Here is a 1,153,433-nt window from a genome sequence, read left to right on the forward strand (position 1 = left end):
TGAAGGGGTGCCTGGGTGGCTCAGTGGGTTAAAGCCTCTGCCTTTGGCTCAGGTCATGATCTCAGGGTCCTGGGACTAAGCCCCATATCAGGCTCTCTGCTCGGTGGGGAGCCTGCTTCCCCCTCTCTCTCTCTCTCTGCCTGCTTCTCTGCCGACTTGTGATCTCTGTCTGTAAATAAATAAATACAATCTTTAAAAATAAAATAAAATAAAAGATCATTGAAAACAACATGAAGTGATCTGATTAACTAACTCTCTGAACATTGTTTTATATTTATTATTGTTTTATACACAATGTACAAACTCAACAAATACACTGATTTATTTGCCTCTACTGTGATAATTAACACCAGTATAACAGCCAGGATTTCAAAAATTAAAAATAAAGTTAAAATTTCTCATTGCTTCCAGAGCCTATGCTGTCTTTTTTTTTCTTTAAAGGACTTAAACCATATCTCATTGTTTGTTTATTTGGACTTTAGGTCCTATGGTATCAATCAATATAACATTCATGTTTGGTTTTATATATTTCTTGATGCTGTCAACATGCCCAGGTTCTGCACACATTTATTTTGGGAGCACCTACTGTCTTCACTGAGGCAGGAGACCAGGGTTTCAGTCTTAGCTCTGGCACTCATAGTCACTGTGCTATTGAACAAGTTACTCATAACTTCTAGTGCTCAATGTTCTTATCTATAAAGTGAAGACAATATAATTTCATTTCAATATTGTTAATGGGTTCAAATAAGTTAATAAGTGTGATTTTTTGATAATTTTAAAGCATTCCTAACCATTCTCCTAAAAGAATGAAAGCAATATCCATGCCCTTTTTGCAAAGTACATTTATTTACAAAAGCAATTCTATCAAGGGAAATCTTGACATGTAATGAATGAGTGTTTGGGAAATACATGAGTGATGTAAAGAATTTTAAGTCCAATAATTCTTAAATAGAATAAGAATGATTTATCAGATGAGCTACAGTGGAAGCTATGTGTAAGAATTATACATCTTTAGTTTTCTGTGAACCATTCAATTAACAAATTACAAATGGAATAATTAATTAGTGTAGCGAGCACAGCAAAAAATAAATGTAAATCAATGATGCAATACCTCTACTCCAATTAGCTTATTTTCTCTCTTCACCCTCTCAGACATATTCTGTTTTATTAAAAAATGAATTTAGAGACTCTACACAGTCAACCAACCCACAGATTAATCTAGAACTCTTGTTCTTATTTAATATTTGTTAAAATCTCAGTCTCACAAATGTTTATAGTTCAAACATACAAAGTGCCATGCTTGCCTTTATTCCACCACAGGGGAACCACATACATAGTGCTCTACCCAAGTGGAGGACATTTACTTTTTCAAACAAAATTTAACACAGCATGCGGGCTTTAGCAGTCTGAGGTATAAAAATGAAACTTGCATATTCATTTATAAATGTTTGAAATCACATCAATTTTCAAACCTTAAATTGATCTGAATAGTGACTATTTAAACCACAATTCTCATCCTTTTTATCTAATAGGTATAAGAACATCACCACAAAAAAATGTCCAGTAATTAAGGGTGTGAGGAAGGCAAAGAGTACGAGAAGTATGTGGGCATATCAGGGTTGAGATATTCCACTTGGCTGGATTTCCTTTTGTACACAACACACAGAGAGACTTGCCCATAAAAAAGCAAGAGATAAAGAGAGAGGAGGAGGGAGGGAGGGGAAAAGAGAAAAGGGCAGAGAGAGAGACGGAGCCCAGAAAGGGGGCAGACAGAAAGACATACATTTAAACACTATTAATATTTCTGGATAAACCCAACCTACTATCAATTACAGTTAGACAAACAACTGTCAATCACAACTGAACAAACAGCCCCAAGTTTTCCTGTTTCTGGATGCCCACCTGATTTACAGTTTACCCATCATGCAGATACATGGCTTGGATATGTAGTCCATCAATGGCTGCCCACCTCTAAGATTAGATAATGAAATCTTATTTGTGTGCACTTTGTGGGGGGCAGGGCATTCCTTGCTTAGAGGGCCTGGGACAGGGAAGAAAAGAGCTGTTTGGGGGTTGCAGGGAAAGGGCCCAACTTCCACCTCCATGCCTGAGTTAAGAATTTGAGTTCAGTTCTCAGAGTAGCTGTAATTGGTTCTTTACACTACTCATTTCCTCAGAATAGGAGCAGTTGGCTTCTATTAAAACTCTGGGTGACATGCAGCTTCCTTGCCCTATCTTCCGGAGCACTTTACATTAAGGGGAAATCACTGTAATCAAATCTCTGCATCTTTGCTGCTGCTAAATAAAAGGAGGTACTTTCTGCCTGGGATTTTGCAAAGAAAACTGGATGGATACACATAGAGCAGGCACACATCACATACCAACACAGTGTAACTCCCACAGAGTCTTTGCTCCCTCCTTCCATCCCTCCCTTTTCCCTCTCCTGAGGATTGCTGAACATTTTGCTCCAAACTCTCCAAGTCACCCACGTGTTTGTTCTCCCCTTTAGCTGTTCAATTTACTTTCTGACAAAGAGAAACTGAGTTGTTCTCAGGCTTTGCGCTGCAATCCTGGAACCAAGCTGTCTCACCCATTCCCAGTCACCATCAGATCTGCCCCACCAACCCCCCTCACTCTGGGGAGAGTGGAATGATTACTGGGAGTCTCCCTGGCTCAACAACCCCACCCCTTTCCTTCACTCTTCCTCCTACTGCAACAGAGCAAACTGAATTTGCCTGTTTAGTCCCACTTGCCAGGGTGGGATGGAAGTGGGTGGGAAGGGGATGGTGGGTGGTAGAGACAACTGCAAATCCCTCATTCTCTTTCACACACACACACACACACACCATTTAAACTGTACTTTCAGGGTCTCTTACACACAGGTGAATTCTAACACTCTCAAGCAAGAACAAACACGCCCCTGCTTTCCCTCCCCCAATTCCCAGAATAGAATTTAGTCCTGGGTCCTAGATTGCTAGTGATAAAGAGACCAATGAGGAGAATTTGAGAACTGGGGAGGTGACCCCTTGTCTGAATGGGGGAGGGGGCGCTCTCCACTCACCGCCTGAGTCCCTGGAAGGAGGAGGGCCAGGACATCCTGGATTTCTTTAGGCCGGGCCGGTGGCCGGTCTCCACGGCGTAGGAGGTGCGGTCCATGGCACGGCAGTACAGGTAGCGCTCAGTGTCCGAGTAGCCGCGATGTCGGACCCGGCCGGTGGCCCCGCTAGAGGCGTAGCGGCCGCGAGCAGCCCCGGGAGGCGGCGGGGGCGGTGGCAGAGGGGGTGGCGGTGGCGGCTGCAGCGGACACTGGGGCTGGGGCTGGGGCTGGGGTGAGGACGGCGGTGGCGGGGGCAGGTGGTGATGGGGGTGCAGAAGACGGAACTGGGGCTGCCGGAGCGGGTACTGGTGGTGCTGCTCGTGCCTCCAGAGGTGCTTGGGGGCTTTGAGTGTGGCCCCTCCGGCGCCGTCGCTGCCCTCGTCGCTGCCCGCACGGGCCGGCACGCTGCTGCCCTCTGCCTCCATCCTGGCTCGCACCTCCAAGCCCTGCTATCCAGCCGGTTTCACCGCGCTGGCCCGAGCGCCTCCCGGATGCTGCTGCCGCTGCCGCAGCCGCTTCTGAAGCCGAAACAGAGACTGGGCTCAGCTTCCCACTTGAAGCCACCAGAGGCTCCGGGCGACCGAGAGGGGGCTCTGCCAGCGGGAGGGGTCACAGAATGTGAAAAGGCTCCCTCCACAGTGATTGAGGCAGAGATACACTCCTGGGCTCCCCAGTTCACCAAGACTAGGACGCGCGGTACGCTGCTTCACCAACAGCCGGTCCCTGTTTCCTCCCTTTCTTCTTCCCTTGCTTCCTTTGGGTGCCTGCAGCAAAAGCAGGGACTGTTAGCAGCTCTAGACGCAGAAAAAGCAGCAGCAGTAGTGGTAGCAGCCTCCTCAGTCCAGAGAGCCTGAACCCTGAGACCAGAGCTGCTGAAAAGTTGGACAGCTCCTGACTGGTGAGCCAAGCTGCGACTTTCTCCAAAACCACTCCAGCCAGTCAGAAGTCAGACCTGTCCTCCTGATCCTTCCCCTCCCCGTGCCCCCGCCTCCCTCCCCCCACTGCCCTCCACTGCCCCAGAGCTTTCCTCTGCACCTCCACTTGCTTCAGTCTTCTTCGAGAAATGGAGTTCGGTTGTTTCTGTCGGATTCTCACAGCTTTTTGACGATGAACACCATGTTGGGGCTTCCAAAGATAAGGGATGTAACCTGGCAAAGTTGCTCAGAATGGTTTTTGTGCAGGTTGTTGAAAATTTCGATCTGGGTGAGGACCCAATATTAGGATTATTTCAGCCTCTTTTCCTGACAAAGGTTTAAATACTGTGTGGATCTTTCTCATAGCAGAGGTATTTCCTCTTGAAGATCTTCTTCCAGCTAGTACCTCATGTTGCTGCTGCATCTGTGATTAAGGTCTCCAGGAGTGGTCCTAGCTGGAAATCAAAGTGAATGGTTGTCAAGACTGAGATTTCTGGCTACAGTTAAGGTTGGGGAACCTTTTCCATTACAAACCTCTGTTTATCTTCAGGGATTTCTTCTGTCAGGGCCTGCCTGCAATTTTGTCTTTCTGCCACATCCAGCAGAAGACAGCTCAATTACCAAAGCGTTCAGAAACATGTATCACTATTATTCCACAGAAATCAGAGTCATATATGGCACTAAAATCCAAATTCCTTTATTTATCTTCCTTTATTTAGTATTTTCCTGCAATACTGGCCATTTTTGAGAAACTACAAGGTTTCAGAGTAATATATGTTCATATAATATAGAATAATCTATGTACATATGTACATAAATCTTCTTGTACCTTTATTATTATTATTATTAAAGGTTTTCTTTATTTATTTGACAGAGAGAGAGAGAGAGAGATCACAAGTAGGCAGAGAAGCAGGCAGAGAGAGAGGGGAAAGCTGAGCAGAGAGCCCGATGCGGGCTTGAGCCCAGGACCCTGAGATCATGACCTAAGCCGAAGGCAGAGGCTTAACCCACTGAGCCACCCAGGTCCTCTCTTCTTGTACCTTTTTATATTTTAAATTATATTTAATTTTAGAATTAGACTTTATGGAAACTAGCACTGTAACATCCATTATTTGAAATACAGTTTTATTGATGGCTTACAATAGTTTGTTGGCAGTCTAATTAATCTATTTATCAGACAGTCAATTTTGACACACTTGAATATATATATTTTATGCATATCATATAATGAATACTAAAGTACCAGAATCAAGAACCATTTCTCACACTCTGCAGAGTGCTGGAAATCCAAAGTCCTCTATATAGTGAATGCTCAGTGTACAAGAAATTGATGAAATACCATCAGTGAAAATAAGTGCTCACTTTGCTCACTGTTCCCTTCTCTAAGTGACAGCAATTAAATTTAATGCTTTGCAAAAATGACACTTGGCATTTCTACATGGGTATCTTTCTTTTTCCTCCTTCTCTCATTCTCTTCCTTGTCCTCCTTCTCCTTCCTCTTCTTCTAAGTGAGAAATGTCTCCTCCAGCATTTCAGTATTGGCATTTTTCCCATAGGGCCCATGTATAAAGCCTGAGAAAGGTTAGGTCTTGAGAGGAACAAGGCATTCCCCTAAGTATCACTTCCCTCTATGTAGCACTGAAAACATACTTGACTAAGGCATTCTTTCTCCCCTTTACAGACACAAGTGTGACTAATGGCAGTGGCCAAACTATTTTCTATGCCTAGGAAGGCACTGAGCTGGTATCTTTCCAAAAAAGAAAGGAGAGAAAAGGAAGTGTTTACAGTATAAATCATTTTTCAAATTCATCGCAGTATTAGTACCTGGAACTATTCCAAAGAAGTATACAAATTTCCTTTTCCCTCTGAAATTCTTGCCACCTTTCTCCTTGGTTGAGTCATGGCAGAATATCTATCTGAAACTTATAATCTTGCTTTTCAAACACTAACAGTATAAACAAGTAGTTTTTGATCTTCTTCTTTCCAAAATAAATAGAATTATCCAAACCTACCCTGCTTCTCACTGTCACTTTTCTTCTTTTTTTTAATTAATGAACAATTTCTTTTTCTTATAGTCTTCATTTACTTTTTGTAAATGATTCTTTCATTTTTACTATATAATTACAAGTCAGGTATATTTTTAAAGATAAAGGTAAGAAAGTCATTTACCAAACTAAAAAGCTTTTGCACAATAAAAGAAATCATCAACAACATGATGAGGCAATCCACTGAATGAAAGAAGATATTTATAAATCATACATCTGATAAGGGGATTAATATCCAAAATATATAAAGAACTTACATAATTTAATGTCAAAATAACATACAACCCAATTTAAAAATGGGCAGAGAACTTGAATAGACATTTTTCCAAGGAAGACATTCAGATGGCCTGTAGGCACATGAAAAAGTGTTCAACATCAATAATCATCAGCAAAATGCAAATCAAAACCACAATGAGATATCACCTCACACAAACTGGTTATTATCAAAAAGCCAAAAAATAGAAAATGCTGGTGAGGCTTTGGAGAAAAAGAACCCTTCTATACTGTTGGTGGGAATATATATTAGTGCAGCAATCATGGAAAACAGTATAGAGATTACTCAAAAAAATTTTCAGAATAGAACTGCCATGTGGTCTATCAATTCCACTTCTGAATAGTTCAGTGAAAATGAAAACACGAATCCCAATAAATACATGCACTCTTATGTTTATCACAGCATTAGTTACAAAAGTCAAGATATGGAAACAACACAATTTTCTATGGATAGATGTACATACACACAATGTATATGTGTATGTACACACACACACACACACACACACACATACACAGTAAACTATTACTCAGTCAAGAAAGAAGGAGATCCTGACATTTGCAAAAACACACGTGGACCTTGAGGGCATTATGCTAAATGAAATAAATCAGAGAAAGACAAATATCATATGATTTCTTATATGTGAATCAAAACAAAAAAACAGAAACACACTCACACATATAGGAAACAAATTGTTGGTTACAAGAGTGGGGAGGGATTGGGGGGATGGGTGAAATAGGTGGAGGGGATTAAGAGGTACAAATTACCAATTATAAAAAAATAATTCATGGGGATGTTATATACAGCATAGGGAATATAGTGAACTATACTGCAATAATTGTGTATGGTGATAGATGGTATCTAGACTCAAGGTGGGAATCATTTTACAACATACAAAAATATCAAATCACTATGAAGTATACTTGAAACTAAAAAGATATTGTATGTGAATTTATACTTCAATAAAAAAATCAAAAGAAAATCATGTAAGTACCCGTGTCCCCAGTTTGAGAGTTTGCAACTTCTCCTATAATTCCAGGAGATTACTTACAGTAGTAGTTTATTGTGTGACCTTTGAGGTAAGACAGCTTAGGTTCAAATCCTCCACTTCTTAGTCATGTGAACTAGCTCTAAATTACTTACCCACCATGTCTCTTATATGCAAAGTAGTATTATTATCCATCTCACAGGTCTTGTGATTATTTAATACTTAGCACAATGCCTTATGCACAGTAAGTACCTAATAAAAGCTACCAATTTGGATCATTCCTGATAGAGCTGGAAGAATCCTAAATTTGATTTTACTCAGTGGTTTCTAAGCACAGTTGAACCTAAGGAGTATCACCTTGGAGACCATTAAAAACTTCTGATGTTAAACCCCAGACCAGTGATTTCAAACCGTGATGTTATCAGAATCACCAAGAGACAAGTTAAGAACACAAAAGCCCAAGCTCCTTAAAGCAGTTAGAGTTTGGGACTTTGTACTTTTACCAAGTTGGCCAGGTGATTCTGAATCCAACTAAAATTTGAAAACCATTGCCACACCTAAACAAATGAAATCAATATTTCTGGGGGAAGAACCCAGATGACTGCATTTTTAAAAACTCCTTAGCTGACTTCAATATTTCAGTAACTACCGATCCAGAACTATTCCCTTACTATACAGTTGCAAAATTACTTTAGGTTCTCTTAGTTTACTTGCCCACATGACTCAAATACTTTTTGGCAAACCTAGTTCAAGAGTCTAGAGCTCATGAAAATATATACTTTCTCTATGACTCTTGTCTCTATGTTACAAGAAAATCTTACATAGTTAAAAATTGAGACTTCTAGTCTTCCTCTTCAAAACTCTTTTCATTAATCTAAGGGTTGAGCACTCATAGTTAAAATAACCAAAAATGGAAATAATCAATGGGGACATCAGTTTTCCATTCTTAAACATCAAATAAATGATCTATTTTCCCCACTGATTGACCGTAAATGCTGTTTTATAGGTACAATCTGAGAAAGTATTCAAACACTAATGGGTTCATATGGGGCCTCCTTGAAAGCTTTCACCACTCATTATCAGCACATCTGTATAAAAAGTAAAAAATTCTAGTAAATGATCAGTGCATTTTTCCTGACAAACATAAATAAGTTAGTTGGTGCCATTACCATGGTACAGAGATTGTACACCAGCACCACCACCCTTTTTTGCCAATGCATTTCAAATCTGCCCTAGCAATCTAATCAATCACTCAATGTTCTGCTGGACAATTAACAAAGAAGAGCATTCCTGTTAATAATGATAGAGAGTTCTGGCAGAAAAGATGTCAATAAAAAAGCTAAGAGTGAGCAAGGATCATTTCAATTCAGAACACAGAATTAAATATAAGTTATGATAACTAAGGGTCCTCTGTTATCTTCATGATGAGAGGAAGATTTAAATGAAACTTTCTTTTTGCATATATCCTAGATATATTGGAATGCACATGCTATGTTATTTGTTAGTATGTATCAATCTAATGACAGTCATCATAGAGTTGGAAATTTTCATCATCAGATACTGTTTTTCACAAAGCCAAACTATTGCCTAGTTAGAAATATCCAAAGGATGCATCCAGAGTCTTAGCTTTCACCCAAGTGAAATGTTTTTCAGAAACAGAGTTTAGGCCTTTCTTGTGGATATATTAAGGACTTTTAGAATAGTAACCATTTATACATATATTAAATATTGTTAATATTACCACTTTAAGTACTAGTACTAAAGTCCCTATCCCATTGTTTCCATATTTTAGATCATTTTTAGTAATTTTTTTCTCTAATATGAAACAAAGAGCAATATGTGATAAATGTTGAACTAAGAAACGCTACGTTTGAGCACATTTTTCTTTGATTAGCGCACTGATAGAAATTCAGCAGTAACTGCTTGGCTGGCCCTACAGGTTTCAGTACTACCAGAAACTAATCTTGTAACTTTCTAACAACACGACTCCACTTGTCAATTCAATAAAAATACTGGTTATGTGTCAGTTCCCATGCAGACTTCAGTATTTAATTGATGAGCATGAAAAAATACTTGTCCTCAAGGAGCTTTGTGTCTTTAAGGGAAGGAAACAAATAGACAAGTATAACTCAGGAAGAGAGACAGAGTGTGTGAGATATAGGTGTGAGACATAAATGGGGATATGTAATGTCTGGTACACAAGAGGAACATTCAATTTGTAAGGGTCAGTGGGCCTTCACAATAAGGAAGCTAATGCCAAGACCTCAAGAACAAGGTGAAATCAGTTAATTGTACCTTGTATGACCATGTATGTATGACTGTATATTTGTCTTGGGGAGCATCAAAGGTAAATGCATAATGGGAAGAAATTAGTACTGGTAAAATCTCAGAGATGAGAGGAATTCTGGGGCACTGGAAATTCAAGAAATGCCAAGCAATTTTATGAATCCCTAAGAAAGACAAGTAGTTAAGTAGGCAAATATCTCATAACAAATCACCTTTTTGAAAGGGCACCCTAAAGGCAATATATTTACGATGTGTGAATCTGGTAAGTTGACGAATAGGAAGCAAACAGAGAAGAAATCAAGGATATGAGAGGAATATGGAGAATAACAGATAATAGGCTGCCCCTGAGAAGTAGATTGAACTCTAAGATGCAAATGGAAGGACTTTCCTTAAACCAGAACAAAGCCAACATTTCCACTGTGACAGCAGAGAAATAGAAAATGATGAATTCTGATGGAAGTTAATTGCATTTCTCAAATATTTAACTTTTGGCATTCTTCCAAATAATTTTCATACCCCATTTTATTTAATCCTTACAACAATGTACTTCTTCATATTTTAACAATTTTGTTTCATACCCCATTTTATTTAATCCTTACAACAATGTACTTCTTCATATTTTAACAATTTTGAAAATCACAAGGAGTCTTTCTAAAGAGACTAACAGGACTGTGCGAGTCTCCTGCAGATGTTGAGTGTGACCCATGTGATCTTAACTCTACATAGAAAACATCTGTTGTTCATTGTCTCAACATTAATTTATTCATTCAACCAATGCTTATTGAACACATAGTATGTGCCAAACATAGGATCTGGAGGAAAAGAACGGAATAAAACAGTACAGTTTTGGCTCTCCTGTTCTAATTGGAAGAAAGAGAATAAAAACTCAAACAAATATGTAAAAATGCCAGATGAGGCTAATTGCTATAAGGCAAAGAGAAGCAAATTGAGAAGTTAGCATATGATGTTTGGGAGTGAAGTAAGTAAGGGTGTCAGCCAGCATCCAAGGCTATGAAAAATGCAAGTGCCAAGTTATTGCCATAGCAGCAGCTTGCCATATTGGGGAGTACCAAGCCAACCAGTGGCCTGGGGTAAAGTAAAGGGGAAGCTATTTGGAAATGAATTCAAATCAAGGAGGGCCATGTTGGAATAGTAAAGATTTCTGATTCATTATTTGTATTCAAAGAACATCACCTAGTTGAGTTTTAGACTTAATTACGTGAGATTTAGACACCTAATATTTATTTAAAATTTCTTCAAAAGACTATACTATATTGCCTCACTGAAGAGATAACTAACTAGATATGTAGAAATAATAAAAAATATGCCTGGGAGATAAACATCTATTGTAAGTAAAGAAAATATTTCTTCCAGGAAGAAAAACTGCACTTCCATACTTTATTATAAAGCAAAAGATATTCATAATACTTGAAGCTGTTTAATCACTGAATTAACTACATTGTTTAATCACTGAAGTAACTACAAAATAATTTCTGATCATTCACTAAGAATACACTTAAAAAGACTAGATATTCCCTAATTCTGTGGAAGAACTTTCAAAGTGACTTATTCATGAGACCTGAAGGATGATTACTCAGGTGCTAAATGTCCATCTGTCAAAAGCTTCTAGCTGAGTTTTAAAAGAGCATCCTGAGCTTCTAATATTTGACAATTAAATTTTAAAAAGGAATCAACATGCCTTGAAATGTCACTCTCAATATCAAACATGCAAAAGAGATTATGAGAAGTAGCTTGTTACTATGAAATTTGGCCTAACCTGCCAAAGGCCAAAAGCAGTTAGGACTTTTTCAATTATTTTTTTAAAAAGATTTATTTTATTTGAGAGAGAGAGAGCACATGAGGGAGAGCATGAGTGTTGTGAGTATGGGTGGGGGAGAATATCCAAGCTGAGTGCTGAGCCTCAGCGGGGCTCTAACTTGGGACACTGAGCTCATGACCTGAGCAGAAAGCAAGAGTCAGACACTTAACCAAATGTGCCACCCAGGCACCCTAAGAATCTTTAAATTCTTAATGTGAAGAAGATTTAATCTTAGACTTTAAGGTGCTGAAAAGTCGGATGCCTGGGTGGCTCAGTGGGTTAAGCCTCTGCCTTCGGCTCAGGTCATGATCTCAGGGTTTGGGGATTGAGCCCCACATCCCTCTGCTCAGCGGGGAGCATGCTTCCCCCACTCTCTATGCCTGCCTCTCTGCCTACTTGTGATCTCTCTCTGTCAAATAAATAAATAAGATCTTTAAAAAAAAAAGGATGCTGAAAAGTAACAAGGTAAGCAGGGATACAGCAAAATGTTTTCATTTCCCTTTAGAAAATGTACATTTAAAGTAGTTTTCTTATCTTATAAAACTCCTATTAAATTGACTATTGTCAATTAATGTGTTTCTTAAATAAAAGATTTCCAGCATTAACTCCAGTTTACATCTAGGAAGTGGAGGCTGATAGTAGCAATTATTGGCCTAAGGTCAGATATTTGTTTGGTTTGAAAGTCGTAACTTGAGCCCTTGCCAACCTCATTCTGAAACCTGTGATCTTGCCTAGATGACAAAGGGATAAGATAAATACAGAAGTTTTTAAATTAAAATGTCTATGGATTGGGGTACCTGGGTGGCTCAGTCAGTTAAGTGTCTGCCTCCAGCTCAGTCACTAATCCCAGGACCCTGGGATTGAGCCCTGCATCGGGCTCCTTCCTTGGTGGGAGTCTGCTTCTCCCTCTCCTTTTACCCCTGTTAATGCTCTCTCTCTCTCTTTCAAATAAATAAACAAATAAAATCTTTTAAAATGTCAATGGATAAATTGTTTAATAATATCAGTGGATGGGTGGTTTAATACAAAATTAGAGAACCTAAAAGATATAAGCTGAAATATCAGAAATAGCTTGTGTGAGGGACAAGATACAAATATCCATTATCAATACTTCTAATCAACTAAGAAAAATACACATATAAATATTGAAGATAAATGGATTAAAAAGGAAGAAACAAAACTGTCACTTGCTGATGATAACATTATCTACATACAAAACACAAAGGAATATGGAGACTTTTAGAATGTTAATTAAGTTTAGAGGGCTAACTGATTTATAAGAATCAGTGGCATAAAACCCACATCATCACCAACAGAACAGATATACCTGAGGTGGGTAAGAGTGAGCAATGTGGAGCTGAAAATTCCATCCTTGAAAGACAAATCTGCAAGAGATTCATAAACAATTTGTAATAATAAATGTGTTATTTTTCAGCAGTATCACAATTACTATCCGAAGTAAATAAGACCTCAAATTTGGAGGCTTCTTATATTGAGAGAAGACAAGTTACTACATCTGTCCTCAAGGAATACACATTCCCTCCAAAAAAGGGAATTGGGATCACTACCAGGGACATTCTCACAAACTAATTTTAATTATAGCCCAGTTACTCACTTTCTTTGTGAATGTAAAATTTTTAATAAAATAGTACTTTTTTAAAAAAAGATTTTATTTGTTTATTTGACAGACAGAGATCACAAGTAGACAGAGAGGCAGACAGAGAGAGAGGGAAGCAAGCTCCCTGCTGAGCAGAGAGCCTGATGCGGGACTCGATCCCAGGACCCTGGGATCATGACCTGAGCTGAAGGCAGCGGCTTAACCCACTGAGCCACCCAGGCACCCCAATGAAATAGTACTTTTAAAAAACATTGAGAAAACGTGTTACTTATTTTGATAGAACTTAAAAATTTCCATGTAACTTGATGAGCATAATAGAAATAAGAACCTTGGGAAAGGAAAAAAATATATAGAATTCACAATTCAAGGCAGACTCATTGACATACTAATTTTTAATGTTTCTGCTTGCTTATTCCATCTTCTTACAGACTTCACACCATGATATAAGATTTTATTTATTTTAATCAATGTAGTTTTGACATTGTATTTGGAGGAAGGAGAAGGAAGATATTAACCATTATTCTCCTCAGCATGACACTACCACTTTAAAATAAATGGAAGATCCATGGTCTAATATTACTAAGGCTGAGTAACTTTCCCCCTGGCTCAGCGCATGGAAAATAGCATATTCTCTTCATGCATAAATAATGGAAATCTCATCATTGAATTGTTTAGAATTCTTTGTGGAGTGTGCCAAATGTAGACCTAGATTTATTTGCAATGGCCTCTGTGCAGATTCAAAGATGTGGACTAAGTGGCCAGTTATAAACTACACACTGTGCTTATTAATCCAGTCCCTCTTTGATGTTGATCAAATAACCCACTATTGCTGAAGGTGTTCAGTCAAAATGGTCAAGCCAATAGTCCTACTGAATTTAAAGATTTTTCTAAAAGGTACGTCATTCATCATCCTTATTAAGGGAATGGGTACCACAGCTAGAAAAAGTCCTGATTTTCAGTTCCAGTTCCAAGATGTTCTAGATGTCTGACTACAGGCTACATTAACCACTCTAAATATCAGTTTCTCATCTATAAAATGGGTGTGATAATGGAATCAACTTTACAATGTTATTTTGCAAAGGATTAAATGAAATAACAAATGTAAAATTCTCAGCACAGTACCTGGCATATAAGTAATATATGTATATATACATGTATAAACATGTATAACATATAATTTAGGAAATGATGAAAATGGAAAACCAAACACCCCTACAGTATTACACTGGAGCTCTTGAAAATCCTGAGCAGCCTCCAAGCAGTAATAGGACCATACCTTACAGTTCAGTTAGAAAAAGAGCTACAATACCTTAAATGTGAAACTAGGTCTGCCTTCTACTCTGATTTTTTTCCCCTACTTTTATTTCTATTCCATATGTATTTTCTGGCCTACAGAAAAGAAGTAAGAAAACCAACATTTATAGATGATGCTATAATGAGCATTTCACTTATACTACAGCAATTGATAGCCATGGCCTTTTAATCAGGTAGAAATTATCTTTCCTACTTTACATAACTGGCCCAAATAACTGCCAAAATTTACACAACTAGAGGGGTGCCTGGCTGGTTAAGTCAGTACAGCATGCTGCTCTTGATCTTGGTGGTTACAGTTCAAGCCCCACAGGGGTGTAGAGTTGACCAAAAACAAACGAAACACATCCAGAAAATATTGGAACCCAATTTCTTGCCATACTTTGTGTTACCCCCAAAGCCTTTTACATTTCTTTACACAAGGAATTTACTAGATGTAGTATTAGGTCAGGTTCTAATCTATTTTTAGATTATCGGGAACTTACTGCTTTAGGGAAACTAGGCTGGGAAAGTAGTTGGCTTCCTAACCAGCTAAAGCGGTAGCTTTCTAAACAGCCTGCTATGCTATAATAGAAATACCACATACCAAATACCACAATACTCTGCATTAAAACAAGGGTCAGCAAACTTATGACTATAGGACAAGTACACCTTACCAACTGTTTTTATAAATTGTGTTTTGCTGGGACACAGCCACATCCATTCATTTACTTATTGTCTATGACTGCTTTCACTCTCTGACAGAGACTTTGTAGCCCACAACATCTAAAATATTCACTATCTGGGTCCTCATAGAAATAGTTTGCTGACCGTTAATGAACAAAAATATACTAGATGACTAATGAACCATCATCTATAATATTCTCTCCAATAGGAATTACTCTCTATTGTGTTTGAGCAAAAGTGAGTGTCAAGGTTCCAGAAGACAATTTCAGCAGCTTCCAAGTCAGCTCCAAGAAGACCAGGAGAGAGGAGGCTGTGTAATCTCAAGAGCATAGGTCTGACTTGGGTAGTTTGCCCCAAAGGAAGAGCTCCTCTGTTCATGATACCAAGCTGCCCAGCACAAATGGAGACCTGGTGCCTGCCTTTCTTCTGTGCTGATTCCGTGCTAGTTCTTTTCCCCCTCAACTGAAACTTCTCCCAAGTCCTCACTCTTTACTTGACTTCATAATCCTTTTTTTTTTTTTTTAAGATTTTATTTATTTATTTGACAGACAGAGATCACAAGCAGGCAGAGAGACAGACAGAGAGAAAGGGGGAAGCAGGCTCCCTGCTGAGCAGAGAGCCCAATGCAGGGCTCGATCCCAGCATTCTGGGATCATGACCCAAGCTGAAAGCAGAGGCTTTAACCCACAGAGCCACCCAGGTGCCCCTTCATGACCCTTTTCAAAACATCAAAGCTTTCCTTCTTTCAAACCAATGATCCTTTTGAAGCATGAGAAATATGATTTTTTTTAATTTTTTTAAAGATTTTATTTATTTATTTGACAGAGAGAGATCACAAGTAGGCAGAGAGAGAGAGAGAGAGAAAGAGAGAGAGGAGGAAGCAGGCTCCCTGCTGAGCAGAGAGCCCGATGTGGGACTCGATCCCAAGACCCTGAGATCATGACCTGAGCCAAAGGCAGCGGCTTAACCCACAGAGCCACCCAGGCGCCCAGAAATATGATTTTTAAAAAAAATATTTTATTTATTTGTTTGACAGAGAGAAACAGAGAGAAAGCACAAGCCAGGGGGAGCAACAGGCAGAGGCAGAGGGAGAAGCAGGGATCCTGATGTAGAACCCCGGGATCATGACCTGAGCTTAAGGCAGATGCTTAACCAACTGAGCCATCCAAGCGCCCCTGAGGAATATGATTATTGCGTATTCTTAACTGAAACTGATTTACAAACACCTTTTTCATTCTTTAAGTTACTTTAATTTCTTTATCTTTTTCCTTCTGTTGGTGAACTAAAGATTTTGAAATGTCAGTAATTTTAGGCAATATCCATGCAAAAGAAATATTTCTAGTTCCTAATTTCCCCTTAAAATTTAATTTTTCTTATACCTTTCGTCAGTACCATTCCCTACAACTTAATGTTATAAGCTAGACTATAACAGTAATAACCTTCTTAATATTTTCTTAAGAGTCTGTCCTAACACCTACTGAGAACAAGGTCCCAAATTGCATATTTTACCCACTATCTACTGTAATTTCAGTAACTGTATTATCCAAACCAAGTTTTGGGGTTCATAGTTTGATAGATCTCTGAAAAATATAAACTACTATTTTAGTGAGATATAGTTGATACATAAAATATTAGTTTCACGTATGCAAATAATGATTTGATATATGTATATATTACAAAATGATCGCCACAAAAAAAATATCTCTAGTATTCATCATCATACATAGCTACAATTTTTTTTTTCTTATCAGAAGATCGTTTGACACCTACTTTCTTAGCAGTTTTCAAATAAGCAATACAGTATTATTTATTATAGTCAATGCTATACATTACCTCACTAGGGCTTATTTATTTTAAAACTAAAAATATGGAGGCTCCTGGATGGCTCAGTAAGATACACTGTGGACTTTTATTTCACCTCAGGCATGATCTCAGAGTCTTTGGATCTAACCCTGTGTAAGTCTCTGCACTCAGTGGGGAGTGCTACTGCTACTCTCCCTCTCCCTCTTCCTCTGCCACTCCCTACCCCCACTCACTCTTCTCTCTCTCTCTAATAAATAAATAAATCTTTTTTTTTTTAAACCTGCAAGTTTGTACCTTTTGACCATCTTCACCCATGTTGTTCCTCCTGTCCCCACATCCAACCTCTGGCAACCACCAATCTATTCTATCTATGAGTTCAGGATTTAATTATTTTTAATAAGAATTTTTTCCCAGATGCAGGATGTAGAAAAATCATAATAACAGAGATGCTCTAATATATTCCCTAGAGTTGCACTCTTAGCTAAATGGGGAAGATGTGGATAATTGTGAATTCCACACCCATCTATATCCATCTTCAAAAACTAATGAAAGGCATTCAGAAACTCTAGCTAAGAATCACTTAAATCCACAATGGAGAAAATAATCATTAAATATTCCTGAATAAAATACAAAATGGTGGCTTAGTTTTTTCTGGATTTTTTTATTTACACATGTTACCAAATTCATTATATTGTATTTTCTCTTTAGCTCATACCTAGACATTATCTTTACATGTGCTGTCTCTTTACAGTAAATTAATTGACTAACAAATCCAGTGTAAAAACAAAAATTATCAAATACTTTGAATTAACTACGATAGTGTCATCTTAGACTATTTATTTCTTTCCTTTGATTTTTTTATCTAAACACTTCTAATCTTATCACTTCTTCCATAACCATAATCCTTAGAGTCATCACGTCATCACTTATCTTTCCTACTTCCAAATTACAGTTTCAACTTTCACCACTTCACTCATATATTATTGTGACACTTTCATTTTATTATTATTCAAAATGTGTTCTGAAGACCACTTAAATCAGAATCACATTGATCCTTGTTAAGAAGGAGATTAAGGGCCCTCTCCAGACTTACTCAATCAGAATCTCAGTTAAGCTGAGGAATCTACAACTTTAACAAGCTACCTAGATAGATTCTTAAGCACATGAAAGTTTTTTTTTTCTTTAATTTTTTTTTTCTTTTTCTTTTTCTTTTTAGGACATTAAAGTTTAAGAACCATTGTTCAAAAGGCTTTCTTCCTTTCTCATCTCTCCCTAGTTTGAAGATACTGTGGACATTTCTATAACATAAGTCATTGTGACGGGATGAATTTGCCTTCTACTTCCCTATAGAAAATCTTCCATGAGTCCCCATTATTCTCTGGATTAAGTACAAATATCTTAACCTGGCAACCAAAGATCCATACAATATGGTCAGGCACTAATTTTGCCATTTATCCCCCGCCCCATCCCCCTACTACCCCGGTCTCCCAAGATTACAACCTAATTTTTAATTTCAGGCATCCAACTCTATGTTGAATCCTCTCCTCCAGGTTAGCACACTCTCCATTTATTCAATTCCAACTCATTCATAATCCTCTCAAAAAACAAGGCAATTCCAAGTTTTTCCATAAGGCCTCCCTTGATCCTTCCTTTGTATGAGCTCATAGCATTTATTGTTCATAGTATTCAGATGGCACTTATTCACAGACTGTCTGTGTTTCCTCTTGAATTGTCCCTTAATTTTTATTGTGAGTATGCATGTCTCGTTTTCATACCTCGATAGTGAAATTTCTGAGGGTGAAAACATTGAGAATATAACTGGGCTGCAAGCATAAAGAATGAATACATATTTTTGAAATGACTAAATGAATACAAAATTGAGTAAGTCACCTCTGAATTCGCCATTTATTTATCTGATATAGTTGATTGTTTTGGTACTGCACATACTCTGCACTAAGAGACTCCCTTATTTTATGAGCTTACACTCTTCTCATCTTTATATGCTAAAGAGCTATTCATGACAACTAAATTAACCCCAAACCAGACAAAATGCCAGCAACAAAAGCATCAGCACTTTGGTTCAAATAATGTATGAAGATCTTGCTGGCTGGTCCATCTGGGAGGTAGGGCTTGAAATTCTAAACGTCATTCTGCTCATTCTATACCCAGTTACACAATCACAAAACACTTTATGTCTCAGTTAATAACCCTCTCAATACCCCTAAACGCTGCTGGTAATTTAGTTGTATGACTGACATAATATCACAAGCCTCAGATTACCTGCTGGAAGCACTTACATCCATGATACTTATAATCACAAATACCTCCTTACCTCCAAAGGATTACATGTCCAAATACAAAGTCAGAATTCATAATGCAGTAGAATCCCTGGTTCAGAACTAGGGTCCAAATCACCATCTCCCAGGGACTAGACAGCAAGCTAGGTGAAGGATTAGTATAAGAGTATTGGTTGGCTGAAGATTGGCTTATCTGTGTACCAGAATCTAATGATCACCATATTAAAAACTTCAAAGCATTTAGAGTTATTTTAATGAACACACGTTGGACAACTGATAAACTATACATCTGAATAATTTTTTGATGAGTCTAATTGATACTATGATTTACTTTTTGGACACTTAATGTCATATATTATGGTAATATATATGTACTTATTTTCCATGACCAACACATATAGCCAAATCATCTATTTGAATGGGTAATCTATTTTTTTGTAAAAATTATAATTATTTTAATAATGCCTTATAGGGATCATATTTTTGTTATTGTTAGTATTTAAATTTTCATAGAAAATTCTTTTTCCAAACAGTAAAGTACAATGGGAGTCTTTGGGATAATAAAAATCTATGTTCAAATCCCAACTCTGCAACTAACAGTGTGAATCAAGGATACATTGTCTTATTCCTCTGAGATTAATTTCCCTAAAATGTTAAAAGAAAAAGGAATAATAATTCCTACATCACAGAATTGCAATAAGGGTATAATAACATGTGAATAGATTAAGCATAGCACTTGCCACACAGATAATTGTTTATCATCTGCTTCTCCTCATTAAAAAAAAAAAAAACAAAAAACTCAATGAGAAAAGAACCTGGTACACATTAGATATTCAAAGATCATTTGTTGAACTGATATAATTAACCTGTTTTACTGACAAGAAAAACAATTTCAGGTGATTTTTCCAATTTTAATATAACCTATCTTAAGTATAGAGTAAAATATTTCCTGTAAAGGAAAACATTAAGAAACCAGTCCTATCTTTCCTCTTTCAGATGCAGGAAAACAAGGCTGCACTTGGTAAAGGGAGATGCATATCATCAATAAACTAATTACATACAGTGATTAATATGTTTATCACAGAGTAGTCTACCAATATCAAAAAACACCTGGGCATATTACCCTGATGACCTATGAAGACTGGGTCAATTAATCTGGTGTTTTGTTAATGATGCATGATGAGGCTGGAGGGAGTCCATAACTGTTGAGTTCTATATGCCGATGTCCCTGATAGCTTTTAATCATTTAAACAAATATTACAAGTAATGGAGATTACACCATTCACTTACTAATGAATAATTATGGAGCAACAACTCACTGCCAAGAAATGTACTAGTCACTGGGGATAGAGCAGTGAACACCATAATCAAGGCTGCTATTGTCTGAATTAAACGTAGTGAGAATCACAATAAATACATAATAAATGTAAAAACAAATACTCCAGAGAGAAGATAGGGAGGCATTCTATTCTGAGAGTTAAAATAAGGAATGTATTAGCAGGTTACTAAATGCTGCTTTGGATTGGGTTGCCAAGGAAGACCTCTCCAAGCAAGTGACCTTTAAGCTGAGATCCAAATGAGATGGAGGAAACAAGAATACAACCATCAGAGAAAATCATTATAGAAAGAACAACCAGTCTAGTGCAGTGACCTTGAAGAATGGTTTGGCCAGTTTGAATGAACAGACATCATACTACTGCAACTGAGAGTCAATTAAGCCAGCAATTATTCCAGGACATGAAGAATATTTTAATTTTCCTTATTGTTATATGGAAGGTATTAGATGAGATAATTGTGAAAGACTATTTTCTAAAAAAAATCCAAAATTTTATGATCAAGATGGTTCTGTTCATTCCAAATGAACTCTTCATGAAACACTGAATCTTTCAATTCCTTTAGTAGAAAATTCCTGTAGCAAATCCCCATAGCCTGGGGAGCTGTATCTCTTGACCAATGAAGCTATAGGCATGACAGTTGTTATAATGCTCTGTGTATAGAAAAGCAAAAAAGAATTTCTTTCCTTGTATGTGACAAAGCCAAACATGTCTCAGGTTTTCATTGGTAACTTCTAATGTAGGGAGAAAAAAGGAAGTTATATAAAGTTTAATACATAAACATAAAGAAGGCTATTTTCTTCCTTGTAGTCTGGAACTTTAATTGTAAATATTAGAGCTTTTTAAAAGAGATTCTATTTATTTACTGACAAAGAGAGAGAGACATCGAGAAAGGAACATAAGCAGGGGGAAAGGGAGAAGCAGGCTTCTTGCTGAGCAGGGAGTCCAATGTGGGGAGTCCGACATGGGGAGTGATCCCAGGTCCCTGGGATCATGACCTAAGCCAAAGGCAGCCGCTTCACGACTAAGCCACCCAGGCACCCCATAAGTATTATAGCTTTTGTGGAAAGAAGTCAGGTATTTAATTCCTACAGCATTAAGATACTGAATTTTCAAAGAGTATAGAAAATATAACACACTTATACTACCAGTATAATACATATATCATTGTATAAAAATTCTGAGTTAGAGATGACATATTGACTCCTACTTGTATGAATCACAGGCAAAAGTGACTTATTTAATTAAATAACTTATTTATTTAGTAAATGTGAATGTGTTCTATGTGTTCTATGTACTAGATAGAGTATGACACAAGCATAACAAAACTCTTGACACTCTTGGAATAGACAACAGAAAGTAAATAAACATATATTCTATCAGGTGATGATAAGTTCTATGGAGAAAAATAAAGGCCTGGGGAACAAGAAATATGGGAGAGGAGAGTGAGCAGCTTTATAAGATAGCTCAGGAAAGCCCTTCTATGATAAGGTGATATTTGAGCAGAGACCCAAAGGGAATTAGGAAAAAGCATTACAGGTAGAGTGGATTGTCATTGTAAAGTCACTGAAGCAGGAAAGGACAGCAAGGAGGCTTGTTTGGTTGGAGTGTGTTGACTTCACGAGGCACCAGAGAGAATAAAGTTGAGGTACGAGTAGGTCGGGATGGTGTAGGGTATATGTTTCTGGGAAGAGGTTTTGGCTTTGATTGAGAAGAGAAATGGCATAGTCTGAGTTATAGTCTAAGAGGATCACACTGCGACTGCCATATTGAAAACCTATCATGGAGTGGCAAGTGTGAAGGTAGAGAGACAAAACAGAAAGCTATTTTTCAATAATCAATCTGTGGAGCACATAGTAGTTAAGTCATTTAAGGGTTGTACTTGCTATTTCCTCTCAGGTCCTGATCCAGGGTTGTGGGATATAGCCCCTTGTAGGCTCTGCGCTCAGCGGGGTATCTGTGTGTACCTATCCCTCTGCCCCTCTCCTGACTCACTCTCTTTCTCTCTCTCTCTCTCAAATAAATACATAAATCTTAAAAAAAATCAATCTGCATATTTACCAGGGAGATTGAACATCTACACAATATATTTTACCTCACAGAGGACTACAGTGTTGTATTATGTTAGGATTGTATTGCTTTTTTTCCTCTCACGTTTGTGAGATTATTCTTTTTATTTTTAACTTTTTACCTTTGAACACTATAGACTCACAGGAAATTGCAAAAATTCTACAAGGAGGGAGGTACTATGAGTCTATGACCCATTTTTTCCTTAACAGTAAGATGTGAGACTTATTCTTAATAATAAAGATTAGTAAACCAGATATTTCTCTGAAAATAATTTTCATTTCTTTATAATTCATTTCTTTTTAGTGATAGGGATTATCTGGAATATTACCACTCTAGAATAACAAAATGGGCCATTCTCTTATAACCCTTAAAGATCACACTGATCTAAATCTGAAACATAGAGTATTTACTTTTCTGAAATACTTCCCTGTAAATTACTTCTCCCTACCTTTTCTTCCTTCTTTAATTTTCTGCTCTCCAGAACTATATTTAACCAGATTTTTCTATTCTTTACCTCTGCTCATCACCCCACATTTCTCCCCAAATATGGGGAGTCAACCACAGATTTTTTTTAAAGATTTTATTTATTTATTTGACAGAGATCTCAAGTAGGCTGAGAGGCAGGCAGAGAGAGAGGGAGAAGCAGGCTTCCTGCTGAGCAGAGAGCCAGATGTGGGGCTTGATCCCAGGACCCTGGTTTCATGACCTGAGCTGAAGGCAGAGGCTTAACCCACTGAGCCACCCAGTGCCCCTCAACCACAGATTATAATCATGGAGAGATGTTTTTGAACTTTTATATTTGCAGGAGAAAAAAATAATGGTGAACCCTTTCCTGGAAATCTTGCCTGATATGGCAAGACCAAAAATAATAAAAAATAATCTAGGCAACAAGCTCACATATCAATTGAGAAATACTATTTGGCAACTTGTACAACAAAATGAAGGGATGCCCATATACAACTGAATTAAAACAATGAGCTATTTTGCTTTTATTACACTTTTACTAACAGTTTTCTTAATATGAGAAAAATATACTTCATGTGGCCGAGTTCATGCAAAAAAAATTTAAAGACCCTGGCATAAAGTGAATAAGAAATACACTAACTCTTGTCAAAATAATATGTGTCAACTGCACTTCTCAAAAGGTAAACTGTAGGAAATAAGCATTTTCTCAGTATGAAACCAATTTATTTAATACCCAGAATGACAAGCCAATAGGATAAACATATAATTTAGTTTTAAAACTACTTAAATAGCCATTAATCAAACTGGTGCTTCATCATGAATTGTTACCATTGATACCACATTTGAAATTTTTTTTTTTTAAGGATGGCTCTGGATGTTACTAACATTTAGTTAATACTGTCAAGGATTACTAAAAACAAATTGGGAATATAGTGGGTTTTTTGTTTTTTGTTTTTTGTTTTTTTTTTTTTTTTTGCAAATCTGTGAGATAAAACAGATTGTTTCTTAAAGATGCCTTTCATTACAACTATTAAACAGAAGGGGTGCAGGTCAAAGGACAAGGGGAAAAGGGCAGCATGCAGACTGAACTTGACATTGAAATCTATGACTGGCTAGGATATTTAGGTAGAACATGGTGCTTATGTGGCCAGTCAAAAGACTTGATTTTTTCCCATTCTCTTGGCAGTCTTCTGCAGAGCAGAAGTTTTTAATTTCAATGAAGTCCAGATTTTTAAAAAAATTTTTATCTTTATTAATGTAAAGACCTATTTAGCCAGAGCAACTCCAAATTGTTAAAAAGCCATTTTGTTGTTTGTGCAGTAAAACTTAAACTGACCCTGCTCCTGCTCCACCCCCACTGAGAAACTTAGAAGTAAGTCTGGAAAACCAGTAAAATATGGTTGGCCAGTTCCTAATAACAGAGCCCAGAATACAAGACCAGGTCAGCCAGTTCCTGATAACAGGGCCCAGAATACAAGGACGAGTCAGGCCAGATGGAGACATCCAATCATTAAAAAGCACACATACTATATCCCTAACCACCAAAGAATGTAAACCCTGCCTTTTGGGTGCCAAACTTGAGCGCCAATTCTGACAAGAGTAATAGGTTAGTTCAAACAGCTACTATAAGGTAAACTGTAATTCAATTGGCCACCTGCGTGTGGCCTAACATGACTATACAATGTTACAATCTCATTGGCCACCTATGTATGGCCAGGCTCTATAAAAGTTAGTCTGTGAGGCTGGGAGGGGTTGCTCTCTTTAGAGGCAGCCCTGACTGGTCAGTCAATTTTTGAGCCTGTAAGATGTGGGGAGGGGTGTCACTCTTTTTAGAGGCGGCCCTGACCAGTCAGTCGATTCTTGAGCCTGTAAGCTGGGGGTGGTTGCTCTCTTCGGAGGTGGCCCTGGCTGGTCAGTCTGACTTCTAATGCTTGGCATAGAATAAAGCTTTGCATAACTTTGTTTCAGTCTCGTTCCCCTGGCCGATCAGTCTGACTTCTATTACGTGGCATAAAATAAAGCTTTAAATAGCTTTCACCTTGTCTCAGTCTCGTTCCTTTGATCATGGACCTAACAATTAACATATAATGTATTATTTGCCCCAGGGGTACAGATCTGTGAATCATCAGGCTTACACATTTCACAGCACACATCATAGCACATACCCTCCCCAATGTCCATCACCCAGCCACCCTATCCCTACCTCCTGACTCCCCAGAAACCCTCAATTTGTTTCCTGAGATTAAGAGTCTTTTATGGGGATGCCTGGGTGGCTCAGTTGGTTAAGCAGTTGCCTTCGGCTCAGGTCATGATCCCAGCATCCTGGGATCAAGTCCCGCATCGGGCTCCTTGCTCCACAGGGAGCCTGCTTCTCCCGCTGACTCTGCCTTCCACTCTGTCTGCCTGTGCTCGCTCTCGCTCTCTCTCTGACAAATAAATAAATAAAATATTTAAAAAAAAAAAAAAAGAGTCTCGTATGGTTTGTCTTCCTCCCGATCCCATCTTGTTTCATTTTTTTCTCCCCCACCCCGGCCCTGCCTCTCAAATTCTTCATATCAGAAAGATCATATGATAATTGTTTTTCTCTGATTGACTTATTTCACTTGGCACAATACCCTGTAGTTCCATCCACTTCATTGCAAATGGCAAGATTTCTTTTGATGGCTGCATAGTATTCTATTATTTATAAACACACACACACACACACACACACACACACCATGTCTTCTTTATTCATTCATCTGTTGTGGACATCTAGGTTCTTTCCATAGATTGGCTATTGTGGACTTTGCTGCTATAAACATTTAGGTGCACATGCCCCTTTGGATCCCTACATTTGTATCTTCAGGGTAAAAACCCAGTAAGGCGATTGTTAGGTCATAGGGTAACTCTTATTTTCAACTTTTTGAGGAACCTCCATGCTGTTTTCCAGAGTGGGCTGCACCAGCTTGCATTCCCACCAACAGTGTAGGAGGGTTCCCCTTTCTTTGTATCCTCACCAACATTTGTCAGTCCCTGACTTATTAATTTTAGCGACTCTAACTGTTGTGAGATGGTATCTTACTGTGGTTTTGATATGTATTTCCCTGATGCTGAGTGAGGTGGAGCACTTTTTCATGTGTCTGTTGGCCATCTGGATGTCTTCTTTGCAGAAATGTCTGTTCATAGCTTCTGCCCATTTCTTGATTGGATTATTTGTTCTTTGGCTGTTGAGTTTGATAAGTTCCTTATAGATTTTGGATACTAGTCCTTTATCTGATATGTCATTTGCAAATATCTTCTCCCATTCTGTCAGTTGTCTTTTGGTTTTGTTGATTGTTTGCTATGCAAAAGCTTTTGAACTTGATGAAGTACCAATAGTTCATTTCTGCTCTTGCTTCCCTTGTCTTTGGCGATGTTTCTAGGAAGAAGTGGCTGTGAGTGTTCTCCTCAAGGATTTTGAAGGATTCCTGTGTCACATGGAGGTCTTTCATCCATTTTGAGTGTATTTTTGTATGTGGCATTAGGAAATGGTCCAGTTTCATTCTTCTGCATGTGGCTGCCCAATTTTCCCAACACCATTTGTTGAAGAGACTGTCTTTTTTCCACTGGACATTCTTTCCTGCTTTTTTTGAAGATTAGTTGACCATAGAGTTGGGGGTCTATTTCTGGGCTCTCTATTCTGTTCCATTGATCTAGGCATCTGTTTTTGTGCCAGTACCACACTGTCTTAATGATGACAGCTTTGTAATAGAGCTTGAAGTCTGGAATTGTGATGCCATCAACTTTGGCTTTCTTTTTCAACATTCCTCTGGCTATTCGGGGTCTTTTCTGGTTCCATATAAATTTTATGATTATTTGTTCCATTTCTTTGAAAGAAATTGATAGTATTTTGATAGGGATTTCATTAAATGTGTAGATTGCTTTAGGTAGTATAGGTATTTTCACAATATTTGGTCTTCCAATCTATGAGCAGGGATGTCCATTATCACCACTGTTATTCAACATAGTACTAGAAGTCCTAGCCTTGGCAATCAGACAACAAAAAGAAATAAAAGGCATCTGAATCAGCAAAGAAGTAAAACTCTTAAACTTTGCAGATTATATGATACTTTATGTGGAAAGCTCAAAAGACTCTACTCCCAAACTGCTAGAACTCATACAGGAATTCAGTAAAGTATTAGGATATAAAATCAATACACAGAAATCAGTTGCATTTGTATATACCAACAGCATGACAGAAGAAAGTGAAATTAAGGAGGCAATCCCATTTACAATTGTACCCCAAATCACAAGATACCTAGGAATTAACCTAACCAAAGAGGCAAAGAATCTGTACTCAGAAAACTATAAAGTATTCATGAAAGAAATTGAGGAATACGTATAGAAATGGAAAAGGCTTGATTCTGATGTGTGTCACTTAATTTCATTCAGCTTCTTATTTCCAAACTGAACTCCAGCCACCACCAGCTGACTCACAATTAAGCTGTTCTCCTTGGGAGCCAAGCTAGAGAGTTCGTATGGACCAACACAAATTTAGAACTACTTCTGTGAAAATGATTTTGAAGGGTTCAGCTTCCTTATAACGATTCATTAATTACCTTACCTAAGAAATGAAGGACAATGCATTACTTAGGAGCCACAAAAGGCAATGAAAGGACGTTAAACTTCGATATAGTAGACCTGGGTTTCAGTCCCAATTCCAGGGTCTCTGAATTTGTGACCTGAAGTATATCAATTAACTCTCTGACTTTTAATGTCTTCATTCATTAATTATTCCACATTAATACTCTCCCAGTCTTACCCTGAACATTAAAAGCATCAAGTAAAATGTGACATGGTCATCCTTGTATTGCAAGATTCTAGACTATTGTTAATGCTTGTTTAATAACTATCTGCTAAATAAACTATTAGAATGAATTTGGAGAAATGCTGCACACAATTCGAGGGAAACTTATTTATCCCAAATGACTGTTTGTAAACATTTAATGTAACCTAATCTACTTGCCAATATGTTATAGATCTTCATATAAAAATATATTTTAACATTTATTAGCCTCGTATAGAACAAAACATTATATAAGCACATCTCCTTTTACAACCTGCTCTAAATAATTAATGTAATTAAAATACGCTTATGTAGAAAATAATAGTCTTCTAAATTTAATCACATTCTAAAATGATAATCTAATGATCTATGATTTTATTATATATATATAATCACTTCTACAAAAAGGAAAAAAATACAGGAAAAATTTGGGGAAACACAACATTATATATAATACTGATAAAAATATAATCATCATTTAAAATAAAGTGATTTTCCTACATGTATAGAAAATAAATAACATTAGGAAAACAAACACTCAAATCAATTACAGGCACACTTTACCTTTGCTTTAAAATGTATGTTTATTTGTGTGTGTGTGTGTTTATTATTTTTTAAAAAGGTGCCTGTTTATGCTGCAGTTAAACACCATTCAAACAATGATTTATTTAAAGTTGATTTTCTGCAGTGCCTGGGTGGCTCAGTCAGTTGAATGTCTGCCCTTGGTTCAGGTCATGATCAGGGGTCCTGGGATCAAGCCCTACATCGGGCTTCCTGCTTATTAGCAGGGAGGCTGCTTCTCCCTTTCCCTCTGCCTTCTGCTCCCTCTACTTGTGTTCGCATGCTCTCTCTGTCAAATAAATAAAAATCTTAAAAAAAATAAAGCTGATTTTCTGATTTTCCAGAAATCTTGCAAAAATATCTAACACTGGAATAGATTGTCTTTTTTGGAATGTGGCAGGCAGACATTAAAGTGGCCCCCATGATATTCATAGCTTTGTATAACTCCCTCATCTTCAGTGTGGGCAGGAACTGTGACTTGCTTCTAACAAATAGAACATGGCAAAGATAATGCACTCTCTTGTGCTTGCTTACATTATGTTATATGAGACTCATGATACCAAATGTGCTCTCCTCCTCCTTTGCTTTGAAGAAATGAGTTGCCAAGTTGTAAAGGGTCTATGAAGAGGGCTACCTAGCAACGAACTGAGAAAAATCTCAAGAAGCTGACAGTGACCTCTGTCCAGCAGCCACCAAGAGACCAGGACCCTCGGTCTCACAGCTGCAAGAAAATTTAATTTCGCTAATAACATGAATGAGCTCAGAAGTGGATCCAATCCCACCTGAGCCTCGAGAGGAGATGTGAGCCCAGGATGACACCTTGATGGCAACCTTGCAGAAAGATCCAGCCAGCCATGTCTGGACTTCTGATCCACAGAAACCATAAGATAATAGGTACATATGTCTAAAGCCTCTGAACTTAAGACAATTTGTTACAAAGCAGTAGATATTTAATACTTGGAATACCAGAGGAAGTGAAATTGTTTTGACATGAATATCACAGACAGACTCAAAAAACACATACATATGTGCAAGTGCATCACATAAACATAAGCACACTGTTTTTGTTTTTTGGTTTTTTGGGGGGGATAGCTGAATTAGTAACAACAACAACTTTTTTTGGAAACTAGTTAAAATCAAATGAAAAGGTATTGCTAATTGTTTACAGCTGGATAGATTTCACAAACTACTTCCCAAGCTGGTTAATAACACCAACGATCTCCTAAATTTATATTCAGGAAACTGCCAACTGTCAATCCCATTCTAAGAGCTTCAGCCAGCTTTAGTATGAGTGTTCAGAATAAAGCTGAGCCTTGAGCAGGTCTATATTACTCAATTCCTACCTTCCCTTCACTAATCCTTATCTTATCTTTTCTTTTTTTTTTAAATTAATATACAATATATTGTTTGTTTCAGGGGTACAGGTCTGTGATTCATCAGTCTTACACATTTCACAGCATTCACCATAGCACATACTCTTCCTAATGTCCATCACCCAGCCACCCTATCACTCTCACCCGTTTCCCCTCCAGGAACCCTCAGTTATCCTTATCTTTTCTAAGGACAAATTAAAATCTTCACCAGACAATCCATATGACTTTCTAAGAGATCTTCTCACTTGTTAAAGATACCAGATTCTGATTATCAAACAAACTGGATTAACTATAACTCTGCTTTACTAACAAATGCCTTTCCTCATCTAGCAAACTACTACTCATTCTTAAATTCTGGTCAGATTCACATCATTTGAAAGCCATATGTGGAACTCTTTTATATAGTATTATTTAGGTACTTTTCAGAGTGCTCCATACATATCACTGGACCTGGAATCATGCCACTTACTCCTCATATTCTTCCTTATTGAGAGGCAACCTTGCCCATTTCTCTTCTTTCCTCAGCTCAGTGCTTGGCACATTGTAGACATTTAATGAATATATAGGAGTTATAATTTTCAAAGTGGTCTTACGCGTAAATGCACATACATTTTACATACATTTTTCTGGCAAAAATCAATTTGCAAATATGTTGGTTTCTTTAATGATAAAGCAGATGATTTGTGGTAACATTGCCCCTTTATTAAATGAAGAACATATGTATTTCTTTAATGCACATAATTAACATTCTCTGATAACAAAAGATGCAGGTAATAACTGGATTGAGATTGTACAAAATGAACTTTTATTGTTTAAATGTTAAAAACATGAACTAAATTCATAAATACAATTCATATAAAACCTTAATATTGTGCTAGTGACAATAACCTGTGAAAGGGCATTGATGAGGCTCATTAAAAGACATATGTTTTTTATCTTGGCTCTCATCTAACTGTGACCCTGTCATCAGTTTCAATATCCTATCCCAGCTTAAAACCTACGTAACATTATATGGCCCTAGACAATAACTAATAACAAAATGGATAAGATAATAAAAAACAATTTGCAATTCTTATTTCTGCCATTTCCCAAGCCCATTTTAAAAGAAAAAAAATAGCTATATTTGTATCACGATCACTGATCACTGTTTTTGTTCCTACATACTACTTTACCATCCCAGGAAAATGTTGACATGCTACATGTCTAATTCTCCTTTAATGTAAATGGACCCTCTTGAGCTATTTGGTATTTTCAGCTAAAATGAGGAGTGATTTTTGTTCCCCTGGCGTTGAAGTAGTAATATGCAACATCTAGAGTAAATTTGGAAAAGGACTGCTTTAGGAAATAGTGGTTAAGGGCAAATAACTGGAGTGAGGTGACCCAAGTTTGAATCCAGGCTCAACCAATTATTAGGTGGTGAATTTGGGTGAGCTACTTAACTTCTCTGAGTTTCAGTCTCTTCATCTGTAAGGGGATAAAAAAAAAGTGCCTTCCTTGTAGGGTTGGTGAGAACATTAAATAAGATAGGGAGTAATATAACGCTAAGAAGAATGCCTATATATAAAAAGGTCTCACTAAACATTAGCTACTATTAACAGCCCATCTCATATATAGTCCCCTTTGATATCAGCTTTTCAAAACGGGCAGCACAGCAACTGTAATCAATGAAACACTGTAATTATTAGGGTTATGACAGATATAAAGGTTTAAGATAATTAATGTATCCTACTGATAACCTGAGAAGTAATTTTATTACTAAACATTAGTCTTTAGATAATGTCATTGAAACTATACTGGAAAACCAAAGACAATAAAAATAAAAATGAGCTAAATCAAGACTATAGAGAATGAAGAAATGGTAAGATACAAGGAAAAGACTGATTTCCTGAAGGAGAATGGATAAATTAAAAAATAAGAGAGCCTGCAGAAAACCCACAGAAAATCAACAAGAATATTTTAATTTTGTCTAGCTACATTTTCAAGTAATCCTCCTTAAAGCATTTAGCCAGGTGTTTGAAAGAAAGATTAAAACTGAGATTTCAATAAAAGCTTATTTTATCTTTCAAAAATAGTATATTCTATTTCATGACATGTTATTGGTATTAATAAAAATGCAAACCCTCAAGGACAGTAAGTTATACTAAGTTATACAGAATTGCATTTCCTTTTCCCCCACTATAATCGTAAAATGTATACAATGTACCATCACTCTGAGCTCACAGTAGCATTCATTTTCAGCAGTTTTGAGGTGAAATTAGTGAAGTATATACTGTTAAAAGATGATTAATAATGTTCATTTAAAAGTTTAAGTAGAGTTTACTTATACATTTTTAGTGATTTTTTATACTAAGGATTTTTTAAATTTATTTTTTTATAAGCATATAATGTATTATTAGCCCCAGGGGTACAGGTCTGTGAATTGCCAGATTTACACACTTCACAGCACTCACCATAGCACATACCCTCTCCAGTGTCCATAACCCCACCACCCTCTCCTTACCCCCCCCTTTTTAAAAAAGATTTTATTTATTTGACAGAGAGAGATCACAATAGGCAGAGAGGCAGGCAGAGAGAGAGACAGGGGGGAAAGCAGGCTCCCTGCTGAGCAAAGACCCCCGCCCCAATGTGAAGCTCAATCCCAGGACCCTGGGATCATGACCTGAGCCAAAGGCAGAGGCTTTAACCCACTGAGCCACCCAGGCGCCCCTATACTAAGGATCTTAATTTCAAACATTTATCATGTATTTTTCTCGTACAGAAAACTCTTCCAAGGCCACACACAGTTCAAAGATCTTCTTTATAAAACTATAGACACTATCTCATATATTAAAAACTTCAGAATAATGTAGGCCCTGGGCGCCTTGGTGACTAAACTGTTTTAACATCTGACTCTTGATTTTGGCTCAGGCCATGATTTCAGGGTTGTGAAATTGAGCCCCGCATGATGCCAGCTTAAGATTCTCTTTCTCCCTCTCCCTCTGCTACTCTTCTACAACTTATACTTTCTCTTTCTCTCAAAAAAAAATCATAATTTAGGCCCCCAAATTAATGCATTTTTCAAACATATCATATAAACTTATTTCTCAAAAGGGAAGAAAACAATGACTATTCCTATAATATTAATATCATTAAACATAAAGCCCAACTTTTAAAACCAAAAGTCTAGATTACTGTGAATTTCAACAATAGAAAATGGGATAGATTTGAAGTCTATAGTCTCAAAAATATTATATTAATTCCTACAAGAAGGACATAGATTGTTAACTATCACTGATAGTATTTCAAAGAGTATGCATTAAACACTGGAGATAATACTTGCAATAAACATGTTCAACTAACCTCTTTCCCTTTTTTCATAGAGATTTAATTTGGGGGAAGTTTTAAGATGTATTTACTATAGAACAATCCTAACAGCCTTCTATGACATTCTGATGGATAGAACTGTGAAATGTGACATAAATGACAGATTAATTGCTGGTCAAATACTATATTCAGATAATATTGCTAAATAGCTTCAGATTAACTTGAAAACTTGACTTAAACAAAGTTCAAGATTTTAATTCTTTATATTTATCAATGACCTGGGTGAAAATAAGGAAGGCTGGTTTATTAGTTTTGTGAATAAACAACAGGAAAACACAAGTAATATGAAGATTTTGACATTTTTAATAGAGGAAACCAAAAAATTAAAATTCAACAGGTATACTTGTAAAGGTCTACATTTAGTCAAAAGAAATATTACAAATTTTAATAAGAAAGATTTGGTCTTACACAGTTTTTTTTTTTTTTTTTTTTTTTTAGATTTTATTTATTTGACAGAGAGAGAGAGAGAGAGATCACAAGTAGGCAGAGAGAGAGGGGAAGCAGGCACCCTGCTGAGCAGAGAACCCAATGTGGGGCTCTATCCCAGGACCTGAGATCATGATCTGAGCCGAAGGCAGAGGCTTAACCCACTGAGTGACCCAGGCGCCCCAGCCTTACACAGTTTTTACAGGACAAAAATGTTGACCACTAAGTGATATAAATTTTAGTACACTACAATTGTAAATAGTTAAGCCACCCTGGATGGCATTAAAGGAAAAGAGCACTCAAATTGGGGAAATGGTACAAAGCCATGCTCTGTGTGGGTCAAGTTGTATCTGGACTATCATGGTTATTTCTAACTTATCCTTTAACATTAAAAAAGTAGAAACAGCACAGGTATCAAAGCCCCAAATTTGAAAGGATAATAAGAATTGTGCATACTTGTGTCTGGTGTTTACTAGTTCTAAATGCTTGTTGGTTCCATGGATATTTGATGGATGAATAAAAGGGGAAAAGTTCAGAGAGAAGGAATGGAAAATAGGGAAATGATAAAGAAATTAAAAATGGATACATTGAAAAAGAATAATATCCACAATAGGAATTACAGCTATTCCTTTATGTATCCATGGGACTTGATGAGTAGATGGGATAAAGAGGCCTGTTATTATTCCAGAGAGGAGCACAAGCCCTAACTGTCAAGACATTACCAAGAGGCAGATGAATGGGATATAAGGAAAGACCACATAAAAATCAGTGCCCTCTCCTCGGGGCACCTAGGTGGCTCAGATGGTTAAGTATTGGATTTTTTTTTTTTTTTATAAATATTTTATTTATTTATTTGAGAGAGAGACAGTGAGAGAGAGCATGAGCGAGGAGAAGGTCAGAGAGAGAAGCAGACTCCCCATGGAGCTGGGAGCCTGATGCGGGACTCGATCCCAGGACTCCAGGATCATGACCTGAGCCGAAGGCAGTCGTCCAACCAACTGAGCCACCCAGGCGTCCCAAGTATTGGATTCTTAATTTCAGCTCAGGTCATAATTTCAAAGTTGTGAGATCAAGCTCCATATTCAGTTCCACACTGTGTGTGGACCCTGCCTAAGATTCATTGTCTCCTTCTCCCTCTGCTCCTCTCCACCTCCTCTCTTTAAAAAATAAATAAATAAACAAACAAAACAATAAATAAATAAATAAAATTTTCCCTGTAAAATAATTAGTCATTGGAAGTATTAAAATAGATTTGGACTGGTCTTCATTATAGGAATACCAGAAGATGGGTCAGACTCCAGGGAGGAACATGAAAAACCATGGACTCTGTCTTCAACTGCTCAGCTAGAAGACAGACTGGCCACAATCACAAAATATATAAGCAATTGCCATAATTGAGATATGGCAACATGGAAGATGTAGGTTTCAGTTTACATAAAGTTAGTAACACTTGAAATCAAAGGATGAGTGAATTTTGTTAGTTTGATGACACTGCATTTGAGAGCATTTAAGCTGCCTAAATATAATCTGCTCTCCATGCTCTGCCCCTGTTCCCCAGTACTTTTTCTTCTGCAATTCCTACCTAAGCTTTTCTCTATTTTCTTTCTCTTTTGATCTCCTAAAACATTCTTCAAGATCAAGTTCAAGATCAAGTTCAAATTTTCCTTCCAATTCAGTCTTGCATTACTGCCTAACTCTATCTGCCTGACTCTACTCTAACTTCTTTCTATTCCCATGCCTAGTACATGAAAATAATTCATAAACATATACTGTGATGGTAAATACCAACCTGCTTCTGTTCACCACAATTCCTGAATTAGAATGTAAACTTGCAACCAGATAAAGTTCATTACAGCATAGTATGATACTACAAGTGTGGCTGCATTTGTATATACCACAATAAAGTATACATAAATTCTCATATTTTAAGAAGGCACGTGTATGAGAAGATCAAGAGAATATACTGCCCATATGTGTTAGTGAAAAATCTAGGAACCTGGATTTTTTTTTTTTCCTTTTACAGACAGCTCAACTTAGTTTGATTCAAGCACTGCTTCCTAATTCAAGCGCAGGTGCTAATTAGTATCGAGGCAGTAAATCTAGAAAGGTAAATGGAAAACATACGGAATAGAAATGTCACCAAAACAAAGGTTCTTTTTGATTATATGCATGCTTATAAATGGTTTCAAAATAAGAATGCAAGCCAGTGGATGGAAATGTTTTACATCTCTCATACTAAAATAATGCCACCAGGAAGCAGCATTTATTACTAAAAACTGTGATTGTCTAGTTGTTCACTGCTTGAATATTTATAAAGCTTACATTCTGTGTGTGGCATTTCTATAAACTGCCTTGATTAATGAGTTTAATTGTAAATGTTGCGAGATTATTTCTTAAAATGTATTTCATTTTGTTTATGTGCTTGGTAACAAAGTATATTTTCAGAGTGAATAATGCTAAGTGGATATAAATCAGGTGACAAAGCCGTAATGCTATGCAATGTGAGCAGCGCGTAAGTGAATATGGCTGCATAAGTATAGAGCTTAACCAAAGTAAATGTGCACAGGACCTTGTAGTAGATTCAGTAAGCTGACCTATACCCTGAGTGGACCCAGAAGGTTATCAAGGGGACTCATTAAATAAACACCAAGGCCAAAAATTAATAATGAAAAGACTGATATGAAATTCTTTGGCTATACAGGATTTGATGGAGAGGGAATTTCACAACATTTCAGTTTTTAAACAGTGTGATGGGATAAACAATGCATGATGGAAGCAGCCTATGCACCTTCCCTAGCCCCCTGGGATTTTATTTTGTCCTGCAAAAGAATAAAATAGGACAAGTATGGGATTGATACCAGACGACAAATCTCCCGTCCTATTCCTGGGACTACCTGTCTCTCTCTCCTTAAACTTTGTTATAAGATTTGACACCCCTAAAGGTCTAGACCTTAAAATGTTAAGTTTTTATATGTTAGACTAAATACCCTTGCTCCTTTTTACATTTCTTATCCTCAAATCAGAACAGAGCAGTGAGATAATTTGGTGGACATTAACCATACATTCAGCTATGGTAAAAGAGTTCAAATAAGGATTCTTCTCTGGGTCATGAAAAAAAGAAGTATTAAGATTATATACATAAAATTTGGACTTTTTACCACCTGTAAATGCTCTAGTTTTGTATGTGCTAACATAAAAATTAAACTTTAAAACTCTCACTATGGGACACCCGGGTGGCTAAGTTGGTTAAGTGTCTGCCTTTGGTTCAGGTCATGATCCCAGGATGTTGGGATCACGCCCCTAGTCAGAATTCCTGCTTAGCGGGGAGTCTGCTTCTCCCTCTGCCTCTTCCCACCCCGCTTTTGTTTGTGCTTGTGCTCGCTCTTTCAAATAAATAAATAAAATCTTTTAAAAAGCAAAAACAAAAATAAAACTCTTACTATATGTTATTCATACCAGCTTAGCTTACTACAGGCCACCAAAGTATAATTTTGAATATGTTTAGACATTTTATGGCACTCTCCCCTGTTCTCAGCTATCTTAAAACACATTATCTTCACACCCATTTCATTTTGAATCAACTTTTAAAAACAGTCTTTCCTACAAAACTTTGAATAATTTATGGATAATGTATCTATAATCTTTTCTTTTTCAAAAGTGATGTGCTCCCTACCCCAAAGAATCCTACAAGTTAGACATTCTGTCCTCTTTAATGTCATTTCCCCCAATATATTAAGTGTCTGAAAATGTGCAAGGATTTAGGCAAGCACATGGGCAGTAGGTCAATAAAATTAAAGTGCGTTTGTTTATGAAATATTTCTTATACACATTTATGTCCATCCTATTTGGAGACAATTTCTTTAACATGGCATCTTGAATTGTCAGTGGACCTCTAGGCATAGTCACTATACAAGCCAAGCCTATTTTATAGAACAAGCCACAAAGGGATTGGACACCACTACCCTGGGAAAATGCTTTTCCTCAAAGTCAATGAATAAGTACACTCTAGCTATCTCTCTTAGGAAGTCATATCTCTCTTAGGACTGGGCAATGTAGTCAAACAGTGCTGAAGAAATGTTGGTTTTAGGAAAATACAGCCTTTGCATCCATTACATCTCTGACCAGAGTATAGCCAGCCTTAGTCCCAAGGAGCCACTGGTGGGCTGAAAAGTGACCCCACTGAAGATAGTCCACTTGGAACCTATGAATATGAACTTATTTGAATAAAGGACCTTTTCAGATATAATTAAGGATCTTGGGATATCACCCTGGAAAAGGATGGACCCTAAATCCAATAAAAAGTGTCCTACAAGAGAAGAGAAGTAGAGAAATACACAGAGATAAAGGCCATGTGAGGACAGGAGCAGGGATGGAGGTTAAGCTTCCATAAGCCATAGAAATCCTGGAGCTATTGGAAGTTAGGTAAGAGACAGAAAAGACTCCCCCTAAAGCCTCCAGAAGGACAAATCCTGCTGGTACACTGACTTCAGAGTTCTGGCCTCCAGAACTGTGAGACAGTAAATCTCTGTTGATTTAAGCCATCTGAATTGTAGTAATTGGTTAACAGTTGTGTTAACTGTTACAGAATCAATCTTATCATGGGGTTTGGGCTCCTTCAAAGTTATCTGTGCCAGGACAGGTGGAGATAACCAGGTGGAGTAGAGGTGCCAATGCTCAAAGAGAAGATGCTCCCTATCACTGTATTCAGAAGGAGAAACAGAAATTTTACTGAAAGAAATGATTGTTTAGAACAATGTACAGAAATATGACTAAACACTTTTGTCTTAAAGTTAAAATATTGGCAGTTTTAGGTTTTGGGCAAGAAAAAAACAAATGAAAAGAAAACCAAACTTCATTCAAGAGCACAGTGTTTGCCATAACAAATGTGACAGACTTCTAATATTTCAGGAATTCTTTTTTTTTTTTTTTAAGATTTTATTTATTTGACAGAGAGAGAAAGATCACAAGAGAGGCCAGAGATGGGGGGGAGCAGGCTCCCTACTGAGCAGAGAGCCTGATGCAGAACTCAATCCCAGGACCCTGAGATCATGACCTGAGCCAAAGGCAGAGGTTTAACCCACTGAGCCACCCAGGCATCCCTATTTTAGGAATTCTTAATCTTGTCCTCCTTTTAAAGCTTTCAAAGAAAACAAAAAACTGCACTGAGGTGAAATGTTCCATATTTATTCTACCATTTAAAAATTAAACATTCCTACAGAAATGGATTTTAATCTATTTGACACTTCTTAAGAAAGGAGAATTATACAGAATATTTACTTAATTTTCCCATTTTGCCTATTGACATGCTTGCGTGAAGAAAACTTTATATGTAGAAATTATGAAGTTTAAATTATGCTTATGATAATTTTTATGTTTTTAAAAATGTTTATTGAGCCTTCTTTTGTTATATAAAATAGTATAATAAAAGTTACAAAGATATGTGCACATTATCTGTATCTGTACATTAAGTACATGCTTCTCTGATGCTGCCACATCTTTTAAATTGTTGAATGAAAAGCAATTTTACTTTTAGCAACTATCACATTCACATAAGCCATGCATTAGAAACATAGGCATCATGACTTCCATTACAGTGTAAATAGAAAAAAGGACTTTTTAAGCCAACACTGTCAAAAATGAAGTTCAACAGGAAGTTATTTGCCACTGACCATATCCACAAAAACAAATAAATGTGTTACTATCACCATCATCAAAGAGCTTTCTACCTAATGTGACAGGAGGAGTCTACACAGAATAATAGTGACATTTACCAATAATTTACTGTACACTGTTTAAGAACTTCATGCGCATCATCACATTTAACCCTAACTAAAAATCATGACACAGCTACATTAATATGGGCATTTTATAGATGAGGAAACTGATTGAGAACAGGGTTAAGTAACCTGCTCAGGGTCACACAGCTTGTAAGGGGAAATCTGACTTTCCTGTTTGAGCTTTAAGATACTACACTATACTGATTTTCCATCATCATGAGTAAACAAATACTCCAATAAGTGCTTTTATTTTTTTTTTATTTTTTTTAAATTTTTTTATTTTTTATAAACATATATTTTTATCCCCAGGGGTACAGGTCTGTGAATCACCAGGTTTACACACTTCACAGCACTCACCAAAGCACATACCCTCCCCAATGTCTATAACACAACCCCCTTTCTCCTAGAGCATAAAAATAAGTGCTTTTATTTTTATGCTCTAAGAATATAAAGTAGGAAATGAGGATTTATTACAACTTGGGGCAACCTGGAAAGGCTGTAGGTAACAAGTTGCTTTTGCATTGGACTTTGAAAGACAGAGATGTTTGGTTTTTTTTTTAATTTTAAATTTTTATAAACATATATTTTTATCCCCAGGGGTACAGGTCTGTGAATCGCCAGGTTTACACACTTCACAGCACTCACCAAAGCACATACCCTCCCCAATGTCTATAACACAACCCCCTTTCTCCTAACCCCCCTCCCCCCAGCAACCCTCAGTTTGTTTTGTGAGATTAAGAGTCACTTATGGTTTGGAAAGACAGAGATGTTTTACACATGGAAGAAAAAGCAGTTCAACTAGAGAGATTAGTCAACAAATTTGGAAACCTCTACTGAGCACTTGCTGCAAAAGGGTTTTGTGCAATTTCAGGGAATAATGGAAATGTCCATACCCCAATTTCTACTACCCATCTCTCACTTTCAGAGAATGGGTATCCCTTCTAGAAACTGAGTTCTCCTCTTTCTGGGGGCAACATCAGTTATGGAGAACACCTCAAACTTCATGGGACTCCGAACTTTGGAGATAGTTATCCGGTCCCCTATACCATTGCTCTTAAACAAGATTCACAGAACTTGTGTCTGGAACATCTTGTATTGCACATTTTATAATGCTCAAAATTCAAGTGATTTTCCTCACATTCAAAGTCCTAACCCTGCTCAGATTAATTCAGTGGTTTTGATTGCTAGCACAAGTGCAGAGGAAAATATGAAAATCTGAAAAGCTACTTCTATAACTACTTATATGTTTCTAAACTAATGTGTCATTTACTCTTAACACTGAAAGTTTTAAAGTCATTATTTCCTGTCTCTTCAATTAAAGATAGAATTCTATGGAACTGATCCCAGAGTAAATATGATGATATTCAGAAAGGAAAATCATAGTATCAAGTAGGCTTTGGGATCCTGCAATAAACACCGCACCCAACTAGAAATTTAATCAAGCTTACCAGAGTAACCTTTTTGCACTCAAACATTTTAAACTGGTACCAAGAACAGGACTCCTACTGTGTGCCAGGACTCTAACAAAATAATTTCACAGAAATTTTCTAAGTCCTCACATTTATATGATGTAGAATTTATTGTACTTATTTTATAGGACAGGAAGCTGAGGTTTCCCAAGGAATCTTAAGTCACAAATCTTATATATGATGGATTAAGGTTGAACTCTGTTTTTTCCCATTTTGTGATGAATAAAATGTTTGGGCTACATAGCCTTTCCTAAATATGTTTGTAACCTAGATGGAAACAAATGAGATGCATATAAAAATGGAAGAATTCACCTATTGCGTAGTGCCATTGTTACAAAAGTTAGTTTACGTTAAGCTGGTTGACCCTAAACAACTTCAGGACTGCAAAATTCTGCTGAGGGACAGAATTGCTCTCAAACTTAGGAAAACACTTAAAAAGGTATTCGATTATGGAAGGTGAGGTTGTATGTTTAATTTAAACAGGCAAGGTTTAAAAAACAACAAAAATAATGAAACACTCTGCATAAGAAGAGCATTTGAACTTTGGCATTTTGTGAGGGCTTATGGTAGAAGAGATGGGAGAGGAAAGGCCTGAAATTGGGGAACCCCAAGGTAATGGAGTTGGTTAGGGAGTGTCTGATAAATATCTACAGACTCTGATTCTAACATTTGAATTGCAGTTGACCTCTGCTTGTATAATTAGCCTGCATTACCCTAAAACTTTCAGTAAAAGTCTACTACTGCAATGGGCTGCTGTTAGTGGTGATTCTGAGTAATCGTAAAGAAGTGGATTCCTGTAGCTCCATATAGTAACCAACAGGAAGAAAGCAGAGGCCCTAGGCAGAAACAGAAGAAGCTACCAGGAGCCAGGTAAGTGAAGAGAAGTGGCTTGTGGAATGAAGTGATTTGCAAATGATGTGTGGTAACTCAACATTCCTCTAAATATACCAGAGGAAAATGAGCCTAAGAGGAAAAGAAGGAAGTCAGATTCTGTCATTCCAAGGGATAGCTTATGAACCATAGTCTTTGATGTGAAAGTAAGCAGTGATGCCAGAAAGCGGGAGGATGTAGAACATCTAGGTGGCAGACATCTGATTCGATATAACATAGACTGTAGTGTGAGGTGCCATCTAAATAGCCAGGAACACATATTAGAGCTGTCCAAAGGAAGAAGAATTCCTTTCAAGGAGGGGAGCAGAGAACATACCACAAAAGATGCAGTCTTGCATGTAGGCCTTGAGAGATATGTAGCATTTTTTTAAAAAAAGATTTTATTTATTTGACAGACAGAGATCACAAGTAGGCAGAGAGGCAAGCAGAGAGAGAGGAGGAAGCAGGCTCCCTGCTGAGCAGAGAGCCACATGCGGGGCTGGATCCCGGGACCCTGGGATCATGACCTGAGCCAAAGGCAGAGGCTTTAACCCACTGAGCCACCCAGGCACCCCAATATGTAGCATTTTGATATGCAGGGATCAGTGTAAGGATTTTTGGCTTAGAGCAAAAGTGGCATGAAGGCAAGGAATGTTCATGCTTGCTCTGGAAATAGGAGGATTCAGACTAACTTAAATCAGCACATACTTCAAAGCAATGGAAGAGACAAGTAGTGGGGGGAAGTTTGACATTAGAGAGAGTAGGGTTTCAATGTCAGAAGGAAAAGTTAGAGATTTAATCTGCAGCAAACAACAAGTCACTGGAAGTTTTTATAAAGGGAGTAAAATAACCTAGTGTGGCTGGCAGATGGCCTGCAGTCTGGAGATAAGAAGTCGAGGACTTGTGTTTTCATCCTGTTGAGCTAGAAGGGCAGGTAGGTCATAAATACTGAATCCATGGAGCATGCATGATTAAAACTTAGGTTAGCCTTCAAGATAAGAGAGCGGTGATCTACAGATAAAATAATTACTTCAGGCCTTGGCAATCACTAGTGATTCCAAATCACACCCTAGTGATTCCCAAGGCCTGAAGTAAGGAGTAAAATCTGTGGCAGTGGGTGGGACTTCCCAAGAACATGATTCAGGCATGATTTAGCAGGTGAGAACTGGAAACTCAAGAAAGAATAGGTCAGAAAACAAGGAGAGTTTTTCAGGAAGGATAAGATGATTAAAGGGTTACAGAGGATAAATACTGAGAACTAAATAAAATCAAAAGAACACCACTTTCTCATTTGATGGAAAAGGGCTAGAAAATAAAACCACTGTGAATGATTAAGGAATACACAACATATAGAGAAAAAAATTAAAGCATTTAAGTTTAAAATGTGTTAAAAATTTCCCCATTGGTATTAAAAAAAGTTTTGTATTCACAGTCCATTTGAGTGAACAAAAACAATGGACTCACAAGCAAAACTAAAACAACAAAAAATCTTCAAAGTCACTATTGCTAAAATTATCTACCTCCTTGCCACTCAAAGAATGGTCTGAAGACCAGCAGTCTCAGAATTGTCTGAGAATTGTCTGGAACTTGTCCAGGTCCCATCCTAGACTTTCTGAGTCAGAACTGCATTTTGACATCCTCCTCAGGTTCATTAAAGTTTGAGAAGCATAATACAATTTTGTGTGTAATGCAATTTTGACTATGCATCAGCTTAGAATATACATGACCACTACTTTCAACAATATATTTATGGATCCTCACTTCACATTGTCAGATAATAACAAGGCTGCAGGCCTGGTTTTTAGTTCTCAAGTCAGCTAGTAACTAGCTGTAAGAAAATCTCCCTCAGCAATCTCCATAGTCATATCCGGTCCTATGACTCTGTTGGCTTAAGTAAGTTGAGTTTAAGGGGCATGGTCCCTGCTCGCATCTGTAATGTAACAGTGCCATCATAAAGGAAAGAGGGACATTAAAGGCCTGTATTACAAAGTAGCAAAAATGTACAAAGCAAATATCTCACAGTGAGAAAATAGAGGTAAGACTGATTTGGGGAAGTAAATTTTTAGAGTTCCAATTTGAGAAGAAATTATTATTTCCTGTTCCTCCATGGAATGTGAGAATTTCTGGAGAGGGCAGTCTCTTACTTAGATAATGCAAAAGAGGAAGCTCTGCAAACCTCTAAAAAGGACAATAAATGGCAGGTATGGAATGCTCACCATGTGCTAGATAGATACGTTACACGTACATATCCTTTCATCCTCACTAAACACTAAGAGGCAGGGAACACTACTATTATCCCCACTTAAAGACATGAAAACTGAAGCTTAGAGAAGTTAGTAAGTTGAACAATGTCATATAGTTTACAAGAGGCCGAGCTGAGATGTATCTGACTTAAAAAGTAGAATTCAAGGTGGAGCTGAGATGTGTCTAACTTGAAACGTAGAATTCTTAAGTATCATACAATCAAATGAGAGGCTGGGGAGGGAGATAATATAAATAGTAACAGCTAATGTCTACTAAGTACCTACTACGTGCCAAGCATCATTTTAAGAGCTCAGCATATGTTAATACATTCAGTTATCACAAACAACTATCAGAAAGGCATGGTAATCATCTTCATTTTATAGGAGAGTACACTAGTCTGCTCAGGTTACCATAACAAACATCATAGACTGGGTGATACAAACAACACAAATTTATTACCTCACAATTTTGGAGGCTGGAAGTCTGAGAGCAGCGTGCCAGTATGGTCAGGTACCAGTGAGGACGCTCTTCTTGACTGCAGAAAGCTGCCACCTTGCTGTGTGCTCACATGATCTTTCCCAGGTAAGTTCACATTAAGGAAAAAGAGAGCTCCCTCTCTTCCTCAACTTATAAGGCCACCAATCCTATCAGATTAGGACCCTACCCTTATGTTTCATTTAACCATAATTACCTCTTCAAAATCCTATCTCCAGGGTGCCTGGGGGGCTCAGTGGGTTAGGCCGCTGCCTTCGGCTCAGGTCATGATCTCAGGGTCCTGGGAATGAGTCCCGCATTGGGCTCTCTGCTTGGCAGGGAGCCTGCTTCCCTCTCTCTCTCTCTGCCTGCCTCTACGTCTACTTGTGATCTCTCTCTGTCAAATAAATAAATAAAATCTTTAAAAAAAAAAATCCTATCTCCAAACACACTCACATTGCAGGTTAGGGCCTCAACATAAGAAATTTTCGACTATACAATTAGTCTTTAGAAGTAAAGAATTGTTATTTGAGCATGACTGAATGACTTTCTCAAGATCACCCAGCAGTGAATGGTGGGGTTTCCATTTAAATCTTGGCAGCTGGTCCTAGTGAACATAATTGGTCACTATATTATGCTCTTTCAGGGATCAGTGAACAGAGGGCATTTTAAGCATGGCATAGCTCACACCATTAATGGCTACTCTGTAGTCAATATTCTACTCTGATTTTTGCTTAACAAATACTTTTATTCAAATATAATTTCCCTCAAATATCTGTTTTTCTATTAGTGGAACTCTGATTATATGGCTTTTTTCTTTTCCAAAGCCAGTACAACTAACAAATGTAAGGTGAGAGAAAATAGATTCATTTGTATTGACTGAGTACTACTAGAGCTTCCAGGGACAGATTTATGGAATGGCATCCTTCAATTGCATTCAGGTTTCCACAAAACCCATTATTCTGCACTATCCTTCACTTTGTATCATTGTTAAGGGTATCTGCAACTCAGTTTAAATCCCTACAAGTGCCAATTAAAGGTGAGATTAAAGACATTCAACTCACAAGCTGGCAGAGTACTGCTCATGAACTGAAGTGAAGGAGGGCTGAAAAGAGGAAACAAGTTATGGTGGGTCAGTTGGTTAAGCATCTAACTCATTATCTCAGCTCAGGTTATGATCTTGTGGTTGTGAGAACGAACCCTGCATTGGGCTCTGCTCTCAGTGCGAAGTCTGCTTCAGATTCTCTCTCCCTCTTCCTCTTCTCTCTTTCTCTCACATAGATAAATAAATTAAAAATAAAAAGAGGGAATAAGTCAGGACTTGGTCTTTCTGGACTGCTGTGCCCACTGAAAAAAAGCCTTGGAGAAATGGAGTTATAAATTTGGAATTCTAGAAATGAAGAAAGTACAACCAAGTAAAGGTGACTGGTACATTTAAAGTCATACTGAATTCCCTATGCTGAGGAGATCTCTATATTAAGACTGAAAACAGTTAAGAGAGGAGTGTGGATATGCTGATGGTCAAATCTGTCACTTCACACTTATCTCCCATGATTCCCCAAACACCTGCTCTCTACTTTAGCAAGGATCACTCTTCACTGTGACCTGGGCACATAGCTTATAGATATTTTCTGGTTATATTCCTGGTATTTCCTCTATTGATGATGCCTTTTCACCTAGACTATCCAAATCTCATCCTTTAGTCCAGTTCAATTACCATATTCTTATGAATTTTTCTATCACTTTTTCAAATTCAATTTGAACTTCAACACACACAACTCCACACTAATACAACAGTTGGGAGAATTCTAATGGTCACATATAACTAATTCTTTCCTTTTCAGTGCATGAGAGAATTACAATTCCCTGCCTCCTTTACAGATGGTCAGGGTCCTAAGATTTGCTCTGGTTAATGGACTGTATATGGAGATGAAGTACCTCACTTCCTTACTTAGGTACTTAATCACCAGCATTAAACTAATCTTTTCTCTCCTTTCCTTGCCACTGAAATAGACAACATTTCAGATAGTAGCCTCTGTCATCCTGGGTCACAGAATAAAGATGAGATGGAGCAGAGTGCCCTGATAAACCACAATGGGAATTCAGCATGAGGGAGATATAAGCCTTTGTTATTATAAGCCTCTAAAATTTGTGAGCATATGTGGGAGGAAGGAATAGGGAGGTAGGGGAGACAGTGTGTTATTATAGCAGAATTCAGTTTATTCTAACTAATATAGCATCTTCTTGCTTTGAGACTATATATATCATATTACTAAGAGCCTTCATATAGTCCATACTCAATAAATATTTATAAGAATATCTTCTATGGGCCAGCCAATGGTTTTGGTGCTGAGATACAATGGTGAACAAAATATGAAGTCACTGACCTCAGGGTGATCATAATCTAATGAAAGAGATAAATGTCCACCAAATAATGACATAAATAAATGTAAAGTTTAAAAGAAAAGCTGTAACATGAAGAAAAAGTACATCTGATCTAGTGTAGTATCATGGAAGGCCTTTGTGATAAAGTGATTTTTCAAGCTAAGTTATACAAATAATTAAGGGTGAGCTAAGAAAGACTGGGAGGAGTGAGGAAGGAGAACTTTTCAGACAGAGGGTACAGCATGTATATGTGTCCTCAGGCACTGGGGAACATGACTAATAAATCAAAGAAACCAATGAGATAGAAACTAAAAGCATACAGAACCTTGTAGGCCAAGCTTATGAATTGTAGGTTTTATCCTACAAGTACATAGAATGGAGACCACGGAAGAATCTAAAGATGGCAGGGACAGGGTGTCACTGCAACCTCACTGTGACATGATGAAGTTCTTTCCTAAGGTTAATGCCCATTGTCAAAACCCATGCTATTAGTCCCTTGGTTTTATCAAAGAAAGATTTATTACTAAAACAGGTGGGGAGTCCCACCAAGCCAAGCTCTCTGGAAGGGGGTCCACAGCAGAGACAGAACAGAGAACAAAGAGGAATTTTATAAAGAAATCCCTCCAGTGGCACGCACCTGGCACAAAATTTGAAAGATGCATTAGGGAGGGTATGTGCTTGAGGGTAGAGGGGGCTGAGATTTAACATAGTGCTGCAGGAAGTGACAGATAGAGACAGAAAATGGACCTAGAGATGGTCAGTACTAAATCAAACTTCATAGGAGGTACAAGTTTCTTTCCCATGGTTTCTATAATTGGGGAGCACACGAGACTATACTGAATTTCAAAGAGTTTTTCTAGCTACAGCAAAGAGAATGGATCGCATACCAGTTAGGAGGATATCCTAATATGGATACCCATTAGAATTTTGCTATAGTGCCCGTAAAAAATGATAAAAGGTTAGACTGGAGCACAGGTGGTAGAGGTACAGAGAGGACATGGAGCCTATACTGCTCTACAAACTAGTATAATCAATTTATATCTCCTTTGAAGGAATCATTTTTGAGGTCAGTGTTGGACATCTGTTCTCTTCCCAGCCGGGGTTCTCTCCTAAAAAGTAACCTACAATTTAGCCTGTATCTTGACTCTCTTCCCTATTGCCTTTCACCACAGCCTCTACTCTTCTTGGGAACATTCTTAGGCTTGAACTTTTTCATGCTCTGTTGCAAATTAAGTCAGTTCCTTCGAGAAGAAATTAAAAACTATTTATTGTGTGTATTGCTTCTCTTCTGAGGCAAAATCTCTAAACTAGGGCTCTGGATATAGGGGTGGAGACAATGGAAAGTTTTCTCTCTGCGTAACTGACACTCCCACTCCTGGCACTGAGCCAGGTAAGTGGTAACTTGAGGTCCTCCAGATTCATCTCTGCTGGTGTGGAACCACTACCTTCGGAGCCCAGGATAGAGTGATGAGGACTTCAACATTCTAGCATGCTATGCCCAGGTAACATCTCTATCCTACAATTAGGGGTAGAATGGAAAAGGGAGCCCCCTATACCTTGATAGCACTTCCTGAGGGCTTAGACAGCAATAGGTCACTGGGGGCAGAACACTGAAACACTGAAGTCCTACCCTTCCCACAAAGAAAGCTCTCTGGCTGGGAGCTGTGGGGAGATGGAGCCCTATGTTCTTGGGTATACCAGCCTGGATAGGAGCCTCCACTAACTGAACTGAGATGGGAGTGAGAAGGAGAGGTATCAATTCAAATGCCACAGACTCCTCCTTTTCTTACTGAATTTTTTAAGTATTCTTAAATAAATGTTTCTTCATTTGCTGTTTGTCCTTAGGACTATTTCCAGTGGCTGTAAAATGTTTGAATAGTTTTCACCAGTTTCACTGTAGAGCAGATCAATGTCATGCCAGAAGTCTCTTGCCTCTCTATGTTTGTTTTGGGTAGGCCCCTCTCACACTACCCCTGGGCACTGGCCAAGATATTGCTCGAAAATGTGATATAAGCAGAAGCTTGAGAAATGTTTGCTCTGTAGGACCTGTCCTCTCTTGATGCTGGGAACCTTCTTACCCCCATTTAAACAAGCCTGAGCTAGTCTCCTGAAGCATGGTGATTCTGCATGGAGCCAGAGTGCCAAACTATCCCAGGTGTCCCAGGCATCACAGATTAGGCTGAGAGTGATGTTAGAAGAGCCCTGAGAAGAGAACATTCCAAAGATGGGATGCCAAAAGCACTGAATTCTGCTGAAAGAATAAGAGGACTGGAAAGTTCATTATATTGAGCTATCAAGGTTACCATTCAACTGAACAAGAACCATTTTATTAATAAAATGGGGACAAGAGATGGAGCAGAATAGGCTCAAGAGTAACAGGGAAGGGACACCGGGGTGGCTCAGTGGGTTAAGCCTCTGCCTTCAGCTCAGGTCATGATCCCAGAGTCCTGGGATTGAGCCCCACATTGGGCTCTCTGCTCAGCAGGGATTTCTGTCAAATAAAGTAAAAAAAAAAAAAAAAAAGGAGTAACAGGGAAGTAAGGTCTACTAGTCTCTAGACTAGTAGAGCTAGTAGGGAAGAGACAAAACTCAGAAGGTGCAGTTTTGCTGAGCATGGGAGATGGATCAGTCGTGAGGGCAGTGGCTCTCAACTGGGGGAGATTTTGCCCCCTAAGGGGTCATTTGGCCATGTCTGAAGATGTTTTTGATTGTCACAAATGCGGGGGAGAGCATTCTTGTGGGTCAAAATCTCAGATGCTGCTAAACATCCTCCAATGCACAGAACAGTCCCTCAGTAATACACTATTCAATCCAAGGCATCAAGAGAAACCCTAACAAAGAAAAAAAAAAAAGTTAGTGAAAGCAAACATTTTGTTTTGGTGTGTTTTTTGTTTGTTTGTTTTCTTTGTTTTAAACACAGATGAAAACAATACATTTTGATTGTCATGGAGAGGATCTGAGAGGAACAGGTTGAGGGTACAGAAAAGAAAGGTGTAATTTCCTTTGGCCAAGAATTATTAATAACCTAAAAAATAAAAAAAAAACAAAAATAAAAATAAAGAATTATTAATAACCTTTTTTACAGAAGAGGGCACTGAGACTCCAGAGGATACGTAGTTTGTCCCAGGTGAGGAAGTCAGTGAGTGGTGGGACCCAGATTCACATTTTGTCCTATTTTGCTCTACACCAAGTGGTTAAAGAAGCTCTTAATCCTGCTACAATGCCAACCAACAACTGCATCAGCAACACAAACCCAAAGAAGCTACTATCAAAGACTTGTCCTTCCTGCCTTCTGAAAGCTTTACTCTTACCACTCACCCATTTTCTCTATTGAAACAAGTTTTAAGCTTATTATAAAGGCTGAGCATGGCATTTAGGGAAGAGGACCTTCACTGGCAGTCCAGGCTCCAATCCTTTTAGTCACATTTGGGGTCACTTGGCCTCTGCCATATGGCAAGCATAATTTCTTCTTTGGAACCCATAAAGGAGTCCACCCCTGCCTCTCCTTTACTGTCCTTGAAATGCTCTGCAGTCCCAGCCATCGCTCAGTGAGCTCTGTTGTATCTGAGAATGACAGCTAGCTCACATGTGCAGCACACACACACACAAAATGATCCAGCCCACATGAAATCTGGACTCTGACACTTCATCAGGTGTTCTGATTGTACTTTACTATGAAGCAGTGATATTGCAGAATTCTAAGCATTATCATTTTATAATAGCCAAATGCCTTAATCATACAGTAAAAACAAATGTGCAGCTAGAGTAGCTAGAAGCACTTACACTGTACCCCAGGGACTATTAGGTAGACTAAGGGAAGTAAGAAGATGAGTGGCAAATGAGGAAATGCAGGGAGGGAAGGCAACTTGGAGCCAAATAATGCATTAATATGCTGACATATCTGCGGAAGAAACTTTTAAACCTGTACTCATGCACATACTCCAGACAGAACCTGAAAGTGTCCAGGGAACATACACCTTTCTCCCAAGAAACCCAGCTGGTCTCAGGGGAAACTAGGGAAGTGTTAAGTTAATGCAATGAGGTATGTAAGATTATGAAGAACTGTATATCCACTTTCTTGTTTTAAGAGATTCCATATCTGAACTATTTTTAAAACTCTTTGCATAGATTTCACAAGCTCCCTCTCCTACTTTTTCCAGTTTCTAATACATTTCAGTTTCAGGAAATTCTTGCATTTGGATTATATTAGGAGTATTTCCTGCTTGAATAAACTTTGAAATTCCCTGCTTACTCAATGGAGATAAAGATACCCTTCAGCACAACTTTCAAGATAACTCTTCATGGATTTGAGGTATTTCTCCCTTCTCCCTGCCATCTACCTTTCTCCTTTACATATCATTCTTCCTCTTTTGCCTCCATCCCTTTTCCTCTCCTTCCTTCCTCCCTCCACCTTACCTGTCTTTTCTCTGTGGTCTTCTTACGACTTGAACCCAGGTGTGGTTGACACAAAATCCCACAAAGTGTAGACTATGTAAAATAGAAATAACCACCCTGGACTATAATCTTATTTTTTGATTTAACATAGGCACTGTGATCTATTAAAATGTTAAAATGCAATTTCCAATGACAAGGATGGAACCAGGGATTATTATGCAAAGCTAAATAAGTCAGTCAGAGAAGGACAGATACCATATGATTTCGCTCAAATGTGAAATTTAAGAAACAAAACAAATGAGCAGAGGAAAAAGAGAAATAGAAACCAAGCAACAGACTCTTCACTATAGAGAACACACTGATGGTTACCAGGGTGGAGGCGGGTGGGAAGATGGGTGAAATAGGGAATAGGGATTATAGAGTGCTCTTGTTGTGGTGAGTACTGGGTATTGTACGCAAGTGTTGAATTTCTATATCGTACACCTGAAACTAATGTAATACTGTGTTAACTAACTGGAATTAAAAACTTAAAAGCAAACAAAAAAGGCCCCAGATTTCTTTTAGGGTAAGAACAGACATGGCAGACATCTACTGAACTAAGGCAAGGAGGGGATTTAGGGCTCTAAATACTCTTAAAATAGATATTCAATTGGTCCTTCTGTTTTTATCTCTATCTTTACACCCATTTTCAGAGATACTATCAATTCTTAAATGTTTGGCATCTTCCCCAGGATAACTAAGCTGCTTCTCATCTTTTCTTATTGTCTGTTCAGAAAGCTACTTTCTCAGATCAAGGGTTAGGGTTAAGGTTAGGTTGTATACTGGTATTTTGTTGGGACCTTTCCAGAGCAGAAAATCCCGACTTCTGCTGGGATGAGGGTTAGGATTAGCATTAGGGTTAGGGGTTACAGGTTAGGGGTCAGAGTATATGCCTGGAAATTCTGGAGTAAAAGAAAATGTCAAAAGTGCAAAATTTTAGGGGCACTTGGGTAGCTCAGTTGGTTGAGCCTTTGCCTTCAGCTCAGGTCATGATCTCAGGGTTCTGGGATCGAGTCCTGCATCAGACTCTCTGCTCAGCAGGGAGCCTGCTTGCCGCCCCCTCCTCTCTACCTGCTTCTCTGCTTACTTGTGATTTCTGTCAAATAAATAAATAAAATCTTTTTTAAAGAAGTGAAAAATTTTAAATCTAGAATATTATCAAATATATCGATCAGCTGAGAAGCAATATAATTTTACTATTACTACTATGGCATGTTTTTCTATGGCTTCCTTTGAAAGTGTACAGAAGTAGTTTAATTTCCCCCATTTTCCATATTTTCAACACAGCATCACTGGAACAGAATAAATGGCTGAAATGGCAATTTGCCACCAATCCTGTACCACTCTGAGAGGAGTATATCAGAAGAGAATATCATTTACTGTTGACTAAAACATTAAAAGATGAAATGATAACATTTGAATCAAGTGCTTTTCATGAAAAATCACTAAATATCTACTAAAAAGTATTGAAAACACTTTGGATCAGAGCCTAGCCTTTTATTACAGAGCTTGAATTACTCTTTGGCATTTCTGCTATTTTCTATAGAAGCCAAGCTTAAGAAAGGCAGGATCCAAGAAGATCTAGGAGATGCTTTAATCTTTGGAGATTCCATTCCTGGACAGTGACTGAGACAAAGATATGAACAATTTTATTCAAATAAAATTGAACAGGGAAAGATCACCTTCCTGTCACTCTTCCCACTCAAGTATCTCTTTACACAATAGTTGCTTTCATTCTCCTTTCTAACATTTGCATACCAAAGTCTGCGATAGTGACTTGGATGACACATAAAAGGGAAGCGTCTTCCATGTGGGAATCCCGTCTAAAAGCCTGATGTCAATAAAGTATGGAGGAGGTCAGGTGATCAAATACCAGTGAGCAGTGCTATAATAAATCATTTCTAGGCATTGGACAGAACTATTCTTGGGCTTCTTTATTAAAAACACATGCCCCTCTTATTCACTTAAAGGAAGGACCCAAAGCTGGTTTGTTGAGACTATCCACTCATGTGAATTCTTTGTGAGCAACTGTATAGCACCAACAGCCCCTGAGCAGTTAGCAAAGAACAGCATTTAGACTACCCACCTAACTATCACAAAATTCACAGCTAAGGTAGATGACTTCACAAAATAGCTTCCTCTCTTTCTCAAATGAAAATGGTGAGGAACAGCTCACAGGTCTTCAGAACAAATTGACAGATGTCTGAGCTGCCTCTCACACTGCAGATGGTCCCAGAATGGGCATGGGGTGGGCAGCATTCTGGTTAACAGGGCTCATTCTGGTTAATTTATCTACCTCCATTACCCCTGCCATTCAAGTGCTGAGGTTCAGACAAGCTGTCCCTTCCATTAATTTCCAGTCACAAATAATGAAACAGCACCATCTTAAGTGAGCTACCTACCACTAACTGTATCAGAATATAATGAATTAGAACTAGAACTCATACCCCACAACTTCTCATATTTACCAATTATTACAGCAATGTTGGGAATTATATTCTTATCTCCCAGAAGCTAAAAGTGTTTACACAACTGTGCCTTAGGTAAACAGGGAACTAGAGAATAGCCAACCAATTATCAAGATTAATTTTGCACAAGTCAGAATGTTGGGCTGACTTTCTGAAGTATCTTGCATTTCTTACATGCTGTGCATTGAAGATAGAAACTGGTTTTCACTAACTTTATTTAAGGAAAATTACTCAAACATGTAAGCTGTTTGCATATAGTTGTGGAATCATCAGCATTTGTCAGATTACTACAATGACAGGCTGATTTTGATCAATGTATTATCAGACGCAGGCTCTCACTTGCCCCAAGTCACCTAATGTGAAAAGGTGGCTCATGGAACCATTCTCTAACTGGTAAAATACTACACACATAGTAGGGGTTCTTATGTAAATTAACAAGTTCTCATGGTATCTGTTCTAATGGGCCCATAACTCACTGCTACGTTGGGTAAACTGGGCTCTTTTCAGTTGTGTTTTACATTCTGGTATTCTGGCTCATGGGAAGTCTCCCCTCTTCAAAGTATTATGTTCTACACATTTATAATACAAAAACTTTCCTTGTATGTTCTTTCTCTCATATCCCTGTTGATATATAAGTAAGTTTTGCCCTAGTTTTCAAACAGAAAAGTTCTGATTCTCAAAATGCCAGACTCCTGGTAAAACTTAGTAGATTCTACTTAAGGCTAATGAGATCGAGCTGGAAACCAAGAATTCCTACAGGAGTGTCACATGCCAGCAAACTTTGAAATTGGTTGTTATGTTATTACAACTGGCTATTTTCAAGTTATCTTAACGTTCTCTTTTTATAATACAATATAAATGTACTTCTCTTAGAAATTTCCTACACTTTACAGTCCTCTGAGTAATTTCCAGCTATATTCCTTAGAAAGCAGGGCTGGGCAAATTTTTTCCCCTCTTGCAACCTGCCATACCTTTCCTGATCCACACTTGAACAGGAGATGAGTTCCTACTTATACAGCTTAGAAGCAGAAAGCTGGGGACTCTTAATGGCCAGATAACAGGCTCCAAGTTTGTAGGTCTACAGAAGGACAAACTTGTCCATCTGGTTCTATAAGTGAGAGTTACTAGTAGCACCCCTGTGTGTGTATTAACTCCATCCTGAGGATAAAGTGAAAACTGAAAATTGTAGAATATGCATACTTCCTGCTGAAAGCTTATGAATTCTTGAAATGTGAGATGCAGATATTGATAAAAAGGAATGTTAACCTTTCAAAGTCGTATTTAAAAGGAAGCTCCATGAGGTGCCTGGGTGGCTTAGTGGGCTAAGCCGCTGCCTTCAGCTCAGGTCATGATCTCAAGGTCCTGGGATAAAGCCCTGCATTGAGCTCTCTGCTCAGCAGGGAGCCTGCTTCCCCCCCTCTCTCTGTCTGCCTCTCTGCCTACTTGTGATCCCTCTCTCTGTGTCAAATAAATACGTAATATCTTTAAAAAAAAAAAAAAAAAGAAGCTCCTTTTGGCAACTGATTTTCAGGGATATGGTTGACTCCTAAGGAGTAAGTTCAAAGGTGCTCAAGGTGGTGATCTGTAATGTTTAGTATGCTAGTACTCTCTAATAGAGATCTATAAAATATACCTCAAATATTAGTTTACTAGTGAGTGTAGTTAATAATGCTACAAATGCATTATGAGTGAAGCTCCTTTATATAAAATTGTTATTCAACTCAAAAAATAATGCCCACTCTTGAGATCTTCTACCAGGTTTTCTCCATGGATACTTGTTATATTCTTGGGATCATACTGTGGCCTGAGTTATACCCAAATTTACATAAAAATATGCCAGATTATAATGGAATTCTTTTGTGCTTGAGTAACACAGTATACAAATTCTATATATGGAGAAACAAAAGCATAGACAAATTATATTACTTTCCTCACGTTGGAGAAATCTAGGAGGAAAGTGCATGTTCTCTGGGGAATTATAGAGGAAGGAGTTGCTTGTGTACTATGCAATTCTAATTTTGTAATGGCTGGCTGTTCTCATATTCTCATATTCCTAAAGAAGAAATGAGAAATATGGAATGAATAAAATAATTTCACTTGGAATATTATGTTAAGAGCTTATCACTGGGGCGTCTGGGTGGCTCAGTTGGTTAAGTTGCTGCCTTCAGCTCAGGTCATGATCCCAGGGTCCTGGGATCAAGCCCCGCATCGGGCTCCTTGCTCAGCAGGGAGCCTGCTACTCTCTCTGCCTTTGCCTGCCACTCTGCCTGCTTGTGTGCTCTCTCTCTGTGTCTCTGTCAAATAAATAAATAAATAAATAAATAAATAAATAAATAAATAAATTTAAAAAGAGCTCATCGCTAACAAATGAACAGTTGGTGTTCATCAGTTAATGAAGAAGTCACAAATAACTCATGCTTCTAGCTTCTAAGACCCTTAAAATTTACTTGGGGAGGCAAGGCACAGAAATATGAAAGATATACATAAGAAAGTAGATTAGCTGCCAATTAATGTGACAGCTCAGTGTAAAGGAAAACAACACTGAGTTGGGAATCACTACACAGATTCTAATTCTGATTAGCCATGAACTACTTTAGTGACATTGAGAATGTCAAAATCTCCCTGGGCCTCAATTTTCTCACCTAGTTATATTTACTGAGTGTTTACTATGTGTGCCAGCCATCTTACAAATATTTTCTCATTTTCTCCTCAAAGCCACTTTAGAAAGTAGATAATATTATTCTATTATTGGGCCCTCCTTTACTGATAAGGAAACTGAAGCAAAACAATATTAAGTAACTTGTCCAGGATTATACTCTTAGTATGTGGCAGAGGATTCAAATTTATATTCTCAAACAGGAGAAGGTTGGTCAGCCTAAGAATGATATGTGTATGCATGTGCGTATGTATGTGTATGAAAGAAAAAGTACAAACGTCGGAGAGGTTTTTTTTAATTTGTATTATATGACATGTGATATCATACATGATAAAGAAATTACCAACTATCTGGATAAGCTATGAAACATGATAAGGTTCTGTCCATATCACATGCCAATAGGGAGCCCATTTCTTGAGGCTGTCTCTATGACTGCATGAGCCTGATTCTCTGGCTCATTTCTTTACAATATGATCATGTCGAGCACACATAAATTACTCTCAACATTGAGACACAACTTCCCCATAGAAAGTAACCTGCTATATTTTATACTTGAGATGACATTAATTACCCTCACACTACTAAATCTAACATACTTATTTCTCTCTAGACATGAGTTACAGGAATTTTCATGGTACCTGATAGTTATTCCTCATTTATTATAGGTATAGCATAAAACATTATTGCTTTTGTTTTGTTTGTTTTCTTGCTTTATATTACTTTAAGGAGAAACATGGAGATATTTAAACTTAAATCCATTTACTTAAATCCATTTTATGATGATAGTACAAAAGTTAGGTGTCTAGGGGTGCCTGGGTGGCTCATGGGTTAAGCCTCTGCCTTCGGCTCAGGTCATGATCTCAGGGTCCTGGGATCGAGGTCCATATCAGGCCCTCTGCTCAGCAGGGAGCCTTCTTCGCCCCTCTCTCTCTGCCTGCCTCTCTGCCTACTTGTGATCTCTCTCTCTCTGTGTCAAATAAATAAATAAAATCTTTTTTTTTTAATTAGGTGTTTATATGTGAATCATAAGCACTCAAACCTGTTTTCTTTCGTACTGGTCACTTCAAATATCAGAGTTATAGCTTCTGTGGGTAGGATTTTTTAAATGATAGAAGAAGAGTACTGTATTGGTTTAATGCTATCTACCTAAACATTACTTGTACTTCGAAATCTTGAAATTTTTTGTGCTTTATTCATGACTCATTTCTTTTCTTTTTTTAAGATTTTATTTATTTATTTATAATTATTTATTTATTTTCAGCAAAACAGTATTCACTAAGATTTTATTTATTTATTTGACATAGAGAGAGCAAACTCAAGCAGGGGAAGCAGCAGTCGAGGCAGAGAGAGAAGCAGGCTCCTAAGCGAGGAGCCTGAAGAGGGGCTCCATCTCAGGACCTCGGATAATCATGACATGAGCTGAAGGTAGACACTTAAATGACTGAGACACCCAGGTGCCCCATTCATGACTCATTTCAAGTTAACACTTTTCTGGGTTTTTTTGCTCTGTATATCTCACAGTGTCTTCAGATAAAAACCATACATCTTTGAGCTACAGCCACCAAGTGACTGTGCACCAAGGTGTATACTTCAGTATCTCTAGCCCTCTAGTGAGGCAGTTAGTTCCATCATTTTTGGAAGGATGGCAGATATATAAGAAATATAAGTGAAACTTCCAACAGCTATCATTATACCTGGTTATATAAACTCATTAAGAAAACTTATATTTCATAAATGACTTAATTTATTTTCAAATTCAGTCCTGAGTAAATATTAATAATGGTTATAAAACTGATGCTAGATGTTCCTAGGCTTATGTATCTTGTATCTCTGCAACACAGATCCTTAATTTCTGTTGAATGGATAAATGAATGAATGGATGAATGAATAGGCAGATGAATATCTAATCATTATAAATGGTATACTATGTGAATAAAGAAGTAAGCCTCAGGATATAATTTACTACCATCTGGGCTGCCCTCTCTCTTAATTGCTTGAGTCTAGACTATGAGGCTGATAAATCCTTCCCTCTCTATCAAGGCCTATATTTAGTTAAGGTTTATTCTGTCATTTCATTTTGGTTTTCCTACATATTGGTTTTACTCAATTACTGATATATTTTTGTTTCTTTTTTCTTTTATTTCTGAGTAATTTGAATCAAATAAGTTTTAAAAAATTGTACCAGTCATTATTCAAGAAACAACAGTTAATCCAGCATAAGTAAGTTTGAATACAGCATTATCAAGGCTGTCTCAAAATATTAAACCAATGGCATAAATTGGGTGGTACCACATAAGGCTATACTTTCAGCAGCATTTACTGAGTCAATGCAATGTTCCAGGCCTAAGTTCTTTACAAATACTCACTTACATAATTCTCATAACAAACCAATATAAGGAAGATAATGTTAGGTTCTTTATATTTTCAAGTAGCCTTAACATTAGTAATAGCTACTGTTAGTACATAGAAGAAAAGAGTAACTAGGGAATAATCTTCTAGCATTATAAGAAGTAAAGAAAATTTTCCATGTATTCAGATAAATTTACATTATCTTTTCTATCCAATATCAATAAAACAATTTCTCCCAAACACAGTGCAATTTAGAGTGGCAGCTAAGTGTTTCAGGAAATAAAGTATGGAGAGTTAAAATTCTAAAACACAAATACCATCTATTGTCTCCATCATTTCATAAGATAAAGGTCATTTCAAACTAAAAATGCTGGAAAGATATAAGCTTATAATAAAGGTCATTCCTTTAATTGAATAAGAATGTGAAAGATTCCTGGTGTTTAATTTCTGACTTCAGAACTGGCTAATGAAAATCTCCCCAATGACTGGCACAAGTCTTTATACAGGTATTTGGGAATCACAAAACATCAGGCCATGGCAGCCACACTTACGAATAAATTTTTCTGAAAGCAGATGTAACCTACATTCAGCAGGCTCTACTTTCCCCCTGTCTTTACACTGTCTTTACACTGGTACCATATTCACCTTAAAGGCTTATTGCACCTTTTCAAAAACCAAATCTAGCACTACAATTCATTGGGATATCATTTTCTCAAGAGGTTATATAACAATATGGAGAAAGTATTTTACCTCAAATACTAGCTTTATAAATATTCCCTTTAAATATCTTCTTTCTTCCCTCAAAGTACATCTCTGAATCCCAGATTCCTCACCCTTCCTCTCTCTGTGCCACTTTCTATCTACAGTTCATAAGTTCCTTACAGCTCCCACTCCCATCCCACCACTTCTGGCTTTTAACTTTTGTCTCCCACTCACTGAAACCCTAACCTGGCTTTAGCTAAACCTATCCCCACCTGCCCAAAACAAATTGTATTATCCAAAGATGAATATATAAATCTTGCATTATGCCATGACTGGCATTCCTCTCACAGGTACGGTCTATGTTCTTTCCCTTTAAATCCTGGAAGAAGCTTGTGAATGACCTGACCAATGAAGTATGGCCAAAGTGATGCTCTATAGTTTCCCAAGTTAGATCACAAAAAAGACACTGTTGCTGGCAGGCTCTCTCACTCTCACTTTCTCTCTCTCCATCTTTCTCTCTCTGTCTGTGTGTCTCACGTTCCATCTCTGCAACTGCCCCCCACCCCCCGACCCTGCTTGTTCTTGGATCCCAACCACTCCATCTTTCTCTCTCTGTGTGTCTCACGTCCCATCTCTGCAACCTGCCCCCCGCAACCCTGCTTGCTCTTGGATCCCAACCACAATGCTGTGAAAAAGCCCAAACTATCCTTAGGGAGAGAATCCTTGGACAGGATCTGTATGCATCATCACAAATATAAGCAAACGGTCTTTCAGATAATTCTAGTCACCAACCTTTAGGGTCTTCCTCTGAGGCCTCAGCCATCGTAGAGACCAGTCATCTACACTCTATCTGGTTCAACTTCTTAGCTCACAGAAACCATGAGAGATAATAAAATATTATTGTTGCCCTGAGTCACTAAGTTTTCGGGTGTTTTCTTATGGAGAAGTAGATAATTAATACATCTCCTTATGAAGGAGCTCCCTGACCATTTATTTTTACTAGTGTATTCCTCTTGGGAAGGTTAAGGAGGGGATGATTAAGGTTTCCCCAACTTCTTTGTTAAACTGCTTTTCTAAATCTTCACCAAATAAGCACTGGTCTAATTCAATCATAGGCACTATTTCTTCTAGCTACTTAAAAAGAAATGCTTTTAAGTCTTTAAAAAAATGGTCTAATAGGGGGCACCTGGGTGGCTCAGTTGTTAAGCATCTGCCTTTGGCTCAGGTCATGATCCCAGGCTCCTGTGATCGAGCCCTCAACTGGGTTCCTTGCTTGGCAGGAAGCCTGCTTCTCCCTCTCCCACACCGCTTCCTTGTGTTCCCTCTCTCACTGTGTCTCCCTCTGTCAAATAAATAAATAAAATCTTTTTTTAAAATGGTCTAATGTTTATATGAGTAAAATGTGAGATTTGGAAACATGTCCTAGTTATGCAGAAGAAAAACACTGCAAATGCAAATATATTTTGATAATTAAATATATCAAAATATTTATTTGTTAAATATTTATATTCTGTAAAACTGAAACAAAAAATTAAATAGACTATTATTTTAAGTTAATTCATATTTCTCACAAAAAAGGAATAATAACCTTTATAGACTCAATGAACTTCTTCATTAATATTCACTTGATAAAGCTGGAAAAAAGCTTAACATTGATTTGATCATAAAAGCAATGCTTAATATTGCAGAATATACTTTTCAGTAAGCTTGGAAATCTGCATTTACTAACATAACTTCATAGTTCTCAATCTATTCTTGGCAAGATATTACAATGGCTGAGCAGTGCCAGTGCTTATCAAATTATTTATATTGCTCACAGTACTATAAGCTACAAGGAATATTGTGAACATTTTTAATATTATATAATACATCTGTTTAAATGATACCTAAAAAGGCAGCAATGTTCTCCAACCTGCCTTACTTACACAATTTAAACTACATAAAGCATGGAAAGAACTAGTAACAAGGCTTTGGGAAAAGGAGAATCATTCAAAAGTCACACTGAATTTGGACCACACTAAAAGCTCAATTCCTTAGAAGGTTTTTATATTCCTTATTTATTTATTTATTTGACAGAGAGAGGTCACAAGTAGGCAGAGGAAGGCAGAGATAGAGGAGGAAGCAGTCTCCCCATGGGGCAGAAAGCCTGATGCGGGGCTCGATCCCAGGACCCTGAGACCATGACCTGAGCTGAAGGCAGAAGCTTAACCCACTGAGCCACCCAGGCGCCCCTATATTCCTTATTTAAAGAGGGAGAGGAATAGCAAGGAGTGATATGACAAGGAATATTACTGCCAGTCTAGAAGAACTGGGCGACTATAAAAGGGACACCTTTCTCAAAATTATTTTAGCATATGAGGCCGATATCCTCATTCAGGATTTACCGACCTAATATTCTGGCAATTATTTCAGTAGCATGAAGGAATGTGTTTAGGTGAGAGGGTTAGACCCAAGGGTAATAAAAGAAAAGCAGAAAAGACTAAAACATCAGAGATGGCTGTTATTATTAGAAATGGCAGATATAGGGGCGCCTGGGTGGCTCAGTTGGTTAAGCGACTGCCTTCAGCTCAGGTCATGATCCTGGAGTGCTGGGATTAAGTCCCATATCAGACTCTCTGCTTGGCAGGGAGTCTGCTTCTCCCACTGACTCTCCTCTTATGATATCTTTCTCTCTCAAATAAATAAATAAAATAATTTTAAAAAAATTTAAAAAAAAAAAGAAACGGCAGATATAAAGCTATTTTAGCCCAAACTGTGGCACAGGCATATTGAGTAAGAACTCCTTTCTGTTCCCAAAGACATGGCTGCAAAATGTTACCACCTTGAAGGTATCCTTCTTTTAAGATTTTACTAGAGTATCAGGTAAGAGATCGTTTTCAGACAGATTTAGAAGAATGACATATAATGAACCCCAAGTCCTTTTTTCTTGTTTCTCATAATGAAGTTTGGTGAATACTTGTGTTAAGTAAGTTCATGTATGTGAATGATAGGCAGAACAATACCTGAAATATAATGGGTGCACAAAAATATTTCTTTACTCTAAACCTCCTATCAAAATTACATAACACATATCTCAAATGCATAACATATAGTTGTACAAACCCTCTAAGAATATATTATTTGAGTCAGTACATCTTCTGTTAGAAATTTGCCCAAAATAATCTACAGATTCAATGCAACATTACCAAAACACCACCAGCAATTTTCATAAAACTAGAACAAATAACACTAAACTTTTGTATGGAACCAAAAAAGACCCTGAATAGCTAAAGAAATCTGGAAAAAGTAGAACAAAGCTGATGGTATCACAATTCTAGATTTCAAGATCTACTACCAGGCTACAGTAATCAAAATAGTATGACACTAGAACAAAAATAGGGACATACATCAATAGAATAGAAAAGAGACCCCAGAAATAAACTGATGATTATATACTCAATTAATCTTTGACAAAGGTGGCAAGATTACACAAAGGTGAAAAGAGAGTATTTTCAATAAATAGTGCCAGGAAAACTGGACAGCCACATGTAAAAGAATGAAACTGGACCACCATTGAACACCATACACAAAAACAAACTCAAAATGGATTAAAAACCTAAATATGAATCCCTAAACTATAAAAATCCTAGAAGAGAGCCCAGGCAGTAATTTCTCTAACACTGGCATTTTCCTAGATATGCTTCCTAAGACTAGGGAAGCAAAAGCAAAAATAAACTATTGGAACTATATAAAAATAAAAAGCTTTTGCAGAGCAAAGGAAGCCATGAACAAAACAAAAAGGAAACCTGCTGAATGTAAGAAGATATTTGCAAATGATATATCCAATAAGGGATTACCATCTAAAATATATCAACAATGTATACAACTCAACACCAAAAAACCAAGCAGTCCAATTAAAAAATAGGCAGAGGATCTGAGTGAACATTTTCTTAGATGGCCAACAGTTAAATGAAAAAATGCTCAGCATTGTTAATCATCAGGGAAATCCAAATCAAAGCACAATGACACAGCACATTTTAGAATGGTTAAAATAAAAAGGAAAAGAAATAACAAGCGTTGGTGAGAATACAGAGAAAAATGAACCCTCATACACTGTTGGTGGACATGTAAATTGGTACAGCTACTGTGAAAACCAGTAAGGAGTTTCCTCAAAAATTAAAAACAGAAATGCCTTATAATCTAATAATTCCACAATTGGTTATTTACCCAAAGAAAATGAAAACACTAATTGAAAAATATTTATGCACTATTATGTTTGTTGCAGCAGTATTTATAATAGCCAACGTAGGAAAGCAACCAAAAGTCCATCAGTAGATGAATGGATAAGGAAGATGTGATTACACATACATACACACACACACACACACACGTATTACACAGCCACAAAAAAAGGATGAGAGCATGGCATGTAAGACATCATGGATGGATGGAAAGGGCATTATGCTAAGTGAAATAAGACTGAGAAATACAAATACCATATTATTTTACTCATAAGAGGAATCTAAAAAAATAAAAATCCAAACAACCAGAAAACATCAACAACAAATTAATTCAAAAAAGCAGAATGACTAATTCATAGAATAACTGGAAGCTTGTCCTCTTTACCAGTCCAGCCAGTCCTCTTTACCTATTTTTCCCATCCTCCCACCCCCATTCCCACTGGCAACCATCAATTCCCTGTATTTATAGGTCTGATTCTGTTCTAAAGAGAACTTGTTGATCTTATTTGGTGGTTAATTAAAACACTATGTATAATAACAGTTGATGCTGGTAAGAGTCCAATCCATCTAGCTAGTAATCCTTTCAATTTTAGCAGTTATTTTCCCCAGGGAATGTCTGCTTGGCAATTCAATTGGCATGTGTAGCCCAAGTAACAAATCAGTTATTCGGTTAACTGGGTGCCTGCCAACTTGCAGGAACATGCTGCCCCATCCAAAGCCATTTCTCTGCTCAAAATAAGAAGGAAGTCCCTGGGGATATCAGAGGAATTGGCTGGAATTGGCTCAAGCGTCCAGCTTTCAGGACGCTACAAGGATTACTCTGCTCCTCTTCGTTGAAGCCTGAGGATTCCACCAGACAGTCTTCCTGTTTAATATTCTGTCCCAGTTATTTAAACCACAACAACTGCCAGCTACAAGGATTGCCTTTCGGTAGCAGGCAGGTATTAGGCTCTATCTCATACCTTCCCCTTTCTATTGTAGCCATCATTTCTGTCCTTCTGGAGGGGAATGTCATCCATTTAAGAGCCACCTCATTCCTTTACCACCATCCCTCCCACCTACCTGAAGTTTCTTTGATTCAGATCTCCCTTCTCCATGTGAGGATTTACCACCAAATAAGATCAACAAGTTCTCTTTATGGGACTGTTGGTGGTAATTAAAAGGAATAATTAAATGTCATTGCATTCTGCTCCCTAAGTCTCTCTTGTGCTACAATCAGAGGAAACTGTGTTTCACTTCCTCATAGACAAAATTATCTGATATTCTTTCTGAAAGAAAAAATAAGACCTCACATATAAGATCCCTTGACTTCTAGAACCCACAGACAAAAGTGGAAAGGGAATGAACTCAATTCTGAATCAGACAATGGTGCAAAAGCAAGAGTTCAAAATTAGGGGGATTAGTCCAGGTCTTAGATGGCAGGAAATCCTGATAATAAAGTAGGAGATCACAAGAACAATAGGATGTTGACCTATAATCAAGAATATGAGCTCTGGGTGGGTCCAAGCAATTACTGTGCCCTTTGATTACATTAACCAACAGTGTTCAGCCTGAAGGACAGTTCTGTACCCCTAGCCCCTTGGAGACATGCCCTGCCCCCTTGCTTGCCCTTCCTCACAAAGACTCCACCTCCCCGATTGCTCTTCCCAGGGTCCATGGGTCCTGTGCCCGAGACTGACTTTGGGCTGGGGTATAACCACAACTACAGCAGAGGCATCATTTTAAAGATTCATGTATTGTAAAATCTTTCAATAACTTTATAGCACCCACAAAGTCAGAGTGAAAAACCAAGAAACATTATGGGTATATGTATACGCATATGTATATGTATATGTGTATGCGTGTGTGTTTTAAAAATTTTATTTATTTATTTGAGAGAGAGAGGGAGAGAGAGTGAGAGACAGCATGAGAGCAGAGAAGGTCAGAAGGAGAAGCAAACTCCCCATGGAGTTGGGAGCCCGATGCAGGAATTGATCCCAGGACTCCAGAACCATGACCTGAGCCAAAGGCAGTGGCTTCACCAACTGAGCCACCCAGGTGCCCCTGTATATGTGTGTTTACAGAAGGTCCTGGAGAGAAAGAGGATGAGCATAGTGGATTTATAGTGAAGATAATGAAGTATAAGGGGCCAAGATTTTTGCTTACCCAAGTACCTTACAAGGCTCTGGGGTGGGGTCCTGGCAATGCGTTTAGTCCTATGCTTTTATAAAATTTCCTGGTGATTCACAGACCTGTACCCCTGGGGATAAAAATATATGTTTATAAAAAATAAAAAAAATTAAAGTCTAAAAAAAAAAAAAAATTTCCAAAAGTAAAATAAAAATTCTTCCAATATCAAGATGTAAATCAAAAAAGATGTTTGACCATCAGTGTAGGAGGGTTCCCCTTTCTCCGCATCCTCGCCAGCATCTGTCATTTCCTGACTTGTTGATTTTAGCCATTCTGACTGGTGTGAGGTGATATCGCATTGTGGTTTTGATTTGTATTTCCCTGATGCCGAGTATATGGAGCACTTTTTCATGTGTCTGTTGGCCATCTGTATGTCTTCTTTGCAGAAATGTCTGTTCATGTCCTCTACCCATTTCTTGATTGGATTATTTGTTCTTTGGGTGTTGACTTTGCTAAGTTCTTTATAGATTTTGGACACTAGTCCTTTATCTGATATGTCATTTGAAAATATCTTCTCCCATTCTGTCAGTTGTCTTTTGATTTTGTTAACTGTTTCCTTTGCTTTGCAAAAGCTTTTGATCTTGAAATACCAATAGTTCATTTTTGCCCTTTCTTCCCTTGCCTTTGGCAATGTTCCTAGGAAGATGTTGCTGTGGCTGAGGTCGAAGAGGTTGCTGCCTATGTTCTCCTCAAGGATTTTGATGGATTCCTTTCGCACATTGAGGTCCTTCATCCATTTTGAGTCTATTTTTGTGTGTGGTGTAAGGAAATGGTCCAATTTCATTTTTCTGCATGTGGCTGTCCAATTTTCCCAACACCATTTATTGAAGAGGTTGTCTTTTTTCCATTGGACATTCTTTCCTGCTTTGTCGAAAATTAGTTGACCATAGAGTTGAGGGTCTATTTCTGGGCTCTCTATTCTGTTCCATTGATCTATGTGTCTGTTTCTGTGCTAGTACCATGCTGTCTGTGCAACCACTCTGGAAAACAGCATGGAGGTTCCTCAAAATGTTGAAAATAGAACTGCCCTATGACCCAGCAATTGCACTACTGGGTATTTACCCTAAAGACACAAACGTAGTGATCCGAAGGGGCACGTGCACCCGAATGTTTATAGCAGCAATGTCCACAATAGCCAAACTATGGAAAGAACCTAGATGTCCATCAACAGATGAATGGATCAAGAAGAGTGGTATATATACACACAATGGAATACTATGCAGCCATCAAAAGAAATGAAATCTTGCCATTTGCGATAACATGGATGGAACTAGAGCGTATCATGCTTAGCGAAATAAGTCAAGCAGAGAAAGACAACTATCATATGATCTCCCTGATATGAGGAAGTGATGATGCAACATGGGGGCTTAAGTGGGTAGGAGAAGAATAAATGAGACAAGATGGGATTGGGAGGGAGACAAACCATAAGTGACTCTTAATCTCACAAAACAGAGTTGCTGGGGGGAGGGGGGTTGGGAGAAGGGTGGTGGGGTTATGGACATTGGGGAGGGTATGTGCTTTGGTGAGTGCTGTGAAATGTGTAAACCTGGTGATTCACAGACCTGTACCCCTGGGGATAAAAATATATGTTTATAAAAAATTAAAAATTAAAAAAAATCTAAAAAAAAAAGATGTTTGAATGTTTCAGTAAGACAGATGAGAAATGACTGACTCCTGATCTTTTCTATATAAAAGATATTTTTTATCCTTAAATTCTTTTTAAAAAATTTATTTATTTATTTATTTGACAACGAGAGAAATCACAAGTAGGCAGAAGTAGGCAGAGAGGCAGGCAGATAGAGAGGGAGCAGCAGGCTTCCAGCTGAGCAGAGAGCCTGATGTGGGGCTTGATTCCAGGACCCTGGGATCATGACCTGAGGCTTAACCCACTGAGCCACCCAGGTGCCCCATCCTTAAATTCTTAATTCAAGAACTAAGGAAGAAATAAATAAGAGAAAATTTCTAAACTAATTATTGGAATTTGAAAAAATGCAATAAGACTAGGTGATTAAATCAACAAATTATTCAGAAATCAAGCAGCAAATTTAATATTTTTGCAGATCATCTCAAACATGGTAATTCACTAAGAAAAAAAATAAGTGACGGGCGCCTGGGTGGCTCAGTGGGTTAAGCTGCTGCCTTGGCTCAGGTCATGATCTCAGGGTCCTGGGATCGAGTCCCGCGTCGGGCTCTCTGCTCAGCAGCGAGCCTGCTTCCTCCTCTCTCTCTCTGCCTGCCTCTCTGCCTACTTGTAAACTCTCTGTCAAATAAATAAATAAAATCTTTAAAAAAAAATAAGTGACAAATTGACAAATGACAAATTGGCTCCTGAGTTGCTTAAAAAGTGAATTAATGAAGAAGAATAAATCAAACTAACACACTGAAAAATTTTTAAATTTTTTACAGATCTGACATAAAATGCTGACATTGATGAAGATGATCTAAAACACATCTAAACCAGTTATGACACTATAGTGAGGATCTCAGTGACAAACTGTTAAGCTAGCTAAATCAGATATTTATAAGATTAGTCACCAAACACGTATAAACCCCAAAATGCCCTAAAATCTTATAGCTCACATATGCAAAAAACATATTAAAGATTTCTTCAGATTTGACCATTTTAACAATTTATATGACAATTATTACCTAACTTTTCTAAATAATTTATAAAAACAACCATCCTAGAGAAAAGTTTTAATTATCTTTCTAATCTTTCCATAGAAAATATTGTTAATTCAGTGTCATTTAAAGAGATAACTCAAATAATACACAACCAAAAGTGTAGGGAAATAGTATTACAGAATTACATTGATAAGTTGGTAATATATTGTGACTTTTAATACCTTGTGATATTTGTGATATAAGCCAACATAAATTTGTAATTTGTCATGGTTTCTTTTCTAATTTTAAATATTCACTTTGTACTTAACTGATAGTATATTGGTAGTATTTAATTTTGTTCTTAAAGTGGACACCATTACTTAACCAGCTTCAGGCCCAAGCTTTAGCCACCCTCTGCACTGCGTCCAACATGCATCTGCTCTGTAGGAGACTAAAAGTTTAGAAGAGGACAGGGGAATATCCACATAACCAGCCGCGGGGATCAAAAAAAGTCAAGGTCTTATAGTAAGAAGCTGAATTAAAGTCACTTTTTTTTCTTCCTTTCTATTTTTGTTTTTAAAGATTTGTTTATTTTAGAGATGAGAGCATGCACGCGCGTGCCCCCCCCCCCCCCCACACACACACAGGGCAAGTTGGGGGAAGGGCTGAGGGAGAGTAAGGTAGATAAATTTCAGGCAGACTCCTTGCCTAGCAGGGAGCCCTGGAGGGGTTAGGAGTGCTAGATACCTAGACCCATAAGATCATAACCTAAGCTGAAACCAAGAGTCACATGCCAACTGACCGAGCCACCCAGGTGCCCCAAGGTCACTTCTATTAATAAGAGGGGAAAAGCATCTAAGAACAGAAAAGAAAGGTGTGGCTCAAAAGGTTGCACATTTTTTCTCTATTTTCTTTTTCTATTAGCATACGATCAGTGGAAACTCTCTATTACACTCTGGATCCAAAATTTATATTCTCATCTCTATCTTGGCCCCAAATCTCAGAGGAATAGGAACTAGATCTAACATCTTTTTTTTTAAATGACATTCTAACTGATTCCCCCAAAGTTTCATCCTTATGAACTTGAAGATTTTAACTAAGACTGTTTTCAGGTGTGAAACTGTCTGAATAAGGACTCTCCCCTCACACCTGTCTACTCAGACCCCTGTGCTTTCAGCTGCATACAAGCCACTCACTCCCTGTTTTGCTCTCCTAACAGTCTATCCATGGAAATGTTTACTAGAACATAATGGCCTCAAGTCATACCAAAAAAAAAAAAAAACAAAAAACAAAACAAAACAAAAAAAAACAGGACACAGAAACAGGCCAGTTTCTGAAGTACAGATTCTCCATCTGAATTCACCTTAGAATCAGGAAGATAAATCTCCCCCTTGCAACCTCTATTGTGAAATCAGATTCTTTAAATTTTCCCATTTGACTTTTCATAATAATCTACACTAATGTACTTTTAATGTTAGATGGGCTTTTAAAGTGGGCTTTTATTAAAAATAAAATGTCTTCTTCCTACTGTTGAGATGAGAAACACAGTCCTATTCAGAGCGGGGTGACGTTCCATTCATTGGGTTTTGGCCTGAAATCACATCTAAGATACCAAATCTCCTAGCCTAATAGGACTAGACTCCCAAGACCAGATTAATTCTTTTCTTCCCATAGCCATTTCTTACCTCCACCTAATAATAACCTCACATAACTTCAAAAGAGAGAGGGTCTCTGTGATGGGCCTAGAACATGACAACTGGAAGTGGCCATTGGCATCATGTCAATCAACAATCTGCCTGTTAGGTTTTGATTCATTCTCCCCTTAAGATTTTGACTGTTGGAGCACCTGTGGTCCAGTGGATTAAGCCTCTGCCTTCACCTCAGGTCATGATCTCAGGGTCCTGGGATCGAGCCCTGCATTGTGCTCTCTGACCAGCAGGAAGCCTGCTTCCCCCTCTCTCTTTGCCTTCTTCTCTGCCCAGTTGTGATCCCTCTCTCTCTCTCTCTGTCAAATTAAAAAAAAAAAAAAAAAAAAAAAAAGATTTTGACCTTTACTTTGGCCTCATTATGAAAATGAAAAGTTCAAGATTTTTTATTTTTTATTTTTAAAGATTTTATTTATTTATTTGACAGACAGAGATCACAAGTAGGCAGAGAGGCAGGTAGAGAGAGAGGAAGAGAAGCAGGCTCCCTGGGGAGCAGAAAGCCCCATGTAGGGCTCTATCCCAGGACCCTAGGATCATGACCTGAGCCGAAGGTAGAGGCTTTAACCCACTGAGCCACCCAAGCACCCCTCAAGATTTTTTTAAAAAGTGAAATTAGTCAGTTTCAGAATTGAAAAAAAAATCAGAAATAATTAACACTTAGGCCCAACCAGACTAATCTAATGGAGAGTGTACCTGCCTTCCACACTATAATTTTGTCGACTGACCTTTTAACTACTTGCCAGTAGTGAGTTTAAATCTCCTCTTTAACAATGCTGAGCTTCCACACTTAGTGCTCTAAACCAAGATCTCCATCCTCTCTTTCAAGTACCCATCTCTACTCATAGGCATTTCTCTATAACTCTTTGTTCTGTAATATAAGACAGGTAAATCTGTCTATTCTGCCTGTAAATGTTTCTCAAAAGTTGGCCATTTTTCTTCTACCTCTTGCCTCCACTCTAAACTACGGTGTTATTTTCTCCTGGTGAATTAACACAATAGTTTTTTTTTTTTTAATTAGTTTCAGAAGTAGAATTTAGTGATTGTATATAGCACTAAGTACTCATTACATTACACGCCCTCCTTAATGCCCAGTTATCCCTTCCCCCAACCACTTCCCTTCCACAACCTTCAGTTTGTTTCCTAGAGTTCAGTGTCTCTAATGGTTTGCCTCCCTCTCAATTTTCATCTTACTTTTTATTTTTCCGTCCCTCACAAGAGTTTTTTATGGGCCTCACCATGGATACTCTGGTTGCACTCTCCCATCTAATCTCTATCATAGCCACAATGATCTTCTGAAAAAGAAAAGCTGGTTTCATCCCATTCCTCACTGGTTTCCCACTGCTATTTTCTTAGTCTGGCTTACATCTGCATCCTGCTTACCTCTTCAGCCTCATCCTACTCCATGCTACTGCTTACTTTATAGTCCAGTTATATTTCCCTCATTTTAATTCCTTGATTACACCATGCTCTATTTTGCCTCAGGGCCTTCACACATGCTAAGAAAAAATACAGCACTTACAAAAGACCTTCTACAATTTTCAGCCACCACATCTATCCACTTACCTGCATCTGTGCCATATATTCTACTTTCTTTATATCATTATGGATAAAGTATCCTGCTCTGATTGCAAAGGCACTCATCCTCTTGTATTTTTAATCTATTCCTTTTATCTACTCTAAGAGATTACCCCAGCAACTATCTGCATCAGGTTTTCCTTCTTACCATAGCATCCTTGCTATGGTCTGAATGCTTGGGTCTGCCTAAAGTTTGTATGTTGGAATCCTAACCACCTAGAAAGTGGTATTAGGAGGCAGGGGGCCTTTGGAAGGAACTTAGGTCATATGGGTATATCCCCCATGAATGGGATTAGTATTCTTATAAGAGGTCAAGAGAGCTCCCTAGCCATTTGCCTCATGTGAGAACACAGGAAGAAGGCTCTCACCAGAACACAAGCATGCTGTCTCCTTGATTTTGGACCTCCCAGCCTCCAGAATCATGTGCAGTAAATTTCCATTGTTCAGGAGCCACCCAGTCTGTAATACTTTGTTTTAGCAGTCCAAATGGACTAAGACAGCTCCCACCAGCATACAAACATGCTATTAACTCAACTTAAAAAAAGGGGAAAACAGCAACAACAACATGGTTCTATGTTGCCCTTCACTTAGGCTGCATCGCTCTTCTATCTTCTAGACAGGAACACAACAAACAGCATAGTTAGCTCCTTCAAGGCCTCAAAACCTTACTCAAAGTCTTACTCTCCCTGAGTTCTCCCCTGGTCACTCTAAGTAAATTCCAACCTCTCCGGACACACCATGCCCCTTTCCCTGCTTTCCTCTGACCCCACCAAAATAGAAGATTCTGGAGAGCTAGGATATTTGTCTGCATCATCCAGTACTTTATCCCAGTGTCCATCTCCATGTGAGCAAGAACTCTGCCCCTTCACCCTCTTGAGTGCCCAGCATCACTCCTGTGGCTCAGACATGGCATTCCATCCTTGTGGAGAACAAAGAAATGCATCCATGTGCCTGATAACAGCTCCATCTCTCTGGCTTCGTCTTTGCTACAGGAAACAGACATTTATAGTTTCTTAATACTTGAAAAGCCTTAATCTCCTGGTAATCCATAACTCAATAACTGCCTACGGTCTACATCAGTGGTCAATAAACATTTTCTCTAAAGGGTCAGACAGTAAACATTTTAGGTTCTACAGGCCAAATGGTCTTCATCTCAACTACTCTGCAGTGGTAGTGTGTGTTCCAAGAAAACTCCATTTATAAGACAGGGGTCAAGCAGGATTTGGCCTGTAGGCCCTTGTGTGCCAACCCCCGGTTTAAGCTGGTCTTCTGGATCTAAACTCATCTTTTAAAGCAGAAGTACATGAGGAAAAAAATTATTTTCAACATTTTGAGGAACCTCCATGCTGTTTTATATCACTCTTCCCTTTCTAGTCATTCAGATTTAGCCCCATCACTGCTTCACAGACTCTTTGATCTTTCATAAGTGAAAATCTCACCCATTATTCCCCAACTCCACTAAATCTCCAGGTCACCACCAGTTTACAACCCAAAATTATTTTAGAAAGACAATTAAAGTCAACAGTGAAAATGAAGAACAGTAAAAGAAATTCTACTTGAGGACATCAAATGATTTTTACCTCAATATGTCTCAAATGGCATCATTGTCCTATGACCCCTCCAGGGGAATTATATTAGAATTTTTCTTTTTCTGAAGCATTATTAGAAAGATAAACTCTAGGAGGTAAAGAATGCAGATCCTCATAATTCCTTTTCAGAGGTGTTTACTAAAACCTGTATTTTTTAATTTTGTAGATGATATATTTCTCTCTCATGTGGATAGGCCTATGTCACTCAAACAATCTTTTGTTTGCTTGTGCTTACAAAATGCTGCCATGGGGATAATTTAAATGTAAATTAGAAGCCATCCAAAGACAACTTTATTTTGTTGTTGTGATGTGAGGCTAATGGAAGCAGTCAGTCATTTTCCAGGATAAAAATGTCCTTTAAATAAGAGAAATGGTACAGACGTTTCAACTGATGGCAATTTTATTTTTTGCAAATGTCACCTGATTTTTTTATCATCAATTAATAGACTCTAATGAGGTATTGCACAAAGTCATTTTTCTTCTTCTTTTTTTTTATTTTTTAAAAGATTTTATTTATTTATTTGGCAGAGATCATAAGTAGGCAGAGAGGCAGGCAGAGGTGGTGGGGGGATGGGAAGCAGGCTCCCTGCTGAACAGAGAGCCTGATGTGGGGCTCAATCCCAGGACCCTGAGATCATGACCTGAGCTGAAGAGAGAGGCTTTAGCCCACTGAGCCACCCAGGCACCCCCAAATTCATTTTTCTAAAAAAAAAAAAAAAAGGCTTTTCAAATTGTTAAAGCAATATTCTGGCAGTTTAATAATAGATCTTAGTATTATACAACAATACTGTTATTTTGAACTAAAGTTTTTATAGTGCTATTTTATAACAGTGAAATTGAAATGGCTTTAGGTGACCATTGCTGAGGCCAATTTTTGCCACGTTTAAGATATTCCTAGGAGAGATCTGTATTTGTTAAAGGTGCATTAACTCTACCACAGCAACAAATCAGAGACCATCTAAGTACTGAAGATATAATTTCCTAATTGGTAAATTGGGTTCCAGGTTTAGGGGATCTTCATGAAGAATCAAGTTGCAGTCTTTTCAGGATGGCTCAGTTGGTTAAGCGTCCAACTCCTGGTTTCAGCTAAGGTGATCTCAGTGTCTTGCGATAGAGCCCCGTCAGGCTCTTTGTTCAGTGCAGAGCCTGTTAGATATTTTCTTCCTCTCCCCCTGCTCCTCCCTCTGTACCTCCCACCATGTGCACTCTCTCTCTCTAGTAAATAAAATCTTTTAAAAGAGAGAGAGAGAGAGAGGGAGGAGAGTAATTTTAGTAAGTTCAGTCAGATATCAGAGAAAGTTCAGATCTTCTGGAAGGAAGACTGCAAATGCCAAAACCTTTCTGAACTATTTCAATTGCATTTTTTGTTAACCTAACCAGATTTTTCTTCACTATAAGAGATAGAGTGGATATGGAATTAATATTCTGAAGAACTAGGGAAATTCAGATATCCACCGTTTTTCCTCATAATTTCACCATTAACATTGGAACAAGCCATTAAGTTAAATGAAATATTTCCATCTCATGGAGAATGGCCTTACATCATCCTTTCTATTTGACTAGAACAGACTCCCTGAAGAATAGATATTCTTCTAGAAGGGAAACATATTCTGATGCATGGAATTATAATTGAGGCTAAAAAGCTGTGGATATAATTAAGATACTCTATTAAGGTAAAAAGAGGGTATCAAGAAGGAAAGGCATTTATGCAAGAGTTTGTGAGAACACTGAGGTTACATGCCTATGTCCTCTCTTCATATTGATGATAAGGTTTGGGAAATCATCTCCCTCTGAAATACATCTTCTGATATAGACCACACTCATATGTATGTACCTGCGTACACACACACACCACACATACAACAAAGATAAATGACTTCTAAAGGACAAGAGCATGTGTAAGGAAGTTTAATTGACAGTTTCTCATCTTTTTCCTCACAATTGCCTTCAAAATTCTACACGCGGAACAAATCTGATTGGTTTAGTACTACATATAAGGAAGAGTTAGAGAGAGGTATGCTCCCATAACCAAAGGGTAGGCTTTCTCAATAAACTCACAACAGAGTTAATTTTCCTTCAGAGAAAACTTTTTTTAAAAAGAGAGAAATTAAAATAAACTAGTACTTATAGAGGAAGAATATTCTCAGAGAGAAAAGATATGCAGTTTGTAATTTCATGCACTTAATTAATGCAGTGCAAACCACTCTCATTAGGAGTCCATTTTTAAGCCTACCAGCTTGAACAGCCAAAAGGGAATAATTACAATGAAACCCTGTCCTTGTCTCCTTACTGAGAGTTTCACAAACTTCACCAGGGACATCTCAGGAGATTCTTCTTTCCAGCACTCTCCTTTTTGTTACTCTTTTATGGAAAAGCAATGTACAGATGTGAAAACTCAATTCTTCCTTTTGGTTCCTCTCTATTAATTTTTATTACTGATTTTACAGTGAAAGTTCTGAAAAACTCAGAGCACTTCCCATACATTATTTTCTAGAGTGGTAAAGCCTCATAATAAATTCATTAATGGTTGTGTACATATCGGGGTTCTGGGTTGCAAACAACAAAAATCAATACTGATGAACTTCAGCAAGGAAAAGAAATTCATCAAAAGAATATAGGATATTTTTTTATAAACATATATTTTTATTCCCAGGGGTACAGGTCTGTGAATCATCAGGTTTACACACTTCACAGCACTCACCAAAGCACATATTCTCCCCAAAGTCCATAATCCCAATTAAAAGTCAAAAAAAAAAAAAAAAGAATTTAGGATAGAAGTCAGAATCAACAGGGAGCGTGAAGAACCTATGTGAGTGGGATCCAGGGGGGCAATGAGCTGCCAGAATGCAACCTGCTGCATGCCAGCTGGACACATAAACTGCTAGTCACACTGTTAGCAGCCAAAACCAGCCAAAACCACTGTTAGGAGCCAAAACCACACTGTTAGCAGAAGTTAGTGGAGAGTACTAACTTCTCCACTTTGTAGTGCCACATGTCATGGGGGTCTTAGCCATGAAGTAACAGATTGACAACACTGAGGTCTAACTGCCAGAGAGTTAAGCACTGGGAATATCTGTCCCCTGCAGCATCCTTGTGGAAGGCTAGGCCCTCTCTCTTACTTACTCTGAGATTCTGTCCAAACAGAAGTGTCCTGGATACTGACCAGCCAAATCAGTTTTCTATTCCAGGATCTTCATTGAGTTCTTATCCCTTTGTCTACCCCCAGGGTTACATTCCCAAGCAACAGAGTGACAGTAATATAAGTTTAAAAACAAACAAACAAACAAAGAAAAAAACCCCAAAGAGGGTACAGAGGTACCCTCTTTACTCTACTCTACAGGGTACAACATCTGTCTTGTTGCAATGTCTGGCTAAATGAGTATAAACCTAATATCTTAGTCCATTCAGGCTGTTATATCAAAATACCATAAACAGGATGACTTATAAAGAACAGAAATTTATTTCCATAATCCTAAAGTCTGGGAAGTCCAAGATCAAAGCTTGGCATACTTGTTGTCTTCCAATGGCCCACTTCCTGGTACACAGATGGCTTTCTCGCTATGTCCAGTTAAAGGGGTGAGGGATCTTTCTGGGGCCTCTTTTATAAAAACATTAATTCTACTTATGAAGGCTCTATCTTCATGATCTAATCACCTCTACAAAGATCCCACATCTAATACCATCCTCTTGGGGATTAGGATTTCAAAATATTAATTTGAGGTGTAGGGTACAAACATTTAGAGCACATTACCTAGGCTCACAAAGGTGAAAGAACTAAAACCAAAATATTCTCCTGCCCCAGTGCTATACAATTTGGGGTCAAAGCTCAAGTGTCTGCTTTAGTGTTAAATTCTGGGATCAGATAAAAATAACTTAGGTCTATGCTCCAGGGAATACTTGTTCCTGGACAGTAAGACTGTAAAACAAAGAAAATAGCCTATTTATAAAAATTAACAGTTAGCTCTTCAGAGCTCACCTTAAGACCCTCACTTTACTTCAAAGACTCCATTAATCCAAAGCTATTAGGTATTTTTTTTTTTTTTAGATTTTATTTATTTGAGAGACAGCATGAATAGGGTAGGGGGTAGAAGGGGAGGGATAGAGGGAGAGAATCTTCAAATAAACTCCCTACTGAGTGCACAGCCCTGGTAAATCAGGGCTCCATCCCACATCCTTGAGATAATGACCAGAGCCAAAACCAAGAGTTGGATACTCAACCAACAGAGCCACCCAGGCACCCCAGCCTATTAGGTGTTTAAAATAGGTGCACTCCCAATCACTTTTCCACCTAGCAATAGCAGGCTCTAAGACTCTACAAACATCCTTTCTTTACTTTACCCTTCTGAAATATTTCTAAGTTTAAAGGTAGTATTCTTTATTCCAGTGAGACTAACTTCAGTTTTGCTTAATCAATAGATTCTGCTGGTGATCTTTTTGGGGACTTGTCTACAAATGGCGACATGGTTACACAAAATGATCAAGAGAACCCTGAAAGGCCCCAGCATTCCTCCTCCACATATTTGCCAAAAATACCCACTGAATTACACGTGAGAAACAAAATGCCAAGAATTTTATTTTTATCTATTCATAAATACTCTCTCAGTGCCTAAAATAGGATCTATTATATATTAAAGACTTGAAAAATATTTGGATGAATGAAATGGCAAATAATCATGAGTGCAATTTTTAATGTAATGTTACTGAATAAACACATATTTTTCAAGAGAAATCAAGATGAGAGAAAAAATAACCACAATCTTGTCGTTCCAAAAAATTTAATTACTTTATATTACTTTCCCATCCTTAGCTACATGCAGGCATCTATTTTGTAGTGGTGTAACTAACACAAGTGTACTCGTGTATTTTGCTTTTCTTTCCAAAAGGCCCAACCACTTCCATGGTACCATACAGTTATCAGAATGATCAACTTAATGACAAGATAATGGTCCAGGAATGTGAATTCTCATTACCATTCATTCACTGTTTTTCCTACTGCAAAGAATGACTTTCACTTACAAAGCAATTTTATAAAAAAACTAAATAAACCAAAAATCATAAGCCCTTATTTCAGGTTTTTCAGTGGACACTGAATAGAATATACCAGAAGTTATAAACCAAAATGACACAATGTGGGTTCCAGTCTTTATTTATTATAGTTAGCCTCTGAAAATCAATTAACTTTTATATTTTTTTCTTAAGACAAATGAAGCCCTCTCTTCTTGGGTCTCTGTGCAGTATAATAACCTTTGCAAAGGCATTTTGTAAGTGTGATACATTCCACAGTTGCTAAATTCTAGTCATAAATACTATTTCAGATGGTGAGGACAAAAACAGAGAAAATGACATTCACAAGGTCATAGGAAAGAACGAAAATAAAAATTGGGTTTGCAGAGGTATCATATCAAGATTTTTAGTCCCAGGTCTTAACCATGCAGCTTTATCAAACAGATTTAATATTAGCATGAACACGGTCCACTAGAAGATAAAGTCTGAAAATAATATGTAACATCCAAGTTGAGGGAAAAAACATACACACGTGTCTTTCTGGTGTTTCATTTTACATTAGTAGTCCAATTTACTAAAGGAAGTTTTCTACAAATAGTATTTGTCCACATCAAATTCAATTTCACTCTAGATTTCACTGCTACAATTAGCAGCATGGTGAACTGGAATAATGCTCGAATCCTAAAGATAGTATTTAAGAATATTTAAGAAAGCAGTATGTTTAAGACAACGATCTTTTCTAATAAAGGAAATTTTCAAAAGAAAAACCCAAATGCTAATTCAAAATACCTAAGTTGTTATTATAACTGGCAAAATAATTAGAGTCAAATATTAAAACACAATTGTTTAAAATAAAATAGAACTCTGATTGAAAAGATAATGCACATAAAAAAAAAATCAAATCCTTCACCTAAATCTAGGACACAGCTGAATAACTTGAAAGACGCAAAATTCCCCAAACACTGCAAGCTGCTGCTGTTTCCAAAAGATGAAAGTCCTGAGAAGCAGAGAATGCCATTGTGAATCTGCTTATTTGGAGCTGACAGCCCTCATGGCCTTTCTAAAAGACTTAGTAACTATGCTACACTCCCTTTCCCCTGAATCTGTCAAAGGACAGTTGGGCTGATTCTTGAAAATGTTCTGGAATTTAGCTATAATAATCATACCTCAGAGAAATACCTGAGATAGAAATTTTTCCTCTCCTCTGTGTTCTTCCAGTTCACTATCCTTATACTATGCTATGATTTCTCACCCCTGTTCAAATCCCCCACTCTTTTTCTTCCCCAATTTTTCTATTTTTCTAGAAATCTCTTTCCATGGTAAACAGACTTCCATTCATTGTCAGCCTCACTACTGAACAGGCAACCTACATACCGCCTTCTTTCAAACCTGGTTCTTCATTGAGAACATCACTTCCCTTGCAGGGAAACCAGAGGGGAGGCTGCTTTTGTTCTTGGTGCCTGTGCCTCTCTCAAGATGAGTTTCGCGCTCTCCTGGTTATTCATGTTAACTTACTGATTGTTATTCCCCTGCTCCACTGTGAAGTCTTCTTTTGACATCGGGTGCCAATCAACTCTGCTTCATCAATGACTTCTGCTAGTCTCCCTTTTTTGAAAAGGGTCCACCATTTTACGCCCTCACATCTTTAGTCTTGCTGTTTGACCTCAGTGTCCATGAGGAAGAGGCACCTCATGGCTAAATCTCTCAGTTCCCCAATTACTTTCCCATTGCAGCACCCTCTTCCCTAGCATCCCCCACATCTTTAAAACATCTTAAACGACCCCAACACTTAAATCTTAACTTCAAACATATCCTCCAAATATAACTTCCTATCCTTTCAGCCTGTTCAGTCATTTTAATCTCACCTGTTTCCCACCATAGAAGCCTCTAAAGACCTTGAAATCTTTCTGTATCTGTACCTTCTTATATTCACTTATTTCCATATACAGCTTAGCTACCATAATTCGTCACTTCTTTTATTGTCTTGCAAATACCTCAATTTCCCTTCCCTACGTTTCTTACACTGCATCCCCACTTTGCAATTTGAATCAAACAACTATTGGCCTTGGTGGTGCGTATGCCTTGGATGCTCAGCACTATGAGAGAATATTCCAAACACTCACATGTTGGTTATAAGAAAAATTAATGGTAACGATTACCAACTATATTTCAAAATGATCAGGTGATCTAACCATGCTAAAGTTTTAGTCATCTAAATGCAAACACTGTTCCCTTTTGTCCCTAAACTATGTCCCTACTGTTCTCCCTGTTGGGTAATATCTCCTTTTAGGTCTCAGCTAAAGTGTCAGTTCCTCACAGGCCTGCATTAGTTTGCTCCCTGTGATATCCCATATTATTCCACATGCCCTTAGTCAAATTTGTCCTTCATATCAAACAAACTGGGTTGCAGTTGCCTATTTTCTTGTTTGATGACCTACTGGTTCTAAAATCCATGAAGGAAGAGACTAGAATGGTCTTGCTGAGTCTTCCTTCTCCAGTTCATTGCTCAGTATTCAGCAAATAAGAGACACTAACTATTTATTGGATAAATGTATTAGTGAATGCATAAATACATGATTAATACATGATTGTGTGGATAAGTATATTCATCAATATAAATTGTAGTTATTCTTTTATTTTTATAAAATTTGATTCTGTAAAATGTGTGGAAAAATAAGACTTCAAGAAATAGTTAATTTGAATTAAATCACATTAGGTGTGTCTATGTATGTGTGTGTGTGTATATATACGTGTTTATTATGATATTTAGCATTAATGTTTTTTGGGTTTTTTAGTTTAGTTTTGTTTTGCTTTTTAGGAATCACATTGGAGCAAGAGTCAGAATACCCTGAGACGAAATCCATCTGGAAATGTGGACAAATGTCTTGCCTTTCCCAGACTCCAAACTATCAACTTTGATTTAAAGGATGCTAATCCATTAAACCCAACACATTATCCAGATAAAGATTACATAAATGGCATCAAACAACATAACAAAATGGCATGCTACTTTGATTGAATTCCACAGATTTGGAATAGATGTAAAAATGCTTCTCTCTATCTATTCTCTTTTAAGTGGATAGAAGATCCTAAATAAACGAGATAAATAAGTATGATAATTGATACCAATGTCCCAAATTGTTAGAAAAAATTCTAACCCAGTAGAGAGGATTTTCAGCAAAACCAAACTAAACCAAAAGAAAATAAACAACAACATCAGAAATACAGGAGATCATATATTTTTCCTATAGTTTCTTTCCTATAGTTTTATTTTCATGAATTCTCTTTGCCCTTTTTTAGTGCTCACTGAAGGGGGGATTTTTATATTTTCATCCTTTCCTAAATTTCAGCTGAAAACATTTTTCTTATTCTGCATTTCTCAAAGTAATGCTCTATAATTAATATTAAGTTTGAATCAGTATATACATTATGAAATATATACATAATAATTAAAAGAAAGCCACTCAAGGTGCTTTTGCCTACTTTCATTTTCATGAACACAATACTGAAAGTCAGAAGAACATGACTTAAAGAATTATAAACTTACTCTAAACACTTCAGTGATGAATAACTTTGGGTTATGTAAGAATGGTCAAGCAGGGGAGTGTTTATGGAAAACGAGCTATGTGAGGAGCTAAAAATTATGATTCCTGGACAAAAATAAAGTGCCTTTATTCAGCTCTGCACTTTGCAGGCTATAGTTCTGTGGTCTTCAATCAACTTTTAATAGCAAAATAAATGCTTCACTGGGCTCATTATTGGGAAATATGGGATTCCCAACCAATCTGTACTATTAAACAGTTGGCATAAGAAAGGTTCGGAAGCAGGGACCACATACTCTGAGGTGGTAAATGCAAAGTCACTAATCTCTTTAGTGTTCTCAAGAACACAAAAGCCTGATGACATAGACACTTTGACTACAAAAGTAAGCCCTCCCCTGGTACACATTACTTAACTGACATAAAGATACAGAGTAAAATACTGTGATGTAGTAACAGTTTATTTGCAGTATCCTTAATTAGAATGCCAGAAAGTTTTACAAGAATGAAAAGGCACTACAGTAGACTGAAAAAGAAATTGGAGTTTGATAATTATCTTATTCTTTTGTAAATTTAGGGCATGACAAATATCATAAAATATTCAGAGATTCTATGATGTAGGAGGAAAATCACCCAGTGTTATTTAGCTGTTTATTTTAGGTTAGATCCAAGAATAGCTACTGATTCTGGAAAAAAAAAAAGATGTTGTTTTTCAAAATACTATATATTAAAGATACAGCGTTCCATCAATCTGTGAGTCTAATTTTAATCTTGGAAATCAACAATTTCTTTTAAGATTCTATTTATTTACTTGACAGGCAGAGAACACAAGTAGGAAGAGAGGTGGGCAGAGAGAGAGAGAGAGAGGTGGAAGCAGGCTCCCTGCTGAGCAGAGAGGGACTCCATCCCAGGACCCTGGGATCTTGAGCTGAGCTGAAGGCACAGGCTTTAACCCACTGAGCTATCCAGGCACCCGAAAATCATGAATTTCAAAGCAAAAATAAAACTAGATTTAAGTAAACAGACTAAACACTTTAGAAACAAAAGGCTTGTGATGCTTAACAGTTTATTTTATGCCAATAAATCACATTTAAATAAGTCAAAGACAAAGGAATACAGTTTCTTTCTCACGGTATCTTCAAGATTGCTGGAAATGTTGCTTTCCAATTTCTTTGTAGTCATTACTTTTAACCCCAAATCCAGCTCAAGAAAACTATATTTCTAAGGAATATTTCACAATCACAATTATGTATGCCCAATTTTCAATTTGGAAAGTTTTGCCTATAGATCTTCCACATAACTGTCAACAAGAATCTACCAAATAAACCTCTCAAAACCTGAACACATATCCAATATGGAGAAGCAAGTCTTTTGGGCACACTGTGAAACACAACCCTTTGGCTTCATAAGTCCTTAGATCCAAAATATTGCAAATATGGAATGCTTTCTTAAGACCAAATATTAAAGATCAGGTGTGTCTGCTTTAACTAAGTTTCTGTTTTTATTGCTTTTACTCTGTTTGGGTTTTGACTCAGTAATGAATCATAGAAATTTACATTTTTTATGTTCTCTCTAATGTACTGTGTGTACTCAAGAGCACTAGATGATAGGCAGTTCATCAGAAAATCAATGTTTAACTGGCATCTGTGACCAGCTCCTCTGTGAATGGCACATAACTCATGGAAATATTTCTGGAAGATCCTTGTAAAATGAAAGCTTATTTGACTAATGTAATCCTTCCCCCCATGTTGGGGAGTTCATTTTATTTTCCAAGAGTAACCATTTCTTCCTTTAACTTCTGTTTATTTTTTCTTTTCTTTCTTTCTCTTTCTTCCTTCCTTCCTTCCTTCCTTCCTTCTTTCCTCCCTTCTTCCCTCCCCCCCCTCCCTTCCCCTCCTTCCTTCCTCCCTCCCTGTTCTCTCTCTCTCTCTCTCTTTCTTTCTTACTTTTGAAACACTAATATAAATGCACACTGTGTACTTCTCCAGACAGGTTATAGGACACTAGTAATGAGAAAGTGTTTCTGACACTCTCCACTCACCCATATCCTCACATATACATCCATCCAGAGGCATGTCAACATATTACAAGGGGACAACTTGCTCTTTGGCTCTCATTTTATTATAGTAGGAGTGAAACACAGTGAGAGAGATTTAGCATGACCTCGCCTCACCCGCTCTCTGCTCCCTCAACTCCCTACCTGTGTGCGGCAAGCTAAACCTCCTCAGAGCATTTGGGGGCACATGGACCAATCAGGAAAAGTAAGTCAAGATCAGAGGTGCAGCCAGAGAAAGCTCTTAATTCCTCTTGAGGATTCTGGCTGGAAAATATGTAGAAGTCAGCAAGAGTTGTTACAGAGACAAAGCAAGGAAGAAGTGGATCTCCACTCTCATCTTAAACATAATTGAACAATACCTGAAACCAGGGCATTTCTGTGGACAAATACCAAGAACAAAATATAGACTTAAAGTTTTCTTATTGCAAACTACAAATTCAACAACAGCAAACATGATTTGTTCTACTATTTTCCAAAAAAAAAAAAAAAGCATAACAATAGTAGTAGGTGATGTTATTATACATTAAGTGCTAACAGTGCTAAGTATTTTATCCTTACAACAGACCCATGAGGTAGGTACTCCAATTATTCCCATTTTGTCCTTGAAAAATTAGAAACTTGGAGTACTTAGATAACTTTTCCAAGGTCACAGCACTAGTAAGTGGTGAGGCAGGATGCAAATTCAACCTGACTGCATTTTAACTACTTACTACTCTGCTGTGGGCCACCACAAACACTGTCATATCATTCTCAACTTTACTTTGTCTGCCCCCTTAGTGCCTAGATGTTCTAGCCAGCATTCAATATTCAAGGGATAACTGTCCTTGTCTTTAAGTAAAACTTCCCTGTAGGTTAAGTGTCATTCTTGTCACCTGTGTTTCCCTTTATCAAGCTGTGTCCATTTCCTCCTTCTATTTTCTTCTCCACCTTATATACTTACCTCTTTTCCTGTTTACTGTTTTTCCCCCTTCGTTTTCTCCTCTTTCCCCCCTTATTCCACTGTCATCTCACTTGTCCTTATTTCTTTGACATCTCACTGTTACATTTTTTCCTACACACACACTGATGCGAATATGTGCACACATTTCAAAGGCCTTTAATGTTACCATAATTATAAGCAAACAGAAGGTAAAAATGGAAGCCATGGTTTGAGAGAAAATATTTATTTTGCAATGCATATACCTAACAAAGGACTTAACATATATGACTAAAATATGTAAAGAGCCCCCAGAAGTCAGTAAGTAAAAGAAAAACTGAATAAATTTTTAAATGGGCATAGCATAAAATAAGATACCCATATGTTCAATAAATATATTAGAAGGTAAATAATATCACTACTTATCAAGATAATATAAATTAAAGCTATAGTAAGGTACCATTACACATTCACCAGAATGAGAAAATGAAAAAGCCTGAGAACAACAAATGTTGGTGAGGATGCAGAGCAAATGGAGTTCTCACACACTGCTACTGGAAGGATAAAATAGTACATCATTTTGGAAAATTGTTGGGTGTTAACAAAAGATAAGCATATATTTACCTATGACTCGGAAATTCCACTCCTAAGCATATAATCAAGAGAAATAATTGCATATACCCACAAAAAGACTTATATACAAAAGTACATATTCATAATAGCTTCATGCAAGAAACATTCCAAATGGCCATCGACAAGAGAACATGGATAAATAAATTAGGGTATACTCATACAGTGGAATAGTTCACTACAACAAAAAAAGAACAAACTACCAATACATACATCAACATGAATAAACCTAAAAAAACATTTTGAATGATAAAAGCCAAACAAAGAGCACATACCATACAATCCCATTTATAAAATATCCAAGAAGGGGCCAAACTAATCTTCAGTGCCAAGAGTTAGGAAACTGCAAGGTTGCTACATGGGTGTATAGATATATATAAAAATTTATCAAGATGTATATACTTAAGATTTGCATATTTTACTGCCTGTAAATTGTCCCTTAATAAAAAGTTTTTAGAAAGTAAATGGAAAAAAAACTAAGAGAAATATGAAAAGCTATGACATTCCAAATTACTTCTTACCAAGTTCACAGCATCTCAAGCCCATTAAAAGATGTCCCTCTTAGTTTAGTAAGAGTCAATATATAGCTATGAAGTCTAAGTGACCATACCCACGTGGGAAGGTAACTGGTAGATACATTCAAGGTTTTCAACATCTCATATCTTACAATTCTGTTTTGTGTCATCTTTGAAAACTTCTAAAGTTTGCTAAATCATAATGCATACAAGCTAACACCTCAGGCATACTCAAAGAAGTTGGTAAATGGCATACATTTGAACATATTCATATAGCCTGCTCAAAACAACAAAAAATCAAAGTTAAATTGTAGAACTGTATATCTAAAAAAGCTCTCTTGAACTCAATCTCTTGACCCAGGCACTTCATGAGGAAGCTAACAGCGCCATTCATAACACTCATCTCACCAGGCCAACATTCTTTTCAAAAACTAGTTACTCTTGGGAATGTATCTTTCTAAAGGGGTGCCATAAGCCTGTAGACTCACTGTGTGATATAAGACTGAGCAAAGGTCTGATATACTGATACATCAGAAGAAAGAGCAAAAAGTATTGATGTTAAGAAAATAAGGAAAATAAATCCAAAAGACATAAAAAGACTTCTTTCCCATCAAAGGTTTATAGTTACCAATATCTCAGCATTGTCAGTTGACAGTGGGGTCTGGGGACATGCTCACCTTTAACAATGGGGTACTGAGACAGCCAAGCTAAAATAGTCTCAATTCCCCCAAAAGCCCTTTCTGTGAAGTAATCTGGGGTTTTGGTTAACTGAAGTGGCTACAGAATGTAGCCCCTAAATTTACCTTCTGCTTCCCTTCCAAAGCTTAGGTATTCCAGAAGAGTATACGTCTGATTTTTATATTTCTCAAATACTCAATTCACAAATAATTTTTGCTTCAGAAGGTAATAACTATCACTTTAATACATTCCTAGTCTTCATTTCTTGTTGGTTACTCTTGTCCATGGAATCTCCATGCTGCTTTCAGGTACAGACAAGTTACCTTGGTTTTATTTCTCTCAAAGACAAATTCTTTCCTCCAAAATCCTGAATATTTTACAAATGGTATTCACTTAAACTTGATTCTTAGATTCTTATTAAGAACAACACAAACTTTGGAACAACAGAAGTACTATCACACAAACAATTCTGAAGCGCCTTAGGCACTTAGGGACTATTTGTTTTGAGCAACACATTCAAATTTAATTAAATGAATTTGGCTTTTACCTGAGGTTTTTAATTATACACATTGCCAACTATATAGAGATATTAGATTTGCTACATCATTTTCTTTTAATAACAGATGATAAAAGGTTTGAATAAGAAGTCATAGTTAGCCACCAATTTTTTTGAGATACCGAAGTTAATTGAATGCATCACAGGCTTAAATTGGTTTGTTTCAATTTTAATTATAAATATAATTTCTTCTTACTCAAATGTAGAAAAAGGAAGATAATGATTCTAAGATAAACCTGCTGTGCAGAAAAGTGTTAACATCAGTCCTGTGACTATTATCTTTAAAAAAGCTTGTTTGAAAGGTTAGCCCTAGAAACTTGGATTTCAGGAAGGTGCCCACAATTCCCTGAATGGTATGAGTCATTCACTGTGCCTAAACTACTTCTACCAAAAAATGTGGCTTGTGCTCAATGACAGCTTTCCTTCTAGGAATCTGAACTTTAGTCACATACTAGCCAGAGGGTGCCTAAGTGATCACCTCCCAGTAAAAATTCTGGGCACTGAGTCAATTTTTTGTTCTGTGGGATTTTTTTTTTCTTTACTGTGCTAAGAATATTTAGCATAAGGTCTACCTTAGTGACAAATTTCAAAGCTCGCAGCACAGTATTGTTCTCTCTAGGCATAATGTTGTACAGTTCATCTCTACAGCTGATTCATTTTGCATAGCTGAAACTATATACCCATTGAATAGCAATTTCCCATTTCTTCTACCCCAGCTCCTAGCAAGTCCCCTTCTACTGTATCTACGAGTTGCACTATTTTAGATTCCTCATAAGTACTGAGTCTCTTCATGGGTTTCTCTGGTAGAAGGCTTCTCTGGTGACACATTTCACATGTGCTGTCACAGCTCATTTTTAGAGGAAATTAAGTGCATCTTGTCTGACTCCCCTGGGACTGGAGAGTCTGGAAGCTTGTCTCTGGTTTCCTCTAGATGTTGCCCTATGTGCCTTTTTCTTTGCTGATTTTGCTTTGTATTCTTTTCCTGCAATAAATCTCAGCCATGAGTATGACTATTTGCTAAGTCCTGGAAGCTCACCTAGCAAACCATGGAAACAGGAGTGGTCTTGGTGACCACTTGACACCCTTGACATCTGGGAATCCTGCCCTCTATACAGATGAACAGAATTGGTATTAATCTCAATGAGAGAGGAAATCAGTTTTTTGAGATAGTATTTTTCAAGGAATGTTCAGATCAAGCTGCCATATACAATTCCCAACTGCTTTAGTGTGTTTGGTGAATAGAAGTACAATCTTTTTTTATATGCATGGTTCATCAAAACCAGTATGAAAAATAACTAAACAAATATTTCCTCTTTCCATTATTTCAAAGAAAGAATTTGATGTATTTTTATTTACTTATCAGTAATTTCTTTTTACCTTTTAATAAGAGAGGCCCTTTGAACTAGTAACAATTCAAACAACTAAATTTAGTATCTTAAAGAACAGTTATTAGCAAAATTTCTCCTGATCACAACTTTTCTAATCACTTTTAAGAAAATCCTGAAGTAACTTCCCTAGAGATGCCTTAAATTTGGCAGAGAATGGGGAAGAATCACATTTGCCACATAACAAATTGCTTTGTTCTTATAATCTTAGCAAACATTCTAGAGTCTTTCCAAGTATGGGCCACTTGGTTTCCTTCTTTCTTTTCTATTGAAGCTTCTTAAAAATGCAGCTGAACAAAAGAGCAAAGAAGGGATGCACCCATTACCCATACTTTCTTTCACAATGTTTTACCTAGTGACATTGCTCTTAAATAGTAACATCTCTATTGGTAAAGAGCAGAGAAAGAAAAAAACACAAATACTTTGTTGGAGATATAAATGTTATTGCATCTTGGAGACAGTGACCATGTGTGATCCTTCTGTATGTATTAATGCTAAATAAAATCACCTCATGCTGGGAACTGAAATAGTATTCTAGTAAATAACACCTCGAAGTGTCATAGGCCAAATTACGAGGCCCGTTAACTGCATATTTCCTTTGATTCTAATTACAGGACAATCTATTCTTGATTCTAAATTTGTTTTGCATCAGTGAACATTGCCTACTATTTCCAGACATGTATGCCTATGTGGTAATTTGTCCATCAGTTCTCATTTGTTAATAAATTTTCATGAAATAACATATGACCAATATTAATTTTCTAAGTCCAAGTCTCCTTTCCAAGATGCTTATGATCATTTACCAATATATTTTCAACTCCTCTGTGTAAAACGGTTTGACTGAAACAGTTTCCCCTACAGAGAGAGGGACATTACCTGAGGAAAATTTACCCTTCTTTCTTTGGACTCTAGAAACCCCATTTTCCTCCCACTTAAATCAAGCAATGAGCCACAAAATCTCTAGATCTAGAATCTAGAAAGACCAAAGATAACAATCACCATCCGAAATACAAAAGGGAAAAACATTGCCAAGAGGCACTCACCCACTGGAGTCTGCAGAAGTGATAGCAATCAATGGTAGAATCTTCAGGGGAAGGCTGGTCGGTCTTGGAATGTTCTCTGATTCACTTTTCAAGTCTGCTTGTTCCAGCTGTCTGAAGGCAAGAGGGGGAAGCTGAACATTGCGACAAGAAAGTCTCCGTACAAGATAGGGTTCCATTCCTCGGAAAGGGTCTTCCTCTTCATTACTGGAATGCAGTGTTTCTTCAGAGGCCTAAGGCAATAGTTAAAGAAAGTACAGTTCTCAATAGAATAGCATTGATCAATACACGATAGCTCTATACTTCTGGGGAAGGAAATTAAGGGAAAAGTATACACAATAAAGCCTAACTATGAAGCAACAACACTAACAGAACAATATTTGGTGATGAGATTAGAATAACTGAAATCTAGATTTATTTTTAAAAAGGTAAATTTGTTCACCAGTATATTAAAATATGGCTCAGTTGTTACAGTTAATTGACATCTCCAATAATTTTAGAATTTATGAGCTTTGTGCATGAATTCTATAAAATCAAGGACAAGTAAGAATATTTTTCCAACTTCTATATAATGACTTACAGAAAATTCATATATATATCTTGATGTATGACATACCTATACCTTCATGCCTATGAATAACGAGGGAGAAAATGAGTCCCATTCTTTTTCTCCATACTTAGGACCACATTTGTAACACATTTTCATATACTATGTGTAACTTGGATGAATATGCTTTGCAAACTTTTACAGTAAGACTTTGTAAGGGGAATTAAAATAAAAAAAGGACATGAAAAGGAAAGCTGAGCACCCAGGAGAATTATGTTAAAATCATAATTGAATTCTTCAAATTAGATCTTTATTATTCACATGCAAGGTAAACCAAGTCTAGAATATAGTAGAAAAATTAATATTTTGATGTTAGTTGGAAAAAAAACATACTGTTACAGCAAAAATTATTATTTCCCAGTGACTGGAAAGTCTAATCTAACAATGTTTATTATCTCCACTCTTCAGAATGATAGACTCACCAAATGTTACCAGGTAATATGCTACGCTTTAGTCTTTATGTTGTCTCTTAGCTGTGTTCTTAAGAGTGCTGCTTTATTTCCCTGAGTTTTCTGTTTCTTTATTAGAAACATAAGAAACTGCATTTCTCATTACCTACAATGTAATAAACAATCATAAGTAACAATTTCATTTCCTTCTGAGTTTTAGAGATAAAGAAACTAGTCCAGAGCGGCAAAGTACTTTTCCCAAAACAAGCCTGTTCATTTTAAGTTAAAAACTGACTTTGGGGGGCGCCTGGGTGGCTCAGTGGGTGAGGCCGCTGCCTTCAGCTCAGGTCATGATCTCAGGCTCCTGGGATCGAGTCCCGCACCGGGCTCTCTGCTCAGCAGGGAGCCTGCTTCCTCCTCTCTCTCTGCCTACTTGTGATCTCTCTCTGTCAAATAAATAAATAAAATCTTTAAAAAAAAAAAAAAACTGACTTTGGGGAGCCTAGCTTAGAATTTCTGCTGAACTCATTACACTACCATCTTTGACAAGTAAGATTGGTTCTCCATTTGAACATTTAGGATAATAATTTTTACCTCTCAAGTTTATTGTCTGGAACAGAGATATGTATTATTTAAAGCACCAATATCTGGCACAGTTTGTATTCAACAAAATGGAAGCTACTACTATTATAATCCAGGTTAATTTCCTTTATATTTTCACAGCACAATGCTGCCTTTGGTACTTCATTCATCTTTATCAATTCCACAGAGAAAATTTGTCTTTTTCTGGTTTATATCTTGAAAAATGTAAAAGGATATGCAGTGGTGTACTCTACTCAGCCTTTCATTTTATTATCCAACTTAATGGACAAATAGAATAAAATAAGGGCACAAAAGGTAAATAACATGTCTAAGCTAAAGTCAAAGTTCATTTATTTCAAATCCTAGATATGAAGATCCAGATTCTAAAAATCTACACTCTGAGAAATCTTCTTGATTTGTAAACATTAGTAATAATAGCTTCAAAAGGAGCCAGTCCAACATGGATAGACCTTGACAGCATTATGCTAAGTTAGATAAGTAAGAAAAAAACAAATTCTGTATGATCTCACTTATATGTAGTATTTAAGAGAGAAAAAAAAAAAAAAACCTCACAGAAAAAAGAGATTCAATTTGTGGTTACCAGAAACAGGAGTACAGGAAGGGGAGACTGAATGAAAGTGGTGAAAAGAACAAAATTCCCATTATAAGATAAATATATACTAGGGATATAATGTACTACATGATAACTTCAGTTACCATTGTTATATGATATATACGAAAATTGTTTAGAGAAAAAATCCTGAGAGTTCTCACCATGAGGAATTTTTTTTTCTTTTTCCATTCAGTATCTATTTGAGATTATGAATATTAACTAAACTTATTGTGGTAGCTATTTCACATGTGTAAGCCAAATCACAGTGTTGTTATACTTTAAACTTACATACTGCCCTATGTCAATTACATCTCAACAAATCTGAGAAAAATTTTAATAATGACTAATATTTGTTGAGTCCTTACTAATTGGTGCTTGTTTTACATATACCAACTCTCGAATTCTACTGAAATCCTCTGAGTTAGGTGCTGTTACTTTTCCCATTTTTACACATAGAGAAAGAGAAACCTATGAAACAGCATGCCTTCATCAGCCACATGATTGGTAGGGTAACCCCTCCAGTTGCCTAGGACTTTCTGATCTTAGCACTGAAATTTCCATGTCTGCGGAAATCACTCAGGCCCAAACTAGGATGGCTGAATACCCTTCAGGTCAAGATTCAAAACCAATTTTCTTTTAGTTAAAGGTGGAGCTAATAACAACTGTGTTTTACTACCTCTAACAGGTATAGTGTGGTAGGGTGCAGATTACTAGAAGAAAACATGTACTAATTGACCAAAACTTAATAAGCTTCATATTTTCATTAAAATAACAACAGAACTGAAATCAGGACATAAACACTAATAATTAATGATAATCCTTGTTGGTTAAATCAGGAGACTGAGTTTCCAGGATAATTACTTTTATGGTATTAAGAGGTCATTGAACCTTTCTGGGCTTTAGTTTCTTTAGACATAAAATTGAGAGGTTGTACAAAATGAACCTTAAGACCATTTTCAGTTTTGAATACTCTGATTTTATGATAGCCAATGGTAAAATTAATGTATAGAGAGATGGCAAATACAGAAAATGAAAAGGTAATAAATGTAATATTCTTGGCCTTTAGATTGAAAAACTGAGCCTCAGTGTGTTTGTGAAGTTCTATGTCTTCATCTAAGGACTTAAGTCCAAACTGAACCCACATTCTGGGGTTGCTAACAGGTCATAATTTGCCTTACATATTTCTCAAGAGCAGTTAATAACTGAAGTGTATAGATACCCTTCTTCAGTATGAAAATGGAAAAGAAGAACAAAGGATGAGTGGCCAAAGCTAATGTATTTTTATAAGTGTTGAGCTGCCCACTCTGACAATAGCATTGTTACTGCAAAAATGCTTCATATAACCCAAGCAATCTGATGAAAGACTCAATGTTTGTGACATTCTCTTTTAGATAAAACCACTTTGAGAGGTAACCTCTTTTGAGAGAACCTCTATTAAAAATATAGTATTTTTATCTTGACAATAAAAATGACAGAACAGTATATATCTATATCCTAACATTTCCATTAAAAAAAACCAGTATGACAAAGGGATCTTTAAAAATTCCAGATCAGTGTATATCAATGATATTTCAAAGATATATAGAATAACTGGTAGAAGGCAGGAGGTTAAATGGCCTTATTTTGTAAAGAAATGTAAAACTGACCACTAGGACACATGTATCTTATTGCTGGAAAATAGTATTTTTGCAAAGGTTGGAGGGATAAGATATTATTTATGATATATCTAAGCCATCATTTCTCAAAATGTAATGCCCAAACTCCCTGCACAGTAATCACAGATGGTGCTTGCTAAAATTCAGATTCCCAGGCCTTATTCCAGATCTGCCTAATCAGAATCTCTAGAACTAGGATCTAGAAGTCTGAATAAGTCCTCAGGATGATTCCTATGCATACTAAAACTTGGGAACTAGCGTTTTTGACATGTTAGGCGTAGTCCAGTAAGACTGGCAAAGATCCAAGTAAAAAGATGTTTATTCCAGCTTTTTTTTTTTTTTTAAGATTCTATTTATTCTTTAGAAACAGAGAGATACAAAGAGAGAGAGAACATGATATAGAGGAAAGGAGGAGGGGGAGGGAGAAGCAGACTCCCCACTGAGCCGGGAACCCAATATGTGGCTGGATCCCAGGGCCTAGAGATCATGACCTGAGCCGAAGTCAGACACTTATCCATCTGAGCTACCCACGCACCCTGCATTCCAGCTTATTTATAGTAATGAATAACTGGAAGTTATCTAATTGTTGTATTGAGGGATTGGCTTAATAAATTTTGATTTATCATATTATGAAATATTACGAGGATGTTAATGCAGAAAGATATGTGATTATGTTTATGATAAAACATCAACTAAGAAAAACAGATTACAAAATGATCTTACTTTTGTAAAGCTATGCTAAAACAAAACAAAATGAAAAATCAACACATTATAGTTACAGAAAAATTCTGGAAGGATATAGCCCAATTCTCTAAAATGGCTTTCTTTGAGTGATGGCATTGCGATGATGTTCATATTTTTATTAATAATTTCTATATTCTCTATAAAAATATATTACTTGGGGGTTAAAAAGTACAGTGAGAGTCAATAATAAAATGAAACATTCATCTTGATATGAATGGGATTCATAAATATCACTTAATTTGCTTTAAGATATACAATATCAAAGGACAAAAAATACTAAAATGTTTGAATCAGTTAAATGCAAAACTATTAACTTGTAATAAGATGAAATTCCTTTGGGCAACTAAACAATTTGCTTGGAATAGCTGACCAAAAAACAAAACAAAACAAAAAACCCACTTTAGATAATTATTTTCACTGTTAGGACAAATATGTCTCTGAAAGGCATACTTAAGGGAAAAAATTCCATAATAATAACACTTAAAATGAATGAGCATTAAATATGTTGTCACCATTACCATTATTATTACTTTCCTTTCAATTATTTTCAGCTTCTATGCAGGATATTTAATTTCTTTGTTCTCCTTTTTTTTCCATCCCAAAGTAGATTGCAAATCAGTTTACAAGGCCCTAAGAATAGGGACATATGCATAACTGGTGTTAAATAAATTGCCATGGTTGCTGATAATCTCATTGTTTTTCATATTTGTTTCTTATGTGGCATTGTAGGAGAGAATGTTTTTGGACACAGAGCTACATCACATTTCCAGACTCTATTGCAGGTAGTTGTAGACAGTATCAATGCTGTTACATTACATGTAATGGATTACAAGGAAAGGAAACACATCCCACTTTCACACCTGGCCCATAAAAACTGTGAGGGCAAACTTTGTTCCTCTCACCCTCTGTAACCCCTTGCTTTACACTGAAGATCATGGAGACAAAAGATGGAAGGAGTCATGGTACCAAAATCACTCTTCAGAAGAAAACCCCTTGACAATCAAAAACACTTAATCTGGGCTACATGGGCCACAAATAATTTTTCATTCCGGGAAGCCACTAAAATTTGGGGTCTCCTTATTATAGCTAGAGCTATATTACATATAGTCACATCCCTATGAGTTCAAATTATCTTAATCATGACATCATTCTTTCTCAGTTAATTCCTCAATCTAAGAACTGATTAAGTATATACTAACTTCCAAGACTGTGTAGGGTCCTGGAAATACAGATGAATAAGGCATTTCCTTTCCCTCAAATATTTCTAGTCATGTGGGGACAAAGATAAATAGCTGATAGTCATAGAATGAGAGCTGTTAACAGAGGGCTTAGGGCCCTTTGGGAGGACGGATGCAGGGTGACACTTTTCTTTGAGAAAGGGGCTGCTGTCAGAAGTGACATGGCCCACGTAGAAAAGCTGGGCTTTCTGAGGCCAACTAAGATTTATGATTATGTTTACTTGTCCATTCAGTTCTGTTTAGTCTCACACCTGGATCGGCGCTGTCTCTTCCACTTAAGCAAAGCTCTCGGATACTACACTTCCGCCGTCTCTCTCCTCCTCTGACACACTTCTGGTTCAAAACCTCGGGAGCCTCCTGGGTGACTATGAAACTGGCACCTGCACATGGTGGGCAGGGGGGCATGGGCGGGGCAGGCAAGCCTCCCCAGGTGGTTACGAGCCGGTCGGATACAGTCAGGGAACTTGCACAACAGGCGGATTCAGGGCGCTGCCAGCCCTGCGGATCACCACAGATAACACCCCGGTCTGAAGTTGATGTGGATGCCTCTGCTGCACTCAGTCACAGGAACCCCAAAGTCTCCACAGCACACGGCTCTCTTGAGGCGGTGCCTGAAAACCAGCTCCTGCGGCGGAAATGGTGCGAGGAAGGGACATTCATTCCAAGGATAGGGCGTGGCGGAGGGACCTCTTAGTGCCCGGATGCAGCTGGGGGGGGGGGGGGGAGTCAGCCAGAGGCCATGACCTATCAGTGACCTCCTCAAACAGGGCATCCCTGTGGCAGCTTTTACAACCCAGTGCGTCCCCTTCTACAATGAACCTAGAGGAGTCAGCAAGGCTTTCCCCTATCAGGGAGGCTGCTCGTTTGGGGCTGTGGGGTGCGCTGGAGTCAGGTACCACAGCAGCAGTATAGGCGCGTGCCAGGGAAGACCGGCATCAAGATAATGGTTCCCAAAATAAATATTTTCTGCCCCAAGTCCCATGATCCAAACCACTAATTTACTAAGCCCACCAGACTGGGGTGTCCTCATGTGATTTAATAAAGATGATACATTTTAACAGACTCATCAGATATAAACATAATGTTGTTTGGATAATGTCAAAGGTGCCTCCTTGGGAGGCAGTAATAATGTCCATTCTATTTCAGAAGACAAGCTTTTTCATTACAAAGAGTTAAGTGTTCAGTAAAAACAGGCTTTGCCAACCATCACTTAAGGTTTGTGGGGGAATTTAATAAAAACTTCTGTGTGCCCTATAACGTCTTCTAGGCCAAAGGAGGGAACAAATATGGTGGCCAAACGATCATACTGGTGGAAAACAGAATATGCCTGGAGGAAACAGAGGTTGGTAATTTTTGTTACTATGGAGTGGATTCTCTTCTGTGGCTAAAGAAACTCCAGGATGCACAGCCCAACCACTAAGGTAGAAATTACAAAGATTGTGCTATACACCCGCTGGATCCCATTGGAGGCTATCCAAAAATACCTGGACTGTATGACCAGTCAGTGTCAAACCCATTAGTGCCAAACCAGTCACTATCCTTTAATATAACAGTTACTATGCAACTTTGGTAATATCCATCCCATGTCCCTGGTACAATTGGGTTTGTTCTGTTTATAGCGATACCTCTCTTCCCAATAAAGGGGGTGCCTGAGTGCTCAAATGAACCCATCCCAAATTTGAGCACAGCCATCCATGGCTTTTGTTTTTTGTTTTTTTTTAAGATTTATTTATTTGAGAGAGAGAGGTGGGGGATGGGCAGAGGGATAAGGAGAGAGAAACTTAAGCAGACCACTGAGTGCTGTGCCCAACATGGGGCTCAATCCCACCCTGAGATCATGACCTGAGCTAAAACCAAGAGTCGGCCACTAAACTGACTACATCACCCAAAAGCCCCTAGCCATCCATTGCTTTGATAGTGGTATTTTTAGGCCCATCTGGTCAACACTTTGATGGGCTACCTATGCAGTTTGAATGCTTAAAAAAAAAAGAACACCCAGGCCCAGTTATTAATAGTGTGTGTCACAGACCCATTTCTGGATCAGTATTAGTAATATCAGAAGAATTAAGAGCAAGAGTACTGGGTCATTATTCCTTAGTATACTGCTTTAAGGCCTTCCAGTCCCCTTTCTGGAGTGGTGATACCTACGATAGAGAGTGGCAGCTGCCCAGTTACCCCAAAGTTGGACTGATTCTATTGTGAAGCATATCAGTGGACCCACTTTCCATCAAAGTGCCCATCTGTGACCAGACACCAGAACAGTAGAAATCCAAGGTTGAAAAGACAGATATTTACTAGGTAATTATATGGGAAAATATCCACCTTGTATAAGAATTACACCTGTGCCTTGATCATTAGGTGTTAACGTGGTTGCAGCTTCAAGAGTTTGAACTGGTTGTGTTTACCATGCCAGAAGGCAGCACTGCCAGATGAGAAGAGATAGACTAGAAGCAGGTGTACCAACCCAGGATTTCTACCTTTTTCTTTCTTTCAGCAATATGTGTTTCATTCCAATATAGTGTGTTTCAAGAGCTTCAACTTGCAGCAGGACAATAGGGTTTTAGTTGAGCTTACGTAGTTCCTCCTCACCCAAAGGTGCAAAGTAACTCACTCATCCTGGGAGGACATCCCATTAAAAATTCCAATAGAATACATCTTTCCCAAGTGTGATGGGGCTTGTTGTCCTCAGCAACACAGCAAATTGATCCTTGGTGAGAGTCAGGGTAATGGCTATCTCCCAAAACATCTGTAGCATTAGGTGTCTCCATAAGAGTCCACAGTCATGCAGATACGGTAATAAACCATGTAGTTGATCATTCAAATGTTGTAAAGCCTGGGACAGTACTTTAATCCACCCAGCCAAAGTAGTTTTACCTGTTAGTAATTTAATTTCTGCTTTAGTACTCCTTTCTACCAACTCTGCTACTTGGGGGTTGAGCCTCCATTCAATATCACATTCCACATCATGACCTTGGAAATGCGACTCCTGATCACTATTTGGTGAAGGTATCCACTGAGTTTCTCTAATCCCCTAATAGTGGCAACCTGGTTTGAACAGCAATGGGGGAAAGCTTGGATTAGGCTAAACACAGTGTCCTCACAAACCAAGGCATATTTAGAACCATCACTTGGAGGAAGGGGCAAATATAATCAATTTTCCAATACCTCACTGAATGGGAATTTCTATGGAAGGCTCCAGACTCTTTTGGCAGTTGCCTTAAGCATTATTCAGAACATACAGGATGTGCTGTTACTGCATTAACCAAGTTGCTACATTTTAAGAGTAATCTGACATCCATGACAATAGGCAATCCCACTGGATGCTACAGTGGCTGCTCTTTCTCTGAGGCAATCTGCTTTATCTACTAAAGGGTCAGTTGCTAAAGTTCATACCCTAAGCTAGGGCATCAGTTTCCTGATTGCCAGGGGCTATAATTTCCTTGAGCCATAAGGTAATGACCATGAAGACTACATCAGGCTCCTGTAGAAGAGCCCAAATGACTTCTACTTAACCTGATCCTACAAGGGCTTACTCATGATCACCCACTTCTGGGCTTCCAATTGTCCATGCCATAGGATTAATCTCTTTATAATAATCCAGCTGCTTGTGCAAAAGGTTAATGGCTAGGGATCATGAGTGATAACCAGCCAAACTGCTATTCCTTTAGCCCATTGGCTGCTGGGCTTGTTCCTGTTTCCATCCAGATGTTGTCAGTGTTGGGCTGAAGAGTGACTGAAGTCCATGTGGGTGGGTTGTCCATAGGTATACCAGGCATTAGCAGGAACTTTCCCCACTCCCTCTTTATAGACCACCACAAGAATAGGGGTGGAGTAATCTGGAGGATCTATATACTCCACTGGGCCTAGCAGCAACCATATTTCTAGATAGTGGGTAGTCTTCATGGTCATTACCTTATGGCTCTAGGAAATGATAGCCCCTGGCAATCTGAAACTCACCTCTTGAGATGAAGGGGAGTTCTTACCATGATAGGCTTTTCCTTCATAAGAGGCTCAACCTGGAGGAGTACTGTGTATGCTCCTAGGAGCTGTTGCTCTATGGAGGTCTATCTGGTTTCTGTTCCCTTCAGAACTGGGACCAAAATCCTAGGGACACTCTCTCCTCCTGTTATCTCTGCCATAACACCCAACCCATACCTTCTGGAGTCACAGACATTTAATTCAAATGGTAGCCATGCTTGAGAGATGGCCCAGAGCTTCAATCTCTTTAATCATTAATACTTCTGTCTTCTCAAAGGCAGCTTGGTGCTCTGACCCCCAGTCTCATAGGTGCCCTTTCTTTCCCATGCTGTTTAAAGAACAGAAGCACTGTGCCAGGTGGGAAATAAAAGTCTTCCCAAACACCAAAATCCATACAAAATCTTACAACTTTTTCAGGTTCTTAGGAATAGAATAGACTCATATCTTATTAATCACAACCTCTGGGACAATAAGGGACTTATCCCACAATACATATAAAGTTTTCTGAAAAACTTTATAGCAATTCCTGAGCCTTAAATTTTCTGTGGGTTCATCATTCACCAGTCATCCTCTCCTTGAAGATGTTCCAGCAAAATCTGTAGAATTTCCTACATCAAAGGCAAGTTTTCACATCTTAACACGATGTCATCATCCATGGTAATGGATGAATTTTACTAATCCATGGAAGGAGAACAGGGCAGATCTCCAGCAACATCCCATGACATACTGTGGGACCATGCAGATAGATTTGGAAAAGCACTTGAAAAGTCCACTATTGCCCTTCATATGGAGGCAAAATGATTTTGTGACTCAGTGTCCAGGGTTATACTGAAAAAAAGCATTTCCTCAGTCCATTACAGCATGATACATTCCGAGGACTGTAGTACAGGTATCTAAGATAAATGCAATGTTGGGCACAGCACTACCATGTCCAGTTCTCAATGTTCACAAACATCTGCCATGACCTGTCTGGTTTTTTCTGTTTGGTTGTTTGTTTTGTCTGTTTTTTGTTTTTGTTTTTACTCTCCGTACTGGATTTCTGAAAGCACTAGGGGCAACACTTCTTCAATGTAGCCCTTGGATAGTTTGTCCTATGCCCCTACCTCTTAGTGTCCAATCAGGCTGTGCTATAAGCACTCAGACCTTAATTCTCAGCAGCTTGTGCCCCATCTCAGCTTTGTAAAATGGTCTTAAGGTCTTCATCTTATCAACATGCTTTTTCACTTTGTCTGCCAGTCCCGAAGTGGCAGAGTAGTGGACACCTGCATATACTTCTTTAACCTCAGCTCTTCTGCCAACTTTTACTTGAGGTTTGGCCCCTAATTGGGATCAGTGGGCAGCCAGCCTAATTACCCACTGTAGAGGTGAGCTTATTGTGGCAGCCAATCATTTCCCTTCTCTGCCACAGTGTGCTATGTGTGGGTCCGCAAACAAATGTGCCAAACCATACAGCTTTTTCAGGGTATTCCTATATTTATGTGGCAGTCCACAAGCATCTAAGTATGGGCCACTTCTGCCCACACAGAGATGGATAACCAATGCAAAATTTCCCCTAAAGATGCCTTTGTCCCAAGACCCATTTCTTCAGTCTCCTGGCTGCCTTTCCCATTGTTGGTTCAAAACCACAGGAGCTTCCTGATTGAAATTTGAAACTATCCCCTGTACACAGAGGTCAAGGAAAGACCAAAAGAAAGAGGCTACTCCAGATTGGTGGGTGGCAGGTTTAATAAGCAAGGGAACTTACACTCAAGGCTTGTCTTGGGCAGCTGCAAAAAGAAAAGACCTCTTCACCTAGCCACAAGAATCTTAAAAAACTGTGAAGAGGTCTTAGCTGGGTTCACTCAAATATAATGTACTGATGGTCTCAACAACACACTGCTCCCTCAGTGCTTCATCCTTGAAAAGAGCTTCCACTGTGAGGATAGTGGGCAGAACACACATTCCAAGGACAGGAGTGGAAGAGGAGCCTCCAGTTGCCTGGGTCCAGCTTGTGGGTCAGCTGGTGGTCATGTTCTTTCAATGACCTCCTCCTCAACATGTTGAAAATATTATCCAAGACAATGAAAGCAAATAACTGCTGCCTTTTAATTTATGGCCTTAAGTCAGCCTTCAGCCTGCCAACTCTAGTAAGATGATTTGTTTATGTGTCTATTCCTATCCTTAGCTTGGACACATCTGGAAGGAAAAGAATGTGCTATAACAACTTTTTTGCCTCCAGCACTCAGCCAGTGCCTGGGACAAAACATGTGAAATAAACCTTGTTGAAGGAATCAGTGAAGGGAATAGAAACACCTGACTCTATTCCTTCAACTATAAGAAAGTGGGAACTGGGAAAATAGAATTAGACATTGGTATTACTAGTTTGTGTTTGTAGCTATTGATATAAGTTAGATTAACAAATGCAAAGTCCTTTTTGCAATGTAAGAAACATATAAATATGTTGTAAGCTTTTGAACATAGACATCTTTGAGTACCATTATTCTGTCTATGACAGATATATTCTCTTGTAACTTCCTTTTTGGCCAAATTCTGAATAATGAAGTGAGAGTCAGGAATGGCTGTGCTGGTTAGGGTTTCTCCTTTCCTTCTTCTCCCTTCTAATGAAGTCATCATCATCCCCATTTCATTAACTCAAGGACTCCCAAACTTTGTGATTTTTGCTGAAACAGAAATTTGACATCAATTTTACATTCATTTTTCAGTGGCACTTTATATCACTCCTTAATCTGGCTGCTTTGTCTTCCCTATGTATCTACCTCCTTGGTCCTCCTGGGAGTACTATACTTCCCCTGCTCCAACTATGTAGTTCAGCTAGGGTTACCAATCTAAATCCCTCTACCCCATAGCTATACGCATGGACACTGCTCCAACAATGGAGAAAAAATCCTTTTGAAGATGTGTATATTGCTGACTTGGAGACAGGTAAACCCACTCCCAACCACTGACGTTGAAAGGCAAGGGGAACTGAGGAAGAACCTGTGTCATGTCCCCAAACTCAGAAGAAAGGACTGTCGTAGGAAGGAATGAAGCTGAGCCTTGGGGGAGCAAGATTAACAAGATACATACGAGATTCTTTGGGCAATTTGATTCCCTTGATTTATGTGAGCTAAGGACCCACCCCTGTCCATCCTTCTCCTTTATCAAAGTCACACAATCCTTTTTGTTTAAGCTAATTTGAATTAGATTTCAATCATTTTCAGCAGAAATATTCTTTACTGGTATAGTCCTGAGTATAATGCTTATAATATCGCTTTAAATTCTCAAAACAACAACAACTGTGTGTGTGTGTGTATAAATATAAAATATAAAGTGTAAAATTTATAAAATACACATACACACACACACAAGCTTCGTGGTTCCAGGACAAAAAGGAATTTCTTTTAAAATTCCAAGATTTTAATCACTCAAATTGCTTTCATCTACCCCCACATTTGAAACTTCTTTCACATACATATTCATTATGATAAGTATATTTACCTAAGTTTTTAAGTAAGTATTAAAGATTTCAGGCACTCAGTGCTTCCAGAGTACCTGTGTTATGCAGAGCACTATAGAAGTTAGCAGGCTAACTAGTTCCACAGGTTTCAGGGAAAAGAACAGACTAAGCGGATGATAGATTTGTATCACTTCCAATGTTACATTCCTTTCTCCTGTGTAATTAGTTTCCTCCAAAATTAAGCTCTGAAAAAGTAGTTTCCCTGTGTCTGAGTTTGCAGTATAAACAAGACAATTTTTGAAAACTGAGCCAACACTTTAAGGACTAGGATACAATTTAATAGGTTACTATGACAATAAATTGAATATCATACCATTCAAAAGCACTCTATACCAACAGTAGACATTTTCTATATGTATTATACTGCTAAGTCTCCATGAATTTGTTCATGATATATAAAGCAATAATTGAAAATCTGCATGAAGATTCCCTAAGCCTTCTGCCAAATATTTTTCCCGTTATCTCATTCCTCATTACATGTATTTTATCTTAAAATCTAATGCTAAGGTTATCCAAATAATCTTATAAGAAACTCAGAAGTCAAGGCAATAAAGATAAATACCTAAGGTCTTTCAGTATTAAAAAGGTCAGGCATTGCACTGAATTAGCACAATCTGTTTTCAAATGGTTATTTGTATGCTGATATAATGAGTTGCAAAATGAGTTGTGTGTGAAAATGAAAATCTCCACCTCAGGTTAACACAAAGATAGCACAGAGCTCTCAAGCATCTGTAGAATATAATCCAAATACAGACTATGATTTCAAATGGATTAGAGGACACAGAAATCACTGAAGCTTTTGTAAAGCCATCTTCTATAATTCATTCATCAAAACTTCTAAAAAGTTACTAGAAAGAATAGGAAACTTCCCATTCAGCAATATTCTACTATAGATCCTCATCAAAAAGAAAGTCAAATCTATGGGATTCAATCAACTTTCTGTAAATAACACTGTACCTTTCCTGGATGACCTTGGAAAATGAAGCAGATTCTATTTTGTTAGCAGAGGAAGCAAAGAAATTTTAAGGAAAAGTGTGACCTCTATTAATTATTTACTTCACAGTGATATACAGTAATAGAATCACAGCTACAAAAAAGAAACTAACAATTTTTTTTGGATCCATGAAAGTCATCTTCCTGGGTTAAAACTCACCTGGCTTATTATCTAGTGTTTTAAAAAATGTCTTACTTGAGTAATCAGGTGTGAAACCACAACATTAAGAGGCACACAAAGATCTACTGTCTTCACTTTCAAATTTTATTTAAATACCACTATCAGTCAATATCAATCAGAAATGTATCTATAAACATGAATGAGGTGTAGAGAGGAAAGAAGAGACAAAGTAATGCTAAATTCCCTCTTCAAATGTAAGGAGCCAAAAATTATATTTTCAGTATTGGCTTTCATGCTCAGGTAACTAGAAAATATTTCATTGATCTTTAGATCAAAGTAACATTTATGTTGTCTACATTCAACATTATAATTAATGGTGAAAGATAACATTTATTCTTATTAAAATAAAAAAAACGCAGGAATGCTCCCAGCCAGCACTTTTACTTAATATTATTAATAATATTCACTATATTAGATGTTCCGTATAAGTACCTACTTGATCTTTGAGCACTGTATAATGTACAGAATTTCTGAATCACTGTAATGTACACCTGAAACCAATATAACATTATATGTTAATTATACTGGAATAATGAATAAATGAACGAATAAATAAATAAATAATAAATAAAACTTCATCTTAAGAAAAAAAACCTCACATGAAGGACTATTATTATTCCTATTTTATAGATTGGGAAAATGAGGCTTAGGGAGGTTAGTTTGCCACTTAACTTCCACTTTAGGGAGGATTAAGAGAAACTATTAGTAGACAGTAAAGCCAGGGTTTCAGACTAGGTTTAACTTACACTAATGCTCATCATTTTAATACAAATATAGCATTGCCCAACTCCTCAAGTACTTCAGGCGCATCAGGGATATGTTAATAGAAATAAGTCACAAAACGATAGTAAAGATGAAGAAATTATTGTCATTATTTGACTAAAACCTGGTTTAATGTAGAAAACCAAAACATCAATTGAAAAATACTTGAAGAAAGAAGAGTTGGGTGAATTTCTCCAGTTATAAAATAGAATATGGAAAAGACTTTTCTTTATGAAATTAAAGAGCTGTTCTTAAAACTACAATAGAAAAATATGTTATTTACCTTTTTAATTAAAAAAAAAAAATAGCTTAAAGGGGTGCCTGGGTGGCTCAGTGGGTTGAGCCTCTGCCTTCAGCTTGGGTCATGATCTCAGGGTCCTGGGATTGGGCCCTGCATTGGGCTTTCTGCTTGGTGGGGAGCCTGCTTCCCTCTCTCTTTCTGCCTGCCTCTGTGCCTACTTGTGATCTCTCTCTCTCTGTCAAAAAAATAGATATAAATATTTTTCAAAAAAAAGCTTAAAAAGAAATAGTTAAAAACTATATTTAGAGTTCTACATGAATTTCTTAAGACTGATGTAATCAAGCCTGAGATTCCTTGCAATTATTTTCTAGGTTTAATGTCATTGCAAAAAAACAAAAACAAACAAAAAACTCATTTTTTTTTAATGTTAGCAAGGCCTTTTTAAAAAAATTTTTTTTTAAATTTATTTGACAGAGATCACAAATAGAGAGGCAGGCAGAAAGAGAGAGAGAGAGAGGAAGGGAAGCAGGCTCCCCGCTGAGCAGAGAACCCAATGCGGGGCTCCATCCCAGGACCCTGGGATCATGACCTGAGCTGAAGGCAGAAGCTTTTACCCACTGAGTCACCCAGGCACCCCTTTAGCAAGGTCTTTAAAAGAAAAGAAGTGAGAATAAAAATATTTTTAGAATAAAAAATAATGTGAGGATAATCTTTAAAATTATAATACTTAAAATTATACTATGATACTACAGTCACAAAAACAGTTTGGGACTTGGAAATAATTGACAGAAATATCAGTGAAACAATACAGAATTTCCTTTAATCTTTTTTATGCAAGAATTTAAGGTGTGTTGGAGAGCCTGGGTGACTAAGTGGGTTAGGCCTCTGCCCTTGGTTCAGGTCATGATCTTAGGGTCCTGGGATCAAGCCCCGCATCGGGTTCTCTACTCAGCAGGGAACCTGCTTCCCCCTCTCTCTCTGCCTGCCTCTCTGCCTACTTGTGATCTCTCTCTCTGTCAAATAAATAGATAAAATCTTAAAAAAAAAAAGAATTTAGGATGTTAATATGTATTAAAGGTAATACTACGATCTAATGGGGAAGGAGCAGTGTTGTACAGGTGTTGAGGAAAGTAGTTATATTCACCATGCAAGGTGGAACAGGAAGTTCCAGACCTCATTCTCCTACTGAGACACAAACTTAACAAAAATATAAAGTCTGAAGAATATTTATGAGAACTCCAGGAAGCAGTTAATAAGTTGCAGTACTCCAAGCATGTTCAAAGCCAAGAATAGTCACATTGAAATGGGTAAGAAAAGCCATTTTATCTTAACCATGATAACTTTTTCCCAAGACAACACATTCTGGTGCAAAAGGAAAAAAACCCAACTTGTGGGCTTTCTTTTGGAAAGGCAAAAAGAAGACTGCACTGTACATCCAGTGTTCCACACTTTGTGGAGCAGCCCAAAGGACTTGTTTCTGTCTCACCTAACTTGGAGCACTGATAGGGAATAAGAATATTGTAGATGTGTGGGAGCCACCAAACACAGAAGAGAGCTATCAGTGCTACAGAACTTTCAAGGTACTGTGGACAGACACCAGAGCGGGCAAGAAAGTATAAACTCCTGAAAAAGAAACTGACAAATTTCACTAATTGAGAAATTATGTGCACAGATTCGGAGACTGCTTTTCCAGAAAAGGCTTGGGAAGCCTCCAGAATATTTAACCATGTTGGCAGCTGTTCTCTAGAAAGCCAGTCTGTAAAGACTGGGAAGGGTTATGGTTTTTTCGAATACACAAAACACATTTTGCATGGAGCAGTGGCTGTGGTATATAAATAATGAATTTCGGAGCACTGAAAAAATAAGATAAAATTTTTAAAAATACACAAATCATATCAAAATAATAATAAAAATAATGCACATGAAAGCATAGGGAAACATGGCCCATTCAAAGAAAAAAATAAATTTCCAGAAATTGACCCTAAGGGAACAAAAATTTATGAAATTCCTAAAAAAAAATTCAAAAGAATTATCTCAAAGGAGCTCAATGTGCTATAAGAGAACACAGATAGACAAAAATGAAATAAAGAAAATTATGCATGAGCAAAATTAGAGTATCAACAAAGAGGAACTATAAAAGAATTAGACAATATTTCTGGACTTGAAGAATATAGTAACTGTATTGAAAAATTCACTAGAGGAAATCAATAGCAGACTAAAACAGAAGAAAAAAAATCAATGAACCTAAAGACAGGTCATTTGAAATTATAAACAAAACAATTAGAAGAAAAAGTAAAAAAGAATTTTAAGAGTGAGAAATTCTAAGTGGCTTATATATGCATTATGGGAGTCCCAGAAAGAAGAAAGAGAAAAAGGGGAGAAAGTATATTTGATGAAATAATGTCTGAAAATTTCCCAATACCAAGGAAGGAAATGAACATCCAAATTCAAGAACAAAAAGGACTCTGAGATAAACTTAAAAAAAGCCTCCACTAAGACACATTAAATAAACAGTCAGAAGTCAAAGACAAAGAGAAAATCTAGGAAGCAACAACAGAAAAGTGACTCATCACATAAAAAAGAGCCCCTATGAGATTGTCAGTGAATTCTCAGGAGAAATATTACACCCAGAAGAGAGTAGAATATGATATATTCAAAATGCTGAAAGAAAAACACTGCAAACCAAGAATATGATAGCTGGCAAAATTGTCCTTTGAAATGAAGGAGCTATAAAAAATTTCCCAGATAAACAAAATCTGGTGGGGTTGAGAGGTAGGACAGTTCAACAACACTGGATCTACCTTATGAGAATTGTTAAAGGGAGTCCTTCAAGTTGAAACAAGAGGACTTAGATAGCAACACAAAGTTATATGAAGATATAAAACTCTCTTGTAAAATATTTAGGTGAAGGTAAATATCTAGGCAAATACAGAATTCTGTGGTACAAAAGTCATTTTATTTTATTTTTTTTTTCAAGATTTTATTTATTTGACAGATAGAGATCAGAAGCACGCAGAGAGAGAGAGAGGAGGAAGCAGGCTCTCCGCGGAGCGGACAGCCCGATACGGGGCTCGATCCCAGGACCCTGGGATCATGACCTGAGCCGAAGGCAGAGGCTTTAACCCACTGAGCCACCCAGGTGCCCCACAAAAGTCATTTTAAATTCTAGTGTAGAATTTAAAATATAAGACCATAAAAAACTCTAGAACTATGTTAATGGAGACAAAGCATAAAAATCTATAATCTGTAAAATTGATAATGTAAAGTGAGAGGGAATGAAAGGAGTAACATTTTTGTATATGATGGAAATTATCAGTTTAAAATAGATTGCTCTAACTATAAACCATCTTAAGTAATCTTTATGGTAACCACAAAAAAAAGGACCTATAGAAGATGCAGAATGAAAATGAGAATTTCTAAATATTATATTTGATAAGGAGTAAATATCCAAATTATATAAATGTCTAAAGTTCAATAACAAAAGTCAAATAACTCACACTAAAAATGAAAAAAGAACTTGAATAAAGGTTTCTCCAAAGATGATACACAAATGAATACTAAGCATATGAAATGATGTTCAACATCACTAATCATTAGAAAAATGCAAACCAAAGCCACAGTGAGACATAACACACTTACTAGGATACTACCACCACCACCACCACCAAAACAAAATAACATATTTTAGCAAAAATGTAGAGAAAAGCACTTCTGCATTGTTGGTGGGACAGTAAAATGGTGTAACTGTTTTAGAAAATAAAATGGAAGTTCCACAAAACATTAAAAAAGAACTAGCATATTATCTAACAATCCAACTTCAGGGAATATAACCAAAAGAACTGAAACCAAGACCTAAAGAAGATATTTTATACTAATATTCACAATAGCCCTATTTGTAATAGCCAAGAGGTCAAATGTGCATCAACAGATGAATGTACATAGAAAATGTGATGCGCATGCACACACACACACACACACACACACGCACACACAATGGACTATGGCTCAGCCTTAGAAAAGAAGAAAATCCTGTCACATGCTACAGCCCAGGTGAACCTTGAGGATATTACACTAAGTGAAATAATTTAGTCATAAATATGAGTCATAATCTCAAAATAAAATATCAAAATCTCAAAAATAAATTTGAGTCATAATCTCAAATACTAAATGATTCTACTTGTATGATGTATCTTCAGTAGTCAAACTCTTAGTAAAATGGTGGCTTCCAGGAATCGGGGGGAAAAGGGAAGGGGATTTGCTCCACATGGATATAGTTTCAGTTTTGCAACATAAAAATGGTCTAAAAAGCTGTTGCACAATAGTGTGTAGATAGTTAACTTAAAAATTATCATTAAGATAATAAGTTTTGTGAAGTGTTTTTTTAAAAAAGTAAGCCACAAAAATAAAATATAAGTAAACACTTACTTATTCTTGGGATGGGAATCTGTTTACAAGCACAATAACAGTGGAAGAAATGACAAATGAAGTAAATTTTAAAATATTAAAAACTGCCTCAGGTAAATGATAAATAGCAAATACTAGCAATAGGTATGCCAAATGGTTAATATCCTTAATATGTAAAATCTTTACAAATTAGTAAAGAAAACACTCTTCTCTCAATGGAAAAATTAGCTCAGAACATTAACAACAATTCACAGGAAAAAAATGAGTCATCTTTCTAATAATATTGACTGGCTATATTGACAACTTTTTTTTTTTTCAAGATTTTACGTATTTATTTGAGAGAGAGAGACAACATGAGCACAAGTCCAGGGAGAGAGAGGGAGAAGCAGACCCTCTCTGAGCAGGGAGCCTGATGTGGGGCTTGATCCCAGGCCCCTGGGATCACGACTTGAGCCAAAGGCAGATGCTTAACCAGGAACTTCTGTTGACAACTTTTTTACTGATAATAAAACTATGATAATCAAGAGCATGTATAATTAGAGGGAAAAATATGACAGAAACTTTCTAAAAAGTCAGTTTGAAGTCTGCATTAAAAGCATTAAAAGCCATCCATGCCCTTTAACCTCATTTTACCACTTCTTTGGAAATTAATTTTAGAAGGTTGTTAACAATGCAGCTCCAATTTTGAATAAGGATATTATTTGTAACGCGATTAAGGGTAAATACTTCGAGACAACCAAAAATTCCCCAGCTATAAGGAAATTACCTTAAAAATACATCTATATAATATTAAGTAGCTACTAAAAAGAATTTATTGGAGAAATTTAGATAGCATTCTGTCAAATGAAAAAACTTGGAGCTAATACGATAGATAACGCATTGTTCTCAAAACTAGTTATTTCTCCTTTGTTCTCTCTCACACCCAAACTAACAGACTAGAAGGAAATACATCATAATGATTATCTTGGGTTGTTTCCTTAGGGTTGTTTAAAGCACCCACATTCAAAACCAATTACACATAACAGAATTTTTAAAACCAAAGAACCAACTAGCAAAAGATGTGACCATTTCCCTGACTACCAACTCCACACATTCTGTCTCCTGTCATTGTCACTCTACTCCTCTTCTCCCTCTACCTGCAATACTGGCAAGAAACATGGAGGTGAATAAGATGGAAAAGTTTCAAAGAGACAAGGAAGGAAGAAGAAGAGGCACAAAAAAGAATAAAAATTTAAGAAATATAAGGGGGCAAGGGAAGGTTGAGACTAGGGGGGAAAAAAGAATTAGATGTGATAAAACAATGCAGTGAAAGTAGTTATGGTTAGTAACTCATGTCTGTAGGAAATGAAAATATGAGGAAAAAGCTACATTTCAAAATACATTTATGCCCCTCCCAATAATGAAAAGAAAGCCATTTATGAAGCCTTTCTATCTAACTACTAATTATAGAAAGTTAAAGAGACATGTTTATATGTTGAACAACACCATAGGAAAGCAATCAACAAAAACCAATCTGTGAGAAACTCTTTAAGATATATGACCCAGCTTTTTCAATGAAGAACTGCAAAGAGAAAGAGAGAAATTTATAGTCTAAAAGAGAATTAAGATATAATAATTTTGATCTATTAACCTTGTTTAGAACTCATGTTAAACAAACAAAAACAAATTAAAAAATTATTTTTAGTCAGATAAATTTGACATTAAGAAATTACTACAGGGGCGCCTGGGTGGCTCAGTGGTTAAAACCTCTGCTTTCGGCTCAGGGCATGATCCCAGGGTCCTGGGATCGAGCCTCACATCCGGCTCTCTGCTCAGCAAGGAGCTTGCCTCCTCCTCCTCTCTCTCTCTGCCTGCCTCTCTGCTTACTTGTGATCTGTCTGTCAAATAAATAAAAATCTCAAAAAAAAAAAAAAAGAAAGAAAGAAAGAAATTACTACAAAAGTGTAAGGTGTTTTCATATTGATATAATTTTTTAAAAGTCTATGTGCCTAAAAAGGCACATAAGATATTTACAGATGAAGTAATATTATATGTTGGATTTGCTTCAAAATCATCCTAGCAGAGAGAACTGTGGCTAGGGATACAGATGAAACAAGAGTAGACTATGCAGTTAGAATTCCTAAAGCTGGGTGATGAGCACTTTGGGTATATTTTACTCTTCCTTCTACTTTTTCCTATCTTTGAAATTTTCCATTATATATTTTCTAAAATATAAAAACTCATCAGGATTTTCTTTAAATCAAGAAAGGAGAAATAAGATGCTCTACAAAGAAGAGAGGGTTCCCTCAAACAGAAGAGTCACTGAAATAATACAGTGGCTATATCACCATTTTACCTAAGGCTGGCTTTAAAACTGGTGTTAAAGCTGTATGTTCACCATGCTCTATGAGGAAGCTATGAAAACAACTGCATACACTGCTAAGCATTTCTCAGAGACAGTGGCTGTGTACATTCCATACATGATGATGATGGTGGTGGTGGTGATGGGATGATGATGGCCTGATGATGAAAAGAACAACAACATGGGAGTCTAAGGTTATGGGATACCATTCCGTGACTGGAGTTTCTCTATTATTCCTTATGTACTACAAAAACAATTCATAGATCTAGTTAATAGATCCAATCTCACCACCAGGTCTCCACTAACTTTACACAATTAGGTACTGTTTTTCTTTCTTTGTCTTAAAATCAGATACTCAGAGGATAATGTTATCCCTTATAAATAGCATTTAGCAAAAATCAATTACAATATTCCCTTCAAGTTAACTGAAAGTTACCCAGAATTTAATAAGCTATTGCTTTTCATAGTTAGCATACATCCCCCTAAAACTGTATTCCAAATACATGCATCCCTGGCATTTAAAATCAGGACTTCATACTTTTCTTTCCTTCAAGGTTATAAAGTAATTTCTCCTTTCTTGATTTTGAGAATAGTAAAATTGCTAGAGCTTCACAATAAAAGGTGCATAGAATTTTCACAACAAGACATTTAAAAAGTAGACACTTAATTTTGTTCCTTTGGTACATTTTGGCCTCGAAATATTTTCTAGGTTAGTTAAGATGATTTTTCAGAACATTGCCTTCAATAATTGCCCTGAACAATGAAAATTGAAACCAGTTCCCAATGGTTTGATTTATTATCTTGGTTTCCTTGAAGGAGAGAATAACAAATCACTCCAAACCTCAAGGCAACATGGATTTTGTAAGTTAGATTACAAATATGAGGAGATAAAAATGTATTTTCATCACATGGGAATGATTAACAGCTAAAAAGCAGAATAGACACAGACATCAATATGAACATGAAATACAGGCAAGTATCTGAAGAATCTTAAACAATAGATTATTGCAATGTAAAAAATCCAGAAAATCACTTTCTTGCCTATACCATAAATAAATAATTGGCTGTTTTATCTCTCAGGTTTGTTACTACAAATACACATTCTACTTTACTGTTACTATGTTTCATATTTGAAGTAAAATACATAATCTCATTCCACATCACTTGTCTGATAGATTCTCAGGGGTGGAAGTGACTTTAAATGCCATCTATAGCAGTATTCCCCTTAGCAGATGCCCCACGTGTACAGCTAATTGATTTTTCCTACAGTATAGCAAGTATACCATGACTCCTCCTTCAATATTCCATTCATGGAATGTACGAATATTTAGCGAACACCTACCATGCAGTCCTCCTGATTTAGGTACTTAGATATAGCTATAAACAAAATGGACAAAGATCTCTGCTCTCAGAGAGCTTACATTCTAGTAGTTCCTAGAATGGGATTCACCACTTACAACATGTTTGAACCAAAGTATAAAATATAGCAAATCTCAGGTCACTGTGAGAAAGTCATTCTATGTATCAGGTGGGAATGTTCTTCTTCTTATTACCACTAGTATTCTGCTCTCTGGGGTCACACACATAAGGTATAAGTGCTCAGCCCTGTGAAAGTTCTTCAGATATATTTGCATAATTTCCACCTCCAACCTTGTTTTATAGGTTATGCATTCCCGAGCCTTTTCTTTCAGGCACCAAGCACTCAGATTAATATATGGATCAGGAATTAAAAGCAAAAGAGTGAAGTAGGAAGAGAGGAGTATAAAGATAGGATCACACACTTTCATGGTTGGTTTCCATAGAAGAATGTAACGGCACAACCAGAATCCTATATATAATGAAACGTCTTCTCATTTTGAAGCATCTGGTACTGTTTCAAATTTCTAAAAAAACAACAAACAAACAAACAAACAAACAAAAGAACTCCATGTGGGCCATATAAAACATATCTGAAGGCCACAAGTTCAAGACCAGCTTCAGATACACTTCACGTAATACAGTTTTGACTTCTCTCTTCATATTGATGGCAAGTCTTTTAATATACTCCAGCTTTTCTATATCCTCTTTAAAGTGCATTGCCCAGAACTGGCATCCTAGTTCTGGTCTGGGAGAACCAACACAAAGAGACATATAATTACTTGTCCTGTTTTAGATCCAGTTCTATTCATGAAACTCAAGTATGAATAAATGTTTGGGGAAATGGCACTTCTGTCATATTACTGATAGGTGCTTACTTTTAAGCACCTTAATCTCCTGATGTTGTTAAACCAGCTCTCTCCTCTGTCTTTATTGCTTCTCAAACAACATTAATTAGTACTCCTCTCCTTGGTGTTTCAAAGTTTTATACACTTTTTAAAGTTTTTAAAGTTTTGTTTTAGTATATTTACTTTTCCCCTCAAGTCTAATAAATATTTTTTGTATGCTAATTTTGTAAATGCCCATTATTAGCTATGTCTTCCAGTTTTGCCTCCTCTGTGGATTCGCTCTTTTTACCATTAATGCCACTTTCGAAATTAATGATGAAAATGATTAACAGGAGAGACACCTGGCTGGCTCAGTCACTGGAGGATGTCCCTCTTGATCTCAGGGTTGTGAGTTCAAGCCCATCTTGGGCATAGAGACTACTTTAAAAATAAAGTAAAATAATTTTTTTTAAAATGGGGAAATAGGACAGATCTAAACACCAAATCCTCCACTCAGTTAATAGAGGCCTTTCTGTAAATAGACACTAATTTATAAACACAGATACTCAATTATGACTTTGTACATTGGTACCATCAATTCCCTTTCTCCATCTTAGTCCCAATTTTATATGGAAGATTTTATCATGTGCTTGCTGATATCCAAGTGGACAGTGGGCACAGCATTCCTCTGGTGTATTGGTCTTTCAGGAAAAGTAAATTAAATTTAACCTGCCATACTTTATTATTAGTGACCTAAGACAAATTCCATATGATCACCCCTTTTCTTATGATTCACAAAAAGGTTTTTTTAAGACCCATTTTAGAACTGTATTTAAGATTAATCAACTCATTCATGCATTCAATAATTATTTATTGAGTGTCTATGTTAAGCACTAGAAATAAAATACGGACAGACAAAAATTCCTATTTAGAATTTCACTAATGTGGGGGGAATGAAAATAAACAATATAGGGGCACCTGGGTGGCTGTCATTAAGCATCTGCCTTTGGCTCAGGTTATGGTCTCAGAGTCCTGGGATTGAGCCCCGCATCGGGCTCCCTGCCGAGCAGGAAGTCTGCTTCTCCCTCTCCCACTCCCCCTGCTTGTCTTCCCTCTCTTACTGTATCAAATAAATAAATAAAACCTTTAGGAAAATAAGTTAAAAAAACAATATAAGTAAGTGAATTACAGAGAATGCTGGATAGAGTCAAGTATTCAAGAAAAAATTAAAGATGGAAGGTAGGTAGAAAGTCTGAACTGTGGGATTTGGAGTAATTTTATACAGAAATCTATAGAAGCCTTCTGAGAAAGTACTAATGGAAAATTTATGAAAAGATTAACTATAGGAAATAATACTAATGTCCTACTCCCTAAGGATGTAACTGAAGGGAATTCATTTTCCTCCTTTTCCTGAAAATTGGGATTATTCAAGCATCTCTAGTATACTATTATGTATTTTCTCAAAGACTTCAGCAAGTTATTTACTTCTATATGTCTCCTCATTTGTAATGTGGGCTTGAGAATAGTGCCTACATCATGCAGTTATCATTAAGATTCAATGAGACAAAGCATGTAATGAATTTACAACAGTGGCTGAGACATGATAAGTGCAATACATTCTGCTACTTGTTCCTATCTGCAAATAAACTCATAGAGTATTGGTAAATTTGGGATTAATGCCAATATACCATGGACTTTTTTTTTAGTTCAAATAGGAGTTTTTCCCAGCACATTATTTTCTCACAAAGTTAAGAGTAGTCAAATGTTAAAAAACACACACACACACACAAAAAACAAACAAACAAAACACAAGAAAGCTGAACCTGGCACATTGGGGATGAATATGACATTATTCATAAGGTCTATCTACTATAGATCTTCTTGCCTCATTCTGATCGCATGCTTCATCATAGAAAAGCCTACCGCATGGATCACTTGGTTCTTTATGCATTTTGTTCTTGTCTTCTTAGTATTAAGAGGTTTAATAATCACATCTAAAAGTTATTACTAGGTCATTGCATTCACATTAGGTAGGGTCTTTTCGGGGGGTGAGTAGAGGCTCATCTAGTTTAATTTCCCTTCTTTATAATGTTTATTCTACTTTTTCTCATCTGAATATACTATCTTTGGGAAAAGTCCATTTTATTTCCATGTATCCAATTTTAATATGTTCTATGAATAAGAAACTTCTTAGACATTATTGAAAAAGTTGTAAATGGTCCTAATTGTGTAAGTGAGGTGACCAATTATATTTTTAGACTTAAATTGTAATAAATAAGAAGGAAACACAGACAAATTGTTACAGTCCGGGGTCCTTACTCTAAGTGTCAAAGACAGAGTCTAGAAATTGAGAGGGGTGTCAGGTTTGAAGTCTTAAATTCACATTTCTAAATGTGTTCAACATTAGATAAATCTCTCATTTTTTTTCTACATAAATATAGACAGCTTTAACAAAAAGCCTAAAATCATCATGTCTTAAGCTGACACTTTATCAGTCATGATAAATACTAATAAGTGATCTCAACTGGAAATAACAAATAGTTGGCAGGGGTCATTAATACTGCAAACCCATACTCACCTATACTATTTTTTTTAACTTTTGAAACTTTATGTCCTCAAAGATAGATTTGATATGATAAAACATTGCCATTTGATAAAATCTCTGTGATCTTCTCACTTGTGTCATCTTCTATAAAGACATGGTGAAATAGTATGATATAGACTGAGTGTTTCCTATAACACAGTGTGGCTAACTAATGTGCAATTTTGAGATTTTTAGTTTTAAATTTTTATTTTCTTTAATTTTAAGATAGTAGGATGTTCCAAACCTTCATAGTAAACACTAGTAGAACATCCAGTTACTGGTATTATCTAAAATAAATTCAAGTTAAAACTTCTTTTTAATTTTTATTTATTTATTTGACAGACAGACATCACAAGTAGGCAGAGAGGCAGGCAGGGAGAGAGGAAGGGAAGCAGGCTCCCCACTGAGCAGAGAGCCCGATGTAGGGCTTAATCCCAGGCCCTATTCGGGACTTAATCCCAGGACCTTGAGATCATGACCTGAGCTGAAGGCAGCGGCTTTAACCCACTGAGCCACCCAGGCGCCCCTCAAGTTAAAACTTCTTAATGCCATCTCATTTATACCAACAACAGCACAAAGTACACTCCATATGACACAAAGGTAAGTGTATAAAGGCAGATACTTCCAGCTGAATTGTATCATTGCACGGGAGAAATTTATCTCGATATGCACTGAGTTTTAGGCATGTACAGTGCAAGCACAGTAATAATGAGGACAAGATCATAATTCTGATTCCCTATGTTAACTTCACTGAGGACAATAGGACTACAAACATAAAAGTTCCAACAATCATTTCACAAAAGATGCAATTTTTAGAGAGAATGCCAAACAAAAGAAGATGGAAGTTCCTCCAATCTGCCAGCCCTATTGGAGGTGAGACTCCATACTGTACATGGTCTGCTGATCTGTGGGGTCAATGACCTACATGAGACTCCTCATTTCAATACCCATATGGCATAAGAAGAAAAGATAAGGCATGAGATTTGGCTGGTGTGTTGTAGCTTGTTGATACCTGTCCTAGAATGTCTCTAAAGATTTTGTTTATTTATTTGAGAGAGGGAGAGAGAGAGAGAGAGAATCAGAGAAGGGGCAGAGGGAGAGGGAGAAGCAGATTATCTACTAAACAGAGGGCCCAATGTGGATCTTGGTCCCAGGGCCCCAGGATCATGGCCTGAGCCTAAGGCAAATATTTAATCAACTGAGCCTCCCAGTACCCCTAAACTGTTTCTATATATGAACAAATCATACTGAGAGAAAAGAGAGGGCCGTGTCTACCAATGGGGTATCATTCATTAGGTCCAGGAAAGGGACCTAATTTTCCAAAAGTTTTCATAATAGTGTTTCCTTTTATAGATGTTTAAAATTTTATGCCAAGGTCCAAAAAAGAAAATGTATAGTAGAAAATAAATGCTTTACTAGACATTAAAAAATTCAACCTATATATTTAAATGCTATAGATCTGGCACTAATGAAGTCATCACTGCGATAATGGTTACATGAAGATAGGACTAACATAAATTTGACTACAGGATAGATATACTTGTGTGCTCATACACTGCTAAGAATTCTAAGAAAACCCATAAAAATAGATATGATGTAAAAATAAATAGCATTGAGTATAGTGCCTATCAAATGCCTAACATACATTCATAATCAAAAAATTTAAAAGAAAATAACAGAATTTTTGTGATGGGTCTAATGGGAAGGAAGTAAAAAAAAAAAAAAAACACCTATTTTTCCTATGACCTGAACTTCATGAACATAAGCAACTTAAAAAAAAAAAAGTATTTTTTTTAATGCCACTCTAAATTTTCCCTTTCTAATTGTGAAACTGTACATGATATTAAATTATTCTATTTCATTCTATTCAGAATATTTAAATGACAAATGAAAGTACAAAATGACTTTATAGGATACATGAGCTTTTAGACTGAAATAATAGTCACAATGAGGAAAGATAAGATGTTCACAATGAATTAGGAAAATCTTGACTTCTTTAACTAAGCCACAGATAGTAGCATTGGGAATTCCAATTTTTCTCTGGCTAAGAACACATTCAAGTAAGAAGACTTCTATAATCAAAAAATGGACTACTCTGCAGTTAGAACAAAAGATGGTAAAGACAGCATAATTCTTTTGAGCCATATGGGTACCACGAATGCCATAGAAAGTTTTACAGTCTACTGATGTCTGCATGGGAGGGCTCTCCTTAGGAAAACATCATTGAATTAGATCACTCATCACTAGATCATTGAATTAGTTGGAGGGATGAGAAGCTCATGAAAATCTAAATGAATTTCAATGTCAGGAGCTACCTAACTAATCTGCCCTATCCAAGATGTCTTTTTGCAACTGTGGGTCTGGATCTGCCCACACATTGAGACCAATCTTTCATTTTGGTTGCCTAATGTTTGGAGTCTTTGACCTCAAAAGCTTTGCAAACTGCCAAATTTCTCTTTTGACTCTCTGACCCATAACTATTTGCCTAAATATATTGTTTGTATTCTGAGTCTTAATTTCCTATATTCCTAGCCTGTGTTCCCAATTTCTACCCAACTCCCTAAGCTTCTATATCTGGTTTGATGCCATAAGAATTTCATGACCCTGCTTTTTTGCACATAGACTCCTGACTTATCAATCTTCATTATCACATATATCCCATGCCACTTTGAGCCCCAGTTTCAAACTCCCATCTCAAAAGGTCAATAGCCTTTGACCAAGAACTTACCATCCTTTATATCTACCTGTCCTTCCTAACATGTACTAACACTTTGTTGAGTACTGTTGTGTGTACTCTGTTCATTCATGTCTATGTCTATGCACAGGCCTCACAAAAATCTAGTGAGGACTATATCATGCTTTTCATTTTATAGACAGCACACATAGTCCAAACATACAGCAATTTGCCCTAATTCATACCACTAATAAAAGGTAGAAGGAGGCGACAGATCTATTTGTGTCTGGCAATAAAATAGTTCTATGTGGGAGACTGTTATATGGGTGCCCCTCAATAACTGCTACCTTCAATCATACCTGTCCTTGTGTTGTCTCTCCCATGCTGATTCTTACTTAGCTATACAAGTGGCTTCAGCTGAAGTGACATTGGCAGACATGATACAAGCAAAAGGTTCATAAGCTCTTGCACATTGGTCAGGATTTGTTCATTTAAAACATCTCCTGCAGCCAGGTACCATATAAAAACCCTGAAAAACTTGAGTCTGGCATGCTGCAAGGAAGCCCAGTCTTATTACATGTAGAAGCCATGTAGATGAGCTTAGAGGTGCCAGGTAGAGGACTGAGGCTTTCTTGGACCTCCCAGGCCAGACTAGCTAGTGACTTAACACCACATAGAGTAGAAGACTTTCTCAGACAAGTCCTGCCCATAAGAAATAATAAATTGTTGTTTTAAGACACAGAGTCCAACCCAGGTCCTTCTGGGTTAGAAAATAAAATTATTGCTCCTTTTCAGCTGTCCAGATAGCAAAAGGTTCTCAGAATAGGAAATAGCCTCTGATCGAATTCTGAGAGCTGCTCTTAAAATGTGGCCCCCAGCTTCCAAGTGTTAGAATTTCCTCCAAAGTTTTTCTTCTGATTGAGTTACAGTTTCAAAGCATTGTGATCTGGGAATATGCAAGGAATAATCTCAATCTTTTGGTACTGGCTGAGACCTGATTTGTGACCCAGTATGTGGTCTATTCTGGAGAAAGTTCCATGTGCACTTGAGAAGAATGAGTATCCTGTTGCTTTAGGGTGGAATGTTCTGTGTATATATATATATATATATATATATATATATATATATATATATTTGTGTCTGGCAATAAAATAGTATATATACACAGAACATTCCACATATATTATATATATATATATATATATATATATATATATATATATATATATATATAAAGTTCATCTGGTCCAGTGTGTCATTCAAAGTTCTTGTTTCTTTGTTTATTTTCTGCTTAGATGATCTGTCTGTTTTTGAGAGTGCAGTGTTGAGACACATAGATCAATGGAATAGAATGAAGAGCCTAGCTATAGACCCTCAAATCTAAGGTCAGCTAATCTTCAACAAAGCAGGAAAAAATATTTAATGGCAAAAATACTATCTCTTCAACAAATGGTTCTGGGGAAATTGGACAGCTGTACACTTACACCATATATAAAGATAAACTCTAAATGGATAAAAGACCTCAATGTGAGAGGAATCCATCAAAGTCCTAAAGAAGAACATAGGCAGTAACCTCTTTGACATTGGCCACAGCAACTTCTTTCAAAGGCAAGGGAAACAAAAGTGAAAATGAACTTTTGGGACTTTATCAAGATGAAAAGCTTCTGCACAGCAAAAGAAAGAGTCAACAAAACAAAGAGGCAACCTGTGGAATAGGAGAAGATATTTGCAAATGACACTATGGATAAAGGACTGATATCAAAGATCTATAAAGAACTCAAACTCAACACCCAAAAAACCAAATAATCAAGTCCAAAAATGGGCAGAAGATGTGAACAGACACTTCTCAAAAGAAGACATACAAGTGGCTAACAGACATGAAAAAATGTTCATCATCATTAGCCATCAGGGAAATTCAAATCAAAACCACATTGAGATACCATCTTATACCAGTTAGAATGGCAAAAATTGGCAAGGCAAGAAACAACAAATGTTGGAGAGGTTGTGGAGAAAGAGGAACCTTCTTACACTGCTGGTAGGAATGCAAGTTGGTAAACAGTGTGGAGGCTCCTCACACACTTCCAAACACACTTTGGAAAACAGTGTGGAGATTCCTCAAAAAGTTCAAAATAGAGCTAACCTATGACCCAGCAATTGTACTACTGGGTATTTACCCTAAAGATATAGATGTAGTGAAAAGATGGGCCATATGCACCCCAATGTACATTGCAGCAATGTCCACAATAGCCAAACTGTGGAAAGAGCCAAGATACCCTTCAGCAGATGAATGGATAAAGAAGATGTGGCCCATATACAAAATAGACTATTACTCAGCCCTCAGAAAGGATGAATACCAAACTCTTAAATCAACATGGATGGAACTGGAGGAGATTATGCTAAGTGAAATAAGTCAAGCAGAGAAAGTAAATTATCATATAGTTTCACTTATCCGCGGAACATCAGAAATAGCATAGAGGACATTATGAGAAGGAAGGGAAAAATGAAGGAAGGGATATCAGGGGGACATGAACCATGAGAGACTATGGACTCTGGGAAACAAACTGAGGGTTTTAGTGGGGAGGGGGAAGGGCTAGACCAGTGATGTGTATTAAGGAGGGCACGTATTTCATGAAGCACTGGGTGTTATACCCAAACAATGAATCATGGAACACTACTTCAAAAACAAATAAGGTACTGTATGGTGACTACACCACATAATTTTAAAAATGTGGCCTCCTGGTAATTATCAATTCAAGAATGTGGCAGAAAGAAATCTCTTAAGACCCTTGTAAGATCCAGTCAGCCAGAAGACAAGAAATTCTAAAATCCATAAGGATTTTGCTCCCTAATATCTTGACTCTCAGCCTAAAGCAGAAAATTGTCTTAAGGAGATATGTGCAAGTATATTTTACTTAATGGACAGAAATGTAATTGACTGCATGGGAAAACCACAAAGCTTTTAAAGGAAATGTATCATCTTGAACTGAAAGGGAAAATTGCTGAAGAAAATGAAGAGGCCTCCAAACTTTCACTGACATAAAAAAGCCTGAGAAAGCTACTTAGCTGCAAACATGGGTTATTTCTTATATAAAAGGAAAGATGACTGAGAGGACAAAGCAAGATCCACTGAGAGCAACTAAATAGAAAATCACATGCAAAGAATTGGGTCTTTATCAAAAAACATTTCTTGTCCCTAGATTTGAGGGAATTGGTAACATATTTCCAGTTGGATTTCACAATTGCTTTGAAACATTAAGTGCTGTGTGCTCCTCATTTCCCTTCTTTTCAGTGCCCAGGTCTATGGCCAGAGAAACTTAATACATCTCTGTATGTTTCAGGGGGAGCGGAATGTACAGAGATTATATTAATCTCTTGAAAGATCAAGTCTCTGGATCAAGAGAAGTTATATCTGAAGAGCCTCAACTTCAAATGTTCATTGCAGCAATGTCCACAATAGCCAAACTGTGGAAAGAGTCAAGATACCCTTCAACAGATGAATGGATAAAGAAGATGTGGTCCATATATACAATAGAATACTACTCTGCCCTCAGAAAGGATGAATACCAAACTTTTGCATCAACATGGATGGAACTGGAGGAGATTATGCTAAGTGTATATTTGTTTTTGATTTATATGATATGATACTGGACCTAGAATCTGGGAACTAAAAGTAATGCAATGAAACTTTCAGGGAAGGACATGAATTGCTTAGTCAGAGGGAAAACTCTATTGCTAGTCGACAATCATTCCTCTCTTCCCTTTGCACATATGCTGCTCCTTACACCATAAAATATCATATTTTTTTTTTCACAGACAATAAGCTAGGGCTGTAAATTGCTTTGACTCAGAGAATGCAATGGAATGATGTCCTAAGAGTTCCAAGCCCAGGCATGACAGATTCAACTTCCTCTACCTGGAAAGATAGCCAGCATGGTATAAATAGAAACTTGGGCTAGACTACTGAGTGATGAGGAACCACATGAAGAGTTGGATTGTGGAATTTATGTGGTAACTTGACTAGGTCACAATACCTAGCTATTTGGTCAAACACATTGGATGTTGCTTTGAAGGTATTATTTAGATGAGATTAACATTTCTTCAGTAGACTTTGAGTAAGGCTGATTATCCTCCATAACTAGATGGGACTCATCCAATCAGCTAAAGGCCTTAAGAAAAAAAAGAAAAAAAAAAAAGACTGAGGTCTCCAAAGGAAGAGAGAATTCTTCCAGCGGTCTGCCTTCATACTTGAGAGGCAATATCAAGTCTTCCTGGGTCTCCAGCCTGCCAGCCTACTCTATAACTTTTGGACTTTCTATCCTCTGTAATCATTTGAGTCGGGTCCTTAAAATCAGTGTGTGTGTGTGTGTACTCATCCCGATCCTGTTAGTTTTGTTTCTCTGGAGAACACTGACTACTATGTAGAGAGATAGAGAGACTAGACAGAAAAGCCATGAAGGAGCATGCATGTGGGTAAAGGGTTCTTGGACTTTTCCAAGAATGGATGCCAAATGGATGCAACTGAGTTGATACCACGTGAAGTAGAAGAATCACCCAACCAATCACTGCCCAAATTTCTGACCTAACAAACTGTGAGGAGAAAGATAAATTATTGTTTTAAGTCACAAGTTTGGGGTTCATCCCATAGCATTAGGTAACTAAAACATCTCCTTTTTTCCCCAGCCACTCTCTCTCCCATCCTGGACATGAGCTTAATCTTTCTCAGAGTTTTAGCTTGAGGGCAGTCCAAGGGCAACCTGTAACTTGGAATTTGCCAACCTCCAATCAGTGAAGCCACAGTTTCATTCAGATCAATTATAAGGGATCATGTTTCATTTTAAATAATGATCATTAGGGGATTTCTCATAGGTAGAACAGTTATTAGGTGATCTTACAGTGTCAGCCTTCATTTAAAGACATACTTTCAAAAATAGTGAAGAGGGCTAAACCCAGACAAAGATACCCTAAGGGAAAAAGGAAGCTCAGTCCTCTTACACAATAAACTATTTTGCCCCTAGAGTCTCCAGTCATGCTGAATTCAGGAATGGAATCATTGGAATGCAAGAAGGGCTGTAGCAAGTGTCACTGAGTCACTCAATGACATGCAACAAGAATAATTGGACACAGCTCTACAGCCCAAGAGAACAGTATTAGTGAATGGGCATAGCCACTGAAGCCTTTGAGAATCTGAGAATAATGAGGTCAATTAAATCCTGCCTATCTGTGTTCTGAGAAAATGTCACGCTGTAGCTACCTTGAGACCCAGGCTCGGGGCACAAGCAGTGTCATAACATGTGGCAAACAAAAGAGTGGATGCTGAGTGCTGTGCAAAGCTGCTCAGAATAAAATTTCACTGTAATTTTGAGCATGTGATCCATCTGTCAAGGCAGAAAAATAACACATTTGAGAGTCTGTTTATTTATGTGAAGAGTACAAATTTTATACTCTCATTAGCACACCAAATGAAAGGCTGAAGTCAACTTCCAAGTCAATTTTCTGGGACTCTGTGATAGATACAAGAGCACTAAATACACCAGGCATACTTGTTACTAACATTTCTGTAAGGTTAGACATTGTCCTTCTGCCACCAACCCCCTCACACCGCCTACCCCCAAAATTAGCTGACTCTGTCTTTAATGTATCCTGGTGGTGGACCATTTCAAGCTCTTCATCTAGAAGCACATACAAGTGGTGAATATTGAATACCTATATATAATTAATATGACCCAATATCCCCTCCCCCGCTTTATCCCTGAAGCTGCATTAACGGCTGCTGTCTGACAGCTGTGGTTTTGTCAAAGATTCCAGTTTAGATATCCAAAGTGCGGATACAACAGCTTGAAAAGTCATTATGGGACTGTATCTGGCAGCTTCATTTTCCCTAAAAAGAGCTCCTTTTCTGAGAATGATTTAACTTAGAAGATGGAATAAAACATTTCTTCAGACAGACTCTTTTGCTGCTATCTCTACCTCACTAGGTTCCCTCCAATCCTCCAAAAGCCAGTAAAGCCACTATGCTTATTGAATTCCTATAACATGAGAAATACTGCAGTAGAAGTGGGAAATTAACTGAAGGTATGGAGAGTGCCTAGGCTCAAGATTTCTACAATCTTTTAGATAAGGTCTTAAAAGTCCTTCTTTAAATGGTAATCTATTACAAAGTTTGCAAATCCACTATAGCTACAACTTTCTGCCGTACATACTCACTCTCTTCTGTTAAAGACAGAGATGCTCCTGAGAGCATTTCAGCTCTCTAAGTCACCCCACCTGTGACACCCCAACACCTTCCTTCTCCTCCACATACAGCTGCAAAGATGACAGCATCCACTACAAGCATGTTCCTCTGCCTACGCTGCCCCCTACCCCCAGTGCTATCTGGTAATTACTAATCTCCTCAAGTGACTCCCTATCACATGTCACACAGTGATTATTATAATTCATTCTATTTTCCTTAGGCTCTTTTGTTTTCTTGGTCCTCTAGCTAGCAAGGTATTTCTTTCTGTCCCAAGTGGAAACCACTAACTTATCACATCCTCCCCTGCTCTATTTCAAAAATACAATGTCCTCACACATCTTCATCTTGTTCCTTCTCTGTTGCTGATTTCTCAGCACACCTGTAATCTCATCCTGACCTGTAACCAGCTCAGATACTCCAATGAATGTCCCTTTCTCTCTAGCACAGAGGGCAATAGGGTGAAGTAGTTAAGAGCAAGTTCCCTGGAGATAATACTTCCGGTTTTAAATCCTGACACCACTGCCTGTTTGTACTACCTTGAACAAGTTATGTAACCTCCTTGTGCCTTAGTCCCTTCACTCCAAATACAGATAATAATAGAAGGACTTCTGTCACAGTTGTGTTATGAAGATTAAATTAGTTAAAGCATTTAGCACACTGTCTGGTACATAGTAAGTACTAAAATATTGTTAGCTATTACTACTTTCCAATTTAAATTCTTTCTCTGCCTCAGCCAGCCATTTTCTTAATTCTTACATGTCCTTAATCATCTGTGCTTTTTATCTTCATTACTTCAATGCCAATCTTCTTTTGAAAGAGTGATTAATATTTACAGCTGAACTTGCTTCCTGACTCATTAACTCCTGGTAAATTCAGCTGTAGCCCCCACACCAATAATAGCTCTAAAGGCCTGTATTTGTTCTTATTTTTCTCCACTGACCACTGATCTTATTTTTTTTTAAGATTTTATTTATTTATTTGACACAGAGAAGAGAGAGTGAGATCTAGAGAGAGCACAAGCAGGGCGGTGCAGCAGGGAAAGGGAGAAGCAGACTCCCTGTTAAGCACGGAGCCAGATGGGATGGGGGCTCCATCTCAGGACCTTGAGATCAGACCTTAGCTGAAGGCAGATGTTTAACCAACTGAGCCACACAGGTGCCCCACTGATCTTATTTTATTTTATTTTTGTTGTTGTTGTTTTGACACAGAGAGAGAGATTACAAGTAGGCAGAGAGGCAGGCAGAGGGTTGGGGAGAAGCAGGCTCAGCAGAGAGCCTGATGTGGGGCTCGAACCCAGGAGCCTGGTCAGGAGTCTCCTGACCCTAAGACTGACTAGTGCGTCTCTAAAAAAGTAGGTCAATTAAAAAAAAAAAAAAGTTGTTGTCATTTTTAAACAAACTAGTATGTTTTCTTAGATTAAACATCCACACACAAAAACACACACAACACCATTGGCTCCCACAAAGTGATTAAACTTCCTACCCACAAATGTGTTTTGGACAAATGTTCTATTTACAAACAGGAAACCATGCGTAGTTAAATATTTCCTTGAAGTTACTCTGAAAATAGCAACAAGTCTAGAGATTCTGACTTTAGAGAACTAATTGCCACTCTCTATTGTTTCCAAAATATATTTATTTAATTATAATTTCAGTTGGAAGTACTGAGAAGTGGTCACGAACAGTAATATTTGGAACAAAAGCTTTTAATTGATAAAAATGTAAAAGATAACAAGGGAAATGCAGAATAATCTTGAAGCAGAGGGTAAATCACAGGGAATTTGATGGCTTAAAACATCATGGCACAGTCCCACCACAACTAGGGAACTCAAAATGACCACTACAGCTGGTCACAAATTTTTAAGGTATATATTGCTATTCATGTAAAATATAGGTCTTTAATCACTGTGGGAATGCAAATGAGCCTGACCTAATGGGCAATGAATGGAAAAATCCTGAGACATAGCTCCATGAAAATATCTCATTGCATATATAATATTTAAGACAATTTTGGAAACACTTTGAAAGTTAAAAATGGAAGAAAGAAATCTTGGCTTTGAGGAATGCTTCAAAAACACAATCAAACAAACAGGAAAATAAAAATGCTTGAAGTATCATCAAAGTTTGCTTCAGAATCACCATGGGAGGCAGAGCTCCTGAGACAAGGGCTTGGTGGAACATGGCATGGCAGGGTAGGTTGAATCTGTTTTAATTCAAAAAGAGGCAATCAAGATGAAAAAGTGTATTTTTACAAGGACAGGTATTGTTGAATAATCAAGAATCTGAAAATAAATTGGATTTTTACCCAATACTATGGTGAAAACAGATATGAATGATAGAACTACTTACTAGTCATCTACACTGATAACACAGTCTCTCAATGTGTGTGGTTTGTTAAAGTACTTGAAGGTAGAACTGGTGATAAAATTTTCAACAAGATATAAGGATCCTAGCATGATATTAACTTGGGAAAAAATGTTGGACTCAAATCTATGTTAGACAAACCTTTGAATCACTAGCGTGCATCAAGCACATGATGGCCCTGACTGCTCCAGAACAGTGATTTTATTCATTCATCAAAAAATACAGGTGCCTGGGTAGTTCACCTGGTTAAGCACCTGCCTTCAGGTCCTGGGATCAAGCCCTGTGTTGGGCTCCCTGCTTCTCTGGCCAACATCGTGCTTCTCCCTCTCCCTTGGCTACTCCCCCTGTTAATGCATTCTCCCTCACTTGTTCTCGTTCAAATAAATAAAATCTTTAAAAAAATTTTTTTTGAGGCCAGTTGGTCCCTGTATTGAGGGGGCCTGAGGTGTCCTCCTGGTCCATCTCTCTCCCAGCACCTCCAAAGGGGGATCATTCATCAAGGATTTTATATCCAAGGCCCAAAATGTGTTGCCCAAGACGATGAATGCCAACATGGATACAGCTGATGCTGAAAATCAACTGGAACTGGAGGACAAAGCACGACTTTAATTAGTCAATTGCTGAAACATCAGCACACACTTAAAGATCTCTCTGAAGAGCAGGTGCAGTTAAGGAAGAAAATCGGAAGCTAAAATCAGAAAACCAAATTCTTGGATAGTATATATAGAACACCTCGTGTCAGCTTCCAGTGGTTTTCAAACAACTTACACAAAAAGCAAGAGAAAGTAAGAGACTGATACCTCTTCCGTTTTATGGAATTGCTGCTGATCTTTCTTTCTTTAAAAGTTGAAAAGATGAAAAAAGTTATAGTAGTTTTGTTTGTGGTTTAATTGAATATTTATGAAGATAATGTCAGATCTAGGCAAAATTAAGAGCATAACAGAAAACTTACATAAGTTTGTGTACTATATCTTAGTCTAGGAAAATGGGCAAATGTATCGTACAAATTTTATAATTAGAAATACATATATTTATGACACTTGAAAATGAATTTTACCAAATTTGATTTGATTTATAGGTTTAGCACTGTATTTTATTATATGCAGAGTAAGATATACAAGAAAACAGCCACTGTGTTGTGAAAAGTGACCAAAATCATGTACTGAACACACAGCTTTATGTGCACCGTCTACCATATTACATATCTTGTCCATTCCTTTCAACCTTTGTATTTCCCTTCCCCTAAGGAAGAATTGGCTTCACATTTGTAAAAAGTAACTTTAATAGTGAATCATCTGTGAGAGTAAGCTGAGCTTGACTTGTTGAAACTTAACCAAAAAAAAGATACTTTCTCAGGTCTTATCATCATTAGTGATAAAATAGGATCATTGGTTTCTCTTTAGTCAACTGAAAACAGGGGCTATAAATATGAAGATTTTTCTTTGCCACTGAATTGTCAAATTGGGAAGGTTTGTTGGTAAAACTTTCCTTTTGCACAAAACAACCTACTTGGTATCTGAAAAGATGAGCTCTAGTTACATATTTGAGGTGCCTAAGTGGCTTACTCGGTTAAGCATCTGCCTTCAGCTCGGGTCAAGATCCCAAGGTCCAGTGATGGAGCCCTGCATTGGGTTCCCTGTTCGGCGGGAAGCCTGCTTCTCCCTCTCCCATTTCTGCTCTTGTGTTCCCTATCTCACTGTGTTTCTCTCTGTTAAATAAATAAAATCTTAAAAAAAAAAAAAAAGAAAATTTTGAGAAAGATAAAAATAAGACGGGAAAAGTACTTGGCATACAGTAGTAACCAACTCTAAATGTTTTTACTCCAGATTTGTGTGATCTCTGGCACAGACTAGATCTTTTGGGGAATATATATATGAAAGTAGATTAAATACGATTAACTTATGTCAATGACATCTAGAAGAGAACAGTTACAAAGACTTTAGTGTCAAGGTTTATTTGTGGTACCAAACAGACCAACTTTTGGAAAACTGCTTTAGAGTGCATTAAGTATCAGAATCATGAATAAAATGGGGGAGCTTTATATGTATACTAACTGGTATTCTCAGTATTTTATCTCACTACTTCTAGAATCTTCTCAAAACCTAACTACTTGGTTTGCAGAGTTTTAGTCACTTTTTGACAATTTCTAAAACTATAGTTTGTTGATTCCATTTGGTAAGAAAATTATTATCACAAGTAATGCTAAAATGTTAAATAGAAAAGGAGATCCACTAATACAGTTTTGGTTATTAGATTTGGGCTAAATTTTTTTAAAGACTTTATTCATTCGTTTGACAGAGAAGACCTAGAGAGCACAAGCAGGGGAACAGCAGAGAGAGAAGAGGCAACTGGCTGAGCAGGGAGCCTGATGCAGAGCTTGATCGCAGGAGCTTGGTATCATGACCTGAGCCGAAGGCAGACACTTAACCAACTGAGGCACCCAGATGCCCAGAATTGTGGCTACTTTTTTTTTTTAAGATTTTATTTATTTATCTGACAGGCACATCACAAGTAGGCAGAGAGGCAGGCAGAGAGAGAGGAAGGGAAGCAGGCTCCCCACTGAGCAGAGAGCCCGACTCGGGGCTTGATCCCAGGACCCTGGGATCATGACCTGGGTTGAAGGCAGAGGCTTAACCCACCGAGCCACCCAGGTGCCCTGAATTGTGGCTACTTTTAATCATAGAATAATCTTATGTTTGTATTGATGTAAGATTTGACCAATGGCTTCAGCTGGATGAATGTAATAATTATGCTGCAAACATTTTTCATCCCTTTTGTGACCTGATTTATAAGCATTTCAAATTATGCTGTAGTTTCACTTTACTGTTTAAAAAAAGCTGTTTCAGAATACACACACACACACACATACATGTGCATATATATATATATATATATATATATGTATATGTATGTATGTATTTGGACTCCTACTGTGCCTACCACCATGCTAGATCCTAAGGATTTCACTTTGGATAAAGCAGACAGTCTTATCCTTTGAGTGTTTACATTTGCCAAGAGATTCCTTCAAAAAAATTTTTTTTTGTCTTATTTTCCTTGACTTTTCTCAGGGTGTTCAACGACTTAGTAAAACTAGATAATTTTGCAAAATGTGATATTTTTAATGTTCCTTATTTTAGATAAATTGTAATATAATGAGAAGAGAATGAGAAAGCTTATAGTACCACCTAGATGCATTCTTGTGCAACCAAAAAATAGTACTCATAGAGTTTTCTAATTCAGCCATAAACTAATTTATTTCCTTGGAAATAAAAAAGTCATCATGAAAAAAAAAAAACCCTAAGTATTATGAGTTAATTTAGTTTTCGTACTTCTAATAAATTGGGTCACAGGGAATTACGTATTTAGCTGATTTCCCCCCAAAGTCTGAACACCCTCATTCAACCATTGTAAGGTAAAATTAAGGTGAGGATTTTCACAGAACGTGACAAATTATAATGTGGTATAGAAGCCTGACAGTTGAATGGAGATGTCAGAATGTAAATAATCTGAGACTCATCTCATTAACATGTGACAAAAATTATAACATCAGTCACCAAATAAAGATTATTATTCCTTAATTGAAAATATCCTTTTTGGCTATTTCCATGGAAATTTAAAAAACACTAACCATTGGATCAGAGACTCTTTTTATCCCCTACTAAGCAAGTAGGCAAGTGAGCCAACTCTTCAGCAAGTAGATGAAGTCATTGAAATCTTTGGCAAGAAAGGCCTGACAACATGGCATCATCTTTCCATTGGTGATTCTGGCTTGCTTCTCCTATGAGATTCCCCGTATACAGCTCCCTATGTCTTCAAAAATTATTTTTTAAGTGTCCACAGGTACTTGTGAATTTGCTTCCTAAGGATCAGGCAACACCATGAAGAAAAAGTACAGATCAGCTGGACTCAGTGGATCTGATTTGCTATCTTTAATCCAGTTCAACATATATGTGAAAGTGATAAATTCAATGAATAACATTTCAGGCCTCATCTTTTGGTTATCACTTTCCCTCAACATTCATATGAATTCGTCAGTCATTCCCTTCAGCTATTCCTCCAGTTTTTATTTCTGGCACCATACAACCCATTTTCCACATAGCAGGCAGAGAAATAATTTAAAAATCTACATCACATCAGAAATCACTGTGTTAAAAGACCTCAATATTTTACTGAGGCATTTAAAACAAAACCCACTGCTTGGCATGGCCTTCCAGACCTCTGCTCACCCTTTCAATTCATTTTGTACCATAACTCCCTAGACCTCTTTTTCTTCTCCGTGGTAGCTTCCTCACATCCAAAGGCTGTATTGTGCTCAGGTCACTTGTTCCCCAACCTCAAGCCAAATAAACTTGTTCCCTATCCTCAAATCAACTTTTATTCAAAAGCTTCTTTGACTATATCTTCTCACTTCCCCATCACTCTAGACTTAATTATGTTTTGCTTCCATCACAGTAGTTATTTTCTGAATTATCCTGTTTATTTATTAAATTAGCTTGTTTATTAAGTTAATAATTATTATTTATTAATTTAATAAATTAAATTAATGTGTCTCCCTCTCACTATACAGTAAGTGATCTGTTTCTCTCTCACTATACCTGTGATCTGTCTCCCTCTCACTATACAGGAAGCTCCAAGACAGGCTTTATTTCAATTATGGGCATATCCCTAGTGTCTAAAACGGTGTCTAGTACATGCTGGGTACTCATCAAAGAATAGTTGATTAAATCAATGAATATAGCAGGATCATGATCATTAATGAATAATGAATCAGGGAGAAATTATATGTGATTAGATCACAGAGTAGAATAAAGAATCTACACATTAAAAAAAAATAAAACAGATAATACTAAGGGAATGTTGCACTTTGAACTATGCTTCCAAATAATCTGGATTAAAACTTTAGTTTCCACCAGCTCTACAGGAAATATTGAAAGGGGTCCTCTAAGCAAAGAGAGAGCCTACAAGTGGTAGATCAGAAAGGAACAGAGACCATATACAGTAACAGTCACCTTACAGGCAATACAATGGCACTAAATTCATATCTCTCAATAGTTACCCTGAATGTTAATGGGCTAAATGCCCCTGTCAAAAGAAACAGGGTATCAGAATGGATAAAAAAACAAAACCCATCTATATGTTGCCTCCAAGAAACTCATTTTAAGCCCGAAGACACCTCCAGATTTAAAGTGAGGGGGTGGAAAAGAATTTACCATGCTAATGGACATCAGAAGAAAGCAGGAGTGGCAATCCTTATATCAGATCAATTAGATTTTAAGCCAAAGACTATAATAAGAGATGAGGAAGGACACTATATCATACTCAAAGGGTCTGTCCAACAAGAAGATCTAACAATTTTAAATATCTATGCCCCCAACGTGGGAGCAGCCAACTATATAAACCAATTAATAACAAAATCAAAGAAACACATCAACAATAATACAATAATAGTAGGGGACTTTAACACTCCCCTCACTGAAATGGACAGATCCTCCAAGCAAAAGATCAGCAAGGAAATAAAGGCCTTAAACGACACACTGGACCAGATGGACATCACAGATATATTCAGAACATTTCATCCCAAAGCAACAGAATACACATTCTTCTCTAGTGCACATGGAACATTCTCCAGAATAGATCACATCCTCGGTCCTAAATCAGGACTCAACCGGTATCAAAAGTTTGGGATCATTCCCTGCATATTTTCAGACCACAATGCTCTAAAGCTAGAACTCAACGACAAAAGGAAGTTTGAAAAGAACCCAAAAACATGGAGACTAAACAGCATCCTTCTAAAGAATGAATGGGTCAACCAGGAAATTAAAGAAGAATTGAAAAAAATCATGGAAACAAATGATAATGAAAATACAACGATTCAAAATCTGTGGGACACAACAAAGGCAGTCCTGAGAGGAAAATATATAGCGGTACAAGCCTTTCTCAAGAAACAAGAAAGGTCTCAGGTACACAACCTAACCCTACACCTAAAGGAGCTGGAGAAAGAACAAGAAAGAAACCCTAAGCCCAGCAGGAGAAGAGAAATCATAAAGATCAGAGCAGAAATCAATGAAATAGAAACCAAAAAAACAATAGAACAAATCAACGAAACTAGGAGCTGGTTCTTTGAAAGAATTAATAAAATTGATAAACCCCTGGCCAGACTTATCAAAAAGAAAAGAGAAAGGACCCAAATACATAAAATCATGAACGAAAGAGGAGAGATCACAACTAACACCAAAGAAATACAAACTATTATAAGAACATACTATGAGCAACTCTACGCCAATAAATTTGACAATCTGGAAGAAATGGATGCATTCCTAGAAACCTATAAACTACCATAACTGAACCAGAAAGAAATAGAAAGCCTGAACAGACCCATAACCAGGAAGGAGATTGAAACAGTCATTAAAAATCTCCAAACAAACAAAAGCCCAGGGCCAGACGGCTTCCCGGGGGAATTCTACCAAACATTTAAAGAAGAACTAATTCCTATTCTCCTGAAACTGTTCCAAAAGATAGAAATGGAAGGAAAACTTCCAAACTCATCTTATGAGGCCAGCATCACCTTGATCCCAAAACCAGACAAGGATCCCATCAAAAAAGAGAGCTATAGACCAATATCCTTGATGAACACAGATGCGAAAATACTCAACAAAATACTAGCCAATAGGATTCAACAGTACATTAAAAGGATTATTCACCACGACCAAGTGGGATTTATTCCAGGGCTGCAAGGTTGGTTCAACATCCGCAAATCAGTCAATGTGATACAACACATCAATAAAAGAAAGAACAAGAACCATATGATACTCTCAATAGATGCTGAAAAAGCATTTGACAAAGTACAGCATCCCTTCCTGATCAAAACTCTTCAAAGTGTAGGGATAGAGGGCACATACCTCAATATCATCACAGCCATCTATGAAAAACCCACCGCAAATATCATTCTCAATGGAGAAAAACTGAAAGCTTTTCTGCTAAGGTCAGGAACACGGCAGGGATGTCCATTATCACCACTGCTATTCAAAATAGTACTAGAGGTCCTAGCCTCAGCAATCAGACAACAAAAAGAAATTAAAGGCATCCAAATCGGCAAAGAAGAAGTCAAATTATCACTCTTTGCAGATGATATGATACTATATATGGAAAACCCAAAAGACTCCACTCCCAAACTGCTAGAACTTATACAGGAATTCAGTAAAGTGTCAGGATATAAAATCAATGCACAGAAATCAGTTGCATTTCTCTACACCAACAGCAAGACAGACGAAAGAGAAATTAAGGAGTCAATCCCATTTACAATTGCACCCAAAACCACAAGATACCTAGGAATAAACCTAACCAAAGAGGCACAGAATCTATACTCAGAAAACTATAAAGTACTCATGAAAGAAATTGAGGAAGACACAAAGAAATGGAATAATGTTCCATGCTCCTGGATTGGAAGAATAAATATTGTGAAAATGTCTATGTTACCTAAAGCAATCTACACATTTAATGCAATTCCTATCATAGTACCATCCATCTTTTTCAAAGAAATGGAACAAATAATTCTAAAATTTACATGGAACCAGAAAAGACCTCGAATAGCCAAAGGAATATTGAAAAAGAAAGCCAATGTTGGGGGCATCACAATTCCGGACTTCAAGCTCTATTACAAAGCTGTCATCATCAAGACAGCATGGTACTGGCACAAAAACAGACACATAGATCAATGGAACAGAATATAGAGCCCAGAAATAGACCCTCAACTCTACGGTCAACTAATCTTCGACAAAGCAGGAAAGAATGTCCAATGGAAAAAAGACAGCCTCTTCAATAAATGGTGCTGGGAAAATTGGACAGCCACATGCAGAAAAATGAAATTGGACCATTTCCTTACACCACACACAAAAATAGACTCAAAATGGATGAAGGACCTCAATGTGCGAAAGGAATCCATCAAAATCCTTGAGGAGAACACAGGCAGCAACCTCTTCGACCTCAGCCGCAGCAACATCTTCCTAGGAACATCGCCAAAGGCAAGGGAAGCAAGGGCAAAAATGAACTATTGGGATTTCATCAAGATCAAAAGCTTTTGCACAGCAAAGGAAACAGTTAACAAAATCAAAAGACAACTGACAGAATGGGAGAAGATATTTGCAAACGACATATCAGATAAAGGACTAGTGTCCAGAATCTATAAAGAACTTAGCAAACTCAACACCCAAAGAACAAATAATCCAATCAAGAAATGGGCAGAAGACATGAACAGACATTTCTGCAAAGAAGACATCCAGATGGCCAACAGACACATGAAAAAGTGCTCCATATCACTTGGCATCAGGGAAATACAAATCAAAACCACAATGAGATATCACCTCACACCAGTCAGAATGGCTAAAATCAACAAGTCAGGAAATGACAGATGCTGGCGAGGATGCGGAGAAAGGGGAACCCTCCTACACTGTTGGTGGGAATGCAAGCTGGTGCAGCCACTCTGGAAAACAGCATGGAGGTTCCTCAAAATGTTGAAAATAGAACTGCCCTATGACCCAGCAATTGCACTATTGGGTATTTACCCTAAAGATACAAATGTAGTGATCCAAAGGGACACATGCACCCGAATGTTTATAGCAGCAATGTCCACAATAGCCAAACTATGGAAAGAACCTAGATGTCCATCAACAGATGAATGGATCAAGAAGATGTGGTATATATACACAATGGAATACTATGCAGCCATCAAAAGAAATGAAATCTTGCCATTTGCAACAACATGGATGGAACTAGAGCGTATCATGCTTAGCGAAATAAGTCAAGCAGAGAAAGACAACTATCATATGATCTCCCTGATATGAGGAAGTGGTGATGCAACATGGAGGCTTAAGTGGGTAGAAGAATAAATGAAACAAGATGGGATTGGGAGGGAGACAAACCATAAGTGACTCTTAATCTCACAAAACAAACTGAGGGTTGCCGGGGGGAGGGGGTTGGGGAGAAGGGGGTGGGATTATGGACATTGGGGAGGGTATGTGATTTGGTGAGTGCTGTGAAGTGTGTAAACCTGGTGATTCACAGACCTGGGGATAAAAATATATGTATATAAAAAATATATGTTTATAAAAAATAAAAAAAAAAAAAAAAAAAAAAAAAAAAAAAAGAAATGGGCAGAGGACATGAACAGACATTTCTGCAAAGAAGACATCCAGATGGCCAACAGACACATGAAAAAGTGCTCCATATCACTCGGCATCAGGGAAATACAAATTAAAACCAAAATGAGATATCACCTCACACCAGTCAGAATGGCTAAAATCAACAAGTCAGGAAATGACAGATGCTGGCGAGGATGCGGAGAAAGGGGAACCCTCCTACACTGTTGGTGGGAATGCAAGCTGGTGCAGCCACTCTGGAAAACAGCATGGAGGTTCCTCAAAATGTTGAAAATAGAACTGCCCTATGACCCAGCAATTGCACTACTGGGTATTTACCCTAAAGATACAAACGTAGTGATCCAAAGGGGCACGTGCACCCGAATGTTTATAGCAGCAATGTCCACAATAGCCAAACTATGGAAAGAACCTAGATGTCCATCAACAGATGAATGGATCAAGAAGAAGTGGTATATATACACAATGGAATACTATGCAGCCATCAAAAGAAATGAAATCTTGCCATTTGCGACAACGTGGATGGAACTAGAGTGTATCATGCTTAGCGAAATAAGTCAAGCAGAGAAAGACAACTATCATATGATCTCCCTGATATGAGGAAGTGGTGATGCAACATGGGGGCTTAAGTGGGTAGGAGAAGAATCAATGAAACAAGATGGGATTGGGAGGGAGACAAAACATAAGTGACTCTTAATCTCACAAAACAAACTGAGGGTTGCTGGGGGGAGGGGGTTTGGGTGAAGGGAGTGGAATTATGGACATTGGGGAGGGTATGTGCTTTGATGAGTGCTGTGAAGTGTGTAAACCTGGTGATTCACAGACCTGTACCCCTGGGGATAAAAATATATGTTTATAAAAAATAAAAAATTTAATTAAAAAAAAACTTTAGTTTCCTCTGTTATTCTAGGTATGTGAATATGTTGGAAAATTCCAAGGATCTGTGCTCCATATTCTATTCCTGATAATATCATTTTCACAACTATTATTCACTTCTAAGCAGAGTACTCTTAAATATTTCTCTCAGTTTTCATGTTCCATCTTCCCCAAAACATCATTATTCCTCAGAGACAGACCCTCTCTCTCTGCTCCTTATCTTAGTTAGGCTGGTAGCCTTCCAGAAATTCCCTTTGCCTCTTTCCTCTATTTACTGTGTTTCTTTCCCTCCTCTCAACACACATCTTGGCAAAATTCTTCACATCTGACCCATTGTTTCAGTATCTACTGCTCTGGGTCTAACATCCTTCATTGCTTGCCTACAACGTTATTAAAATTTTCGAAATGGTCTTCTTACTATAATTGTTTCCTACCTCCAATCCATCTATCCCTAAATCCTAGATCTATTCATTTCCCTCCTCAAATCTAAACCTTCCATGGGGACAAGTAACTACAGAAAGTAATCCCAATCTCTGAACATAAAAATAAGCACACTCCATAAAATGTCCCTGACAGATATTTCTAGTTTATAATCCTAACCTTCCCTTTTCCCTCCACAAATCTTTGCATTAAAAACTCTCATGAATCAACATTCTACAAAAAGCGTCCATGTTTTTGTCACCACTGATCTTTCTCTATATATTATCTCTACCCATTGTGCCCATTCCCTGACCCCTGTGTTCTGGACACTTCACATAGGTTGAATTTGCTGAGTAAATAAACCTCTGTCCTTCTTTCAAGGCCAAGCCTACGACAGTTTCATGAAATCTTCCCCCGTCCCTCTGGTCAGATTACCCTTTCCCTCCCTGAAGTGTATATTATACTTCGTAGCTCTATTTTAGTATTTGAGGCATACTCTGCTTTCCAGTATAACTGGTTGGGTACACATCTGTCCTTCCCAGTAAATTGAAATTTTCATGATGACTAGGACTATGGCTAATCCATAAAGAATGTTTCCATGGCATAGATTAGTTTAACTGAAGGTTAACTAATCAGTCAGGATGAGTGTAGAGTATTTGTGGAGGTGGTGGTCAGAGTCTAAGGTGGTGAGGATGTGGTAGATGAGGTGAGCTGTGTATGGGATAGTAGTGGTGTGAAGTCCCAGCATTATCTTCAGTGGTGTGGAAATTTCTCACACTGTGAATTATATTGCCACTTTCGGCCACCAGAAGCCTAAATCAATCCAAGATGCTCCTACACCACAAAGTAAGGTTATATAATCATTCCAATCATCATCCATTAATATCTAAAGTGCTTGGTGGAAGCACTGGGCAGAAATAAAGAGCAAATGATCTAATTAATTCCCCTATCCTAAAGCCCTAACTGCACAGACTTCCCTTCAATAACCATGACCCAAACTGTGCTCAAAGAGTAGGTTAATATCCAGGATCAGAAGAGCTGAAAACTAAATCTTGCAGCAAAACATTCATTCTCATATTCAGATGAAAAAATGTCTACTCACATTTTGAAGTCTGCATAAACCAAACCTTAAAAAGCTATGTAATTTTCAAGTAAATACAGTCCACAATCATATTTTATTTATAGATGATGTGGCATCTTAAAATTCAAGGCTTTTGTTTTAAATTAGGTAGAAAATAATGTAGAACTTGCAATATAGAAAATGTAATGGACAACTCAGACTCCTTTACATTTTATTTCTGAAAAAGAAAATATTTCCTTATATTCAGAGATATATATCTTCCTTGACATCTATAGAATCTTTTGAGATTTATTTGGTGGAAAGGGGTGGGAAGATTACCACCCATGATTAAAGAAACTCTGACTTATTCCATAGATTCCAGAAGAAATCTTTTAATTTAACAAACATTAATTATAAACAAAAATTTTAAAGGTGCTTCATGTGGCAAATAGATATTAAAGGAAATTCAACATTACAGGGGCTATTTGCCTCCCTCTATTTCTCCACCATATTAGTTCTCCCCATATCCTGATATTGTAAGTAAATAAAAATAAGAGTCATGAAAACAATAGGAGTAAAAAAACCCCAAAAAAACCCAAAAATGGTGCAAGTCAGCAGACCACTCTCAAAAATCAGAACAGCAACATCGAAAAAGCCAGGGATAATTGACATGTACATTCTTCCTCTAAATCTGTGTTTGACTCAAAACTAGACTATATTTCAGTCAGCTAACTCTGCCTCACAAAGAAAAAGAAAATTATATGCACTATTTAAATCTACCTTTTTACCTGCTGCTAAACCACTGAGCTTTTTAACTGAAATTCTACATTTAAAAAGTGTTAGGTATTTATAGTAAGAATAAAATACTAAAATACTCATCCAAATTATGCCAAATCTTGATCCTAATGAGGATAGATAAAAGCAAATAGTGTGTCTTAGAATAACAGGGAGAAACTGTGTATCATTCACTACAGGTTACAATAACTGGAATTATTTAGTTTATAGACAAAATGGTCAAACCTGATATAATTACATGTGAAATAAATGTTATACTGTAGACTAACAGTGATGTTAAAGCAAATTATAAGTAATAATAAAAATCACCTTTATTTTCTATTACTAGGGAAGTATTTTATTATCAGCTGGTTAGTGAAAGACATAAATGCTCTTTTAAATAGAGCTTTGGAAATAAATTTGGTAATTCAGAGAAATACAGTAAAATATTATTATAGATTAAGCTATATTTAAGAAAAAATGATGACTCTGATGAAGATGGTAGCCAACAGACTTATTGGAGAGAATATAAATCTATTCTTTAGACTGTAGTAAGTTGACATTTATCCATTTCATTTGATCAATGTGTACAGTCACACTGCATAATTTAAGCTTTTAACTTTGGTAAAACTTACCACCTGGTTTCTACTTCTCTATCATGTTCTTATCTGTAGAATTAAAGTATTATTTTTAACTTATTCTTGATGACCTCAAAACATTCTATTTTCCAAATAATTTTCCATAACTGACAAGGTTAAGATGGTGTACAGACATTCATTTGTTCTAAATGAAAAAGATGCTCATTCCCATACTATGTTACTTTGGTGTCATACAGAATATACTGTGGGCTTAAGAATAGTACAGACCTGTGTTCAAATCCTCCCCCTTCTAGGGAAGTCATTTAACCTCTCTGAACTGGGTCCTCTAACTGTACAGTGGAGATAATTTACTGGATAAGCTAACTCTGAGATTCAAATGAGATAACCTATGTGAAGCATCTGCCATATAACATTCCTCACAGCAGTTATTTAAAACATATTGTCCCCACCACTCCCAGCTACAAGTCCTTTTAGGTGAACATGTTAAGTGAAAGATGGCACATAAGCTTGTGAAACTTTGTGGTTATTCAGAATTCCTCCAACAGAAAAACTAGGTATGTCTTTGAAATTCACATTGCGTATTTTTAAAAAGTGCAGTTCTTCTTGCAATATCTCTATATCTCTGCAGGTAGGTCAGCAGAAAACTTATTATGACAACATTTTGTAGGTAAGCCATGGCTGTCACCACCACCACCAAATAAAACATTAATTCTGTATCAAGTGTCTGACTTCTATGACAATGCTATTGTGATTAGAAATTATCTCCAGATTTGGCAAAAAAACAAATGTCTATGTTGAGATCTACACAAACTCTCTCCGTCCCAGCATTCTTTTTACTGAGTTTATACCCAGTGAGATCTACATATCACTGGTAAATTATCACCCTTTTCAGCTGTGTTGTTTGGGTGAAGCACCAATTTTCCTTGAGAGACGGGCAACATTTCCTTTCACTGTCAAAATTCTATTTTGGTTATATAATGGGAACAAACCCACAAAATCCTCAGCAATTTATCACCAGTGTTTGATAACTGCCAGTGATCGCTTTGGGTTTTGAAGGGCTCTAGAGTAGGAATTTCAAAGAAAAGGCATTCTCTTCAAAAGTCACGATTGCATCCTCTGGAATTCCGCTGCTCTCCTTGGTATTGAACCTGCACTCCATAAGTGATTCTTAATCTCACAGAACAAACTGAGGGTTGCTGGGGGGAGGGGGGTTGGAAGAAGGGGGTGGGGTTATGGACACTGGGGAGGGTATGTGCTATGGTGAGTGCTATGAAGTGTGTGAACCTGGCGATTCACAGACCTGTACCCCTGGGGATAAAAATATATTATATGTTTATAAAAAATTAAAAAAAAAAAAAAGTCACGATTGATAGCTTCTACATGAAAGAAGTTTCCCTGGTTATCCTACCATTCTTACATTCCAGGAACTCAAAACAGACTCTCAAAAAGAGTGAATAAAAATGGTAAATTTTATGTTGTGCATTTTTTACCACAATCAAGAAAAAAGTAAGTGATACTAGCTAGCTCTAAAGTCTCACTGTTAAAAGTCAAGTAACTGTCCTAACCCTTAAACCTTAATCTCAGTATTCATTAATTTTATGCATCTCACGGGCTGATGTATCCTTCTTTCTTGATAACACCCTAAGAACTTAGAGATCCTGTCCCTTAGCAAGTTGAAAGTTGGGCTTTCTGGAGGGGAGAATTTTCACACCATCTGGATGAGCGAAAGGGTCATGTCACATCGTACTTATCAATGCAACTTCTAGAAGCCATGTGGTGGAAGTACAGTATAGAGAGAAATTTGGCAAAAGACATGTGGGGAAAAGAAAAAGGATTTGCTCCTAATTTTTTTCTTCCACTAAAAATATTTCTAGAGTGTAGTTTTTGAATGAAATAATAATAATATATACTGTTAGTTCAGAGTCCTTTCCATGAGTTATATGTAAAGGACTATAAGTTTTCAGAGAAGTGTTTAGACTATTCTCTTTACTAGAAGACTTTATCTTATAAATTCTGGCCTTCCATTTCAAATGATAAGTTAGAATATTCTAGGTAGAAAAGATGTCAAAAGGGCAATATTGTTGGAGGGGTAGAAGTGGATAAGCAGAGCATATATACAAAACAACCACCATGGGCACCTGAGTGGCTCAGTGGGTTAATCCTCTGCCTTCAGCTCAAGTCATGATCTCAGGGTTATGGGATCGAGTCCCACAATGGGCTCTTTGTTCAGCTGGGAGCCTCCTTCCTCCTCTCTCTCTCTCTCTCTGCTTGCCTCTCTGCCTACTCGTGATCTCTCTCTGTTAAATAAATAAAATCATAAAAAAAAAAAAACAAAAAAACAACCATCATGTAAGTGAAGGAGATTTTTCAGGGGCTGATTAAGAGTTGAAGATTTTTAGGAGTAGGGTTACAGATGGGAAATGTGTGAATGTCCCATTGCCTCTATAACCCATTACCACAACTTAGTAGCATAAAACATCACAGATTTATTCTCTTATAGTTCCGGAGGTGAGAAGTCCAAAATGAGTTTTATAGAGCTAAAAGTAAGATTTTGGCAGGCTTGGTTCTTTCTGGAGATGCTGGGGCGGTGGGGGGGGGGTGATCAATTCTGTTCATCTTCTAGCTTGTAGAGCCACCCACACTCATTGGCTTGTGACCACACCACACCAATTTCTACTTGTGTCATCACAGTGCCTTCTTACCTTTTACCTCCTTGTCTCTCTTATAAAATACCTCTTCTGATTATATTCAGGGCCTAAAATTCAATGACTGAGCATCCTCTCCCATCCCAAAATCATTAAATTAATCATATCTGTGAAGTTCTATCTGCCATGAAAGGTAATATATTTATAGGTTCCAGGGATTAGAATGTGGACATCTTCTGGGGGCCATTATTCAGCCTACCATGGGAGGAACTAAAAATTATGATAATATCCATCATCACTACACATTGTTCATGATGCTAGATACTTCATATGCATTATATCCCATAATCCCCTTTCTTTCTCTGCCTCTCTGCAACATAGTAATGATTAAAGATGATATTTAAAATATTTTAAAACTTGTACATTAGGGCACTGAGCAATAACACTAGATTCCAGACATAGTCCTGGAGCTGTCACAGCTGTGTTACCAAGAGAGTCCTACATAGTCCCAGGAAAGCATTCTGGAAAGCCATAATGTGCAAATGTGAGCCTACTGATTAAATTCTTAGCCTGAGGAGAAGCTTACTAAGCACCTAACGGAGGCAGGTCCTCTGCAAGGTACTCTCCATGGATTAACATAATTTATCCTTACTTAAACTTTCTTGGGAGAGAGGCTGTTATCACTATTTTACAGATGAAGGAAATAAGACTCAGCGAAGTTAAATGACTTGCCCATGTCCACAGTGAACATCACTGGGATCACCAGCAGCCAAACCCTGTGTGACTGTGACTTCCCTTTTCCTGCCATCAGGTTACACTGAGTCTTATGCAAAAATGTAGTATAATAATATAGTCTAGAGATACTGAAGGATTATCAAAGCAATATGATGGTCCGAATAATGAATTAGAGTTATGAAAATAATGTAGTGAACCCTTCTTCAATGACAAGAGTCCGTGTGGCCACTGATGCTCCTCATGAGAAGGTCTAATCATCATATAAAATGACCCAATCTGTTACTTCTTGGGAGAGGCCCAGAAAGGCTCCTTCCCACAAAAGCATTGCCAAAGGGATCTAAGTGCACATGAGCCTCCCAAGCATGGGGCTCTGCACAAGAAAGTCTTTGGCTGTCTAATATGCCTACCACTGGTTTTTTTACCAGTGCCATGTATCATTCCCAGCATATTCAATCTAATTCTTAAAGTTGTGCAACAGTAAAATCAATTACACTCATCTTGGTTTGCTTAGGCCTACAAAATTTAATAGCCACCAACTATATAAGACATTGACTGATGAGTTTCAAAATAATATTTGGCTGGAAATATCACAGTCATCAACCCTCATCATTATTTGGAAGTATCATATTCATTTTTTGTTTGATATGCAACAAATGTATTTATTTATATGAGCCTGACATATTTTTTGCTGTAATTAAAGGAACCATGAGAAAGCAAGTGCAAATTCATAAGATATTAAAATACTTCAAATCATGGGTTATCACTGGATCCAGGTACAAATGTCCTATTATTCATGTGCACACCCTTGTATAGACACTCAACACATAATTTATAACACATATCAGTGTCTTCAGCGTATCATAAGGAGGAAGTTTTGTTTATTTTCAGCAACATCTAGTCCCTGACATATTTTAATTCCTGTATTTGAAAAAAAGAGTATGAGCTCATGAGCAAACCATATCACAGTAATTCAAACAGTGTGGCTGATGACATAAGGAAAAGTGTTGGTAAAGTTACACAGGCCATTAACATAATCATTTTCTCTGAAAATTCCCATGAATATATCCAAAAAGTAATATATATTCAAACCTTCAAAATCTTGTTAAAAGCACATCGGGGAGTTCAAAAAATTGTTGGAATTCTGGGTGGAAAAAAGTGAACAAATCCTAAGTCTCCTATAACTGACACTGAAGTCAGAATTCTCATCCCACCAAAAAGACCAGGCAAGAACTTTTGTTGCTTAGTTACCCTCATGTCCTCACAGGCCTGAGTGCCTAGCCTATGGAAATGAATTCAATCCACCAAATGATCCCTGACTTGGACACTTCAGGGTCCATTTGTTTACTCAAACCAGACAGTGCTTTGTTTATAAATGGTCTTAGAATTTCATTCATTCCGTGAGGGTGGGGACAAGGGAAGAAGGCAGACAGAGAACATGAAACACATACAAACCCCAAATGCATACTATTTCTAAATATTTTAATTTATGATAAATATTAATGTCATTGCTAGCTGCAAGGGGAATTCACCATGAGATGTTCCAGAGACTGGAAGAATCCAATGTACTTCAATTACCTGCATGTTAGCTTAATTCAGATAGAATATTATTTATGGTTTTCCACCATTGCACAAAACCAAAACAAGAACACAGTCCTGTTAATGCCATTTTGTGGGTAAGGATGGGGAGAGAATGAGCAATTATAAAATCCTAAAGCTTAAGGAATCAAAGAATATTATAAGCCTTATAAGTTAAAATGTTTAATGCTTATAAATTCATTTTTAAAAAATATTTTATTTATTTATTTGACAGAGAGATCACAGGTAGGCAGAGAGGCAGGTAGAGAGAGAAGAGGAGGCAGGCTCCTTGCTGAGCAGAGAGCCCAATTCGGGGCTTGATCCCGGGACCCTGAGATTATGACCTGAGTCAAAGACAGAGGCTTAACCCACTGAGCCACCAGGTGCCTCTTTAAATTCATTTTTAACAGATGTATAAAATGCAGAACTAAAAAGCTTAGTTGGACATTTTTCCAAACCATTCTCATACCATTTCAATGGAGAAAAAAGGATGAGCATTGTTGTTTTCAGTTTGTAGGCATGAGATCTTTACATTAAGTTTTAAGTTTCATAAATTGTCCCTAACTTGTTTTAGCTTAAAATTAGAGATTAGTTTACTAATTTATAGTTGGCTCTCACTTATATCTTCTATTCTGAGCTCCTCTGTTTATGTATTCATTGATTTATTCATCCATTGGTCCTATTAATATTTATGAGTACTGTTGTGTGTCAGTGGCTATGGTACGTCTCAAAAATTTGCACAAACAAGAGAATGTTTTCTGCTCTTATACAGTTTCTAGTGAAGAAGAGAAGACAGATTTTGGACAAATAATTTCAAAAGCAATTAATTAAATAAAATGATTATTATAAAGGAGACATAAAACACATTCTAAAAGCATATAACTCCTTTTCAGCTGAAGAAATAAAAGCTAGTACTGAAATATGAAATATAAGTGGCAAGATTATATTCTAGTTAACATACTGAACACCACATCTTAAGATGACTACTCTTTAGTGTTATGCATATTATCAAACTGATACAAAAACATTAAACAATCAAAATGACATATAAATGGCATATTTAATGCCACCACTTTGAGGATTGGGGAAGAATCAGTGGGTTCCACACTTTTCTTGCAAGTCATACTCATTTTTTAAAAAGTCCATATGCTACAAGCATCATAGTATGTTTGTCTAAGATGTCTCTGGCCCTGAAACCATCTAATCGTGTATCTTTAGCTTCATCTACAACAAAATATTTGTGTATAATTTCTGATTTTAAGACACTTTATAGGCTTATCAAAAACATACAGATGTCCTTTCTTCAGCAATAAAGTTCTACCCTGAGGAATCATACCACTGTATTGAAGTTTCTTCATTCTCTTTTAGATGATGACAAACACAACCAGTCACAGCACGATGGCGGTTCAGGCAGCCACACTTATACTCTAGAACATACTATGTGTTGTAGGAAATAGACTCTGATTATATTGTAAGTGCTATGTTTTATCATTCACATAGAAATAGATTTTTGAATGCCACTCCACTCAATTCACCAAACTGAAACACATTCTCTTTCAAGTTACCCAATTGTCTTTACTTCTTGAGGTGAATTCTTTAAGTTTCACTAAGTACAACAATTGACTCATTTAGCTATCTATAGCTTCCATTAGCCACAAGTTTCATATTTTATTAGGATCTAAGCATAATTCTCTTTTGAGTTTTTCTATATACAATGGAATATTACTCAGCCATCAGAAAGGATGAATACCCAACTTTTGTATCAACATGGATGGGACTAGAGGAGATTATGCTGAGTGAAAGAAGTCACCCAGAGAAAGTCAATTATCATATGGTTTCACTTACTGGTGGAACATTAGGACATTAGGAGAAAGAAAGGAAAAATGAATTGGAGGAAATCAGAGGGGAGAGGAACCACAAGAGATTGTGGACTCGGAGAAACAAACTGAAGGTTTTAGAGAGGAGGGGTGTGGAGGGATGGATGAGCCTGGTGGTGGGTATTAAGGAGGGCACGTATTGCATGAAGCACTGGGTGTGGTGCATAAACAATGAATCTTGGAACACTGAAAAGAAATAAAATTAAATTTAAAAAAAGAAACATAAAAAAAGAGTTTTTCTAATATAAAGACATAGAGCTCACACACACACACACACAAGCCTCAATACCTCTTTTTTTGGTACAAAATATCATTGTATAAAAAGACAAGAGTGCTAATGTCACCAGCAGGACACAAGCCATAGCCTGCTCTCCTCATAGTAAAGTGGGACTTTATGGTCACCTGTCTTTACACTTTCACCCATCTTTCTGTTAATAAAAGGCAAATGCTGATGAGCCTGATGGTTGCAGACTCCACCTTTGGACAGAGGAGGACAATATCCTAATGAAAGTTGTGTATGGCTACAGTCCATGTCATTTATTTTACTATAACTTTGACCCAATGAGTTAATCAGCTTTCATTTTGATTATATCCAACTATTACTCAGAGCCTTATACCTGGTGGACAGTTTATTTATGTTCTTAATCCTTTAAGTTGGCATTGGGTAAGACATAATATTCAAGAAAACAAAATGACCAGTTATATAATATTGTTATAGGTGATATTAGGTCTGTGCTCATTCAAGAATAATATTACCTTATAATGACCTACTTCTCCACAATGTCAGAGGCAGTCCCAAAGTAATAAGTCAGCTAATAAGACACTGGCATTAACTCTCAGTACCCTCAATGTGCTCTCTTGTTTCATTTACTTCAGGATATATTAGGTAATATTTTAAGGCAATAGGGCATTTTTTGCTTAAGATTCCTACTTACAGTGTTTAAACCAAAAAAGTGGTTTAAACCAAAAAAAGTATAAAATCTTTTTAAAAAGTTGGCGGGGGGCACCTGGGTGGCTCAGTGGGTTAAGTTTCTGCCTTTGGCTCAGGTCATGATCTCAGGGTCCTGGGATCAAGTCCCACATCGGGCTCTCTACTCAGCAGGGAGCCTGTTTTCCCCTGTTTGTAGCCTGCCTCTCTGCCTACTTGTGTTCTCTCTCTGTCAAATAAATAAACAAAATCTTAAAAAAAAAAAAAGATTCCTACTTACAATTAGGTGAACCTAGAAGTCTTTCATAACTGTGAAATTTCATAAAGAAAAATGTCTTCTCACTATAAAGTAGAATACTTTCATTATTTTAGCTGATTTAAATAAAAGTTCATGAAAGCCTGACTCTGATTATTAATTTTAGTGTTATAATTCAACTATCATTACTAGCTCTGTTAACAACACCACTCATGGGGCGCCACCACTCAGTGGGTTAAAGCCTCTGCCTTCGGCTCAGGTCATGATCCCAGCCAGGGTCCTGGGATCTAGCCCGGCATCAGGCTCTCTGCTCAGCAGGATGCCTGCTTCCTCCTCTCTCTGCCTGCCTCTCTGCCTACTTGTGATCTCTGTCTGTCAAATAAATAAAATCTTAAAACCAAAACAAAACAAAAAAAAATACCACTCATTAAATAATAAACTGCTCAGAATTTGTATTTTGAGAAGTAATTACTGCATGAGTAAAACTCCAGGGTTATATATATAGAGATATAGATACATAATATAGACAGATACACAAACACACACAGACATACATTCCACTCATGATTTTAAAATAAAATTTTAAAAATATATATTGAAAATAACACAGGGCCAAAATATACATATACACACACACACACGTGTGTGTGTGTATGTGTGTGTGTGTGTGTGTATCTATACCTCACTAGTTGAAAAGTGAAAATGTTGGTTGATGGTCCTGTGTTTGGCTTATTTCTCTAGAGAATTTTGTACCTATAATCACAGTTCTATATAGTACTCTTGGGGTACTGTTGTCCAGAACTTCCTGTTTTCCCGGGAAAAATATGGGTTACTCATTATCACATATTAGTAACCCTCTGAAAAAAAGTTGTACATAGAGGAAAGCATAGTTAATTCTTGCAGCAACCAGAGACCCTTTTGTACCCTGCCAAGGCAATGTTACAAACCTATTACACGGAATACAATTTTAACAATAACATTTGAAAATAACTGAATTCTCAACTGAAGGATTCTCATTAAGAGCCCTAGCTTATTTTCTTCTAAATAAGTATATTTTGTTTATTAAGTATATTTTGCTCTATATCAAATGCTATTCTCTTGCCTGGGTTATTTCTACCTGCAGGAAACACACAACACAAAACAAATTAATACAAAAACTGTGAGGAAAAGGATTAAGATTGAACACTTAACACATTCTTAGGACATTCCAAAGTTTAGCTATGTCCAGAAAGCTACAATACTCACAGATAGCAAGAAGGAGCTAAATAAATACAGAGAGGTAATTATAGTTGTGAAGTCATTATCAAGGAGTAAGAAGGGAAAAAAATGTTCAGTCAGTTAGGACATCACAAAGATCAATGGCATCAACAAATATAGCCATATATTCCAAATTGCATATTATTCAACTTTCCCAAAGACTGACAGCTCCTGGAAGGAAGGGACCATGCACACACCTTCTGATAGAGCAGGATTATTTGACATTGTATTATAGACAGCAAAATGTCTGTTAATGTTTACTATCTTAAGAAAAAAAAAAAAAAAAGCCAGGGGTGCCTGGGTGACTCAGTTGGTAAGAGTCTGCCTCCAGTTCAGGTCATGATCCCAGTATCTTGGGGTCAAGCCCCTGCATGGGGCCCCTGCTCAGTGAGAAGCCTGTTTCTCCCTCTCTCTCTCTCCCCTACTTGTGTTCCTTCTCTCTGTCTCTCTCTCTGTCTCTCTCTGTCAAATCAATCAATCAATCTTTTTTATAAAAGCTGTAGTGTTGGGGCACCTGGGTGGCTCAGTGGGTTAAGCCTCTGCCTTGGGCTCAGGTCATGATCTCAGGGTCCTGGGATCGAGCCCCGCATCGAGCTCTCTGCTTGGCGAGGAGCCTGCTTCCCCCTTTCTTTCTGCCTGCCTTTCTGCCTACTTGTGATCTCTCTATATATCAAATAAATAAATAAAATCTTAAAAAAAAAAAGCTGTAGTGTAAAATTACAAAAAAATAAAAACTCATTAGTTTACAAAGGAAGTTTCTGTTGACACGGGTACTTTCCTCTACTGTTTTCATATAAGCTCCAAACTTTCAGAAACAATGACAAATTTGCACAGGAGTCTGCACAAAGGAGGAGTAAGTGGAAGTTAGTGAGACTAATGTCTCTAAGGTGTGCACACATATCTGTATTTCATTTCATCATACCTTTCCTCAAACCAAAGATAAATGAATTACAAAAACTGATTCAGAACAACCTGGCTTATTCTCTTTTCCAATAACATTAAATAGATAAATAGCATATAGTACATTACACGTGATGTATTATACATGTTAAAATATGCATGTATTTTATCTATAAAAGTAGCTAGGCACTATGTCTTGTTCTAAGCACTTTCATATATTTTTCTCCCGTCATCCACATAATAACTGTAAGAGGTTGAAATGATTATCCATGAGACATAAGAAAGCTGAAAGAGCTTGATGTTAGGTGACTTCCCCAAGGTGAGCCAGTTATTAAGTGGCAAAGCCGGAACTCTAAAGCCAGGCAATCTGACCCCAGAGTCTGGGCTGTGAACCTCCATTCTGTGCTGTCTGCATTGAATACCACAGCATGCAGGACCATGGAGAGACAGTGAGAGCAGAAATAAGCAAAATCACTTATAAGTGGAAAATGAAAAAGTAAAAGCTTAACAATGAAACAGAGGTGGAGTGGAGGTAAGAAAGGGAGGTGAAGAAGGGAAGGGAAGAAGAGGGAAGAAAGATAATACACAGATACTAACAAAAGATTTAAGTACCATGAGCTTCTGTGTCCTCGCTGTACGATTTTCCTAATGATACCAGAGGGTGACGAGAACTCCTTCAGTGACTGTTCATTGTCTTTCAACTCATTTCAGCAGAAAACGTGGGTAACTGCCACATCAAAAAACTCATAAAAGAAAATAGCAATTTACTTATGAATCATATTCCAACTTCTACTCCTGAAAATTGCCTGACTTCTTCATTGTCAGTAAAATACTGAGTGTTCCTTGAATGAAGTCATCATCACAGCATTTTCTAGCTCAATTCAAAATACAAAAGACCATTGGCCTATATTCAACGTCTTTTCCAAATGAGGCTTGTAGGCAATACTGAGAACTAGAAGCATCAACCCCCCTCCCCCAAATAGAAGTTTATACTGAAACTCTGCTGAGATGTCTGTCATATATGAATGATAGAGAAAGAAGAGAAACAGCAATAGTGGTACAATGAATAGAAAAATCATGGCCAACAGCTATGATCTGTGTGTGTACTAAATGAATTTCCCCTGCAAGAGAAACAGCAGAGTGAGGTAGGTGACAGTGCTATAAATGAACTCAGAAGAATCACATATTCTTCTCATTTTATGATTCCATGTATCTATAATTTGACAACACAAAGATATATTCCCAAAGAGAAGTTGAGATGCTCTAATTCTGGACTCTGCTCTCAATGTTGGGCAACTTACCTTATCTTTCTGAGCCTGAGTTTCCATATCTTTATTTATTTTTTATTTTTTTATTGTGTTATGTTAGTCACCATACAGTACATCATTAGTTTTTGATGTAGTCTTCCATGATTCATTGTTTACATATAATACCCAGTGCCCCATGCAATACGTGCCCTCCTTAATAACCATCATTGGGCTAACCCATCCTCCTGCCCCCCCCCCCCAGAAAAACTTCAGTTTGTTTCCCGGAGTCCAGAGTCTCTCATGGTTTGTTCTCCCCCTCTGATCTCCCCCACTTCATTTTTCCCTTCCTTCTCCTAATGTCCTCCATGCTATTCCTTATGTTCCACAAGTAAGTGAAACCACATGATAACTGACTTTCTCTGCTTGACTTATTTCACTTAGCATAATCTCCTCCAGTTCCATCCATGTTGATGCAAAAGTTGGGTATTCATCCTTTCTGATGGCTGAGTAATATCCCATTGTATATATGGGCCACATCTTTTTATCCATTCATCTGTTGAAGGGCATCTTGGCTCTTTCCACAGTTTGGCTATTGTGGACATTGCTGCTAAGAACATTGAGGTGCACATCCCTCTTCTCTTCACTGTATCTTTGGGGTAAATATCCAGTAGTGCAATTGCTGGGTTATAGTGCAGCTCTCTTTTTAACTTTTTGAGAAACCTGCACACTGTTTTCCAAAGTGGCTGTACCAACTTACATCCCACCAACAGCGTAAGAGGGTTCCCCTTACTCCACAATGTCTCCAATATTGGCTATTTCTTACCTTGTCAATTTTTGCCATTCTAACTGGTATAAGGTGGTATCTCAGTTTGGTTTTGATTTGAAATTTCCTGAAGGCTAATGATGATAAACATTCTTTCATGTGTTGTTATCCATTTGTATGTCTTCTTTTGAGAAGTGTCTGTTCATGTCTTCAGCCCATTTTTTGACTTGTTTGTTGTGTGTTGAGTTTGAGAAGTTCTTTATATATCTTGAAATTAATGTACCCTTTTCAGCTTTTAGAATCTATGACTTTTTATTTACAACTGCATTTGGTGATCACCATTCAGCACATACAAGCCAGCATTTGGGCACAGTTTTCTACATGCACGCGAATGCACTCACACACAAATTTCTAGCCTGATATTGTGATTTTCTATGGCCCAGGTAGAACTCACACCCATTTTATTAAAGATGAGTGTTTATCTAACCTAAAGATTTATTTTTTTCTTTTTTTTAAATATTTTTATTTATTTATTTGATAGACAGAGATCACAAGTAGGCAGAGAGGCAGGCAGAGAGAGAGGGGAAGCAGGCTCCCTGCCAAGCAGAGAGACCAATGCGGGGCTCGATCCCAGGACCCTGAGATCATGACCTGAGCTGAAGGCAGAGGCTTAAACCACTGAGCCACCCAGGCGCCCCGAACCTAAAGATTTCTTTGCTAGTGCATTTAACACTTCTTGGGAAAGCATATTCAAAAAAAAGGAAAGAAAAGAAAAGAAAAACGAAAACCTATTCCAATATATCCTAACACCCACTAAAAGGAATTTTCTCACAACTTAAAACAACTGTTTTACTTTTCTCACAACCTAAAATTTAATTTAATTTTCTCACAAGCTAAAACAACTGTTTTAGAATAGAAATTTTAGCCATATATTAAAGTAAATAAAAATAGTGTGTTCTTCTAAGACTGAGGTCATTGAATGCCAGCTTATGTTTGACGAAAGCAGAGTCTTTGCACAGAAGAAATTGGAAACCAAGATACATTTAGAGGATGAAAATAAAAGCTATAAAGGTGTTATGCAAAATGGAAATAAAGACCAGTAATCAGTCTGGTAAATATCCAAAAGTTTAAAACGTGAAAAGTAATAGAAGTATTAGAATGTGCTTATCTTCACATGCAGTCACGTGGGTCATCTGCAATGAGGCACCTGAAGCCTCATACACCTTAGAGGCCTAAAGCGTGCTTGCTGCATTTAGTCATGAAAAAACTTTAAAAGAGTGATATGAAGTCAATAAACATTGGCAAAATAATTTTGTTCAGAATGAATACAAAGCTATAGCTCTTCACCTACCAGGACAGTATTTTCTTGTCTCCTCCACCAGGAATGTTCTACAGGGCTCTTCTTCTGTCACCCACCTATTAAAATTTAGTGTTCTTAGGATTCCAGCCAAACTCACTTTTATGGAATAATCTCATTCTCTCTAACAGGTTTAACAGCAGCTTATATCTAATGAGTTCTAAATATGTATCTCCAGCTGCAATTTGTACACTTCAAAGTCTACCAGTCTTTGCAACCTGTGTGTCTCACAGGAACCTCAAAGGCAGCATGTTCAAATTTAACTCACTCTCTTCCCCTTCAGACTATCTCATTCTCTTCTGTTTTTGTTTTTTGTTTTTTAAGATTTTATTTTTAAGTAATCTCTATACCCAGAGTGGGGTTTGAGCTCAACCTCAAAACCAATAGTCACGTGCTTCACCGAAGGAATGAGCCAGGCACTCCTTGTCCTCCTATTTCCTTCTCCCCTTGCCCCAACAGCATGATGATCCAGCCAAGAAATGAAGCTAGACATACAGACATTATACCTGACTGTCTCTCACTCCTAGCATCCAAACAGACAGCAAGTCATGCTGATCTTTACTTTCTAATTTTTTAGATCTAATTTATCTTACCTCCCTTCTGACTACCTTTAGACAGGTTCTTATGTCTTACTTTGGCTATTAAAATAACATTTTAGTTGCTCTTTTACCTCGAAAATTTATCCTTTGTGCAGCCAAGAGAGTGATCTTCGAAAACCACAATTCCGTCCATTTCCCTCCCTTGCTTAACATACTTCAGTATCTTCTGAGGTCTTTGAGCCTCTCCCACCCTTAGTGTCACAAACAGGATTATACCCTCGGGAGCTGATCCCTCTCAATGAACCTCCAGGTTCATCTCTTATTATTCCGTGACCTATTTGTTTTGTTTTAGCAACACTAAAATACTAGGATTCCTCCATACATCTGGCCTTAGCTAATATGTCTGTGATTTCAATATGCATTCTTTGCCCCAAAACACCATGACATCCTTCTTTAATCTTTTCTATATCAACCTAGACTAATCTCTCACATCTGTTAATACTCAGCTCTGCCAACACCTCCTCTCAGAAGCCTTTCTTCATTCACTTTCTCCTCAATAACCCCTTCCCCCTTGTGCTTCCCAGCCCTGGGTTACTATCTCTACCTTCCACTTAGAACATTGTATTGCTTTATTTCTTATTTCTGTACTGATCTCTCTCACTAGTGAGCTATGAGATCACTGAGGTCAGATTATTCGTCTAACACAATATCTGGCACTCCAAAAATACTGAATTAAATAACTAATAGAAATATGATACTAGATTCCTAACTTCAGTCTTTTGCTCATGTAGAGCATTTAAATGATATCTGGATATAGGTGCTTATAACTAAATATAACTAACACTTAAAGCCATTTTTTCATTTGAAGGAAATAGGTAACATATTCAGGCGGAAGTTAAGTTACCTAATTCCTGTCTCTAGGTTTGGAACACAGTGTTACAACAGACTATTTTGCATTGATATAACATGTTTGTGTGAATATGACTGTTTTGGACAGAAACTTAAGAAAATTCTCCAAAATCTGCTGCTTTATAACTTGTTTGGTTTAGATCCTTTGTTCAAATTGTAGAAAAATTACAAGAAAATATCCTGCAATTGATCCCAGGTTAGCTAAACCCATGGGAAAGCAAGAGGCCAACATTTGATGTTTCGAGGACACTTGAGGGCACCTGGGCAGTGCAGTCAGTTAAGAGACTAACCCTTCATTTAGACTCAGGTCATGATCTCAGGGTCCTAAGATGGAGTCCCACCTCCAAATCCCCACTGAGTCTGCATGAGATTCTCTCTCCTTCTCCCTCTGCTCCTCCTGCCTGTGTGCATGCTCTCTCTAAAATAAATAAATAAATCTTTTTAAAAGATAAAATACAGGACACTTGAGAAAGTGGTGAGATTTTAAAGCCTCCTGAGTATAACTAAAGCTTTGAGCATTTTGAGTGATGGTGACTGCTCTCAGTCCTGGCTTTGAATCATTAAAACTCTACCAGAGTATGGTAAAAATGAGTAGTGTAATAAACTCTGGGCACTCTTGGTTTTATTTTTTCTGCATTTAATCTACTTATTTTACATGGTGTTAAGAGAATACTATTCGATAAGCAGTCTCCCAAACCAAAATAATGAAAAGTGAAAGAAAGCAAGCTTTAGAGTTAAATGATAAATCCCTTTAAGAATTACTTATACTTTGTAAAATATTCCTCTTTTTCCTTTGGATTTGAGCACAGTTATTGTGAAAATTGTCTATCCAGATTTATAAAGATATAAATGAAAGTAATATCCTCAAAAAATGCCATCTGTACTCTTAACTTGTCTCCTGGGGGAAAAGAAGATAAAATAAACAAGGCCTACTAAAAAGTATTTCTATAAGAAGCTCTTTTATGGAATTAAGCTCTTTTATAGAATTTCTTTAAAAGACAGAAAACTGGCAAAAGAAAGATCATAAATGTTAGAGCAGCCCATAATAACATCTGCAAGGTCACTGTTAAAATACAATAAAAGAGTCTATACTGCCAACCTCTTAATCCCCTGTAACATTTTAGAGAAGAAAAGTGCCAGGTAGTATTGCCATTCATAAGATAGATGCCAAATGTTAATACCATAATAGGAAAATCCTCTGTCCAATTTTAAGAGGAAAAATAAATTCCAAATCATAGTTATTTATTGTTATAGAATCCTGAACAGTTACCTTACTCAAAAAAAAAAAAAAAAGTACACACATACACACATATACATTTTATCAAAAGGGGCCTCCCATACTGATACAGTGTTTCTAGCTTCTTTGGGGGAACTAAAAACAACAATGAAATTAGAAATTCTACCTCTCCTGGCTTTATCTAATATTTAGACTCCTTTTTTCAGTAAGAATGTATGTCCTCTTTTCTGTATGATACTGTAATGGCAGGTACATAGCCTTATACATTTAGCAAAAACCTATAAAACACTGAGAAATTTCCCAAGAATTACCCACTTTTGTGTTATGCGCATCCGAGAACGCTGGTGCCAACTGTCTACAGTCTTTACACTTCCTGATTTCTTAAATTCTGGTCACAGGTCTCCTAATTCCCTAACTCTGAGCTCTTGGAACAATAGTGTAATTTTATAATTACTTGTATTATATATTGTCTTGTGTGAAATTCCTAGAATATGGTCATGTATATTTATTACCTCTCCCATCATAGATACCACAAAAGGGAGAAATGTACAAAATCATAATTGTAGTAAGGAACCAGAAGAGTCATCAGAAAACATAATATTTCAACAAAAGAAGGAGCCAAAGTAGATAAAGAAGTGATGTTTAATGAAACAAAGTAAAACAAACCACAGTTTGAAGTGTCCAGAAGGGGTACAAGTGAGGGAGAAAGAAATTGAGATTGCCTTGTCCAACCAAAAAGGTTTAGAAATCTGAAACATCAAGTATAGTAAAGTCAGGAAAGAGCAGAGGAGTGAAAAGAGTAACTAAGAGTAAGAGTTCTAAGGCAAAGTCTCTGAATCTAGAAGTAGCCATTATGTCTCATTGCCAGAGGGAAATGTTGGAAGACCCTTCCCTGAAAACAAAAACTTCACTGATATAAGTAAATAAAGGAAAATACTAATAGCTCTACACAAAAGACCTCTACAATCTGCTATATTCTGATCCTCCATAAAACCATCAATTCAGCCCCATCAACCTCAAGCAAAATGCAAGTCAGAGTTCATTCAGCTTTTCATCCCTTGAAATTGAATAATAAGATGATCATGGCTCATCAGGCATCTGAAGAAAACCTGCCTTGAAGGAAACAAAGGAAGATAAAATGACTCAAATGAAAAAAATAATGTGGAGAAAATCCGTTAATATTATCAACTACTATCCAAACAGAAATGTAAGAAAATATTCCTTCAAAAAAAAAAAAAAGAAAGAAAAATATTCCTTCAAGTATAACAAAATCAACATCAGAGAACAAGAAAGAGCTAATAAAAACAGCATTGCTAAAATAAAAGATTCAACAGAAGAGTTAGAATATAAATATGAGACAGGTTCCTAGAAAGTAGAAATTTCTTTTTTTTTTTTTTTTAAGAATTTATTCATTTATTTGAGGAAGAGAGAGCAAGAGCACAAGTGCGGGGAGAGGTGGGAGGCAGAGGGAAAAGCAGATTCCCTGCTGAACAGGGAGCCCAGTGCCGGGCTGGATCTCAGAACCCTGGTTCTGAGAGCTGAAGGCAGACACTTAACCAAATGAGCCACCCAGGCACCCCTAGAATTTCTTTAAAAGACAAAAAATAAGATAGGAAAGATAAGAGACTGAAATTCATCTAAGAGATTCTAGATCCAACTAATATTCCTGGAATAAGAGTATGGAGAATATTGAAGATGAAAAATTATTACAGAAGTACTGTAAGAGAATTTCACAGAGCTTCTGAATTCAAATCTGAAGATTCAAAAGACCCAGAGCAGTGGGTAGAGGTCACACCAATAAGATAAGGTTGTTTAAGGAATTTGCTAGGGGGCTGCAAGGAAAATTTTATCAACTGCAAGAAGCCATCCCAGGTATGATACTGAAGACTATGGCAGCCACTCCTTTCATTCCACTCTCCTGAAATCATTTCATTCATTCTCACAAGTTTAACTGCAATCTGCATGTGATGCCTCCAAAAATTTTAACTCTGGTTCCAACTTCCATACTTCAAGACCTGCAAGTCTGCTCTACCTGCACATCTTGCAGGAAAGTCAGCTGTACCATATTTCAGTTTGATTTACCATCCTTCCCCACATATTACCTCTTCCTTCTGTTTCTTTATTCCTCCTGTTCTTGTTTTCCCTTCATGTTGTAAGAGCCAAGGGTAGGCTACCCCAAAATGTGCCACTTTGGCAAGCAGATTATTTTAACCTGAAAACAATCAAGACTCAAAGACTCTGGAGGAAACTCTAACTTTCCCCCTAATTGCCTAAAAAGATTTTAGATAGAGGACCTGCTCCAGTATGAGAGCTGTCACCATAGACAACCACATTATCATTTGAACTAGGGGTGGTAAGATAAGGAGGAATTTAGCAGTTTGTTTGTTAAAATTCTAGCCTATATCCCCTTGTCTCTGAACAGCCCAGCAAACATTTGTTTACGAAACATTTACTCTATTGTATCTTCCTGTGAATTGCTTTTCTTCTCTGTGAAGTTCCAGACCCTCGTCTCCCCTTTAATTCAGGATGACATATATCACTCATTTTGCCTCAGGATCTTTGGACTCTTATGTTTATGCAAATTCCCCACACATATGAAATTATATTTGATTTTCTCCTGTTGGTCTGTCTCATACCAGTTTAATTCTGAGTCCAACTATAAGAATCTTACAGAACAGAGGAAAAAAAAATTTTTTTTTCTCTCCAACAAAAGGACAGTCATTCATCAAATAGAAACAACTCCACATTTGGGAGTCACCCTTCATTCTGCTCTCTCACACCATCAGCATACAAACAGCCACAGAGTTCTATCAATTTTACTTGCTTTAAAAAACAACAACAACAAAAAACCTTCCAATCCATCTTCCCTTTTCCATTCTTACTAGCTTTATGTAGAGTCATGTAAGTGTGCAGCAATCAAAAGTACTATTGTCGGGACACCTGGGTGGCTCAGTTGGTTAAGCAGCTGCCTTCGGCTCAGGTCATGATCCCAGCATCCTGGGATCAAGTCCCACATCACGCTCCTTGCTCTGCAGGGAGCCTGCTTCTCCCTCTGACTCTGCCTTCCACCCTGTCTGCTTGTGCTTGCTCTCGCTCTCTCTTTGACAAATAAATAAATAAAATCTTTAAAAAAAGAAGTACTATTGTCAAGGCACAAGACAAATTTATTATGGAACAGAATACAGGTCAAAACCAGATTTTGTATATATGAAAACCTACCACAACAATGTGGAAATCTTACCATAATCAAGGTGGCATTTCAAGTAGATGAGGAAAATAGGGCTATTTAAGTATATGGTAATGGGACCAGGAGTTATCCATTTAGGAAAAAAAAAAAACCCAAAACTTATTATCCTTTATGGCATAAACATAATCACATTTACAGATGGATTTAAAACTTAAATATAAAAAACTATGAAAGTATTAAAAGCAAAAACAGGAGATTATAAGACCTTAAAAGATTAAAGACTTCTTTAACAGAGGAGATAAGGAAAATACAGTACACAAATCATTGAACAAAAAGCAGTAGAGGCTCCTGTCTTCCCCCTGTGGTATAAACAATATTGATGGTGAAAACTATAAGCAAGCTTTTCCCAATGCATGTCTTTTCTTTGCTCCATTTCTCTTCCTATACCCATCCTATTAAACTATTTTATAACCTTGTTCTTTTTCTCTGAACTTCCTCCTCCATATCATCATCATCTTGATTTTCAAGCCTAAATTCTCCAAACTGTGTCAGCTATTGCCCATGGAGCCTCCCTACCTCTTTGTCCATCAAATGCAAAACTCACAAGTGAGTTTGAGTTATTCTATGAGCCTATTCTACAGGCTTTGATCCAATCACCTTACATACCTCATTTTTAATCTTCAAGACAGCTTTCATGGGAGGTTTTGTTACAACAATTTGGGTATAATTGCTTCAACCTCAGTCTCTTTTTCTTAGGGAAACCTTATATATATATGTATATACATATATGTATATACATATATATATATATTTAACCCTTTTGAAAAATTTAAATTCAATTTGTTTGTTTCCTATGATTAAGAGTCTTTTATGGTATATATATATTATATATATATACACATATATATATATTATATATAATATATATATTTAACCCTTTTTAAAAATTTAAATTCCATTCAGTTTGTTTCCTATGATTAAGAGTCTTTTATGGTTTGTCTCCCTCCCTCTTGAAAAACCACTTTTCTAAAAAGCTGACATACACTTACCTTAAATAATTTACATATAAAGCAAAAAACAAGGAAATGAAAACAAATGACTGTACAAATTCACCACCAGACAAGAAAGCATTAACATTAGGTAAACATGATTCCAGACATCTTTCTAAGAATGTGTTATGAGAGATGGTTTGGTGGGCAGAGAGAAAGAGAAATGAGAAAAATATTTTGCTAAAAATGTGAATTATATACTACCGTTATTTTTATTTAAAATTACTAAATTTAATTATAATTGATATCAACAGAAGGAAAATAATTTGAAGATATAATTATTAAACTTTATATAGCCCTAAGATACTATGTGAGAAAAAGCAGGCAACTCACTTTCCTCTATTTTGGAAAAAAAAAAAAAAAAGAAAAAAAAAGTACATCTTAGTGTCTTCACATTCTCTCCTTCTGTCCTCCCTTCCCTTCCTCCCATCTTCCTCTCTCTTTTCCTAATTGTTATTCTTACAATAATCAGGTTTATAATATATATAGCCTCTCTGCAACCATAATTCCTATCATTGTTTATAATTCATCCTATAGATAAGTTTATTATAGAGCAATTACTCTGGAACATTCTTTATAAGATTTACCACTGTTTGTAAGTTGTGTATATGTGAGTTCTGATTAGTACATTTGTTTCTCCCCAAAGGTTTAAGTTCCATCAAGTCAGAGACCACTGCCACACCAGTCCTCATGCCATGTCTGGCACAGAAAAAGTACTGATTATACGTATTTGTTGGATGAAGAAGCAAATGTGTTAAGGGCTCCATGGAATGAGCATATTGTACAAGAATAACGGGGATTCAAAAGAGGGTGAGTTACTCAAGAAAAACTTTAGAGAAGATGCGATATTTGGAGACCACTGGGATGTGCTAGATAACAATGTCACAGGCTAATTTGTATTTTTATTTTAGGTGTGGAATGGAGTAGGAATCAGCAGGAGATTGAGCCAGTGAGATATGTGCATGACATAATTTTATACATTATGTGTGTTTTACACACAGAAAACTATCTTGAAGGATAATACCTAAATGTTAACCGTAGTTATCTGAGGTCAAATTGATTCCAAATAACTTTTTCTCTTCTTTCTATCTCTAAAATCTGTCTTTTAAACAATAAACATGTGTCATATTTATCATCATATTAAAAAAAAAAGCAATTTTCATTGTGGAAAATGCACACCCATAACAATTAACATCTATAGAGGGCTTCCTTTTTACAAAAAAATGCTCTAAATATCTGAACAGTACCAATTCATTTCATATTTGAAATGAAACAGTGAGATGAGATGTATTGTTGCACTTATCTTATAGATGAGGACAGTTAGAACCAAGAGAGGCTAAATACTTTGCTCAAGTTCATACAGATATTAAGGAGAGGAACTACCATTTGAAACCAAGCTGCCTAACCCCGGAGTTTCCGCCACTACCCAAAACTACCCCTCAGAACAGAGCAACATTTTGATAATTTGAGCTCTCTTTGTACTGCTTTCAGTCAGAAAAAATCCAGGCAGCACTACTGACAGGCACAGACAGCTTCCACTGTGCAATCTCATTTCCTGCTCAACCACTTTAAGATAGGAAGACCTTCGAGCTTGTTCATTTGACTCTCCTTACCAACCGCAGGCCACGTGAACAGCTTAGGAACATGCCATTCAAAATCCTTTAAGATGCTGTCTCCTGAACAAGTTGCATAGGAAATCAAGCCCCTTTATTTTTTCTCCATCCTCTTTTCTTAGATTGAGTCAATGGATAATTCATCACCTTTCTTCAACGGGCCATTTCCAATGCCTTCAATTATATTGGCATTTCTTAACCTAATATAAATGTCATGCCTCATCAGGGTCACATAATGAAATGTGATGTGCTCTATTTGCCAGAGTTTTCAAGGGCATTTGGAGACTGCTTCTCTGTACACCGAATGCATCATTCTGCACTGACTTAACTAAAAAAAGAGCAGGAACTGCAGGTAATTCTTACCCTCTAGGCAAAATCCCTGCCTTAATGTAGGATGGAAAACCAAACACACTAGTGAATCAATCCTAATAAATACACATCTTGCATTGTAACTTCTGGGCTTTTTTGGTTTCCGTTTTCCTCAACTCAGAAAGATCCAGAGAAGCAGGCTTTGAGTAAAAGCTTCTTTCTCCCAAGAAGTTCTTTATTCTACTATTAATAAATTGGGTAAGTTAGATAGAATCTATGTTTAATCATGACTTCTTAATAACTAGGCTATTGCAAATATGTGTGTGTAGGACCTAGTCTTTTTTTCATGTATGTAATTTATGTTTTCCATGAACTTTTTAGATTGTATCTAACAGTGCTTACGTATGTGAGGAGATTGCACTACCCTAAAATTTTTTCAATACTTTAAAACATGTCATATGCCCCTGCCCACAGCATATTCTGGCATAATGGTTCTTCTTAGTTTGTGGAGATGTTTTTGAGCCATCTCCTGATAGCATAGTAGAATTTTTACAACCAACTCAGTTCACTGAAACAATGTAGACAGCTGACCTAGGAAAACAGAAGTGAAATATTCAATTTGAGGTCTAGAATCACTTAATTCAGCTAACCATATAATTATTAACTCTTTGTCTCATTCTGTACTGTGTGACTCCTTCTTAATGCATAAAAGCACCTCAGGAGAAGGAACAATAAAATCTAAGGTGACACAACACTTTTTCTCATTTACACTCTTACTAGGTGAGTCATCTCTTTCGTAATCATTACTCTGCCTTGGTCTACATTATTTAAGTTCCTTCTTTTAAACTAACCTCATCTGCTTCCATCTATGCTGATTTGCATTGTTTTCTTCTGAGACACAGTGAAAAGATAATTTGTTGTGCTTTTATCTACTCGTGTGTTCTTTCTCTCATCCAGCAGGGAGCTCAGTACTCAATACAGTGTTTTACTGTCACAGGATTACATTGTCATCCATCACCATCTGTAATTTTTCCAGAGAAACCACTCTGCTTTTCTGTAATTTCTGACACTTTTGCAACGATCATAGACAATAACGAAATAAAAAAGGAAAAAGCAATTTCATAAAGAAGAGCAATAAATGGTGAACATTCTCTGCTCTCTTTTGACACAAATTCAGTCCCCTGATGTCTGATGTATTGACCCATGTATGCCCACATTTCACTTATTCATGTTCCCCAAGTCTCTTGTCTCTGGAAAACCCCCAAAACTTGCTAAGGTGTCTTGCATGCTCTCCTGTGGAGCCCTGCTGCTTGCCTCTGCATTGAGGTATGATGAGTGTTCTTTGAAGTGAATCTGGTGCTCACTTCAGCAGCACATGTACTAAAATTGTAAGGATACAGAGAAGACGACAGGCAAATCCATGAAGCATTCCATATTAAAAAGGAAAAAAGAATAAAGTGAATCTATGTGGCAGACAAGGACAGCAGGAAAACAGATGGATGGGCCCAATTATAGGTCTCTTCACCTGGCTTTGCAAATATAAATTTGGACTGAAAGAGACCAGAAAGAAAGCTCTGTCTATTTTCTTGAACATCAGGAAAGAAGACACACTGGAGCTCTCCTCTATTGTTCTTATCAATTGTTCCATGTCTCAAAAAAATAAATGAACTATTATTATTTGTGTAAATACAAGAATATATCTAAAATTTAGAAAATCTAATTGAGCTTGAGAAGAAAAACTACATTAGAATACCAACGTGTCTTGATGGAAGGAACTTAAATTTACAACATTTGGAGAATTTCAGTACCTCATTGCTAATTTAATTTACCAGCATGGTTTTCTCAACCTTTTGCTTCTAAAAATGCCATCATTGGTTTTGGTAAATGCAAGATCATTTTGATGACTTCAGAGTACCCCTGAAGCAGATTCCTCTTTCTTTTTCAAAGCAATCACATAACAAGTTAGCAAGCCACATTCCAGATATAGTCCTGGGTGTATACTGCATTATTCCCTTTGATTCTCAAAAGTTCTGCAAGGTTGGGCACCTGGGTGGTTCAGTGGGTTAAAGCCTCTGCCTTCAGCTCAGGTCATGGTCTCAGGGTCCTGGGACCGGGGCCCCATTGGGTTCTCTGCTCAGCAGGGAGCCTACTTCCCTGTCTCTCTCTTCGTGCCTCTCTGCCTACTTGTGATTTCTCTGTCAAATAAATAAATAAATCTTTTAAAAAAATGTTCTGCAAGGTTAAGTAGTATTCATTTTCTGCATTTGCTGAAGAATGAAATTCAGTGTTATAGAGGTTACATAGCTCACCATGTCCTGGCAGGTAGTAAATAATACAGCTAGTATTCAGAATCAGGCTGACTGGCCTGAAATTTTATTTGGGGTCTTCATTCTACAACTCCGGGGTGTATCAGTAGGCTTTATCCTAATTGCAGAGGCTTCCCCAGGCAGTAGACAGCTATAGCAGAGAGCTGGTTATAGGCAGGATTTGATAAAGGACACTTTCTTTCTTTCTTTCTTTCTTTGTAATATTTTATTTACTTATTCGACAGAGAGAGACACAGTGAGAGAGGGAACACAGGCAGGGAGAGTGGGAGAGGGAGAAGCAGACTTCCCGCTGAGCAGGGAGCCTTTTGTGGGACTAGATCCCAGACCCCAGGATCATGATCTGAGCCAAAGGCAAACGCTTAATGACTGAGCCACCCCGGCACCCTGATAAAGGGCATTTTCAATATTCAGTGTTTGTGGGTCCTGCTCCTAGACTCACAGGGAAGCTACACTTGAATATTTACCATGATCAGAATGACTTAACCAAACTTCAAAGTATGGGCTCTGTTTCTGCCCTGTGCATACAGTGTACATCTGCTTTGTTAGCAAGTAACCTAAAAGGAACATTTCAAACTACAGAGTAAGTTCCATTCCCATAACTCCAAAGCTTCCAAACGTGCACATAGTAAAAGCGTAAGATAAAGTTTGTAATTTTCTGAGATGTCCTTTATCATGATGATTTGTAATTCCTGATGTAATGAAAACCATACGTAACCCCGTGTTAAACATTCCTTCTCTGGAGCACTTTCTTCTTCCTGAAGATGTGTATCTACTGGGCAGCTATGCTAACTGGGGCTCCAGTACAACTTTCTTCTTCTCCTTTTTTTTTTTTCAGAAATTCTAAAAGGTATGTTCACTTCACTTCAGCAGGTTTTTGAGGCAGGTTAGGGAATATTCCAGGATAAAGTTTAAGTAGTCCATGTCCCAGAAAAGTTATGACTTCTGCAATACAGTTATATACACAGTTGTCCTAAATGTGCCCCAAATGTAATTTGCAAATTTGCTCTTTGGTGTGGCAGCTCTATATGCCTGAGTTGATTAGCACAGACACTTCTACTTTGGAAGGTGAGCTAGGAAGGAGATTTACACATGGATTTGCAGTTGTTGTTTTGTGAGAGGAACAAGAAACAAGAGGATAGTAGATTCTATGGACTTACCTGTGTAACCCCAAATTTATAGGTTGAAACCCTATTCCCCAACAGTACCATAATTTGAGATAAGGCCTTTAGGAGTATATTAAGGTTACTTGTGCTCGTAAGGATCTGGTGCCCTTATTAGAAGAGGAAACAACATCAGAGCTCTGTCTTGTTGCCACATGAGGAGGACACAGCAGCAAGGCAGCTAACTGAAGAAACAGAAAAGAGATCTCACCAAAAACTCAACCATGCTGTCACCATGATCTCAGACTTCCAGACCCCAGAACACTGAGAACATAAATTTCATCATTTAAGCCACCCATTCTATGTGACCATGTTACAGTAGCCTGATCTGACTAATACAGTGGGGCTTTGGGGAATGTCATGGTGTCTGTCATCTTTCCTCCTAAAAAACATTGTATATTCCTGCACACAATATAGTCACAAATGATGAGTTGGTTTTAGCCCAGATGAAGAAAGGGGTTCTAGTCTGATGAAGTAACTATATTCATTAAAAACAAAAGACAACTCAGTACAAACAATTCTGCTTCAGGGTGCAGGTGACAAAATAGAGCACAGAAGTTGTTAAAGGATCAGCTCTGCCACCATCTCACACCTATGGGGATAAGAGACCACAGACACATCATCCGCAGAGAGAGGGACTGGACGCCACCAAAACATGGCCCTGCCTGAAAGGATGGCCATCCCCCTGTGATGAGGAATGACAAAGAGCACAACTGTTTCCAGGACGTGTAAAACACTGGAGACTCCCAGAAATAAAGGGAGGAGACTGGAACAGGAAGAGAAAGAGGGGCAACAGGAGAGACCCAGGTGCTACAGTCACACAAAGAGGGAAGTAGGGCAATGCATACTACAGTTAGGATAGACAACACTGTTAATGGGACCTCATTTGTATTTATTGGTTTTGAGGGATTATGTGACATTCATATTCAAGCAGTGACATTTTACAACATACGTTAATGTTTGCTCTTCATAACATGTTTAGCACAACAGAATTTTTAAAGTTCTGTCTGAAATATAGTAATATAGTAGAGTAGCATTCTTTTTCCTTCAATCTGTTTTTACAGAAAAAGCTGTTTTATTATCCACGTCAGACGCTTCTGCCTGATATTTTCAGGAAAAGCTCTGACATGCTACTTAAAAAGCCCACATTCTTATTTTAACTTCCATAAATGTTTAGGTTTGTCAGATATTGCTCTGCATATATATATATATATATATATATATATATATATATATATATATATATGTAAAATGATTTTCCCAGGAATAAAAAACCGCCAGGAAAACATGCTAAGTGACATGATGCTCACAAGGCTGATACCTCTGAGAAAAGGCCTAGAAAGAATCTGACAAATTACTGTCAGGTAGCCCATTTAAGAAACACTCACTAAAAACAGAATCAAATTGCTTGACACCGCTGGAGTCCATTTTTAAAGTAAGTGATTCAAGCTTTCAGGTCATTTCATATGCATATCCACGCTTTTGCTGAAATTTATTCATCACCACTGAACATTTTAGATAAGAGACCCGAGTAGGACAAGACAATAGTCTCAGTGGTCTATGATACAGCAGCACCTGCAGGGCCCAGGGGAAGAGAACTTCCATTGCCAGAGCAGATCTAGGTATGGGAGCATGAGAAAACACTGTGCTTGGAGAAATGATGTGACTCAAGCTACTGGAAGCTGAGAATGGCTCAGGACCACTAGAAGAGACATTGGCTGTAAAAAAAAAAAAAAAAAAAAAAAAAAAAAGTTGAGAATGATAAACATGCCATCAGTCTTCTTCACCTAAGTGCCCCTTTCTTCTGCACACACTTGGCAACCTACCCTAAGGGTTTCCCCTGCTTTGCTGTGCAGTACACATTCTTGGGACACTGAGCACTAGCCTGGGCTGGGATTCAGATTCTCATTTACTGCAGGGCCACACTGATGGGCACAGTGACGTGAGACCCTGTCTTCGGTAAGGACATCAGAAGCTGGAGAGCACACACCTGCTTCTTTTTGGGGGAGTGAGAAGTAAGGCTCCACTCTGTGTGCAGGCTCTTTTCTTCTCCCCAAACTTCCCTTTGTTAGCTTTCAGAGACAACCAATCCTACCACAGGTCAATGTGGCAACGTAAATGACCTGTATCCTAGAGGTGATGCAAAGCCCCACCTTCCCAGTCCTTCCCAAGCTGCCCTGTCATATCATTACCTGTGTTATCTATGCAGGTATGTCCCTGCTGAATAATCTTTCCAACACAGTGTTGGAATACAGTGTACTGGCTTGCTTGCGGCCAAGCTCAGCAACTCCTCTGCCCCAGCTATTTGCTTTTAAGGAAAGACGGTTAAACTTGTGAGGACTCCCCCATTCTCTGGGGTGCAGGCTACTAGGCCTTAGCGGAAGAAGAGACAGAGGGCCCTTCTCAGCTCACCTAGCACTAAGTCACTATGCTCTGTCTCTGCTCCCCAGCCATCTTTTTCTATCACCCTTTCACCTCCAAGTGTTCATTCCTCAATTTTAAAAGATTTTCAGTTTGATTTTCTTTTTTTACTTCTGTTAGTTCTAAATTCCTTTTTCTTAATCTTCAATTTTCTTTGCGTGTTTATTTTCATGACATAAGCCTACTCTTTTAATACTTTATCTGCTTTAAATTTATCTCTAACCTTTGGCCTCATTTCTCTCTAAATTTTTATCCATTGTTTTAAATCTAATATATTTCATCCTACCATGAATTTTATCTATTTGGTTGTCTTTGTATTAAGATTTTAGTTCTTTTTTCCCCCTTCCTTTCTGTTTGTAAATTGCTTTCAACTTAAAAAGAAAAATTCCTTCCCCTTCTAACCTACTCTTCTCTATCTCTTATTTCTAAATGGGTTATGTTCTTCTCTTGTTTTCTTCTCTTTCTCCAATATGCTTATTCACTCTGACCAGGAAAGTCAAGTCCTTTCTCCCCAATCTTTACCAGTACACAGCCCTCCAGATATCTATACTCCACTTTTGACATCCCTTCAACATTCTAATCCCCAGAAATTCAAAAGACCACAGGTTAATCATTTTCAACAGAGCTATAATTCTCTAGATTATTGTTGCCTGCTAACACTTAATGCTCTCTAATTCATGTTTCTAATTTCTATGTATTTTTAGCATACCTGACATTTGAATTTGGCTTAACTGTGACTATAGTTGGCCACAGTCTACATAAGGATATTTAGAATAGGAAGTCAAACCTGGGAAGAAACCCTCAAGGCCAGTAACTGTCAAACTTCAGCTTTATATTATCTAAAATATTTTTAATAAACTATTTATTTCCTCATATATTTTCAAGTCAAATTTATTTTTTCATCATAAGTTTAAAGATTTGCAAAATAAATAGATAAATAGTTACAAGGAATGTGTTATCCCATTGTAAAATTCACCTTTTAAAATAAAACTATTAAATAATTTTCTGAAACTGAATCCAATGAAATCAAAATGTCATGGCAATTTGGTCTCCATTATCCATTAAAATAATTTATGGAAAAAGCCTTCATTAACTACCAGAAATTTAATATTTACTTAGAAATCATTATCTAACTAATAATGCATTTTAAATTTCAATGCATTTTATCACCCTACCAAATGTCTATACAACAAAAAAGCATATAAATGGATATTTAATTTTTTAAACTGTATTTGACCATAATGCCTTGAGTATTAAAATTTCTCTCCTGAGTAGAGCTATCATTATAATCACATACTTTAGTACATAATTATTCAAAACATTTTATAAGTTTTAATAACTGCTTAATGTAAAACTAAAGTTACATTGGAAATTCATCTTTTAATGAGACAAATGGTCTTGAATTTCTCAATCTGCTCATTTATTTGAGGGTGAACATATTTCACTGTTAGAACAAATTATATTCCTATATTTAAGTTTTATAATAAGTGCTACAACTAAATAGGTATGTGGGAATGGGGAAAGTTTCATTATGGTAATATTATTAGATCCCTTACAATCCAGACACATGGCAAAAACAACAACAACAACAACAAAAAAAAAAAAAAACCCTAAAACTGAGGATGTGATATCAAACATCAGTCTCTAATGTCTATCAGCTGTAGACTTAAAATAAGCCCTCCTTCAATTTTGTTAAAAGAACAGATATGTACTTTTTTTGCACAAGAAGATGTTACTCAATCTTTAGAGTAATTTACTTTTTTAATACCAGTACCAAGATAGTATTTCAAATTGTCTTTTTGATTTCTATTGGAACTGTGTTAGATATTTTTCATAGCAATGCACCATAGTGAAATCTGCGGTGGGAAAGAGGTGAATGTCTCTTCGTCAAGTGGGAGAGGGACAATTATGAAAAGGGAAATTGGAAAAGAGAACTTGTAACTCCATCTGGATTGGTTCTCAGGCAGATCTGTTTCAGAAAAGGGAACACATATTGAGAGTTTGAAATGGTGTTCTTGAAAGTACGTGCAACTAGGTAACCTTTGCAATGCCTTCCCATACTCTAGAACTCACAGACCCAGTTTGAAGACCACAGCTCCATGTAATGTCCATGGTCTGACTTTAGTAGGGCACTATGAAGTGCTGAATCATTTCAAAGAAGTGAATGGGAGAAGGTATTATATCATGTTCCCCAGCAGACTTCAGGCATACTTCTACATCAGGTGGAGTTTAGTAGCTATTGAAATATATGGGGTCACCTGCCTTCTTGACAGGATCATAGGTTCTTGAGTTCTGAATTAGGCAGGACTGTTTAAGTCTACCTCAATGGCCTTGGGCTGCTTTGGAAATTTTCTTGGTGCACAGGGAAGTGACTAAAACTTTATTCTTTATTTCTTTATTCCTATGAAGCATGAGAGTCTGAGAAGGGTAACTTCACCAATGTCACAGGCACTACTTCACATCCTTTTCTTCCTTCTTCACGTGAAGGGAGGGTTCTTTCCACTCACCTGCCTGCCACCCTCTAGTCTAGCAGAACCTACTACAACATTACACAAAATAATTTTACCTCTCAGTTCTGCCTCTGAAAGAGACCTTTCCCTCTGCTTCCCTTTATATAGCACCCAACACACTTTTCCTCTTTGTTCTGAAGATGGCTATGAAGTCCAATGCCAATGCAGAGGTGATCTGTATTACTACTAGACTTAACTTAGGAATTGGTCAGAATATGATATGCATCACTTGTGCTCACAACGCACTGGTTAGCTCTAGCATCATGTCCCTAGACATGGATGCAATGGAGCCAACGGAGCCAGTAGCTTCTGTCTGGCCAGCAGGAGAACACAACATACTTGATGAACAGCACCAGGAGTTCCACGAAGCTCTCTCTTTCTTCATTTAATGCCATGTTCTCTCCCACTCATATAACCCATACTGGCCTTCCTTCAGCTCCTTAGTGGAACTTTGAGCACATTTTTTCTACTTAGCTCTTCCTTCTCCCACAATTCCTAACACCTTCTCATTCTTCAAGACATTGCTAACATATTTCCTTCCAAAAGAAGTTTGTTACAATATCTCCCTTCTCTCCGTTAGAGGAGATGATGAAGAGAAGGGAGATATTGTAACACTTCTACTACTTTTCCAAGCTCTCTGATCTTTTTTTTTCTTTTTCTTTCTTTTCTCTTTTTTTTTTTTTTTCAGTTCTCCTGGAATTATATGGATCTCTATGGTTATTTGTTCACCTAATTAGTTCACATCACTCTCCTCCATTTAAGGAGCTGTATGTCAGGTCCATCTTGCTCACTGCAATGAACATAGCTGATGCCTGCCATACAGATGTATAATAAATACTTGTTGAATATGTGAATTAACCCAGGACCTCTTAGGGATTCATCTCAAGAACCTTTAAAAAGAAATTTCTCCCTCACCTCACACCAAATAAATTGCATAATTCTGGACAGCAAATACAGGATTAGGGCTGCATTTGGTAAGATACATTGAGTAGCCAAAAACCAAAAAACAAAAAAATGAAAAAAAAAAAAAACAAACAAGGTGGGTAAGACGACTAGGCTAAAGTAGAAACATACAAAAGGGAAAAGTAGAAGCCAATCATGAGTTTAATAATGTGAAACTATGAAATTTCATATTCTTTTTAATTTAAATTCAATTAGCAAACATATAGTACATCATTAATTTCAGATGATTTCAGTGATTCATCAGTCTTCTATAACACCTTGTGCTCATATCACATGCCCTCTGTAATCCCCATCACCCAGTTACCCCATCTCCCCGCCCTTCCCTTCAGCAACCCTCAGTTTATTTCTTATAGTTAAGCATTTCTCACGGGTTTTCCCCCTTCTCTGATGACTTCCCATTCAGTTTTCCCTCCATCCCCTATGATCCTCTGCACTATTTCTTGTATTCCACATATGAGTAAAACTATACAATAATTGTCTTTCTCTGATTGACATATTTCACTCAGCATAATCCTCTCCAGTTCCATCCATGCCAATGTAAATGGTAAGTATCCAGCCTTTCTGATGGCAGAATAATATTCCATTGTGTGTGTGTGTATATATATGTATATATATACACCACACCTTCTTTATCCACTCATCTATTGATGGACATCTTGGCTCTTTCCAAAGTTTGGCTACTATAGACATTGCTGCTATAAACATTGGGGCACAGGTGCCCCTTAGGATCAATATGATTGTATCTTTGGGGTAAATACCCAGTGGTGCAATTCCTAGGTCATAGGATAGCTCCATTTTTAACTTCTTGAGGAACCTCCATGCTGTTTTCCAAACTGGCTGTACCAACTTGCATTCCCACCAACAGTGTAAGAGGGCTCCCCTTTCTCCACATCCTCGCCAACAATTATTGTTTCCTGACTTATTAATTTAGTCATATTCTTTTAAAACAAAATCAGTACAATACATTTATATAGGAATACCTGAGTGTGGTCATCAGATATAATAATCATTATTCATTAATAATCATAATTCATTCCTAGATATTCATAACCAGATGTAATACCTGAGAACCTTTCTTAAATTATCAAAATAGAATCATTGGCCCCATTAAGTATAGTACTTCCTTACTTACTGCCTAGTGCTCAGGAATACTTTTTACTACTGTATAGCTTTTCCTAAAAAATTTCAAGATCAATAATGCCTATGTAGAACTGTTTACGGAAGTGCCTCTAGAATTGTTTAAGTTTTGGTCTTAATAATGGGCTTGTTCCTTGACAATTGTTTATCCTTCATAACTCTAAGGGCATAGTCTAGCCTGGATAGGGTCTAAGTTTAGACTTTACCATTTGTAAAAGAGACAGGTCTGACTCCACTTGGTTTTTAACTTCTGGCTTATTAGACATTCCCTCTAAAATTTAGGCTACTTTTCCTCATTATAAATTGCAAACTGAAACTCTTCCAGTTACTGTGCTATAAAAGCAGACAAGCTTTAGGCCCAATTATCTTTGATATGGAGCACTGTTTCATACCTTACCACTTTGTGGAAAAATTCGTAAGGACTAATACAAGAATACTTATAATTTTGACCTGTGAGATCATGTGAACCATAATTGGTAATGAGCTAAGCTAAATGAAAACAAAGTAAACCCCTCATTTGATTATTAATATGACTGTAGAAGTCAGCATAAAAATGGTGTTGTAAGCGTCAGAGAGAAATCTTCAGTAAGAAACCATAGGTATGTGCTATATAAGTTCTCACTCTTTTTTGAATTGTAATTTAGTTATTTTTTTAAAGATTTTATTTATTTGTCAGGGTGAGAGAGAGCAGAGCAGGGGGAGCAGCAGGCAGAGGGAGAAGCAGGCTCCCCACTGAGCAGGGAGCCCAATGCAGAGCTCAATCCCTGAACTCTGAGATCATGACCTAAGCTGAAGGCAGACGCTTAACCAACTGAGCCATCCAGGCATCCTGTAATTTAGTTATTTAACACTTCTCTTATATAAAGTTCTTATGTAAGTATTATTCTTCCCTATTGATGGAAATTATAAACACAACTTTTTACGACAGTGATTTTTGAAACTTCATCTGTGTGTATGTATGTGTGTGTAGGTGTAGAACATGGGCCCATTTGAAAAGCTGGTAAAAGTAACTGGCCTCCCAGAAAAATAAATTATGCATATGTCATTTACCCATCAAAATTTGCATACAATTTTAAAAGGTTCAACGACCCATTTGAAATACGTGTTGGAAAACCAAAATAAAACAAAATCAATGAGAAAACAAGCTACAGAGTAAATATTTTAAAAGCACATCATCTTTGGTCCATGTCTTAAACAATTCTCTTAAAGTCTGTTACTCAGAGTAATTGTCTTATGTAACTGTTAATCCTATACGCATACAAGTAACCCAGGTTGGAAGTTCAGCAATTACATATGATTGTAAAAATATGAGGACAGTATGTGTGTTGGTTAGTAAGTAGTTACCGGTCTAGACTTCTCTGAATCCCCAATGATTAACCTGTTCCAATCCCCAAAATACCTAGGATTCTGCCACAATAAATACCTAGGATCCAGCAATCAGGAAAATAAAGCTTGAGTTAGAGCAGAGGCTTCTAGGGCACAGTCCCAACATGAATATCAACACCAATTCTGACTGTTTAGTTCCATGCCTGACATAGGTTTCATGAAATACTATTAAACAACACCTCAGTTTATTCATTTAGTTTTTCCTAAAAGCAATAATCTACCTGGAAGTACAAAAAGGACAGTATGGACTTTATTTAGCCCATGGAAATTCTAAGTATAACGAAGCTGTTACTTTGCCCTAACTTTTAAGGAGTAGGAGTCTGAAAATATTACTTAAAGATCAATTTTCCACTGGAAAAGCAAGAAATGAGAGGAGAAAAGAGTTTGGGAAGAGCAGGTTGGGGTAGGTTGGAGGAGCAAAAGTTTTAGGATGTGTAGACAGGTATTTGTGATTGGTTAGCTTCCTGTCCTTTGAGAAACCATCACACCCTCATTTTACACGAGTCTGGCAGGGTTCTTTTTCTAATTCCCAGGAATAACCAGTTGCATTATCTAATTTTTCTATTCATAGTTATCTGTCCAGAGAATAAACATATGATCAAGCCAATGAGCTAAGTAGAATCCTTCCCTATACAGATGTATAGATAATGGGAGAAAGAAGCTCTTATCAATGGAAGTTGTGCCACCGTCTTCCTTTTCAGGTGGAGACAGCCTGTGTATGAGTGAAACCAAGAAGAGGTAGGAGACTGACAGAGAAAAAAAGCTCCACAAATGATGAGGTAAGGAGGTTAAGTCTCTACAGTTATTTCTTTTCTTTTCTTTTCTTTCTTTTTTTTTTTTTTCAAGTAGGCCCCCCACACCCAGTGAGCCTCTAATGTAGGGATCAAACTCAGGACCATGAGACTGAGACTTGAGCATATATCCAGAGTCACACACTCAACTGAATGAACCACCCAGCCACCCCTCTACAGTTATTCTTTTTAGTTATAAGTCTTCAAATACCATTCCAGCTATGATAACTCATACCTTGTCATCATTATTTGTACTATTCAAATAGCTTCACCTACCTTGAGTTGTATTTCTGTCACTTACAACCAAAGAGTTCTGATTAATTTAGAGGACTATGTTAGAGGCCACATCGAGGTTAAAAAAGGGATCTGAAAATAATGAATTATTCTAACAAGAAACGAAATTCTAAATAGAAGGGAGAAATTGCCAATATTAACACAGGAGACTTGATAGATGAGATCATTTTTAAAAGCACATGTTCTGATCATTTTTTAATTGCTTAGCAATAAGAGGGCATGAGAGCCACCTATTATACTCATGGAAAATATTCTGCAGTTTAGAAATGCCACTTTTATTCTGGTAGCAAACACACACACACACACACACACACACATACACACACACACACATTTACATGCTGACTAGCTAAATGTCAACTAGAATAAGCACATACTTGTGACAATATATGTTAAGAAAACCTTAAATACTTCAGGTAAAACAATAGAGAGACTGAGGTGGAATTTTCACATACCTTTTCTGATAACAAAGCATATGTGGAAGCTTTATTTTTGAAAGAAGATGTAGGCTTTCTGGTATAAAATCAAATGATTTTTATAATCATTGCTTTGAATATTAACTGATTTGTTACTCCATCTCCAAAGAGCTTTAGAAACAAAAGAACTGTTCAATATAATGACTCTTTAGCCTATAAATTTTTTCACATTCAAGAATCAGTACTCTAGCCTTTCTAATAACTAAATGAGACCATGAGTATATTTTATGAACTAGTGCATAATTATTCCTATTCAGTAAAGAGGGTTATTAAGCTTCATAGCACTTACTGAAAGCTTTAACCATGAGAGGAATTTTCCATAAGAGTAGAAAACTTGTCACAACAATCTGAAAAAGTAGATCATAAGGTAGGATAAGGATACCTGACTATAAAGTGAATGAGTTGCAGTGATTCCATCTGCTGCATAAGGCAGACATATGACTAAGGAGCTCACAGAAGGTACTAGGAACAGTTAGGACCTTTATGCCACAAAACAGCCTTAAATAACATCAGCAGAAACACCACAAAAATCTCACTCATTCTGCAGGGAAGTCCCTTTAACTCTTCCAGTGAGTGTTAAAAGTGAATCACCAATCTCCTATCATTGCCAGCTTAACTAAGGCTGTATTTATCATGTGAATAGGCTCTAAGTCCATTACAAGCCCTGGAGCAAGATCCATGGATCTGGGCCACAAGTGACTAGGACTACCATAAACAACCAAGTCTGCACCGGGAGAATAATAACCAGTTTTGCCACTGTACCAGCGTGAGCCAGACCATCTCCCTCATGGAAGGCAACCTGCTGGTTTCAAGCATTTCATCAGGACTGATGCCACACCAAAACTTTGAGAATCAAACCTCAAACCAACAGATCACAAGTGTTTAAATATCAGGTAGATCTAATGAGTTTAGGAGAAGACAATATTGGGCTAAGCGTATAAGTCACATAATATAAAAAAGCATAATGGTGAAGAATGTGTAAGATCACCCTGGAGAAGCCTTGGAATGACACTGTGATCAAATGAAAGGAGGTACTCATCACAGATCCTGTCCCTTCCCAGATCCTGATATGATTTAGGTTCTACTGATGATCCTCTAAGAAGAATCAATGGGTTCTCTCAATTCTGTAATATCTAGATATGGTTGTCACAGTCCCCATTCTCTTTTTAAATATAAGGGTTTTCTCCTTATATTTAGGAGAGTGGCCAAAGACTTTTCCCTTATTTTTTGCCTCAGATTCTGTGGAGGGGAGGGGGCTCTCCCCTGAGAAATATCCCAGTTTTTACATCATCGGGAGGGAGCAAGAGGGATACTTATTCAAGTACCTTCATGCCTAGGTAGAAGTCTTGGTTTCAAAGATGAAAGTGAGAGTGAAAAAAAGACAAAGTGTTGGCTGTCACCCCCGAAGTCACTCTGTCTTACACCACTCATCCTTTGGGACTTTACAGCAAGGAGAACAGGAAGTTAAATTGTAGGTGCAACTCTATCAGCCTGTGCCATATCCTCTCTAAAATGATCCAACAATGAAAAGAACTCTAATTTCAAAGAATTAAAAAACAATTCTTCAGTAAGATTAGGGTGACCTCTATTTGGGCAAATGATTTAAGATTTGAAAACTTTTTGCAAGGAACTTTTAGTGATACAAATTGCATATGTAGTTCTATAGATATAAATATATAAATGGAATTATAAAAATATTTATACAAGTTTTCCAAAAGCTAATATGTAATGGTTATCTCTGGATGGTATTTACACATGATTTTAATATTCATCTCTATAATTCTGGGAGATTTTTTTCCCCTAACTTTTTCTCACTGAGTACATGCTAAAATTACAATCAGGAAAAGTAGTATTTTTTAATTAAAAAGACAAATAGTAAATGAACATCTTAAAATATGATATCATTGGGGCACCTGGGTGGCTCAGTGGGTTAAGCCTCTGCCTTTGGCTCAGGTCATGATCTCAGGGTCCTGGGTTCAAGCCCTGCATTGGGCTCTCTGCTCAGCGGGGAGCATGCTTCTCCCTCTCTCTCTGCCTGCCTCTTTGTCTACTTGTGATTTCTCTCTCTGCCAAATAAATAAATTAAAAAAAAACTTTAAAATATGATATCATTGACTATATAAATATCATTAACTTTACAGTCAATGAGATAAAGATTTGAATCCCAGCTCTGTCACATACTAACTGTATGACTTTAACAATGCTGAGTTTTCATATATCATGAGTCTCAAAGAACACATTACTGTATCTCAGGGAATGATCTGTCAGTGGTGAAGAGTGAATAATTAAAAGGAGTCCTGATGGGGCATTTTATGAAACCTGAAAAATAAAGTTTCAGATTAATTTGGATGTTAACAAATTGGAAAAATCCTATTTATAGTTTTCTAAGTAGTATAGACCAAGAACACATTGTTTAGCATTATAGAGGGACTCCCAAGTTAAAAGGCAAAGAATGCTCACATTTAAATGGTTATTTATGGGTTGAATTGTTGTCTCTCCAAAATGCATATGTTGAAATCCTCATTTCTAGTACCTTAGAATGTGACCTTATTTGGAGATAGAGTCTTTACAGAGGCAATTAAGTTCAAATGAGGTCACTAGGGTAAGCCCTAATCAAATATGACTGGCATCCTTATAATAAAAGGGGAAAATCGAACACAGATATGCATAAAGGGAAGACAGTGTAAAGAGGTATATTAGATAGCTTTTTACAAACCAAGGAGAAAGGCCCGGAACAAATCCCTCTCTCATAGCCCTTAGAAGGAATCAGCCTAGCCAATACCCTGATTTCAAATTTCTAGTGGGAGACATACATTTCTATTGTTTAAGCTACTCAGTTTGTGGTGCTTTGTTACAGAAGCCCCAGGAAACCAATACAGTTACTTTATTTTGCTAAATACTTAAATTTTTGTATGAGCAGTAGTCATTTGTCTTCACTCTCATGGAAAGCAAAATTCACGAAGGGAAATCTGACACTTATGAAAACAATTGGCATGAAGCAAGAAAAGCAAAAGCTATATAACAGAATTTTTAAAAAAATTATTATTTAATCCAATTCTTCCAGAGGGAAACTGAATAAACTACTCATTTTCTTTCAAAAGGAGAAAACAAAACTTAAAATTTTATATTGTCATATTGTTTGCTCTAGAACTCAACCTTACTGTGCTTAAGAATAAAACTATAGGGGTGCCTGGCTGGTGCATCCAACTCCTGATTTCAGCTCAGGTCGCTATCTCAGGGGTATGAGATCAAGCCCTATATGGGGTTCTGTGCTGAGTGTGGAGCTTGCTTGAGTTATTCTCTCTCCCTCTCTCTTTGCCCTGATCCCCACCTTCTTTCTTTCTCAGATAAATAATAAATAAATAAATAAATAAATAAATAAATAAATAAAATACTTTAAAAACCCCTATACAGAATGAAAAAAAAAAAAAAAAACACCTTTTAAATTATGGTCCTCATGCCATACATTCATTTGGATGTTACAATATAGGCACATAAAACAATCTAGAAGAAAGTTTACTTTCATAAGTCACTGAACACTAACACAGAGTTAGTGAGACCAGAAATATGCTGGTCAAGGCTGACATCCTGAAAGCTAATGACTAAGGCAATCATAATGGTTCAATGAGGAAATAACAGAATTCAGAGCCTTTATGGGATTTAATTACATGGCTTCCAGGCCATTAGTTTATAAGAAAAAATCGAGTTCTTTAATCTCATTCCCAAGTCTTTTTACCAAGTCTCTTCTTTCTTTTCTTTCTCAATTAATGCCTGAGAAAACACCATTAAAAGGTTGTTTCTTCATTTTAGTGAGGATTTTACTGTGCCTGTCAACTGGGTCTTGGACCAACGGTGTACTTCCAGGGCTTCAGAATTGTGAACTTTTATTGGTATTCATTTCAACCAAAGAGGAAGTGATGTGTTTAGGTTAAAAATGATTATAAACCAGTAATGGCCTTATTCTGAAAACTAAGAGAGCCAGAGAATGGAGTTCTGAAGAGTACAGAATTTAAAATGAGAACAGAACAGAACTAGAGCTTCCTAAAGGCCATGTATTAGATGTTGCTTCATTGAATGCTGTGAATTCCTGAGATCTTTATTTACAAATGAGAAAACCAGGTTTTGGAAAGATTAAGTCTTTGGCTGAAGGACAAATAGAGAGTAAGTGAGGAACAGCACCATGAAGCCTTGTCTTTCTGATTCCAAATCCCGTTCACATCCAAAAACTACACACACAGCATACACAATGTAAGTAAAAAGAGATTGTGAACTATTTTTCTGAACTTATTCTCAATAAAATGTCAGATTATACAGAGTTCAAAGTACGGTTATATTTCTAGAGTTAATTGTCTCACCATTTGGGGTTAAGATATTTTATATTTGAGCATTTGAGATGGCACCATCAATGTGTATATAATTTAAGATTGATACTTTACTTGCTTTCAGAGATATAAAAAATTCACAATTGTCAGAACAATAAAGTGATGTTAGAGATAAGTTAGAAACAACAGTCCTATTAATGTATTGTTTTTATTTATTCAATGTATTGTGTGTGTCTGTGTATGTGTGCATGTATGTGTGTGTGTCTGTGTTATATCAGATGCTGTGATGGGCAGGAGGAATCCAGTAATAGAGAAGACAGAAAGGGTCTCTGTTCTGAAGATTACAGAACCCTGATACCCTGATGGAAACCAGATATATACCTGTTTACATGTGTTAATGGAAATAAAAAGAGACTAAAAATTTCTTTCTTACTCAGCAGTATCAACCTCACTGGATGTGAAATGAAATTACTAATATGAATAACACTGCTTACTTATAGGAGTAGAGGCTGTTTCTTACTTAGCTCTCAATCTATATCTAGCACCTAGTACCCAATGTCTATTACCTTTCTCACTGAACCTTTTTATCACAGGTCACGACAAGACAATGTGATTTAAGATTGACTTCCAGGTACTGCTTGCCTAGGGCCAACTCCCGTAAAACTGCCAACACATAGCTTAAACCAAACAAATAGAAGCGAGTATAATTGCTCTTTGAATAATTAATCGAAAGCTGAGTAGACCGTTAATTGCATAAGTAGGTCATGTGAGGTCTGAATTTTTTTCACCAAGGACTTCTGGTTTTTCTCACTAGAGTGGAGCACCACCTTCTTCTCCCTTGCCAGCCAATTCTTCTTCGCCTTTGACAAAGGTAGCCTGTGTGGGAAGGCAACCGGACGATCAAAACTGATATGTTGTAGAGATGCATCATGGACTCACAAAAGCCACAGGTCCCCATCCACTGCCCACCCTCAGTGTGAGAAGATCTCCAGAACAGGGAGGCAGAGGCAGGGCTAGCTTGGCAGAAGAGATAGCAGGATGGAAATGAAAACCAAGAATCTCGCTCTTTCTCCTCTTAACCTTCAGCATTTTATGTCTTTAAGGAAAGGTTGTTAAGTTCCAGTTCTCTCTAAAATTAACAACAAAGAGAGTGAAAACCACTCTTTTACCCCCTCCACAAAATGCACACACACACACACATGCACACACACTACACACAAAACATTTTTAGCAAAATTAGAAGAGAAAAAAACCCACAAATACTAAATTGACTGTAAGCATGTGCTGGGCCCAATACCCCAAACCAGGCAGGCAGTGGGGGCGGGTGGTCCCGAGTGTTCCAGGCATGATGGGTGGAAAAGTGAGGGCTGCTCAGGTCCTGGTGCTAAGGCAGAAGACCATCTGGCTGAAGAGAGCACCACTGAGTCGTGGAAGGGGGAGCCCTTACACTTTGAAGTTGAGGAAGTTGCTCTAGCACCTTCCATCCTGCCTCATTGGATCCTTATCAAATTGGTGGTACAGGAAGATCAAACACACTCTAATTTAGGGTTTAATCTTAGAGAAAATGTAATAACATTCCTACCAAATCACCACTAAAAAGAAAAAAGGGAAAGAACAGCAACACACCCTGCAGAGGAAATGAATCAGAAAAATGACCCAATAGCACAGAGGAAAAGGATAACCTGATAGCTTTTTTTAATGATTGAAATGATTATAAATCTAAAAGAAGTAAAAATAGAGAATTCACTGGAAGTTTGCCAGACAAAAGGAGGTGAAGCAATATCCAAACAAGAGGAGGATGAGATGCTTCCCCCTGCCCCTGCCTGCTGCTCTGCCTACTTGTGATCTCTCTCTCTCTGTCAAATAAGTGAATAAAATCTTTAAAAAAAAAGATTTTATTCACTTATTTGACAGATCACAAGTAGGCAGAGCGGCAGGCAGAGAGAGAGAGAGAGAGAGAGAGGAGGAGGCAGGTTCCCTGCTGAGCAGAGAGCCCAATGCAGGGCTCAATCCCAGTACCCTGGGATCATGGCCTGAGCAGAAGGCAGAGGCTTTCACCACTGAGCCACCCAGGCGCCCCAGTAAACAAAATCTTAAAAAAAAAGAGGAAGATGAGAAAGAAACTAACAGAACTCAGGAGAGAAACTGAGGCAGAATGAAAAGTCATCTTTAAAAAAAAAAAACCAAGATTCCACTTCAGTGATAACCAGATAAATTAAACACAGTAGAATCCACATCAGACACAGAAAGAAAAAAAAAAAAAAAGTGAAAATTAAAGAAAATCAATAGGACTAAAGAAATAATTTTAAAATATTTGAAGCAATAAGTCCAGAAAACAAAGGAGGTGTAATATATCATAATGAGAATCACTTTAGAAGAAAGCAAAGATGACTTTAAAAACACTTACCTATAACTTGCCAAAACTTCCCTTCCCCAAAACATTTTCCAGAGCATGTTATACACCTAGAAAAATTGATCCAGATGGTAGATACTAAGATATTCTCCTAAAAATGTTAAGTATTAATAATAAAGGAAGAATCCTTGGGGCTGCAAACTAAACTACTAGTCATGAATAAGGAAAACAGAATGAGCTTTGCATCAGACTTCGTAATGGAAAACTTCAACAGCAAAAGACAGTGGAGAGACACCTAACAAGCAATCACGCAATAAAATTTTAAGCCAAATTGTTCTTCAGAGATGAAAATTATAGGCAGGTATTTATGAATATCCATAAACTTAAGAAATATTGTTCCAATGAGCTGTTGCTGAGAAAATAAGAAGAGGATGACTGGGAAACTTTTGGGAGAAGAAATACATGATAGGCACTAGCTGAGTTTAATCACAAAAGGAAGTGAGAATAAGATTGAGAGAATAGCATACAAATGTAATATACCCTGGCAGTATGGAAAGAATGAAAGTAAGAAAACTAGGAGGGGCACCTGGGTGGCTCAGTCTGTTAAGCATTCCACTCGATTTCAGCTCAGGTCTTGATCTCAGGATGCTGAGATTGATCCCCACTTGGGCCTCTGCACTGGGCATGGAGCCTTCTTGATATTCTCTCTCTTCCTCTCTCCCCTGTCCCTCATCTCTCCCTCTCAATCTCTCTCTCTAAAAGAAAAAGAAAACTGGAAGGAAAGGGGAATAGAAGGACAGAGTTACTGATGCTGCAATATTGTGTCTCTCAATTAGCAAAAAAAAATAAAGTGAGAGAAGACTTTAAAATAAATGATAAGGTTAATATTACAGATACCTACATGCACATTAACTTATGTCCTCCAGTAATGAAATACTCCTGCTTTTAAAGAACTTCTAATATCACAAAAATTGATAACATAGTAGGCCCAAAAGAAAACATTATAATTCCAAGTAGCAGATGTAATATAGACCGATTCTATGCCCAATCTGAAAACTGGAAACAATAAAATCAGAGGCCAACAGCAAAAATCTCTTAGACCTGGAAATTCTAAAAACATCTGTTAAATAATTTTTAGATCCAAGCAAAAAAAAAAAAAAAATTTCAATTGAGGACTTTCCAGAAAACAACTATAATGAAAATATTACATATTATAGTCTATGGAAGAGAGGTAATGCCTGCATTCACAGGAAAATACAGTCTTTAGTACTTATGTTGATATATAGAACAGAATGAAAATAAATAAAACATTATTAGTAGAAATAAAAAAGAATAATAAAATAAATAGAAATAAATAAAGGGAAAAATAGTAGGTCTATTTATTAAGCAGAAATAGGAAAGAAGGAAGGAATAAGGGAAGAAGGAAGAAAGGAATAAAGGTAGGAAGAGAGGAAACAACATGAAACAACATGTTCCTTCACAACATGAAAAAGCACCAATGAGTCAACCACACATGTGACACCATTCTGGAAACAACAGCTACAAACATCTGAGACTCCTAGTTCTGTCTTCAAGAGGTACAACCCTTCTCAGGGTTCTCCAATCTCACATTCTTTCTGACAAGAGAATACCTAAATTACAACTAAATTATAAATGCTCTCAAAAAAGGGTGAGATGAGCTTACACATGAAACAGTTTCACCATTTAGCCAGAGTGCCACTGTGAGACAACACACACATAAATAATACCTCTTATGAAACATGTTCACACACGCACACTGAAGCATGAGCTTAAGTCAAAACTGAGGCCTGTGGTGTGTGCCATCTTTGAGGAGTTCATGCCATGAGACCTAAAGTTTTTTTATAAGCTGGTCTGAAACAAACAGACCAAAAAAAAAGAAAAGAACATGTCAGCAGGGCCTATGGTGGTTCCCCATACGCTACGTACGCATGCTCAGGACATGATCAAGCATGCCTTCTTTACTGAGGAACAGAAAATCATTGTGAAATGGTTGAAGGCACCAGCAGAGTAAGAAAATGAATTTTTTTTTTAAATGAAGCTTTTTTGAGTAATAATAAAAAAAATCAAAACAATGAAAAAAGCACATTAACCTTCTAGTTCTCCAACACGGCAACCTGTGAGAAGAGCTTGAATTGTATTTTGCAAAAGGTGATTTGGAATTAACAGCTTTCTGTGATTTGGAGATTGGCAGAGAGAGCACACAGGTACAAACTGTCACAGTGATCATGTTCCTAGGAAAGTAGGATCATTCGCAAGAGCAGTGCCAGTCTAAATAGAGTCTTGCATCGTGGCATTGAGAATGATGTGGTATAAATTAGTCTGCATACTTGTGTGGTCCAGCAGGAAGGGAGAAGGCAGGGAGTCCTCACTCAATGGCATCCTAACAACCTCCAGAGTAGAAGAATCTGTTATGAATCAAAACTGAGCAGAGGGGTGCCTGGATTGTTCAGTGGGTTAAAGCCTCTGCCTTTGGCTCGGGAGGTGATTCCAGGGTCCTGGGATTGAGCCTGGGATCTGATGGGGCTCTCTGCTCAGCAGGGAGCCTGCTTCCCCCCCACCCCCTCTGCCTGCCTTTCTGCCTACTTGTGATCTCTGTCTGTTGAATAAACAAATAAAATCTTAAAAAAAAAAAAAAAACTGAGCAGAGAACGAGGAAGGCAACCTTCCCATGATAAGAGAATAAACCTAGATCTAAGATTCAAAGCCTAGAAAATCTGTCTCAGAAATCTAGTTGTATTTCTGCATTTATTTATTTTCAGATGAACTTACTCAGTAATAATAAAGTGAGAAGAAAAATAGATTTTTATAATTGCTTGCTGCTGATCCTGTTTCTCAGGTTATAAGGTCTTATATTTGTTCACTTAGCTACCAAGAGCAAGGCCTTGTATTCTAGTCTAAAATACCGTTTCTGAATTTTGATCAGCCTCCAGCCAGAAGACAGATTGGTGAGTTTTTACCCCTTTGCTGCCGTAGCCAGGTACGAGACCTTGGCCAGAGTTAGCATTTCCTCAACTACAAAATAAGAGGCTTTGAGCTAGATGCTAAGATGTCCTAAGAAGTCGATGGTATTATTTTACAATGTTCAAAATAAAACGTATCACATGCTTGAGTTGAACCTTGAAGTTAAAGCTGAATCCTGAATCATTTAGTGGAGTAATTGTCTCTGAAAATGCTAATGGAATTTCACAAATGCTTCCTGCCACACCTACTCTTTTTCAGAGAACAGAAGATGAGAGTATGAATTTATGGTAATAGAGCAAACACCCAAACACACTGCAGTTTAATTTTCTTTTATTATTATATTTTTAATTTACCGTGGATGACTAACACTTATTAGTATTCTTTTCTGCTGCTACAGACACTGGAAGCTGCTTTCTGTCTGAGTTTTGCCAAACTATGAAAGTAAATAATTCTTTAAAATATACACAAATCAGGCAAGAAAAATGGGAGAAGATTTTAACTAAGTTTGGAGCCACTGAAGTTCTGATATGTCTTCCATTTATCATATAAACCTGATTCAGATAGGTATCAGAGAACTAAGAAATAATTAATTTTTAGAATTACAATATACTATAAATCATCTAACCAGGCTTTCCAGTCCAGGTGGTTTTTAATTTACCAGCAAAGTGGATCACTGGAACTCTGATTATAAATGGAGCTTTTGAATTTAGTATGTGAAGAAATCCTTCCAACAGCTCAATGCTGGTTAAGAAAGTGGGGGTGGGAAGGGGTGGAAGATATGGGGGAGGTGGAATGGGGGCGTGGGGGAAAATGTTGCTTAATAACATGCTTTCACACACGGTGCTTTTAACTGAATCAATAGGACTGCATTTTAACATGGCTGGCACCCTCCTGAGGAATCTTGGGTTTTTTTTTTTTTTTTTTTAATTTAAAGATTTTATTCATTTATTTGACAGAGAGAGAGAGAGAGATCACAAGTAGGCAGGCAGGCAGAGAGGCGGAAGTAGGCTCCCTGCTGAGCAGAGAGCCAGATGTGGGGCTCAATTCCAGGACCCTGAGATCATGACCGGAGCTGAAGGCAGAGGCTTAACCCACTGAGCCACCCAGGTGTCCCCCTCCTGAGGAATCTTAAGACTCCAGGATGACGTGGCTATGGAACTAGCTTATCAAGAGTCACCATTTTCAGACACATGAATGGAGGCCAGATAGACACCTAAAAACAACAAGATAGAGATGATCACCCAGGAGTTCAAAACAGAACACAAACAGGTCTTCTTCAGCTCTGAGGACTACTAAGAACAGGAATGACTGCTCTGGGGTCATAGTCAATATATTTTACAACCAATATCCTTGGTCACAAACCCATGAGAATCCAGGCCATGACTAACCAGGCACATTCACAGTCCTACCAGAAAGAGACATCCATCCCCACCCTAATTCCATTTGGTCCCATTTCTACTTGTAATCTTTACATCTGTAAGGAACAAACAACAAAGAAAAGAAAACATTACCCACCAGGAGGTAAAGGGGTTTGTAGAATACAAACTTCTCAGAGTGTTTTCATGCCACCAGTCTCATTTATTTATATGCTTCTGGATGGGGAGGGAGGGCCGCACTGTAACTATTACAGCTTCTAGAAGAACACTTTCCAGAAAGAGAATTCAGTCGGTATTGCTATTTCACTGTGCGTAACAGACACACCAGCATATGTCAGAGCTTCTGGAGCTATGTTTCCTGCTGGGTGTTCAGACTTAAAACAAGTGATGATTACTGCCTCCTCTTTGCTTTTAGGTGGACATGAACTGAGAAGGAATATCAGACTTCTGAGCTCATTCAGAAGCACCACTGTATGCTAGGCTAAAGCAGAACAGATGCATACAAGAGGAAGGATATCCCGGGATGTGCCAATTCAAGGAAGAGGGGCAGTGATCCCCATGCCCTCATTCCTCTTACTAACACATGGTGGTGGGATGGGGTTTATTCAACAGGAACAAAGAAAATGAAACCAGGCCCCACGTTGAACAAAACTATCCACTGTCAGAATTCATATTGGTCTGGACACATATGGTGACCCAGTAGGCCTCCAGAAGTTCATTTTGCAGGAGGAAGGAAGAAGTTCCACAGAGAGAAACAGACTTAATTTAGCAAAACAGACAAGCTTTGCAAACCTGACTTAGGAGCAAGCTTTAACTGTTAAAGGAGAAAGGTGATTTGGAGTAGAGCATTCTACCACTGTTGCTGAATTAATAGAAAACATGGTTTATAAAACACCAAAAGGGAAAAAATCAGTTTCACTTAAATCTAGCACTAAGATGAATAATCAAAATGTGAATTTTAAAAACTAAGTAAAAAATCTATTCATTACGGTTGGTTGGTTTTCTAGAAAGGGAGAAGGGAAAGCAAATACCAAAGCTTTATCTGAAGAAAATAAAACTCTCTAACTAGGATATTTTGGGTCTTATTTCAAAAGTCAACAATAATATTAATGATACCGTAAGCAACGAACACAATGATCCCCAGGAAATTAGTTTGGGCATTCATCCAGAAAGCAAAAGTTGTGTGTATTTGTTAAATGCCTTACCTAGAAGTTCTTCCTGGGGAACTGAACAATTTTTCAAAAATATCGGTATTTATTAGTCACCATCATAGAAATGTGTTTTAATTCAATGTTCCAGTCAGAACAAATGTTCCAGACATACACCCCACCCCACCCTTCACCCTCCTCCACCTGCCTAACATTTAACTAACAAGCCAAAGAACTGCAATAGATATTTTAAAGGTTTCACACACATTTTACAATGACATTCTTTCTCTAGACTGACATATCTAAAATTAATTAAACAGTCACCCAAGAATGTTACTAGCTTTTCTATACAGATTATTTTCTATACAGATTATTATACAGATATAATAAAGAAAACTATAACTTGCAAAAAAGCAAATTATAAAAATGGAAATGTTGTTCAGTGTAACTTCAAAAAAACTAAAATTAATAAAATTCTTAGTTTTTTTTCTCCCTTGTTTTTGGAATGATAAATCATTGCTCTTTGTACATACTGTCCTTTTACAAAGATTCTTTAGTAAAAAAGTATAGTATTACGATTTAAATGCTAATTTAACTTAATTGATGATGAAATATTTTTACCCTCCTTTAGTTTTAGGACATCTACATTGATCATATGGCTGCAAAGAAAGTCTAACGTATGAGAAATCTCTGATTCCATAGTCAGTTTCTTCGTGCTTTACAAGGACTATCCAAATAAACCTGGTTGATCCTTTGATCAATCCAGCTGTCTCAAGGAGACTTGGCTAATGAAAAAGGAGAACAGACATTAAATTTCTGTATGTTTTATATCAATACTGATTAATGCTATGGGGGTAAAAAAGCCTGACAATCCAAAGACTGTGTCTCTTTCCATTCTAAAACATTAATTGTTCACTAATAAAAATGAACGTTTATGTGCTCAATTTCAAAAATTATAACCAATAATATGCATTGCTCATTTTACATTTGACATATTCTCCATGGAGTGAATAACCAGTACTGTTTTGAACTCTGTGGAATTATATTTAACAACATTTATGAAAATAATCAATAAACAGCATGACTTACTTCTGACTTGTTATCATGTCATTTATTTACCCCTTATAGGATCACCTTGATCCCATAAGGACCATGTAAACTTTCAGTCACAACTTGAGTGAGTCTTTTTAATGAGATTTCTACTCAGTAAAAATAACATATCCCTGATTCAATTGTTTTGAAAACTACACTTTAGGGCAAACTTAACACTAAACTTGAAGCTAAGAAGTAAACCAAAAAGATTACTCTGATCTTGTCATAAGATGATCTGAATATGTTCTTTTCTCAAAACCATGTTTTCAGAATGGGTGTTTACACCCAGGGAAAACTATGAGTTAACTGAGAATTCTTAATACCTGACTCTGGTCTCCACTACACACGGTAAAGGTAGAGAACACCAGAGAATAGCTCTGGGATTCTTCATGCTAGGAAGTGTAGAAGGGTGACTTGTTTTTCCTTTATTTTATAACACCACATCATATCTCCAGAGAAAGATAGATGTCCTCTTTCTATTTGCTCTGAATTAACTCTAAACATTTTTAGGGGTGTGAGGGTCAAACACCACATCCAAAGAAGTGAGATATAGGTCAACTTCATTGGAAAAGAGTTTCCTATCAATTAGCTTTGAGTTAGTGTATAAAAACTTCCAATCATATATATATATATACATATATATATATATATAAAAATTATATATATATTAAAATATATATATATGTATGTATACATATATATATATTTTAAAGATTTATTTATTTATTTGACAGACAAAGATCACAAATAGGCAGAGAGGCAGGCATAGAGAGAGAGGGGGAAGCAGGCTCCCTGCTGAGCAGAGAGACCAATGAGGGACTCAATCCCAGGACCCTGAGATCATGACCTGAGCCGAAAGCAGAGGTTTAACCCACTGAGCCGCTCAGGCGCCCCCAATCATATATTTTTAATTCCCCATAATTGTGTAAGTTATATGCTCCAACAATTAGTGCCCCTGCAGTTTCCAAATCACACATTAAATAATGGAATTCTGTATCAACCAAAGTAAAATCCTGCCCTAAGCAGGAGAGTAAAGTATGAATTATCACTCCTTTATCCCATTGTCTTCTCTGCTTAACAAACTATGTGCCCATCTTTTGAATACAACAAAATACTTTTTGAATACAACAAAAAGTAGCAACTTTTTCTTAGCACAAACAATAATCAGGAATGGGATGAATGCCACAAAGGTCACAAAGGTGAGCATAAGAAAGACTTGGCCTTGAAGAAGCTTTCAGATAGACATCTCCCATCTAGCCTCATGCCTTACATTGCCATCGTCTTACAGTCTTAGTGCTGCTGCCTGAGAAGGAATCATGGCAGCACCTTATCTAAGAGTCAGATAGAGGCCTAGGTGCTGGACATTCCCTGACACGACTCCCTTTATACCATCATCAATGCACACCATGTCCAGGATCATACATGGCAAGAGCCTCTCTGAGTTTCTACCTTTGCTCCAAGGCAACAAACAAGACATCATTCCCTTGATTCAAGGCCAGTCCCTAAATTTGTTCCCTAGGTTCCATTCACCTCTGCCTACCCAGAGACCTTGCCATAACAATCAGCTCCTCACTCTCTCTTATGTCTTCAAACTCTCCTTTTGCACACCATTTAAGCAAAGAGTACTAAACAACAATAACAACAGTAAAATGATCCCTTGACCCTATTACCTCTAGGGGCCATCTAAAATTTTCCTATGTACTGGTGAACCCTCAGAGTATCAGTAGCACCTCCAAATAGTTGAACTCCAACAATACGCATGACTATCTAAACACTGTTCCGTAATGTGGCAGCCATATTTACTGAATTATGGAAGCATGTAGACAGCCTGCTCTCGTTCCCAAGCACTTAGCTCACATGGGAAATATTTGTTAAAAGCATGCTGAAATGATTTTATACAACTGAACCTATGATGGTAGGAATGGATGATCCATGAGAACAATGGACTTGAAGTTCTATCTGACCCAGGGAATCTCACATCCTCATAGTGACAGGCAGTATGTCATAGACTCAGCAAGTAACAGAAGTTCACAATAGGTCTTAACTGATATTGTTTGTACAGTACAGCCATGTATTTAATTTTACAAGATAGCATCTCAGTTTTTTGAAAGAAAGTTATGTGGCAGGACAGTCATGTTTTAAATGTAAGAAGACTCCTGTGTAGGAGGTTAGAAAACACAAAGCAAAAATGTTGCTGCTGCAGAAAATTCTCTCATTTTTTATTGGCCATTATGTGCTATGTAATGTTTTAATGACTAAGACTATATAATTCAGATTAACCTTATAAAGAACCCTCAGAGCACCAGTCAAAACATCTTCAATTTCCTTGGCCTTGCAGAATTTCACAAAATAAAATCAGTTTCTCTCATAAGATATGTTGTTTCAAAGCTGGAGGACATTATGGACTCAAGACATCATGCTGAGTATAAGCCAGAGGACATAATTAGTGAATCTGGTTCCCAGGGGTTGATAGGGAGCATTGAAGAAAAATAAAGATTAATTCCATAAGCTTATCTCTGATGTTGTCCCAAAATACTTTGTTTTGGATTAAGATAAAATCTCACTTAGCTGCAAAAGAGCTTGTATCTGTTATCAGTTTGCTTGTTAAAATCCTACAAAATAAAACAGAATATCAGAGTGGATCACAAACAGTAAGTAGTGCAATACAGTTACCATTTTCCTAATTCATATTTAAGACTTAAAAAGGTATTGTTTGTGTTTGTGCATGTGTGTACATATATATTTGCATATATAGGGATACATAAATACTTCATATATATATATTTAGATGGATGGATTGATGGACAGAGAAAGAGATAGAGGAAGGAAGGATACTTATCATGGCCTCAGAACAGTTTCTAAGATGCCATTATATAGGAAAAAGGAGAAAGTAGTCACTAGATTGAAATGGCAGATCATATTTTCTAATAACTGAAGTCTATACAGAGATTTTTTGAAGAAACTTTCCCAGTGTACTGATACAATGGGGTCCCACTATTATTGTGTAAACTCCACCTGTTGGCACAAAAACAATTTCCTAGGCCTCTACCTGAGAGTAGCTATCTTTGTACATGCTTATCCCTTGACTGATCTAGTTGATCTAATCACAGAGGTGATTAAGAAACACTGTCATATTCAGAATCACCACCAAAATAAAAGTTGTCACCATGTTCCCTCTTCATCAGAAGGAGGTCTCTGAGTAGCTATCTTTGTACATGCTTATCCCTTGACTGATCTAGTTGATCTAATCACAGAGGTGATTAAGAAACACTGTCATGTTCAGAATCACCACCAAAATAAAAGTTGTCACCATGTTCCCTCTTCATCAGAAGGAGGTCTCTGAGTGAATCTGATGCAGAAGCATCTGATGCAGTGACACCTCAGTGGTGTCACTCATGAAGGAAAGATTAATTAAAGGTAATAATTAACTGTGCAAGAGAATGAATGGAGACACCAAAAAATGATAACATTTTTTAAGTTAATATTTTTGAGCACTTACTATGTCCTAATTACTGGACAAAGAACTTCATATTCATTATCTTATGTAATTAACAATATAACCATATGACAGAAGTAATACTTCCACTCCTCAATAAAGAGCCTGAGTTTATACAACTTCAATAAAATCTACTCCAAAAGCCAGTTAGTGATGGACTTGGGATTTAAACTCCTGGTTCTTTGTATATTTTGTTTCCATGTTTCCACATTGAAGATCTTTAATAACTTAAGATCTGGAAATATAGAGAACAGATATTCATAGTTCCATTATGTCATACTGCCAAAACTTACATGATATTCAGTACTTTTATAAAGTGATCCATTTCTTCTTAAAAAAAGGAGTAAATCACTGATAAGTTTACTGACAAAGTGATGTTAATGGCAGAAAGGGGACCAGGTCAGATCTCATTGGTTCTCTATCCTGTGCTCATGTCTTCTCTCACAGTTCAGTATGGAAGATTTAAACTGGAGGTTATGTTTGGTAGTGAATAACATATTTCTGAACAGGAGATAACATTTAACAAAAGAGCACGTACCATAAGTCTTAGTCTAAATATCTTTAAGCCATTTCCAGCATATGTTCTTCTTCATAGCATAGTCCCTAGCCTAGCTGTTAAAATCCAGGTTTGTGGGAGCACAAGCAATGGATTATAACTAGAACCTGAAGAATGGCAAATTACCCAGAGACTCTCTTATTTGCTCAGCAGCCATTAGCAACAGTGACCAACCCAGATGGGGTTATACATGTGAACTTTTGCCCACAGACAAAATGTTGAGATGCAGAGTTCTAGAAGCATAGCAATAGCATACACAAATTCTATACATTTAATTTTGAGTTTCCAGAGGATATTCATGAGGAAAATTCCCTCCTGCCTATTGGTTCTCCCAAGCCACATGGTACCATAAGCACAACATAACCCTTTAGAAGCCTCCCAATCTTTTCTAAAGCCATGTGTATAGGAATTTGACCACCATGTTGCCTTGGATAAGGAGGAGTGAGGAAAACACATATTTTTAATTCTGTCAGTTTTACAAATATCTAATAATGCAAAAACTATAAATAGTCCGTAATTGGGTTAACTACATGTGGGGAAATAATTGGGCTAATGAAATATTTCTTTATGGAAAATGTTCGCTGATGCTAAATGAATGAATATCAAGGACCTTAAAGATATCAGAAATTAAAGCAGGAAAAAATTAAATTCTTATAATTGGGAAACTGCCAAGTCAGGGCCCAGAGCAAATGACATCTGGAACGAAAAAAATAACTTCTACATTATAATGGACTGAACAGCAGTTTGCATCTATTATGTCGATGAGCAGAGCTACCTCTGCAGAATGGTAGGAAGCAAGCAAGATTTTTGTTAATCCCTTTGCGACCCACTCAAAATATGTGGAACTAATGTTCCTATACTTTTAGGAGTTTTTCCACAAGCAATATTACAGCTGTAACAAAAAAACAATTTAACATTACTCACAATTGCACAGTCTTTACACAACCATATTTCCTTCCAACCCTTACCCATATGCATAAGTGATTTAAATAGTTATAACTATAGAAATGTTATAATTTTATATTACCTTTAACACTATTTTGTTTTACTAATAAATTATTTGAGTGTAATAGACAGAACATTCGTGTCCTCCAAAATTCATGTGTTGAAGCCTTAATCCCCAGAGTGATGATATTTGAAGGTGCAGCCTTTGAGAAGTAATTAGGTTTAATGAGGTCAAAGAACGGGGGGGGGGGTCACCCAATATGGGATTAATATCCCTATAGAAAAAGAAACTCTTCTCCCTTTCTCTCTGCCATGTAAGAACACATATTAATCCCAAAGCTTCTAGATTAGTATTTTTTAAAAAATTTCTTTTCAGCGTTAACAGTATTCATTGTTTTTGTACCACACCCAGTGCTCCATGCAATCCGTGCCCTCTCTAATACCCACCACCTGGTTCCCCCAACCTCCCACCCCCCTTCAAAACCCTCAAATTGTTTTTCAGAGTCGATAGTCTCTCATGGTTCACCTCCCCTTCCAATTTCCCTCAACTCCCTTCTCCTCTCCATCTCCTCTTGTCCTCCATGCTATTTGTTATGCTCCACAAATAAGTGAAACCATATGATAATTGACTCTCTCTGCTTGACTTATTTCACTCAGCATAATCTCTTCCAGTCCCATCCATGTTGCTACAAAAGTTGGGTATTCATCCTTTCTGACGGAGGCATAATACTCCATAGTGTATATGGACCACATCTTCCTTATCCATTTGTCCATTGAAGAGCATCTTGGTTCTTTCCACAGTTTGGCGACCATGGCCATTGCTGCTATAAACACTGGGGTACAGATGGCCCTTCTTTTCACTACATCTGTATCTTTGGGGTAAATACCCAGGAGTGCAATTGCAGGGTCATAGGGAAGCTCTATTTCTAATTTCTTGAGGAATCTCCACACTGTTTTCCAAAGTGGCTGCACCAACTTGCATTCCCACCAACAGCGTAAGAGGGTTCCCCTTTCTCCACATCCTTTCCAACACATGTTTCCTGTCTTGCTAATTTTGGCCATTCTAACTGGTGTAAGGTGGTATCTCAATGTGGTTTTGATTTTAATCTCCCTGATGGCTAGTGATGATGAACTGTACTCGAGGAACTACAGAACACTCATGAAAGAAACTGAAGAAGACATAAAAAGATGGAAGACCATTCCATTCTCCTGGATTGGAAGAATAAACATTGTTAAAATGTCTATACTGCCTAGAGCAATCTATACTTTTAATGCCATTCCGATCAAAATTCCACTGGTATTTTTCAAAGAGCTGGAGCAAATAATCCAAAAATGTGTATGGAATCAGAACAGACCCCGAATTGCTAAGGAAATGTTGAAAAACAAAAATACAACTGGGAGCATCATGTTACCTGATTTCAAGCTTTACTACAAAGCTGTAATCACCAAGACAGCATGGTACTGGCATAAAAAACAGACACATAGACCAGTGGAACAGAGAGCCCAGATATGGACCCTCAACTCTACAGTCAAATAATCTTCGACAAAACAGGAAAAAATATATAGTGGAAAAAAGTCTCTTCAATAAATGGTGCTGGGAAAACTGGACAGCTATATGCAGAAGAATGAAACTCGACCATTCTCTTACACCGTACACAAAGATAAACTCAAAATGGATAAAAAAGACCTCAATGTGAGACAGGAATCCATCAGAATCCTAGAGGAGAACATAGGCAATAACCTCTTCGATATCAGCCACAGCAATTTCTTTAAAGATATGTCTCCAAAGGCAAAGGAAACAAAAGTGAAGATGAACTTTTCGGACTTCATCAAGATCAAAAGCTTCTGCACAGCAAAGGAAACAGTCAACAAAACAAAGAGGCAACCCATGGAATGGGAGAAGATATTTGCAAATGACTGTACAGACAAAAGGCTGATATCCAGGATCTATAAAGAACTCAAACTCAACACACACAAAACAGACAAACATATAAAAAAATGGGCAGAAGATACGAACAGACACTTCTCCCATGAAGACATACAAACGGCTATCAGACACATGAAAAAATGTTCATCATCACTAGATCAGCATTTTTAAAGCCACCTGCATCATAATATTCCAGTGTGTTTATTAAAAAGTAGTTTCCAACATTTAAATCCATTTTTATTGAAACAAAAATCTCAAGAGGTGGGGTTCTAGAATGAAGCTTTTGCAAGAGTTTCCATAGGAGATTTTGACATACACAGAAATTGGAGAACCATAGCACCAGGCTAGAGCGAAGAGCTCTCAAGGTCTGCACAGACCTTTAAGTTCAGAAAGTGTCTGCACATGGTCAACTTATTCTTCCTAAATCATGGTCTGAATCTCATGTCATTCTTTCAATACAATTTTTTTTCCTGCTACCAGCACCAAAATATAGCCCCCAGCCTTATCAGACTGCCATTTAAAGTATTCTGCAATCTGACTCTCATTTACCACTCCAGCTTTGTCATCAGTTACTTGGTGTCATAAACCTTATGTTCAGATGTTTTACCCATGACGTAGAGGCCTTGGTTAACATTCATATGAAAACTATGATGAATGACATTCATATAACGGTTTCCAAAAGGCCAAACACCAAGAAAGTTCTGTAAGATGCAGGAACTCACAAAGAACAATACATAATTGTAAAATAAATTCAAGACTTAGAGAATGCCTTCTCTGTAACAAAAGCCTGTGTATCTTTCCACCCAGTGAATGTACTTGCTTAAATTAAGATTCAAATCAGGAAGTGCAGCCACTGTGGAAAACAGGATGGAGGTACCTCAAAAAATTAAAAATAGAATTGCCATATAATCCAGTAATTCCACTATTGGGTATTTACCCAAAGAAAATGAAAACACTAATTTGGAAAGATGTATGCACCCCTGTGTTTATTGTAAGCATTGTTTACATTAGCCAACATAAAGAAGCAACCCAACTGTCCACAGATGGATGAATGGATAAAGATGTGAAAATATCTATAACTATATGTCTATATCTATATCTATATATATCTCCTCGTATAGATAGATATAGATAGATTGGTAAAACGTTACCAATAAAAGAATGAAATCTTGCCATTTGCAACAATAGGGATGGATCTAGAGGTTATAATGCTAAGTGAAATAAGTCAGTCCAAGAAAGACAAATACCGTATGATTTCACTCATATGTGGAATTCAAGAAACAAAACAAGAAAACAAAGGAAAAAAGAGACTTAAATATAGAAACCAAACTGATGGTTGCCAGAGGGGAGTTGGGGGAGGGGATGGCGGTGAAATGGAATCACTATACTGTACTCCTGAAACTAATATAACACTGTATGTTAACTACACTGGAATTTTTAAATAAATAATTTTTTAAATAGAATTAAAAATTAAACAAATATAAAAAATAAAAAGAACGGAAATAATCCTTATAAGCTTTTGCCTTGCTGAACTGCATGAAGTTTGGAAAAAGCATGTGCTTTAGAATGAGATTGTCTCAATTCAAATCTCACCTTATTAACTGACATTAGAGAAATTACTTAATCTCTTTGCTTCAGTTTCTTCATTGGTAATATGTGCATAGTGAGAGGACCTACCTCATTAGGTTGCTGTGGGGAATTTATGAGTTAATACAGAAAAAGAACAAAGAGCAGTGCCTAACATTCACAGTAAATACATGTCATACATTCATATACATGCATACAAACACACACATATGAGTAGCAGAAATACTTAATTTTACATGTCAGAGGTCTGAAATACTTAGGGTATATTCAGATATAAATCATAATCTGTAAATAAGAAAGGTTTGGTCTTTGGTCATACAGAGATATTTCGGTGTCATCAATATACATATGTAACTCAAAGGCACAGACTTATCTGAGCCGATCCTGAGAGAAGATGTAAAGAAAGACGCAAGAGAAACTTTGAGACAAAAGCTAAAATCAGAACCTTTACGCAGACCCAGAGTTTGATGGCTCTTTTCTTTAGTGGATCTGGCATTTAATTATGACTAAGCATTATTTCTGGGTATAAAAAATAACCTATGAGCACAAAAACCCTTCTTCTTAGACAAAATAACATCGTTATGCATGTCAGTGGGGCTGTGCAGAGACATTAACATTATTTACACTCTCATTTTATAGCTGTTCATCAAATTGTTCCCTAATATATCCATTGGATTAGAACTGATTCATTTTTCAAGACAAACTATGAAACAGAATTGACTGTACTTCAAGAAGACACTAATGCACCAACAGGAAGAGAGGGTGCATCTGACTAACTCCAGGAAGGAGCTGGTGTCTATAAACTTCCGGTATCTATGGAGGATATGGACCCAGGGCTCACAAAGCGAGGTGGCAGGAAGGTGTGACCCATAAGTCATGTCAGCTTCCCAAAAGTACTAGCAGTGCAAGGATGACTCTTCAGAACCACCGAGGTGTGTGGAGATGGGGTGACCTACAGCACCTGACTCACGTGGTACTCACAAGATGGTTCTTTTGAGTTACTCTTTCCCTGGGTGCATGGAGACTAGCCCTGCAGGAGGTTTCCCTCTCATGGGCAGGCTTGTGTCAGGTGGGCACCTAGGTCTGTGACATCTAGGTTGATCCATAAAGTTGTCCAGGTCCTCAGAGAGCACTGGGACCCTGAGCACATATCATGTGTCTGAATTCCTGCCCCCACACCTCCCAACTTAGAGCACTGGTTGTATTTTCTAGTGATTGTTTTTATCCACTTTTTGATGATAAGAAATAATATTCATGTAAAGGTCCAGGAAAGGCTGGAAAATGCTTGACAAGTGTTAATTTGAAAGCATTTCCAACTCACAGAATCACCTCAATATGAAAATGTCAGCTGATGTTCTGTAACCATGGAAAAAATAAAGCAGGCCTAAGACACATAAGGATAATGTCCAGGTTTTCTTAGATAAATACATTAAACAATGGAGAAAAATTTGATTTCCTGGCCCATGTGACCTGATTTTATTCTGAAACCACTCAATTATTTGAATTTGACTGCAAAATAAAATTTGGCTAAGGAAAAGCCCTACAACATTCCAAATAAATTAAATAATGTGGTCACAACAAAGTAATGCTACACTGATATCTTTCACTTAAATAATTAAAAGATAAAAGTAAAACATTATTATTTTACCCCAGTGTAAAAGGTCAGATTCTCAAATTCCCATGGTAATACAACACATCTATTAAAATTTAGAACATAGCACTGAACCATATAATGAGATTATTGGGTCTGATTGGCCCCAATCTCTTTTAAAAACATTCTAACACATGCAATAACTTCTTTAGTTTGTCTTCCCCCCCCCCCCCATCATTTTGTTTTGTTTAAAACTATGAGAAAGCCAATTTGGTATATATTTATTTTTCACTCTTTGGGATTTGTTTGTTTGTTTTGTGTTTGTTTTTTTAATATTTCAGTGGATTTTTAATTTTATTTTATTTTTAATTTTATTTTTTTTCAGTGTTCCAAAATTCATTGTTTATGCATCACACCCAGTGCTCCATGCAATACATGCCCTCCTTAATATCCACCACCAGGCTCACACAAACCCCATCCCCCTCCCCTCCAAAACCCTCAGTCTGTCTCTCAGAGTCCACAGTCTCTCATGGTTTATCTCCCCCTTTGATTTCTCCCAACTCACTTCTCCTCTCTGTCTCCCAATGGGGTTGTTTTAATACATGTTTACTCCCAATCTCAATTTTTTAAGCAGGTCTTCCTGAGATTATTTCAGGCTCTTGGGGCTGCCCAAAAATCTTACTACATTCTCCTAGTTCATTTACTCTTCTATCCACAGATGTTTACTTCATAACTCTCTCCAGATTTTCAACAGTCTCTGTCCTGTCCTCATACTCAGTTGATAATTTGATTCTTATTTCACTGAAAAAAAAAATTACAACAAAATAGAAAATAATTTACCTCTGCTTCCTCAATCACATTTACCAAACCTTCCATTTATGTACCTACTTTCATCCTTTTTTACCTGCTTAAAAATATTTCTCCTGTTATTAACTTCTCTGTCCCACAACACTAATTTTCCCTTCTATTCTGGATTATCCCATCAACATAAAATCCCACTATAATTAATCTCATTTAGGTCTCAAGTTCCACCTGTCTCATTTCTCTGTCTTCTTTAGAGAAAAAGTGTTCCTGAGTTCTCCAGCCTCATAATCTTTACTTCCTACCCCCTGCTAGTTCTTGAATCTATTCCAATCATGCTTTGTCCTCAGCACGCCACTGAAACAGCTCTTTTCAAGGTCATCCAGGCCTCTCCAAAGCTGAATCTGTTAGTCAATTCCCAGTTGTCACTCAAGTAATCAGCAACATTCAGCAATTAATCACTCCTTTCTTTTTGCAATAGTGTCTTCACTTGACTTCCAAGACTACTCTCACCCTAGGTTCTTTCTGCCTCACCAGCTGCTCCTCCTCAATGTCCTTTATGTATCCTTTCATAACCCCATCCCCAATATGTTAGAGTCACCTCTCTGATTTACTTCAAATAACTCCTTAACTTGAAAATCATCAGTACCCAGTTTATGTTTGTAAACCAGACCTGACCATTTACTCATTCTTTCCACTGATATGTCTGAATGCCTACATGAAATACAGCATGGAAATCTTGATCTCCCCACCTTATTATCTCAATCAATAGAAACCCTATTTGTGCAGCATCTTAGGCCAGGATCCATACAATCAGTTCTGACTTCTCTCTGGCAACTGATAGCAACCCGGCAGCAAATCTTGTCAACTCTTATCATCCACATGTATCTAGATCTTATCTGTCTTACCATAAGCACTGCTACCACCCAGTTCCAGCTGTCACCATCAACGCCCACATGGAATAATGCATTTGTTTCTGTATAAATGCAAATGATGCTCTGCCTAGATGCTCTCTATTGGCATTGATCATATTCTAGTGACTACTGACTACTAAAGAGCTAATAGGGCACCCCTCAAGAACTGTCTTTGGAAGACCTGAAGGAAGACCTCCCCAGAACAGCTGTACGATTATCACCTCTACTCACCAAGCAGACCAACAGGCAATGACCTACTAATACAAGGATACAAAAGCTGCTCTCTTCTCTTAAGGTGGCAGTTGTGTGGCATCATTCCTACTTCAGGGTTTCCCTTCTAGACTAGACCCCCATCTGCTTTGGATTAGGTTAAGGCTGGCTTGGGATGAAACTACCTTTTTGCTTAGCTTCTTCCCATGCCTTATCCTGCTGCTCTCATGTCTAGATTTCTTTTGAGAGCATCCCTTAATAAACTACTTGAATAGTAAACTACTTGCTTCTATGAACTCTGATCTAAGATACCTTCTAACTGATCTTTGCATTCGCAGTGCTATTTTCTATTTTCAACATGTTGTACAGGAGTGATCCCAATAAATCTCAGAGGTAGATCACATTCTTCCCCTGTGCAACACCTTCCAATAGTCTTCCATCCCCCTCACAGTAAAAGCCAAATCCCCTGCAGCAGTTTATTCAGACTTACATGATCTTTCTGACCAAATCTCCTATAACTCTTTCTCTCTCTACTTGAGTCTACATGCATATAGAATTTTACAGAATTTTCAGAATTTAAGCTTTGGGAAAGCAGAAGCTATCTTCACTGCACTGATATATTCCTAGTCCCTAAAGAGTTTTTGGCACACAGTGGGAATTGATATATGTTAAATTAATGAATCATAATCATAGTACATATCCTTTGATGCTCCCCTTATCCTGGTTTCTCTGTGAAAGCCCAAATCAGAAAAAGAATTTTATTTAGAACAAAGAAAAGTACTAAAAATTGAATGTCAAAGACCATCCACCTAAATAAGAAAATAAGGACTATGTTTTTTGCCATTTTGAGCTAAAAGTGCCCTTTAGTATCTCAAAGATCCCAGCCTGAAAGAAGCAATGGTTTGAGAAGGGGAAATAGTTGGAGGGATGGTTTTTTTGGAGTGAAAGAGGTCTTTGATTATTATTTCACTTCTATCAGTTTCAGAAGATTAGGTGCCCACGTTAATAAGACATCAAGCACAACCTAAATTATAATACATATTCAATATTTGACTCAGTCAATTTCATCTGTCAGATCATATAAATAGCCTAGAGTTTTCTATTAAAAGTTTATGACTTACTAACTCAAATTCAGTTATCATTGAAAAATACAAACCCAATTTAAGCCTTGGGTCAGTAATATAAGTCATAAATGCCAAAACAACACCCAAAATGCCAAATGGAAAAGATCTACTATTATTCTGTAATATTCTTCATCATATTCACAGGAAGCACTAAAAATTACATAGAATTTTTATTGCAAAAATATTTTGCCTGAGTATTTATTACTCCTTCTACAAATACCTTTTTTTCTTAGAAATAGATGGTTTAAGAAATGAAATGGGAATAAATTAACTTGATATCCTCAATTCAGTCTTAATATATCAGTGAAAGCCCTCCCCTACATGACACCTTCACGTGTCTGCCTGAAACAAAACACCACACTTGCATTTTTTTTTTTCGTTAAAAGTAAACTGGATTGGCCAACAAAGCAATTCTGGGAAGCATGCCATTACAATAAATATATTTAAATGCTACCCATCAATATCCAATTCAATTAAATAATATCTATTATATACTCACTCTGTGCCAGGTGGTAGGATAGGGTTTAGGATTCATAAAGGAGTGGTTATTGAGAAAGAGGTATTAGATACAGACATTGTTCTAGGCATTGTTAGTATAATAAGGAACAAGTTGACATCCCCATTATACTTCAGTAAATAAGAGATATTAACCAGTTAATCACATACTCATGATTAAAACACCAAACGAGTACAGTGAAGAAAATGTACGGGGTGTTATCTAGCAGTTCAAGGAAGGCTTCAAAATGAAGATGACTCTAAGATGAGAGGGACAAAGAAGGGCTCACTAAGTAAAAGGGCAAATGTTCCTAGGAGAGAGGACAGCATGAGCAAAGGCCCTGAGGCATAGGATGGAAAGTCAATATAGATGGAGCTCAGAGAATGAGGCAGAGACTGATTCAGAACAAGGCAGAGAGGAGGCTGGAGACAGGGTGTGATTCTGATTATATAGGACATGGAAGACTACACTGAGAAGATGTTAACAGTGTTAAGAACAATGGGAAACAAAAGATTTTAAGGCAAAGGTGTGTGGCCAGTGACAAGGTAAGATATGTGCTCTGAAGCAATGACTCTGACTGTAATGTGGACAATAGACTGGATGGGGGACAAGAGCAGAATGCCAAGGAACAGATAGAGGCTGATATTAACTGCAGTTCAAAAGAGAGGTAATGTTAGCATAGATAGGTTGGCACTAGTAAACAAGAATGAAGAATTCATCAAATGAGAAAGATGAACCCAACAAATAACTGGCAGGTAAAATTGACAGGTCTTCATGATAGAAAACTTTTAAGCAATTAAGGAAAGGGGATGAACTTAGAGAATTGGATGACTATTGTTATTCATAGCTATAAAATGATGAGGACACAAGAAGGCCATGGTGAAGCTGATAGTGAGATAAGATCATGATTTCAATTTTGAATTTTTTGGATATAAAGTAGGATCCAAACAGGAAATCATGAGAGAACAGTAGGAAACACAGGTATGAACCCTAAAGAGTATATATGTGTTAAATATTTAAACTAATCAGTCTTTGGCATATAAGCAATGGTTGAAATCAAAAGCATGCAAGGCATAAAGAAAAAAACAAGAGGATCTAGAACCAAGCTTAAAGAACTCTCAATACTTCATGGCCAAGTAGAATTAAAAGGAAGATAGAGAAAGAAAGATGGAGATGAAAGAAGAAAACCCAATAGACAGTTACATAATTGACACCAAGAAAGAGGATGTGTGAGAACACAAAGGGAGGAAGAGACTACATCCAAGTACTCACACTCTGAAACTCTTCACTTATTACCTGGCACTTGGAAAAGATCTGAAATAGCATACCTCAAGGTTCTGACTAACTTGCCCAAAACTATAACCCTGAGTCAAAAGACAACCCCAGGATAGATCAATCAAAAAGTCTACTGAATAATAGCGTCCAAAAGAAACAGGTACGTATTGTAAATATAATGTGGATGTAACAAATTCTTTTTTTTAAGATTTTATTTATTTATTTGACAGAGAGATGACAAGCAGGCAGAGAGAGAGGAGGAAGCAGGCTCCCTGCTGAGCAGAGAGCCCGATGTGGGGCTCGATGTGGGGCTCGATCCCAGGACCCTGAGATCATGACCTGAGCCGAAGGCAGCGGCTTAACCCACTGAGCCACCCAGGTGCCCCAGGATGTAACAAATTTTTAAAGGATTATAAAAAGGAATTAATTTGTATACAGCACAGAGAGTGGCGGGGAGTCAGCAAAATCTGTTCCTTCTACCCTGGTACCACATCTAGACCACATTTCCCAAGCACGGATATGTGGGTGTAGAGGAGTACAAGCAAATATACTCCATATCCGGGCCTGCTTATAGAAAACCTCTCTGGTTTCTCCATTCACCTAGTGATAGAAGCGTGACGCTTGAGAAGAGAATGATGCCGTATTTTCATAGGAAGGAATGCAGGTGTTTCAATGATGAGGCGGGAGGCAACCCACCAACCAGGAATACGAACTGACGTTACAGAGATGAATGACGAACTTTGCTTGTTTAAGCTATTGGAATTTAGGGAGTTGTCTCTTGCAGTACTCAGTATTAATTACTCTAATTGAGGCACTGAGGCTGGTGACTTTGAAAGCCATTCAGATAGGGAACATTTATCTCACAACCCACAATTACTTTCCACCCCCTGCTGATTCACTAGAAAATTATATTTCAGAGACTAGGAATAGAATGGTCGCAGCCAAATGACAGACCCTTTGCTACAAAGCATTTCCTTATATCTGAATGGGTCAAAATAATTTAAAGTTTTCTTTTTCTGGCAAACAGTATATGTATTTGAAGTAAATTCAAGTTAAACTACACTCTTACCAGAAGAAGAAAACAAAGTTCCATTTTATTCTCTTGGCTGACAGTTAATTAAAAAGCAAACTCTAATTTTGTCATCAATATTGTATTATAGTAGTTTAAATAGTAATTAAGCAAAATGCAGTTATCTCAAATTGAAAAAGAAAACTCCAGATTTTTAAAACATGTACTCTTTGCTTAAGAAGACACAAAAATTCATTTAAAATATGTGTGTATGTGCTCATATGCAAAATATGCAAATGCTCATATGACAGTTTGGCAAAGATGCTGGAAATCTTTAGAGAAAACCTAATGGATACTGCATATGCTTAATGAAGACTTCTTTTTTAAGCTTTTGGAGGGGAAAGAAAAGGCCAGTAATGGTGTCATGATGGGATCCTAAAAGTTCTGCAGAAAAGGAGAAATGTTGACTGTGTGAGGGAAAGAAATGTTGACTGTGTGAGGGAAAGCTAATATGATGGAAGTGGCTTTTGGGTTCTCAGTATTTTTCAGGCCAAATTTAAGTATGTGATCAGTCTTCCACTATGGTAATTTGATTTTTATCTCTCCTTTATCTAGGATCAGCTACACCATTTACAGAGCCCATGTAAGTGTGGGGCCCCATGTGAATGTGCAGGTTGCAGAACCATGAAGGTGAACCTACCCTTATATCTCACTCTAAAAAAATAAGTCAAAATAAGAAACTTAGGAGCCAAGATTTTTCTTTTTTTATGAGTCAAGATTTTTCAAGTGTAATGGATAAAAATATTTGGTTGTGGTTCTTAGAGTTTTGTATTAACTGTGGCCATTAATCAGTGTTGCCCCATAAAGACTGATACTCGTATAAAATCTTTTGTTTCCTGCCTTTCTTTTTAGTGTGTCATACAGCTAATAAAAATGTTACTAGGAAAAAAAATGTCTCTAAAATAAAACAATGCAATATCCTTCTTTGCCCTATACTCAAATGGCACATAACAGGATCGTGTGCCCTGCTGATTGCAATGGGTTCCTACTTGAGAAATCAGCAAATATTGGCAGACTTACAGCAGAAGAGTACCCTGGGGAAAATAAAGTTAATGTGATTTTGAAAGCAAGTTCTGTGGTTGCAGAGATCAACCCTGGTACAATATGAAAGAGATCCCACAAACGTATGAATATGGGGAGGTGGGATCACTGAATGCCATCCTTGAGGCTGCCTAGAACAGAATGTTTCTCTAGATGCCCACTTCCTGTGATGTTAATGGGGAAGGCTACGCATAAGTGGTAGCAAGAGTTATATAAAAAATCTCTATACCGTCTACTCAGTTATAACATGAAGGAAAAACTGCTCTAAAAAATGTCTACTTTTTCATATATCTTGTAGATTTTTGCTGCTTATTTACTTATATACCATCTTCTTCCAGAATTTACATGATGGATTTTAAACTAATTGAGACAATTCCTTCCCTCATTACAAACAAGTGCTAAATTTAACTAGCATTATTTTCAGTGAAAAAAAAATAGAATCAGTACATTATAAATACTCAATTACCTGGTGAGTTTTCGTGAGAATTTAAGGAAACCAGTAAACCAGACAGTTATTCTCATTTATTCATGCTTTAGGCTTGTACCTGGGGTTCACAATATGCCAGAGATGCCTTCTGATAAAATAAAAGTGACGAGGACATGTTTTTTTGTTGTTGTTTTTTTTAAATGGCACATTTGAGGGCACCTGGGTGGCTCAGTTGGCTAAGTGTCTGCCTTCGGCTCAGGTCATGATCCCAGGGTCCTGGGACTGATTCCCACATTGGGGTCCCTGCTTAGTGGGGAGTGTGCTACTTCTTCTCCCTCTGCCCCTCCCCCAACTCGTGTTCTCTCTCTATAAATAAAACTTATTTAAAAATAAATAAAATGGCACATTTGTATTCATAATATAAGTAATATAAATATACCAAAGGCACAATTTTAGTACTGAACTGTTCACTCTTCATTTCACTTAAAATATTATTCAAGTAATTTTATCTTCATAAGGAATAAGAGTACTGACACAGGTAAAGGCACTTTGAGATACAGCAGTGCTATCTAAATGAAACGGGAAGGGATTATATACTCTGTTTCATACCATAGTGGCTTCCACCTCTTCAAGTTTTGTTTCTCTTCTACCAGATGGTGGACCAAAAGAATAAAAACATATTATGGTTCCACATGAACAAGACATCAGAATCCAAGCTCTGGGAGCACCTAGGAGATTCAGTTGGTTAAGCATCCAATTTCAGCTCAGGTCCTGATCTCAGGGGTGAGACAGAGTCCCTTCTGGGGCTCCATGCTCAGCTGGGAGCTTGCTTAGGATTCTCTTTCCTCTCCCTCCCGCCCCCACAACCCTGCAATGTTCCCTGGCTCTCTCTCTCTTCTTTTAAAACAAAACAAAACAAAACAAAACAACAAAAATCCAAGTTCTGGCTTTCCAAATTGTGTAACCTGACACATTACATAACTTCTTCAGGTTCTTGGGTCTTTCATGTCTATCAAATGAAGGAGATGAACTAGATGACCTCCTCGTCTCTCACTTTGTCAATCAGCCCCTGACATTACCATCAAAATAAGTTTTAATCATGGTCTAGGCCTAGGTTTGCAGTCATACCTGCCACCTACTTGAACTAAATTTCTCACACATCCCTAAACCTGAACTGTCTTATCTCTAAAGAAGAGATAATCTCACAGAACTGTAATGAAGAGTAAAAGAACTGACACATGAATTGCTCCTAATCCAGTGCTTGAAACCTGGTAAGCACTAAAAAGATGTTAGCTAATATGAACTAACATTATACTACAAAATTCTCCATTCTCTTTTTTATTCAGTTGCTAGCCAAGTATTTCCACTGACAAGTAGATCACTACTTGTTGAGAAAGTTCCTTCCATTCTAAGACAACTCAGTTATAAAGTTTTTCTTAATGAACTTAAATCTGGCTGCTTGCAACTCTATATTCTACCATTTATAGCAGTGGTTTTAACCTGGGATTCACAAAGAATTCAGGAAGTCTGTAAATATGGATGAAAACCATTACATCTATATTTTTACTAACTTCTAAATGAAAAGTAACATGTACTTCAATTATGAAACACAGTCACTAAACCAAAATAGTCTGTGTAACTTTGTCATTAATGGAAATCACAGATATTTTCTCACTTCATTAGAGATGTTATAAACATCTCAAAATTAAGTACAGGAGACATACTGGATCTTGTTATTTAATGAACTAATAAATATGCACATATATCACTATACCAAAAATGTATTAGTCTCATAACTGATATTAATATATATTTTTCTTTTTAATCCTATAATTTTTTTTTTAGATTTTATTTATTTATTTGACAGACAGAGGTCACAAGTAGGCAGAGAGGCAGGCAGAAAGAGAGAGAGAGCAGGAAGCAGGCTCCCTGCAGAGCAGATAGCCGGATGTGGGGCTTGATCATGAGATCATGACCTGAGCCAAAGGCAGAGGCTTTAACCCACTGAGCCACCCAGGCACCCCCTAATCCTATAATTTTCTTTTATACTTAAAGACATTATATTGAGAAAGCATTCATAGGCTTACTTAGTCTGCCAAAGGAATCTCGGTCATACACATATACACACAAAAGGACAGTAAACTCTACAGTAGGCTAGAATAATTTTACTCCCTTTCTCATTGATGATACACTCAATCATTGGAAGATAAACACCTGATTTTCAGATGCCTCTTCTACATATTTCTAATTGAGCATACCTCAAGGCATGTCCCATAGAATATTCATTTACAAGATTACGCATGAATAACAAAATAGTCCTTTGGTCAAAAATGGGAGGAAGAAGAGGGAGAAACCTTCACATGTCAAAAGCAGGAAAAGGAAGAAGAAAGAGGGTACCTGGAGGAAGGAGCCAAATTAAAATGTTTTCTATGGAAAATAACACTTCTATATCTGAGGAAAGACACGAAGGAGCCATTAAGGAAGGGAAGAATCAAAATAGTGGTAGATGAAGTGATGATAGGATCATAGTTTCAGAAGAAGGGTCAGGAGATAAGGATAGAATGGAAGTACAGTAATTTGAGGTGAATAGGAATCATTTTGGGACACCAGGGTGTCCAGGCCTCCCTGTGTCCTCTTGCCTTGGACAGCTATAATGCATACTGGCACATTAAAGTCTCAGAAAGTAATTCCAAAAATATACCTGTTGAATTTGTTTTTAACAACTCCTTCCTTCCAAGCTTCTTTGACTCTATACCTTCCCTTCCCATAACACCTATTAACATACTTAGAACCACTGTTCGGCAGACTATGCTCTGGAAAGCTGCTCAGATTTATCAATGAACGCGACACTCTGGAGGTGGCCTATTATTAGAGCACAACGAATGACTGCTGACTTCCTTGTGTGAACAACAATTTTTCAGTTAATGTTGATTCTCTTTTGAGAACAGAAAGATTCCATTCAGAGGATGGGTGGCAAATGTATTACACTCTCAAATGATACAGATCTTCCAATTTACTAAGCTTTTTCATGAGAACGTCCTCCTGATCAGATCTTTCTCATCCTATACTTCAGCTATTTTTTTTTCTTTTATTAAGTCTAAATCAGGACTTACATGTAATTTCTATTAGCTCTGGCCTTGTTACTTCTTGCCCATAAAGTTATTTTGTTGTCAAAATCAAGAATTGTCACCTAGTCCTTTCAATTTTTAATATTATCCACAAAGTTGATTAGCATTGATCTTTGTCGTAAGACATACCCCTCTTTAAAATATTGAGCAGGGCACAGCAAAGGGAAGGATACCATTACAGATCAGGAAACAGTCAATGTGTGGAGCAATATTGGTTCAATCCATCTCATATCTATATAATTTTATTGAACTAGGCCCAAATTTTCCACCGTCTCGATTGCTGGTAGTCCTGTAATCCCATATCGATAGTTTCCATGATGTTTGTTTTTCTCTTTTTTGGAACTCAGAAATGTCTGCTGTTATTCTAAAGAATCATTTTCCTCTCAGGGAGAGTGACACATATGTTAAGTTTAAATCATCGATCATGTTGATCTTTGAACTAAATACTTTCTAACTGAATTTAGGAGAGAGAGAGAGAGAGAGAAAGTGTGTGTGTGTGTGTGTGTGTGTGTGTGTGTGTGTGTGTGTGTGTGTTTGTGTCCTCTGTGGCCAGGATTTCTAGGCATTTCTTCCTTTTTTTTTTTTTTTTTTAAGACTTCGTTTTGAAGTAATCTCTACACCCAAACTCCCCACCCCAAGATCCAGAGTTACATGCTTCACTGACCAAGCCAGCCAGGGGTCCCTAGGCATCTCTGAAATGTCTATAAATGTGAGCCAAACTTTACTAAACTATGCTATGTGCCCTCTGTAGCCAAGACTGAAACCACAATAATTAACATTAGTAAAAGTGGTAAGAAAATGTACTAGTAATAGAAATAATGTGAGTAGCTGCTTCCAATTATTAGTCACCATTATAATGTTGTCATCTACATTCAAACTGTTGTTTCTAATGAATCTAATAAAACTGTGCTCAGGATAGTGAAATTGTGCCACTAAGGACTTTTAATGCTAAATGCAGCATTGTATTCTCACTCAGTAATTCCACTTCTGGAAACTGGCAGTCTCTCTATCTTGGTACACCTCTACTCACTGAAGTACTTGCAATGCTAAGGGCACTGACAGTTCTAGGATCAATGTATTTAATCCTGAAGGTAGACGTTTAAAACTCCAAAATGATGAAGCTGCTGTTCTATGCTGTAGTGATGTCTGGCTCGCCGTGTAGGAAATACCATTCAGTGAAAGGGTTTCCTAAGTAGACCAATTCACTCAGGATAATTGAAGCTCAGGTTGATTACATGAAGGATTGGTCACAAAGAGGAAGGGCTACCACCATCAGGTTTTTCTCAAGGATATGAAAAGAAATAACAAACCAGCGATTAAGGGCAATTTAGAACTCTTTTAGTGCACACGTTCCAAGTTCTTAATAGGAGGCATTATACATTATCATGCATACTAGGTTCAGGGAAAATCCCTTAAAAAGCAAGGCTCTTAAAGGATATAATGTGCTCAGGTACGGTTAAACCTATTCAAAGGCACTGCCGTTGACATCTACAAAATGGCAGTGCCAGGCTTACTGTGCTAAAAGAGATACATAATGTCACAGAATACAAAAGCTCATAAAAGAATAAATCAATATAAGAGCTGTGCACTCAAGCACGTGGGCAATGGAAGGAGGAGAAAGGAAAAATGGGCTATTTATTAGAAACCTATACAGTGTTTTGGTTCAACTATGTCAGTTTTTCTTGAACCGCAAGGTGTTGAATGTTCTAAGAAAAAAATGTTCAATAATATTGTTTCTTCTAAAAGATATTTAACGTACTTAAACAGACTTGTGTAATTATGATTATCCTGCAAGAATCTGCATTCAGGAAATTGCACCAATCAATGATCAACAACATGAGGTAAAACCTAAATATCAGTGTTTTGGTAATATTTATCCACTAACTGCACTGATACACATTGCCCCCCCTTTTTTTAATTTTATTTATTCGACAGAGAGAGACACAGTGAGAGAGGGAACACAACCAGGGGGAGTGGGAGAAGGAGAAGCAGTCTTCCCACCAAGGAAGGAGCCCGATTCAGGGCTTGATCCCAGGATTCTGGGATCTTGACCTGAGCTGAAGGGAGATGCTTAAGGCCTGAGCCACCAGGTGGCTCAGGTGGCAGCCCCACACTGCCTCTTAGTAGTCTTTTTGCTATGAAACCATCTTATTTCAACTATTTCTGTCTTTTTAAATTTCCCCAATAAGAATAAAAATGACTTATTCTATTGAATTTGTATTATTTTGGTCATATAATTGAGTTACAAATGAATTAATTTTTATCATTTCTTGAAGCAATTAATTTGTCATAGACCATTTTTTGCCCTCTTTAGTCCAAGAGCAGATTCTATCCCATGAGCTATTGTTGGTATTCTATGGATACACAATCATGTAAAACGTATTCCGTAGTCAAATAAGTTTGGGAAATGTATATTCTGAACAAACACTACAGCAGTTTCTATCATTATCATTACGTGTTATATTCCTGAATGCAGACATGTCATTGCATCATAAAATCGTCATGCTAGAAGGAACTTGGGCATGGTCTCCTCACTTTACTTAAAGTGAGACCTTGAGAGGTTAGGTGACTGGGCTTAGTTTATTCATAAGTTGGATGAAGAATGCTTCCAATGAATAATTCTGTTCTTCTGTCTGATATCATAGTGAAGGAAGGAAGGAAGGAGAGGGAGGGCAGAGTGAGGGAGGGGGAGAGGAAAGGGAGGAAGGGAGGAGGGAGAGAAGGAAGAAGAAATATGACTGGAACCACTAGAAGAGGTGACCTAGTCCAACTATTGCAGAATTGAAATATGAAATGAAATGTGTTTGCTATGCAACCAAAGTATTTAAAACATCATAAAATTCCATAAATAATCAATTATGTACAAGAGGCATTAAGGACTATAAAATATACCCTAGAGGTCAAGTGTAGATCCTAATAAGGAATGGCATCATGGAGACTCAACACAGATTAGTGACTCATCTTGAGCAAAAGTACCTTAGGTTTGAATTTTGAGAACAGTTTAACAATTAGTTAACTCTCTCAGAGGACTGCTCAGCTGTAACAAACAGAATGCACTCACACTAGCTTAAGCTGAAAGGAGGAAGTTATTAAAAAGTTACAGGATTATTGCATAGAACTCAAAACTGGGGAGGCAGTTAAGCCTCCTGTGGGATTAGCCCCCAACTGGGAAGCTGTCAAAAATCCAGGCAGCTATAACTCTATCTCTTTTTTTGCCCTGAAGTTGATAGTCTCTCATGCATGTGTCGCCAGGCATATCAATTTTATTCTCCTCCATTTCTGAGAATTGGTCCACCCATGTCGAGCCCCAGTAAACACAGAGCAGAATCAATATGTCCCAAATTCAGATTGCTCAGGGACAGAACCTGTTCTTTCATCTTGGGTGATAGGTAGAAGCAAGCAACATGGTGGCAGGACTTCTGTGCCTTCAACACCAGCTATGTAGTTAGGCCCTCTGGAACAATACCATGGGTAGAATCTTTGAGAGTCCTGTAGGTGCAGAAAATTATCACTAGGAGAGGAAGAAGTTAGCTTCTTTATCATGGAACATCCCTGGGGAGGAGGCAACTACTGGCACAGGAAGAATAAGAATGCCCAGCTAAGAAAATGAAAAAGAGAGTAGGAAGAAGGAATCTGCACTGGACTCTTGCAAGGTCACTGACCTGTTCCAATCCTAAGGCTGGCAGCCACAGCAGGCTTTGCTGTAGGACTTTAAGGACTCTAGAATTAACATGAGAAGTGTACATGTAGGGTAATAACCAGTTTGCTAACTCCCTTCATCCTCTGGTCCTGTGTTACCCAGTCCTAGCTCTCTCTTCCAAAGTCCTTCTCACCAACTTACTGCCATGTATGTCTATGGTTTGCCTTCCTGTGGCCTTAGGACAGAGATCATAGTATAAATAAATAAATAAATAAATAAGGATTATCTGCCATGATAGCCCCCAGGCAAACATGATCTTAGAGGTACTTTAACTAATCTAGTTTGCTTAAATACCATCTCCTTTCAAATTGGAGTGGCCTGGGTTTGAACCCACGCTGATTGTTCAGAAGCGGTCTCACCTAAATTAGTTCTCTAACTTGACTCTTGATTTTTCAAGATTATAAAGATTTCCTCAGTGAGCTTTTGGGTAAATAGAATCATTTAAAATGATGATGATAATAATAAGAGTTGTTAGTACCACTATTGTTAGGCCACCAAAACAACTGGATTTCTGATCGATATCCTGACAACTTCTACAAGTCATGGACACCAGGTCCTTCTCTGTACAGCAGGTGTGCGAGTGCCTAGACATGCAACACCTACCGTAAGAACTCTGTGAAACAGGGATGCCTGGGTGGTTTAGTGGGTTAAGCCGCTGCCTTCGGCTCAGGTCATGATCAGAGAGCCCTGGGATCAAGTCCTGCATGGCCTCCTTCCTCAGCAGGGAGCCTGCTTCTCTCTCTGCCTCTGCCTGCCTCTCTGCCTGCTTGTGTGCTCTCTCTCTCCCTCCTTCTCTCTGACAAATAAATAAATGAATTATTTAAAAAAAAAGAACTCTGTGGAACATGGAACTGATGAGTCACAGGACCCTGTCCACAAGGAAATGACAAAGTTACAATGGACAACGAACCAAGGATGTAAATGAAGGATGGAAGGAAGCCAAGGGGGAAAGAAATAAGCAAGTTAAGAAGAAAAGGGAAGGAGGAAAAAGGGAAAGAGAGAGAAGAGGAAAGACTATGTAAAAACTGTCTACTATACACTGGCTCTTTACATCCATTACTGTATTTACTCTTCACAAGACACCTTGCAGGTAGACAATATTATTCTCATTTTATGAATAGTGAACAGAGGAATAAGGGGTCCAGGTAAAGTGTTGTCATGGAATCACAGTAGGAAAATAGTGCTTTTAGCTTGAGGATTAGGGTTTTGTGAAGGAGATGAAGTGTTGAGCCTTTTATACTGGATAGGACTTGGGCAATCGCAGAAACCCCAGCTTTCGAGAGAGTCCTGAGAAGAGGAGAAAACATAGTGATATCTGAGCCACCAAATCAGGTCCACAGAGTCATGCTGAAATAGGAGCAGTCTTCAGAAAAAGGTCTGGAGCCAGATATGCTGTGGTATTTCTGTGGGCAGCAGAGAGCCACAAAAGGTGAGCAAAGAGGTGATATCCTCAGATCTTCAGTCTAAGGGCTGTGTGTAAGAAAAACTAGGTGGGCAGCATATGACAATCAGCAAAGAAAAGGTAGCAAGAGTCCTTTGGTAGTAACCATAAGAATGGAGAAATAAATGAACGTGTAAAAGGAAATTGTAGTTAGATTCAAAAGACCATGCATTCGATTAGACGGTCAAGAGAAGAAACAGCAAAAGATGTGAATTTTGAAAATATGGCATTCTCACAGTAGCTGGAATGAAAAGGAATCAGACTCCTCATTTCTACTCTCTGGGCTTTCGTTTAACAGGAGGCTAATTTTGAAGCTGTTTTTATACTAACAAAAATGAAGCATATTGTTTTCATAAACCTGTAAAATCTGCTGTATTCTCTGGCATGTTTGCAAATAACGCCATGGTCTCCAGACAGTTTATATGCAACATGCTTCACGTTACTAACAGAGACATCACTGAAATAATATTCTATAACAAATTTATGAAGGCCATTTCGTAAAAGACTATTTTTAAGATGGAGATACATTTGTTGAGAACTGCTAATGATTTGATACTTATGTACACATGAGATGCACATAAATTTTCATCCCCTACCAGTTTGGGTTTATTGTTCACCCATGAGACATTTAAAATCCCGGTTGTTAACTCCAGCTGTGCACTGGAATCACGTACAGAGCTTTAAGAATGCTGATGCGGGAGTCCTACTCCCAGGTTCTGGTATAATGCACCTGGGAATTGACTTTTTTTTTTTATTTTTTTAAGCTCTTGGAGTAGGGGCACCTGGGTGGCTCAGTCTTTTAAGCATCTGACTTGATTTCAGCTCAGGTCATGATCTCAGGGTCTTCATACCAAGCCCCAAGTTGGGCTCCTCTGCACTCATCAGGGAGTCTGCTCAAGATTCTGTCTCTCTTCCCCTCCCCCCCATCCCCACCCCATGCACATGTGTGTGTATGTGTGCATGCTCTCTCTCCCTTTCTCTCTCTCAAGTAAATAAGTATATAAATTTTAAGCCGGGGTGGGGGGTGTTCTTAGAACAATTCTAATGTGAAGGCAGGGTTGTGAAGCACCAAACAATAATAAAAAAAAATATGTTAGAGATAATTAAGAAGTTCTTCTTGCCATTGAAATAGACTATCAGCTACATTTATATAATTTTCACACCATGGTCCCAAATCACTTTTTTCCTAACATTAAATTAGGTATGACATAACACTAAATAAGAAAAGTTATATCATGAAAGAAGATTTTGTATGCTGAGCAGTCAGGATAGGGAGGGAAAAAATAATCAAGAAAGAGGTATGTAACACCCAGTCTGACCCTTCCCCCACCCCCTCCCCTCCAAAACCCTCAGTTTGTTTATGATGTACTGTATGGTGACTAACATAACATAATAAAAAAAATTAAAAAGAAAATTTTGTTTAAAAAAAAATAGAGGAGAAATATTCTGATTCTTAAAGCATATTGCTTATTCTTCTGATTCAGCGTCAACCCCGGGGTATATTCCAGCAGTGCAAGCTCTCCTTGGCTCCTCCCTGGATCCTCTGCAAATGTGGGGTCACTGGCATGCTGGCCAAGAAGTAGATTCTAAGTTCCTACGCTCAGCCTCCCAATGCAGTTGCCCTCTTCATGATGCAAAGGTAAAATCAGGCTTTGGGACACACTGAATCTCAAAGGAACTGGGAAAGAGGCTGGCTGTTGACCCTGCTTCTTCATATTTGGAGGAATACTTATTTCCTAATCTATTTTCCCTCTTCTCATACGTTGACTAAAATGCCAATTAACTCCATAGCTTATGGCATTGTCAAGAGAAATCCCATATTAAATCTACCTAATGCCTGCGAGGAGTAAAGCATTTCCTTTCTTTGCCACTTCTAAAGAGAAGAATGCTTCTCTCTCTCTGGCAGGCAGAGCTGTGAGAGAACAGTACAAAATGCAGTGACAGTCGTAGGGAATTTCTAGAGAGCACCACAGCCAGCCTTTGGCTGTGCTCAGTTGCTCACCACTATGCCATTAAAAAGCTTTGTTCTAGCTTAATTCTGGCCAGCATTCACTTTATTACTTTTCCATGAAGGATCCCTACCTCACCACCCCCCCCCCACCCCACCTCCTTGCAATGATAACAACTGGAATTCTGTCCTTTCCTCAAATGCCACTTCAGATACTCACTTACCCATCTGACCATACTGACTTGAATTAACCCTCCTTTGCTCGCCCAGCTTTGGAATTGGGTATCTTTCCCTTGTCATTCTTCTTTACCAGACTTTAGCACTGCAAGTGACAGAATTTTGGCTCTGTCCAAATGTATATGCCATGTTACTTTGTGCATAATAGGGACTCAGTACCTCTGATCAATGAATTTACTGGATCAATTTAAATGTCATCACAGATTTCATGCCCAGGTAGAACTTTCCCAATCTTGAAATAACCAGAAAGTCAGAGGATGACAGTGGTGAAAAGTTCAAGAGCCTCCCCTGGAATGCACCTATAGAGGCATTTAATTATTCCACATAAATAAGGGACTCCTATCTGAAAGCAAACATGAATATTCTCAACTAGCTTTACCTTAGGAGATTACAGTTGTTTTATCACAACTCTTTAATGGTAGCTTGTGTTCTTCCCTGAGATATGATTTTAACAAGCTTGGTTTATGCCAAGTCCTAGTAACTGCTCTATACAACTGTTAATTCTTGGTTTAAAGAAGCTGATATGTTTTGTGACAGGTTGACAAGAGGGGAATCACTTACCTCTGAGCCCTGCATGGAGCTCACTCAAGAATGACTTCTCTATCTTTAGGGACCGGCAAGCTGTATGTTTATATACAAGACCTCAAACAAACCACCCTTGCTTCCTGATTGCTAGGCGACCTACAGGGAAGAGACTCTAATTACCAACATCTTTCCCAGCTGGAATTTACTTAAGGGTCATATCTACATTCCCTCCACTGCAATCTATGGAGTATTAGCATATTTATAATTGCTTTGCTTTTACTTAAGAATCTTGTTTGACCCAAGTCCACCTTGTGCCTATCTGAAAATTTCACAAAATTTGGGAAGGTATTTGGAGAGTTTTAGTGTCTAGACATCCTGCCCCCCAAAGTACATAGCATAGAGCCATTGTAGCTGATACTCAGTATAGCTGGTGAAATAGTAAATGAATGAATGAAGGTGTTTATGTTTTGCCAGGAGTATTTGAGGTCATAATGTGAGGGAGTTTGGCATTTGGCTCAGGAAAATGGCAACATCGTGTGATTTCTGGCTAAAAAAAATCTTATTTAAAACATATCTAAATATCATGTAAATAAGATACTTGCTTGCATTTTATTATTAGATATACTCTGATATTGTCTATCTTTCCACTAGTCTATAAATTATGGAGGAATTATATTTCTCAGCATAAAACTTTGCAGCTAACAGATGTTCTATAATGTGTGTGGTCAGTGAATCTACTTATATGAGACAGAATTTCTCCCTCGGGCCCATGGCCTCACTCCCCACCCTAACCCCCCAGAAATAGTCTGTAGGATTAGACTCTAGTGCCCAAGATCAGTTAGAGCCAGTCACACAAACCTAATGGAATGACCAGGCCCTTGGAAAAATGGCAAAGTGGCAAAGAATATCTTCACTAACCCTTTTCTTCACCATTTTCCCTTCTCCACCAAGTACTCATTGATCCTCTACTCATTTCAGAAAGAATCCTATTCACTCATTGATGCAAAGGTATATTACCAACTTAATATTATCCCTCACATGGGGCAAAATGTTAAAATTCAACATTTCAAAAGAGGTCCCTAGGAAAACATAATGTTCAACCAAAAGGAAAAAGGCTACTGATAACATTATAAGCCCAGAGATTTATTTAAGTTGTGATGATGACTGTGAGGTTGGGCTAACTTTAGAACATGGTCACTTCTATGTATTTCTTTCTCAGCATCAAGTGCTAAGCAAATAATCATCATAGCACTTCTACATTCACATATTTCATAGTCTTCCCCAAGACCCACCTTCTACAGGAGGGGCATCAAGTCCAGAACCTTTATGACAAAGTAGATCACCTCATGTAGCTCTAACATCTACTGCCTGGCAGCCTGCATGAGCTCATTTGCTGGAAAACAGCTTTCCCCTAAGAGGCTCCATCCTGCCTCTTATGACTCACTAGCCAGTTCCGTCTTGGCATTTTCTGGTATTCTGCCTCACGCGGACCCTGGAACATTCCTTCCAGTTCTCTGGCCTTGCTACTTCGGTAAGAATGAACCCCATTCTCTTAACACAATTGCTCGGCTCTGTTCCCAGCACTCTCTGCCCAGATTTATGGAAGGAACACTACTTTCCCCTCTGTGTAAGAGTCAGTCTCAGTTCCTCCTTTCCACTTGCTAGAGGGCTTGAGGTGTGCTTTCTTGGACCTGAAACCTCTGCAGGTACCACACCCTCACTGGCTACCAGCCACGTGAGGCTGGTAGCCAGTAACTGCTGCTTGTTCACGGTCCCTGCTATGTGCCCAGGAACCACATCAGTCCATCCTCTGTTTCAGAGACCAGTCTCAGGTCCTCCAGGCACCAGTGAAAATAAAAAGCCCCTTGCTTCACATACATCACCCTCCTTCAAAATAGGGCAGTCCTTGTAGACAGGGAACTTTCCAGAATAATTGGGAGTGAAATAGGCATTCTCTTCAGGAAGACTGACTCCATATCTGTGTAGTATTGTCACCATTGCCTACCACCTCTCCCCATTAGGAAATAGGCCATCAGTGGCATACTTCCCAAAATCCAGATTTTATTTTCCCATAATCAAGATGCTATAGAAAAGGGACTTTCAAGTATTTTGACTATAAGTCATAGTAAAAAACCAAAACAAAACAAAACAAAAAAACCATTTTAAATCTTACAGAGTACATACAGACATAAAAATAGACATATAAATTTAAAAAAACTAAACCAAAAAATTACTTAATGTATTATGTGTTATACTGTGAATTTTTTATTCTATTTAATTTCAAGGTAAGATTAAACCAAATGATTGGTTGCACATTTCACTAGTGATTCCCTATAGTTTTAAAATGTTACTCTAGAAAAATGCTCCTGTCAGCCCAAGAACTGGATCAACTAGGTTCTTAAAGAAGAAACCAGGGCTGCCTGGGTGGCTCAGTGGGTTAAAGCCTCTGGCTTCGTCTCAGGTCATGATCCCAGGTCCTGGGATCGAGTTCCGCATTGGACTCCCTGCTCAATGAGGGGCCTGCTTCCTCCCCTCTCTCTGCCTGCCTCTCTGCCTTCTTGTGATCTCTGTCAAATAAATAAATAAAATCTTAAAAAAAAAAAAGAAGGAACCACAATGGTAGTAGTAAGAAAAAGGTAACAATTGTTGCTCTTTGGAAAATCCATCCATTTTATTAAGCTACTTTCACTAAAAGCAACAAAGTGCTTATTTTACTGGATATTTAAGTATTTTTTCCTCTATCCATTAATCACAGAATCAAACTGTTTTCTTCCTCTTTCTATTTGAACTTGAAAGTTTTTTTCTTTGCAGATTGCTACCACAAGCAGCATTGCACAAGCAGCATCCAAGTGTCCCATCATTTAAGCAAGTCACTACTTCAGGAAACTAGCAGCTGTGAAACCTACTGGAAAGCTCAAAGAGGACTTACAGCTTGAAAAAAAAAAAAGGATTACATCAGTACCTCCCATGATCACTGGCAAAGCACGAATTCTCTGTTGAATTGATTATGCTCAGAGGAAATAGAAGATTTCCCCAGGACACATTTGAGAGCTGGTGCCTTGTAAAAGGAAATAAAGAAGTCACTTAAAAGAAAACTTGTTTATTTCTGTCCTAGGGTTGCTCCTTACAGCGAGGCTCACAATGGTTACTGGCTGCTGGCTGTGAATGGGCCACACTGCACTCCTCACTGACAGAAGAAAAGGAGTGGTGACTTGCACATTATTTCCAGCTCTAATTTCCCAGGACTAACAGAGAAGATCAGCATTTTACAAACACAACATTTTCTTATAACCACTTTTCTTTTTACCATGATTAGTAAGGCTAATGTGCATTAGGTATCTAAATAGCTACTGCTATGTACTAAATTATCCTAAAATGTAGCAGCTTAAAATGATAAATATCTATCATCTCACATAGTTTGTGAGGATACCAAATTCAGGAGGTGCTTAGCTAGGTCCTTGTAATGAGGGTCTCTCAGGGAGTGGCAATCAAGCTGCCAACCGAGGTAGCAGTCATCTCACGGCTCAGCCAATGCTGGAAAACCCTTCCTAAGTCAATCACATGGTTGCTGGCAGGCATTCGGTCCTTGCTGGCTGTTGGTCAGAAGCCCCCAAACCTCATCACACCAGTTTCCTCACTGGCTGTCTGAAGTCTTCATGACTTGGCAGCCGGCTTCCCCCAGCGTGAGTGATCAGAGGGTGAGTGAGCCAATACCCAAGACAGATGCCATGGTACTTTAATAACCACATCTCAAAAGGGACATACCATTGCTTTTTCTGTGTTCTGCTGGGCACAGACAGCAACGTAGTACAATATGAAAGGGGATCGGTCAGTGAAGCCGATTTGGAGGCTGGCTACAACCTCTGATGTTCAGATGGCTTCTTCATTGCCTCCCACCACCAAACAATAGTTTTGAACTTTTTTTTTTTTTTTTTTTAGTGGAGCGTATGGCGGTAAGGAGCATGGGTCCCTTTAATGAACAAATGCGGTGAATGTACTTCCCAGAATAATGTACAAATGAGTCATTACAATTTTACACACTATTTCTCAGAGTCCAAGGATTCCTTGAAAACTTTCCAAAGATCTCAGGTTCAAAAATATTATCCTCAACAGTTACCTTCTCCATTCAATATTTAAGTGCAAGGGCATGTTTGCTGTTGGGAACTTAGAGCAGGATGTACACGTAAGTATGATGGACACATAGAGCTGAACCCTACCATTTAACTGGAAAGTCAAAGAGCTTTATACAGAACATAGCCATATTCTGAGCCAGTCAGGGAGACACTCCTAGATAGGAAACCCAAATGCTTACATAAGTAGCAGTCCTTGAGAGGTAAGTAAGTGTTAGGGGTACTGATACTTCTAGGGAAGTTAAAGAGAGATGGAGAAGTTTTGTTATGGAGAGGCTTTACGAACAAAAATGTAGTGTTTCGCCACGAGAGTCTGAGGATATCTGAGCACTGTCTATGCTTAAAACCATGGTCAAGAGGTGCCTGGGTGGCTCAGTGGGTTAAAGCTCTGCCTTTGGCTCAGGTCATGATCTCAAGGTCCTGGGATGGAGCCCTGCATTGGGCTCTCTGCTCAGTAGGGAGCCTTCTCCCCTTCCTCTCTCTCTGCCTGCCTCTCTGCCTACTTGTGATCTCTGTCAAATGAATAAGTAAAATCTTTATAAATAAATAAATAAAGCAGTCATGAGGCGCCTGGGTGGCTTATTCGGTTAAGTGTCTGACTTTGGCCCAGGTTACAATCTAGAGTCCTAGGATTGAGATCCACATCACACATCCCTGCTTGGCAGTGAGCCTACTTCTCCCTCTGCCCCTACCCTCAATCGTGCTCTCTCCCTCAAATAAATAAATAAAATCTTTAAAAAACTAAATTATGCACTTGCATCATGATCTAGTTTCCCTTATTGAAAAATGATGCAGGATGGGGTGCCTGGGTGGCTCAGTGGGATAAAGCCTCTGCCTTCAGCTCAGGTCATGATCCCAGAGTCCTGGGATTGAGTCCAGCAGTGGGCTCACTGCTCATTGGGGAGCCTGCTTTCTCCTCTCTCTCTGCCTGCCTCTCTGTCTACTTGGGATCTCAGTCAAATAAATTAATGAAATCTTAAAAAAAAAAAAAAAAAAAAAAAAAAGAAAGAAAGAAAGAGGAAACGTGGTCAATAAAGCCTAATTTGATTTTTGTTGTCATCCCCTGTTCCCTTTCTTTCCTTTTCCAGGTTTACATTTTGAAATCTGGACCCTGAACCATGGCCACTCACCTTCACCCCAAAGGTACTTTAAATAAGTTACAATCCTCCTTTTCACTGAATACAATTATTGTGCATGTTCCTCAAATATTACTTTCCTCTTACAACTGGTCATTTAAGATATCTAGTAGATTCTATTTTCTAGTACCATTTAATAAAAGTCTTCACATGAGTGAAAACCTATATGAGTCCAGAGTCCCATGCCCTTCCTGGGTATTCCCACAACACACTGTGCATATCCTAGGATAGTATAGAGAGGATAAATCCAGGTGCTACTTTCCTATTTCAATAGCTCATCTATTTGTCTGCATTCCTGCCACAAGCTCTGAGCTCCAGAGGTAGTAGGACTCCTTCTGCCTGATTCACCATTGTATCACCAACACCCAATCAATATTTGGTACATCATATGTATTAAGTAAATTAAATAATAAACTAACTCCACAATTCTTATGCCATAGTCCTATATCAAAGATAAATAAAAACATGAAACTCATGAGGGTGGAATAAGATAGAAAGAGCTCTCAACTGATTTGAAAAGCCTGGCTTCAATATGTCTTAACTGTGTTAATAAGGCTCAATCTCTTGAGGCTCCGTTTTCTCATCTACAAAATGGCCTAATATATGAAAAAGACCATTTTGATAGGTTTTTTAAAGAAATCCAATGGGAAAGTTAGTGTGAAAACTATTTTGTAAACCATAAAATACTAAAATGTATCATACCTTACTATCGTTACTATTAAATGACACTGGATAGTTCAAGAAGATGCTATGCAACAGGAAGAATTAGTCAACGTTTTTAAGAAGGGTTTCTCATACAGAAATCTGTACTCTCCGGTCTGATAATGTCAGAAGGAGTGCTGGTAAATACTCAGCCATTTCCATGCTGAAGGCTGAATTCTGAGCTCTCTGTCATTATAAAACCAGTTATTGATCTTGACAAGTACAGAAGGTACTTTGCAGAAAATAGATATGACAAGGTCCCTGACTACTAGGTTTGCATCTAAACAAGGGTGGAAGACTTGGCATTCACTCAAACATAAAGCTCATACATATCTCCTTCTGAGCATGGCCAAGCATTCCTCTCTTCTTCAACTATATCCCTGAGGGCAGGGAAAGCTGTGAATACACAATAAAAAGCAGCTAGGCAACCTTATGAGTTTGTTATCTCTACATACATAGGTCAAAATGTGGGTGTATTCATGCACCATAGGCTCTTATCATAAAGGGGAACCTGGAAATAGCTCATTTAGCTAATTTGCAGGATGTAGTAGCACTGACAAATAAAGACTTTGGTTTCTAATCTTAAAAACAAAATAACCATTTAACATTTTACAATGTAGAGTCATTTGTCAACAGTTCTCAGTCTGGATTATGTGGTAACATACTCCAGTTATTTGATAATGGTGTGACTTTTATTTCCTCTAACAAAAGACAAGTTCCCATACCAGTGTGATTGAGAAGGCTCAGCAAATAATTAAACTCACAGATAGAAAAAAAAATTCAAAATCTCTGTTCAAAGCAAAACCTTTCCCTTTACTTCCAAATCAAAAACAACTTCTCTATTCTTCTGCGCTTTAAACCATCATAAACATTTCAGGCAGAGGTTTTAAAATTTGATGTCTCCCATGCCATCATGAGATCACATCAGGAGACAGTCTGGGGCTACATTCATAAGATCATGGGACAAGCTCAATGTCAGGATTTGGTGAGTTAACTGGAAAAAAAAAGTTAAAATTCTTTTACCTTTTCACTGAAGAATAACATACATACAAAACACACAAATTGTAAGCATACAGCTCAGTAAACTTTTACAGACTACACCACATAACTAGCACCCATATCAAAAAACATAATATTATCAGCACCCCAGAAGCCCCATGTGCTCCCTTACAATCATAAGTGCCCAACCCATTAAGAGTAACTGCTATTCTGGTTGCTAGCAGAACTAGTTTTGCCTATTTTTGCACTTTGTATAAATGAAATCAGACAATATGCATTCTTTGGTGTCTGGGTTCTTAACGTCTGAGAAATTCCTCAATATTTTTATTTACTTTAGTTGTGGTTCATTCATTCTTGTTGCTCATTATTATTGCATTGGGTGAATATATTACAATTTAGTCATTTTTTTTCCCTAATGGGCATTGGGAACTTTCCAACTGTATCTATTACAAATAGTGCTGCTATGAATATTTTGATAGTCTTTTGATGAACATCTGTATGCCGTTGGGTTGGATGTATACCAAGGAATAGAACTGCTGGGTCTTGGGATATATACATGTTCACCTTTCGTAGATACCAACAAATAGATTTTCTAAAGGAATTGTATACATACACACTCCCACAGACAGTGATTGAAGTGTCTGGCTGTTCCACATTCTTGTCAACACTAGGTATTGTTTGTCTTTTGTATATTACCATTTCTTGTGAATTTGTGGTAGTGCTGAATTGTGATGTTGTTTTTTCTTGATGATTATACTGAGTCTCTTTTCAATGTGTATTGAATATTTAGATATTCTCTTTGATGAGGTATCTCTTCAAGTCTTGTTTATTTTCCTAGTAGAATGTCTGTCTCATTCTCATTGATTTATAGTGATGCCTTACATATTTTGGACTTAAGTCAGGAATGAGTTTTGTATTCTTAAATAATTAGTGTAAAGTGACTGGCTCCATTTCACAAATGAATTAAAGCCAGAAAATGGAGAGTTTAAAAAATCACTTAATAAATATTATCGAGCATCTATTACATGCCAGACATCATGCTAGACTGTGTGGAAAATATTTATAACACTTAGACTGTCGCCTCAACAAATTCGAGGATAGTAGATAATAATAGCAGAGTTCAGGTAGAATGCACTGGCTCACTGCATCTTTCCTCTATGTCAACACACAAGCTCAGTTTCAAAGCCCTTCCACCTCTTAAGGTCTAAAAACCAGACCAAGAATAAGGGTATGTTCTTGAACCAAATTCAAAAGCTCATGTAGCTTTGAATTAATAAATCAAATTATGGGGGCACCTGGGTGGCTCAGTGGGTTAAAGCCTCTGCCTTCAGCTCAGGTCATGATCCCAGGGTCCTGGGATTGAGCCCCGCATTGGGCTCTCTGCTCAGCAGGGAGCCTGCTTCACCTCTCTCTCTGCCTGCCTCTCTGCCTACTTGTGATCTCTGTCTGTCAAATAAATAAAGAAAATCTTTAAAAAAAAATAAATCAAATTATGGGAAAGCCTCCTTATTAGATGTTGTGCTTTGGCCTGCTGCCCTAGGGTGCTGGCTGAGTTTCACAGTCTGGTCAACAGCATAGATCGTGAAAGAATGAGGAGCTTGTATGGTCAAGCTCATCGTTGTAGGTATCAGGGATGCTGAGGGCAGAGTCAGAAATAAAAATGTGTCTAACAATCGAAGAATCAAGGGTATAGTCTTCAAAGCTTCCAAGAAAAAAGGCCAGAGCAAACTTTCTGTCTGGAACCTAGACTAGCCACAGGACAGAATCAGTAATTGTAGTGACTACCACCTCCTGAAAGGTCCTGTTGCCTTCTAAATCCCATGCACTTTAGGCCTCTCGCCCTGGTCTATCAAACACCCTTTGCTAGTCTCTGCCCAAGCTCATTCAACATGTTGCCAACCCCAAATAAAAAGAATATATCTGGTTATTAAATCCAAGTAACTAATTTATTTGTATTGATCAGAAATAAAAACATGTCTGCCTGTTGAAAGGATGTACTAACATTCCTTTAAGTCTAGATCTTCTTACTCCTCTAGTGGGCATTTCTCTGGAAATCCCAGGGATGTGTTAAAATTTCATTTTAGTTAGAAATTCTTTTTTTTCACCTTTTAAAAAAACTTTTTTTTTTAATTAACATATAATGTATCATTAGCCCCAGGGGTACAGGTCTGTGAATCACCAGGTTTACACACTTCACAGCACTCACCATAGCATATACCCTCCCCAATGTCCATAACCCCACCACCCTCTCCCTACCCGCCTCCCCCACCCCCCCAGCAACCCTCAGTTTGTTTTGTGAGATTAATAGTCTCTTATGGTTTGTCTCCCTCCTGATCCCATCTTTTTCATTTATTCTTTTCCTACCCCCAAACCCCCCACGTTGCCTCTCAAATTCCTCAAATCAGGGCAATTATCATATGATAATTGTCTTTCTCTGATTGACTTACTTTGCTCAGCATAATATCCTCTAGTTCCATCCACGTTGTTACAAATGGCAAGATTTCATTTCTTTTGATGTCTGCATAGTATTCCATTGTATACATATACCACATCTTCTTTATCCATTCTGTTGATGGACATCTAGGTTCTTTCCATAGTTTAGCTATTGTGGACATGTGCACTCTTACACAATAAAAGTAATACTGTACTCATTTCTTCATGTGACCCACAGGTACACACTATAAAACATAATCAGGGTGTGCCAGGGTGGCTCAGTCAGTTGAATGTCAGACTCTTGATTTCAGTTAAGGTTATAATCTCAGGGTCATGAGTTTGAGCCCCAGGTTGGTCTCCACGCTGGGTGTGAAGCCTGCTTAAGATTCTCTTTTCCTCCACAACCCCCCAAAGGTACTCTCCCTCTCAATAAGAAAGAAAGAAAGAAAAGAAAAGAATGGAAAAAAATAGAAAACATAATCGTGTCTAGATTATCACCAGTTTCAAATAATCATTTTATAATTTTGAAAATTATTTTTAATTAAAAAATTTTATTCTAGAAAACCTGAAATCTAAAATTATAAATATAAAACAAAATCACCTATAATCCTACCTGTCCCAGCCTCTGTTAATATTTTGGCATAATTTCTACCCACTATTTCTGTTTGCTTTTAAAATAACATCATGTATTCAGACTCTTATATAATTTTAAAAATTAATTCAAATTCATGGCTTCAGCTTTTCCGTGTTTAACAAGCCCTTAGTAAACGTAACCTCTAATGTTTATATACCATGTGAGTAATGCATCCTAATTTATTTAATAATTCCCCTCCCTTTAGGCATTTAGGATTTTAAAAATAATTTCTCTATATAAATAAAGTTGACTTCTGCTAAAAAAAAAAAAGGTACTTTTTAATTTTAGATTTTTTTCATTAATATATTCCTAGAATTAAATGTGGTATAGAAATGTTTTAAAGACACACATATTTCCAAAATGCTTTCCAGCAAAATGTTTCTCAACTCTGTATGAATGTCTATTTTACTCCACTCTCATAACCACTAGGTATACATATTTTCAGACACATTTCATTCATTGATAGATGAAAATACTAATTGTTTTTACTTTCATTGGTTTCTAGTAAATCAGAATATTTTTCAATTTTTAGCCACATGAATTTCCTTATTTCATTTATAGAATTCAATTACCCAAATATTTACTGAGCATCCACTAAATGATAGGCAGTGTTCTAGGCTATTAAGAAACATCAGTGAACAAAGCTGTGAAATTCTCTGGCCTCACAAAGCTAGTAGGAAGAAATACTACATAGACAGACTACCACGAAGTATGTTAGGTAGTGATCAGGACTACAAGAAAAAAATCAAGAAGGTAAAGCATTAGAGAATGAAGGAGGTACTACTATTCTAGACAAGTGGTTAAGGAAGACTTCAAATGAAATAAAATACTCAAGAAAAATCATGTGTGAATTTTCTGTTCATTTCCTCTGCTGGTTCCTTTTTAGGAAAGAGTCTTTTCCTTTAACTTGTGATTCAAAAAAGCATAGTCAACATGTGCAGTCTTTGGCACTAACAAAAATAACTTTTTAAATCTATTAGATCTTATTTCCTTCCTTCTCAGAACACATGATGATACTTAACTACTGGTCATCCAAACCTGTACCAACAGCTTCTTCTTGTAAATAGTAATGTGAGATATTATTATATGTATTCCCAGATAATGTTAGCATGCTAGCTTTGTTATTTATACAAACATATCTGTGAAAAAACTAACTGGTCTTAATTATTTAATCTTGACCATGAAATTCAGTTTTTCTCTAAATATGCAAACCCCAGGTGGTTTGGGAATCAACCCTATGAAGAAAAAAAAAAAAATGATGCTAATTAATAGTACCAAAATCAGGGCTATTGTGAGAATTCCATGAGTTAATTACATGCTTAGTTGGGTACCTGGTACAGACTGTATACTTGAAAAAGATTTCGATATTTTCATTATTAACTTAATAAGTACCATATACTACTCAACCAGAAAAAAGAAGTCCCTCATTCTCATCTTTCCCTTAAACTGGCTTCTTGGAAATTGAGGAACAAGTTCTCAGGAGAAGCTAATTATAATGTTGACTTCCATCTAAAATTACCACAGTGTACAAACCCAGTCTGTTCGTTCCCAAGGTTTTCGAGGCAAATGAGCACCACTGATTTATGTCAAATTTAGCCATTTCCTCTATTTTATAGTCCTTTGAAAGGCTCATGAAATTTGTTGGGAATCTGTTTATCAAAGGTAGAGCTCTGTGAGTTGTAGGGACTTTTAAGTAGTTCACACAAAAATACTAAAAACAAATGTAACATTTTGGGAAAAGTAGGAAAGCATTTTAGCTGGACCATTCCTTTATTCAAGTGTTTACTGAGCTGATTTCCTCATTAATCCTCTTTTCTTAACTACCAAATCTCATTGTTTCATCTCATAAAAATTTTCTTTAATCTGAAATGTAAATTTCCAAATCAGTTTCCCCACCATCTTCAATATTATGACCCTACAGACTCTTATTTAGAAGAAGATCCAGCACTAGTAACTAGCAATACTTCCCTTACCTAGCCCCTTCTTCATATCTCTGACTCTTTGACCTACATGTAGATACTGACAAATCAGAATTTAAAGACACTCCTCTTTAAATGACTGATCTGAAATTTTCCCAAGTCATTTTTTTAAAATCCAATGAAAACATCTTAAATCTAAGAGTGGGTCAATAAAAACACTTCGAAGCCGAGCCCAGGTAACAGCAGCAATCAAAATTCATCATGAAGTGCTTGGCACAAAAGATTTTCTTAATGAATAATCCACTGAGATGTCAGATCAGTTAACTGGTATGGAGTTTTCTAACAGAAAGTAGAAGGAGAGGGAAAAAGTCAAGTATTGTGGATGCTAAAGGAAATCTAAAGGCACTGAGGAGGAGGTTGCTACACTAAGTGCCATGGCTCCTCCATTTTGTGGACTTCCCTAAACTTCTTATTATGTTCGCACAACCACACATACTTTCCTTGCTCTGTGGGAAAAGCATAGATATAAATTGGCTTTGGAGTCAATTTTGGCTTTCAAATCCTAAATGGAAATTTTATGTTAATACCCAAATCTGCAACACCATAGTACATGAACTTCATCATCCATGTGCCCCCTCTTCCTTACTGTACAGGATTAAAGAAGAAACTAATAGTCTGGCCACTGTAAGAGTTTGGACTCTACAAAAAGAAAGTATCTTTTATCACTTACCTACAGACTAAGAAAAAGACTGTTGAATATAAATCACTTCACTTGAAAATGCTCATTTTCGGGGCACCTGAGTGGCTCAGTTATTAAGTACCTGCCTTCAGCTCAGTTTCTGATCCCAGGGTCCTGGGATCGGACTCCCTGCTCAGCGGGAAGCCTGCTTCTCCCTCTCGCATTCCCCCTACTTGTATTTCCTCTCTTGCTGTGTCTCTCTCTGTCAAAAAAAAAAAAAAAAAAAAAAAGTAATAAAGAAAATGTTCTTTTTCTATCTTTCCCATGTGGGTCAGAGAGATGAGCTAGAACAAGAAGAGCACAGATTAAAAGCATGAGAGCGACTCAACCCACTGTTGCTGACTTTAAAGATAGAAGAGGAGGTTGATGAGCCAAGGAATGGGGCAACCTCTGGAAGCTGCAAAGAGCTAGCTCTCAACTCAGATGATCAAGGAAATGAATTTTCCCTTAAAGACTCCAGAGACACACAACCTATACCTTGATTTCAGTGCAGTAAAACTTGTGTCAGACTTCTAAGCTTCAGAACCATAAGATAATGAGTTTGTGTTATTCAAGCCACTAAATCTGCAGTTATTTATTATGGTAGCAATAGAAAACTAATGTAGAAGAGAACTTTTGGATTTTTTTTAGCTCTATTCCTAATTTTAATGAATGAGAAAACTGGGTCCTAGATATGCTGTAAAAAGTTCTTCCAACCCTGCCCATCTGGCTAATACATATTCTTCCCTCATGATCCCACTTGGACACCTTTTCTTCCAGAAATCTTTCTCTGCCCTCCCCCCACCCCAGGACTCAGGGGTCTCTGCTCTACAGTCTCATATCACCATAGACATGATTTACCATGCTGTCTACTTCCTGGAACTCCCACTTATTTTTTCAGGTCAAGGACTTTGTCTTATTCAACATGGTATCTGCTAAACATAACATACTCTCAGGAGTTACAGCTCAACAGCACTGAATAAAAAAATTACGGAAGTTATGTTTGCTTGTTACAAATTCCAGAGCCTTTCACCCAAACTGGTAGAGTATTCTGCTATGACCAACGCAGGGCAAACAAATAGATAGCCTTAGCATGGCTTGTTTGTTAAGAGCATGGGCTTAAAAATCATACAATCCAGGTTCATGTCCTAGCTCCACCCCAAATTAGATGGCTTTCAGAAAGTTTTCTTAAATGTTAACTCCCTTTAGTGTTAGTTCCTCATTTGTAAGAAGAAGATAGTAATTGAATCTGCTCTGATGACTGTATGAGAATTCACTGAAATGATACTTGTAAAAAGCCTAGCCAGGTACCTGGGACACATAGAAAGAACTAAATAAAAATTGCCCATTATCATTATAAGGAAGGAAGGAAGGAAAAAAGGAAGGAAGAAAAGAAGGGAGGGAGGAAGGAAGGGAGGGAGGAAGGAAGGAAGAGAGGAGGGAAGAAGGAAGGAAGGGAGGAAGAAAGGAAGGAGAAATGCTCTGTTCCCACTCTTCAACTGCCCCACCTAATGGCGAGAGGCATGAATAGCAGCCATTTTCTTGCTGAAGAAGACGCTCAAGGGTTTTCCTTTCCTGTGCAAACTCACAGTCTGTGACTGTAAAATGGGCTCTCCTCCTCCCCTCTGCAGTCCCCCACTCCACTCCAAGTCAAGTGCTAGCAGACAGCTCAGGACAAAGCAGAAAATCAATTAAGACAGGGAGCTCCAAACCCAACTCTTGCTAGTGAAAAGACCATGGGTTAGATTTCCGTGCAGCCACTTGCAGGCAGCATGAATTCGGGTACTATGAACCCATCTTTTTCTTCTTCGTTTTTTTTCTTTTTTGTTGAGATTTTATTTATTTATTTATTTATTTGTTTATTTATTTATTTATTTGATGGAGAGAGAGAGAGAGAGAAAGAGAGAGAGAATATGAGTGGGAAGATAGTGCAGGGAGAAGTAGACTCCCTGCTGAGGAAAGAGCCTGATGTAGGACTCCATCCCATAACTCTGGGATCATGACCCGGAGCCAAAGGCAGAGGTTTAACCAACTGAGCCACCTTCTTCTTTTTTTCTTTCTTTCTTTTTTTTTTTTTTTTTAAGATTTTTTATTTATTTATTTGACACAGAGAGAGAAAGATCACAAGTAGGCAGGCAGAGAGAGAGGAAGGGAAACAGGTTCCCTGCTGAGCAGAGAGCCCGATGTGGGACTCAATCCCAGAACCTGGGATCATGACCTGAGCCCAAGGCAGAGGATTAACCCACTGAGCCACTCAGGAGCCCCTCTACCCATCTTCTTTTTAACTGTTCTTGAATGACAATCTGCCTCATCAGAAATGAAGCTTGCAGTGAGGTTATGTGAGAGAACACACGAAAGGGCTTACCACCTTCTCCTTCTATGAGCATCATGGAGGACCACAGAATGTCCACGATCTGCTGCCCCTATCTTACAGAGTTGGAAACTGAGGCAGTGTGAGGTAAAATGACTTTCTCAAAATTGCAAACATCATTAGTGGCAGAATCTACATCCCAGAGAAAGTGGCTTATTCCCCAATTTGCTGCATCCATCAGAACTGGAGGGAAGTATCCATCACCATTTCCTAGACAAACAAATTGCCCCCCACCCCGTCTCCTACGTCTAGCAAGTAAAAAATTACCTTATGCTCTGTAGAAGCCCAGTGTGTGTGGGGGGGAAGGGGGTCACATTTTTAAGTTAGGGCCTCAAGCAAAGACAAAAGAAATGAGATTATAGACTCAACCAAATGCAGCTGAGTACGGCGAAAGGGACTTCAGCAGAACACATTTGCCCAGCAAGCCCCACAGATGGCGGATTAGCACGCTGTGTAAAATGGATAATGCTTCCCAGAGCCCAGCATTTGGTGTTAATAACTGAAATTAACTATGGTCCTTTGAAAGGTTTTCCCTTAGTCCTTCTTATCAACTCAGAGTTGTCCTTTTGTGTCTCAGCAGTTGGGGTTGATCAGATTCCATTGTATCTCTAAGAACCTATTTAAAATCCATTATTGGGTTTTGCTTTGCTTTGAGCGATTTGCTTTGTTGTTATATTAATTGGGTTGTTCTGGGGTTGTGTGCATACGAGTGTGTGTGTGTGTGTGTGTGTGTGTGTATGCATGTGTGTGTATGTTAATTCTTGGTAATAATAGCTGAGCTAGAAAATACATCCTGAGTTTACCTCCCAAATCCGTGATACAGATTTATCGTTCTATAGAAGCATTCCAAGTGGGGTCCTTGGAATACTTACCAGGTATCAATCACCTGGGGAGCCTCTTGACTTGGGAGATCCCTGGGCCCATCCCAGAGGGACCGATCAAAGTCTCCTGGGGAGAACAGGCACTTCAAGCACTTGCCTCTGATAATTCAAATGCACATTCAACTTTGAGAGTCACTGCCAGGATCAGAAAGATGCCCCCCAGCCACAAAGAGCAAAGAAAGAAATTAATTTGCTGCTTCTCTCAGAAAACCCAGCCTTTCATACCCCTTTTCACCCAGTACTACAGACTGAATTTGTAGGGCTCCTTAAATTAACAAGAGGCTTCTATAGCAGGATTTTCAATTATTTCTTCCTAGTCATTGTCCTGAGAAGAAATTACACAGAAACATAAACAGATGGTTTTCAGTTATCTGTTTTTTAAATAATCTAAGTAAATCAAAAAACACAATGTGTTATTATCAAGTAACAGCTGCACCAAAATCTACCAAACTAAAATTCAAGGTCGTTTTGAAAGAAGGGAAAATAAAGGTATATGGGCATATCTCTTTTTAACTGAAAGCCTGGCTTAAATCCTGGACTACTTATATTGTTTCATAAACTGCTTAGGTCAAGTTATTATAAAATGTAAAGTGCACTTCCTTTTCCTCCTCCTTCCTCTCATTATTATTCTCTGCATTTTCCTATTTCTATCCCTCTTGTCTTGCCTATTTCTTATTACGTATCTTTATTTCTTGAGAAATCCTTTGAACCCACTCCTACATATTTTCTCCCCGTTTCAGTTTAGCTACACACGATTCACTTCCTCTGAGCAACTTGGTTTTTCTGAGTGGCCTTTTCTGGCAGGCTTCACTCTTTCTGATGGGAAACACAGCTTTACACTTACCAGGTGCGTTAGCATGCATGCATCTGATTTTATAGACAGAAAAGGTAGATTGGGGCGGGGGGGGGAATCCTGGGTGATCCCAAATTATACTCTATCTTTTCTCTTCTGGTAATTGTAGTAACTGTCCTTTTCACTTCAGGGAAGCATAGGTCTTGGATGGAATAGCGTTCTGGGAAGGGGTAAGGGTGAAGGGCAAAGTGGTTGACCCCACTGAGGCTATTGCAAGATACCTCATTTAATGGGTGTACTATTAACACCGCCAAGATCTCAAGCTTGTTTCTTCCAACAATCAGTAAAAGGAGGTACTATTTCTCACCTCTTCCACAAGCCATGAGATAAACAGGAAAGAGGTAAGGTTGGGGAAGAGAAATTGCCAGTGAATAGGAAAGAGGAGAAGAAGACGGGTCCCAGGGCATCCTCACGGCCTTGCTGCAGATGTGGGCATACTGAAGGGTAAGAGAAACTATCAGAGAAGAAAGCATTCTAGCAGCAACCACCTGGTAGAGCCTGATCTATTGGTTAGGGAAACCTTTCCCTAGGAATGAATGTATCATCCAATTACCATACTAGCTTTAGAATGGCTCAAAGTTGTCTTTAATACCCCTCAGTTTCCAAAACCATTTCTTCTCCAACTCGTCTTGTTATTTCTTTCTCTTTGAACTCTTCATTTTTAAGGAAAATCGTCATTTAATAAAATATTTCTTTTCAAACACTTACTATAAATAGGAATCAAGCAATGGGTTAAAAGAGATCAACAGTGAATTTATTCCTAAATTATAAATAATAATAAGACTAAACACCAAATAAATATAACTAAATGTTCAAAAGAACAAAACTTTCAAAAGGTTTTCTTTACTTATATGTGAAACAACCCACAAACATGGTTTAGCACTTGAACCTTGATTAAAACAGAATTTTTCAGGAAGCTGAGTGGAAACTCTTTTACATAACAAAAGCCCCAAACTTAGTGAAATCTGAAATGTAATTATGTTCCTTCTTTCCTTCCAATCAAAAACTTCCAGTTCCATTAAAAAGATAGATTATTCAATAAATGGTGCAGAAACAAAGGGATACCAGTTTGGAAAAAATATGGTAAAATGTCTGTGTCACACCATACATGTAAATACCTTGACTACAGAGGGAACAAGATACTAAACATAAAAAACTGAAAGCAGGTTCACAAAATGATTTAGTTAAGAGGATCTTATGGTCAAGGAAGATGTAACAGAAATTTGGGCTCAATTAGACCATGCTAGGATTCCCAAGGAAATGGAGGAGGATATAAGCTGAACTTGGGGCCAGAACCCAGTCGTTAATTGAAGGTATCACTGGATCGTGCACAGGTTGGTATTCCAGAAGGTTGTTCAATCAAGCCCTGACACAGGACTTCTCTTTTTTTCAGTTTGCAATCAGAAATGGGCAGTGACTGAAGCAAGATGTGGGTGACTCACACCCAAAAAACTAACCAAACACCCCAGAGCTATCCAAGATGTACCAAAAGCTTGTAAAGAGGAGTGTTGTCCTGGTTGGGGATTGGGGGGCAGTTTCCGCTGGGCATGACATCTTCAGGCCAACTTTGATGACTATCTTGCCAACTCCACTGTCCTTGGCTTTTCTGATCTCTCACCGGAAATAATCCATAAGCCCTTTGCTAACCAATGTCCCTCCTTATGCTCCTCTCCCTTGAGACATTAGGGACCTCTTCATGCCACCACTTCTTCTGTGAACCCACTCCAGAGTAGAACAGGCCACACAGCCTTACATATGTATAGTTAATACGCAATAGTACTTAATAATATAGCTGAACCTCATGCAACATAATGATTAAAAAGAAGAAAAAAGAAAGAAAAATATTATTTTTTCTCAGCATACTCCCAACAACTTTTGTTGTGCTTCTTATTACTGGCTATGCCTTCATTCCTCTTCTGTGTGTGTGTGTGTGTGTGTATAAGAATATATATATATATATATATATATATATATATATATATATATATATGACTTCTCAACATGGAGGACTGTTAATCTTCAAAAACAGCTTAAATAGCTATCATTTCAGCATCTTATGCAACTGAAAGGAAATGAATTTGTTTGTTAAGTTTGGGAAGAAAAAAGAAAAACCTTAAGATTGCTAGAAAACATGGATGAAATTATTCATCATCTTGAAATAGAAAAGGCTTGCTAAGCAGAATACAAAAATGAGGAAGCTATGAAAGAAAAAATCAATTACCTTTTTACAACCCAAAAGGTATACTTCTACTGCTTATTAATTTTATCATAGATTTATATACTATTTAGGGGAAAAAATCTTATATGAATTAGCTCTGCCTTTTTCAGCTGAAATATTTCATTACCATCCTAATCCCTCCTCCGTTAAAAAAAAAACACAAGGAATTCTTTACTGAGGTTAGTTTCTGAGTTTGTCTATGTGATAGAAAAGGGAAAAGCTGAATTAAAGTAAGAAATAAAGAAATGGGGGCACCTGGGTGGCTCAGTTAAGCATCTGCCTTCAGCTCGTCATGATCCCAGGGTCCTAGGATTGAGCCCTGCACTGGGCTCCCTGCTCCGCGGGGAGTCTAGAGTCTGTTTCTCCCTCTACACACCCAGCTCTCTCTCTGTGTCTTTCTCTCTCTAAACTAAATAAATAAAGTCTTTGAAAAGGAAAGAAAGAAAACAGAGAAGGAAAGAAGGAAGGATGGAAGGACAGGAGAGACAAATGGGGCAGTTCTCTAATTCTACCTTTTTTGATCCATTCATTAATCCACCAGTTAAGGAAAATACATTGTTTTCATTGAGTCCCCATTAGATCAGACATACCTGTGTTGAGGGGGATAAAACATAAAAACTTTCCAAATCCAAATGAATTACTTTGTTATTATCATCCTGCTATTCCCCTCATAAATGTATAAACAGATTCTGAAAATTGAAAGAAGACAGTGTCAAGATAAAATAAGCTCTGTCGTGAACTTCCATTCCTCTGGATTGGGGCACAATTTCAAATCACTTAACTTTTTTTGTGGACAAATTACTTGTAATTTTCAATATCCTATAGAAAGAATGATAAACCCAATTTCACATTAGTTTTGCAGAAAACTGTTCAGAGTTTCCACTCTATCCTGTTTTTTTTTTTTTTCCCTTTCTCCTGTGCTTTCATCTTATAAAGTACACTGGCTGATTTTTTTCAAAGAGTCTTATATGGGTGAAAGTTCATAAAAAATTTAAAATTTCAGAAGAAAGAAAGATTAAGTAGCACTGTGGGGAAAGGAAATCTGGATTTTATTATACAGCCATTATAGGTGGGATGGTGTTGGACATGTTGATGTACCTTAACTCTTTTTGTTTTCATAACAATCATATGATGGACTTATTATAATCTCTATTATTTTGGATAAGTCAAGTAGGACTCAGCTTAGTGAAGTCATGGCCAGTAATTGAAAGTCTGGCCTTTGAACCCTGGTCTGAGGGTTCAAGTTCCCAGGATTGAGAGGGGAAGGGAGCAAATTAAAAAGGGGAACACAGAGTAAACAGATCCCAGGGTTTAGATTAAAAGTCTTCAGTTCAAATGCCTCCCCATTATCTGGTAAAAGTGCTTTCCTATCTGGAGAAGACGATAATAACACAACCTAATTTACAAGGTTATTATGAGTCTCAGATAAGGTAATGTTTGTGAAAATCACTCTGTAAACTGAAAAGCACCATACAAATTTGGTGTATAGCAATTATCACAGTGAGGTCTCTGTAAACACACACACACACACACACACACACACACACAAGAACACTTGATAAGAATTAAAATGCTCCAGAAAAACTATGCAGAGAAACACAGAGGGAGACAAAGATGTTCTGTAACAACATAATAGATAAAATAACAGAAGAGAGCATCTTACTAAATTACAATAAACTGTTTACAGAATTCTGAGAATACATTTATCTCTGACTCTTTAGTTTCTTGTATTTGGTAATGGAAATAACAAAGGAAAATATTAAGTAGTTTGATTTTAAAGGGGAGAGGAAACTAGGAAGGCTTAAGTGGAAATAGAAAGCCATGAAAGATAGAAAGCACAGTAATCTAATCATGGAAATGTTTTCAAGTTGTGGAATCAAAATATGTATCTGGCAACACATTTCGGGGTCATGATTGCTGACATAAACTATTTTCTAGTTGCTGCAAAATCATATTACCTTCAGAAGTTAAACAAGAGGGGAATTTGGAGCAAAGAATAGGCCATCCCTGGAAGACGAAATTGACATCTTCAGGGGTGGAAGTGTCTATCGCTGGATGGAAAGGCTAAGCAAAAGCAATATTATAAAAATCAAACTCCGTTGTTCCTTTCTAAAGACCAGGTATTAAATTACACAAAGTGATAGCAACTGTTGCAGAACAACAGCAGCAACAACAACAACAAAACCCTGTTTTGTTTTTTCAAGTTTTTCTTTAAATTCCAGTCAACAGTGTTTTGTTAGTTTTATGTATAGAATTTAGTGATTCAACATTTGCATATAACACCCAGTGCTCATCACAAGAAGTGCCCTCATGAATGCCAGTCACCTACTTTAACCATCTCTCCATGCTCCTCCTCTCTGGTAACCATCAGTGTGTTCTCTTCTATTAAGTGTCTGTTTCTTCACTTGCCTCTCTTCTTTTTCTCCCTGTTTTCATCTGTTTTGTTTCTTAAGTTCCACATGAGTGAGATCATAAGGTATTTGTCTTTCTCTGACTGACTTATTTCACTTAGCATAATACCCTCTAGCTCCATGCACATCATTGCTAATGGCAAGATTTCATACTTTTTTTATGGATGAATAATATTCCATTGTATATATGTGTGTGTGTGTGTGTGTGTGTGTGTGTGTGTGTGTGTGTATCTCCCACATCTTTAACCATTCACCAGTTGATGGATATTTGGGCTCTTTCCATAAATTGGCTATTATTGATAATGCTGCTATAAACATTGGGGTCCCCATTTCCCTTCAAATCACTATTTTTGTATCTTTTAGGTACACACATAGTAGTGTAATTGCTAGATCATAGAATAGTTCTAATTTTAATTTTTTGAGGAACCTCCATTTGAGAGTGGCTGCACAGTTTGCATTCCCACCAATAGTGCAAAAGGGTTCCCTTTCTCCACATCCTCACCAACACCTGCTGTTTCCTGTGTTGTTCATTTTAGCCATTCTCACTGGTGTGAGGTAATATCTCATTGTAGTCTTGATTTGTATTTCCCTGATGATGAGTGATGTTGAGCATCTTTTCATGTGTCTGTTAGCCATCTGTTAGAGATGTCTTCTGTGAAGAAATGTCTGTTCATGTCTTCTGCCCAGTTTTTAAATGGATTTTTTTTTTCAGGATGTTGAGTTTGGTAAATCCTTTATAGATTTTAGATATTAGCCCTTTATCAACTATGTCAGTTGCAGCTCTCTTCTCTCATTCTACAGGTTGCCTTTTTGTTTTACTGATTGCTTCCTTCCCTTGTGTAGAAGATTTTTATTTTGATGTAGTCCCAATGGTTTATTTTTGCTTTTGTTTTCCTTGCCTCTGAAGATGTATCTAGTAGGAAGTTTTTATGGCTGATGTCAAAGAGGTTGATTTCCTCTAAAATTTTGATGGTTTCCTGCCTCACATTTAGGTCTTTCATCCATCTTGAACTTATTTTTGTGTATGGTGTAAGAAAGTAGTCCAGTTTCATTCTTTTGCCTGTGGCTGTCCTGTTTTCCCAGCACCATTTGTTGAAGACACTATTCTTTTTCTATTGGATATTCTTTCCTAGTTGATTGAAGATTAGTTGGTTATGTAGATGTGGGTCCATTTCTGGGTTTTCTATTCTGTTCCATTGATCTATGTGTCTGTTTTTGTGCTAGTGCCATACTGTCTAGATCACTAAAGTTTTGAAATAGAGCTTGAAGTCTGGAATTGTGATGCTTCCAGCTTTGCTTTTCCTTTTCAAGATTGCTAGCAACAATGTCTACAATAGCCAAACTATGAAAAGGACCTAGGTGTCCATCAACAGAGGAATGGATAAAGAAGATGTGGTATATATATACAATGGTATACTATGTAGCCATCAAAAGATGAAATCCTGACACTTGCAATGACATGGATGAAACTAGAGGGTATTATGCTAAGTGAAATAAATCAGTCAGAGAAAGACAATTATCATATGATCTCTCTGATATAAGGAATTTGAGAGGCAGGCTGGTGGGTCATGGGGGTAGGAGGGAAAAAAAATGAAACAAGATGGGACTGGGGAGGGAGACAAACCATAAGAGACTCTTAATCTTAGGAAGCAAACTGAGGGTTTCTGGGGAGTAGTGGAAGAGTGATAGAGTGGTTGAGTGATGGACATTGGGGAGGGTATGTGCTATGGTGAGTGCTATGACTTGTATAAGACTGATGATACACAGACCTGTACCCCTGAAGCAAATAATACATTATAAGTTGATTTAAAAAAAAAAGAAAAGGAAAGAAAAGAGAAAGGAAAGGAAAAGAAAAGAAAAGATTGCTTTGGCTATTTTGAATTTTTGTGATTACATACAAATTTTAGGATTGAAAATTCCCTATATTTTAAATAGATACATTTGATTCCTGAAATTATATTGTGCAGAATATGTTAAGAGAAACCTTTTGCGATGTAGACTGTGGTTGATCTGGGTTGGAAGGAAGGGTTAAATCATCTAGTAAGTAATTTAAATAAAAGATCTTACTCTTCCAAAACTCACATGTGCTTTATATATCTCTTTCCCAAAAAAGATGAAAACCTGTTTAGCCACTTAAACAAATCCAGTGAAAGATCACACTCTAAGTAGAAATGAAGCATTTGGGAAAACATGTTCAAGAGGTCACATGGTCAGTATGGCCAATTGCCTTGGAGGAATTGCTATTTGCATAGGTGCCATCTTACAATCCACTTAAAGTTATAAGACAAGAAACCGATTAATTTAATTCTTTCCACTTCTGCATCTGGATAGCAAGCCTGAAACCTACTTGTGATCCAGATGTGTACATATAACTTCAAGTTTTTAAAATACCTTGACTATTATATTTTACTATTAAAACCTACCTAGAATTTTTGTCATTTTCCTCATATTCTATGATTTATTTTAAATATATGTGTTTTGAGTATTGTAGGTATAAATATCAGCTCCCTTTTGTACCTCAGTTAGCTCAACCATCAAATACAGATAATAACAGTACTATATTGTGGAATAATTTTGAGGATTAAATGAGTATATATAAAGTGTTGAGTATTGGCACTCAAATACTGGTAATATTGGTAATAAAATATTATACAAGTAAAATATTATATAACCAAATTATTTTACAAGATAAAATAACCAGATAACCAAAGGGTATTCAGAGCCCTCGCCAGTATTTCTGGGCACAACCAAAGGATAAGTACTTCCATGTGCCTCAGTGATGCTTGTCACAGCTCCCTCTGAACAAACTGCCCCAGGTCTTACTGCCCCCTGCTCCTTTCTTCCCACCCTTGTCTCAAGCACGAGTTCAGCCCTTCTCTTCTTCCTCATACCCTAGGACAAAACTGTTACAATATTGTTGTCATTACAGAAGGTTTAAAGAAAAGTTTGAGGGGGTGCCTGGGTGGCTCAACTGGTTATGCATCTACCTTTTGCTCAGTCAGGATCCCAGGGTCTTCAGATGGAGCCCCATGTAGGGCTCCCTGCTCAGCGGGGAGCCTGCTTCTCCTTCTCCCTCTGCTATTTCCCCACCTGTACTCTCTCTCTCTCTCTCAAATAAGTAAATAAACTCCTTAAGAAAAATAAAATAAAGAAAAGTTGGAGAATAAAGCAAGACAAACAACACAAAGCCTATCACCTCAGCACAATAATCTTCCCTCACCCACTGGGATATGTTCCAACAGCCCAGTAGAAGACTGAACCACAGATAGCACCAAACCCTATATATACTATGTTTTTTCCTATACATGCATACCCATGATAAAGTTTAATTTATAAATTTGGTATACTAAGAGATCAACAATAATAAAATACTACAATTATAATGTTATAAGGTAATAAAAATTATGTGAATGTGGTCTCTCTCAATCTCAAAATATCGCATTATACTGTACACACAGTTTTTCTTGTGAAGATGCGAGATTATAAAAGGTTTATATGATGAAATGAAGGAGATGAATGATGTGGCATTGTGACATATAGCATTAGGCTACTATTGACTTTCTGACAGTACATCAGAAGGAGGTCCATCTGCTTCTGGGCCAGAGAAAACAAAACTGTGGGTAAGGGGGGGCTACTGGACTCCTAACATGGCTGTAAAAGGCCACTGCTGATATGGGGACAACTGGTAGTCCCTTCTCCTGAAGCCCCCTACTGTCCAATGGCTCTGTCCCTGAGGAGGCTTTCAAACATCTGTTCATTTCCCAGAGTCCTCTAGGACACTACCCAGACTGTGTCTCCTCCAAGCAGAGAAAGGGCAAATTAAAAAATTCTAATACTTTCTTATACAAAATAGTTTATCTTCCTTGTGAAATAACCTCACATTCTAACTAGTCTGAGGGTACCATTCACAATTAAAATGACTTCCCAAAAATAAATTCCATTTGCTGTCACAGGAAAGAATGCAAAACATCTGGATTTACAATACATTGTTGTCCAACTGTATATTTAGCTATAATACAGAATCTAATTGATGTGCCACTATTTATTTTCAGTAGGTACATGGGGGAAAGGTGCATTAGCACATGAATGATGCCTCCAGTTACACAATTACAGATGTGAGGCTCAGAAGCATCGGGATCAGAATAAGGAATGTGGAGTCAAAGGACCTGGAAGTACATCTAGACTTCTCCATTATTAGCTGTGTAGTCTTACTACCTCAGTTAGACTCACTATTGCTGATTTTCAATCCTGTAAAATGAGGAGCTGCCTACCTAAAAACTCTAAGTTTATGTGACAGGAAAAAAAAAAAAAAAACCCAACAAGAAAATGTTGGGATGGAATACTGAAACTTAATTGCCTTTTGCAATTATAAATTATTAGTCACATTAGCATACGACTTAGCTCTTAATTTCATTTGATACCTTGTATAAAAATCTAACATTTCACTCAATCCACTCCTATACAGGATCACTGATATGTAATCAGTCTCTGCTATAATTATTCTTTTAAAAAAATCAAGAGCGATGATTGATGGCTGTAACGGAAATTATACACATACACACACAAATGCAGACACCTAAGATCAGCTTCTGCTTTTGATGTGAATTCAGTTTTTAAGAGCCAGCTTAAATTCTCATCCAAAGCAATCATGAAAAGATAAAGATGCAAAGCAAGACTTAGAAAACTAGTAGGAAAAAATAAGAGTTGCCATAGAAATAGATAATATAACAAATGTCAGTAGCTTCCATATCCCACACTTACCTGATGTTACTAGTCCTCACTACTTCACTTTATTTTGATGTGACCCAGCTTGGTAAGGAAAAATACAGTGATCCCCAAGTAGTAGAACTGGGATGAGGAGGGCTGGAAGAGATGCAGCATACTGATACATGCAATAATACTTATTGGTTCTTTAGATGATGGGAGGGATTATTAATGAGTGGAGTGGGCTGGGAAGGGTTCTCAGGGCTCCAGCTTCAGTCACTGGATTAAGAGCTGGAGCAGCAAACATAAGAGAGAACTGAGAAACAAAAGCATTTTTAGAGAAGAGAAAGGATGGTGGATGAGTCTAGTTTGGGAAATGTCATGTGTATGTAATGTATGTCCAACCTACAAGTGAATACAGTTCCGAGATTAAACTCAGAAGTCTGAACTAATATAGAGATTCTGAAACAATCAAACAGAAGACATTTAAGACAGAAATAGAGATAAGATTATCTTAGAATATCATGTGGACCAATGACAGAACCTTGGGGAACAGCACTATTTAAAGGACATACAGATCAGAAAGAAAATAGAGAAATAACCATTAGAAAAGAGGAATACCAGAATTGTTTAAAGGGGCACACATGGGGGGTGCCTGGGTGGTTCAGTGGGTTGGGCCCCTGCCTTTGGCTTGGGTCATAGTCTCAGGATCCTAAGATCGAGCCCCGCATTCAGCTCTCTCCTCAGTGTGGAGCCTGCTTCCCCCTCTCTCTCTGCCTGCCTCTCTGCCTACTTGTGATCTCTCTGTCAAAAAAACAAATTAAAAAATCTTAAAAAAATTTAAAAAAAGAGACACACATAGCCTTCAGTGTCTAAAACAACTGGAACATCTTTCACAGACAAAGTAAAAAGGAGAGATCAAAAAGAGAAGCAAATTTCCATTTGAGCATGTTGGGGAGAGAAGATAAGGACCTCAGTTCTCTATAGAAATAGAGGCGCTGGTCTTCAGTGACCATCTTCCTCCTCTCAGACATAAGAAGGTAAGCAAAAAATACAAAAGCTTATATGCATGACACTTTGGAGAAGAGAAAGAGGGCAGGAGGCTGAAATAGTTCACTCTTAGGAAGTAGTTTTACTTTATGTTTTAATTATTTTCTTCTCGGGTATAGAATTCTGGGTTAAGAGGTTTTTCATTTGTTTTTTTTTTGTTGTTGTTGTTGTTGTTGTTTTCTTTCAGTACTTTAGGGGTATCATTCCTTTGTCTTCTTTCTTGTAAATATTCTGGAGATGTCTGCTATAATTCTTATCCTTGTGCCTTTGTAGGTAAACTGTTTTATTTATTTATTTTTTTCCTCTGATTGCCTTTTTTTTTTTTTTTAAAGATTTTATTTATTTCTTTGACAGAGAGACAGATCACAAGAAGGCAGAGAGGCAGGCAGAGAGAGAGGAGGAAGCAGGCTCCCCGCGGAGCAGAGAGCCCGACGTGGGGCTCCATCCCAGGACCCTGAGATCACGACCTGAGCCGAAGGCAGAGGTTTTAACCCACTGAGCCACCCATGCGCCCCTCTCTGATTGCCTTCAAGATTTTCTGTCCTTGATTTTTAGTTACTTTGATATACCTCTGTGCGTGCGTGTGTGTGTGTGTGTGTGTGTGTGTGTTTTGCTATATACCTGGCTTTATGAATTCCAAGCTTTTGAGTCTATGATTTGGTATCTATCATTAATTTTGGAAAATCCTCAGTCATTATTTCTTCAAATGTTTCTCCTGCCCCATTTTCTTCTTCTGTGATTTCAATTATTCGCATGCTATACCATTAACTACTGTACTACAACTTTGAGATGCTCTGCTATGCACTTGCATGTCTGCCCACTCCTATCAGCCCCTTCTCTTTCTCTCATTTTCTCTCATTTTTTTTCCTCTTTGTATTCCAGTTTGAGTAATTTCTGATTTATCATCAAGCTCACTAATTCTTTCCTGAGCTGTGTCAAACCCACTAATGAGCTCAAACACACTCTTCATCTCTGTTACTGTGTTTTTGTTTTTGTTTATTTCTAGGACTTCCATTTGACTCTTTGTTATAATTTACATCCCTCTGCTGAAATTACCTGATCCCACATGCTGTCAGTCTTTTTCATTAGAGATTTTTAACACAAATTATAATTACTTTAAATTCCTTGTCTGAGAATTCCAACATTTGTTCCATATCTGAGATGATTCTGTTTATTGTTTTGTTTCTTTGGAGTGTTTTTCTTGCCTTTTCATATGAGTCAATTTTTTGCTGAAAACTGGATATCTTGTATAGGACAGCCGATACTGAGGTAAATATGTGTTTGTGCTTCAAGTGAGCATGCCTTTCCATCCGCTAGGGCTTTAGCACAGGACTCTGAATTAATCTAGCCAGAAACTGGACTATATTTGAGGGCTTTTGTTATGATTAATCACAGTGTACCGCAGTTTTTTCTAATGATATCACGTGGTTAGGTTGTGGAACGACTTCCCAGGGGTTGTTTTCTTTTTTTCTTTTTTAAGATTTTATTTATTTATCTGACAGAGAGAGATCACAAGTAGGCAGAGAGGCAGGCAGAGAGAGAGGGGGAAGCAGACTCCCCGCTGAGCAGAGAGCCCGATGCGGGGCTCGATCTCAGGACCCTGAGATCATGACCTGAGCTGAAGGCAGAGGCTTAACTCACTGAGCCACCCAGGTGCCAGCCCAGGGGTTGTTTCTTAATAGCTGCCCCACCCTCAGTTATGGGTCCTCCCTCCTCAGACTCTCTGTCTCTTGACACTCTTGCCGCCATCTTCCATTGTTAATTTTAGTGCCTGCTGGGATGCTTCTGGGGACGCAGAGAGAAATAAGTATTACTTGATGTTCTGATTTAGCCTCAGTCTGAGGTAGGCACCATATCCCTAGATGCCATAACTGCTCCTGCCCATCCTCCAACTATATGCTAGTCCTGGCACATATTCTTACCTCGCCCCGAAGGAGAGATTTGTTTTTCCCCTGTTACCTTCCTCATCAGTGGATTTACCCAGTGCCTTAATTCAGCAGTTCTTCTTGTTGCTTTTGCCTTTGCAGATTAACTCTTTTATCCCACTGTGGAGATTGGTCTACTTTCAATTTGCTTTTAAGATTTTATTTGTTTATTTGACAGAGAGAGGGAGAGCACACAAGCAGGGGGAGGCAGAAGGAGAAACAGGTTCCCTGATGAGCAAGGAGCCCAACTCGGAACTTCATCCCAGTGTCCTGGGTTCATGACCAGAGCCAAAGGCAGGCGCTAAACCAAATGAGCCACTCATACAGCCCTACTTTCAATTGTGGCTGCTGTTGTCCTCCTCAAACTTTCCAGTTAGCACCTAGTGGGGTCTGTGGAGGAAAAATCCAATAAAGGATCCCTCTGCTATTTATGCAACCTCCAGTGTGTCCACACACTCATGCTAGCTCACACTCAGCTTCTAGCAATCCATTCAAAGTTTTAGCTCAATCTCCTTCCTGGTTTATATGGCATCTGGTGATGTCTGCCTAATGCAAGCAAATGATGGCATCCTCTTTCTCCTTCTTGACAAGTGTCTCTCTTCCTATATTTGGGGCTCGCTGACTGTCTCACAACCTCGATTCTCCAATTGATTTTTTTTTTTTTTTTTTTTTTTAGAGTCATGAATGTGTCATTTCTTCAGCTGTATCTTTGGGGAAAGAAGGAGTACCACACTTTGAAGCTCTGTACATCTCTGAGCTTAAAGCAGAAGCTAGACAGTTCCCTCTAGAATTTCCCAATATTCTAAAATTAAGACATGGAGGTTATCTTATGGGGGTAACAAAAGGGAGAGGATTTAGTGAAAATGGTGACAGTTTAGATGCACTGAAGTTGCAGTGCCTCTGAATTTGTTCATTGCAACAAAGTACTCTTGGCTGAGAAGTGACACTAATATGTTTTAAGGCCTTCAAGGAAGAAGCTGAGAGAAAGTGCAACAAGTAGTCCCCTAAAGAAAAAGGTTTTGGTCCAGCTCTGAAGGAAGCTGGCTTCTTTGGTAAGACAAAGGCCAGGCTAACATCCTTGGCTAGAATGTATATTCCAGTTAAATTGTTCTGAAGGAAACTGTAGAATGAGTTTTCATGTGGAGAGAGTTGTACCTTTATAAATTTTTATGTTTACACTTACACATGGAACAAGGAGTTCCTCCTGGGTCTCAGTGGAGTCCAGAGCCTGGATACCAGGTAGGATACAAGAAAAAAAAAAAGGCATTTCATGTGGGAGATACACAAAGCAACTAAGAGATATGTCACTGACTAAGGAGTAAGGACTTGGTAAGAGGTTGTTTCTGTAAATGTTAGGAATGATCATTTCTTAATATTTGGTTATAAGTGTTTTCTTTCCTGCACTGTTGTTTCCTCCCATTATGTCCAGCCCTCAGTGAAGTCTGGTTACCTGAAACAGCATGGAACTGGTCATGCTTCACAGAAGGAAGGGAGAAACTATAGTGTCCATCCTCAGACCCAACAGTTCAGAGGCCTCTCTAATGAGAGCAGCTTTGCTAATAGAGAAAAGACCTCTTTGCTAATAGAGAAAAGACAGGCTTGATGTCACTACAGGTGACTTGCAGGGGTCAAAATGGTGGCTGTGAGCAGAGAGCTGGGCAAAGCTGCTCTCATTAGAATACAAAATTAAAAGATTGAGATTACTTTAAAGCAGAGCCACTCAGAATATTGTAACGTTCTTTTTACCTCTCCATCGGCAACACGGGTGAGAGGATTAATGTTTAAGGCAGAAACAATTTTAAAATAATTGTTTCAATTCTCAGGAAAGTGAATCTTTTTTATTCCATCCATTCTTAAAGATGACAGATGTCCAACAGAGACAGTGTTTTTGTATAGTTGGCAGATGCTTAATGAGCTTAATTCATTAATCGGGATCATGTTTATGTTTGGATGGAAAGGATAGGCAGAATCTATACTTTGACTATAAGCATCATAATGTAAAAAACATTTATTGAGCCTGGTCTGATATATATGTACATACACACACACACATATATATGAAATATAGTCCTAATCTTAGCATTGAAAGAAATCTTCCCACTTATTTAATCTACTCTCCCCATTTGACAAATCAGTAAAACATAGACCAGAAAGGTAACTCACTCAAGGTCACATAATGGTAAGAATTTATGAAATGAAAGTGCAGGATAATTTAATTAATGATATGTATTACTTCAATGAAAGTATGTAACTTTGGTTTCAAATGAGCAGATACCAATTAAAATATCTATTAATCTTCCTCATCCATGTCTGTATGTGCAGGCATTTATGCCTATAGGTCTCTATATTTATGACTATATATACATTACAAACACATTTATAAATATAATAGCAGTAAATTAAAAACCATAAATTAAGATATTCAAGTTTCTTATAAGTCACAGAATAGTATTTAGAACAATATCCATTTGAAGAACCATAAAATTTGATCAGAACTTAGAAAGATCTCATTGTAAGACCATCTCATAATTGCCTCAGAAAAGACTGCCCCAACCTATCAGAAAGTTATAACTTACATCTGTTCTTAATAGACAACAATACTACCCAGTGGAGGACACATGCCTCTGACCATTTTGCCAATCATTTCAATTGCTTTGGCCGAGGGAATACATGTTCTGAGTCCCTGCGTGAACAAATGGGAGGGGAAAAAAAATCTTTCACTTCTTAAGTTTTGATATGCATACATATTAGGGAGTTATCTTTTTCTCACTCCCTTGTATAATTTGAATACTCCTTCAGAGACTACTGCTTCTGAGCAATGCCCAGGTCTCTCTTGAAAGGATTCATATTGTTTAAATGCAACCTCACTGCTAAATTAATGCTAGGTAATGGCCCCTTCTAGAAATATACAAAATGGTGATTATTATATAAAAGTAGTATTTTAAAGCACATGCAGTAAGCAGAGATGAAGGGCCTCTAAAGCTTGTATCTTTTGTTTTCAATGGGTTTGTAGCAAACATAGTTTTCATTGTGGCACTATGGTGTTGTCATGGTTTTCAGTAGCTATGATACATTTGGTTTTTAATGTTCAGTGATCCAGATTCTCTGAAGAGCTTAAATCCTAACCTGGCTATGACTTGGTGGAGTGCTAACTCTCTGAACCTCTGGGGTACCATTGAGTGCACAGCTCTGTGGAGTAAGACTGCTGTCATGTGGTCGGTCATGTAACTGGTGAGAGCTTAATAAATATTGTTGACTGAATTAAAGTCAGGATGTTGAGAGCTATAAACATGTCCAAGTCATTGACACAGAAGCAATATTGCCAAAACAGAAGTCTAGAATGCTACAGTAGTAAAAACGGAAAGGGGAAGGACAGATACGACCCTGAGTCACAAGCAAAATGTCATAGTCCCAGACACTGTGTTGGAAATGGGGCTGTCCCTGTATTTCTACGTGTGTGGTATATGACCCAACCTAGATGACAGAAGGTACTGGAAAGCAGGAGAGAGGAAGGGGGGAGGGGGTGCTAACTATTTAACAATTAATCTTTCTTGATCTTGGCATCATGGCTTTTAACATGCATAATTGAGGAGAACATATTAATAGACAGAATGACCTTTTTCAACAATAACGGACAGAACGACCTTTTTCAACAATAAAAGTAAGGTTTTTCTACATTACTCTGTTTACTGATGGATCAATTCTGTTTAAAAATCCCTAAGACTTAAATTGCTTGGTACAGAAGCATATGATACAACTAAACACTGTACAACATTATTTTGCATTGTTTTTTGCGGGGTTGGTTTGACTTTTTGTTTATTTTTATTTTATAACATGCTTTTGATACTTTTTTCTCAATTTACCCTTGAAAAAGTCATTACAGATGTTGGGAGCCTTTGATAATAACCTAATTATTTAGAGTTTTCTTACCTTCCTTTCCTCTACCACAATGTATATACAGAGTAGCAAATCCACAACTATAAGCCAGGACCTCAAAGACCATACCCTCCTGCCCATGAGAGCACTGATCTTGGGAAACCAAATAAACACAGCAAGAATTTTCATTGAAATCATTTCTAACATTTAAAACCTTTGATTGGTGGCTCAGTCAGTTAAGCCTGTGCCTTCAGCTCAGGTTATGATCTCAGGGTCCTGGGATGGAGCCCCACATCAGGCTCTGTGCTCAGTGGGGAGCCTGCCTCCACCCCTCTCTCTCTGCCTGCCTGTCTGCCTGCTTCTGATCTCTCTTTCTGTGTCAAATAAATAAATAAACTCTTTTAAAAAATTAAATAAATAAATAAAACCTTTGCTTATAGGTAGCCATCTCAATAATAAGAAGTGATACTTAACCATAATTTTAAAAATAGAGAATTGGTTATAGTTAAGTAGCCTTTAAAAGTATTTTTTTTTCTGAAACAAAATACTAATAATAGGAAACTCCACAATGTTCTTATGCTTTTCTTCATAATTCTACTTTGTTACAGAGCGATACTGTCTACAAGAATTGAATAGTTATTATCGATTCAAAAAGACTCCTCTCTATTTTTATGTATCTTTGGTGTTTACATTTTAACTACAACATGTGCAATTATTTCTGGGACATAATCATTTGGAATTCAACTCCAACTTGAAATTGTCCAAAAATGAAATAGCAAACACATCACAATATCAAAAAAAAAAAAAAAAAAAAGTGGAGGTTTTTCTGAGACAACAGTGTAATGATGGATTTTGGTCACTAAAACCATCATGTGATTGATTACAAAGGAAATGGTTGGTGATCAGACCTTATTCTTTCAGACTTTTCCTCCATACTCACAGTCATTTTGTTCTCAGCTATTCTTGTACTATTGTTGATTATCTGAGAAAGATTCTTTTTAACTGCTGTAAAATAATCTATGTTTTCGCAACAATGAGCATAATTGACAATTTCGGCTCATTATTCACAGCTCAGAGTATCTGCCAAACAAGTTACCACAATGTGATGAAGACAAGTACACAGAGGTGGGAGAGGGACCAGACTTTAGATTCCCTGGCAAGAATTAAAGATTAAAGTGGGATAGACTTGGTTAGGATTAGGGTGGGGGAGTAGGATAAAGAGTAACAAAATTATTAAAAAATGTAATTTGGGGGTCAAAAATGTAATTTAGTTGTCAAATATATTCTCTAAAGGGAGAGGCCATAAGTATTTTACTCACTATTGGCTAGCCAGAGCCCAGCATAGCTCCTGACTCAGAGTAACCATTCAACAGACATTTGCTGAATTTTGTAAAGAGCACAAGCAGGAAAGCAAGAGTAATAATGAAAAGAAGGAAACTTCTAATACTACAGGTCGTTATTTCAGTTTGTGGCCAATAAAAACAAATGCAAGCATACTATGTGGTTTTGCTTTGTGCATTGCACTTTTCAAAGCAGCTCTACATATAGTATCTCTTCTGACTTTCTTTGAACTCTGATGAGTCACCACGAGGAAAAGTCCAGTTTCCATATACTTAACTTTATCAGGATCCTAAGTTGTAACAACTTGTGTTTTTGAAGTTCCTTTGATTTATTTGAGAGAGACAGAGACAGACAGAGAGAGTGAGCACGTTTGGGGGAAGGGGCAGAGGGAAAGAATCTCAAATAGACCTCGCACTGAGCACAAACAGCTTCCCCACCCCACCCCCAACCCATGCAGGTGGCAGGATCTCCTGACTCTGAGATCCTGACCTGAGCAAAAATGCTCAACTGACTGGGCCACCCAGGCCCCAGGTTGTGACAGCTTCTGCAATCTTGTACTTAGATGGTGACTGATACAGTAGAGAATGGAGGCCAGTCTGGGAACGAAGCCATTATTTTTATTTTAACCATAAAATTACCAAAACAATCACTCTTGTAGAGTAACTGTGAGGAGCAATAAATGTAGATACCTCAGCAATACCATACAAAATGTATCATCTTTCCCAAATTTCTTTCTGCTCTGCCCTTTCCAGGTAGGCACTAACGGAATGAAATGTTATAAATTGCTCAGCCTGGTCCATGAAAAGAGCAATTCCTTACCCAAATTGAGAAATATAAAGTATGGCTGGAAAAGGGTTTTTTTAAAGAATAAGATAAATTTGGTTTACAAACTTTGGACAACATTTTTAAAGTCTTCTGGGCAAAGAGGCTGAGAGGCCTATTTCACCAGGTGGGCTCCCGGCTCTAGACTCAAAACTGAGGGCTCTAGACTCAAAACTGAGAGTCCATTAAGCTGGGCTTTCAACCCAATATGCAAAGAATTTTCCAGATATACTGTACCCTTCAAACATTCAAGATTTGCTTCTGGTTTTGAATGAACACTAAACAACAATTCTGTCAAAAGAGAACAGGGAACTTCAATTAAAAAGACATCTGGTGTAAACCTGGTGATTCACAGACCTGGGGATAAAAATATATGTTTATAAAAAAATATATGTTTATAAAAAAAAAAAATTAAAAAAAAAAAAATTAAAAAGACATCTGGTGAGTGCCAATTTTATCCAAATGTAGAGCATCCAAAAGAATCTGAAGTCAAACAGAGGGCAATTTCATCAAGAAACTAACAAATCAAATTGAGCAAAAGAGATCTTGAATCTTTCCTACTGGTAGGAAGAAAATGATATGTGACACTAGCAGATCAAGAATTTAATGTAAGGGATGCCTGGGTGGCTCAGTGGGTTACACCTCTGCCTTCGGCTCTGGTCATGATCTCAGGGTTCTGGGATCGAGTCCCGCATGGGGTTCTCTGCTCGGTGGGGAGACTGCTTCCCCTCTCTCTGCCTGCCTCTCTGTCTACTTGTGATCTCTCTCTCTCTGTGTCAAATAAATAAATAAAATCTTAAAAAAAAAGAAGTTAATGTAAAATACTGTAAGATACGTTAGAATTCAATGTATAAGAGAACTGATTAATGAAGAATTAAAATTTATCCTGTTCATTCTATCAGATGAGAAGATTTATAAACATTTATGAGTTTAGAAAATATCAACAGAGGTATTATAAGGAAAGTTGCTTAAAATTTTTTTACTGGGGCACCTGGGTGGCTCAGTGGGTTAAAGCCTCTACCTTCCGCTCGGGTTGTGATCACAGGACCCTGGGATCGACCCCGCATGGGGCTCTCTGCTCAGCAGGAAGCCTGCTTCCCTTCTTCTCTCTTTGTTTGCCTCTCTGCCTACTATCATCTCTGTCAAATAAATAAATAAAATCTTTAAAAATTTTTTTTTAACTTACCTTATTTAAATCGAATTAGTTAACATATAGTGTATCACTAGTTTCAGATGTGGAATTCAATAATTCATCAGCTTCATATAACACCCAGTGCTTCATCACATCACATGCCTTCCTTAATGCCCATCATCCAATTTCCCCATCCCACTCCAGCAACCCTCAGTTTGTTTCCTGTGATTAAGAGACTCTTATACTTTGTCTCTCTTTCTGATTTCATCTTATTTTATTTTTCCTTCCCTTCCCCTATGATCCTCTGTTTGGTTTCCTAAATTCCACGTATGAGTCAAAATATATGATGCTTATCTTTCTCTGTCTAACTTATTTCCTTTAGCACAATACCCTCCAGTTCCATCCACAATGATGTAAATGGCAAGATTTTATCCTTTTTGATAGCTGAGTAACATTCCATTGTATTTATACACCATATCTTCTTTATCCATTCATCTGTTGATGGACATCTGGGCTCTTTTCATAGTTTGGCTATTGTGGACACTGCTGCTATAAACATTGGGGTACAGGTGTGCCTTCAGATCACAATATCTCTATCCTTTGGATAAATACCTAGTAGAGCAGTTGCTGGGTCATAGGGAAGCTCTATTTTTAACTTCTTGAGGAAACTCCATATTGTTTTCCAGTTTTTAATAACCTCTGATTTAAAAATACACTGTAAGTATAGAAATCTGTATGTGTCTCTCTTTTTTGTCTGTACATTCACTTCCCACTTTGGTCAGCATAAAAGCAAATGGTATTGGTTAAGGGACTAGAGATGGTTCAGATAATCAGGCTGAAAATCTGAAAACTTAGTTCAACTAGTAAATCCATCAACAGGACTAGGAAATTCAGAGATCTCTATCACTGGATTGGATGTCCATAACAAGCAATATGTTAAAAGCAAAATAACAATAGGAATGGAAAAGAAAACATTTTTTTTAAAGATTTTATTTATTTATTTGACAGACGGAGTTCACAAGTAGGCAGAGAAGCAGGCGGAGAAAGAGGAGGAAGCAGGCTCCCCGCTGAGCAGAGAGCCCGGTGCAGGGCTCGATCCCAGGACCCTGAGATCATGACCTGAGCAGAAGGCAGAGGCTTTAATCCACTGAGCCACCTAGGCACCCAGAAAAGAAAACATTTTTAAGTAAAATTGAAATTAACCCTGAGATCTATGAAGAGATTATCAGAACCTCAAAAATCATCACTGAGTTTCCCTGCCATAAAACCTAGAAAACAGAAAATGAAGAGGATGATGTTCACCAAGTCATTTTCAGGGTCATCCAAATGAGAGACTATGTGGCCTCTGGAATATCTGTCACCATCTTTCGAGCATAAATATCCCAGTGACTTCTTAAAATCAGCCCATGAGGATACCAAACTCTAGGAATTTATCCATTCCTTATAAGTTGTCCAGTTTGTTGGCATATAGATTTTCATATCATTCTGACACAACTGTTTGTTATTTCTGTAGTATCAATCATTACTACTCTTCCATTAGTGAATTTGTTTATTTGGACCCTTCTCTCTCTCCCTCTCTCTTATTATGAGTCTGGCTAGAGGTTTATCAATTTTGTTGATCTTTTCAAATAACCAGCTCATGGTTTCATTGATCTATTCACTGCTTTTGTTCTTCGTGGGTTAGTGTGTGCGTGGGTGTGTTTCTGTATCATTTATTTCTGCTCTAATCTTTATTATTTCCTTCCTTTTTCTGGGTTTGGGTTTTGTTTATTCTTTTTCTAATTCAATTAGGTGTAAGGTTGAACTGTTTATTTGAGATTTTTCTTGCTTCTTGAGGGCAGCCTGTATTGCTATATACTTCCCTCTTAAAACCTCTTTTGCTGTATCCCAAAGGTTTTGGACCATTGTGTTTTCATTTTCATTTGTTTCACATACTTTTTGATTTCTTCCTTGATTTCCTGGGTGACCCATTCAATGCTGAATAACATGTTATTTAACCTTCATATATGCGTGCTCTTCCCAAAATTTCTCTTGTGGTTAATTTCTAGTTTCATATTATCTACCAAAACTAAGATAGGAAAAAATAGAAAATTGGAACAGACTGATTACCAGCATTGAAACTGAATATCTAACAAAACAAAACCTCCCAAAAAACAAAAGCCCAAGACCAAATGACTCTACAGGTGAATTCTACAAAACATTTAAAGACGTTACCACAGGCGCCTGGGTGGCTCAGTGGGTTAAAGACGTTACCACCATTCTTCTCAAATTATTCTAAAACATGCAATGCAAAGAAGATGGAAAACTTCCAAATTTACTCTGTGAGGCCAGTATCACCCTAATAACAAAACCAGATAAGGATACCACGAAGAAACAGAACTATAGGCCAATATTTCTCATGAATACAGATGCAAAAATCCTCAACAAAATATTAGCAAACCAAATCCAACAATATGGTTAAAAAAAATCATACACCACATCAAGTGGGATTTATTCCTGGGATGCAGGGGTGGTTCAGTATTCACAAAACCATCAATATGACACATCACATTAATAAGAGAAAGGATAAAAACCATATGTGGTTTTTGATAGATGCAGAAAAAGCATTTGACAAAGTAAAACATCCATTCATTATAAAAAATCTCTGCAAATTAAGTGTAGAGGTGACATACCTCAACATAATCAAGGCCTTATATGAAAAGCCCAGAGCCAACATTACTCTTGGTGGCAAAGAACTGAGAGCATTTCCCCTAAGGTTAGAAACAAGACAATGTCCACTCACCACTTTTATTTAACATAGTACTAGAAGTCATAGCCAAAGCAATAAGACAACATAAAGAAATAAAAGGCATCAAAACTGGTAAGGAAGAAGTAACTCTCTTACCATTCACAGATGACATCATACAGAAAACCTAGAGACCCCACCGAAAACTACCAGAACTGATAAATGAATTTGGTAAATTCAGAAGGATACAAAATCAATGTATAGAAATCTGTTGCATTTCTATACACTACTAATGAAGCAGCAGAACATGAAATTAAGAAAGCAATTCCATCTACAATTCTATCAAAAACAATAAAATATCTAGGAATAGACTTAAGCAAAGAGATGAAAGACCTATACTATGCAAACTATAAAACACCAATTAAAAAAAATTTAGGCAATGTAAAGAAACAGAAAAACATTCTATGCACATGGGTTGGAAGAACAAATATTGTTAAAATGTCTATACGGCCCAAAATAATCTACAGATTTAATGCAATCCCTATCAAAATACTGACAGCATTTTTCACAGAACTAGAACAAATGACATAAATTTGTATGGACCACAAAAGACCTTGAATACCCAAAGCAATCTTGAAAAAGAAAAACAAAACTGGAGGTATCACAGTTCTAGATTTCAAGTTATATTACAAATTGGAAGTAATGGTACTAGCATAAAAAGAGATATGTATATCAATAGAATAGAATAGAAAACACATAAATAAACCCAAAATTATATGGCAATTAATTTTTGACAAAGGAGGAATAAATATACAATGGGAAAAAGGATAGTCTAACAATGGTGTTGAGAAAACTTGACAGCCATGTTCAAAAGAATGAAACTGGACCACTTTCTTTTCTTTTTTTTTTTTTTTAAGATTTTTTTCCCATTCATTTATTTGATAGAGACAGAAGGGGCACAGCAGGGAGTAGGGCAGAGGGAGAGAGGAAAAGCAGACTCCCCACTGAGCTGGGAGACTGACATGGGTCTCTGTCCCAAGACCTGGAGATCATGACCTGAGCCAGAGGCAGACACTTACCCATCTGAGCCACCCAGGTGCCTATGGACCACTTTCTTATACCATACACAAAAATAAACTCAAAATGGATTCAGATACCTAAATGGGAGACCTGAAACCATAGCGATTCTTGAAGAAAGCATATGCAGCAATTTCTCAGATGGAAGCCCTAAAAATATGTTTTTTAGATACACCTCCTGAAGCAAGGGAAATAAAAGCATAGATAAACTATTAGGACTACATCAAAATAAAAAAGTTTCTGCAAAATTAAGAAAACAACCAATAAAATAAAAAGGCAATCTATGGAATGAGAGAAGATATTTACAAATGACATATCTGATAAAGGGTAGTGTCCAAAATATATAAAAAACTGATACAATCAACAACCAAAAAACAAATAATCCAATTTAAAAATGGGCAGAAGACATGAACAGACATTTTTCCAAAGACATACAGATGGCCGACAGATGCATGAAAAAATGTTCAACATCACTCACAATCAGGGAAATGTAATTCAAAAGGACAGTGAGTCATTACTTCACACCCATCAGAATGGCTAAATCAAAAACACAAGAAACAACAGGTATTGGTGAGGTTGTGGAGGAAAAGGAACTCTCTTGCACTGCTGATGGGAATGCAAACTGATGTAGCTACTATAGAAAACAGTATAAAGTACCCCCAAAATGTTAAAACTAGAATTGCTCTATGATCCAGTGACTGCACCACTGGGTATTTGCTCCCCAAAATATGAAAATGATAACTGAAAGAGATTCATGCACCCCGTGTTTATTGCAACATTATTTACAATAGCCAAAGTATTGAAGCAGCCTAAGTGTCCACTGATAGATGAATGGATAAAGAAGAGGTGATATATATATATAATCTCTATCTATCTATATATAGATAGATATATCTATCTAGATATTCTACATATCTAGGTATCTAGATAGAATAGATATTCCATCATATATTTTATTTGTGTGTGTGTACACAAACACACATACACACACACGCACACACATATACATACACAGCACATCATTATCCATTCATATATTTACAAATGTGATATATATATAATAATAAAATATGATGAAATATTATTCAGCCAGAAAAAAGAATGAAAGCATGCCATTAGCAACTACATGGATTCAGCCAGAGAGTATAATGCTAAGCAAAATAAGGTACTCAGAGATAGACAAATACCATATCATCTCACTTGTATGTGGAATTGAATAAACAAATGAGTAAAGGAAAAGAGAATAAGAGAGACAGACCAACCAAGAAATAGATTCTTAACTACAGAGACAAACTGTGGGCTATCAGAGGGAAGGGGATAGGGAATGAATGAAACAGGTGATGGGGATTAAAGAGTACACCTATCATGATCAAAACATAAATTAAAATTAAATTTAAAAGGATTATCAAACTTTATTATAGAAGGAATATTTGTGTCACCCCCAAATCCCCATTTTGATGCCATATACCCCAGCGTGATAGCATTTGGAGATTAGAGCCTTTGGGAGATAATTAAGATTAAATGAATTTACAGTGAGAAGGTCAGGAAGAGAGTGCTCTATCAGCCAGCATCTTGAACTTGGACTTCCCAGCCTCTAGAGTGATAATACATTTCTGTTGTTTAAGCCCCACAGTCTGTGGTATTTTGGTTAGGGCAACTGAGCTGAGCAATATACCCTTTTGCCCCAGTGACAGGATTTTATATTTATTTGGAAAATGAACTTCATTTAAATTTATGAATGGGTACAAGATGACCTAGAATCAAAGAATTCATAACTGGCTGGAAATAAACTCTCACCTAATTTAACCACTCTGTTTTGCCTGAATCTTTTGCATAATATGGATCTTGGAAGTTATTCTTGAACCCTTTTAGTGAGAAGAATGCACTTCATTTCCTGGTGTTTCCATATGATTTGTTTCTGGACCAGATACTATCACTCAGCTCTGTAGCTACAAAAAAGCATCTGCAAACCTCAACATTGAATTTATCAAGCAACTACTATGTGCAGATATTTTCCTCTTCATTATGATATACTTTTTCTTTTCTACATACATAAGCACTAAGACTCAGGAAAGAAAAATAATTCCCTGAAAGTCAGATCTTTAAGCACTAGTGGATGTGAGGATTGAATCCAGGTATCTGCATTCAAAAACTGTTCTTCCCACTGCAAAGAATGGCCTCTAAACTATTTTTATTACATATCCCTAATGGGAAAAACACTTTCAATGTATTTTCCCAATTCACATATTTATCAATTATACACATTTACATCTGTGCATTTATTGAACATACATTTAAAAAGCTGAAAAGAAAGTAAATATAAACAGGAGTCCTAACATTTTCTTTCTGAAGCCCAAATTTGAGATTGTTGCACTGGATCTCAATGGCTCCCTTATACTGGTAATACAGTAAAAAGCCAGATCAGTGAAAGTATATTACAATATTGAAAAGCTTGAGAACCTAACATTGTGCTATCCTGATAATTACTCCTAATACAAAGAAAAGTAAATCTATTATTTTAAGAATTATTTTCAACAGAACTACAAGCTGGTGGAGTTATGTCTTTAACCTCAGAAAAGTCATACTATATCAATATTTCACTGAAGAAATGCCAAGGAAAGTCTGATTCATGGATGTGATGCTGGTATTGCTGTAAATGGTTCCTTTATCTTTGGGACCAGTGGATTGAGAAGAACCACTAGAGTTAACAGAGCATGCTAAAAGGCTGGGGTAGAGTCTTGACCACTGCAGCAAATTAAACTAATTAAAAGCAGAGTTCTTGCTAGAGCACTTTTCATAAGATTTTCTAACAGCTTCAAAAAGCATAATCATTATTAATTACTCTTCCTGTCCTAAATTGCTATACTATGTAGATAGAAGGGGAAAAAATCCTACATGTTTACAACTAAATGCTGTTCTAGAATAAAATTAGATGACTTCATGAAAACATATTTGAGTTAGGAAAAGGCAAACTTTAAATAGAGAAATTAGTTGATCCATTATAATCCAGAATAGTAAACAAAAATAAGGCTTCCCTTCTACACAGGATTTTCCTGCTTTTAAACTTATGCTATATGAGTATATGCCCCATATACTCACCAAGCCTCATTGCGCCAACCATGGTTTTGAGATAGGATGGTTTTATAGTAAAACACTAAAATCTGTAACTGTTGTACAAAATAAGACTTGTTCAGTCCCATGAAAGCAGAAGTCAGAGCAGCAAGAACTATCCCCAGCTTCCACAGATGGGGAAGACCCCCTGGAAGGTGAGTACGGAGAGAATCCTGTTTATGCTCTGCCCTTTTGGCATGTGGACCAAGAACCAGCACCCAGAAAAAACAAATGTGACCTCAAATGCCCCAAGAGGTATAAAACTCCAAGAAGTCACAAGGACTTCAGATGAGACATGTGAAAATGAAATGTCAGTCCACTAGGAATAGGCCTGAAAACTTTAAAAAGAGGTACAGCATAAATATCACAAAATGTATGGGAGAATTTTCTTGCTGGAAATAAACACTTCATGGAAAGGGTCTTCTGCCAGATCAAGGGTTTTCCTTTTCTTCTCCTTCCATTTGTAATTATTATTAAATCAGAAAATACAGGGTTTATAAAGAACCAGATGCTACCTAAGTGATCATCTGCTTTGTATTTTATGATATTTTAATTTTTTTTTTCCTTGAATGCCCTAATTTTTACAGAACTTCACCTGGACAACATGGTTTTCCCAACACTGGCATTTTACAGGCACTTAACATAGGTAAAAGCAGGTAAGAGACAGTCATTATTATTTTTAATCCCAGCTTTGAGTACATTTTCAGAACCACAGAGAGGAAAGAACACAGGCTTTCTTGCTTACAAGTTATGGTAACCCCAGGGCAAAGCCAGAGATAGAACTCATTAGGTACCTTCAATATACCAAGCAGTTATTGTCCTTTCCCCATTACCCATAACATTAGTGGAGTCAGTAATTTGTCAAATATTCCACAGTGGAGAATTGAAAGAGCTAGATTTTGAACCCCATTCTGTGTGATTTTAAAGTTCACCTATTTTTTTTTTTTTTTCAACTAAACCAAGCCACCTTTCAGGCAAGTCATTTCATTTTCCCTGACCTACATCTCAGTTTCCCTATCAGCAAAATAAAAGGGCTGAGTTGGAAGATCTTTAAGTTCTCTTCCAACTATAAGAAACCATATACCAGCAACTCCATAAAGTTAATAAGCCCTGTAAAATAGAGTGAAATCATTTTTCTGAGAGATAGATATTAATACCATGTATTCTAAAAACAAATGGTGTGGACAGTTGAAACAATTATGTAAGTGAGTAAAGGAAAGCTTAAAATACTTGCTTTTGATATTTTCACCTGATGTGCGATGTATTGTAGAACAGTTGCCCACTTCTTAAATTTGTGGACCTCTTTCATTGTCATAGATAAATTTATGAATCACAATGGCAAAATTTAAAATATTTCATATTTTAATAACATGATAAAAATGATAATATTTTTAAATTTTGTCCATTTACTATAAAAGTTTACATATAAATTAATCCTAATAATGTTTGACACTATTAACCCACTTAGACATTCAACTAATTTAGCCATTTTCAATTTAATAAGCAGTGTAAGTACTCTGATTTACTTTAAATTGATGTAGCTTATATTATTTAACTTATTTTGAATTAATTTTTAAGAAAATAATCATTAATAAATTTTAAAATTACATATTTTACTTGGTTCAGGAACAATATAAAACTATAGATCAAAACTAATCACATTGGGACACCTGGGTGGCTCAGTGGGTTAAAGCCTCTGCCTTCGGCTCAGGTCATGATCCCAGGGTCCTGGGATCGAGCCCCGCATTGGGCTCTCTGCTCAGCAGGGATCCTGCTTCCCTTTCTCTCTTTCTGCCTACCTCTCTGCCTACTTGTGATCTCTGTCAAATAAATAAATAAATCTTTAAAAGAAATCACATTATAGCATCAAAAATACTGACAAAGTAACACCTATTTTTATGAGCTGAATTTTGAAAGTTTCTCTTAAAGCAACTAATAGAAGTCCTGTTTTATTTACACATGAGGAAATAAGAGAATATATCTAAGGCTGCTATGTCTTAGCACTTTTCCACACATAATATTTTACAGGAATAAACAGTCTTTCTTTCCAATAAATTAAAAACCAAAGGAGAAATAACTGTCACTGTATTTCCCCCTGTTCACCATATTCAGTTTCCAGAGATATACTGGGGATGCCACGTAAGACTTTTAAGCAGATAAAGGCAACTTGAAGATCTGCTGAAGGCAGCTTGGGGCTAACCTTGCAGGATTTTGTTTTTTTAATTTCAATAATAGTATCCCTCTATTTTCTATATTGAATCAACAGTCGGTATATGTTTAATAATTAACTTGAGTTTCCCAGTCTATCTATTGTGTGAATTAAGGAAGATTGCTTTCCACCCTTCTCTATCTTGAAACACTGCACATCTCCACAGCTGTGGACTCAGACTAACCCTCTCCCTATCCCCTCCCTTCCACCTCGGCAGAAGGACGGCATCCATTTTGTTAACTACAAGCCCAGGAGGCATTTTCCATACTTTCCTCTCCCCTAGATCCTACATCTAATACTTTTCCAAAAGCCCTATCTTTTTTTCCTCCCCAAATATCTCTTAACTATGTTCAGTCTACCTCCCTACAGTTACCACCATGGATTCGTTATTCCAGGTTTTGTTCATGACCTTGAGGCTCCCACTTTCCCTAACACTACAGGATCAAGATGCATCAAGTTCACTCTGCCTGAAAGCCTCCTCTTTGTCTAAGTCACGGTTCAGATTACAGACTTCCCTAAGGATCCCCTTTTCTCAGGAACTCCTGGACTGACCTCCCTGACTGAGTCAAGTCATTCTGTTATAGTCATCACCGTGCTAGGACATTTCTCTCAACAGGTATCACGAGGTATTCCTTCCCTCGTTCCTTTACCACATAATTACCTATCATGTGAGAGAAACAGTGACAAATAAATAAGCAAAGCCTCTGTCTCAGGAAGTTTACATTCTAGGATGGAGAAAGAAGCCATTACATAGGAGGACGGGTGGAAGGTATTTGCCCTATGGAAGGAAATATGGTGGAGAATTACTGTTTTACAGCTATGTGTGTGATTCTTTGATGCAAGTCTCCCTCGCACAGGAGACCCTAAAGACCACGCTTCACTTTTGTGAAGCCCCTGGGGACCACGCTTCGCTTTTGTACTATTCACATGAGTTCCTCCCATTTTTATCCACCACAACCACAAATTATGCTCCCAAAGGAGCAAAATGTCACTTAAAGCAAAGGGTACTTTGTTTATATTTTGATAGCTAAAATTCTTCATGGATCCTTTCCAAATAGAGGAAGAATTCAGAGCACTAATCATTAAAAAGAAAACTATGCCAGATTTTGAATGTGAGGAGAAAAATATAACCACTCTTTAAGTGCTCAGGGATAAATAATTGTCTAAAGATTATCTTTTTTTCCTCTCTTTTGTATGCCCGAAGTTTCACAGTGACACATACAATATACGTGGAGACATGCAGGGAGGAGCAGAGGCCATTTTAACATTTAGAATATTCTCTTTGGATTTTTAAATGTCATAATGCCTAAGACGAACGTTCTCAAATCCTAAACTAAATTAATTCTTAAAATTTTCCTCATCAAAAACAGGAAACACCTACTTCTAAGTGCATAATGTTGGACTTTATTATAATAGAGACTTAAGAAGCACAGGATGACTTTTCCAGACCTGTGCAAGATGAACTTTTGGAACTCTAAGGTGACAATTTCTAACTAGGCAGAAAGTTTGGCTCTTTTCTCTGAGAAACAGCAATTTCCTGCCTAGAGTCATGTAATTAAGGGGAAGCACTTTCTTTATGCCAGTGGATTTTGGAGAAGCTAAGAAGCAGTGAAATGAGAGCTCTACTGTTTGCATTTAGATACACATAGGCAATTCAGATTCTCTTAATCTGGGAATTGTGAGCCTTTCCACCAAGATGAAAATTTCTGCATTAAGCAAATATAAATAGGAAATCTCCTAGCATCATTAAGTGCTCACAATTCCTTAAAGTCACGGCCCAGTTAATCATTTACTTTTAGAATGTTTTCCTCCAAGAACAGGGCAATGTTTAATAATATTTTTTTAAATATCCAAAATATTCTCTCCTTTGCCTTTACACATTTCTTTTCCTATCACATGGAAACATGGCAATGAAATTAAATGAAAGAAAGAAGCATTATATGAATGGTTTACTTTCATATTTAACTTAAAATTTAAAAAACTCAGTAACATAAAGATGTGTGGGCAGTTGGCTCATTTGTATGCAAGTCACCTCCTATTACAATGAGCAACTATATGATGAACAAAGGAACTCCAGGCTCCAAGCCATAGCCCTTTCTTTTATCCAGTAATCCATACAACCAAACACACCAGGAAAACAAATAACTTCCACATTTCCTCAGAGTTTGTTCGATTTCTTCCGTTGGTTATTAAACACCGTCTGGACTCCAAGAACTGGCACACTTCTGGGTACATCCTCATTTTTTAAGAAAACCTACTGAGCACACTGTCCTTCCCTCTCCACAGGCATTGCTCACCCTGAAAAGCCCAATAGTAATTCCGCAGAAAGAATCAGAGATGGCCTTGGGCCATCACAAAAGAATCACGGGTTATAACACAAAGAGTTCTCATATTAGAGAAATGTGTTTGCATTTGTGGTTTTTCTGATGTCTTCAAATGAATGTTCCTACGTCACAACTGCATCAGTTTGGATGCTTTTTTTCCCTTTGGGTAAATGAACAAAGGGACATGTTCTTAGAGCTTGCCTCATAGAAATTAACTGCCGCTTTTCATCCTTGCCTTGTGTAGCTTTCTTGGGGTTACTCTGTTTTCTTATACTTCCTTCCATAAGCTAATATGAATCTAAAAATTATTACTAATTTGGTGCCTTAAAGAGAGTAGGTAGTTGGAAAGAGGGCTTAATCTACAGTGGGGCCCTGAGGACATTCACTTAAAAAAACGTTAAAGGAGGAGAGAAATTAGAGACATATGCTAGAGTAGACCACTCATGGAAGTGATGTCCTCCTGATCAACTATTCTCATTATTCACCATGTACATGAACTTTTGGAACGTCACTGATTGAGGTACTTAGCAGCATTAATTAACTTTATCCTTTTGGACTTGCCCAGAAAATTCAATATTCAAAACACAAATTTCCTCAGTTTCGGTTTCTAATCATACAATTTTCTGCATCAATCCAAATCTCAGAGCATCCAGTCTCATACGTTTAGGCTTATACAAATGAATGGTAAGGCTTACAAACTGGCTGAAAGAGAATTCCCATCAAATGTCAACCAGGCCACAGAGACGAACAAGTCTCCATTTGTTAACAAGCTGCATACAGTCCGACAACTGAAAGTTGGAGAAGAGGCTTCCACAAGCCTGTTCATGATAGCACCGTATTAAAATATAAAGAAAACAGAAAAAAATTATGTGTACGCATTTTTAGATAAGAAATGAAAACAAAAGGTACTTACACTTTTGCTCCGAGAAAGCAAATCACAGGTATTTCTTTTCATGGTGGTGCTTCAGGTAATTCAAGCGGACAATAGTTGTTTCCAATGTCACTGCTTTCACTGCAACAATTATCCACTCAAAAGCCAAATGGCATTCTGAAGAGAAAAGCAAGGAAATGTTTAATCAAGTATATGATTAACACATGTACTTCCAAATGCTATCTTAGACTAGGACAGTAATTCTTAAATTATTCAGCACAACAAGCTAACATGGTGCAGTGTTTAGAGCCATAAAAGTCCACACAAGCGGCATTTCCAAAACAGCTTTTGTTAAATGTAAGTTAGAGATTTCAAACACCATCTGTTTTCCATTAAATATTCAAGTCTACATTACTAGTGGCTTAACAAAAATAGGTACGGTAGCCACAATTTACACTTACATGTATGAAATGAAGATGCATAGTGAGCCGTGGGCATGGTGATTCTGGCTGGTACAGCCGGGGACCCCTCAGTTTTCCACTCAGCATTCACTAAGTAAGGTAACCTTGTCCACCACCAGAGGGATCTGACTACATCTGAAAGCCCTTTGACCATAGCATGGTGGCCTCCCGTTTCATCATTAGCAGTAATAAACAGTATAGTGGTTCTTCAGCAAATTTAGTAAGTTCTCTAATCTTTGGGTTCAAAGATGTTGCAAGAAACGGTGGGGAGAAATAGTTTACCAAGTAGAGCAACAACTACGATTGCTAAGAATATCCCAGAGTAGCTGCCACTTGAATGACATGATAGCCTTATTACCTTACCTCCACTTCCCACAAGACATTAAGAGGAAGATTCTGTTTTTCGTGTTGAAGGATGAGCAAATACAATAGCTCTCAGAGTTGTGTTCATTCTGATATTCAGCTGAATCTGGGCATGATTGACATCATCACTGGGAATATTTGCATGTGGGCTGAAATGCCTTTTGGGCAAGAAGTCACTCTAAGAGAATGGGGATAAGGCGAACAGACTTGACCGAAACACAAAAACGCTGACACTGTAGACGGAGGCTAAAACAGGGGGGACAGACCAACTCTAACAACAGCATGTATTCCATCATTTAGATTTACTCTAAGTTTCTCATAAGACTTGTGCCTGAGGTTTAGGGAAAAGAGTAACAGTAAGCAAGGTCTGAAGGAGTTTGTTTAACTGAAATGATGGGAAAAATACCAAAGTGCAGGATAGTGTGAATTATATTTTCAAAAATATAGTACATTCAAACAAAGCAACTATATATACTTTACAAAACACACCAAACACATGCAAGGAGGGAACACAACATCTCTCTGGGCCCTCAGCTACCAGGGAAGCCACTGGTCCCTCACACCAGTGCACAGGGCTCTCCAGAATCCTGCCGTGGCACACTCTCAAGGCCCAAAGACTCATTTTGAATCCCTGTCAATCACCCCTCAAGACTTATGAGACTAAAAGGCAGATACTTCTAGGGAGACCAGAGATCCCACAACAGCAAGGAAGAGCTAGAACCAGAGAAATCCAGTTTATCACTGCTAAGAATATCCCAAGTCACAACTTGGGAGATCCAAAGGACACTGAAATACAAAGTCTTCTTCTAGGGTTCAAAAAATGTTTGCCCGAGGTTAAATAAAAATGCATAAATGAAAAGTGACTTTATAGGATAAATATGGTTTCTTTGAGTATGTGAAGATTATTTTTCAGGGAGTAGGGGCTGGAAGAAAGAGGGGATCCACAAATGGAAAGTTCTCGACAAGCATACCTCCAGGGCTTTAGCCACATTTCTCAGTGGGTTTTAATGCCCTTCATTTTATAAGTTCTCAGAAAACATGAAATTATATAACCAACCTTGAGTCCATTTAAGAAGTGGACAGAAATAATATAAATAGAACTAAATATTCCACATCTAGGAATAAAATACAATCTAACTAAATGCTGGGGGAAGCTTATACACTGTCAGAGAAAAATACATTCAAAATCTTTAATGACTCACTCAGTAATTAATGAGTACTCTTAGGGGCAACCAGGGAATAGTCAGTCGCCCCTAGTGGGCTAGTAACTCACTGGTTTTAAATTAACAAATCAGTCAAATCAGACGAATCATGGAATTGACCTGGTAAGGCTTGCTGAATTCATCAAGTTTTTAAACAAATTTGCCTCGATACCACTTAAAGACTTCTCTATAGGAATTTGGGACTTGTGGATTTGGAGGGAGGCAAATGACTATAACTGAAATTTGACTGTTGTTGGGCTGAGCTTTCTCAGCCTATATACTTGGAGGCAGTGTGGCCTGGCTACAACAGTATGGACCTTGAAACCAAAGAGGCATAGGATTTGAAACTAAAGAGGTTAGGATTTCAGCTCTCCAAGGGCATTCTGTGTAGTTTTCAGCAAATTACTTAACCTTACTGTTTTCGAGATCTGCAAAAAGGTGATCATACTCATGTGTGCTTTGAGTTCAAATGACCTGATGTGTATAAAATAATGTCTAGAAGAATGCTTAGCTCACATTATCACCATCACCATCATCATCAGCCTTCATTGCTACCTTTTTCTTCTCTCAGTACCAAACGACAAGCACCAACAATCCATTCTTATTTTTCCATTTAAAAGTGTTCAACTCCATCAGATAAGACAGAACTAAGCAAATATACTTTCAAATAAATGGTAATGAATAATGTATCAGTTAAGGTCCCAGGAATAAATAGCACACTCATATTAAGACATTTAAGAAGGGGTTAGAAAAGAGATTATTAAAGAAGATGACAATGGGGGAGGCACCTAGATGGCATGGTTGGCTAAGCATCCAGCTCCTGGTTTGGGCTCAGGTCATGATCTCCTGGTCCTGGGACAGAGCCCTGCATGGTATCTGGCTCCACGCTGAGTGAGGGGTTTGCTTCTCTTCCCCTCTCTATCTCCCTCTGACCTTCTCCCTGACTCGTGTGTGCATGCATACGCATGTGCTCTCTCTCTCTCTCTCTCTCTCTCTCGCTCGCTCAAATAAATAAAACCTTTTTTAAAAAGAAAGATAAGAGCAGGGTAAAGAAATCTACAAATGATAGTGATCGTGAATAAAGGACAGTAATAATGGAGTTTTTATCGCCCCCAAAAGGGACAAGGGTAGGGCACAGATACCTAGGGGGAGAGTGTCATGGGGTAAGCTGCCTTGAAAAAGGTTATTCCCTGGGACATGGCTAGTCTCAGCTGACCCAGAAAGGAAAGAGATAAGGAGATGAATGTGCTCTCATTCTCCTCTGATCTTCTGATCTCCTGCTGGGACTCCCCACTGGCCAAATGCAACAGAGCCAGAGGGCAAAGGAAGCTGCTGCTGTCCACCTCACTGAGCTGAGACAGAAAGCATCCCAGAGCGGGGTGGGGAAGAGAGCAGAGCGGGAGACGCTCCACACAAATGGGATCTGCAGCCCAGGAAGAGGATGGCACTTCTCTGCTCCTTGCATCCTAAGAAAAATATCAGATTGCACTTTTCTGCTCATTTCATCATAAGAAAAATATCATTTATCTTTCATCTTCCTGATAAAACTATGAGGTAGATACCATTAATGAATTCTTCCCATGGCACAAAAGAGGAAATCAGCTCCAAGCACTGAACTGCCGAGTAAATAGCAAAATCAGGATTCCAACCTGATTTGTCAGACTCCAAAGTCCATGTTTTTGTCTAGGCTGCCATCGTGCTTCGCAGCCAATATCCGGCATGAACCAATGCATTTTAATGATCAACAAATGGTAACCTCTGCAAATACCAAAGCTGTGCCCAAACCAAATAATGTTTGATAAAAGAAAAAAAGGAGGTTTACTCTCAGGAAGGCAGTTATTTAGCTCCTACGAATTCCTCCCTCAGCAAAGATAATGCCATGAGGCAGCACAAACGCTTGCTCCCTCCAGGGGCACTAAACAGAAAACCAGGTGAGAGAACACTCACACATGCAATTTCATTACTATAGGAGTTCCCACATGAAAGTTAATTAGGGAGAAGGAAGAGACAGCTCCTGCAGGGAGAACACGTTAAAAATAGAGAGGAGGTAGGGAAGATAGACGGTGCTGCAACATTCAGAGAAAGAATCTGAGCTCTAGCACCTGTATAAATTTTGTGGCTTCGATGAAAGGATAAGAGCATGAAGACAGGCTCTTTCCTAGAGATTAAGGTTTTAGAGAGTGAAAAATGCCCCGAACTGGGCATCAGAAGAAGTTCCACTTACAGCAATGTGACATATACACAAGCTGAGTGATATTAGGAAAATCCATTCTCTTTCTTCCTCCACCAGTGGCTTGCTTCTCTGTGAAGAGGAGATAGCATTATCTCCACAACCCACCTCATAAGGCTGTCATGGGGATCAATTAGATAGCGTGTCGAAAAGTTTTCTGGAATCTATCAAGTTCCCTGCAAATGTAAGTTGCATCTATTCATTGAAACATCAGATGTGCCAATACAGGGAGACCCTCTAAATATGACTGAAAAGGTTCTAATTACTTACAAATGTTAGAGAGATGACTGAATATAGTTTATGTATTTTAAAGAAATTTTTTGTTCTTTATTCTTTTGTAATTCATATTTTTTCTCCTACATTATAATTAATTTCATGTAGTGACTGCTGAATTATAAAATCATTCAGATGAATTAATTTTAAAAAACCTACACATTTATTGGGCATCATGAACTGGCCAAGTGTTCTGCTAAGCTCTCAGATAACCTCCAAACTTTCTAGATTCAGAGCAGAAGGATGGTGCAGATACCGTTGCCTATGAATGATCAAAGGATAATCAGTTAGTCTCCTCTTCACCACCTCAGCAAGATCTGTTTTTCTAGGACTGTATAAAATACACATCAAAATGAAATCAGGATAGGGTGCCAGGGTGGCTCATCGGTTAAGCGGCTGCCTTTGGCTCAGGTCATGATCCCAGGGTCCTGGGACTGAGTTCCACATCGGGCTTCCTGCTCAGCAGGGAGTTGACTTCTCCCTCTAGCCCTCCCCACTGTTCATAAATGCACTCTCTCTCTCTCTCTCCCTTCCTCTTAGATAAATAAAATCTTAAAAAAAAAAAAAAAAAAAAAAAAAAAAAAAAAAAAAAAAAAACCAGGATAGACAGTCTCTTTCCTGGATTAGATTCTAATCTAAAAAGAAAAATAAGTAGATATGACACATATTTAAAGAAAAGTAAGTTTGATCACTGTAAAAGATAACCCCAAGTACAATAAAAATGACTCAATTTATCAAGGATTGTCCACCAAAATATGTGCAAACAAGAAACCTGGTGGTAGCAATTTAAGAGTTAAATGTTCAAAAAGTTAAGGGAGAAGATGCATATGAGTCAAAAACAGACTTTTGATGAGGTTTGAGTTAATGCCATATGCCCTTAAATGCCCACTAATTTGCCCCATCCACACATAAGATAGGTAGCATGAACTCTTGCCCCAGTGTCCTGTGGCTAGATCTGTGCAGAGACAAAGGAAGAAAAGGCCCTGGTACTTCCTTATACCATCTGAAGTTCTGACTTAAGAGAAAAGAGTCCTTCCTGGTCTAGATCTGAGGGTGACCAGAGAGTTTCCTGCCTATTTATACCCTGCCTCTTTTCTCCAGCATGCCCAGTGAAAGATGTCCCTTATCTGAGCTCTGGCTAGAACTTACACAATTTGAGATATACAAAGAGCTCATGGCACACATGAGGAAACCAAGGCACAGGAAGATAAGCAATTTGCCTGAAATCAGGGGGCTATGTAGAACAACACAGAAATAAACTTGAGATCTCCACACTCTCCTGCCCAGACCTCTGTTCAGCTAGGGATGTCGCCTTATGCACTGATTTTCCTAAAACCCACTCTACAGGATGACGCAGAGCTATCTGTCAGCATGCCCAGCAGAGTTCAACAACTTAGTTCTTGCTGAATTTCGTAAAATCTGCTTCTGACACAGGGATGGCCCTTTTTAGTGAGGTTGTAGCTTGTGCTACCTCACAGAAGCCAGGGCGATGTACCTCAACAAGAGGGGCCAGGTGACCTGAGACTTAGAAGTTTAACGTGACTTTACCTAATGGTCTGTTCCCAACACAAACCTTTCACCCTAATCTGAATGGTCTAATACCTCCAACAACTGTGACATGTTCATTTCCATCTCCTGGCCCTCAATGGGCATTCTTAAGATGTTCTTCTATTGTTCAACTTTTTGAACTTTTCTGTTCTTCAAAGTCCATGAAGTCCTTCTTTCTAAAATGAGAGTTGCCCTGCTACCCCAAGTCACACAGCTTTCAACTTCCTCTGAGTTCCAAGAGTAAAGGCTATCTTGTGCCATGATATCAACTACTATCTTGCGGGTTTTCTCTAACTGCTTTATGGGTTTAATCTCTGCTTCTTCAGTTGAGGGTTGAATAAGTCACATTTTACAGTTTTTTTCATACTATGAGTTATACAATTATAAAATATGAATGCCTCGGGTTAAGAGAAACTCATCACCATTCTTTTGCGTTCTCCACGGGGCTCAACAGAGTGTTGAGCTCCAGCAACCTCTCAATAAAATATATTTAAAAAGAGAAGTATAAGTCCATTAAAAACCATTTTAATTAAGAAGTGGTACAAAATTTGAAATAAAATTTGTCCAAGTGTGGAAAATATTCAATTTCAATATTTGTCAAAGAAATGAAAATTAAAATCCCAACATTTTCATTTGTCTTGCCTACCAATTAGCAAAATTCAATTTTTTTTAAATAAAATACTTGATAATGCTGTATATATGATGAACTATGCAATTCACCATATATTGCTTATCAGCTTTGAAATGACATAAGTCTTGGGAAAGAAATTTGATACTAAATATCAAAACCAATAACTGTATTGTGTATTTTTTATAGTAATTTGGAAAAACAACCTGAAATATAGTAAGTGCTTTACATGCAAATGTGTTTGCAACAATGCTACTTAGAGTGATGAAAATTTAAAAACAGTTTAGGGATGCTTAGGTAGCTCAATTGGTTAAGCATGTTACTTCAGTTCAAGTCATGATCTTGGGATCCTGGGACTGAGCTCCACATTGTTTTGGGCTCCTTGCTTCTCCTCTTTTTACCCCACCCCAGCTTGTGCTCTCTCTCTTTCAAATAAATGAAATCTTTTTAAAAATAAAATAAATAAATAAAAATAATTTAGATTTCCAATAGTAATGGAAGAGCTAAATAAAATATGAGAAATCTCATGATGTACTATACAATTAAAAATATACACTGTATAAGACATTTTAATTACATGGGAAAATATTTTTGCTGGAGCATTAAATGACAAAAGCAGGATTAAAGTTGTGGTACAGCATATTCCTATAAAAAGTTATGCACAGAGAAAAGACTAGAAAGAAATATAGGAAACTATTAGCTATATGTAGGTTTTAATATTAAAGATATTTCTATTTTTCTTTCTATAATTTTCAGCTTCTTAAATTTTCAACATTTGGGAAAAATAAACAATTAAAAGTCAAATGAAAAGAAAGTAACTGAATGAATTTGGAACAACTCATTAATCCTCTTTTCCTACTTCAGAGCATCCATTAAATGGTAAACTTCTGTTGGTGTGATTGTTCTGGGAGGTTAGTGGTTTTTACATCCATTTATTTGAGTATTTGTTTTTATATGCCCAACTATGCTATTTTATACAAAGTGTTAGACTTTGCCTTTTGGGAATCTATGGACGGGGAAAAGACTTACTTGGAAAGAAATGGCCAACATTAAGTTCTCGCTCACTGACCCTACTATTTCTTTCTCCATTTGGATGTCTGTTGACCTCCCTTTTTCTTTTGATCCCAGTAATAGTGACACACACACACACACACACACACACACACACACACACACACCTTCAGTCTCTGCTTCATCCAGAAAATTAGTTACTGAGATTCCCCTATGTTAGTTTCCAGTAATGGAAAACACATCAAACTCAGACAAATGTCAATTTTGAATCCACAAGAGACATGGGTTTTGTCAGACCAAGAAGAGCTCAATCCACAAAATACTTTCATTTGCATTAAAAATTAGGAAATGAGCATGGACGAGGAACTGTTTGTCACAATTTGCAATAAATATACTCATAAAATAATAAATTAACTGTTAAACTCTTTACCTCAGTTTAGCTTTTGAGTGTACCTTTTCAGTGTATCTTTTGGGTGGTTTACAGCCTCTTCTTAGTATCTTGCTGAACATTCTATCAAACATTGCATCTCAGCTTCCTGTCTCACCCCATCTCACTTTCACTTACCTCCTTGAGAGGATGAAGCATTTCTTGTGTGTAGAGTTGTATCTTCTACCCACTCTATACCTTCCTTCCCTCTTTCTTCTCTAACTGGCCCTCTTTCCTCAAACTCTAAATAATATCTTAATCTCTCTTCTGGTTAAAACATCCTCCTTAATCCTTCATTCTCTTCCCTCCAAAGGTTATTCTTTCTCTCTATAATCAGATGATTTGAACAAAATTTCTATTAAACTCAATTTCTCAACCTCTTTATTCTGACGTCCACCCCTCATACCACCATAACCTAGTTTTACTCCTTTTACACTTCAATTTCTTTCTCTAACATTTCTAGACCACCATAGTGCCAGATATAACAAGCACTTCCCAAATTCTCTGACTAGAATTCCCTACTATAACATCATCCTCGTTCCTTCTAGAAACTCTATCCTCCTCTCTCTTTTGTGATATCACTCTCTGCCGGCTCTGATGGCTTGACCTCTCTCTACCTCACGGAGTCTTCTTTGGTCCATCTCTTAACCATGAATGATACAACTGTTCTCAGTCTTTATCAATGCTTCTCAAACATGAGTGTATATCAAAATTAGTACAAACTGTTGACCCTCCACTAAATGAATCAGAACCTCCAGGATATGAAAGAATCTGCTTTTGACAAATTGTCCATATGATACTCATGAAGCTTTCAGAGTACATGTTGGCTGACTGGCACTTGGGAATCTCTGGTCTATATTACATGCCCAAGCAATCTATTAGTTTTATTGTCTAGCCATATGTATTCTAATATATGCATGTTATTCATACACACACACACACATACACACACACACACACATACACACACACACACATATATATATATATTCACACACATTTGATACCCTCACTTCTCCTGAGCTTCAAATTTGTACATTTCTATGACATCACTTGGAAGACCCAAAAGCATCGCAAATACAACATGTCCATATATGAACTCAACCTTCTTTCTTTCTTCATTCCCAAATAGGTTCTTCCTCTTACCCTCTCTCTCTCAGTTAATGGTACCACCATCCACTCAGGCAATCAAGACATACTCTTGAACACTTCCCACTCCCTGATCACAAATATTCAATCCATGATCATGCTCTGCTAGAGTATCTGGCAAACATCCCTCAGCTCTATCCTCTCCTTGAACTCTAAGAACACTACTCCCTTTCAGATTTTTATCCACATCATTTCTGTAGGTGCCTGCTAAGAATTCTCATCATCAGCACTGCCTACTTGCCCCTCCACACAACACATTTCACACACTTGTTATACTGAACCATTTGCAGCTCCCTACATACTCTGTGTCATTTCCCACCTCCATGTCCTTGTTGTTGATTTTCCCCCCTCCCTCTTCCCCATATCTACTTTCTTCTTTACCTGGCTACTCCTGCTTTAAGGCTCACCTGAAGTGTCAAGTTCTCTTTGATGAGCTTCCTGATTCCCCAACATCCCCAGCCTCACCCCCAGTGCCAACCTGAACCAATGCAGCTGATTTCTACTTCCATTAAGGCTGCATGGATGCCCTCAACAGTGTATTTGTCAAATTAAACCAAAAAGATCCCTCTCACTGCCACTGCTACCCAGGACTCTAAGACTCTTGAAGGTAGAAAATGTTTCATGTTTGAATAGGCAATCACAACTTCACATATGCTCAATAAATTTTTAGTGAACTGTGCCAAATTGAACTGCTTCCCTTGGCTAGAATTACAAGAAAGAGTGCACATTTTGTCTTTAGACGAAGAAGAATCAAATATTTTCCTTTGTAGTTTATACTCATACAAAACCATCCTCCTATTCCCTTCCCCTATTCCACAATGATAACAGTAGTCCCTCTTACTCATTTACCAGGCCTCTACTAGGCACTCGAGGCATGAAATGAGCTGTGCCAGGGTCCAGGGATGTAAAGATAAACATGATAAAATCTCTCTCCACCAGGAACTCAGAGAACAGTCGGGGAGAGAGACAAACAGTACAATGCACTAAGAGCTCTGATGGAGGCTCAGAATAGCTGGTGAGGGACCCAGAAGAAGGAGAAAGTGATTCATACACCTAATGGCCTCAAAGCCAGTTCTGAGTTATTCCGCTCTTGTGAACACTTTGCTTTAAGTTATTCAACTGCCATTTCATATACTGATGTTTTTCCCCAAGTAGAAGGAAAGCAATATGAAAGGAGAGACTGGCAGTTCCTTTTATCTCTTGCACATCTGGTCAGATATCTGTCCCTGCAGAGAGATGGCTGGAGAATTCCACACCCAGAAAATGTTCTGTAAAGGCCTGTCAAATGAATAATGTGCAGGTGATAACCCTTACATAAGAGAACACCGGCCACTTTTGATTGCAGTACAAATTTATTATAAAATACTCGACATTTTGGAAGATAAAAGTCCATGTCGCTCCCAACATAGCCCAATTCTTCACTTCCAAAGGTACGGAAATGCCAAAACACCCACTGTTTCAACACTCACCCTTGACCAGTATTTCAAAACAGTCCAGCTGAGTCGTTCAACAGCAAATAAATTACATTTCTTTTTGGATTCCATGCTTTGTGGCTTTTCCCCCCAACCTGAAATAATCGTAGCTCTCCAAAACACAACTCTTCACCCTAAATAAAAGGCTAGAGACTTTCCAATTCATCTCTCATAAATGGAGAATCTGTTTCTTGAGCATACCTTGCTCTGGGTTTAGCTGCCTGCTGCAGTGAGGAAAGTTACAATAGAAACTTCTTTTCAACAACTTTCCTAACCATATCCCTTCCACTCCCTCATTATGGTGCCCTTCCAGGCCTGGTCAGTGGGAGGTGACTAGAGTAGTTTTGTTGTGTGAATCATAGGACAGCAGGGTCCCTGGTCTGCTGGCCTGGGGCCAAGATGGAAGGAGCCTCTGGCTTGTGTCATCCACAGCTAAGTTATAACAGATCCATTGAGAGCCTCAGGACAAAACCCCCTATGTCATCATGAGGGAAAACAAAATGATGGCAAGACAATCCAACCTCTGGCTTAAGCAGTCACTATCTATGAAGGAAGGCAGAGTTCACTGAAGCGATGAGGCTTTTTTTTTTTTTTCCAATTCTTTTGTGTCCCACATCAGACGAAAGTAAAAGCCTACCCTCTGAGGACTTCTAAATTTGAGAACATTATAAATGGAGTTGTCATGAAAGGCTGTGGGCTGTATACAGACTGGAGTCTACAAGTCATGCATTACCGAATCCCAGTCGGTACACTCCACCATGGGATGGGCTCAGTTGTAAAAGATGGACTATTCTATCCCACTAGTTAAAAACAAGAAAAATGCAATATGGATAATGGATCAGTTGATGATAGGTAGATAAATAGACAAACAGATAAAGAAAGAGAGGGGGGGGGAGCTGGGGAAAGGAAGTGAAGGAGAGAAAGGGAGAAGTCTCCAAGTCAAAGATTTTGGATTTTATTATGCACAACTTTCTCAATCTAAGCTGTAGAAGCAAAACCATCATCTCTAACGTAAACCTGATCTTTTCAGAACTTCCTTTTTTTTTTTTTTTGACTTTTAATTTTTTATTTTTTATAAACATATATTTTTATCCCCAGGGGTACAGGTCTGTGAGTCACCAGGTTTACACACTTCACAGCACTCACCAAAGCACATACCCTCCCCAATGTCCATAATCCAATTGGACAGCCACATGCAGAAAAATGAAATTGGACCATTTCCTTACACCACACACAAAAATAGACTCAAAATGGATGAAGGACCTCAATGTGCGAAAGGAATCCATCAAAATCCTTGAGGAGAACACAGGCAGCAACCTCTTCGACCTCAGCCGCAGCAACATCTTCCTAGGAACAACGCCAAAGGCAAGGGAAGTAAGGGCAAAAATGAACTATTGGGATTTCATCAAGATCAAAAGCTTTTGCACAGCAAAGGAAACAGTTAACAAAATCAAAAGACAACTGACAGAATGGGAGAAGATATTTGCAAATGACATATCAGATAAAGGACTAGTGTCCAGAATCTATAAAGAACTCAGAACTTCCTTTTAAAACAAACCCACCTCTTTGTTCTTTAGTTAGCTGCTTCCATTTATCAATTAGCAATGAATCCTGCTTCTTATTTTCCTGCAAATTCTACATTTGTGACTAGCTCCCTTGAAAAACCTTACAACTCACTTATTTTAATAAGTCCCTATTGACCTAATAATATTATTATTTTAGATTACATGGTATAAATGAGAATTTAAAGAAAATAAACCAGTTAAAGATAAAAAGAGACTGGGGCAGTTGGTAGAGCCTCGTGCAGAGCTTACTTAAGGCAGGTGATGAAAGTTTTTCTAATGAGGCTTCACCAGAACAACTTTTATCCTGAAAACAAGTAACTCAGTACCCTCAGGCTATCATTTCTCCCTGATTAACAATTGCTACCCAAGGAGTCATACCCTGCAGATTATATGACTAGAAGAAAAACAAGGCAGAAAATGAAAGTTCAATGTTAATTGAAAGAAACATAAACAAGGAAATTAACACAACAAAGAAGCCAAAGACAAGAAATAAAACTCAAACTTCTCAGTGCTCCCCCTTTTAGGAAGTGACAATCCATTAGCATCCTTCAAGGGGATGAGCCCACTGTGGAAGCATTATTAACACACACAGGGAAAACTGCATGCCCTTCAGTTTTAGCTGGAGCCAAGGAGCAAATTTTTAATCAAAGATAAAATGCTGTTGTCTTTTTATGTTAAAATTAAAACAACAGTGGAAGAGACGCTGGACAAAGAATCTGAATCTTCTTTTCTGTTCAAGAATTTTACTTCTTTACTATTTCATGATGGGTGTTAAAAGTAACAAACGACAAAGTCAAGATGTATTAAAGCAGAAATTATAATACCCTTCTGCCCTGGGGCAGTCATTTTTTTTTTAAGATTTTATTTATTTATTTGTCAGAGAGAGAGGGAGAGAGAGAGTGAGTGAGCACGGGCAGACAGAGCGGCAGGCAGAAGCGGAGGGAGAAGCAGACTCCCTGCCGAGCAAGGAGCCGGATGTGGGACTCGATCCCAGGACGCGGTGATCATGACCTGAGCTGAAGGCAGCCGCTTAACGAACTGAGCCACCCAGGTGTGGGACAGTCATTTTTTTTTTAAAAGATTTTATTTATTTATTTATTTGACAGAGAGAAATCACAAGTAGATGGAGAGGCAGGCAGAGAGAGACAGAGGGAAGCAGGCTCCCCGCCGAGCAGAGAGCCCGATGCGGGACTCAATCCCAGCACCCTGAGATCATGACCTGAGCAGAAGGCAGCGGCTTAATCCACTGAGCCACCCAGGCGCCCGGGACAGTCATTTTTGACATATTCTTTCTCTTTCTTATTCAGTGGACACATGGGAAACAGAATCAAGTCAACCCTCAGGAGAATACTCTTGTTTTTAAAACTGTTTTCCTCCTTATGAAGGGGTCTTTAGTTCACTCCATTCCAAAAGAAAGGATTTTAAGATATCACCTGAAGAAGAGGAATTTACACTATAAAAGCTTATTCAGAGAAGAATAGGAAAAGAACAAAATGAACTAGTGGAATATTAGGAATTTGGAATTTTCTGATTTTGTGACCTTTAGGGAAGTAATGCAACCCTTGTGAATGTCCATATCAATGTCAATGTCAGTATCTATTCTGTTGGGTGTAGTTGACAGCCAACTACAATAGCTAGAATGTCAATATCCAGGAAACTACTGAAACCAATACTTCAAAGCCATGGTGTAGACTAAATGATGGACTGATGGTCAGAACATACTAAGCAGCATGCCTACGTGAAAAAAGGGATTCCGTAAACGTTAACTTCATTTCACTTTGTTCACCCTTTACTGGAGTAAGCAAACACTGTTTTCTTAGGAAGCTTGGATTTTACTAATGTTGCAAAAGTGTTTCATTAAAAATGGACTTTCCCTAGGATTGTTATTCTACAGTCACAATGACAAAGAATGAGGACCCTGTCCTAATTCTCAGGAGGCTCAAATGTCGTGCAATATATAATCTTTCATTTCTGTGTCTGAGCCTAAGTCCTTCCATGGCCTTTTCTAAGGTCAAATGAATGTTTCAAATCTTATTTCAGAGGTCTGAAATCCTTTTCACTCTGATACTTCCTTCCTCAAGTACTCCGTGAATGAGCTTTAAAATGAACTCCATCACTCTTCCAGCAAGAAATTAATTGTAAAACCCACTCTCAGCTGCTAGCATTCCGCAGCTTTCAAGTTTCTTAGCGAATCTGAAAGCCCCTGAGTGTACAGAAAGGACAAGCAGAGGACCCTGATGCACAGAAGAAAACTCACCTCTGATTAGCATGATCCCCATGATTACCCAATAACTGTTCAGAGCCTGGTTGCTCTAATTGGAGCCTGTGCTGAATCACTGCCATTCATGAAGTACCCATCTGGCACCTGAAATTAGATTTTGTTCCCTCTTCATTTAATGGTGATGAGTGATGGAGGTACATAACAGCAAAATCCCTTAAAGATTACTCTGTTAATAGATGAACTTCTTAGTGAAAATGGAAAAATGGCATTTCTTTTCTAAAGATCTGGCTATCTGTTATCACCCAATGGTTTATTAGCTCCATTTTTCAAAAGGACAATCATACTGGGGATGATTGAAATGCTGGAGTTTTATCGTTAAAAATCTCTTTAATTCACTGAAGAAGTAATATAAGTTAAAGTGTATAAGTTACAAAATAAAACCAGATTTAATGTCTGAAGTGTAAGTAGTCAAAGGCAAGAAATTTGGAGTAAAAAGGGTATTTAAGTTTCCAGGCCATCTAAAACCTTGCCATCTGGAAATGATGTCGTGCCATACCATACGGTGCCATCTCAGAGACACTGCCATTGATCATTCTATTCCCAACTATTACTAGGCAAGTAGACCCTTGAGCCAACTACAATAGCTAGAATTCTTCATCTTTTTTGTGGGACACCAGCTTATCACTTATACTTAGCATAAACCACTCCATTACAATATTTCAGAACCTTAACATCTTAATACTATTAATTAAAATTATAATTTATCCTTAGCCATTCAGCTTTTAAGGACCATGACTATCCTTGCTGTGTTACTAATTATATGACTTTGAGCCATTTGCCTAACCTCTCTTTCTATCTGAGTCTCTTCACCTGTAAACTAGAACTACAATATCCTGCTTTATGCTGTTGTTGGAAAGAATCCAAATTTCCTAGAGATAAAGCACTAGAAACCGTGGTAACACAAAGGAAGCACTCATCAAATGTGAAGTGTCATCATCCTAGTTCTTTCTTACTCTTGAGAAATTATAATCCGTTTACAGTGAATGCACAGTAAGCATATAATGGAGGCCACTGTTTTGACAATAACTATCTAACGTGTTTTCTATTCACTCTACATCAGGTTGCTCTGAGACAGCCCCCTTCCCCTGCATTAGTTAAATCAATTACTTTAGCCTGGTGAGGAAGCAGAGAACTTGTTAAAACCCTGGCTATGCTGAGGGAAAAATGAATCCATTCTACACTCCAGAAGGGACACACCCCTACCGCTGAATTTCCTCCTATCCACGTAGGGCAGAAATACTGCTTTAGGTGGAGTGGGAGTCCAGGATACCACCCAGAAGGCTCCTTCAGGGGCTGAGTGACACTGAAGGTAACTTAGAATTCCCATATGCCCCCCCCGTGGAAAAGAGGGATGACTGACAGTGAGGGGATGAGTTAAGACTTGCAGCCTCTTTCCCCTGAGGAGAACCACAGTCCCAGCAAGGGTTGGGGGCCTGCCCGTGGGCAAAGACAGCTGAGTTCCCTAAAAGTCATTCTTGTTCTTTGCTACGGGAAGAGGACACTGAAAGAGTACTAAACCAGTTTTAGGCCCTTCAATAATGAAGGCCAGAGGGACCTAGAGCCCATCCATGCACAGATGAGTGATATAAAAATACTCAACTGTGAACCAAAGTCACCTTTCCCCGATGCTATGAGGACACTGATAAGTCTATTATTATAATTACAAACATGCAGCAGGCATTCACTGTGTGCCAGGCAATGTTTGAATCACTTGAAATAAATGAACTCATTCAATTCCCACAAAATTCTATAAAATAGCTACTATTTCAATGTCCAATTTGTAGACGGGAAAAAAGGAGACAAAAAAAGATTATATAAACAGTTCAAGATGAAATGGTTACCAAACTGTGAACCCAGGAAACAGAAGTTTCCTCCTGTACTCAAAAGCCATTCTGGGTTGTTAGGGAAGTGGTAAGAACTAAAGGAAAAGGAGAAAGACAATCTTGATCTAGAGGTAAACTTTGAATTCCCTGAATACTTGCACAACAGAAACCACATTTAATCCCTAAAAGAACTAAAATTAAGGGTTTTTTTCACCCTTAATTTGCTGCCTGCAGAGCTGGACAGTGATGGTTTGGAAAAGGTGCAGCGACAGTACCGCTAAGAGCTGTCAGGTAGATTTCCCTAACTGGGGATGAGTAGTCCTAGATCTAGAAGATTGATTATAGAAAATAGACCACAGTGTTTCTATAACTAAACTATATAGTGAGTAAATTCTGTCCCGATTATAAATGTTAGCCAATGTCAGTGCACCAAACTTCCAATATAAGATAGAAATTTCACCCCATGTATATCATTCTTCTTGCTCCCAAATTCACTTTGAAGCTACCAAAGAAGTGTAGCAATAGGAAAATCAAGGAAGAATGCCATCAAGTCAGGGAATTTCCTGTAAAACAGCCCACAGGAGCCAGAATGCCCATGAGTCTATAGAGTCTATATCATGAGAAGAATCTAATAAGAAGAAATCTATTGATAAAATTCATCATATCAATAGATCACAGAAGACTCCTCTCTAAAAATGTCTAAAAAAATGTGGAAAAACCCCAACATAGAGTTCTGATTCTTATGCTTTAATGAAACAAGAATATAAGACATATCATCCTTAAATAGCCAATGTCTTGTTTAGGGATGAAAGATTGGAGACATGCCCTTTAATGTCAGGAGCAGAAGAAGGACACACACAATTACCACCCATAGTTAACAATGTGTTTTAAACTATTAGGTAGTAAATACTTAAAAAGTCATATTTATTGAAAAAGAGGAGGCAAATCTGTAATTATGTTAAAGAAGTTAAAAATTAAAAATAAAAAATTTAGTAAAGTGACGGACTACAAATCAATATTTCCTAGATATAACAATTGGGGAGGTAGTAGATATGGAAAAAAAAAAACTCTAAAACAACCCACAGGAAGATTTTTGGAGTTTTATTCACTTGTTTGTTTATAAAGGTAGATGAGATATATGGAGGAAAAAAATAAAAAATCTACCATTTTACCAGACAACCAAAAAGGAGATATGAAAAGAAGTGACATGTCTCTGAGGAGGAAAGCAAGCTCAGTTCCAATTACATATAGTTCTAACCTAAATTACTTTCTTATTTATTTCCATTTAAGTTTTGTGTTAGAGAAACCTTTACAAATGCACAAAGGCAGAGAAAATAATGAATTCCATGCACACACCACACAGCAAAAAAGTATCAGTATTTTTCCCATATTGCTTTATCTACCCATAATGTATACTTCTCCTATATCTCCCTGCTTGCATAATTTAAGACATCATAGAAATAAACATGCATGTTTATCTAGAAAATTTTTGACAAACAGTAGAATTGAAAGAAGAATTTTTATGATAATTAAAGTAACTTATCCTGGCATTGGAGTAGGAGATAAACCAGTGGAATTGAATAAAAACACCAAAGAGAAACAACTATAATAAGAATTGTAAGTGTTTAGAGTATGGGTTAATAAGTCATTAGATGGAGACAACTTGATATTAGCTTGGAAACAAAACTTCATACTTTATAGTATACCTAATACATACATACGATATCTTATATCATACCACAATAAATTCCACATGAATTCAAGGTACAGTTTTGAAAAATAAAGCCATGGAAACACTAGAATAAAATATTTGCACGTGTTTTATTTCTTTAAGGGTAAGGAAGGTCTTTCTAATAAGCACTATACATGCCAGACTCTTTGCTAAATGCATAAACTAAGAACATGATGTTTGAGCTGGTTTTAAAAATGAAAAATAAGCATCAAAATATTTAAAAATATATATCACAAACTAGGAAAAGATCACACATATTTTATGGAGTTACACCATGGAGAAGTCTTACAAATCAGTAAGAAAAATAAGTATGTCCCAGTAGAAAAGCAAATGCACAAAAAGTAAACGAAAATTTGAAATTAATATATGGAAAAATCAGCCTCACTAAACAAACAACAAGGAGATGCCCTCCTTTGTCCATCAGATGGTACATTAAAATTAAAAAATCACACCAAGTGTCAGAACACTCATTTACCACCAGTGGGAATATAATCAGTACAATATTTCTAGACAGGTATTTGGCAAATATATCAAAAGCCTGATAAACATGCATACCCTTTGAATCAGCATGAAAAAGAGATCCACAAATGAACATTTGAAGATAATACTCAAAGCATTGTTCCTAATAGGAAAAAATGTGAACATTTTTTAACAATAGAGGAGTATCTATAAAATTAATAAGTTAATTAAAAATTTTTTAAAAATAAATTAAAAAAAAAAAAACAGGTCATGATCTCAGGGTCCTGGGATCGAGCCCCACATCAGGCTCTCTGCTCAGCAGGGAGCCTGCTTTCCCCACCAACCCCATCTCCCTGCCTGCCTCTCTGCCTACTTGTGATCTCTCTCTCTGTCAAATAAATAAATAAAATCTTAAAAAAAAAAATAGAGGAGTACCTAAGTAAAAATTGCTGGAAATATCTAATAGAATATTACGAGGCTATCAGAAATAATGATGTAGATGATAAAACTGTCTAATGAAAAGCACAGGTTACCAAACTGCATTTATAGTATGATCCCATTTCTATGCATATACATACATAGAAAATAATCTCAAAGAATATACATAAAAATATAATAGCGTTTAGCTCTAGAATTACGGGAGGATTTTCTCCTTTTATTCCTGTGCCAAATGTAATTCAATCTTTCTACAGTGAACATGTGCTATTCATATTATAAAATTAAGTAATAAAAAAGTATGTATAGTTACAGCTTTCAGGATAGTTTAAAGCTAAAGGCCAAAGTTGTAGCCAGAAAAAGTGATAACAGAATTCCGCAGTCATGATTGGGTTGATGCTTCTAATGAGAAAGCTGATGGAGACTGTCCATGACTTCCCTGGAGACTGTATTTCAGATTGTTAACTTGTATGCCCTAGCTGTTATGAAACATGAAGCAGGCTTTGAAATTCAAGTATCACTTTGAAAATCAAGTATCATATAAAAGTTCAAACTTGCAGTCATTACAGTTAGTTCTCCTGAAGATTAACAAAGGTAGTGAAAGCAAGGAATCTTAGAAATAGGTGACTGACATGTTTATAAAAATGAACAATTTTTTTAACTTGCTAATTATGATTCCTGAAGTGAGCATTAGTTGACATGCTCCACACATGAAGTTTCATTGACTTACCTGTATACAAGATTTTGCATGTGCCAAGACATTTTTCTGTAAATTAGAGCAACCATGTTGTTTAACCTGAATAGGCAGGAAGACCTCAGTTGCACATGCCTGCTCTCACAGCCTGCGAGATCCCTGGTGATCCCAAGCCTGACCCAGGCTTGTGCCCAGCAACAATCGAGAGGAATATATAGAGCTCTATGTTTTTAAGCATTTTATTTATTTATTTGGCAGAGAGAGACACAGCGAGAGAGGGAACACAAGCAGGGGAGCAGCAGAGGGAGAAGGAGAAGCAAGCTTCCTGCAGAGCAGGGAGCCTGATGTGGGGCTCTATCCCAGGACCACAGGATCATGACCTGAGCCAAAGGCAGATGCTTAATGACTGAGCCACCCAGGTGCCCCTAGAGCTCTATGTTAATGCACACTGAGAGAAGAGAAAGAAAATAGACATTGGCTGAGTGGCAACTTCTTGCCAAATACTATGTTATTAGCTTATACCTGTTATTCTAGTTAGTTCTTCAAAATCTGTGCAGTGGATGGCATTTCCCCATTTTCGATGGGGGCGAGGAGGGTGATAAAACCAAGACTAAGAAAAATGAATCAATTTTCCCCAAGTGTCGCCAGTAACAAGTAGTAAAAGAGAGATTCAAAACCCTGTCTCTCTGGCTCAAAGCTCTATGCCCTATCCTAAACCAATCTGATTCTGCCACTCTGAGATAAATAGAGTGCGGTGGCTTCGAGGTCAAGCCACAGACTCCTAAGCCAGAATGCCTGGGTTGGAATCCCAACTGGGCCACTTGTGAGATGTGTGGCCCTGCACATGCTTCTCCACCTGTAACTCAGCTTCCTCCCCTGTAAAATGGGAGTGATAGTAGTACCCGCCTCATAAGTTGTAAGAATGAATAAGAGTTAAGAAGTATAAAAGATTAAGGACTTTTCTTGACATATAGGAAGCATTGGTGTGGGGGTTTTGTATGGTCACTTTGCCCTCCATTTTTGACAACTGGTCTTTCTCTTATTCCTCGCCAAACTTTTCTCCCAGCTTTCTCCCTGATAGCTCCTTAAAGACAGCAACTCAGATCCCCAACACAACGTATGGGCCCCTGCTGGATGCCAGGCCCTTCTGAGGTCAGCTGCATGAAGGCTTCCAGGAGCGCTCAGTCTGCACACACTCCGGCTCCATCTCACTGTACTCTGCCAGCCTGTGGGGAGCCACCTGGGAGCCTCTACATGCCCTTGGCTGTGCCTCCTACCATCCGTCACCCCTTTGGAGTACACTGCTCTGCTTGCAAACCAGCACAATGTCCTCCTATCTCTCTACCTGTGGCACCTGCCCTTCTTGGAACAGATCCTGTTTCCAGATTCCAGCAGCACACAGTTCAAAAATGCACTGAGTGTGACCCAGGACTGTCCACTAAGCTTAAGCTCACACTCAGAGGGAGGCTTCTCAAACTAGAGAATGCGCACCCCTTCCAATCTCCAGAGTACCCTGAAAAGGTCGTGCAAGGTAAGAACTAGGAATATACTTCATTTTAAAAACTGGACAAAAAACTGGACAAATGGCACAACATTTCATTCATGCCAGTAACTGAGGTACGTCCATACACGGTACCATTCTATACTGAGAAATTATACCTAAGTGTATGCGACAATGCTTACACCTGGACACACTCAGCTTCTTCTCTTTTTGCCAAAACATGTTCCCTGGCATGGTGCACTGTTATCAGACTCATAAAGCCCAAAAGAAGGATTTGCAGTCTAAGGCCTGATCTGAAATCACCTGCAGATCTCTCATCACTTTGGACACCTCTCCTCTTATGTTAATAAGTGGTTAATGCTACCTCACAGGTTCAAATGCATCCCAACTGCCTTTAACACTATAGGCATGTACTCCAAGAAACAGCCAAGTATTTACGGTAACATAAGGGCATGTGGAAAAAGAAAATACTGATGCTTCAAAGGACACATTTCCCACCCTTCGCTAGTACCTTAGAAATGGAACAATGACTTCTTTGGCTTCACCATTTATCCAAAATTTCTTGTGCTTTTTTCTGAAATTTCTAAGTATTAGCATTTTGATTTTGCTTTCTGAAGATGAAGGTGTTATATCTACAGTATGCCTTTTACCCGAAGTTCTCAAAATTACTTTATACATACATTCACAACGTGGAAGCTGATATTTAAATTTCAGATATCATGAAAGGGAAACAAACTCTAACAGTGACTTTTCAAAAATGTATCTATATAAAAGATGCATAGAGCTGATATTGAATTGGAATTGGAAAACAGCAATGTTCGATAAACTAGATTTTACTTTCTCTCCTAAAATGCTGTTATTGTTACCAGCAGAACTCAACAAATATGAAAAGCCAAATATTTGTTGAACATCTCCCAAAGGTGTAACATCTACCCTAGGATGTATCGAAGGGAGGGGGATAAAAGTGTAAGGTATAAATCTCTTTAAATACTATCTTGTTCCAAGAACCAGGCTGACACTAGAAACAATTACAAAACACTACAGTCTATAATTAGAGCTTAATGCATTGTTTGGGACAGCTAATAAGTTCAAAAGTAATTAAGAAAAGAAAAATGAGAGAAATTGTTGTAGGCTAGGATCATGAGAAACAAAGTGCACAGTTTTCAAGTAGACCTTCAAAAGTGTTAAGTGTATGGATGAGCACTAAAGAAAAGGAATGGCATTCATGCCAAAAGGAACAGCATAGGGGTAACCGACATGAAGTCACTGAAGATGGGACAGAAACCAGTAAACAGGTATATAATGGGTAAAGGGTGGCAGGTAAGAAGAAAATTTTCTTTACCAGAACAGAGTGTATGTTACAAAGAATAGAGAGAAATAGCCTGAGGGCATTAAGTGGAAAGGAGATTATGTGGAACATTGAGTGCCATTTTGGCCTGATCCAACAGGAAACCAATGCAGACTCTTAGCAGGTGAATGATACAGCAGGGAGCTCCTTTAAGACGTATATTCAGCCAAAGAAGTTAAATTAATGGGAACTGATCTAATTCATTGGTTTGTTTTCCCACAGAAATCCTCATGTGCTAGCATAACTTGTAAAGATCAGGTCTTCTCTCTTATTATTTCTGAAACCTTGGGTGATCAGAAACGTTCAGAATCTTATTCCAAATAGGAACAGAAACATATTTCTTACATTGTTCTTATAAGAATTAAATCAGGCTATATAAGAAAAGTGATTAATATATAGAAAGCACTTACTAAACCAATTCTTTCCCAAATAAGGCATTTCAATATTTTACAAATATTTAAAGATGAATTATAAATAAGACTCTGATCTTTAGACAAAGCTGTTACATGGAATGTTCTAAACACACAACAATCACACTTGGTATTTAATCACTCAATGGTCTGATCTTCTTTTTGTATAATCAACATAAATCTAGAATGATTTCATAAATGAATATGTATACTGAATTTTGGTCCCAAATTGTTTTTTTAAGATTTTATTTATTTATTTGACAGAGAGAAAGAGATCACAAGTAGGCAGAGAGGGAGGCAGAGAGAGAGAGAGGGAAGCAGGCTCTCCGCTGAGCAGAGAGCCCAATGAGGGGCTCAATCCCAGGACCCTGAGATCATGACCTGAGCCAAAGGCAGAGGCGTAGCCCACTGAGCCACCGAGGCACCCCAGAATTTTGGTCCCAAATTTAAATGGGACAAGTTAAAATAGCTTCTCTGCTCTGTTTATGAAGACTCTAATTAAGAAATAGATATATTGGGTATGGGGCATCCATCCAATCATTTGTTCTTTTTAAAAAAGTATTTACCAAGCACCTGGTAAGTGCTAAGCACTGCTCTGGGCATTGGGAACACAGTGGTGAACAAAAAGACAAAATCCTAATGTTTGTTTACCTTATATTCTAGAGGAAGAAGACAGGTAATAGATTAATGTATAAATAACATACAAGTAACATAAATAAACAATTAATGATTAAAATACTATGTGCAATGGTGATACATGCAAGGACAAAAACAAAACATGTATGAAGGGTCGGGAACTACAATTTCAGATAGAATGTCCTGGAAGAGATTCTCTGAAGAGATAGCATGGAGTAAAAGCCTGAAGGAGGTGCAAGAGGGAGCCCTCTAGGTATATGGCAGTGCCCTGGTGTGTCTGAGGCACAGTCAGGGTAGCTGGGGCTGAGTGAGTCACAGACTGAGGCGCTGAGATGAGTTCAGACATGTAACAGTGTCATAGGAGCCATGTAAGGCATACTATGACAGATCTCTGGGTCTATGGCTCTTGTAGAGCAGGAAGATACAGCAGGACTGGGGCTGGCCCAGAGAGGACACAGAAGTCATGGAAGAGGCACACAATGGCACCAAGCTCCAACACGGCAATCACCAGATTTATCCTTCAGTGCTACCCAATTTTCAACGGCTGCTTCCAACACCCACCCTACGAGTCACCTCATCCATAATATACTAACACGGAGCAACCATGAAGGAAATAAAAAAGTCAAAATACAATGATGGTAGGAATGAACCTCATCAATGCTTCAGAGTGCATCATGAGCTCGCCACACTACCAGCCACCCTTTGAGAATCGCTCTCCTAGAATTGACAGGACACTCACTGTCTGGCTTGCAGGAGATGCCAACAGGGCAGAAGGTGCCAGCAAGGACAGATGGTGTCTGCAGGAAGCCCACCTCACTGGGGTTAGGCGGTCAGTGACGATCGTCAAATAGTGAAGGAAAAGGCAACTTGAGGTTTATAAATTAAAACCAGTTGAGCTCCTCCCCTTTCCACCACCTATGTAAAGCCTGTCTGGCTGGATTCATTTTCATGGACTCCAGGAAGAGAAATGTGTGCTGGAAACCTCCATCTAGTGTCAGATAATCCTGCCAAGAACCATTTGAAAGCCTCCTTTCCCCAAAGCATTTTTCTTAATTAGTGTTAGTGGCCTAGGTACCTGTTTTGCCCCCTCTTGTGCACTAGAATCCTCATACTTTAAGTAATTAATAAGAAAATTCCCAAGGATATGAAGCCTCCCATTTCCCCATGATGACCCAAGATAATCATAGCATTGAAACCTTAAAAACATGGCCATGTCATTGTTTTCTCTCCTAGTAATAATTGGGATTTTGGAAAGGCTTCCCGTTGACAATTTTGGCACTCACCTAAAAAACAAAAACACTAGAATTCTGTCAGCATTTCAACCTCACAAACTGCCTGTTGGTATATGGTATTATATAAAATAAACAACCCTGGAGGGTCGTGTCTCGGGGTGGTGAAATGTCACTGTTATGGCAACTCCCTCAACATCATTTCATGATGCGATTCCCCCCCCCCCCCCCACAGAGTAGTTTGGACAAAGCATTTATTTCCTGAGATGGGTTTAGAGGTTACTGCACTCAGACTGGCAGATGAGACACAGTGCTAGAAGGAGGGAGGGGAAGAGAGAGGAGAGACAGAAAGAGGGAGAGAAAAAAGAAAGAAATTCAGGGAGACAGGGAGAGAGACAAAGATTGCAGACATAAACTGGCTATGTTTTTTTAACTATCTTGAACCTAATGAAGTGTTTGCTTTAAGTTGGGAAACTCTTGCAACAATTACCTTCTTTGAGAATTTAAATTAAAGTTACCATAACATGATCAGAAACCTTCCTGAGTAAGTAAATCACGTACTTGTAATTACTTCCTGACTTCTGCAGCCATAAGGTAAAATGCACTCAAAACAAAAGAAAATGCACAGCAACTGCAAGTTTCAAAATTCATACTCAGAAGCCACAAATGTCAAAGGAGCTTCTCACTTGTGGAAAATAAGTAATACTGCCGGTTTCCTTAACGACCCCACAAATGTTCCCAATCAGATCTGAACTCATCCAAAGAATTTTTTTTTTAAGGTTTTATTTATTCATTTGACAGACAGAGATCACAAGCAGGCAGAGAGGCAGGCAGAGAGAGGAAGGGAAGCAGGCTCCCTGCTGAGCAGAGACCCGAGCGGGACTCGATTCCAGGACCCCAGAATCATGACCCGAGTGAAGGCAGAGGCTTTAACCCACTGAGCCACCCAGGTGCCCCTGAACTCATCCAAAGTTTTAATAAAATTGCTAATCAGGACAAGTTACAGCAATTTTTAGGGTTTTCTTAAATCCAATAACTCTGGCAGAGAGAAAGAGAGAACTGAAAAAAAATAAACGGAAACCTTCAAGATTTTCACTTACCTCTATAAAGAGATGTTCCTTTTGTTTAAAAAAAAAAAAGCAAAACTTTTTAAAAACCTCAATGTTAAAAAATATACAGCCTCATAAAATGAAATTAAAAATTTGAAACAGCAAAATAACAAAACCCATAAATCACGTTCTTAAAACAGGCAAAACAAAACTGGATTCCGTCAGGAAGCCAATTACTCTAGACCTACTCCTCTGACAAGTTAGCAAGACAGTAAGAAGCCTTTCCCTACAAATAAAAGGATCTTTACTTGAGAAGAGACCCCCCTCCCCAAACAAGAGGTAATTAGAAGCTATTTGGTAAGTGTCCAAGAAGCCAAATGACTGTTTCAAACACCATTTCAAACCTCCCTGCAAATACTTCACAGCATAGTACCATTTTTATAGAATTTCTTTGGGGTGATTCTCTTGTGTTTCCTTTCTTTTACAAAGAAAAAAAGAGAGAGAGAGAGAGATTAGGGCACACGATTTTCTAAGGGATTCGAAAGTCCTTAAAGATTAAAGGGCGGCTTTGGTAATGAAGACCAGTTCCACTCTAGTGCTTCTGTTTCAAACAGCTGCATGTATAATGGACGATGTTTGCCACAGCTGGGAGGCTGGGCCTTGGCAAGGGGCCCACTTGGAGCCCTGGCAGCGCCACAGCAGGCGGCTGCGCAGACCAGCCCGCAGGATGCAGGGGGAGGGGCGGCACACATTTGCCGCTCTCCTCCAGCTGGGCGGCGCAGATCCTCACCTCCCACCCTCCACCCTCCACCCCTCCCCCCGCCCCACCCTGTGGCTCCTCTAACACCACACAGGAGCTCTCCAAGCACCCCCAAATCCCGCAGACCAATAACAAAATACTGTCATTCCAGAAACGCTGCCCCTGATGTAATTCTCTGCACTCAGGGAGCACTCAGGAATAGCCCACGGATGCCTGGAAGGCAGTTCTCTACCAACGATGCTGAAGCAGTATGCGTGGACCTTGATGGCTTCCCACGAGGCAGGAAGAAGACTGGTCAAGCGGCCTCCATATTGCAGACAGAACTAATGGCAGCCAGGAGCCCTGTCACAGCAGCCTGGGGATAGATCCAGAATACATGGCACAGGTCCTCAGCTGTCCTGAAGGGAAAGCTACTTCCTTTAGTCTTTTTTATATATGTACATACACACATATACACACCCATACACACACACGTATATATAACATATATACATATATGTAATCACATATACATACGAATGTAATTTCCTCCTTCCATACTATTATGTTCAACTTTTTTTTTCCAGATTTGCTGCCATACACACACTAAAGGGCTGAAAACAGAAAGCAGAACTTTAGAAAAAGAACTAAAAATATGTATTTATTGTGTAACGTATGTGCTTCTGCACTCCCACTTATCTTTGGCATAGTCATTTTTGTCTAGTTTTGAGATGAGCTGTTTGGATCCTTGTAACATCAACCACCTTGATGTGCAGCATTTAATACTAGTACTCCAAAAACTAAATGAATATGAATCCTGTTACATCCCCTGAACATTCCTTTATTTAATAGTCCCTGAAATTATGCTTAGGCTACCCACGGTCTCCATGATTAACTTGACTTCAAGGTACGAAATTTATTTGTGTTTTGGGGACATCGGAGTGACTGAAACAGGCTCGCAAATCCATAAGCTCCCCAAGCCTTACTTCCATCACCATATACATAATTTTTTAAATGTATGTAAAAAAAAGATAAAATATATGTAAAAATATCATCATGAATTTAAAAAACAAATTCATTTTTAAGTGTCACTAAATTCATAGCAGTTTTTGTCATTATATATTTTTTAAGCCACGCATTCTAAAAATATAATTACTCTCACATGGAACTGTGGGCTGGATTTAATGACTGGCTTCTAACAGAACAGAATAGAATAGAAAAGTTTTGTGAATTCTGAGACAAAGCCATTTACATTTCACCCAGGATTCCCAAGTCAGACTCTGGTTAATGTGCAAACCTGGTATCCCTGCTTTCTTTCCTGGATACAAAAGTCTTAACTACTGACAATCCTCCGGGGGAAACTTTTCTACATTTAACATGGAACAGAACATATACCCTCCCAACAGCAGGGGTGGGCATATAACCCAGGCAAGGCCTGTCAGAATACCCAGGAACCTGCAAGTGACTGGTGTAGTAAAAGGCACATGACTCAGGACAAACTAATGAATCTGTACCCTGATATTCGATGTCAGGGATCCTGGAGGAGCAAAGGAGTCTCTACTTTGTAGGAAGACTGGTAAGCAAGAGATAAGCCTCCTTTCCAGAGTCCATTATTTTTCCTAGCTTTGAAGAAAGAGAATGCCTGACAATGTTGCCAGTAGAGAGGGTGGGCAAGCAAAGCCAAGAGAGTCAGTGAGAGACAGGCTGGGCTGAGTGACACCATTTAAATATCTTTGACTAGATCTGTTCCCGCTTGACTTAAAATGATGTGAGATAATAAATTTATATTTTGCTTAAATTACTTCAAGGTGATTTTCTCTTCCTTGCAAAGAAAGCCTTGCCTGATATTAGAGGTCAATAAAATGCCATTGGCTTGGTCAGAAGAGCATGTAACTCTTGATCTCGGGGTTGTGAATTAGAGCCCCACATTAGCTTTTTTAAAAACCGATGATTAAAAATTGAAAAAAAATGATAATCACTGCACTACAGCATTTTCACAGTCATCCACATCCTTCCTCCTCAGCTTTTCTCCTTTCTTGGTTGCCATAATGCCACACTCTCTTAGTTCTTCTCCTAACCAACACTGTGGCCATTCCTTTGCTTCAATAACTGTCCCTCAGGTGCCCATGCTCTGTGTTTCTGTTCTCAACTACTTCTCTTCCCTCCATTTTTCCTCCTTCAGTTTCATCTAGGGGCTAGTTTCCTATTACTTGCCTTATTGCTGTTGGGAAACAGGTAAGAAAATGTGGCGTTCCTGTGTGGACTCAATGACACCATGGTGTCTGAAGACATGTGGCCATGACAGTTGTGCCAACCTTCTGTATCTAGAAGTACAGCCACACTGTGTACTCTTGAACTCCAAAGGTTCACCGCAATCTCCTGCTACATCAGACTTCTTGGACTGTCTTGCTTTGGGAGTCATTTTCAGAAGCCCACCTTTCCAGGCCTTCCAATGCTTTCACAATTCTAGGAAAAGCTAGATGGGAGTATTTGTCACCCAATTTCTCTAGACTTCTTCGCACTGAAAACAGAATAAAGTTTGAAACTTTCAACAGCCAATAAGACCATGAGTTCTATAGCCACTGATGTCCAGTGTAACTTCATCTCCTGCCAGTTTCCTTCTCACACTTTGACACACTGACAGGTCCATCTGCCCTCAGCCTCTGTTATTAGCATATGTTCCTCTCCCTGCATCTCCCTCTCTCTCTTGATGGTCTGGTAAATGTCCAGGCAGCCTTCAGAGACTCCTCCAGAGAGAGTATGCACTTGTTTGTAAGCACCACAGGACCTTATGCTCAACACTTCAGAATTATCAGGTAACTATATTGTGATTTTCATTTTTCATGATTATCGTTCCATTCTAATTGAAATTCATTAAGGACACAGGTAGTGAATTTTTCTTAGTTTCCCCAAGCCTATCATAGTACAATGATACTTAAATAAACAGAATGGGAATTAAATCTTCCCTCAATTTATGAAATGTTATGGTGGCTTAAATGCATTTCCCTTCAGCTCCATCTCCTGGGAGAAATGATAAGATCTGAAATAAAATGTTCCTGCTTTGAAAAGGCAGTACACGCACATGAAGACTATTAGTGTCACTCCTTACCTGGCTTCAGGAGCACTCTCCAACACCATCCAGCGTCACTGTCAGTCACTTTAGTTTCCTTGAAGACAAGGAAACTTCAGCTATTTCCTCAAAACCCCACAACCTCCTTTCTAGTCCATGACCCAGTCCACATTTCCATTTTCTCCCTTAAATTCACAGGAAGGTGAGACTACTTGGCAATCTCTCTTTACTGTTATCCTCAATGCTTTACATGTTATAGGCTTATATAACTTAGAGAATTCCTTTTTAAATGGAGGTACCCACATGTGCTCCTTCTTCATCACCTTAATAACAATGAATTTAGTGTAACTACCGGACACTATTTTAATAAGGGTTCAAGCTTATCAGTGAAGTGCCATAGTGTAAACCGGGGGGGGGGGGGGGGGGGGGCGAAAGAGTGACATTAGCAGGAAGGCCAGCCATACTAATACCATCTTGTATGGGTGTTTCAACCATGGTGCATGATCCTTCGGTATCTAGACAGAAGACAGCTGCCTTTGCTGATCCATAATATGAATTTAGAATGGAGAAAAAAACCATAATACAAACAGCTGGACTTCACAGAAGACGTCTAAAATTCAAAGGCTAGTGGGAGAAAGAAAACCTCTGAGGCAGAGATCTCTAAGCTACAGAGGCCCTCAAGGCCAACAACACTCCAATTTCCATCCTCTGAAATGGGAATAAAGGCATCATGAGAGGTAGGCTTGTAGAATGTGTGCTTGCCCTCTCCTTCATGCTACCCTCAGCACTGTCTCCTGTTTGCCAAGGCTGACTTAACATTGCTGCCAAAACAACAGCAACAACAACAAATCCTTGCTACCAGATTTTAATTTCTAAGGTAGGTTAACCACATTCCTCAGTTGTGGCTGATAGAAGGAGAGCAGTGTGATTCAGTCCTTTGCAGTGGTTCCTATGACTCATTTGGTGACCAACTCTGGAGCTGGCAGAATTGAACATTACCCCCTTTTAATTTCAGTTAGAAATGCTGTTTGAGGACATCTGATTCCTGACACAACAAGGACACAAAAGGAGAAGAAAAACAAAAAAAGAAAATCAGAAAATCCTATTAGGCTGAAGAGATAAGGAATTTTAGAGCAAAGGTGAAGGTTTCTTGCAACTCTCCCTATGGGTTATCTTTATAGCTGTTTATCAGGATATTATTTTTGTTTCTTCTACAAAGTACATGACCTCCAGGAAGCTAATTTAATATATGGGTCTACCTTCACCGCAACCCTCAAACAAATCAGAACTGCAAAAGTTAATTGGGAAGCAATTATTTTTGTTTTCATAATAAGGGCTCTTTATTTTGCAAGGAAAATAAGTTTTCTTCAAAGTACAAGTTTCCCTACTGAGTTAAAATAGGAGGTAAGAAGAGTCTTATTATGCCTAAATTGGGGGAGGGGGGGAATGTATCTTCTATCTAGTTCTTAAAATGTGGCTTCTGGGCAAGTAATAGTACAGGACCAGGAACTTGTTAGAAACGGCAATTTGAGGTCCATTCCAGACCTATGGGATCATACACTCACGGAGGTAGGGCCTAGCAATTGGTTGCTTAATAAGCCTTTTAAGGGGACAATCCTGATGGACATGAAAGTCTGAAAACCATAGATCCCCCCAAAATATTTTATGGATAGTGGAGGGATTGATGAGAGAATGGATTCCCTATGAAGTGTTTATTGCTACAAATATTCCAGGTGGCAATGGTCAAAAGCAGCCATGTTGTTTATCTGCTGCATTTATGAGTAATCTAAATGGTATTGCTATTGCCCTAAGAATTCTATACCTGTGTTGAAAAAACTTTGGAAAGAAGAGGGGTTGAGCAGTGAATGACTAAACAATGTATTGGAGGATAAAAATTTGGGAGATTCTGGGCCCCCTGTTTTACCATTAGGAGAATCTCTCTGGACCTGTGGGAGGAATCAAAGAGCTCTGTTCTGACCTGTGTAATCTAGAGATACACAAGTGACCTTGAAAATCCTTGAAAACTACTTCCAAATAAGAGTGTAGAAAAGCATCTTAGATCCCTGATTTGCTTAGGCCTGCTGTGACCCTCTCTACAGCTCCAGTTCTGAGAGTAGAAGAAAAAAGTTCTTCAGATTCCCCTATTCATATTTCAACAAATAAGCATCACGTTTCTACTGTTGGAACACAACTGGGATCCTCACCAGTGTGACTGGGGTCCTATTGGATCCTGTGAGAAAACTCCAGGAGATGAAGGGCAAAAGTCTTCCAGGGTGGAATAGACATGGGAGGATCCCCAGAGTGCTCTCCTGTCCTCCTTTAGATGGATCTGCTAAGTGTGAACAATCATTAACTTGCTTCTTGTCATTTAAAGCTAAGAGATAATCGTTGTTGTTCACTTGTCCCATTTGAGCGCTTGATTGCTTAGGGGTAGCCCACATCACGCAGGGAGCCCACATCCTGCATGTAGCTCACATCTCACATATGCAGTTCATGTCCTGCATGTAAATCTGTATCCTGTTTGTAACCAGATCTTGTATAAAGTATAAAAGAAGTGATTGTAAGAGCTGAAGTCTTCTACTGATCATCAGTCAGTAATTCTTCCATTATTTTGGCTCCCATCACCAGGATCCCCACCTCATGAAGGTGACCCTCTACCTTGTACCAGGTACTTTCAAGTAACTTGCTGATTAAGACTTGAAACAACCAACTCTTGCAAGTCATGCATTTTTATTCCCTTTGTAGTTTATATCCACTACTGGTGTTCTCACAGTAGCTCATCTCCCTTCTCTTGGCAATTGCATAACTACTTATTTGTGTGAACCATTCCCTTCTTGGCTTCATCCTGGGGTTGATCATAATGGTTTTTCTCTTTCTTCACATAGGTAGACAGGTGACTCAGGAGGACCCAGAATCTTTCACTATGATTATTATATACCTAAGTGAATGTGACAGAAAGACACTTTTATTTCCTTTTGAGATGCACAGCTGGAGAGTTGTAAGCCTAGAGATGCCAGCTGCCATGTTTCTTGCTACATAAAACCTATCTAGTGGCAGTGAGAAAGACGCCAACACAGAAGGGAAAAAAAAAAAAAAAAGGCAGAGGTAAGAATGTCATGGTGATGATGGCCCCCTAAGGTCTCGTATATAGAGAGGTCTTATATACATATACATATACATATACATATACATATATGTCTACATATACATACAAACAACAACAGTTTAGGCAACTATTCTTATTCTAGAATCTACCCTCCATCCACATCAGCTTTTCTTGCTTGAGCCAGCTTAGTTTTCTGCCACTTGCAACTGAGAGTCTCGATTAAGATAACACATTGTAAATGATTAAAAAGACTCAAAGGATTAAGAATATTGCCTACAGTTCCTACTTAGTCATTGGAAAGACAGGACACCTAGTTCTAAAGTCCAAAATATGTTCCACTATGCCACAGTTACCTTTAAAAATAAAGCCTAGGGTTTGTCTAATTGAATACATTTTTGTGGTGACTGGGTTTTCAAATCATATATTAAAACAGAACAGACGGGCAACTGGGTTGCTCAGTTGTTAAGTGTAAGACTCCTGATTTTGACTCAGGTCATGATCTCAGGGTGGTGCAATGAAGCCCCACATTAAGCTCCACTCTCAGCAGGAGTCTGCTTGAGACTCTCTCTCTCCCTCAGTCCTTCCCTCTGCTCAGGCTCACTTTCTTTCTCTATCTGTCTCGAATAAATAGTCTTAAAGCACACACACACACAAACACACACACACACACACACAGCACGAACCATAGAAGAAAGTGATCATTTGGACTTCATTAAAATTAAGAACTTCCATTCATCAAAAGAAAGCATAAATATATTCACATATTTATCAGAATATATAAACACAACTCAAAAACAAAAAGATAATTAATAGATAAAATACTTGAACAGAATTTTATAAAGGAGGCTTCAAAAAGGGCAATATGTATATGAAAAGGTACTCAATATTATTATTCATCAGGAAAATGAAATCTAAAACTATAATGACATACACACATTCACCAGAGTGGCTAAAATTAAAAACACTCAATACAACATATTGGCACAAATGCAGAGGAATGAGGGCTCTCATACATTGCTGGTGGGAAGGAAAACTGGCACTACCTCTTTGGAAAAACATTTGGCAGCAAGGACTAAAGCTAAATTATTCCTACCTTATGAACAAGCAAGCCTAATTCCAGTTCTATCTACCAAAAAAAGAATGAGTACATATGGCCACCAAAAACCAGCAGCAGTCCATAGTATCTGAGAAAATGAAAATAAAGCAAATATCCATCAAGAGAAGAATGATATATCCATATCACCAAATACCACACAGCAAAAACAGGCAAAACCAAGCTATAGGGAGAGAAATAGGAATGGTGGTAATGACTGCATGGAGGAAAATTAACTGGGTAGAAAAGTAATTGGCAAGAGGAAAGATTTTTAAACCTTGCTTTCTATCTTAGACTAGGCAGTGGTTATACAAGTGTATACATATGTAAAAAAATAATAATCAATGAATTATACACTGAAGATGTACGTCCTTTCTTCCCATGATACCTCATTTAAGGAAAATAAATTAGGAAAATCCTACAAACATACCCAAATTGAAGCCCAAAAGAGAACAGAATTGAGATCATTTCTAATGGAGTATCCCTGTTAACAGAAGTTCACATTTCTGCGTAGGTGAGTTGTGTACCACAATAGAATCTAGAAAGTATTTACATATTTCAGGGTTGTTTGGGAACAGGGTATGATAAAGTGATGAGCAGAAATAATTTACACAGTGTTAAATCACCTTTCTTGATCCACAAACTCACCCCTAGTTGAATGTCCATGCTCCTTGAAAGCAGGAAAATACAAGTCATTTCATCCAGGCTCATCAACCCTGTGAACTATAGATGCTGGGCAAACTCTGTTTTGAGGAGTATGGTGTTATTAAATTACTATTTAATTTTATAAATATATCTACCTCTTCCAAAAGCACCCTCAAATAATTATATTTTCTCTGTATTTTCAAATTACCTTAGAATAATCCATAAATGACAGAGCACTAATAAAAGAATATACAGCAGCCTTGTTATTTCTAGCTAATCATTAAAGTACAATAAACATGACAAAAAGCATGTCTAGGCAAATATACACATGCACAAATATTATCCAATCTCATTCCAAACCTCCTGCACGCTGACCTTATCAACCCAATTAGATGGCTTCCCATTTCCAAAGCAAAGTTAAAAGCAGTAAACATATCATTAAGAAAAATGGGCAAAGGTTAGCTTCCTGCAGAATTGTTCTTACAATAACTGTATGATTTTTGTCAATTTGTTTTGAGAAGTGACAACTGCTGCTAGAATAATCTGTTTTATGCTGCTCTCACTGACATAATCTAGCAGCCACCATTGAATATAACATTACAGAACTGGAAGGGGCCATGGGAATAATTTAATTCTTCTTCCTCATTCAGAAAGTGAGAAAAATGAATGTCTGAGAGCTTTAATTATATGCTTGAGTCAGATATTTGAGGTATACCTAAGTTTCCTTACAGATAAAATTTAGAATCAGTCTGTGAGCTCTAAAAGTGAAATGCAGAAACTATATATTCCACCAAGGAAATGTTAGTTCACAAATTGTGAGGATCCTACCATTTCTAGTCCATCTCCACCGATACATTGGTCCTTGAGTTTTACATATTGAAACAGACCAGTGACTCTAAACCTCAAAAATATAGGGGGTCTGAATTAAAGCAGGAGCAGTGAAAATAGCAAGGAAAGGATTTTTTTTTTTTTAATAAACATGTATTTTTATACCCAGGGGTACAGGTCTGTGAATCAGCACTCACCAAAGCACATACCCTCCCCAATGTCCATAACCCCACCCCGCTTCTCCCAACTCCCCTCCCCCCAGCAACCCTCAGTTTGTTTTGTAAGATTAAGAGTCACTTATGGTTTGTCTCCATCCCAATCCCATCTTGTTTCATTGATTCTTCTGCTACCCACTTAAGCCCCCATGTTGCATCACCACTTCCTCATATCAGGGAGATCAATAGTTGTCTTTCTCTGCTTGACTTATTTCGCTAAGCATGATATGCTCTAGTTCCATCCATGTTGTCACAAATGGCAAGATTTCATTTCTTTGGATGGCTGCATAGTATTCCATTGTGTATATATACCACATCTTCTTGATCCATTCATCTGTTGATGGACATCTAAGTTCTTTCCATAGTTTGGCTACTGTGGACATTGCTGCTATAAACATTCGGGTGCACGTGCCCCTTTGGATCACTACGTTTGTATCTTTAGGGTAAATACCCAGTAGTGCAATATTTTTTTTTTTTTTTAATGAAAGTAATGAAGGAGGATGACTCCTGAGTTCCCTGACTGATGAGCTGTAGTGATGGTCTTCAATCTCACTTCTCGCCCACATCCACTGGTTTTTCCAAATGATTCTTCAGGCTGATCTTCCTGAAGCACAGGTTTTACCTTCCAAGACAATGCTCATGGCCTACTTTACCTGAGTTCCCTAGAAACAGATGCTGACACTAGGAGTCCTGTATAAGTCACTTACTAGCATTTCTAGGAAATGGAAGGAAAAGGGAAAGGAAGGCTGCAAGATAAAGGCATGTCCACAAAGGTAAAACTGGCTCGCTAATGCTGGTCACTCTGGAGACTATAGAAGTTAGTGCTATTCAAAACATGGTCTGAGACAAACCATAAGTGACTCTTAATCTCACAAAACAAACTGAGGGTTGCCGGGGGGAGGGGGTTTGGGAGAAGGGGTTGGGATTATGGACATTGGGGAGGGCATGTGATTTGGTGAGTGCTGTGAAGTGTGTAAACCTGGTGATTCACAGACCTGTACCCCTGGGGATAAAAATATATGTTTATAAAAAATAAAAAAATTAAAAAAAAAAAAAAAAAAAAAAAAAAAAACATGGTCTGTAAAGCTCTGCAACTTGAGAACCAAGCATGCCTGGTCCATGATGCGGTACTATACTTGCAGCAAAGACTGGAAGCCCACTGTTTATTTCAGATGACATTTCTTTTCCAGAGCTCTTTCCTTAGGAAGGAACAGTGTGTAGGTTTCTGTTCTGCCACAAACTCATGGTATCCTGGATGGTAAGACATTTGCAGACTGACTACGTTGAGTGCACTGGTAGAACTCACCCGGCAGAACTGTCCTGACCAGGGGAGAGGAAGCTGCATCATTTACATCCCATCACCATCAGTCAGTGCTTAAGGACTTGCCCTTGGGGGTGTGGCACAAAAATGCCTAAGTATTCCCAGACCTTGGCAAGGAGAGGGAAGAGCCCTCTGGCAGTCTGAGAGTAGTCCATCTACAAGGAAACACCAGTGCTGCCTGTTCGCTGGAGTCTTACAACATCACTGCAAGGAAGAGGCAAAGGATTCCAAGGGAAGAAAGGAAGAACACAAACACCTTTTGCTCAATTGCCTGGAAAGTCCACACTTTGTCCTACAGCATGATGCCTGCTACATCTGGTCTCCATCTTTTCAGTTTTATCTCTAATTATATTCTATCCCAGTCCATCTCCCTTTTCCCTAGTGGTTTTCAATTTTGCTGACACACAGGAATCTCCAGGGGAGTTTTTTTGTTTAAAACTACTGATGCCTAAATTTTATACCCTTTCAATCTTGAGTTTATCAGTTGAGTAAGTCCTAGATGGTGGCATTTTTAAATTCTCTCCCTCATGTGATTCTCTCATGCAGCCCAGATTGAGAACCAGTGCTCTCAAGCTTATATATTAACCTGCTTTCAATTCCAGAAGTTTGGCACTGATCAGCTTTGCTTGCCATGCCCTGAACCCCACAGAAATGACCGTCCTGTGCCTTTGCCTTGGGAAACCCAATATTCATTTAAAATGCTATTCCTTCTCAAAGGCTCAATTAATTACCATTTTCTCAATTCTGAAGGTTAATAAACACATGCCCAAGGCATTCAGTATACTTAGCACCTAACCAAAGGGAAGGAAATGTCCTTTAATATATTGCAGATGTAGACAATAATTTAAACCTCTAAAAAAGTTATATGGATATATGAATCAAATGCTTTGATCTAGAACATTCCTGAAATCCTAGAATAAAGAAATAATACCAAGCATTAGAGGGAGAAAAACCTTTACCTACAACTCCACTGCATTCCTTCAATGAGAAACCACCTAAATATTCATCATGAACAGAATAGTTACATAAACCCTGTGGTAGTCCTACAGTGGAATATATCAAATGAAAGCATATTTCAAAAGAGTTTTTAATAATCTAGGGAACTAAGAGGGTTTGGGTGGCTCAGTTGGATAAGCATCAGCCGGATAAGCTGACTCTTGATTTCAGCTCTGATCATGATCTCAGGGTTGTGAGATTGAGCCCCACCCCCAGCAGGCTCTGCAGTCAGTGGGGAGTATGCTTCGTTCTCTCCCTCCCTTTCTCTCAAATAAATAAATAAATAAACCTTCAAAAAAAAAAAATCTAGGTAACTATATGCTGTGACCAACCAACCACATACACACATACGCAGTTCATAAAATTGCAAATAGAAAATACTCATATTTTTAAAAAATGTATTTAAGATGGGACAAACAAAAAATAAGTCAGTTATTCTAAGTGATGGGATTATAATCCAAAAAATAAGATATCATTAAAATTATCCTATAATTACTATGTTTTGACTTATTAAGAAATTATGACTATACCCTTTAATATTTCCCCTGGGAATTTCTCTCATCAATTATAACATAGCACTAATGTATATCTTTCTGTGGCCTTGGATTACACCTTTTATTTTTTATTGGGGTATAATTTACATAAAACTGTTCAGGACATAAACATGCTATTGAATTGGTTTTGACAAATTATTCCAGAAAGCTTCCTGGTAGCCATCGGTACTCAATCTACCTCCCACCACAGTGGTTGAGAAGCAACCACTGATCTGATTTATATCAGATTTATATTTTTATATATCTATTTATGTAATATACATATAGATTTATTTATATAAATATATGTATATAGATTTAATAATAATAGATTCAATATAGATATTATATTTAATAATAATTATTTAAATATATTTCTATTATTATATTAAATATAAGTATATTAAATATGATTATATTTAAATATGATTTAATTATATTTAATAATAAATAGATTTAATATAATAAATATATATATAGATTTATATATTTATATAAAGGAGTTGTGCCTTTTCTAGGATTGCGTATAAATGGGATCATAGTCTGTGAACTTTTCCTCTCTTTACTCAGAATAACAATGTTGAGATTTATTAATATTACTGCATTTATTGGTAGGTAGTTCCTTTTTATTGGTGAGTCATACCCACTATGTGAATGCATCACAGTTTGTTTAGCCAGACTCCTGCTGATGAACATCTGGGTTGTTCCAGTTGGCTATCAAAACTGAAGATACTATGAACATTGTTGTATAACATTTTGGTGGACATTTGCTTATACTTCTCTGAGACAAATATTTATGTTTTAGGCAGCCTCCAAAATGGCACCTAATTATCCTTGAATCCATGCCTTTACTTGGTGGCACCTCTACCACACACACCCCACCCTGATTAGGGCATGTCCTTTAAAGCTACAGCATAAAAGCTGCTACCTTGCTCTCTCTAGGATCATTCACTCTGGGGACACCAGCTGCCAGGAGGATGCTCAAGAAGGGATATGGCAGAATACATGTGGCAAGGATCTGAGGTCTCTTGCCCATTACCAGCCTCAACCTGTCAGTCACAAGAGTATGATGATTTTGAAACAGAACTTCCAGCCTCAGTCCAGCCTTCATGTGACTGTAGCCCTGACCAACACATCAGCTGAAACTTCATGTGATATCCTGTGGCCAAACCACCTAGCTAAGCGAGCTCCTGAGTTCCTGACTCCCAGACACTATATAAGATAATAAATGTTTACTGTTGTTCTAAGCCATTTTGGTTTGGTAACCTATAATGCAGATAACCACTACAATCTAGGAATGTTACTGGTGGTTCATAGGGTACATATATATCCAATGTTTTAAGGGATACTAAAAGTTTCCCAAGGTAGTTGTCCCATTTTACACTTCAGTAGTTACAAATTTTTCATTTTCACCAACACTTAGTATCATCAACCTTTTTCACTTTGGCATTCTAGTAGATGTGTAGCCATATTTTATTGGGATTTTAACTTAGATTTCAGTTTTGACTAATGATATTGAGTATTTCATATGCTTATTGTATGCCTGATATTTTATGTATTATTTACACTCCTTTCGCAAGACTGTAAAAAACACCTATCATGGAGTTTGATACTAATCAGGAATTGATAAAAGCTTGATTAAAAAGTTAATCAACAGATGAACAGAGTATTCCCTTCAAAACTTATGAATAGAAGTATCCCTGAGCTCTTTCAAACATAAGAATTATAAAATGCACATTATAATCTATAGTTTAATTATGGTGGTAGCAATTTATAATGAGATGTTACAAGTTTCTTTATTTCATTTCCTAGAAAAAAATACATTATACTTCACCTTTCTTATTTATTAGGATTCTTCTTGCTCAGTGTACTTGGAACTGCACTGAAAGTCTTACAGTATAGAATGGGAAAAGAGTAAACCTCTTAGATAATAGAACATGGAGGAACAGTGAGATATGAGTTAAATTAGCAAAATCAATACAAAGTCAATTAAATCTAATGTCTGAGGAGATAGCCTTAGAAGATCTTATGTTAATAAGGCCAAAAACATGCAAGCCTTGAGCATAACCTAATTAACAGTGTAAACATATCTACAGATTCAACTTACCATTATTGGTGGAATGGTCACATTAGAAAGAGATAAAAGGTAACCATGGAGCCAGAATTTCCTGTAATTTATTTAGTATGTAGAGGAGAGAATAATATTGAATGAGGAATAGGGCACAACACAAGAATTCTAATCACTAAAGTGGTGTTCTCTATTGTGGGGCAGAGGTCAATTAGCAGGTCCATTTATCATGGCCTAGATGACAGAACTTCTCTTTTTACCTTTTTTCAGACCCCATGATAACCAAACAGCCTCATCACTAATTTAGCTTCCCACAAGGGTATGCACTGGAGCAGACCTGAGCATTCAATTCCAACACAAGAAATAGTTCCTACTAAAAAGAATAAATGGACCCAGGAAAAGATAAGCCAATCAGATAATGAGGACGTTCTAATTGGGTTACCAACAGTATATCACACATTTAATTAAGATGGAAGATAATGAGTTCACAACCGGGAAACTTAGTTGTACTAAAAAACAAAAACAACTTTTCATTGTTCTATTACTATACTTAATTTCTATCTTAAGTCCTATTTTTCTGGTAGCCAGTAAATAATTTAGTCACTTCAAGGTATTTTTCAGTAACACATGGATTCCTCTGTCATAGGAAGATTTTCCCAGTGAAATCAAGGGTCCCCACCTTCACCTCCCCTCATCTTTGCTCATAGCATCTGAGATTTAGAGAATGGATGGCTGGCTGGAAGAGCTACCATGTGGTAGAACTCCAAAAACACCAATCACAGCAATATTAAAGTGTCCTCTGGGTCAATATTTGTCCACACTAATGCCCACTACTAATAAGCAAATACGTGTTGTTTTCTTATCAGTACTTAGGAATAAATGTTCCTTCTCAATGAGGTCTTTTGAAGGGAAGGATTGTATAATCACCTTCAGACAAATTAGCCTGTGAATTCCCTTCTGACCAAAAGACTTCTTCAGATCAAAGGTAGACAACTCTACCAATTTCTGCACAATTCTGAGGGCACCTGAAGAGCTGTGTACTGGTTATCTATTGTGGTAGAGAAAATCATCCAAAATTTATAATAATAATTGCATTATGTTCATAACTGGTAGGTCAGATCTTCAAGGACAGGGCTAGGTGTTTCCCTGTCTCCGCTGGGAACAAATGGTGGTATCTGGCTGATGGCTAGACTGCTTTGGAAGTCCAACATAGTTTCACTCACAGGCCTGCTGTTCTGGTGGGGAATGGACGGTTGGCTGAGCTTAGCAGGCCTCTGCTCCCCATCCAGGCAGTCCTAGGTGGGCTCTCCAGCAGGGTAGACAGACATCTTCCATGACAGCTAGTTTCCCCCCAAAGGGGCATTCTAAGAGAGCCAAGTAAAAGCTGCTTAGCTTGTTACCTAGCTTGGAAGTCATAGAAGCTCACGTCTTTTGCCTTCTAGGGGGCGGCTAAGCCACTAGACCAACCTTCATTCAAAAGGAAGAGAATTAACATCTACCTCTCCATGGGAAGAAGCAAAGACTTTGTGGCCATTTTTAAACTGGCTTGGAAAGGGAAACAGTAGCTCTTCCACACTTCATTGTGGGTGTCATAAGAAACTCAGTAAGGTTGGGGCGCCTGGGTGGCTCAGTGGGATCTGAGATCTGAGATCTGAGATCTGGGATCTGCCTTCAGATCAGGTCATGGTCTCAGGGTTCTGGGATCGAGCACCACATCAGGCTCTCTGCTCAGCGGGGAACCTGCTTCCTCCTCTCTCTCTGCCTGCCTCTCTGCCTACTTGTGATCTCTGTCTGTCAAATGAATAAATAAAATCTTAAAAAAAAAAAAAAAAAAGGAAAGAAACTCAGTAAGGTTAACTCAAATTCTCTTGGCCCTCATTATCCCGTTATGCCATGCTATACAACATCATCCCTATTCAAATAGTGTCAAACCATCCCAGGATGAGATGTAATTCCCACCTGGGAAGTAAGTCATAGGTGTTGACTGTTCTTGGGGCCCAAATCACTGGTAGCTTTTATCATCGCTTCCTGGGGGTTCAGCTTTGGAGTCTCTTCAGGACAGGAAGCTTTCTTTCAGAGACCATCACCCACATTTACTCCAATTCCATCTTCCTTAGCTCTTTTATTCTACCTAAATCAGGAGGATCCTATCTTTACCCAGCAACCAGGACAAATAGGCTTTGAACTGAATAAACTTTCTTGCCCACCTAGAATTTAGGCCAGGGCTTTAGAATTCAAAACTCAAAGGCTTTACATATTTATTTTTTTTTCCTTCCTTGGTCTACTGAAGCTTTTCTTTTAAGTCAGGGAGACTAAAATCTAGATCAGAGGCAAATAGGACTACAGGTAAAAGGGACTGAAGTAGCAAAAAAAAAAAAAAAAAAAAATCTCACAACTTGCCTCAAAATAATTATTCTGTCACTTTTATAAATGAGGCTTTTCCATTAGTCACTTACGAGTTTGTTCAATTCCTTCTCTCAGAGACCGTGAGCGGATTAATTCTAAGTGCAATGATACAAGTCAATCACTGGACCTGCAAACCTGAGAACCCAGCTCACTTCATTGAATTCCAACAAGGGCACTCTCTGGGGCTCTACTTCATAATACAAGTAATTAAAAGCTACCTTTCATTTTGTTGGCACCTAACATCCATATTATTTTATTAAATTTATTATTTTATTAAATACAATAAAAAACCTATGAGGTAGGTCAATTATTACATCTATTTTATAGATAAAGAAACTGAGACAGAGAGAGCAAGCAACTTGGAGAAGGTCCCACAGAGACAGGTACTCTAACCTATGTCATCAGACTTACAGTTCAGACTCTCAACTACTACGCTTCTGGTGCTTTCATGCTTGTTTTATAGCTACAAAAGAAAAAAAAATGTAATTTGGCTATTGCAACTACTTTCTGACAAAATTTCCTTCTGGTTACACTGAACTCTGGCTGAAGTCATGTATACTGACTGAGGTTTAATTTAAACATCTATTTGCCAGAAGTCTCTTGTAGCACACCAGCCAGGAATTTTAAAGAATCAATATTTGGATACAAAGGTTTAATATAGCTAGAAAAAAAAAAAAAACAGATAATGATAGTAAATCCAGAAAATATAATAGAACATATAAAGGCAAAACAGCCTAAATGTCAGTTTTACCTATCATTTGAATATAAACCTCAAAAAAAATTTTTGAAGATTTTATTTATTTATTTGACACAGAAATAGAAAACACAAGTAGGCAGAGCAGCAGGCAGAGGGAGAGGGAGAAGCAGGCTCTCAACTGAGCAGGGAGCCCAATGTGGGGCTTGATCCCAGGACCCCAGGATCATGACCTGAGCCGAAGCAGACACTTAACCAACTGAGCCACCCAGGTGACCCTCAAAAATACTTTTTAAAAAATCAGATAAAATAAATATTTTTGGACAATAAGAAATAACAAACCTGTAGGAATTCCCAGGTAGCTCGGTCAGTTAAATGTCAAACTCTTGATTTCGGCTCAGGTCATGGTCTCAGGGTTATGAGATGGAGCCCGACACTGGGCTTCATGCTAGGTGTTGAGCCTTCTTAAGATTCTCTCTCTCCCCCTCCATTTCCCCCACCAACTCACACATGCATGCATGCTTTCTCTCTCTCTCTCAAAAATAATAAAATAACAACCTATAGATTGACTGTTATGACTTCACTTTTTCTTGACATGAAAAGTCGTTTAAAGTAACTGTGCTAAGAAATCTTTCTTTGTATCCCTGTCATATCTGGTGACAACAAGTTAATTTGTTAATCCCCAGTTGCAGACTAAAAAAGTAGCAGACTTTAAGAGAGTAGAACTATAATAGTAAAGTAACAGTGAATCATGCATTTCAAATCACAGCTGCTCAAATAAATAAAATATGGTGCCCCAGAAAACCCAGAGGAAAAAAAAAACAGTTGGGATCAACCTTTACAAAAATGTGAGCCTTGATGCACTATGTCTTGACTCCAAACAGTTTTATAAATGTAGAAAAGATACTTAAAATACAGTTACTTGATTTTTCAATTAAGAATAGCTCTTCTTTTAAATGCACTTTAAACAATCCTTTTTATACTGCAAGGAAAATCATATATAGACAAATCCTACACAGATGACAACAGCTAGAAAAAAATAAGCTGGAACCAGAGGAAATCAGCCTGAAAGACCTCCCCCAAACTCAGACATAACTTCAATATTATACTGGTTTGGGGTTCAATTTTAATATTCCCCCCAAACTCCCTTCATCACCAATGCCATCTGACACCCGTCAATCCTTAGCTGTCCTTCTGGGACCTGTATAAACTGTGTTAAACTGAATGATTCCAACATCAACACCCAAGACTGTAAGCCTGAAAATGGCTGTCTGTGTTGTAATAACTTCCAATTGGTCTTTGCACTGACCACCTATTCTCTGACACAAAAAGGGAAAAACATACAAATATATAGATATACATAGATCCACATGTGTACATACTTCACAAACACATCATCACACCTAAACACTTGAACTTGCAATCAAAGTTTCAATAGTAAAATATATATGTATGAACCATCAGTTATTAAATGAGATAATAATGTATAAGTGGATATGGTTAATATATAGTTGATACTTGGTAAATGTTAGTTCCATTTCCATTTCTGTTTTGCAGAAAATATAAATATCAAAACTAGGAACAGGTGAAGAAGAATAGTAAAAGCCTTTCACATAATACCAAGGATATACCTTTCAAGAGGTGAGGGGATTGATTTTGTTGATTGATGGATCCTTGGCACCTAGCCATAGTAGCATTCAATAAATACATGCTGATGATTGTGTGATAAGGAGGGAGGGGAGTGAAAAAGGAGTGGGGTAGGGAACAAGTCTGGCTAATGAACTATGCGGCTCATACTGTAATATTCTTTCATAAGATGAGTGGTTCTGATTCAAAAGCTAAGAAAGCACTCCTTCCCCCTAAAATATAATGTATTCACTCTAGCTTTGTAGGAGAGTGGTTAGGCTCATGGGCTGGAGTCAGACTGGAGTTCCATCTCTTTAACTTGTGTGATCTTGTTCAAGTGCCTTACCTTCCCTAAGCCTCAGTTTTCTCACCTGAAAAATAATTACAGTAAGTAATGCACAGCATTCAGTATCTGTTGTGGACTAAATTATGTCCCCCTACAATTCTTAGGTTGAAGCCTCAATCCTCAGTGTGAATGTATTTGGATAGAGGATCTTTAAAGGGTAATTAAGGTTACATGAGTTAATAATGGTAGGTCTCTAATCCAGTACAACTGGTGCCGTCATAAGAAGAAGAGACATCAGGAGGGCAAGGGGACGGAGGAGAGGCCATGCAAAGGACACAGGAAGGAGGAAGCCATCTGAAAATCAGGAAGAGGGGCTTCAGTGGCAAGTAACCATGCCAACAGCTTGAAAATAGATTTACAGTCTCTAGAACTAGGAGAAAATAGCAGTTGTTCAAGACACCCAGTCTGTGGTGTTTCCTATGGCAGACTGACAAATACAGTATTTCATAAAGCTGTATGAGCACTGAACTAGAAAATAAATGTAAGAAGTGCCATGCCCGGGATGCTGGGTGGCTCAGTTGGTTAAGTGTCTGCCTTTAGCTCAGGTCATGATCCCAGGACCCTGGGATTGAGCCCCATATCAGGCTCCCTGCTCATTGGGGACCTGGCTTTTTCTTCTCCCTCAGGCACTCCCCCTGCTTGTGCTCGCTCTCTCTCTCTGTCAAATGAATAAATAAAATCTTTAATAACAACAAAAAAGAAGTGTCATGCCTAGCATACAGGTGCTGCCTATAAAACCCAAGTAATATTGTTGGCAGACAATTTTCCATAAGTCTTCCACATTTCTACACATCTTCTTAGCAGAAACCCTGAAAGCTTTGGGTCAGATGTATATTTTCAAGGATGTTTGTAGAGCAAAGAGCCTTAGAAAAGAGAGAGAAAAACAATGTTTTCATCTGGAGCAGAGAGAAGGTTTGCCTACTGCCCAATAATTATGATCATACTTCACTCCAGGACAAATGTTGGTCAGATTTTCTGAGCCCATTAAAAAAGATTCAGGTTCCCTAAGCTCAGAGTTCCTTGACTGAGATGAAAATCTACTATGTTTGTGTAGCATCCAATGTGGCTATTCCATTTTGCCTCCAAAGAACTTGGGGGGAAAAGGAAAGGGTAATGACACCAACTTAAGTCTCACACTGTTTATACAACGTCATGAATCATTATGGCCTTTATCTCTGACCCAGGAGTCTTATGTCTTCTGGTAGCATTTCTGAAACTATGTCAAGCTAACATTTTAGCTTATAAGTAAGGAAAAACTCAAATTCTTCACAGTTCTTGACAATTATTATTACCCTTATTGTTATTATTATTATTACCCTTGTTCCTTTTATTTAGGAAATAAAAACATAAAACAAAAAATTTAAATACAACCTTAGAAAGGGTAGCCATTTCTGAATTAGGGGCATCCTAGTTAAGGAAATTAACAAAGAAAAAATGTATATCTTCCTAAAACCAATCCTTTCAGTTGTGCTCCTATACTCTTCTCCCCATTATCTCTTCTCTCTGATCCCTCTATAAGCACCTTCTATCTCTCTCTCACTTATAACCAGACCTCTTTTAAGAGTTGCACCTTGGGGTGTCTGGGCGGCATAGTTGGTTAAACATCTAATTCTTGGTTTTGGTTCAAGTCATGATTTCGGGGTTGTGAGATCAAGCACCACATCAGGATCTGTATTTGGCATGGAGTCTGTTTAAGACTCTATCTTTCTCCTCCTCTGCCCCTTTCCCTCCCCTGGCAACCTCTCTCTCTAAAGTAAAGAAATAAATCTTTTTAAAAATTTTTTTAAAAAGAGTCACATTCCTTACCTGTTTTTTCCCCTCACAGCTTCCTCGCTCTTCAGTTACCTCAATATGACATACCTCACCATCTCTACTCACACAGTTTTGGAAAGGTTACCAAGAAAGGTAACTTCTCTTTGTCAGTAAATACAATGGTCATTTGTCATTACTCCTCTTACTTGACCCTTCTACAGCATTTAACATTGCCACTCAATCCCTCCTTCTTTAAAACTGTTTGGTATCTGTAACATTTTACTCTTCTGAATTCTACATTCTCAGTCTCGAGCTCCTATAGTCAAGCTAGAAAAAGTTTATCTTCTAAAGGCCCAGTCCCAAGTCCCCATCTCTTTGAGTATATTGTTGTCTCTCCCTGCTTGATCTCATTTGTGTCCACAGGCTCAGTCATCAATAATCAGTCACAAATTTAATCTCTGAACTAAACCTCTCCTCTGAGATCCAAACTCCTAGATCTAATTCAACATGCCTTCTTGAATTTTTTAAAATCATCTCAAGTTAAACATATGAGTCAAAGTCTTTGCTTGCCTCTGTCTCTTCCCATGTTAACACAGAGCAATAATGCTCATCACTTGAATGAATTAATATATGCTAATGCAGGAGACTGTCACTTCGGTGGCCCCCAATAAACCAAGTTTCCCAGCACCATACTCTTGTCATCCTCTTCCTTTGAACCTGGGGTGGCCTTATATACTCACTTGAACCAATAAATGTTACAGAAGTAACCCAGTTCCAGTTTCAGACCCAAGCATTACAAAAGCCTGGAAACTTCTACTCCTTAACTCTTGGGTACCCTAAGTTACCACGTAAGAGCTTCCACCACTGGAGAGATTGACTCAAATACCATGTGAAAAGAGAGAAGCCTAGTAATTCAATCATCCCAGCTGACCCTAGCACCAGACCACAGCTGGCCTACCAGCTGAATATAGGCACATGAGTGACCATCACCACTACCAGGAAAATGATGGCATGTTGAGCCCAGTCCAGGTTTAAAAATCATGAGAGTAGTAAAAATGGTTATTTTTTAAGCCATTAAGTCACAGGATAGTTTGAAGGTAGTTATAAAGGAGTACCTAAGAACTAGGAATAATTAGGCATTAATTTTTTTAAAATTCTATATAAATTCACTGATGCATTGGTATTTTTTAATATCAATATTTTTTTCTGCTTAAAATAAAAAGCCAAAGAATCCTAAGTTGAGACTTCTGAGACTCTAGAAAATGATAATTTACTAGTAGAACTATATGCAGCTCACCACTCATAAATAATACACATTCTGCAGGGCACCTGGGTGACTCAATGGGTTAAAGGCTCTGCCTTCGGCTCAGGTCATGATCCCAGGGTCCTGGGATCGAGCTCCGCATCAGGCTCTTTGCTCAGCAGGGAGCCTGCTTCCCTTCCCCTCTCTCTGCCTGCCTCTCTGCCTACCTATGATCTCTGTCTGTCAAATAAATAAATAAATAAATCTTGGAAAAAAAAAAAGAATACACATTCTTTCATCTTGGATATATCACTTCAGAACTTCAGTACTTTTTTTTTTTTTTTTAAGATTTACTTATTTGAGAATGAAATCATGTGAGAGTCAGGGGAGGGGCACAGGGATAGAATCTTCAAGCAGACACCCCACTAAACACTGAACTTGACAGAGTGCTCCATCCCACAACCCAAGAGATCATGACCTGAGTGGAAACCAAGAGCCAGTCAACTGACTAAGCCACCCAGGTGTCCCTCAGTACTCTTTTAATACAACATTTCTCTAGTATTACTTTTTAAAGTAATGGTCCATTGTTTTCACTCAGAAATGAAAACCGTGAGATTAAATCATTCTCTCACAAGTTTAACAAATATACTTTTCTTGTAAAGCCTTACACTTATCAATGACATGTTCTTTTGAGATTAGGCCATTAGAGTTCCTTGACAGCAAAGTTCTTGGAGATAAGTAAAATAAAAGTATTTTACAGTGCAAGATGACATGAAAAACATTTAGACCTGAACCTGAAGTTTTCAGATTATTTCAGAGAAGTTAAGAAGACACAGGTACTCTTTATTCCCAATTCATAAAAGATCTTCTAAATTCTGAAAGATACCATTAGATCTATCTAATGATATCTAAAGATACCATTAGAAAGATACCATTAGTAAAGATCTTCTAATTCTTAAAGATACCACTTACCAAACCTAATGGAAAAATCCATACTCTCAGACAGATCTCCTTCAACAAAGGCCTTAATAACTAAAATGCTCACATCCCAAATGATGGCCCACTTACTACCCTCAAGAGTAAATTTCTACACAAATAACTTCTCTGAACAAACAGTTGGGTCTAGCTTTCAGAAACCTAGCTCTAAAGTAGTTGAACAAGTAGCAAGAATCAACATGTGATTGTGAATACTCCCCCCAGCTGCAAGCGTAGCAGTTACTCAGCAAAGTTTCATTAGAGAAATCTGGAATTTAGCCCAATCATTTTGGACAGAAATGGTCTTACATAACTCTTCTTCAATCTAAAGGCAGTTTAGACTCCTCTCAGAAGGAGTTATTTCTGCTGAAGGGACATTTTCACTCTATTACATTAATTGTTTAGATAGTGCTGACCACATAACACCCAAACTCCCCAAAGGAAAAAACATAACAGAATGGTTAGGACAATATGCTGACTACAATGTAGATTTGAAGTTATGGTTCATTTTGTTTTTAATTAACAATAAATTATGAAAGGTAAAAATCTAACAAAAATTAACCTACAGCTTTAAAATAAAACTCTGATATGTGAATCTAAAAATATTTTAAAAACTTCTTGAGGGATTTACTCATTTTCAAATGAGTTTTTAATTACATTGACATAATGAAGTTTTTTTTAGACATCATTTAATAAAGTTACCAAAAGAGAGGTTCTGAATTAAAACAAGACCATATTCCTGAATTTTGCAGTCTGGCTAAAAATGGACAACATAATATATCTTTTGCAATGGGGAAATTCATTCTAGTATTGTGTTTCTTATTCCTTGAGAGCAAACCATATCCTACATGGGTGAATCATTCTAGATCTTTCTTTGCCATTAGAAAAGGCACTCTGATCACTGGTATAACTCACCATGGTTTTGGCAAAAACAACAGTGTGGGGCATTGATTTCAATTTCACTTGATATAAGAACAAAATACTTGGGAACTTCTCTCCATATGAAAAAAGTATTCCGTGATATTTGACCGTCATGGTGTTTTACTAAAGAGAAAGACTTCAGGTCAATGGTAGAGAAGAAAATGTTAGAATAAATGAGTTGGGTAGCACAAGAAAAGGTCTCAGCCTCTATTATGTTTACAAAACTTCGTTGAGGAGTCTTCCAAAATCACTTGGCAGCCTAAAGTGAACTGAAGCTTGGAAAGCAATGGTATAGTAAACATCATCCATCAGAATTAGGTAGGCTTTGGCAAAGGCTCTGGAAGATGCCATATGAAACCCTGGGTTCTGGCATGAATAGGGTTTAAAGTTTGTTCTTTGCACTGGTCTCTCACTGCTCCCACCTGCTTGCATGGAGAATGTAGTGATGATCTGAGGGATGCTAAAAGGTACAAGCTTGCAACAGAGGAAAGAGAATGCATGTTTATATAGAAAAAGAAAGCAGATAAAATTGGCAATACTTCATAAGAGTAGGAACAAATTTACACCATGTATGGGGGGGAGGGGGTACAAATTCATTCTCTCGTTTTCCAACCTTGACATCATGATCTAACTCGGGAAAAACACATTTTCCCATCTCCCATACACCAATTTTGGTGTATGACCTTTTCCTGATTACAGTGATGTGTTCAGTGATGGTCATATGATCTACATAAAATTCCTATATGACTCAATCCTGAGACTTTCATTAAAACTATTAGGACAGGAGCACCTGGGTGACTCTGTCCATTGAGTGTTGAAACTCTTGGTTTCAGCTCAGTCATAATCTCAGAGGTAAGGGGGCTCCTACACTCACTGGGGAGTCTGCTGGAAGAGTCTCTCCCTCTGCCCCTCCCCTGACTTATACACACTCTCCCTCTCTAAAAAAATAAATATTAAAAAGAAAAACTATTAGAGAAGCTGTCATTTTATTGAGGATTTTGAAGCAATAGGATGTGAACCCCATAAAGCAAAGTAAGTTGGTAACAAGCTCACATGCCTGAAGTCAGCTTTCTTGTTGCCAGTACAAAGGAAAAATGAGCTGTGTGACAGACACAGTCCCATTGATCTCTCTTAAATTCTGACCTACCCCCTGGGTTTTTCGAGGATCAAATCCATTTATAGATTATCATCACTTAAAACCACAAAACCCAACCTGAAGCAATACACCATAACCTGTCAAAGAGACAAAGTAACCAAACATTGTATGGAAAAACACATACCCCAAAAGGTCACAGTAGACTATGCAAATGAGACCATAATAACCCTATCAAACTATTCTCTACTAGGAGTCCAGCAGTAACCTCTCAGAACAATGACCCCAAATCCTTCTGTCTTCAGCCTTTATAATATTGTCAGCTCTGACCTTGGCATTGCGGCAGCCAGCATAAAACAAGGTCACAGTTCAGCTACAGAAAGGCAGTATTAATAATTGAAGGAATTGCATAATAGTTTAAGTGATTATGTGTCAAAAATGACCAATGCAGACAGCAAAGGTTGGAGCCCGCTGTTAGCTGACTTAGTGTGGGGGAATAGGAATTCCCTTAGTCAATTAATTTTTTAATAAATTTCCTCTAATCTTTCTCTTGTGAACCCTGTTCAAAGCAGGTTTCTCACAAATAAGATCTATAACCAACTGTTTCTAACTATGTAATCTGCAAAAAAGAACCACTTTGACATTTTAGGGCTTCATGCACTGAGTGGCTCAGTAGGATATGTAAATTTAAAGTGCTTTAAAAATTAAAGCAGTTTTAAGCAATTGTGATAAAGAGTTTAGTAACACTAAGACAAGGAAATACAGTAGGAAATACTTTAAAACAGCAGCAGATACTAAGCAATCTGGTCATCATTATGGTTCTGTTCTCAGAAGAGAGTAATTTAGTCGCTGACAGGGGTTCAAGCAGGTTATGGAAAGGCTTTTGAGTCAACAAATAATCCTACTTTCTTGCAACTTTAAATCCTTTAAATCTGCAGTCAATTCTCCTCGGATTACTAAGAGGATCAGCAATAATTTTTCTAGCATTGAAGTTTTGCCATAGTTGAGCATGGTGGGCCAAAATACTAGTTTTATTCCTTCACCTCAAGTGGGTAAATTCAAACTTGTGAAGCCACATCAAAGGTGTGCTTTTGAAACACCAAAGGAGACAGAATGGTGTCTCAGAGCCTGTGCTGGGCACCACCATTGGGCACTGTATCCTTCCAAAAACACATTTCCAACAAAAAAGACTATAGAAGTTTCTCAACCAACATGCACTGAATTGGGTAAAGCAAGTTATTTCACAAAGGTCCAGGAAGCATAATTATTACCAAGCACTGTCCTGACAGTCAGGGAGGAGCTAACTGTTCACAAGACACAAAGAAGGCTTAGACTTACCTATGCAATAGAAATGGTAAAGTGAAACTTGCTCTATGGAACTAGTGTATATTCAAGTTTCTGTCCAAGAAATAAAAATGCCAGTGCAGAGGGTAAAAAAGAACAATGGAACTATTTAAAAGGTCTTCAGACTCTGAGAAGAAGAAACATGAAAATGTACTGAAAACTTGGAAATCAAAATAGTGTACACAAGCAAATACAAAAACAGACATACCACCAATGAAAACATGACTGAAAATTGAAGGAGGGGGATATTGAATAATTTCAGTTATCCTTTAATACTGGGAGGAGAGGATTTCTGAAACTCAACTACAAGACCAGAACCCATATGTCAAAGCAAAAATCTCATGGGTAGAAGATTAGCAAGGAACAAGTGAAATCAGACATATTAGAGGTAGCTATATAGTCTTAAAGGAGAACAGAAGGAGGTGGCCATGGCCAGCCACACACACACAAACACACACACACACACACACACATACACACACATACACCACACACACATGTGCACACACACACATGCACACATACATTACAAAAGCAAGTCACACCCTTGTGATCCCCTTGTAATATATATTCTTTAAATCTACCATGTAATAACTATTTTGGAAGGCACTTGAAGATCTGTAATACTCTCCTGATGTTAAAACTTTAATGGTATAACAAATTGGCATGGTGGACATGGGGAGTTAGAGAGGAGAGGGAGTTGGGGGAAGTTGGAGGGGGAGGTGAACCATGAGAGACTATGGACTCTGAAAAACAATCTGAGGGGTTTGAATTGACAGGTGGGTGGGAGGTTGGGGTACCAGGTGGTGGGTATTAGAGAGGGCACGGATTGCATGGAGCACTGGGTGTGGTAAAAAAATAATGAGTACCGTTATGCCGAAAATAAATAAAAAATTTTTAAAAACCAACTTTAATGGTTATTATTTTTCTTAAAGCTGTCAGGTTCCAAGCACCACTGAAAAGAGATTTAATTTTTAAACCCAAATTTAGTATTTTATGAAACAACAAAATTTTTACACTAAACAACACTTTCAGATCAATATAAGAGTACTAACATTTTATTTTGCAAATAAAAGGCCATAGAAAGAATTGCCACTAACTATAATTATTTTTTTTAACAAAGGGAAATTTTAACAATGTAAAAATAGGAAGGTGAGACTCTCAGAAGAAAAGACAACTTCCCAAGGAAGAAATACTGTGGTCTTAGTAGTTTTTTTTTGTCCACTCACTCTTCCTTCTGGTGCTGATTATGTATATGTTGCTATATTAATATTATCTCGGATTTCGTTGAGATTTTTTTTCTCTTTATTACTGCTTCTCTCTGTTCTTTAGACTGCATAATCTCTATTAATATATCTTTACTGATTCTTTCACAAAGAAAGAATTGCCACATCAAATCTGTTGAATCACTCTAGTAAATTTTCCATTTAGCTTATTTTAAATTTCAACTCCAGTATTTCTATTTGGGTCTTTTTTTTTTTTTTTTTTTTTTACAATTTCTATCCCTTTACTGATACTCTCTATTTGATGAAACAATGTGAAATGAAACAATACTTTCCTTTTCCTTTTTAAAGCATGATTTTCTTCAGTTTCTTAAATATATTTATAATAGTTGTTTTGACATCTCTGCTAAGTCTGATGTCTTGGTCCACTCAAGTACAATTTCTCTTGCTTCCTTTTTCTAGTGGATGCGTCACACTTTCTTGTTTCTTTGCACACTTCATAATTTTGTTGTTGAAAACTGGACATTATAGACACTATATTCTAGCAAATCTGGAGACTGATCCATATGCATGGACTTGTCATGGTTATTTCCTTGTTTTAACTCTTTAGTAATTGGGTGGGACTATTTCAGAGAAGTCTATCTCCCCTGCAGTTTGCAATCTCTCCCCGCACTCTTCAGAGGGCATAGTTTTGGGTATACTTACAATCACCTTGAGATGACACTTTCAGCATGACTCCCCTTGAATATCTCTTTCCGTGTTCTATTAGTAAAATACTTGGCTCTGGGCTTCAGCTAATTGCTGGCTGTCCACTCTATTGTTTTCAACAATGCCTTGCGCGATAAATTGTTCCGTATTCCAATTAAACTTGAGCCCCTTCTAGCAATAGTATTGAGGCTACTACATTTCAAGGCTTGTTACAAGGCCAGAAGGACTCTTCTTCTTTTTTTTTATAATTTAAAAATTTTTTAATAAACATATAATGTAGCCCCTGGGGTACAGGTCTGTGAATTGCCAGGTTTACACACTTCACAGCACTCACCATAGCACATACCATCTCCAATGTCCATAACCCCACCACCCTCTCCCTACCTCCCTCCTCACAGCCCCTCTCAGATTGTTTTGTGACATTAAGAGTCTCTTATGGTTTGTCTCTCTCCTGATCGCATCCTGTTTCATTTATTCTTTTCCTACCCCCTAAACCCCCCACATTGCATCTCCACTTCCTCATATCAGGGAGATCATATGATAGTCGTCTTTCTCCAAAAGGCTTATTTTGCTAAGCATAATACCCTCTAGTTCCATTCACATTGTTGCAAATGGCAAGATTTCATTTCTTTTGATGGCTGCATAGTATTCCATTGTAAATATATACCATCTCTTCTTTATCCATTCATCTGTTGATGAACATCTAGGTTCTTTCCATAGTTTGGCTATTGTGGACACAGCTGCTATAAACATTCGGGTGCACGTGCCCCTTTGGATCACTAGGTTTGTATCTTTAGGATAAATACCCAATAATGCAATTGCTGGGTCATAAGGTAGCTTTATTTTCAACTTTTTTGAGGGACCCCCATGCTATTTTCCAGAGTGGCTACACTAGCTTGCATTCCCACTAACAGTGTAGGAGGGTTCCCCTTTCTCTGCATCCTTGCCAGCATCTGTCATTTCCTGACTTATTAATTTTAGCCATTCTGACTGGTGTGAGGTGGTATCTCATTGTGGTTTTGATTTGTATTTCCCTGACGCTAGGTGATGTGGAGCACTTTTTCATGTGTCTGTTGGCCATCTGGATGTCTTCTTTGAGGAAATGTCTGTTCATGAGAAGGACTCTTCTTAACTATCTCTTTCTCTGGTGTTCTCTGTTAAGTCAAACTGGTCTACAAATGGCCTTTTTATTGTCAAAAGTTCTATATAGTTCTCGTAGAGCCTGCCTTAACCCCTAGGAAAAAAAATCTCTGCAACACACACTAGATCATGGGGAAGGGATAGTGGCCCATTTCTCTCAGAGTAGCCCTGATTTCATAAGCAGCGTGCTCACCAGGAACAAAAGCCTCTGGTCTTCCAGGCTTGCCTCTGCTGGTGTGGAACCTCTTTATGCTATGAACTGGAGTGGTGATTGGAGTCCATTATCCTTAGTCTGCCACGCTTTTACCCTACGAGATGGGGAGGGGAGCTCCAGACTTCTAAGTCCTCTTGCCTCAAATGGAATTCTACAACATAGAGCTGGGGAGAAGGATTAGAAATGCTGGCAGACTGTCCCTCCTGGGGAGATACTGTAGCCTACACTGGAAGCTTGGGAGAGAGGGAACCCCATGTTTTGAATGCAACTATCTGGAATGCAAGATCTGTTATGATGAACAGTTGGGGCAGAATAAAGGGAGTGCATCATGGCATAATTGCCACAAACCCTGACTCTGGTAACCCCAGTTTAGTCAACTTTCTTAAATATGTGTTTTTCCATTTGCTATATACCCTTAGGACAATTTCCAGACTTAAAGGGTTAGGTTTTTGTTTTGTTTTGTTTTTTAAAGATTTTATTTATTTATTTGACAGAGAGAGATCACAAGTAGACAGAGAAGCAGGCAGAGAGAGAGGAAGGGAAGCAGGTTCCCTGCCGAGCAGAGAGCCTGATGCAGGACTCGATCCCAGGACCCTGAGATCACGACCTGAGCTGAAGGCAGTGGCTTAACCCACTGAGCCATCCAGGCACCCAAGGGTTAGGTTTTTAGGATAAGTTTCATCAGTTACTATCATTTCACTGAGGAGCCAGTCCACAGAGCAACTCATGCTGCCATTTCAGACACTGATTATTAGTTTTTTAGTTGTTTTTTTTTCTTCTCATTGAGCTACAGACTGGTAAAAATTTGATAATACCCCTGTATGAGTCTACAGACTAAAGGACCAAAGCCTAAACAAGTTATAGTGAGTTGTTCAAAATAAGATGACTCCCTAAAGAAAGCTGTAAATTAAGATTCTCATATTTGAGTGTGCAAGACAATCACCAGGAGAGATTTTTTTAAAGTTCAGAATCCAATCTCCAACTCGGAAATTTTGATTTATGAAATCTGGGGTAAGGCCAGAGAAATTATACTTTCAAAGAGTACCCTAGGAGTACTGTGCAGAATCTAAAGTACAAATAAATTATCTGACCATCTGGGATATTTTTTAATAAGATTTTATTTTGGAATAATTAAAATTTAAAGCACAATTGCAATGACATTATGGAGGATTCTCATACCCTCTTCACCCATCTTCCTCTTATATTAATGTCTTACAAACCATGGTATGTTGTCAAATTTGAGAGATTCACATCAACTAATGTTATTAACTAAACTACAGATTTTCCTAGGATTTCATCAATTTCTCCCCTATTGTCCTTTTTCTGTTTCAGGATACTGCATTGCATTTAGCCTGGGATTTTCTTAAAATGCAAGTTCTGCATTTTATATCATGACACCTTTTATACTACTATGGTTAGTTATAAGTATACAGAACCTCCCCCAAAGTTCTTTGAAATAAAGGGCTTTTTGTTCCCCATGAACCTCTAGGTAATTATACTTGGGGATATAAACAGCCTCTCTTCTTTAGAATATAAGCTAGAATGACAGCCTGGGTGGCTTTGCTCATCTCTTATTCTAAAATCAATAATAAGTAGTTGTCACATACTTTTTGAGCATCAAGATTATAAAGAGCTCTGGGAGGTCATCTAGAACAGCACTCTTGGTTCACAGAAAGCAAAATTGAAGCCCAGAGAAGGATGTGGCTTTGATCAAAGTCATATAACTATTAATCTCCAATCCAGTGTGATTCTTTTATCACTGTATCATCTCCAACACTCCCAATATTTTCAGACCTGGAGGATGCAAATGCCCCCTTTATATGCTATTATTATCAACTATTTCAATGCAACAGAAAAATAAAAAAATATTACTGTGCCCTTAGTCTTACTAAAACTTAACAGTTCATTATACTCTCCCCTTTTAAGGAATTAATCAATACATCTCCACACAAATATGATCAATATATTTTTTTACCAATGATTGAAAAGCAACTCAGTGGAAGAAATACTGTCTTTTCAACACGTGGTGCTAGAACATTCCTACAGATATCCATTAGTGAAAAAGAAAAAAGAAAAAACAAAAAACAACAACAACAAAAAAGAAAGAATCTTGATCCTAACCTTACCACTTACTAAAAAATAACTCAAATTCAATTTTAGGCTTACACTAAAAGTGTACAGCCATAAAACTTTTAAAAGACAAGAGAACATCTTCAGGACTTAAGTCTTACTAAAATAGAGAACGACCCCAAAAGCATTATCCATAAAAAGAAAAATATTAATAAATTACAATTCATCAAAACTAAAAACTTTTGTTTAGTGAATGAACCTGTTAAGGGTATGAAAATATAAGCTACAGATGGAGAGGAATATTTGTAAATTAAATATTTATAAGACTCACAACTACAGTTCCAAAAATACAAAAACAAAACAAAAACCCTCTCAAAACTCATAGAACTAAAACAGACCATCCAATTAGGGAATGGTCAAAAGACATAGATAATTCACTGAAGAGGATATATGGATGGCAAATAAGCACATGAAAGGATGTTCAAGATCACTAACTGTGGGAGGCAGACTAATGCCTGCTCCTCCAAAGATGTCCGGAAACTGAATATGTTACATTACATGGGAAAGGAGAATTAGGGTCACAGATGGAATTAAGCTTTCTCTTTAGCTAATCTTAAAATAGAGCAATTATCCTGAATCATCTGGGTGGGTTCAATCTCAAGAGTTCTTAAAGTAGAAACCCAAGACGGAAGTAGTCTGAATGATGTGATATGAGGAGGACTCACTCCACTGTTGCTGGATCTGAACATATAGGACTGGAGCCAGGAGCCAAGAAATATGGAAGGTAGAAAAGACAAGGAGGCAGATTCTCCTCTAGCACCTGTTCCAGAAGGAACAGGCACTGTCAACACCTGTATCCAGCCCTGTGAGACCTGTATCAGACTTGGATCTATGGAACTCTAAGATAATATATTTGTATCCTTTTAGCCACCAACTTTGTGGTCATTTGTTACAGCAGCAACAGAAAACTAATACAGTATCATTTAGAGAAATGCAAAGTAAAAATATGATGAGCTATCACTACTCACTCATTTAAATAGCTAAATTTAAAAATAGTGACAATACCAAATACTTGGAAAAATGCAGAAAAACTGTATCTTTCATACATTGTTGGGGAAATATAAAACAGTAGAGCCACATACTCGAAACAACAAAATCTTATAGAAATGGAAAACAAATTAGGTGGTTGCCAAATTAGAAGTGAGGGACCATAGGGGAAAGGGAGTGGATGTTACTACAAAAACATAGTACTGGGGATATTTCATAGTGACAGGGCTTCTGGATCTTGACTGATGTGGTGGTTACACAAATCCACATTTGTGATAAAATAAAGATGGATGTCATCAAGCTCAAACTCCTGGTTTTGCTATTGTACTAAGTATGTAAGGTATAGTCATCAGGAGAAATTGAGTGAAGGGTAAACAGGACATGTCTATATTATCATTGTGCCTTCTTGTGAATCTGTATTATCAGCTAAAGAGCTGATAATTTCATGCAGATTTGAAGCTGCCATGTATCCCTCCCTCCCTGATCACATGTCCTTTCTTCCCTACCCCCTTCACAGAAGTATCCTACAATTATTTTTCAGAATTTCCATTGTCTTTTAATTATTTTAATACCAATTAATACATTCTTTGAAAATAAAAAATATTGTTATGCATGTTCTAAAATTTTATGTAAACAATATACCATTAATCTTTGTGGACCTAGTTTCTGCTTTTGTTTTTGCTTGACTTTACATTGTTGAGAACTATTCACGTTAATACATCTCATAGAGTTATGAGTTATGTCTTCTGGACAGTGTAAGTGCTGGACACCAGTGATGGACACTGGTCCACTATATAAATATACCACCTTTTATTTGTACTTTCTTCTATTGATGGACATACAGAATTTTTTCCAGTACTAGACCATTATGAAACTAGGCCAAAATAAACATTTAAGTGCATATCATCTGGTGAACCCATATGTTTCCATGATATATGCCTAGATATATGCCTCCCTTAGCATATGTACATTTTTGACTTCACTAAAATATGTCGAATTCCTTCCCCAGTTGGTTGTAACAATTTATTCTTCCACATCATAGAAAATACTTGGTATTTTCAGACTTTAGTTTTAACCAAACTGATGAGTATGAAATGGAATTGTTTTTATAGAATTTTTGTTTTAGCACAATCATGATTTTTCTTTATAGTTTGTGTTTTAATGTCTTGTTTAAAAAATCTTTTCCTGTCCAGTGGTCAGAAAGATATTCTTATACTTTTTCTTTTAAAAATATAAATTCTTTATTCTCCCTTCACTTTTAAAGCTATACTTCATCTGGGATTTAATCTGTATTTGGTGTGAGGAAGGGATTTTCTTATATTCATGCCCATCACACAAATAATTACTTCTCCATTTATTGGATCCTTTCTACACTAATTTGTAATATATGCTCAGTCATACTTGGGCTTATTTCTGAACTTGGCATATTTATTTATTGCTACTCCAGCATCCTAAAGTCTTATTTACCATACCTTTATGGTAATTCTTGGTTATGTGGTATGGCTAACGTCCCTAACTTGTTTAACATTGTTTTGATTATTACTGACCTTTGGGGCTTCATATACACTTTAGAATCAACTTGTCAAATTTCCCCAAACAAACAAAACCACTTCTGTGAGAGTTTTTATTAGAATTTATAAACTAATATGGGAAGAAATAAATCTTTATTATATTAAGTAATTCTACTGTAAGCATGGTCTATCTCTCAATTTACTTAGTTCTTCTTTGAATCTTAAATAAAAACTTTGTAATTTTATCTGTAAATGACTTCTTTTCTTAGATTTAGTCCTACATGTTTCTACTTTTTGTTGATAGTTTTCATAGTATCAGCTTCTAAACAGAACTGATTGTTTATTGATTGTATAGACAAACTTTATTTTATACCCAGCAATCTCTCTGAACTTTTGTATTATATCCACCAGGTTTTTGGTAAAGACTCTTTCCTATTTTGACAGTCATATCTCCAGTTAATGACAATTTCACTTCTTACCATTTATTTCTTTACTCACCATGCTGGCTAGGACAAGTTAAATATAAAGAGAGGTAGAGGCCATTCTCCTTCTGTTTCAGATGTAAATAAGTCATTTCTAATATATGACTACTAGCTATAAATTTCCATAATTTAAAAATACTGAGTTTTTTCTTCCTCAAGCCTGCTTTACCCTATTTATTAGTCTTTTGGAGCACCAGCTTTTGATTTTGTTCTATATTTTAATTAATATCTACTTCTTATTATTTCTTTTATTATACTTTGTTTGCTTTTTAAATCTTGGCTTGGATGCTAAAATTATTAATTTTTTTAAAGATTTTATTTATTCATTTGATAGACGGAGATCGCAAGCAGGCAGAGAAGCAGGCAGAGAGAGAGGAGGAAGCAGGCTCCCCGCTTAGCAGAGAGCCCGATGCGGGGCTCGATCCCAGGACCCCGGGATCATGATCCGAGCTGAAGGCAGAGGCTTTAACCCACTGAGCCACCCAGGCGCCCCTAAAATTATTAATTTTTAACCTTGTTTCATCCCCTAATACAGGTATTTACAGGTGAAGCCTTTTGTTTCAGCCTTAACTACCATTTTTTTGCTTCCCATAGGTTTTGTTATGATTATTTTAGATAATATTACCATTCAGTTTTTGGTTTTTTTTGAAGATTTTATTTATTTCTTTGACAGAGACAGATCAGAAGTAGCAGAGAGGATGGCAGAGAGGAGGAAGCAGGCTCCCTCCTGAGCAAAGAGCCCAATGTGGGACTCGATCCCAGGACCCTGAGATCATGACCTGAGCTGAAGGTAGAGGCTTTAACCCACTGAGCCACCCAGGCACCCCTACCATTCAGATTTAAATATTTTTTAATTTCTTTTATGTTTTTTGCTTTGACTAATGATTTGTTTAGAATTGTGTTTATTAATTTGAAAGTCTACATGGGATCTTTCTGGGGTTTTGCTTAAATTCTTAATTTCAGATATTATCTCTTTTCAGTTGTCCCTGTTCTCACCTTCTAGAATGCTTACTAAATACTCACTGAATCATCTTATTCTCTCTAACATATCTCTTAACTTCTCTTTCACATTTTGTTTCTCTTCAGCAAATTCTGACTGATATCTTCAAATTACATTGCAGTTGACTAATTCTCCCTTCCACTCTTTCTAACTTGTTGTTTAACCCATTTGATAAAATTTTTATTTCAATTACTATATTTTTCACTTCCAGAATTTCTATTTGGGTCTTTTTGCAAACCAACATTTTCTTATATTTATAATTTGGCTTTCATGTCTTAATCATTTTCAATATTCTTATTTTATACTCTATGTGACAATTCCATCATGTGAAAATATTAAATTCTAATCCTGCTCTTTGTTGTATTTTTTTAATAAAGATTTTTACTTATTTATTTGACAGACAGATATCACAAGTAGGCAGAGAGAGGGGAGGAAGCAGGCTCCCCGCTTGAGCAGCGAGCCCAATGCGGGGCTCGATCCCAGGACCCTGAGATCATGACCTTAGCCGAAGGCAGAGGCTTTAACCCACTGAGCCACCCAGGTGCCCCTCTTTGTTGTATTTTATAACTCTTATTCATGCGGAATTTTTTCTTATACTTTATAAATTATGAATTCATCTTTAGAAAGTAGTTATGCATAGGAAACCTGTAAAGCTTGATTTAATGACAATCTCCTTTCCAAGAAGTTTGTAACTGACTCTACCAGATGTTTCAGATCTATCAGTGGCTTGGATTATTTTCTTTTGGTTTATTTCTCAAGTTGTGATTCTTTTCCACACTATACAAATAATACAGATTTAAATTCCTAATCCAAATGAGGTACAAATCCACAGTGGTAAGCCTTTGAAGGAAACATTTTTTTCTAAGAAACGGCTTTCTTACCCCTCCTGTGTGGGTGGTGGATCTTTTTCCTAGAGCTTTCTATTAAAAAGTCCTAACTTTGTGCCGAAGATTTCTATTATAAACCATGGAGTCTCGGTTTTCATTTCATATCTCCAAATGGCTGTTAAAACTCAAGCCCTTGATTTAGATAGACTAGTTATATACTCCCAAAGGCAACCATGGCATCAGCTCACCTGTTTAACCTTTAGGTTTTTAATTTCATCTTTATTTCTGACCCATGGTGATGCCCTTATTTCCTTTCAAGATCAAACATATGTGAAAGAGATTGTTTATTTTACCTAGTATTTCTAAGCATTTGTTACAAGGCATGATATTAAGATTATCAGCCATGCTTCTAGAACTAAAGTAAAAAATAAGATCTTTTCTCTAGTGAAAATCAACTTAGAGCACAACTGACAGGACAAATCCTTCTTAGTTCCCATATCAGAAAACAATATATAATTAAGGTCCATACATAGCCCAAAGCTCCAATTACATAGAAACTTTACACTGTACTTCACATAGATCCAACAAAGTCTTTCCATTTTCTGGACTCTCACAAGCTCTTCCAATCACATTTTGCTAGAATCTCTAAGCACATATCACTTTCCATATAAATTTTCTCTGCTAACTATCAACAAATTTCACTGGCTTTTCTTCCTATTTTCTATTCATTCAAAACAGATTTTCTAAGCACATGCTATATTCTAGACACTGGGGATGTTGCCCAAAACAAAACTAAACCCTGGACCCACAGAGTTTAACTCTTAGAGCAGGGAAAATAATAAAAATAACAAATTAATACATATATTTTAGGTTAGAATAAAAATAAATCCATTTTGACCCACAAAAAGGCAATTTCACATAATTCCATCTAATAGGACATGACAGCTGGTGATAAGTGTTACAAAGAAGGCAGGTTAAATGGATAAAGGGTGATAGGGGTGGTGTGGGTGTGCTATTTTAGGGTGCATAGCCACAAAAGACTTTCTTAGAAAGTGCTATTTCAACAGAAATGGGAATGCAGTGAAGACGTAAGTAGTAAGGTTATCTGGAGGAAGAATGTTCTAATAACAGGGATATGTATTGTGGAAAAGTTCTGAGGAGGGAGTAGGTATGTTCAAGGGACAGCAAGGAGATCAGAGGTCCTGAGTGGAGTGAGTAAATGTGGTGCAAGATGAGGACAGACAGGGGCGAGGGGCAGGCCCAAGAATGCCATGGCAGCCACAGTAAAAACTGCCTCAATCTTTGTGAGATGGGAAGCCCCCTTGGAAACCTTGGACAGAGGAATGGCAAAACCTGACCTGTATTTTCAATGGTATGGAGGCCAGTCTCCAAGGAGCAGGATGGACATAGGAAACCAGTTAGGAGGCTACTGCATTCTCCCAGTTGGGAGACCATGGTATCTTAGACTCTAGCGGTAGCAACGGAAATATGAGGAGACGCTGGATACTCACAATTCTTTCATGATTCTTCTTTCTTTTTTATTTGTCTTTAATGTCTCATCCCTAACCCTCTGTCAAAAACATTGTGCCTGCCTGCTATCTGATTCCAACAGGAAACTTACAGATCATTTTAAATTAAGCACCTCCAAAATCGACATTTGCTTGTTCCACAGCCTGATACATCTGCATCACCACTTATGTCTCTAATCATCCTCAAAACAATGGCACCATACCTGATCAAAGAAGAGCTGGCATTCACTATGCAAGAAGCCTCACCCAAGAATGAGCATGCGGCTCCAAAGGCCACCAGTGAGCTTCTGCCTCTTTCTGAAGTCTTTGATGGGTGGGCTGAGCCTGAGCCACATACAGGAAAGGGCCACTCATGGCCAGCTGTGTTGCAAGGAGGCACCTCTGAGCAAAAAAACTCCTAAATCCAACCCTCCAGCCGGAACCCTTCCTTAGAAGTTTCTCTACTTTGCAACTTCCCAAAGAGGAAGTTGTCTAAGGGGGTTACAACCCTTTAGGGAGAAGCTGACCACAGCTTAATGGCATGTGAATAAAACTTCTGCAACTTCTGGCCACATTTCCCCCTCATACCCACACAGGGCTACATGTGTTCTAGTAAACATATACGACAAAGTACAAAGTAACTAGCTGGGCACGGTCTTAACACCAGGTCACCATGGCACAACAGAAATTAATTTTTTTGTCTTTCAATGCAATGTGTCCATCAAAAGTAAAGCTTAAACATCTATAAAATATAGTCAGTCCAAGAGGGCAAGTAGTGTCAAAATGATTTTTCAACATATCTTATATTAAAAAGGATCCTAAAATATAGCTTGCACACAATATGCTAAGGCAAGGATATGACATTAAAATGTTGCTAAAATTACTGCCCAGTTTCAAGAGTATAAACTACACCCATACACTTATGATTTAACAACACAGAGCCCACATAGGGTCACACGTTAACAGTATTAAAATAAATATTCAAAACTTATTTTCTGAAAAGGCAGTTTGCAAAGATACAGTAGGTATGCTTTTTTCTGGAGGGAAAAAAAAACACCTTCATTTGGACTACAAAGCGGATTAAGAAAGCAGAAATCAAAATGCATTCATCACCCTGGTTCTTCCCCTACTTATAAATAAAGCAGAAATTACATGTTTTGGTATTTGAGAAAATTGAACTAGATCTGAAATGATGATATTTAAGACTACCAAGACAGAAAATTATAGCTTGAATTCAATCTGCTATCAAAAGCATTTATGATGCCAGATAATATAAAAGAAATTTAAAATAACTATCAAAAAGTCCAGTGATAGAACCTTTCCTAGAATTTCATTGCTGAAAATCCTCTTCTGATAAAATTTTAAGGCTTCTTCCAGTATTTCTACACTCTGACCCAACTATCTGAAAACTGAATTTTTCTGTAGATACTAACTCTACCACAAGACATAGTGATTCTTTGGAAAATTGGGCTCAACTTTCAGAGTTGTTCACAGGGTGTCTGTGTTTAACTTACAAATTATTTTTCATTTTTAATAATCCTATGCAAATGATAAAACCACCACAGTACTGAAGAAAAAAACTTTGCTTTTTAAGTTTCAAAGTTCACTGCAGATAAAAGCACACTCTTCTGATGTGCTTAAGTCAGGTCCCCTTCCCTGGTCAGTAAGGTCTAGCATCTCTAGAAGCAGGGGAGGAAGTATCATCAGGAAGACAATGGTCTGGATCTGGCTTGGCTCAAATAAGCAAAGATTGTGCAGAAGTGACCTGGGTCCCTGGGGCCTTCTCAATCTAGCATCTTGGCAGTGTTTTCAAATATTTAGATAAATGAGATTTCAAAGCTAAAAGTGTATGTATAGAGAATATGACAGTAACATACATTTTAAACAACAAAAAAGTATGCTTTTCTTACTTATAAACGAAACAGCCTCTTTTTAAAAATACCACTCCAGTTGAAAATCAACAATGACAATTTCAGAGCACAATTTATCTTTTTGTTTGTTTTGTTTTGTTTTGTTTTTTGTCAAACATCAGCTACAGGCTCACACCAGCTCATTTAGTTAGATTATTTCTAATGATGTTTCAAAATAGCTGAAGTTGTACTAAAAGAGAAGAGCTTTTGAAATGTTTGATAAAGGAAAGACATAGGCTTTGGGGAGAGTTGAAAGAGCTTTGAATATATGGTGATAGCAATGGCACGGGGCTGGACTGGTAATAGGACATCTAGAAATGAAGGACACTGCGGCATTCCATGTTTAAGTTTTAAGATTGTACTTCCATGAAGGAGTGGAGAATTGAAGCAATATCTAAGAGCATAGGACCCAACTGGAAAGACAGGGGGTATATCCAATGCCCCTGAATTGCCCCTTTTCATCCTCATGGACTCTCTCCATCAGTAAATTTTAAATCATGTGTACACCACTCCTGAACTCTTCATATCCCGTGCCACATTTCAGGGGGCAAAGATACATGAATGACAGTGGCATCTGCCTCCTACTCCTGGGAACTTAACTAGAGGGCTGAGCAGCCTAGCTCACCCATTGGTGGATTAAGTCAATGCTTTGAAAGTTCAATAATCACTGGACTGTAAAGAAACAACTCACCAGCAAATGGGTCACTATGAGTTATGGACAGAAACTGAAAGATCAAAGGATATTAGTTTCCACTGGCAATTTATCGAAACTAATAAGATGGCACACAGTTAACCAGAAAGTGCCCACGGTTCTGCTGAGAGCATCTGCTCTGCAGGTCTCGACCACTTAATTTTTAATCAGGACTCCCACAGCAAGGCTCTTTGCACCTTACCCCAGAGATTCTGAGTAAATGCACTCTATTTTTAGATATTTTCACTCTTGACACAGGGATCCACAAATATGAAAGAATAAGTCATCCCTCAGGCATGCTAGAGGTTGGTACTGTCTCTTCACTCTCACTCTGTGGTCTCTTTGCAAGCATTTAAAAGAACAATAGGCTGGAAATGTTTTCCTGCATTGGCCCTAAAGCGGGAATGTGTTAAAAGGATTTAGTCTGCTTTGCAACATTAGATTAGCCATTTTTGGTAAATTGGAGGTACTTCAGAGTTCAGAGGCCACCTCAATTTTACCGTCAAGAGCTATCCTATGAGAAAGAAAGGCAAATCTCAGGTAGTGTTTTTTATTAAAAGCACTATTATTACCATTCTAGCAAAAGAATTGATGAAGAGAAAAGGCACTAGTATGTTAATTAATATTATTAACTTATCTTTACAGATGTTCAGAGAATACCACCCACCTGACATGCCTGGAATTAATATTGAAGTCAAGACTATTAAATCAAAAGGAGCCACATATATTGATGGTTTCCAAAATAATAATTCAGAATGGCCTTGTCAATATTTCAGAAACTATAAAGCCCACAGTAACCTGTAATAATGAACAAAAGGAACCTGACTCAATGATAATTATTCACAGACCTATGGGTGTATGAAAGGGCTAATTTCGCAAAGCCATCGACAGTATACCTTGAGAATTTTCCATGCTTCTGAAAAGAATCTTCAATCAATCTTGATTCTTGGAAGAGTATTTCTTAGATAAAACTTCTTTTCCTATACCTTTCTAAAATTATTTTTTAGGTAGGCATGATAAGCAAACTGAGATGCCACCAAGATGCCCTAGTCGTGCCCATTCACACATATGTCAGCATCCCCAGTTCCACAGAGAATACAACTGGAAATCCACTGGTCTCCAGATAATCAGTCAAAGATGCCATCTTGTTCAGCCTAGCCCTGGAGTGCAGGTGAATCATTATTTATTCCAGTTTACACCTGAAGGAAGTGATTCCCAGAAAATCTCTGCTGTCAGAACTCATCTATCCTTCCAACTAAACCAAAAATAATTGTATTTAGTGACAACACATATGTTTTCTATTGTACCCTTCCATATACTCTTGCAATGATAACGTGATTGGGACTTCAAAGCCACCTAGTAATCCATGTACAGTATCATGTGTAAAATGATGGAGAATGCTTAAAGCAGGAGGTAGTTGTTAAAAATATAGAATATGTCATTGTGATATTTAGACATAATCTGATTCAGCCAGCAATGAGATGTGCAGTCTCAGAAAAGTCATTTAATCTTGTTGCCTCAGGCTCCTAATCTGTGAAATGGGAACATTAATGGTATCTACATTGGTGGGTCCCTGCAAAGATTAAATGAGAGGAAAAACAGATTACACAAGAAAACATATTTGAAGCCGTAACGCAATACCTGACATTTAGTAAATGCTCAATATTAAAGCTATTCATACACAGGAAAACATTCATTAGCAGCCATTGTCTTTCTCATAGAAAATCTACTAAAGGGCGCCTGGGTGGCTTGGTCAGTTAAGTGTCTACCTTCAGCTCAGGTTATGATCCCAGGGTCCTGGGATTGAGCCACACATTGGGCTCCCTGTTCAGCAGGGAGCCTGCTTCTCCCTCTTCTGCTTACCCTGCTTGTGCTCTCTTTCTCTCTGTCAAATAAATAAAAGAAAAGAAAAGAAAAAGAAAATCTACTAAAAATAGCATGGTTCGAACACTTCCTCCAAGAAGAGGAATGCTACCTCAACTTAAACTTTGTTCCTGAACTGTCTCATCTTTGCCCTTTCTTCTTTTTGCAAGTTTAGTAATCACCCTGCACGTCAGACCATGTCAACCAAGTTAGCTGAGATTAGAAAGAGCACATGTATTTCAACCTTACCAGCAGTAACTCATGAGAACAACTTAGAAATGGCAAGGAATCCCTCCTGTATATGTGATGATAACTGTTCATGACTAATTTTCTATTTCCTGGAAAAATTCTCCAGTATCTCAAGATATTGGCCTTTGGAGTCAATGAGAAGTAGGTTCAAATCCTAACTCTGATGCTTACGAGTTGTGTGACATGAGCAACTCACTTTTCTATATGAGCCTCCATTTCCTCATTTATAAATACTCATAATTACACTATAGGAAGACATCATAAGAGTTAAGAATTAAGTTCATAATTAATAGCTCTAGATCAACATTATTATTATGGAGTTCCCAAGAATAAGTTTACTTTTGGCTATGACATATTCCTGAGTCAAGATAATACAAATACAATGTATTTTCTGATTTCACCTCAGCAAAGTAATCTATACAACATACTTTCCAACCTGGCCTCTGGAAGTAATTCCTCAAACACTGCTTCTGTACAACTTTTTACATCTGTCCAAACTGATGCTATCACTTTGAATTATAATCCTGATTTTTAACAAGCTCATTATCTGTCTAGACACATTCACCGTTAAAGAGAGAGCTCACGATTTTAGTATTAGATTTGGAATCTTATAATTTAATTTTAGTCGATAAAAATCAGAGCAATTTCTCCCTCACATTTTTACTGAGCCTAAGTTACATGAAATCCCCAGAAAGTTAACGCCACTAGATTCTACCATTACTCTGGTTGGCCAAAGCATTATTCTCCATTCTAAACCATTGCTAGAACTGACTATACATGCAGAGTTCCAAAATCACATGGTCATCACACCCCAAGAATATTATTTCCAACACCACCATCACCTGTCCCATTACTTCCACGGCTGAGGTATTTTTAAGATCATCTCGTCAGAGATGTGTAAAATCTTTAAAAGCAACGTTTTCATTCCACTACTGGGTATTTATCAAAAGAATATAAAAACGCTAATTTGAAAAGATGTATGTACCCCTATGTTTACTGCAGGATTATTTATAATAGTCAAATTATAGAAACAGCCCAAGTGTCCATCAATAGACGAATGGATGAAGAAGAGGTCGTAAACCTACACAATGGAGTATTTCTCAGCCATTAAAAAGAATGAAGTGCTGTTACTTGTAACAACATGGATGGAACTAGAGAGCATGATGCTAAACGCAATAAGCTAGTTAGAGAAAGACAAATACTGTATGATTTCACACGTGCAAAGTAAGAAACAAGACAAATGAACAAAGAAAAAAAGAGACAAACCAACAATAAACACAAACAAAAAAGAGGCTCCTAAGTGTAGAGAACAAACTGATGGTTACCAGCGGGGAGGTGGGTAGGGGGTTGGGTGAAACAAGTGAAAGGGATTCAGAGAATACTTATCATGATGAGCACTATGTATAGAATTGTTGAATTGCTCTACTGTACACCTAAGACTAATATAACACAATATATTATGTATAACAGAATTAAAGAAGAAGTGTGCAATAAAAAATTGTTAATGGGCATCCAAACACACACAAAAGAAACGTTTTTTAAAAAAACACGTATTTGAAGATTTAAGGGACAGATTGAAAAAATCAGAATTTACTTTATTTCATAAATACTCACACTGTGACTTTATTTAAATTATAAAATCAGTAATCCTAAATACAAATGTCCCCAACCACCTGGAAATGTACTCTCAATTGGAATCTCGTGAATGTTTTAGAATAAATAACAGTCCAATCAACTACATTCATTCAGACACAGATTACATGAAAAACTTTCTAGTAAACACATTAGAAAGTATAAACAAAACAAAACAAAACTGGCTCTTCCCTTAAGGAAATAATAATACATACCCATGATCAAGAGGATTAAAAGGCAACATATTTTGAATATGTGAACTGATATAGTGTGGACAAGACAGAGTATGAGAGATAACTAAGGGGGCAGATTGCTAAATAAGGAAAGTCCACACTGACAGAAATGGGCTTTCTTCTTGGGGAATAAAACATACTGGGGTAGAAACAAAAAAGTTGATTTTTAAGTTGCTTAATAGCAGTATAGAGTCTGTAATTCAGACAGAAAAGATGGCCAAGGAAAACTGAGTTTAATCCTACATGTTACATGAAGGTGCTGTAGAATTTTAAGGGGGACAAATGATAACCATAGTATTCAGGAAAGATTCTTCCATCTTCAAATCATTTCTACCTATTCTTAACTGTTCCACACAAAATCTCTGCTGTTAAGGTGAAAGAGCTTTTGTTTTCTTTGTTATGAGATAATTTCTGTGGTGTTTGCAATTCTCAAACTATTTTTGAGTGCTTCATGCAAGACAAAAAAATTAGTATTAATTAAATTAAATAATTAATTAAAGGAGTATTTTTAAAAAGTACAATCTGCATTCTTTGATGTATCTTTTAGTTTCTGTTGTTTCAAAACGAGTTCTTAGCATGCTCTGTGTCTGAAGGCATTTAGCACTTAGCTCCCTCATAAAATGACAAGGGACAGAAATAGACTGCGGCGATTCTGCATGACTTCTGTCACGTCCAGTGGCCTGGAGAGTGAGGCCACGCTAGAGAAAGCGTTACTGCCAGCAAAGGCTGAGAACGCTCAGCAGCTCCCGAGACAAAATGGACATTTCTCCGTCGATACGGCCCCTCCCCTCCACGGAGGGTCTTCAGCAATCGCAGCTGCACGGGAATGCGGGTTGCCAAATACAGCCACAATCTGGCTCCTCTCCTAAAATGAGGGGGATTCTCATTATTCTTAAGGAGTCACAGGCAAGCTGTTGGCAATTTGCTCAAGTGAAGAGCGCGCCATATTGAGTGGTTGCGACACTTCAGAACTCCGAGCGCAGCGTCAACCGACCTGTGCCCACAGCCCCAGCTCCCCGGCCGTTTCTGAACCTCTCTAATAATAGCTGGGACGAAGGGAAGAATGCCGTGGGTCACACACACCTCCCTGGCCAGGCCTGGCTTTTGCAATGCTGAACTAACGGAAAAAGGGGGCTCTTTAGTAACTCATTCCGTCCCGGGCGCTGTGTTACAAAACAGGCAGCAGCACAACAGCCAGTTCCGGCTGCCCCCAGAGATGGCGGCCTCACTCGGCTTCCTCCACCGGCCCAGGGCGGCGCCTAAAGCAATGCTGTGTGTATCCACACCCGCAGGTAATAGCACGCTCTGTGGAATGAAGCATTCACACAATAAGAAAAATAACCAAAAAGACATGAATGGACGATTCATAAAAGAACAAAAATGGAGGCACCTGCGTGGCTCAGCCCAGAAAATGGTTGGACTCTTGATTTCGATTCAGGCGGTGATTTCAGGGAGAGATGGAGCCCCGCCTCACTCCACTCTGGGCATGGAACCTAGTTAAGATTTCCTTCACTTGCCCCCCCCCCCACTCTCTCTCAGGCTCACCCCCTCTAAAAAAAAAACAAAAACAAAAACAAAAGTGATTTCTCAAAAATATATGAGAAAAAGGTTGGCCTCACTAATATAATAAGACCACAAAATGAAACAAAATAAAGAACCACTTTCCCATTAAAGTTGGTCAATATTTTTAAAAAGTTAAAGAAATACATACTTGTTGCTGGTGAGTTTGCAATGATTTTGGAATGTTCATATACTGGTGGAGAGAGGAAATAATGTCACAAACTTGAGAAACAGTTCACCAACAGTTACATTTACATTCTGAAAGTATTCAAAAGGAAAATACTCATGTCCAGAAAGCTTACTAGCCTTTTCATATAGCAAAATAATTAAATGAAAATAAAATGAGGAAAAGCTTAATAAGAAGTATGATCGTAAAAGGAACAATGCTTCAGAAAACCACACAGGAAGACTGTGAAAATTCTATTTGTGAAAACCATGTCACCCTGGACTTCTATGGTTTCCAAATTTTTATTGTGAAATATTTCTTACATATAAAATAGTACATATAATGATTATCAATGCTGCATATAATTACAAGTGAAAAAATCAGACACAAATTATATGTACAATGTGATCACAACATATCTAAAAATTCCCTCCATATAAAATATGTCTAAAAGGAAATAATCTGAAGTCTTAATGGTAATCTCTGGTAGTGAAGTAATAGGTAACTTTTTCTTGTTTTTCCTACCCTCAAAACTTGAATTTCTACTAAGTATAATATAAATTCATCAAATTTACTATCTAACTTCAGATGCTAAATTGGAAAAATGTCAAAACCACCATCTTCATCTGTTTATTTTTTTCAACAAATATTTATTGAGTTCTTCCTATGATCACAAAACACTATGTATCAAAAGAGAGATAAATGCATATGAGGCATATTTTACACTCTCCAAAAGCTTGTAAGAAATATAGCCAGGTACTAGAAAGGCAAAATAGAAAAACACACTCATCATAAATTCAGTGGAGTGAATTCCTCAGGACACGGTGGCATTGCACAAGATGAAGAAGGAAGTAAATTTCATGGGATCTTGTCCCTCCTTATGTATCACTAATCCGGATGAAATTCTCCAATTAATAATGCCATGCTCCCAGGAGGAATCTGGACTCAAGGCAATCAGAAAATTTATCCAGACCAAGGAAAGGAGCTTACCAGTAAGAATGCCTACAAAGCTGAACTGTGTCCTTTTCTAATCTACTAGAGGTTATCTGTGAGTGATATTTTTATGATATTATATTTATAACCATATGAAACTCTCATAAACTCCTGATCTTAGATATCGTCTTGACTACAAATTCCACCCATTTCAAAACTCCAGTCTATAAAAACATTTTCTGTGACAAGCAGCTCAAAATTTTTCAAGGCAGTGGCTTTCATTTGCAGACAGTTTAACTCAATTTAACACACTTATTAAGTGTCTTCTAGGGATCAAGCACTAAACCACACCCTCTTTGCACAAGATAAGTAAGGAAAGACCCCTCCCTTCAAACAGCTCATAAAGCAAAAGGAAAACCACAAAATACATAAACGATCACCTATAGTTTACCCATAGAGCTCTGAACTCTTTCTTAGCAGTTGGATCCACTTTCCAGGATAAGCACAAGGAAAGAGTGGCTACTTTTACTTTGCAGATGAGCCTGGTCAAAAGTGAGTATGAAAGGGTAAGAAAGGTATCATATTAAAAGGAAAGTATAGTATTAAAAGTATGGTATTAAAAGGAAAGAAAAGTATCATAATCAGATAAATTTAGGAAACCTCTTCTGAAGGTTCAATGATTAACAATGCACTTTTTTTTTTTAAGCATCAAATCTTTCATGAAAACAAACAAACAAACAAAACCCAAAAACTGTTTGGGTACATTTAATCTTGTGCTCACTGCAGCGCCACCACCGTGACCACCTATCGAAAAACTAAACCATTTCTTATGTTGTATGTGTTAACGTTTCTTGGAAATGTGCTAACATTTTTTGGGAAAACTCACTAGAAAAATCTGATCTAAACCAACCACACATTTAACAGTGACAAATTGAGGCTCAAAAACACTTAGGAAGGTATTCAAAGTTATAGCTGTAGCTGTGGCAGAAACGGGACCAAAACTCAAAGAATCCAAAACTCAAAGTTATCACCATGCTAATCCTATGGCCTAGAAACACAAACACCCATAGGATTGACGTATTTGGGCTACTGACTGACAAAACCAGCATAATTTTAGCCCAGAGTAGGGAAATACTATCAATGCAGAGTTGGCAAGAAAATGGGAAGTTCTCGGGGCGCCTGGGTGGCTCAGTGGGTTAAAGCCTCTGCCTTTGGCTCAGGTCCTGATGAGCCCCGCATGGGGCTCTCTGCTCAGGAGGGAGCCTGCTTCCTCCTCTCTCTCTCTGCCTACCTCTCTGCCTACCTGTGATCTCTGTCTGTCAAATATATAAATAAAATCTTTAAAAAAAAAAAAGAAAAGAAAAGAAAAAAAAAATGAGAAGTTCTCAAGGGCCCGGAAGTCAACAATACAACTATTTCTATTTAAAATAGAAAATTCTGGACACCTGCGTGGCTCAGTCAATTAAGCATTTGCCTTTGGCTTGGGTCATGATCCCAGGGTCCTGGGATCAGTCCTGGGTCTGCTCAGGAGGGAATCTGTTTCTCCCTCTCCCACTGCCCCTCACCCTGCTCATGCTTGTTTTCTCATGCTCTCTCTCAAATAAAGAAAGAATAAAATCTTTAAAATAGAAAAGGCTGCATTCTCAATATGGAGGAGACACTCATGACAACGGAGGGATGAGACTAGTTGCTCTCTCTGGTGGTCAGTGTCTCTGTCAGTCTGTTCAGGTGTCAAAGATAAGGACTTTATACGGAGGCAACTCTGTTCATACAAAGTTGATCATCCCAGAGGAAGGAATGAACAACAACAATCAACAATAACAGAACCCTTCTCTGAAAACTATCTAACTTCACAATGAGTTCCTGAGGGGGCTGGTGTCCTCTACAGTGGAACTTTCATTACAAAAAAGGACAGATTATCATCCACTGGGAGAGCTATAAGCACAGTCTTGCCTAAAGAAAAAGAGATGGACTTGATAAAATTTCAAAGTCATTGCCAACCTCTCAAGACAGGCTGAGTCAGAGACCGGCCATCCTTTCTGACTGCTATCCAGAGGCTCTGCTGCACTGTCTACTTCTTTGCCTCACCTTTTGATCGTTTTCTTGTTTACTGGCATCTCTGCCTATCCTATGGGGAGAAAATGGAATAAGGCTGGAAACAAGTTATTAGACTGAATTCTTTCCAAGAGAGATTTATTGTTTGTACATAGAACACAACAGAAGAAGATAAAATTGTAGCTAAAAAATAATTTGAATTGCATGTGCACTTTTATATTCCATTTCTCGATAAAATACAAACAACCCTGAATGTTGGGATGGTACTGATGAAGCTACATGACAGAGGAGGTGCTCTAGTTAATGTTCCAAACTTAGTTTTCAGAACCAATTTTTCTACTCCAAATCAGAATCTGTGAACATTTGGCCTAATCCTTTCTCTCCCATGTACCCTCCCCTAAGCCTCCCTTTAACACTGACTGCTAAAAGGAAATGATTCTGAGAAGGCTTTTGAGGTGTTTCAATGTGTAACTAAATTGACTACCTTTCTATTCAATTTAACTTTATTTTAAAACAATATAAAGATAACTACAACACTAAAATCCCTTTCATTAAAATAAGTATATGTCTGATTTTGGCTTATCCAAATTAGCTCTGAAGGTTGTTAGGTTAATTTTACTCATCATGAAACAAGGGGGTAGACTTGAGTTTAGCACTTATAATCTAAAGATAATGCCACAGGTTTAAAGATTGTAATGATCTTTTAAAAATCAATTTGCATCCATCAAGCTTAAATCCTTTTGTAGGCACAAGCAAAGAAGAAAAACTTCTTAAATTAAGTACATGATAAGAAACTGATAACTTCTTGAGCCCCATGTGTTCATGAAACAGATAAAAATGTTTCTGGAATTTGTTATTCTTTTTTTAAAGATTTTATTTTATATTTTATATTTATATTTTATTTTTATTTATTCACTTGCCAGAGAGAGGGAGAGAGAGAACATACACAAGGGGAGCAGTAGGCAGAGGGAGAAGCTGACTCCCCACTGAGCAGGGAGCCCCATATGGGTCTCAATCCCAGGACCCCAGGATCATGACCTGAGCTGAAGGCAGATGCTTAATTGACCGAGCCACCCAGGCATCCCAATTTGTTATTCTTTTGAATTTCGCCCTACATCACATATTCACTAGAAAAAGATAAAGTTCTCTCTGCTAATTATGTCCTATCAGTAGGTGGGGTAAAGAACTTCAGTTCAATCTGTGTAATCGTGGCATAGACACTCCACCTGGCTCTCTAGACTCCTCACTCATCTCCCATCTTAGTGCGAGAAAGAAAGGGGGGACCTAGGTGTGCTAAGGCCCATGAGATCTACCATCATTACCCACAAAGTTTATCACCACCTGTGTATAGCAACAACACCAGATGCATTATGGACCTGAAACAAAAAACGCACAATAGCACAACTATAGAAAGGGTTAGCTAACTACATCCGAGTTATCCTGCCTTTCAGACATTGGAAAGAACACCTGGTTTAATCATGAATTTAAATTATGCACAGTGTAGAATGCAAGGACTTCTGGAAATCATGGATTCCCCAAGGTCAAATCCTGACTCTCGCTGTAGGATCTCAAATCCTGACACTTACTTGCTATGGAACCTTGACCCATTACCTTCAGTTAGGTAAAGTCAGGATCAAGGTAGGTCCTCACATGTGAAGTCTTTATTAAATGGTAGCTGCTATTATCGTTATTTTCTCAACAGAAGGGTCCCTGCACCCCCGGAAGCCACTCTTTATTTCCAATCCAGTATCCTGCAGAAAGACAAGGGTTTCCTTGCCCTATGATTTAATCTTGAAATATAATGATTTAACAAAAATAATCGATGAGCCTAGGATCATCTCCAGCTTTAGCAGAGTAGAATACATTTAACATTAGAGAAATACGGAATCACCTTTTAAAATTCACTAATATTGTACACTTATTTTTTAACACTACTTCCTAGCTTTGTGGGATACACCTGAGAGAGTGTCCCTCCCACATGAAAGGGTATTTTCTATACTAAGAGTGATAATGGGAGAGAAGGGTGGCACAGAGGAAAATCTCACCTCTCATCCTGAAAGATAACCCTGGGGAGAATGGAAAGTGGAGGGGAAAATTGAAGTTGAAGTCAACGTCAGACGTGCCTCTACTCTCTAATTTTCTGTACTCTATTACTTGTTATTTGTGCAAGGAAGAGAGACAGGCTGGATGGGGGTGGAAAAAGAGCAGTAGAGGAGAAATCACTACAAATTATAAACAAAAACTTGGTCGTTGTGATTGACAGCTTCTCTTGGGACTTCCCAGGGGAGCCAATTAGCGCTGGTTGCTGAGGTGGGTTTGCTCACACAAACCTTTGTGCTAACATCCATCTGCACTATGCCTACTTCAGTGAAGCCACACACCTTCTGTTAAGAAAGTTTAGGACCAATCACCCCACAGAGAGAGTCCTGTTAAGTCTCTAAAGCAAATATCTTAGGGTAAGCGGCAGGGAAACACCTTTAACTTCTATTGCCTTACTGGAAATCAAGACACTAAAAAATGATCTCGCTCATTCTTTCTGCTCCTCTTTCCTTCGCTTCTATCACCTGAGGCAATAGCAACCACAGGATCCATGGAAATGTTAATCCACGGCTACGCCAGCTGCTGAGCCTGACTGTTTTCAGAAGTGAGAGAAGTCATGTCGCAAGCGCAGATTATAAATCCAGGCAGAAAACAAATGACAAGAATTAGTAATACCTCCAAATTACTGTCTCCAGGAGCACTGGGAGACACAGTTCATGTGAGCCGTACAAAACAGTTAAAGCAGAGTTTAGCACCATCTGGGAAGCGGCCTGGCTAAACAGCTCCTGGAATAAAATTCTTTAGGGTGTTTCCACTGCTTCGATAAACAGGGCTCAGGATGCCTTGTGAATCCGTTTACTATAACTTCACACAAACTCACACCCGTTCTGTGGTCTTGTCTCCCCATGAGTGATACTTGTCTCCTACTATCTAACCATCAGGCAGCAAATTTTCTTTTTTTTTTTTTTTTAAAGATTTTATTTATTTATTTGACAGAGAGAAATCACAAGTAGATGGAGAGGCAGGCAGAGAGAGAGAGAGAGGGAAGCAGGCTCTCCGCCAAGCAGAGAGCCCGATGCGGGACTCGATCCCAGGACTCTTGAGAACATGACCTGAGCCGAAGGCAGCGGCTTAACCCACTGAGCCACCCAGGCGCCCAGGCAGCAAATTTTGACAAAACCTCTTTGTTATGAGCAGAGCTCTGTATAAGGGACTCTAAAAAAGAGAAGAAAATGCCTCCAAGTCCTCAGCTTTGAAAAGCAAAAATGAACAAAATTAACAAACTGGGTGTTGCTCCATGTGAAAGATAATACTATAAAAACAAACAAACCAACCAACCCTTGGGGAGTTCTGAAAAGGAAACAAAGACATAAATGCAGGAAAGACTCCCCAGAGAAGATCAGATATGAATTTAATTTTTTCTTTAGATTTTATTTATTTTATTTGACAGACAGAGATTACAAGCAGGCAGAGAGGCAGGCATTGAGAGAGAGAGGAGGAAGCAGGTTCCCTGCTGAGCAGAGAGCCCGATGCGGGGCTCGACCCCAGGACCCTGGGATCATGACCTGAGTGGAAGGCAGAGGCTTTAACCCACTGAGCCACCCAGACGCCCCTAAATTTAATTTTTTAAAGGTGAAACGTACATTGGCAGGGATGGGTTAAAAATGGAAGCAAAGTTCTAAAAGTGAAAATGCACAAAATGTCAAGCCTTAAAAGATAAGACTGAAGATCTAAAAGATATTCAGACTCCCCTCAAGCTCAAATCCTCCTGAAAACAACCAAAGGGAAATCAAAGATAGATTTCTCTAAATTCTATATAGGCCAAATTCTTCCAGAGATGATTCTGTCTTCCTCTCCCTGGTACAATTCTGTCTGCTGACTAATTTGACCTCAGCACAAAAGAAAATGATGGTACCTCAACTAAAGAAATTACAAAATGCTGGAATAAATTCTTTTCATCCCACCCCCATCCTCTCTTATGGACGCCAGCTTTCCCCATGAACAAATTAAAGTTGGAGAAGATAACCCAGAAAAAAATGATATCGAGAGAGACAGGCACTAAGTTCCTTTCAGGTTCATTAGGCAAATGGAACGGGATATCTCAGAAGGTGGAAGGTAAAGCTGGTTACCAAATTCAGCAAAATCAGGCAAAGTCTGTATCAACAAAAGCACATCAGTCTTAGCTGAGCTTAAACTGAGGATGTGGGTTATGTCTTCAGGATCTATTCTTCTCTGTACTGGGATACCCCTGAGGTTGGAAGGACTTGGCAAAGTTAGTGAGGAGCTGGACGCTCTGCTCACGCCCTTCACTATAACTGTTTAAACTCCGTAGCTAACACTGTGGTCCTTACTCAGAAAGGGGCCTTAAGAAGTCCTCATTCATTTATTCAAAAATTACTTTTATCAAGTACGTGTTCAGTGCCAGGCCTCACTGTACTAGACACCAAGGATAGAATGTTGAAAATTTAAAGATGTGTTTTCCACTCTGTGCAGTTTATATTAAAGAGGGGAAACAGTAGAAAGGCAGAAATACACTTGATCCATTCAAAGAATAATGGGTGCATTATATTCTGATCCTCTCCCCACCCCACCCCCACTGGTGAGAGTGGTTGATGTTCCCACCCTAGGGGATGTGGGAATCAAATGAATGCATGATACCCAATACTGGACAGCTGAGATCCACAAGAGTTCACAAGGCACACTGACTCACAGCTCCCGGGTGGCCACTGCTTGCCATACAGGGCCACATGGAGCCTCATTCAGGAGTAGCGTGAACAAGCAGAGGCTGTGGAGACAGGTTTCATAGTAACAATGGGATGATGTGACCCCTCCTTGCCATAGGAAGATGTGATTGGCATGTTTGAATAGTTCCACAGGGTGACAGGGCACTCAAGCCCACCACTCAAGGTGAAGCTGACACTGTGCTTGGTTCGTGTGATAAGAACTGTTTAGCTAGACTCTTTTATCCACAGCAGCACAATCGGGAAGAGAACTGGTGGGTAGGCGCAGCTTTACCACAGGTCAAGGCAGTACATATTGAACCTATCACATAGGTACACACAAGACAGTTCAAGGTCCAGCCCTGGGAGTACTAACGCTCCCTGAGAAAACCTCCCTGTTTTCTTCCACTCCTCCTTCCCTCAGGTGGCAAAACAGCTCAGGCACACAATGAGTCCTGGGGACCACCCATATGTGTCTCGGGTCCAACTCTGCTCCTCAAAGAATGCTACCCTCATTCTGGAAAGCCACGCCGCTGGGGCAGCCAGGAAGGGCACAGGGCTTTTGGAAGCACTTTCTCTGATAGCAGTATTCAATGCAAGTTAGGAAAGTTAGTGAACATAACCAAAGTTAACAGAAGTTCAGAGAACATTGGTCCCTCCTGAGAGAGCCAAGAGCATGACAGAGGCAGCCGCACACAGACCAGGGAGGAAGGGCGCTTTGTCTAACGGGCTTGCTGAGAAGCAGCAGAAGGCAGGAAGTGCGAAACTGAACGCAAGAGAAAGAACAGGCAGAGGTTTTAAGCATTGAGCAGCCTGTTGACACCCCTGCCTCAAACACAATGCTGACATCAGTCAATGTAATGGAGAAAGAGGGGAAAAAAAAAAGCTATTTAGAGACATTGCATCTCTTGCAAAGGATGTGGTTTGCTTCCCCCACAGCAGGCTAACCGAAAACCCCAGGAAAGCAGCTTCAAGAGACACAGAGAGTGGAATCAGAGTATTTTTTCAAAAGAATTTATAAGTAAGGCAATCCTGAAGTTCAACAGTCTACAAATCTACAAGTTTTGAAGAAGGAAAAGTCACTCCCAAAGAGCTGGTGTGCTCCTTGTTTGCTCCCCTTTGTCCCTCTGTGCCCTCCAGCGTGGGCAGCCCTGCCACGGAAAGAGGACTGCTGTGCGAGGGGACCTGACTGGCTCCAGACTTCAGAGTCCTGAACGGTCACTGCATCCACACTTGGCCGTCCAGGCTACATACATCAGTCCACCCAGTCCCATGTAGATGCACGACCTAGCTCAATAAATGTAAAAGATTCACTTCTAAGAGAGTAGAAGGAAGGACTCTGAAGGTCATACCCATCTGTCTTCACACGATTCTCCGTGAATCAGAAATAGAAGGTCAGTGGACACATTCCCTCTTCCATTCCATGCTCAGCCAAAAATCGTCACTGTGTCCTCCCAGGCTGCAGACCAAATGATAATGTCCCAACCACTTCCCTTTAAAACAGACTGAGAGGACTGAAGAAAAGCATAGGGTATAATTCATGAACCCTATGGCTTCCACCCAGACCACCTAGGGACTGCTTTACTCTTCCTGTGTCTCCTACCACCAGAAAGTTCTCAGCAGAAATGGCAGCTGAAGAACAGGACTCGACTGGGTGACAGAATGAAGCGCTCAGCAGAAAAGAATTAAGTAGTTAAGAAGTTGAAACTATGGGCACCTGGGTGGCTCAGTGGGTTAAAGCCTCATGGTCTCAGGGTCCTGGGATGGAGCCCCACATCGGGCTCTCTGCTCAGCAGGGAGCCTGCTCCCCCCTCCCCCCGCCTCTCTGCCTACTTGTGATCTCTCGCTCTCTGTTAAATAAATAAATAAAATATTTTTTAAAAAGTTGAAACTGTATATACATTTTTATTGTAATTTCATCAGAAATTGCCCTGGGGGTGGGGGGAAGGTCTGGGGAAAAAATATTTAAGAATATATCAACAAAGAAAAGAAAGGAGACCTTTCTCAGGGCCCATTACTGTACCTATGAGGTTCTCCAAAGCGGTTGAAGTCAGGACAGAACCATTTGGTGTGCGTCCATACCTATGTGTATACTCTTTTGTATTTTCAAAATTGTATTAGTGAGATTGAAGTAGATAAATAAAAACATTTCAGGGCACCTGGGTAGCTCAGTTGGTTAAGCATCTGCCATCATTTCAGGTCATGATCTCGGGGTCCTGGGATGGAGTGTCATCAGGCTCCCTGCTCAGTGGTGTGTCTGCTTCTCCCTCTTCCCTTTCCCCTGGTTCATGATCTCTCTCTCACTCTTTCTCTCAAATAAATAAATTCTTAAAAAAAAAAATTCAAATATACATACACATAAAAGATCACGAGAACACTCCAAAACAATACGACACCAGGGGAGCTATTTATTCTATGGGAAAAAGAACTTGAGCTGGAAGCAGACACACTCAGCTTAGTCTCGTATTAACTGTGTGCCCTGGGGCAAAATATTGACCCTTTGAGCTTCAGTATCCCCACCTATAAAAAAAAAAAAATGATGGCACCACCTACACTGGAGCATTACTTCTCATCAGGAGTAAGTATTAGCTGTGAAAGTAACTTGCCTCCTACTGGCCCTTCCAAGTAGTAAGAAAGGTTCCTGTCCTTACCTTTTACACCACTTCTTTGTTCAAGCCAGAGATTCCATCCTCTCTTTTGATTCAAGGCTCTCTGCAGAGATTAAATTGTGGAAAGCTTAACAACTTGGAAAACATGATCAGACAGCTGTTTCTAGATCTATGTTTGCGACTTTATTGCACCAAAGAAAACACTCTTCCTTTATCTGCAAAATCTGCTGTCTGTGGCAAGATTTATCAGAGCCCTTCAGGGCTTTCTGACAAAGTAAGGGCATCTCTCCTTCCTTCCCAGTTAAAAGGCAGGCTCTAGCAGATGTGTTGCTCTTGTCAGTGGTGTTTTTTTTTCCCTAGCTTAAGGTTTTGCAAAGACAGAATCGTGCAAAGACAGAATCGTGCAAAACCAGAGGAAGAGAGGTTTGTCCAGCCTTGCACTTTGCAGGCTATCCAGGCAGCAGGCAGAGAGCTGCTATGGCATCTGCCAGAATGAACAATCCAAGTGTACAGAGGCCATGTCCTGCCCTGCCATCATCATCACGATCAAGGACATATAAAGGAAACTGCCAGATAACAGAAGGAAACAAACATTCTCAAAGCAAAAGTCTATCACCATGCACACAATAAAAGCATAAAGTATGGCCAGGGGTATGGGTAAGAACAGGTACCTAACACCGTGTTCTCAGACACACATTATATTTGCTTACTTTTAGGAGTCATCAATGACTCAGAAGCTAGTCCTCTTGATCTAGTAAAAGCTCTCACAGGGAGGAGGAGTAGAGGAGCCACTCCCACAAACAGCAGCAACAGCCATACCACCCTGAGGTCTCTCCACAGACATAAATGGGAACCTCTTCACATGTGGTCTGGGGCCTCACAGCCTTAGTGACTTACAGAGCACTGTAGAAAGCATATGACTGGGAGCACGCTTGTAACGTGATCCCAAGTCTCCCAGACAACTCTGTTTCAGGGCAAACACTAGAAACCCCAGATCTAGTCCCAGCTCTTCCTCCAACTCCCCTACGGGAGAGAAGGCAAATCATCTTTAACCTGCCTTTTCTCCAAAATGAGAGATCTGTACTATAAATGTTTCTTAATCTGAGGTCTCAAATCCTGCTGAAATTTTGACAAATTTTTTGTCTAAGGTCTGATGTTCATTTTTTTTTAAAGATTTTATTTATTTATTTGACAGAGATCACAAGTAGGCAGAGAGGCAGGCAGAGAGAGAGAGGAGGAAGCAGGCTCCCCGCCAAGCAGAGAGTCCGATGCGGGGCTCAATCCCAGGACCCCAGGATCACGACCTGAGCCAAAGGCAGAGGCTTTAACCCACTGAGCCACCCAGGTGCCCCCATTTTTTTTTTAATGAGAAAAGTTCCTTATCATTCATCAGATCCTCAGTGAGGTCCAAAAATATACTAAGAACAACAAAACTAAATAATTCATAAGGTCCCTTCCAGATCCTGATTTTCAGGGCAAGTTTTTCTGATTATAAAAGCAATGTACACTCATTGCAGAAAATTAGAAAATGTAGCCAGAAAGAAAACCTTCCTTTAACTGGGTGAGCCAGCGATAACTAGTAACATCTAAATAAATGTAAATATTTTGTGTATTTCGTATTTTTGATGGTATAGTCAATATTATGCTCTACATATTTGTCACACATTAAAAATTCTTTGAAACCAACACCTCTAATAGTCAAATAATATATCATCATAAGGCGGAAATTATGTTTTATTTAATGATCCCCCTGTTACTGAACATTTATATTGATTCTACTGTTTTGCCATTATCAATAAGGCAACATTTTTCAATGAACATTCTTCAAATTTTGATCACATTTTTTGAAGGCAATGGGGAACTATTAAAAGATTTTGAACACAGAAACAGCAGAACTGCTCTTTTTCTTATGACCGTGTAGGAAATTAACTGAAGTGGAGAGACTAAAAGGCTTGGTGATAAGGGAGGAAGTTATTGTCTGAGAGCCTGAACAAAGGAAGGGATAGTGAGGCTAGACACAAGGCCCAGAAGTAGAACACAGCCAGAAGGAAATTACCATGAGTCAGTGGTTCTGAGGAAGAGAGGAGAGTCTAAGATTAAGCTGAGATTTCTAGCCTTCATTTTTGGAAGATCAAGTATACCATATCCAAGAGAGAGAAGGAAGGCTGAGAAGCTGGTTTGGAGACAAAAATAAGCAGTCTTATCCCTAGAGGGTCACTGCAAGAATGATAACCACACATGCAATTATTGAGCTACGTGGTTTTTAAATTGCAACAAAACAGTTTTTAAAAAGTGACTAATTATTTATAACATAAACTAGAAAGTAGAAGCCAAGAGAACTCATTAGTATATAATTTCTTAGCTCTTGAACATCAGAATTCAAGTAATTAGGTATTAGTCAATAAACATAAAGTGTAGAAGCTGAACAGTGTGCTTCACTCAAACCAGAACAATTTTTCATCATCCGAACTATATAACCCAGATTATTTTTAAAGATTATACCATATTTTTTACCTGTATTGCTTTTATTTTCCTTTTCCTTTTTATGGGTTATTTTATTCAGTACTATTTGAGGTAAATGAGGTAAGTGCTAAGGTGAAACAAAAACAGAAATCAAGGTCACTAACATGCAAAATGCCACCACATGTCACGGGCCCAGAGCTCTATTTCCAGAAGAAGGTTACCTAGGATTCTAATTCAGGGAAGACTTTTTGAGCTTTCTCACAACATAGTAAAGCAATTAGAAATAACAAAGTAGAAATTTTCTCAATGGGGCTCCCACTTATCATTCATGCCCCCTCTCCCCACAATTCTGAAACGGTAACCCTGGACTTAAATTTAAAGTGTCATCTTCTATTTAAAGATTTACCATGTAAATATTGCTACATCATTCTTTATTAATGAAACATATCCATTCCAAAAACTTCAGCTTACCTAGCAAGAACATCCATGTATTTCTCATAAGGTTCTTTGACAACCCCATTTTACTGATTTCAAGATACCAAACGGAATAGAGGATATGGATAGTGACCAAAGGGCAGGAGGCTGCTGATGTAACTTCCATTTCAATATGAGGTTACTTTTTTTTTTTTTTTCTTCAATAGCTACCCTCTCTAATGTGATCAGTCTATTTACTGAATTTTTAATGTAGCAGAGACTGGTACTATGTGCTGCTGCTCTTAAGTTGAAGAGAAATGTAATTGATCACATTATTTCCTTGTAACTGGGAAATAAAGGAACAAAGAAACTAACCAGTTTCTTCTAACCTCTAATCCTCCAATTTCACTTTCTGATTCTTTTTTCACCAGGCCCACACCAGGTGAGAGGAAGACTGACTACTTACATGAGAGTCAGAGAGGCATAATCCCCACAAAATAACAAGCCCTGTGGAGTAATTTTGAAAGCCATTTAAAAGGCCAGGAGAAATGTTCTCATAACCCCCAGTCGTACCTGTGCTAACCTGGTTTTCAGAGAAGACAATGGGAAATATGATACAAAGAGCCTGATATGTCATTTCAAATGAAGCATAGCACTTAAATGGATTAATATGGAGTTACACACTGCACTGGACTATCCTCTTACAAATAAAGAAAAAAAGAACATGAAATAATTTGAGAGAATGGCACGCAGTATTAAGAACAGCAAAGTTGGGGCGCCTGGGTGGCTCAGTGGTTTGGGCTGCTGCCTTCGGCTCGGGTCATGATCTCAGGGTCCTGGGATCGAGCCCCGCATCGGGCTCACTGCTCCGCAGGAAGCCTGCTTCCCTCTCTCTCTCTCTCTCTCTCTCTCTCTCTGCCTGCCTCTCTGCCTACTTGTGATCTCTGTCAAATAAATAAATAAAATCTTAAAAAAAAAAAAAAAAAGAACAGCAAAGTATCTCAAGACCATGATCTGTGCCCTAATTGCAGGAGCAAATGAAGCTTGAGGTAAACCCTGAGAAATACCATTTAGATAAGCCCAGGAGATGGAGAATGAGGAAACAGATCTGAGGGCAATGCCTGAGTATCAGGCATGAGGAAAAGCACAGAAGAATAAGCCTAAATGGTTCCCAACTCAGGGAGTCAAGGCCCAGGGAGAAAGACCCCACAGGCCCTCAGGGTGCCAGGCGCCCTCTATAGGAGAAACTCTGACATTAATTTGCACTGAGATGTGGTCTAGAAAGGGACCATTGTCCCTCTGCAGGGAAGTCACCAGCAGAATAGTGCTCTGCAAATTTGCAAAAGAAGAACTGACAAAACAGAAATGCGAAGCAGAAGCTGTCAAAGCCAGATGGCTGCTGGGGCGCAGAATTCTGGTGGCATACTGACAGAAGGCCCGGGAGATGCTAGGCTGAAGTGTTTCACCAATCCATACACTTACTTGTTCACTGTTTATTCACTGAAGTTTGGGTTATGTTACAAAATTTCCTTAGGCAAATTCCTGTGTAGGAAATGAACTACAATTTTTTAAACCTGGCATTTCCTTCAAAGTCGGGAATTCTAGCTCCCTGGAAGAGGAGATTCCACAGATCTTTTAGAATGGTGCGACTTCCTCACTCACCAAAGGAAAGTGCCAGCTGTGCAAGCTGAAGGAGCTTGATTCTTCTCCGCCCGGCTGCTAATTAAGTGTGTATCAGGCAATTTACCACATACAATCAGAGATCCAAAGTAAAAAAAAAAAAAGAGGTGAGAATTAAGAATATGGATTTGTGTCAGTGAAACGAGAACCTCCATCTGGTTGTCGAAGAAAATGGAACCTAAAAATAAATAAATAAATAAATAACTGCTGTAAGCATATAAATAATATAATTGCTAACTAAGGTCTTTTTAAAAACCATGATGTTTTTTGGAAGAAGAAAATATGTCATTCAACCTACTTAGAATACTCCTCCGCTAATTTTAGGTGTACCTTCTCAGAGATCCTTCTGTGAGAACTGTGATGAACAGAGAAGCCATTCCCTATACCGTGGTTTGTATTTTTCTAACAGTTTCGACTACAACACTGCCCTCTCACTGGTCTGCCATGACAAGCTCCTTTCTTTGTGCTCCTGGGAATTTTGTTTATTAATATTTATTGAAGCTAGACTATACTACAGACACTGGGCTTGATGCTAAGGACACAGTGGTAAAGAAGATAACCTCTACCCTTGGGAAAATGTTGAGGAAGATAGACAAGAAGAAAATGAAGTTCAGGGTGATTACTGCAACATTAAGCATAACAAGGGTATGTAGGCCTTCAGGGGGGTGGGATCAAGAAAGCAATCTATTCCCAAGCAGTATCTTGCCAAAAGGAAGAGTAAGGATCAGGCATATGGGAAAATGGAAAGACACTCAGTAGAGGCTCACCTACTCAAAGGCTTACAGAGAAAATGGTGCCCATAGAAAATGCATCATTTAAGATGGAAAGAATTCCAGGAAAGGTGCGCAAAGCACTGAATCCTTAGTGACTTCTCTTACTTAGTTTTAAACTGAAGTATAGTTGACATACCATATTAGTTTCAGGTGTGCAACATAATGATTTGATGACTATATACATTACGAAATGCTCATTACCATAAGTGTTGTCATCATCTGTCACCATAGAAAGTTAGTACAATATTATTGACTATATTCCTTATGCTGTACTTTATATTCCTATAGCTTATTTATTTTAAAACTGGAATATGTTAATCCTATGAATTATTTTTAAGTCATATTAAGAAATTTAGAATGAACTCTGAGAGCAACAGAGAATCACTGAAGCATTTTAAAGATGAGAAATGACAAGAATAAACAGTTTAGGTGCTATATGGAAAATGGATAAGAAAAGGCCAGTCTGAAGACAAAGAGGTAAGTTAGAGCACTGCAATTTAAGAGACCATGGTCACCTGAACCAGAGTAGTGGCTGTCATCCTAGGGGAAAGCAGGTGTTTTCAAGACTAGTAGAATCCATGCATCCTAATAATAAGTTCCATTTGGAGTAGAAGAAAAGAGCAAGAGTAAAAGATGACTCCCAAATTACCACTGAGATAAAGAATGCAGAGAGAGAAACATATGTGGGGGAAATGAGCTCTATTTGGGGCACACTGAATTTGAGACAACTTTGAAAAGTTTAAGAACGGTGTCCATCAAATGACTGGGGAGAGAGAGAGAGAGAGACCTGACCTAGCCATGTAGAGATTGAACTATCAGAACATGGATGTTTCTTGATAACATTAGAAGAGATAAACATGTCCAGTCAGAGCATATGAAAGGAGAAGAGATTTCTCTGATGATACTGGTTTCAGGGCTTTGTCTCTAGATCCAAGTTACCTTAAAGGGGAGAGGTCTCATTCTCTTGCAATGTACCAGAATGATTATTTCATCCCGTTACCCAATTTTTAACTAGTAATGACTAGGAAAACCATGAAAGATGGTGGTCAGGTGAATGATGGTGGGGGTGTAGAGGAATGAGAGGAAAGGAGTAAGCAGGATGTTCAATATTTGTTCTGAAAAATAAGGATGACACTATCACTGGTGGGATTCCTAGGCAAACAAGGAGCAAGTTAAGTCTGTGATCATCACTTTCACGAGACGAAGAAGTACCTGCTCTTCAATGACTCCACAGCCTCAGGAACAAGCGACCTGGGAAAGACCATGTAAGTTTCGTGGGCTATTGCAGTTCTCACCTTTGCAGCATTCTCATTTGGGAAGTATTTAAGAGTGCAAGCATCTAGATATACCTTAGACTCCTGTTACTCAAATGATGACCAAATTCCATCATGATTAGGGTCCCATGGGAGTTTGTTAGTAATCGTCTCAGATACCATACCAGACCAGGAACCCCAGTCTGTATTTATAGAAGATTCTCCAAGAGGTTTATCTGCACATTAAAGTTGGAAACACACTGAAAGTCTTCTTAAAACACAGATAGCTAAATCAGGGCTGGGGCTTATAAATCTGCATTTCTAACAAGTTCCCAAGTACTCTCCTGCAGATCTAAGACCATATTTTGTGAACTTCTGCCCCACACCATTAGATTAGACTCTCCCTAGGTGGAATCCAGACATCAGTATACTTTAAAGCTCTCTAAATTATTCTAATTTGCAGCCAAGGTTGAGAACTGCTGGTAAAGATATTTTTTTCTGCTCCTGATTATATAAACAAGGAAATGAACATGAGAAACAACTATCTTCTCAACAGTGGCTTAAACTCACTACTAAAGTGTTCTTGAATGTAAGAAGAATTTTGATTAATCAAAGCAGAAAGAAAAACGCTGCTTCATCCTTAGTGACTCATTTCCAGAGACATGTTTAGTTGGGAAAAAAGGTCACCATAAGTAATCACTATTTTAATCATCACAGATGCCATCAACTCAATCTATCATCTTCCTTTTCTCATGATTCTTACTCAATTGGGTATTGACACTTTGAAGGCCACAATATGTTTTTTAACAATTACATTTTTTAACAGAAGCAATACTGAGTAAGTCCCTATTCTCCAATTAGCCTGCAAAACCAATTCTTGCCCTCCTGTTTGCTTTTGGTTTATTTTTACCTTCTTTCTCTAGGTATTAAAAGTGAGACTTTAGATTATTGATTTGAGTAATTTCCTCTTTTCTATTAGAAGCATCTAGTACTATAAATTACCCTCTCAGGACCGCTTTAGCTGTGCCCCACAAATTATATGTTGCATTTTACTTTTATTCAGTGTAATGTGTTGTTGTTGTTGTTTTATTTACCCTGAGACTTCCTCTGAAACCCATGAATTATTTTAAAGCATGCTGTTTAATTTACAAGTGTTTAGAAATTTTCCTGTTTTCCTTCTGTGACTGAGTTCTAACTTAATTCCATTATGGTGAGAGAACCACATTTGTCTGATTTCAATTATTTTATTTAAAGATTTTTTTATTGGGGCACCTGGGTGGCCCAGTGGGTTAAAGCCTCTGCCTTCAGCTCAGGTCATGATCTCAGGGTCCTGGGATCAAGCCCGACATCCAGCTCTCTGCTCAGCAGGGAGCCTGCTTCCCCTCTCTCTATGCCTGCCTCTCTGCCTACTTGTGATCTTTCTCTCTCTCTCTGTGTCAAATAAATAAAATATTTTTTTAAAAAAGATTTTATTTATTTATTTGAGAGAGAGAGCGAGCGAGCATGTGTGCATGCATAAGCTTGGGGAGAGGGGAGGCAGAGGGAGAGGGTGAAGCAGACGCCCCTTTGGCCCCATGCGGGCTAGATCCCAGGACTCTGAGATCATGACCTGAGCTGAAATCAGATGCTTCACCACCTGAGCCACCCAGGCACCCCTGATTACAATTATTTCAAACTGAAGTTTTTTTTAATGTCTTCAAATATGATCTATATTGGTATAATTTCTGAACAAGCTTGAAAAAATGTATATTTTGTTGTTGTTGAGTGGACTACGTTCTCAATGTTGATAGATCCTGTTGGGTGAGGACAATGTTGACTTCTTCCATAGACTTGATTTTCTAGCTAAGCTATTCTATTCATTATTGAGAGAAAGGTGTTGACGCCTACAACTATAATAGTGAATTTACCAATTTTTTTCAGTTCTATCGATTTTTGCTTCTGTATTTTCAACTGTTATTTGTTTCATCCATATTTAAGAAGGCTATCTCTTCTTGCTGAACTAACCCTTTTACCATTACATAATGATCCCATATATCTCTGGTTATTGTAGTTTGCCAGCAAGGGAAAGGAGCACAGGGAGAATCAGACTCCCAGCTGAGTGAAAAGCCCAACATGGGGCCAATCCCAGGACCCTGAGATCATGATCTGAGCTGAATGCCGATAGTTAGCTGACTGAGCCTCCCAGGTTCCCTGGCTCCAGTCTACAGTATGAGGAATGAACTCATGAATATGAGAAGAAGGTGTATAACTTTGAGAAAAAAATCATCTGAAAACATTACCAACTCACTAAGAATGTCTAAAGTACAGTAAGAGGGTGAAAAAGGTTTCAAGAAACAAATCAGGACCAAGTGCAAAAAAAAAAATTCTAGATATAATCTGAGGCGAGAAGAACTATACTTCATGACCTCAGGCTCACATGACCAAATGTCAGAGCCTGCTGGAACTCTCAGCTCCCAAGGCCAGAGAGTAGGATGCAACATGGGCCTAGGAAGTTATTTAACCCCTCTTTACTAAATAACAGTTTGTAAGAACTGAATAAGCCAATAAATGTAAATTATAACAGTGCCTGGCTCACAAGAAGGACTCTAGAATTGTTAATTATTAATATTACTTACTAAAAATATGTATATTACCTAAAATGAGGATATCCTGGAATAAAATAAATCTATCCAGCACTTCTTTATATTTTATATATTTTATATTTTATGTATATTTTAGATTTTATTAATACAAATACATATTGTTTAATTTTTATTTTTTAAGATTTTATTTATCTGAGAGAGAGAGCATGAGCAGGGGGGAAGGGCAGAGGGAGAGGAAGAAGCAGACTCCCCACTGAACATCCTAGGACCCTGAGATCATAATCTGAGCCAAATAGAGACACAACAGACTGAACCACCCAGGTGCCCCCATCCAGTATGTTCTTAAGCCACAATTCTCCAAGGCTTGGAGGTCAGTGTTGAAGAGGAGGACATGGGGTCATCAACACATGGGGAATACACTTTGTTATGAGGATTTTTAACCATTTCAGGCAGCTGTTTAAATTCAAAAGCAGTAATGTTGATGTAGTTTAGAAAGAAATCCTGGAAGAGAAATACATACCAGGGATGGAGGAACTAATTCTCTCCCCACTCACTCTACTCTTGTTTTAGGAGATTTCCACCTGCCTACTAGGTACTAATCTTCCCCAAACATACTACATGGTAGGTCAAAATCAAGTCCACTATCAAACTTCCTGTCTTTCTAGTTGAACCCTGCTCTTCATACACATTTCCTTATTGCAGTGTTTCCTTAGTGAACCATTAACTTCCAAGGAAGCTAAGACAGAAATTGCAGTCTTCCTTTACTCACCATTCCTAAAAAGTCACTACACTTACTGATTCTCTATCCCAAAATACTTCAACTTTATTCCTTCTGCCTCTCTCCACTGTCATTCTTATAGTACAGCTATCATCTCCCTTTTGCACATGTGGTTTCTACTGCCTGGAATGTCTACTCCCTCTTTCTTTTCTATTTCGTCTGGCAAACTCCTACTCCTTCTTGAAAACCAAATTGAATAATGGCTTTTTTCCCCATTTTTCCTAATAAGTCTAAATTCTATGATCCATTATAGTTCTTTTTCTCTTATCTCTATCTTCCCCCAGTAGGCCATAAGTTCCTCAAGAGTAGGGTCATGCATTATTCATCCTTAGAGCTATAGGGCTATTAAAGAAGGTGGACAAAGAATTCAAAGAGACCTGAATTCAAACTTTAAGCTTTGTCATTTCCCACCTGTGTGATCTTGAATTGTTCACTTATGTCTGGTCAACTGATTGAACTGAGAAAAAATTAAGTTTGCAGAGATACTGACCCTGCCAACCTTCGGGATATAATGGATCATGAAATCATGAAAAGCTTTAAAGTACTGGTCTATGATTAAGCTCAAGTGCCTTTCAAATATGAATATCATTTCTATGTGTGTTAAAACTAGAAAAGTTGTGGAAGTACTAATTACTTAACTGACCAGTTTGTACATATGTAAATTATTAACAATAATACCTAATTCAGAGGATTGGTGGAAGGATTTATATACTTTAAAGGACTCCCAACTAGCACAAATTCCGGGACATGGTACTCAACAGATGTTGGTCTTACTCTTTTTCTTTCTTTCTTTTTTTTTTTTTTTAATTTAAAGGCTTTTTTCCACCTTTTGTTTTCTTCTTGCTCTTCCTTTTCTTCTAAATATTCTTCAGTTATGTTTGTATTTCTGTTTCTTATCTTTTCTACTTCTTTTCTTTACCCGAGCTTATTCTTCCCCTATATCCTTATTTTATCCTCAGACTCCAGAACACACACTTCAGATCAGTGGCTTCCTCCATTGACTATGCATGCACACCAACATCACACCATCACTCCCAAGTATCCAACTTTGAATGCTGGGGAAATGTTACCCAGATTTAGCCTAAATGACACAAACAAACAAACCAACAAACAAATAAACAACAAAACTATGAGAGTTGGAAGAATTTATCTTCAAGGAGAATAAATTTCATTCATGATGGTTCTCACACAACCAAACCATAAGCAAAAAAAGAAATCATACAAAAATTAAAAGATTATATTGCAAAAGAAATAACTTCATTTCAAATAATATTTTTCTCATATGAAATAAAGAAATCATTGTCATTCTTAATCTAAATAGCTTGAAATTTATGTGACAGAGCAATGAACCTTTTAAAAGAAGAAGAGGAAGATGTAAATATGTATTTCCCAAAATGAGTCCTGAAACATTAACCCCCCAAGATGATTCAGGGAAAAAAAAAAAAATGACTGCAAAGTATAAAACACCTGTGATATGCTGCTTTTGATCTGTTTCACCAAAGGAGACCGAAGACTGCATTTCCATGTTACAGGTGGAAAATCCTAAGGTTACTTGTTTAATTTGATCTATTGGAGCCTCTAGGGTTTTCAGGGGCCGTGGGACCCTTCTATTTCTTTAAGTTAGTCTCCTGGAAATCATGATGATCTCTGGTTTAGAAACCAGATGGAGTCAATCATTACAAAAAAATGTGTCTTTTCAATTCATTCATCACTGAATCACTATAGAAAAACCTATTATGTGCCATGCCCTGAGATAATGTGACGTCAGTGAACAAATAAAAATCCCTGCCCTCAAGGAGGTCACATGCTAGTGGTCTAGAGGAAGATGACACACAGTAATAATAAATATTATGTTAGGCTTGAAGGTGGAAAGAATTGTGAAGAATAAATAATGCAGTGAAATCAGGATCGCAATTTTAAGTAAAAGAGTTAGGTTAGGCCTCTAAGAGAGATGAAAATTTGTTCAGACTTGAAGGAGATGGCAGACTGAGCCACTGGATATCCTAAGGAGAAAACTACCCAAACAGACTTACAACTGTAAAAATGCCCTTGAATGAGAAAATACCTGGCATGTTCTAGTATCAAGAGTGAGGCTGGTATGGCTGGGTAGATTAAGAGACTTGAGTGGTAGGAAGAAATTGAGGTGGAGATCATGTACAATATTCTGGCTGAATTGTGTCCCTCCAAAATTCCTATGCTGAAGTCCTCTCTAATTTCCAGGACCTTTAAATGTGACTGTATTTGGAGATGGGTTCTTGAAAAGGTTATTTTTTTCTTTTTTTCAATTATGTTTAGTTAGCCACTGTATAATACATCATTAGTTCTTGATGTAGAGTTCAATGATTCATTAGTTGTGTTTAATACCCAGTGCTCATCACAACACACGCCCTCCTTAATACCCAGCATCCTGTTACCACATCTCCTAACCCCTCCCCTCTAAAACCTTCAGTCTGTTTCCCAATGTCCACAGTCTCTCATGGTTCGTCTCCCTCTCTGATTTCTCCCCCTTCAGATTTCCCTCCCTTCCCCTATGGTCCTCTGTGCTATTGCTTACATTCCACATATGAATGAAACCATATAATGATTGTCTTTCTCTACTTGACTTACTTCACTCAGCATAATCCCCTCCAGTTCCATCCATATTGATACATCGGTGGGTATTCATCCTTTCTGATGACTTTCTGATAATATTCCATTGTATATAATGGGGCTGTAGTATGGGACCTAATCTTACTGGTATCCTTGTTAAGAGGAGGAAGTTACAATGGAAAGACAGAGCATTAACCATGTGAAGAACAGTGAGAAGGTAGGTATCTGCACACCAAGAAGAGAGGCCATCAGAAGAAACCAAACCTGCCCACACCTTGATCCTGGACTTCCAGCCTCTAGAGTGTCTGTGGTTTAAGCCACATAGTCTGTGGTATTCTGTTATGGCAGGCCATCCTTCCTAACCTCCCAAGACCAAGCCAAGTAAATCCAAGACTATGATCGCTTACTTGTTTAAGTCTCCAAAGAACTGGGAGCAGAAAGAAAGAAAATCAACTAAATTCCAGAAAGGAAGGAATACTTCCTAGCAAAAAAGAAACCCACCATGGCTTCCATCCTTGGTTTAATGGAAAGAAAAACAAATCTGCTGTGACTGGGCTAAGGAGAAAGCAGCTGAACTCATCAAAATGTTCAACATTACATGTGGGCTGGTGGGAAGGACAAGAGCTTACAGAAGCTCATTCACAGAGGAAGCTACAGCCCTGACCCTGGAACACATAGGCCTTCTCTCAAAGAAAGGCACCAGTCTCTGAAGGCTGAGGATGAGGGAAGACAAGGGAGAACTGACTCCTTCATTAACCTTTGTTATCTCCTCATTCTCCTTTTTATAACTGCTAAGTCTGTAGTGATGTCACCTCTGTCATTCCTGATATGGGTAATTTGAGGTGCCTATTTTTTTTCCCTGATCTATCCTGGCTAGAAGTATATCAATATAATTGATCTTCTTAACCAACTTTTGTTTTCATTAATTTCCCCCCATGTTTCTCTGCTTTCTATGCTAGTGATTTTTTGCTCATTTGGGTTTCATTTGTTCTTTTAGTGGTTTCTTAAAGTAGAAGCTGGGGTCATAGATTTGAAACTTTTCTTCTTTTCTAATATAGGGATCTAGCCCCTTTAATTTTTCCCCAAGTACAGATTCACAAGCATCCAACAACCTTTTATATGTTGTATGTAACAATTCCAATTCATTCAAAAGACTTTTTACTTCCCCATCACGTTTTTACTTTGGCCCATGGTGTGTTCTTATTGTACAGTTATCTCAACAAAGTTCCACAAACTGGATAGCATAAAACAACAAAAAATTTATTTTCTCACAGTTCTGGAGGCCAAGAGTCCAAAACTAAGGAGCTGGCAGGGCCACACTTCCTCTGAAGGCTCCAGAGAGATTCCATGTCTTGCCTCTTCTACCTTTTGGTGGTTTCTGCGTATTTAACTCCTATTTAACTATTTAACTCCTCTATGTCTCTATCTTCACAGGACCTCTGTTCTGTGTGTTCCCTTCCTTTCTTTATAAGTTCACCTTTCATTGGGTTTAGACCCACATGGATAATCCAAGAGTATCTCATTTCTCAATATCTTGAACACTTAATTACATCTCCAAAGATCCTTTTACAGATTCCAAGAGTTAAGACATGGACATACCATTCTTGTAGGCACAGGTCAACACACTACTCATGGGTTATTTGGAAGTAGGTTCTTTAGTGTCAAGACATTTGGGATCCTTCCAAACATCCTTCTGTTATTGATTTTTCATTTCATTCCATCATGGTTAGGGAACATATACTGCAATACTCTTAAATGTACTGAGACTTAATTTTGTAACCTCAACATATAATTTATCCTGGTAAATGTCTTGGGTGAATTTGAAAAGAATGTATATTGTTATCACAGTGCTCTAAAAATGACAATAAGTCAAGTGAATTGATTGTGTTTTTCAGTTCTTCTACATCCTTACTGATCTTCTATCTATTTATTTTGTCAATTAATGAGAGAGGGGTAGTGACATATCTGATGATGAGTGGTATGTACTATATTATCATGTTTTCTAATATTATCTACATCTTGCACCCACAGGTTCAATGATATCTACACAGACGGATACTCACATAGCCACCCTCTCTTCTATCAGGAGTCCTGCCCATATTTTGTTCTTTTTTAGTTATATCTTTCTATAAATTTTGGTTGATATGGGAGAGATATTTGATTATGCAAAAATTCCAACTTCAGTTTTTACTCATACTTTAAAATTCAAGATACACTTTTTTCTTATAAGTGTTATAAATTATGTTTATGCTCTTAGTTTCATGAGCTGTCTGCTCCTGATCATTTGATGTAATTCTGTATAAAATCGAAGCCACTTACAAAGTTTTATGAAAGGTACTAAGAGCTCAACTAGAAAGTTTTCAGTCTTAAATATTTAAATAGAAATGAGAAAACTGGTAACATGTTTTTCAAAGATCAGTTAGCAAATTCAAAAAGCAGATTATACTAATTACCATTACTGAGAAGTTACACATCATGAACTCAAATTTCTCTTTATGAGGTTTAATGTAGCTTAATGCTTTACCTCATGGGAGTTACAATATGGAAAGGAGACATAAAAGATTTGGGTTGATTGGCTTATAACACATCAGTGCCTGCAAAATGCACCACATCTCCCAGGATATCCACACTGTCTGAATAATTCACCTTTGGGCTATTGTTATATTTGAGGGAAGCAAATGAAGGCCCATGAGTGACTATCTATCAGTAGGAAAGAAGCAGGCTGAGACTGCATGAATTTCCCATGTACTGAGTGAAGCTTGCTACCAGAAAAAAAAAAGAAAAAGAAAAAGAAAAATCTTTCTCATATTCAGCCAGTTCTAAGAAACAAGCTGAATGAACACCCTGGAGTCTGAACATTGAAATACAAAGTATCATCTAGAACAGCTAGAACAATGAATGGAAAGGTAAGACACATGCCAACAAATCAATATGGTAAAACTGCAATTTGACATAGGAGACAAACTTCTGTTAAAACTGTCATACAAAAGTCCAGCATATCCCAGTTTGGGAACCTGACCAGTCTTTTTTTTTTTTTTTTTTTTTTAAGATTTTATTTATTTATTTGACAGAGAGAGATCACGAGTAGGCAGAGAGGCAGGCAGAGAAAGAGGGGGAAGTAGGCTCCCCGCAGAGCAGATTGCCCAATCCGGGGCTCGATCCCAGGATCCTGGTATCATAACCTGAGCGCCCCAGGACCTGATCATTCTCTGTCTATTTACTACTTACTCTGGTTCAAGTGCTACGCTAGGTAGTATAGGGAAGCATTACTATGACGATCATTTCATCTCTGAGAAATTAAACATCAGTTGGTGATAAAAATGAATAATGAATGACAAGCTTACCTGTCATGATGCTATTATAATGTCTCTCAGGAATAGGGTTATTACCTGGGCAAGAGGTCACTGAGATAATTTCCTACCTAGAGAAGGAACTTTCAAGAACTGGCCCTTTTTAGGGACATTTTCTTTGGCTACCAGACTGTTCCCTATAGTAGCTGATGTATGCAGGTCTTGCCTATAATATTAGCGTCTGAATTAAGATACAAATACATTATATGAGAAATAACTGTATCATTTTCTTTTGGCTGAATGTTTACAATGACAGGTGGTTTACTCTAGGATGGGCTCTGTCACAAAAAGGAGGCCTTAGTGGCATTTCTCCAGGATAATCCAAGGCAACAGAACATCCTTTCCATCTGCACCATGGCTCCGGCACTGGCAGAGACTAACAGAAAAAATTTTCTTTTGGCTCCATACCAGACAGTTTCACCTGAAGACACTTCTCCACCCTTAGGACATCCAGAGTTGTGAGAATCACTAACACTTCACTCACCTTTCTTCCCACATAGAAAGGGGGGAGCAGTTAATGGCTTTTAATTTATCTTTGTGTTAGAAGCTTTCTTATCAGACACATACAGAATAGACACATACAGAATATGTAGTTGGCCAGTTTATCAAATAAATATACTGCAGTCAGGAACCTTTAAACGTAATACCTTAAACATTCTTCATAGATTAAGTGCACACAGTTAGCTATTTCACTGATGTAGGGTCCAGACCTTTGCTTTATGTACAGATCTTCTAGTTAGAGTTCTACATCTTATTAAGCATATCTATTATGCATCATCTACCACTTCCAATTTTGTCCTTGATAATAAAGCAAGAAAGTTAAAGACACTTGAGAAGCAACCTGACTTCAGAATCATTCTATGATTCTCTATCATTCGTATTTTTTACAACCTTGGTGATTGGTTTACCCGCAGTTAATTCAATAGCAATTTTTGCCTAGCAAAGGGACTAGCATTACATCTTAGTTTTCATATAAACATTTCTCTCTACTTGTATCTGCTATATTAGTTTACAGAATAACTTGTTAGATCATAGCAAGTACCACTGCCACCAACAGATTAGAAACTGCTGATAAACATACACACCACAAGGGGGATGGGAAATACACGGGTGTACAAAAGGCTAGCCTTCTAGAATGTCCTTGACAGTAGCATGTAGACTTTATGGAGGAAAGAGAGAGCACAAGCTGACCCACAGAGCTGATGAACAGGTGATGGAATACGAGAGATTCTGCTGTTACTTTTTAAGTGTGTGGCTTTTTGCCAAGGCCTTGTTATTTAGAAAAGAGAAAGTAAAAAAAGGGAACCTGCCTCAAGTTCCCCTCTACCACCTGAAAATTACCTTAATTAAAATACACAAATATAAACCAAAATTACAGGGAAGGAAACCGTCAGTGCTGTATAGAGTTTATGAGAAAGAAAATTAATTTTCAAAAAATCAAAGGTGCAAAGGAGCAGCAAGAGACAGACTTCTATCCCATGGATTCTCTTGAAGAAAAAAAAGCTGATGCAAATCCAACACAGAGAAACCATGTGCCAGCTTCAGGGCACTTCCACCCATGTTCCTAGACTAACACAGTGCCATAACTTTTCAATGTCATCAACAGTGAGTTGCAATAAAAATGACCTTGAGATTTCTTTTCAGGTCTACTTGTACAGACCTGGACAAGTGAATGGCACTTATAAATACAGGCCAGCAGACCACATGACTGACTCTGCATGTTTATAAAACTTATAAAATGCAGTCACCAGATTCCAAGATTTGAAAAGCATTTTGAAATGTCTCATAGTGCACCTGTACAGGGACAGACTGATTTCACTCTTTCTGGCCAAATAAAGAGCTTTGAAGAAATAGCTAGTGTCAATGAAGATATTTTGGTGGTACAACTTCAGGTAAACAGAAGAGCCCATTTAATATTTCACTTGCTCATTCATTTCACTGTGAGTTTGGGCATGGCTACAATCAAACTGTGTTTCAACAACCCAGAAAATATGATAGTTCTTAAAAACGCAGTAAGGAACTATTTGAAAACTACTAATGGGGTGCCTGGGTGGCTCAGTTGGTTAAGCCGCTGCCTTTGGCTCAGGTCATGATCCCAGGGTCCTGGGATGGAGCCCTGCATCAGGCTCTGTGCTCAGCAGGGGGTCTGCTTCTCCCTCTGCCTCTGCTTGCTGCTGCCCCTACTGTGTGCTCACTCGCTCTCTTTCAAATACTTTTTTTTGAAAAAGCAATTCATTAAAAAGATAAGAACTAGTAGAATTAGTCTGTTTGCACCACAACACAGGTTATATATACACACCCTAGAAGGAGCTGTGCAGTGGTAGATAGTTGAGTATATTTTCCAAAGATATCAACATTCTCAAATACTATTTATGATGATGAAACCAAGTCATAGCTCACTTTTCTTATATTTGATCTCCAAAGATGTTCTTACTCTAGAAATATATAGATATTTGCTTACATAAAACAAAATATCATAAATAAAAACTTAGGCACATGTGTGTCAGAACACCTGCCAATGATGTCTTTGTAGAAACCAGAGCACGATATCTGTGGCCACTAAGTAATTTGTCCCTGATTTTTTTTTTTTTTTTGAGACTTCAGTCTATTACACTGACTACCAATGTAACTATTTAACCAGGAAATGTTTGCCCTTATTTTTATTCATATACTTCATGGGCCATTTACTGCCAGCTATAAAATCATTTGAAAGGTAATTGACTTTATAGCTGAGAAAAATATGAAGCCTCCTAAACAATCTCAGGATATTGACTTAGTGTCTTACAGGTAAGGATGAACTTAAATTGAATGTGAAACTGGGGAAAGGTGACTCTTTAACAAGTACTTAAAAAAAAAAAAAAAAACGAGAGGCACCGGGGTGGCTCAGTGGGTTAAGCCTCTGCCTTTGGCTCAGGTCATGATTCCAGGATCCTAGAAAGGAGCCCTGCATTGGGCTCTCTGCTCAGCAAGGAGCCTGCTTCCCCGCACCCCCCCCCCCCACCTCTCTCTGCCTGCCTCTCTGCCTACTTGTGATTTATTGTCTGTCAAATAAATAAATAAAATCTTTTTAAAAATAAAAATAAATAAATAAATGAAAAGAGTAGCTTGCAGATGATCCTCTTCCCCCGCCCTTAATAATCAGCCTAGCTTCAGAGGGATGAAAACGTTAAAATGCCTGCCAAGTGTCCATAGTTCAAAAAATTATTACAAGTGTCAAAGTGGCTTCAACCCAAACACTGGCCTCCACTATGAGACAGCTTTAGAAACTCCACAGGGCAGGATTAAGGAGGCTGAAGTACATGGGGATAAGCCACATTATCTTAGAGTCAAGCCTTCAACAAAGTAGGCTTTATTTTCCAAGAAATACAAAACATAATTACCTTCCTATAGTCTTAACGTCCACTCTGTGTGCAAGGCACTGTTCTGGATACCATGAAGTAATGCAAGGATGATAAAATCTAATTTAGTAGTCTCCAAGAACTTAAGGTCTAGAGGGAAGATAAATACATGAATAATTTTAGTACAAAGCTTTTATTAAAAGGGCTACAAACAACAACAACAAAAATGCACCCTCAGCTCAATTATGCCCCTCATGTAGCTGCTGGCTGGGCTCAGGAGAGTTGAGAATGAGCCTAGCCCATCCTGACGCTCTGTGTAGGAGAGGCGCCCCCTTCAGGCCTGAGAGCACGAAGGGCAGCCTTTAGCGCACATTTTGTGCAAGGCTTATACGTAGGCTTTCCCACTGTGGGAGCTCTTCAAAGACAGGAAGTGAAGTTCTTTCTTACCTCCTATTCCAAGCACTTAGTTCAGTGCCTAGTACATAGGAGGCAATCAATAAATGTAGAATATAGTAATTAGTCAATTTAATTCCCTCAGTCTAGAATGGGCCACCCTTCCTCTTCTCCTTTTTCACTACACACTTTGACGTTTCTAAATATAAAAATCCTACCCAGCTCAAATGTCACTTCTTCTTACAGATGTATCTCATCTTGCTTCATTTTCCCACCCTACAGAAAATGTTTATCCTTTCCCTGGATGTTTCTATAATTCATATCCCTCAAACTTTTAAAAAAAAATTATTATTTATTTGACAGAGTCCCTCAAACTTTTAAAATGGTTTCAAATGGTCCAATTCCTAAGCAAATTGTTGTCCATAGTCCTCATCTGCCAACCCCTCAGTATTCTGTGATTATTGATGTTTGTGTACCTTTGCTTTCCATTTAAGCTGCTAGCAGAAGATGTCTGACTCTATCATCCCATGTGGGATGCCTTCAGCATACATTTGTTGGTTTAATAAGAACTTATTCAGTATCAATAATGTGCCTGACCCTAAATAAAATTTTGATAAAATGAAGTTCTAGTTCTAGAAGTAACTGAAAGATTCCAATGGAACAGGGGTTTACTTCTGCAGTCTTATGTCCCTCTAACACTGGCCTGTGTTTCCTCAAAGACTATTGACACTTACGACATCCTGACACTAACTACTCCATGTATATGATTTCTCTCAAACTGCCAACCTCCATTTTCCTCTGATTAATCTTCTTGGATAATATCATAAATGATATATACTGATGACCCTTCATTTATATCTTACATGAAGTATACTTAGAGTAAGAGGTTAAATGATCGTTTACTCCATAATGGTTGACAACTTCTACCTCTGAACTCCAAAATTCTGCTACACATTTATGAGTTTTCGTCAATCCCTGGGGAGGAGATTCCTTGATTAAAATGCAAATACGCTTTCTCCACTCCAAAAGTTTCAAGTTTCTTTATTTGGCCTCTCATATTGCAACAAAACCAAAACAAAATGAAAACTGCATTAAATAAATGCACAGCTTTTAGCAACTTGCTGTACACATGGAGGATTGGGCTAAAAACAGTTAACTGGTAAAACAGATATAAGCAAAGAAGTGTTTCCACTATAAGCAGTCTTGTATGTAACTGGGTATGCCGTTTCATAGACCAATCTCACGTACTCAGACGTTTCAAAACCCAACAATCAGAAAAGTTTATTTTAAAAAATTTGAGTCATGCTGAGCAGTCTATAGCTAGTATTTTATGTTTTCATTTTGAAGTTTCTCATTTACAAGGAATCATTCCTATTTTCTCCAGAGAGCATGAAGCATTTTTGTTACTTTCAATCCCACGTCCAATTGATTTTATTCTTGACAGGATCACAATGGAATATGAGTATTTCACTGGAGCATTTCCTATTCATTACATTATGTACCTTGTATTTCTGGGAATTCATTCTATAGAATTATCTCATAGATTGCTAATTTTCATAATAAACTAAAACTGCTGATTCACCTAAGAGAAAACACAGATGCAACATGTATAATTATACTTGAATCAACAGCTGCTATATCCACTAAAATCTTCCCCCGGTCTCACATTGAAGATACACACCATCACTCTGTTTCTGCAACTAAAAGAAGGTTGTTCTAAATGAAGACAATCTAAGAATCAGTCATCTTACTTTCATGTCTTTCAGTAGAGAGGTTTAACAAAAATGTTTTAAAAATGTTTATAATGTTAAAATTTGTCAGTTACTGAAAATGCTGACAAAATTCAGTGTGTGTCAGAAACTTCTTGAAGACCCAAAGAAACATAAAAGAATGCAAAGCCCAATAGAACTGCATGAACTGTGTCCATGGTAGCTCAAAACAAGCATGACATGCTGCCCTAACTGGAAAAAAAAAAAATCTGGCATCAATTTCAGACGATTTGGGTGATCCTAGAAATCATTATAACCTCTCACCATCTGTCTCTGCTAATGTCTCCATTGCTAACTTCTGTTCTCTTTTTCTCTTGACAGCCCCAAAGTACAAAGCCTGCTTTGAAGGTTATCAGTTCTTACCCCAACCCTGTCGGGCAGACTTCCCTACGGCTAAAATAACAATAAAAAAAAAAAAAAACTCTTGCCTACCAATTACTGAGATGCTTATAGAATCTCCTATTGGACCATCCTCTAGTTAAATGTTTAAAACTCAATTAAAATGCAAATTAACAGTAGACAATGTAGCCATTATGACTACAGCATGACAAGAGAAGAAAGCTTCATGCGAGAATGTAAATTTTTGGAACTGTAATTAAATGTGTAGTTATTTTCATTTTACAGGAAATCTTATGGCCTGAAAAGGAACAAGAAAACCCCATCTAAAATAGTGTTAGATTAGTGTTTCCACTCCTTTCAAAAAAACATGTCACCTTAGAGACACCCAATTTTGCGAGCACATCTTTTAATTTTATGTCACTGAATTGATTTTTCCTGAATTGTTAGATGAGTGGATTAATGTACCAAAACTCACCAAGTTATTTTGGGCAAAATGAATGGCACTTGGTATAGTAATTTACTAATGAAGAAGAAACATGTCCCCTGATATGCTTACAAATGACTGTTGAATCACAAAGAGATCTGTATCTGCCCATTTCATACGTGTGAGTCAAATAGCATCTATTTGTGGCTTTAGTAAAACACACTGCATACACACAGAATATATGTTTATTTCATAAGACGGTGGCCCAGGGTCAAACCGAGTGGAAAGAAGAGAAATTAAAACCAGGGGCACCTGGTGGCTCCGTCAGTTGAGCATCTGACTCCTGATTTTGGCTTAGGTCTTGACCTCAGGGTTGAGTTCAGGCTCTACACTGGACTCCATACTGAGTATAAAGCCTACTTTAAAAAACAAAAACAAAAAAGCAAGAGAAGGCCAAAAGCAATAAGAGTATAAAGGAAGGCACAAACCACCAGAGGGAATCATATGAGGAGCAGATAATTTTAAATCAGAACAGAATGGAGACAGAACCACATTCTGAAGATCTCAAGGAGATACAAAGTATGAGCAAGGAAGAGAGGAATTAATGATTGGTGAATATTAAATGACACACTTAATAAGAAATGACTGTGGAAGAGCAGAAAAGGATTAATGGTTTATCAAAATGGAATAATCCATATTTGAAAAAAGCTATACATTCACTTGCAAAAACATATACATAGAACGACTAATGGGAGAGTATGTAGAAACGAATAAAGCAAAGGCGAAATAGTTTATTAAAAATGTTATTTCCATCAATGTATGCATGGTTATAAAAAAAAAGCACAGACTAATAACACGAATAAAAAAATAGTGCTGTAACTTAAGGAAAGAGGCCTGCATGTTTTCTAAAGAACAAAATGTTCTGCACTATCTTCAAGGAATATGAGGGAGAATCAGAAATTGTTAGGATCCTGTTGCTGGGTCTCCTGTTGGTCCAAAGAGCATCATCGTTAATGAGCAATGACCTGGGTACTGACTCAACATCTTGACATGGCCACAAATCATCTTGACATTGCCAACCTCCATTAGAGACTGATAATATTGGTTCATCTTGGATATTTTCAGGGAAGGAGAAAACATGTTAACCATCTGCCTTCTTTAGCTGTAGTTTTAAAGCAAGGATATTCCAAAAATAAAATATGCGACAGACTAATTATCAAACTACTAATGAGATTTCCTATTCAGGTAATATCAGTGTAAGATTTCATTTGCCCATGGAGTTCTTCGCACAAAATAATCAATGTCAAAGGATATCGCTTGACTCCATAAAAAAAATTACTTCTCTGAATTAAAAATCAAAAGCACAATTAAAGATAAATACTTATACATTAAAAAAAAAACTATATGAGAGACAAGAATAAAATCCTTAGACAAAAAGGAGATCACGCTAATCATTAAGAAAATCCTAAAACCCTGAAAGACAAAGGCATAAACAACAGGTTTTTAAATTTCACCCTTATGAGTCTTTGAAGATATGCAAACTAAAACAATAAAATTCCAAAACTAGCAAAAACAGAGATTATAATAAGTTAAGTTTGGCAAGTGGGCAATGAGACGAGCATACCTATATATCTCTACTGATAGAAAACTGCCTTTTTGGAAAGCAATTTGGAAGAGCATCTGACCTGGCAGCTTCACAGCTGGGAATCTATTCTAAGGAAATAATCCAAAATGTGGACAAAAATGAATGTACACAGATGTCCCCTAAAGAAATTAATGTAATACAAGGAAGTGTCCAATAGTGAAGGTACGATTAAGCAAATTATGATATGTTCCTATAATACAAATAGCATCTTTACTTACACAGGAAAACATTTACAATAAATGCTAACTAGAAAGAAAGGATTCAATATTTTACTTTAGGGATGGAGTCACACATGTGGATGCATGTCAGGTGTATACCCACACATACACAGAGAAAACCACATGCTGAAGTAACTAGCTCTATAAGGACACATCACCTTTTAATAAGAAAAACACATAATCTCTAATAATGCCATGCAACCAGATCTAAATACCATTATGGGTTTAATAAATAAGTTTTACAAAAACAGAGTTATGAGAATCCAGCCATGGACTGGTATGGTTAAGTAAATCCTGTCTTCACTACACGCTAACTAGTTTTTTTTTTGTTTTTTTTTTTTAAGATTTCATTTATTTGACAGACAGAGATCACAAGTAGGCAGAGAAGCAGGCAGAGAGAGGAAGGGAAGCAGGCTCCCTGCAGAGCAGAGAGCCTGATGCCTGGCTTAATCCCAGGACCCTGGGATTATGACCTGAGCTGAAGGTAGAGGCTTTATCCCACTGAGCCACCCAGGTGCCCCTGCTAATGAGTCTTTTAAACAAAGTTGAAAGTCTCAAATTTTTAGGATATCAAATAACACTTATGAGAGCAAACCACACTTTCAAAGAGCACTGTCAATGAATTGATCGATACTACTCATCACTGCAAGTAAAATTGAAGGCTTTCTCTCACTTCTAGAACTAGCTCCCATAATTATATTGTTGGAGTGCCTGCATGGCTTAGTTGGTTCAGTGTCTGCTTTTGGCTCAGGTCACGAGTGGGCTCCCTGCTTAGCAGGGAGCCTGCTTCTCTCTCTCTCCCGCTGCTGCTCCCCTCCCCCTGCTTGTGCTCCCTTTCTCTCTCTGTCAAATAAATAAATAATTTTTTTTTTTTAAATCATGTTGTCATGAGAACATATGAATAACCGTGAAATGCATCCTCTTACAACATGGCTCAAAATGCCAATAGGTCCTGATAGATTTTATAAATTGAAGAACATTAAAGTTTCCTGATGATTTGGAGAGGACTCTTGTCTTTAGTTATTGTGTCTCTCTCCTTAGTCATGTTCACTTATAAATGTACAACTTTTTAAAATTTTTCTTAACAGGAAAATTGATGAACTGTTTCTTCAACTATCCCTGTTGAAGGGTGATTAAAAAGATTCTTGAACGTTGACTACCACTTCAACTTTTTCTTAAAATATTAAACAAATGGAATTACTGCACTCATTTTTAGTGTGCAATTATATGACAATATGTTTATGTGATGCTTTGCAAAAAGGAGTAACAATCAAATCTAAATACAAAATAACAAGAGAAGAATTTTCCAAGATTAAAAGATTAAAACTAACAATATCAACAGTTTGAAGAATCATTAAAATTAAGGAAGAGGATTTTAAATAAATGATATCTCATTCTCCCTCCTAAGTCAATTTCTAACTTTGAAATTATAACTCGGAGTAGTTCTATTAAAATGGATCTAAAAATGGACTTTTTAAGGCCACAGAAATAATATTTTTTTAAAAAACTTCAGTTGTTTAGAAATATTTTAGTCTGTAAATTGTAATTTATCACATCTACAAGTTTTTATTCTTTGATGTTACCTGTGTTTCCTTATTTTTATATTTATCTTCAACAATTGTTTAAACATGTGAAAGGTAAATTCAAAGTCAGGTGACTATTTCCATTTGACTAAGAAATCTTGATTAAGAAAGTCCCCAATCTCCGGGGCACCTGCAGGGTAGGCGGCTCACCCACCAGTTAGGCATCTGACTCTTGATTTTGGCTCAGGTCATGATTTCAGGGTTGTGAGCTAAAACCACGCATTGGGCTCTGCGCTGAGTGTGAAGCCTGCTAGGGAGTCTCTCTCTCCCTCTCTCTCCGCCCCTCCCTGTTTGTGCTTTCCTTCTCTCTCTGGCAGGAAGGAGGGAGGGAAGGAAGGGACCCTGATCTTTATATCTACATGTTGAGTAATATGCACATTCACTATAGATTATAGATCTATATATTTATATTTATATCTATATCTATCTATATATACGTGAGTAGCATGCATATGGACTGAATTTTCAAAAATATTACATAATTTTTGGTTCTTAAGCAATGAGGAACTCTTAAATGTTCTCACAATATTTTCAGCATTATTTAAGAGTTAAAAACAAATTCTCAAGAGCTGAAGTGTGTTCAAATATTTTTGCAAGGAAAAGCTGAAACAAAGCAAAGAAGAATATACTGTGCTGGAGGATTCAGTGTGGTGTCTGCTTCTTTTTCCCAGGCGGCTGTCTCTTGGCTATGTTCTCACACAAAAAAAGGAGAGAATTCTGGTCTCCTCAGCCCCTTAGAAGGCCACTAATCCCTTCCATGATGGCTCCACCTTCCCAACCCAATCATCTCCCAAAGGCTCCACCTCTTAAAACAATCACATTAGGGGTTAGATTTTATGAATATTGGGAGGACACTAACATACCATACACTACAACCACCAACTTGAAAAATATTAACCTACATTTTCTTCTAGTAGTATTTTATTTTTACATCTGTGATCCACTGTGAATTAATTTTTGTTTATGGCTTGAAGTAGGAGTGGAGATTCATTTTTTTCCATATGGACATCAAATTGTTCCAGTACCATTTGTAAATAAGACTTTGCATTCCCTCTTTTAATTGCTTTGGTGTCTTGAAAAAAATAAAGTTACTATATAAATACATGTCTATTTCTGGACTGTATTCTGTTCTCTTTATTTCAGAATTTCACCATCTTGATCACTGTATTTTTATAAAAAGTCTAGAGTCAGGTAGAACTCTTCTCTTTCAAGATTATTTTAACTAGATTCTTTCCTTTTCAAATAAATTTCAAAATAAACTTATCAATTCCTATGACATAAAACCCTCCTGAGATAAACATTAAGATTTCAATCCATAGATTAATTCAGGGAGAATTGACATTTAACATTATTGAGTCTTCCAGTCTACAAATATGGCATTTCTCTCCATTCATTTAGGTCTACTTAAATTTCTCTCAGTACTCTCTTACAGTTTTCAGTGTGGATGTTCTGCCCATATTTTATTAAATTTATGTCTAAAGATTTTATTTATTGACAAAATTATAAATGGAATTTTCAATTTTCACTATTGCAAATATTTATAAATAAAATGAATTTGTACTGCCTTGGATACTGAAACCCTCCTCACCTCACTTATATTTCAAGTCACTTTCTTTGAAATTATTTCTTGTGGTTACCTATGTACATGTTCACGCCACCCATGAATAAAGACCACTTCATTTTTTCCTTTGTAAACTATAACTTTTAATTTTTTTCTTGCAAAATTACACTGGCTAGGATCTCTAATGAAATAGTGAATAAAGGTAGGATAAAATATATTATTGTGTTTTTCTTATTAGGGAAAGCACTCTTTCACCTTTAAGTACAATGTTATTGGGGCACCTGGGTAGCTCAGCCCTTAAGCATCTGCCTTCAGCTCAGGTCATGATCCCAGAGTCCTGGGATCAAGCCCCACATTGGGCTCCCTGCTCAGCTGGAGGCCTGCTTCTCCCTCTCCTACTCCTTCTGCTGTGGGAGTGTCTCTCTCATGCTGTGTCTCCCTCTGTCAAATAAATAAACAAAATCTTAAAAAAATAAATAAATAGATAAGTACAATGTTATCTATAGGGTTGAACAGGATTTTGTTATTTGTTTGTTTGTTTGTTTGTTTTCTGAGGTGTTTTAATCAAATACTCCTACAGATAATTCTTTATTTAAGTGGGGGTGTCCTGCACCTTGAACGATGTTCAGGGACATTCCTAACTTCTACCAATTAGAGAGTAGTAACACTCTTCTCCTCATTGTCATAACCAAAAAATATCTCCAAACATTTGCCCTGGAGTCAGAATTGTTCCCACTTGAGAACCACTGAGTTAAACTACGGCAGTAGGTGAGACACCAGAGAATGTAGTTAACATCATCAGAAAGATCTTTAGTTAGCTAACAAGTGGAGGCCTGTGTTTCTGAATTGCAGGTTGAGTTGCTTGAGACCACTCTCTACTCATACCCCGTCAGCTCAGTAAGAGGATCCGACCCATTATTCTAGATGCAACACTTACACAAAACCCCAACACTGAGCTTCAGGTCTCCCAAGATATGGTAGTATCTCCCTGGGGAGGAAGTACTCTCAGGACTCCAGGCTTTCCAGGTCCCTCAGAGTTGACAAAGAATGATAGCAATCTCTCTATTGTCTGTTTTTCCTGAAGAGTCAGAGCCAAGACCTTGAGGGACTTTCTCACCTTCAAGGTGATCATTTTTTAAAATGACTCAGTTAATTTGCTTTTTAAAGAACCATATTCTCTCTCTCATTCTCTCTCTCCCCTTCCTCCCCCCTTTTCTAGTATCACCAATGTTTTTCAAACTATGACAAACTATATGAACAGCCCAATGACCAGCGTTTCCCAATCTCTTTGACACATGCTACTGAGGTCTGAGAGTCTCTATCTTGAATGAACTTTGTAAACTAAAAAACAAAACAAAACAAAACAACGACAAAAAACAACACTTTTCTGTTTTTTAAAAATTTTTGGTTTTAATAAAATGCAAAGTAACTAAAAAGTGCAATTTTCCCAAGAAGGTTACAATCCACAAGTAGTAAAGGTGAAATTAAAAATCTTTGTGAGGTTCACCAAGTTCTGTGCCTGAGAACAGGTTGAGAATATGAAGTCTCAACTGAACCAGAAATACAGAGTAATGAAAGCTACAAGCATGGAGAAATAGAAATCTTTAGAGTTTTCTAAAATTCCCTAGGAATCAAACTGATGAACTTAGATGAGGCATACACTATGAAATTTTAAATGCCTTGAAAGAAAAATAAGCAGTTAGGTGGAAACCAACATGTCTAGAAGTATAGCACAAGATCCAAATATGTTAGAAATATGAACACCATTTCAAGTGCATCACCAAGATGATGTTTTTAACTACTCAGTCTTCTGGGGAAATTATTTTCCAGGATATTGTACCTCCAATTGTGTAATAAAAACAAGGTTCCAATTATTGAAATATACCTTATAAGAAAATTGCTGCTATTATTCTATAACCAAAGTCAGTAGTTTCCCTTCCATATAAGTAGCCAAAGCAGGTTTATTTGTAAAAGCATTTATTTGCCAAACCACTTATGTAGGAAATGCCAATAATAAGATTTTATTGTGAAAATTTGAACACAATCTAACTTCAATGCATGTTTAATTTGGCATATCCAGTTAAGATACATCTTCAAGATGTTCCAAGTGTGAAGCCCACTCAATTGCAAATGTCTCATTTTTATGGATGTGATTAACAAACCACCAAGGGATTTAGCTATGAAGTAAGGTTTTCAGCCAGTTTAAATGTATATTCAAAGTAACATACTCCTAGAGTACCAAGTTCTTTTTGTATCTGAATTCCAGATAATCCCTCTACTGTAAAAACTATGAAATCTTTATTTGGCCATGGTTTATGTATCATTGGACAATCCTTTGCTATCTTTATTCAACAAACATCTACCAGTAAAATACAAGTAAATTATAGGCAAAATCTCGAGGAAGCAATTAGTTACCAAAAACTGATATGCGTTAAAAGCATTATTTTTCCTAAAAAAACAAAAAGTATTATTTTTCCTTAATGTCTCCTGTTTATTACTAACTGCCTCCCACTCAACTAACATGAATGTGTTTATCTAGAAGGTCAGAGAACTTATTCACCTGTATAGCCATTAAGAAGAAAAAAAAATCTTTCTACTTGTTCCAAAATGACATATAAATACATTCCTAAAGCAATTTCTAACAAATGCATTCCTCTCAAATTTGATTTTGAAAAAAAAAAAATGCAACTGAAAACTACACACAGAGAATACTTAAAATAAATCATAACTACAGAACAACAATTACTGTATCTGGATATATAATTAGGTGACTAATTATTTTGAAAATGCAATTGCACACTCTAATAGATATTCAATAACCTCCACCATTTTCCCTCCCACTCCAACCCCCCAACTTCTTCCTGTGTTTTTCACGTCAATTTTAGCTCACATATCATCTTTCTCCTCTATTAAGAACAATTTGTTGAATGGTATCATCTCTTTAATAATTACATTTTCTTGTTAATGTATCTAACAGTGAGGATGATTTGTGCAAATAGTATGATCCTTTCATTTTCTACCTGTGTGACCTTTGTAGTCAATGGCGTAAAGGAAATTCTTGTTCTCTAATTGTGTCATCTATCACAATAAGAAAAATATACCACATAGATGGAAGACATTTGGAATATATTACGGTGGATTCAAAAACAATGCAATTCTGTTATATTAATCTGGGATTCAGGATGCCATGAAACATTTCTTTTTGGAGCACCAAAGAATCAGACCATGTGAGTTGAAAGAAACTCGAACTACAACTGAGAGGAGGTATCTTAAATAAAGACTGCCAGGAAATGGTAATTAAAATGGAAATAATGTCTACTAAATTATAGATTGAACATGGAAGTTTTCACCGCCATTATGGTAGAAAAGAATCTGGAAAAAGAAAAATCCATTCACCCTGTGTAAGTATCCTCATGACATCACTCAAAACTACATAGAAAAAGATATTTTTAAGCATTTTTTAAGGATTTTATTTATTTATTTGACAGACAGAGATCACAAGTAGGCAGAGGCAGGCAGAGAGAGGAGGAAGCAGGCCCCCTGCTGAGCAGAGAGCCACATGCGGGGGTCTATCCCAGGCCCTGGGATCATTACCTGAGCTGAAGGCAGAGTCTTTAACCCACTGAGCCACCCAGGTGCCCCATTTTTAAGCATTTTTAAGGGGAAGAGAATACAGTTTTAAAAATTCAAAGCAAACCTCTGAAAAATCTAACTACAGAATTCAAAAGAAAATTTCAGAAAACAATTAGACATTCTTATATTCTTATTTTGGACAAAGCAACATGGCCTCGGTGAAAGGAAACAGGATGAAATGTACAGAATTCCAGGCAATATAAAAAGGCAATAGTGTGAAATAAGAAGAAAGTGTATTATTTTTTTAAAAAATCACAAAGAAACTAAAAAAACAGAGTATAAGAATTGATACCGAAGGTGGTAAATTTAATCACTATTTAATGGTTATAGAAGATCTCAGAGGGAGAAAGAAAATGGAAATCACAGCAGAAAAGAAGCAGAAAAACAGAGATCAGGGAGTTAACCAACATTAATCAGTGTTTCTAGAAGACATCCCAGAGAAATAGAAACCACCATGAAAAATACAGTCTTAGAAAACCTTTTAAATTTCAGAAAGAACAGTTACATTGCTTCAGGAAAAATATAAATCAGTAAAGACCTATACTGTAAAATATCTGACATTTTTTAGACTAGTAAATATAGGGGGGAAATTCTGCAAGATGTTAGGCAAAATTCAACACGCCTACAAAAAAGAATCAAATATGCTAGTTGTGGTGACATCATCAACATGGCCAAATAAGACCTTTCTATAGTCTTCCCCCAAAGGAACACCAATTTTGATAATCACCCAAGAACGAAAGAACCTTTGTGAAAATCTGGGAGTCCAGTGGAGAAGTTCAAGCACACAGTTGGAGAAAAAAAAAAAATTAGAGACTGGATGCGCTGAAGGGGTTAGAGGAATAGTTTGACCTCCCCCACATCACTACTCCCCCCAGTGCTCCCTGAGCATGGCCCCAGGTCATGAGAGATTTTCTCAGCCCATGAGCTCTCCCATAGACCAATGTGACAACATATAAGTGAGCACCTGCTTTGCCAGCTGTGCAAGATGCTGTCAAAGTGACCCACGTCTTTCTAACCCCATCCAAAATACTGAGATGTGAATTGCACCACTGGGGGTCAGCAGTGGTTGGGAGGCCAGAGTGATAAGGGAGAGCTCTGATCAAATGTATCAAAGGTCCTAACACCACTTACAGACTCTTATCCAGAAGCCCATCCATGAGCAGCTGGGAATGCCTCACCCATAAAGCCTCCAACTGAACCACCAGCACCCCCAAAGCTCCTCAGATCTAACCCACATACACTCCCATCCCACAGCAAGCTCCTATGTGTGCTCCCAAAAGGAAGGGTGCTGAGGATGAGGCTTTGCAGCCAGCCAGCAAGCACAACAGAGAGATGATCTGATTCTGCAGGATGAGGAGACAATTGCCAAAGCAATTCTGAGAAAAAAGAACAGACATGAAAGCATCACACCTCCTGATTTCAAACTATATTACAAAGCTATCGTAATCAAAACAGTATGGTACTGACATTTAAAAAAAAAAAAAAAAAAGACACAAAACCAATGGAATAGAATAAAAAACCCAGAAATAAACCCATGCATATATGTCAACTAACATAATATGTCAACTAACATCTTAGCAAAAGAGCCAAGAATATTCAATGAGAAAGTTAAGTCAACAAATGAGGCTGGGAAAAGTTGATATTCACATGCAAAATGATGAAACTATGCAAATATCTTACCCCCATGCACAAAAATAAATTCAGAATACATTAAAAATTTAATGTAAGACCTGAAACTTTGAAACTCCTGAAAGAAACATAGGAAAAATTCTCCTTGACATTGGTCTTGGCAAGGATTTTTTAGATATAAGAGCAAAAGCACGAGCAAAGAAAAGCAAAAATCAAGAAGTGGGAGCTACATCAAACTAAAAAGCTTCTACAAAGAAAAAAAAAAACCCCACCAAATGAAAGGGTAAATTATAAAATGGGAGAAAATATTTGTAAACCATATATGTGATAAGGGGTAATATCTAAAATATATAGAGAACTCATATAACTCAACAGCAAAACAAAATCTAATAATAAATATCCCAGTTTAAAAATGGACAAAACACAGGGCACCTAGGTGATGCAAGTGGCTAAGCCCCCGACTCTTGGTTTTGGCCCAGGCCATTATCTCAGGGTCACAGGATCAAGCCCCAGTTTAGGCTCTATGCTCAGCAGAGAGTTTGCTTAAGATTCTCTCTCCCTCTCCTTCTGCCCCACACCCCACAAACTCTCTCTCTCAAATAAATAATTTTTTTTAACAGGAAAAAGACTTGAATAAGAAGTCTTTTTCCAAAGAAGACCTGCAATGGCCAACAGGAACGTGAAAATGTTCTTGAAATCACTAATCATCAGGGAAATGTCAATCACAGCACAATAACATATCACATCAACCTGATAGAGTATATATTCTCAAAAAAAAAAGAAAGAAAATACAGAGAAATAACAAATGCTGGCAAAAATGTAGAAAAGAGAGAACCCTATTCATTGTTGGTGGGGATATAATTTTGTGCAGACACTATGGAAAACGCTATGGAAGTTCCTCAAAATATTTACACTAGAACTACTGTATGATCCAGCAACTCCACTTCTCAGTACATATCCAAAGGAAATGAGGTTGTTACCTCAAAAAGATGTATGTACATCTATTTTCATTGTGGTATTATTCAGGCTAACCAAGGTTTAGAAACATTCAAAGTGCCTGTCAACAGATGGATGGATAGCACATTCTCTCTCTCTCTCTCTCTCTCTCTAACACACACACACACAGAGAGAGAGAGAGAAAGAGAGAGAGAGAGAAATATTATTCACCTCTAAAAAGAAAGCCTCCTATTTGCAACAACATGAAGGCAATTATGCTAGGTAAAATAGCTGGAGAGGGGAAGGCAGATACTACACATTATCATGTATATGTGGCATCTTAAAAAAAAAAAAAAATCAAACTTACAGAAACTGGAAGGAGAATGGTAGTTGCCAGAGGCTGAGAAGTGTAAAATATGGGGAGAGGATGATAAAAAGGTACAAACTTTCAGTTCTAAAATGAATGAGGTCCAAAGACCTAATTATAGGATGGTAAATACAGCTGATAACAATGTATCATATAATCATATTTTGCTAAGAGTAAACAAGTGTTCTCGAACATGAAAAAGTAAATATGTGAGATGTGTTAATTAACTTAAGAGAGTCCTCGTACAATGTATACAAATCATCACAACACTGTACACTTTGAATATATTACAATGTTGTCAATTATACCTCAGTAAGGCTGAAAGAAAAGAAAAAAAAGATCCTATATTAGGGGCAGTTAAAAATAACAAAGTTATAAAATGTAGGAATTAAGTGTACCATCTGCCAAAGTATGTGAAACACATACACAGTTACAAAATGTAGGAATTAAGTATACCAAAACGCTGAAGTATGTGAAACACATACACACAAACACAATGGAAATTAGCATTAGAACAGAACCCTAAAATAAAAACACAATGTCAAAAATACTTTAAAATAAAACATACCTAAACGGCATAGACTAAAGAAATCAAAATTATAATTATGAGCTTTTTTAATATTAAAAATAACTAGGAAATATATATAAAAGCTGACAATGTGTGGTAAAAGATGAACTCAGATGGGCAAAAACTCTTGGTATTTAGGGTTCTCATTTAAAAAAAAGAATGAAAATAAAAAGAACAAGATATTCAACTCAATAAGCTAAAGGATTTTGGTAAAGGTCAATAAAATAACTATAAGAAAAGTAGCAGGAATGAATCAATAAAAAGAGTAGACTAGGTATTCATTTAGTGAACTCCAAAAAGATCATAAAATAACCCTAAAAATAGGAAAAGTTAATTAATCAAATAAAAGCAGAAAAAAGTTCAACAACTTAACTAAAATTCACAAAGGCTAAGTAAGAAACAGAAAATTCAAATTTCATTAAAAATTACTAGGTAGATAAGGCCAAGTAAGATGAATATCATAAAAGAATAGTATATACAATTCTGTTCTGATTAACATAGTCCTGATGCAGTGACAATAATGAAAGAAAATATAAATTAATAAAAGTGATCTGAGAAAGAAATAGTAACCAGAATATAATCAAACACATATATAGCAGGAAAAGCTCTTAGAATACCTACGTTTAGAAAAGGAACTAGGTTCAAACTGTTTACAAAACAAATTATTTCAAAATTACACTTCTCACAACATAGATCAACATGAAAAGCTACCATACCCCATTTACATAGCTATTATAAACCTGATACCAAACCTGACCATGATTATTATTTATTTATTTATTTAGCTATTTTTTTAAGATTTTATTTATTTATTTGAGAGAGAGGCAGTGAGAGAGAGCATGAGCGAGGAGAAGGTCAGAAGGAGAAGTAGACTCCCTGTGGAGCTGGGAGCCCAATGTGGGACTCGATCCCAGGACTCCAGGATCATGACCTGAGCCGAAAGCAGTCATCCAATGGAGCCTCCCAGGCGTCCCAATGATTATTTTTAAAGATACACTTACCTCACTTTTATCAAAATGAAAATGGAAGTAAAAAATGAAATCTAAGACTACATTCTTTCAAAAGTCACAACTAAATAAGAGTTACTTACTACTCACTTGATATAGTGAGACAAGACAGAATTATTATTTTCCATTGTAATTCTTTTTCTTTTCTTTTTTATGATTTATTTATTTATTTGAGGGAGAGAGAGAATGCCTATGTGTGCACATAGGGGAGAGGAGGTGCGCAGGGGGAGAGAATCCCAAAGCAGACTCCTTGCTGAGCACAGAGGCCCATGGGGTGGGTGGGGGGAAGGGGCTCGATCCCAATACCCTGAGGTCCTGACCTGAGCCACCCAGGCACCCCTATTTTTCTTAAAATATCAAAGGGGAAAGAACAACAGGAGTTAATCCATTCTAAATAATCAAATACGTTAGAAACTTACAGCAATGAAGACAGGATATTAGCTCTGGACAAGATAGAGAAATGACTGAGAGAGAAAAATCATTTGCCCAAAAATGCCTATGCTAAACATGCGTAGTATAAAATTTTAGCATGAGAAAATGTGAGGCATTTCAAACCACTGAGGAACCTATATATTAATCACAAGTTACAAAGTAGACCATCACGTACATGTCTAGCAAGTACTCAGGTCACAAGGGAAGAGGCAGAGGGCTGAGATGTTAGCCTCCAAATTCAACCAGACCAAACATTTGAAACTAAATAGCTCACTGAGAGTGACAATCAGTCTATGCACATGCATGAACTCCATCTGCACTTGCTAGTCTACCCCATTCTTTCATTTCCCACTATTCCTGCGTCACACTAAATTAAAAAAAAGGAATCATCACATCGTCCCAAAACTAACCAACACTATAGCAAGAAGAGTAAAAAATCTACAAAAGTTTCTTATTCACGGGTGATTGGTTATTTTTGTGGCATTTAAAGTAGACATATTTCTACTCTCCATTTATGTAGAAAAATAGGAATAGAGTGCCATTGGGAAAAAGAGAATACAATTTCCACCTTGACATACAAGAAATGCTTCTACAACCAAAAGCCTGATTGTAACCAATTTCTATCATGTTTGATTTTCCAACTAACTTCTCTTTTTCAATATGTTCTATAATAGAACTTTTTCGGAGACTGAATTTAAATGACTTTTATTTTGAGAAATTTCCAACATTCCTCACTGAATTCTGCAGTACTGAAGACCCAGGACTGGAAGTTTCCAAGTATTCTATCCCATGCCCTTCCAGAACTGTTTTTAAGCTTGCTGTGGACATTGAAGGGTAGACCAATTCACTAAATAAATAAATAAATAAATAATAGCAACAAATCTCTGGTAACTGGTCACAAAACTAATGCCATTATAAGATTATCAGCCCATCAAATAAAAAGAAAAGCCAGAAATGCCACAAAGACTTTTGTTTCTAAATAATGCCTCACAGGCAAAAAATGCATTCAAAGTGCATTTTAGGATACTCTCCAATGAATGTTGTACCCTACCTCAGCATGGTTCATAATTATGTTATTACTTGGAAAAGCCAAGGAAGAAAACTGCATCTGCACTTTACAGAAATCTTTTCCTCCCAGGTGCCAAAGATAATTCAGATAGCAGAATAAATGCCCTGTGGCAAAGCTGAGGGATTTTTTAAATCCCCTTGGCTTTTAGTCTTCTTTTCTGGATAACAAACTTACCCTAGCACTGCCACCATTTACCCCCAATATTCATCTGTCCTTCCTCTCAGTGATGCAGCTACGTTCAAACTCTTCCCTGTAAGAAAATAATACAGTAAACGTCAACCAAGTGGAATAGTTATATATCCTATCTCTGTGTTTATGCCACCATATATATTATAAACATATTGATCTTGAAAAGTACCTGGCTTTCTGCCTGGATACTCACTATTTTATTTATTCTAAAGTTCTTGATGAGAATCTGTTAATAACACTTAAACCTTGTAATGGGGGGATCCATCAAAAAAAGTCACAAATGCCCAAAACAGTAAATGTGTATGCCTCCGATATCTTCTCTGAGAGACAATCCAAGCACAAGAAAAAAAGGAATTCCAAAAGGAAAACAGATGTGAATTATAATTACAATGAATTCTGTTTCTCACAATTTCAACACCCAAGAGTAGCCACGTTTATAGAAAAATAGAAGTGTGATAGTCACTGTTTGCAATGAACATAGACATCAACAACTGAACAAAAACTATGGAAGACAGTGGATCCTGAGACTTTGATATTAAAAACTCGATTTAGAAAAAAAATATTTGAAATAGGTAGGCATATTGATATTTTAGATAGAGATAGATCTGTCAGCTTTTTCTCTTTTTTGAGGAATTTAGAAATAAATTATTTTCAATCATTTGGTTGATAAGATGCTTACCTGCTTGGGGTTCTATCTCTTAACAGAGAATATCCAAAGCACAAATATTGCACCAGAAAAACAAAAAAGAGGGGCACCTGGGTGGCTCAGTGGGTTAAAGCCTCTGCCTTCAGCTTAGGTCATGATCCCAGGGTCCTGGCATCGAGCCCTGCATCAGGCTGTCTGCTCAGCAGGGAGCCTGCTTCCCTCTCTCTCTGCCTGCCTCTCTGCCTACTTGTGATCTCTGTCAAATAAATAAATAAAATCTTTAAAAAAAAAAAAAGAAAAAGAAAAAAGAAAAGATTGTACAGATCACATAGTCCATTAGAAGAAAACATCAGGGCCTCTGAGGTCACTGGGATATGCTAAGATGACAAGGTATCAGTACCATGTCTAATGCAGCTGAAAGCGGGAGGTGACAAATTGTAGTTCCACACAGCAGTGCTTACTCGTTTATTCATATAATCATGTTCATTACTGTCTACATTATTGAACAAAAACACTTCAGACAACATGTAAGACAGGTAGACTGGTGAGCATTACAATAAACAGGTTTTCCTGTGGAAATCCTTGAGGCTTTTTTTTCCCATTTAAATGCATAATCTGATACAAAAGTAATACCATTTAAGAGCACTTCCCCTTGGAATTCATTTTGGAATTTTACGGAAATGAACTGGTTGATTTGTGAGTTGTATGTGCCTTGCTTCCTCTAGGAGAAGTAGGTAAAAATAGTACATAAACACTATTGCTTGATCCAGCTGCCATATTGAAATGGCATCACAAAGGCCTCTTTCCTTCTTCAAATGCTCTTCTCTGGGGACTTCTATTATCTGCCTTTCAATGTGAGGTCTTCCCAACACTCTCCCTCCCTTTGACCTTACACTTATGTAATGAAGCAAAACAACAATCCCACTTTACCAATATTTGGGGGATATCTAGAGATATCTAGATATCTTGGACATCTAGGGAACTGTATTTTACTGTGAAAACTTCCTTTGGAGAAGAACAATAGGAAATACGAATGTTTGCTTAAAATGACAGCCATGTTGGTAGCTGGTTTGGGAATGATGACATATGAGTGAAACTGGTGGTAATGAAAGTGGTCCAGCTTGGGAGAAGGAGGGCTTAAAGCAGACTGAAGAGTCATGAATGAGACGCAGAGACTGAAACTTCTGTGACGCTCCAATGGGCATGCAGCCAAGATTGGCTAGCTGCCCAACACATTCACGTTTCCTTCCCAAAACAGATTTACACTGTATTTCCCAGTCATTCTTGCAGCTAGATGGGACTGTGTGACTGACTTCCAGTCAACAGCATAGGACAGAAATATTATGTGGCACTTTCAGGCACGGTCCTTAAAATCTCCTGTGTGCTTCTCTATACTCTCCTGTGAAGTACGTTAGAAGCCGTCAGTAGTTCTGAACCTTGCTCTTGCTGACCTCTGATGTTCTTCTTCTTCTGACATCTTTCTTAATGAAGTCTTTCTGTCATCCCTCCCTTCTCTCACTCTGAGCCTTTGCTCACCTCTTTAAACACCTGCCTTTGTCAGCATACTTATGGTTTTTTAAATAGTTTTCATATGGATACATTCTCTCCCCAGGTAAACAAAAAATTCTTCAAAAGGGGAAATAATCCCTCTGTGTGTCTCCCTAGGCTCCCATCAGCATAGCTGGTAACATTTCCCATACACAGGAAATTCAGAATTTCACATTTAGGCAACTTCTATAGCTTACTGAGGCCAATTCATTAAAAAAAAAAAAAAAAAAAAAAAAATTTCTAATCTCCAGATGCCTGTCCCTTGTCTTCTTCAGCCAAATTACCTTTTAGAAAATGAGCCTCCATTTGCTGAGTTAGCCTCAGATTTAAAGAAACATTCATTCACCTTGAGTAGATGGAAACATCACAAAGACCACCAGTGGATCAACAATAGAAAATGAAAATCCAGCAATCTAAACACACCTTTCCATGTAAATTCTGCTATCCTTTCAAAAATAACCTCGAATGCTTGATTCACCCCAAGCCCCAATATTTAAACAAGATGAATTTGTTCAATTGTCCTCATAGTTTGGAAAAGGACCTTTGTTTCCCTCCTCAGTCATCTCACTTAATAAGTAGAGATCTTTACAAATTTACATATTCTCAAACGATTATTTTCCTTTCAGCTTTCCCAGTCTGTAAAGAATCACTTTTTAAAAGAGTTCCCACCTTTTTCACATACTTTGCTCTTACTTAATGGATGTTACTAGCTTGGATTTTTCGGAAAACATGGATACACCATGGATTATTTGCCTAAGCAGGAAACAACAAACGTTCCCAAACTTCCCGAGAACAGGCATCTGCAGTGCTAGGAATTCCACCTTTTTCCTTAAGACAACTCACACCCACTCTTCACAATAACTACCATGTTTCAAACTTTCTTAGCTCTCCTCACATCTCTACCTCTCCCTCCTGCTCCTTTACATACAAAGATAGCATGGCTTTGCAGAGAAATCAGATCCCTAGAAGAGGAACTCCCTCCTCCTCTTCATACAAAGCATGCAAACGTGGATATCGCTACAAATCCTTCCCTGCCTACTCCCCTTCTCAAGAGCCAACGCTACTTCATTATCCTTTTTCCCTTGAGAATATCTGCCAGCTCCCTCCTATCAATTAAATCTTTACTGTTGACTTTCAAACATACTGAAGTCTCTTCCATCTTATATAAAAACCTTCCCCAAATCCTATGTGCCCTATTTGCTATTCTCAGAAGACTTGTCTATTCTGGCTGTATCCAATTTCACAGCCCTGACTCACTCCTCACCCTGCTCTAAGCCATCTTTCCCCTCATTTTCCCACACAACAGCTCTTGCTAAGAACACCAAAGACTTCTGTGGCCGGAACTCCAAGGACTGTTTTAAACCCACATCATTGAAGATGCCTTTCAGATTGCTGGTCACCCCACCTTTATCAGAGCATAGCTTCCCTTTGTTTTCTTTCTTTCTTTTTTTTTTTTTTTTTGATTTTTTTTTTATATAATTTTTTATTTTCTTCCCTTTGTTTTCTTAACTCCAGCTGTTTCCCTCCTCTTTTGTGATGTTCTCCTTTGCGGGTTGATCTTTCTTCACACAGCCATGAAATGAAGTCCCTCAAGGCTTGGTTCTAAGGCTCTCTTTTCTTATCACTTCTTAGTGTCTCTTGAGGCAGTGGTACCCACAGGCATGATATCATGTATCACCTGCACACTTAGGACACAGACAGGTCTATCTCCAGTACAGATCTCTCCTCCACGGGCCACAAATACAGATTTAAATGCCAACCTGAGGTTTCTGCTTGTCTCTCTCAAAGTCACCCCAAACCCAATGAGTTCAAAGTTGAACTTGAAATCTCTCTCTCAAATCTGATCTGCTTCCAGTGTCCTTATCCTAGTAAACGGTGCCAGTAGCCATCAGATTGAAGAAACTCACTTCTCTTCTCCTGATGCTACTTTCAATCTATCACAGATTTCTGGCCATTTAACAATGTAACTCAACCACTTCTCTCCATCTTTCCACTACCACATTAGTCCAGGCTCTATGATATCAGACCTTGTGGCCTCTGTAATTCTCTACTGATCCTCCCCAGGTAGAGATCTTGCCTGCATGCCAGTCCTGTGTCCTGAGCTAATAAGAACTGTGTTTTTAAATCACAAATCTTTGTCACTCACGTCTTTTCAATGACTATCCTTTACCATAGGATCAAAGGCCTTTAAAATGACCCAAGGCCTTACTTCATCTCCTCTGACTATCTCTCTGGTCTCATCTAGCATCTGAGTCTTCAGGCTCTCTACCCATCCACTCTCCTTCACCCCAGGTCACCCTGCATTCATTCGGTACCTAGAATTTTCAGTGTCCAGAGCTGCCCCAGAGGCTTTGCCTTCTCCAAACCCTTCCCAGTTAATGCTTATTTACCTTCAGACCTCCGCTCTGAGGGAAGATGTCCCTGACAAGAACAAACATTATTACTCCCTCTTACAGCATCATTTCCCTATCATGGTGCATGTCAGTTCCAACTGTCTATTAATTTCTGGGAACATGTGACAAAGTGTCTACCTCCTCCCCACCTGCCAGATGGCAAGTAAGGTCTATGAGAGCAGTCACCTCCTCTGTTCCCTTCACCACCCTTTTCTGAGCGTTTAGCATGGCACCCAGCCCACTGTAAACACTCAATATTATATTTGTTGAATGAATGGACAAATGAATAAATGAACTATTTACAATATTGTCCACAGAGCTAGGCTATCTTTAAAATACTTTAAGTGTCCTCACAATTGTAATACATTTTTAGCTACACATTTTGTCATTTTTTTTTTTTCACAATGTACTGAATATCTGTCCTTAAGCTAGGAGCACCTCTACTTCAGGAATCCTATTCACTGGCTTTTGTATCTACAAGACCCAGAACAGAGCCTAAAAGATGACGGGTACTCAAAAAGTACCTGTTGAAAGAAGGATTAACCTCGACTCAGTTTCTTACATAAAAATAGATCCAGTGTTCAGGCTGTGGAATTAGCTCTCCAGACTCAAATCCTCATTCTTTCATTTACTAATTGTATGAACTTAGACCAACTGCTTAGTTTTGCTAAGTCAGTATAAAATGGGGTTAATAATACCTAACCTCAGAATTAAGTTAGATAATTCTTATAAAACCTAGTTTCACAGCCAAACCTCGGGATGCCCCTAAGGTATACTAATGGAGGTTATTATTTTCAAGTAAGTAAACAATGTACCTTGAGCCACCTCTAAGACTCTAAGACCACCTCTATATGTGGTCTCACTCACATAGCCTTACCTGCCAGCATACCTGTTAAGGGACAATGTGGTCTACAGAATGGCATTGGGATTGATCCCCCACAACAAGACCACCACCAGGGACCCCTGAGACAACCTGGAATACCATCCTAACTAACACCTCATCTCGCACATGGCACTGTATGCCACCACATGCCTTGTGTAATACTATGTAACATTATGTATTACTATGATGTAATACTAAATGTAATACTATGATGTAAATGTAGTACTATGTATTGTAATAATATAATGTAATATTATGTATTACTAAATAATACATGTAATGTATTAAATGTAATACTATGTAATATATTACTAAATGTAATACTATATATTATAAATGTAATACTATGCAATACTAAATGTAATACTATGATGTAACAACTCAGCTGAGATGTGGAAGGGAAAAACAATGATTCAGACAGGACCAATAAGCATTCATACCAACCCTCCTTACAATCAAATCTAAAGGTTTCCTTTAGATACTTCCTTGAGTATTCCCAACACTCAAACTCCATAATTACCTACCTTTCCTACTCAACCTCAAAATAAAGTTTAGGGATTAGCAATTATTTAAAACCAACTTCAAGAACAAAAAAGTTGCCATGAAGGAAAATTTGCAGAAGCAGTCACAAGACAGCTAACAAATATTTCAGATTTGTGTGCAGAAGTATAAGTTATCTACACTACTATTCTAGTAGTAATAATAACATATTAATGTATGTTAGAGCCATCTGAATGTACACCACATTAGAACACGAAATTCAATTTGTATTTGTTTCACCTGCACAATAGTATGCTTTCTCACTGCTTCAAAATACTCTTGGCATGGTTATTTCCCAATAAAAATTATATCACCCCCACTATACAGATGGAAGAAATGGAAAAAATAAAAGGCAAAATGATGCTCTCAAGGCCAAAGAGAAACTGAGAGCCCATGGTGAGAGTATTGTGATCTGGAGAAAATAAATTCTGTTCTGAAAATGGAAAAAAATTTAAATGTTCTCTCAAGTGTATACACTTTTTATGATTTTACAGTGACTTCACACTCCCTCTGTGTTACTTGCCCGATCACATTTCCTCAGGATGCTCTCCTAATGGGACAGGGTTTAGGATCATCATGTTCCTATTTCGCACCTCCCCACGTGTAACTGAGGGAACTCAACATCCAGAAGTCCAGCTTATAAGGAACTAATAACTCATCTGATGAACTGTAGATTCACATACAGTTATACAAGAAATACTATAGAAAGATGCACTGTACCCTTGACCCAGTTTCCCCCAATGGCAACATCTTAATGAAACTATAGTACAATATTACAACTAGAATATCAACACTGATACAGTCAAGACACATGCCAATAGCAAAAGGATACTTGTGGGTGACTTCATCTGGTGTGAAAAATAGTCTAAGGAAACAAAGGAGCCAAGAGGCCTTGAGAAGCCACAAGTCTCAGTTTTTTATGAACCACTAACAACTCGAATGCTGCGAATTTTATGACACATGGGAGCAAGAGGCAGTTGGATAATGAATCACAATGACAAGGATGAGAAGAGATATTTGTGAAGAGGTTGAAGCCCTGACATTTCTTTTTCTTTTTTTTTAATTTCTTTTCAGCATAACAGTATTCATTGTTTTTGCACCACACTCAGTGCTCCGTGCAATCCGTGCCCTCTCCAAAACCCACCACCTGGTTCCCCTAACCTCCCACCCCCCGGCCCTCAAAACCCTCAAATTGTTTTTCAGAGTCCATAGTCTCTCATGGTTTACCTCCCCTTCCAATTTCCTTCAAGTCCCTTCTCCTCTCCATCTCCTCTTGTCCTCCATGCTATTTGTTATGCTCCACAAATAAGTGAAACCATATGATAACTGACTCTCTCTGCTTGACTTATTTCACTCAGCATAATCTCTTCCAGTCCCGTCCATGTTGCTACAAAAGTTGGGTATTCATCCTTTCTGATGGAGGCATAATACTTCATAGTGTATATGGACCACATCTTCCTTCTCCATTTTCCACGAAGGGCATCTTGGCTCTTTCCACAGTTTGGTGACTGTGGCCATTGCTGCTATAAACATTGGGGTACAGATGGCCCTTCTTTTCACGACATCTGTATCTTTGGGGTAAATACCCAGTAGTGCAATGGCAGGGTCATAGGGAAGCTCTATTTTTAATTTCTTGAGGAATCTCCACACTGTTTTCCAAAGTGGCTGCACCAACTTGCATTCCCACTAACAGCGTAAGAGGGTTCCCCTTTCTCCACATCCTTTCCAACACATGTTGTTTCCTGTCTTGCTAATTTTGGCCATTCTAACTGGTGTAAGGTGGTATCTCAATGTGGTTTTAATTTGAATCTCCCTGAGGGCTAGTGATGATGAACATTTTTTCATGTGTCTGATAGTTATTTGTGTGTCTTCATTGGAGAAATGTCTGTTCATATCTTCTGCCTGTTTTTTTATATGATTGTCTGATTTGTGTGTGTTGAGTTTGAGGAGTTCTTTATAGATCCTGGATATCAACCTTTTGTCTGTACTGTCATTTGCAAATATCTTCTCCCATTCTGTGGGTCGCCTCTTTGTTTTGCTGACTGTTTCCTTTCCTGTGCAGAAGCTTTTGATCTTGATGAAGTCCCAAAAGTTCATTTTTGCTTTTGTTTCCTTTGCCTTTGGAGACATATCTTGAAAGAAGTTGCTGTGGCTGATATCGAAGAGGTTACTGCCTATGTTCTCCTCTAGGATTCTGATGGATTCCTGTCTCACGTTGAGGTCTTTTACCCATTTTAAGTTTATCTTTGTGTACGATGTAAGAGAATGGTCAAGTTTCATTCTTCTACATATAGCTGTCCAGTTTTCCCAGCACCATTTATTGAAGAGACTGTCTTTTTCCCGCTGTATATTTTTTCCTGTTTTGCCTGACAACACTTCTTAAGTCACATCAGGTAGATCAGTGGTTCAGAGACTTATGCTCAATTGCACTCCTGTGTGGGTAATTTAGACTTCACCTTTAACCTCAGTGACCTTTCTCAGCGTGAAAATCTAAGATGCCTTCGGCCAATTGCCATATTAAAACAACAACAACAACAACAAACCTATGGGATCTCTTGGCACTGCCAATCTGACATCCAGAACACAAAACAAGACCTCCATTTCCTCCTCTTTATCTAATAAAAAGGTAGCATCAAAGACCTTGGAGTTTCAGATTAGGCCAATTGGGGTTCACATTCTGGTTCTGTCACTGACTAAAAGCCACCATGGGCACCTGAGCTTATTACGTCAACTGGAAAAAGGATATAAGAGGCACCAACTTAAGGTGTTGGGGGATTCAATGAGATAATGTATTAATGGTCGTGGCCCTGGTCATCACTCAGAAGAATGTTATTTTGCATTTTCTCCTTTCCTCTGCTTTTCAGTTTCCTCCTGTTACAGTGGAAGTCTCTTGTGAAAGAGTAATTAAAGTAGAATGCCAAAAAACACGTCTCACTTTGTTTACCTGACATATCAAACATGTCAATAGTTAATGGAAATTATTTTACCTCCTATCTTCCCCACAAATGCCTTTTATCAATATAATAAGAAGACTCTGACTTAAAGGCCAAACAGAGAAGTTTGCTTTTTAAGGAGATAATCTAGTGCCAAGCTACCCCTCAAAACTTCTCTGGGAAGTTGGTAACTGCACGCATCCACAAAGACAACAATAAACTTGAGGTCAGCAGGAAGGTCAAAATAATGTACACAGAAACAAAGGAAAACCAAGAAAATTCAACTACAGCGCTCAGGAAAATGATACCTAGAGAGAATTTGCTCAGACTGGAAAGCCCACAGAGATGATAACCCAATGACTAGAAGATTCTACTTATTATGCATGAAGGAGAAAAAAACTGAAAAACATAGTAAGAATCCTCAGTACATAATAGACATTACAAAAAGCATGGCACTGGGGGAATCACGGAACTAGGGAGGGGACATTATATCCTAAGCCTTAAAAACAAACACACAACAACTCCAAATCATTTTATTCCCACTAACATTCCTTAAATCACTTATACCATTCCCTAAGCTTATCCCTGGGCCACTTAAGCCAAACAGGAATTGAACAATAGGCACACTGCTTAGACATTAATGACTGGTCAGACAAGTTCTTTGGGGCCAGAAAAACCAATTGTAAGAGAAAAAAAAAGCTGAGCCATCCTTCCATTTGTGTGTCTATAGTTCAGATATACCGCTTCTACAGATCTAAGTTCCCTACCTGATTTGTAGGTATCTCTGCCAGTCAAAGAATATGAACTAACAGCTTTCTGAAATTCAACATGAACAAGGAATACCGGAAATTTTTATAAATGGTGATTCCAATGAATAATGCCGTCCTTAATGGGAGACAAGGAACAGTGGCTTTCCTTTGTTAACAATCTATCAGGTTTAAAATATGAATAAATAATTATGAAAAGAAGAAATGACCTGAAAGAAATGTAAGAGCACTCCCTGGCTCTTTTTAATTAATAATTTTTGTTTAATTTTATTTCAAAGTAATTGTAGACTTATAGTCGGTTGTAAGAAATAAAACAGAGGGACCCAGTTGGTCCTTCAAGCAGTTTTCCCCAAAGGTAACAATATCACAACCATGATATTGACATTGACAGTCAAGATTCATCACCACCAGAATCTTCATGTTGCTCTCTCATAGACATGCCCACTTCTCTCCCACCCTTTAATACCTGCCAGCTACCACTAAACTACATTAATCTGTTGTCCATTTCATAATTTTGTCATTTCCACTATATGACATAAATTGAATCACATGATATGTAACCCTCTGGGATTGGATTTTTTTCACTCAGCTCAATTCACCCAGGTTGTATTTGTCAACAGTCCATTCCTTTTCTATTGCTGAGTAATGTCTGATAGTTTAGGCGTACCATAGTTTGTTTAACCATTCTGGTTATCTGGGATGCCTCAATTGTTAGGCTATTACAAATACATCTGTTACATTAACATCCATGTTCAGGGTTTCATATGAACATAGAGGTCCTCATTTCTCTGGGATGAATGCCTAAAGGTACATTTGTTGCAGGATTGTGTACAAACAAATTTAGTTTTTTAAGAAACTACTAAATTGTTTTCCAAAGTACCTGTACCATTTTATACTCCCACTAGCCACGTATAATTTATCCAGTATCTACAACCATACCAGCATTTGGTATCAATGCTCTTTTTTATTTAACTCATCTGATAAGTGCCTATGACTCTCCTATAGGGATAAAAGTGAAAACAAGAGGAAGACTTGTCTAAAATCAAAGGTACCACTGGAAAGTTCAATTCAGCCAAGTAAGTTTTGCTGTGTATTTTTTTCTAAAATCTGGTCAACTACTTTCAGAAAAATGCATGTACAGATCATCAGAAAATTTAAAGAGTAAGAGAAATAGTGAATCATGGGACCCCCATTGCACCCTAAACTACTCCATCCGGTACCTTATTTTTTAAAAAATAACTTAACAATATTGCATTACCATCCCATCTGGTACTATAATATGCTACTGTGATACTCTTAAACAAAAAGTCGACCCATACACAGCTGTTTGCTCACTGATGCACAGAGAACTGATGAAAAACCTTATAGGTATTTCTCAGCCACTGGCAGCTCTAAGGTTATTTTGCTATGAGCTACACTGTGCTTCTGCTTCTATCTTTACAACTATAGGTGTAGGTCATTTTTAAAGTTGTTCAAACTTAGACTGCATTAACAGCAAACAAAATCATACAGACCAAACAACTGCATCCTTATTCTTTTCCAAAACTCCCTATCTCCCTGGGAAGTCTGAGAGTTATTACGTCTTCTTTGCCCCCAGTTTAGAAATCTTATACCAAAGAAAACTGTTTGAAAGACACTACCAAAGCAGAATAAATACATATCCACACCCTGTCGATTATATTCCCTAGTATATGTCCAAAAGAAATGTGTACATGTGAGCCAAAAAATATATTTTAAAAAATGAATAAAAGAGCATTATTTGTTATTGCTCCAAACTAGAAATAACCCAAAGGTCCATCAATAGTAGAACGGATTCAACAATTGTGGTATGTAAAATATACAGTGGGATACCATAAAACAATAAAGAGGAACAAATTACTGATACATAAAACTATAAGACCACAAACACAATGTTGACTGAAAGAATGCATAATAAAGGATTCCAGCTGTGAAAAATCAAAAAATTGTACAGATATGGTCACCATTTGGGAGGTAGCAAGTAGAAGGAGGCACAAGGAAAATCTCTAGGGTGCTGATAATGTTCAATTTCTTGAATTGGATGGATATTAGATGTATGAGTTCACTGTATGAAAATTCATCATGCTTAACACAAGATTTCAGTATTTCTCTCTTTTTCTGTTAAACATGATATAACTTATAAAAATGTGATTTAAAAATAAAACAAAACAAAAAAGATAATCAAAAGTTAAAATGATGATCATCACCATGAATGGTCTCTTCTCTAAACTCAAGCAATGGCCACCAGCCTTCTTGCACAAGAAAATTTAGCCCCGCTTAGTAGGCATTAGGATTCAGAGTTCAGGCTTTAGAAAACAGTTCACTTGGGTGGACATGCCGTCCTTGTCACTGAGAGATTTGGGCAAGATGACCCTTTTCTTAATGCAAGAACTTCTTTGAAAAGGGCATTTAGTGCCTCGATTATGATGGTAGTTTATTCAGTTATTCTATGAATATTTATTTAAAAAGTTCTGTGTGCCAAGCATCACACTAGATACGAAGATACAGCGGTCAACAACAGAGACACAAAGACTGCCCTCCAGTGGGGCTACCGTCTAGCAAGGAACACAGATAAACCAGAAAACCATTAAGGGGACAGATGGCAGCACATGGGGAAAACCACCACAACTAGTTAATAGCAGAAGTTAGGAAAATGTCCAAGGCTTTCAGCCAATGGCAGAGAACGGTCTTGGCATATCAGATAGATGAGAAGGGGAATAAGAAAAGACAAAGCCAAGTGAGACCACAGCTGAATGTTCCAGGAGGGAGCAGCAGGGGGCCAGACAGGTAGAAGAGCCCAGTACAGGGAAGCCAAGAATGGGGCCTCACCAACAAAAGGACTGTGCCAGCAAACCCGCTGAGGCATGCATTCTGACAATTTCTCTTGAACGCTCTGAGTTTGTGTGATCTTAAGGAGATAAGGAAAAGGACTGCAGCATACGTGGCATGTGTTAATATTTTCCCTGAACAAAAATCCTTTCCGGGACATGGGAGTCCACACTAAGCAGAAAATATGTAGCATTTACTGATGGTTGGCAGGGTAAGCCCAGTAAACTGAGCAGTCCACAGCATCTACAGAAGATCAACCCATGCAACAGCACGGACAGATAAGGAGGGAAACGTCCCCCTCCCAACATCTGACATGGAATTTCTTACCGATACTGCAATCGTACTCTCTAACCCACCACTGAGAAGGATGAGCAGATAGTTTGTTCCACTGTTTCAGATACTCAACAAGTATTTATCACATATCATTATACGCCAAGGCTCTGGGGAGAACTGAGAAAACGTTGAAGCAACGGTGCTATTAACAGGCAAGCTCACGAAGTGAAAACAAATGCACTTTGGAATATGCTCACCTGATATTTAAATCCTGGTTCAACTTCTTACTAAATCGATAACCTTGAGCTAGTGACTTAACTCCCTGCAGCCTCATTCCCATGTCATGATAAAACACTACCTTGAAGGGTTCTGCAGGACTGAATGAAATAACACGTACACAGCGCCTAGGAAAGTTCCGCATCCACGGTTAGTGTTTCAGAGCAAGCTGAGCCCACACCCAGTCTCTGCTCTGCCCACCTACCCTTCGCACCTCGCTGACATTTGTAAGCTCAGAGACAGACACCACGGTTTGGCAGCCATCCACGTTCCCTGGCCCTACCAACAGCTGCCCCTTGGCCACCCAGTGTGGAGAGTACAACCTGCTCTCTGAAGGAATGATCCACATCTTGGCGTAGGACCATTTGGGCAGGAAATTCTACAGTCCAAATGCCCCAACCATGATCCATAAAAGGGAAAGACATTATTCCTTGACCTCAAAGAATCCTTACCCAGTAGGGAACATTGTGGCCAGAAGGGAACTAAACCCTCTAATATGCTGGACCAGAAAGGGGGCCCTCTTTTTCAAGTCTAAGGGCCATACAATTTAGAGCCAAAAGCTCCAGGAGTATAAGCATCTTTAAGTAACACTCTTTCTAACAGACTACTTCCTTTGCTGTGTTTCTGCAACAATCTGCCTCCCTAAGCTACCCCACTCCTCCAGCTATTTTATAGGAATTCCACTCATATTCTTTCCTTTTCGTATTTCAAACTCACTCTGAATCTCTAACAAGTCCAAGGTCTTATGATTCTTCCTCATTGCTCCGCATATCCCACAAAATTCTTTGGAAAGAAGAAATAAAATCTTACATAAACTTCGTTCACCACGGTTGCTGTCAGTCAGTGTGTGGATATAAATAAATATCAGCTACTGTTAATCATACTTTGTATAAGGGCAATTTTAAAGGTGGGAAAAGTTTTAGAAATCTAAGACAAAGCCCAAGAAATGAAACCTGCAAAATTGCAAGGAAAATACCAACATCATCCAGAAGCTGACAGATTATCAGCTATCTTGATAGCCACATAATTATCTAAAATATATCTATCCAAGTTAACCACAACAACAAATTGTTCAACAGCTAATTCCAGGACCATATATAGCTGTAGCCCTGAGTCACTTAAACAAAAGAAGCCACAGACTGTCAAGGAGACATACGATTCATTAAATAGAAAGAGAAAAATAAAAATTCCCGACACAAACAAAAGCCAGGGATAGGATACACCGAGCCCAGAGACTATAACCCATGCCCCATGTCAGGGTTTCCCAGTATAGGGTCCTGACATACTAGGGGCGTGTGCAAAGCTCAGTGCATCCTGCCCAAGTTAAGGTTCACTCTGAGGCCAGGTAAGTAAGGTCAGGGAGATAGAGGGTCAAAAGCAAAGACAGAAATCCCTGACCTTCTCTTTAGTTGCTTCATTACACTGATCTCTCCGTAAGAGTCTTCTCTCTCCTTCCAGATCCAACGTATGACTCGCTCTCCTCACTGATTCATTGCAGGACTCATCTTTAAGATACAGATGCTAACCTGATGAAACATCCCCAAGGCTGAAATCTTAAAATACATGAAAGAGGAAGAAATGCACCTGGGGTTCCTAGGACTAATGCCATAAAACTGTCATCCTTCCCCACCAAACGTTATTTCTCCCACTCACTTGACGTACATCTGCGGCCCGTTCACACTGCATATGGCCATGGACAGATAATGCCTCAGTTCAAAACTGGCACAGTGGGTCTGTAGGAAGCTTCGGCTGCAGTGTTGGCTCCTTCGTAGCTTTAGCTCCAAGCCTTGTTACCCTAACATAAGGACTCCGAACAAGCCTACATGGAGGCTCAGAGGGTTCCAAATATGGGTTCCAACCCTAGGACTGACTTATGACCATGTAACTGGAGCAAAATATTATTTAAAAGTCTAAAGTGCCCAAGGCTGCTACTCTACCTCTGCTATCTTTATTTTTCAAATTTTTAAAAAGATTTTATTTTATTTTTTTAGTTCACAGAGAGCACAAGAGAGCACAAGCAGAGGGAACAGCGGAAGGAGAGGGAGAAGCAGGCTCCCCGCCAAGCAGGGAGCCCCATGAGGGGCTCGATCCCAGACCCTGGGTTCATAACCTGAACCGAAGGCAGACACTTAACAACTGAGCCACCCAGGTGTACTCTGTTACCTTTAGACACAGCAATATTTTCAACCAAACAAAGGAGAGACTACTTTAAATGAACAGGACTTTGGGGCTAGGGTCCCTCAGTCTCTCCCAGGAGTGCTTCTAAGTAGTCAAAACTCTTGCCAGGAATTCATCTACTAAGCATAATGAATGGTGGCCTTTAATCTGTGTGCACCTCTTCTGAGCTCTCTAGAGACCAGGGTGTCCTGACCCCACACACTCAGCCCTCCTTAATCACAAAAAGCACTAAACAAATGCGTTATTGCAGTTTCTTATTTCCTCTACTTATCTTGGCTGAACAATACTATTTTGATCATTCATTCAATGAGAACTTACAGAATAAATTTCCAAAATTCCAAAAAGAATTTAAAGAACAGAAAGAATATGGTCTCGATATTTAAGAACCACAGAGTATGGTTACGAGGGAAAGAACATAAGAAGAATAAATGAAACAAGATGGGATTGGGAGGGAGACAAACCATAAGAGACTCTTAATTTCACAAAACAAACTGAAGGTTGCTGGGGGGAGGGGGGTTTGGGGGGGTGGAGTTATGGACATTGGGGAGGGTATGTGCTATGGTGAGTGCTGTGGGTAAACCTGGCGATTCACAGACCTGTACCCCTGGGGATAAAAATATATTATATGTTTATTAAAAAAATAAATAAAATTTAAAACTATTAAAATATATATATATATAAATAACAATACAAAATGGACTTTAAGTTCTCAAATAAGTAGATTAAACAAGTGTCATGAGCTCTCAGGAGAAGTGACGATAGTTGGGGGTGTGGCAGAACCGTCTATATATTTAAAATATTTTTTTAAAAACAAATCCATAAAACAGTAACATACATTTTATTATTGTATTAAATTATAAGTTCTAGTAGCTAGCCAAATAAAAGATAATTTTCACATAATGATGAGCAGAAATTATATAGAAAGATATGTACAACCCTAATGTGGCATGGGGATACAATGATTTCTATTAATGACAGAGTCATAGACAGGCCCTGCTAATATCCCTGGGATTTGTTATCTACGTTGATAATTGAAAAAAAAAAAAAAGTTTAACTTCACTAATACCATGACAAAAATGATGGTAAAAAATGTCCCCATCTAGTTTCATTGATGGTCTGAATTCTACCTTCACCCTCCTGATAAAGAAGCCTGTTACAAACAGAGCAGAGGATGAAGAGCACTTCGAGAAAAAGTGAAGCAGTCTGAAGCATGACGAGATGTGAATTATCTAGCTGGAAACAGTAACTTCGGATGGAAAAGAGGGAAGGAAAACAGAGAGAAGACAGAACATATGGAAATAGAGAGTGGGCCAATAGCAAGTCCAGCTAAGATTTCCTCATGAATTCTACATGCAAAACAATTCTGCCCCTAGGTGCACCTTCCTGTCATGGCCACAGGATCAAGTCAGAGACTCACACCTCACACTCAAATCAGAACCAACACACACTTCCTTTGCTGCCATTAATTGGATATAATCATTCCTTCCCAGTAGGGATCTGTCCACGTGCTTTTTCCTCCCCAGGTATGATAGAAAGGCAAGATCAGTTTGAATTTTCTTATTGTCTAAACACCTGGTCAATTTCATTTTCTTGAAGACTTGGTTATATAAATGTGTTCTGTATCCATCATGAAAATTCAGATTCTGATGCCTCCTATCCTTTTTTTTTTTTAAGATTTTATTTATTTATTTTACACAGAGAGAGATTGCAAGTAGGCAAAGAAGCATGCAGAGAGAGAGAAGGAAGCAGGTTCCCCTCTAAGCAGAGAACCCGATGCGAGGCTCGATCCCAGGACACTGAGACCATGACCTGAGCTGAAGGTAGAGGCTTAACCCACTGAGCCACCCAGGCACCCCTGATGCCTCATATCTAATCTCAGTTGATTAATAGTGCCCCCTGTTCATAACTGCTTCTAACCTCATAACAACTCAGCGGAGCCCAGCTCCCAGGGGACAGACCTAATAATTATGATCTTGCAGTTGTAGAGGCTAATAACATTAACTGGCTCATCTCTTCAGGTTGGGGGGAACGGATAGAATAGTTATTATAAATCACCTTCCAGACCTTAGGCAAAGTTCATTGCAAGTATTTCAATAGCCACAGGGGAGCATCTTAAAGCATCAAAATTTCTGAATCCTCTGTTCTGACTCTCTGGCCACCTCTGCCACCAGGCTTATACAAGATAGGTCATCTTGGTCCCCGTTTGCAAAGTCCGTGATCTCTGTCCCATGTGGCCTCCTATACAAGGAGCCACATGGCCTGGATGCCTACATCACTGCCCCAGAGAGCTGGGACAGCAAATGGGCCACAGAGCAAATGGGCTGGCATAGTCCAAAGAACATTGAAGGGGAAGGGACCTAACTCTCTTGCAAATATTTGTGTTACTTTCTCTGCTTCAGATCCCAGTGATTCTGGCACTCCCCCAATAACCAAAGATAAAAAGAGGAGGGATGAATGGATCTCTGGAGTCCCTGCTTCTGTTGCTACCAGAGCTTGTTGGCTTCTATCTGCTTTGTACTATGCCTTCCATATAACTGGAAAAATGGATTCTATTTACAAACATTTACAGGAAGCCATTTATAAATGTTTGAAGACCACTGAACTCAATCAGCTCTAATGCACCGTCTAGTCCCAAGCCTTCTAGAACAAGACACACCAAGGGGCTAGAGTGGGAGCTTAAGTAGAGTAGACAGTGTCCTTGCCACAATGAGAAATCAAAGATGCCTATCCCAAATTACTTCCTTCCTATGCTCTTCATCGTTTCCGTCTTCTTCAAGCTCAGGAGCCGACAATGCTATTTGTAAATCATTGACTGATAAAATTAAGATTAAATCATTTTTATCCCCTTAACATCAGTTTAACAGAACACGTGCTCAGGACTCTGAGACTGCAGATGCCAGGTGCTACCACCCAGGCCAAAGACTGACAACTTGCTTCCAAGTAACTATCCTGCCAAGCTTGCTTTTAAACAGAAAGGTGAGTCTTATCTGTAGTAGAAACAATGGGCATGCTTCAAGTCTTTTTAAATAGTTTATTCTTTAATGCAGAGTAAGAACCTAGAAAGCTTCTTACTTTGGCTTGGCCAGCAAGCCCTTCTGTTTCAATAATATAAAAATACTAGAGACCAGTCATTTTAATTATTATCAACTTGAGTAAGGACAATATTTTACTCTAATTATGTTTTTGCTGAATGGACATCCTGAGAAATAGCTAGCACTAAACTCTCATGGATAACTCAGGAAAAGTTCTTTTTTTTTTAAACATGTAACTCTAGGATATACGTTCTGTTTCCAGAGAACGCATTTCACCTATTTCAGGGTTGCACGCCTCCGTAACACAGCCGGGCAGCAAGCTGCCCTGATAGACTCTTACACTGGTTTCTAAATTGCAACACCAAAAAAGTTGGTTTTCAAAGCAGTCTGGTACACTGCATCGATGTATAAGCAAGTGAATCTCTTGCTTCATACAAAAATCTCATTTTCTCTTCCTTTTTTAGGTTGTCCTTAAGAGTCTTTATATATATATATATATTTTTATTTATTTATTTGAAAGAGAGAGACAGATCACAAGTAGGCAGAGAGGTAGGCAGAGAGAGGGGGAAGCAGGCCCCCCACTGAGCAGAGAGCCCAATACGGGGCTCAATCCCAGGACCCTCAGATCACGACCTGAGCCAAAGGCAGAGGCTTAACCCACTGAGCACCCAGGTGCCCCTAGGTTGTCCTAAAGAGTCTTAATGGTGGGTTCATGTAGCTGGTGACCCATGATCTCTTCTTGCATTTTCTTCCCTTTACTTCCTCCTCTGTCAGCTAATTTTGTGCTTAAAGTCCACTTTAACAGTTCCCACAGTGGCCATAATCATCTGAGATAGGGCTGATGGATAAAAGACAGAATGTCTGGTAAAATAAGAATTTCATGTAAATCACGAATAATATTTAGTGGAAGTATGTGCTATTTTTTTTTGTTAATGCTCATAACCCCATACCTAGGTAAAGATCCACTGTCTGATTATTTTCTCCTTCCAATAAAATAAAACATTGCTCTAGAAAGTCATAGAACTGTGCTAACTGCTTACAATATAAAATCCACAGATCAGTGGTTTCCAGGAGCTGGGGGTATGGAGAGATGTTGGCAACAAAGAAGCACAAGGGAATTTTGGGGGTGGTCAAACTGATTTAATGTATTGATTCTGGTGGTGTTTACATGACTACATCCAGGGTGCTGGGGGTACTCTAAATGTCAAGAAATAAAAGTCCTAAGAGCCATCCTATAGCAGAAATTATAACTAGATACTGCTACTGCCACCACTGAAAACCAATGGATACTGCCTCTAACACCATGAATCAATTCTAATAGTCCCTTGATGTTGACCCAGTTGCTATAGATTTGTTCCCAGCAGGAGAACCAGATTGGCTGAGCCTGAGTCACATGACTACATGCCAGCTGTGACTGTCAAAGGCAGACAGAGGTAAGAAGAGCCTCCTTCCATGATAAACCATAAGAGACTCTTTTTTTTTTTTTTTTTTAGATTTTATTTATTTATTTGACAGAGACAGATCACAAGTAGGTAGAGAGGCAGGCAGAGAGAGGAAGGAAAGAAGGCTCCCTGCTGAGCAGAGAGCCCGATGTGGGGCTCGATCCCAGGACCCCGGGATCATGACCTGAGCCAAAGGCAGAGGCTTTAAACCACTGAGCCACCCAGGCGCCCCGAGACTCTTAATCTCACAAAACGAACTGAGGGTTGCTGGAGGGTAGGGGGCATAGGAAGAGGGTGCTTGGGTTATGGACATTGGGGAAGGTATGTACTGTGGTGAGTGCTGTGAAGTGTAAGACTGATGATTCACAGACTTGTACCCCTGGAGCAAATAATACCTTATATGTTAATAAAAATAAAAGAAGAAGAGCCTCCTTCCAAGGTTGTGCAAACAACTGTCCAAATTTCGAAAGGGAGTTGAATGAGGGCAGTCAAAAATAACACCTGTCATGGGGCGCCTCAGTGGCTCAGTGGGTTAAAGCCTCTGTTCGGCTCAGGTCATGATCCCAGGGTCCTGGGATCGAGCCACGGGTTGGGCTCTCTGCTCAGCAGGGAGCCTGCCTCCCTCTCTCTCTCTGCCTGCCTCTCTGCCCACTTGTGATCTCTGCCTGTCAAATACATAAATAAAATCTTGACACCCATCAAAGCAAGTGTGTAGGCTCTTTGTAACAGTTAGTATCCAGAGCCTCTAAAATGGGTCTTGTCTGGCCTTTCTAACCCTAAGCTGAGAAGAAAACCTCCTCTTTTCCAACTCTGTGGGTCTTTACCATCTCCCTTAGGAGACCTCACACTTAGACTGAGTGATACTGCGTGTGCATCATTGGCTTGTTTCTTGATCACTATGGATTTTTTTTTTTTAAAGTAGGTACTTCATGGTAGTCCTGTATCTTTCAGTTCCTCCATGCACTCAGCACAGGCCTTCCCCCAACAAGCTGCCTAAAGCATATCTGTGTTCTGCACGTGCAGATGGAAAAGTGCCACTTTCATTTGGCAGGATCAGACCTCTTCCAGATCAGACCTTTTATTTCAGCTCACAGGAGATCTTTGCCCTGAAGGCCTTGAACGGAACCTCCACAGGCGAGATTATAAACCAGCCCAAACCACCAAAGATTATATCGATGTGCGTGTGGCTTAGGAGCCACCTGAGAGCTGGCACGGAACATCGTCAAGGCTGCCAGTGCGCTCTCTGAAGAAAGCCAACCGGGGATAAAGGCTGAGAGCTCTGCCCAGAGAACCCCTGCCTGTGGTGACTTTTCTGACACAGCATATGTTAAAACGAAAGAAAGGGTCCAGATGATCATTTGTCGGACAAACTAAATACAAGAAAGTGGGAAAGCATCCTCTTTGTTTTTGGTGTAGGGGAAAGAGACAATGCGGTTCCCTGGGCTCGGGAAGAAAAAGGATAACATTTGTAGAAAGGATAGTCTCACCACCCCATTTGAACGCAGAAATATTTCAAGAGGTTATAATGAGAATTTTATCTCCAGTCTCAGCCGTTCTCTTCATGCAAAAGTTTCTGCTTTCAGCCATGACCAGCACGTGGGGAGGCTTCCATCTTCCCACCTCTCTGGGACATCGTAACAGCCTTCTTTCCTGACTAAGTTACTGAAGAGCAAGAGAACAGAACATAGCTCCATTAGACCCCTTCACAGAGCAGTGACATCATTTTTCAGAAAGAAAGAGAGAGAGAGAGAAAGAAGGAGGGAAGAAGGGAGGGAGAGAGGAAGGGCGGACGAATGAGCAAATGAGTAACTCAAAGTTACCCTTGTTACAGAAAAGGTCAGACTTCGACTAAATAATATATGCAAAGGAAGCTGACTATGTAAGGGAAGGTCTATGACTATTCCAGATAGGAAATACAATGAAAAGTTACCAAGTTCAGAGGAGTTGGAACAACCCAATCATGTACGAAAACAAATGTTAATAAAATGGACAAAGACACTGTCCTCAGAAAGGGGTATCAACACACAAATATCAGCCTTTATTCTCCCGTATGTAATAAAGAAAAAATATCTTCCCAGGCTTATACCCTGCTCTGAGTTTGTATTCAGTAATTCTCTTATCACCCAGTAAGTAAATGTGAAGATACTCAATAGAAAATGTTTGTTTGTTTGTTTGTTTGTTTCCCACCGCAAAGGACTACACCAGCCAAAAAATGCAAAACCCAAGGGAAGTCAGATGCCCTGTGCACTGTGATGGACCATCTAGTCAGTCAGAGCAACACCTTGCAAACGTTCTGAAAGAAAAATGACTTTTTTCTGCTGGACACAAGATCATGCTGCAAAGAACACTGAAAGTCCAAAAAACCTAGTGCCAGAAAGATCACTGAACTTCCATTCTATCCCGGGAGAGTAAACTGAGCTTAGAGCAGTCAAGGGATCTATGCCAGGGCACATTCCAGGTAGGCATCTGGTGCCCATCTCTAGCCCAGTGCCCTTCCAGGTGCCCTTCTGTTCTCCATACACCACAGTGGACACACCCCATCCCAGGAGTGACAGCAGCTGGACTTTGAAGGACACTCTGTTCCTGAGAACAAGATCACAAGTGGTCAGTCCATGCTGACTCTGAGCGGAGACTAGAAGAGTAAGCAAGAGCTCTCTTGTCCTATGATTCTCTCTAGGTTTTCATCCATTCCACCCTCTGCCTCACCTCCATGAATAACCCCCCACCATTCCCTTGGTGTTGTGATTCAAATAGAGAATCACAGGGTTAAAATTCCTGAAAGGCCTTCGAAAAACCAAAAACCAAGGATATTTAAAGATTCAAAACAGCACCTTCCATCCTTGCCACCCTGTTAATACTCAAACCTGAGCAAAGACCCCCACACACAGAGCACTTACTGAAGAAAAGCAATGTGTTATGATTACTTCGCCTTTAAAAGAATATCATCTTTAATGAGTGGATAAAGAAGATATGGTATATATATATATATATATATATATATATATATATATATATATATTACCCTCATAGTTCCATATATATATATATATATATACACACATACACAATGGAATACTATGGAATACTATACAGCCATCAAAAGAAATGAAATCTTTGCCATTTGCGACAACATGGATGGAACTAGAGGGTATTATGCTTAGCGAAATAAGTCAATCAGAGAAAGACAACTATCATATGATCTCCCTGATATGAGGAAGTGGAGATGCAACATAGGGGATTTGCGGGGTAAGAAAAGAATAAATGAAACAAGATGGGATCAGGAGGGAGACAAACCATAAGAGACTCTTAATCTCACAAAACAAACTGAGGGTTGCCGGGGGGAGGTGGGTAGGTAGAGGGTGGTGGGGTTATGGACAGTGGGGAAGGTATGTGCTATGGTTAGTGGTGTGAAGTGTGTAAACCTGGTGATTCACAGACCTATACCCTTGGGGCTAATGATATATGTTTATAAAAAAATTTAAAAATTATTAAAAAAAAGAATATCATCTTTAAAACAAACAAACAAACAACCAAAAGCCAAGGTCAAAGCTAACCTAAAAGAAGGTATAACCAGATAAAGATGTGCAAAAATAGAAGTAGGCCCCACCTCTAAAACTGCGAGGAATATGGTATGTTGGAGTGAAGCCAGCAACCAAGCCCAGACCTATCAGACTTGTAACTCACAACAGTATTTGAACAACATCAATTTGGAGGCAGAGAAGAGCAAAGCAGCGACTTGTGGATCCTTTGGGTCTTAATTTCTTTCTTTAGGTACCTGTTTTCCAGATTCTAGCACAAAAAAAAGCAGATGTATGTAATACATTTTCAACCCATAAGGAGATGTTTGGAATAAAGTAAAAGACCAATGTTATTTGTAACCTCTGCTTGTGAATGACACAGGATACGGTCATAACTCCGTGTTCCTGAACACAGAAGAGAAACAGTAAGATTTGGTATTTGGGGGTTATTCTTCCCCATTATCAAAAGATTCATTTCCTTGCCTGGAAGTCAGTTTTCTTACTGGCAAAGAGGGGAAGCAGAACTAGATGTACTCTACGATCATTTTCTGCATTGGTAACTTAACTAACCTAGAATTCTGAAGTATTCACAGACTTCATCGTGCATTGACTTCTTTTCCTCTCCATTTCTGCTTCATTATTTAACTTTCACATTCACACATGAACATTACCATGTAGCAAGGAAGGTTGTGTATCTGGCAGCATAGCAACATGAATTTTAGATTTTTCCCTTCTAAACCTCAGTAGCCTAATCCTTACAAATGGGCACCAGTCTCAGGAGGTAGCCATAAGCCCTGACATCACATTAAAAAGAGAGAATGAGACCAAAGTCCAGGGAGCAGTAAGTAACATGGAGAAAGTGCTCAAAACCATTTGCTGTTATTATCTCTTATTATAACCACTTACCCAGTCTTAAACATGACTATAGCTTTGGAGAAAACCAGATAACCCCTAACTTCTTGAGATCAAAAATTGTTCTTTCTGTGAATGGGTGTAATTGAAAGCCAATATGAAAAAGATTAACAATATTTTAAAACCTAGAAAACCTATTTTTCATACTGATAAAAATCTCTCAGGAGAGAATTTCCCAGGATTTAGCAAAATGCTATATAATAAATACAGTATTTTCAAAAGGCAAGCAACTCAAGAGATCCCTTTGGCAAAGCCTCGTGGCTTATCTAGATGGAATTTGTTATTTTATGTCCATGCTTCAAAGAAGCAGCTACATGATTCTTTCTGGTGGGCCTGTTAACTCATCTTGTCAACCTTGTGATTCCCTTAAATTGATTAATTTTAATGTCAAGCTATAGCAAACACCAAAAAAAAAAAAATTATGTATTCTTTCAGTTTTATAAGAGATAACTGAACTCAAGTCCAAAAGGATTAGAGTATGTGAGAAAATCATTAATTTGGATGTTAATTTACAGGGGTCTTTCTATGGGGCCATAAATGCTCATCACACTCTCCAAAATGCCTGGATTCTTTGGAACTGGCCATGGCTCCAGCCTGTCATCAGTGAGCTAGATGTGGTCACTCCACCTGAATTCAACACAGCACAGATTAGAATGGACTGAAGGAGGCATACAAACACGTCTGCTTAATCAGACCATGAACTACTGAAATGACTAGCTACTTGTCCATGGCACAGCCCAGGAACAAGGAAGTCATGTCAGAAATAACCTCCCGGCCCCCAATATATACAAGGTATATTCACAAAGATGCTGTGACTCTGCAAATGGCGCCGACAATGATGATGATGACCATCGTGTTTACTGGGCACACATGTGCCAAAGTTCTGCATACTGTGGGGACAATACACCATGTAACCCTTCCAACAACTCTCCCTTACCTTTCCCTGACTCTGTTTCCTCTCATAGAGCAGCTGGTACGGTTCCCTTGCCAGCTGGCTACAAGAGCAGAGCATGGGGAAGCCAGAGCTTTTCTCCTCTCTCCCTCTGCCCTGGGCAGAGTCTACGCAGCTAAGGGGTCTTCTCCATGCCTCCAGTCGCACCATAACTGCTGCACCATCCAGGAGACCTCAACCCTTGGAGTTCAAGAACACAGTCTCTAACAGACTGCCCCGCTGGACTAGGGTGAGTAGATTCTCTCTGCTTTGGCTAACATTTCACTTGTTTAGTCACCCCCTTTATCTTCCCAGCTCCTCCCTCACCTATACAACCAAATAAATTCCCTGAGGTTCAAATACTTAAGATGATTTATTATTTTTTCTTTTTTTGAATTTAAATTAAATTAAATTAATTTAAATTAGCCACCATATAGTACACCATTAGTTTCCAATATAGTGTTCAATGATTCATTAGTTGATGTGATGAGCACTGCGTGTTATATGCAATAATTTTTTCTTCTTTGGACAATTATTATTTTCATATTACAGATAAGAAAATGAAGAGGTGGCTTACCCAAGATCATGTAGTTAAAAAATGACAAATTTGGGTCCAGTGGCTCTGATCCCAATGACCTTGGCTGCTGCATTAGATTGTCATTTTTTAGTGAAACAATATAAAAGTATAAAGGTTAGAAGTACATGAAGGGACTCCTATAAACAATAATCCACTACATACCTACTATCTTGCTGCCGGTCATCCCCCAAAAGACATGGCCACAATTTGCTCTGGGCTGTGAGCTTTGCTTGGGGGGGTCCAAGTTCATACTTAAGTAAAAAACGAGAGAGGTCTCCATTTACTTGTTTTGTTTCTTGATTTTTCCTTAAATTTACTGTTACAAAGTGACTTTATCATGACCTTCCTTAACTAGGTAGCAATCTCCTAGAGAGCAGAAGTTTGTATCAGTGGTGTATTAGGCAAATATCTTTATGTGACCATGCAAGAGATAAAAAGTAAAAATACACACACACACATAGGGAACAATTACATACATACATACATATATATACATACATATACATTGCGCCTATCTAGAAAATTTATAAAAGAATATATATTCTGTAAAGAAATTTATGTAATTCCAACCACATTATGACACGGTTCACTCACTCTATCCATTTGCTAACAGTGAAAATAAACTCTACTGCTTTTCTTATTGTTAATAAAGAACAGTATAGAAAAAGGAGAAACAAAGAGAAGAAAGTAACAACAGTCACTCAAATTCCAGAGATAATCTCTATTAAACTTTTGGCTTCTTTCCTTTCAGTCTTCTGTGTTGTTTTCAATTTTTTAATATAGCTGGGATTATACTACACCTGATTTGGGATATAATTCCTTTATCATCTAAATAATTTTAAATATTAAATCTCTTGAACAGTTGCATAAAATTACATCAGATGGGCCTGCAAACAATTATCTTATATGGGCAGGTGCCTGGGCGACTCAGTAAGTTAAATGTCCAACTCTCGATCTCATCTTGGGTCTTGATCTGAGGATCAAGCCTGAATTCAAGCCCTGCATTGGGCTCCATGCTGGGTATGGAGCCTACTTTAAAAAAAAAAAAAAAAAAAATTATCTTTAATGTATATTTGAATACTAGGTGCTGTCCAACATCTTTTTTTTTTTTTTTTTTACCATAAGTAGTACTGTTGTGAAGATTTTTTTGTTGTTATTTGGCAGAGAGAGAGAGAGAGAGAGAGAGCGAGCATAAGCAGAGGTAGTGGCAGGCAGAGGGAAAGAGAGAAGCAGGAAGCCTGACACAAGGCTCAATTTTAGGACCCTGGGATCATGACCTGACCCAAAGGCAGACGCTTAACCAACTGAACCACCCAGGTGTCCTTGTTGAGAACTTTTTTTTGCAAAAATGACTGAATGTCAGATTTTTACCCCAACGTAGATTACTAGGACAGGATAAATTTCTAAAAGTGCAATTACTGGGCCAAAGGAATAAATACATTCAAATGACTGAAATATATTACTAAGCTGTTTTCCAGAATAATCCAAGTTCCCACTTAGATGGAAAAAAAATCACTGAAGAACTTCTAAAACATATTCATAGGCTCCTAACCAGTTTTCTTATATTAAAAAAAAAGTCAAGCTTATATTCAATGAGTAAAATACAAAGCTACAAGTTCAATGACGATCTTCAAATTTAAGACTTCTGTTTTCTCCTTTCTCATTTTCATGTAGGTTGTAAAATCTTACAAAGAAAAAGAAATAAAGAGTACACATGTGACATGCATGAGTTTATAATAGATTTTAAATTTGCCAGGAAGAATTTTCCCATTTTCCTTAAGATCATGGTAATGATGAATCATCTTTTTCATTTGTCTTATTTCTTCTACCCTTGTAAGGGAAATTCAGCTGGTATATCCTCCTTGGGGCTGAGTGACTTTGACAGAACAGAGTCTACAAGAAGATGCTGCTCCTACTGAGAACATTCTAATGCAAGCTGAAGAAAGTTACCTGTTGACATTCAGAAGACAGTTGACAGAAAGGAAAATCATGTTTCTCTCTATATTTACCCTGCAGAATTTTAAGGGGGAAAAGTATTCAGATACTTTTCTCTACTATTATTCAAGCATCATTATGTACAGCCTTATTTAAAAAAATGACCAGAAAATACATTCAATCTCTTTCTGATAGTTTTGCAAAATGCAGAGCAAACTTCCATCCTAATAGCCATTGCTATGTCTGATCCATGGTGGAGTAGCCATGACTCTTGCTCAGTGAGACAGAAGCAACTCACTGGGTAGGAATCAGGAGGTATGTGCCCTGCCCTGAGCTCTACCACTCAGTGTGAGATCTGAACCACTCCCAAAATCTCAGAGTCTCTGTCTTCACATCTATAAAATAAAGAGGATGAGCTGAAAGAAACACTCTTTTGTATTGTCACATCCACTGATCTGAAGGAGGCCTAATAAAACGCTGCTTTTTTCATGCTAATTAGGTATCTCTCCTGTCTTTCTATATCCTAGTTTCCCTTATTAAGAAAACTGCGCTGGACCCACCCTATCATCCAGGACCATCTCCCCACCTCAGATCCTTGGCTTTGCCACATCTGCGGAGTCCATTTTGCCAAGTAAGGGTCCTTGACAGGACACAGCCTTGGAGAAGACACCTAACTCTGAAGCCACACTGCCAGCTCAAGTCCGAATCTACCACTTACTTGCTAACTGGATTTGGACAAACAGATTACAAGGAAAAACAGTAAATTACACAAGGCAGCATGACCTGAATGCAGACTGCAGGGCATTCCACCGGCAGCAAGCCTGGTTTCTCGGAGAAATCTCTATTTTAAAGGATAGTGTGTCGGGGGAGGGGATTGTTTTGAAAGAATAAAAGAGACAATGACCAAAAAAAAAAAAAAAGAAAGAAAACTGTGATCATGGTATTCTGCCAAATTTGGGAATGACATGAGGTACACTATTTAATTCATTAATCCATCCCGCAACAGACCTTTCCCAACACTGTTCTCATCCTGGGTTTGAAGCAATGAATGATGGAAAAGAGATCCCTGCTTCCACAGAGTTTACATTCTGAATTGTAAACAAGTGAAGAAATAGACAAAATTATTTCAGGCAGACAAAGAGGGCAATGGGATCGCGATTAGGGCAGGGCAAAGCCGTCACCTTCACTAGGGTGGTCACCAAAGGTATTTGTGAGGAAGACACTTGAGCAGTGACCTGAATGACGCCAAGAGCGGGATTTTCCAAGGCAGCCAGGCAGAGGCAACAGGCAGGTTCAAAGGCCCCCAGCAGGAATGAGCTTGTTTAGTTCAAGAAAAAGGAGAGAAGGCCATGTGGTAGAAGTCAGTAAGAAGGAGTGGTGAAAAGCTCCTATAAGTAGGACCCGGATCATGCAGACATTTGTAGGAAATGATAGAGTTTTGCTTTTAATCTAAGAACAATGAAAAGTCAGGAACATTCTAAGCAGGGGATCAATGTGATCTGATCTATATCTTAAATGATCGCTCTGGACGCTGCAGAGAGAATGGATTGTATATTTTATTTCCAGCAACAATGGAAAGGATTTCCATTCTCTCACAGAAATACTGGTAATACTTGTTTTGGTGAAAAGCCACCAAAAATGCTAGGTAAAACATTTTAAATATTTAAATGCAGACATGATTTAGAAAGAAAGAAAGGGAAATGCTCAAACACCGAAATCAATGAGAAAGCACCAATCTATAAAATGCATGTCCTCCTAAGCCAGCTGCTACAGGATAGCATGTCCCCCACCTTGATGACCCAGAATCAGAATTTGTTGTAGAAGAGCCAACTGCACAAGAGTATGGAGCAAAAGTAACACATCTTGGAGGTCCCACAACCCCAAGAGATTCGGGATACACAAAGCAGCATCTCTTGCGTACTGTCCACAGTACGGACAGATAGTTCTCAATCATCACAAGTATGAAAGCTGCTTTTTAGCATGAAAAATCTTCAATTCCCCTTTACACATACACATCCACAATTGTATTTTCACTTATTTAATTCACCATAATTGCCTAAAGAACTCAAGAATTGCCAGCCCCTAGGGAATAATTCTGGGCACACTGAGTTAAGTCAGCCACCATACTGGGGAATAAGGGGAAGAGAGGAAGAAAGTCCAAATTCCATCAAGGTGCCAGACTGCAGGGCTGAAATTCAAGCATGACTCAAGACTTTCAAGGAAGTGTAATCCAAAGCCAACTGTTATACTTTTATTTTGGAGTAGTCACAACCAGAGCCCAAGACATCAGCGACTGCCTTTCCAACTAAGTGGACAGGTCTTTGACTACTGCTCACCTACCTTGCTGAAGGGGTAAGCAGATATGCCTTGCAAAGCCATATCAAACCCTCAGTGTTTGATAGTTTGACGCATCTCAATAAAACCTCTGAAGCCCAGGAACTATCTCTTGGGCATCAGTACCAAGAGGAAAAAGCCAGATGTGGGACAAGCTGGTTTGAGCTTTTTCCTCTTCCAACAAATATTTTTCAGTTTGCAAACAATACCTAGATAGCAAAATTACAACAACTTTTCTCATTCCTTCCTCCTTTCCAACATTTCTCCTTCTAGCATCTCATATGGCACCCTGCACAAATAACCAAAGCCAGATAAAATATTAGGAAACGCATATTCTGCTTCCTGCAAAGTAATACTAAGTGAAACACACCTTTAAGCCAGTAATCTACTTCTGGAATTCCAATTTTTAAAAATCTGAAATATGGAAATGGTTTGTACACAACGGTATTCCATGCAACATTAGTCTTAATAGAAAAGAAAATTAGAGGGACGCCTGGGTGGCTCAGTTGGTTGGACGACTGCCTTCGGCTCAGGTCATGATCCTGGAGTCCCAGGATTGAGTTCCACATCGGGCTCCCAGCTCCATGGGGAGTCTTCTTCTCCCTCTGACCTTCTCCTCGCTCATGCTTTCTCTCACTCTCTATCTCTCAAATAAATAAATAAAATCTTTAAAAAAAAATCTTAAAAAAAAAAAAGGAAAAAGAAAAGAAAATTAGAAATAGCCTCAGTGACCTATGACACATTCCCTGATGGAATAGCTTTATACAGACAGACACACAGACACACATGCGCGTGGGCACACACACACACACACACATATATGATGAAAATTCTCACAAAATGATGTTAAATCCAAATTGCTCAAAATTCAATTTCCAATACAATGACCTTCACAGAACTCTACAGTATTCGGTCTTTTCTTTCTCCAGCTTGCCTCTATTTTCCAAAAAAAAAAAAAAAAAAAGAAGAAGAAGAAGAGGGAGAGGAAAAGAAAAAAAGCTTTAAAGAATTGTATTACTTGTATTATGTTTATAACTGAATATACATTTTTTATTATTTTTTTAAAGATTCTCATTTATTTATTTATTTGACAGAGAGAGAGAGATCACAAGTAGGCAGAGAGGCAGGCAGAGAGATGGGGGAAAGCAGGCTCCCTGGTGAGCAGAGAGCCTGATGTGGGGCTCGATCCCAGAACCCTGAGACCATGACTTAACCCTCTGAGCCACCGAGGCACCTCTGAATATACATTTTAAAGGCAAAAAAATATAAAATTAAAAATGCCTATCTTAGCCTCAGTATCCTAACATTATGAATGAAATCTCATACATGAATATCCTCTGAAAACAGAATTTATCAATTCCATTTTGCTAAGATTCATATTTAGACCATTAGAATAAATGTTCCAGGTACTATTAATTATAAGGCACATATAAAAGTATATGTTCAAGGAAACGGCTTCCCCAAGTATATGGAAATTAATAAACTAAAACCTGATTCTAAAAAGTAAATTTAGAATCAAATAGGTAAGCTAGTGTACAAAAGGGAACATGATGGGAAAAGCTGAATTCATTAGGCTATAGCCATGATACATACTAGTGGTAACACCAAGTAGAAAGCAAACCACTATTTTTCTTATATACAGGTTGTAGCCTAATATACTCATATTTTTATCTACCGAATGTACCTTATTTCAAGTACTAGCAAAATTAACCTTAAGCTGACAAAATCCCTGTAGAGATGTTTTTCTACATATTAAATATACCTAAGAAAATTAAAACTCAAAGAACTAAGTAAAATTGATATAATTTATGTCACTACTGCTAATTACAATGTTGAGATTTACCCAGTCATAATTAATAAATTCAGGTCTTACCATTAGAGACCTCACATGTGAAGAAAATCAAACAGAGATCACAATGTTTCTTAAGGTAGCAAATAGGTTTTATTTTCCTTTTTCCTTATTTTTAACAGTCAGCAGTCGGGCACATTTAGAGATCAGAATCATGCCTTTAAACTGCTGACATTTACTAAGGCAGAGCAAAAAGATTTCATTTCAAGCCAAAGTCCAAGGAGGCAAACACCAGTTGGGTGAATTCTGAGCTGGGAGAGGGGAAAGGGACTCCTTCTGAAATGTATGAACATGGTTCCTAAATGAAACCTTCAAATGATGAAAACAATGTTTCTTTAAATCTTCAGCCCAATGTACTTAGAAGAAACTCAATGTCTCTTTACAAATAAGAATCTGAATCCCACGGCTTTTTAACATTCCTTTCTTCTTCATCTTTTGCACATTAAAGGGGTTGTCAAATGAATTTTTAAGGTTGCAAAGAAAATTTTTTTTTAAGTTGCAACACAGTATTGCATTAGGTCAAGTGTGGCTTGGGAGGCAGTTATGTATACCTCTTTTTTTAAAAGTGCAATACCCAAAACAGTCAGGTAACAATGTCAATGAACATATTGCCAACAGTTGGAATATAGGCTTAGCTAGTGAGCCACTAGAATAAACCTCCTAAATAGGTTACAGAGTAATTCCTAGAGATTGTAGGGAAAGTTTCCAAACAGCACAATCTGTTAGAACCGCTCCCCTGAAAATAATGCCCTGGCCCATTATCGCTTAGAAGCACCATAGGAATTCACTCCACCTGTATGGGAACAACTTGGTTGCAAAACACAGTCACATCCTGACTCCAGCTTTGTAAACCATGGAAAGATCTGAGCTAATTCAGTCATAGCCCTGAGATACCAGATACCTGGGGGTGCCACTATATGTCTTCCCAGAGATGAACGCTGGAGTTCTTATACAGGACAAACTACAGCCCTTGTCAGGTGCTTTCCTTGTAGTTCTCGATTTTCAATGACGTAACACCCTTTGTTGCCTTTCCAGGCCAGGAGTCTTCTACCCATGTTTCTTATCAGTAACTCAGGCAGGCCAGCAACCAACCCCTTCCCAGGTACCGGTTACCTCCTGGTCATCCTGACAAAGGGGTAAAAGCCTAGATGCTTATAGATGTCCAGCAGGTCACATAAAGAAGTGAAAAGCAGGCCAGACGTAAGGTATCACAAATGTGTGGGTGGTTGGGAGCCAGTACATGCAGGCCCCGTCCAAAGGGAATAGTCAGTGCTCAGCTCCAGGAAGTTGCTGACATGCAGGAATGCAGGATGGCCATTGTGGGATGGCCTGATTTTTCAAATATCTATTGATTAAACTAATTTTCAAGTGTCGGCTTATTTTTTTTCTTCAACTCTTTGAGACAAACAAATTTTGATTTGAGACAAATCGATTTAGGCTCTTTGTAGTGGTCAAAGAGACTTTAGTCTTTTTTCAGGGTTGGGATTCTGTGGCTTTAAAATACCTTAACACACTTCCCCATGACTGTAAGCCCAAAAAGATTCCTACTCTGTGTCCTCTTCCTGGAACTTTTCTAGAGCTTCAGCTGCTGAAGGCATTTGTACAAGGGTTTTAATCAGATAAAGGCTCACAGGCTATGTGCCAAAGAATTCCCACTTACACCTGCTACAGTTTCAATCAATTGAACTCTACATCACCATCACACAGGTAAAAGGATCTTGGGCACCATTTCTGATCTCATACAGCCATGTATGTGCTCAACCCTTCTTGGCACTATTCTCTGGAATCCGTCCCAGCTTCCTGGATCATCTAGAAGTAAAAGAAACTCCAACTTTCAAGTAGAGAAATGGCCCCTAAACAAAGCTAGAATGCCACAGTCAACAGCAGCACAGTCCCAAAGCTCTCAGCCTTTGTAGCAGATCACTAGATGTCCAACAAATACCCACTTTCTCCTTCCTCCTTCCTAACAAAGACCCAACTGAAACCAGACTCACTGCCGCTTGACAAAACAGACTGCATTCTCTAGTCTCTTTTGCAGGTGTTAAGAATATGGGACAAAATTCTGGCTAGTAAGATGTTGAAGGAGGTACTGCATGGGCCTCCAGGAAGAAGCGATCTTCTGCATTCCTACTGTTGGGAATGTGGAGGGTAATATTCAGAACTCCAGCAACTACCTTGGATTGTGAGTTGACTTTGAGAATTGAAGGCATGTGTTAAGAAAATGGATAACAGAAATAGAAGGAAATTGGGTCCAGAATAAACTTCTAGAATTGCCATGCCAGCTCCATATGACCTGGTACCAGGTCTTTTGACATGAGACATCAAACTTTTTTTGTATTGAAACCACTGTGTGGAAAGGAGTCTGTATTCTTCATATATGATTATAATTATTAAACAGTATAGCCTCTTCTCTTCCCTGGGCCACTTTTGCTCCACCCAATCTTCTTATCCCTTTTAAACTCCTATTCTGGGGACACTTGGGTGGCTCAGTCAGTTAAGTGTCTGACTCCTGGTTTCAACTCAAGTCATGATCTCAGGGTCATGAAATTGAGCCCGAGGTTGGGCTCTGTGCTTACTGTGGAGTCTACTTAGGACTCTCTCCCCTCTCCTTTTGCCCCCCACCACAGGCTCTCTCTCTCTCTCTCTCTCTCTCTAAAATAAACAAATCTTTAAAAATAAGTAAATAAATAAAAATAACTCTTATTCTCTTGCAAATTAAATGCTCCTATATGCTCAATATTTTTCTATCCCTCTTCTGCCCACCATTTTTCCTGAAGATAAAAACTCCCTCCTACGACAAAGTAACAAACTCCCTCTTCTGCCTGTGTGTACAGCTGAGCAAGGCTCACAATTACTTAACAGAATGCATTTCTGTCCCTTCTCTGAAGACTACTGGAAGATACCAATCTTTAAGTATGAAAGTAATGCTGTTGACCCACCATCACTAAAGCATCTAGAGAAATAAATTTTTGCCAACTTTCTACCACTCTTTCTCTCTCTGCTCCAAGACAGGTAGCATGAACAGGCCAGGCAAAAGAGTTAAGGCTGAGGCCCTGGAAGAGAACAAAATCAAAGGGTCACCTGGCAACGGGACCCACCACTTTGGCCTCTAATTAGCACTGTGCGTTAATGCATAGATATGAGCAGCCATAGATATCCATTATAATATTTGTATTTTCTATCTCTAGTTTCAACAACAGAACCCTGGAGGCAAAACATTTCCCGTGGAGATTCTACACTTTTGCCTGCTCCTACTTTTCTAGCTCAAACAGCTCAATTTTGTTGGACTTCAAAGTACAGTTCAAGGCACATTTTATAAGTCAAGTTAATGGGCCTGGGGAAATCACCAACTGTAACTCATTGATTAGAGGGAAAATATGAGGTCTGTGTAAACCTTCTGGAGTGGCTTGAAAAAAGTCCTAATTGTATTTGTGATTATTTCTAGTGGTATTTCCACCATTTTCCATGAAATAATATAATGGCCAATGAGTTGACTTTGGAAAATTTTGGAGGAAGTACATGGCCCAGTTGGATATCCACCACAGCAAAGCTGAAGAAAACAGAATCTGCCCTAACTATTTTAAGAAGAGAAATAATTTATGCAGATAATTAAATGGCGTATAGAATTACTGGGGACAATTGAAGAAATATATCTAGGGTGAGCCTTCAGAAATAATTCCCAAACCTCACCAGAGAACTGGGCCACCATAAGAACCACTACATCTGTGAGCAGCTGCTTGACAACCTGGGACACTGCCAGTTCCAGAATTATGGTGTCTCACCTCAAGTAAGATGCAAACACTGACAGGAAGATACCTGGAGTATGAAGTCACCGTCATTAAGAGCCAGTCAGGAAGCTGCTGATCCAGTGGCAGATGCTGTCTATTTCTAAATCATACGATGGCTGCCATGTTTTTCACCAGCACACATGACCCCCCACACTCTTACTCTAAACACAGCTACTGACTGGGCCCTCGTACTCATGCCAATGGTCAGGGCCAATCAGTGAGATCCCAGGGCCACTCCTGTTTTATCTCCAAGGAAGTCTGGGACATTGTTCTGTAACTTTCCAGCTTTTGCTGGATCAAACTGTGCACCGTAGGGGCTTGGAATCGATGTTGAAAGACGATATACCTTACCTACCATAGAATAAGTTCACTTTTAATATGTCATATCACTAATGTATTAAATTAAAGACCCTGTATGTATATAACACTATACACAACCCAGGAAATTGATAGCATTTGCTGAGCAAGTCATGATGTCAGGCTCTCAATTTTCATTGATTAGAGGACATAGTATCCACATTATTCCAATTTTTATATCACTATTTACTAGACCACAGGTAAGGAGCCACTGCATGAATGCTTATAATAAATAAGAGAGATGATCACAGTTAAGTATTCTGGAAAGCTGTAATATATATATATATATATATATATATATATATATATATACTTTCCCGAGAAGTTTAATACCTAATAAGAGAACACAGCAGAAATATCAATATCTATGCATGAAGTGAGAGAAATATGAAAAATGTTCCAAACCAAGCCCTGAAATTTAGTTATAATTACTTCTGAGTTAAAGAGTCCAGGAAGAAAATGGGCAAACCAGGTCTATGTGAATCCTCACTCACATCTGCCTACTTAAGAAATGCTGTTTAAGGGGCGCCTGGGTGGCTCAGTCAGTTAAGCATCTACATTTGGCTCAGGTCATGATCTCAGGGTCCTGGGATGGAGTCCCACATCGGGCTCCCTGCTCAGCAGGGAGTCTCTTTCTCCCTCTGCCCCTAACCGCCCACTTGAGCTCTCTCTCTCTCTTGAGAAATAATAAACAAACAAACAAACAAACATCTTAAAAAAAGAAAAGTGCTAAGTACCATAGACCACGTTTCTTCCAAAGTGGCAAACAGAAGTAGTGCAAAGTAAACAGAATTCATGCATGGAAAAGTGTCTTCACAGAAACACGCAGGCACATTATTAAATATTACGAATTGGTTTTCAGACCAATGTGGGCAGGTCTCTGAAGATAACGGTCGAGGACACTCATTTCATTCTGTTGGACACTGAAATGAATATGCCTGGTACCAAATCTGTCCTTTGAGAGTCCCAGAGGAAAACAACAGCTGGACCATGAATTGGGCTGTCCAATGGTCAGAATCCACTCCCTTATGTAAGCACTTTCACAATAAACCATGCAGATCAGGCAGTACCGGCTGTGATTACTATTCCCACAGCAAGACCTTATAAATACAGATGAGTTATGAATTATGGAAATGCCATAACACAAAGCAGGCATAGCTGATACCTTTCCCAGAAGCTATTTGTTTTTATTATTTTTGTTTTTATTTTTTCCACAGCTGAAAAATGCAAGAAGGGGGAAAGACAATGCCACAATTCTATTGTGAAAATACTATAAAAGATACAAAATAGGCTCAAGAGTCAGGAGACCAAACCCTAGGAAGGTCACTGTGGGCCTCTGGGCACCTTTCAAGTGTATCTTATTGTACATCGTATTAGGACCAAAGTGTTCAAGAGCAATTCTTGACATTATCAGCAAGGATATGGGGCTGCTCCACTGGATTAGCTGGATCACAATCCACTCCCCCTAGAGCCTTCTGGCAGAGGACCATGTGCTTTCAGAAGCCCAAGCACTAGTATCTTGACTCCTCCTAAGAATTCACATTTGGTTCCTACGCTGCCTTAGCCAGTGCAGGGATAGAGAATTGGCCCAGGCCAGGAAGCACTTTTTAATCTACTACTTCCCCTTGCATTCATCCCTAACCTTAGCCTGGTTCTTGATTCAGACAAATTCAAACATAAAGTGTATCTTCCCATCCACACCACCCTCAACTCCTAGCTATCAAGAGAGGCTTCATGAGGGGTCCTGAAAATGCCCTCAAGACGGTGGAGGAACCCCAGGGGGCCCACCATTCACGTGTCAGGAGACCTAGAGCCACATGGCAGTCCCACAGATCCAGAGCTGCCCTTTCTTCGACCCCCAGGATCTCGAGCATTACATTCCCATGAATATTAACAGTGTTCTCACTAACAAGACAGAGTACTTTCTATGTTCTCTCTGGCTGTGCTTACTGAACAGACCAAATCATTACCCTGAACATTCTATTATCAGTATGAACATTCAGCTTTGCACCTAACAAAGACTGTCGGGGCTCTTTTTCAGATGCTGTTCTCTTTATTCCTTCCCTATGTATACAGGCTGTCTTCAAGGACAGCACTTTTTTTTTTTTTTATCACTTTGGAGAAACCTAGTGATATTACTATCTGCTTGTTCACATTTGAACAATAAGTTTCCTGAAATAAACAATAAGGTTATTTTACTTTGGATATCCTAAGATCAACATATGATCAGAAAATATGCTCCTGAAGCCACTTCCCATGGCTTCTAACTTTGAGACATTTACTAGTTTTACCTCTTTTTTCACCGCCTTAATTCTCTATCTCTTAACTATAGGAATATTACTGAATCAAAGAGTGGATAATTATGAGTAACTGAATGCATGGCATAGAGGTTGGGAAGTCACATTAAATTTGTCTGAGTTAGCATCCACTAGACTTGTCTGAGTAATCCAAGTGTACATTGCCAGGAACTCCGGGCCTTAGTAAGACCAGAAGCAAGGCCACTGCACTTGTCTGTTGGTGTGTCATGGCCAGCCATGGTAGCAGGGCCTCTGTAAGCTGTTGATGACACTGCTATTCACCTGGTAGAAAGCTACGGAAGCAGATATTCAAGCCCGTCAACAGAACTACAAGTGCCAATGTCAGAAATCCACTGGTCATGTTGTTACAGATCAGAGAAAAAAAAGAGGAGTTTGATACAAATATAAATATAAATATAAATATGTATAAATATATATTTATACATATAAATAATATATATAAATAATATATATAATATATATATATATATATATATATATTAATTATATCCCAACAAGAGGCAGAAAGAGAGGAAAGAAAAGAGTTTCAGTCCGAGTAGAAAGCAGGCAGGGAGGGCGAGACAGGGTACCAGAAGCCAGATGTGCCTCAGCAGTACCAAAAAAGAATGGAATAATTGAAATCAAAGGCAGGGGAGATGTGCCGTAGGTTAGATGGGGTCCTAAGGATTTACCTTCCTCATGCCCCTACCCCAGAGAACCACAGTTTATAGCTGCAGACTTTCCCCATATGCTTTGCTCCTAAGTAATGTCTTTAATTTAATTACATCATTACATTTATGAATGCAGAATCAAGCTGATGGTGAATTCATTTTTAAACTGCCTGACTTATTTTCCTGAGTTGTCTTTGTAAAAAAAAAAAAAAAAATGAAAATGAAAAGAAAAAAAAATTCACTATTGCTCTCTTAACACCTATAATGAATAATCCATGCCATGCCTTTTTTTTTTTTAACTGCCTTCACTAATCTTTATATTCAACTCTATTAGCTGCAATTTCAATTCATTAGAAAATGATACCATTCTGGGACTAAAGCTTGATTCTTATTTTTTAATGCCAAAGCAATTACATTTCAAAAAGTAAAATTTTCTGTGCCTTCCACTTGAAATTTTTACCAAAGTCCTGTCTTGCCTATTGTTACCTCTCAGTAGAGCTGGAATGAGAACAAAAACTTTAAAAAAAACCTCAAACACCAAGAAGTGAGAGCTGTGGATATTATTATTCACCTCATATAGCAAGTAGGATGAATGGTATATAGGATTTTTTTTTCTACCTCCTTGGTAATGACATCAGTAGTGGGGCACCTAGGTAGCTCAATCAATTAAGGGTCTGCCTTCAGCTCAGGTCATGCTCTAGGGATCATGTGATCGAGTCCCATATGGGACTCCCTGCTCAGCAGGGAGTCTGCTTCTCCCTCTCCCTCTGCCTCTCTATCTGCTATGCTCTCTCTCTCTCAAATAAATAAAATCTTTTTTTAAAAAAATCAATAGATTGTAACAATATAATGAAGAACTGTACATTTTTCTTCAACTTATGTTCTTGATTCTTCTCTATGTCTGAACCTAAATAGCCAGTCACACACATTTCCCATCTCCATTTACCATGTATACGCAGTCTTCCTGACCCTGCCATTATTAATAACAGCAGGATGTTAAGGAATAAATATGCATTAGTTCTTTTAATTTTCACAGTAATGAAATCATATTTTTATTACTCTCTCCATTTCACAGATCAAAAAACTGGGGCATGGAGGGATGAGTAATTTCCTGGCTGGCAAACCGAACAAAGATCTGAACCCAGGCAGTCTTCCAACAGAGACAGCACATTTTACCACTCCGCTCGTTTGTAGTGGTCCCAGGTCTGCTTTCCAGTAACTGATACGGTCAGAAGTGGGAGGATCTAGGAAAGAGTGGCCCTATGCCCACACAGAAGACGGATTACCCCCCAGAGGTAGAAGAGGCTCCCACACTGCTTATTCACAGGTAATGGACAAATCAAGCAAAACATGGATTCCTGGCTGGTTTTTTTCCCTTGTCCTTTTGCTTTTCTAGTTGTCTTTTTGATCACCTCATTTGGCCCTTGGTTCTCTTAGCCAGTCTGGGTAGCTGGCAGAAGCATTGATAAATGATCATGTTTTGGCTGACTCTATCAGACACACTATGGTATATTATGTTGAGCCAAGAAAATATCTTATTCTGATAGCATATTCCCTGGGTGGTACCAAGCACGACTATTGGCACAGTGCATTCAGCACACACTTTACATGACAACCATCCATCTCCTCCTGCCCACGTCACCATGGTGTCAAACACCTGCCAGCCCACGGTCAAAGCCTTCCAGACCAGCCTCCTGACTGACTCGTGAAAAATGCTGAAATCCTTTGGCAACTAAACATAGGGCTGTTTTGCACATTATTTAATATATGGTGTCATTCAAATCTAGTCTGGGGATATTTATAAGAAAGAATTATCTGAATTTTTATCCTTACTTTATTAAACAGAAAAGAAAGTCATTGTCAAACAAAATATGTGTGATGGAATCATATGTGATATTTAGGTAATGTCTCCAGGGCAGAAAAGCACCCCCCCCCAAAAAAAAAGCTTTTATTCTCTTCCTATTGGAAGTCCTGGGTTTGCCTTCAGTCATTCAATCCAACAAAAGATATCAACTGGGCACATAGTATACGGGGATTACAGGAGTGAAGATATAGCCTGTCTTCAGGTGGGTTCCATACTAAGTGTTAAAATAAAGGCATATGTAGTCATTCATTAGGGTAGTCTGAGTTACAAACTGCATTTAAGAAAAAAATGCTATTTGGGGCGCCTGGGTGGCTCAGTGGGTTAAGCCTCTGCCTTCGGCTCAGGTCATGATCTCAGGGTCCTGGGATCGAGCCCCACATCGGGCTTTCTGCACAGTGGAGAACCTGCTTCCCCTTCTCTTTGCCTGCCTCTCTGCCTGCTTGTGATCTCTTTCTCTCTGTGTCAAATAAATAAATAAATAAAATATTTTTTTAAGAAAGAAAAATACTAAATACTAAAATTTTAGAGAACATAGTCTAGACAAAATACTGTGATAAATGTAAATATTTTTTAAAAAATTAGCTTCCAAAAGTGGGCAATGTAAGGAAATGGTAGCTGATTTTCCCCCACAAATATGTGGATAAAACAAATGAAGGATGGAATTTCCTATTTCTCTTCCATTCTCAGAAAGGGTAACAAAAGAGAGACTTGCCTGTTTCTTAAATATTCTTAAGATAGTAGCTCAAAACCTTTTGCAAGGACAATCCCTTTAGTTAAACACATTGAATAACATATCTTTCAGCCTTTAAAGAAACCCAGCTTATAGTTCCCAAAGCTGTACTCATTATCTACTACAGAATCATTTGGTAAACAATCACCCTTATCTTCCCCCACCCCACACACACACCCCTTCCCCATGCTTCCAGTCACATCGTTTTCTTACCTAACATAACAAGACATGCTCCTTCCTTGTATTCACCCTCTCCACTTTTGCAAATACCTTTTGTTAATTTGAAGCCAGGCACATGAGTGTAATGTTCCTGTAGGGGCAAAAGTGGATGTGGTTTGTTGCTAGGGGACAAGATCTCCTCTATCAGAAGTTTCCATCTGTGACCTGGGAGCAGGGGTGAGAACAGAATCAAAGAAGCGGGTGCAATTGCTTACATAAAAATCAGGCAAAGCAGACTTGACTCTTTGAAGCCATGTACCAAAAGTACATTCATGTATTCCTTTCCTCCTCAGACAAACCAGTACAACCCTCACCAAAAGTCTTATCTGTGCAGAAGGAAACCTCACCCAGTCAGGCTTATTTCACAGCATTAATCCGAGGAAAACACAGAGAAAATGCTTTACACTCAACTGAATCGCAGGTGTTTTTGAAAAGTATACAACCTTACAGGAAGTAACAAATGATCCCCATGCAGAAGATCTGTCTTTTCATACATAAAGTTACAAAACAAACTTGTCACCAAGTACACAGTTGCTATTTACTGAGAGAAAAACATATGGGGAATTGTGGTCAGCAGAAGGGAATCTGTGGGCCTGGAGAGACCAACCTCAATAACCAAGGGGTCAGAGAGCAGAACATAGGATTTAAGGGTTTATGCTCATTTAAGCTTAAATGTAAGTACCTTCATCCATACCTAATATTGTATCTGGCGCTACATGAGAAAATGCTGAGTCATGAAGTCTTCATGAGAACAAGCTACTGCACGTGTGGTTTACATCTGTGCTTTTCTTGTCCTTAAGACTGTTCCCAGTCAGCGGGCTACAGTTAGAGAATGAATGGAGAACTTCTAGAGGCAGTCCTGATCCGTGACTGACCGTTTAGTGACCACTGCTTAGCTGAATTACCAGATGAATAAAAATTACGTTGGGAAATGAACTATAAAATCCAGGACGACTTGCTACATCATTATCTATATCACCACTGCCAGTGAAAGACCCCTCCCTTAGTAGACAGATAGGATAACTAACCGCTTGTTTGCTTTTCTGTGAACCGCTGGCTTTTAGGCGTAAATTAGGTTATTAATTGCTTATTAATTGCTCTTTTGCCCTTCTGTAACTGCTTGGCTTATAGAAATAATAGAAGACGCCATGATGGCACTCCTACCTTCCCCCTTCTTGTTCCCCCTCCCTGCCTGTCTCCTCCCGCGCGTGGGCCCTCAGAACCAATCAGCTTGTTCCCCCTTCCCGCCTCTCTCTTCGCGCGCGCGGGTCCCCAAAGCCAATCAGCAAACTCCACTAAGGCCTTTTTCAAAAGTTCTAACTGTCAACCAATCAGTTGCGCCCCACCCAAAACTTGTTTGTACCTGTCTATAAAAACCCGGCACCACCCCAGCTGGGTGTGCTCAGCTAGCAGGAGCTGCTGACCACCCGCAGGCGCGCGCTGACCATCCGCAGGCGCCTGCGTAACAATAAAGAACCTCTTGCTGATTGCATCCAGTGGCAGTGTTGGATTCTTGGGTAAGGGGATCCGCGGGTCTTTCACCAGTACTAATAAACATCTTGAAAACCTGATCTCTAAGACTCACCAATATCCTACAAGGTGAGTAAGCCTCACAAGAACCGCCTTGGCCTTCACTGAAATGTATCCATTTCTGGGGTTAGCTAAGTGAGTGATAACTGAGTGACAATTCAGCAAAGCCATCCAGTGTAGAATTTAATGAAGTGATTGAGCACATAGTACATGATCCATAAATGTTGGTTAAATTCAAGAATCAGTGCATTGGTTAGTCAATCAAAATCAGTTATTCAACAAATTGGTAATAAATAGCCAACCAATGATATAAAATATGTTAAGGAATAAACCATGATGTAATAAATCAATGATAATCCTGAATGAAAAAAGTAAGATATTTTCTGATAACCAGCCTGCCCTCTCTACCCTAATAAAGCAATCTTTTCCAAAACCAAGCACAGAGATACTAAGTGAATGTTGTTAGTTATGTTCAGGATTATACTTTCTGTCCCACAGGAGTTTGGGTGGCACCAAGCACAACAAGTTCTATTCAGTGCATTTTGAAGTTGAGGGGCCTATGCCATTTCTGTACAAGAACATTCAGGGTTAGTCCCTTTATAGGTCACTTTCCCTTTAAGCATGGTGATTGGCAGCATTTGAGATGCTGGCTGTTCCATCAGCCACTGGGTGACAACGGTGAGCAGAGCACCCAGCTAACCCACAATAGATGCACAGCATGAACAAGAAATAAATCTTTGTTGCTTAATCCACGCTGACTGATACAGCAGCACACCTCAGCCCATCCCAAATAATAAAGTGAGTAAGACCTGGAAGCTTCTACAAAATAACAGTGAGCTACATCAATGTCACAGCGTAAATCGTGGTTTCTGATTTTGCTCACCTCTATCACCTAGTCTCCCCCACAACTACCCCTACTCTGATCTGCTGATTAATCCCACAAGATTTCAAAATTCAGCTCTCTGCACAAGCCTATAATCGGTGCTGCAAAGAGAGGAAAGGAAGGCAATTTATGCCCCACAGAAATCCAATACATGCTCCACATAAGAGTACATTCAGCGCTGCTCAAGAGAAGAGATGTGAAATAGACCAAAAAATCCTCATGAGCCCTCCCCTTCCCCCATATTCGGTCTTCTATAGACCACTGTTGAAAAAAATCTCTAAAGCATGGAAACCCGTGTTGCTTTCTTTGGACTTGGGTCTTGAAGAGATGCCTAGGGGAGCAGATGAGTCACTGTTTGAGAACATGAACATTTCCAGCTGTACTTTCATGTGTTATATTCTTCTGTCAAGAGGTACGTACATTTTCTGCCACATGGTAACAATGAGGAGGATGACTGATGAGGGTCAAATCTCAATGGATTATTTACCACATTAGTTAAAATTTCATCAGCTTCATGGAACATCTCCTGTCCAACATGTCTTAGGGTACAGATAAGAAATATCATTTTACGGATGTTTGATGATCAAAAGGTTAATTCTATTTCCCTTGGTCCCTTATGAGCCATTCATAAACAAACACATGGGTCACCACAGACCTCCAGGGTGGTACAAGAAGATCCTTTTATATGGACATTGGGGAGGGTATGTGCTTTGGTGAATGCTGTGAAGTGTGTAAACCTGGTGATTCACAGACCTGTACCCCTGGGACTAAAAATATATGTTTATAAAAAAATAAAAAATTATATTAAAAAAAAACTGATAATAGCCAAAGTGTCTATCATTTGTTTCTTATCTTCTTGCATAAATGTTTCCCCCTTCATCTATCAAAAAAGCACTAACCAGCCTTGCAAATTGGCTCAAAACAAAGTTGAAGTCAAAAAAGCACTAACCAGCCTTGCAAATTGGCTCAAAACAAAGTTGAAGTCAACTACATTTATGTTATGCTCTATAGACATGTCACCAGCCTTTCCCTTCTTACCAGAATTATGATGATAAAGCTCTGGGCATACATGATTTGCACAACTACATCCTCTGTGAGGCTATATTAGAGTCTGACTTTCAAGTATTATGTATTTGCTTCTTTTGTTTGTTTGTTTTAAGGCAATGCTGTGGTTCATTGCTCAAATCATGTAGCTAATCTCACCATACCCATATTTTCCCATTCCCTCACCACCTTCTAACCCCATCCTCCTCCATCACTGCCAAATGATAACATTATATTCCCATCAAAAGTAAAACAGGGGCGCCTGAATGGCTCAGTTAGTTATGCATCTGACTCTTGATTTCAGCTCAGGCCATAATCTCAGGGTAATGAGATGAAGCCCCAAGTGGGATTCCATACATACCAAGTGGGGAGTCTGCTTGAGATTCTCTCCCTCTGACCCTCCCCCACCCCACTTTCTCTCTCCCTCTCTCTCAAGTAAATTAAAAGAATAAAAATAAAACAGATTACAGGTAAAGTCACTGACTGGGAACAAATTATAATTCATCCAATGAGTACTTCTGAGCACTGACTTTGTGCCAGGTGCCATTATAGATTCTGAAAATAGAACAATAAACTATAATAAATAAAGTCCTACTCTCACAAGGCTTACATTTTGTGGCAGAAGCAAATAATAATTAAGATTAGTTCAATTAAGTGCTACAAGGAAAAGGAGACAGTGATATTAGAGTGGGAGGGTAGAGGTAGAGTCACCAAAGGAAACATCTGGGAGAATGAGAGGTCAAATTTGAATCGAAGCTCAAAATGAAAAGAAGCCAAAGTTCTAATAAATAAGCCATCTACGGAGAGGAACCAGCAGGTTCAACAAGAAGCCAAAAGTGAGGAAGAGCTTTGCGCATTTAAGAAAAGACAAATGAGATCTAAGTAGCAGGAGATGGGGTAGAAGAATAAGGCAGAGGCTAGCTCAAGATGAGCTGTGTAGATCAAGGAAAAGATAGAGGATTTTATTCCAAATCTATATAACTAGAGGACGTTATATAGTAACATGACATTAAGCTACAGATACAGAACTGTAAGTCCAAGTCTGGTAAAATTGGCCAACTGTTTCAACTTTCATAATAGAATGTTAGTTCTACCAGTTCTACAGGGAAAGCACAGAGATTTCTGCCAAGTCTGGGACAGAGAATTCTTGCCTTCCCATTTATCATTAGGACTCCAAGGCTCACACGTGCCAGGCCCCAACAGAATCAAGTTTTCAGAAAGGATACTCAAACTGGGGTGTCCCACAGAGCTACTTCCAGAATTCTTACTCGGCTGGCATGAAGTGTTACCCAAGCCTGGATCTCTCAGAATATACTTGTCAGCTGCCGTGTGGAGAATGGATAGGAGGGGAAAAAGTGAAGCTGGGAACACTCCATGCTTTATCATCACTGGTCTAGCATTACATAGGCCAGTAAAGAATTTCCTTAGGAAGGCACTGGAAAAAAAAAAATCAACTGTAGTGTAAAATATCAAATTATTTGTATTAAAATATGTTCATAATATGTAACAGTAAGTAATATAAAATACTGAATTTTTTAAACACATTTCATTCTGATTTTAACAGTCTTTAAAGGTTATATAACCTTGGGGCGCCTGGGTGGCTCAGTGGGTTAAGCCGCTGCCTTCAGCTCGGGTCATGATCTCAGGGTCCTGGGATCGAGTCCCGCATCGGGCTCTCTGCTCAGCGGGGAGCCTGCTTCCTCCTCTCTCTCTGCCTGCCTCTCTGCCTACTTGTGATCTCTGTCTGTCAAATAAATAAATAAAATCTTTAAAAAAAAAAAAAAAGGTTCTATAACCTTAAAACGTCTTCTGTCATGGTATCAGTGAAATATCTTTTTTCCCCCTCAAGCAAAAAGATAAAATTTATGAACCCTGTTTGTGCCAGTTCTCTGAGATACCAGCTTAAAATTTGCCTGAATTTGCTTTCAACTTGGCAGAACGCCACTGGTGCTCAGACATTAAAACAGGTGGCATTTCTGTCAAGAAGGTTCCTATTTCTTCTTAGAGATGTATATTAAAGTGGTTTGCTTTACAAAAATCCCCACTCCTGCAGCCAATACACATAGAATGGCTCTATTCCTGAGAAGTAGAAATATTTTCTTCCCATTCCCTTTCCTTCAGGGCCAAACCTCAATTCCTTTATAAATTGGTGGAGGACCCTATCGAAAAGTCCTGAGAGATTTGCTTCAATTAGGAAGCAGTTGGGCTAATAGTCATTTCTTTAAATGAGCAACAACAAAGTGTATTCTGTATAGTTCACGTAATAAAATTAGCCTAAGATAAAAGGATGAGTGGATGATATCATTACTTTAAAAGTCAGTAGAAGTAAAGAGAAGCCTGCCATTCAACTATAAAATAATACAGGACACCTTCTAAGGGCATATATATATCCTTTAGAAGCAGAGGTCACACTCCACACCTAAAGTGACCTACACATTTTTCCAACTTTGACAAATAGCAACATGGGGACAAGTCTCATACTGTTGGCATAGCATTTTTTAAACATTTGAATGGGCTTTCAATATTTAAAAATCAGTGTATTTCATGTCTTAACTTCCAGTTCTTCGTGCAAAAGTCAAAAGATCTCAAGGCTTTGAATTCCACGTTTGCTTTTTTTGCAAACAACAGTCCCCTAAGTGAGTAGTAGCTACTCCCTATATATAGATGGAGATATGCTGGATTTGCCAAGTCTTGATCACACGTTACTATTTTGTAATCTCTCCGTATTACTCACCTACAACACCTGCCTGAGCAGTGTAAGTCTTCTTTGATAATAAGGAGATCAGATAGATACATGGATAGACGGATGGATGGTTTTCGATTAACCCCAAATTACCGAACTTCCCTCAAAAGGGAAGTTTTAGAGCAAGCACTTTTTTGTTATCAAATATACTGTGGTTCCAAGGCTCTCTTACAATCAGAACTTTGAATTCCTCAGATTAATCAAACTGAGTAACAGACCTAAATAATTGTTGAGTACCTAAGAATCTGGCCACTCAAGAACTCTAGGTCCTACCATTTTTGCCTGCTGCTTACCAAAACAGGACACTTCAGGAGCAATCCCACCCACTTGCTAGCCCATTTGGCACCTTCGTGGGAAAGAAAAAAAAGTGGTCCTTCCTGTGAGTTGACAGAGGCCCAGGTCACAGGGCAAAGCTTGACAAGCAGAACATAGCTGTCTTTCCACTAACTCAGCCCCCGCAGCCCAGCCCAAGCGTACACTGAGTAAAGTGCTCAAAGAGCTCCAGCCCCCGGCACATACTTTAAACAAAGCACCAAGGAAATCAACAGACACATGAAACTCAAACAGGGAGATATCCCTGCAGTCAAGAGATTCAAGGGCCACAAAGACATGGGTATTTTTTGTTAGTGCTCTGGGTTTTTACCCTCTCAGATAAGATTCTAGAAACTCTGAGGAAGCAAAATCAGTGAGTGCCACCCCAGACCAATAGAGGTGAAAATTAAGTCCAAGTCCAGGCATCTTTACCTGACTAGAGATCACTCTGTCCTAATAATCAGTTCTCCCACATGGGTAGATACAGAGGCTTTTTGAAAAACAAATTCCTTACTTGTTGGGGATAAAAGTAACTTAACAAGAAGAAATTCTGTGTCAATAAGAATTCTATACCAAATGGAAACTTCGAAAATACATCTTCATGTTTTGTTCTCATTATTGTTTTTTTGTTTTTGTTTTCATCCTAAAAAGCCCAGTCTGGGACATCTTTCTTACTCCTTAATGGAATATGAGTTACGCCAAGTTGTTCCAGACCTGAAATTTCTCCTGTCCTGTCTCACTGTTCCTATCAGTGTGTCTCCTCCCTGCTGGGACCTGCTTACTCCGGGCTTTTAGTGGGAGTCCTGGCACTTCCACTGGCACTTCAGTGGCAGTGCCCTGCCTCAGGATGTCTGCCATTATAATTTGAATCTGAAGAATAAGCACCTAATGAAATTGGTTTTTTCCTAGCCCACTGGAAGAACACAGGTCAAGTGTCCCTTGACTCTTCCAGAGGAACCACCAGGGCTAAGTCTCCAGCCCCAACATGACCTGGCTTCCTCTTAGATTAAAACAGCTACCGTGCCCTGCCCTAGAAGGAGAGGGGAAAGAGTCCTGCCCTCTCCAGAAAAAAGCACTTTTTAATTGTGTGTGTCATCACTGAGACTTCTTTTTCAAAACCTGTAGACAGTAGGAATGAAAGAAGCATTTTAGAGAAAGAAATTCATTTTGCTTCTTTGAAATATCTTTGATCCTCTACCATTCTCTGGTTTTATCCAACAATAAAACACTGTATTTACAAACATTTCCAAAAACGGTTCTCCATCATGCTCACACAATTCTCCCTTTTATAACATAACAACAACCACAATAAAGTTTTCCTTATCCAGAATAAAAAGTGTTGTATCCTTCTCCTGCGGACTGAGAGCTGATGTTCTGCACTTTACAGGTGACAAAGATGTGGCTTCACATTCCTCAGTGACAATGTTGGAAAGGCCCTGCAATGGGCCAAGGTTTCATTGTAGGCCCAAGGTTGCTATTCTTGAAATGAATGAATAGTAACTTTTGGAAGTTGTAGTCTCAGGGTGTACATAACAGAGCTTCACAGGGAATTCCCATGCTTGGTGGGGGTGGGGTGGGTGGCAAGACGTATGGGGCTCCTTTCCTGCCTTTCCCCACAATCTCACTTTAACACATAAAATAGGAATTACCACCACTTGTTGGTATTTGGAAGAAGTATCTTTCATTTACTCTATCATTTGTTCATTTTATACCATGGGTAAAGAAGAGAATTACGTGATTGTTGGGTCTCTCTCTTTCTCTTTCTCCCTCCATTCCACTCTCTACCCTTCTCTCCTCTTTCTCCATCTTGATCCCACTCTCTCCCTTAGCCTTTCCATTTCTTATTCTCTACTCCTGCTTTCTATGCCTATCTCTTTCTCCTTCTGGTTATAATCTTCCTCTCCTGTCCCTTGTCACATTCCTTTCTACCCTGAATGACCAACTTTCAATCATAAATCCTCTTCTAACCTCCTTGTTTAAGGACAAAGGGGCAAGCCCAGGTACTTTGTTTGTAACTGCAGAGCTAAGTTCTCTACCTGGTGGAAATGGTGGGAACTCCAGTGAGCCCACCATCATAGTGAAGTTACACTGGTATTAAAGAGGAGATAATGACCCTCATCCTTCCTGTGTTTTCAGTTCTCCACTGTTTCAGAACCCACAAAGGATGGAATGTGATTAAGCCCTTGGATTCCTAACAACCTCCTCTGTCAAGAACAGGAGGCAAAGCCAGTGAGTAAGCTGATCCAAGAGTGAAGTGGGAAGAAAGCAGGACTTGCATTAGGTCTACCACGGGGAAGGCAGAAACAGGTAAGTGACAGGGCATGCTATACAGACTTCTTACTCTTGTCTTTAAGAAAAAAATCCTATCTTTAATAAGACTGAGACTTACCTGCTCATAGTCATAAGACTCAGAGATGAGATTTGGAGGGGGAAGAAAAATGAGGCCAGATATGAATACAGACTATTCTTTTTTTTTTTTAAGATTTTATTTTATTCATTCATGAGAGACAGAAACAGAGAGAGAGAGGTAGAGCAGAGAGAGAATCAGGCTCCCCATGGAGCAGGGAGCCCACTGGGGTACTTGATCTCAGAACCCCAGGATCATCACCTGAGCTGAAGCCAGATGCTTAACCAACTGAGCCACCCAGGTACCCAAATACAGGCTATTCTATTGGTGATAATCAGTTATGGGTCTTCACCAGGATTTCAATAGGGAAGAACTGGAAAGCAATAACTAAAACCTGTCATGTAGTATCACAGATGTTTATAATTGAGCCTATGGTTCTCACTGTTAGAGAGAGAACTGAGCTAAGCTCACACATGTGAATGTCTCTGTGCAGAGTGGGGAGTCCAGGTAGAATACAGCCTTCACCACCAGGCTTATTCCTGACAGGACAAACCCTGGGAAGGGCAACCATGTGTCCTGGTTTGCCCAAGACGCAGCAGTGTTGTACACCTGTTATCTGGCATAATTATTAATAACACCTTTTTTATTTTGAAAGGTCCCAATTTGCATGGTCAATTATAAGATCCCTTTAGTTATGTGCTATATATGGATTACCTGTAATCCATTAGAGGTGTCATAATTATATGTCACACTGCATTCAACAGAATCTCTAGAACTTAAAAAAAAAAAAATAGAAATAAAGATTATTTTAGAAATTCAAGCAGTTTTAAATATAAACAATATATAAGGAAAGATAGAAAATAAATCATCCTGGAAGAGAAGGAAGCAATAAGAGGAAGGAAAATGAAACCCTGACCTTAATTTTACACCATCCTCATTCATAATGACTGCTAAGAGTTGATTAGCCATGCTATTGACTGACCACTCTTAGAAATTAGAATATAAGCAATCTGAGAAATTAATATAATTACTTAAGAACATATTTTTAAACCTCTGATGCACGAGACAAATGGCCTAATTTGGTAGTGAATAGATATGAGTGACACAAAGATCCCAATCTAGTTTTCTGAGAAAGGGAAGAAAAGAAGCTTCCAAAGAGTAAGGAAGGATAAATTGTCTCCTTCCTTTTAAAGCCATGTAGGGAACTTACCTGTTTACATTATCATCTATCTACCTGCTACATTTCTCTTGCTAGGAGACCACAAACCAGGAAAAGCCACATCCACAGCTTGTAACAAAAACTTTGTTTACATTGCATATAAAATGCTTAGTAAGATAATGCAGACTTCAGCTTTCTTGTACAGAGTTTTAGTGTCTAGTTAATAGGCAAAAAATAAACAAGGTCAAGAAGTGAGCTATCAGGGTCTCCTCTCCATCTACCTGAAATTAAACCACCAACTGCTTACTGGGTGGCACTATGAGATGGCCTCCTCTGACTTAAGCAATAGAATCAGACACAGCCCTGCAGCTGATGTGACATTGTACTTCCCACCCCACAACAGCCACACAGACTTGGTATAACAAGAAGCTGTTCCACATCCATTCTCTCCTGCCACAACCAGCTTGCCCCTTATTTTCCAGGAACTCCACATTCAGTAATTCAGTCCTTTCTCCTGGCTGCACTTGTCAACAATTTCAATGATTTTAGACTCCCATCCAGGCCTTAAATTTTTTTGCTCTTAATGCTCTATTAAAACACAATGTATGATGTAGTGTTTTTTCACAGAGGATAGTGGGTTTTCACAAAGTAAGCACACCCAAGTAACAAAATTTTTAAAAATTAGAACACTGCACCCTAAGCTCACTTCATCCAATAGATGCAACTAGTTAACATCCACATGAGGATAAATAACCCTAAAAACAACCCAAACCCTGAGAGAACAGACTCTCCACAGCCAAATGTAAAGAAGGGGCCACAGGAAAGAGGGTAGGAAGGGTAGAGATGTGATGGGCTGAATGGATCCCCAGGACTGTCCACCAGAAGGACAGATGCCATGGGCTAGGAGAGCAGGGAAAACAGGCCCTCATATTGGCTAGCCTACATAGGGAAGACAAATCCTCATAACGTTTAGGTTTTAAAATCAGGGGGAACAAAATTTCCAAGTGCTTATAAACAAGGGGTGCTTAACAAATGGATTTTTTTAAAAGATTTTATTTATTTGAAAGAGAGAGAGTACAAGCTATGGGGAGGGATAGAGTGAGAGGGAGAAGCAGACTCCCCACTGAGCAGGGAGCCTGATGCAGGGATGTATCCCAGAACTCTGAGATCCTGACCTGAGTAGAAGGCAGATGCATAACCAACTGAGCCACCCAGGGGCCCCAATACCTAGAATTTTAAAAGTTAGTGGCCATTGATCTGAGAGAGCCAGAGGCAAGAGAAAACTGAGTCCCCAGCCTCAAAGAGACAACACAACAAACATCACATAGAGATAAAGCAGCAATTTGAAAAACACCTGGGGTATACAGGAGAACGATTTGTTGAGTCATCTCAGAAAATGAACTGGAGGGTCAGGGGCCTTTGGGAGATCTCTCAGGAACAAAGGAGCTGGTGGGTACCATTTCCCTCCCCAAACCTCTGTCTGGACACACAGACACTGGTCCTACACCAACTACTACTTAACTTGCTAACAGTGTGCCCCACCCATAAATGCTCCTGCTGACATACCCCCTTCAGCCAGGCCTCCCTCCCAGGTCTCTTACTGAAGCCTGGCCAAACTTGCTAATTTTCCATGCCTCACCCCAGTGATCTCCTGCAGACACACCCCCGTCCAATGCACCCTTGGTTAGAGCCCATCCAAAGCAGTACCACAAGCCTGGCAGTGTGGAAGCAGCCCCACCAGGGACCAGCACCCCTCTAAAGTGAGGCCTGCCTTGGGGAGAGGGGAAGAGAACCACATACCCCAGTCCAAAGGCAGCCCCAGCAGTGGGCTGAGAGGAGACATCAGGTCTGACTTCAGGTTCCACTCACCAACTAAAGCCTCTAAAAGGAAAACAGTGGGAAAGTACCCTGCTGTTCCATGCTACTGCCCCTCTGGCAAATGCCTGGTTGGAGAAACACCAGTCCTACATGGCCCCAAACTGGCCCACAAACAACACAGGGACCAAACTGAGCCCACAATGAGCAAAGTAAGCCATCAAAGATGACTGGACTGAAGGCAAAATTGGCTCAGCCACAACAATAGGGAATATGCAACACACACAAGGAGACACCCATGAAGGGCCAGGTTCTGGGAAACAGGGGACACTACACTGCAGGGCACTCCAAGACCTCTTCTTTATAAGGCCACTACTTTCAATAGCAGAAGATATACCTCACCTTCCTAACACATAGAACCAGATACAGAATAAGACAAAATAAGGAGACAGAAAAGTATTTCCCAAAAAAAAAGAACAAAATCACAGCAAAAGAGTTAAATGAAATGGAGATAAGTAATAGGCCTGACAGAGAATTTAAAGTAATGACCATAAATATACTCACTGCACTTGAGAAAAGAGTAGGGGTCTTCAGACCCTCTCAAAAGAGATTAAAAAAAAAATTTTTTTTTTTAAAGAGACCAAAAATGCAGTAAGCAAAATTAAAAGTATACTAGCTGGGATGCCTGGATGGCTTGGTTGGTTAAACATCTGCCTTTGGCTCAGGTTATGATCCCAGAGGCCTGGGATGGAGTCTTGTGTCAGGCTCCTTGCTCAGTGGGGAGCCTGCTTCTTCCACTGCTTGCTGCTCCTCCTGCTTGTGCTCTTCTCCCTCTCTGTCTCCCTGACAAATAAATAAGTAAAAATCTTTAAAAGTACATAGACTAGAGGAAGCAGAAAAATGGAACAGCAACATGGAGGACAGAGTAATGAAAATCAAGTTGAACAGGAGACAGAAAAAAATAAATAACAAAATAAATTAAAATAGCCTTGACAAACTCAGAGATTCCATCAAGCTTAATGACTTAATAACTCCACCGAGCTTGCATTATAGGGATCCAAGAAGAAGAGAGAGAAAGGGGGAAGAAATTTTATTTGAATAAATAATAGCTGAAAATGGCCTGAATCTGAGGAAAGAAGCAAAACTCCAGACCCATGAGGCACAGACAACTTCCAATAAAACCAACCCAAGGAGGTCCACACCAAGACACACTGTAATTAAAATATCAAAAATAGTGACAGAGAATTTGAAAAGCATCAGGAGAAAAAGGAAAAAAAAGTTCCATACAATGGAAGCTCCACAAGGCTATCAGCTGATTTTTCAGCAGAAACTTTGGAGGTCAGAGAGAGTAGTATGATACATTCAAATGGCTTAAAAAAAGGCGGGGGGGGGGGGCAAAAACACTATATTCAGTAAGGATATCATTCAGAATAAAGGGGATAAAGAGTTTCCCAGACAAACAAAAGTTAAAGAAATTCATGACCAATAAGCCAGCCCTACAAAAAATGGTAAAGGGGACTTTTGGGGTGGAAAGGAAAAACCATAAGTTTGAGTAAAAAAGGTAGGAAGCACAAAATCAGTAAAATTAAGTATGTCTATAAAAGTCAGTCAAGAGATTCACAAAACAAAAGGATGTAAACTGGAAAGAGTCAAGATGGCTGAGAAGTAGCAGGCTGAGACTACATCAGGTAGCAGGAGATCAGCTAGGTGGCTTATTGAACCATTGCGAACACCTATAAATCCAATAGGAAATCAAAGAGAAGAAGAGCAACAACTCTAGAAACAGAAAATTGACCACTTTCTGAAAGGCAGGACCAGCAGAGAAGTGAATCCAAAGTGACAGGAAGATAGACCATGAGGGAAGGGCCAGCTCCTGGCAAGCGGCGGAACAACGGAGCACAAAATCAGGACATTTAAAAGTCTGCTCCATTGAGGGACATCACTCCAGAGGCTAAACCAGGGTGAAGCCTACGTAGGGTCAGCGTGGCCCCAGGTCCCACAGGGTCACAGAAGGATCAGGCGTGTCTGAGTGTCGCAGAGCTTGCAGGTATTAGAGTGGGGAAGCCAACTACAGAGACAGAGCCAGAGAGTGAGCTCTCAAATCGGAGTTACCTTAAACTGTAATCCATGGCGCCACTGCTTTGTGAGTGGGTTCCCCAGAAGATCCGGGGAGACCCACCCCCCCGGAAGAGCTCAGGGATCTGTGGGATTTGGAGACTCCAGATGGAAGCTGTGTGCCAGAGACAGAGATGCTTGATCACAGACTGGGTGAGCTTGGAGTGCAGCCAGAGGCCAGGGAGACGGGAGTGACTGAGTGCTTTTCTCCAAGGGCACACTGAGGAGTGGGGCCTCTCTGGGCCAGAGATTGGGAGGCCGCAATTTTCATTCCTGTCCTCCGGAACTCTACGGAAAGCGTTCAGGAACAAAAGCTCCCGAAAGCAAACCCGAGCAGATTACTTAGCCTAGCCCCTGGTAAAGTGGTGTAATTCCACCCCAGGCAAAGACACTTGAGAATCACTACAACAGGCCCTTCCCCCAGAATATGAACAATAAATCCAGCCGAGGCCAAGTTCACTTACCAAGGAGAACAGTGGAATTCCAGAGGAGGAGAAAGCAAAGCATGGAATTCATGGCTTTCTCCCCATGATTCTTTAGTCTTACAGTTAATTAGCTTTTTTTTTAATTTTTTTCTTCTGCTAAATTTTTTTAACTTTCACCCTTTCCTCTTTTAATGTTTTTTAACCAGTTTATCTTAACAATACCTTTCATAAAAAAAAAAAAAATCTTTTTAGAACCTTCGTTCTTATAGTCATATTTTATCCTTCATTGTATCTAACTTTATTTTTTGTATACACATAGGGTTTTTTCTTCTAAAAAATTTGGGGTACAACTTCTTCCAATAGATCAAAATATACCCTAAATCTAGCTCTGGGGTTGTTTTAGTCTCCAGGCCAAGCAAATTCTCTCCACTTTCTTTTTCTTTATTCTCCCAACCAACTTCAACTCCTTTTTTAGAAATTAAAAAAAAAAAAAAATTTTTTTTATCTTTATAACCATATTCCATCCTTTCATTGTGTTTACCCTTATATATGTTTTTCATTCGTTAATGTTTCTTCTAAGAGACCAAAATACTCACAAAATTAAGTGGGTGACCCTGTTCTAGTCACCAGTCTAATATATATTTTTTTCTTTTTTATACTTTTTCCTTATTTGCTTTCTTTTTTTAACTTTCTTTTTCTTTTTCTGAACTTCTTTTATCCCCTTTCTCCACAACATGATTTAGGGTTGCTTTGATTTCGTTAAAGCACATTTTCCTGGGGTCTTTGCCACTCTTTTACTATTCTATTTTCTCCTTCAAATATTCTTATCTGGACAAAATGACAAGGTGGAAAAGCTCACCACAAAAAACAACAACAACAACAACAAAAAGCAAGAGGCAGTACCGAAGGCTAGGGGCCTAATCAATATGGACATTGGTAATATGTCAGACCTAGAGTTCAGAATGACGATTCTCAAGGTTCTAGCCAGGCTCAAAAAAGGCTATCTCTCCAGAGAGATAAAAGCCCTTTCTGGAGAAATAAACGAACTAAAGTCTAACCAAGCTGAAATCAAAAAAGCTATTAATGTGGTGCAATAAAAAAATGGAGTCTCTTACTTCTAGGATAAATGAGACAGAAGAAAGAATTAGTTATATACAAGATCAAATGACAAAGAATAAAGAAGCTGAGCAAAAGAGAGACAAGCAAATACTGGACCACGAGGGGAGAATTCAAGAGATAAGTGACCCCATAAGAAGAAACAACATTAGAATAATTGGGATTCCAGAAGAAGAAGAAAGAGAGAGGGGAACAGAAGATATATCAGAGAGAATTACTGTAGAGAATTTCCCTAATATGGCAGAGGGAACAAGCATCAAAATCCAGTAGGCACAGAAAACCCCCCTCAAAAACAATAAGAATAGTTCCACACCCCGTCACCTAATAGTAAAATTTACAAGTCTTAGCGACAAAGAGAAAATCCTGAAAGCAGCCCAGGAAAAGAAGTCTGTAACATACAATGGCAAAAATATTAGATTGGCATCAGACTTATCCACAGAGACCTGGCAGGCCAGAAAGAACTGGCATGATATATTCAGAGCACTAAATGAAAAAAATATGCAGCCAAGAATACTATAACCAGTTAGGCTATCATTGAAAATAGAAGGAGAAATAAAAAGCTTCCAGGACAAACAAAAACAAAAAGAATTTGCAAACACCAAACCAGCTCCACAGAAAATATTGAAAGGGGTCCTCTAAGCAAAGACAGACCCTAAAAGTAGTAGATCAGAAAGGAACAGAGACAATATACAGTAACAGTCACCTTACAGGCAATACAATGACACTAAATTCACATCTCTCAATAGTTACCCTGAAAGTAAATGGGCTAAATGCTCCAATCAAAAGACACAGGGTATCAGAATGGGTAAAAAAACAAAACCCAATATGCTGCTACAAGAAACTCATTTTAGACCCAAAGACACCTCCACATTGAAAGTGAGGGGGTGGAAAACAATTTACCATGCTAATGGACATCAGAAGAAAGCTGGGGTGGCAATCCTTAGATCAGATCAATTAGATTTTAAGCCAAAGACTACAATGAGAGATGAGGAAAGACATTGTATCATACTCAAAGGGTCTGTCCGACAAGAAGATCTAACAATTTTAAATAACTATGTCCCAAACATGGGAGCAGACAACTATATAAACCAATTAATAACAAAATCAAAAATAATACAATAATAGTAGGAGACTTTAACACTCCCCTCACTGAAATGGACGGATCATCCAAGCAAAAGATCAACAAGGAAATAAAGACCTTAAATGATACACTGGACCAGATGGACATCACAGATATATTCAGAACATTCCATCCCAAAGCAACAGAATACACATTCTTCTCTAGTGCACATGGAACATTCTCCAGAATAGATCACATCCTGGGTCATAAATCAGGTCTCAACTGGTATCAAAAGATTGGGATCATTCCCTACGTTTTTTCAGACCACAATGCTCTGAAGCTAGAACTCAATCACAAGAGGAAATTGGGAAAGAACCCAAATACATGGAGACTAAACAGCATCCTTCTAAAGAATGAATGGGTCAACCAGGAAATTAAAGAAGAATTGAAAAAATTCAGGGAAACAAATGATAATGAAAACACAACAGCTCAAAATCTGTGGGACACAGCAAAGGCAGTCTTGAGAGGAAAATATATAGCGATACAAGCCTTTCTCAAGAAACAAGAAAGGTCTCAAATACACAACCTGACCCTACACCTAAAGGAGCTGGAGAAAGAACAACAAAGAAAGCCTAAACCCAGCAGGAGAGAGGAATCATAAAGATCAGAGCAGAAATCAATGAAATAGAAATCAAAATAACAATAGAACAAATCAACGAAACTAGGAGCTGGTTCTCTGAAAGAATTAATAAGATTGACAAACCCCTGGCCAGATTTATCAAAAAGAAAAGAGAAAGGACCCAAATAAATAAAATCATGAATGAAAGAGGAGAGATCACAATGAACACCAAAGAAATACAATTATAAGAACATATTATGAGCAACTCTACCCCAACAAATTTGACAATCTAGAAGAAATGGATGCATTCCTAGAGACATATAAACTACCACAACTGAACCAGGAAGAAATAGAAAACCTGAACAGACCCATAACCAGTGATTGAAACAGTCCTCTAAAACCTCCAAACAAACAAAAGCCAGGGCCAGACGGCTTCCCAGGGGAATACTACCAAATATTTAAAGAAGAATTAATTCCTATACTCATGAAACTGTTCCAAAAAATAGAAATGGAAGGAAAACTTCCAAACTCATTTTATGAGGCCAGCATCACCATGATCCCAACACCAGACAAGGATCCCATCAAAAAAGAGAATTACAGACCAATATTCTTGATGAACACAAATGCAAAAATTCTCACCAAAATACTATCCAATAGGATCCAACAGTACATTAAAAGGATTATTCATCAGGACCAAGTGGGATTTATTACAGGGCTACAAAGTTGGTTCAACACCTGCAAATCAATCAAGGTGATACAATACATTAAAAAAAGAAAGAACAAGAATCATATGATACTCTCAATAGATGCTGAAAAAGCATTTGACAAAGTACAGCATCCCTTCCTGATCAAAACTCTTCAAAGTGTAGGGACAGAGGGCACATACCTCAACATCATCAAAGCCATCTATGAAAAATCCACCGCAAATACCATTCTTAATGGAGAATAACTGAGAGCTTTTCCACTAAGGCCAGGAACACAGCAGGGATGTCCATTATCACCACTGCTATTCAACATAGTACTAGAAGTCCTAGCCTCAGCAATCAGACAACAAAAAGATTTAAAGGCATCCAAATCGGCAAAGAAGAAGTCAAACTATCACTCTTTGCAGATGATATGATACTATATGTGGAAAACCCAAAAGACTCCACTCCAAAACTTCTAGAACTTGAACAGGAATTCAGTAAAGGGTCAGGATATAAAATAAATGCACAGAAATCAGTTGCATTTCTTTACATTAACAACAACACAGAAGAAAGAGAAATTAAGGAGTCAATCCCATTTACAATTGCACCCAAAACCATCAGATACGTAGGAATAACCTAACCAAAGAGGCAAAGAATCTGTACTCAGAAAAATATAAAGTACTCATTAAAGAAATTGAGGAAGACACAAAGAAATGGAAAAATGTTCCATGCTCCTGGATTGGAAGAACAAATATTGTGAAAATGTCTATGCTACCTAAAGCAATCTACACCTTTAATGCAATCCCTATCAAAACCCCATCCATTTTTTTCAAAGAAATGGAACAAATAATCCTAAGATTTATATGAACCAGAAAAGACCTCAAATAGCCAAAGGAATATTGGAGAAGAAAGCCAAAGTTGGTGGCATCACAATTCTGGACTTCAAACTCTATTACAAAGTAGTCATCATCAAAACAGTATGGTACTGGCAAAAGAACAGACACATAGATCAATGGACCAGAATAGAGACCCCAGAAATACTCTCAACTCTATGAACTAATCTTCAGCAATGCAGGAAAGAATTTCCAATGGAAAAAAGGCAGCCTCTTCAACAAATGGTGTTGGGAAAATTGGACAGCCACATTTAGAAAAATGAAATTGGACTATTTCCTTACACAACAGCGAAATTAGACTCAAAATGGATGAAGAACCTCAATGTGACAAAGGAATCCATCAAAATCCTTGAAGAGAACACAAGCAGCAACGTCTTCGACCTCAGCCACAGAAACTTCTTCCTAGGAACATCGCCAAAGGCAAGGGAAGCAAGGGCAAAAATGAACTATTGGGTCCTCATCAAGATCAAAACTTTTGCACGGCAAAGGAAACAGTTAACAAAACCAAAAGACAACTGACAGAATGGGAGAAGATATTTGCAAATGACATACCAGATAAAGAGCTAGCATCCAAAATCTATAAAGAGCTTAGCAAACTCAACACCCAAAGAACAAATAATCCAATCAAGAAGGGGGCAAAGGGGCACCTGGGTGGCTCAGTGGGTTAAGCCGCTGCCTTCGGCTCAGGTCATGATCTCAGGGTCCTGGGATCGAGTCCCGCATCGGGCTCTCTGCTCAGCAGGGAGCCTGCTTCCTCCTCTCTCTCTCTGCCTGCCTCTCTGCCTACGTGTGATCTCTCTCTGTCAAATAAATAAATAAATAAATAAATAAATAAATAAATCTTTAAAAAATAAAAAAAAAAGAAGGGGGCAAAGGACATGAACAGACATTTTTGCAAAAAAGACATCCAGATGGCCAACAGACACATGAAAAAATGCTCCACATCACTCAGCATCAGGGAAATACAAATCAAAACCACAATGAGATACCACCTCATACCAGTCAGAATGGCTAAAATTAACAAGTCAGGAAATGACAGATGCTGGTGAGGATGCGGAGAAAGGGGAACCCTCCTACACTGTTGGTGGGAATGCAAGCTGGTGCAACCACTCTGGAAAACAGCATGGAGGTTCCTCAAAAAGTTGATAATAGAGCTACCCTATGATCCAGCATTGCACTACTGGGTATTTACCCTAAAGATACAAACGTAATGATCTCCGAAGGGGCAACTGCACCCGAATGTTTATAGCAGCAATGTCCACAATAGCCAAACTATGGAAAGAACTATAGATGTCCATCAACAGATGAATGGATAAAGAAAAGGTGGTATATATATATACAATGGAATACTATGCACCCATCAAAAGAAATGAAATCTTGCCATTTTCAAAGACGTGGATGGAATTAGAGGGTATTATGCTGAGCCATATAAGTCAATCAGAGAAAGACAACTATCATATGATCTCCCTGATATGAGGAAGTGGAGTTGCAATGTGGGGGCTTTGGGGGTAAGAAAAGAAAAAATGAACCAAGATGGGATTGGGAGGGAGACAAACCATAAGAGACTCTTAATCTCACAAAACAAACAGGGTTGCTGGGGGGAGGGGGATTGGGAGAGGGTAGTGGGGTTATGGACATTGGGAAGGGTATGTGCTATGGTGAGTGCTGTTAAGTGTGTAAACCTGGCGATTCACACCTGTACCTCTGGGGCTAATAATACATTATCTGTTTATTAAAAAAATAAAAAATAAAATTAATTAACAAAGAAAAGGATGTAAGCTGTGATATCATATACCTAAAATGTGGTGGGGAAGGGGAGGAAAGAAAGAAAGGAGGGATTATAACCCAAATGAGCGACAATCAACTTAATAGTGATTGTTATATACATAGGATGTTACATACAAACCTAATGGTAACCACGAACCAAACGTAAATGATAAAAAATAAAATAAAATAAAGAGAAAGGAAAGAAAGTATATCACTAAAAATGCCAGCAAACTACAAGAGAAGAGAGCAAGAAAGGAAAGGAACATGGAACTACAAAAACAACCATATAACAGGTAACACAATGGCAATGAGTACCAAACTATCAATAATTACTTTGAATGTAAGTGGAATAAACACACCAATCAAAAGACAAATAATGCCAGAATGGGAAAAGAGGCAAGATACATCTACATGCTGCCTACAAGAGACTCATTTCAGACCTAAACACATGCAGAATTTAAATGAAGGGATCAAAAAGCATTTATTATGCAAATGGAACCAAAAAGAAAGACAGAGTAATAATACCTTCACTAGACAAAATAGACTTTAAAACAAAGACTGTAACAAGAGACAAAGAAGAATACTTTATGAGCAAAAAGGGGGACAACCCAACAGGAGGATATATCAATGCTAAATATTTATGCACTCAACATGGGGTCATCCAAATAATAAAACTGTCTTAACAGACATGTAGGACACAATCAACAGTGATATAATCATAGTAGGAGACTGTGACACCCCATTTACATCAGTGGACAGATTATTCAGAAAGAATATCAATTAAGAAAACAACGGCTTTGAAAAAATAAAATTAAATTAAGATGTTAAAAAGAAAAAAGAAAATGTAGTTTTGAATGACACATTGGACCAGATGGATCTACAGATATATTAAGAACATTCCATCCTAAAACAGCAAAATACACATTCTTTTCAAGTGCACATGGATTATTCTCTAGAATAGATCACAAGTAAGGTTACAGAACAAGTCTCAACAAATCCAAAAAGATCCAAGTCACACCATGCATCTTTTCTGACCAAAAGGCTATGCAACTAGAAATCAACCACAAGAAAAAAAATGGAAAGAGCGTAAATACATGGAGATTAAAAAAAAAAAAAAAACATACTACTAAACAATGAATGAGCCAGATAGGAAATTAAATAAAAAATTTAAAAATTACATGGAAATAAATAAAAATAAAAATAAATGGTCCAAAATCTTTAGGATACAGTGAAAGTGGCTCTAAGAGGGAAATTTGTAGCAGTATGAGTCTACCCCAATATACAAGAAAAATCTTATATAAACAACCTAACATTATACCTATAGGAGCTAGAAAAAGAACAAAACCCCTAACCAATAGAAGGAAGGAAATAACAAAGATTAAAGCAGAAATAAATGAAATAAAAACAAATAATTAGAGAACAGATCATTTAAACCAGAATCTGGTTTTTTAATTGATGAACAAAACTGATAAACTTTTAACTAGACTCATCCAAATAAAGAGAGAGGAAAGAGAGAGAGGAAAGGATGTCCTGGGGGGCAGGTGGGGAAGACTCGAGCAAAATCAGAAATGAAAGAGAAGAAATAACAACCAACACCACAGAAATACAAAGGATTTTAAGACAATGTTATGAAAAGTTATATGCCAACAAATTGGGCAACCTAGAAGAAATTCCTACAAACCTGAAGCATAGCAAAAGTGACGCCGGAAGAAAGAGAAAATTTGAACAGACCAATTACAAGCAATAAAATTGAATCACTAATCAAAAAACTCCCAAAACACAAAGTCCAGGATCAGAGAGCTTCACAGGAGAATCCTACCAAACATTCAAAAAAGAGTTATTATCTATTTTTCTCAAACTATTCCAAAAAGTAGAAAAGGAAGGAGAGCTTCCAAATTCATTCTATAGGGTCAGCATAATCCTGATTTAAAAAAAAAAAAAAAAAAAACAGATAAAGACACTACCAAAAAAGGAACCACAGGCTAGTACCTCGGATGAACACAGACTCAAAAATCCCCAACAAAAGATTAGCATACTGAATTCGATAATATATTTAAAAAATCATGTATCACAATCAAGTGGGATTTATTCCTGAGATGCAAGGGTAGTTCAATATTTGCAAATCAACCAGTGTGATATATTGGTGTGATACATCAATAAGAGAAAGTGTAAGAACGTGATCGATTCAAAAAATGCAGAAAAAGCATCTGACAAAGTACAATATCAATTCATGATAAAAACCCTCTGTGTGGCTCAGTGGGTTGGGGCCTCTGCCTTCACTCAGGTCATGGTCCCAGGGTCCTGGGATCGAGCCCCGCCTCGGGGCTCTCTGCTGAGCAGAGAGCCTGCTTCCTTCTCTCTCTCTCTCTGCCTGCCTCTCTGCCTACTTATGATATCTGTCTCTCAAATAAATAAATAAAATCTTTAAAAAAATAAAAGTAGGTTTAGAGGGAATATACCTCAGCATAATAAAGTATTATTATTTATTCTTCTTATTATATTATATAATATATGGTATATATTATATATTATATTAGTATTATTTACTATATATACTTATAATATAATAAAGTATACTATCAGCATAATAAAGTACTGTATGAAAAATCCATAGCTACCATCATACTCAATGGGGAAAAACAGAGAGCTTTTCCTCTAAGATCAGGAACAAGACAAGGATGTCTACTCTCACTACTTTTATTCAACATAGTCCTGGAAGTCATAGCCATAGTAATCAGACAACAAAATAAAATAAAATTCACTTAAATTGGTAAGAAAAAAGTAAAACATTGAAGATTTGCAGATTATATATATATATATATATATATATATGATGAGATATATATATACATATGTATGTATGTCTGTGTGTGTGTATACATATATATATATATATATATATATATATACGCACATCCAAAGCAGCAGTACCTCAAGCTATATAGATAGATAAATAGATAGATAGATAGATAGATAGATAATCATCTACATATGACCTTAAAGACTCCACCAAAAAACTACAAGAACTCATAAATGAATTCAGTAAGATCACAGGATACAAAATCTATGTACAAAAATCTGTTACATTCCTATACACTAATAATGAAGTAACAGAAAGAGAAATTAAGGAAATAATCCCACTTACAATTGACCCCAAAATAATAAAATACCTAGGCACAAACTTAACCATGGAGGTGAAGGTCCTGGACTTTGGAAACTATAAAACACTGACAAAAGAAATTAAAGATGACACAAACAAATGGAAAGATATTCCATGCTCATGGATTAGAAGAATATTGTTAAAATGTGTATGCTACCCAAAGTAATCTACAGATTGAATGCAATCCCTATCGAAACACCAGCAGTGTTTTTTACAGAAGTAGAACAAATAATTCTCAAATTTGTAAGGAAACCACAAATGACACTGAATAGCCAAAGAAATCTTGTAAAGAGAATAAAATTGGAGGCTTCACAATCTCAGGTTTCAGGATATACTACAGAGAAGTAGTAAATAAAATAGTATGGTACTGGCACAAAAACAGACACACAGATCAATAGAACAGGGTAGACAGCCAAGAAATAAACCTATGATTATATGGTCAGTTAATCTTCAACAAAGGAGGCAAGAACATGCAACGGGAAAAGGACAGTTTCTTCAACAAATGGTGTTGGGAAAACTGGACAGCTACTTGTAAAAGAATGTATCTGGACCACTTTCTTAGACCATACACAAAAATAAACTCAAATAGATGAAGAACCTAAATGTGAGACCTAAAACCATAAAAATACTAGAAAAGAGCACAGGAAGTATTTTCTCTAACATAAACTGTAGCAACATTTTTCTAGATGTATCTCCTGAGGAGAGGGAAACAAAAATAAAAATAAACTATGGGGACTACATCAAAATAAAAATCTTCTATAAAGCAAAGGAAACAATCAACAAAACTAAAAGACAACTTACTGAATGGGAGAAAGTATTTGCATATGACATAGTTGATAAAGGGTTAGTATACAAAATATATAAAGAACTTATTCAACTCAACACACACACACACACACCAAAAAATTATTAACCCCTTTTAAAAATGGGCAGAAGACATGAACAGACATTTTTCCAAAGAAGACATACAGATGGTCTACAGACACATGAAAGGACACTTAATATCACTCATCATCAGAGAACTGCAAATCAAAACCACAATTGATTTTACTTCACACCTGTCAAAAGGTTAAAATCAAAAACACAAGAAACAACAAGTCTTGGCAAGGATGCAGAGAAAATTAGCAGATTCACCCACAACTGGTGGCAATACAAACTGGTATAGCCACTGTGGAAAACAACATGGAGGTTCCTCAAAAAGTTAAAAATAGAATTACCCTATCATCCAGCAATTCCACTACTGGGCATTTTCCCAAAGAATATGAAAATACTAACATGAGGGCGCCTGGGTGGCTCAGTGGGTTAAGCCGCTGCCTTCGGCTCAGGTCATGATCTCAGGGTCCTGGGATCGAGTCCCGCATCGGGCTCTCTGCTCAGCAGGGAGCCTGCTTCCTCCTCTCTCTCTCCGCCTGCCTCTCTGCCTACTTGTGATCTCTCTCTGTCAAATAAATAAATAAAATCTTTTAAAAAAGAAAATACTAACATGAAAAGTGATAAGCACATCTATGTTTATTGCAGCACTATTGACAAATAAAAATTAGGAAGCAGCCCAAGTATCCATAGATAGATGAATAGATAAAAAGGAAGTGACATATATATGTGTGTACACACAGATGCACAGACATACACACCCACATACACAGAGACATACACACACACACAATGGAATTTTACTCAGCCATAAAAATGAATAAAATTTTGCCATCTGCAATGACATGGATGGGTCTAAAATCTTAAATGAAATAATTCAGAGAAAGAGAAATACCATATAATTTCATTCATATGTGCAATTTAAGAAACAAACAAAGGAAAGAAAGACAAACCAAAATACAGACTTTAACTACAAAAAGAGGAGGTGGGTGGGGTTATGGGTGAAACAGGTGAGGGGGATTAAGGGTGCACTCACGGTGAGCACTGTGAAATGTGAAGAATTATTGAATTACTATATTGTACCCTTGAACCTAATATAATATTGCATGTTAACTATAATGAAATTAAAATTTTTTAGGAGTGATAATTTCTTGGGGTGCCTTGGGGGTTCAGTCAGTTAAAGCGGCTGCCTTCAGCTCTGGTCATGATCCCAGGGTCCTGGGACGGAGCCCTGCTTGGTGCTCCCTGCTCAGAGGAGAGGCTGCTTCTCCCTCTCCCTCCACCTTCCGCTCTGCCTACTTGTGCTGTCTCTATCTCTCTGTCAAATAAATAAATAAAATCTTTTAAAAAGGGGTATTTTATCATATACAATAACAATTTTTAAAAATGGACTTTATGAAAAAGTATTAGAACATTTCAACACCCAAGTAGTCCCCCTTATGTCCCATCTCGGGTACCGTCTTCCCTGAAAGTTAACCATGGTCCTGAATTCTAATACCAAAATCAAAGCTTTGGTTCTCAGCTTCATCTGAATGAAATCATATGGCATGTACTTCCTTGTGCCTGGGTTCTTCTCTCAATATTGTATTTTTGAGATTTATCCATATTGTGCATGACAGCAGCGCATTCCTCATTATTGCTAGAGGGTTTCATTTTGTGACTCTACTGAGATTTAGGGAATTCTTCACTACAGCAAATAATTACACACATCTTTTGGTGTGAAAATCACATATTTCTGGTGGCCTAAGGAGGGAGCTAGGCTATAGGCTACTATGTATGTTCAGTTTTCACAGACACTAAGAAGTTTTCCCAACTCCATCTACCCATTTACATTCCCACCAACCATCTATGAATGTTCCAGTTCTTCCACATGCTCACTGGTGTGGTCCGTCTCTCCACTACAGCCATTCTGATAGAAGCAGTATAGTATTGGGATTGTAGGTATACTTTGAATTTTCAAGAGGTTAATGAAGTTGAGTCATCCCGTTTTCTTACCCTTTCAACATTCACCAAGCCAGGAGCCCACCTTGGTCGTTCAATTCCTCTCTGGTTACATACCTAAGAGGGATGCAGCCCTAAGAACCAAGGGTGTGTACCCTCATTCCACTCAAAGCCATCCTGCCTACTGGCCCTTGTCACGGTCTACCAATCACTTCCACATCAAGTTTCAATCTCCCATGTGTATCCCCCATCCAGTGTTCAGTCTCTGCTCTCCTGAAGGAGCCAATCTGACACCCACCCCTTCAGCTTATCAGATAACCTTACACACCACTTGCACCAAGAAAGTCAGGTTCCTCTACTGTCAGCACCTACAAATTCCCTGTGGTTCTTACCATTTACTTCCTTTCTCCAGCCCCAGAGAAAGCACTGTCCTTCCTACTCATGAAAAACATTAATCCCTTGAAAAACAAAAAAAGTGTTCTTTTCAGTTTGCTTTGTCATTTATTATCCAACGTGACCAAATACAAATGACCTGACCTCTCTTGGACTAAGGTTTCTTACCTGGAAAATGAGAATATTGCTCACCTCATGAAACTGCTGTGAAAATTAATGGACAGCATGCTTAAAATGCCCCATTCAATACCTGACAGGTATTTCATGCTCAGTAATGTTTTCTTTCCATTTCTCCTTTTCTTTTTGCACTGTTACTAATCTCCTCCTTTGAACTTAGAAGCATTAAGATGGAAAATAAAAACCAGTTGGCTTTTGCAATGAGACATATTGAGACTGGAAACCTAATGTTTATCAGTGACTAGCTCAATTACTAATTTTGCTAAATCAGCCTGTCACACTCTAAAAAGGATCTGGGGATGTTATACTCAGAAGTGTGACAATTACAAGTCATTCAGGGTAACTGTGCTTCCAGACTAAGAGTCTCAAATCATGGGCTGTTTGGGCTTATCTATCCAGCAATGCATATGTTTAGGCAGCATAAGTTTCATTTGGTTGGCTGGTTGGTTGGTTGGTATTTGGTTGGCTGGTTAGAGGGCTTTATTTAAAGTGTCCAGAATTAATTATTAGGATAATTTACATAAGATTTCTGAAATTTGGACTTCTTTTGAAAAAAACTGGAAGATGTAGCAATAGCTCATCTCCCTTTATGAACAATCACCTAAAGATGAGCAGCCACTACACCTTCTTTGCCCCCAAGGCTGGCCATATACTTTCTGGCTTGCCGCACTCCCCTCTCATCCCTAGTCTCTTCCACCAGGTCAGTCTCTCTCATTTGCACCACCTGCCTAGACCTTGATGCTTTTTTAAATTTGCTACCTCTTCTCCAGATTCTTATTGAACTGAATGATTAATTGCCTGAGAGTTACAGAGCACTTGTAATGCATTTAACATTGTTTATTTTACAAATATAGACTCTCTGTCCTCCAAATTCTTACAACTTGCAATGTCAAGCCTCATTAGTCTCCTGCTATAGCAAATTGTCACAAACTTAGTGACCGAAAATAATACAAATGTATTATCTTACAGTTATGGACATCAAGAGTCCAGAATAAGTCTCATTGGCTTCAGTTAGAGTTGGCAGAGCCACATCCCCTCCTGGGGGCTCTAAAGGAGAATCTGTTTCTTACCTTTTCCAGTTTCTAGAGATTATGCTGATTACTTGGTTCATGCCCACTTTCTCCATCTTCCAAGCTGGCAATGACTGGCTGAGACTTTCTCATACTGCATCATTCTGACAGTCCACTGCCTCCTTTTTCCACTCGTATGGACCTTTGTGATTAAAAAGGACCCATCCAGATAATCTAGGATACTTTCCCCATCTCAAAGTCATCAGATTATCAACCTCAGTTCCATTTGCCACTTTAATTCCCTCTTGCCAGGCAACATAACATATTCACAGATTCCAGGGATTAGGACATGGATCACCTGGGGGTAGAAGCGTGATTCCATCTACCACAGTCCTCAGCACTGTTACCAAGCCTGTCTTTCCTTGAAAAATCTGGTTGAGACAGGATTGCTGATTGACCTAATAGTGCTGTTACAGATTTTCATTCAATTCAAAAACAAAACAAAAGAAAATAATACAAGCCTCCAAAATACAAACAGCTCATAGCTAGCATTATTATTTGTCATGGTAAAGCAAAGCAGTTTTCTCCTGCACACCTGTGCCTATAAATGCCAACCAGTGCTTTGTGCTTGTTCCACCCCCCACCAAAAAAAAAAAAAATACCACCAGTTTTATGAGTTGTTAGCAGGAAGGAAGGAGTGAAAGGCAAGTGAAAAAGATAATAGCTCCAGAACCAAGTACAATCTCACTTGGAGACCAAAAAAAAAAAAAAAAAAAAAAAAAAGAAGAAGAAGAAGAAATACTCAAGAGCACACCAAGGAAACTTCTATGTTGCCTAGGGTACTCTAAACCCTGAGCAAAGCTCTGAATAATCTTTTAGTCTGAGAGTAATCCTAAACCTGAGTATAAATCCTCTAAGTGTCCATGAATATTCTGTCATATTCTCTCTCAACAATGTTTCATAAATTGCCTGGGGAAAGTCACCTGACTCACCCATGACACTATCAGAACGAAAAAGGGAAAAACAAATAGAACAAAGCAAGCAAAATCACAAGGGATACTTTCATCTGTTATTTCTTCTCCAAATAGACCATCAGGGCATTGTTTCCAGTTTGGGGAAACAAACAAACAAACAAAGAAACAAAAGAATGGAAACTCAGATCCAACTTTTATATATCTCCAATGAGCTGGGATCCAGATTTCCTTTGCTACCTCAAATTTTTAAGTAACGAACCTTACAAATGGTATGATATCTTTAAAATCTGGTTTACTATCTATGTCTTTTTCTCTGTAGGGAATTTTTAAGTACACCAAATAAATTCTAAATATGTTACCATGCACTTCAATTCATTTCTTAAATCATATACAATGTTACTTGGTAATCCAATTCATTGGGATAAATCTAGCTGTGAAGGTGGCCAACATGGCTGACCTTGCCCTGCGTGAAACATTTCCATGAGTCCACCATCTTACTGGAGTCAATGCTGCTATCAAATCACTCTTGTCTTCCAACTTCTAAACTCTTCCTCAAATCTTCTTAACTGTCTCTATCTCCTTGACTTCATTTTCCAACACTAACCACAGTGTTAAGTAGTTAACAGGGTAAATTTCTGTTCTCCCCATGAGGACAGGGGCCATTATCTGCCTCTTTCTTCCAAGTTTCAGCCTGGCACACAATTGGCTCACAAACACTGATGAATGAATAAATGCTCCCAAACCTTACTTTTCTTATTAACACTCTTACTTGTATTCATGCTGGGCACTATTTTTAGGTGTTTTGCATGTCTTAATTCATTAATTCTCATAACAAATTCTGTTACATGGGGACTAATGTTTCCTTTTTTAAACATAAGAAAATGGGCACAGAGAGACTCACTATTTTTAGGTGTTTTGCATGTCTTTTTTTTTAATTTTTTATTTTTTATAAACATATATTTTTATCCCCAGGGGTACAGGTCTGTGAATCGCCAGGTTTACACACTTCACAGCACTCACCAAAGCACATACCCTTCCCAATGTCCATAACACCACCCCCCTTCTCCCAACCCCCTCTCCCCAGCAACCCTCAGTTTGTTTTGTGAGATTAAGAGTCACTTATGGTTTGTCTCCCTCCCAATCCCATCTTGTTTCATTGATTCTTCTCCTACCCACTTAAGCCCCCATGTTGCATCACCACTTCCTCATATCAGGGAGATCATATGATAGTTGTCTTTCTCTGCTTGACTTACTTCGCTAAGCATGATACGCTCTAGTTCCATCCATGTTGTCGCAAATGGCAAGATTTCATTTCTTTTGATGGCTGCATAGTATTTCCACATCTTCTTTATTCATCATCTGTTGATGGACATCTAGGTTCTTTCCATAGTTTGGCTATTGTGGACACTGCAGCTATAAACATTCGGGTGCACGTGCCCCTTCAGATCACTACGTTTGTATCTTTAGGGTAAATACCCAGTAGTGCAATTGCTGGGTCATAGGGCAGTTCTATATTCAACATTTTGAGGAACCTCCATGATATTTTCCAGAGTGGTTGCACCAGCTTGCATTCCCACCAACAGTGTAGGAGGGTTCCCCTTTCTCCGCATCCTCGCCAGCATCTGTCATTTCCTGACTTGTTGATTTTAGCCATTCTGACTGGTGTGAGGTGATATCTCATTGTGGTTTTGATCGCATGTCTTAATTCATTAATTCTCATAACAAATTCTGTTACATGGGGACTAGTATTTCCTTTTTTAAACATAAGAAAATGGGCAGAAAGACTCAATAATTTATACAAAATCATACAGCTATTAATAACAGATAACATTTATTAAGTACTTAATACATGCCAGGCAGGGCTACAGCTAGTCACCCAAGGTGACTATGCTCACATTACAAAAGGAATGTCATTCTTGGAAGGATAAATTATAAAAGGCACCCCCTCCTTCTTGATAAGTAAGCCCCATCCAGGGCCCAGGGCTTTTAGGTTGAAAGCAGGTTCTTACCCATACTGGCCCCTTGACTCAGCCTTTCCTCAGGGCACAGCCTGAACAACAGTGCCACATACTGCTCTGAGGACTAAATGGTGACTAACTCACAGCAATCCAATGACATAGGCATCAGTACTATCACGTGAATTTTGCAGAAGCAAGAACATAAGTTCCTGGGCCCAGAGAAGATTGCTCAGAGCTGTCCAGCTACTGAGTCACAGAGGTAGAATTTAAGCCCAGTCATTGTGGTCCCAGAGCCCACACACCTAACAATACTCCCTACTGAATTTCTTCATCTAGGTTCCTGGGACAGTTTCCTAACTGGTGTCCATGCCCCACAGTGTGTCCCACATTTTAATTCACTACTGTGGCCATAACGAGTTTCTAAAGATATAAATCTGATCATGTCTCTTTCTTACTCACACACGTCAGTAGCTCTCCCATTACTCTCAAGATCAAATCAAGACTCCTTCCTATGGCTGAGAAGGCTCCTTATGATCTGATCCTGGTCACCCTCCAGCCCAGAGCCTTCTATCTCTCCCCTCACTGCACACAATGACATAATGACATGTAACATATAACTCCGTGAATCTTCATCCTCCTTCCTGCCTCGGGCATGATAATCTTTCCACATGGAACCCTTTCCCTCCCCTGCTGCAGTTGACTAGCTACTACTCATACTTTCAGTCTTTTCCTAAATGTCACCTCAGATGCATGTTCCTGGAACACTCAGTCTAAATCAAACCCCTTGGGGCGCCTGGGTGGCTCAGTGGGTTAAAGCCTCTGCCTTCTGCTCAGGTCATGATCCCAGGGTGGGATCGAGCCCCACATTGGGCTCTCTGCTCAGCAGGGAGCCTGCTTCCTCCTCTCTCTGACTGCCTCTCTGCTTACCTGTAATCTCTGTCTGTCAAATAAATAAATAAAATCTTTAAATCAAACCCCTCATAGGTTCTCTCATCAGACCCATGGGTTTCTTAACAGCAATACTACACAAATGGGATTATTCAATGAACACCAGCTTTCCCCAATTGGCAGGGGCCATCTCTGTTTTGTTAACTATAAGCTCAGCATTTAACACACTTCCTAGCACATAAAGACAGCCAAATCTTTCTAAATATCCCTACTGGGTGCTCACTGTCCTACCCCATCACTGCATTTACCACAAGATACAGTAACTACCTGATTATTTCTACAATCCTCCTTTAGGCTATAACTATCTAAAATACTGTAAGTATAAACACTGTGTCTGAACTTGGAGTCCACTACTGAAACTCCAGTATCTAACACAATGCCCACCACATAGTAGACACGCAAACATTCCAGAAAAAAATGAGGGAACAAGCATAAGTAACTGCCCCTACAGAGTAAAAATCCTCTTTATTATTATTATTGCTGCAAATGACATCATGTATTGAACTATTGTTACACTTTAAGGACTTTGGAAAAATAGCATCTATATGGAGCACTGAGAGAAAGTTATCAGCTTCAAAATCCAACCCAGTATATCCACTAGCCACAACAGACCGAGGTGAAAAGGGGCCACTCATTTACAAGCCAATGGCGTAGTCAGAAGTCTCATCAGTGGCCACTTAAACAGAGAAATCAGCATCTACTAGTCAAGTCCTACAGAGAGCAAAGGCCACAGAACTACCCAGACTAAAACTATCATACTAATCAGTAGACACTGGATTACCTCCCATTAAAGGGAGATTATGATGGCCCAAACGCTTCTGAAATGATAATTAAATGACAACCCATCATTCTGAAAGGGATGGAGGAATGCATTCAAATGAAAAGCAAAAGCAAAGTAAAATATATTATTAATAGCATCTTAAAAGACTATGGAGGAAAAGCCATTCTTGAAAAAGATCTTTTACCCAATGGCAGATAAAAGCATCTTTTCTACATATAATATATGCAATGGAGGCAACATTATATCTCACTGTGACCTGTTTCCAGGAAGTCTACCTGGACTTGACAACAGTGATAAGATCTTCAGAGTTCTAGAACAGGACTAGACTGTTTTGCCTACTGGCCAGTCATGATTGCCAACTTCTATATGAAGGAAAGTCAGAGCAGTCTTGGAGCCCATAAGCATGAAAGGTAACCAGTTTGTGTTATGGTAATGACAGTGATTCCAAAATGACACAAATGTTCTGATGCTTAATTAATGAGATTATCTATGACAATACAAATACCCTAGTGTGTTCTCACTAGTGAAGTGGACATGCGTTGAGTGAATCAAGCTTCATCTTCTCCAGAATTCAAAGTCAAGTCTCTTTCCACCCACAGACCAATTAACTCCACACTCTGCTTCTAATACCAAAATTCTGAAGATAGGGTTAGAAAAGTTTGCATACTGAATTTACCTCCATTGAATATCCTTTTATTGTCTCTGTCTTGCTACCCAGCATCTCATCAGCACTGAAGTGCACACCTTAACCCAAGTGATGCTGATTTTTCTGTTGTTTGGTTTCTTACCCGAGTAACTGAAGAACCTAACCCCTTGACATAAAATAGAAGCAAGAGTAAAACAGTGTTTAAAAAACAAAACATCGTATAGCTGACAACATGCACTGTGGTTTTATCTGCTTTAAAGCTGCACGCCGAGCCTGACAGCATCCACTACCCGCAGTGAAGACTCCCAGGCAGCAATGAGGGTCCCACATTCACAGTTCCTGCCCTGGGCCAGCAAAGCACTGAAGCTCTCCTTTCTGCTCTGCCGACCTATTGTGTCTGCTAATAGGCAACATTCCCCTTGAGTAATGAATCTAGGACAGATTTCTTCTACAGCAGTCTTTAAAATTATAGCCAGGTAAAAACCTTAAAAATCTCTCAACCAGATAAATTGTTTGGCCTATTTACTGCATTGCCAGTGACTGGCTTTTGTTTTTAAGAACACTTTCATGAAACAGGGCTTTGGGTCTTTCTTACCAAGCATAACTGATCCAGTCAGTCACCTTTCTTCACTTTTATGCTTAGTCAGCTATTTCTGGCCTCAAAAGTTATTTTCTCCAGTAAAAGGAGTGCTGCCCCCAGATCACTAAAACTTGAGTGGGCAGAAGAGCGTGGCCCATAGTTCCCTTCTCAAGAAGACCGCAGCAGTACTGAGGGCTCAGTCTTAGGAGGTCCTGAGTCATGGACATTCAAGCGATGCTAAGTGGGTACATGACTTGGTGGCCCAGGACTTGAAAATTTCAAGAAGGGTAAGCCAATACAACATTCCTCTGCCCCCGATTCTGTGATGACGTCTGTATGTATAGTCTGTTGGGGGCACAAATGTCCTATAAAGGAGGTTTTTTTTTTTTTTTTTTTTAATACACAAAGGCAATAGGGGTAAAGTTCACTATTCGGTGCTTGTGTGTGAATTAGAAAAAGATACCCTTCATCCATACCCCATCTCAGATGGACTTCAGCTTTCCTGGTCCCTCTTTCCTGGCCTCCCATGGTCATGGAATAGCACCTGAATTTCTCTCCAGCATCAGAGCAATTTTTAAGCTCCCATTCATTCATCATGCCTCTCGGGCATGACTGTGGGTAAGGCAATGGAGCTGTGGAGAATCTAACAGTGAATAAAACAGTTCCTTCAGAAAAGGTTCCTCACTCCCAGTGAATGAATGTCAAGAGCAATGGTGTAGAAGATGCTGAGATAAAACATTCCTGGTGCTGGAGAATATTCTGGTTTCAGTGAAGTATAGCACATTCATGGGTGACAGAGCTTGTAAGAGAGCTGGCCACAAATAGTCAAGAGAACACCCTAAATTAAAGCAGTTTCACAGGAGGGAAACAATGTGCCAACACTGAGCTTTGAGGACCTAGACTGGGTGATGGTCAACAGGACAAATCAGTGTATGTAAATGGTAGAGGAAATCTGGAGGTCACAAGCCAGTTAGGAAGTGGATAGAGTACATTATTGTCTAAACATGCACCACCCTCTACCAAGAGAGTAATATACATTCCTAATCCATGAAATTCAGGCCTCACTATAAGACTGTCTTTAAACGACAAAATGAGAATAAGTAGAGTATGTGCCATTTCCAAGCAAAACATCTAGAGCCATTGTATGATTCTATTATATGCTCCTTTACCTTTGTCACAATATCCCAGATTGCAAATACTCCTTTATTTTGGGTCCCCGAGGGGCAACAGTACACAGCAGAGCTCCAGCCATCTCATAATAAGCAAGTGCCAGGATCAAAAAATACTGCTTTCTTTTCATAAATGATTCAGTTTTACAGATTTTTTGTTAATACAGCGTCACTTACCCCAAGCTCCCAGACATGAAAAGCTAACACCCTAAAAAGGTGAAAGCAATAAGATAAGCTCAAGGAGTACTGGGTAGGAAAGGACAAACACAGCAATAACCATTATTGTTGATTATTGTTGGTTATTATACAACAAACCATCATCCAACATTCATTTAGCATTTATGTGTCCAGCATTATGTTAATCACATCTCATTTGGTCCTCGTAGAGCTAGAACTCAAACACCCATCTAGGAGGGGTACAAGCTCTTACCCATTTTTTTCTTCAACAACCAGTAATTAGTTAACTCATCAGGCCTGGCTTGCTCAAACCCTGCATATTCTCAAAAACAAACATGTCTTCAGAACTGGTCCTTGCCTGGCTCCAAGCCCAAGGGCATTCTAGTGAATGTCTCTTTCTTCCCTGGATATCTGGAATCTAAGTAGCTGAGAGAAGTCATGCTAACACTGCGTGACCACATAACTGACCCCCAATAGAAACTCTGAACATCAAGACTCAGGTGAGCTTCCTTCATTGGCAATATTGGTGAGATGTCACACATCATTACTCAGAGAATCAAGTGAATCCATGAAACCACAATGGGAAAGAACCACACTGGGAAAGCCTGCACCTCATTTCTCCCAGGCTTTGCCCTATGACTCTTCCCCTTTTCTCATTTTAATCTGTATCCTTTCACTATAGTCAACCATGTGTGAGAGAGTTGTTCTAAGTCCCATGAGTCATTTGACAAGCCACCAAAGCCTGAGGACAGTCTTCAAAAGTCCCGAAACAGCACAGAACTTAAGACAGGTGAGTGTCAAAAGTGACCCCAAATGTTCAAACCTGGCTGGCTCAAAAAACAGTGGCTCAAGAACAGAAATGAGAAAGTCAGGAGGAACTGATGAGCAGGGGTGGGAGGCGATAAAGGAGGAGGCTGAGAAGCCAGGTAGAGCAAGGAGGCCAAGTTGGATGGTTGACTTACTATATTTGATTTCCATACGCAGGTAGGAATGGGCAATGGGAAATGTACAAACGGAGTCTTTGCTAGAAGTCCAGGATAGACTCACACAGTTAGGGGCTGAAACCACAAGAATAAGTGAGATTGCTGAGGAAAAGATCGAAGAAAGGGAACAGCAAGGAGGTGAACACAAACTGAGGAGGATGTAACATGGCTGCCAATGAGAAGGAAGATGACTTCTACCTGGATGGGCTGTTTGATTTTATGTAAATTTTTATTAATCCAGTTATACCATAGACTTTACACAAGAAAATCACTGCTAAAGAGTTTTTGCCAATATGTAAATAGCACAAAAAATCAGCAGTATTGATTTTCTCATAGAATCTCTCTTTTCAAGTGCACTTAAAATCTTATCTCATGAACAAAGCATTCAGAAATGACTGTGATAACCATCGATAACTTCCAAATAAACTTGTGTGAAGGGAAGCCCCTGGTATTCATGATTCTGGTTCATGCATTTGTGGGGCTGCCACCAAAGATATTTTTAATAGGTTTATTTATGTTGTTAGCCACCCAAAAACTGAGGTCAAAAGAAAGACACCAGTAAAGCCAGTCGAACTGCATCACTGCATCTGCCTCAACAGCAAACAGAGCTAGAGGCCAAGAACTTCAATTCAAGCATTTTGTTTTTGCTTATGCCCCCTCCTCCAGGTGTGATTTGTTTTCTGTCGCATTGTGCTTCTAGATTTTCTTTTTTTCTGTACAAGAATGGACTTGGTATCAATTCAGAGGTTCCTTTACATGACGCTGCAGTGGAAGCCACAGGTTCTGCCTGCCTATTTCCTCTTTTCCCTGAAAAGACAACCCCCACCAAGTTTATGTCCTCCTGTGTAATTCTCACCGAGGTCTCAGCAAACACGTGCTCACCTTGGCAGGGGTGGGATGGGGGGGTTCTACCCTTTTATATGCCATAATAACATGCATTCTACATTCAGAAGAACACTATGAAGTGGTTCTCGGGACTCATACTTGACAGTGAACACAGGGGAAACCTCATTCAGGTATACAGCCAGTCTTGTCCCTACCACACTCCTTGCAATGGAGAATTCCACTCCTTGGTCTTACTCTCAAGTTGGTGAGAAAGTCATCAAAGTGCAACATTCAAAGTGTCTCAAAGGCTCCCCCGTGTGGGCACATGAAAAATAATTCATCAGAGCAAAAGTTATTGGAATAACTGCAGAATAAGAACAACAGGGATCAAATTTCAGATCTCAAAAACATGCTAAGGTACAAGAACACACCACATTATGTAATTATTACTCTATTTACACATGTGACATGTTTAAAATCTAAAAGAACAATTTAGTGGGCTGATTTCGTGCAGAGAGTAGCATGAACAAAGAAATCCATGCGTGAAAAAAAAATGATTTTTCTGTAAGAGGTGTGGAAAAAAAAGAAAATAATGAAAAATAATTGGATTTGTTTCAACTGTAAGTACACACAGAAATAAGACATAAGCCATAAGAATATAACATTAGCAAACGATTTATATATTTCAGCCCAAGAAAGGAATTACATGAAAACAAACCAAAACATTTGTTGCACTTTCCAGAAAGCATTTTCATGATGGAAATGTTTTCAGATATAACCTTTGTGCACTTTATCTCTCCCTTAGGAGAAAACATATGATAGCTAAGACTGCTATGCCAATCAGTGACTTTCAAACAAAAGGTAGACTTTCAGAACATTAAAACTAAGGCTGGCAAAGATTTTTTTTTTTTCAACCTCTGTCTTCTACAGATGAAGAGAGTCAACTCAGAGATATAAGTGGTCTTGTCTAAGCTCAAAGAACTGACAGGAAAGCTAAGAGCAGACCCCTACTCTTGTGTATTCTAGTCTAATCATTATTCCTTTACACCGTGCTATCTCCCAACTGTTAATAATAGTAACAAATAAAAAATAGAAAGTATACTAACAATTAGTTCGTCTCATACTAAAAGGAGCTAAGCACTTATTCTATGATGACATGTTTTTAAGTACATTGCATAAGTTAACTCATTGGACACTGAGAAGAATCCTGAGGTTCTATTATTATCTGTTATTATCCATTATTATCTGACAGAGTAAGTGGTAGAGCCACTCTACTAGCTAGCCAAGAAATCTAGCTCCAGAGACCAAATTCTTTAACACAGATAATTAAATAGGATACAGAAAGTAAAACTGTTATTCAAAATGCAAAGGGGCATCATCTATAGGATTAAACCTTACTCTTTAGGCAACATAAAACTGAAAGCTATGACGCCTGGGTGGCTCAGTTGGTTAAGTATCTGCCTTCGGCTTAGATCATGATCTTGGGGTCCTCGGATCAAGTTCTGCACTAGGGTCCCTGCTTAGTGGGAAGTCTGCTTCTCCCTCCTGCTCTACCCTCCCCCCATCTCATGCACATTCACTCTCTGTCTCATGCTCTCTCAAATAAATAAATAAAATCTTTCAGACGCTATGGTAGTTAAAACAGAAGAGGATCAATTTAAAAGGAATAAAAAAACACCTCCAGAGGAAAATCCTTACTCAATTAACGAACAGACTTGAAGTTTTCTAAGTAACCAATTTCATGTAAGTCATCTAAATAGAAGGTTGCATTCTCTACTATACCAACTGAAATCATGCTCATCTATAACTAGAATTTATTCTTATATATTCATTAAGGCAATCCCTCCTCTAGGCAACTCTCTTTGAGCCTATTTGCCATGCAATAAGACCGGATTTCTTAATGGGGGCATGTATTAGGGGGCAGCAGTCCTGACCAGGGGCAGGGAGGGGGGTACCCACCTACCTCTTCTTTAATCCAAATTAATATAAACTTCATAAAAACAACAGGGACTGCCCCATTTCCAAACTCAACAGAAATGATAAGTCTTACCTTGCCAAACCTCTGTTGTTTGGTCCTTGGTCCTCCCCCAGATACTTCCTTTCTCTTGGCTTCTATGACCTCAGTGCCTTGGCCCTTGTCTGGTCTTTCACTGCTCTTTAGCAAGTTCCTCCTCATAAATTTGCTTGTCAAAGGTTGGTATTCCCAGAGTTTTTTGGATTATCCCCTGCCCCCCACCCATTTCCACACTTGGCATGAATGACCACGCTCGCACCCACAGCTTCCAGCCCTATTGAGGGCCTGATGCTTGGCTTCCAGACTCAGATCTACGAGCTATTTCTCACCTTTAAGCTCAGTAATGTCCCATGGCATATCTCAGACTCAGCATCATCAAATCTAAACCCCTTATATTTCACCAAAAATCTTATTTGCCATCCCCATCTTCCTTAGTTTGTTTAATGGATTCTCCCAGCCTACAAGCCCAACCCTGAATCACCTGAGACTTGTTCCCTCTCTCCCACAGCATATCCACCTAGATTGATATTGCTATGAATTGTACTTTCTTTCTTTTTTTAAAAAAGATTTTATTTATTTATTTGTCAGAGAGAGAGAGAGCATGTGCCAAGCAGAGGGAGAGGCAGGCAGAAAGAGAAGCAGGATCCCCAGTGAACAAGGAACCCGATGCAGGACCTGATCCTAGGGCCCTAGGAACATGACCTAAACCAAAGGCAGACACTTAACCCACTGAGCCACGCAGGCGTCCCTGAACTGTACATTCTAAACTGCTTTTGAGTCTTCCCTTCTCACTCCCATGCTCGTGGAAATGGCCATACCTCCACCCTCATCATCCTGTCTCTTCCCATGAAAAAATAAAAAATAAATAACCCTACATTAAGTTAGGTTCCACCAAAAATATACCCTGGTAAGAATTTGAGTGCCAAGAGTCACAGGAGAAGTGATCCCAGAATGCTAATGTAGGGGGTATGGAAGAACAAGACTGAGAAGGAAGTCAATGCTAGTGTGTTAAGGATCAGATAGTTACTGTGAGCAACTAAAGTTCAGGTCCACTGGGGACCATCTGAGCATGTTGCAAATCTACCCCACCCCAGGAGCAAAGAAGCTGAAATATTTATTCATCAGTGTTTGAGGTCTGCTCCCAAGGGTTTTCACTCCCAGCTCCTCTAGCCTGCCTCTGTACAGTCTTGCAAACCAGTACTGCTGAAACTTGAGCACCTGTCAAGAACACTGGCTGCTGAGAGAAAACATGGGTGGAGCAGCGGTAGCACCTGTTCAAATCCCTGCAAGGCCCCCAGAGGCTTTAGAGAAAAGCCAAGTGTCTCTGCACAGCCCACATGTTCCATCATCTGTCCCTTGCTTTCACCATTTTCCAGGCTTTCTGCCCTAACACTGCTGTGCTCAATTCCAGTCTTAACCAACCTTCCAGCGGGTCCCAGGACCCTGATGCTTGCTGCCTCTGTGTTTTGACCTTACTATTCTCTCCTCCGGGAATATCAACCTCTCCCTACCAACCATATTCTCACCTACCCCAAATTTTTGACAAGATACAGATGGCAAATTTCCACATCTCAGCATCTCAAGCTTTCTTTCAATTCCCTGCACCCACACTGAGCCCATCTGCCTGTGAGCCTGCCCTGCCTTGTGTCTGTCTCTCTTACCAAATTGCGCAGGAGTTACTCACCCATGTGGCTGGACCAGCCCTCTGGAGTATGAACTCCAGACCAGCAAGGACTGTACATGATTGATCCCTGCCTTCCCAGAGTCCAACACAAGGAAGAGGAACAACTGGAAAAACATCTAAATATTCCTGACAAGTCTATGTATCATATACAATTAATAGTTTAGGTCTTCAATTAATAAGACAAACAAAAACTAGACCAAAGGGGAGGAAAAACAGGGAGGGGAGGAATAACAATTCTCTCCTTCCTACAGCTTTTCTAACAAAAATAAATAAATTAATTAATTAAATAAAATAAAATAAATACATATATATTTATATTTATATATACACACACTAATTAAGATTGTTTTTCCTTACATGTGGGCTATAAATCAATTTGGCTATTCTGCCTCAGCTTCATGAGCTATATGCCTCTTTATTGGCACAGATTTCCTTAGAAGACATCTAATGCATAAGATCCCTGACAGAAAACCCCTGAGAATATATCCTCTTCATATTTCCTCGTGGATATTTTGTGACATTTCAACCTCTCATGCTCAGGCTCTTCCTTGGGAGGTGCCTTTGCATTGCACTCCTTTGGATAACCCTAAAAAGATGAAATAAGCAACATAATTACCTTCCTAAGACCCACTTTCCAGGCCCCTCAAGGTCACCCGCATTTGTCCCCCAGTTGAGCAGTGTCTGCCCGGGACTCTTGCCAGCTTCAGTGCAGATGCAGAAAGCCAATGCAGTGTGGGATGGGGATGGGGTGGGAGTGGGTGCAGTCCTTCCCACTCACTTCCACTGGATTGATCATAAGCAACTTGTTTGCATGCAAGTGTACCCAACCCCGAATAACAATTAAATTCTGATTCTAGAGTGTTTTTTTTTTCTTTTTTAGTTAAAAGAGGATGAAAAGGAGAAAGGGGTAATGAACTATTTCTAAAAGGCCAATTAGTTCAGCCAAAATTGATGTAAAAACTAAGCATACTGTAGATACCTTTGATCTGGGATCCTGTGACACAGTTTGTGCAGGGCAACTGCTGTTTGAAATGCTAGGATTCATTGATCACTTTCACCATGTCTGATGGAAACTAAATTGCCTTCAATCCATGAAGACGTGATTTCTGTTTTTATTCTTCTGCTCCTCCTTATCCTTACAATTTCATAACAGGAAGCAAAAACAATCACAGTTGATCTTCCCTGTTGAAGATTTTAATATTGGGGACTGCCTTCCATCACCCATGTTTTGAGTTTTGCCCTAACCAACATTGGAATTCTTTAATAGGAGATGAGAACAATCTACAAATACATTAACAATACAATCTGTTACAGTAGAAAGCAAAGAAGGAATGTTGTAATGGCCTTCACAGAAGGCAGGTCTGCTGTTTATGTTTTATTTTGTATTTTCAGACCCACTGCAGGCAGTCAAGGAGTTGCTACTCAAAACGTTTTGCTGACCTCATAAGAAACAGTGTAAATAGACTTCCTACCCAATGATGCCAATGCAGAAACCAGTCTCTGTGTGTTTTTGTATTGGGGGAGATTGCTGTGTATAATACTTCCAATTCCTTGTGCAGATGACAGAAGTTTTGCTTTGGTGTAAACTGATATCAATCTTCGCAAGTTTATGTTTCCCCTAGTTCCTCTTCACTGACTACAAAACCAAGGATAACACAGAATGAAAAGTTAAAGCGGGGAGGGGGCAGTGGAGAACACTGTATTGAACTCGCCTTTTCATTCCTATACTCTTTCCCTCAGGTCCTATCCCAGAGCTGTTTCTCAGGGAAAACCTTGCTCTTAAAGTTTTAGAGTCTAGAAAGCAATCCCCAGTGGGTAACGACAGCTAACAATTAATTCAACGAATAGCCATTTTGTACCTTTAAAGGCAAATTATGTCTTTTCTAAGCATGTTCATTTCATTGCTGTCTTTAATCTCAAAATTCCTTTGAAGAAAGGAAGGACAGAATTTTAATTCACATTTTACCATCCAAGAAATTGGAATATACAGGTTTTATATTTTATCCACCAAAAAAAAAGCCTATGAAAGGGAAAAAATAAGACACAAGTCTTAATAACAGGAAATACAGTGTCCTTACCCTTATCCTTCCTTGATCTTACAGCAAATTCCACTTGATAACAAAGAACAGTGGAAAAAAGATTATTGTCACAGAGCTTCTCAATCAGGGGTCTATATTCTGAGGCAGGAATGTACAAAGTCCTGAGACCACTGTATCTAAAAGGGTAATATTTGTGCATTTTTTTAAAAATAGAGTCTAGAACTCCAAAATGGTTAGGAATGATTTAATCATATTGATTACTTTATATATACTTGAAATAACAAACCAAATATAGATGAGCCCTGACATTTCTCCTCCTGTCATCTAAAATGTAGCTTATTGCCATTAACCACATATAATCGTATCTTAAAATGTAATAGCTTAGAGAAAAGTTATCATTTAATTATCTCACAGATCTTCATCTGGAGCAGGGCTCAGCAGCTACAGCTCACGTCTGCTCCATGTGATGTACACTGGGTCACTCCAACTAGAACTGGACCATCCATTCCCAAGATGGATCTCACACATGGCTGCCTGTTGCCTCCTCTCCACATGGGTCTTTCTGGGGAGTAGGTGGAGCTTCCTCACAGCACGGTTGCTGGGTTCCAAGCAAGTGGAAACAGCATACTGGGGGTGAACAGGAAGCAGAAACTACCCATTTCTGAAGGCCTGAACCCAAAAGCTGACACAAAGACACTTCTGCCACCTTGTATTGGTCAAGCCATCACAAGATTCAGGGGGAGACAGCACAGACTCTACTTCTGGATGAAAGGACTAGAAAAGCATCAGGATTTGGAGGTCCTGCTTTAAAACTGCCACTTCCCTCTCAGCAGCTGTTCCCTTCCTGTGGTTTGCTTTGTTACTGTTGATTCTCTCTTTTATAGATCTTTCCTGTGTGAGAAACCACCCTCTGCTCTTTCCTACATTCCCCACCTCCCAGGATAGGTTTGTAGTTAATCCAACCTACTGCTGCTGTCAGCGGCCCTGCTTCCTCCCTGGTGGCACCTGGCTCCTTCTTAGCTCCACATGTGGAACCCTCACAAACCTCCTCACCCTGCACTGCAGGGATGCCAAGAGGCACTGTGTGTGGCCTACCCATTCAGAGAAATCCTAGACAACAGCTGTAGAGGGATAGTGGCTGTCCATTCGGTCCAAAACAGAAGATAAAAGTTACTCTGAGGAATTCACATTAGATACGGAACAATGTGAAGTAAGATAAAGAGACTGACCTCTTCCAACATCATCTTGTCAACTGCTAGCTGGGCTTTGAACATTCTCAAATCTGCCTTCCAGTCACTAACCAGCCATACTACCCTCAGAAAAACAGAAGTGATTCAAAGTTCCAATGAAGCGCCAACCAGTACTCCCATTATTTGTATCCCTTTCCCCGTTTTCTTCATTAAGTGAGATGACAGATGCATAAAGTTGGTTATCATCACTGAAAAATTCTTTGATAGCACCTGCCTTGGGCTCCCTCAGGCAGGCACTTGGAAGAAGTCTGCTTTTTCTCTGCAGCAAAAAACCACCAGCTAAGAAGAGGTTCCAACTCCAGGCCTGCGGGGTCTGTATGCCACTATTCAAAAGATCAACCAGGCAGCCTGGAAGGTTTAAAGTTTTACATCTGTTCTCACCTACCCACCATCACCTATTGAGTGCATCCAGGATCCCTCTGCCCTCAGAGCCTTTGTATTCTCTTTGCTCTAGATAATCTTCCCTCAGAATACCATGAGGCTTGTTTCCTGTATCCTGACAGATCTTCAGGTCCTTCTTTGCATATCACTTCTCTGTGAACCTGCCCTACAAACTTGATCCACAATTTACAGACCACTCTGCATGCATAGAACAGACATACATACACAAACACATGCCCCACTTCCCATCACCCTTCTCTACGTGTCTTTTCCTTGCCACTACTATATGATGTATTGTTCCTCTCTTATTCATTGCCTGTCTCCCCTTTTATAATGACAGCTTCATAAAGGCAGGTTTTTTTTTTTTTAATGTCTTGATTACTACTGGACCTATAAGAGTGCCTGACATCAAGAATGTGTGAAATAAATATTAATAAATAACTGAATCAACTCTTCACCAAAACCATGTACCCACATGGAGATAACAAAGTGTTCCTTAGCCGCACTGCATGCTTTGAAGGTAAAGAGCTACAGATTTGCTTCGAACAGCACCCAGCTGCATCAGCTGCCTGCTCCCCTAACAAATAACCATAAATTTAGTGGCACAAAGCAAAATAGAAGTTTATCTTACAGTTCTGTCGAAGTCCAATGACAGGTCTCAATGACCTAAAGTGTCGGCAGCAATCTTCTCCCATCAAGAGGTTTTAGGGCATGATTCATTCCCTCACCTTTGGCAGCTTCCAAAGGTCATCATGTCCCCTAACTTGGGATCCCTCCCTCCATGTTCAAAGCCAGCACTTCCACCTCCCTCTATTCTTTCTTAGTCCTATCTCCCTCTCACCTTCTCTGCCTCCCTCTTTAAGAATGACCTTGAACACATGATAATCCAAAATCATCTCCCTATTTCACGGTCATCTGTTAACAACCTTAAATCCATCTGTAACCCTAAAATCTATAAGCTAACATATTCACATAGCCCACAGATGAGGACACAGAACTCTTTGGAACGGGAACATTACTTCTTCCCACCACATCTTCCTCAAGAACAATGAAAGAAGTGGTAACCCCACTCCTATCTATTTGATAACTGTAACGTTTCTGATCTGGACCACACTTAGTCTGTGGATTTGGTACAGCACAGGTTTTCCGAGAGCTGAGGGCAGAAGACCTTTCCGGAAACTGCTGATCTTCTTATAAGCTGGTATGACCAACTCTGTCACCATCACTGAGGCCATGTTTTCTCAACAGAAAAATGGAAATAACAAAACTTGCCAACAAGGCTATTGCAAAGATCAAATGCACTGACATTTATGAAAGGTCTATAAGCATCAAATGCCATCAAGTGTATGGAATTATATGACGGAGATTTCTAACACCAGAGATATTCTAAGTTTGTACTTAGGGCACTTTTGATCATTTGGTTCCTTGAAAGAAATGGCCTAAATGATCACATGCATAACTGTGGATAAATCAAAAGCAAAACTGACAATGCTACCCACAGTCGGACTCCTATTTCCTGGTTTGGGATGACAATATCATGTCAACAAACCAATTTGGAACAGGCAATTGGTTATTCCTGTGTGAAGTTTCATATATTTCTCTTCAAAAAACACCAGGAAGCAGATAATCCTCAGCTTTATCCAATCTAAGAAGCAATCACTGTAGTTATTTTCATATTTCCTTCTAGTCTCCTTAAGGGAGGCATTGTGTCTCAGTCATTTTTGTAATTCTGAAGTGCACAACTTTGCCTGGTAGAGAGATGCCCCCCCCAAAAATATTTACAAAATTAATGAACGGCTTAATACATTCATGATTAACGAACCAGTTACTTAGAGATACTCATGAGGAATGTGTCTATGCTGCTAGTCTACAGTTTATAAATCTTTCTCCATCTTCATTCCCAAGCATTTGTTTATCCCACTCTGATGTTCTGGACATCAGGGGTTCTGAATACATGGGGGAAATGGCCTTTGCACTGAAATTCTCTCCTTAAAACAACTTCTCTGAATGGAGAACACCAGTCTCCAATGCATGCTCCCAACCACCACTCTTATGATCAAATATTTCTTCCTAACTTTCCCCTAGCAATGGTACTACAGGGAAGATTTTGAACTTCCCCTTCAAGTAAAAACACTGAAGATCTGCAACATATTTAACTGAGTACTTCCCTGAAGGCAGTTGCAGCTACTGCTTTTATGAAGCATGGAAGGATTTCGTAGACGTTAAAAGTGTTCTTAGTGAACAAAGATCTGATGGTGACCTTCCTGACCTCTGATGGGCCTTGCCCAAAGGAGGGCTCATATCGCAGGGGTTAGTGGATGACACCCTCAGATATGTTCCAGTAAATCAAGGACTTAGACAAATCACAGAACCTGTTTCTGTGGAACTCAAGCAACAACCAATTTAAGCCTGCACAGGGTGGATGGATGCTGCATGCGTTGGAACAACTTCACAAGAAGGCGGTAGGGGCTAGGCCCTTGATGATTCCATACTCCCTGATTTGCCAAAAGGGGAAGACTTTTTTAAAATCAGAGTCTTCAAGTCCTGCACATCTGTGCTCAATACTTAAGGGGATCAGTTCCATTTATTTTCCCCTCAAGCTGCAAGACTAAAGAAAAAAATCCCATATACAGCCCACTACAATTAGAACATACGATTAAATGGACCAAGAGGTTACAGGAATAAGATGCATTTATTTTGAACTTCCCTTGAAATACTCTTGGACTTAGAATATCACAGGAAGGATTTGGCAATGAGAATTTTCACTGGCAACAATAAATTCCAAGTCAGTAATGAATTCCATAATAATCATTCTTGCCAAAGTCACAGCAAATGCCTCTGGATGTCCCCAGATCTAATACTGAAGTGGCAACATTTGAAACTATCCTCCTTTAGGCACTCCACAGAGAGGTGGTGGGCACAAGTAATAAACTCTTGCAATAATGAATGACTACGACATTTTTTTTTCTTTCCTTTTTTTTTTTTTTTTTTACAAACTCATCATAGATTCTAGTATACAAAGCAAATTATTTTACACCAAATATTAACTGAACTCTATTAGGAGCACCCAGTTGGCTTAGTCTGTAAAGCATGAGACACCGAACTGAACTCTATTAGGGAACTAACTCATTTATGATAAAAGAGAATTTAATAAATATGTCCCTGAGAGGATTATTATCTACAGATTTTCCTAAATTTTCTAAATCAATATTTTCAACTAATAGAACATTTTAGCACAGTTTGTGAGCTAAACAGAACTATAATTAGCAAAAGATGAAATACATTTCAATAATATGAATTTTCATTTAATCTTATTTATACTAATTCCAATCTGTATTCCTCCAAAATTTCAGCAAAATCCACCTTTGTCAAATAGGGTATTTCTTATAATCTTAATACAAAGGCTCTAGAATACACACACACACCACAGACACACACATACACACACACACGCACAGAATGCTTTGGCACAAATACCAATTTTTCCTATCACAAGATTGTTTAGCGAACTGGTTTCAAAAATAGAAGAGAAAGCACATTTTAAATTACAGCTGTTTTCTCTTCCTTTAAAACTTTCTCTATATACCTTAGGTTTTTATCCCTGGAGATAATAATGCTCATTGCTATTTTTTTAAAACATTTACCTTTTTATTTTAGAGAGTGAAAGAGAGTGAACACAAGCTGGGGGAGGGGCAGAAGGAGAGAATCTTTTAAGCAAACTCCCGGCTGAACACAGAGCCCAACACAAGGCTTGATCCCATGACCCAAGAGATCATTACCTGAGCAGGAACCAAGAGTGGGATGCTCAAACCACTAAGCCACCCAAGTCTCCCAAAAACGTTATTATTTTTAAATTAATTAGGAATTTTTTCTCTTTATGGAGAATTTGGAACTCTTTGGAGATCTCTTAGAAAATCTACACATTTCCCAGAACAAGTTGTTTCGACTACCTACAGATTTAACCAAATTTTCTAAATTCTGTGTTTTTTCAGCTAATATGACTCCTTATGTTCTTCAGTACTTTTTTTAAAAGATTTTATTTATTTATTTGACAGGCAGAGATCACAAGTAGACAGAGAGGCAAGGAGAGAGAGAGAGAGGAGGAGGAGGAAGCAGGCTCCCTGCTGAGCAGAGAGCCCAATGCGGGCCTCGATCCCAGGACCCTGGGATTTACCTGAGCAGAAGACAGAGGCTTTAACATGCTGAGCCACCCAGGCACCCCTATGTTCTTCAGTATTAAGAATTAAATTGAATTCTAATCAATAAAGTTAAATGTCATCAACCAGCTTTTCAATTCATCTTGTTTACATCAATTCAAATCTATGGCCCCCTTAACTTTTCTTAGCAAACTCAGATAACCACTAAGCACAAATGAAGTCAATTCTTCTGATCTCCAGTGATGAAATTACAAATTTCTAAGTTGTCTTATCTATTTACACATATTTAAGATCTGTCTTTGAAGATGAAACATCATCAAGGTCATTATTTCAGCAGAACCCATGAATCTCCATGGGTATCCACTGATCTGGGATTTTCTACACCCTGCTTTGAAGTAAACATTTTGTTGAAAGCAGAAACCAATTCACCAAAACAAAGAATTCTTGAAGAGAAATATCTACTGTCTCACACCTTCACCCAAAGGGCAGTTCCAAAACCCAATGTTGTTTAATGTTATACTAGTACTTCTAAATTACTTCACAATAACACAGATTTTCTTTAAAGGGCTCCACCTAAGACCTTTCCCAGTCAATGTACAGGTACAGGGACAGTGGGATTCTCCTAAACCAAAAGGATTTGGTACAAGAAAAGAAGAGATCAGGTTCAAGAAAAGAAGAGATCAGGGTACCTGGGTGGCTCAGTTGGCTAAGCTCTGATTCTTGATTTCAGCTCAGGGATTGGTCTCTGAGTCATGAGTTCAAATCCTGTGTTAGGCTCTTTGCTGGGCAGTGATGGCTAGGTTCTGGCAAATCCCCACCTTATTTATCAGAACAGCTGTACTACGAGAAAGCTGACAGCCTCCATCTGACAAAAAACTTGTTGAAAACCAATCAACCACAGACAGCTGATTATTCCAAAGCACTTTTAAAATGCATGGTCTTTGTTAATTTTTAGAAATTTGACTTCTACTATTTAAGATAGTCCATTCCACAACAATGGGTTCATAATTAAATCTATTTATTTTGACAATTCATAGCTCCTGATAAAAGGCCACATGCAACATTTTCAAATTAAGGATTTTTCCTACAAAGAACATTATTATTCACAAAGTGAAATACTGAAGCTTGAAAGGGAAGTATAATCAAAGACCACAACATAAAATTCCATTATCATGGTGTCTGGTTTTGCCTCTGCTTTCTCAATTTAAAGAGGAAGAACGACAAATAAATGTACTAAGTAGCGAGGCATAAAGGATGGGAGAATACAACTGCTGAGCTTGACTGCAAATATCTCACGAGCAAAAATTGTGCCTTTTCTTCTTCTTTTAGATCTGCAAAATATAATCCATGGCCTACACTAGGCCCTATTAATACGGGGTATCAAGATTAAGACAGGAGAAAAAGCAAATGAGAAAAAGCAAACAAGCAAACTCCTCTTCAAAACCCTCCCACCTTCTGCCTCAGCACCCTCTGCCCATTCCATGAGTTGAGCCCCTCTCCCCAATATTACACTCTCAAGGCCTGTTCATTACTACTGCCAGGGCCACCATGTAGAGTTGTATAGGTTGTTTTCTGCACAAGGTACCTGGCTGCAGGGACCAAGTAAGAGCTCAAATCTACTCCACAGTTACAAGGGAATGAACCACCAGTGCCCAGCTGGGAAGGCCCCCTGTTTGTTGATTGCTTTACAAATGCCAGAGGTATCTTGCCATCACTGAAGAAGTGACTCAGCATTTTGGCTACATTAAAGAAAGTGGTCAGAGTAGCAGTGACAGCAGGCAAGGCAGCTGCCACATTCATGGGCCTGTATCTGGCTGGATAGACCAACCATCACCTTAGCCTTATCAGTTCATTTCCAGACAGGTGTTTACTTTAATCAACACTGAGTGTCTGGCATTATGCCATCTAGAGCAGGAGTATCTCAGATCAGGTGACTACTCCTTGCCTGATTACTTGAGAAAGGTACCGTCCCATAGAATCAGTTGCTGAAGGGCACCTTGAAAGCCCCTTCCAGCAACACACCCACTTCTCGAGGCAGGGATTCCCCCTACAACATCCTGTTAAGTCAACCAACCTATGCCTGAACACTTCTGATGAGCAAGCTATTCCTCCAAAAGAAACCCCTTTCACTTTAAGAAAATCAGCCTTTCTCTTATTCTCCTTTATCAGGAATTAGAGTAATGACCTATCATCTATTTAATTCTTCTTATAGGCTTTAGATAAGTGAATTTATTTAATCCCCAAAATAGTCCTATAAGGGAGGCACTATCACTTCCCTTTTTCAAATGAGTAATAAACCCAGAAAATCAAAGAACATGCCCAAGGTTACACAACTGTAAACATCTGTCTGTGGCTCAGACAGGAGCACCCTATTTATACTCAATGAGCTCTACTTCTACATGTTTAAGCACTTCTCTCTTCAAATTACAAAGAAGTGTACATCCCAAAATTAAACTTTCAGGTGCCTGAAATTCCAGAATTTGATTATTTACACTAATGAGGGAGGAAAGGGGTAAGTTCAAACAATATTTAAACATCATTTAAATAATTACTGTTTGTTTCCTTCTATCTGATCTGTGCTAGACCTTTTTGATAGCTGTGCTCTCAAAAAGTAGACTCATTCCTCCATTTCCAAGGTCTTGGGGTTGCAGTGTGAGAGTCAAGGGATGAGAGTAAGAGTCAGTGCAATATTACATCTGGCTACTGCTAAGAAACTTCAAGAAAGCAATGAAGTAAAACAATTTCGAGTGTCATCTCCTTATCTTTTCTTCTCCAATTTGAAATATAAAACATTAATAAATGGTTTCAGAGGGAAAAAAGATGTCAGCAAAAAGAAAAATTAAAGGCTCAAAAGAATGTCTTTGTATAAAATGAGCTGTTCATATATAGTCAATTCGTGCCCTTCCAGCAGCTGAATTCCTTCCTATACTTAGTTCATTACTCACCATATAGCTTTTAGAGGAAAACAAAGCTACTTCCATTAGACTGGACAGAATAGCCAGACTCTTGACTTCTGGAGGCCCTCGGCCAGTTAAATGGTACAGATCATAAATGTGCCATGAGCAATGAGGCACCCCACCCCCCCTACTTGGGGCTTCAGATCAGGGACCAGCGACTCAGGGAACAGGTAGCCTCCATCCTGGTGATGTTGACAGCAGTGTGAGGAGCATCAGCAGGACACACGGCAACATCCAAAGCCAGTCCCAGCTGTGGACATGCAAGCCACCATGCTGTGTCCAGTAGGGGCAGCAGCAATGGCTCACCACATTGATTTTATAGGGTGACTCTCACTGGCAGGTCTGCCTTCTCCTTGTTCCCACCAATAGCCTAAGTCTAGCCCCCAAATTTTTCAGAGATTCTACCAGATGACTGTTACCATTCAGAAAATTTTCTAAGCTTAAGTTGGTCCAAATCAGCTTCAAAATCTTGCCTTGAATATTCCCAAGGGATATATTATATAAAAGGACATATTGGTGCTAAATCAGAACAACAGCAATGATATCAGCCTATATAAGGGACTGCCACTGAATCCTTATTAGCAGCAGGTGAGACTTACCCTACCCTTGGACCTGAAAAACCACAAGGATGACCACACTCTGTTGTGGTTTTTTTTTTGTTTTTTGTTTTTTGTTTTTTTTTTTACTGCATCATGCAATGACCTATCTCAGGGTCCCACTCATCACTGAAGAATACAGAATGGGAAGGCAGAAAGGGATGAGACTACAGTTCTCCTCATTCATTGTTTCCCACTATACTTAAATGTAGATTCTTAACTTTTCTTTCATTGTTTCTCACTATACTTAAATGTAGATTCTTAACTTTTCTTTCATTGTTTCTCACTATACTTAAATGTAGATTCTTAATTTTTCTTTCATTGTTCCTCACTACACTTAAATGTAAATTCTTAACAAATCCCAAGTGTACTTAGTAATATATAAATTCTTTATCCTAATGTTCTGCTATAAAATGCACTTTTTTATAGAACTAAAATGAGGCTCATGTGGTAGAAGTGTTGGAGAGGTGAAGACTGCTTAATATACAAATTCCTCATCTCATTGTGTGTCAGAGCAACAGCAAAGCATAGGATTTAGGACCAAGGTCTTCTAAATTATTTAAGAATACAACCAGTCTTTGTATACAAAGGAACTGCCATGAGGTACACAGTACTTTATTAAACAAAAACTGTGTTTTAAATAGAGGAATATTGTTTAAGGAACCATCATGTGTAGTAGAACTGTCAAGGAAAGCATGAACAGGATAAACACAAATTTCAAACAACTGGTTCAGAGAAAAAAAACACACAAGAGGAAGAGTTTATATTCCTAAGTGAGCAGGGGATGCACAAGAGTTCATTTCATTATTAGGCTTTAAATTACCTGAACAGGGGCACCTGGGTGGCTCAGTGGGTTAAAGTCTCTGCCTTCTGCTCAGGTCATGATCCCAGGGTCCTGGGATGGAGCTCCGCATCAGGCTCTCCACCCAGCAGGAAGCCTGCTTCCCCCCTCTCTCTCCCTACTTGTGATCTCTGTTTGTCAAATAAATAAATCTTTAAAAAATAAATAAATAAACTACATGAGCATATGGTATAAATTCATAATGAAATATCTGAAGTTGCAAAGGACAAACAATGATAAAACTACAAAGACCATGTTACAAGAAGAGCTTTCTTCTGTCTAGTTAACTGCTGAAGCCTCAAATTGTTAAATGACACACATGCCCAGGAGGGAGGAATCAAGATGGCTGAGAAGTAGCAGGCTGAGATAACATCAGGTAGCAGGAGATCAGCCAGATAGCTTATCAAACCATTCCAAACACCTACAAATCCAATAGGAAATCGAAGAGAAGAGCAACAATTCTAGAAACAGAAAATCAACCACTTTCTGAAAGGTAGGACTGGCAGAGAAGTGAATCCAAAGCAATGGGAAGATAGACCGCAGGGGGAGGGGCTGGCTCCCGGCAAGCAGTGGAGCAATAGAGCACAAAATCAGGACATTTAAAAGTCTGCTCCACTGAAGGACATCACTTCAGAGGCCAAACTGAAGTGAAGCCCACGCGGGAACAACGTGGCGCCAGGTCCCATGGGGTCACAGAAAGATCAGGGGTGTCTGAGTGTCGCAGAGCTCACAGGTATTAGAGCAGGGAAGCTGGTTACAGAGACAGAGCTGAGGAGTGAGCTCTTAACTCGGGGTTACCTTGAACCATAATCCATGGCATGGGCCCCTGCTCTGTGGGTAGGGTCCCCACAAGATCTGGGGAGACCCTCAGGGATCTGCAGGCTTCAGAGACTCCAGGTGGAGCTGTGTACCAGAGACAGAGATGCTTGGTCACAGGCTGGGTGAGCTCAGAGCACAGCCAGAGGCCAGGGAGACAGGAGTGATTGAGAGCTTTTCTCTGAGGGTGCACTGAGGAGTGGGGTCCCAATTCTTGGATCCTCTGGGCTGGAGGCTGGGAGGCCGCCATTTTCATTCCCATCCTCCAGAACTCTACGGAAAACGTTCAGAGAACAAAAGCTCCCAAAAGTGAACCTTAGCGGATTACTTAGCCTGGCCCTTGGTAAGGGCGGTGCAATTCTGCCTGGGGCAAAGACACTTGAGAATCATTACAACAGGCCCCTCCCCCAGAAGATCAACAAGAAATCCAGCCAAGACCAAGTTCACTTACCAAGGAGAACAGAGGAATTCCAGAGGAGGAGAAAGCAAAGCATGGAATTCATGGCTTTCTCCCCATAAATCTTTAGTCTCGCAAAGTTAATTAATTTTTTTTTAATTTTATTTTTTTTCTTTCTTCTGCCAATTTTTTTAACATTTACCCTTTCCTCTTTTAACATTTTTAACTAGTTTATCTTAACAATACCTTTCATTATAAAAAAAAAAATCTTTTTTGAACCTTTATTATTATAGTCATATTTTATCCTTCATTGTATCTAATATTATTTTTTTGTATACACATAGGGTTTTTTCTTCTAAAACTTCTTCTAATAGATCAAAATACACCCTAAATCTAGCTGTGGGCTTGTTCTATTTTCCAGCCCAAGCAAATTCTCTCCACTTTCCTTTTCTTTATTCTCCCAACAAACTTACCTTAGCAACTCTTCTCTTAGAAATTAAAAAAAAATTTTGTTTTCATCTTTATACTCATATTTCACCCCTTCAATGTGTTTACCTTATATATATTTTTCATTCTTTAAAATTTGGGGAGGTAGTTTCTTCTAAGAGACCAAAATACTCCCAAAATTGTTGTTGACCCTGTTCTAGTCACCAGTCTAATATATACACATATTTTATCTTTTTTATATTTTTTCTCTATTTGTTTTCTTTTTTTAATTTTTTTTTCCTGAACTACTTTTTACCCCATCCCCACCCCGCCCAAGAATTAGGGTCTCTTCTGATTTGCTAAAGCACATTTTCCTAGGGTCTTTGCCACCCTTTTAGTATTTTATTTGCTCCTTCATATATTCTCATCTGGGAAAAATGACAAGGCAGAAAAACTCACCACCAAAAAAAAAGAAAAGAAAAGAAAAAGAGGCAGTACCAAAGGCTAGGGACCTAATCAATACAGACACTGGTAATATGTCAGATCCAGAGTTCAGAATGACAATTCTCAAGGTTCTAGCCAGGCTCGAAAAAGGCACGGAAGATATTAGAAAAACCCTGTCTGGAGAAATAAAAGCCCATTAGGGAGAAATAAAAGAACTAAAATCTAACCAAGCTGAAATCAAAAAGTTATTAATGAGCTGCAATAAAAAAATGGAGGCTCTTACTGCTAGGATAAAAGAGGCAGAAGAAAGAATTAGTGATACACAAGACCAAATGATGGAGAATAAAGAAGCTGAGCAAAAAAGAGACAAACAACTACTGGACCACGAGGGGAGAATTTGAGAGATAAGTGACACCATAAGAAGAAACAACATTAGATTGGGATTCCAGAAGAAGAAGAAAGGAGAGGGGAACAGAAGATATATCAGAGAGAATTACTGTAGAGAATTTCCCTAATATGGCAAAGGGAACAAGCATCAAAATCCAGGAGGCACAGAGAGGCCCCCTCAAAATCAATAAGAATAGGTCCACACCTCATCACCTAATAATTAAAATTTACAAGTCTTAGCGACAAAGAGAAAATCCTGAAAGCAGTCCAGGAAAAGAAGTCTGTAACATACAATGGCAAAAATATTAGATTGGCAGCAGACTTATCCACAGAGACCTGGCAGGCCAGAAAGAACTGGCATGATATATTCAGAGCACTAAACAAGAAAAACATGCAGCCAAGAATACTATATCCAGCTAGGATCTCATTGAAAATAGGAGAGATAAAAAGTTTCCAGGACAAACAAAAACTGAAAGAATTTGCAAACACCAAACCAGCTCTACAGGAAACATTGAAGGGGGTCCTCTAAGCAAAGACAGACCCTAAAAGTAGTAGATCAGAAAGGAACAGAGACAATATACTGTAACAGTCACCTTACAGGTAATACAGTGGCACTAAATTCATATCTTTCAATAGTTACCCCTGAATGCAAATGGGCTAAATGCTCCAATCAAAAGACACAGGGTATCAGAATGGATTAAAAAAAAAAAAAAAACCATCAATATGCTGCCTACAAGAAACTCATTTTAGACCCAAAGACACCTCCACATTTAAAGTGAGGGAGTGGAAAACAATTTAACATGCTAATGGACATCAGAAGAAAGCTGGGGTGGCAATCCTTAGATCAGATCAATTAGATTTTAAGCTAAAGACTATAATAAGAGGTGAGGAAGGACACTGTATCATACTCAAAAGGTCTGTCCGACAAGAAGATCTAACAATTTTAAATAGCTATGCCCCAAATATGGGAGCAGACAACTATATAAACCAATTAATAACAAAATCAAAGAAACACATTAATAATAATACAATGATACTAGGGGACTTTAACACTCCCCTCACTGAAATGGACAGATCATCCAAGCAAAAGGTCAACAAGGAAATAAAGGCCTTAAATAACACACTGGACCAGATGGACATCACAGATATATTCAGAACGTTCCATCCCAAAGCAGTAGAATACGCATTCTTCTCTAGTGCATGTGGAACATTCTCCAGAATAGACCACATCCTGGGTCCTAAGTCAGGTCTCAAATGGTATCAAAAGATTGGGATCATCCCCTGCATTTTTTCAGACCACAATGCTCTGAAGCTAGAACTCAATTACAAGAGGAAATTTGGAAAGAATCCAAATACATGGAGACTAAACAGCATCCTTCTAAAGAATGAATGGGTCAACCAGGAAATTAAAGAAGAATTGAAAAAATTCAGGGAAACAAATGATAATGAAAACACAACAGCTCAAAATCTGTGGGACACAGCAAAGGCAGTCTTGAGAGGAAAATATATAGCGATACAAGCCTTTCTCAAGAAACAAGAAAGGTCTCAAATACACAACCTGACCCTACACCTAAAGGAGCTGGAGAAAGAACAACAAAGAAAGCCTAAACCCAGCAGGAGAGAGGAATCATAAAGATCAGAGCAGAAATCAATGAAATAGAAACCAAAATAACAATAGAACAAATCAACGAAACTAGGAGCTGGTTCTCTGAAAGAATTAATAAGATTGACAAACCCCTGGCCAGACTTATGAAAAAGAAAAGAGAAAGGACCCAAATAAAATAAAATCATGAATGAAAGAGGAGAGATCACAATCAACACCAAAGAAATACAATTATAAGAACATATTATGAGCAACTCTACCCCAACAAATTTGACAATCTAGAAGAAATGGATGCATTCCTAGAGACATATAAACTACCAAAACTAAACCAGGAAGAATAGAAAACCTGAACAGACCCATAACCAGTGAGGAGATTGGAATAGTCCTCAAAAATCTCCAAACAAACAAAAGCCCAGGGCCAGATGGCTTCCCAGGGGAATTCTACCAAACATTTAAAGAACTAATTCCTATTCTCATGAAAATGTTCCAAAAAATAGAAATGGAAGGAAAACTTCCAAACTCATTTTATGAGGCCAGCATCACCTTGATCCCAAAACCACACAAGGATCCCATCAAAAAAGAGAATTACAGACCAATACCCTTGATGAACACAGATGCAAAAATTCTCACCAAAATACTATCCAATAAGATCCAACAGTACATTAAAAGGATTATTCACCAGGACCAAGTGGGATTTATTACAGGGCTACAAAGTTGGTTCAACACCTGCAAATCAATCAAGGTGATACAATACATCACTAAAAGAAAGAACAAGAACCATATGATACTCTCAATAGATGCTGAAAAAGCATTTGACAAAGTACAGCATCCCTTCCTGATCAAAACTCTTCAAAGTGTAGGGACAGAGGGCACATACCTCAACATCATCAAAGCCATCTATGAAAAACCCACTGCAAATACCATTCTCAATGGAGAAAAACTGAGAGCTTTTCCACTAAGGTCAGGAACACAGCAGGGATGTCCATTACCACCACTGCTATCCAACATAGTCTAGAAGTCCTAGCCTCAGCAATCAGACAACAAGAAATTTTAAAGGCATCCAAATCAGCAAAGAAGAAGTCAAACTATCACTCTTTGCAGATGATATGATACTATATGTGGAAAACCCAAAAGACTCCTCTCCAAAACTTCTAGAACTTGAACTTCAGTAAAGTGTCAGGATATAAAATCAATGCACAGAAATCAGTTGCATTTCTTTACATCAAAAACAACACAGAAGAAAGAGAAATTAAGGAGTCAATCCCATTTACAATTGCACCCAAAACCATAAGATACCTCAGAATAAACCTAACAAAGAGGCAAAAAATCTATACTCAGAATACTATAAAGTACTCATGAAAGAAATTGAGGAAGACACAAAGAAATGGAAAAATACTCCATGCTCCTGGATTGGAAGAAAAAATATTGTGAAAATGTCTATGCTACCTAAAGCAAACTACACCTTTAATGCAACCCTATCAAAACCCCATCCATTTTTTTTTTCAAAGAAATGGAACAAATAAGCCTAAGATTTATATGAACCAGAAAAGACCTCGAATAGCCAAAGGAATATTGAAGAAGAAAGCCAAAGTTGGCGGCATCACAATTCTGGACTTCAAGCTCTATTACAAAGTAATACAAAACAGTATGGGACTGGCACAAAAACAGACACATAGATCAATGGAAAAGAATCAAGAGTCCAAAAATAGAACCTCAACTCTATGGCCAACTAATCTTCAACAAAGCAGGAAAGAATGTCCAATGGAAAAAAGGCAGCCTCTTCAACAAATGGTGTTGGGAAAATTGGACAGCTACATGCAGAAAAATGAAATTGGACCATTTCCTTACACCACACACGAAAATAGACTCAAATTGGATGAAGGACCTCAATGTGAGAAAGGAATCCATCAAAATCCTTGAGGAGAACACAGGCAGAAAACTTTTCAACCTCAGCCACAGCAACTTCTTCCTAGGAACATCACCAAAGGCAAGGGAAGCAAGGGCAAAAATGAACTATTGGGACTTCATCAAGATCAAAAGCTTTAACAAAACCAAAAGACAACTGACAGAATGGGAGAAGATATTTGCAAATGACATAACAGATAAAGGGCTAGTATCCAAATTCTATAAAGAGCTTAGCAAACTCAACACCCAAATAACAAATAATGCAATCAAGAAATGGGCAGAGGACATGAACAGACATTTCTGCAAAGAAGACATCCAGATGGCCAACAGACACATGAAAAAGTGCTCCACATCACTCAGCATCAGGGAAATACAAATCAAAACTACAATGAGATATCACCTCACACCAGTCAGAATGGCTAAAATTAACAAGTCAGGAAATGACAGATGCTGGCAAGGATGTGGAGAAAGGGGAATCCTCCTACACTGTTGGTGGGAATGCAAGCTGGTGCAACCACTCTGGAAAACAGCATGGAGGTTCCTCAAAAAGTTGAAAATAGAGCTACCCTATGATCCAGCAACTGCACTACTGGGTATTTACCCTAAAGATACAAACGTAGTGATCTCCGAAGTGGCAACTACACCCGAATGTTTATAGCAGCAATGTCCACAATAGCCAAACTATGGAAAGAACTATAGATGTCCATCAACAGATGAATGGATAAAGAAGAGGTGGTATATATACACAACGGAATACTATGCAGCCATCAAAAGAAATGAAATCTTGCCATTTGCAACGATGTGGATGGAACTAGAGGGTATTATGCTTAGTGAAATAAGTCAATTGGAGAAAGACAACTATCATTTGATCTCTCTGATATGAGGAAATGGAGACGCAACATGGGAGGTTTGGGGGTAGGAAAAGAATAAATGAAACAAGATGGGATTGGGAGGGAGACAAACCATAAGAGACTCTTAATCTCACAAAACAAACTGAGGGTTGCTGGGGGGAGGGGGATCGGGAGAGGGTGGTTGGATTATGGACATTGGGGAGGGTATGTGCTATGGTGAGTGCTGTGAAGTGTGTAAACCTGGCGATTCACAGAACTGTACCCCTGGGGCTAATAATACATTATATGTTTATTTTAAAAATTTAAAAATTAAAAACAAACAAACAAACAATGACACTCATGCCCGAAGCAAGCACACACTCTTGCTCTAAAGATGGAGGTCAGAGCCTACACCATTTTCATGGCGAGAATACTGGGGTGATAGCAGCTCTGCTCTTGGTCGTCCCAAGCAGGCAGAGGGGGTGGCTCGACATTGATCTTCATAAAGGACAATCCCCAGGATCTCGGCAGCAGCTCACTCCAGGCTCCATTTCAGGGATCCAGATGTTAAACGTGAGCACTTGTTAATTCCTTGTCTTAACAGGCACTTCCCAGGAAACTCCTACCCTACAGAGACCCCTCCAGCTTTCCTAGCCTTAAGTAAAGTGCTGCTTATCACAAAACATTTAAAAAGTTCCCAGAACATGTTTGCTGTATCCGCCTCAAACAACAGATATGTCTAGCTCAATAAACTGATACACTCTGTTCTCCTCCCTGCAACATCTTAATAAGAAATCCAGAGAGCTTCCAGCTTTTTTGTTAACCTTTTAAAACACTAGAAATGAGTCTTGATAAAATCTAAAGATGAGTTTCCAAAGTGGACAAGAAACACCAAACTATAACTCCTCATCGGCCAAGTGTAAAAATAAAAAATCCAACAAAAAACTTATACTGGAACACTGACAGCTGAGAAATACAACGGATGACTTCCAATGCTGCCTCTAGGAGTGGATGATGAGGAGTCCCCTGGTTGAGATTGCTTCTTTGTACCAGAAATGCCTGAAAATAGCAATAATGTGAGAACAGTAATTCCATCCTCAATGCCCATAGGCAAAGAATACTGAATTCTAACAAAAGTAATATTGGCAGAACATTCTGGAGGTTGTGTGACATACTTGGAAAAAGCATGGGAATTTGGCCATCCAAAGATCTTATAGTTAAATCTCAGCTCTACTGTTTTTATGAGTCTTCGTTTCCTTACTTTTGTCACGAAGACAATAAAGTCTTCCTCCTGCAGTTGCTGTGAGACTGACTTGAGATGACACGAGTAAAACATCCATCACAGCGCCTGCCACGCGGAAGGTACTCAGCAATTATTGGCTCTACTCCTGTTCCCTGAACGCCTACAGCCACAAAGAGTTGCTTCAGTCCTGATCGCGGTGGGGTGAGCTGGTCTCTCCAGATCCCTAGCTTCCTGGCAATCTGTGGTTACACTAAAGCATTGACAAATACACCTTGGAATGCCCTGGAGTGACTTTATATACAATATGCAGAATCCTCCCTGTATATGGGCACCCAAGGTGGAAGATCATGTTTAAGACAGTAAATTGGCTTCATTCCAGTCCCACAGAATCAGTGAATTTCTGTGGTTGCTTAACATTCAGTAAAACTGTCATGTGATTTTTAGACACAATGGCGAAGCAGTCCTAAAACTGCCATTGTTGCTCCCCATTGACCCTCGTGACACCCACGTTCCCTGTACCTCATAACCAGGCCCCGTGACTATGTGCGATCAATACTCCCTGTCCTCCCATGGCTGTCATCTCTATGCATTACCTTTGCAGCTGCCCCAACTCAGACTCTGCCCCATGCCTCACCACAAAAAATTTTACCTGCTCAATTTCCCACTTATAAAATCACAAATCAAACCATTTACTGGTGATCTTCTGGATTCCTCCATTTAATTGACGGAAAAATCATGACCCTGAGGCCCAAAGAAGTGATGCCAGAGGCTAAGAGACATGAGGGCCAGGTCTGCAGGACAGACCCTCTGGCTCCAAGTTCAGCACTGTTTCCACTACACAGCACAGCCATAGATGGGAGGCTCAGCAAACAGACGGACGGAACCATGACTAACAATAGCTTAGTGTAATCCTGTTCAAAAGTAATATTTGCGGGACGCCTGGGTGGCTCAGTTGGTTAAGCAGCTGCCTTCGGCTCAGGTCATGATCCCGGCGTCCTGGGATCGAGTCCCACATCGGGCTCCTTGCTCAGCAGGGAGCCTGCTTCTCCCTCTGCCTCTGCCTGCCATTCTGTCTGCCTGTGCTCGCTCTCTCCCCCTCTCTCTCTCTGATAAATAAATAAAATCTTTAAAAAAAAAAAAAAAAAAGTAATATTTGCTTTTAACAGAGACCTTAGCTAAATGGCATGAGTAATACTTACATTTTATTTTATTTTTTTAAAAGATTTTATTTATTTATTTGACAGATAGAGATCACAAGTAGGCAGAGAGGCAGACAGTGGGGTAGGGAAGCAGGCTCCCCACCGAGCAGAAAGCCCAACGTGGGGCTGGATCCCAGGACCCCAGGATCATGACGCAAGCCGAAAGTAGAGGCTTTAACCCACTGAGCCACCCAGGTGCCCCAATACTTACATTTTAAAAGGGCAGCCTTGGCCAGTGGAAAGATAATTAGGGTTAAGTAAGAAGCTTTGGCTTCCCCAAATCTTTCCATGTATGCGACAACCTACACTTGCAAGACACGTATAGCATATGAAGGAAAACGTGACCTCCATTCTCCATCCATCTATGTGTTTGACAAACATTTGCTGAGTGTCCAGTATACACAAGCCATAGTGCTACAGGGATTCAGAAGATCACGCCTTCCCCCATTGTTCGCCTTCTGTGTATTCATCCTCACAGTCATACCCATATCTATCTTTTTACAGCTAAGAAAACTAGGTCCAACAAAAGTAAATGCCCAAGTCCTGAGATCTAACAAAAGCTAAGTAAATAACTCAAAGCCCAAAGTTAGTAAGTAGCAGGAAGTGGGATTCAACCTGCTCTACTCCAGAGCCTGTGCCTTGGTCCCCTTCCTGGTGCTTTCTCTGTGCCGTTTCATGGCTGACCTTTGCTGGGAGAATGTTAGGAAATGTAAACAAAAAAGAACGTGTGAGCATTTTATAAAACTTAAGTTTACTTTGGAACTCAAGGACACTTTGGGTTGCAATGCTAATATTATATAAATGGTAAAGAATTTTAATGTTAACTCATCATTTTGTTAAAATTGTCTGAAATTTTCAATGGATGAAAAAAAAATCTGGACATTCTTCTTCCTACGGTCTAACCAAACTATAGTTTGTGTGTCAATACCCCAGTCTTTTCCCTATATATTTACCTAGCAATCAGGCCACATTCATTTCTCATTTAAGGAGTACACAGCGAATGGGTAGTGTTCAATAAAACCATATTAATTGCCAGGGCACCTGAGTGGCTTAGTCAGGTAAGTGTCTGACTATTGGTTTCACCTCAGTCCCCGATCTCATGGTCCTGGGATCCAGCCCCATGTTGGGCTCCTCACTCAACCCAGAGTTTGCTTGGGATTCTCTCTCTCTCCCTCTTCCCCTCTACCCCGCTGTGCGTGATCGTACTCTCTCTCCCTTTCTCTCTTTCTGTCTGTCTAAAATAAATAAATAAATGGGGGGGGGGGGGCAAAACCAGGTTGACGACCTGGCTAAGAACCATGAGAATGGAATGTTGAACAACCATTCTCTGGCTTAGAACAATGGGTTTGTTAATTTGAGTATAATTAAAATTAGAAGATTTCTCTTAGGATTGCATTACCTCTGCTCAAGTTACTGTCACTCTCAAATGCCAGGTCCCCAAATACCATTTCACAGGCACAAGAGCAGCACTATTCTAGAACAGCACTATTTAATAGGATTTTCTGTAATGATAAACATATTTTTGTGTCTACTCTAACAAGTACAGCAGCCACTAGTCACTTGATATGGAGTTGTGTGGCTGAGAAACTAGATTTTTCATTTAGTTCATTTTAATTTAATTTAAATTTAATAATTTGATTCATGTGAATAGTCACATACACCTGGTGGCCACTAGAAGAGACAGCACAGTTTTAAGATGAAATGATAGCAGGAAATTTTATTTATGGAGAATGCAGTGAGGGCTTAGTAACTTAACTTTGTAGTTCTCAATAGATCCTTAACTCCCCAGAAGCATTCTCACCAAAAGGACCCAAGCCATGTTGGAAAGAGGTGAGTTTGCCTGTGATATTCTTCCTTTTCTAATCCTGGGGTCCTGTCAGGTAGGACCAGGACCACAATCAGGAACTAGAGAATGAGAGAAAGTAAAGTAACTTTGGAACCTCTAAGCCTTATTTTCACAGAGGAGACAAGTGGAGCTCAAAGATGAAGCCAAATACTCTACGTCATAAAATGGAAGAACTCTGGAAGCCTGTGAGAGATGACCTACTCTCTTCCAACTGAACTCAGCTGCCACTGCAGCTCTTGTCCCTAATAAACAGTGGGAGGTTATATTTCAGGGGTTGTAGGCAAACAATAAAAAATGTATAAAGGATACCAAGAATTGGATGTAGGGAATAGTATCCCATCAGAAGTGGCCATCCCATCAAAACAGGACAACTGTCCCTTGCAGTCAACTGCAGTCATGTAAGAATCTGTTCTCTGATTATGCACTTTTCCCAAGAGAAGCAAGTAACAGAGTAGCAACGCCCCACTTCACCCATCTACTCCTCCCTTTCTAATCCTCCGCCTCCCAACTACCAGGAATATTTGCAAGAGTACAAAGGACTTGGGATTGGGGAAATTTCTTCAAAATTCAGAGGAATTAATCTGTAACTGGTGAAATTTTTGGCACTATGATGAAAATCAGGCCACTTGGCCCTACCCAGAGCTCCTCAAACAATAGTGGCTGCTCCTATATCCAGCCCAATCCTCACTGGGAGTCTCACTATACCTACTATGTAAACAAAAGACAGCAAATTGCTCAATGTTTAGAAACTTTCAAATGCTCACGATACTGATTATTAATTATAACAGAACGGCCTACGTCCATTTGCGTTACCTTTGGATTATGGAGTATATACCAAGGAACATGAACTGAGTGTGAGGCAGACAATTGGCGAAGGACTTTACAGAAATTAGCATATATTTATTTCTAAAACATGCTTATGAGACAGTGGTTATTATTCCCAATTTACAGATCATAAATTACAAGACTAAGTATCTTGTTCAAAAACACAAGGAAGAAAGTAGTAGAATATAAATTCAAAGGCAAGTCAGGCTCCAAAGCCCAAGCACCTTGCACCACACCCTACCCCCTTTCTCACTGCACCAACCAGAGCCATCGAAGCTTCTTTTTCTTTCCAAGAGATGGGCTTTGGGAGGCTCTCCATATGATAGATCACCCTGCACTTTTTGTTTTCTTTCCTAAATTACAGTTCCATCATTAAGGAATAATGAAAATTCTATTACCATAATTAAGAAAAATAATCGAGAGTTTTCTTGCTAAATGAAAATAACAAAATTTAACATCTGCAATGACAAAATTAGTAACTATTCCCTAGGCAGATTTACCCCACTCCTGATACCTGTCAACAGTCAGTCACAAGTGTCAGATGACATAGCCTTTTTTTTTTTTTTTTTTTTTTAAATTCCAGCGTAGTTAACATAGAGTGTAATATTAGCTTCAGGTGTACAATACAGTGAGTGAAATCAACACTTACATACCATGCCCGGCACCCATCACAAGGGCACTCCCTAATCCCCATCACCTGTTTTACCCATCTTCCCACCCACCTCCTCTCTGGTTGCCATCAGTTTGTTCTCTATAGCTAAGAGTCAGTTTCTTGACTTCTCTCTCTCTCTCTTTTTCTCCTTGGCGCATTGCTTTCTTAAATTCCACATATGAGTGAAATTGTATGGTATTTGTCTTTCTCTGACTCATTTCACTTAGCAAATAATCTTTAGCTTCACCAATGTTCTTGTAAATGGCAAGATTTCATTCTTTTATGGCTGAGCAATATTTCATCATATATATGTGTGTCCACACATATATACCACATCTTTTCCATTCATCAGTTGATGGACATGGGTTGTGTCCATCATTTGGCTATTATAGATAATGCTGCTATAAACATCAGAGTGTATGGATCCCTCTGAATTAGTGTTTTTGTATTCTTTGGGTAAAATACCTACTAGTGTGATTGCCAGATTATAGGATACTTCTGTTTTTAACTTTTTGGGGAATCCTCATACTGTTTCCACAATGGCTGCACTAGTTTGCATTTCTACCAACACTCCAAGAGGGTTCCTCTTTCTCCACATCCACAACACCTACTGTTTCTTCTGTTGTTGATTTTAGCCATTCTAACAGATGTGAGGTTACACTTCATTGTAGTTTTCATATGCATTTTCCTGATGAAAGTATTGGGACTACATCAAAATAAAAATGTTCTGCTCAGGCAAGGAAACAATCAACAAAACTAAAAGGCAACCTACAGAATGGGGGAAGATATTTGCAAATGACATTCCCAATAAAGAGTTAGTATCCAAAATACATGAAGAACTTATAAAACTCAACACCCTAAAAATGAATAATTCAATTAAAAATGGGCAGAAGACATGAATACACATCTTTCCAAAGAAAACACACAGATGGTCAGGAGACAAATGAAAAGACTTCCCTTCTTTTTTAAAATTGCCACATCTACATATTTAAAGGACAGGACTCTTACATGAAAAATCACTTTTTAAACTAAAAGGAAAAAGAAGAGGGGCTATAGACTATGAATGTTCTATCCCAAACTGTTCAAATTGTTTTCGGTGTCTAAAGTAAAAGCTCTCAATGTGCTATTTATATCAGTCATATCTCTCCTGCTTGAGAAGCCACATCTACAATGATGAATGGGTAGAGTCTAGGGCTTCTAACGCTGTCTTCCCGATGGTAAATTGATAGATAGCCCTCAGCAAATTCCATTTGAGCTCATGATTTTCCTGTAAATATGCCCCCAGAACAGCTGGCACATTCCTAAAGTCTAGGCAAAATTTATGATCATACTTCAGTATTTGATTATTGTGTGGGAGCTTAATGTACAACTCCCAAAATAGCAATAATAAAATTGCAGTTTTTACTTCATTCCTGGATGCTAGTACTCTCAGTTTTACATCAGCAGGCTTTCTTGATGAAGATTGATTTCATTTTCTTTCTATCAGCTGTGTTAATAAAAAACAAGCACTGTTGAGAAAATAGGACTATGTGGCACAATTAGCTAATGCCCATTCCTTCTATTTCTTGTAAATTATGTAGAAATAAATTACAGTAAAAACAAGTTTGGGGATTCCAATTTGCTTCCCAGTGGCTGGTTAAAAAAGTGCTATAAACTCAGCAAAATTAGCCCTTCTCACTCTGAGAACCAAGAGTAGAGGGCTAAGGGAAAATGTGGAGAAAACCAGGCAATGAGGTGGCAATACAGAATGACAAAGGCTGGGGAAGAGATGTGATGGACAGAGAGGAGGCTGAGCAGCGTAGGTTGGAGGTCGACAAGGACAGTGTGTGTTTGGAAAAGCTCTGATGAGCACCTGCCTGGAGACCAGGGCATCACGTAATACATAAGGGTACCTCTACCTCTTTTATTCTGACCACGAAGGATTTCAAGCAACTGTTGTCTGAGCACGTTAGAGTTGAGGGAAGAAAGTTTTCTCTCAGAAGCTCATCAAAGAGCTCACCTTAGCCCCCCCCCCCACCAAAAAAAGCCAGTGAAGGTCAGCTCATGTGCACATTTAGTGTAACAAAGATCAAGAGCATATTTGTAGGCTTATCTCCTTTACCCAAGTACAATACCCCGAATATCCCCTGCAGTTCAACTCAACTTATTCCTGAAAATGTACCCTCAAAATTCTTAGCCACTCTTTCTACCAACAAGTGGGGCCTTTGTCTCTGTGCCTTGAATCTGGAGCTGGTTTGGGAACTGCTGCAGCCCAGAGGGCACAAGGGGAGTGCCAAGGGCAGTCATGAAGTGCGATGCCCCTTCTCTCTCCTCTGCAGAACATGTATGCTTGGGGTCCTGAGCTCCAGGTACCGTGGGTGACAATGCTGCAGGCCACCAGGCTGTGAGGAAGCAAAGCCACATGGGAAGGTTACATGGAGACATTCAGTCACAAGACATGTGAGCAAAAAATGTCTTCCAGCCCAAGCATCAAGCTTCCCCTGCCTCCTAAGTCTCCACAGCTGGAACACAGCCACTGGCCCAGCTGTACCCTAGCTGACTTTTTGACCCACAGCCTTTCATGTGAACTTAAGAAGATGGCGGTTCTCAGGTGCTAAGTTTTTAGGTTATTCGGTACACAAATTACCTCAGTTGGCCCTAGAACTATCTTTTTGTTCCATTCCCACTTCTGATGTTCCTCTGTGGAAACTCCAACCTTTAAACAAGCAATTTCTACTTGTTTTAGACCCCACACTCCTTGTTCAAATGAAAATTAAGCAATGAGGCTCTTCGGCTCACGACGTGACAATCATCCCTCTTTCAGAAAACAAATAGGTGGCTTTCCTTCTATTAATCAAATAACCTCCTCTCTTCTCCCACAGTGAAGGGAGTGTGACAGAGAAGAGTATGGAAAAGCCAGTGCCTCATCCTTACCCCAAAGGTTGTGAAAAGAAGGAAATGAAGAAAAAAGACAAAGTGGTCAGAAGTGGGTCTAAAGGAGCACCATGCAGGTATGGGGGAGTCTGCCCTGACCCCGCCAAAGGCTCTAGAGAGACGGGACCTCTCAGGTGTCCCCACACCTAAGGACATTTGGAGGCAGGCAGGCAAAAAAGAGACAGAGACCACAGAGTGCAGCTTTTCTGTACCTCTTTCCTTGTGGGAACCACTGTGGTAGGGCTGGGACTCAGAGGAGGCTGGAGTGGGGGCAGTCCCAGCACTTTAAGAGAGAAATTAGTAAATAACTGAGATGATAGCCATATCCCAGCCTAATGAGGAAGGAGTCCATGCCCTAGCAAGAGAGGGAAATGGAGAGTCCAACAGCGGGACACCCAGCCTCTATTTCTAACATGCATGGGACAGGGATTCAGGGGGCCTGTGACCCCAGTGGGAATGAGATGATGCTCGGAGAGACAGGGAGGCTGCCACACCTCAGCCAGTCACAAAGACACCAGATTCTGTGTTCACCAGCTCAGACCTCAGCCAAGAGTCCACTAGGCCACCTCCCAGCAAGTGGGAGGACATGTGGAACAGGGGGCTCCGTGCAGGGGGCTCCAGGCTCTTCCCTCCCACCGACAGGCCGCCTGACCCCTCCTCCCCTCTCCACACTCACACCTCCTGACAGACAGGAGCCTGGACAAGTCTGGAACACGGAGACACCTGAAAGTCTGAGCACTTTTTCCTAGAGACAGCATTATCTGAAATCAATACACCAGACTAAGACTTAAGACAACTTGGACATACGATTAATTTCCCCTCTAATCAGCAAAAGTTCGCTCAGGAGGCACATCACCTTCGTTAAAATCAAAATTAAGGAGCTACCTGTTCTCTGCCAGTCCAGTTGTGGTGGGAATGAAATCTGTGGCTCACTGCAGGAGCTTTACAAATACCATCTCACTGAATCCAGAGGACAACCGTAAGCAGCAGTCTGTGACTCTCCTCCCTGTTCAACAACCTGCCAGAGTCCCACAGCCCCCGAGGGACAGAGCCACAGAGGTCTGAGTGTGTGACCACCTGCAATACAGCCTCACTGCCCTTGGTCCAGGCTTCTTGGGGATACAACAGCAATACGCAGCACCAGTTTATCTTTATTTTAGAACTCAAGGCATTACCGGAGGAAGGCACTATTCTTACCACTTTGCAAATACAAACTTGTTTAATGTTCTCACCAATCATATGAACCAGGTACTCTTTTTTTTTTTTTTAAGATTTTATTTAATTATTTGACAGATTGAGAGAGAGAGCGCTCAAGTAGGCAGAGCGGAAGGCAGAGGGAGAGGGAGAAAGCGGTATTTCCACAGAGCAAGGAGCCCGATGCGGGACTTGATCCCAGGACCCTGGGATCATGACCTGAGCCGAAGGCAGAGGCTTAACCCACAGAGCCACCCAGGCGCCCCTGAACCACATACTCTTATTCTTCCCACTTTACGGCTGGCAACACTGAACTCAGAATGCAAAGTAATTCATCCTAAATCTGCTGCTAATGAATAGAGGACCTGCTAATGGAACCCAGACCACTGGGAATGAGAAAGGAGCTATTAACTCCCACAGTGGACAAAGAGAGAGTCAAACAAGTTCAGAAACTCTAACCTTTCAAATCCCAGGGGTTCAAGGTTGTGATAAGGCCTCTCATGGTATAAACTTCAGGGCTAGTAAAAAAGAATATCATTTCCAGAAGTATTCATTTAGACTGCTATAAAAATCTATCTGAAATAGTCACAACTGGTAGCTAGGCCCAAAATAGGTTATGATGTTTAAAAGGAAAATAGACTTAAAACACTAGTGTAAGTAGAAAGAAAAGTTATTTAAGGACTAGAACAACCCTGGACTTTGATATATGTTACTACCAGGGCTGTATGAAACAAAAGAACAAAGTCAGATCACAAGAGGAAGTGCCACACAAGTGTTAGCTAATTTGTCTCTCCTCCTCATCATCATTATTGCAATAGCTATATAAAACCCAGACATCACAATATAGGTAAGTGAACCTTACATAAAAAAGAATTTTTTTTTTTCCAAATGGAGACATTCACTCTCTACCAAAAGAAAGGCATTTCAATTTTTAACATTATTTTTGAATATTTAAGTTCAATCCAAACTACTGAGTTCTGAAAGAGCACAATGTTGATGTTAAAAATCAGCTCTACATCAGAAAATTGAAAATCAGGTCTAAATGAAAGGAAATGTAAAATTCACCCTAAAATTAAAATTTTTTTTCTCTCCCTGGCTTTAGTTGTAAGTGATTTACCTGGACATTTGTCACCTTCCCTACATAAAAATGTCAACCATGATATGCAATTTATTCCATCACTATTCACTCAACCACGTAAACAGCTCGCTGATATGACCGTGTTCATCATTTGCCTAAAGATTCCCCAAGGAAAATCATGATGAAAGGGATTATTTGTAACCCTCCAACTTTATTGCTTTATTAAGAAAAGTAAAATCAAATGAAATTCTTAGAGTAACCCTTTCTTTTGAGCTGAGTGGTTTTCATGCCAATGAAGGAGCTATGATAAAATCTGGCTTGCTTTTCTTTTTTTTGTCTTCTGTAAGGTTTGCTCCATTCACGACTTGATCCACCTGAACCATGGATAAAATGCCAGCATGATCACAATTTAGTATATCTTCAAAACACTACTAAGATGGTGGCCTCTTCAATATTCTTATCATGAAAGCAGAGTAACTAAGACAGAAAGAAGCTGGGACAACAACCAGCCATAGAAGACTGTAGACCCCATCCACTGTGTGCTCTCAGTTCCCCACAGTACATCTCTTTAATAAAATGACAAATTGTACACCTATTCAAAAGAGTGGTCCAGAAGAGATGGAAAATTGGTTCCCATCCTTATGGAAGCCCCACTCCAGCTGGATATATTTAGACAGTCTCAAATATTTTAATGTAGTTCTTATGATATACTTCATTTCAACTTGTTGGATTTTGGTTTTTTGGTTTTGTTTTTGTTTGGGGCAAGTTGTTTTGTTTTGTTTTTTTGCTATTTTTCTGCATTTCCAGATCACTGTCTAAGGATGATGAGTGATTTGTACTATTTTCAGAAAGACAGCAATTTTTCCTAAATCATCTTGACTCTTTCATGCCCACTTCAAACCTGCCTATTATGCACATTGGTATAGGCACTTACAGAAAAGGGATTCTGTCACCCAGAAGCCTGTTACGGGTCTTCCCAAAGTACAATAGTCACTACATCTCCAGTGATGAATGTGAGGCTCTTCAAGATCTTAAGGTATATAATAACTCAATTTAAAAAAGAGTTTTGGGGCGCCTGGGTGGCTCAGTGGGTTAAGCCGCTGCCTTCGGCTCAGGTCATGATCTCAGGGTCCTGGGATCGAGTCCCGCATGGGGCTCTCTGCTCAGCAGGGAGCCTGCTTCCTTCTCTCTCTTTCTGCCTGCCTCTCAGTGTACTTGTAATTTCTCTCTGTCAAATAAATAAATAAAATCTTTAAAAAAAAAAGAGTTTTAATGTTAAGATGTTAATTTTCCTGGTTATTTAAAGTAGGTAATCCACTATACAATAACAGCAAGCTCTCTTGTATATTTATCTATTTGCCAAATGCTACAGGATTATTTCCTATAATCCTTAAAACAAACCCTTGAGGTAAATTTTAGCAAATGCTCTTTACAGCTGAGGAAATGGAGGCAAGACTAGACACCGAGTTGTTTGCTTAAGCATATGTAGCTGTTAAGTCATGATAACAGGCTTTAAATGCACCTTGGTGTGATTCTAAAACTGTGCTCTTAACCATGATATTTTACAGCTTCACATATGGAATTACTTTAAAAAATAAAAACATGCACACAACAAGAAGTAACTATAACCTGGATCTATTATAAAAATTCTCCAAGAATCAGAAGCACATTCAAGTTAAAGATCCACTAAAAGACTACTGTCAGGGACAAAGAAAGAAGTAATCTGGAAGTTGTTTCTGTTGGTAGGAACAAGACTGTGAAGTAATTCACCAGTCATTTAACACTCCAGGAAGCTAGCATAAATCAATCCTAATCTTTTTTTGATCGGTTTTAAGCATTATAAATACTAACAATAAAGAATAACCAAGAAACAAAAGGATGCCTCTTAGAAAAACCTAGCTGTGATTCCATTATATTAAACCCAAGTGAGGAGTCATGCTACGTGACAGCCTGCACTCACCTGCCAGAGACTGTAATATCCCCATACCAAGATGTCTTCATCAACATCAATGCAAATCTGAGATGTCTCTGACTTGCATGCTTCAAAATTCCTCCTTGGTGAAAAAGCAATGAGTGGGGAGAAGTCTGGATCTTAGGAAAGTCATTTAGTTTCAGACAGACCCACATAAAGAGAGTTGGTAGGACCAAGTCACATGGAGGAATACCTAAGTGCTTGTACTCAACGTGAATGAGGCAACTGGACTCAAAGTCCAAATTTCTGAAGTTCCACTAAATTGTTGATATTACTAGCATGCATCCATATTCATGGATTGCCTTCTTCTTTGAGCACACTGCTGGCCTACCTGTCCTAGATCCCCTGCATTTGGTAGGAGACTAGTTCTAGCTAAGAGAACGTGAGGAGAAGATATATACACCTGACCTACTTCCAGGCTCTCAAACTCCCATGCTATCTCTTACTGTTTCTTTTCTGTTCTGCTCACCAGAGACAGAGAACATACAGCAACACTCTGGAGCCCCACAAGATGGTGAAAGCACTAGAAAAAAAGGAACCTGGATATCTGAATGACTTCTTGGAGTATACTGAATCCCAACACACAACCCACATTGTACTGTGATATGAGCAAGAACTAGATGTGTAATGTGTTAAGCCGCTGAAATTTGGGGATTAGTTTGTTGCAGTCTTTATGCTACCCTGCCTAATCACTCTGTCTCCCAATCTACCCATGGCCAATACGAATATAAATCAATCAAACATTCAATATACCTAAAGCAAAAGCTGTTCATTCAGACTCCTTTTTACTGCCAGTATGTGAAGTGACCATGGTAACAGCCACAGTAATGTTTGGAGGCTGGACTTTAACAAACATCAAAGGACTGACAACCACTGGGGTGGGGGGGGAACCACCACACACAAATAGCACATTTGTCCAGAGAAAAAAATCTCTCTTAAGTCTGGAGAGAATTCTCCCCAAAGACCTATCTTGTCTACTATGTGAGGTAATAAGCACTTTTCACATATGAGAGAAATGAGACTTAGTGTACCTTACTTAGCATTGTCCAATCTATGTCTGCCTGTTTAACTTTAAATCTTTGTTCCCAACCATTCTCCTCCTCACAAGCGAAAACCAGGCTTAATTTTTTTTTCTTTTTTTAGTTCCCCTAACACAATTCTAAGTCATTGACATTCTCAACTCATTGAGTTACAGTCTTGCATAATAACATGTAGAATAGGTCAGTAAATGTGCTTCACAAGAAAATACATAGTCAGTCAAGAGGTGCCTGGGTGGCTTGGTCAGGTAAGCATCTGCCTTCAGCTGAGGTCATGATCTCAGAGTCCTAGGATCGAACTCAGAATTGGGCTGCGGGCTCAACAGGTAGCCTGATTCTCCCTATCCCTCTGCTGCTCCCCTGCTTGTGTGTGTTCTCTCTCTCTCTCTCTCTCTCTCTCTCTCTCTTTCTGTCAAATAAATATATGAAATCTTTTTTAAAAAGAAGAAAAAGATACATAGTCAAAAGCAGTTGGCAACAAGAATCATGATGTGTGACAGAAGAAGTTGGGGGAGAGATTTTGGACTATAAAGAAAAATAACCCTTTTTTAGAAAAGAGTTACCAAAAAGAAAAATTCCACTTAATGTGTTCTTCTCAGGGTTCATTCCTTGGGGATATTACAACTTAGTAGTGAGCCCACACAGTAATTAAATACTAATAGATACAGGGAAAGAGAAAAAAATGAGAAATTTCTTTCTCTATGACATTTAAATGGATGGCGTTGAAGGTAAATGCTAGGGGGGAAAAAGTCCTAGTATTAGCATTTACTCATAGAAAACTTTTTAAATGCTAATATTAAAGACAGATATTTCCATATTTCACAGCAATGAATTAACAATTAGCTTTTCAGCACACTACAAAAAGACAAGAACCTATGGAATTAGAGATTCTGAATTATCTAGACAATTTTATATCTCTAGAAGTAGAGAAACAAAAAAAAAAAAATGCTACAGTTTCCACAGACACAGAATGACTCAGAATTTTCAGTGAATAACTATACCTTGTCCCAGACACCTGCAGCATCTCAAATTCAGAAGAGCAAGTATGGTTAAGGAAAAACAAGAAATAAAGGAAACAAGTTAGAAAACTCAAAGGACATGATTCCATAAAGATTTAATGAAGTTAGACTGTGCATTTCAAAGACACAATCTAGTTCAGAATGAACAGCAGACTAGCATATGTTCTACCCATACTTTCAAAGCACACACACCAAAAAATTCTTTGAAAATAATGTACCAAATTGGAAATAAAATTACTTTTATTTTTCTTATTTATTTTCTTTAGAGAGAGAGCAAGCAAGCGACTGTTAAGGTGGGGAGCGGGAGGGGTGGAGGAGAGATAGAGGGAGAATCTCAAGTGTGGAGTTTGATGTGGGGCTCAATCTCACAACCTCAAGATCATGACCTGAGCCAAAATCAAGAGGTGCCATTAAACTGCACTTTTAAAATGGAAATTAAATTAAATGGTATGTGATCTGGAATATTAGGGAGATGAACCATAGGAATAGTAGTAATAATAGCAGTAGTAATACCATTGCTAATTTATATAAATCACAGATCCTCACTCTACTGTTGTAGCAAGAAAGTTATGAGTTAATCTGGGAAAGATTACTGACTTATTCAGAATAAAAAATCATAAAATACAGAAGCATGGCACAAGGACAAACTCATAGATCAACAGAACAAAAGAGGAAAGGATATCAAACAGTCTCTTCAACAAATGGTGTTGGGAAAACTGGACAGCTACATGTCAAAAAATGAAACTGGGGGCACCTGGGTGGCTCAGTGGGTTAAGGCCTCTGCCTTTGGCTTGAGTCATGATTCCGGGGTCCTGGGATCTAGCCCCGCATCGGGCTCTCTGCTCAGCAGGAAGCTTGCTTCCCTTCCTCTCTCTCTGCCTGCCTCTCTGTCTTGTGATCTCTGTCTGTCAAATAAATAAATGAAAATCTTTAAAAAAAAAAAAATGAAACTGGACCACTTTCTTACATCACACACAAAAACAAATGCAAAATGGATTAAGGACATAAGTGTGAGATGTGAAACCTCAAAACTCCTAAAAATATATAGCAGTAATTTCTTTTATATTGGCTATAGCAACATTTTTCTAGATATCTCTCTTGAAGCAAGGGGGGGAAAAGCAAGATGATCAATTGAATCTACATCAAAATAAAAACCATTTACACAATGAATGAAATGACCAACAAACTAAAAGACAACCTACTGAATGAGAGAAGATATTTGCAAATGACTTAACTGATAAGGGTTTAATATTCAAAATATATAAAGAATTTATACAACTCAACACCAAAAACAAATCCAATTTAAAAACAGGCAGAGTACCTATTCTTTGGAAGAATAGGCATTCTTCCAAAGAGACATACAGATGACCAAAAGACACATCAAAAATGCTCAAGATCACTCATCATCAGGGAAATGTAAATCAAAATGACAATGAGATTTCACCTTAAACCTGTCAGAATGGCTACAATCAATAAGACAAAAAATAAGTGTTGGCAAGGATGTGGACAAAAAGAAAACCTCATATACTGCTGGTAGGAATGTAAACTGGTAGAGTCACTGTAGAAAACAGTATGAAGGTTTTTTTAGTCAAAAGACTAAAAATGGGAATATTCTGTGATCCAATAATTCTGCCATTGCTGAATATTTATCCACAGAAAACAAAAACACTAATGTGAAAAGATGTATGTCTATATTTACAGCAGCATTATTTTCACAATAGCCAAGATATGGAAATAGACTAAGTGTCCACCAATAGATGAATGGATAAATAAGATGAGATACACACCACACACACACACACACACACACACCCCACACTGTGGACTATTACTCAGTCATCAAAAAGGATGAGATCTTGCCATTTCCAACAACATGGATGGACCTAAAAAATATGATGCTAAGTAAAATAGAGAAATATAAACACCATATAACTTCACTTCTATGTGGAATTTTAGAAATAAAACAAATGAACAAACAAATAAAAAGCAGGAAAAGACCATAAATACAGAGAACCAAGCGGTGGCTGCAAAGGGAGATGGGGGCGTGGGCAAAATGGGTAAGGCAAGTCTCCAGTTGTGGAGCAAGGCATGGGAATAAGGACACAGCATAAACAGTATAGTCAATGATATTGTCAGAGTGTTGTGTGGTGACATATGGCAGCTACACTTGTGAACACAACATAATGTAAAAAATCACTATGCCATACACCTGAAACTAATGTAATGTTATGTGTCAACTATATTGAAATTAAAAGGAGAAAAAAGAGCCAAAGCCGGTTTTCTAGATGTACCGTGGAGAAAACAAACATAGGAAGCACAATAAAAATGTCAGCATCTCTCCAATAACGTACTGGTAGGATTTTAGCCACCAGAGAGGGAAATTTGATATTATTGACCTAAATGACAAAGACACATATCTTTTGGGATAGGAATTGCATTTTTATGAATCTATACTACAGATATACTGGCCTGTATGGAAAGGTATGTTCAAGGAAGTTCAGGGAGCATGGTTTATAATAACCAAAAACCATAATGCTAAAAAGGGATCTGGTGAGATGATTTGTGGTGCATTTACACAAATGAATAACATGGAAGCCTTAAAGAAAATGGAGAAATTATGTATACCTCTAAGATACTTAATTAAGTAGGAAAAAGAAAGATACAGAAAAGCATATATATATATGCACATATGTGATATATATATCACACTACCATTTATGACCCAAATAGGATTATATATAATCTCTTGTATATAGAATCATCTCCCTCTTAGTTTTTCTCAGAGATACATAAAGTCTCTGAAAGTGTACACAAAGAAACCTGTAATATTTCTGAACTTAAAGGAGAAGAACTATGCTACTTAGGAGGAAGATTTATGATTATTTATTTTTCTGTAGCTTTTGAATTTTACCCATGTGACTGTATTACTCTGATGAAAAATAAAATAATTAAAATCACACACACAAAAAATTTTTAAGATACGTAGCACGCATTTTAAATCATAAACAACCGTAAAACAAAGTGACTTCTTGTGTATTTCTGCTTCCAGCTATGATGGAACAACTGTAAGGGATGAGCCGTCCAACAGAAAACACTTCTAAAAATGGAAAAAATATGTAAGGAAACTGTTTTCAGGAAGTAGACAACAGGCCAGTCAGGTTCTGCAGTCACTGAGAAAAGGCAAACTCATACAGTAAACCCAATTGTCTAGCTCTCTAATAAGGATATATTACTTAACATGACACAGAGAGATGAAGTCAAGCAGAACACAGCAGTCATGTTGAGCTGAGCAGGTTAAAGAGCAGGTTTCAGGGCAGCTGATGTGACTGGAATCTACACAGCAGAATCCTAGAGAGCAATGGTTTATGCAGAGAGAAATTCCCAGAGGTCTAAGGGGAGATCTCCACAAGTCTGTGGCTGAGATCTGGGCCATATCTTTGCAGGATGAAAACAGCTGAGGCTTACCATATAGTAAATATTATAGGGTTGAAAGAACAGAGATATCAGATGTCAAGTGCTAGAGAAAGACGGTCCTGAACATCACTGGAGTGTGGGCCCTATATAAGCAAGAAACCTCATGAATAAATATTTTATTAACACTTGCGGCAGCCACTTGGGGCAGAAAGTTGATGCATTATACAAGCAAAGCCCTATCCTAAACTGAGTCCTAGGACCCCAACAAAACCTAAAACAGAGGCTCAAGGAAAACGTCTTCTCTTGTACATGGAATAATAAAAAATTGGAGGGGCTCAGGAAACATCTTGGCTTCCTAGAGATTTGCACTAATGAAAGCATTAAACCATGTTCAGGGTGACTGGCCAGTAATTCAACAGAAAGCTAAAGTAAGAATGTTAAAACAGTCTTCACAAGAAGATAACAGAATCCAGATACTTTAGAATATGTTATCCAAAATTTCCAGAAGTCAATCAAAAACTCACCAAACCAACAGAAAAATGTGATCTGTAGACAAGCAAAAAATAAATCCCCAAACAGCCCAAATATTTGGCCTAACAAAAACTTTAAAGCAGCTATTATAAATACATATTATTACAAATAGTTAAGGAAAAATATGCTCAAAGAATGAAAAGAAATCTGATCCTAATGCATGAAAGAGAGGGAATATAAGCAGAAAAACAGACCAAATGATGTTCAAGAACTGAAAACTACAACTGAAATGAAAAAGTTAGTGGATGGGCATAATAGCTGAGTGGAGAGAGCAGAGAAGAAAGTCAGAACCTAAAACAGTTCAAAACAAATTATTCAATCTAGGAAATGAACAGGAAAAACAAATCAAGAGAATGAACTGAGCTTCAAGGACAGGCAAGACAATAAATATCAAATAATTTTTCAAAAATAAAATTGCAATCTTAGAAGGAAAAAAGAATGAGATTAGCCAGACAAATATTTGAAAGAATAATGCCTGAAAACTTCTCAAATTTGACGACAAATACTAGCTTACAAATCCAAGAAGTTTAACAAACTCCAAGAAGTATAAATAGAAAGAAAACCATATCCCAGGATTTTGCAGTAAAACTGTAGAAAATTAAAGTTAAAAATAAAATATTAAGAGGTGTGCCTGGGTGGCTTAGTTGGTCAAGTAAATGATTCTTGGTTCTGCATCTGGTCATGATCTCAGGGTCATGAGACCAAGCCCCCGGCAGGCTCTGCACTGGGTATGGAACCTGCTTAAGATTCTTGCCCTCCCCCCATCTCCCTTCTCTCCACTCATTCTCTCTTTCAATTAATTAATTAGTCAATTAATTAACCTAACTAAATAAATATAAATATAAATAGATAGATAGATAGGTAGATAGATAAAATTAAAAGCATCCAGAGAAAAGACACATGTTATACATAGAAGAACAAGGATAAGAATGGTCACAGCTCATCAGGAGATAATGGAGACTGAAAAAGATAATGACATAGCATCTTTAAATTATGGAAAGGAAGAAAAAACTTGTTAACCCAGAATTCTTTTTTTTATTTTTTTTTAAAGATTTTATTTATTTATTTGACAAGCAGAGATCACAAGTAGGCAGAGAGGCAGACAGAGAGAGAGGTGGAAGCAGGCTCCCTGCTGAGCAGAGAGCCCAATGCGGGGCTCGATCCGAGGACCCTGGGATCATGACCTGAGCCAAAAGCAGTGGCTTAACCCACTGAGCCACCCATGTGCCCCAACCCAGAATTCTATATCCAACAAAAATATCATTCAAAAATCAGCATGGAAAAAAGGCATTTTTTTAAGATTTTATTTATTTATCAGAGAGAGAGAGGGGGAAAGAGTGAGCACAGGCAGACAGAATGGCAGGCAGAGGCAGAGGGAGAGCAGGCTCCCTGCTGAGCAAGGAGTCCGATGTGGGACTCAATCCCAGGATGCTGGGATCATGACCTGAGCCGAAGGCAGCTGCTTAACGAACTGAGCCACCCAGGCATCCCGAAAAAAGGCATTTTTAGATCAGCAAACCTGAAAATATTAATCACCAGCAGACCTGGCCTGTAAGAAATGAAAAGGCCGAAGCCAAATGATATCAGAGAACAATTCCCAATTACAGTAAGGAACCAAAAAACACTGGAAATGCTAAGTATATTTCTAAATGTAAATTAGTGTGTTGTCTTTCTTCTTGGAATTTCCTTAGAAGACCATTAACTTATTTTAAAGGAAAAATAGTAGTACTCTTTGTTAGGCATTATGGCATGTTGAAATAAAAGATATGGGAAAAATCATACAAAGAAAGGGGAATAAGTAATGAGGAATAAGTAACATGAATTATATTATTAAAGGTTGTTACATTTGTTAAATATTAGGTATTAATTGTGAAGATGCACAACACTGACTCTAAATAAACTCTAATGAATTAAAGGTACATATTTTTAGCCCTGCAGTCATCAATAAAGATAACACATAGACAGAAGATAGGAAAGGGGGCATAATTAAAAGCCAATTTAAAAAATTAAATGGCACACTTAAACATATTTCATTAACCAGGGTGCCTGGGTGGCTCAGTCAGTTAAACATCTGCCTTTGGCTCAGGTCATGATCCCAGAATCCTGTAATGGAGCCCCATGTCAGACTCCCTGCTCAGTGGGGGGTCTACTTCTCCCTCTCCCTCTGTGATCTCTTCAGATTTATTTGAGATCTCTCTCAAACAAATAAATCAAAACTTTGAAAAAGAAGTTCCATTAACCCAAATATAGCAGGAAAGAGTCAGGAGAGAAACAAAAAAGCAAAAGGGACAAATGCGAGAAAAATTCTTATACCTGGTCCTTAGTGAGATTTATTTAAATTAAAACAATGAGAGGCTACAATACTGAAGTCTTAAGAAAAACAAACATTAATAAGAACTGCTTTCTAACTTCAAAAATCTTATACTTGTGTATAGACTATCCAATAATTAACATGTGAGAAATACAAAGAAAATTAGAGTTCCCATTGAGCACTTCCTATATATTAGTGATTCTGCTAAATGCTCCATAAGTATTATCTCATTTATTCCTCACAATCCAGAGTGTAGTTTCTCTTAGCCCCATTCTGTAGCCAAAAGTTGGATGTAAGCTACATCAGAGCAATGACCTTATATCTATATCTATATCTATATCTATATCTATATTTATCTTTGTGCTATCAATTTCTCATCCTTTGTGCAGCATCTAATAGGTCAATAAATAGTCATCAAAAAATGAATGAATTTTGAAGGATAAGATAATTTTCCCAAAGACATGCAGAGAACCAGATTTGGAAGACCGGAACAACTTGAGTTCAAGGTCCTTCGTATTAACAGTTAGGTCCCAAAATACAACAACCCAGGTCACAATCCCTCCTTTTGGCCACAATAGTTCCAGTTTATGACTACTGTCCCAATGAGACTACAAATAAGGCCCCACTCTCTCTTGAAAAAAATGGATGACAAATTTTATGGTTACTCTATAAGATTTCAAGAAGGATCAGGGCTCTCCTTTGAAAAGATCAGGAACTCTCTTCATTTGAGAGATGACAATTCAAATCAACTTTTTGAAAGATGAGTGGGATTTGCTAAACAGAAAGAAGATAAGGCTTAAAAGGCGAAAAGAACTTAAAACATGGCATGTGAAAGTGTAAAAGGTTGTGAGATCTAACACTATAAAAAGTACTGAAATAAAAATTAGGTTTCACAGAAGTTTACAATGGAGATTGAAAGCTTTCTAAATGACTAGAAACAAACAAAAACAACCAATGACAAATAAGACTGTATGTCACTGGCTGAAGTAGAGAAACCAAAGCATTCTTATTCTGCCTCAATTTTTGTATGAGTCTTACAAGGCAGAATTAATAGGGTAAATTTTGTAAATCACCTTAATTTTGAAGGTCAGAATAAAAAAGACTCCATGGATTTAAATGGGTAAGCCAAAGCGATTTTTAATTAGGTGAAATACAACTTAGTTTTATTTTTAAAAATTGGGGGTGGAGGAAGTCCTGTAATTCAGATACACTACCAAGAGGAAACTTCCAGGAAAAAAGAGATGTTGAGGTACGCATTTCAAAAAAATGACCAAGAAGCTTGTGTACCGAGCACCTTGGTAGACAATTTACATAATTCATCTAATCCTCATAAAAATCTCAAAACATCAGTATTCTCATCTCTATATTATATAGTTGCAGAAGACAAAGCTCACTGAAACCCTAACAGTCTTTAATAGTATAAAGGGAAACTTTACATCTCCCTAATTCCAAGCATCTCTCACTCCTGCCTCCAGATCTCACTGCACCAGTAATAATCCTTAATTTACTGGGAATGGGAAAAATCAAAGTAAATAATAAAGGACTTCCTTCTATCTCCCTAGCTCTGGGAGACAGGTCTGTAAGTCAAATAAATGGTCTTGACACACTGCAAAGAAAATGCTGAAAGAGATGTAGAAAAGCAGAAAGCAGTTAATTTAATTTCAATAATCAATGCTTGGAGAAAATAAAGGTTTACAAACAAGCACAGAATATACTTTGCCCAGAACACAGGCTGATGGCATAGTATTAAAAGCAAGTATACAAGAGCAGAAAACAATGGACGGAGAACTGTGAGATCTGTTTTCTGTTAGACTACAACCTTCTATACCAGAATTATTTTCGCAGAAATACAGAAGTACTTCTTTCCCCTTTGGAATGTAAAACTAAGCTTGAAACACCATCTAAGAATATCCAGTGTAGATGCTTCCTTTCAAGTGGTTTTATGGGAATGCTGGGTTATGTGATTTTCAACTCTTATTACTCTATTTCTCTACATTGACTTTCTCTGATGTAAGAAACACTTTAAGCCAAACAACTATTACAGCATAAATTTAAATTTCTTGATCTTTCTCTTTTCTAAAATACCTGTTTGGTAGATATATATATATAATGTTCAAATTTCAAGACAATATTCAATAAGACATTATAAGAAGTTTACAGCTTTCACTTTGTTTTTCTTACTCCTAAGTGAAAGCTTAGGTTTACATCTGGATGTTTTATGACAATTTATATTAGTTACACTTCCAGCCAAGAATATAAATGTTTCCTGACTCTGTTTAGACATCTATGAGGGCATAATACTTTCAAGATTTTCTTTTAGAATACTAATATTATTTCAGATTTGGGAATTCCTCCCTCTACTCCATTTTATTTCAACTTGAGTAAATTTGAGAATTATTAGTGCTTTTTTGTTTAATACAAGCTGAGTGCTTTTCTTTCCTTTTTTTTTTTTTTAAGATTTTATTTATTTATTTGAAAGACAGAGATCACAAGTAGGCAGACAGGCAGGTAGAGAGAGGAAGAGAAGCCAACTCCCTGCTGAGCAGAGAGCCCTGATGTGGGGCTGGATCCCAGGACCCTGGAATCATGACTTGAGCAGAAGGTAGAGGCTTTAACCCACTGAGCCACCCAGCCTCCCCAGCTGAGTGCTTTTCTATAGCACTCTTTACTAAGCTTACACCCATATAAGAGAAGAAAAAGATTGATCTTTAATTTTCCAGGGCCTCCAGTTTCATTTGTAGTTCCAGGATATGTAGCTAAGAAATCTGCCAGGGCTGGTAGGGAAATAGAAAATAGCACAATTAATTGTTCCATAAAAAACAGTTCAGAAAGTTAAATAGATACTGAAAGTCTAAAAAGGTCTGCCAGGGGAGCTTTCAATATAGATCTTAGAAATCTACCTGTTTTCATTATTTCCCTGAGCTCTTTCTTGAAAATCTTTATGAAATTAACAAACTTTCTCCTATACAAAGTCCTACACTTTGAATACAAGAGCACCATACGTATATTTGAAAAATAATAATGATAAGCCAAAACAACTCATGATGTGTTGCAAGTAGAATTCAAATAGATTAAGATCAAGAATTGATTTAATCCAGCTCTAGCTGTAAAAAGAAATCAGGAGACAGGCAACAAAGACAACAACACATGAGACTCCTGAGCTCCCCTCCACCCACAGATTCACTAAATGTAGAGCTACACATGAACAAACTATCTCTGAGGATGCAAATAAATAAAATAATAAATAAAAGGTTAGAAAACAAATGATACAAATACAAAGGAATAGACTATTTTTTTAAAAAGATTTTATTTATTTATTTGTCAGACAGAGATCACAAGCAGGCAGACAGGCAGGCAGAGAGAGGGAGAGGAGGAAGCAGGCTCCCTGCAGAGCAGAGAGCCCTACACGGGACTCGATCCCAGGACCCTGAGATCATGACCCGAGCAGAAGGCAGCGGCCCAACCCACTGAGCCACCCACGCGCCCAGGAATAGACTATTTTGAACAATTACATGCCAAAATATTGGACAACCTAAAAGAAATAAGTAAATCCCTAGAAACATATAACCTACCTGAATCAGCAAGAAATAAAATATATGAAGAGACCAATTACTAGTAAAGAGAGTCAGCATAGGGGGCGCCTGGGGGGGCCTCAGTGGGTTAAAGCCCTGCCTTCGGCTCAGGTCATGATTCCAGCATCCTGGGATGAAGCCCCGCATCAAGCTTTCTGCTCAGCAGGGAGCTTGCTTCCTCCTCTCTCTCTGCCTGCCTCTCTGCCTACTTGTGATCTCTGTCTGCAAATAATAAATAAATAAATAAATAAATAAATAAATAAATAAATCAAGTCAACATAGTACTAGAAGTTTTAGCCAGAGCAATTAAGCAAGAAAAAAATATAAAAGACAACCAAATCAGAAAGAAAGAAAGTAAAACTGACTCCATTTTCAGAGACATATTACATATAGAAAACCTAAAATTTTCACTACAAAACTGTGAGGCATAATAAATGATTTCAGTATAGTTTCAGATACAAAAATCAATATACCAAAATCAGTTATATTTCTGTATACCAACAATTAACAATCAGAAAGAGAAATTAAGGAAACAATTCCATTTAAAGTAGCATTGAGGGGAGTCTGGGTGATTCAGTTAAGCATCTGCCTTTTGACTCAGGTGATGATCCCAGAGTTCCAGGATCAAGCTGCATGTTTGGCTCACTGCTCAGCAAGGAATCTGGCTCTCCCTCTGCCCCTTGCCCCACTTGTGCTCCCTCTTGCTCACTCTCTCTCTCTCTCTCAAAGAAATAAAATCTTTAAAAAGAATAAAAAATAAAATAGCATTGAAAAGAACAACATTCTTATGAATAAATTTTACCAAGACAGTGAAAGATCTCTAAGACTGAGGAAAGTGAAAGTGACAAAAATAAATAGTCCATCTTCACGGATTGGAAGAATTAATATTGCTAAACCGTCCATACTAGCCAAAGTGATCCACAGATTAAATGCAATCCCTATTAAAATTCCAATGACATTTTTCACAGAAACAGAAAAAACAATGATAATATAGATATGAACCAAAAGATTTTGAATAGACACAGCAATCCTGAGAAAGAATATAACTAGAGGTATCTTATGTCCTGATTTCAAACTATATTACAAAGCTATAATAATCCAAACAGTATAGTGCTGGCATGAAAACTGATATACAGACTAATGGAACAAAATCAAAATCTCAGAAATGAACCCACATATAGTCAATTAATTTTTGATAAAGGAACCAAAAACATAAAGTAAAGAAAGGATAATATTTTCAATAAATGGTTTTGAGAAAACTGCCTAGTCACATATAGAAGAAAGAAATTGGGACCCTTTTAAACCATACACAAAAATCAACTCAAAATGGACCAAAGATTTGAACTTAAGACCTGAAACCATAAAATACAAAGAAAACAATGTAGTAAGTCCTTGATATTGGTCTTGGCAGTGATTTTTATGTTTGACACCAAGAGTAAAAGCAACAATGCAAAAATGAGCAGGACTACATGAGACTGAGAAAGTTCTGCATAGCAAAGAAAATGAGGAAACAACATACAGAATAGGAGAAAATCTTTGCAAATCATATATCTGATGAAGGATTAATATGCAAAATATATAAAGAATATATACACATACAACTCAATAGCAAAAAAAAAAAGAAAAGAAAAGAAAAACAAAAGAGTTTGAAAATGGGCAAAGGCTACTGGGTATTTACCCTAAAGATACAAATGTAGTGATCTGAAGGGGCACGTGCACCCAAATGTTTATAGCAGCAATGTCCACAATAGCCAAACTATGTTTATCAACAGATGAATGGATAAAGGAGATGTGGTATATATACACAATAGAATACTATGCAGCCATCAAAAAACTGAAATCTTGCCATCTGGAATGGAACTAGATGGAACTAGAGGGTATTATGCTAAGCTAAATAAGTCAAATCAGAGAAAGACAATTATCATATGATCTCTCTGATATGAGGAACTCGAGAGGCAGGGCAGGCGGTAGTGGGGAGGTAGGGAAGGAAAAAATGAAACAAGATAGGACCAGGGAGGGAGACAAACCATAAGTGACTCTTAACCTGAAGAAATAAACTGAGGGTTGCTGGGGATAGAGGGAGAGGGATAGGGTGCCTGGGCGATGGACAGTGGGGAGGGTATGTGCTATGGTGAGTGCTATGAATTGTGTAAGACTGATGATTCACAGACCTCTACCCCTGAAACAAACAATACATTATGTGTAAATAAACAGATAAATAAATAAGAAAACGAGCAAAGGACCTGAATAGATATTTTTCCAAAGATGACATTCTAATGGCCAACAGGAACATAAAAAAGCTTCAATATCACTAATGATGAGGAAAAAGCAAACCAAATCAAAATGAGTTACCACCTCATAACTGTAAGGATGTCTATTATCAAAAAGAAACAACAACAAATGTTGGCAAGGATGTTAAGAAGGAACCCTTGTGTAATGTTGGTGGGAATATAAATTGGTATGGCTACTCTGGAAAACAGTATGAAAATTCCTGAAAAAATTAAAAAGAGAACTACCATTATAGTCCAGCAACCCCACTTTTAGTATACATCAGAAGGAAACAACATCATCTCAAAGAGAGGTCTGTACTCCCATGTTCACAGCACATTATTCACAAGAGCCAAGGTTAGAAACACATTAAGCATCTGTCTACAGAAGAATAAAGAAAATATGCCCCCCCACACACAGACACACACACACACACACATGCAAAATGGATTATTATTCAGCTTTTAAAAAAGAAAGAAATCCTCTAATCTGAGACAGCATAAATGAACCTAGAGGATATTATGCTAAGCAAAATAAGCCAGGCAGAAAAAAAAAAAAAAATTAAGACTTACACATGGAATCTTTAAAAAAATGTTTAAAAAGTTGAACTCACAGAAACAATATAAAAATGGTTGCCTGGAGCTGGGTGTGGTTATAGGAAAGGGTTGCAAAATGGTACCAACTTCCAGCTATAAGATTATCAGAGTTGGAGGATTTAATGTAGAGTATGTTGACTATATTTGACAACACTGTCATGTATAAGTGAAGGTTACTAAAAGGGCAGAACTTAAACATTCCACAAAAAAAAAAAAAAAAAGGTACAAATGTGAGGTATGGATGTGTTCATTAACTGAAAAGGAGGGAATGCTTTCATAGTGCATATGTATATAAAATCATCACTCTGTACACTTTAAATATCTTGTACTTTGGTCAGTTATACCTCAGTAAAGCTGGGATGGAGGACCAAAAACTACATATCCATTTCAAGTTTTTCAGAATTGAAGTCTGACTGCCCACTCCCTAGGCTACTTGCAGATGGCAATCATTATTCCTACATGTTTAGAAGCAGTATGAGTGTTCTTGGGCCACCAGGATACCATTCAGTTCACTGAAGCATAATGAACACTACCCACAGAACCCATGTGGTTCTAGAATCACCAAATTAGATTCAACATAGTAATGGCCTAAATGATGGGGAAATGCAGGGTGTTTCTAAAAGTGCAGATTTTAACACCTTTCTTCTAGGAATCTCTGCTAATTAGGACTTTACCTCAAAGAAGCAGGCAACTGGAAGAATACGATTGCTGTGCAGAGATTAGGCTTTGTTAAAGTAAAAACAAAACAAACAAACAAACAAACAAAAAATCACTGGATTTGGAGCCAGAGGTCTTGAGTTTAGACTCTGACTTGACCACTCTAAAACGTGTAATTTTCACACTTTACCTTTCTACTCCTCGTGTCCTGCTCTTCAACAGAACATCAAATTTACCTGGTTGGTCTAATGCCTGAATGTATGTGAACTTATCTTAAACTACTGTTCAGCCCTGTGGAGGTACTTAGTAAAAGCTCATTGGGCAGAAGCACTGAAATCAGACACATGTGGCTCAAGTCCCAATTTCAATACTTATGAGCTGCTTAATCTTCGCAGGTCACTTGTCTCAGTTTCTTCGACTACAAGGTGTAAGGAAATTACCTACCTCTCAGGCTTGCTCTGAGAATGCATTTTACATTATCCAATGTAAAAAGTGCCTAGCACAGGGGCTAACATAAGGCCCAGTGTAAACAAAGGCTGTTATTATTATTTTATGTTGACGCTAGGCCACAAGCGAAGCTAAGTGGCTAGTTTGTGACTTCAGTAAAAATTGATAGTGGGAAAATGCTCTCTTAACTTTAGACCCAAAATTCCTCTGTGACTTTCGTCTACGAATGTACTGGTAGCCTTTGCCAGTATTATTGGGCAGCAGATCTTGAATATTCTTAATACACCTGGGTTTTTCCTTATGTTAATTTTTATTAATATCTTTTCTTTGAGCATAAATTGTGAAAGAATATGTAAATTGAGCATACCCTTCAGATCTTTGATATCCATTATGGAAATATAGTTACCATGGCTTCCGTGGTGAAAATCCTACAGCTTTTCTATCCAGCTCATGAGATCCAGATAAATTACTAAAACTTTTGTTTCCTGACAAACCCTGTTGTAGACCTCTTACATTCAGAAGCCATGGACATGGAGGCCATGATGCATTTTCATTTCCACTTTCCCTCAAAAGGAACAATTTTTGCAAATGAAGACTGCCTGTGTCATGAGGGCAAAATCCATACACCAGTCCCATTGAGAAGCTCTCTTTTGTGACTAACATCAGGTGTCTGTGAGACTGCTGGCACTATGGGAGAATAAAGGGCTAGAATATTATCAGTAAATGCTGGAATATTTCACACCTTTTCTACATTAGATATTGATACTCTTTTTTACCCTATAAATGTGACAAAATTTAAAGGTCTTTAGATAGCCTTTGTTTGTTCCAACCTACAAGAAAATTCATACTGAAGAGGTATCATTTTCTTCTGTTAGCTAATCACTTTATTAAGATATTTTGTTAGAGGTTTGTTCTTGTTCTTTTTTAAAAAATTTATTTTTTATTTTCAGCATAACAGTATTCATTATTTTTGTCCCACACCCAGTGCTCCATGCAATCCGTGCCCTCTATAATACCCACCACCTGGTACCCCGACCCCCCACCCCCCGCCCCTTCAAAACCCTCAGATTGTTTTTCAGAGTCCATAGTCTCTCATGGTTCAAGGAGGTATCATTTTTTTTAAAGATTTTATTTATTTATTTGACAGAGAGGGAGATCACAAGTAGGCAGAGCAGCAGGCAGAGACAGAAGGGAAGCAGGCTCCCTGCTGAGCAGAGAGCTCGATGCAGGGCTCCATCCCAGGACCCTGAGATCATGACCTGAGCCGAAGGCAGAGGCTTTAGCCCACTGAGCCACCCAGGCACCCCAAGGAGGTATCATTTTAATGCAGTCATGTGGGAAGGTCGATAAGCAAAGCTCTAGCCCTATTCTCCATCTGAGAATTCACACTTGAGAGGAGTATTAAAAGTGAAAAAGGGAGGAGTACATGAGTGCACATAGAGAATAAAAAAGAGGAAGTGCTTGGAAATGTCTTTCCTGACAACTCTGTAAATTGTACCTCTCTTTACCCCCACCACTGAAACCCTGTATCTGCTTTATTCTTCTTCATGTTATTATCACCCCCTGACAATTCTTTTTTTTTTTTCTTAGTTAATTTATTCATAGTCAGCTTTCTCCTTTAGAAGGTAAGGGGCTTAAGGGCAGGATTTTACACCTTTTGGTCATTGGCTATTATCCCCACCTCTACCCCAGTCACTAGGACAGAATGTGGCATATGGTATGCATTCAATAAATATGTTTACAGAGGAATAGGGATTGTTATCTGAGTAAGTCTCCACAGGATGGGGAACTGGGACCTCTATTCAGTGCCCAAGGATATCAGGGAAAATAAGCTTTTTTTATTTTTTTCTAACAGTCACCACTTTCTCTTAATTGCAGAGGTTCAAAATAACAGTGGGAAAAGAAAATAGAAATATTAACAGGAAAAGGTGCTTTGCTGTACTCCTAACAAAAAGAAACATTAATCAAAATAGCAAAGAGGTAGCATCTCCCCCTCCCCCATCAGATTAGTGCTCTGTGTTGGTGGGGTATGAAGAAGCAGGGAGTTGCAGACCCTGCCGGGAGGGTAGACTAACTCAGCTTTCACAGTGAAAAATTTGGTAACTGCTTTCATCTAATAATTGTATGCTTAAGGTTCTTACAGATACACTTGCACACCTGTGCACTGTTGGAAATAGGAAAACATTAAACAATCCAAATATCCATGAGGAAGGTTTGGGGTACAGAAATGATATAACATGTAAGCAACAGAACACCATACAGCCATTTTTGTTGCCATGCAGCTTAAAGAAAAAAAAGGTGGGGAGCAGCTCAACATTATTTCACATCTCCAGAAGGTTGTAGCTGATAACCACCAAACATAGTTGTAATTCACAGACTCCACTTAGCTCAATTAATAAACATTTTTTTACTCCAGTATCAAAGCTTCTACAACTGGAAAAATACCTGTTTTGTGTAGGATCACAGACATCACAGAAAATTAACACAATGGACTATGGATGGTGGACGTGAACTTTACTCCACCTCTGATAGTTCTAAATTTACCTTGTTATTAATGCCATTTTCATTTCAGGATACATCTTCTCCATGAAGGCTTTCCCCTGCACCTCTGTGCCCACCACATGACAAGCCACTAGCGCATTTCTAGGGGCAATACTGGAACTATCCACACTATTCCACATGTTGTCATGCCTAACTTTGCATCAAGCCAGGAAAAGTGGTATCTAAGGACTGTTTGCAATGATCACTGGATGCAACCTTACTGAGTCCATAAGCTCAATAAGAAAAATGATGGCCACACCATCCAACCTCACCAGTATTTTAAGAAATGCAAAATTACACCATCTGTAATACAGATTACAAATAATCTGTATTTGTATTTTGAGTCAGAAACCTGACGATCACACAAGATTGCTCCTTTTCTTTCCCCACTACAAGAGCTAATCAGTAAATCTTGTTCACCAGACTTCCAAATTAAATCTCAACTTTACTTTCCTCCTCCATTCAGGCTGCCATAACTTAAACTCAGGCCACAAAAGTCACATGGGACTGCAAGAGCCCTCTAACTTGCTTTCACTCACTCTGCCACCCTCCTTTTTGCTCAAAATTCCCCTGATTTCTGCCAAAGAACCCACTGGTTGCTCAAGAATAGCCAAAATAGAGACTAAGTGCCTGATTTAAAAAAAAAAAAAAAAAAAAAGGAGAAGGTGATTGGCTCTACCTAAGGAGATTAGGCAAAGTTTCAGAGGAAAAGATCCTTTGATCATTCCTTGAAGGACAAACAACAATTTTCCAGATGGGTGACATTGTGTTGGGGAGAGCACTTTGGGAAAAGGAATAGCATGTACAAAGGCACTGAGGCATGAATCAGCAGACTGTTTAGTAAACTGTAAGCAATTCAGGAGGGATAGGAAGCAGGGGGCGTGTAGGAGTGGTGAGAGAGGTAAGCAGAGTCTACCCATGGAGAGCCTGATCACTGAGCTGAGGAATCTGACCACTTTCTTACAGTCCAGCAGTTACCTGCTGCTTTGGGGTCATGGCTGTTGCAAAATCTAGTAAAACTATGAGCCAGCTTCTCAGAAATCAAAAAAAGAAAGAAAAAAAATGCATTCACTAAAATACTGTGTATAGTATACACAAACACTCTGAAGTACAGAAATTGCTGGGACTTCAGGTCTAAAATTCTCTGGCAATATGCCCATTTGTATTCTGTAAAAATGGCTGGAGGTATATACAACAAGCAGGAGAGTAATATGATCCAATTTGTGTTTGAGAACAATAGCCAACTCTGTTGAGAAGAGATTAGAAGTAAGTGAGACCAATGGTGAAGTGAACAATTAAGACATCATGACAACCATCTGGTCAGAAGACGATGCGAGGGATTGCCAAGAAATTTCTGAAGAAGATAAGAGTGATTCAGGCTGTCAGATATTTAAATGCAATGTAACAGTTAAAATAATGTGATATTGATCCAAAAACAAAAAAAAAAAAAATGAGGTGGAGAAATCAATGAAAAAGACATAAAATCCACACCCAGAATTTTGCATTGTTTTTTTCAGGTAAAACTTTAAAAGAAAAGGGAAGATCATTCAATTAACCTCTGTTTCCTTCTTCAGTCTTTCTAATTGAAACCTATTTGCAAAAATACAGTTTAAGAAGTCCTATTCTCACACTCCTAAACAAGAAAATAATTCCAGACAGATTAAGATTTAAATTAAATTCAAGAAACCGAAAACATACTGGAAGAAAAGGTAGGAAAAGGGTGTGCAGTCTTGGGATGGAGGAATCCTTTCTAAACACAACACCAAAGGCAGCAACTTTAAAAGGAAAACATGTTAAGATTCAACCACACACACAGATTTTTCTCCTGTAAAAATATACTAAAGGAAAAACTCAAAACATGACTGAGAAAATGGGAAAAATATTTGCATTATAGAAAACTGACAAATAGAATACTCTCCATACTACATAAAGAACTTCAATAAAATTTACTGAAAAAAAAATCCCAAAAGAAAAGCAAGGACCATTAAAAGGCAATTTACAAAGGAAAAAATGTCCAACCTCACCAGTATTTTAAGAAATGCAAATATAAGCACAATAAGATACCATCTCCCCATATCAGATTGGCAGAGTTTTTATAAAAATAGTACTACTTAGGATACTGGAAAATATGCCCTCTCATGCACCAGTAGGAGGAGAATAAATTGAAAGGAGAAAACTTGCTAGAGGACAATTTGACAGAAATAATTAAACCTCTATAAATAAATAGACTCCTTCATCCGCAGCTCTGCTTCTAGAAGGGTTTCCTAAGGAAAGAGCTGTGATATACTACAAGGAATACACAATTTTTATAGTGGCAAAAAACTTAAATTTGATAGGATAAGTGAATGCTATCTAACCATAAAATGTTACCCACATATAAAAAAGTATGTTATAAAAGAATATTAAGAGGCATGAATAGATGTTGACACCAATTTTTTTTTAAGATTTTATTTATTTATTTATTTGAGCAAGACAGAACACATGAGTGGAAGGAGCAGCACAGGGAGGGAGAAACAGGCTCTCCGGTGAGCAGGGAGCCTGATGTGGGGTTCGATCCCAGGACCCTGGGATCATGACCTGAGCCGAAGGCAGATACTTAACAGACTAAGCCACCCAGGTGCCATGGCACTAATTTCTTAAATGAAACAAACAAACAAACAAACAACAACAACAACAACAAAAAAAAAGAAGTACAAGACTAAAAAATAGTATTACTATAGCACAACTCCACTGCCACCCATGCTGCTATACCTACACAAGAGAATATAAGTTGCTTGACATAATAATTTGAAGTCCCAATTCTGCTGGACTGATAAAACAAATGATGGCTAACATCAATAGTACTGGTAGTGACAGAAAAAGAAATAACAATTGAAACAATACACGACACTAAACTGTCAGCATAGTAGGCTGACTCACAGTAAATGCATAACAGAATTAAGATGGGGAGCCAGGTTCCTCTAAGCCTTTCATTAACGCGATTTAATATCTCTGGTGCAGTATGATGGACCCTGTTAAAGTTCCTCACTCTGGTCTCCTCATTCTATCCTACCTCCTTCCTCTGGCACGTGGTGGCCCAGAAATTAGAAAAAATGCAGAGGAAAACATCATGCAGATGGACAAGGAAACTATGAAGGTACAGAACAAGATACTTGCGCTGCTGCTGCCTCTCCTGACGGTGTCCGCAAACGCTCCAGGAGTGGCACAGATGGATAGTAGTTGGAAATTATTGCCCCAAATTAATGGGTTCCTATAAATTAACACCAGTAGCACCAGGCTACCCTTTGAAACCTCCTACTTCTGATTCTGCCCTGATTTCTAAGTATTACAGTTTGCATGGAGCAGGGCAAATGGCATGTTTTCATCCATTTCCAATGCAATGTTTTTATTTCAAAACAAATGCGGGGCCCCTGCAAATCCACAAATATCATACAGATCAGTTTACCAACCAATAAAACTGTATTATCTACCTTATAACAGTATCTCGACCAAACTGTATTTCATTTTGATGTATGAAAGTTACAACCAGTAATATTGAAGCATAATTTACGATGGAAAAAACCACGTTTCTATTTGGATCACATGGGCGGGCTTAGGTTTGTGATTGCTAACTCCTCTAGTGAAAGGAGTCCCTCCTTTCACAACTACAGACATGAGTCTCCTCTGAAGACCTTGCTCTTTGCTTCAAGCAGTTGAAGAGGAGACAGAAAAAAATAGCTTTTGAAATGAGGGGTGGGGGTGAGAAGAAAGAAAACAAACAGCCATACAAATGAGTGTGTGTTTAACAAGGGAAGTTATCTCAAAGGTCACATATTGGCGGAAGAAATATGTTATTTACCAATGGTGGGGAAGGAAAAATCCCAAAGACATAAAACTCATTCTAAATATTTGCCACGCTGTGTTATTTAAACCCAGGGTACAGGAGCAAGGGAGAGCTGAGTACATAATGAGGACACCAAGCTATGGGGTCCAGTTCCCTTCATCAGCAGCAAGAAGCTGCTCTCACAGGGACCTCACTGGTTTCAACAGAATTATATTATTACCTAGGGAGAGTAACTACAGAGGATCTCTATTTTACCATCAATGATTCTTTAGAGAGAGAATTTTTAAACTCATTTTCTTTATTTACAGTATATTCCAGTTCAATTATTTTGGTTGATTTATTTCATGATTTTGCTTATTATCATCTGTTTGGAGTCCCACTCATAAAACTTGCTTAAATCTGTTTTGTTGGCATTTATAGTCCTCAAAAAAGTAGAAAAGAATGAATGATATTTGTTAAGGTCAGTTCTGAAAAATTTACATCAACAAAAAGGCATCTCCCCATAAATTATGTGACTTTTCTTTTATATTTGGAAATTCCAGAGAGGATTATTTAAAAGCAAAATAATCCATCTACCGTAATAACTCAAAACAAAACCCTAGTGTTATAAGACCTGACAGTATTTCTTGGAACAGAATGTTATTAGTCCATAAACTTAAGTCAGGTATGCAAACGCCTGCTCCACACATAACATACAACATTTTGCTTCAGAAAAACCTTTGGTCATATTTTGACTATAAACACAGTCTGATCATCACACCAGTGGGAGCTTTAGATGACGCAAAGTGTTTCCCATTCCACATATACTCAGGCAGACAAAGATGTACATTCTTTCTGCAGATGCTCATTTGGTTTCCCCCACACTTCATCAACAAACCCACGCTCCTCTCCTGAAATACCTTTCCTGACTTACCTTGGGCATAACCACCTGGAACAGGAGAGCTGCTGCAGTAGAGCCAGCATCAGAATGTGGCCAAGGAAAATGAAATCTCAGTTCCTACCAACAATACAAATCTCTGACATTCAATAGCAGGGGAGAAAAGGGGAGCTGACATCCCGTCTAATCTCAGTGCTTTCAGAGCAGATATTTTAATGAAAACAATTCAAGCTCCTGACGCAACAGAGAGTAGACTGCATAATATTCAGTTTCTAATGCCTCCAAAAAGGTACCTGATATTTATTTATGATCCAAATATATTAAGCCTGAAATGGAAAAGCTTCTAGAATTTCCAAAGAGACTACATAAAATTGTCTGAATAATTACTAGCAAATAAGGTGGAAGAAAACATTTTTAGTTCCCTTTTAGGTTTCTCTGGTTATTATTTTGTTCAACACATCCCACCCCACCCTACCCACAACGCTGGATCATGAAAACATGTTTAAAAGATTGTAACACAGAAATCATTTATCTCATTGTTAAAACCTCCCCAGAAACCATTTTTAAAGATCATTTGGAAAAATACTAGGAGATTTTTATAAAATGTCCCAAATGCAAAAGCACAAAGACCCTGTGAAGTGTGAAGTGAGGAGGTTTTGTGGGGTGCTTTGCAAAAAACCAGTTCCTCACAAATGGAACTGAAAAGTGCAAAACCATTCTTCCCTCTAATCATAAGACAAACTTAAGTCCTGTTTAACTGGAATTAAGCAATCATAAGATCACATAACCATTATTTCATTAAGTCCCTTTTCATGAGAAAGACACAAATAAAATATAAACAAGCTGGATTTATAGACACAAATAAAATATAAACAAGCTATTTTTAAAAGCAGCTATCAGAATACAATCAGCAGAGATTCGATATTCAGTCTCACACATATCAAGAGGATTCTAAACTTAAGGTCTATGTGCTTATGATAATATTCATATTAAGTACATTATTATTTACTAATTATTTGGAAGTGCTTTTGCCCTAATGTGATATAAATTCTAGCCCCCCAAGTCCATTACAATATATAATTATTTAATTAAGCTAGCCCCAGCCTATTTTGGGCAAATTGAATTCATAACAAAATGAAGAAAGAGGGTTATTTATTTTATTTGGGAGAGAGCAGAATAGAGCGAAATAATGAGTAAACAATTAAAAAGATAACTTTAATATGGATCATCTCTTTATAGAACAATTCAATGAAGACATGAGGTTAAGGACTAAAAAGCCTTTATTAATAGTTCACTTCATGGCAGAATAAATATGGGGAAATCACTTAACCTCAATTTTACCAAAAGTACATTAAAGGAAGTATTATTCTTTCTGCATCTCCCATAATACAAAATTATATTATAAATATAAAATTCACTGCCTGTTCAAATTGAACTGGATAGAGATAACTGACCATAGGCATGATGGGATCCATTATCACCTGGAGAAAAAAAGACTGATAGGAAGAACGAATATATAAATGCTCTCCTTATATCTTTATGTGGATTGATTGAAGTAAGATGCTCACTTACTAACCAACCTGAAGTTTCTTGTGAGGTTACCAGACCATTACTATTACCATCTCCTACCTAGCAATGAAAAAGTGAAAGCAGAAATCATAACAAGTTGTCCAATAAAAGGATAAGGCTAAAGACAAGAGTCAGAAAACTATTGAAGATAGTGCTCTGTATTCATTAAGCACATGTCGGTGGAGTAGATGAATCAACTGACATTCCAGAGCTCAGGAGATTGAAAGACTCCTCAAACACCCTGCGATGGACAAGCCCCGATGCTTCTAAAGACTCCTAGATGCTCACTTAAGACCACAAGAGCAGGAAACACCTATTTCTGCTACTGCCTTTCACCATCTCTTTTTGTCCCTGTCTTTTTTTTTTTTAAGTAAGACTTCTTTAAATTTAGTTTTATTTTCTTTCTTTTCAGTGTCCCTGTCTGTCTTATTTGTCTCTTTGCTCCAAGACAACCCGAGTTTGCTTCAAGAGAGTTCACAATATAATAATACATTCATAAGAGGAAAGGCCAAGGTTCTAAACCCAGTCCTCCTAGCTCTTCCAATAACTATTAGCCTTAGGGAATTTGTAATAGATTTCTTTATTTTCAAGCCACAGAAGGATTAGAGGCTGAATCTGACCAACAATCTGTTGATGTCAAGGATGTCAAAATGAGCCTTTTTCTCCCAAAAGGAAAAACTACCAGGAGTTCAAATGGTGTTAACAGAATTGGAAAAGCCAAAGGAAGAGTTTCCTTCTATCCCTAATTTGTGGGACATGCTGCTGGGCTGTCTACAAAGCCCAAAGAGGGAAGCCTGACAGACCGTCCCATTGCTTCAGTAATATTCTATAGCACAACTGGTAACAGCATCTTCACTAACCAGGTATATGTAGGTGATGCCTTGCTGGGTTAGTTGCAAAATTAATGCTACAAAAAATTGAAATGAAATGGGAATTACCATGTTAATTATGTACTGACAATAATAAAGAACTCTTCTTACCACTCTCAAAAGCTTGGGTAATATATCCAAATAGTTTTGCCTCATTCACCCAAGAAGAGTCTAAATAGTTTCACAGGAAGGTTTAATTAACAGCCAAAACATAATCATATTTCTTATTCCTTTTCTCGAAAAGGATAATAAACAGTTAAATGAAAAACAAGATGAGAAGCCTCAGAACCTGGATGTCCTATAATCAAGAATACTCAGCCCCTGGAAATTACATAGCTGAGTAAATCTTGAAAGGTAACTTGTCCAAATAACCAAGCGCAATAACTAGAATTCTTTTACACTAATCTAAGTGTTATCTCATTTTATGCTCATTTTCAAGGTAATCAATCATACTGAATTACATTTTTTTTAAAAATCTATTTATTTATTTGACAGAGAGAGAGATCACAAGTAGGCAAAGAGGCAGGCGGAGAGAGAGGAGGAAGCAGGCTCCCCGCCGAGCAGAGAGCCCGATGCGGGGCTCGATCCCAGGACCTTGAGACCATGACCTGAGCCAAAGGCAGAGGCTTTAACCCACTGAGCCACCCAGGTGCCCCCTGAATTACATTTTTAATCATACCAAAAAAAGGCTGGACCACAGGTCCACATTTTCACTTCATTCTTGCTTAAAGCAACATCATCTATAAGACCCTCCAAATCCTTGGCCAAGTATAGGTGGGCAGGCAGTTGTCCAGCCCACAGCCAGCCTAAAGCATGTACGCTCTGAGAGTAAGGTATGTCTGATTTCATTCATTGAGTCCACTTTCATTTCACCACCCAAATGAAAGTCCCTCAGGAGAAAAGAAGACGATGTTGACCCTGCCCTCAAAAAGCTTAAAATTTGTAATGGACCTGGTTTCATGCCAAACTACTTTAATATGAAGTAAAATGTAATGAACGCTGTAAACAATCTTTTAAAAAAGTCAAACATTCATGTCATTTCAGAGGCAACAACAACACTGAGAAACAGGGAACATTTCCACTTTTATAAAAATCAGTCAGAAAATATTCCAGATTGTAAACCTATCTGAGAAAACAAAGCCTCACAGCCAAAAGAAGAAGAAACAGAATTTTAAAACTGTTTAAAAGGAGCATCTTTTATTTTTTCACTCAATTACTTACACTCCAGAAGACTTAAAATGACCTCAAAGTTCTCCAGTCAAGCTTGGTCCATTCTCTGTGAGAAAGTTAGTTTGCAATGTACAACCAATTTCAAGATTAAAACATGAAGCCAGGGAGCTTCACTTCATTATACATGTACCCTGATCAAATCATCCTTAAGATTAAAAATCGCATTTTATTTTTTCAATGAACACTGTAAACATGCATGGTCGGAAGCGTCTTACCTTAGCTGTTAAATTATCCATCTGACGGCAGCTGAGATCAGCTTGTTATAAGCCAATTTTGAGAAAACTATGCATCTCTTTAAAAGCATAGCTTGTTTGCTCAAGTACAAAGTTGACTGAATTCTCCTAGACTAGAAAGAGATTGGCATGTTTGCTTGCGCCTCTCAGATTATTTAATTGCAAAACTGGGAATTATTCCATAGATGTGAATGGATATCTAATTTATGTCACAAAGGAGAGATTATACCCTTAGGAGAAGTTATTTACTTACTCATTTTCCTAACTAGATTTCCAGGCACATGAGAATTTCAAGTCAGGAAAGCACTGCCAACAATGTTCCACCAGAGACAACCAAAAAGAGATCATAAATGTCTTGTTAGCTGTAAATAATGACCAAATGAAGATCTTTGGGGAATAGGGTTACAGCTGGTCTAGACTGAAGAGTTTTAGATTTATATTAACACAAGCAAATTACAGTACACTGATTTTAATTTATGTATTAAAATAGGGTTATTGTATATTTTTCCACAAAATAAGAAAAATCAAGGGAAAGGACCAACTCCCTTAATTTTTTTTTACAATATCTCAGTGCCCGATTGTAAGGTGCATGGGTCCTCCACCTCTGCCCATGTTGTCAAACATCCTTCTCTCGCCCTCTAACTTTAGTACACTTGTCTGTGCAGTAACTTACCGGAACTTGTTTATCTATAGTTGCTATCGGCAATTTCTCAGCTAACTTTAAGTGATTTTTTTTTGAGGGAACAACTTATCAGGGCATCTCTTATGTTCTCCTGTGTTCATGCCCCTACATTTTTACTTTCCTTGTCACCAGAGGAGCATACCTACATCAGTCTATTAACCTGGGGTGGCTTATTTGTTTGTACTATTTTTAAGAAATTAAGGACCGGAATGAGAAATAGAAGATAAGGAGCATAATCAGGGTTTGGCCTGAGGTTTAGTTAACAAATTCACTGGACTGGTCTTCTCAGGCACAATATGAGGAGGACCCTGCTACATGATTAATCTCAGAGATTCTGACAACCCTGAAACCAGGTGACTCTCTGGCTCTTTGTCTAGAGGACTTCTATCTGGATACCATTTGTTACATGAGAAGATGGCTGGCCCTCCTCCTGATGGATATAAACCCAGACAAAGACAAAGGGCACATACACGAGGACTGAGTGGAAACAAGAAAGAAGTGAGCAGAGAAGGGTCCACAACAGGAGCAGGGGCAGGAAAGCAGAGGGGAAGAGAGGAGAGAAAGATAAAAATCCAGAGAAATGGAGGAGCATGAGTGGGAGGCAGTGTAAAGCATTTGGGGAAACAGAGGAAACACAACAGAAGTATATCCAGTTAATAGTACTAAATAAAAGATCTAAATAACAGTACATAACTCTAATTATTGAGCATAAAATTTGAGAATTTTCATAAACATTTTTTGCATGGTAACAAATACCTACAGTTATCTGTTACTCCCTAGAAAGAAAAAAGAGGCAAAAATATATGCATACAGAAATGATAACTTTAAATCTCCATAAATATTTGTAAACAAAGAGTTATTTTCTATTATGCATTTATACTAAACACTAAATGATGACATTCTAAACAATCATACATTATCATAAGAAAAAAATAGGCAAAGTGAATTCTAGCACGATACCTAGGAAGTATTCAGTATAAATATATATCAGAAAGAGAGAAGGAAGGAGGAAACAGACAAAGAAAGGTTCTATTTTAAAGTAACATGTAAATTAGCTTACTGAGTTCAAAGACCATACATTTAATTGACTGAGGACAAAAAAATAAAATACACCCATATAAAATTGCTTACGATTCTGAGCAAGCTACAAGAACAAACTCCAGTAAAAACGTTAAGTAATCAGGAGTGCCTAGGAGGTGTGGTCAGTTGGGCATCCAACTCTTGGTTTTGGTTGAGGTTATGATCTCAGGGCTATGAGACTGAGCCCTGAGTCAGACTCTGCACTCAGCATGGAGTCTGCCTGGCTTTCTCCCTCTCCCTTTGCCCCTCGCCACACTGCTCACTCTCTCTTTGCACTCTCTCTTTCCCTCTGTCTCTCTCTTTCTCAACTAACTAAATAAACATTTTTGGAAAAAATTAGGCCATCAGAGCTCAACAGTGAGGATCCTGAATCTACTAGAACACACACACACTCCTTTATGGTCTAGTATTCAAGGAAAGGGTCAAATGTACAGAAAATGAAAGATTTCAGTGCTGATGAAATAACAGTGATGACCACCACCACCAGCAGCAGCAACTCCCTAAAATGTCTCTGGAGAACAAGCATCCCTAATTCCTAAGAGTTACTACTGCACACAGAATAATAACCACTGTTGCTCCACACTCAGACCAGGAAGCCATGTGAGGACTTCAGTGGTCAATTAAAGCCCAGATACTCTAAGGACTGTACTTTGCAGGCAACCCATTCAGCTCATTTGAAATAGTTTCCCAGGGGTGCCTGGGAGCCTCTGCCTTTAGCTCAGGTCATGATCAGGTTAGGGTCCTGGGATCGAGCCCCCCATTGGGCTCTCTGCTCAGCAGGGAGTCTGCTTCCCTCTCTCTCTTTGCCTGCCTCTCTGCTTTGTGATCTCTCCCTCTCTGTGTCAAATTTAAAAATAAAATAAAATAAAATAAAATAAAATGGTTTCTTAGGAGAGAGTTTGAAATAAGGCCCCAAATCATGTCAAAAAATGGGCTGAAGACATGAACGGACACTTCTCCAATGAAGACATACAAATGGCTATCAGACACATGAAAAAATGTTCATCATCACTAGCCATCTGGGAGATTCAAATCAAAACCACATTGAGATACCACCTTACACCAGTTAGAATGGCAAAGATTAGCAAGACAGTAAACAACATGTGTTGGAGAGGATGTGGACAAAGGGGAACCCTCTTAACACTGTTGGCAGGAATGCAAGTTGGTGCAGCCACTTTGGAAAACAGTGGAAATAAAAAATAAAGGAAAATAAAATCTCCTTAGGAAATTAAAAATAGAGATTCCCTATGAACCTGCAAAAGCACTACTAGGTATTTACCCCAAAGATACAAACATAGTGAAAAGAAGGACCATCTGTACCCCAATGTTCATAGCAGCAATGGCCACAGTCGCCAAACTGTGGAAAGAACCAAGATGCCCTTCAACGGACAAATGAAAAAGGAAGATGTGGTCCATATATACTATGGAATATTATGCCTCCATCAGAAAGGATGAATACCTAACTTTTGAATCAACATGGACAGGACTGGAAGAGATTATGCTCAGTATAATAAGTCAAGCAGCGAGAGTCAATTATCATATGGTTTTGCTTATTTTGGAGCATAAGGAATAACATGGAGGACAATGGGGAGCTGGAGAAGAGAAGGGAGTTGGGGGAAATTGGAGGGGGAAACAAACCATGAGAGACTATGGACTCTGAGAAACAAACTGAAGGTTTGGGAGGGGAGAAGGGTTGGGGGTTGGGTGAGCCTGCTGGTGGGTATTATGGAGGGCATGTGTTGCATGGAGCACTGGACGTGGTGCATAAACAATGAATTCTGGAACACTTAAAAGAAATAAAAAAAATAAAAAGAAATACGATGCCACATCTAAAATTGAGGGAGCCAAAGGACCCCCAGCCAGTAGCCCACTCTCCTATTCCTTCCCAGCTTCACTGTGTTCTGCAGTGAGAGGAGCCTTTCAAAAGAACACTCAAGCCTGCTCTTCCAAGGTTCACACACAGCCTCACACTCTGACCCTAGGAGTGCTCACAGAGGAGTGGTTTAGTTCACTCTGAGGAGACTTGACCACAAGAGAGGCCTACAAAAGTTTTGAAAGTAATTTGGGGATCACTTAGGCAGGGGATTATAGTGTCCTGAGTGGTACAGAAGTGGGAGTGAGCATGTTGCTCATAGACAATGTCCCCTTTATCCTTTAAAGCAGGGACTCATCCCCTAGGCCCAATGGTTTTATTACTGTTGATAGGATATTTTTGCCTTCATCTGGGTTAACCAGAAAATCTAATTAGCTATATTAGATATTCAAACAGCATACTGGATAGTATTTATTGTGCTATATAGGGAAAATAACACCTAAGTGCTAAAACTACTTCAGCTCAGGTGGTCAAATTATTTTGATTTTAATACCACAGAGTCCACAGTCAGCACAGGGAGATGCATTTCCCTCAGCAACAAAATCCTAGACACAAGATATGTTCTGCTTAAGAATAAGCTAATACTAACAGTAAGGAGATTGAAGCAGTCATCAAAAATCTCCCAACAAATAAGAGCCCAGGGCCAGACGGCTTCCCAGGGGAATGCTACCAAACATTTAAAGAAGAATTAATTCCTATTCTCCTGAAACTTTTCCAAAAAATAGAAATAGAAGGAAAACTTCCAAACTCATTTTATAAGGCCAGCATTACCTTGATCCCAAAACCAGACAAAGACCTCATCAAAAAGGAGAATTACAGACCAATATTCCTGATGAACACAGATGCAAAAATTCTCACCAAAATACTAGCCAGTAGGATCAACTATACATTAAAAAGATGATTCACCACGACCAAGGGGGATTTATTCCTGGGCTCCAAGGTTGGTTCAACATCTGCAAATCAATCAATGTGATTCAATACATTAGTAAAAGAAAGAACAAGAACCATATGATACTCTCAATAGATGCTGAAAAACCATTTGCCAAAGTACAGCATCCTTTCTTGATCAGAACTCTTCACAATGTAGAGAGAGAGGGTACATACACCTCAATATGATCAAAGCCATCTATGAAAAACCCACAGCGAATATCATTCTCAATGGGAAAAACTGAGAGCTTTTCCCCTAAGGTCAGGAACACGGCAGGGCTGTCCACTATCACCACTGTTATTCAACATTGTACTAGAAGTCCTAGCCGGGTTGTCCACTATCACCACTGTTATTCAACATTGTACTAGAAGTCCTAGCCGGGTTGTCCACTATCACCACTGTTATTCAACATTGTACTAGAAGTCCTAGCCTCAGCAATCAGACAACAAAAAGAAATTAAAGGCATCCAAATTGGCAAAGAATAAGTCAAACTAACATTCTTTGCAGATGATATGATAGTTTACGTGGAAAACCCAAAAGACTCCACTCCAAAACTGCTAGAACTCATACAGGAATTTGGTAAAGTGGCAGGATATAAAATCAATGCATAGAAATCAGTTGCATTTCTAGGCACCAACAGCAAGACAGAAGAAAGAGAAATTAAGGATCCAAACCCATTTACAATGGCACCTAAAACCATAAGACACCTAGGAATAAACCTAACCAAAGAGGTAAAGAATCTGTACTCAGAAAACTATAAAGTATTCATGAAACAAACTGAGGAAGACACAAAGAAATGGAAAAACATTCCATGCTCATGGATTGGAAGAACAAATATTATGAAAATGTCTATGCTACCTAAAGCAATCTACACATTTAATGCAAAATACCATCAATTTTTTCAAAAAGAAATGTAATCAAATTCTAAAGTTTATATGGAACCAGAAAAGACCCTGAATAGCCAGAAGAATGTTGAAAAAGAAAGCCAAAGTTGGTGGCATCACAATTCCAGATTTAAAGCTCTATTACAAAGCTGTAATCATCAAGACATTATGGTACTGGCACAAAAACAGACACATAGATCAATGGAACAGAATAGAGAGCCCAGAAATAGACCCTCAACTTTATGGTCAACTAATCTTCTATGAAGCAGGAAAGAATGTCCAATGGAAAAAAGACAGTCTCTTCAACAAATGGTGTTGGGAAAATGAACAGCCATATGCAGAAGAATGAAACTGGACCATTTCCTTACACCACACACAAAAATACACTAAAATAGATGAAAGACTTCAATGTGAGACAGGAATCCATCAAAATCCTTGAGGAGAACACAGGCAGAAACCTCTTCGACCTCGGCCACAGAAACTTCTTCCTAGAAACATCGCCAAAGGCAAGGGAAGCAAGGGCAAAAATGAGCTACTGGGTCTTCATCAAGATCAAAAGCTTTTGCACAGCAAAGGAAATAGTCAACAAAATCAAAAGACAATTGACAGGGGGGAGGAGTCAAGATGGCGGAGAAGTAGCAAGCTGAGACTGCTTCAGCTAGCCGGAGATCAGCTAGATAGCTTATCTAAAGATTGCAAACACCTGAAAATCCATCGGCAGATCGAAGAGAAGAAGAACAGCAATTCTGGAAACAGAAAAACAACCACTTTCTGAAAGGTAGGACCGGCGGAGAAGTGAATCCAAAGCGACGGGAAGATAGACCCCGGGGGGAGGGGCCGGCTCCCGGCAAGCGGCGGAGCAACCGCGCACAAAATCAGGACTTTTAAAAGTCTGTTCCGCGGAGGGACATCGCTCCAGAGGCTAAACCGGGGCGAAGCCCACGCGGGGTCAGCGTGGCCTCAGGTCCCGCAGGGTCACAGAAGGATCGGGGGTGTCTGAGTGTCGCAGAGCTTGCGGGTATTGGAACGGGAAAGCCGGCTACAGAGACAGAGCCGACAGTAAGCTCGCAGCTCCGTGTTACCTTGAACCGGTCGCAGGCTCGGTGAGCTCGGAGCGCGGCCGGAGGTCAGGCAGACGGGAGTAACTGGGCGCTGTTCTCTGAGGGCGCACTGAGGAGTGGGGCCCTGGGCTCTCGGCTCCTCCGGGCCGGAGACCAGGAGGCCGCCATTTGTATTCCCGTCCTCTGGAACTCTACGGAAAGCGCTCAGGGAACAAAAGCTCCTGAAAGCAAACCCGAGCGGATTACTCACCCCGGCCCCGGGTAAGGGCGGTGTAATTCCGCCTGGGGCAAAGACACTTGAGAATCACTACAACAGGCCCCTCCCCCAGAAGATCAACAAGAAATCCAGCCGAGACCAAGTTCACCTACCAAGGAGTGCGGTTTCAATACCAAGGAGAGCAGCAGAATTCCAGAGGAGGAGAAAGCCAAGCACGGAACTCATGGCTTTTTTCCTGTGATTTTTTTTAGTCTTGCAGTTAATTTAATTTTTTCTTTTTCATTTTTTTTTTTTCTCGCCTTCGGGTAAAATTTTTTTTTTTTTTAACTGTTACCTTTTTCTTTTTTAACGATTTTTTACTAGTTTATCTAATATATATATATATTTTTTTACATTTTTCTTAGGTGTTTTCTTTTTTAAAAAAAATTCTTTTCTTTTTTTTTTTTTTTTTTTTTTCTTTTTTCTTTCTTCCTTTTTGAACCTCTTTTTATCCCCTTTCTCCCCACTCACGATTTTGGATCTCTTCTAATTTGGCTAAAGCATATTTTCCTGGGGTTGTTGCCACCCTTTTAGTATTTTACCTGCCCCTTCATTTACTCTTCTCTGGACAAAATGACAAGACGTAAAAATTCACCACAAAAAAAAGAACAAGAGGCAGTACCGAAGGCTAGGGACCTAATCAATACAGACATCGGTAATATGTCAGATCTAGAGTTCAGAATGACAATTCTCAAGGTTCTAGCCGGGCTCGAAAAAGGCATGGAAGATATTAGAGAAACCCTCTCGAGAGATATAAAAGCCCTTTCTGGAGAAATAAAAGAACTAAAATCTAACCAAGTTGAAATCAAAAAAGCTATTAATGAGGTGCAATCAAAAATGGAGGCTCTCACTGCTAGGATAAATGAGGCAGAAGAAAGAATTAGTGATATAGAAGACCAAATGACAGAGAATAAAGAAGCTGATCAAAAGAGGGACAAACAGCTACTGGACCATGAGGGGAGAATTCGAGAAATAAGTGACACCATAAGACGAAACAACATTAGAATAATTGGGATTCCAGAAGAAGAAGAAAGTGAGAGGGGAGCAGAAGGTATACTGGAGAGAATTATTGGGGAGAATTTCCCCAATATGGCAAAGGGAACAAGCATCAAAATTCAGGAGGTTCAGAGAATGCCCCTCAAAATAAATAAGAATAGGCCCACACCCCGTCACATAATAGTAAAATTTACAAGTCTCAATGACAAAGAGAAAATCCTGAAAGCAGCCCGGGAAAAGAAGTCTGTAACATACAATGGTAAAAATATTAGATTGGCAGCTGACTTATCCACAGAGACCTGGCAGGCCAGAAAGAGCTGGCATGATATTTTCAGAGCACTAAACGAGAAAAACATGCAGCCAAGAATACTATATCCAGCTAGGCTATCATTGAAAATAGAAGGAGAGATTAAAAGCTTCCAGGACAAACAACAACTGAAAGAATTTGCAAATACCAAACCAGCTCTACAGGAAATATTGAAAGGGGTCCTCTAAGCAAAGAGAGAGCCTACAAGTGGTAGATCAGAAAGGAACAGAGACCATATACAGTAACAGTCACCTTACAGGCAATACAATGGCACTAAATTCATATCTCTCAATAGTTACCCTGAATGTGAATGGGCTAAATGCCCCTGTCAAAAGACACAGGGTATCAGAATGGATAAAAAAACAAAACCCATCTATATGTTGCCTCCAAGAAACACATTTTAAGCCCGAAGACACCTCCAGATTTAAAGTGAGGGGGTGGAAAAGAATTTACCATGCTAATGGACATCAGAAGAAAGCAGGAGTGGCAATCCTTATATCAGATCAATTAGATTTTAAGCCAAAGACTGTAATAAGAGATGAGGAAGGACACTATATCATACTCAAAGGGTCTGTCCAACAAGAAGATTTAACAATTTTAAATATCTATGCCCCCAACGTGGGAGCAGCCAACTATATAAACCAATTAATAACAAAATCAAAGAAACACATAAACAACAATACAATAATAGTAGGGGACTTTAATATTCCCCTCACTGAAATGGACAGGTCATCCAAGCAAAAGATCAGCAAGGAAATAAAGGCCTTAAATGACACACTGGACCAGATGGACATCACAGATATATTCAGAATATTTCATCCCAAAGCAACAGAATACACATTCTTCTCTAGTGCACATGGAACATTCTCCAGAATAGATCACATCCTCGGTCCTAAATCAGGACTCAACCGGTATCAAAAGATTGGGATCATTCCCTGCATATTTTCAGACCACAATGCTCTAAAGCTAGAACTCAACCACAAAAGGAAGTTTGGAAAGAACCCAAATACATGGAGACTAAACAGTATCCTTCTAAAGAATGAATGGGTCAACCGGGAAATTAAAGAAGAATTGAAAAAAATCATGGAAACAAATGATAATGAAAATACAACGGTTCAAAATCTGTGGGACACAACAAAGGCAGTCCTGAGAGGAAAATATATAGCGGTACAAGCCTTTCTCAAGAAACAAGAAAGGTCTCAGGTACACAACCTAACCCTACACCTAAAGGAGCTGGAGAAAGAACAAGAAAGAAACCCTAAGCCCAGCAGGAGAAGAGAAATCATAAAGATCAGAGCAGAAATCAATGAAATAGAAACCAAAAAAACAATAGAACAAATCAACGAAACTAGGAGCTGGTTCTTTGAAAGAATTAATAAAATTGATAAACCCCTGGCCCGACTTATCAAAAAGAAAAGAGAAAGGACCCAAATAAATAAAATCATGAATGAAAGAGGAGAGATCACAACTAACACCAAGGAAATACAAACTATTATAAGAACATACTATGAGCAACTCTACGGCAATAAATTTGACAATCTGGAAGAAATGGATGCATTCCTAGAAACATATAAACTACCACAACTGAACCATGAAGAAATAGAAAGCCTGAACAGACCCATAACCAGTAAGGAGATTGAAACAGTCATTAAAAATCTCCAAACAAACAAAAGCCCAGGGCCAGACGGCTTCCCGGGGGAATTCTACCAAACATTTAAAGAAGAACTAATTCCTATTCTCCTGAAACTGTTCCAAAAAATAGAAATGGAAGGAAAACTTCCAAACTCATTTTATGAGGCCAGCATCACCTTGATCCCAAAACCAGACAAGGATCCCACCAAAAAAGAGAGCTATAGACCGATATCCTTGATGAACACAGATGCGAAAATACTCAACAAAATACTAGCCAATCGGATTCAACAGTACATTAAAAAGATTATTCACCACGACCAAGTGGGATTTATTCCAGGGCTGCAAGGTTGGTTCAACATCCGCAAATCAGTCAATGTGATACAACACATCAATAAAAGTAAGAACAAGAACCATATGATACTCTCAATAGATGCTGAAAAAGCATTTGACAAAGTACAACATCCCTTCCTGATCAAAACTCTTCAAAGTGTAGGGATAGAGGGCACATACCTCAATATCATCAAAGCCATCTATGAAAAACCCACCGCAAATATCATTCTCAATGGAGAAAAACTGAAAGCTTTTCCGCTAAGGTCAGGAACACGGCAGGGATGTCCATTATCACCACTGCTATTCAACATCGTACTAGAGGTCCTAGCCTCAGCAATCAGACAACAAAAGGAAATTAAAGGCATCCAAATCGGCAAAGAAGAAGTCAAATTATCACTCTTCGCAGATGATATGATACTATATGTGGAAAACCCAAAAGACTCCACTCCAAAACTGCTAGAACTTATACAGGAATTCAGTAAAGTGTCAGGATATAAAATCAATGCACAGAAATCAGTTGCATTTCTCTACACCAACAGCAAGACAGAAGAAAGAGATATTAAGGAGTCAATCCCATTTACAATTGCATCCAAAACCATAAGATACCTAGGAATAAACCTAACCAAAGAGACACAGAATCTATACTCAGAAAACTATAAAGTACTCATGAAAGAAATTGAGGAAGACACAAAGAAATGGAAAAATGTTCCATGCTCCTGGATTGGAAGAATAAATATTGTGAAAATGTCTATGCTACCTAAAGCAATCTACACATTTAATGCAATTCCTATCAAAGTACCATCCATCTTTTTCAAAGAAATGGAACAAATAATTCTAAAATTTATATGGAACCAGAAAAGACCTCGAATAGCCAAAGGGATATTGAAAAAGAAAGCCAACGTTGGTGGCATCACAATTCCGGACTTCAAGCTCTATTACAAAGCTGTCATCATCAAGACAGCATGGTACTGGCACAAAAACAGACACATAGATCAATGGAACAGAATAGAGAGCCCAGAAATAGACCCTCAACTCTATGGTCAACTAATCTTCGACAAAGCAGGAAAGAATGTCCAATGGAAAAAAGACAGCCTTTTCAATAAATGGTGCTGGGAAAATTGGACAGCCACATGCAGAAAAATGAAATTGGACCATTTCCTTACACCACACACAAAAATAGACTCAAAATGGATGAAGGACCTCAATGTACGAAAGGAATCCATCAAAATCCTTGAGGAGAACACGGGCAGCAACCTCTTCGACCTCTGCCGCAGCAACATCTTCCTAGGAACAACGCAAAAGGCAAGGGAAGCAAGGGAAAAAATGAACTACTGGGATTTCATCAAGATCAAAAGCTTTTGCACAGCAAAGGAAACAGTTAACAAAATCAAAAGACAACTGACAGAATGGGAGAAGATATTTGCGAACGACATATCAGATAAAGGACTAGTGTCCAGAATCTATAAAGAACTTAGCAAACTCAACACCCAAAGAACAAATAATCCAATCAAGAAATGGGCAGAAGACATGAACAGACATTTCTGCAAAGAAGACATCCAGATGGCGAACAGACACATGAAAAAGTGCTCCATATCACTCGGCATCAGGGAAATACAAATCAAAACCACAATGAGATATCACCTCACACCAGTCAGAATGGCTAAAATCAACAAGTCAGGAAATGACAGATGCTGGCGAGGATGCGGAGAAAGGGGAACCCTCCTACACTGTTGGTGGGAATGCAAGCTGGTGCAGCCACTCTGGAAAACAGCATGGAGGTTCCTCAAAATGTTGAAAATAGAACTGCCCTATGACCCAGCAATTGCACTATTGGGTATTTACCCTAAAGATACAAATGTAGTGATCCAAAGGGACACATGCACCCGAATGTTTATAGCAGCAATGTCCACAATAGCCAAACTATGGAAAGAACCTAGATGTCCATCAACAGATGAATGGATCAAGAAGATGTGGTATATATACACAATGGAATACTATGCAGCCATCAAAAGAAATGAAATCTTGCCATTTGCAACAACATGGATGGAACTAGAGCGTATCATGCTTAGCGAAATAAGTCAAGCAGAGAAAGACAACTATCATATGATCTCCCTGATATGAGGAAGTGGTGATGCAACATGGAGGCTTAAGTGGGTAGAAGAATAAATGAAACAAGATGGGATTGGGAGGGAGACAAACCATAAGTGACTCTTAATCTCACAAAACAAACTGAGGGTTGCCGGGGGGAGGGGGTTGGGGAGAAGGGGGTGGGATTATGGACATTGGGGAGGGTATGTGATTTGGTGAGTGCTGTGAAGTGTGTAAACCTGGTGATTCACAGACCTGGGGATAAAAATATATGTATATAAAAAATATATGTTTATAAAAAATAAAAAATTAAAAAAAAAAAAAAAAAAAAAAAAAAAAAAGACAATTGACAGAACAGGAGAAGATATTTGCAAATGATATACCAGATAAAGGGTTAGTATCCAAAATCTATAAAGAACTTATCAAACTCAACACCCAAAGAACAAATAATGCAATCAAGAAATGGGCAGAGGACGTGAATAGACATTTCTGCAAAGAAGACATCCAGATGGCCAACAGACACATTAAAAATGCTCCACATCACTTGACATCAGGGAAATACAAATCAAAACCACAATGAGATACCACCTCACACTAGTCAGAATGGCTAAAATTAACAAGTCAGGAAACAACAGAGGCTGGTGAGGATGCAGAGAAAGAGGAACACTCTTACACTATTGGTGGGAATGCAAGCTGGTGCAACCACTCTGGAAAGGTTCCAGAGTGGAACCTGGAATGCAAGCTGGTGCAACCACTCTGGAAAGGTATGGAGGTTCCTCAAAAAGTTGAAAATAGAGCTAACCTACAACACAGCAATCACACTACTAGGTATTTACCCTAAAGATACAAATGTAGCGATCCGATGGGGCACACGAACCCAAAAGTTTATAGTAGCAATGTCCACAATAGCCAAACTATTGAAAGAACCTAGATGTCCATCAACAGATGAATAGGTAAAGAAGATGTGATATATATATTGATATATATATATATATATATATATATATATATATATATATCAATATATATATATATATTAAGAAGCCATCAAAAGAAATGAAATCTTGCCATTTTCAGGGCCTGAACTGATGATGTCAATGATGATGGAAGAAACTGAATACCATGTGCCAACAGACTAGTGTTATCAACTGAACACTTAAATTAATTTATGCTGTGGAGAGGGCCTTGAGAACTCACTATTCCTTAATACGTAGGAATAACTCCAACAGTATGTATATTGCAAAAATGGCATCAGACTCATGGGGGCACACAAAGCTCCTTGGAACACCTAGAATATACCATGCACTACCTGTCCTGCTGAGGGGCCTCTGTATGTGGACAGAACACAAGAAAGAGCTAAGAGAGAAAATAATTGTGTCCTTAAAAGGCTTGCAGAATAGTTGAAGAGACAAAAACCTACATGAAATTTAAAAGCTGTAACAACCTTACAAAGTAACATGAGAGTACAAATGCATGAGTGAGAAGGTCTTTTCCCTCCTGGTTTCTAAGACTCTTCCAAAAGTCTCATCTCCCATAAGCTTTTGAAATTTTGATTTAGAGACACAAGACCTGACTTGAAGAACAAAATAAACAGCTTGGAAGAATTTAGACACATTTCCTTCCTTCCCTGCTCTCTCGTTGTTCCAGTCCCCAGGACTTGAGCCTTTTGAAGGCTGTTTGGATGTGGTCTCTATACAATCTTTGAACTCTTATTTTTATTAGCATACCAAGATACTCAATAGTTATCTTTACTCTTTTCTATGTAAGGGTGGCGGTGATTCCAGACCTTAGTTTTTCTGGTTGCTTGTTTACTTTGCTCTGGCCCATGATTTCAAAAAAGCAGGTCATCCTGAAATCTTAAAATCCTGGACTTAGAGTCAGAGGACACACATTCCAACTTCACTTCTACTACTTAATTACCATAAGGAAGTGGTCAAATGCTTCCCTGAGCCTCAATGTCATCTATAAATTGGGAATTGTTACAGCAGAGAACAAATCAAATAGCATTTGTCGGACAGCATACAACACAGCAATGCTCAATATAATTGGTTCAAATGAGTATCATGCCAAGTGCTCTCTGCTTTGGAGTTTCTCAGAACAAGATAAGATCCATTGATTTATTCAGTTAACCAACACTTTGCTGAGCACCCAGTATCTGTCACACTCTGCACTAAGCATCTGGGAGAGCCACTAGAGCTATCAGTCATCCTATCACTACTAGACAGTTTCTTTTTCTCTTTTTTTTTTTTTAAGATTTTTTATTTATTTATTTGACACAGAGAGCAAGAGACACAAGCAGGCAGAGCAGCAGAGGCAGAGGGAGAAGCAGGCTCTCCACTGAGCAGGGAGCCCAGTTCAGGGCCTGATCCCAGGACCCTGGGACCATGACCTGAGCTGAAGGCAGTCACTCAACTAGCTGAGCCACCCAGGTGTCCCTACTAGACAGTTTCTATGTTCAAATTACCTCTCCTCTAGTATTTTCCCTTCTAAAAAACAGTTAAGAATGTATGTCACGTTTGCTTGTCAAAATTATATCTATTTGCAACATTTTGGACGGAATCCCATCCCTCCCTGGGCTTCATTATACATCACAGTTCCCACAGTTGGTGTTTTGTTAAGACACATTAATCAGCACAGTCTCCAAGAAATTCTCTCTTGGGTTTGACAAAGGAGAATTAAAATATATCTGGACTTTATCAAGCCTGGTGTTCAGGATGCCATGGGAGACTGGAGCTGGTAAAGCTAAATTAAATTATTAATAATGGAAGTTTTCAGTAATCAAAGAAGAAAGCTGGTAATGAACAACTCACAGTGATAATGAGTAAGCATGTATCCTACACACCAGGACCCATCTGATGTTTATTCTGCAGTCTAGGTGTGCCCTGCTCATTCTACTACCACTGGATACCAAAAATGTAACAAGCAAATATCTGAAGAATAATAATTCGTGCTCAGTGGAGTCCTTAGTCATAACCAAATAAAGGCGGACTAGCTTCTTTTAAAGCTTGGATACATAGAGAACCTTTCTACTGAACAATTAATTACCCAAAGCAGTGTGACTTGGTACAAGTTTTATTGGTTACAAATGGGCAATAACACAGTTATTTGAAGCATCACTTTATACCATTAATTCCAGGGAAATCACATGCTGATTATTAAACTGGAAATATTATTAAAATAGAAAAGCCATAGCTGTTTGGACCCCAGGCAAGCCAATTAATGTAAATAACAACATAGGGCAGGAGTTTGAAAACATATTTTCCTGCAACTACTGGCAAAAATTATTGATTATATAAAATTAGTTCTGTATATCCTTAGGGGCCTCTACTTCCCCTCATCTATATTATTATTATTATTATTTTAAGATTTTATTTATTTATTTGACAGAGAGATCACAAGCAGGCAGAGAGGCAGGCAGAGAGAGAGAGAGAGAAGGAAGCAGGCTCCCCGCTGAACAGAGAGCCCGATGCGGGGCTCGATCCCAGGACCCTGGGACCATGACCTGAGCCGAAAGCAGAGGCTTTAACCCACCGAGCCACCCAGGTGCCCCCCTCATCTATATTAGTATAAAAAGAAAGTGAGTGCCCTCAAAAAAAAGAGGGGGGTATGTGCTCGCTTCGGCAGCACATATACTAAAATTGGAACGATACAGAGAAGATTAGCATGGCCCCTGCGCAAGGATAACACGCAAAAAAAAAGAGGGGGGTAGAAAAGTGTAGAAAATAACATGATTTTCAACTCCTCTCTTCTAACACTCATCTTCTCCATCTGTTTGTTGTGGGAGTACAGTCTCTGTGCCATACACCATCACCCTGTCTACAGGGCTTCCAATAATCCACAAAAAAAGTAAGTGCTTCCAGTTCTGGAAAATACCTTGTTGCCCTGTGAGCTACTTCCATCCTAAAGAGAGAAGGAAGAAGAAAAGTGTTCACTGACTTCAATAATCACAGAAAGTTCCACCAGTAGACACAGAAGAAGTATCTGAGAACTGGAAAAGATTTGATTCCGTGATCGCAAGAGAGGAAAGTCGTTCCATTTGGCCAAGCCTCAGATAAACAAAACTACAGTGGGAATGGCTGAGCCAATGGTTTTTCAATCTTCACACCCACACACTGGGTAAACACTCACCCCATTTCCATGGATGAAACACACTTCAGAGAGGTGACTTCCCTTTGGTTGAATTTGAAAACATTAAACTTCATAGTTTCAGTTTTTGTTTCCCCCTGAAAAACAGAGTTATCACAAACATATGGCATTTAAGGGTAGGACAAGGGATTTCTATCAGGTCAGATGAAGGAGATCACTGGACCTCAGGTGACCAAATGGAATTCATGTCTGAAATATTCTTATACCCAAAACTTCAGAATTACATGGTCAACCAACTTTCCAGGGATGTTCAAGGTTGTATCAGAAGCAGAGTCTCTGAAAAGCAGAGGCATATAACCCAAACCTGGGGCCAGTGTGTTAGAGTGTTTCTCTCCTGCCCTCTTCTGTACAGGCATCCCTATGGGGCTAGGAGCCTGTAAGTCTTGGCAACATATCCACATTCTAGACCATCCTCCAGACACCCAGAACCCTGGAATTTCCTGCTTCAAATGGCCTAAAGCTAGCTTCCAAGCATGGTGTGGGTCTTTATCCTCCTCTGAGCAGACTGCTTCATGGCCAGCATGCATAACCTCAGGCCTGAGAAGTGACCACGGGCAGTTGTTGGACTGTAGGTGTACACAAAGCTTCAATGAGCAGACTGTTTGTCTCTCCAAACAGGTTCCTACAAGACTCCTTCCGATGCACAATAGAGAAAGGGCAGAAAGAGCGGGGATAAGGCTGTGGGACAGGAGAGCTTCCTGTTCTGAACTCGTGTATGTTCCAGGTGGCCTAGAATAAGATAAACAACAGACAAACCAGTGCTGTTCGGTGATGCCAGAAAACATCTTCCCTCTCTCTCTTACACTCATGGTGACCAGGCCGCCGATGAGTATGAAATGGGATACCAGCTCAGACAAAGCCAATATCATCTTGCAAACTGGGATTAAAAGTCATCCTAACTGCACCTGACTGCAGGCATTGGTTTCCCTTATAACAACCCCTTGTCAACTCTGTGCCCAGATTCCATAAGTAATTGCCATCCATCGGCATCCAGCATTTTTCTTTCCCATCAGGTTCTTCTTTACTCATTAGACAATGTTTATGCTTGGTGCACCCAAGAAGTAAATAAAACTTCATTCTTGTCATATACAACAGACTTTGGGTATATAACAGAAAGCATCATATGTACTTCCAGCTTCTGTTGTTCATTGGCAAAGCTATCCAATCTGTTCAATCTGTAGGTTGGCATCCTAATAAAAAGCATAAAAAATAAAATGCAACCTAAGAAACTAGAGAATCATCAGAAATCTACAAAAATACCAAATCACATTGGATACCAGGGCTCCTACATGAGGTAGAAAATCAAAGCCAAATAGTAAACAGAAGTTTAAAAGAAAACATTGTGATGGCCCTTTCTGGATGCAAGCCTGCACTGGGCCTGGGAATGCAGGATTTCAACAGGACCAGTAAGTGTTTTCCAGAAGCTCACACCCTAGAGGAGGGAGTTTCTGGTAAGGCCTAAGGCCACATCCTTGGCACCTGGTTGATGTGTCTCCCCTGCTGATTCTTGGCGAATTCCAGGGGCCTGATCTCATCTCACAGCTGTTATACAACACACACACACACACACACACACACATACACACACTTTCTTCCCACAGTACTTCCCGTCAGTCCTACCTCCTACCATTACTGACACTAGCAGTTCTTAAACACGACCACACATTACAGTTACCCTGGGAGCTTCTCTAACATACAGATTCCTAAGCAGCACCCCATAGAGACTGAATCAGCAGGTCTGGGGTGAGGCCAGGACATTTCTATCCTTAGAAAACAATCCAGAGGACTATGAACACTCAATATTATAAGCCCTGGAGGAGCTCAGCTAGAGCAACACAGGCAAGCCAGCAGGCTGGGGTCTTCCCAGAAGGAATTGAAGGGGCCAGGCCCAATCCCCTGGCATAAGACACCACAACCAAGAGCCATCCTTTCCTGCCATGGCCAAGCTCCAATGGGCTGACAATTCTAACACATTCTAGATGGCTTCTGTGTGTGTTCCCTATTTGAGCTTTATTCATAACAGGAAGTACACACATGCAGCAAGGTCATGAAAACTTTACAATGAGCCACTTTTTTACTAAGAGTCTTGAATCCCTAACCCAGTGAGAAAACGGCTCTTGTGAATTCGGTTCTGACCCACCTCTCTCCCTTCTCTCCCTCTTCCTCCCCCATCCCACCCACACACACCTTGTAATCCGTGGGGCTTTCATTTAATTAATGATTTTCATTGAACAGAGGCCTAACCCTTCCAGGAGAGCACATCAGTATCTACAGGAAACCATGTAATTTTTCTATTTGTGAAATGAATCAAATGTTTTCAAAGGATAAGAATGCTGCTAGCTTCATCTTTGATTCATTCCAAATACTGATGGGAAGAAATTATAGTTATCATTCAACTTGAATTTTGTGTCTTACAGAGAGCCTAGTGTAATCAGAAAGAAGGCTAAGTTTATGAGTGAAATGAGTCAGGTAGAAAGTCCTTCTCATCAGTGGAAGGGCTGAGCACAGGAACTCAATCATCAGTCCTCCTGTTACCATCACAGGCCAGCCCAAAGACAGGGCAGCTGTGCAGAGAGCAGAAGAGGCACAAAGAGCTTCCCCCACCCCAGCCCCAGCACAATTCGGTGTTACCCAGGAGGGGACCATAATACCTGCAGGGAAAGCCACTTCTCCTGGGAGCCTGGCTGCCAGATGTTGCACAGAGCTCAGAGATGGACTGTACAAGACAACCCTCTGATCCTGACAGCCAAAAACCTCAACACAAAACAAGGGAGAAGGTCAATGCAAAGCATAGCATCTCAGGTACCACCCATCATGCTGAAATGCTTTGCAGGGAGAACCTAAAAATAAAAAGACCAGACCCAAATGGGGAAAATGAACCCACTTCCCAAATGCATACTAAGCAAAAGAAACACTGCTCAATGTATTTGATTAACTTATGCCCCATTTCTCTTGCTTCATTGTTCTTTTAGTTAAGCTTCAGATAATTTTCCTAAGGTCATTTTAAAGTGAGACTGAATGCTCACCCTCCATAAATCCTGACTTCCATAAATCATAAGACAAAGGCTATGTATAATTCCATTTGTGTAAACATAAATTTGTCATGGAATAACTTAATTTGAATAAAACATGCACAGAGACATTACCATGGGTCCATTTGGGATGGTCCAAGATTTCTGTTCCTGTCATTTTACTTTTTTCTACTATAAACATTTGTCACTTGTATGCTTTCCACGCTTTAAAGATTTTTATTTATTTATTTATTTATTTGATAGACAGAGAGAGATCACAAGTAGGCAGAAGGCAGGCAGAGAGAGAGGGGGAAGCAGGCTCCCCGCTGAGCAGAGAGCCCGATGTGGGGCTCGATCCCAGGACCCTGAGATCATGACCCGAGCTGAAGGCAGAAACTTAAACCACTGGGCCACCCAGGCACCCCTACTTTCCACGCTTTAAAAAGGTGGTGAAAAAGGAAGTTTTTTACCAATGGAATTTATCAACATCAAACATTAAGTGAATTATCTCCAAACCTGAGAAACAAATGGCTAACATGAGATTTCTGATCTCATCACTTCTTTGGCTGTGTTATTCGCCACCAACAAAGTCAACCTCAGCAACACTCCCCCCCACCCCCACCCAGCCCTCCCGCAACTAGCGGAGTGGAAGTATTTGCCTACAACCTTATTTTGAACCATAGGGACACGATGAGCACAAATGACAGCTTCCTTACTCTCCTGAAATAGCCACTGATTCCACAAATTATCTGCTTGTCATGTTCTTCAAGATAGAGACCCTCAAAGATAAATAAGGATGTCTCCTATCAATGAATTGAAAAATACATTCATTTAAAAATGACTCAGTGTCACAACTGACATTTCAATTGTGTAGCTCTTGCTTCCACGTTTAATGGAGGCCATAAGGCCAGAGGCAGATACCAAATGTTCCCTAAGGCAACTTCCACTGGTTCTATTCATCTCCCTCTGACTTCAAGACAATGCTTAAAAATAAATGTTGGGTTTAGCATTTTACAAAGGCTTCTTTTGTTGTAAGATTTTATTTATTTATTTGAGAGAGAGAGAGAGAACACAGTGGGAGAGGGAGAAGCAGACTTCCACTGACATGGGGCTCCTGGGATCATGACCTGAACCAAAGGCAGATGCTTAACCGACTGGGGCAGCCGGGTGCCCCAACACCTTCATCTTTCTTTTCATTTAGGAAAATTCCAAAGTATATTCTCAAATATACTTCTGACTTCCAATAAATAGCTCCAGTGCCCACTGCACAAAAATTTTAAGTGAAACTCCTTATTTCATGTCAGAGGTCATTGTACATAGTCTCTTTCTGCCCCCCACGCAAGCTTTCAGCCGTGCCCCTGCAGCCATACTCCTGACTCTGCCCCTGGCAGCCTGCTCCCTCCATCCTCCCCACAATGTTCTGCATCTTCGGCCTCCACCTTCTCCTCCTACAGGACAAAGGCAATCATCTCTTTTGGAAAGAGATCATTTATTAATGCTGCTCCTCCCACAGTTCTCCTTTCTTTTATTGCCTAACTACTTGAAAGAATCATTAACTTTCCTAGAATCCATTTCCTCTTCTTGTTTTCTTCTAGAGCTCCTAAAAACAGGCTTCTGCCCTAACCCATGTAGCACAACCATTCTCAGAAAAGGCCACAAGGGACCCACTCACTACCACCCAGGGCTCTGCTCTCAATTTATTCTGCTTGGAATCCCAAACCAAGGGTGAGTCCCACGAAACTTCTTCTGTTTCTTCCTTGCCATCACACCACATCCTCCTGCCCTACTTGTGGCTGCACCTACTCAATCTGACTCAGCAGCTCCCTCCTTTAGTCCCTTCTTCTGCAGACTCTCTCTTAGCATGCATCCCACATCCCCAGCAAATCCCATCTGTGAGGGGACTTCCAGCCTAGAACACCCAGCCCAGCCCATGTCCTAATACTGAGTCACTAGCCTGGTCCAACTGCCTATTGGATATTCTCATACAGAAAGCCTGAAAATAGCCTGATATGTAGAAGAGGATGAGTTTTCTATACCAACAGTTGTAGGACCTTGGGAACAGCATGAGTTCCAATTATAATATTTATATAATTTATATAATAATTATAGTGCTTACTTCATGGATTTGCTAGTGAAGATTCAGTAACATAGATGTAAAAAATCCAACTCATTTATATTCACTCAACAAATGTAAAGAGCACTTACTATGTGTCAGACAAGCTTGTAATACAGCAATTTACAAATAAGAACCCATTTTATCTTCACAAGGATTCTGTGAGTCAAGTTCTATTATTTCCATTTCACAGATGAGAAAACTGAGGCACATTCAACTTAGGTGACTTCCCCAATCACACAGCTAGTAAGTGTCAAAGCCTGACTCCAACCCAGGCAGTCCAGCTCCAAAGTTCATACTCTGGATTCCTCACAAAGCTGCCTCTCACTATCCTGCCTTTCTGCCTCTTGATGGACTATAGAAATCCAATAATCGTAATTAAATCAAAAACCCAGAACATAAGAGCACCTTCCACTTCAAAACCCTTTCCTGAACTCTTGTTGATGAGCAACACCAATCTAAAAATTGCAACCTCATCGTCAGCTTTATTTCCTCTCTCACCCCCGGAGCCCACTCTTGCCAAGTTCTACTGCACCCACCTTGGAAACAGCAGTCCTGTTCCCACTTCCAGAGCTTCAGTCCCAGCCTAGTTCACGGCCACCTACATTACTTTTTTAAAAAAGAAAGAAAAAAAAAACCTTCCTCTATAATATTGGGACTACTGAAATATGAATAAAGGCTGCAGACCAGATAATAGTTGTATAATATAATATAATATAAGTATAAATTTCCTGATATCAATGATACTGAAGATATATATATATATATATATATATATATATATATATATAAAACAATGACTTTCATATATATATATGAAATGACTTTAAAATATATATATATATGAAAGTCATTGTTTTGAAATATATATGAAAGTCATTGTTTTTAGGGAATACCCACTAAAATGTTTTACAGGTAAAGAGGTATGACGTGTGCAACTTACTCTTAAATGGCTTAGAGAAAAACTCCTAGTAAAAATGTATACAGTAGAGAATGAGAGAATGATAAAGCAAATGCGGCAAAATGTCAACAATTGATAAAACCAGTTGAAGGACAATTTGAAGCTCTTTGACTATTTTGCAACTTCTCTCTATATTTAAAAGTATTTCCAAAAAAAAAAAAAAAAAGAAAGGGGAAAATCAAGTGTTTGTTTTTGACATACTAATTTTAGGAAGCTTTTTAGATATCTAGCTATAGGTGTCAAGTATGAGGTCAAATGTACAAGTCTGGAGTATTAAGAAACAGATTATAAAATCTTCCCAAATAACCATCTTTGCCTAGAGAGCTTATTAGAATTCTTCATGAGTTTTTGTTGTTGTTGTTGTTGTTGTTGATGATGAGGTTTTTAATTATAGTTCCTAAAGCTCTGTTAGTTTTTTAAAGAAATTTTATTATTCTTCTTTAATGTAGTATTTCTTCATGTAAGGAGAAACATTTTAGTGATGATGTGTAATTGTCATGTGAACTTCATGAAGGCAGAAGTTTCTAAAACTCAGAGGGCAATAATGAAGATAAAATAAATCCTCTGAATTTATATCTTGAAAAAAAAAAAAGTATTTCCAAAGAAAAAGTTAAAAAAAAAAAAAAAAGAAAGAAAGCAGTTTCCTTGCTGTCCCTAAGACACATAGATCTGACCACCACACTGTCCTGCCACTCCATTCCCCAGTGCCCCTCACCAAAAATGGGAAAGGTTCGCCATGCACACAGTAAAGTTCACCAGACTCAGATGGCTTGCAAAGCAACCCCTGCTTCTATTCCAGTCTCCCAGTACCTTTCCCAAGGACACGCACAAGCTGCCTCTTCCCCATACTTAGGTTCTTCAAGCCCCCTGACACCACCCTAGACCAACCCTGGCATTCCCCTGCTTGCAGGCTTATGAAGTGGCCACCTGCTTTGCCTAGACTACAGCCCACTTTCTTCCTCAAGACAAACATCAAAGTCCTATCCTTCCCACGACACCGAATGTGAATCCTCTTTCTTTCAAAATGGCTTCCAAGATCCACTCAGCTGGAATTGGTTCATCTTAGCCTGCCTTCCCAAAGCAGGCGTTTATCACTGTGTGCCTACCTCTCCTCAGCCCTGCATGAGAAATCTTATCTTGTCTTTAACCCAGGAGATGAGGAATTTGCAGAGGCTGATAATAATGTGATTTTCATCTTTCATCACAGGAGGCTGTGCCCCACCATACATAATTCTGCAGAAATTGTGTGTTTCAGAATTCAAAAAATGTGTGCAGCTGGGGTTAATCAGGGATCTGGGGTAACAGTTATGAAGGGACAAGTGGAAGACAGCAGCTCTGGCAAGGAGAACTGAACACGCAAGTTTTTGTGGGGCATGTCCCCACTCTCCACAGCTCCCTCCTCTGAAGAAAAGCCTTCCCATGCTCAGTAACACTTCCCAAGCTAGGCTCTATTCCTCTAGCACAACCTTCCTGTACGAAGCTGCTGCCCCTTTTGAGGGCCCCTTGTTACAGTCAGTGTGTTTTATGGCACCTTGAAACAGTATTATTTAACTCCTTAGAAAGTTCTAGGTAAACAGCTAAACAAGGATGCTCATGGACAAATGGACAGAGAGCTCCCTTTGCCCCTCAAGCTATCTTTCATGTATTGTCACCCTCCCTCTCATCCTGTCCCTGTCTTTCTTCTGCCACACAAAGGTCTAGACAGATAAGGGCTCGGTACCACCTGTCTCTTCCTCCTACTGAGAGAGACTGAGGTTCAAGGGAGGTAAAGGGTCTTGCCAAAGGTTATGGAACCTTAAAGTGGCTCCAAGTTTGTTAGCTGATCTGTATACTCTACATATGGGGTTTAGGACCAAAGTCTAAGACCTAGGAGTTGGCACATAGTTACTGTCAGAAAAGTAGATGGCATTCCTAAAGCAGAATAGGAGGAAAATAAAAGACCAAAGTTAGGAGCTTGGGAAAATCTGCATTTAGGTCAGATTGGGGTCCCCAGATGTGACCTTTCCAATAAAACTCCAAGGACTTACTTCCTAAAACTCATCCTACCGTGAGGAACATGAACATTCACCACTCTTGAGTCAGACCTAAATAAAAGACCCATTGTTTTTGTCTCTCACCTATTCAGCAAGTATTGATTGAACTACTCCAGGTGCTGAGGATACATAAGTGTGCCCCCAAAACTAAGCCCCTATGTGCAGAGAATTTACCAGAACTAGACATTACTTTTGTAATCTTGTGGTATCTGAAAACTCAGACTTCCTAGAGAAAATTATTTATCCCCTATGAACGTCACTTCCCTCATCTGTTAAATGGGAATATCAAAAATCTCATCATCCATTTCCCATAGGATTGCAGTGAGAATGGGTGAAAGATCACCTGTATGGGCCCAGTAGAGAGCTTCGCTTTCATCAAGAAGTGGCGATATGTAATTATGATTACACACTACCCTAAAACCAGAGTCACCATTCACTTATCCCTTAGAACTAAACCCGAATAATCCTGTTACCATATCCTAAATCTAGTCATTCAGAATCAAACCCTCATGATTTTTTTCTCTTTCTGCATTCCACTGTGTAACAGACTCAGTACTTTTATCCTCACTTCAAGCAATGATGATATGTAGATCCACGGGTTTTATAGGCAAGTTTTATATCTTTACTATACATGTTAAGTTCATAAGTAATTACTAAAATTTAAAAGGTCCATTCATGTGATAGAGCACCTAAAATTAACTCAGATATCACTGGAAGTATTCTGGGTCTACTTTGGGCAACACTTGTCCATATGCTCAACTTTGCAGAGCTGATGTCAATATCTAAATTTGGTTTATTTAAATGAAACTCATTTTGCAGAGCTCCAAAGTCTGCCATCCTCTCAGTCTCATTCTCCGCTTCTCCCCTCAGCATTTCTGCCCAGCATGACCATCACAGGCCCCGAGCTTCTGCCCTTGAAACCAGATCATGTCTTGCCAAGGGATTCCCGTGTCACTTGGAAGAAATGCAAAGACCTGGGGCGCCTGGGTGGCTCAGTGGGTTAAAGCCTCTGCCTTCAGCTCAGGTCATGATCCCAAGGTCCTGGGATCGAGCCCCACATTGGGCTCTCTGCTCAGCAGGGAGCCTGCTTCCTCCTCTCTCCAACTGCCTCTCTGCCTACTTGTAATCTCTGTCAAATAAATAAATAAAATCTTAAAAAAAAAAAAAAAAAAAGAAAAGAAAGAAAGAAATGTAAAGACCTTACTGTGCTCTGGAAAAACCCTACATGATCTGGCCTCTGCTTGTCTCCACACCACGTTTCCTCCCACTCTCCTCAATGCAGGCATGGTCATGGCCACACTGAATACGATCCCAATACTCTGCGTCAGCCCCTCCTCCACTCGCAGCAGTTTTTCCAGATTCTCACAGCTCACTCCCTTACTTCAGAAGCCTTTCCTGAACACCCACTCACTCACCCATCACTGTCTTAGTATCACCTTGTTTTATTTTCTCCATAACACTTATCACTCCCAAACGTCAAATGAAGTTTTTATGCATTTGTTTACTGTCAAAGTCCAGTAAATTACAAGCCTCAGGAGGGCCTGCATTTTGCAAACACTGTACAACTACTACATAAGTGATGCCTAAAATAGCATGGAAACCACTCAACAAATATTTGTTGAGAGGATGAAAATATATGGATGCGGAGTATTCTCTCTAACATGTTCATCTGCAGTTTCTCTGGGACTTGAAGGGTGCAAAATAAAAAATACAAGCCTGGACTTTAAGAAAAAGGAAAGCAAAAAAGGAAAAACACATGAAAACAAGACCAAAGACACAGGAACCCACCCACCAAAGTCCTCCAAATGCTACTATTCAAGTATTAGCCCCCAAATGCAGAAATCAGTTAAGGAAATACAGGTCAGGGATGGATACGGATAGAACTGGGAAAGAACTAACTTCATTATGTAAAAATCTGTGGTGTTTGATTTAATTTAAAAAAAGGGAGTGGGACTGTAGAAGTAAATAAATAAAGTTAAATTTTAATTTAGCCTTTCATGACAAACTATTCCTTTATAGAGCTTTAAAAGCCAAGTGGTGAGTTAACTAGGTAGAATTTGGGGTGTTTTTCTTCAGCCCAGTCTATGGAAGTGCTAAGGAACAGTAAAACTGCCAAAACAGAGCCTGCTAAAATGAAGAAAAAGAATGAAATAATATGTAATAAACTGGAGCCCGAATTCACAGCCTCCCTCTATCTATACCGTTTGACCCATAACTTTCCTTCACTTTAACCCTGAGTCCTACCATGACTTGCTTTGGCCAGTGGGATGTTATCAAACATAACACAAACAGAGCATCAAAAAGCACATGTGTATTGCCATCCTACCCTCTTGCACGACTGGGCTGGATGACCTGTGCACCCCAGTCACTACACTGGGAACGTGCCTAGACTAGTCTGTTAGAGGGATGAGAGCATCGATGAGACGCATGCTGAGTGGTCTGAGTTTTCCCAATCAAGGACACCTTAGATGGCCAGCTAACCACTAACGCATGAGTAAGACCAACTAAATAATCAGACTCTGGGTTAGATAAGCAGAATTTCCCTGGCTAAACTGCAGACCTGTAAAAACAATAAATGGCTGCCATTTTAAGACACTAACGTTTTGGAGTACTTCCTTACACCACCACAGCTAACTGATGCAACTTGGATAATTACCCTCCAAATAACCAAGAAATGAAAAGTCAAGGTTGGGAGGGATCTCCCTAAATTTAAATTCAAAGTCACAATTTTAAAATATTTTCTTCACAAATCAAAAGAATTAAAATAACAAGTTACCTAAGAAAAAGAAATGTTCATTTTCTGGTTAAAGTTTTTTAAGTCATTTGAAAACAATAGAATTATGAGGAAATACGTTCAATATAATTGCAATTCAAAAACTGAACTACTAGCATCCCCTTAAATTATAAACGTGGGGTAATCTTTCACAAGCATAAGTATGTTACACCCAGTAGACTGTTGGTTTCCTTTGTGGGCGCCAATAAAAACAAAATGGAACCACATATGTTCACTTCAACCTTCAGTAATTCTTCCCTAACCTCATCACAGGGGACTTGTGATTTCCACAGCGCTGAAGCTTATTTTCATTAAAGGAAACTATTCCTTCTTTCATCTTTAAAAAAATTTTTTTTCCATTTTATTTTTTTTAATTTCTTTTCAGTGTTCCAGAATTCATTATTTATGCACCACACCCAGTGCTCCATGCAACACGTGCCCTCCTTAATACGCACCACCAGGCTCCCCCAACCCCCCACCTTCCTCCCCTCCAAAACCCTCAGTTTGTTTCTCAGAGTCCACAGTTCCAAATTCGCTGAAAGAACTGTAGCTAAAATACGCCAATGATAATTTGCTTCTATTCAGACTTCTGTCCTGACATAAGCCCTACCTTTTTCCCCTTTCAAGGTTATTCATCTGTCTTTCCTGCCTATTTCCCAGGAGGACTGCACTAATGCATCGGCTGTCACATCACAGAAGTGAATAACAAAGCAGACACCCAAAGAAGGCTCGCTGTTTGAAAAGGTTTTCTCACCCAACCTCCTTCTCACTCACAGCCTCATACCCAGCCCAGGAGAAGTTTTAGTTCATGCCGAATACATTTTATAGTCTGTTCCATAAAAACATACATCTTTGTAGGAGAATAAGCCGACCACGTTAAGAATACTATTAAAGATACAGTACTAAGTCCTCCCTATGCTTCGTCTCATGTGCTCCTCCTATGTCGTGTCTTAGTTTGTTCCAAAATCCCACAGACAAAATACCATAGAATGGGGAGGCTTACCCACAACAGAAATTGATTGCTCACGGTTCTGGAGACTGCAAGTCCGAGGCCAGAATGGTCAGGGAAGGGCCTTCTTCCAGGCTGCAGATTTTTCTTTGTACCCTCAAATGGGAGCAGGGCCTCGAGAGCTCTATGGGGCCTTTCCTGTGAGGGCATTAACTCCATTTATTAGGGCTTTGTTTTATGACCTAATCACCACAAAGGCCCCAACTCCTAATACTATCGTACTGGCCATCAGGATTCCAACATATGAATTTGGGGGGATCCAAACATTCAGCCTAGAGCATGTGGTAAGCGGAGTGTGGATTCTTGTCTCCCTTTCACAGGCAAGGAAACAGACTGGGGGCGGCAATGTGACTTCCTGAGGTTTCTCTTTTGTACAATGACTAAATTAGAATTCAAACCCAAGTTCAGAGTCTCTTCCTATGCAGTATGATCTGAATAATACAAGGTAGGAAAATTCAAAACACTGTTTTTTCCAGAAAAGATGAAGATCAGAGATATGTGTAAGATTAAATGTAAAGAGCAGATAAGCACAGGCGGGAGAAGAAACAACAGAAGCATTTATATTTTCATTGGACAATTGTGTAAGAAAAGCAGCCACTAACTAGAAACATTTCCAGAATATTCTATAGAACACAACAGAAAACTGTGTAATTTTACATTATGTTATATATCGACAACAGCAGAGCAACAAAGAACAAAGTGAGGATTATCCTACAACTGTGTTTAACAATCACATTTTCACCTCCTGTTCATGTTCTAAATGTGCTATTGTGGGTTGTTGTTCTTTATGCAACAAAGGCTATTAGAGTTAATCATTGTGTATCCAAATTATATTTAGGAGAGGCAGTACTACAGGTAATTGAATATGCAGGTTAATAGAGATTACTAAACATAGTAACGCCTCATTTATTTCAAACTCTGCTGAAAACTTGAATGTTCTAGAACCAGGTTTAGCAAGCTTTTTTCTGTAAAAGGTCAAATCACAAATAGTTGAGCCTTGTGGGCCAGAAAAGCACTATGGCAACTACCAAACGTTATCCCTATTGGTCCAAAAACAGCAGAAGGCTATATATAAACTAATGAGTGTGACTGTGTTCCAATAAAACTTTATTTACAAAAACCAATTTGGACCACAGGCAGTACTTTACCAAAACCCTGCTCTAAAACATAACACTCGCCTTAAAGGGAAAAAAAGAACTCACCTTCTTACTTACTCTCAAGAGAACTAACACCCTGAGTGAATGCCCATGTCTCATGTTATACACAATTTTTTAAAACTGGACTATTTTCTTGCTTATAATCCACAGCAAAAGAGAACCACGAATTTCAAGCCAGGGATACCAACAGAGACTAGCAGAGGGAAGGCCAAAAGCCTTTAGAACAGAAAGAGAGGACTGAAACAGCAGAGCAGCCTGGACCAGCTAGTTTAGGGGAAAAACAATTTCCCTAAACCCCTTAATATCATCTTAATCATTTCAACATCCCCTGACTCAGTATCACTTACTTATAGCAAATTTCCATCTCTCTTGGTCATAATGATGATGACTCTGAATCCTAATGATGACTCTGGATCACTAAAGGAAAAAAATCTCTCTTTTTTTTTTTTTTTAAGAGTTTATTTGTTTATTGACAGACAGAAATCACAAGTAGGCAGAGAGGCAGGCAGGGGGTGGGGAAGCAAGCTCCTGGCTGAGCAGAGAGTCCGACATAGGACCCTGGGATCATGACCTGACCTGAAGGTAGAGGCTTTAATCCACTGAGCCACCCAGACACCCCTCCACTTAATCTCTTTAAGACAGAAGAAACACAGAGACATATAGAATCTATTAAGAAAACCCTGTCAAAATTGGCTATTAGACGTTTCAAAAATGACTGAATAAACTTCAGTTATCTAAAATATTTATTTTATGAAACAGCCAATTCCCCCCAGATAACCATAATAGGAAGACAAACATTTATAAAGCACTTACTACAAGTCATGCATCATTACAACTATTTTATATATATTAATTTATTTAATGTACTATTTCTACCCCATTTTTCAGATAAAAAAACTGAGGTACAGGGGGATTAACACAGGTAACACAGCTATAAAGTGGCAGAGAGGAGATGTGAACCCAGGCAGAGTGGCTCCAGACACCATTTCTTTTTCAATTACTGCATGAAGCCCAGGCATTACCTTAGAACCATACAGGGGTGTTTTATTTCAAAGACCATGAACCTGCTAAGATACATGTAAAATCTCTACTCAATATAATATGATCTTCAGAATCTAAAGATTAAGACATGTCAGTGTTTTTTAATGCCTTGGGATAAAAACTCTTAAGTGTCTATTCTTTTTGTCCAGTTCCACCAAAATAAAAATTGTGTCTGGACATTAGATGGAGGAGATTTTGTTCTTTTTCCAATGTTGCATTTAAAATTGTTTTTGGAATGAGCCAGAACAATAAACAAGTAAATGGGATTGTGGGAAAATTCTTTTTAGGGACTCTCAGTTCAATCAGATAAATATAAGGATGTCAAATAATTTAGTCCTTCTATTTCTTAGGTCAGGATGTGAAGATTAAAACAGATTTTTATATGTCATCTTTATTTCTTAAATAGCTAAATTGTAAATATGTTTTATGTGGAAGGAAAGTTATTTGGTTGTTAAAATAACTGAGGTTATTACTGGCTTATCACCCAACAAAAATATTTGACCCTAATATATCCAGAGTAAAGGACTAAAATCAGCTTATTATGTTCCATTAAAAGAAAATGTAAAGTTTATGGAGAGGTTTTTTCAATAGCAATTACCTTTAAAAATATTTCTGGTTACAAAACAGGCATCTGTGTTCTGTTTTTATTTGTGCCATGAATATTTTTGCTAATATCTGGAAGTTCAGAGCAAAGAGAAATCTTTTATCTTCTAGAAAACAGAGAGGCAACAAGCCAAGCTTCTCCTAGTTCCACCATTTGCTCAACTCCATGCAACAAATGGTTCTCCAAAAACTATGCACTGTCTTCACAACCCTTTTACCCAATAAGAAGTTAACACTTACTGTACAATTTATAAAATACTCAAGGAACTAGAAAGAGTGGGGAAATTGTGATCAGGCATTTTCTCCTTATTGCCGGTTTTTCATTTTCTTCCCACAGTTTTCTAAAACTACAAAGCAAGGGATTCAAATACCCAACCCAGAAGAGGATGGTTTAGATGTGTAAGAAAAACATCCCATTACCCCTTTTTTCATTACAGGACATAAAGATTAAATTGACAATCTTTATAATCATAATTTTCATAAAATTACATTTTAATAGTCTTGGAAAACTGCAAACATAAGAGATTAAGAATTTAAAAATAAAATCGTATTCTTCTTTTCTCCTAGATGGTAAAGATTGTATGTTTTTAATTTAACTTTTGGTCAGTGGTTACAAGCCCTATATTCTATGTGGACATATTAGGAAACAGAGAGGAAGTCAAAGGGAAGGAAAGGAATAAAAGGAAACAAGAAAGAGAAAAGAAGGTAAGTATAGTAGAAATCAGTTGTCTGATCACCACACCAACTTTAAATTTTCTGTGGACAGAAATAGGACTGCACGCCCTAGCTAGGTGAGACTATGTGACCAAATTTCTGGCTACAACAATGTGAGCAATTCTTTGGGTGTTTTCCTTCTGGCACAGATCTGGCAAGATCTGGCAGTAACAAGAGCAGGGCACTGAGAACACCACTTGAGTGAGAGGAATGTACCCATCAAGAATATCCATTTTATGGCTAAAATCAACAAGTCAGGAAATGACAGATGCTGGCGAGGATGCGGAGAAAGGGGAACCCTCCTACACTGTTGGTGGGAATGCAAGCTGGTGCAACCACTCTGGAAAACAGCATGGAGGTTCCTCAAAATGTTGAAAATAGAACTGCCCTATGACCCAGCAACTGCACTACTGGGTATTTACCCTAAAGATACAAACGTAGTGATCCAAAGGGGCACATGCACCCAAATGTTTATAGCAGCAATGTCCATAATAGCCAAACTATGGAAAGAACCTAGATGTCCATCAACAGATGAATGGATCAAGAAGATGTGGTATATATACACAATGGAATACTATGCAGCCATCAAAAGAAATGAAATCTTGCCATTTGCGACAACATGGATGGAACTAGAGCGTATCATGCTTAGCGAAATAAGTCAAGCAGAGAAAGACAACTATCATATGATCTCCCTGATATGAGGAAATGGTGATGCAACATGGGGGCTTAAGTGGGTAGGAGAAGAATCAATGAAACAAGATGGGATTGGGAGGGAGACAAACCGTAAGTGACTCTTAATCTCACAAAACAAACTGAGGGTTGCTGGAAGGAGGGGGGTTGGGAGAAGGGGGGTGGGGTTATGGACATTGGGGAGGGTATGTGCTATGGTGAGTGCTGTGAAGTGTGTAAACCTGGCGATTCACAGACCTGTACCCCTGGGGATAAAAATATATGTTTATAAAAAATAAAAAATTAAAAAAAAAAGAATATCCATTTTACTAAATTGATGCAGCTACCATGAAAAATAGTATGGACATTCCCCCAAAAAGTTAAAACTGATCTACCATACGATCCTGCAATTCCACCACTAAGGATATCCCCAAAAGAAATAAAAGCAGGGTGCTGAATATCTGTTCTCCCATGTTTATAACAGTGTTATTCATAATAGCCAAGATATGGAAACAACCTATGCATCCTGGAGGGATGAATGGATGAAGAATGGGACATATAAATATATACTGGAACATTACTCATCCACAAAAAAGAAAGGAAATCCTGCCTTTAGTGACAACATAGGTGAAACTTGAAGGCATTATGCCAAGCAAAGTAAGGCAGGCAGAAAAAGACAAATACTAGATGATCCCACTTACATGAGGAATCCACAAAGGCCAAACTCATAAAAATAAAATAGAATGATGGTTGCCAGGGGCCAGGGGGTGGGGGAGAAGGAAAGATACTGGTCAAGAGTACAAACTTCCAGTCATAAAATGAATAAGTTACAGGGATCTAAAGTATACCATAGCGATTATAGTTAATGACACATTATATTCTTGAAATTTGCTAGGAGCATAAATCTTAAGAGTTCTCACCACAAGAAGAAGAAGAAGAAGAAGAAGAAGAAGAAGAAGAAGAAGAAGAAGGAGAAGGAGAAGGAGAAGGAGAAGGAGAAGGAGAAGGAGAAGGAGAAGGAGAAGGAGAAGGAGAGAGAAGAAGAAAGAAAGAAAGAAGAAAGAAGAAGAAAGAATTATGTCACATGATGCAAGTGTTAGCTTGTGCTACGGCAGTATCATTTTGCAACCCAGAAGTGTATCAGATCAAAGGGTTGTACAGTTTAAAGTTATACAGTACCATAGGTCACTTACATCTCAATTAGCTGGGGGGATAAAAGAAGTTTAAAAATATTCTTTCATTACCACTCACATTATTAAAGAGTACCCTTGTCCAATCCTCAACGGCACAAGAAAGTCAGGACAAAGTTTCCAGTTAACAGCTTCATTTGTATACTACAAATGAAATTCCTTCGTTTCTAGAAGTTCCTTCATGAAATGCTGGGTGGGGTTCTTGGGCTAAAGATGGGAGAGGATCCATTCCATTCCTATTAGCATCACTTACTGTGCTTCCTGTTCAATTCCCCCTAAAGAGAAATAAGGGCTCTACAGGTGCTAGAAGTGCTTCAGAATAACTGATATTAACTGCTGGAAAATAATTAAACGCTTCACAATAAGAGTCTAACGGGTAGGACAAAGCTGTGGCCGATAACCCAAAAAATAAGATGACCATCCAAAGTGAAACTATATAAAAATTTGGAGTTTCCAACTACCCATTGACCTTTCTAAATTATTCAGTCATTCTGACCATTCACCGTATTCCTGGGATAAGCAACATTTTAAAACCTACACACTTATGCCATTACTTCAATTTAATAAAGCGAGTCAATACAGGAATAAATAGTCCCAGAGTATCTGTCAGTCTGAATTTCCTAACTCACATTCTCCTGTAAGGAAAATACATCCTTTAAAACTTCAACATTAACAATTCTAAATGTACACTGTGACGGATGGCTTATCTCACTCCTGGCTTAGTGCTCTATCTAAGCTGAAGGAAAATCACCATACAAGCTTAACCACCAAGAAAACCCATCCTGGCTGAGGGAAAAAGACACAGCTCAGAAAAGTAATCAAATCAGTACAAAACGCGTCTGATATTTTCCCTTTTAAATTGGTAACTTATACTTTTATTAGTATGCCGATAAGAATAGTTATCTTAAGTAACATTCATATGACACTTAGAAGTTTACTAAAGATGGCCTCACATACAATACAACATTACTTGTCACAATAACAGTATTGGTATTTTTAATATGCAAGTAATTGACAGATAAGGAGGCTCTAAAGTCTTTGTAACATTTCAAGATTAAACAGCAAAGACTTTCTTTGCTTTAAAAAAGCATTTCTCCAGTACTGGGACTATGCTATGGAAGTAAAGGAACTAGTGCCATGAGCATCTGTAATATTATTAATGTGCAGACACATAATACTTCGTAATACACAAAGAAATGAAACATTCTTTCACAAACACTTTCTCATTGTGCTGCTGATACACACCAGTACAGTAAAATACCTGGACATAGGTCATTGCTTTCATTTTACAGACATAGAGACTGAGGCTTAGAAGAATTTAATGACCTGAGCATGAACTCACTGTCTGCAAGATTATTTCACTAAGCCATTAGACCTCCTGAAATTGGAGAGACACAATCTCACTAGTGACTAATGCAAAGGGAAATTACATCATCGGGACATATTACATCATTGAAATGATTGCTTTTAACATAAATGAAAGCTCCTCCCCTACCAAGGGGTAGTGTTGAGCTCCACAAGAGTGTTGTGCAAATCTAAGGCATTTAATTCGTCGTGGTGTAACTGATATGGTGGGGTTGTTGGGGGAAGGGGACAGTGTTTTATACATTTTATTCTGCTTCCTTTAAAACATAATCAAGGTATAACAGCAACTCTTTGGGAAATGGTAATGAGAAGTAATTAAATTCTTGGGCAAAATTAAGCAAGAAGTTTAGTACTATATATACCACTGGTGGGGGGGGGGGGTGTCTTAGAGAAGATCAAGTTGTTCCAAAAGCAAAATCCACCAACTAATGGTGGGAAATGTAATTCAATCAAGAAATTCTTTTTTTTTTTTAATTTGGATTTATGTCATTGCTTTAGTAGGTAGTGTTAATAGTTTCCAAGTGCCAGTGTGTATTCATGAACATTTTGCAAATCATAATGTAATGCATTCCTTTTTGGATACATCTTTTGTCAAATCCATCTGTCTATGGTAGATATGCAAAGTTTTACAGAACCTTATCTGTATAAGAACTTCCATGGTCAGACAAAAATGTCTTTAGAAAATAAAAAAAAGTGGAGACAAGAAGGATAGGCTACAATTGTACTGGGGAGATTTCCTTTTTTCACAATGCCTTGTTCACAGCCCTGTGTCCACTGGGCACTTGGAAACCCTCTGCTGTCGCTTTTGTTAATATCCCGCCCTCTCCCAAAGAGGAAATGTGAGCCTGGCATCTCAAGAAGAACTGACGAGATTAAATTCCTTCAGAAAGTACCAACACAGGATGTAAAAACTCCTCGTATACAAACAGCACTATTTTCCTGAACCCTCAACACTTGCTCCAAATACCTTCTGAATTGCAAGGGCGGCTTATTAAAGTTTGATCGTTAAGCAGCCGTCAGGTTTTTTTTATTCATCTTCATAAGAGCCCAAGCATGTTAACATAAAGAATGAAGGCAGGAAAAGGTGGGAGGGACACTACCACAAGAAGGGGCCAGAAACTCGGTCGGACAAAGCAGCTCCCCCCCACAACCACTTCTTAGTCTAGATGGGACCCAAACCACCCTAAGGGATGAGTTACATTCCTGTCATAGATGCACCACTTTCTTCCCCTAATACAGTCAGTTAGGAATGTAGAACAATGAGCAAATCAACTATTATTATGAATGTCAATGGCTACGGAAACTCAAAAAATGAACTCACTATTCTATCTCAATAAAGGAACTCAGACTGTGTCTTCATAATGTAAATGTGTTTCTCAAAGAATATATTAAAACTGCTTTTATTTAAAACTGTTTTATATACATTTGGAAGATACAAAAAAGGATTCTAGGTTGATGATTTTTCTTCCCTTTTACAAATCTCATCCACTGGTGTGACCTAGGAACTCAAACTGCAGCAGGTGAAAATATTTTTAACAAAACTTTGCGTTTTCAAATGTGATCTTCTGTGATCCAAACATAAGATTTTGCAAAAACACAACTGATGTTCCTCCCTTACTGGCTAAATCTTGTCAGTCATTTAAATAGCTACAACTAAAAAAAAAAAAAAAAAAAAAAAAAAAAAAAAACCTGCTCTCGAATATATAAATAATATTTTTATAGGAATTGGCAAGTAATTACTATGGCAATTGGAAGTTTTTATTTGCCACAGGAACCCATGATTTTTAAAAAACTATTCAAATGGTTTACAGTCAAGATTCATACATATGACAAATATCCACATTTGTATCTGTAAGTCTAAAGAGGGAAAATTAGTCAAAAAGCAAACTAGAAAACAACCCCAAATTATCAATTACCTAGTTTTGTGCTGTATTGAGAAAAAGTATAAGAATGATTGCAAGGGAATAAAAATTATTTCTAAACACTGATTTCAGAGGCAAAAGCTCTTTTTTAAGGGAAGTCTGGGAAAATAAAAAATGATTTAAAAGTATAAAGTAAACCGCATATGCTAACCAGTGGATACTCGGTATTAATTCCATGTTAACTACGGATTATGAACTCAGTATTAACTACAGTGTATGCTATAAAAAGTAATACAGTGCAGATGTTTTCCCATTTCTCATTTTAATCCACTCCAGCTTTCTCTTAAACCTTGTCAGCAACAGAAGTCACCTCCTACCCCACCCCAATCACACAAACTTAACAATGGCTTCCCTGGGATAATCTGATCTGCTTTAAACCTCAAATTCCAATCCACATACTTTCTTCTGTTATGGTTCTGTCTGTGTGTATTTAATGTACTTGTATTGAGGCTTTTAAAGACAAGCTAGGGATTTCTCATTCAGCTCTCCACCACAGAAACAGAACCACCGAGAAGCATTTCTGTAGATAGAAAAATGTTCCAGTTATCCACACACTGTGTCTTAAGTCATCTTCAGAGGACAGTGAAGAAAAGTATGACTGCCGTAATCAAACATTTCTCCTTCTTCTGTGCTCTAACTGCTGTGTACCTGAGTCCCCAAAAGGACAGCTAACATCTGCTGCTCCCTCTCAGGTTTGGGCAGTTGGGGTTGGGGTGAGGGGAGGCTAATCTTGAGACTTGCCAGACTCCAGTGTTCTCTCAGCTATTGCTTTGACACCAGCAGCCTGTTTTAACCTGCTCGTGTTGGACCTTTATCACCTCCCTGACCCCATAAAGCAAACAGGGCAAGCAAATGTACTCAGCAGCCTCCCTGAAAAGGCAGCTCGCCTCTGACCCATGGCTCAAAACTTGAATAACCCTGCCTGGTCTTACAAGCTTTAAGATTAATTGCACTGAACTTGATACATATCGTACAGCACCTTGAAAATGAATCATCCACTAAATCAGTATTTTCTAATTACAATCCCTCCCTCTCGGGGCATGTAATTAATTCACTGAGTTAAAAAAAAAAAATAAGTCAGGATTACTCACACAGTCTTGAAGATGCAATGTCAGCTATTTAGGACAGAAACATCCAAGGCCGTGTTAGAACTCAGTTAGGACTACAAATGCGTTAAAGCAGGAACTGGCAGGCCTCTGGACTACAGCAACTATAGGACTCGTGCTTCTCGTACATGGGGCTATAATTTATGAAACTGAGCCCCAGATCCAGCCAATCAGTTAGCTCCTCATAACAAGTCTAACTGGCTCTGGAAAGCTGAAAGGGCTGCACTAGAACAACAAGGATGAGATATTCCACACAATCCTCTGCTTATCCAGACTCACTTCTCCCTTCGAGGTCAGAGAAAAATCACAGCTTCGCTGTCAGAGGGAAGGAGTGCAGATGACCTGGAAAAATGTGACTAGATCTGGAGCAAGATCTTGTCCGGCTTGGCCGTCCCAACCGTGCCTGCATTCAAAGACTAAGCTCCCCCCAGAAAACCAAGGACAGCTACAGCAGCAAAACCTGAGGTAATTTTTGCCTTTTTATTTTTAGGAGGAGTAAGGCTAAGTCAAAATTATGTACATGAAGTCCCTCGGGCAACAAGGGGTGCTCCCATTTTATTTTACCTGTTGCCACTCTCGTCTTCTGTACAATCATTTGCTACAAAGTCTGAGGAGGGGGAGGCTTAATACACTTGAAACACGCTTGAAACCAAAATGATCGTCTGTGGGGGAAGAGAGGTCATTTTTCAGAACAGTTTTAGCCCTCCCTTTTCACATGGGCAGCATTTTTGCCCACTCCTTGCCCCCACAGAAACAAGAATAAAGGACGCTGAGGCAGGGAGGAGGGGAGAGGCATTTCATAAGCACAATAAAATGCTTTTGCTATCTCAAAGGAAATAACTGAGCTCAGAGAGTAAATTGGGAAGATCGGTTACTGCTCAGTTCCTCTGGCCCTTGGCACTGAGGCCACATGAGAAGGTACCAGAATGTACCGTGGTGAGATTGAGGGGGCAGACAGAGATGACAGAGCTGACGGAGCTCCCGTGGTCCTGTTGTTCCCTTGGCGATGTTTTCCTGAGTACCCATTACATTCCGAGGTGTTAGTTACAGCAACTACTTTTTATACCGAACTTCTAAATTTGCAGTTATTAAAGGATCTGTGGGAAACATTTGTGAAATGACTAAAATAGAAAGCAGGGGGAGGGGGGGAAGAATTGACATTCCACATAATCCAAACACCACACCCTTAGATACTTGACATACTTCACTTAATGACAAATGTTTCCAAGTCCTCAGCAAATCATGTGTCTTCAACAAATTTTGTTCCAAGTGTAACATCAGCAACAACAGCAAAGCTTTGTAATACACTTTTAAAGAACAAAATCAATCATTATGCATTCCAAGTGACAACAGAATCTTTACAATATTCAAATCCTGTCAGTTTTACGTGTTCCCAAAGGAAAAAGTGGGGAAGGGAGACTCACTTTGTTAAGTCATAAAATACAAACAATAGGAGCAGTAGAGACATTTATGCACTTTTTGTTTGCTGCAGATAATTGACTGAATTCAACATGAGATTTGACACCAAGAAGAAAAACATACCAGGACACAGAGAAGTGAAAAAGTCATCCTTTGGCAATTCCCACCCCTAAGGTTGGGTCTTTGAAGTGTCCAATTTGTGACTAGCTAGGGAAGGATATTTCTCCTCAGCACAATTTTTTTAACTTATTAAGCCTTTATTTATTTGACAGTGTTGTTGCCTACAATCACTAGGTGAGAACCAAAACTTCTAAGGAAGCCAGTTGCTGAAACTGTTGCTCCCTTTAGTCTAATTTAACATGGATTATCTAGTCCAATGTGGGAAGCAGGCCCTTAAGTTAATATTGTCACTGAATCCTCAACATACAGAACTCCCCGTGTCCTATTACCTTAATAAAATTCCATTAAAAGCCCCAAATTCCATTAAAAGCCAAGTCCCATGTCCAGATCTCCATTTGTCAACAGACAAGTCCAAGAATACCCTAAATTGAGGTCCATAAGTCATGTCACATGTATTTGTCCCAACATTTCCCAGAGGGAGACTTCACCTCCAAAATCTTTGAATACAACCATCTCACCACCCAAGACAATGGCTAATGAGCATCTAGCAAGTGTCTCAGTTAGAAGCTTTCACGGTTTCTCTACATTCTGTGTCAACATACAGCTAAGTCCCAGACCCCCAGCTCCCTGACCTTGACAAACACTAAGCATTTTGTTTGACTCAACTTCAAGGTGTTCATCTGCTCATAGGTAATGTTTGCCCCCAAAACAGTCATGATGGGAGCTTTCTGTGCTGTCTTGCCTTCCAGAACTTAAATCAACTGTGGTAGCCTCAGACATGTTACTTGTACTTGACAATGTTAGGGGGATTGTTAGCCTAACAATTAGGGGAATCGTTAGGCTAACAATGTTAGTCCTCCTAGCTGGAGCCCTCACACAGCAGTGAAATCCTGACACTGAAACGAAGAAAGTGCTACCTCACCATGATCCAGCCTGAACTGATCATGTTGTTTACATTTGTTTCTTTGCCCTATTAACAACAATGCCAAGAAGGAAAATATTACAAAATATACATACCAATACAATCATCTTCTCTGGGCTCAAAGTGCCAGTGCAATGTGTTAGAGTCTGCTTCAAGCAACCGTGCTTCTTAACACATCAGGGTTTCTATCAGCAGGTTCTGGGTAGGGACCCTCTCTCTTATCACCACCACCTATTAGTGTTGACTAGGACATCAGGCACTGTCTAAGAAGTTCATGATATTCAAGGGCCACCCAAACAGCTGAATTCAAGTCTTACTCATTTCTTTGATCACAGACAAGAATTAAGATGATCCTGATAAAATGAAAAGAACTCAGGAATGCAAACCTTTTTCTGAACAAAGAGCTGTCAGCAAATCTCAAATATCAAGGCAGCTACAGTTGACTGAAAAGTGTCCCTCAACCTGGGCCAAGAATGATTCCTACTTCCATAAGCCAATTTATCTGGCACTGTGGTTTATGTAGCCAAAAGAGTCACTTGTGAGGTAACTATAGGAAACGCTCAGACCCACCACATTGACCCACCACTGGTGTGTCAAGCCAGTTCACACGGATAGGGTATAAACCCACTCCAGGTACTGTGAACAGAAAGCCCTGTTCTTTTCACAATGCTGGACTCTGCCTTAAGATACCCTAGCTCTTGGGACCAGTTTGCTGCTTGGCAATGGCTGATACCTCAAATGCTGACACTTAGAGCCAGCATCTTAGGATGTAAACTGAAAGAGAAATAGCTGCTTAGAAAAGTGTTAACAAGGCTTGTCTTGCTTTAACAAAGCAAAAAATAAAATTTACACTTAAATAAAAAGACATGGGTACTAGAAATTTAAGTCTGCGGCCATCACTGGGATGAAGTTCACGCTCTTGGTTCAGGTAACACAACACTTTATCTGGACACATGGATCTCAAATTCAAATTTGCTCTTGGCACATGGAAATTTGTGGTTAGTGGCTTTTGTTGTTCTAAAAGACAGGAGTTTTAACCCATGAAGTAATGGAGCTTGTTGGTTTTTGTTTTTGTTTTTGTTTTTGCTTGTTGTTTTTTGGGTTTTTGGTTTTTTTTTTAAATTCAGCCTCTCCTCAGAACATGAATGTATGGACACATACAAATAAGATTGTGAAAACATATTACATCTAAAATTAACATAAGTCAATAAACTTTTGCATTCCTACATGGTCAAAACTCATCTTCTAGATAACAGACTCAAAAGAAGGGTCAATTTTTCTTTGCTTCTACTGTTTGTCAAAGTTTCCTGAACTCCACATGACACTACATATACCAAAAAAATAGCAATTGCTTACATTTAGTAAGAGAAAAATGTGCATTCCTAATATGTGACACTAAAACCATCTCTGTTTCAAGCTAAGGGTAAGTATTGTGACATGGAGGTTCACAGCATAGATTCTAGGTCAGGCCACTTGGGTTCAAATACCAGCTCTGACCCTTAACTGTGGACCCTGGACAAATTACTTAACAGCCATATGCCTCGGTTTCCTTATCTGTAAAATGGTACCACACACAATCATTACCTCCTGGGCCTGGGTGAAGATTCATCGGACAAGGCATGCTGAGAACTAAGATTTTTACACAGTTAGGGTTCATCATTAAGTTCATTGTGATAAGCATACACTATAGCCAACATGGAGGTGAATTACTCAACAGCTAGATATGCTGAAATATATCTACTAACATCACATAGCTCATTTCGGGTAATGTTTACAAATAGAATCTTGTCTTCAGGCCTGCAAGATAACAACTCAGGGAGACATGTCAGTCACTGTTGATTGTCAGTGTTCTGCCTAGTTATCACCTGACACTTTTAACCTGGCCCTGCATCCAGTGTCATAACACGACGCTAACCTAGGCAATGACATGGAAAGGTGTAATTGTAGCAGACATGATTCTTGTGATAGTTGGCATAAAGTTCAGGCTACTTTAAAGATTCCTGCACGAGCAGGGAAATACAATTCAAAACCACAATGAAATACCACCTCACACCAATCAGAATGGCTAAAATTAACAGTCAGGAAATGACAGATGTTGGTGAGGATGCGGAGAAAGGGGAACCCTCCTACACTGTTGGTGGGAATGCAAGCTGGTGCAGCCACTCTGGAAAACAGCATGGAGGTTCCTCAAAAAGTTGAAAATAGAGCTACCCCACGACCCAGCAATCACACTACTGGGTATTTACCCTAAAGATACAAATGTAGGGATCCGAAGGCGAACATGCACCGGAATGTTTATAGCAGCAATGTCCACAATAGCCAAACCATGGAAAGAACCTAGATGTCCATCAACAGATGAATGGACAAAGATGTGAGATGTATGTATGCACGTATATATGTATGTGTGTGTGTGAATACTATGCAGCCATCAAAAGAAATGAAATCTTGCCATTTGCAATAATGTGGATGGAACTAGAGGATATTATGCAAAGCAAAATAAGTCAAGCAGAGAAAGACAATTATCATATGATCTCTCTAATATGAGGAATTTGAGAGGCAGGGCAGGGGGTTTGTCAGGGGTAGGGAAGGAAAAAATGAAACAAGATGGGATCAGGAGGGAGACAAACCATAAGAGACTCTTACTCTCACAAAACAAACTGAGGGTGGCTGGGAGTTGGGTGGGTAGGGAGAGGGTGGCTGGGTAATGGACACTGGGGAGGGTATATGCTATGGTGAGTGCTGTGAATTGTGTAAGACTGATGATTCACAGATCTGTACCTCTGGGGCAAATAATATATTACATGTTAATAAAAATAAATACATACATACATAAAAGATTACTGCATGAAGGCAAAAAAATAATGGAAGCCATTAATCTTCAGTCATGGAACCCTAACAAAAAAAGATATGAAGGAAGGAAAAAAAGAGAGTTACCTATAACCAAGAGCTGTGCTGATTAGCTGATTATCCAACTACATCAACCATGTTCTAGAATTCATGCTGACTTCTCAGCTTAAATATGAGAAAACACTGAAGCTAATTATCTCCTTTCCTTCCTGTGATGGGAGATTTCTCAGAGCAGGGGATATTAACTGGGATTTCAACCTGCTCGTGAAGAAGGTACAGAGGAAAAAAACAGACTCAACTTGGTAAGGGAAGAGCCACCCTAGGGAAGGACTGTGTACTTCTAAACTCAATGATTCATTCATTCATTCACTCACTCACTCATAAGTGGTCTTGCCCCCTATTCCCTCTCACTGCCTCATAACAGCACCACCCCCAACCTCTCGCCCTCTGCCCCAGACACATCTAACTCCTTACAGTTAGGAGCACCTACTTTCTCTTTCACCCTTCTCTAGAGGTACCCCTTCACCTGCCTGCCCTTCTGCACATCCCTACCTCCCTCCCACTAAGCCTCTTTCTACCCACCTCCTCTCCATGGAAGGTGGTTATTGCCTACTGAGTAGATTAATGGATCAGTACCACTTATCACATGAATTAACACTAAAGGACCTATAAACAGTAAGGAAACTGGGGAACATTTTTATTTTAGAAAAAAAAAGTTTAAGAATGAAATTTGGGGCACTTCACAAAATCCAAAATGAAATCAAATATTAAAGCTTAAAACACCTATAAACTCTTTGTTGAAGTTAGAGAATCATCTCTGGTCTTTCTCAGCAAGTTGATAAAGAAACTCAGAAAGGGGCACCTGCATGTCTGACTTGGTTTTGGCTCCGGTCATGATCTCATGGGTCACGATATCGAGGCCCCGTCAGGCTCTGCGCTCAAGAGGGAGTCTGCTTGAAGATTCTCTCCCTCTGCCCCTTTCCCCACTTGTACATGCAATCACTCTCTCCCTCTCTCTTTCTCAAATAAATAAATCTTGGGGGGGGGGGGAATTCAAGGAAACCCACCATGGTTGCTAGAAATGGCTGCATAAGTGAAAGTTTTATATGGAGGCTGGCAGGGAGTTGAATGAGCTAAGTCTCAATTATTCTAATTATCTGTTCCTAGCAGAGGAACATGAAGGCCAGGGCTCTCAGATTCAGAGGTAGGGGATCACCTCCCATTGCACCCTATGCAGGTTCAGTGACAGAGTCAGACAAGAATGTCTCTCTCCTGGGCCCACTTGTGCCCTGAGGCCTTGTCACATGGGGCATCCCTGCGGTCCAGGCTGCTGACTGAAGGGACAGTCACCTGGCACTAGACACTGAACAAAGACAAGGAGGGTGGGAGGGGTACAGAATCGTAGTAAATTATGTGCTGGAGAGTAATCTTCAGGATCGTGATCCAGGTCCAGTTTGTCTCTCCCATTTCACCTCTACTCTTTCCTTGACACCAAAAAAAAGTTTGGCCAATCTCCCTAACTTCCTCCACAGAGGAGCCTGCCCTCCTCTGCTCCCATCAAAACAACTGTTACGTGTGCCATCCCCAGAGCAGCCATATTAAAACAGTTGGCGCCAGTATGCTTAAATTCTTCTGTTATCTCCCGAGTAGCACTCAGTTTTAGTAAGGGCTTTCTAAAAATAAAGTTGAGAACCAAAGAAACAATCACATTGAACATTTCAATCCCCTCGGAGCTGGACGGTCAAGACATGCAAAAGGCAGACAGGGCTTTCTGGGTCCTGGGCACCCCACAAGCACACCCACTGACTTCTCCTCTCAAGAGTGGCCGGCCCTATATGCAGAGGTCTGGACCAAGGGGAATGCTAAGTTTTCAATCTTCCATGCAATGCCATCACTTACAGCTGGAGACGACAAGCTACCCAGCCACTCATGCCAGCCCTGCCTCTACAGTCTCTAGGTCTTCCCTCTTTACATCCAGAGCACAGGCTGCTGTCAGTGAAGACAAGATTTCTCACTTACTTAACCCTCCTACAACAGAGGTCAATGATTGGTGCCTCAAAAGCCGTCTGGCTCTGGAGACCCCTTTATGATCACCAGCAACGAAAAGAGGCATAGCTTGCTCCGTGTCTCCCGGTCCATTGGAATTTTTTTTTTTCTCTTTGCCATAAGAATTAAACACAGAAATAAGCGGGGAGTAAAAGAGCAGACTGCACCTGAGTTCCATGTGCATCACAAAATAATACAGCAGCTCTGGAATTCCATGTGCTTCAGAATTATAGAAGGTGTTGTTTCAACTGGGCAAAACCCTGACTCCCACCACAAGGTGTTCATCCTGTGGGTCTACGATGGATCCTAGAAATCTGTGTGCTTTTCCCTTTTTAAACATTTATGTATTTATTTATTTATTTGAGTGAGAGAAACGGAGCATGAGCAGGGGGAGTAACAGAGGGGGAGAGAGAAGCAGGCTCCCCGATGAGCAGGGAGCCAGATGAGGGGCTCAATCCCAGGATCCTGGGATCATGACCTGAGCCAAAAGCAGACACTTAGCCAACTGAGCCACACAATGAAATCTGTGTTTTTATTGGCACCCTTGATGTTTGCAAAGCCATATGCTCATATTAAGAAACATCAAGAGAGTGCATGCCTAGCACATTGCTAGTGCTCATCACTTGCTACTTATAACTATCAATAATCAGAACTGATTCCAACTTTGCATGCTCGACTTGGACTTGACCTTTTTCTAAATGAAAATTGCACATAGGCATGGCAGCGTGGTAGCAAGTCAGGGGCTGGTCTCATAGAAGGAAACAGAAATTAAGACAAAGTCTACTGTGCATCCTTCTAAAGACCTGTTAGCCACTGATGAAAATGCTTGAGGCCCAATTACCATCTCCCCCTTCCATAGTATCCACAGCTCTGAAAAGATAATACCGGAAGCAATTGTCTATGGACCAGAAGTTCCAAAAGTAAAAACACTCCCAATACTGGCACTTTCAGTTTTTCAGCCTCAGACCCAGAAAGAATACAAGGTTATTTGTTTTGGAGCACAAAGCAGGCTGTAGGTAAACATGGAGTTTTGAAATGGTTGAGTCCACCAATTTAGCACAATATAAAAGCCTATCTCAAACCTGATTGGTTGATGTGTTCTGTGAGTCTTGGCTCTTTTCCACTGCTGTGGACGTGGGGCCTCCACAGGTGGCTGGAGCTAACTGTGTCTATTTACACTTGGAATCACTCCTCACAATAAATGGGATGGTCCTTCAGGAAATCTTCTGTTTAGTTGGCATGCTCCCAAGGATAGGACAAAGCTCTGTTGTTTAAGAGCATAAATAACAAAAACTTTGTTCTTCCAAAACCAAGAGGGAAACTGGATCTATCCAAAATCACTTGGTCTTAAACTGCGTAAGGATGACAAGAATGAAATATTATTTTAGGCTGTCTAACAGCATCACTCAGGCTCCTCTCCTGGCCTCAGAAAACAATGACTCAATATGGCCTTTTTCTGACAGGAAAATACTGTTCCAGAGATTTGGAACTTGGGTTCTTCCTGCATTTAAACAAACAGAAGCTATTCAAACCCCACTTAGCTTTCTTGCTTTGAATCGCAGGCAGAGGAATACAGCTGTCTGTACTCACATAGTGAAAGTAAAATAGAAACTGTGAATTGGGGGGGAGAGGGGGGATTTAAGTATTTTCTTACTCCATCCCAGGTGCTTGACATGTATTTTATAGTTTGATTCCCTCAGCAATCTCTTGAAGGTTATACTAGCCCCATTTTTACCAAGAATAAGAGAGGCTAAGTAAGTTTCTCTAAGGACACAGAGTTAATTAAGTGTCAGAGCTGGAAAGTAGAAGTTGAAGTAGCTTCAAATCCTACCTGTTAAGATTTAAATGAAAAGCCTCCCGTGTTCCTGTTAATATAATTTTACATAAATGTTATTATTTTGTTTTATAACCTGTATTGTATCCCTAAGTAACTCTCCACATCATATGGAAAGCTCTGTAACATCATTTTTATTGACACCACAGGATTTCCTAGAAGGCAATTTACTAGAATTGATTACACCAGCCCCTACTGATGAACATTCAAGTTATTTCTATTTTTCCTTGTGAATATGCTTTTGCAAACCTATTTTTACATTTATGCAGTTATCCCCTAAGCAAGTCCTCAACTGAGAATTGCTGGACAAAGGAAGTGTATTGTTTTTCCGTTTTCATTTTACACTTCAGCACACATCACCCAATTGCCTTCCAAAAGGTGTGTGACTAGGGCTCTCTGGCATCTAAAACCAATGGAAGCTACTGGTAGTGACGTGAGTGTGCCCATTTCTTCACACTCACAGGCATGCCAGGGTTCAACCAACCATTTACGTTTCTACCAAAATAACAGGGGTCACACCAAGAACGTTGTAATTTTTATTTGCATTTATTTCATTATTAGGAAAACCAGACTTTGTTTTTCTCTACGCTTTGGTCACTTGCAATTCTCTCAGAAATTAATCATCCCTATTCTTTTTCTATTTTCTATGCGAGTCTGGACTCCAAAATTCACCACAAATCCTTTCTCCTGCCTCTTGCTTTCTCATTGTCCCTGCCACCCTATCGGACACTTTGATCTAGAGCCCAGCAAAATTCGGTAACATATTGCCAAGGTGATTAGTCAAGTTCCATAAAACATGATCCAAGAAGAAAAACTGGTTAAGTCAAAAGGACAAAAAGCCATAAAATTCTCCTCAGTCTCTGCTTCAGAAAGAGGTCGCTCCCTGACTTTATCAGCATTTGTTTATCTTATAAAAAACAATGATCTGTTCAAATTGAATCTCCCTCTTTAGCACAGAGGAATTTGGAGAACAAGAGAGGGGCCAAGAACAGTTTGGAGGAACATCCCGAGAACAGGGAGTGGGGAGGCAGAGAGGACACACACACACACACACACACACATCCGTCCTGCAGGTAGGGGCAGACCACAGACTCATTGATGGTCTGTGCTGAGGCCCAGGTTAGAGATGTCCTCGCTTAAAGGAAACTGAGGCTCACTGGCAAAAAGTGACTTGTCTGAAATCAACTGGCAAATGGTAGTCTCTTGATTCCCTGGGAAGAGCTCATTTTACTGGAGGATACTGGCCAGAAGTAGAGCATAGCTCAGGGTGAATGGCCAGAGCCTAAAACACAGCCTCCCATATGCACAGGATTATGCTGGAAGGCCTCAGGACGACAGAACCATCACTGCAGGCTCAGGCATTTGTGTCCTGGGGACCTAGACCACATGGTTGGACAGCATTGTAGCTGTTAGGCTGGGCAAGATTCAGACTGGCCATGGCTGGAGGATGACAGGAATAATGTTGGGCTGCCCTCTTGTTTCCCTACTCAAGAAAGAAAATGATCAAATCCAAATGGCAAAATGGGGCCACTCTTCAAGTATCCAGCTTCTTCCTTACAAATATCACTTGGAGTATTGGCTTAGCTTGATGAATCTCATCTGTTCAGAATCAGCCAAATCCATGGTCTGAGCAAAAGAAGACCAAGCTTGGTCACATGGTAGTCCTAGCCTTCCAGACCAGCTTCTGCCTTAGCCCACCCAAGACCCAAATGTGACCAAAATGTCTCAGGAGAGAACAGGACAAGGGCACCCTTTCCCAATTTAGCTGTGGAAAAATGCATGGGTCTTTATCCCCACTTGCATTTCCCTCTGGGAGACCAAAGAGAAGCAGCGAGAAGCTATCCAGTGGCATGAACTCCTTCTGAATAGTACTCCTGCTGATTCCATCCTGAAGAGTTACCAATTCCAACATAGACTGTATTCCACCCAATACAGACCCCAGGGAGGCCTAAACAAGGCAGTATTCTCCATCCCTTCTTGGCTCAAAAGCATGTTTTTCTAAGTCTTTAGACATCCTGTGGCCTAAATGAAAAAAATGGCTCAAACTGAGACTTGAGGAACTGAGTAAGCACATCTAGAAAACTAGCCTAGGCTTGAGCAGAGATGCTGCATCTCTGCTCAAGCCTAGCCAGAAGCTACCCATGCACTGTGCCATTTAATGCTCACAAGGATCCAAGATGGGTCTTAATATCTGCCTAAGACAAAAGAGGAAACAATAAGGGTCCTGCTGGTTCTTCTAGAGAATTTCATTAACTTTCTTGAGGACTTTAAACATTTCTTCAAAAAGACAAAAAGAAAGGCACAGAGGACTCTGTCTCAAATGTTAACCTGTCTCCAAAGTTCATTCCTGGCCACTGAACCCATTGGCTCCCCTCAACCTCCTCCATGGGAAAAAAGTGGTCTCGTGCAGGTGACACTCTATGGAAATAGGATATTTCCCATAAGAGAAAATTCTTTCCAAAGTGTAGTGCTTACTTCAGGAAAGTTGTATAGATTCCTAGTCATGACACAGGAAGCGTGATACCCCTCAATCAAGGAAAGACTTTGCAAGTAAATTCCAGCAACCCTACTGGTCATAAAAGACTAATAAATAAATAAATAAATAAAGCAGATGGGGAAGTTATGTTGGCCCAGAACATTTGTGAATACATGAATTCTCCATCTCCAGGGATTCCAGAGGTTTTAATTTGCTGGCTTTGAAGATTGGACTACATGTAATCAGTTTCTGCTTCTTGCCATTCATTTAATTTAGATTAGCCCATCTGTTTCTTTTCTTTTGTCTCCAAAAAGGATCCAAAGAAACTAATTCCCGATTCCAAGGATGAAAGTGATACCACTGAGAAATGTGTAAGATTTACTTCTAATATACCTTACATAGCACTACACTGATAAAATACTTAATTCCATACACTATCCAAAATGATATCTGACTTGATGTTAAGCACCTACAAGAAATTTAATAAATATGCTTTTACTCATTTATATCCATCCAGGTAACAATGGTGATAATACCAAGCATTTATAGGAAACATAGCTATATTTTAAGATTTTACTTATTTGCAAGAGAAAGAGAGCGAGAGAACATGAGCAAGGGGAGGAGCAGAGGGAAAGGGAGCAGCAGGCTCCCTGCTGAGCCTGGAGCCCAACACAGAGCTCCATCCCAGGACCCTGTGATCATGACCTGGGCCAAAGGCAGACTCTTAACCGACTGAACCGCCCAGGTGTCCCCAAACTTGCCTATTTTCAAAACACTTTCACAAATACTATTTTCAACGAAGCCTCAAAATCTCAGGGAGGGCTGGCAAGGGACTTTGTGCACAGAGGATGAAGGTTTATATGTTGGTGCTACACACTTGTTGGCTGTGTGACCTCAGTCAGGTCACTGAAAGTCTCTGAGCCTCAGCCCTCTCAACTAGAAAACAGGAATGGTACTTTTGCCTTCCTTGAAAAGGTGATGAGAGACCCAAAGATAACAGTTGCTAAAGGCACACCAGGTACCTAATACACCGCAGGCATTTAGAAATGGAGAGGATGATTATGAGAAAGCACGACTGATAGAATCATGCCCTCCCACAGCGGAGGGAATGGAGGATGGAGGGGATTAAATGACAGCCCAGAGACTGCAGCTACCAAGGGCCAGAGCCAGGACCAGTTCCCTGGTCTCCGACGTGCCCAGAGGAAAAGATTCTCTGCTCTATTTGAAAACTTGAGATGTAAAAGATAGAATTTTTGCCAAAACAGGAGTGTTGATCTCTGAACCTTGGGGATAGCCGATTCATGATTTCAGCAGCCTTTGCTCCTTTGAGATCATTAAAATAAAACTTCCTCTCCATGCTAGAGTGGTCAACAGGAAACAAATTAATTCAGGAGACTCTCTCTTCCCATTTGGATAGAGGCCAAACTTCCCGGGGATTTCGTGAGTGTTAGTTACCTTGACAATCACTTGTATCTTTTTTTTTTTTACCTGCTTTCCAGAATTTACTAATTCTGACATTTTGGTGTGGGTCACCTGCCCTTCAACTGAAATGAACACAGCTTCTGAACAAAACAAACCCAAACTTAAGAGAAGTTTGCCACCTCCACAAAGCTGCTGAGGGTTACCCTATTTAAATATCACCTCGATTAAAATATGCAGCATATCCCTCCAAAGCAGTTATAAAGGTCATTTTAGGAACTTGGCCTCTGACATGTTACAGGCAAAACTCTTTTTATTTTTTTTAAGATATTTTATTTATTTATTTGAGAGAGAGTGAGCGAACACAAGCAAGGGGGAGTGGAACAAGAAGAGGGAGAAGCAGACGGAGCAGGGGGCATGATGCAGGACCCAGTACCAAGACCTCGAGATCATGACCTGAGCAGAAGGCAGATGCTTAACTGACTGAGCCACCCAGGTGTCCCCAGGCAGGACTTTTTTATCTGCACTTTGCCAGGTCTAGAGTTAGCTCAGTGCTAGAACACTGGGATGCCTTTGCTTGGAACTTTTTAAAATTCAAGTATAATTAGTGTACAACGTTATATTTGTTTCTGGTGTACAGTATAGTAATTCGACAACTCTACCCATTACTCAGGGCTCATCAATGTAAGTATACTTTTAATTCCCTTCACCCATTTCACCCATCGCCCCCCCCCCCATCTCTGGTCTGGCAAGAATATCCAATGGGAAAAAGACAGTCTCTTCAACAAACCGTATTGGGGAAACCAGACAGCTATATGTAAAAGAATGAAACTGGACCACTTTCTTATGCCATACACAAAATTAAACCCAAAATGAGTTAAAGACCTAAATGTGGAACTTGAAACCATAAAACCAGTACAAGAAAAACATAAGCAGTATTTACTCTGACATCAGCCATACCAACACTTTTCTAGATATGACTTTGGTAATGGAAACAAAAGCAAAATTAAACTATTGGGACTACCCCAAAATAAAAACTTTTGCACAGGGAAAGAAACCATCAACAAAAGAAAAAAAAAAAAGCAAGTTACTGCATGGAGAAGGTATTTGCAAATGATATATTTTGTTAAGGGGCTAATATCCAAAAATACATAAAGAACTTATCCAACCCAACACCAAAAAGAAATAAATCATCTAACTCAAAAAAGGGCAGAGGACATGAATAAATGTTTTCCTGAAGAAGAGATACAGTTGGCCAATGGACACATGAAAAGATCCTCCACGTCACTCACCATCAGGGGACCTCTTTATAATACATTCCTATATGGTCAGCATTACCAACAATAATTTGAGATATGCCTCCTAAAGTGAGGGAATTTTCAGAGTCTTACAACAAGAACAAAAGTCTATGCAGCACCTGCGTGGCTCAGTCAGCTAAGCATCTGGCTTTGGCTCAGGTCACAATCCCAGAGTCCTGGGACTGAGCCCTGCATCAGGCTCCTGGCTCAGCAGGAGTCCTGCTTCTCCCTCTTCCTTTGCCTACTATACCTCCTGCTTGTGCTCTCTCCTTTTTTCCACTCTGACAAATAAATAAATTATAAAATTGAAAAAAAAAGAGTTTATGATACTCTGTGCAGCAAGCTTACATGAGCTTCTGTGAAATCACTGAAATAATCTAATACAGGTGAGTGTCACTCTCATTTGCAGATCTTTGTGATTATATAGATAGAATGTCTGGAGTACACATCACCATACTATATCAATATAAACCTTAGTGAACAAAAAATGCAGAGACAGAGCTACGAAAACAAGTAAAAACAAGCCTTGATCTCAAGACAGCAGACTCTACCTGCTAAAAAAAAAAAAAAAAAAAGTTGTAAATATTTTGTTGACACTCTGCCCACTGTGTGATTTAGCTAACAACTGTTCCAAGTCGTTAGTAAATCCTCCCACCGTTTCTTTCTTCTTGGCTTTATTTTTCTTAACTTTCTTTTGTCCTTTGCTTTGTTTGTCTCTGCATTTCTTTGGTACTCCTAGCACCTACTTCTATTCCTTTATCCCTCCTCCATTCTTCATGATATGAAAGCACTTTCAGGTAAGTGCTCAAGAAATGGCAAGGGGGATCATTATTATCTTTATCATCTTCATTATTTATGCCAACGCATTATTATTTTGCATTCTCACTACTATCTCTACAACTTGTTCTTCCAGCTTTTATCTGCTCTTCCACAGATTTTTCAGAACATGGCACATAAATATTAATGATAAAAGTAAGATTGAATATCTATTAACTTTTTTTTTAAGCTCTGGAAGTACCCAAGCAGGGGGGCAACATCCATCAAAACCATCTGCAAACACAATTGTACTGAAACAAGAGGAGAAGCTCCAAGGATATGAAAGACTTGCTTCTTGGTCTCGGTAAGCTTAGAGCCTAGTCAGAGGGACAAGCCACACAGGGAACAAGATGAACATCTCGAAGAAATACAGGCAACTAGAGTTCACACAGAGGACCAGTTTCCAGCTAGCCAGGTAGAAGTGACCATGTAAGGTTTTCTGAAGGGGAATTGCAAAAGGGAAAATAAATATGAGAAGTCTGGGGCACGTGGGGAATAAAAGTATTCTGTCTGACCCACCAAGGCCATTTGAGCATTTTCTATAGCTTTTTGCAGCCTCCTAGGGACTCCCCAGTTTTTTGATGTCTTTATCATTTCTGTTCTGAGTATATGATCAAAAGCCGCTTTGGAACTTGAGAAAGCACTAATACGCCTTACTTTATACAATTTTTTGTTGTCTCTTTTGTTTCATGATCTTGCATATTGCTTTTGTGCAACCACAGCCTTCTTCTCTAGTCCTTTCAAGTTTTTCGGGTCTTCTTGGGTATGTATTTTTAGCAGGACATGTGAAAGGTAACACTTTTCAAAAAGCAGCTCTGCGGCATCTGCTGTGTGAGGTACGGGATAACACGGCAACCTTGAGACTTTATTTCTGCCCTCACCCATTGGCTACATTGTCCCTCAGACCATTCAGTCCTCTCTGCAAAAAAGGCCAGGTTGCAAAACAGCCTCATCCACACTGAAATAGGGATGCCAACACAAAATGATCTACATATGGTCTGAATCTGTTAAATGGTTCACCAACTTCAGTGAGCCCCAAGCCTGGGACATAATCATTTCTACCATCTCTTTCAATAGGCTACACCTTCTTTTTCAAAGGGATTTGACATTAACGTTGAAACAGTGACTTAAAAATTAAAATTCATCATGAGGAAAAGGGGGGAGGGATCTTTATTTTTTTTAAGATGTTATTTATTTATTTATTTATTTGACAGAGATCACAAGCAGGCAGAGAGGCAGGCAGAGAGAAAGGAGGAAGCAGGTTTCCCACTGAGCAGAGAGCCCAATGTAGGGCTCAATCCCAGGACCCTGGGATCATGACCTGAGCCCAGGGCAGAGGCTTAACCCACTGAGCCAAACAGGCTCCCCAGGGGGAGGGATCTTTTAAGTGAGAAGCCAGACTCCTAATACCACAAGTTTCTAACTGCATTCTTAACACAGATAGGATTTGAAACATGGTCTACAAAGAGAGGAGCTCCCCAAAACCAGCCCTCTCCACAGGCCAAAGCATAAAATGAGTCACCTGTGTGCTTGCAAGAAACATGCATTTTGTGCCAAAACAAAAGATGCAATGTCAAATTCAAATGTCTAAATAAATTCTTCTAAATCTCATATTCACACGATGATGTACTTGACTGATCATCCCTGAAAGCTAACATTTCTTGTGAAGGGGATATTGGATAACTAGAAGGAGAAGGGGGGGGAGCACCACAAGATGGCACAAGGAGGGGCGACAAAGGCAACAGAGAAAAGGTATACGCTCTTCCACATTATTTCCCAAGGACAGTCATGGCAAAGGCCACCCACGGCATTAGCACTGCACAGAACAGAGCTCTCTCCCTCTGCTCTACGGCACACGCAGGAATCCTGTCTCCCCTACATGCTTGTTTCCAATCTCATAAGTTTAATGAAGTCCAACTTTTACCCAAGTGACTTTAGGTTTTAAGAAAATAACATGAGGGGAAAGCATGAGTCACACAAAGTATCCCTTTCTCTACTCAGTTTTGTCTTTTGCAAGAAGAATGAAGAGCTCCAGGAAGCATATCCAGGAACATTTTCCTCCACAAGGAGACACTGAGCTGAACACCCTAGAATACAGCTGTGGATGTCTGCAGACTGCAGACATTTCCCTGGTTCTTTTCATCATAGGTTTCATTTACCAGGCAAATTTTCAAGCCTCAATGAGGCACCCCTAGAGCCAACATAAGAGGCAAACCTCAGATCTATGTAGATAAAATACTCATAGTACACTACTTCAGTTACAAATATCTACTTTGAATTCCAATTTACATGTTTTTAAAAAAAATGCTCATCCTGAAATTCATAGCCTTGATTTTTTTACTGAGTCCCCCAGTTTGGTCCCTAGCTCCTTCCCCAAATTGTCATTTTAATTCAGTCCTGCATTCATGCGTACATAAATCCAGTTCTACCATATTATCTTATGTGTGTACCTCTTTGCTGGTGAGTGGGCTTGGGCACAGATTACAAGTTGGCCTGTCCTGCTCAGAACCAGCCCAGCACCAACTGGAGAACAAACCCATTTGCCTCTTCTTCATGGAGGCTTTCAAGTACAGCTGCCAGCCTCCTGGTACCAGATGGATGAGGGCATGGCCCTCCTATGCACACAGCGTGAGGCCCAGGCCTCGGGCTCTGCAAGGTCGCTTAACTAGGCCAAGACTGGCCAATAGGCAGTCAGCACTACCAGAGCGCCTAATTCCACGGAGTAGACAAGAAATGACACAGTTCCTGAGCTGAAAGAACAGAATTTGTATCCACACACAGGTGCACACACACTCCTGCACACCTGTGCACACCTATACATACCTGCTCCTGATGGAGGGAGAAAACACTTATGAAATCCCAAAGAGAATAAAGTTTAAAATTAATGAAGGGGCACCTGGGTGGCTCAGTGGGTTAAGCCGCTGCCTTCGGCTCAGGTCATGATCTCTCGTCCCGGGATCGAGTCCCGCATCGGGCTCTCTGCTCGGCAGGGAGCCTGCTTCCTCCTCTCTCTCTCTCTGCCTGCCTCTCTGCCTACTTGTGATCTCTCTCTGTCAAATAAATAAATAAAATCTTAAAAAAAAAAAAATAAAATAAATAAATAAATAAAATAAAATTAATGAAAAGTACTACTGAGGCTCTGAGGTTTGGAAGAGGCTATTTTGCAAACGCTTCTTCTATATTCCAAAATAAAACACCAGGGTAAAGAAACCCAGAGAAAAGGGAGATATCAGGTGAACTTCTGAAAATGAGTAGCTGAAGAGTTCATTTTCCCAAAAGATAAGAGAAAAAGGCTTATGCTCTTAAAGAAAAGTAGACAGAACTTAAATTTTTTTGGAAAATGGAGATGAGTCAGAGAACAAAAAGGGGAAAGAGAGGAGAGGGGCAAGAGTTGGAAAGGGGGTTGAATGCAAAGGTTTAGACTGAGAAGACATCATGGGAAGAAAAGGGGACTGTTACTGAATAAATGTGAACTGTTTCCATTTCAACTTCTAGCCAAAATAAGTTATGAGATGTTTCGAAATGGGGAATTTAAGAGAAAAGAACAGGACTTCCCTTAGGTAAATAATAGTTCCAGTGGGACAAAATGTTTTTTAACATTTTCTTTCCTCATTTTGAAACATATGTAATTATTCCAAGAATTTGTTGGGGGGGGAGAACAAACAAGGAAAAGAAATGCTTCTAGCTCCATCACTGAGAGATAACCTCTGTTGATAGATATTCTCAGTCACTTACACCCACACCGTGATTAGGCTACCTATGCTGTCACTTTCTTATCACATGTTGTCTTGTAATAAAGAGTTTTTCATTATATTAAGTTATCTTTTAATACAACTTTTAGACATTTTAGAATCATGAGCTCCTTTGAGAATTAGATGAAATCCATGAAACTTGAGAACAATGTTCCAAAAGAGCAAAATAGGCCTCATGGAGCTCAAGAACCACCTCAAACTGACTTCTAAACGTCGGACCTAAGTGGGATCTCTGGAACATGAGCTCATTGGTAAGCTGAGACTGCAATAACTGGTTTAATCACATAGTACATACATGGTTTAGCGAAAAAGGACTTAATCTCAGCCATGGCCCTTAGTTTCTGGTTCTCGCTCTACAACTACATATGATGGGTCTCTGGGATCCTTTCCATCTGTGAATCCCTGGAGGCCTGAGAACATCAACCTTCACAGATGAGTTGTAGTTAATCTGCTCTGTAGACGTTCCCTGGTTGGTTTCTGTACCTAGGCTGGATTCCTTGTTGTTCAGGGACAGACAGGACCTTATCTGATTCTATTTTATATCCACTCCAAGAATACAAATTAATGTCAACATTGCTGATTACACATTGGTCACTGCCTTCCATGGTAGGTGTGTAACTCTACTGCACCTGACTTGATATAATAACCAGTAAATAACTGCTAAAATAAACCAACCAGAATGACTGAGATTCTATTTAGAATCTTTCAAAATTACATAAAAATAGATCTATTTTGTTCGGGTTGGCTATACTTCTACAAAATGTCTAGACACGCATATTCATTGGCCATCTCTTTAACTTAAATAAAATGTTTATACATTATTCCTATTAATTCTGTTCTTTTTAAAAGTTGTATTTATTTATTTGTTTGTTTGTTTATTTATTTATTTATCTGAGAGAGAGTGGGGGAAGGGAGAGAGAAAGAGAATCCCAAAACAGATTCCCTGTTGAACAAAGAGCCCTATGGAGTTCCATCCCAAGACCCTGAGATCATGACCTGAGCCAAAATCAAGAGTCAAGACACTCAACAAATTGTGCTACCTGGTGCTCCTTAATTCTGTTCTATTAAGTAACTGAGAACATCAAATTAGTAAATACTGAACTTCTATTCCTAAGACAAATATAGGGTTAGGTTCCTGGGAGCCTGTAGTCACATTTTCATCAACCTGTCTATACATAACTTGGTTTTATATGTGCTACTGTTTAAGATACCTTATTCAATATATCTTTCATTGATTCATTGTCATTAAACACATGGACAATTGCACTATAACTCAGGCCTCAACAAAATTCATCTAATGAATACCTGTCTTCTATAAGACACATTACAGCCTTCTTCTGCTTAAGAATGATACACCACACTTCAGCACTTCACTGGGGGCTGTTTCACAAAATTGCCAGCAAAAAGCACAGAAATACTAAAATGCAGCACTAAATATTCCAAGAAAAGGACAAAGTTTACAGGATGAGAGGTGAAGTAAGAAGGCCGAATACTGCATTTTAAGAGACTAAGTAAATGCTTATTGTGTTAGTCAGGATTCTCCAGAGAAACAGAATCAGCTGGACCTAGATATAGAGACACAGAGATGTACACAGAGAGAGCCTGTGGTATAAATGTGAAAACTGGAGTGTTAATGGTGTAAGACTCAGTCAAAGGCGGAAGACTCATGTCTTTGCTCAGCAGTCAGGCAAAGAAAATCAATTCTCCCTTCCTCCATTTTTTTGTCCTATTCAGGTCATCAAAAGACTGGAGTATGTCCAACCACTCTGGGGACTAAGGGTAGAGGGGGTCTTCTTTACTACCAGTTCCATGCTAATCTTACCCACTACCTTCACATCCCCATCCACAAGTAATGTTTAACCAAGTATCTGGGTATCCTGTGACCCAGTAAAGCTGACACACAAAATTAACCACCACACTTGTTAAATCAAAAATACAAAATTTACTCTATGCCCTAGGCTCTCAGATTCACTGAATATAAATCTTCATAAACTCCAAAGAATATAAAGTGGTCAATTATTTGTATTTATTTCATAAGGAACCAGCCTATGACCAAATATCACCTGCCAATAAAACACATTGGACCATGAAGGAACTTAGCGGATGATACCACATCACAGAAGTTTTAAAAATTAATAATAAAAATTTATTCTTAAAATGGTAACATAATATAGAAATTACTGATCTCAATTTATAAACAATAAAACTAAGGATCCAGAGCTGAAGTGATTTTTCCAAGGATGTACAACTAGTGATTAACAGAGTTACTGTTTGAAGCCAGGTTTATTTTACTATAAAACTCACATTCATAACTATATATTGCTTATAGCATATTTCAGGGAAAGAAAAACACATTTCAAAGGTAAAATCTTGGCTCACATTTCAAGCACTATATTAATTCTGAAAGAAGATAATATTGCAGCCAAAATAATTTTCTAGGTGAAGAAATCAGTCACAAGTCAAATACACAATTCCAGGCCTGGCAGGAAAGTACCACATTTAGTTATTTTTCCAACAACTGATATCCAAAACTGAAAATATGCAATGAAACACAGCTAACCAACAACCATGCAAAAATAAAACTCTAACTAAATGATGAGGAAAACTAATACAACGAAGAATCTATTAGACTGACTTTATAAACAAAAAGGATATGAAACAGTTTTATGTGTATGTGTTTAGAAAGTGAACGTCTCTGAGATGGTGAAAGCCATTTCAGATCAAGACACCTGCCTGCATACTTTTGCATTATCTTTGCATACTTTCACATAGTTAAGCTAGGTTTACATGTTTTATGCTCCCTCTTTTTGAAAGTTATAGAAACAATTCCTAGAATGTTTCAATAACCCAGGACTATCCTTTAGTTTCTACATTAAACAAAGATCTTATGTTAAGTAATCAAATACTTGATTCCTTTGACATCTGCACTTGATGAGCACGTAAAAAAAAATTTCAGCTAAGCATCTGTAAACTTTAAATGCTATAAATATAGAACTGTGAATTTCAATGCATTTCTGTTCACCCTTAAGACATATAGATATAGATATAGATATAGATATAGATATAGATATAGTTTCTACCTGGCCAGATAAGACTTAGAAGATCTTGAAGGACAATGGAAACAAAACAACAGAATATCTTCAAAATGCTGCAAGGTAATAATTACCAACTTAGAATTCTATACCCAGTAAACATATCTTTCAGGAACAAAGACAAAACAAAGACACTTTCTGAAAAACAAAAACAAGGACTCCTTAGCAGCAGACATGTACTCGGGAAAACACTAAAGGTACTCTTCAGACATAAAGAAAAAGGTCACACCTCAGCTGCAGCAACATCTTCCTAGGAACATCGCCAAAGGCAAGGGAAGCAAGGGCAAAAATGAACTATTGGGATTTCATCAAGATCAAAAGCTTTTGCACAGCAAAGGAAACAGTTAACAAAATCAAAAGACAACTGACAGAATGGGAGAAAATATTTGCAAACGACATATCAGATAAAGAACTAGTGTCCAAAATCTATAAAGAACTTAGCAAACTCAACACTCAAAGAACAAATAATCCAATCAAGAAATGGGCAGAGGACATGAACAGACATTTCTGCAAAGAAGACATCAGATGGCCAACAGACACATGAAAAAGTGCTCCATATCACTCGGCATCAGGGAAATATAAATCAAAACCACAATGAGATATCACCTCACACCAGTCAGAATGGCTAAAATCAACAAGTCAGGAAATGACAGATGCTGGCGAGGATGCGGAGAAAGGGGAACCCTCCTACACTGTTGGTGGGAATGCAAGCTGGTGCAACCACTCTGGAAAACAGCATGGAGGTTCCTCAAAATGTTGAAAATAGAACTGCCCTATGACCCAGCAACTGCACTACTGGGTATTTACCCTAAAGATACAAACGTAGTGATCCAAAGGGGCACATGCACCCAAATGTTTATAGCAGCAGTGTCCACAATAGCCAAACTATGGAAAAAAACTAGATGTCCATCAACAGATGAATGGATCAAGAAGATGTGGTATATATACACAATGGAATAATATGCAGCCATCAAAAGAAATGAAATCTTGCCATTTGCTACAACATGGATGGAACTAGACTGTATCATGCTTAGCGAAATAAGTCAAGCAGAGAAAGACAACTATCATATGATCTCCCTGATATGAGGAAATGGTGATGCAACATGGGGGCTTAAGTGGGTAGGAGAAAAATCAATGAAACAAGATGGGATTGGGAGGGAAACAAACCATAAGTGACTCAATCTCACAAAACAAACTGAGGGCTGCTGGGGGGAGGGGGGTTGGGAGAAGGGGGGTGGAGTTATGGACATTGGGGAGGTTATGTGCTTTGGTGAGTGCTGTGAAGTGTGTAAACCTGGCGATTCACAGACCTGAACCCCCGGGGATAAAAATATATGTTTATAAAAAATTTAAAAATTTAAAAAAAAAAGATAGCACAACTTCATTCATATAAAAAAAAAGAAAGAAAAAGGTCATAGCTAGAAAACCAAGATACAGAAAAAAATAAACATCCAAAAAAGGAGCTAAATATGTATTTTTAACATCTTAATTTTACTTGTTTCATGTTCCCAGATTAATTGTTTATGCACCACACCCCGTGTTCCATGCAATATATGTCCTCCTTAATACCCACCAACAGGCTCACCCATCCCCCCACCCACCTCCCCTCCAAAATCCTCAGTCTGTTTCTCAGAGTCCACAATCTCTCATCTTTTGTCTCCCCCTCCAATTTGCCACAATTCATTTTTCTTTTCCTTCTCCTAATGTCCTCCATGTTATTCCTTATGCTCCACAAATAAGTGAAACCATATGATAACTGACTTTCTCTGTTCGACTTATTTCACTCAGCATAATCTCCTTCAGAATAGCCAACTTTTGTAAACATGTATTTTTGGAAAGTGCCCAGGAAATGGCCAAGTATTAATTTATCTTGGGCTTTAATGAGTCCATGATACATGTAACAACTTCTGTTAATCTCTTAGAAACACAGAAAAGGATATGTAACTACCAGGGCCATAGATATGGAAAAGTAAATGATAATAACAATAATTTTTTTTTAAACCTCAAACCGAAAGAAAGTGAAAAAAAGAGAGAAAGGAGATTTTAAAAAATGGAACAGATAGGGAACAAATAAAAACATGGTAGATTTAAATACAACATATATTTATGATTGTATAAGATTAAATAATTTAATTTAAGGACAAAAATTGCTGGGCTGGATTAAACAAAAAAGATACATGCCTATATGAAGCATTCCTCAAATATAAGGATTTCAAGAGATTGAAGGTGACAGATGGGGAAAAGTCACTATGCAAACAATGTCCCCAAATACAGCTGAGGCCATGATATTCACACCACACAAGGCAGACTTGAAGACAAAAAGTGTAAGCTGAAATAAAGAGGAATATGTCACAATGAAAAGGGGCTCAATTTGCCAGAAGATAACAATTCTAAAAGTATAAGTTCCTAATAGCACAGACTGAAGATATTTAACATAAAAATGGACAGAATTAGAAAGAAAAGTAATAAATCCACAAATCATGATAGAACATTTTAACACATCTTTCTTGTAACAGATGTAATACACAGAAAAATAATCAGTAATTACAGAGAAAATATAAGTAACAAGAATGAAAAACTTTATTTTATTAACACATATAGAACACAGCCCTTATTAACAACAGAATATATATTTTTTACTTTAAGTGAACATCATGGAATTAAGCCAGAAATGACTAAGGTAAGTAGAAAATCCCTACAGGTTTGGAAATTAATGACACATGGATCAAAGAAGAAGTCTCAGTAGAAATTCAGATGTATTTTTAACTAAACAAAAGTTTAAATCTTGCAAAGGAAATTTTGTGTGATACAGCCAAATCTGACCTGTAAGAAGTGTATATAGTCTTAAATGTATATACTGGATGAGAGAAAAGCCTGAAAATCATTTATGTTAGGATCTATCTCTAGAAGTTATATAAGAACAGCAAATTAAAACCAAAGAAAAGAGAAGAAAATAAAAATGTAAAAATAGAACTAGTGGACATCTTTTAAAACTACAACAGAATATCAACAAAGACAACAGATGAACAGATGATTCTTTGAAAAATCTAATAAATCTGATAAACCCTGGTAAGACTGACCAAGAAAGAAATGAGATTAGAAAAGTTACAAAATATCCACTATCTATCCCCCAACTCATGAGGCTAGCATTACCTTGACACAAAAACCTGAAAAAGCTACTTAAAAAAAAAAAGAAAGAAAGAAAATTCAGATCAGACTCTCTCATGTGATAAATGCCAAAATCTTAAAATATTAATATATATTAATAGGAATGTAATACATCATAGCTACATTCAGTTTATTCCAGGAGCTCAAAGTTGGTTTAACAAGGGTGCCTGGGTGGCTCAGTAGGTTAAGCCTCTGCCTTCGGCTCAGGTCATGATCCCAGGGTCCCTGTGCCTGCTTCTTTGCCTACTTCTGCCTACGTGTGATTTCTTGTCTCTGTCAAATAAATAAATAAGTAAATAAATCTTTAAAAAAATTTTTAAAAAAATTTTTTTAAGTTGGTTTAAAATTCAAACTAGCAATTCAGTAAATTCAACCAGATTAATACATTGAAAGAGAAATCTCTATCATTTTGATTCAGAAAGAGCATTTGATAAAATTTAACATCTATTTATCTAACAGAGAATATTCACAGTAATTCTCAAACACTATGGCAAATTTCACATTTTATACCGTAATGTTGAAAACTTTCTTTGAGATTCATAAAGGGAAAAGGATATGTGCCATCATCATTTCTATTCAACACTGTGTGTAAGGCCCAGGCAAAGTAATAAGACAAAATAAAAGCCAAACAAACAAAGAGCATAGGATTGGGGGGGAAAAAAAGTAAAAATATCAATGTTTTTAGATAATGTGATTGTTATTCAAGAGAATCTATAAAGTATTTGAGTTAATCAGAGAGATGACCAAGAGAGAAAAATCAAATGTGTATCTGATACTAGCAACAGAAAATGAATTTGTAAAATTAAATAATTTACAACAGCATCAAAAATGTCAAATACACAGAAATGTATCTAACAGAAGACATATCAGACCACTATTGTGGGCTCTTTTCCTGTCTTTTTGTCAAACCACACTGGTCTTAATTATTCCAAGTATCAATATCTGAGAAAGTAAATCTTCACTCCTTGTTCCTTTTCTTTAGAGCTCTGTTAGTTATTCTTAGATAACTTTATTTCTATATAATTTTTAGAATGTTTGTCTCTGTTAAAGAAAAAATGTTAAGACTGTTGATATTTGTTTTGTGAAAGCATTGACTTCATGGAAGAACTGACAACATTATGGTTGGTATGTATATACGTATGATTGTATGTATGATTAGGTGGACCATCTACAAGAACTCAAACAAAAACCACTGGATGGTACTCTAGATCAGGATTTTTTAAACTGCAAGCTACGTGCTTAGCAGGTTACACACACTCTTATTTTCCATCAGATAGGAATTATCAAAGTACATCACATGTCCTAAGATTAAGAATTTTTTTCATGAAACTTTTGCTTAAGTGATATACATATAATATCCACACACAGGTATCTGTATGGGTATACAGAGGGTATGATTTTAAAAATCTGTTTCTTAATCTTGTCTGCAATAAGAATTTTTGAAAAACCATGCTCTGAAAACTATTTTTTAACATAATTCTAAGTGTCATTAATGTTCTAATACCTGGTATTTATCACAGCAAGTATTTTGTAGCTGTATCAATTTTGCTTTAGCTCAAATGTAAATGTTAGATTTGTGAATTAGTCTGTTATAGGGTAGAATTAACTTAGTAAATCGTGAGAACTCTGGGTCTTCAATGAGTGAGTTAGAGAAGAACATGAGAACCACACTGTCATGAAGGTAACCAGAGCTCAGTGTCTGTGAAAGAAAATGTCCAAGAACAAGTGAGTTTTAGCTCAGGGAGGGTACTGGAACGTGTGAGTGGCCATAAAGGACAGCTGTCAGAGGAGACGTTTCCCCAGCTTTCCTCTTGGCTCCTATCTAATGGTCTCTTTTTGAAAACCACCCCTGAGCAATGAATGCCCTTCTTGCTTATAGTCTTTAGTCAGCTTCAGTCTTTGCAGACTTTCCTCCGCAGCTGAACAGTGATCCTGCCACCATGTCTAGCTCCCCATCGTTTCCCTCAAGAACCACCTTGGCAACTGGCTCTCCCAGCTCTCTGGCTCAGGAACACCATCTCACTTATGATGTCTCCCACTAACCTCAGCTAGAGTTTAGACAATAAATATTGGGGTGATAAGAAGAAAGCAGCTTTAACTTCAATTCTTGGCCTTTACTACCCCAAACAGAAGAGACCCTCTAGGTCAAACATCCCCTTATGGCATAGCAACTAATGAAAAAGATTAGATTTATAGCAATTATAATGATAATAATAATAAGTAACATTTATTGTATGTCTGTTTTGTGCCAGGTATTGTCTCAATCATTATACATGAATTAACTCATTTAATTTTCACAGTAACACTGAGGAAGATGAGGTTATGTCCATTTTGCAGATGAGGCCAATGACAGAGTTTTAAAGCAACCAGCAGTCTCACAGCTAAAAAGTTGTGTACAATATACAGAGAGAAGAACTAAAGGCAGAGTATGAAGTTAACCAAGAAAGAAAAGAATACTGTGTTACCTCCTTGACAAAGTGAGACTCTGATTTTTCAGGGTAACTTTAGTTTGCCTTTAGTTACAACTACAAGACTCCCCATACACTCAAGGTCTATTGGTGCTTGGATTCCAACTTCCTTTACCTGTAAACTCTTGTGTGGAAACATCCAATGCCAATCTCACAGAGGTTTTTCCTTAAGAAAGACTGTTTCTGGTATCTTACAAACTGGAGTCCTCATCATGAAAGGCTCGAAAGTTTCTAGGGACTCCCCAGGGTGTTTATCCAGAAAATAAGAAGTTTCAGCACCCAACGACTAAAAGTCACCTTACTTGTCAAGAGAAGGGAGTTCCCAACTTAATTTCGGAAAACTAAACAAAGAAACTGATGAGCACTGGGTGTTACACACAACTAATGAATCTCTGAAACACTACATCAAAAACCAATGATGTGCTATATGCCGGCTATCTGAACATAATTTTTAAAAATCTGTAGAAACAAAAAAGAAAGAAAGAAAGATCAACATAAAATAAACCATTTAACCTATGCATCCAAAATCACTAGTAGGAAAGGCATCAAAACCCCAAAGCCTAGCGAAATACCCAAAAACACAGTCAGCATCAATGGGTTGGGATACATATTGATGATTACATAGTGGTTTCTCCACCAAGCTTTTACAGAAGCTAAGAAAAAAAAAAAAAGTGTTCAAAAGTAGGAAGAAAGAGACGAGACTATTACTAGCACTCACTAGTGAACCAGAGGTACTTATTAAAAAGGGAGAATTTGCAACATCACATTGAGACATGGTTTATGTGATATGCACTGTCCCATTAGAACCCTGACCTAAATTTAGTAGTTTAAAAAGAGCTAAGTCTTCTTTCCCACCCATTTCCAAATACCAGCTGAGAACTCATTTCTCAGACCCTTTTCATCCACAAGAGAACCCTGAGAAGTTTTTAAAAATTTAAGGAGAAAAGGTCACAATGTTAAAAGGCAGTACACAATCTCTTCTCTTTCCTAAAATGGCCATGTAGTTACAATCCATGATCATGAAAGAGTTAAAATTCTGCCCCGTTTAAGAACAACCAGTTGACCTTTAAATATGCTGGTTTCATTCCAATCACCTTTCAACAAGCATGAAATCTGGCACAAAGTGTACTAACACACACCAATTATTTTCATAGTGTACATGACTGAGCTCACAGTGTCCTGTTTAGAAAAAAGAATTAATGTTCATTTTCCAAAAGCCAGACTTAAAGGCTGAGTGTCTCTGTCAGTAGGATTGTTTTTTGGAAACTGTCACCAAAAGTGCTGTTGGAGAGCCCTTTCCTTGAAAAAGAAGAGTTTTGGTTTTTTGTTGTGTTTTTTTTTTTTTTAAGAAAATCACTTTTTCGGGGTGCTTGGGTGGCTTAGTAGGTTAAAGCCTTGGGCTCTCTGCTCAGCGGGGAGCCTGCTTCCTCCTCTCTCTCTCTGCCTGCCTTTCTGCCTACTTGTAATCTCTGCCTGTCAATAAATAAATAAAATCTTTAAAAAAAAAAAAAAAGAAAGAAAGAAAGAAAATCACTTTTTCATGTGGTTTAAATTCTGCTGTATGAAATGGTTCCCTCTCCCCCACCCCCGATCCCCAGAACATCAAAGTAAAAAGAGTTAATCACAATGCTCAGTTAAGAACTTGACAGGCCATCTATGTAACAGAAAAACTATCCCACCCGGTGGAAGGGTGAAATGTCCAACTCTACTCTGGGCAAATCCATTAAAATTCAGAGATTCAAAATCAATTGTTGAGTGTCTATGCCTTAAAATGACTCTTTGCTTTTCCAAAGTGATTCTCCTGAAGTTCTTTTAAGGGGCAATATTCCCTTGTGCCTTCAAAAAAGAATTCAGTGTACAAAAATTCTGTCACGGGCTCTTTAAGAAAATACTGGCTGGCTGTTTGGGCACAAAAAGCAGATGTAGGAGCCCTCTGAGAAAGACTGTGCCTGGCAACCAGGGAGCCTCTGGTCAATCATGAGACTATGTTCTTTATCGCCTCCTTTGTGCTCTATCTTCAGATGCCCTTTGGATCTCATCCAACCCCATTCCCCTCAGACAGTTATATGAAATATTCACCCCACCTCAACCATATTCCAGCCTGGGTGTGTGTTTTTTCTTTGTTTAATCCTTTGCCTTAGGACTAAGACTTTTGAGCTTCCTTCCCAAATCTCAATACCCTCCTCTCTCAGCACCTCACTCCAGTGAGAGACTTCTGCTGGCCCTGCACATGTTTGCCAGCCTCTCCTTGCCACAACATTTGACTTCCCTCCTTCACTCCTTGTCATCTGTGAGTCCAGAGAGAGAACGGTGAGGATCTCACAGCAATGTGGGCAGTGGCCCCAGGCCACTGTCCAGATCACCACCATGCACCCCACACTTCTGCTTTCTGCTGCCCAGGGAGGGGCCTGATTCAAGACAGGACGCCATCTGGCTTGGGGACTATGTCAGGAAAACATCTTCCAGCCTGAGGCCATGACACAGGAGGTCCCTTGGAGTTTGCTATCTATCAGGACAACTTGGTGACATGTGCAGCCCTGAGGACTCTGCAGGGCTCTTCTCTCCATAATGAAAGGGGCCATTTCAGAGCCCTGGATGAGTGGGATCATTCCAGAGATGTGCCAGGCAAAAGGAGCAACCAAGGCTTCTACAAGTCTTACCCATTACCTCTGCCCTATTTCTTATTGTTCCCAAGAAGCAGAGTTCTCGTGCTAGCTGCTGCTGAGTAGCCACAAATTCCAATCCCCTTTTAACACCTCTAGGACTAACCATATGTTAAAGTTTTCATAGAACCATCAAGCCCAACTCAAAACTGATTCCCTACACCCCTTTGCCTTGCCAAAATTTACGGAGCAAGGAAATAAAAGCATCTTTGTGCTACTACCCTCCGCTCAGCAACTAACAAGAGAAACACAGATCATCTGAACACAGGTGTCAACCACTTCTAGGCCCACGTCTGACTTGTATAGGTTTTCTCAGTGTATGCAGACAGTGACTCCCCTGGTCACATCACCCTGACGTCTGTGACACCACAGAAGTCTCAAAGTCCTATAGGTATGAAGAATTGCATGGAAATATATTTCCTTAACATTTTCTGTGTTATTAATCGGGGTCCATGATTCACTGGTGGATGAGAGCTGTTCAGGATTCCCAGCCCAGCCACCACTTCCTCTCCTCTCCGTCAGCAACCTCAGTCGGGAGAAATAGCACCCCTGAGAGCCCTGAAGACAGAAGACTGAGGATTCCGTGCCGGTGTTGTTAATTGAGTGATTTTGGCCCATTCGGGACCAGTCCCTTAAACCTCAGTTTCACGTTCTGCAAAATGGGGATTACAGCAGCCACCCCACAAGGCACTATGAACAAAGCAATGAGACAATGAAAGGGCACATGATGTTGAATGATCCACAGAGAAAGAAAGACTAATGAGAGGGGAAGGGAGAAAAAAATCTGAGGTCTGCCTGCCTTGCCCTTTCACGCTACTAAAACATTCACAGAAAAGCTGAGGAAAATAAACCAAAGTATAGTAGCCTTAGGGAGGGTCAGAGGGAGAAGTTGCTGCGTCTAGACGCGGCGCGGAGCTCGCTGGCTGCGCGGATCCTCGAGGCCGGAGCCCAGCACTAACTCCCCGCAGGGGCGCTCAGCTCGCCCAGGTCACTCGGCGTGGTAGAAAGACCAAACCCGCGGAGGACCCACTTGGACTACGAATCCAGACAAACACCTCATCCCGTGAACTTACGTTATGCCCATGGCGCATCAACGTCAGGAGAAAATTCCAGCTTTGCGTTGGCTGCTTGGTCCCACTTGAATGGGAAGTTCTGCGGGGGCCTGAAATAGAAAAGAGGAAGTCAACGTAACTGATTTGCTTAAACACAAAGTCTTAAATACAAAGCCCTGTCCTCATCATGGATGGGAATTATGGAGCGGTAGAAACCTCCTTTTTATTTTGTGTCGTCTTGTTGTTTTAAGAGGTATTCATTATTTTAGAAAGAGAGCACAAGTGGGGGAGGGCGGAGAGAGAGAAGCAAGCAGACTTCTGATGACTGTGGCACCTGGAAAGGGGCTCGGTCTTCGAATCCTGAGATCATGACCTCTGCTGAAATCAAGAGTCAGATGCTTAAGTGACTGAGCCACCCAGGCACCCTGGAAACGTCCTCTTTGAAAAGAGATCACATGCCCACTCTTTACAGAAAACATCCTCCTCTAGGGAAGAAAGAAACCATCCATCAGCTTCCTTAGTAAAGGGAGGGAGGGAGGCAGAGCTGGGTTGGCAGTGAGGTAACCGCTACCCAGAGTGTTCCATCAGAGCCAACTGTTACTAAAAATAACCAGGTGCCCCACTTTGATGCTCAGGCTCTATTCGCTGGGCTGGTTCCTCTAAACGCACTTTTCTTGAAGGGAACAGTTACTGAAGGGGCTCCCCTCCCGACTTCCTCATTACTGTTCACAGAATCGTATTTTCCAAGGGTCCCGGTCTTGATACTTGCACGTTGGCACTCCAAGTTCCACTCTGCATTTTCGTGCCCCTACAGTGAGTTTCCTTCCTATACGGACAGTTTCATGTCATTGCATGAGGTACTAATTAGCTAGTTCCAGCACATTTCGACAATGGGCTCGCCACACCTTGCCATTGCCTGAGCTATCTCTGGTCTGAATCCTCAGTACCCCAGTCTTCCCCCCACCCCTGCTCTCTTTTATGAGACTGCCCTGCCCGGTGAATCTTGGCAGCATACACATTGCTCACTTGATGCCCCTGCTCCAACATCTGCCATAGCTCCCTAGTCCCTAGTAAACAAGGCTAACTTCATCCCAAGTGGTCTCACCTTATCCAAGATGCTCAGGCAGAGTGCTGGAGGAGAGAGTGCCTGAGCTGGTGCCCAGTGGATTGGGGAGGAACCTATCTGTGGCAAGCTTCACTAAGTGGTGGTGTGAATATGAGCAGACTAGCAACCGCTCTGAATAGGTTTCCTAATTTGTGATCTGAGGATAAGATCACCTCCCTAGTTAGGAGGGATTAAACATACAAAGTAGAGTGGGTTTTGTTAAGAAGAGTAATTAATGCTTACAGAGTGCTTACTATCTTACAGGCTGTGTTCTGAAGGCTGGATATGTTTTTATGCAGTTATTATTATTATCCTCCCTCTGTAGAAGAGGAAATTGAGTCCAGAGAAAGTGAAGTCACTGAAACCACAAAATGAATCAGGACAGCCAGCCTTTGAATTCAGGCAGTCTGACTTCAGACTCTAAAATGCTCAACTCCTGGCTTTCCCGCTTCTCATTAGGCTACGCCTCCTCCCCTCCAGCTTTCACTGGCTAACACAGCCCACATGTCCCACCCAGTTCTCCCCATCTGTCCAAACTTTGTTCCACATTCCCATCTCCCCTGATGGATGCCTGCTGCACTTTCTTCCAGGCTCACCGGATGTCTTGAAAGAAGTTACTGCATACTAAACTCAAGTATACCACACCTTTTATCTCGCCCCCACTTAAGCATCAGCTTGTAAGTGTTCTCCAGTTCTGTCATCTATTTCCAGAAAGCGCATCAGAAAAATGAACCACACCTCCAAATTCCAGCAGTCCCCAAAGAAACATGTCACCAACACTCGCCTCCATTACCAAGCCCTCCGAACGTCCATTCATTTATCCAACAAGCATTTTCCACATGCCGGCCATGTCCGTTTCAGTACATGAATATTACATGGGCCCTGTCCTCTAGGATCTCACAGGCAAATGAGATGAGTATTTGTAAAGACAATCTTAACAAGTTGTGGTAAGTGGGAAATGCCTACTGTGAATGGCTCCTTGCTCCTGCATTTCCCGGATAATACCCACAGGCTACCATACAGTCCCTTCCTCTTCATCTCTGCTGCCACCTTGTGGTTCACTGCTCCCTACCTATTCCTCAATCATTGCAATCCCCTCCCAACTTATCTCCCTGCCCCTCAAAACCAACCTGCCCTCTGCTGCCTAATAACCTGCAGTCTACACTCTCCTACATGAACCGAGTGCAAGCCCCTGAGCCTGGACAAGCCAACAATGCCGAGGAACTACCCTGACTTTCCATTCTTGCTCCACTGCCCCCCACACACATGCACTGCCCCTCACATACCACCTAAGGGAGACTTCCTGGAGCACTCCAATACACATTCACCTATTTCCTCCTGCACCCTCTGCCCACTCCACCCTCCTAATCTAGGAGCTTATTTTTATCTCTGAAATGTAGATGCTGCTCCAAATTCAGGACACCTCACCCAAGAAGCCTTCTCTCATCCTCCCACAAGGTATGATATTTCCCTTCTCTGGGGTATGATCATCATGCCTTTGTGTGTCCTTTAGGGCACTTGACTTGTGCCATGCATTAGTATTAGTCACTTCTATGTTTTCCCTTGTGGTCTCTGTATCTCTGCGACAGCGCTTTTGTCCTTACTGTCTTTGTTCAGTGTGGCACCTAGGAGATCGCCTCAAGCGTAACAGGTGCTGAATGAATAATGAATATGCTCTTTATTCTTTGTATGTGATGAAGTGGGAGAAACATCTCATGTGGACCAAGAAGAAACCCAAGGTTTTGTCCTTTTTGTTGGTATCATGTAATCATTTATCCAACAAATCTTTTTTTTCATCTCTAGGCTGTGTGCTAGGCACTCATAGTACCAAAAAAAAGACACAAACACCTGCACTCAGTAAACACATGTTCCCTTTCAAAGAGGTACTGGCACATAATACAAAGGAAACATGCAATAGTATACATACAAAAGAATATGAGTCGCAAAGCTATGGCAAGTCCACTACCAACTAGGTGTGTGATCTTGGGCAAGTCCCTAACACGACAAAATAAGTATTGATAAATATACAGTGAAAAGTCATAGGCAGTCTGTGAATTGATGATTTTTAACCACTGCATGGCATGTTTTTCTAAGGGATGGCACTTCCAAGTTAGTAAGTGCCAAAATATTTGCAAAAATTATTAATATTAATTAATTCTATGGAGATCAAGTACGCAGCTGCTAAAGAAAAATAAGGACCAGCAGCTGAAACTGATATTTACACAGTGAGAAAAAAAATAAGTTGTAACTACTGGACCAGGGCAACATAAACCAACCAATGAAATTCAAGACTTTTAGGCGTAAAGTGGTCCCTGTGTCTGGGCTCCTCCACTGCAGGTGCATGGTGGGTACTATGGGATGGGCCTGCTCTGCCAAAACTCCCAAAATGGACATCAGAACACCCTCCAAGGCTCATGATTTAAACTATTTTAAAATTAATAATCAGAATAAAATGGTGACATAGGTATTATCACCTTAAAGAGAGTCAATGGCTGCCAGATAAACAGAGCTTGTCTTACAGTACAATGAAAAACGCTCACATGTCCTTAAAAAAAGGACACAAAAAGAATGCTTATCACTCACATCATCCTAGAAAAGTGAGGCCACAGAGGCAAATGTAGATCGTGCTCACTCCAGCTCTCCCGAGGTGCAAAGGAGTTTTGATCATTACATTCTGAGTTTAACATCATTTGGCCATAGCTATTCCGAATATAGATGTCAATGTTCCACTTTACCCTAGCATAAAACATGCAAGTCACTTAACAGACTCCTCTAGTCCTGATTCTGCGCACCTCAAGCCTGGTTATGGACTGGTTTGCCTTAAGGTCTTTCAGTTGGAATAGAATGTGATGATCAAGCTGATGAGGATTGTGGCTTCTGGGACAGATATCTTTGTCATCAGAAATATGTCATTCTCCTTGACACATCAGTCTCATTAGCTGACTCATAGGACTCCTCACTTAAGCAGCAGATGCCCTCTCAAGAAACTCAAATCAAACTGAATCAAGTTTCAGGACCTGAAAGGCTGAGGTCTAAACCTTAGACCTTAGCAAATTCTGCTGAGGTCTGCCACTTTGCTGAGGCTCCAAAACCACATCCAGATGTCCTTCCCCGTCACACATGCCATGTACCTTTTCTCTAAACTCTTCTAGTTGCTACTTCAACTAGGTAAGGACCAGGTTTTCTTTACCTTGTGCATCATGGAACCTACATGTGAACAATGCTTGGCTAAGCATTAGAGATGCTCTTCCCTGGGCTCCCATACTCTCCCACCAGTATTTCACATGTGGAATTGGAAATGTGTGTGTGCAAGTCAGGCTCCCCTCTGTGATGTGGGCAAGGACTTCTTTTTATTCATCTCTGTATCCCCACACTTGGAGCCTGGCACATTGATAGTGTTCAAACAATGGCTGGGAATGAAGCAGCCAGTCAGTATCATCCAGAACATACTGAAGATTTACACAGGGAATTCAGAACTACAAATGCAATGGTTCCCGTCCTCAAGCACAATCTATGAAAAACTGAAAACCTCAATTGTGAACCATGACTTGGTCTTAGGCATGGTCACCTTCAGAGACTACAACTCAGAAGCAACCCAGAAGTAATTTCCAAACAATAAATTCTCTTTCTCCCTTTCTCAAGCAGTGTTACAAGGAAGGTTAGTGCACATCAACAATTCATAAAGCCCCCCTTCTGTTCATGTGGTGACTTCACCTCACATGAGCTCTTGCATGCACCTCTCCTCTTCAGAATCCCCCCACCAAATCCTTCTTCCAGATCTGGTCCCCAAAGCTCATTCCTTCTGTCCCTCTATTTCTCCCCTTGATGCTACATCACAAAAGCCCAAAAGAACTGATTTGGCAATAGCAAACCTTGCTTGAAATGTGGGGAAGGAAAAGAAAATAGATAAGCAAAACACGAACCATTCTTGGAAGACAGGGCAAGAACACGGTGAGTCTATCATACATTACAAAGTTTGGCCTGTTCATACACAGATACAACTTACAGTTGCTGAAATGAACAAGAAATGGTACCAAAAAAAGAGTTTAAATTGTTTAAGCATCTGCAATGTTAAGAGACTCATGACAGCTGATCACCAAGTATTTAGTGAGCACCTACTCTAAGAACTGTTTTGGAAAGGACAGTGTCAAGGGACCTAAGACCACCTTGACACTTAGACATTCACTGCGAGAACTCCCAGAACTCAGCCTATTGCTCTTACAGCTGAGATTCTATGCAGCAATATAGTAAGGACACACAGCCAGACCATAAGAAGACAAGACAGAGGGTGATCCTGGAGGAGTCCATATACAGGCTTCCTTATGCTCTCTCCTTCCCATGAGAGGTCACAGAGAGAACACAGCCCCCTGCAACCAAAATGCAGGATTCAGCCTAGGGCAGCTCCTTAAAGACTCAATGCCCAAGGTTTCTTACTGCTGGTCATGTAGGTACTTTCTTCCTAGCACATTAAAAATTTCCAGACTCCTAGGAGCAAGCAGGTGTTCAAGGACAGACTAGAGTGGTACATAAAACTCCAGGCACAACGCACCATACCCATCAGTTATGTGTATACCGAGAGCCCTCAGAGAACCTGGTTCCTAGAGACCAGCCAAGAGCCCACCTTGCCATCAGGCCTTTTCAAGAGTAGCAGTCTGAGGCCTGCTATGTTAACTCTTCCCTGCAGAGATACAAAGACCAAGTTCTTGCCCTCGAGGCAAATAACATTAAGAGAAATAAGATGTAGACATTAAAAGGGCAAAATAATACAGTAGATGGAGCATGCCGGCTAACACTAAAGCAACAGGACCCACATTTGAGACCACATGTCTCATGTGTCAGAATCACCAGCGTGCTCCACAGCCTTGTGGCTACAACTCAAGGCATGCTAAACAGTGGAAAGATAGAACCTTCCACTAGGGAGGGGTTCTGGTGAGATTATAGAACACCCTGAATGCCACAATGAGAAATTTGAATTTCATTTTGTAGCCATGGGATGCCAGTGAATTTTTTTTTCTTAAACAGCTAATAACAACAACAACAGCAACATCATCAAAGCGGCACTGTTTGAAAATGCATCTGACTACGTTATGTAGAATATAGTAAAAGGGACAGACATCACGGGCCAAGAACCCAGCACTTCAAGGGAAAAGAAAATGATCATAACGGACACTGGGGACCGTGAGTGAGGAGTTAGACCCTGTCCTGGTGCTTGGCATCAGTGTTCGTGTCTGCCACTGGACAGGAAGTACTACTGTCCCCATCTTACAGGTAAGCTTGGCCAATGGCACACAATGAATTCAAATCTAGATAATGTGCTTCCACCCCTCAGGTACTTACTATCCAACTCACGTGTGTAACACAAAATTAGGATAACAGAAAACTAGCAAGTGGGGACCCAGGGCCCCTAGCCAGGGCAAGGAGTAACCATGCAAACTTCTACACTTACCTTGTCCTTTCCTCCCTTTGGCTGTCTTACTCTAAGATGACAGGCAGCAAGTCATCTTCCAAAATTGGTAGAAGATTGGAAGAGAGAAGTAAAACCAGAAATTTTCACATTTTTCTGAATGAGATGAAAGGTGAAGAATCTATAGGAGTCACAGCTCTTCCTGACCCAGATAGAGAATAAGAAACCAAATGCCACATAGCATCTCGATTTAAAGAAAGTGGCCAATTATGGCTTTCTTCAATTTTTAATATCTCAGGGAAATTTTGCACTATTAAAATGTTCCTTCCTGTTTATTTCCCTCAGATATAATACAACCCAAACATCACTTAATAACTGGACTACTCTCAAGACTCTGATTTTTTAAGATATCTAAAATTAACACTTACCCCAGGATCATCACCACTCTCATCAAGATACCCATTTGTTGATCACTTGATTGCGTAAAAAGTTTTGCAGATGCTAAAGCAAGACATTGACCCCAACGGCTTTAGAGGACACAACATAGTCATTTGCTTTAATGGATAAATATCTCTCCCAGTTCTCCATAAAATCCAGAATTAAGCAACAAGACATGACAAGCCACTGTTTATGGGGAATTAATCTGTTGCCTCAACTGACATTAAGCAGAAGACCAAAGGCCATTAAAACAAGCTAAAATTGCTGCACCAAAATAACTCAGTCCAGGATACTGATCTTATCATGCTGGAAATGACTCTAAAATCTTTATTACCTCTTAACATAACTCTAAGTGAGCTGTCCATATCTTTCATACTCAGATTCCCTATTAGTCAATTCAAACACTCGGAAGTATGGCCATGAAATGACAAAGAGAAACAACTTGAACAAAACCTTCAAAGCCTTCAGCATCACCCGGATGGCCTGGGGCATGTACTCTGCTATTGGGGAAAATTCATCTGAATCAGGTAACTGGCCCAGTTCAGCTTGCTTGAAAATACTTTACCCCTAAGAGGTAATGGCAGCAAGAAATTACTCGCTTAGTTATTATTACAGCACTGGGACAGGGTATAAAAGGAGACACGACCTGACTTCCAGAAGTCTCCTGAGAAAGACGGAACAGACACAGCTTAAAAACAATGTGAATGCGCACAGGTACTATTCCTGAGCGGCGGGAAAAGCATGGGTCGTGGAAGTCAAACGGCCTCCATTGGAAGCCTGATTCCACTAGTCACCATCTCAACCAAGTTGCATAACCCTCCCTGTGCCTCAGTCTCCCCTTCTGGGAAAAAAAAAAAAAAAAAACAGGTGAATAATAATACTCACCTCCCAGGTTATTGTGAAGAATCAGTAAAATCATGAACACAGAGTGTTTAGCACAGAAAGGGGGCTCAACAAACGTGAGCTGCTGTTATCACACAAGTCTTAGTCTTATTTTTATTGCTAAAACTACTCTTCCTACCACCGTGGCTAGGCTCATCTACATTTTGCCCCATACCTTAAAGATAAGAAGACTCCCAGGCTGCATGAAGTGGTCCAGTCCAGATGGAATCGTTCCTCTCCAGCAGGGAAGCCAGGAGGCTCATGGTTTGTGAGAAATGTCAAAGAAGAATATTTCGGTTGGAGGAGATGGCTGTAGAGGGGAGTAAGCAGAGCCTGCATGAAGCAGATAAGTCTGCTTTAAATGGCTTCTTGAGCTGAGGAAAGGCACATGTTCACAGGTCATATGATTTTCCAAGCTGGAAAGTAACTTAGAAATCCTTAAGTCACTCAAAAAAAAAAAAAAAAAAAGCAGCCCTTGGAAAGCCACAAAAATCTTATGCCTTCCTCTAGTGCTATTTGAAATTTTGGAATCAATTCAGTATGAAGAGGAAAAGAAGGATGGATGCAGGAGTACCTTTGGAAAAAAAAAAAAAAATTCTGTTTCTATTTTGAAAGATACATGTTTCTTCCCTGAATCATGTGGCAACAACGTTAGCACTAAATCTGCTTGCTCACCACTAGCTTTCCTTCCTCAGTTATGGGGAACCCCCCCCCACCAGTGTAGGTTATTCTCAATGGCAAGCTTTTCTGCTGCTTTATTTCCAAATGCTGAAGGACACCTCCACCCTGCCTCTGAAACACCCCAGGACAAAGAGACCACGAGAGTCAAGTGACTGGCTCTTAGCCACACAGCTAGTTGGCGATGAAGAGAAACAGGAATCCTGCTGACAGAGGGGAAGCTTCCCAGGAGGAGAGGAAACAGACATGACAGTGAGGGCTGTGGGAAATCAATGGTGTGGGCAGCTGCGTAGATCTGAGCAAGAAGAGTTCAGCAAAATGATTTTTCAGGAAGAGCATTTTTGCTGCTGTATAAAGAGCACAGTAAATTAAACATGTCAGGTTGCTTATCTTGGCACCTTTGGTTCTCAGAACTTAAAGTGAAATATCAACACAATATAAAGGGAAAATCCAGGTGCAATTTTTCTCATGGGAGGAAGCTTCTGATTTCTAATTAGTGTTTACCCCATTTTCGGAAAGAAGTTGAAATGAGGTTCTTTCACAGTTGGTTATAACAAACAAAAGGCCTGGTGGCTAAAATAACAAATTGTTTTCTGTTAAAAGGAGAAAAGTAAAAAACAAAGCCACAAACTGAGCACACAAGAGCTTGGACTTGTGTAAATGTTCCCCAAGTAGAAAGTCAGGTTTTATTCGTGCTTCCCTTAGAGAGGTCTTTTTGCTCTAGCAACTTGAAGACACTCTGAGCTCTCCTCACCCTAGATTTTCAATTTAAGAAACTGGTGGGAGGGCACTTTTGGGGAATAGTCCTCATCCTAGAGACCTTCTTCCCTCCTAGTATAAGTGTGTGCGTAGTGACTGAGTACAGACCTGTGTTCATGATAGATTGTTAGCAAATGTTTGACTCAAGACTTAGCTGCCATTCTTAGCTTACATGGCCTTTTCCCCAAAAGGAAAAGGACAAGAAAGGAACTTTGAAACTGGAATTTATCCTGCTTAGCCACTTCCCCTACTACGTATCAAAGGCCTTGTGGATGGGAATACTCAAAAAGGGCAAGATACACACATCCATGTTTGAGTTACCATCTAAAACCAAAGTTAAATACACATGTAGCATTCTTCTTACTGACCAGTAAGTTGTAGTGTTTTCTCAGAAGATGACTTCCCTTTGTCTTGGAAATGGGCCAGCAGACAGGAATGTGAGTTTCATCCCTCACAGGGATGTGAGGTCCAGAGTTTCCATATAGAAGGGGTTGGGGCAGGAATCTGTCAAGAGGAACATAAGAGACTTTTCTCCAAGCCGTGTCTGCAAACCCCTCACCACGTGTTTATTGGACCACTACTTGGGTTTTATCAGGAAAGGAGCACAAGCTTCAGCTAAGTGGAGTTAATGCAGGTAAGAGTTAAGCCCCCACAAACAAGGCACCGTCTGGCCTCCAACGGGAGATTGAATGGAAGGATGGAAGGCCAGAAGGGAAAAAACTTGGAAAAGGATGAAACGCTAATGTCAGTGTGTCCCCTCTGTTATGAATCTCTGAAGTTTCTTTTAAGGTGTTTGAGTATGGGGGCTCAGCAGTTCTGAACCCTTATAGGAGTGATCCCAGCACATCATTCCCTACTCAGCCTCAATATTTTTTACCTTATTCATATCCTGTGTTGGTTTGGGGAAAAAAGAGTAACATCTGTGAAGAGATAATACCATAAATGGTAGAAAATTCAAAAGTTAGACAAGAAAATACGGTGAAATATAACACCCCTCCCACCTCTATCTCCCAGCCACTCAACAACTGTTACAGTTCTTGAATATACTTCCAAAGCTGTTCTATGCACACACAAATATATACGTACATTTTTGTGAACATTTATATAAGACACACAGAAGAGTAGTTTCAATTTTTTTTTTTTTTTTTTTTTTTTGTGATCCACAAAAAGCAGTGAACCTTCTCTTGTGTCCCGTTGATATAACTATCTCCACCCCAGTATCAGGAAGCTTTAATAATTTTAGCTTTATAATATATGTTCATCAGAGCATTTTCATTACTATCTGGAGTCAGGGCTTTCCCTGGCTCTTCCACCCTTTTTATTTTTCCACGGGATATTCATGATTGGCTTCTCTAGACATGTGGTCCTTTTCTGTCTTGTATCCTAATACCAGCAGCTGTGGCTTGTATGGATAAGGACTATTGATTTGTTTGTTTCTTTGTTTTTTAAGATTATTTATTTATTTATTTGACAGAGAGAGCACAAGCAGAGAGAGTAGTAGAGGAAGATGGAGAAGCAGGCTCCCCACTGAGCAGGGGAGGCCTTGATTCCAGGTCTCTGAGATCATAACCTGAGCTGAAGGCAGATATTTCACCATCTGAGCTACCCAGGTGCCCCAACTGGTGCTACTTTCAAAGAAAACTCCAGAGGATGTCCAAGTTCACAGTGATACCAAGGGCTCTCTACACCCATAGGATGTGTCATATACATCCCTGTGTGCCCATCAGTTAGGAGGGCTGCTGATAATCTTTTTGATAATAATCATCACCCATCCAGCCTGAGGATCCAAACAAGTTAATGTCCCATCTTTCAGTGTGACTCTTCCAAAAACTGGTCTATTTTCTGTTCGTAGAATCACTGCTATTCTTTTTTTCAATTTCCTGTTGAGTCTGTAGGTGTTCAGAATGGTTTGATAACTATCTAGCTGAATTTCTGGGACCAGACAAAATATAGGTCTCCCACTTCTCTGACATCTTGCTCCTCCCCCCGATATATATATTTTTTTAAATCAACCCACACTATTCCATTCTCTGCTGATTGCTGCTGGCAGTGATCTTTCAGTGAGTTTTGTTTTCTAGGTACAGTCATATTATTTGAAAATGTGGTTATTATACCTCCGCTTCTCTAATTTATATATCTCATATTTCTTTTATCTAAAATGCTGGCAAATATCTCATGATCAGTGTTCAAAATGTGATGGTAGTGACATCTTTGTCCTGATTTAATGGGAATGTTTCTATTATTTTCCCTTGAGGCATGAGCTGATTTTTGAGGTAAGATAAATATGTTATATTAAGGCAACATAAAATTAGTTCTATTTTATGAGGTGTTTTTCCATAATCAATATTGGATTTTACTTTTACAACATTTTCAGCAGCCATGGATGTTGCGTGCCTGGCTTTGCTTTTGCTATTTTAATACACTATGTAGTGAATTCCATTCATAAGTTTCCCAAATACTAAACTAGCTTGCCTTTCCTGAAATCAACCTCACATGGTCATGTTTAATTATTCTTTCATTGTCACTCTGGATCTTGTCATGTCTTGTTTGTTTGCTGATATTTTACCAAAGACCTTTACATTAATAGTCTCAAGAGACATTAGTCTACAGTTTTTTTTTTCCTTTCTATTGTTGTTTCATGGCAGATTTTGGCACTCATATCACCTTTACCTCATAAAAAAAAAACAGTGGCTTTTCTTGATCTAGAAAAGCTTGAAAACCAATGGAGTGATCAACTGATTAAAATCAAAAGGGCTCCAACACAAAGAAATACAAACAATTATAAGAACATATTATGAGAAACTCTATCCCAGCAAATTTGACAATTTGGAAGAAATGGATGCATTCCTAGAGACATATAAACTACCACAACTGAACCAAGAAGAAATAGAAAACCTGAACAAACCCATAACCAGTAAGTAGATTGAAGCAGTCATCAAAAATCTCCCAAAAAACTAGAGCCCAGGGCCAGATGGCTTCCCAGGGGAATTCTACCAAACACTTACAGAAGAATTAATTCCTATTTTCCTGAAACTATTCCAAAAAGTAGAAATGGAAGGAAAGTTTCCAAACCCATTTTATGAGGCCAGCATTACCTTGATCCCAAAACCAGACAAAGATCCCATCAGAAAAAAAAAAAAAAAAGAATTACACTGGCCTCTGGGTGGCTTAGTGAGTTAAAGCCTCTGCCTTTGGCTCAGGTCATGATCCCAGGGTCCTGGGATCAAGCCCTGAGTTGGGCTCCCTGCTCAGTGGGGAGCCTGCTCTCTTCCTCTCTGTGTCTCTGACTGCCTCTATGCCTACTTGTGATCTCTGTCTGTCAAATAAATAAATAAAATCTTAAAAAAAAAAAAAAAGAATTATAGACCAATATCCTTGATGAACACAGATGCGAAAATTCTCACCAAAATACTAGCAAGTAGGATCAACTGTACATTAAAAAGATTATTCACCACAGCCAAGTGGGATTTATTCCTGGGCTCCAAGGTTGGTTCAACACCCACAAATCAATCAATGTCATTCAATACATTAATAAAAGAAAGAACAAGAACCATATGATACTCTCAATAGATGCTGAAAAACCATTTGCCAAAGTACAGCATTCTTTCTTGATCAAAACTCTTCACAATGTAGGGATAGAGGATACATACACCTCAATACCATAAAAGCCATCTATAAAAAACCCACAACAAATATCATTTTCAATGGGGAAAAACTGAGAGCTTTTCCCCTAAGGTCAGAAACACAGCAGGATGTCGACTATCACCACTGTTATTCAACATTGTACTAGAAGTCCTAGCTTCAGCAATCAAACAACAAAAAGAAATAAAAGGCATCCAAATCCAGGAAGAAGAAGTCAAACTGTCACTCTTCACAGATGATAGGATACTTTATGTGGAAAACCCAAAAGACTCCACTCCAAAACTGCTAGAACTCATACAGGAATTTTGTAAAGTGGCAGGATATAAAATCAATGCACAGAAATCAGTTGCATTTCTATGCACCAACAGCAAGAAAGAAGAAAGAGAAATTAAGAAGTCAATCCCATTTACAACTGCACCCAAAACCATAAGATACCTAGGAAAAAAACCTAACCAAAGAGGTAAAGAATCTATACTCAGAAAATTATAAAGTACTTATGAAAGAAATTGAGGAAGACACAAAAAAAAAAAAAAGGAAAAATGTTCCATGCTCATGGATTGGAAGAACAAATATTGTGAAAATGTCTATGCTACCTAAAGCAATCTACACATTTAATGCAAAATACCATCAATTTTTTTAAAGAAGTGGAACAAATAATCCTAAAATTTATATGGAACCAGAAAAGACCTCAAATAGGCAGAGGAATGTTGAAAAAGAAAGCCAAAGTTGGTGGCATTACAATTCCAGACTTCAAGTTCTATTACAAAGCTGTCATCTTCAAGACAATATGGTACTGACACAAAAACAGACACATAGATCAGTGGAACAGAACAGAGAGCCCAGAAATAGACCCTCAACTCTATGGTTAGCTAATCTTCAACAAAGCAGGAAAGAATGTCCAATGGAAAAAAGACAGTCTCTTCAACAAATGGTGTTGGGAAAATTGGACAGCCACATGCAGAAAAATGAAACTGGACTATTCCTTTGCACCACACACAAAAATACACTCAAAAATGGATGAAGAACCTCAGTGTGAGATAGGAATCCATCAAAATCCTTGAGGAGAACACAGGCAGCAACCTCTTCAACCTTAGCCGCAGAAACTTCTTCCTAGGAACATCACCAAAGGCAAGGGAAGCAAGGGCAAAAATGAACTATTGGTACTTCATCAAGATCAAAATCCTTTGCACAGCAAAGGAAACAGTTAACAAAACCAAAAGACAACTGACAGAATGGGAGAAGATATTTGCAAATGACATATTAAATAAAGGGCTAGTATCCAAAATCTATAAAGAGCTTAGCAAACTCAATAGCCAAAGAACAAATAATCCAATCAAGAAATGAGCAGAGGACATGAATAGATATTACTAAAAGAAGACATCCAGATGGCCAACAGACACATGAAAAAGTGCGCCACTTCACTCGGCATCAGGGAAATACAAATCAAAACCACAATGAGATACCACCTCACACTAGTCAGAATGGCTAAAATTAACAAATCAGGAAATGACAGGTGTTGGTGAAGATGTGGAAAAAGAGAAACCCTCCGATACTGTTGATGGGAATGCAAGCTGGTGTAACCACTTTGGAAAACAGCAGGAAGGTTCCTCAAAAAGTTGAAAATAGAGCTACCCTACAACACAGCAATCACACTACAAGGTATTTACCCTAAAGATATAAATGTAGTCATCCGATGGGGCACAGGCACCCAAATGTTTATAGCAGCAATGTCCACAATAGTCAAACTATGGAAAGAATCTAGATGTCCACCAACAGATGAATAGACAAAGAAGATGTGGTATATATACACAATAGAATACTATGCAGCCATCAAAAGAAATGAAATCTTCCCATTTGCAATGATGTGGATGGAACTAGAGGGTATTATGCTTAGCAAAATAAGTCAGAGAAAAACAATTATCATATGATCTCCCTGATAGGAGGAAGTTGAGAGGCAACGTGGGGGGTTTGGGGGATAGGAAAGGAATAATGATACAAGATGGGATTGGGAGGGAGACAAACCATAAGAGACTCTTAATCTCACAAAGCAAACTGAGGGTTGCCAGGGGGAGTGGGGGAGGGAGAAGGCGGTTGTGTTATGGACATTGGAGAGGGTATGTGCTATGGTGAGTGCTGTGAAGTCTGTAAAACTGGTGACTCACAGACCCATACCCCTGGGGCTAATAATACATTATGTGTTAATTAAAAAATTAAAAAATTATAACAAAAAGATCAAAAGAGTTTCCTTGGGAAAGTATTTGCACCTCATAGGTGGGGAGAGAGCCAGTTCCCCCCAACTTCTCTATTTTTTGTCTAGTATAATTCATCTTTTTAAGCTTTCAGACCCTTCTGGGGCCAACCTTAGAACTTTATCTTTTCTTGAAATAAATATTTTTATCAACGTTTTTTTTTCAAGATTTTATTTATATACTTCACAGACAGAGATCACAAGTAGGCAGAGAGGCAGGTGGGGGGGGGGGCGGGGAAGGAGTCTCCCCGCTGAGCAGAGAGCCTGATGTGGGGCTTGATCCCAGGACCCTGAGATCATGACCCAAGCTGAAGGCCCCATCCACTGAGCCACTCCCATATCCCATTATCAAAGTTTTTAAAATTTTATTTGGGTAGTTGACCAAAAACATGTCCTATCAGTTTCTTTAATTTCTGAGATTATTTCTCAATTCTTTTTTTTTTTTTTAATTTCACTCGTTTCTGCTTTTTCCCTGGCAAAAATTAATGAATGCTGCAACACTATTCACAGTAGCCAAAAGGTAGAAGCATTTCAAACATCCACCAACAGATGAGTACATAAACAAATGTGATTATACATACAAGGAATATTGTTCAGACATAGAAAGGCATGGAGATCTGATCTATGTTATGAAATGGATAAACCTTGAGGACATAATGCTAAATGATATAAGCCAGACAAAAAAATGATAGATCTTGTATGATTCCACTTAGATGAAATACCTAGAATATGCAAATTCATGGAGAAAAACAATATTAGCATTTACCATGAGCTGGGAGGAGGGAGAATGGGGAGCTATTGCTTAATGGGTACAGAGTTTCTGTTTAGGGTGGTGAAAATATCTTGAAAATAGTGATGATCATTGTATAACACTGTGAATATAATTAATGCCACACTAATACATATGTCATTAATACAGCAAATTTATGTTCAATATATTTTCCTACAACCCAGAGAATACAAAAACACTAGTTCAAAAGAATATGCACACCCCTCTGTTTACTTTAGCATCATTTACAATAGCCAAATTGTGGAAAGAACCCAAGTGTCCATTGAACAATGAATGGATAAGGAATATATATACAATGGGATATTACTCAGCCATAAAAAAGAATGAAATCTTGTCATTTTCAATTACCTGGATGGAGCCAGTGAGTATGAGGCTAAGCAAAGTAAGTCAGAGAAATATTAATACCACGTGACATTACTCACATGTCACTCTAAGAAAGAGAATGAACAAAGAGGGGGAAAGGGACCAAAGAATAGATTCCTAACTACAGAGAAGAAACTGATGGTAACTAGAGGGCAAATAGATGGGGAATGGATAAAACAGATGATATGGATTAAGAGTACACTCATGCTGATGAACATTGAGTAATATATGGAATTGTTGATTCATTATATTGTACACTTGAAACTGTAACAATGTATGTAACCATACTGAAAGTAAAATTAATTTTTTTAATTTCAAAAAAATGAGAATAGCCAACAGTTTTAATATTTTATTCAGTTGCAACTTGGAAACTTGGTTTTGCCATTTTAAAAATTCTTTTAATTCATTAACTTTTGCTTCTATTTTTATTAATGTTTTATTCTGTTTTCTCCAATGTACATTATTTTATAAATTATGGTATTTGATGTTTAAAATTCACTTACTTTGATTCTTAATTTTTAAATATTTAATGCTATGAATTTTACTCTAAATGCTGCTTTACCAAGATCTCAGTCTCCAGTATGTTGTTTTAATTTTTGTTTTGTTTTGTTTTTCTAAATATTCTGCAATTTCAGTTTTAAGAATTTAAACAGTGTTCTTTTGTTTCCAAAAGGTAAGGTGTTTTTTTTTCTTCTGTTTTTATTATTAATTTTTTATTTCATTGCATTGTCAGAAAATGTTGTCTATTTCTACTTGGAAGAATTGACTGCAATTTTCTTTACAGCTTGATATATAATTTGCATGACTTCTTCAATGATACATGAAAGCACAGCACAGTGTTTTCTGAGTACATGCCTTAATGTGTATCTGTAAAAGCTAGCTTATTCATTATGTCATTCAAAGGTCCATATTCTTACTTGCTTTTTTTTGTACTTTCTCTGCCAGTAGTTAAAAGGTAAGAATTAAAGTTTTCTATTATTAAAACATTTCTGTCTATTCCTGTTTCCTTTAACTTTGGCACTGTGGTTTCCATGACAACTCTTATATCACATTAAATTGCATCATGATTTACCATTATCAACTGCCCTTTTTACCTAATTTAATACTTTTTATTCTGAATACAACCATGTAGTTATGATTGCTGCTTTCTCTCTTCCTCTCTCTTGCTCTATAGGCATTTGCTTTTTTATCTCTGTTCATTGGTTTGGGCTGCCCTAAGAAATACCATAGACTGGGTGACTCTAAAAATAAAAATGTATTTTCTCACAACTGTGGAGGCTAGAAAATCCAAGAGAGAGTGCCAAGAATGTGGTAAGATCTCATTTCCTGGCTTGGGGACTACCACCTTCTGTGTCTTCACACGGCAAAGACAATGTTTCAGTGTCTCTTTCTCTTCTTGTCAGGGCACTAGCTCTATCGGATCAGGGCCCCACTCTTTGGAACACATTTGACCTTAATCACTCTTTAAAAGCCCTATCTGCAATATATAACCACATAGAGAGATTAAGTCTTCAACATTTGAATTGGCGGGGGGGGGGGGGGGGGCGGGATTCACGCTACAGCAATGTCTGCCCAACTCTCACCTTTAGCCTTCATGGGCTTCACTGTTTTACACACATCTCCTGTATCACTCGTAACTGGATTCCACTCTCTCTGTAACTGTGCATCTCTTAATAGGTGAGTAGAACAATTAACATTTATTTTTATGGTCATACGTTTGGTCAAATTTGGATACTCATTTTTTTTTTCTTTCTTAAAGCCTTACTTTGAAACATGATGGCAAAATCTTACAGGTACCCATGGAAAAGTAAGACATGATCACAGTTAAAATGAAGACAATCTAACCAGAAAGCTTGAATCCCTGTCAGCTAATGTCGAAGCTAAAGTTGTGAGGGTAACATGCTGAAAGGAATGGTAATTAGTATTCCTCTCCTTCTTCTTCACCCTCTCCTTCAACAGAATCCATACCAATCTCCTCATAATCCTTCTTAAGTGCTGCCATGTCCTCACGGGCTTGAGTCAACTTTCCTTCCTCCATGTCCTCATCTACATTCTAGTGAACAAAGGCACACTCAGCATACAACAGGTCAAACTTGTGGCCCAGGAAAGACAAAGCCTCAGCAATGGCTGTGGAGTTGCCCAGCATGCACACAACTCTGTACTTTGGCCAGGTCTCCACCAGGCACCATATGGGAGGCTAGTAATTAATGCCCACTTTGAAGCCAGTGGAGTGCCAGTCCACAAACTAGATGCTGTGCTTGGTCCTGATGGTGGCAATGGCAGAATTGACATCTTTGGGAACCACGTCACAACAGTACAATTGGCAGTAAGCCATGTATTTACCATGGTGGGAGTCCCATTTCACCATCTAGTTGACTGGCTCAAAGCACACATTTGTCATCTGTGCTACAGAAAGTGGTTCATGGTAGGCTCTCTCAGCAGAGATGATGGACCTATGTGGCCAGAGGAAAGTGGGTATAGAGATAGGGCAACAGGTTGGTCTGAAATTCTGTCAGATCAGCATTCAGGGTTCCATCACAAGTGAGGGAAACAGTGATGGAAAACACGATCTGGCTAACAAGGCAGTTAAGGTTAGAGTAGGCCGGGCGTTCCATACAGAGGTTTCTATGACAGACTTCAGAGATGACCTCATTGTCCACCGTGAAGGCACAATCACAGCTTCAGGGTGGTGTGGGTAGTGAGGATGGAGGTGTAGGGGCTCAATTCCAGCTGTGGAAATTTGACGGGTTGCATACATGAGAACTCACTCCAACTTGGACACCTTGCCATAATTGGTCAAGAGAAGTTCCACCAGCACAGAGGTTCCACCTTCAAAGCTGTGGAAAACCAAGAAGCTCTGAAGATCTGTGCACTGGTCAACCCGTTTCCAAAATTCAATCCAAGACAGTCAATCGTCTCCTTGCCAACCATGTGACACCCTCGGGCACAGTTATTGGCAGTATCTTCCTTGCCTATGATGAGAAGCTCAGAGTAAAAGAGCTGGCAGTAGGTGCCAGTGTGAAATTTATCAGTGACAGTGGGTTCCAGATTTACCAACAGTGCCCTGGGGACAAAACCTGCCAGACCCTGTCTCACTGAAGGAGGTGCTGGAGTCATCTCCTCCCCCAGTGGTCTTGTCACTTGGCATCTGACTGTTGAGCTGGCTGCCATGGTCCAGGCAATAGAGTTCCCAGCAAGCATTGCTGATCTGCACAGCAGCCTGGTCAACATGGGTGGGAGATGCACTCACGCATGGCGGCTATTGCTTAGCAGGCACAGGTGACAGGAGCAGACACTGAGTCCGGGTTACCCTCTGCAATAAGCTAAGAGTCTGGGTAAGTAACGCACGCTGGTACTCATATTTTATGTTGTGATTCCCTTCTCTTGCTTTTGATATTCCACTGTGTGATCTGTTTTGTTAAAATGCCAGTTCGATTCCCACCCCCCCACATCTTTTAGCAGTTTGCTTTTTGGTGTCTAAATGATTTTTTCTTTGTCTTTGAGGGCCAGTATTTGGAAATACTTGGAAACCTGCCAGTGTTGTTCATTGTGTACCAGGTTTTCCCAAATCACAGTGCAACCTTTTCATTTGGAGATTCAAGTCGTATTTTACTTCCTAAAAGCACTTTACTATTATCTCCAGGCTTCTTCTTAAAGGATACCAATAATGTATACATTGCCTTTCTTTTCCCCTCCATATCTTTCATATTTTCTTTAATCCGTTCTAAGTTCGTTCTTTTCTAGTTGATTTTTGCTTGCTTTTCGTAACCCTGTTCATTTATCCATCACTGACTTCAGCACTGTCTATCCTCCTCTGTGTTTATTCCAGTATCCTTGCATTTCAAAGACGGCTTTGTTTTTCTCTTCTGCTTCCTTCCTGAATTCTGCAAGTTGTTTCATCTCCACCTGCCATGTCACTATTACTTTCTGCAAGGTCTCAATTGCTCTTCTTTCAGTTGTAGAGTTAAGTTGTCTTAGCTCGTAGCCTTGTATTTAGTCATAATTTTCAACATCTTGATCGTTACTTGCTCTTGTGAGGATCCCCTTCTGCCATATATATCCATCGTCCCCTCCCCTCCTTTTGTCTTATACTATTTTTACATAAAATCTGTTCTGTTTGCCTTTGTGTGTTCATTTCTCAATTACGTGCATCCTTCCTGGACTTTGGAACCGGTTCATGTTGGGAAGGGTGTGAACACTTCCAGGCTAGCAGGCATTTTCTAGAGTTTAGGGAGATGCTCGTTATGATAAGGCTGCACATGCAACTTATTTTAGCTTTACCTCTCTCTCCAGCCAACAAATATGGGCAGCTAGAGAGCAGGACATAGTTCAGCCTCTTGTCCACTCTCTCATGAAGATAGACAAAAATGGCATTTCTGCATGTTTTAATTCGACTCTGCTTTTCCCATTTCTTTGTGTAATGAAATAGGGCCCAGAGATCTGGTTCTCCTCCACCACCACAAACAGCTGTCATTCCTATGATTCCAAAGCCAAGATAATTGGCTTTGACCCTCAGAGTGCCATCTATGTAAGAAAATGCTTTCCTGCCAACCGTGTCTGAGACTTACATCTGCAAACACTCCCACTGGGAGTCTTCCTGCAGCCATATTTGATCTCTACTGTATTGTCAGCTCTCCCAGTAGATTATCTTTTGGAGGGGGTCAGTCCTCAGTTTTATCAAAGGTGCCGTATTTCTGCCCTTCTTTTCTCTGTCTGGCTAATTCGAAGAAGCAATGGAAAAGTATCTTCAGTATGTCCTTTTAAATGAAAGCCCCAGTGTTTATCAAAGGTAAAGTTTAAAATGAACACAGAGTAACTTCAAAAGGGAGAAATGTGTTGGCAGGAGGACACTTATCCTGAGAACTGATTATGGAAGGCAGGGAACAGTTACTTTGCCAGTGCCTCAGTAGGGGATGAGAAGAACCAATGTTCAGACTATGTATATATTGGTCCCTCCCTGTTAAACTCGTTTCCCCAAACAATGAGTGCTTTGCTGTATCCCACCCTTCCAAGTCCTTGGTACTCAAAACGTGAGCCACGCACCGGTAGTATCAGCAGAGATGGGAGCTGGTTAGACATGCAGAGCCTCGGGCCCTACCTCAGACCCCAGACTCAGAAGAGGAATCTGCATTTTAGCAAGCTTCCTAGGTGACTCATAATCACAGTCAGTGGAGGGAGCACCACTGGAGATCTCAGCACTAGCATCCCTTCCCTCCAAGGACCCAAACACCTGAGGCTCCTTGGTTACATAGGCCCACATTTCTTCTCTTCTGAGCTCTCATTCTGTAATTTTACATTTATTAGAATATGTTTAAAAAAACATATCCATCTGTATTTCTCCCACTAAACCTGCTCCAGGCTCCATGGCTCTCCTGCAACCAGTCAATAAATATTTGCTGAATGACTAAGTGAGCATTTACCATCTTACATTTATGTCCTGGAGCATCTTTAGTGTCAGTGGGCCCTTGCCCCATCTCCCACCAGAGGCCTCCATGGATCAAACGCATCTATGCCCGTACCCACCTGCCACTCCCCAACTCAGCACTCCAACTTTGGAGAAGAGAAGGGCCTGCCAGAAGTGAGTGAGGAAACAAAGGAATGAATGGGATCTCTGAAAAATGTAAGAAATGTCATTATTTTGTGCACAGCTTCCCAACATCGTATGTGCTTATAAATGGCCCAAAGAGATCCTGTATCCTGAGTGTCATTTTGGAAAAAATCTAATCATGATTTTCATGTGGGAAGGGAAGACACTTCGCTGGCAGTGGAACACACAGCCGCTGTCCCCAGCCCCAGGCCAGAGAGGGTGTACCACAGCCGTGAGGATGCAATGAGAGAGGAGGGACTGGCGCAGGGCTGGGAGATGCCGAGAGGGGCTTCCCCTGCTGCTCTGCTCACACCCACATCCCACAGTGACATTTTTCCCGTCCATCGCCCTCACCAGGTGTAGGTGAAATTGCCATTCTCAGCTGTAGGGGGCTGTTTTGATGAGCAAGGAATGGAAAGGGACAGCTTGAAACTAGTTTCCCTACGTGGATAATTAAACCTTTACTAAATATAGTAGGTTTAAAATGAATGTTCACAAAACTGAAACAGAACATGCTAATTCTAAAAATACAGGCTCCCTTGCTGTGAAAGTCCTCTCAGGAAAAGGGGACACTTAAGCACAACCGTGATTTCATCCCTCCCGCCCCCCACCCCCCACCCAGGGAGCCAATGTGTTCCAAGACCCGGGTCACCACATGGCAGGGGAGGAAGCCAGAGCTGTTACCAGACACTCCGTGAAACTCTCAGGAAACTAATGGGAGAAAGTCAAGGGGGAAGAGGTTCTACAGCAGCAAGTCTCTCTCTGGGATCCTGCCCAGCACCAAATCAAGCCAACCAGCTCTCTTTTTTTATAATCAATAAATGTAAAACTCAAGTTCATATGGGAAGGAAATGTCATTAGCTTTGCACTTGTAGTCCATGATGCGTTTTTGTCCAAAAGGACATTCAAATAAGAAAAACTGTGAGGAAAGTCAACTTTCTAGGAAGGCACATCTTGAATGATTAAATCACAAATGACCTGGACTCTCCATGACTTCCAAAGCAATGACACCCGGATCTCAAAGAAGGCTGTTCCCTGGTCATAAAATGTTCCATTGACATTCCCCTGGCATAATAACAGTCAGCAAACTTCAGAGAGTTGTCTTCACTTGGTATGTTTACTTCCCCATCTGTTCTCTTTTGAACCCATCCCAACCAGAGAAAAAGTTTCTATCATGGGGACAATGTCTCCATGTTGTGTGATCCAGTGGTCAGCCACTAATCATGCCAGGAGTACGTGACAGGACTGGTCACTCCCTTTCTGAAAATCTTCAACTTTCACTTATCTGGGTCTCAGCCCACCATTCCCTCTGGTTCTCCTCTGATCTCAACAGGGACAACGTAGCTGGGACAGAAAGTTGCATTTTGCTTCTGTGTGACTTCATCTGCAGTGACCACACATTCTTTGTTTGAAAGGCTTGAATTTTCTTCAGAGCAAAACCATGTACGTGAATATGACAGAAAAATAGCCTTTGTCCTTCCAAGACATTATGTGTATTCATTCAGGCAAGGCCTGAATTTTCCCTCAATTTCCAATTAGTAATTAGTCCTGAGATGGTGTTGCTGAAAGAAATTCTACGAAATAATGTCGCTAAATTTTCTTTTCTTTCTTTCTTTTTTTTTTTTCTGTCAGAGAAAAAGAATATGGTTCAATTTATGACTTTTTAACAATGCAAGGAAACCATAACCACATGAAAGAATCCTTATTCATGCTTCTTAGTCTCTTTAGTTGGTTTAGTTATGCTAATAACTCCCTCTCCTGGTTTCCTGGGACATCCCCCTCTCCCCAGCACCCCACACCTACACATACACTTGAAAGAAGATAAAGCTTCTTTGTCTTCTGGCTGAACTGTCACACAATAAAGACAAAATCCTATAACTTAGAATCCTTCAAATTCCCCCTTTTGGCTCTCAACTGATTCCTTCTTAGTGGCTATGCAAACCTCTGGACAGGAGACAACTAAGCATAAATTATACAGGCAGTTTAGTATAAGACAAAGGCTACCTGGTACCATATTCATACGTGCCTGCTCTTGAGTTTTAAAGTCTTAGGACTTGGGCCAAGAAAGTGAAGTCATTTGCCCAAGTTCTAACAGTGATCAGTGTGGTACCGGGACCAGAGCAGTGTCTCCCTCCAGCAAGACAGGGATCTTTCCTGCCTTGATGCTCTGCTACAAGCTAGTTATCCTAGGCTTTACAGAGTTCTAGCTTCTGCTGTGGAATGCACTGCACAGAGCCCCACACTTTTATCTTGTTCTCTTGGTGTTGGAATGATATTCCTACCTAAGTCTTAAAAACTAAAAACTATGGTCTCTGATTCCCACCTGGTCCATTAGGTCTCTCTGATTATCTCTGGTTCTGCCTGGACTTCTATCAAAAGGAATCCATTCATTAACAAAACTTTAAAAAAAAAAGTCTCTTTGGCATTTTTATAAGTTTGTAATTTTAATCTAGTGGGGGGAATAAGGTTTAACAAAGTGGCTTTAAGAACAGCATGGGATGTTGCCTTTATTTTTCCCACTTGAAGATTATCAAAGGACTATTTCCTACCATCTTCCTTGTAAAGGCTGATACTCATTTGTTTCTCTAGCACAGAGCTCATTAATGCTCTCAACTATTATCAATTGACTCTGGGTTCAATTTCTTCAAGAGAACCCTCAGGATTCCCGATTTCACTTTCTTCCTATAGTAGTTTATAATTCTTAAAGTTAGGATCTTCTGGTTTCCTCCTGAGTAACAAATTAGCAAATTTTATGAGCTTAAGTATATCAACCTTACCTAAGTCTCCAGATATTCACAATAAGTAATCTTGCTAATTCCTGATCTACTCAACAGCTTCTCACATGAATGCTCTATAATGAGGAACTAACAGTGTGAATAAACAGAAATAAGATTTCTATCCACTGTCTTCCAATTCCTTGGGCCTAAACACATCACTTTCTCCCCCATGAAACATGGCTGGAGGTTAATTACTGTAATTCTAATGCTTTTTTGAGGTCAACCTCCCAGCCCCAGCCACATACAGCATACAGACTTTATATGGACATCATTAATTCTTTATAACTTATAACTGCTGTGGATTCTTCCTGCTTCCTCAAAGGAAGCTATCACATTTTTTCCCCGATATTCACAGTACCTAGTGGGTAGTACCTACCTGACTAACAGGATACTTAGCGAGTCAACATTTGTTAAATTGTTGGCTTTTCCCAGCTCTTGACAGAACTGAACTTACTGGTCTGAGAAAGAAACTAAAATGGCCTTGCCTTGGCTATATATGCCAAGTAGAAGGGAGAAGGCAGAAACTTCTACTTATGTTTTGTGGAATTTTTTTAAAGATTTATTTATTTATTTGAGAGAGAGAGAGAGAATCCCCAGCATACTCCTCACTCTACACAGAGCCCAACATGAGACACAATCTCACAACAATAACCTAAGCCAAAATCAAGAGTCAGATACTCAACCAACTGAGCCACCTAGGTGCCCCTTTACTACTTATGTTTTTGAAACGAATATATTGACTCTGACTCTGGATCTGTTCCACAGCCCCCAGGTCCAAGAATTGTAATGCTCCTTTAGTTTCCTAATTTAATTCTAACTAGCCTTGGCCCAGGAAATCCAATCTCCATCATTTTCAGGATGCTATATTCCCCATCCACCAATGTAGGAATGCTAAAGAAGGGGCTCTGCTCTGATCCTCTGTCTGTCTTAATGACAGAACCTAGAAGTGTCATGTCGAACCCCAATGGTTCACACCATGCTGGGCTTCCATGTCATTCACAGGATCCAGCCTGCCACGGGAGTCTGCCCTGCCACCAAAAGTCACAGTGTCTCTTCAGCAGGCCCCATGCTCAGCACTGCTACAGCCTCTGTGGTTCCACCTCAACCCTTCAACTTTACAGTCTTACTTCAGCATCAGTTCCAGACAACAGCCCCAGGAACACAGGTCTATGAAACAACAGTCAACTCATTCTCTCCTGGAGAAAGGGCAACTCAGAGTTCCATATAAGACCCTCTAGTGACCCTCAAGGATAAAGAAAAAAAAAGAAAGCAAACTTATGTTCCCATCATTTCATGCCACAAATAAGTTATTTCTCCTGCTTATCACACCTATACTTAAAGATTTGATAAATATAACTAAAAAATTATTCCATACAAGGAGGCAGGAAGTTGTTTTTTGGGGTTTTTTTCTTTTTGAAGAACTGGGGGCAAGTAATGATGGAGAAGAAGGACCAGGAAAACTCTATTTCACGGGTATGAAGGGCTGCTCTGCTTCTCGCATTGTGTAATTCTCAACAGAACAACCTACCATCTTTCTTTTCATGGAAAAAGCCATGTTCACAAGCTCACTTCACTTCCTCCTGTTTTAGCATTTCTTACATTCTTGACCTGTCCTCCAAATCCACATGCGGTAATCAAACCAGACCAATTGCAAGAAATTAAAACAATTGTGCAGGTTCTGAAACGTGCTGTATGACATTTCAGTTTTTTCAAATAAATTACTTGAAAAGTTAGACTTGAAAGGAAATTGTGGTTACTTAAAAAAGTCCTTCACCTTTGTGTGGAAATTATGGCCATAACTCACTTGTAATCTACAAATTTACAGATCTTGGGAATTCTTTTTAGCATAACTTACATAAAAGACATTCTTAACCTCTAAAATTTAATGGATGTTTTATATTGTGTTTACTTTTTCCATGGGAGCCAAGAAAGAAATCTAGCACGTCTGACACATCTCAGAGATGTGCTTGTTCTGTATTCTGAATCCAATTCAGATGTTGAAAGTTCAAGAGAAAGTGCTTAAAAGGAAATAGTTTCAATGTATATTTAGGCCACAATGACATTTATAACAGATGTAATATATTACATAATCTATAATTTATAATTGCCAGAGTTTAAGTATTTTGTGAACTTTCAAGTAGGATCTATCAATATTTATTATGAAATGGTAGAAAAAGAGTTATGAGATATTATATAATTTTATTCATTTTTTTATTATACCTCCCACTTTACAAGTAGAATGTCAGTTTTCTCGTCCACTATCTTAGAGCAGGGGTAAACTGAGGCAGAAAGCAGAGAAGGCCTGTGAAATTTCCTGACCTTGATTTCTGAGGGGGTGTGTGAGTTAAGCCTGGGAAAACAAAGTGAGGTATTTACAAAGTGTCTGAGACAAACCAAAAAGGAGAATTTCCCACCTCAGCCTATCTATCACTCCAGAAGACAGAAAGGACTTCCCTAGACAAAAACAGAGCAGAGCGTGGAGCCCAGGGTGTCCTAAGAAAAGGGCTCCCTAGAAAGACAGTGGCTACAGCCAGCCTCTGTGCAGGGATTCTGGACCCTCAGCACTTCAGAGAAGCAGGAAACTGTACTGACACAACCCCCCAAAGAACAGCATGACCAGAGTAAGACAAGCCATGCACACAGGCACCCAGGGTGACTGGGCAGCAACCCATGAGGCCAAGGGCCCAGGATCCAGGACTAGGACCACTTGGCTAAACAGTCATTCCTAAAGAACTGCTTAGGACATGTGTCATATTAGCACATGAGTCATCTTCAACATCATCAACATTCCCTGGAATTTGGACTCCAAATGGGAAATGAGAGACTAGGTAGACGCAGGCCTCACAGCCATTGTTCCCACCACATGAAGATTATGGAGACTGATACAAGAAATGTTGATGGATGATAGGGAGAACATCAGTATTTGTTGACTGAGACATACCCACTCTTAAGGAAACAGTTAATCTTCATAAAATGTTTTTCAACTAAGCAGACAGACATTTATGGTCTTTATTTCATTGACCTTATCTACTTTTATTGCATTATGAAACTGGTGCATTGTGAGGAAACCTAGAACCTACAAATGTTATCCACTCGCAATGCTCACTTCTTGAAGGTCAGGAGGAAAAGTTTATGATTTTGCAGATAAAAAACACAAAGATATTAAAAGCAAAGCTGAGCAGGTTAGTGATAGGACTGACTGTAGTTCTATTTTATCTTTCATGGGTCCTGTGGTCCTCAGAAAATATTCCAACCACTATTTCATAACATGAGACATCCTAATGGCCAGATTAAGTAATATTTAACTAACTATATGGCACCCAAAAGTCCAGAGATGTTTGCATTCTCTTGGTTATTTAGCCACAGGGGAGAAACTGCTAAAAATCAAACATAAAATCTAAGCATGGGTTGCTGAATTTTCAACAGGAGTTGAATTCACAATCTTGCCCAGTCTCTTATGTGAAAATGAAGGCAGTGATTTAGAAGAAATGAAGGCCTAAAATAGGGAAAGACAACAACTGGTTATACTAAAATGAAAGTTAATTCTAAAAGGTCAAGTCACCCTGAGTCTTTCCTGTCCATGGGAGTAGCTTGCCCTTTTTTGTCTGAGGACATCAGCTTCTCTTGGCTTGAAAAGCCTATGATAGCATCACCTGGGGAAGAGGACTTGTGCGGGGATGCTCATCCTCCTGAAGACTCACCAGAACTCAACCACGTCACTCTACTCAAAACTAGGGCTAATTCTCAGCATGCTCCAGGGAATCAGGCACATGGTCTAATATAGAAGGAAAGAGCTCACTCCCCAAAAGGATTTTAAGATTTTGCTAAATTATTGGCATACACCTGGGAAGTCTATGGGGGAGTAGATTCTAAGGGTGTTAGAATAAGGAGGATGAAACACAACATTAGACTGGGCCACATTTGTTGATATGTGTGTATTTACTAGAGATTCTGAATTTAATGTTTTAGCCTAAAGAGCTACCAGTGGCTCTAACAATTTATGTGGTTGGCTGGCTGAAAGTTGGTCCCAACATGGTCTACATTTAATGAGGTGAAATGGTAGGGACTACAAAAGCATAGGGAGATAGGAACGTTAAAGAAGATTTATTACTTAGGACCTGCACCACACCAATTATATTCTCCAAGGTTCAGAATATACTCCCTTCATTAAGCATTATAATAAATATATAATTGGGTGGAGCACCTGTATCCTTGAAAAGGGTCACGTGCAGACCAAGTATGACCATGAAGGGAGTTTCATTGATAGGAGACTCCTGATTTCAAGGGGATGACAGGATTACAGAGGAACAGAAGTCATAAGGTGGCAATTGCCCACCAATGACCATGGGGACACATTTACCATAAATGGCACAAAGGATGCAATGGTGACCTGAAAATAGGATTCAATAAGAAAAGCCCTAGGTCTAGTGGCCAAAGACTTGCTTGAGTTTCAACAAAGAAAGGGGAAAAGTATAGGCATAGACTTCTCAGAATGGGTTTAGCGTGAAGAAATTTGTGTCTCATGTCAGTTCTCACCCAAGGTAATCTACGACAGAAATTCTTTAAAATCACGCTGGATGATGTCAGTCCTACTCTTTCCCTAGCTATTTCAGGGTGACTTAAAGACACCATGAGCTTACTGGTTAATGTGTCAGGGATAGAGGCTCTAAAAAGACTCAACAACACAGATCTCTCCTTGCTAAGGTTGACCCGTCTACCAATACTCCCAGTTTTCTAATCAGCCAACAGCAGAGATCAACCCTGAGCCCCTGATTTACCAGGGGAACCCATTTACCAGGGGGAACCAGCCAGCCAGCCACCTGCTAGAAGTTTCCCTTGAACCTCTTCTGTTATGGAAGGGATGGAGATTTGTCTTCAATATACTAAACATATACTCTGGATATGGATTGATCTTCCTGCCCACAGCACCTCCATCAGAACCACCATTCATGAACCAACATCATGATATTCCACACAACACTGCTTCTGATTTTATAGCAAATGAACTACAGCAATAGACTGATGCCCAACTGATTATACATGATTTTCATCACATATACCACTGCCCAGAAGCAACTGGACTGACTGAAATGTTGAACAGCTTACTGACAACTCAGTTATAGCCCCAACTGGGAGACAATACTCTGAAAGAATCAAGTATATGCTCTCACGCTAAGATTTTATATGGTGCTATCTCCCCCAGAGCCATAAGACACAGATCTGGGAATTAATAAAAGCAGCTCTTCTCATGATATACATAACAATCCTTTTGCAGATTTTTTGCTTCCCTTCCCAGCAACTTGAGCACTGCTGATTTGGAAGTCTAAGTTCTCAAGAAGGCAAGGCTTCCACCAAGGGACTTAAGAATTATTCCAGTGAACTGTAGGGTGAGAAGGCCACTTTGAACTCCTTATGCCACTCAATCAACAGCAGGGGTGGGTAGTAATCCTACTGGCTGGAATGATTCTGTTTACCAAGGGAAAATTGGGGTGCTACAAATAGTGGAAGCAAGGAGAACTATGTCTGGGATGCAAAGAATCCTCCGGAGGCAGCAACAGTGAAGCTGAAGGAAAAGGGCAAGAATCAATTTTTTAAAGATGGTATTATCAAGAACTCCGAATCATAGAAATGAAGGTTTGGTCACTCTATCGGATAGACAACCCTGATCTTCTAAAGGCAATGTGAGCATGCAACAGGCAGTAAAAGAAGGCAGCCAGAGGTATGACTGACAACCTCTTCATCAATTACAGAAATGAGAACTGCATCGTTTCTCTTTTCTCTTTGTATGCTATGTGTGTGAATGTGTTCATGTATATCAAACATTTTCCTTTTCTTCCCTTCACCCAATGGGACTGTGACTGAATTTGGAAAATAAGGAATACAGTGAACTTAGGAAATAAATGACTGTTCAAATTGTGTGTCTCCTCATTTGGGGGCAGGGGTTGAGAACTTCTCCACATCTCTGAAAAACAGAGGTTTTTGGTTCTGTGATGTACAAAAGTTCCTATGTGTAGAAAAGGATGCATGTGGAAGTGATGAAGCTGAAGGAGTTGACTGCCAGTTACTGACTTATGGCCTCTCAACTCCAAATCCACACTTTGCCCAGAGGACTCTGGTACCACTTCTTCCTGGTCGGCGGGTGCTGTGTGATGTTTTGTTGGCAGAATGCAGGACAGCAACAGCAAGGTTCAGCAGAAGGAACACATCTTCACTCTTTCTGGGTCTTCTGCCACCAAATGTGTGTGGGACCCTCAGTGGCACCCACCCTCCAAGGAGTTTCACCAGCTTCCAGCGAGGGCTGCCAACTGAACTTCACTGTTGTCCCAGTAGATGGGTTGTTTGCCAGAAGCAGGTAGGAGGCCCCGTAGAACCTACCTTCCGGCAAGTTTTGCCAAACCATAGTAGGAACTTCCCTACTCATAGTCTTGGACCCATGGCACCCCAGAAGACAGTTCACTGCTGGTCCCTGCCACTTCAAGGAACTTCACTAGCCTGTGGGCCACACATGCCTAGCCCTCTTCAACAAAGTCTGCATCTCAGCCTCAGTGGTGAGGGTGGGTGACCCACTTCCGAATCTATTCTTTCCTTGAGTATTATCTCTCAGCCCCAGATGGAATAGCTACATTTGCTATATTACGTGATAATTAACATCTTCCTACACTTGCTATTCCTATGTTCTTTAATCTACCTGTTCTGAACTTGAACATGTTTTTCTAATTCATAATTCCTTGTATTTAATTCTCCCTGTTCAGATGGCTAGGTGTGACTTTGGCCCCCTCTCTGGATGAGAACTAATATGGTCCCCTTCAGGAAAGAATCTTTTAAAAAGTTCTAATTTTTTTCCACAAATCAGTCAATATACCATGGACACATTACAGCACTTCAAACAGGATGTTTCACATAGATGTTCAATATTTAATAATTTCTGACAGAATTTTAAAATTGGCCTTGTACAAGACACTAGTGCAATGATAATGTAGTGCAGTCACTTTGGAAAACAGTGCAACTCTTCCTCAAAATGGTCAACATCCAGTTACCATATAATGCAAGAATTCTACTTGTAGGTAACACACCCAAAAGATAACAAAGCATACACCATACAACTTGCTCACAAATGTTCATAGCAGCATTATCCATAATAGCTGCAAAGTGAAAACCATCTCAATATCCATCAACTGATGAATGAACCAAACGTGCTCTATGCATACAATGGAATATTATTTATTCCCATAAAAGGGAATGACATATTCACACATACTTTAATACGGATGCATCTTTAAGGTTTTAATATGGATGCATCTTTAAGGTTTTTTTTGAAATCAGAGCCAGTCATCAGACACCATACACTGTCACATATTGTATGATTCCATTTGTATGAAATGTCTAGGACAGACAGAGCCATATAGACAGAGAGTTAATTAGCCGTTGCCTAGGGCTAGGGGAAGAGGAGTGAGCAGGAATAGGGAATGACTGCTAATGGATATGGGTTTTCTCTTGGGGGTACCGGAAAAGTTCTAACATTAGATTGTGGTCATCTTTACACAACTCTGAAAAATATGCTAAAAACTGGGAACTGTATACTTTAAATAAATATAAATGGATGTGGGGTATGTCTTAATGAAGTAGTTTTGAAAATTTGCCTTTTAAGAGTGGCTTTAGTTCTTCTGACAGCATAGCTCATGAAAATGTCTCCAAAGAAAACTAAAATAAAACCAAAAATTAAACTCAATAAATCACAAAATCTTTCATAATTTTTTGGACTTCTTGGTTTCATTTTATTTGCTTTTAATAAAAATTGTTTTGAAAAATACCTGAGAGGAAAGTGGATGACTTTTCTCAGATGTTTGGTAATAGGCTCTTTTATCAGATTGCCTGAAGGGTGTGCTTTTAATGATTCTAAATCAATGTTAAAGATCAGCTCATAAGAGAGATTACTCAGGGAAATGTGATGGAAAATGCCCAGGGTGTCCTTCTGGTTTGAGCTCTACAAGGAGAGTCTAGAGCTTTGAAGGGCACCCTCACCACCCTGACCTCTCTGCCATGCTACAAACTGAGGGTATTGAGAGAGATGGTCTCTGAGGATCTCTGTGTCCATTCCGGGAGTCTGAGACTCTGTTCCGCAGACACTAATATTCTTTGATCAATGACAGGAGGCAAAGGTCAATGTGGGTGAGAAGTAAGCAAATTTTACAAATGGAAGTGAATTCCCCTTGAATGCTGAAATATGATGGCCTCGACAAGCATCGAGTACACCTCGGGCCGTGGTCCCTCCAGGGTCATCAACGTTGCTCTTTATGGAACCAAACAGACAGTGATGAGAGGCTAGATGGGAATCAAAAAATAAATGGACTCCTCAGAAGGAAGACCTTTGAATGAGGTCACAAAATTATTTATTACACTTACTTGCTATATTTGTTGCCATTTTCCCTAAGTAAAGCAGCTAATTCCTTTCTTTTTTTAAATAGAAGCTTCTGTGGTTATTCCTTGTTTAAAAAAAAATGGGCAATTCTGAAATAATTAAATTCTTTATATAGTTTTCTTTTATATTACTCGTCTATTCTTTTGCTCCCTGAGGATCCTGCAAAGCAATGCGCCACAGGAAAAGTACAGGAAAATGCAATTCCTTTCTTTTCCTCCTATTTCTTTTCTGAGTGCAATAAAAGAGTCCCCATAAGAGCTTTCCATCTTAACTGCAAATGTACAAGCTAAATCTAATTCTAATTGCTACTTATATTAGCTAATCTCACATTTAAATCATGCTGATGACATTTTATCAGGGCCTTGAAAATTGCTTAAGCAATTTCTGTTTACTTCAATGAATTGTAAGCTCGCTGTTGCTCAAGGACTTTAAATTTTAATTTTATTCCCTCAAATTTCACCTCATTTATTTTCCTAGGTATGCACAATGGTCAGATGCTCACTGAATGAAAATCTTCTACCCACAAGACAAAAAGGGAACTAGACAACCTGTATTGGATACAAAATATAAAAATGAATGAAATTATAAAATAGAGGGGTACCTGGGTGTCTCAGTCAGGTAAGCATCCAGTTCTTGATTTCAGCTGAGGTCATGACCTCAGGATGGTGAGATAGAGCCCTGAGTCAGGCTCTGTGCTCACACCGGAGTCCGCTTAACCCTCTCCCTCTCCTTCTCCCCCTGCTCACATGCATACTCTCTCTCTAAAATAAATAAATAAAATCTTAAAAAGAAATTATATAAATATGTATATAATATCCAGTCTTAGCATACTTTTATATGTAGACTATAGGTAGGATTTGTATGTACAATGTAAAAATATATAGAGAATACAAGGGTATATATATAGAATATTTAGTACAGTTATAGATCATTAATTCCATGAGATACAGATATACAATTAAATACAAAGTAAATACTTATTTTAAATAAGAAAATACAGCAAAGTACAAACTTAAAAGAGACGATAAGGATCACAGGTGTTCTAAAATCTGGGAAAAAAAGATTCTTATTAACTGCCCGACACATTTCTAGAGTCCTTTTATTCCTGCGGTTTTAGCTGAATACTCACAGGGTGCTGTCATAGGACAACAGTTTTGTTTGTTTTACAAAATATCTCATTAAGATCCATCTTTTTTGTCCATTGTATGTTCTGTTTGGTTTTCTCTCAGTACAATAGGATCATGACTCTGGAAAAAAAGACATGAAACACTGTTGAATGAAATATTGCTTATCCTAATAAATCCTAACAAAAAAGGGCAGTATTTATCAAAATCAATGACCTGGTCATAACGCAGCTGCTGTTGACCTTCATGCCTTTCTGTTGACTATACAAAGCTAGTTTTTCTATCCTGTCATATTCATTTTCCTTCTGCTTTTTCACTTCCTGCCTGAGAAGGTCCTGGTTCTCATAAACATCTGTAGGTCTTCTCTTCATTTTCATTAACTGTAACTCTTAGTTATCTTGTTTCTGGACTCTATCTTCATGATTTTGAGCCTCCGAGCTTTTAGTTTATATTGTGACATAGTAAGTTTTTATTTTGAAGCTTCTGCTCCCTTCTTTTGTTCAGTTTTTAGGTTTTGGTTTCCTCTAGGAATACTTCTTTCAGTCAATATTGGAGTAAATTCTTTAATAACTTAGATAATACAGTATGTATCTTATATAACTTATACAACATAATTCCTCTGAAATGGAAACATAACAAGAATAGGAGTTAGCAAACGCTTTAACTGGTCAAGAGTCAAGAGAGTAGGATCTGGTCCCCAGGACAGAGTCTGCCAAAACTTCCCCAGGGGCAATTCAAACCCATTTTTATAGTGCTGCTCCATTCTCCTGACCTACACAATTACTCCCCCTACTTAATCTGCTCTCCTAATTCGTAGGTTGCATATTAGGGTATATTAGCAGCCTAGTTCCTTGAACACTTCTTTCCTCAGTTTTACCTCACCATGGGTGAGCTATTTCCTCTGGAACCACTGGATTTTGGCAGCAGACGAGACATGTGCAACACTAACACAATCCACTACACTAGAAACCTCAAAACATGGGAGCTCACATGCACACTGTTTGTAGTATGGCCACAGGTTTGGGTCTCACTCAGCAACTCTGATAAACTCTGTTTCACACATTTCCTGTCAAAAGAGAAGAAAACACGTGGTGCCCTGGAAACTAATAGGAGAGAAGCAATTGCTGGGAGGAGATAGTTTCTACTTGGACTCGAAATTAATGAAAACAATTTTACCAGTCTGGAAACTGGAATCATTTTCCAAGATTGAGTTCTGGTTCTCTAACATTTTAAACTTTGCTACTGGGCATATATATTTCTTCCACTATAGTACATGTGATACATTTATATCATGATAAAAACTGTAATTTCATCCTTGCCTATCAATCTGCTGTGCGGATGGACCCAGTGGGCATCAGGGATACCACTGGAAGCCATTCCAATACCAGGGTAACTAACGATGACTTACGTTGCCATACCTATTTATTTCATCTGCTGCTATAACAAGTAACCACATAGTTAGAAATTTAAAACAAGACATATTTATTCTCTTACACTGGGCCAAAATCAAGGTGTCAGCAGGGCTACACTCCCTCCAGAGGCTATAGGGGAGAATCTGTTTTAGCATTCTGGGAATTGGCAGAACTTTCCTCTGTCTTCAGAGCCAGCTATGTAGCATCTTGCTTCAGGGGTCTCTTTCCCTTCCTTTGTGTATCTAATCCCCCTCTGCCTCCTGCTTATAAGAACACCTGTGATTGCACTTCTGGCCTACCCAGATAAACCAGGATTATCTGCCCATCTCAGGATGCCTGATTTAATCATATCTGCAGTCTCCTTTGCTATAAAAGGTAGCAGTCATAGTTTCCAGGGATGAGGACCTGGAGATCATTGGGGGATACCATACAACCTATCCCATTATCTAAGCACACTCTATCTATCTAAAACATATCTCATAAATAACCCAAATTATATGTATGCTTAACTCAACCTTCCATCAGCTTGATTCCAAAAATGACAGTGATCACATTACTACCGCAATCCAAAGGAAAATACAACTAGTAGTCAGAGTAGAAAGGAGTTAAACAGGACTATGTAAATTTGAGTGAAATCCTCTCACCAAAGCTTCAGTTGTTTCAAGTAAATCCTTTTCTAACCCATTATTTACCTCTTCAGGGGATTTTGGGAGGTTGGTTGCTCTCTTGGTAGTAAATTAGAGAGACTGTATTTGTCATCAAAGTCATCTCTATGGACATTTTCCAATACTATCTTTATTATTGTTTGCTTCATTTTTCTTCAGTTGAGGTGATATTCACACAACCTGAAATCAACCATTTTAATATGTACAATTCAGTCACTTTCAGTATATTCACAGCATTATGTCAACATCATCTCTACCTAGTTTCAAAACATTTTCATCCCCCTAAAGAAAACTCCATATTCATTAAGGGAGTACTCTGCATTCTCCCTCTTAGCCCCTGGCAACTACTCATCAGTTTTCAGTCTGTATGAGTTGACCTACTCTGGATATTCTATTTAAAGGCAATCATATAGTATGTCAACTTTTATGTTTGGCTTCTTTCACTCAGTATAACGTTTTCAAAGATAGATGTTGTACATCTATCTATTACTTCATTCCTTTTCATGGCTGAGTAATATTCCATTATATGCAAATACCACATTTTCTTTACCTAGTCATCAAACATTTGAGTTGTTTCCACCTTTTGGCTATGGTGGATAATACTGTTATTAACACTTACAAGGGTTCTGTACCCAATTCCACTATGAACAGGTTTTTTTTCCCTCCATATCACCAAGCAAGTCTCCAACACCAGCTGTGTCCTTCCAATTTAACTCCATTCTGACAAGATGTACCCTGCAGTATCTTCAGATTCCATAAGTTAATGGCTCAGTCCTCTGAGACACCTCCTTCCCCCACTTCACATACCAATAGTACACATCCAGGTTACCACCTGTGCCTCAGACCAACTGCCTTCAGATCCCATGTTTCCATGACCACCCCTTAGATTCAAATAATTTGCTAGTGAGGCTCATAGAAGTCACAGAAACATTTTACTCATTAGGATTAAACTCAGCAACAGCCATATAGAAAAGATACACAGGACAAGGCATGGAGAAAAGGCCCAGAGTTCCCATACCTTCTCCATGCATGCCACCTTCTCCAGATCGTCATATGTTCACCAAACTGGTAATTCTCCGAACCTGCTCCTTTGGGGTTTCTAACTAAGCTTCCTTACATAACGTGGTTGATTAAAACCACAGCCACTGGCGATTGATTTCTCTCCAGCCCCTTTCTCCTCCCTAAAAGTCAGGAGAGTGGAACTGAAATTTCTAATCCTCTCATCACAGGGTTGTTTTCCTGACAAGAAGCCCCTCATCCTCAGGTGCCTTCCAAAAGTCACCTCATTAATGTAACAGAAAACACCTTCCTCTTTCTTTTCATCTAGGAAAATTCTGAAGATTTTAGGAGCTCTGTGCCATAAACAGAGAAGACTAAATAATATAAATCAAAATATCATATTTGTGTACAAGTTTTTGTTGGAACATCTATTTTCAATTTGTTTGGGTATATAACTAGCAAAAGAATTTCTGGTTCTTATGTTAATTTTATGTTTAACTTTTGGAGAAACCCCTAAGGGTGTTGGCAATTTAAGCCTTGTCGCTAAGTGTGGAATAAAAAGGAATTTCTCTTAACATGGTCATGCAGGATAGCTATTTTAAGTAAAGGCTGGCTAGGAAAGTCTGAGAAGGAAAAATGAAATTTCCTAGATTAACTTCACAGGGGCTCTGAACCCTGGCTACTCATTGAATCACCTGGGAATTTTTTTTTTTTTTCCAAAAGGCAAGTAAACATTTTTTGGAAACCTTAATTTAAAAACAAAGCAGGGGCGCCTGGGTGGCTCAATGGGTTAAAGCCTCTGCCTTAGGCTCAGGTAGTGATCCCAGGGTCCTTGAATCGAGACCGGCATTGGGCTCTCTGTTCAGCGGGGAATCTGCTTCCTCCTCTCTCTTCCTGCCTCTCTACCTACTTGTGATCTGTTTGTCAAGTAAATAAATAAAATCTTAACACACACACACACACAAAATAAAATGGTTTATTCTACCAAACACAACTCCAAAATGTCCAAGTGAATAAAGTTGCACCGAAGTTCTCACAGTTGATGGTACGTGGACAGAGCCCTGCCTTCTGCTTTATGTAGTTGTCTCCTCCAGTTTTAGTACATGAGACAGTCCTGAAGAGAAGTGTTTGAAACCACTTAGAAATATGTGAATTTCTCACCACGTGAACATGCCATAAACTTTGAATTAAAACTGTAATTAATGAATGACATAAGCTGGGGATCTTAGAATAGCTGGGGGCACAGGCTGGAAACAGCAGGTAGGAAAGCATTAGCAAAAGGAAAGCAGAGACCAAAGACCAGCCACTTTTGCAAAATTGTGACTCTGGTGCTGGGACACTGAAATAGACACCTAGTAACAATCTGTCTACCATCTTGGCTCACAGAACCCTACATAGTGAGCTGCCAGCTTCAGGAAATAAATTATGATATATATATATATATATATATATATATATGTGTGTGTGTGTGTGTGTGTGTGTGTGTGTGTGTATATATACACACACACATACACGCATTATGAAGTCAGCATTTTCTAAGTATAGAAACAGCAAAAGTTAAAATACTAATATATCAAAGTTTTGTGAGTGAAAATTATATGTTCATTAAATATACACAAAGAATCCAGATGCTGCAATTGTTTTAAAGTCAAAATGTAGTTTTTAGATTCTAGGATATAAAGTTCCTGAGATAAAGACTAGAATCAGAGTTTCTCATGGAAGTTACTTATACAATAAAATCAGCAGGAAAGTGAGCCTTGAAAAATAGCTAGATTCATCAGTCAGAAAATCTCCATATAGCAAATCTGTCAAGTACAAACACTACGGGTGCTTCATAAGCATTATGGACAGAAATTAGGAGAAATTAAGGAATTTTTCCAACCCAAACTATTTATAGGAAGGAATGCCATGTAAGTTTCTACCTTAGATTTCCGGGTGGTGGGGGGGGGGCAGTAGCTAATACTTACTGAAAATGGACTTTGCCATTTCCAAATTGTACCAGCATTTTCATTACATTAGCACACCGGGTCCTCCCAACAACTCCATTGTATTTTAAAGACAAAGAATTTTAGGCTCAAAGATGTTCAATAACCCCCTAGGTTTGCAAGTTAGCAAACAGACTTCTATATAACTCATAGACCCAAGAAATCACAAGAGAAATTAGAACACATTTCAAACTGACTTATGATAAAAATAAAATGTATCAAAACTCAGTGGAGGCTACTAAAGCTGTGTTTAAAGGAAAATGTATAGCCTTGCATGCATTTATTAGAAAAGACAAAATCTGCTGCATTTTAAGTGTTTATCTCACAAAGCTGAAATTAAACACAAAAAAACAGAGTAAAGAAAATAAAGCTGGGAATACAAGGCAAAGAAATAGCAAACAAACATACAATAGGGAGGTAAAGAGCCCAAGAAATGTTACTGATAATTTACCTAAACAACCTAGCTGAGACACCAGCCCAGCCCAAAGCCAAGTTCTTGGGTCATGCTCTGAAGAGTTGCTCATAAGCTCCACAGGGTCCAAGGAGCAAGAGGTATGTAATTTTTTAAAAAGCAACTCTGACTTTTTATAGAAGATGGGACCAAAAAGGTAAGTCAAGTCTGCTTTTACAATTGGACTTCAAGAGTGAAATCACGGTTGTCTCTGCAACACATTTGCAAAGATTTTATGAAGCCCATAACTTCTCTATGTTAAAATAACTCTTACGTTACTGTTGGGGGGAGTGGGTAAAAACCCCTCAAAAGTAGTGCATTGCTGCTTATGTGAAACAATATAATTCATTTTTATACTGAACAGGAAACTATTAGATTACTATTTTATACAAAAGAGAAAAGACTTCTGTTAGCTAGCGTCCTCTGTAGGATTCATACAACTATTTAGAAAACAGAAATGCCATCTTACTGTTAATTTCCGAGGTGAAAGGTATTGTATATGCTTACCTGAAGTGTTCCCCCCACACTCCTCACAGAATACTCTGCACTCCATGAAGCGTAGCAAATATTAATTCAGTAACTCAGTTACTGTACTGGCTTCTCCATTGTACTTGGGGGGTGGGTGTCAGAAGCCCAGAAGCCCACATGAGTCTCAGGATGTGGTCCCCGACAGCAGCATCAGCATCAGCATCACCTGGGACTTGTTAGACCTGCAAATTCTCAGGCTGCCTCCCAGACTCCAGGAGCAACCTCTCCAGAAGGAGCCTGTCAGTCTGACCTCTAACAAGCCTTCCAGGTGATTCTAATGGACACTGAAGTTTAAGAGCCACTGCTCCAAGTTAATTGAGAAAGACTTCCAGAAGCATCTGAAAATGTCATCTGCCCTGGGAGCTCAAGGTAGCTCACAGAACTCCACACATGCACAAGTGTTGGCAGTTTATCCAGAGTTCTTAACAGCTCTGACTAAAGCAGGAGACTAATTATCAAAGAAGGAGCTTTCACGGGTCTCACGGAAGACAGGTTCTACATTGCAAAAAAGCCCTGTAAACAGCGCTTCTCAGCATCACAGAAGAAATGACAAGAATTTAATGAGCTTACAACAACATGATATACTTGCCTGAATATTTGATCATTAGCCAGGGTAGAGTTGCCCCGCCCCTAAAAAAGGACATTCACAGGAAAATAGAAGTGAAGGAGAAAGCTGAAAAACCACCATTCCAGGGAGCCAATTAGTAAATGGTCTGATTGAAAGAAAGTAAGAGCCACCAGCACTTTATCACCAATTATCCTAAGGCGACAATGACAATATTTATTCATCTATATTTTCCCTGTCTTATTCCTGCCTCTATTTTGAGAAGAAAATGAAGAAAAATGCTTCCCGAGGCTCACATTTTTCCAACTAACAATGGTCAGAATGGCCAGGAGGGGCCCCCTGGGAACTTAGAAGCATCGCCTCTGAACAAAGTAGAGCAAAACACATGCCTTACCAGCCTTGTGTTCTTGTTGTTCTGTGTTGTTTGTTTTTTTTTTTTTTAATGTACTTTCTCCTGTCCAAATCAGACAAGAGAGTAAACTGAAGTTCTGAGTGGATTCCCACTGACGCTTAGAAAGGGAAAAGGACCGTGTGCACATTTTTCCACTATTTCCTTCCCCTCACCTGATTTCTTCCACTGTGCACACCGCCCACTCGTTCCTGGACCACTAAGCGCAATTTTCTGAAGGTCAAGGCTCTCTCTTTCCTTCAGAAAGACCTCGGAGCAATGAGCTGGGTATGTCACAGAGCTTACTGTGTTTCCCCAGGATCACAGCCCAGGTGCTATCTCTGTGCCTACAACCTGAAAGAAAAACATCTCTTTTTTGGTAACTATTCTGTGTATTCTATGTTTTTAACGGCAAAACTAATCCATGCCCATTGTAACCAATAAAATAAATCCAAAGATACATCTATGATATCTCCAATATTGAAAACACATTTGTAAAGGACATTGGGGAAATCTTTCACTGTGTGAATCTGGCTGGGAACCGGTTAAAGGGGGAAACAGGATTCTCTTCCCAAAGGACTCACACCCTCAGCTTGCACCAGCACTCCAACCTGAACTAATGCATCTAACAGACAGGAGCCAAGACTCCATGGTCAGTTGGTACCAGGAGGGATAAAAATCTCAGGGTGGCCATGCTATTTAGGGACATGCTAAACTACAGTGCTCTGTGGCGTGACCTCTACTGTGTCCTCCATGCCCAGTGTCCCTGCCAAATTCCTGAGCCTAGTGTTTTAATCTTAATCTTCCAACTAGTTCGGTGACCCCGTTTAGCAAATACTTTGGAATATTCTCAATAGCGGTGACTTTTTTTCCTTTAAGGGGAGATGGAGTTTTGAAACAGCCAAAAGGCATTTGGAAACAAGTGATGAGACTAATGCATAATATATATGGACACACGCACTCACACACACATGAAGGAGACATAATTATTATGAAATTAAAAGAAAATAGTGTCCAAAAAATGCCTTGAAGAATGGAAACACTGTTAAAATGAATGCATTTTAACCTTTTTTTAAGGTTTTATTTATTTATTTGACAGAGATCATAAGTAGGCAGAGAGGCAGGCAGAGAGAGAGGGGGAAGCAGGCTCCCCACTGAGCAGACAGCCCAATGCAGGGCTCTATCCCAGGACCCTGAGATCATGACCTGAGCCATTTCTTAGTGCCAACATTTCTTAATCTTACTCCTTAAAATAAGGATGGAATTAATGTGAATGTTTATTCCTGTATTTCTAAATTAAAATCAGCCTTATTATTATCTACCCGGTGTGCAACTTAGATGAGCCCAGGCATAATGGGACCTCATGAAGGGCCTGGAAATTCTTTATATTTAATTTTTTAAAAAGCCTTCCAGGTCTATAATTTAATTACTTTAAACCTAGAAAATATAACTCTGTTTTGTTCTGCCTAATATTGTATTTTCTACACTTCAATAATAAAAACAAAATAGTTTTCTCCTGACAGTACACCTATATAAATAAAAGCACTATTTGGAATAGCCTTTTTATGACCTTCAACAGAGGCAAATGTTTGTATTATATCAAGTTACTATGCACTTTTGATACTCATATCTACCCATATGTAAGTTTCTAAGACATAATGGGTACTAAAACATATTTTTATTTTTAGTTCTATTCCCTGAACTGGGGACTAAGAAGTTCTTTATTCTCTCCTGTGATTGTTTTTATACAGTTTTATTTAGATACGTTTCACATTCCATCCCATTCACCCATTTAAGGGTAAAAGTCAATGATTTTTAGTATATTCACAAACTTCTTCAACCATCACAGCTGTGATTTAAGAGACATCAGCCAAAGGAAGAAGGGACAGAAATGGAACTCTGCTTTCAAGTTACATACAAGCACAACTCAACATAAAAAACAAAGAAACAATTGGGGCACCTGGGTGGCTCAGTCGTGATCTCAATGTCCTGGGGTCAAGCCCCATGTTGGGCAACCTGCTCAGGGAGTCTACTTTTCCTTCTCCCTCTGCTGCTCCCAAGTTTGTGCTCCTTCACTCCCTCTGTCAAATAAATAAATAAAATCTTTTAAAAAATCTGATTTTAAAATGGGCAGACTGACCCGAATAGACATTATTCCCAAGAAGATATACAGATGGCTAACAGACATAGTCACAAGCCCACATTGTGGTGATTTTGCCTGATGCATCGGATATAGCTGTGGGGTGGCAAATTCATTCACGCTATATGGAGATGGCAGAGAGGGGAGGGAAGGGAAAGCAAATCAAAGCAATTTATTTATGGTTACTTGTTCAGTCTTTCAAACTAGACTCTATTGGGCAGTAAGAAAATCAACATTTGCAATTAATAAAATTTAAGCATATCAGATACCTTGTTATCTGATGCGATTTAAAAGTTAAAATGAGGAATTATAAAATATTTTAAAAATACCTACCATAATAATTTTCATTTAAATCATAAATACATACATTTGATACATCTTTCTAACTTGTCAAGATGATACATGATTTTTCATAACCTAGTTCTTCCACTTTTTTATTATAAGCCCATTATAAACTTTTGATTCAGGCTGGTACTTAATAAATGCTAACACTTAGGGCTTTATTGGACTATTTTAGTTCTGGATTTGATTCTCTCTTTCCTTCTTCTCTTTTCCAAATTGAGATCAATTATTTTAATTCAGATTTTATATAATTTCTGCATTGTTCCTGTTATGTACTGAGTGTTCGTGTTTTCCAATAAAATTCATATGTTAAAACCTTAATCCCAATGTGATTGTATTGTGAGGTGGGACCTTTGGGAGGGCTCCACCCTCAAGACTGGGATTAACGCCCTTACAAGGAAAGGCTAGAGGGCTAGCTAGGTCTTTTCTGGCCACATGAGGATATGACAAGGTGGCAGGCCTGCACGGAGGCCTACACCAGACACCAGATCTGCCAGTACTCTGATTTAGGATGTCCCACCTCCAGACCTATGAGAAATAATAGGTTGCTGTTTATGCCACCAGAGTCTGTGATAACTAGGCAAACCAAGCAATTCCTAATTTTATTTTCCAATAAATCATCAAATTATATAATCCATTATTTTACATCTTCCTATAATCATTAGCACCCTCAATTGCCTGAGATCAATACACTATGTTTATTATAGCCCTAAAATTCAGTATTTCCTATACTAGGAGTTGGCAACATTTTTCTGAACAGGGTCAGTAAATATTTTAGGTCTCATGGGCCACATGATCATTGTGTCAACTACTCAGTTCAGCCTGTAATCAGGCAGTTCTGATGGAGGAACTGAAATCCTGCCCTCTGTTCATGAAGGCTCTCACAATACAGTCTCTTCACTCTGATGAGGCCTGTTCTGTTCTGGTCCATTGCATCATCTGAGGCTGTGGAAGGCTCCAGGCATGGGAGGACTGCATGGTCTCCTGCACAACAGAAGCACAGTCTGTCTTACTTTTCCAGCTTTCCCCACTACGTGATGCTATGCTGGTCATGGCTCAAAGCAAAGGCTTAAGTTGACCAAGAACTAGAGTCCTTGCCACCCTCATTCTCTGACAAGGAGCAGACCACTAGCTCTAATGTTCTCAGACAATTCCATGCTTTTCCTGATATTGCTAGACTCTCTCCATTTGAGGCACAGTCCTAAGAAGGAAAAAAACAAGGACCATAAGGAAAAAAACAAGAATCATTGTCCCATGCAACCAAAAGGGTCCGATGTGCCTTTATTTGATCCAAACTCTTCTTTCTAGAGAATTCAACCCTCTAGACTCTGAAAGAAATTCCACAAGTTAGGTCTACCAAATTTTTTCTCTTAATATGTTTTGGAGCTTAACAAAATTTAGAATATCCTTCCTTCTCTTAACTAAGTCAAACTTTCATGTTACCCATATATTTTTAAAAAATGTACTACCCTTCCATCCAGCAATTGCACTGCTAGGTATTTACCCAAAGGATACAAAAATACTAATTCATGAAGTACCTGGGTGACACAGTCAGTTGAGTGTCTGACTCTTGATTTTGACTCAGGTCATGATCTCAGTGTCATGGGTTCGAACTGCGCACAGGGCCCTACACTGAGCAAAAAGTCTGCTTGAGATTCTTTTTCCTCCTCCTCCTTCCCCTTTTGCTTCTTTCTGTAAATAAATAAATAAACAAGATCTTTTAAGAAATACTAATTCAAAAAGATACATGCATCTGATGTATATATATATATCTACATAATCTATAATACCCAAATAATGGAAACAGCTCATGTGTCCACTGATTGATGAATGGATAAAAATGAGGTGATATATATATATATATATATATACACACACACACATACATACATACCGCGGACTACTACTCAGCCATAAAAATGAATGAAATCTTGCCATTTGCAACAACATGGATGGAGCTAGAGAATATAATGCTAAGAAAAATAAGTCAGTCTGAGAAAGACTAATACCATGTGATCTCATTCATGTGTGGAATTTAAGAAACAAAACAAATGAACAAAGGGGACAAAGAGAGAAAGGGGGAAAACCAAGAAATGGACTTTTTTTTTCCCTAAAAATTTTATTTATTTATTTGACAGTCAGAAATCACAAGTAGGCAGAGGCAGGCAGAGAGAGAGGGAGAAGCAGGCTCCCCGCTGAGCAGGGAGCCGGATGTGGGGCTCAATCCCAGGACCCCGGGATCATGACCTGAGCCAAAGGCAGAGGCTTAAACCACTGAGCCACCCAGGCACCCCAAGAAACAGGCTCTGAAGTACAGAGAACAAACCAATGGTAATCAGTGGGTGGTGGGTGGGGGATGGATAAAATAGGTGATGGGGATTAAGGAGGGCGCTTGTCACGATGAGCACTGGGTGTTGTACAGAAGTGTAGAATCACTATATTGTATAACAGAAACTAATATAACACTGTATGTTAACTAACAGGAATTTAAATTAAAACTTTTGAAAAACATTCTGTCATAATTAAAGCTGAACACTGACTCTTTCTCTTTGCATTCTTGTAATAAATTCCTTCTTTAAATTTTTTTTTAATTTTTATTTAATTTTTTTAATATTGTAATTTTATTTTATTTTTTTCAGTGTTCCAAGATTCATTGTTTATGCACCACACCCAGTGCTCCATGCAATACGTGCCCTCCTTAATACCCACCACCAGGCTCACCCAAACCCCTAGCCCCCTCCTCTCCAAAACCCTCCGTTTGTTTCTCAGAGTCCACAGTCTCTCATGGTTTGTCTCCCTCTCTGATTTCCCCCAGTTCCTTTCTCCTCTTCTTCTACCAATGTCCTATGTGTTATTTCTTATGCTCCACAAGTAAGTGAGACCATATAATTGACTCTCTCTGCTTGACTTATTTCACTTAGCATAATTGTTACAAATTCCTAATCCCACTCTTAGTTCCATAATTTCTCACTCCCCAACCTTCACTGCAGAAAAATGGCTTGGCCTGACCAAGAATAGAGTCATATACACAGAAATTTGGGAGAGGAGAGTACATAGCACATTTCAAAAAAAAAAAAAAATTACCTTCTGTTAAATACTTCTACTAATTGAAAAGAATGAATAAATACATGAACAAGTGAAGATAAACTTGCATAAGAACTATCAGAACAGGGGTGCTTGGATGGCAGTGGGTTACAGCCTCTGCCTTCGGCTCAGGTCATGATCTCAGGGTCCTAGGATCAAGTCCCGTGTCGGGCTCTCTGCTCCACGGGGAGCCTGCTTCCTCCTCTCTCTCTGCCTGCCTCTCTGCCTACTTGTTATCTCTGTCAAAAAAATAAAATATTAAAAGAAAAAAAAGAACTATCAGAAAAGAAGCAAGCTCAGAGAACACTCAGGAATGTTTACTCCATACATAAACAAAATCACTGATAGCATGAACCACCTTCCATTATCCAAAAGAAATTGAAAATGCAACCAAGACAATTGAAATCAGGCTCAAAGAGATATCTGCACCCCCACATTCACTGCAGCATTATTCACAATAGCCAAGATATAGAAACAACCTCAATGTCCATCGACAGATGAATGCTTGAAGAAGATGTGGTATATACATACAATAGAATATTATCTAGCCTCAAGAAAAGAAGGAAATCCTGCCATTTGTGACAACATGGATAAACCTGGAGGACATGATGCTAAATGAAGTAAGGCAGACACAGAAGGACAAATACTACGAGAGACCATGAAATGAGAAATCCCATTCTCACAGAAGCAGGGAGTAGAATGATGGTTACCAGGATGGGAGGAGAGGTAATGGGGAGGTATTAGTCAAAGTGTATAAAGTTCAGTCATGCAAGACGAATAAGCCCTAGAAACCTACCAAACAGTATAGTGCCTGTAGTAACAATACTATTCTGCACTTAAATAGTTGCTAAGAGGGTAGATCTTGTGTTTAGTGCTCACACACACACAATTAAGAGGGCAGGTGTTTATGGCATAAACAGTGGGGCTGGTTTTCATGAAAGTATACTTATCTCCACACCCATAAAGTTGTATACAATAGAAAGGTATGTCTTTTTGTAGGGCAATCATCACGTGACAAAGAGGTTTAAAAAGGAGAGAGAGAGAAATAAAATGCCACATTCTATAAAATCTAGGACCATTTTCCCATTTTTCCACCCCTAAACATTTTTAAACACTGCCCATTCAACTGTGAAACACCATCAACTGAAAGATGCTTCCTAGTTTCAGAGATGCTGAAACATGAAGGAAGAAAATATGTTTCTTAGCTAGAATATGGTAGTAGAGATGAATGGGTCCTAAAATCCTAAAAATCAATTGATCACTTCATTGTATTAGAGACACACCAAAAAAACTACAGAAGTAAAACATTGGAATGAGAACTAGAATGAACCAAAATAAATAATTTCACCATTTCTAACATTCAAAATTTACTACAGAAAAATATAACAAGGCTGTAGGGTTTTGAAATAAATATTTAAGCCCTCCCAAAATGCAGTTAGGAAATGAAAAGGCATCTAACAAGTGGAATCATGGAAAAGCCTCTAGTAGCTGAAGAAGCTGCTGATCAGTCAAGATGGTGAGTGACAGGAGAGCACAAGGTCCGGTCCTCCAGCAGAATGACTGTTCCAGCAGGTTTTCAGAGGCACACGGGCATACTCTGAGAAAACTGTGCAAGTTATAGAAGTCTGATGATCTCTAGACCCAGTTTGTTTCTGCCTAAGGAACACCAGTGCGAGCCCTGTTTATTACATCCTTTCTTACCGTCTACAAACTGATGACATACATAGTGATATTAATAAGCTTATATTATTCATAGAAGTCTATACCTGAAGCATCTAAATGAGTTTTCAAACTCTATCATTCTATACTACTTTAAAAAATTTTGAGCTACCAGAAAGACATCGCATCTCAGTATGACTGATGTTAACTGCTTATAACTCAATCCCCTACTAATATCTATGAGGGGCTATAAAAGGTTAAAAAATTGGGATTTTGCTTATGAAAATCTTCAACCCTGTTAACTGGGAACACCTTGCATCTTTCCATGCACAAAGGGCTATCAAGTTGAACATTTTAATGAAATGAGGAAAAACTTAGAGATGCTTAGTACTCTAATTTTATATTGAGTCAATTAAAAAAAAAACACATAAACTCTGGCTTTGACTTAATGATAAAATTTGAAACCCAGCATTGTGACACGAGTCATTTGATCTAACAGGACAACTTGCAGCTCTGTGCCAGTTCTAATAACCAGCTTCCCAAGCTGCTGAAAACTGCCATGAACATTAATAATGATACGAAAAGGGAGTCTGGTTTATATAAATGCAAGTCAATACAAATAGGGAAAGGACCATTTATTGTGATGGATGTGTTCACTGAATGTAAAAAGAAAATTACTGAAGATAGAGTGAAAGGAACAAGTCTATAAATATCCAGACTCCCTGCCGTAGAAGGGGATGAACCACATGGAAGTTAAAGAAAAGCTAAAGAAAAACACTGAGTTCACATGTGGAGAAAATATTAAAAGCATCGCACTGCAGGCAACAAGATTAAGGCAATGCATTTGCGGAGCCAGTTCTAACATTCATTAAATGTTATGAAATGGAACGGTATACACCCGGAGGCATGGAATATATCAGGCTGTTGAGGGGAAAAATAGAAATGAGCAAATAAAAGGATCTCGCTTCTAAATAAAGCATAAGGAAGGTTGGTCGATACCGATTTTTTTCAACCCTTATAAATGCACCAGGACGAATGAACACAGGCGTGCCCTGTGAACACTTGAAAAGAGAGACCATGATGTTGCCACCACCTAAACCAGATTCATAAGCAAATTCCAAAGAGCACAGGGCCTGGGTGTACAGGGCTGGGGTAAGCAAAGAGGAAGCCACTGGCAGGTGTTACTGGACTGAGGCCATTCCAGTCCTCACTTAAAATAACTTCCCTACCTGGGCGCCTGGGTGGCTCAGGCTAAGCTGCTGCCTTCGGCTCAGGTCATGATCCCAGGGTCCTGGGATCGAGCCCCGCATCGGGTTCTCTGCTCAGCAGGGAGCCTGCTTCCTCCTCTCTCTCTCTCTCTCTCTCTCTCTCTGTCTGCCTCTCTGCCTACTTGTGATCTGTCAAATAAATAAATGAAATCTTTAAAAAATAATAATAATAACTTCCCTACCCCTTCCACTGCCATAGGTCATGGAATCCCCCTATTGCCCACTGCCTGAAATAAAGCCATCCAAGACTCTTTATGCAAATACTAGTATTATATGGACGACAGGGAATGACAAATTACTTCTCACTGCTTCTACAGCTTTATTTCACACCAGACCCCTGAAGGAAATGTCTGGCCCCACCTTCCTCCTGGTGGACATATTCTTGAGGGCTTCTCAGTGGCATCTTCCCTGTGCCTCCCACTGCCCTGGAAAAATCACCTTCCTCTACTCTGTGCCCTGCACAGGGCTCCATGACACTGAGGTTATCATCTGCACTGGCATGTGGGAGGATGCCTCTCCATGCCCCCTACCCCTTCTACCCTCCACCCCCCCAGGCTAGATGTCTTTGGAGTTTAAGCCAGGGGTCTTCCTCCATCCTTGCCCAGCTAAGGGCCTGCCATATTAAGGTTCTAAAAAAATCAAAGTAAAGCCAAACAAAGAATAACTGACAGAGCTCTAACTATTTGGATAGCTAACTAGTCTTTCTGAAGAAGCGACGTGCAGCTGGGATATGTTGAGGGCAAAGGTCAGCAACATGGAGGTGACCCTGAAGCGAGCATACAATACCAGACACTGGGCTGTTCAGCCAGCTCTTAACAGGCACCTCAGACGAAATCAATGCTCAAGAAAAACGGGAGCACAGCCGAGGTAGGAGGTGAGAAAAGGACCCCCGTGAGAATGAAGGGGCACAGATGGAGGATAAAGGGAACCCCCACAAAGCACCCTTTTGCAGAGATTGCCTCGGATCAAGCCCACACATGTCCCCTAACAGAGACAGGATTTAGTGAGGTGAAAGGGGAGACTACTGGGTCATCAAAGAGAAGAACAGAGTTGAAGTTTGGCGTTTGCCACCAAGGACCTCTCTGGACCTGGTGACCTATCTGCACCTGTGTGCCCATGGGGATTTGAAAAGATTATGTCAGGAAATGTAGGTGTGAGCCCTGCACCAAGTGCTCCAGAAATGAAAAGTATTGTTTGTTTTGTTTTCACCAACAAGACAACATAGGTAAAAAGCCACCTGTTAGAGAAAATAAACATATGCAAGGAGACTGAAGGTTGGCTCTAGCAATTTAGGTTGGCACAATGACTCCCTGGAATTCTTGAATATTTCATCAACAACTGTGACGACAGGTGCAAACATATAACATGCAAGCATTGACACTAATGAAGAAAAATGTTCTGTTCACTATTGTGGATGAAACCAACCAGCATAATATAAACAGCGGCAAGCGGCCGTTTAAGTTAGACACGTTTACAACAAGCCTAAGGATGACGACAGAATTTCTTTCGGAAAAAAGCAATTCATGATGCCTTAGCATTAACTTTAAACTTATCTTGACAGGTTTTCTCTATTTTCATATAGAACTGACTGTGCTTCCTTTGCCTTTGGAGACATATCTTGAAAGAAGTTGCTGTGGCTGATATCGAAGAGATTACTGCCTATGTTCTCCTCTAGGATTCTGATGGATTCCTGTTTCACATTGAGGTCTTTTATCCATTTTGAGTTTATCTTTGTGTACGGTGTAAGAGAATGGTCGAGTTTCATTCTTCTACATATAGCTGCCCAGTTTTCCCAGCACCATTTATTGAAGAGACTGTCTTTTTTCCACTGTATATTTTTTCCTGTTTTATCGAAGATTATTTGACCATAGAGTTGAGGGTCCATATCTGGGCTCTCTACTCTGTTCCACTGGTCTATGTGTCTGTTTTTATGCCAGTACCATGCTGTCTTGGTGATCACAGCTTTGTAGTAAAGCTTGAAATCAGGTAGCGTGATGCCCCCAGTTTTATTTTTGTTTTTCAACATTTCCTTAGCAATTCGGGGTCTCTTCTAATTCCATACAAATTTTAGGATTATTTGCTCCAACTCTTTGAAGAATACTGGTGGAATTTTGATTGGAATGGCATTAAAAGTATAGGTTGCTCTAGGCAGTAGAGACAGTTTAACAATGTTTATTCTTCCTATCCAAGAGCATGGAATGGTCTTCCATCTTTTTGTGTCTTCTTCAATTTCTTTCATGAGTGTTCTGTAGTTCCTCGAGTACAGATCCTTTACCTCTTTGGTTAGGTTTATTCCCAGGTATCTTATGGTTCTTGGTGCTATAGTAAATGAAATTGATTCCCTAATTTCCCTTTCTGCATTTTCATTATTAGTGTATAAGAAAGCCACTGATTTCTGTACATTGACTTTGTATCCTGCCACGTTGCTGAATTGTTGTATGAGTTCTAGTAGTTTGGGGTGGAGTCTTTTGGGTTTTCCATATAAAGAATCATGTCATCTGCAAAGAGAGAGAGTTTGACTTCTTCATTACCAATTTGGATACCTTTTATTTCCCTTTGTTGTCTGATTGCTGTTGCTAGGACTTCTAATACTATGTTGAACAAGAGTGGTGAGAGTGGGCATCCTTGTCGTGTTCCAAAGCGAAGATGAACTTTTGGGACTTCATCAAAATCAAAAGCTTCTGCACAGCCAAGGAAACAGTCAAGAAAACAAAGAGGCAACCCATGGGATGGGAGAAGATATTTGCAAGTGACAGTACAGACAAAAGGTTGATATCCAGGATCTATAATGAACTCCTCAAACTCAACACACACAAAACAGACAATCATATCAAAAAATGGGCAGAAGATATGGACAGACACTTCTCCAATAAAGACATACAAATGGCTATCAGACACATGAAAAAATGTTCATCATCACTAGCCGTCAGGGAGATTCAAATTAAAACTACATTGAGATATCACCTTACACCAGTTAGAATGGCCAAAATTAGCAAGACAGGAAACAACATATGTTGGAGGGGATGTGGAGAAAGGGGAACCCTCTTACACTGTTGGTGGGAATGCAAGTTGGTGCAGCCTCTTTGGAGAACAGTGTGGAGATTCCTCAAGAAATTAAAAATAGAAGTTCCCTATGATCCTGCCATTGCACTCCTGGGTATTTACCCCAAAGATACAGATGTCGTGAAAAGAAGGGCCATCTGTACCCCAATGTTTATAGCAGCAATGGCCACGGTCGCCAAACTGTGGAAAGAACCAAGATGCCCTTCAACAGACGAATGGATAAGGAAGATGTGGTCCATATACACTATGGAGTATTATGCCTCCATCAGAAAGGACGAATACCCAACTTTTGTAGCAACATGGACGAGACTGGAAGAGATTATGCTGAGTGAAATAAGTCAAGCAGAGAGAGTCAACTATCATATGGTTTTTTCACTTATTTGTGGAGCATAACAAATAGCATGGAGGACATGGGGAGTTAGAGAGGAGAAGGGAGTTGGGGAAAATTGGAAGGGGAGGTGAACCATGAGAGACTATGGACTCTGAAAAACAATCTGAGGGGTTTGAAGTGGCAGGGGTGTGGGAGGTTGGGGTACCAGGTGGTGGGTATTATAGAGGGCACGGATTGCATGGAGCACTGGGTGTGGTGCAAAAATAATGAATACTGTTATGCTGAAAATAAAAAATAAATTTAAAAAAAAAAAAAGAACTGACTGTGCTGACACATGTTCCACTCAGAATAAAAGGAGAAGAACTCAAGACCGAGAGAGGAAAATAAACCCAAGGCAAGAAGGGGCCAAAAGTGGGAAAAGGTTAAAAAAAAAATCACCAAACACCAGGACCAGAAGCAACCTTACAACTCACCTAATGCAAATTTTGTCATCTCAGCACATGCCTTTTTTTTTTTTTTTTTTTTTTAGCCAACAATGGCATTTGACGTTTCATTTTTGATTCAAATACTCTGGGGTAGGATTTGCACACTCCATCCCACTGTTGGCTCTTCCACTCCTAACAACTTCTAGTATCTTCCTGTCCCTAGAAGGTACTGGAGCTTGTGACCTCTGAAATCCAGTCCCTTCACTTGACTACAGAGAGGGTGTGACTCACCCAAGGTCACTTGCCCAATGTTTATTGGTACTGCTACAATTTAAAAGCCAAATATTCTGATGTCTAAACAATATTGGTGCTACACATGCTAGTGGGAAGGACCTCTCAGTGCTAATTCAGTTAGAAAGAAGGGAGTGGGAGTCCTGCCTAGAGGTGGCATTTACCCAACTTATACAAGGTTTCCTTAGTCATGGGCAGGAGAGGAAAGCCTCCCCATGCACTCCCCATTGCAGTTGCTAACACAGCATTCCCTTCGCGATCCTGTTCACCTCTGGGAAAGCCACTCATCTTCGCAGTGACCTCTAGGAGGGTTCCTGGGCTCTGCCTGAGGAACTGTTTATAGAACGCTGATGATGTCAACTCCAAAAACATCGTTTGTAAACACATGTTTTGTCCCAGATGCTATTTCCGCACTTATTATAAAGGGCTTGATCTAGAGATCAAAAAATGCATCTGAGGAATAAGAGTATAAAACAAGATTTATTCTAAGGAAAGAGCAGGTGGTTCTTCCCACATTGCAGAAAAGGCAGCTGAGGCAAGGGGGGCTGACTGGCACAAAATTATCCTACTTCTGTGGGGGTTTTTTCTCAAAATGAATTTTGCACACAATTTTTTTCACTTTAAAATCTAACAGTCTGACATTTAACCCAAACTATCTGCTGTTGCATGTAGAAAACTGTTCATTTTTACTATTTGTAGCCCACTTTTGGAGAGCACTTAACAAGCAATAGAGCCCTGTGGGCTTTTGAGAAAAACATCCTCATACAGGAGCCAAAATATTACCCACGGTTACTTCTGCCACAATAAAGATCAATTTTCAAACTTATTTTCACTAATTTTCCCTTATTTTCACTAATTATATAAAATATACAGAACTTTTATAAATAAAATCTCTAGTTTTTCCTTTATGGTACAATCATTGCCAACACAAGACTGCTCCTCCTGGGATCATCTGTCCTCGTTAGACAGGTCCTGACTTGGGAAGAGTCAGCCTAAACCAGACACCTCTTAGGGACTTAACAGATCGCTGAATTCAATTCTCTATGAAAAGAAGAGTGAGGAATTTCCAGAAATCAAAGCCTTCATCATCTTTAAGCAATAATTGTGGCTAATTATGCTTGCCATTTTGATGAGTAGAAAGTTTAAAGAAATTTACAAATGATGTCAGTGTATGTTTTATATGTTAATTACTGCTTCAGGTAATTATTAAGAGTTAAACACTGAAGCAGTATTATCCAATCAGATTTGACCACCTTATACATTCTATTTAGAAAAGTCTTAAATTTTTTTCTAAGTATCAGGAAGCTTTTTTAAGATCGGAATCTTTAGGACAAATTTGCATATGGGCAAATCCTATGTTTAATAATAAAAAAAAAGCAGAATCTGTAAGCAAGAAGTCTCATTTCTGCTGTTATTTTCATTTATGCTTCATATTATGGTCTGTTTTAAGATCTCAAGAACATTTAACTTAAAAATTCAAGAAGAAGTATTCAGCCACATGCTTCTAATCTTCAAAACATTTTTTGCATGGTGCGTTTTGCTGAAACACACCAATTTTTTTTTTAAGATTTATTTATTTGATAGAGAGAGAAAGAGAGAGAGAGAGACCACAAGCAAGGGGAGAGGAAGAGGGAGAAGCAGACACGTTGCTAAGCCCAGTGCAGGGCTTGACCCCAGGACCCTGGGATCATGACCTGAACCAAAGGCAGCTGCCTAACCAACTGGGCCACACAGCCTTCCCAAGATGTTATACTTTTTTGCAGGTTATGTTGTCATTATCAAGAAAATGCAAATGCAAAATAATTCCAAATGTCACAAAAATAGACTTTCTATTCTCTCATTTTTAAGTAAACACTTTAAATTTGGGCAAATGCTCTGATAATAGATGGACAGACAATTGAATTACCTCTTAATGCTGATTTTAGTAGATAAGAACACTTTTGCTTTACTCCAGGACTTTAACATTTGTTGAGGTTTGTTCTTCAGAGTAAAGGTAAAAAATAATAAAGATTGAGGGGAGCCTGGGTGGCTCAATCATTAATCGTCTGACTTTGGCTCAGGTCATGATCCCAGGGTTCTGGGATCGAGCCCTGCATTGGGCTCCCTGCTTGGTGGGAAGCCTGCTTCTCCCTCTCTCACTCCCCTGCTTGTGTTCCCTCTCTCACAGTCTCTCTCTATATCAAATAAATAAATAAGAATCTTTAAAAATAATAATAAAATGAAATAAAAATTCAGCCACACCCATATAGTAAAGAGCCATTTTAATTGATTTCTCTTTCAATCATGACAGAAGATTTTGTGACATTTTAAACATAGAAACGCTCAGTTTCCTCTTCTTGACCATCAGTGGTTCACAAATACTGGCTCTTTTTAAGTTACATTTCCTATAAAAATGTACAGAAACTCTCTTCTGGGTATGGGAATCAGAATCAAGCTCCTGGTTAACACAAAGGCTAAGTCATGACAGATACATCTACCATGTTTGTTAGAGCCCAGGTATGACTTCCCTGAAGGCAGATAGGGGAACACAAAGATGTGTGAAAAATCAGAATGAAGAATAGTTGAATTCCATTACCCGGTTCATACCTGAGATTTACTCAACCTTGAAAATGTGCTGTAAGTAGCCTCAAGTTTCCTATATGTAACACTCATCTGATAAATTCTTTACCATAGTCTCTCAGATTAGTGACAATCCCTAGGACATTTCCTACTTAGCAGACCTAAAAACTAAAGCAAATGCACTAACAATGCTTTAAAAGGTATACCTACAAAGAAAGAAATACCTGATTGCACCACAGAGTTCTAAGAAATTGGTTTCAGCAGTGTTAATAGTATTTTTGAAAACATGCAGGAAATTCAGTGAAAAATCTTCAGCAGATATTCATAGAAAGTGACCAGAGAAACAAGGGAAATGAATTTGGCAAAGCTAGGTTAGGACAATGAAAACACTACAAATCAAAAAGAAGTCTGAGCTCTTAAGTTTTAGAAAGTATAAACTGAAAAAAAAAAGTGTGTGCTTTTACATAAACATCCACCCAGCACTCATAAACACAATAAAGTAGTGCTCAGTAGGAACCAGTAAGACGTGGGAGTCTGGAGCCTGGGCCGTGCAGTCCAGCAGAGCTGGCTGTGGCCATCAACCAGCCATTCACAAGCTGGGGGATCTTCGGGAAGTTCCTCAACCTGATTCTCAGACCCCTGAGCTGTAAACTGGATGTAAATTCCAAAATAATGACTACAGGAATTTAACAGGACACTAAACACACGTGAAGAGAGATGTGCTGAACAGGAAGAAAGACTAAAGAAATTTTCTAGAATGCAGCATAGGAAGACAAAAATATGGAAGGTACATGAGAGATTAAGAGACAGAGGACAGGGTGAAAAGATCTAAAAATATATTTAATTAAAGAATCATAAGCGGAGAGATTATGACAAAGACATAAAAAAGAGAGGCACCTGGGTGGCTCAGTGGATTAAGCTTCTAACTCTTGACTTTTTTTTTTCCTTTTTTTTTTTAGGCTCAGTTCATGATCTCATGGTCGTGGTCTCAGGTCATGAGATAAAGCCACAGCTTGGGCTCCCTGCTCAGTGGGGAGTCTGCTTGAGATCCTCTCACTCTCTCGCTCCCTCTGCCCCCTCCCTGAACTCTTTCTCTCTAAAATAAATAAATAAATAGCTCACTAAAAAAAATAAATAAATGGTGAAAGACCTTGATCCTCCTATTTAAGAACCCCCACAAATACCAAGCAGAATGATCATTTAAAGAGTATATTATATAAACTAGGTATGTCACTATAAACTGCAGATCACCAAAGACAAAGACAAAACTTGAAAAAGAACATGACATTGTATCTACAAAGAGTGGCGATTGACTTCTCAGTAACAATGGAAGCCAGGTAACAAAGGAATAACTACAATGTACTGAAATACAACAACCCTCAACTTGGAATTCTATAAATAGCAGAAATATCCTCAAAGAATGAGAGCATTCTTTATAATTGTACACTCAAAAATAATTAAAATGCAAATTTTGTTACATATATTTAATCACAACTTAAAAATTAAAATTGTAACTTACCAAAACCCACTGAATTATACACTTTAAATAGGTTAATTGTATATCATGTGAATTACATTTCAATAAAGCTATTCAAAAAAAAGAGTAAGGGTAAAATTAAAAAGTTTTCAGACAAAAACAACATATACTGAAGATAAATTCTAAAGAATGTACCCTCAGAAGAAGGAAAAAGGTAGTAAAATAGGGTAAGTGTAAAACAAGGACTACATATAAAAACAACATAGTATGTGGTTTAAAAACAACAAAATTAAAATATATTACAGAATACTATCTGTTTGGGGAGGGTGTTATTAGTGCTTTAAGACCCTGAACAGTCTGAGAGGAGGGTAAACAATATTTACTAACTTAAAGCTTTGATATTAGTATATAATATGTAATTTTCAAGGACCCAACAAAATTAGAAACAGTGTTTAGTTGCAAATTAGTAGGAGAAAACATGAAATGATTTGTAAAATTCAAAGTCAAGAAAGTGGAGACAAAGAGCTATAAAGCATCAATAAACATTGGTACCCAAATATAGAGTAATTATATTAAATACAATTTGTCTAAATGTTATAGTTAGAAACAAAAATTGTCACGCTGGGCTCTTAAAAAAAAAACAAAACACCATATGCTGTTTACAAGGGCTACAACTAATATATTAAAATATGAAAAGGCTGCAAACAAATGCATTACCAGAGATAGTGACATTTTATAATTTTTAAAAATGAAGGAGGGAAGGAAGAAAGGGACAAAGGGAGGAGGAAGGAAGGAGGAAATCAGAATTAGGTGTATTGTATCTATCACATCACAACAAATTACCCCAAAATTAAGTGGTTAGAAACAACAAATATTTATTACCTCACAGTTTCTATGGGTCTGGAATCCAGGAAGAGCTTACCAGAATCCTTTAGCTCAGAGCCTGTCCCAGGGTGCTGTCAAGGTGTCGGCTAAGGTGGCCTTCACCTCAAGTCTTGTCTGAGAGAACGTTCTTCCAAGATCACTCACGTGGCTGTTGGCAAGCCTCAGAATATCCACTTTCAAGATCATTCATCCAGCTGTTGGTAGGTCTCATGTCCTCACTAGCTAGTGGGCAGAGACAGGAGTTCCTTGCCTGCTGGGCCTCTCCATAGGGTAGCTCACACAGGGAGGCTGGCATTCCTCAGAGCAGGCCTGGGAGAGATTAAGGGAGAGGGCAAGCAAGATGGAAACCAGAGCCTTTTTGTGATCTAATCTCAAAAGAGATATCCAATCACTTTTGCCATATTCTGTTTGTTACAAATATATCACTAGATCCAACTCACACTCAAGGAAAGATTACACATTGGGACAAATACCAAGAGAATCACAGGGGACATTTTAAAAGCTGTCAACCGGGACGCCTGGGTGGCTCAGTTGGTTAAGCAGCTGCCTTCGGCTCAGGTCATGATCCCAGCGTCCTGGGATCGAGTTCCACATCGGGCTCCTTGCTCAGCAGGGAGCCTGCTTCTCCCTCTGCCTCTGCCTGCCATTCTGTCTGCCTGTGCTCGCTCTCTCCCCTCTCTCTCTCTCTGATAAATAAATAAAATCTTAAAAAAAAAAATAAATAAAAATAAAAGCTGTCAACCACAGCAATGAAAAACAAAAAACTGTCATTGTTTGCTTATTATGTAGTGAATGTAGCAAACCCAAAAAGATCACACTAGATGGTTAGAATTAATAGAAAAGTCTATCATGGAGGTTGGATATAAAAATCATTTTTATGCTATATATGAGCAAGAGTCTGATTCTTGATTTCAGCTCAGGTTATAATCTCAGGATAGTGGGATCAGGCCCCACATCAGTGTCCTCACACAGCCAGGAGTCTGCTGGAGATTTTCTTTCCCTCTCCCTCTGTCCCTCCCAACCCCGTGCTCTCTTCCTAAAATATATATATATATAGTGTATCTTAAAAAAAAGGTCATATATTTCTAAAGATATTCAATAGGAGAGGAGATTCTGGAAAGTAGACTCTACATTAAAGGGCAAAGAGAGCAGTAGACTTATTCTTTCCTCTAAACATTATTCCAAAGTTTGAAAACAAATCTTGAAACACTAAACATCTCCTATTACTTTACATATTTGTAAGGAAAGGTGGTACCCATATCAATAGGAATACTTTTATCCATTTTTTTTAACTTTCTTTTTTTTTTTTTTTAAGATTTCATTTATTTATTTGACAGAGAGAGATTACAAGTAGGCAGAGAGGCAGGCAGAAGAGGGGGAAGCAGCCTCCCCACTGAGCAGAGAGCCCGAGGCAGGCTCAATCCCAGGACCCTGAGATCATGACCTGAGCTGAAGGCAGAGGCTTTAACCAACTGAGTCACCCAGGTGCCCCGCTTTTATCCATTTTTAAGTAAACATATCAGAGTCAAATATAGGAGGCATTCTGCTACAAAAGAACAGGGCCAGATCAAAAAGGCAAGGAAAATTCAATCCAAAGGGCAAAACAAGAGGGAGGAGCAAGGTGGCAGAAGAGTAGGATAGAGACATACCATCAGGTCCCAGGAGTTCAGCTAGATAGTTATCAAACCATTCTGGACACCTACAAACTCAAGAGGAGAGAGAAGAGGAGGATAGCAGCAATTCTCTGAACAGAAAAGCGACCATTTTTTGTAAGGTAGGATATGCGGAGAAATGAATCCGAGGTGATATACAGGAATATAGACTGCGGGGGGGGGGGGTGTCCAGCTCCCAGCAAGCAGTAGAGAGTGGAACACAAAATTGGAACTTTTAGAAGTCTGCTCCACTGAGGGACGTTGCTCCAGAGCTAAAGCGGGGGTGGAGCTCTCATGGGGACAGTGTGGTTTCAGGACCCACAGGGACACAAAAAGACCAGGGGTGCCTGAGTGTGGTAGAGTTCCCAGGTATCAGAGTGGAGAGCCGGCTACAAAGATGTAGCCAAGGAGTGAGCTTTCAGCGCAGGGTTACCTTAAACTGTGATCTGAGGCACAGTTGGACTCCTGTTCTTCGAGCAGGGACTCCATAAGTGGCAGATCCAGGGAGACTCAGCTTCCTTCTCTGGAGGCGGGAATCTGCTGGGTTTGGAGACTCCAATCAAAGCCGTGTGCCAGAGACAGAAACGCTTGGTCACAAGCTGGGTGAGCTGGGAGCGCAGCCGGAGACCATGGAGATGGGAGGGATTGACTGCTTTTCTCTGAAGGTGCACTGAGGAGTGGGGCACCGAGCTCTCAGCTCCTCCGCCTGGAGACTGGGAGGCTGCCATCTTCATTCCCGTCCTCCAAAGCTCTACTGAAAGCGTTCAGGGAACAAAAGCTACTAAAGAGCAGATTACTTAGCCTGGCCCCTGACAAGGGTGGTGCAATCTGCCTCCAACAAAGACATTTGAGAATCAGTGCAACAGGCCCCTCCCACAGAAGATGAGCAGGAACATCCAGCCAAGACCAAGTGTACCCATCAATGAGAACTGCAGAACTTCGGAGTGAGGGGAAAGCAACACATAGATAACTCATGGCTTTTTCCCCATGATCCTTTAGTCTTTCAAAGTTAAAATTTTTTTTTAAGATTTTGTTTATTTATTTGACAGAGAAAGAGAGCACAAGCAAGGGGAGTGGGAGAGGGAGAAGCAGGCTTCTCATGGAGCAGGGAGCCCAATGTGGGGCTCAATCTGAGCCACCAGATGCCCCTCAAAGGTAAATATTAAAAACTTTTTTTATTCTATCTTTTAAATTTTTCCTCTTTCCTATTTTAATGTTTCTTTAAACTATCTTATCCTATCAATACCTTTTTAAAAATCTTTTTAAATTTTCATTGTTATAGTCTTATCTTTCATTGTATTTAGCTTTATTTTTTGTGTATATACAGATTTTTTCTTTAAAATTTTGGGATAGAGGGTGCCTGGGTGGCTCAATGGGTTAAGCCGCTGCCTTCGGCTCAGGTCATGATCTCAGGGTCCTGGGATCGAGTCCCGCATCGGGCTCTCTGCTCAGCAGGGAGCCTGCTTCTCTCTCTCTCTCTGCCTGCCTCTCCATCTACTTGTGATTTCTCTCTGTCAAATAAAAAAAAATTAAAAAAAAATTTTGGGATAGAGAGTCTTCTAACAGATCAAAATATACCCTAAATCTAATGCATGGCTTTGTTCTAGTCTTCAGTCTGATCACATTCTTTCTTTCTTTCTTTTTTTTTTTTTTTGCTTTCTTTTTTCAACCAACTTCTTATCAATCCCTTTTTTAGAATCTTTTTTAAATGTTCACCTTTAAAGTCATATTCCATCCCTTCATCGTGTTTACCCTTATTTTTGTATATATATATGTTTTTCTTTATTTAAAATTTTGGGAAGCAGTTTCTTTTAACAGACCAAAATACACCCAAAATCAAGTGTGTACATATATACATACATACATACAAATATATATGTTTATATATATACATCCACATATAATGTTTTATATATACATATACATACATATATAATGTTTTTTTCTCCTTTCTTCCCCCCCTTCCCCACCCCCCATTTTGGGTCTTTTCCGATTTGGTTAGTGTATATTTTTCTGGGGTTGTTGCTACCCTTTTAGTATTTTGTTCTCTCATTCTTCTATTTTTTTTTTTTAGATTTTATTTATTTATTTGACAGACAGAGATCACAAGTAGACAGAGAGGCAGGCAGAGAGAGAGAGGAGGAGGAAGCAGGCTCCCTGCAGAGCAGAGAGCCCGATGTGGGGCTCAATCCTTAGCCAAAGGCAGAGGCTTTAATCCACTGAGCCATCCAGGCACCCCTCATTCTTCTATTCTTATCTGGATACAATGACAAGGTGGAAAAACTCACCTGAAAAAAAAAAAAAAAAAGAAGAGCAAGAGCCAGTACTGACAGCTAGGAACCTAATCAATACAGACATTAGTAAGATGTCAGATCTGGAGTTCAGAATGATGATTATCAAGGTGTTACCTGGGCTTGAAAAAAGCATGGATGATACTAGAGAATCCCTTTTTGGAGAAAAAAAGAACTAAAATCTAACCAAGTTGAAACAAAATACAGTATTTATTTACAGCCCATTTATTTTCAAAAGGATGAGGGAGTTGGGGGAAACATAAAGGAAGTAGTCTCATTTTACTTAATCCATTTGTGTTTTTCATGAAATAACAAAGATCTGACTTACAATCAGGACCAAAAAAGTTTATTCAGTTCAATTCTCCATTTTCAGCCAAGACTGAAATTATACCACTGCAGGAAAATGAACATCTTCTCCACTTAGAGGTAAACACCAGCTAATATATATGTTATTAAAGAACCAGCTTTAGTTATATCTGCTATAACATCCAATGAATCCTCAATGAAAGACACAGCCATCATAATACCGGACATTAAGAATCTTGGTGCAACGTTGAAAATGAGATTTTACAAAAGAGAAACCAGAACTATTAAGCTATGATATCAACAGCATCACAGTAACAGTACCCCACTGTCTTTCTTACTCAAGTATATACACTATTTTTAAGGTTTGGTTATAACAAAGACATCAGTAACTAAATGTACACATAATTATCTTATTAACATCATGAAAAACAACGAATAAAAAAATAAAAATCCTTAAATTTTGTAACAATTACAAACACATTAACATTACCCCTGTATATTTGTCTAAATTTTAAATGATTTTTACACTTCAAAAATAGCACTAAGTTTTACAAAAATACTGATAATGGCTCAACATTTTTGGAAGTCCAGTCACTTTATATTTCAGTAGTAGTCTCTATTGTCTGCTCTTCCTCTTCCACCACCATAGTCCTTCTCTAACCATCCATTTGCTCAAGGCAACAACAGAGCTCTCTAACAGCTATGGAAGTACTACTACATCCGAAAACTTCTAGTTCTTTGAAATGGTTGGAAAGGGTTTTTTAGTGCCCACATTAGCAGCTGTGGTTTCGGTTTCGGTTTCTCAGGAAACAGAAGTGCTTCACTTTCTGGTGTAGGAAATCGCTCTTGGTAGACTGCAGGATAGGATTTTTGAAACTGGAAAAAAAAAATCAAGATGAGTAAAAAAACAGATAAGAACCAATAAAATTAGGTGATCTAATTTTAAAATTAAAGACTTCCTGATCTGATTCCATACGAGGCTGTCTTTGTTTTAATGTTTATTGTTCTCCATCAGAAAGAGAATAAGACGATGACAAATCATAATCAAATTCACTCCAACACAAATCCATTTCTTTTTGTGAGATCATTTAATTCCACTTGCTATAGATCTAATTCAACTTTAATTTGATCCAATCTTCAAACAAACTTCTCATTTCAGTCCTATTTCTTAAAATTTCCTCTGCTTGCTAACTATAAATAGACTTCACTTTAAAAATAGTCACACGTAATTCTGACTTGAAAATAACTTATGTTCTATACGGGTGAAGAAAATTTTGGCCCAACTACATTTCACGATCTCCCTGCCTCTCCAACTCAACCCCACCTGCTTCTGCTCAAATGGAAGGGAAAACGTTCCAGTATATATAAAAGCTTTAAGAGAGGCAATGATGCTTTTTCTTTGATCCCCAACACCAAAACTCTTCTCCAAAATTACTGAGAAAAATGTGATTGGGAGTCTAGAACTCTGGTGCTCTGTGTATAACCCCAAATGTATGGTACGATCAGGAATCAAGCTTGCAGGAATCAGTCTTGAAAAATAAAAACCATTCCCTTAATCTTGAATCACTACTCTAAGAATGGTCAAAGTGTATCTATTTTTAATTAAAAGCTCTTCAATGAAACCCAAAGCTGTGTTGCCTAGCAGGAACTAAACCCCAAATACTGGCTATCTAAAACCAAAGCCTCTTCAATTTTACACATCTTATATCTGCAAATTCAGTACAATTTACTTTTCAGAAAAAAATCAGAGGAATTTATCTTCATTTGGTAGCTTCTCAGAATTTAAAGTAACTGCTCCATTAACTCACATCGTGCCAAATACCCAAACAAAGGACAAATAACAGAGAGGAGCTCCATAAATGAAGAGCTCAATAATGGTAAAATATCTACACTGGAGAATAAGATGTGGGAAACTCATCACAACTGAGTACATCCATGAGACTTCTGGAGTATATGACTTGAATAATATACTTTCAAAACTGCTACATCTCAGAAGATGAGATTCACATGAAACCCATTAAAGCAGAGAATAAGAAGAAAAAACAATATTAAGACTAGTAGGAAGAAGACATGGCTTCTGAAGAACATTCTTTTTACCTGCTTCAATTTTTTCTTCTTCTCTTTGCTGGAGAGTTTTGCATCTGTTATGACTTCCTCCAACAAAGCTGCCAGAGGCTCCTGAGAGCCGTATGCTCTCTGGTATTCAAATTCCTCTGGACTGATCTGACGGCAAAATGACGGGGCAGATAAAGTGATATCCATATCGGCTCCTGGGTATTTTATCTGAGGCAAAAGGATTAATAGTGAAAGTCATAAGCATATTTTCATATAAGTTGCAAAACTGGTTCAGATCAAATAGAGCATATCTCCTCCTGGGAATGCCATGTCATTCTTCAATTCGTTTAGAAAACTCTATTAAAAAGTAAAAGTGTTTCTATAAATTTGAAAAAAATCACTTAAAGCCACAGTTTTAAATAAGAGTTCTTACCTTTTTTATCCCAAGAACCATTTTAATAAACAAAAAACCTGGTGTGCTCTTTTAAATAAAATCTTAAATTGAAACATAAACTAAACATGTTGACAAAAGTAATTCATTACAATAGTGAACCTCCTCCTCTGGAGGTTCCTTCCCACATCTGGAGGATCTGACTTCCCTTCCTTGGGAAAGGATAGAGGCACACATGTAGTATGGCTGTTATGTATGGAGAAGTACTACAACATCTCCAAATACGTCAACAGTAAAAAGCAAGAAAACAAATGTGCAAACACTGTACAGGGCAAAAGGAAAAATGGAGAAAAAAGAGGAAAGACGATGGTAAGACTTATAAATAAATGAACATCCATTAAAAATATTAATTTCACACCTACATCAACAAAGCAAATATTAACAGACAAAAAGAGGGAAATTGATGGTAATACAATCATAATAGGAGTCTTTAACACCCCACTTACATCAATGGAGAAGGCATCCAGATAGAAAATCAACAAGGAAATAGTGGTTTTGAACAAGACATTAGGTGGACCTAACAAATATATACAGAAATTTCCACTCAAATACAGCATAATACACACTCTTTTCAAGTGCACATGGAACATAATCCAGGATAGATCACATGTTAAGCCACAACAAATTTAAGTCTCAATAAATTTAAGAAGACTAAAATAATAACAAGCATCTTTTCCAACCAAAACAGTGTAGAAGGAGAAATCAGTTACAAACAAACCAACCAACCTAGAAAAGACACAAACATATGCTACTAAATAACCAATAGGTCAGTGAAGAAATCAAAGAGGAAATAAAAGAATACATGGAGACAAATTAAATGAAAACACAATGGTCCCAATCTTCAGAACACAGTAAAAGCAGTTCAAAGAGGGAAGTTTATAGTAATGAAGACCTATCTCAAGAAGCTAGAAAAATGACAATAAATGCCCTAACCTTACACCTAAAGTAAATAGGAAAAAAGGACAAAGACTAAATCTAATAAAAGAATAATAATAAAGAATAGAGTGGAAATAAATGAAAAAGAGAGTTAAAAAAAAAAATCAAGGGGTGCCTGGGTGGCTTAGTGGGTTAAGCCTCTGCCTTCAGCTTAGGTCATGATCTTGGGGTCCTGGGATTGAGCCCCACATCGAGCTCTCTGCCCAGCAGGGAGCCTGCTTCCCCCCTCCCCCCGCCTGCCTTTCTGCCTACTTGTGATCTGTCAAATAAATAAATAAAATCTTTAAAAAATAAAAAAAAAGTAAATCAATGAAACCAAGAACAGTCTCTTTGAAAAGAAAAACAAAATTGATAAACCTTAAGCCAGACTTAACAACATAAAAAGAGAGAGGACTCAAATAAATAAAATCAAAAATAAAGGAGGAGGAATAACACCACCACAGAAATACAAAACAAGCAAAAAAACTGAACAGACTCTCAAATACAGAGAACAAACTGTTGGTTGCCAGGGAAAAGGGGGCATGGAGGTGGGGGGAAATCAGCGATTTGATGAAGGGGATTCAGAGGTACAAACTTACAGTTATAAAATAAGTCACAGAGATGGAAAGTATAGCCAATAATGTAGTCATGTTGATTGGTGACTACATTCATTGCAGGGACCACTAATGTACAGAATGGCTGCATGACCTTGCTGGACACCTGAAACTAACATAACATTGTATGTCAATGTTATGTGAATAACAAAGAAATTAAAAAGTATTTAAGTTCAGACTCCAAGAGTTCCATCTTCCCCAAAATAGAACACCTATAGTTCTTCTGCAGCCAGAACCCTAGTAAGAAAAATACCAGATACCCATGATTAAAGGGCACAAAAGGAAGAAGACAGTTGCAGTCAAGGCAAATAGAAGGTTGGTGTCAAAGACAATGACCACCTCACAATTTACCTATCACAGGGTCAGCCCTGAAACCTCCAGAACAATCCAACGAACACTTCCTTCTCCGAGAAGCCCTGTCCTGGATCTGCCATGCTGTCAGGGCTGAGCAGGCCATGTGAGAGAGAAGATCTCTGAGTATGAAACAACTGTTCCTCGATTCTACGGAGTACTTCCAAGAGAGCAAATGTAATTGGACAAATGAGCAGTTACTGGCTTCACTTAGTGCCAGGGCAGTGCCCCTCCACAAGATCATGCTAATCTGCTGTTAAATGAATCAGCAGAGCTCAGGCTTCTGATCTTCAGCAGAGAGCAAAGGGTTCACTTAGGAGGTGCTGCATGATCTGTCTATGCTTTGGGAACCGTGAACTGAGTCAGTAGACAGGGCAACATCGCTATTGCCATTACTTTTCTTTGCAGAAATTCAGTTATTTCTTTTCTTCTTTACTTTTTTTTTTTTTTTTTAAAGTTTGGGCCATAAACATATTGGGGGGGATTTGACTAAAGCAGCAGTGAGGTTACACTTTTTACAAATTAAAATGGCAAAGATATATATATTAAGAAGTATGCAAAGTGTCTTGGACTACTCATGGGAAAATGGATCAGAAGAATCATTCTGAAGGGAAATTTGGCAAGACGCAATCAATACTTAAAATACATCCTTGGCCTTTGACCGTGTAATGCCACTCCTAAAAATTCATTCTTAGAACATAATCATGGATCATCCCCCCCAAAATCTAGCTACAAAAATGTTTACCATTTTGTTATTTGCAAAATAGAGGGGAAAATGGAAACCATCTAAATATTAGCCAAAGAAAACCATTTAAATAAATTATGGTATAGATCCATGTTATGGAATACTATGCTAACAATAATAATATTGTGGAATAATATAACACTAATGATGATAATAATCTTAACCACAGCAGCTACCAACTGAGGGGCTACTATGAAATAAATATCATTCTAAGCACTTTACACATCTTAAGCCATTCAACCCCTAAAACATCCCTAGGAGGAAGGTATTAACTGTTATTATCCCATTTTACAGATGAGAAAGGAGAGGTATTGGGTAGAGGCTGAAGCAGAGACACATTAAAAAATGTGCCTGAAAAAGAAAAAAAATGTGCCTGAGGTCACAGGACCAATAAATAGCACATGAGGAATACAAGCACTACTTAGCTCCAGGGTCTAAGCTCTCAACTACCATTAGGTCAGTCAAGAATATTTAGTGATACAGGAAATATTTCTTATATTCTCAAGAGAAAATAAGGCATAAACGAGAGAAAGGGAGGAAGGAAGGAAAAGCAAAGAGAGGAGAGGAGAACAGAGGAGAGGACAAGAAGAGAAAGAAAAAGAAAAAGCAAGAAAAAAGAAAAGGAAAAAAGAAAAGAAAAAAAAAGACAAAGCACAGAAAAACACCTGAAATACTGTAATACTAACTGAACATTAGGTGTTACAGTTTTTGGTGTGCATTTTCTTTTCTTTTTTTAAGATTTTATTTATTTATTTGACACAGAGAGAGAGATCACAGGTAGGCAGAGAGGCAGGCAGAGAAAGGGGGAAGCAGGCTCCCTGCTGAGCAGAGAGCCCGATGTAGGACTCAATCTCAGGACCTTGATACCATGACCTGAGCCTAAGGCAGAGGCCTAAACCTCTGAGCCACCCAGGTGCCCTTGGTGTGCATTTTCTATATTTTCCAATTCTTTCAACATATTTAAGGTTGATAATTACCAAAACTATTTTAATTTTTTAATAGTTTTATTATTTTTTTTAAAGATTTATTTGTTTTAGACACACACACAGAGCATGGTGGGGGGGGGGGGGCAGAAGGAGAAGGAGAGAAGCAGACTCCCAGCTGAGCGCAGAGCTCAAGGTAGAGGGGGTGCTCAATCCCACATACCTGAGATTATGACCTGAGCTGAAATTAAAAGTCAGACACTCAACCAACAAAGCCACGCAGGCACACTGGAAACATGAACAGTTTAATTTTTCATTTTTAAAATTTTAATTTTTAATTATTAAAAATTTAATTTGCACACTGAAAACATGGAACAGTTATCAACTTTAATTTCAGGAGGTAGCATTTCACTGGTCCTTAATTGTGGAACCTCAAAAAGTACTTAAGCAGAAAGAGGGCCACTCATTCAGAAGGAGCCAAACAGACCTCTGTCTGCCTTTATCAAGTGTCTGCACCCACAGACTTATACACACCCCACTTTGGGGCCCACTTAACACTCATGTATTATATTTATTTTGCATCACTTTAATATAACAATAACAACAAAAATAACAATAGGCTATATTTCAAAGAGGACCTGCTGTACATCAGACATTTAAGCTAGAGGTTTTGTAGTAGAGCATTCTACTCTTCACAACAGTTTTATAGGACAGGTAAGGCCAATTTTAACTCCTTTGGAAACTAAAATCCAAACAGGTTATCATTTAAGGAATTTGCAATCAGAAGTATGGAGCACTGACCAACATAACAAAACTAGTAAACATTTCAAAAATTTTCCAAATTACCAAACACACATGGTGGCCACCATGTACCAAGCCCCATTAGAAGCAATTTGTATGCATTTATTCACTTAATTCTTCACATCTAGAAATCCCAAGAGGCCCAGCAAGTTTACAGGACTTTCTGCTGGCAATTTTAAAGGACTGTTAATACCCCTTCCTTTACCTGGACCCTTCGTAGATGAGCCACACGGTCCTCTATGGAGGTCTGCAAGGCCAAAGGGACTTTCAGAATCTCTTGGTAATTGTCCATCAGAAACGTCACCAACCTAGCAGCTAATAACTCATCCAAATCTACTTCATCCTTGGAACACAAGATGCAACGGGAAAATGTCTGAACCATCTGAAAAAAGAGGGGGAGGTATTTTTTAAATAAACACAGATGAGGTTTGTTGTTGTTTTTCCTATGCTGAACTGCATTTAATAAATCTCCAAAAACCAAAGGTGACCAGTCAATGAGAAATGGCCCACAGACCAGGGTACACATCCTATCTGGCAGCTAGCCACACCTGGTCATCTCAATGGGCTGATCTTCTTATCAACCAGTGTGAACAGAAGGTGCATCTCATCTCACAGAGACTCAGCAGAGACTATGCAGAGACTGCTTGTCTGAGCAGCTTTTAAAGCACACCTCTTTACAGACAGTTTTAAATATATATAAACAAATTCTGAAAAATTATGATCACCACCATCACTTGAATTATGTAGCACTTTAAAGTTCAAAGTACTTTAAAGCCATTTTGTTTACTAATATCCTTATTTCACTTTGAATTTCAGAAATATGCTAGCACAACCTATGTGCCTCAACTGTCACACTTTTTCCTACTTAACTATTAGTTTCTCTAGGACTTTGGGTGTAAAACTGACAATCATATTTGAATGAAATGATGAGACTTATTTTTTTTTAGGATTTTATTTATTTATTTGACAGACAGAGATCACATGTAGGCAGAGAGGCAGGCAGAGAAAGAGAAAGAGGAGGAAGCAGGCTCCCCGCTGAGCAGAGAGCCCGATGTAGGGCTCGATCCCAGGACCCCGAGACTTTAAAAAAAAGGACTTTTAAGACTTTAAAGCAGAGGCTTTAACCCACTGAGCCACCCAGGTGCCCCGAAATGATGAGACTTTATAACAAGTGCATTGTGATGAGACTCTTTGCAAGACAGAAATATAAAAAATATTATGTAGTTGCTTCCATAGAATTCATATTAACTATGATTTGGAAGGATTTTTCCCCCTTTCCTACTAATTTTATTGTGGACAATCTTGTTTCAAAACCTATAAGCATGAAATGACTAATTTTATTTAATTAGACTGCATGTCATCAACATACTGCAGATGATACTTTATCTACCCTCACATTATGTGTACAGAGACACACAGACATTTTTTACCTAGAGGCTCTGGACATTGGGGTACCTTAATGCCCTAAAATTCTATGCAAAATTTTCCATGTGTATTCTTTTGGGGAATAGGTACAAAATTTTTTTCAGCTTTTCAGAAGGGTCCATTAGCCCCATTATCCATCTACTCAACCAAAAGGAAGGTCAAGCAAGATTCACTCTACTGGACACTGAGTGTTCCTTTACTCTTACTCAATACTTCTAAAATGGGGCCAGAAGACCCCCAGGGGTATACTGTGGTTCACCAGGATATGGGAAGTATGTATGTATACCCCAGTGAAGAGGAGTTTTGCTCCAAGATCTCCAATTTTGAGGAAAATTAAGAAATTACATAGAAGGAGCACCTGGGTGGCTCAGTGGGTTAAAGCTTCTGCCTTTGGCTCCGGTTATGATCTCAGGGTGCTGGGATCGAGCCCCACATCGGGCTCTCTGCTCAGCAGGGAGCCAGTTTCTCCCTCTCTCTCTGCCTGACTCTCTGCCTACTTGTGATCTCTGTCAAATAAATAAATAAAATCTTAAAAAAAAAAAAAAGAAAGAAATTACATAGAAGAAATTCTAAACATGAGCCCTATTTTAAAAAACATGCTGACACAAGAAAGTAGAATTCAAAACTAGCATATATGTTTTTAAGCCAAATTGAAAATATCTTAAGAAATATCCTTACCCACGGACCCTTAGATCATACCCCAAGAGAACAAATTCTCTGTCTCTCCCCAGGCTGTCTGGTCCAACTCTATGTTTTATTTCTTTCCTCTTTACTCTATTATATGTGCTGCCCCTCTCCTACTTGTTATACTAACAAATGCTTCAGAACCCTTTCTGTCTTGGAGGAAAGTATGTCTTTTTCTTGAAAGGACCCTTATCCTTATTGTCCACCCTTCCTTCCGTTTATGTTGACAGTAGGCAGGAGACCACAGATACCTCTACATTCAGATTCTATCCCTACTCACTTCGCCTTCCATTATGTTCTTTAATACACCAACACTGGAAGTGTAATCCCGCCTGTGCGGTTTCCAAGCTGTGGCTCTTTGAGCAAGCCTACCTTGGCGCCTTCCTTGGGTTGCCAAGCTAGTAAACTTTATTTAGTTGAACTGTATTCCAAAAACTCAAGTCAAGTTAGATGTTAGAGATCAACCTACCAGTGTTCGGGTCCCAAAGCCATCACATAGGGGTGGCATCTCCTTATTTAGGCAGATCCTTGCCATCATCCTCATCAAGAGCTGTAACTTTCTCCTGTTTTCAGGTGGCAGGAGAAGGCAGCAAACCTGAAATGCTTCAATAGCCATTTTCTCTTTCTGTAACAAACCTTTTGAGAAAAAAAAATTTTTAATCTTTTAAAACTAATAGGCTCCTTGACTCTATTACGTTTACATTTTTCAAAATACATATTATTAAGATTATACAAAATGTGTCCACATATTCATCTATGCTGGGCCAACTGATTACAGATCAACTGAATCAGCACAGAAAATACAAACCATCAACTAAGGATGAAAAATGTATAAAACAAATATAGCCATTTCCCTCCCTCACACCCTTGCCAGATGCAAGCAGATATTCACAGCCTTCTTTCCCACTGAACCAACATCAGGTTGAGTCTAACCTAACCCTCAGCACTCACAGTTACTAGGACATGAATGCACCACTACTGCCCTGAATTCTCCTCCTTATATTTTGCCCCCAGGAAGAGCAGGGTCACTATTTGGCATGATTCTTACAGACTGAATAATAGGGCTGACAGGCCTACAGTCAGACCACTGACGGATGGCTGCACTTGTTTCCAAACAACACATGTCAAATAACCCTTCCTCTCATGTAAGCTGTTTTCTTCTAGCTGAGTAAACCGATTCAATCATATTATATGCCATCTCTCCACACCCAAACTAAAGTATTCCAACAGACTTAGAGTATTCTAATACTGTGCTAAAAATTAAAGTCTCTAATATTACGTTCTCTTCAATCCCTTTTGTCCCCAAACAAGCCCTCTAATCAGACGAAACTGCTTTCATCAATTTATTTTTTCCATACCCAACCTCTTCACGTTCCTGCTAGTCTCTGTCTTGGAGGCAAAACCATCTTTGGCTTTCAGTAAGGATTTCCTGACCACCTATGCTCTGCCAGGAACTGTGCCAAGTCCTTGAAATATGAAAATATGCCAGATCCTCTACTTTGAAGAGCTTATACGATGTGAGGAGACACCCATCAAATACAACCACAAAATTTGAGAGATGCTGCAAGAGACATCTGCAAGGGGCACTGAGGGAAATTGTAAGTCACTCCTTAGGACTGCAGCATGGGCTGAGAAGGTAAGGGCTTGGCAGAGAAGTGGAGCTGGAAAGGTCAACTTAGACGAGACCTTAGAAGGCCTTGAATGCCAGACCAAGGAGCTTAGGTTTGATCCTAAAGGCAGTGGGTGTGCATGGGAGGGAAAAGGAGGCAGGAGGGGACCTTTAATATACCCAGTTCAACGAGGTGTTTATCTGAAGGATACAAATAGTAATTCAAAGGGGCACCTGCACCCCAATATTTATAACAGCAATGTCCACAACAGCCAAACTATAGGAAGAGTGCAGATGTCCATTGACAAATGAACGGATAAAGAAGATATGATGCAGATAGATAGATACAGATATAGATATACACATACAAACAATGGAATAGTACATAACCATCAAAAGAATGAAATCTTGCCATTTACAGCAACACGGTTAGAACTAGAGGGTATTATGCTAAGCAAAATATATCAGTCAGAAGAAGACAACTATCACATGATGTCACTCATATGTGAAATTTAAGAAACAAAACAGAGAAGCATAAAACAAAACGAAATCAGAAATGGAGACAAACCATAAGAGACTCTTCACAGTAGGAAACAAACTGAGATTTGCTGGAGGGAAGGGGCTGGCGGGAAAGGACAGCTGGGTGATGGGTATTAAGGAGAGCACATGATGTAATGAGCACTGGGTGTTGTATGCATAGATGAATCACAATTCTACCCATGAAACAAACAAATAAATAAATAATAGATAAATAAATAAATAAGATACACTCTAAAAAAAACAAACACCCAGTGCAGTCCTAGATGTTCACTGAAAATATTGTTGCTGATCATCATCACTAGACCTTCTTTCAATTCTACATAAACAAATCTATGGAGAGAAAAAATGTTTATGACCATATTTTAATTCATTCATTTATCCAGTGAATGTTCAGTAAGCCTTGCCTATATTCTGGGAACTATTTTATTTATTTATTTTTTAAGATTTTATTTATTTATTTGACACACAGAGAGAGAGAGATCACAAGTAGAGAGGCAAGCAGAGAGAGGGGGAGAAGCAGAACTCTCCACTGAGCAGAGAGCCCAATGTGCGGCTCGATCCCAGGACCCTGAGATCATGACCCGAGCCAAAGGCAGAGATTTAACCCACTGAGCCACACAGGCGCCCCTGGGAAATATTTTAGAAGAGGACATACAGTGGGGAATAATACAAAATCCTTCCTGATCTCATGGAGCTTACTTTCCAGTAGCTAATTAGCAAAGTGGTACATAAATATGTCAGGTGGAAAAAATGCTATGGATAGAAAAAGAGAAAAAGGAGCTGGGAGTGATGAGATGTGCTCAGAAAAATACTTCTGGATTTTTACGAAAGGTCTCTCTGTAAGGAGGTGAAGTTTGAGCAAAGATCTGAAGGTAATGAGAGTAAGCCAGTGAAATATCGGAGACACATCTTCAAGGCGGAGGAAACAGCAATTATGAAGATTGTGACATGAGGGTCCGTGTGGAGTTTGTGAGGAACAGCACTGAGGCCAGTGTAAAGAGAGAGCAGCATAGAAGAACACTCAAGTCGGAAATGCCATTACAGTGGAAGGCAAGAGCCAGACCACAAAGAACCTTGTAGACTATTGTTAAGGACTTCAGGTTTTATTATGAGTAACCTGAGAAACCATGGGAGGGCTCTGGACAGGGGAGTCGTTTAAACTGAATTACTTATTACTTTGGCAGTTGCTGAGAAAACCGATTGCGAGGGTAGCAAGGAAGGAAGAGGATGAAGGGCGTGATGGTCTGGATGAAGTGGCAGCGTTGGAACTGGAAAGAACTCACTATATTCTAGATTTATTTTTCCACAAAGCCTTCTATGTTTTCCATGAAGCTTTCTATCACATTAGCCTACAAATCCTTTTTCCAAATTATAAACACATTTGGACAGTCAGATTTCACCATATCTTATTATGTCTCATGTATACATATATTGTTCCCCCACTTGCTTTATTTTTTTCTAATTATACATAATCACCTCCTAATTTATTATAGAATTTACATTTTTGTTATGTACCATGGTCTCCCCTCTGCCTTCCTGCAATATAAGCTCCACATGGGCAGGGATTCTTGTCAGTTTTGTTTATTGATATACCTCCAATGGCTAAAAGAGCACCTTGTAGATCACAGGAGCTTTATAAACATTTTCTGAACATATGAAGGAATGACAATGACCTATCCCTTGCTAGGAACAAAGCTAGAATATCTGGCTTCAGGCCCAGTTCCCACTGATTGCATATGCTTGGGCATGAATCCCCATTAACCTAGCAGTAAATTGTTGTGGATAATTGTAAAACCAAATCATTGTACTGTTATGGGGGCCATGGGCTATAAACCTTATAGAAGCTTAGGTGAATTGAAAGTTTTAAGAGCATAGATGTTGGCTGCTGCAACTACTACCATTACTACTACTGAACTTCAAAGTATTAAAATACCAGGGTGGAAAATATGATGTGAATCAGATGCAACTCTGGCTAGATTCTCTTTAAAAGCCAGTTAAAAAATGTATTGCATAGTAGTACACACATGCGAATTTGGCTCTGGGCCTCTACAATAAGAGAATAAGTAAAATTTCACAGTGCCCCAGCATAGCTTGTTACTGAGTGACGAATCATCTAAGAATGCCCTCCTCAAGCCTAACTGCCTCAAAGGTTGCATAACCATATTACATAGGCTGGGAAAAAATATAAACGTGTAAACATCATCCACATATACAAATTTACAATGCATAGTTCACAAAGACTCTCACAATTACAACTCTTGGGGTCACTGGCAAAAAATCTCATGCCCACATTATTATTAGATGCAAAGAACAATGTCTAGGAACGCCTGGGTGGCTCAGTGGATTGAAGCCTCTACCTTCGGCTCCAGTCGTGATCCTAGGATCCAGGGATCAAGCTCCGTTTCAGGCTCTCTGCTTGGCGGGGAGCCTGCTTCCCTTCCTCTCTCTCTGCCTACCCCTCTGCCTGCTTGTGATCTCTCTGTCAAATAAATAAATAAAATCTTTAAAAAAAAAAAAAAAAGGAAGAAGAAGAAGAAGAACAATGTCTGGTAATGTTAGAAGATCCTGTAAAACTTTTATTAAATTTTGCTTGACTTTCACAGAAAGAATGTGAATGCCTTTGTTGCCATTAATGAGAGTCTATTACATCATTTGACAGCCATTTGATAGTTGGCTTCTTGTTTACATAAAGATTACAGAAGTCTTTGCTAGGATTGCCTCTTAATGTATAATGTACAATCCTAGTGTCTTAAAACTTAAGTGAAAATTGCTCTTTAGGCAAAAAGCTTACATTTTAATAGCACTTCATCTGCTATAGATATAACCAATATAGCATCTGTGTGGCTGAACACAAGATTTCAAGGGTGAACTACAACAGCTGACTTGCCTTCATTTTTTACTCCAATCAAATAATTCAAATAAAAGTTTCATTTAAGGGGCACCTGGATGGCTCCGTGGGTTAAGCCTCGGCCTTTGGCTCAGGTCATGATTTCAGGATCCTGGGATCAAGCCCTGCATCAGGCTCTCTGCTCAGCAGGGAGCCTGCCTCCCCCACCCAACTTCTGCCTGCCTCTCTGCCTACTTGTGATCTCTCACTCCGTCAAATAAATAAAATCTTATAAAAAAATTCAATTAAGTAGGTAGAAAGTTCTTACTCCAATCAAATAATTCAAATAGATAAAAAGATAAAAGAAGTTATCCAATGTCCATAAAATGCAAGAATTAGGAGTAGAGACTCACCTGACATGAAAGCAAGATTTGTTACAAAGCTGTAGTTCGATGCTACCTTAGGAATACACAAAAGACCAATAGGACAATGCTGAAAGTCTAGAAAGGGACATAAGTATGCATGGGAACATAATATATCATAGAAATGTCATCAGAAATCAGTGAGGAAAGAATGGTCTGTTCCAAAGTGGTGTTTGGAATAATCTGATAACTGTATGGCAAGAAAAAAAATGAAATGACAGTGTCTTGCCTTATTAAAAATACAGGAAATTCTGACTCCAAGCAAGATGGAATAGCAAGGACCAGACTAACTCTCCCTCCACAAACAACTAGAAAACTGGGCAAATTTTATGCAATAACTATTTCTATCCATGGGGCAATAAGACAGGATGACAATCCCTGAGAAAAGGATACAAAACAAATAAGCTATACAATTTCCCCACATTCTGCCTAGTGGCACATTCCAAACAATGAACAGGGAAGAGATCTCAAGTAGAGGGAAGAGAAACACTGAGACTTCCTGGAGGCCAGGTCAGCTGGATCTTGTAGAACAGAGTTCCATCTGCAGGGAGCTAAACAGGAAAAGAGTTCCATAAAGCTGCAGCAAAATCCCCTGAGACTCTGATGAATACCGAAAAGCACATACATGATTAAAGCAAAGCTGAGGTCATACAAAGAACAACCCATGAGCTTTGAGCTGAATGGTTCCCCAAGCTCACAGAGTAGACAACCCTGCTCATGGCAGAAGGCATTATGTAGAAAGCTAGCAGTTTATGCTTCAACAGTAGGACCAGACTCCCCTCCAGGAAAAGTTAGTCTAGTTGAGTCTGAAAAATAGCTTTAAAAATAAGATGCAGATTAATCTAATTCAGTTACATCAAATGCCTAACAGAACAAAGCTCACCATCTTCAAAGGAAAACAATAAAATTCAGACACTCAACAATGACAAAAAATTTGTACAAACAAAATTACTAGATAATTTTGTACAAACAAAATTACTAGATAAGCCAAGAAGCAGAAGGGTGTGACCTCCCTAAAAAATATATCAGTAGAAAATCATAAAAATAGCACCAGAAATGACAGAGATGAAGGATTTAGAGAAAAGTGTGTTACAAAAGGTATTCTAGTTCTTGTATTTAAATATACATGTATATATATATGAATACAGGAAAGAGAGAAATGGAAGATGTAAGAGAGAACCAAATGGTACTTTCCTAGAGATAAAAAAAATTAATCCTCAAAAAAACCCACAAACAACAACAACAACAAAAACCCAACAATTGGAAGGGAACCACAGCAGACTAACATTTCAAAAGAAAACAAAGAAGAATTAGACAATAGAATGAATTAGCCAAAACAGAAGCAAAGAAGACAAAAAGTAGAGGAAAGAAATGAAGAGAGCTGCAGCAACTGGAGGGAAAGTACCAAGTGACCTAAAATGAGTCATTAGAAAAGTGGAAGGAGTCACAGAAAGAATAAATGAAGAAATAATGCCTAAAAACTTTGCAAATGTGGTGTGAAATCTATTAATCAACATAGGAAAAAAATTCAGTTAATTGAAGGGCAATAAACACAGAAACCTCTTAGAAATGTATTATAATTAAATTCCTAAAAAATCAGTGATAAAGAAATTGTCAAAAGCAGAAGGAAAAAAAGATACATTATAAACAGAGGAACAAAAATAAGTAATGTTCACAGACTTTTCATCAGAAACAATTAAAGCCAGAAGACATCTTTAAATATCCAAGCCAGAAGACATTATCAAAGTGCTGATAAAGAAAACCGTTAACTTAGAATTCTATACCTGCTGAAAATACTTTTCAGAACTAAGTCTGAACAAAGACTTTTCAGAATTCCCTACCCCCCCCCCCAAAAAAAATCTGAGAAAATCTGCTGCCAGGACACCTATACCATAAAAAAATGTTAAAGGACATTTTTCAAACAGAAGGAAAGTGATACCTGATGGAAACCTAAATCTGCATAAAGGAATGAAGATTACCAGAAAAGGTTAAGATATGAATAAATAAAACTTGGTTTTTATTCCTTAATTTCTTTAAAAGAAAATTACCTGTCTAAGAAAAAATAACATACAATATGGTTTACAACAGATGCTATAAAATACATGTCAGACAAAAATGCATGACAACAATATTACAAAGGGCAGGGGAAAGAATATAAAAAGATATTATGGTAAGGTGGTAACATTATATGTGAAGCAATACAATATTTAAACTTAGGCAAAGATTTCTTGAGACCAAAAAGCACAAATCATAAAAGAAAATGACAAAATGGACTTCATCAAAACGAAAAGCTTCTGCTTTTCCAAACATTATTAAAAAAAGGAAAAAGAAAATCAGTTTGGGTTACACACTGAGTATAGAAATAACTCTTACAACTCAATAATAAGAGAACAAACGAGCCAATAAAAACCAGAATATTTTTAAGACACTTCGCAAGAGAAGATACAGAACAGCCACTGGGCAAACAAAAACATGCTTAACATTACTAGTCATCAGAAAAATACAGCTAAAAACCATAAAAATATACTACCACATACCCACTAGGTGAGGTAAAACAAAAGACTGACAGTGTCAAATGTTAATAAGGATTTAGAGATACTAAAACTTTCATGCATCACTGATGGGAATGTAAAATGACACAACTATTTTGGAAAGCAGCTTGCTGAAAGTCAACATACATTCATCACAGGACTCAATAATTCCATTATTTATACAAAAGAAATTAAGACATATGTTCATAAAGCCTTATTCATAGTAGTCCAAGATTGAATACAATCCACATGTTCCTCAACAAGTGAGAAGATAATTGTGGCTTGTACTATATCCATGCAATAGAATACTCAGCAAAACAGTGTAACAACTACTGATACCTGTAACATGAATAAAATCTCAAAAATACTGTGTTGAGCAAAAGAAGCCAGATAGAAAGTACATACTGCATACTTTCACTTGTATGCAACTCTTAAAAAGAAAACCCGATCTATAGCATAGATAACTTCTATTTCCAGGTGTCTGGTGCCAGTGTGAGGTTGGCTGCTGACTGAAAAAAGAGCACAAGTGAAACTTCAGAAGTGGAAAAAAAGACAAGATGGTGGAGGAGTAGGGAAGCTCATTGCCATTGCCGGTCCCCTGAATTGAGCTGGATATCTACCAAACCATCCTGAACACCCCCACAAAATCAGCATGAGATTGGTGGCTTCCATCACTCCAGATTTTCCTTGGGTTCATCTTGCCTGTGTCATGGTTGATATTTTGGATTCTGTACATTCCCTCAGCCATCCCTCAAGAGAATGACTAGGAGGTAGAGCTCCCAACAAAGGAAAGAACCAGAGACAATGGCCTCTGCCACAGACTTAATGGATATGGATCTAAGGAAGATGTCAGAAAAAGACTTCAGAATAACATTTATAAAGTTGCTACTTAGGCTTGAGAAAACTATTAGTGACAGTATAGACCTTTAAGGGCAGAATGTAGAGGTACTGTCAATGAAATTTAAAATGCTATGAAGGAGATGCTGTCTAAACTGGATACTCTGAATGCCAGGGTAAATGAGAAAGAATGAATTAGTGATCTAGAAGATAAGCTGATAGAAAGGAAAGAGGTCAGGAATAAAAGAGATGAACAACTACAAGCTCATGAGATCAGAAGTAGAGAGATCAATGACACCATGAAACATTCCAAAGTCAGAATTATCGGGATCCCTGAGGAGGTGGAGAGAGAGAGAGAACGAGGATGTATACTTGAGCAAACCATAGCTGAGAACTTACCTAATCTGGGGATGAAAGGAGGATCCCTGTCCAAGAGGCAGAGAGGACCCTTCCCAAGATCAATAAAAATAGACCAATGCCCCAGTATATAATAGTAAAACTTGGTAATCTTAGAGCCAAGGCAGCTATCCTGAGAGCAGCTAGGGGTAAGAGATGTCTTACCTATGGAGGGAGGAATATCAGAATAACATTATACCTGTCCATAGAGACCTGGCAAGACATAATAGGGTACTAAATGAGATGAACATGCAACCAAGAATACTTTAATCGAGCAAGGATGTCATTCAGAATGGATGGAGAGACAACGAGGACAGGTAGGAAGTGAAAGATATATGACCACCAAGGCAGCCAGAGAGGGGAGGGTTCTATAAAAGAAAAAAGACCCCAAGAGTAATATAGACGAGAAAGTAACAGAGATAATCTACAGAAACAGGGACTTCACAGGCAATACAATGGCACTAAATTGTTATCTTTCAATAGTTACTCTCATCGTGAACAGCCTGAAAAATTAAATGGCAGGGTTTCAGATTGGATAAAAAGACAGGATCCATCCATATACTGCCTACAAGAGACTCCTTCTGAGCCTAAAAACACCTCCAGATTGAAAGTAAGGGGATGGAGAACAATTTATCATGTAAATGGACCTCAAAAGAAAGCTGGGGTAACAATTCTCATATCAGACAAGTTGGATTTTTAAACCAAAGACTGTACTAAGAAATGTAAAGGAACACTATTATCATACTTAAAACTATCCCACAGAAACAATTTTAAGTATCTCTGCCCCCAACATGAGAGCAGCCAACTATCTAAGCCAACTGTTAACCAAAATAAAGAATCATATTGATAATAATACATTAATACTAGGAGACCTCTCAGCAATGGACAGTTCATCTAAGCAGAAGATTAACAAAGAAACAAGAGCTTTGAATGACCCAGTGGCCCAGATGGACTTTGTAGATACATATAGAAGATTCCACCCTAAAACAACATAATACTCATTCTTCTTGAATGTACAAGGAACTTCCTCCAGAATAGATAACATACTTGGTCACAAATCAGGTCTCAACCAATACTAAAAGACTGAGATTATTCCCTGCATGTTATCTGACCACAGTGCCTTGAAACCGGAATTCACAAGAAAAAATTTGGAAGGAATTGAAACACGTGGAAGTTAAAGAACATCCTACTAAAGAATGACTGGGTCAACCAGGAAATTAAGGAAGAACTTAAACAAGTCATGGAAACTAATGAGAATGAAAACACATCGGTCCAGAACCTATGGGATATTGCAAAGGCTGTCCTTTCAACAATGTGGCAGGATACAAGTCAAAACCACAATGTGATATTACCTTACACCAGTTAAAATGGCAAAAATTAACAAGACAGGAAACAACAAGTGTTGTTGGTGAGGATGTGGAGAAAGGGGAGCCCTCTTACACTGTTGGTGGGAAGGTAAGCTGGTACTACCACTCTGGAAAACAGGATGGAGTTTCCTCAAGACATTAAAAAGAGAGCTACCCTATGACCCAGCAATTGCACTACTAGGTATTTACCCCAAAGATACAGGTGTAATGAGAAGAAGGGGCACATGCACTCCAGTGTTCATAGCAGTAATGTCCACAATAGCCAAATTGTGGAAGGAACTGAGAGGCCCTTCAACAGATGAATGGATAAAAAAAAGATGTGATTCATATATACAATAGAATATTACTCAGCCATCAGAAAGAATAAATACCTACCATTTGCATCGACTTGGATGGAACTGGAGGGGATTATGCTAAGTCAAATAAGTCAGGCAGAGAAACAATTCTATGGTTTCACTCATATGTGGAATATAAGGAATAGTGCAGAGAACCATAGGGGAAGGGATGGAAAACTGAAGGGGGAGAAATTGGGGAGGGAGATGAGCCATGAGAGACTATGGACTTTGGTAAACAAACTGAAGGTTTTGGTGGGGGGAGGGGGAGGGGATGGAGTCACCAGGTGATGGGCACTAAGGAGGGCACATTTAGTGATGAACACTGGGTGGTTTTTTTGTTTTTGTTTTTGTTTTTTTAATTTATAAACATGTATTTTTATCCCCAGGGGTATAGGTCTGTGAATCGCCAGGTTTACACACTTCACAGCACTCACCAAAGCACATACCCTCCCCAATGTCCATAACCCCACCCCCCCTTCTCCCAACCCCACCCCCAGCAACCCTCAGTTTGTTTTGTAAGATTAAGAGTCACTTATGGTTTGTCTCCCTCCCCAATCCCATCTTGTTTCATTGATTCTTCTCGTACCCACTTAAGCCCCCATGTTGCATCACCACTTCCTCATATCAGGGAGATCATATGATAGTTGTCTTTCTCTGCTTGACTTATTTCGCTAAGCATGATATGCTCTAGTAACACTGGGTGTTTTATGAATCACTGAACACTACATCAAAAACTTATGATGTACTATACAATGGCTAACTGAACATAATAAAAAAAAAGTGGAAAAAAAAAAGAATCTTCAGGGGTAATGGAAAGGGTTTGTTACCTTAACCGCAATAGTAATTACACTAGTATACATTCATCAAAATTCACTGAACTGTACTTAAAATGGGTACATTATTGGGTTATCTGGGTGGCTCATCTTGAGGAACCGCCATACTGTTTTCCAGAGTGGCTGCACCAACTTGCATTCCCACGAACACTGTAAAAGGGTACCCCTTTCTCCACATCCTCGCCAACACTTGTTTCCTGTCTTGTTATTTTTTGCCATTCCAACTGATATAAGTTAGTATCTCAATGTGGTTTTGATTAATTCAGTCAATTTAAAAATAAATTAAATAAATCAAGAGAAATTAGATACCCAAACACACACAAAAAAAAACCCTTAAAAATCTTAGAATTACAGAATCTCTTTGTGTCTGAAAGATTTCTTAAAGATACACAATAAATTTGACCAAAATAAAACATAAAAGGTTTTTACCTTTTGATTAAAACCTAAAGAGAAGCCACAAACTAGGAAATGGTATTTGTAAGACACAAGGTATAATGAAATAGTATCTAAAATATATTTTTAGAAGGCCCCCCAAGAAAACAACAAACAAAAGAAAAAATGAATAAAGGACAGAAAAAGTATTTCACCCAAGAAGAAACCTACATGACCAATAAACAGCAACAAAACTAGTTTTCACACACCTCAGACTACAAAAATTAAAAAGCCCCAGCCGTGTTTTGACCTTGTGACATGAAGCAAAAGGCCAATCCAGGGTCTTAAGCCATGTTTGGAGGACTCTGAGGGGGAGTAGCTGGAGCTGCTGATGCTGTTCCCGCGTTTGATCACTTGGAATGTCAGACTCAGATCACATAAACATGGATGAGTATGTCACAGCATCGATGAACAATCACAGCAGTTCCATAATTATGGAGGAAGTGGGGGGTTCTATAGCAAACAGGAGAATTCTATCTACAAACAATATTTCCAATAACAATGAACACATCAAGCACTAAATCTTGGCTTCTATATCTCATTCTCTACTCAAAGAAACCAAGATTTCTTAAGGAACCAACACTTGTTGTTTCCTGTCTTGTTAATTTTTGCCATTTTAACTGGTGTAAGGGAATGAACAAGAAGAGCTTTTCCTGCCAGAAAGTAAGAAAGTGCTCTAAGAATGATGGGGATGGGGTTAAAAAGAAAAATCCATGAGCTAGTTTTTAGGGCTTCCACCAGGATTCCAATTACATGTCTATCAGACTACTTGATATTGTCCTACATGTCAGTGGGGCTGTGTTTGATGCCTGTTGTTTTATTGTGTTTTCTTTTCCTGGACTTTGCTCTCTCTGTGCTTTCTTTACAGCTTTTATTGCTGTATATGGAAGTTCATTGATCTTTTTCTTCGGCAGTGTCTACTCTGTTCCGAATCCCACTCAGTGAAATTCTTTATTATGAGATTATCTTTTTTTGAGTGTACAATTCAGCAATTTTTAGTATATTCATTAAGTTATGCCCATCACCACTATCTAATTCCAGAATATTTCTGTCATTCCAAAAAGAAATCTCCATACGAGTTAGCAGTTACTCCCCATTCTCTCTTTCCCTCAGCCCCAGGAAAACACTACCACTGTCACAGATTTGCCTGTTCTGAACATTTCATATAAATGGAATCATATAAAACATTTTTATTTGGCTTCTTTCACTTAGAATAATGTTTTCAAGTTTCAACCATGTTATAGCATGTAACAGCCTTTCATTCCTTTTGAAAATCGCAAACCATTCTATTGTATGGATATGCTACCTTTTTTTCATTTTTCATTTGATGGACATTTCTGTTCTTTCCACTTTCTGGTATGATGATTAATGTTGCTATGAATATTTAGTTGCTGGGTGACATATGTTGTCAACTGTTTTGTATACACCTAAGAGTGGACATACTAACTCACATGACAACTGAAGTTTAACTTTTTAAAAAATGGTCAAACTATTCATTGTCTGTGCCAAAGTAGTTAAGACTTGCCCCAGGAATACAGCTGGGATTCACAACTATATTCTCATCTTCCTTTACACACATAAATATCAACACATAATTACAAACCCCCTTTCAACAAAGTCTTCTTCATTTTAATTTAGTGTTAAAATTGAATGGTCAGCAATTATCAATTGTTCTTTAAAACATTACACTTTTAAATTAATACCATAGTACATATCCTTTATTAACATGTACAGATGGGGCGCCTGGGTGGCTCAGTGGGTTAAGCCGCTGCCTTCGGCTCAGGTCATGATCTCAGGGTCCTGGGATCGAGTCCCGCATCGGGCTCTCTCCTCAGCAGGGAGCCTGCTTCCTCCTCTCTCTCTCTGCCTGCCTCTCTGCCTACTTGTAATCTCTCTCTGTTAAATAAATAAATAAATCTTTAAAAAAAAAAAAAAAAAAAAAAAAAAACATGTACAGATGTATTTTTCTTGGTTACTACATAAGTCCTAAATAAAAAAGTTTTAATTTTGGATTATGTTTAAAAAAGTTTATCTAGCAGCCATCTAGTGTCTTTGTGTTATATCATAAGTAATCTAACCGGCAAAATTTCCTGGAGCCTGGGGAAAAAGCCTTAAAGCCCTAGGTAGTCATTAAGTAAACCTATATTTTAAAAAAACACTGAACCTATGGAATAAAGCAGACATAAACTAACAGCATTTCTCAACCATATCAAAGTTACAACTTGTACTCACAAAAATATTAATCAGTAGAATACTGGGAAACTGGCAGGGGACTACTTTATTATTCTTTTTAATATTTTTAAATTATTTTTAAATATTTTTGAATGTTCAAAGAGGCAATAGCATAAAAAGTAGTACACCTAGAATTCCCTTAGTGTTAGAAACATAGATACTATAGACAAGGGGAAGAATCTAGTCCCAAAGACATTAAACTGTGCCCGTTTATCACATCATTATATGTGCCAAATAAAAATAGATTAAAAATAAAACAAAATCTTTGTTTGTAGAATGTAGTGATATGCAGCGCTTCCATGCCATTAATCTTGATGACAGTGAATAGTTCTACTACACGTAAAAGCATACGAATTTCACAAAATACTGTAACACTTGAGGACAAGATCTTCCACTACAGAAAAAAATTTTATTTGATAGTGGTTTTTGGAGTTTATCTTTCCACCATTAAGAATTAGAATGAATAGGGCGCCTGGGTGGCTCAGTGGGTTGGGCCACTGCCTTCGGCTCAGGTCATGATCTCAAGGTCCTGAGATCGAGGCCTGCATCAGGCTCTCTACTCAGCAGGGAGCCTGCTTCCTCCTCTCTCTCTCTCTGCCTGCCTCTCTACCTGCTTGTGATCTCTCTGTCAAATAAATAAATAAATAAATCTTTTAAAAAAATTAGAATGAATAAAAAATTATCATAATAGCAGCTAACATTTATAATAAGAAAACTAATTTCTATGATGAAGAAAATAGTTAACATTTATTCAGCATTTTACTATGCACTGAACAGTGTTCTAAATCCCAAATACTGTCTCGTTTAATCCTTCTAACAACTGTGTAAGGGAGATAATAATCATTATTCCCACTTACAGAAAAAGAAAGTGAGGCTTAAAGAGATGAGGTCACTTGCCCAAGTCACACAGCTGTTTAGTGACAGAGTGTGATGTGAGCCTGCACACACCAGGGGCATGCACACCTAAATACCATGCTATGACCCGCTTTGTCCATGTGCCAATAATTTCCTAAGGATAAATTCCTACAAGAAGAAAGGTTGGCTCAAAGAATATGCACAAATATCGAACAGGTAGATAGTGGAACAGAATACCACTCTGCATTTTTCAACTGGGGGGCAAGGATTAGAGAGTAAAAAGAATAGAGAATTTCGCAACATAGTGAAATCTGAAACTAGCTCCTTTCTATCAAAGAGGGTCCATAAAACCATTTCCTTGAGAGTTCAAAATGAAAGCCAGGTGATAACCATTCCTCATTTCTCTCTCATTAAGTAAAAATACAATGCAGTGTATCCCTGAAGAAACTTCTAAACCACTTGAAAATGCTAATTGCACCACACAAAGGAATGAAAAACTGAATGTAACTCTAGAAAATACGATCCATAGGTAAAAAAGGTTTTAACTAAGTGTAAAGTACAAACCATTGGTAGTATAAGCATCTTTGACAATGAACTAAAATTAATAATAATATTTGAGCAGTATACTTTCTGAGAGATCTTCTCAGTTATTAAACCCTCATAATCACCATGTTATATAGAGATGAAATTTAGAGCAGCGTTCTTTTCAAAATTTTCTTACTGCAACTAAAATTAAATATATATGTTACATCACAATATATATGCAAATACATAGGTATTTTTTTTAAATACATAGGTATTTAACTAAAACAAAAAAGTATATAAAATTACCAATTCTTACTATATACAATGTACTCCAATATTTGTACACTATTCTGTCTTTTTCTTTGTTTAATACTGTCCTGCTACATAGAATTCATATCTAAAATACAACTTCTGAAACAGTGGCTAAACTACTGAGTTTAAACCAAGGCTCTTATAGAACAAATATCCAGGAATACAGAACTAGAGCCAGACAGAAATCCTGGGTCTGAGCGCGGGAGACAGACCCATGATGAAGGTAAGGAGCAAAGATCCTTAGCACACTGGTGCTCCATGAAGCGGTATGAATATGATCAAAAGGAAGGTGTATGGGGAAAAGGTTGAGGTTTGATGTGCTTGTAATACTTCAGTCCTTGGCATCCAGTCCCAAAGATGTTATTTTTCAATCTGTTGAAATGTCAAAGCAGGACTCACTTCTAGATCTGCTTTTGAATCTTGGAATGCTACATAATGCTTTCCTCAGTTCAAACACATATAGGAATACTTAGATTCTCAAAAATAGTTTAATCTGACTTCTCTGTTTCTGTTTCCTAACTTCTTTCTCATTGCTGACCATTACCTAATCTTTTTTTTTTCTTTTGGTAAAAGCTTACTGATGAAAGCATGTTGGAGAACCTGGGAAAAATGACTGTAAGAGAACTTAGCTTTAAATTACAAATGATAACAAAGAAGGCCTCCTTGGGCACCTCGGTAGCTCAGTTAAGCAGCTAGCTGTCTTCATGTCAGGTCATGATCCCACGGTCTTGGGATCCAGCCTGCCTCAGTCACCCTGTTCAGCAGGGAGCCTGCTTCTCCCTCTCCCACTCTCCTTGCTTGTCCTCTCCCTCTCTCTCTGTCAAATAAATAAATAAAATTTTCTAAAAAAATAAAAAATAAATTAACACGTGCCAGTCTACTCTTGAACTCAAACACATCTTCAACAAGTACCTTTGGATTCTTCAAGATCAAAAACTATAGCTGATTTTAAAGAGCTTCTTGCAGTTTTTTAGATTCATGGGGGGGTGTTTTAGGTTTTAAGAACTTCTGAAGGACATTAACATTCTCTCTCATTTTATAACCAAAGAGTTTCAATGTGGTTAATATTTTATCCTTTGGATTAATTTCATTTTGCTCAATAAAAGCTAACAATAATTTTTTGTCTCTCATTATTTCTATAATCTCAACATTATCATAAAAATACTGAGTCTTCCTTTTCAAGAAAATGACAAGGACATTCTGTAATGAAGTAACTTGTTTCTCGCATTTCAGAATGATATACGAGTCCTTACCCCAATTACAGATTATAAAGGTCTATCACAAGTAGTTTCACATAAAAAAATATCTTGCTATTGTCTGAGAGAAGACATGGCCAGATAGCAACATATGATTGCCCTATCTTAATTTATACATTGGTCTAATTTTCTATATTTTTTTGGAACAAAAGAATGAAACTTAGTAGGTAAATAAGTGTAACCCATTGCATTAGTTTTCACATTTTGAAATCTAGAAGCATGACAGGCATCACTGCCATTTATCAATGAGAAAACCAGGGTCTCAAAAGGTGGAGTGACTCATCGAAGTGGGTACACTTAGGTCAACAAACCAAGTTACTGGAGTTTTGTGATGTTTCCATTGGTGAAATAAGAATAAAATAATGAAAAAATAATAAACAATCCACCAAAGAACTTACATAATTCACTTGTAAGACTTTTTTCCATCAGGGAAACACTCCATTATTTAGCTGTATTGAAGGAGGATAAGTGAGTAAATAATCAAATACTCAAAGAAACCCAGCTATTCCTTATGATAAAAATAAACACAACTAAAATAATGTTCTGTATTATTAGATATTAAGTGACACCTCAGCCATGAAGACCACATGACAGGTTGAGAGTTGTCAGTGCTTTGTGGGACCCCTACCTTTGTCACTGTCCTTCCCATTCTCCAATGATTACATCAGATTTCCACTCTGAAATCCCCCCAAACACAAATTTTTATTTTTTGCAAAGTAGACCTGCCTGACGTTTCCACTAAGATATGTAATGTTATCAATAAGCTATCCCTTGTGGGAGCTTCAAATAAGACTTTTAAGAGGGCCCAGATTTTCTTCAAAGGCCAATGAGACCATGTCTGTTCCGCCAGTGAATAAGAGACTCAAGGACTCGAAAAGGTTCACTGGTAGCTTTCGAACAACCAAAGTTGGGGGGGAGGGGGTCCTGTTTCATTTTCAATAAGAAGAGATATAAAAAGGAAAGGTTTATACTAAGGCAAAAGAATTCAAACTACAGAACAGTTGGCAAGGACTCCCCGCCTAAAGAAAGACATAGCAAGAGGGACTACTTCTCCAGAGGCTTTGAAGAAAAGGCAAACAAGTAGCCTTTGTGAATTGCTTAAAAGTAGGCACAGATTCACCCACGTACAAGATGATGCCCTTTCCTACATTAAGAGTTCCAAACTGCTATAGCATTTTTATGACTTCTTTGCTTTTATGCTGAGAAAATGTTTCACCCACCCAACAGCAGATAAATATCAACTATATTTTAGATTTGCATTTTTTACATTTAATTCTCTAATTCAGCTGGAATTTATCCTGATGAATGGTATGAGAATGGTCTTCATATTTTTCCCCAAAAGTTTTTTCAGTTATTCTAGTGATTACTAGTATATTTATAACTAGCTTAGGTATTTTGTTATAGCCAAGGAATATCTAGAATTTCCCTAAATTTCCATCATTAAGGGGTACCTAACCCCACTTTACTCTGACAACCTTGATATAACAGCAATCATTTTATTTGGAGGTGATTCAACATCCTTAACTTGGCTATCTATATCTTAAAAGCTCCAGCCATAAACCCTGGGATCTGAGAGCAGAGAGTACCACCAGCAAGAACCTTGCACTAACATGGACAAGAGCCCTCTGTCTGGTCAAGCACACCAACTAGGAACTCTTGGGGGGGGGGGGGATTGTTTTCCCTTAAGAATTACAGTGGGATGAGGACCTTGAGATAATGTGAAGAACATAAGAGCAAAGGTAATAAGGCAAAGATGGCACGAGTCTCCAGAAGATCTCCGAGAAGTCATTAGACAAAAGAACCAAAGAATGGGGACGCCTGGGTGGCTCAGTTGGTTAAGCAGCTGCCTTCAGCTCAGGTCATGATCCCAGCGTCCTGGGATCGAGTCCCACATCAGGCTCCTTGCTCAGCAGGGAGCCTGCTTCTCCTCTGCCACTGCCTACCATTCTGTCTGCCTGTGCTTGCTCTCTACCCCCCCCCTCTCTCTGATAAATAAATAAAATCTTTATAAAAAAAAAAAAAAGAACCAAAGAATGGAAAATCTACCCTTATAAGATTTTCCAAATTAAAAAACCCAGAAGATCTCAACTATTCAGTTGGATATTCCGTGTACAATCAACCTGGTGAATTTCAATTCTGGCATTTTCTAAACTACACATTTAGGAAGTAGGAAACAGCAAAGAGCTACTCCATTTTGCAGCCACCTCGCAAATAAACCAGGAGCTAGAAGCCCAACTGCCTGCAGGAGCAGACAAAAGGAATAAATGAGCAAAGGGAGTCATTGGGAACTGGGCTTGAGAGTCTGAGAAGCAGTGGCAAGCATTGATGAGGTTGCAAATCGGAGTTCACGTCTCTGGAACACTTGCTCCTTCTAGTGGTGGCTCTAGCTACAGAGACGCAGCTGTCAAGAGCAGAACTGCCAGATATGCCAGTTTTTCTCTTCAAAGAGTCATAAATTCTTAGGTAAGTTTCCTGTTTTTCAAGTTTGCAAATTAATTAAGTTTTCTTTTTAAAATACAAAGGTCAAACCAGATGTATCTATCAATCAGAGACAGATATTCCTTTGGCGCAGAGATCACTAATGCAGGACTTTAGATTTTAACATTAATCAACCCACAAGTCACCCAACTGTCCTAACACCATCCCCCGTCCTTCTGTGCTTCCTCTGTCTCCCTTTTTCCTCGATATGGCAAATTATGGCAGGCTACACAGCTCACTGGGTTCCAGGGTATATGTGGAGTGTAAGTGAAGGATGCTAGACCTCATTCACCCCATTTAAGAGTCAGCCAAATTCTGGTCTTAAGAAACTGCCATTTTGGGGGCACCTGGGTGGCTCAGTGGAGTAAGCCTCTGCCTTCAGCTCGGGTCATGATCTCAGGGTCCTGGGATCGAGCCCCGAATCGGGCTCTCTGCTCAGCAGGGAGCCTGCTTCCCTCCTCTCTCTCTGCCTGCCTCTCTGCCTACTATGATCTCTGTCAAATAAGTAAATAAAATCTTAAAAAAAAAAAAAAAAGAAAAAAAAAAGAAAGAAACTGCCATTTTGGAAATGAAGATGAATTACTATACAGTCATGTTGTTAGGTCAGACTGCTGACCCAAATGAAATCATTTTAGTTCAAAAATATTTTTTTTTCCTTTAAGAACTCTCAGATGTTTTGCTTCACTATCAGTGACTAATGGCTCTCAAGGTCACAGGTTTTGCATCAGGCTGGTTTATCTCATTCTGGAAGTAAAGGAATAAACCTCAAAAAATCCAATTATTAAACTAAAAGTCATTTCCACTGAAAGTGCTGTAGAATTTTTAGCTTCTATACAAAGTAGACTGATTATCTACTTTATTACTTACTTATCTAGTAGCATTCTACTGTAATCCAAGTAAGTCAAAAGGTTTGAAGAAATGAGTCAACCCCACTGAAATTCAACCTATGTGTCTGGCTTGTACATACCCATATACAGATTACCTTTTACCACAGACTTTAACAGGATTGCTATACCAGATGATTTTTGTTAATCACATAGTGATCAAGTTATGATAATCTAGGAGAGAAATAGAACATTTCTGCTTCTTCTTTGACTAAATAGGATTTAAAATAAATAGTTTTCAGTGAAGACTATCTTATACATGTTCACTTGAGAAGGACTGCATCAGGGAAGGTTAATACACTTTGACAATCTACACACATTATTCTTACTGATACCAAACTGCCATAAATTCTCCATTCTGTCCATCTTTCTCTAAACCCTGTATAAGTAATATTTTAGAGGGTGGCCGATTCTGACATCAACTTGGAAATAATCAGCTTTAATTCCTAGCTGAGATCAAAATGGACAATGGTGGCGTAACGGACCAGTAATACATGAACACAACTGATTCAAATAGGAATTTATTTTCTAAAAAACGTTCCAAGTACTTGGGTTTCCAAACCAGATCATTTTTACCACAGAACATTATGAAAATGGAAAATGAGATGAAAACCTAAGAAGTAATTTTTAATCCAGTCTTTAGGGTCACTTGGGTCATTCAGTTGGTTAAGTGTCCAACTCTTGGTTTCAGCTCAGGTCATGATCTCAGGATTGTGTGATCAAGCCCCACATCAGGCTCTTAGCTCAGCGCAGAGTCTTCTTAAGACACACTCTCCTCTCCTGACCCTCCGCCCTACTCGCACACTCTCTCTCACTCTGTCTCCAAAATAAATAAATAAATTTAAAAAATACAATTCTTAGAATACTTATTTTACCAGTGGCATGATGGTAGTAAGTGGCTAAAATGAGAATCGGTTCAGTGAGTCCATTTGCATATTAAAGAGCAGGAAGCATTTGTCATTAGACATGATGTTCAAAAGGACAGAAGCCCTCGATCCTCTTTGGTTGAACACAAAATACCAAGACGACCAGTGGTCTCAAACTCCAGTAACAGGCCTAATCATTTCATCTGTTCCCAATATTAATCTCTCTTTAAAAACACTCATTCTTATGCACATGGTTTAGAGTTTGTTGTGTTTTGTTCCTTATCAGAAAACCTACAGAATCTTAAAATTTAAAGTACTATAAGATCAGGTACATTATTCAAATATTTTATAAGGACACTATGGCAGCAACCATACTTTTAAGAAGAAAATAAGATGGGAAGAGGAGAAAGGGAAGAGAAGGGAAGGAAAAGATGGCTAAACCCCACAGTACTCAGGAAAAAGAGTATGCAACCGCTCATAAATTTACATAACGGAGCATGATACTGATACAATGATATGGTCATTAAAATAGTTTGACAATAATGCAATAATATTTATGGAACAATCACAATAGCAACAGGAAAATCTGATATCCAACAAGAAAGGAATAATATAAAAAAAGACCTATAGCAATAATGTGGATTGTTTTTCCTTTCTACCCTGCTTTTTTGATACTGTAAATTCTGAAGTATAGATCTATGTGAAGAATAGGAACACATTTCAGAGAATGATAAAGTTACCATATTCATTTGTCATGTCACAAATAACAAATAGTCCTACAAAAACCTGTCCCTTCTATGAAAGGAAATTAGCTTTCTAAATGAAAATACCTCTCCCATAACTTGACTGTTCATGAAGGCATATCCAGAGTAGTAGATTTACTCTGAACAGTAAATGTCAAATTTACATTCTTCTCTACCACAGAAGTTGTACATTTTTGTTTAAAAATGACAACAGTATATTACTCTTTCTTAAGAAGTAAAAACTATTGGCCCTCGCTGTGAGTTTCCTGACAGAGCTCAACCATTTTCTTTTCCTCCTTCATACAGTAGGACTGCAACCAGGCAAACACCTCATCAGTTTTTATCTCAAAAATGCTATGGAGGGGCTCCTGGGTGGCTCAGTCAGTTAAGCATCTGTGTTCAGCTCAGGTCATGATCCCAGGGTCCAGGGATGGAGCTCCACATCCATCCATCCCTCCTCGTCATCATCGTCCGTTGTCGTCATCAGGCTCCCACCTCAGCAAAGAGCCTGCTTCTCCTTCTAACCCTCACCCCATTCATGATTGCTCCCTCTTTTGCACTTTCTGTCTCTGTCTCTCTCTCAAATAAATGAATAAAATCTTTTTTTTTAAGATTTTTTATTTACTTATTTGACAGGCAGAGAGGTGGGCAGAGGGCGGGGGCAAGAAGGCAGGCTCCCTGCTGAGTAGAGAGCCTGATGAGGCTCGATCCCAGGACCCTGAGATCATGACCTGAGCTGAAGGCAAAGACTTAACCTGCTGAGCCACCCAGGTGCCCCAAGGAATAAAATCTTTAAAACAAAAACAAATATGCTATGGAGGTTTGACTAATGGAAGTCTCAAGACAGAAAAATGAAATGATTCAATGTCAATAACACAGACACATGTTCATTATATTCCAACTTACCTAATACACTGACAAAGGCATCAAAAAGATGAAATGTAAGTAGAGGCTCTTTCAAGTGACCATAGTAATCTGCTATGGTTTTAAAGACATCTTTTTCAAATCCTAAATACATAGGCTGCTTCAAATCTGAACAATTAGGCCCTATTAGAAAAAGAGAGAGAGAGAGAAACGTTAACGGGATGACCACGTCAAAAAATTAGCCTCTATGCATATGTATGGTGTGTACAGATACCAAGATCAGATAAGTTGGGGGAAATTAGCATTATCTAAGTTGACATTATACATTTGCTTACACAAATATTCTTTATGTCTAAATGCTAATTATAAAACAATGAGGAAAATCATGGCTTACTTGCATTTTAACAGAAACCCACTCTTTCTGTCCTTCTGAAAGAAATTTTTGTTCAATGTAGATGATGATTACTTTCTGTGAAATATTCATTTTCCTAGTCTTTACACAGTTGATCAAGATGATAATTAGCTCACATATGTAATAGCAAGTTATATGGCAATTTGCAAAATTTTTCATTATTTTATCATTGTTGTATTATGAAATCCTAGAGTCAGAGCTGAGTTAATCAAATTCTACCTTGAAATAAACTACTTCAGACTAATAAAAACTTACTCTTTTTCTTAAAGATATTCAAAAAAGATGATTTTAACATTATGTCCTATAATTCATTCTAACTATAAAACTCACTATCTGATCTCCAGCCAACCTTCAAAAGTTAGTGTATCAAGCAGGGCATATTCCAAAGTTGCAGTAACTATAAGACGCCTGGAACAATGTGGTCCCAGCCATACACTGAGCAGAAGCAAGGCAAAGATTCTGTTGTATCTGGGACCAAAGAAAAACTCTTCTTGTTCTAAGAAAAACAAGAATGCATAGCTCTAATGCATAGCTCTCTATAGAAATGGCAGCAAACACCTCCAAGAAACCATGCATAGACCACAGATTTACATTACCAAGTGGAGAGACAAACCGGATCTGCCCATGCCTTGAGGGAAATGGCAAGCAGCTTCATGAAGAGCAGTTTGGCTAGTCCTCTCAACTTCCATGACAGCATGGAAGAAAGGAATGCAAGTGCCCACAGAACAGAAGACTAAACAACTAGAACCAAACAGATCTCTATTCTCAGGGAAACAAAAAATAAACCAATAAAGTTGAAAGAAACCCTTCCTTCAGAACCACTCCAACCAAAGATAAAGGATCAAACCAAAAAAAGCCAGTTAAACATTCTGGGCCTTTGTATTTCAAGTCCAACGGAACCACATGAAAATGGCTTTTTGTTGGTCTCCTTAAAAACCCTCTTACCTTTCAATATTCTGTATACTTCTTATGAAATAACTCAATTTGATTGACTAAAATGAAAATAACAAAAGACCTATCTGTGGTACCATGTTAACTTAGCAGCCAACAGAGCCACCATTCTTGCTTGCTTCCTCCTCTGAAATACCCCAAGCTTAGTCAATTAAAATCATTAGCTTGGTGTGACTCAGCAAGCAATCCACATTGTCTTGAATTACTCCCTCCCAGATAAGTAAGCAATTGATGGTAAGCGGTTGTGAGCAGTGTGTAAGCAGTGTCCCTTTATGAACATTTCATCATTCTTGTTAAAAACATGCATAGAAGTGTTGCCTGTATCTGTTTTTTTTTCTTTTCTTTATTGAATCCTTATAATCTACATGCACAAAGAAGAAAAACACAGTTAACTGTTTTTATATTTCCTATCAGTCCATCATTCTGTGGCCAACCATGAGGCCGGCCAACAATGAAAGTACCCAGACCTATGTGTATATTCGTCTACCAATGGGCTTGCGAGAAAAAGGTGAGTAGCAAATTTGCAGAAAAGGAGGCAGAGGCCTTCAAAATATCCTGTAAATCAGCCAGCCTATCCTTTCTGTTGTCCCCTATTAGATTACTTTAATGGGAAACTTGCCTCAATAAGGATAAGAACGACAAGGAACAAGTCATGACTTTGAAAGACTCAAGTAAATTTGGGAGGCCAATGAGAATTTGGAAAACTTAATAACGTCACAAAACTATTCAAAAAGACGTGCTTTGGGGCACCTGGGTGGCTCAGTGGGTAAAGCCGCTGCCTTCGGCTCAGGTCATGATCTCGGGGTCCTGGGATCGAGTCCCGCATCGGGCTCTCTGCTCAGCAGGGAGCCTGCTTCCTCCTCTCTCTCTCTCTGCCTGCCTCTCTGCCTACTTGTGATCTCTGTCAAATAAATAAATAAATAATCTTAAAAAAAAAAAAAAAAAAGACGTGCTTGCCCTTTGGTCACCTTTTTTTTTTCCTTTGACACACAAACAAGCATTCTTATGGATATGCCAACTACCTGGAAAGCACTGCACTCAATTCACGTGAGCCATGTCCCTGTTCCTGAGAACTTCCACCTAACACAAGACACCTCACACATGCAGAGAACATTGTGAAGTTGCTCTTTACATCTTCCCCCTCCATTGTTGAGTAATTCCAGTTAGTCTACTCTTCTTTCAGAAGTTTCTGTGGCTTTATGTTTACTACTCCCTTGAGGGAAAAATTGTACTCTTCACTACATTTTGATCATCACTGAAAAATCTATATCACAACCATGTCTTCATATGCATTACAGAACATATTGTAGCCTAGATTTGTTACCAGTTTCCTCTATTCTTTCCCAGCTGATCAACTTCCAAATCCTTGGTTTGCCAGGAATTCAGAAAAGGGTAATTTAACTTTGCATTTATACCTTCTATTTCATCATTGCCAACTCTGGCCAAAGATATAATTTAAATTTAATTTACTTCAAATAGTTGAGCAGGAAGAATAAAAAGCATTCTCCCAACCTGAACCACTCTACATCTTAGAGTTTCCAAAATATTAAGCAAAAACCAATGAAAATTTAATAGTTAAATACAGAAAACTTTAGGCTTCACACAAGCTAATAATTGGTTTTCATATTTAAAATGATAGTATATAAACATTGTCCATATACTATGACTGAGATTACCTAAAATAAACTGCATAGTTATCTTAATTTCATTCTATAATCAGACAAAACTAACACCAGACAAATCATTCAGAGTCTACAAATTCAAAATTTTATTACACTTATATATATACATGCTAGCCCTACCCAAAAGGTTCCTTTCTGAGGCCATCTGTAAGGCTTAAAGACCCCATAGACCAAATATCACCATTATTAGTCAGCAGCCAAAATAACTGGAATTATTCTTATTAAAATCCCTTGCTTTTGGTAAGCCATTTACTATTAGAATCCCTTCTTTGGGTTAAACCTTTTAAAAAATACCCAGAAGGGACGCCTGGGTGGCTCAGTTGGTTGGACGACTGCCTTTGGCTCAGGTCATGATCCCGGAGTCCTGGGATCGAGTCCCGCATCGGGCTCCCAGCTCCATGGGGAGTCTGCTTCTCCCTCTAATTTCTCCTCGCTCATGCTCTCTCTCACTACCTCTCTCTCAATAAATAAATAAAAATCTTAAAAAAAAAAAAAAACCCAGAAAAATGGCAGTGTTAGTGAGATACTATAATACACATTCTTTACAGTGCCTATGATATCTAGTGAAGTGAATATCTATGCCCATGAAAGGGACTGTGGAAGCCTGTGCAAACCCTCAAAGGACCACCACAATTCAGGCCCTGTCTTACATCCAATAACTGAAATATCCCTTGTTTCTCCACATTAAAGTTCTTCTCCTTCCAAACCATCCTGCTTATCAATCAGCCTAGTCTTCTGAAACATCTCTTTATGTCAATAGTAGACTGTGTCAATAGTAGATAGTAGATAGGATCTGCTGAGAACACTGAGATGTAAATACAGGGTATAATTGAGAATATATTTTAGAAATTTTTTTTTAAAAAGAGGTTTTAAAAATAAAAATGTATAAATTGTCAACAGGCAGCTATCTGTACAATATTATATTCAATATAACTAATTTTTCTTCACTGTGATGAAACAGAAGACAGTATGGATTTTATCCGTCGTGGGATTATATTCACCAGAAAAGAGAAGAACAACATTCCTTCAAAAATGTTCTGTAACTCAGCCCTTTCACCAAGTCACAAATTCACTAAAAGCACACTGTTCCCAAAATAATTAACTGTCAGCCTCACAGGTATGAAATCAATGTTCAGGCCATTGAACAAAAATATTTTTTAATTCAGGACACTATTTTCTGTTAATCTTATAAAACAGAGGATAATTAGTACTTACAATTTGCCAAACACTTCATAGCTGACAGTACCCAATGAGGAAGCTCTTCTGCAGAGAAATGAAAATAAAAAGATTATCTGATTCACTACATATAACTCAAGGAATTATATACGTACACAGAATCATAAGAATGTATAACCTGCCCAAATAATATGAACATATCTGCCAATCATATATTACACATCACCTATTAACAGAATGGCATGTTTAAGCACTGGAAAGTTTTCCTAGGAGCAGTGTCACAACATGGACTTGTACAGATCATGCCTGTAAATTTCGCAAAGGACAAGATGCACCTTTTAAAGCTTTGGTGAAAAGCAGGAATTTGATAGTTTATTCTGAAGAAACAAACAAACTAACCAGATACCCTAAAAATTAAAGAAGGAAAAGACAAAAAGTAAAAAATATAAGTTACCAACTATATTTGTGAATTCAGTTCACCAACCCCCCCCCCACAAAGGGGTAAACTCTCTATGTCCATTGTTCAATATAAGTATCATTTTGCATGTTTCAATTTTCAAAATGTTTTAGGCAAAGAATTTTCACTGACAGACTAATACAGGCTATTAGTTTTTGGGCAGCCTTAAAATAATAACTTTTAACATTGCTACAAAAAATCCCAGCTGAGCCTTTTTCCTGAGTTCCTTCCCTCCTGGTCCTGACGCAGATATCTGATGAGATGGCCCTGCACTCATGCTTCTACTTCTCCATTTCCTTCACTCTGTGAAAAACTGCAAAGACACTGGTCGAACTGTATTAAAACTCTAACGAACCTGAGGCTTGTGGAAGTGCTCTTCTTTCTAAGAACTTGCTAAGACAAAAGATGACCGATCATCTAACTAGTAGGTAAAAGTATTAATGTTTGCTCTACTCAAAGAATGTGGAAGGATTTTAGATGTATTTCAAAGGAAATATCCCTATCATTCTATGTAATTTAATTGTATAGGTTGATATTTACCTGAAAACTCACAAAGTCATAAATTTATTTGTTTGCTTGGATCCTCCATTCCCAATATAGAGGCTACATAAAAGAGGAGGTGTTTCAAGTTTCGAAGACACATTCTGCTACTGTCAGGAATCGGGACCTAGAAAAACCTTTTTCCCTTTCACAGCTGCGCAGGCTCCTTCAGGTAGAGTTCTGTCTTGTTGCCCAGGAGCCTCCAGCCCTAAATTTAATAATAATTTATAAAAACCTAAAAGTACTGTACCATCTTCCCCCATCCAAATGTCATTCTAGTTCCAGCTATTCCGAGAATCAAAGGTTGGAAGTAAAAAGAACCATTCCAAAAAATCCATCCAATTCTGACCCCTCCCCAATTCAAGAGAAGAAAGCTTTAAAATCAGCTTGGGGATTCTGGCCCACTACAGGTACTGTATCCTTGTTTTTCCAAATTAAAAAAAAAAACAAAAAACAAAAAAACCAGGATAGGCAACTGCTAAATGTCTTTTTTTCCTGACTTGTAAACTGGCTTGGAAGAAAAGGTATTAAAAAATTAAAGCACCTTCAGCATTTAAAGGGCTACCTTTATTAATAAGAAAAAAAATGACATAAATCAAGACTGTCCCAGAAAATCTACCACAGAGACACCATATTGAAAAGGTCAGTGAGAACCGAAAATCAATCAGACCCACTTGAAACCTAAAATCAATTTCCAAGATCCAGTCAGTCACAAACTGACTCAAGCACTCAGGTCTTAAACTTACTATTCAGGGATTTTTCTGTGAATACAAAACTAATTAATGCCCAGTGTGGCTAACACTGAACTAGCCTCCAGATGGATTGTGCTGAGGCTTTGACTCCTGGATGTTCACCTTTCCTCAACACTTCCTTAATCCACACAATTATTTAAAAGGCAAGAGATAGTGAGACAAGGCTATACATAATGAGGGGGTATAATTATTGAGGGTTTAGGAAGGGTCAATAAAGAAGCGGATGGACCTGTGCAGCCAACATAGTGGGTCAAATGGGACCAGAATAGTTTTTATGTACTTACTTGACTTGTCATCAAGGATGACAACGCCCTGCTTGCTCACACTATACACATTATGGATGATGAACTTGGAGTTAACCAGTTTAATGTCTAAGACTTCTTCCAAAGAATCCAGGCCAAGGACTTTCTGTAAACTGGAAATATACATAATTAAATTAATTACTTTTCTTAAAAAATTAATATTACCCAGGGGTGCCTGGGTGGCTCAGTGGGTGTAAGCCTCTGCCTTCGGCTCCGGTCATGATTTCAGGGTACTGGATTGAGCCCCATGTCAGGCTCCTTGCTCGGCGGGGAGCCTGCTTCCCCCTCTCTCTCTGCCTGCCTCTCTGCCTGCTTAATAAATAAATAAAATCTTTTAAAAAATTAATTAATTTAAAAAATTAATATTACCCAAAAACCTGGCATATAAAAGATCAATCTTTAAAATGTGTCATTTTCATGCATTTTATCCAATCTTTGGCAAAAAAGCTAGAAATTTAATATGATGAAAAAAATTTAAAAGATCCTTTGATCATTAACAGATTGCTCCACTAATTTAATAACATAACACCTTCAATGCCAAGAAAATTATTTCATAAGTATAGAAATTAAAAAAACAAAAACCAGCTTATTCAGGGATGAGAAATTGCTACTAGTATGTTTGTGAAGGGGGAATAAAACTTGCTTTATGACATCATTTACTTTGTTACCTATAGTATAACAAATATCTAGAAGACCAAATTTACCATTGTGCTTCATTAAACATCAAACTTCAGAGTTACTAGAAAGTTCAAGAACTTTTAAATTTCTATTCTTAACTATTATATAAATGACAATAGAAAATTTCCAGAATTCAGTTAAATTATGTTGGCTAAGCAGCATCGCTACAAATAATACAAAGATTTTATTTTTTATTTATTTATGTTTTTAAAAGATTTTATTTATTCATTTGACAGAGACACAGTGAGAGAAGGAACACAAGCAGGGGGAGTGAAAGAGAGAGAAGCAGGCTTACTGACAAGCAGGGAGCCCGATGTGGGGATCGATCCTTGGATCATGACCTGAGCTGAAGGCAGACACTAAATGACTGAGCCACCCAGGCAACCCTAATACAAAGATTTTAAAACATAATTTCAGAAATTTAAATATGCAGAGAGTAATAGAGAAGCAAAACAGACAATACTGAAAATTCTCATTAACATCAAATGCACATACTATGCTAATGTCATAGACTTCCATATCTCTTCTACGTTGGCCTCTGTCAGCTGTCTGCGGTAGACGAGACGGCAAGCTGGCACCTCTCCAATGGCAATACTGTGACGCTTGAACCACATCTCTGAGTTCTAATTGGGGGGAGGGTAGAAATAAAGAAAGAGGGCAAATATTTCAATAGATAGTGGTATGATTTTACCAGAAATTTCTTTGACTTGTTTTTTTTTAATTCGATTTAAAATAATAACTAGAAATATGAACAAACTTTCTTTGCATGGACTACAGAGAAGTGAAATATAACTCTTAAGGATCAGGTCACATTATAAATGAGTATTCATAAATTACAAAAGAACGATGGGAATAAGCATGACATTGACTATTTTTTCCCTATGGGAATTCCAACTAATCTATGATGTAGCCATGAAATAAAAATCAGAATTAAGTCAAATACCTATCCATATTTACACACTGTTCAAATAGAGTGATTGTTTAAAACAAACTTAAAATCTATTACTTTCAAAAATTCTCTATTTTTTAGAATCAAAGATCAAATAAGTACAAAGTTGAAGAGCCACCCCCAGATCTTAGGCAACAGCAGAAGGCAGGAAAAAACAAGAGCTCCACAGCACAATCATTTACAAAGATTTTCTGTAATAGTTTTTTTTACAAAAGTATCATTATGGAAAAATCTTATAAACTTGGAAAAACAGAGCCAGAAAGTTGTTTTGTGATTTTGTTTTTAGAGAATTACTGAATTACAAAAGAAAGTTGAAGACCATGAGGATTTGTGAATTTTTTTAAATAACTAATTTAGGTGTTCATTTTTGAAGGCAGGCATATAAACTGTTGCATTTGCCTACCAAACCTACTTCTAAAAGTTATCTTAAAGAAGTACCATGAGGGCACCTGGGTGGCTCAGTCCATTAAGTGTCCAACTCTTGGTTTCGGCTCAGGTCATGATCTCAGGGTTGTGAGATTGAGCCCTACATCAGGCTCCGAGCTGGGCTCAGAGTCTGCTTAAGATTCTCTTTCCCGCTCCCTCTACTCTTCTCCCTCTATGCTCCCACTCTCTCTCTCTCTTTCAGTAAATAAATAAATAAAATCTTTAAAAAACAACAAAAAAAGAAATACCATGGATATATTCAACTATTTATCTCTAAAGATACTGCTTATTATTGTCTCCTGAAAAACTGGAAACACAGTATATATTTAACAGTAAAGGACTGGACAAATAAAATATATTACTTTCATGTTGGACAAGATGCAGATATTAAATATGATGTCAAATGTCTAATCTCATGAAAAAATAAGCTAAGCACAGTGTTCTAAGTGAAAACACAGGTTATGAAAAGCTCAACATGATCTCATTTTTGTGTCAAACGTTTGTATGGAAAAAAGGACACACCACAAAAATGTTAATATTAATTCTCTCTGGATGATATCATAAGTAATTTATTTTCCTTTGTTTCTGCCTGAAAACAATTTCATTAAATAAATGAATAACAGCAACAGTAATGAACAGTTAGTGAATACCTGTGTGCCAGCCACCATTCCAAGTGCTTTATAGTTATAAACTCACCTGATTCTCACAACAAGCCTACCCCAGAGGTACTATTATCACTAAGAAAATAATGACATTTTTCACCATTAAGTTCACCATTAAGAAAACTGAGACACAAACACAATGAACAAAACAGAGAAACAAGCTCTAATAGTTAGTAAATGGAGGATTCAAGATCCAAACCCATTAATCTAGCCAGAGTCCATATCTTATTTTTCACACTGTACTGCCCTCAGCAAAAAAGGACTTTTATTATTATTTTTTTTGCTTTATACAAGTAAAAAAATAAAATAATAAAACAATGGCAAAGCAAGAGGAAAAAACAGGATAAAACAAAAACAAAAACCAGCAAGCAAAGAGGAGGCAAAAATAAAAACAGGGAAAATAAAATAGAAGAAAACAAATGACAAGCTGAAGTTCTTTAAGAAAGATGAACTGTTCCTTTATTGACTATGAACCTCACCATTCTAAAACCCACATCAAGGCACAAATGGGGAAAGAGATCCTGCCCTGCCCAATTTTCCTTTGGACATTGCTCAAGAAGCAGCAGCCAAAATTTTGCTGGAATTACAATAAGCAGAGAGGGCAAACCTCTCCTACTTCATTTAAGAGGGAAGTACAAGATACAAGCATCGAAAGAAACACAGGTACAGATGACGAGGGAAATTATCAGCTTTAAGAGAAAATGGCTGATCAATCTAGGACACTGGTATACCCACTTCAGGGCTCCTGGAAAATTAGAAAAGAAAATGAAAACAGAAGATACAAGTCATTGTCATTGCAGCATTAAAATGTGCTAATGAGTACTTGGTTCTATAGATGATAGCAGGAATATTACAATTTCATAGAACCAGGTGGAATACAAAAGGGAAGTTACTATACTTATGACATAAATACATATTATTTTAATATAGGATTTTATCTCTTGTACAAACAACACTAGATGACCTTATAAAGAAAAAAGGTCTGTTGAATAAAAACTACCAATGGGGTCAGGTTAGATGTTTAAATGTAAATGTTCAACCTGATGATTCACAGACCTACCCCTGGGACAAATAATACATTATATGCTAATAAAAGTAAGTAAAAAAAATAAATAAAATAAATGCAAATGTTCAAAAAAAAAAAATGTACCTGATCTCATGGAGCTTACATTTTAACTTTCTCTGGGACAGGAACTATCAACAAGACCTTAAGAATTCCTCAATAGGAATGAATTAAAAGTCTTTAAATACCCGAAGTAGTTCCACTTTGTTTCCTCATTCTCTATTTTCATATTGTATGTTTCACTAGACTATGCCTTTTTAGTGTTAAAACTGTATCTGTGAGAAAAAAACAAACAAACAAACAAAACCTGTATCTGTGGAGCTAACATAATGCATGGTACACAACAGACACTTAATATTTATTAATGAATAAATTAATGACTTCCAAATATGATCTCACCTTTACGTTCCAGGATCATATCACCATCTGCCTATGAGATACCTCCATTTAATACAGGCCATATTTATCACCAAACATATTTAGAACTAAATTCATTGCCATCATGCAAACCTGCAAGCCCTTATGGAGTCCCTATTTCTGTCACTATTGCCACGCTTTTCCTTGAATTATCTTTGAAAAAGCCTAAGATTCTTTTTTTTTTTTTAAACTTTTATTTATTTGAGAGAGAGAGAGAGAGTAAGCATGAGCTGGGCAGGGAGGAGCAGAGGAAGAGGGAGAAGCAGACCCTCCACTAAGCAGGGAGCCCAACGTAGGGGTTGATCCCAGGGCCCTGAGATCATGACTTGAGCTGAAGGCAGATGCTTAACCGACTGAGCCACCCAGGTTCCCCAAAGCCTAAACTGCTGTTGCTTCTTCTTTTATTTTTTTAAGATTTTATTTATTTATTTGACAGACAGAGATCACAAGTAGGCAGAGAGGCAGGCAGAGACAGAGAGGGGGAAGCAGGGTCCACGCCAAGCAGAGAGCCCAATGCAGGGCTCGATCCCAGAACCCTGGGATCATGACCTGAGCCGAAGGCAGAGGCTTTAACCCACTGAGCCACCCAGGTGCCCCAAATCCAAGCTTCTTAACTATTATTTTCTTCAAACTGAGAATACAATCTCTTTAGGGAAAAAAAAAGTTGCTTTTTCTTTTAATTAAATTGCCTAAAAATGTTTACATCACGTCTTTGCAAAGAAAGTCTGAATTGGACATCTATCAAACTAAATTAATTTAAAATATTCGTGTGGGTACAATTCTTAAAAACTGCCATATGAAAGTTTCTTTCTGTATTTTATTTTCTAGCATTGTTTCAATCATGTAGTCTGCTACTGGTACTATTTTAAGGAAAAAGTACCCCCCAAATTTACTTTATTCTACAATAAGCTTAGGTTTTCCCAAACTAGCAGAATCTATCTTTGTTCATTATTAGGTGTCATTCCAAAATACTTCACACCCTAACATTCCCACTCTCAACTAGTAAGAGTTAGAACAAAATTCGGGAAGATACAAAGAGGGAGAAGAGTAACTTCTAGAACACAGGAGAAAAGGAGATCATAAGGGAGTTGCCACAGAAACCTGCTTGGTCTGAACCTACAAAAAATACCTACCATGTTTTCAGTCAAAATGTTAGCAGTAAAGAGAGAAAAAGTCTAACAGCTAATCTTTCCTTCTTACTGTTCTCTCAGCTATTAACACGTAAGATACTGTTTTAAAGCACGTTGGGACCATAGTTCACAGAAAGAAGTAGACTAAGACTGATGGTTCACAGACCATTTCCCACATCTGGAGGCTGTTAGCCCTGCCCTCTGCTGCCACCATTACAATCACCAATCTGCTCCACCCCCACCTCCCTGCCCAGCTTTTAGTAACACACTTACCATCACAACTGGCCTCACTGGGATGTTCTCTTGTGAAGTGCTTGGTGGGGGGTCATTCCATTCTGGAAATTTAATAACATCCTTTTGGCATGTAGGCTTCTTTGGATATGGTTTTAGGGGTGAGGAAGGAGGAAATCTAAAAACCAAGAAAGAAATCTCTATTATTGTAGTCAATGGGAGACACAGATATTTTAACAATAGTTCCCATTTCTTGTATCCTTGGGAATTTATATAATAATTTCAAACCTCAGATAATAAATGAGGTCATGCTCAATCAAATTACCACATGTGGCTCACTGTACCCAACATATGAGTTTTTCCAATGTTCATTCATTACCTGTATCAGATAAACATTTATGAAGAAAAACAGGAACCAAATATGTGATACATTATGAAATAAAGAAATAGAAATATATTCTCTTATCAAACGATTTTCATGATTAAAGATGCTCTTAACAGCTGCTAGAGCAAGCCATTTCTTTCACCAAGCTCAAAATATTTACCATCTCACAATTCTCCAAAATTTATAAATGGTACATATGCAAAGAGAAATTATGGACAGACTAATCCTCAGTGACACTTGCTGAGCAAGAGTATATTGGCACAAAAATATTTTAGCCTATTATTCATTTTTTTTAAAGATTTTATTTATTTATTTGACAGAGAGAGATCACAAGTAGGCAGAGAGACAGGGAGGGGAAGCAGGCTCCCTGCTGAGCAGAGAGCCCGATGTGGGGCTAGATCCCAGGACCCTGGGATCATGACCTGAACTGAAAGCAGAGGCCTTAACCCACTGAGTCACCCAGGCGCCCCCCTATTATTCATTTTTACATTGATTTCAAATACAATCCTCTTATCCTTAATATGGAACACTTCACAGTGAGATGGAAGACTTGATCTTGAAGGAGGTTAGAAGGTGCCCAATGTCCTCCTTCTGCCTTTTGTACCCTTCTCTACCTTATCTCTCCAAGACATTGGTACCATCACTCCTTGGACTAACACAGAAGCCTAAATACAATCTAATCTTTAAACTAGTCTAGACTATACCTGGTAAAGAAGAACAGAAGGTAGTTAAATAAACATTTTCCTCAGAGGATCTTTTTCGGTTAGAAAAAGATAGGTTGCACTGCCTTGAAAAAGTAACACAAGAACTCTCCTTCTTAATGTTAACATGGAAGCCAATAGGTAGTTTATTTTTTTATTTATTTAAGCCAAAATAAAATTTTAAAATCTTATCCATAATACCCACAGGAAAAATAATCCAAATAAATGATAAATATCTTATTTTTAAATACATACAGAAAAAAAAGAATTTTTTAAATGTCTACACTTTACCCAAAAAGTTTGTATTGAGGTGAATCAGGAGAATCACATATAATAAGCACTATGGGGGTACATTTCAAAAATAGTCACAATAGACATGAAAAAAGGATGGCTAATGAGAAAAAAGTCCCGTTTCATCTTCTCTAAAAGAATATCCAGTAATTCCACTTTATTTGAAAAATCAGTGAGAAAAAAATGAAATCATTAAGTCGAGTTAAAGACAAATAAAATGAAAGACAGATTAAATTTTTTAATCAGGTTGCCAAGGCAGGTATTTCCAAACAATTCCAAAATACAAATTAAATAAATCACTAAAGCCAGTCAGTTACTCTACCTCTTAAGCAAAGACTGGCTTACAAAAGTCCAATCCTATCTATGAGAAGCTAGTAATTACAATGGAAGTCCTACTGTCAACCAAAGTACAGCACATATGCACACACTCGGGTACACACACACACACTCCCACATTCACATACGCATATAATGCATCCAGGGAAATCACAGGTCACCCATCTGTCAGTTCTTTAAAAATTCAACACCATCCCTACCCCCAGCCCACTACTGATAACACAGTTAACCCTCCCAACCCCTTCAACTAAAATATGAAAATCTGACCTAAGTTCCAGCCCTAATTCTCTCATGAATAGTCTGTAACAGTGTCTCTAAGTTAAAGTTGGTTCATTTGCCAAATAAAGGAATTACATTGGATGACCTATACAACAGCCTCCTGGGTTCAAAATGTGCTTCCTGTATCCCCAAAACCCAGAAACAAGTAATACTTTGCAAAACCAAAACAGAAGTTCTTATGCAGAGAACTCTGACTGAAGAGATACCAGGGAGCCACGTTCTTCCATCACCCTGGGAAGAGGAGGTCTCTGTCACAACATGTGCAGTCATCGCTGGCCAGGGTGGGAGCTTTACAGCCGCCCAGCCAGAGATGAAATGTAGAAGAGCTCCCCCTAATGGACTACTTTTACTGTGTGCACTAAAAGTTTCACGTGTCATTTTAACACTTTAATCATGTGATCTCAGGCTTCAAAGCCTGTCAGAGATGATCTCATCTAAACGTCACATTTTTTACTTAGGAAAATGAGGTCCCAAAAGAGGAAAGCAACTTACTAAAAGCCTCACAACTTACTGGCCAAGAGAACAAACCATCTTGCACAAAAGATACGCCAGCCTTTTAATAAGGACATTATAAAAATTTATTGAAAGACATTAATGAAGTAAATCAATAGAAAGACACATCATGTTGGTAAGTAATAAGATTCAATATCCATATTCAATGGTAAAATGTCAACATCACTATTCCTCATGAAGATATATACTTACAAAGAAATTCTAATCAAAATATAAAAATTTTCTATGAAATATGATAAACTGATTATAAAATTTACATGGAAATGCAAGAGACCAAAAACAATCGAGACATTCTTAAAGAAGAAAAACGAAATGAGAAACTTGCCCTTCCAGCCATCAAGTCTCATTCAGATAATACAGTAGGGCAGCACTGATGGCACTGACCGCAGATGGTCAGCATCAGCATTACTGACAATTGGGGCTGGATAATTCTGTTGTGGGGAGCTGTCCTGTGCAGTGCCTACCTGCTGGCAGCCTCCCTGGTGTCCAGCTACTGGATGCTAACAACACAGCCTCTCAAGGGTGACCACCAAAAATATTCCCAGACATTGTCCCCTGCAAAATGGCTCCCAGGTGAAAATGATGGGCCTAGACAGACAATCTAAAACAACACACCCATTTCTTCAGAACCCTGACTTATGATACAAAAGACATTACAGATCAATGAGAAGGTGTGGACTCTTCAATAAGGAGTTCTGGTCCAATTGGTTATCCTTTGGGGAAATGTGAAATTGTATCCCTGCTACAGAGCACACTTGCCCTCCATATATTCCTCTGGAAGGGATCTTGCCACTACCTTATCAATAGCTAGAGTGTGTTTCTCTATTCTTCTGGGTCTGGGTGAGCCCTCTCCAACAGCTTTAGTAACTGGAAGATGGTAGGAGTGAGACTGTGCCATTTCTAGGTACTAGCCCTTAACCAGCCTGGAACACCCTCTCTGCCTCTGAGAACTCCCACTCTTCCTGCCAAGCTCCCTCTTAGAAACCAGCTACCATGTACAGAGGGCCACACCCCCACAAGCAGCATGCTAAGATGCCAAAGCCACAAAAAGAAGCTGTGGAAGATGAGACACTGCATGGAAGGAAACTGAGGTAAAGGAGCACCTCACCTGCAGACTTGGGCGTGCAGAAGTCATCCTGGAGGTAGACGTTCCAGGCTTAGCAGCCCCAGACAATATCCAGTTATAGAGTTATATACTCATATTCCTGACCCACAAAAGTATGTGAAAATAACAAGGACTGTTTGAAGCCACTATGCTGGCGCCTAGTTGTGTTACACAACCACAGAGAGGCTGAACAGAAATTTGGGGCATTTCTATTAGGACGGGCAGTGAAGCCAGAGAGCTCAGATAGACTTGTTAGGTGAAGGCTAGCAGCTCTGTGAGGAAGTTGTGGTTGAAGGCTGTAGGAAAGACCTCTGTTACATAGTGGTACCAATTTCAGTCAAAACTGTCCCTGACTGAGACATGAAAAACACAAAAGGTAGATCTAGAAAAGGTGTTTTCCAGTATGAATGCTTAAAAGTGCCAACTGGTTTCTTTTAGCCTCGGTAACAAGGTACAGATAGATAGAGGAAAAGAGGGCCACTTGAGTTTTTAACCAAAATTTAGAGGAAATACAAAGGAGCCATGACTTGATTCCAAAACAAAACTATTTCTCATTCCCAAATCTCAACCCTAACAAAAGTTTCTCAAAGTAAAAATAGCCTTACGACCAATATCAAATTCAAGATGTCTCTAGTAAAATATGGTCTGAGGGAAGTCACATGAAAGACTTTTATTGAGGCCTCTCGGTGGCTCATTTAGTTAAACAGCCAATTTTTTACTTTAGCTCAGGTCATGATCTCAGGGTTGTGCGAGCAAGCCCACATGAGGCTCTGTACTCAGCAGGAAGCCTGCATGAGGATTCTTTCTCCCTCTACCTCTGCTCCTTCACCACTCATGTGTCTGCTCGCTCTCTCTCCCTCTCTCTCTCTCTAAAATAAATAAATATTTCTTTAAAAAAAAAAAAGACTTTTACTATAACTTCAAAAAGATTGAAGGCAGTACCTTATAGACCATCTTGGATAAACTAAGAGTTTAAGACTCTTTAAGGTGATGGGTCACAGAAAACTTTTAAGCAGCCCAGACAAAAAAAGAACCTGTTTCATAGACATATGTGTGACTTTTGCCTAATGGAATAAGCCACAGTAAAATTCATAGAAAACCCACAGAATTTTTAAGACAGTAATACTAGGAGAATCACCATCCACTTGGACTAAAAAGCAAACAGTTTGAATGTAAAAAACAGTCAAGAATCTCAAGCTTCACTAACCAGGAAGTATATGAAAAAGCTATTCCCCTGCAAACATGGGCCATCTCTTATGGAAAAGGAAAAAATGACTTAACATGTAGAGTCAAGACTCCAGCAGGAAGAGCCAGGACCCATGCAGAATCACTCACAGGAAGTAGAATTATGCCCTAATCAAAGAATGGCAGACACATGTTCAATTTATTTTTAGAAGTGCTATGGGCCAGTGGTTGCTTTATGAGATGCCATAATGGGATATATTTGGGGAGTCATGATGCAGGGGATGAATATAGTTTGCAAATGAATGTCCTTGTCCAGAATGCATTCTGCAAGGATGGCCATAAAAGTATTGCCCAACCTTCCCCAATGTGACTCTCTACCCCAATGTGACTTTGATGAGGTCAAAAATTCAAGCAATCCTGTGATTGCTCTGACAGATAGAATATAGCAGAAGTCACATATTACCAACTCTAGGCGTAGTTCTTAGCTACCTGGCAATTTTCTCTTCTTGCCTATAGGAAATACTTCCTTTTGGGATGCTCATTCTTGGGACATGACCAAGGTTGATTGAAAGCCAGCCACCAGGTAAGGATAGTGACCACCCTAAGACCATCATGTTGCAAAAAGCATAACCCATGTGAAGATGCGCTAGAGGACCAAACCCCATGTAAAAAGAGAGAGCGACCAAGAAGCACAAAGGCACCAACCACATCTCTGAGCGGAGAAAGAAATCATCTTGAAAGTGAATTTCATAGCCCAACTAGTGCCTTATGGGTAATGGGCAAACTGCCAGATGAGCTCTTTCTAAATTCTTGACACAAAAAACATAAGCAGAATAAAATGCTTTAAGCCATTTATGTTTGATGTAGGTTGAGTTTCAAAAACAGAAAACCAGAACAATCTCAAGTTCACACTATGAATAAAAATCATGGGTTTAGACTATGATATAAGAAAATTCTCTCCAGGGGCACCTGGGTGGCTCAGTGGGTTAAGCCTCTGCCTTCCACTCAGGTCATGATCTTGGGGTCTTGGGATCGAGCCCGTGTCGGGCTCTCTGCTCAACATGGAGCCTCTTCACCCTCTCCCTCTGCCAGCCTCTCTGCTTATCTCTCTCTGTCAAATAAATAAATAAAATCTTAAAAAAGAAAAAAAGAAAATATCTCTCTGACTTTCAGTAATGAAAGAACTCCGGCTAAGCAAGATACAAAAACCACAAAGTATAAAAAAGGATTTGACACATTCATTTTACATTAAAAAAAAAACACACAAACTTTTCTGCTTGTCAAGACATCATAAATAAAATGAAAAAAAAAAAAAAAAACCCAGGAGATCTTTGCATCCAAATAACTGACAAAAATGATTAATATCTAGAATATATATACATTTTTAATTTTTTTTAAGATTTTATTTATTTATTTGACAGAGATCACAAGTAGGCAGAGAGGCAGGCAGAGAGAGAGGAAGGGAAGCAGGCTCCCTGATGAGCAGAGAGCCCAATGCGGGGCTCGATCCCAGGACCCCGGGACCATGACCTGAGCGGAAGGCAGAGGCTTCAACCCACTGAGCCACTCAAGCACCCCCATAATATATATATTTTTTAACTCCTAAAAATTTATAAGGAAAAAAAATCTTGAAGAAGACCAAAGACATGAACCAGGCATCTCCAGATATGGAATTGAAATGATGAATAAACATACAAAGACACATGATCCATGAGTAATCAAATACCATCACAAGTATTTCGCACTTACTGGACTGGCAAAAAATTAAGTCAGTCAATATTAAACGTTTTCTACTACTGAGATAAAACTTAGTGTAGCCACTATGGAAAACAGTTTAGTTGTAGTAGAGGTAAAGTTGAACGTACAAGATCCTCTGAATTAATTCTACTCTATGTAACTCTGGGTGGCCTAAACAAACTCTTACACGTGTACAAAGGGAGACATGCCCATAAATGCTCATGGCAGCATTGTTTATAAAAGCAAAGAAATGAAAAAAAAAAAAAAAGGACGCCTGGGTGGCTCAGTCCATTAAGCCACTGCCTTAAGCTCAGGTCATGATCAAGTTCCACATCGGACTCCTTGCTCAGCGGGGAGACTGCTTCTCTCTCTGCCTCTGCCTGCCACTCTGCCTGCTTATGTGCTCTCTCCCTCTCTGACAAATAAATAAATAAATAAATAAATCTATCTTAAAAAAAAAAAAAAAGGCAAAGAAACGAGAGCAACACAAATCTCCAGTGGAAGGGGAACAGATAAATGGGACTGTGGTATATTGATAGAATATAAAGTAGCTGAGAAAATTCCATAACTATATATACATCAATATGGATGAACCTCAAACATCATGAGAAATAAAAGAAGTCAGAGACGAACACATACTCTATGATAACTGCTACATAAAGATCAAACAGAGAAAAATATTCAAAAGCAAAAAAAACCACACTGCTTAAGGATACAAGTGTAAGTGTTAAAACAGTAAAGAGAAGCAAGGAAATGATAAACATAGAACACAGGATACTGATGACCTCTTGGAGAAGATGATGCAAATTGGCAATAAACAGGTATTCACTTTGTTATTCTTATAACATATTCTTATAATATATAACATATATTTATTCTTATAAATTATTCAGATAAACTTTATACACTCTTGTACAAGATCTATTTTTAAAAACAAATGAGAACTTTTAAAAAGAGCAGAGCTCCCTCTAGTGGACGATATTTGTATTTGCTTTTAGTATTCTAAATTAAATCCCAACATTATGATCATGGATTCCGAATCTACTTGCACACTGAACAAAATGAGTCCAGAAACGAATTAGACACAGCTAATCATCCAACCCAACAATCCAGGTCTCCTACTGTCACCTCTTGCCAAATTTGGGTTGGAAAAAAGCAATTAAAAATAAACCATTCCTGGGTCCCTGGCAGGCTCAGTTGATGGAGCATGCGACTCTTGATCTCAGGGTTGCAAATCTGAGCCCTATGCTGGGTGTAGAGATTACTAAAAATAAAATCTTTAAAAAAATAAAATAAACCATTTCAAAATTACTAGCCTCTGATGAATTTACTTGAAACAAAAGAGAATTTATTACCTAATCAATTAATAAAAAATACTCTAGGGCATCTAAATTGCAAGGAAAACAGTTTATAAATCTTAATAAATTTGAGCCATAAATGACACAATGCAAAGACAAAGTTCTTCCCACAATATATGCCAAAATTATTTCTTTAGCATCAACAGAAATCTGCAGCGTCTACAGGTTTTGCCAGCCTGCCTCCTTGCCTTAGTAAACCTAAACCTCCGTAGAAGAAAAGCCAGGCTGAGAGTACTTGTTATAGGAGCTGACCTCTCTGAGACTGGTGCCCAAGAAACCCCTGCATCAGGGCAAACCCGCAGCAACTGGCTGGGCTCCACCAGGCTCTGTACCTACCAGACCTATTGTTCAAGACCAGCGGTGGTATCACGTAAATGCTGAAAAACTGTAAATGATTACATTTCACCATACTGCTTACAGATACATCAGGAACATACAGTGTCTGAGGGACAGAGAATAAAAGATGAAGCTGGAAAAAGAGTTGTCAACTAAAGGAAGACTTGACCTCTCTGAGTTCAGAAATCATTGCTTACTCCACATGAATAAAGATTCCATTAGCCCCGGAGGAGTTGAGATGGCGGAGTAGCAGGGGGACCGAGCAGGCCTCAACCCTCGAACACAGCTGATCAACAACAAATCATTGTGAACAACTAGGAAATTAATCTGAGGATTAAGAAACAATCAGCACAACTGAAGAGAATGTAGCAGATGCGGGGTTCAGAAAGATGCACTGGGGGGGGCAGAAAAAAGTCACAGCGCCAGGGAGGGGAGGGAGCCAAGTCAGGGTTCACACAGGAGGCCATGGTGCGGGGATCCCCTGGGTCACATGAGGAGATATTGTTCCCCCTCCTGGAGGCCTTTTGGAATAGGGTATCCTGCTTCTCCAAGCAAAAAAGACCCCTGAGGAGGCACTGAGTGCTCTTCACCAGCAGGGGGGGCAGAAAACCCGATCACGGCTTCTCGCTGTGCTCACTAGACTGCAGCCATGGCACTGCTTTTCTAGGACAGGTCCGTGCCTGACACAATGTGTGAGGCTCTCCTCCAGGGGAGGTCCTTTAAAATGTGGCATTTTGAATTCCAGCCCCCAGCCAAAGATGAAACACAGGGAAGGGACTCCTGGGTGGCTCAGTCGGTTTAAGATCTACCTTCAGCTCAGGTCATGATCCCGGGGTCTTCAGATCAAGTCCTGCATCAGCTCCTTGCTCAGCAGGGAGCCTGCTTCCCCATCTGCCTGCTGCTCTCCCTGCTTGTGCTCACACTCTCGTTCTCTCTCTCTCTGACAAATAAATAAATAAATAAAATCTTTAAAACACACACACGGAAAACTGTGACGCTGGCCACAGAGAGGTTGAGGGCAGGGATCTGACGGAAGTCTGGGACACAGGAGGGGAGACTGTTTGCTTTTCTGGGGCGGCCTCCTGAACAGTGGCTGTCACGAGTTCCCCTCCCTCCCTCCCCGGGGAGGTGAGCACAAGGTGACACCCCCACTCCCCACCTCCTGCACCGTGGGACTTTAGAGAAAACACAGTGGTTTCTGGCGGAGGCTAGAATCGCTCACACCAAACCTTGTCCTTCTGCCCATCTTTACTAGGGCAGGTCTGACAGTGAGCCAGGTTGCTGGGCCTCTGCTTCAGAAGCCAACACAGCTCCTCCCCGCTCCCTCCACAGCGCCCCTGCATGTACCAACTCTACTGATGATAGAGGGATCCAAAGCGTCAGCTTTAGTTCTGGAAGAAATAGAATCAGGATTTCTTCCTTTTCTTTTCTCATGTATTTTGTATTTTTGGTGGTTTTTCTTTTTTTCTTTGGAATCAGGCATATAGTGTTGTGTTCATTTGTTGTTTGTTTCCTTTTTTCGTTTTTTGGATCAGGGTTGTCTTTTTTTTTTCTTTATAATCAGGTTTATATATTTGTTTCCTTTTTTGTTACTTTTCCTTTTTTCTCAGATCAGGGTTTTTTGGGGGTTTTTTGTTTTTTAATCAAACTATCTTAACAAACAAATCAAAGCACACCTAGTTAAAGGTCCAAATACTCCCCATGGCAAGCAAGCAAGCAGGAAGTCTGCAAAGGACTGACCTCTGGGAAAAAGCAGACAAAACATAATGGCAGAGTGCACACAACATGCACTAGAAACGCTTCCTGAATCACCAAGCCCTGGACAGTCTATGACCCCTTCTTACTATAGTATTACTTTCAGAAGCAGGAAACATAACTGTCATAATATGCAAAAGACAGGAACCCAGACATAATGACAAGATAGAGGATGTCTCCCCAAAAGAAAGATCAAGAAGAAATTACAGCTTGGGATTTGATCAAAACGGATAGAAGCAATATATCTGAACAAGATTTTAGAACAACAGTCTGAAGAATACTACTGTGGCTTGAAAGGAGCATAGAAGACACCAGAGAAACTCTGACTGCAGAGAAAAAAAACCTAAAACCTTGTCAGGCCCAAATAAAAAATCCTGTAACTGAGATGCAAAACTGACTGGCTATAATCACAATGAGGATGGAAGAAGCAGAGGAATAAATAGGTGATACAGAAGATAAAATTATGGGAAAAAAGCTGAAGAGGGAAAGAAAACTATTAGATCACAAATATACTTAAAGAACTCAGCAACTGTACAAAGCACAATAATATCCATATAATAGAAGTCCCAGAAAAAGAAGAGCAGGAAAAGGGGATGGAAGATTTATTGAAACAATTATAGCTGAGAACTTCCCTAATGTGGGGAAGGAAACAAGCATTCAATTCCAAGCAGCTGCCTTCGGCTCAGGTCATGATCCCAGCGTCCTGGGATCGAGTCCCACGTCAGGCTCCTTGCTCAGCAGGGAGCCTGCTTCTCCCTCTGCCTCTGCCTGCCATTCTGTCTGCCTGTGCTTGCTCTCTTCCCCCACTCTCTCTGATAAATAAATAAAATCTTAAAAAAAAAATGAACAAAACCAGATAAACACCAAGACATAGCATAATCAAACTTGCAAAATACCAAGATAAAGAGATAATTCTGAAAGCAGCTATAGCCCTTCACCTACAAGAGCAGACACAGAAGGTTAGCAGCAGACTTGTCCATAGAAACTTGGCAGACCACAAAAGAATAACATATATTCAGCGTGCTAAGTGGGAAAAATATGTAACCAAGAATACTATTTCCATCGGGGTTGTCATTCAGAATAGAAGGAAAGATAAAGTTTTAAGACAAGCAAAAACTAAAGGAGTTCATGAACACTAAACCAACCCTGCAAGAAACACTAAAAGGGATTCTGAGAGGGAAAGATATACCAGAAGCAGCAATGACTGGAAAGGAACAAAGATAATCTACAGGAACAGCAACTTTAGAGCTAACACAATGGCACTAAATTCATATCTATCAGTAATTACTCTGAATGTAAATGGATTCAATCCATTTGTAAATGCTCCAATCAAAAAACGTAGGGTATCAGAATGGATTAAAAAAAAAAAAGATGCATCAATATGCTGCTTATAAGAGACTCATCTGAGACTCAAAGACACCTCCAGAATGAAAGTGAGGAGGTAGTGAATCATTTATCATGATAATGGACATCAGAAGAAAACTGGGGGCACCTGGGTGGTTTAGTGGGTTAAGCCTCTGCCTTTGGCTCAGGTCATGATCTCAGGGTACTGGGATTGAGCCCCGCATCGGGCTCTCTGCTCAGCGGGGAGCATGCTTCCCCCTCTGTCTGCCTGCCTCCCTGCCTGCTTGTGATCTCTCTCTCTATCAAATAAATAAAATCTTAAATATAAAGAAAGAAAGAAAGAAGAAGAAGAAGGAAGCTGGAGGAGCAATACTTATATCAGACAAACTAGATTTTTTTTTTAATATTTTATTTATTTATTTGACAAAAAGAGATTATAAGTAGGAAGAGAGGCAGGCGGAGAGAGAGGAGGAAGCAGGCTCCCTGCTGAGCAGAGAGCCTGATGCGGGGCTCTATCCCAGGACCCTGAGATCATGACCTAAGCAGAAGGCAGAGGCTTTAACCCACTGAGCCACCCAGGCGCCCCTATCAGACAAACTAGATTTTAAACCAAGGAATAACAAGAGACAAAGAAGGGCACTATATCATAATAAAGGGATCTATCCAAAAAGATGATTTAACAACTGCAAATATTTAGGCCCCCAATTTGGGAGCAGCCAAATATATAAATCAATTAATAACAAACTTAAAGGAACTCAATGATAATAATACAATTATAGTAGGGGACTTTAACACCCCACTCACAGCAATGGACAGATCATCTAGGCAGAAGATCAACAAGAAAACAGTGGCTTTGAATTACATACTTGACCAGTTGGACTTAACAGACATATTCAGAGCATTTCATCTTAAAGCAGCAGAATAGTTCACAAGGAACATTCTCAGAATCGATCACATTCTGGGTCACAAAACAGGCCTCAACCAATACAAAAATGCTGAGATCACACCATGCATATTTTTCAACCTCACCACTATAAAACCTGAAGTCAACCACAAGAAAAAATTTGGAAAGATCAAAAATACATAGAGGTTAAAGATCATCCTACTAAAGAATAAATAGGTTAACCAGGAAATTAAAGAAGAAATAAAAATACACAGAAGCAAATGAAAATGAAAACATGACAGCTGAAATCCTTTGAGACACAGAAAAGGCGGTCATAAGTGGGAAGTGTATAGCAATATAGGCCTTCCTCAAGAAGCAAAAAAAGTCTCAAATACACAACCTAACCTCACACCTTAAGGAGTTGAAGAAAGAACAAATAAAGCCTAAAACCAGCAGGAAAAAGGAAAATTATTAAGATTAGAACAGGAATAAATGATATAATAAACAGTAGAACAGATCAATGAAACTAAGAGCTGACTCTTTGAAAGAATTAACAAAATTAATAAACCTCTAGTCAGACTTATCAAAAAGAAAACAGAAAGGACCCAAATCCAAATAAATAAAATCACAAATGAAAGAGGGAGAGATCCCAACTAACACTGAATACAATCATAATTGTATGTGATTATATGTAAAATATATATATGTATATGTACGTATATATGTATAATATATAATAATAATATAATTATATGTAGGCATATTTGTATATGCCTACAAACTGGGCAATCTGAAAGGGATGGATAAATTCTCAGAAACATATAAACTACTGAAACAAGAAGAAAACTGAAAACAAGAAGAAATAGAAAAAACTTGAGAAGCTCAGATCCATAATAGGCAAAGAAATCAAATCCATAATCAAAAATCTCCCAACAAACAAGTGTCCAGGGCTGGCTGGCTTCCCAGGGGAATTCTACCAAACATTTAATGAAAAAGTAATACTTATTCTTCTGAAGCTTTTCCAAAATATAGAAATAGAAGGAAAACTTCCAAACTCGTTCCATGAGGCCAGCATTACCCTGATTCCAAAACCCAACAATGACCCCACTAAAAGAAGAATTACAGACCAATATCCCTGATGAACATGGATACAAAAATTCTCAATAAGATAGTAGCTAATCAAATCTAACAGTACCTTAAAAGGATTATGCACCACAAGCAAGTGGAATTTATAACTGGTCTGTAGGGGTGGTTCAATATCCGCAAATAAATCAACATGGTACACTATACTAATAAAAGAAAGGACAAGAACCATATGATCCTCTCAACAGATGCAGAAAAAAGCTTTTGACAAAATACAACATCCATTCTTGATTTAAAAAAATCTCAAGAGAGTAGGGATAGAAGGAACATACCTCAACATTATAAAGGCCATATACGAAAGACCCACAGCTAATTTATCCTCTCAAAGGGGAAAAACTGAAAGCTTTTTTTCTACATCAGGAACAAAACAGGGATGTCCACTCTCACCATTGTGTTAACATAGTAATTGAAGTCCTAACCTCAGCAATCATACAACCAAAAGAAATAAAAGCCATCCAAATCAGCAAGGAATAAGTCAAATTTTCACTCTTCACAGCTATGATACTCTATAGAGAAAACCCAAAAGACTCCGCCAAAAAATTGTTAGAAATGATACATAAATTCAGCAAATTGCAGGATATAAAATCAATGTACAGAAATCTGTTGCATTTCTATACACCAATAATGAAGCAACAGAAAAAGAAATCAAGGAATCGGTATCATTTATAATTGTACCAAAACCCACAAGATATCGGGGTGCCTAGGTGGCTCAGTCGGTTAAGTGGCTGCCTTCAGCTCAGGTCACGATCCCAGAGTACTAGAATCAAGCCCCATGTCGGGCTCTCTACTCAGTGGGAGCCTGCTTCTCCCTTTCCCTGCAAGACCTGTGCTTGTACTCTCTGTCAAATAAATAAAATCTTAAAAAAAAAAAAAAAAAAAAAGATACCTAGGAATAAACTTAATCAAAGAAGTAAAAGTCTGTATGCTGAAAACTATATGCTTATGAAAGAAATTGAAGAAGACACACAAAAAAAAAGGAATAAATTCCATGCACATGAATTTAAAGAGCAAATACTATTAAAAGGTTTATACTACCCAAAGTACTCACACATTCAATGCAATCCCTATCAAAATAACACCAGCATTTTTCACAGAGCCAGAACAAACTGTTCTAAAATTTGTATGCAACCAGAAAAGACCCTGAATAGCCAAAGGAGTGTTGACAAAGAAAAACAAAGTGGAAGGCATCACAATTCCAGACTTCAAATTGTATTACAAAGCTGCAATCATCAAGACAGTATGGTATTGACACCAAAAAAGGCAGATAGACCAATGGAACAGAACAGAGAATCCAGAAACGAACCCACAACTCTGTGGTCAACTAATCTTCAACAAAGCAAGCAGGAAAGAATATCCAATGAAAAAAATTCATTGGGAAACCTAGACAGCCACATGCAGAAGAATGAAACTGGACCACTTTCTTATACCATACATGAAACTTAATTCAAAATGGATGAAAGACCTAAATGTGAGAGACGAAACCAACAAAATCTTAGAGGAGAACACAGCAACCTCTTTGAACTTGGCCACACCAACTTCTTACTAGACACATCTCCAGAGGCAAGGGAAACAAAAGGAAAATGATGTATTAGGACCCCATCAAGATAAAAAGTTTCTGCACAGCAAAGGAAACAACCAATAAAATTAAATAGATAATTTTCCAAAGTAGACATACAGATGGTTAACAGAACAGACACATGAAAAAATGCTCAACATCACTCATAATCAAGGAAATATAACTCAAAACCACAAGGAGATACTGCCTCACACCAGTCAGGATGACTAAAATTAATAACTCAGGAAACAACAGATGTTGGCAAGGATGCAAAGAAAGGGGAAAACTATTACACTGTTGGTAGGAATGCAAACTGGAGCAGCCACTCTGGAAAACAGTATGGAGGTTCCTCAAGAAGTTAAAAATAGAACTACCCAATAACCCAGCAATTGTACAACAGCTACTTATCCAAAGAATACAAAAATGCTGATTTGAAGGGGTACATGCACACCAAAATTTATATTTAACTATTAACCAGACCCAAATTATGGAAAGAGCCCAAATATCCATTGACAGAATGGATAAAGGTGTAGTGTGTGTGTGTGTGTGTGTGTGTGTGTGTAATGGAATATTACTCATCCATCAAAAAGAATAAAATCTTGCCAGTTGCAACAATGTAGATGGAACTAGAGGGTATTATGCTAAGTGAAATAAGTCAGAGAAAGACAAATAACATGATTTTACTCATATGTGGAATTTAAGTAATAAAACAGATGAACAGAGGAGAGGAAAAATAAAATAAGATAAAAACAGAAAAGGAGGGAAAACAGAAGAGACTCCTAACTAGAGAGAACAAACTGAGGGTTGCTGGAGGGAAGGTGGGCAGGGGATGGGCTAAATGGGTGATGGGGCATTAAGGAGGACACTTTTTGGCATCAGAACGGGGTGTTATATGTAACTGACAAATCACTAAAGGCTACTCTTGAAACCAATGCTACACAATATGTTAACTAACTCGAATTCAAATAAACAAACAAAAAACAACAACCAAGATTCCATTATGATGGAATAAATAAGTATTTTTAAGGAGAGGAGAGATGTGATCTGGTCTCAAAGACACTCCTACTCTATTAACAATAACTACTTGGAAAATAAATTCCATTTACAAGAGAGGAAAATGTATAAAATATCCAGAGCTTAGATAAAGAAAAGTGTGAATTTACAAAGACAACCACCACCATTTATAGTAGCACCAAAAAAACATGAATGACTTAGATCTAAATCTCACAAAATTTGTGCACTGTCTGTACATCCACAGCTACACAGCACAGCTGGGAAGTTAAAGACCTAAATGAAATGAGAACTGTACCATGTTCATGATTTATCTGGAGGACTCAATTTTGTTAATTTGTCAAATCTCCCCCAAACTGATCTACAGAATCCACACAATTTCATTGAAATTACAACAGAATTTTTAATAGAAATACACGAATAGATTCTAAAATTTATGTGGACAAGCAAAAGAACTAGAATAGCAAAAATAACTTTGAAAAATAACAAAGTTGGAGGATTCACACTAACTGATTTCAAGAGTTATATCTGCAGTAATCTGTTGTATTGGAGACAAGGTGGACATATAGGACAATAGAACAGTAAATGAATTAAGTCAGAAGACTCTATATGGTGCTGTGTCCTATATCCATGAGAATACAAGGCCCAGGATCATGGAGTGGAGGTTAAGAACAGCCCTACTGGGACGCCTGGGTGGCTCAGTTGGTTAAGCAGCTGCCTTCGGCTCAGGTCATGATCCCAGCGTCCTGGGATCGAGTCCCATATCGGGCTCCTTGCTCCGCAGGGAGCCTGCTTCTCCCTCTGACTCTGCCTTCCACTCTGTCTGCCTGTGCTCGCTCTCACTCTCTCTCTCTCACAAATAAATAAATAAAATCTTTAAAAAAAAAAAAAAAAAAGAACAGCCCTACTTACCATCCCTCCCAGTGAAGGATCCCCACAGCTCTTGACTCCATAGTTAGAGGTCCTGCACCCAAAAAAGACACACAAGTTTTCTTGCCAGGAGACATAACAAGGGTACTTTAGGCTCCTTGTGACGGGGAGGAGCACACAAGAAGAGGAATGACTGTCATGGCAGTAGGGCCTCATCCTGACCAGCCGGAGGGTGGGCTGCTCTTACTGCAACAAGGACAGGAAAATCTATGCTCCCTCTTGATACTTCTTAGTCCTGCTGTTAACTGTGAATGGGCATGTACAGAAACATCAGGCTGACAAGTATATGGTTATCAAGGGTTCAGACGCTCTCAGTAATGAACTTTGGGGTCTCACTACTAGGTAAACCACCCAAAGCTGTCTAAGGTGATAGCTGAGAGTAAGAGAATTTACAATGGCAAGTCGAGAAGAAAAAGGATGAGGACCAGCTATACCCATTAGACTGGCTTCAGCAAGAGGGGATGTATTCTTCCCAGTAATTTCCATCTCCTGGGTTTTGCCTCGGGAAGAAAGCCCATAAACATGTGTGGAAAAGCAGATGTGTTCAGCACAAGTGATGGACTATGCCAAGCAGGGCGTTCGAAGTTCACATCTCCTTTCAAGGGACCAGCAGCCTCCAGGACAGCCTGCAGCCTCTAGCCACTGTATCTTTCACACTTCACCATGATGCTTACAGCACACTGGTGAGCACAGGGTGGTTACTGGAGCCAAGCCAGTTCTACCAGAAGAATGGGATTCCTCTAGCAAGCAACCATTGTCCAAGGACTTCCCAAAAGCCTCGTCAAGACTTTCTCAGAACTGCACCCTATGGTCTTTCCCAGAGGTCAGACCTGCATCAGAGTCTGAAGGCACACCAAACCCCTTGCTCCCTTCTCCTGTATCCATTCCAGGTGCACCCCAAACCCTAACACTAATTTCCTTTCATATCCAGCCCCACACACCCAGGCCTGCCTCACTCCAAATCTTGTAAGTTTGTTACAATCCTTCCATTACTGACTTCATATTACACCTAACTACAGCTCACTCCATGAGGAGAAAGAAAGAGCCACTCTAACCTAGGAACAGGTGGAGTGATTATTGCTTAACTGCAGCCCTGTAAAAAGTGAACGCCTCACGTACTAACCTTTGAACTTCTTTCTCAATGAATACTAGGCATTGTGCTGGGTATGGGGGACACAGATAAAAGCAAATTCTTTCCCAGCCTTATCTTCCACCGCTCCCTGTGCAACCACACCAAACAAGTTTTTACATCCTCCAAGCTTACTTACGACGACTGCTCTTAGACACAATTCCCTCCACCAAGACTTCCTTGCCTGGCCAACTTCCACTGATGCATCAAGACTAAACCCAAGTGTCACCTCTGGAGCAAAGTATTCTCTGACTTACACAGCAGAGTTGATTCCTGAGTCCTGCTACAACATACCGTAATCATAACATCTGTGACAATGAATTTGGATTTATCTCTCTTCCTAACTAAACTGGAAGTCTTTGAAGCATGGATCATGCATCCAAAGAGTTTAGCAATATGCCTGGCAAAATAGGAGGGGCTCTTTAATACCTGAGAAGGGAAAAGGAGACAAAAAGAGGAGGACAGCCAGAAGCAGCATACCTGAGAATCTAATTAGCAGGAATCTTAACAGCACTAAGAAGAAGCCAGAATGTATTAATCAAGTGAAAAGCTGACTGGACACTGGGTACTTAAAAATGCTGAGACAGACTTTGCTTTCTGACACTCCCATAAAACACCTGTCTGGCTTCTTCCACTCCTAAATTACAAGCTTATCAAATTCAGAGAGTGGTACGCCCACCTTTCCACAGCTTTCACAAGGCTACTCTCACAGCCTGCATCTCAAGCCAAGTTCCCACTCTTCTCAAGACTTGTAGCATAGGGTTAACTGAGAAAATCTGTTTGACACCTATGTGATCTTTATCATTTTGTTTCCAAATCAACAGTATTTAAGAACCACTCTGGTTCAATCTACCTTCCCTGGCAAAAAAAAGCTTTCCCTTCTTCTCAGGGGAGCATTCAATGAACAATGTTCCCTGAATTTTCTGGATTCCCAACTGATGAGCCTCCATTCCCTATTAAGGATAGTCAAGAGGCATCATGAATTCAAAGGAATGAAATTTGGTTAAGGATTAAAGAAAAAAAAACATAGGAGCAATCTCTTGGATATCGGCCACAGCAACGTATTTATGGATATGTCTCCTCAGGCAAGGGAAACAAAAGCAAAAAATAAACTATTGAGACTACATCAGACTAAAAAGCTTTTGCACAATGATGGAAACCATCAAGAGAACCATCATCAATATTTTCAGTGAGTGGCCTTTTTCATATACATCAAATGATACATCTGATAAGGGCTTAAAATCCAAAATAGATAAAGAACTCCTACAAATCAACAGAAAAATAAACAATCCAATTAAAAATGGGCAGAGGACCTGAATAGACATTTTCCCAAAGAAGACATACTGGTGGCCAAAAGACACAGCAAGATGCTCAAGATCCCTCATCATCAGGGAAATGCAAATCAAAACTATGAGATACCACTCCAACCAATCAGAATGGCTAGAACCAAACAGAGAAGAAATAACAAGTGTTGGGAAGAATGTAGAGAAAAGGGGACCCTCATGCAATGCTGCTAGGGACGTAAGCTGATGCAGCCACTGTGGAAATCAGTATGAAGGTATCTTAAAAAATTAAAAATAGAATTACCATGCGACCCAGTAATTCCACTTCAGGATATTCACCTGAAGAAAACAAAAACACTAATTTGAAAAGCCATATGCACCCCTATGTTTATAGCAGCATTATTTATAATAGCCAAGATATGGAAGCAATGTGAGTCTCCATCAATAGACAAATGAATGTAGAAGATGTGAGGTAGCTAGCTAGCTAGCTAGACAGACAGAATGGAATACTACCAGCCATTTAAAAAAATGCAATCTTGTCATTTGCAAAAACGTAGATGGACCTAGAGGATACTAATGCTAAGTAAAATAAATCAGACAAAGAAAGACAAATACCATATGATTTCATGTATATATAGAATCATCTAAAACCAAAACAAATGAACAACAACAAAAATAGACTCATAAATACAAAGAACCAACCAATGCTTGCTAGAGGGGAGAGATATGGGTGAAATACATAAAAGAAATTAAGAGGCACACAATTCTAGTTATAAAATAAATAAATCATGATGTTAAAAAGTACGGCATATGAAATTTAATGAATAAAATTGTAATAACTTTATATGGTGACAGATGGTAACTATACTAATCGTGGTAAGGATTTTGTAATATATATAACTGTTGAATAACTATGCAATTCACCTGAAACTTGGTAACAATACATCATAATATTATGTAACATTATATCACTTTGATTAAAAATAAAATAACAAAATTAAAGTCTATCCACACCCCAATATTTAAGAAATTGCACCAAATTTATCCCCATGACTTTGTGACCTAAAACTTCCACAGCTAGGCCAGTCTCCTCTCTGTTCCCAATACAGTCCACTTACGCATTTCTGATGGAGAGCCTCTGTCTTGGTATCCTTGTTATCTGAAATATCCTCTCCCTTCCCATCCCCTCACTTTATCCAGATCCTACTACATTCTCAGGACCTAGGTTGAAATCCTCTACCTCCTACTCCATTAGGTCTCAAAACACTCCAGTCTACACCAAGTGGGTCACCAACACACCTCCTGCACTGGTCAGGCAGACAAATAATCATAGTATGGTCTGGAATAATGGAGGGGAAAGGTGGAAGCTGTGGCAACTGCAGTCAATTTGCTCCATCTGAACACCTTTGGGTTCATAATTTTTTTTTAAAGATTTTATTTATTTATTTGAGAGAGAGAGAGAGAATGAGAGAGAGAGAACATGAGTGGAGAAAGGTCAGCGGTAGAAACAGACTCCCTGTCGAGTAGGGAGTCCAATGTGGGACTCGATCCCGGGACTCCAGGATCATGACCTGAGCCAAAGGCTCAACCAACTGAGCAACCCAGGCGCCCCCGGGTTCACAATTTTTTAAGATGCTGTGTTAGAGCTATTAATATTAGGAGCTTCTGAAGAAAGGAAAGCTGGAGGAGAGAGGAGGGAAGGGAGATTTTCACTGCATATACTCTTCTATATTTTGTAAATTTTAAAATATAATTTTCACAAAATACCCAAAAGTGAAAAATAAAAATGAGATGGGAAAAAACTTTAATGACTAAAAACACTACGCCATTCAAACAAAATGGATGCATCAACCAAAGCACTTTCAGTTTAGTACCTTAGTTTATTATTTGTTCCAGTTCATTTGGGTTACTTAATTAAATAACACCTTGGTCCTGCTACTTGCCTTTTCGTATATGTATACTCTACCTCTCAAGAGAATCCCAAGTTAGGGAAGAAAAGAATTACATTATATTTCTTTTTTATCTCCTTCACTGCCTTAGATCGACAAACACATGTGATAAGTACTCAGTATTCAGAATCATAAGTGTTTAGAATTTTAAAAGTCCTTAAAGATCTAGGCCACCCTTTCATTTTATAAATGAAAAACTGATGCCTATGAACACTAAAAAACATACCCAATTATCACAGGACAACCTCCCAGGATGTAATGAAAAGAATAAAAACAAAAGAAAAACAAAATCTCTCTCTCTCTCTCTCTTTCTCTGAGTTTACTATAAAAATAAGGATGCCCACTAGAGGGAGCTAATAGTCCATGAACTTGAAAGTGAGGGTCCTAAAACTGTTCCTTCAAAAGGTTAATGAAAAACTTTTCCCAGGGCCAAAGAATGTGACTTAAGAGCCACATACCAGGAGCACATGGGTGGTTCAGGGGGTTAAAGCCTCTGCCTTCCACTTGGGTCGTGATCCCAGGGTCCTGCTCAGCAGGGAGCCTGCTTCCCTTCCTCTCTCTCTGGCTGCCTCTCTGCCTACCTGTGATCTCTGTCAAATAAATAGGTGGCTCAGTGGGTTAAGCCACTGCCTTCGGCTCAGGTCGTGATCTCAGGGTCCTGGGATCGAGTCCCGCATCGGGCTCTCTGCTCAGCGGGGAGCCTGCTTCCCTCTCTCTCTCTCTCTCTCTCTGCCTGCCTCTCTGCCTGCTTGTGATTTCTCTCTGTCAAATAAATAAATAAAATCTTTAAAAAAAAAAAAATAAATAAATAAATAAATAAATAAATAATCTTTAAAAAAAAAAAAAAAGAGCCACATACCCAAACAATATAAATTCAGATTTTTTTGCCAGAGGCACAGAGACTTTCAAATCTCCAGCATTAAAAAAAGAAAAATGTTTTTAGAATATAGTAATATTTATCTTTTTTTTGGTACAGAAGTCTATCAATTTTAACACACATATTCATCTGTATAACCCCCACAATCAGGAAATAGAACAGTTCCATTATTACCCAAACCTCCTCCTCTGACTTTATAGTCACCCCAACCTACCAACCCACCACCCACCCCTGTGCACACTGTGGAATTCTATTGTATTGATATAAAAATGTTTATCCGTTCACCCATAGAAGGACATCTAGTATGTCTTCAGTGGCTGGCAATCCATATTAATACAGCTGCTATCAATATTCACGTACAAGCTTTTTGAGTCAAAACAGATTTTCATTTCTCCAGGGTAAATGCTGAGTCATATGTAAGTATATTCTCAACTCTAAAAGAAAATTATAAACTTGTTTTCCAAAGTGACAACCAATCCAAGCTTCCTGCCTGCAACAGATGAAATTTCCGGTTGCTCTATATCCTCTCTAGCTCTTGATATTGTCAGTATTTTTATTTTAGCCATTCCAATAGACAAAAACCAGCATGTTATCATGGTTTTAATCTGCACTCCCCTACGGCTAATCTTATTAAACATCTTTTCAAGTGAGTATTCTATTCATTTTTTAATTGGGCTGTTTGTATTCTTACTGTTGTTTTGTGAGTTCTTTACATATTCTTGAGAGCAGTCCACTGTCTTATATGTGGTTTGCAAATATTCTCTCCCTATCTGTACCTTGTCTTCTCATCCTCTTAATAATGTCTTTCACATAGCAAAAGCTTATAATTTTGATGAAGTTCAATTTATCATGTTTTTTCTTTTATGAATCATGCTTTTGGTGTCATGCTAAGAACTCTTTGCCTAACTCTTGAGCATAAAGATTTTTTGCTATCTTAAAATTTTTACAGTCTTGGGGCACCTGGGTGGCTCAGTGGGTTAAAGCCTCTGCCTTCGGCTCAGGTCATGATTTCAGAGTCCTGGGATCAAGCCCCACATCAGGCTCTCTGCTCAGCAGGGAGCCTGCTTCCCCCTCTTTCTCTGTCTGCCTGCCTCTCTGCCTACTTGTGATCTCTGTCTGTCAAATAAACGAATAAAATCATTAAAAAAAAATTTTTAGGGACGCCTGGGTGGCTCAGTTGGTTAAGCAGCTGCCTTCGGCTCAGGTCATGATCCCAGCATCCTGGGATGGAGTCCCACATGGGGCTCCTTGCTCCACAGGGAGCCCACTTCTCCCTCTGCCTCTGCCTTCCACTCTGTCTGCCTGTGTTCGCTCTCACTCTCTCTCTCTCTGACAAATAAATAAATAAAATCTTTTAAAAAAAAATTTTTTTATAGTCTTACACTTAAATCTACAATTCACTTTGAATCAACTTTTGCATAAAGTATTGCAGTTTACATTTGAGGTTCACTTTTTGCACATAGAGGATATATATCCAGTTGTTCTAATACCATCTTTTTCACTTAAATTGCTTTTACACCTTTGTCAAAAACCAAATGGCCATATTTGTGTGCATTTCTGAACCAGCAGTTCTGTGCCTCCAGTCTAGGTATCTAGCCCTTCACCAACACCACAGTGTCTATTATTTTGGTCTTACGTAGAAGTCTTAAAACTGGGCAGCATGATTCTTGCTTTTTAAATGAAGAATGTGAAAGTAATGTTATTCAATAGAGCTGACAATATCCACATAACAACTTCTAGTTTCAAATTAAAATCAATATTTTGGAAATAGGACAGAAAAAAAAGTAAATATGAGGGAAAGGGAACAGAAAGAAAAGGAAATGAGGAGAAAAAAGTAAAAAGTAGGAACATGAAAGAGATACACATAAAGAGGTAGAAACACAGAAAGAAAAAAAGGAAACAGAAAAAGGGAACAGGGAGAGGTGGGAAAATTAAAAAAATGGTTCTCTACATATTGGACCTCAACCACTACACCTAAGCCAGTGAATTCCTATCTGTGAACACCAAACACCTTCCCAATTACAACTACCCACCAGAGCTAGGTAGCATCAGTAATGAGAGTGGTCAAGGTCTAGGTGTCTTACCAGACCAGGAACCCCAACCTCCTAAAGATCTACAGCAGGTCAAATGCTTTCCTCATTATATCATCCAAACAAACAATTATCAGAATGGCACTTCAATTTTTATGTAACCCATTACAGTAGGTTTAAATACTCCTGTATAACTGTCTGTTCACATAAGTTAAATGGACAGATTCGATGATCAGTGTGGAATTTCCTTAACTAGAACATTCCTGGTTTTTTGTTTAAATGTTTCAAGGAGAAAAGCATCTGGTTCTTTTGGATGAAATATCTACCCTGTCCACCCCAGGGTTGCCATGAAGATCAAATGAGATGATGGAAGGGAAACTGCTTTATATACTGAAACTTCTTATACAAATATACATAACTGCCTCTCCTCATCAGAGGTACAGGACTAGGAAACTTTTAGACACAGACGACAGAGTCTGGCTCAACTATGTAGACCCTTGAGTGAAATCTGTAACATCTTCAGCGGCAGCAAATTCAGAAGTCTTTCCAGACAGTGGCATTAGAAACAGAAACAACAAGGTTTAGTAACTAGCTCTGGGTACCTCTCTGTAACACTCTGACTTATGGACATTTAGATATTGGGACCTTGCTTTCTTTAACAAGAAAATTTACTATTTCCTTCTTTTTTCTATACTTATCTCTTTGATTCTTGAGGAAAATAATCACGGTTAACAAATATAAATGTAATCACAGAAGAAACATGACACACATTCTTTTAAAACTAGAAATAGGATTGGACATATTCCAAAATAAAAGCTTAGCTCATAACTTCTGTTATGAAATTCTTCAACAGATACTACAACATATACAACATACATGTGTGTATGTGTGCGTGTGCATTTTCTGTCCTAAAAATGCTGTAATGGCCTTCAGTATTTTGTGTAGCTTTCTTTAACTTATAGACCCAAGAAAGCATCCACCCCCAGCTATATTTATAGGCGCTTAGGCTAATGATGTTTACCTTACTTCCCCTATTTGACAACTACAGTTAATCATTTAATGTATTACCCAGTAATTAAAACATCATTGGAATTCTATAAATATATAAACATATGGTGGCCACACCAAATTCTTCTTGTTTATTATTGTGTGTTTACTCATTCAGTCACTAATTTATTTACTAGGTTAAGTCCACCTCGTGCTGTCGAAACGGAGGCAATATAGCATACCATAAGAAGACAGGCTTCAGACACAGACATCTCAGTTCAAATCCTGACTCTTCTTCGTCAGGATTCATTTTTTTGAATCCAGCCAAGGGATTCTAGAGAAGTTAATAATAACTTTGGCCTTATTAACTTCCTAATCTTTAAAATTAGGAAAATACACTGTATCAACAGATGTCGTGTTAATAACGATAATGTGGACATGTCAGCACATCATAGGTCCTTGAATACCTTAGTTCCTTATGTGCTAGCAAGAGCGCTCAGCTGGCCATTCCAGCCTCTTTGGCACTGCTTAGAAAGGACCCCCATCCATAAGGCTTGATATTTAAAAGCTCATTCTGGAATTTCTCCACCTTGCTAGCTCTCCATCTATTTTTAAATCTAACCTGCCCCTAGGTCCTAATCTCACTCATCTATTTCCATTATAATGTGGTGGCAATCCTATTCTACTAGGACAGCAGCTGGAAGGAGAGCAGGTAGGGCAGCCCACCCCAACTCTTGCCTGGAGCCCTAGCACGCAGGTGTGAGGATCCTGAGCACCAGTCCCAGAAGCTGCATACGTCCAACAGCTGCCTCCATGCTCATTAGCTCATTCTCAATTCATGGCACATGCTCCTAACAAATGATTTACATATGTACATAGATTTCATCCCAGATTAACCTGAGAAATTGGCAAACATCAGTAGTTAGAATATAAAACTTTCACCCAGGAAATTGGAAAGCTATGAGTTTCCAGGTGGTAAATAATGGAAGAAAATCCTGCTTCCTTTCTGATTCACAGTATTACAGAGAGTAAAGGGAAAATCATTAATAGACAAATATAATCTGTCTGTGCACTTGAGGTTTTAAAGGGGGCTTCCTAGTGACATGAAGCATGCCCTGAAACTGCATTTGCATGCTCCAAATTCCCTCCCCTGAGGATTCTGAAAGCCTGCTGGCACACAATGGATGTTACCCCCATTTAAGGTCACAATAGAACAGATTGGAAGTTACTCATCCAGAGATATTTTTTGGAAGTGTTCTCGCTAAGTTGTGATGGGATATAAGCAATTAGTTTCCCAAGAGAAATAATCACTTACAAATTCCCAGTGAAGTATGGCATGCAGAATGAGGGCTAGCATCTCCACTGCCTAAGGCTAACAAACACTGTGGTCTCAGAATAAGCTAAAATCACCCAAGATCCTAACTAAAAGTTGGATGAGCAAGCCAGAAATAACTGCCAAATGGAGAGACAACTAATTGCCCTGATGACAATCTTGGTATCTGGAAGCTGAAGATTGCCAACAAAATTCTATAAAGAAGTTCAATCTTAGGTGAGCCTGGGTGGCTCAGTGGGTTAAACCTCTGCTTTTGGCTCAGGTCATGATCTCAGGGTCCTGGGATCTAGCCCCACATTGGGCTCTCTGCTCAGCGGGGATACCTCTCTCTCTGCCTGCTCTCTGCCTACTTGTGATTTCTCTCTCTGTCAAATAAATACATAAAATCTTTAAAAAAAGAAGAAGAAGAAGAAGAAGAAGAAGAAATTCAATGTTAAACATGCAGCAATGTTTAGGGTTAGCCTTGGTGCTGGAGGTCACCCTCACAGTGCTCTGCAACCTCTCCTAGCAGCCAGCCCACAAGGAGCCAAAGAAATGGTTCAGGTAGGAATAGACAAGTTTTCTCTGCTCACCAAGGGTCTCAGTGGTTCCAAACTGCCTCACTAAACGTTTTGTAAGGCATTCTTCATTTTTCTTTTGGAGTAAAAGAAAGCAAATGTTAAGGGTCCATATTCTCCATTTCTTCTTTTAACCCCTACTCAGGTTCTCAGCCCTCTGGGTGGCCTCTCTGTCAATAACTCAACGCTTCCTCTTCTCAGGACATTGCAGCTTCATTTCTCTTTAATATTCTCCCTGTTCCTGAAGCTTAGATAGGTCCCTTCTACCTCCAGCAATAAAACCACCTAGCATATAGTGAAAAGGAAAGTCCGAGCAGAGAGACATGCATATTTTCCTTGGATTATCAGGTGGTAAGTGTCCCATCACAAAACAGAACTAAAACATGAGCAAAAACATTTGGAGAGCAGCAGACATACATTGCCAGGGTTCAACTGAGACAAAGGGAATTCTAGCACAATTCTTCATACATGTCCGAGATCTGCTTAAAGATCAGACCCATGCTGCCACTAACCCCGGGAATACACCCCTTCTCACTGCTAGAAAGGTCCACCCCAGAGCTGCTCTTTCATCCTTTCAGATTCTTGAGAAGTGCTCCCAGGTGTGCAGAAGGCACGAACAGATGTCCTTTCTGAAAAGTCACTGCAACTAACCACACTCGGGGGTACTCTATAGGCCCTGGAACATTGCAATAGGTTTTATTTTACAACACACGTGGTTCTTCACTCAACAAATCACAAGTGGGAGCATCATTCCACTGGAAAAGAGAGATTATTCCACATGAGGAAGTTTCAAGAGACTGACCAAGTCCAGTCATCCTCCCCGTAGTCCTCCTCTTCAGGGTTTACTTATCATCCTTTTACCTGTACAAGTGACGATTGTCTTCAAAATCTTCCTGACCCCATTTTCCTTTGATGTCTTCAATAACATGATTCTTGAGAAATTTTTTCAGCAGCTGAACTGTTTGTTTGCGGGTCACTTCTGGGCCAAAGTTCTGACTGCACCTCAACAGCTCGTGCAGCCAATCCACAGCTTCAGCCGCCGTGAAACAACGTTCATAACTTTTGAAACGACAGCGATGTTTCCGTAAGGGCATCCTAGCACGAAAAAGCTCAACTGTTTCATTCCACTGGAGAAGAAAAGAAGAAAAGCATTTAGTAACCAACTGATTTTTTTTAAGGTTATTATGTCCCAAATACTTGAGACTGTGAATGCAGTTCTTCCATTGAAGAGACTGCCTTGATGACAGAGACTTGAATTTTTTTTTTTTTTAAAGTAGGCTGAATGGAGGGGCGTCTGGGTGGCTCAGTGGGTTAAAGCCTCTGCCTTTGGCTCGGGTCATGATCCCAGGATCCTGGGATTGAGCCCCGTAACGGGCTCTCAGCTCGGCGGGGAGCCTGCTTCCTCCTCTCTCTCTGCCTGTCTCTCTGCCTACTTGTGATCGCTCTGTCAAGTAAATAAATAAAATCTTTTTTAAAAAAATAAATAAATAAAGTAGGCTGAATGGAGGAACAAGGTGGAACTAGAGTTGGACACTTAACCAACAGAGCTACCCAGGCACCCCATGGAATCATACAGATTTTACTTTTCTTCTGGACATCTTATATCAAGATTACATTTTATTTATGTTATTCATCTATATTAATGCATATGACAGTAGTTCATTTTTATTGCTATGCAGTATTCCATTGCATGAATAAATCACTATTCATCTATACTTTTTTTTTTTTAGAGTGAGAGCAAGAGAAAGAATGAGCAGGGGGAGGGGAGAGACAGAATCCCAAGCAGGCTCCACACTCAGTGTGGAGCCCAACTCAGGGCTCAATCTTACAACCCTGAGATCATAACCTGAGCTGAAACCAAGGTTGGTCACTTAACCAGGTGAGCCACCCAGGCGCTCCACGATTTATCTTTTCTTAAGTTGATGGACATTTGGGTTGTTTTTTTTCTTCTAAGAATAGTGCTCCTATGAACATTGTGTTTTTTGGCCAACATATATATATGTTCTGTTGGATAATGGAAATTGCTGGAGTATGAGGTGTGCATACATTTAACTTTTACAAAGTTTGCCAAATTGTTTTCCAAAGTAGTTGTACTGATTTATATTCCCATCAGCAACATATGAGGTTTCCAGTTGTTCTACATTCTCAGCAGCACTTAGTGTTGCCTATCTTTTCATTTTAGCCATTTTGTAGGCATGCAGTAGTATTGCATTGTGGACTACTTTTGCATTTCATTTCTAATTAATAAAGTTGAACATCTTTGCATATATTATGGTAAATTTAAAGATCTTTTCATGTGAAATGCCTGTTCAAGTTATTTTCCTTTTTTTTCTGTTGGAGTATCTGTCCTTTCATTCATGTTCTGAGGGGTTTGTTTGTTTGTTTGTTTTAGAAATTCTAGTTAAATGTTATCCTACAGTGGCTTGTCTTGTTTCTTGTGTGTTTTTAAGATGTTAAAAAATTATTTAAATCTGGACCAACTTAATTTGGAGGATGGCATATAACAGTGTCAAATGAAGTAGAAAGATTAATATATACCTAAGGCAAAATGATGTCTGAATTTGGTTACAAGGAAGACAAGATTCAGAATCAGAGTGAAATTCAATTGCATCAAGTTAGAAGGTGGTTAAAGAAAGTAGAAAAAGTGAATGACCAGTTAAGCGTTTGCTTGCTGAATCCCTACTGTGTGTTGGGAATCCCTATTGTGCTCTATGTCTAGGGTGCATGCTTGCACAGACCCAGAGTTGGTCCTCTATGCCCCTGGTGTTGTGTGGAAGAATAGTGAACCATTGTTGCAGAGGGGGTTGGGCAGGAGGAGAAATGAAGAGAAACCTGGAAGAAAAGGCCTGATCAGAAGGGAAAAGGAGCCAGAAGGGGGAAAAATAAAAAGAATATGCCAAGATCAGAACTGTAGTTGTTAGAAAAAAGATTTTGATTTCAGTGGGAAGGGAGGAGAGAAGTAAAGGGAGGAGAGAAGTTTGTGCAGTGATACACCTGAAAGAGAAGGCTGGGAGGAGGGAGAATGGTTATGAGAGTACGACTGTGAGTTTCCAGGACTTTAAGGAGGGCTGGCAGGAATCCTAGGGTCTGAAAAAGCTGTTGGTGTAACTATGTAGGAAGGATACCATATGTGAACATTTCATTTAATCTAGGGAAGGCTGATGAAGGGGTGGATGTCTAAGGTTTGTTGTGTTTTTTTTTAAATAGGAAAATATTTTGCAGAATATTTAAACATGTTTTGACATCAGGCACTATGTCTCGTACATCTCTCATTTTTTCTCTCCTTGTAACAGTACTTATTCATTGAATGAAGGAAAATCATATTAAACACAGGGCTCCAAGAAGTGAATTACACATATTTGGCTCAGTTTTACCCATAGTTTTGATCATTTGTTTCTCATTAATGTAAGAATCCATTAAGTTCACGTGAAGGGACAACTTGGTGGTAATATCTTCAGTATATACTTATTGAATGAATAAAATACATTTTTACAAGTTTTTTTTTTCTTTTGAGTGGGAAGTTTGCAAATAAAAGATTGTCAAGGCTGGGGGCACATAGGTGGCTAATTCAGTTGAGCATCCCACTCTCGATTTCAGCTCAGGTCTTTATCTCAGGGTCATGAGTTCAAGCCCTGCGTTAGGCTCCACACTGGTCATGTAGCCTACTTTAAAAAAAAAAAGGAACAAAAAACTGTATGGTTCCATTTATATAAAGTCAAAAAGGAGGCAAAACTAATCCATGGTATTAGAAATCATAACTGGTTAATTTGTAAGTAGGTCAAAACAAAGAAAGGCAAGGGGTACCTATGGAGTGCTAGGATTGTTACATCTCTTGATCTATGTATCAGTTACACAAGATGCTCACATGAAAACTTACTGAGTATACTTATTTCATTATACCATCTATACCTATAAACACAACATAAGTTTTAAACAATCTCCACATATTTTTAATCACTGTCATTTTAATTCTCTGCTGACACCTAGCCTTCATGTTAGTCTTGATCAAACATGTTGGGAGTGGGGAGGGAAGAGGAGTTAATAAAAAAGATTTTCATTTATTTTATGTTGATTCAATTATCATAATCATTATCAATTAAACTTAATGCATAGTACTTTATTTTTTTTTAAGACTTTATTTATTTGACACAGAGAGAGATCACAAGTAAGCAGAGAGGCAGGCAGAGAGAGAGGGGAAAGCAGGCTCTCTGCTGAGCAGAGAGCCCGATGCGGGGGCTCAATCCCAGGGATCATGACCTGAGCTGAAGGCAAAGGCTTTAATCCACTGAGCCACCCAGGCGCCCTGCACAGTACTTTATACATTACTTAATAAATGTAATGAAGACATGGGCCCCTGGAATCCTATATTTCAAACCAGAAGTAAATATGCCTATTAATTAACTCAAGCTGGTGAGTAGTTCCTCTACTTTATTTTAATTAGGCTATAATGCACATTGTAACAAATTAAATGCAGAAGCATATATAAAAGAGTCTGCTCAGTCCCTCTCGGATCCCACATACCTATCACACACATAGAATTCTTCCTTTTTAATGTATATTATTTATTACTAGGATTACTGTTTGCTTTCCTTTTTAAGTAATGTGATCAACTGGGGCACCTGTGTGGCTCAGTGGATTAGGCCTCTGCCTTCGGTTCAGGTCATGGTCTCAGGGTCCTGGGATAGAGCCCCACATGGGGCTCTCTGCTCAGCGGGGAGCCTGCTTCCCCACCCACCCACCCCCACCTGCCTCTCTGCCTACTAGTGATTTCTGTCAAATAAATAAATAAAACCTTTAAAAAAAATGTGATCAATCCTACTGTATACACACTCCCCAGTTTGTTTTTGCACTGAACACAGCACAGATGTCCTTCTGTGTCAATACCTATAGATCCAGCCCACTCTTATGAATGAATAAATGCCATAATTTACTTAACCATTTTCTAACTGATGGGCATGGATCTGTTTCCATGTTGTTGTTTCAAAATATTACTTTAAAACCCCTGGGGCACCTGGGTGACTCACTGCTTAAGCAACTGACTCTTGATTTCACCTCTGGTCATGAGGGCCCTGAGAGAGAGCCCCATCTCAGATGGGGCGGGCTCTGTGCTCTGCATGGGGTTGGCTTGACCTTGTCCCTCTCCCTCCCCCACACTTACCCCTGTGTCTCTCTCTCTCTCTCTCTTTCAAATAAATAAATAACCGAAAGGACAAAAGTTTTTATTTGTGAAAGAATGGATTTATAAATTTTAACAGCATATTTAAATCAGATGTAACAATTCACAGTCCTACCAACAATATAAGAGCATGCTGCCTTATCTGCGGCCATCACTAAATGTTACCATTTTCGTTTCTGCCAATCCATGTTCAAGAAATGATGTCTCTATACTTTGTACGTTCCTATCTTCATCTTAAGTAATTTTCGTTTATTTATCTGAGACTTGACCTTCTTCTATTGGGTTGTCTTCCTCTTTTTCTTAATCAGTTTTTTTAAATGTTTAAATCTAGCATTTAAGTCAAAGTGCATAGAAGTCAGGAAAATTAGTCTATTTTGCTCAGTTCAGTATATTCAAACTGAAGACATTGCCTGTCTTATGGTACATGTGTTTAATAAAAGTGCTATGAATGAATATGTAATATTAATCCTTTTAAAAAATATTAGAATTGTTTTCTCCTGGCTAATCAATTTATGCGGTCTCTAGCTATATGAAGGTTTTGTTGTTGATGGTGATGTTAATCAAACAAACATATATTTATTTTCTTTATAGCTTCAGGATTTCCTGAATCCTGAATCCCCTTTGTTTAGAGGAAGGAAATTAGAGATATCCCCATCCAGTGGTATTAAAAATATTTATCAAAGTTTTCTTTTAATATTTTAAAGGAATTTTTAAAAAATATTTGAATCTTCAACTAGAATTTTTTATGGCAAGAGGAGAATATCTCTACCTTTATTTTTTTCCAAATGGAGAGTCAATTATGTCGCCCTTTTTTCAATGAATTGCAATATTAAGTTACTTTACATAGTATTTCTTTTTTTTTTTTTTAAGATTTTATTTATTTATTTATTTGACAGAGGGAGATCACAAGTAGGCAGAGAGGCAGGCAGAGAGAGAGAGAGAGAAGGAAGCAGGCTCCCTGCTGAGCAGAGAGCCTGATGCGGGACTCGATCCCAGGACCCTGGGATCATGACCTTAGCTGAAGGCAGGGGCTTAACCCACTGAGCCACACACGTGCCCACATAGTATCTTTCTTGATTCTTTTCTGAACTCTCCTTTCTTTCCCATTGAGCTATTTATGTCTTTCTATACAATACTACACCATTGTGATTACAGTCAATTAATACTAAGTTTAAATATCTGTGTAGATCAAAGTCATCTATAGTGTCCTTAATTATCATACATTTACTCTTCTGAATGACCTTTTCATTAAGTACATTCTACACACAGGAAAAAAAAATATGTCTGGATTTTTACTGATTCTGTTGATAGCTGGTTTTTATTTCACACTAGTAATTTTTCTAATAAGACATCTTTATCAGGGGTGCCTGGGTGGGTTAAAGCCTCTGCCTTCAGCTCAGGTCATAATCCCAGGGTCCTGGGATTGAGACCCGCATTGGGCTCTCTGCTTGGCAGGGAGCCTGCTTCCCCCTCTCTCTCTCTGCCTGCTTCTCTGCCTACTTGTGATCTCTGTCTGTGAAATAAATAAATAAAATCTTTTAAAAAAGAAAAAAAAAGACATCTTTATCAAAGCTCGCATCTCTTTAAAAAGTAACTTATAAAATGAGTTTTTAATTTATGTTGCTTTTTAATGGCATTTATCATTATGGATTATATTTACTCAATACATGAAACATTTCAGAATTCTAAAACCTAGTGAGACCATGATCTTTAAAAAAAATAAAATAAAATAAAATAAATTTTAAAAACTAAAAAACCATAATCTCTTTTCCTACTTACTTCTAAAAATAATTATGTTGTTATTGGCTACTCCAACAAAAAAGAACAATTGTGTTTTCTGTAAAACAACTCAAAATTCTCAGTTATACTTGGAAGGAAAATATCCTATATGTCAACAAAGAACAAGACAGAGCTTAAAAATGTGATTTTTTTTCCCCGTGACATATTATTTGGAGAGAAAATCTTTATAGCAAAGGGAACAAAAGAGATTTGTTCGTAATTTAAAAACTTTGTACTACTTATTTATCCCTTAAATAAGGACTGAAATAAGGGATCTGAAATAAGGACTCATACAATTGTTTTTACTTCATATCATGAGCCAAACTATAAAATACAGCAGTGAGTGTTGAAACGTGTTTCCTGTTCTTTTCTCCAGGATATTGATTCCATTTCCTTCCTTCTTAGTACCAAAAATATTGTGATAATGGTGCTATCATGCACCTGGCCTCGGAGCGCAGAGACAACCAAACTCTACATCTAGCTGAATTTGCCAAGACTAGCAGGGAGAACCTGATCAAGTCAGTTCACCCCTTTAGGACTCAAGAGAAGGAGAAAACCGGACTAGACAATTGTTCATGTCCATTCTAGTTCTCAGATTCAGTGATAGCTGTAGGTGTTTAAAGTTTACCACTTGCATCAGATGGTAGAGGTAACTCAGCATTAAGTTCAAAGACTCAGTAGATTAAAGCAGTTTTTATAAAAGCAATTTTCTTTCTCCTCATTATTTCTATTAAAATGATGAACTATAGATGACCCTTGAACAAGAGAGGTTTGAACTACCTAGGTCCACTTTATATACAGATTTTTATCAACAAATACAGTACAGTACTGTCAATGTATTTTCTCTTCCTTAGGATTTTCTCTTTTTAAAAGATTTTATTTATTTATTTGAGAGAGAGAGAAAGGAAGAGAGCACAAGCAGAGGGGAGGCGCTGGGGGAGAAGCAGACTCCTTTACTGAGCAGGGAGCCCAAGACCCAGGACTCAGTCAGTCCCAGCACTCTGGGATCATGACCTAAGCCGAAGGCGGAGGCAATCGACTGAGCCATCCAGGCACAATTCCTTATGATTTTCTTAGTAACATTTTCTTTTCTCTAGCTTACTTTATTATAAGAATATAGGATGTAATATATAAAACATACAAAATGTGTTAATTGACTCTTTATGTTATCAGTAAGACTTCCAGTGAACAGCAAGCCATTAGTAGTTAAGTTAAGTTTTGGAGGAGTTATACATGGACTTTCAACTGTGCACGGGTGGGCACTCCTAACCCCCACATTGTTCAAGGGTCAACTGTATTTGTATGTGGATTACAAAAGTGAAAGCTATTTCAATGAAGATGAATAAGTTGCTAATATAATTTCCATATTCACCATGTAATGACTTAGAATCAGTCATTTGATTTTTGGCACAAAAATTTACCTCATCCATAAAATGTTATTTTCAGATAAGTCTTTGGTGCTTAAGAAAATGGAGATGTACATGGTTTGAAAAAGTAAAGGGAGTCATGAAAGGAATTAGTAAAGGCCTGCTCCTTCTATGCCAATGATTTTCCCAAGCCTTTCCTGAAGACTGGGTTGAGGGTGATCTTGGAAGAAGGGGGAAACGATAAGCGGGGAGAGTGAGATGGAAAGGTGAGCTGGGGAAGGTAAGTAAAGAGAGGACTAGTCACAAACTTCATGATTTACCTGGTAAAAGTTGTAAGGCACAACTGAATTATTCTCCAAGAAACATTTATACATGCAATGAGGTTAAATCATCTACAATGATGACAGAGATCACAGATATAAAGCAGGAAAACTCACTTTAAAAAAAAAAGTTTTGCTACAGTTTTCTGTGCTTCCAAAATCTTGGTTTAAGATCAAAGGTCTCAAATAGAATAAACTCTACAAGTGAATGATCAAAGGTCTCAAATAGAATAAACTTGACAAGTGAATGGACTACCTGGGAAGTTCTGGTAAAATTGAAGTGCTTTCATTAATTAGTCACATAATTAAATTTCTTGCTTAATTTGATCAGTCTTAGCTAAACTTGACTTGAATATCACTTCTTAGGGGTTGACAGCTTCTGGAGAACAAAGAACATGTTTCTTTATAAATTCCTTGGATAATATGTTAATGTGACTCAGAATGAAGCAGTGCCTTATTACATAGGTATTACACATCCACGAAAAGTAGTAATTCACACATTTCAGTGAATGAGATTTAAAACGGTTCCAATCATGATGTAACTTTTTTTAGTCTAAAGCAGGAAGGATGAGGACTACCTACCCCAAGATTCTGAGCTTCTGTTTCCCTTGCATAAGTGCTGTGAATAAATTTGGGAGAGAGGGATGTTCTCCCGCCTCCCGCCCCCCGCCCCCCAACAAAGGAGAGTAAAGTTTTTGAAAGTCCCTGATGAAGCACAATCTCTATCTCATCCCTAAACATGGACCTACCAATAGCCCAGATTCCAGATGGTTCCAAACAGTAGAAGCAATTGTGAAGCCTAAGTAAATATGAAAACATTAAAAACAAAACAAAAATTATTTGTCCCCTGTCAGCACCATCCACACCTCCTAGAGGCTAGCCTAAAGGAAAATCTACATTTATATTTGCTGATTTTTCTTTAATGAATGAATCATTATATGCATGCCTATAGCAGATTGTTGGCAAAGAGGAGTGCGGTAACTCCTCCCACCTTGCGCCTATCTTTTCCTGGATATCCATTAGGTTACACAGAACAACGAAAATAATTCCCAAATTACATGTGGCCATAAGTGTTTTACCACGTTTGGTACCACAAGGAGGGTCCCCTCCTCCCAATTACCAGCAGGCTTCCATTGAAAGTCTCCAAACACCTGCAATTGACATTACCAAATTGTCACCACTTATTCCATTATAGTGATCCTTTAAAACGCAAATCACTAAAATCACTTGCTCCAGGCCACAAAGAAATCAACTACGCATCGGAACCCTGAATACCAAAGTTCTTCTCGCAGGAGAAAAAGCAGCACCCTGGACCTTCAATGTCTGTAAAGGCTCTTTCAGAACATCCGTTCGGGCCACCCGCTGATTTAGGTCGATGCTGACAGAACCAGAAACGCTCCCTGGGAGCCAGAAAAGCGGCCAAGACCCACGTCCGTTCCGGGCACCGTTAGAAAGAACCTCAGGTGTCACCACTAGTGACACTCAGGACGGAGACACGCCCTGCCCGTTCACTGGCGATGGGTGAGTGTTACAAGGGGTGGAGGGCCCTGAGGTTACCAACGCAGTCCTTCCTCTCCCCGCCACAGGCGTTTGATTCCAGAGGACAAAGGGGGGTGGGGGTGGGGTCCCCTGGTCTTTCCGGCGCTTTAAATCCGAAGGCGTCACTTACTACGGAAAACCAGGCCAATGTCTCGGGAACAAAGCTGCTCCCACCCACTCCTGTCGACCTCCCGACCCGGTAAGCCTTTCTTTGAGAATCGTTCAGAAAACGGCCGCCCTAGCGAAAACGGGTCCCGCCTCGGGCCGCGCCAACCTTGCAGAGGCGAAGACTGACAAGCACGCGGCCCACTGCCAGGCCCGGGTCCCCTGGGGCCGGTGGCTTCGCCCAGGCTCCGGCACCTCCACTCACCAGCTTGGTGGCTCGGTACGGGCCGGGCCCCACGATGCGATGTTCCATGGCGGGTACGCAGTGGCAGTGGCAGTGGCGGCGGCGGCGGCGGCGGCGGAGGCCGCCTCAGGGCCGATCCCCGCGAGCTAGCGGCGCCGCAGTTTGAATTGTGAGCCTGTGCGCTGCGGACGCTGATTGGGTGGCGCGGAGGCACGTGACGGGAACTGAGGGGCGGAGACACCCAGACCTTGGGATTCCCGGCACACCCCCTCCCAGCCAGGTAGGCGCGGTGACTGAGCTGACATCTCCACCCAAACTGTTGCGGCCGTGGGAGCTCCGCTCGCAGAGCGGCGGGGGACAGAGTCGCCTGTCCACCTTTGTCCCGCGCGCGTACACCAGCGTATGCGCAGACGGTGAGGGGTGTCCCCGCTTCGCCCTGGGGCGAACCTGGCCCGCCGGACTTCCCCAAGACCCACCCCCAACGCTGTCTCTGCTATAGGGTCAATGAAAGTGTAATTCGTTGATCGGAAACCGTGGACTGGATGAACAAATCCCTGTCCGCCTTTCGTAGGTAGAGTAGACGTGCAGGTGCTGCTAATGGGATTGGGACGGGTAGGTAGTGAAATGAAGCCCGTGCATCTCCTTTTACAAGTGGAAGGACACTGAAACACTGGGTAAGGGGACTTGACCCCACGGAGTGTCAACAGCGTGTAGGAACAAAAAAGAGCTGGAAACAGTCCCTATTGAGCTTCCTGGGGTTTTTTTTCTTTTGGTAGAGTAATCCCTTGAATTCGAATTCTGTGTTTTATATCAGCCTGAAAATTTATGTCTTTTGCCATTGGGCTATGAGTTCTGTTTTACTGCTCAGAATTTTCTCCCTAGAAATTGCTGGTCTGATTTGCTATTTGTTAAAAGGGACAAATGAGGTCACCACTCTATACCATCAACTCCAGTTCAAAGTTCAAATCTGGGGCCCAGAGGTGAGGGGGTTCATATCTGGTCACTTCAGTGAGTATCCAGGATAAGATACCATAATAAAAATCTGGGTAAGAGAAGCCTGGGTGGCTCCATCAGTTAGCACCTGCCTTTCCCCTTGAGGTCATGAGATCGGGGTCCTAGGGTCTGCTTCTCCTTCTCCCTCTGCCCTTTCCCCTCTTCCACCCCAATTTGTGCTCACTAGCTGTCTCTGTCTCTCAAATAAATAAATAAAATCTTTTTTAAAAAAAGATTTACTTTATCTGACAGAGAGATCACAAGTGCGCAGAGGGGCGGGGTGGAGGGGGCAGGCTCCCTGCCTAGCAGAGAGCCCGATATGGGCCTCGATCCTACAACCCTGAGAATGATCTGAGGCACCCAGACACCCCTAAATAAAAATCTTTTTTTTTTAAATCTGGGTAAAATATCAGACTCCCACCTTCATTTGGTGCATCCTAGAAAGCCCCCAAAATTCTGAGATGATATGTATGTATTACTTTTTTAATCAGAAAAAGCAGGGGTGCCTCGGTGGCCCAGTGGGTTAAAGCCTCTGCCTTCAGCTCAGGTCCTGATCCCAGAGTCCTGGGATGGAGCCCCACATTGGGCTCTCTGCTTGCTGGGGAGCCTGCTTCCCCTTCTCTCTCTGCCTGCCTCTCTGCCTACTTGTGATCTCTGTCTGTCAAATAAATAAATAAAATCTTTTTTTAAAAAAAAAGCAATAAAGGTAATATAAAGATAATTTTTACCTTCAAGGAGTGAATCCTTATCAGAAAGGACTCCAATGGGGCATAAGAGAAAGAAAAGTAATTTCAGAACCTTGTCTATCTGTCACCACCAGCAACCATTGTGGAATTGGAATCTGATACAAAAGGTTATGCCCTGCTTCCCCAATGTTTTCCCAGGAGTCCATCATGAGCTATAGACAAGATAATTCCTTTTACTGGGAAAAAACATATCTCCAAATGATCTGCATATCAGAGGCCACAGTCTCTGTGAATGCATTTTAAATTGGGCTGCTGATAATCTGCCAGTCTTTCGGCATCACATAAAAACAATTGGGAAATTTCTGTGCATACTGTTCCCTGCCATATTTAAGTGTAGGGCCATCAAGATCCTGTAGAAGCTTTGACTCAGCCTCTGAACATCTTTATAAGGGACACTGAGTACTGGCAATTTCACCATCACAAGCTGACTTGTCACTGACAATGGTAAATTCCAAGCTGTGGAGCAAAAAGCAACAGAGGTATCAAATGTATTGTGGATAGGAAATTGTGTTTCTCAGTCACTGAGTAGGGAGTGGTTGGGAGCAAAGCCTTTTGTGCCTGACTGCTGAATTCAGTCATTCTACTGCCTGGAAAGTCTCCCAGCTGGTTGGATGGGTTATTTTGGAAGAACTTGTCTGCTGAAACCCAAGTCATTCACTGCTTACATTAGACTTTAGCCATTTGGATTGTACTGCAAGTACATTAAGTTACCTTCCTTGGTATTTAAGCCATGAAGACAGTCCATTTGTTGAGGTTCTTAAAAGTTGTAAAATCTGGGGCGCCTGGGTGGCTCAGTGGGTTAAAGCCTCTGCCTTTGGCTCAGGTCATGATCCCAGGGTCCTGGGATCAAGCCCCGCATTGGGCTCTCTGCTCAGCAGGGAGCCTGCTCCCCTTCCCCTCTCTCTGTCTGCCTCTCTGCCTACTTGTGACCTCTGTCTGTCAAATAAATAAATAAAATCTTAAAAAAAAAAAAGGTTATAAAATCTGTGATTTGATTTCCAAAGCTTTTGGTCCGTTCTGTCGCCACTCTGTTGGGAAATGTTTCCCCAGAAACTGAATTAATACTCTTCACTCATAGGGGCATCATATTCTTTGGGGATATGGGTGATAGAGAAAGGCTAAAAACATATAGAAAATGTAAAACCATACTATTTCATTGAAACTGTTAAATCATATTTTTATTTCAGCGTTTAAAAAATAAATACCACAAAAAAGAGAGATTTACATTCATTCATTCACTTATTTACTATGTCTGTGTTCCTACAATGTGCTGGGCACTGTTACAGTCACTGGGATATTTTAGGAGAAAAGACAAAGTCCCTGTTCCCAGGAACTGACATCCTACTTGGGGAGGAGACAGCAAGCCAACTGTACACATAAAAATATATATAATTTATCAGGTGGTAATTGAGTGTCGGAAAGAAAAGTAGAAGAAAAAGGAGAGGATGTTGGAGACAGGAATGCTATTTTGGCTCAGGTGCCCAGTGGAAGTGACATTTGAGTAAACAATCTGAGTCAAACAAAGGAGTTACTGTCTAGAGGGAGGACCTTCTAAGCTGATGGAATAACAACCCACATGAAAGTGTGAGGTGGACACATGATGGCCACGTCCAGGGAACATGGGTCTAGAGAACATGTGTTCTCTAGAGTGGAGTGAGTGAAAGGAAGAAGGGAGGAGATAGGTTTGGACACAAAGAGAAGACCTCCTTAGGTTTTAGAATTTGGACTTTACTCTGAATTGGCTGAAAATGTATTAGAAAGTTTTGAGAGTGTGTCAAGATCAGTAAGTTTTTTTAAAGAATCTGGCCACTGTGTGGGTAGCGGATTGGAATGGGGGTAGGTGTGGAATGAAAGCAGGAAAACCAGTTTGGAAGCTTGCAATACTCTAGGAGAAAACAATAAATAAATGTGGTTGATAAAATGCTTGGCACATGGTGTCAATCAACAAATACTTGTTGAAGGAATAAATGGATAAGCAAGTAAAACTAAGCTTCATAAGCTATTCATCTCCTAAAGATTCATTCCACCCATTCTGTTTCTAAATATGTCTTACATACATATACTCTGCAGTATAATAGCTTTATATTTTCAGTATGACCTATAAAATTTGCTACTGAACCTAATACTCTGTTCTGTCTTATTTTTAAGAATTATCTGCACTTGCTCCTTCCTTGTAAGTCTGAAAAGACAGAATCCATACCCAGTGTCTTGTGCTATAATCACATACACACACACACACACCCCTCCCCAGCCACTTCACAATCAAACCATTACAATTCTAAGTTAGCATAATAAAACATTTGCCAGAGAAGCAGCTGAATGGAGTCTCATATTTGGGCATAGGTCATTTTCTCACACATCAGGACAGGGCTCCTTTGTTGCTATCACTAAGTATAATATCTTTGTATCTAGGAAAGCCACTTGATGACAAAAATTGTTTTTAAAGATTTTATTTATTTATTTGACAGACAGAGATCACAAGTAGGCAGAGAGGCAGGCAAAGAGTGAGAGGGGGAAGCAGGCTCCCAGTTGAGCAGAGAGCCCGATGCGAGGCTCGATCCCAGGACACTGAGATCATGACCTGAGCCTAAGGCAGAGGCTTAGCCCACTGAGCCACCCTGGCGCCCCTGATGACAAAAATTTTAACCAGCATTGATTGGTCTGGCCACGGAATACCAAATAAATTCAAGGAACCAGATCATGCAAACAGGAAAGCCATTTGGAAGGTAGTTGAATGAATACAGACATGAAGATCCATGAACACTGGAGTGTTATGAAATCAGCTGTGTAATATCGGACAAGCCTCTTCTCCTGTGTATCAGTTTTTAATTAAAAAAAATGGAAATAATAGTGCATCTGTTTCATAGAGCTACTGAAAGACTTACTTAAGGAAGTATAAGCAGATTTCTTAGAGTTCTGCTTTCCTTGTATGGTAAGCAGAATTTCAAGACTGTCTCCAAGATTCCTAGACCCAATGTCTCTACTGCTCCTCCCATTTTCAGTCAAACACGACCCCAGGTACTGCTGTAAAGGGAATGGGCCTATGCTATAAAGGTTCCAAATCAGTTGACCTTGGAATAGGGAGATTATGTAGATGTGCCTGACTTAATCACATGAGCCCCTGAAGAGAAAAGTTTTCTCCAGCATAAGTCAGAGATTCAAATGGAAGTGAATTCTGTCACCCTGAATGAACACAGAAGCAGATCCCCCCCCCACCCCGGCCGGCCCCCGAGCCTCCACAGGAGAAATCAGCCTGGCTGAGGTCTTAATTTCAGGCTTCCAACACCTTCTAACACACTAATACACTAAATACACTCAGCAGAGAGCACAGTCACCCCACCCCAGACTTCTGACTTGCTGACCTGTAAGCAAATAAACAGGTATTGTTAATTTTTTAAAAGATTAAAAGATTTTATTTATTTATTTGACAGACAGAGATCACAAGTAGGCAGAGAAGCAGGCTTCCCGTGGAGCAGAGACCCTGACATGGGGCCTGATCCCAGGACCCTGGGACCATGACCTGAGCAGAAGGCAGAGGCTTTAACCCACTGAGCCACCCAGGCGCCCCAACAGGTGCTGTTTTTAATCATTAAACATATTAAAATTCTTCATATGACAATAAAAAACATACATCTTATATACATAAGTTCTCAATTAATGTCTGTTCTAGCTATTACATGGCAGAAGAGGGGATAGTAGAAAAAACATTAGGACTTAGCGAATGTTCAGCTATAAGGGATGAGTCAAAAGAAAAAGCCAGATGTAGCTCTAAATGTCACCTAGAAGACCGGCAGAAAGATTGTACCATTAGTCACAATGAAACAGGCTTTGTCTGGGTAAGGAAGAAGGAACAAAGAGAAGGGACTTGACTATTCGTAAGAATCACCACAGTAGCTTGTTTAAAATTCAGTTTTATTGATTTCTCCCAAAGAGGTACCTACGGTTATCTCTACTCCATAGGTTTTTATGGTTTGACTCCTTAACAGTGACTCCAGAGATCCATGACTTGCAAAGATTTCTAGTTTTGATGAGGCAAAACCTTAAAACTCCCATCCCGGAGGCTGGTAGAAGAGTGTGTCATCCAGCTTGGAAGGGAGCCTGGGCCACCACCTAGGATTCGCCCACTCGGTATGCCTCTGATGTTCTCTCCCCTTCATGTTTATGCACACTGTGGGGAAATACTGACTGGTGTTTGAGAATTCACTGGTGTCACTGGACCTGTTCCTCCTAAACACCAAAAGCCAAAAGAAGTTGGGTTTTAGGGGCACCTGGGTGGCTCAGTGGATTAAGCCTCTGCCTTCGGCTCAGGTCATGGCCCCAGAGTCCTGGGATCGAGCCGCGCATCGGGCTCTCTGCTCAGCAGGGAAACTGCTTCCCCTGTTCGCTCTCTCTGCCTGCCTCTCTGCCTACTTGTGATCTCTCTGTCAAATAAATAAGTGAAATCTAAAAAAAAAAAAAGAAGAAGAAGTTGAGATTTGGACACACAGCATTTGACTGGCAGTGAAACATCCAAATAGGGGTGACTATGTTTAAAAATATTAGATCAAAAGGGTTGGGGAGACAGACTTGGGTAAGCTGGAGCCCTGCAGGTACATGAGGACTTTGAGGAAGGAAGAATATAGAGAGAACAGAAGCCTTCCCCACCGTCCCATTTCAGCCCTTTGGGCTGACTACTTCAACTGATCCGTTTCTCTGGCCCTCAATCCTGCTGCTTCACCCCTTAATCTAGGCTTCCCTGCACCCTCCCGCCACTTTCATTATTTCACCAGCCTGCCCTGGACCGGTGACAGCTTGATTGCTTGTTGAATTCTCGGTTCCTTCTCTGTGGGCTTAAGCTCTGGACCTCCATCAAAGATCTTCTCTTCCATTCTACTGCCAAAGGCACCAGCATTGATTTCTAGGCCCGTCAGAATTACAAATCAATACATGCTACTGAACTTTTGGGTAGGGCCCAAGTAGTCAAACGATAAACTCCAGTCTTAGCAGATCGCTTGTCTTGCCCCGCAGCACCTAAGCTCCCTCTGAAGAAACATCTCAACATGAGGATGACATCATCTGCCTTTTTAAAAGATTCATCCCAAATAGCAACTATAGTTAATATAGCCAAAGAGAATTCAATTTACAAAAAAAAAAAAAAAAACAGAAAAGTGGAGGAGGGGGGAGAATGTGCAAAAATTTCAGAAAACATGGCTACCAGATCTCACTGCCACACACTTGGAAGCTGTGCTTCCTGCACGGTAAGCTCTTTGACGGGGTATTTCTGCAGCAGAGGATCTTGGTGGCCGAGGCCTGTGGACCCCTACGAACACGGGAGCCCAGAGAGTGAGAAGTGGGGCAGGATGAGCATTTGGAAGCCAGAGCAGGGATGAAAATGAGACTGTGCAGCAGGAGCTGTTGGACCAAGGAAGGGCTGTGAGCTGGGGTTGAAGCCGGCTGTCTGTACAAGTTCGGCTCTCTTGAAGGGCTCACAAAGGCAACAATAGTTATTGTGTTTGCCTGGGACAACGCCGCTCTCTTCTTTCAGAGTCAAGAAGCTGAAACCAGCATGGATACCTATTTTGAAAAATCATTTTAAGTATTTGTCCTTTCTAGTGATGATTATTTCATATTTCGTCTTTTTCTTTTCTTCATTCCTGACACAGATCCCCTTCTTCTTCCTTCCTTCCTGCCTTCGTGCTTGCCTTCCTTCCCTTCTTCCTTTCTTCTTTCTCTCTGCTTTTTATTGATTGTAATACATATGGACAATTATCTGTAGAGAGTTTGAGGAATGTTCACAAACTGAGCACACCCTTGCAACCAGCAATCCAATCAAGAAACAAAACATGGCCAGCATCGGACCAGACATTCTCACCCCTGCTCTGGTCTCCACCCCACCCTCCAGAATAACTGTCACAGGTCTTTGGTTATGTGAGGAGAAAAAAAAAAAAGAAACAAGGAGTTTACCCCAGACCAAAGAGGGCACATGAGCCAACCCACAGATTACTAGGAATTTAGTCCATCTACATGATAACCCAAACACCAACTATGAAAGCAGAGGGGGAAGGAATCAAAAGATTTCATTTAGTGGACAAAACACAGCATTCAGTTTCCAGCTTGACCGGATATGCCATTCGTGACTTTTCCTTTAAAATTAGAGACTTTCTAGACACTCAAACCTGTTTGACTACATTTTCTTATCTAGCTCTCTCTGGAAAATCTCTCACTGGGTTGCCCCTGGAACTAACAGTGGGACAATGTTTTGATTCCAGCCCCAAGGAGGGAATAGGAGGAAGAGTGTCCATGCAGATTTCACTCTAAAGTGGCCCCCCAGCCTGTCCACACACCAGAACCCTCAAAACTTAAGAAAACACAGATGCCAGTCCTGACTCCAGGCCCCCTGAAGGTAGCTGCTCTGGGGAGAAGGGACAAGAGGATAGACCACAGAAATGCTATTATCCGATTCCCTCCTCCAGGCCAGGTGACCCCTGCAGGTAGGGTTCTGCAGGCTCTCCAAGAAGTGTCCTGAGGGGTCTGGGCAGCAAAACAGGAGAGAATGCCTCCTTTGTGTTCTGTGTTCAAAGCTGAAGAAGTTACCAGAAGTAGTATCCCAAAGGAATGTTCAATAAAGGCGATAAGCAGCATTCAAGTCGGGCCTCCAAACTGGGCCAAAAACATGTAAAGAACCCAAGGAGATGGGAGCAGAGGAGGTACAATGAAATAGGCTTGAGGCCTATTTGGGCTGGGAGCTTTGGAAAGAGACAAGGACCACAATACCATCTACCGAGGATCCTTGCCTCCTGCCCCCCAAATAGAACCTAAACCTGACCATACCTCACTGTTATGATCCAGCTACCAATTTTCAGGAAATGTGGAGGATGGGACAATATGGGGGGGTTGCAACCAGCAAAATCTGGAATGTGGGAGAGTCAGTAATGAGATGTTTGCAACTGCAAGGAAGGGGGAGAGTAGAGGCTGGACGGAGATCCCAGAAGAGATTTAAGAGACAAATGAAGCAGTCACAATGTGTAGACATTATTTGAACTATAATTCCACCAACTGTAAAACTAATAAGAACTAAAAAAATTCAAAAAGCAAGTAGGAGCAATTGGGAGTTGGAACACTGAACAGATACTTGAAGGTAATCAGGAATTGCAAGTTTAAAATTTTAGGTGTGATCACTATATTGTAGTTATCTTTTCAAAAGCTCCTTAAACTCTTCTGGGCAGTGCTTGTAGAACCGTAGCATACATCACCCCCATCTGGAGGACCTGTTAATCCAGATGACTGGACCCTCCTCCCAGAGTTTCTATTCTGTAGGACTTTGGGGGGGCCTGAGAATTTGCATTTCTACCTAGCTGGATGATGGATACATAAGGATTCCTTATTACTATTCTGTCTACTTTTGTTATGTTGGAAATTTCCATTTCTATTTTTATTTTTTTAAAGATTTTATTTATTTATGTGACAGAGAAAGAAATCACAAGTAGGCAGAGAGGCAGGCAGAGAGAGAAGGGGAAGTGGGCTCCCCGCTGAGCAGAGAGCCTGATTCGGGGCTCGATCCCAGGACCCTGGGATCATGACCTGAGCTGAAGGCAGAGGCTTTAACCCACTGAGCCACCCAGGTGCCCCGGAAATTTCCATTTTTAAAAGTTGGATTTTTTTTTAATAAGGTAAAATAAAAAAGCATTTGACTATGTCCAACATCCATTCCTGACTTAAACACACACACACACACACACACACACACACACACACACACATACCTCCCTCAACAAACCAGAGAATAGAAGGGAGGTTTCTCAACTCAATAAGAATCTATGAACATCCTATAGCTAAAATCATAATTAATGGTGAAAGAGTGAACACTTCCTCTGTAAGATCAGCAACAAGACATGGATGTCTGCTCTCATCATTTTTATGCAACATTGTGCTGGAGATTCTAACTAGTGTAACAAGGCAAGAAATAGAAATAAAAAACATCCAGATTAGAAAGAATAACTAAAACAGTTTTTACGTCTAGACTAGTGCAGAAATTCCTATGAGGCCTCCAAAATAGATGCTAAAGCTAATAAGAAACATTTTTCCCTTCTAAGCCTGCATCTTATCATAACCTGGGCTCCCCAGATGTTGCTTTTCTTCTCTGACCAATGCTGGGAGTGAATACTCCAGTCCTCACTTAATCCTATTCCCACACAGACAAACTTCTTTAGGGTAGTGGTTCTCAACCCTGTCTGTACACTGGAATCACCTGGGGAGCTTCAGAAACTACGAATGCCTGGAGCCTCTGGATGGTTCAGTTGGCTCAGCTCAGATCATGATCTCAGGGTCCTGGAATTGAGCCCCATATAGGGTCCCTGCTCAGGGGGGAGTCTAGTTGTCCCTCTGCTCCTCCCACTTGTGCTCGCTCTCTCTCTCTCTAATAAATAAGTAAAATCTTAAAAAACAAAGAGACTGTTGATGCCTGGAGTCCTCTTCCATACATGGTGCTTTAACTACTCTGGGAATGAACAGCCTCAGTATCAGATTCTCCAGAGATTCTAATGTGCAGTCTAGTTTGAGGATCATTGCCCTATAGGCATATTTCTAGCCTTGGAACTTCTCTGAACAGTGAGTTTCGGAGGTCAAACAGCAAGCATGGCTCAGGTCCTGCTGGGTTTTCTCTGGGATTTGCCTGCCCACAAAGTTGACCAAATCTGTTCCGTTACCCAGAATCATCACTTTTATAATAATGGGCCCTGCAGCAGGGGGCACAGGGAACAGGAGTTGGGAGAAGCCTGTGGTTGGCCAGGGGTGACTAGGACAAGGTAAGCCTATCTAATCTAGGGATAAGGAAGTTCCAGCAAGCCCTCTTAGTGACCAGGCTTAAAGCCATCTTATCCTAACACTTACCTCCCCAACTTTTATTTGGAAACATTTCAAACCTATAGAAAAGTTCAAAGAGGAGTCCAATGACACCTACATAGATGTTAACTCAGTGCTTCATTTGCCACCCCCCAGCCTCCCCTGCTGAACCCCCATAGTTCCTTGGTATCTCCTAAAAACAAGGGCATTAGTCTACTTCACCATAATACCATTTACCCTCAAGAAGTTTTTTTTTTTTTTAATTTATTTGACAGATAGAGATCACAAGTAGGCAGAGAGGCAGGCAAAGAGAGAGGGGGAGAAGCAGGCTCCCCGCTGAGCAGGAAGCCTGATGCGGGGCTTGATCTGAGGACCCAGGATCATGACCTGAGCAGAAAGCAGAGGCTTAAACCCAATGAGCCACCCAGGCTCCCCTACCCTCAAGAAGTTTAACATTGATGGGCACCTGGGTGGCTCAGTTGGTTAAGCGTCTGCTTTCGGCTCAGGTCATGATCCTGGAGTCCAGGGATGGAGCCCCAAACTGGGCTCCCCACTCAGCAGGGAGCCTGCTTCTCCCTCTTCCTCTCCCTCCACTCTTATGCTCTCTCACAAATAAATAAATAAAATCTAAAAAAAAAAAAAAAAGAAGTTTAACACTGATATGTTAGTATTACCTAATCTATAATCCATATTTAAATTTCTCCAGTTATCTCAAAATTTCTTTTATACCTATTTTAAGGATCCCACTCTGCATTTACTTGTCTTGTCTCTTTACTCTCCATGATCTAGAATAACTTTCCTCCTTTTTACAAGACACTGACAAACATGAAAAGGCCAGGGTGTGTTGCCTGTGTTACACCAAACATAATGATGCTTCCTTATGATTAGATTCATCTTATTTAGCAAGAATACCATGTTGATGATATTGTATGTTTCCAACTGTCTCCCATCAGGAAGATCTTGTCGGTTTGTCCCATTATCTCTGATGCAGTTTAATCACTTGGTTAAGTGATTAAAAAGTATCTTTTCCTTTCATACTTAAAAAATAAATAATCTGTAGCTCAATTGATGAGGCCATATGAATATTCTGTTCCCCTACAAACTTATACCCAATGGTTTTTAACATTCCATTGGTAATCAGTTATTACAATGGTAGTTGCAAACAGCAATTTTCTAATGCCACCATTTCTTCTACATGTTTTAGCTGATGTTCCACTATAAATAAGAGCCTTTGTCCCCTCTACCCCACTTCTGGATTTTTTCCCCCCATCTGCTGTTTTTTTGAGTATCATTATGGACTCATGAATCTTTGCTTGTTTAACAAATTATGATTCATTGTTGTTATTTGTCTCTTTGAAACCAGCTCTTGTGGTCTCTCAATATGTCCCCTTTAGTCGTAAGGTAGGCTTTATTTTTACTGCCAAGATATTTCAAGCTGACTTTATATACTCTGTGCAGGGTTAAGCTGAGCACCCAGGATAAAATCTGAAGCGAAACAAAGGCACTTATGGCTTTCATGGAGCTTACAGTCCAGGGTGGAGAGCACATACAAACCAGACAATCATACAAATATTTAAAAATACTGTAAGTGTGCTAAAAATGGCCCCCTATTCTAGAGTTCTAAGCATACAACAGGGAATCTGATATACTTGGAGTAGTTGGGAAGGCTTTCTTAAACATATGAACTGAAAAATAGGAGGCACTCAGTTCAAGGGGTTTGTGTATGTGCTGGGGGCAGTGGTGGCCATAGCAGAATGTCAGGGAGGTAGTCAGTGGAGTGGGTTCCAGATAGAGCTTAAGAGAGGAACTTGAGGGGCGCCTGGGTGGCTCAGTGGGTTAAGCCGCTGCCTTCGACTCAGGTCATGATCTCAGGGTCCTGGGATCGAGTCCCGCATCGGGCTCTCTGCTCAGCAGGGAGCCTGATTCCCCCTCTCTCTCTGCCTGCCTCTCCATCTACTTGTGATTTCTCTCTGTCAAATAAACACTAAAATCTTAAAAAAAAAAAAAAAAAAAAAAAAAAAAGGAACTTGAGAAACCAGAAGAAGGGGTAGGTCTTTATGCAGCCAAGAGCTAGGGTAAGAGACTATCTGTGCAGCAGGAAGGCTGGGCAGGTGCTAACTCCGTAGGGCCCTGAGGGCAAGTCAGAGGTTTTCCTCTTTTATCCTTCAAGTAATGTGAAGCCATTAAAGGGCTTAAGCAGGAGAGTGAGTCATAATTAGATCTGCATTTTCCAGGGAATAATGGCTAATCCAGAAAAGATGGATTGGGCCAAGAATGCACGGTAGCATCCAAATGGAAGGCTCTCTGCAGAAGCGCATGGAGAGCTGCCAAGTAATAGGGCAGTGGCTGTGACACAGCACTGTCACTTCCTGTCACTTCCTTCCACTGCAGTGAGCACACACCCATTCTGGGCTCTCTAGAGATTTCTACAGACAGTGGGGAATCTCGTTAATGGGCTCCTTCCTAAGCTCTCCCACCCAGCCACCATCCTCTCTGCTCCCAGTTTTTCTCTTCTATCTGGTAGGGAAACACAAAGGTAAGATTAGAATTGATCATGGTGAGAGTTTAGGAACAGAAAAGGTACATCTAAGCTTTGCGCAGTGGCAGTATCGTAGCCAATGAGGTTTATCCGAGGCGCGATTATTGCTAATAGAAAAGGTACATCTAAAGGCAAAAACAAACACTTCAAAAGTAGGGTGGAGGTCTCTGGAGGAAGGGAAGGAGGCGGGATAGGGGCCAGAAATAGCTCTTTTGTGAAGAGAAGGGAAGGATCGAGGAGAGGTTAACAGGGGTGCTGAGCATCTTCATCCAACCCTGACTCCATCAGGACCTGCTCTAGGGCCAGCATAAGATGTGGCCTCACCCCACACCTGGTCTGTCCCAGCTGTGAAACAAGGAGCAGGCAGGGGTCATGGTGAAAGGAGAGCAGGAAGGAATGGGGTCTACGGGAAGGTAGAGGCCAGGAATGTATGAGAGATGACTTTTAGCAGTGATGGCTGGGAGGAAGGGAGCCGGACAATTCATAAGCTATTTCAAAATATTGTAAAAGATTTTTTTTTTTTAAGATTTTATTTATTTATTTGACAGAGAGAAATTACAAGTACACTGGGAGGCAGGCAGAGAGAGAGAGAGAGAGAGAGAAGGAAGCAGGCTCCCTGCTGAGCAGAGAGCCCGATGCGGGACTCGATCCCAGGACCCTGAGATCATGACCTGAGCCGAAGGCAGCGGCTTAACCCACTGAGCCACCCAGGCGCCCCAAAATGTTGTAAAAGATTTTTAAAAGCTTTCCAGCTCCTTTAAAAACACTAGCATAACTCGGACACCAGATCTGACAGGCATAGTAAATACAAAGGGGAAGGAGGCAACGTAAAAGTTATTATCTTCACCATTTTGAGCATACAGTTTAGTCATGTTAAGTACATTCACGATGTTGTGCAACCAATCGGCAGAACTCTGTTCATCTTGCCAAACTGAAACTCTGCACCCAGTCAATAATAACTCCCCATTTCTCCCTTCCCAAAGCCCCTGGCAACCACCCTTCTGCTTTCTGTCTCTGAATTTGACTATTCTAAGTACACTATATTCATGGAATCACATAGTATTTGCCATTTTGTGACTGGATTATTTTACTTGCCATAATGTCCTCACAGTTCATCTATGTCATTGCATGTATCAATTTTTTTCCCCGCCCCTGGAGAGGAATGTACCACCTGGGATCAGGGCCCAGAGTAAGGGCAGATGCTTACCAAATGAGCCACCCAGGTGCCCTCTAAAAACGAACTCTCTTCACTCTGATTCTACTGAAATTTTTTAGAGTAGCAGCTTTATTCTTCAGTTTTACAATCTCAGTATATTAGAAACATGACTTTTTTTTTCTTTTTTTAAAAAAATTTTTAAATTTATTTTCAGAAAAACAGTATTCATTATTTTTTCACCATACCCAGTGCTCCATGCAATCCGTGCCCTCTATAATACCCATCACCTGGTACCCCAACCTCCCACACCCCCGCTACTTCAGACCCCTCAGATTGTTTTTCAGAGTCCATAGTCTCTCACCTCCCCTTCCAATTTACCCCAACTCCCTTCTCCTTTCTAACACCCCTTGTCCTCCATAATATTTGTTATGCTCCACAAATAAGTGAAACCATATGATAATTGACTCTCTCTGCTTGACTTATTTCACTCAGCATAATCTCTTCCAGTCCCGTCCATGTTGCTACAAAAGTTGGGTATTCATCCCTTCTGATGGAGGCATAATACTCCATAGTGTATATGGACCACATCTTCCTTGTCCATTCCTCCGTTGAAGGGCATCTTGGTTCTTTCCATAGTTTGGCATGACTTGACTTTTTATTAAAAGTTCAAAGCAAAGCAAGTAGAAGCACTTAAGTGCTTCTTATTTATTTGATAACACACTAACTTTCCCTTTTTTTGGTGGGACAGAAATAGATATTGTTTATCACTTATTTCACCCTGTAAAAGGGAATAATACCACATTTGGTAAAACATTACTGTATGATGTTTAATAAAGGGAATCAGGGGCATCTGGGGAGTTCAGCGGTTAAGTGTTGAACTCTTGATTTTAACTCAGGTCATGATCTCAGGGTCCTGGGATCAAGCCCAGCATTGGCTCCCCGCTCAGCAGGGAGTCTTCTCCCTCTCCCTCTGCCCCACCCCCCAATTCGTGCACAATCTCTCTCTCTAATAAATAAATAAGTAAATAATCGTTTAAAAAAAGGAAAAAAGAACTCACGGGGGTTTCTGTGTAGGTCCTCAGCTCCAATCTTGGCTCAAACTGGTTCATATAAGGGATTATAAGGCAAAATACATAGCAAGGGACTCTCAGGTGTTAACACCTAGCTGGGCCTCCCCTTGGCTGGAACCATTGATTCTACAAAACAAAACACATTCCTTCCTGGCTTTTGCCCTTCTCCTCCTCCCTACTGCTCAGAGCTTTTAGCCCTGATTTGCATAACTTCCTTACATCCTGGCTCACAATATCATTGTGCAATTGTTAAAATGGCTATTTTCAAACATAACAAAGTGCTGGCAAAATTCCCAACGTTGATGGGAATATAAACTGGTGCCACCATTGTGGAAAACAGTACGGAGATTCCTCAAAAAATTTAAAAAAGAACTACCATATGATCCAGCAATCCCACTTCTGAGTATATATTTGAAGGAAATGAAATCATTATCTCAAAAGATATATGCACACCCATGTTCACTGCAGCACTATTCACGACAGTGAAGATATGGAAACAACTTAAGTGTCCATGGATGGATGAATGGATAAAGAAAATGTGCTGTCTATATATACAACGGAATATTATTGAACTTTAAAACAGGCCCTCCTGTCATTAGTGACAACGTGAATAAACCTGGAGGATATTATATAAAGTGAAATAAGCCAGACACTGAAAGACGAATACTGCATGATCTCACTTGTATGTAGAATCTGAAACTCGCAGATGCAGAAAGTAGAATGGTAGTAGCCAGGGTCTGGGGCTAAGGGTCCTGGGGAATGGGGAGATATTGGTCAAAGGATATAAAGTTTTAATTATGCAGACGAATAAGTTCCAGAGATTTAATGTACAGTGTGGTGACTATAGTTAACAGTACCGTATTGTATACTTGATATTTACTAAGAGCATAGATCCTAATTATTCTCACCACAGAAAAAGAAAGCAAATGGTAATTATGTGAGATAATGAATATGTTAATTAGCTTGATTGTGGTGATCTATTCATGATATACAAACATCAAATTGTACACCTTAAATAGGTACAATTCCTATGTGTCGATTATACCTCAGTAAAGCTGAAAAAAGAAAAGGAAAAAATTATACAAGCACACAATAATGAATTAAACAAAGATAGAATTAATTTTAGTACAGATCTCACAATCCTAAAGTATTAGAGACTATTAAGGAATGATGACAAAGACTCCTGTACAAAATGGCAGTGTGATTATGAAACTCAGATAACAAAAGATTCTAAAAGATTCTAAAAGATTCTGGTTATATGGAGTTTGGAGATGTATGTGTCCCCCGGGGAGAGAAGACCAAGAAAAATCTGCATCATTCGTCCACAGTAGTCAGGAGTAGCCCAGAAGGAAGAAATTGGCAGTTACCAAAGTGGTAACAAAGTGGGGAAGGAGGCCACTAGATAGGAAAAACAATCACATATCACACCACCACCACCACCATCCAATAGCAACAGACCCTCCCTTCCCTCTTGTAACCAGGAACAAGAAATTAAAAGCTATTCCCTTAAAGTAACTCTTCGTTTGATTTGACAAGGACAAAACATATTGCAGCAAAAGTACTCTCCAGTGAACGAAGTAAATAATGACAAAGGGAATGTTGCAAAGATTTGTTAATGTATTAGAGTGAGAGAGCACTTAAGTGGTGGTGAGGAGGGACAGGAAAGAATCTTCAACCAGACTCCCCTCAAGCCCAAGCCAGGAGATCACAACTGGAGTGGAAACCAAGAGTAGGACACTCAACCAACTGACCCACGCAGGCACCCCAGGCATATTTTAAATGAGGAATTGCTATCTAGGCCTATAGGTATGAAACTGATTCATACTCTTAAAATCACAGTCTTAAAGCATCTTTCCCGGCAACTGTGATTACTCTTACAAAGGGTAGAAGAATTGTGGAAATAATTTACCTTGATTCACCTGCAAAATAGTACAAGGAAGAAAGCTGGAGAATTACATAATACACAGGTGAGGAAAAATACCTGGAAAAGAACCATAATGTAAGCAATCAGTCCACAAAACACCACAGGGCTATGAACTAACAGAAACCAGAAGAGACTTCTTCGAGATCTCAATCATTAGCCTCAGGTTTGAAAGCTGATTCAAAGACCTTCAATATGTGAGACCCAGAGCAGTTTATTTCAATAAAATGGAAAAAATAAGACAAAGACTAAAATCCTCTCTGTGAGGACTAGATGTAATTTTACCATTATAAGTCAGACAAGATTCTTTGTCCACAAATTTGTGACTCCAAAAAAACTTTAAAAAAATTTTTAATAGTCCAATTTCTAACCCTGACCTTTATTCTTACTGGCTTGACCTTATTTATTTTAACAAATGAAAATATAACGTTAGTCCTTTCCAGGTTTCTCAAGGTATGGGAAGGTGGGCAGTAGGGTGGGGAGGAGGGGTGGAGATGCTTTTTGTCATCTGACTCTCCAGATGGTCCTTGTGATGTATATCGACCATCCCTCCCTGTCCCCATGGATTCAACAGCTCCTTTCTACATTAGGACCATTCTAAAAGCACAGTTCCTGGTCTGTTTGAACAAAGGCACCTTGTAGCGATTTCTCCTGGAGTACTACATCTCTAGAAATACTATCAGAAGAAAGGTGAAGGTTCTCTCTGCTCTCAGGAACCAAAGGTATCTCTCAGTCTCTTCAGAATCATTCCCGACCTGTCCCTAGAAAATTAAAATACCTCCATTCCCCCGAGGATTATGAAGCACATTCCAGGATCTTACTGAGGGGATTATGTTGTACATATACCAGATATTATTCAATGTCACAGCAGGGTTCAGGCAGCATCCCACAGTCAAACATTCACATTTCTGTGGTGAAATATATTAATAGTTACTTTATGTGGACGAATAAAAAGACCAATGTCTCTCAATGCCCAAGTCAGGCTTGACCCAAGCTTTGGGTTTCAGGGACTTTTGGATTTCATGATCACAGGAAAAGACTGAATTTGCAACTAAGTTTGAGTAAATTAGATATGGGATGACTGCCTGTGGAATAGCAAAACAGAAATTGAAAAGACGAAGGTGTTGCTAAGAGAGCTGATAAGATGTGTAAAGATTTTGAGCAGGAGAAAGCACTTGAAGAAAGACTGGAGTGTCTGTAGAAATTGGCAAAGATCAGAAAATAAAAGGCATCCCATGTGAGGAATAAAAAGAACTTGATTGTATTAAATCATTTATCATGGGAAAAATGCAATAATATGAATAAAATAAAAACAGTAAGAAACAGACCCTTAACTATAAAGAACACACTGAGGGTTACCAGAGGGAAGGTGGAAGGGGCAATGGGTGAAATTGATGATGTGGATTAAGAACGGCACTTGGGGTGAGCACCAGGTGATGTATGGAAGTGTTGAATCACAACTATTCACCTGACACTAATATTACACTAAATCTCAAGTAACTGGAATCTCAATAAAAACTTGAAACATTCCCATTTATATGAAATTTTGGAAAAATCACAATTACAGAGATGGTATACAGATCAGTGGATGCCAGCGGCTTAGGGTGGGGAAGGATTGAACCAGTGAAGCACAGAGGATTCTTTTTAGGGCAGGGAAACTATTCTGTATGATACAGTAATGATGAATATATGACACCACACATTTGTCAAAACTCAAAGAGCTTTAGAGCACAGAGTCAAACTTAAAAGACGCAAAGCTTATAAAAATCATTTAGAAGGTGGGAGAGTCAAGGAATGTAGAATGATAAAAGAACCTAACTGTATTAGAAATATATGAAACAAACAAACAAAAAAAGAAATATATGAAACAACCTTATAGGAGAGGGTGAGGAGGAAAGGTGCTAACCTAAATAATTGTGGAAATGAGTAGAGTCTGTCAATGAGGAACAAAAGGAACTCTGGTTGATAAAGTGTGCTAATAATTCTGAAATCAGTTTACATGTATATTAGAATTGAACTATTAAGTAAATTCATGGCACATGTGACAGTCCGGTTTCTCGCTACTGGAGTTAGAGGCAAGCAAGGGGCAAAGGCTAGAATGATCCATGTGGTAATAGATTAGAACTGAGGGTATCAACATGAACTCAAGTTTACCTTAAGATGGTTACATATAGAAATATTTACAGATGTGTGTACTAGTTAGTATATACACCTACATTTCTCTGCTGTCAACTAAGAGGGCCTAGAACCAATAACCCTCCAGTAGCTATGACCACACCTATTGCCAGCTCTGGGCTTCTAATACCATTCCCCTATGAAAGAAATCAGGACACCTTGGAGAATTGGCTGATTCTAGAACCAGGGCAGGAAATATGCAAAATGAGTCTGGAGCATCTTGCAGTCCCAGAAGGAAGTGGAAATATGTCAAAATGACACAGAAACCATGCAGAAGAACTCTCAGTGGCTAAAACTGGAAGGATTTGAGCAATTAAATAAGTAACGTAGTATTAGATTATATTCTAATGTAGCAAATAGATATTCATGAGTCCACACTAACATAAATAGATCATTGAATAAATAAATGGGAGAGAACAGGCAACTAACCTAGGCAGAAGAATTCCAAATAATTTGTGTAGATACTTTGCACTCAAAGGGTTACCCTTAAGTGTGACTGCAGAGTGACTCCCTTTTAAAGAATAAAGTACAAAAGGAGAAAAAGAGTAACATTACCTCAACCAGGTGAACAAGGTTAAAATCAACAGTGAAAAGTCATATCGTTGGTATATACCCTTGATACAATGTGATAAGATACCCCTACTGTCTTCCTCCTAAAAACTAATAACTCCTACCTGATTTATGAGAAAAACATCAGATAAATTCCAGTTGAGGGACATTCTACAAAATACTTGACCAGTATTCCCCCAAATTGTCAAAGTCATCAAAAATAAGAAAAAACTGGGGCACCTGGGTGGCTCAGTCAGTGAGTGTCTGACTCTTCAATTTCCACTCAGGTCATGATCTCAGTGTTGCAAGACAGAGTTCCACTTTGGGGCCCATGCTAGGCATGCAGCCTACTTAAGACTCTTTCTTTCCCTCTTCCCTGGTCCCTCCCCCTACTCTCCCTCCCTCTCTCTAAAATAAATGAATGAATGAATGAATGAATGAATAAATAAATCTTAAAAAAAAGGGGGGGGGGAGTCTGAGAAACCATGACAGCCAAAACAAGTTTAAGGACACAGGACAACAAAATATAATGGCATCCTGGATGGAATCCTGAAACAGAAAAAGGAAATTAGGTGAAAACTGAGGAAATACGAGTGAAGTATGGACTTCAGTTAATAATAAAGTATCAACATTGGCACATCAACTGTAATAAATGTATTAGATTTATCTAAGATGTTAATAATAGGGAAACTGGGTATGCATATATGGCAATTCTCTGCACTAACTTCATAATTTTTCTGTCAATCTAAACTATTCTAAAATTAGGTTTATTTTGAAAAAAGGTTTATCTTTGAAAAGAATGCCATGCATGCACAATCCAAGATTTTGAGGCTTGTGTCACATTGCTCTTCTCACTATTGCCATCCACTGTCTTCTTGGTCATATACCCCTATTCAGAGTCCTTAATCATCTAGCTCATATTCATTTCAAGACTCTTCCTCACTGAGGCTCTTCCACATTCATGTGGATATTCTGTCCAACACCATGCCTAACACTTCATCCATCTATTCAATTCCAATAACTATCATACGCTTTCTGTACCAGCCACTCACTTCCAGAGCCATGTAGTACTACCTCCATACTTTGAATTGCTGACCAGACTACAGCCCCCACTAGTTCCATTCACCTCCTTCTTCCAGAGTCATAGAATCCCTGACTTTAGCCTGAAAGTCAGATAGGATAGAATATTACTCCCCTGATTTCCTTCTGCTACATGTGACCCACATGACTAAATTCTGGCCAGTGATGTATCACTTTTGTTATAGGTCCTTAAATGGAGAGAACTGTTCCTTCTATTACCCTCTTCCTTCTTCATACTGACTGAAAAGTGTATTCATGGCTGGAGTTCCAACATCCATTTTTGGATCATGAGGTGTCTATGGGAACAGAAGCCACATATGGCAGAACTGTGAGACCATCCCTGGATCTCTGATACTATAGTATACCAGCCCAATTCTGACTGCATACTTCTGGAACCTTATATAAGAAAAGACTTCTATATTAACTGTTATTTTTAGTTTTTTTTTCTATCCTGGCTAAACTTAAAAATCAGTTCACTCCTTTATTCCATCAACTTTCTTTGCTGTATAGCATGATGGTTAAGAGCAAGAGCTTTAAAATCAAAGAAAGCTGGGTTGACACCCAGCTTTAACAGCTAATAACTTCCTGACCTTGGTCAAAATGTATGTAAATGGTATAAGCATCAGTTTCCTTATCTGTAGTGACCTCATTGTGTCTATCTTGTAGAGATATTGTAAGGATCTTATTGCATGAGACATATAAGGAGCTTAGTAAGCACCACTGTCCTTTGAGAGTCTCAGCTCCCATAATGCACCACTGTACCCAGTCTTGCTGGCATTATCAATGTCCTCCCTTGTCCCACTGCATCTTCCTTGCAAATCCCCACCTTGAGTAGTGCAAGTCTTCTCCATGCCCACAGGATTATGGGCCTAACAAATTCATGCAGATTGGGACCACTACAAATGTATGGTCTCCAGCCTCACTGGGATTCTACTAGAAGCTGGGAAATATTTGAAATCCCTAAGCACATCCATTTCCAATAGTTTATGCAACTTTTTCATTCTTCAAGTCATTTCTAGAATAAACATGTTTATGCTGCTTTTTTAAAAGAAAAAAAAAATCCTTCAATCCATTTATCCTGTCCCCTCTGTAATCACCACATACCTTACTCCACCTAAAGTAGACAGAACCATAAACTCTGTTCTCTTTTGAGCTAGGGATCCACCTTCTTTTCCTCCCCATTTAAATCTGAGTCTGTATTCTCTAGGCATATGTTCATATTCTTACCAATTACTACATATTTTTACCAATTGAAATACATTATTTCATTTAAGCCACAGAACAACCCAGCAAGGAAACCTTGTGCTATTGTTTTCATTTTATAGATGAAGAAAGAGAAGCTGAGAGAGGTTAACTGGCTGGTCTAAGGTCACCTCACATAACATCCATGCCTCATGGTTTTAGATTTAGCCCACTTTCCATATCACTCTACTGTTTCCTTGGACCCTGCTAGTCAACCCATCCATGGTCAGTCTAGATGAGACTCTCCCTTCAGAAGCACTCTCACATCCACCTTTCTTTCAAGGCACATATGCTGGCTCTCTCCCCACTGATCCTTACTCAACCAATTTAGCTCTGCTGTGTCTAAAGGTGTCTAAAGGTGATGCCCTACCCCACCCCACCCATCCAGATCACTCTTAAGGTACTGCCTTAGACCAAACCTCACGTCCCTCAAAAACCACTGAATGTTCTCAATTTCCTGGAGAATCAAGCCCAGATGCCACAGCCACATGCCTCCGAGGTCTGAGCCCACCTCCTTCTGGACTCCTCTCTCTGGGTCCACAGCAGGAAGCCTTGCTATAATTTGGTCTATTGGCCATTCCCTAAACTTTCCTTTCCCTAGAGCTGATTTGTTATTTCTTTTCACTTACAACACCTTGCCCACTAACCCAGCACCCATTTTGAAGTTCTGTACATCTTAAATACATAAGTTGTAAATCCTTCACAGTGCCTTCCCTGCTTTCTAAGTGACAGAACTTTCACGCATATGGCACCTAGCTGCTCTGTTACATAAGATCTTCTGTTGGTCTATAACTTTCAGGAGGCCCCAACTATGTTCAAGACATCTTTGTATCACTACAACATCTAGCGGGGGTTCTGAATATACAAAGGATGCAACAAATGTGTAAAATGTTTTGGTTAAATGAGTATTCAGGTTAAAACCACCTACCCATGCAAACATATGCAGTTTGACTCCAAGATAAAAGACACACATACAACCACACTACCACAAATTTACTATAATGTGCGCATACACACACACACTCTGACAATATCCACAGTTTTCCACAGTCTTTACAAATTTAACAGAAACAAGAGATAATTGAGGAGAAATCTCATAATTTTGAAATTTAGGTAACAATATAGTCCACTCAATCCTTAAATTCAACTCAACTGAATTGAATTCTTTTTTTTTTTTTAATATTTTATTTATTTGACAGACAGAGATCACAAGTAGGCAGAGAGGCAGGCAGAGAGAGAGAGAGGAGGAAGCAGGCTCCCTGTGGAGCAGAGAGCCTGATGTGGGGCTCGATCCCAGGACCCTGGGATCATGACCCGAGCTGAAGGCAGAGGCTTTAACCCACTGAGCCACCCAGGCGCCCCCTGAATTGAATTCTTAAGTTCAATTATTAAATTCTTAAATTTGAATTCTTAAATTGAATTCTTAAATTCTTAAATTGATTTTTTTTCTTAAATTGAATTCTTAAATTCAACTCAATTAAGACTGTAAACTGGCAATGTCCCATGGATATTTAAAATGATAGGGCACCTGGGTGGCTCAGTGGGTTAAAGCCTCTGCCTTCGGCTCAGGTCATGATCCCAGGGTCCTGGGATCAAGCCCCACATTGGGCTCTCTGCTCAGCAGGGAGCTTGCTTCCCTTCCTCTCTTTCTGCCTGCCTCTCTGCCCACTTGTGATCTCTGTCTGTCAAATAAATAAATTTTTTTAAAAATCTTTAAAAAAATAAATAAAAATGATTCATAGAACCTCATATCATAAACTAGATGTTGTATCTGGTCTCTTTATTTGTTAGGTAAGCAAACCCAAAGGCAATAAAATCTTGAAAAGTGGATGAAACCCCAATAGAAACTCTATGTGACCCATAGAGCCCTTTAATAACATACTGTCCATGCATATCGTACATCCAGTGATAACACATTTTGATCTAATGATATATATATGAAGGATACTTCTGCTAGCTGTGCAAGGATACTTCTGCTAGCTCTTTTTCATGTAACGTTCCAGCTCTCCACTTCTATTCACATAATTTAGAACATGGTTCCATCACACGCTGTCAGACATTTTAAGCAAGTCAGGCATTTTAAAGGCTACAGGGAAGTTAGGAGTGGTTGTACATTGCCGGATAGACAGTATTGTGAAAACCAAACTCTCCTGTTTCACCTTCTTTTCTTCATGCTTCCTTTTGGTCTTTAGTCTACTTGGTGTTTGGGAATTGTGTGCATTGTGTAACAGCACCTGCTACACCGTCGCATTTTAGCGCAGGCTGGATGAAAAGAATCAAAACAGGAAAACAGTTTAGGAACCCTGAGGCCCTCAGAAAAATAAATTATAACTGTTGTTCTTTTTTTCCTGCTGTGCTTTCGTTTTTGCTTTTTTTTTTTTTTTTTGAGGAAAATAAATATTTCCCCCATTTATCAACTCTTATCTTCTCATATTGTAAGCAAGTGAAATCAGTAAAGGTCACTTAAAAGCAAATAACCTTATAAATCTGGTAAGTGTGAGAGAGAAGGCCATGGTATAGATTAAATACTTGGCGTGACACATCAAACTATAAGAATTCACAGTGAGGAAAAACTCAGGCTCTGATGGATAATGCTATCACTGTGTGTTACATAACTGAGACCCATAAGTATTAATTGTTTAAAGTCATATAGGCATAAGCAGTCCTTCAAAATCAAGTATAAATATAACAAGAATGAAAAACCAATAGGGAAAAATTCAGAAATGTCCAAATATCATTGTTTCTGACACAAAAGTCTATTGACCAGTAGTTTCAGTTTGCCAGCAAGAAAATAGGAAAACAAGAGAATTTTAGAAAGCAGTAATTGTGAAAAAACAAAAGTAGGCAAAATGAATTTCAAGTCTTCATTATATAATTTATAGGTTTGAAAAAAGAAATCCAGGCTATTAATTAATTCATAACTCTGGGAAACATTTCTCCATGCAGTGTATCTATACCAACTATTAAACAGGCTCTTTCTCTCTTTATTGAGACCCTTAACATAACCATATATAGTCCCTGGAGAATTTCTGTGCAACCATTTTCCTCCAGTTGCTTCACAAAGAACTCTAACTCATCTCTGGAAACTGTGTATAGTGGGAGGTCTGAAATCATTTATGATTTAAGGGTACCTGCATTGTGCTAAGGATTTGAACATTTATATATATAACCAATACATATTAACAAGATAATCCTTTAAGCCATAACAATATGAGAAAGTGATGTTATAATACAACAGATTTTTCCCACTGAACTACAGAGTACTTATTCCACTGACAAATTTCACCTCTTTCCAGAAATACACAAAGTTAACTGCAAAATAGGAATAGCACAGTGCTCCTTAAGCTACAGAACAAATCCTCTTGTTTTCAAAATATTAACTTAACCTTAGTGTTAAGTGCATCAAGGTACTAACCGAAAGAATTGTTACTTTTTAAACAGTATATACGACAAAAGTGTTGTAGGGAAGTCTTATCAGTGAAACTGGTGGTGGCTACACAAGAGATCCATTAAAAATTACTGTTAGTGATGTTAAATGACAATTTACAAAAAATTCACTTAATATTCACCAGTGTTAGCTCTTTAGGATAGGAATTTAACTTTAGAGTAAATACAGTGTCTTCTGAATATAATCAACAGCCAAAATTCCCAGTCAGAGGTTTTCAGAGCTGGCAGAAGGAATCTATAGTAGGGCATGGATCTCTGTCCACGGTCAAAATACCTGATGATATTTTCATCTATACTGGACTTCTTTGAAAAGTACGATACTGTTTCATATCCTCCTTTCACCATAACAAAATGCATTAAATAAAACCTTTAGATTTGGTTTAAAAGCAGCTGAAAAACTACCTGCTTTAGGCTCTACTTAGACTCTGTTACCTGGAACCTTGGGCTCTCAAATATCAGAAACCCCAATAACTTATCATAAAAATACAAGCTCTTGGTTTTGAAAAATATACAAAATGCACTTGATTTGTCATAAAGCTCTTGATTGTCAAGGAAAGTAAGATACCAGTCTCATTCATAGATTCGTGTCGTGCTTGCATTTCAGTGATCTTTGCTTTTGCAGATTCCATTTTTCACAGTTTTGGGCAGCCTCTGGCCTTTGGTGTAAGCACGGTACCAAAAATGGAGAAAGAGCAGCAGAAAGATGCACCCATAACTCAAAATGATGTACAGAAAGACTGGAAACTGGTACTTGCAATCTTCCATGAAAAAGAACTGGCCTATGTGGATGGTGATAATAATGAATTGGACCTAAAAGATGAAAGAATGAAAAATATTATTCAGATATGCAGTCACAAAGGCACAATCATTTAATGCATTCTTTCGCTGCTTATGCTTAAACACTCTGCAACCACATCTTAGGTTACTAAGATTGGGTTGGGGGTTTTATCTTTAAATCTAGCCTCCATGGGAGTCAGAGTGGGTGGGACATTGTAAAAATCCAGATGGGAATGGGCAACCACTACTCAGTCCTGCCCAAGTGTGCAACTCTGGCGGCCCTACGTAAATGGCCCAGGAGCTGGGCAGGGCAGCAGCCCCTTCGAACCCACAGAAAGAACCACCTGAGAAGGTTTTCTTGGCAAGTCTCTGTCTTGAGTCCTTGACTTGATGAAATACACATGGGTGGGACTACTTTCTTATGGCCTCATTTTCTAGAAGAGCTTCAATTTCAAATAATCTGTCTTGTTGTTAGATGAGGTATTTCAATTTTGGGGAAACAATCATTGTAATTATAGCCCTAGCAATTTCGTAGGAGCCAAAGCATCCCTGAGTCGTGGTATCTGCCATTTGTCACCCACAGGTGACATATCAGAATAAAAATATATCCTGCCAATGGCAGCAGAGAATCTGTAAGGAGTGAAACAGTATTGATGACACTCCTCATGATGTCCAAGGGCTCTTTGTTCCCAAACAGTCTACACAATCTTAAAAGGAACACTCCCCAGGCTAATGTCCAGATTTTTTGCATCTCTTTCTTCTCCTGATTAAAAGGCAACATGTGTTCTGTGGGAATGTTAGACAAGTAAAAATTCATAAATGAAAAATAACCGTTAACTATACTCTTCCATTTATGACCATAGTTAAGCTTTTCAATTTCTTTTTTGATCATCTTCAACTTTCCCTACATTATCCTTTTTTTTAAAAAAAGATTTTATTTATTTATTTGACAGAGAGAGATCACAATTAGGCAGAGAGACAGGTAGTGAGAGGGGGAAGCAGGCTCCCTGCTGAGCAGAGAGCCCAATATGGGACTCGATGCCAGGACCCTGAGATAATGACCTGAGCTGAAGGCAGAGGCCTAACCCACTGAGCCACCCAGGCGCCCCTCCCTGCATTATCTTAAGAAACTTCCATGACATTCCTATGCAGTAGCTACCCTTATTTCTCTCATTTGGCAGACATAAAGATGATACCTCTGAAAGCCTCAGTGACATGCCAATATCTGATGCAGGTGTGTTTGTGTATAACCAACACATTTTAGATAATTATATCTATTCTTTCTTCTATTTTAGCATTTTGCCACATTAATAAAAAAAAAGTTTTTACAATGTTTAAAAGTGGATAAGTGGGAAAAAAGCCCAATACAAAATTGTCTATGCAGTATAATGCAAATCATGCAACAGGTATTCACATACATGTGGAATTAGGCTTATTTTTCTTTCTCTTTGCTTAGTTAGATGTTCAAATTTCTCAGTGATGAGCATATGTTACTTCACAATCAGAAAATAAAATACTTAAAAAGAAAGCAATGGTGAATAATTTTCCTGATTTTATAATATTGCAAAGTAGGAATTAAAATAATTTATTTCACTATTTCCTTACACTTGGTTATTTAGAGCACTGTCAGTTTGTCAATATATACGGTATACTGTTTCCCTACCTCTTTCATCCGTATGTATGTTTATCATTTGGAGGAAAACCAGACTTAGAGCCAGGCATACAGGAAGACTCATAATCCTCTCAAAGTTATATTCCCTCCCTCAAAGTCTTTAGATGGTATTTCTAACTCCTAATTAAATATTGTGCCAGCTGCAGTGCAAATAACTTTGAGATTATCTTTATCATAAATTTATTTAAGATTTTATTTATTTATTTATTTATCTATTTAACAGAGAAAGACACAGTCAGAAATAGAACACAAGCAGGGGGAGCAGGAGAGGGAGAAGCACGCTTCCCACCAAGCAGAGAGCCCGAGGCAGGGCTTGGTCCCAGGACCCTGGGACCATGACCTGAGCCGAAGGGAGATGCTTAATGACTGAGCCACCCAGGTACCCCATAACTATATTTATTTTATAGAAAAGTATAAGATAGTACAAAGATAGCCTAAAGATACACATTGTGGTTTAGCTGTCTGAGCTCTTGGCTACCAAAAATATACTTTGTTTCCAACACAGTTCTTTACAAAAGTTTAAATAACATGGAAAGGATAATGATGGGATGCACTATTGAGGCCACACACTCTATATTCCTATTGTTTTGTAACTTTTGTTCCTTCGTTAGTATTCTGATTCATAGGGAAGAGAAATTATTCCAGCTTAGTTTTATATCTGGTTTTAAAGAAAATTAATTACTCACAAGCTGTAATGATGTCAAATATTTTTTCCACCATAGATACTTCTGGAAGGCTGGTCCCAGTGCAGAGAGCCCATAGTAGGAATACATGACTACATGTACGGCTGTATTTAGAAAGGCATGGAATGTTCCCAAACCACCTGGAAAATAAAATTATTGTAAATTGGGGGCAATGCTCCTTAAAATGAGATTCATTTTTGTCAACTGAGATTTTAGAATAATTATTTAATTTTAATAGAAAGAAAAACATATACAACATCAATTTGTTAATCTGCTATCAAATTACAGGGAGCTGGATAACATATTCATTCAGTGAAATATAAGATGCAAACTTTCAAAAACTAATGAGAATGCCTTTATTTATTGTTATATCTTAACCCTAAGATGGTCTTTTGTTTGGGTTCACTTTAACAAACTAAGTTTATTTTTTTGAAATGGTATATATTTAATAGTAGTAATCAAATTCATTTTTTCAGTGAAGGTTGACATATATAAAGTACACAAATGCACTAACCTTAAAGGATGATTGTATACATAAATATACACCCACATAGCCATCCACCAAAGTCAAGATATAGAACATTTCCAACATCACATACGGTTCCTATGCCCCCCTTCCAAGAATATACCTCTCAACATAAACTTTATGCTGACTTCTATCAACTATTACCTTTGCCTGATATTAAACTTCATGTAAATAGAATTTTACAGGATAATCTTTGAAGCCTACTTTCTTTCAATCAACATATTTTTTTTTTTTAAGATTTGTCCATGTTGCTGTGATTAGTAGTTTGCCTTCTTAACGGCTGTTAGTATTACAGTATTGCACCTCATGAATGTGTCACAATCCATTCTCTGGTGCTATGAAACTTTGGCAGTAAAAATATATATACACTCCTTGGGGCGCCTGGGTGGCTCAGTGGGTAAAGCCGCTGCCTTCGGCTCGGGTTATGATCTCGGGGTCCTGGGATCCAGTCCCGAATTGGGCTCTCTGCTCAGCGGGGAGCCTGCTTCCTCCTCTCTCTCTCTGCCTGCCTCTCTGCCTACTTCTGATCTCTCTCTGTCAAATAAATAAATAAAATCTTAAAAAAAAAATATATATATATATATATATACACTCCTTTCATTAGGAGGCTATGCTAAGTTTGCTTTAATTAAAGACAATTATTGTTTTTCCAAAATAGTCATTAATTGTTAAGCCATCTTTGCTTACTGCTTCCATTTGATTATTATCAATTGTGTCTTCCTATCTTGATTTTCCTCTTCTAATCACTATATCTCCTACTGATCACATTCAATTTAGAGTAGAAGCAAAGAACCCTGGGAGAACAGAAGTAAAGATCATTTCAATTGTCTTTAGCTGGACCTGTAGTACCCGGGAAGGGGTAACAAGGTGACTGGCTGATAGCAGGAGAAAAAAACAGAAAAGTCTGCCTTAGCATCTTTCCTAAGAGGCACAATCTCAAAGAAGCTGCATTATTTATGTATAGCCTGATTCAGCTTAGTGATCTTGATCTGGGATTTAAATTCTTCTCCAAAATATTCTAATTTCTTTATTCTAGTATTCTTTAATTCTAGAAATAAAGTGAAACGTCAAAATATAGAACAATTACATTAGAAAAAGGACCAGGTTCATAAACGCTATGTATTACAGAAAGTTTAAAGCAAAATAAAAATTGTTGCATAGTAGAAACTAATTACATTTTTATAATCATTCATAATTGCAGAACTCTTAGACCCTTCTAGATACTACCACTGCTAAAGTACTCCTTTAAAATAACATGTTTTAAATAATTATTTTTGAGTAATTTAAATATTCCTCCAATGCCTCATTTATGCTGTACTGTGCTTCATAAACTTTCTCTAAGTAGAATAAAAATGTAGCCAATTCTTTAATTATCATAAATTACAAGTCAGAAGAAACTGAATTAATGAAGCTTATTACCAACCTCCCACCTTTTATTATTTACATTTGGATTAGTCTTTTTTCCCAAAAGAAACTGAAATAGATGAATTATAGTGGTGTGAAAACACCTTTTCTAGGGTGATTTAAAAATATAGTATTTGTCTATTTCTGATAGTTAAGGAGTCAAGCTGCTTAACAGGGCATAAGCTAAATACCTCTTATGTCCTTTTGTGTCTTGTGATTATATAAACACACAGGAAACAAACTATATCAGAGATTTTTCTCACCAAGATACCTGTCCCATTTTTCAGTAGACTATTTCCCATCCAGAATCTTTTATTTTTTAAATGTCCTAAAATGAGGATCCTATGGACAGGAATTTAACAAAGCACTAGTGTAGCTAACACTAGTGCTAGCTAGTTTAGTAAGGGTTACTAACCAAAATCAGCTATCAAATAAGATTAACTTGCTGATTTTGTCTAGTTACGATTATTCCCTCAGATATGTTAATAAGTTTGTTCACAGAACAGTCACATTTTAATTAGCAATGTTTTTCACATCTTCTTTGGAAGGCTTTCCTAATAAAGTATTTTCTAAGTCTGCTTTCTTCTTTACAACAATAGTTTTGCAAAGCTAACATTTTGGAATGTATTGCAATTAGTACCATCTCATTCTATTCCTTTTTCGAAAAATAAAGGAATCACCAGGGTAATTGCCACAATTCTCCATATCTCTGGAAGGGAGTATGTGCATAATGAATATAAAAACCTGCCAGAGAAACATTCCCACCATATTCCAAAGAAAAGTTGGAATGCTTTTTACGCCACAGAATTGTACAGCAGGCAAACAGGAAATTAAATACTAGATTGAGATCAGCTGTGCTCAAGTTTTTGAAAGAACAGTGTAAACTGGACGGTTTCATTCTAGGAATGAAAGCCAAAGCCAGACCACATTTCTGGAAATATCTCAGTTCTTACTGCTGTACCTGTCACTATATAGGTATTAGGTATACAAGTATTTTCTAGATTCCACATGCAATACTGAACAGAAATGCCAACTCATTGAACATATGAGAAAGTATTTACATTTTGTAAAGCAGAAGGGGGATTAAGGTGCGGTCAATGAACCCACTACAAAGTGTTTGATGTCCATAAACACAGTAACATTAAAAAAACCAAAGAATTTCACGTTTCAATTTTCATTATTGAAAGTAATGCTTGGGCGCCTGGGTGGTTGAGTGGGTTAAGCCTCTGCCTTCGGCTCAGGTCATGATCTCAGGGTCCTGGGATCGAGCCCCACATCGGACTCTCTGCTTAGCGGCGAGTCTGCTTCCCCCTCTTTCTCTGCCTACCTCTCTGCCTGCTTGTGATCTGTCTCTCCCTCTCTCTCTCTCTGTCAAATAAATAAATAAATAAAATCTTTTAAAGAAAAGAAAGTAATGCTTGTTTGAAAATGGAAGCCAGACTATCCATGGGTCTAAGACAGATATTAGAAAAGTGCTCAACTCTACTCTTCAAATAAAGCTCATTTTTCCTATTATAAAACATACAGCTATTCAATATAGAAAAATTAGAAAATACAGAGAAGGATAAAGACAGAGAGAGAAAGCACTTTTTGTGTTAGTCCCTCTAAATCACTGTATTTTGGGGTAATGTCTCCCAATCTTTTTCCTATTTATATTTTTCAGTGTTGTGATGTAATATTCTGGTCTCAGAGAAGAAATCTGAATAAATAAATTATAAGGGTGTGAAAGAACTTTTTCTAGCATACTTTAAAATAGAATAGACACCTATGTCTGATAATTTTGGAGTCAAACTGCTTAAAAGAGAAGACAAGCTAAATGTCTCCTGGTATCATTTGCATTTCACAATTATATATACACAGGAATTCATAACCATTTTACTAATGGAATGGTTAGGTATTTTCCCATTTTTGGGCAACATGAATAAAGATGTCAATGAATATCACTATACAGAGAACTGATGTGCATATAAGAGAAAACAAAAACATATAAAGAGAAGTAAAATAATGGAGATTAAGTAATATGGCTATCCTTGATTTGTAAAATGGACACAGATGAGACTATTTTTATATAACATACATTACCAGAAAAAATAGTGACATTTACTTTTAAAAACTCCGACATACAAATGCCAATTTGGGCAAAGAAAACACCTCATATATTGGAAAATCTGATGCTCCTAGGCCATGGTAGGGACAGTCCTTTCAGCTCCTCTAGATTCTGGTACCTCTTTTATGCCAATGGCTCATTCATGCCCTCTCATGCTCTGAGACATGAGGATTTTTTCCCCATGCCTAGAGACTCTAAAATTCAAACAAGTGTTCCTCAATTCTGTTTTCTCTTTTTTGTCCTACAAAGTCAGAATGCCTCATAGAAATGAGCTATTCAGAGAAATATTAAGGCTGCAGATCTACTCGAAGACTTCTTAAATTTAGGAACTTCGAATAAATAAATCTCCCAACCAACATCTGCTAATAAGTACATGTCCTTGGGGACATCATTTATTTAGCACTTGATGATAGGGTAAAATTACTTAACCTGTTTTTTCCGATTCTAGATGTTCAGAGGCATAAAACCAAAACCAAATGAACAAAAGAGGCTGTGTGCCAAGCTTTTGATTTAAACCAGTTTCAACTTCAAACAACATCCTTCAACCACAATTTGACACATCTTTAAAGAGTTGGTAGGGGGTGAGGTGTGTATCAGTTATTGGAATTTTGAATGCAAAGAAGACTGGAACTTGAGATAAACATTTTAACTTCCTGGAAACCTATAAGGAATAGATAACTAACTATATTTCTATAAAACTAAGGCTTCTACCATTTTATTTTTTTACTGTTTATTTATTTAATGATATTTAATAGAACTATATGGGAAAAGAATAAAATCCAAACAAAGCAACTAAAGCATTATGGATAGGAGACTATACCCAAAAATCAAGTGTATCTAAAGAATGGAGGGTAGGGGAAGGATCTAGGTTAAATTCTTACTTTTATGTTTCAGATAATAATGAAAGTCAGATGTTTGATCCAAGTAGTCCTTTGATGTTTTAAGTTTCTTCTAAATCACATTTAAGGACAGAATTTGTCTTTACAACATACAGAAATGTAATTGTTTATAGCACATGATCCCAACTCTCCCTTGGCTACCTGCGGCAAATTTGACTCCAAACCACCAGGTCCATGGCATGATGGTATGATGGAAGACATGCAGGAAAGTCACTTGGCTATTTTTCTTACGCAGAACAAAAAAGATCTGAAATAATTTTAAAAAAATCAAGTTCATAGAAAATCATGCAATGATTGATCTACTGATTTATCTACAAAAATACTGGCAAAGTACAAACTATTTCACATCATAATTTGCATTGAAAGGGCTGCCTTAGAGAATGCTGACAGAAGCAGCTGATTCTCCAAGGGGCAGCTAAAAAGCTAATAAGTATGAAGGAACTTAGGCATGATGAATAGTCATGGGAGAATCAATAAAAAGGCGTTAAAGAAAATGTATGTGGATTTGAAAATCAAAAACGTAAAGTGACAAACATAGCCAAATATTATTGAAAGAAATGATACTGGTAGGAAAACATCCATGTGGATTTTGAAGTATATGGGAAAGCACAGAGTCTCAATTCTTAGGACAGAAATTATTCTATATTGCTCTCTAAGACATCCTACTAATTTAGATAAGGAATTAAGCAAACCAAAAAGAGAACTTGCAACAAAGCAAAAGTTAGCATATTATTATTAAAGAAAGATGAAATGGGTAAAAGTCAAGGGGATTTGAAGAAATAGGATGGGAGGGAAAGTGGCCTGCGAAAAAGGAGAAAGGCAACAAAGGCGCCATCCAGACTGAATGTATCCATGGTTTGCAGAAACAAAGAAGAGAACACGAAGGCTTTTGCAGGGGCAGATTTTTTTCAAGAAAAAATTCAAAAGCAGAATTAAGTGTTCGAAAAATATTCAAAATTCAGAATACCAGTAATGAGTCAGACTTCTAACTATAGGCCCAAGCAGAGCACCACAAACAAAAGTATCCATAGTAATATTTAAGAAATGTGGTTTAGGGAAGGACATAGAGGTAGCAACCGTTTCCTTATGGAACCTGGAAATAAATGAGAACATACAAAGCGGAAAACAATAAAGCCAAAATGCATTTGCTTATGCACATGGAAGATGGCAGCATGATGCAATGAAAAAGTCCCAAACCAACTATCTGGGGTCCCGGTCCGAAACAATAGTGGCATTCCTCTGGGTGAGTTACTTACCTTCCTGGCTTCAATTTATTTTCAGATTGAGAGCTCTGGCCCAGATCAGTGGTTCAAAACTCTGGCTGTATATTACAATGTCCAAGATGCTTTATAAAAATAGCCATGGCTAGTATCTAAGTACAGGTCACCTGGCACCAAATCTCTGAGATGGGTCCCAGGTTTTTTTTTTTTTTGGTTTTTCTAATGCAGTTAATGCTCCTGCACTATGATGGCTGGGAACCACTGACTAGAACAGGGGTCTCCCAAGTGTAGGGTCTGGACCAACAGCAATAACATCACCTGAGAACTTAAAAGAAATGTAACTTCCTGAGCCCAACACACTGAATCAGAAACCCTAGGGGTGGGGTCCAGGCATCTGTGTATTTAGGTGATTCCAAGGCAAGCCCAAGTTTGAGAACCACTGTATTCTATGCTCACTAAAATCCTTTCCAATTCTAACATTATGTGATTCATCAGCTGAGAAGGTGAAGCATGTTGAGATTTGCTACAAGGAATATGTGTTCTGTCATAACCCCTACCTCTGAAATTAGTTAATACATTATATGTTATTAACTAAATTTAAATTAAAAAAGAAAAGAAGTATGTATTCTCTAATACGTAATTGTAATATGTATCCTGAAGAAGAAGACACTGCTCTTAGATCCAGAACTAGTTCCAGGTATCTGAGACATACATGCCCAAATATATGATAAATGCCCAGCTTTCCTTGGCTACTGTTAAAGCAGAAGAACACGGCTTTCTCCTCTCATCAAGGACCATAATCCATGGCGCTTGCTTCTCCCAGAACCCAGTCACCCAAATTCAGAGTTGATCCTCAACAGGATGTTAAGTTGGAAGAGAGAAGAGCTAGTAAGCATAAACTTCAGAAAGGCATTTGGAGATCATTTTGATATTATCAAAATTACTAATATCCCTGGGATAATATCCTAATGTAAGTTTATGAATTTTGAAGCACTTATCCTCTTAAAGAAATATGTATGACATAGTGCTTTGGTTTATACTGAAAGAACCCAAGGTAAAATGTTCTCTGCTCTTTGCTTCCTGAACTTGCTTCCCCAAACACCTGTCATTCATCTTCATAAAGTAGCACAGTTTTGCAGTGACAGTTACATGCATATCTTAGTCAGGTGTTAGATACACAAGAAAACCCTTCAGAATTTGCAAAAGACTGAAAAAAAAAATGCTTATCCTATCTATTCTCTAAAGTTACTGATAATAAAAGGTAAAAGATAATAGGAAGTCTGCCTCAAGTAGAGAAATAACCAGAGTTATCAAGACAACTGAACTCTAGCAGTTTATTGCTTCTACTAAAATATCAAATATTTAGCAAATGTGGTAACCACATACTCACAGTATCTAAGAGCTCAATAAATTTGGAGAAGTAATAAAGCCAGCAGGTGCGTGCCATCTGCAGAAACACACATAAATATGAATTTATTTTATTTTTTCTATGGAGGAAAATTTTATTTTTTTAATCTGGCAAAATACACATAACCCAATTTACCATCTTAATCATTACTAAGTGTTCAGTTTGGTGACATTTAGTACCTTGACATGACTGTGCAATCATCACCACCATCCGTCCGTACAACTCTTCTCATCTTGCAAAAGTGAGACTCTGTGCCTATTAAACAATAACTCTTGATCTCCCTTCCCCACCAACCCCTGACAACTACAATTTCACTTTCTGTCCCTGAATCTGACTACTCCAGGTACCTCATATAATAGAATCATACAGTATTTGTCTTTTTGTGCCTGTATGATTTCACTTAGCATAATGTCCTCAAGGTTCATCCATGCTACAGCACATGTCAGAATTTCCTTCCTAGCTAAGGTTGGATAATATTCCGTTGTATAGATACGACACATTTTCTTTATCCATTCATCTGTCCGTGGACATTTGTGTTGCCTCGGCCTTTTAGCTATTATGAATAATGCTGCTATGAATATGGGTATATAAATATATCTCTGAGTCCCTGTTTTCAATTCTTCTAGGTATATACCCAGACGGAATTGCCAGATCATAGGGTAATCCTATTTTTAATTTTTTGAGGACCCAGATATGAATTCATTTTTAAATCCAGGAAGTTAAAAAATAAAAGTACCAATTTTCATTTAACAGAAAACTACGCCCCTGACTTCGATTCTTTCTTAAAATTTTTAGCTTTTTTTCTCTCCATCCATATAATTTGAGAATTGGGTCATTTACGTCTTCTGAGTTCATATTAAGTGTTAAAAAAACAAACTCTAAACATCTGAGTAACATTTGAATAACATTTGAGTTACAAGTTTTTCCAAAGAAAAACTCACCCTCAATGCTGAAGGTGACTGGGAGTAGTCAACAACTTCGCACCGAAGTGAATAACCTGTACCCCAGCCAGACATCACAAACTGTAAGAGAGCACATGTATATTAAAGAAGGAAGACTTTGCTCAACAGCTACAACAATGGTACTTTTGATTGTGTCTCTTTACCACAAGCTCAGCTGACTCAGCATGCAGCATTGAGGGAAAAGGCTAGAATATTATAAAATGGGAAGTCACTTGATAAAGCAACAGGAATTTTCAAAATCATAGTTATATATTACTTGTATCAACTGTGTTCTGACTCAAATGTTCATTTCTTATGATGATTATTCTAAGACAGTGGAGAATAAAACACTGGGAGTGTTTTGCTTCAATAGCAAATACTCGTAGGTGTATGCTGGTATATGTAAATATATGTATATCTATATATACCCATGAATATATTTGTGTACTCTGAAGGGAATAACAGAGTCTGAAAACAGTCTTTTCTGGCAATTTCTAATCTTCTTAATCAGTCAAGAAATAAATGGACAACCAAAATTTCTTACTGTACTATTAGCGGCTGCCACAACTGGGCTTTCCTGTCCTTGGCTAGTATGTGTATTGTGAAACGTTAGTCTATGGTTCTTAAAATCAAGATTGATCAAACGTAAGTCTCAGAGATTAGTTCAGTTTGGATTCACATGACAAGTAAGAGACAAAAATGTTAACAATAAGAGTGCATGCCTTAATTCCAGCACACCCACAAAATGACCTTAGACCAGTGGTGAGGACAAAGAGCCTATTGTTTTTATCTGAACCTTAATTCAAAGATTACATTGACATTCTTTTAGTATGATGGTGGGAAGTTCTTTTAAAACAGTATCTGATCCAAATAAAAACTTCAAATAAATTAAAAAAAAATAAACAAACAGTATCTAAAAATGAAAAGCTAAGGGCTCTAATTTTCATTTAATGAGTATATTAAATGATTGGCTTAACTGAGTGTTCTGACAATATGACCAGCTCTTCTCTAACATCGTATTCTCACAAGTGCCAACACCTTCCCTGGAATGTCTTCTTTCTCAGTATAATGGTTACATCATTTTCTGCCATTCATGCACACTTTAAATTTCTATTTTTAATTACTATTAGAGCTAAAATGAAAACTTAACCATAAATTAATTTTTAAAAGAAAAAATTTATGGGGTTCATCAGAATTATATTTTTATGGTAAAAAACAAAAAGAAGCAAAAGAGAAAGAACAACTGTTTAGACAGTGGCATTTCAAAATCGCACTATGCTTTCCTGATATTTGCTCCTAGCTTGATTCGCAAGATAGTTAATCCTACTGTTTACTTGGTAAATGATGGAATCTTAAAAAAAGACTATCATAAGATACAGAAAAGTATGGGACATATTTTATGGGTAAGAAAAATGACTTACAAAACCAAATCAGTGAATATTTCTCAAAGGAACAAGGGAATGTGGTAGGAAAATAGCTAATTCTACAAAGACCTGATCTGTCAGTGAGCATCATATTCTCTCCCAGTCAGACTCTCTACTGACTGCTGCAAGTAAAACCAAGTCTACTTACCTAACTGGGATGACTGGTTCTCCACTTTTCCCTACCCCAAATAAGGACTAAGCTGAACAAGAGAAGCTCTGTGACATGGGCTTTGGTTAGGTCTTCACAAGTCTCTATCTCTTAATGTCTGTCTGGTTCCAAGTAACTAGCACATTCAAAATCATCACTATTCAATAAGGCATGTGGATTCCTTTAGTCTGATACACTTCCCTTTCATCCTGTTCTTATTTTCCCTAACATCCATAAGTGGAGGTGTCTCCTCTGTATATCTAATGCAATTGTGCTCTACCCAACAAACCACGTGATGTGTTCAGTGTCCTGGAGATGACATGATGACTGGCTGCCAAACTCTTTGTTTAAAAAGAGAATGGAAACTGTTGCTTTCCTGACATTAAGTTTAAGAGCATTCTAATAGTCTGTGAAGCTTCTGACATTCCTGTATGGCAGACCATCAAGAAGAATGAGCAATAATTTATATCTGGCAGGTAATAAACCCAACATAGGCATATAAGCAACTCTAGTATGAGTGATTAATGATAGATAGAAACCACCAAATTCAGATATTTTCAAAACTCCTTTTACATTGTATTTGCTAAAATAGGAACCCAAACTTACTGGCTATAATTAAATTCCTTCCTGGGAAACAAATTTGGGGACATTATACTGAATGACATAATCAGACACGGAGCACAAAGGGACATGAGAAACACTTTGGTTTAATCCTGACTCTATAAAAAGAGGGAACTAAGGCCCAGAGGGCTTAAGTAACTTGCTCAAAAATAAGGCAGCTGGTTAGTAGCACAACCGGTACTAATTAGCCCCTGGTCTCCTGGCTTCTAGGTCTGCACTTAACATGATCCTAGAGGTTATTTCCTTTCTGTCCTAACTTGGTAAAAGCATGAATTTTTTCTGCTCCCCATCTCTGTTATCCCTTCCCTTTCAGTTACTCATGATCCAGAAGGGACAGTAAGATAGCTTATAGTTGATTTTGGTAATAAAATAGAAGAACTAGAAGGTAGCAAAGTAAGTCCAGACTTGAGGAGGCAGGTGAGACATGAGGCTACAGCAGACATAAGGTGACTCAGTCAGGTGGATTTGCAGCAGGAATCAAGGTGGAGGAATGCATGTGGAGAGGTCACAGTGTCAAGAGAGGCCAGAGAGTTCCAGTTATGAGGAAGCACAAGCTATGCTGCAAAGAAGTAAATAAGGAGTAGAAGGTGAAGAAGCCAACCAGTGTTGAAAAAAGAAGCAAGGAATCTCAGAAAAGCAGGTAACTGAAGCTGGGTGAAAGTTAACAGTACAGTGGGTGAGAGAGAATCCATGAGTCTACTCTTAGGTTCTGAAAGATCCCTATCTCTCTTATTGACAATTAAGGGAAAGACTCCCTTACCTACTGCTTTGTAGGAGTCCAAATTCTCTGCGTCCTCAAGGCCCAGCTAAACCAAACCTAAACAGTCTACTATATTATAGCTCCTCTGCGGTTCCTACCACAATGATGATAACTCATTACATAGTCAAGATGAGCTCCCAGTGTCAGACAGACCTGGACTCAAATATCAGTCCTCCAATAACCAGCTGTGTTACTTTGAGTAAGTTACTTAATTTCTCTATGTATGTGTTTCCTTAAAACTAACATTCACAGATTCATTCAATCATCTACTAAGATTACCTATGTGCAAGTTCCTGGACTTAATGTTAATTTTTCTCACTACTTGTGAGGTAGACTATACTGAGATCCTCTAAATAGTTCAATAGCAGGTCCATACATAACAATTTTGGGGCAAAAATTTAAGATAAATTTCTAAAATCCCTTAAATCTCAGCATTACCATTATAATCATAACAAGAAACGTAACAACAGCAAAACAGGAAGAGTCAGGCAAAATTCTCCCACTAGGAATACTGAAGACACTTGCCTCATAACACATATACACAGAAAAGAGAACTATGGAAAAATTGTATGTTATCATCACTTTCTTGAGTTCAAAGGGCTTTCGATTCTCCATGAGCTTTGGTCCTAGAGAAGTGACAAAATAGACATAGAGTCCCAGGACGATGGTTTGTGGCAGAGGTGAGGACATGAGGAACCAGTCTTCGACTCTTGGATCTAAAAACAAAAAGTAAGTGCACATCCATTTAGCCAAGAAATAACTGACAGCAACCAGCACTTCTTAAAGCAAGCACCTAGATCCTAATGTTGACAGCAGACTATTCGGTCAATGATCTATTGTCCTTGGGAAGGATAAAGGGATATCACCAGGGATAGCGAAGGGGCTAGGAAGGGTGGGCTACTATAACCACAGGCCTCAAAGGGCAAAGGGAAGTAGTGGTTACTAGAACCCAGGAGTCAAATAGAGAAGCCCTCCTGGAGAAGAGCTATGACCTTTAGCAGAGGGACTGGGCCAACAACACAAGGCAATTCTGAAAGTAAGTGGCTGGGGAATCAATATCTCATTACCACCCCCCACTCTCCCTGATCTTCTGGGACTCTCCATTGGCTGAACCCAACCAGAAACCAGAGAGTAGGGGAGCAAGCCCATAGTTATACTCTATACTGGTCATTCCCCACGGTCCAGCGCAGGGTGCAGAATGGATCTGGGGAAAAGAGGACACCCAGCATAGTTCCACCATGCATTTATCACCACTGGTAACATTTTAGAGTTTCTCTATCCAGATTTTTTTTTTATACAAAAATATGTCTGTGCTTGCTGTTCCTTAACTTTCTTCTTTCTCCTAAGGAAACTAGGACATTTCCATATATACTGTATCATAGAATCATAGAATTGAAAGGGACCATAGCATCATCTACCTTAAGTAAGGGTTCTAGGTGTCCAAAATAGGCTAATCAACTTGAGCACACAAAAAAAATAAAAATAAAAATAAAAATAAATAAAATAAATAAATAAAAAGAAACAAAATAAAACAAAAAAACTGTATTAGCCTCACAACCATGTTGAAAGAAATTTACCTGGTCACTGCTCATTCCAGGCCAGGAGAATTACATCAATTAAAAATTGCAACTCAAGATAAAATGTGATTTGGAAATGAAAAGTACAGTACAGGGTATATAGTCAATAATGTTACAATAAAACTGTATGGTGACACTTTTATGGTGAGTGTTGAGTAATGTATAGAATTGCTGAATCAGTATCTTGTACCCCTGAAACTAATATAACATTGTATGTTAATTATTCTTCAATAATGAATTTTTTTTCAAGTATTTGAGAAAAAAAATATATGCCAAATAAACAGGGGACTTGCAAATATAATAGGTATTCCTGAACAGAAGTAAAATAGAAAAGAAAAACTGAAAAATATTCAAATAAATCATGAAATATTTTTCTGAAAAATGATAATCAAAACTAAATCTTTATATCAAAGTACTTATCATGTATCAGGAAGTAGATACTCATGAATAAGCAAATCTAGCTCTATTTATGTAAGTAAAATTCTTTTATTGCAAAAATTCTATAAACATGATGAAAGAAGCAACAAATCTCAAAATGGAAAAATGTCAAACTTATCCCAGAAGTCTCTTAAGATCACTTGACCATGAGAAAAGGATCCATGTGTATAGAGACTTATAGAAAAATTCATGTAATCTAGCATTCTTAATATATTTAGAATGTTGTTCAAGTAGAAAAGGAAAAAAAATAAAGTCAAAATTTATATCAATATTTCTAACATGGGCTATTATTTTATTTATTTGACAGATGGAGGTCACAAGTAGGCAGAGAGGCAGGCAGAGAGAGAGGGGGAAGCAGGCTCCCTGCTGAGCAGACAGCCCAACTCGGGGCTCATTCCCAGAACCCGGGGATCATGACCCAAGCCGAAGGCAGAGGCTTTAACCCACTGAGCCACACAGGTGCCCCTAACATGGGCTATTTTTATAGGATAAATCATTTGAGTAATTATTTTAATGCCTCAACTATAAAAAGTGACCAAACTAGCAGTTAGAAATACTCTTATGAGGGCACCTGCTTGGCTCAGTGGGTTGAGCCTCTGCCTTCAGCTCAGGTCATGATCTCAGGGTCCTGGGATCAAGCCCCGCATTGGCAGGGAGCCTGCTTCCCCCTCTCTCTGCCTGCTTCTCTGTCTACTTGTGATTTCTCTCTCTGTCAAATAAATAAATAATATCTTAAAAAAAAAGATCTGGGGCGCCTGGGTGGCTCAGTGGGTTAAGCCGCTGCCTTCGGCTCAGGTCATGATCTCAGGGTCCTGAGATCGAGTCCCGCATCGGGCTCTCTGCTCAGCGGGGAGCCTGCTTCCCTCTCTCTCTGCCTGCCTCTCCATCTACTTGTGATTTCTCTCTGTCAAATAAATAAATAAAATCTTTAAAAAAAAAAATCTACTCTTTAAAAAAGTACTCTTATGAGGTATGTAGGAAAATATGAATACTGGTTGAATTCTTGACTGTTTTATTTTGGTATGATTATAATATTATGACTATGTTTTAATGTCTGAAGATTTTTTTTTTAAGATTTATTTATTTGAGAGAGAGAGAAAGAGAGAGAGTGAGAGCAAGCATGAGCAAGAGAGGCAGAGAGAGAGAATCTGAAACAGACTCTATGCTGGGTGTGCAGAGCCCCACGGGTCTCCATCTCATGAGCCTGAGATTATGACCTGAGTCAAAACCAAGTGCTGAATGCTCAACTGACCATGCCACCCCTAAAAATATTCTTAAAATAAAGAATGACACACATAAAAAATAAGATGTGATTAATTCTATAATCTTAAGTAGTTCAGGTATAAGTTTACTAAATCACCTCCTAAAATCAGAGCATTATGAAGGAAGATAGATATGAACAGGTTTCTAGGTATATCTGACTGAAAACTGAGTCCTGGCTAATCTTAGGTTGCTAAACACCACCACTTTTGTCAATTGGGAAAGAGGGGTGGGAGGAAAACAGCCCTTGCTCATTTCAACTGCTAATGATGTAGCCAATTGCCAAAATACTGTGAATACCCTTTCAAGTCTGACTTCCTACCCAGTGCAAAAATTTCTCTAATAGACTTCATGGTTGAGGACTCACTTGGCCTCAATTTTATTGCTGCAAAATTTCACATCTGATACTTGGATATATGGAGGCATGGCTTTAGCTATTAAAAATCTATATTTAGATGGGTTTTCATAAAAAATACCAAGAGATGCCCTCTCTTGGAAAAATAAATAAAAAAGCCAAAAGTTAGCTCTAAAACAGACCCCAAGATATTTAGGAATTTAATATATGATAAAGGAAGACCCATAAACAAGCAGGGAAAGGAGAGATTACTCAGCAAATGTTGACAGAAAAAATGAATATTCGGAAGAAAAATGACTATGTTCCTTACTTCCTATCCTATACAAACTTGACTCAATCTATACAATGGAAGCAAGCCAATTAAAACCTGCCCACAGAAGAAGTAGGGTGAGGTTAATGGGAATGCTAAACAAACTCTTTTTCTGCAGGATTTCTTAGTGCTTCGTGTTCATTGTGAATTGCCAAGATGAGAATGGTGGTATGCAACATTTCTCAAACTTATTTGGCCATTCCTCTAACTGATATTGTATAGAATACCATTTAACACCTTGTGGAACGAACACTGTGGAACACAGTTTGGGAAAGAGTTCTTTGCTGAAATAAATCTTAAAATTAAGCCATTAAAAATTAGGTAGTGATAAAAAAATTAGGTAGTGACAGGGGATTATGAGTATACTTAGGATGAAAAAAAATTAGGTAGTGACAGGGGATTATGAGTACACTTAGGATCACTGAGTGATATATAGAACTGTTGGGTCATTCTATTGTACATGACACTAATATAACCCTATACGTTAATTATATTGGAATTAAAAATTTAAAAAGCAGGTAGTGATGAAGATAAATAGGATCTGATCATTTTAAGATATAGTAAGGAGGCAAAAAACATAAAATGTTATAAATAGTTAAATACAGGGAATGAGAAACAGGTGGAAGTTAAGGAAAAACTGAGATTTTTGTTTAGGTAATTGTACTGTCGCTGAGAGTAGGAATGCAGGATATGGAGAAAGACTAGTCAGGGAGAGATGGCTAATGTTTTCAAACATCTTACACTTTGACCTTCCTCTAAAACATGTCTATGTAGACTCCTTTAGGCACCTGGAGATTTTAATCTGGAAGCAGGAGAAAGATCTGGGCCAGAGATGTACTATGGGAGATCTTTATCACATGAAAGGTGAACAACAGAGCCATGAAAGAGGCTTAGGAAAATGGGTAGAGTAAGGAGAGGAAGTGGTTCAAGTCAGAATCTTTAGGACTTAATCTTTGCAGGAGGGACGGTAGATGAGAAAACTGTTTAAAAAAAAAAAAAAAAAAAAAAAGACCGAGTGGCCAGAGAGAGAGAAGGAAAGCCACAGAAGTGAGCTATTTTGAGGCTAAGGGAAGAGTGAATCTTTGGAAGGAGTCAAAGGATAAAATGAAGCAGAGAGAGAAAGTAAAAATGTAGCCTGAAAAGGAACACTGGCTTTAACAAAAGGAAGTCACCGATGTCTTAGCAGGAACAATTTTAGTAAAGTATCCTGCACAAGATAGAAATTCAACAAAAGTTTGCTGACATATTCATAAAAACATAAAGTTCTCAAAATTAAATTTTGCCCCCTCATATTAAGAGTACACAGCACTGAAGTCTTTTACTGCGTTTGTTAGTCACCTTTCTTCCCTTCCACATGTTCCCTAGGACATCCGGGTGCCACTTGCAGTTTCAACGGCCAAACGGAGCGCGAGCCGCAGGCCGGTAACTCACCAGGGAAGTCACAGTAAATAAAAGTTTACCACACAAATGGCACGGAATGGAATCAGAACTGCTTCAACTCTGTTGAATTTCTTCTATCAGTGGGTAATCTGAAGCTTGAATATAGGAACATACGAATATGTCTAGTTTTCACTTCCAATGAAATAAGGACTTTCAGCCAGTGCCAAACAAGACCACTGGTAGGATGTTAACTAACGTGGTCACCTTTGGATGGTGACAGTATGGATGATTTAAATTTTTTTCTTCTCCTTTGTAAGCAATTTAAAATGTTCCTGTTCTTAACAGACATCATCGGTATGACTGAAACTGAGATCCGTGTGTGTGTGTGTCTGTAAAGGAATTCCTGAATTAAAGATACATTTTATTTTATTCTTTTTATTGACTCAGCAAGGGGAAAAAATATCAAATTACATCTTTCTGTTCTTCCTCTGGTAGCCCTAGAAAGAAAACAAGCCAGGAAAAGCATGCTGGGTTGGCTCAGGATGGAGAAAAAAAAAAAAAAAAGCTTAAAAAAATAATTTTTTCCCATAATTTAATATTTTAAGCATAGAAAATATATATTTTTTAATCCTATGTGTGACTTTCAAGTACTATAAATTAGAAAATATCATTGTATCTTATGGGAAAAGCTGGCTAATTTCATGTTATTTTCATAAAACAGTATATCAAGCCCTTTTGTTTATTTTTAAAACCTATTTCAGCAAAGCTTTGGAATCAGCTGGCCTGGGTTCTGGAACTGGCTCTGCCACTGACTCATGGGATCTGGAGCCACTGACTTCACTTCTCTGTGTTTACTTTCCTCATCTGTGAATTGGGCATAAAGCGGCATGTATCTCATAGGGGATTTAATGAGTTACTATATGTAAAGAGCCCAGCACAACCTAAGGACTCAATAAGTATGCATTGCTACTATGACAGCAGATCTGAATTCTGTCAGGATAGCAGAATTCCCTCTATAGAATTTAAAAATAAAAATCAAATTAAAAATCAAATTAAGAAATTAAAAAGAGAAATGACCCTGTTTTAACCGCATCAGAATCCTAAGGCATGGGTCCCAGGCATCCATAGATACTGAGGTAACCACAATGAACTATTAGAGTTAAGAACCAGGGCTTCAGGGCTTTGTCCACCTACACTGGGGGCCTCAGCATCCCTCGCTAGGTGCTCTGCAGTTGTCTTTTATGTGGTTTCCCTGCATCTGTTCCAATCTGCTACACCTTGTCTTCCATACGACTTCCAAATGCACTTTTTAAAAGTATAGCTCTGCCCAGATTATTCATCTGCTCACATCAGCTCTCCCTACCCAGCTATGAAATTCAAAGCCTTTACTACGATGTTCATGACTCCGGTCATTGTTAATGACTCTGACAACTGTTCATGTTGCCTGCCTTCTTGCTCAGTAACAGTTCTACCTTTCTGAACAGGGAGCCCACTTCTATGTGAGGTAGGGGGACTCCCCTGACAAGATGTCTGCAAGTCATGTGTGGATGGTGACTTGATTTGGGAAGTTGTGGGGAGACTGCTCAAAGCCATTTAAAGTCTGGGATAAAGACTCCCTGTGTGATTCCACAATTTACGAAAGATTCAGGGGTGAAGCGAGCTATTTTTTCCCAGACTCAAGAGGCTGAGGGAAGAGTGTTTCATGTACCTCCTACTTGGCCTCAGGGTTGGGCATAAGAGTCATGAGTTGAGCCAAGATGAAATAAGAGGATGAGGAGGCAGGTTGTCTACAGTCCATACCCTACTCATTACTGAAGTTCTGACTTATTGCTAGCCTAATAATTCTTTTCTAAGAGGGTTCCAGAGAGAGTACAGGGAAAATAGAAGTGCCACAAAGATAGAATTTTAATGAGCTTTTCCATCAACTACTTGTAAGAGAGCGTTCTCTTCTTAAGTAGCATGTACTAGCTCAAGTACACCCTTTAAAATTCAATGCACCAAGATGAAGACGCTGAGAGGAAAAGCAAACATGTACCTCCAGCGCTTTGTGAAGTACCAAAGGTTCAGAATGGCAGCAACTCAACTCACACTCCATCTTCTTGTAAAAAAATAATAACTAGGTTTGAAAAGCCATTATTACTAACCAAACATAAGGAAAGTTGCTTTTGAAACATTAACAAGTTTCCATTTCTCTACAGTCCAAAATGCTACTAGAGCATGCCTTCAGAATTTGACATCTCATATCTGGGAATCATAATAAATTCTCTTACAGCTTAGGTGTTAATTAACTGTTAATTAAATTTGGGTAGCTAAGGAATTTTCCACATGAAATAATTATGCATGCCCACTACTTCTCTAACAATCAGGAAACCAATAAATAACAGGTTTCCCGAATGCCACTCAAGAATAGGGCCAAAGCCAAGAATACACTTGAAAATCTTGGCCCTTGATCATGGGTTCAGTCCTTCCCAGGGTAAGCTAAGTAAAACTGGACTAAAATGGCCAGGAGTGATTTCTAATGGCTCTGTGAGATCAATACCACACTAAGCAGAAGCAAAATACCCTCCTGTTATACCTGATAGTGTTCTCACAAACTTATAAATCTAACACAAAGCATTTTAACCCTCTAGGCCCTGATTTTTTAAAACTTACATATATATATATATATATATATATATATATATATATATGAATAGACATTTATATATATATGAACATTTAAAAAAATTTTTTTAATTACAAAAATTTAAATTTAAATCTAATAAAATTTTAATAAATTTTACTTAAATTTTTAAGTAAAAATCTTAAATTAAAAATTTTAAAAATAGATATTTTATTTTTAAATTACATATATGAATAGACATAAAAAGCATATGCTATATTAAAAGTATTTTTAGATGACAGTACTCTTTCCATCATTTGTAACAACCACCACCATCTGTGTTTAGATACTTCCTAAGACACAGAGCACTTTTATGCACATTGTCTGGTAGCTCATAGGTACCATCCTCACCTCTGTTTTGTTGAAAAAGAAATGTCTATTTAACACAGACAATAATTTGTTCAAGACCACCTAGCCAGTCCATGGAAATGGCAGAACTTAAATCTAGTTCTTTTCATCATACATTCCCCTACCCCCTCCCCTCTCTCATGACTTCAGATTAGCATAACCATAGATGCAGCACTGCCTGCCCCTCTCTCTCACTTTCCCTGTACAGTCTGCAATGATTTTTCAGGGGCTCCCTTTGTTTCTCCCTAACCATCTCCAACCCTCTATTATTCCCTTTTCTGACCTAAGATTGCTTAGCTTTTCAATGAAAGTATTTCTAATAAAAAGCAGAGTCATCACATGGATTATAGTGGAAATGGAATTCAGAAGTCATTCATTTAAAAACATTTTATACTTTCAGCTCTATATGGATATTAATCATCATCTAAATCAGTTTGGCTCCTGAGTTAGGATACTGATTATCCTGAGTTAGGATACTGATTATCTGACTCTCTTGAGTTACCATATTTGGTAGAGTAAAGAGCAAGAGACTTATGCTTCCAACAGGTCCATTTCAAAAATGCACCCAAATCTACTTGGCTTCCAAGTTCAAATCATGACATTTCAGGTAGCAAGACATACCTCTACTTTGAAAAGTAGTTAAAATATTACTATTTTTTTTTAATTTTATTTATTTATTTGACAGAGAGAGAGAGATCACAAGTAGGCAGAGAGTGGGTGGGGGGGAGCAGGCTCTCTGAGCAGAGAGCCTGATGTGGGGTTCGATCCCAGGACCCTGAGATCATGACCTGAGCCAAAGGCAGAGGCTTAATCCACTAAGCCATCCAGGCACCCCCAAATATTACTATTTTTAAAATACAAAAAAGGTGAAAGCCATTAAAACAAGACAAATAGTATTTTAATTAAATACTGAATTTATGAGAACTACTATAAACCTTATGAAAGAAGGGGGACATCTAGAGAAATCTATATGTTCTCAGAATCATTACATAAGTTAAAAAACTAAGAAAAAAAGGAAGAAACACAGAAAGAAACAATCATTTTCTATTTCCCTACCAGATTGAAACTTCACTATTTATGGGATACTGAAAAAACCCTTGGTGCTCTTCCGGGGCAAATGTGTTGAGACCTTTTTTAGTGAAATAAAATTGGTCTTTAGCAGACTCCTGAGAAAGATGGCAACCACGACAGAATGCATCTTTGCTAAAATCTGCCTAAATTGGAAAATAATTCCAGTTGTGTTCAATGTCAAGAGGCAGCACTTTTTCTTCCTGAATTTGGAGAACATGTGATTTCTGGTTGATAGGGAAGAGCTAGGCTGAAGTGGTGAAGCTGGTGAATATGTGTCAAATAATTCACATATGAAATACCAGAAATCTAATCAAAACCAGGAAACACAGGTTCTCGTCTTTCCTGCCAACAACTTGCCACATTCTCAACAAGGTCACATCTCTGGGCCTCAGTGTCTTTAATTCTAAAATGAGTTAGCTTTGATGATACCACTTTTGATGAGGTCTGCCTCAGCTCTACAATACTCTGATTCCTTGTTTATTTAAAAATCGTTTTACCTTTGTCATATATCTACACATAAGGTGAGGGGCAGGGGGAGAAGGAGAGGGAGAATCTTAAGCTGGCTCTGTGAGGAACCCAGCAGAGACCCCAGTGAGGGGCTCAATCTCACAAACCTGAAATCATGGCCTGAGCCAAAATGAAGAGTTGGATGCTTAACCGACTGAGCCACGCAGGAGCCCTACCTTTGTTACATTTTTAAAATGTTCTGTGATGGTTATAAAAGCAACACACATTTGAGTGGTATTTAAAAAAAAAAAGACATAGTGGTGCCTGGGTGGCTCAGTGGGTTAAAGCCTCTGCCTTCAGCTCAGGTCATGATCCCAGCGTCCTGGGATAGAGCCCTGCGTACGGCTCTCTGCTCAGCAGGGAGCCTGCTTCCTCCTCTCTCTCTGCCTGCCTCTCTGCCTACTTGTGATCTCTGTCAAATAAATAAAAAAAATCTTAAAAAAAAAAAGCCATAGATAAGTAAATAGAAATTACCCATAATCCTATCACACACAGACAACGGCTCTCATAAAAGTAATGTATGTGTTGTTTTATAACCCATTCTTCGTTTAACATATTCAAACTTGACTTGGCATTAAATTTCTCCTAGAACATTGATTTTTTTTTTTTTTTAAATGGGCATAGCAAGAAGGCAGACATTTCAGAATTACTTAGGGATGAGCCTATGAAACAGTCCCTGCCCTCTCTGATACAGCCCTGAGGGTGCAACCCCTCCCATTCAAGAACCAGTATTGTTGCCATTAATTGCTATTTCCTTAGGAACAAGAGGGCAGAACAAGCCTAAGTGCACTGTGCCTCCAAAAATCACTTTTAATGACTGCTGAATTGGAATGTACCATCATCTATCAACCAATTTTCTTCACTGGATATTAAAGCTGGATATTTATAATAATATTTTCATTATTAAAAACATCATAATGAACACTGGTATAGCTCTATCTTTGTGCATATTTGTAATGAGAACTTTGATACTTCCTCTTTGTTAACTAGTAATAAAAATTAATATTTGAGGTGTTATGAGGTTGTGTTAAGTTGCAGTCTCTCATTCTGTTTCAGAGAGATCCTATTAAATACTGGATCTAACATAAAAAGAAAAGATGCGCCTTAAGTACGAAGTTTGGTTACTTACCAGCATCTTTGAGCCAACTATCATATAGACGCACGGTTCTTGACGTAAGATCACTGAAGGCCATTTTCCACAGGATTTACTGGCTCTTACAATGGGTTCTTCAGTACAAGAAAAAAAAAATAAATGAGTTTATGATCTATAAGTGCAAATAAAGCCAAGTTCTAATAAAACAATATGATAAATGCTAAATATTTAATAGGAATATTTGGCAAAACAACAAACTTGGACTGAGGGTAAGTGCATTAGAGAACCACATTAAACCCTGATACAGTGGCAAAGATTTAAGATTTTTCATCATTATAAGAACAATGCTTACTTTGCTGAAAAAGGCTAACATTCTGTGTACAAGATAAAAAAGGAGTGAATGATTCTAAGAACTTTCATAAGGGTATCTCCCTTTTACAGCAACAGTGCAGATTAGGAAAAGACTACCTTCCATGGCAATTCTTAAAATAAAAACCGAGTAGAAGAAAGTCAAGCAGATATACAAACATTCCAAGAAACTACTCTGAACTAGGACGTATAGCTGATCTCCAGGCATAAAACAAGGTCTTCCGTATGCCGAGTCTTTACAATTTAAGTGGACTACAGTAGAAAGAAGGAAGGAAAGAAGATCTACAACAGCCAAGGAAAAGCTGCCTTGATTATCTGGACAGATACATAAGAAGAGTTGTAAAAAGACGTCTTTGGAAGAACAAAACAAAACAAAAAAACTAGTGAAAGGAAACTAGCCCTATTATATATTAAAAGATAATCTAAATCTTCAATAAATAAAACAATGTGACACTGACACACAAAGATGCAAACCAGTGGGATACAGCAGAACATCCAGAAATACACCAGATACAGTCAGGAACTATATTTTGTAAATTCTCAGAAGTACATTCTCCCACATATGAACACCTCTGAAATCAGCATACCTCTTAAAAATGTATGGTATGCCATAAAATGAAGTGTATTTGATTCAAAGCCATAGAGTGGGAAGATGAAATAGCTCTGGAGATGGATGGTGGTGATAGTGCACAACAATGTAAATATACTTAATGTCCTGGAACTTCACACTTAAAAATGGTTAAAATGGTAAATTTTACATCATGTATGTTTTATCACAATAAAAAAGAAATTCTTTAGGCCTACAAAAGGAAAATTCAAACTTTCTTCTAGCATTCTAAAAGCCATTTTAGAATATAAGCGCATATATACATATATATGTATATATATATATATACACATACATACACACACATACATACATTTATATTTGGAACATAAAATATTTCTTTTTAAGACATATAGTATATGATAAAGGTGGCATCTCAAACCAGTGGGCATTGAATTACCAGCAGTTTTTCAAAAAATGGTGTGATACAATGAGATAGTCATCTAGGGGTAAAGGTTGAATCCAACTATCATACCATAAACCAAGATAAACTCCAAGTAGATCGAAGATTTAAATAAGAAAAACTGAAAGAAAAAGAAAAAGAAAAACAGAATCATGAAAGTACTAGATGACAACAGAGAAAACACTTCTAGTCTTGGAGTGGGAAAGGACTTTCTAATTTTGACTTAAAATACAAAAGACATAAGAGAAGACTAACAAATGTAACCACCTGAAAATTAAGAGGAAAAAATTAAAAAGTAAAAAATGACAAACAGGAAAAAATATGCTCAGTTCATACCACAGACAAATGCTACTCTCCTTAATATATAAAGAGTTCTAAGAAATTGATTTTAAAAAAAAAGACCTATAAGACAAGAAAAACATGGGCAAATCTCATAGAAAAGGAAATACAAATGGCTCTTAAACATATGAAAAGTTGTTTACCTTTAATCATAGTAAGAAATTTATACTATTTTATTACAGTGGATGGGCTAAAATCCAAACATTTTTATCAGTCTGATTGGCGTAAATCCAAAAACATGTTGAGAAGGCTATGGTAAACTCATACATTGCTGGTGGGAGTGCAATGACCCTTGGTAATGCCAATTTGGTAGGAGAAAGTATAAACGCATTTTTTTTTATAGCAACGTTATTCTTAGAAACATCCTATAGATACACATGCACATATGCAGAATGACATATTCAAGGTTATTCATTGCATCAGTTAGTAACAGCAACAGACTGGAAACAAGCCAAATGTCTAATAAAAATGGACTGGTTAATAAATGATAATACATCTAAACCATGAAATATTATGCTATTTTAAGTAAGAATGAGGAAGTTCTCCATGTGCTGATATGGAAAGTCATCCAAGATAAATCTCTATGTGAAAAAAAAAAACAAAGGAAGTTACATAATTTTAAAATGAAAAAATTTTTATATTAGAAAGGAGGAAAGCAGTGAGAATATAAATTTGCATTTATTTATATTAGCACAAAACAAATTCTGCAAAGATATCCATGGGTAAGGGAATGAGGTACAAAGTGGGCTGAAGGGGTAGAAGGCAGACCTCATACTGTTCGGTTTTTAACTAATGTGAATACATTACCTATCCAAAAAATAAAGAACTGAAATATTTCAAAGGGAAAATAAAGGAATAGGATCAGCCGCACCTTTGCTGGACCAACCTACTTAAACATCCATACACAAATGCACATACAGACAAAAGAGAGATTTTTATCTTAATTCCTCAAGGGTCCATCCCCTCCAGAGGATCTCTCCAAGTTCGGGGAAGTATCTCAGCATGGCTTTGGTACATCATACCTCCTCAAGCTGAGTTCAGATTCAAGAATTGTGGTGATGCCAGGGTCTTACTGGAGTCAGCCTGAGCTCTTCCCTATGGATTCCCTTCTACAATGACAAAAGCCTTGGTTTGGATCTCACCATTTAACAGCTGTATGACCCTGAACAAAATGAAAGCTCAATTTCCTAATCTGGAAAATGGTGATTCTACAACCCACCAAGATAAAATAAAGTAACTCAGAGTTGTTTTGAGGACCACATGAGATAATATATACTTGTGACATTTAGAGCACAGAATCCAATAAAGAATGGACATTTCATCAAAGTCAGACATCATCACTTGCAGAGATAAATTTTGCCAATTTAATCAGAAAGCATCTGGCCAAACTCATTATCTAGTAGAGCTGAATAGCATTTTATGCAACAAATCTAGAGAAAGCTCTACTGCTTTTGTTTTAAGAACTGGAATGTCCAATTATATCTGAGTCTTCCCTTGATGTTTTCCAACTATTTTGTTCTGAGTGTTTTTAAAAAAATTTTTTTTTTTTTTTAGAGATTTATTTATTTATTTTAGAGAGCCTGAGCGAAAGCAGGAGGGGCAGAGAAAGCGGGAGAGAGAACTTCAAGCAGTCTCCACACTGAGTGCAGAACCCAGTGTGGGGCTTGATCTCACCAACTGGACATCTAACTGGCAGCAGCATCCAAGTACCCTGCTATAAGTGTTTAGACCATGCTAAAAGCTATTTACCTGTACAGGCACCTTTACTGCAGGTAAAACAGACCTCGAGCCATTATTCTTATAAACTCCCAAAATAATGCCGTTTAAATTACTCCAAACCGAGATTCTAATTATATATGGTATATGGTGAGGTTACATTTCAAACTATTATTCTGTTTTCCATGGAATTCCTTCCTCTTCTGTTTTTCCCCCCACTCAATCCACGCAGGACATTTTCCTCTCCCTAAATTTCCAAAAGCACAAAAACTCAAGAAACCACAGATTAATGCAGATTAGAAACATTCACAGACACTAAACAGAGCTGGTTTCTCTAAACCCAAACACTACACAAGTTTGAAATGAAGGGAGAAGGGAAAGGCAGTCAGAGGAGCAACTCATACTAGATGGGAAGCAGGAGCAGATGTTCTCTAGGGGGGTGAGAGATGGAGCACTGGTGAGGTAGGAAAGGCATCCATTAGTCCAAGCTCCTAGAGTATGGACTCTTTCATTGATCCTTTACTTGTATATAACCAGAAATCCAACCGTCTTTAACACCTGTGGGCCCAGAAGAAAGAAGAAGTATGCAGAATTATGTAGGGATGGGGCATGAAAAGAAAACCTGATCCTTTAGCCTTGTTAGAAGTGACACCACATGGGCGCCTGGATGGCTCAGTGGGTTAAGCCTCTGCCTTCGGCTCAGGTCATGATCTTAGGGTCCTGGGATCGAGCTCCACATCGGGCTCTCTGCTCAGCAGGGAGCCTGATTGCCCCTCTCTCTCTGCCTGCCTCTCTGCCCACCTGTGATCTCTCTCTGTCAAATAAATAAAATCTTAAAAAAAAAAAAAAAAAAAAAGAAGAAGAATAAAAAGTGACACCACACAGCCAAGAATTTTCTAGGCTGGACAGTACTGGACTGGATGCCAATATTACCTTGTAGGGACTGATCTGGGAAACTGTTAACAACTGAATTTGGGGCAGCCTGGGGTTGTCCTCTGAAAGATATAGAGCTATTCTTAGACTAGAGTCGGGCATCTTATTGACTCCTAACTACAACATGATTTAACACGGATACTTGACTGTTAGACAGTGGTACATAGAGATGAGAAGAAATTTACTCCAGGTGGTGAAGGTTTAGAGATATCTTCCAGCTAATAGCAGAACTGGGACCTTAATAGCCAATTTAAAATGCTTACTAGCATAAGATTTCAGGGCTAGTAATGTCACAAAAATCAGGGTTCTCCTGTAGGTGAAGCAGAGAGTTAAAACTCAAAAACAGTAGACAGATGACTACACCTCCATCAAGGGAAGACACAAGGGAGGCACTGGAGGGGCCCACCTCCAAAGGCCTCAAAACTATGTGGCAGTCAACAGGAGCTTGTTGATGGAAGACTGGTACCAGAATTCCACTACCTATAACTGACCCATGAATTCTCCTTGTTTTTGACAGCATCACATGGTGACTGGGTCATTTGGTAACACAGAGGGTTAAACTGCCCAGACTAGCTTCATTAGGTCCACATTAAAGATGTCAAGTTCAAATGTGGGAAATGTGCCTGCTGCCAACAGAAGGCCCTTCCCATGGGCAGCTTCCCTAGATATTACTCAAAGACATAAGTGGCTTATGTCAGTGCAGCATGGATAGAACACCAGAACACAGACAATATGCTTGAGGTATCTGATCACTTCATCCATTTGGCTCAAAGCTATCTTAACAGTCATTGCAAAGTGGAACTCATCTGAAAGAGTTTCTTGGTGGAATGCACCCAGATGAGGATGGGACTTTAGAGTTGCCTGTGATAGGAAGTAGCTAGCAGGAGCCCAGGAAATCTAAAACCATGGCCCACCATTTCCAGGTCAATCCTCATGTGTAGAGATTTATCCACACCCTGTAAAATACATACAGGACATCTTCTCTGGGGGAAAGAAGTGGTAGAGTCAGCATTTGGCTTTCCTAGGGCATGTCATGATCCAGGAGCAAGGCCATATGGTTTCCCTTTCTCTTGGATGTCTGGAAGGTTCTGAGCTCCCACTGATCTTTGCTTTGGAAATCAGACATCAGGAACAAACCTACAAGAACACATCTGCTGAGGGACACAAAAGGAGCTACAGGAAGGTACCAGCATAGGGATGGAGGTTTATGGTGGAAATGAGGCTAGCAGGGTAAGAACAAAACAGCTGACCTTTCTGTGGAAAGCCAAGTCTGCCCGCATAAAGAGGTGGTGGTTTGAAACTTCACCCCTGTACAAAGCAAGGAATGAGAGAAGGGCAGGGCAAATCAAGCTAGAAATCATAGAAATCATAATTTCTCATGGGAGAACTGATAAGGAAAACATGCCTTCAAATGCAGTGTTACAAAGGAGAAAAGCAGAGCCAGCTTACGAAGCAAAAGGAAAACTCAACCCTGAATCATCAGAAGAGGATTGGGGGAGGGGGGGTGGTTCAGTAGTGAGTCAGAACAGGGCATTGGGACCTCGGGCTACACGGAGGTAAAAGGTCTTCAGGTGAAAAGTGTCAGACAGCATCTCTCTGAGTAATGATGCTGGAAAACCAGAGTTCACATGGAGTCTCCAGAAGAAAAAATTCTGAGATAAGATGTAAAAATCTCAGGAAGAAATCAAAGACTGCTAGGGAAACCTCCACTTAGATATTAATCTGCAGGTTTCCTGTGTATTCCCTGCCCCACCTGTTTCCTCCCTGGATCCAGATTCCCCTTCCACCCCCATCCTCTGTACATAAGTGGAAAGAAAACCTCGAGGAGGTCATGAGGACAGAAGGTTTGGGTGCTTGAGTTTGCTCCATCCCAATGGTATAGTTAGACTGAGGCTGGGAATGGGATCAGAAACTTTTAAGCATATTAAAATGTGAGGAATGACTATAAAATAATAACTTATTTGTTTAAACCTAGATTTCCCAACCTTGGTTGTACTGACATTTGGGGACAGACAATTGCTAGGTGTAGGAAGCTGTCCTAAGCACTGTAGGCTGCTTAGCACCGACCCTGGCCTCCACCCCCTAAATGCCAGAACTCCCAAGTTGAGACAACCAAAAAATTTCGAGAAATTGACCAACTGCCAATCCCTAGTTGAGAATCCCCAATTTAAACCAAACAACCAACATTTGTTCATCCAGATAAGAGCAGTTGGTTCAGAGTTACTACTTTCGCAATTATACATTTATTTCAGTGATGCTGTCATTCAAAAAAAAATTTAAGCTTTTCTTCACAAAATGATCTTAGAGTTTTTCAGAATGTCATTTAAATAGCTCTAAGGGGTAAAAAATCTTTGTCTACTACATCTAGAAGTCAGGTCATAACCAATCATAAGTTAAGAATGATTCTTGGGGTGCCTGGATGGCTCGGTCAGTTAAGTGTTTAGCCTTGGCTCAGGTCATGATCTCGGGGTCTGAGCCCCACATTGGACTCCCTGCTTGGTGGGGAGTCTGCTTTACCCTCTCTCTCTTCCATGCTCTCACTACCCCTCCCTCAAATAAATATATAAAATCTTAAAAAAAAAAAAAAAAAAAGAATGATTCTGAAGGAAAATGGATGAAGCTGAGCTCCACCTTGTTAAGTGGGGTGAGAAGCATGGCAATGGAGAAATTTTACTTATGATTTACTACTAACATTTTCAACTTATACTTCATAACCTTAAGAGAGTTTCAAAAAAAAAAAAATCCGGAAACGTTTAGAGTCATAGCAATATTAGTGGAATAAATGTATTCCTGAGGTAACTGAGGAAACACTCATTTATATGTATATATTCCAGCATATTAGTTTAAATCTTTTTCTCTATCATCTACTATGAACTCCAATTAAAAGAAAGTGAATTTAGAACCTGAAATAGACTCAGTGAAAAATGATTTCGAATAACAGATTTTCAATGTTGTTAATTACCATACAGGTATGTGTGAATGTACACACACACACACACACACACACACACTGCAGAAGCAAAAATACATGTTTGACATACCTTCCATACAGGATTTTGCATTTTAAGGTATATATCTGTTTCTTCTTAGGATTTCCTTTATCAATCCCCCCGAATTTTTTTGCCATTTCTATTCCATAGCTAGGTTGTATAAATTGCTTCGGGAATGAAACAGAATAGCAGAAGAGAAACAGGAAGTCTTATCCTGGCTTTAGAATTAGGAAAGCTTAGGCTCTTTAGCCATACAGAAGAACCCGAGGACACAAGAGATCTGAGAGGAAACATCTGAGGTTTCTATGTCTTCTAGCATAGAAGAGCTAGTTTTGGGACTGATGAAGGAGGAGTTGGAGGGAAAGCAATTAGTACCCACCTCAAAGAGAAGGGCAAGAAGCCATGGCAAGATGTCAGGCAGGATTAAGGGAAGAGAGGGCAGAAATGGTCAGGCTCAGCTGCCTGGGTAGAGGGGGAACAGGTGGCTGATGGGGCCTTAGGCTGGCATAGAGAGTTTCTCTTCCTCTAGCATGGAGCAGGAGCCACAGAAACACTTCTGAGTATCCTTGACAGACCCAGAAGAATTGCAGAAGAGCTGTAGAAAATGAAGCAGTCATGCAGCTAGCGACAGCATAGACCTGCGGGGACAAGTAGCCAAAGAGTTGATGGGACCCTGGATGTCTCAGGGAGAGCAATGTTGACCAAGGACATCAAGGACTAAAGGGCTCTTCCTTCCAAGTAACATGATCTTACATAAGCTTGTTTTAACTTGCTGAGGGGGATGAAGTGGGGGAGTAGCCTATTTAGAATGGCATGAAATAGGTTCCTGCCACCCCCCCAAAATAAACCTTTATTAAAAAATAAAAACTGAGCTGTAAAGAAATGAAATTTTGTTCTTACGTAGCTGACTTTGTCAGTTGAGGTTTGAAACCATTTACTTTAGGTATGGAATCAGGTCACTACATTTTTTCTCCTTTCCCTATCCCTTATCTCAGTGGTTGCCAGATGTGGTTGAAAATAAAAATTAGCTGAAGAGAAATCTAGATTCAGTTAGTATATTTGGGGAGATTCTGATGATGGGCTAGGTTTGGGAACCTTTCTCAAGGCTGCATCAGCCATTCTGAGACACAACACCCACAACATGAGGAAATGGCATAAAACTCATGACAAAGGATCCAGTTAATGAATGTCACCTGGCTATGATAAGACATCTGGGTCAAGAAGGGCAGTAACAGTAGGTGCAATCAATACTGGTAAGTTTTCTCTGGTGATGCAAAACATCCCATAAGAGATGTGAAATCTGGGAGACCTTTTAGTCAGCACATACACCCAAGATATAAGGAAACTAACCCCCTATTTTTTTTTTCAAATTATTTATTTGAGAGAGAGAGAGAGAATGAAAGTGCATGAAATGGGAGAAGGTCAGAGGGAGAAGCAGGCTCCTCACAGAGCTGGGAGCCTGATGTGGGACTCGATCCCAGGACTCCAGGATCATGACCTGAGCCAAAGGCAGTGGCTTAACCAACTGAGCAACAGAGGCACCCCTAACCTCCTATTTTGAGAGCGAAATAAGCTTGAAGTTCCCAAACACCTGGGAAAGGGAACATCATTGCTACATCTTAGGTCTTAGTAAATTACAGAAAAATCAGAATATAAGTCTTGTCTTTTAGGAAAACAAAACTAACCACAAATATCAAATAAAAAAAAAAAACCTATCTGACTTTTTGTTTTGCAAATAGGAATGTTATAGTACCAGGGAAGAGATTTTTGTCTGTAAGAGAACACTCAATTTGAAGTGGCTTAAGCAGTAAGAGGATGAGTTCTAGAAAAAGAATCTAAAGACAGGGAAATGTCTTCTGAGTTGATTATTATCTCTTTTGTTATTCTGGTGGAAAAAGATAGTGGCAATCATTCCAAAGATCACACTCTCATACACCTTCATCCAGACCAGTAAAGGAGTCTTTTGTCTCCTTTTTAGGAGCTTCAAAATGCCTTCCCAATGCTCCCCAGAAGCCCTTGAAATGTCCCTTCCCAGAGGTACATCCCAAGCCAATATCTAAGCCAAGCACTGAGAAATGATGGGGACCCCTTTGGTTTCTTTAGGGTAATTGGTACTGTGTTTACCACAACCCCACAGTAACATGTGGAAGCACAGGTCTTCAGAGAGGAAGAGGAGCCTGAAATAAGAGCCAAGAGTGGTTATCCCACAAGGAAGAAGGGGTTTAGCTTTGAGAAACAATGTCTGCTGAAAGTGTGCATTGAACAGATTACTCTTTAGTGACATTTCTAATGTGGATTGAAGCTCTGAGACTGAACCCATCCATCTCAGTGCTGCTTGTCCTGCTGAAAAGTGCTTTAAGTAAGACGTGGTTACTATGTTAAGCAAGCCACACAAGACTTTCTAGTGACTTTGATATATCTGCTATTTAGAATTATCTTGTGCCACAGTCTCTTTAATGATGCAGATGACACACTCTAAATTCATAAACACAGGAGAGCATAGGGTTGAACTCAAAAGGATAATTGTTATGCCACTTCCACGAACTTATGTTTTCCTGACTGGTATACAGCATGTTTAAGTAAAATGGGTCTTTCTCACCCCCAATAACAATGACATGGTAATACATATTAATACTCTATGTGGATAGATTCAGAACTGCCCTTCCATCAAGTTTTTTTTTTTTAATTTTCAGCATAACAGTATTCATTATTTTTTCATCACACCCAGTGCTCCATGCAATCCCTGCCCTCTATAATACCCACAACCTGGTACCCCAACCTCCCACCCCCCGCCACTTCAAACCCCTCAGATTGTTTTTCACCATCAAGTTTAAGAGTTGTAATTTCCATGTCAAGCAGGACCTCAAAACAAGTATCTCAAAACAAGTACCATCCACTCCATTCCTCACTATTCCATTATTTCATCTTGATTTCCACTCTTTACTTTCCCTTAATACAGGGACTTTTTAATATTAGATGCCTCTGGAAAATACAACACTATATACGCAAGATCCACCAGACTAATTCAGGTTACATTTCTGTTTGGCTTGAGCTCTGCAACTTTTATCAGTACTCAAGAGCAAAGAAGCAAGTAAACTTTAGATGCTCATTTAACAACTTCAACATGTTACTATGACAAGAAACCAGTGATCCTAGCAACAGGCTCCAGCAGGAAATGGAAGTCATGTAAACCTTTAGCACAATGCTAAAGCACGCTATTTATTGTGCTTACCCTCAATCTTGTGCTAACAGAGGGCTTCCCAATCTGAGTAGACCCATTAGTATCCTTGCCAAGTCTCTGGCCCCAATGCAGCATTTATCTCTGGAAACATCAAGCAAATTTAGAGAAGATGCAGAGAACATTTGGGGTAAATAAAGAAGCTGCTAAGTTCAGTGCAGTAGGGAACAGGACAATAAAGAGGGATCCCTGCCCGCAACCTCCACATGTGGGAAGAGCCTAGAAAATGGGATGAGTAACTCTGAGACAAGCATCCAAAAAACTGTATACAGATGGGAGTGACCACCAGGACCAACAGGACTTGATTCTCTGTCTGAAGAAGTAAGGGGTCCCTCAAGGACACTTTCACTCCTGTTTGTAACCCAAGTTCTAGAACAATGTCTGGAGTAAAACAGACGCTCAAGAAATATCTGCTGATGGAATTCTGAAATGTGGTAAACACAGAAGAAAAAAGGAAGTCAAGGCAAGGCAAGAGGGCCAGACCAGATACCCCACTCCTTAGGCCTTCTTCTCCACTTTGTTCCAATGAATGCCATATTCCCCTCATTCATTTTCTTTCCAAACTAAGGTATGTCATTGTGCAAGGAAGTGCTGAGCAGGATACAGTATTATTTTAAAACCAAGGCCCCTCAATTCAAATAACTTTCGATTTGGCAGGAAAAAGAAATGCCTACACAGATATCTAAAATGCAAAGCAGAACACAGGGTCTGGAAAACAGCTGACAGAGAGTACTACAGCTTCTGGGAACGAAGGCTTACTTCTGGCCCATGCGACCAGGAAGAAAGACCTGTTGGAGGGGAGGATACATGACTTGAGCTTTGAGAATAAGATTTCAATAGGCAAAAATGCAGGCACCTGGCAGAGAGGAGGGACACGTACTGCAAGGAGAGGGATCTCCAAGGGAAAACTCATTCATTTGTTTTCTCAACTAATATTACTGGTTTTTTTTCTTTTTACTGGATAGGAATGATCGATTTTTTTTAAAAAAAGATTTGATTTTATTTATTTGACAGACAGAGATCACAAGTAGACAGAGAGGCAGAGAGAGAGAGGAGGAAGCAGGCTCCCTGCTGAGCATAGAGCCCGATGCGGGACTCGATCCCAGGACCCTGAGATCATGACCTGAGCCGAAGGCAAAGGCTTTAACCCACTGAGCCACCCAGGCGCCCAGGAATGATCGATTTTTACTTCTTAAGGTATAACTCACATACCACATTATGTTAGTTTCAGGTGTACAACATAGTGATTTGATGTTTTTAAACATTGTGTGATGGTTACAATAAATCTGGTTACCCTTCTGTCAACTTACAAAGTTAATACAGTGCTGACTATATTCCCCATGTTGTACACTATATCCTTGCAACTTATTTTATAACTAAAGTTTGTACCCCCTAATCCCCTTCACCCCTTTCACCCCCAACTCCCCTTTCTGTGGCAATGACCAATCTTTTTTCTGTATCTGTAAGTCTGCATTTTGTTTTTTAGATTCCACATATAAGTGCTATTATGCAGCATTTGTTCTTCTGTGTCTGACTTATTTTACTTAACATAGTACCTTCAAGGTACACACACACACATCTTCTTTATCCATTTACCCGTTGATCACTGATGAACACTTCGATTGCTTCCATATCTCAGTCTTTTTTTTTTTTTTACTGGATATGATTTTTATTTATTGTGCTATAATTGACATACAATATTATATTAGTTTTAGATGTACAACACAGTGATAAATGAAGCTGTAGTCAATATATATTTTTTGAATTAGTGTTTTTCTTTTCTTCAGATCAATACTTGGTAGAATTGCTGGGTTATATGGTAGCTCTATTTTTTTTAAAATTTTTTATTTTTTATAAACATATATTTTTATCCCCAGGGGTACAGGTCTGTGAATCACCAGGTTTACACACTTCACAGCACTCAATATGGTAGCTCTATTTTTAATTTTTTGAGTAACCTTTACGGTTTTCCATAATGGTCAAACCAATTTACGTTCCCACAACAGTACTGAAAGATTTCCTTTTCTTCACATCCTGGCCAATACTTGTTATTTTTTGTCTTTTTGATGACAACCATTCTGATAGGTGTAAGGTGATATCTATTTGGTTTTGATTTACATTTTCTTGATCATTAGTGATGTTGAGCATCTTTTCTTGTACCGAGTGGCAATTTGTGTGTCTTCTTTGGAAAAAATATCGATTCAAATCCTCTGTCCATTTTTAATTGATTTTCATTTTTTTTCAGTTGTATGAGTTCTTTACACATTTTGGATATTTATCTCTTATCAGATATATGACTTGTGAATATCTTCTCTCATTCAGTTGGTTGCCTTTTCATTTTGTTGACAGTTTCTTTCACTCCAAAGAAGTTTTTTGTTGTTGTTGTTTTTTGTTTTTAAGATTTATATATTTTAGAGAGAGAGAGACAGAGCCAGGGGAGGGGAAGAGGGAGAGGGAAAAGGGATGCAGACTCAACACTGAGCAAATGCCCAACACGGGGCTCAATCTCAGGACCCCAAGATCACCACCTGAGCCAAAATGAAGAGTTGGATGCTCCACTAACTGAGCCACCCAGGTGCCCCCTGCAGAAACTTTTTAGTTTGATGCAGTTCTATTTGTTTACTTTTGCATTTGTTTTCCCTGCCTTTGGAGTCAGAACAACAACAACAAAAACATAACTAAGACTGATGTCAAGGAGTTTACTGCCTATGTTTTCTTTAGGAGGATTATGGTTTCAAGTCTTATATTGAAGTCTCTAATCCATCTTGAGTTGATTTTTGTATAAGGTTTAAGATAGAGGTCCAGTTTTCCTAACACCAGCCATTCACCTCTCCCCATCATATATTCTTGACTCCTTTGAACATACAGGTGTGGGTCTATTTCCGGGCTCTCCATTTTTTATCATTGATCAATGTGTCTGCTTTTATGCCAGTATCATAATGTTTTGATTACTATAGCTTCGTAGTATAGTTTGAAATCTGAGTGTGTAATAGCTCTGGCTTTGTTCTTTCTCAAGATTGTTTTGGCTAGTCAAGGTCTTTTGTGGTTCCCTACAAATATAATTATTTGCTCTAGTTTTGTGAAAAATACCACTGGAATTTTGATAGGGACTGCACTGAATCTGGAGATAGCTTTGATAGTATGGACACTTTAAATATATTAATTTTTCCAATCCACAAGCTCAGGAAACCTTCCATTTCTTTCTTCAATGCCTTATACTTTCCAGTGTACAGATCTTTCACCTACTTGGTCAAATTTATTCCTACATATTTTATTCTTTTTGATGCGATTGTAAATGTAACATTTTCTTAATTTCTCTTTCTGATACTTTATTATCAGTGTACAGAAATGCAACAGGTTTTTGCATATTAAGTTTGTATCCTGAAACTTTACTGAATTCATTGATCACTTCTAATAGTTTTTTAGTGGAGTCTTCAGGGTTTTCTATACACAGTATCATGTCATCTGCAAATGGTGGCAGTTTTACCTTCTCTTTTCCAATTTGGATGACTTTTATTTTATTTTTTTTCTTGATTAGGTGATGTGGCTAGGACTTCTAATATATGTTGAATAAAAGGGGGATAGTGAACACTCTTGTCTTGTTACTTACCTTAAAGGAAAAGCCTTCAGCTTTTCACAATTAAGTATGATATTAGCTATAGGTTTTTATAAGTACCGCACGCTAACCAATTGTGCCACTGGAGCTCCTTATCTATAGGTTTTTAATATATGGCCTTTATATACTGGATATAGTCTATCTATACCACTTTGTTGAGAGTTTTTATCATAAAAGCATGTTGATTCTGTCAAATGCTTTTAGTCCATCTACTGAGATGATCATATAATTTTTATTTTTCATTTTGTTAATATGCTGTATCACAGTGATTGCTTTGTGGGTGCTGAACCATCTTTGCATCCCTGAAGTAAATTCCACTTGATCACAGGTATGATCATTTAAAGTTATTGTTGAATTCAGTTTGCTAATATTTTATTGCCAATTTTTGCATCTAGGTTTATAAGGGATATTAACCTGCAATTCCTTGTCTGGCTTGGGTATGAGAGTAATGCTGACCTTGTGAAATAAGTTTGAAAGCCTTCCCTCCTCTTTAATTTTTTGGAAGAGTTAGAGAAGGATAGGTATCAAATCTTCTCTGAATGTTTGGTAGAATTCACCAGTGATGCTGTCTGGACTTGTGTCTGTTGGAAGGTTTTTGGTTAAGGATTCAATATCCTTACAAGCAATTACTCTATTAAGACTTTCTATTCTCCCTGTTTCAGTCTTGGAAGACTGTAAATGCCTAGGAATTTATCTCTCCAAGACCACCCAATTTGTCGGTGTATATCATTCATAATAGTCTCATGACCCTTTGTATTTCTACGGTATGAGTTATGACTTCTTTTTCATTTCTGATTTTTTTTAAATGTGCATCCTTTCTTTTTCTCTTGTTGAAGTTCAAGGTTTGTCAATTTTGTTTATCTTTTCAAAAAACTAGCTCTTAGTTCCACTAGCCTGTTGGCTTTTTGTCTCTATTTCATTTATTTCTGCTCTAATCTTTATTATTTCCTTCCTTCTACTAACATTGGACTTGATTTGTTCTTTTTCTACTTCCTTTCAGTATAAAATTAAATTGTGTGAGATTTCTCTTTTTTCTTGAGGTAGGCCTGTATTGCTATGGACTTCCCTCTTAGAACTGCTTTTGCTGTATCCCGAAGTTTTGGTAGATTGCTCATTCTAGGTGTTTCATTTCTCTTAATTTCTATCACTTCGTAGTTGTTCAGGAACATGTTGCTTAATCTGTGAGTATTTATAGTTTTCCAGTTTTTTTTAGAAGATTTTATTTATTTGAGAGAGAGAGATAAAAAGAGAGAGCATGAGTGGGGAGGAGAGGGTCTCTGCAATGAGCAGAGACCCTGACATGAGGCTTGATCCCAACCTGAGCTGAAGGCAAGTGCTTAACTGAGCAACGCAGGGACTCCTCCAGTTTTCTTCTTGTGACTGATTTCTAGTTTCATATCATTGTGGTCAGAAATTATGCTTGATATGATTTTAATCTTGAATTTTCTGAGAGTTGTTTTGTGGCTTAACATGATCTATCCTGAAAGTGTTCCATATGCACTTGAGAAGAATGTGAATTCTGCTGCTTTTGGATGGAATGTTCCGTATGTATCTACTAAGTCTCCCTGGTCTAATGTGCATTCAAAGCCAATATTTCCTTACTAACTTTCTGTCTAATCTATCCATTGATCAAGTGGGATGTCAAAATCCCCTGCTGTCATTTTATCCCTTTTTATCTGTTAATATTTGCTTTCAATATTTTGGTAATTCTATGTTGGGTGCATATATATCAACCAATTTTCTTAAGAATCTGTTACATGTCAAGCACAGTTTTGGGTGCCAGTAATATGATAGAAAACAAAACAAAAATCCTGCCTGCATGCTATTATAGAAGAGCTTCTGGTATATTTCCAAAATGTTTGTTAGTCTATTTTGATATTTGATATTCTATTTGATAATACATAGAATTAAGGAGGGGAATAAAGGAAAGGTCAAAATAGGAATGGTAGATTCCAGGGGTGGTACTTGATCATGGAGGCATCAAAAGCCAGAATAAAGAATTTATTTTGGAGTTAGTTCTGTTGATGATGAGGAGTCATTAGAGGTTTCCCAACCAGGGAATGTCTTAACTAAGGTGGTGCTTGGAAAGATTAACTGGGTGGCAGAGTCCAGGGCTGGGTAACTGAGGGTGTGGTTTGGAAGGAGGGAGAACAATTGTGCAACTATTGCATCCTATTGGGAAGGATCCAGCATAAACATCACTTCCTCTGAGATGTCATCCCTGATCTAATCAGTCAGGATTAGGTATCTCATGGAGGTGTACTCATAATAAATTGTGACAGCACTTATTGCATCATATTGCAAATGTCTGTTTATTAATTCTTATCTTTCCATCCATCAAAAGGAAAGAAACTGAGCCTCACTACTCCTAGTGCCTAGATTAGCGCCTGGCATGTAGCAGATAATATTTGTGGTATAAGTGAAAAATCAAGTGTTATACATTGAACTGAATCCCCTTAAAATTTGTGTGTTGACCTGCCAGGTCTCTGTGGATAAGTCAGCTGCCAATCTAATATTTTTACCATTGTATGTTACAGACTTCTTTTCCCGGGCTGCTTTCAGGATTTTCTCTTTGTCACTAAGACTTGTAAATGTTACTTTGGTGAGTGCTATGAAGTGTGTAAACCTGGCGATTCACAGACCTGTACCCCTGGGGATAAAAATATATGTATATAAAAAATTAAAAATTAAAAAAAATTTGTGTGTTGAAGTTCAAGCCTCAGTACATCCAAATGTGATCTTACCTGGAGAAAGAAACGTCACAGAAGGCAAATTAAATATATCCAGAAAAATTTCACACAAAAACCTATATACAAATGTTTATGGTGACTTAATTCATAATCACCCCAAACTGTAAACAACCCAAATGTTCTACAACAAATAAGTGTATGAACAAACTATGGCATATCCTTTCAATGAAATACTACTCAGCAATAAAAACAAAGACTACTGATATTCCAGCATGGATAAATCTCAAATATGCTTATGCTAAGTAAAATATACCACATACTACAGGATTCCATTTACGACATTCTGAAGAAAGCAAGGCTATAAAGAGAGAACATATTAGTGGTTGCCAGGGAATGGAATTTGGAAGAAGGTGTGAATACAAAACACAACACAAGGAAATGCTTTAGGGTTAGAGAACTAAGGAGAGAGAATAGAGAATAAATAAATAAATAAATAGATAGAGAAATACAGAGAATAAATAGAGAAATAATAAACACAAGGAAATGTTTTAGGGTTAGAGTAAAGCTGCATCTTTACTCTGATGGCAGTTACATGACTCTATGAGTCAAAACTCCCAGGACTATCAATCAAAAAACAGTAAATTTATACAATGTAAAAAGAGTTAATTTCCTGAATATTAATTTAAAAGACTTTAAAATCTCCCAAAAAAGCAAATGATATGCAAAAGAGAAGAAATTCAGGCTGCATCAGAGTTCTCTAAAGCAACATTCAATGATATGTGAATTAATGTAACATTTTGAAAGAAACAAAGTATAACCTAGGAATATTATACCTAACTAGAGATCTTGCTCAAGGACAAACGCAGCAGAAATACCTCTTTAAAAACTGGGAGAACTTAGGGAATATAACATCAGCTTTCTTGAAAAAATTATATGGTAACAAAATCAAGCAATTATATAGATGAATCAAAAAATTCAGAAATAGAGAAGCCCTTTTAAAAAGACTGGTTGGGGGTGGGCAGAATCCATTCAAATATGGAAAGAATAACAGGACTACAGAGAAAAATGTAAATATTATAAATCTCTAAAATATAAAGGCATAATTATAAATAATGTTTACTGAATGCTTATCATACAGTTGCTTCTTTATGTTTATCAACTCATTTACATTCCCCAACAACTCTATCCTTTTCTACAGATGAGGAAAACCAAGACAGAGAGTTGAGTAACCTGGTGGTCTGGCTGCTGAACCTAGGTTCTGCTGAGTCAATTAATACGGCCCAAAAGTATGACTGTCTAAATTTTTAAAAAAAAGAACAACTCCAACCTTTTCATGTTTTTCATAATCTTTTTTCATAATTTAAGGGCTCACTTAAGAAACCTATCTGTGCAGATAAACATTTGTTTGAAGTTCTACAATCTCTTCAGTTTCACTTTAGTTTCTTTTTTGCCTCATAAAGTCATGCAGAACTAAATTGAATATGTTTTTATTTACAGGTAGTGTAAATGACCAATTTTGTAAAATTGTATCTGTTTATCTGTCCAGCTAGTCAGCCAGAGCCAGCATTTCACCTGCACACACGCCTAAAAAAGATATCTGGAATGATGTTGATATAATAATATATCTGATAATACTACTACTTCTGTGATTATTATAATACATCTGTGCGGTTGGATTTGAGGGGATTTATTTAAAAAAACACACACACATATTTTTCCTTGGGTTTTCTTCCTTTGCTTAAATCCTCCAAAGTGAATATATACTATTTTATGAGAAAAAGATGACTTTTCTTTAAAAAATGGTATTAAGAAACTGGCAAAATGTTGGTAATTTTTGTGGTAGTACAGGGATATTAATTATATATCTCTACTTTTCTGTATATCTAAGAGTTCCACTTTAAAATATTTTTTAAGGGGCACCTGGGTGGCTCAGCGGCTTAAGCCTCTGCCTTCGGCTCAGGTCATGATCCCAGGATCCTGAGATCGAGCCCCACATTGGCCTCTCTGCTCAGCAGGGAGCCTGCTTCCTCCTCTCTCTCTGCCTGCCTCTCCGCCTACTTGTGATTGGTCAAATAAATAATAAATCTTAAAAAAATAAAATAAAATACTTTTTTTAAAAAGAAAGAAAAGAGGGGCACCTGGGTAGCATAGTCAGTTAAGCAATGTCTCTTGGTTTCAGTTCAGGTCACAATCTCAAGGTTGTGGGATTGAGTCCCATGACAGGCTCTGGGCTGGGTGCAGAGTCTGCCTGAGATTCTCTCTCCCTCTGCCCCTCCCCACCCCTCTCTCAAATAAATAAATCAACCTAAGAAAAGAAGGAAGGAAGAGACGGAGGGAGAGAGAAAGATAGGCAAAGCAAAGGATGTTAAACCAACAGCTAGTATTGGTAGTGTGCAAGAAGCCACAAAGGAAAACTAGTTTTCCAGTGTGAGAACAGTTAAAATGAATTAAAACGAAGAAAAAACTAATGAATTCTGAAACTAGCACAAAATTTGGAAATTTTTAAGTATACTGCACTGTTGAGTGGTAAAATCAAATGTAGGTCTCTAAGTGTTAAGGAGAAACTGAAACTAGTTAGCATAAATGTACAAAAATTTTATCCTTGAGGAAGGTTTAAGCTGGAGGGACCCCCAAGAGTTGGTCCAGTTGTGAAGACTGAAGCTCTGAAATTTTTCCAAAGAAGAGTTGGGTTCATCTCTCAGGTCAAATGACTTCTGGGCTCTCTCCCATTATATACTGCTATTACTCAAGCTATTTATTTATAGGAGGAGGAAGATATAAGGTGGTAGAGTGAAAAATTTATTTCAAACACAAAAATATCCTGAATATGGTTGTAGGACCAGGAAAAGTTGGTGGTAGAAGAGAGGCTGAAATTGTGTGAATATGTGTGTATATGCAGAAGATGAGAATTCAGACATCACAGGAAGAAAGAACAAAGTGGATAAAAAGGAAACTACAGCCCCAAGTGAAGATGCACTGGCCACATCCGCATGGACGTCAGGCAAGAAGAAGCCTATATTTCAACACCTACATAAACCAACCTGTAAGAAACTGCACAAATAGAAATGCACTTTCTAAAGTGGATTTATATTTCAGTTGTTGGGAAATTCAAAGTATTCCATCAAAACAAAAGTATAATGGATGCTTAGTTTTCTAGAAAAGCCACAAATACTGACTTAGCCCACAGAATGAGTAAATATAGTTCTAACTGGAATTCTGGGTGGCTGCAAAAACTTCTGGTGCAACATAGGAGAGAGAATACCTTCCCTAGGTCCTCAAGATAAACCGTATTTGGGTACATCTTATGCCCAGAGCATTCTGTCCCAAATCCCCCAGCACAAATATCTACTAGGGCCCTAATCCTACCAAAAATGTTCCAAGTACACAATTACCTAATCCTTCAACAAGAAACAGAACAATTCACTAACTTGCAATTCTTGTTAGCTAGATACTGGAAAGAAAGCAATTTCATTATTATTTAGAATAAGAGAGTAACTCTTGAGACACTTGGATGGCTCATTGGTTAAGCCTCCGCCTTCAGGTCAGGTCATGATTCCAGGTCCTGGGATCAAGCCCTACATCAGGCTCCTTGCTCAGTGGGGTGACTGCTTCTCCCTCTGCCTTCTGCTCCCCCTGCTTGTGCTCTCTCTCCCTGACAAAATCTTAAAAAGAGAGAGAGAGGAATTATTAAACTTTAATGTGCCTTAGATTTTTCTAAGATACTTGTTGAAAAGGCATATTTCTAGGGCTCCCCACCCCCCACCACCATGGCAATCTCATTCCAATGGGCCTTCAATCACATTTAGGTAAACACTGCACTCTTACTTTCTGATTATAAGATAATGCTTGTTAACACAAATGAATGTTTAGTTGAGTGTTTTAGGTACTTAGGAAAATGAAATAAAGCATTTCTTATAGTGTGAAGAAAAATGTTTTAGGACAGAACTACAGAAGCAAGGTGGCCCAGCTGGCCCTGATCCTAGGCCCAGCAGTGTCCCTAGGATTTTCTTCCTGCTTAATACACACCTTCCTTTCACATTTATGGGTGATTCCATATGAGAATATGAGTTCATTCATTCATTCAAGGCTTTTCGCACACATGGGTGTTTCTAACCCTGCTTGCTAAGCTTATCTCAACTTCTGCTTGAAGAGAGTCTAGGGAGAATTCATGATGTTAGAATATTATTCTGTTTTAAACTGATGACAGACTAGTTTAGTACCATATATTATTATTCAGGTGAACACATCACTAAATTATACAAATTATATGCAGTCCTATAGCACAGTACACATAACCAGTCCTGACATTCTGCTTTTCTGCAATGGGACAGCCAGGTCAGTTTTTCATGGCTTGGCATCTCATCTGATAGGTTGGACATTCATGCCACACTAGTTGTTTACATTCTGGTTCTCATTCATGCATGTACTTCTCCATTTAGTAGCCATCATACTGCATTTTATGTTATTATTTGTAAACTTGTCTTATATCACCTAAAACTCTAAGTTCTTGTGGGGCATGGTGGGAGGGATGCTGCCTACAAATCTGTACCTTATACAGAACTAGCTTAGGGGTGGTGAAGCAAGAAATGTCTACAGTATTAATCAATCAATAAGTAAAGAAAACTATCATAGCTGATGATCACATTTTGTTGTACTGGCTAGCAGGAAGACCCAGCTTTCTTTTCCTTTTTTTTTTTTTTTTAAAGATTTTTTTTATTTATTTGACAGAGAGAAATCACAAGTAGGCAGAGAGGCAGGCAGAGAGAGAGGGAGGCAGGCTCCCTGCTGAGCAGAGAGCCCGATGCAGGACTCGATCCCAGGACCCTTGGATCATGACCTGAGCCGAAGGCAGTGGCTTAACCCACTGAGCCACCCAGGCGCCCCCCCCCTTTTTTAAATGATTTCATTTATTTAACAGAGAGAGAGATCACAAGTAGGCAGAGAGGCAGGCAGAAAGAGGAAGGAAAGCAGGCTCCCCGCTGAGCAGAGGGCCCAATGTGGGGCTTGATCCCAGGAACCCAAGATTATGACCTGAGCCAAAGGCAGAGGCTTAACCCACTGAGCCACCCAGGTCCCAACACTCAGCTTTCTGAGCTTCAAATTTAAGTTACAAGCACAAGCCTATAAAAATATTTCTCTGTAAATAACTTACATGATAAAGTCAACTTTTCATCATTTCATTAATTTTTTTTGAAAGAATTTATTTATTTATTTGTCAGGGAGAGAGAATGAGAGCACAAAAGCAGGGGAAGTGGCAGAAGGAGAAGCAGACTCCCCATTGAGCAAGGAGTGCAATGCAGGATTTGATCCCAGGACCCTGGGATAATGACCTGAGCCAAAGGCAGACACTTATCCAGCTGAGCCATCACAGCATCCCTTTTTGTTTAATTTTACTCCACTTTGTGCTCTTGACTTTTATTAAGAAGTTATATTTGATCTTCTCAAAAGATTTCCTTTAATAGGATTTGATTCTGAGAAATGTGAGGAATAAGTTTTCATTAAGGTCAGTTGCATTTTTTTTTTAAATCTACGGATAAGATTAGTTGCATTTTACTCATTTGAATTATGACCACTTAACTAAATTCTCATGGCTTAAAGGGAGAAACAATGCATTTAAATTACAGGGTACACACACACACACTATAATACATATGTACTGTATAATTTGTGTATATACTATACTAAAATTAGTAATAATTAAACTGTATAACAATATGTACATATATAACAATATTCATATACTATAAAGTATATGTATTTAATCTTATATGCTTAATATTATGTATAACAATAGTCTAGAAGATAGTATTGTTGAGATAGTGTACTAGGAATTCTGAAGTTTCTCTTTATTGGCTTCAGTGTCCATTAATTCATTTAAATTGGTTCCAGACATATTTATCAGGACTAATTTGAGTTTTCTTTTTCTTTCCCACTGTACTTTGTTAGAAAGGCTAATGAATAATGAAATACTAAGAATAAAGATCAGAAACTGAGAAACTGGGGCCCAGATAACTTATACAAAGGTAGTTAACCTTATTCTTCATTAAGCTTCATCTTTGAGGTTTACTTACAAAAATACAAAAAGGTACCAAACTCTAGCACTGCTACATGTAGGTTTTATCAAAAACACATTCCTTCCTATTGCCAATATAAATTTCCCCCAAATTGGTTGTGTTTTCCCTTTTGGACAGTAAATTTAAAGATAGAGTATTACAAATCTGAAGAATTCATAATTAACCAAATTAACCAACTATAAAAGTGTTTCTTTTTTTTTTTAAGATTTTATTTATTTATTTGACAGAGAGAGATCACAGTAGACAGAGAGGCAGGCAGAGAGAGAGAGAGAGGGAAGCAGGTTCCCTCCTGAGCAGACAACCTGATGCAGAACTCGATCCCAGAACCCTGAGATCATGACCTGAACCGAAGGCAGCGGCTTAACCCACTGAGCCATCCAGGCACCCTAAAAGTGTTTCTTTACCCTTTGTTTATTGTATATTACTAACTTGTCCAAACATAAATCCAGTATATATCTAAATTTTTTAAAATAATTTTTCTTATTGTAAAATTTTTTAAGTGAAATAAAGCCTATGAAAATAATTTCAGCAAAAATAAGTTACAGAATCTTCAGAGAAACTAAGGCCATATAAGATCTTTTCAGAATAACTTTCTATAGAGGTACTTATCACAATTTCCCAAGTTTCAGATATCCAAATATCACAGTAACTAGCTACTTTTTTGTCATCTAGAACTTCTTTTTCATAGTCTTCAGTATCTCAAATAATCAATCATTATATAAAAATGCAGCCCTCCTACTAAGTCACACCACTTAAACTACAAAGGATTTCACCTTGCTCTTTCACTTTTTTCCCACACAAGGCAGGTGTAGTATTTATTGGATTTCCTCCAATGTGTTATCTGAGCTATAGGGTTTGTGATTCTTCCAAATAAAATTTAGGAATCTAACTTTGCATCACGCTTATATTAAGTGTGTTGATTTTCCTCTCTCACTCAAACATCATTTATGGAGTTCTTAGAAACTGAGCTGTGGTTTTAAGGATAGTAACCGTGCAATCTTTTCCTCAATTCCATAAAACCCTTTCCCTGAGCCACCACTGCCATCCTACCCTTCTTATGACCCCAGCTCCCCTTTATTCTCTACTGAGAATGCTTCTTTATTTACCTAGTGTCAATCTTAATCTAAGACAAGTCCTAGAAGAAAGCAAAAATGAGAAATACAAGCAATAAAAACTTATCATGAAAGGAAAGGTAAGAGAGCGAAGTAACAGAGGGGTCCTTGCCAATAAGCTAGACAACGGAGAGCCAAACTTACTGTTCGGTACATATTTACTTTTCATTAGAAAACATGGGTTGTGGGGCACCTGGGTGGCTCAGTGGGTTAAAGCCTCTGCCTTCAGCTCAGGTCATGATCCCAGGGTCCTGGAATGGAGACCCACATCGGGCTCTCTGCTCAGCGGGGAGCCTGCTTCCCCATCTCTCTGCCTGCCTCTCTGCCTACTTGTGATCTCGGTTTGTCAAATAAATAAATAAAATCTTTAAAAAAAAGAAAACATGGGTTGTGACAGGACAGTTTAACCGTTTGTGGCTTATGTTGGTAAATCAATAACAGCAGGGACAAGACCTTCACTGGGTTGGAGCAGCCCAGCTGCTGAATCTAAATGGAAAAACTAGGAATAGGCATATAATGATAAAATAAGGGAAAGGGATTATTCCTGAATAGATCCAAAATAACTGTGATTCGTAACAGTGGGGATTCTGGGGACCCGCATCTCTAGGTGGTGCTTAGAGGAGGTTGTGACTGTCGTCAGATAACCATCTTGCTTGGTTAAATGTGTCCTCTATCACTGGAGTTGTACACAAAGTTAGGGACCTCCTTCTTGCTAAACTCAAAGGCTTTTTCAGAGTTCTTACCTACCCTGATTTCCCTGCAGTCCCACACTGCTGACCTCTCCTTCTTTCCTGAAGCCCTGATTTTGGCTTTAGAACACAGCACTCCTCTAACTGGCCTCATGCCTGTCCATCAGTCACCCCTTTATCATTTTGTTCTGCTGGGTTTTTTCTTCATACTGCCATACTGGGGGTTTCTCCCCTCAACCTGTGGCATTTTTTAAAATCTACTTGCTTCTACTACTATAGTAACATCCTAAAGCTACACTCTGAACCCTGACCCCGTACCTATGTGGAGTCCACCATTCCCAACTGCCAATAAACACTGTAACCTGATATTCCACTGTCATATGAAACCTAACTAATCCCAAAAGGAACTCATCTTCCCAACTGCTCCCACCAGCTGGCTTCTTTACCCAACGCTGATATTAGTGGCTTGACTATTCTTCTGACCCACAACATGACAGTCATATTTGACTTCACTCTTTCACCTCTAACCTGTAAACTGCTACAAATTTTCTGGCTTTTCTTAGATAAAACATTTCCCCATCATTCTCACTGCTAACAATTAGAGCCCCACTGCCTACCTGTATCACTGCAAATGGACCTGGATAACTCCTGCCTCTACTCTTATTTCCTTTAAATGCATGCTTATGGTTAATATTATTACCAGGGAAGAAACAGTCATCCTAACTTATCACTTTTATCTTCTTTTCCAGAACCTACAACGATACCCTATTATAAATCACATCAAGTCCCAAGTTCTCAGCTCCAGTGTCTGAGTCCACTCTCCCCATTCAGAGTTACTTTCCATCACTCCTTTCTACTCTTTGATGATAAAACCCTCTTCTTTCCCTTTTTCCCAGTAAGTTATTTCCCACCTGTCCCTACCTGCCCCTCCCAACCCCAAAAGTCATCATCTGTTTGGTTTTGTTCTTACCACATTTTCTTCTTCTTACAAAAATGGGGATTTGGAAATTTCAGAGGGTGCCTATTCACAGCCCATGAGCCCAGTTGTAATACATGAGGATTTGGAAAGAGAAGCAACACCTAACTTGGACAGGCAGATTGGGGCTGAATGACGAAGATCCCGAAGGGCAAGTATGTCACATTTGTTTATGTCACATTTGTTTCTTTTAGAGACTTGGCTCTCAGGTAAAAACACTGATACAATCACAAAATCACAATAAAACACAAATAAGTAAAACAAAACCATCTCCCTCGTGACCACTATATATGAGATTGGTACGAACAAACACTTCCTGCCTTGGGAACTTTGCCACTGTGTGCCTCAGATGAAAGCAGTTCCTTTGCTTTCAAAATTAGCGAAAATGTTCAAAAGCAAGGCAGCAACAAGCTGTACTAGGTGAAGCAGACCTCTTCTCTGACAAAGGTCAGAAAGATTTTTCTCCATTGCCCAAATCAGTCTATGGCCATAATACCCTGAGCAGACCTAAACTCATCTGATCTTGGAAGCTAAGGAGGGTCAGGTCTGGTTAGTCTTTGGATGGGTGTCCATTGCCCAAATCAACCTATGACGACCTGGAATCCTTACTGGGGATTTTTGCAATTAAAAAGTTGCCTTGATCAAAGTTTTAAAATTTGGTACTCTGGAAAAGAATACCATTTTAATAATGAGTTAATAGATGCAAGCAAATCTGTGAAACAGTTGGTTAAAGCTTGAGTAGGGATTAATAAAGAAGAAGCAGAACCACAGATGATAATTGGCTCTCTCATCAAGCCTTGGGAGTCTTGGAGTATTGCTCAAAAACGGAAGAGTATTAACAAATCCTGTGAGGAGGGAGTTTTCTTGAAGAAACTTAGGGAGCTTACCCCACATACCGCTGGCAGCGCAACCAGGTACATCTGAAATTAAATGTCTCTATTTCCTGAGGCAAGAGAGAGACAATTGTCACCCAAGTAATCCAAGAGAATAACAGCACCCACTTATCCATAGCTCTGTATCAAGTCCTACACTAGGTGTTTCATTTACATTATCTATTTAATCTTCATAGCAACACTGTGAAAGAGATCTCATTATTTCTATGTCACAGATAAGGAAACTGAACCTCAGAGAAGTTAAGTAACTTGCTCCCAATCACACAGTTATTATGTCGCAGAGCAGCTGTTCAGAATTCAACAGCACTGTAGTCTTTGCTCATCCATTACTGCACCCAGCTTTTCAGTGTTGAGGGTGATAAGGGAGCAAGATGGCAAAAAAGACTTAGCCAATCAACTAACATTGGTTAAGGCTGCAGTAGGCCCTATGCTGGGGATTCAAAAGTGGACCAAACAACCACTTCACACCTACTAGGATGACTATAATAAAAAAGACAGACAATTCGTCTTGGCAAGAATGTGGAGATGATGGAACATTCATATCTTGCTGCTGGGATTATAAAATGGTGCAGTCAGTTTAAAAAACAGTATGACATAGAGTTACCACTTGACCTTATTCCTAGGTATGTCTCTAGAAGAACATGTGTCCACACAACAACTTGTACCTAAATGTTCATAGCTGCCTTATTTCTAACTACCAAAAAGTAGAAACAACCCAAATGTTAATCAACTGAGCCAATAAATACACTGTGGCATATTCATATAATTAAATATTACTGGGCAATAAAAAGGAATGAAGTACTGACTCAGGCTACAAGATAGATGAACCTCAAAAACATGCTAAGTAAAAGAAGCAAGTCACACAAGATCCATATTACATGCTTTCGTTTATACGAAATGTCCAGAAAAGACAAACACACAGAGATGGACCATAGACTAGTAATTCGCTCAGCTGGGGAATTGGAGGGGGACATGAGGAGTGACTGCTAATGGGCACTGGGTTTTCTCTGGAGGTGAAGAAAATGTTCTAAAGTTGACTGCAGTGCTGGCTATAAACTCTGTGAACACCCTAACAACCACTGATTTGTGCCCTCTGAATGGGTGGACTGTGTGATATATGAATTATATATTAATGAAGTTATTTTTAAAATGTAGACTAGATAGACTGCTTGCCCTCTTGGAGTGCATATATAAGTAAACAGTTATACTACATATGTTCTACCATAGCAACAAGCCTAGAATGCTTTTTTTAAAACAATATTTTATTTATTTATTTGAGAGAAAGTGAAAGTGAGAGAGATCATAGAGGGAGAGGGAGTAGCAGACTTGCTACTGAGCAGAGAGCCCAATGTGGGGCTCAATCCCAGGACCCTGGGATCATGACCTGAGCCGAAAGCAATTGCTTAATCAAATGAGCTACACAGGCACCTCAAGCCTAGAGTGCTTTTGCAGCAAAGAGGAGATAGTACTTAATCCAGCCTGGTAGCTAGAGTATGGGCAGAGATGAAGAAAGTCTTCCTTGAGGAAGTCACGTCTGAGCAGATCTTTGAAAGGGTAAGTAGGAGCGAGGCTGGTGTATCCTGCAGAAATGTAACCTGGGGATATCTAATAAGAGAAAGTTAACACAGACTAGTCCAGCTGAGACTTTTACACCTGACATGGCTTGTGGTTCTCCTTATTGCCAATCTCCCTAGTCCACCATATGGAAAAGTCTCAAAAAGGAGTAAAGGAAAACTCAGGGAAAGAAAGTTCAAGTCCTCTAGTGGGACAAATCTCCAAATTCAGAAACAAGATCTGGAAGCGTTGACCACCCACCCTCAGACAAAGATTAACACAGAGCCAAAAGTCATTGCATGAAGAGGCCTGTCCATACAACAGATGGGGAAAGAAAGACAGCCTGCCTATATTAGCAATTAGGTGCCACCTTTCATATAAAAGAAATAATTTAAATAATTTAAATTAGCAGACTGTGATAATTCTGTTAAAATTACACAAACTGATGTGAGACTGAATGCAAACTGTAAGACAGAAGCCTCTTTAAAATTTCAAAAACACAGGGGCACCTGTGTGTCTCAGCTAGTTAAGTGTCTGACTCTTGATTTCAACTCAGGTCATGCTCATGGGTTGTGGGACTAAGCCCTGTGTTGGGCTACACACGGAAGCTGTTTAAGACTTTCTCTTCCTCTGCCCCTCTTCCCACCTCTCTAAAACAAACAAATCTTAAAAAAAAAAATCTCAAAAACACAGTTGGTTCCTCAGTGGAATTTTCTAGCATTGCACAGAAGAGTGTGCAGGGTGAAGGTTTTAAAAGACAGAATGACTTCTAGAGAGGAGAACAAGATTAATCAAGCTCTTTTTGCTTTAATTTCACCAATTTTCTCAGGAGTCCTGGAACTCCTAAGCAGAATTACCTACTTGCAACTTTGCTCAATCTTCACTTCATCTTATATATGTAACCAGTTTTAAATGAATGACTGGGGGATTCTAGTTTATGAAGTGGATTCCTGAGTGTGTCTGGCCTTGCATTAACTCACTTCGGCCCTACGTTCCAAGTACACTAAATGCCTTTTGTATATAGGTCTCCAAATAGGCCAATTTGAGGGCTGTCCATGGAGACCTCAGGCTTCCAAGAAATGTGGGTAAAATTATATGGAAGACCTTACTTTGGCATAGCGATAATTCTTAACACTTAAGTGGAAATTTCAGAGCTGGAAACCCAACTGCTTTACTTATCCTAAACCCCCTGTCTCGTGAAAAGTATCACATAGACTACACTGCAGCTAACAAGAACCTAGAGGATCATAAAATGGTGTGTGAACTGATAACCTTAGACTCAAAGTGCATACAGAATGTTAAGTGGTGGTCTTTAAATATATTCTAGCAAGCTAAAATAAAGAACCAAAATTGAGAATACTTTTTATTATACAATAACCATGCCCCATGACTTCTCCTAACAGATGTGATTTTTAATTGGATTAAAGAATTTCTAACATGTTTTCCCTCTAAATAACCCACATGAAAATACTTGTCATTCTTTAAATGCTTTTGTTCACTCCTTCCTATAAGAGAACATAAAACTACAGAAAATGCAAGCGAGATAAAAAACAATAGATCTGGAGAAGCATTTAAGAATTATCTAAATCTACCCCCTAAATTCAGACAACCAGATGGGCAAATGCGTATTGTATTTTTTCCTTTAGCGTTGTTCAGAGTCAAGTCAGAAAAGCCTTAGAAAAGTCATTTGTCTTTCTCTAAACTTTCCACTGAAAAGGAGGAACTAAAAATGGTCATAGCCTTTAGGTCTGTTAAAGCAGAGATGGAACAGTGGAGTTAAAGTAGTTTTTATTTCATATCACTGGAGTGAAAAGGCATCTCAGGCAGATCTGAGGCACGTCCTAGAATACTGTGTGATAATGTCAATCAAAGGCCAGGACCTATTTGAGTTCTGGCAACTAGCTCTAGGACCTGAGGTCTGGGCAGTTTTAATCTTTCTGAGTCTCTATTTCTTATCTACAAAAAGAAGATAATATACACCCCTCCAAAAGGCTTTGTAAGGATTAATTGCATGGTTAACCTTAAGCACTACATAGGGTAAAGGCTTTACCTTAATAGAGTGGGATCAATAACCGAAGATGCACTCCTAGAGGCTAAGAATTGAATGTTATTTCCCTGTACCCTAGCATAACCCACAACACCACAAAGTCAATTCTAGACAAACAGGCCAAATTATACCGTAATACAATTTTGAAAGAGGGCCAACCCTGGTCATCTCAACACGTAGCTCTTGGAAAAATATACAGTGACATTTCAGCTTCTTTGCAACTTGTGGCACTTTAAATAGTTTTTTTTTTTAAAAATGACCAGTATACTTAAGAATTTAACACATGGGGGCGCCTGGGTGGCTCAGTGGGTTGAAGCCTCTGCCTTCCGCTTGGGTCATGGACCTGGAGTCCTGGGATCGAGCCCCGCATTGGGCTCTCTGCTCAGCGGGGAGCCTGCTTCCCTTCTTCTCTCTCTGCCTGCCTCTCTGCCTACTTGTGATGTCTGTCAAATAAATAAAATCTTTAAAAAAAAAAAAGAATTTAACACATGATTGGTACATATTCATTTTACATTACTGAAGAAAATATAGATTTTTTAAAAAAGATTTTATTTATTTATTTGACAGAGCAGATCACAAGTAAGCAGAGAGGCAGGCAGAGAGAGGTGGGGAAGCAGGCTCCCTGCTGAGCAAAGAGCCCGATGCAGGGCTCTATCCCAGGACCCTGAGATCATGACCTGAGCCGAAGGCAGGGGCATAACCCACTGAGCCACCCAGGTGCCCCCAAAATATAGATTATTCAGTAAATAATGTTAGGGTGAATAGGTAACCAAGTCGCAAAAAATACATTGGAATCTATATCTCCTACCAAAATAAATTTCAGATGCATCAAGAATTTAAACACAAAAAATAAAACCATAAAAATATCTGCTGGTTAGGGGAATTGACTAAAGAAGAGTACACGGAATCTTTCTGTACTAACTTTATAAGTTCCTATAAATCTATAATTATTTCAAAATAAAAAGATTAAAAAAATATGGTTAAACCTGAGGTAATTATTTTGTAATACTGAAATAAGAAAGACCTTTTCAACAATGACATAAAGCACAGAAGACAAGGATGTTAAGATTAATTAAATATGCCCACATACAATTAGATGTTTATGCATGACAAAGCCTAAGCATATAAAATCAAAATAAAACAAAGAAAAAATATATACATCTTACATCCCATTCCATATCCTGAAATATATGCATCCCATCAGCTAATTTCCTTAATAAATAGACTATCAGCAAATTAGTAAGAAAAAAGCCAATACCCAACAGAAAAACAGAAGATACAAAGAGTTTATAAAAAATGAAATAGAAAAAAAACATAAAAAAAGATGACCAACCTTAGTCAGCCATGTGACAAATATAAATTCAAGCTAGAAAAATAGAAATACCACTTTTTCCTAATCAGATTGTTTAGGACCATGAAGTTTGATGACGTATTTTGTCATTAAGGTGGAGAGAAACAGTCTCACACATTGCTGACGGGAATGTGGATTGGCACAACCTCTAATCTGGCAATAACTGCTGAGGTACAATTGTTCTATGTGCATGCTTAATATCTGTGTGAAAAGTGCATGTACAAGATTTTTTACAACAATCTTTTAATAGCAAAAGAAGTAGAAACTATCCAAATGTCCACCAAGGTGAGATTTCTTTTTTTTTTTTTAATTTATTTTACCTTTAATTAATTTATTTATTTGCTTGTTTATTTATTTTTATTGTGTTATGTTAGTCACCACCAAGGTGAGACTTCTTAACAAGCTGGTATATTCACCCCAGGTAATCCTATGCAGTTACAAAAAAGAATGAAGCAGCTTTACCTATCTGCTTTGCAATAACTGCTACAATGTATAATTAAAGCCCAGTATAAGACAAAAGCTTCTTTGTTACATGCATAAAATATCTCTGGAAAGATCAATAAAAAACTGATAACACTGGTTACATATTTGAATGAAGTTAAAAATGAAAACAATAATATGTATTTATTGGTGTTTCCTACATTTTATGGCTAGACATAGAGGGAGTAAACCAAGCAGCAATGATCATAATTATATATATTTACTGAATCCTTGGTACAGGGTTGAGGCCACATCAGACTAAAAACAGATTGTTCACTAAATAGGGACAATAACATCATCCACACAAGTCAAAGTCATCACCAGATCTCATGGATTTAAGAAAACTTGATGGGAGACTCCAAAATATTGAGAATTAGCTGACACAATCAGGTATCATTTATTTATTTTAGTAGCTCAATTTCTTTCTCATTTCCCAAACTAGCACAAACCCTTGAAATAAAGCTTAAGAATGAATGAATGACAGAAAGAATGAATGGATAAGATAGATGGATAGACAGATGGATGGGATGAATAAACAGATGGGTGATTAGAAGAAAGACTAGAACTGAAGGCTGTGATCTACCTCTGCTCCTATTTCCCTGTGACACTGGATAAGACTTACCTTCCTTGTACTTCCCTGTACAAATAGGAGGTGCCAGAATGTATAAGTGTATAAGAACCATGACATCCCTACATGAATTGGTGGATAACCACTAATACAGTTAGCAAAATAATGTTCAAAATAATGCCCCTGAAATGTTCATGCCCTAATCCTCGGAATCCATGACTATGTTACACTGCAAAAGGGACTCTACAGAAATAATTAAGGTTACAGACCTTAAAGCAGGGAGATTTTCCTGGATTATCCAGGTAGACCCAAGGTAATTATATGGTAGCCCTTACAAACAGAGAACTGTTTCTGGCTGCAAGAAGAGAAAGACAAGAGAGATGTGGCAGAGGAGAAAGGCAAAGAGATTCGAAGCATGGGGATTTGAAGCACAATTGTTGGTTCTGAAATGTGGGAGCCAATGTCTGAGGACTGGAGAGAGGCCCCTCAGCATATCCTTTAGCTGACAGCCAGCAAAGACACAGGAACCTTAGTCCTGCAACCACAAAGAACTGCATTCTGCCAGAAACCTGAATAAGCCTGGAAACAGATTCATTCTAGAGCCTTCTGAGAAAAGGCCAGAAGGCCAACACCTTGAGAAACACGGAGCAGAGAAATCACCCTTACCAACCTGGACTTCTGAGCTATAGAACATAATAAAGAAATCACATGAGTTTTAAATCTGTGTTGTTTTAATCCACTACGTGCAAAGATTTGTTACTACACATTAGGCCCTGTGCCAAGTTTTAGGATAGAAAACAGTACAGTTTCTTAAGGAGCTCGCAAATACAGAAACCCACTGATCAACACAATGACAGAGGTTAGCACAATGTGCTCCAGGACAAACAGCAGGCACCTAACTGGTGTGACCTCAGACAGTTTGTTTACCACTGCTCTGATCCCTTCCCTATCAAAAAAGCCCTTTCCCAACGAATTATACCATCAACCTTAACACGAGTCAGAAATTCCAAGCCTTCCTAAACTTCATGGACCCCTCAAGACCTGTGGTTTATATCACCCTAATAATATTTCTTATAAAGTCCCTTTCCCCACTCCTTTCCTCAACCTCTGACTGCTCCTTCCTGACATTGATCGTCTCTTGGCTGGCTGAATTACCTCTCAACTAACTTTCCAGATTCGATAGCCATCATTTTCCATAATTCTGAGCCATCGCTCCACGAATTAAACTGTTCATGCTGTGCACCAGCTCAAAAATCCTTCGAAAATGGCTTACATGTAAAAGTCTAACTCCTTAGCGACTCTTAGCAATACTTCGAAACTCCACTAGGGCAAAAACTGTCTTTCCTTGGCTTCGAATTCCCAGGGCCTAGGAAGGATCTGCTACGTAGCTGACTCTTAGAAAGTATTTGTTGAATTAATAAAATCAACCCCTGGGACGCCTGGGTGGCTCAGTCGGTTAAGCGTCCACCTTCGGTTCAGGTCATGATCCCAGAGTCTTGGGATCAAGTCCTTTGGGCTCCCAGCTTAGCGGGGAGGCTGCTTCTCCTTCTCCCTCTGCCTGCCGCTCCCCCTGCTTGTGCTTGCTCACTCTCTTACTCTCTTTCTCTGACAAATAAGTAAATAAAATATTTTTTTAAAAATTAAAAAAAAAAAAAATCAATCCCTGACTCCAGCCTCATCCCTTACCTTCCAGCAGCCCCCTTGCATTATACACCTACTACGATAGACTCAGCAGTCCCAGGCTACTCCAATTGCCCTCACTCTACACTCTAATTTTTCCTGATGGCTAAAAAGCCATGTTCCTTTAGCTGGTAAACAGATCTCATTTTTTAAGATTCTGCCTTCCTCTAATAGGACTTCAACAGCCCTTACAGCTCAACCATTCAGAAAAGTGTCTGGTCTCTTCTGAGCCCCTGGTGTAAGCTCTCCCCTCTTCTACCACCGCATTGACAGTAACCGTCTACTGCAATGCTACTCAAAGGTGGCCTGCGGACTGGTACAAAAGAACAAATGGTTCCTTACCTGGCTTGATCAAGCCAAGTTCAGAAATCAAGTGTAAGCATTTAGAAATGTTTATAGCAATTGGAATTGCAGTAACATCCAAGTTGGTAATACTTGTCAAACAAGATATAGACCAGTTTGGGTGTTGTTGAATTTGTGTGGTGAGTCACATGTGGCCCAAACTGCATTTTAACCACGTGCAAACAAGACCACTTCTTGGCCCATGATAGAGCAAAACCCAACAAACGAAAAACCCAACTGGTCCACTACCACAGATAGTCTGAAAAGCACTGCTCTAATGCACTAAGGTATGTTCTCATGTCCTACTTTCTGGGATGTTATTGGCTGCCTAAAACAATGCAGTTGTTCAATAAATAGCAGTAAATAAATCAACAAAGACATGAATGATTAGAAGACTTCTGGGAAGACATGAGATCTAAGCTACTTCTTAGTGATGGGGAGGAAGTGAACACTTTGTGGCACCAGGATGGGCAAATGCACTGAGAAAAAAAGTGTCAGTGAGGAATAGTGAGAAAAGATATTGCACAGGCAGTGGAAAACTTCCAAAAGGTGAAATATTATGCAGAAGCATAAGTATGTAAAATAATTCAACCAGATAGTTCTGCCAATGTTCTCACCAGCCTGAACCCCTGCCCCCGCAAAAGCTTACCCAAAAGCAATGCCTCAGTGCTCAGTGCTTAGCTTTAGGCAGAGGAAGCCTCTGATGGGTTTTAAACCAGTGTTGTAACCTAGCTGTGTACAGAATGAATGTGAAGGGGTGAGCCTAAGGGCAGGAACACCAATTGGGATTTAACTACAAACATCCCAATGAGAAATGCTTAAAGGCTTCAACAAGCGTACGGATAGTTGGGTGATACGCAGTGGTGGTAGACACAAAGTCAAGAAATATTTACGAATCAATACAGGAAAGATTCACTAGACGATTAAGGGAAAGGGTAACATGACTCAAGTTTCTGGTTTGGTTTGAGTGACTATATGCATATTTGTACCACCAGATGAGATAAGGAAAACAGAAAGAGGAACAGATTGAAGTGCCAAAGGATTCATAAATTTCACTGTGACGAACCTATGGAACATTCAGGTGGAGATGCCTAGCAAGCACTGGGGGAAAAGGTCAAGGTGAAAGATACAGACTGTGGAAGCTTTCACATCTAGATGGTGATTAAAACCACATTAAAGGATGAATGAGGGAAAATAGTGGTGTAAGGACAAACCGATTAAGAATACCAACCTTTATAAGCACAAGGAAGATGATATCAGAAGAAATGAGCACATGCAGAATCATAGGACGAGAAGTGGAGAAAATTCTGAAGAAGGAACAGTGATGATCACAGCCATGTGCACAGGGAGGCCCAGGGTGACAGAACAGAATGGTCTCCATCAACTTAAGTCAGCCTGGTAGCCCCCATGACTTTAGGAAGATAAAGCTGAGTGATGAGGCAGAAACCAAAATATAAAAGCTGTAACAGAAGTCGCTGGACAGGCCACTCTGAACAGGCCTGCTTAAGAGGCCAGAAGAAGAGAAAGAAGATGCAAAACCAAGCTTTACCATTTTGGTAAAACCTGAAGTACTTTTATATGAGGAAGAAGCCATAGAGAGAAACAAGGAAGAACAACCAATGAAGGTCTGGAGGAGAGAACAGAGACAAATACAAGATGGTGCCCTTCTTCCACTGGAGTAGGATGACACCTCATCCTCCAAGAAGGAGAAAGAGAAAGGAAAGCAACCATAGAAGAGTTTAGTAAGAGGGAAGTAAGGAAGGCTTCCCCAGGATCCATGTCTGGATTAGGGCCCTACCTTTGTGCTTCAGTAATACCTTAATGCCTCACCATAGCACTTACCAAGTGCTGTAACTGCCTCGTTTATCTGCCTGGACGCAGCCCTAGACCAAACACTCCAGGAAGGCCTTGGCTGTATTTGCTCTGTGTCTGTACCCAATGCCTAGCATAATGCCTCACACAAACTAGGACCCAATCAAACATTTACTTGACTAAATGCAGACAGAAAATTCAAAGAGATGCAGCAACAAAAGCTTCGGTTTTTCTAGCAAAACAGGAAGTGAGGCCAATTGCTGAGAGTTTATAAAATCGGGTTCAGTGGGATGGTTCTGTGGAGCATGGGGAGAACAGGATAGCTTTTGAGAGGAACATCTTGCAAGGACAAATTTAAAGCAATCTTGGTTGCACAATGGAATTACCTGGAGATGAAGAAATACTGATGTTTGAGTTCCACCCCAAAATTTCAGATTTACTAGGTCTTGGCAGCCCAGGCATTTGGGCTTTTTAAAGTTCCCAAAGGCTTTTATTATGCAATCAAGGTTGAGAGTCATTGAGTGAAAGGATGAGGTAATGGGGGTCAGAGTTAAACTGAGACTGGAAACCATGAACCAACAGATTTACCATCCCACCCATCTTTCTGCAATGCTGTTTAGATGCCTGGATATATGTGCAGAGGATGGCTGCAGGGTCAGTTTGGAGTTGGTGCTTTGCCACATACATATGAAAGTGAAACAAGTTACTGTTGAGAAACTGAGGGAAAACTAAGGTCTCTCTGAAGGTGAACAGAGGGAGGTGTAGGATAGCTGAAGAGAGGGTTACTATGGTTGGAAGAGGGGTGCAACAGACATGATCACAGACGGGTCAGACAAGGAACTGACACACTGGTATCAAAAAGGATTCTTTAAGTCCCCCAGAGTGACAGTAGGTGTGGGGAAAGGGAGGTGGGCAAATCAGATGTCAAAATCCACAATGCATTATTGGACTGAAGAGGAAAATGATAAACAAAGAGGGTTAGGAAATACAGAGTGCAGAGAGCCTGAGAGGGAGACATTCAGAAAAGGCAAGTGTTGTTTTATCATGGAAGTGAAAAAGTAACAGTTTGATTCAGATGTGGCAACGGGAAGAGAGGGGAATTCTGGCCAGTCTCCCTTAGTACGTTTCAATATGGGAGAAAGTCTCCATTTCTCTCACCTCCATAACAAACCCATCAGGAAATCCTGACAGCCTTGTCTTCTAACTGTATTCTAGAATCCAGCCATTATCATTCCAACTGCCATCCAAACCACTGTCATCCCTTATCTGATAGCCTCCCAACTGGTCTTCCCAATGTCACCTTTGTCCTTCTTTAATGTATTTTTCACACTAGAGAAAACAAAACAAAACAAAACAAAACATACCCAAATCCTATCATTTCTCTGCCTAAAACAAGCCAATGTCTTTCTACCTTACAAGGGGCCATACAGCCCTTCACAATCTGGGCCCTGACAATCTCTCTGACCTTTCCTCCTTCCCAGTTCTTTTCTTTCATTCAGCCACATTGGGTTCCTTGCCCTTCTGGGAACACATCTAGAATGCTCTTGCCTCAAAGCATTTGAAACCACTATCCCCACTATTTGGAATTCTTGTCTTCAAGATATCTGCCATGGCTGTGGCTTTACTTCCATCAGATCTCTGCTAAAATGTCACCTTCAGCACCCTATCACTATGCACTTCCCTATCTTTATTGCTTTGTTTTTCTCCCTAGCAATCTTCAACATTATTTATCTGTATCTCACCAATGTTCTATATTTGTTTGTGTGATTTCCCCCCACTCCTCCATCATATTCTAGAATATATGCTCTTCAGAGGCAGAGATCTTTATTCATTTTTTAAAAAATATTTTTTTTTATTTATTTATTTGACAGACAAAGATCACAAGTAGGCAGAGAGGCACGCAGAGAGAGAGGCGGGGAAGCAGGTTCCCTGCTAAGCAGAGAGCCCAATGCAGGGCTCGATCCCAGGACCCTGAGATCATGACCTGAGCTGAAGGCAGAGGCCTTAACCCACTGAGCCACCCAGGTGCCCCTCTTTATCCATTTTTTGCATTGCTGCCTCTCTAACACCAAGATAGTACCTGAGATATGGCAGACACTCAAATATTTGTTGAGGGGATGAATGGATGAACCTTCTCATAAGCAGTGTATGGACATGGGGTGAGGAGAAAGAGACATATTCAGTTATACATAGAAGGTGATGGGACTGAGGACCAAGGGGAGTTTGTGAAAACAATGGAATGGGTTCAAAGGATAGAAGACAGAGATGAAAGTGTTGGTAACAGTAGGAGACAAGAGAAAGGTTGTACCCGAGAATTATAAGAATGAGAGGAAGAGTAAGAGTCAACTGGTCTCCAATACCCCGCCTTTCAGACAAACCAGAATTGGCAATAACAGATTCAGTCCAGGTAGGAAGAGGAATCAGGCAGAAGCCCCATTAGGGGAGGCAGATGGTACCCAGAGGTGGGTTGTGTGGACTGATGAATCTTAGAGAACACAATAATCGAAAACATGGGGAAAGTATTATACAATACATAATAATACACACCCATGAAAGGTACAGATAAGCCCATAAAATGAAGAAAAACAAGTGGTCCCAAAGAAAATTGTGAATAAGAAAATTAACCAATAGTAAGATTAAATAACTTCATCCTGCTTTTCTGTTTATGGGTACAATTCATTTATTCAGCCTTATCCATTGGAATGCAGTGTTCCATGGAAATAAACATTTTAGATAACAGAAATGCTTATCTGTAGGTATAATTACTTTAAAAAGTACTTCTGGGGAAAAAAAAAAAAAGAAAGAAAGAAAACATCTTTTGAAAGATTACAATCATCTTATACCCTGCACTTGCCTGGATGATTTGGGGATATTACTGAGCAGTGCACTCTGTGACTAACAAAGCAAGAGCTATGACCTTTGCCCTACACTAAAAAATTCCAAATTGCCAAGCATTTCAAATATCTGCATCTGCTTTTTTTTTTATTTTATTTTTTAATTTTATTTATTTCTTTGACAGAGACAGATCACAAGTAGGCAGAGAGAGGAGGAAGCAAGCTCCCTGCTGAGCAGAGAGCCCGATGCGGGACTCGATCCCAGGGCCCTGGGATCATGACCTGAGCCGAAGGCAGAGGCTTTAACCCACTGAGCCACCCAGGCGCCCTCTGCATCTGCTTTTAATAGATTCCCTGTCTCCCCCCACCCTGCATCAGCTGGTTAGCCACCACACTTGGCTTGTTACCAACATTCCCATTTCTATAAAATCATACTTTTTCTCATTTGATGTCCTTAATCTGCTATGGGACGGGCAATAAAATAACCAAGGCTGTTGGAATATTTAAAATAATAGTGAACAGTCTACAATTAAACATGAGAGGCTCTCCCTATGGATCAAATACAAATTTACTCAATAGACTTCAGGACACAGTTTTTTTTTTTGCTTGGGGATTATTTCTCTGCTTTCTTACTGATTTCCAAGAGCCTTTTAGGTACCAAGACTTCATGATAAATGTCTTCTGAGTTACCAGGCTGTTCCTGTATCTACACAACCTTCTTCATTCAGTTTTAATGAAATGGTTATTATTAAGGTGTCTCAGTTTTGTTTAACAAATTAAAAATTAATACAATGTTGAGACAAGATTTGCATTTATTCCATGTCTGCAAAAAACATCTCCAATTGAAAATGAAATGTATAATTTGGTTATTTTTTTTTTTAAGATTTTATTTATTTATTTGACAGAGAGAAATCACAAGTAGTCGGAGAGACAGGCAGAGAGAGAGAGGGAAGCAGGCTCCCAGCTGAGCAGAGAGCCCGATGCGGGACTCGATCCCAGGGCCCTGGGATCATGACCTGAGCCGAAGGCAGCGGCTTAACCCACTGAGCCACCCAGGTGCCCCTATAATTTGGTTATTTTAACCAAAGAAAAGATTTTCCAAAGAAAAGTGGGCTAGTAAACATATTGATTTAATGCATAATGTATATAAAACACATTTGTAATACAAGATAGTACTGCTAAATAGCATTAATTAATTTTTAGGTAAGATAATTTTGGTATGAAAGATTCCAGAAGCAACAACTTATACTAATATTTCCCCCCACTATTTATATGGAGAGAAAAATATAGCATAGTTCAGTATTGTCTCAGTGTGAATCTCTCCGGCTATGCCCTACCAAACAATAGGCCAGCATCTGCAAACAGAAATGGCAGGTAACACAAGATAAGAACAATGACTGCCCTATAAAAGGGATCATGGCGAATATTTACAAATGTATTTCTAGGTAAACAAAGAAAGACTTTTCTTCCTAGTGAGTTTTACATGAGATACTTAAATAACTTCCACGGATTCTCCTCTTGGTGGGAGAGGAGAGAGGCAAGAGAGAAAGGCTAGTTCTTCTGGCTTCAGTTACCATTATGAGTTTTAACTACCTGATTTGTGAAATATCTCACAAGTATGAGGCCACGTTGGTTAGGAGTCTCAAGTTCTACAAATGAGCTTGTTCACTTAACCTGCAATGATTATCAAGGAATAGACATGAAGAATTTTCCAGAATCTCAAACAAAGCATTTCCCAACCCAGTTTCCCCAAGACTGATTTGGTCACCACAATCTACCCATGTTTCTAGGCTTGGAACCTTGACCTCCAACTTTCCCTCATCCAGACTTTCTTCACTTTTCCTGCACTGTCTCTGCCATTCTCAGTCCACCGAGGCTTTGTGCAGCTTCAAGGGATCAACCTCCTCCATTGTACAACCTACTTTTCTCTCCACTGACAGTGCGACCAGCCAGCAGTCTGAATTGCCCAACTCAGAACACTCTGACCAGGTCTTTCCTCTTTTCAGAACCCTCTGGCAATATATAATGGAGTTTTGAACCAAGGGGGAATTCCTGATCATAGACTAACTGGACCCCACCCACCACTGGGGTCTTACTCTGATTCCTGATCAAATACCCTCTCGGCTAAGTAGATGTTCTTGCTGTTCCCAAATTCTCTCTGATATACCCTCACAATAAGTGAAACAGATATAAATTATTCAGAGAGTCTCAGGATTTTGCCCTTTTTTCTTTATAAATTATCATGTACCTTTAAGAGCATAAAAATTATTTTTTTTATTGCAAGGTATAATAATTGTAGTAACTTTTTTTAAGACCTTATCTTTGGAAGACATACTGGAATATTTACAGATGAAATAAGATTAGCCATGAGCCTGGGTGATGTGTTCATCCAGTTCATTATATTATTCTCTCTACCCTTATAAATATTGGAAATTTGCTTAATATGAGTTTTCTTTTTTTATTTTATTTTATTTATTTATTTGTCAGAGAGAGAGAGAATGAGAGAGAGAGAGAGCACAGGCAGAATGGCAGGCAGAGTCAGAGGGATAGGCAGGCTCCCTGTGGGCAAGGAGCCTGATGTGGGACTCGATCCCAGGACGCTGGGATCATGACCTGAGCGGAAGGCAGCTGCTCAACCAACTGAGCCACCCAGGCATCCATATGAGTTTTCTTTAAAGGAAGAAATAAAACAGCCATGTTGCAAATGCTTATAAAAATTTTTTTTAAAAGTATACTAGGTGACTCTTACTCTTTACTTAAATAGTTGTCAATTCTTTTCCCTCAAGACAATCTTCAACATTTTAAAAATGACTTTAGAGGCTGCAGAGCAATTTATCAAAATGTTAGCAATGGTAATTTCTGGTTGGTAGGATTCTGGGTGAAGTCTTTTTTTGTTACAAGTTTTGTTGTTGTTGTTGTTATTTTTTGTTAGTTTTCCAATCTAAAATCAGCATATACTATTACCATAGTCAAAAAATAATCTGATTTTTCTGATTATATGAAAGTATGATTTTTTACAGTAGGCACAAAAAAGTCCATATCATATTTCTCTATACTTTCTTTTATATTTGCCATGAAAAATATTAATAAAAAAAGAACATAAACTCCAGTTATTTACAAAATGGCCTGTAGTTTGACAGCAGGATGGAAAGGGTGAATTTTGATCATCATTGGGGATGTGTGTGCTTGAGAAGATAATTCTGGAATCATAAAAAGATTGGTAAGATTATGGATTCATTTTGGCAGGACAGTCTTATTGACTAATATAACTGAGGACTTATAATGGACCCTCTAAGAGCAAACGGTCCAGAGGAATCAGGCATTTCTGGGAATGTGATACATAATATCATATATAATTCTCATTTCAAGCTTGGTTTGGGCAGGGTTCATGCCTGGATACTGATATACAGCTATAGTTTTGTTCTCTCTTGTGCTTTTTTGGTTTTGTTGTTGTTTTGTTTTTAGATGAAGAGGGAGATAGAAGAGATGACAAGTTTCTCTCTATCCTTGAATGAGAAAAATTAGTTCGTGTGTTTTTTACTCTTTTGGCCCCAACATCATTCTCTCCTCCTCCTTCCCCACATCATTTTGCACAGACCTAGCTCTCCTCCTCCTTCCCCACATCACTTTGCACAGACCTAGCTGCCCATTCTTTATGTGAGACCTAGACCATTCTTTATGTGAGAGGCTCTCAAAGACCTTGCTCAGAATCACAACTGAGACTGAGAATCAGTAACAGAAACTGCAAGGTCCTTGGGGGAAGGGACCATATCTCCATTCATTTATTCAATAAATATCAAACAACCTTCTAGGTGCCAAGCACCCTTCTGCATACTAAGGATATAGCAAGATCTCTACTCTCATGCAATCTACTTGTAGGGGAAGATACACAAGTAAACAAACACAAACATAAATAAGACAGGTAGTGGCAAAAGTTCAAAAGAAAATGAAACAGAACACAGTGATAAGACAGGGCAGAGAGCTGCAACAGTACAGGGGTAGTCAGAAAGAGCTAGAACATTTGAGAAGACCTGGAGGGAAAGTGGTCTTGGAGAGGACAGTAAGGGCAAAGACCTGGAGCCAGGAACAAAGTCACTAAGTCAGAGAAACAGAAAGCAGAGCACAAGGAAGAGAGTGATGTTGGATGCCTCAGGGACATGGAAACAGGATCTTGAGGCCTCAGTTAAAGAGCAGGGGTTTTATTCTAGGTCCATCTGGGGAAACCACCAGAGGTTTTTGTTTTTGTTGTTGCAAATTATTTATTTTCCTTTTCTAAACTTATGGTAAAATACTCATAACACAAAATTTACCATCCTAACCATTTTTAAGTGTATTGTTCAGCAGTATTTGATATATTCATATCATTGTGCAAACATATCTCTCGAAGTCCACATCTTACAAAATGGAAACTCTCATTGGAGGCTTTTAAACCAAGTAGTGACAGGATCTTTTAAGCAAAGGAGTGACAGGACTTATGTTTTTTAAAATTAACTTGGGTGCTCAGTAAAGAACTGACTGTAGTGAGACAGAACGCTTAGGAGTCTATTGAAGTAGAGAGATTCAGGATAGGTTTTGTGGAGGTAACTGACACAATTGCTGCAAATTTGGATGTGGGCATAAGATAAAGGCAGAAATGAGGAGAGTGACTTCTATATTCTTACATCTCCAGTGTCCAACCCATAGCAAATAGGCAATGTTTAGTTCAAAAATAAGTAGAGGCCTTTATTCCCAGAGAGTTGGGACAACAGAAATGAAAACTATCATGCATGCAGGAAATGATATCTTCCTTTGAGGGTCCAACTATTTGTACTAATTGCATCCTTGTAACATGGATAAAGCCTACAGAGTTGGGTCACATCGACATTATATGCTTAATTCCACACTCACATTAAAGGCAAATCCTTTTCCATGTACACACTTAAATTTTATTAAGCATTTTACTTATGAAATATATTATTTCATGTCTTTCCTAAATCGATAACTTTTATCCTTTGAGACTCAAGTGCTATAGGGCCATCTTTCTGATCACATGTATACATAAATCTGATGTTTTGGACAGTTATGGACCCTCTGAGTTCCATCCAGAGGCCAGCCTTAGATTAAAAAGCCCTGCTCTACCTCATGTGAGGTATTATTGTCTATCATTATGAGAATCAAGACTTTTTTAGATGGTTTAATCATCTTTGCTAACATAATGTATTTTTCTTCCTTTACATTTCATTTACACTTTACGTGTCCTTTACAAGTCATAGCTCGGGGCTGGGTTTTATAATACATGGGCCTGAGGACATCACTGTGTTGCTTTAAGCTTCAGGTTTTCCACATGTAACACAAGGGGAAACATGACCCTTGCCCCATTCATATTCTATAGTAAGATACATGGAGTAATCAATATTGTTACTTGTAGACAAAGATGGGGTGGGGTGATTCAGGTACTTCAAAATTCAGTAGTAAAGTCATGTTCTGAGTAAGGCTAACAAAGGAAAAATAATAAGGAGGTTAGAAAAGGAGTGGACTCTGATAAGGAGAATTTGTTTCTGGCACCAGTATGACCAACAGGCCTGTGGTCTTGGCTAAATGACTTGGCTTTACTTGGTGTCATTTTCCTCACCTGTCATGGAGGAGGTTGGCCTAAATGATGACGGAGGTCCTTTCCAGGTCACAACACTTTAACATGTTAATAATAATCCACATGTTCATGTCCCACCAAAGGCTCTACCTCTTCACCCCTTAGGTGCAAGGACAATGATGAGGCATAACCCGGTGGGAGTGAAGCAGGAAATGGGAACAATATAACCTTCCCAGTAGGGCTCCTATGAAGATTAAATGAGATAAGGCATATGTAAAATTCATTCTAATGCCTGGCATATAGCAAGTATTCAATTAATACTATTACTCTAAAAATGTACTTTTATATTTTCTATTTTACAAGTTTGGTCTTTTTTCACTCACTTGTAATTCTTCAGAAAATAATCACTATATCTCTAAAATGAGTATTTGAATCTAGAATAAGTTATACCCTGTCTAGTTCAACTGGTCTAGCTTAGTAACACTCAGAAATTTATTAAGTTCAATAGACTCTAGCTAATACTATATTATGGACTTTTTTTTTTTCAATTTTTGTTTTCAGTTTTTACCAAGTCACTTAAAGGAGACAGAAATCAGCCCTAGGATCTATATACTGGTACACATTATTAAAATAAACTTGAATGTTATATGGTTGCTAAAAGCCTACTTAAAAATAAGAAGTATGGGGGCGCCTGGGTGGCTCAGTGGGTTAAGCTGCTGCCTTCGGCTCGGGGCATGATCTCAGGGTCCTGGGATCGAGTCCCACGTTGGGCTCTCTGCTCAGCGGGGAGCCTGCTTCCTCCTCTCTCTCTCTCTGCCTGCCTCTCTGCCTACTTGTGATGTCTCTCTGTCAAATAAATAAATAAGCTTTAAAAAAAAAATAAGAAATATGGGTTATGTGCCATTAGCATGATATGTTAAGCAAAGAAAAAAAGTCTCCATGTGCCCTGCTTTTCATACTCCCAGTGCCAAAGTTGTCCTTTGTTAATGTAGGCCCTTAAAAGAGAGGCAAAGGTTGTGACTATTCACTACGCTATGGCATCAACTATTAGAGTCCGACTAACAGCAGCAGCAATTTTGACTGGTTCTAATTGGTTAATAAAAAAAATTGTTTGGGGCCTGACCATCTGATTCTTGGTTTCAGCTCAGGTCATGATCTCAGGGTTGTGGGAAAGAACCCTACGTCAGGCTCCATGCTCAGCAGGGAGTCTGCTTAGGATTCTCTCTCCCTTTCCCACCAGGCATGCACTCTCTCTCTCAAATAAACCAATTTTTAATTAAAAATAAAAATTTTTGAAGAATCAAAAAGTTGTGTATACCCATAAATGTTTACTTTACCTTAAGATACATAAATATGCATTAATTCCCCAATTTCCCAAAGTAATTCCAACATTTTTCTCAAAGAATTCTTCCCCCCAATTTTTCTTACAGAAAACACAGTCAGAATTTATCTTCCACAATTTCCAGTTTTAATTTTCTAAGTGGACTAAAACCTAAAAAACAAAAACAAAACAATAAACTTGTAAAGCAAGGTCACGATATTTTCTTTCTAATGTTTATAATTTTCTCTCTAATCTTTTACAGTTTTCCTGCCCGCTTTTTTGTTGCTCACTTTTATGGACTCTTTCTAAAGAATTCAATATTCCTTTCACAGAAACAATACTCTTTCCTCTTGCACTGGCATCTCATAGACTGACACAACCATTACTGGTATTTTAATGATCTCATCACAATAACAAGTGTAACTGGCACCAACAGGTTTATGATAAATACAACAGACTGCTGCTGAGCCAGTAACCCAGCAGCTGGATCAGGGAACAAGCTACCAGCAGCCTGTGTTCACCAGACCTGGCCACACACAGACTGTGTGAAGGGGAAATGAAGAGTATAGGCTCAGCTCGCTGGGTCAACCTGTCAGATGTCAAGACAACTGTTTTGCATTAGGATAAACCATATGCAATTGACAACATCTTACTGTTTTTTACCTAGAGAAATGGCAAGTGCCTATGCCCAACCTAGAATTTTTTAAGAAACATGAGCTACATTCAATGTTAAGTATTATCTACTACCTATTTATTTTTCTCCCTTTGAACAATGAATAGTACTTCCTGCAACATTATTTTTTTTTAAATTCCACTCTCCATTTACACAGGAACTCACTCTAAACTACTGAATAATCGGTATCTGGACTCTGGTTTCCTAGGAATGTCACTTCTACCTCCTTCCTTTAATTTCCTTTAAGTTAACGTCACACCTGTTAGAATTTCAGAGGCTGAACGTTTAAGCAGGTGCCTTCTGGTTGAGTGAAGGAAAAACAGCAGAGGAATTAAAATGTGAGGTCAATACTAGTTTGTTTATTTGCTTGCTTCTGAGATGCAAATCTTTTTAACCCAAAGAAGCTAACACTGCACTGTCTGCTCTGAGAAGTCAGGAAAAAGATAAGAAGGGGAGTGGGTAGATGACTTATCCTGGACAGACACAGGATAAGTCATCCTTAAATATGAGCACCCTTTACTGTCCTCATTCTGTCTCTGTTCTATCATTTGATTGTAATAAACAAACATCACAAATGTGCTATTAAGACAAAACCCAGAAATATGGGACAGGAAAGAGAAGCGGCTATATTTACATGAGGAACTTACTAGCCAACCCTCTTTTTCTAGTTCTCCCATTTCTACCACTGACCCTAAAAAAATCTAAATCAGGTTTATCTTTAGGGTTGCCCTTATGCCCTCACCAAACTACCATCCGATATCAGAACCCCCATGGGTCCTATATCCTCTAAATTTTCAACCCACAGAGTTAGTATGCAGAGTGGGAAACGCCTATACATTGTAGTTTCACCTGGGTTCAGATCCTGACCACATACTTCCAACAGTGTATCCTGAGCACCCTGTCTGCTTTCTTTCTTTTTTTTTTTTTTTTTAAGATTTTATTTATTTATTTGACAGAGAGAGAGATCACAATTAGGCAGAGAGGCAGGCAGAGAGAGAGAGAGAGAGAGAGAGAGAGAGAGAGAAAAGCAGGCTCCCTGCCGAGCAGAGAGCCCGATGCGGTACTCGATCCCAGGACCCTGAGATCATGACCTGAGCCGAAGGCAGCGGCTTAACCCACTGAGCCACCCAGGCGCCCCCCTGTCTGCTTTCTTGACCTGAGCACCTTTCTTCACTCTTCCGCACCCACATGTACTACGAGAATCATGGTACAGACCTTGCCAGGCTCAGTGGATTCATGAGAAAACGCATGTAAAATGCCTCGTTGCCACTATCATGAGACCTAAAAGATACCAAATTTTTCAGCAATAGAAGACTGAAAACTTAAAGGCAATCTTGAGCATTTCATAAACATGTGGCACAAGGACCGCCATAAAAGCTTATTTTCTGTTTCAAAATTATTATGCCAACAGAGCATAATCAGTATATCGAACATAAACACTAAAGTGGTTGTCCTTCCCAAAGAGAAACAAACTATGAGCTGGCTATCAGGTAGAGAAGAGAGATCGAGAGAGCACGCCTACACCTGGAAGAGGAGAGGTTTCAGAAAAGTGAAGATAAAAATGTCAGAGGGATGCTTTTAAAATTCAAATGTGAAGGGGCACCTGGGTAGCTCAGTCGTTAAGCAGCTGCCTTAGATCTGGGATAGAGCCCTGCATCGGATTCCCTGCTCAGGGGGAAGACTGCTTCTCCCTCACCCACTCCTGCTGCTTTCGTTCCCTTTCTTGCTGTGTCTCTGTCAATTAGATAAAGTTTTGAAAAAAAAAAATCAAAAGTGAACAGTCCTTTCACTTTCTTGCCTGTCTTCAATGGCGGCCCACAGATTTTAGGAGGCAGTGGCTTAACCCACTGAGCCACCCAGGCGCCCCGACTACTTCTATCATTAACCAAACAATAATTTTACTTCCCAATGTAGTAATATGTGCTTTCAATACATTTATAGAAGGAATAACTGGAAATCTCAATTTTTTAGAAGATGAGTCTTTAAAAATGCTAAATTTGCATTCATTTTCAATTTCTTCATAAACTGTGAGTGGTCCAAATTGAATGAGTGACAGAAATACATCGAGGATATACTCCTCTCTCAAAATGTATTTCTGGCAGGCTTCTTTCCACGCTATATGATGTGTTAGATTAAAATTCAAGATTAGTTCTCAATTTAACATGTAAATATACATACAAAGTCTCCAAAATTATTTGTTTGGTAAATAGCATTCTTCTATATCCTAAAACTGATGTTTGCATACATAGCACACCAAGGAGAATAATTAAACAAATTAGGAAAAGTCCTATTTCTTCCACTTAATTACAAATTATTTGAGGACAGGGATTTTCTTTTACATACATTCCAATGTCTGACATAAACAAACCCTGATTCATAAAGTGATGTAACTGCAAAGGTAAGTATTACTCTAACTGGTTTTGTATAATTGTTGCTGTTACACCTGTTAAACAGTAGAGGATTAGTTTACAAAATCACATTTACAACTGTTGGAATACAATACAAACAGTGGGAGTTTTGGAAATGAGATTTGGAAATCAGATGGAAACATTAAATAATAGTTAGAAAAAATGGAGACAAAGGCAAAACTGTAAAACATCCACTGTGGTAGAATTACGTTCAGTGAGTCAAAATTCTCTTTGGTTCCCTAGTCTCACTCTAGGTACCTCCTTGATTTCCTTTTCTTCTCACTTCAAACCTCTGCAAACCTCCTGACACTCCTCTTGGGACTAGTTCAGGCTCACATGACCTTTACAGAGCTCTTGGGAAAAGGTTTCTATTAGGCATGTCTGTAGTCTCATCCAGCTATCATCACATCTCCTGCCAGAAGAAGACAGTCATTCTACTGTTAAATATGTCTACTGGAGTTATCTCTTCATTTATGTTTTATGGATTTTTATGTATGTGTTATATTTTGCAACAAAAGATGGCTTCTCTTAGTAAGTTACTATGGTTGGTCTCATGTCTTGTTTTGCTAAGGTAGGATTAGGATTCATAATTATCCACCGTTATGGTCCTACAGCTACATAACTAACTGTAATGCTTAGCCAGGATAACTGGATTCCTCTCTGCAGAAACGAAGCCAGCAGAGCTTTTCTCCTCTTCCACAATGTCTGCCAGCTCCTCCATGTCTACCAATGCTAACTCCTTAACACCCTTAAAACCCAGCTTAAATTTTTCAAAAAAGTTTCTACCATCATCAAGTGCACCTGTGCACTACTTTAATTCATATTGCATCATATCCTGCAAACATTTACCAAGCGACTACTACACGTAAGGCCTGAAGATGTAATGTCCTACACTGTTTGCAATATTTCCATGGACATGGAACATTTACAAGAGAAGATACCCAACAGGAGAAAGTGACAAATGATAGGTGATAAATGAGTGTTCAGAGGTAGGGAACAGGGAGACAGGGGAAGAAGAATCATAGTGGGGTAAGGCTCAATGAAAGCTGGAAGAAGAGACAAGGTAGAAGTTGAAGAGATACCATGATTCAGAGTGAGGTGACAGGAGACAGGACAGCTGAGTTTTGTACCTGAGTGACTAGGACAATGACAGGCCCCCGGACATAAAAGATGTTAGCTAGAAATGCTTTGAGGCCAAAGAGGGCAAGTCCACGAGGAATATTACAATATAAACTGACAGATGCTACTCTAAAACTGAGTAAGACACAGGAAAAGCACAGAATCTTAACTCATATAACTAGAGGAAATCTCCAAAAATAATTGATAAATTTTTAAAAAAGAACCTAAACTAGTACAAAACCACACAAGCAGGATCTGAGAATGGGAACCTGGTCAGTGATGCTTCAAAGCACTCAGGTCAAGACTGGGGGAAATAAGGAGGAAGCAAAGAACGCTAGGTGAGGCAGCATCTATAAGGTTGGGCTGGAGGCCTGAGTTGAATCCCCTCTTGCTACTTGTGTGATCTGGGGCAAGTTAGGAGGTATCACAATCCTTCAACCCCACAGGATCGCTGCGAGGATTAGGAGTTACTTTAAGTTCTTAGAACAGTGCCCATCCCATAAACACTAAATAAATGCCTGCTGTTGAGAGGAAAAGATTTTTCTAGTCCTCGGTGACCTTGGGGAGAACAATTTCTGGCCAGCAGTAGGAGCAGAAACTACAAAGTAAGGGCATTATTAGTAAGCAGCTGAGCAGTAAGAAGGCAGAGGCAATCACAGAATATGCATGATTCTTTCACAGCCGTTGAACCATAAATGGGAAACTGTGAAACAAAAAGTAACCTGTGAGAATCGGGTTAAGTAAAAACGCTTTCTGAGGGGACAGCTCTGCAAGAGGGGAAAGGCTTGGCTCGCCAAAACTATTCTTTAGTCAGAGTGGGACGTGTTTCCCCAGCCCCACAGGGAGCTGGACGGGGGAGAGACCGGATCCTTCCTGTCCCGGATCCCCAAGGGAGCTCGAAGGAGCGCTCGCTGCGCATCCGGTAAGTTTGAATCAGCGCTGACTGATTAGGGGGGAAAGGCCAGTTTCCTAACCAACGACAGCTTGTAAGATGAAACAGGCGTTCCCGTCTCCATCTCCAGCACGACCCGTTCTACGGCTCAGTCCTCTTCACCCTCCTCAGCCAGGGGCAGTCGCCGGAACGCAGTGTAGCTCAGGGAGCCAAAGAGGCAGCGCCACGCTGCGAGAGCAGCCCCCCAAGTTCATCCCGGCCTCGAGGACACAAAAGCGCCCCAAAAGGAAAGGAAACAGAAAGAAAGGCACACGGGAAATTGGGGGAGTTGCCGAGGCGGGTGGGTGGTGGCTAGCGAAGTCAAGATCCCGGAGCTGGGAAAGTGACCTCGGTGGCCAAGGTCGAGCAGGTCCTTCTCCCAGTCCCACCAGCGAGCCCTCCCGCCCGGAGGAGCAGGGTCCCCACCCCGCCGGAGCCCTCCGGGTGGCTCAAAGCCCCAGGGCGGCCCGGGAGCACCGGCCCTTTGGGAGGCAAGGGCGGCGGGGGGCTCCCAGGGAGCGCACAGGTGAGCGCGGCGTCCCGCCCTCCCGCCGGCAGGGCCTTCGCCCTCCGCACCCACAGGCCGTGGTGCCAGAACTTCCGAAGCGCCTCACCACAGCTCACGGAGGGCCTGGCCCGGCTCCCCGGTCTCCCGCACCCGGATCCCGCTGCCCGCTGCCCGCGCGCCGTACCCAGGTCCCTCCATCTGACCGCTCCGAACCCCTGCCGACCGAGGTCTCGCTCCCTTCCCCCATCGCTTCTCTGCGCCCCGGAAAAGTTTGGCCCCAGCTCACGGGCTTGGAGTCCCGCACTCACCCGCGACGAGAGGAGCCGAAGCGGCCGACACGCGGGAGCACAGGGCGGCGGCGGGCAGCGGCGCGAACGCAGAGCTCCTCACAGCGGCCCCTGCTGCCCCTGCCGCCGACTGAGCTGTAAAAGGGGAGGAGGCCGCCGCCGTGTCACCTGCCCGCTCTCCCACCCCGCCGCGTGACGCGGCGCAGCACCGCCCCCGCCCGCCGCCAGGTACCCGCGAGGGGCGGGAGGGAGGAGCCAGCCGCTCGCCCGGGAGCGAGCGTCCCACCTCCGCGCGCCTCCGCGCCCCGACCCCTGGAGCGTGGCCCGCTGCGAGGGACTGCGGGCCCCTTTAGGGAATCTGGGTTCTGACCTTTGGACTGTTACATTTCTCTCTGGTCACCCCTGACCATCACCTGAGGTTATATGGAGGCGTAACGTAAATAGTGAGAAAGTTGTCGTCATGCATGACTCAGGAATGAATTGTAGAAAAATGCGAAATGAGGAAAACCTGGCCGAGGTGAGGCTGGAGTGGAGAGGGGAAAAAAGGGGCGCGGGGTAGGGGGGGGAGTCCCTGCTTCTGATAAAGGTTTTCGGAGGGTTAACTCATATCTAAAATGGAGGTCAGACCCAACCAAGGAGAGAAGCCCAATTTGGATCAGCTCCATCCCTGCTTAGTAAGAAACTGGACAAAATTTTCTGCAAATACTTGGGGGGGGGGGTTAGAACAGTGAAAACAAAAAATCTAAGTTAACTTTTTTCTTTAGTCACACTAGATGCTGCAGAGAACAAAGTCTAACGAACTGGTTTCTCTTTATCTGCTACTGTGGGCTTGGGGAGTGGAGCGAGGATGAATGTCAGGTATGTGCATCCATTATTTTTTAACTTACCTGGCCTTGTGTCTAGTTATTATCCTCTTAACCTCTGTTAAATTTGGGGATCATGGCACCAATAGCTGGGAAGCAAAATGGGAGTCTGAAGAAGCTAGCGCTTAGGAAGCAAAACCAAGAACTGGAATTATCTTCTAAAAACTTGAAAAATAACCTGGCAGTTTGCAGTTCTGACGCAGGCTCCTCACAAGCTCCTCTGGGTTTGTGCTCTAAGTTTCAAGCAGGGAATCCTGACAAAGGATCCAGACGACCGGGTGTGGTGTATAGGAAGAACGTTCCGTGGGCCAAAAGAGTATTTTCTGCACATACACAGTTTGCTTCCTCACCTGACCCTATTGCATTGAACAAGAGACTTTAAATGTTTTGTGTATGACGTTGAGAGCCTACATAGTAGCTATTGAAAGGAATGCAAAACACATGAAAGTTCAAGTTTAAGAGAATGTTGAAGTCAAGGAAACTGAAGATTTCCCCCTCCTTTTAGGTAAACTCTGCTTTCATAATAAAAACATTTAAAAAGGGGCACCAGGGTGGCTCAGTGGGTTAAAGCCTCTGCCTTCCGCTCTTGTCATGGTTCCAGGGTCCCGGGGTTCCCAGGTCCTGGGATCGAGCCCTGCGTCCTGCTCTCTATTCAGCTGGGAGCCTGCTTCCCTTCCTCTCTCTCTGCCTGCCTCTCTGCCTACCTGTGATCTGTCAAATAAATAAATAAAATCTTTAATAAATAAATAAATAAATAATAATTTAGTAGATTTGGGAGATCCTTTGTGACTTGGAGACATTTACTTAATTGTATTTCCCTTTGAGTCTATCTCTCTAATCCATCTCTAAATATCTACGTATACTGGGACACCTGCCTTCGGCTCAGGTCATGATCCCGGACTCCCAGCATCGAGTGCCGGCATCTTTTTTAAAAAATCTACGTATACTGATGAAATTTCAAATATGTAGAATTTCAGATGGCTTCTTTCACTTAATAAATGTTTATTAAGTACTGCCATATTCCAAGCCCTTAAGATTCAACAGACAAGAAACAGATGAAAAAAAATCTTCTTCTAGAATGTACAGTCATTCTAATTGGAGAGCATAGATGAATAAATAAAATATGTGGTGTTTATGTTGTGGTAACTGCTATGAAGAAATTAAAGAGAGGAAAGGGGATAGGGAAGTTGGAGATAGGGAGGTGCAATGTTAAAGTGACTAGTGAAGACCTCAATGGAAGGAGGCATTTGGGCCAAAATATTAAGGTGAAGTGGCAAACCTGTGTGTCCAACTGGGTTACAGCTTCTAGTTGGTGGAATATCAAAGCTAAAGGCCCTTCAGGCATCAGTATGCCTGGGATAGTCATGTTCATAGAACAGCAAGGAAGCCAGAGTGGTTGCATTGGGGTTAAGTGAAGACATTAGCAATTGATGAGATCAAAGAGTTAAGGGAAGTATTTTTTAGTATAGAAGTGACAATATGACTCAAATTTTAAGAAGAAATGCCCACAGTGGAAGGGTGAGAATGAGTAATTGCTAAACAATAAACCCAGCTTTTATTATAGCAAGGGAAGAAAGTATTTCAAGGTGGAGGAAGTGATTATCTGTGTCAGCTTCTGTAAACTGAGGATCAGAAATTAACTATTGATTTAGCAATATGGAAACCATTGGTTGACCCTGGCAAGAAGAGGTTTGGAGGAGTTGAAGGAATAAAAATCTCATCTGAGGGGCGCCTGGGTGGCTCAGTGGGTTAAAGCCTCTGCCTTCTGCTCAGGTCATGATCTCAGGGTCCTGGGATAGAGCCCTGCATCAGGCTCTCTGCTCAGCGGGGTGCCTGCTTCCCTCCCCGCTCTGCCTACCCTACTCTGCTCAGTAGGGTACCTGCTCCCCCCCACCTGCCTCTCTGCCTACCTGCGATCTCTCTGTGTCAAATAAATAAATAAAATCTTTTTAAAAAATCTCATTTGAATGAGTTTCATGAGTAACTGGGAAGACAGAAAAGCTGAGAGAATTCTAAGACTTTTGTAATGTAAAGGAGCAAAGAAATGTGGTTATGGCAGAAAGGGGAACTGAATCTAGAGAGATTTTGGTGGGGTTTTTGTTGTTGTTGTTGTTAAAGATAGTGACATTTACAGTATGTTTGTATACTTCAGAAAACAATAAAGAAGCAAAAACTTGTAAGGTTAGAAAGAAGACAACTCCTGTAGTAATGTCCTGGAGTATATGAGAGGGGTGGAATTTGGTACACAAATTTCAGAATTTCACTTTATATCTGAACATGCACATTCACCCCTAGGTAACAGGGGAAAGGCAGAGTTATGGGCATGTGTTGGGCTAAGTAGGAGCTTATGTTAATAGATTATCTTACCAAGTTCCCCAGAGGCAGACCTGAGAGAGACAGTTGTGTAAGAGTTGATTTATTGAGTCCATTAAGGAATCCAAAGGGATCTGGGTGAAACTGACATTGTCCATTATGCAAATAATAGTATTTTCCAAATTTGCCTTTTTTAAAAAAGATTTTTTTACTAGAGGGAGAGAGAGCTTGAGGTGGGAGAAGGTCAGAGGGAGAAGCAGACTCCCCATGAGCTGGGAGCCCGATGCAGGACTCGATCCCAGAACCCCAGGATCATGACCTGAGCCAAAGGCAGTTGCTTAACCAACTGAGCCACCCAGGTGCCAAATTTGCCTTTTTATAAAGAAATAAAATGCATTGTTAAAACTACCCTAACTCCTCTCTTCTTCTCAAAGGTATCCTGAAGTAGCTATGTATCTTTTCCATGCATGTGTTTCTTATTTTATTACATATATATCTAAATATATAATTTTACATATGGTTACATTTTATGTAAATACTATCATACTGTGTATTCTTCTGCAAATGTGTTCTCTTGTCACCACTGTTTTTGAGGATTTATTAATGTTGATAAATATAGTTCTTGTTCATTCATTTTATTACACTATAGTATTTTATTGTATAAATAAAAACCATTTATCCATTTGCCTGCTAATGAATTTTAACTTCCTATTTTTCCCTTTTGAAGACAATGTTGCAATGAATATATGAGTAAACAGTTGCTTGTACACATGTAGGAAAATTTCTGGGGTTTACACTCAGAAATGGAATTGCTGGTCATAGAATAGATAATTCTCTTCTAAGGACATTTGGTATTTTTTGCTGCCCTGAATCTGAACCCTCTTCCTATATTTGAGGATGTTCCTATTAAAAGACTTCATAGGAGGCAGAGCTTACCTCCCATTATAGAAGCTGAAGTGTGTGATACCTCGCCAGCCCCTTGGGCAGCTAGAGCACAGGACTGAGACCAAAGCAGGGCCAATCAGATACCCACCCACCCCCGCCACATACACACACACACACACACACACACACACACACACTCCCTTTCCCCCACTTAGGATGCTGACACTGAATCTAGTGACAGAAGAAATTGTGCTTGCTAGACGCATGGATGGCTCCCCAGACTGGTTCACTGGCATAAATTAGCTCCGGATTGTCAGCAGAGCATTCTTTGTTCTTTTTTCCAAGCCTGTAATCCAGGCTTTGTGGAAGTCTGTAAGCTTCTCAGTATTTTTTCAATAAATATAGATACCTTTTCTTTTTAAATTAGTCATTTAGTTTCTTTGGCCATCCTATTGAGGACCCTGACTGATTTACTTTCCGAAGTGGTGCTAATTTACCCTCCTATCACATTATAGAATAGTTCATATTTCCCCAAGTCCTTGTCAACATTCCATGTTCTTAAGTCTTATATTTTTGCCAGTCTGGTGGGTGGGAAGTGGTTTCCCACTGTTGTTTTAATATATATTTTCAGGATTCCTTGTGATACTGAACATCATTTCATATTTAGCCCCTGAGATGTCTTCTCCGAACTGCCTTTTCATGTCAGTTGCTTATTTTTACACACTTATATTGTTCTTGTTAATTTGTGTTAATTTTGTCAGTTACAGGTTTTACAATATCTTTTCTCAATCTAAGGGTTATATTTTAATTTTATGAGGATTTTTGTTGATCGTAAGTTTAAAATTTTTAATGTAGTTAAATTGATCAATATTTTCCTTTTTTTTTTTTTGCATTTTGCCTCTTATATTAGAATTATTTCCTTTTTCTGAAGTTCTAAATATACTCATTTTTGTTTAGGTTTTTTTTTTTGAATTTAGATATTTAATCAGTCTGGAACTGCTTTAAAATTATTGTTTTTGAACAGGTAACACATTCACATGACTTTCATATCAAAAAGGCATATAGTGAAAAATCTCCCTCCACCTCCTCTCCCATCCATGTTTTTTTTAAAAATAATAATAAAAAGATATGTTTATAAAAAATAAAAAATTAATTAAAAAATAAATAAATAAAAATTTATTTATTTGAGAGAGAGGGAGAGCAGGAAATGGCAGAGGGAGAGAGAATCTCAAGGAGACTACGTGCCGGGCATGGAGCCTGACGCGACTCAGTCCCTAGGACCATGAGATCATCACCCAAGCTGAAATCAATAGTCAGCTACTTAACCAACTGAGCCACCCCAGGTTCCCCTCCATGCCTTTCTAATATACTTCTAGAGATGTAAAAGAAAAATTTCTGAAAAGGTTATTCTTCTTGTTTTTTTAAATACAGATACTAAGCACCATACACATTGCTGTGTACCTTTTTTTTTAATGAAACAATATATCTTGAGATACACCCATAGAAAACTTATTTATTCATCTTTTATGTCTATCTTGTATGACTCAACCATAATTTACTTAACCAGTTCCCTATCAATAAACATGTAGGTTATTTGCAGTCTTGTGGTGTTAATATCAATAGTCAACACATGCACTGTTTGCCAGGTACTGTTGTATTGTTTACATAGAGTAATATTTGTACATTTTAAGAGCAGCTTCCCCCACCTCACCCCCCCCCCGCCAATAAAATTTGTGGTAGGATTTTGATTTAAATTGCCTTAAACTTTAAACATTGATTTAGTGAGAAGTGCAGGAAATGGTACTTCTTCCTTTGGCCTCTCTTGGGTGTTTGCTGGATAAGACCTGGCAACTTCTTTGACAATATGCCACCTCTCCTTCCCTCCTAACACTCTCCTTTTCGATTACTCTGATCTAACCACATAAATTTCCCTGCTATTTCTTGAACATGGCCAGCATATTTTTGCCTCAGAGCTTCTGTTTTGTTTCTTTGGCCAGGAATATTTCTTCTCCCAGGTACCCACATGGCTTGCTCAGAGACCTTTCCTCAGAGACCTTTTCTGAACATATTATTTAAAATTACAACTCCTTACATTCCCTGTTCCCTCCTCCCTTTATTATTTTTCTCCATAGTACTTGGTACCTTCAACATACTACACAAGTTTTCTTTTTAATGTTATTGTCTGTGCCCTATCCTCCCCCATTAAAATGAAAGCTCCATGAGAAAGGATTTTTGACTTTTTGTTAGACTGCCAGCCTAGAGTAGTACTTGGGGAATAATAAATAATAGATATACTTTTGTTGAATGCTTAAATGCTATTATATAGATAAGGGTAGTATGCCAAAGGAGCACTAAAAAGAAACTTTAGAGAAACTCCTAATTCAAACTGGGATCTGGCAGGGAAAGTTTTTTGGAGAAACTTACTCTTCTTCCAGGACTAGAACCTGATGTAGTTGTTGAGAGCATGAGCCAACGATCCTTTTTTAGTCCTTATCTTAGCTGACCTGTCAACATCATTTGACACAGTTGATTACTGTCTTCCTGAAATGCTTCATCACTTGACTTCCAGGGTACCACACTTGACCACCTCTTTTCCTACTTTACTGGCCACTCCTTTTCAGGTCTTTCAGCAGGTTCCCTCTCATTTGACCCTTAAATGTTGGGATGCCTGGGTTTCAGCCCTTCATCCTTTTCTCATCTCTGTACACTCATTCCACAGAAGATCTGAACCAGTCTTGGGCTTTAAATGCTGTCTGCCTACTCTTGGTACCCAAATGGGTATCTCCAGCTTGTAACTCTTTGCTGAACTCCAGACCTAAATATCTCAGTGCCTACTGGGCCTCCCCTATCAGATGTCTAGTAAGCATCTCCAATTTAAAATGTCCACAATACAGTCCCTGATATTTGCCCCCTTATGTGTTCCCTGCCTCATTTAATAGCAACTTTATTCTTTTGGTTGCCCTGGTCAAAAATCTGGGAGTCATCTTTGAGTCATCTCTACCTTTTTGCCAATTCTACCTTCAAAATATATTCAGAACTACTTTGGGGTATGTGGGTGACTCAGTTGATTAAGCATCTGACTCTTTAATTTCAACTCAGGTCATGATTTTGGGATGGTGAGATGGAGCCCCACATCAGACTCCAAACTGGGCATGAAGCCTGCTTAAAATTCTTTCTCTCCCTCTGTCACTCCATCCCTCCTCCCCCTGCCACAAGTTAGGATGGATATAATTCTTTACTGTGTCAGTACGTAGTAAGGAGTGGGTGAGTGTCACATCTGAGGATAAACATGTGTTTATCTGCAACTTCTGTTTACCTGCAACTTCCTCCTGTCATGATAAATCCTCTTTTGCCTTTTGCATAAATGTTACAACATGAAGACATGTAGCAGATCTTTTTCATGATTTTCTATACTCTTATCTACATATAAAATCACAAGTAATACACTTAGTATGTAGACCACAGATATTTTGATCCTCAAGCTATGAACATTTTTTTAAAGATTTTATTTATTTATTTGACAGACAGAGATCACAATTAGGCAGAGAGGCAGGCGGGGGGGGGGGGAAGCAGGCTCCCCACTGAGCAGACAGCCCGATGCAGGCCTTGATCCCAGAACCCTGAGATCATGACCTGAGCTGAAGGCAGAGGCTTAACCCACTGAGCCACCCAGGCGCCCAAGCTATGAACATTTTTTTGAATCAGTTGTCAACATAAAAAATTTGTACTATTTCACATAAAAATATGGATTTTGAGTAATTACTTGAGTAATTAGAATTTCATTTCAGTAGGTCCACATTTGCACATGGTCTAAACTAGCTGGAGCCCAGTAGTCATGTGGGATAGGCAGTTAGTTGTTTTCCTTTTTGTTAACAGTAATTGACCTCCTGGTTTTGAGCTGAGCACATGGCCACCTGAAGACCCAGCTTTCTTTTCAGTTGTATGTGGCCAGAAATTCTGGCCAATAGGATGTTAGTGAAAGTGGTATGTGAACTTAGAAGTGTCCTCAGAGGGAGGGAGCATGCTTTCTTCCTTTTGCTTTCTTTGTTGGGAGGAATGTGGGTATAATGGCTAGAGCTACCTTGCAAATCACAAGGGGGAAGCTACTGTAGGGGGGTATAAGGGAGTTGAGGAAAAAAAGGACCTTATTTCCTAATGACATACTGGTTGAGGACTGCTTTCCTGGACTTTTATCAGGAGAAAAGCATTTGTATTTTATTTAAGCTCTGTTATTTTGGGCTTTCAGGTAAATCTAATCCTGATTCATGAAAGCTGGCTGCCCCGGGGCAGGTGTTCCCGGTTTATCACAACTGCCACCTCTATCTGATGTCTTCCTAACATTGCCTGGGAGTTGCCATTTATCATCACATCACACTGCTTTTCTCTGCACTCAAAAGGAGAAAATGAAGGATTGAGGAAGCTGTGTGTTTCAGGAGTAGTTGAAGAGCGATGTCATGGTGGAAGGAGTCTATTCCTATACGACAAGTACGGTACACCAAATACTAATGCACACTGTATTAAATTTACATGACTTAAGAAGCTGTTATGAAACAAACCACAGTAAAAGTATGACCAGAATAGCAAAGACATGTTAATGACAAAGTTAACTTGATGAAAAACTTAATGGACTGGAAACAAGGGCTGGAATTACAGTAGTGTTAATGGTGTAAAATGTATTAAGTTAGAGAAAAAAAATCTTGGCATGAAAAGCTTTTGCCAGGAGCGGGTTTATAAAAAGGCTGACTAGAGCAGAAAGATTAAATAATTTGTAGGCCTCCACACCTACCAATGAGAGTACAGATATAAAAGACATAAAATCACCCTATAAGCTTTAGTCGTTTGTGGTGTCTGGAAGGTTTTAAGTGTTTGAATAGCTTTTGAGTATCACACCAGTCATGGGCCCATCAGGAAATTATTTTGTGTTGAGTGAAGTGGGTACAGGGATGCAGGTGGTGCTCTACCGAGTCAGTGCTCATACTGGACTTGCTTTACAAAACTTAAATCTATACTGGTAGTTTGCATACAACATACATGTATTTCTTTCTTTTTTTGAAGATTTTATTTATTTATTTGACAGACAGAGATCACAAGTAGGCAGAGAGGCAGGCAGAAAGAGGGGGAAACAGGTTCCACGCTGAGTAGAGAGCCCAATGTGGGGCTTGATCCCAGGACCCTGGGATCATGACCTGAGCTGAAGGCAGAGGCTTTAACCCACTGAGCCACCCAGGTGCCCCAGCATACATGTATTTCATAGTTCAGTGTGTGGGGAGGTAAAATTTAAATTAGAAAAAGAGGATGTGTCTTGAATGTGGCCATGAATACTGTGAAATGGATGTATTGCCATGGTTTGAACCACAGGATACATGTCAATGTTTTCCTGAGGGATTGTAGGCACAATAGTTGTGGTGTGAGACTGAAGGTGTTTTGAGGGGTTGAGGGGGTGCAGGTGTAAGAAATTGGTTTGTGTTATCTAGGGAAAGTGTCAGCTAAACTCATGAAGATTTAGTTGAAGATTGGGTCTTTGGTTGACATTATACACACTCTATTTCTCTACAGTGTGTTCACAACCACTTACACCAAAAATTCACTCACTTTATTCATCTTATTTCTAACCAAATTGTGCCTTTGGGAAACTGACTTAACCAGGGAAAATCTGGCCTACTTTCATATGCAGAAATCATTTCTCAGAAATTTAAGTGATGATCACCCTTTGTGGACCTAAGAATTGATTCTAAAAAAGTTATTTGATTTAAAATTCATAAAAGTGAACAAACTTGTATCAGTTTTCCTTTTCTCAGCTGATACTGATATACATAAAAATCGTTTAAAAAATAGTGTTTTGAAGTGTAGCTGTAAAGACTAATTATGAACTGAATTCAATAAACAGCTCAGATATTTTAAAATTTTATTTATTTATTTGACAGGCAGGGAGGCAGGCAGGACAGAGAGAGAGGGAAGCAGGCTGCCAGTTGAGCAGAGAGCCGGATGCGGGGCTTGATCCCAGGACCCTGAGATCATGACCCAAGCCAAAGACAAAGACTTTAACCCACTGAGCCACCCAGGCGCCCCCAGATATTTTAAATATGCAAAAAAGCTGGGCAAGGAATTTATGTTTTGGAAAACCCTATCTGTGAGGGGGGAAGGAAAAATGAAATAAAAGGGAAGCAAGGTATAAGAACCTCTTAATATAGAGAACAAACTGAGGGTCAGGGGAGGGGAGAAGTGAAGGGAGATGCACTAAGTGGATGATGGGCATTAAGCAGGGCACTTGTTGGGATGAGCACTGGATGTTATTTGCAAATGATGAATCACTAAATTCTACTCCTGAAACCAATACTACACTAAATGTTAACTTGAAATTAAAAAGATCCTATCTGTGAAAAACTTTCACATTACTAATTACTAATTTGAAGAAAATTAATATTGCTCCCAGATGATACAGAAGAAAAATGTCACCTTTCTCTGGTTCAAGATAACAAAATAATGGATTATACAAGAAAAATATAATAACCAAAATATCATCTAATTGGATATTTGAACTTTACATCAGAAAATTTAATCTCTAATATATGTTTATGTTACACGCTTATACCAAAGGGCAATAAAAATAAAGGATAGGATTATAAATCTCATATTTGATCTTTGTTACTCCCATCCCTTCACTCATTTACCATATTCTCCTGACCTTTGTAATCATGTGAGACTGTCAGTCTTCATCTTGCCTTTCTTGGATCTTTCCTGGGCATAAAGATAATCAATGACCTGAAATATGTAAAATTCCCAGATATATTTGTCTCTGTCATTATTCCATAATGAGGGGACATGAGAGAAGGTCCAGAACTTTAGAGCCAAAGGCAATGGGGAAGTTCTGTCTAACAATAATATTACCAAGTGGGAATGGGCTAGAGTTGGAGGGGACCACATAAAGAAATCTGAACGCAAGTCTTCATAAAGCTCCTCCGATTTTGTTTAGCTTTTGAGAGTCACAAAGCAAGTCTACTATATATAGCAGTTGTGTTGTCTAAAAGATACAGGGAGGATCTGTGTTGGGTGTGCAGGCCAATAGAAACCGTGAGAATAGGATTCTTTGACACTGTAAGAAGACTGGAAGATGAATGTAATGCCCAAGCTATTCACTAATATTTAATAATACTTAAAATTTCATACCTAGTAAATTGTAAGAAAAACACAATCAGTTAATCACTTTGTCTTTTACAGATTGTAGTGGGATTGTTTGGTACTTAGGTGATTAGTAATGGTGTTGTTTGCTAATTCAAAAAATATATATACATTTTTTGCATCTTTTATTTGTCAAGCAGAGCAGCACACTAGGTGCTGAGGATACAGCAATAAGCAAAACAGATAAAATTCCTGACCTTGTGGAGTACTTATACGTTCTAGGAGGGAGAGAAGGGCAAAGTGAATGAGCAGACCATGTTCTGAATAGGTGAAATTTGAGAGAATTTTGACAATAGCTCAGTGCCCAATAATCTTGAGATTTTAAGTAAAAGGAGTTCTATTCACTCAACAACTCTTATAGGTCAGAACTTTATTTCATTTACCCTTATAACTCTGTAAGGTATATTATATTCCCTTTCCACAAATGGAAAAACTAGCTCAGGAAGGCTAAGGAACTTGCTTAATTAACAGCTAAGCAGTGGCAGTTCCATCATAATGTAGATGGGAACTAAAGTTTAAGTTTAGGCAAAACAGCATGTTTGCTCATGCCATTAGAAACTGAATGTTCATTCAGTGTGACATAATTCATAAAACAAAAATAAAGACACTCCAACTTTGCCTTCAATGAACTTCATTTAATCTTGAATATAACATTTCATACAGTAAATATCATTTTAAAATACTTTCTAAATATTACAATGTGTGATTTTTGGAGCAGGAATGAATTTAACAATTTTCTATTCCGATTTTCTGTCTCTTTTTTAATTAATGAGCAAAAGGAAGTAAAAATATTATTCAAATTCATATGTTTAATTGGTCATAAAGCTAAGATTAAGGATCTGGTCTTCTGACTTCCAGTCCATTTATTATTAGTTATTTCTTTATGAAAGAGTCAAGGTTACTTTTTGATAATCTTGCCATTCTTTAATGTTCATAGTAATCACCACTGAGTTATTTGGAATACCTTCTTTTTCCATAGTTCTTATCGAAACTCTAACAAAACTTGGCATATATAATACATACAGCACTAAAATTGTGCAAAAAAGTTAATGACTCAATTATCAAAGACTTAGAAGGATTATTCCCCATTTTAGCATGTTAACAGTGTATTTATATAGAAAATACACAGATTCACACGACAGTGGATGATGTCACTGTACAGGGTGAAGAGAGTTGGATTTGAGTGTGAGCCACCTGTGAAGTAGTGGCTCTCCAGCTCCTGCTGCTGTTTGAACAGGAAGCTGTGGAGAGGCTCTAATTTGGTGATATTGCTAACTCTTGCCACCAAGAATGAGATGAACAAAAGAGAAGTGGCTTGTACCAATCATTTGAGCCAATCATTTGTTGCCTTGGAACAAATCACCGGTCAGCCCTAAGGCTACCAGCCCTATGCAATAATCAGACAGACCGTGAGGGCATAAAAACATAAGCTTGAGGAACCTGGTTTTAAATATCACTCCCTTGTGTTTTTAATGACAAAATAACAAACCAAACAAGCTTGCTAAAGGACTGTGACATTTTATGTCTTAAAAAGCTTTGAGAGAGCTATTATTAACCTACTAGCACAAAGTTTACAAGTCCCCTTGTAAGGATAAACAGACGTGGTTAGTCAGGAGCATATAAGCCATTTGCAACTCTTATGAATGGAGAATTAAAAAGGGTCACAATGCAGTTGTTTGTCTTATTATTTCCCTTGGGTTTTCTTTCTTTCTTTCTTCTTTCTTTCTTTCAGAGAGAGAGAGAGAGAGAGCACAAGTGGAAGGAGAGGGAGAAGCAGGCTCCCTGCTGAGCAGGGAGTCAGACTAAGGACTCCATCTCAGGACCCTGAGATCATGACCTGAGCTGAAGGCAGACCCTTAACCCACTGAGCCCTCCAGGTGCCCCCTTTTTTCTATTTTTTGTCTAACTTTTAAAGATTTTTTTAAAATTAAAAAAAAATTTTTAAAAAGCAGAAAGTAAAGAACTAGCAAAACAACTACACTTCTTGTTGTGTTAGGATGTTGCTGATATAGCTAATAAGACAGATAAGCTTGTTAGTATCATGACTCCAGGCAGCACAGGACTGCACATATTTCTTTGCAAAGACAAAAAGCCATAATCATAACTGAGATTTGTTAGATGGGTCTCCTGAATTTAGTATTTTTCCAGAGTTAAAACAGAAGAACCAATCCTATCCTAGCACTGGAATTAATCTTCAGATATCTACAAACTTCATCATAATACGAAGCAAAGTGACTAGTTTCCTTTCTGTAATTCGTTTTCCCTGTTACACTTTCTGAAAGGCAATATCCCAAGAAGGCCAGACATTTTGCCAGCTTTGCTTCTGGCATGATTTGGCTGATTTTTAAGTTTACTGCTCTAATGATACTCAAAAGTTTTATAAATTCAGGCTCAGTATATAAAGCCTGAATATAGAGAAAAAAAATTAAGTTTAAAAAAACAAAAGTAGTAAATATATGTTTATAAAAATTGTAACTCAGACAAAGGTCTTTAGCTTTCCTAATCTTCAGTAGTTATATCATTTTTATAGAACTAACCAAGTGTTGGTATATAAATGAACAATTTCTGAATATGAAATGTTTCTGCATTGGAATTATGCAGCCATAAGTTTAATATCTAATTTGAGGTTTTTCTTTCCAATAGGAGATAGTAACTTTTCTTTCAAAGATAAATGAGATTAGCTTGTGGAGACAGACTTTTTTGATCATCCGTCATTGTCTCAGTCAGATTTTAAGTTAACAGAGCTCAAGGTTTTTGTTTTCTGGTGCCTCACCAATAGAAGGCTTTACATCTTTGTGTCCCTTCCTCAAGAGTCTTCATTTTGAAGCTATTTTTATCTGTTGATACAACTGTTACAGTTAAAGGGTTTGTCTTCAAAGCTTTCTTTAAATGTTTTTATTCAGTTTAAATAATGGGGCTTTTTAGTATAAGCTGAATAGGAAAAATGTTTCACTTGAAAGGAAGATTTCTTTTTCCCCCCATTACTGTTTCCTTAATTAATTATAAAGAAAAGGCTTCATAAAAAGTATTAAAGCTTATCTATGATGCTATTCAGTCTTGCTATTAAACATAGGTTTACATAAGTGACTCTTAATCTCACAAAACAAACTGAGGGTTTCTGGGGGAAGGGGGTTTGGGAGAAGGGGGTGGGATTATGGACATTGGGGAAGGTATAAAAAAAAACATAGGTTTAGGGCTCTGTCAAAGTATGTGCATTTATTTCTGTTTTTTAAAACTAGGCATTTCATGGGTGTATCAGGAATGACTTCAGTTAAAAGTGGGATCAATTTGAGGGGAAGTAAACAACTGGCTTAAGTGTTCTTTGATCCACTGTATGGTACAAGCACCTTATAAAGCCAAAAGACACCCACTATTAGCCAGGACAGGGTGGAAGAACAATTGGTAAAACGTAAAAGGCATTGGGGAGAAGTCTAACTACCTTTGTAATAGATTTATTGATATATAATGTCAGTAAGGCTGGGCAAACATCAATTAAATGAAAAAGAAGTTTCAAATGGAAGCCTCCATGGAGCTTTTATAGTTTTCTAATACAATCTGCAAATGCTTAAAAACAGAACAAAACAAAGGGTTAAGGTGGAGAAGAGAATAAAACAATAATTAAAAAGCCTCTTTTGATGATTACAGTCAGGCCTGAATTAGTGACTTCAAAGATCAAGTGCAAAATCTCCAAGTATGCAATAGAAATAACAAAGCAAGTATTTACTGAGCCCCAACTCTCTAGGTGCTAGCTACTGTTCTAGGATTTTTTTAAAAAGACAAGCAGAAAGGAAAAGATAAGACTATGAAGGAGAGATGAAAGTAGACCTTACATGCAATTATCTGGTAATTTAGAGGAGGGAAAAAAGAAAAGGAGAAGCCAAACATATACTAAAAGAAAATATCCCTGAGCTGAAAAAAGACTTGAAGCTTCAGATTGAAAAACCTCATAGAAGATCCAGGAAGTGATGAAGAAGGTGGGGGAGGACTGATTTGTCAGGTATCTTGCTAAAATTATGGAACTCTAAGGATAGGAGGGGAAAAAAATATCACAGATGACAAGCTTCCAGCTATAAAGAGTGAGTTCCCAAGAAAAAAATCAAAGAAAACTGGTTTTGGAGTTCTCATTTGCAAGAACAGAATCCAGAAGAAAGTGGACATAATAGTTTCACACTAAGGAAAGAAAAGGTCTGCAACCCAAGAATCCCACATGCAGCAAGATAATCATTTCTTCTGCCAGAGGAAAAGAAAGTTTTTTTTTTTTTAAAGATTTTATTTATTTATTTGACAGAGAGAGATCACAAGTAGGCAGGTAGGCAGGCAGAGACAGAGGGGGAAGCAGGCTCCCCGCTGAGCAGACAGCCTGATGTGGGGCTCAATCCCAGGAGCCTGAGACCATGACCTGAGCTGAAAGCAGAGGCTTAACCCACTGAGCCACCCAGGTGCCCCAGAAAAGAAGATATTTAATAACTACAGATACCCCCACATACATCACCTAAGGAAAAGAGGTCGTTCACAATCTTTGCTCTTATACATGTGGTCCTAAACAGGGGGGCTGGCTAAAGAAATTGTGGGTACATTCACAGGATGTAGTATTAGGCAGTTAATAAAAAGAATGACTTATTGTGTTCATTTTTGTCCTGGGATTTGTTCTAAGATACAAAGACAGAGGAATGATTGTCACAAAGAAAGTTAATACCACAGACCCCCAGAACCAGAGGACAGGGCTCACTATGCCATGCAGGGCTACATAGAGAAAGACTATGGCTAGTCAGGAGGCAGAGAGGGAGAGCAAGGCCCAGAGCCTCTGCTGGGGTTTTGTGGCAAGGAATAGATGAAGCAGTTATGTACACTACATAAATTTAGGATTGGATAGTTTGAATAATTCTGTTGGTCTCTGGCCTATTGGAGTGGTCCCTAGTTGTCTGGGGCCTGGGCCTGCAGTGATTTAGGGCAGTGGGAATACTGCATTGGTGTGTTTGATCAAACTGAGTTTGATAAAGGAGATGGTTGTGGGTGCGGACTCAGGATTGAGAGGGTATATATCAAAGACTCACTCTCAGGGGAGTCATTTGCTATCTCTGGAAATTAGTTAGTACTGGAAAGGGGCAGTGTTGCCAGGATGAAAGCCACAAATGCCAGAGTAGCAAGAATACAGAAAATAAGAAAATGTAATTAATACAACTGCATCATATCAAGGAACTTCGAGATGATTCTAGTGGAGAGTATGGCATAAGAGGCCATTACCCAAGAAAATAGATTTGAAGTTTTTGCAGTTTCTAACAATATCTTGGTAGAGTTGTAAATTACGTTAAAAGCATGAGTTATATATAAATCAAGGTGGTAGGTCCAGCAGTTATTTCGTTGCAGGGTATGAAATGGTATGTTAGTAAAATATATGTACAGATTAGTGATATTAGGTAGCCAAGAGGAAAAAAATGGTTGTGGCAGTCATGGTGGGAGATCAAAATGAGAAGAAGAAAAGTCTTCGACAGTACCTAGTTCTCTCCCCAGAGGGTTGAAGGATTTTTACTGATATGAGGCAAGTGCCTAAGGAGAAAGCAATAACCTCCACTAATATTTAGAAAGGAAGAAAATAGTAACCTCTACCAGATTTCCCTACAAGCATGGGAGGATAGGAGTGTACTTTTTGGCAGGGAACAAAGGCTGTAGCTGGATCATGGGCTAAGCAGACAGTAAGCTCAGAACCATAATGGGAACCGTAATATCAAAGGAAGAAAAGCAAAAATGTCCTGTGTCCAATTTGTGCCTTGGGAGAGGCATCTCATAAGTACCGGTGGGCTCACCTCCTAACAGTGAGGCCTTGGATTGGGGCAATGTCATCTAGGATGTGAAACAGGTATCCTTCCAAAGGGCTACCCACTTGAGGTGATGTGGGTCATTTGCAACAATAAGCCACTTGCAACAATGGCTTATTTAGAGGGTTTGGGTCTCCAGATTGCAAATTAATGAAATCACACAGACCAGTGGTAATAAGACCAAAAGTCAACAGGAGGTATGTTGCTATACCTTATTGGGTTTTTGTTTTTTGGTGGAAGTTTAGGCTCAAATGAGTCACATATTAGATGAACAGCTGTCTGATCCATGGACAACCTGGATAATGGGTCCCAGAAGAGTATGCGCCCTTGCTATGGCCTCCAGCCTTTCTGGGATAGCGGAATGAAAAACAATTTATAAAGACAGGCAAAAAACATTAAAAAAGGGCCTCAAAAATAATGAATGTTTATATGCATGGCAGTAAGACACTTCTCCCTTTAAATACAGGAAAGGGCAATGGAAAAGTTTTCCAGTTGGTGTGGGGTATAATTTGGCCAAAGGGCCTTCAATTCAGAGAATAAGGCCTGGAGCAAGACAGAGACCCTTTAGGGGGCTGTTTATATGTCAAAAGGAAATTATTTGAGAAGACCATTATATCTGCCAATTAAACCAGCTCTTTGGGACCTAATAGGGACATGAAAGTTCTATTAAATACCCTTTCCAATAGACCAGCATTGTGTATTTTGATAAGTAAAGTGCATGTCTTCCTTATTATAAGTAATGTCTTTAACTTTGAAAGTGGAGTGTCCAGGCAAGGCACTGTATTGTGACCTTAATATAGCTGGAGATGTGTGATTTAGATTTTGGGTACCGTGAGGAAAGAGAACCCTAGAGTTTGCTTGTTTGTTTCTCCCTGAAAAGGACAATTTTTAGGCAATGGCCCAACAGTTTATAATTAATGTAAAGATGAAGCTGCTTATTGGCCTGGGCATCGAGTACTAAGATGACTGCATGAAGTCTGACTGGCATGAAGTTTGGGTCAGGTCCTTTATTAGTGATATCTTGACTAAGAGATGGAAAGCAGCAACATTCCACTGAGCTCCATCATGAATGATGGCTAACAGTGCTGCCTGCATAGTCTAGGTACTCCTATCACTCCCACTGCTGTTCATTCAGTTAATCCCAAGTGTCTCCCCTGGCAGCCAAGTGATCTAGGGGAGGGGTGACATCCTCCCGCATCATGTCATCCAGCAAAGGACCAAGGATAGAGAGCGCCAGCTCCTGCTGCAGATGGAATATACAAGAGAGCCCAGGTTTGCTCTATCCTACCTTAAGGAGTCCTTGGTAGTTGTACTGAGTTTCTGATGGGCTCTTTTCATGACTTAAAGCTTAATAGGCAGCTGGGTATGAAAGGTCAAAGGCTTAGGGTCTGGGAGAGCCTCTATTTTCCAGAGAACCCTGCATGTATTTTTTCTTCTTCTTCTTCTTCTTTTTTTTTTTTTAAGGTTTTATTTTTGAGAGAGAGAGAATGAGAAAGAAAGGGAGAGCATGGGAAGGGGGAGGGTAAGAAGGAGATGCAGACTCCCCACTAAGCATGGAGCCTGATGCGGGACTCGATCCTGGGACTTCAGGATCATGACCTGAGCGGAAGGCAGTGGCTTAACTAAAGAGCCACCCAGGCGCCCCTGTATTTTTTTTTTTCTTGTCTTAATAGGATATAGTATAGGGCTGAAAAGGGCAGTTTCTTGCATCAGAAGCCCTTGGGCAACTTATGGCTATCCTAAAGATCCAGAGACTCCAGGATGCATAACAAGAGATTCCCAAAATCTCTTTATTGGAGACATTGAGGCACTAACCCTGTTGATTTTAATTTGAAAGTAAAATTCGTAAATAAAGAATATGTTGATATCATAAACCCAAAAGTACTAAAAGATGATGGAACCATATATGCTAAATGAGTACATCAAAAGAGTCTCCTTAGAAGAGGATGTCATCAATGTAATGTTATACCTGTGCTCCTGGAAAAAGGCAGATGCATTGAGATCTGGTCTACAAATTGTAGTGATGACAAAGCTTAGAAGTACCTGATGGGTAGCCTGGGAAAGTCTCCTTGTTTCTGTGTGAGGTGAGCAAACTGCAGCTGAGAGGCTACTGAAATAGATACTAAACAGAACACGTTAGCCATATCTATAAAAGCAAAATATTTACCAGTTGTTTGAACAGAATCAATAATCCTACTAGTTCATATTGGGTATGGGGAGGCCAATGGATGGGACCACGGCATTAATATTTATAGTAATCCCCCATAAGTTACCCTCTTCATATTTTTGTTATATAAAGTCTTTAGTATATTAATTTTAGTGTATAAATTTTGGATTTCCAAGTGGATTATAAAACTTTAATATTTATGTATATATATCTCTAATATATATGTATTAGATACACAAATATATTATTATATTATATGTATATATTACTTAATTACTTTTTACTTTCTCCCCCTGTATCCAAGGGCCTGCTTTTTCTGTTTTTGTTTTTAAGACAGTAAGTATTTCTAGGACCTGCACTGTGTTTGCTAGAGTGGCTTAGTGTCTAAGATTTAAAGTCCCTGTTTTTTCCCCCTGGGCTTGTGCCTACTGATAATGGGAGTCTTTTTTCCTTTGTTTTCTCCCTGTTTCAGGCTTTTGCTCCCTGAAGACCCAGGTTTTACTTTCTTTTTCCCACTGATAAGAGGAAAAGCAGGGTCTGATGACTCTAGGCAATCTCTCCCTGGGATGGCCCAGTTCACAGAATATTTAGTCCCTTCCTCACACTCCCTTTTAAAAACAGAATCTTTTAGAAGGGCTTGTATTTCTAGACAGCTAACCTTTTTCTTTTTCTTCTCCTCCTTTTTTTAATCCTTTAGATGTTTGTCTGATAAGCTCCTGGAGGTCCTGAGTGGTGTCAGCTGTGAGCAGCAGCCCCCTTCTCTAGGATGTCCCAATCTATCTTAGAGGAGCTACAATCCACATTTTGGACAGCAGTGGTGAGATCAGCTTTATCTTGCACTTTTTTTGTTGTTGTTGTTTTGTTTTTGTTTTGAGCATGAGACCCTTTGCATGCTAAGCAGCAGCTCTTAAGAGAGCTCTTAAGCTCTTCAGGGTTTTTAGTGGAGAGCTAGAACCAGATGCTCCTTTCTCTTCCTCCCCTTTTCAATTAAACACTGTGCCGTTGGCCTCCAGACACGGGACCTTATATACCTCAGTGGTGTGGGGAACGAATTATTTGAGACAGTAGCAAGCCGACTCAGCCTTTAATGTTCCAGACACTAGGTACCTTCATCTCTATGACTAAGATGGCCTCAGTGCTCGTCAGTGCTCACCAGTCAGTGGATTCAACTCCCACAGCACTAGGAAGGTAGTTACTTCTCAACCTCTTCGGAGGGACCTTTTCAAAATGTAGCCAATAACCTATACACCCTCATGGGTTCTGTCCTGGACTCTGGGTAGTCTACCAATGTGGGGAAGTCTACCAATGTTGACTGCCCCCTTTAGATCAGGAAATCAAGGCAACATCCAACAACAACAACAACAACAACAACAACAACACAGTGCAGTAGCCACCAAGCAGCAAGTGTACCAAAATCAGGAGTGCTCTTTCATGCAGTGGCCACTAACTGTTGGATTCAGTTAGTAAGCCTGGTGAAGTTTAAGGACATATCATTTCCATTTGATGTCAAACCACCCGGCCTGCTGTGCCATCTGTGTTAGGATTTTCACCTGAGATTTGTTCTCATCAGGTATGGTAAGACATGCAGACCAGAAATGACTTCATGAAGGAAGCAGCTTATATTCCTAAATCCCTAAAATCAGAAGACATGGTATATCATGCTATTTAGGGCCACAGGGGAAGGGATGGTGAGGAGTCTACCTCTCAAAGGAGGGGCAAAGCATGGCTCAGTAGAGCCTTTACTGGAGTTTTCATGGGAAGGACTGAATGAGGCAGGGTAAGTACACTGAGTAAGTTTAGCAGTGAGTAGTTTGAATAATTTCAGTAGATGCTGTCATATAGGGGTAGCCCTGGAGTGAGTTAGGGCAGGGGGAATATTGCCTTGGTGTATGACGATTGGGGTTTGGACTCTGGATTGGTTGGTTTGTATATCAAAGGCATGCTCCCAATGGAGTCCTTTGTTATCTCTAGGAATTAGCTAGTCTGGGGAAGGGGCAGTATCACCAAGATCAAGACTCCGAAGGCTAGGGATTCAAGAATACAGAAAGTGAAAATAAAGACAACACATTTATACCAAATGACAGAGATTTCTATAAGCTATAACTGAAAAAAAAAAAAGACAGAACTGTATATATTCAATTTTTGCAAAATAAAAATATTTCTCCCTCTATGACTATATAGGTCCATATAGGATTATAATGTGAAAAAACACATACTTAGTTAATAACGTGGATTGCTGAACACGTGGTTAATATTGTGGATTGTTGGATGGGGAAGGAGGTGCTGATGTGGGAGAAGAGGATTTCCATGTTAGCAACAATAAGGCAAACATCCCGTTATGTAAAATTATATATGTCATAAAAAGATGCATGGAAGAATGGCCATCAAAATGATAACAGTGGTTACCTTAGGATGATATGATTCCAGGTGAGCACTACATTCTGTAATTTTTAATGTTGTTTGAATTATTTACAATCAGCATGTATATTTATATAACTAAAATAGCAATATAGTTATTTGCAGCTTAGAGGAAGACTTCTTTTTAAATAAAAATAAGATTCCAATTTCAATAGCATTCTCAAAGATCATAAGTATCCTCTCCAAGGGGTGGGGTGGGGAAGTATAGTGGTCAAGGCTTAAGAAAATCAATATAAAGTAAACATATGTTAAACATTTGGCCAGAAAGGACTGATAGGAGACTTCATACACGCTTAAAAACTCAATGACTATACACTTGTTATTCAAGCTATAAAAACCTCTTTTCCTAGTCTTCTGTTGATAAGAATCAGAAAGAAAGGGAGGAGGTAAGATTAGCTTCATGATAATCACTTGCGGGTTATTATACAAGAAGAGTAGACAATAAAGTATAAATTTTATGACAACATTTCATGTTGAGCCAGATTTCCTGCCAGGGCATTTTCTGCTTTAATGAATGAAACAGGACTTGCTCACATCTTAATTAAGATTCACAGAAAGGGAGTTTAAGCACGAGTACAAGCTTCCATCTGACACATTAAAATAAAGAAAACATAGGATTTTCCCCAAGTTAAAAACCTTCTGTGAGGGGCGCCTGAGCAGCTCAGTGGGTTAGGCTTCTGCCTTCAGCTCAGGTCATGATCTCAGGGTCCTGGGATCGATCCCCACATTGGGCTCTCTGCTCAGCAGGGAGCATGCTTCTCCCTTTCTCTGCCTGCCTCTCTGCCTACTTGTGATTTTTCTCTCTCTGTCAAATAAATAAAATCTTAAAAAAAAAAAAATTAAAAAAAAAAACCAACCTTCTGTGATCCACTTTTTGGACTGAGCCCAAAAATATTTAATTAAAGCTAGACAATGGTTGGCTAAATGAAATCATTGCAAAAACTGAACACATGAATAAAAAAGAATTTAAAAATAGGATGCTAACTTTTCAACTATCATTTTTGATAAGACTGTCCTCAGTAAAAGCATCACTGAAAGTGAAAATGAACAAGGTGATGATACAGCCAGTAGTAGAAAGTCAGTTCTGATAACCTTTACTTGCTCATCCTGAGATTGCATCTAACAGTTCAAACAATGTGTTCAAGGTCCCACTGGGGGGATGGGGAGAGGGAGGGAGGGTGTTGTCAGGACCTGTCTCAAAAGAGAAGGTTCAGTACAGAGAGATTACTATAACAATAGGGGACATCCCAGGCAAGAGCAACTGGGATCAAGGAGCCATCTTTGATTAAATAAACTATATAAAAGTCTGCTTCAGGATTTCATACAAATACTACCTTCATTTTATTTATTTATTTTTAAAGATTTTATTTATTTATTTATTTATTTATTTATTTATTATTTGAAAGGCAGAGACCACAAGTAGGCAGAGAGAGAAGAGGAAGCAGGCTCTCTGCTGAGCAGAAAGCCAATGCAGGGCTCTATCCCAGAACCCTGGGATCATGACCTGAGCTGAAGGCAGAGGCTTTAACCCACTGAGCCACCCAGGCGCCCCTACTACTTTCATTTTAAAACACAGGTGAAAAAAAACACCAAATTCAGGGGTACTTTAGCTGTCATCACACAGGAAGAAAACAATAACAACAAAAAACAGTCCCATTTTAAAAGTTTCATCAAAAGAGACACAAAGGTACTCAGGATTGAGAATCATCCTTCCTCATCACTGCTGCTCCACGCATCTTCAAATGCTGGATTTATCTGTGATTTGGTTGTAGGCTAAAAAAGGGAGAGAAAAGGAAAACTTAATTGTTTTACCTCATAATTTTAGGTTCACAATATAGTTATGAAATATATAAAATGAAAAGCAATTACATTATTTCAAAAGTAACAATATAACAGTTAATTCAAGATAAAGGTAATGTAATACCACACATACAATGTAAGGCAACAGACATCTTAAATAGACAAGCCAGAATTTATCCAAATTACCTATGTTTCCTTCAAAGTAATTACCTCACAAACACATGAATGCATAAATGCATCTATACACACCCCCCCACACCCCCACACACCACACACACACACACACACACACACACACACACACACACTGCAGCTATTGCTTATGGCATTTCTGCAACTTTTTGGAATTATCTGGAGACAGCTGCCCATTAACATTCATGTGGCTAAGACTGAACTCAGGTCTATAGTCTGACCTGATAGCCTAAGGTATTAATGTGCCTACCTGACTTTAAATACACAAATACCCATGTTTGGGGAATAAGGTGTTCATCAAACTGAGTAAAACCATTTTTGGTACAAAAACTAATGTGAGTTGTTATGTAGTAAAGTTTATTTATTTTTTTCATAGCTGGTAAAGCAGTTCCCAAGTACATGAAAAATACGTCAAAAATGGTAATATGTTTGCCATTAGCTCACAGGTTTTCCAGGAAGATTTCTTTGAAAGATAAGATGCACTAGTTATCTTTCCTGTTAAAGTTGTATTCTTACAACCTTAGAGCCCTACCTAATAAAAGTAATCATCAGCAACTAGAGGAATTTTAATTATGTGTGGCATTTCAGATCCATTCACTCTCCGAGGAAACTTTTTGTTTGGCTACCTTCTCACTCTCTGGCAAATGACTAAGGGGCTTTAACGATGGTCTCATTTTTTCGAGTATCTCATCATTCTGAGCCAGGTTTGCTTCTTATTCTGCAGCTTTTACATCTGCTACAAGTGTATTCTGACCCCAAATCCAATGATGTATTAGCGCTGAGACCACTCATATATTACCTTATATATTGCCTTTTACAACATACGGCAATGTTTTATGTTAAGAGGAACCCCAAACTGTGTCTAAGCATGTTCACTGCCTTTTTGATATAATGATTTAGAATCATAAAATTTAAACAATGATAACAGTAGAGAAAGTGTGAATTTCCAATGAATTTCCTAGTATCACCCAACATAGCTAGAAAAGAACACATTAATTTAAATATTCCTTATGGTTATTAAAGCTGTAGATCAGAATCTATTATTAAACCTAATGTCCGCTACCAGCACCATTATAAAACTTAATGTTGGCTATCATGACTCAGTTGTACAAACAAAATTCCATTATATCTCACATGTCCAGATAAAAACTATTACCACAGATGTCCATCAACAGATGAATGGATAAAGATGTGGTACACACACACACACACACACACACACACACACACAAAATGGAATACTATGCAGCCATCAAAAGAAATGAAATCTTGCCATTTGTGATGATGTGGACGAAACTAAAGGGTATTATGTTGAGTGAAATAAGTCAGTTAGAGAAAGACAATTATCATATAATCTCCCTGATATGATGAAGTTGACAGGCAAAGTGGGGGATTTGGATGGTAGGGAAGGAAAAAATGAACAAGATGGGATCAGGAGGGAGACAAACCATAAGAGACTCTTAATCTCACAAAACAAAACTGAGGGTTGCAGCGGGGGAGGGGTGTAGGGAGAAGGTGGCTGGGTTATAGACATTGGGAAAGGTATGTGGTGTGGTTAGTGTTGTGATATGTTAATAAAAAATTAATAAATTAAAAAAAAACTATTACCAAACCTCAACTAATTATTCACTTATTTCTAGCAGCAGTCCACTGATTTGCAATCGATGACTGTACTGCACTTAAGTCTATTTTTTCATCCAAATGTTCACTGTACAGAATTGCGGCTGAATCACTATATTATACACCTGAAACTCGCCCAACACTGTTAACTATACTGGAATTAAAATTTAAAAAAAAAAGATGTAGTATTGTTCTTGGGGGTTAGGAGATTCCTCTCCTCTACTCTATCTTTAGAGGCCTTTAATTCTGCCTTAGATATCTCCCCAAAATGTTTCTGAATGTCAATAAGCCACACAAAGGTCATACCTCCTAACTTCACTATGGAAGCCCAATATGTAATCTATTAAACACTTAAATTTCATTTGAAGACTCAAGAGAGAAGCAAAATTATATTTTATTGTAAATTATTGTTGCTATGGTGAGCAAGGAAACCAGAATAATTTTGTAAAAATTGAAATGAAATATTGGCAAATTTTGAAAAATACTACACTAATACTAATACACAAATACTGTAGATTTTACTGTTTATAGCAATAAAGAATAACAATATAAATGCATTATAGTATGATTACAGTTTTATTTTATTGCTTAAAAATCACAAATAAAACATACTTGTAATTAAAAGCTACTGTAAGAATGTTGTATATGGATGTGGTACCCATATTACCATTTGAGACCTACAGATGAAGTCTAACTACCATCTCGCACTTGGGTTTTCTCTGTAACATCTCCTCCTAGTGGACATTGTTTCTGAGCTTGAACCTCACCATGTTGCCTGTTCTCCTGAGAAACACTTGTAAATGTTAGGAGATAGAGAAGCTGTAATTTACAAGGAATCTAGTCCAGGTCCAAATAATGGGAAGGAAGAACAAAACCAACCCTTACATCTACATATACTTCTTGATATATTCTAAATTCTTTACTGTCAATTACTGGGGAAGTCTCTACTGTCAATTACTGGGAAGTCTACGGGAGCAAAATAGGGCTGTCCATGTCAGCAAATGATTATAGCTGACCCTGAACAATAGGGCTTTGCACTACGTGGATCGCTTATATGCAGATTTTTTTAAAAAATACAGTACAGTATTGTAAATGTATTTTCTCTTCCTTATGCTTTCTTAGTAACATTTTCTTTTCTCTAGCTTACTTTATTGTAAAAATACAGTATATAATACATATACAGAATATATGTTAATTGACTATGTTGTGGATAAGGCCTCCTGTCAATAGTAGGCTCTTAGTGATTAAGTTATGGAGGAGTCTCAAATTACAAATGATTTTTTAATTGCATGGGGATGGGTGCCAGCATCCTTGTTGTTTAAGGGTCAGCTGCCAGTATCTACCAAGTGGTAAATAAAACAGCTATGTATTGTGTGACTATCAAAATAAAGTAAGATTTTTGGTGAGAGGACAGATTTGAACCATAATGTAGCTGCCCTATAGATCTCAGGAAGGAAAAAGTGATTAGGCGTTATATAGGCTTGTCTTGATCATGACCAAGTTTTAGGAAAAGAGGGTAAAAGGAAGCCAGAGTCCTCAGAATATAATACAACAGCCTTCCAATTAAATACATAGATTTATGCTTAAAGACCATAAAACCTGTCCCTATCACCCAATGCCTTTCAATTTCTTACAGTACGACTAAATTTCCCCTCTATCTTGGATATCAGAAGAAATACTGCTAAGGAATTATGTCTTGGTTGATGGGGAAGTAAATCTTATCTCAAGGGTAGATTTGAAAGGAAACTGAAGAACAGTTTTGCTTGATGATTCTGATATTTGGAGATACCATAAACTTGTCCTCAATCCACAATGGATGGTAGAACAGGGATTCAAACCCAGTTGCCAATATGATTATTATTTAGTTTACCTGAAACTGAAGACTAAGTGAGTGTGTGTGCATGTATGTGCATGTTTTGTTTTGAAGTTGTTCCTACACAGTTCTGGGAAACTGCAGCATCATTTATTTGAGAGCTGAGATAAAAACACTTCTTTTTTATTTTTTTAAAGATTTTATTTATTTACTTGAGAGAGAGAGCGAGAAAGAGCATGAGCAGGGCAGAGGGAGAGGGAGAAGCAGACTCCCTGCTGAGCAGGGAGCCTGACACAGGGCTCGGTCCCAGGAATCTGGGATCATGACCAGAGCTGAAGGCTTAACTGACTAAGCCACCCAGGTGCCCCTAAAAACACTTTTAAATATGGGTTAAGTAGTAAATATACATGTTAGGAGTAGGGTCTGGTACAGACCTACTTCTCTCAGATCTAAATCATCATCTTATTCACATTCTACCTATATTCAAAGGAATCTTTCAAACTAAAGTTTTATGAAAATAATTTTATCCCATACCATTTTATAAGAATGATGGCTATCTTAAGGCATATAAACAGTATATTTTAAAAGATAAGGTTTTATAGCTCTAAAACTTAAATATAGGGGTGCCTGTGTGGCTCAGTAGGTTAAAGCCTTTGCCTTCGGCTCAGGTCATGATCCCTGGGTCCTGGGATCGAGCCCCGAATCAGACTCTCTGCTCAGCGGGGAGCCCGCTTCCCTTCCTCTCTCTCTGCCTGCCTCTCTATTTGTAATCTCTATCTGTCAAATAAATAAATAAAATCTTAAAAAAAAAAAAAAAAAACCAAAACCTTAAATATAAAGCTAACTTGTTTTTTACACATCTCTATTTGCTTTCCTACTTGTTCGGTTCAGTTTCCCATATGCAAAAATTCTTCTAGATAAGAAGTTCAAACTATCACTATAACTACATTGTATAAATAAAACATCAGAGTCACAGACTCTTTATAAATTAAGCAATTTCATTTTCTTCTAATATCCTTTTTCCATATTTAAGTCATAGATTTACTTTTAATTTCTTTTTATTATTTTCATTTGGTTATTTTTGATTGTTATACTTCCTAACATAGCCTCTAGTGATCTTTCTTGGGTTTTTGGGTTTTTTAATAGTGTTTTAACTTGGGTTTATTGCATACAGTAATTCCTAAACCGCAGGACACAGTGATTAAATATGGAAAATAAATGGCTGAGCCAAAGTATTTGACCATACTAAGTTTTTACAGAAGAATATCTAGTCATTCAAACCATAAGAGACTATTAATCTCAGGAAACAAACTGAGGGTTGCTGGGTGGTGGGGGACAGAGGTATAGGGTTGCTGGGTAATAGACATTGGGGAAGGTATGTGCTATGGTGAGTGCTGTGAATTGTGTAAGACTGATGATTCATAGATCTGTACCCCTGGGGCAAATAATATATGTTAATAAAAAAAGAATTATTTAGTCATTTAAAGCAGCTGTACACCAAAACTAATCAAAGCCATAATAAACTAAATTAGATATGTAATGAAATCTGAAAATACTCATACAGCAGTTGGCCAGATGCTTGAAGATTTACCATTGTGTGTTTTCTCTTTTTTATTTGGATTAGGGCCCAAAAAAGTAAGTCACAGGCTTTACACTACAGTAAACCACAGCAGTTGCAAATCTAGGTATAAAACAGATTTTGTCAAAAGCTGCTAAATGTTATCAACCACCCCCATAAAAACTCATTTCCATGTGGTTTTAATCATTTTTCCACAAAGGAACTAAATAGGCGAAAAATTTTTTAGAATTTTAAACTTGCTCTACCAATACTTTTCATCTCCATTTAAGATGCTTTGTTTTTATATGAAGACTTGAGTAAGATTAATTCAAGGTGTTTCTAACTGCACTATTTGTATTTCCTACTTTAAAAAATTATATACATAAATATTGGTTTTTAGATATTTGACTTCTTATATCCTAGATATTAAGACGAATATAGATTAACAGTGCTTAGTAAAATAATCTTTGGTGGGAAAGATAGCACCTTTACTTTTTTTAAGGATTTTATTTATTTATTTGTCAGAGAGAGAGAAGCGCACGCGCAAGCACAAGCAGGGGGAGCAGCAGGCAGAGGAAAAGGAGAAGCAGGCTACCTGCTGGCTACCTGCTGAATAAGGCGCCTGATGCGGGACTCAATCCCAGGACCCTGGAATCATGACCTGAGCCGAAGGCAGGCACTTAAACAACTGAGCCACAGGTATCCCAAAATAGCACCTTTAGACAGTGTAATACTGTCTAAAGTGTGGGTTAAGCCGCTGCCTTTGGCTCAGGTCATGATCCGGGGTCCTGGGATCAAGTCCCATATTGGGCTCCTTACTCAGCAGGGACTGTGCTTCTCCCTCTCTCCGCCTGCTCATGCTCTCTCTTTCACTCTCAAATAAACACATAAAATCTTAAAAAAAAAAAAAGACACTAACAGACTAGCTGATAGAGGAGTATATATTGGTAAAATTCAAGTGTGTAAATAAAAAAACCTTAAAAATGTCATATGTGGTAACTCAAGAGATAAAATTTACTTCTAGGAATCTATCCAAATAAGCAATCAGAAATATAAACAATTTATAAATGGTTACCTTGATTTGTTTATAGTGATCAAAAGAAATGTCTCCAAATATGTAAATATTTAAGTAAATTGTGATATATAAATGACAGCGTGCTATTATTTTAAGAACAAATTTACAGGGGCACCTGGGTGGCTCAGTGGGTAAAGCCTCTGTCTTCGGCTGAGGTCATGATCTCAGGGTCCTGGGATTGAGCCCAAATTGGGCTCTCTCCTCAGTGGGGGGGCTGCTTCCCCCTCTCTCTCTGCCTGCCTCTCTGCCTACTTGTAATCTCTCTCTCTGTCAAATAAATAAATAAAATCTTTAAAAAAAAAACAAAATAAAACCAAAAAACCCACAAATTTACCAATAGTTATTAATGATAGGGAAGAAGATTTATTATTAAGTTAGTAAAGTAGGATGCCAAGTTGTGTATCCAAGCAGATTAATTATGTTTAAGCAACTATATATGCATAGGAAAAAGCAAGAATGAAGCAAAGGAAAAGTGTTAACAGTAATTCAACTTTAGACATTTGAGTTGTTCTTTCAATATTTTTCTGGGTTTTCCAAAAATGTTGCAACAGGCAAACCATTTTCACAATGTGAAAACACCCAGACATGCTTTAAAAGTCTCTCTCATGGGGTGCCTGGATGGCTCAGATTGTTAACCATCTGGCTTCAGCTCAGGTCATGATCTCCAGGTCCTGGGATTAAGCCCTGCATCAGGCTCCCTGCTCAGTGGGGAGTCTGCTTCTCCCTCTCCCTCTGTACCACCCTCCCCAGCCCACCCCGCTTGTGCTTGCTTTCCCTCTCAAATGAATAAATAAAATCTTAAAAAAAAGTCTTTCTCGGGGAGCCTGAGTGGCTCACTGGGTTAAGCCTCTGTCTTCAGCTCACGTCATGATCTCGGGTTCCTGGCATCAAGCCCCATATTGGGCTCTCTGCTCTGCGGGGATTCTGCTTCTCCCTCTCTCCCTGCCTGCCTCTCAGTTACCTGTGAAATCTCTCTGTCAAATAAATAAATAAAATCTTAAAAAAAAAGTCTTTCTCATGTAAAGTAAATTAACAAAACTATTTTCTTTATGATTTAAAAGTCACTGTAAATTTGTGTAAATAATATTTACCTCATCATCATCAGGAACTGGTTCATATAAGGATGGTACCCAAGCAAGTATATTGCAGTCTCTGCTACCACTATAAAGTTCCTATAACACAGAAAATAAAGATGTGGTTGTGGGTCAGTTTAAAGCTGGTGCCAATCTGAAATGAATAGATCATTTAAAAGACTAACTCTTAGGTTATATCAATTAGATTAATTTTATTTCTATTCCTCAAAGAAACTCAATTGATGTCTTTTGTTTGCTTAAGATGCAGTAAAGCTTTGTTTCATATTTTAAAATATTGTTAGGATATGTCAGAGCTTGCCAACCTGGAAATTTTACAGAAAGATTCAATAACCTATTTTTTTTTAAAAATTAATCATGGTATCCATTTATTTCAAGTGTCAGAGTAGAAAAAGAAAAAATAGATTGAATCAAGAGTCTGTCCTTCTCTGTCAATAACTGAGATTTAAGAAAGACATCAGTAAAAAAAACCTTATGAGTTCTCGATAAAATAGGCCAGAACTTCACAAAAAATATTTAGCTCACAGCTGTCCAACTGGCTGTTATTCAACAGAAGAGCTTTTAGATCCATATGCTATGCTTAGTGAGTTTATTTAATAAGGACAAGCTTGGGCTGATACACAGTCTATGTTAACATCTTTATGAATATGCTGTTTATACACAACTGAACAATTTTCATTTCCGTCCCCAACAAAACTTTAGGAATATGTTATACTGTCTGTACTAAAAACATTCCTATGAAGCAGTGAGATACACTCATATAAAAAGGGTATAAATTGGTATGATCTACACAGAATAGAATCTCAATACATGTCAAAAGTTTTGTATGCATTTCTAAGGAGTCATGCCAAAGACATATGAAATTCAAGGATATCGGCAATATTTAAAATAACAAAATATGGAAATAATTGTCCAAAACTAGGGTAATGACTTATATATAAATTTATGTTGTATTCATAGTATGGGATGTCATATAATCATTAAATTTGTTTTTTAAAAGTGTTTAATGACATTGGAAAATACTCAACGTCAAGAGAAAAGAGAAGGATATGAGCCACAGAGTCATCTTGTGAAGGAAAAAAGATGTAGAACATACGGTCAATTAAAAAGAAGATAAAAGGCTATGTAAAGAGAAATGTCTAAAAAGAAAAAAAAACAGAAAAATGATAAGCAGCGGTAAAACTATGAATGACTAAGTGGTTTTTTTCCCCCACACAAATTTATTTCTTTATTTCTACACAAACATTTTATTTTTTCAACATGTTCAACATGAGGCTTGAACTCACAACCTTGAGATCAAGACTTGAGCTGATATGAAGAGTCAGATGCTTAATCAACTGAGCCACCCAGGTGCCCACAAACATTTCTAATAGTGAAGTTTTTTCCTGCTCTGTATGCAATTATTTATTTTCAATACTGTTCATCTTAAAAAGTTTGAAATATGGTACAATTAGTATTTTTCTAAAAAAAATAAAGGTTCTAGATAAAGGGAAATTAAGATTATAAAGTTATTCATAGAAATATAGATGTGGAACACCTGGGTGCTAAAGTTAAGTGGCTGCCTTCAGCTCAGGTCATGTTTCTAGGGTCCTGGGATGGAGTCCTGCATTAGTCTCCTTCCTTGCAGGGAGCCTGCTTCTTCTCCCTTTGCCTGCCGCCCCCTTGCTTATGACCCCTCTCTCTCTCTGACCAATAAATAAAAGCTTTTTTTGTTTTTTTAAAATATAAACAAATAAAAGGAAAGATAGATGTAAAAATATAAAGTAAATCTGATTTGTTTATACATTATCAAACTTCCTAAGGGAACAAAATTCTAGACTGTATTGTTTAACCTTGGATATATAGTTACACTAACTGTGAATGATGCAAAGATATTTTCAAATGTTCAGCACCGTTGAGCAATTTAATTTCCTGAGAATAAAAACACACATACACACATATGCACACACACATCTCCCAGATAACTTGGTCAGATAAGCTTACAAGGCAATTTGTGGTTAAATATTGACACACTGATAGAGACAAAGGAAATTCTGCAAATGTTTTAAGAAAGAGGACTTAAATTAGAATGACTAATAAGGACTTCAGGTAAATGGAAGGATTTCAATTGAGTGTTAAGGTTTTTGGGAAAAGTTTAGGTCTTCATTTGGGAAATTAGATTAAAAAAAAAAAAATCAACAGGGGCACCTGGGTGGCTCAGTGGGTTAAAGCCTCTGCCTTCGGCTCAGGGCATGATCCCAGGGTTCTGGGATCACCCTGCATCAGGCGGGCTCTTTGCTCAGCAGGGAGCCCGCTTTCTCCTCTCTCTGTGCCTGCCTCTCTGCCTACTTGTGATCTCTGTCAAATAAATATATTTTTAAAAAATATTAAAAAAAATCAACATAAGAGACTAAGCTGACATGAATCCTGTCACTCTTGAATGGCTAAGTGTGTATTTCCTTTGAATAAGGACACTCATAAATTACAGTGCATCCAACAAAATAAAAAAATTCACAATGATATATTACTGCCAGCTAATTCTTAGACTCCATTCAGGTTTCATCAACTGTCTGAATAAATGCCCCTCATGGCAAAAGGGTCCAGATTAAAATCATATGCTGCACTTAGTTGTCATGTCTCCTAACTTTCCTTCCATCTGGAACTGTTCTTCAGTCTGCCCTTGGCCTTCCGGACCTTGACAGTTTAGAAGATACACACTAGTTATTTTGTAGAATGCCCTTCAAATTTTCTTGTTTCCTCATGATTAAATTGAGGTGATATATCTTTGCCAGGACTATCATTGAAGGAATATCATGTAATTGGGATGTTAACTTTGATCATTTGATTAAGGTGATGTATGCCAGGCTTCTTCAAGGTAAAACTACACATTTTACCTTTGTAATTCATAATTTTGTGTAGGAAGGTATTTTGGGACTAGGTAAACATCCCACTCCTCATTAGACTTCCAATGTATTAGTTTACTGTTTACTTACTTATCCCTGAATGGATTCATGTATCCTTATTTTAGTCAATGTGTTATAACCCAGTACTATCATTATTTCTTTCTTTCTTTTTTTTTTTTTTTAAAGATTTTATTTATTTATTTGACAGAGAGAAATCACAAGTAGATGGAGAGGCAGGCAGAGAGAGAGAGAGAGAGAGAAGCAGGCTCCCCGCTGAGCAGGGAGCCCGATGTGGGACTCAATCTCAGGACTCTGAGATCATGACCTGAGCCGAAGGCAGCGGCTTAACCCACTGAGCCACCCAGGCGCCCTATCATTATTTATTTCAATGTCAGGTATATCTTGTTAGATTTTTATGGTTATGATAGAACTACTATAACTATCAATTTTGCTTTCAGGTTGTAAATTCTGTGTAGTATTTAATTTGAAAAAGGGTTCTACTGCTAAGTGGATGTAAAGTACTACCCTATTTTGCTTTTGAGACTTAGAATTATTCTCCTTTTCAAAAATCATAATGAATATAATGGGGTAAGAGCTGGAAATTGTGTGATGTAGTGCAGTGATTCAAGCCTGTGTACGTAGCTTAGAGAAATGAGATTATTTAGGAGGCAACTAGCCCAGGTTTCTGGCTGTGACCAGCTTATCCCGGCTATTCCTGGGGCTGATGGGACCAGTATCTTGGCACATTTTTGATCTATTCTAGGCACACGTGTTAGGAATTCTGATTTGGTAGAAAGCAGTAATTTAAGTCAGTATATCTGGTTTAAAATCTTTGCTGTGTCTCTTAGTGACTTGGCATAAAAAAAGACATACAAGAGTTTCTTGAATAGACAACCATGCTCTGTGAATAACTACTTGCAGGTTTGAGGAAATGCATGTCACTTCTCTGGTGTCTTAGTCTTCTTCTCTCAGAAGTAATACTAAAAATATTTAATAACTAGTACATCAGGATACTGACCAGCAGACATAACAGCCAAAGAGTAGAAGCGGGATCCTGACAGTCCCTCTTAGGTGCTGGGCTGAGGTGTAAACTAGGAGGCCTCAGGAAAGGGGGTGAAGCTAGTGGTCTCTTAGGGTGCTTGGTGCAATAGTTATTTAACAAAAAGTAAAATACGTATTTGAATATTTTAATAGTGGCTATTGCCATGTAGTGTGCTGGCTGAAGAATAAGCACTGTGTATCTTACTCTGTAGTATCAGACACAAATTAAGTAATTAGCATTAATGAATAAATGATTAAGAACTTTACCAGGTGATAACACCCTTCCTAGCTCTAATAATCCATAGTTTTCATCCTACCAGTATTTAACTCTCATGAACCTCACTTTCTTTACCACAAAATACAGAAAATACCAAGTTTTGCTATATTAGAGACTCATTTAAAGGAACACGTGAGGTAATTTGTGCTAATATTCTCTGGAAAAAAAAAATCTGCTGTTGGTAAAATGAAAGGGAAAGGTCAACTCAAAAGTAAATGATTAGCCACTGACAGGAAATAAATTAGAAATAAAATCCAAGATAGACTCACACATATAAATCAGTTTTTTATAAAACCATATTTTGAGATTAGACACAGTGTTCCATCTTTTCCCAAAAAATTGACTGCAAGACATTATTTTTAATTTGCTAGATATTTTCATCTGGTAAATAAATGGAATCGATATGCAGAAGAAAGAATTTATTTCAGTCAAGTTTCACAGTACTATACTGATTCATGCAAATATCCTATACTATCTAAAACTTAATCTTGTATAATCCTCTATTCAAGAAACCCTAGCTCAAATGTGGATTACAAGTGTAATTTCTCAGACTGAAATCATACCTTACTCTTCTGTATATAACCAGTCTGGCAAGCTAGCTACCTGAACATTTTAAATTCCCTTAAGGATCATTCTTACCTGGAAATTAGAGTGGAATACACAGCAGTCAACACTTTTATAATGTCCCTTAAGCATAGTTATCTGTTCTCCTGAGTAAATTGTATAAACAGCAATAGTGCTACCATATGGTACAAAAACAAATTCTGAACTGCAGCCACAGGAGACAGTGAATTTCAATCCTTTTCTGCTGTCATTATTAACTTTTCCATAGTTTACCTGCAGGATGTAAAATCGTAACATTACTCATATCTTAAGTCTGAATTAAAAAGACAACAAAGACTAGAAGAAATATTTACTTAAAATATTATATAACATACTATGGAAAGGGCTGTTATTAAATCTGTAGAAAATGATCAAGGTTATAACAAAGAAACAAGAGCCAATGACATAAATATATGTTTCACATAAGAGGAGAATACAAATAGTAAAAAAATCCACAAAAGTGAATGCTTACATTTAAGCCAGTCTAGAAATAAAATGTAAATTAAGGCAATCTTAATCACTTTAGACCATTTAGCAAAAAATTTCAAGAAACCTTGAGACAGTGAATACCATTACAAGTGAGGTAACATGTTGGTGGCACATGTTGGTCAATCCTTCTAAAAGGCCAAATTATTTATTATGCAACAAAATGCAAAGATGTTCTTTTTGGGGGGAGGGAATAATTCTCTTCTTATTTTAAAATATTTTTTCTTAAGATTTTATTTAATCAGGGACGCCTGGGTGGCTCAGTTGGTTAAGCAGCTGCCTTCGGCTCAGGTCATGATCCCGGCATCCTGGGATTGAGTCCCACATCGGGCTCCTTGCTCCGCAGGGAGCCTGCTTCTCCCTCTGCCTCTGCCTGCCATTCTGTCCGCCTGTGCTCGCTCTCTCTCCCTCTCTCTCTGATAAATAAATAAATTAAAAAAAAAAAAAAAGATTTTATTTAATCATTTGATAGAGACCCTGGGATCACAACCTGAGCTGAAGGCAGATGCTCAACGACTGAGCCACCCAGGTGCCTCTAAAACATTTTTAATTGTGGCAAAATACACATGGCATAAAATTTGCCACCTTAACCGTATTTGAGTGTACAGTTCAATGTACATTCACACTATTGCGCAAACCTTCATTATCCTCAATCTCCAGAACTCTTCATCCTGCAAAACTGAAACTTTGTACCCATTACAAAGAAAGTTATTCTTACTCCTTGACTTAGTAATTACTCCTGGGAATTTATCTTAGGAAAATAATTAAACAGGAAAAAGCTATATACTCAGAGGAATTCAATGCAGCATTACCTAGAATGGCAAAATAGCTAATGATAATATAAACTCCTAATAGTGTTACAATATCTCTACAGTTTACATAGTAATTAATAATTATGAAAACTATGCAGGAAGTAAGGATAAAAACTAGTTATAAAAAAGCACAGAACACAAATACATATATATATTCACACAAAACTGCAATTTAGGACAAAAATAAAAATTCTGCACCTGTACGCCAAAGGTGCAAGCCCAATATCAGCATCTCTTCAGCAGTATGAAAAAGAAAATTCCAGGTCCTATCCCAATCCTACTGAACAAGAATCTTCACTTTAATAAGATCCCTAGATGATCTAAAGGCTCATTAAAGTCTGAGAAGCTTTGGGCAAAATAAATTGATAGCGCTAATAGTGCTGAAATTATCCTGTTGATAATTTAGATTAAGCAGTTCAGAATAAGTGTAAAACCAGTAGCCAAACATTTACGATTTATCAGCAGGAAGATCACCAAAGACTCTCAATACTATGGCTAACACTAGAGTTTTAACCCACTCAGCCACCCAGGTGCCCCAACACTAGAGTTTAGACAGTGATTTATTTTTTTTGCCTTTTTGTAAAGGTCGTTTGGGAGTGTGTGTGTGTGTGTATAATTATAAACATATATAAATGGACGCCTGGGTGGCTCAGTGGGTTAAGCTCCCAATTCTTGATTTTGGCTCAGGTTATGATCTCAGTGTTGGGGAATCAAGCCCTGCATTCAGGCTCTGCATTCAGCAGAGTCCACTCGAGAGTCTCTCTCCCCTTCTCCCACTCCTTGAGTTCTTCTCGCTCTGAAATAAATAAATCTTAAAACACACACACACACACACACCAGGGTGCCTGAGTGGCTCAGTTGGTTGAGTGACTGCCTTTGGCTCCAGTCATGATCCCGGAGTCCCGAAATCAAATCCTCTGTTGGGCTCCCAGTTCCACAGGGAATCTGCTTCTGCTTCTCCCTCTAACCTTCTCCCCTCTCATGCTCTCTCACTCTCTCTCTCAAGTAAATTAATAAAATCTTTAAGAAAGAAAAAAGGGGCGCCTGGGTGGCTCAGTGGGTTAAGCCGCTGCCTTCGGCTCAGGTCATGATCTCAGCGTCCTGGAATCGAGCCCCGCATCGGGCTCTCTGCTCCACAGGGAGCCTGCTTCCCTTTCTCTCTCTCTCTGCCTGCCTCTCTGCCTACTTGTGATCTCTGTCTGTCAAATAAATAAATAAAATCTTAAAAAAAAAAAGAAAGAAAGAAAAAAAAATCTGTATCTATATCTATATCCATATCTATCTGTAAGCGCATACTGAGGCCCAAATGGATATATGCTGATCATCTGTGGATACTACACTTGCCTTATCCACCCTTCAGGTTAACATGTGACAGAAATGAGCGTATGCATCCAGCTATTCCACTGCAGCAGTGGTAGAATGAAACAGTAAAATGTTAAATTTGGTAGATTTGGTTTGCAGAAACCCACTCCACTCCCCAGTCACTTTTTCTTTTCTTTTGCCTCTTTCGAGAATGACTTAGCCTCTGAATTTCATTATTCTAATCTCTTAAATAGAAATAGGATCATTTACCAGAGTTACTATGAAAAATCAGATGGAATAATGTAGATGAGGGACCTAGAATATAAAGGTATCCAGGAAGTCCCTAGATGTACTCCCATATATGTTTAAAAAGTATAACTTATTTAACTTATAACTTATTTCTGACCCTCTATGTGTAATTGCTTGCAGAATGACAGTGGGGAAGGAGAATGGAGAAAAAGCACACAACTACAAATTCTTTGCTCCCACTAGAAAAATTCTGAACTGGTAGACTGTGATGGCCTTATTCACATTTGTCAGAGGACTAATGCTGAGTTCTTTCTACTCTACCACATTCTTTCCCAAATATGAACTGGAAAGTATTAAGTGAGGTATGAATATTTTTTAAAGATTTTATTTATTTATTTGACAGAGAGAGATCACAAGTAGGCAGAGAGAGAGAGGAGGAAGCAGGCTCCCCGCTGAGCAGAGAGCCTGATGCGGGACTCGATCCCAGGACCCTGAGATCATGACTTGAGCCGAAGGCAGCGGCTTAACCCACTGAGCCACCCAGGCGCCCCATAAGTGAGGTATGAATATTGAACTAGCTCTCTTATCTTCATCCTTAGGCATTCCCCACCCCATCCTGCAACTTAGAGTGCTATTAATCTTTGTAAATCATTGCTTTGATCAAATCACTTGTGGACTCAAAATCGTATCTTTTCAATACCTAAGGAAGGAAATTCTAGTAACTGATTAAGGAAAGGAAGGATCTATCATTCACTAATGTTCAGTATGTGTCAAACATACTAGCTGATTGTCTAAGGCTCCCATTTTATGACTATGTATGCTTACCAATATATAATAAATAGCATGATGTATATTATTATGAAAGTACTGTAGAGGAGAGGCTACTTTGGGCTATAATGTCTTAAAGGGGGTAAATAAAGGCTTTGAAAATATTTTTATAGTGGAGAAAGATATGGGACTTTGGATAAAGATGATGGCAAATCCAACTCCCTGCTTTATGAATTCCTTTTACTGTTCCAGGAAATTTATAATCTAGTCACTAAAAGAATACCTATAGTGACACAGAGATTCCATCACAAGGTAGCTTATTTTATTGTCAAACAATGATCAGCATAATGATAATAATGACAGGTAATATTATTGAATGCTAATATTTGCTGGAAATATCAATGTGCTTAATGTTTTGCACATGTTATTTCATGTAATACTCAAAACAATATTATGAGACAGTCAGCATTATTACACAAAAACATTTAGAAAGGTTAAATATTTTGATCAAGGTCTTTGGGATAGCAAATGACAGAATCAGAAACTAAATCCGGATTGCCTTAATCAAAAACCACTACCCCACACTATTGTAAATTAGTTTTCCTTCATTCCCGAGGTGATGATCACAGTACATTCTACTACAAGTGAGCATTGGGTACTTGGAGGCATCTGAGCTAGACAAGAGGAATTATAGAGAGGTTGTGTCTAAGATGAACCCTGAAAGCAAGAAGCAGCTAGAATAGGAAGGAGAACACTATTTCAAAGCAAAGGCAGGAGTCTGTGCCTCGGAATGGAAAGGCAAGAGAGCAAAGTATTTTTTTTTTTTAAGATTTTATTTATCTATTTGACAGACAGAGACCACTAGTAGGCAGAGAAGCACGCAGAGATAGAGAGAGGGGGAAGCAGGCTCCCTGCCGAGCAGAGAGCCCGATGTGGGGCTCGATCCCAGGACCCTGGGATCATAACCTGAGCCGAAGACACAGGCTTAACCCACTGAGCCACCCAGGAGCCTTAAGAGCAAAGTATTTTTAAAAACCTCTTAAGTAGTTCAATAACAACAGAGTAAAATATGGCAAGTGGCAAGACCTAAAGCTTGGTGAGTTAGAAGATACAGCTTATGAAAGTTTTGTGGGCAAAAGGCAAAAGCATCAGATTTTAATAACCTAGAAGTATTGAGGAAACAGTGAAAGACTTCTACTGGGAGGTAAGTTTGGGAAAAGTTAGAAGAATGTTACAGTAATTAAATAGATCATGAGGAGCTAGAATGAAGCTGGAAGGGGAAGAAAGATACGAAAACAATTAAGAGGGAAGAATTAAGAAGCCTGTAGTTGATTTAATACATGGGATAAGGGGCAGGGAACAATTAAGTGTAGCCTTCCAATTTCTAGACACTGGTCATAGTGAATGGTAATACCAGTAACTGAAATAGGCAACACCAGAAGAGCTATTATGAATTTTTTGTTCTTCTGTTGACCAAAACCTGTCTCCCTGTGCATTTTTCCTGCAACTACTTGTTATGTTCTCCAAGGCAATGGTCTCCAGAGCACAGTTCCCACACCTCAAGAAGTCTTTAAGATAATCCATAAGGTGTGAGAAAAAAACATGAAAAGTTGTATTTTTAATTTCTTTTTTATTTAAAAAATAAGAAATTCACCTTTAATTAAACACAGGTTCACAACAGTATTTGTATATAACCTATAAATAATTATACAACTTTTTAAAAATTTTATTTTTTAAATATTCTAAGTAAAATTTATTGACTTTCTAAGAATCCTTACACATTTAATACTGCTTCCAGTTTTTTTTTTAAGGATTTTATTTATTTATTTATTTGTCAGAGAGAGAGAGAGAGAGCAAGAGAGAGCGAGAACACAAGCAGGCAGAGTGGCAGGCAGAGGTGGAGAGAGAAGCAGGCTCTCCCGGAGCAAGGAGCCTGATGTGGGACTTGATTCCAGGACCCCGGGATCATGACCTGAGCCAAAGTCAGTGGCTTAACTGACTGAGCTACCCAGGAGTCCCAATATTGCTTCTAATTTATCACAGGAATTATTTCTCCAAAATGTTAATCACAACTAGAAAGAGTGTTTGGGAAATGTGGCAATGTTGTTTTTATAAATATGTCACATTACAAAACAACAAACAGCACACAAGCTACTGAGGTAGGTCCAGAACCTTTAGTCAGAATGTAGATACTTCAGAGAAGTATCTCTGAAGAAGCAGAATATCTAATTTCCAGATCAAAAGTAAAGAAAATTACTCAAAGACAACATTAAAAAATAAGCTTCAGAAGTTCCCAAAGAAAACAAATATATTTACAACTTTAAAGTCAGGATTAGATAAAGTTTTCTTAACTTATGTCTTTTTTCTTGATATTTATTTTTAAGATTTAGAAGTTTCTATTGAAGAGGAAAAAAAGAGATGTAAAGATGAATCCCTCTGAAAAGCAAAAAGGAAGCATAAGAAAACACATAAAGAGAAGCATAAAATGGGAGAACCAGCTACACTCTAGAGTACTAAGTGTCTGCCTTTGGCTTAGGTCATGGTCTCAAGTCCCTGAATTGAGCCTTGAATCAGGTTCCCTGCCCAGTGGGGAGCCTGCTTCTCCTTCTCCCTCTGCACCACTCCCCTTGCCCTTTGCTCACTCATTCTCCCTCTCTCTCTCTCACTCCATCTCAAATAAATAAATAAAATAGAATAAAGAAAACTCACTAGGGTACTATTAATAAGGAAACATCACATAATAAAAATAGTTATTTATGGTATACCTATTATTTAATAGGTATTTAATTACTTAACAATTTAATAACTTACCACTCTTCATACTTCCATTTTATCCTTAAAATTACTGTTTAGGTACATAATAACCCTAATTTACAAGATGGAGACACTAAAACTCTGACCGTAGTCCTTCGTAATGTCACCTTAAATAAACTGACTAACGTCCCATATTACTAAATGGCAGGACTGGAATCTGTTTCCAGTTCTGTCTGACAGGGCCTTAAATATTTGAAGGCAATGTGTTTCCACTGAATTACTTTTTCTGGGACTGATGTCCCCCAGTTCCTTTAAGTGTCCTCTGGAGGTGAGTTTCTGGGCTATTCTAGTCATCTTTGCATGAATGACTACTTAGATCAAGTCAATTTTAAAATGTATTATCCATTCTAAACACACTAGTCAAGATATGGACTTACTACTACCCATGAGGTATGAGCATCACACTCAAGAAGGAGAGAAAAATGGAATAAAATCACCCCAACATGTATATATACAGTCAATACCCTTTATACTTATCACATTCACCTGTGATGTACATGCCAACCTACCTTTCCAAAGTGACCCCCACATATCACCACTCAAAGGTCTTTAGTGGCTTTCCATTTTATCCCAAGAAAAAGCCTAAGCCCTTAAAAAGGCCTACAAGCCAATATCCTATCCTGTTTGTTTCCTTCTGTTTCTCATCTCCTAGTACTCTTCCTCTTGTATCCTCTATTTTAACATAAGGAGCCTCTTAGATGTTCTCTGGGTATTCCAAGCACACTCCTGCCTCAGGGTCTTTCTCCTTTCTTCCTTCCTCTGCCTGGAATGTTAGCCTTCCCAGATATCAGATGGCTCACTTCATTTCCTTGGATGGATGGATGGATGTCTTTCCTCCTCTCCCTAGAATTTATGTTCCATGAGGACAGGACTCTTCTATGTTTTGTGTGCTACTATATAATATTGTCTGGAAAATAAGATTTGCTCAATAAATACTTATTAAATAAATGAATGAGAAAAGAAAGGTGTGACTTGATTAGAAACACGATACAAATATAATGAATGGAAGATTCTAAATTAAAACTTGCAATGCACAAGTTTCTAGTCTGAGATATGATGGAGAAACACTTCATAAAGTACATGAGAGATTAGCAAACTCTAGTATGAACAATTTTGACCTTACAGTAAAATTAGAATTTACTAAAATAAGTGATATTTAGAGTATCTAAAAGAGAATTAGTTAGAAAGAAGGTTAAAGAAAGGAAGATGAGGGGCGCCTGGGTGGCTCAGTGGGTTAAAGCCTCTGCCTTCGGCTCAGGTCATGATCCCACGGTCCTGGGATCGAGCCCCGCATGCTGAGCAGAGAGCCCGCTTCCCTTCCTCTCTCTCTGCCTGCCTCTCTGCCTACTTGTGATCTCAGTCAAATAAATAAATAAATAAAACCTTTAAAAAAAAAAAAAAAGAAAGAAAGGAAGATGAAATGGGGCACCTAGTTGGCTTAGTCAGAAGAGCATGCAACTCCTGATCTAGGGGTTGTTGAGTTTTAGCTCCATGCGGGGGAAAGATACTTAATTAAGTATTAACTTAATACTTAAATTAATAAATATACTTTAAAAAAAAAGAAAGGAATATGATTAATATCAATACCTGCCTTAAAGTATTAAGTAAATGCTATAAGGTATTTGGTATAATGACCACTGTGGTAAGAGTGAAATCTAGAGTCAAATTCTGTTGCTTATTAAAAAGCTGTTTTAACTCAGGCAAGTTACCTAACCATTTATATCTCATTTCCTCATGTGTAAAATGGGTATTATAAGAGTAACTACCTTCATAGCCTTGATTTCATGATTAAATAAGATCCTATATGCTTCAGTATATGTTTTATGTTAATTTTTATTAAAACAGTATCTGATACATAAGCACTTTAATAAATATTAGCTATTATTATTACCACCAAATTATAAACTTATTAGCTTATTCTGAAAGTTATTAAACCACAGGCACACCTGGTAAGAACCATAACATAAATTTTTAAAAAGTGTTAGAAATTAAATACCATGTAAGAATCTAGCACATTTAAAACACATTTAGTTCAGTATTAAAATAACGTATCTTCTGGTACTATAACATTCATCTTAGATTTTGTTTACAAGTCATATAGAGAATAAAATTTGACTATAAGTTTAATTTATATCAGTTCTCAATCTTTTATTCTTCTCTAACATACCTGAGAAATATGGCACACTCACATTACACACAGTAGAGCAATAATTCTCCACTAAGTGGGGAGAATGTGGTGGGAGCATGGTAGGGTGGACTGTCCTGTGTGAGAGTTATTAGTTCACATAATGAAAAAATATAAAAAGAAAACTGGAATACAGAGACCAGAAAAGAGTTAAATCTACAGAAGGACACCAAGTATATTTCACAGATCCATTTTAAAAATATATATTCAAAAAGTTAGAGAGAGGCACCTGGCTGGCTCAGTCAGTAAAGGATGCGACTCTTGATCACAGGGCTGTGAGTTCAAGTTCAAAAAAAAAAGAAAAAAAAGAAAAAAGAAAAGTTGGAGATATTTACAATCTCTTACTAGTGTGTTTTCTCCATTGGAACTATTCCAGAGCCTCATTCGATTATCTGTACCAACAGTAAGGAGATGAAGCCCATCACTTGTAAAACACAAGCCATTAACTTTCCCATTATGAGCAGTGTTTGCTGCAATGAAAAATACAATTCAGTTAATCTATTATTACAGTGAGCACACACTTAATGCTTGATGTTACAGTTATTTAAACATATTAAAGGACAATTACCTGAATTACTTAAAATATACAAGTTGATTATATTTGGATTATTTGAATATCATAAGCCATATAAATTAGAGCCATAAAAATGGAGAAAAACAGGAAAACTAAAGAGGAAGAAATCTTGCCAAATATGATTTTTCTTCAGAGAGTAAGCTGTGCTGTACAACTCAATTAAATGCATGCCTAATATTAAATTTTTTAATTAAGTACCTTACAAATTTCTCATATAATATTTCCATTTTTTAAAAAAAGATTTATTTATTTGAGAGAGACAGTGAGAAAGAGCATGAGGGGAAAAGGTCAGAGGGAGAAGCAGACACCCCTTGGAGCTGGGAGCCCAATGTGGGACTTGATCCCGAGACTCCAGGATCATGACCTGAGCTGAAGGCAGTTGCTTAACCAACTGAGCCACCCAGGTGCCCCAATATTTCCATTTTTTAAAAAAATCTAAAAGTCATTTCATGGACTATTAAAAATCAGTAATACTAGTATTTGCTATTTTTAAAAACCTTCAACAGGGAAAGAATAAGTGTTCTAGTTTGATTTAAAATTTGTATTACCTTCAAAATGACCAAATTTGAGAAAGCATAATTCTCAAGAGCCTGATTAATTTAATTAAAAAGATTATTAAAACAATCATAAAACTGTATACAGTTCATCCTAAGATTTTTCCGGTTCACAATTAATTCTAAATCAGAATCTTATCCTATACAGAAATTAAATTCTAGGGGCACATAAGTGGCTCAGTTAAGTGTCTGACTCTTGATTTCATTTAGGTCATGATCTCAGGATCCTGGGATAGAGCCCCACCCACATTGGGCTCTGCCCTCTGCTAGAAGCCTGCTTAGGATTCTCTCTCCTTCTCCCTCTGCCCAATGCCTGCTATGCATGCAACACACTCTCTCTCAAATAACCAAATAAAATGTTAAAAAAAAGAAAAAAGAAATTAAATTCTATTGGAAAAATGAAATTGAGGTACTTTATCACCAGGATAGCAGCTGACATGTGTAATACAAATTACAAATTCTATTTTCATGCAATGGCCACAAAATGTTACTATTCCTTGTTTACTGTAGCTTCCTAAGTGGCAATGAATTTGTATTAGTTGACCTCACTGGAGGAAAAAAAAGTAACAACATAATTCAGAAATGTTTCTGCATTTGAAAATTTAGAGGTAGATGAAATGCCATACTTCTTCCTATCTTGAAAAAAGACAACCATAATTTAGTTATGTACTTTTGGAAATCAATTTATCGTGAATGGCATTTTTTAAATAATAAAATTTGCAACTTGTCCTATACATTAATTACTTGGTTTCAATTAAAAATTTTCAATATAAAAATACTATCATTGGCATATTTCTATATTAATGTATTCTTCATTACCTGATTCAACAGCTTGTGACTTTTTTCCATTATGCTGATCAAGAGTAATTAAACATCCTGATGCTCTTCTCACATCCCATAATTTTACTCTACTGTCAGCACTAAGAATAAATAGATGTTACATTGACATATATAGCTAGGACAGTGACTGTACTCTTCACCTACCTTTCCAGTATTATGGCATACAGAAGTCTCAGAGTATTAGTGCAAATATATTTGTACATTTGGGTTGTTTAACTTTTGCCTTTTCATCAAATATTCAAAATCAAAAGTAGCAAAAAGCAGTGGAAAAAAAACAGCCAAAACAAGAAACAAAGAAACAAACAAACAAACACACAAGGACAGAATTCTGCTGATTTTTGTTTTTAATGGTTCCTCCACCAAAACTAGATAGTTTTAGAGCTTGTCCCTTAGGAAGCTTTTTACTACATCCTTTCTATTGTTTATTACTCAAATGTTTTCTAGACAATCAAGCAGCTAACTAATTTTACTTTAAGAATTCAGGGCGCCTGGGTGGCTCAGTGGGCTAAGCCTCCACCTTTGGCTCAAGTCACAATCTCAGGGTCCTGGGATTGAAGCCCCTGCCTCTCTGCCTACTTGGGATTTCTCTCTCTCTCTGTCAAATAAATAAATAAAATCTTAAAAAAAAAAAAGTTCGGGGCGCCTGGGTGGCTCAGCGGGTTAAAGCCTCTGCCTTCGGCCCAGGTCATGATCCCAGGGTCCTGGGATCGAGCCCCACATCGGGCTCTCTGCTCAGTGCAGAGCCTACTTCTCTCTCTCTCTCTCTCTCTGTCCGTCTCTCTCTGCCTGCCTCTCTGCCTACTTGTGTTCTCTGTCAAATAAATAAATAAAAAATCTTTAAAAAAAAAAAGTTCATTTTGCATGAATTTGGTGTTTTCTTTTCATATGAAAAAATTAAGGTAATAGTAAGGACAATGTATTTATATTTGGTTTCCTATACTCAAATCAATCTTTGCAAGATATACAAGAATTAACTTTAATGTCTCTTAGAATTCTGACACTTATTTTTATCTCAAGTATGTGAAAAGAAAAAAGGCAAAAAACCATGATCACATATCAATTTCAACTACTCCTAAAAAAAATATCACTTTAACTAATGCTATCATGTTCTCAAAAAGGACCTCAACAATATTCTAACAAATTGGGTTTATCCAGATCCCTTTAATTACAAAGAGCAACACAACACATTTTATAAGCCTATTTCTAAATAAATCTTTTTTCTGTAGGTACAGGGCTTATCTCTTCCTGTAGTCTTGATTCTTTTCACAGATCACCATCAAAGCTAGCCAATTAGAAAAGCAAGCAAAAATCTAGCATTTCCCATTTTCAAAATGGTTTTCTTTCTTTTCAGCTTGAGGAAAAGTCTACAATGGGATGAGTCTGAGGATTTAAGTACTTTCTGAAACAGATAAAATTTGGACTTATCTGATTCCTAACATGATTACTAGGTCCATCTGAGAACTGAAAGCCTCTTAGCTTTCCCATGGTTTGAGGAAAACCAAGTAAGGCATGAATAATATAAATCTGCCCTATCATGGACCCACAACCAGCACCTAGCTTTTCACCTTCACACCTCCTTAGGCAGCCTTTTTACAGCTTTATTCTAGACTTGTTCTATTTCAGAAAGCATAGATCTTAATATCACAGTCTATAAACTATTAACAGAAGCTTCTCTGGGGACTAAATTGCTTGGCTCATTGTAGGTAGTCATTACATATTATTAAATTGAATCAATTAATAAATGTTGAATCAGATTCAAAATAATTCTGTATTAAAGAAAATGAACTAAAATGCTACTGTTTTAAAATTAAGACTTATACTCGGGTAGAAAAAAATAGCAACATACTTTTTTTACAGGTAGTACTAGTAGATTTGCATTGCTAGAGATTCTCTTGTTTTCTGTGTTTTAAAAGGTGAGCGCTTCAAGATATGTAGTGACAGAACTTAAAAACTGTAACTCAATTATTTAAAGGGCCTAATTAATAACTAAATATGCATCTTAAAAAATAGTGTTTTTGAAATTTTTATCATTAATTATTAACTTCAAAACCAAATAATTTGCATGTTACCTTGCAGTTGCCAAGACATATTCACAACGAGGTGACCAGGAAACTGCCAATATTTCTTGTCTGTGACCTGCAAATATAACTGTATGAAAAGTCTGTAAATACTTGAAAAATCAAAAGACACAGTGTAATTAAATATGTCTGATTTTGAAGAAAGTGAAGACTACTAAACATAAATTGATATGATCATTACTTTTTCACATTTATAATAATCTATGTTTAAATATTAATATGAAGTCTGTGCGGCATTTCTCACACATGTTATCTCATTATAAATGGCCTGGTTTCACATTGGAAAGAGCAAATGAATCTTTTTTAATACAGCTGTTAGATTCAAAAGTGAATCCACCATTAAGTAATATAGCTTAAGCTCATTTACTTGTATCTACCACAAAAAAAATCCACTGCAGCAAACCATACAAGTTAAACATTCTAGAGAATAAAAAATGACTTCTAACTTTTCAGAAAGTTATAATAGAATTTTTTTTAAAAAATTCATGATTGTAGAAAGCATTTGGATAAAATTTCTTTTCTAGAAAGCACATTCATTGGATAATTGACTTCAGCATTTTAATTCACTTTTGCCTAGATGAACTATTCAAAGTAGGTATTTTCATCGACCTAACATTATTACTAGAGATTCATGACAATTTAAAACAAATGTTGTCCATTTCACAAAATTCTCTTGACATATTATGTGTTTTTCGGGGATGAGTAAAAATGTAAATTTCCAAATTACAAGCCATCTTTCCATTGTTTAGAATCGATGATCTAATACTGATAAGTAGCAAAAATATTCAAATTAATATATCTTAACCAAAATATTACTTTAATAGCTTTTTCTAAAATATTTGCATTCAGGGGAAAAAAAGCACCTAGCAAGAACAATACTAAACAATGCCCATAAGACAAATGTACCAATGTAAGTATCATAAATAATTTTTTTTTAATGTAGAAATAAGATAAGATTTTCAGCTAGACTTCCCATATCCTTTGAGTTTACCCTATGGGTATTGTTTATATAAATGTCTCCTCAATAGTTCAGTTTTATAAGAATAATGCACAGAAGGATCTTTATTTCCCTGTTGACTTTTAACAACTAGCACAAAATACATCAGTCATGTCAGTTACAAAGAATACATTGTTAGTAATGTTTCTTTTTATTGAATGGTTTACTCAAAGTAGTTGTTGTTTCAAATAAAGAAAAATACCCTGTAAAATGTGGGAACAGGATCCAGACTTTAAGTCACAAAGTTGTACTTTGGGCCCTCTAGTACCAACTGTAAAAACAAAAACAAAAATGGTTTAAGATAATTTTCTTATAAATCATCACCAAAAGGAAACAAGAAACTACTATTATGAATCACACATAATATCTTCTCTGTATCCACACGGAAATATAAAAAAAGTACGCCAAAAATATACTTCAAATCATTTTAAATGTTTATAATTAGAAAATGTAATTGCAGTTATACCTTACCACTAAGAGAGCTGTATTATTACATTATCGTCTAATGTTTAGTTTTGAAATAATAGGTTCACAGAAAGTTGCAAATATAGGACAGAGAGACCTTGTGTACACTTCACCCATGTTGTCCCAACCACTGTTAAAGTTAGGTAACTATACCACAGTATCACAACCAGGAAATCTGCATTGCTACAATGTATATGCACGATTCTATGTTATTTTACTATATCAAATAACTTTACTTAATGCCTCAGACTTTCCATATTAATGATACACTTCCACAGACTCTGGCGACAGTCTGAGTGGACCTTGAGGACAAGTTAGTGCCCAGCTCTTCTCTACAGATGATGCAACTGACTAGCGTCTGCAGGTGAAGACATTCATGCAGTGCCAAACAAATAATGGAATCATAGGGACCTGATACCAGATACCAGAAAAACACTTTTCTTCGTCACACATAAAAATTCTTTTTGTAGGTGCTTTCATAAAAATGGATGTTTAATTTGAATAAACACAATAAACAAAGGAAAAGAAAATAATTTCCATTTTTTAAATTGTGTTGGACTGAAAAAGTTACCAAATTTTGTTCATGTAAAATCTTTGAAATTTTGGTGGCTGAAAATTAACTCCTTAGGGAACAAAAATATACTTTCTTAATCTTTGAATCCTAGCCACTAGCACAGTGCCCGACTTGCACAATACCAATAAAACTGAATGTAAATATAGCATATACTTGAGCTTTTTAAAAAAAAAAATTATGTTCATTTGGGTTTAAATATCTATATTAAAACTAACTAGGTAATAAGAGCAAGCAAGTTTCAAAATGTTGAAAAGAAAAAGAGTATAGGTACAAACCTGCTACCAAACAGTGTTTGGTGGCAACTGGAGACATATGATGACTATAAACGGTTTCTTCAAAATTAAATATATCTGCAGTCTGATAATCAAAAGACATTAAAAATTTTTAAGTCTTAATTATAGTCACAAAATCAGTAAACATTTTATTTATTTCCACATTGTTACCAATTTTTAAATGACCATTAGTGATTTATTTGACTTACACATAGGAATGTGATACCCTCAAAAACCTGTTAATTTTAAATCCTATGTTATTGGAGTGCCTGGGTGGCTCAGTTGGTTAAGTGTCTGCTTTTGGCTCAGGTCTTGATCCCAGGGTCCTGGAATCCAGTCCCACACTGGGCTCCCTGCTCAGTGGGGAGCCTACTTCTCCCTCTGCCTGCCTCTCTCATGAATAAATAAATAAAATCTTTAAAAAATATAAATCCTATGTTATTTATTGCACTCTGTCCCTTTTATGAGAGAAACAGTTTTTCTCTAATAAATTCGAGAGATGAAGAAAAGACAACCACCTGGTTCACCATCTTCCTCACTACTCCAGTCTGGGGAACTTCATCGTCTACACAGGTGATCCAGTCAGTACTCTGCCTCTCAGTCCCATTCAACCTCAGCTACCGTATCCCAGCACTCTCATCACCTATACTCATTCTTTCTTCAAAATCATACATTTCAGGTATGATACATTAGCAATTTCAATGTATGACCACAGTCTTCTACCATTTTCATTTTAGTTTTTCCCAACTATTTCCAAGACATCCAAATATAACCCAAAACTCCTATCAGTTCCTCCTATCTTTGCTTTTTTTCCTTCTTCAGCATGGATTCAGAGGTTCAATACTGCATCCCACCATATCTCCAACTCCTTTGTCATTAATTCTTTCACTCCGTGGAGACTTTAACTTTGGATGACTCCAAATGTCTGCCTTCTCTGTACCTTTATCCACACTGATCTACACCAGAGGTCAGCAAATTTTTTCTGTAATGGGTAAGACTAAATATTTTTCAGGCTTTGAGGACTACTACTCATTTCTGTCATTACCACCTACTTATTTCTGCCACTGTAGGGTCAAAGCAGCCATAGACAAGAAAGAGCGCCCCCCCCTCCAAAGAAAGAGGCCATGGGCCCAGCTGACCTCTACTTTAACCCAAGAGAAGAGATTCTTACAGTAAAGCAAACTGCCATCACTATAAAAGATCATTCATCAGTGCTGACTTTCAGTATTGACTGCCAGTCCTATTATATTTCACTACTATTCTCTGCAATATTCACAGCTATTTCAAACTTCCACACTATCCACGGATATCACCACTTGGTCATAATAAGTGATCTGATCTTTGATTACAAAGAGGAATCAGAAAGTCATTCAATGAAAATTCACTGAATATGTCTTATCAATAAACCTACAAACACATTTGCTTCCATTTACCCTTCTTCCTTCTTTGTTCCTGTTATCATGGAAAAACTATCCTTCCTCATATTTAAAGTTAATATCCCTACCTGTGTTCAGATCCCCCTCAGCACTATCTCATGCTACACATCATCTCCTTTATCTCCAGGACACTTAAAAACTCTGCTTCCAAACCAGCTCATTACCATCAGCATTAAAAAATGTTCACGTTTCTTTCATTTTAACAGTAACCCTCTCCCCAAGACAGGAAAAGAAAAACCTTTCATGCTCTATCCCTAATTAATTTTCTTTCTTCTTCTTCTTCGAATCCAAACTTTGGCTCTCATTTCTTAGCTCCCGAATTTCTTAACTTACCACAATCTTATTTTTATCTCCACTACTCCCATTCATACTACTCTTCCCATAAAACTGATAGCTACCATCACCTAGTCTAGATCTTATCTTACCTAACCTGTCAGTAACATTCAACACAGCTGATTACTCCATCTTCCTTAAAACAATCTCTTTCACTGGTTCCATTATATCACATACTCCTGATTTTCCGCTTACTCTTATCTTTTACAGGCTTTGGTTCCTTTACCTGTCTTATTAATCTTGGTCTTCCCAAAGTTTTGTTCTATGTACTCTTCTCTTCAACTGCCACCTATATGGTGGTGACACAAATCTAAATTTTCTGTGTAGACCACATTCTTAAATACCAGATATGTATAGCTCACTTCCTGGATTATCTTCATTTGGATTTCTTATGAATCCTTCAAATTTAACAAATCTAAAATTCAACTCAATACCTCCCTAATATTTCTCTATCTTAGCAAATAACAATATATTCTACCTACCTGCCCAACATAGAGAACTTGAGAATAATTCTTGCTCTTTTTAAATAATAGCTTTATTGAGCTATAGTTGAAATACAATTCACTCATTCAAAGTATGTACTTTAATGGTTTTTAGTATATTCAGAGTTGTACAATCATCTCCAAAATCAACTTCAGAACATTTTTATCACACCAAAAAGAAACCCCATTCCCATCAACAGGCACTCCCCATTTCTTCCTACCCTCTCCCCTAGGAAACTACCAATCTACTTCCTGTCTCTATAAATTAGCCTATTTTTTGATGTTTCAGACATGGAATTATACAATCTGTGGTCTTCTGCAATCTTTCATGTAACATAATGTTTTTTCATTTCATTCAGCATGATGTTTTTAAGGTTCATCCACACTAACATGTATCAGTACTTCACTTCTTTCTATTGCTGAATAATATTACATTTGATGGCTACCCACTCGTCAGTTGATGAACATTTTATTTGTTTAGACTCTTTGGTCATTCTGAATAATGCCACTATGAACACTTGTCTAAAAGTTTTGTGTGAAGTTATGTTTTCATTTTGCTTTGGGTATAATGAAGTTATGTTTTCATTTTGCTTTGGGAATTCCTGGGTCATATGCTAAATATATGTTTTACCTTTCCCGAAATTGTTTTCCAAAACAGCTGTACCATTTTACATTCCCACCAGTAATTTATGATTGTTCCAGTTCATCCATATCCTACTCAACATTTGTTACTGTCTTTTTGATTACAGCAATCCTAAAAGGTATGAAATGATCATCTCACTGTGGGTTTGATTTGCATTTCCCTGAAATTCTTGATTTTTCACTACTTTTGATAGCTTATCAACTTGCAACTCCTGTCAAATGTCTGTAATCCTCTCATATCTATTTATCCCATTGCCATTACTCCAGTCAAGCAAGGATCTACTCACTCCTGCCTGGATTACTGCAACCTCCTCCCTGGTCTCTTTGACTCTCCTCTTGCTACCTTAAAGCCAATTGGAAACATATCCAGACTGTTTCACCTAAAACAGCAATTTGTTGTTTTCATTTTTGGCCACCGCTTAGACTATTAAAAAGCTAGCTTCTTCTCCTAGGAAAATATTCAACCTACTTAATAAAAATAAAAATAACAAGGCCCCTCATGATACAGACACTGCTTACCTATTGGGCTTTATCTCTGGCTACTCTCCTTTGGCACTCTGGCCACTGTGAGTACCTTTCTGTTTTTAAAATGTCACATTCACTGTTACCCCAAAGAGTTTTCTCATGTTGTTCCAAGGACTGGAACTCTTATACTCCTTCTATGGACTCATCATCCTTCATTTCAGCCAAAAGCCAGAGCACCACTTGCTCTACAAAGCCTTCCCTGATTCTCCATAGGTTAGGTGATCCTGCTAAAACACTGTACACTTTCATCATGATAGTCCCTTCTGGCCTTCACTGTTATTTCTTGTTAAATCATTTGTTTTCTTTGCTAACCTGAAGCTCCTTGGCAATGAATCCCCAGCTTTAACATGTAACAGAAATTGAATACATACTGTTGAATATATCCACGAATCTTACTCATTTCTAGAGAACATGACCTGGATACCGACATCTGTATTTTCTGATTTATATTCCATTATCCAAAATTTTAAGAAAACTCAGAATGAGAAAAGTTGTTTTTTACCCTAATGTGTAACAGAGAAGTCTATAAAACACATAAAAACACATTTATGGAAAGCTCAGATGAAGTAAAAGTATGATAGATATATAATATGTGCATTAATAGGAAAAATTAGTGACAGGGATAGAGGATGTGGAAAAGGACAATATCATGCCCTCTTAATTTTTCTTTGTACCTAGCACATGCACAAGAAATTATTTCTTATCGAATGTTTTCAGAGTTCTTATCAATAAAATGCTTTGCCTATCAGATAGAACTATGAATTCATGAAATACTATTTTTTAAGTAATCACTCCACCCAACGTGGGGCTCAAACTCACAACTCCAAGATTGAAAGTTACATGCTCTACTAATTGAGCCAGCCAGACACCCCCACAAAACACTATTTTTGGTTGGCAAAACATTTATGTTCTAAAGAAAATTTGAAATCAAAATATTTTTTCTTAGATTTTTAAAAAGAAGTCAATGTTAATGAAAGAAAATGCAAATGTATGGTATGGGCTATTAATCTTTAAACCACATTTTTAACTGAAGTATAAGTAACATACAGAAAAGTATACAGATCATAAGGGTACAGCTCCAGAATTCAGGAGACTTTTCAAGTAACCACACCTGCATTATAACAAAGTAACAAACAAACTGCAACAAACAAAAAAGAAAAAAAACAAATATTTCTATTAAAAAAAAAAAAAAAAACACCAAAAAACAAAAAAAAAAAGAAATATAGTAAAAAAAAAATTAAAACAAATAACACAGAACATAAAACTTTCTATTACAACACCCAAAAGACCCTCACCCCTCTTTCAAACCCTCACCAAGAAAGATAACCACCATACTGACTCCTATCACTTTAGTTTTGCCAATTTTTGAATAGGAATTATATATTAAGTACTATTTTGTGTCTGATTATTTTGTTCTATATTATATAAAATTCATACATTTTATTGATATAGAATTGAGTGTTCCCTTGTCATTGCTAGATAGTATTTCAATGTAAAATGTGCCAGATTTCATTTGACTGGTAACGGACATTTGAATTTTTTCCAGTTTTTGGTTATCATGAATAGTGCTGCTATGAACATTCTTATAAATGTCCCTTGGTACACATATGTATGCATTTATATACTCAAAAATGTATCTTCTAGGTAACAAGAAACCCTCAGTTGATACCATATCTGTTTACCAACTGTAATCTCAACAGCAACAGATACACTTGTTATTTTTTATCAGATCCTTTAATTTTAGCTATTCTGGAGGATGTAGAAAGGTACCTCATTGTGGATTTAAAGTATCTACATGCTCAATTAAGAAGCTGAGTGTATTTATTTATTAGCTATTTAGATATCCTCTTTTATAGAGTGCCTAAGCAAATGTTTTGCCTGGGGGTACCTGAGTAATTCAGCCGGTTGAGCACCTGACTCTTGACTTCTTTCTTTCTTTCTTTCTTTTTTTTTTAAACTTGTATTTATTTATTTGACAGACAGAGATCATAAGTAGGCAGAACAGCAGGCAGGGGGGCAGAAGGGGGTGGGAAGCAGGCTCCCTGCTGAGCAGAAAGCCCAGTGTGGGGCTTAATCCCAGGACCCTGGGAGGACCTGAACAGAAGGCAGAGGCTTTAACCCACTGAGAGCCACCCAGGTGCCCCTGACTCTTGATTTCTGATCCTGATCTCAGGGTCCTGGGATGGAGCCCCATGCTTCTCTCTCTCTCTCTCTCTCTCTCAAATAAATAAATAAATAAAATCTTTTAAAAAAAAAAATTCTGCTGCCTAGTTCTCTATGGGTTTCCAGTCTTTTAATTTTTCTATTTTTTATATAATTTATATATGTCTTTTTTCAGATGTATGCATCTGTCACATATATCATCTCCCACTAAATTCATGGCCTACTTTTTTACTCTCTTAATGTTTTTTGATGAACAGAGCTTCCTAATCTTAATGTAGTTCGATTTATCAATCTTTCTCAAAGCCATTACTTCCCCAACATAATGCAGGGTTACTTGTGTCATAAATCAAATGAGGTATATGTAAGGTGTGTTTCTTGATTATCCTGTTACACTGTTTTTGTTTTTTTTACTTCTATTGATACCACACCACCTTAATTAGTGTAATTAAATTTATGGTCTTAGCCCACTTTCATAAAAAAGAGTCCTGTGAATATTTTTATTAGAAATGCACTGATTCTATAGATCACTCGGGGTAAAACTAGTACCTTTACAATACTGACCTTTCTAATTCTTGAATATGGTATATCCCACCATTTATTTAAATCTTAACTTGTATCATAATTATTCTATAGTTATCGGTGTGGTGTTGAGTGGTCTTGTACACTTTTCAATTTCTTACTAGGAATATGATGATTTCTGATGCAATTGTTAATGATAATACTCCCAAATTCAAAATTCTTTGTGTCTCAAATTCAGAAATGCAACTGACCTCATATCCAGCAATTTTGCTAAGTTTACTTTAATTTTAATAATTGGTTAGAGATTCCTTTGGATTTTCTATGCTCACAATCATGTCATCTGTGAATGACAGTTTAAATTCCTTTCATTTTTCTCTTTCTCTCTCTCTTTTTTTTTTTTTTTGGCTTTATTTTACTGCCTAGGACTTCCCATATAATGTTAAAGGGAGGGGATAATAGAGATAACTCAAAAGGGAAAGCTCTCAATAATTTACCAACAAACAAAAAGTTTGCTTTAAGTGTGTTTTAAAAAAATAGATACTCCCGGAGTGCCTGGGTGTCTCAGTGGGTTAAGCCTCTACCTTCAGCTCAGGTCATGATCCCAGGGTCCTGGGATTGAGCCCTGCATCAGGCTCTCTGCTCAGCAGGGAGCCTGCTTCCCCCTCTCTCTCTGCCTGCCTCTATGCCTACTTGTGATCTCTGTCTGTCAAACAAATAAATAAAATCTTAAAAAAAAAAAAAAAAAGATAATCCTTACTAAATTAAGGAATTTCCCTTATGTTCCTAGAATGTTAAGAATTTTTAAAGAATCAGAAATGAAGAGTGACTTTTATTATAAAGTATGATGCATTTTTTTCTTGAAAAAAACAAATACAGAGGCAAAAGATCTCAACGTAATAAAGAATACAGACACAGACACACACACACACACACAGATAGATAGGTGATAAGCCTATAAGCTTATCTCATGAGCCCACAAGCTAATCTCACCTCTTCTTCAACAAGGAGAAGCTGATAGTTTCTCCTTGAAGATTGTTTTCCTTCTAAGATCAGGAACAAGACAAGGTTGCCCATACCTTACCACTTTTTTTCAACTTGGCATTGGAAGCCCTAGCCAGGGGATGCCTGGGTGGCACAGTAGGTTAAGCTTTCAACTCTAGGTTTTGGCTCAGGTCATGATCTCAGGGTCACGAGATAGAGCTCCATGTCCGGGTCCATGCTCAGCGTGGAGTCTCCTGGAGAATTCTCTCTCTCCCTTCCTCTCCCTCTACCCCTCCTGCTCCTGCTCTCTCTTTCTCTCTCTCTCTCTGTCTCTAAAATAAATAGCACTAAAAAAAAAGAAAAAAGAAAAAAGAAAAGGAAGTAATCCTGGGCTGGGTAATGAAACAAGGAAAAAAAGCACAAAACTAAAGGAGAATTTGAACTCTATTTACAGATGATATGATAGTATGTACAGAAAACCCCAAATAGTCCACCAAAAACCTCTTTGAACTAATAAACAAATTCAAGAAAGCTGAAGGATATAAAAATCAATATATAAAAATCTGTTGTGTTTCTATATACCAATAATGAACTATCAGAAAGAGGGATTAAGAAAATAATCCCACTTATAGCTGCATCAAAAAGAACAGAATACCTAGAAATAAAGTAAACCAAGTAGGTAAAAGATATACACACTGTAAATTATCAGATATTAATGAAAGAAACTGAAGACACAAATAAATGAAAGGGTATTCCATACTCATGGATTACAAGTATTAACATGTATAATGTCCATACTAACGAAAGCAATCTGCAGATTCAGTGCAAGTGCTATCAAAATTCCAGTGGCATTTTTATAGAAACAGAAAAATAAATCTTAAAATTTGTATGGAACCACCAAATCCCGAATAGCTAAAGCAATCTTGAGAAAGAAGAAAAAAGCTATAGGTATCATACTACTTGATTTCAAACTATTTTACAAAATTACAGTAATCAAAACAATATGGTATTGGCATAAAAACAAACACAATGATCAACAGAACAGAATAGAGAGCCCAGAAATTAAACCCGTGCATATATAGTCAATAAATTTATGAGAGAGGAGCCAAGAATGTAAAATGGGGAAAAGAGAGTCTCTTCATGAAAGAGCATTAGGAAAATCAGACAGCAACAGGCAAGAGTGAAACTGGACCACTTTCCTACACCACATACAAAAATAAATTACAAAATAGGTTAAAGACTTGAGGAGTGCCTGGGTGGCTAAGTTCGTTAAGTGTCCAACTCTTGATCTCAGGGTCATGAGCTGGGCTCCAAATAAGTCTTTAAAAAACTAGATTAAAGACTTGAATCTAAGACCTGAAACCATAAAACTCCAAAAGAAAACAAAAGCAGTAAGCTCCCTGTTACCAGTCTCTGCGTGATGATTTTTTGGATTTGACATCAAAAACAAAGGCAGCAAAGGGAAAATACACAAGTGGAACTATACATCAAACTAAAAATCTTCTGCACAGCAAGGGAACCACCAACAAGACAAAAAGACAACCTGCTAAATGGAGAAAAAATTTGCAAATCATGTGTTCTGATACAGGGTTAACATCCAAAATATATAAAGAACTCATACAACTCAACAGCCAAAAACCATGAACAATCCAATTTAAAGAATGGGCAGAGGAAGTTAATAGGCATTTTTCTAAAGAAGACATACAAGTTGCCACTAGGTACATGAAAAAGTACTTATCACTAATCATCAGGGAAATGCAAATCAAAACCACAGTGAGCTATCACCTCACACTTGTTAGAATGGCTAATATCAAAAAGACAAAAGGTAACAAGTGTTGGTGAGGGTATGGAGAAAAGAGAACCCTTGTGCCCTGTTGGTGGGAATGTGTATTTGTACAGCCCATGGAAACCAGAAGGGAGGTTTCTCAAAAAATTAAAAACAGAACTACCTTATGATCCAGCAACTCCACCTCTAGCTATATATCCAAGGCACTATCCTGAAGAGATATCTTTTCCCCTATGTTCATTGCATCATTATTTACTACAGCCAAGTCATCAAAACAACCTAAGTATCCATGAGTGTATGAAGAGACATAAAAGATATGGTATTTTTGTACAATGGAATATTATTCAGCCGCAAGAAAGGAGGATATCTTGCCATTTATGACAACAAAGATAGACCTTAAGGACATTATGCTAAGTGAAATAAGTCACAGAATGATAACTATTATATATTATGTAGATTTCACATGTAAGTAATACACAATAAAATACTGTCAAACTCACAGAAACAGAATAAAGTGGTAAAGTTGATCTCAGGGTCATGAGCTGATTGGTAGGGGAGGGGGGAAACACAAAATGTGGAGATGTTGGTTAAAGGATACAAAATTTGGACAATTAAGAGACAAAATAGTTGAACAGGGAAAGGAACTTGAGAAAGGGACTATCATACAATCAAGATGTGATCAGAAGACAAAAGATCATTTAGAGACAGCAAATAATTTAGGTGGAAAAGAGGCAGAAGCTAAGGTTGAGGGAGTAGAGGTTGAGGGTGAGATAACTTAGAACACCAGGATGAATTAAGACAATGGAAGTCCTTAGAGGTTTTGGGTAGAGGCACAATGAAACCACTTTATAAGTTAAGGTTAGCTCTGGGGTAGAACTTACCATGGATAATATGGTAAGCGAAGTAATGCAGGAATACCACTTACGAGTTTTTAGGAGTAGTCTAGATGTACAGTGTTGGTGAGAGAAAGAGAAGAAAACATGGGAGAGTTTAAAGAACTGCTAAGATTTGAGAACGAAATGGATGTGAGGAGTGATCAAGTTCAATTTGAACCTGTTACACTTGAGGAGATTGACCTATATTCAAGTAAGAGAGGTTTAGTAGACAGGTAGAGACACATGGGACTAGAATTCAGAGAAAGGATTAGCATTAGATATATAAATTTAACCAAATATCATAAAAACTATTTTTTATTATCTATCTTTCTTCTAAAGATTTTATTTATTTATTTGACACAGAGAGAGGAAGAGAGAGACAGTACAAGCAGGTGAAGCAGGAGACAGAAGGAGAAGGAGAAGCAGGCTACCCGCTGAGCAGGGAGCTGGATGTAGGGTTCCATCCTAGGACCTTGGGATCATGATGTGAGCCAAAAGCAGACACTTAACCAACTGAGCCACCTACGTGCCCTTTTATTATCTACCTTTATTATTTAGTGTCTACCTTTACTAAGCAATAGTATTAGTAATTTTTTTTCCTTTAAGGTTTTAGGTCAATAGATGATAAATCCAGTTTTCTTCCTTAGATCACTAGACAATAATGTTCAAATAATAAAGATAATAATAACAAATGTTTTTTGAGCACTTACGATATGCTAACCATTGTTCCAGGTGCTTTACATATGTCAACATGTTTACAACCATTCTATAAGATATAATCACTAGCCCCATTCACAAGTGAGGAAACTGAAACAGGTGCAGACACTTGCCTATGTCACAGAGCTAGTCAGCTGCAGAGCCAAGACGTGGACTCAAGCAGTCTAGCTCTCCTTAACCACTACATATATAACATCTTGGCAAATAATCACACTAAAATGGTTTAGGGTTCAATTCCCCTTTGGAAAGGTTTTAATATAATATATACTTACTTGTAATGTATTTGTATCCCACACTTTCAGAGTTTTATCAAAGGAGCTTGATGTAAACATGCCGGTGTCATGAGGATACCACTGTACAGTCTCCACACTGTATTTGTGAACATCAGGATGGCTTCTACAAAACAGCAATCAAAATTTAGAAATACTTGATTTATATGTGTTTCAAAACTTACACTATACTAACAAGTAGCAGCCTCAAGTAGGACAATATGAATGGCCAAACCTAGATCACAGGCCTGTATCTCAGCTCTCCAGAGGAGAATGTCCAGGCACCTCTAGTTTCAGGCTTCTGTAGTGTCATGTGGAAGCCAGCTTCCTATGAAGGGTCATTAAATGGGAGCCTTCCTATTTCTATAGTTGGGCCTGGAGGAATAAGGCAGCTACACTGAACCTCTTCATGGAAGGGGCACTGATTTTTCCATACTGGAAGAGACACCCTTTTTGATTTTGGATATGCTTTTCCCAAATAACCATTTTATCAGTATTATCATTCTTAGAATCGTTGAATGTCTCACATAGATAGTTCCATGGTATCCCATGCAATATTGCTTCTGATCAAGGAATTTACTCAATGTCAAAAGAATGCAATTAATTGGTAGATGTCCAAGGCACCACTCTTATGTATCCCTTCACCTATAGAAGCATGATCTGTTGAAGACTCAGTTATGATAGTAGCTATAATACACTACCTCATGAGGGAAACATGCTGTCCTAAACGAAGCAGGATAAGTTCTGAGCTGATGATAAATACAGTATATGTATCACTTTACTAAATTTTAATTCACAAAAACTGATCATTAAGTAACCCTTATGAGACGAAGATGGAAATTTGAACACCAAGTGGTATTTAATATCAGGAATTATTGCGTGAGATAATAAAGTCTCTATTTTTAGAGATATAAACAATAATGAATGAAATAATATACTTCCGGGATTTGCTTCAAAATCATCCTCAGTGGGTGGGTGGGGTTAGAGATGAAACAAGACTGGTTATGACTGATAGTTGCTGAATACCACTCTCTCCTTTCATATATGTTGGAAATTTTCCATAACAAAATAAATAAACGAAAGTTAACAGAAGACTATTGAAATCCTACACAGATAGGACCATCATGGTTTCTGATTCCTAAAGGTGAATGTTTGGATCAATACAGGATGAAGGACATTAAGCACTTGAATGAATGAGAACATGAAGTAAAGCCTTAAAGTTCTATGCTTCAGTTCTGGCATTGAGAGAGCTGCACAAAAGGACTATGGGGTTTACCCATGATTCCTTTCTATGTCATGTATAATTTATATATTTTAACTGATTTCCATTTTCTTTCCTCTCTCTTGCCTCCATTATTTTATACAGGTTAAAAACAAACTGAGTCCACAGGTTGCATAATTTGATAAAAGATCATGTAAAACTAGTGGAAGAATGGACTTTATCTTGAACTGGAGCTGGATGTAGTAATTAAGCAGACTGAGGATCTATCACCTTTTGGGAAAGGGATGATTACATTTTGGTTGTAGAGTGGATACTTGCCTTTTTGGTTGTGGAGTGGATACCTGGAAATTTTTTTAAAGTTGGATCCAAACTCCTATTTGAGGGACATCTCCCTTATTTTACTGCTTCTCATTACAGAAAGCTAGGGACTCCAGATGTTTTCTTTCCCTTTCCCTTGGCAGTAAGGGCATGGATATATGGTTTAAGCTTCCCCAAACCTGCCTAGGACTCTAAAACTCTAAGTAGGAATACAAAACTCAGGGATATTTAACAATTATTCATAGTCTTGGAGTTGAGAGTCTGTTGGTGACATGTAGCAGAACCCAAACTAAATTGTTCCTGTGGTGTGACCCCGACTGTTTTCTCTGCCTTAGTTTTTTTTACCTTCCACTCCTTTTCCACATTTGATTCTCTTACCTTTCCACCAGATATATGAGATACAAAATTTCTTTCCAATAAATTTCTGCTTAAAACAAGGAGAACTGATTTCTATTTGCTCCTAAAAACCTTCATGTATACCAAAATTTTCCAGTTATAGTAAAAAGAATCTTTAATGTACTCATTAAAAATAAAAGCTCATTTGTATTTTAAATTTAAATTCAAGAATAGAACAAAATATTATATTATTAACTTATCAGATATGACCTGTTGTTCTCATTTACACTTAATGAGAATTTTGGTACAGAAAGAGAATCTTTTTGGTGCCTAGAACATACACATTAAGTAAAGCAAAAATAAGTATCAGCAAACATTCTAAGCCATATTAACTTAATAAAAACTTTAAGTGAAATTATTTTGTAAAGTTAGATGATCAAATCTTCAGATATAAAAAATGCTACTTTAACTCATTTTGCAAACATGTTCACTGCCCATTTACATTTAAAGTTATGCTTTTACAGACAGAAAGTGAATCCAAGAAGAATGTCATGGTAAAACAAAAGATTGACACACTAAACATTTACTTGACTTTAACTACCAGAAAAGTAGATCACAGTTCCTCAGTAATAACATTAGATAGCATGTGGTATATATGAAAATACTATTTTGATATATAACAAATTAAACAATGTTAAAATGTTATTTAAGATAAAATAATGAATTAAGTGAATTAATATGACTATCTTACACTTTAAATTCAGGGTTCTTTTTTTGGTACGAGTGCAGTGAGAGTATAAAATGGTATAAGCCTCTTAGAAACCAAGTTTCAGACTACTTAAGGCGCTCTCTTGTTGTCTACCAAGTGTCTCTATAATTATATTGTTTCATGGTGTGATTACAATTTTTAACATGCTTTTTGAAAGACAGTATTTCATTTAAGACTCACAAAAAACCTTACAAGAATGACAGGACAGGTATAATTTATCTCTAAAACAAAATAAGCTGAGGTTCAGAGAAATAGTGTCCCAAATCTTTATTTCCAAAGTGAAGCATCAGAGCTAAGAAACAATTGCAAATCTCCTCCCAAATACTCCATGGATTTATGTACCTATTTTAGTGCTGTGGGAATAGTTTTAATACAGGGTGATTGTTGATATTAATGTTCATGAAGTTTTTCCTTTTGCAAGCATCTTCTCAACACCCTTTCTCCCCATTACCTTAAAGCTGTGGTAAATATTGGATTGGATACAGGTGACAAGGAAGAATTAAGTAACCATTATGAACAAATTATAACAGTCACAAAACATCTTTCTAGATGCTGAAAAATAATTCTCACAAGACTGGAAAGCCAGTAAAGAATAGTTCCAGAGACTTAGGACAAAGAGAGGTATGTTAAGTTAGGCAGCTTTGAGTAGGTAAAGAGGTAAGATGGTTGTGTGTAGGTGTGTATATGTATGTGTTTGGTGAAGGACTGCCAGTATATTTACTGCATCTAGTCATTAATCTTTTTGTTCTATTAAATATCAGTTGAAAAATAAAATTTTTGTTTATAATTAGCTGGAAGACTTAGAAATAAATCTTATGCTAAGTGGTACTAAAAACTATGATTAGTTACTGCAGCATGCTAACTAGGTGTACCAAAACAGGACATGATCAAAGGTTTTTAGCCTCAAGAAAACGTCAAGGGATATCCATGTGAAATGTGACATTTGAATAATCTGCCCGAAACAATCAGATGACTGCTATTTTCATGTTTTGCATTTAAAGCAAGAAGTTCATGAATTACATTTTTAATACACACCTGCCAACGGAACACACTGCTTTACATGTGTAATAAGGTTGTCTGCTGGAGTTCTCAAGATCATAAAGTACAATCACACCATCTGAACCACCTGATAACATGCTAATAATAAAAAAGTTCACATTAATTTATCATTTTATGTACTTCATTTATTATATATTTCTGAAAATTACTGATCCATAAACACCCAAATGTATTATGTCCACAAATACAATACAGAGTAAATCTTCATTAATACAGAATTTTTAATAAAGTAAAATTCCTCAATCTAGTATTTGTAGAATTAATATAGAAAGATTCAATCTGTGTCCATTTAAAGTTCACCTTTATAATTCCAAAAAGGACAGTAAAAATAAGATGGCAAAAGATCTATCTTAATTAGGAAAGTAAAATATTATGAAGTCATTCTTAATATCTTTTTTTCCCTCTGATTCTTAATATCTTAATTAAAATTGTGATGGGGCACCTGGGTGGCTCAGTGGGTTGGAAGCCTCTGCCTTCCACTTGGGTCATGGACCTGGGGTCCTGGGATCGAGCCCTGCATTGGGCTCTCTGCTCAGCAGGGAGCCTGCTTCCCTTCCTCTCTCTCTGCCTGCCTCTCTGCCTACTTATGATCTCTGTCAAATAAATTTTTAAAATCCTTAAAAAAATTGTGATAAATGAAAATGGTATCAGACCAGCTATTACTGATACTAGTTATCTGACTCTGGGCAAGTTACTTCACCTGTCTAAGGCTTCAAACATTTGTGAAAAGGGGTGCATTTTCATCTAAGTCATCAAGATGATGTAAAGATAGAAGTTTTATTGGAGTTTTATACTGCCTCACAAAAAATAAAGGATTAATAAATGTTATATTTAATATTAAAAACACATTTACTCACTTTATTCAACTTTGACCACCTGAAATGTTAGGCACTCTGCTAATATAATTGTAAGACAGGCATTGTTTATGTCTTTCAATCTAGCAGAAAAGACAGGTCTATGGGTTTATATATCTAAATGAAGAATTGCTATTTGTTAATCTTATTGTTCATAACTAAAGCTCATGTTTCTGTCTCATCTGGTTCTCTGATTTTACTCTTTAGTAAACTGCTAAGAAAGGGCTAATGAGAGCAACAGTCCCTGAATTCTTATATGTTATTGACAATTTGTCTGTTCTTTTGTACTTGAAAATCAATCTGGCTGGATACACAACCCTTGCATTCACGTTTTATTTCCCTGAACATATGAGATAATAAGCTTCATTCCTTTGAGAATAAAGCCCCAAATTAGCTTAGTTAAAATAGGATTTTCTTTCTCTTATATGTAGTTTTAGATCTTATTTATTTTAGGAAACTTTTCTTGGAGTATACCTTTAATATTAACTCTGTTCTCTTCTTTTGGGTTTCTTCTCTGGGAATTCCAATTAAATGTATGCTGGGTCTTCTTTATCTCCCACATGTGTTCCCATTTCTTGAATTCTTTTTCTTTCTCCATTTCTCCTTGATTTTAAAAAAAATCCACCTTTCTACCATCTGTTTCTAAGCTATTACCTCTTGTATTCATTTGCTTGTGTTCTTTATGCTTTAGTCTTCATTTCTGAAACATTTGCCATTTATTACTTTTTCTTGAGTTTGTTCATCTGATTTCTGAGTTTTCTTTTTTTGAAGATTTTATTTATTTATTTGACAGACAGAGATCACAAGTAGGCAGAGAGGCAGATAGAGAGGGGGAGGCAGGCTCCCTGCTGAGCAGAGAGCCTGATGCAGGGCTCAATTCCAGGACCCTGGGATCATGACCTGAGCCGAAGGCAGAGGCTTAACCCACTGAGCCACCCAGGTGCCCCTGCCTGAAGGATTTAATGCAAAATACAAGTCTTGGCAAACAAATGAAATAGTTATAGATTTCACCACGCAAAGATGAAAAGCACTGTAGTAAGGATCTTGACTTTTCTCAATATGTTCCGCAAAAAGACTCCTCAGCCTGTATTTCTCACACATAGTTTATGCACATATAATTTGTAATTTCTCATATTTCTTATTGATTTGGACAACTGGTAGCCTACTGGCTTCATGTACTTCACAGGTTAGACAAATGATCTCTACTCCGAATGGATGGCTGGAAAAGCAACACTGAATACTTTTTCCACCAGCACCCATGATCAAAAGAAATCAGCTATCCCTTTCTGTTAGTGTCATTATTTTATAAGCAAATGGCCCACAGCTGACCTTGAATGTGAGGTGCTATGTTGCATCTGGAAAAGTTCAGAACAAAGAAAAGAATTATTGCTGATCATCTTAGATTTAACCATGTGCTAAAGTGAGAATGTGTTCACTGTTCACGTTTCCCATATACTACTAGCTGGGACTATGACAGTGGCTGAAAATTAAAAAGAGAATTTTGTCAAACCTGTCTGGTTCATTTTAATGTAAATAATAGTAACACTTCAGTATAATGTAAAAACTCTGGGGCAACGCCAAACACAACATGATACAACAAACTTCAGTTACTGTTATACTTGTTCTAACTACAGACCACATGAAGCTTTTAGAAATTTCTTTTAAGAGTTATATGGGATCAAGATGTTTTAAGTCAGGGGGATGACATGTTTATATTTGCATTTTTCAAAGCACTCTGGCTGTTGTATGGACAATGGACTCAAAGGAGTAAAAGTATAGGTGATAATGCTTTTGATTAATAGGAGTAGAAGCAACCATTTATGATATGCCAGGTCCTATGCTAATCATGTTACACATAAAATCTCAATTAAATTACAACAAACTTATCAGGTAACTATTATTGTTAGCACTGTATAGCTAAGGCAACTGAGGATTAAAAAGGTTAGGTCAACTGCTGAAGGTCACTTAGCTGCTAAGTGAAAAGTCCAGGAGGAGCTCAAATAAAGGTCTGGATTTCTACAAGCTTAATTCTCCAACATATATTTTCACTTTTTATATTCTATTTCTTTTCCCATTAAACGCCTTCAGAACAGCAACTCTGTTTTAAATTGGTACCTAAAGCACATACCCCAGCACTTAAAAGCCCTCTGTATCAAAGGAAGTTCCATGTCGGTTACAATGAATATATTTATAAAAAGTAGTTTGGAAATGTTAACCTGGCAACATTTTAAGGGTGTAATCTTATTTATTAAATTAGTAATGTCAGATTTATAATGCCACAATTTAGAAATTTTACTACTTTTTGTGAACCTTTACAAAAGTAATTTGAAAGCAAGATTTTACTAGATCTCACTTTGAACAACAAAAAAAGGGCCGTTAAATTTATAAACTTACTATCTTGCTTCAACAGGTTCAATGTCAAGGGTGTTAACTCCACTGCCATGGATCCTTTCAACATCTCTGTCTTTGTTTAACTCCAGTCCCAAAACCCTTCAAAAAACAGAAAAATGGAAAAGGGTGAAAGGAAAGATGAAACTAAACAATAATAAAGTAATTTAATCATAAAACATCCTTATTTCACCAAAATTACATGTAGTACAAAAATTGCAAGTAATGCTTAAATCTTCTACCACACATTCAAAGGTATTTATAGATTTACAGGATGCCTGGGTGGCTCAGTTGGTTAAGCTGCTGCCTTCAGCTCAGATCATGATGCCGGGGTCCTGGGATGGAGTCCCACATCGGGATCCTTGCTCAGCAGGGAGCCTGCTTCTCCCTTGGCCTGTCGCTCCCCCTGCTTGTGCTCGCATTCTCCTTCTCCCCGACAAATCAATAAATAATCTTAAAAAAAAAAAAAAAAATGGAGGGGCGCCTGGTTGGCTCAGTGGGTTAAGCCTCTGCCTTTGGCTCAGGTCATGATCTCAAGGTCTTGGGATTGAGCCCCACATCAGGCTTTCTGCTCAGTGGAGAGCCTACTTCCCCCTCTCTCTCTCTGCCTGCTGCTCTGCCCACTTGTGATCTCTCTCTCTGTGTCCAGTAAATAATAATAAAATAAATAAAATTTTTTAAAAAAAGGTATTTATAGATTTTTAAAGACCTTACATGAGTTAAAAAAAATACCAACAGGAACAATTACATGTAAAGAATTTCTCCAGGTACTTCATTACGTTTTTATTAACGTATTTAGAAACTGAAATAAACTTTCACGAAAAGTTAAATTCTGCTATCTTAAACTTAACTGAGGACGCCTAGTGGACAAAAGCTTAAATTACAGTTTGTTTGTTTTTTTTTAAGATTTTTATTTATTTATTTGACAGACAGAGCTCACAAGTAGGCAGAGAGGCAGGCAGAGAGAGAGAGAGGAGGAAGCAGGCTCCCTGCGGACCAGAGAGCCTGATGTGGGGCTCAATCCCAGGATTCTGAGATCATAACCTGAGCTGAAGGCAGAGGCTTTAACCCACTGAGCCACCCAGGCGCCCCAAATTACAGTATTTTTAAAAAAAATTCCCTAGAAGTGTTTCTAGGCCTTAGGTAAAATACAATGAGTATGTTCAAACAATGATTAAGCACACTTTTAAAAAGCCAATTAAATATCTATAAAAAGATGATTAACAAGTACTCTTAAATTAAGTTGAATGAAATTTCTTACATTACATAACTGTAAACCATCATTATTCTGAAGAGGATATTAAGATTAAACGAGTTAATACATGAAAAGTGCTCATTACAATGACTAGTAAGTGCCCAGTGAAAGTCTTATTAGAATGTCTTAGTCTGTTGGATGTTAAGGAACATTTATGTTAATTTAACTAGAATTATTTCTGAATTCATTATTGACCAACATGATGCTATCTATATGAAAAATTTTAGCCTATGGTCAATTTTTTAAAAAATAAAAATGTACAGTGCTAGAAAAGGTACAAATTGATACTTTTATGTCCTTACAGTAGCAGTATATAAACATTATAAACATTTTAGTAATCATTTTTACATATTAAATGTTTGATTTAAAGATATACGCAGGCCTTTGTCTTCACAAACAGTTTAGCCTTAGGCTCAAATATCCAGTCTAACGCTTACTACTTTTCTGACTTTGATCAGTAACAGTAACAGCTAATATTAAGAGCCTACCATTAGTCAACACTGTGATTAGTGGTAAAATAAGTGTAATAAGTGTTAATCTGAACTGATAGATTTCCTAGGTGGTAGGTTATATTAGTAACTGTTCTGATTATAAATCTAAGACATAAGTAATTCGTCTAACACCATACATCTAATAACTGGCTGAACTGGGATCTGAACTCTTGACACTTTCTCTCAGACCATTATGCTGTTCTGCCATCTCTGAGCTTCAGTATTTCACCAGAAAATAATTTTTCATATTTTTCAGGGAAATTCCCATTTCTTCTTAAAATATTTTTCCATTTTTCAATTTTACTTTTTTTTTTTTTTTTTTTGAGAGCAAGCGAGCATGGGTGAGGTGGGGTGGGGGAGAGGAGAGGGAGAAAAAGAGAATCTTAAGCCCCAACACAAGTCTGCATCTCACAACCCTGAGATCCTGACCTGAGCCAAAATCAAGACTCAGATGCTTAACTAACTGAGCCACCCAGGCACTCATATTTGATGATTTTTCAAATAACAGTAATCTGTGCTTCTCGTAACCAGTAAAATACCATACAAACATGAACAAAGGTAATTACTCCTTCCTTGAGTTCCTTTCTCTGAACAGTGAGAAATGTAGCTCTCACTATCATTAATATGTTTATTTATCTGAACAATACAAATGAATGTAACCAATATCCCTTCACCAATACCATCCCCGCCCCCATCAAGAAAATTGCTTAGCAGGCATGGGCTTTGATTTCTGCCTCCCCTAACACTTCTATTACCTAAGCTTGTCAGTCCCCACAGACTACCTCCTCAGCCTGCACACTCTAATCCCAGCCTGTGTATGGAAGCCTACTTCTGCCCAACCTAAAGACTTTAGGACTGAATTTGAAGGGAACTAAAAGGGGTTAAATGAAAAGTAAGAGGGTAATATGGTAGGTAAACAAGGGCAGGGTGTGTGTGGAAGGAGGCAAGGTGTGCAAAAAAGGAGTTAACACAGCATGCCAGAGACTGCTATCCTTAGAAAGTCCTACTTGCAAGATTAGCCTTTGTCTCCTTCTGTTATTTCAGGAGGTTTCTATCATTCCTGGATAAGAATGGTTCACTGAGCCTCAACTATGTGGAGCCAACAAGGTGCTCTGTGATGAATACCTGCTGTCCTTCTGGGTGTCTGGAATTTTGGTACATGTTAAATACACGCACACACATGCCAGAAATTCTGGTTCATGCTCTAAAAGAACAGATAAAGTCCTTCAGACAGAAGGGAAATGATATTTGAAAACTTGGGATATCAGGATTGAGGAGAGAGCAACAGAAAAGATAAATATCTAGGCAAATAAAACTGACAAAGTATGCATGATAGTTGAAAAAAATGTATTAACATTATCTGATGGGGTTTACAATATATATAAATGCAATATGTGAGACAACATATATGATGGAGAATAAAGAGTGATGAAGTTTCTATATGCCAAATGAAGCAGTAAAATATTGATTCTAAGCAGAGAATGAAAAGTTAAATGGGTATTTTATAATTCCTAGAGCAATCACCAAAAACAATTATATAATGAGATGTCACAAGAGATAAAATGGAATATTAAATAATGTTCAAATAATTCCCAAAAAAGCAGGAAAGGGGGAAAAATGTGGAGCAACCAGCACTCTCATCCCTCACTGGTGGGAATGTTAAGCTTCTAGAAAACTATGTTTCTAAAAAGTGAAACACAGGCTCTAGTCATTCCCCTGTTAGGCATGCAGCCAAGAGAAATAAAAGTACATTTCCACACAAAGACTCGTACATGAACATTCACAGCAACTTTATATATAATTGCCCAAAACTGGAAACATTTAAATGCCATCAACAAGTGAATGGATAAATAAACTGTGATACAGCCATAGAATACAGTATTTCTCAATAGTAAAAAAGAATCAAAAGGAGAAATTTCAAAATAATTATGCTGAATGAAAAGACCAGACAAAGCATAATTTGTACAAAATTCTGGAATATGCAAGTAATCTATGCTGACAGTAAGCAGAGGAGTGGTTTTCTGGAATAGAACAGCATGAAGCAGGGAAAGAAATAAAAAGAAGCATTACAAAAAGTTAGGATGCAATTTTTGGCTTATGTATATTAGTTATTTTGGTGGTGATGGCTTCAAAAGCATGTATTTATGTCAAAATCCATCCAATCGTTTACTCTAATTTAATGTGCAGTTTACTGTGTGTCAATTATACCTCAAGAAAGTTAAAAAAAAAAAAGGTGGGTAAGAATTGTAAACTTTGCACATCAGTGTTTATGCTTTTGCCCTTAATCATTGACAATGAAGAAATTGGGGTAAATTAGAGTAGACATCTTCCTTAAATAAAAAAGGACTGTGTGGTTGTTTAGTTAAGCAAAGACATCACTTAATGAGGGAATCTTTAAAAAGAAACACTACCTTCAATACTTTATCTCAACTTAAATATATAAGCAATCCTCACTTTGCACAGTTTGCAATGAAACATGGAATGGAAGTTACCATGATTGAAATAACCAGACCCCCAAACAATATGTTTCAAAATTCAGTTGCCATGGTGTATTAACTGTGACTAATAGCATAAAGCACAAAGTTGGCTCCCAGCTTTTCAGTCCACAAATCACTACAAAAATAACATGGACATCATAATTTGTGAGCAATTTACATGACTTCTTTCAAAGTCTGCAGGTGACTGGTTACTGTGGATTTGTTATTCAATTCATAGAGAGACTGCAAAGTTCTGTGCTTCTGAGATAAACTTGTATGAAATTTTAGAAAAATGGATAATGAAAAGAGGGAATTGACCAACAAAATGGACGTGCACCAAAAATAAGCTAAGTGATAATACTGGAAATAAAACTCAAATGGAATGTAAATGGAGTTACAGAAGAAATAGTTGACTGTGGAAATGTTGACAGTGTGGCCATTTGAGACTCTCTAGAGAAAGACTGAGGAAATCAAAGCAGGTGAGTGAACTTATCCAAATAAATGAGGAAAAGTGGTTGTGATGAGAAGGCTGAAGAGGTCTGAGAGGAAATGACACTGGCAAAAACATTTACATTAAAACTCTCAGAGATATTTCACGACGTTGAAATGCAAAGGACAAAATGTTGGAACCTGATTCAGAAAGAAGAATGATAATTAGCCAAAATATAGAAATATACTCAACTTGCATTAGAAATTATATAATGAGAAGATCAGTGCCACTCAAACTACTCTTGATTTCAGATGAATTTTTCTTTAAACAAAGAAATAACTGAGTTTTCATTGTTTCTAATGTCTTCTATTACAGTGTACTAATATTAGCTTTACTATTTTTTCATTTCTTGCCTATTTTTATAACAGTAAAAGTTTACTGCTTTGAAGGGGCACATGCACCCCAATATTTATAGCAGCAATGTCCACAATAGCCAAATTATGGGAAGAGCCTAGATGTCCACCAACAGATGAATAGATAAAGAAGATGTTGTATATATACACAAGAGTACTATGCAGCTATCAAAACCCCCAAAATCTTGCCATATGCAATGACATGGATAGAACTAGAGGGTATATGCTAAGTAAAATAAGTCAATCAGAGAAAGACAATTACCATATGATCTCACTGATATGAAGAATTAGAGAAACAAGACAGAGGATCATAGGGAAGGGAGGGAAAAATGAAAGAAGATGAAACTAGAGAGGGAGACAAATAAGAGACTCAATCTCAGGAAACAAACTAGGGTTGCTGGAAGGGAGGGGACTGGGAGGGATGGAGTGGCTGGGTGATGGACATTGGGGAGGGTATGTGCTATGGTAAGTGCTGTGAATTGTGTAAGACTGATGAATCAGACCTGTATCCCTGAAACAAATAATATGTTAATAAACAATTTAACAAAAAAAAGTTTACTGTTTGACAAAGGAATTTTAAATATCACAGAACAATGGTAATTGTTCCCCATCCACTGATTATGCAAAGCAAGGATTATCAGAGTATTTATATGCCAGATGTTTGAAGTAGAGTTAAATATGCTGAACGGAATGCCACATCATCTTCTTTTACAAACCATACTCACAACTATATGTATTCTATGATTTTCGAAAATATGTTTTACTGGGGGATCTGGGGTGACTTAATCGGTTGAGTGTCCCACTCTTTATTTTGATTCAGGGTCATGAGACTAGACTCTGTGTCAAGCTCTGCACTGAGCATAGACCCTGCTTAAGATTCTCTCCCTCTCTATCTGCCCCTCCCCTGCTTGCAAGTGTGCACGTGTGTGTGTACTCTCTCAATAAATAAATTAAAATTTAAAAATGTTTTATTATTAATTTATCATTTTAATTGAATAAACATTTAAGGCATATGCCAAACAAATGACTATGGAATCTCAAGACATGCAACTGAATGTGGAATCTTTCTCAAGCAATGGTTGTCAATCCTGGCCATACACTATTATCATCTATGGAGCTTTAAAAAAGTTCCAGAATTGGGACGCCTGGGTGGCTTGGTTGGTTGGACGACTGCCTTTGGCTCAGGTCATGATCCCGGAGTTCCGAGATCGAGTCCCGCATTGGGCTCCCAGCTCCATGGGGAGTCTGCTTCTCTCTATGACCTTCTCCTCACTCATGTTCTCTCTCACTGTCTCTCTCGCAAATAAATAAATAAAATCTTAAAAAAAAAAAAGTTCCAGAATTAATTAATTAATTAATTAAATTTAATTCAATTAAATCAGAATTTCTGGGGTTGCAATCTTGGCATGAATACGTTTTCCAAAGTATTTTTTCCAAATCACCGTAGGTGATTCTAATATTATGGCAAAGTTGAAACAATCTGTTCTTATTAATTTCCTCCAGTCTTTCATAATATGATTTTCTCAATGATACCTCATTAAAAACACTTAATTTTAAGCAATTTGTTTGGATCATTTAAGAAACGGTCCATTTAGTTTAAGAATAACAATTCTTTTTGACTTTGTATTTCATTAGTTCTTATTAAAATGGCATAATCAGAATAATAAAACTGAAAAAAAAAGAATAATAAAACTGGCACTATCAGAATTAGGGACAAATACAGATTTTTGATAAGCATATAAAGAAACTGGTGGGAGGGATGCCCATGGGATTGCTAGATTATAGGTTTTTAGCCACAAGTGTGAAGTATGCTGGGGGAAGCAGCATGTTTTACACGGAAAGTGAAATCCATTCACAGATGGATTAATCTGGTGACCTTCTAAGGAGACATTCACTATTTCAAAACTGTACTTCTTCTTCTTTTTTTTTTTTTAAAAGATTTTATTTATTTATTTGACAGAGAGAGATCACAGTAGGCAGAGAGGCAGGCAGAGAGAGAAGGAAGGGAAGCAGGGCCCCTGCTGAGCAGAGAGCCGGATGCAGGACTCGATCCCAGGACCCTGAGATCATGACCTGAGCCGAAGGCAGCGGCTTAACCCACTGAGCCACCCAGGCGCCCCCAAAACTGTACTTCTTCTAATGAAGATGTTTAGGTCATAGAATTTTAACAGAGTGATACTTAGCTGCATTGTCAGACAGCGGTCTATTTGGGATTAAAAGAATCTGGAGAAACCCAATGTTTTAGACCCTCAGTAGCTCACATGATTTAAATTATTACTGATATGTTAAGACTTCTGAACTTAATGGGGAAAAACTAATGTGGCTTCTTTTCAAAAAAGTACAGCTATTTTCACTAAAACTAAAGGTCTTACAGTCAAGTTCATTTACTTTCCAATATTTAATTTGCTGATCCTAATGGAAGAACTGCAGAACTACTTGGTGGAAAAAAGCCAGATTATCAGAGGAGATTGATCAGTTTTGATAAACATAAATTTTGAATTTCTGAAATCACCTAAAACTCTGGATATGTCTGTATGCTTTTATTAGAGTGGATCACTGAGCTGAATAGGAATTACTGTCAACTCTGCACTGAAAGGAGGTAGAGACAGAGGGCTAACTGTAGATGCAGCCCAAACATGTTTAAAATTGATCAAAATGTGGTTAAAAGATTGTTTATTTAGTTAAAATTATATGTAATATCTGAAACATTTGTCCATTCCAAAAGCATAATACTAAATATAAGTCTGATACAACATTTTAGAACACAAAATATCATGTAAATTGCTTGCCAAAAACAGGTAAAAGATTATTACAATGCATTACAATAATTTATTATTTTTGTCTGTTTTCAGCTGTGGTAGGGAACCTAGAAGGTGACTTCCACTGTCTCCACCTCCTGGTAGTCACACCTGCAGGTAATTTCCTTTCCTTGTGTCCTTGAGTGTGGGCTAGACCCAATGACTCACTTCTCCTGAACAGAATGCAACAAAACTGATGAGATACCATTTCTGAGATCAGATTATAAGGAATCTGTCAAACATCTTGCTTTCCCTTTCCTGCTCTCTTACTTTCTTGCTTTGATGAAAGCCAGCTATCATGCTGAGATTTGCGAGGTCTATGTAAAATAACTGGAACTGAGGGAGACCTCTGGACCAAAGTCAGGGAAGAATTAAATCTTGTTCTGAGTGAGTTTGAAAGTGGATCCTCCCAAAGTCCAGTCTTGAAATGACTATAATCCCAGTCAATATCTTCACTGCAGCCTTCTGAGAGACTCTGAGCCAGAAGACCTAGCTAAGACACACACCGATTCCTTAACCCAACACTTGTGAGTTAATAAACCTTTTGTTGTTTTAAGCTAAGTTTTGGAGGGTACTTTGATACCCTTTCACTGATAACTTATGCATAGGGTACTTTGTTACCCACCCACTGATGACTAATGCAGCAGGTAAGTCTTCTTTTGGGGTATTAGAAAAAATTATATCCATCAGTTTTTCAATAAGCAACTGTATTCTGTTTTTCTCTCCTTAAGTTTCTTTAAAAAGCCATCAGTGTTGGCAGTTCCGACTTCTTTTCCTGGCATTCTTCAACTCACTGAAATCTTACTTTATTTGCATGATTCTCCTGAAAATGCTCTTCCCAAGATCATCAGTTTTCACACTGTTGGTTAAATATAACTCACACTTTTAGTTCCCTTTATTCCTATTTCTTGAATGCATGCTATTCACTCAACAGAAACTCTTCTACGTCTCCTTTCTCATGTCTCTTTTCTCAGAGGTCAAGAAGACAATATAAACTAATAAGAAAATATGCACATAATACAATTTCAGTAGTAATAAATTGAACAGATAAGCAGAGTGATGGGATGGAGAACTACTAAGAGCAAGAAGAGGGCTAGGGCCAGCAAACGGCACATATAAGGGTTTCCTCTTCTTTCAGTTTATGAGACATTTTGTTGCCCTGGTTTTGCTGCCACGGTTCATTTTTAGTCTTTTCTTCTCCCTAACTTTAAATGTTGATGTTTCTCAGATTTTTGGTCACTGAACTGCTTTTCTTACTCTACAAGTAATGCCTGGATGATCTCATCTCCACCTCACTTCATGTATCATCTCACATTAAAGATATCTCAATTTCTTCTGAGCATTAAATATGTACACTCAACTTTGTCCTCATCTTCACAGGTTCTCTGGAAGCAATATGGGAAGGTATGCCTATGTGGCTCGAGTCAGTTACGAATCTGATGTCAGTTCTGGTCAGAATCTCAGGGTCCTGGGCTTCCCGCTCACTGGGGAGTCTGTTTGTCCCTCTCCACCTGGCCCTCCCCCATGCTCCAGCTCTTTCTCTCTCAAATGGGTAGATAAAACCTTTAAAAATTTTTAAAAAGTAGTACAGAAAAGTCAATATGGGCAAGTTACATTCACTCTGCTACATAAAAAGCACATACCTGGGAATCACCGTTGACTCCTTCCATCATTTACTAGAATCAACCAATTTACACGGCTGGTTGATTCTATTTCATATATATATATATATATATATATATATATATATATATATATAATATTTTCAACCCAACCACCATTTCCCAGGCTTCCATCTGCTGTCTTCTGGACAACTGGAACAGTTACCTAACTTGACTCTCATTCTGGCTCTCAACTTCAATCCATTCTCCAAATAGATGACAAAATCCACTGTCACCTTCTTCTCATCGCCATACCTGTTCACCAACTACACAAGGATCTTCCTCACCTAGCGCCGGACTACATCTCTAGCTTCATCTCTTGTCAATGGTCCCCTTGTCTGCTCTAGGCATGGTAAACTTTGTTCAATTCCTGGCCAATGCTCTGCCCTTAACATAATGCTTGGCAAACAAATGCTTAGTAAATATATCGACTGAACGAATGAAGGAATCCTAGGAGAGTAGTTATTCCTTGGGGAGTGGGGAGGAAATGTAATGTGAGGGAAAAGAAGTTAAAACTAAAGTATCTTCCCCAGAAGCCTCGTGTGCATCCACCAGCCTACAGGTATGTAGAAGGCCTCTTATTTTCGTAAGCAGAAGAAATTAAAGTCGAGTTTGGTGAAAGTAAGGTGATAATAAGGCGGGAAAGTGGGAGGCAAGACTAACACAGAAATTGGTCCGTATTTGAAATGGCCCGTTTGAGGAAAAAAATAAGGTTTTCTTTACCTCCGTGTGGACTCCGCTCTCCGGAGGCGAAGAGGGTCGTCCAAACCCGCCTGTCTTGCTAATAAAAACCCTAACATTCCGTTCCTTCACACTAGCTCGAAAACTGGACGCCGCCATGACAGAGCTCGGAGGCCGGCTGTAACAGTGGTGTCTCCTATTGGCCAAGCAACGTACCATCCGACCAATGGTGAGCGCCGTTACTAGAAGGGCGTGAGGACGGAGTGGGTGGGCGGGGCCCGCTCCTGGCTAGCGTTCGTGCTTCCGTCGTGGCGGATCCGGCTGCGATTTGTGCTTGAATCCCGGCCGAAGGCATGGGTTGGTCTCAGAATTTGTTCCGCGCCTTAGGGAGAGCGCTGTCAAAGGAAGCGAAGCAGCAAGTAGGCACAGACCAGTTTGGGAACAAATACTACTATGTCCCGGAATACAAGAACTGGAGAGGTGAGATGACAGCGAGAGGAGCAGTTGAGCGGTCAGTAAATAAGGGAAACGTCAGAGTGTCTGGTAAACTAACACAACGTGCAATGGCTGGGATGTCACTTGGGGGGACAGCCCAAATTCATTCCCCCTGTCTCCCCTTCACTCTGAGCTGAGCACTTGGAGCCGCGGTCCGGTCCGCAGTGTGCCCGTGGTTCGTGGGTTGCAGCGGCTCGGTGAGGTGTCACCGGCCGCTACCCGCGCGAGCGCCGCGCCGCCCACGCAGCTCTCTCCTCCCGGGATCAAGAGCCCACCCGCTGACGACGCCTCGGCGCTGGTCCCGGCCACTAGGCGATCCAGAAAGGGACAAGTCCGCGGAGGTCTTTAATCAGAGGGCCTCAGGAAGGCAGGGAAGCTGCTTTTCCTCCTGCACCCTTCTTGGCGACCAGGCCGCCTCCGCTTGCTTCTTTCCTGGTATTGACCTTTTTGAGTAGCTATGGCGCTGGCCTCACGCGTCCCCTTCGTCCAACTGTCAGAAGTGGGACTGTGCACACTGTGGAGAAAAGGTTTTATGTTCCCTTTCCCATGAATTTGTGCTTCAAAACCCCGGGGAGCTCACTCTAAGGTCATTGCTCTAATCGTGGTGTTTCCTAGGGTTCATGCAAAGTAGTGGGGTTTGGGGAGTTAGGGGACGTTCCTGTCGCGTAGAAATCACATCACGTAGCAGCCGTTTTAACCTTTTCCATGTGGCTCCGTCATCGCAGTGTAGATCTCAGGCTTTGGGATCAGAAGGGATTGGGTTAAAATTTCAGCCCTAAAACGTAGTAACCAGGGAAAACTGACAAGATTTTTGTCCTCCCAAGTCTCAGTCTCCTCACTTGGAAGTTAGAAATGATAATAATAGCAGTTATTGAGAAGCACTAAAGTCTTTCCAATATTGTGATCCATTCATTTCCGATAGCTCTAGTCAAAGAATTATTCCTTCCTTCCTTAGAGCACGTGTAAAGTGTATTCAGTGATTTATCACTCAAAATTGTTCTGCTTAGCCTTTTTCCCTAACTTCATATCTAAGCCTTGTTTCCCATTAAATGAGCTTCTAAATTTTGTCAGGGTCGGGAATATGTCTTTTTTTTTTTTTTTTAAAGATTTTATTTATTTATTTGACAGAGAGAGAGATCACAAATAGGCAGAGAGACAGACAGAGAGAGAGATGAGGAGAAGCAGGCTCCCTGCTGAGCAGAGAGCCCAATGCGGGACTCCATCCCAGGCCCCTGGGATCATGACCTGAGCTGAAGGTAGAGGCTTAACCCACTGAGCCACCCAGGTGCCCCGGGAATATGTCTTTTTTTCTTTTCTTTTTTTTTTTTTAAAGTCCACGAAGAACCTAGCAGGTTGATGGTGTTTCTTCACAAATTGGGACCAGAAGGAAAGATGTTTCTTTTCCATAAGTTTCCAGTAGCATTAAAAAATATGCAAAATGTCTGTTGCCTTTTTTATTGAAGTATAATTTACATACAGTAACACTTATCCTTTTTGGTGTGTGGTTTTATGATTTTTTTTTAAATGCATAGTCCTTTAACTATCACACAATCAGGATACCAAATGTTCCTTCATTCCCAAAGTTCCCTCTACCCCTTAGTAATACATTCCCCTACCTGATAACCAGGCATTGGCAACCAGTGATCTGTTTTAGGTCCCTACGATTTGCCTTTTCCAGGATATCATATAAATGAAATTATGGAGGAGGTAGTCTTTCCAAGAAAGCTTATTTCAGACAGCGTAATGCAGTTAAGATTGATTCATGTGTCAGTAGTTGTTCCAAAAAGGAACATAAAAAATGGCTAAGTAGTAGTTCATTTATGGGTTTACCACACTTTATCCATTCTCCAGGACTTTGGGTTGTTTCTAGATTTTGGTGATTATGAAGAAAGCTTCTATAAACATTCTCATGTAGGAATTTGTGTGAATCTTTTCCCACTTCTCTTGGGTAAAACCTAGGAGTGAGATTGTTGGGTTGTGTGCATATGTATATATGGAGATTTGGAAGCCACCTTTATGTAGGTGATCCCTACAACTTTAAGTTTATTTGAATTGAAGCAGGGAGAGACTAATCCATATAGATGAGATCAGGAGGCAGATAAATAGGAACACTCATTTCAGGGGCCTCCCATTCAAGGAGGAATATATCCACACTACCTGGCTGACATTCACGACCTTTGAGTCCATCCTAAAAGTGATATTTGTTTATAATCTAATCTTTAGATCAATAATTTTGTTAGATCCATAGATATTCATGCTATTAGAACTCAAACCTGAAAGCTTATGTGATTTTTACCAGGGAGCTGAATCAGGTAATAGTTATTTAATTTTCAGCAATCAGAAAAGAAATAAAAATTGATTGAATGCAGCTATTTAGGAGTTGTATCTAGACTGTTACTTTTCATGATGCTGAGCTTCATTTGATGTTCCCAAAACAGAATTGGGTGGGGGCGAGACAGGAATAGCAACGGATAGTAATAATAGTGATGTCTTCTTTCAGAATCTGGGTTAAGTGTTTCATCAAACATGGTGAATAGATTTAGTTTTGGAATACATTTTTAAAAACTGTATAAACCCTCACTAGGGCTTTTTGCATAGTAGATTGTTTATACTAAGCTACTAGCTGTGATTTTCAAATTGTCTTGTTTTAATAATTATAAAATAAATCTATTCACGTTCAACATTTTAATAGAAAGTCTTACATTCTAAAGGATTTTTAAAATTTTGTTCTCCACTTTTTAATGAAGCATTATTTGTACACTTATGAGAATTGTGAGCAAAGAAAAATTTGTCCTAAAGTTTTCATAAAAACATTTACTGCCCGATTATATCTTGTATACTTTCTAATTTATAAGGGTATATTTAGACTCACATGTATTTGGATTATCAGTGTGCCAAACACACTATTTATAATAACATTTCCTGAATTTTATATTTCAATCCTTTGGCTAAAAAAAAGTCTTTCAAATACAGAGTTCTCAAACACCTTTGAGAAGCCAAATTGGAAGAGGTATAGACCAAACTTAAAAGTAGTAATTTTAAATTGAGGTTTGTCAATCTAAAATTGAATTTTATTTAAAATTGAAGGGTATTTTGTATCATTTCCATGTGTTTCCTTTTTTAAAAAAGGATGTTAAAGTAGTTTGATTTTACCTTTTGTTCTACCCAGAGACTCACTTCTGTTTTATTTATCCTTTTATTTATTTTTAACTATTGAATTAAGAAATATTTCAGGCATAAAAAGTAGAGAAAATAAGGGGTACCTGGTTGGCTCAGTTAATTGAGTGTGGAACTCTTGGTTTGGTTTTGGCTTAGGTTTGTGATCTGAGGACCATGAGGTCTAGCCCTGTGTGGAGCTCTGGGCTCAGTGGGGAGTCGTCCTGGGATTTTCTCCCTCTCCTTCCCTTTCTGCCCCATCCCTGTGCATATTCAGGCTCTCCTCTCTCTCAAATAAATAAATAAATAAAATCTTTAAAAATAAAGGTGGGAACACTTTGGTGGCTCTGTTGGTTAAGCATCTGCATTTTGCTCACATCATGATCCCAGGGTCCTGGGATGGAGCCCTCCATCGGGCTCCTTACTCAGTAGGAGCCTGCATCTCCCTCTCCCTTAGCCTGCTGCTCCCCCTGCATGTGCTCTTTGGCTCACAAATTCTCTCTCTCAAATAACTCATTAAAATCTTAAAAAAAAAAAAAAAAAGAATAAGTAGAGAAAATGATAAAACAAACCTCCAGGTACCCATCGTTCTCTTTCACAGGTACCAGTTCATGGCTATATTTTATTTTCTCCCTGGTTCTATTCATCTTTCCTCTTATTTTGAAACAAATACTAAATATGTCAGTTTACTTGTAAACCACTTAGATTATGCCTTTGAAACACAAGGCTTCTCTTTTTAAATATGACAGTAATCATCATATCGTATAGAAATAAATAATTCCTTAACATTATCAAATATCCTTTTTGTCACATTTCCTTGATTGTCCCTGGTCTTGTTGATTGATTGATTTGTTGACTTATTTTTGCAATTTGTATAAATTTATCTCTGAACAATCTTTATATTATAATTCCTAATTATATATATATAATATATAATTCCTGTTTTTAATTCTTGAAATTTGTATGTTCTCTTTTTATGTTGAAATTACCCCCCTTACCCCCCCCTTTCATACACAGACCCCTGCTTTTTTGGGAGTGGATGTTGAAAAAAGTAACTTTTTAAATTTAAATGGTGGCAGAATCCATTTATATTTGTTGTAGTGATTTATTTAGCCTTACTTTAGTCATCTTATTTTTTATGCTTTCTGTTGGTTATGTTTTCTAATTCCTGACTACCCCCCTTAGAAGACTTTTGTGACATCTCCCTCATTTTACTTGAAAGTGATTGTACTAAGGGATACCTGTATGAATGCTATGTGCCTGTGGCTTCTCATAGGGCTCTAGTCAAATTTTTCTGGGAGAACTATAGTCGTTACTCAGGATGCTTCACTTTTAGCCCCTGCCAGTAGAAATCTTAAGAATGCCAATAGCAAGTTAGATTTTCTTTTTGACCTTTGACTTTGGTTTCAGGCCTGCTGCTTACTTCTTTTTTAACCTCCCCCCCCCCCCCCCCGCCGTGCTCTCAGGCCTGTTGCTCTAAGCTTGGGGTTCTGTCAGAATTTCTTTTTTGGGAACACCAATAGAGATTCTTCCAGTGTGGCTTATATGTCTGCTAGCTCATAAGCCAGTCAGCATTCCTAAATTTGCCTTCCAGCTCATCTTGTACCATTCATTAATTTCTCATGTAACAAATATTTATTCAGCACTGCTTTATACAAAACATACCTGTTTTATGTATTTCAGATCCATTTGCCTATTTTGATGATGTCCTTAGCTATTTGGTTTTTAGCTTCTTCCCCCACTTATATTTTGAAAGGTTAATTAGGTAAACCTAAATCAATGGCTATTTTATTATTATTTTTTAAAGATTTTTTTTAAAGATTTTATTTGTTTTATTTATTTATTTATTTATTTGACAGAGAGAGAGAGAGAGAGAGAGAGATCACAAGGAGGCAGAGAGGCAGGCAGAGAGAGGAAGGGAAGTAGGCTCTCTGCCAAGCAGAGAGCCCGATATGGGGCTCGATCCCAGGACCCTGAGATCATGATCTGAGCTGAAGGCAGAGGCTTTAACCTACTGAGCCACCCAGGCACCCCAGAGATTTTATTTTTAAGCAATCTCTGCACCCTACTTGGGGCTGGACATACCACCCGAAGATCAAGAGTGGCACACTCCACCAACTGAGCCACCAGCCAGGTACTCCAATCAATGGCCATTTTGTTCTCAATTTAGCGTAGCCTCCAGTCATTTTAGTAATGGTCACATTAATGATAACTACAATTCATCAAGTGCCAACTATATTTCATATCTTTACAACTCCCATATAACTTGGGATTATTCTCTTTTTCAACATGAGGTGATTGTTTCATTTCTGAATACTTAAATAAGATTCATGTATACATGCCTGGGTAGAGAGAGTAGGCACTCACAAAACAGCTGTTCAGTGAATTGAGATATTTATGGACCCAGAATTATAAAAACAACAACAAAGCAAAATTTTTAAAACCATGGGAAATGATGAAGTTGTTTTATAAAATCTTAAAACAGGTGATTAAAGAATATATATTTTTCATTTATGATGAATGGCCAAATTATTCTTCATGGTCTAAAATGCTCTCATTAGAAATGAGACTATCTTTTCCATTCCATAACTTTCCTAATGCAGTTCTGGTTGGACTTAGCTTCGTCAGTGATCTTCCAAACATAGTTTTATTGCTAGCCTCAAACTTCTATTATGATACCCAGTCTTATTTTTTTCCCTTAAGAGTGAATATATCATCATTTGATAATCCAAAACCTGTAACATCTACTGTTGCATGTAATTACAGAGTTGGCTTGTTTTGATGATGTTGCCTGAGCGTGTTTGTATTTAGTATTTAAATATACTAAAAACTGTAATGAATTAGTATTTGGTTAATTTGCTATTACTAAGAACCAGACAAATCACATGGTCAGAATTATTAAATAAGGTATGTCTTGGTTTTTGAGGGTAATTGGAAGATCATGATACAGCTCTTTTATGTGATAGTCTAACATTTGGGAAATAATGAAAACATTTCAGATTTTTCCAGCAGGTGGCAGCATTGTTAAAATAATTGTAGGGTGCCAGTTTATTAAACATTTTTCTTTGAGCTGATTTGAAGGAAGCATCTTTTCTCTAAAATAATTGGATTGAGGGGCACCTGCATGGCTCAGTGGGTTAAGCATCTTGACTCTTGGTTTCAGCTCAAGTCATAATCTCTGGGTCCTGGAATGGAGCCCTGTGTCTGGCTCTGCACCCAATGGGGAGTCTGTTTGTCCCTCTCCTGCTTCTCTCCTATTCCCACATAAATAAATAGGTAAATCTTAAAAAATAAACAATAAAATGATTGGATTTATATTTTTTCCTCTAAATAAACCCTGTACTACTGCTTTATAAACTGCTAACTCTTAAGACAAGAATTTTAAAATGACACTGGATTTTTCCTCATCTGTAATGAACAACGATATAAATAGCAATTATATTCTGAGGAGTTGACCAAAAATTTTTTAAAAATACATAAAATTTTTAGAATAGGAAGAGATATTCTGTATTGAGTTGTTAGAGATCACAATGTAATCATTACCCTGGACATCAGCAAATTGATAGAAAACCCTAAAATGTTTTATGATATTAACTAAAATAAGTTTTTTGTTTAGGGATATCTAGAAGAAGGTGAGCTTACTTTAAAATACCTTGCTGAATATAAAATATTAGTTATAAACTTTTTATATAGGTTGTCTCAGGGTAGTCTGAAGGTTGGATTTTTAATTTTCTGATGTCTGTTTTAATGTTTAACTCCTTAATTATGTTTTCTTCTGAGATTATGTCAGTTGCTTACCAAATTCCCTACTTACTATGTGTCTGCATTCCATGTACTTGAACACTGAATTAATTGTATTTTGGTGAACGGAAAATACCAACATTTTCCCTGTAGTCCTTGCTTGCATTCCTGTCTGATACCAGTAGAACCACATCTGTGTCATACTTTCATCTACAAGAAGAACAGGATGAAATGTCACACTCCTATATGTCAATCCTTTATACTGGCTTTAAAATGAATGTAAGCATCATTAGTCTTGAATTCTCTTTCCCTGCCAGGGAAATACAGGATTTTTTTCTTTTTCTTTTTTTTTGACAAAATGGAAACTAATAAAGATAGAGTGACTAGACTATATTTTATCTGTTTCTAAGTGAGGCTGAAAATACACAAGAGAAAGAATCATTTGTCCTCTTTTGCTTTGAAGATTTTGTGATTGCTTTACATTAAGAATAATAATGGCAATAACAATATTAATATTTTTTTAAGATTTTATTTATTTATTTGACAGAGAGAAATCACAAGCAGGCAGAGGCAGGCAGAGAGAGGAGGAAGCAGACTCCCCGCTGAGCAGAGAGCCCGATGCGGGACTCAATCCCAGGACCCTGAGATCATGACCCGAGCCGAAGACAGCGGCCCAACCCACTGAGCCACCCAGGCGCCCAACAATATTAATATTAAATACTATGGATTAGGCACTATTCCTAGCACTTGTTATGATTCACTGTAGTGGTGGAAGAATTACAACAAATAAGGAAAATAATATATCTTTTGTTGCTTTGTCAAGGTTAGCAATGAATTCCATTTGTTTTAACATATTTGTGCAAAACCCAGTTTCTCTCTGTCAGTATAAATCAGACAGAACTGTTAACTTTTCTTATTGAGGCCTTTCCCTTTTAGGAGTACTACTTACTTCATCAATTCATTTCAGCTGCTATTTTAAAACTTTCTAAGTGTTTTTCTACAAGAATTAAAAAATTGAGTTGACATGCTTTTGAGAGTTGAAATTGAATGGGATTGGATAGAGAATTCTCTTCAGAATCATAGTACAGACTTCATTATATAATTGTTAGAATAAATTTCCATTTTTAAAAATGACTTAGGAATATATATAATTTTTTAAAATTAGTTCTGTAATTTTAACATAGAAGAAGCTATTTCTTTCATCTTTATTGCCTTTGAGGTGACTGGTACCTCCATCTTGTGGTCCAAATGACAAATTGCACCCTTTGCAGAGATTCTAATTAAACTTTTTCCACCCTCTCAGCTGAATATATCATTTAAAGTTATTTATTTTCTGTGCTTTGTTTATTAAAAGCATAAAAGCATAACTTTTTTCAAGCTTTTATTTAAATTCCAGTTAGTTAACAGATAGTGTAATACTGGCTTCAGAAGTAGAATTTAGTGATTACAGTTAAAAAAACAGTGCTTATCACAACCAGTGCCCTCTGTAACACTCATCACCCACCTCCCCTTTAGCAACCTTCAGTTCATTCTCTATAGTTAGGAGTGTCATGGTTTGTCTCCCTCTCTATCTTATTTTATTTTTCTTTCCCTTCCCCTATATTCATCTGTTTTGTTTCTTAAATTCCAAATATGAGTGAGATCATATGGTATTTATCTTTTTCTGGTGGACTTAATTCACTTAGCATAATTCTCTCTAGCTCCATTTATAACATTGCAAATGGCAAGATTTCATTCTTTTTTATGGCTCAGTTATATTCCTGTGTGTGTGTGTGTGTGTGTGTACACACCACATCTTCTTTATCCATTCATCAGTAGATGGATATTTGGGATCTTTCCATAATTTGGCTATTGTTGATAATGCTGCTATAGACATTAGGGTGCATGTATCCCTTCAAATTAGTGTTTTTATATCCTTTGGCTAAATACCTAGTAGTGCAATTGCTGAGTCATTAGATAGTTCTACTTTTAACTTTTTGAGGAACCTCCATGCTGTTTTCCAGAGTGGCTGCACCAGTTTGCATTCCCACCAACAGTGTAAGAGGATTCTCCTTTCTCTGCATCCTCACCAACATCTGTTGTTTCCCATGTTGCTAATTTTAGCCATTCTGACAGATGTGAGATAGTATCTCATTGTAGTTTTGATTTGTATTTCCCCGATGGGGAGTGATGTTGAGCAACATTTCACGTGTCTGTTAGCCATCTGGAAAAATTTTTCTTTGGAAAAATGTCTACACATCTCTTCTACCTATTTTTTAACTGGATTATTTGTTTTTTGGGTGTTGAGTTTGCTATGTGCTTTATAGATTTTTGGATATAAACCTTTTATCAGATATGCCATTTGCAAATATCTTCTCCCATTCCAAAGGTTGCCTTCTAGTTTTGTTGACTGTTTTCTTCCCTGTCCAAAAGTTTCTTATCTTGATACAGTTCCAGTAGTTCATTTTCACTTTTATTTCCTTTGGTTCTGGAGATGTATCTAGTAAGAAGTTGCTACAGCCAATGTCAAAGAGGTTGCTGCCTGTGTTCTCCTCCAGGAATTTAGTGGCTTCCTCTCTCAAATTTAGGTCTTTCATCCGTTTTGAACTTATTTTTGTGAGTCATGTAAGAAAGTAGTCCAGTTTCATTCTTTTGCATGATGCTGTCCAGTTTTTCCAACACCATTTGTTAAAGAGATTGTCTTTTCTCCATTGAATATTCTTTCCTGCTTTGTCAAAGATTAGTTGACCATATAATTGTGGGTTCATTTCTGGGTTTTCTAGTCTGTACTGTTGATCTATATGTCTGTTTTTCTGCCAGTACCATACTGTCTTGATCACTACCACTTTGTAATATAACTTGAAGTCAGGAATCATGATGCCTCCAACTTTGCTTTTCTTTTTCAAGATTGCTTTGGCTAGTCAGGGTCTTTTGTGGTTCCATACAAATTATGGAATTATTATTTGTTCTGGCTCTGTGAAAAATGCTGGTATTATTTTGATAGGGATTGCATTGAATGTATAAATTACTTTGGGTATTATAGACGTTCTAACAATATTTGTTCTTCTAACCCATGAGCATAGAATGTTTTTCCATTTGTTTATGTCATCTTCAATTATTTTCATAAGTGTTTTATGGTTTTCAGAGTACAGATATTTTGCCTCTTTGGATAGGCTTATTTCTAGGTATTGTACTGGTTTTGGTGTAGTTGTAAATGGAATTGATTCCTGATCTCTAGTTCTGCTTCTTTATATTGGTGTACAGAAATGCCACAGATTTATGTACATTGATTTCGTATCCTGCAACCTTACTGAATTTGTGTATTAGTTCTAGTAATTTTTTGGTGGAGTCTTTCAAGTTTTCTATATAGAGTATCATGCCTTCTGCTAAGAGTGAAAGTTTGACTTTTTCCTTGCTGATTTGAATGTGTTTTATTTCTTTATGTTTTCTGGTTGCTGAGGCTAAGACTTCCAGTACAATGTTAAATAACAGTGGTGAGAGTGGACATTCCTGACTTGTTCCTGACCGTAGAGGAAAAGCCCTTAGTTTTTATCCATTGAAATGATATTAGCTGTGGGTTTTCCATATATGGCCTTTATGATGTTGAGGTATGTTTCCTCTATCCCTACTTTGTTGAGGGTTTTTTATCATGAATTGATGTTGTACTTTGTCAAATGCTTTTTCTTCATCTATTGAGAGCATCATATGGTTCTTATTCTTCTTTTATTAATGTAGTATATCATGTTGATTGATTTGCAAATATTGAATCACCCTTGCAACCCAGGAATAAATCCCATTTGATCGTGGTGAATAATTCTTTTAATATACTGTTGTGTTTGACTTGCTAGTATTTTGTTGAAAATTTTTGCATCCATGGTCATCTCGGATGTTGGCTTATAGTTCTCTTTTTTAATGGAGACTTTGGTTTTGGAATCAGGGTAATGCTGACCTCATAGAATGAGTTTAGATGGTTTCTTTCTATTTCTATTTTTTGGAATAGTTTGAGAAAAATCAGTATTAACTCTTCTTTAAATGTTTGATAGAATTCCCCTGTGAAGTCATTTGGCCCTGGACTTTGGTTTGTTGGGAGAGTTTTTATTTTCTTTGCTAGTTATCAGTGTTCAAGTTTTCTATTCTCGTTTCAGTTTTGGTAGTTTAGATATTTCTAGAAATTATCCATTTTCTTCCAGATTGTCCCAATTTGTTGGTATATAATTTTTCATAATATTCCTTTATAATTTTTTGTATTTCTGTGATGTTGGTTATTTTTTCCCTCTCATTTGTGATTTTATTTATTTGGATCCTTTCTTTTTTCTTTTTGATTAGTCTGGATAGGGGTTTACCAGTTGTATTAATTTTTTTACACAAGAACCACCTCCTGGTTTTGTTGATCTGTTCTACTGTTTTTTTAGTTTCTGTATCATTTATTTCTGTTCTAATCTTTATTACTTCCCTTTTGCTGGCCTTAGGCTTTGTTTATTCTAATTTTTCTAGCTCCTTTAGGTGTAAGGTTACATCGTTTATTTGAGATATTTTTTGCTACTTGAGGTAGGCCTGTATTGCTATATACTTCCCTCTTTGGACTGCTTTTGCTGCATCTCAAAGGTGTTGGACCATTGTCTTTTCATTTTCATTTGTTTCCGTGTATTTTTTTATTTCTTTAATTTTCTGGCTGACCCATTCATTCTGTAGTAGCATGTTCTTTTTTTTTTTTTTTTAAGCATGTTCTTTAACTTCCATGTATTTGTGAGCTTTCCAAATTTTTTCTTATGGTTGACTACAGGTTTAATAGCTTTGTGGTCATAAAATATGCATGCAATGATCTCAATCTTTTTGTACTTGTTGAGGCCTGATTTGTGACCGAGTATGTGATCTATTCTGGAGAATGTCCCATGGGTACTTGAAAAGAATGTATTGTGCTGTTTAAGGATGAAATGTTCTGAATATATTTGTTAAGTCCATGTGGTCTAGTGTGTCATTCAAAGCCATTGTTTCCTTGTTGATTTTTTTGCTCAGATAATCTGTCCATTGATGTTATTGTGGTGTTGAAGTCCCCTACTATTATTGTATTATTATCAGTAAGTTCCTAAAAGCATAACTCTTATTAAACAGGTATTGATCCAGTCTTCCCTCTAGGGCTTTGCTCTGAAAAATATTTTCTCTCCTCTACACATGTTTTCCATCTTTCTCTTTATTTTCTTTTCACTGTTAAGAAGGACAGAAAAGGCACTCAAAAGAGACCACTTGAAGTGACCTGTTTTAAGAATGAAGTGTTGTAGGGCCACCTGGGTGGCTCAGTGGTTAAAGCCTCTGCCTTTGGCTCAGGTCATGATCCCAGGGTCCTGGGATCGAGCCCCTCATCGGGCTCTCTGCTCAGCAGTGAGTCTGCCGCCTCCTCCTCTCTCTCTCTCTCTCTCTCTGCCTGTCTCTCTGCCTACTTGTGATCTGTCTGTCAAATAAATAAATAAATACAAATCTAAAAAAAAAAATATAAGAATGAAGTGTTGTAGAAAAAGAGCTCTTGTGATGGTGATGGCGGTAGTGTATGTAGGTGTGGGAAAAATTTGATTAGCCCTTTATGTTGAAAAATGAAACCTAAAATCTTCTGCAAAATTTACTATATAATTTCAGCTGTAAGCTAATTAATGGAATTGATAATTCATCAAATACTGATTTTTAACAAGGTTTTTCTGACAATACTCTAATAGCACATTATGATATACTTCATTTCACATTTGTCTCTCCCAGAGGGATTAAGAAAAGTATTCTTTTTGCAAAATTTGAGGTCTTAATAAAATTTTCTAATGGATTTTTATTAATCTTTGATTAATATTCATTATCTTTTGAATCACCTTTCATGTGTTAGTCCTTATTAGTGTATCTCAGCTACCTCAATTAGAAATTAGTTATTTTTTTGTGATTTTACCTTACTTTCATAGACTTCATGAAGCTGTTTCAAGATTTGCAGTTTTACTTTGCATTCAACTAATGCCATATTTGTAAACATGGGAAAATTAGAGAAATCAACATATTTGAGGTCTTAATCAAATTTTCTAATGGATTTTTATTTAAAAAATCCTCTTTACTTAAAGAGGTTGCCTCGGAGAGTGAGTAGAAATTAAAATATTGAGTAGATATTTAAAAATGAACCAATGAGATCATATGATAATTGTCTTTCTCTGATTGACTGATGTGAGGAATTTGAGAAATAAGACAGAGGATCATGGGGGAAGGGAGGGAAAAATGAAACAAGATGAAACCAGAGAAGGGGACAAACCATAAGAGACTGTTAATCTCAGCAGATGAACTGAGGGTTGCTGGAATGGAGGTGGGTGGGAGGGATGGGGTGGCTGGGCGATGGACATTGGGGAGGGTACATGCTATAGTGAGAACTGTGATTTGTCTAAGACTGATGAAACCCTGAAACAAATAATACATTATATATTAATTTAAAAAGTAAACCAGTATTATAAGTTTATATAGTGAGTATTTTTATTTATGTTGAAACTGTTGCTTTCCTGCATATACTAGAAGCTGCAGTTATTCTGTTAATTAATATGTAATCAGTGAGGAACTCTGGGACTTAAATATTTCTGCATTTTTGCTTTCCACTCACAGGCAAGATTTTTGAAAATATAGTCAGTGGACTTCTTGTAACTAATCTAGAATTCAGTGTTCTCTAAGTATTTAACTTTGTACTTTCTTCCCCCCACCATGTTATAGGTGATCACTTTTGTAGCTGTTTTGTAGCCGTTTCCCTGATTCTTTGTTCTTCTGGACAGTGTCCAGATTGTATCAGGTATTCAGGAAAGCAAGTTTATCCATTAGACTGACAGTTATTGAATACCTACTGTGGCAGGCACAAGTTCTAGCCTTTAGAGATATATCACTAAATTGAATACTAAAAAATCCATTCCTTTGATTTTACATTGTAGTTAAGGGCATTAGTTGACAAAAACATATATAATGAGCAAATTACATAATTGTTCTAATGTGATAAGTGCCTAGGGAAAAAGAAAAAGTAAATTAGAGCAAAGGAATCAGGAGTACTGGAGGTAGGGTGTGGGTTGAAATTTTAAATGGAATGGTTAGGTACTTTATTGAGAAGGTAACATTTCTTTTTAAGATTTTATTTTTATTTATTTGAGAGAGAGAACACAATATCACAGAGGGAGAGGGAGAAACAGACTGCCCGCTGAGCAGAGAGCCCCTTCAGGAGGCTTGATCCCAGGACCCCAAGATCATGGCACAAGCCAAAGCAGACGCTTAACCAACTGAGCCACCCAGGACCCCCATGAGAAAGTAACATATTAACAAAACACTTGATTGGAGGGAGTGAGGAAGGTAGCCAAGTGGCTATCTGTAGCAGCAGCATACTGGTCAGACGGAGTAGCAGTGTAGATTAGCTTCTACTCTGAATGAAGTGGGGGGAGGGGTTTATCTGCAGCACTTAATGTTGGTACCTAACATAGACTAGATATTTCATAAGTGTCTGGTAAATTGAAGGAAACAGACTCTACACGGGTAGACTTTGGCTTACCTTATCTCGTTTCCTTTCTCGCACTGCTTCTTCTATTTCTCTCTCTTAAGCAGCAGCAGAATAAAGAGAAATGTTGTCCCTTTGAGAATATAAAAGCCCTTGAGATGATTTCACTTTAAATCTAAAAGATTTCCTTGTCATTTTACCTCTAAAATTTGATTTTCTTTTTTTAAGATGTTATTTCTGAGGCCTCCCTTTTGGCATCTGAAGTGAACCTACATTTAGTGACTGTTTTCACCAATGCCTCTTTTTTTTTCTCTTCTTTTCTGTTTTATTGGGAAATCAGACATATTGTTCTAAGCCTCTCTGCTGTATCTGGGGAGGCAAATGCTTTAAGAGGAGGAGAAATGGACAATACATCAAACCTAGGACCTCTTTCTGCCACTTTCATCCTTCTTTTTAATAGTTATTGAATATTATCTGTGTGCTAGCTGTATGTGCATCATTTTTAAATTAATGGACTTTATTTTTTAGAAATACCATTTTCACAAGCCACTGAATAAAATATTTTGAGTACTTTAGTTAATGATCAAGATCACAATAAATAAAATATAAATACAGGCATTTTTTAAAGTTTTTTTTTTTTTAAAGATTTTATTTATTTATCAGGGTGGGGGGGAGAGAGCGAGCACAGGCAGACAGAATGGCAGGCAGAGGCAGAGGGAGAAGCAGGCTCCCTGCTGAGCAAGGAGCCCGATGTGGGACTCGATCCCAGGACGCTGGGATCATGACCTGAGCCGAAGGCAGCTGCTCAACCAACTGAGCCACCCAGGCGTCCCAAATACAGGCATTTTTTAAAATTGAAAATACTTTCTCCAAAATATTGGAGATCAGTATATATTGTGACTGAAGGTCAAAAGTAAAATTATGAGCTATTGAGAAAATAGTGTAGAAATGGAGTATTTGAATTTTATGTACAGTTCAGCTTTTAAAAAATAATCAAGTTTCATCAAAGCTGAAATACATGCAAAACAATTCAAATCTGTAGTAAAACATATACAGATACATATGTGCTTTTATTAAGCAAATTTTCTCGGGTAATTATAGTTTGTTAATTACATGAATTATGGACTAACGCCATTCAAATGATATTTAGAATACTTCATAAGTAGGCATTTATCTCACATGTATTTTCTGTATTTCCCAAAGTACTCTTGCCCTCATGACTAATTTTGACCACTCAACAATCTGTACAAAACAGTGGTTGCTGGTAAAATAATGTACTCATCTCTAAACCCATTTTTATTGGAGATACCTTATATTTTTCCTTCATGACCCTTACATAAGTGTCCCCCCCCCCCACTGAATCTTAGGTTCACTTGCTTGATCTCTAAGTTTTCCACATGAAAGCATTGACTTTGCATTTGTAGTTTTCCAAAGAGCAATTTTTGAAAAAATATAGCATTAAAATAAATGAAGTAAAAATCTAGCCTAATTTATATTAAAAAGTATTTTTAATTTAAATAATTCCTGGATTTTCTTTCATTTCTTTGTTAAACACTGAAAGTCACTCGGGTAGGAAATTGGAGTTAAAATGTTTTTTGTTTTTTGTTTTTTTTAAGATTTTATTTATTTATTTGACAGAGAGATCACAAGTAGGCAGAGAAGCAGGCAGAGAGAGGAAGGAAAGCAGGCTCCCTGCTGAGCAGAGAGCCCGATATGGGGCTTGATCCCAGGACCCTGAGATCATGACCTGAGCTGAAGGCAGAGGCTTAACCCACTGAGCCACCCAGGCTCAGTTAAAATGTTTTGATTCTGATTTTATTGTGTCATCAAACCACATGAGCAGGGACACCTAGGTGGCTCATTGGGTTAAAGCTTCTGCCTTCGGCTTGGGTCATGGTCCCAGGGTCCTGGGATCAAGCCCCACGTTGGGCTCTCTGTTCAGCGGGCAGCCTGCTTCCCCTCACCCCCCTTCCTGCCTACTTGTCTACTTGTCTAGTCTGTCTACTTATGATCTCTGTCAAATAAATAAATAAAATCTTAAAAAAAAAAAAACCCGCATGATCCCCTTAAGTAAGAAACATAAAGAAATCATTAAGTCATTTAAATTTTTAACCTTGTTTGTGTCTATGTGTGTATGTGTGTCTAACTTTAAGACACAGTTATTTCCTTCCAGATATGAATTGTAAACAAGGGCCTTTTCAATGGCTACTTTTATTCATTTATGGATGAAGCAACTGGGGTCTGAAATATTGTTACTGGCCCACAGCTCCTAAGACCTCAAGCTGTATTTTTCCAAAGTAGTTTAACAAAAATGATCCCTAAACTGATTTTGTAGTTTGGTAACTTTTTACCAAAATACTTACTGTCCAATTAAACTTTTTTTAGTGCCAGCATGTATGTATGTGTGTGTGTGTATATATATATATTTATATTTATAAAACATATTTATATGTGAAATATAAATCTATATAAATTTATATTGTATATACACATGTGCACATACTCCACATGTCTGCAAATTTACAGCTTTTTATCCTTCTTTTGAAAATAATCTCTTATTTATCAGAACCAAGTCAAGCTTCACAGCTAGTTCACGAAACTATGAAAGCAGCAAGGTTTTATAATGGAAGCATAGCCCAATACTGTGTTAACTGTGTGGCACATGTTCATCAGCTCAAAGGATTGGTGATTGCAGTATAGTTTCCTATCAGTCTCTTTGAAACTCATCAAAAAGTGTGTATGGCCCTGTTGAACAGTATTTCTATAACCATGTGTGACTTTACTAGGGTGTTTTCATTTAAGCAGGATAGCCAAATGAGGACAGTAACTGAAACATTGGAAATACTGTACAAACAATTGGTTAAACTGTAAGAAAAGGAAATGGTCAAAGCCAGTGTCAGATTTTTGTCAGCTATATAACCACTTGTCTAGTTCAAATTCTGTCTGATGAAAAGGCTGCCCACATTGGTGTTAAAAAACTTAATTGGGCTCTATTTGGCTAACTTACTTTTGATTCATAAGCTTGATGATAAATCTTGACAACTTGTTGATATGACATTAGAGTTTAATTGGAAAATAAAAGAATTAAGCACATTTATTTAAAACTAATAAGATTTTATTTTTTCTTTTTAGAATTATTTTAATGGACACCATTTTATACCCATTAGTAAACAAAATCTTTTCAGAATCTCCTTTTTCATTCTTACCTTTATTGTTCTTGGTTTCCTTCCTCCTTATATTTTTTTAATTGGATGCTTGTACAAGAACAAAATTTTGAAAATGTCTAAAATAGCAGCCTCTAAATTAGGTATTAGCATCTTGGAGAAAGGTTTATTTTTGGGCGACCTGCCAAGTGTCCTGCTAAATTACTGGCAACTAAGTACTTAATGTGACTTTCAGTCAATAAATGGCACCCATCTGTATATTTTCTTTTTTGGGAATATAAAATTGTCAAATTTTTTAACTCTAAGACCGTCAAGAATGAGTCTGGGTCAGTTTAGGAGCCAGCAGAATTAAATGTGTAGCTATTGCTTAATTTGTCAGAGAGATATTCAGGAACATTTTGGGCAACTATAAACTTGAATGAGTGAATAAATAAACCAACAAATCTAAAGCATTAATTTTTTTTTTTAAGATTTTATTTATTCATCAGAGAGAGGGGGGGGAGAGAGAGCGAGCACAGGCAGACAAAATGGCAGGCAGAGGCAGAGGGAGAAGCAGGTTCCCTGCCGAGCAAGGAGCCCGATGTGGGACTCGATCCCAGGACGCTGGGATCATGACCCGAGCCGAAGGCAGCTGCCTAACCAACTGAGCCACCCAGGCGCCCCAAAAGCGTTAATTTTAATAACAGCAATTGTAATCGTTAACATTTAACTGTGTCCTTTAAGAAACTGATACTGAAGGAACAAAAAAAATTAAATGATCAATTTTTAGAATTTCTAATGTATATCATTTTGGGTAATTTTTCTTACATGATATCTGTTTTCTGGGAATAATGAAATAAGATATGTGAAACCTCCAAATAAATTGTTTTAGCAATAAGAAAATCATTGCTGTTTTGGAACTTCTAGTAGCTTGGTGACCTTTTAAAAAATGTTCCTTTTGTTTAATAAATACGTGGAGTAGAATAAAAAATTTTATTTTTTCTCAATATGCTGAAAATATATTTCTGTCCTATGAATAGACCTGAATGTTGGAAACCAGAGACTTCACAGAGCTTTGCTATGAATGAGTGAACCATAAAAATGTAACAGAGGTTTGAGTCATGGGCTCCCTCCAAGGTAAAGGATCCTGTGACTCAAGCCTAATCTCTGTGATCTTCCTTTCTCTCTGCAAAGATCCCATTTCTCTTTCCTTCTAGTAGTATTCCACATAACAGGTTATACCCTTCTCTGGCTTCCTTTCCATAGCCTGACCTAGCAAACCTTCATAAGTCCCTTAATTTACTCTTTTGGCTAGATAATTTATTGTTAAGATGAGATTTTCAGTATTATATTCAGATATTTATGATTTAAAATTTCAAGTGTTTGAGTACATTGTATCACCTTATGTTTTCAGTATACTGGGAAGTATAAAGCCACTTGTCATGGCAGAATAAGTGAAATCCGTGGCTTTAAGGCTACATGTTCTTAATGTAGATTCTATGAATTTAAAATGCTAGGGGCGCCTGGGTGGCTCAGTTGGTTCAGTGTTGGACTTCAGCTCAGGTCATAGTTGCAGGTTCTGGTATTGAGCTCCCATTGGTCTCTGTGCTCCATGAGGAGTCTGTTTCTTCCCCTCCCTCTCCCTCTGCCCCACTCATGCTCTCTCTCTCTCTCTCAAATAAATAAATTAAATCTTAGAAAAAATTTTTTAGATAAAAAATAAAATGCTAGTGGGGAGCCTGGGTGGCTCAATGGGTTAAAGCTTTTTTGCCTTCGGCTCAGGTCATGATCCCAGGGTCCTGGGATCGAGCCCTGCATCGGGCTCTCTGCTCCTCAGGGAGCCTGCTTCCTCCTCTCTCTGCCTGCCTCTCTGCCTACTTGTGATCTTTGTCTGTCAAATAAATAAATAAAATCTTTAAAAAAAAAAAAAATAAAATGCTAGTATACAGATGAGTGGAAATAATGGCATGTTACCACAGGTGGGTAAGAAACAGGATCTCAAATATTTTCCACCTGGCAGTCTGTGTGGACCCCAGTAGACATTAATGTAGGCTGATAAAATAATCTTTTAAAATACAAGTGTCCCTTTGAAGGAGTAAAGCTTCGTTAGTTGTCATTTTAGTCTAGGGTGCTTTAACCATTAAGGATAATAGTATCAAAGTACACTTAAGATTGAGAGTTGATTTAGAAGGTTAAGGGCAGAGGAGAGCTTCCTCTCTTGCTTGTAAGGCTTACCTCTGTGAGGTGGAAGACTTGTAACATACAGAAGTATTGAAAAGCCATAAAATCAAGGAGGCATTTGGGAAAAGGAAGGAGGATGTTCAAGGTAGACCTTTCACTTTGGGTGAGAGTCTTTGTTGTGGTGTCATCCTGACAGTCACCTTTCTGTTTGCAAGATTCAGTCTTCTGATGTCCTTGAAGGGTCTCAGGCCCCATCCTGGACTTACTGTGTCAGAATCTCCATTTTCACAAGATCCACAGGTGATTCATGTGCACATTAAAGTTTGGGAATCACTGCGCAAAGTGACTTATCTATGAGTTAAGCAGGCGTGGTTAGTTTAGATAGCAGCTCTTCCACTTTCCATATCACCCTCCTCCTACTATCCTCCCCTTGCTTCCTTCATTCCTTTAATTTGATCTTCCCAGCTACTCTGGACTTTTTTCAGCTCAGTGTTATATGCCATTGACACTTCCCTTTTGAGACATGAAGAAAAAGAAGGGAGGAAGGTGTGCTAAGTATACCACTCAAAAAAGGTTGGTGAAATAAGTCAGATTTCCCTCTTATATGACCCTCATCATCTACTTTATGGTTTATTAGATGGCAGAAGATTGTCTTATGTACACCCTTCAGTAGATATTCCCTGTAAACCCAGAGAGCCTCTCATGTAAGGAAGTAAGATTATTAGACCTTGGGACACACTGGGGCAGAGCTTTGGCCTGGTACTGTTCTCATAGTACCTAATAGAAGGGCTGACAGCTTTCAGCCAGATGACTAATTCTTCTGCTGTTAAGTGTTCTGCTTCTCTAGCTGGTATGAGGAAAGAAGCAGATGTCTGATATCTCATGAGTAAATTTCAAACAGCATCTAATTTTAATGGCATTTTTGGCACCAAAGAGGTTGCCCCCCCCCATAAAAGTAAAAATGATGGATATTTTCATGATCCTACCACACTTTTAAAATTTATGACCCTTGCCTACATTTTAATGTCACTGTACTATGAGTTGTAAATAAATCCATTAATGGTGTTCGTTGTTGAGAACGGTGGACCTGGTACATGAAGGCTAGTTAGGTTGTATTTCATCTACTAGAAGATTATTGAGAGTAAACTAAAGCAAGGAAAAGAATAATTTTCCTGTATTTTTGTTGTAATATGGGGATAAAAAATAATTCTTAAGCCTTTTCTTTTTAAAACTGTATTGAAAATGAATCTCACAAGTAGCTTCAAGGAACATCTTTGTAACTAATGTAATTTCCCTTCTTTCATCTGTCCATTTTCATGCACTATTTCCTGAATTAATAAATCAGAGAACATGAGTGTCGTTTGCAGAGAACACCAAGTGTTTAAACAATTTCTTCTTCTTTTTTAAAATATTTTATTTATTTATTTATTTATTTATTTGAGAGAAAGAGGAGGAGAGAGAAGGGGCAGGAGCAGAGAGAAAGGGGGAATAAGCCGACTCCACGCCGAGCACAAAGCCCGATGCGGGGCTCCATCCCATGACCCTGTGATCATGACGTGAGCCAAAATTAAAAGTTGGACACTTAACCAACTGAGCCACCCTGGCGCCCCTACTGCCCACAATTTCTGAGGAAATCTTGGCAGTCTTTTCATCTGCGAGGTTCGTAGTAATGATTGCAGATGCCTATGTGGATGTGGGAAAGTGGCTTCTTGGTCACTTGGCCATTTTATTAGGTATTGCTAGCAGGTAACACAGATCTTCTAGAAGAAGTCTGTGTCTTCTTGTCACTTTTTTCTTCTTTTACCACCCTTCTTCTCCCAGTGATGATGTGGTTGCTCTTGAGAAAGCATGTCACCAGCCTAGTGGGAAACATCAGATCAAACTAAAGATCTTAGAGTAGTGTTTCTTACCCAAACTCTTGTACTCGTGCTTTCAGCACTTACAAAAATATACAGTTTAGGGCGCCTGGGTGGCTCAGTGGGTTAAGCCGCTGCCTTTGGCTCAGGTCATGATCTCAGGGTCCTGGGATCTAGTCCCGCATCGGGCTCTCTGCTCAGCGGGGAGCCTGCTTCCCTCTCTTTCTCTCTGCCTGTCAAATAAATAAATAAAATCTTTAAAAAAATATATACAGTTTAAATGGGTATGCAGACCTATGGAACAGAACTGGGAATTCAGAAATACATCCATTGGACAATTTGTTTGTAGCAAGGGTGCTAAAATGATTCAGTGGCGAAATAAGAGTCTCTTCAACAAAGGGTCCTGAGACAATTAGCTATCCACATGCAAAAAATGCAGCTGGATTCCCACCCCACACCACATAAAAAAATTAACTCAAAAAGGATCAGCCATCTACATATAGGAGCTAAAACTATAAAATTCCTATGAGAAAACATAGGAATAAATCTTCATGGTGTTGGATTTGGCAGTGGATTCTTAGACATGACACCGAAAGCAGAGTTAACAAAAGGGAAAAAATAGATAAAGTGGACTTCATCAAAATTATAAACTTTGTTTACCAAGAGAGATTATCAAAGTGAAAAGACAACCTACAAAATGGGAGAAAATATTTGCACGTCACATATCTAATAAGGGTCTAGTACCCCACCCCAAACAGATGTTAAAAACATAATAACTGAATTTTTAAATGGACAAAGGGTTTGAGTAGACATTCCTCCAGAGAAGATATACAAATGACTAACAAGCACATGAATGGATGCCTAACATTATTAGTCACTGGAGAAGTACAAATCAAAGCAATAAGTTACCACTTCACACCCACTAGGATGGTTATATTCATAAAAATGAAAAAGTGATGTCAAAAATATGGAGAATTGGAACCCACCTACATTGCTGGTAGGAATGTAAAAGGGTGCAGCTGCTCAGAAAAGAGTTTAGTGGTTCCTCGAAAAGCTAAACAAAATTACCATATGACCCAGCAATTCTGTTCCTAAAGTATATATTCAAGAGAATTGATACAGGTACCCAAATAAGTACTTATGTATGAATGTTAATAGCACTATTCACAGTAACTAAAAGGTGAAACAGCCCAAATGTTCATCAGTAGATGAATGGAAAAACATGTTGTGTTATATTCACACAATGAAATATTACTCAACCGTAAAAAGGGGTAAAGTCCTGATACTTCATACAGCATGGATGAACCTGTAATCTTATTAATATTATGCTATATAAAAGAAGTCAGGGCGCCTGGGTGGCTCAGTGGGTTAAGCCGCTGCCTTCGGCTCAGGTCATGATCTCAGGGTCCTGGGATCGAGGCCCGCATCCGGCTCTCTGCTCAGCGGGGAGCCTGCTTCCTCCTCTCTCTCTGCCTGCCTCTCTGCCTGCTTGTGATCTCTTTCTGTCAAATAAATAAATAAAATCTTAAAAAAAAAAAAAAAAGAAGTCAGACTTGAAGGGTCACATATTGTAAGACTTCGTTTATATGAAATAACCACAACAGGTAAATCCATTGAAAGAAGATTGCTGGGGCTAGGGAGAAGGGAGAGCAGCAAGTGAGTAATGGTTATGGGTTTTTTTCTTTGGAGTAATTACATATTTCAAAATAGATAGGGTGGTTGCATAATATTTCAAGTGTACTAAATATTGAACTGTGCACTTTAAATTAAGTTCATCTTATGTGAATTTCACCTCTATTTAAAAAAAAAAAAACCACTAGTACACAAAGATAATGCGATCAACACCAGCATGTTCAAATACGGTGCATTTACGGAAAAGTTTCCTGTGGAGTCAGAGTGCTTTATTCTGAAACTATTGGGAGAAAACACTCAAAAAACTAGATGTCCTGTTATTTTGTTTTGTTGTAGTGTGTGGGGTTTGGTTTTGTCTTTTTGCCTTTTGCAAATCAGAAAAGCTAACAATGTTTAGAATTTCAGAGTGAAAGAATTGTTTTTCTTTTTTGGATGGCATTTGCATAATTATTTTGAGAGGAATAATTAAAAATGCTAGAAGACAACATGATAGAAGAAAATATTAAAATCATTATAAATGATTACTAAGAGTATAATAAAATCTTCATAGTGTTGACGGATCCAGTGCTTAACGGAGTATATAATGTGTCAGCCTTGAAAGTGTGCTAATCATCCGCTCAACAAAAAAGATGAATAAAGGGATTAAAAGAGCTTTGGTCTCTAGTGGTCCTTTTCAATGAAGGCTGAGTAGATTTAATGTTCATTTGCCACATACGGTTTCATTAATAGCAATTCAGTTTTTCTCTGCCCCATTTGAGGCTTTACAGTTAGGGAGGTGAATTGAGCTTCCCATCAGACTTGCCCGTTTCCACATGTACTGTTGAAGGTTATCTTTCAACACTTTCTAAACCATGTGAAGAAATGCTTTATTCATAAATTAGCTTATTTCATGATTAAAGTCAATAAATGTTTTACTGATGTTGTGTTTGATTAAAAAATACAGATATCAAATGGAAAAAAATACAGGTATCAAAGTAAGAATCTTTTTTTTTTTTTTAAAGATTTTATTTATTTATTTGACAGAGAGAAAGATCACAAGTAGGCAGAGAGGCAGGCAGAGAAAGAGGGGGAAGCAGGCTCCCTGCTGAGCAGAGAGCCCCGTGCAAGGCTTGATCCCAGGACCCTGAGATCATGACCTGAGCCGAAGGTGGCGGCTTAACCCACTGAGCCACCCAGGCGCCCCTCAAAGTAAGAATCTTAATTATCTATCTCAGATGAGAATGAAATGCAATGAGAGGTGTACTTTAAAAAAGGGTTGGAGGGGTGCCTGGCTGACTCATTTGTAGAATATGTGACTCTTGATCTTGGGTCATGAGTTCAAGGCCCATGTTGAACATAGAACCTACTTTTAAAAGATGCAGTTAAAGATGGACTTAACTTGAAATGAAAACATGCTGCTTCCTTCAAATTGGCCTTTTTGGCTCTCTTTCTGTCCTCACTTCAGACCTGGAACTCCAACCTGCTTTCTTGTCTTGTAGATTAGAAATTTTCTTCTGGCTCCTTGATGATGGTCCATCAGCCTCCTCTGCTGAACACATCACCACTGGAGATGAAACACATGAATACATAGAATGTTTTGTGAAATCTTTTTGTTTTAGGCTACCTATTAAATTAAATCTGCACTCCTACTAATACAGGAATGGTTACAGAATGACAATGAGAAATACTGCCAGCAGATAGTGGATAATAGAGTAGCTGGAAACCATAAAGCAGCTTATGTTTAAGTAAGAGAGAGCATCAGAATGAGTCAGAGGGACAAAATATGATTTCTGGTCCACTTCTTTCTCTTATTTTTCTGTGAATCATTACCATATTATACCATGGCCTTTTTCTAGCAACAGACTCTCTTTGGGCATCCAGCCACCACATGATACTATTCCTGAAGGTTCTATTCTTATTCTCCTTCCTTGGCAGAAACACCCCAGGGAGGGAGCCAACTCGAATTCCCCTTTCCCAATTACCTTCTAACTGTTTCTCCTATCCCACATTCCCAGCTATTCCCCTCAAGGCTTTTCTCTGTCTAATAAGTCCAGATGGGCCCAACCTCCTTATACTTTTACTTTTAGGTTATATTTGTCTTTCTGTATCTTTAATGAGCTCTGTTTCACATTTGCCTGTGTTTAAAAACGATAGGGAGAATGCAGAGAATGACTTCGCTATACAATTTTATTTCTGAAGGGAATACCTTTGTGAAGACTGCACCAGTACGAACTAGTAATTCATTGTGCCCATGATATCCACTCTCCATTAATATTTTGTAAGGTTGCAGTGAACATAGATTTCCTACCTGTACTGTTCTAATAGTCTTGTGAGACATAATTCAGTTGGTCTTCAAGATAGTGAATCCTTATTAAATATAGTTTGATTGGAAGTCATGCCTGATAAAATATTCTATCACTTTAGATATTTACTAAAACCTCATTACATTGGGATGAATGACTTAATAAATAGTCAGAGTTTCTATTATTTAACTGTAAAATCTTTTTATGTAAGAGATATATTTCTCTGTTAGCCACTAATGTCAGAATTTATTCTGCTGACATGCTCAGATATCGTCTTCCTATTCACATCTTATATGGTCATCTCATACCACAGGAATGTTATTGGCCAATGCAAACCAAGATTATGGCTTAAAAACAAACAAAAAAAAAATACAAACCCTGCTTATTTACCGACTGTCTAGGGCTGGAGTCTTCATATTTTCTCTGCAGCGAGACTAAGGATTTCATGAGTTAGGAGAGAGTGGAAAGGGTTAATAGGAAGACTTGAGGTGAAAGTATGGGATGTTGTAAGCTTCAGCATGAATCTGCTTTTAGCAGTGAGCTAGAGTTGGTTAGGAAAGCCACGGCAGAGTACCTACCAGGACCGTATTGTCAGCAAGTGACTTGGAACTTACTTTTAAAAAGGAGTTCATCTCAGCCCCATTTCCTTAGTTCACAACCCATAAGATCAATTATTAACTTTAAGTTATCAAATAGGTTTCCTTCTAGTTACCTATTGTGTGAGCCCTTTCCAATGATAGCATAAGATTTACTATATCACTCAATTCTCTGTCAGCTCAAGCAAAGAAGGTATTCAACCCTAACTCCTTTAGAGTCTTAAGTCGTCATATTTTTTATTCACTCTTATTTAAGATTACAAAAATCTTGAAAATGTGGTTTTATATTTCAAAATCTACCACATTTAAATCAATGTATAAGTTCAAGGGCATTGGAATCAGTATAATTTATGGTTCTCTTTTCATCTCAGCATGAATAACTTCAAATTCAGTGAAGTGTTGTTTGGCTTTTCTTACCCAAATGGTATACTTATCTGATTCACTTCAATAGTTGCCTATTTTCCCTTTCAGAAATGTCTGTTCTCTCACCAGGAGACTAAAACATTGTGCAGATGTACAGTTGGATACAATGATGCCAATATAATATATGCACTGTTCAATAATTTATTTTGTATCTGGAGTGATGCATCTGTTTCTTTCTTGTGGGAGGGGGTTTGAGCTTCATTTCAATGTCATTTTAGGTACTGGTCCAATTCTTCCATCCAGTTAACCAAAAATGAAAATTTCCATCTGTTCAATTGCCATTCAGAGGAATGTTTTATCTCTGAAGCACATTATGACAACTAAAATTGACAGCATAATCTGTCTGACTTTTTTCTCTTTTATTTCCTCTTCATATTCTCTTGAGCTTTAACAAGAGAGTATTCTTTTTTAGAGCTGCCTAAGATTATAGGACTTACTCTTTCTTCTCTCTAGTAACTGTAGACCAATAGAGCGTGAATGGCTGTCCACTGTTCACTGCTTTATTGTGTATTTTTTTCTGTCCATTAGTGACCCAACAGGAAACATACTTGTTAGCATGCTATTAACAGAACAATGCAAACATAGCATTCTCTTTCTATAAGAGTAAATGCCTGCCAGTACTATTTGGCATTCCATTGAATGCAGACTCTTTCCAATTGATGTTTGGAAGGTACAGTTACAGGCTGATTTTTTTATTGATCATTATGTACTTTAGAAAACTGGCTAAGGAGGCCTTTGGAATATACTGTCTCTGAAGTTTTTAACTCTTTATTTAAAGAATGAAGAATATTACCTCAAATAGGTTTTGTTGCTGAAATGGCAGAAAGATGTATTTATTCATACTCCAGCAAATAAGCAAAAAAACAAAAACAAAAACCCCTTTTTATTTTTGGACAGGTAAAGTTTTTAGGTGCAATAAATTAAACAAGGTCCTATCCCTCCAATGAAGGGTTATAGCCTTGGAGTAACATGGAAAGATTAAAATGACTAATTTTCATTATGGTGTAAAAAAAGACATAGCAATAGGGGTGCCTGGGTGGCTCAGTGGGTTGAGCCTCTGCCTTCAGCTCGGGTCATGATCCCAGGGTGCTGGGATCGAGCCCCACATCGGGCTCTCTGCTCAGTGGGGAGCCCACTTCCTCCTCTCTCTCTGCCTGCCTCTCTGCCTACTTGTGATCTCTCTCTCTCTGTCCAATAAATAAATAAAATCTTTAAAAAAAAATACATAGCAATATACTGAAACTTTAGCTGTGCTGAATTCAGAAAAAAATATTATTGTAGATTACTGGATTTCTTTGAAATGTCTACACTTGTAACAAAAATCTCTGATATCTTGTACCCTTTCTTATTTTCTCGAAGAGATTATGTGATGGTTACATTGCAGTAATGACCATCATTTTTCTATTCTATATGATATTTGTGCTGGGGCACCTGAGTAGCTCAGTCAGTTAAGCGTTCGACTCTAGATTTCGGCTCAGGTCATGATCTCAGGGTTGTGAGACTGAGTCCCACATTGGGCTCTGTGCTGGGCATGGAGCCTGCTTGGGATTTTCTCTCTCGCTCTGCCTTTTCCCTTCTTCCCCCATAAGAAAAAAATATCTGTGCCTTTGTAGCCCTTTTGAGGTATATTGGGCTGTTTGCATCTATATTATTTTTTCTACATGTCTATGCTAAGTTTTTGTGTCCTTATTGTTTTTATTTTTTCCTATTTTCCCGTGATGGCTTACAGGTATGTTTTTACCTTTCTATGTCTTATGACCTTTCTGTAGAAAACATGAATTCTTGCTTATCAAATAAATAAGTTAGAGAACTACATTCCAGTGGTATTGTGTGCTACCCATTGTAAAGAATAGTACTTTAAAATGGAAACTGATGTTTTCTTATGGTTTGAAGTCTTTGATATGATGGGTGACCAACTGTAGACCACTCAATATGTGTATTTCAAAAGCTATGAATGTGAAATCCATTGGAATATGACATAAGGGAGTAAAAGAGCGCTCTTGAGAGTGTTAAACATCAGAACTAAAGGAGTCCAGGTCTTAGATGTTTTTTAGCTGTTTTAATAAGAAAATACATGCATTTGTATACTTTGTGGGAAGCTGAGTAAATTTAAATCTCGTATTTGAAGTATTTGGGATCTCTTGATCTTAGAAAATCTCCTGTTAAACTGTTAATGGTGTTTCAGCTTCATCAGAAGTGCTTAAATTTGTCATAGTCTACTCCTATGGATGGTTTTCTTGGGGAACTTTAACTAGGTAACATTTAAGACATAGTTACATCATTTAAAGAATTAAAATATATCATAATCCCAGGACTACAAGTGTTTATATTTGGAAAACATTTTAAACTTCTCTCCTTAATCACCCAAAAAAGTACAGAAGGGGAGAAAGGGAAGAAGTAGGGAGGGGGGGATAAAAAGGGGGGGAAAAAAGGAAGACAGGAAAGAAGAAAAAAAAAGTTGGAGTCAAATTCCTGCCTTAGCTCACAGTCTTTTGAGAAAAATCGGTCATATGGTAAGTAGAAAGTGCCATGAGAGTTCAGTAGTTGTATGAACCATTTCTTTTAGTGCTGAGGAAGACTGAAAAGACAACAAAGGTGTAGTTCTTGAAAGCAAGTAGAAAATTTTTAAATGGAAAAAGGAGAGTAAGATTGTGGAAGTATTCTAGGGAGAAGGAATGGCATGAATTAGTTCTGTACCTATAGATACTCATATACTATTTTTTGTTATTCTAGTACTTAAGAACTTTTAGTATGAAATCCAAAATGTTGTTTTATTCAGTAAGTGTGTGTTGCTAACATATTTTACATATAGCAGTGAATATGGTGGATATAAAAGTAAGTCACATTCAACCCTGTCCTCACAAGCTGTGTGACATAGTTGACAAATTCCAAGGATGGGTAGCCAGGCAGACCTGGATTTGAATCTTATCTCAACCACTAATTATTTGGTTGACTCACAAATAATTATGGAGCATCTACTATGTTCCAGGTATTATTCTAAATGCTGGAATACTTGATAGAAAAAAAGATATAAAAGGTACATGTTCTCTCATGTCATTCTAATATTTCCCTTCAACTGTGATATAATTGGCTTACAACATTGTATAAATTTAAAATGTACAACGTGATGATTTGATACCCATATATATTAGGAAATTATTACTACAATAGAGTTAGTTAACACTTCCATCACTTCACATAATTACTTTTTATTTTTGTATGTGGTAAGAACATTTAAGATCTATTGCCTTAGCAACTTTCAAGTATGTAATACAGTATTATTAACTGTAGTCACCACGTGGTACATTAGACTACCAGAACTTGCTCATTTTGTAAGTGGTAACTGGTACTCTTTAACCAACATTTTCCATACCCCCTACTCCTGACAACTGCCATTCTATTGTTTCTATGTGTTCAGTTTTTTTTTTTTTAAGATTCCATGCATAAATGAGATCATGCAGTATTTGTTTCTGTCTGACTTATTTCACTTACAAGAATGCCCTCAAAGTCCATCTTGTTGTTGCCAGCGCCAGGATTTCTTTCTTTCTCATGGTTCTATGGTATTCCATTGAATATATATACCAGTCGGCTTTATCCCATTATCTGCCCGATGGGCATTTAGATTGTTTTCAAATCTTAATGATTATGAATAATGCTGCAGTGAACATGGAACTATTGATAGCTCTTTGCAATACTTATTTCATTTCCTTTGAGTATATACCCAGAAGTAGGATTGCTGGATGATACGGTAGTTCTATTTTTAATTTTTTGAGGAACTTCCATACTGGTTTTCACCATGGATGTACCAATTTACTTTTTTTTTTTAACCAGCAGTGCACAAGTCTTCCTTTTTCTCCACATCCTTGCCAAAACTCATCTCTTATCATCTTGACAATAGTTGTTACTACAGGTATGAGGTGTCATAGCATTCTAATTTTAGTAGAGGAAAAGAAAAATAAATATATAAGTAATATTTTGTCAGATAATAAGAAATGTTATGAAGAGATATGTGATAAACAAGATAGGGAAAGGGCCATTTGGAATTTTGCTTTTGATAGAATGATCTGAAAGGGCCCTAAGACATGAATAGTTTTCTGTTTTTAGAACAGAAAGAAGAATTATAGCTGGACTCTAGGGAGCTAAGGGGAGAGTCATATGCCGTGAAGTCAGAGGTAGTCTGAGGCCAAATCAAGTAGAACTCATTGATTATGGTAAAAAGTTTGGTTTTTATTCTAAATATATTTGGACATTATTTTAAGCAGGGAGACCTGATATGATTGGTCTTTAGACTTTCTAATTTTTAAAAAATAGGCTTTTTGTTTTGTAAAATTTGATGTCCAAAATGGAAGTAAAGACTGAGTTATATATTATCTGACTTTTTTGTTTAATCTAGACAAGTAAAAATAGAAAATAAAATTGATACTGACTACTAATCTCAATGGTGATAGTGTCTTCCGTACTGAACTGAGTATTCCTTAAAGATAGATGTTATATGTAATTCTCTTTGTACTTTAGCTTGGTAACTGGCTCTTTAGTGGGTGAATAACTTTGTGCCTATGGAAGATCACATAGGTTCTGAGTGATCAAGCACCACTACCGGTCATGGAGTCATGACATGCAAAGAGCTGTTTCAGACCAAAGGCACCCATATAAGAATTAAAGATTTTCTGAGATAAGATGTGTTACCCATAGTACTAAATTAAAAACAGTCTAGTTAAGACCCTGGGTCAGCCTCATTCCATACACTGGAATACTACTCCTATGTGACTATATCCTTTGCATCCAGTAGGAATTATACATTTTATTCTTTTCATTAGAAAAGTGTATTTAACACATACTTGATCATTCCTGGGGATATGTCTAGAAAATGTACTGGAATAGGTACATAGAATAGTACTAAAGTAGGTATTACCATCTAGTTAGTTAATATTATAATAGAATCGTGACCTTTTAGTTACTTAATTTCAGTGATTATTTTGGTCAAAGCATTTGACTCATCAGGGCTTCCAAAAATATTAAAAAACACTGGGTCTCTGGTTTTGAAACAATACAGTAGAAAGAAGCTGTCAATTAGTGTTTAGTTCCCAAGGAATTGATGTTTGCATTTCTCATACCTTAATATCTAATACCTTAATAACTAACTGCTAAGAGCAGTTCTTTGTAAGAAAGATATTTATATACAGTTTTAATAACGCTAGAATTTGTATGTCACTTTATGGCTTTCAAAATACTTCTTGATACCTTATTCCTCTTGAGGTTCAAAATGACTTCTCAAAATCATAGAAAAATTGCTTAAATTTTAAATTTTTTACAGTTGAGCCTTTTCATTACCTATAAAATGAGGATAATTCCAGCTTTCTGGAAACATGAGCAGTAGAGAATATATAAAGGGCTTAGTATGGAGTAAGTGATCAATAAATGGTAGTCAGTATGATTATTATCATCATTATTCATAATTATATTTATCAAACATTTGAGCCACATATGGGCTACCCTCCCTAGCTAGTAACAAAATCAGCACGTGAATATAGTTCCTTCTAATTCAAGAGCTCATGCTCATCTGTTTCCACTGTTATCACTTCTATAGAGTCAGATCACATTAAACTCTGTAGAGAAAACAGCAGTGAATAATAGCATTGAAAGATGGGTTGCATTTGTAATATACAACATTTTTTATGTGAACTGCTTTCCCCGTCTCTCTCATCAGTTTTTCTAATTTTTTTATTTCTTTGTGTGTCTTCCATTTGACCTTCTAGAAAACTAAGAAAGATTAACAAGCATGTGTTTACAGATAGCAAAGGTATTTATATACATTTTTATTTAATAACACCAGAAGTTTGTATGGTGCTCTCTAACCTTCAGAATACTTGGTTTAACCTTATTCCTCTTGATGTTCAAAACAACATCTCAAGATCTTAGAAAAATTGCTAAATTCGCTGAGACTCAGTTTCATTACCTATCAAATGAGGATGCTTCCACCTATCCTGAAGTGGTATCTGTATACATTACCATTTCTAGACATCATGTTTATCTTTTACTCCAGTTTTTACTGGCAGTTACTGTCTATCATCATCATGATCATGGCTTATAGTGATTCCTTACATTTTGTTAAAAGCCTCTAACAGTGTATTCAGATTGTGATTTTTTGTTTTTTTTAGATTTTTAAAAAAGTTTTATTTATTTGGGGCGCCTAGGTGGCTCAGTTGGTTCAGCATCTGCCTTTGGCTCTGGTCATGACCTTAGTGTGTTAGGATGGAGTCCTGCATCTAGCTCCCTGTTCAGTGGGGAGCCTGCTTCTCCATCTTCCTCTGCCCTTCTTCCACCCCTTGCTCGCTCACTCTCTGTCTCTCTCAAATAAATAATTAAAAGTAAAATAGGGGCGCCTGGGTGGCTCGGTGCGTTAATGCCTCTGCCTTCGGCTCAGGTCATGGTCTCAGGGTCCTGGGATCGAGCTCTGCATCGGGCTCTCTGCTCAGCGGGGAGCCTGCTTTCTCCTCTCTCTCTGCCTGCCTCTCTTCCTTCTTGTGATCTCTGTCTGTCAAATAAATAAATAAAATATTTTTTAAAAAAAGTAAAATAAAGATTTATTTATTTAAGAGAGACAGAGAGCGAGTGCTCATGAGGGATGGGGCAGAGGGAGAGGGAGAGAGAGAATCTTCAAGCAGAGTCCTCTATGAGTGTGGAGCCCAACTCAGGGCTCAATCTCACGACCCATGAGATCATGACCTGAGCCTACACCAACTCTTAACTGACTTAGCTACCCAGGTGCCCCCAGATTGTGATATTGTGATATATTTTTAGATGTTAAAATATAGATATATTCTGAAGCGAATAAATTTGGGTAACAATTTGTTCAGTAGGGTTACTTAGATTACCTAGCAAAATGCAGAATCTGTTGGAGCTTTTTATTTTCTGTTGTCCCCTGGGAATCTCCAAGAAGGAAGAGGGTATATAGTAGCTGATATATGTATATATATAAAACATCCCCTTAACTAATTTAACCAAAGAATCCTTTCCCCCTGCCTAGAAAGATTAATTTTATTGGAATAAACAGATCTAAAGCAATGATTATCTGAAAACTCTGGACCCATTACATCAGTATTGATTAGGGTACTTTAAGTTCCAAGATTCCTAGGTCATACCCCAGTCCTGCTGAAACAAAATTTTGGGGAAGTGGCATAAAACATCTCTTAATTTTTCTTTTCCCTTCTCATAAGTGATTGAGCTAATTGGAGCTCCATTCTCAACTATCTGCTAGTCTTATTGTACATCTTCTTCAAGCTATGGCGTTTACTCCCATGGCTTCAGTGCTCCATTGCTCTAAAACATACTGGGTCCATTTCTCCTATTTACTGATTATAGATGCTTAGAGATAATAGCTTTTTGAACAACTCTGATCAGATGCTTCATGGGACTTCCCATGTTAAAAGTGAAACTAATTATTCCCTTCCTAAAAACAGAAACAACCCCCCCCCCCAAACAAATGAGAAAATCCCCTCTACTTCTTTTTTCATGTTGCCTGCCTTAGTAAGTGAAGCCTATCCCAGACCTAGATGTCCAAGTCAGGAACCTAAGAATCAGGCCTAGCTCTTCTTCCTTACTCACAATATCCCTTCAGTTACCAAGCCTGTCAATTATATTTTCTAAGTACTTATGCAGTCCTTCCAGTTCTATCCATAGTACCTCCATCCTAATCTAGCCCTCTGTCACTTCTCTCATAAACTGTAATTGCCTTTTGATTTCCTACCTCCAACCCTGTTCTTCTTTAATGTAGGCTCCACACTACACTCTTTCTGATATTTTCAAGCTTCCAATATGATGATACAGCTGTTTTGCTTTAACCGGTGATTTCATACCACCGTTAGGATTAAATCTGAGCTGCTCAGTTTAAGAGGCATGTCAAAGGCCCTGCCTGCCTGCCAAGCAATATCTCACTCCACTCTTCCCCTTGCTCTCTAGTGTTCGTCCACTCAAGATTCTTCCATTACTTCTCTGTATCATGCCAGGCCATTATATGTGTTTCCCTTGTCTCTAACTGCCTTCCCCTTCTCTTGTCCTTTCTTCTTCTAAGCTTTCTATCTAGCTAACTCATTGTTTACTTTTTACTTAGATATCTCTTCCCAAGACCTTTCTTACTTTCTAGACCAGGTTAGAATCTCATGTTTTATCTTTTTGTACTTCCTCACCACTCTTCATTGTTATCACCTATTTTGTTATAGTGGTTGCTTTTCATTGCAGTTGATGCTGCTTTTTACCTTCCCTTATACATTGATCCCTCTTCTCTTTTTTTTTTTTTTTTAAATCTAACACCTATTTATTTATTTTTTAAAGAGATTATTTATTTATTTATTTATTTGACAGACAGAGATCACAAGTAGGCAGAGAGGCAGGCGGGGGGTGTGGAGAGGGGAAGCAGAGCGGAGCAGAGAGCCAGATGCGGGGCTCAATACCAAGACCCTGGGATCATGACCCGAGCTGAAGGCAGAGGCTTTAACCACTGAGCCACGCAGGCACCCCAAACTCTCTTTTTTAGAGCAAGAACTCTCATTTTAATGGGCATGTTGTCACAAGCAAACAACTATGTTCTTTCTTTTCCTTTATAGCTAGGTTTGGCCTTGTGATTTAAATCTTGGGAAATGAGATGTATGTTGAATATGGCTTATGTGAAATAGTATTAAAGGGAAAACACATGTTGTTCTTTGCTCTTCCCCCTTTCTTCTTCTGCTGATGAGCATGTGAATGTGTTGACTGGCCCCTTGAGTAGCCATACTGCGCCATGAAACGCAGTATGGCTACTCATACAGTGCCATGAAACGGCACTGAGGACAAAAGAGGAGTGCACTGAGGACTGCATGGAAGGGGCCTGGATTTCTTATGACTGCACTTTCTTACCATTATCAGCCCTGGACTCCTGGCTTCCATGTTTACTTAATGTGAAAGAAAAATAAGCTTCCATCTTGTTAAAGCTAGTATTCGTTAGTTACTTCAGTGTTTTTACTTTCTGATGTAGCTTTTCTTCACATGAACTTCCTGTGTTTGGATAATTCTGTAGCTTCTAAGTCTTACTAAAAAGCAGAGCCCTTTCACAGTAGAAGAGCTATATACTCACCTCTCTAGCTTCCCTCGTAGCTGGACTATGGATGTATGATCACGATTCAACCAGTGCAAAGTATTTCGCCCACTTGTGAATGCATGCATTTGTTAGTGATACAAACAAATGGAGCCAGCAGCGAGTTCTTGCTCGCAGTGATCATGGTTGGATGGGACTTTTGCTGGATGAGCAGCAGTAGGCCATTCAGGCTGGAGGTGTCATCTGTTTTTCGGGACCAGTGAGATAACTGATAATTGTCACAGTTAATGCTTGCTGAGGTCTTCACTGGACAAGTTCTGCAGCATCACTTTCCATGGTTTCCTCCCTCATTACAGTTTCTGAGCCTGTTTCTTCGCCTTCCCAGCAATTCCGTGACCTAACATTTTCTTTCTGGTTTAAACTGAGCACAGGTTTCTGTTGCTTGTGGTTAAAATCTTTGACTGGGGGCGCCTGGGTGGCTCAGTGGGTTAAGTCGCTGCCTTCGGCTAAAATCTTGAAAAAATACTGAGCACCAATTTAATATGCCAGGCACTAAGCTACGATATATTGAAATGGTAGGCACTGTAGGATATACTGATGAGAAGACAGCCCTTCTAGCATTTACAGTCTGCTAGGGAAGACTAGTCATAACTATTTCAGTCAAAGATTTTATTTTATTTTTTTTAAAGATTTTATTTATTTATTTGACAGACAGAGATCACAAGTAGACAGAGAGGCAGGCAGAGAGAGAGAGGGAAGCAGGCTCCCTGCTGAGCAGAGAGCCCGATGCGGGACTCGATCCCAGGACCACGGGATCATGACCTGAACCGAAGGCAGAGGCTTTAACCCACTGAGCCACCCAGGCACCCCAGTATTTTTTTTTTTTTAATAAATGAGGAATCCATGCCTCTGATCTTAACTTTTTTACCTACCCTAGCAATTTCACTTTAGCTCCATTAATCAATGGAAACCACTCTTTGTAAGATGATTTCTGGTGTTCTGCTTTCCAAATCCATCGGATACTTTTCACTCTAGCTTGATTAACTTCTTTAAAGACTTGATCACAGTATCCCTTGCTGGTTCTCATTTTATCATTCTGACTATTTTTCTTTCAGTTTCCGAAGCTATTCCTTGTTATCTGCCAGCTCTTATAGCCTACTCTTCCACCAGAATTCTTTCTTGAGCTTACCTACTTCTTTGCAATCAGTTACTATACATGATGATCATTTTCAAACCTTATCCTCCATCCAGCCTCTCTCTCGATTTTCAAACACCATAAGCAGCTGCCTATTCAGGATCTCAACATTTGGATATCCCACAAACCTCTCAGATTCAATATATCCTACATGTCTGAAATTAAACAAATTTTGTTGTTCCTCCCCAGCAGACAGATATTATAGATATGGCTATTATCTAAATCATTTGCTTAATCTACTTCTCAGCAAATTAGCTGAAATTAAGTTAATATGCATGTGTAAATTCACAATTAAAATTTGCTCTCAGATTTTTTCTTTAGTACTTTCTATTTTTCTATTAGTGTGTAAATGAGACTTCATAACTTCCAAAATTTTGTTTAGTACCAGGACTTTAGTAATGAATATATAGACACAAATAATAATATACATTAATAGTGCATGTTCAATAGCCCTGAACTGTAGACTACATCTACCATCTGTATTTGTCTACCTTGATAAATAATTTTAATTACATTTTAAGTAATTTTAATTTATCATTTCTCTTTAATGGAATTTTTAATCTTTTCAAAGTAGAATGAGTATCTTTACCTTTTGTAAAAATGTAATACAAAGCATACAAAGAAATGGGGCATAGTAATTGAAAAAATAGTCAAACTTAGTTGTATTTATTTTTTATATAAAAATTTCACCTATAATCTCACTTAATTCACTTTGACATTTTCAGTTAAGTGTTTTGAAAGTCGTAATAGTAATTTGCTTTAACCAAATTTGTATTTTCCTTGAACTTTCTGAGTAACAATCATGTAAATAGCATGACAGGGCAGTTTTAGTTAGAAGCTTCTTCACCAGTTCAATTACCTTGTAAGAAAAACCTATTCTTCATATTGGGAAATTATTAAACCATATAAACAAATAAAAATTGGTTGTAATGTTGCAAACATTCTAACAGAGAAGTTGAGAAAAGTATTGAAATTTGCTAGGTAGATTTTTATATTTAATCAACCCAAAAAAACAGTTGAGGCATAAAAGTATGTTAGCGTAATTTTGCTCATTTGAAACCCATAAGCTTAATTAGAATTTTTTTCAACCACTTAATTTATGGAAGAACAGTAGTTTTTTTGGATTTTAATTTTGTTTAATGTCTTTTGTTCAAAGGTACATAAAAAGAAATTTTTCCCTTTATAATAATTTCTTTCAACTCTCTTAAAATAAGTTATTTTAAGAGTTCCCTTTGTTGATATATTGATGTAATGCTATGTGCCTTGTATACTTAGGATTCTATTAAAGCTAATGGACGTATTTCTAACTAGTTATTCTTTTCTATTATAAATCTGCTTGAATATTTGAACATTCTGAATAAAGCCAGTTTTTAAATTCATTGCCGTGAATACCATGACATTGAATATGCTTGTGTATCATGTATTCTATGGACTGTTGCTTGTACATCACCCAGCGAAGGTATCTTTTGGTCTTGATAATTCCCAAGTTAGTCTCTTCCTTTTGTAGAATTAGGAATTCACGAGGGTAAAATCAGCATTCACAGTAGTTTAGAGAATATAAAACTAGAAATTTGAAAATATGCAGATAAGTTTCTGTGCTGTTTGTATAATTTATATGTATGTCATGTAGAAAGTATCTTTATAGGTATTCTACTGTTTTTACACACCTGACCTGGGGACATGTCCAAATGGAGATTGTTGAATTTGATTGTAAGCCATTTCTCAATTTTTATTCTGGCACAATTCTCATTCTTAATTAAAGCTATTTTGGAAATGCCAAAGCTGATAAACTTCCTATTACTGTTAATTACCATATAACAGACCTTAGGTTTTATCAATTTTAGGATAATGTTAAACTCTAGCCATCTACAGGGAATAGAGAACATTTTTTGCATATGCTTGATAGTTATTGAACACCCATGATATAAGTACTAAATAAGAATGCAGATTCTTTGTCCTCAAGTTTCTTGTTCATTACCTATTGAAACCAAATTTAAATAAAAGAACTATATCACAAGAAAAGCTGGTTTTTTTTTTTTTAAAGATTTTATTTATTTATTTGACAGAGAGAAATTACAAGTACACTGAGAGTCAGACAGAGAGAGAGAGAGAAGGAAGCAGGCTCCCTGCCGAGCAGAGAGCCCGATGCGGGACTCGATCCCAGGACCCTGAGATCATGACCTGAGCCGAAGGCAGCGGCTTAACCCACTGAGCCACCCAGGCGCCCAAAGCTGGGTTTTTTTAATTTAAAAAAAATTTTTTTAAATTTATTTGACAGAGAGAAATCACCAGTAGGCAGAGAGGCAGGCAGAAAGAGAGAGGGAAGCAGGCTTGCAGCTGAGCAGAGAGCCCAATGTGGATCTCGATTCCAGGACCCTGAAATCATGACCTGAGCCAAAGGCAGAGGCTTAACCCACTGAGCCACCCAGGTGCCCCCAAAGCTGATTTTTAAAGAAAATTTTATTTATTTATTTATTTGAGAGTAAAAGCAAGAGAGGGGGTGGGGCAGAGAGAGAAGCAGACTCCCTGCCAAACAGGGAGCCCACCGTGGGGCTTGATCCCTGTACCCTGGGATTGTGACCTAAGCCAAAAGCAGGTGCTTAACCCACTGAGCCACCCAGGTGCCCCAAACAAGGCTGATTTTTAGGACATTTTCTGACTTTGTTCAAGTGGATATGCTCGGGTTTAAACTCATGTTTAAACCTGTGTGTAATTACAATGGTAGAATTTTTTTAAAAAACTGTCTGACTGACTAAACCAGTATGCACTTACCTGATATATTTAATTTTTAATGACTTTAAAGTTGTTACTAAATATAATACCCAATTTCTTGTGTTTCTATATTTAACAGGAGAGTCATGGAAACAAGATGATTGTTTGAATTTTTTTTTCTTTCTCAAGTATTTGGAAATCTTTCCACATTACTGCATAGCAAATTCTACATGTCAGACTAACAAACCAGTGTTGTAAATTTCCAAGCTTTATTTAAAGGATGATTTAAAATCTGAAGGGGTTAAACAACTACAATAACTGTGGATTATATTTTAATAATTAAATATATTTGCTAGTAGTATTTTTTTTAAATGATTCATACAGGGGAAAAACAATTCACCTTTGGTGTTCAGCAAGGTTTCTTTCTTTCTTTTTTTTTTTTTTTTTTAACATTGAAGTAGAAAAAGAGAGGGGTGCCTGGGTGGCTCAGTAGGTTAAGTGTCCAACTCTTGGTTTTGGCTTAGGTCATGATTTTAGGTTTGTGGGATTTAGCGTGGAGTCTGCTTGAGATTTCTCTCTCTGCCTCCCACTCTGCTCCTTCCCCTCTGCCACTCCCCCCAACACCTGCATACTCTGTCTCTCTCTCTCTTTCAAATAAAAAACTAAAATCTTTTTTTAAATAAAAGATTTTAGTTATTTATTTGACAGACAGAGATCACAAGTAGGCAGAGAGGCAGGCAGAGAGAGAGGGGGAAGCAGGCTCCCCGCCGAGCAGAGAGCCCGATGTGGGGCTCAATCCCAGGACCCCGGGACCATGACCTGAGCCGAAGGCAGAGGCTTTAACCCACTGAGCCACCCAGGCACCCCTAAAATCTTTTTTAAAAAGCGGAAAAAGAGAAAAGGCGGCAGAAGTAGAGAGTGAGATATTCTACAAGTTGGAGAAGTAAAAGGCTGAAATTATATAACTATCTTTTGGGGGAAATAGAGCTAATTTCAACAAAATCCTATTGAATGATTGCTGTAGTTGCATGCATATTGAAATTATATAATGACATTTCTGGTAGGTGGCAGCCAAGTAGCATGAAAGCCAGTAGCAAATAACTATGTGGTGGGAAAACTATGGATTAACTGTCAGGAGAGAATGTGAAGCTTTGTTCTTTTTTGGCTCATTTTGCATTCTGCCACACTGATACATTCTGTCTTGATGTGTGTTGTCTTTCTTATGGTGGAGATAAATGCTTGAACAGTTACCATGGTTTCCCCAGCTGTCATAGTAGGTATCTCTGGGACATTCTTACCCCAAAGCCAGAGGATCCCAAATCAAATGCTGCTTTGTTTTTTAATCATCTAAATGTCATCCAACATGGCTGAATCCTATCGTTTTAGATATGAATAGTGACTTACAAGCCCAGATTACAATAAGGGAGTTTGAGTTTTAGGGGCTGGTGCTGCGTTGGAAAGGTAAAGAGTGATATTGGCTCTTAGCTGTATGTTTTTTAAAAGGTTGGTTAGGTTGCTTGTGCTATGGTAGCCTGTACCTCTTAGTACATCTCTGATATATCTGGGATATCTAGCCCCTGAGTGCATGGCCACTCTTGGTACGAGTCAGTATTACCCCAAAGAAAGTACTTATCTTCTCTTCTCTATCCCCCTTTTGTTGCTTAGACACTCAGCATTTGCCATAGATCATCAGTATCTTCTTTTATCTAACTGTAGCTCTTCCTTTTTTCCTTTTCAATAAGGTGGTGTTAGCATGAGATAGCCTACAATAAATAGTAGTTTTGATAAGAATTGATTATGTACTAGTAAAATTATTTTGGAGTAGCCAAATTCATATTAAAGTTATGTTGACAGTGTTTTTGGTTAGAATAAAAACCTTATACCCAGGGGTACCTGGGTGGCTCAGTGGGTGAAGCCTCTGCCTTCAGCTCAGGTCATGGTCCCCAGGTCCTGGGATCAAGCTCCACATCAGGCTCTCTGCGCAGTGGGGAGCCTGCTTCCCCCTCTCTCTCTGCCTGCCTCTCTGCCTCTGTGATCTCTGTCTGTTGAATAGATAAATAAAAACCTTTTTTTAAATAAGGGGAGGGGGGGCACCTGGGTGGCTCAGTGGGTTAAGCCTCTGCCTTCGGCTCAGGTCATGATCCTAGGGTCCTGGAATCGAGCCCCGCGTCGGGCTCTCTGCTCAGCAGGGAGCCTGCTTCCCCCTCTCTCTCTGCCTGCCTCTCTGCCTACTTGTGATCTCTGTCAAATAAATAAATAAAATAGTGAAAAAAATTTTAAAAAGCAAAAACAAAAAATCCTCATATCCAGAGAGTTAAGCATGCAAGTCCTTTCTGTATAAACATAATGTACATTAAAATCTTTATAGGAACTTTGAATTAAAATGTAATCAAATAGGTTATTGATTTGGGTTTCCTTTGGGCATACTGATAATTTGTTATGAGTTGACTTTTGCTAAATCAAGTAACTGTAGAATTTCTTGAATTAAAAATAAGTGATTTTATGTGAAGTTTCAGAAACAGCTGTAGTATTTACAGGTTGTGCAGGGGTGTGTTGGAGCAAGCCTTCACTGCCTTATAAGAGCAGATTTTAACATTTCAGGAATTTCATGTGCTGGTAGCTCAATACAGACATTACTTAAAATTAAATCATGTAAACTTGTAATTATGTTATATTAAAAACAAATACTCAAATACTTAAGATTCATTACTTCCTAATTGATGTTTTACTATTTTCTATGCTCTTGATGTTATTTATGCCTGTTTTATCTACATGGTTGAGATACTTACTATACAACAGTGGACTACTGTGTATCTTTTCCTAAATTTGTTTTCTGTGGTATCACTTGAACTTGGTCATGGTGGAGTATTTATACCACAGAAGTTGGCAAATGCTACATGTCAGGGCTTATTTTACTGATTGCACTTAAAGTGATGGAGAAAATGTTAATGCACATTATGTCTATAGTCATTATATTGTAAATAGCACAAAAATTGAGGAAATATTCTTTCAAGATTCAAAAACTATAATCCAGTCAACGTTCATGGAATTACACTCAGAGAGGCAGTTGATAAGCATTTACCAGCATCCCACAAGATTAAATTCATCAAACCTTGTTAATTGTTTTGTTAACAAATCACCATTTAACATAAGCGCTTTAAATTGAAGCTACAGAAATGATGATAAAATGTATTATTATTCATCCAATATCAGTTGCTTCTCAGAACATGAGATATATTTATGCATCTATAATAAAAAACTAACTTGTCATTTTCTTAAATTTTATTTACAATAAAAACTAGCTTTTAGTGTTTTTTTAAAAAATTTTTGTACCTTTTTTTTTTAAAGATTTTTATTTATTTGACAGAGAAAGAGAAATCACAAGTAGGCAGAGAGGCAGGCAAAGAGAGAAAGGGGAGGAAGCAGGCTCCCTGCAGAGCAGAGAGCCAGACATAGGGCTCGATCCCAGGACCCTGTGATCATGACCCAAGCTGAAGGCAGAGGCTTTAACCCACTGAGCCACCCAGGTGCCCCTAAATTTTTGTATCTTTTAACAGTCTCTGTTCTTCTTCTTACTAGAAGTTCTTTAAATGATTGATCAGAGTAACCTTAAGAACAATGACATCAAAAACATGAGTTGTGTCTTAGAGATTGTGATTCCATAGATTTATGGAAGGCCTAAGGACCTGCATTTTATAAATCTTCCCTGGTGGTACCAGTCATCAGACATTTTACTTGGAGTAAGTAAAATAAAGAAGATGAAAGGAACTTCAGCAAACTACATGCTGTTTATCTATTGAGTTTAATGACACTATTATATACCTCATTTTGTGCTGTTAGAATATCATGAGCAGTATACCGTGAAGATCTTTTTAGTGCATCACTAAGGCTTTTTTTTTTTAACTTTTTTTTTTTTTTTTAAACTTTTAAGGAATCTCTGCACCCAATATGGGACTCAGGCCCACAATCCTGAGATCAAGTTCGAGTGCTGTACCGACTAAGCCAGCCAAGCACCCCTAGTTCATCACTAAGTTTTATCCAAAGAAAGTATCAGTACAAATGAAGAGTCTGAAGATGGGTTTTCTTGTCCCGACTCTGTCATTTTAGGGTTCTGTTACCTTGCATGTGTAATTCTCTTTCCTTTTAAAAATCTCCATTTTTTTTCATCCATAAAATGAGATTATGCTATATAATCTTTAAGGTAGAAAAGACAATTGATCAAAACATTACCTTTCATTCATAGAGATTTATTTTTCAGTGCTGCTTCTGAGTGCACTTAGTTATCTTATCCCACAAACAAAACAAAACAAAACAAAACAAAACTGCAGTGATTGTGATTTGTCTCTTTTACTTGTTTATTTCATTGTATAATGGGGATAATGACAGTACCTATCCTCATAGTGTTATTTTGGAGTTCCAGTAAGTAAATTTGTTAGGTTTAAGAGAATTTCTGGTACAAAGTATGAGCTAAAATAAATATTCGCTGCTGTTCTATTTTCTTCCCCTTTCCTCCACCACTTTCCTACCTCTACTTTCTCCCTTACCCCATCTTCCTCTTTCTTTTCTGTTGCTTTTCTTTCTCCTGAGGGTTGATGGTGAAGGTATACCTAGTTAACAAGCAGAATAGCAAGAAATATTCTTTAAAAGGTGCAGTACATTTCAGTAAGTTTATAACAAATTAAGAAAAACTTTAAAGTCTCTTAGAAAGATTTCTTTTTCCAGCGACAAGGCAGACTAAAACCTCAAAAAGTCTCCTGTTATGAAAATTCAGTAGTGCTGAATAAAACATCACTTCTTTAAAAAATGTCTCCTTTAGATTTCAAGAGAGTAAGGAAAATAACTGAGAGGATACAGACACCCATGTATTTTTTTTAAATAAATGATTTTTATGTATATTGAATGAGGTTGGCTTTCTTTTTCCTTTCTTGAACTGGCTTCCTCTGATTTTGGTATCAGATTTTGCTAGGCTCTTAAAAAGAACTGAGGCATTTTCCCTCTCTCTGTTCTCTTGCATAGATTTGTAAGATGTTGTCTATCCCTATGCATCCTGGAAAATGCACTTGTTAGACTTTCTGGGCTCAGTGGTGTTTTTTTACAGGAAGATTTTTTACTATGAATTCAATTTCTTTAATAGTTGCAGCTTCTATTTAGTATTTCTAGTTCTTCTTTGATCCGTTTTCATAATTTCTGTATGTTGTAAAAATTGATTGGTTTAAGTTTTCACATTTGTTGATGTTAAATTTTTGATAATATTCTCTGGTACTTTTACATGTATTTGTAGATTTTTAATATTGTTTATTTATACTAGCCTTTTAAAACTTAACTAATAGGGGCACCTGGATGGCTCTGTCAGTTAAGCCTCCAACTCTTGGTTTCAATTTGGGTCATGATCTCAGGGTGGAGAAATTGAGCCCTGCATTGTGCTCAGTGCAGAATCTGCTTGTTCCTCTCCCTTGCACTAGCTTGTGCTTTCTCTCTCACTCAAATAGATAAATAAATAAATGTCTTTAAAATTTAACCTATTAATAAAGAATCTGTCTATAATTGTTTTAAGAGACCAGCTTTCAATTTTATAGTCTATTTCATTAAACATTAATTCTCCTCTTAATATTTCATATATTTATATTTTTCTTTCTCTGTTCCTCTCTCCCATTGGTGTTATTTTTTATAGTTTCTTGAATTAAATATTAGATAATTAACTTTTTCTTTTTAAAGGAAGGTTCACTCTTTTTTTTTTTTTTTTTAAGGATTTTAGGATGTGGGGCTTGATGCCAGGATCTTGAGATCATGACCTGAGCCGAAGGCAGAGGCTTTACCCACTGAGCCACCCAGGCGCCCCTAGATAATTAACTTTTAATCTTGTTTCTTGATTTATTTGGGGTCTATTTTTTCCTATAAACAATAATTAGAATACTTCTCTCAATACTTGGTACATTGTATTGTGTCTGATACAGTTATAGCGACCTTATAATTTCCATTGTGAATTCTTTGACCCATGAATTATTTTGAGCTTTTTTAAAAACCCTAAATATATTTGGAAACTTGGTTTGGTATTCCTTTTATTATAAATTTCTCATTCCTAACTTTATGGCAAGTGTTAGTTTCCTCTGTCATAATAAATTACCACAAATTTAGTGACTTAAAACACCAAATTTATTATCTTATAGTTCTGAGTGTCAAGTCCACAGTTATTCTCTCTGGGGTAAAAATCAAGGTGTTAGCAAGGCTGTATTCCTTTTTGGGGGTCTGGGGGGAATCTGTTTCCCTCTTTTTTCTAGCTTCTAGTGACCACTTATGTTTCTTGGCTTGTGACTTCTTCCATCTTCAAGTCTCTTTGACTCTCAGATCTCTGCTTCTATGCACAGTTGGCCAATAGACACAGGAAAAGATGCTCGACATCACTCACCATTAGGGAAATACAAATCAAAACTACAACCACCTCACACCAGTCAGAATGACTAAAATTAACCACATAGGAAACAAGTGTTGGTAAGGACGGGGAGAAAGAAGAACACTCTTACACTGTTGGTGGAAATGCAAACTAGTACAGCCACTCTGGAAAGCAGTATGGAAAGTTCCTCAAAAAGTTAAAAATAGAACTCCCTTGTGATGGAGTAATTTCACTACTAGGTATTTAGCCAAAGGATACAAAAATACTGATTTGAAGGGATACATGCACCCTGATGTTTATAGCAGCATTATCAACAACAACTAAATTATGGAAAGAGCCCAAATGTCCATCAACTGATAAATGGATAAAGAAGATGTGGTATGTATATATGTATGTATGTATGTGTATAATGGAATATTGCTCAGCCATAAAAGAGAATTAAATCTTGCCATTTGCAATGACATGAATGGAGCTAGAGAGCATTATGCTAAGTGAAATAAGCCAGAGAAAGATAAATACCATTTGATTTCACTTATATGTGGAATTTAAGAAACAAAACAAACGATCATAGGGGAAAGAAAGAGAGAGGCAAATGAAGAAACAGACAATCTTTTAACTATAGAGAACAAACTTAGGGTTACCAGAAGAGTGGTGGGTGGAAGAATGGGTTAAATAGGTGATGGAGTTTAAGGAGTGCACTCAGGATAAGCAGCAGGCATATAGTGTGTTGAATCACTAAACTGTTTACCTGAGACTAATATTACACTGTATGTTAACTAACTAGAATTTAAATAAAAACTACATCAAAAACTAATGACGTACTGTATGGTAACTAACGTAAGACAATTTTAAAAAAGGGGGAAAAACCCTCAAAAACCTCTTGTTTCTTTACTTATATCTTCCCTGATCCTTCTGCCTCGCTCCTTTTATGATTACATTGGGTCTACCAGGCAAACCAGCACAGTCTCCTAGAGGCCCTTAATTTAGTCACATTAGCAAAGTCCTTTTTGCCACGTAAGGTAACACAAGTTCTAGAGACTAGTATCTAGACATCTTTGAAAGCCCATTGTTCTGCCTATTACAGGTACCATGGTTTGAGTATATTCATGGGGCATACACTCTTTGGTATTTGTTGAGACTGTCTTTGTAGCCTAGCAAATGGTTTATTTTTATTACGATAACGTATTTGCTTGAAAAGAACCTAGTTGTGGGTATATAGTTCTCTGCAAGATCATATTTACAGGATCAAACTTGTTAAATATACATATGTAACTTCCAAATCTTCACTGATATTTGTTTTTTTAGTAGATTGTGAGAGAAGTATGTTGAGATATCCCAATTTTATTCATTATGAGTATGTTTCTACTTATAATTTTGTCAATTTCTGTTTATGTATAGTGGGGCTATGTTGTTAGGTATGTTCAGCTTCTGGATTATTTTACATTATAATAAATTTTCCCTTGTTATGTCATTAATAATAGCCCTTTTAAAATCCATTGCTTTTGTTTATATTAACACAGGTATATCAACTTCGGTTGATGCTTGACTTAGGTATCTTTATCTCTTTATTTACTTTCTGTGTTGTAATGTTTTAAGTGTATCTCTTATATACAGCATATAAATGGACTTTTAAAACATTCTGAGAGTACTCAGTCTTTCAAAAGATGAGCTAATGAGTTAATCTTTTTTATTATTTTATATTTTATGATATGTTTGGATTTATTTTTTTCACTTTATTCATGTTTTCCCTTAATCATCCCTTTACCACCTTCTTTTTCTACCAGTTCTGACTGATAAACTTTTTTTTTTTTTAAGATTTTATTTATTTATTTGACAGGCAGAGATTACAAGTAGGCTGAGAGGCAGGCAGAGAGAAAGGAGGAAGCAGGCTTCCTGCTGAGCAGAGAGCCCGATGCGGGGCTCCATCCCAGGACCCTGGGATCATGACCTGAGCCGAAGGCAGAGGCTTTAACCCACTGAGTCACCCAGGCGCCCCCTGACTGAAAAACTTTTAGAGCATACCCCTTCCCAGCCTTTTCCCCTTTACTGTTGTGGGCTTTATGCATTCTGTTTCTCTTCCTCAGTATTACTATTGGGTGTTTAACATGTGTGTTTGACTTAGCAAAGTATGAAGGTAATATCTCTGTTGAGCTTCTTCAAAAACAAAATAAACATAATAAAGTTTCACCTTTTTAAAATACCATCCTCTTCTGTACCTTCTTTTTATTCTCTATCATTTTAGTTTCCTTTTATTTTTAAGTCTTTGTTGTATAAGGGTTTTCAGAGAAATAGAACCAAGAGGAGAGAGAGACCTGTTTTAAGAAATTGATTCTTGCAGTTGTGGAGGCTTTGTAAATCCAAAATCTGTAGAGTAAGGCAGCAGGATAGAGATCCAGGAAAGATTTGTAGTTTGAGACCAAAACAGTCTCCTGACAGAATTCCTACTTGCTTTGTTGAAGTTAGTCATTATTCTGTTATGGCCTTCAACTTATTGGTTGAGGTCCACTCACATGTTGGAAGTGTGTTTTGCTCAGAGTCCACCAATTTAAGTGTTAATCTCATCCAAAAAAATATCTTCCTATAAAGAGGGCAACTGGGTGGCTCAGTTGTTAAGCAGCTGCCTTCAGCTCAGGTTATGATCTCAGGGTCCTGGGATCGAGCCCTACATCAGGCTCCCTGCTCAGTAGGGAGCCTGCTTCTCCCTCTCCCACTCCCCCTCTTGTATTCCCTCTCTTGCTATCTCTCCTCTTGCTATCTCTCTCTCTGTGTCAAATAAATAGATAGAATCTTAAAAAAAAATCTTCATAAAGCATCCAAAATAATATTTCACCAAATACCTGGGTACCATGGCCTAGCAAAGTTGACACATAAAATTAACCATCAAACCATCCAAATTTTTAAGTTTTCTGTTACTATTAAGATTCTGTACTTATTTAGCTTTACCAGTATGTTTATCGATATCTTTTCACATAATTTATTTTTGCATTCACTTTCCTTTATGTCTAGTTGTCTTCCTTTAACAGACCTTTGCTGGGAATTTCTGGAAGGTAAATTCTCAAATTTCATTATTCTGAAAATGTTTTTATTTTGCTCTCAGATGTAAGGATAGTTTAGTTGGGTATTAAATTCTTGATTAACATATCAATTCCCTCACCTCTTTGAAAGTAGTATTCTGTTGTTTCTAGCATTAGCTGCTTATTATGAAAAATTTACCTTCTATCTAATTTTCTTTGTAAGCAATGTGCTCTTTTTTTGCTGATTATTTTTTAAGATCCTTTTTTTGTCATTGATTTCTGTTTATGTTTACTACAGTAGTTAACATATTCAGTTTATGTTAACTACAGATTTCTTTTTATTTATCCTTATTTTTTTTCTCCTGGATCTGGGAAATCATTCCTGTGGCTCATCAGTTTTGGGAAACTATCTGCTATTATCTTTTCAAATATTGTACCTTCCCCCTTCTTTCTATCATTTCCTTCCCGAATGTCTGTTAGAGATATAGGTTATCTTCTCCATTTCCTTTGATGTTTTTCTTTTTTCTTCAATGACTATTTATTTATTGAATTTCTCTGGTTCTTTTTTTTTTTTCTAAGATTTTATTTATTTATTTGACAGATAGAGATCACAAGTAGAAGAGAGGCAGACAGAGAGAAAGAGCAGGGAAGCAGGCTCCCTGCTGAGCAGAGAGCCTGATATGGGGCTTGATCCCAGGACCCTGAGATCATGACCTGAGCCGAAGGCAGAGGCTTAACCCACTGAGCCACCCAGGTGCCCCTCTCTTTGGTTCTTTTAAAAATATTTTAGTTCATTTGTCATATGACCAGTTTTTTCACTGTGGCTTCTCTGTCTTCTTGTTTTAAATATGTAACCATTCTACACATTTTTCTGGTTTTAGTTATTTTTAGATTACTGTATTTGTAGTTTTTGAAAGTTAATTTGTTTATTGCATCAGCTGAAGCTCTGCCCTTGTGGTGACTTCTGAAAAGTTTATTTTTTTTTTTATTTTGGGCTTATCTTTGGTAGGGATTATTTCTATTTCTATTCTACTAATGTAGTGCATGATTATTCTTCTAGGGGTCTTCACATTTATGTCTTGTAGATCCTTAAGGATTTCATAGGTCCAGCCAGATTTTATCTTATTTTCAAATGTATGATGTTCATAGCATGTAAATTATATAAATCTGGAAACCTTACATACATGGGATACTCTTCTAGAGTTTTTTAAATTTTTTTACTGGTAATGTTTCTCCTACCCGATTCTAGTCCTTAAACTAGTGACTACCTTCTTTGCTTCTTTGCAAAGTTGATGGACATAGTTTTTCTAGTTACTTTTCCATTAGTAGCTCATTTCTTTTGTGTTTTATGCAGATGATCACCAGCTAAAGGTGTGTTTTCTCTCAGATAATGGATTTTAAAATTATACCTCCAAGGCCTCAGCCATTAGAGCCTAGTGTTGGTTCTGAAACCCTATGCATTGCCATTGTCTTGGCTCAAACTTAGGGCTTTGGCTTTGATGTCTGTTTATTTACAGGAAAAAAAAATTAGCAATGTATTATTTTAAAAAGTATTTTATCATTTCTATATGTTTACGACAGAAACAAAATTCTCCTGCATGTTATAAGAATTATTTGAGTTTTTAAAATGTTGATGAAATTTTAGTATGTCTTTACATTTAAGATGTTGATTTACTCTCTATATTAATAATTTTTAAGAAATCTCTTTTGAGATTATTTTAACTTCTTCCTGCAGTGGGTTTTTTTTAAATGCTTTTTTTGTGCATGCCTGTATATAATGAGTATTTGGTAAATGTTTTCTAAGTGAAAATAATTCGTATAGTTTGTGCCAGTGCTCCAGGTGATTTTGATTAGGTCATTTACTTTAGGGCTTATGCATTTTAGAGTTAGATGTAAAGACCCTACCAGACTATAAAATGATGATGATCATGGTAGTAATAATAATAGCTTCTAATACTTAGAAGGCACTTAATTATCCTACTAACCCTGTGGTATCCTACTAACCTTGTGGTATAAGTCATTATCACTGTTTTACTGATGAGGTTATTGAGACATAGAAAGTAATGTGCCGCAAATCACATGGCTAGCAAGTGGCAGAGCTGGAATTGAACTGAGTCTGTCTCCAGGAGCCTGTATTGATAATGATGATACTTTAACTTTTACATCCCATTTAGAGATACCATTTATTATTGTTCTATCCATGCTTAAAATCTTTCAGAGGCCTCCTACTGCCTTGTGCATAATGTTTAAATAAATATTTTAACCTGGCATTCATAGCTCTTCATGACTTTACTCCAGCCTACCTATTGTATCAAATCACATATCAGTCCTGTTTTCCATCCCTAGTTATTAACAATTTTCCAAAGGCACTGTGCTGTTTTATGCTTCCATTTTTTTGTTGTTGTTATTATATTCTGCCTTCTGGCTGTAATGTGTCTTCCCTCTACTTCTCTCCTGAATGACCACTATATGTCCTTAGAAATTAGGACTTGTCCAGAAAGCTTCCATACTGCTCATGAGATAGTAGTCTGTCTCAGTACTCTGCTAAATTTGTCCTTCCTTAATTACCCATTCATAGCATTAATTTCACTAAGTTTTAATGATTTTCTTCACTCTCAAGACTACCTTCCTAAGGTAAAGGTCTGTATTCTGTACATTTTTGTGTCCCCATGGCCTGGTAAAAACTACCTGACATGGAGATATTCTGTAAATATTTGCTGAATGAATGAATGATTCTCATTTCATGACTTGTTTTGTAGACCATCTGTAAGGCATGCTTAGTGCAGTGTCTTGGTGAATTTTTAAATAGTGTTAGTAATTATTTTCTTAGTAATATTAATGAAAAGATGTTTGTAAGAACGAAGGCAAGTCACTTAGTGAGTTTCTTAAAGTATCCATTTTAACACAGTATTTTTGCTTATTTAGTTGTAAAATCACCATAGGTTTCATAATAGTGCTTTATTTAAAACAGTTCTGATTAGCTATTCAAAGATGATTCTTTGGTGAAAAATATTAACTCAGTTTTAAGTATGTATTAAGAAGAATGTCTACTCTAGTTGCCATAATTCTTTGTTTTAATATTTCTACTTTGGCAATATTTAATGAAAATTTATCTCATTAAAGTTGAAGTTACTATTAATTATGTTGTGACTGCATTTCATTTTTGTACTATCTTGACATTATATTTGAAAATATTAATTTTATCAATAAACTCAGCATTATCTACCATCAAATACAGAATAAATAATAAATAAATAAATCAGATAACCATATAGAACAAGTAAGTCTCTTGGAGAAAAAAGTGTGTTTTTAAGATGTATCAAATATATTAATGGTTTTTATATCCAAATTTTTTTTATAATTGTATTGAAAATGTAATTGTTTAATTTGAAGGAAATATTTTCTTTCAGGGGTTTAAAAAATTTTAACTTTAAATAGCATGAAGGGGATAAGAAGAGAAAATTACTTGTTTCAGCGTGATAGGCAGTGTATCTAGGCTAGCACTATTTTACTGCAGCTGAAATTCAAACATGAGGAAATTGCAGAAATTTACAATTCAATGTGTGTTTCATCAGGGAGAAATCCACAGATTGTTTTGACACTCAGTTAGAAATTCAGCATGAAGATGGACGTCTCATGAAATTTGCAGCTGCTGATTGAATTTATATTTCCATAAAGGCCATCAACAGTAGCAGCCTGCAGGGGAAGAGGGGGGAAAATGACAAAAATTGTGAGGCTAGCATTTTTTCCTCAGTGTTATAGTGGCAAATTACTGGTAATAAGGGTTTACACTGACCAGGATTAAAGAAAAATATAGACAGCCAGAAGGGAAGGACTTCTCAGTTTAATTGATTTTAACTAAATATGTCTACGTTTGATATCTAAATATGTGTTTAGTCATATGTAGAAAATGTAATATGGACCTAAAAGTTAGTTTATTCATCTTTACTATTTAAACAAGAAAAAAAGGTAGTTTGTGATGTTATAGGTTTTATTGTATAGGTTATTTTCATAAGAGCCTCTCAAGATGGAAGATAAGTATTATAGGAACACAATACAACCTTGTTTTCTATAAAATTGAAAAATAATTTCATGTTCTTGCAAGTAACCCACAATTCACTTTTTGAGAATACCAACTCATTATTTTCAGTATTAAAAATTTTTTTTGAATGGAAAACCAAGTAACAATCACCAATAACAAGTTGCCTTTTCACAGAAATTATTTTATTCTCATTTTAAAGTGTTTTTTTCTTTTGCAAAATCGAAAAAGTCATTTCTTTTGTTTAATGCTTATCTTGTAGAGATTTCATATTGTACATGATTTTAAAATATTCATGGATTGTGGGTAAACTAAAGGATTAAGAATTTGTTCATTGTTCTTGCAGAACTCTTTGTCTCTGTGGATGGTGTGTGCTTTAACCTTAACAGGATGCCCTCAGACGGCTTTATTTGAAAATTAATATTTGCACAACTGTATGTAAAAACAGTGTCCTTACTGAGAAAAAAAAATCCATTGTTTAAGATTATGCAGTTTAAATATAAAAAGTGAGGCTATTATCCGCACAATATATATGTAATTGTTAGCCTTTATCTTTTTAACTTAGTGGATGTTTTAAGAGTATAAGAACATAGAAACTGATTCCAATTAGTTTTGTTATATGTAATTATATTTGAGAACATCTCATATATCTATCCTATAAACTATTCTAGTTTGAAAAAAAACAGTATATATGTCTGGTATCTGTGCTTTGGATATACATACACCTGGACATTTTTCAGGGTTAAAGAATCCGAGTTAGATACTAAATCAGCATCTTCAGTTTAGATAATAAGAGTGTTCTTATTCTCCTAGGAGTCTACGATGCTTGCCTTTTCCAACATCACTTGCAATTGTTTTACTCTTTGTTACCAGAATCTGCCATTTTAATATATTTTCCCTTCTTGTGTATTCGTTTACAAACCAAAGCAAAAATATTTTGTGAGAGATGTACCACTGCATCCAGAATATGAAGTTTATAGGTATTTGGAAAAACTATTTTCTCATTTGTGCTTTTTCTTCATTGCATCGCTCAGGTATATACAGTTCAGACTTCCCTGTCTTTCTTTCTTCCTCTCCCTGCCTTCCCCATTTGAGGACTTACTATTCCCAGTATTCCAAAATATAGGAGCTTAACAAATTACCTCTGATTAAGAGGAACCTTTTTGTTTGTTTTGCTTTAAGTTACTGTCAATTCCATCACCCAATCAAATCAATAATTTTATTTGCTGTTTTGGCTTTTTGTCCCTGCCCATGTGTATTTTCAGTTTTTATATGTGGGATGTAATGTATTCTTTATTTATTCAACAAATAATTTATTGACTGATATCTATGGATCAGAGACTAGTTTAGGCGCTAGGGACACAATAGTAAACAACACAAAGCTTCCTTTCCACCTGTATGGAGTTTGCATTTTAGTGAGAGATACAGACAGTAAACAAATGGATATGCAATATAGTGTTATGTGGAAATCTGAAAAACTGCAAAGCCAGGTAAGGGACTAGAATATTACAGAATGGGAATAGGGTGACAGACAGTTTAGTAAGTTCCAAAGGGATCTCTCTGAGGATGTGCCATTTGAAAAAAACAGTTGCGTGAAGTGAGGGAGTAAGCAGTATTACAGAGTTCTATTCAATTCCTCTTTATACAGCATATCCCAAATTTCATGGGGTATTGTTTTGTTTTGTTTTTACAAAAGTGGCATTGATATATTTAATTTCTCTGACATTTGTGTTTCTTACTTAACAGTAAGTGAAGACCATCACTTAGTCAGAAGAGATAGACATAACGCAGTTCTTTAGATAGCTGTGCGTATATGGACATACCACAGTTTAACCTTTGACCAATACACTGATGGCATTTGAGTCGCTCGCAGTTTTTTTTACAACTATTAAAAATGCTCCAGTAAACATCCTGTACAAATATGCCTTCCTACTCATGCTTCTGTGTCTCTAAGATACATTCCCAGAAATGTCATTGTTGTGGCAAAGGATATGTGCAATTTTTCCTAATAAATATTATCAGAGTACTTACCAAAAAGGTCTTAAACACTTCACATTCTCATCAGCAGTGTGAGTTTCTTCTTCTCCACAGCCTTACTGGCACTAGGCAACTTTGTACTGTGTTTTGTCTATTACCTTTGATTTTTTTAAAGTTAGTTAACTTACAGTATAATATTAGTTTCTGGAATACAATATAATGTTTCAGTGCTTCTATACATCACCCAGTGCTCATCACAAGAGCACTCCTTAATCCCCATCACCTATTTCACCCATCCTTCCCCCCACCTCTCTGCTGGTAATCATCAGTTTGTTCTTTAAGGTTTAGAGTCTGTTTCTTAGTTGCTTCTCTCTTCCTTTTGTCCCCCCTTTGCTTATTTCTTTGGTTTCTTAAATTCTACATATGAGGGAGATCATATTTATCTTTCTCTGACTTACATATTTCACTTAGCATCCTTGTCTCTTGTTCTATTCGTGTCAGTGCAAATGGCAAGATTTCATTCTTTTTGATGGCTGAGTAATATTCCATTTCATATATAGACCACAACTTTTCCCCCCTCAGTTCTAAGGTTAGGGGTAGGGTTAGGCCAGGGCCAGGGTTAGGCTAAGTATCTGGTATCCTGCAGTTCGAAGACTGCTCCAGAGAATAAAATCCCAGAGTTCTACTGGGGTGAGAAGGGATATGGCCACCATCTACTCAGCTGAGGCAAAGTTTGGATTTGGAGATATAAATACTTTTTAAGGAGTTACTCAGTTGATTATTCTTTTTTTAATGAATTATTTTTATTAACATATAATGTATTTTTTGCCCCAGGATACAGGTCTGGTTATTCTGTTTTGAATTCTTTCTTCGCTGTTTTAAGCCATCTGTCATCTCTCTCCCTGAGGTTCAGTTTGTGAATCCATGCACTTTGGAACAATGGAGCAATGTGTTCTTATAAAACTGTGTAGACCACTTTTTACCAATTTGCCATGCTTTGATTTAGTACATGTTCAACTGTATGCCTTTACCTACTCTGAATCCCCAAAACTTTAGTAACACAAGGCCGGGCACACTTTTGGAGGGCAGTCTGGGTAAATTCTTGCTTTCAAAACCAAATGTACAAGATATTTTGGTTGCTAGCCATTGATTTATCTTTGTCAGGGCAGATAAGAGTTCACTACATATAAAAGGTATTACCTGAAAGATCAAACATACTCTTTTTTGGATACTATTTCTCTTTGTGTTTTAAGGATGCATTTTTCTTGTATTGCACATCACTATGATGAGGGCACAGTTACATTTGTCAGATTGTTGCTGGCTTCTATGCATTTTTTCAAGATCTGAAATGATATATATAATTTAGGCTTGTCCTCCAAAATATTTTGGAGTAATATTGTTGACATTTTACTGGGCAGGTGTTTTCACCCTACTATGTGATACGTAGCTATGAGCAGAGGTCAGGCAAGGTGAGAGGTGTATGTCATTTGCCAAGCTTTTGTTACATCCAGATAAAAGTATATTCCCATTTTCAGATTTGAAGTGTAAACAAAGTTCATCCCTAGTCTTGAGCAATCTCTATTTTAAAATCTTAATGTTGAAATGCCCCTTGCTATCAGCTAGATGAATCTTCTTTTCACAGCCCCCCATCCAGAAGGCAATGTTTAAATAATATCTGCGTTTCTGACAATATTTATTCTTCATGAGAGCTGGGAACTATGGTGACCCAGCAAGAACCCGAGTGACTATAAATGTAGTCAACATTAGTAGCTGTCTCCAGAGGAAAAGGAAAATATGATCCTGATTAAGCCCTGCTTGATAGAGATCATGCCTTTACATGGTGAATCTCAAAGATTATTCATTTTTTCACAAGTGCAAAGAGCCAGATGGTATTTCAAGTTTTTAATGTAGGACAAGTGTGAGGGTCTTTGGAGTTGGTTTTAGTAATGTGGCATATATAGGAACCTTAAGGGATATACCATACTGTTATTAATAGGTAGTGAGAGAGAGTATATTGATTAACCCAAAAGACTTCTGACAAGTTTTGAGAATATAGGCAGAATGGAAATGACAAGTAGGAAACTTTTATCAGCTCTGTTTCACCTTCCTATTCTCTGTTTTCCCATTCTTTATCTTATTCATTTTTATCACTTAATGTGATCTGATTATGTACTGCTCATCTGCTGTTAGAGATTCATATTTTGGTTTGGAAACTGAAACCTGCAATCAATCTTTTCCAGGTTCTGCTACCAATAACAGACCTCAGCTCTTAGGTCCTTTATTGAATTTTACTATTTAATTTGAACCACTTTTCTTAAGATAGTAACTTCTTAATTTAGAATTTTTTTATCTGTAAAACCATTGATTATGTTTTCCAGTTAGATTTTTTTAAACCTTAACTGTTTTCTTTCTTAGCATTTTCAAATTTTGAAACGTTTCTCAGTCTATTTTATTGAAAGTCTAAGAGATAAAATTCATAAGTAAAGAATATTATTTTCAAGGGTATTTTCTTCAGTTATTTTCTTCTGTTTTCCTATTCTTTCTTTTCCTTTTTTTCTTTAATATTTATAATACTTGTAATACTTCTAATTCCCCAGATAACTGATGAGATCTGTATTTAATATCCACAAAAAGGCTAAAAATATTTGAAGCATAAAAATTTCAAAAAGTTGGGGTGGCACAGTTGGTTGAACAGCCAACTTTTGGTTTTGACTCAGGTTTTGATCTCAGGATTATAAGATTGAGCTCTACATCGGGCTCTGTGCTCAGTGCAGAGTCTGCTTCAGACTCTCGTGTCCCTCTACCCCCACCTCAAATAAATAAGTAAATCTTTAAGAATTTCAGAAGCTTAACCCGCTGCTTGAGAAGACAGCATATTTTTAGTGGATGACAGAGTATGACTACTGCATTTCTTTCTTTTGCTCTTATTTTTTTGAAGAGAAGTGCTTTTAACCTGAAAATCTAAAATAAGCATGAGCAAGAGGGGACATAAAATACTCAGCAAATCTAAAAATGGCCCAAGTTTCTGGACACACCATTCTTTATACCTTGTTGTTTCAACCAGAGAACAGCCCTTTCTCTCCTTGTCCTCATTGCCACAGCAAGAAGCCCAAGAAAGGTGCTCTTGGCACTTTGTCTGGAGGTAGAACTCCTCAGATCATCATCACCTCATTTTATTGTCATCTTATTCTTAGGTTTACTTAATACTAAATAAAATGATGGCTTTAGGTGTGTATTTTTTTCCCCCTGTTAGTAATGTTATTGTTAAGGCACATATTTTCATTCCTTGTACAGTCCAGAGCCCATTATTAGTCTTTACTGTATCTTGAAATACTGAAATTTTTCATAAGAAAGCTATAATATCTAAATAGACATTTAAAAATCATATTTAAAATGCAAAATTGTTATGTGTAGGGGATACTTAGATTCTATAATAGGTAGTTAATAAACCACAAACTTCAGTGGCTTATTATGAATATTGATTTCTTGAATCAGGTAACTCTCATTTATATTTTCATTACTTGGAAAAAGTCTTCAAGGTTGACAAGGGGGAAAAATTGCTGGTGTCACTTGGGATAATTTTAAGGGTAAGACCTGGACGAGGCATATATCTCTTCCACCCATTTGCCACCAACCCGATGCCAGTCTTGTGACTGCCACCTAACCGCAAGGGATCGTGGGAAACGTACAGGAGCTCATGCATGTTTTCTGAGCAATAGCTATGTCTGCCACAGACGATTAGATTCAATTAGGTGTTTGTTGCAAATAGTGTGCATGTGAGTTTTCCAGTCACAGGGGTAGATAAAAAAATAAGTCATAAAACCCCTCTCAAATGGATCGTGATCCAAGACTCATTGTAGACTACTGCTTGTTTTTAGTTTCAGATTCTCAAAAGAAATCCATTGCTTATTCTTAGTATTATGAGACCAGTAAGTATTTTTTAAAATAGTCAAATGAGTTGTATCTACCATCTGTATCTGCTAGGATTCAGGTAAGAAACAGATGGTATATTCAAATTAGGTAATAAAGGGGCGTGCCTGGGTGGCTCAGTGGGTTAAAGCCTCTGCCTTTGGCTCAGGTCGAGATCCCAGGTCCTGGGATGGAGACCTGCATCAGGCTCTCTGCTCCGTGGAGAGCCTGCTTTCTCCTCTCTCTCTGCCTGCCTCCTTGCCTACTTGTGATTTCTGTCTGTCAAATAAATAAATAAAATCTTTTTTAAAAAATTAGGTAATAAAGGTACTATGTGAACCTGTGGGCAGGGTCTCAGAGGGAAACCAGAGGGTATCGGAAACGACAGGTCCAATACTGGAGGTCTAACACCAGAGTGTCTCCCACGTCCAAGGGTGAGGGGAAGAGCAGTTTCTGAGACCTCAAGTTGTGACCTTGGGCTAAGGGAGACAGTGCATTTGATTTTGCAGGGAGTGAGCGAGCAAAATATGTTCTCTGACCTTATTCTTCTCCTTCTTTCTGGTCTCCCATTGGTATTCCCTATTATTATCTGAGTCCCACTGGAAGCCAGAAAGCAAGGAACCTGTTTATGTAATTGATATAGGTCGGCTTTCTGGGACAGAGGGCAGAAAGGTGGAGACATCTGGAGGCTAAAAAGCACACTACACTAAAAAAGTTTTTTCTGTCTCTGGCATATATTTTCAAGGCACTGTTCATTACAAAGCTGTGAGTACTATAGGGTACTTTTCCTTAAGGGACCTTGCTGTCTAGTAAAGAAGAAGAAATCACAAACAAAAATTAAATTCAAAGGCAAGTCTTCAGAATATCTGTGTTCAAGCATGAGATGAGGCATTAGGGGAGTAGTTCAGAGAAGGAAGAGATTATTGTGCTCTTGAATTGTTAGGGAAGGCTTTGGAAGGAACCAGAATTTCTCTATGAATAGGTTGGCAGAGTTTTTATAGAAAAGGAAGACAAAGTAGTACCTAAACATAACATGGGGTACAGCAAGTGTGGAGTCTAGTTGAAGGTGGCCGTTCATAGATAAGTTTAGAAATAGTTTGAGGTCAGACTTTAGAAATTCGTACAGAGAAGACTGAGGAATTTGTGCTTTTTAAAACCATCATAGTTTTCTGGGAGAGGTTACAAGGTGTTTTTTTGGTAAAAGGGTTCTGCAGTGAAATAAATTTAGGAAATGTGTACTTTCCCAGGGTGCCTGGTTTGGATCAAGTTGGTTAAGCATCTGGCTTCAGCTCAGGTCATGATCTCAGGGCCCTGGATTGAGCTCCTGGCTCATTCAGAAGTCTGCCTCTCCCTCTCCATCTGCCTCTCCCCAAGCCCATGCTCCCTCTTGCTCTCCCAAATAAATAAATAAATAAATAATTTTTAAAAAATGTGTACTTTCCCACCCTTGGATATGTGTAACATGTATTTTAACATATATTAATATATCTGAGAAATCTTCCTGTACAGAAATCACTTTTTCTTTTAAGCTACATTTGACAAGAGACTCCTGCCTCTTCCTTTAAAAAACAAAACAAAACTAAACAAACATGTTAAAATCTTGTGAAACTCTAGTATTCTAGGAACCATGATTTGGGAAGTGCTCTTACAGGTAATGGGAAGCCTTTGAATGGTTCTAAAAGAGTTATGACATGAATAAAAGGCTGTTTTAGTGAGATTCACCTGGCATGATGGATTGGAGTGCCAATGAAGTTGGATGAAGTGGATGATTCAGAAGCTTCTGCTCTTGCAATAATACGGCATGGAGTGCTTGCTAATCTGCAGTCAGGGGTGGTAGTGGGCTGTAAAAAAGGCTCACTTGGGAGGGGCTTAGGAAAGAAGTGACTTGGTGCCTGAACGAATATGGGTGATCAGTGGGAGAGAAAGGGAAAGTCAGGCAGAGGAGGGAGGAAAGGAGGCAGTTGTCACAAATGACACAAACTAGGACTTTCAGGCCAAATCATCCCATTCAGTTTGTTTGTTAAACTGCACTCAATAATGTACACAGACCATTAAGAATAAGGTCTAAAATAGGCATTTGAGAAGTTTGAGTGATAGTACACACAGGGCAACTTAATGCCTATTCTGGAAATGAGTTTAAAAGGATATGTCCTAGAAATAATTGAGTCTCATCAGCATGGTGTCAAAACTGATTGTGATTCAGAGAGCAGAGTTCTGGCCAGTGAGACTGGTGGACCAAACCACAGGGATTATATATATATATACACATAGGCAGTTCACACTCTGTGTTCATTGGTCATACCTGTATATTTAGAATTTTTATCATTCCCTCCCGCCCAAAAAGAAGAATTTTGGCACAGAACCGTTAGGGTGAGAACCTCTTATGTATTCGAGGTTGTATTAACAGTACTTACCTAAGAACATTGCTCATTCTGGGGCTCCTGGGTAGCTCAGTCGGTTAAGCATCTGCCTTAGGCTCAGGTCATGATCCCGGAGTCCCCAGATTGAGCCCCACATGAGCCCTGTATTGTGCTCCCTTCTCAGTGGGGAGTCTGCTTCTCCATCTGCCCCTCACCCCACGCGTGCTGTCTCTCTCATGCACTCTCTCTCTTAAATAAATAAAATCCTTTAAAAAAAAAAAAAAAAGAGGGAGAACATTGCTCATTCTTACCACAAACCAAAATCATGTTAGCAACTAGCTGCTGGAATAATGTGTATTTAGAACCATATCCTAAAGGAAACTGGTGTTAGACAAAGAGAAGAATACTATATAAACCTTTAAAAAATATTTATTATTAAATCAAAATTAATCTTTTGAAAGGATAACTCAGCAGCAACACTGTGACATTGTTTTGGGGACTCATATATTTTAGTTGGTACTCTCGTTGCAGCTGTAACTTTTTTTTCTTTTCATTTCATATGCTGGCTGTCATTTGCCCATTTCTGTGCATGAATGCTTTTTTCTTTATCTTCTTATATTGTGTTTTTATTTATAGAAGACAAAGTATATAGTGTGATGCTTCTTTATTACTTGCTAAATTCCTTGTTTACATGCTAAATCCCAATTTTAATGTAGTTTGGGGATAAATGTACTGAAAATATTCAGTGCTTATATTTTCAGTTTTGAATTTATTCATATTGTGACAGTAATTGGTAGAAAACTGTTTCTCACAGCTGACAGGCCAAAAAAAAAAAAAAATGCTTGGGGACAAAGCTACCACATGCCAGGGTGCGGAGGACCCATCAGATATTTAAAGAAGTGGCATTTGTACTTGCATTATTTAAGCTACCGTTGAAGAAAGAGATGAGAAGAGACCATATTTGTAGCAAGCATATTATAGAATTCATTTTCTGAAGAATCAGGTTTCAGAAGAAGGTATAACATCTATCAGACATTTTATAAAGCACTCAAAACAAATACATAAAATATGAATGGTATGACATAAATATTCTTTTTAAAACCTAAAACTGAAACAAATATATCTAAATTAGTAATTAGAAATTAGTAATTAAGGCCAAATTTTAAACCAGGTGATGGTGAATAATTTTGTTACTTTATGCCACGGAAATAGTTTGGTAAACACTGTAAGTAAAGATCTCTTTTTAATCTCTGTTTTGCCAATTAACTCAGATCATTAATTGTCAAACTGTGATTTGGGAGACCTCTGGTGTCTTTTAAGAAGCCCTCGGGTGATGGGATAACTGGTCTTTGGTTTTGGTGATTATAGCCATATTTCTTTTTCTTTCTTTTTTTTTTTTTTCACAAGTGTGATAACTATTTAATAAAAATAAAAGAGCATCTTATTGATGTCTCATCAGAGAGGAAACGAACCTTGCCCTTAATTCTGCTACTGCAAGCAGGAGTGGTGGAACAGTCCTCTTCTGTTTATTTTGTTATTTTTAATAGTACCTGGGTGAAATTTCAGAGAGCCACTGATATAGATCAGGACACAATAACTCTTTTGGACTTTGAGGATATATTATTAAATCATTTCAGATCTGTTGTTGAACTGAGGATCTGTACAACCCCTAACTGAATACTTCAAGAACATTTAAGTAGTAGTTAAGTTGTGCTCTTCTCTGTCCTTAACAATGAAATACAAATTGTAAAACATTTCAGCCTGAAGCTTATACAGTCTGACAAGTTTTGTTTTGCTTCTTTTTTTTATTTTTTATTTTTTAGCTTCTTTTCTTCATACATGGTCGTTGTGGTTGGTTGAATAGTGTCCCCCGAAAGTTCACATCTGCCCCAGAATCTTTTGAAAGTAGGATCTTTAGATACATAATTAGTTAGGATAGGGTCCCTTTGGATTAGAATAGGCCTTAAATCCAATGATATTCTATTTATAAGAAGAGAAGAGGGCACATAGGTGTCACACACAGGCAAAAAGGCTGCATGAAGATGAAAGCAGAGATTGGAGTGTTGCAGTTACAAGCCCAGGAATGCCAAGGATTGCCAGCGCCACTAGAAAAGGCAAAGATAGGGTGTCCCCTGGAGTCATCCAAGGGAGCATGGCCCCCCTGCCTATACCTTGATTTTGGACTTCCAGCCTTCAGAACTGTGAGAAATTAAATTTCTGTTTTAAGCTACCCACTTTGTGGTACTTTGTTATGGCAGCCGTAGGAAACCAAGAGAGTTAGTAGTCCTAAAATATTCTTCCATATACTTATATACTTATACTATACAGCTTATTTTGACATACTTGTTTTATCCACTAAACTGTGAAGTCCTCAGGGGCAGAACAACATCATACTCCTCCATAGTAGACAATATTCAGTATCACCCATATATTTATTATCAAATAACTGTGAACACACTTATTTTTTAAGATTCCCAGATGTGTTCTTCATGAACAAACATGTTAGTTTTTATTAAATTTGCATATTTGAGGAAGGCTAAAGTATAAATAACCATAAGGATATTCTGTTTGGAAATGTGATAGAAAATTACCAGGCTTAGGTTTTAATAGTTAGCAAGGTATGTTATCTATCACTACCACTTTTTAAAAATTTGTAATACTCTTTATTTACTTTTAAGGATTTATTTATTTACTTTAAGGAAAGAGTGCATGCATGATGGCAGGGGACAGGAGGGGAGAGAGAGAGAGAGAGAGAGAGAGAGAGAGAGAATCCCCAAGAAGACTCCCCATTGTGCACAGAGCTTGACACAAGTCTCAATCCCAGGACCCTGAGACCATAACCTGAGCTGAAACCAATAGTCGGCCACTAAACCAACCAAGCCCCCAGACACCCCTTAATAATTCTGTATTTAAATAATTTAAATCACTTTTTCAACACTGCATGTTTTGTGTCATTCAAAAAGACATAGAAATCAGTGTTGTACATCAATGGTAAAATAAAAGCAGTTACCAATGATAGTCTATATGAACGTTTATAAAAATGAAGCCACACTTAATACAGAACTATTATAGATATATGTGTATACTCACATATACATACCTGAACGCAAAAATTATTGAGTACAAAAGTGATTCAAGGGGCACCTGGGTGGCTCAGTCGGTTAAGCATCTGCCTCCTGCTCAGGTCATGATCCCAGGGTCCTGGGATTGAGCCCCACATCGGGCTCCCTGCTCAGCAGAAAGTCTGCTTCTCCTTCTCCTTCTGCAGCTCCCCCTGCTTGCACTCTCTTGCTCTCTGTCTTTCTCTATCAAATAAATAAAATCTTTTTTAAAAAGTGATTCAAGACCTAAATGCATGTGTTTATTAATGTTGTATAATATATAAAACAGAGGTTTTATTTATTTCAAGTTTTTATTTAAATTTCAATTAACATACTTTTTAAAATTTTTTAATTTTTAATTTTTTATAAACATATAATATATTTTTATCCCCAGGGGTACAGGTCTGTGAATCACCCGGTTTACACACTTGACAGCACTCACCAAAGCACATACCCTCCCCAATGTCCATAACTCCACCCCCCTTCTCCCAACCCCTCTCCCCCCAGCAACCCTCAGTTTGTTTTGTGAGATTAAGAGTCACTTATGGTTTGTCTCCCTCCCAATCCCATCTTGTTCCATTTATTCTTCTCCTACCCCCTTAAGCTCCCATGTTGAATCACCACTTCCTCGTATCAGGGAGATCATATGATAGTTGTCTTTCTCCGCTTGACTTATTTCGCTAAGCATGATACGCTCTAGTTCCATCCACGTTATCGCAAATGGCAAGATTTCATTTCTTTTGATGGCTGCATAGTATTCCATTGTGTATATATACCACATCTTCTTGATCCATTCATCTGTTGATGGACATCTAGGTTCTTTCCATAGTTTGGCTATTGTGGACACTGCTGCTATAAACATTCGGGTGCACATGCCCCTTTGGATCACTACGTTTGTATCTTTAGGGTAAATACCCAGTAGTCCTATTGCTGGGTCATAGGGTAGTTCTATTTTCAACATTCTGAGGAACCTCCAAGTTGATTTCCAGAGAGGTTGCACCAGCTTGCATTCCCACCAACAGTGTAGGAGGGTTCCTCTTTCTCCGCATCCTTGCCAGCATCTGTCATTTCCTGACTTGTTAATTTTAGCCATTCTGACTGGTGTGAGGTGATAGCTCATTGTGGTTTTGATTTGTATTTCCCTGATGCCGAGTGATATGGAGCACTTTTTCATGTGTCTGTTGGCCATCTGGATGTCTTCTTTGCAGAAATGTCTGTTCATGTCCTCTGCCCATTTCTTGATTGGATTATTTGTTTTTTGGGTGTTGAGTTTGCTAAGTTCTTTATAGATTTTGGACACTAGCCCTTTATCTGATAAGTCGTTTGCAAATATCTTCTCCCATTCTGTCAGTTGTCTTTTGATTTTGTTAACTGTTTCCTTTGCTGTGCAAAAGCTTTTGATCTTGATAAAATCCCAATAGTTCATTTTTGCCCTTGCTTCCCTTGCCTTTGGCGATGTTCCTAGGAAGATGTTGCTGCGGTTGAGGTCGAAGAGGTTGCTGCCTGTGTTCTTCTCAAGGATTTTGATGGATTCCTTTCTCACATTGAGGTCCTTCATCCATTTTGAGTCTATTTTTGTGTGTGGTGTGAGGAAATGATCCAATTTCATTTTTCTGCATGTGGCTGTCCAATTTTCCCAGCACCATTTATTGAAGAGGCTGTCTTTTTTCCATTGGACATTCTTTCCTGCTTTGTCGAAGATTAGTTGACCATAGAGTTGAGGGTATATTTCTGGGCTCTCTGTTCCATTGATCTATGTGTCTGTTTTTGTGCCAGTACCATGCTGTCTTGATGATGACAGCCTTGTAATAGAGCTTGAAGTCCAGAATTGTGATGCCACTAACTTTGGCTTTCTTTTTCAATATTTCTTTGGCTATTCGAGGTCTTTTCTGGTTCCATATAAATTTTAGGATTATTTGTTCCATTTCTTTGAAAAAGATGGATGGTACTTTGATAGGAATTGCATTAAATGTGTAGATTGCTTTAGGTAGCATAGACATTTTCACAACATTTATTCTTCTAATCCAGGAGCATGGAACATTTTTCCATTTCTTGGTGTCTTCCTCAATTTCTTTCATGAGTACTTTATAGTTTTCTGAGTATAGATTCTGTGCCTCTTTGGTTAGGTTTATTCCTAGGTATCTTATGGTTTTGGGTGCAATTGTAAATGGGATTGACTCCTTAATTTCTCTTTCTTCTGTCTTGTTGTTGGTGTAGAGAAATGCAACTGATTTCTGTGCATTGATTTTATATCCTGACACTTTACTGAATTCCTGTACAAGTTCTAGCAGTTTGGGAGTGGAGTCTTTTGGGTTTTCCACATATAGTATCATATCATCTGCGAAGAGTGATAGTTTGACTTCTTCTTTGCCGATTTGGATGCCTTTAATTTCCTTTTGTTGTCTGATTGCTGAGGCTAGGACTTATAGTACTATGTTGAATAGCAGTGGTGATAATGGACATCCCTGCCGTGTTCCTGACCTTAGTGGAAAAGCTTTCAGTTTTTCTCCATTGAGAATGATATTTGTGGTAACATACATTTTAATATTAGACTATTACTACCACTTTTCTATCCCATTTGTGTGAAAGATCAGATCTGAAGTGAGTTTTAAAGTAAATGAAATTTATAAAGGCTTCCCATCTGAATTCTCCATAGAATATTCAGTTTGTCACAATTTTGCTCTGATATTATAGAGCACGGCTGAAAACAAATGATTGCTTAAGTTTCAAAATTCTGTCTAAAGCATAGATCATTTATAAAGATTAACATTTTTGTAAAAGGACTAGAAAAATATAATTTAAAGTAACAAGGTGTTTTATGAAGAGCTGATATTCTGGGTGCCTGGGTGGCTCAGTTCAGAGACTGCCTTCGGCTCAGGTCTTGATCCTGGAGTCACAGGATCAAGTCCTGCTTTGGGCTCCCTGCTCATTGGGAGGGTCTGCTTCTCCTTCTAACCCTCCTCACTCTCGTGCATTCTCTCTCTCTCTCTCAAATAAATAAAATCTTAAAAGAATTGATACTAAAAAATAACATCTAACTGGATATTTTTAAAATTTATATTTTTTTAATCCTAAGGAGTAAGATTATAGCCTGTTTCAGAAATATGAAAAGTGATCATTAAGTGGTATTCTTACGTCTCCATTTAAATATATTCTCCTTTTACTAGTATCTTTATATCTCTTTAATTAGAAGTAGTTTTAAATTGTCCCTTTGAATATTTCTTATATTCACACAAGTTGAAATATTGCCAATAAAAGTACTAATGGCCATTTAAAGTCCTTGTAGACTATTCTCACCTTTCCCAATTTTTTTTCATGAATTTTAATATACAAAGATTCCCAGTTTTTGTATATGAAATTCTCACTTCTCATAGAGAGACTGTAGGTAAGAAATATTAATTGTTTAACTCATCACAGGAAATGGACCAGTACTAGAGTAAGAGAATGCCAATTTTAAAACTTGGTGAAGACTTTAATATATGACTCTTTTAGTTACATCAACTAATGATTTATCAATTATAATCTCATTTTAGTTTATCCAACCAGGTTAATAAACATCATTTGTAATGGTTTAAGTTTTTGTATATCTGTGGGCCAACATTCAGATTATCTTCTACTAATAAGGAGGAAAGAATTACTTTCAGTTAGTAAGGACATTCTTTCCAGACATTTGTTCACAGTGTTTGCTAGAGAAAAGTGAGTATTTTAAAGGCTCCTTGGTAATTATTTTTTGTCTGCTTTACAGTATTATTTTTTCACATGCCGTGAGTCAAAATTAAAATCCCTATGGCAGGCGCGCCTGGGTGGCTCAGTGGGTTAAGCCTCTGCCTTTGGCTCAGGTCATGATCCCAGGATCCTGGAATAGAGCCCCGCATTGGGCTCTCTGCTCAGCAGGGAGCCTGCTTCCTCCTCTCTCTCTGCCTGCCTCTCTTACTACTTGTGATCTCTGTCTGCCAAATAAATAAATAAAATCTTAAAAAAAAAAAAATCCCTATAGCAGCCGTGGGCAAACTACATATGCTTCTTGAAGCCTGACAATTTTCCTGACATATCAGATGAGTAAACCATTTGGGTAAAATTATCCATAATAAACTCAAATTAAAAATCCAGGTATGAGCAAGTAAATTTGTAACTAATGTGCTGAAATCTTTTGGAAATATATTTGGACTTTTTTTTTTTAAGATTTTATTTATTCATTTGAGGGAGAGTGAGAGCAAGCCAGTGCTGGTGGGGGAAGGATAAGTGTTGGTGGGGAAGGACAGAGAGAGAGAGCGCAAATGAGCGCTGGGGGGTATGGGAGAGGGAGAGAAAGATAGAGAATCTCAAGCAGAGTCTGCACTGAGTACAGAGCCTGACAGGAGGCTCGATCCCATTACCCTGAGATCATGACCTGAGCTGAAACCAAGAGTTGAGGTTAACCACCTGAGCCACCCAGGTGCCCCTGTATTTGGACTTTTAGATTTAACTGTTATTCTAGATACCCCCAAATGAACCCAGTAACCTTGATAGCACTATTTTAGATGTAGGAGATTATCTGTCTTTTGTTTGAGATTTGTTAGTCCTTTATAAACCGATAATTCCATGACTGTGATTTAAATTTCTCTTAACTCCAAGTGCTCATTATTAGAGGAGCAGTGATGGAAAGATAGTACATATACACAATTGATGCATCTGTAAAAAATAATGAGGATTTGCTTTATGTATCAATAGGAAAAAATCTAACGTATATCACTAACTACAGAGGAAAATTGCAGAACAGTTTGAGTAAGCTATTTGTGGAAAAATAAGGGGGGGGATTAGATTTCTGTGTGTATGTGTATAATATATATATATACACACATTTATATTGATTTCTTTGTGCATAGTAATAATGTCTGGAAGGATAAACTAATAAAGAAGGGTTGACAGTTGTATGTGTATGCAGGGAAAGGAACTCAGCAGATAGGACAAAGGCATGGAAGGGAGTTTTTTCCCTATATACCATTTTATGCTTTATGTTTGAACCATATGACTGTGCTAGATAGGTAGAAAGAAAGATAAGAAGAATATTTTGTTTTTTAAAGCTATGCTGGTGAACTCTGCTTTAAGAAAACCCAGCAAGTTTAAAAACAGTTACATTTGGGGATTGGTATGAATTAATCAAGAAAATATGTACAATTGTTATGTATAAATTGTCATAGTAGACATTGCTGAAGCTACTGAAAAAAAAGTTTAAGGACAAAGTGACAGCCTTTTAAAAGTTTACACTAGTTAGATTAGAAAAGCATTACTCATTTTACAAAGGGATTCTAAGTACTGTCTCTTTGTTGCTTTTTTTTTTTTTTAAGATTTTATTTACTTATTTGACAGAGATCACAAGTAGGCAGAGAGGCAGGCAGAGAGAGTAGGGGAAGCAGGCTCCCCACTAAGCAGAGAGCCTGATGCGAGGCTCGATCCCAGGACCCTGGGATCATGACCTGAGCTGAAGGCAGAGGCTTTAACCCACTGAGCCACCCAGACGCTAATTTTCTTTGAATCGTGATATGACACTAATTTTCTTCCAGAGTCTTCCAATCCATAAATTAACTCTGTGGTTCTTCCAAGTTTTCTGAAGAAGGTATAGTTTCTAAATTTCCTATCATTGTAGGAAATTTAGTTGTCCTTCATTGTATCAGTGTGCTTTGTAGAAACACAGGTTCAGGTATGAAAATGAATGCTCTGTATTGGTGTGACTAGCTCTGGCTATGATTTTTATAATTTTATTAGCATTTGGGATAACTTTTTCAAACTACTTAAAACTACCATTTAAACTTGCTGCTCTGCCACTGAGCAGGAAGTATTCTGAGTAGATCTCTGCCCTACAGGGCAGCAAAACTAGCTATAAAACTATAAAACTAGTTTTATTCCAGATTTCCTCATCTGTTCCATGAGGCTGTCTTTCCACAACAGGATCAATTGTATTGTGAGACTTGATGGAATACACTGCCTATATAACGCTTTCCTATCTGAAACACAGGACCTTTTGGCAATCTCCCTCTTTCCATCTGTCCTTGAGTTTTGTTCTTGCTGAGTTCACCTGTAAATCTGACTTTCTACCCCCAATCCAATGAATTGAGCCATAAAACTTCTACATTTCCCTGTTGAGGAGAATTAATTGGATAGGGTTTTAGATGAGATGACCTTTCCTCATCAGGTGTACCATCGTATTCAGAAGCTAGGATACAGGTATGTCCAATGAAGTATGCTCATGTATTTATTTGACATTTTGCAGTGACTAGAGTCCTTTTCTAGATTTTAACCACTTGGTATTCAAAAGGCAGGCGCCCTAATAAAGTAACTTTTTTTTTCATGGGGTTTAATATTTTATTTCTTCCTACAAACAAAATTTTAGATAAAGAATTCTCTATCTTTTAGCTCCTGATCATTTCTTCACACAAAGAAGAGGTGCACCTGGGTGGCTCAGTCAGTTGAGTGGCCAACTCTTGATTTCATCTCAGGTGGTGATCTCAGGGTCTAAAACCCTGCATCTTAGGGCTCTGTGCTCAGCGGGGAATCTGCTTCAGGATTCTCTCTCCCTCAGCCCCAACCCCTGCTTGTACTTCTTCCTCTCTCTTTCTCTTTCTCTCTAAAATAAATAAATCTAAAAAAAAAAAAAAATCTCATGTGATAGTAGCAGTGGCAAAAACCTAAAAATGAAGCTCTTTAGGTTGAATTGCTGGGTTTGATGGAAAAAGGAAGGTGAAATTTCCCTGGAATCTTATCCCTTCAAAGGCATTCCTTGAAATATTTTCATGGAATGGTTTAGGTTTAATTTGACTTCCATTATTGTGTTCAGAAAAATGAAATTAGTAGAAGTTAGATTGGCCCTAGGATAGCCTTAGGAGGATTGTTGTAGAGCTTTTTACTTTTTTGGATAGTGATTTTGATTACCAGTAATTAGGATACTTTTTTTAATCTGAACTCATTTTCCTTATGAAGGTGTCTTGTTTATTGAAGCATGTGGCCTTTCCTTTTGATTTTTTAACATTATTTTTGTATCCTATCCCAGTTCTGTGTATTCTATGGTAATAATTATCTTCCGGACCTAAATATTGGTAATAAATTCAAAATGGCCCAACTAAAAGCCATTTATGAATAGGAGTATGGCTTCCCTATAGGTAATCTTTTAGAGACAGATATATTAACCTAAATAAGAATTATTTCTGCAACTCTAGTAGTGCAAATCTGGAGAAATTGTTACCAGTGTCTCTACTTTGTTTATACTTTGAATGTCAGCATTTTATTCATGGTCTTTTTTGGGAGGGAGTTGACTTTTAATTTTTTTCTTAATTGCAAAAGTAACACAAAATTACAGAAATATTTCATATAGACAGCAAAAGTCCACCGTTAATACTTACTTACCCTTCCTGAAATAACCATTTTACAATTGGGAGTGTATTTATGAGTAAGGATGGGTAGCTGGACTGTGATAACCAAATAACCATGAAATTCCAGTGGATTAGCATGACAGAAGTTTCTTTCTTACTTAGCTGTTCCAGGTTAGGGGTGGGGGTGTTGACAGTTTCAGACTGATGGAGAGATTGCACCTTCTTGTAACAGCAACCTGTGGCTTCTTCAGATACTTTGATAGAGGTCAAGAGCTTTAGAGCTTATTTTTACTAGCATTGACATTTTTTGGAATAGCAGTGAGATGTGTTACTTCGGCTCACAGCCTGTTGCCGGAGGCCCAGTCTTGAAGGGCCCATTTTCCTCGGTGCTGCTGTCTGTATTTTCTTCTAACAGGTGAGAATGTCTTTTTAATCTACATTTCTTTAATTATGAGGTTATACATCTCTCTTTATTTTTTTTTAAGATTTTATGTATTTATTTGACAGAGAGAAATCACAAGTAGATGGAAAGGCAGGCAGAGAGAGAGAGAGAGGGAAGCAGGCTCCCTGCTGAGCAGAGAGCCTGATGTGGGACTCGATCCCAGGACCCTGAGATCATGACCTGAGCTGAAGGCAGAGGCTTAACCCACTGAGCCACCCAGGCACCCCCCCCCCCACATTTCTTTTTTTTTTTTTTTTTGCCTATTTATGTATTTCTCTCCTATAAAAAAACTATTAATATCCTGCATCCATTGTTTTATCAGTTCTCTTTTTATTCAACCTATTTGTATATTAAGAACATTCAGCCCCTTGCCTTTCATTTGGTTAAACATCTTTTTTTCTGCAGTTTTTTAATTTGGTTTTTTGACTTTGTTTAATGGCATTATTTTGCTCCCCCAGATTTTATTTTTATGAAACAAATTATGCAACCCTTTCCTTTAAAGTTTCTGGGGCTCTGTCTTCTACAGAAAGGCCTTTCCCGGGGTGCTGGGTGGCTCAGTTAAGCGTCTGCCTCTGCTCAGGTCATCATCCTGGAGTCCTGGGATCAAACCCTACATCGGACTTCCTGCTCAGTGAGGAATCTACTTCTCCCTTTGCCCCTCACTCTGCTTGTTCTCTCTCTCTCTCTCTGTCAAATAAATAAATAAAATCTTAAAAAAGAAAAAAAAAAGAAAAAGAAAAGAAAGGCCTTTCCTGATCCAGGTTTATTTTTATAATCCACTCATGTCACTTTATATCAGAATATTAAAGTTCAAATAAAGCGTCCTGAGAATATAAGGTTTGCTTTTTCCAGGTGCTGGGGACTGTTTTGTGGGTTCCTCTGCACATTGTGACTTCTCATACTTGCTATTTAGCCATAGTCTCTGAATCCATTTTACTATTTATTTTCTTGTCTATCATAGCATCTCTTCTGAAAGACAACATAGGTGTGTGTTTTATGAAGGAACCAGAATTCACCACATTTCAAGATCACCTTGTGGCTAAGTGGTTTATAAAACCAAAGTGAAGTGAGCATGCCTTCAGCATACCTGGCTGAATACACTCTTGGCCCATGCTTTGGTCATCAAGGGTGGACAACGTGATGGTCTTCTCTATTCCGCTGTGCACTTTAATTGTGCACCAGGTAGGAGTGGACTCCCAATGCTTGGGAGGGTAATGGTGCTGCCAAAGTTCATTAGCCCTAATTTTTTTTTTTAAAGATTTTATTTATTTATTTGTCAGAGAGAGAGAGAAAGCACAAGCAGGCAGAGTGGGAGGCAGGCTCCCTGCTGAGCAAGGAGCCCGATGTGGGACTCCATCCCATGACTCTGGAAGAATCATGACCTGAGTCAAAGGCAGAGGATTAACCGACTGAGCCACCCAGGCGTCCCTCTTTAGCCCTAATTTGCATTCATTTCCCTCTCCCCACCTCCACAATTATTTCCCCTTTGACCTTTTAACCAAATGTTTTAAGCTATTTCTTTGATCCTGAAGTCCCTTGAGCTTTTCAGGCAGAAGTATGGCTGTGGGGCAAGGTGCCAGGCTAATCTGAACATTGAGTAGCTACATTGAGTAGCACAACTTGCCTTTGACCACCCTTCCCTGTTAGCAGCAAAACGGCCAGTTCTGAAACATAATCTTATACTCTGTGATCAAAACCTGACATATGACGGCTCTTCTACTCCCAACACCTTCACAGCACCCTAGGGAGAGCACTGTACAAATCTCTGTATTGCTGAGACCTCACGGGATAACCTTAGTGTCTCTTTAAGTTCAATATTAAAAATTCTGTTCAGTTTATAGTATGATTTTTAAATGATAATCAACCAAAATAATAATTTATAATAATAGCAAGAGCTAATACATGTAATACTTACGAAGTACTAGGCATTATTAGCAGTTTATGTGTAGTAACTACTTTTATCCAGTGATCATATTTTATCTTATCCCTATTTTTAAATATTTTAATTTTTTATTAACATATAATGTATTATTAGCCACAGGGGTACAGGTCTATAAATCGCCAGGTTTACACTTCACAGCACTCATCATAGCACATACTTTCCCCAATGTCCATAAACCAACCACCCTCTCCCTACCCCCCTCCCTCTGGCAAACCTCAGTTTGCTCTGTGAGATTAAAGAAGAGTCTCTTATGGTTTGTCTCCCTCCTGATCCCTTCTTGTTTCATTTATTCCTTTCCTACCCCCTCAACCCCCCACGTTGCTTCTCAACTTCCTTATATCAGGGAGATCATATGATAATTGTCTTTCTCTGATTGACTTATTTTTCTAAGCATAATACCTTCTAGTTCCATCCACGTCATCACAAATGGCAAGATTTCATTTCTTTTGATAGCCGCATAGTATTCCATTGTATATTTATATACACCCTATCTTCTTTATCCATTCATCTGTTGACGGACATCTAGGTTCTTTCCATAGTTTGCCTATTGTGGACATTGCTGCTATAAACATTCGGGTGCACATGCCCTTTCAGATCTCTACATTTGTATCTCTAGGGTAAATACCCAGTAGTGCAATTGCTGGGTCATTGGGTAGCTCTATTTTCAACTTTTTTGAGGAACCTCTGTGCTGTTTTCTAGAGTGGCTGCACCAGCTTGCATTCTCACCAACAGTGTAGGAGGGTTCACCTTTCTCCACATCCTCACCAGCATCTGTCATTTCCTAACTTGTTAATTTTAGCCATTCTGACTGGTGTGAGGTGGTATCTCATTATGGTTTTGATTTGTATTTCCCTGATGCTGAGTGATGTGGAGCACTTTTTGATGTGTCTGTTGGCAATCTGGATGTCTTCTTTGCAGAAATGTCTGTTCATGTCCTCTGCCCATTTCTTGATTGGATTATTTGTTCTTTGGGTGTTGAGTTTGCTAAGTTCTTTATAGATCTTGGATACTAGCCCTTTATCTTATATGTTGTTTGGAAATATCTTTTCCCATTCTGTCAGTTGTCTTTTAGTTTTGTTGACTATTTCCTTTGCTGTGCAAAAAGCTTTTGATCTTGATGCATTCCCAATAGTTCGATTTTGCCCTTGCTTCCCTTGCCTTTGGCGATGTTCCTAGAAAGAAGTTGCTGTGGCTGAGGTCGAAGAGGTTGCTGCCTGTGTTCTCTGCAAGGATTTTGATGGATTCCTTTCTCACATTGAGGTCCTTCATCCGTTTTGAGTCTATTTTGGTGTGTGGTGTAAGGAAATGGTCCAGCTTCATTCTTCTGCATGTGGCTGTCCAGTTTTCCCAATACCATTTGTTGAAGAGACTTTTTTCCATTGGACATTCTTTCCTGCTTTGTCAAAGATTAGTTGACCATAGAGTTGAGGGTCTATTTCTGGGCTTTCTATTCTGTTCCATTGATCTATGTGTCTGTTTTTTTTTGCCAGTACCATACTGTATTGATGATGACAGTTTTATAATAGAGCTTGAAGTCTGGAATTGTGATGCCACCAACTTTGGTTTTCTTTTTCAACATTCCTCTGCCTATTTTGAGGTCTTTTCTGGTTCCATGTAAATTTTAGGATTATTTGTTCCATTTCTTTGAAAAAAAAAAAAAGGATGGTATTTTGATAGGGATTGCATTAAACGTGTAGATTGCTTTAGGTAGCATAGACATTTTCACAATATTTGTTCTTCCAATCCATGAGCATGGAACATTTTTCCATTTCTTTGTGTCTTCCTCAATTTCTTTCATGAGTACTTTATAGTTTTCTGATTACAGATTCTTTACCTCTTGGGTTAGGTTTATTCCTAGGTATCTTATGGTTTTGGGTGCAATTGTAAATGGGATTAACTCCTTAATTTCTCTTTCTTCTGTCTTGTTGTTGGTGTAGAGACATGCAACTGATTTCTGTGCATTTATTTTATATCCTGACCCTTTACTGAATTCTAGCAGTTTTGGAGTGGAGTCTTTTGGGTGTTCCACACAAAGTATCATATCATCTGCAGAGAGTGATAGTTTGACTTCTTCTTTGTTGATTTGGATGCCTTTAATTTCTTTTTGTTGTCTGATTGCTGAGGCTTGGACTTCTAGAACTGTGTTGAATAGCAGTGGTGATAATGACATCCCTGCCATGTTCCTGATGTTAGCAGAAAAGTTCTCAGTTTTTCTCCATTGAGATGATATTTGCTGTGGGTTTTTCATAGATGGCTTTGATGATATAGAGGTATGTACTCTCTATCCCTACACTTTGAAGAGTTTTGATCAAGAAAGGATGTTGTACTTTGTCAAAGGGTTTTTTAGCATCTATTGAGAGTATCATGTGGTTCTTGTTTCTTTTATTAATGTATTGTATCACATTGATTGGTTTGTGGATGTTGAACCAATCTTGCGGCCCAGGAATAAATCCTACTTGGTCGTGGTGAATAATCCTTTTAATGTACTGTTGGATCCTGTTGGCTAGTATTTTGGTGAGAATTTTCGCATCTGTGTTCATCAAGGATATTGGTCTGTAATTCTCTTTTTCGATGGGATCCTTGTCTGGTTTTGGGATCAAGGTAATGCTGGCCTCATAAAATGAGTTTGGAAGTTTTCCTTCCATTTCTATTTTTTGGAACAGTTTCATGAGAATAGGAATTAATTCTTCTTTAAATGTTTGGTAGAATTCCCCTGGGAAGCTGTCTGGCCCTGGGCTCTTGTTTGTTGGGAGATTTTTTTTTTTTTAAAGATTTTATTTATTTGACACAGAGAGAGAGATCACAAGTAGGCAGAGAGGCAGGCAGAGAGAGAGAATGGAGGAAGCAGGCTCCCTGCAGAGCAGAGAGCCCAACACAGGGCTCGATCCCAGAACCCTGGGACCATGACCCAAGCTGAAGGTAGAGGCTTTAAACCACTGAGCCACCCAGGCGCCCAGAGAGAGATCACAAGTAGGCAGAGAGGCAGGCAGAGAGAGAGAATGGAGGAAGCAGGCTCCCTGCAGAGCAGAGAGCCCAACACAGGGCTCGATCCCAGAACCCTGGGACCATGACCCAAGCCGAAGGTAGAGGCTCTAAACCACTGAGCCACCCAGGCGCCCCTGTTGGGAGATTTTTGATGACTACTTCAATCTCCTTACTGGTTATGTGTCTGTTCAGGTTTTCTGTTTCTTGCTGGTTCAGTTGTGGTAGTTTATATGTCTCTAGGAATGCATCCATTTCTTCCAGATTGTCAGATTTGCTGGTGTAATGTTGTTCATAATATGTTCTTATAATTGTTTGCATTTCTTTGGTGTTGGTTGTGTTCTCTCCTCTTTCATTCATGATTTTGTTTATTTGGGTCCTTTCTCTTCTCTTTTTGATAAGTCTGGCCAGGGGGTTATCAATCTTATTAATTCTTTCAGAGAACCAGCTCCTAGTTTCATTGATTTGTTCTATTGGTTTTTTTTTGTTTGTTTGTTTCTATTTCATTGATTTCTGCTCTGATCTTTATGATCTCTCTTCTCCTGCTGGGTTTAGGCTTTCTTTGTTGTTTTTTTGCCAGCTCCTTAATAGTTGTAGGGTTAGGTTGTGTACTTGAGACCTTTTTTGTTTTTTGGGGAAAGGCTTGTATCACTGTATATTTTCCTCTCAGGACTGCCTTTTCTGTGTCCCACAGATTTTGAACCGTTGTGTTTTCATTATCATTTGTTTCCATGAATTTTTTCAATTCTTCTTTAATTTCCTGGTTGATCCATCCATTCTTTAGGAGGATGCTGTTTAGTCTCCATGCATTTGGGTTCTTTCCAAATTTCCTCTTGTGATTGAGTTCTAGCTTCAGAGCATTGTGGTCTGAAAATATGCAGGGAATGATCCCAGTCTTTTGGTACTGGTTAAGACCTGATTTATGACCCAGGATGTGATCTGTTCTGGAGAACGTTCCATGTGTGCTAGAGAAGAATGTGTATTCTCTTGCTTTGGGATGGAATATTCTGAATATATCTGTGATGTCCATCTGGTTTAGTGTGTCATTTAAGGCCTTTATTTCCTTATTGATCTTTTGCTTGGATGATCTGTCCATTTCAGTGAGGACAGTGTTGAAGTCCCCTGCTATTATTGTATTATTGTCGATGTGTTTCTTTGATTTTGTTACTAATTGGTTTATATAGTTAGCTGATCCCATGTTAGGGGCATAGATATTTAAAATTGTTAGATCTTCTTGTTGGACAAACCCTTTGAGTATGATATAGTGTTCTTCCTCATCTCTTAATATAGTCTTTGGCTCAAAATCTAACTGATCTGATATAAGGATTGCCACCCCAGCTTTCTTTTGATGTCCATTAGCATGGTAAATTGTTTTCCACCCCCTCACTTTAAATCTGGAGGTGTCTTTGGGTCTAAAATGAGTTTCTTGTAGACAGAATATTAATAGGTTTTGGTTTTTTTATCCATTCTGATACCCTGTGTCTTTTGATTAGGGCATTCAGCCCATTTACATTCAGGGTAACTATTGAGAGATATGAATTTAGTGCCACTGTATTGCCTGTAAAGTGACTATTACTATATATTGTCTTTGTTCCTTTCTGGTCTACTATTTTTAGTCTCTCTCTTTGCTTAGAGGACCCCTTTCAATATTTTCTGTGGAGCTGGTTTGGTGTTTACAAATTCTTTTAGTTTTTGTTTGTCCTGGAAGCTTTTTATCTCTCCTTCTATTTTCAGTGATAGCCTAGCTGGATATAGTATTCTTGGCTGCATGTTTCTCTTATTTAGTGCTCTGAATATATCATGCCAGTTCTTTCTGGCCTGCCAGGTCTCTGTGGGTAAGTCTGCTGCCAATCTAATATTTTTACCATTGTATGTTACAGACTTCTTGTCCTGGGCTGCTTTCAGGATTTTCTCTTTGTCACTAAGATTTGTGAGTTTTACTATTAGATAACAGAGTGTGGACCTATTCTTATTGTTTTTGAGGGGGGTTTAGGGGGCTCCTAGATTTCGATGCTTGTTCCCTTTGTGTATTAGGGAAATTCTCTACAATAATTTGCTCCAATATACCTTCTGCTCCCCTATCTCTTTCTTTTTCTTCTGGAATCCCAGTTATTCTAATGAAGTTTCCTCTTATGGTATCACTTATCTCTCGAATTCTCCCCTTCTGGTCCAGTAGTTGTTTTCTCTCTTTTGCTCAGCTTCTTTATTCTCCATCATTTGGTCTTCTGTATCACTAATTCTTTCTTCTGCCCCCTTTATCCTAGCAGTAAGAGCCTCCATGTTCAATTGCACCTCATTAATAGCTTTTTTGATTTCAGCTTGGTTAGATTTTAGTTCTTTTATTTCTCCAGACAGGGCTTCTCTTATATCTTCCATGCCTTTTTCGAGCCCAGCTAGCACCATGAGAATTGTCATTCTGAACTCTAGATCTGACATATTAGCAATGTCCATATTAATTAGGTCCCTAGCCTTCAGTAATTGCCTCTTATTCTTTTTTTTTTGTGGTGAGTTTTTCCGCCTTGTCATTTTATCCAGATAAGAATATATGAAGGAGAGAATAAAATACTTAAAGGGTGGCAAAGACGCCAGAAAAATGTCTGAAGATATTTGAGATTTGAGACGAATCTCAAATCTTCAAAAAAGATTTGAAGACAAAAAAGATTTGAAGACAAATCAGAAGAGACCCCAAATCTTGGGAGGAAGTAAGGGGATAAAAAGAAGTTCAAAAAATTAAAAAAAAGAGAGAGAAAAGAAAATATAGATATTAGACTGGTGAATAGAACAGAGCCACCCCCTTAATTTTGAGAGTACTTTTGTCTCTTAGAAGAAACTACCTCCCAAAATTTTAAAGAAAGAAAAACGTATGTATATATATACAAAAATAAGGGTAAACACGAGGAAGGGATGGAATATGACTGTAAAGATGAAAATTTTAAAAAAATTCTAAGAAAGGAGCTTATAAGTTGGTTGGGAAAAGAAAGAAAAAGAAAGTAGAGAGAATTTGCTCAGGCTGGAGACTAGAACAAAGCCCTGTGCTAGATTTAGGGTATATTTTGATCTATTATAAGAAGTTGTATCCCAAAATTTTTTAGAAGAAAAAACCCTGTGTGTATATAAAAAATAAAGTTAGATACAATGAAAGATAAAATATGACTATAATAATGAAGGTTCAAAAAGATTTTTTTAATGAAAGGTATTGTTAAGATAAACTAGTTAAAAATGTTAAAAGAGTTAAGATTAAAAGTTAAAAATATTAGAATAAGAAACAAAAATAAAATTTAAAACAATTAATTAACTTTGCAAGACTAAAGAATCATGGGAAGAAAGCCATGAATTCCATGCTTTGCTTTCTCCTCCTCTGGAATTCCACTGTTCTCCTTGATAAGTGAGCCTGGTCTTGGCTGGATTTCTTGCTTAACTTCTGGGGGAGGAGCCTGTTGTAGTGACTCTCAAGTGTCTTTGCCCAAGGTGAATTGCACTGCCCTTGCCAGGGGCCGGGCTAAGTAATCTGTTCCAGTTTTCTCTCGGGAGCTTTTGTTCCCTGATCACTTTCCATAGAGTTCTGGAGGATGGGAATGAAAATGGCAGTCTCCCAATCTCTGGCCTAGAGGAGTAGAGAGCTCAGTCTCCCACTCCTCAGTGCACCTTGGAGAAAAGCACTCAATCACTCCCATCTCCCTGCTCACCGAGCTCACCCGGCCTGTGACCAAGTATCTGTCTCTGGCACACAGCCCTGCCTGGAGTCTCCAGACCCAGCAGATTACTGCCGTTCTTCCACGGAGGTCTCCCTGGATCTGCCACTTGTGGGGTCCTAGCTCAAAGAGCAGTGGTCTGACTGAGCCACAGATCACAGTTCATGGTAACCCTGAGCTGAGAGCTCACTCCTCGGCTCCATCTCTGTAGCCGGCTTCCCTGCTCTAATACCTGCGAGCTCTGTGATACTCAGACACCCCCAATCCTTCGGTGACCCTGCGGGACCGGAGACCTGCTGTCCCCGTGAGGGCTCCGCCCCCACTTAGCCTCTGGAGCGATGTCCCTTAGTGGAACAGACTTTTAAAAGTTCAGATTTTGTGCTCCATTGCTCTGCTGCTTGCCAGGAGCTGGCCCCTCCACCTGCTGTCTGTCTACTTGTTGCTTTGGGTTCACTTCTCCGCAGGTCCTACCTTTCAGAAAGTGGTCGATTTTCTCTTTCTAGAATTGCTCTTTTTCTCTTCGATCCCCTGTTGGATTTGTAGGTGTTTGGAATGGTTTGATAAACTATCTAGCTGATCTCTTGCTACTTGGCATCATCTCAGCCTGCTCTTCCTCCACTATCTTGACTCCTCTTATTATCCCTATTTTATAGGTAGGGAAAGTGGGATACAAGGAAGTTACATAATACTAAAGAATAAAAGCCCATAAATTTCAGAGCCAGGGGGGTCTCCTTCCATAGTCTGTGCTTTTAACTAATTGCCTAAAAAAATATCTGAAGTTTACTCAACATTTGCTTTTCTACTTAGCTGGTGTGAAAGCATTCCAAGGTAATCTTATCTAATTGTAGGGACCTGTGAAGTAAGTGCCTTAACTGTTGGAGGTGAGGATTGCCCTCAGGCATTTCTGAAACAGCTCATGGTTTGTCCTAGGTGCACACTGCCTGCAGACCTCAGTGTTACAGCAGCCATTTTCCTCTCTTCCCTCTAATGTTTCATGTTGTCTAAATATGAAAATCTTGTCTTTGTCAGTAGGATTATAACCTGTCACAGAGCCCACTATCTAGAAATTAATCAACCCAGCTTGTCACGGGGTAATGTCTCCTCCAGGCAGGGTTTTCTGCTGGGATATTTAAAACTGGGAAAAATAAAAGAGGTAAATGGAGTGTTTGGGTGATGCTGTGAATGCCTAGAATTAGCTAAAGTGGCCTTCATCTCAGGGTATATACTCTCACTATAGTGAAAGGAAAGCCTTTCTAGCCATGTGTCAATGACTTTATCATCCCTACTTCATGGCAGATAGAATAAAAGAGCAAAGAAAGTTTACTCCCAGAGCAATTTATTAAACATCAAGAGTCTTGTTTCTTATCATATTTTCCCCTTTAAAATTGCCTTCTTATTTTTGACAAATGTATTTATTTCCCTTTCATATTACAAATTTAAGCGTGTCTCTAAATAAGACCAGTATCTAATTTTTTTAAGAGCTAATATATACTGGAACAAAGTTTAAAAATTCATCCTCCCCAAACAAAAATTCATTCCCTTGGCTCTTCCTTCTTTTTGCAATTTGGAGAGTATTAAAATTACGTTTGGGTAAGGCTTTCACTGAGGAGATACGTTTGCTTGTTTATCCATTTTACATCAAGAAAAAAAACCCAGATAAATATTCATATCACTTCTTGGCAAATAACTCAGTTGTCAAATTACTTTTGTATCCTGGGGTTGGTGCTAACTCAAACTTTTTGAAAAGGATATGAGTTTAAAATGTGGATCTTTAATCAGATAGGTTACTTCAAATAGTTTCAAAGGCATGGATAGTTTTTGTTTTTATGTGAAGAATGAGGCATTAGAGTTATAAAATTGAGATTCTTGTTGAATAAGCAAGTTTGTTTAAGAATGGGGTAATGGAAATGCTTACTAATTTGCACCGAGAAGTTGGGAGTTGTCAAAAGCTAACTCCTGGGCGCCTGGGTGGCTCAGTGGGTTAAGCCGCTGCCTTCGGCTCAGGTCATGATCTCGGGGTCCTGGGATCGAGTCCCGCATCGGGCTCTCTGCTCAGCAGGGAGCCTGCTTCCTCCTCTCTCTCTCTGCCTGCCTCTCTGCCTACTTGTGATCTCTCTCTGTCAAATAAATAAATAAAATCTTTAAAAAAAAAAAAAAAAAAAAAAAAAAAAAAAAAAGCTAACTCCTAGGCAGCTAAGTCTCTTGAAGCCATTTTGCCTGGGCTGATCACCATATTTCCCAGTCTCAGCGAAGGTGATCTTAATCCCAACTCCTCAATAAAAATATTCCCCTTAACCTTTGTTTTCTTTTTTCCTGATGAGATTATGATAGAGAAGTGTCGTTCCTCATTCTACTTTGTGATTTAGACATTACTCTCATCTTTTTGCTAGAAGCAACCAGGCACTGCAAAATATTATCTTTGACACTGTAAGAACACCAGAGTTTGACTGCAGTGCCTTAAAATAGGTGATTTGAGAGGTGAGTGGTGGCAAAGGAACACACAATTAGGGCTGTTTTGTCAGAGTTTGTGGTTGTGTCTCAAGTTGTTTTTGCCACAACATACATGGTAAAACCACCCATGCCTATCATCCTTTCCTTCTCTGTTGAAGCCAAGGTATATTAAAAACCAATATACATTAATCTCCCAAATTAAGTATTTTGCATTTATATAGAATTTTGTATTCTTTGTAATATATATATATATATACATATATATATATATAACATGTTACACATGTTAAATGTTATATATGTTATACATATATAATATATATGTATGTTGTATATATAATATATATATAGAGAGAGAAAGTATTTTAATGTGCAACTTTAAAGATCAAATATATCCCTGTGGATTACAGCCTCTAATTATATGCTATTTGAGCCATTATATTCATGTAATGTTTTATTAAAAATGGTATAAATAGATTACAGGAGGACATAGTAATTTTTTATAAGCTCAGCCTTACGTAGTGTAAAGAGTTTCCTTTAATAGGACTATATTTTTAAAAAAAAATTATTTCCAGGTAAAAATGGTTTTAGTACATGTAATTTAAGATCTCATTAAATACCAAAAAGTTATTTAAGGAATAAAGAAGTTATTTAAGGAATAAAACATGGATTTTTATATTCATGAGGGCTAACTGTGCTGTTGATGGGAAGTATTCAGTATACCCAAACTTACTTTTTTAAATTTAAATTTTGTTAGTTAACATACAGTATAATATTGGTTTCTGGAGTAGTATTCAGGTCTACGGCCATATCACCCTGAATGCACCCAATCTCATCTGCTCTCGGAAGCTAAGTAGGGTTAGGCCTGGTTAGTACTTGGATGGAGTAGTATTCAGTAATTCATCACTTATATACAATCCCCAATACTCATCAGCCTGTCCCCTATGTAGCCTCCTCCCCCACCCAAACTTATATTTTTGTTATATAAAGCAACTTAACTATTTTGTTTACATATTGGTTGACACCACAGGGTAGTAGAAAATGTACATGCACAGGCTTTGATGCCATATAGACTGAAATTAAAATTCTAGTTTCTCTGCCAACTAATTGTGTGACCTTGACCCAAGTTTATTTTGTGACAAGCCTCTGTTTCTTCTTCTGTAAAATGCAAAAAATAATATTAGGCTTCAAAGTGGAAATTATAAGGAAGAAATTAAGAAAAGCTCCTGGTACCATGCCTTATACCCTGTATCTCTTTGATCCCAAAGTTTGGCCTATTCCACTTTATAAACCTCTCTCTGGATTATTGTGGTAGTCTGGTATTCCAATCTTTCTTTCAGTTCACCCTCAAAGTGGTCACCAAAGTGTTTCTTTTAAAACACGTCTTTGAACCTGTTAGTGTCCTGCTTTATGAAATTTGCCAGTGACTCCCTGTTGTGCCAAGGAGAAAGTCGAAGTACCTTGTCTTCACATTCTTGGGCTTTCCAAGGTCTGATTCTACTATCTCTTTGATTTTGCAGCCCTGGTAAGTGAATTGTTTGCCAGGTGGAAGGAGCCCTGAATCACAGGCTTGTTGCCTTTTATATACCAATTTAGTCTATGGTGCTGGTGGTGGTAAAGTATATCCATTCACATTCTCCTGTCTTACTGTTACCATAAACTACTTTTGTTGCAGCACCACATTTAAGGAATTACTGCAGTATTTTATTCCTTCTTTTTTATTTTTAAAGATTTTATTCATTTATTTGACAGAGAGATGGAGAGCGCAAGTAGGTAGAGCAGCAGGCAGAGGGAGAGGGAGAAGCAGGCTCTCTGCTGAGCAGGGAGCCCGATGTGGAGCTCAATCCCAGGACCCTGGGATCATGACCTGAGCCGAAGGCAGCCACTGAACCGACTGAGCCACCCAGGTGCACCTATTTTATTCCTTCTTATGTTGTCAGACTTCTGTGAGGTTTTAATGCAGTCCATGGCTGAGACTAGCCACAGCTCTTCATCCTGTAGCCCTTGGCCTTGGGAATCTTTAAATGACAAATATATATGAGGATTTTTGTTGTTGTTGTTGTTAACTGAGGTAAGAATCACATAACAAAATTAACCAATTTAAAATATACAGTATGGTAGCATTCAGTACATTCACGTTTTTGTGCATTCCTCACCCTTGTCTTTATGAGGACATTTTTTTTAAAGATTTTATTTATTTATTTGACAGACAGAGATCACAAGTAGGCAGAGATGCAGGCAGAGAGAGAGGAGGAAGCAGGCTCCCCGCCGAGCAGAGAGCCCGATGCAGGGCTCGATCCCAGGATCCCAGGATCATGACCTGAGCAGAAGGCAGAGGCTTTAAAACACTGAGCCACCCAGGCGCCCCTATGAGGACATTTTTTAACCTAATGCATAGTGTCTTTGAAGGAATGAGCGTTGAAAGAATAATTTTAAGAGTGTTAAGGAAAAGGCAGTTGGGTGGCTCAGTTGGTGAAGTGTCAGACTCTTGATCTCGGCTCAGGTCACAGTCTCAGGGTCATGAGATGGATCTCTGTGCCAGTTTCCATGCTTAGCATGCAGTCTGCTTGTCCCTCTCCCTCCATCTCTGCTCTCGCCCCCTCTGCTTCTCCTTCTGTACAGCACTCTCTCTCTCTCCCTCTGTAAAATACATAAATAAATAACATCCTGAAATAATTTATGGTGGGGTCTCCCAAGTGTTCAAAATCTATAAATTCTATATATATGGAAAGATACAGTAAATGACACATAAAATAAATTTACCATCGTAACCATTTTTTTTTTTTTTTTTTTTTTTTTTTTTTTTTTTAAAGATTTTATTTATTTGATAGAGAGAAATCACAAGTAGACGGAGAGGCAGACAGAGAGAGAGAGGGGAAGCAGGCTCCCTGCTGAGCAGAGAGCCCGACGCGGGACTCGACCCCAGGACCCTGAGATCATGACCTGAGCCGAAGGCAGCGGCTTAACCCACTGAGCCACCCAGGCGCCCCACCATCGTAACCATTTTTAAATGCACATTTCAGTAGAATTAAGTACATTCCTGTGCATCTCAATCCCCAGAACTCTTTTCATCTTGGAAAACTGAAACTCAGGAACTTTCAGTTCCCCACTCTTCCCTTAGCCCCTGGCAACCACCATTTTATTTCCTGATTCTATGGGTTTTTTTCCTGTTTAAGTCTAAATAGTATTCCGTTGTATCTATATGCCACATTTTGTTTATCCATTTATCTGTCAGTGGACATTTGGGTCATTTATACCTTTTGGAAGTTGTGAGTAATGCTGCTGTGAATTTGAGTGTACTTCTGTCTCTTTGAAACCCTCCTTTCAGTTCTTCTGCTTTTATGCCCACAAGTGGAATTGCTTGATCATATAATAATGCTATTTTTAATTATTTTGAAGACCACCATATTGTTTTCCATAGCAGCTGCACCATTTTGCATTCCTGCTAACAGTGCTACAAGGGTTCTAATGTGTCCACATCTTGCCAATACTTGTCTTATTTGGGTTTGGGGTTTTGTTTTGTTTTGTTTGTTTTTAACAGGAGCTATCCTAATGGGTGTGAGGTAGAGTAGTACATTTTAAGTTAAAGTTTGATGAAGAGGGAATTATGATTAAATGTCTAGTATCACTCAGAGATTATAGCAAAAGTCTAAACTTGAAACTTGTGCACCTTAACCCTTTTCTACTTCACTGTGTGCCAAATGATAGACCTTACATAAGGCTTATGACAGCTTAAGAATTCAGGAGAATTTGCCTGGGAATTAACTAAAACAAAATCCAACAAAATCTCAAGGTAGTGTGAAATAAATAAATCACAAAATTTATGTACTTTGAATGTTGTACAGGCTACAGAGCTACTGACTTGGTATAGTGTGCAAAAATAGGTTAGGGATGTAGCAAGCTCAATAATATTTCTTCCTCTGACAATTTCCCTTCTTATTTTCTACATAAAAGGTTTGAAAAAAGCTAATTGACAGTAGTTAGAAGCAGTAACACTGACTGGCAATAAGAGATAACTGAGTTATTGTGCTGTGGTGGGATCATTTAAAAGTCAAAAAGCTAATGCCAGTAGGATCTATTTATGGTAAAGTACAGTATACTATGTTACTTACTTGTAATTAGCATGAGATCCAAAGATAAAGTGTGTGCACAAAGGGTGTTTAATTTACTAAGGCAGAATAAAAACTGTAAATTATTTTAAAATTATTTTTATTAAAATAGACTGGAAGTATTTTGCTTTTCAGAGCAATCAGCGTCATATATCTAAAAATGCTGTCCTGTGGATTAGTTGGCTTTTCATTGGTGCCAAAAAGATGACATCCTGTTTAAGGCAGCATCTATTCAAGTACCCAGAAATATTTTCACCATCTTCCTTGTGTAAAATCCAATTGTCTTTATAATTTTCCATTTTCTGGAATGGTCCTTGAAATCTGTTTTCGTCCTCCTTTGTCTGCCTAACTCCTATTTGATGAATATCTCTTACAGAAACTTTCTCATTTCTTTATACTCCACAATTCTAGATTCCTTATTTTTTCCTATGTGGTATCATAGCAGATAGCATTTTCTCTCTTATACTTATATCTGTATTATAGTGAATCTGTATTCATAAATAACCATCTGATCCCTGAGACCGCCATTATGGCTCAGATCAGAGACAAAGTTGTTGCTATCATGCTGCAAATTGTACATAGCATACATCTTGGTACGCCTCTGGGAATGCGAGGCCATTAGGTTTTCTGATGTGAGTCATCCTGAAAAAAAAATTGCTAAGACCATTGAACCAGACTGTGAGTAACTTGAGCCTTCTTTCTCTTTCTCCCATATACAGAACAGTGTTAGACCTAGGAACTCAGTGTATGTGTGTATATTTGTGTTTATATAAATAAATATTTATTGTATTTTTTCATGTATTTTAAAATTTTGTGTTTTATTAGAATGAGTAAACACTAAGTGAAGAATTTGGATTTTCTTTTTAAGAAATGTATAGGCAGGGGCGCCTGGGTGGCTCAGTGGGTTAAGCCGCTGCCTTCGGCTCGGGTCGTGATCTCAGGATCCTGGGATCGAGTCCCGCATCGGGCTTTCTGCTCAGCGGGGAGCCTGCTTCCCTCTCTCTCTCTGCCTGCCTCTCTGCCTACTTGTGATCTCTCTCTGTCAAATAAATAAATAAAATCTTAAAAAAAAAAAAAAGAAAAGAAATGTATAGGCATTGTGGAATTTTAAGTTTTGTGTAGGAAGAGTAATAGAGCTGTGATACAATAAAATTGTGTCATAAAATCATGCTCCTCCTTCTTCCAGAAGAGAATTTGAGATTGAAGAGTGGAAGAAAGAGGTATAAGATTGTACTGAAGGAAGAAAGTACAATCGAGGTGAGGGAAAAGTGGAGCCAGATATGAGGCTGTAATATAAACTCCAGTTACCTGCACATTCACTCCAAGTGACCTGCAAATGCATCTCTGAGCTTTGTTGCAACCAACTCAGAAAGGGACAGCCTTCTGGTCAGAACGTCACCATAGCTATGAGATCAGTCATCTAAATAACTATTTTAAAGGAATATGACCATTTTTTTGTCTTCCAAAAATAACTGTAAACTCATTTTACTTTTATTCTGAAAAAAATATCATGTTTCTTATTAAAAAATAATCAACCAATAAAGAAAGTACAAAATCTCATGTAAATACGCCATTAGAGATCATTTTTGGCCACACACAAATGGTAACTTGGTAACACAGTTCATTCTGGCTAATTTACTTTCCTAATAATATAAGAACTTGGTAATTTTCTTGCACCCTTAGTGTTGTAGTATTGCGAATCTTTCTTAGTCCTATAAGAGAAAAATGATATTTGTTATTTTTCTAGTATTCTTAGTACTGATATTTGATGTGACTTTTTCCATGGTTTTTATGATTAGACTTTATGCAATGTAATGAATAAGTATCCTTGACAACATCTTTTGATAGATTTGTTATGTTTCCTTCTGGAGTATTTTTTATGATAACACTAAAATATGGGTAATAATATTTTACCAAATATTTAACTTCAGTAACAGCCTTCCTGGGGTCAATATGATATGGCCTGGTATTCAGGGTTCTTACTGATTTAGATTTATCCAGGAGTGTATTTGTAAAGACCACTACCTTTCCACCAAAATCCACTATCTCTTTCTTACTGGACACACAGGTAGACTACATTTACCAGTTTCCTTAAAATTAAGTGTGGCTATATGATCGCATTTTCTGTAGTGGATTGTCACTGGAAGTGAAGTCAGTCACTTCCTGGCCCCACCAGTACAATCTCCTTTTGTTTTCTCAGTGCCCTTCTTTCTGGCTGAATGAAATGGCAGTGCTTAGGGAAATCTTGGAAATCAAATGTTGAAGATGGCTAGAGAGCCCTCAGTTTGGATCCTTAAATGACTGTATGGGAAATGCTGGCTTACCTGAACATCCACCCAGAACAGTCACATAAGAAAGAGATATAGTTATTTAAGCTACTTTATTTTTAGACTCCATCTCTACTACAGCTTAGCCTACCCTAACTAATAGAAAATATAATTGAACCAAAATTGAGCTAGATTCAAGTGCTCAATAGCATGAGACTGTGTTTTCTGTATCACATGACCCTTTTTTCTTCCAAATTAGCTTCATTCATAGATAGGGTTTCTCCACAATGTAAGATAAACAGCCCCAGCAGTTTCAGGTCTATGTGGCTTTGTTATGATCATAGAGGTTAAGAGTCTTCCTGGGCCTCTAGCACAGTATCTCAGGAAGTGCTGATTGGCTTAGCCGGTGTCATGTGCCCATCCCTGAAATAATTTTTGTGGCTAAAGATTTTTAATACTATGGCCAAATTTAGTTCACAATCGTACCTCTGGATAGAGGGATAATAACCTCCCTCCCAACCTCAATGGACAGAGCATGATCAAAAGGAATGAAATAGTAAATGGTTCCCTAAAGAAAGGACTTCTGAACAATAAAGAATAAACACCAGAATACAGTATGGTTAGAAAGGATTTTCAGTTAATATAAGCATGAAATAAGAGGAGCCTGGATGAGAGTGGTGGTGTAAACATTAAAGTAAAAAGAACAAATCAGAGGAATATTAGTATATTTTTGTTAAAAGGTTGGCATTGTTGGGGAGGGAGTTAGTAGTAAAATAAATTGATGTTTGTAAAAAATAGTTGTAAAATCTTTCAATTGTGGCAGACAGTGCCTCAGGCTGGAGGCTGCTGCATGGGTGCGGCACTGAGGGGAATAAGCTGCGGGCCTGGTGGGCTTGCCCTGAGTCCCTACCGGACCTTCGTACCCCACATGGTGTTGCACGGATGCTGAGCTGCCCTGCTGGTGGTGAAGTATTTCCTGTGCGAAAGCATGCTGTGTAGTTCCTGGGACCAAGTGTTTGATGCTTTCTGGCAGCGGTGCCCAAATCCCTACAGTAGACATGTCTTGAGGGAAGACACAGTGCACAGGGAGGTGACCGCTGACCAGGAGCTCCAGTACCAGGGTCTCCTGACCTGGACCAGCAGGGTGCCCCGTGAGAGCCCAATGACTGTTTGTAAAGACAACAACGTTGTCTTTACACTTTACAATGCTGCCAACATTGCTCAATCAGTGTAGTTTACATCCTAGAGGATTCTGTTGTGGACCTGCAGAACCAGACCATAACCACCTTCATGTGGAACATTAACCACACCCAGATAATGGTAGTAGAGGAATGGTGTGTTTACTGTATGAGCTCTGAGAATAGGGGCTGGACCGAAATCCACCAGGAAGCTTGGGTCTCCTCTAGAGTGCCTCCAGAGCTGTCCAGGAATTTGGCCTCACTCTATTACAAAGTACTTTGACCAAGACTGTGAAGGGCTTTGAATACATCTTGATCAAGCTGCAGGGGGAGGCCCCTTCCAAAAACCTCTGTTGAGACAGCCAAGGAAGCCAAGGAGATGGCAAAGGAGGAGGCACTAGCAGCTACAGAGAAGGCCAAGAACCTTGCCACCAAGAGCAGCAACAGCAGCAATTTGTGTAGCTAGCCCAGGCCCTGATGTGGTAGGATGCCTGTCCACCTGGCTCAAATCCCTCTGCCCTTTATAACTTTCCCTTTATTAGTAGAAATCAACTTCCAAACAAAATTTCTGTTGTGGTAAAAAACACAACAATATTTGTCAACCTAACCAGAAAAATACAGTGTAAAGTATATTCATATTGTAAAAACAATGAAAGTTTTCGAATTAGGAAATGAGTAAAATAATAATACTATCAAAGGATTTGAGAGATTTGAAAGGAAAAGCAGTGGGGAATAGGGAGAGATGGATGTCATAATTATTGATGAAACAGCCAACACCATAGGTTTCCAAAGTCTTGGGGAGCCAATAAAGTACTGCTGGGCAGATGATTTGCAAGGCTGGAATATAGCTAACAGTGAGGAGAAAGTCATACACCTGGGCATTGGACATCAGGATTAGGCCACAGATCTCAATGTAAGAAAACAGGATCTCTCTTTCTAATCAAGAATAGTCTCTGTCGAAGCTGGTGAGAACACTTTTGGTTACAGTATTTACGGGCACTGGTGGTCTTTTCCTGCATAAAAAAATTGGACTCAAAATAGAATTTCAGGAGCAGTTTCTAGAACTGAGATGCTGGGCACACACCAAGGGACAAAAACATGTTGCTACTTGATTGGTACCAGCAACAAAAGTGACTTCATAATGATCAATTTACTTGAGCAATCTTACATGTTTCTCCTGTTTCAAAACAAAATTTCCTTGATGGGAATTTGCAGAGCTTACCATAAAGATAGGACTTCAAGGATTAGATACTTAGGACATATTACAGGAAGATACAGAACTCTCTGTCACAGAAATATAAGGACATCCAAGTAGAGCATTGCTTTAAACAGAAGTTCATGATTAGAGCTCCTTAAGTGATTAGAGTTAAATGTTATCCTGGTAGTTTTCATCATAGAGATAAAAGACAAAACAATGGAAGCTGTTCCTTCCTGTATCACTGGTGTGACTTTAATGAGCCACTGCAAAATATCAAGGACCTCATTATTGTTGTCAACAAATATTTGAGTGTTCTACTCTGTGTAGTACAAGATTCAAATTCTGCAGGACAAAATGTTTATCAGCTCTGAGCGGGGGTGGAATATATGCTGTATTGCTTTTGTGTTACAATTCTGTTCCTTTATTCGCCTTGGAAAGTACAGTGAAAGACTCAATACTTTTACATGTTTTAGTATTATAACAAGTTTCCAACCTCCAAATTACTTGAATTCCAAAAGTTCCATGTAAGCAGCTTGTTCAAATTCAACATATATCCATTGAAATTGTGTTCTGAATGGTAGTTCAAGTTCCAGAATAATTCACATTCCTTTTAATCAACAGTTCATTTGAAATGCTGCACATCAGCAAAAACACATACTTTTTAGCAATGGAATCAAGAGAGATGCAAGAACTCTGCAGGTTTTTAAAAGGAGAGATGGATAAAAAATATGTACTTATGAGGAAAAACTTTTTAAGTGGACTTAACTCAGTTGAAACTTTTTTTAAATAGGTGTAAATAAAAGGCAGAAGATAGGAACTCAAATTATGCATTGGTCTTTCCAAGGGTAAGGAAGCAGGTGCTATTTTAGATTATCCCCATCCCTTTACAGCCAATAGGTGGTGCTGTTGTCATACAATAGTTAGGTTGCTCTCCTGTCTCAAAACAAAGGGAGAATTTGGGAAGTTAATGCAAAGTAGTTTTAAACTGGTTGTTAAAGGGAGTCAGGAGAAAATAAGAGAGGCAGTATGAATTTGATTATATGTGGATGATGTTGATACATCAGGTTTTGTAGCAGAAGAGGTGACTGTACTAGTCTACTTAAATTTCCGTGTAAAAATTAGATAGACTTGAAAACACACCTTTTCTCGTCACCTTTTCTTTGAGCTTTAATTACTCAATTATAAAAATAAAGATTGTTGTGAGAATTAAAGAAAATATAAAGTGTCTAATAAGTGCCATATACATAATATGATAATAAATATGATTGTGTTCATCTCCTAAATAAGTCAGATGAAATTAATAAACTACATTAACATAATGTTATTGGTATTTTGCAAAATTAGACTAAAATAGATGACCTCTGGACCCTGGAGTCTTATAAAGAAGTAGCAAGAAGTAGGAAAAATGTTAAGCTTTATTATTTATTACTAAGAATAAAAAATGCTTAAGACTTTTTTTTTTTTAAGACTTTATTTATTTGACAGAGAGAGAGAGATCACAAGTAGGCAGAGAAGCAGGCAGAAAGGGGGGGAAGCAGGCTCCCTGCCAAGCAGAGAGCCTGATGTGGGGCTCAGTCCCAGAACCCTGAGATCATGACCCGAGCTGAAGTCAGAGGCTTAACCCACTGAGCCAGCCAGGTGCCCCAAGACTTTGGTTCTTTTGGCTCTTTTTTAGGTGAGTATCTTGATAGGCATTACCAAGTACACCCTTGAGTAGATGTAGTCTACGTTTGTGCACAATAGATTTGGACACACCTATCTTAAAGTAATATTTACCGTTTTGCAGATCTTCAGTATTTGTGACTATAGTTTTAATCTTTTTGAACATCAATGGAAAGTAAGGAATAAGTAGGGAAGAATAACAGGATAATACTCTTTATTGCAACCTGCACAAGCAAAATGTGGCCAGCCTTCCCATTTCATACTTCTACAGGCTTCCTTTTGGTGAAGTCACAATTTATTAGCCTTGCTTTCTGCCAGTGAGCTGGAGTAGAGAACGTAGGTAAAATTTATGTTACCCAGTTTTATTAGTTATTAGCCAAGGCAAAGTTTTATTGTAGAGAAAATTAAAACTAATGACTAAAATAATGGGATACTATAAATAAATTGCTCTTACTAGAATTTCTTTCCTTTCCTTTGTGTCTTTTCATTGCTTGGGTTGGCCTTAGACTACCCCAAATTCTTCCTCCTCACTGAATCTTCTAGGTTTGAGGGGCTAAAGGAATTGTTGCCAGTGCTTCTCCAGTAGGCCTGCCTCCTTGAGGACTTGTGAATCCAAAAGCTGTTTCTCCCTCTTTGCTATACAGACTTATAATGTCTTCCTAAGAACTCTCTCAAGTGAGAAAATGATTTCTCACTGAACTCATCTTGTTTAAACATGGGAAGCGGGCCTTAAGTCATGCTTTAGCTTTAAATTATAGCTCCACATATGAAGTTGGCCTTAGATTTCCTTGGACTGTGGAACTGCTGGGAAAATCCTGCATTGTCTTCCACCTGATTACTCAGGAGTTCTTAATAGATGGCTTGATGAACTCTGTGAAAGGTAAGGAGAAGCAAAATACATGATACCCTTTCTGCCATTCGCAAGACCTTGATTTTGTTTAGGGAACCAATACATGTGCTTGAATGCATTTCACAGTCTCAAAAGTGTGATACTTGGTCTGAATATGTGATTTTCATAGGGCTTGTTGGCTCCCAGAGCATGAAAAGGTTGCCTCCTGGAAAGGGGAGGGGGCAAAAGGTGAAGTAGTGTTGTGCACCCTTGTCTCAACTACAGAAGCTCTGCTTTGAGCAGTTTTATAAATTCAACCTCTATGGAAGATCTTTTAAAGAAGAGATTGAAAATTATTGACACCTCAACCTTTCACCAGCTGAGCCCAGTATTATACTCAGGATGTAGTTCACAAATACTAGAATAGTTCCTTTTAAGCAGATGAATATCACAATTCATTAGGTGATTATGTGATTTCTTTCTATATCAAAACAGATTTCTATTCATTAATGATAAGTAGTGCCTGATAGTAACTAAATTAAATAGATTAATGAAGAGTATTAGTAATTTCATGGATTAATAAATATATGTATTTTTAAAATTAAGACTAATGCACCACAAAATGTACTCTATTTATTTTTACTAAATTATTCATATTTAAAACTGTCATATATTCTGTGAATTATGTAAGGGTAGCTAATAGAGGAGTCCTCAACTCTTTTATGATCTTTGGTAAAATGACCAAGTACCACTCCATTTCTATAAAACTCTTTGGATCTGGAAACCAATCAAATAATCAGCCATACCTTCTACATTTCAAATCTGAAAATAAAGTTTGAGCTAGGCCCAAGCTGTACAAGTGGCATAATTTTCTGATTCTTTAAATTATTTTTGTTTATTCCTTCAGTTTCTCTCTTCACCTCTATATTGATAGCCCCAATTGCTCAAGACCCTTAAAGTGAAAATAAAAAACTTGATCATATTGGTTTATACTGAACTATGAGTGTGTGCTAATTTTGAGAGGGGAAAATATTATTCCTTTTTATATTAAGGATGTACCAGATTAGAATTTGCTTGCTTAAATAGTGATTGTCTCTAAAAATAAAATGAAGATTTTTCAGTCATAAATTTCCTCACTGTAAAATAGCTTTTTTAAGGAGTGCCTGGATGGCTCAGTCAGTTCAGCCTCTGCCTTCAGCTCACATCATGATCTCTCAGTCCTGGCATTGAGTCCCGCATCTGGCTCTCTGCTCAGAGGGAAGTCTCCCTCTCCCTCTGCCCCCCTTCCCGCTCATACTCTCTTTGTCAAATAAACAAATAACAAATAGCCCTTTTAAAACTTGGAATTGCCATATGATATATCTTAAAGCCTCTTTAATTTAGCTAAAAAGATTTTTAGCAGCCCCTTTTATTCCTTCCCTTTGTCTGCATATTTAAGACATTTTAACTCCTATGTCATAATTCAGACATAGTCTTAGCAGGATCACTGAATGTTAGTTTTCTTGTGTTATTTTGCTAAATGTTCAGATTCTCAATTATAAATATACTTTATACATTGGAGGTAATTTAGGCTTACAAAGAATTGTAGAATGTATTAGGTGAATAAAGTACTTTCAAAAACTGATTACTTGCATGTCAGTCAAAATCTGAAATGGCTGCTTCTCTTTTATTTCTTCAGGCTGAACACATTATTACATGACTAAATAGTCAGGAATCTATCATTTGAAGTCTACTTTTTAATGTTTACCTACTTTTGGGGGGTGGGGGAGCAAGTGTAATTACAGCTGTCTTTTTTCTGAGAGTCGAAAATTCCTTGCCATTTGGAAAACAAATGATTTTTACACAAAAATGTTTGATTTCTGTAGTCATAGAAGGGAAGAAAATGCAGTAAAATACTAGCTATTTCTAGGACTCCCATGCTTGATTTAGGAATGCGTTCAGAAAACCTACTAAATTTTTTACTATAAATCTTCTTGGGTTAATATAATAGACTATTCAGTATATATTTGTTGGCTAAATAACATAACATTTTTAGAACTTTAAGTTTTTGTTTGCATATAAGATTACTATGAAATTTAAAAAATAACAAGAATTTATTGTCCAAGTGAAAACCACAGGCACGAATTTGCAATGTGTTCATCTCTTTTTTTTTTTAAATTATGATTTTCTTCACATGTACTTTCAGACTTAAGTTTTACAAATTGTATTTATGGGGACACCTGGGTGGCTCAGTGGGTTAAAGCCTCTGCTTTCAGCTCAGGTCATGATCCCAGGGTCCTGGGATTGAGCCCCACATTGGGCTCTCTGCTCAGCGGGGAGCCTGCTTCCTCCTCTCTCTCTGCCTACTTATGATCTCTGTCTGTCAAATAAACAAATAAAATCTTTTAAAAAAATTGTATTTATGGCTTTTAAAAAATTAATGAAGTCAGATTTAAAGAGTTAATTTTGGATTTTCTAAGATGGAAGCAGAGGTCCCTTTTGGGAAACCTGTAAGTATGAGGAAGCTAATAAGATTTAAGGTAATCCATTGAACTAGTTGGCTTTCTTAAAAATTCTGAAAGCTTATCTGGAAGGCCTCTTTAATTGCTTAAAAAAAAAAGTATTACCTGCTGCGACCTCCTGAGATAGTCATCCATGCTTATATAAATATATATAGAATATGTCAAATTATAGAATCATCACATTTTCAAGCAGAAATGCCTCATTTGATCACTATGGGAAAATAATAGCTTATGATTATGAATAAAATATTAGTTTTTAATTGGATATCTGTATTGATACTGTATGCAAACTTTGTAAATGCTAATTTTAAAAATCTTAAATGGAAATGCTTAAGAGTAGAAGTCAGTAAAAATAAGCTAATCATCCTATGCCTTTTTTTCCTTCTCTGTAAAAGATGCTTTGAAGACAAGAGATAATATATGGAAGATACATAAACACTGACTGGTATATAGCAGGCTCTTAATAAATGTTACATCTGAGTAACTTCAGATTCAGATGATCCTTTAAGTCATATGTGAAGATGGCTTTCAGTCTAAGAATTCTTAGTTTAGTACTCTTAATTAATGGTTTGTTTGTTTGTTTGTTTTTAAATTTACGATGCTCAGCATAACAATGTTAAAAGTCCCCAAATATAACCAGTGGAGTGTGGTTCTTGGCTTTCATTAGCCCTCACTTCCATGTATTGGGCACCAACACTTCTAAGCCTACTTTCTATGCAAAATGCAGTCATGTCTATATCACCAGGCAAACTGATTTAGGATTATCACCTGGCTGCACTCATCACTGCCAGTGGGCTAAAGGTCCAGGCGTCAGTCAGACAGAAAGGGTCTTAACCTTGGCCATCCTACCACCATTTCTCCAAGCCAAGGGCTCCTGTCAGGATCAGTCTTGCTTATTTATAAGGGGATAGCTATCTCAGAGATGTGTCACCTCAGTCAACCCAACCTCTTTTTTCTACCCCAAAGCATTCATCTCCCCTCCCACTGTTCCACCACTGGGAAATACTGGGCTGGAAGTAGGCAGGTGGTTGGAAACATTACCAAGGATTTTGTGTGCTTATGGGTCACAACCAATATAAGCCTCCACCTTTGATTTGGTAATTATAGAAGAAAATCCTTCCTCTAGCATGATACATAACTTATGAGTTCTGAAGCTCCAAAGTTTAAAGATTAAAGGCTGCCCAAATATCTTCCCTGGATTAGGGAAGGAGCAGGGGCCTAGAGAAGAAGAGATGCCTGAGTCTGTGGTCTCATTCTTCAGGGCTGTTGGTGTTACCTGCCTGTCTGGTAACTGTCAAGGGTCTTACAGGGTCGCTGAGACCATAGGAAGGCAGTATTTATAGGTACCAAATTAGAAATTTTTTAATTCCTAATCCAACTGTCTTTTATTTATTTTTTTTAAAGATTTTATTTATTTATTTGCCAGAGAGAGAGATCACAAGTAGGCAGAGAGGCAGGCCTCAGGCGGGGTGGGAGGGAGGCAGGCTCCCTGCTGAGCAGAGCCCTTGATGTGGGGCTTGATCCCAGGACTTGAGATCATGACCTGAGCCGAAGGCAGAGACTAAACCCTCTGAGCCACCTAGGCGCCCCCCAACTGTCTTTTAATACGTAAGCCTTATTCACCTTTCAAATGTGTAAGAACACTCTATATACAGAGGAAAGGGAAATTACCTCCAAATAAAACAAAAAATTCCCTTCCATTACTCTTACCAAAACTGGTCTTATATCGTGATGGTTACAAAATGATGGTATTTCAGCTCTGACACTTTTTCTACATTTACTATTTAGTATTGTAATAAGCAAGAGCCCTTTTTATCTACCCAGTTTATTTATCCCTCTATTTATTTCTATCTTTTAGCAGTTTGGATTTATGGATTCCTTTATTATTTTTTTTTTTTTTCTCCTAGTGGCATATTTAGTTCTCAAACATTTTGGTCTCAGGATCTCTTTAAACTTTTCACAGCTATTGAAAGAGCTTTCTTTAGACAAATGCTGGCGAGGATGCAGAGAAAGGGGAACACTCCTACACTGGTGGTGGGAAAGCAAGCTGGTGCAGCCACTCTGGAAAACATCATGAAGGTTCCTCAAGAAGTTGAAAATAGAGCTACCTTATGACCCACCAGCAATCCCACTACTGGGTATTTACTCTAAAGATAACAATGTAGTGATCCGAAGGGAAACATGCACCCGAATGTTTATAGCAGCAATGTCCACAATAGCCAAGGTATGGAAAGAACCTAGATGTCCATCAACAGATGAATGGATAAAGAAGATGTGATATATATATACAATGGAATACTATGCAGACTGAAAACTCCACTGTACATTCATGAAAGAATGGAAGTGAAAAAGACAGATAACATTCTTTTTTTTTTTAATTAATATACAATGTATTATTTGACCCAGGGGTACAGGTTTATGAATCATCAGCTTACACATTTCACAGCACTCACCATAGCACATACCCTCCCCAATGTCCATAACCCACCCACCCTACCCTCTACCCCCAGCAACCCTCAGTTTGTTTTGAGAGATTAAGAGTCTTTTTTGATTTGTCTCCCTCCCAATCCCATCTTGTTTCATTTTTTCCTTCCCTACCCCCCACAACCCCCTGCCCTGCCCTTTCCTCATATCAAAGATATCATACGATAATTGTCTTTCTCTGATTGACCTGTTTCACTCATCATAATACCCTCTGGTCTATCCACATTGTTGCAAATAGCAAGACTTAATTTCTTTTGATGGCTGCATAGTATTCCATTGTATTTATATACCACAAGGGCAGATAACATTCTTGGTATTATTATTAAAATAGTGTTGGCCTCCCAGTCCCCTTAAAAGGGTCCTAGGCACCCCACAGAGTTCTCTCTAACAATCTGAGAATAGCTGGTCTGTAATTCCTTAATTATTTTGGTGCTCAGATTTATCCCAAATTTAATAAATTTCAACCCCTGTAACTGGCTCAAGTTCTTGTGACAAACCCCTCTTTTATTTTTTTTAATTTTTTTGAGAATTCCCTTACTTTCTGGCACAGCAAGATATTCCAGACTCATCTTGAACCCACTCTGCTCTAGGCTTAGAATTAGCCATTTGTCTAGCTGCAAATAGAACCAGAAAAAGACATGAGGTTTCTCCAGGAAAGACTGGTATTCATCAGCCATTTCCCATCCACAGAAGTTTCTTACTGGTTATGTTGGCTCCTGTTCCCTGTATCACCATGTGTGTTTCTGGGCCTGTCTCTGTAGAACAGTGTGGTTTTTCAAGTGTGGTCTGCAGGATGATACAAATGATGCCCATTAGGTGATACAAAGATACCCATTAAAATTATAAGATATAGGGGCACCTGGGTGGCTCAGTGGGTTAAGCCTCTGCTTTCAGCTCTGCTTTAAATCCATGGTCATGATCTCTCTGCCTTCAGCTCAGGTAATGATCTCAGGGTCCTGGGATCAAGCCCCGCATCAGGCTCTCTGCTCAGCAGGGAGCCTGCTTCCTCCCTTCTCCCTCTGCCTGCCTCTCTGCCTACTTGTGATCTCTGTCTGTCCAATAAATAAATAAAGCCTTTAAAAAATAATAATAAAATTGTAAGATATATAACTGTATATGCTTAAGCAAAAAATACAACTACCGTGGACACTTGAACAGCATGGGTTTGAACTTTGCAGATCCACTTATACATGGGTTTTTTTCAATAAATAAATACAACGGGCACCTGGGTGGCTCAGTGGGTTAAAGCCTCTGCCTTCAGCTCGGGGTCGTGATCCCAGGGTCCTGGGATCGAGCCCTGCATTGGGCTCTCTGCTCAGCGGGAAGCCTGCTTCTTCCCCTCTCTCTCTGTTTCTCTGCCTGCTTGTGATCTCCATCTGTCAAATAAATAAATAAAATCTTAAAAAATCATAATAATTAATAATAAATAAATAAATACAACACTATAAGTGTCTTTTTTCTTTATAATTTTCTTAGTAACATTTTCTTTTTTTGCTCACCCTATTGTAAGAATACAATATAGAATACATATAGCATACAAAATGTGAGTTAATTGACTGTTTATGTTATCACTAAGCCTTCTGATCAACAGTAAACTATTAATAGTTAAGTCTTTACAGTAAGCTATTAGTAGTTAGCCAGAAGTGTAAGTTGGATTTTCTTCTTTTTTTTTTTTTTTTCTTTTTAAAATTTTTATTTTAATTCCAATAGAGTTAACTTTAGTTGCGTTTTCAACTGCATGGAGTGGTTGGTTGTGACTCTACCCTCCCATCTAACCCCCCATTGTTCAGGGGTCAAATGTAATTTAAGTCAAGCATTTCATGGTATTTTTTAGAGTAAAGTAAAAGTGAATTTTGAAAGGGGAAAAAAAGCAAGCCAAATTAAAGAAAAATATTGAGAATGTAATACTATAAAGTGTGACAAACCACAAAGCTGGATTGAATGAAAATTGAATGTCTGATGTTTAGGGCTCTCTGCTGTAGATCCTCTTGCCCTGTCTGTGTCCAGGGTTCCCATACCCTGTTCCAGAAGTGAAATTGATGAAATCTGTCTTTTACCTAAGCCTGTCATCTACCTAATACCCGGAGATCTCCCTTTTTCCCCCCTATTGTTTTAACTAAGTAGGTTTTGTATTTTTCTAAACAGAGGAAAACGAAATCTGTATCCTAGGGCAATTTGCTTTAAATCCATGGCAGTAGCGTTAAAATAATTTTTTTAAAGATTTTTTAAATTTATTTATTCGACAGAGACAGAGGTCACAAGTAGGCAGAGAGAAAGGAGGAAGCAGGCTCCCCACTGAGCAGAGAGCCCCATGCAGGGCTCAATCCCAGGACCCTGAGATCATGACCCGAGCTGAAGGCAGAGGCTTTAACTCACTGAGCCACCCAGGTGCCCCCCTAAAATTTTTTTAAGTTTGTAAAATAATGTTGTTACTTCCGTAGTCTTTAAATCCCTATACCATTGACCATATCTACATGAATTCAGACTTTTTGTTTTGACTGTTTTAATTAAATCTAATGTTGTTTTACTGTTAAGTGAAAAAACTATGCATTGCTTTATATAATAAAACTCATTGGGTACACCAGTGTCCATTGTTTATTGTCATATTAAGACTTACTAAGCCTAGGGGCACCTGAGTGGCTCAGAGGGTTAAAGCCTCTGCCTTCGTCGGCTCAGGCCATGATCCCAGGGTCCTGGGATGGAGCCCGACATCAGGCTCTCTGCTCAGCAGGGAGCCTGCTCCCCCCACCACCACCACCTACCTCTCTGCCTACTTGTGATCTCTGTCTGTCAAATAAAGAAATAAAACCTTTAAAAAAAAAAAAGACTTGTTAAGCCTATACGTATCTTAGATTAATGTTTTTGTTATCAAAACAATGTTTAAATATAAATTAGACCCCAAATTTTTGACACCTGATCAGGTACTTAAAAATGCTCTATTTTGATAAGTAGGATCGTCTTTGCAACTATTGTATGAAAACATATTAGTGTGAATAAGTGATCAGTTTGTGCATAATTTCTTACTCAATGGGAGTAATAGATTTCATTTCCAGTTCTTAAAAATTATATAAGTAGGACTTATTACAAAGAATGGAGTAGTTTTAGAACAATTTATTTGGGGGGCAGGAACTTATATCTGATCACAAAAAAATTTATTTGGTAAACCAGTGGCCTTATTCCGTACATATACACTTTTTATACATCTTTGATGTCGTCTATTTGTAAACAAGATTTTTTCAGCAATTGTCAACGAATTAGTTATACTAAGTCATGTTTTACTCTGTCTTTTCATTTATACACAAAGAGGTATGATTTTTGATTTTTAAAAATCTTGAGAGACCTTAATTTAAGTTTATAAACCTAAGGGTAGGAATAAGATGTTAATTTTTGTGTCACAGACATTTAAATATAGCTGTAACATATATGCTTTTAGTGGTGCTCCTGGGACTGATAGATCTTTCTATCATCTTCCTCCATGCTCAATTTTTTGATGTGCATTTAAAAGCTTAGAGCACACACCTACTTTCAGAACCCATTTGTTAGGATTTTGTGTTTTAGAAGATAGTTTTCATTTCTGTACTTGTTATAGCTAAAAGAACATATATCTTGGTATTTAGATAAGAACTATATGAAGGCACAGGTATTTTAATTCATCCAAACATTTGTAAAATTTTCATGTAGAAGTAGTTTAGTATATGCTAATTTTATGGTAACTTTTGTTACGATGATGGGTTTATATATGTGGATCTAAGTGGCATTTTAGTAAAGACACACATACCTATTTTGAGCCTCTACTATGAGAATAATGCAGCTGTCATTGTTATAGGCTCCTTTTATCCTGACTCATCCCTACAACTTCGGGGCTTCATTACTAATACCTTGACCTACTGTAAATTTATTTAGGATAAGGTAAGCAAAAGGTAACTCCTCTTTTTAAAACTTGGGGAATCTCTGTGTTAGGATTAAATCAGCTTGATTCAGTAAGTCTACAATGAAATGCAGAATTTCCTTAACCTCATACTTCAGAGTTATTACCCATTGATGGCTTGCACATGAAATCTCAACCTTACACTTATTATTACTAAGGCAAAGAAAATAACACCAGTCACTCACTCTTCTTAGGCTACCTTTTTTGGCTTCCTTTCTCTTGCATAGTCACCCCCAGGAATTTCCGTGGTTGGCAACTGAAGGAATTTTTAGTTGCTAGAATTTCAGTTGGTGTGGGAGAGAGATTTGCAACAAGGTCATTTTGTTTAATTATGTCACTCAGTCTATTTAGCATGGTGTAAGGTTGGTCCAGGAGTAGGAAGAGTAGTATTTTGTAAGGCCCAATTTTCTGTCCATGACTGGTGTGATCATGGTTAAACCATGCTCCTCCTCTCATAGTTACTCACCACTGTCTTCCTTGTTTCATCTTGCATTCCCTGAACAGGCAGGCATCTTGCTAACTTTTGGGAAGTAGGAAGCTTACCTGGTTTCCCTAGGCACACGGGCTCAATGACAAAGGAACACGTTTTGAAACCACCATTTTGACAAAGCTGCTTTGAAGGACATAATTGAGACTTTGTGGAAACAGAAGAAAATACTACATAGTTTTGTTTTGTTTTGTTTTTTTAAAGATTTTATTTATTTATTTGACAGACAGAAATCACAAGTAGGCAGAGAGAGAGAGGAGGAAGCAGACTTCCCGCTTAGCAGAGAGCCCGATGCAGGGCTCGATCCCAGGACCCTGGGATCATGACCTGAGCCGAAGGCAGAGGCGTTAACCCACTGAGCCACCCAGGCGCCCCAAAAATACCACATAGTTTTATATCTTTGATATAAACTTAAAATACATGCTAATCAAAATTTTATTATTGAGAAAATTAAGCCTATTGCATTCTCATCCCATCCCCGACCCATCTACATCTTTTTCTTTACTACTACCTCTGCTCTCATGTTTCTACATTGCTACCATCCTGCACCAGTGTTGATCTCAAACCTGAAGTATGAAATCCATAACTCACTAGCTTTTGCCCTCTTCCTTTAGATCCAGTGAGAGTTAGTTACTCAGATGGGTCATAGAATCCAACCTATGATTTGGTTCCCTTGGGTTTGCTAATGTAATGTGGCAACAGGATCTTGTGATTCATTGCATACTTAGTAGAGGTCATGAATAGCAATTCCCTTGGGCAGTAGCAGCAGCCACTTGAACCTCTAATACACATACTCGCAGAATTTGAAGGACTTGAACACCATTGATTACTAAAATGGGGCTTTTGTTGCTGTTGTTTAATTTTGGCCATTAGTGGCTGAAGATTAATTGGTTAGTCCTTTTTTTTCCTTTAACACAGCATCTAGTTTTTTTCTACCAAAATTAATATTGTATACTATGGCAGGAAATTTAAAATTTCTGTATTAAGTTTAGAATTTGCTTTTTCTAATGTACCTAATTCTAATGGAATCTATTCTTTCTCCTGATAATTCTTTGACCATACGTGGAGGTGTGCAATATCCAAAGAGAAAATATTATTGTGGTAACTGCTGTATCATGAGTTTATTTAAAAATAAAATAATCACTTTTGTCTTATAGGACAAACTATTCGAGAGAAAAGAATTGTAGAAGCAGCAAATAAAAGAGAAGTAGACTATGAAGTTGGAGATATCCCAACAGAATGGGAGGGTAAGTTTGTGTTTTTAGTTGTATCTTCTGGAGGCAAATTGTTTATACAAAATTAGATAATTATTCTTCTTACAAAAATGTTGGTAATCTGAATCTATGAAAATTTTTTAATACTGCATTTCTTTGAAAGTTATGAAGGTGTCACACTATAGTACAGAAACACATGTTCAGTGAAAGGAACTTGTAAACCTTAGCAGAGCTGGTACTGGTACTGGGGGGGGGCGGGGAGTGAAGCCTCTACAATAGGGATTGAAGGAGGCACTTACTGTCAGGTCCTGACTTTGCACTTTCATGCCTCCAGAGTTTAAATATCATTTCTGGCACTCACACCCCATGAACTTGGGAAAATAAATTCATACTTCTCAATCTTAGTTTACTCTTTTTTTAAAAAAATATTTTATTTATTTATTGGGCAGACAGAGATCACAAGTAGGCAGAGAGGCAGGCAGAGAGACAGGAGGAAGCAGGCTTCCCACAGAGCAGAGAGCCAGATGTGAGGCTTGATCCCAGGACCCTGGGATCATGACCTGAGATGAAGGCAGAGGCTTGAACCCACTGAGCCACCCAGGCACCCCAGTCTTAGTTTACTCCTATACAAATTGTGCATAATATTTGCTGTCACCATCTGGAATATTTGCTCAACTTTAAATGACCCTGGTAACTGACCCTCTGTTAAGACAAGGATGGACACTTGATCCCTATCAGGACTTTGGAATTAAGGTAAGAGTTCGAAGTGAGATAAAACAGTAGCAATCAGTCTTTCAGTATAGCTAGAACCATAACATATAATTGTGGGTAGTTATCCTCAATCAAGTAAGTTTTATTGCAGAAAAAGCCAGTCTACTAAGAGAAAAATGTAAACAGTCTGCAAAAAGAATATAGTGAGATGAAATACTTTGTAGGTTTCCAGGCAGTTTCCAGTTCTCTATTCCATTTCTTTCTAAATGAAGTTCAAATGCATATCTGCCTTTGAGTGCTAGTACCACCCTATATCCTTGTAATAAATTTCCCTTTTCCTTACCAGTTCTTTGCCTTGCGCCTGTCACATACTAAGTACTCAGTGAATATGTAATGAGCACATAAAATCCATAATTTTTAAATAGATTTTAGAATGATCTTGTTAATTTTTACAAAAATGCCTCCTGGGATTTTTGGTGGGATTTTGTTGAACATATATATCCCTTTACAAGAACTGACATCTTAACAATAAGTATCTTCTGACCCCTGGACATTATATTTCTCTTAATTTAATTTAGGCCTTCTTAATTTCTTTTATTAAAGTTTGTAGTTTTCATCATACAGATGTTGCACATCTTTTGTCAGAATTATTCTTAAGTATTTCATCTTTTTGATGCTATTGTATATGATAGTTTTTTCCAGTGTTAATTTTTGATTGTTTGTTACTATCATAAATGTGCCATAGGTATTTGTATATTATCTTGTATGCTATGACTTTGCTAAGTTATTAATTATAGTAGCTTTTTTGTCAACTTCAACAGATTTAAAAAAAAAAATTTTTTTTAAGATTTTATTTATTTACTTGACAGAGATCACAAGTAGGCAGAGAGGCAGGCAGAGAGACAGGAGGAAGCAGGCTTCCCACAGAGCAGAGAGCCAGATGTGAGGCTTGATCCCAGGACCCTGGGATCATGACCTGAGCTGAAGGCAGAGGCCTTAACCCACTGAGCCACCCAGGCGCCCCTAAAATTTTTTTTTTTAAACTTAGTTACTTAGAAGATCATATAGTCAATGAATAAAGGCATTTTCTTCTTTTCAACCTGGATGCCTTTAATTTTTTTTTTTAATCTTATCTGTTTCCACTGACTAGAACTTCCAGTATACTATTGATCAGAAGAGATGTGAATGGACATTCTTGCATTGTTCCTGATGTATTACTCTTTTTATACATCATTGATTGGTTTATTTAAAATTTTGTTTAATATTTTTATTGAGGTATATTGGTTAGTAACTTCTTTTTCTTTTTTTTAAATTTTATTTTATTTTATTTTATTTCATTTTATTTTATTCTTTCCATGTTCCAAGATTCATTGTTTATACACCACATCCAGTGCTCCATGCAATACATTTTCTTGTAATGTCTTGGCTTGGGTTTTGGGTCAGTGTAAGCTGATCTCATGAAATGAGCTTGGATATATTCTTTCTTCAATATCTTGTAAAACTTTATGTAGAGTTAAAATTATTTTTAGGAAATATCTGATAGACTTTACTACTGAAGCCATCTGGACCTGGAGTTTTCAACTACAAATTAAATTTATTAGATTTAGGACAATCAGGTTATCTATATCTTCTTGAGTGACCTTTGGTAGCATATTTCTTTCAAAGAGTCTGTCCTTTTCATGTAAGTTTCCTTTTTTTTTTTTTTTTTTTTTTTTGCATAACATGGACCATAGTATTTCCTTATTATCATTTTATTATCTTTAGAATCTGAAGTGATGTCCTCTCTCTCATTATTAGTTTTTATGGCTGAATTGTGTTCCCCCAAAATCTATGTTGAAGTCTTTTTTTTTTAATCTTTTTTTTTTTAAGATTTTATTTATTTATTTGACAGACAGAGATCACAAGTAGGCAGAGAGGCAGGCAGAACAAGGAAGGGAAGCAGGCTCCCGCTGAGCAGAGAGCCGAATGTAGGGCTCGATCCCAGGACCCTGAGATTATGACCTGAGCGGAAGGCAGAGGCTCAACCCACTGAGCCACCCAGGCGCTCCTCTATCTTGAGGTCTTAACCCCAGCACCTCAGACTGTATTTGGAGATGGAGTATTTAAAGAGGTAATCAAAGTAAACTAAGGTTATTAGGATGGGTCTTAATCGAATATGACGGGTGTCCTTATAAGAAGAGGAGATTAGGACATAGACATATACAGAGGGAAGAACTTGTGAAGACACTGGGGAAAGACAGCCATCTACAAGCTGAGGTGAGAAACCTTAGAAAAAGTGGACCTTGCCAACACCTTGATATTAGACTTCAACCTTCCAGAATTGTGAAAAAAATAACCTTCTATTATTTAAGCCACTGAATGTTTGGTACTTAGCTTTGTTATGGCAGCCTTAGTAAACTAATACATTAGTATTCAGGATTGTTTATGATTCAGTTTTATTTCCTATTGTCATTTAAAAGCTGTATCTCTACTGAGTGGCTATTTTTGGTATTACTGACTGCATCTTCAACATACCAAAGTCTTTATGTGATGTTTCCGCTTCAGATAGATACAAGAACCTTACAAAGGTGCACTACCATTTCTTCCTTCCAATATTTGTTATTGTAATATATTTTAGTTCTACTTGTTACAAACTGCACACTGCACTGTTATTGTTATTTAAATACTGAACTAGGATTTACAGAGATTTAAGCAATAACAAAAATATGACATATTTATTTATATTGTTGCCATTTCTAATGCTTTTCATTCCTTTTTGTAGATCCATATTTCTATCTGTGATCATTTTCCTTAGGGTCTAATGGTTCCTTTAACTTTTCTTTAAATGTGAGTCTGCTAGAATTAAATTCTTTCAGCTTTGATATGTCTGAAACATATATATATATATTTGGTGGGGTGGCAGAAGGAGAGGGAGAATCTTAAGCAGTCTCCATGCCCAGGTGGAGCCCAAAGAGGCCTCAATTTCCACAATTCTGAGATCCTGACCTGAGCTACAATCAAGAGTCAGATGCTTAACTGACTGAGCCACCCAGATACCCCTGTCTGGAATATAAAAATATTCTTCTGTCTATAATAGTCTAGGTTGCTAGGGTTTTTTTTCTTTTCTTTTTCTTCTTTTCCTTTTTTTTTTTTTTTGGATAGTTTTTTTTTTCTTTTCATAGTTTAAAGTTATATGGTTTCTCTTGAGAATCTATTATCATAATATCTTTATCCTTTTGTGTGTAATGTATATTTTTTTTCTTGTGGCTGTTTTAAAGTTTTTCCTTTTTTAATGGTTTTCAGAAATTCAATCATGATGTACCATTATATAGTCTCTTGTGCTTGAAGTTTCATGAACTTCTTAGACCTATGGGTATGTAGTTTCAAGTCCATTTTAGAAATATTTTGCCCATTATTTCTTCAGATACTTTTCTTGGAGTCCATTTCTGTCCTTCCCTTTGGGGACTCCATTTGCAATTTTAGGCTATTTGAAGTTGTCTCATAGTTCACAAACTCTGTTTATTTGTGGAGGTTTATTTTCTTTGAGTTTCATTCTGTATGGTTTCTCTTGCTGTATCTTCAAGTTCACTAATGTTTTCTCTTACAGTGTCAAATTCCTACCAGTCCATCCAAGGTATACCTCATTTCAGACATTGTAGCTTTCATCTGAACAAGTTTAATGAGTCTGTTTTATATCTTCCATGTCTCTACCTAACCTGTTCAATCTGTCCTCTAGTTTTTTGAACATATGGAGTACAGTTATAACTGTTTTAATGTTCTTATCTGCTAATTCTACCATCTGTGTCTGTTTTTAGTTGGTTTTGGTTAGTTGATTTTTTTTCCTCCTCAATATGGGAAGTATTTTCCAGCTTCTTTGTTGGCTTCGCAATTTCTGATTGGATGTCAGACATTTAAAATTTTTTCCAGTTGGATACTGGATATTTATATATTCCTATCTATATTGTTGAGCTTTGTTCTGAGACACAGTTCAGTTACTTGGAAACAGTTTGATCCTTTCAGGGATTGCTTTTAAGATTCATTAGTTCAGACTGAAACAGAGTTTAATCTAGAACTAATAATTCTGCTCTGCTGATGTAAGTCATTGCTGAGCTCTCTCCTCTGCCCCGTCAGTTGTGAGGTTTTCTACTCTGGGTGGTGGAAATTAACATTACTCATAACCCAGTGTAAAATGTGAGGACTGGTACTCTGATCGTTTCTGGTGGTTCTTTTCCTGGTCTTAAGAGTTTCTTATTCACATGAACTCATGAGTGCTCTGCTAAATACTTGATAACAGTGTCCTGCCAATCTCCACAGTTTTCTCTCCATGTAGCTGTGTCATGTATGATAGTCTGTCCTGTGAATTTTAGTTACCTTGGTCTCTCTAGACTCCCAGCTCCATCTCCATAACACAGATAATGTGGTGAATTTTAGCAGGATCCCCTTCCAGTGCCACAGCCTGAAACTCGCAAAGCAATAAGCAAGGCATTGTTTTCTTGTTTGTTTTTTAATATTCTGAAGGGATCACTATATTTCATTACTTGATGTCCACTAGTCTTGAAAATTATTGTTTCATGTAATTTGTCCCTGTTGCTCCATGTTGCCTAGGCAGAAGGCAGCTTTCTTTCAATTCATCTAATGCATTGAAATTCATCTATGCGTTTGCATGAATCAGCAGTTTATTCCTTTTTTATTGCTGAGTAGAGTTTTATCATATTGATATACCAACTTGTCCATTCACCAGCTGCAGGACATTTGTTTTTTTTACAGTTTATAGCATTTATAACTGGAGCCATTATATAAATTCATATTTCTATTCAGGTATAAATATATCAACATAAATATTCACTTCTTTCAGGTAGCTACTTGAAGTGGCATTCTAGGTCAGGTGGCAAGAAGAGATTCAACTTAAACTGCTAAACTGTTTTTTAACATGGCTATTAAGCTTGTTAATAGCTTTCCCATTAACCAAGAATGGAAAGTTATAGTTGCCCCTCATCTTCACTAGCTTTTGGTGTTGTCGGTGTCACTAGATTGATCCATGTAATAGGTGTGTTGTAGTGTCTCATTGTGGTTTTAATTTTTATTTCTCTAGTGCCTAGTGATGCTGATCATCTTTGCATGACCTTGTTTGATATTTGTATATCCTCTTTACTCTAGTATCTATTCTTACCTTTTGCCCAGAAATTTATTATTTGGTTCATTTTTTTCCAACTTGTTTATTTTTAAGAGTTCCTTATTTATGTTCAATACGATTCCTTTACTATGTCTATGATTTGCACATTTTTGCCTCAGCCTTCTTTCTGTTCTTTTAACAGTGTCTCTTGGAGAGCACACATTTATAATTTTAACAAAGTCCAATTTATCATTTTTTCCTTTGATACATCATGATTTTGGTGTTGTAAGAAATTATTGTTTAACCCAAGGTCATGAATATTTTCTCCTGTGATTTCATCTAGAAATTTTATAGTTTGGGGTTTTAGATTTATATCTTTGATCCATTTTGAATCTATTTTTGGTATGGTGTAGATATCAATTTCATTTGTATGGATATCCAGTTTTTTCCAGTACTATTTTTTTATTGTGTTAAAATACACATAGCATAAAATTTACAATCTTAACCATATTTCAGTGCACAGTTCAGTGGTATTAAATACATTGACTTTATCACTACCATCTATCCCCTTAACTCTTTTCATCTTGTAAAACAAACTCTGTACCATTAAACAATAATTCTCTATTCTTCCTTACCCTTCCCTGGCCCTGGCAACCATCATTATACTTTCTGTCTTTATGTTTTTAACTACTCTCCCAGCACTGTTTATGAAGTGACCATCCTTTTCTCACACTCTTGGCACTTCTGTTAAGCATCATTTGGCTATATAGAGGTGGGCTATGTATTCTCACTTCTCTCCATGGATCTGTCCTTTTCCCAATGCCACATTGTCTTGATTACTGAGACTTTGTAGTAAGGCTTGAGATGGGTAATCTGAATCCTCCAATCTCTTTTTCAAAACTGTTTTAATTAGTTTGGCCCCTTTGTCATTATATATGATTTTTAGTATCATCTTATCAATTACTACCAAAAATCTTTCTAGGATTTTCATTAGGAATGTACTGAATTATTAGATCAGTTTTCATTGGGAATGTATTGAGTTTTTCTATGAACACAGCATCTTTTCTTCATTTCCTTAGGTCTATCCTTAATTTTTTTCATCTGTAGTTCTTAGTTTACAGATCTGGCACATATTTTACTAAATTAAAACCTAAGTGTTGGGTCACCTGGGTGGCTCAGTCCATTAAGTGTCCAGCTCTTGATTTCAACTTAGGTCATGATCTCAAGGTTGTGGGATGGTATGGGGCTTCTCACTCAGCATGTCCCCCACCTCCCATCCCTGGTAACTACTATTCTACTTTGTGCTTCTATGAATTCAACTTTTTTACATTCCACATAAAAATGAGATCACGTAGTATTTTTCTTTCTGTGTCTAGTATATTTCATTTACCATATCTTCTAGGTTTATCTGATATTGTTACAAATAGCAGGATTTTCTTCTTTTTAAGGTTGAATAATATTCCATTGTAAATATATATGTATATATATGCATATTTTATATGTGTGTGCATGTATGCATATATACACACACACACATACACACATATATACATATATATGCACACACACCACAATTTCATTATTCATTTATCTGTGAATGGACTCTTACGTTATTTCCATAACTTGGCTATGGTCAGTAATGCTGCAGAGAACATGGGAGCACAGATACAGTGTTAAGATAGTGATTTCATTTCCATTGGATAGATATTCCAGTAGAGGTATTACTGGATCATATGGTAGTTCTATTTTTTTTTATTTTTTGAGGTACCTCCATACTGTTTTCCAGACTGGCTGTATCAGTTTACATTCTCACCAACACGTAACACTGACTACTTAGAATTTAAAAGAATGATGATACAAGTGTTAAAGAGGTGTAAAGTACCTGAAACTTTCATATATAGTTTGGCTGAAGTGTAAATGGTACAACTACTTTGGAAAACAGTTTATTAAATCTTTATAGATTTGAACATACACATATTTTATAATCCAGAAGTTCTGTTGGGTATTAACCTTGAGATATAAAAACATAGGTCTCCCCAAACACTTGTACCCAAAATTTTCATAGCAGCTTTAGTCATAAAAGTACAAAATTGAAAGCTGCAGAGACACCCAACAAAAAGTGAGTGGTAAACACACTGTCATTTTTCTATACAGTGGAATACTACACAGCAATAAAAAGAATGAACTGCTGCTATGCTCATTGTATTTGTTTTTTAGTGCTTCATATAATTATTACCATACACGTAGTTTAAAAATCTGGATATTTACCATCTCCTGGTTTCTGTGGTTACAAATCCAGGCACAGCCTAGATAGATTCTCTACCTAAGATCTCACAAGGCTTCAATCAACGTGTCAGACAGGGCTGCTTTCTCATCTGGAGGTGTGAGTGTGGAAGGATCCACTTCCTATGTGTGTGGTTATTTATGGCATTCATTTCTTTGCAGTTGTAGGACTGTGAGCTTCAATTTTTCCCCTGATGCTGGCCAGAGGCCACCCTAAGCTCCTAGAAGTTACTGGCAGTTTCTTGCCACATAGGATCCTCCAACATGGCCAGTTTTTCCCTTACAACCAGGAAGGGAGAGGCTCCAGCAAAATAGATGCTGTAACCCTACCTAACATAATCATGCACTCATAGACATCCCATCACCTTTGCCCTGTTATCACAGTTAGAAGTAAGTCACAGGGCATTTATTTTAAAAATAACAGAGATGGGGGCTATGGAGCCTACCTTAAAACACTGTTCTCCAGACACAGTTACATGGATGAACTTTGACAATATTAGGTTGAGTAAAATAAGATGCAAATCAGTACATACTGTAAACCATCTATATGAAATTGTAGGTAAGGCAGTACTAATCAACAGTGACAGAAAGTGCAGCAATAAATAATTAGGGCCTGTGAATGGATTAGGGTGGGTGTTTGCATGTGGTTAGACATTAGACAACTTATGGGAATGATGGAAGTGTTCTGTATACTGATTGTTGTGCTGGTTAGACGGTTGTATACAGGGAGCGCCTGGTTAGCTCAGTGGTTTAAGCCACTGCCTTTGGCTCAGGTCATGATCTCAGGGTCCTGGGATCGAGCCCCACATTGGGCTCTCTGCTCAGCAGGGAGCCTGCTTCCCCCTTTCTCTCTGCCTGACTCTCTGCCTGCTTGTGATCTCTCTCTCTGTCAAATAAATAAATAAAATCTTTTAAAAAAAAAAAGGTTGTATACATTTTTCAGAATTGTTGCACACTTAAAATGGTTTCACTGCATTCTTTTTTTTTTTTTTTTATAATTTTTTTATTTTTTATAAACATATATTTTTATCCCCAGGGGTACAGGTCTGTGAATCACCAGGTTTACACACTTCACAGCACTCACCAAATCACATGCCCTCCCCAATGTCCATAATCCCAACCCCTTCTCCCAAACCCCCTCCCCTCGGCAACCCTCAGTTTGTTTTGTGAGATTAAGAGTCACTTATGGTTTGTCTCCCTCCCAATCCCATCTTGTTTCATTTATTCTTCTTCTACCCACTTAAGCCTCCATGTTGCATCACCACTTCCTCATATCAGGGAGATCATATGATAGTTGTCTTTCTCTGCTTGACTTATTTCGCTAAGCATGATACGCTCTAGTTCCATCCATGTTGTTGCAAATGGCAAGATTTCATTTCTTTTGATGGCTGCATAGTATTCCATTGTGTATATATACCACATCTTCTTGATCCATTCATCTGTTGATGGACATCTAGGTTCTTTCCATAGTTTGGCTATTGTGGACATTGCTGCTATAAACATTCGGGTGCATGTGCTCCTTTGGATCACTACATTTGTATCTTTAGGGTAAATACCCAATAGTGCAATTGCTGGGTCATAGGGTAGTTCTATTTTCAACATTTTGAGGAACCTCCATGCTGTTTTCCAGAGTGGCTGCACCAGCTTGCATTCCCACCAACAGTGTAGGAGGGTTCCCCTTTCTCCGCATCCTCGCCAGCATCTGTCATTTCCTGACTTGTTGATTTTAGCCATTCTGACTGGTGTGAGCTGATATCTCATTGTGGTTTTGATTTGTATTTCCCTGATGCTGAGTGATATGGAGCACTTTTTCATGTGTCTGTTGGCCATCTGGATGTCTTCTTTGCAGAAATGTCTGTTCATGTCCTCTGCCCATTTCTTGATTGGATTATTTGTTCTTTGGGTGTTGAGTTTGCTAAGTTCTTTATAGATTCTGGACACTAGTCCTTTATCTGATGTGTCGTTTGCAAATATCTTCTCCCATTCTGTCAGTTGTCTTTTGATTTTGTTAACTGTTTCCTTTGCTGTGCAAAAGCTTTTGATCTTGATGAAATCCCAGTAGTTCATTTTTTCCCTTGCTTCCCTTGCCTTTTGCGTTGTTCCTAGGAAGATGTTGCTGCGGCAGAGGTCGAAGAGGTTGCTGCCCGTGTTCTCCTCAAGGATTTTGATGGATTCCTTTCGTACATTGAGGTCCTTCATCCATTTTGAGTCTATTTTTGTGTGTGGTGTAAGGAAATGGTCCAATTTCATTTTTCTGCATGTGGCTGTCCAATTTTCCCAGCACCATTTATTGAAAAGGCTGTCTTTTTTCCATTGGACATTCTTTCCTGCTTTGTCGAAGATTAGTTGACCATAGATTTGAGGGTCTATTTCTGGGCTCTCTATTCTGTTCCATTGATCTATGTGTCTGTTTTTGTGCCAGTACCATGCTGTCTTGATGATGACAGCTTTGTAATAGAGCCTGAAGTCCGGAATTGTGATGCCACCAACGTTGGCTTTCTTTTTCAATATCCCTTTGGCTATTCGAGGTCTTTTCTGGTTCCATATAAATTTTAGCATTATTTGTTCCATTTCTTTGAAAAAGATGGATGGTACTTTGATAGGAATTGCATTAAATGTGTAAATTGCTTTAGGTAGCATAGACATTTTCACAATATTTATTCTTCCAATCCAGGAGCATGGCACATTTTTCCATTTCTTTGTGTCTTCCTCAATTTCTTTCATGAGTACTTTATAGTTTTCTGAGTATAGATTCTGTGTCTCTTTGGTTAGGTTTATTCCTAGGTATGGTTTCACTGCATTCTTTATAAATTATATCTCAATAAAGTGGATTAAGAAAAAAGAACAGTAATCATCATGAGCACTACAAAATATTTAACTTAAATGTGCCAACTAAATCTAATAATATCCTTAAGATATGCCCAAGGGTCAGTAATCAGAAAGTGACTCATTTTCTGTGATTTGAAGAATTTTCACAGTTAAAAAATATGGATTCTTATTTTTATAGTTTTTTTATAATGTGTACACACCCAGAACTGGAAGATATCATTTTTTTAAGATGAGGCTTTAGTATAGTGTTGTCTTTTCCTTCAGTGAAGTAAACAACACATATTTCTAATGTAATCTTTTGGATGCAGACTGTTGACAAGCTTTCCATAATTTTAGTTCTGAATGGTCACCTTACTGACTCTAGTGATAAATGTCTCATTTACCTTAACCCCAGTGGGTACTGCTTCTCAGAATGTGTTAGCCATTTTCAGTGCTTATGGAAATTTGAAGACTATATGCTTCATGAAGTATTTTCCTGCTTGCTTCTTCCAGTCTCTTTTAGTGATTAATGGGAACTTTAATTTGCATGCTCACTTTTACGCTTATTATAGTGTGTTATGTTCCAATAAGAGTATTAAAGTTCATTGAAAATCTCATGCATACTGATGAGAATGCAAATGAACATTGATGAAAGAATGCTAAGATCTTAAGGCATAAACTGTCCAGTTATCTTGCTAAATTCTACTCAAACAATGGTTACATTATAATGAAGACTGATACAGAATCCACCATACAGATATAATTAGCAATGGCAAAATCATTATATAGTTTATAATTGGATAGAGGTTCAATTCCAGATTGTTATGAGGATTAAAAAAAAGAAATATAATGATTTGATATTAATGCTTATTTTTATTCCTTCCTCTTCCTAACCTTTGCCAACCTTCAGCAGGGTATTTCCTTTGTTGCATATAGTGATTGGGAAAGTTAGGGAATATTATATAAATGAGTGATCACATTGAATATTTCCAGCTGTACCCTTTATTGGATACATAGCAGTAAATTGGCATCAACCATCATCTCAAGAACATTACAAGTATCTGGTTATTGTAGAATTATACAAATTTATCTCAGCAATTGCATTTATTTATCTAGATAAAACAAAGATCTTTTTCCTTGAGCCATTTAAAACAGAGCTAAGGAAGTCCTGTATCTTTCCTGAGAGAATAGTGTGTCCCCTGAGGGGACTATTCTAGGCAGTTCTTAATACATTATTTGAGTTATATTGCATTCTTCCATGCATGAATTTTATAAACTTATACAAAACCAGTAAACTTTAGAAAGTACATACCAGCATTACTCAATCTATTAATTTACACTGGGATTTTTAAAAATTATTGAGATTCTATTGAAGTATTTTTCTGACTTAACCAAAAATCTGAAAGTGCAGCTTTATAGACTCATCCATAAGACCGATTGTTGTTGTAAGTTGTTTTTCTCATGGTAATAGTAAGTATGTTGTGTGCCTTTATTTTTTCAGTGTGATCTCATGCCAATAATAGGTGGTCACAGACTCTCAAGTACATGGTATTCATTAGTAGAAAGTGTAATATTTAATAATGATTGTTATTTTAAAAATAATAATGATTTTTGTTTTAGATAATATGAAAGTATTTTTGAATCAAGACAGATAGTTCTTGCTACAAGGCCTTACTTATTGGTAGCCCTAGTACAGAGGCAGGCAAACTTCTTTAAAAGGCCAGGTGATAAATGTTTTGGGCTCTGAGGGTTCTACTATTTTTGTTACAACTACTCAACTCTGTTGATGTAGTACAAAAGCAGCTATAGATAATATGTAAACAAATAAGTGGCTGTGTTCCAATAAAACCTTACTTAGTGACACTGAAATTTGAATTATATATAATTTTCATGTGTCGTGAAATATTGTTCTTCATTTAATATTTTTTTCAACCAATTAAAAATGTAAAAACAAACCTTGGGTTCCATTTAGCTTACGGGCTATATAGTTTGCTGACCCTGCCCTAGCAGTTGATTTTTCTGAATTAACTTTCTAATTTACTTTAAAACTAAAGATTTACTACTTAAAACCGCTTAAAACCTTTTAGAGGTATATGGCTCATATTGAATTATTTCAAAAGAAGCCTCTGTCCTAGAAAAATAAATGTCTATAAATAAAGTTAAGTAACTTAACTTGACCATAAAGAGGCAGTTGAAAATTCCATAAAGCACTAATTTCCATGATTGCACAGAGGAGTTTTACTATTGCTGAGCTGGATTTTCTAACACAGGCAAAAGTTCCATTACAACAAATAGTCATATAGTGGAAGTATTTTATAGTGGATATATTCATTAACAGCTGTATTAAGTACCTGCTGTTTGGAGACATTTAAGTGGTAGAAACATAAATCTCCCATGCATGCATCTTGCCCCTGACAACCTTACAAACCTAACAAGGAACATAAAATCTGTATAAGTTGTGGCTAGAGAGGGACCAAATAGGAATAGAAGATAAGGAGAAAGAGAATGCAGAGAACAACGGGTGAAAACTTAGAAGCTAGAGGGCAGAAGGTTAAAATGCTGGGACTGTATTAAAAATACATTTATGGAATCAGCGCAAGGCCTGCAGTTAAATGTTGTTCTCTGTACCCCAATAGCCATTCAGTACTGGGCTTGTCATGAGGACAGTTCCTGGTGCTATGACTTGGATGACAGAAGGCAGGCTGGTGGAGCTGGTGGGAAGAGAAGGGAGCTAGTTAGCAGGCAGAGCTCAGGTTTTAGAGCCTGAGGGGGTTGATTCCCAGGCTGTTATTCACTAATTATGTGAGTTTAGGCAGATTGCTCAATCTTTCTGAACCTCAGTTTCCCAATCTGTAAAACAGGGTTAGTAATTCTTACTTTCTGGCATGTAATTAAGGTTATACCCTATTCCTCTTCCGAGTTGTGTGTTCTTGCTTATTTCTTACTGAAATTGGTGAGGCTGCTTAGTCGATCCTGGGTAGCTTTTGGAGCTAGAGACAGGGTCAAATCTGGACTCAGATGCCACCGTTACTACCTAACGTGTAAATTTGAGAAAGTTATTTAATTTTTCTATTAAATAAGGATACCTTACAGTTTTGTGATGAAAACTAAATCAACTAAAGTGATCAAGCAGTTTTCTACTTTTTAAAGACCAAATTTCTAAAGTATACTTTATCATAGTTTTCTATCTATCCCCATAGGCCAAGAAGATATTATTAATCTCAGTGTTTTTGAGTCTGTTGTAAAAAAATATATATAGGTTTATGGGCTAATAGTGATAATGATAGTATTAACTTAGACTTAATGCTTCCTGTATGCCAGACTAAGCTAAGAATCTATAGATATCATTTAACATTCACAACAAACTCTAAAATGTAGATACTTTTATAATTTATATTTTACAGATAGGAATCTGTTTTTTAGAAAATTAAACAGCTTCCCCCAAGTGACACAGCTAGTAAGTGATGAAGCTGGGATTTGAACCCAGAAGATCTGATTCTACTCCTAAATGATGTACTATATGTCTTCCATGTGATTCTGATACACTTCCCTAGAGGCACCTGCCCCAGTTTTTTCCTGTTGCTATAAGGCATCAGGCACTCAGTTGAATTCAGACAATTATGAGGTCTGATTTTAGATATGGACTGTCCCCTCTTTAATAAACTCCCTATGCTGTTGTATTTTTTTATGATACAAATCACAACCTGACATCATATGTTTTGTGTATTTGTTTATTGTTCCCCTTCACTAGTGTAAGTGCTGCAGGAGAGGAGGAAATTCACGTTTAGTTCCTTCTTGTATACCCAGTGCCTAAAACAACATGTAACAGGTGCTAATAAATATTTGTTTCATGCATGAATGAATAAAATGCTTGTGTAAATTATCAAAAACTTACATTTAAGTATCATTTTTCTTTCTAGCTTGGATTAGAAAAACAAGAAAGACTCCACCTACTATGGAGGTAAGAATACACAATGAAAATATTCAAATAGCTTGTTTTAATAACGCTGTGTTTCTCAATTGGGAGTTTACATAGAGCCTCAGATAAATATATGCATCTTCCAGAGGGTTAATTTTACTCCAGAGAAAACAATTTAAAATGTCTTTTTAATAAAATAAATGCACAAGTTATGGAATATAACATGAAATTCATATGAATTTTTAAATGAAATAAAAATGCAGTACAAAACAAAAATACATTTTTGAAAGTTTAGACTTAGGAGCAGTTTGCCTCAGGACATTTTGCCTAGTTCCTGGGAACTTTGTTTTGATGTGGGTGTGTTTGGTGAAAAGTCTGAGAAACACTGAATCTCATGGTCCTGTCCATTTTGCCCTTAACTTTATAGCAACTGTAAAATTTTGTAATCTTATATACATTTAACTCTATCTGAAGAAATACAATTAGCATGTAATATAAAACACTCAGTAATTAATAGTTGAATTTTTATTTTAAACTTCAGAAACATAGTTTTGGTAGTTTACAGAATATAAAGTATAGCAATGCTGTGGTGTATATATTTTTAAAACATTTCATAATTTTCATTTTTAAAAAATATTTTATTTATTTATCAGAGAGAGAGAGAGAGAGGGAAAGAGAGTGAGCACAGGCAGACAGAATGGCAGAGGGAAAAGGAGGCTCCCTGCCGAGCAAGGAGCCTGATATGGGACTCGATCCCAGGACGCTGGGATCATGACCTGAGCCGAAGGCAGCTGCTTAACCAACTGAGCCACCCAGGTGTCCCAATTTTCATTTTAAAACAATAGCATAAAGTGTTCTAAAGTTATTTCATAAGAAGTAATGTATTTCAAAAGAGGAAAATTTCCAAATTCATTAGTGTACTGCCTATTCCGTTTCTTCTATTTATGACTTCCCTCCTGTTTTCTCTCCCCCTCTGCCATCACTGCTACAACCCGGATGACAACATAAATGGGCTCCAACACTCTGGTCCCACTTGTTGTGTACTCCAGGGCAGAATTCATGATGACTCCTAAATTGACACACTTATGCTTCATTTCTTCTATACTGACCCCATTAATGTTTGTTAGGCCAGGGTCTGAATGGTCTCTAAGCCCATTTCTAGTTTTGAATGTTGCTTCCACTTTGACCCTGCCCTACTCTTGTCAGACATTCTTTCTAATATCAGTGAACCTTGGAATAAAAAGGAAGAAAAGTCATTGTGATCCAAGATTCAGAATTATCCCCAGTGGTTTATAGTGGTAGGCAGCATTGAGAAGCCCTCCAGAGTCCCCTTCTCTTGACCATAATAAGAACTCCTGTTCTCAGAACTAAAGATGATTCTTCCATCTTTAGAACTTTAAAAGGCTTCTTCCGTGGAAACATTGGTATACAAAGTGATTAACGTCCTATCAATCTCACCCTTCTTATGCTCTTCTGTACCGCCCCAACACATACACACACACACACACACACACACACACACACGCATACACACCCCTTTCTCTCCCTCCTGATCTTTTCCATTGTGTTTCAGGAATTTCTGTTTCTTTTTTAGCAGATTATCCTTCACCTTTCATATTTTCTTAGGACCTTTCTCTGACAGAAAGCCTCAACTGAAATTTGTTTGTGTCTAAATGGTACTGAGGCTCTTCGTGCTCATTTTACCACAACCCACAGAAACAAAGTGGGTTCAACTGCCCTTCTTTCCCTAGTCACTTGCAAAAGTATTGTTTCATTTTGTGGGCCCAAAGGAGAGTAGTAACTTTGCAATCGAAGTATATTTTCCTGTCCCTGTTTATAATTTTTGTCTCTGCCAACGTCTAGGCCACTCCCCTTACTGATAGTGGAGATGAGAACCAAATTACAGAGTTCTCCTTCAGTGCCTTCCCAGGTCTTAGCCATTCAGTTGTTTGGTTTTTTTTTTTTTTTTTTTTTTTTTTTTTTACTTCATCCACACTAATATCCCTACCTCAAGTGAACAGCCACTTTGATAGCCACACCTTAGTTCTTATCATCACCAAACAGTGCTCTACCACTAAAACTTGTAAACTGTCAAATTTCAGATTCTACATGTTGTATTAAGAGAGTAAAACCTACTTCATGTAAAATAAGACAAGTATACAGAGAACCACAAGAATTAAATGTATAGCTTAATGGGTTATTATAAGGTGAATTCCACACAGGTCAAAAACAGAACTCTGTCAGCTGCTCCAGAATCATATGCCCTGTATCAGTACAACCTCCCCCAAAAGAAACCCCGAACTTGACTTTTACAATGATCATTTTCTCAGTTTTAACTAATTCGACCACTCAGATGTACATGATAATTTAGAGTTGTCCATTTTGTAAAAACTTCATATTTGATTTAAATCTCATGTCAATCTGTGTGGTTCTCCTCCATCCCTTTTATTTTTTGCTAAGTTTGTCTGTTGAAAAACCCAGTCCATTTCACCTATAGAGCTTGCCACAGTTTAGATTTTGTTTATCTTATGTTCTTCATGTGGTTCAACATGTTACTCTGTCTCTTTGAATTTCACAGCTGGAGCCATAGGCTGGATACCCATATTTTGATCTTTTTGTCAGGATTGTAGAAAATGTTTGACAAGACTATGTGAGAGCACATCTGGTTGTCCCTCTTTTAGTGGTCATCACAGTTGCTTTGTTTAAAGCCTGTAGCAATTCATTGAAAACAACATTGTAATCTTGCATGCCTGTTAAAACTAGTTAGTTTTCAAGATGTTACCAATCAGTTGAGCTCTCTACTTTTTTTCAAGTCTCTTAGTGAACTCCTACCCCGAAGAGACTTTTGTCCCTTTCACCTTTACACTATGGTTAAAAGCTAGCCAATAATGCTTAAAATGCCATTTACAGTAGCACCAGAACATAAAATACCCTGATATAAATTAAGCAAAATGTATGCAAGACATGTACACTTAAAACTACAGAATGCTAGTGAGAGAAATTGAAGAAGACCTAAATTAATGGAGAGAAATGTCTGTTCGTGGGTAGGAATATTTAATATTGCTGAGATGTTAATTCTTCCAAATTGATCTGCAGCAGCAAGTCTTACACTTTATTGTGCATCAGAATCACCAGGAAGCCTTGTTAAAACACAGATTGCAGGGTCCCAGCCCTAGAGTTTTTGACCCACTAGGTCTAGGGTAAGGCCTGAATATTCTCTCTCTCTCTTTTTTTTTATTTTAAAGATTTTTATTTATTTATTTGAATATTTTCATTTATAACAAGTTCCTAGGGTGACGTTGATGCTACTGGTCTATACTTTGCGAACCACTGAAGTAGAGAGTCAGTCAAATACAAATCCAATAAAAATCCCATTAGACTTGTAGAAATCAAGATGTATATGAATTCTAAAATGTATTTGAAAATGCAAAGCCCTAAAGTAGCTGAAAGCGATCATGCAAAAGGAGAAAAAAATTAGAGGACTTATATTGTCTGATATTAAGATTTACTCTGTAGTTATTACTATAGTAATCAAGACAGTGTGGAAGTGGCATAGAGATATATAAATAAGTGAATGGAAAAGAATAGAGCATCCAGAAATAGACACTATACATCCAACTGGCTTTTGACAGCAGCACCAAAGGAACACAGTTACAAATGGAAAGTTTTTTCAACAAATGATGCTAGAAGAACTTAATATCCATGTGGAAAAAAATAAGCCTTGATCCCTACCTAACATCATGTACCAATGTTAGTGTAAGATGGAGCACAGACTAAACAGAAAAACTAAAACTCATAAAGCTTCTAGAAGATACGTAGTGGAATATCTTCACAACTTTGAGGGAGGCAGGACATAGAAAGCATGATCCAGAAGGGAGAGGCATTGATGATTAAACTTAATCAAAATTTAAAACTAAGCTTATTCAAAGAGAACATTAGGAAAGCAATACACTAGGAGAAAATAGTCATAATCCATGTATTTGACAAAGGACTCCAGACTATATAAAGAACCCATCAACTCAATGACCTAAAAGAAAAAAAGACAAAGCTAATAAAAATTGGATAAAAGTCTTAAACAGTCACTTCATAAGATAGGAGAATTATTACTAAGCATATGAAAAGATACTCACCATCTCTAGTCATTAGGGAAACCACACTGAGATGCCACTGCACTGCACACCCATGAAAAGAGCTGAAATTCAAAAGGTTAACACTAGTTCTAACTAGAGCAACCATCCCTTTCATACAGTGCTGGTTATTGTGAAAATAATACAACCACATTCCAAAACTGGCTGTTTGTTATAAAATCAAACACACACTTACCCTGTGACCCCCACATTTTTTCTCCTGGCCTCTTTGAAGGCTTAAAGGAATAAATTTTTAAACACACTTCTTGGGAAAGCCTAGCCAAAAGAAAGTTTCACTGATTGGCAGACCATACAAGGCCTCCTGATATATGCCCAACTGAGTTTTCTACTTTTCTCCTTACACTTGATATACCCACTCTCCTCTCTAAGGATCTTCATGCTATCTCTCAGGTTTGCTGTCTTTTCCCTCTCTTACCAGGTGGCACACTTCTGCTTGTGCTTAATTCCCCTTAAAATTCTTTGATGTTTTCCTCAACTGTTTTCTCAACTTTTTATCTCCTAGAGTTAATTACTCCTTTCTAGGTATAACTATACCGCCTTGTGCAGCTGTATAGCCATTTAAGTTTAGTGTTATCATTCTTTGTTTAGTTCATCCATTTTTCTGACTATTGTCAGAAAAATTGTGAGAAAATATTGTGAGCTGTATAGCACAAAGATTATGTCTCATTCATTTGTTTGTCACAGGCACCTAACACAGAGCCTGATTCATTATTGGATAGGATTTTGTTGACAAAAGTGGAAATCCCAGTGCCATGTCAATATATTACATGGTTTCCATGACATTGAACTTCTGACAGCCAACATAAAAGACTTTGTAAAAGTGAACATATTTTGAAGGTGAGCATTGCCCGTCCTGCTATCCTAGAAATACACATTTTACTGTAGGTTGCCAATATAGTACAGCCATTTTCATCAGTGTGGTACAAGTTGAATTAACATGTCACAAAATTAATGCAATCGACTTTTCCTAATGACAACTTTATTCCATTAGAAATCACATGTAGCAAATATTTTTAAATATTGATTTTCCTTTCATACTGAAAAAATAGTAGGAAACAAAATAAAGTTTTCCACTTCAAAAAGGAAATAGATGTATTGCTAAGTATTGACAAAATACATGACTCAGCAATAGGTTTACTGACAGTAGAAGAAAGCTGTAATGATAGACCTCACTTACTTTTTCCATGAAAAAGGAAGAGGAAATTCTAGAAACCAGTAGGAAATGGAGGTGGAGATGGTGATGCTGTAGTGAAACAAAAGGTTGGGGTAATGTAGGATAATACCTCACAGTAACTTGTTTACTTGATCTTGTTCTAAGAAAAGCTCAAAACTCGCTTTTGTCCATGTCTAAGGTGATCTGGCTCTAAAAGATATCAGAATGACTAAAAGACATGCAAGTTTGAAATAAGTTGCCAGAATTTCAGTGTATTAATTTGCAATAGAAATTCAGTTGGCACAGGTAAGGAACAATAGGTTACCTAGTGAGTATGGCATTAGGATAAGGGGAGTTAAGTAAAATAAATGTTTAATTGCATCAGGCCTAAAACTGTTGTGGCCATCTCAAAGTGAGGATAATCTGACCATAGGAATGGAAATATTTAAATAGAATTGGCCACAGTTCCCAACATCTGTCTCTATCCTAGGAATAACCTTATGATTTGTAATAGAAAAAAATTGTTACATGATGGTTGAGGCTTTCGGGGATACACTGTATGGGTTGCCAGCATTTGCCTCTTTTTGTGTATTTGTCCATTTGTCTCTCAGCATTTGTGACTGTCTTTTTTTCTTTGTTTCCCTGTTCTGCCTGACATATTATTTTCTTGGCTCTTACAGTGGTTATATTATGATCAAACGTTGCTGGCCCTGCAGCTATTCTTTCATTTATTCTTTTCACATCTCTGTTCTGGCCTATAACGTGTTGATCTTACAGTTTAACTATCAGTGAGGAATCTTATTTCTGAATTCTTGAGGTCCATTTCACCATTGTCTCCAAGTAACTGACACTTACTGATTGAATTCTCAGTGCCCAGTATTATTATGTTCATTTTATAAGTTACTGAATTGAAATATCTTAACATGGATATTTTTGCATATGTAACCTCACTTTCCTGCCACCTTAAATTGCAAAGATGGAGTGTATGTTCTCGTAGAAAAACAGACCCCCACCTCAAACCTCACACTATCACTTCTGGTTATACAGTGGAAATGGATGAGAAAATGCTTGTACTCTGGGTTACAGTATCATTCATTAAAGATAAACGACCTAGAGCTGTGTGTGTCAATGGGGATAAATCTCAGAAACATGATGTCAAGCAAAAAGAGCAAATTACAGAAGATGATCATATAGTATGATACCTTTCTATAAAGTTTGAAAGCAAGGAAACATTAATGGACCTTCAAGCAAAGTTAGCAAGTTAAACTATGAATTTACTTTATCTTTTCAAGCCTAATGAAAATAACAAAGGGATTTATTTAAAAAAACATAAACCTACAAGGTCAAAAAAATTGAAGAGGCAAAAACAGCAACATTGTTTTGGAAGCTGGAAAGCAGATGAACAGGTGGTAACGGATTTAGCACAATTGAAAATGTCTTCTAATCTGGCAGAGAAGAAAGCCCAGAAGCAACCCGGTTTACATCACAGTACCCCCGAATGCTCAGTAATTGGCAGTGCCAGGAAATTCTAAAAGTGGAGTTGAGGCTGGTGCTAAAAACAATAACCCAGTTGAAAATCTGTTTAAGAAGCAATTAGATGCTAACGAATAAATTGTAGGCAAAATAGTAGAGTTGGAAAAAAGTCACCATTTTTCAGTGATCATTGTAATAGCTTATTCAGGAAAAAATCATTGGTGTGTATCAAAACCATTAAGACAGATTTTGTTGGGAAACAGGTTATCTCCCAACAGAATAACTTATTAATTACAAAGGGGGGGGGAGATTTGTTTATAGTAGATAAATTTGTGCATACCACTTTAATCAAGTGGTCAAAAGTTGTACCAGGTGGAACAACTTGACATCATATGTCTCCCCTTATACAATACACAGAGTCAGACAATATTCATGTCATATTTCTTAAAACGCATTATCTTTATCTAATCGTGAGGAAAGAACTGGGAAACCTAAATTGGAACATATTTCAGGACATGTCAGTGTTATGAACAACAAAAAAAGACTAATCAACACGGCAACTAAATGTAATATGTGACCCTGGGGGAGACTTAGCTATAAAGGACAGTATTGAGGTAATTAGTAAAGTTTGAACATGAACCATATATTAAATAATAGTATGATCTCAGGGTTAAGTCTCCTGAAGAAAAGAGAAGGATGTTATTAAATTCTCTTTGTGGAAGTTTGAAAACCCAGCAACTTCTCTACCCAACTGAGATCTGGGAGCTTAAATATGGAAAAGGAAAAACAGTATCCAGACAAATTTGAGGGAAGAAGTACCAATCTGAAAATTAGAGTGATTGAATGAACATATACTTACTGAACTTAACAAATGACGTTGAATTATAGATAAGTACCTGGAAAATACACAGAATTTACTTATTATTTCCAAGGAAAACAAAGCTTAGGTAGGAAAAGGAAAAATAATCCTGGAATACTAGATAACTTACTGTTATAGTGTGTATTCATAATCATATAAATGTTGAATATTGATATACAACTATATTGAGAGTATTAAGTCTCAAGAAGGATGAGATAAATCCCTTTTCAATAGTAAGTTAATATACGGTGCTTAAATTTGAAAAATAAATCATAACGTACAGATGTTATTTTGATATTGCAGAGGAGTCAGGAGCAGAGTCTCCTTTGTAACTGTCAGACATTTTCGTGACTCCCTTGTTTCGCCTGTACCATAATGAGAGACATCAAGTGAAAGCATATAAAGTCGTTGTTTTGGGGGAGAGAGAACCATTTTTCATAATAAGCTTTGTAGAACAATGTGGCCCCTCAAATTATGTGAATATGTAATTTTGATTTAAAGAGAATTTTTTAAAAACATATACACAATGCTATAGAGGAGAGGTAGCAGAGTTGTTCTCCAGAGTACCAAGCACAAATTTCTGGCGTTGTGAGACCCAGCATTGTTGCTCATATTTAACTTGGCTGTGGTAGTGTGAACGCACTTACAGTGGGCATTACGTGAACAAGCGAGTATGGTTGTGTGCAGTGTAACTTTATTCACAGAGCAGGTGGTGGTTAGATCCTGGTTTGCCAGCTCCTGCTGTTGATGAGTGGTTTTCAAATTGGGATACCTTTGCCGCTGAGAACACAAAGGCTTTCAGTGGGATGTGCAGGTACAGATAGCTTTAAAGACATTCATTTCCATATTCACTCTTTTCTATATGCCATCTTTCCTAAAAATGATCCTTCTGGTCTGCCAGTTCTCCTTTCTGATGTCTTACATAGTCATCTGTATCCCACTTTTTCCAGAAGGAAAGCGTACTCCTTCCTGGTCCGCGCTCAATCTTACTCTTATGCATTGCCTTGGGGTTTAAAAATCTCCAGGGCACCAAACAGAGGCTATTAGAAAGCGAATTTCTCCTGAGGGAGAGTCTCTTGAGACTAAAGCAGAGATAGCATCAGTAAAAATTATTGAAGGGGGCAACACATTATTTCAGCCAGGTGACAAACTCAAGGCCAGGATCCTTGCCTTATAGTTTCTCGTCTACCTAGCTAGCTGTCCATTCATCTCTCTTAAAATTAACATCCACAAGTGAGAAAATTGTCATGGGGACACATAATAATACATTTATTTGAATTTAAAAATTAAGTTAGACTTTTTCTGACAGAGAGTAAGTCACATTTGGTTGAATGGGTTTGACAATGAGGACTGGCTCTGCCAATTAAGCTATATGGTTATATTTTCCACAGATTGAATAAGTTAAAATGCAGCTCCAAGGCTTTGACAAAAAACATACTTAAAGGATGCATTTGATATGCAGTAAACTGGAAAATATCCTTTACCATTATTTGTCAACTTAATGAGCAAGATGGGTACATAGTTTTCAAAATTCTATACGTGCACCAACAAATCTAGGAAATCACTGCTCCCATTGTTTATGGATATATAAAGATGTGGTAAAAGTTTTTAAAACATGTATGAAAATGATAGGTAAGAAATTGAGGGTAGTTATTACCTCTGGGGAAGGAGAATGTTGGTGGGAGGGGTCACAGAGTGTTTTACTGGTCATATCTGTAGTATTTTATTTCTTAAGCTGGATCATGGTCATATCTATAGTGTTTTATCTGTGGTGCTTTATTTCTTAAGTTGGTTATAGCTATAGTGTTTTGTTTCTTATGCTGGATGGTGAGCACATGGGTGTATATAATATTATTAACTATATTTATACACTTGAAATATTTTATTTAAAAGAATACAATGAGACCTTGTAATCCTATATTTTAAGAGAACAGGTTGGGTCCCTGATACAAAAATAAGATATGTAGAATAAACTGACAACTGAAATACTTGAAATTCTAAAATACTAAAATCACTTAAGGAGTTATCATAGCAATATGCACAAGAAACAGTGTGTTGGGCTTCTTGGGGCTCAGTTCATAAGCTTCTGCCTTCAGGTGAGATCATGATCCCAGGGTCCTGGGATCTAGCCCTGTGTCAGGCTCCCTTTCAGCGGGGAGTCTGCTTCTCCTTCTCCCTCTGCCACTGCCCTCTCTTCCTGTGCTTTCTCTCTCAAATAAATAAATAAAATCTTTAAAAAGAAAACAGTGTGGCTTCATTTTTAGAATTCCTTGTTAAAAACCTTAATGCTTATATATTTCTGGTATTCATTCAGTTACTTACTAAGCACCTGGTATGTGCTTAATAGCTGTCATAATTTTCTTTACATACCAACCTGTCCTAGATATCATAACTCTGTTAAATTATGTTTAGATTCTGTTTTTAGTATCTTTTTTTTCTCTGCAAAAGCAAATTAGTCTGATTAATCTTTAAGGTTGCAAGGGGAAAACATTCACATATTGCTTTCAGAAATTGGGTCTTATTGAAAGTTTACACAGGAGCATTACATCTTCAGTTGCACAGTCGTTCCAGGATCCTTTTCTTTTTCCTTTCCTTTCCTTTCCTTTCCTTTCCTTTCCTTTTTTTTTTTTCATTCTGGGATCTTTGGTTTCCAAGACTAGAAAGGATATATCCTTGAGCTTGGTCAACACCCTGTTCTTTAGTCACTACTAGCATTTCTTCCTCCCCAAAGATGCTGTGTCTTGATGGGTTTACCGCCATCCACAGTGAAAAGTTCCTGTTGAGTGGAGTTACGCGAGTCATTTGACCTCCCTCATGCATAGCGGATTGTGGCTATATTTGACCAGGCAAAGCAGCAGTCTTCTCCCCATTCAGAAGTACCTGAAGCTCTGCAGTTTATCCCTGCCAGTATAATTATTGGGCCTTTCTGTGACTCTGGCATGGCCAGAGTTACAATTTTGCCTTTTTAACTTTGTTTGATTAAAAAATTAGTATAACAATTTTAAAAACAGAAATGGTAAATTACCCCAAATCCTATGGCTGTTTGTACAACTCAACTTTAACAAGTTATTCTTACATTGGTATATTATTATAGTTTGGGTATACTTTTGTTATTTTGTATTCTGATGTTTTTACTTAACTCTCATAATAAAAGAATAAAACAAGTACTTGAAACACAATAGCATAACACTTAGAGACGCCTTTTCTACACACTGTTTTTGATATTGATCTCTAGCTTTATAAAAGCTAAAATTATATAAAATTTGCCATGCTTCTCTAGAAAAATGTGGGAGGATATGAAAGTGAATCACTTGAGCATTTTGAGCCCCTTGAAGTCTATACTCAACCATAAGCTACTGTGTCTCCCTAACTGTAGGTATTTATGAATTGTACAAGAAACTTTTATTCTAGTTTGTGTTGTCTTTCTGGTTTTCAAAATATTGATTTTAGGTAGATCTTACTAAAAAGTATCTCAAATTTCAAGCTTTTTCATTCTAAAAAAGAAGCAATACTTTTCTTTTCATTCTAAAAGTATTGCTTTTTATATGCCTCTGTACAAAGCTCAGGTCTGAGTGTGAGCGTAATTTATCCTTAGCACATTTTTTTATTCTGTTTTGATCTTTTATGACCTTTAAGGAGCAGAACATAAAAGGTTTTTTCTAAAAATGTATATAAATAAAGTGCCTTTATTATTTTTAGATTTGCTTATGCTCAGTTTCTTCTGAGATTCATCATAACTTACTAGGTGCGTATTAAAAAGTATACAGAATTAGTTCTGAATAGTTAACCTTCTGAGTCATATCATCAGTCACAAAGACAAATCACATTTAGGTTTTAAAACTGGGCTTACATCCAGAGTGAAAAAGGTTAAGAGAGTTAAAATGAGGTCAGGTTTTTTTTTGTTTTTGTTTTTGTTTTTAATCCACACTTTCTCAATTATCTTATCCAAAACAATTTCTTGGGGCGACTGGGTGGCTCATTGGGTTAAGCCTCTGCTTTTGGCTCAGGTCATGATCCCAGGGTTCTGGGATCGAGCCCCACATCGGGCTCTCTGCTCAGCAGGGAGTCTGTTTTCCTTCCTCTCTCTCTGCCTGCCTCTCTGCCTACTTGTGATCTCTGTCTGTCAAGTAAATTTAAAAAAATAAATAAAAATAAAAATTCAAAACAATTTCTTGTGATTTTCCTCTTATTCTTTCATGCTGGAGAAGTAGTGATTTTTTTTCACCATCTAAATTTAAAAAAAAAAGAAACTGCTACTGATCACTTTTATCAGATATAATGTGATTTCTTTAAGTAGGGTAATAGTGGTGCTTAGGAAGATTATATTGGTAATATACCCTCAAAGATACCAAGCCACAGTTGATTGTCACAGTTAGGTATGCCAGATTTTATTCTCAAATATTTATTTTGACAGTGATAAAATACTACACTAATTTGCTATGTGTATGTCGTTGCTATGGTAATAAGAAATTAAGCATTTTACATAATTTTTATGATATACATATGTTTATTGCATTTTATGTATTCAAATATACTTAATTTCCTTCTCAAATATCACATTCTGTTGCCACTGTGCCACTGTGATGCTTTTTTTTTTTTTTAACCAGTATTCTAAAACACGAGCAAATGAATATGTCATCTAGGGCAGGGTTTTTTCAATTTATGTGTTACATTAGAGGGCTGTGAAATCAATTTAGTGGGGTATAAGTATTTTTTTCTTTTTAATTAAATAGAAAAAATTATGGAATAGGAAATACCAGCATATAAAACGTGACTCAGAGTGAGTATTGTTTTCTGAAATTCTTGTTTCACATACATATATGCATACATTTTGTGTCCATTATAATGTAAAATGTATTTTTTACTGAATATTGAAATGTATCTCGATCTATTTTCATTTTATTTATTTATTTATTTATTTATTTATTTATTTTTGAGAGACAGAGAGCGCGCGCACGTGCACATTTGTGCATGATCTGGAGGTAGAAGGGATAGAGGGAGAAGCAGACTCCCCGCTCAGTAGGTTGCCCAAAGAAGCATTAGATCGCAGGACCCTGGGATCATGACCTGAGCTAAAGGCAGATGCTGAACCAACTGAGCCACCCAGGTGCCTGCAGTGATTAATATTTATGTGTCAAGTTCACTAAGCTATAACACCCAGATATTTGGTCAACCACTAGTCTAGAATTTGCTGTGAAGGAATTTTTTTAGCTGATACTAACATTCAAATCAATAGATATTGAGTAAAGCAGATTACCCTCCAGAATGTGGTTTGGCCTCATCCAATTAGTTGAAGACCGTAAGCAAAGACGGACATCCTCTGAGGAAGAGTAGATTCTACCTGTAGACTCCTTTTGGACTGAGGCAACATCACCTCTTCCCTGGGTCTCCTCCAGACTGCCAGTCTACCATAAAGATTTGGACTTCCTAACCTCTACAATTATGTGAATCAGTTCCCTAAAATTAATCAATTCCACCATGTATATACATACATTCCTATACATACTATGTATAAAAAAATATATATATATACACATACACATTCATACACATCTTTTTGGTTCTGTGTCTTTTGAGAACCCTAATATACTTAACTAAAGATCATAGTACAAAAAGCTGAAAATTACTAATCTTGAAAGTAGTTTTTTCACCTAGTAAACTGGTATATGTAAAATGCTAAGCCCTGCCTTGCTCAAAATAGGCATTAAATAAGGAATAACTGCTGTTATTTTATTATTTCTACTTGTTATTATTTCAAGTCCATAAGAATCCTAATTTGATGTGAACTTATGTAGAAATATCTCTAAACTCTATACTCATTTGAACTTTTTAAAGAGATTCATCTGCATTTGAGTATAACACTGTGGTATTTTGAATGTTTGCTTCATAGAAATTACTGTGAAGTTTTCTGCTTTGTTTCCTTCTCCCCATTTGCATGGCCTAAGAGCAGCCTATTTCCAATGTAATATTCAAAGCTGTTTAATATTTTTTAATTTTTGAAAAGATACTCTTTCTCTGTAGTTCAAGGTGATTTAAATTCTTTTTTTTCCATTTTATTTTATTTTATTTCTTTTCAGTGTTTCAGAATTTATTGTTTATGCACCACACCTAGTGCTCCATGCAATATGTGCCCTCCTTAATAACCACCACCAGGCTCACCCAAGCCCCACCCTCCTCCCCTCCAAAACTCTCAGTTTGTTTCTGAGCCCACAGTCTCTCGTGGTTTGTCTCCCCCTCCAATTTTTCCCAACTCCCTTCTCCTCTCCATCTCCCAATGCCTCCATGCTGAGTGAAATAAGTGAAATAAGCAGAGAGTCAAGTATCATATGTTTTCACATATTTGTGGAACATAAGGAATAACACGAAGGTGATTTAAATTCTTTATCTCAATGGAATAAGGGACAGGCATAAAAGAACATAGTATCACATGCCTCTTGAGCCCTCCTTCATATCCTCTTGTCCTACTTTACTCCAGCCTAGCTGCAGCTAGAGTCCATCTTATCATATGTGTCACCTTACTATAGCTCTGCTGAGTAGCTTTAGCTTTCTGTTTTGACACTGTAGCATGGGATACCTATGGGGAATCAATTCAGATATGTGAAAGGATTACCACACCAGGTGACCCTTGGGGGATAGGAGCTAATGAATAAATGCTCCCTTCTGCCCTTTGGGCAGACAGGTGAAGCACATTGACTATTCAGACACATTCAACATGACTCCTCAAAACTTTCCAGCAGGAATTGGGTCCCAGCATCCAGAGCACTGACCAGATAAAAGCATACCTCTGGTTTGGCTTTCTTTTCCTATTTCACTCTCTTTAGTATCTTATTCCTCTTCCAGGGAGGTCACTTATTGAGCATCGGATTTATTAAAACCAAAGTTGTCGTCTATAGTAGAAAAAATTGAGCTCAAAATTGAAATGCACAGTACCTAATAATTAAATTCATCAGGCCAGCTGACTTTGTAACATGAGTGCACATTGGTCATGTTGGCACAAAATGATATGTTCCTTAGAAATATTAAAGAGTATGTGTAGGTCTATCAGATGTACTTGAAAATTTTGTGATCAGAATCATCTTAGTGGGATAAAATTCTGGAGTTTATTCAGTACTTGTCTGGATACTGGATACTTGAGAGATCCGAGATTAATTTTTCAAGAACAGCTTGACTGAATAGACTTGGCCTATGAGCATAATTGAAACTTAACTCATGCAAGAGTTTAGTGATTTAGTTTCCTAATAAGAATCCTGATTGTACTTTTCTAGCTTGATAATAGAGTGACTGTCTTACTGCTGCCCATCAGGGATTAGAAGCAGGCATCTCCTCTCCACATGGAACACTGCTAACAAACTGATACCCTGCAGAAGTGTGCCTTAGATTAATGTCTTGATCCTCCCAAAAGTGAGGCCAAAGGAAATTATGTCTAAAGAAGATCTTCTAGGATAGAACTACCTAGCTGATAAGCCAGACCTGTATAGAAATGTTCCCACAATGTTAATGCTCTTAGTCCTCCATTGGCCACTTACTTCCTGTTGTCAAAAATTGGGGAAGAACTACTAAAGGCCTATATCTATGGATATAGGCCTTTACTGCACAATAGAAATGTTAGCCACATATTTAATTTTAAATTTTCCGGGAGGCCCAATAGAAAAAGTAAAAAGAAATAGGTGAAATTAATTTTAATAATGTATTTTATTTAACCCAGTACATCAAAATGTTATCATTTCAGCAGTAATGCATATAAAAATTATTAATGAGATATTTTATATTTTTAATACTCATCTTTGAAATCTAGTGTTTATTTTATATTTACAGCATTTATTTTAATTTTTTTTAAAGATTTTATTTGTTTATTTGACAGACAGAGATCACAAGTAGACAGAGAGGCAGGCAGAGAGAGAGAGAGAGAGAGGGAGAGGGAAGCAGGCTCCCTGCTGAGCAGAGAGCCCGAGGATGGGCTCGATCCCAGGACCCTGGGATCATGACCTGAGCCAAAGGCAGCAGCTTAGCCCACTGAGCCACTCAGGCACCCCAGCATTTATTTTTTTGAAGATTTATTTATTTGAGAGAGAAAATGCACAAGCATAATGGAGGGAAGGGCACAGAGAGAGGGAGACAAGCAGACTCCCCCCTGGGTGGGGACGGCCCCCCAATGTGGGGCTCAGTCCCAGGACCCTGAGATCATGACCTGAGCCAAAACCAAGAGTTGGGTGCTCAGCTGACTAAGTCACCCAGGTGCCCTTCCTTAGAGCATATCTTAATTCAGACCAGTCACATTTTGGGTTGTCAAAGCCGCAAGTGGCCAGTGTCCACCATTGAACAATGAAGATCTAAGGGATATACTAGCCACCTCCTGTATCAGTTGCCATCATCAGACATACAGCTCCTCCCTCATTAAGTTTTAGTTTTTATGTTTTGGGCCTTTGATTAGCAAGTGAAAAGGCTAGAAGGTAATCATTTCTGAATCTGAAAGCAAGTACTGAAGGTGTTGGTTATTTTGTTCTTTATCTCTTATTTAAGAAATCTTGAAAACAAATTCTTCATAGAAGTGTCTACCAGAAAAAAGAGTTTTTTTCTCTCTAAAAGAATAAATGTTTCCTTTTATTAAGTAAAAAGAGTTACATGATTTGTTTAGCTTTTTGCCCAGGTTATTAGGATGTTGAGACTAAAAGGTACTGTTAAATCCCAGGAACTGTATTAACACTTGCATTTACCACATATCTTTCCTCCTTTCCCCCATGGTTTGACTTTTTTAATAAATTTCTTTTTCTTTTCTCTTTTGTTTTTTTTTCCTTTTTTTCCCTTTTTTTTTTTTTAACTTAACATCTTTTCTTTTACTCCTTAAAGAAACAGAATCCCTAGATTCATTGACGAAGTGAATACACTCCAACTACAGAGAGAAAGTATGAATTTATTCTGTTAAATGTGCTAATCTGTGGCACATTTTGGATGGTCAAATGTGCAGATTTCAATACTGGGCTGGCATAATTGCAATGGACTTGACTTTACAGCAATGGTAGGGAGCTATGGAGCATAGAGATTCCTCATAGAAAAAGGCATGAGACATTTCTTTATCAAAGAGATGAGAGAGGAGAGAAGGGAAGAATGATGGAGGATAGATACAGATGCAATTAAGAGATTTATATATTTCAGAGAGTTGGCTTACATGAGTGTAGGAGCAGGCACGTCAGATATTTATAACACAGGCAGGCAGGCAGGTTGAAAATTCTTGAGCAAGAGCCGATCCTGCAGTGTTGAGGCAGAATTTTTTCTTTCTCATGGGACTCTCAGTTTTGCTTTTTAAGGCCTTTCAAGTGAATTGTTAAGGGTCACCCAAATTATGAAGGGTAGTACCTTTCTTAGAATCAATGGATTGTAGATGTTGACTGCTTTTACAAAATATCTTACAGTGACACCTAGGTTATTGCTTAATTGAATAACTGGGTACTGTGGCCTAGCCCAGTTGACACATGAAGCATATCAACACAGATGATAATTAGTGCTTATATTTTGATAATTAGTTTTGCTGTATTTTTTGTTTTCAAATCCATTGTGTTTTTATCTGAAACTAATGTAACATTGTGTGTCAGCTACACTCAAGTAAAAGAAAATGTTTAAAGAAAGATGTCTTTTAAAATAAATTTATCTAAGAAAGTTAAAAAAAAAAATCCACTGGGTTTTGAATGCTTAGGAATTTTGATCTTCAAATTGCTTGCCAGGAAACTATGAATATGACCCAGTGAAAAAAATTCTACTCACAAGAATATGATTAGTCTTTTAGGTACTAATATTTGGGTCATGATAATTTGAATCTTTTATTCTGTTTTTTTTTTTCTAGTTATTTGCATATTTTACAATATGGAATTTCCTTGAACAAGAAACAATTCACACATTAATCAGTACCTCCGTTCTCCAAGACAGTTATTTCTCAACTTAACTAAGATTTTATGTTTTTAATACAACTACCAATATGAGAAAATTTTTTCTGGAGTTCAGATTCATATTGGGAAATGAAAGACTTACAAATTTGCACATATTTTTAAAATTTAAGTACATTATCTTTTACTGATAAATGGTGCTGGCTAATTAACCCTTGGAGACCTTATTTCAAACAGGTTACCACAATTAACAATGAAGATGTAAGTGTGAATCTAATTAGTCAGTTGGCTTAGCCTGTTTCTCGCTTAATGTCATGTTCATATGCTTCGCTTTTATAAACACATTGTATGAGAATTAATTTAAAAAGGAAAATTATAGGGGCACATGGGTGACACTGTTGTTTAAGCCTCTTCCTTGGGCTCAGGTTGTGATCCCAGAGCCCTGGAATTGAGCCTCCTATCTAGCCCCACAAGGAGCCCCACATGGGGAGCTTTAGAGCAGGGAGCCTGCTTCTTCATGTGTTCATGCGAGCTCTCTCTCTCTGTCAAATAAATACATAAAATCTTTAAAATAGAAATTTTAAAATATTATAAAATATACCTATCTTCCTGATTCTGTTATTTTTTAAAGTAAGGAAGTCGGTGAATGAAAAAAAAAGAAAAAAAAAGACAAAAAAGACTTGAAGAAAGTGTAAATATAAAGTATTTGGGCGGTGAGTCGATTTTCTTCTTAGTGCTTTTATGTATTTTATGAATTTGCTACATAAAGGAAGTATTTGTCTATAATCAGAAAATATTTAACTTTTAAAAAGGAAATTAAAAATGTCAGCTCAGTGGTTTCTAGTGATCTGACAGGTGGTGCCAAAGGACACGATAATACCCTTTGGCCATTGGGATTGCACCTTGGCATTCTTAATATAATATCTGTCTCTCCTGAGTTATTTACCTAAAATCTTGAGGCTGTTTCATTTGTAGCCTTAAGGTAACAAATGTTCTTTGTTACCACTACAAAAGTCATTTCAGTTCAACAAATATTTATAAAGTGCTGCCATGTTCTGTTTATCAGGTAATTAACATTTTCCCATGTTTATCTAGCAAAACTATTTATATAAATTAACTTTCACTCTCTCTTGCATTATCCTTTTATATACTTATTTTTCTGTATCTACATCTTTGAATGACTTTCATTTCCAGTTTCTGAAGATTTTTTTTTTTAAGATTTTATTTATTTGACAGAGATCACAAGTAGGCAGAGAGACAGGCAGAAAGAGATGAGGCAGGCTCCCTGCTGAGCAGAGAGCCTGATGCGGGGCCCATCCCAGGACCCTGGGATCATGACCTGAGCTGAAGGCAGAGGCTTTAACCCACTGAGCCACCCAAGCACCCCCTTTTCTGAAGAATTTTATTCAAATGTCAAATTATCAAAGAATTTCTGTTTTGGATATATTACTCTCTTATGATGGTTCTCAATTTTTATTTTTATTATAATTTACAAATATTTCATCTTAAATTTTCTCTAAATAATTTTCTCTAAATAATTTCATCTAAATTTTCTCTAAATAGTACTCCCTATCTTTGATTTAGACTGTCTAGACCTGTCAAATGTAGACTGTCTCTAGTCTAATACAGTAGCTTCTTAGCCAAATGTGGCTATTATAATTTGAAATAAATCTTTTTTAATTAAAAAGTCATGCTTTTATCTTTTATTTGTATTTAAATTATGAAAAACATTAGGTTAAATAATTGATTCATTTTCATCTGTAATATGTGAAGTTCTTGGTACATAGTAATAAAGTTAAATGTTTTCTGAATGTTTCTGAATAGATATAAGGTGAAATGTTAAAGAGGAAAATAAAGTTTTTTTTGTCCTTTCAAACTATTTCCGACTTTACTAGAATTATCTGTTTTGACAGTCTCTCTTCTTTAGAAAGGGACAAGGTATTATTTTAGTGAGGACTGATATGCATAACCGTTCAATAATTGTTCCCCCTTACAAAGTTAGACTAATTGCATTATCTGTGATCACCAAATTATGATAGTTGATCATAAAAATATTTAATTTCATATGTGTTTGTTGAAAATAACATAGTAAGATTTTCTATTGAATGAATTCCAAGTTTTCATCACCAGATGGATATTTTTACCAAGAAATATACATTACATAGTAATTTAAATGCAATAATTATAAAAAGCCATGGCATATTATTACACTGTAATAATGTTTTGTGTTAACAAAATTCATTTGTGTATTGAAAAAATATCTGCATGTATTAAGTCCAGTGATAAATTCATTGAAGATTAGTACATTGCATGCATTCACCTAAGAAAACATCACATTGCCTCTCAATTTAAGAAGCAAAAGTATTTGTAAGTAAATGATATAGTAGAATGTAAATATTTTTACCTACACTATGAAACTAGAACTCAGCTTTTGTTCCACTTTAATTTGTGTACTTACAGGTATTTATTTACAGGTATGCGTGAGAAAAAATCGCAGATAAAAGTTTCCCTAATTCCTGCCACAATTAAAAGATATTCATCTAAAAGGAAAGAGCCAATCATAAAAAAGGGGATCATCTAATCTGAGTATCACTGAACTTTTTATTGTGAGAATGAAAAGGGATCAACCCTGATACCTTTGAAGTGAACTCTTATCTAGCAGGTGGAAAACAGGCCATCCTAAACCTTCAGTTTATGTTCTTATTAATGGATACTGTTCAAGGAACTATCACTATTGCTGATGATTGTGCCTAAATACCACTTTTTTTAAAATAAGTAATTAATTACTATCATAGAGGATATCCATAGAAACTAAGTTACAGGGGTGCCTTGGTGGCTCATTGGTTAAGCATCTGCCTTCAGCTCAGGTCATGATCCCAGGGTCATGGGACTTGACCCAGGGTCAAGGAACTAGCCCCTCCCCACACAGAGGGGAGGCTGCTTCTCCTCCCTCTGCCTGCTGCTCCCCCTACTTGTGCATACTCATACTCTCTCTTTCAAAGAAATAAAGAAAATATTTTAAAAATTAGAAAGAAAAACTAAATTACAGGTTCCTAACATTTTGGGTGCTCTGGCATCATAACACTCCTCCCTTTGATCCTATATTAGTAAATGGCATGTCTTCATTTTCAAAGTAAATTACTAATAATAGATTTTGAAACCATCAAAATTCTCAAGATATACAGTATATGGATGTGCCCTTTGATGTTATAAAAGCAATATTGCATGTCCTTGAGCCATATTGCAGTGTTCATTTAAGCCCAACCCCAAATTTACTGATTAATCTTGACACATTTCTTTTGGAAAAGGGGCAACAGAGATTTTCTAAATTATTCTTCAGTGAAGGATTAGTTTGACAGCCTCTACTATTCATTTAATCTTTTAGAAGGAACACTGTTCAAGAGAAAATTGGCATTATGCCCCAGGAAGGAACTAAACTTTGTTCACGAAGTAATCTAGGAGTATCTATTTTATTTTTTATTTTTTTTAAAGATTTTATTTATTTATTTGACAGAGAGAGAGATCACAAATAGGCAGAGAGACAGACAGAGAGAGAGATGAGGAGAAGCAGGCTCCCTGCTGAGCAGAGAGCCCAATGCAGGACTCGATCCCAGGCCCCTGGGATCATGACCTGAGCCGAAGGCAGAGCTTAACCCACTGAGCCACCCAGGCGCCCCAAGGAGTATCTATTTTATGGCAGATGTTGGAGGTGTAGTGGAAAATAGGCAGATCACCCAGGGAATAATGTGTACCTCTTGGAGCTTATACTCTAGTGGGAAAGGCAGATATGTTACAAAATACCAAAAATGGATCATTTGCACAAGTTGTGAAAAGAGCTCTGTAGGAATAAACAAAGATTCTAAGAAAGAATAGTAAGGACAGCTTTCTTTAGATGGAATTTAGGGAAGCTGCTCTGTAGAGGTAATATTTATGCTGACACCTGAAGGATAAAAAGGAACAAGCAAGCCAAAGAGTGAGTGACATGACACTTAAGCCAGACACCATAAGGGAAAAATTGACAAATTTGACAGCATAAGAAATTTCTACTTTTTTATAAAAATAAAATCTTTGATGAAATTAAAAGAGAAACCATAAACTGATGGGGGGTGGGGGTAGATTTTATAAAATATAAGATAAAGAAGATTTTTTTTTTTCTTTTATATTGACATGTGGGAAAACATTCACCATAGGTACAGGTGCAAGGTGATGTTGACTTTTAGAGAGCAGTTTTCCAAATACATAGCATCTTTTTTATTCTAGTTCTGAGAAGATATCCTAGGGATGATTGACAAATGTATAAAAATTTTATTCAAGGATGTTTGTAGTATTATAAAATATGAAACACACTAAACATTCATTTGTAGTGAATGTTGAGTGAATGTTGAGTGAATAAATTAGGTTACTTTTGTGCAATGAAATACTAGCCACTATACAGCCATTAAGAAGAATATATACATCTATAAGTTTATACAGAAAGAGGTCTGGAAATTTTTAAGTGGAAAGTAATTTATGGAACAGTATGCATAGTACATACCTTATTGTACCTTATCAATAATTATAAACATGCATTTGAAAATGAGCTACATCATATTCATATTGTAAATGCATTTATATGTTTAAAGAGATGTCTGTAATGATATACTCCAGACTTTTTAACACTGGATATGAAATTGTGAGATTTATGTTTTTCAACTTTATTAATTTCTATTTAAATTTTAGTATTTGTTTCCAGCTGTATTACTTTTGTAGAAAAAAAGAAAAGTGATTTTCATTTCAAGAAAAGAAAAAAAAAATTGAAAGGAGCTAAGAAAATTCTGTTGACTTCTTTGTAAGTACTCCCACACTAGTTCAAGTCTCTTCTTAATAAACCGAAAAGAGCAGGCTGAGAAGGTTATAGCAATAGCAGGCAGCAGTCATCTGATTACTTATATTCTGTAGTGATGCTATTTATTGGTGTATCATTTGTCTCTTCCTACTAGAATTCAGGCCTCATGAGAGCAGGGACTATTTTGTTCCTGCCTTGTCTAGAACAGTGCCTGGCTCAGAGTAGGTGCTCAATAGTATTGAATGACTGTGTGAAAAAGTGAAAGAGAGGACTCCAGCCTATGTCCTGCTGAGAGCCCTAAGAAGGCCAGTTTCTTCTCTGCTCTTGGTTTCCTTTTGTGTTTATTTCTTAATAATTTTCTTAATTTTTTTTTTTTTTTTTTTTTTTTTTTTTGCTCTCCCCTACTAGTTCCCATGAGAATTCTCACCCACCTTGTTTCTTCATTTTCCTGTCTGCATCCCTGCTGGGATATCCCTGAGCCTCTCTTTCTCCTGGCCACCAAACAAACCTAAAAGAAGCCTGGCTCCAAGGCGACCGCAGATGCGCACTTGAACTTAGATTTGCTTGCTCACCTGACTGCCTGACCTTTAGAACTCACTCTACAATCCTAATTAATATTCTAGCCTTTTCATTCCTTCTTGCGATAAAAGATGTTACTGTGGTTTTTCCCTTTTATTGTCCCTCCTTCTCAATGTCATTTCAGTTAGTTTCATCAGCTACTACTCTTCTGGGAATTCCACTCTCCTCCCAGTATAGTTGTTATAGGCAGTCCTGTCTGTTGATGTTATTCCAGTTGCATAAAGTGATTGTTACTGTTACCGCTGGAGTAGTGGTGGCGCTTTATGTGAGTGCTGCAATTCTTGCTGGCCACATGAGGACCTTCTTCTGGCCCCTACCACTAGTCATCCTTTCCCAAACCTGTGTTCCTGTCTCTTCTACATTTTCCCATCCCTTAATGGGAAGGATGGGGAAAGGTAGTTGGGAAGGGAAGTGCTTCGACTGTCTTTGGAGTTGGGAAGAGTGGAGTCCTGGATTCCATCTGACATAACATGGCCCAGGCATGCCAAGGCTCCATGTCATGTACCAGAAGGGTGACCCAGGCAGGCAGTCACTTACCCATCTACCTTCCCATAGTACCTTTGTCTCTTTGGGGAGGCGGCACTGCCAGCAGCCTGTTTTCAAGTTTTAGTCAGTGGTAGATACTATGGATGATGTATTGTGACTCTGCTGTGTATTTTTATTGTGTATATGTTACACGGTGGTTGAATTGTATCCAAGGCAGGCAATATACGTATCGCTGTAACACTATTTCTCTTGGGCAGGCAGGGGATGTTTTAGGTCCAAAATAACTGATCCATTATTAAACTTTCCTACCTTGATGCCACACAAAGTTGGGAATTTTGTATTTGGGTAGTGATATATCTTAAGTCAAATACTTAGTGGTTGACAAATGAAAGGTACACAAAGAAAAAAAAATTCTTAATTTTCAAAAGGACAGTGGCACCTGGGTGGCTCGGTTGTTAGGCGTCTTCAGCTCAGGTCATGATCTCGGCGTCCTGGGATTGAGCCCCACATCGGACTCTCTGCTCAGTGGGGAATCTGCTTCCCCTCTTTCTCTGCCTGCCTCTCTGCCTACTTGTGATGTCTCTCTCTCTTTCTCTCTCTGTCAAATAAATAAATAAAATCTTTAAAACAAAAAACGGTTTTTCAAAAGGACAAACTGAGGGTCGCCTGGGTGGTGCAGTCGGTTAAGCATCTGTTTCCGCTCAGGTCATGATCTCAGGGTTGTGAGATTGACCCCTGTGCTGGGCTCTGCGCTCAATGCCGAGCCTGCCTAGAACTCTTTCTCCCTCTCCCTTTGCCCCTCTCCCCACCATTTGTACTCTTTCTTTCTCTCTCAAATAAACTGATAAATGTAAAAAAAAAGGACAGTCACTTTTACCACATTGGTTTTATTCATTCATTCATTCATTCATTCATTGGCCTGTTTAATGTGGCTGCTTAAGGCCTGGGCAAAGTGGGGAGTCCCCTGGAATTGGGCAGGTAGGCAGGGTGGGTGGTTTGCAGGCCCATACCTGACTATAGGAGAGGATGCTGAGTGATGGGGGCTGGCCCAGGCATGCCAAGGAGAGTACCACAAGGGTGATCCAGGCAGGCAGACTCACCAGGGGGGCCTATAGGCCAGCCCTTGGAAAGATATCTAAGCCAGGTGAGTGTTCAGGTCAGAGCGTAGCCCAGGGAGACAGGGTTGGGGCTAGTTGGGGGCTCCAAGAGCCTAGGGACTGGCATCTCTAAGGGCCTTCTTGAACTGGAACTCAAGGCATGTCTGCTGGTTGGACTCAAGCATCTCCGGGAGGTGGGTTTGAGGTGGTCATTCTTCTCCAGGTGGTTCAGACAGAAGTTGATCTGGCCCAACATGGAGTTAATGGCCCAACATGGAGTTAATGGCAGCATATTCTGCCTCCCCGAAACCATCATCCTCGCATTGTACACCCAGCTCCACTGTCATGCCCAGGTCCTTTTGGGGCCCACATTGCTGGCTCAGGGCATCTCAAGGGCCTTGTGACGATGGAATGCACAATAGTTGCACCAAGAGCTGGTACCCTCACATTTGTTTTTTAAAAAAAACAGTATAAGCTTCCAAGAGTATAAATAAATGTGTGCCTGTCTTTTCTCACTTTTAAAGTTATTAAGACTTTTTCAACATTATGAAGAGAACTTTAAGTCAATTCAAATCAAAATTTATTTTATTAATGATAGAGTATGATTTGTTCATGATTATTAGCTATTTAAGTTTAGATTTGAGTTTATAAGACAATTGCAAATTGCAGTTAATCTGTTTATTCATTAGTCAATAAAGTGCATATACAGAGGCAAATTTATTCATTCCACAGATAGATATTGAGCACCTATTACATGCTAGGCATCGTTTTAGGCAATCAGTGTGGGGGAAAGAAGGGAGAAGGAAAGTAGGAAGGGCAGTCAAAACTCCATTCCCTTACAAATAGCAAAATATATATGCATTTGCCCTCTGCCTTAGCAATCTGACTTCTAAAAATCTACTCAAAATTATGTGGTGAAATAAGTAATTTATAATTCACAGGGGTATTTGTAGTAGCAGTAGTAACTACAGCATATGGAAAGGCTAGGAACAACCCAAATGTCTGTTAATAAGCCATAATACACCACTCAGTGGAGACTGTCTGCTTAGCACACCCTTTGTAGCTGGGAAGCAAGTGTTGTCTTGAAGTGGGAACTGATCAGAGTATCTCCATATCCATATCTGCCATGGGCAAGTTTGGGTTTTGTTTTAAGGACCCATTAAAGTTTTGTGAGCGGGAAGTGACGTGAAAAGTCATGGTTGCTCTGGACACTGAATCCTAGAGGAACAAGGAGACCTATTAGGAGACTGTGATCTAGGCAAGAAATGCTTTTGGTAAGGGAGTTGGAGAGAACTGCATGGCTCAGGATACACTTTGGAGGAAGAATTGGTGAGATTTAGTGCTAGGTGGAGGTAGGAGGCAAGGGGCGTATAGGAGTACTTTTACTAAATACACAGGGCTGTGTAAGGGAGGCTGATTCGGCTGCTGCTGGCTGAACTGGGCCACTGCCCGGCATGAGGACATCCCAGTAGCCCCTTGTCCTCTCCAGATCCTTCACGCTGGTATGCATTTGCTATGTCAGGGAGGCCACTTTGAGAGTATGCTGGTTCACCTTCAGGACTGCCAGCCAGGTACCTGAATGCCCCTTTAGATACATGTGTGCAGTGTGACGTCGCCTTAGAGCTTGTCTGTGTCTTAGCATGTGAAGAAAGGGAACAGGCTGAGGCCCGATTGAAGTGAAGCGACACAAAGCTGCTGGAGGTCAAGGCAACACTAGTCAGGCAGCACTATCCTGAGGCCCCTGGTAATGCCGAGCCCTATGTGGGGCTTGCTGAGAGGTGTGCAGGTTAGTAGCGAGTAGTGGAAAGAACGTAGTAGAAGCAGACACTTCTGTCTCAAGTCTAGGCTTATTGTGTGACCCTGAGCTACTCCTCTGAGCTTCATTCATCTTGGATGTATTGAATTTAAAATGTCCATTACATATCCAAGTGAAGACATCAGTTAGATAGTTGGATAGTATATAATTCTGGAGCTTGGAAAGCAGGCCTAAAAGCATAAATTTGAGATTTTTCAGCAAATGTAGACTGTATTTAAACTCCTAAGATTGGAAATGATCACTGGGGCAGAGAGTATAGAAAAAGGGGCAGACCTCAAAGTGAGTCCTGAAGCACTTCCACATTTGGGAGTCTGGGCTGAGAAGAAGGAGCTAACAATTTGATGCACAATATTTGGGTATTTTATAGACATCTCAAATTCAGCGTATCTAAAACAGATAGGCTTCTTCCCTGTTTCCTCCATGGCTAATGGCATTACCATGTCATCCATCATCATCAGAGACTTGGGAATGGTCCTGTTCTGGTTCAGCTCCATACTCCTGGTGGCCAAGACCTTTCTCATTTTGAATGCCATCACAATCTGTCTTTTCCCCCTCCATCTCACTACCTGTCTTGGTTCCTGCCCTAATGACGTCTCAGTTCTATTTCTGCAATAACATCCTGTCTAATTTCTCTATTTGAGTCTTGCCTCCTTCTGATCTAATTTTTACAGTTGCTAGAGTCATTTTTTTTAAAATGTGGTATAAACACAGAAGTCTTCTGCTGTGTTTGCCAGATTTTGCAAATAAAAATACAGGGCACCTAGTTAAATTTAAGTTTCAAACCAACAATGAATAATTGTAAGTATATACTATGCAATATATAAGAACTAATTATTTTTTGTTTATTCAAAATGCAAATTAACTGGGCATTCTCCTCCTTTATCTGGAAATCCTACTCTTGCTTCAGAGTCAAAATACTTCACCATGGCTTTCAGGATGAAAGCTAAATGTCCTAACATCACATTGTAAGAGTCAGCATGTTCTCACCCCTGTATGCTGTATGAACTGCTGCCAGTGTTCTGAATTTGCTGTGCTGCTTTACTCCTCTGAACCTGTGAGCATGTACTCACCTCTTCCCAGCATGTCTCCTCTGTTCTCAGTTCTCTGGTTCATTCCTGTTGTTAAGGCTCAGACCTCACCCCCTCCTCCCCACTCTGTGGATAATAATAGGAACACCAGCTTTTCTTCTGCAGTCTCAAACATTCTTGTTTAATATTATCACAGAATTTATCATATAGTATTTTCATTAATTTTTTAACCCATCTCTCTTCCTTAGATTTTGAGTTCCTTGAGTTTAGGCTAAAGATTGTATCTTCTCACTCTGTGTCCTTGGCACATAGTGGGCTGTTGATATCTAAATGAACCAACGAATGAGCAAATGAGAAAGTAGGAAAGAACCCATAAGCATTAGCCACAAAACTGACCATTGGTGTTTACCCAACTCTTCCCTGCCTTGACTCATAGATGAGTCAGGAAGCAGGCAACCTCCTTTGTTTCCCTCTTGGCCCCCAAGGAAGCTCCTTAAGAGCGGAAGCCAGGTTTTGTTCTCTGTATCCCCAGGCCCTTGAATTGTAGGTGCTCATATATATTTATTCAATGAAAGAAAGAATAAAAAATTCATGAATGAGGGCGCCTGGGTGGCTCAGTGGTTTAAGCCTCTGCCTTTGGCTCAGGTGATGATCTCAGGGTCCTGGGATTGAGCCCCGCATTCAGCTCTCTGTTCAGCAGGGAACCTGCTTTCCCCCTCTCTCTGTGCCTGCCTCTCTGCCAACTTGTGATCTCTGTCTGTCAAATTAATAAATAAAATCTTTTTTAAAAAATTCATGAATGAATGAGTATATCTTGCAGGGCCGCAGGTTTATTGTCCCTTGCATCAAAGGACAGTACCTCTGTGTTAGGTCCTGGAGAAGGTAACCTCCCTCCACGGCTATGACATGTTTGATTCTTCCTCCCAGTTCCTTTCCTTCCCTCCCTCAACCTAGAAGAGTAGAACTGTTTTCTCCCTACAGCAGCTGGCATATAACAGCTCAGTAATGCTAACAGTCCTTCACAGATGGAGCCTCCTTTTTCCTTCAGGGCTCCAGCCTCTGCCCTTCTTCCCAACTCTAGGAGCCCAGGCCCGACAAACCATTGCTTCTCTCCCGGGATAATGGGTTTCCGCACTTCTCACACAGGGGAGCAAGGTTTTCTTTGTTTCCCACCAGGGCAGTGCAATTAAATAGAACTAAAGTTAAGTGAGTCTAATTATTTTTTTATTAATGTAAACTACTATATTTCTTTTTCAATTAAATAATTGTATCTTTATGCTCAAAGGTCTTTTTTTTTTCATATAGATGGAAGTTCATTTATTTTATTAAAAGAAATACCACCTGTAAAACTATATTAGTGACTTGAGCTCTGTGATTATTTCCTTTTAGTAACATTTTGAGATGTAATAATTAATCTGGCTCAAGTTCAAAGACAGAAAACTCAACACCAGAAATTCCTACCAGCAAGGAATATAAACAAATCTTAACAATTGTCCCCTTAAATAACAAAAATCATTGAGATCAACTTCTTGCAATTAGAAATGTTTTTCAAAAATGTAGGAGAGAAGTTCAAGAAAGCATGTCAAAACAACAAAACTCAGTCTGCATTTTTGTGATTGTAATTGATCAAAGTCTGTTTGCAATAGATTTGAATGTGAATAAATTAAATGTGACATTGATTTGGCAGAAGCACACTAGTGATTGGCAAGAACACATAGCAAGAGCAGCTTCTGCTAAAGGAGAACTTGCTTGCTTGTTGTCTCATTCTAATAGATTTCCTAGCAATCTGGTACTGTCATACTACCTAAGCGTTGTCATTTGTTTACCCTTTTGGTTTCTGATCCCATCCAACCAAGATTCAGCTCATTTTTTATTACTAATATTTCATTTTTTATTACTAATCTAGCAGGCATTGCCTTGGGTATCTTTTGGTGACCTATGTCCCTCCCTGCTTTTTTTTCTCTCTCCCTTTCATATATTGAACAAATGTGATCTAGTAACCTTTTTTTTTTAAATCCTGACAGTTCAACTTGTAGAACTAGAAAATGTAGTTTAAATCAACAATTTGGCAATATTTTCAAGCTTGGGCATTGCTGTCATATTTATTAGGCCTGAATTATTTCATGGTATATTATAAAAATGACACTGTAAAAAGAATATTCAGCTTAGAACATTTTGGAATAGTTGTACACCAAACTCCCATTATAATTATTTCGATCGTGGGATAGAAGAAAGTTGCATATTCTGGGAGGCTACTTTTTGGGTGACACCACTGTATAGTAACCAAATGTCTATGGTTTGGGGACCTGGAACGTACTTTCTGCCAAATTTTCACTTATACTGTATTTACTAAATCTTTTGTATTCTTCAAAATGTTTTTTCTTAAATTGACAAAAGGCAGGGTGCTTATACTTTAAAATTTTTAATATTCATTAAAATAAAAAATACTCATTCATATGTATATTTTAAATTATGGAAAGAAATTAATGGAACTGTCAAAGTCAAATGTATTTATATTATATATAGCACCTGTGTGGCAAGAGATGAAAAAACAAATGAATTGGGGAGATGTACTTATTAATTTAAGTATTTTAGAAAGTTCATCTCTTTCCAAGACTAAAACTTTCATTGTATCTTTATCTTATGTGCTCTTTGAAAGTATATACCTAGATCCAGTAGTTTTATTAAAGTTATATCTACATTTATACCTTTGCCACAAATATATTGCTAATTTATAATTTCAAATTAAAACTTTTAAAGACTTTGATTTCTTTTTTTTTTTTTTGTATGTGATGTAACTTGATCAGTATGAAATGGCCTTGTTTTTAATCCTACAGAAGATGTGAAAAATAAAATCCAGTGATATGACTAATTTTATCATTATGCATAAGACTGACTCCTACGTCTTTGCTTGCTCTTGAATGTAATAAACTCTCTAACAATAAAGAACTGTTTAATTTACTTTAAACTGTATTTAGACTTTATCTTGAGATGTGTTTTGTACTTAAGTTTGAGGAACATAGTTATATATGTTATACTTGGAATTCACAAGTAGTTGAAACCAAATGGAGACCATTTATAGATACTAAACTCCAGGGAAGCATGGAACCAGAACATCAAAGAAGCATTGGATTATGATATGCGTATGTGTATTGTGCCTGCTTTTTTTTCTTATCTGGATTTATAGCACTTTTATTTATTTATTTATTTATTTAAAATGTTTTATTTATTTATTTGACAGACAGAGATCACAGGTAGGCAGAGAGAGAGGAGGACGCAGGCTCCCCGCTGAGCAGAGAGCCGGATGTGGGGCTCGATCCCAGGACTCTGGGATCATGACCTGAGCCGAAGGCAGAGCCACCCAGGCACCCCGATTTATAGCACTTTTATTTTTTTTTTTAAAGATTTTATTATTTATTTGACAGAGAGAAATCACAAGTAGATGGAGAGGCAGGTAGAGAGAGAGGAAGGGGACTTGATCCCAGGACCCTGAGATCATGACCTGAGCCGAAGGCAGCGGCTTAACCCACTGAGCCACCCAGGCACCCTATAGCACTTTTAAAACAAACATTATAATTCCCTAATTCCCTTACCATTAGCTCTGTTCCATTCACAGATCCATCTATATGAAAATTATCAAATTATTTTAAAATCTGTTATTATGGAATTTTATATTAATATGCATATCACACCATCAGCATGATATATATGTATATAGAGACCATTACTGAAACACTCCTTGATAGAAGAATTCTCAGTTGAAATAGGGTTAGGGGATTAGGATCTTGAAGTATATCAAACTATTATGTGCTTTTATTTATACATATGGCACATACAAAGAAATTTAAAAATACTAGTGACATTTTATATATCTTTGGTAATAATGGGTAATTTGTAATTACCTTCCCTTGTTTACTAGAATATATGTGTAAAAACAGATAATATTCCTAAGGTGTTTTTGTATGTATGCTTATATCTTTATCCAAATATTCAATTCCATTTAATAGTATAGACTCCGAATTGTTCATACTCATATCTCTAGTCCAAGTGTGGCCCCAGAGATGCAGAATGATGTGGATCCCTGAAAAGTCTTGGGTAACCTTTTTGACTCACTCAGATATTTCTCAGCCCTTCTCTCCTCAGTACTTGAGTGATCTAAACTTTCTTGCATCTCTCCTCCATCAGAGAGCACTTGCGTCAGTTCTCTCCCTTCTCTGAGTTTCTAGAATGGAGTTCCACGGTTCAAGTTTACATTGCCTCGGTTTTGATAATCTCTCCCAAGGAATCATTACAGAGATGTCTAGTCCCATCCTGCCATTTGTTTTACCTCTTCTTTTTTCATAGTTCTAATATTCGGTTCTATTACCTAACACCTCCCACAGGTATAACTGTGTATCAGAGCTGATTTCTACACCATCTCAGAAAATCCAGGTAAACTAGAATTTGCATAGGGGACTATGTGATTGAATTGGGATTATATCATCACTGAGGTCTATGAATAGCTGTTTAAGTCAGCATGTCAGTAGATTCCATTTTCAAGCTTTTTGTCTGTGTGTTATTAATTTTAAAAAATGTGTCCAACTTAGCAAAGTACAAAACTTTGTACCACACTTAGCAATTTGCAACACTGAGTACAGTACTACAGCTACCAAAACGGCTCTTAACCAGAACTTGGGCAAGAAGTGGCACTGGAAGGGACTTGAGCTATACCTTTTGGGGCTTGAGTTCACATCATTGAATTAATGAATTGCACACAGTAAATAGCCATTAACTTGACTGTGCTAAAAACAGCAGCGAGCTTTTTAAAAGCATCCAGGGATTTTTTAAAGGCATTCAGTTATTTTCCTTTTTTATAAAAAGTCTTGGACACCTGGGTGGCTCAGTGGTTAAAGCCTCTGCCTTCGGCTCAGGTCGTGATCCCAGGGTCATGGGATCAAGCCCCCATTGGGCTCTCTGCTCAGTGGGGAGCCTGCTTCCCCTCCTCTCCCTCTGCCTGCCTCTCCGCCTACTTTTAATCTCTGTCAAATAAATAAATAAAATCTTTAAAAAAAGTCTTAAGTGTAATCCTTCACAAATAATAATAATGTATAATATAACATGGAAAAATACATAAATTCAAACATTAATATGTAGTTCTTTTTACAACTGAATTTGTCTCTTTTCCCAGTATCAAGGCTTCATAAAAAAATTTTAAGCTAATTTGCTCCAATACCCTGCTGCCTGTTGAAATGAAGGAGATTATCACAGAATAGTCATTCATTAACAGTATATTCAGGGAAAGTTCTGAAATAACAGATTTTGCTATAAGCTCGTGCTTCATTTTGAGTATGGTTTCTTTCTTTTCTTCCTTGAGCTGAGTTAAAAGTGATATCCTTCAATACTTTACTCTCAGGGACTCTTAGATGTGAACTTCTCAGAATGTGGTTGACCTCATGCATGACTTTCTGATTGTCAACTCCACTGGGCTCCACCTCAGATGGAGAAAACCCATTGCTGACATTATTGCTTCAAAGCCCAGGCCAGGGAAGCCAGGACAGTGGTGTAGGACATGGATGGTTTGGTTTGGTGCGTGGAGGCTCTTTGTTGGATAGGAGTAGAGAGGGAGTAAGGCATTGTCTCCCTCCTGCCTAGTGCTGTTAATTTGACGGCTGTGTATAATCACAACAGTCTCCTTGCCTTCGGGTTGTACTTCTTATCAAAGATAACGTATCTTTGCAAGCCTTAAGAATACCTCAAAATCCAAAGCAGTGGTTTCCATGGACAGTATGATGGTACTCCTCATGTGCTCAAGGAGTGTTCAGTGGGTAACGTAAAGTTCCAGTGCATCAAGCATATAACATAGTGTCCACAAGTCTAGCATTATTCTCTGCAGTGAGAACCTCCATTCTGGTCATTTCTGTCACTGTAAATTCTGTTATGTGGATTCAAGTTTTCATCTTGTATCATTTTCCTTTAGCCTGAAGTACTTTATTTAATGTTTCTTTTGGTAGGGGATTGTGATAAATTTAGCCTTTGTTTGCTTGAAAATGTTATCACTTCATTTTTGAAGGGATATTTTCATATAGGATTTTATATATTTTTATATATTTTATATATAAAGTTAGCAGTTTTTCTTCTCTTTCAGCACATTGAAGTCAATCCATTGTGTTACACCTTGCATTCTTTCTGATGAGAACTCAACAGTATTTATTTTTGTCTCTTCTGTAAATAAATCTTTTTTCTGTAGCTGATCTTAAGATTTTCTCTTTTTCGTTAGCTTTTAGCAATTTGATTTTATGTATTTTGGTTTTATATTTTTCCTGCTTGGAGTTTGTTGGGTTTGGTTTGGTTTTAGTTTTGGTGGGTTTTTTTGTTGTTTGTTTGTTTGTTTGTTTAGTTTCTTAGATATATAGATTTATGTTTGCCTATTTGGAATATTTTTAACCATATTTTCCTCCCCTTCCTATCTTCTCTGTGACTCCACTTACATATTAGAGTGTTTGATATTGTCCCACAGCTTACTGAGGCTTTCAAACAATTTTTAAGCTTTTTTCCCCCTTGTTACATCAGTTTGGATGGTTTCCATTGCCTTGTTTTCAGATTCATTGTTCTTTTCTTCTGCACTGTATAATTTGCTGTTAGGTAAATCCATTTTGTTTTTCACTTCTTTTTTTCACCTTTAAGTTCCATTTGGTTCTTCTTAGTTTCTATTATTTTTTTCTTTAGGTTCATTTTTCTTTTATGTCTTTGAACATATTTATAGTAGTTTTGATAAACTCCTTATATTTATCACATAATTATGAGATATTTTCATGATTTCTATCATGTGTGATTCTGCTTCTATTGTCTGGGTTTGGATCACACTTTCCTTCTTCATTTCTTGATTGGATGATGAACACTGAAATAGTTTATTGTTTATGTTCTGGGTTTTGATATCCTGCTTTTAAAAATGTTGAGTTTTATCCAGAGGACATGAAATTAAAAGTTTATTAGCCAAACCTTTGGAAGCTTATTTTTAGGTTTTGTTAGAGTGGATCTAGCAGTGGTATCCAATAGGAGTTTCTAGTGACATTTAGCTACTAAACACTTGAAATATGTCCAGTGTAGTAGAGGAGCTGAAGTTTTAAGTCATTTAAAATATGTGGGTAGTGGCTATCGTATTGGACAACACATGTCTAAAGTTACCTCTACTGTCCACTTTACTCCTAAAGAGTGATCTTTCTGAGTGTCTGAATACTTGTGTGTTTGGTATGTTCAGTGAGGCATCTCTGGCTGATTAGAACTTGAATGTCTTTTATTTTCATGCATGTTCCAACAGTTATTCGGTTTATAGCTCCTAACTAGTTATTCCTGGCCCTGTAGCATCTCACCCTACCCTCATACTCAGTGGGACACTTAAGTGGGTCCCCTACGCAGATTTCTATAACTCTTTTTCTCTGTACTGTGGTATTCTGCCCCACAAACTCTGACTTCCTCGGCCTCTGTAACCAATGTCTCCATCTCTTTAGCACAACTTTTGCTTGGGTTCACCCACCCTATGCAGCAGCCCATAATATGTCTGCAGGCAGAAAGCTGAAGCAATACAGGGCTTATCTCATTTGTTTCCCTTCTCTCAGGAATCACAGTACTGTACTACTTATTGTTTAATATCTGATAAGTTGATAGTTGTTTATGGCAGAAAGACGAATGTGGTACTAGTTACTCCATCTTGTTCTCAAGTCAGTAGACGATGTTTTACTAACACCTCTATCCTCAGTCAAGTGGTAATGATTGCTGCCTTTGTCGAGGGCTATGGCACTTTAAAACATCGAAGATTTTTCAGTTTAGCAAAATCATGAACTTTGTCTATTTATTCTTCATAAGAATAACCACTGATATAGGGATTCTACTATTTACAAAGTTTTCACAACAGTTGTTCAATTTCACAAAATAGTGAGTTAAAATTTTAATTACTTAAACAGTTTAAGTATTGAAGAAACTTTATTTCTACTTTGAAGTAAAAATAAAAGGGATGGGTATAAATTTGGTATGTTTATTTTTTAATGAAGTGATAAATAATCCACCCATTTATTGACTATCTAAAGTCCACTACATAAAAATTCACCTATACCCCCTTCTACTATCTTTTTTTTTTTAAGATTTTATTTATTTATTTGTCAGAGAGAGAAAGAGCACAAGCAGGCAAAGTGGCAGGCAGAGGCAAAGAGAGAAGCGGACTCCCCACTGAGCAAGGAACCCGATGCAGGACTCGATCCCAGGACCCCGGAATCATGACCTGAGTCGAAGGCAGTAGCTTAACCCACTGAGCCACCCAGGCGTCCCCCCCTTCTACTATCTTATCAGTGCTCTGCTGAGCCAGTTCTTCCCCAGTTCTTACAACAGCCCATGGAAGAAGACAGCATTGTTATCTCCATTTTACACAAGGAAACTAAGACACAGAGTTCAGCAACGCTGACAGGGTCACGGAGCTAGGACATGCCCCAACTGGGATTTGTATGCAGGCGGTTCTATTTCAGAGCCCATGGTCTTAACCACAAACTTTCAGAAGACCTAACAATGTGAAGAGTATACATATGAGTATTTGAGGTGTAAATATTTATACATACACAGTCATTTTATTTCCATTTTTCAGATAAAGAAATGGAGACTCAGTCTCAGTATGGTTTTGATTTGAATTTCCCTGATGGCTAATGATGATGAACACTTTTTCATGTGTCTGTTAACCATTTGTATGTCTTCTTTGGAGAAGTGTCTGCTCATGTCTTCTGCCCATTTTTTGACTTGACTATCTGTTTTCTGGGTGTTGAGTTTGAGAAGTTCTTTATAGATCTTGGATATCAGACAAAACACCATAGTTGTATTTACATTTAAGCCAGCTTTCCTCCAGTAATAGTTACTAGTTTGGTTGACCATGCACTTTGTTTTTTCTTTAAACTTTTCTTCTCTGTCAGTAGACCACCAAGGATCCAGGTTTCCATTTTTATCATACTTTATACCTAGCAAAAAGGAAAGTTAAAAGATATTTGTACCACCTGTGTTCTCTTCTAGGATTTTTATAGTTTTAGGTCTCACATTTAGGGCTTTTATCCATTTTCAATTTCTTTCTGTGTGTGGCATAAGAAAGTAGTCCAGTTTCATTCTTTTGCATGTTGCTGTTTCCCAGGTTTCTCAGCAGCATTTATTGAAAAGAGTTATTTCCCACTGGATATTCTTTCCTGCTTTGTCAAAGATTGACCAGCTATTTGTGGGATCATTTCTGGGTTTTCTATTCTGTTCCACTGACCTATGTATCTATTTTAGTGCCAAACCCATACCATCTTGATGACTAAAGCTTTGTAATGAAAAAAGAAACTGAAACTGAAAAATACTTAAATGACCTCTTCTTGGTGTCACAGTAAAAGATGGTTTGGCATGGAAATTATGTCTGTTTGAGTCAAAGACCTATGTAGATGGTCATCAAAGTGTTGTTGTTTAATGAAAATGTGTAATATTGGAAATAACAGTAGGGGTATTCATTAAGCAACTCGTGGGACGATGCCAAGTCATAAAACCATTTTTTTATGTTGAAGAATATTGTCAGGGGGCGCCTGAGTGGCTCAGTGGGTTAAGCCACTGCCTTCGGCTCAGGTCATGATCCCAGGGTCCTGGGATCCAGTCCGCATCGGGCTCTCTGCTCAGCAGGGAGCCTGCTTCCTCCTCTCTCTCTGCCTGCCTCTCTGCCTACTTGTGATCTGTCTCTGTCAAATAAATAAATAAATTCTTTAAAAAAAAAAAAAAAGAATATTGTCAGGGAAAAAAGCAGCACATAAAAGGATATTTGTTTTAAACAGATAAACATTTATATGAAGACCTACTTGCTTGCTCTTGGTTTATCTCTACACATTGAAATAAACCTACTGTTTTTATTGATGAAAATACTTAGACTTAAGGTGTTCTTCAAGAAAATGTAAGGAAAATTTCTTATTTTATGGTAATTCCTACTGTAAAATAGGCCTTGTTACACAATTACTTAAGTCCACAGATTCCTATTTTTTTCCACCTTACTTTCATTTTATCTATTCCAAATATTTACAAAACTAGATTTCCTTTCATACATGATTTATGTTGTTTAATTTTCCTGGAGGCTGTTAGGAGGGGTCTGGTAACAATTAGATTAAAAAAAAAGAAAGACAAAAAGGAAATCCTTTTCTAGGAAAAATCATAATCTCCATGTTTCTCAACTTTGAAATTTTTAATCTGTCTTCATATGTTAAAATAATTAACATATTCACAGTGGGTTTATTTGCCTAAATGGTTATTGTAAGAAGGAAATTTGGCAGAGTGATGGTGAGTAAAGAGAAATTGTGTGGAGACAGAACAAAAGAAGCAACAGCTTTCGGTCCTCAATTGTCTTTCATGCAGAAGCTAGAGGCTTACACCAGCTGTAAGACTGCAACAGTAGAGCTGAGGTAAATAAAGCAGCGTGGGCAGCTTCAGGCGATGTGAAGTGACTGATCTTACACCAAAACCAAACAAGCTGCAGAACAACTTCTCAGTTGCGTTTTGCTACCTGTGGTGGGTTACTAGTGTAAGTTCAACCCTGTCCCGTAGCTTTCATTCTTCTCAAGAGCTTCCATGAAGACACAGCAGGTCATAGAAGATATTGAAGAGTATGGAGATAAGAAAAAGTATTTTTTCTAAATTCCACTATTTCCAGTATCACATTGAGAGAGACTTCCTTTGTGACAGATGGTCACTTCTCCTGATAATTCTACAGGGTGTATAAAAGCCTCACTACTTTAACTCTCCTTGCACCTAAGAGCTGCCCCTAAACTCAGTTACTGTGGTTATTGAACTACTCATGGGGAATTGGTCTGTGTTGTAGAAATTACATGAATATTTATATTCTTTCCCAAACATGTTTGCTTTGAAGGAGCAGTTTTATTAGATGGCTCCTTTGTACCTAAAACTAATTCTATAACACTACACGCCCCCCGTAGAAACCATTGTTTCCAATGTGATTTTAATCATCAGTGTTTACCTTTTTAAAGAACTATTACTACTTAAAATTTACTTTAGAAACAGAAAGGTGGCATCATACATTTAGATACCCAGATGTTGCTTTTAAGTGTTGAATAAAATGTTGAAATTAAAACACATAACTTGGAAGAACCTCTTTTTGTCGGTGTTGTCAGAGATTAGTTACATTAACATTCTTTTTTATTCATATTATAAATGATATATGTTAAGGAAAATTTTAAAAATACAGGTAAGCAAAAAGAAAATTTAAAAATACTACCAATTCAAAAGTAATTGTTAAGACAAAGGGAAAAAGGAATCAATAAAGATAAAGGTGTAATGACTTATTTCATCTGTTTTTAAGATGCACATCTTTTCAAATTTTAACATCTCTGAAATGAGGGTGTGTAGAGTTTGTCCTTTTTTAGTGGTGTTAACAGTGATGCTTCTTCTTTTTTTTTTGGTAATAATTTATTTGATGGTGGGGTGGGGGGAGAGAGAAAGAGAGTGCACGCACAAATGCTTCTTAAATCTTAAATTCAATGTTTCCTTTGTATTCAATGAAATACAGTAATTTGGGTTATAGATCCTTATGGGTATAATAGCAAGTTTGAGGGACAGAAGCTGGGCGCCCCATAGGACAAGTTTTAAAAAGCTGAGGGGTGCCTGGGGGCTCAATAGGTTAAGCGTCTGCCTTCGGCTCAGGCCAAGATCCTGGGGGCCTGGAATCAAGCCGCGCATCCAATTCCCTGCTCAGTGGGAAACCTGCTTTTCACTCCCCTTTTGCCACTCCCACTTGTGCTCTCTCCCTCTGTCAAATAAGTATTAATAAAATTAATAAAATATTAATAAAAATATCTATATATTATTTAAATGCAAAGTATCATGTATATGCATATATTTATTAGCTATTTTATAAAACCTATAGTTTTTTTTCTTCAAACTAGAAATTTAATAATTTCTTCCATTTATATATATATGCAGGAAATACTAAAGAATGAAAAACATAGAGAAGAAATTAAAATGAAAAGTCAAGATCTTTATGAAAAAGAAACACTCCTTAGCAAAGGGAGCAATGAAGAACTTTTATCTCCACCAGTTCAAACTCAGATCAAAGGGCATGCCTCTGCTCCCTACTTTGGAAAGGAAGAACCCACCGTGGCTCCCACCAGCACTGGTAAAACCTTTCAGCCAGGATCCTGGATGCCACAAAGGGGCAAGAACCCCAATCAATGAATATACTGTGGTAGTATTTATTTGTATGTAACTTTTTTAACAATAAAATAAGTAAAAATTACTTTATTTCCTGACTGTACAGTAAGTAGTTCTCTAATCCATTAAGCTTAAGAATTTATTTTTAGTATGCATAAGAAATGTGAGATTATGAACTATAGAAACCTTTTTTTTTAAAGTAATCTAGGGGCACCTGGGTGGCTTAGTTGGTTAAGTGTCTGCCTTGGGCTTGAGTCGTGATCTCAGAGTCCCAGCATCTAGCCCCATGTCGGGCTCCCTGCTAGGCGCTAAATCTGCTTTTCCCTCTCCTCCTGCCCCTCCCCCTGCTCTTTACTCCTCCTTCTTGCTCACTCTCAAATAAAAGATTTTTAAGTAATCTCTACACCCAATGTGGGGCTCAAATTTACAATCCCGAGATTAAGAGTCACATGCTTTACCAACTGAGTCAGCCAGGCACTCCGAAACCTAACTTCTTTTAACTTTTTTTTTTTTTTTTAATTTATTTGACAGACAGAGATCACAGGTAGACAGAGAGGCAGACAGAGAGAGAGGAAGGAAAGCAGGCTCCCTGCTGAGCAGAGAGCAGAACCCTGGAATCATGACCTAAGCCGAAAGCAGAGGCTTTAACCCACTGAGCCACCCAGGCGCCCCCTTCTTTTTTTTTTTTTCCTTTAAAGATTTTATTTATTTATTTGACAGACAGAGATCACAAATAGGCAGAGAGAGAGGGGGAAGCAGGCTCCCCCGCTAAGCAGAGAGACTGATGCGGGGCTCCATCCCAGGACCCTGAGATCATGACCTGAGCCGAAGGCAGAGGCTCAACCCACTGAGCCACCCAGGCACCCTTATGTTTAATTTCTTTATTTGCTTTAGTCATCATTCTGTTTATCAATTCGCTTAGGTTTCCTCACTTAGGATTGCTCCTTTGTGAAGTATCCTGTAGCTGTAAATGCTCAGTACATTTTGGATCTTTATGATCATTTCGGAACCCCAGTGTATATCGTGATAGAAGGTAAGGCTAATTTGCAAGCTCTCCTAAAATACCCAGTTAAAAAAAGAGAAAAATGAGAAGACTGCCATTTCTGGAGAGGCAGTCTGTAAGATTCTAAAGGATTAATCAAAAACATGAACTTGGATAAGACATGTGAAGGCCAAGAAAAGGTAGCTGATAATGGAAAGTCATGAAGACCTGGAGTTTGAAAAGAGGAATCAGGACCAAGAGACAAAAAAGTCTGAAAGGACAGTAAAGAGAGAAATGGTACAATAACTGGAGTTCCCTAAGTTTAAAAATTATTTTGAGAGGGGCTCCTGGATGGCTCAGTTAAGCGTCCAACTCCTGATTTTAGCTCAGGTCATGATCTCAGGGTTGTGAGAGCAGAGCCTACTTGGGATTCTAGCTCTGTCTCTCTCTCCCTCCACACTATCCCCGCACCCCCCCAAAAGAAAAGAACAAAAAAAAATCCTTTGAGAAAATGAAAAATAGAAGAGAGTACTCTGTGATTACATGGGCAGTGGGGATTCCAGTGGCTTGTATATTGAAGAAAAACATAGACGGGTAATGTTAAAACACCCATTATTATACAGAAGTATTTTTGAAGGATCATACGTTTTCCAAAGTACACAACTAAGTTTTTATTGCTAAAATACACTTCTCAGAATGTATGGCATTATAATAGGTGCTCAATATATATTTACTGAATAAGTGATTCAAATTTTAATGCTCTATAGGAAATCCCTGGTTACGTTTTAACAGTGACTTGCTAAAAACATCGGTTAACATTTTTACTTAATAGAAGTAAAAATTTTTCATTGTTTAAGAAAGAGAAAAATACTTTATAAAATGTAATATTAAAACAAATAATCAAATGTAATTACCATAACACACTTATTGAATGACAGAAAAGCCCCTTGATAAAAACACTACCATTCCAGCAATCTTAATATGAGGTTAACCATTCTATCATTACAAAATACTACTACATTTTGCCATACAGGCAAAAAGAACTAGCCACCAGGCAGTATAAAAAGAGGTACAAATGACTGTATATTAAGATGTTCCGGAGTCCTGGGTTACAAGAAAAATTGCAAATGTTCTAACATGCTAGACTATTTCTACTGCCAAGTTGCTATTAGCTTATTAAATGTATTCTATACATATCTTTTTATAAATGTTCGCCTTACAGTATGTAAATATTTTAACATATGACAGAATTTACATTTATTTTTATTTTTTCCTTGTAAAATACATGTTGTTGTTTTTTTTAAACTATAAAGAACAAACTGATATTACCAGATGGGAAGTGGGAGGGAGGTTGAGTGAAATAGGTGAAGAAGATGAAGGAAAACACTTGTGATGAGCACTGGGTGATGTATGGAAGTGCTCAATCACCGAAGTGTACACCTGAAACTAATGTTACATTGTATGTTAACTAACTGGAATTTAAATAAAAACCTAAAAAAGGTAAATACTAAATAGATGAGGCATTAAAAAAAAGTAAAATAAATTAAAATAACCTGTTTTATATAAGCAGCAAAAGAAAATCTTAACCAAAAGTCCTTGTGGGAAAATACCCGAAGATTATACTGGCCCACCATTATTAGTAGAGCATGCACTTTAAAAAAAAAAAAAAAAAAAAAAGACTATTTTAAAATAATCTCCATGTCCAAAGTGGGGCTCAAACTTACAACCCCAAGATCAAAAGTCACACATTCTACTGACTGAACCAGCCAGATACCACTCCTAGAGCATGCAGTTTTAAAGTCATTTCAAGAACTGGAAATGACATTTATAGTAATCCATCCATACTCCTTTCCTCAAAACTAGTATTTTTTGGATGACTGGTGGCGCTGTTAGATGGTATCAAAACAGTTTAATGTCCTACATAAAAATTTAACTATAACTTTGGCCTAATTCAAATTACCCTTCTAAGCAATCTTTTTTATATTTGGCTTTTATGCCAGACACATGCAAAGCACAATTAAAGTATTAAAGTATTAGTTTGTCCACCATATGTTGTATTTTCAGTAGTTATATTTTGGACATTTATAAGCTTTTTTTTAATGAAAATGTCTTAAGTAAATGAAAATGTCCTTATTTCTTCAAGACAGACTTTAGATCTATGCAAAATTTTTTAAATTCCAAAAGTAAAAATGTTCATTTCAAAGTAATTAAAGTATCATATATACTTTGTGTACTTTCTCAGAGGTAAATTGTTCTTGATTTCCCATGCCTGTGCTACATGTGCATGTAGCAGACTTTTGACCATTCAAGTACAGAAAATGTTGGTTCAATCATACAAATCTAGCCTATTAGCTATAACTTGGATATGTGATGTTGAAAATCAGTAAAAATGGAGGAAAAATAATTTTCCCATTATCTGTTACTCTTTTCCACTTCTACTTTTACAAACCGATTTCTGGCTGTCACTTATTTCATTTCTTAATTTAACCAGCCTTGAATCAGCCTTATATTTTTTATCTCATTAACCACACTATTTAAAACGTAACCTGACCTCACCAAACAAAAAATAAAACAGAAAATAAATAAAATAAAATGTAACCTAAATTTAAACAGAACAGGCTTTCTTAAACTGTGTGTGTGTTCCTTAGGGAAAAAAACAGAAGTGAGAAGAGTCTATAATAGTCAAATTAAGTTAAAAGATTCCAAGAAATCACATAGGAATAAACCCTAAGTCCTATTTTATATATCCCAAACTTGTGGTCTTTGAACATGCAATCTGTTTTAATATGTTTGAGAAATATACACACATGTACATGTATATAGTCCAGATATGAAGTAAACCCAAGTGATGCTATAACCAACTGCAGACATAAAAACAATCATGAATAGGAATCAGACTTCCTCTCATGTAATACCAGATGAGCTGTAAGTGCCCCCTGCCCCTTTACATTCTGTATACGGAGAGAACGAATGGGTCAAGAGCTGCTAATTATCATTTATCTCAACAGTGGTTTCCAGCTCACAGCATGGTAAGCTTACTTCATTTGCTTACTCTAATTTCAAGAAATCAAAGCAAAAAATGGTGCACTAAAAAGTATATCTCATATGCTTATATACTCATATATCTCACAGTGATACCATGCTGAAGTTTGTCACATGGATAGTATGAATCAAATTTTGACACACAAACTTTTTTCTTCTTTTTGAGTAAAATGTCTGTTACAAGCAGCGTGTGTTTTTCCCAAAACCAGCCACAAAAAGGTAACTGATTATAATTAGTTCTCAAAACTTCAGAAACAGCACAAAAGGCAATTTTTAAAGGAAGTATTACAGCTAATAGTAAAACATTCTTTCATCAATAGTACTATTTGTTGCAGTGAGAAAAGATTGATTTTTCTGAAGGATCCCAGCCCTCATAATATTCTATTTTACATCCCCCCATTTCTCCCATACACATAAATATATAGACATCCATATTATAAAACCTAATGATCTCACATATATTTAAAAAGGCTCCATAAAGGTTGGAAAAGCTAAAGCTAAAGAAACAAATGGCATATGTCAAATAAAAAACTGGAACGTGTTAAGACTTTAAAGAAATTATAGAAAAAGATTCCAGTTAAATATCTTTAAATTGTAACAAGAAAACCAATGAAAACACAGCTCTAGTAGATAACTAAAAATTACGGTGAATATATCTTTTGCTTCGATATTTGACTCTAAAATGTGGCCATAAGCAAGACTTACATATATAAATTTCTTTAACGAACAGCTTAACTGCAGAAGCCCAAACACATTTTAGATTTATCTTAACCTTGTTTTTCTTCAGCTGTGCTCTGTGGACCCAGGAGGGCAAGTAGATCTATAGAAGCATATTTTTAAGTTTTAATTTCAATGGTAATTTCAACTATTAAAAGTTCAGTGCCCCCCCCCAAAAAAAAAAGTTCAGTGCCAATAAAAAGATCACTAGATATCCTACCTCGGTTAAGTAATGAAATGGAAGTTGCAATACGTTCATTCCACTGGCAACACCCAAGAACTGACAACCTAAAGTGAAAGTACTAAGCAGTGTTCAGACCAGTCCAGAAGCATTCTCAGGAGTCCTTAGGTTTTCATTGTTGAGAAATATTGCTCTTAACTTTTGTAAGTAGGCTTTTAGTTAGAAATGAAACTCAAAACCCTGTGAAAAGTCTAACTTCTATAACATATTTAACTTTAATTACTTTATTATTAACCCCCCTTTAAAAAAAACCCAGGACCTCTTTATAAAAAAGTATCAAATTTATTTCAGAATCTAGTTTCACTTTTAAATTAAAGCTGGTGGACAATTTTTTGTAATTTAAAATTCATTATTAGAGGTGAGGAAAATATTAATAAGCTATTATATACTGACAGCAAATAAAATTATTAGACACGCATTTATAAAAGCCATGTTTAATAGTAAAAAGTTCCAGTTATACTACTTAGCTGAAGGAAATATCCTTTAGCTCTTTATTTCTAATTTTAACACATTCTCATTTTGACACAATTTGCCTTTTTCACCCAATTACTAGTATGATGAACGAAATTTTTCCAAATGTTAAACTTTTACCACTTATGCAATAGGACTTAACTATTACTTTTTTCGAGAAGTCTGAAATTTTAATTGCCACCATGAACGTGCTTGATCATAGAATATCATTATTAGATAAATTAAAATGAAGACTGGAATAAAAACACAAAAGTGGCATCTATATAATGAACAAATTATGTGGTAAGACATTTTAACTACTTTACATTTCTACATGGCACAATAAAGAATAAACTTGTTCCAAGGAAACACAAAGTTTGGCATTTTTACTGCAAGCTTTAAATCACAGTGTTATTCTACTCAACAAGACATCTCTAAGAAAATGGCAGGTTTACAAGTACAAAAACTGTTCTATCTGGTAGGTGGTATTCTACATAGCCAATACGAGAATTCTTTATAAAACGAGATTTTTAAAAAGGCAGAATGTCTGATAATTATCTCAAAGGCTAATGAGAAAAATGCAAAACATGGTCATTGGTTAGTAAGTGGCTTTGAGAAAGCCAGAAATTATTCTATTCCAAGAAAGAAGCAATAATAATAAAAGATGTAAATAATATACTACATATACCTTTTTAAGCCAAAGCACACTTTCACCTCAGGACAGTTTTGATTTTTACATTCTCGATTCCCTTTGTCCTGAACAGGACCCTATTCTAAGCCATTATTTGAATAGAGTTCATAATGTATAGGCATTTTTCTCCACAGGCTGTTTTCAATTCAGAATATAAGCTGCAAAGTGGCAAATGACTAAGTCAATTATAACGAATTTATAGCATAATAAATGCCAGTTTACAGTAACTGTCAACAGACTTCTACACCAAAATCTAAAAGTTGCTGCAGTAGAGGTCACAACTAACATGATTCTTACAGGTGCTCCAACTTTGTTTACAACAAATTACTGCCATAAAAACCAGAAAAGAAACCTTAGTGGGTCCTTTCAACACTGCATTAATTTTCCAAATTATGTTCTTCTGGTTCTATAGCCTGTTTGTTCATTCCTTCAATCCTTTTTTAGTCGTTTAGCTTTTGCAATATTTTCTTGACGTTTTTGTTTCTTCTTTTGCTCCTTTTCCCTGGCCTCAATCATCTTGGCCAATTTCCAGGACAGTACTGCACTTGCTAGAAACAATGGAGTAAGGGCCAGGATAACTGTTGTAAGGAAGCCATATGGGTCCTTTGCAGCCCATTCCACAACATACTCAGCCCAAGCCTTTATATCAAACATCTTTGTAGCCGTCTTTGGAAAAGAGAAGAGAGGGGCAACAAGAGAAAAGACTTCGTGATTAATCAAATTTTGAAAGAGTTACATCATACAATTATTTAACTCAGAATTCTGTTATTACTGATTAGCTTTTTGTTTTTAAAAACCATCAATTAGTACTATCTTAATATGGACTGTTACCTCCAGTTAAGATGAAACAAACTAGGGTAACACTTAAAAGATTTTAAGGTATAGAAGTTAAAAGTAAAAACCATCTGGAATCTGTCATAGGGACTATGCATTCTTTGTAGTCAAGACATTTTATTTAGCAAAGACTTTTGAAAGAATCTTGTCTTAAGCACTCATTCCAGGAAAAAGCAGAATCCTGTTATTTTTTTGACACAGACTTAGTATTAAGTACTAATTAACCAAAGTATGATTCATCAAATTTGGTGTATGAAAAGGACAAGCCACAGAGTACATGAAATGCTTGGGGAAAGGAAGGTAATGGAGGGCTGTTTCTAAGAACGAAAAGGACGGGGTATGGGAAGCGTGGAAATATCCACATTCACATGCAAAGAGATACAAGCAAAAAATGACATGCTATTTTATGCCCTCTTTCGGCTCTGGAGACTCCTCCTTGAGGACATAATTTTTTTTTTTAAAGATTTTATTTGTTTATTTGACAGAGATCACAAGTAGACAGAGAGGCAGGCAGAGAGAGAGAGGAAAGCAGGCTCCTGCTGAGCAGAAAGCCCGATGCGGGACTCGATCCCAAGACCCTGAAATCATGACCTGAGCCAAAGGCAGAAGCTTAACCCACTGAGCCACCCAGGCACCCGAGGACATAATTTAATGACAAAATTACCATAACAGGTGCCATGCATTTTGTTCCACTGAGTTGGTATGGGAGGGCAATCTGATAAATAAGGACGGTATGGATCAGAGTGACATTTTCTATTTTGCCTCAGAGGCTTTTCAACCTTTCGTTTTGTGTCGACCTCTACTCAAAGGTGAAAATTAAGAATACTTGGGTCGAATGGGTGTATATACAACCACAATTTCAGCTGGGATTTAAAGTCATCTACCTTATGCTTGAGTACTTCTTTCCAACTTTGTCCTGGGATTATTAATGGGCCAATTACAATTTCAGATGACCCTTGCTTGTTTGTCGTCTTCTCTTTTAGCTCTACCATACACTCGTGAGAGAAGGTTTAAATTTTACATACTGGGTGGGTTGAAAAGAAAAGATAAAAGAAAAAAAGTTTAAGTCACAACTTTCAGGATAACTTTAAAACACTTTCAAATGGACAATTTCAAAACTGTCTACTTGCAACCTATAAATGACATGTAAAACTGCCTGGCACATTATGGACATTTAATACCTATTTCTTCCTAATTTGAAGAAAGTCATTACTACAATTACAAAGGCACTCTAAGAAAATCCTATTGGAGTAATTACAAATAGTTCACTAAGTTACTTCAAAAATAAAATTATGAAGCTCACAGACATATAAAAAGACAAATTAATTCACTGATAAGTTACAGCACATCCATTCCCAAGTTTTTAACTTTTTATACTAAAAAAGTCGTTAATTTGTAAGGTTAGGTACATAATTAAAAATTCTACATCTCACTTTATTCTTTAAAGGATTTTTGGTCTCCCTATTACACAATTCGTGTTCTTTACAGAAAACCAGAACAATATATAGATCAGCCACAATCCCATTACCTCAAGGAAACTACCACTGGCTTTAATATCCTTCCACCGGTCTCTTCCTATTTTCAACAGAAAACACTGAAGTGCCGCTAGTATGTTGTTAAAGAGTCCTGCCTCCGCCCCCTGCCCTTGAATTCTTAGGCCCACACAGAGATCCCATCTGTTCCTTCAAGCCTCTGCAGCACGGTAATGAATTAACTACGGCAATATGCAAAAAAGAGTAACGCGGAAGTGAAGGACCTGGTTTGCGGCTAAGTTTTAGCCGTTAACACAAAAAAGTTATCGTCCACAGGCCACAAAGCTCCCGTGCACTTCAATTTCGGACCCAAACGCACGTGTCTCCACACTCGGAGGAATCAGTTATCACTCTTCTTTCCGTAAAGGGTCGACCGCGCTTGATCTCCAAACCAGACCTGCCCGGCGCCTGAAGCTGCCCCGGATAGTACTTCACCGCGATCCGCACGTCCCGGGCATCCCTGCTTCGCGCTTGCTCATTCCTGCTTTACTATCCCATCCGGCCGCCTGCCCAGGGGCCACGTTGAAGCACCCCTCGGCCTCAGCGGGCAATAGCCCGAGGTGCGGGGCTCGGAAAGCGGGTGGTTTCCAGGAATCCGGACTTGGTCCCGCCACAGCCCAGTCCGCCGGCGCCGTGGCCACCTCCTCCGGGAACGCGGGCAGAAGGGTCACCAGCAGCCCACCCTACACCACAGCCGGGCCCCTGGGTTCAGACCCCTACTCCCAACTCACCTCCAGGCCGGAAGCAGGAAGGCGGAAGCCGCGGCTTTCCCGTCCCGCCCACAGGCCGGCCTCAGCCCCGAGTGGGCCTGAGGAAGTCGAGGGGCCAGTTTCCGGCTGCGCCATTGCTGAGCGGGTCCCGGGACCTGGGCTTCGGGGACTCGCGGGGGCGGGGAGGACGGGGGAGGGCGGCGCCCGGCTACCCGGGGAGCGGCAGGTGAGGCCACGCCGGGCGTGTGGCGGCGCCCCGTCTCGCCTCTGGCGGGGAGCCCGAGACCGTCGCCTGCTGCCGGGACGAAGGGGCCAGCGAAGGAGGCGTGGGTGGACTCAGTTTCCAGGAGGCAATCCGGATCCCTGCCGGCCCTCTGCCCCAGATGTCAGCCGGGAGACAGCTCCCTGCCCTGCTGGAACCAAACCGTTGATGGCGGGCCCCGGTGGGTGATGTATGTAGCCCCTGGAAACAGACTGAAGAGCGGCGGCAAGAAAGGAGTTGGTCTCCGCAAACCGCTCGAAGTCAAGGTGAGGGTCCCACAGAGACTGCTGAAGGACCTGGCGAGTTCCTCCTCCCGGTTCACACTCCACCCTTTGCCCCTCTTCATCTTCTGGTTGGACAATAGTTAAAGCGTCACGTACTGCCCACAGTGAAGCAGCTGGACCATGGTGGCTCCACCGAACCTTATTACTAAGGAAAAATGCAACCGTTCTGGGTGAAGAGGGGATTTTTGCTTGTTTGTTTTTAGTTTGAGAACCTAACTCATTTCACACATACACGCACACACCCACACGAAATGAACCGTACTTGCCCAAAGTACTCGGTAAATAAACTGGGCATAGAATTCCCAGAGATACTTGTTCTTTCAGTACACAAAGGGATGCAAAAGTCAACAAGCAGAAAGAATGAGCTTAATATTGTCTTCTAATCTGCAGGAACTGAGAGATTAACTCTGGTTTGGTTGGTGACCAAATTTTATGATTGCTTGCACCAAACTGCTCTGTTCGACTACCTCCGAGAATGTTGCAAGACCTCTTCACTTTTGTGTGCCAAATACAGCAGGTTTTTATTCTTGAGAGACTATAGAATGTTCTCTTTGAGGAGCAAGCTGTGACATGCATAACTAGTTTAGATATAACAACAGTAACTACTGTTTACCAGGGAACAGGCTTTTGGCAAATAATCTAGTGATCAAAAATACTGTTCGTTGGGCATATGTTAATGTTTGTATGTTGTATTAGCAGCAGTTGTTTTCTTATTCATTCTTGTTTGAAAACTTGGATGATGGTTTCAGAGCTTGTGCTGCTTGAACCTAACCTGTACTTGTAGTAGCCAGAAAAAGCAGACTTGGTCACTGGATTGTGTATACCAAAAATTTCACTTGCTAGAGGGAACTATGTGAGCTCTAAAAAACTGGTTAAAATAGTAACTGCAAGAGGGGGTCAGGATGTATTTTAACATCCTTCTCTCCAGAGGCCAAGGTGTGTGTGTGTGTTTTGATTTAATTATGGATACACAACATACCCAATTACTGCCTTCCCAGTAGTTTACTCTGCTGCTTCCCTTGTTAAATGCACTGGAGACGTGAGCTGCAAAAAAGGGTGCATAAGAAAGAAGCTTCTGTAGCTCTTTGGCTATAGTCTCGACCCTGCCTTCACAGCCTAATACTACTGACCTAGTTTTCAGTTCCAGAACAGAATGCAAGTCCAGGAGTAAGAGGGGTTGCCACAGCTGAGCCCCTTCATGCAACCTGCATTGCCTTCATGAAAGATGGTATCAAGATTGGTTCAGATACTGTGCACTATATTCTGTAGTGAGGAGTCTTGTGAATTGTGAAACTGCTGATGTGTATACACTGTAAGTCACTCTGAGCCTGTTTCCTCTTTATGTGGAACGTACACTAGGTCATCTCTGGTGTTCTTTCAGCTTTAAGGTTTTGTCAGTTGGACTGGGCTTGGCCATTTTTCTAACTTATGCTTCGTAAGTGGCAGCAGAACAAGGAATTTAGTGGAAACATAGCCAATTTTCTTAAGGTCTTATTCTTTATTTGAAAAGATCCTCAATTGGATTTTATTCTTTCACAAATGCCTTTAAGAATGCCAACTTAGAATAACAAAATAAGCTCTGCTTGTGTTTATTTTTAAGAAATCTTACCCATGTAACTTGAGCCAAATTAACAAAGCTTTTAACTATTAAGGATTTGTCTTTGCATAATTCCTGTGTAGTGTATTGTGCCTCCCACCCCATCACACTAGTTATCTTGAAAAAAAGAACATTACAAAATTTTAACCGTTTTTTTTTTTTCCTCTTGAGAAGGTAAACCCTACTCTGTCATTTGTTTAAAAAGTCTTTTTTTTTTTTTTTTTTGGTGGCAATGCTGGGGACCGAGTAAAAAGTATTTTTCTGTTGGTGGTACAAAGTTGCATTTCCCCTTGACTTATGTCAAAATTGTGAGTGAAAAAAAAATCATGAATGAGTAAAACCTGAATAAGATTCTATTATAAAAACCTAAACTTGACTAAAGATCTTGAGAACTTTCCTACCTGCTCAACATTTGGTGCTTATTTCTCTGCAGTAACAGTTCACATATTTGACTTAATTTGATGAAATTGGTTTCTTCCCTAAATTTTATTGTTGTTTTCTTCCTTTCATTGAAACATAATGAAAATACATTTCTTTTTTTTAAGAGTTTATTTATTTGAAAGAGTGTGCACGCGGGTGCAGGCCAAGTGGGGGGAAGGGCAGAAGGAGAGGTATAAGCATTCTCCCTGCTGAGCAAGGAGCCAGATGTGAGGCTCTATCCCAGGACCCCAAGATCACAACCTGAGCCAAAATCAGACAGTTAACTGAATGAGCCACCCAAGCGTCCTGAAAATACCTTTCTTAAAGGGCACAGTTATTGATTTAAAAAGTAACAATCAGGTCTTAACAATATTTGCAAGATCATATTGAAGAATAATAATTTCTTAAAAGCTCTTTATTGAGTATTCACTGTATACCAGGTACTGGGCTAGATGCTTCAGATCTATTATTACTAATCCTGAGACTAAACAACCCCAAATGATAATGTTCTCATACCCATTTTACAGATAAGGAATCAGAGACTTGAAAAGGAGTAGAGCAGGATTTTAAACCCATCTGGCCAAAATCCCTGCTCTTCCTTAATATCCAAAGACTTGTCAAAAAATGTTGATTTCATAAAATGAAAGTATATTTTTTAATTTTGTTAATTAACTGATTATCACAATCAAAAATTTTCCATACTTTAGAATTTCTTATTGCCCAGGTGGTGGCAGCATGTCTCAAAGAGCTAGTGTGGTGCAAAAGGTTCTCTCCAACTTTGCCAGTTGATTTGCTTCTTCATCACACATACGTGATCTCTGTCAACTAACTCCTCTGTTAGGCTTTTACTACTATTAGACCAAGCCATCATTAACTGTGTTTCCCATCCTCCCATCTGCCTCAGCTTCTGAATGGGTCCCACTCTGCCAGTTTGCTTTCAGTCTCTTTTACTTAGAAAGAACCACAAAACTACTATTTTTTAGAATATTCGTGTAGACCTATCCAGTAACACAAAGATTTTTTTTTCAAATATTATTATTTTTCACAGATTATTAAATGTAATTTAGAAGAAACATATACTGAAACAATGACCTAATGTTATAGAATATTTTTTTAAAATAGAAGGCATGCTTCTTAAACTTATGGAATACACCAATTAAGGAGGTAATGAAAAGCTTTTAGAAGAATTAGTCTCCAAATTAAGAATAAGAACATTCAGGAGGGAGCAGTGCAAGGTTAAACAATTCAGAAGGAATGCATATATAGCAGAATAACTAGTTAAACCTACTTCAGCCAAAAATTGCTTGGAACATAATTCTCATCTTTACAGGGCAGATGTTACCTCCTCACAAAAACCCCTCTCTACCCCTTAACACTTAAATTATTTTTTCATAGCACTCCAATCTGACAACTTGTTTACCAGTTTGTCTGTTTTTCCTGTTAGAGGGTGAGCCATATATGATCAGTTACCTCAGTATCTAAGAATATTGTTTTGAATAAATGATTCCAAGATAGAGCATTGCTCCCACAAATAAAACTTAGTTTTACTTTAATTTGTAGTTTGAACAAATCATGAAATAACCTAAATCTTGGGAAGTTATGAAGTTTGTATTAAAGTACTAAACAGTTATAGTATGTTTTCAGGGTAATAATGGTTGCCCCCGTCTAAAGATGAGTAGGTAAGGTGTTTGGAGAAAGGTAAAGTAATTGTGATTATCTTGTTAATGAAAGAATACTAGTTGCCTAATAATTTCCAAGTGTGTAACAAGGAAAATAGACTATTAGTGCTAGTAGTATCTATATATAGGGATCTTTGAAAATAGGGCAAAAGTGTATATGCAGACTAGATGCTCTCTCTAGATATTTTCCAGCTTCATTATTCCCAATGCAGATTGCAGGAGAAATACTTAGACTGAACAGCAGATACGACTTGTTGATTTTTCCTTGCTGCCCAGGGCTGCTTATATACATTCAGAAACATTCAGTGTGTTTGGTTATATATTGCTGCTTTGGGTAATTTACAGAATTTTTTCATAAAGTGCTGATAATTAGGTATTTCTGTTTTTGTAACACTGAAACACTGTTTACAATTCTTTATCTTCAGAATGTACTGTACATGAACATGCAGCTAACTCATTCCTTGTGAATAGAGGACATCATTTTGGAAAGGTAGAATTTCCGGTAAATCCTGTGAAGCCTTAGGTTGCAGTCTGTGCTGTTGAAGTTGTGAGATACTAAACTTCCCTGCTGAATCTGGAAATTCAAATTAAAGGTCTGCCCCTAAAGGATGAAATTTTATTAATCATGTCAAGTTACTTTTGTTGTCTGTTCAGGAGTCTCCTAGCCATTAAATAAGAATTGTTATCCCAAGTGGGAAAACTAATCCATGTCTAAGAATCCTTCAGTGTAGGGGTGCCTGGGTGGCTCAGTGGGTTAAGCCTCTGCCTTCAGCTCAGGTCATGATCTCAAGGTCCTGGGATCGAGTCCTGCATTGGGCTCTGTGCTCAGCAGGGAGCCTGCTTCCCCTTCTCTCTCTACCTGCCTCTCTGTCTACTTGTGATCTTTGTCTGTCAAATAAATAAATAAAATCTTTAAAAAAAAAAAAAAAAGAATCCTTCAGTGTAAAAATCGTATGTATTACAAAAGCACCCCCTAGCAATATCACTTTCACTGGGTAGAATTTGAATTTGATATCTTCACCTAAACAAGGTGAGTTACTTTGAGTAGTAACCATATAAAGTATTTTAACATATTTGTTCAATGATATTGTCTGGGACATTGTTCTCCATGTCATAGAGTACCCTTTATATAAAGTCCCATATAAGATACATTAGAATGTGATTCAAAAAAACTTTTGGAAACCACTTTGATAGAGTTTTGCCTCTTTGATTCGACTGTCAGGATGCTCAAGAACCAAATTTGAAGTTCGTATTTAACACCTATCCTGACCTGCATACTTGCATTTCTTTTTAAACACATTTTTCGTAGGACAGATATTTTCTATCTGTAATTATTATATATGTTAATTTAGTAAGATAAGTCCTTGGTCAAATAAGGGACAATTTGATTGCCTGTTTATCAGGTGTTTGAAACTCAGACTTAACAGAGACCTTTGATACGTAACAAGTCATTATTTGCTAGTAAACTTCTTTCACTGATTATAATTTTTATGTCTACTTTAAAATCTTGTATTATAACTGTATCATTTAAAACTAGGGAACATAGGAAATCATTGTATGGAATTGCATCCCAAAGTCTAATGCTAAAAGCTTTTAGTTTGTGCCTTTAATAGCCCATGGAGTATAATGTGTATACTTGGAACCTAGTTTGAAAAATAAACAAAATTTACTTGTGTCAGACTATAAATATATATGGTTTATGTTCCCTAAACCATCACTTAGAGACATATCCTACTCCCAAATTCATAAATTGCTCTTGCTGAGTTTACAGTTTATGTTTTTAGGCTTTAAGTCAGGAAGTGAAACAGTCTGAAATCTAAAAACTCCATTCAGATTCACATATGTAGTCTTGAAGTAATAAATAGTAGTGATGCGTATGTTGAGTTTCTAGAGGCTTTGAATTTGGAGTTTTACTTAATTTTTAGATTTGACCTTGATCAACTAATTTTTCATTCTTTATAATAAGCAGATAATAGTAATACCTGCTGTTACACAGAAAGTTGAACCAGTGTTCTCTTGAGATTTTTTTCATCTCTAGGTTTTAATACTCTATTGCAGGGCTATACTGTACACTTGTATTAATAGTGAATATAGGTGTGTTAGAATCTGATTTCATCTCTAGTTCTAGGTTCATATTTGTTTTTATGATGTGGAGTGAAAGAATCATCTACTATTTCTGTGCTGGGTTCCATGTCCATAAAATAGAATTAAGACTACCTGCTTTTTTCCAATACTAACTAGTTAATGAATAATTGTGTGGTCTCCTTTTTATAAAAGGTTATGTTTTATAGAATTCATCTGTAAATTGATTTTTGGGAGCTTACACAGATACCCAGGGAATTATGTTATAAATAGTGGTTATGTTCTTCATTTAGCCTGTAAATGCCTATTTGACACACAGTATGAGTGGAAAGAGTGCTTTTGCATTAAAAAATGGTAGAGTATAATTTTCAAAACTCTTAATAGTGTAGTAAAAATCAGGTGAATTTTTGATAGCTTTGTGCCACAGTAAGATCTTATACCGAGTGATGGAAAACGAATTTATCTGAATCCATTTCCCCCCAGATCTTTACATCTAGATGGCATGAGTGATTTGTCAACGCTTTCTGACCATCTTATATATATGCAGGGTAATATATCTTACCGCATATGTAGTGCAGGAATCAGTGTTTGTTGCAACTATTTCCAAGTCTGCTAACCGTTTTATATTATAGGAAACTAAAGCTACATATGGGTCTGTAAATTATTCATATGTGTATGCAATGCATATGGAATATATTCATGTACATTAATCTGTAATATGCCCCCTCTCCCCATTTTATTGTCTGTTGAATGAAGTACAGACTCTTTAGAGGAGCCTAATGATTCTTACCAATCCAGTCCTGCTGCCAAATAAATCTTCCAACGTGATAGAGAACCATTTATTTCAGTCCTCTGCAGCTCTAAGAGATGCCATCTTAGTGTAGTGTTTGCAGTATACACTCTGGAACTAAACTACTGAATTTGAATTCCAGCTCTCCCTCTTGCTAGGATGATGAGACTACTGTGAGAATGTGCCTCACAGACCCCCACTACAAGAAGCTTAATTAATTGACCAAGGACCCCAGCTGCTGTGCTCTGAAATCCGTCACTATGTTTGTGCCAAGACTTTGTTTCTTTTGCAGCTCACTAAGCATGGCAGAGACTAGGGCCTGTTTTTGGCAGACACAAGACTTCCATGATGGCCTGCTGGAGTTCAAGGACTCCTCCATTGCCTTGCCAAGCCTTCCTTAGGCTACATGGCCATCTAGAACACTTCTATTCAACCTACCCTTCCCTCTCTTTCATTTAGGGTCAGACTTGCATCATTGTATGACAGTTCACCCAGTCTCTCGGGCTCCCTCCCTGTTTCCTCTCACAGATACTTTCCCTAATTAAAAAAAAAAAAAAAAAAAAAAAACTTACACATTTAATTCTATCTTGGCTCTGGGATGGTAAAATTGAGATTTAGAAATGGTTCATCCATTTCTTGCTCAAAGAGGCCACCGTGATTGGTAGGTGGGGCACTCATTGCCCCTGGCATAAGCCTGCAGATTAATTATTAAAGATTTCACTAGCGTTGGCCCGGGACAATGTCCCAGTGAAGGGGAACTGTGGTAGATATACAGGCATTTGAAAAATATGGGAGGAATAACATCTACAAAGAGAATAGAGTTGACTATTACTGTTAAGTTGTATAAGTACTGTAGAATGAAAACAGAAATAGCTGTTAACAACTTAGAGCTGGAGGTCTCCTATGGTAGCCTTTATCACCTAGAAGGTCAGAGTCGGTTGAAGTACATGCTGAAGAGCTAGCCAATGTTGATGTCACAGAACTCCAGAGACTTCTGAGCTTTGAATGTTTAGTTAATGTTTAGCTCTGTTAATGTGAAGGTGGGGAAATCTAGGGTCCTAAATATGGGATGGACTCTTTTTTTTTTTAAGATTTGTTTCATTATTTGAGAGAGAAAGAGATGGAACACGAGCAGGGAGAGGGACAGAAGGAGGGGAAGAGGGAGAGAAGCAGGCATTCCCACGGAGCCCAACACCAGGGCTCCATCCTACAACCCTGAGATCATGAACTGAGCTGAAATCAAGAGTCAGACACTCAACTGATGAGTCACCCAGGCACATCAAGGGATAGGGTCATCTTGATGGACTCTCCTGCCCCTCCCTCTGGGCTAGCAAAAGTAGCTGTTCCTTAGTAAAAACTAGCATGTTTGTTCTCCTGGAGATACTGCAGATGCCTTTTGCCCACAAGGCAGTGGCCCTTCGTCTCTACCCCCTTTCTCTTTTAATAGTTGCCAAGCGAATAACAACCAATAACCAAGACAATAACTGGGTTAAATCTCAGCAAAGTGAAAAATGTTTGAGTTGCACTGGCAGACTGGAGCAAGGAATAAAGAGGCTGAGCAAATGGGCATGCTGGAATGGATAACTTGCATAAATCCAAATGATCAATTGGAGGATTGTATTCCGTGAGATGGACTAGAATCTCATCATTCACCCAAGGCCATCAGAGAGTACTGGTGAGAGAGACTTAAGCATCACTTGGAAGTTTGGTGGTAGCTGTCCTCTGCAAGCTTGGGAGGTAAGTGAAGCAGCCACAGAGTTGGCTTATTAACATCCATGGCAATAATAAGAGCCCTGAAGTAAGGGAAGCCAGGTGGTGTTGCTTAACAGCCAGAAGCTAGAAGGCCACAATTATAACTGGCAGGGTCATTCTTGCATCCAAAAGAGCTTGACCCACAAGGAGTTCTAGAATCCGCTAGTAGTGCATAGTCTCCCTGTGGGCAAAATAGATGGGCAGTCCATGAGGGTGCTGATTAACATCTATGACCCTGAAAAAGCAAAGCACAGTTTCCAGGTCTAGAACTGAGTATGTGGATGAGTCCCAAGGAAGAAGAACCCTACCACAACACAGAAAGTACATAAATACATGACATTTCTTCATAAAGGCTTAGACCATCTTAGACCATCTCTCTAATTGACTGCACTAGGGAAAGGGTAATAATATTTTGAGGACTATCAGTCATAGGATTTGAGTTAATTTTGGTATCTGGAAATTTTAAGCAACATTATAGCCTACCTGTTAAAATGAGCATCTACCAGACCAGGTGTTCTGGCTCAAGACCAGGTGTTAGTCTCACAGTGGCCTCAAGGGCATAATTAGAATTTATTTATGTGGCAGTTGGAGTAACTGCCACATTGGGTCCCTGGTCTGTGGAGTAGGGGTTATATTGGGGATTACCAAATGGAACCCTCTGAAACTGCTCACCCCAAGACAGTAAGTCAGGCATAATATTGTATTTTAGGGGAGCAATGAAGATTAGTGCCACCATTAAAGACCTAAAAGATACAGGAGTGCTGGTCCCAGTTCTCTTTCTTTAATATACCAGTCCAGCTCCTAAATAAACTGTATTATGTTACTATGTTACTATGGACTACTGCTGAGTTAACCAAGTAGTAAATCTTAGAACAGCTGCTATTCTGTGCTGCCCTCATTGCTAGAAGAGATTAGGAAGGCCTCATACCTGGTGTGTCACTAATTTGGCATTGTGGTTTTTTTCCATTCCAATTAGAAATAAGAATCAGAAACAAACACTTCACCTTCACAAAGAACAGTCAACACTATTCATTTATTTTTTTTTAAGATTTTATTTATTTATTTGACAGAGATCACAAGTAGGCAGAGAGGCAGACAGAGAGAGAGGGGGAAGCAGGCTCCCCGCTGAGCAGAGAGCCCGATGTGGGGCTCGATCGCAGGACCCTGAGATCACAACCTGAGCCGAAGGCAGAGGCTTTAACCCCCTGAGCCACCCAGGCGCCCCAACACTATTCATTTAGATGGAGTTTTTCCTCAGAGCTATGTTAACTTTCCCATCTTCAGCCATAATATAAAGATTATGGACCGCCTGATTCCCCCCTCATGACACTACACTGGTCCATTTTGTTGACAGCATCATGTGGTTGGACAGATGAGCAAGAGGTGGCTACTATGCTGAAGACCTTGGTGAGATACATGTACCCCCAAGGATAGGAGATAAACACTATGAAACTGAGAGACCAGTCACTTGAGTAAAGTTTGGAGATTTAATTGTCAGGGGAATGCAGGATATAACCATAGTGAAAGATTGTGCAGCCCCTACCACAAAGAAGTAGAACATTTTGTTGGCCTCTTTTCCTTCTGGAGACAAGACACTCCACAACAAGCAATAATGCTGGCTCCTACACCAAGAAACATAGAAGGCTGCCAACTTTGAGTGGGGCTCAGGGCCTGGGCCAGGTGGAAGCTTTGGTGCAAGCAGCCCTGACTGACACCTAGACCTTGTGATCCAGCAAACTTTAGTTTTATCAGTGGTGGGAAAAAAATGCAGTGTGGAATGTATAGCAAGTTCAGTGGGAAAATCATAATCCAGGCCCCTGGGATTCTGGAGTAAGGTCATGCCATCTGCAGCAGGTGATTGTATGGCTATTGAGAAATAGCTCCTGGCGTGTCACTGAGCCCTGTAGAGACAATACCTGGCCATGGGACAGTTAAACCTGCCCTTCCTCCAAGTCCCTACTGGAGTGAGTAACTGATTTTCTAAAACCATCATTCCATCTAATTTATTAGTTGTTGCCATTATAATAAAGTAAGTGTTTTAACCTGTTCATTTATTTTTAACAGATGGCCTCGTGGATTCTTAGTTAACAGATTAAATCCATTACTATCATTTTATTTATTTAGATGTTGTTAATTGTGCCACATTTGACCATTAAAGCCCCAGAAATACTCCCTGTATATGTCAGAAGTCTTAGATGTGTCATATACTCAATATAATTTGAGCCCTTTCTTTTTGGTACAATCAGATATTCAAGGTGCATCTTACACTTTCCCTCCCTAACCCTGAAGTCAGTCATTTCTTCAAGGAGCCCTGCTTACTTTTCATGGACAATGGAAAACAGGAACCAAGATTGGAGTGCTAGGTTTGCTCACACTACTAGTGTGTCATTGGCTGCAGTCCCTCTCAGCAGTCGACACACCTACAAATGGCTATATTCATACCTGTTAAAAACTATGATTTTAGGGTGCCCGGATGGCTCAGTGGGTTAAAAGCTCTGCCTTCGGCTCAGGTCATGCTCCCAGGGTCCTGGGATCGAGCCCCGCATCAGACTCTCTGCTCAGTGGAGAGCCTGCTTCTCCCTCTCTCTGCCTGCCTCTCTGCCCACTTGTGATCTCTGTCAAATAAATAAGTAAAATATTTTTTTAAAAACTGAGTTTATTTTGATACCTTCAATAGCAGTCTATCACTACTTTCTGTTCTTTCCCTCTTCCTTATTTGTAATTTCCTCAGTAGAAAGACTCCTGGCTGCCACTGTCTTTTTTTTTTTTTTCGTTATGTTGTTACCCAGAATATAGTACATCATTAGTTTTTGATGTGGTGTTCAACGATTCATTAATTGCATATATCACCCAGTGCTCATCACAACACGCACCCTCCTTAATACACATCACCCAGCTACCCCATCCCCTCACTCCCCTCCCTTCTGTAACCCTCAATTGTGCCACTGTCTTTAATATATATACTCATTTGCTCAAAGCTGAAATACAGAGGCTCCTGGGTGGCTCAGTGGATTAAGCTGCTGCCTTCAGCTCAGGTCATGATCCCAGGGTCCTGGGATCGAGCCCCGCATCGGGCTCTCTGCTCTGTGGGGAGCCTGCTTCCTCCTCTCTCTCTGCCTGCCTCTCGCTGACTTCTGATCTCTGTCTGTCAAATAAATAAATAAAATAAATCTTTTTAAAAAAAAGCTGAAATACATGGAAGGCGTTTTTAGCATTGCTAATTCATAGTATTTTGCAGGAAAAAAATACAGGATTTTAGGTGACCCATCTGTTTCCAGTCTCTTGGTTTGGCTGCTGAAAAATCAACCCTTAAGCAAGATTAATAAATTCAAACTAAAGCCCCAAATAGTGTGTGTAGGCCAGGAGACCTGGATGGCCCACAGGGTTTTAAAGGGCCATAGAGCTTCAACAGTCCAGGGTAGTGGCTTCAAACTTCATTTCTGCTGTAACTCAACAGGTGACACAGAAATGTTTATGTTGGTTGGGCACTAGTAGCTAATCATGGCCTTATCCACCAGGTCTTAGCAGGTATAATCATGGCACTAAGAATTGGCACCTCAGCTGAAGGAAAGGAAAAATTTCCCTCTTGATGGTACAATTTATCTCTTTTTAAAAGGCAAACTGCAGTGGATTGTTCTTAAGCTTTTCTGCCCACTCATAAAGCACAATTTGTCAGTGACATCATTTATAACCTTGTGTTAGCAATTACATCCTTTAAAAAAACTCCCATCCAAAAATAAATAAATAAATAAATAAATAAATAAATATTTAAAGGCTCACATCCGGTTTTATGACCTACTAATATTTTAACAAATATTTTTAGGAAATGATTGAAGGAAAAAGGTGTTATTAAATGCAGCACTCCTAATCTGAAGCTAGCACTTTCTATGTCAAAACTAATTGGGGAGGTGATTTTTGTAGTTGAAATATAAACTAAGAGGTTAGGATTTGAGGTAAATGTGCTGTTAACATCAGACTTCAAGTATGCCAGCCATTTGTGCTTTAACTTCAGTTTATTTTTGCTTTTACTATTTTGTGCAGTTTGGGTAAATATCATTAAACAACTTCAACTTTCCACCTTAGCATTGAATAATAAGCAGTCCAAAGATGAATGGATCCTTTTGTATTGGTAGTATCCTTGAGGAAGGCTTAAATTGTGGTTATTAAGATTAGTGTTTAATGTTACGCAGTACACTGGCTTTCTCCTTTAAAATGACAGGTTAAGTTGGTTAGTCTCTTCAGCTTAACATAGTCCGTACGTTAATTTGCCTATTTTGTTTGGTATTTTGCCTTTAGATTTACTGTTGACTGCCCTTCACTAAAAAGAAATTATATGTTAAATCTTTAAAGTGCCCTGTTTTTTGTGAACTTGAATAACTGGGGAAATGTTTGGAAAAAGAAAGGGGCACTTTTAATCTTTGGAAAGCACATTGATTGACCTAATTCATAAGGTTATGTGAAAGTTGGAGTTATGCAAGCTGACTTGCTTTGACATTATTTTGTCTAAATGGCCTTAAATTGATGCGTCCTTAGATAATGAAAGAAAAAATATAAATTCATTAAAAAGTACACCTATCAGCTTACTTTTGGTTCATCTCTGTCAAAGCAAGTTCAGTTGGTTTTACAAAGAAATCAGTGATATGTATACCCCTAATGTTAAGATACTCTGGTTGAGATTCCTTTAAAGTAGGTTAATTTTTAAGTCAAGTATCATTAAACATCTGTAGTAGGCAGCTTTTAAGATGGCTCCCAATGATACCCACTTGCTGGTATCTATACCCTTGTTGTATTCCCTCTCATTTAGTTCAGCGAGATCTAATAACATACTTCTGATTAATAGAACCTGGTAAAAGTGATAGGATGTCATTTCCAAGGTTAGATTACAGAAAGATTCTGGCTTCCATCTGGCTCACCCTATCTTGCCCTCTCACGCGCTCACTTTAATGGAAGCCAGTCTGTCATGTTGTGAGCTACCCTCCGGAGAGGCAGGGGAATGGGAGAGGGCTTCTAGCCTACAGTCAATGAGGAACTGAATCCTACCATAACTGTGTGCACGCACTTGGCTGCAAGCTATTCCTCCCTCCGTCAAGGCTTAACAGCCCAGCTGACATCATGAAGACAGCCTTGTGAGAACCCTTGTGCCCCACTGTGCCAGATTGCTGACCACAAGAAGCTGTGCAATAAGTGTTGGTTGTTTCAGTTGCTAAATGTTGGGATCATTTGTTACTCAGCCAGAGGTAATTAATAAAGTGTCCTTGAAAAAATAAATCACAAAAGACCCTCAAACTCTGTGTTTTCTTGGTACAGCTTTAACTAGCATTTCCAGATATATGATTTAGCATAGTGGTTTTCAACCACTAACATTAAAATCACCTAGGGAGATTTTTAAAACTATAAGTGCCTGGGCTTCACCCCCAAAATTCAATTTGATTGGTCTGGGATGAACCCAGGCCTCAGTATTTTTAAAAGTTCCCTAGGTAATTCCAGATGAAGAATCACTGATTCAGCATAAATCAATTTAGTAAGCCCCCTCTGGGTGCCAGGTGTAGGAGCAGCAATAGTGAATGGGAAGTAGAGCTTCCTTTTCATTCATAGGTCAGAAGAGAAGATAAACATGTAAACAATAACAGCAATGTAGCAGATGCTCCAATAAAGTTATTTACAAGGTGATATAAACACAAAAGAGGAAACACCCAACACAGCCTGATAGAAAAGTTTTGAGGGAGAAAATGTTATTCTGAAGCTAAATGTAAAAGCCAGTCAGCTAGAGTAAGAACATGGAGGGATAAACGTTGCAGGCAAAGGAGTACAAGAGAAAAGGGACAAAGTTTTTCAAGAATAAGCAGGGTGGTGGTATGTTCATATTTGAGTAATAGGGCCAGAAGTATCCAGAAGGGTAGTGGGAGTGTTGACAGAACACGAAATTAGGGTTATGGAAACCAGTTAGGATGTTGACATGACCTGTAGTGGTGGCGAAGGGATGAAGAGGAGAGGGGAGGATTAATTTGCTAACTAGGGTACGTAATGTGTAAGACTGGGAAGCATGCACTGAAATGCAAAGGGAGGAGCCCGTGATGACTCCTGGGTTCTGGGTTGGCAGTTGTGTGGGTGGTAGCCTAACTTTGGCAACAGATATGGGGGAAGCAAAAGCAGAAGACAGAAGGAAATGAACAGTTCGGTGTTGGACCTAAGTTTAAAGCTTCAAAAGAAACAACTGGTTGCAGTTGGCACTAGAAATGAAAACCAAATTACCAACACTGAAAAGAAATAGAAATTTAAAAAAAGAAAAAAGAAAAAGAAAAAAACAAATTGCCATGTCCCTTGCCAAAAGAGCACATCTTGGGGATTTTACATATTTGGAAATAATCAAGAACATAGGTTCTGTCCTGTCTCCATGTGTTTTGGTACAATCAGCCCTCACTAAGACAGGAATGATCTTCAGAATAGGACTTACAGAAAGTTTCCTATTTCACTAAACCAAAGAAATCTTTAAAATTGCTCTGTGTAAACTACTTTCCACCGTCTGTGTCCACGACCTACAGTTCGCTCACAGCACACTCCTCTCCTTAGGTTCCTTTGCCCCTCTTCCCACTGAGGTTAGGAATGTCTTGGTTTGCCCAATGACAGTTTTGAGCTGACGACAGATTGTATTATGTCCTGAAGTGGAAAGGGTTTGGATGGTGACATCCCCATATCCTTACAATGATCTGATCATTTTTTCCAGTTTACTAAGAAATGATTGACATATATCACAGTGTAAGTTCAAGGCTTAGAGCAGGATGGCTAGATTTACATATTTTGTGAAATGATTACCACAAAAGGTTCAGGTAACATCCATCTTCTATAGACATAATAAAAAGAAAAGAAAGAAAGACGTTAAAAATTCTCTCCCGATGAGAACTCACAGGATTTGCTCTCAACAACTTTTTATTTGTCATATTGCAGTACTAGCTACCGTCATCATGTTGTACATAACATCCCTTGTACTCACTTATAACTGGAAGTTTGTACCTTTTGACCGCCTCCCTCCCATTACCCTCCCCCACCCACTGCATCTAGTAAATACAAGTCTGATCTCTTTTTCCATTTTTTTTTTCTTTTTAGATTGCACCTACAAGTTGAGATCATACAGTATTTGTCTTTCTCTGACTGACTTATTTCACTTAGTGTATGGCTCGGATCTGCCTTCAGTTCAGGTCGTGATCTCTGGGTGCTAGGATCAAGTCCCATGTTGGACTCCTAGCTCACTGGAGAGTCTACTTCTCCCTCTCCCTCTGTCTCTTCCCCCTGCTTATCTCTTTCTCTCTGTCTCAAATGAATAAATAAAATCATTTAAAAGGAAAGAAATGCCTGCTCAGGTCCTTCACCCATGTTTTAATTAGGTTATTGGATTTTCTTGCTATTGAGTTGTTTGAGGTTTTTTTATATTTTGGGTATTAACCCATCATCAAATAGATGGTTTGCAAATATTTTTTCCAATTCCATAGGTTGTCTCTTCACTTTATTAATAGTTTCTTTGCTCTTTCAGAAGCTTTTTGATTTGAGGTACTCCCACTTGTTTATTTTTTATTTTGTTGCTTGTGCTTTAGGTGTCATATTCAAAAATTAATTATCAAATCAACGTCAAGATGCTTTACTCCCGTGTTTACTTCTAGGAGTTTCAACTAATTCCTAGCCACCCCTGCTCCGGGTCTCACATTTATGTCTTTGATTCATTTTAAGTTAATTTTTGTGAGTGGTGTATGGTAGTGGTCCAGTTTCATTCTTTTACATCTGAACATCCAATTTTCCCAGCACCATTTCTTGAAAAGACTGTCTTTTTCTCTATTGAGTATTCTTGGCTCCTTATCAAATATTAGTTGACCATATTGGTCATTTATTTTAGTTGCAACGGAGCAGTACCTCAATCTCCCTAAAGCATGAAGTTACATGCTGTTATTTTGAATCCCTGACATTGTGATATGTGCTTTCCTGTTTCAGTCTACTCATGTGTTTCATGTGTTGTGGCACTTTTTTTTTTTTTTTTTTAGGAGTAAAGATATTTAGTTGTGCCCATTATTTGCTAGTGATAAACTGACACTTTTGAACTTTTAAAACCGTTTTCTTTCTTCTCTCATTTAGACAGCTCAAATACCCCCACAGAGAAACCACAGGGAAATACAACTGAATCTTACTGTGAAAGGAAGGGCTGCACTTTGTTTCATCTCAAGCCTGCCTTGAGGCTGGTGCAAAAAAAAAAAAAAAAAAGCTTATGTCCGCAGAACATGTATCTCTTAGGTAAATCAAACCTGTAATTCAACTTGGCTGCCTCTAAGCCATTCTGATTCCTGCCAACAAGAACATTAATGAACTTAGTATCTCCACAGGTTTATTCATGTGTAAGACCCAATTCCTTATTCCTCTTCCTTGTTCTAGCAGCTGCCTGTGCCCCATCTGATAAAGTGGAAAGCTGGACTAGATCATACAAATCCAGATGAACTTAAACCCCAGATTATTGTAGAGTGTTCTCTAATTCTTCTGTCTGGCTTTAGGATAGTGAACAAAGTTTCTAGGCTTTGGATTAAAAAAAAAAAAAAAAAAAGCCATACCCTAGTAATTACTGTCATGAAGAAACATTTTATGAAAGTTAGCTTATTCATCCTCTTATTCTTCCTTTTATTCTCCTTTTGAGAGTATTCCAGAACAAGCTGTGCTTTGGTCATTCTCCCCAAATGGCATGAGACTGATAAAGGAAGGGCACTAAAAAAGACATGAACCTAATTCATCAAAAATTTTTAAGATAGGAATATGAAAGAACATAGGCCATTTTATCTTTCCAAGTTTGTCTACATGTTAGAATCATCTAGAGATCTTTTAAATTTCCAAAGCTCATGCCACACCTAGATCAATTAAATCATACTTTTTAGTGATGGGATACAGGCATCAATAGTGTTATGACTCCCCCAGGTGACTCCAATGTGCAGACAAGCTTGGAAATCACTGATCTAGACAAGTCTATTACTTCATAATTGCAAGAAAAAACCGCTGTGGCTTCTTCTCCCTAGACTCCTCTCCTAGCTGTTGGTGGGGGATTCTATGCTGTCCAACCAAGTTCTCTGTCAGTTTTGACAACTTTGAACTTAAGCAAGGATCTTGAATGAGGAAGGTCAATCACTGAGAAGCAACATTCAGCTAATCAGAAACCACAGATATGAAATAGTTGATTGCAACTTTTTAAGTTATTTTTGATATGTTTTTTTTTAAGATTTTATTTATTTATTTGACAGAGAGAGATCACAAGTAGACAGAGAGGCAGCAGAGAGAGAGGAAGGGAAGCAAGCTCCCTGCTGAGCAGAGAGCCCGATGCGGAACTCAATCCCAGGACCCTGAGATCATGACCTGAGCCGAAGGCAGCGTCTTAACCCACTGAGCCACCCAGGCACCCTATTTTTGATATGTTTTAATTTTTTCCTGATAACATGAGTATTGCGTGTCAGATTTCTCTATTCCATTTCAGACAGAGCTTTTTATGCAGTTAGTTTAATGAAACTAGTCTACGTGGGTGACATTTTTGCATGCTTTGGGTAATTGTTTAAGAATTCCTTCTCTTTGTCAACTTTAAAAATGCCTAATGCATTTTCTCAATCCGTTGATTGAGAATTGTCTATTTTTGCTTTAAGAGACCCAGTTTGGCCCAAAGATAACCATTTAAAATTTTATTTTCGGTGTACACACAGCACATTACTTACTTATATAAGCAATCACTGACTGTCCAAAAACTGAGGGAAGCTTAATTTAAATACAGCAACAACTGTTTATTCATCAGTGGTGAACTGACATCCTTTATCAAAACTCAGAATCCCACAATCGTACAAAAATCACCACACTGCCCTATAAAATTTTAAAGTGATATTATAACCCAATAAAATTATGATTGTACTATATGTCTATATGTATCTTGAGAGAGATTGATTAAAGAAAATAAAATTGCAGTTGAAGCTGCTGGATGGTTGAAATTATCTGAATAAGTGTGATCTTGACTTTAATGAATTAACAAGTAAGCTTCTTGCCTTAAGTATTTAATTAATTTTAAACCATATTTGATTTGGAAAGCATTTATACTTAATTTCTGATCTAGTGTTCAATTAAAATTGTCTGTAATATTATTTGGAGTCTCTAAATCTTATTCTTGCTTTGGTTATCTTTCTGCTTGGTCACTGCTGCTGAGCAGTGGGAAGAGAAGGCATATGGCTGTGATCTTCTAATTCCTCATATGCTAGGGAGAATTCTTCAGAGAAAAAGTTTGCTTTGAAAATGCATGGTTTTTCCCTTCAACTTTTACTTCTATTTTTTTAGACAGCAGGAAAGAGAGAGAGAGAGAGGTGGGGAAGGGACAGAGGGATCCAGTACGGAGCCCAGTTCAGGACTCGATCTCACAAGCCCCAATCTCACATGATCTCCCATCCTGATATCATGATCTGAGCGGAAATCGGGAACTGGATACTTAACCGACTGAGCCACCCAGGCGCCCTCTCAGATTTTATTCTATAAGGAATCATTTGGGAGAGGTGGTAAAAATAAATAAGAACACGTTTGTCATTAAAAGCAAAAGACTGAACTGTTGCAGTTACTTTCTAAAATCACTTTTTTTTCTATAGGAAGATTTTGGATAAATCATTATCAAGGAAGCTAAGGACACCTGGGTTGTATTGAAAGCACACCAGCCATGAAATCAGAAGGCCAGAATTTGAATTCCGGTTACTCACAAATATAAGGTTATATTTTTATCCCTCCTCTGTTAAGATGCTTTCTTGATGTTTGATGTTTACATTTTGTCCTAGAGCGTGTTTTCTTCTGCTCCATAGGAAGAGGTATATTCTGTACTGTCAGTTTTTATTTCATTTTAAGTGAGGACAACCATGGTATTATATAAGCCAAAGGGTAATGAATCCCAACATAATGAGATTTGGTTTTGAAATAAGTCTTAGAATTTATATTTGAAAGTGAGTGATGTTTGGGGGAACTGACTCTAATTCAGTGTCACTCCAAATAGAACCGTGGTGTTGGGGAACAGGAGTTATGGTTTATAACTCTGTTGTATCATGGTCTTATAGTATTTAGTTATATTTGGGAAATACACTTTGACCCATATTATTTTTGAGCCATATAATGGACTATAATGTAGATACTACTTAGGTAGAATAATGCAACTTCATTGTAAGATTGCTTTATAGCTCTTTTTCCTTTCCTCCTTGCAGGATTTATTCCTCATATGAGAGGAAGTATTAACTCAGAAGGAAGTAAGTAATGAACCAGCCTGAAAAGAGTTTCCCATTTTCCTTCAGTTTTTGTCTTTGCCAGGAGATAGACAAATAATTCTTTTGCCTTTAAGACATTGATTCTGAGTATTAGATTAAATAGACAGACTGTTGGCTACATGTGACTTAAGCAGTGTGTTGGTTATTTTACCAAGCTTTGGATCACAATTTGCTTGAAGATAAACCTTTGGTAGAGATCAAGAGTGACCCGGATAGCCCTCAGCATTGTTTATACCACAACATTACTTGGTGGGATTGACTTGGAAAAAATGATGTTTAACTTCTAAGAACCCAGATCAGATTCAGGTATTCTTAAATGTAAAACTGATTTTGACCTACCCAAGAGCTACAGAATGTATCCTGATCACAGGCAGGAGAATAAGGTTGTCCTATCAATTTTTCTGTGTGCCCTTTAGGAAATCCATTCTGGAGCATAGAGGTGGGCAGTTGGTCAGCCATTTTCTTTCTTGTGTGATATATCAGAGTTTGAAAATGTCAGTCTGTTAACCAAGACTTATATTGCAATCATTGCTGAAGGAAACTTTGGGGATATCATGGTATCACCACTATTTAGATTCACATTTTTTTTTTCCAGGCTAGATGAAAAGGTAACATAATAATCTATTACCCAACTAATTTAGCAGAATGGAGGAAAAAATAGGTTGATTTGGGCCAAACACAGGTTAAATAACTTACAGGCAGACATGGCTGAATTAGTTCGGTGCAGGTTTTTTTGTTGTATTTCAAAGAAGCAGACTTTCTAAAGATTAGAGTCAACATTACTGGTGGAAGCAGGAAACTTAGGAGCAGGCCATTAGGTGTGAATTAAAGGACAGCTGCTTCTGTGTCACAACTATAAGGACAGAATGATGCTCATTTTTCCTCAGGTGCTACTTTTGCATAGTTGCATCAGCAGGCTCTATCAATAGACAAAGGAGAGACTAAGAATATACATGCAATTCCACCATCAGCCAAAAGGCACATAACATTTTTTTTTAAGATTTTATTTATTTATTTGACAGAGAAAGATTGCAAGTAGGCAGAGAGGCAGGCAGAGAGAGAGAGAGAGAGAGAGAAAGAAGCAGACTCCCCACTGAGCAAAGAGTCCGATGTGGGGCTCCATCCCAGGACCTGAGGTCATGACCTGAGCCGAAGGCAGCGGCTTAACCCACTGAGCCACCCAGGCGCCCCAAAAGGCACATAAATCTTTTACATTCTCAAGTAAATTAATGAAAGGGTATAGTATTCTTTGGTGTACCTCTAAACCCTATCTCTTTCATTTTCTAAGTTCCTTCGCTCTTTTGTTATTTGCTCAGCAGAAGAGGACAGAAGCAAGAGAAGTCTAGGATAGAATCACTGTGCTTTTTTCCCCCTTGAAACCAGTAGGTTTTAGTGTGTATATTATACACACGTACATGTGTAATTAATATTTAACGTGGCAACCCCTGGGTTTTTAGAACAATTTTGTACTGTGATGCATAATACTCTTATTTTAAGAAGTGGTAGCATGGGGCGCCTGGGTGGCTCAGTGGGTTGGGCTGCTGCCTTCGGCTCAGGTCATGATCTCAGGGTCCTGGGATCGAGCCCCACAGTGGGCTCTCTGCTCAGCAGGGGGCCTACTTCCTCCTCTCTCTCTGCCTGCCTCTCTGCCTGCTTGTCATCTTTCTCTGTCAAATAAATAAATAAAATCTCTAAAAAAAAAAAAAAAAGAAGAAGAGGTAACATGACATCTACAGTTTGCAAAGGTTTGTGAGAAGCGTCCCTTGTAACTGCCACCAACAGGTGAAAAAACTGCAATGTGGAAGAATTTGACCAACAGGACAAAAGCCTTGTGGGTCCCTTGGCAGTCACAACCTACTCCCCACACTTGTCCTCTCTTCTCTGAGGAAGCTTTAGCTTTCCTTTTTTGGTAATCATTTCCTGTATAGTTTTACCACTTGAGTGTGCAGCTGTATGCACCAGATACATCAGTGTTGCATGTTTAGCAACTTTTTATAAATAAAGTCTTACTTGATATATTTTTTAGTCTTGCTTCTTCCGTTTGTTATCCCTGTGGTTGAATGTAGCTGCCGTGTGGTCATTTTCATTGCTCTGTAGTATTGTGTGGTGTTGGCTCTCTGGGTTGTCTGCACTTTGGACCTTCTGCAGATAATGCTGCTATGACTGTTCTTAGACTCTCTCTTGGTGCACATAGGACATGTATTTCTGTCAGATGTAGTCCTAGTTAATAAATATCAGTGATGTGACAGTGGAAAATTAAACTGTCCTTTTCTAGATGCAAATTTAATGAGCCAGTTATTTAATGAAGGAAAAAAATTCGGTTATTTTAAGGTGGTAAGTGCTATCTAGACACAGAGATGGCCACTTCCACCCAGGTAAATAAAAAATAGAGTATCCAGGATTTTACCTTTGTTTAAGATTCATGTCTGCAAGTATGTTTCATCGAGGAAAGAAAACATTTTCCTTTTTAAACAACCTCTAGTATTATTTCTAGAATTCTAAAATTAACAGGGTGAAGCAGAGCAGAGAATGTAGCTTAAATTTCTTCTCGAAGACCATGGCACTGCTAAAAAGATGTTAAGTCCCCGCTAAATATATATTTCCTCAGTAAGTATTTTTTGGAGTAAAATTATTTGTATAAATAGGTATAATTTACAAGGGGCAGTCTCCTAAAATGTAGGTTGGTTTAACTTAAAACTGTTTCTGTTTTAAAAGCCTCTTTCCTGAAACAGAAAATAATAGTTTGGTTGAGTCAGTGCAATTATCTGCTTTTGCCGTAGTTTTTCCTACTGCATTCGTACTAGCCCTAAGTACAACTAATATTAGTGTATTTCTGAGTTTTTTTAAGAAATATGGGTCCTTTGCCTTTTGAAGTGGAAGACAAAATGCACAATATAGTACGATGCAAGTGTGTCACTTGTGATGTGCTTCAGAGCATATGTCTTTTAGGGCTTGTCATGATTTCACGAGTTTGGTCAGATCATGGTAAATTGATTTCAGTATCTTCCTGTTTTTATGGGTTTCGTACTACAGCCTCAGCGGAAGAGTCAAAATAATGTTTGTCACAATATTCTTGGTTAGCTGAAATTTTGTTTCTGTTTATAGGAAATGACCATTGGTCTAATGCAGTTAGCACAAACACTTTATAACTCATCCAAGAACTATTCCAAGTGGTAAGAAAAAGGCATTCTACTTTAAAAATTACTTATCCAGCTCAGGTCATGATCTGAGGGTCCTTGGATTGAGCCCCACATCAGGCTTTCTGCTCAGCAGGGAGCCTGCTTCCCTCTCTCTCTCTGCCTGTGATCTCTGTCTGTCAAAAATAAATAAATAAATAAATAAATAAATAAATAAATAAATAAAAATAAAAATTACTTATCCAGGATCAGGCTTGAAGAAAATGCTGCTTCTTGTGAATTCAGCATCCTACCCACACCACGATTCATTTTGCCCCTTTGCTATAACAGATGTGTTTGAATTCTCTTTTGCAATGAAAAGATTCTCTTGTCTTCCTTAGGGATTGTAACTTTCAAAAGGTGCTCTTAAATATATTACTACCTTATTTAAACTATTTGCTTCTAAGATGTGCAGTACTTTGCACAAAGAATAAGTCACCAATCCCCTGGGCATACAAAAGGAAAGTGCTCTGCTGGATTTCCCGTTTTATTTTGTTTTTCTGTGGTAGGTTTATGACTTGATGCCCAGCTTTTTTATAGATTCACCTCTCATAGGACACAATTCCCTTCAATGTGTTTTCCATGCTTATGGAATGAAACAGTGTGTTAGTATCTTGGTCTGTTCAGGTTACTATAACAAAATATCATAAACTGGGTAACCTACAAACAACAGAGGTTTATTCCTCACAGTTCCAGAGGCTGGGAAGTCCAGGATCAAGGGTCTGGCAGATTCACTGTCTGGTGAGGGCTGCTTCCTAGTTCATAAACAATTTTCTTTTTGCTGTCACCTCACATGGCAGAAAGGTGGGTCTCTCATCAGGGCACTAATCCCATTCATACAGTTCTGCTCTCATGACCTGTTCACCTCCCAAAGGCCTCACTTCCCAATACTGTCTTCTTAGGGGTTAAGATTTCAAAATATGAAATGTGGGGGAACACAAGCATTCAGACTATAGCACCTGGAAATACCAGTAGAAATTTCACTTTTACCACTTGGCTTTCTCTTGGTATACGGAGACAAGCCTCCTTAAAGTGCTCCTATGAGGGGCGCCTGGGTAGCTCAGTGGGTTAAGCCTCTGCCTTCGGTTCAGGTCATGATCTCAGGGTCCTGGGATTGAGTCCTGCGTCGTCAGGCTCTCTGCTCACCAGGGAGCCTGCTTCCCACGCCCACCCACCTGTCTCTTTGCCTACTTCTGTTTTCTTTCTCTCTGTCAAATAAATAAAATAAAATCTTGGGGAAAAAAAGTGCTCCTATGAGTCAAGTGAAAGTAACTTTAGTTGATTCTTTGTGATTTCTAATTTTTTTTGACAATTTATTGCTTTTATTCATCTGGGATAAACATTTTAGATTCTTTTATGAAATTGAAAGATATAAGGGTGCCTGGGTGGCTTAGTTGGTTAAGCATCTGTCTTCGACTCTAGCCATGATCCCAGCGGCCTGGGATCAAGTCCTGTATCAGGCTCCCTGCTTGGTGGAGGAGTCTGCTTCTCCCTCTGTCCCTCCCCCTGCTCGTACTCTCTGTCATGCTCTCTCTTGCTCAAATAAGATCTTTTTAAAAATAAATTCAAAGATTAAAATTACAGAATTAGGAAAGTTGTTAAGAAAAGTTGCCAGTTTCTGTGTTGGTGGTATAGTATATCTAGGGAGGTCTGTGAGTAGAGGAATGCCGTAATGAAGGTGGTATTTAAAGGAGACTGTTCAGCCACAAGGCCAAAGTCAGGAACATCTGCCCTTCTGTGACGTTGTTCCAGACTGCTGTAACCTTGCTGATTTTTCATTCTCTGTGAATAATTATACAGGATATAAGCAAGAACAGATGGGTGGGTCAAAATAAAATCCTTTTAGCAGCAAATATAGAATAATGTACCCTGATAGGAAAGCAATGATCAAAATTCACATTAAAAAAAAATATTGGATATGGTTTTTTCGTTGGAGTTAGAACTTTTAATGTGTTAATTATATTTTGAAGGTACAGGAAGAGCTTTAAATTTCAAAGGATGCTAATGTTTCATGGAATGGAGTGGGAAACACTGAGTTAAACTATAGCATAATGTATTTAGTTTAGACATAATAGAAAGAGCATAACACTAGCAGTGTGTAATAAGATGGGTGTGAGTCCATTTTTGTATATACTCAAAAACAGAACACAATTGTCTGCTGTTTTACTCCCTGTAAAACTGTGATTTTCAACAGAGGCTTCCCTTGACAAGGTGGTAGCAGAATCTCAGTTGGATTTTGTCAAATGTTTTTTCTGCATCTGTTGAGATGACCATGTTTTTCTTTTTTGAGTTTGTTAACATGATTAATTCCAGTGATTGGTTTTATAATGTTAAGCCAACCCTTCATTTTTGGGATAAATCCCACTTGGTTATGATGCACTATCCTTTTAATATTTTGTTAGATTTGATTTGCTAAAATTGTGTTTAGAATTTTTCTATCTATGTTCATGAGGGTTATCAGCTTTTAAGCTTCTCTCTTTTTTTTTTTTTTTTTGCATGAGTGGGAGGGGCAAGAGAGAGAGAGAATCTGAAGCAGACTCCTGGCTGAGCGCACAGCCCAAGCTAGGGCCTGATCTCCCAACGACTCCGAGATCACAACCTGAGCTGAAACAAAGAGCTGGACATGTGACTGCACCACCCTGCCCACCCCCACCCCCCATTTCTAACTTCCTCTTACTAGAATATCTTTGATTATTGGTGTTGTAATGCTGGCCTAACAGAAGGAATTTGGAAGTATTTCCTCCTCTACTTTTTAGACTAGTTTGAGTAGAATTATTATTATTTCTTCATAAAGTGCTTATGAGAATTTACCCTGAAGCCTTCTGGGCTTGGGATTGTCTTTGTTGGAAGGTTGTAAACTACTAATTCCTGGACAGATTACAACTTACATCATTATCCTCAATTCCAGTAATTGATAATTATAATTCCAATACCACAAAGTCCATTTTAGTTTTCATCTTGTCCATATTTTGTAACCTCCTTCTCTGACAATGAACAATCTGTCTCCTATTATCTTTAATATATTTATTTATTTTATTAACTCCCCTCCATGTAGTAGCCCATCTCCATTTCCAGGAGCATAACACTAGCAGTGTGTAATAAGAATGGGTATGAGTCCATTTTTGTATATCCTCAAAAACAGAACACAGTTGTCTGCTGTTTTACTCCCTGCCCACTTTCCCATGCAAATCCCTGCTTTATCACCCTTAGTTTCTGTCACCCTACCCAGGGTTGCAGCTGCTACCTCCTTCCCTAGGTCCCACCCCCTGTGGGTGCCCTCCTCAGCCCACCCAGGCTTTGACAGCTGTGCCAGACTACCCCATTTCGTGGACATTTCCTACTTTCTCTTCTCATCCACTTGTGAAATTGTTCCTGCCAGCTGCGTCAGTTTTATTCCATTTAAACTCCGTGTTGTCTGGTATATAATTGGCAATTAATGAACACTTAAGTCTAAAAAGAACTACACTTTTTAACGGACACACGGTATATCAAACTCTCAAAAACGTGTTATATTAACAGAATTGCCATAGTTAGCATTCCAGCGCTGCTTTTGACTAAACTATGCAGCCGTAGACAAATCAAGTAAACTTTTCGGAACTTTTGTTTCCTGATTTGTTAGATGAGGACAGAAATAATTACAGTGCTGTTGTTAATAACACATGAAGCCTACTATGCACCAGGTGCTGTGCTCAGGGCTTAACAACCAATCTTCAAAATGATTTTTTGGAGGAAGTACTATTATTGTACTCATTTTACCAAAGAAAAAGCTGTCATTTAAGGGAGGTGCCATTATTATTGTCTTCATTTTACACATGAGTGAATGAAGCACACATACAAAAAGTTCACACAAAGTCATGTAGCTAATAACTGGTAGAGTTGGAATTTAGCTGCTATGCCTCCAGAAAGCAGTAGAGCCAACATATATGAAAACTCCTAGTACATAGTAAGCCACAGTAAATAATAATCCATTTTAACATGTAAAATGATTAACTATAGTAGTCTGAATCACTACTTCCAGGTCTGTGGCATAGAAAGAGTCATGATACTGCCCAATGAGAGTGAAGAGGATGATGTGTTTTTAGCTCGAATACAAATTAGAAGTAATGTTTCTTAACTAGGCAGAGTTTAAAATCCTCTCTATTTATTCTAGATTGGTAAAAGAGACATTTTTATGTAGAAAGAAGACACAGAAATAGGTTATGTGCTTAAATCTAAAAGGAAATTTCAGATGAGAAAAGTTGTTTCCAGTCAATAGAAAATGAGAAAAAGAATTAATGGTACCCTAGAGATAAAAGAATAAACAAAGGACATCAGAGCTGGAGAAAGTAGCCCAGTGGTTGCAAGGAGAACAATAAAGACTTGTCAAGCATCTATCATTCTAGTTCAGCATTTAATAACGTCCTAAACCCACGATCCATTAATGTTGTGATGAATCTGTGAACTTGGCACATGATAGGTGCTCACAATGTGATTGTTGATTTGATCTGACAGTCCTTTAAAAAGCTTAAGTTAAATTTCAGTTAAAGGCACAAACCTAAAATAAAGGGGAGAACAGGAAGGAAGACAGCAGTGTCAAAATTTTGAAGGCTACAAAGCATATAATTATTGACTTAGGGGACTAGAGAAAGCAATCCTAAACTAGCAATAAGAAAAGCTGAACAGAAACCTAATTTACATTGCAAAGTCCCCCAAGACACAAGTATCTCTGGAAGGCAAGGGTGAATATGGGGCTAAGACTTCTCTGTCAGTGTGTTAATGAAGCAATTATTCTTTTATTCCTTTCCCACTTTGCACAGCAACTTCCCCTGACCTTCTCTGCTCCCAGACTGCTGGCTGTCAACCAATAGGCAGCTGGCAGAAAAACAGAAATCTTCTCTGGGGGAGAGAAAAGAACTAAGATCCTGACATTAGGAAGTCCCCAAGGAATAGAACTAAGATATACATTGCGAATCTCCCAAGGAATAGGCCCAGCTAGATTGCCTTCATTATGAAGACTAAGTAAACAAGCTACACATACATGCACAGAGTTACTAATCTGCTTTCTGGTGGACAGCTTTTGGTTTGAGCAAACAGTCAAGGAATACCCAAAGAACAGGGAAAACCTCTGTAAGTGAGTGGAATGTTGAAAAAGTAAGAGAAGTTGTTACATTCATAAAAGAAGAACAAGGTGTTATGTTTAAAAAAAAATTCAGAGAACAAACGAGCATTTAGAAATGAAGATAGCAGATATGAAGAAAGTTTAGATGAACTAGAAGATCAACGCAGAAGGTAGAATTTAGGATTTATGTCAGAAAGTACATGGGGCTCCCTGCTTCTCCCTCTCTCACTCCCCCTGCTTCTGTTCCATCTCTCTCTGTATCTCTTTCAAAGAAATAAATAAACAATCTTTTAAAAAGACAAAGATACAGAAAGTAGGAGAGAAAGAAAATAAGACCACCAATCCAGAAGATTCAATACCTGAATAATAGAGTTTCCAGAAAGAGGACACAGAGAAAATGGAGGGCAAGAAACTATAGACGGTAACTCAAGAAAATTTCTTAGAATTGGGCATGGTTGCCCAGCACAGTGGTCTAAAATAGACCCACATTGTATCCTATTGTGGCATTTCAAAGCACTGGGAAAAGAGAAAATCCTACAATCTCCAGAGGGTTGGGGAAGAGAGACTTCATACCAGAATTAAGAATTAGAATGGCACTGAACTCCTCCAAATATAACAGTAGAAGCAGTAAGACAATGAAACAGTGTCTTTAAACTTCTGAAGGAAAATTATTTCCAATTTCATTTCCATTCCCATCCAAAAGTATGAGGGCGGAGTGGAGATCTCTAAAAATTTATCTCCCTTGCACCTCTTGTTAGGAAGTTACAGGGGGATATGTCCCGCAAAAACAAGAAGTGAAGTAAAAAAAGAGTAAGACCCAGGATCCAAGTAACATAAAGAAAAGGAGAGTCTGTAGGATGGATTGATTGGAGACCTCAAAGTGACAGCTATGCCTAGAAAGCAACATGTCCAGGATGGAACATGTCACAAGTTTCCAGGAAGGAATTCATCAGGAAGTTGAAATTGTTGGATTACCTGATTTGAACATCTCAAGAGAAAACCTGGACGGACACTTTGGGAGGGATTTGGGTTAAATTAGGAACAAGTCCATCAAGAAGTAAAGCAAATCTATAAAAAGACCATTGTTAAATTAAGAGAAAACTAAAAAGTTTTTCAGGGCTTATTAAAATTAAGAATTTATACTCATCAAAAGCAAGTAAAAAGATGGAATCTTAAGGAGATATTCATAATATGCATAAATGACAAATAATACCAAAAATATATAATGAACTCCTAATAAGAAGACCACAAACAACCCAATAAAAAGTAGCCAGGAAATCTGAAGTATTTCACAGAAGAGGAAATTACATATGATCAGTAAATGCAAAGAGATAGTCAGAATTATTGGTGAGCAGGAAAATGCAAATTAAGACCACAATGATGTAGCCATTTTACAGGCAAAAATACAAAAGACTGATAATACCAAATGGTGGAAAAGATATAGACTCAAAATCTTATTTGTGTTGCTTATGAGATTAAAAAAATTAAAAATGCATTGGGATTACCTTCCAAAGTTGGACGACAAAAACAAAAACAAAAACATACTTGTGACCCAGCACTCTTCTTTCAGGTGGAAAAAAAAGTTAAAATATATAAAGTAAGAGAAATCCAAAAGAAGTTTCATCACAGCACTGTTCAGCAAAAACCTGGAAACAACTCAGAAGCTGTCTATCAGTGAAAGAGTGGATAACAGTTTATAGCAATCAAAACAAATAAATGTATGAATAACACTTTATCCTAAGATTTTATCATAAATGAAAAAAGTGATAGGGCACCTGGCTGGCTAAATGGGTAAACCATGTGACTCTTGATCTCAGTGTTGTGAGTTTGAGCTCACAAAAAAAAAATACTTTCTTAAAAAATCTTTTTAAAATTTTATATTAAAGATCTCATCACAAGTAAACAAAGTGATTTTCAAATATATATCACAATGTACTTTATATAAAATTTTAATTTTTCAAAAGATTTTATTTATTTATTTGACAGACAGAGATCACAAGTAGGCAGAGAGGAAGGGAAGCAGGCTCCCCACTGAGCAGAGAGCCCGACGTGGGACTCCATCCCAGGACCCTGGGATCATGCCCTGAACTGAAGGCAGAGGCTAAAACCCACTGAGCCACCCAGGCACCCCGAAATTTTAATTTTTTTAAAGACAATCTTCTTTCTGGGGGCACCTGGGTGGCTTAGTCAGTGAAGCATTTGCCTTCGGCTCAGGTCATGGGGCTCCCTGCTTCTTACTCTCCCACTCCCCCTGCTTCAGTTCCAGCTCTCTCTGAATCTCTTTCAATAAATAAATAAATAATCTTTTTTAAAAAATCCTCTTTCTGTTCACTTATTTGTCATATATTCCTTTACTTCCCTTCTTATGGTTATCCTGGAGATTAAACGTTGTATCCTTGACAAATTAGTACTTTCATGTTTTCCTGGAAAATTCAAAGACTTGAGAACACTTAAATCCCATTTATCACCCTTCCTATTTATTTACCATTGTTGTCATATATTTTAATTTTCTGTTTTTAATCCCACAGAACATTATTCTCTTGTTTTTTGCAATCAGTATTGACTTGGTTTACTTACATATTGATCTGGTTTTTCACTCTTCATGCCTCTTTACATTTTGTAATTTCCCTTCTGCTTGATGAACACATTTTAATTCTCTTAGTTTTTGTCTGAAAATATATTTATTTTTCTTTTTTGATATTTACATTTTCTGGGAATAAAATTCTAGTTTGGGATTTCTTTTTTTTTTTTCTTTTAGATTTTATTTATTTATTTGACAGACAGATCACAAGTGGGGGGGGGGGGAGCAGGCTCCCTGCTGAGCAGAGAGCCGGATGCGGGGCTCAATCCCAGGACCCTGGGATCATGACCTGAGCTGAAGGCAGAGGCTTTAACTCACTGAGCCACCCAGGTGCCCCGTAGTTTGGGATTTATTTTCTTTTTGCACTTTCAAAGTATTGTTTTGTTGTCTTCTAGTTTCCATTGCTCCTGCTTTATAGGATATTTCTTTAAAGTCATTTTTTCATTTTTCTCTTTCTCTTTGTTCTTGATGTTTTTACTAGTTATACTGTGATGTGTCTGGGTGTATGTACGGGAGGGGAGTTGAGACTTGGTATACTTCATTTTTAGAAAAATGTAAATAATTATCTATTCATATATTATTGCTGTCCAATTTTCCTTCTCCCCTGTTGTGTCCTCTATATTTCTTACAGAAAGAAATCAACAAGAAAGAGCAGAACTAAGTATTCATTTTTTTCCCCTTGTTTCATTTAGGATTTTTTTTTTTTAAAGATTTTATTTACTTATTTGTCAGTGACAGAGGGAGAGAGAGTGAGCGAGCACAGGCAGACAAAGAGGCAGGCAGAGGCAGAGGGAGAAGCCGGCTCCCTGCCAAGCGAGGAGCCCGATGTGGGACTCAATCCCAGGATGCTGGGATCATGACCTGAGCTTAAGGCAGCTGCTCAACCAACTGAGCCACCTAGGTGTCCCTCATTTAGGATGTTTTTATCTGAGTTTTCTTCCAATTCACTAATTCCCTTTTCAGCTTTGTTTAATCTATTTTTAGATCTGTTTACTGAGATCTTAATATTATTGTTTTTTAGTTTAAAAGAATATTAAGTTTAAGAATATTTTTTATTCTTTCTGATAGCTTCATTTGTTTACCAGAGTTTTCCATCTTCCTTTATTTCTTTGAACATATTAAGCGTAAATTTTTTAAACTTATGTGTGGTAACTCCTTTATTTTGATCCTCTCTGATGTTTTTCTTGGTTTTTCATTATACTGTCATATACTTGTTTATCTTTGAATGCCTGCCATTTTAAATGAAAACTTGTACAGATACTTTGAGGTCTAAGATGAGGTCGTCTTACTCCAGTGAAGATGTGAGTTTGTTTCTAGAAAACTTGTAAGGGCATCAGCAATATTAGATCACCTTAATCCCTTACAGGATTGAGAAAATTTCAACTGAGCTTCCATCTCTTTAAGGGCTAATCTATTTTCAATCCACTCTTTACCCCTTGGGTTTAGGTTTTAATGTTCTCAGTCTAAAACCTGGGAGTTACATCCTCCTCCTTGGTTAACACTGAACTCCAATTTTGTCCTGTTGGACTTCGTTGTTTACCAGCAGCTTTGTCATCCTCTTCCAAAATCAGAGATGACTAAGAGGAAGACAGCCTCAAATTGCTGCCTCACCTCTAAGGATTTCTTCTCCCTGAATGTGAACTCACAATCCCTTACTGTTTTGTCATCTCTCTGATAATTTCAAGCAGATTAAATATATATATGCATTTTTTTCTTTAGCATTTCAACTTATTTAGTGAAAGAATTGGTCCAAATTGCAGAGTTGACCTCTAAAGTGAACTCCCAAAAGATGCTTTTATCTGTTATCTCTGTGTATTTCTATATGCAGAAATATATGTAGATGCAACAAAGTTATATAAAAGTGAAAATAAGGAAATGACCAACACAAAATTCAGGACTATGGTTCATTCAAACAAGGGGATACTGAAAAATGGATTGGTTGTAGATAAGGAGAACATTGTTCGATACAGGTTCTTCTAGTGCCTCTAGCTTTTGTTTCAGGTATCAGTTCAAGGGAGCTAATCCCATTATTAAGAAGAGCTAATTGAATAAATAAAAAAGGGCCATGCATAGCCCAGTGAAGCATGTGTCATGCATGAATTACAATTAATCCTATTCTGTGTACCTCATGTTTAATAAAAACAAAGAAAATTATGTACAAAAGGAAATACAATCATAGTATATTGGTATGGCACAAATTTAAGCACTGAATAGTGATCTAACTGAAATTATGATGGGCTAAACTTGGGGATTCAAAGTGTGTATTTGAGGGGTGCTTATGTGTTTGAGTTAACCTGGGTGGCTCAGGTGGTTGAGTGTTTGACTCTTGATTTCAGCTCAGGTCATGATCTCAGGGTTGTGGGATCGAGGCCTGCATCAGGCTCTGCACCCAGGGAGGTGTCTGCTTGGAATTTTTCTCTCTCCCTCTGACCCTCCCTTCGCTTGTGCTCTCCCTCTCTATCTAAAATAAATAAAACATTTTCTTCTTTTTTTAAGAAGTGTATTTGTGTGGAGGAGAGGGAAATAAAAGATAATTAAATCTTCCTCTTCTATGTTGAGAAATAAATACATAATGACTAAAATGGAAAAGTCACAAAATGATCATATTATTTGGAACTGAGAAAGTAAATAATAGTCTGCTGCAGGAGTTGAAAATGGTTGACTGGAGGTGTGGTGGTGGGTTGGGAGTCAGAAATCAAGTTGATACTTATAACAAGGTTTTTAGAGCTGTTTGACTCTATAAATTGTTAATAAAACCTGTAACTTTAGTAAAATTAAAATTTAAGAAAGTCATCAGAGCTAATTAGAAGTAGAAGAAACATATATTAGAAAGTAATGGAATACCTGAAGATATTTTGCCTAAAATTTACCGTATCAGTTGATTTATTATTTCAATTAGTTGGCTTTCATCCAGTCCCTTTGCCCTTTTCCACATGGTAAAGGCATACTGTGCCTGCTTTTAATTTTGAAAGGAAAAAATAAGGAAAGAAAGAGAGAGAAGAGGGGAGAGAGAAAAAAAAAAGTAAAACCTCTAAAGTGTGTGCTGTTCTTCTGCAAGGATTGTTTTTTATTGGGTTGATGGCTATATTTGCATAGCCCTAAAATTCTGAAAAGAGGTTAAACTTTTATTTGGAAATTGGAAGTTAAAAAGACAGTTTACTTATTGTCTTGATTAAAAGATAAAGCTCCAATAAATAAATAAATAAGGAAAACTCCATAAAAATAAGTGAAAAGATACTATTTGATAAACCAAAAACTAGAAAAATTATTGGCCAAATGATGTGACATTATTGAACACTGTGAAAAATGAGGATTTCTACAAAACTGCCAAAATAAATAAATAAATAAATAAAAGTCCTGTTCTACACTTCTGATGGAAATGTACTTTTGTTCAGGCATGTTTATTAGCTGCCTAGGCTGAATTCTTGGTTCTGTGTCTGTTAGTCATAGTCAGTGTGTTTTGTCTTCTAGTTACTAATGTATCAATCTTGGCACTGAAATACAGCTTTCCAGATCCTAGAGGTGAGGAGGACAGGCAGCACAATTCAGAAGCCTTCTTGGGCCACTGATCATACATGCAATCTGAAACAAAAGTAATTATAACAAGCAGTACAAATTGAGTTTGCAACAAAACTTCAACCTTTCTATACTTTAGTTTTGCCAACTCTAAAATGGGAATAATCATTCTAGCTCACCTGTTAGGGTTGCTCCAAAAAAGAATTAAGGCACTTGATTATCAAAGACATCACCTTAAAAAAAAAAAAAGAAAGAAAGAAAAAAGAACTTTTTGATTGTTAGATGTATGATAAGCACAAAAGTGACATTGAGTTTTATATCGAGATGTTAAGGGAATTGTTTCTGCTTTTCAGTGTCTCCATGAGTAGATATCATTTAAGGAAAAGGAATGAATTGTGCGTATTATATAAATAAGCACATACTATGTTGTTGTTGTTGTTGTTGTTAGAAAGAGAGAGCATGAGTAGGGGGAGAGTCAGAGGGAGAGACAGAAGCAGGCTCCACACTGAGCAAGGAGCCTGATGCAGGACTGGATCCCATGACTCTGGGATCCTGACCTGAGCCAAAGGCAGATGCTTAACCAACTGAGCCACCCAGGCATCCTAAGCACATACATATTTTTTAAATCTTGTGATATGTACTAGATATTTGTTATCTACTAGCTCTGTGTAAAATACAAAGTATCTGTTTTTGTATTGACATATCTGTAAAACCCTAAGTCTGGATTTTAGGTATCACCAAAGAACCAGCTACATTTAGCTTCCCCCCAAAGTAAATGAATATAGAACATATTTTGCCAGTGCCATAGGCAATGAGTTGACAAGCCCCATGACATCTTTTGGTTACATGTTTTGAATGACCACATTTTGAGTTACAAGGCTAACCAACCTCATAGCCATAAAAAGTTTTAACACTCCCACCCTATTAGATATTGCATTTATATCTAGCTTATTCATTTCTGCCTCCACATTGGGTAACTAGGGAAACAATGATGTCACTGCTCAGCCTGGTACTTAGTAACTTCCCTATTTGGGCTCATGGTTTGGGAAGACTGCAGTTATTTAATAAATCTCACCTCTAACTCTGTAATTAATTCATGCAACTTTTATTTTTCTAAGGGGAAAACAGGGGAAGCAGGATCATTCTGTATAATGTATTGTTTGGAAGAAAATATTCTAAAGTGTACTGTTTGTGTGACCCAAATTAATGTTCTCCCTGGACCACATTCCTTTAAGCAGTCATCCTTCCACTGGCCTTCACTCCCATTGGCCACCACCCTTTACCCTCCACCTTACTTTGGTTTTGAGAAGCTGGATCTCTATCTTGGTCTTCTTCCTTGTAATCTTCTTTCCAACTCCATCACATTGGTTTAACAAAAAAAGTTTTTAGAAATAAACAGTACCCGGGTATAGCCCTGGGCCCACTACCCTCAAAATGGAATAGAAATGAGCTGGCAGTCTTTCCAGTGAAATAAATAAACGGGCACTCAGTACAGCTCAGCTATCACTTGCCTAATATGTCTCTGTTTTTAGATGCCAAAATCATTTCACTCCTCTTTTTTCCTCAAAATTGCTACACCCCCTTGCTGTTCTCCTTTAACTTCTGACCTGACGGTATAATTCATTGAAGCATTTAGAGCAACCAGATTATTTCCTCACTATCTAACAAACTTCTCTGCCTCCAGATCTGTCTTTCCTTTTACTTCCCTGATTGAAAGGTACCAAAGGCCAATGCGACACTTGGACTTAAGATCCTCCTTTTTGTCATTTACAGTTTTCTCCCCCCTCTTTCCCCTTCTGCTGGACATTCTCATCATCCCCATGGTCTACTGTTTTTAAAAGCCTTTCCCTGACCCTACATATCACTCTTGCTACCGCCCATTTCTCTTCTCTCCAGTAACTAGCAAATGGTATGTATTTCAAATAGAGAGTTGTCAGTTGTGTTGAGTGCTGCTGAGGAGTCCAGAGTCCACAGTTTGGGACCCTCGAGGAAGCATCTATATAATTTACTGTCTCCATTTCCACATCTTCTGTTGTCTTCAGCCTCCCCTCACCAAGCTTCTGCTCCATCACTCCCCAAAACTGCTCTTGTAAGGGTTCCCAGGAATCCCATCTGTCACATGCTGTGTAACCTTAACTTCTTGGCAGTGTTCCGTACAACTGAATCTTCGCTTTAAAAAACTAGTTCTCCCAAAAGCAGAGCCTGAGACAAAGACTTTTATGCAGACTTGTCTATTTGGGGGAAAGATTCCAGGGAGTTCTCATGATAGATCCCAGACAAGGAGAGAAAGCCAGCAAGGTTATATTCTGCTGTTGGCCATGGTTATGGGTGACCAATGCAGCCAGTGCTTGATTCAAAAGACCCTTATTTATAAGACCTTGAAGAGTCATATAAAATATGCCTTGGAACTGTCTGCTGGGGGGTTAAGAGAGGAAATGTGTCTGTCAGATCTCATCCCCTCCAGCTCAGGGATGGGCCCCCACATGTGTTATCTTTCTAGTACTCTCTCAGTGCCAAATGGTTCCCCACTCCATGGGCCAGAGAAGCTCCAAGGCAGCAGGAGGGAGGTATCTGGTTTCTACCTGATCTATGCGTCTGGTTGCACCTATGTGAAGCCTTTAAAGGCTTCGTTGGGGCAGCCTTTGTAGTGTAGTTGGTTAAGCATCCGACTCTTGGTTTTGACTCAGGTCATGATCTCAGGGTCGTGAGATCTAGCTGCACATTGGCTCCTTGTTCAACACGGAGTCTGCTTAAGATTTTCTCTCCCTCTGTCCCTTCCCCCCCAACCCCGCCTCTGCCCCGTGCTCTTTCTCTCTCTCCCTCTCCCTGAAAAAAACAAATAAATCTTAAAAAAAAAAAAAAAAAATCTTTCATGGGACTTGTCATTGCAGCAGTGACTGGAGTAAACATTACTGAGAACATGTAAAGGAGTTGCACGCTTCCTGACACTACACTTATGAAGTACCCATCCATCTTTCTGATGTACTTTCTGATGGACTCTCTGCTTCACATCCTAATGTTGACATTCCCCATGGCTCTGTACTAAAGTTGTTGGTCTTTTAAAAATCCAACTACTTTCCTGGTGACCTTATTCATCCCCATAAATGTAAATATCATCTATTTGACTTCCAAATGTAGCCCTAGAACTCCAGACTGGTATATTTAATTATTTGCTTGTCTCATTCCATCTCATCATTTAGGGAATTATCGTAACATTAAAACCCTTGTAATCATTATCCATATCAATATCAACAGACCCAGAAGCCTAGAAGCCTATCATGTCCCCATGCATCCCTCTAAAAGTAACCACTCTTCTGACTTTGTAGTAACCTCCTGTGTTCATGATGTTATCATTCAAGTGTGCATTTTTAGACTCTGTTGTTTTCACTTGCCTGAATTTTTTAATATATTTTTGTACTTCCTCATAATTTGAAGGACCTGGGCAATTTTGACCTATAGTGGTTTCAGCAGTCTAGATTTTTTTCATGGTGCCATTTATCATGTTCTTTTTCTAACTGGATCCAGACACTTGATCAAACTCAGGTTAGATCCCTTTAGTAAAATTACAGCTGGTTTTCTTGTCTCTCTTTTATAATGACATTGTCGTCTAGATATGTTATTTCATGGGGTTATGAATTGGTGATATCTTACTTTAGCCATTTTCATTTTATTCTCTGGAATTGTTTTTTTAAAGAAATGCTTCTTTTTATCTACTATTTGATAGTTCAGTACTACAGTTTATATAGGAAAAGCAAGGTAAATGATTTTCACTAATTTATCAGTTTTCAAGATAACAAATTGGTTCTATTATCCCCTGGAGGAGATAATTATATTAGTATAAGCAGATGGGTTTATATACACTTGATAGGTTTTGAACCACTGCAATTTTTATATTTATTGAAGCTCAGAGTGTCCCATTTGGGGCAGTAGAAGCCTCTTTAAGTTGCCTCCTGAGTCCTTTAGACATGACCCCAGTGATTTCTTAGCTTTCTTACTTGGGTATTATAAGATGTACCAGGTTCATCTTTTTTCTTTTTCGTTTTTTTTAAAGATTGTATTTATTTATTTGACAGACAGAGATCACAAGTAGGCAGAGAGAGGAAGGGAAGCAGGCTCCCTGCTGAGCAGAGAGCAGGATGTGGGCTCATCCCAGGACCCTGAGACCACGACCTAAGCCAAAGGCAGAGGCTTAACCCGCTGAGCCACCTAGGCGCCCCTACCAGGTTCATCTTAAACATTTCTTGCCCCATACTTGGTAGAGTGTTCTAATCACCCCTTTGCAAGGTGCGTGGGGGTGGGTTTCCCCATACCAACAAGCAAGTCTCTGGATACTAGGTTGGTGTCCTATGGTTCAATTCAGTTCTGACACTGCCCAGAGATAACAGCAGATTCCACAAGACTGCCCCTTTGGATGCCAATTGCAAGCCCAGGTTGTTACCTGTGCCTCTGATCCAAATGGCTGTAAATCAAAGGTTCCTATGACCATTTCTGCGGGTTCACTTAATTTGCAAGAGTAGCCCACAGAGCTCAGTAAAATCCATTTACTTACTAGATTACTAATTTACTACTAAAGATACTTAAAGGATAGAAATCAACAGCCAGAGGGAGAGATACATAGGACAAGCTATGAGCAAAGTACAGGGGGCTTCCATGGTCTACAAGCACACCACTCTCCCATGTGTCACAGACCCAGAAGTTCTCCAAACCTTGTCCTTTTGGATTTTTTTTTTTTTTGAAGGTTTAATTTCTTAGGTATGATTGATGAAATTGTTAGCCATTGGCAATTAATCCAACCTCCAGCCCCTCTCCCCTCTCTGGAGGTTGAGGGGTGGAACTGAATTTCAACACTCCAGGCACTGAGTTGGTTCCCCTGGCAACCAGCCCCATCTTTAGGTGACAGGGCAGCGTTCTTAACGTTGCCTGATTAACATAACAAAAGACACCTTTATCTCTCATCACTTAGGAAATTCCAAGGGTTTTAGAAGCTCTGTGCTGGAAAACAGGGACAAAGACCAAATATATATTTCTTATTATAAATCACAGTATCACAGTTGACATTAGTCATTTTTCCAAGAAGCTCTGGTTTCCCTCAGTAGGAAGTGATGTATCAAGACCACAGTCTGGGGCGCCTAGGTGGCTCAGTGGTTTAAAGCCTCTGCCTTCAGCTCAGGTCATGATCTTGGGATCCTGGGATCGAGGCCCGCATCGGGCTTTCTATTCAGCAGGGAGCCTGCTTCCCCCTCTCTCTATCTGCCTCTTTGCCTACTTGTGATTTCTGTCTGTCAAATAAGTAAATAAAATCTTTAAGAAAAAAAAAAAGACCACAGTCTGGGGGATTGGTCATTGTTTCTAGGCTTTTCTGGGGAGCTAGAAAAAAATATGTATTTATTGGGACGCCTGGGTGGCCCAGTCATTAAGCGAGCCCCTCATCTCATCTCGCATCTAGCATCTCCCAGACTCCCTGCTCAGCAGGAAGCCTGCTTCTCCCTCTCCAACTACCCTTGCTTTTTCGCTCTTACGCTGTGTCTCTCTGTCAAATAAAATCTTTAAAATCTTTTAAAAAGTGTGTGTGTGTGTGTATATATATATGTATATATATATATAATATATATATTATATATGTGTATATATATTTTAAAGATTTTATTTAATCATAAAATATCTCTTGAGATACTACTTTTATACTGCTATGTTCAATTCGTATTCATGACTATAAGGCTTTTATGTTTTATCTGTATCTCCTTTATGTTGTATTTTTTTTTAAGATTTTATTCATTTATTTGACAGAGAGAGATCACAAATAGGCAGAGAGAGAGGGGCAAGCAGGCTCCCCACTGAGCAGAGAGCCCAATGCAGGGCTCGATCCCAGGACCTGAGCCGAAGGCTGAGGCTTAACCCACTGAGCCACCCAGGCACCCCTATGTTATATGTTTTATCTGTATCTCCTTTCTTCCACATCATGAATTTTGCTTCTCAAGGACATAAGAGTTAATAGAATTAGAATATCCCATAATAATTCCTTTGTTTTATCCCAGATGCCCATGCAACAGTCTTAGAGGAACAACGCTAATAATGTTGACATCACTAATATTAATATTACTAATAATACCTCCAAAAATTATGATTACTGGAAGCAGTTACAAAAATTTTTTTGGCATATGTAGTATCCCCATTTTTTTATGCTTACACTGACAGTTGTAGGAGGATATAACTGTTATATACTTTTAAACCTGTATTCAGTTCTATGTGTAATTATATATTTAATGCTATCAGTCTCTATAGCTATGTCAGAGTCATTTCTGTAGTGTGAAGCTTACTTTAGTAGATTCCTGAAGAAGCACTCTATGGGAACAACATTCCTTGAGTTCTCCTGAACCCTTAACACTTTGTGCCCTTTGTACCTGAAGATAGGTTTTGATCAATGTATATCTGTGACTCGCATTTTTTTTTTAAGATTTTATTTATTTATTTGTCAGAGAGAGAGGAGCGAGAGCAAGCACAGGCAGACAGAGTGGCAGGCAGAGGCAGAGGGAGAAGCAGGCTCCCTGCGGAGCAAGGAGCCCGATGTGGGACTCGATCCCAGGACGCCAGGATCATGCATGACCTGAGCCGAAGGCAGCTGCTTAACCAACTGAGCCACCCAGGCGTCCCGACTCGTATTTTCTTGAGTGTCTAAATACGCTACTTGATTTTCTCCTGCTGTTAAGCACTGGTGTCAAAATGTCTGACAGTAGTGTAATTTTCTTTTCCTTTTGGGCTGGATTCCTAAATAAGTTTTTATTTAAAATCCATTGAGTTTAAAATGTAGCTTTAGGGTCTCCTGGGTGGCTTTCCTGGTTGGGCGGCCACCTGCAGCTTGGGTCATGATCTGAGAGTCCTAGGATCAAGCCCCATAGTCAGGCTCCCTGCTTAGTGGGGAGTCTGCTTCTCCCACATCCCTCTCCTCCTCCTTCCACTTGCGCTCTCTTTCTGTCAAATAAATAAGTAAAAAAAAAATTTTAATGTAGCTTTTTTTTTTTAAATTGTATTTATTTATTTGACAGACAGAGATCACAAGTAGGCAGAGAGGCAGGCAGAGAGAGGAGGGGTACCAGGCTCCCTGCTGAGCAGAAAGCCCGATGCGGGACTCGATCCCAGGACCCTGAGATCATGACCTGAGCCAAAGGCAGAAGCTTAACCCACTGAGCCACCCAGGCGCCACTTTAATGTAGCTTTAAATATTTATTTTAGGAATTTTCTTAAGTTAGTTTTTAGTATTTGTTATTTTGTCTACTTTTCTTCTTTAAGGACTTCTGTTATTCATATAATCTTTGATTGTTTTCAATATTTGTCACTCTTTTTCAAATACTCTTTTATCTCTTTCTCTTTTTACTCAAAAAAAATTAAATATTTTTCTTAAGGCATTTTTTTTTCCTGTTTTTCTTTCTTATACTCCTAGTTTGGCCTTCGTGTCTAAAATGATTTTCTCCTTTTATTTCTAATTCTTTCTTGAATTCTGTCATCTCGTTTTCTAATTTTGATTTATGCTCTTCTTTTATCTTTTACTTTTTAAATGCTTCTTTAGATCATTTTGAAATAGCAGATTAAAGTCTATGTGTTTTATGGACATCTCTTTCTGGCATGCTCTCATTGACTGTAGGGGTGTTATTGTGCTCTTTATTCTGTTTTTTAAATTATTATTATTTTTATTAACATATAATGTATTATTTGCCCTAGGAGTACAGGTTTGTGAATCATCAGGCTTACACATTTCACAGCACTCACCATATCACATATCCTTCCCAATGTCCATAACCCAACCACCCTATCCCTACCTCCCCACCTCTAGAAGCAACCCTCAGTTTGTTTTGTGAGATTAAGAGTCTCTTATGGTTTGTCTCCCTCCCCATCCCATCTTGTTTCATTTTTTTCCATCCCTACCCCTCACAGCCCTCCACCCTGCCTCTCAATACTTTAATGTTGCTTCTTTTCTTTTTTAAAAGATTTTATTTATTTATTGGTTAGAGAGAGAGGGAGAGAAAGAGCACAAGCAGAGGGAGTGACAGGCAGAGGGAGAAGCAGACTCCCCACTGAGCAGGGAGCCCAATGTGGGACTCAATCCCAGGACCCTGGAATCATGACCTGAGCTTATAGTCATGACCTGATGCTTAACCATCAGAGCCATCCAGGCATCCCCATGATGCTTATTTTCAATGAGATTAGCTTTCCTTGATTTTAAGAAGGAGGCCTGGTTCATATAACTTTCATAAAATATTAACAAAATATGAGGGCTTGTGTCCTTAAATTTCCTGGTTTCCTTGCCCTCTCCCACTTGTATCTGGACCATCTCTTTTTATGGTCTCTGTCATCCATATCTTTCTCAAGTGCGATTCCAGGAACCACCATTTTGCTACAGTGTGGGGCTCTGGCCTGGAAGATAAATCTGGGTGATCATTTTCAAAAGTTCTTAGACTCTAACCCCTTCAGATGCTGTTGTGTACTTGGCATTCACACCCTATGGTTATAGGTAAAATCCTGCCACTCTTAGCTGCTATTTTGTAGTTGGCCTGCTGTGCTTTCAATGAATTCCTGAAGGCAATTTTGCTATTTTCTGTTCTCCTATCTGGCAGACGTCCTATGGCTTATCTGTGCTTCCCCTTGCACAGATGCGGATACTAGGCAGATCTTGTGGTTGCTGGTGACTTGCCCCCACCCACTTATGTTTGGGGTTTTAAAGAGATGATACTCTGCCACCAAGTTTGGTTGTAAATGTAGTCTATAGCTTCTGAGTTTTACTATCAACTTGCTCATTTTTTTGGTTAGGGATTTGGTTTCTACTACCACACTATCCGCCTATAGCATTCTCAAGAAACTAGTAATTTTAAGATGAAAATAAACCAGCCAAATCTCTCTTTGAATCAGCTCTATGGTTATTCTATTGTAAATGATAAAACTGCTTTGGGAGTGCCAAGATGATCAAATTTTATTTTTATGAGAGCGAAACATAATGCACGTCTGCTTTCTTCTAAAGCACACTTCTGTGTCTCTTTTCTTGGAGCCCTATCAAAAATGACATTATGGAATGGAATTTATTGTTCCTAATTTAACACTTTTGGGGTGATTAGATCATATACATGTAAATGTTAGAGAAGCACTGAGTTCTTTGTAAATCTCTGTGTTAAAATATATGTTTCCGTTAGTGCATTAATATTGTAAGTGAAGTTCTGTTTCAGACTTCATACATAAGTGTCAATGAATAGACACATTTGCCTACTGATTAAATATAAACATCTTCCTACATTGATGGCTGAACAGACCAGGGCTTTAGAAAATTATTACTTAAATCCTTACCTGGCAGTCTGCTCAACTTTCCATGTGATTTATATGGTGACTAATTTACCAATGGCTTCAAAATGATCTTTACTCCCTTGGCTTGCCTTGCTGGCTCATTTGGTAGAACGTGCTACTCTTGATCTTGGAGTTGTGAGTTCAAGCCCCGTGTTGGGGGTATGCTTAAAAATAAATAATTTCGGGGAGCCTGGATGGCTCAGTGGGTTAAAACGTCTACCTTTGTCTCAGGTCATGATCCCAGGGTCCTGGGATCAAGCCCCGCATCGGGCTCTCTGCTCAGCAGGGAGTCTGCTTCCTCTTCTCTTTCTGCCTGCCTCTCTGCCTACTTGTCTTGTGATCTCTGTCTGTCAAATAAATAAATAAAATCTTTTTAAAAAATAAATTCTAAAATAAATAATAAAACAATATTCACTCAGAGCTAGAGCTTGTTAAAATAATTTAAGATTCCTTGACTAGATCATTCAAGTATAGCCTCGTAAGACCATAACAGACTACTCCTCATAATTTTTTTTTTAAAGATTTTATTTATTTGTCAGAGAGAGAGAGGGAGAGAGAGCGAGCACAGGCAGACAGAATGGCAGGCAGAGGCAGAGGGAGAAGCAGGCTCCCCGCTGAGCAAGGAGCCCGATGTGGGACTCGATCCCAGGACACTGGGATCATGACCTGAGCCGAAGGCAGCTGCTTAACCAACTGAGCCACCCAGGCGTTCCCCCCCCTCATAATTTTTTTGAAGAGATAATAATTAATAGAATTTATTTTCATTTAGAATTTATTGTAAATCAAAGTGTAAAATGTCTTGGAAAAATTATTTCAATGCCATTACAGATTGATGGATGGATAGAAAAGTGGATAGATGTTTATATGCATTATGAAGTGAGTATAGAAAAAAGTTAATGATAGAATCTAAATGTTGGGTATAGATATGTTTACTGTAAAATTCCTTCAACTTTGCTGTATGCTTAAAAATGTTTGTAATAAAGTATTAGAGACAATATCATAAATGTTAAACCTCTATGAAAGTGAAGTAGAAGACGCCTTAGATTTCATTCTAGAATTTCCTTATTTAAAACCAAACAAAGGGACTCCTGGTGGCTTAGTCAGTTAAGTGTCTGCTTTCAGTTCAGGTCATGATCCCAAGATCCTGGGATCGAGTCCCACATCAGGCTCCTTGCTCAGTGGAGAGCTGCTTCCCCCTCTTCCTGCCACTCCCCCTGCTTGTGTTCTATCTCTCTGACAAATAAATAAATAAAATTTAAAAATAAAAATACATAAAACCAAACAAGGTTTGTAAGAGCTAGAAGAATTTTACTTCAAGAGTTTCTTGTGTGTATTTAAGTACATTTTTGTAACTTGTATAAAGAAAGAATTTCTTTAGAACAGGTTGATTCTTTTTGGAAGCACTCTATCCAAAATGGCTTCAGGAAGGAGGTTTCCTTGATACAGGCTTAAAATAAAAATCAATTAAAAAAATTTTTTTTGAACTGGGTGCCAGAAGATGCTGATATAGGCAGTTCCTTCCCCATATACTCATGCCCATGATAGGGTTTTTTTTTTTTTTTTTTTTCAGTTGTGACAGAAGGGACATAAATGTTTGGGGCATACGTTCAAGAAGATTGTAGAGTAATGATGGTATCTTTGCTACCTGCCCATAGCATCATTTTGGTCCCTCAGGATTAGAGAAGTAAAGGTCAGAAAGTAGACCTCCTACAACTCTGGGCATCAGCCAAGCTGCTCTGGGGCTTACATGTCCCAATGTGCAGAAAGTGAAGTTGGAGGCCATTTTGCCAGCTAACATGGAAGTCAGGTCAACTGTGGCATGTTGAGGGCTGGCAATTAGAGGAACATCCAAAAGCTGCATCCTTGGCTTGGACATCATTTTTCTCAGAGTGTGAGCCTTCTGCAAAGACCGTGGTGGCATTCATTCAGCCAGATTCCTGAGCAGTGATGATACATACATCTGTTCCATACATCTGTATGGAAGAGGAGAAGCTGGGGGACCCACAGGAGACTGCCATGCCAGTCTGAGTAGTAGACATAGATGAATCTCCGTTTGGTGGCTGATGGAAACAAATGAGGGATGCTTCAAGTACGTTCATTGTTTGAGAATAAGTGGCCTAAAAAGGAGAGCCTGAGATGGAAATTCTTATTCAAGTGATTCATTTGAGAACTGTTGTCAAGAGAAGGGCATGAGATAAGCAAGATGGGGCAGGGGGAAGACACCTATCCAAAAATGAAGTCTTAGGTGGAGGTTAGCTTCAATCAGACCTCACACAAAAGCTCTGGAGGGTAGATTGCATCTCACGATTGGTCCCTGAGGCAAAAGGACTTGGTCTTCCATAATTTTGTATCAGCCAGTTACTGGCTGACGTTTGGCCCAGCAGTAGAGGTTTAGAATAGCCTTCCAAATGAAGAGGCTCCTGTGGGCAATTCTTTGGAGAAAAAGGAAGCTGTGTTTTATTAAAATCCAAACTAGGGTAGTGGGTGCATGGCCTGTAAAAGGGAGCTGTGTGGAGCTTCATTACTTCTGCTGTGTTCCTCTTTCACAAGTGGGGTTCTCTGAGTCATCATAATCTAGGTAATAAATGTGAAGTTACTCTCATTTTATAGTCTCCAGCTCGTGAAGCCAGCCATACTAATCAAATATACCTTAGATTAGCTTCAAGCTTGTAGACCACAAACTGTTAATGTGCTTTGGCTTTAGGGACTATACCTGATTATAGCATTGTAAGCTCCATACTCATGACTGGATGATTTTTAAAATATGAAAGGAGTTAATAACAGTGTAAAAAGAAAATCTGAAGCAGGGTTAGCTCTCAGGGAATTCAGTCCTATTTCTACCACTCCTGTGGCTTCCGTCAAGTCTTTAAACCTCTCTGGGTTCTTGTTAGATAAGGAATAATTGACATTTGCTACAGCCTTAATATTGTGCTTTCTCTATTTATAAGGTGATAGGAAGCCATGGGAAGTCCTCCAACTGAGGCCATTTGGTTTTAAGTATCTTTGAGAAAGGCGAACCCAGTAACACTGGGTGTACTGCCTGGAAGAGTGAGAAGCAGAGAGACAGACTAAAAGGCTGATATCATTATCAGACTTGAGGTAGTAAGGCCTTCTCTGCTTCCTCCCCAAACCAAACTAGATTAGAGTCCCCTACAGAAGTCTCTCAGAACATCTTGCAATTATGTGTTCAATGTTCACTTTATCCACTAAACATTACTTTGCATAGGGGCAGGAACCATGCCTGTCTTATTCCTCATTGCATATCCAGAGGTGGACACCACTGTGTCCAGCAAATATTGGCTGAAGATACAAGGAGTTTGAAAAAATAGAGGAGGGCACCTGGGTGGCTCAGTGGGTTAAAGCCTCTGCCTTCTACTCAGGTCATGATCTCAGGGTCCTGGGATCGAGCCCCGCATCGGGCTTTCTGCTCAGCAGGGAGCCTGCTTCCTCCCCTCTCTCTCTCTGCCTGCTTCTCTGCCTACTTGTGATCTCTGTCTGTCAAATAAATAAATAAAAATCTTAAAAAAAAAAAAAAAGAAAAAATAGAGGAATGTAGTTTAATTCAGTAGATACTGGTTAAGAATAAATGTCAAGTATTGGTATCTGATGAAGGAGAAGAGTCACAGGTCACTTTAAAGCTTTGAGCCTGAGAGGGTGTTAATAAAGAAGTTAGAAGGGTAAGTTTGTGAATTTTCTGTTGCTGCAGAACAAATAACTTATTGGATTAAAATAATGCACAAGATACCTATTGGGTGAGGAGTCTGGGCACAGTTTAACTAGGTCCTCTGCTTTGGGTCCCACATGATGCAATGAAATACTCAGCCAAAGCTGATGTTCTCCTCTGGAGCTTGGGTCCTCTTCCAACCTTGTTCAAATTGTTGGTTGAATTTAATTCCTTGTGATGATAGGACCACTCAGCAACTAGAGGCTGTCTTCTTCCCAAGTAGTTCACAACATGGTCATTTGTTTTTTCAGGGACACTAGAAGAGGGTCATTCTTCCTTCAGTTCTCTTCTTTCATGGAAGGGATACACCCTGTTTGAAGGTCTCACCTGATTAGGCCAGGAGGTAGGATAATTTCTTTTTTGATTAACCCAAAGTCAACTGATTGGGGACCTTAATTATATCTGCTCATTTTTTTTTGTCTTTGCCATATTGTTGGCTAGAAGCAAATCACAAGCTCTACCCACACGGAATGGGAGAAGATGATCTAAGGTTGTAGATACAAGGGGATAGAAATCACAGGGAGCCACTCTAAAATCCTGCAGACCATGGTAAGTCAGCTCAGTCTTTGTCACATTTGAGTAAGAGTGGGAAACAAGAAGTCAGTGATGGGTGAAAGGTCATTTGGACTTGGGGTTGGACACACTTGGTATTAGGAGAGAAAGTTTATTATATAGAGAGGAAAGCAAAGGGACAAAGACATTGCAGGTTTTGGGAATATGTTTACTATTTAGGGAAGGAAATGGACCTAGAGAAGTAGAGAAGGATCAACAAAATAGAGGAGAAAAACTCATTATGAACTCTCACATAAGCAGGAGGGAATTTCAAGAGCTGGGGGATTAATAGAGTTGAAGGTCACAGCCCTGGAGGGGAACACTGGTAAAGCCATTCATTTGTGCAGTGACCTTAGAAAAAACTGGTGTGATGCTGTGGTGGTGGGCAGAGTCGAGGCTGCAGGGAATTAAGGAAGCAGGGGCTGGTGAAGCACGGGAAGAGGAGTGTTGGGTGGAGGCCTCTGAGATGTCCCACATCCCTCGGACTGGGCTGGGCCAGGAGTCACTGCTCCTGCAAGAGAATGAGCTTCCAACAGAGCCTGTTTAGTCTAGCTCTGTCTACACTGACCTCTGTGGACTTTCATTCTGGAGTGTGAGCTAACAGCACAGTTTGCATTTAGGCTGGTTAGGGGGCTCTCCTGGGCAAGACAAATGAGACTTTTAGGAGAAAACATGAGTAATCTACCGACTTGGGGAAATTGGAGGTAGGGAGCCTTTCTGTTCTCTGAATAATTAAAAATAGACTCTTCCATCTAGTTCTGTGAGTTGAATTTTTAATGATGAGTAAAAATCCCTTGCTTGGTTTCTTTTTGGCCAGGCCTCATTTCTTTCAAGTCAGGAGCCCACTTGCCCTAGCTGTTTTGCAGATATCAAGTAGAATTCTGAGGAAATGAAATAATAGGAAGCATTAAACAATTTTTGGACCCAAGATAGATATTCTGAGGCTCTTGAAATAACCAGTATTGAAGAGGTATCTCATTAATCAAATGCAGTGTTGCCATATAAAAGCTAAATTTAATTCCAGTGTAGGAAATCCATAAATGAGGCAGTTTCTCTTCATGGAGCCTCAGGATTATGTTCCATTCTGTCTCCTTTCATTCAAAAGATCAACCTGAAATAATTTTGTTTTTATTATGAGAGGTGTGTAGCTAACAAAGACCAACACAGTGTCATTTGATTATATCAATACGGCAATATTGTTGGACTTTCTTGTATCTCACTGTCTTACTTCCATCACCAAGCAATTCACATAAATGTTTTCATCTTTTTTTTTTCTTTATTATTTGTTCCATGTTAAAAATTCCTGGATATAGGGGTGCCTGGGTAGCTCAGTGGGTTAAAGCCTCTACCTTCAGCTCAGGTCATGATCCCAGGGTCCTGGGATGGAGTCCTGAGTCGGGCTCTCTGCTCAGTGGGGAGCCTTCTTCCCCCCCACCCCCGCCTGCCTCTCTGCCTACTTGTGATCTCTCTCTCTCTGTCAAATAAATAAAATCTTTAAAAAAAAAATTGCTGGATATAAATACTATTCATAGGAAAATAGGATTAAAACCTACAGCCCTAAGAGTTTATAATCATGTCTGCAGCCCACTGTGTTCATCTAGCATTTTAAATGGATTTTTCCATCCTTCTAAACCAATAGGGTAAGTGCTATACACACTGTTGTAAAGCGTATTTCATGACTCACTGGGTTTTTCTGTCTTTAACTTTACAATATATATAATTTGATTAAAAATTTTGGCTGGTCGGGATAAGGAGAAATAGAGGGAAATTGCTCTTAACGGAATCTCCAGTGTGCCTGGGATTATAATTGAAGCAGAAATGAACATCTTTCTCCGTAGGAAGTTAAAGAAAGGCTTTGTTCCATTTTTACATTGGTGATCATCTGTTATTGTAACCTAGACACCTAAACCCACTCCAGATTCAAAAAGTGCCATTTATAAACATGCATGCCAAGTTTCAAATGCCCTTTTTAATGTTTGCATATAATTTGAAGCTTGCAATGCCAAAGTAAAATACAGTTTCCATTGTATTGCATTACCCACACTGCATGTGAGCTGCCTGTTTTCTCTGACATTGCCTGAATAGACGAAGCATAGTTTGACTTGGTTCTAAAGAGGAATGTTTCTCGGCTCAACTGAAATGATTGCTAGGTAGAAGCTGCCAACTTCATTTTCCCCCCACAGAAATGTACATTTTTCCCTATTATAAAATGTACTTATAATAGAAATGAGACAGTTCCCCAGAGTGTGGTTATCCAGAGGTAATCTCAACCCAATCTGATTAGAGGCAAGTGGCTCATGCCTCAGAATGCTCCAGGGTATGATTATTTTATGATAACCATACTCTGTATCATGTCTTATTGATTAACTAATAAAGTGTCAGCATTTCTATTTAGAAGAAAAGCTGAGAAACCAGGGGAGGATTCTGGTTCTAGAAGGAAGCGATTCTTTTGAAGGACCCAAACTACCTCTTTTGTGCCAACTTTTTACAATTTCAAGTGGAACATGAAAAGTCATCATGTGTCTATTTTCACATCACTTTGGTGATAAGATCATTCGTTGGTTTAATCTGATGTATTGATTTATATTTAAATGTACCATAAATTGTTGCCTCTCTCTGTTGTGAGATGAGAATGTGTGAGAGCAGAATGACATTTCTTTAAAGAATGCTGCATTTTATTCTCCTCATCCAGATGACTTCATTGCACAGGTCCAGGGAAATATAGATAGAACCCGAAAAATATAGCAACCAGCTTGCTTATGGAAGCCATATGCTGGTAATATCAGCTAGCTTTGGAGTGAGAAGAGCATATGACTAGCAGGCAAGTATTTTGCAGCTAGAATAGCTTTTGGACTATCACTAGGAATGTGTCCCATGGCGTACAAGTCCAACAACTAAGAACCCACAATATCCGTATCTCTCCCAAAGGCTATGACTACATGTATATGAAAAAGGTGGGATAGGGAACTAAAGCAATTCTCTTACATGATTCAGTTCAACAACCTGTTTTGTCACAGTTACTTTATGTTTTCATTGTAAATATAAGCCCTTATGGCCCTGATCACCAAATTATTGCCTCAGTATTGCATTTTCTCTTACTATGCAGACACAGCTAATATATTCAAATTGAAAAATGTTCCACAAGCAATAGTGTCCACTGTAGTTCTTGGTGATGTATGTTTTTGATGAAATTCCACTCCCTGAGAAGTATCATCTAGTCACTTCTATAATCATTGGTTAAGAGGCACTTGGCGTTGGGGTCAGGAGATCGCTTTCTCTCTTCAATCCATTTCCTGGCCTATACATTATCGGTGCCACTCTAACAAAGATATACATAGGATTATCTTAATTTATTCATTCCTGCTTTAAGTATCCCACTCCTCACAGAGCCGGTGGTATTTTTATCTTCAAAATCCAAATCTGCTAGAATGGAATTTCTAATTTCCCAAAGAACATTTTACAGAATCTCTATCTTTAAGATTTAGGTTTACTATTTGTCACAGGAATCATCCAAACTGTTTTCACAAGGACCTTAAAACTGATCAAACTGATTATTTAACACACATCTTCCTATTTAATCTGATGCTGTTTCTCACCCTCTTAAAAACAGGATTTTACTGCTCATCTCCTTTTTTCTCCTACAATGGCACTGTTTGTTTTTTTTTTTCATGAGACCTTTGTTTATGTTGTTTGTTTGTTTGTTTGTTTGTTTTTGCTGGACAGACACACTCCTTCTAAATTATCTTTGACCGTCTTGCACTGCAAGACATGAAGGCTCTGCCCCCTAAGTTCTCAATATTAAGGGAACGTGGAACTCCCAAAGACTGCTGATTACATTTGTCCTAAGAAGAGTTTTTACCCTGGGATGAAAAGCCAGCCACTCCATTGGTTCTGAATATTCTCAGATGTTAACAGATCCTCGAGGAGGATCAACATTGTTGAGTAACGATTGGTGTCTCCTGTTTTTTTCTTCTGTTTTGGGCTTACTATGAAAGGGAAACCTCATTAAAATGGAGTAAGTAGGCCAGAAGGGGGAGCTCTCATGACCTACTTGTCCTTACCAAATGCAGAACTAACAGGAAGGGTAGCACCCTCCGAGATCCAGTGAGTACTACTTTCCTAGCCTGTAGAGGAAAGGTTTTCTCCTTGCCTGACTTCAGCCCATCCAATGAGAAACTGCTACAACTAGGCAGGTGAAAAACCACTACACTTCAAACTCCTAATTTACTCCAGCGGACTTTTTGTTTATAAGAACTAACCCCCCCCCCCCAGCTCCTCCCTTTCTTCTATAAAAGAGTGTTCCTCTCCTTTGTTCTCTTGAGTTGCCTGTGGTTTTGACTAAGGCTTGCATGTCCCAAATGACAATTCTTTGTCATTTGGCTGGGAAAATAACTGAGGTTTGTTTTTTTGTTTTTTTTAACACTTAACATTTTTAACAGACAGATCACAAGCAGGCAGAGAGGCAAAATCAGGCTCCCTGCTGAGCAGAGAGCCCGATGTGGGGCTCGATCCCAGGACCCTGAAATCATGACCTAAGCTGAAGGCAGAGGCTTAACCCACTGAGCCACCCAGGTGCCCCCAAATAACTGAGTTTTATCTTTAAGATTAACCTAACCGAAGCTGTTCTGTTGTGGTTTGGGTTTTTTGGTTCGTTTGTTTCACAATGACCAGTGGAAATAATTTAGGTATTTGAACACATTTTAAGATGTGTGTCCTAACTCTTACCTTCTCATGTCTGTGTCTCTGGCCGTTCTTTTTGGGGATATAGTTCAGTAACTCCCGCATTTAGGTAGCATAGTCTACATTACATTGCAGTAACACACAACTGTAAAGCTGAAGAGGTGAGATTATTGGTCAGCAGGATAGGCTCTGCCCCACATAACCTCACTTTAGGACCGAGGCTATCAGGAACATTGCTGTGCCCTGGGGCAGTGGGAAAGACAGTTCTGGGGAGTCCTGCATGGGTCAAGTGCCCTAGCTCAGAAGTGATACACACTGACCAATATGATGCTCAGAGTCCACCCAACAAGGATTGTACCAGAGAGGACAGACAGTACAGAGCTATTATAGGTCTAGAGTAAGAGAGAGCTGGAAACGCTTGGTCACCAGCATGAATGACTATCACATCCCCTCAGGTAAAACAGCAGAATAGGGTGCCTGGGTGGCTCAGTCACTTAAGTGACCAACTCTTGATTTTCAGTCCAGGTCATCAGCTCAGGGTCGTGGGATGGAGTCCCAAGTCAGGCTCTGTGCTCAGCAAAGAGTCTGCTTAAGATTCTCTCCCTTCTTCTCCCACTGCCCTACTCCCCACTCTAAGAAAAAAATAAATAAATCTTCTAAAAAAACGAAACAAGAGAGCTACCTTTTTCCAGATGATGGAGGAGCTCATTAGCTCTTCTTCCCACATTACCTAATAAGTCCTTACCACACCTCAAAACCTCAGATTAAAGATACTGTCATCAGACTTTAAGGTTCGAGGGTAGATTTATTCATTTTCTATTGCTGCATGAAAAATTACAGCTAATTTAATGGCTTAAGACAATCTATATTTATTATCTGGTAGTTTCCATGGATCAGAAGGCAGTGTATGGGTTAGCTGGGTATTACACTCTGGGTCTTATCAGGCTGAAATCAAGGTGTCAGCAGGGGCTCAATGCCATCCCAGGCTTATGGTCTCACTGGTTGTTGGGTGAATTCAGTTCCTCATGGTTATTGGAGTAAAGTCCCTAGCTTCTTGGTGGCTGTTGGTCAGGGGCAACTCTCAATTCCTAGCCGTCACACTCATGTTCTTTGCCATACTGCATCTTCTAGAAGCCGTTCACAGCACAGTCACAGTTGTCTGCTTTTTCAAGGCCAGTAGGAGAAACCTGGACTTCCTATCTCTCTGATATCTTTTAAGGGCTCTGCTGATTAGGTCAGGCCCACATAAGATAATCTCTGTTGATTAACTCAAAGTCAACTAATTAGGAGTCTTAATCACATCTACAAATCCCTGTACCTTATAACATAATGTAGTGTATAAATGCCATTATATTTATAGGTTCTCTCACATCAAGTGGTAAGGGGATTATACAGGACAGATACACCACAGGATAGGAACCTTGGGGGCCATCTTAGAATTCTTCCAACATAGAGACATAGAGGCACCATATCTGTGCAATTAGAAGTCAGTCTTGCAAGCTGGTTGTGTTTGGGACCATCTTAATAGCTGGTTTTACAGAAAAATTTGTTGTTTTGTCCAGTGCATCAATACTCAAAACATAAAAGGAAGGAGAGAAGGAAGGAGGAAGGAAACTGATGTGAAATAACACCAAGGTGAGAGGACCATGAAGCAGTGAAGGAGCCACAGATGAAACATATCAGCCTCCCAAAAGCTAAAAGTTCCAGTTTATTCCCAAGTGTCACACTGTTTTTTTAATATAGATAAATGTGGCATTCTTAGATGGCCCTTGGTGTATCTTATTGCATCTCCTTTTTTTTGTTTTGTTTTGTTTTTTTTAAAGATTTTATCTATTTATTTATTTGACAGAGAGAGAGATCACAATTAGGCAGAGAGGCAGACAGAGGGAGAGGGGGAAGCAGGCTTCCTGCTGAGCAGAGAGCCCAATGCTGGGCCCAATTCTAGGACCCTGAGATCGTGACCTGAGGTGAAGGCAGAGGCTTAACCCACTGAGCCACCCAGCGACCCCTGCATCTCCTTTATGATACAGTATTTTTAAGTTTTATTTTAAAAAAAAAAAAGCTTCCTGCATTACTCTTTCCTAGAGAGAAGCACATTGGTTGCTTTGCTTCTTGCTCAACTGCCTAAGACAGCTCATTATTCTATAATGTGTGCAGTATTGCCCAGAAGTAATTTTCCTTTTATTTTTGCCCACAAGGTGGAAAATTAAGGTTGAAATACAACTTTATTTTTGCTTTTCCCAGAAGAGGTGACAGTGTAGTTTTTCCTGCCTGTTTTTTGACAAGCAGTGAAATATTATTTTGGCTACAACTATTGACTCCTTCATTCTATTTTGGCAAAAGTTTTAGGTAGAGAGTCTCCTGCCTTTGTTTATGCCCTAGAGGCCCATTCTAGGGCCTTGCAGGATGAAGGGGGGATCCCCTTTCATAGCCTTTGTGACCTGGTTTTTCTGCCTGTTACCGCTCTCACATAGGCTTTCCCATGCTGGTCTTCCTTTTCTAACTGGAGAGGCTCATTCCCCATCTCCTTATAACATTTCTGCCCAGGAAATACCACTTTTTTGTACTGAAGAAATTAGGAAGCTCTAACAAAGACTTGAATGTTGATGATTTCAATTTCTCTTTGGTCCTGAGGATGAAACTAGTAGTAGAAACTTTGACCAAGAGTAGAAACTAGTAGATACTAGTAGAAACATTGACCAAGAGAGACTCCACATGTTAAGAAATTTTATCTTGATTTCATTATTCTGTACCCTATTAGTCCTTTTTAAATTTTTGCAATGTGATAAAGTAAAGAATTTTAATAATAAAGAACTACAAGGATTTAGGCCCACTTTTATACATATCTTTTCCTCTGATTACATTTAAGATCATTTCGTGACCAATACCAAAGGTGAACTACTTTGATGGGAAAGCATTATTTTTTTTTTTTTTCCAGCTAAGGAATGTTTAAAGAGTCTATAAGGTCCTGAAGCTTCTATTCAATATTCATTCAGACCTGGATTTGAATTACTGTTCTGCCACTTCCTGAGTGTAAGTCTTATGCATATTACATATTTCTCTGAGTCTCCATTTATTATCTGTAAAATAGGTATAATAAGCCCTAGCTCCTTAGGTCATGAATATTCAAAGACTGTAGTCCCATAAAAAATATATCACATCACCACCAACTTAGGAATCCAAGGAATGGTCAAGTCATTTAATATAAAAAATACATAAATGTAACACATTAACTGATTATTAGAGAAAACCCATGTGATATCTCAGCAGATGCAGAAAAGGCATTTCACAGGGCACCTGGGTGGCTCAGTAGGTTAAAGCCTCTGCCTTCGGTTCAGGTCATGATCCCAGGGTCCTGGGATCAAGCCCCACATCAGGCTCTCTGCTCAGCCGGGAGCCTGCTTCCTCCTCTCTCTCTCTCTGCCTGCCTCTGCCTACTTGTGATTTCTCCCGTCAAATAAATAAATAAAATATTTAAAAAAAAAAAAAGAAAGAAAAAAAGGCATTTGAAAAACTTCGACATTTAATCATGGTAAAAACTCTTAGCCAAATCTTAGGAAATTCCTTTATTTGATAAAGATACTTACCAAAAACCTAGAGTAGACATTTTTATTAATGAAATGTTAGAAGCATTCCATTTAAAATCAGTCCAAAGATAATAGTACTCATCTATTACCACTTCTGTATTCAACATTAGACTGCAGTTACTAGTCAACACAGCAAGATATGAAAAAGAAAGAAAAGTATAAGGGTTGAAAAGCAAGAAACGAAGATAGTATTTATGGAGGGTGTGACCACTTTGGAGAGAACCCCAAGGAACCTACATACACAATAAGAGAGTTTTTCAGGCTGGTTTGATTACATGATTAATATATTAAAACCAAAATTTTATTTGTATACTTGAGCAACAAACAATTGGAAAACATATTTTAAAAGATTTTCTTTTATAAAGAAACTAGAAATTAACCTAACAAAGGACTTCCCAGGTATGGGAAAGATTATAAAACTTGCTTAAAGTCCTTACCCAGCATATATTTCATGGCCAATAACTATAATCAGTAAGAATTATGTGCAGACCTTCAACTCCCTTGCATTTTCATTGCATGCTGGCCTGCTTAGCCAAAATCAGAGTCATAGCCAACACTCTCTCCACCCTGGTCCTGCACCTGTGCAACGGAGTGTGACTGGAGTAAAATCACACAAACATGCCAGCTGGTTTCACTTTAAATTTAGGATTGCTAATCTTAACTGGGCCCTACTGCTTCCCTGAAACCCTGCTGTATTCTTTTTTTTTTTTTTTTTGGTCCATTTCTATTCCCATTCTCCTATACCAATGTTTTCAAAATGGGTACGTAAGCATGGAATCACCACTTAATCCAGCTGTTCCACTCCTAGGTAGACAGAAGAATTAAAAGCAGGTACTCAAACGGAAATTTGTACATCAGTGTTCAGAGCAGCATGATTCCCAGTTGCCAAAAGGTGGAAACAATCTAAATGCCCATTGACAAATGAATGGATAAACTGAATGTGGTATTTATGCATAATGGAATATGATTTTACTTTATACTTGATCTTAGCCAAAAGGCCGAGAAGCGATGGAATGTGATTTTACTTTAAAAAGATGTGAAATTCTGGGATGCCTGGGTGGCTCAGTCAATTAAGCATCTGCTCTCAGTTTAGGTCATGATTCCAGGGTCCTGGGATCAAGCCCCACATCAGAGTTCCTGTTCAGTGGGAAGTCTGCTTCTCTCTCTCTCTCTCTTTCTATCTCTCTCTCTCTCTGTCCCTCCCTATCACTTGCTCGATCTCTCTCAAATAATCTCTGTCAAACAAATAAATAAAATCATTTAAAAAAAGATTCAAATAAATAAATAAAGTCTTTTAAAAAAATTAAAAATAAAAAGATGTGAAATCTAATACAGGTTACAGCATGGATAAACCTTGATAACATTATATTAAGTGACATAAGCCAGTCTTCACAAAAGGACAACTATTGTCTTATTCCACTTAGTGAGGTAACTGGAATAGTCATCATGTTCATAGAGACAGAAAGTAAAATGGTGGTCGCCAGGGTCTGGAGGGAGGGAGGAATGGGGAGTTGTTTAACAGATACAAAGTTACAGTTTAGGAAGGTGAAGGCAGTCCAGAGATGAATAATAGAGAAGGTTGTACCACAATGTAAATCTGTTTAATGCCACTGATTGTACACTTGAAAGTGGTTAAAATGGTAAATTTTATATTACCTATATTTTACCACAGTTTTTAAAATACATACCTATGTGGGACACCTGGGTTGTGCAGCTGGTTAAGTGTCCCAACTCTTGTTTTGGCTCAGGTCATGATCTCAAGGTCATGAGATTAAGCCCCACGTCTGGCTCTGCTCTCACCACTGTGTTGTCTGAGAACTCTCCCTCCTCTTCCTCTGCCCCTCCCTGCCACTCTTTCTCCTCTTCTCTTTCTCTGCCTTTCTCTCTCTCTGGAATACATAAATAAATCTTTTTTAAAAATTTAAAAAAAAGGGTGGGGGGCGCCTGGGTGGCTCAGTGGGTTAAAGCCTCTGCTTTCAGCTCAGGTCATGATCCCAGAGTCCTGGGATCGAGCCCCACATCGAGCTCTCTGCTCAGCGGGGAGCCTGCTTTCCTTCCTCTCTCTGCCTGTCTCTCTGCCTACTTGTGATCTCTGCCTGTCAAATAATTTTTTTAAATTAATTAATTAATTAATTTTTAAAAATTAAAAAAAAAGAGAACATATGAAGGCTTCTTACGAAATACATGGTTGAAGCAGTCACTTTGCAAATACACTCTTTCCCAAAACTAAAGTGCCTAAGAACCTCTGAGATCCAGGAGTCTCTTTTCACATTTGCTCTTCTCTTCTTTATGAAAAAGTGTTTTTAATCATACATCTCATCTATTATGAATATTATTATGGTGCATGGCCCTGGTATGTAAGAAGCTAGATAAAGAAATAATTTGAGGTATTGTTGTACATGTTGAGAAAATGAATGACTCATTGTTGGGAAATATTATTACAGTTCAGTTATATTCCAACTCTTTGCTTTTAATTAAACTGAACAAGAACTTTTGAGTTGTCAGCAGATAGATCATTAAAAATAATTTTTAATGATTGATATAAAATATTTATACAGATAATCGTTTGTTGAAATATAATTAATATACCATGTTGTACTAGTTTCAGGTGTACAACATATTGATTCCACAATTCTATGCATTACCCAGTACTCACCACAATATAGTCACCATCTGCCACCACACATTATTACAATATTATTGACTATATTCTCTATGCTGTGCTTTGCATCTCTGTGACTTATTTATTTTATAATTGGAAGTTTATACCTCTTAATCCCCTTTATTTATTTTGCCCATCCCCCCCACCCACTTTCCCCCTAGCAATCACCAGTTTCCTCTCTGTATTTAAGAATGTTTTTGTTGGGGCACCTGGGTGGCTCAGTGGGTTAAAGCTTCTGCCTTTGGCTCAGGTCATGATCCCAGGGTCCTGGGATCGAGCCCCACTTCGGGCTCTCTGCTCGGCGGGAAGCCTTCTTCCCCCTCTCTCTCTGCCTGCCTCTCCATCTACTTGTGATCTCTATCAAATGAATAAAATCTTTAAAAAAAAGATATTTTGTTTCTTTGTTTGTTGTTGTTGTTCTTGTTTCAGATTTCCACATATAAGTGAAATCATATGGTATTTGTCTTTCTCCGTCTGACTTATTTCACCTACCATTATGCCCTCTAGGTCCATCCATGTTGTCGCAAATGACAAGACCTCATTCCTTCTGATATGTAATATTCCATTGTGTATACCTATCGATGGACACTTGGTTGTTTCCATACACTGGCTATTTTAAATAATGCTGTAATAAGCAGAGATGTATGTCTCTTCATGCATATTAGTGTTTTTGTTTTCTTCAGAGAAATACCCAGAAGTGGAATTACTGGATTACATGGTATTTATATTTTTAATTTTTTAAGGAAACTCCATACTATTTTGCATAGTGGTTACATCAATTTGCATTCCCACCAACAGTGTACAAGGGTTCCCCTTTTCTTCACATGTTCTCCAACAGTTGTTATTTCTTGTCTTTTTTTATTTTAGCCATTCTGACTGGTGTGAGGTGATAACTGATTGTGGTTTTGATTTGCATTTCTCTGATGATTACTGATGTTGGGCATCTTTTTGTGTCTGTTGGTCATCTGCATGTCTTTCTTGGGAAAATGCCTATTCAGGTCCTCTGACCATTTTTTTATTTGGATCATAGATCTTAATATGTTTTGGATATCAACCCCTTGTCAGATATATCATTCGCACATATCTTCTCCCACTTAGTATGTTGTCTT

General features: G+C 38.2%; 6 protein-coding genes, 1 long non-coding RNA gene, 1 other non-coding gene and 4 pseudogenes across 23 annotated transcripts; 5 read left to right on the plus strand and 7 right to left on the minus strand.

The window, feature by feature from the left end:
• Positions 1-781: 781 nt before the first annotated feature.
• Positions 782-566,680, minus strand: LOC131832263 (cAMP-specific 3',5'-cyclic phosphodiesterase 4D-like). Of its 6 annotated transcripts, none has more exons than XM_059175051.1 (6): positions 566,517-566,680; positions 369,393-369,500; positions 350,173-350,233; positions 266,842-266,976; positions 89,531-89,760; positions 782-3,861 (listed from the first exon to the last, which is right to left on the minus strand). In XM_059175051.1, exon 6 carries the CDS (start codon positions 3,520-3,522, stop codon positions 3,058-3,060), a length of 465 nt encoding a protein of 154 aa, XP_059031034.1. In that variant the 5' UTR covers positions 3,523-3,861; positions 89,531-89,760; positions 266,842-266,976; positions 350,173-350,233; positions 369,393-369,500; positions 566,517-566,680; the 3' UTR covers positions 782-3,057. The 6 variants fall into 6 exon arrangements, with proteins under 6 accessions (XP_059031034.1, XP_059031033.1, XP_059031032.1 ...); XM_059175050.1 differs by lacking the exon at positions 350,173-350,233 and adding an exon at positions 387,098-387,173 and having other exon boundaries at positions 566,517-566,679; XM_059175049.1 differs by lacking the exons at positions 350,173-350,233; positions 369,393-369,500 and adding an exon at positions 387,098-387,173 and having other exon boundaries at positions 566,517-566,678.
• On the plus strand, positions 95,759-128,576 carry LOC131831164 (short coiled-coil protein-like; annotated as a pseudogene).
• On the plus strand, positions 544,327-544,436 carry LOC131832810 (U6 spliceosomal RNA). Its single transcript, XR_009354174.1, has one exon. It is a non-coding gene; the product is annotated as a U6 spliceosomal RNA (small nuclear RNA).
• Positions 566,681-616,139: 49,459 nt separating the features above from the next.
• On the minus strand, positions 616,140-617,486 carry LOC131832265 (tubulin alpha-1B chain-like; annotated as a pseudogene).
• A 14,502-nt stretch (positions 617,487-631,988) lies between these two features.
• On the minus strand, positions 631,989-656,964 carry LOC131831385 (uncharacterized). 3 transcript variants are annotated; one of them, XR_009353628.1, is made up of 4 exons: positions 656,694-656,964; positions 643,153-643,306; positions 634,196-634,396; positions 631,989-632,262 (listed from the first exon to the last, which is right to left on the minus strand). It is a non-coding gene; the product is annotated as an uncharacterized LOC131831385 (long non-coding RNA). The 3 variants fall into 3 exon arrangements; XR_009353627.1 differs by lacking the exons at positions 631,989-632,262; positions 634,196-634,396 and adding an exon at positions 641,578-642,598; XR_009353629.1 differs by lacking the exons at positions 631,989-632,262; positions 634,196-634,396 and adding an exon at positions 641,578-642,598 and having other exon boundaries at positions 656,654-656,964.
• A 3,826-nt stretch (positions 656,965-660,790) lies between these two features.
• Positions 660,791-742,515, minus strand: DEPDC1B (DEP domain containing 1B). Its single transcript, XM_059175056.1, has 11 exons — positions 742,385-742,515; positions 732,695-732,960; positions 704,884-705,019; positions 700,459-700,586; positions 699,268-699,398; positions 697,274-697,321; positions 693,056-693,196; positions 670,339-670,505; positions 667,966-668,142; positions 663,003-663,188; positions 660,791-661,781 (listed from the first exon to the last, which is right to left on the minus strand). The coding sequence occupies exons 1-11, from the start codon at positions 742,430-742,432 to the stop codon at positions 661,620-661,622; spliced, it is 1,590 nt and encodes a 529-aa protein (XP_059031039.1). The 5' UTR covers positions 742,433-742,515; the 3' UTR covers positions 660,791-661,619.
• A 12,996-nt stretch (positions 742,516-755,511) lies between these two features.
• On the plus strand, positions 755,512-755,580 carry LOC131832774 (U4 spliceosomal RNA; annotated as a pseudogene).
• A 10,828-nt stretch (positions 755,581-766,408) lies between these two features.
• ELOVL7 (ELOVL fatty acid elongase 7) lies at positions 766,409-846,011 on the minus strand. 2 transcript variants are annotated; one of them, XM_059175062.1, is made up of 8 exons: positions 845,843-846,011; positions 793,729-793,826; positions 783,217-783,407; positions 779,739-779,819; positions 778,780-778,836; positions 776,311-776,416; positions 771,237-771,373; positions 766,409-768,911 (listed from the first exon to the last, which is right to left on the minus strand). In XM_059175062.1, exons 2-8 carry the CDS (start codon positions 793,790-793,792, stop codon positions 768,702-768,704), a joined length of 846 nt encoding a protein of 281 aa, XP_059031045.1. In that variant the 5' UTR covers positions 793,793-793,826; positions 845,843-846,011; the 3' UTR covers positions 766,409-768,701. The 2 variants fall into 2 exon arrangements, with proteins under 2 accessions (XP_059031045.1, XP_059031046.1); XM_059175063.1 differs by lacking the exon at positions 845,843-846,011 and adding an exon at positions 796,433-796,452.
• A 23,047-nt stretch (positions 846,012-869,058) lies between these two features.
• Positions 869,059-924,464, minus strand: ERCC8 (ERCC excision repair 8, CSA ubiquitin ligase complex subunit). 4 transcript variants are annotated; one of them, XM_059175057.1, is made up of 12 exons: positions 924,307-924,464; positions 914,065-914,160; positions 910,793-910,894; positions 907,116-907,239; positions 896,388-896,469; positions 895,276-895,344; positions 894,068-894,146; positions 891,978-892,078; positions 890,376-890,500; positions 881,451-881,648; positions 876,612-876,692; positions 869,059-869,235 (listed from the first exon to the last, which is right to left on the minus strand). In XM_059175057.1, exons 1-12 carry the CDS (start codon positions 924,381-924,383, stop codon positions 869,167-869,169), a joined length of 1,203 nt encoding a protein of 400 aa, XP_059031040.1. In that variant the 5' UTR covers positions 924,384-924,464; the 3' UTR covers positions 869,059-869,166. The 4 variants fall into 4 exon arrangements, with proteins under 4 accessions (XP_059031040.1, XP_059031041.1, XP_059031043.1 ...); XM_059175058.1 differs by having other exon boundaries at positions 894,068-894,134; positions 924,307-924,463; XM_059175060.1 differs by lacking the exon at positions 881,451-881,648.
• Positions 924,465-924,522: 58 nt separating this feature from the next.
• Positions 924,523-1,084,149, plus strand: NDUFAF2 (NADH:ubiquinone oxidoreductase complex assembly factor 2). The gene is made up of 4 exons (XM_059175064.1): positions 924,523-924,744; positions 1,029,659-1,029,748; positions 1,044,530-1,044,570; positions 1,083,832-1,084,149. Exons 1-4 carry the CDS (start codon positions 924,618-924,620, stop codon positions 1,084,081-1,084,083), a joined length of 510 nt encoding a protein of 169 aa, XP_059031047.1. The 5' UTR covers positions 924,523-924,617; the 3' UTR covers positions 1,084,084-1,084,149.
• On the plus strand, positions 1,012,497-1,015,878 carry LOC131831490 (PRELI domain-containing protein 1, mitochondrial-like; annotated as a pseudogene).
• A 5,154-nt stretch (positions 1,084,150-1,089,303) lies between the features above and the next one.
• SMIM15 (small integral membrane protein 15) lies at positions 1,089,304-1,093,411 on the minus strand. Of its 5 annotated transcripts, none has more exons than XM_059175068.1 (3): positions 1,093,280-1,093,411; positions 1,091,901-1,092,040; positions 1,089,304-1,090,848 (listed from the first exon to the last, which is right to left on the minus strand). In XM_059175068.1, the coding sequence occupies exons 2-3, from the start codon at positions 1,092,006-1,092,008 to the stop codon at positions 1,090,612-1,090,614; spliced, it is 345 nt and encodes a 114-aa protein (XP_059031051.1). In that variant the 5' UTR covers positions 1,092,009-1,092,040; positions 1,093,280-1,093,411; the 3' UTR covers positions 1,089,304-1,090,611. The 5 variants fall into 5 exon arrangements, with proteins under 5 accessions (XP_059031051.1, XP_059031052.1, XP_059031050.1 ...); XM_059175069.1 differs by lacking the exon at positions 1,093,280-1,093,411 and adding an exon at positions 1,092,946-1,093,081; XM_059175067.1 differs by lacking the exon at positions 1,093,280-1,093,411 and adding an exon at positions 1,092,868-1,093,002.
• Positions 1,093,412-1,153,433: the final 60,022 nt, after the last annotated feature.

This window comes from Mustela lutreola, chromosome 5 (assembly GCF_030435805.1).
Source record: "Mustela lutreola isolate mMusLut2 chromosome 5, mMusLut2.pri, whole genome shotgun sequence".
NCBI classification, from domain to species: Eukaryota; Metazoa; Chordata; class Mammalia; order Carnivora; family Mustelidae; genus Mustela; species Mustela lutreola.

Bases quoted from the DNA above. Each gene is read 5' to 3' on its own strand.
- LOC131832263 (XM_059175051.1), bottom strand. From the start codon at position 3,522: ATGGAGGCAGAGGGCAGCAGCGTGCCGGCCCGTGCGGGCAGCGACGAG.
- SMIM15 (XM_059175068.1), bottom strand. From the start codon at position 1,092,008: ATGGTAGAGCTAAAAGAGAAGACGACAAACAAGCAAGGGTCATCTGAA. The intron at 1,090,849-1,091,900 runs GTAGATGACTTT...TCTTTTCCAAAG, and splicing joins AAGAAGTACTCAAGCATAAG to ACGGCTACAAAGATGTTTGA.
- NDUFAF2 (XM_059175064.1), top strand. From the start codon at position 924,618: ATGGGTTGGTCTCAGAATTTGTTCCGCGCCTTAGGGAGAGCGCTGTCA. The intron at 924,745-1,029,658 runs GTGAGATGACAG...TTTGTCTTATAG, and splicing joins GGAATACAAGAACTGGAGAG to GACAAACTATTCGAGAGAAA. The intron at 1,029,749-1,044,529 runs GTAAGTTTGTGT...TTTTCTTTCTAG, and splicing joins TATCCCAACAGAATGGGAGG to CTTGGATTAGAAAAACAAGA.
- DEPDC1B (XM_059175056.1), bottom strand. From the start codon at position 742,432: ATGGAACATCGCATCGTGGGGCCCGGCCCGTACCGAGCCACCAAGCTG. The intron at 700,587-704,883 runs GTAAGTGTGTTA...CCCCCCAATTAG, and splicing joins CAGTGAGGCCAGTTGTGATG to AACTCAGAGATGTGGTTCAA. The intron at 670,506-693,055 runs GTAAGTTGGAAT...TTTTCTCAAAAG, and splicing joins TGCCTTTGTCAGTGTATTAG to GTTTGTTACAGAAAGAGAAA.
- ERCC8 (XM_059175057.1), bottom strand. From the start codon at position 924,383: ATGTTAGGGTTTTTATTAGCAAGACAGGCGGGTTTGGACGACCCTCTT. The intron at 881,649-890,375 runs GTAAGAGATTGT...TACATCCTGCAG, and splicing joins CCAATGGAGAAAACACACTA to GTAAACTATGGAAAAGTTAA. The intron at 869,236-876,611 runs GTAAATATTATT...TCCCTTTTTTAG, and splicing joins CAGTTCCTGATGATGATGAG to CCTACAACCAAATCACAGAT.
- ELOVL7 (XM_059175062.1), bottom strand. From the start codon at position 793,792: ATGGCCTTCAGTGATCTTACGTCAAGAACCGTGCGTCTATATGATAGT. The intron at 776,417-778,779 runs GTGAGTATGTGG...AAATTATTTCAG, and splicing joins TTATTGAGCTCTTAGATACT to ATCTTTTTTGTTCTGCGTAA. The intron at 768,912-771,236 runs GTGAGTAATTAA...TTCATCTTTTAG, and splicing joins ATTTGACATCATTACAGCTT to GTCCAATTCATTATTATCAC.